The 1,153,433-nt window shown below is 44.3% G+C and overlaps 18 protein-coding genes and 3 long non-coding RNA genes across 43 annotated transcripts; 11 read left to right on the top strand and 10 right to left on the bottom strand.

Moving 5' to 3' along the window:
- Window positions 1-73,730: 73,730 nt before the first annotated feature.
- On the bottom strand, window positions 73,731-85,671 carry LOC131584077 (uncharacterized). 2 transcript variants are annotated; one of them, XR_009278653.1, is made up of 4 exons: window positions 82,937-85,671; window positions 78,597-78,766; window positions 76,527-76,779; window positions 73,731-76,128 (listed from the first exon to the last, which is right to left on the bottom strand). It is a non-coding gene; the product is annotated as an uncharacterized LOC131584077 (long non-coding RNA). The 2 variants fall into 2 exon arrangements; XR_009278654.1 differs by lacking the exon at window positions 78,597-78,766.
- A 19,938-nt stretch (window positions 85,672-105,609) lies between these two features.
- Window positions 105,610-115,302, bottom strand: LOC131584017 (uncharacterized). The gene is made up of 3 exons (XR_009278640.1): window positions 115,148-115,302; window positions 111,265-111,437; window positions 105,610-105,985 (listed from the first exon to the last, which is right to left on the bottom strand). It is a non-coding gene; the product is annotated as an uncharacterized LOC131584017 (long non-coding RNA).
- A 14,471-nt stretch (window positions 115,303-129,773) lies between these two features.
- Window positions 129,774-178,951, bottom strand: CXXC5 (CXXC finger protein 5). Of its 6 annotated transcripts, none has more exons than XM_058848543.1 (4): window positions 178,373-178,951; window positions 172,924-173,022; window positions 136,324-137,416; window positions 129,774-130,826 (listed from the first exon to the last, which is right to left on the bottom strand). In XM_058848543.1, the coding sequence occupies exons 3-4, from the start codon at window positions 137,107-137,109 to the stop codon at window positions 130,782-130,784; spliced, it is 831 nt and encodes a 276-aa protein (XP_058704526.1). In that variant the 5' UTR covers window positions 137,110-137,416; window positions 172,924-173,022; window positions 178,373-178,951; the 3' UTR covers window positions 129,774-130,781. The 6 variants fall into 6 exon arrangements, with proteins under 6 accessions (XP_058704526.1, XP_058704525.1, XP_058704523.1 ...); XM_058848542.1 differs by lacking the exon at window positions 178,373-178,951 and adding an exon at window positions 178,219-178,354; XM_058848540.1 differs by lacking the exons at window positions 172,924-173,022; window positions 178,373-178,951 and adding an exon at window positions 166,829-166,976.
- A 6,464-nt stretch (window positions 178,952-185,415) lies between these two features.
- UBE2D2 (ubiquitin conjugating enzyme E2 D2) lies at window positions 185,416-230,970 on the bottom strand. 3 transcript variants are annotated; one of them, XM_058848535.1, is made up of 8 exons: window positions 229,853-230,970; window positions 221,091-221,154; window positions 217,461-217,492; window positions 217,292-217,369; window positions 217,098-217,203; window positions 207,362-207,455; window positions 193,221-193,315; window positions 185,416-185,850 (listed from the first exon to the last, which is right to left on the bottom strand). In XM_058848535.1, the coding sequence occupies exons 1-8, from the start codon at window positions 229,874-229,876 to the stop codon at window positions 185,753-185,755; spliced, it is 591 nt and encodes a 196-aa protein (XP_058704518.1). In that variant the 5' UTR covers window positions 229,877-230,970; the 3' UTR covers window positions 185,416-185,752. The 3 variants fall into 3 exon arrangements, with proteins under 3 accessions (XP_058704518.1, XP_058704519.1, XP_058704520.1); XM_058848536.1 differs by lacking the exon at window positions 185,416-185,850 and adding an exon at window positions 192,122-192,521 and having other exon boundaries at window positions 229,853-230,968; XM_058848537.1 differs by lacking the exons at window positions 185,416-185,850; window positions 193,221-193,315 and adding an exon at window positions 204,533-205,884 and having other exon boundaries at window positions 229,853-230,959.
- A 6,256-nt stretch (window positions 230,971-237,226) lies between these two features.
- On the top strand, window positions 237,227-243,995 carry STING1 (stimulator of interferon response cGAMP interactor 1). The gene is made up of 7 exons (XM_058848531.1): window positions 237,227-237,549; window positions 237,782-238,077; window positions 238,668-238,842; window positions 239,631-239,739; window positions 239,897-240,135; window positions 241,897-242,083; window positions 243,424-243,995. The coding sequence occupies exons 1-7, from the start codon at window positions 237,235-237,237 to the stop codon at window positions 243,615-243,617; spliced, it is 1,515 nt and encodes a 504-aa protein (XP_058704514.1). The 5' UTR covers window positions 237,227-237,234; the 3' UTR covers window positions 243,618-243,995.
- Window positions 243,996-248,919: 4,924 nt separating this feature from the next.
- Window positions 248,920-250,088, top strand: SLC35A4 (solute carrier family 35 member A4). Its single transcript, XM_058848546.1, has 3 exons — window positions 248,920-249,045; window positions 249,147-249,245; window positions 249,413-250,088. Exons 1-3 carry the CDS (start codon window positions 249,031-249,033, stop codon window positions 249,608-249,610), a joined length of 312 nt encoding a protein of 103 aa, XP_058704529.1. The 5' UTR covers window positions 248,920-249,030; the 3' UTR covers window positions 249,611-250,088.
- Window positions 249,460-251,944, top strand: LOC131583931 (probable UDP-sugar transporter protein SLC35A4). Its single transcript, XM_058848539.1, has 2 exons — window positions 249,460-249,599; window positions 250,090-251,944. Exon 2 carries the CDS (start codon window positions 250,162-250,164, stop codon window positions 251,107-251,109), a length of 948 nt encoding a protein of 315 aa, XP_058704522.1. The 5' UTR covers window positions 249,460-249,599; window positions 250,090-250,161; the 3' UTR covers window positions 251,110-251,944.
- Window positions 251,945-259,484: 7,540 nt separating this feature from the next.
- On the bottom strand, window positions 259,485-263,192 carry CD14 (CD14 molecule). The gene is made up of 2 exons (XM_058848534.1): window positions 262,763-263,192; window positions 259,485-262,056 (listed from the first exon to the last, which is right to left on the bottom strand). The coding sequence occupies exon 2, from the start codon at window positions 262,037-262,039 to the stop codon at window positions 260,690-260,692; it is 1,350 nt and encodes a 449-aa protein (XP_058704517.1). The 5' UTR covers window positions 262,040-262,056; window positions 262,763-263,192; the 3' UTR covers window positions 259,485-260,689.
- Window positions 263,193-264,632: 1,440 nt separating this feature from the next.
- Window positions 264,633-272,022, top strand: TMCO6 (transmembrane and coiled-coil domains 6). Of its 2 annotated transcripts, XM_058848532.1 has the most exons (12): window positions 264,633-264,762; window positions 265,709-265,833; window positions 266,086-266,195; window positions 266,317-266,500; window positions 267,456-267,560; window positions 268,065-268,150; window positions 268,667-268,783; window positions 269,435-269,546; window positions 269,630-269,801; window positions 269,891-269,985; window positions 270,783-270,950; window positions 271,580-272,022. In XM_058848532.1, the coding sequence occupies exons 1-12, from the start codon at window positions 264,684-264,686 to the stop codon at window positions 271,730-271,732; spliced, it is 1,506 nt and encodes a 501-aa protein (XP_058704515.1). In that variant the 5' UTR covers window positions 264,633-264,683; the 3' UTR covers window positions 271,733-272,022. The 2 variants fall into 2 exon arrangements, with proteins under 2 accessions (XP_058704515.1, XP_058704516.1); XM_058848533.1 differs by lacking the exons at window positions 266,086-266,195; window positions 266,317-266,500.
- Window positions 271,963-273,165, bottom strand: NDUFA2 (NADH:ubiquinone oxidoreductase subunit A2). Its single transcript, XM_058848547.1, has 3 exons — window positions 273,011-273,165; window positions 272,799-272,905; window positions 271,963-272,159 (listed from the first exon to the last, which is right to left on the bottom strand). Exons 1-3 carry the CDS (start codon window positions 273,112-273,114, stop codon window positions 272,068-272,070), a joined length of 303 nt encoding a protein of 100 aa, XP_058704530.1. The 5' UTR covers window positions 273,115-273,165; the 3' UTR covers window positions 271,963-272,067.
- A 113-nt stretch (window positions 273,166-273,278) lies between these two features.
- IK (IK cytokine) lies at window positions 273,279-281,534 on the top strand. The gene is made up of 20 exons (XM_058848530.1): window positions 273,279-273,381; window positions 273,968-274,034; window positions 274,378-274,470; window positions 274,875-274,934; window positions 275,439-275,606; window positions 275,690-275,804; window positions 276,010-276,080; window positions 276,190-276,236; window positions 276,448-276,611; window positions 276,730-276,838; window positions 277,243-277,282; window positions 277,669-277,888; window positions 278,096-278,114; window positions 278,588-278,666; window positions 278,923-279,003; window positions 279,538-279,595; window positions 279,972-280,060; window positions 280,366-280,474; window positions 281,101-281,135; window positions 281,306-281,534. Exons 1-20 carry the CDS (start codon window positions 273,366-273,368, stop codon window positions 281,331-281,333), a joined length of 1,668 nt encoding a protein of 555 aa, XP_058704513.1. The 5' UTR covers window positions 273,279-273,365; the 3' UTR covers window positions 281,334-281,534.
- A 907-nt stretch (window positions 281,535-282,441) lies between these two features.
- Window positions 282,442-284,930, top strand: WDR55 (WD repeat domain 55). The gene is made up of 8 exons (XM_058849000.1): window positions 282,442-282,485; window positions 282,554-282,705; window positions 282,819-282,919; window positions 282,987-283,074; window positions 283,215-283,394; window positions 283,484-283,583; window positions 283,685-283,854; window positions 284,212-284,930. Exons 1-8 carry the CDS (start codon window positions 282,465-282,467, stop codon window positions 284,537-284,539), a joined length of 1,140 nt encoding a protein of 379 aa, XP_058704983.1. The 5' UTR covers window positions 282,442-282,464; the 3' UTR covers window positions 284,540-284,930.
- Window positions 284,931-285,500: 570 nt separating this feature from the next.
- Window positions 285,501-295,590, bottom strand: DND1 (DND microRNA-mediated repression inhibitor 1). 4 transcript variants are annotated; one of them, XM_058848999.1, is made up of 6 exons: window positions 295,573-295,590; window positions 293,346-293,411; window positions 291,647-291,743; window positions 288,396-288,513; window positions 287,859-288,320; window positions 285,501-287,295 (listed from the first exon to the last, which is right to left on the bottom strand). In XM_058848999.1, exons 3-6 carry the CDS (start codon window positions 291,656-291,658, stop codon window positions 286,841-286,843), a joined length of 1,047 nt encoding a protein of 348 aa, XP_058704982.1. In that variant the 5' UTR covers window positions 291,659-291,743; window positions 293,346-293,411; window positions 295,573-295,590; the 3' UTR covers window positions 285,501-286,840. The 4 variants fall into 4 exon arrangements, with proteins under 4 accessions (XP_058704982.1, XP_058704979.1, XP_058704981.1 ...); XM_058848998.1 differs by lacking the exon at window positions 295,573-295,590 and adding an exon at window positions 290,054-290,116 and having other exon boundaries at window positions 285,504-287,295; window positions 293,346-293,629; XM_058848997.1 differs by lacking the exon at window positions 295,573-295,590 and having other exon boundaries at window positions 285,509-286,664; window positions 286,897-287,295; window positions 293,346-293,628.
- Window positions 295,591-299,992: 4,402 nt separating this feature from the next.
- LCP2 (lymphocyte cytosolic protein 2) lies at window positions 299,993-333,591 on the top strand. 4 transcript variants are annotated; one of them, XR_009278662.1, is made up of 23 exons: window positions 299,993-300,281; window positions 302,668-302,730; window positions 305,249-305,295; window positions 311,588-311,653; window positions 312,503-312,534; window positions 313,278-313,312; window positions 314,527-314,734; window positions 315,474-315,562; window positions 316,435-316,504; window positions 316,709-316,792; window positions 317,558-317,583; window positions 317,674-317,693; window positions 317,800-317,904; window positions 318,813-318,843; window positions 319,501-319,513; window positions 320,521-320,641; window positions 322,994-323,043; window positions 323,888-323,991; window positions 325,164-325,247; window positions 326,001-326,156; window positions 326,877-327,026; window positions 329,296-329,567; window positions 332,531-333,591. XR_009278662.1 is itself a non-coding variant. In XM_058848946.1 (22 exons), the coding sequence occupies exons 1-21, from the start codon at window positions 300,204-300,206 to the stop codon at window positions 326,997-326,999; spliced, it is 1,605 nt and encodes a 534-aa protein (XP_058704929.1). In that variant the 5' UTR covers window positions 299,993-300,203; the 3' UTR covers window positions 327,000-327,026; window positions 329,296-329,909. The 4 variants fall into 4 exon arrangements, 3 of the variants coding, with proteins under 3 accessions (XP_058704929.1, XP_058704927.1, XP_058704930.1); XM_058848946.1 differs by lacking the exon at window positions 332,531-333,591 and having other exon boundaries at window positions 329,296-329,909; XM_058848944.1 differs by lacking the exons at window positions 329,296-329,567; window positions 332,531-333,591 and having other exon boundaries at window positions 326,877-327,553.
- An 11,106-nt stretch (window positions 333,592-344,697) lies between these two features.
- On the top strand, window positions 344,698-355,838 carry LOC131584005 (uncharacterized). Its single transcript, XR_009278638.1, has 3 exons — window positions 344,698-344,765; window positions 349,565-349,724; window positions 352,208-355,838. It is a non-coding gene; the product is annotated as an uncharacterized LOC131584005 (long non-coding RNA).
- A 41,011-nt stretch (window positions 355,839-396,849) lies between these two features.
- Window positions 396,850-400,276, bottom strand: FOXI1 (forkhead box I1). Its single transcript, XM_058848745.1, has 2 exons — window positions 399,618-400,276; window positions 396,850-398,615 (listed from the first exon to the last, which is right to left on the bottom strand). The coding sequence occupies exons 1-2, from the start codon at window positions 400,189-400,191 to the stop codon at window positions 398,062-398,064; spliced, it is 1,128 nt and encodes a 375-aa protein (XP_058704728.1). The 5' UTR covers window positions 400,192-400,276; the 3' UTR covers window positions 396,850-398,061.
- Window positions 400,277-409,695: 9,419 nt separating this feature from the next.
- DOCK2 (dedicator of cytokinesis 2) lies at window positions 409,696-565,982 on the bottom strand. Its single transcript, XM_058849002.1, has 52 exons — window positions 565,808-565,982; window positions 558,398-558,481; window positions 555,584-555,624; window positions 553,927-553,982; window positions 553,684-553,780; window positions 552,490-552,638; window positions 550,708-550,843; window positions 549,209-549,363; window positions 548,504-548,585; window positions 547,862-547,997; window positions 547,242-547,317; window positions 546,204-546,280; window positions 545,731-545,856; window positions 544,785-544,909; window positions 542,244-542,342; window positions 540,783-540,855; window positions 540,604-540,707; window positions 538,287-538,470; window positions 538,086-538,183; window positions 537,024-537,113; window positions 536,692-536,792; window positions 534,131-534,265; window positions 531,793-531,901; window positions 525,379-525,449; window positions 524,990-525,096; window positions 511,476-511,624; window positions 505,241-505,333; window positions 469,698-469,796; window positions 468,515-468,609; window positions 454,143-454,221; window positions 446,693-446,793; window positions 446,537-446,595; window positions 445,253-445,401; window positions 439,920-440,005; window positions 435,954-436,110; window positions 434,833-434,873; window positions 433,243-433,333; window positions 432,087-432,206; window positions 430,371-430,460; window positions 429,067-429,171; window positions 428,129-428,270; window positions 426,422-426,503; window positions 424,013-424,097; window positions 422,458-422,544; window positions 421,952-422,128; window positions 421,356-421,439; window positions 419,310-419,447; window positions 418,108-418,235; window positions 416,364-416,544; window positions 414,963-415,083; window positions 413,790-413,932; window positions 409,696-410,827 (listed from the first exon to the last, which is right to left on the bottom strand). Exons 1-52 carry the CDS (start codon window positions 565,842-565,844, stop codon window positions 410,753-410,755), a joined length of 5,505 nt encoding a protein of 1,834 aa, XP_058704985.1. The 5' UTR covers window positions 565,845-565,982; the 3' UTR covers window positions 409,696-410,752.
- Window positions 489,957-499,746, top strand: INSYN2B (inhibitory synaptic factor family member 2B). Its single transcript, XM_058849004.1, has 3 exons — window positions 489,957-491,875; window positions 494,532-494,606; window positions 498,033-499,746. Exons 1-3 carry the CDS (start codon window positions 490,500-490,502, stop codon window positions 498,217-498,219), a joined length of 1,638 nt encoding a protein of 545 aa, XP_058704987.1. The 5' UTR covers window positions 489,957-490,499; the 3' UTR covers window positions 498,220-499,746.
- Window positions 565,983-569,848: 3,866 nt separating the features above from the next.
- On the bottom strand, window positions 569,849-591,067 carry SPDL1 (spindle apparatus coiled-coil protein 1). Of its 4 annotated transcripts, XM_058849120.1 has the most exons (14): window positions 590,995-591,056; window positions 590,500-590,595; window positions 589,340-589,387; window positions 587,421-587,603; window positions 585,173-585,349; window positions 584,681-584,875; window positions 584,230-584,379; window positions 583,513-583,611; window positions 582,597-582,707; window positions 580,011-580,151; window positions 578,384-578,493; window positions 577,658-577,845; window positions 576,164-576,509; window positions 569,849-570,672 (listed from the first exon to the last, which is right to left on the bottom strand). In XM_058849120.1, exons 4-14 carry the CDS (start codon window positions 587,577-587,579, stop codon window positions 570,525-570,527), a joined length of 1,824 nt encoding a protein of 607 aa, XP_058705103.1. In that variant the 5' UTR covers window positions 587,580-587,603; window positions 589,340-589,387; window positions 590,500-590,595; window positions 590,995-591,056; the 3' UTR covers window positions 569,849-570,524. The 4 variants fall into 4 exon arrangements, with proteins under 4 accessions (XP_058705103.1, XP_058705100.1, XP_058705101.1 ...); XM_058849117.1 differs by lacking the exon at window positions 569,849-570,672 and having other exon boundaries at window positions 575,959-576,509; window positions 590,995-591,067; XM_058849118.1 differs by lacking the exon at window positions 569,849-570,672 and having other exon boundaries at window positions 575,959-576,509; window positions 590,522-590,595; window positions 590,995-591,067.
- Window positions 591,068-643,554: 52,487 nt separating this feature from the next.
- SLIT3 (slit guidance ligand 3) lies at window positions 643,555-1,111,765 on the top strand. Of its 3 annotated transcripts, none has more exons than XM_058848842.1 (37): window positions 643,555-643,575; window positions 644,032-644,283; window positions 664,490-664,561; window positions 667,070-667,141; window positions 684,920-684,991; window positions 884,585-884,656; window positions 908,152-908,223; window positions 928,939-929,010; window positions 933,360-933,523; window positions 948,269-948,410; window positions 962,423-962,494; window positions 967,647-967,718; window positions 976,525-976,596; window positions 987,964-988,107; window positions 990,577-990,740; window positions 1,003,994-1,004,144; window positions 1,005,310-1,005,384; window positions 1,012,987-1,013,130; window positions 1,015,576-1,015,719; window positions 1,020,583-1,020,746; window positions 1,022,940-1,023,072; window positions 1,031,557-1,031,625; window positions 1,032,652-1,032,723; window positions 1,032,906-1,032,977; window positions 1,038,236-1,038,307; window positions 1,042,707-1,042,870; window positions 1,046,566-1,046,690; window positions 1,061,806-1,061,903; window positions 1,068,005-1,068,144; window positions 1,080,200-1,080,293; window positions 1,085,130-1,085,267; window positions 1,089,347-1,089,587; window positions 1,090,240-1,090,370; window positions 1,104,808-1,104,962; window positions 1,107,191-1,107,476; window positions 1,109,584-1,109,792; window positions 1,110,869-1,111,765. In XM_058848842.1, the coding sequence occupies exons 2-37, from the start codon at window positions 644,099-644,101 to the stop codon at window positions 1,111,108-1,111,110; spliced, it is 4,566 nt and encodes a 1,521-aa protein (XP_058704825.1). In that variant the 5' UTR covers window positions 643,555-643,575; window positions 644,032-644,098; the 3' UTR covers window positions 1,111,111-1,111,765. The 3 variants fall into 3 exon arrangements, with proteins under 3 accessions (XP_058704825.1, XP_058704824.1, XP_058704826.1); XM_058848841.1 differs by lacking the exon at window positions 643,555-643,575 and adding an exon at window positions 643,588-643,850 and having other exon boundaries at window positions 644,034-644,283; XM_058848843.1 differs by lacking the exon at window positions 643,555-643,575 and adding an exon at window positions 643,588-643,850 and having other exon boundaries at window positions 1,110,872-1,111,765.
- Window positions 1,111,766-1,121,225: 9,460 nt separating this feature from the next.
- Window positions 1,121,226-1,143,957, top strand: PANK3 (pantothenate kinase 3). 3 transcript variants are annotated; one of them, XM_058848450.1, is made up of 7 exons: window positions 1,121,226-1,121,393; window positions 1,130,213-1,130,565; window positions 1,131,378-1,131,631; window positions 1,131,739-1,131,915; window positions 1,133,849-1,133,972; window positions 1,136,178-1,136,303; window positions 1,137,646-1,143,957. In XM_058848450.1, exons 1-7 carry the CDS (start codon window positions 1,121,366-1,121,368, stop codon window positions 1,137,694-1,137,696), a joined length of 1,113 nt encoding a protein of 370 aa, XP_058704433.1. In that variant the 5' UTR covers window positions 1,121,226-1,121,365; the 3' UTR covers window positions 1,137,697-1,143,957. The 3 variants fall into 3 exon arrangements, with proteins under 3 accessions (XP_058704433.1, XP_058704432.1, XP_058704434.1); XM_058848449.1 differs by having other exon boundaries at window positions 1,121,383-1,121,497; XM_058848451.1 differs by lacking the exon at window positions 1,121,226-1,121,393 and adding an exon at window positions 1,121,416-1,121,530.
- The last annotated feature ends 9,476 nt before the right edge of the window (window positions 1,143,958-1,153,433 follow it).

Below are 1,153,433 nucleotides of genomic sequence, written 5' to 3'. Positions count from 1 at the left end.
GCATCCTTGGATCATGGGGGCAAAGTCTCTCTCCATTTCTCCCCAGGCTCTGCAGTGGGGCCCCAATGCTGTGGGCAAACCGATCCTGGAGGTCACGGGCACGGTGTTGTGGGAGGGCAGGCTCATCCCTGCCTGCTGGCCATTCCATCTGATCTCACTCCTGGGCACATCCCACGGGGAGGAGAGCCTCAGCCAAGGTGTTGGGATTGTTTTTTTGCAAAGCAAGGGCAGTTGGAGCGTTTGGGGAGCTCCTGCTGTTCATGCAATGCCTGGATGGGTCATTGCTAACTCCAGCTCTGCCTCTTTGGGTTTTGGGGTCAGGAGGGACCCAAGGTGATGTATGGCTTAGTGTCCAAGGTCAGGCTGGATGGGGTTCTGAGCAGCCTGGTCTAGTGGGTGGTATCCCTGCCCCATGGCAGGGGGTTGGAGCGAGATGATCTCCAAGGTCCCTTGGAACCCAAACCATCCTACAATTGTGTGAGGGCAGATTTCTCCCTGCAGTTTTTGGGTTGGGCCATGCTTTAGAGCTCTCTCCTCCACGAGGAACCATCCATCTCTCATGCCCATGGCAGGCCAAGTGTCACTCAGAGTGTCCCAAACCCTCAGGGTCTGCCACCAGAGTTGCTCCAGAGGAATGTGTGGTTTTGAGCTGTCCCCCACAGCTCAGGACTGCACAGCACTGCAAAGTGGGCACAGAAAGCTCATTCTCAGTGATGCCTCACTGGCCTGGAGATGAGCACAGAATCACAGGAATCATTAAGGCTGGAATAGCCTTCTAATATCACCAAGACCAACCTTTAACCCAGCACTTTAGGTCCACCCCTGAACTATGTCCCTAAGCACTGCAAAGCAAGCTTTGGTGCTCTCTGGTCAGTGCTGGACAGCCCAAAGGGCATCCTGTGGCAAGCAGCAAGAGCTAAAGGCAGCAGGCACGTAGCAGCGCTGTGCCTGTTTTCCTCAGGGATGTGGTTAGTTCTCGGCAGTTGGATTAAATCTTTATTTCTGTATCCTTGGCTCTCAGCGCCGCCAGTCTCTCGTGGCAGGGAGTCCCATGGATTAGACTTTCGGGAAGCAGCCTGCTCCTCCCCAGCTCAATGTTAATGTGGTTACTTCCAGAGTTGCTCAAGGTCGTTCTGTCCCTCCCATCTGAGGGAGGATTGTGAGCTGAGCTGTGCCAAGTGTGGCAGGATCCAGAGCTGGCCTCAGCTGGGCTTACAGCTGCCGGTCTGCACAGTGCAGGGGCAGCAGTGGGGTCCCAAGGGAGGGCACCAGTACCCCCAGTGCTGGTGAAACTGGAGCAGATCTCTCGCACAGGGTGGGCTTTGGTGCCGCACTGCCCAAGGGACAAAGCGCAGAGAGGAGGACAGGGGTGCCCCTGCTGAGCTTCACCCCCTGTGCCCGCACCAGCGGGATGGGCAACCCGGGACACCCATCTGGGGCATCTCCTGGCACTCCTGGGCATCTCCTGGCCACTGGGCACCGCTTCAGCTCCTTCTCAGATCTGTCCCCACCGACCAGCCACTGTCCCCCCGCAGGGAATGGGGGGCATCGGCAGCTCCTGCAGCTCCCCCGGGCCCAGAGCAGGCGATGCCCGGCTCTGCTGCGCTCTGCTCGGGGAAGCACAGCGAGCTGGCAGGCGGCACTGCTGTGTAGATGCTAAGCTAGGCCAGCATATGGTGCTGTAGGTCCGTGGTATAGCTTGTGAGACAGCACAGTGACCTGGGCTCCGGGAATTGCTACAAGTCAGCCCAGCAGCGCTGGGGAAGCTTGTGGAGGCTGTCTTCTATTTTGTTTATTTTTGGGGGGAGGGCAGATGTTTAAATCCTAAAAGGTCCTGGCTCCAAATTTTAGAAAGCAGAGGATTAAATGTGGCTGGTGTGTTTCTGAAGTGATGCTGCTGCACTGGGGACCCCATCCTGGCCACTGGCCCTGGGCTCCATGGGGCTGGCAGCGAGGAGCCGGCACAGGCTGAACGGTGGGAGATGTCTGTGGGCACAGGCCAGTGGGAGAGGAGATGGCTGCAGTGAGAAATCTCACTTCCCAAAAGCTGCTGTGCAGCATTTCCTGGCTGATTCCAGTTTTAGAGGATTCCTTCCCAAGGAGAACAAGGAGGAGTCCCATTTTCCCAGGGACAGCATGCACTCTTTGCCTCATCCCACGAGTCTACGGAAGAAGAGTTTTGCTGAGCAGTTTTCAGTCAGTCACGTGCAGAGGAGCACTGTACCCCTGCTGCCATGGGCACACCCCACTGCCTGCCCCCACTTCAGGCACAGGCGAATTCTCACACCACTGCCATTTATATTCTTATCTGACAGGTGCAGATTTTTACAAAACGCTCACCCGACCCCCATCAGTGTCCCCTCTGCTTTCACGGGTGCCCAAGGACACAGCGTTGTGCTGCCTGGAGCACACCCTAGGGATGCAGTGGCTCCAAGGTGGTTGGGTAAAGGTACCAGCTGCTGGAGGCAGTCATGGGACACGGCTCCACACCCCCAGCTCCATGGCTGGGTGGCAGGGGATGCCAAGAAATGAAGCCCCTTGGCCACACTGGGCCTTGCACTCGCTCTGGCACCACCTGAGAGCTTCCCCGGGCCGGGGGCTGCTGGTGCCTGCCAGAGCCACCCTGACAGTGCCAGGTGAGGGTCACACCCTGGGCACAGACCTTACACCAGCCCCAGGCCAAGGCAACGCATCAGCACAGCACAAGGCCACCCAAAACAGCCCTCCCTCCCTCCCTCCCTTCCTTCCTCCCTCCTTCCTCCCTCCCACGGTCCGCTGGCTCCCCAGCTCCCAGCCCTTCCTCCCAGCATCCGAGGGGCACTGATGTGACATTAACCCTGTGCTCTCCCCAGCCTCCCTGCTATTACAGCCCTCCCAGGGGGAAGAGTGGATGGCTGTTGTGTGGGGGGTCAGCATCTTCCATTGAGGGTTCACCCCGGGTGCTGGGACACCTCTAGAGCCCCTCTGCTCTCTGCTATCCCCTCCAGCAGCCTTCTCCTTGATGCTCTGGTCCCTGGGCTGGGACCAGTGTTCCCCCTTTGGTGGGAAAAGCTGCTCCCTGCACCTCGGGAGGAGGGTGCACCCTGTCAGCTCTGCTCTTTTGGGTGCCCTGCTGCACACAGGGATTTAAGGCTGTGGCTGGAGGCTTCAGCATTTCCACATTTAATGTTGTCCTTTGTGTTTCTCAGGCAGGAAGAGCCGTGTGTACAAATAATTAAAGGGAAGAATCGGAGTGATTAGGGCAGATGATTATTGTCAAATTATGATTTATCTCAGAGGGAAATTAGTATCTCCCCCTCCCCCAAAGGGCTCAGCCGAGCACAGTGAATGGGCACTGGTTTTTTGATTAATAGATGCCTTTAGAAGGTCACCTACATCCATTGCAGATTAACTCAGTGGGAAAAGTTCTTTCAGTAATTCAAGCTGTTGTTCTCACAAGCTGTCAGCTCGCTGCGAATCGGGAAGGTCCATCCGTTACAGGGCTGCTGGGTTGGAGGGGATCTTTCTTTCCTCCGGACACATAGGCGTGATATATGATGCACAGAGACATGGATGACCGAGAAAACGAGCTGTGGAAAGAAAACAAAAACAGCAGTAAAGGGAAGCGAGGGAGCTCAGAGAGCTGGCCCAGGCAGCCTGGGGCTGGGGCTGGAGGGGCAGAGCTCAGCTTGAGGCTGGTGCTGGGGCGCCGGTCCCAGAGCTGCTCTGCTTGGTGTGGTGAAGGGCTGTGTCCCTCCGTGAGCTCCTCCTGCTGTGGAGACAGGAACTCATCTCATGTTGGTTCCACCCAAGCCTGTATTTAGACATGTCCATGGAGGTGTTGGGAAGGCTGGAGCCAGCCTCCCATGGGACCTGACACTCTCCTGTGCACTTCTGGGGAAGATCCCACAGTGTCAAAGCTTGCCTCTTCCACACCTCTGCCGGCTGGCTGAGGAGGAATGACCCCACCAGGGTCTAGCAGCAGCTCAGGAATCTTCTTGGGGAAGGCAGGAGCTGGTGATGGCAAAGTGGAAACATGGCCAGCAGGGCTGGGGTGAGGAGGAGTTGGGACTTACACCACTTTTGGAAGCTGTTGGTTGAGCACCCATCCACCAACCTACGAGCAGTGCCAGAGAGGCTCGTACTGGTCCAAGCTGTCCTCCCTTTGGACCTTCTCTAGATGTTATAATTCCTCTGAGCTTCATATCCCCTGTGAGTAACCAAGTCCACAGAAGGGTCTTTTTCCCTCCTCATGTGTCCATCCCTGCACGGAGACACTCAGGAGACATCACTGAGGTGACATCCGACACGGTGACTTTGTGCCGTTAGGTTCTGAACACCGACCAAGGCCCAGCATCTCCCGTTGTGCTGGGAATGATGTGATGATGATGTTTACAGGTACCTGTTTTTAACTTGTGTGCATTTAAGAAAAAAAGAGAGACGGGAGAATCCTGCAGGTGTCCTGAATTTTAAGGTGGAATCTCATAGATGAAGATGATTCTGTTCCTTGATAAATAACCACGATGATTGTATTTAGATTTCACAAATGAATGATATTTCAGCACAGTCATCAAAAAATTCCCACTAACAAACGTTTCCTTTGCATCCATCTAGCCTTCATCATAAATCTATGTGCCAGGCATTAATAATATTTTCAGCAACAGATTGATTGACGATAACATAGCTTGGTTTTCTCTAAACACTAAGGGGTTCTCAACTGATTTATCACTTACTGAAGTCTGCACATATTTATATATGGACCCCTCCTTTACCCAAGCTTTCTTCAGCAGATCCATCATGATGGTGTCGATGGCTACTGTAGATCTGGACATCTTGCTGCCAAATCTATAGCAGAAGCTTTGCTGGCCTGGTACAGGGTCAGTGTGGTTTTGATAAATGACTTTTAAGGCCAGAAGAAACAATTAGATCATTTGGAGTGGCACGGTCCAGAGGCTCCACTCACCCCTGCACAATGGCCAGTAATTTGAAGAGAGCCAAGACTTCCCTTCCAGAAAAGCCTTCTGTTTTTGGGCATCAAGAGATGGATGGTTAGGCTGGTTTTAATGCAAAGCTTTGGATGTTTGGAAGGTTTGGGGGCGTATATGAGAATCTTGCTTTGATATATTTTAGTTAGTTTGTGTCTTGCTGAGAAGAGCTTAAGCCTGTGGGCGACACTTTTCAAGGACTTCAGGCTGGAGAAGAAATAAAAACATCTCCTGATGCAGTTTCTAAAGCTGTCCCCATCTAGAGTGTGAGGGATTGGCCACAGAGTGCATCTTCACTGGAACCAAGAGGGAGCTCTGGAGCTGCTCCCTGTATCCAGCACACACTGAGGATGGGACACAACAAAATGCAAGAGGAGAGAGCAGCAGGACAGCACTGATGAGCAGCTTGCCCTGTATAGCCAGGCTCCTGGACTGAGATCCTGGATCACAGCTTCAGTCATCACAGGGCTCAAGGAGGCCAAAGGCAGGGGCATGGACAGAGATTCCTGCTTCCAGCACATTCTGCAGTCTGATTTTGGCTTCCTGGGGACTGGGTGCTGGTGAGCTGATGAGAGGAGAGCTTTTACACAGCCCAGAGAGCCAAGCTGGAGGGGCCCTCACTCACATGGCCATGGCATCCTCAGGATACATCAGCAGGAAGAGGCAGCTGGAGAGGAGATCAGGTTGAGAATTTAATTTTTACCCCTTTAATATCCTTTGATCCCCAGGCAGACACTGAGGGGACTGGCAGGTGCAGCTCTGGTGGGAAGGCACCCGCTGGTGTGCGCAGCACTACGGTGATCACTGGTGTGACTGACTGGCTGTCTAATGGCTTCTTACAGCACTGCAGAGCCTGGCTTGCTCTACAGCTGAACTGTGAGGAGCTGGGCAGATGAAGCAACATGTCTCTAAATTGGGCTGTGCATTGGGAGAAGCAAGAAGGATCTCAAAAAATTCGCCACCCTACCCTTTGCAAAATTTTCTTTTATTGTCTTTCACAAGGGAGGCCGCAAATGGAGGAGATGCCAGGAGTCAAAAGGGAGTTTTCAGGTGGGTTTATGGGTTTGGTTTTTTTCCTTCTTGAAAGGTTGTTCAAGGCAGGTTTACTGCTCCTGGAGATTTTGTTACTGCAGAGATGCTCAACTTCTGCTTTGGTGCAAGGAAACCAATAACTCGGGGCCTTTGCAATCCTGTACATGGAGGTAGGGGTGAGGTGTTCAAACTACAAATGTTCCTGACCAGGCACACAAATCTGCTGTCCCAGGTGTTTGATATGAATCTCAAACACTTACTATCCATTTCTAATCTGCTCACATGTCCTACACAGACACACTGTGCATGTCACTGACACGAGAATTTCCGGCCTGTGTCCTTGGCCACAAAATCATCTCTCCTCTCAACAGGAGCACTGTCACCAGGTTCATGGTGACAGTGGCTGTGCTAACCCACAGCTCGATGTCCCAACAGGGCAAGGGGCCCTCAGCCCCTTGTGAGGAGCTTTCCTTCCCTTCTCAGGTCTTCACACAAGCTAACCTGTCAGCCACGAGCTGGTGCAGCCCTCACCCCAGGTGACCAAGCCCACAAACCATGACGGGTGAGGAAGGGATGATCTCCTTCCCTTGTTGTGGGAAGGGCTTGGATGCCAGAAGACAGAGTTCTGGCTGCAGGGTCGCTTTGGAAGAGCAGACCCCTGAGTTCTCTCCAGCAGTGTGTGACTGAGGGCTGCTCTCCCTGGGGGAAGGCAGGAGGGAGGATGGAGGATCCTGTGCTGAGCCTGGAAGCTCCTGGAGGGACACGGAGGACCACGCAGCTCCTGCTGTCAATGCCATGTGTGGCAGGAGCTCTGTTTGTTCCAGCTCTTGGAACAGCAGGCCTTTGATTCCCCTGGTAGAGCTCATCTGTGCTTCTCTCTGGCCTCCTCCCTTCTCTGTGCCAGCCACGTGTCCCCCAGCCCATGAGCTCGGCTGTCATTGTTGGCTGCTGGTTCCACTGGCCACAGATTATTTATTTATTATATTATTTATTGCTTTGATTTGCTGGGCCGTGCATCCAGCCATCCGTTCAGTGTTTTTTGTGGGTTTCTAAGCTCCAGCTCCGGGCGGTCATCGGCGGCTCCTTTCTCCCAGACCATGCACCAGCTGCACTTTAATCACTCCCCTTCTCCCCTCCCTCGCTCCCTCCCTGTCTCACAGCCTGGCATTTGGGGTTTGCAAACTTTGTGGGAACACTTTGTGATCAAAGCCCAGCGCTCCCCTGGGTGAAGGTGAAGGTGTGGGAACGGCTTGGCCACCTCTCGCAGGGAGACTGGAGTTACACCAGAGGCAAAGCTCACCCCTCTCCTGCAAATCTGTGCTGGGGAAAGCTTCCTCTGATTGCTCTGTCCATCTGCTGGCCACTGGCCATTCCTCAGCACTGGCCACTGCCCAATGCTTTGTCTGGTCTAACTTCAGTATCCTGAGCACTGGGGCTCTGGCACTTTCTCTGGCTGATCAGTGTCATGCCAAGAAAATTCCAGCTTCTTCATACCCTCCCTGAACTCATCATCAATCATAGAACCACAGAACCACAGAATCACAGAATCATGGAATCATAGAACCACAGAATCACAGAATTATAGAATCACAGAATCATGGAATCATAGAACCACAGAATCACAGAATCATGGAATCATAGAACCACAGAATCACAGAATTATAGAATCACAGAATTATAGAATCACAGAATTATAGAATCACAGAGCCACCAAGGTTGCAAAAGATCTCCGAGATCATCAAGCCCTGATGCTAGGGAGGCTTTCCCTGGTGCTCCTCTGGTGCTGCCTAGTGCCAAACAGGATTTCACGTCATACTGTGAGGTGTTGCCTTGAAAGAAAAGAATTAAAATAAATGCTCATGCTCACAAGCCTGAGCGGGCTCCTTCCGCCTGGCCTTGTGCTGCTCCTCTGGGCCACAGCACTTTGGAAACTGGGCTGTCTTGAATCATGAGCCTGCCCTGGCTCTGAATTGTTGTGTTGCTTAATGACTGATGATAATGTCTCTGTATGTAGGCTTGTAGCCTGGCTATCCATCTTTAAATTTCAAAATCTTTCCTCCTCAGCCATTACCTCCACCCCCGTAATCATTCCCGTTGCTCTTCTCTGAATTCCACCTCATTTGTCCTTGTTTGAAGGTAGAGCACATTCAGACCAGCCAGCCTGGGAGCCTGAGTGGGGCCTGAGCTCCCAGAGGGGTCAGGACTGAGTTTTGAGAGGGGCTGAGGCCTCAGAAGGATCTGGAATGAGGTCCAAGAGGGGTCTGCCTTCACTCCTTGGCCCTGAGCTGCCCTGAGGTCAAGAAGGTTCATCAACAGCCCATCCAGCTGTGTCAACATCAGCTGACCTGGGAAAAAAGGTATTTCTGCAAAGCTTTATGAGGACAGAGGCTGTAGGCTGGAAATGCTGCCTGTGCCTGTATATGCTCACCTTCCCCCAAAAAATGGTTGCACAGAAATGGCTCAGTGTTTTTAGCAAGGCCTGCCTGCCCACAGGAGCTCTCTGCAGAGGATGCTGCACCTGAGCTCAGTGGGACAGATAATGGCACAGTCTGCCAGACTGGGACGTGAAATAAAGCAGGGAAAGAGAGTCCATCTCTTGGGAGGTGTCTGGTCCTGTTGGCAGTCAGAAGTGGCTCTGTTTGGCCAAGTCTTGAGAATCCCACACCTCTGTGACCCAAGCCAGGGCTGCACCACCCACCAAGGGAAGGCATTTTTATCTAATATCCAACCTGAAGATTCCACCTGCAGCCATCACCTCTCGTTATCCCATCCACTGCTTCTGAGACCTCACAGATTATTAATGCCACTGGGCTGTGCTCTGGAGTGAGAACTCCTGTTTTAAGGTGAAAGAAGGCCAGACTGACTCCCCAGTGTGTAAAGAAAGATCTCCTCCCACCCATATCCAACTCTCCACTGCCCATCCGAGCCGGCTGCCGCTGCCGTCGCTGCTCTAGAGCGCGACATTGCTCCTGTGCAAAGATGGGGCCTGGCAGCTCTGCTGAGCCCCCAATTTTTTTCTGCCTGGAGTAAGACTGGCACTTTTTCATCCTAGCAGGAGAACCGTGGTATCCAAATTAAGCACAAGCTGGAGTGTTTGAAGTCTGAGCAATGAGCTTTCCTTGGCAATGGGTGGGTTTCTGTCATGGGGGTAGGGAATTCCTCATCTGCCCTTGATTTCACTCCCAAGCAATTTCTGTTCTGTGTCCTCACCTCTGTTAATTTGACGGGCTCCAGTGGGACAAGTGGATCACAATTAAAGCCACAGTTAGGGGAGCTGGCCAAAATATTTGATAGGGGCTTACTTAAATGGAAAGATTGTGCCTTTTTAATAAATAAGTGAAGTTGGCATTAATTCAATTTGACATTTGCCATATTCTGCAGAATTATGAGCATTCACTTTTTTTCGGAAACTGTATTTAAACAGAATGCTTTTGGTCGATGACAAGTTTTGAACAGTTTTGGAGAAGGTTTCAGTAAAAATAGACAATGTGTTAGCAAACAAAAATCAAGGGGCTTGTAATTTCCAGGAAGACCTTGGGTGGGTTCACAGGCAACCATCCCAACCATTTTTCATCTCAAGAAAGCTGATTTGAAGAAGCTGATGAACTCCTTGTGAATGTTATTGTTTGGACAAAGAGGAATGGCTTCAAACTCATAGTAGGTTTAAATTAAATATTAGGAAGAAATTCTTTCCTGTGATGGTGGTCAGGCCCTGGCACAGGGTGCCCAGAGCAGCTGTGGCTTCCCCATCCCTGGACGTGTCCAAGGCCAGGCTGGACAGGGCTTGGAGCAACCTGGGATAGGGGAAGGTGTCCCTGCCCATGGTGGAGGGGTTGGAATGGGGTCATGTTTAAGGTCCCTTCCAACACAAACCATTCTGTAATTCCATCATTCTCTGATTACTCAGGACCTCCAGTTCTACCCAGTGCCTCTGGACAGAGATGATCTTGTTCCTGCCAATAGGTAAGAAAATGTTTGCATTTCCTCAGTCTCCCCAAATAATAACCACCTGCACATGGCTTCAAATATCCTGCACAAAGCAGCTTCTTGCCATGGGCCAGGAGGCCCAGCAGGGTGGGGAATGTCCATGTGTTGTGCTATAAGCAGAGGGGACATGTCTGGAGTCACTGCTTTGGTCTGTACGTGCACACCTGGCCCCAGAGTGTGGGGGCCTCCTCCATGTTTTGAAGAAAAGGCTTCTGCCATCTCCAGCCCCTGGCAGTGGGATATCTTCATCTCTCAATTAAAAAATCTATTAGCTCTCTCCACCAAAGCAAAACCTCCTGACTTCAGTGCCAGTCATGCCTAAGGAGGCTACCTGGAATGGAGGCCAGAGTTAAAGGAATAAAGTAGATATTTATTAAAAAGGCCTTCCAAGGATACACCTTGGGCAGTCCAAGAGTGTGGCCGTGGTTCTGCCCAAGATGTGCCCAAGATGGACTCAAGATGCAAGACCAGTCACAAGTTTTCACACTTTTATAAGTTTTGGTTCATTTATATATTGGGGTTTATTGTCCAATTACAGCTTCAGGTGATGAAGTCCCATCCTCCCAGTCTGCTCTCCTCAGTTTGGTGCTGTTTGTGCTTTTTGAGCCTGAAGCTGCAATGGTGCCCTTGGCTCTGGGGCTGGAAAAGGATTGTTGTGTCTGACTAAACAGAGAGGAGAACTTGCTAACACTTTATTTAGAGTCACACACTAGGGCAGTACAGAATCTGGAAAATATCAAAGCTAAAACTTAAGGCATCACCAGCAGCATCAAAACTCTTCCAGCTGCAGGTAACTTGGAGATCCTGCTTAGCAGCTGCACTGGGTTTTGACAATTCCTTCCCAGATAGAGGCAAACTGGACAGGGCTCAAGTGGCACCGCTATATGGTCAGGTCCTGCCAGGAACAATTTGCTTACACTGCCTGTTGGAGCCTCTCCCACTCTGTATTTGTGCATTTCTAATGTCTGCAGTCAGGATATAGCTCCCAGCTGCCTGAGTGCTGAGGCTGTCAGTGCAGGCTTTTCTCTGAGAGCTTCCTAAACACCTCATTGAAGACCTCCTCTGTGGACACGCTGATGGGGACACACTCAGAGTGACACCTTTAGTGACACCTTCCCTCCTATCCCTGTGTGATGTGGTCCTGTGAAGGTGAGAAGCTGATCAGTCAGTGACAAACTAAGAAAAAGAACCATGGCCACAAGCTGGGCTTGAGAAATTCTGGTTAAAAAATGTTTTATCTATGTGGGTGTTTCTTCCCTGGACAGGTCACCAGAGAAGTGGGGCTCTCAAGAAGCAGTTAGGACAAACCACAGCTGATCTGGCATAGCACTGGCCTGCTCTGAGCAGATTGGACTAGAAATCTTCAGAGGTCACTCCCCATCAACATTTCCTTGTGTCTTTGATGGATGTGGATGGAGAAGGCATTGGTTTCCTTTTAGTTCAGTAACAAAACTTGTGTGCATCCTTTTCCTTTACTGTCCCCTTGCCTTGCTCCTCTCTTGGATTTCAGCCCCTTTAGAGACCTTGTTTGTGCAAAATATAGAAATTATGTTTGTAGATCACAGGGTAACTGATTTACCCTGATTTAGGCATGTTCTCAGTCAGCTTGAAAGGGTGTGAGAATCTCATACAATGGGCCCAAAAACGGGCCGGTCCTCAACTCACACCAGACTCAACATGGAAACACAGGGCATGGGGGAGACCCTTTAAGAAGCCTGAAGATATTGGATTTGCTCAGCAGATAGTATTTTCTTTTTTTCTTCCCTCTTGAATGAAGTGTGGCCAAACACTGGGTCAGGGACAGCTGTGGCAAAGGGGGACTTGTCTGCCCCATGCTCCCCAGAACTGTGAGTTATCCCAGCTGGCTTCTCACACCTCAGAGCTCCTTACCTAAACCACAGTTTGGAGTCTGAGCTCCATTTACAGCCAGTGCTGGAGCTGTCCAGTGTCTTCTGCTGGGACAAACTGGTCTGTGAGGAGAGATCTCCCTTCCTTACCGGGGAGATCAGATCACATTGACAAAAAACTGTTGTCACTTAGACAGCAGCTTAGTGTTATCACTTAGACAACAAACTTTTAGTTTTATAAACTCAGAAGGGAGATCCACATGGTCAGGGGAGCAGAACAAGACTCCCCAGCTGTTGGGTAAGACCAGGGTGGGATCCTGCTTTTACCAGGCTGTTTTCTGCTGGAGGGTGGCTGGATTTGGACAAGCAGGTTCTTACTTCTCCCATCTTCCTTGGGAACTCTGGTTGTGTCTTATCAAAGGCCAGCTGTCAGGCACAGCTTTCCAAATCCAGCTTCCATCCAACAGTCCCTTTGTGCTGTCCCACCTCCTCTGCTGACAGCTCAAGGACCTTCCTTCTCCCTGCTGACTTGTGTGTCTTTCTGGAGACCTCTGCAGCAAGACATGTCAGCACTGAGCTCCAGCTTTCCATAGGGGACAGCGGGAGATAAGAGAGTGCAGTGACTGCTGTACAACCCCCTCATTGATATGCAGCTTGTCCTGACCCTCTGCACTCAGAGTTTTATTTGCTGAGACACTGTAAAAAAATACTGTGAGAAAAGTCCGGCTCCTGCCTGGAGAGCGACCGTGTAAAAATGGCACCTCCTTACTCAACCCACCAGCTCCCCTGTGCATCAGCCTGAGCTGATGTGGTAATGACAGGAATAAAATCCTGCTGCCTGGCATGACTCACAGCTCTGCAGAGCTGGGCTGGCTACAGAGGAGGGAGCTAGCAGGATGCATTTTCTGCAGAATCGTCAAAAAGCTCATCCTACCCTTAACACACGTGCAGAGCCTGGCACAGGCACGGAGCAGCCGTGCTCCAATGGGCACAGAAAAGAGACTGGCTCTTTTCCCTTTTACACCCTTCCTTTCCATCCTAGAAATGGAGGAATGGTGGCAGGGGTGGGAAGCGAGGATTTCTAATCCTCACTTCCCATCCAGTGAGGACGTGGGCTGGGACACCCTGGGGAGGACTGGCCCTGCCTGGAAAACTGATGCACATGGGCCACAAGGGCAGGGGGTGCTCCCCAGCAGGTTCCACACTGCTGTAGAGAAAGAGGAAAGTTTTTCAGCCCTGGAGCTGCACAGAGCCTGGTCCTTCCTTTGTGCAGCCATGCAGCCATGAAAGACTCTCTGTGTGCTTTACCTCCTCTTATATGGCCAGGAAGGGATAATCATCATGGATTGGTCTCGCCACAGAACTCAGGCTCCCCTCTGGGAAAATAACAGTGGTTCTTTGTGAGCGTGACTGTTCTTTCCAGCTGTCTGAGGTAAGGTATAAAGAGGAACTCTAGCTCTTCAGTAAACTGTGGGGAAGCGTGGCCAGGTAGCCCATTTTCTGTGGAAAACATCCCCAAGAGACCTGGAGAAAGACTCAGTGTAATCAGACAAATTCGTGATATCTAGGATTATTGATGTTACTGATTTTAAACTCTGCATCCTAAAACAGCATCTGCAGGAAAATGGCATGACCAGGCCTTTACAGAAGGACTCACAGGACAGCAAGGGGCTGAGCAGGGGTTCAGTGAAGTTGTCTTTTATCCCAGAGAACCTTTGGTATGGGCGGTACAAGCAATGGAAAAAAAAAATCAGAATCTCAATTTCTTAGTGAGCTGATGGGATGGCAAAACATCTGTTAGCTTCAAGCTGCATGGATTTGATGTAGGATCCTTGCAAACTGGAAGTGGGAGGCACCTTGGGTGAGAGCAGCTGTGAGAGTTCACAGCTCTGAGTGGCAGGAGAGCGGCAAAAGAAAGGCAGTGGGCTTGGGAGATGTCTCCCGTGGCCTCAGAGAACCAGGAGGGAACATCCCAGGGGTTAAGGGGAACAGAGAGAGGAGGGCTGCTGACACTTCCTTACAGAAACCATCTTGAGCATACAGGTGCAAAGGAAGGCATGGAAATACAGCAAACAACCAAAACAGCTGATTCCTGAACTACTCACTGCGCTGAAACTCGGGAAGCAAAAAACAAATTGCATAACTACAGCCAAGGAATAGATAAAGAAGAATATGAAAACATGGGTCAGACTAGGAAAGTGAGCTGAAGAGGAGGCCAGAGGACAGGACAGCAAAGTCCCTCCTGCCTGGCTGGGCACATGCCTGTTCCCCACACTGAGAAGCCCTTATGGGCGAGTTCATGATCCAGTTCTGTATTCCAGACTACTGGATGGACACAGTGGGATTTGTTCCCCACCTCTGCCAGCACAAGGTCAACAGTGCCACTGGTGGCTCGCTCCAGAGCTCTTTCAGGACCCTGAGGCCCAGAGGGGACCCTGCTTGGTGCAGATCTGAATGACAGTGTCATCCAGCACACTGCAAGGCAATGTCTGCCCAGGGCTACCTGGTGCACCACCTGGAAATGGTTCAGCTAAAACCTGACTCAGTCCCCATCTGGATGCTTGGGAATGAGCTTTGGTGGGTGAGAGCGGCTGACTGCCGAACGCTTGTGCAGAGATGTGTGTAAGTCAGTGCCGACCCAGAAAACTGGCAGGAGAGTGGCAGTGATGCTCCCTTCTGGCTCTGCTTGCATCTCTTTCTGTTTAGTTCAGGATTACGAAGCTAAGTCCCATTTTATATGAAATACGGAGATCTGAGCCATATGTTGTGCAGGTTCAGATCACATCTTGTGGCACAGATCTGCAGGGAAAGTTGAACCAAATCGGTTGTATCCAGGTGGAGGTTACATCTTGTGCAAGACGCAGCTCGAAGATAAACAAGGTCGGAGAAAGGGTGACAAAATATCCCCAGAACAGAGCCAGCACCAGGTGATTTCACACAGCCCATCAGCCTCCCTGATGCCCCTGCAACACCACCAATCCCTGGGACACAAGTGCTGCCAGCTCTGCCCTGGGCACTGGGAAAACGAGGCACAAGGAAGGAAAATGACTCAGCCCTTCTTCAGGACATCTAAGAGAAGAAAAGGTCTTCTGGTACCTATCCTACACTGAAGGAGAGCTCTCTCTAGGCCCCTTGCTCTTCCCTCCAGCCTCAGGCTGTCTCTCCCTTTGGATCAAAAGAAGATTTTCAGGGGAAGAGGATCCTGATGTACCTATTTCTGTATGTGGCATTTTAGAGCCCTAAGAGGTTTCACCAATGGCAGACAGAAAGTGCTGCCCCAGGCACAGGGAGGCTTTGTGGGCCGAAGCTCTCTGGGTGCAGTGGGCCTGGCTGGGATGAAGCTCATTTTCCTCCCAGCAGCCCGTATGGTGCCGTGTTTTGGATTGGTGACTAAAACAGTGTTGATAACACACTGGTGTTCTGGTTAGTGCTGAGCAGTGTTTGCATTGTGCTGAGGATTTCTCTGTTTCCCATTCCACCCCCAGGCATGAGATTGGGAAGGTACAGAGCCAGGACAGCTGATCCCAGCTGACCAGAGGGATATTCCAGACCATATGATGGCAGCAATAAAAGCTCAGGGAAAAGAGGATGAAGGGCTGTTCGTGGTTATGATGTTTGTCTCTCCAAGTATCCATCATGTGCACTGAAGCCCTGAACTGCAGGAAGCAGCTGGACATGTGCCTGCTGATGGGAAGGAGTGAATGAATTCCTTATTTCCCTTAGCAGGCACACACAGCTTTGTTTCTTTACCTCGACCCACGAGTTTTCTCACTTTTGCTTTTCTGATTCTCTTCCCCATCCTGCTGTGGGGAGGAAGCAAATGAGCAGCTCTCTGGGTGCTTAGCTTCTGGCCAGGGTCAACCCACCAAAACAGGCCTTAAACATGCAGCCTTCAGGCTGGAAAACCAGCCTGCTGTGCCAAGACCACAGCAAGCGCTGCCATCCCTCTCTTAGGGAAGAGGAGCTCAGGTGTCTGAGGTGGGGCAGACAGGCTGAGCTCCTCAGCTCTCTGCTGGACTCTTGAACCTCAGGTGCCCACCACGTTCCAGCTATCCATGAAGGGATCATTTGCATCAATGCCATGTGTTTATCTATCTGCCCTCAGTTCTCAGAGCTATTGAGCTGCAGCATGGGGGACGGGTGACACGTGCGTGGTGTGCATTTCTCCAAGATGGGCCTGGGGGCTGCTTTGACACGAGCACACAGATCAGCTCTGTTGTCCCCACATCAAAAATCACCCTGGGCCTTCTTTACCCTCCTCCCCAGCGAACAATGCTGATGAAGACCAAAGGCCAGTGGTGTGTTTTACCTGAGAACACGGCTTGCTCAAAGTCATCAATGCATGGACTTTTGGGTTATGGATTTTCACATGCAAAGTGCCACCGATTTCCTATGGATCAATGGGAAGAAGCCAAGCAAAGAGGAAAACGTCCAGAGAATGATTTATCAGCCTTTGTCACTCAAACAATATCTCCCTATTCTCTGTGGAGTATTTGTTTAGCTTTAATACAGTGACAGTGCTTTATGTGTTCAGGGGAAGCACAGGTCCATTGCAGGGGGCAGGAATCTGAGGTTTCCAAGTACCTCAAGAACCACTCTGGGAATCAGAAAGGATTTTGTTTTCCAGCTCTTGTGATGTGTTGCAGCTGCCCACTGACTTTTTTGTTTCCATCCTTGGCACGCAGGAGAATTTCATCACCACACTCTTTATCATGGAAACATGTCATTCAGTGGCATTCGTACATACTGTTCACATCAAATCAGAAGGTTGGCTCGAACCCCTGCAGAGATGGGACCTTTCCAATTGAACCTGCCTCCATAGGTTTGGTGCCGGGCTGAACGCAAAGCCAGAAGGAGGCCGGTTTTTTTCAGACAGGTTTTCAGAGACGACAGAAGATGCATGGAAGCCTCCCAAGAACCGCCTACCTCATGAGATGTTCACCATTCAGGATGTTGGCAAACTTGTCAGATCAGAAGGTTGTGCAAGATGCCAGCCGCTCAGGGCCAGAAGTGTTCGTGAAGTTTTGGGGACTGTCAGATTTTCGCTGAAGAGCTACCTGAGGCAGCCGTATGGCCCAACACCAAGAGCTGAATTGAATCTAGGTCTTCCTCAGGATCTGACGCCCGCTGCTCTCTTTCCCTGCTTGGGATTTGGAAAGCCAGACCTGGAACAGGATGTGATTTGTTCATGTTGGTCTGCGTGATGCCAGCTGAGGCTACTGGCAAATCCTGCTCGCTGAAAAATTATCTCATGTAGATGAGGGTCAGATGATTAACTTTGATGAATCTTGCCACAGCTGAAATTACTGCCAGTGCTAGGTATGAGAAGGAAACATTGGCAGAGCTGTCTCCCTGCCATGGGAAGGATCTCTTTTTCTCCTGGAAAGTAAAGCAGGGGTGCTGTAGCTGCTTTAGCTGGACTCCTCAGCCTTGATGAGAGAGAAGGGTTTAGTTTCAGACCTGCTTCAGAGTCTCTCTTCTGAAGTACTTACACAAATGAAAAAATTTTCCTGGGGAAAGAGTCCCTGGAGAAGAGATTTTCATCTGGAATAAACAGGACAGCGGATGGCATTTCACAACAAATTCACCAGCTGCAATGTGTGAGGCAAGGGGATGGGTGGGGATTGCTGCATTTGATCATGGGGTTTTTCATCTGCTCTGCCACCCAAAAAGTGCCCTGACACAGGAACTCCCTCTGGGGCTGATATCAGCAGTGAGGGATTGATAAGCCTGGGAGATGTGCTCTGTCTGCCAGACCCCAAAGCCCCGTCACCAGCTCTGTGGAGGCCCTGGGGTGCTTTGGGAGGCCAGCACCAGGGCCAGTGTGGGAGACTTCTTGGTTAAGGTGGCAGCTCTGTGCAGATACCATCGAATCATGGAATATCCTGAGCTGGAAGGAACCCATCAGGATCACCCAGTCCAACTCCTGTCCCTGCACAGGGCATCCCAACATCCCCACCCTGTCCCTGAGAGCATTGTCCAAATATTCCTGGAGCTCTGGCAGCCCTGGGGCTGGGACCATTCCCTGGGGAGTTCAGTGTTCAGTGCCTGACCACCCTCTGGGGGAAGAACCTTCTCCTGGTATCCAAACTAAATCCCCCTGGCACAGCTCCAGCCATTCCCTCGGGGGCTGTCCCTGGTCACAGAGAGCAGAGATTGGAGCTGTCCCTCAGGAGGAGCTGCAGCCTCCAGTGAGATCTGACCTCAGTCTCCTCTGCTCCAGCTGGACAGGCCAAGTGCCCTCATCTGCTCCTTGTGTGGCCCCTCTGGGCCCTTCACCATCCTCATGTCCCTCCCATGGACACTCTAAAAGCTTTCAGTTGTCCCCAGCGAGGTCTGGGGAGGTGAAGAAGGGTCCCTGACTGCTATCAAGTCATGTTTGAAAGGTGCAAACAAATGAGGCAAAGATAAACATTTGCAAGACAACCAACACAACACCCAGTGGGCTGCAATCTCCCACCAGCCTGCACAGCCCCTGGAAGCCAGTGCTGGTGGCAAAGGCTTGAACTGCAGTCACATCGATGCTCCAAATGTCCAATAAATTTCCCTCCTAATTCCTGTTTGCTTTAGGATTCCCAATTGTTCATCCCTCACTTTTTATCTCTGTATTTATTTTGCCCCAATTCCAGAAGGACTGATGTCATCAACCAGCTGATTTCTCCACTGCTGCAAAAACTTTTGGGTTTTGGGAGGAGAGAATTTTTCATGGTTGTTTTTGGTCAGACTTTCAAGATTTATTCCTCCAGCACCCAAGATTTAAGAACAGAAGTGATGCTGGGTGAAGAGGAGAGCAGAATTCCAGCTGGATCGGGTTATGCAGCTCCTTGGCAGCACCAGCTGTGCCTGTTTAAGATTAATCTGATCTCCAATGAAATTACTTGATCCCAAAAATGATAAAAACATGATTTGGCTGATCATGCCATGGCGTTTTCCCTCTGTGGAGCACAGCTGGCTCCCTGTGGCCATCAGGAGAGCCACCCCAAAGGGCTTCAGCTGACAGGAGCAGCCTCATGCCGTGGTGCCAGCTGTGGGATGTCCCAACACTCAGCCTGCTTGTGGGACCACAGAAAGAGCAGGGCCATGGGTCAGGGGAGCAGAGAAAAGCAACATGCACTGGCAGCAAATGCAGCTGGGCTCTCAGGGCATTTTGTTAAACATCAACCACGTTTTGTGATGACACCAATCAAATTCACATCCGGTTGCCTCAGTAGGGGCACCCAAAGCAAGAGCAGAGAGACAGATGAATCAGCCATAGGTTTGCTTGCTGTAGCATGCTCGTTGCCAGTAGATTTCCATGCTTCCAAGAGCAAGCTCAAAGCTTAGTTCATTTTCTGAACAGAGGGATGCTCCACCAGATTTTCTGCGGTTGGAAATAGACTCATCCGAAACTTCCAGGCTGGGTGTCTTTTGGAAAACCAGGCTTCAGCTCAACTACAAGTTCACTGAGCATCACCTGTGAAAGTTGAGGTGAGAGGATGTGCCCTGTTCTGCAAGGAATCTGATGAGACCAGGACAACAACCTCTGGGTAGATCCTCTCTCACAGAAGCCGTGGCTTTACAGCTGCAGAATGAGGGGGTGTTTTTCAAAGCAAAATGGAAAGATCACCTATCCTGTGAAAGCAGTATCCCAACTACAACCTGTGCTACACCTATTACAACCAAACCTAGATGAGGAGAGAAATTCCTGGAGCAGCCATCCATCTCCAAATTCACATGCCAGAAATGTACTGATCTTGAAAGGGATAGGGACACTGCTGCACAAATATCCCAAACAGAAACCAACCTGTCAGGACAGAGAGCAACCCACTGAAATCAGAGACAGGCAGAGACACAGCACTGATTGTGTCACCCTCACCGAGAGGAGACAGTTGTCCAGAAATAACAGCCCTGCTTAGCTTGGGAGAATGGCACACAAAGGACTGGGAGGAAGCTGAAGAGAAGGTGGTGAGTAATCCACAACTTTTAACTCCAAAAGTCACTTGGAAAGGGTAGAGAAAGAACAGGGAAGCAAAAAATCTCTGAGCTCCCCAGTGCTGCTCATTGAAACACCTGATGGAGGTGTGTTTGCATCAGCAGAGATGTGCCTGCATCCCAAGTGAATGAGATCCCATGGCTGTAGTTCTTGTCCCTGTCTAGCTTTCCTCCCATGGCTGACCCTCACTCATTACAGCACGGCAGCCATAAGCACCAATGGACCAGGAATTGTTTCTTTCTTTAGTTTTGGGTGGAATCTGTTCTTCCTCAGCATGTGCTAGTAAACACTAATGCATTGATTGCTCTGCCCCAGGCTACCGTCCTGGCTCCATCCAGGGCAAGGAAACACAGGTGCCTGGGCTTGTGGAAGAAAGAGGGAAGGAAGAGAGGAAAAAGCAGGCTGTGTGGATTTCAACCATCTTTGAACTAGCCTGGTTTCTGCTGGACCACTGGGGTCAGTATTGGTCTGCTTGAAAGGGCCCTGTCTGAACGTACAGGATGGATGGCAGAGAAATCCGATAGGCAGGAGGGGAGAGGAATGTTGCCAGTGATGGTTTGGGAATGAACAAGACACCAAGCACCAGCGAGCTGTCACTTCCCCAGCATCCCACCCTGCCAGGGGCATGCGACAAGAGAAATGTCCAAAAAATGTCTTACACTGTCTGGACACCCACAATGGAGACAGCACAACTAATGACCAGGCACATCTCCCTGGCTCAGCCATTCATTAGGGTGGAACTCTGGTCATCTCCCTGCCTCACACACTGCCTTTAGTCACCCCTCTGCTTGCAGGGACCATTCCCAAGGGAAGGGAGCGGATCATTCAGCCCACACCATCTCCTGAGCTCTCACTGTCAGTGCTGAAGTTCCCCTGGGGTTCCCCATCCCATACATGCCAACTGCACTGGAGACAGACCTGCTCACTCATTTTGTAGAGGTGTTGTTGTAGAGGTTGTTTGTCAGAGTCCAGCCTAGATCTCAGTCAAGGTTTTGTGTGACACTAAAAGTAATAATGGAACAAATCTTGGAACAGAAAATAATGCAGAATGAGAGAAAATACCGTGGAAAGCAAGAGCTGAAGGAACCTGCTTCTAGAAGAAACTGAAGCGGTGCCGCTGGGGAGGCAGCATCTCTCATCAGCTTCCAGGGGCAGGAGCTAATGCATCTGTCCCAGCCTGCTATTGGCTTTGTGGAAATGCAGAGTCATTAATAACCCCCGGTAAGGAGGAATCTGGAGAGGCTGGTGCTGCACTCACTGCTGCACTCACTCAGCAGCACTGCCCGAGACAGGTGCTCGGCAGATCGGGGAGCTGGTCCAGCCCGCAGCATCGGCTGGAGCACACCACAAACACATCCTCTCACCTCTGCCTGTGAGGGTGAGGACAAGTCTGGCAGCAGGCAAATCCCCACGGATTTGCAGCACGATAGGAGGGAAGAGCAGTGAGGAGTCCACCGTTCAGAGCAGCAAAGACAGAAGAGGATGAGGAAGCTGCAGCTGTGGACACACAAAAGCCTGGCACAAAGTCCCAGCATCCAGGAGGAGAAATTCTACTGGACCTTGTGCTTGAGCTGGCCCATGGCTCTCCCACTGGGGCAGGACCCTGGTGAGCAAATATGGTGATGCCAAAGGGTGGGACACCCTGAGAAGAGAAGAGGGAAGGTCAAAACCAGTTTTGTGCTAAATGTCCCAGTGTCAATTTTGCCACGTTACAGGGCACAGTCCTTGAGATGTTGTGGTGACCTGACACACTTTGACTGGTTTTAACCATGACTAATTTGGGATGAATTTATACCTCTTCACCACTTTTCCCAGCAGAAGGTGGTCCTGCTGCCACAGCAGGAGGAGACCAGCAGCTCTGGTAAAGCCCCTGTGGCCCCATGGCTGCTAAGCCCACACTCAGCCCACGAGGGTCCAGTGCCCTGCAGTGCTGACAGGGCCACAAGCCCAGTGCTGTGCTGGTGGGACTATGGAAGAACAAACTTGTATGGAAGCACTGGAGAGCCTGACAGACGTGGCTGAGTCACCCAGGCGCGCCGGCCGCGGCCGTGGCTGGAGGTCGCCTCTCACAGACTGCAGCTTTGTCACTCTCCATTATTTAATTGATAATTTATCATGCCATTCCAGACAGAGACGAGTTCCCGTTCGTGCCACTGTTTGTTCCCTGTCACATAGTCAATTCCCCAATCCAATACACCAGTTGTACTCTTATTTTATGAACCATACCTTAGGGCCTAATTAATGCAATTAATCAAACTTTTACTTAGGCAGGCATATCTTCATTTCTCCGCTGACTGTCTGCTTGGACAGCTGGGTGTGTTGTCTGCATAGTATTCATCATCTTAAGCCATTACAATGCTCTGGAGCGCGCTGGAGAGTACAGGGAGGGGAGGGGACCGCTGGTGACTGAGCATTTCTGATCAGGTTTCAAATACAGACACCAAGGGCAGATCCTGCTCTGTCTGAAGCCAGGCACCACGAGGGGAAAATCCAACAACTCAGCACCAGGGAGCTGGGGTAATGCAGAAGTTGGTCATAGAAGTGGCTTCATTAATGCTACTGAGGAACATCAGTGGGTTTGCAGGTCACTCGCCACAGCTGAAGAAAATGTAATGATAATTGGAGGTGTTAGCCAGAAACATGATGGTGATTTTGTGACTAAAAGGCTCATGAAATGGAGTAAATTGAGAAACTGGACAATTTCCTAAGAAGCCATTTCATATCAGATATCCCAAAAGATCACTCGCACAAGACCCAAGTAACCTTTCCTATAAGAACCAACAGCTTTATGCTCTCTAATTATCTGTAAGAATCTAGAAAGTGACTGTAAGAAACCAAAACATTGTCATCATCCAACCCATCCTAAAAATAATAAATAGATGAAGCTGTGAGGATAATCTTTTAAAGTGTCTTGGAAATGAAGTGAACACTTGGCTGAGTTGTGACTCACTGATAAGAGTGGGCCTTGATGGAGTCGTGGCTATCAATAAATTATGTCCAGCCCTCAACCTGGCATCCAGAGATGATGGGACAAGGTTATCTGCCACATCTGTGAACACTTAAAAACGTGTCAGGACTCACCATTGTGTTGAGTGCTTATCAATCAGATACTCTTGAAAGCATTGCCAGGAAATACTAACACCAGAGATCACAGACTCGGGGATATTTATAGTGTTTCCCCAAAACTGGCATCAATTCCACTGTCAAAACAAGAGTAAAAAGAGCTCTTTCCATAGCTGGCAAGTTGTAAGGGAGAACTTTAAGGAGCCAAGCAAAGGAGAGTCATAGCTAAAACCAGTCAAAGTGTGTCACGTCACCACAACATCTCAAGGACTGTGCCCTGTAACGTGGCAAAACTGACACTGGGACATTTAGCACAGAAGTGACAGCTCCAGGCCCAGGACATCTGCTGTGACAGCATCTGGACCCAGAGTAGCAGTGTGGCACTCCTTGACACTTCAGATTAAAACTAGAAAATTATGACACACTATCTGGTTATGGAAAGAGCCAAAGTGATATCCACTGGTCATGAAAAAGCCACTGGTCTGTGCATTAATTTGTTGTTACACGGTTTTGTTCCTTGCAAAACTGGGTAGGCATGCAGAGTTTGTTTGACAACATCACTGCTGCCTCGATAAACCTAATGAGCCATTGATGGAAGTCCTTCAAAGACTAAAAATACACCTCTCAGATTTTTCCTCTAACACCACAATGGTCGCTGTGGACCAGCTCTTTTTTTCACTGACAGGAACATTCACCTGCTCCTGCAATAGAATTTGTGCTCACCAAGCAGCCCTGCCTGTGTCTGTGTGTTTGTGAACATCTCTGAAAAAACAAGTGTAGAACTGGGAGGAGAAGGAGAGGTGGAAGATCTGTAACAGACCACAGATTAAGAAGACGAGGTTCTTAAAGCATCACTTTCCAGAGCTTTCAGAAGCAGTTCCAGATTTTAAAAGGTGACTTTCCAACTCTCAGTGGCAAAATATCACTAAATGCAACCATAGTGTCCAGCACAAGAACCATCTGCAGACTTCCAGAGCCATGATGTGTGTGACACCATGAATTTCTGGGATAAACTGTAAATACCTGGTGATGCCAGAGGGGTGGCTGAGGGACCTGCTGCTGTGTAGCTGTGGGACACAGATTAAAAAGCAGGAACTGACAGGTAAAGCCACACACTCACACAAAGCTGTACCAAGTTCATGAGAAGATGAAGCAATTATTGCTTGCATTCAGCATTAGCTAAGCCTAACTTTAAAAGATATACTGCTCTCTGGGAATTCAGTTTCTGCTCAGATGAAACCCAACCTGTGTGACAGCAGTATGATATAATGATGATATCACACTACATCATTCTAAAGGAGTTTAAATCACTCAGCATACAGGCTCTGTCCATGGCTGTGCCAGACTCCACAATGCTGCCAGAGCACTCTGAAACACCGGGATGGAGAAAGACATTTTGGGGGATTTCAGCACTTTTCACTACGTGGGAAAAGCCTCCCACATCCCAGCAGTAATGGTAGATGTTCAGGCTGGTTTTGGACAAGGAGGCTTTATCCATTGCTCAGAACACAGACAGAGAGGAACAACCACATTGAGATCCAGGCATTGGAGAGCCCACTGCTTGGCATTTTAATGAAAACAGGAGCTGGAGAGAAACACTCGATGTGGCCAAGTACAGCCCCATGCAGATGCCTTACAGGAAGAGAGCAGAAGAAGACAACCAAGCTGCTCTCTTGTTGTGTTTGAGGCTACACTATTTCTGCCTCTTCCTGCTCTTGTCCTTCACCTCCCACCTTCAGCCAGACCTGAAACTTGGTGGAAACCAGTTGGTTTTACAATGACAAATCTGAAAGTTAAAGGTGAAATTCCCCCATGCAGTGTTTTCACTGGTGGGCAAAGAGAGGTTTCAGGGGAGCTCTCAATCTGACATTTATCTCCTTGAAGGCAGACACCCACTGTGATACAAGCACCAGGGGTCTTGGCAAGCAGATATTCCCTGCAGGGCTGCAGCAAGGATGTACAGGGGTATGTGGGAGTCTCTGGAATAACCAGCATCACCTAACTCATGAGGCAGAGGGGGAAATCTCCAGGAGTGGAGCTGTACTGAGAGATAGCTTCGACTTCTCCTTGCTACTGCCAGGAAATGATCTGTCTTTTCAGCAGCTTATTACCAGGCACACAGAAAACATCCACACTCCATGAGCTATTACACATTAGCAAAAGCCCAGCCCCACCTTGGGGATGCCTTGCCATGGGTCCCACTTACAAAGGATGGGCAGGGATATTTCCAGCTCATGTTTTCAAATGCTTCAGAAGAAATGAGCTGTCCTGACTGGAAACCACCTTGTGGCAGATTCTCAAACCCCCAGAGCTGCCCTGCTGCTCCCCAGCTCCCCTGCCCCAGGGGTTTATAAATCACCATCTGGCAAAAGAGGGGATGCCAAGCACGGCACAGCTTGGGGCCAGCGTTGGCTCTCCACCCCAATGCCATGGGAGCTGAACTCCCCACCGAGGAGGCAGCACCACTGCTGGTGGCTCAGGGATGCAGGAGAGGCAGAGCTGCTGTGGCAGCACCCCTGGTGCTCCCCACAAGGCTGATCCCAGCCCTGCAGATCCTGTCCCCCACCATGAGGGCTGCAGTGGAGCTCAGACTGGTCCCAAAGGCCTTGGTGGTCTTTCCATCACTTTGGCCAGCTCTGGCTCAGCCCCAGAGGGACCAGGTTTCCGATGACTCACAGCTCTGGCCAGGGTGAGATCATAGGAACAGTGGCCAACGTGGCCCTTTCCGTGATGGAACACACGCAGACCGGCGCCGGGCAGGACCTGGGTGCCAGCAGGGGCTGGGAAGGTGTCCCCAGACTGGGAACATGAGGAGAGCCAAGAGCTGCTGCTGCCCCTTGGCTCCGCTGCCTGCAGCTCCCCTGCAGCATGGAAATGGCTCCCTTGGAGCGTGTAGGGAATGCTGCCTGCAGGGAAACAGCCAGCAGTGGGTGGCAGGGGCAGGGAGAGAGCTGACAATGCTGCCCTGACTGAGCTGGGAGCCCTTGGGAAAGGTGCTGAGATCCGGGGGATCCTGCCACACCACCCCAAACTCCTGATTCCTCACAGTTTCCCTGGCCATGATGGAGTCCATCTCTTTCATGGTGAAGGAGGAAGGCTCCTGCTGCATCTTGCCTGGCTGGGGGCAGCCATGGGAAGCGTGGCACATCCCTGCCACGGCTTCCAAAGTGACAGTGGCATGTGCCAGAGGGGCCTGGGCCACCCCTGGCTGTTCCCGTGTGCCCCAAGCACTGACGGCAGAGTCACCACACCGGGCTGGGATGAAGTGCTTGCTTTTAGCCCACATTTCCAGGGATTTGATGCCTGACTGCCTCAGAGGGCTTTGGCCGAGGAGTACCTGGCTCTCTGAAGAGCAGAGCTCAGTGGCCAAGAAGAGGTCGTGTGTAGGAGCACACGATTTATGGACGAGCCTGACCAGACTCCCCTGTAGCACACCTCCCTGGTACTGCTGCTCCTTCCAAAACCTTGCTGTCATTTTCTAATTCTTCCTTTCTCATTTTGCCCAATAACCTCCCAGTCTGGACTCCCCATACGGCCAGAGATGCCTGATGAGCACACAAAGCTCATGGGATGGAGCTGCAGGAGCCAAGATCAGGAGGGAGCCGCAGGATCCATGAGCTCACCCCTGCCTGGGGGACAACCAGAGCTCCCTCCCCAGCAGCACGGGGTCCCTGCTGGCACTGGAGACTGCGGGAACATCTGTGCCACACAGCCAGCAAGGGCTCGGGTGTCGCAGGGTCCCTCTGGCTGCAGGGGCAATGACTATTCTGGCACTGCCCCGCGGAGCTGGGTGGGTGCCAGGGCAGGCAGGGCAGGGCTGCAGGACGGGGGTCACTCTCTCCCAGCAGATCCAGAGGGGTCGGGGGGCTGGCCCCGAGGAATTGCCTGCCAAGGACTGCGGAGGGCAGCCGCCGCTCGCTCTCCATTAGCATTCGCGGCACCGCCGCCGCGCGGAGGAGAAAGCCGCCCTCGTAAACACAAGGAGAGGAGATAAAAGCACTTAACGCAGGCTGGTGAGCGAGACAGAGGCACTTCGGCTCAGGTGGCTGGCTCCTGGTCGGGCTTTTGTAGTCTGGCTGCAGCTTTCCAGCGCGGCAGGTTCGCGCCCCATCGCTCGGCACGGCGGAGCCGCGGCTACGCCTGAGCGCCGCTGGCAGAAGTTCCCCAAAGGTTAATTGATGCTGCAGTGCTGCAGCCACCCTGGAGACAGCTGCCTGCCAGCAGCTTCGCCCTGTCAGCGCCGTGCCGGAGCTTCTCCTCCCTCCGAGCATCCTTCCCCCCGAGGGGGATTGCCTCCCACCCGCGGGAGGCACCGGCGGGGCCCGCAGCTCCCCCTCGGACTCCGCACTGGGATCTCTCCCGGGACCGAGAGCGCTGCCAGCAGCGGGAATCATCGTCCCCATTCCCCCTCCTGCTCCTGTCCCTGGCAGGCTCTGCCCTGCGCTCCTCGGCTGCAGGGGGGACACGGAGCCCCAAGGTCTGCATTAATGCATTAATGCTGTCCCCACCTCCCTGCCATGGTCCCCACTCTCACATCCCCACTCTCACGGGCAGGGGCAGCCCCCTCTGGGAGCTCAGCCTGATGCTAAAACCCGCAGCACATCCCAGGGGCTGCAGAGCACATCAAGGACAGTGTTCAAGGCAAGGGAGGAGAGGGGATGGGATTCAGTGTGCACCCCGTGGAGCTTAGCCCCCCTCCCCTCAGACCCTGGGTATTCCCGGGGTACCCAGAGACGAGGGGTGCAGAGATCCTGGGCTGAGTGTTGGGGCAGCTTCAGAAGAGAAAAGCAGCCTGTGCATTTCTACTTGAGCAGCTTGCTGGGGGAACAGCACAAGCCTCTGGCAGCGAAGCCAACCAGCCTCAGCAACCATGAGACCAAAGTGGGCAGCCCTGCCTTGGTTTGTACTGGAGCCACCATGTGGGAGGCCTCTCCTCAGCTGTATTTCTAAAATCTCACATGATGTCAGCTTGTTTCCTTGTCTGCAGGCTTTAAAATTAAAAAAGCCCCATCTCCGAGATGTCATCCTTGCTCAGTCAATATTTTAATTGTCCTGGACTCTGCCGCCCTGTTTACCTCCTCAGAGCTGTTAAATGAATAACACTGGCCTTTCCCCCTCAAATCGAAGGATTTTCCTTTGTTCTTCCCTCAGAGACCAACAACTTCCACTTGTGAGGAGATATCTACGCTACAAAGTCCAGCAGTCCCCTCCCCACAGCAAACAAGGTCAAAATTCAAAGCCCACCAGGATCTACGTGATCCTGATCATTTATATGAGCACAATGCCCTGGATGAGGGGGTGTGACAGCACTGCCCCTCACCAGGGCTGTCCCCATGTCCAGGAGCTCACAGCCTCACCCCTGGACAAGGGCCAGGCAGAAGATGAGCCATGACCCCTGGCAGCCCAAAGCAATACACTGTTCAACAGCAGCACCCCAAAAAATGATGATGAAAACCATCTTTTGCATCACCAGTGGCCAAAACCAGAACTGAGGAATAAAGACCCAGGTGCCTCAGCAGCCTCAGGTGTGTGCACGGGCACAGCTTCCCGTGACCCAGCTGTGTCCCTGTCCTGGAGAGCTGCCAGGCGTGCTGGCATCTGCAGGGGAGGCTGTGGCCATGCCCAAGGGGGCTGTGGGGTGCAGGGGCACAGTCTGGGCTCCCAGGCACAGGGCCCCACTGCAGGACTTGAAGGGGAGTCTCCCTCAGCATTTACATCCATGACAGGTACAAAGCATGGCACATCTCTGTGGAAAGCTGGAGCTTTCCAGTGGCTCAGCAAAGATCCTTCCCTGGCTGGACAGACAGATTCCAGCACAGGAGCTCCTTGGTGAGGGTGCTGAGGTGCCAGTGTCCCATTCCCTGCCAGCCTCCTCTCAAGGACAGACCCTGCTCTCCCCGAGCTCTGCAGCAGAGCAGCGCTGGGACAGCCCCGCAGCCCCGGCCTACTGGGATCACAAACCCTGCAAAAGAGGCTCTGTAAACTACACAAACACCAGCCAAGGAGCCAGATTCTTTCTTCTCCTTTGTACTCTCAGTGCAGTCTGGCAGGGACCGCTGCGTGCATGGACTGAGGGCTGCAGCTGGCGCTGGGAGAACTCGGTCTCCTGCTGAACCGCCCGCAGCTCCGGGGCAGGACAATGCAGCAAGTGAACAGAACACACGAATGATCTGCAGCAAGCAGGCCCAATCCATTTGCTAGGGGAGAACAGCAGCAAGCAACTGGAAAAATCTGAATTCTCCTGTAGAACTGAGCCCAGCCTCATCTCCCACAGGCCACGGGTAAATCCAGGGACCTGTTTCAGGTGTCCTGGGAGTGTGAACCTCTCACAGATAACTGAAAACTGGGACAACCTCTGCTTGGGGAGCCCTGAGTTCCCTTGAGAAGGTGTCCAATCCCTGAAACCAGAGAGCTCCCTGATACAGGAGATCCCAAGTGACACCTCAGATATTCCCAATCCTACAGTGGAAAAACCACCCCCAGAACCTGTGAGCCTGAGGACCTCCTTTGGGTGTGAGAAATCCCCACCTCCTGGCCCTAACACTGTTGAACTGTGTTTCATGGGCCCTGTGCTGGGAAGCAGCTGCCCTTGGCTCCAGCATCTCCAAAGCTCTGGAACTCAGACCCGAGAGATCTCCTGCCCAGATCAGGCCCTGCTGCAGGTCTTTCTGCTACCTGGGCTTTGCAGAGGTGCTGATGGATACCATCACAAGAGTCTGATCCATTTTAAAGGTGGCAATCAGAAGCACACAGGGTGGTTCCTTGCTTTTGGTCAGAGGAGGTTTTGTTCACAGAAGAACTGGAGCAGTGATGAGCACTCTTGTAAAATCCCAGCACTCTTAAAGGCCATGTTTGGTCTAGAATAGACCCCAGAACCTTCAGGCTGCTCATTCAACATTTCAGCCACCAGCCTCCCCATCCTTTTAAGTAATGGGAAGTGATGGTCACTCCTCACAGTCCTTTGAGCATTGTTGCTGTGCCAATGGGAGTCAAATAATTGATATTCCCTATTGCATGGGATCTGGAAGGGGATTTATCATGGAACATATTATTTATTTCTAGGCTTCAATTTACAGACCCTCCCTGTCCCATCCTGGGTCAATGGAAGGAGAGATCAGAGCCCTCCATTCAGGACTGACAGTGCTGCGAGGAACCTACCCAGGGAACTCAGCAGCAAACACAAACCTTATCATGTTGTGTCAGGGAAAACTGTCACTGCAAGTGACCAAGAAAAACCTGCAAATGAGGCAGTTTCTTATGGCCATGGGAAGGAGCTGAGGGTTGTATCCTGGGTTTTGAGTCTATACTCAAGAAATAGGATCTTGTATTAGTGATAATAAAATTGATTGACCCAATAGACCCAAGATTATTAATATCTTCCCCTCCCATAAAAAAAAAAATCTTTTAGGAACCTAAATATTAGGAAACTAAATATTATAAATAATCTGATGCTTCAGTTCAAAAGAGAAAGGACCAGCAGTTCAGGCACCAATAAAGGGTTGTCTTTAGCGCTGCTCCTTAGCCTGTATTAAGTAAAAAAATTACACTTATCTGTTGTATGAACCCTTCTGTAGATGCTCTTCAGATGCTCTGCAGCTGCAGAAGAGCCTCACTGCTTTGTGACAACCTTTTAGGGCTAAAAGAAGAAATTAAGTCCTGCTTCGTATTGGGGCAACATGAGAAACTCAGAGCAGAATATGAAGCTACAAATGATATGTGACTCAGGGCAATGTGACTGGCTCTCTCTTCACCAAGCAGAAATGTCTGGTGTGGCTCAAAGCCATCTTTCAACAGCAAAAGTAAGATCAGCTCCTTGAGGATCTGATTCCCAATTGCCTGTTTTGTCTCAAAAAGCTTTTGGAAAGAAGAGTAGTAGAAATAGTAAAAATAATAGAAAATAGTATAATTGGGTTTTTTTGTGGTTTTCATTCTGGCTGCACACTGAAAGGAATATACTGCTGGGAGGGAGGAAGGGAGAAGAAGAGTTGGGAGTTGCCTTTAATGTTGCTTGGGCCAATGAGAGGAATAGTGGTGAGGATTTTCCTGCAGATATCAGGTATGAGCTCAGACTCTGTCTCACACTTGTTACCAAGCTGTCAGGCTGGAAGATGAGGCAGGGATAGTGGGAGCTGGCTGTGGAAGCTGGCCTTTCCCATGTACTGACACGTGCAGCACAGACCCCACAGCACACCTGGCCTCCTGTCCAGATGCCTTCACTAAATTTCTTCCTGAAAAGGAGGAAGGCAGCAAAATGTAGCAGCAGCTCACTGATGGAAGGGGAGAGGCAGCAGCTGGGTCCTTTCTCAGTAATTGTAGGGTAGATTTGGTCTTTGCCTTAACCTGGAGCAGCTGAACCAGACCAAGAAGAAGGAACATTCCCACTTGCCCAAGAGGAACTAAAATTTTGCTGAAATGAGACGAAATCTTCAGTGAATAAGATGCAGTAGCAGGGTATGGGCAGATGCTCCTGGACAGAGAGGACATCACACCTTCAGCACTCTTTTTGACAGACCTCTTGAAACTGCTTTGATGTGGGAAGTAAAGATTGTGTTCAGCTGTGTGATGTCCCAGCTGTGCCATTGACCATGGAGGGAAAGGCTACAGAGACAGTGCAAGATGGAGACAACTTCTCACCACTGCTGGCAGAAAACTTATCCTTGCTTCCTGCACACCCCCAGCTCTCTGTCCCCTCTGCTCCTTGTCTTCTTCTTCACTTCCCAGCTGAAGTGCTTGCAGCAGGGAGCAAGCCCTGGACAGCTCAGGGCACTAAGAGGGAGGCTGCAGTGGTGGGGAAGAGGATGAGGAGGTGGACAGACACGTATGGAAACAACAGAAATGATCACTTGAGGAAGTCCAGAGGAAATGATAGTATTTCAATGATGGCAACAGACCGGAGATGTGGACACATGTCATAGTTACAGGACAGCCCATGCAGGGACCCCAAGGACTTGGGGGTTGCAAGTTGTCCCTAAAACAGAACAGCAAGAAACAGCCAGCTACTGGGCTCAAGCAACTCCTCTTTGTAAACTCCTTTGCCATGGTAGAAAGAGGCCCAGAAAAGAGACCTCAATTCTTTGAAGTGAGCACTGAAATTATTGCCAAGGACTCATGGCAAAAGATCGTGGGAAAAGACTTTCTATTGATTTTTTTTTTTAATTAGTTACTTAAAGCTTCCTCATCTCAGCCAAGGAAATGTAACCATTCACTATTGCCTGCTGTTCAGAATAGCTCCTGCACCCATTCATCATGTACTAGGAGATGTAAGCTCCTTGTTCTAGGCTTGTAACTCCTTTGGGAAAGTTTTCAGTGAAAGCTAAGGCAGCTCTTCAGTTTTGGTTAGATTAGATATATCTTTTTAAATACTCTAAAATATCTTTGGATCTCGATCCCTTATGAGCAGCTGGGGCATTGCAGGGGCCAGCAGCAGATGCTGAGAAGCAGAGGTGAGAACCCTGCTGAAAGAACTGTGGGACAGATGTTCCTGCACATCAGGTCCCATCACAGTGTGCACCTGGCAGGGTGGCAGAGGGGAGGTTCATTTCCTAAACTGCCCCTGCTGCTTTTGCTGGGAGATTCTGGATAACTGTAGTTACCTACATGAGAGCCCAGAAGAGTCAGGAAAAACTGCATCAGGATGATTTAGGAGATCTGCATTGTCAGCCAGCTGGAGTGCTTGGAAGTGCCCACCTCTACCAGCAAGATCCTAGGGCTGTTCTGCGTTCCTGGGAAAGATTTTCACATCACTGATTCCTGTATGTGCACTGTAACTCCCCTCCAAGCTGCAGTGTGAGCCCCAGGAACAGTGGGGGCTGTTCCACTTCACCCAGGAAAAGGGTTTGTAGTGATCTTGAGCAGCAAGGGGCAGTGATGCTGATGGAGGAAAGGGTGAGAACCTGTGTTCTTCTCTACAGGGAGTATCGAGGGGGCACATGGACAGGGACAAACCAGCCTGGGAAAGTAATGGTGAAAGAAAGGGTGGATCCTGTGCCTGGCTCAGCCAGTCACCTTGGGGAAGTGACCTTGGCCTTATCTGCACAGAGACAACCAGGAAAATGAATCTGAATTAACCTTTGCAAATTGGATTAGCTAAACTTCATTAAACTGTCTATGTGGACATTCCTGTTCGGAATTCAAGCAGCCTCCACTCATCCTGGCTTACCTCATGTTCACAATAAATGAGAAGAAAAGAAACTCAGCCTTTTTTTGCTTTTTCTTCTTTTTCCATTGTGAGTAGGACTGTCCACACACCTGTTCTAAGTGGAGTTTAACTAAACCACTGTAACATCCAACTTCAGACTAACAATCCCTGGTGGTCTCACATTTCTTTGTCTTCCTACCACGCTGTCTATTTAGACAAGGAGCTCTAGAGTCTCTGGTTGAAGGAGCAGCTCTGATTGTATGCACAGACCATGCCTGCTGCAGGATCAACACAACCTGTGGATGAAATGTAGCCTCAAGCTGCGCCGAGGAGGTTAAGTTGGACATCAGGAGGAATTTCTTCAGAGAAAGGGTTGTCAAGCATTGGGTTGTCACCATCCCTGGGAGTGTTCAAGAAAGGATTGCACACTATTCTAGCTGGCAAAGAAGTGTCAGGCACAGGTTGGACTCAGTAATCTCAGAAGTCTTTTCCAACCTGAAGGATTTTGTAACTCTGTGATTTTGCAGAAGTGGTACCAGTGCAATTGTAAAGCTGTTGATCTGAGTAAGAGAATGTCTACCAGGGTTGGGTTGGTTTGAACCCAGCAAAAAACAAGGTCACATCACACCTGGTACCTAGAAAGGCAAGAAAACTGGCTGTGAGGATACAGAGTGAATAAGGGAATATTGAGTGGTTTCCCTTGCCTGTAGCAAAGCTTTCAATGCTTCCTCTCCCTGGAGCCAGGCTGGGGAGATATGGGCCCAACAAATGGGAAAGAAGGAGGCTGGAGCACTCACAGGGTGATGATCAGCAGTACAGAGCCTGCTTGGCAACTCATTGCTGTGGAGATCCTGGAGGGACTGGTGCTGATGGCCTGGATAATTGGGCACTCTCAGGAAGTTTTCAGATGCCACCAAAGGAAGCAGTGGGGAGGGAAGCACTTGACACCCAAGAGGCTGCAGCTGCTGTTCAGAGGGAGTGGAGCAATGGGCAGACAAGTGCACAGTGCTAATGGAATAACCTCACAAGGGAGCAGGACAGGCCAGGGGACAGCTGGGAAGCAGCTTGATGGGAAGCAGCTTTGTGGAAGTGGAGATGGGATTGCTGGTGAGTCAGGAACTGAACAGAGATCACTGCTGTGTCACAGCAGAGGTGAGCTACACCTCAGCCGTGTTAGCAAGGAGGCAGGCAGCACATCAAGGCAGTGAGAACCCCCTTCATTTGTCCCTTCTGAGATTGTTTTGGAAACACTGGGTCCCACCTGAGGCTTCCTAGGACAAAGCCAGCATTGAGAGATTGGAGCAGGTCTGGCAGAGGCCACCAGGTACAAGGAGATGCAAAACCAGCCGGGTTTGTTCATCCTGGAGGAGAGTAGGAGGAAGATCAAACTGCTTTCTGCAGCTCCCTGAAGGAGGGCAGAGAAAAGACAGAACTCCTGGAGATGCAGAGCCAGCCTGGGTTGGTCTATGGTCTAAATTTGAGCTTTGAAACCCCAGACAGAGAGCCAGGCTCACCTCAAAGGAAAGGGGTGCTCACACCATGATGCCAATCTACTTGAGAGTTTGAGGATGCTATCACCATGTTTGGGCACTGCTGGTGAGAGTTAGAGCAGTAGGTCCTCCATATTCCTATAAACTGGATTAGTGGAGTAGTAAACACATAATAAAGTAATGAAAAATATTTCTAGAGTGATTAATCTAACTGCTAATTGAGGAATCAGTCTGATCTCTCTTCATATGTAAAGGTGTGTTTGCCAAAGCTGCTCCTTTGAACTTGCTCATATCTTTCCATCAGTGGTTCCACATTTTCCTTTAGAACTCCAGTGAAGCCTGTGGGATGTGGCACTGAATTTACCTTTGCTCTCCAGGCAGGAGACTGAGGCTCAGAGAAGCCAAGCAACTTGTTTGGAGTCACGGTGAGCACTGAGTTATGTAGATCATCAAAACATTGAATGCACCTGCCTGGTGTTCCTGCCTCAGGTGTTTCTCCCCCTGCTTTTTAAACCTGGGCAGGGTCCACTCTCCCAGCTCAGCTGATGGATGGCAACTCATTAAGCAGGAGTCATGCAAGTGGGTCTCAGCCCAGCAAACAATTCCCTAAGAACACACAGCCTCTCCTCTGTTCACACAGAGAAACTGCTTTTATTTCCCTGACTGTCCCTGAACCTCTTATTACTCCCAATTTGAAGTCCTTTCCTGGGGCACTTTCAATAGGATGGCTGGAAAAACCAGGCTTTTCTAATATGTCTATTTTTTTTTTTTTTCAATTTAAGGAGATAATAATTATGGAGATCATTGTGTTGATGCTCCAGTAGACAATCAGAGAGGCTCAGCACCAAACTGCTGGCAGCAGGTGGACTGTGAATCGCTATCTGCTCCAGTCACCTGCCAGGAGTCCCCCACCCCTCCTCAAGCAGATCCGCTGATGGGCTGTTGTGTATTTTTTGTTGTTGTTGTTGATTGCTGACATAAAAGAAGCTGAAACGACACCGTTTTAAGCTGAGTATCCAAGGCGACCTCATTAACATCTCTGCAGAGGAGCCCTTTAAAAAACATCAGTCACGGTGGTCCTGAGTGGAACAGAAACCGTTCTGTGTTTTCTTGATCAATTGCTTAAAATTCAAGGTCGGGGTGCGGAGCAGGGAGGGCTCCCCGCCAGTCACTGCGGGGTTGGGCTGAGGGTTTTTTTGGAAAATAGTGATGCTGTCGTACTGGAGAAAATCCATGCACTCCCTCAGAGGAGCACTATTGGGAATAAATGCTGGAAGCTGTTCCACTTGAGCAGATGGCTGAAAAACTTTGGCTGAGAAATAAATTGAGTATGACGGTCTGAGGGCCAATCACAGATGGATGAAATTCTAGTGATGTCCCAAATGTCCTGAACATAGAAGGTTCTCTTCTTTCCCCTTTTGTGCTAAAAAACCATAGTAGGATTTTTAATACAGACTGAAAAAACGCTGATGGAGTGAGACACAGAGATAACGGTTTAATGTCCTCTGGATCAGCAGCACGTTCAGGGGAGCCCCGAGGTTCTGCCACCTCCAGGTCAGTAGTGGAGGAAAGTGCTGATGGTGCAGGGACCATGATGGAAGGGCTGGGAAATGTCCCTGTGCTCCTTCACACCCAGCCTGGTGCCCACGTGCAGCACCAGACGTTCAGATATTCCTGCTGAATTCAAGTCGTGCAGAACCCAAAAGCAAATTTATTTTTTTCTTCAGGATCTTTCAGCCCAGCCTCAGGGTAGACTGGAAAACTGTGCTTTAACTGGTGTTAAATGGAGAATTCACCAGGAACTCCTTCCCAGGGATGACCCTCGAGGTGGATGACCTTAACAACCACTCTCCCTCCAGTGCAGCACATAAAAGGAGCTGTGAGCTCTGGGTTTCAAATCACGGGCTCTGGGATCCAACCCAGTGCAGATCCCAGACTTCCACTCATCTCTGCTCAGGCTCAGAAGGGAGATGAGCCACATTTCAAGTGGCACATGTCTTGCATGTCCTGAAAACACCCTGAGCCCAGATCCTCCCTTCCCAAATCCTCAATTGACAGGATGCCATGAGAGCTGGTGAGACATCAGCTGTGAGTTAGGCTAGTGGAGCCTGGCAATCAGCAGCACCCGAGCCCAGTGGCATTCCACAGGGACCCAGCCCCCTGTAGTGTGAGAACCAGGGGACAGAACAAACCTGTGCCTTTTCTAGCAGACAGATGAGGCCACACTCACACCCTATTTTCCTTTCCTTGAGCAGCTCCTTCCCATCCATTATCTGTCACGATCAGACAAGCTCATGCATGTGAAGGCTGTTATGACCCAGCCTCAACATCAAATCTCGTGGGGCAACATCAGCAGCTTCCCACAGAAAAGCTCTTCTGTGGTCAAGTGACCAGCTGGAACGATTATGTGGGATTTAATCATTGCTTCGACCATACAGGACACCATAACCCCATGGAGCTGCAAAAAGGGTCTGTGCTGCCTGTGAAACCTTGGTGCCAACCTGCTTTTGCGTGGGAACCAGCTGGTGATCCATGGCCAGGTCAGTGACAGCTGTGACATGTGAGACCACACGGTGAGGACTTGTCAGGACTCACTGAAAGCTGCATGAGAGGTGGACAGGGTTACAATATTTCCTGGCAGCCCTGTCTGAGAGCACTGCCTGTGGGACTGGGACAGATATTAAAGGCTGGACTTAGCCTGCATCTGCAGTGCCCAGCAAAGGCTTTATCAAATGAGCTTATCAGCAATGCTGCTTATTCCTCTCAGCCAGGGGCTGGTGTGTGATGTATTATCCACCCTCAGCCCTTTGTGGCAGATGCCCCTTTAAAACCCACGATTTGAAAACAGCCTTTGCATCTCAGGGATGTGTTTGGGGTCTTTAACAAACATACATTCACATTCATATAATCTATGTGGATTCAGTAGCAGAGACAAAAAAAATGAGAATCTGAAAAATTCCAGAGGGAAGGGGATGTGAAGCCTGTGCTGCCAGTGCAGAAAGCAGGACCTCCCATGCCCCTGTGACTTTAGGCCAAGCTCACTCCACGTTTACAGGTTGAGTCTGGCACTCAGGGTGTCCTGCCTGGTCCCACACCAAGCTGGCAGAGGAACTTTAAATACTGGAAAAGACTCCACAGAGGAGTTTGGGCTGGGCCCTGCTTTTGCACCGTGGTGGAGCAGGAGGGGGAGTCCAGGTTTGGAGATGTTTTGCTGTCTTCTCCAGGGCACAGGTGTAGCTTCCACAGGACATGTTCAGTGCAAGCAGAGAGGAGGGGTGGGTGACACACACACCAAGCCTGGTGTCTCACTCCCTGTCCCATGGTACATGGCAAGGGCCACTCTCTGTCCCCACCATCAAAATCTGCTAAAGATGTCATGGCTGTGGTGTGACACCACGGTCCAAAGGCTCAGCACCTGTCCCCAGCACTGACCAATACCCAGGACAGCATCATCTTCCCCATGATATCCTTCCAGGCTGCAATAGGTTGTGGTTTAGAGACTTCCTGACCCAGAGTTTCAGTCCTTGTATTTAGTCACCCTCAATTCCTCAATGGATTTCTTTTCCATGACCTTGTTTGTGAGTTGGCACCCCCCAGTAAAGTCAGAAATCCAAGTGCTTCATTATAAGCATTTTCTTTACCATTTCCTGATTAATCATCCCCGCCGCCACGGCCATTAGAGCGGTTCCTAGAGAGAGAGCAGTCCTAGGGCTCATTGGTCAGGCACCAGCAGCACACAGCGCACACTCAGGGGCTCCCCACGGAGCAGCTGAGCACAGCCAGCACTGGGATGTGGGCAAATCCACAGCCCCAGGAGGAGGGCACGGGAGGGATCCGGCTACGAGGCCTCCGAGCAGCAAGGGAGGGACATCAGGGGAAAGCAAGACAAGGGGAATGGAGAATTGAAGCTGGAGATGCAGATGGATTAAATAGTTAATCTGCATTATAAACAGCACAGGTGAGAGTCAGCTACTGAATCCCTTAATCCAGTTATTACCATTCAACGTGGTCATTTCCTCCCGTTCTGATGCACCGCTCATCCTTCAGGTTTGGAAAAAAACCAGTAGCATCAACCACAAATAAAAAGAGACACAAAAGAACTTTGTTTGTGCAGTTTGGGATTTCCCTCCTGTAAAAATGCACCTACTCTTGTAAGGGAGAGCATCTGTGGGGTAACAGGGCTGCATCACCCATGTGTTGATGAGTTAAAGCTCCTGAGTAACTCAGAAGTGACAAGGTTGATACTTGGAGGCAAATCTTCTGGGCTCCTGTCAGTCCAGCAGGGCAGGACAGAGCACATGTGACCTCATGAGAATTTATCAGAGGCAGACACAGGGTGTTTGAGTGGTGGTGCTTTAGCCTCCAACCCACACAGGGGCCAGAAACCAGGGGACCCAGCACATGAGGAAATACCAGGGCATGGATGGGAGGATGGAGGAAACACCTTGAAAGGATGAGGTCAAAGAGGCCTGGACCTGCTCACAAACAAATTGTGACCCAAAAAGAGGAGACAAAACTCCTGGACTGTGCATCCCCAGCTGCTGATGCCTTGACCTGAGCTGCTGATGCAGACACGAGTCCTTCGTGTGGCGGGAGGCGCCAGCCCTGCCATGGCAGGTGTGTCCCACGTGCCGCGTCACAGCGAGACAGCAGCCGCGCAGTGACGGTGCCCTGGCTGTGGGAGAGCTGACCCAGGTGTGACCCAGCACGTCTGGAAGGGGTGGGAGAACCCAGCGCCTTCCCCAGGGCCGTGTGAAAATCAAATGAAGCCTCTCCGTGCAGGAGAGGGGTTGTTGGCTTGGGAACGTGAATCCATCTGACACAAAAAGCCCTGAGTCCCTGTTCTGTCTCACGGAGCCACAGGTACCTGTGGGGAAAGTGCTGTCCTTGGTTTCCCATCCAAGTGCTTTATGTCTCTGTTACATGCCACTGAACATGCCAGGACCCTCATTTCAGGGGAGAGCAAGGCAAGGATCTGCTGATCCTGGAATTTCAGCCAGTTCTGGAGGTGTGTTTGAAGGCAGCAAGGATTGTCTTCTAGCCCAACACAGAGACAGGGACTTGAGGTGCAAGATGGAGCAGAGCAGATCCATCCAAAAAGCTGAATTCAGACATCACATTTCAGGGAAAAGGACTGGATTCAGCCACTTTGGCTGAGAAATAAATTGAGTATGATGGTCTGAGGTGCAATCACCTCATGGATGGATGAAATTCTAGTCATGTCCCAAATGTCCTGAACATAGAAGGTTCTCTTTCCCCTTTTGTGCTAAAAAACCATAGTAGGTTTTTTAATAGAGACTGAAAAAACATTGATGGAGTTCCTTTTTCAGGAACCACGTGGGATTTCAGCAGGCAGATTGATTAAATGAGATGGAACTTTCTGCAGCTGCATGGAATCATTTGACAAGCTGCCCCAGGAGTGCACAGGACAAAGAGGTGCAGGTGGCAGGGGTAGTGAGCCCTCTGATCCTCCAAGGTCTCCCTGGAGCCTTCTCTTCTCCAGGTGAACACCCCCAGAGGGCTCCAGCCCTGGGAGCATCTCCCTGGCCTTCTCTGCCCCTACTCCTGCTGGTCCATGTCCTTCTTGTGCTGGATGCAGTCTGAGGATTCCCCTTAGTGCTTCCTCTGGAGGAAAAATGATGTAGAGGAGAACATTGTGCTAAAGCAGTGCTGGTCCCATGCCTTTATCACCTGATAGGAAAATCATGTTCTCTAAAAAATACAAAAAAATAAAATAAAATAATTATAAAAAAAAACCACCCCCCAACAAAATCAATAACAAACCATACTTATTTAGAGGCATCTTCTCAGTCCTGCATGGAAGATTTGTGATTTAACAGCAGCCACAACTTCTTGTTTTACCTCCACCTAGCAGCTGATGTGGCTTTATGGGCCCTGCAGAGATTGCAGTCCTCCTGGAGGGGCCAGGACCTTCGGCATCCAGGATGAGTTGTTGGAAGCCCAGCCTTCAGGAGAGATCTCTGCCTTCTCTCTGCCAGATTTCTGCCCTTGTGTGGAGGATTGGGGAGGGTGTTTTCCTCCTGAAGGCCAAGGGATGCTGTCTGGGGGGGATTTTTTGAGCGACTCAATGGAACAGAAGTTACCAGAGGTGCAGAACAAGGAGAAGAGAAAAATCACACCCAAAAAGGAGCCCAACCCAGCCTGATTCCTTCAGAGAAAAGCAGCTGCACCACCAGCCAGACTCTTGATGTTGGGATTGCTGGCTGGAGCTCGCTGGCTGTGTCACTGCAGCAGAGCTCGGGCAGCAGAGCAATCCATCTCCTCCCTTTGCTGGCCTGGGCACAGCCAGAGATCCCTGGCCATGTCTCCAGTACCTGCAGGCTCAGGAACCTCTGCTCTGGGTGGGGTTTCTGTGACTGATGCTGCAGGAAGGGATGTTCCACCCTGCCCAGCACTCACCTCTCCCCTCCTGTGCAGGGTAAAGGAACCTCACAAACCACGAGAATCAAGCCCAGCACCCATCAGGCTTTTGCTAATCAGCTCAGTGTATGAAAATTGTTGACAAAGTGGGTTTGGAGAGACCCCCCCAGCTCAGGAGGGGACAATACTGCCCCAGGTTCCTTTCAAGCCACAGAGGACTCGATGACTCCAGTTTAGGCTGAAGGTGCTAAGATGTCACAAGCCTCTGGGGAGGGTGACACAACTTCTGGGACCAGTCCACCCGAGGGATGGTGCTCAGAGGAAGAGACCAGCAAGGGGAAACATAGAACTGCACCAATTCTTGCTTCCCCAATGCCATTAGGAAGAAATTCCTCCCTGTGAGGGTGGTCATGCCCTGGCACAGGGTGCCCAGAGAAGTGTGGATGCCCCTGGATCCCTGGAAGTGTTCAAGGCCAGGTTGGAGGGGCTTGGAGCAGCCTGGGGTAGTGGAAGATGTCCCTGCCCATGGCAGGGGGTGGAGCTGAAGGAGCTTTCAGGTCCTTCCAACCCAACCCATTCTGGGATTCCATGCTCCTGAGAAAGAAGCAAATGTGGACAGCCCGTGGCAAACATCACTAAAACCCTCAGTTAAGGTCCACCATGAGCTCCATCACAACAACATTCCTCCAGCCAGGGCTGGATTAGCACGTTTAAAACTCTCCTTGCAAATCACTTCTAATCAGCAGCTAATTTTTTTTGCAGAGCCCGGGCATGCAGGTTGCTCTGGAGGGCTGGATCTGCCTGTAGAAATATGCAGTCACCTGACTGGGGCCTCGTCATCTTCACAGGCTGTTTTGTAAACAGTCATTATAAATAATAAATCAACAGCATGCTAATGAAATGAGCTCTTTTTAGGATGCTTTAGAGAAGCCTCTAATTTAATATAGAAGAAACTCTAATCTGCTCTGCCAAGTTACAAAGAGGATTAAACTATCTTCCAGTAATGGTGAAATGTTCAGGCTCTGTATTACGAGCACAGGAACTGAGGGGGAGCATCCCAAGGCACAGAGGAGAGGTCAGTTCCCCAGTCCTGTTGGGGAAGGAGAATTGTTGTACCATGGTGCCTGGAAAACTTCTTAAATCACAGATCCCACGTCCATGAAAATCAAACTCTGCTATCAGATTGGTGGGCACAGCCTTTGCCCTTCAGTGAATTTAAATAAATCTTTCTGAGTCAATGCTGCCATGAGGTGGTCATGGCCAAGTGGTGTTTAAATATGTAGGAAGGAATTTGTTGCTCCAGTGTGTTTTCATGCAAAGGAAGGACCTGGGGACAGCAAGGACCCCAGAGACACTGAGGTCAGGATGGGAGGGACTGGGGACAAACAAAAGGAGTTGAATGAGTTTGCAATAAAATTTTGGGCCTATTTAAGAGTGTGCAGAGCAGAGCACGGGTCTGAGAGCCTCATCTTGCCTTTAGAGAGTCTGTCCTGAGAACCAGAAGCTGCTTGAAATTACAACAAAGACCCAGACACACAAACACAACCCTGCAGAAACAAAGCAAGTCCTCGGGAAAAGGGGAAACAGAAGAAATGAGTGAACATGGAAAGCTGGCTGGGAGAAGGTCGTGTGAGAGGCTCTGGGGTTTTTCTCAGTGGGGCTCAGCAGCACATGGAATTGAGAGGATTGAGATGGACTGTTCTGAACTATTCCACTGAACCACATGAAACAGCCTTTCTTTAAAAGCCATTCATGAATTGATGAAAATTTCTGCCTCAGCACTGCCCTACAATACTCCAGCCCATCCTGGAGCTGTGATCCTGAGTGCCTGAGCTGGGGAACTGTGAGAGGGGAAAGCCTGAGACAAGCTGGAGGGTTGGGGAGTGAGGAGTAGGTTGCTTCTAAGAGGGCACAGGAAGATTTGCATTCTCTGGCCATGAAGAACCAGAAGTGTCCAGCTGTAGCACAGAATCATAGACCCTTCCCCAGCTCCACTGCCCTTCTCTGGACTCAGTCCAGCACCTCAGTGTTCAGCAGACTCATTATGAATTATGAGATCCCACAGGACTGGAGAGCTGACCCCATGCACAGAAAAGGGAGCTGCAGTTGGGTGGGGAGGGCTGCTCAGCCCAGAGCACCCTGTGGGTCGTAGATGTCCTGTTAACCTTGGTACCCATCACACCACTGGAATAAAGCAACCAGAAACCAATCCAGAATGGCTGGACAACCCCTGAGCTGAGCTTCAGAGCTCCCACACAGCCACCAGTGCTTCAGCTGCTCACAGTGACCTGTGGTCAGAGCAGGGCTGGAAGAGCAGCCAGCACTCACTGCCTGATTATTTTCTCTCATTTCCTATGCAAGTCTCTCATCATCAAGCCATCCCACAGTGACCCACAGCTGCACTGATACACGGAGCTGTGCGTGCACTGGCATCCCACACCAGGGAGTGCAGCTGCTGGATTTTATACCCCAGCCTTCCTAGGTGCTGCATAAAACACAAAATACAGCCAGCCCCTGTCTCAACAGAGCATGCAGCCCTCTGCAGAGACGCCGAAACATGCTTCACCTTCATGCAAGGTTTTAATAGATGGAGTACCTCTTGTCTATTTAATAAGAAACTGTCTCTGCATGGATTCAATCAAGTAAAACAGCTATCCATGTGCCTGGGAGTTTGAAATGGCTCCAGCTTACACTTTATTCCCTTATTTAAAGTTTTAAAAAGCAGGTTACTCCAGTGTAACAAGGACCTGCTGTGTCATATTTAGACAAAGGTCATATCCATACAACCACGGAATGGTCTGGGTGGGAAGGGACCTTAAAGCTCATCCAGTTCCAACCCCTGCCATGGGCAGGGGCACCTTCCACTGTCCCAGGTTGCTCCAAGCCCTGTCCAACCTGGCCTTGGACACTTCCAGGGATGGGGCATCCACAGCTTCTCTGGGCACCCTGTGCCAGGGACTCATCACCCCCACAGGGAAGAATTTCTTCTTAATATTTATCCTAAACCCACTCTCTCTCAGTGGGAAGCCATTTCTCCTTGCCCAGAGACTCCAGGCCCTTGTAAATGATCTTTCCATCCTTCTTGCAGGCTCCCTTCGGGGAGCAACCATGAGCTCAGCCCAAAGCTTCTCCTCTGCAGGCTGAACAATCCCAGCTCTCCCAGCCTTTCCTCCCAGCAGAGCTGCTCCATCCCTTTGATTGTCCTGGTGCTCCCTCTGGACTTTCTCCAGCAGCTCCAGCTCCTTCCTGTGCTTGGAGCCCAGAGCTGGACACTGGCTTTTGTCTGTGCTGGGAATCCTTGATAAAATCAGGCTGGGTTGGCCATGGAAACAACACCCTGACCTGAAGGAGAACCAATCCACCTCGTACCATGCCCTGAAGATAATTTTCTTGAAATTCATGGAGAACAAAGCAGAGTGCCCTGATGAAGTCAGAGCTCTGCCCAGAGTCACATTGCTGTGGGTCCTGTCAGCCAGAATCCCTCATCCTGCACTGCACACCTGGTCACTACACACTGACCACAGGCACAGCCAGCTGGTGCCCTCTGGGACACAGGGAATAACCCAGCAGGCAGGGCTGGAGGAGCCAGGAGTGACGGCCACGAGTCAGGGAGGGGACATTGCTGCAATTCCCAAGGGCAGCCAGAGCCACCTGGCAGAGGTGGCACAGTTCATGTCCTGCAGAGGTGGCACAGTTCATGTCCTGCAGAGGTGGCACAGTTCATGTCCTGCAGAGGTGGCACAGTTCATGTCCTGCAGAGGTGTCTGCTGTGGCCTGGCACCAGAGGCTCTCCAGGCACGTGAGGTGGAAGTTGTCCTGAGCTGTGCAGCGTGGCCAGGCCTCAGAGGAGCTGCCACACACCCTCCCAGCTGCCCTTTGCCTCCTGAGCACAGGCACAGCCAGCAGGCAGCTCTGACCAGCCCTGGGAGCTCTGGAGTTCTGTGCCCACGGGTGGGAAGTGGTGGATCCACAGCTGCAAGTGGAGCATTCCTGTCCCCAAGCTGGCCACAAAGCCCAGCAGGAGGCCACTCTGCTGTGAAGCAGCAGCTCCCATGCTCCCATTTGCACAGGCTGTTCTCTGAAGAGTCTCTTCAAAGCTGATGCAGCCCCTGGGGCAACCTTGGCTGGCTAACACTGACGCATGAGTCACTGAAAATTACTTTTCAGTGCTCAAACCCACGGGCTTGAGGGCAGGGAAGAGTTATGGTGACCCAGCCACCAAAACCCTGTCCTGGAGCCGCTGTTCTGCCTGTGAATGGCTGAATGAAGAGCCCTGAGCTTACAATAGCAGCAAAAACTCAAACAGCACACTGCTTCTCAGGTTTATTCCATTCTTCCCCCTCTGTTCCAGACCTTTGCTGTCTCCAGCTCAAGCAGCAGAGTTGCCATGCAACTTTTGGTATTTGCTGTAAAAATGAGGGCAAGCAGCACCAAGCTGGCTGTCCGTGCTGCCACACTGCCTGTGTGCTCCGGGTACCTCTCACAGGAGCACTTTAAAGGATGCTCACAGCATCCAACTGTCTGCACCATCAAAGAAAAGGAAGTTATGATGTTAGCACTGCCATGACCTTCAGAGAAAGGGACTAATTATTCCCAAGCAGGCAGCTTAGTGCTGGGCAGCTGCTAATGAACACTGATAGGGAATGAAACGCATCCAGATGCAAATTGCAGCACTGCCTTAGGAGGTTTATGAAGGAGATGATCCTGTGCTGGCTGCAGCTCCATGGTTTTGCTGTGGATGAGCCTTTCAAGATTTCTGCCCATCTCAATGCCCCATTTTTACCCCTTTGCCCACCTCCTCCCAAGCCAATTACAAACCCAGTGACCATTACAGGGAGCAGAGCTGTGTGCTGGAAGCTCCAGTTGCACTGGCAGGATCCAGGTGTTGGTCTCCAGGGAGGCCCTGGCAGGGCAGAGGCTGAATCACCACCTGCACCATCAGCAGCAGCAGCAGCAGCTGCCTTCTGTTTTGGGCTGTGAGGGAAGGGAGCTGCAGAGTGGAGCTGGGCAAGCTGGCACACTGCTCCCCAGGGTGACATAACTGTCCCAAAGTGCCAGGCTGGCACACTGCTCCCCAGGGTGACACAACTGTCCCAAAGTGCCAGGCTGGCACACTGCTCCCCAGGGTGACACAACTGTCCCAAAGTGCCAGGCTGGCACACTGCTCCCCAGGGTGACACAACTGTCCCAAAGTGCCAGCCTTTCCTGTTTGGGTCACCAGGAGCCCTTGGCAATAGTGGCACAAGTGCAGCAAAGTAAGGAAGGGTGTCAGTCTGGGGAGAGGTGATGCTATGGGCAGCAGAAAGGTGGGATGGAGCAGCTGGAAGAAGCCTCTGAGCAGGTCAGGTGGCAAAAGGAGCAGTTTCTGGTTCCCACACAGTCAAACTGCATCCCTAAAAGCCGTGTGTGCTTCGCAGGGAAAGCTGTGCTGAGGGCTGTGATTGCAATCACCCCTGGCAAGACCCTTCCCAGGCATGGGAGGGGTGATAATGGCTTGTCTGTTGTCAGCATCCTGGAGGAGCCCGGGACAACCTGGCAGGCTGTCATCAGCACACACTCGGTGCCTGCTGCTTGGCTGCCTGTCCAATTCCACCTTGCACAAGAAAAAAGGCAAACACAAAGAGGAGGTTGCAAAAAAACTCAAGCGCCCTGAAGACAGGAAGTGTCAAAATCCAGGCTGCCCGCTCAGCCTGGCTTTGGCAGAGCTCAGAATGCCAGCAGGAAAGGAACAAGTCTTACATTTTATGAGGGGAAACATGCCTCACTCTGTGTTGAAGAAGTTCAGGCTGTGGAAGGTTGTTTGATGTTTTGCTTCCCCAGCGTCTTCAGAGCGTGTCCTGGCCCTGCTCAGGGCGAGCTCCTCACGCTGTCATGGTGATGGAAGTGTTTGTCCCTTCTGGGCTGGGCTCTGGGATGTATAATTCTGATTTCTGGCTCCTTGAGATAGAACTATGGGTATCAGTCGATGTTCAGTGAGGATCTCAGCCTGCACTGTCCCTGCCTGGCAAGGTGGGCTGGTCCCTGGTGCTGCACTGAAGCGTTCTCAGCATGAGCACTGACAGCTCTGCTTGGAGCACAGCTCTGCCCCTGCTCTCCCAGTGCCTCTGGAGAGGGGAGGGCTGCAGGGGACTGCAGACAGCCCTGCTTGAGCAGCCACTCCTGCAGAGCTGCTCTGCCTGCCAGGAAAGTGCAGCTCCAGCAAGGGCCAAGCTCCTACCTGCCTCACTCCCTCTCACCTTGGATGGACACAGCTGAGTGCAGAGGGCACCGGGATTTTGTCAGAGCTCGTTTCAGAGGTCACCTGCATTTCCCAAAGCATCCTGCTTTCACCTCGTATCCTCCATGATCTCACAGCTTGCTGTTCACCCAGGATTCTCCTGTGGGCAGCGGTGTGATGGGTGGCAGAGGTGCTCCCACACACCTCATTCCATCGCTGCTCTGGGATCTGAACCCCTCAGCTTCTCCAGCTCATCAGAATTGTTCTCCACAGCCTTTCCCATCTCTGTTCTCTTCCCTGGACACAATCCAGCACCTCCAGATGTATCTTGTAGCGAGTGGCCCAGAACTGGACCCAGTACATTATTCCAGGGAGTTGGAAAAGGACAGTCATCTGCTCCATCCTCCAGCTCAAAGCAGGACTCATTTAAGGACCAAATGCCTTATCTTCCTTATAGGTTGTAAATAAACAGGACAATTCCAAAGACAATGCAGACAAGATATCTTCTTGTCAAGAGCATTAACTGAAGTCTCAGTGTTTTTCAGGGAGCAAAAGTTTCCATTTTCTTCTTTATTTTTGTTTATATGAGCTCTAGGTGACCAGTGACAGAAAAAACTGGTTGAATTGTACCTGGCAGAACTTCTAAGAAATATTCAGTTTCATGGGACTGCTGGCCCATGTGGTGATCGTGGATGAGGATTCAGCAGGGATGGTTTCCCAAATGGCAGGGTCAGAGGAGAAGAATCCCATGGACTGAATGAGATCAGGAGGCTCCTTCAGCAGCACAGAAACGTGTCCACCCTGAGGAACCTGGGTGTTCCTGAAGTTTCCAGTAGCACCAGAGATGCCAAAGCCAGTAAAACTGGAGACAGGCTCCACTGAGATGTTAGGGTGAAACTTCCCTTGCTGCAGGAGACAGCTCAGCCCAAACAACTCGTGCAGTTGGAAAGGATAGACACCAACAAAGTTGTAAAGATCAGCTCTTTATGATACTTGGTGCTAGAATTCCCACATAGCTTCTGGCTGGAAAACCATAGGAAAAATGTTCCAGTTTAAAGAAAGCCAGGTTGTCTCCAGGACACTTTGTGTCCAGCAGAAATGAATGTTCCTGTCACATCTGCAGCCAGCCTGACTTGGGCAAAGTGGACTAAATGAAGAAGACAAGATGTCACCCTGAGAATCAGACCTTTTGATATTGGTTTTCACAAGTTCCAGCCACTTTCCCAGGAAAGTAACTATAAACATAGGTGTTTATACATTCCATTAAAGATTTGCCTTTTGATGGATGTCTCTCACAGCCAGTGTGGTTGGGAAGGTGTTAACCTGACTATCCAATCCCTGGTCGTGGTCAGAAACCTATAAATACTGAAAGGACAGAATAAACCTTCTTCTTCTTTCATCACACTTTGAGCTGTGTCTGTGTGAATCACTTCGTGTCCTACAGTGACAACAAGAAGTCTCCTTGTTGACTTGTGAAGAGGTGGCACCAACCCCCATTTCTGTTATATCATTTAATGTCATTAAATGGACCCCATGCCCCACTCTTAGGGATGATGGGTCTAGATGTTAAAAATGCTGCTCATCAATGCATCTCCTTCATTACCACATGCCTCAGAGAAATCCCATTTCAGTGGAGAGGTGGCTGCTGTCGCCCTTCACTCTGACCACAGCCTTTCCCTGGGATGGGTTTACCAAGGAACAAGGACAAGAACCATGGCAAAGCTTTCCTGCTTGCAGGGTTGTGGCTCTGGAGCTGGGACACGTGCGTGTGCCTGGGGGTGGCTGCACAGCTGCAGCACAAGCAAACTGTCCTGAGAGGAGGCAGTGGAGAAGACTGCAGTGATTGCATTGTGATACAGAAGAAGTGTTAGAGCTAATCCATTGCCATCTGTCTTTATTTTGCTAACCCGTTCAGTTGGACGCCACAGAAGTGCATTCACAGCAGATGAGCTGGGAGAGCCGTGGCATGGCAGCTCTTGGATTACTGGCATGAAAAGAATCCTTTTGTTCACGAGCCAGGAAGATTAGCTGCTGCCACGTCTGTGTCTGGTTTGTAGGACAAGAAAGAGAAGATGCAGCTCTCTTGCTGCCTTGGCCACTGCTTTGTGGCATCCCAGCTCCAGCTCTTTTCTCACCTCCCTCTTGCTTTATCCTTCCTCTGCTCCTTCCTTCCTGCTCTCTCCTCATCTTGAGCTTTCTCTGTCTTTTCCATCTGCTTCTCTCCTCTCTTGGCATCTTCTCTGCTTCTGCTTGAGCGCACACAATATCCCTTCTCCTCTTCCCCGAGTTCAGGCGGGCAGCAGAAAAGTTCAGAGCAGCACAAGCTCCTCTCCACCGAGGTGCTTTACCTGCAGCCCCTGCTGCGAGAAAAATTGGCTCGCACCACCTGATCCCAGGCAATTTTGCTCACAGCGGGCGCTGGGGATAAAGCGCTCCAGCTCAAGGCGGCTGCGTCCTTCTCAACAGCGGGGCTGGCGGTGCCACTGGGGCGAGGGGCTGGCCCCGGGCTGCCCTGGGGACAGCGGGGCTGGCGGTGCCACTGGGGCGAGGGGCTGGCCCCGGGCTGCCCTGGGGACAGCGGGGCTGGCGGTGCCACTGGGGCGAGGGGCTGGTCCCGGGCTGCCCTGGGGACAGCGGGGCTGGGGGCAGCAGGGCTGGTCCAGCCCGATCCTGGGCTCTGCCCAGCCCGGAGAGCTGCAGTGACCCATTTAGCATCCCCGACGAGCTCAGGCACGGCGTGACACGAGCTTTGAGAAGCGCTTCTCTCAGCAGGGCTAAAGCTCTGTGTCCTTTCATTCCGAGAGTGCCACGCTGGAAGGAGCTGCCCTTCAGATGCCCTCAGTACCTGCGGGCTGTGGGCAGAGCACAAGGAAAAGCCGCTCCTCTCCGGGTGAGGGACGGGGCACAGCCCCAGCTGCAGGGCAGGAAGGCAGGATCGAGCACCATGGGATGACCCTGCTTCATCATCACCCAGAGGGACCTGCAGGGAGCAGAGCAGATCCTGCTGATCCCCCCTGGAAGGGGATGGAGCACGGAGGTGAGGCAGGGAAGGGAGCTGGGGAGCGATGCTATTCCTCCCTCTCCCCCTGCCAGGAGGGGAGCTGGGTGTGCAGCACCAGCTGCCACTGCCCTGCCCTGGGCTCCGGGAGGACTGGCATCGTGTGCAGGGCACACTGACCTTGGGGCTGCATTCCCAGAGAGATGCTGCTGAACAGGGCCCTCCCCCACAAGCCACGGGGGAAATGCAGCCTCGGACCAGCCAGGATGGCTGGGGACACTCAGAACCTGCTCAGTGCTGTGCAAGAGTCCCAGACACGCCTTTGTAATATCCTTAACTCTGCCCTGTACGCTGCAGCTATCAGGATCTGTGCCACAGCCAGCATTCCCAAACACATCCCACTGCAAGTGCAGTGACTTCTGTGTGGGGCTAAAGGGGGTAAAGAGAGGTATTTGGTTATTTTAGGTGTTGCTAGTTCCTCCCTAACAGAGGTGAAAACTCATCCAAGTAAAAAAATCCCCGGAAATAGGTTTCCAATAGCGCCTGCAGCGGGTGCAGTGGATGAGAGCGATGGTGTGCCTCCAGGAGCCAAGCTGCTCCCTGTCCCCCCAGAGACACAGTCCTCCTCCAGCATCCTTCACAGCTACCTCTGACTTTCAATCCACATTCGTGAAAGAACTTCATAATCTCCCTGACTAGGGAAGGTTTTGGGTCATATACAGATGGATGGAAGGAAATTAATTTTCTGCTTGGGCACTGAATCGTCCTAGGAGAAGACCTTCATCTCACACTGCAGCTCGCTGGACCATGCCAGCCTGTTGAATTTCCTCGTGTGACACCATGGGGGGCTGTTTGGGCCCCTCACAATCAAATAAGAGTCAGAGATACATAAAAAATGAGAAATGCGAATTCCTGCCCCTTTGCAGAGTGAACCTCCGCTTCTCCCATTGAAAAAAAACACAGCCAGAATTTGAACCCCATGATTTTCAGGGCTGGCCAGTAATTTAGGGGTGTCCAATGCTTCCAAAGCTGTGCATGTTCATCAACATGGGGGTCTCCATCAACACCAAGAGGTCTCCAGGATCTCATGCTGGTCAAGTGGTTTGGGCTGTTACCAGCCAGGTACCTGCAGTCACCAAGGGTTTGTAGACTAAAACTCCATGAGGCCTCCACTGCTGCTCTGTGCCATCTCCTGAGAGCCAAGAGGGAACCTCTTGCCCTTGCACATCTCATCCCTGCACTGGACAGTGCAGCTGGACTCTCCTGGTGCTCATGATCCCGAGTTTCCCCAGCGTGGGATCCTCTGCAGCCAGACAAGACCATGGCACCTGCAGCTTTCCACTTCAAACCATCCTCGTGCATGTGTCTGTGTCAGTGCTGGTGGCCTTCCCAATTCCCATGCTGCTCCCTTTGCCTTGGAAGCAGCGTGGCTGCAGCATTTGGGTCTGATCCTCCTCACTCCTCTCTGCCCTGCCAGGGGTTGGGTCCCCAGTGCAATGGGGGATCTCCTGCTGCAGGATGGATGATCCAGTGCCAGATGAGCGAGGAGCTGGGGCGAGGGGCACGGCTGGCAGGGGTGCCCATGCTGGAGCAGCTGTACCAGCAGTGCAGGGCTGCCTGGAGCTGGGCTCCCATGTGCCCAGCGAGGTGGGAAATGCCAGATCATGGCCAGAGCCCTGCCAGCACCCCTCGATCAGATGGGAGCTGAAGGGCTGCCTGGCTCTCCGTGACTCAGCAATAATGCTTTGGGTAGTTAACATTTCATTATCATTTTTAAAGGCTAAGTGGCTTTTACCACCTGAGAAGTATATTAATGGCCCCAGTAAAACACTCCCCTGAGTGCCCTAATGCTTCTGTTATATCGATTCATTTCCCCCCTCCCCCCTTTCCTTCTTTCTTTTTTAAAACATTTTTTCTCTCTCCCTGCATGTATTCCCCCATTATGAAAAATACACACTCATTTATACGGTGCAGACAGGGGGAATAATGCCGTTCTCCACCTAATAACACTGCTGAATCCTCCCTTCCTCGCTTGCTTATTACTCCCCACAGCAGAGAGACAAGAGGCAGATGGTGACAAATTCCTTCCCTGCCCCCACAGATGATCAGCTTATTCCCTGGGTTCCCTGGGTTATTCCCAAGGGGATTTCTTGGGGTTTGGAGGTGGTTCCTTCAGTCTTTGGAAACCTCTGCCTTGGGTTGTGCTGTTTTCTGTCTCATCTCCTCACTTCAGGAAAGGCATTGAGAGGCTGGAGCGTGTCCATGGGAGGGAACAGAGCTGGGGAAGGGTCTGGAGCAGCTGAGGGAGGTGGAAAGGGGCTCAGCCTGGAGAAAAGGAGGCTCAGGGGGCCCTTCTGGCTCTGCACAACTCTCTGCCAGGAGAGGACAGCCGGGGGCTCGGGCTCTGCTCCCAGGGAACAGGGACAGGAGGAGAGGGAACGGCCTCAGGCTGGGCCAGGGGAGGCTCAGGTGGAACATCAAGAAGAATTTCCTCACTGAAAGAGTGGTCAGGCAGTGGAACAGGCTGCCCAGAGAGCTGGTGGAGTCACCATCCCTGGAAGTGTTCAAGAAATGACTTCCAAGAAGACGGCCTTGGAAGAGATCTCCAAGATCAAGTCCAACCTTTGATCAGCGTCCTGTCAGCCAGCCCAGAGCACTGAGTGCCACATCCACTCACTCCTTGAACAGCTCCACTCCACCACTGACCTGGGCAGCCCCTGGCAATGCCTGGCCACCCTTCCAGTGAAGAAATTCTTCCTGATGTCCAACCTGAACCTCCCCTGGTGAAACTTGAGCCTGAGTCCCCTTGAAGAGAATCTCCCTCACCACAAATGCAGACCCCAAACTCCTGGATGCCACGTGCTGTGCAGGCCAGGCAGGAGCCTCCCAGTCCAGATGTGCTTGCTGCTGATGCTGGTCCCACAGTGGCACACTGGTACCAGGGGAGCTCCTCTGAGTGGCCAAGGGCACCTGGCCTGTACCAGAAACAGTGCATCCAGCAGGACCAGGGTAGTGATTGTTCCCTGTGCTGGCCACTGCTGAGGTCTTTTCCAACCTAAATACTTCTATGATTCTGTGGAATAACTTCCAGAAAGTGATTCTCCTCTCCCTTCCATCAAAAAGCCATTTCTGATAAATAAAATGCCTGTTTCAAAAGACAGGAAAGCAGGGACAGGCCCCAGGCTGGCCCAGCACTGACCAAGCCACAGCTGAAAGATGCTCAGCAGTGCTCCAGATCCCCACAAGACTCCTGTTGAATCAAACCCTCCTGTGATGCTGGGAACTCTGGGCTCTCAGCTCAAGGCAGCTGTACCCACTGTGCTGATGTGCATCCTCCCACCCCTGATTTTGACCAGGAGTTGCAGGAGGAAGGGGAAGCACGCTTTGGTCAAAGCTGAGGCATTTTAGCAGCAGTGGCACCAAAGCTCAGCGTGTAACAGAACACACCAGAGGTGTCATTACATCCAGTCACAAAATGTAATTTTTCACTATTGGGGGGATGGACCTTGGGGTGTTTTAAACCCTTATTTCTGACTGGGGTAGCAGCCAACAAGGCAGATTGCAGCGTGACTTACCCCAAAGTGCCACCCCAGCTCAGCTGGGGAAACGGCAGCTTTGGGCTTTCTTCTTCCTTGAGAGTTTCTTGCTGTATTTCTGTGCTCAAACTTTTACCTAAAGACTGGCAGTCCATTTCCATCCACACACAGTTACCTGCTTGGCTCTGAAGCACCAAGATCCCACTGCCTACCCACAGATGCTCCAGTCCTCATCTCCTCAGTCTGCCCCATCTCTAAATCTGGGAAAACATACTCCTCCCAGAATTTATTTCTCAACAGGCAAAGCCTCTATTCTTTGCTGCTTTTCTAAATGACTTTTCCCTATCTCATCATGATTCCCTGTCTAAACTACACGGGACTTCTTCTCATTGTCTCTAACATTTGTTGATATAAAATGGATTTCTTATCTCTGGTGAAATACACCTCCCCTTTTCTCATCCTTTTTCATTTTTTGCTATTCTCAGGTCAGTATTTCAGGTGAGCTACAGAAATTAATTTCAGCAGTTTCTTGTCTCAGTCCTTTTCTCCTCCAGGAGCTCAAAGACAGCTCCCTGCACTGCCCGGCCCTCAGGGGGGGAGGCTGCAGGCATCCTGAAGAGCCACTGAACCTTGCTCCAGCCCAGAGGGACCCAGCCCTCCCCTCCTCTCCTGCAGACCTCGACATCCTTTGCATATATATCCTGACCTCGGGCTGTGCTGCCAGGCGGGGTGCACTCCCCGGTGCCTCTCCCAAGCTCTGCAGGGAGGAGCAGGAGCAGTTTGTGGGGAAGAGGCCGAGCAGCAGCAAGGAGAGAGGGAGGAGGGTGTCAGCACAGCGGCCAGGAGCGAGCAGTGACTTTATCCTGTGTGTGCTGTGAGCTCACCGAGCTGCCCCCGGAGCAGCCCCGCGGGAGCTCTGCCACAGCCGCTCCCTCCAGCTCATCCCGGAGGTTTGGGAAGCCAACCCTGACACATCAGCAGCGGCACAAGCACCAGGGGCCTTTCATTCCCAAGAGCTGGCCTGAACCTCCAGGAGTTCACCATGCCCTCCCTGTCAGTGTTTCCCTGACCTCTTCCCGGCCTCCCCAGCCCCTCTCTCCACCTCTGCACTGGCACCCCAAAGCTTTACCCCTTCTCTTCCCTCTGTGTGCCCCCTCTCCCACCCCTCCTGCTCCTTCCATCCCCTGCGGCTCACTGGCATGCTGCTGGAGTGGAGGGGACACGGCTGCTGGGTGGATCTGCGAGATACGGTGAGATGAGGAAGCTGGCTGAACTGATGCCCAAGTCTGCAGACTGTCACATTCAGAGCTGCTCTCCTGGAAGTGAGAAAATTTGGTCCCGATAGTAACACTTGGATCGCTGCTTTGCACAGATGTAACTCCTTTCTCCAGCTTCTGTTTTAATACGCGCGTTCCTGCCTATTCCTGGAGATGCAGTTCAGCGCCGGATGGAGGGAGCAGCCCAAGACAACGAGTCAGCTCGACTCCGCAGCCAAGGGGCTTCCCATTGTTCTCCTGAAAAGTTGGCCAGATCTGGAGATCTTCTACCCCAGGGGGCCATGCCTGGCTCGCAGTACACCCTACTCCAAAAACCCACCCAGCCCTCGACCTCCATTCGTTGCGTTTCCCGGGAGTGGGAGATTTGGGGACAGAGACCTCCACACCACGCCCTTGTTTCCTTCCACCTGTGCCAGTCCACGCTACCTGTGCCGGGTGTGCTGGAGGGGCTGAGGTGATGCCCTTCAGCATCACTTTGCTGCATCCCTGCGTTGTCCTGGCAGCCCCGGTTGGAGCGGGATGGGCGGGACCGGGATGGCGCTGCAGCTGCAGCAGGAGCTGCCTGGCTTTGGGGCTTTCCGATTCACAGCCCTAATGCAACATTAATGGGCTTTGCTGGCGCTGAATATTTATAAACCCAGGAGCAAGTTTCTGCCCATCCACCGAGAAACGGGGGGCTGCAGGGCAGAGAGCAGCACACGGCTCTGGCTCGCCACGGTGGCCTGGCCAGGACCCTGCCCACCCTCCGGCCACTGGGACCTGCCCCGTCCACCCACTCGGGAAGGGGATAAAGATGAGGACAGGAGCTCCTGTAGCCATCAACAGTAGCCAGAGTTGAGCTGTCTGCAGCACCTTTCCCTCCCCTTTCAATCTTAATTCTCTGCCTAAATTCGTGGGAAACCACACCAGCTCACACAAGCCTACTTCCCTCCCCTCTCCTGTCATCCCTGACAGCATCCCAGTGCTGCTGTAGCCTTTCCCAAAGCCTGGATCTCCCAACCAGTGTCCCTTGTCTCCATCCTCTGCTCCCCTCAGCATCCCCTCCTCTCCCCACTCCCCTGACCAGACTCCTCCCTTCCCCAAACCCTGCTCTCCTCAGCTCTCCTTCTCTCAATTTTGACCATTTCCCACCTTTCTGCACATCCCACATCTTGGAGATGCCACGGGGACCTGGTGGCTGCGTGGCCCTTCCCTCCTGCTGCCACGAGCCACACAGAGCACTGCTGCAGGTGGGTGGCATTGTCACACCCGAGGACTGTCCCCACCAGGGCAGGGAGGAGACCCTGAGGAGATCCTGCCCCAGCCCCCTCCAGCTCCGTTCCACAAGGCAGCCCGCAGTGACTGCTCCAGATAAGCTTTTCTCAGAAGGGAAAGCACATGGAAAAAAATTATTTTTTCCCTTTTAAACCAGTTTCAAAGGGATGCTCTGGTTTTTTTGTTTGTCTCTCGGAATCATTTGTGTGGAGACAGAATGAGAAATCGCCCTGCTATGGCTATCTGGCCAGCCAGAGGGAGACTCCAGCCTCCAGGGGACATCACTTTTGGAGTGCAGAGACTTTCTCTCCCACCCAGCCTCCCTGGACCGCTGTTCCCAGTGCAGGGCAGGTGGAAAGCCCCCCTTGGGGATGGAGAGAGCCCAGGAAGGCTCTCACCCACCTGGGCTGATGCTGTTGATGGCTGGGCTCCACTCCAGCTCACCTCACCTTGCACCAGGCACTGCAGCTGAGGGGGCTCGGGGGGGTCCTGGGGGCCAGGGACATCCCCCCTCCCCATCCCCAGCGCCCGGGGAGTGCCCGGTGGCCCAGGCCACCTCTCGCCTCTCCTGTTTGAGCCGTCAGCTGCAGCAATAAAAGCACCTCCCCTTCCCAGCCCTACATTAAAAGAGCCGGACCTAAAATTAATTTAGCCCTGCTCTTTGTTGTGGACAATACAGAGAGGATATTGTGTGTGGGGAGAGAAAGGCTTTTTGTTTGGGTGAGGAGACAGCGGCGGTCTGTTCTTGCGGACATCTGAAAACAAGGCTGGGAAGAGCGGCCCTTTAAGTTCGGCTGAAGCAAAAACACAGAGCCCCATCTCACAATTAAACACAGTATCAAACCGAGAAAGGATCAATTGAGCCTAAAACAGAAAGCTCCCCATGTGACAGATTCCAGAAAGTACGTGATACACCATGCCCAGGGCTAGTACATGCCTGCTGTGTTTCCCAGTACATGATTAATTTGACTCAGGGCAGGAGGCTGCAGGCAAGGGATCTGCAGCACACACTGAAAAGTTTTAACACTTTGAAGACTGGAGGCGCGGCTGAGCGAGGAGACAAAGGCAGAGGCGGAGGCGGGCGGTGGGAGCAGCGGCTGGATGGACACACGGACAAGCGGTGCCTCGATTTTCAGCCCGTGGCCAGCACGGGGTGCGCGTCCCGCTGGAGGCCAGCACCAGCATCCCCCTCCCAGCATCCCCCTCCCAGCATCCCCCTCCCAGCATCCCCCTTCCAACATCCCTCCTCCATCCCGCGGGGGCCGCTCCCCACGGCCACGCTCCAGGCAGGATTTGGGGGGTCCAGAGGACAGTCCCATCCCTTGGGTCTGTGGCAGGGATCGCCTGGGGAGGCTTGTTTCCCTTTCCCGGTCTTACAGGTGACCTTGGAGATGCGCAGGTTAGAAACAATTAATGTATTAGTCGCTTAATTGCTGGAGAGTGCAGATGAAGGCAGCGGGCACTTTCCCCGGGAGGCAAGGGGTGGCGCTGCGACACCAGCAGAGCAGCCTGTCCTGGTGGGGTGCGGGCTGGGGACACTGGGGTGACAACCCCAAAGCTGCCCCTCCCCTCCCTCCACTGGCTGGCCACGGGGGCACACGCTTTTCTAAGGCCAAGGGGTGCAGGCTGAGGATACAAGGGTGGCACCCCCAGAGCTGGATGCCCTCTGTCCCCACTGCCCAGCTGTTGGGGACACAGCCCTTCCAACAGCTGGATGTCACCCTGGCTGAGGGGTGCAGGCTGGGGACATGGGGGTGACATCCCCAGAGCTGGGTCACTCCCTGCCCTCCCGTGGGGGACACAGCACTCCCCAGGCAGAGCTCGCTGCCCTGGCCGAGGTCTGTGCCAGCAGCCCTGCACCTCTCGCTGTGCTGGTGGTCCCTGCTGCCTCCCCCCTGGCTGCCATCCTGGGGCAGTGTGGGGCCCAGTGAGGCCACAGCCATGGCACTGGGGTGGCTGGTGTGCAGCAGCAGAGCTGGCATCACTGGGGTCACATTGTGCATGCCACCCCAGGGAGCAAACAGAGCCCAGGCCGTGGCAGCGCTCTCCAGGATGGCTGGACACAAGACCTCACAGCTCTGCTCCTTGTTGCCAGTGCCTTTTCCCAGGCCTTTAGCTTGGGAGTGACACTCCCCAGCTCTGGACCCTGCACAGTGCCACAGAGGTGCTGCAGCCCATCACAGGGAGCCCCAGTTTGGGGCCAGAGGAGCCCTGAGATCACTTGTCACTGGGGGAACACACCTCACCCAGGCTGCTCAGTTCCCTGCTACACTGAGCCTTAAACCAGCACTTTTCCAAAAATACCTTCGTCAGCAGGGCAACCCAGGCTGTCTGGTGAAGGAAGCAGACCCACAAGCTACCAGGGAATGAGCCACACAGAGGTTTGGCACCATCCCCTTTCCAAGCATCTCTCTCACGTTAGAGCGGCTGAGCCATCCGCATGCGGGATGCGGAGCAGGACGGAGCCGGAGAGCAGCAGGGTCAGCCCATCCTTGGGCTGTGCTCCCCCCATGAAATGCAGCCACTCCTGCCTGCCTCACAGAGGGGCTCCCTTCATTATCCACCGCAAAGTGCTCCGAGATCCTCGGATCAAAGGTGCCGTCGCAGCGTCGAGCCTGATTATTATTGATTATCCGTTCCAAGGCAGGTCCCAAACGAAGGCAGCGAGCCCTGAACGCGGAGGAGCTGAGGGAGGGCCCAGCAATCGACTGGCGATTTTTACTGCGGATGACCCGAGCCAGGGAGCAATTTCTGTTCATCCATCAAGGAAGATCCAGGCGTGAGCAAACAGTCAGGTCATGGGCATTCATTTTATTATTAAATCCTAAAGGGGCCGTGGCTCGTGCAGCTGGATGTAAGCGATCTTCGTGTTAAAAAGACGAGCTTGGAATTTAATTTTGCAGCCTGGCTGATAGACCTGGAGATGACTCAGCCAGAAGAACCAGCTAGGCCTTCTCCTCAGGGAGGAACAACAGAGCCAGGAAGAGTCAGGAGCCGGCTCCCAGCACAGCACAGCCCTCAGGTCCCTCCTGGAGCTCCTGTTGTCCCTACTTTGTTCTCCTGTTCTCGTGCACCGTGTGCCAGGGTGGCTGCCTCCCAGCCTGAGCTCACGTGGAGGGTTGTGCCAGTGCTGGGGATGGATCCAGGTTGTGCTACCCCAACACAGGTGGAGGGAATTGTAACAGCGCTGTGGTGGCCATCCCTGGAGCAGGAGCACACACTGCACCACGTGTGGATTCACCCTGCATGGCTGTACACACACCCTGCATGGCTGTACACACACCTTGCATGGCTGTACACACCCTGAACAGCTGTGCACACACCCTGCATGACTGTACACACCCTGCATGGCTGTACACACACCCTGCACGGCTGTACACACACCCTGCACAGCTGTACACACACCCTGCATGGCTGTACACACACCCTGCATGGTTGTACACACACCCTGCATGGCTGTACACACCCTGCATGGCTGTACACACACCCTGCACGGCTGTACACACCCTGCACAGCTGTACACACCCTGCATGGCTGTACACACACCCTGCACAGCTGTACACACACCCTGCATGGCTGTACACACCCTGCACGGCTGTACACACACCCTGCATGGCTGTACACACCCTGCACGGCTGTACACACCCTGCACAGCTGTACACACCCTGCACGGCTGTACACACCCTGCATGGCTGTACACACCCTGCACGGCTGTACACACACCCTGCATGGCTGTACACACACCCTGCACAGCTGTACACACCCTGCACAGCTGTACACACCCTGCACGGCTGTACACACCCTGCACAGCTGTACACACCCTGCACAGCTGTACACACCCTGCACGGCTGTACACACCCTGCACAGCTGTACACACCCTGCACAGCTGTACACACCCTGCATGGCTGTACACACTCTGCATGGCTGTACACACCCTGCACGGCTGTACACACCCTGCATGGCTGTACACACCCTGCACGGCTGTACACACCCTGCACGGCTGTACACACACCCTGCATGGCTGTACACACCCTGCATGGCTGTACACACCCTGCACGGCTGTACACACACCCTGCATGGCTGTACACACACCCTGCACGGCTGTACACACCCTGTATGGCCGTACACACCCTGCACGGCTGTACACACACCCTGCATGGCTGTACACACACATCACCCACTGCAGAGGTGTGCCACACTCACTGCACAGCTGTACACACACCCTGCATGGCTGTACACACACCCTGCACAGCTCTGTCACACTGCACAGCTGTCACACCCCCTGCACACCTGTGTCACACCCCCTGCACACCTGTGTCACACCCCCTGTACAGCTCTGTCACACTCACTGCACACCTGTGTCACACTCACTGCACAGCTGCACTGCACCAACTGCACAGCTGTACCACACATCCTGCACAGCTGCACCACACTCACTGCTCAGCTCTGTCACACTGCACAGCTGTACCACACTCACTGCTCGGCTCTGTCACACTCTGCACAGCTGCACCACTCTCCCTGCACACCCACATGCTGCTTTCTGCTCCAGCCCCGTGCATGGCTGCAGCACAGGCCCTGCTGTGCCGGGGTCCTGCAGGACCAGCAGGGCTGGAGTTGGCGAGGGGTGCTGAGGACAGGCAGGATGCTGTGGAAGCCAGCCATGAGGGAATGTTCCTGGAGGGGATGCAAATGCTGCTGCAGATCCCAGGGCTGCGGGTGTGGGAGCTGAGTGGCCTCTCCTCGTGTCCCCTGGGCTGGCACCAAGCAGGCTCGGGGCGTCCCACGCCCCGGGAGCAGAGCACATCAGCCGCCTCTAATCCCTGGCGCCCATCCTCATCCTCCTCCTGCCCCCACAAGACTGGCTCCACTTTCCCCAGCAGGAGCCCAAGGAAAAAAAAAAAAAAGGAAGAGAGAGAGGGAGGGAAAGAGAAGCTAAAAATCTGTCTTCTTTAATTAATGAGGCAAGCCAGCCTGGAGAGCACGTTTGGGATCGCAGGCCCCCAGCCAGGGGCGAGCCGGCAGCCAGGGCCAGTGACATGGAGGAAGAGAGATGGGGGGAGCGTGGGGGGACACAGGCACGGCTTTTTATACTCTCCTGTTAACTGATCCACGGAGCTTTCCTGGCATCGGTTTCAAAGGTATCCCTTCACTAATCCGCCGGGCTGTTCCAGGATGGCGGTTTTGACCAGCAGGAAGGGGGAAGGGAGGGAGGAGAAACGGTCACAGGCAGACTGCACCTTTTCACAGCCCGCAGGAAAGAAAAGCAGGGGGGGGAAAAAAGGAGCAGAGTGTGGTGTGGGGCCGGGGAGGGGGATGCTGGTGCTCGGGAGCTGCACACGCAGCGTCAGGGCCAGCTCTGGGGACAGTTTGCTGCAGCATCCAGGGAGGGAACCAAATGGCACCTTCCAAATATAGCTCCTGCCACGCATCTGCCCCACGGGCACTGCGGGATCCCGAGCACGGCTTCCCCAGCAGGCTGGCCTTAATACAGAGCCTCTCCCCAGCGACCTTCCCCAGGAGGGCTCCTGCTCCAGGGTACCATAGGGCACCCACCCAAATTCCCTGCGGGGCACACCTCCCACCCCAGGGGAAGGCAGGCTGGCAGCTGTGCAGTGCACAGACATGCTGGGGCTGGGCAGCAGGAAGGTGGCCCGGTGGCATTTGTCCCTCAGGGAGAGCTGTGTGGGTGCCACTCAGCCACGTGAGCTGGGGGGACAAAGCAGAGGCAGAGATTTTTATAAAGAAGCGGCATCTTAGGGCCTGATTACTGCGGGGTCAAACACTGCCTACCATTACAAGGGCCAGGGGTCTTCTTTAGTTATAGTTCCTGTCTGTTGTTATAATTTAAAAATGCCCAGGCTGGGCACCTACCCAGAGAGAGCCTGGGTGGGTGCCCAGCCTGTTCTGGGCTCTGGGGACCCTCCAGGCAGGTCCAGTCTGCCCCAGCGGCTCCCCAGCATCCCGACATCATTTATTCTTTCAGCCCCATGAGCTACTGCCCCTCTCCCTCAGAATTCTCTCACTCCAGGGCACCTCTGCCTGTCTCCAGGCTGGAGTGAGCCTGGCTCTGTTGTGGCCATCACAGTGGACACCAGCACCCCTGGCCTGCAGGCTGGACACCATGTCAGCACTTCCATGGGACAGAGGAGAGATTGCAAGATTGGCAAAAATCCCTTTTGCAGGGCACCACCACAGGCAGCAAAGGTGTTTGGGAATTAATGCCATTTTTCAAACTGCAGTTCAGAGCTGGGCACAGTCTCCACCAGGGAAAAGCTGCTGGTGCTGGCACAGGGGGAAGGTACAAGAAGAATTTGCTTATGAGCTTTTTCTCAAGGTGGTTAAAAAGCTCAGTCTGACACAGAGGACTGTGCTAAGACAGATCCCACACCACAGCTCTGATTTCCCTGTCAGGCCAAGGCCACTTTGCTAAAGCTCATGTCCTGACGTGTAAGATTTGGGCAAAGTCAGGTAAAAGCCTCGATCTCCTGGTGACTCTGAAGTAGCTGTGCTAGCTCGAAAACCAGATGTGTTCTGCTCTTTAGCACAGCTATCTAAACCAGCCTCAAAATGGCTACAAAACTCCTCTTCAGTATAGGAAAAATGTCAATCCTCCACCTAATAATATTTTTACAGCTTCTTGCTGCCCAACAAACTCCCTTAAGTTCCAACCGCATCAGTTCTGCATCATTTTTGAAAGGTCCCTTTTTGTGTGAAGGACCGAGATTTTTGTGTAAAGAAGAGAAACCAAACCAAGCCCTCCTGCAGAGCCTAAATGGCACGGTGCCATTTAGTGTTGAGGATTGCTCTGGGCTTTTTTAGTTCCTTCAGACCTGGCCCACCACATGAACAGTGCCCCTTGAGAGGTGCTGGGAGGTCGGTGTAGCTCATGCACAGTCCAGTCGTCCAGGATGGAGTTTGCTCACCCATCCTATGTCTGTTGAAGGGGGGAAGAGTTACTCCCTACAGCCATCCTTGCCCAAGGGTAGAGGAAAATCCTCTTTCCTGCTAATCTCGGCTTCTGATGCTCCCCAGGTTCTGAGGTACCGAGAGGGAAGCTGTGCACGCTCCTGTGCAGGAAGTGCACGCAGGAAGATGGTGGGAAAGCAGCTGGGAAGGGGCCAACCACCTGGTCCAATTTTCCACCAGTGCTGGGCATGTGCAGACTCAGTCCCATGTCCTCCAGACCTCCACAGAGAGGATTTTATGGCTGCTGCCTCGGAACGGGAATGCCACGGCCCGTACGTACCCAGCGTGAGGACCTGACTGACGTTACACATTACATTCCTCCCTGACCTTTGTCCATGGGCTCATTAAAATAATTGATCCTAGCCATGACAGTCACACAAGGACCCCATGCTTGTCACATCACCTCCTGGGTGGCTCCTTCCTTCCCAGCGCCCTGGCCAGGCCCAAATCTCTTTTTTCCAGGCCTTCCCTTGCCGTGTGTTCGCCCGGGGCCGTGGCAGAGCCGTGCCCCGGGTGCCTCAGGATCAGCAGCAGGCTGGGCTGGCTCGGGGGGCTGGGGAAGGTGTCTCGCTGCTGCCCACGGGGAGATCCAGCCGCTTGTATTGCCGGCTTTACTCCGGAGTGTTAATTATTCCAGCCCCAGGTGGCATTGTCCCTCACTATTACACGGTTGACCTGTATCTAATCCGTCATCATCTGAAACCCTCTGCCCCGTCCTGGCATCCCTGTTTGCCCCGAATCCCCCACGTCTCCGTGCGCTTTATCGCTCCTGCAGAAACCAAGTTGCAGTTTCAGGACAGAATCAAAGAAAAGCTCCTTAATTTCCATCCAGCAAAGCCTGGTGAATCTGGAGCCCCCCGGGGCGGCTGAATCCCGACCAGGCAGGAGCTCAGAGCCCGCAGGCGGTGGTGGAGGGTCCCTGTCAGGCTGCCCTCCTTACCCCCGGCTGCGAGCGGAGATGTCTCTCGGCTCTGCCTGTCTTTCGGGCTGCTCCCCACTGCGAGAGCCTCACAAAGGAGCCCTCCCTGCTGGTGTCCAGGCCAGCAGCATCTCCAGCGCATGACTTGTAACCCGCCGAGCTGGTCCTTCACACGCCGTGAATGATAACAGGGAGCTGCAGCCCATTGTCTGCGGCCCTTGCGCCGGTTTGTCAAGTTTGCGGTTGCATTTTAATCCTGACGCCTTTTCAAAGCCCAGCTGCGCATTGTGTGGGCGCAGGAATTCTTGACTTGCAAATCCCCCAGCATTAAATTCAACCTTCTGGGGCTATGGGGATGGTCCTCAGAGTGAATGGGGGGCGGGGGGAGGCTCCTTGCCCCCTGCCATGAATAACAAGCAGATGAGAAGCAGCGGAGGACAGCGCAGGGGCTGGGGGACAGCGCAGCCAAGGTGACAGCAGTGGGGACTCTGAGGCTGATGTGGAGCTCAGCAGTGGGATTTGTAGGCAGACATGGCCAGCTTGGCAGCTGCCCTCACCCCCTCCTGCCACGCTCGGTTTGGTGCCCAGAGCCGTTACAGACCATATGTGATCTCCAGCAAAGAGGGCTCGGCGTCCCTCCATCGCATCACCGGGACACAGCGGCAGGGAAGTGGGAATCAAAGAATCACAGAGTGGTTTTGGCGTGAAGAGACCTTACAGCTTATGTTGTTCCAACCCCTGTCATGGCCAGGGACACCTTCCCCTACCCCAGGTTGCTCCAAGCCTCATCCAACCTCGCCTTTGACACTTCCAAGGATGGGGCAGCCACAGCTCCTCTGGGCAAACCATGCCAGAGCACCAGCAGCCTCACAGGGAAGAATTTCTTCTCAAGATCTCGTCTAACCCTTCCCTCTGTCAGTTTACAGCCATTCCCCCAAGGATGGGTAAGGGACAGCAAAATCCTGCAGGTGCTGCAGTGCCAGCCGATGGGTCATGCAGGCAGATTTAGCCTTTTCCTGCCCGTCTGGGTCTGCTCCAGGGACTGGGAAGCCTTCCTGCAGTCTGGAGGTGTGGAGGTTGGCCAGACCCAGCTGAAACAGACCCAGAGCAGGGCTCTGCCCATGCAGGTGGTGTTCCAGCTGCAATGACCCAGGCGGTCCTGGCCAGTCCTGCGGTTAATGCCAGCCATCCTCTCACTCTGCCTGGAGAACAATGGGCATCCTGTGTGCAGGAGAAGGCCCTGCTGCCCCGCTCCCCTACGGACTGCCTGAGCCATCCTCCGACCAGTCGGGCAAGTTTTCAAAGCCGCCGAGTTGGGTTTTTCATTAAAAAAAAAAAAACAACAAACCACACACACAACAAAAAACCACACATTTGTCAAAGCTGAAATGTTTCAGGGAGCTGTATCGTTCAGGCAGGCTTTTGCCAAAAGCTGGGCAGACTTTTGGTGGCAGCCGGCCCGATTTCCTAACCCTTGGCCTAGCAGGCAGCCTCCAAACCCAGGTTCCCAGAACGCCTCCAGGCTGCCAGGGCTCGCAGCTTCCCGGCCCCGAGCCTGGCGGGAGGCACAGGCAGCGGAACAGCCTCTCCCTGCTCCGGTGGGAGGACATGGACTCCAGGCACCGCTTTGCACAGGACCCCGCGCTGCAGGAATCCCACGCCTCACCCCACGGCTCTTGTCTCTTCCGTGACGTCTCTTGTCTGCTGGAAGCGGCCCCAGCAGCCCTCTGGAGCTGGGGCAGCGCGGGAAGTGTCAACTGACAGCTCTGCTTTGTTTCAGGGGGGAAAAAAGAGTAACACAATCCCTTCTCATCTTCTCTGGTGGCCTCACTTAACTTCTCAGTGCCTCGGTTTGCCAGGTTCTGGGATCGTAAAGCCCTGTAAAAGGCTCGGAGATCCTGGAACTTGGGGGAGGAAGGTAAGGATTAAAACATGAGGAGCAACGGGCTCCCAGATCCCTCCACCTCTCCCAGCCCAGCACTGTCCTTTCCTCTCCTTTCTGCACACTATCAAGATCACTCTGCACATCTTCACCTTCCAGGACCCCTTTCTCTGCTCTCCCTTGTCCTGTTTTCCTTCTCTCCAAGGCCCAGAATTCTGCAGCCATCCCTGCCTCTGCCAGGCTTCCCTCCTCTGCTTCCCTGCCTGCTCTGCTCTGTGCAAGGGCTCAGGCAGACTGTCCCCAGTTCCTTCTTTTTGTCCTTGAGCTTTCTTCACATGGGCAGAGCCCCTTGTTCCGGGCACAGACCACAGTCAGGCTCAAATCCTGGGATTTGGGACCTCTCAATGGGAGCCTGGAAAATGCAGGAATGCAGGAATATGAATCCTGCAGAAGTAGAAAAAATATTTAGGATCCCCAGGACACTGTCCAGGAAGCAAGACCCTGAGCCCAGCCATGCTGTCCCAGCAAGGAGTTGGCCCCTGTGTGTTGGCCACGCAGGACTTGGAGTGACATCTGTCCTCAGAGCCGCTCAGCAGAATTCCCCACACCAACCGGAGAGAGAATTATCCCTTGTTTGTTTGCCCTGGTTTGTTTTTAACAAAACTGTGCTGCTGGCTGTTTATCACTTCATTTTCCTCCAGGAGATGAGGCAAGCGAAGGAGATCAGCCAGAATAAAACACGACCTTTATGGGCTGTGCTGTGGGCTTGGACTTTCCACCTACCGCCTGTTTGTACCAATGGGGTCTGAGCTGAGCAGATGCCAGGTGCCATGTTTGGTGCTGGCACAGGAGCAGCATATGTAGCTCTGAGCTCAGGCCCACGGGATACTCCCCAGCGTGTGCTCATGACACCCACCCAGAGAGTTTTTGTGCCACAGCTCAAGTCACTTCCTCACACCCAGCAAATTCCTCCTCCTGGTGCCCGTCCCCCCACGGTGAATCTTAGCAGAGGAGGGCTGAGTGCTTGTGAGGGAACACTGCACACAAGGCACCATTTCTGGGTTGCTGTGAAGACCCAGGCACGCAGGGACTCACTCCCTGGCCTCGCTCTGTGCCCAGCTGGGATAATGTGTGCAGCATTCCTGGGGCCTGCCGGGGAATTTGGGGGACTTTGCTCCCTGGACGTGCCCGGATTCTGCACTGGGACACAGCAAAGCACAGCCACGTGAAGGATGCTCCAGTTGGGGTGTCCACAACCCCCAGCCCATTGCTGCCTCTCCTCTCACAGCTCCCCAGCCCTGTCCCTGGCTCAGGTGGCTTCCAGCCAGGGCCTCACCAGCCTGGGCTCTAAGCACAGCCCAGCTCTTTGCTTCTGGGAATTCTTTGGAGCGGGCTGGCTGGTTCACCAGCTCTCCAGCCATGCCCTGTGTGCTCCCCAGACCACCACAGGGTGACCAGCCTTCCCATGGGCTCCTCCTGTGTCACACGGGTGTGCACAGCCACCCCCCGTCCCCATCTGACTTGGGGGGGAGATGACTTTGTCATGAGGGGCCAGGCTTGGGGGTAGGAGAGGTGTCCTAAGGTGAGGCTGAAAAAGGCAAAGCCTTCACCACAAAATGTCCCTGTCCACCCAGCACTGGGTGCCAGGTGGGCCATGGGTTCCTACAGGGCCCTGCTGAGCCTCCTGGGGACCCTGCCCCTCCTGCTTGGGAATTCACCTTGCAACATCCTCATCCTCATCCTCATCTGGACCCAGCCTGTCTCTCCTTCCCTTTTCTCAGGGAGAGAGTGAGGCTCTCTCTGGTGTCATTGCTGCTGCCTCCAGCCCCAGAATGTTCTGTCCAGTGACCCTGTAGATCTGTTATCCTTTGGAAGCACAATGTGTCCAGCACATCTCTTCCAAACCGTCCTGAGAGGGGCTGGGGGGTGTCTCTGTCCTGGCTTTTGTGGTGCTCACATAACAACTGAACATTCATTGTATTTACCACAGACTCTAGCTGTGAAAAGAGCTCTCCTGACTGTTTTTGAACAAAATCCAAACTGTTTTGGCCCATGGATGGCATCCTGAGTTTTGAAGGTATTTACTGAATAGCAGTGAGCTCAGAGATGTGATGATGGACCAGGGAAAGAGCATCCTGGTAGGGATATCTCCAAGGGAAGATCGGAAAAGACCCCACTCTAGCAGCCATCTGCCAAGTGTCCTGGTGGCTTTTGAGCCACTAAAGATCTTCTGGCTTCTGAGCCACAGCCCCAGAGTGGGACCTGTGTGAATGAGGACATTGAAGGTGACAGTTTTGAGCTCTTGAGAGAACAAAGCTTTTTCAGTGATATGTCTTATCTTCTGCCTCTGTGTTTGGAAGGTCCAGGGCTTCAAAATCCCCCACTTAAAGCACAAAGAAAGGTGTCTTCCAGCCTCACCAGTCCCCCAGGCATGGTCAGATCAAGTGGATTTTGGTCACAACAAAAGGATTCCCCTTTCAGACACAAGAGAGCCTTAGGGCACACACAGGGAAGCAGCAGGGCATGAGGCAACACTGGGAAGGCAACACTGGGAAGGCAACACTGGGAAGGCAACACTGGGAAGGCAACACTGGGAAGGCAACACTGGGAAGGCAACACTGGGAAGGCAACCAGCTCCCTGGAGGCATTTAGGGACATCCTGGGAGAGCAGAGGAGATGGGAGCTAGCCTGGAAGCCTGCCCTGCAGCCTGCCTCTCTCCTCCCTCAGCTGAGTCCCCGGCAGGTAGTGACAGAAACCAAGCAGGTTTGTTCGCAGTGACATTTTGGAGGATGCCTCCCAAAGATGAGTCAGGCTGTGCCTGCTGCAGAAAAACAGTGATGCAGTGTCTTGTGGGACAGCTTTAGTTGCTGTGGAGGAGGCAGGCTCACCTGAGCCAGCCTCACCACGCTGGTCCTTGGGAAATGCCTACCACAGATACAGCCACTGGTTCTTGCAAGAGCATCCCAAATACCCTTTCTTGTCTTCCAGAGACATTAATGCTCCTGGAAACTTCTGCAGCAGCTGGAACTGAGCTGTCCCTTCAGCGAGGTGCCCACCCAGAGGTGTCTCACGTACCTCTGCCTGCAGTATTCCCACTTCATCCTGTCCCTGTTGCTAAGGTGCTCAGCTTAGCAATGCCCGCTGCTGACACAAGACCCTGGATACTGCCTATCACATTTCCCGTGAGCTGCAGAGAGCAATGAAAACAGAGATCAGAGAGCCGAGGAGAGGAGCTCAGCCTGCTAATTACAGTGGGAAAGCAACATCCAGCACCTGCTGCTGGCAGTTCTGTGCTTCTGCCAGGGGCTGTACGACAAAACAGGTTTGGTTGGTGGTGAGACAGGGCAGCAAAACAGGATCCAGTAGGGCCAGGAGTGGTGGGGGGGAAAGTTGGTGTTACAGGGAAGGAATAAGGCAAACTGGTGGGTTTAGGATTATTAAATCCATGATGCACTGATCCAGAACTGCCCCTCCAGACCGACCGGGTCTGTGGAGAGGCAAGTTGTGGTGATCATCACCCCTCTGTCGGCTCCGTTCTGGTCTCTGTGCAAATCACAATGTTTTCTTCCTCCCGCCGCTCTGCCAGGGTGATTTGTGTCAGCAGGGTCTCTGGCCAAGGTGATTGCAGCAGCCTATTTTTGGGAGTGCCCTTGAGAGCTGCAAGCCAGGAAGGTGGAGCCCAGCTGTTCCTGGGGAGGCACCGACACCTGCAGTCCCTGCTGGCTGCTCTCCAGAGCCTCGCTAATTGCGCCCGGGCCCTTAAATAATGCAGCGGCCGAGTGCTGAAGGGGCTGCCCGCTGGCTCTCCTGGTCCTCAGGAGGGGATGGAATGGCTCAGCCAGGGGCCACTTCAGGCTGCAGGAGATGGCAACATCGCCTTTTGGGTCCTGGGGTTTTGGCTCCAAAGGTGCTTTCTGACTCAGCTCGGTTGCTGACTCCCTGGGACTTTGATTTGGCTCTGAAAATCAGCGATAGGCTCATAGATCCTCGTTGTTTTGAGGCCATTTTAGGTACAGACAAAGATTTAAGGGACTGGTCTGCACCCTAATCTGTGTGAATCCTATTCTGACCATCACATTTATTTATCCAGGTGATACCCCACTGAGGTGCTGTCCACCCCCAAAGCTGCCCCATTTCACCTGAACATGGCAGGGATCCATCTGGGGAGCTGTTCCTGGGCTTCCCTTGCCCAGAGCAGCTGTGGCTGTCCCATCCCTGACAGTGTCCAGGGACAGGTTGGACAGGGCTTGGAGCAACCTGGGATAGTGGAAGGTTTCCCTGCCTGTGGCAGGAGGTTGAAATGAGATGGTTTTTAAGATCCCTTCCCACCCAAACTGTTCTGTGATCTGTTGACCTGCAACACCACAAAATGAAGGCAGAGACCTGACCACAGCTTTCCATTCCAGACCTTTACATTCAGTAAAAACCAACAGCCATTCCTGGTGTGGGTGCCACCCTGAAGGACCCAGGATGAAGGTGACAGGTGGGATTCCACTTCTTTCTAGGTGGTGTTGAACCTCAGGGTCTGAAATTTGCCTTGCACGAGAATGGTGGCACTGCCAAAGGCCTGTCCTGCCCTGGCCACATATCCAGCAGCAGCTGGAGGGGAAGGATGTCTCCTACCCATCCTGCCCCGGGATTAAAGAAGAAAAACACACACAGCACTTTCCCAGTCTCTCTCTCTGGTCTTCCTGATCCAGATGCTGTCTGCAGAGTGCAGGCTTTTCCATGGGTTCCTTTTCCATGATCTTGCATCCCCACTAATGCCATGATGCCCTTTATTAAGGAGTTCCACAGCACGTTCCTTGAATAATTGCTTCCATCCATCTGCTTCAAGTCACTGCCTTTGCCTCATGCCCCTGCCTCTCGTCTGGGAGGGACAATGAGCAATCCCTGCTCACATTCCCTGTGCTGCTCATCTTTTCCTGGATTTCTCAGCCACCCCACAGGTGTCTCTTCCTGCTCTGCCTGTTCATGAGAGGTAGCTGCAGTTCAGTGGTGTGCATGAGAAATGCTGTGGCTCGCAGTAAAGCTGGAGTCTTGTGATACCCTCCAAATATTGCTGAATTTATCTTCCCAGCACACCTGCCAAGCTAAGAAATCCTGTTACCCCTATTGCAGTGAGGAACAGCATGGCCAGGTAGCAAACACTCCCCTGATGCAAAACAAGGAGCTGGAAACCAGGTGCTGAGCCTGCATGTCCTTGTTCCCACCCAAGAGGTGCTTTGCTTAGCGAGCCAGCTAAACCAAGCTTAACAAAGCACCTGGCTTAACTCAGCACCCAGCCAGCTGACCAAAAAAACCTTGTCATTGCAGTGACCAACCCACCAACGCTGTGTTTTGATCTCCAGGAGCTGTCATCCAGCTCAGATGCCAGCAAAAACTAGCTGGAGAGACGTTGCTTTTCCCAGACAAAGGGAAGGAGGGGAGGGAGCAGCTGAGCCAGTGGAACTGTTTGTGCAGCCATAATCACACCTTAAAGCTCAGCAGCAGCACCTGGAAAATAGCTCTTGTGTGAGCCTGGCAAAGAGGCCCCGCTGACCAGAACAGTTCAGTGTGGAGCTGCCTTTTTGGGGGCACTCACTGCCCCCAAATGTGGGCACTCACACACAGGCTGCCCACGGGGGCAACGCTTTGATCCTTTTTGGCCAGGGAAGAATTGCTCCCTCCTGGTTTTGACTTCACATCTGTTTGCCTTCATTAAATATAGATTTTTTTAATATATATTTTTTTTTAAACAGAGAAGAAGGCCAGGGGTTTTTTGGCAGTTTGAAAGGCTCCCACCCAATGGAAATGGGAAGGAGCAGGGAATGGGGAAGGCTGGGAGGGAAGGTGTTCCAGCCTCTCCTGGGGCACCCGCTGCTCCCTGCCCCATGACTGTGGTCCATGTGTGCCACCTTCCTCTGCCCATGTTTCCCTTGCTGGTCAGCTTCTGCTGAGCCCTCTGTGGGGCCAGAAGCACCATCAGTGTCGGGGTACAGCAGAGAGACTCGGGGCTCAGCCCTGGGGCACTGCAATGCCAAGGGCAAGAGTGGAAGCATGCAGGGCCAGACCCCATAACCCACCGGAGCCAGGCCATGCACCCCACCCTGTGTGCGCTCCAGGTGGCCACTGGGGCACACAGGGATGCTCTAATCTGCCACCAGGGGGGAACTTGCCATCTCCAGCACTCAAAGATGCTCAAGTGCCATTCTGGGAGACACGAGCAGGGTCTGGGAAGAGCCCATGAGCTGAAGCAGTGGGAGAGACGAGCCAGACTTTGCCTCTCGCTCAGCTCTGTCCCCCACACGCTGCAAATGAGAGCTGCAAAGACCTCTGTTCTCTGGGCTGGCCTCTTCCCCCTCGGTGCTCCTGCTCCCACTCTCAGCAGCTCAGCCCTGCATCCAGGTTTACATATAAATACAGAGTTAGTGTGAAATCCACCCTGGGGTCTCTCCTGACTCCCACTTGGCTCCCTAATTGGAAAGTCTGCCAGCAGGAGATACTGCAATGAGCTAAGGCAGAAACAAACTCCCTTTATCCCAGGCAGAGATGACGGCTGGGGTTAGGTCCCAGTCCAAATCACACTGGCTGGGAAGGACAGAGAGCAGGTTTGCACAAGCTCTGGTTCTCCATCAGGCTCTGGAGGCTTCACCACTGCTGTGCCTGGAGGGAAGGAGCAGGGAAGGGATGTATCAGAGAGAATCCTGCAGCAGCTCATCCCTCTGGAAAGGACTGGACTAGCACTCTGCAATCCCTGACCACTTGATGCCAACAGGGAGGGGCAATAGGACAGGGGGCAGATCTCTGTGCAGCACTGGCTGGGTGTATTGCTCACCTGATTCTGAGGTTCCCCCATTTGCTCAGTTCCCCAACACACACACAGCTCCCACACAAACACTGCTGACCTACTGTGACCCCCCACTCCCTTTGCTTATTCTGCCTAAAGGAATCAGGACTCAGACTCTTCACCTCCTTCCTGTGAGGGAAAACTGACCCTCACACCTCATGGCCTCTATTTCTACTCCCCAAGCCCTGTATTGCAGGTGTTTCTCACCACCTTTGATGGAGGCAAAGTGCTCACACCTCACCAGGGTACGTGGAACCCCAAACACTCCTATCAACAGCCAAGAGCACTGGGAAAGGCAGCTCAGAAACCTCCTCCACCAAACCCCCACTGATTTTTTTTTTTTTTTTGCTGCCTCCTCTAGTTTTTGGAAGCCCTGGAGGCACAAGCATTGCCTCCAGTAGAGCTACTTCAAAAGCAACAATGGCTTCAGTAGAAGCAAATCAATGTTCCAGAGCTTTGTGTTTTTGGAGAAAATAGCACAGATCTTGTCTCTAAGGCTGCTCCCTATGTCCAGGGGGTGTTTTCCACAGTGGGATGCCATGTTCACCCCAGGATCAGGGGTTAGTTGGGGCTTCCTTTGGATCTGCCATCACCCAGGCTCAGTGAGCTCTCCAGATGAGGAAAGAAGCCCCAGGGAGAGAAGAGGAACAAGGTATGGTCAGATACCAATATAAACCAAGGATGGAGTCAAAACAGGTACCCTGAGCAGCTGCTCAGCACTGCTGTTGTGCAGAGCCAATCTACTCCCATGAAAGGCAGAAGCTTTGCCTCTGAAAGCTCATCAGAATTTCTGACTTGTGTAGGACCCAAATAACTGGGAATTCAAACGTCTTTAAACAGAAATTTCCATTTCTGACCACTTCTCTGAAGCGAAAACAAACCTGACGTATGAAATACCGTTTTATTGCTCATGTTGTCTGTGTGAATTCAAACATCTACTGATATAGCAAATGCTTTATGCCAAAACAACACCAAAATTAGTAAGCTCAGTGCTTTAATCATGGTGTTTGGAGTGAGAGCCGAGGTGGTACAGACTCCCAGACATCTCCTGTACACATGAACATCACTTCTGTGGCCCTTGGAGAGTTTCTCGTGGTCATTCCCATGATTCTCCCACTAAGACCAGGCAGACACTTGCAGAGGCACCCTTATGGCCATGCCCTTTTGCTGGTGAGATCCTGCCAGCTGAGTGCTGCAGGCTCTTCTTTTTACTAATCCTACCTCCTGGAGGCATTTAGCAACTAATCTGGATTACCTGTTTCTCCTGTTCCATGGCAAAGGAAGCATCATTGTTTCGAGTCCTGTGGGCTCACTCCGAGGCACTGGCCCATGGGAACATCCCCCTGTATTCCTAATTTGATTTAGGTTGCTCCTTTGCCAGGACCCCTCAAGTCTCACGTGGATTTAAGTGGGCCATTGCATGGGCTCCAGACACACTCTCTAGCTGGGGACATTATCCTGCTGCAGCAAGCACTCAGACCTGGGCTTTTGCAGCAGGAGGATTATCGCTGTTTAGCAGTGGCTTGTTAACAGATGCCAAAGGAAATACAGACAGCACAATGCTGACCCACAGCATGGAGCTGGGAACACCTTCCTGGTCTGATGTAGGCGGGAGTTTCCTACTTCAGAGCATCTCTGGTCAGGTTTTAACCAGCCCATGTCACTGCAGGTCAGAACATTCAGACAAACAAAGTCCAGCTGACTTCCCCAAACCCTGGAGCAAGCCTTTGGCTCCAGTCACCCCAGAAACAACCAGCTGGAGTTAGGGCTTCCAGAGCTTTGTAAGCCAAATGGGCCCAAGCCTGTGCATATAAAAGCCCCAGGGTCTGCCAGTCTTGGAGCTATTTTCCCAGCCCTCCTCCAGATCCGTGCCTGTGACTGTCATTTGTGAGGTGGGATGTGCAGCCCTGCCCACAGCGCTCCAGGCGAGGTCACCGCGACACCCCCCGCCTGCCTAACGCCTTTGTGAGACTCCTGACATCCTTCTCTGCAGTCTCTCCCGTGAAGTCTCTTATTTTTATTCACCTTTCTGGTCACTGCTGGGCTCCTCGAGCAGAGGTCCTCGTTGGGTTGTCACAAAATAACCCAGTTCCTGGGAGGTGGCAGCAAATTCAGGAGCTCTCAGTGCAGAGAGTGGCTCAGGTTGGGCTCTGCCTCTGTTTGTGACATGATCTGTACTGTGCTGAGCTCAGCTGTGTGACCCAGGCCCATCGTGCCTCTCTCTCTGATCAGCCTGAACACCCCACTGAACCTGACCCTCACGAGTTCTGAGCAAATTAATAGGACACGGTCTCACTCCAGACACCTCCCTACGCTCCCTCACGTGGATTGTCTTGGTGCACACGAGCCTTTTCACAGATGCCACTGAGTTTCATGTAGGAGGATTATTCCCGGGAAATCTCATTTCTCACTTCCACTCACACATCCTGGTGGCCCCTTCTAAGGACAGCAAAAGCCCCAGCCCAGGAGTCTTCCCAAAGAGCTCGGATGAGTGAGGCACCTCTTTTAGCCTAATTGCGTTGGGCCAGTGTGAAAATTCATTCCACAAACTGCTCTGGGGAAGGAGCAGCCTGGCTTGGTGGCCAGGGATGGCCTGCTCCAGAAGGAAGGATGCTGGTGGCTGTATCTAAAGTTTTCAGCTTGTTCACTCACCCAGGAAGGACAAAAGCTTCAGCTTGTCCCTAACAGCAGAGTTGTGCTGATCATGGTGCCATTCTGGAGTCTTCCAGAGTTCCCAGAAAAAAGTTTGGGTGGGATTGTGATGTCTGCAAGAGTTCAAAACTTGTCACAAAAGCTTGTCCCCCTTGCTTGCAGACCCACTCCTCCCTTCCCAGGCACCCTCCAGCCACCACTGCTTCTTCATATGTGGCTTCAGAAATGGTGAGCTCTTCCTACCCTGGTGAGCTCTTCCTACCCTGGTGGGCTCCCTGCCCATCCTTGTGGGCTCCTTGCCCATCCTGGTGAGCTCCTTGCCTATCCTGGTGAGCCAGCACCACCCATGATGGGAGCCTGGATTGTTCCAACTCTTCCAGACACCACCAAGATCCATCCAGCTGTTCTGGGCTCTGTCCTGGCTGTTCCTGCTTTAGTGCCTCCTGCAATGGGGCAGGCAGTGAGCCTGGGTAGCTGAGGGACAATTATTTCTGCTCCACATGGGTGAATGAAACCTCTGGTGGTGGGGCAGGACCTCCCTGCAGATCAGGGTATTCCTGGGATCTTCGTCAGAGCAGCTTGGGAGCTGGTAAGGAAATTTCATCCCTGTAGCACTGGCTCCAAGGGGTTTCCAGGTGGTGGCTGAAGGCATTGGCCCAGTATCTTTCCCTCTGAGCAGGCCAGGCAGCTCCTCCAGGCAGGAGCTCCTCTCTCCTGGGCACTCTAAAAAAGACATGACCTTCTTGAGAGGAAAATGCTTGCCAAGCTTAAATTAGATTTTTTAAAATATCCTGTCCCTTGCCCTGTGGCCCCAGAGCCACTTGTGCAGGCTGGCACTTGTAATGGCAGCCAAAGCACTGTCCCACAGCAGAGGGAAGGCACACGCTCCTGCTTCCCACCACACGCATCCCATCCCATCACACAGCTCTGCATCGCTGCAATAAACAGGACAAAGCTGCCCAGGACAGTGACCAGCAGCAGGATAATCTTGCTCTTGTGGAGCAAAGCCCCAGCCTGTGTGCACGGTGAGGAAGGACCAGCCGGGACCGCTGCCTCCCCTCCCCATCACAGCACCCAGGATCGCAGCCCCAGGCGGATTCTCTCCTTGCTGGATAACTTACACGTAGCTTCCCTGCTCCATATACTCAGCTGTTCCTCTGATATGGTGCCAGTCTCAACACATGGAATCCAGGCCTTCAAAATCTTCCATAAGCTCAGGCAACTTTACATTAGCACATTGTCGATGATTTCGAAGCCTTCAGGCTCAGCCCGGCGAGCCTTCCATAAAATATCGAGCGAGGTAATGGTAGCTCTGCATGAAGCAGAATGAAACGGTGGAGTCGTCCATCTTTCCAGCCACCACATTTCTCCTGGCTGAATAAAAGAGGTTGTTTAATGGTAGTATTAAATTCAGTGCCACCTGTTGTCCCTGAGACCTGGAAGGAATGCTCTTTACACAGCTTTCCATGTTATTTGTGAGGATATGGCTCCTAATTGAAGCTCTGCTATGTTAACATTTCCAGGAATTTTCATCAGGCCATTCAACATCAGCCCTTAGTTCCTGAGAGCTTCCCTTTCCTTATGAAACTTTTGCCAATTTTCTTCCAGGGTGAGTGAAAAAAACAGAGTGGTAAAGGGAGATACAACTGTTCAAAGTCTTGAACCAAGTGGTCAATGAAGGAATTTCTGCAATATTTTGCATTTTGGGACTATTCACCCCCAGTGACTAATTCCTCCTTTCTCTTCAACATTAAGCCACATTTTTTCCCTTCAAGAGACCTTTCCACACCAGCCCTTTCTCAAACTGCAACCCTACAGTTCACAAACAAATCTGGAAAACCACTCCTGCTCTCCAGGATAGGCAATAGATGTCCCCTCCTTTCCCTTCCCTGAGTTCCTGATGAGCAGCTGAATGCTCAGCACCACTGCAGTCAAGCCCAGCTCAGACATCTTCCCTGAGCCCTGGATAGAGTCACCGGTCACCAGACCACCAAAATGTCCCTAAGGTCAGCTACAGCTGCACTTGGCAGCAGATGTGGCAGCTCTCAGCCTCCTGCTGTCCCTGCTCCTTGTGCCACTGCTGGTGGATGTTTGCACATGGCTCATCCCACCCCTGCCCTTCTCAGGAGCCCCTTTTCTCCTGCCCCTGTCCAGCCATCAGCACTGCCTGTGCCTTGCCCAGCATTCTCCATGGGCCAGCCTTGAGCTTTCTGCTGCCTTTCACCATCTCCTCCATGGCGCCCTTGGCTCAAAGCCCTGTGGGCAAGACTGATCCCCTGGAGACATCTGCCAGCACAGCCTGCCCGGGCTCACAGCTCTGCCTGGAGGCAGCTTTCCCAGAGGGAGGAGGGAGATGTTCATCCTCTCTTTCTTCATGTCGGCACCACTGCCCTAATCCCTGGGTCATGCTGCATCTGCATCCCCTGAGCATCCCCAGGACATCCCTGGAGGTCCCCATTGCACGGCACCACCAGCCCCCAAGGCCTGGCATCCCACCCACTGCAGCCCCGCGGGGGAGGTCACCGTGTTTGATGGCTCTGCCAAGGGACAGCTGGCTTGTTCCTGTTCCAAACCCCTTCCCTGAAGCTGCCAGCCCAGCTAGGAATCCTAACCCCGTCCCTCATGCCAGGCAGGAGGGGAGGACAGGGATACCAGGGTGGGGAACCCCATCCTTCCCGGCACCGCGGAGCAGCAGGGGCCGAGGGCAGGCAGCAGGAGCTCAAATTTCAGCTTCTCTGCCCTTGGAAAGTCCATGCCAAGAGGACCTCGGAGCTGTTTGGACTCATTTGCCTCTCCCCGCCTCTGCAGGAGGGTGTGGGTGAGACTCCGCTTGCCAAGAGAGCCCCATGGTTTGTCCTTCTTGGCTGTTTATGGCTCGGACCAGATCAGGTTTCTAAGCTCTTCCCAAGCCGGTAACTTTGGGGTGTGTGGGTTTGGTATTTTTTTAAAAAAAAAAGCACCGATTTTCTCCTTTCCCCACCCTCCCATCCTCCACCCTGCGATTTGTGGCCTGGCCTGAAGATGGTGAACGAGCAGCGGTGCTCCAGAGCACTGCCAGGGCTGGGCCACCTCCGTGTCCACCCAGGTCCCCCTGAAAATGCTCCCCGAGGCCCAGGCAGGCGAAAGGGGCTCAGCATCCTCCTGCTGCAACCTGTCAAGCAACCTCCCTCTGGTCTCCTGCATGTTCTCACCTGGTCTCCCAAGAGAACACGACCCAGAAAGGGAGGGAGGCAGTGCTGTGACCCTCTCAGCCCCCCAGAAGATGTCTTCTCCTCCGTGCTGAGCAGCAGGCTGGCGGCAGCAGCCACCATGTGTCTCAGTCCCCCACTGCAAAAAGGGCTGGGAGCCCTTTCCCAGAATGCTGTGGGGATGAATACAGCAGATAGCATGAGGTTCCCAGAGCAGGTAACATCCCCCTAATTAAGATAAATACTAATTAAGTCTGGGACTTTCAGAGAAGCCCTGGGAGCAAACTCCAACTCCTGTTGAATTTCAATGGGAAGGAGACACCTGACTCCAGAAAAAACCCAGCCTCTGATATTAAGCTGAAATGGGCCCTTCTGTAACGTTGATATATTGCTGCTCTGTAACTTATGAGCGCCTTCCCGTATATCCGAGCACAACATCAATGTCCTGGAAATGCTAATAAGGAGCTTTAGGAGGGCAGCAGAGAACAGGCTCCAAGTCAGATGCCCGTGATCATCCTGTGCTATTAAACACTATGGACAAGCTTTGAGCAGAGCTTACCCGAATTGCACACGAGGCTCTGGCTGAGCCCCAGGTGCTTTGTGCATCTCTCATCCTCCTCCTCCTCTTCCTCCTCCTTTCCAGCTGTGGAGAGCTTATGCTCTCTCGTTCCCAGCCCTGTGCTTTGCGGGAGAGCCTTGCTGGGCTGCGGGAGGTGAAGGGACAGGGCACTCCTGGTAGCCGGTTCACACACGGAGCTGTGCCTGCTGGGAACAGCCTCCCAGGGACCACCGAGGGACAGCAGCGAGGAGCAGGCCCCCGGCAGCCTCAGGTGGATGGGGCTGCAGCAGATGGGGCTGTGCTCACGGATCCTTCACCTGCCCTCCCTCCCTCCCTCCCCCTCTCCCTCCCTCATCTGGTTGGAAGTCGCGGGTCACCCCTGCCAGGACCACGCCATGAGGGCTGTGCTGGGTGGCCACAGCAGCATGAGCCGTGTAGGGAGCTGGGGGGATATAGCATGAGTGTGGTGATGGGAAAAATAATGGAAAGCACTTGGGTCTTTCAGTGCCGGGATCACGGAGCGACGGCGCTGAGCTCGGGCAGCAGAACCATTTGGGAACTCCAGCTCATGAGACCCCTCCGTGAGCCACCACGTGTCCAGCTGGCTCAGGCCCAGCATTGTGACGGACCGGACTTGGCCGGCCCATTGCCAGCCCAGAGGTCTGACAAACACAACCCCTCTGTCCTCCGGGCCCGCTCGCCAGCGCCTGTTTCAAATTAGCATTTCCCCTGCCCCCACCACCCGCCATTTGGGCAAATCCCTCAGCTGTCTGCCAGCAGTGCCGGGCCAGGGGAGACCGACCCCGGGAGCCCCGTTTGCTTTCCAAGGACTTTCCCAAGTCCCCGGTACACTTTAGCAATTAGAGGGTTAAGTTTCCTCCCGGCCTCGCTGCATTAACTGGAAAGGAATGAAGTGTCAGGCATGTTCTCACCACAGCAGGCTGTTGGAAAGCAACTCCCTTCTCCACGCACACACACCTCCCACTGCTGCGACCAAATTATTTTCTATCCTCCAGAGACCCAGTATGCCAGACAAAATCTGCAGCATGACTCTGATTCATTGCAAAAGGATGCAGATGTAATATTCCCTTTTTTGCCGGGGCTTCTCGCACGCTAATTCACACGGCATCTCGGCGTTTCGAGTTTTACAGCTCTCCTGCTCTCTTTATTATTTTTTTTTTTCGGAGGGCTCTGACGCCCCTCGCTGACCCTTGGCCCCGCGTCCTTTCTCCCAGCACCACCAAAATAAAGACACTAAGCCTCCCATCTCCAGCGTGCAAATAGGCAGCTCTCCCCAATGTGCTAATTAGCTGAATGTTTGGAAGTAAATAGGTAAGATTGGTGGTAATTTCCTGGCTGAAGGGGTAATTATTTGTTTCAAACAGGCTGCAAAATAACCCCCGTAAGGTGAGATAGGAAACTAAATTCAAAAGAGGTTTCCTATTCCCACTAAGCAGGATTGAAAACTGGTTTGAAATTCCTTTTTTTATTTATAGTACATGGTATCCATGGAAACCTACAGAGGAGGTCATGGTAGCTAGGCCTCCGTTTCACCCTGCTCAGGGGATTACCGTTGCACAGTGGTACGCAGCCGTGTAAGAAAGTAGATTCACAATTCCCTGCAAACAGCCCCCCCCTCACCAGCCCCCAGCCCCAGCCTTCCTGGAGGGCTTCAGGAGAGCTTTTGGGAGGCTCATAAATCTGCTCCGAGATGGGAAAGTGATGGGAACTGTGCCTCCAGCGTCCCCCAGAAGCAGGAGGCTGCCGGGAGCACGCCGGCTCCCCGCGGTACCCTGACGCGATGCGCTGCGGGACGGAGCTGCTCGTGGCAGCGGGAGCAGCGGGATATCTGCACTTCCCCTTTCCTGGGCTCCCATCCCTGCTCCAAACCCCGCGCCAAGGGGAGGAGCACCATGGCCAACTTTTCACTTGGCTGAACCAAGTGAGGAAAGCCCAAGCGTGGTCCAGATCCCGAATTCCCATTTGCCGGCAGGGATGTGCAGGCAGGGCATCTTCTGCTTTCACCTTTCCCTGCTGCTCTCAGGAAAACCGCTGCTTTAGAGGAAGCGGGAAGAGCGTGGGGAGAGAGATGCCGCAGAAATGGATGTGGGTTTTGGCCACGTCCCGGGGCCGTGGTGCTGGGCACTGCTCCCCTCGTGATTCCAGCAGGGATAAAAGGCTGCTTCTCACCTTTCCGAGCTATTTGTGCTCTCCCTTGTATGAACCTTTTGCCACTGAGGACAAGAGCGGCTTCCACTTCCAGCCTGGCTGTGTGTGATTTAGCGGGAGAGTGCGATCATTACTTTTTATGCCGTATGTAAACCCCGGTTCCAGCCCGTGGAGCGGCTGATGCTCCACCAACACCCGCGAGCAGCAGGAGCAGGAGTTGGAGCGCGCAGCCAGCTCGCTCCCCCGTGCTGGCAGGGCCACAACGCTGGGATGTTCCTTGGGAAGGCAGAGGTGGAACGTGGAGCTGCTCCACAACCATTTTCCACCCAGCCCAGCCTGCCATCCCCTCCAGCTCCCCGCGCTCTGCCCCAGCCGCGCGCAGAGCCACATTCCGCCTGTGACCTTCGCTAATTCACTTTCCCTCTCCACGCCGCATTCCCTCAGCTCGCAGAAGGACTCGCTTTTTCACACAGCATAAAAATAGCCTGCGCAAGGCGTTGCCAGAGGAAGCTGCGGGGCCAGCAGTGCACAGGCAGGCGGAGGGAGCGGCTGTGCCACGCGGGTCCCCGGCCCCACTCACGCCATTCCTCGCCCAGGCAGGGAGCTCCCAGACCAGCCTCCCACCACCCAAATGCCCTTGGCCTCCTGAACACCCTGGCTCTTTCCTGCGCCGCTGCCGTGCTGTGCGCTCGGTCTCGGATGTGGTGAAATTCAGACGGTGGAGGTCAGCAGCAGGGAAGTGCTGCTGCATTAACCTTCCCCATTAAACTGAATGTTTTTCCCCTCAGTTTTGGGAAAATGAAGGCTGAAAGCATCAAATTTAGGTGATTCGTGAGGCAGATTTTTGGGGCTTTCTAAAGAAAAAAAATTATCCAAAAAATAATTTCCATGTCCTTTATGGAAATGACTCTGGTTGAAATATCTGTCAGTGGGAAATAGCACTGGAGCCATCACCGTCATGCCAAACTGAACTCTTGGTACCAAACTGATTTTATGTTGCCATAAAACACCTCCAGCTCCTCCTCACAGCCCCTTGCCTTGGTTTGTCCTCTGCCATCCCTCCAGCTGGCCTGTGCACAGCACCATATGACCACGGCCACCCACCTGAGCCACTTGCTCAGGCTTTGAGCCAGTACCGTGGTGTTTTCCCACTTCCCAGCACCGTCCCTAATGTGCATCCCAGCCACCTCCCAGCTCTTCAGGTCCTCTCCTAGGCCTGCCCTTTGCCTGGGAGCATCTCATCTTCTGGGCAGGGCTTCAGCTGGTAAGGGAGGAAGCTTTGTGAAGTAACCGCTGGACACACCTCTTGGCTGATTTGAGGAGGTGAATTACATGCTAGAAGTGTCCTTTTCTCTCTAGCACTGGCTATAAATGCTGGAGACATCAAAAGAGAGGCAGAAGGAGGCCTGCCCTGCTTTATCAAGTGACCAGCCAGTGCCACCACACACCTCTGTGCTCCATGTCAGACCCATCTCCTCTCCCTTCCCTGACACAGGGAGCCACACCGCTGCCCAGCTCAACACAGAACCTGCACCCACCCCATATGTCTTCCCTCACATTAAGCTCATCCCCACGGCTGGTGGTTTTCTAGTGCTCGCCACAATTTCGTGCCTACCTTGACGCGTGCTATGCTATTGCCAATACAGTCAATCAATCTTGCCTCGGCCAACAAGCAGGAGAGAAGTAATGTTTTTCCTACTCCCCCAGCTCTCTTCTCCTCCCGATCTCCATCAGGCACTCAGCAAGTTCACAAGGGCAGCCCGCTCTCGGTTTCCTTGGTCACGCACAGCAGCTTGCCCTCCTAGAGTAATAAAAACAAATGACACGTTGCTGGTTGTTGTCAGAGACGTTGCCGAGCCCCTCTGTGGAGAGCAGATTTGGGGCGAAGGGAGCATTTGCATTTTTAGGTTCCTTCTTGGAGAAGTGGAGGAGAAGTTGCCAGTGGATGTGACTTGTCGGTGGATGTAATGCCAGAGTCAACTGCAAAGAATGAGCAAAGGCTGGGGAATGCAGTCTGTGTCTGCTCATGGATGCCAGAGATGGGGAAGTAATGCTGGAACTGATTATCTGGGAGCAAGCAAGACCCAGAGGTGCCTGTGCCAGGTCCTGATGACTGCCAGAGGGGGACAAGCCCCCATTCTGTAAACCTGCACCTGGCACTAAATTGAGCACCCTGATGTGTGGACAATTCTGGAAGATGAAGAACAGATTAAAAAGATTAAAAAGATTAAACCTCCCTTGTGGCTGGAGCCAAGTCTTGCCCTGCTTCCATTTGCATATCTGCATTTTCTCCCCGTTCAGTGTCCCCTCCTTGAAGGTACATGGAGAAACACATGGACACACACTCTTAACTGCATGGGAGGAGGCCCTGAGACCCCAGCAGAGCTGGAGCTTGGCAATTCAGGAGTTATTCAGGCCAGGAGCCCGGTCTTCCTTTAGCCCACATGTATCCCATAGTGATGAAGACCCTGTTAAGCTGCCCCCTGACTCAGGAGCCCTGCACCACACACCCTGCAAGCTCTGCATCCCACCCCACCTGGGAGTGAGCAGGCAGTGCGAGCCCCTGGGCAGCCAGCAGCCAGCAGCTCCGTGCCTGAAGGACTTCACCATCTGCTTGCTGATTCAGACACCAGTCCCTGCTCCAGGACGTCCCAGACTGCAGGAGGGGAGGGCTCACGACACCTTTATCTTTGGCTTTGCCTCTCCCTTTTTTCCTATTTTTATTAGCTGGGAGACAGCCCATCCTTTTTATAGCTCTGAATTCAAGGGTGATCAGATGAAAGTGGAGAGGGGCTCTTGCACGGGTAGTTGAGCAGCCATAAGGTCAAGGCACCTGAAGGAGAAGTTTCCAGCTTTCACAGCCCTAAAGATTGTCCCATAAAATTACTCATAAAATTAAAGTGGGGTTTGGGTTTCAAAGTCCTAAGAAACTTGAAATAGTCATCAGTCAATTCTGGTATATGGGAAGCCTCCAACCCCTGGTTATTGAAGCAGAGGTTAATGCTGAGCTGTGACGTCTGCTGGGGACACAATGGGCACGGCAGCACCCAGCTCAGCTTGGGGGTTATGCCTTAGGCAGTGGGTGATAAGTTTTGGATCCGAATTTCTTCATTCAAATTCTTCCAAATAAAATACAGAGCCCCTTTCTCAGAGGCTTCCGCAGGATTTATGAGGACTGGGTCCTCTCCAGTTTTCTTTCTGTATCAAAGTGATGATTTAACTAATTGATGATCTAATTTCAGTCTGGAACTGAAGCTAACCTGCCGATTTGTGAGTTCGACCTTGCTACAGATTAACCATGGTGGCAGTTAGTGTTAGTTTAACAGGGTCCAGAACAGCTCTGCTGTCGTGATGCCTCCCCTGGACTTTGCTTTAAAAAAACCTATCCACAGCGGGGTAAGAGCTGAGCATGAGGGATTCAGGTGGCTCCAAGCATCTCAGAGAGGAGGAAGCCCTTGGCTGTAGCTGTCACTGTCATACCTGTGGCAGCAAATGCCAGTTCTGAAGCAGGCAGGGGAGCTGATGTCACTGAGAAACAGCCCAGGCCAAACTCGGGAAGGTTGCACTCGGTGGCAGTGCCAAGGTCACACAGCCCCGTGGGTCAGCACAGGGAGGAGGGAGAGGCTGCGTGGGGGAAACCCTGGGGCAGCAGAGCCAGCCCTGGCCTGTGCTGTCACTGCCAGGAACAAGGAAGCAGCTCCAGGGACACGACCTCCTGTGCCTCACGCGTGTCCCTGGTGCCAGCAAGTCCATGGAGCAGGGGTTGGCCCTGCCTGGTGTCTGTCTGGATGTGGTACGAGCCTCAGCACACACAGACCCCACACACATCCTGTCACACCGGCCTGCAGCCTGCACAGGTCCCTGCACTGTCCCTGCCACGGGCTCATTCGCTGTGACACAGCCTGTGAACACACACACAGAATGTGTATTTCAGGGTACAATGTACCTGCACACAATTTACACACACACACACACACACACACAGAGACACACACACACACACACAGACACACACACACACAGACACACACACAGACACACACACACACAGAGTGTGTATTCCAGGGTACAACGTACCTGCACACAATTTACACACACACAAACACACACACACACACACACACACACACACACACAGAGTGTATTCCAGGGTACAATGTACCTGCACACAATTTACACACACACACACACACACACACACAGACACACAGACACACAGAGTGTATTCCAGGGTACAATGTACCTGCACACAATTTACACACACACACACACACAGTGTATTCCAGGGTACAATGTACCTGCACACAATTTACACACACACAAACACAGGAAAAGAGGTGCTGGGAGGGCTCAGGGTGTGCCCAGGCTGCACAAGGAGCAGTGCTGGGAAGCAAGAGCATGGTTTTGTTTGACAGGCAGTGACACACACATGGGGTGACCCTTGGTGAGAAGGGCTGTGTGGGGATGCTGGGCCTGCTGGCAGTGGGTGTGCACACAGATCCATCCCCAGCCAGCTCTGAGCTCTCCCCTCGATCCCAGCCCCTGGCAGGACCCTGTAACCCCAGCTGTTACCTCTGTGCATGTGAACACACACATGCATGCACTCGCCAGGCACGTGGGCTGCTGACCCTGCCCACCCTGCGCTCCCCACACCCCCCCACAGCCCCACTCTTCTCACCATCACCCCAGGCCAGGGCTGGTGCTGCCCCAAGACCCGGGGCAGTCACTGGGCTGCTCCTGTCTGAATGCAGACCCACACTGAGGATTTCCCTGAGCTTCACACCCAGACCAGGACCCCAACAGCCCCCTCATGTCACCCCCCGCTGCACTAGGCACCTTCTGCCACTGCCCAGCAGCTCCCTCCATCTCAGGGTGGCGATATCTGGGGCATTCCTGGCTGCCATTGGGCAGTGCAGCAGGACCTGTGTGAGCTGGGGTTACAGAGTCCTGCCAGGGGCTGGGATCGAGGGGAGAGCTCAGAGCTGGCTGGGGATGGATCTGTGTGCACACCCACTGCCAGCAGGCCCAGCATCCCCACACAGCCCTTCTCACCAAGGGTCACCCCATGTGTGTGTCACTGCCTGTCAAACAAAACCTTGCTCTTGCTTCCCAGCACTGCTCCTTGTGCAGCCTGGGCACTCCCTGAGCCCTCCCAGCTCCTCTTTTTGGTGGGTGGCATCCACCAAACCAGTTCTCATGGCCTGGGGAGCTGACCCAAGCTTTGGGAGCTGAAGCTGCTCCCCTCCAGCAGCTGCCTGTGGTTCAGGGCACTGCAGAAGGAGCCCGTGGAGCAGGGCCTGGTGTGCACAGCCAGGGGGGAGGACAGCACAGCCTCATTTTACATAAGGCAAAGTGCAAATCCTCGGTGCCTGCCGGTCCCGGGTGGCCGGGGAGCTGCCGCGGGCTCCGGGCGAGCATCCTCCCCGGCGAGAAGGGGAAAGCAGCTCGAGCTGCAGATCGCCGCTGGGGCGGGGGGATGGCTGCAGGCTAATAATATTCCGTGTCTCATTATGCCGCGTATTAAGCTGAAATTTGCAGATGCTCTAATCACCGCGAGGCATTCTGCACACACAGCCTCTCTCCAGCCCGGCAGCGCTGTGCAAACACCGGAGGAGAAGCCCAGCTAACCATCCTGCCACATGGTGTCCTGGAATCTTTACAGACCATTTCACCTTCACAAATAGCCTTGGAATGTCTGTGCATCGACAGCCCCTGCGGTAGCCAGATAGGCTCAGCCGCCTCCTCTGCAGCTCCCCGGGCCCCTCTTAAGCTTTTCCCCATCACGCCATGCAGATGCGAGGCTCCGGAATTTACACCGGGGCTGGGTAAAGCACCTCACGTCGAATGTGATCTGCGCCCCAGGCTCGCAGGAAACGTGAACTGTATTTTATAGAGGTTGAGGAAAGCTCCTGCCTGAATTGCTTTAATTTATTTTTTTCCCCCTCTCTCTGTCTTCTTTCTCCCTTTTTTTTTTTTTTTTAAGTGATTTTCTTTTCCCAGATCTCTGCCCTTTGCCCTCCCGCCATCAAAGGGGGCACGCATTCAAGTGCCGTGGGAATACTCGCTCCTTGCGTATTCTGGGCAGTCTCACGAGAAAAGCTGTTTTTTCCCCAGAGGTAGGGAAATGCGGATGGACTGGGGTGTGGGAAGGAGGGATGTGAAGCCCGAGGGTTCCCTGTGCGTGGGAAGGCAGGAGAGAGGAGCAGCGCAGAAAGGGTTAACCAGAGTCTGTCCCTGCTGTTTTTTCCAGGCCTGGCTGCACCAGATTCTTCCATTTCTCTTGGCAGAGATTGAAACCGTGGGGCTGAGCTAAAGGCATGAGCCTGGAGAGTCCCTGTGCTCCGAGGGTGAGCAGGACCCTGAGCGAGATGCTGCAGCTCATTAGCAAGGCAGCAGCTCATCCAGGGCACACAGGTGTCAGGCAGGCAGCAACAACAGCAAAACGGGGACAAGGAGGCAGAAATGCAGCGAGATGGGAGCATTTGCTGCTCTGGGCATGCACATGCACACCTGCATGCACACACACACACCCATGGTTACTACAGGTAGTATTGCAGAGGAAACCTGGCCTGCTCTCTGTGTAGGGTCAGGAGTGAGGGTTGGGTATTTGGGTTCATCCCCTGTGCTTGGTGCTGGTTTGGGCAGGCACCTTGACTCTCAGTTCACACGGCATTTGGCAGCTTTTCCTTGCTGGGGGGTTGTGGTCTCCCTCACCCATCACCCCAGCCTGGAGCCGTGATTTGGAACGCTCAGGGAGCCCCAAGTAAAGCCACACACTGCCCACCTCTGGGCTGGCAAAATGGGGTGGCCCAGGGAGCCCCCTGACCCAGGAAAAGGGCTGGGAATCGTTCCCTGCCTGAGCACAATGGCTCCTGTCCTGCTGGCTCGTCTGGCTCCGCGCTCACAGTTGCCCAGGCGACTGCTCCTGGAAAAGCGCGCATGGCCAGAGAGGCTCCGGCTGCTGGGCCAGGTCTGCACCCCCTGCTCGCTCCTGGAGGGGCTGCCCTGCAGCAAACCCTCTGCTCACACCCCCCAGCGTGACCCCAGCACCCCCCTCTGCTGACACTGCCCGAGGTCTTGTCCTGTGCAGGTGCCCACAGTCCAGGCCCAGATCTGCCCCTTCCAAAATAAACAAAATCAGGGACAATCCTGACCCTCCCCTTCCCATGGATTGATCAGGGTTAGTGTGTGCTGCTGCCTCCACTGCCACTGCTCTGGGGCTGTGTCAGGTGCTGTATGATGCTGCGCAGAGCAGCCAGGGACTCCCTGTTTCTTTGGTATTGGTCTGTCCTTCCCCTAGGACACGTTTCTCCAGGTGCACCCTGAGCTCGATGGTCTGTGATTTTCAGCTGCTTGGCCATGAGTTCCTGTAGCAATGACAGGGGAGCAGGAAAACTCCTGGGCAGAGACCCTGGAGGAGCAGCAGGATTCAGGGTCCTGTGAAAACCCACACAGGCATCCTCCAAAGAGGTGTCCCATGTGCTGATTCTGCCAACATCCCAGCCTGGTCTGTCACACGTCACCCGGCTGTGTTCGGACACAGGGCAGCACCAGGCAGCTGAGCAGCCCCAAAGAACAGCAGGTTCATGTCTGCCCAGACAAACAGCCTTGTGTCCTGTCAGCAGGACCCGTGGAAGGGAGCAGCTCTGGGCTGGGGACTCCAGCACCTCTGGAACACATCATGCACCCACACAACCCAGTCTTGCAGGATCTGGCCAAACACACCCCTGCAACCTCCTCTTGCTGAGGCAGGCTGCTCTGTGATGTTTTGTCTCCTGGCATTGCAAAGTGAGAGAGGCCAGGACACCCTGAGCTCTTGGTCTGGGTCCCAGCTGGTGCCCCTGTGACCACAGAATGGAATCACTGCTTTTTGCACAGCGAGCTCAGCATCCTTCAGGCAGGCTCTGGAGTGCCCTTGCAGGTGGGCACAGCCACTGGGGTGGGCCTGTGATGGAAGCTCAGAATCATGGAATATCCTGAGCTGGAAGGAACCCATCAGGATCACCCAGTCCAACTCCTGTCCTTGCACAGACACCCCAACAATCCCACCCTGTCCCTGAGAGTGATCTGCAAACACTCCTGGGGTTGGGACCATTCCCTGGGGAGCCTGTTCAGTGCCTGACCACCCTCTGGGGGAAGAACCTTTTCCTGATATCCAAACTAAATCCCCCTGGCACAGCTCCAGCCATTCCCTTGAATCCTGTCACTGGTCCCAGGGAGCAGAGATTGGAGCTGCCCCTCAGGAGGAGCTGCAGCCTCCAGTGAGGTGTGACCTCAGTCTCCTCTGTGCTTCTCTAGCTTCACCTGCCCTCTCTGTGCCAGCATCTCTCTCTGGGCATGTCCCTCCTCCCCAGCCATGTCCTCTCCAGCCCGTGCATCCCCAGATTTCTCCATGGCAGTGCCACAGAAGCAGCCCCAGCATCCATGCAGATCGTGATCTGGGAGCAGATCCAGAGACCAATGTGTTCCAGCTTGGACACCCTTGATCCAACATCCACTCTGCAAAAATGCATCCTGCAGGAGGAGGAAAACAAAAGCAGGGATGATTTAAAGGGAGGATAAACTCCCTCCTTCTGTGGGATTTTGTCCTTGGCCAGGGGAGGAATCACCTACTGCAGGAGTTTGATTGGGGTAAGTAATAGAGCCCCTTAAGCTGAGATGACACCTCCCATGAATGCTGCATTCAGCGGGGGACAGGCCATATGCAGAAATAAACAGGGACCCGGGACACACTGGCAGCTCTTTAAAAGGTTGTTAATAATGTGCTGTTCACGTTCCTGGGAGACTGCTGCCATGATCTGCCAGCAACAGACGCTGGCAGTCCTGATGGGAGTAACTCCTGCCGTTGCAGAGCCCTCGCCTGTCACCAGGCACCAGCCCAACAGGCCCTTCCCCTGGCCATGACCAGCAGCACTGCAGAGGGGAACACGGTCCTGTGGCAGGGACCTCGCTGATCCAGGTGACACAGGGCAGGGGACAGCCTCAGGCTTTGCACTCAGGCCCTGGTGGACTGAGGGAGCCTCTGAGCAGGGCTGGTGGCTCCCAGCACGGACCCAGTCCTCAAAACCAGGAGGGGTTTTGTGAGGGTGATGAGATGCTGCTCCAGATCTGGCAGGGGAGGGGAGATAAGAGTGGACCTGCAGCTAATGGGGCCAAAAGGACAGTCCCTGGAGAGCAGGACAGCCGTGGGACAGCTGGGTGGACACACATCCATCAATGCAGACATTTCTCACACTGCAGCTCGCGAGCCAGCATCTCTGTGCCTGTCCTAGAGCCTGAGCAAACAAGGTCCAGAGTGGTACAAGGGAGAGGGAAATGGAAAATCATTCAAACTGCCACGTTTCTGTGCAATCCACATCCAAGCTGGCCTCAACCTGAGCCCACCAGCTCCCAGCTCTGAGCACAGGGATGAGGGAAAGAGCATGGAGCTTTCCCCCTTTCCTGTAGGCAGGGATCAAAATGTGTCAGGCTGGAATTCTCCCAAGAGCAGCTCCCTCCTGGGCTTCGCTGCTGCTTCCTGTTCTCGGGGGCAGGAAATACCAAGCAAACAGCTCCGTGCATGACTTCAAAACTTCCACTTCCAGCGCCGGCTGCAAGATGAGGATGGAGGAGCCTGGATGATGGGACCAGCCTGCCCAGAGGCTTTGCTCCCATGGACCATCCCCCCTCCATCTCTCCTCTGCCCCTTGGCAAGCCAGATCACAGGAACAGCTTCTTCCAGCCCTCAATGCCAGGCTCAGGACCTGCACTGAGCTCCTGGGCCATCAGTCCTGGTGGGTTTCATTTGTTTTTTCCCTCTGCCTCCGCTCAGCGCCGGGCTAACGGAGGAATTAATAACTGCACAGAAAACGAGACTGCAGCGTGGGGCTGCTGTGCTGATCCCTCATGGGCATGGCTGGCCAGCACAGCACAAGAGCCTCTGCAGTCCCCTTATTGCTGCCATCATGAAAAAACCATGGGCTGCTCCCCTTCTGCAGTAGAGAACAGCCTGGAGGGGGAAGCAGCATTTTCTTGTCTCCATTCTGATTTTTGAGGGTTGGTTCAGCCTGTCCTGCTGTGCCAGGAGCTGCACAACAGCACAGTGAATGTCAGTGGATGAAAAAGGGCTGTTTCCCCCACTTGGTTGGATAGAAATAACAAGGTAGTGCCTGGCCAGGCTCTAACAGGGTTTCCAACTGGTCTGTGGATTGCCCAGCAGATCATTAGCTCAGGCAGCAAGGAGCAAAACTGTGATGGGGGCTGATGGCTCAGAGCAGGGGCCACCCTGGGGTTCTTCAGCTCCAGGGTGCAGGAGAGGCCCTGCTGTCTGACTGGCAGCTCTCACTGGAACAAAGGTGTCCTGGAGGTTCCTGCATCAGCCCTGGGCTTTGGGGCTGTCCCCAAGAGACCCCTGTCCCCTCCAGGGCGCTGCTGATCCCTGCCAACACCCATCCATGGGATGCAGGAGCTGGCAGCACAGCCCACATGAGTGCAGAGCCCAGAGGTGCCCGGCACACCCTGAGCCTGGCAGGGGAGGTCAGTGCCTCGATTGCCTCCCGTGAGCTCCCGGCACCGCTCAGCATCTCCGCTCTTGGCCCGGGTACGGATGGAGCCAGCTGCTCCTGGCGCCGGCGCTCGTCTCTGCCAGGCGCGGAGCCATCTGCCTGGCAGGGCCAGCCACACCTGCTGGGAAGGAGACAGAAGCTGGGCAACCTCCCCGCCTTTGCGGCTTTCCGGCTGGCGGCATCACACGGCGGCTCCAGGCGGGCTCGTGTGTTTGCACAAAGGGAGAGGAGATAACGGGAGGATTCTTCCCACCGCCCCCGGGGCCGCGCTGGGCACCTCAGCAGGACAGCAGGCACCCATGGGCAGCACCCTGAACGGAGCCAGGGGAACGCTCTCTGGGCCAGGCAGGGGTGAGATGTCCCCAGAGCCTCTGCAGGGTGTCCCTGAGCCGTCCCCATCCCCAGCACCGCACTGGGTCTGCGGCCAGAGTCCAGCACAGCTGTCAGCCAGGACCAGAGGGCAGCTGCTTCTTCCCCCAGGAGGGCAAAGGGCTCTTTGCTCCCAGAGGGAACGGAGGTAGGAGGAGGCACACTCAAATGTCTCATGACAGTGAGGGTATTTCCTCTCCCCGGTGTCAGGGCTGGCATCTGGCCTGGGGGTGTCTCAGGGTCCACCAGTGTGGCTGCTGCTGTGAGGGAGAGGAATGGAGGGGATCCAATAATAATCCATCCTCCCCTATGGATCCACCTCATCCCGCTCCTCTGCATCAGGAACTGCAGGAGCCAGAGACCTGACAGGTGCTGGTGCCAGGGTGGAGCTGCTTCTCCAGCTCCTGGTGCATTGAGGCCACAGCACTGAAGGTGCAGAGTGCTGCCACCAGCCCTCACAGCCCAGCCCCACTGCCAGGACCAGCATCAGTCAGGTGCTGGGACAGAAAATTCCTCCAAGTCCAGAGGAGCTGGGAGTCACCTGGCCTCTGGGGTAGCAAAGTTGGGCAGCAGGACAGGCAGAAACAATGGAGATCATTTCCAAATGCTCCACTGCTGAATATCCTGCAAGAGACTCTTCTGCCCTGTCTTGTTTCCCCTCGGAGGGATGAGGAGGCCAACGGGCATCACAGAGCGGTGCTTCCACCAGCCTGGCTGGTGTCTCCCATCCCAGGGCAGCCACAGCTGCTCTGCCACCCCAGCACCTGAGTATCACAGCTGGCAGCCCCTGCTGCTGCCACTGAGCCCCAAACCAGCCTGGAGAGCTTTTCCAGCCCCAACAAGGCAAGGTCACACCAGATCTTTGTCCACCATCCAGCCAAGGCAGGGAAGTGAGCTCTGCTTTTGAGGGCTTGGGAACACAGGAAAATCACCCTCAGACTGTGGAAGGTCTCCTTACCCAAATCTCCAGGCCCAGCAGCAATCCTGGGTACCCTCAGCTCACAGGTGTCTGCAGGAAGGATTGCGCAAAGACAAATGTGCCAGCTCCCCTCAGCAGGACTGACCTTCTGGCTGACAGAGCAGCAAATGGAGGCAGGAAAGGTCTGCCTGGATGGTTTGGTCTGGGTTTAGTGGATTGAGGATCTCTGGCCCTGCCTGTCTGGAGCTTCACCATCCTCAGATGCAGTAGCAGCCTGCTGAGGTGCCTGCAGCTTTGCTCTGTACACGAAGGCCCAAGCTGGGCTGTGGAGAGCAGAGGGACTGGTGTAAGTACTGTTAGTGCAGCAGATGTGGGGTCCCAGAGCAGCAGCCTGCCCAGTCTGGGAAATGGGGACTGGGGAAATGTGGATCAGGAAAACGGGGATTGGGGAAATGGGGATTGGGGAAATGGGGATCACTGCCACCCCCAGCCACCAGCCCAGCCAGGGCTGTGCCTCTGTAGGAGGCTTTCAGGACATGATGCCTCCAGCCCGCTGCTCCTGGTGACCCTGAGGAAGGTGATGTGACCCTGAGGAAGGTGATGTGACCCTGAGGAAGGTGATGTGACCCTGAGGAAGGTGATTTGCCTCCTGACACCCTGTGCTGATGCCTGTGGCAGGCAGAGCTGGCAGAGAGTGGCAGTGGGCGCTGCTCCCACGCTGCCGACACCAGGGGTGTGCCAGGGATGGGCAGCAGCTCCCATGACACCCCATGTGCCACAGGCCAGCTGACACCCCACAAAACTCGGTGCTGGCCATGGCTCTGCTCATGCACGCAGTGCTGCTGGCTGCAGCAGAGGTCTCAGAGGGACAGAGAGGTCAGAGCGAGGATCCAGCTGCCCTGGGGAGCAGCCAGCATCCCAGCTTGGCTTTGATGTGGCACAGAAAGCCGACAGGCAGCAGCACTCAGGGACTTAGCAGCAGCTCCTGAATGTTGTGTGAGCTCTCCAAGGGATGCTGACCCCAGTGGGGCCCTGCTAAAACCCAACATTCTCACTCAACCCACCCAGGAGGCTGCTCCCCACCATCCCACCCAGTCCAGCACCAACCTCCAGCCTTCAGCAGAGGGCTCAGGCTGGGTCTTGCCCGTCCCCAGGGCTTCCTCACTCCATGGGCACCATACAATGATCCCTGAGAGGCAGAGCCACCTCCACATCTGCTGACACCCACCCCACTGCGCCCCTGATGGGTCCTACTGAATTTCACAAAGCTTCTCCTGCACCAGCTTAGGCAAACTCTGCTCCAAGAGGTCTGCTACGACCTTGACCTGGAGTAACTCCATGGTGGTGGCTGCAGAAGGGGCCATGAGCTCAGCACCTGCCTGATGGGAAAAAAAACCACACCCAGCAACCTCTGTCCTTCCTTTCCTCTCTCTCTGCCATCCATTTGGTGGGCAATGCGGCCCCGCTGCAGCTTTATCTTGGTTCTTTAAAAGGCTCCCTGGCTGACATACACACCGTATGGGAGCAGTCAGCCGAGGAGAGCTGTAAATCTCCCAAGGCCTCATCTTGCGGGGCACATTAGCTGTTTTAAACTTGTCAGCTTTCAGCGATGGAAATTGACTGTTCAAAGCCCTTCTTCCCTCCGCATCCTGCTCTGTTTTATGCCACGGAGAAGGCGCTGCACCGCCGGTGTGTTGGAGGAAGGGGATGTGCGCCCCCCCCCCTCATCCTCAGGGATTGTGGATGCTTTAGGGATGTTTCCTGAGGTCCCAGCCTTCTCCTTCCTTTCTGCCTCCCGTGATCCTGGAAGTAAGGATGGGGATACACAACCTCGCAAAGCGTGCCCGTCCACACGAGCTGCCTTTCCCATGTCCATCCATGCAGGATGACTCCAGATCCAGTCTGAGTCCGGGAAGGTTTATGGAAGTCAACCCCGGTTTGCAGGGGTGCTGGTGGGATTGTGTGTGTGTGGCTGTGAGCTCCAGCGCCCAGCACAGCCCGGGGGCACGCAGCCCTGTGCCCACCTGGGGACAATGCCCCCACCGCCACTGCCCTTGCACCGACAGCTGGCCAGCCGCGTGGGGAGCGCCGAGCGTGGGGGAAGGAGCAGGAAAAGCTCTGCTTGAACAGCTCACCCCGAGGCAAACTCCCACACAGGCATCTTCTCCAAAGGGCACGGGACCCCATCGGCGCATCCAGCCTGGGCATCCCACAGACCCGCCGTGGAGCCAGCGCTGGGTGGGCGCCCACCTCGCCCCTCCCAATCTGAGCACGGCGATCCCTCTCCATCCTGCCGGGTGCGTGCTTCATCCCGACAGATGCTCCCCAGCCCTTGCGTGGGACACGGAGAGGATACCTTGGAGCAGGCACAGCCCTTCACCCCCTTTCCCTCGGGACAAGCCCCGTGCTGTGCCATCCCCCGAGGAGCCCACCGGCATCGGGGTGTCTGCGGAGCAGCTTCACCCCCGGGGAACGCGGCGGTGCCGGAGCAGCCCCCGCGGCTCCCGGCAGCTGCACCGTGTCTGCCGAGGGAACGTGACAGCCGCGCTCAGCCCCGAATCAGCCCCGGGTCCCTGACCCTGCGCGCACGGGGTCAGCGCGGCCGTGCCGGCGGAGGCGAGGGGGGCCTGGAGCCGCTCCTGGTGATTAGCGGCGGTGCGAGCCCTGCGTCAGAGCCCCGCTTCCCCCCGCCCGCCGCTGATCCCTCTCCTTGGATACAGGAGGCAGGGGGAAGCGGGCCAGGTGGGAGGGGGGCATCTGGGCCGCGGAGCGCGGGGGCCCTGGCGCATGGCGTGATCCGTCGCAGGCGCAAAATAGTTGCCCCCGAATTAGCGGAGCGGAGGATGACGCACCGCGCTCGCAGCCGGCGGCGAGGAGGGGGAGGACGGCGGTGTCAGCGGGCAGCCAACCCACGGCACCGGGCACCGGGATGCCGGGAGGGCACAGCGGGAAAGGTCCCGGCCCGCAGCTGCCGGCACGGCCGTGCCCCCCGCGGCACCCCCGGCACGGCTCGCAGCCGCGCACTCCCTGCCGCGTCCGTCTGCGGCGGTGCCCAGAAATAATCTGGCAGCGAAGCGGAGCCAGAGCCGCGTCCACCCACCGCTCCACGTGAGCGATGGGGAGCGGAGAGGGCGACAGGAGCCAGCTGGGCCCCTCTCCGGCGCTGCGGCCCTCTGATAACGCTGGATTTGGGTTCTGCAGACCTGTGACAAGAGGGGTGCCAGCGTGGGAGGGGGCAGTTAAGCTTCCTATCACCTGCAGGGCAGCGCTTCCTTGGGGACCCTGCCGGCCCAGCTCCCACAGGCTCCCAAAGCAGGGGGGGCACACGGGCTCCCCGTGCCCTCCGAGGGTCCCGCAGCCCCTGCCACACCCCGGCTGCAGGGACAGCGTTCAGAGCCCGACTGGCGGATTTACTGTCCGTGCACGGCTCCGGGCTCCAGCCCGGCTCGGTGATTGTGCCGGCAGCGTAAACGTGTCGGAAATTGCGTGAATTAGCCGTGTGCCGTGACCAGGTTTATGGATAATGGGATGCAGAGTCCTTTCAGGAGCAGGCAGCTCACAATCCAGTCAGACGGCTCTAGCCCCAGTCATCCCCCTTTAGAGGACGGAAGTTCATTGGGTACAATGGACAAAATCCAAGTGCGTCCCCTGTGTGGGAAGGATCCATCCCAGTAAGCCCATCCTGCTCTCCCAGCTGCTCCCACCTCCTCACCTGATTTTTTGCTTCCTTGGGAAAAACTTCTCCTTGTCTTCCCCAGAAGGTACTATCCCTGAGGATGTGAGGAGGGGGATGTTCCACTTTTGTGTCTAAATTGCATAACAAGGACTTTGGGCAAAATCCCGTGTCCCACAGGGCTGTCCTTAGCTTGGATTTGGAATTAGAACTCACCAGCTGTCCTGCCTCAGCCCCAGGCTGACCAGGTCCAGGGTAATATCCTGCAGCAGATCTAACAGGCTGCCAACAGGGACCTGAGGTCTGGATTAGCTCTTGCTGGGTTTTCTGTGCACGGATTGATCTGATCACTTTTTTTTGATCCATGTTTAGTTTTGGGGTTTCCTGCCTCAAAGCATTCCTTAGCTTCTTCCCAGAGATTCATTAGGACTGAAAGGTTCTGTGTGACCGTGGCCAGCCCCATGTGCTTGGCTGGGCTCTCCTCCGAGCCTGCAGCCTCCCAGCCTGGAGCAGAGCCCTTCCCAGTGATTCTGTGGGGCAGTGGGGTGTCACACCACGGCCTGGAGACCATCACCGTGGGCAGCAGCAGGTCTGGAGGGGCCCTGGCTCAACGTGCATCCCCACTCTGTACCCCTGCAAGAGCTCCAGCTTTAACAGGGGTCTTATTAATGTCCACCGGCATCTCGGAGCAGCCGGCACCAGGCGGGAGCGAGCCGGGAACAGAGACAAAGAAAAAGCCAGCAGTGGTGGGGAAGGGCCAGGCTCGCCTCCCTGCACAAGCGCTTTTCCTCAACCGAGCAGCGAGAAAGCAAAACTGCGAAGTGCCTAAAATTAGAGCTGCCAAACCCCAGCTGGGGAAGCCTGGAAAGATCCCCAGGCCCTGGAGCCTTGGGCGAGCTGCATAAAAGGCAGCGGAGGGGAAGGGAAGGGAGCTTGGGGACCGCGGCAAGTAGAGCGAGGCACGGTGGGAGCGGATGGCTGCCTCCCCCCGCCCGCATCCCACCGCCCGCTCCCGACGCTCCCGCCTGTGCCGGATGCTGCTGCAGCCCCGCGGGGCTCGGGGTTCTCACAGCCCGCTGAGGGTGGCTCTTTGGGGATGCAGCTGTGCTGGTGCAGTGGGAACAGGGTTCATACGGTCCCAGAAGTGCCAGCACCCCCCAGTCAGACATCCCGGCTTGTCTGTCTTTCCAGAAGACTCACAGACCCGGCGCCTGGAGAGCTCCATGCACTTGGCTATGGTTCCTTCAGCCCAGGGGCTGGAAAACACGGACCTTGGCTGCTTTTCAGTGGGGATCCCACCCTGACACAGCATCCCCTGCCCTGCACCCGGCCACAAAGCCAGCTGAGCTTCTCAAGGGGCCGGCAGAGCTGAGGAGGCCACAAGCTGCATGTCCTGGGCCACCAGCGCCCTCACGGAGGCTTGGGCACCACCCCCGCCCATCAAAACCAGGACAGCAACTCTGTGACCCCCACACACAATTACCCACCCCAGTGTATCGTCCTGCCCAGGAATACACAATCAGTGTGTGAAAAGCACAAGCTCTGCCCTCAGTTAACACCAGGGGAGTCCCATACACCAACCCTCAGCATCCCCCAGGCCGGCTCCTTCCACAGAGGTGAGTGAAGGCACGGACAGGACCAGTCCCGCCAGCATCCCAAGGCTCCTCTGAATTCACAAAGCACCATCCTGGCCCCAGCAGTGTGGGTGGCAGAGCCAGCAGCCTCACACCAAACCGACATCTAAAACCAGGAAAAGCAGCAGCTCCACAGACAGGCAGTGACTCTGCACTGAATTTGGCTCTCCAGCTCCTATTTGTCATGATCAAAGCAACCGAGGTTTAGCGCCAGCTTCACTGAGCTCAGGAGATGCTATAAAATGGCTGAGTCAAGGGCAGGTCTGGATCCTTTCCCTCAGTGACTGCAAAAACCCCAAAGATAGCCCAGCAGCTACAAGGGCACAGCCTCCAGCTTCTCCAAGACTGGATCTGTACTCCAAGCAGTTCACAATCAGACTCTGGCCACTTAATTTGAGGTAAATCAGCCTCTGTTGGACATTTGTCCGTGATTTGTGGTGGCTACATGCAAAATGACCCAAGGAGGAGGCAGACATGTGGGACAGGAGCTGTGGAGAAAAGGGGGATTTGGGTGCCGGAGAGATGCTCTGGGAGTGGCTCACCCTGAGGTCATAGGAACATGGAATATCCTGAGTTGGAAGGGACCACAATGATTGTTTGATCAAATGATCACAATGATGAACAATCAGATGATCAGTCCAACTCCTGTCCCTCCAACTCCTGTCCCTGCACAGGACAAGCCAACAATCCCACCCTGTGCCCTAAAGCATTGTCCAAAGGTTTCCTGGGCTCTGGAAGTCGTGACCATTCCCTGGGGAGCCTGTTCAGTGCTCAGCCACCCTCTGGGGGAAGAACCTTTGGCAGAGCTGTTGCTGGAGGGAGGATAGGATCAGACAGGACATGGCCAGGAGATGATGGAATGGGATGGCATGGGAGAGGACCACTGGGACTGAACAAAGAGAATGGGGCTGGCTGGGATGGGATCAGAAGGGATAAAACAGAGGGGGAAGGATGGGATCAGAATAAAACAGAAGGGAGGGGATGGCATGACATGGTAAGCGCTAAAACAAAGGGTATGGAATACATGGCAAGGCATGAAAGGAGACAGGACAAAAGAAGGGATAGAATGGAATGGGATAAAATAGGGAATTGGATTGGATGGAATGGGACAGAATAAAACAGAAGGGAAGACATGGAATGAGATGGCATAGCATGGCAAGGAATGAAACAGAGGGGATAGAATGCAATAGGATAAAACACGGGATGGGATGGGATGGGATGGGATGGGATGGGATGGGATGGGATGGGATGGGATGGGATGGGATGGGATGGATAAGATGAAGGAGACAAGAAATCCTCCTGGGAGCCCTCTCCCTCTGGGCACTCTGGAATGCCCAGCAGTGCCTCCCAGCTTGGGGCAGAGCGCAGCCCAGCAGGTTCTCACCCAGCATCCCCAGCCATGCCCTCAGTGCCCCGCTGGGCGCGGCGCCGCGGGCGGGGAGCCACGTGCGAGGCCCGGCACAGGCGTCTCCCGCTCTCCCGTGGTGAAGCGAATTGCTCCCTGGAGCGTGAGATCTGATTAGATTCGTGACACACCGCAGCGTGGCAACAACACCACGGCCAGGACCACGGTGCGTGCCCCGCGCCCGACCCACGCCCGAGCCGGGCACGGCAGGAGGGGCAGGAGCAGCCTGGGGAGGGGGCAGTGGGGCACACTTCGGGATGTGTCAGCCTGAGACAGGCTCAGGCCTGGCTGCTGGTGAGCCTGGGAGATGAGCTGGGCTCTGCAGCACATCCCCCGGGGCAGCCACCAGCCCTGGGGACTGCAGGAGGGATGGAGGGAGGGTCCGAGGTTCCCTCACCCAGCAGGTTACCCCATCCCTACCTGAGGACCGCGGGAGGGGTGAGGGGAGAACTGGAGGTTTCCTCACCCCAGTGGATGATCACGCCTTTCCTACCTGCTGATGGATGCGAAATGATGCTCTCCCAGCTCTAGCTGGCAAGGCAGCTGCAGAGCTAACCCACCAGGGCAGCAGCTCACCGAGCCTTGGAGAGCCCCAGGCAGATGGGGGTCAGGGGAGCTGCCCAGCCAGGAGAGGATGTATCTTCAAAGGCCTCTCAAGGCAACAAACAGTACCTGTTATGCAGTTTACCCTTCACATTTGCTGCCTTGAATGGCTCCTGAGCAATGCCTGCCTCTTGATTTGAGATCTTTCAACAGCTGTCTGATAGAGAAGACCTTTATCTCGCCTTTCCCGGGCTCCCATCCAACACCGGTCTCTGGAGGTGGGGAAGAAGGGAAAAAAAAAGCCAGAATTCACTCCTGACCGAGAGTCTCACCTAATCCACCGCGTGTGGAAAATTACTGCCACCACACAGTGCCCAGCCTGGCCCCCTTCCCACCCACGCCAGCCAGGGACTGCTCCTAAGGCTTTTGTGCCTGGGTTTTTTTCTCTCCTCTTCCTGCTGGGAGAATGGGAACTTCAGAGTTTGGACAAACCCTTGAGAAAACAACTTCACACGTGCTTGGGGCACTGAGTCGGCTTTTTATTGAATTTTGTCTCATCCTGAGATGGATTTGCCTGGAATCACTGTGCAGGCTGTGAAAGCCCCCCCAGCCCCCCAGCACACTGCCCAGACCAGGGGCCATTCGTGCCAGTAGTTTTGCTGGGAGCCTGTTAAGCTGTGCCAGCACTGCAGGCTGTGGCACCAAGCTTTGCCCCTCCGGGCGTGAATCCAGCCTGGCAATGCCACCAAGTCCCACTCAGCCCTGGCCACCTCACAGCCACACTTTCACCCCAGAGGAGATGATGTGAAAGAGCTCTCCAGGATGGTGTTGAGCTTCAGGAGAGGTCACCTCACTCCTCTGCCCAATACAGGCAAAATGAGGTGAGGAGTCACCTCTGCCACCCCAAGATATCTGCATGGGGACCTCTAGAAATGAAGGTTGCCCACCCTGGGTTGCTCCTGCACAGCCAGAGAGACCGAGGCACTGCCAAGCTTCTCCTGAGATCTGCAACATGTCCTTCAGCACCCTATTGTACCCTGGGATCCACTGAAAGCACTGCCAGGCACTGGAACAGGGGAAATGGTGCAGTCACCATCCCTGAAAGTGCTGGAAAAATGCATAGATGCAGCACCTGGGGACATGGTTTGGTGGTGGCCTTGACAGTGCTGGGTGAATGGTTGGACTTGATGGTTTTACAGGGCTTTTCCAACCTTAATGACTCAGTGATAACTTGGATTCATTAAGCTGCATCCCCAGACTTGCTGGCCCCAAGGAATGAAGGCACCAGGCTGTGTTTGTGCTCTCCAGAGGGGCTGTGCCATCAGCATCTCCTCTTGTCCCCAACACATGCAACTGCGTGGTCCTATGGCATACTCACCAGCAGCTTACAAACACTCACTCCTGGAACTGGGATTAAAGAGATGCAGGTGCAGAATTTCTTCCCATCTGGATGCTCTGGACAGAGTTTTGCCTGAAGGAGGAGGTTCACAAAGCTTCCCACACTGCTGACTGGAAAGAAAGGATTGTTCTCCCTAGATCACAGTTGGGGAAGTTGAGTCACAGGGCAGTAAATCTCAGAGCTCAGAGAAAGGTTGTTTGGTTAATTTTGTGTTGCCTGTGAATACCAGGCAGAAGGAAACAGAAATGCAAATTGTTTCCTGTGGCAAATAAACCCCCAAGAGCCACACATTTCACCTCCTGTATTCTCTTTTCACATCATCCAATGGCCAGTTCAGACCGAGGCATTACAACCCCTGTGCCATGTGTGACCCCAAACTCCTCCTCACCACTCTGGGATTGGTTGGATAAATCACAGGGAATTTGCTTTCTTCATTCCTCAGATTATTTTGGAGCTATAAAGCACTTCCAGCACAGCTGCCAAGCTCAACCTGTGTGATCTTGCCCAGGGCCACTGAGATCTGAGCCCTGGAGACGCTCGGTGATCGATCGGAGGCCTGGACACGCTCCATGGTCACACCCCCCTGGCAGAGCTGATGGCACTCACCTCACCTGAGAGCTGGGGGCAGGGAAATCGAGAGACAAGGGTGCAAACCCATTCCCCAGTCAGCAGAGGCCATACCTGCCCATGCACATGCTGACTGCACAAATAAAACTGCAGCACCACCGCAGTGGTGCTGGTGCCAAGAATTTATAGTCCAACTGCACCTGAAGTCCCTGCCCAGGCCCAGGAGAGGGGAGGCAGCTGCAGCCTGGCTGCCTGGGTGGAGAGAAGGGAAAAAAACCCTGCTGCTTTGGGCAAATACAGCCGTGGGAGGCTGGGTTCACGCTCGGGTGGGTCAGCGTGGTGCTCTGGGAAAACCAAGCCTTCCACAGCGTCCTGCCACCACCACAGGCAGCCCCAGGAGGGACATGGCACAGGACCAGCCCTCACATCGCCAGAGGTCAGCTGCCATCACTGGCAGGATGCTCAGAGGTCCGTGGACTAGCTGGGATAATCTTTTGCTAAGATGGGATGCTGGATAGCGTTTTCTGAAGTGTCTTCAGGATTTAAGGGCCCAGCTCTGTGAAGGAATGGAAATTGCAGGAATGAGGTACCTAAATAAGAGCAAGGCACTTGAAAGCCACTCTGGATCAGGCTTTTAATTTACCATTTAACCATACAGTAAGAAAGCCTCTTGAAAGATAAGGGCTGTGTTGTAGAGAGGCAGGAGGCATCTGTCTAACCTGGTCCCCCTTTTCCATCGGGGCCAGTGCCAGGTGCCTGGGGAGGCGATTACAAATGTGGCTGGCATGTGTAACATTTGCTTGCTCCCCTGATCTCCAGACATTCATGGAGCAGGGATTTCTGAGCTAGAGAGGTGCTGCCTTTCTCCTTAAGAGCTCTCCACGGGCTTTTTCCTTGTGTCTTTGAACTCTCACACCCCCCATGCGAAGTGGGAGCAGCCGCTCCCCGTGCAGCGTGGAGCTCTCCTTAAGGCTGCTCCATGGAACAGACATCTCCTCGGGTTTCCTTTGAACCTGGCCCCTACTAACCGTGTTTCACCTAGATCCCAGCTGAAATATCAGAAAAGGAGTGCACAACCACCCATGGTTTCCCTGCTGCTGCTCAGAAATCTCTGCTTCCAGGAGTTGGATCTTCCACCACCAGCAAGGATGGTCCCGATGACACGGAACAAAATGACTTCACGCCCCTTGAAGGCATCATGAATGGCTTTGGACATAGTTTTCGTTTCCATCCCTGACCAAAACAAAGAAATGCAGGGAGAAGTTTCTGTTCTGCCCCATTTGCTGGCTCATGGCAGTTCACAAGTGACCTTGGAGCTCCCCACTGTGCTGAGAGCATCTCTGAACCTCAGCGCTGCTTCCAGAACTGGGGAAACTGCTTCAGCATCTTCTGGTCACCTGGTAACTCCACCACAGACAGTTAAAAAAGGCTCCCAAAAGCCAGTCTGGCCAGCAGCACTGGGACATTTAAATTCTGCTTTTCCTTGGGTGGATTTATCCCCACCAGCAGCGCTTATCTCATTACAAGCTTTTAATATCCAAAACGGTGAGAGCAGGGAAACTGAGGCACCAGAGGGGCGCCTGCAGCCTAAACAAAACCCCCCAGAAAGGTGCTAACACAGGTGTAGAGACCCCCCACTTGAGCCCCTTGCCCCCTGACCTGGCAGGATACCTGGGGACATGGGATGGCAATGGCTGGGCAGTGGGGACAGGGCTTGACAGTGGCTCACAGAGGGGCTGTTCCATAACCCCGGAGCCTGCAGCCAAGGCAGGGATGCAGAGGAGGGAATCAGAGGCAGAGATGCAGAGGCAGGGAATCAGAGGCAGGGATGCAGAGGCAGGGGCACCACCAGCACGGGCTCCCCAGCCCCAGCCAGGCAGCTGATTAAAATGCAGTCCGGCCACCCCGGGCCTGTCCCCACCGTCTCCCGGCTTTAAATAATAGCTTAATTATCTCATTTACATTTGGCTCCTTTCAGGGAGGCACTGCAGTTGATTAACATTTTCCCTCCCGGTGTCTTGCTCTGCGTCCCTGCTTCATCCCACCCTTCCCACTCCCCCAGGCACAGCTCCCTGCTCCCACCGCTGCCTCCAGCCCCACTCCTCCCGCAGACCCAGGGCTCTGCAGGGCTCTGGAAATGCCAGGAGCCAGCTTTCAAATGGCCACAACAGATGCAGATGCTGGAGGATGGGAATCCGTGCCCTGGCTGGGCAGCTGTGGGATGAAGGCTCTCCTCATCTTCTCTCGGTGTCCTGCCTTTGCTTTGCTGCCGGCGCTGCCCCTGATCTCTCCCCACGTTCCCGCTTCCACCCCTCACTGGGCAGCTTTTAACTTTCTTTTTTATCTTCTCTTTTTAAATCTCCTTTGAACGCTCCAGCCAAACACTGAATTCCTTTGAAGAAGAAGAAAATGTCTCTGTGGGTTGCCCTTTCTCACCGGCTGGAGCTGTGAGAGATCCCAGTGCCCAGCCTGAGAGCCCTGTGGCTCCCCCAGCCCCAGGCACTTCCCCAAGGGTGTTCCTGGAGGAGACCAGGACTAGAGGCATCACCAGCCCTCACCTCCCAGATCCTCCAAGCCCTGTCAGTTTGCCCAGAAAAGCTCCTTCATCACACGGGGTCTCTGGGACAAATTATTGTCCCCTGCCTGGCTGAAGAGGAGATTTTGCAACAAAATTTATGTGTAATTATCTTCCCAGGCCCCAAGGCCACGAGGCAGAGGAGGAGCCAGGAGGATGTGAGTGGACTCCCTGCTCTCCCCACCGGTCACACCATACCCCAAACTGGGACGGGACCTCACAGACAGGGCCAGGCAGGCGATGCCACCCGAGCTCCATCCCACTGGTGCTGGGGGAGATGGATGTCCTCAAGGCTCTACATTAAACCTGCTTATTGCTGTGTGAGCCCGTGGCCCTGCAGCCCCTTTCCCCCCTCCTCTCATCCCCCTTCCCTGGCTCCCTGCATCCCTCCCCAGGCTTGGCACAGCCAGCCGAGCCGCAGCACAGCACTGCAGACCCCGCTGCTCAATCCCAACCTCCTGCGTGACTGCCAGGCATTTCCAGATAGTCCTATTGATCCTGTGGAGCCTCCAAAACCCCCATCCCTGCTGCTAATTTAGCTGGGACAGCCGCTCCATCCCTCCTCCCTTTGATCCGCTCCCTTCAAACAGCCCCCACTGCCAGGAGAGTTTGTGCTCGGTGCAGAGGTGCTCTTTTTGGAACATATATTTTTAATGGGGATTTCAGACGTGACGCAGGCACGAGGGAGCAATTCTCCCATGCCCTGGTATTTACATATTTTCCAGCACAGGCAGGGGAAGGTTTCACGGAGGGAGCCCGGCAAAACAGGAAGGAAGGAGCTTTTGTGCTTTGTATCGCCAGGGCCCAATTACAGCCTGAAAGGCGAGGAGCCCATCCGGGTATTGCCCTCTCCAGCCAGTCCAGGCTGCAATTATAGTCCTCGCCAGGCTCAGCAGGGTCTGGGAAAAAAATAGATCTCAAGAGCTTCACAAATGATCACTAGCTCACTCTTCGGGGCGCGGGGATTTTAGGGCACCATCTGCTCGCTCTTCTCTGCCAGCACAGATCCTAAAAACTGCTGGGTTTCACCTGGCTCCTGAAAGAGAAGGAGAGAGAGGGAGAGCCCCGAGGCTCCCCGCTGTGCTGGAAGTGAGGGATGGGAGACGGGCTGGGGAGGTGATGCTGCAGGGATGGGGCTGGTGGTACTGCCAGGAGGGCTTAGGGTGGGATGTGAGAGGAGATCCCACAGAGAAAAGGAGGTGGGAGATGCAGAGGGAAGCTGGGATGAGGTTTCCCACTCCCCCTGGGACTGACCTTCCCACAGAGGGACGTGATTCCAAGCCTGGGGTGTGCCCAGGCATCGCTCTGCTGCTGGAGCAAGCCCAGAGCTGGCAGGAGCCCTGTGAGGGTGTCTGTGTCCCCAGAGGGACAGCACCCAGCCTGGCACCCCTGAGCAGCTCCCACCACAATTCAGGTCATTTCTGAAGCCCATACAAGCCATTCAGGCCACCTAATGCCAGCCCCAAGCTGCCTGCAGGCTTGGCTGCCCTCAAGGTGGTGCCCACCACGGGGACAAGAGTGTGTGACAGCAGAGGGTGGTGGCACTGCTGCCTGAGGACCTGTGCTGGGAACCAGGGAGGGCAGAGTGCTGGCTCTCCAGGGAATCTCTCACTGTGACTGGGGGACTCCCTTTAAGCTCCAGGCCACGTGCCACTGACCACGGTAAAATCTGATGGCAACAGCATTTTCCACTGTTCCAGGGCAGTTTCTGGGCAATGAGTGGGAAAACTAAGCTGCAGAGAGAGGAGGAAAAGGCAAAAAGAGCTATATGGGAAAATAGATGGAAATATAAGAGAATCCTGGTGTGATTGATGGGCTGTCCTGTGCAGGGCCAGGAGATGGACTCCATAGTCCTTAAGGGTCCCTCCCAGCTCAGGATATTCCATGATTCTGGGATACTGTGTACTGTGCTAAGACCAGCAAGCTCTGGTTTTGAGCCAAACCAGCAAATACCGAAGGTGGTGCAAGTGAGAGAGCCAGGTTTGCCCTTCAGGCTCTGCAAGGACTGAAGTAACGTGCAAGGGGAGGGTCTGTCCCACTAAACTGAGCTCCAGAGAACCACCACACTGCTCTCAACACATAGGAATTGTGTTTTCTTTGAAGCTCTTTCAGTCTCAAAGTCCTGCCTGGCAATTATACACATTTTCAGGTCTGGATTTGCTGGCCTGTCTCTAGACATATGCTGTATGATATGATATGGAGCATTTGGGCATAGATTTCCATGCAGCAGCACCGTCTGCTTCCCAGCGCTCCCGCTGTGGCTCTCTCTGCTCCTTCAGCTCTCTGAAACCTACAGATTAATATTTTGATGTACAGGAGGCTGGCTCTGCATCTCAGCGTGGGCAGGGAAGGGGTAAACCCAAATCCAGAGGAGCGGCAGGGGTACCTGGGACAGTTTGGGACAGGGGGCTGTCAGGTGCATGTCACCCACCTCTCCCAAAATGTTGACCATAAACACCCCAACATCAGCGAGGAGGACCATGAGTGTTCCTGCAGTCAGGGAATGGGATGTGGCAAGCTCTGTGGGGTGCATTAAACTCAGCCTCTTGCCTTGCTTTCCAGGGCTGTCCACACAATGAACCACCCAGGACAGTGGCACGTGGTTCCTGCTGTCCTCCCCAGCCTCACATTGGATTTTTGGGCATGAGACTCATTCAGAGAAATAGTGGGGCAGACCAGAAGCTGGTTCTGGTTCCCACCAGTAGGTTCCAGAGTTTAAATCAAGCTGTTATTGCGCAAAGATTGTCCAAGGAAAGCAGCTGCAGACAGGGTTGCACACCCAGACAGGATGAGGTGATGGCTGCAGCTCCCAGCCCACTCTGGATGTGAGGACCAGCTCTGCCAGTCTCCTGCCCTTCCCTTGGCACAGGACCTGGCTCTCTGCAGGATCCCCTCCATGAGGACACGCTGCAGCAAGGCTCAAGGGCAGATTTCCCTCTTTGGATGCACACTGAGGGTCTGACCAGGGTGAGCACCCTCAGCACACCCCAAGAGGCTGGGTGGGCAGAATGCTGTCAATTTGACCTACAATTCATCCTGGAAGTGGTTTCTGAGGCTCCCACTCAGCAGCCAGGCACTGAGTGTGGCTCTGGGTCATGAGCAGGGCCACAGCATGTCCTGGCTGGAGCCCTGCAGTTCCAGCAGAGCGCCCAGTCCCACAGAGCATCGTGTCCCACAGAGCACCCTGTCCCACAGAGCACTGTGTCCCACAGAGCACCCTGTCCCACAGACACCCTGTCCCACAGACACCCTGTCCCACAGACCATCCTGTCCCACAGAGCACCCTGTCCCACAGAGCACCGTGTCCCACAGACCACCCTGTCCCACAGAGAACCGTGTCCCACAGAGCACCCTGCCCCACAGACCACCCTGTCCCACAGACCATCCTGTCCCACAGACCATCCTGTCCCACAGACCATCCTGTCCCACAGACCATCCTGTCCCACAGAGCACCGTGTCCCACAGAGCACCCTGTCCCACAGACACCCTGTCCCACAGACCATCCTGTCCCACAGACACCCTGTCCCACAGAGCATCCTGTCCCACAGAGCACCCTGCCCCACAGAGCACCCTGTCCCACAGACACCCTGTCCCACAGAGCACCGTGTCCCACAGACACCCTGTCCCACAGACACCCTGTCCCACAGACCATCCTGTCCCACAGAGCACTGTGTCCCACAGACACCCTGTCCCACAGACACCCTGTCCCACAGACCATCCTGTCCCACAGACACCCTGTCCCACAGACCACCCTGTCCCACAGACCATCCTGTCCCACAGACACCCTGTCCCACAGAGCACCCTGTCCCACAGAGCACCCTGTCCCACAGACCATCCTATCCCACAGAGCACCCTGCCCCACAGAGCACTGTGTCCCACAGACCATCCTGTCCCACAGAGCACCCTGTCCCACAGAGCACCCTGTCCCACAGACCATCCTGTCCCACAGAGCACCCTGTCCCACAGACCATCCTGTCCCACAGAGCACCCTGTCCCACAGACACCCTGTCCCACAGACCATCCTGTCCCACAGACCACCCTGTCCCACAGACCATCCTGTCCCACAGACACCCTGTCCCACAGACCATCCTGTCCCCCAGAGCACCCTGTCCCACAGACCATCCTGTCCCACAGAGCACTGTGTCCCACAGCCCTGGGAGCTCCCTGGGCTGAGCAAGGAGGAAGAGCCATTCCAGTGCCATCCAAAATGGGGCCTGGCCCCTGCAGCAGGGAGGTTCTGAGGGCCAGTTTGGAGGCCAGATTGGAGATATCCCTTCTTGCACCTTATTTCTTCTTTGGAGAGCTCTGGAGAGCTCTTATCCCTTTGCCACAGTGATAAGAGGAAGGACACACAGTGCCATGGTCTGGCCTGGGGATGCTCCCAGCAGCTGACAGTGAGGCAGAGGTGGCCAAGCCTCACCCCTACCATGTTTCAGCATAAGTGTGGCACCCAGCGAGGCTCAGTCCCCAGTGACTCCTTTCCAGCTCCCAGCCAGAGCCAGCTTTACCTCCCTGTGCTGGAGGAGATCCTGGCTACGCGTGGTGTCCAGCCTCAGCTCCCCAGCACTTTTCCAGCTGCCTTCCCTGCAATGTGTGGGACTGGGAGCTCCTTGCTGTCTTCTGCTCCTCCTGGTTTGGCCCTGATGGAGCCACAAGTGGTGGTGATGGTTTGTGCATCCCTTTTGATGAGGTCTTGTAGCCCAGGAGACCCAACAGTCCTCAGGCTGGAGGAAACCAAGGGGTGAGACCACAGCCTTGCCTGTGACCCTCACAGGAGCACCAGCACTGTTGGCTAAGGGCCAAAGGAGGTTCTGAACCACAGGGAAATGTCACAAGTCTCCACATCAGAACTTCTCCAAGTCCCATCTTCCGGGGAGTTCCAGCTGAATGAATCCTGGACCAGGTCTCTGTACCACTGAAACTCCCTCCCAGCCCTAAGCACCAAGAGTTTTTCTGCTGCCTCACCCCACCAGCTTGTGCTCGGGGCCACAGGAGGATGGAGACCCCCTCAAGCCCACCGTGCTGCCAAGCCTGGCCCCCACCTCCCCTGCACACCACTGCCCCTAAAAAGCCAAAGCCACATGCCTTGCTCCCAGCTGCTGGAGAACAGCCAGGAACCACTTCCAGACTGCGTCACCATATTCATGGCCTCTCTTGGGCTATATTTAGTTCTGTGACTGCAGGTTTTTCTGGACGTTGAGTTGCTAAAGAACTGGCACTCCCCACTCAAAGCAGCGCTCATCCCAAAGGGGAGCTGGGCTGGGAGGGGGGAGCTGGGCTGGGAGGGAGGAGCTGCACAAGCTGAAGGAACCCTGAGCATCCCCCAGGTGAGCTTTGCCTTGCTGACAGGAACAGCCAGCACTCCGCAATTTTAGCCCTCCCCATCTCCTCTGCTGGGAAGTGCACGTGGAGCTGGGGAGCTTGTGCAGAGCCAATTTCATTTTGCCACAGCCAGCAGATCTGGGGAGGATGTGAACCTCAGCACCAAAAGCTGCCTTGCAAAGAGGTCACAGAAAACACGGAGGGAGGAACTGTGGCTGTGCTGCACATCAGCCTCTGTGGTCCGCAGGGTTTTTATGAGCTGAGCTCAGAGGCACTGACTCAACCAGCGCAGCCTCCCTCGGGTCCCTGAGCACTCCAGACTGGCCTGCAGCAGCACAGGGGATGGCAGGAGCCATCTCTGGGCATCCTGCTGGCTCCTGTTGGCTCAGGGACAGCTGGGAGGCTGCCAGACCTTGTGGTTCTCCTTCTGCTTCACTCTGATACCTGGGACAGTCCTGGGGTGGGAGCCCTGCCCAGGAGATGCCATGGGTGGCTCCATCCATGTCCTAGTGCAGAACTGGGGGAGCTCTGGGTAACCTGGCCTCGTGGAGGATGTCCCTCCATGGCAGGGGGTTGGAATGAGAAGAGCTTTAAGGTCCCTTCCAACCCAAACCATTCCAGGATTTTATTACATGATTTTATGAAGCCAGTGCATGGTGATCCATGGCCTTAGACATGGTTCAGCCACTTTCTTCCAGCCTTCAGGAACCCAAAAAACTGCTTTGGAGTTCACTGTATGAGGAGGTGGAGCAGTCCTGGAATGCTGACCTCGACATAAAGTGGCAGAATTTCCCAGGTCAGAGGGGACCTCAGGAGGTCTCTAGTTCAACTTTCTGCTCAAAGCAAGGTCAGCTGCAAGACCTCATTGTCCAGTGGGGCTTGGAAACCTCAGAGGATGGAGACAGTACAGCTTTCCTGGGCAAGCTGCTGGTGCTTGGCTGCCTTCATGGAAAAAAGCGTCTTCATCACCAGTCTGAACTTCTCTTAACTTACCTCATACCTGTTGTGTCTCCTCTCACCATACACTGCTCTGAAGGGTCTGGCTGTCTTCTCAAACACCTCCTCACAGGTACTGCACAGCTGCTTTAGATCCCTCTGAATCCTCCCCTTCTCAAGGATAAATCTCCCACTGCTGTTCTCAACATGCTGGAAATGGGAGGAACGACCTTCAGAAAGAAAAGGGGGAAGAAAAAAAAAAAGAAAGAAAAAAAAAGTAAAAATAAGATTAAAATAAGGAGAACTACCTCAAACTCTTGTGACCCTCTTCACTCCAATCCCACTCCAAGTGACAGCAAATGAGAAGATCCCATCCCATCATACTCTGGGCTGCTCTAAGAATCGGGAACAATAAATCAACTGACTTCAGTCCAAGATGTTCCCATCTCTTTGCTGACACCAGATAACACAGGGCTGTGAATATTCCCAGCCTGGAACAACGCTGAAGGAAAAGAAGCTGCTGTCTGCAAGGCAGGGAAGCAGAGATACTTAATAGGTAAAACAAGGGAAAAGGAGGCTCCAGAGGTCTCAGGTAAATCTGTTAATCCCACCATGCCTTGATTTTCCATGCTGCTCCTGAGGAACCAGTGGCTGAATGCACAGAGAAGCAATTGCTGCCTGATCAGCCTCTTCCCCTTGGCTGAATCTTCTTCTCTGTGCTGATTTCAGACCCTCAGCACTAGCCAAACCCAAAAATCAGTGCTCACATGGTCAAGGTGGGCTCTCCAGGAGGTGAGCTGTATCTTTTTCCAGGCTGACAGCAAGATTAAGAGGGGCTGGAGGCACAGGAGTGAGCTCCATCCATCAGGAGCAGATCTGGAATCACCATCAGCAGCCATGGTCAACCATTTCCCTCCACCTCCAGCAGTGACCCTCAGCCAGCACTGACCAAGGCCAGCCCTGGTGACAGAGACAGCAGTTCCAGATGTGCAGCTGTGGATGGGGAGGCTGCAGACTGGAAGTGAGCAGGGCTGTGGAAGGTGTGATGGAAACACAGGCGCTGTGAGGAGGAACAGGACATAACCAGAGGTGACCAGGCAAGAGTGACCGTGAGCTTTGGGTCTGCTGGAAAGGACCAGCTCCCTGACAGAAGGCCATTGGGAGCTGGCATAAAGGTGAGAGCAATCCAGGAAGCTTTTGGAAGCCACCAGCAAGACTTAAAGAGGGTCAGGAGATTGTAGGGCTCATCTCGAGCTACTCATTAGCCACAAGGACTCTGGCCTTTCAACCAGGCTAATTACTGATTGCTCAAAGGATAACACTTCCCACAGCTGCTAAACTTGCTGACACTGGGCCCTGGATGTCTTCTATTCTGGGAAGGGGGAGTGGAGTCTCCTAGTGTGAACTTGTGGAGCTGGGCAAAGCCACACTGGAGCAGAGATAAAGTCAAGGACAGCTGCAGCTGCTTGGCAATCGTTCAAAATGAGCCACGAGTCACTGACTTGGCTATTCTGGGACGAGCTGAAGAGCCAGAGAGCTGGGGAGAACGAATTCATAGCCTGCTCACACAGAAATGGACTGCAGCAAGCCTGGACCTGACCAATGCCCAGGCACGTTTGTCAGGGACCTGATGGGAGATGCAAATCTCTGTCCTTGGTCACCAGTGAGGAGCCGTGGCTGCAGATCTGCCTTGGGATTGATCTACCAGAGCTCACAGGGCTCCAGCAGGGGAGAACCACACAGGATCCCCAAAATTTGCAGAGAGAATTCGCTGCTTTGAGGACTTTTCAACCCTTCAGGTTGCCTGAAATTGGGTCAAAGCTATTGCAGGGCTGCCATGCCTGAGTACAACTGCTGCTGAAGCTTCTAGAGAACCTAGCAGAGGTTTCCCAAGTCAGAATTTATTGGGGAATGGGGTGGATGAAGCTTGTGATATTCCCCTGAATCTGCAGCCAGTGACCAGAATAATCCTATCAAATCTTTGCCTAAGGCTGGAACCTGAATTGTTTATGTGCTGTATTTTGTGTTTCCCAGCTTTTGGGTGGGAGCACTGGGCTGGGAGGTTCTGATGAGGCCCAGCAAAGGTCTGTTCCCTGCCTCCAGTAATCCCAGTGTTACTGAGACTGACCTGACCCCTCACACAGCCCAGTGCAGGTCACCTCCAGAGCTGCAAGACTCAGAGACACAATTAAGCTCGTTGGGAGCTCACCCAAAGGACACCCGGCCTTTTGAGGTCACCCCCTGCATATGCTGGAAAGCAGATATGATCTCATTAGGCAAATATTTATGATCAATATTGTCCACACTCCGGCAATGAACAGCATCACTTGGAGCAAGAAGCTCTCCAGGGATGGATGTGGGTTAACACAAGAGCCTGGGCTGAGCGTGAACCTCTGCTCACCTGGCTTGAAAACACCCACATTTAGCCTAAACATTTTTTTTTTCACGATTCACCAGGAGATTAATTAGCTGCTTGGAAACCCCAGACATTAATTATTGATTATGTAAAAGATTTTGTTCATCACAGTTGCTGAGCTTGTCAGTGCTGCAGGACAGGATGGCTGAGGACATCAGGATGGAGGGGAAGTTTGGATGGGCGCTGGAGAGCGAGTGGATTTGCCACCAGTTTCCCATGGTGGGGCCTCTCCACAAGGTAGAAGGGCTCTGAAACAGAAGCCAGGTGCGACAGGGAGAGCCCAACTCAAACACAGCTGCCCTGAGGGGCAGGGAACTGAGGCAGGGGACAGCGAGACCCGGTCAGGGATCAGACACGGGACCCCCCTGCACCCTGGGGCACCTGAGCTGGTGCTTGGGGTGTGCGAAGGGGAAATGCCCACATGGCCTCCCCCTCGCAGGGCCACACCGGCTCCACCGGCCCAGTTTGGGTGCCACAGCCCCCTCCTCGCCCCGGTTCCCCGGGCAGAAGGAGCCGCAGCCGCGCCGAGCGCGGGTGGCAGTGATAAACCTCCTGCGACGCCCGGCAATTAATCTTGCGGAGCGGTGAGTCAGAGTCACCCGGAGCTTCCTCCCCTCACCCAGAACCAGCCACCGCCGTCTCCAGAAGCTCTCGGCTCCAGGGACCTGCAGATGCCACCTGGTTGGGGAGAGGGATTTGGATTTTTATTTTTATTTTTGGTGCTGTGCCATCACTGAGAGGTGCTGGATCCCCCTCCGGACCTCCCCACTGCACCCGAGGGAAACGAGATCCATCCATACCCACATGTGCCCGCCTCTCTCTGCAGAGGAGCGGGGTGCTTCAGTCCCAGCTTCTCTGGCCATCAGGAAGGCGAGAGGGAGATGCCATCCTCATGATAAAGCCCGTATAAAAAAAAGGTGTCAAAAGCCAGAGGGGTGGAGGAGGCGAGAAGGACGTAAATAAAGCCCCCGGGAGGGAACGGGTATATTTAATTCCCAGCAAGAAAATGCCCCCGCACATTTTCCCCCTGTCCCCACCCCCCAAACCTGCCGTGCTCCCCAAACTTTCCCAAGCTTTCCCGGGGAGGAAAAAAAAAAACCTCTTCCCGCCTTGCCCTAGGCATGAATGCAGTTTGCAGTTTTAACAGCAGATGTCTCTCCTATTATGATTTATAAAAATGCTTAAAATAAATAATGCAAACATATTTACAGGAATGAATTCCTGCTCCTGAGCGCGTTTGTCACTCGGAGGCTCCCGAGCAGGAGCGCCTCGCCGCCTGAGTGCCTCCCGCACAGGCTCCCCGCTGCCCCCCCGCCGGCGCTGCGGCGGCTGCCAGGAGCCCAGGGCAGGGTGGCCAAATCCCAAATCCCCCCCCTCCACTCCCCTCCCCAAAGCCCGGCTCTGGGCCCACACCGGCGTTTCAATACAAATGTTGTATAATCAACGTGTTAAATATTTAAAATGGTCGCGCAGGAGAGCTGCCCGGCGGTGCCTGATTTCACACATCCTGACAATTTCACGGACCTCTGGGCTTACGTTTCTTGGCAAATAATGAAAGGCGGTGGGAGCCCCCTTCCTCGAAGGGCACGTTGGGGAGGTTTGCCCTGGCCGCAACTCCTTCAAACGCGATGAGACTTGTGCATTGCCTCTCGCAGCTCCGCGCCCAGCCATGTCCAATGCTTTTAAGCGTGACCTTGGCGCGGGGCGGATGCGGCCGTCACGGCCCCGAGGTGACTCAAAGGCAGAGCGGGGCCCGGGGAGGGGGCACGGCCGGGGGGCAGCTGCCGCCAGAGCCGCCGCTTCCAATGGAACAACTTTTTCCAGGGCCGTTCCCGCAGCCGCGCTCTCCCCGGCACACAAAGAGCCGGGGTACCTGCGGTGATGCGAGTGGCCCAATTACCGCTCCGCACCCAGCCTGGCTGTTTCCATAGCTTCACGGCACAGCGCTTCCCTCTCCCGAGGCCATCGGAGCAGGACCCGGCATCTTATCAGCGATCATCCTGCCACGCAGCGCTCCTCCGGGCCCTACCTGCCGACGGCCGGTCTCGCTGGCAACGCAGGATAATATCTTTTCCCACCAGAGCCGTGCGATGATTTCTTCCCGCTGTAATTTTGTCTCGCTTCCAAAGGCTCTTGCATAAGCGGAGCCGAGGAAGCAGAGCACAAAGCAGGGCAGCTGCGGGAGCTCCCCCGGACAGGGGATGGGGTGAGAGGCTGTCCCAACCTGGGGGATACCCCCGAGAGGCTCTGGCGCTAAGGAAAGGTGAGAGGAGGCATCTAAAAGGACGAATGTGTCCCCCTGGCCAAACCCCACTGGCAAGCTGTGAAGCTGAGCCAGGAGGACAGGGAGGTGGAGGGCAGGATTTTCTCCCCAGTGAACCAGATCCTGCCTGGATGAGAGCTCCACGGGAGCCCAGAACCACACCCTCTCGAAAGAGGCCCAGAATTTGGGCTGGAAAGCCTGCTCCAGGAGGAGAGGGCTGTTTGTGGCCTCCTGAAGGGATGACTTGCCCCAGTTCCTTGCCTTCTCGCAGGCTGCCTCGGCGAGGAGAGGAAGCCCAGGGCGTCCAGAGGCACGAGGTGTCTGTGCTGCAGCCTTTGTCACGCTGGACAGACACATCCCAGGGAGCACGAGCAGGAAAATCGTGAACCAAATACACTGGCATTTTCCCAGTGAGGGTCTCTTGTCCCTCCCTGCCTCAGCCAGAGCCACAGCCAGAGATGCACATCCCATCCACTCTGCTTCCCAGCTCCAGAGCTGGATCCATGGGCAAAGCCAGGAGAGAGAACCACCAGCCCCATCCTGGGCAGAGCACCAGCCATCATCACACCCTGCACAGCCATCATCACACCCTGCACAACCATCACACCCTGCACAGCCATCAAACCCTGCACAGCCATCAAACCTGCACAGCCATCACACCCTGCACAGCCATCATCACACCCTGCACAGCCATCACACCCTGCACAGCCATCATCACACCCTGCACAACCATCATCACACCCTGCACAGCCCAGCACACCCTGCACAGCCATCACACCCTGCACAACCATCATCACACCCTGCACAGCCATCACACCCTGCACAGCCATCATCACACCCTGCACAGCCATCATCACACCCTGCACAGCCATCACACCCTGCACAGCCATCATCACACCCTGCACAGCCATCACACCCTGCACAACCATCATCACACCCTGCACAGCCATCATCACACCCTGCACAGCCATCATCACACCCTGCACAGCCATCACACCCTGCACAGCCATCACACCCTGCACAGCCATCATCACACCCTGCACAGCCATCAAACCTGCACAGCCATCATCACACCCTGCACAGCCCAGCACACCCTGCACAGCCATCATCACACCCTGCACAGCCATCACTCCCTGCACAGCCATCATCACACCCTGCACAGCCATCATCACACCCTGCACAGCCATCATCACACCCTGCACAGCCATCACACCCTGCACAGCCATCATCACACCCTGCACAGCCATCAAACCTGCACAGCCATCACACCCTGCACAGCCATCATCACACCCTGCACAGCCATCACACCCTGCACAGCCATCACACCCTGCACAGCCATCACACCCTGCACAGCCATCACACCCTGCACAGCCATCACACCCTGCACAGCCATCATCACACCCTGCACAGCCATCACACCCTGCACAGCCCAGCACACCCTGCACAACCATCACACCCTGCACAACCATCATCAAACCCTGCACAGCCATCATCACACCCTGCACAGCCATCACACCCTGTACAACCATCATCACACCCTGCACAGCCATCATCACTCCCTGCACAGCCATCATCACACCCTGCACAACCATCATCACACCCTGCACAGCCATCATCACACCCTGCACAGCCATCACACCCTGCACAGCCATCACACCCTGCACAGCCATCACACCCTGCACAGCCCAGCAGGACGGCAGCAGCACACACAGGAAAGGCTGCTCAGCGCTCTGCATCCTCTGGGTGTTGATGTAGGAAGGGCAGATCCCAACATGGATCCATCCACAACTTCCCAAGCGGGCTGGAATTGTTAACACTGATAGTTCATCAGCAAAATCTCTGATTCAGAGGGGCTGTAATTATTTCTCTCTGGTGAGCAGCAGTGGGACCTGGGGGAATGGCTGGAGCTGTGTCAGGGGAGAGTTAGGCTGAATATTTGGAAAAGGTTCTTGTCCCCAAGGGTGGCCAGGCACTGAACAGGTTTCCCAAGGAAGTGGTCACGGCCACAAGGCTGACAGGGCTCAAGATGTGCTTGGTCAGTGCCCTCAGACAAAAGATGGGATTGTTGGGATATCCTCTGCAGGGCCAGGAGTTGGACACAAAGACTCTTGTGGATTCCTTCCAGGTCAGGATATTCCGTCATTCTCTCATTTGGGAATTTGGGCTCCATCTGAAAGGACAAGGAGCATCTGTTACCTTGGGAAGAGCAGGGTTTATTTTTGATTTCTCTGGTATTAGAGGAACTTTTCAACTTTTCACTTGCCATCTAGAAAAGTCATTTATATCAGTAGTGGATAAAACCAAGGGCCTCCTGCTGTTCAAAGCAACACTTTTTTGTTTCAGAAAGAATATCTAGAACAGTTCATTTTGGGTTGACCCAAAGTTATTTCTTTCCCCTGGGTTTTTGATTTAACAGCCCAAACAATACAACCCCACTCATTCTCCCAGCCCAAGGATACTTTTTGCCACACATCAAGTGCCTGCTTGAAATTTTCCATGCTTTGTGGCTGAGTCAGACGACATTTTTCTCTCCAAAATTTAAGCAAAAACTCATTTCTGAGAAGAGAGCTTTGCCCACCAAGCAGGACCATGAAGTTTTCCCACTGCTTTGCCTGGAATCAGGAATGAGATGGCTGTGCTGGGCCTTGCTCCATTTCCCAAGGAGCTGCACATGCATTTGGAGGAATTACCAACCTCTGGGAATGGTTATTTGCAGAGTAGTTTGCAGCCTGGAAATGCCACAGAATGTGCTCAGCCTCTGGAAAACTGGGATATTCCAGGGAGCAGAGGGCAGCCACGAGGGTGGGCATGGTGGAGCATTGCTGTGCCCAGCAGCTGATGCCCGGGGGATGAACACAGCCAGGGTCTGTAGGGATAAGATGCTGCCAGCCCTGTGATGTGACTCGAGGACTTTGCAAGATGAAGGTGGCATGTTTGTGTTTTCTCTTATTCATTTTTATTTATTTTTTCCCCCCTAATCTCTCTCTCTGCCGGGTTTGAAAGCTGCACCTGCAGCACAGTTCAGACTCTAGTGTGAACTCACCTGCCTCACACCTCGGCCGTGCGGGTACAGCCTCCTGGATCCCACCTGGGGGCAGAGAGAGGTGATGATGCCAGGGATGCTGCAGACAGAACAGCTTCCTCCAGGACCTCACACCGTCAGAAGGGTTTCACTTCCCAGCAGAGCTGCAGAAGCAGCCTGGAGAAGGAGGCAGTGAAAGTAAACAATATCACTGGGACCAAAGAAATCCACAGGACCCTGAGGAAGGAGCAGGACAAGGCTGACAACCTCAAGTTTGCTCATCAGGTGTTTCCTGAGCCATATCCCCAAACTGTCCCACATGCCTGGGGTGGCACCTGGTGCCAGCCCTGTGCCTGCCCTTCAAAAGGGCTGCAGAGGAAAAGCCCCAGAGCAGGTCCCCAGCTTCCTGCAGCTGCTGCTGGGCTGACAAGCATCTGTGCTGGGCAGCACAGGCACGTCCAGCCCTGCCTGTGCCTCACTTGCCTCACCCTGATGGGACAGGCTGTGACCTGATTGTGGGAGGAACAAAAAGGCTCCCAGGCAGCAAATGCACCAGCCCAGGTTGTCCTGGGTGTCAGTTCAGTTCTGCCTGACACAGACGTGGCTCAGGACAACCAGCAAACTCCTCTGAGGCAGCTGAAGTAGCAGAGACATGGCAAGTGAGGTCCATTTCCCTCTTTTCCCTGCTGTCCTGGAGCTCTGACACTGCCAAGAAAAGCAAAGATGCCCAAAAACTGTGACTAGAATATGAATGTGATGTTCAGGCTGTGGCAGTGGCTTTAACCCAGCTTGAACTCCCCAGCCAGGGAGATCCATCCCGAGCTGCAGGCAGCAGGGACGAGGCCAGCCCAGATGAAAAACCCTCCCTCCATCCCCAGCCCTCCTGCTGCCTGTCTGCACCCCTTTGCTTGCCCACAGAGCTCTCCTGCCTGCCTGTGCCACAGCCCACAGTCCTCAGCATCCCCATGGCACAGCAGAGGTTGCTGGCAGTGTCTGAGCAGATGCTGAAGGAGAGGGAGTGACCCACATGTGGTCATGCCTGGGAAAGATCCAGGCCACTGGGTTTGGTCACGATGGAGAGCAGAGTAAGGGATGTGGATGTGAGAAATGCACCAGCTCTGAGCACAGGGGGCTGGACACCCCTGCCTGAGGGCTGTGTTCAGTGGGGCCCCACCAGCCTCCAGCTCTTTGGCTCTGAAAAGAGCCAGAAACCTCAGAAAAGGCTTCTGCACACTGCATCCAGTGGAGCAGGACTGCCCAGCCCTCCCTTTCCATGGGCATAACTCCTCCACACTCACCCAGCTCCAGCCCCACAGAGCCCAGCTGAAGAGTTGCCTCTGGTTTTCGAAGCTCAGCACACCAGAGCAGAGGTTTGGGGTGAGGCAGAAGGGCCACATTAGGCTGGCAACATCCACAGAGCAAGGCTGAGGTGCCCAGGATGCAGCACCCACGTGCAGAGCCCATGTGTGAGCCAGACCTTGCCTGTAGGGACTGCACCTATTCCAGTCGTGGTTTTGGGGGCATCTTGCCCCACTTTGGAGATGGCTGGCCTGGAACTCGTCCAAGGCTTGAAGGATGCTCCAAAGTTTTGTGGCTTTGCTGGGTCTAGAAGGTGCCTGTTCTGGGCTGGGAGCAGGGCCTGGGCAGGGCTTTGCTCTCCAGCCTGGACAGGCCGGCAGCTGGGAGGGAAAGAGGGAAGAGGAGAAAGAAAGGCTGCTTCAGATCTGCTCAACCAGGGCCGTGGCAGCACCAGGATCTGTGTTAAGAAGTGGCTTCCCCAAGTTTAGGAGGCTGAGAGATGCATGGAATAAATTACTTGTGACACTGACTCCTACACTTCCAGACTCACGCGGGATTTAGCCACCAGACTCCCGGCTAAGTCAGCGCCTGTTATTAAGGTCAGGAGAAGTCGGGTGGTTAAATCCTATCTGGGGCTGTGGCACAGGGCTGGGCCAGGCTGGGGAGACATCCTGGAGCTCCAGGGGGCTGGGACCCACAGCACTGCTCCCGGAGAGGAGAGGAGAGGAGAGGAGAGGAGAGGAGAGGAGAGGAGAGGAGAGGAGAGGAGAGGAGAGGAGAGGAGAGGAGAGGAGAGGAGAGGAGAGGAGAGGAGAGGAGAGGAGAGGAGAGGAGAGGAGAGGAGAGGAGAGGAGAGGAGAGGAGAGGAGAGGAGAGGAGAGGAGAGGAGAGGAGAGGAGAGGAGAGGAGAGGAGAGGAGAGGAGAGGAGAGGAGAGGAGAGGAGAGGAGAGGAGAGGAGAGGAGAGGAGAGGAGAGGAGAGGAGAGGAGAGGAGAGGAGAGGAGAGGAGAGGAGAGGAGAGGAGAGGAGAGGAGAGGAGAGGAGAGGAGAGGAGAGGAGAGGAGAGGAGACTCGAGGAGAGGAGAGGAGAGGAGAGGAGAGGAGAGGAGAGGAGAGGAGAGGAGAGGAGAGGAGAGGAGAGGAGAGGAGAGGAGAGGAGAGGAGAGGAGAGGAGAGGAGAGGAGAGGAGAGGAGAGGAGACTCGAGGAGACTCGAGGAGACTCGAGGAGACTCGAGGAGAGGAGAGGAGAGGAGAGGAGAGGAGAGGAGAGGAGAGGAGAGGAGAGGAGAGGAGAGGAGAGGAGAGGAGAGGAGAGGAGAGGAGAGGAGAGGAGAGGAGAGGAGAGGAGAGGAGAGGAGAGGAGAGGAGAGGAGAGGAGAGGAGAGGAGAGGAGAGGAGAGGAGAGGAGAGGAGAGGAGAGGAGAGGAGAGGAGAGGAGAGGAGAGGAGAGGAGAGGAGAGGAGAGGAGAGGAGAGGAGAGGAGAGGAGAGGAGAGGAGAGGAGAGGAGAGGAGAGGAGAGGAGAGGAGAGGAGAGGAGAGGAGAGGAGAGGAGAGGAGAGGAGAGGAGAGGAGAGGAGAGGAGAGGAGAGGAGAGGAGAGGAGAGGAGAGGAGAGGAGAGGAGAGGAGAGGAGAGGAGAGGAGAGGAGAGGAGAGGAGAGGAGAGGAGAGGAGAGGAGAGGAGAGGAGAGGAGAGGAGAGGAGAGGAGAGGAGAGGAGAGGAGAGGAGAGGAGAGGAGAGGAGAGGAGAGGAGAGGAGAGGAGAGGAGAGGAGAGGAGAGGAGAGGAGAGGAGAGGAGAGGAGAGGAGAGGAGAGGAGAGGAGAGGAGAGGAGAGGAGAGGAGAGGAGAGGAGAGGAGAGGAGAGGAGAGGAGAGGAGAGGAGAGGAGAGATCTTTCCTGATCCAGGAACAATCTGGTTTGTTTTGCTGCTGGTTTCTGAGTGCTTTCACTTACCTCTTTCCTCCTCCACTACCTGAGGTTTTGAATGCTCTAGGGAGATGTCTCCATTAACCACAGTTTTCTTTGGCAGTTATATTTCATTATAGTCTCTCTTCCCACTAATCTTTCCCAGCTTTTGTTGTTGTTATTTTTATTATGATGATTTTCACGAACCTTTTGTTTCCAGCCACACTTAACCTGGCCGTGTCCCTTTAAATACCACAGCCTGGGCAGAATAGGGGATCAGTCCTTTGACAGGAGCTAAAGTCCTGTTTGATCTGGATTAGATGCTGATTTTGCTTACCAGACTAAAGAGCGAGGGGGACCACGCAGTGCCTGTGTTTGCACAAACCTGCCCGGTCGCATTCCTCCTCCTGCCCGTGTCCAGCCGAAGGGGTGAGCGCGGGGCTGTGCACACAGCTTGAAACCCAAGCGGATAAGCGGTCACTTTGTCTGGAGACGTGAGAAAATGGAGGTGTGGGGACACGGCAGCTCTACGCCGTGCTGGGGAGGTGGCCCGGCGTGCAGTGTCCCCAGGGTGGGGACAAGCCAGCAGCCATCTCTGGGATGCCTGTGGCCATCCCGCAGCCCTTGGCACCGCTCGCTCTGCAGACCCAGCTCTGACCTGCTGCCCTTCTCGCCTCTTGGGGCTGCAATCGGGTCCCTGATGGCCCATCTCAAGGGGGACTGGTAGGATGTGGGAGCACCCAGACCTCCACCGTTCCCCCCACCCAACAGATTGTGTTTTCTCCAAGGATTCCCATCTCTGCTGTGTCCCTTTCCTACCCCCATTCCCTGCCTCTTCTCCTGCCCTTTTCTCTTGTTCCTCTGCCTAAAGGAAGAGTGTTCTCCCTTTCCCTGTGCACTCCCCATCCCCTCATGTCTTGCCCTGCCCTGGACCCTTCCCCCAGCTTGGCCCCAAGCTCCCAGGAGTGTCTCTGCCTCCTCAGCTGCCCTGAACATCACCCCCTGCCATGCTCCTGCTTCTTCTGGAAGGCACCACGGCCAAACCCTGCTCCAGCCGAGGTGACAGGGCCACCAGCCAGCTCAGGCACTCCTTGGGCTGGAGCTGGGGGGCAGGGAGCCCCATCACACACACACACTTGCAGCAAAGCCAATTTATACCTCCCCCTGCAGCTGTCTCGGTGGAGAAATGTCAGGGCTCACGGCAGGGCAGCGAACTGTGCTGCTGGTGGGAGCCCTCCCAGCCCAGCAGAGGCAGGAGCTGGGGCTCAGTGGAGCCTGGAGTGAGGAGAAGGGCGTCTCTTGCTCAGGGAGTCAGAGTCTTGCTGGGGGAGCATCTCCCACCTGGCTGGTGCTCAGGTCAGGGGCAGGAGGAGACCTGTGTCCACCATGGCAAGGTGGAAGGACACCAGTGGTAGAGATGCCACCAGCATGTGAGCACCCAGAGGGTGACAGGGCACAGCTGGGAGGTGCTGAGCTGTGCCAAGAACTCCTGCTCACTCCAGCTCTGCCAGAGAGAGGTGCAGGACCTGCAAGGTCTTCACGGGCATCAGTCTCCTGCCTAGGGCACTGGCAGAGCTGGAAAATGAACTCTGCTGGAGGTGGGCAGGGTCACGGCCGTACCACTGCTGGAGGAGCTTTGGAAAGCACAGGGCCAGCACGTGAGGTAAAATGCAGAAATTAATGACTGTAAAGGTCAAGGGGGGTGTACTGATGGAGGCATCATCTCCTGGGGCTGGGCTTGCTGCGGTCCCAGCCTGCCAGGACAGAAGGCAGGTGGGCACTGGCATCACCCCCTGCCCACTGCAAAGCCCCCCAAGACAAGAGAGTGACACCTCAGTGGCAAGGGCAGGTGAGGAGATTGGAGAAACCCAGGGCTCTACCAGGGGAAGGTGTTGCTGTGATCTGGTGAGTGCAGGGATGAGAGGGGCAGGTGGTGCTGCTGTTGTCTTCTTGTCCACAGGAAATCCCAGTGGCAGGAGGTGGCCTTGTGGAACAGCCTGGTCACCGCTCCTCTTCGGCCAGAAGTAGGAGAACAGGCAAAGCCAGAGAGCAGGTGGGACCAGATGGACCATTTTAATGATTTGGGAGGTCTCATCCATGCTTGCCCCGTTCCTGAACCCACCCTGGGTTTAGTAGAACCTGCTCTAATCACTCCTTGGCTCACGGGTTTGCCAACAAGACACGGAGCAGCAGCTCCTCCATTCCTGCCCCAGCAGGAATGGAGGAGCTGCCAGCAGGCAAGGCCTGCCCCAGACTTGCCTGGGCTTGGGGAGAGCGGCTGCAGGAGAAGCCAGCTGCAGGAGAAGCCAGCTGCAGGAAAAGCCAGCTGCAGGAAAAGCCAGCCCAGGTGGCTCAGAGGCAAGGCAGGAGAAGGCAGGGCATCCTTGTTCCCCATGAGCATCTCATCCTCCAGCCCCAGGTCAGAGGTGCAAGGGGGTCTATGGGACTGGCTGAGGGGACAAGGGCAGAGCAGCCTGGTCCTGTGTCCCCGTGGTACCATCTGGACACCTCCACGAGCACTCCATCCACCCACAGCGTTTTGGTGGGGGGAGACACAGCTCCCCAGAGCAATGATGCTTCAGCAGCGATGATGCTGTCAGCACCAATGGCTGGCCAAAAGCGAGGCAGGCTGCAGGCTGCAAACCCCCAGCTCGGACTGGTGGTACCTGTCACCTCTGCTAAGCCCCTGCTCAGCCGCTGTCGTCCGCCCATCGTCACCCAAGGGCTGAAGGCTCGCGCCGCGCAGCCGCTGCCTCCCCTGCCCGATAACTCCGCGTCTTGCACTGAGTAGCCTCCTTCTGCTGTCACAGGCCGACCTATTTCTCACAAATCCTGACTGCTCTGGCCTTAAAACATCTTGACGCAGTGCTGAAACCGGCCTTGGCACAGCAGCCCATCCCTGATTAAGCGGGAGTTGCCGTGGCTTGGCGTGGGCTTTGCAGAGAGCTGGGAGAGCGGCACGGATCAGGGAGCACCAAGTGCTCATCAGGAATAATCAGGCATTGATCGTGATCAAAAGGAGGAATGCCATGGCTCGACCAGGTGAAATGGTCCTGGGGTTCTGGGTGTTGTTCTCTGCTGGGGCTGAAGGAAGGGTGATGGAAGAGGTGTCCTCCTTCATGCCAGCACAGCCAGCACACCCCAAGCAGTCACCTGCTCTGTGGGGTGTCCTGACACAGGTGTCCTGTCCACCTGAGACCCCAAACCAAGACAGTTTCCCCATGGAGCTGCAGGCAGGATGCCAGGCCTGGTGGTGCTCTGGTCCCCAGGGCAGGAGGACCTCAGGCAGTTTCTGTGATGGCTGCAGTGACAGAGCCCTGTGATGGCTGCAGAGACATCCCCAGCCTCCTGCAGAGCCGCAGCAGGGCGGCCAGCCAGGGCCCTTGGCCAGCTGGAGCTGCAGCTTCTCCTTGCTGGGGACACAGCTCATCCCAGGGTGGGCTGGCAGGATGCAGGAATGGGTTTCAGCTTCCACCTACAGAGCCTTTCCAAGGATGCTGCTGGGTAAACATCCTCCTGCCCCAGCTCAGGCATGGGGAGATCTCAGGGTGTGCTGGTTGCTCATGAATTCTGGAATTCCCAGAGGTGAAATGATGTGGATGTCAAACCTTTATCATGGATAAAGGGTCTCCCATGGCTCCTCTTCCCTGAGAAAAGCCCTTTGCAGTCTTGCTCTGGTGCAGAGACAGCACAGCATCCCACAGACCTTGTGGGACCCTCCTCCCCGGTCCCACACCCCGGCATGCAATGTTTGTGGGGAAGGAGCCAACACAGCTTCTCACAGCTCAATCCCAGTGAAGAACGTGCAAAGAGATGAGGAATCCTTAGCCCGAATTCAAAAACTCCACAACCTTTTGGAAGAACTTCAGCCCAGGCTGGAAATGGGCCTGGAAAGCTGCCATGATGTGTGTGACACAGGGAAGGTCACCTGGCCAGCTGCAGTGAGCAGAACTTGGGAGGCTGATTTAGATTAATGGTCCCAACTGAGCTGTCCCAGCAGCCCCAGGCTCCAGCCTGAGCCAAGCCAGGTGTGTGAGAGTGAGCAACCCCTGCAGCTGCCCATACCTGCATCGGTCCCATCCAGCTGCTGTGGGGCTGCCAAAACCCCAACCAAACTGGTGTCAGCTCAGCCCAGGACACGCTGGGAAGCACCCAGCCATGCCAGAGATGCTGGATGACCCCTGGCACCGGGGCTGGCTTGTCCCCACAGCCCCCTGGGACTGTGATGTGTCCCTACTGTCACTGTTGGACATGAAATGATTCACACGGACTCAGCTCAAGGTGTGGTGAAAGAAGAAGAGTTTATTTCTTCTTTCAGTATTTAGAGGTTTTTGACAATGATCAGGGATTGGATAGCCAGGTTAACACCTTCCCAACCACACTGGCCGTGAGAGACATCCATCAAAAGGCAAATCTTTAATGGAATGTATAAACACCTGTGTTTATAGTTACTTTCCTGGGAAAGTGGCTGGAACTTGTGAAAAACAATATCAAAAGGCCTGATTCTCAGAGAGCCACCCTACCAAGGAAACCTTTGCAGATCCCACCATCCCAACCTCCCCTTGGAGTGGTGGCTGTGAACTGTGTCCCCTGCCAGCAACCAGGATTCGGTGCTCATGGAGGTTCCCACCCCACCAGCAAGGCCCTGCAGCCTCCCCTGCCAAGCCCTGGTGCCCTCGGTGTCCCCATCCCCTCGGTGTCCCCATCCCCTCGGTGTCCTCGTCCCCTCAGTGTCCCTGCCCCCTCAGTGTCCCCATCCCCTCGGTGTCCCCATCCCCTCAGTGTCCCTGTCCCCTCAGTGTCCTGGTTCCCTCAGTGCCCCATCCCCTCGGTGTCCCCATCCCCTCGGTGTCCTCGTCCCCTCAGTGTCCCCATCCCCTCAGTGTCCCTGTCCCCTCAGTGTCCCTGTCCCCTCGGTGTCCCCATCCCCTCAGTGTCCCCATCCCCTCAGTGTCCCTGTCCCCTCAGTGTCCTGGTTCCCTCAGTGCCCCATCCCCTCAGTATCCCCATCCCCTCAGTGTCCCTGTCCCCTCGGTGTCCTGGACCCCAGGAGGTCACGCCTGGCCGGCGGCACTCACGGCGGACCCGCCATCCGGCTCAGCTGAAGCACATTTTGTTCGGCGCTTCCTGCATCCTGCCCCATCCCCACGCCGGGGGAGCAGGTCAGCCCGGGGTCAGCCTGCTAATTGCAGCCCAGGGGATGGCGGGACGAGGCGGCCACCAGCCCACCACGCCAGGCTGAGAGCCAGCACGGGGGACACAGCATGGTGACACCCTGCAGCCGAGCCCAGCACCCACAAAGTGCTGGGGTGCCCCCGTGACAGGACAGGACGTGTCTCCAGCACCACTGTGGAGGTTCCACCTCCTGCTGCAGCTCACCCCAGAATCCATCCTCTCCAAGGCTTCCACAAGGCTTTCCATCTTCCACGTGGAAAACACCGCTGGCATCGCCGCTGGACCAGCCCCACGCCAGGGTCTGGCCTCACCTGGCATCACTTGCTGCTCCTTCCCACGCCACCGAGGCCAAGCGGGGATGGGGACACGGCTGTGCCCTCTGTGACAGCACGCCCCAGGGCCACAGGCAGGTTTGGTTGCCCTTCTGCTAACTCTGTTTAATGAGGATGTTAATTAAGAGAGACTCGAGGCCAGCCCTGGTGGTAGCGCCCAGGGTTGTCCCTGAGCGCCGTGCCGAGCTCGTTATCATCATCCCATGTGCCCTGTGTCACCTGGCTGCCAGCGGGCACCCTGGGGACAGTGGCCCTGGGTGCCACCTCCCCAGCAGCAGCTGTGGGGATGGCCCAGCACAGGGGCTGTGCCTGAGGAGGGTGAGCGTGGAGGAGAGGATGGGTTCACCCTCGGGGGATGCCTGAGGTCCTGCTCGTTAGGCAGGGCTCGGGGCCAGCACAGGGCCATCCTCCTGCACACTGGGATGCAGCCCAGCATGGGGTGAGCTGCAAGTGGGGTGAAGGGCACCCAGCACCCCATATCCCACCTCCCCACCACCCCATCCCACTCACAGGCAGGGTTTGAATCCCACATCTGATTCTTTTCTCCCAGACCTGTTTTCCTGCATGGGCAAGGCTCATGGGCTCTCTTTGTCCCCTGCTATTGTCTGTGTCCTCCCTGGCAGCTCCATATCCCTGCTATCACCCTCCTCCCCTGCCAGTTCCATCTCTCCTGCTAACACCCATGGTTCCTGCCAGCTCCCTGTCAGCGTGGCACAGCGAGGTTTGCTGTGCCATAATGGCATTTCCCCAAGCCGACATCAGCCCCAAGCACAGCCCTGCTGTGGGTGACACAGCCACAGCAGGGTGACACTCCCAGCAGTCCCCAGCCCCAGCTGTGGGTGGGATGAAGCAGCATCCCCCTTTCAGCTCCCCAGGGGATCAGGGCTGGGGAGGGGCTCTGTGTGCTGCTCTCCAGGACACTGTCCCGGCAGGGGGTAGGGGCTGGCTCCCTCCAGGTGCCAGGACTGTGCCTTGACACAGCCCCAGCCCTTAGCCACAGTCCTGAAGAAACCAGCCAGACTGCTTTTTCCCATAACACCCCACCACATTCCTGCTAAGTGCTTTCGGCTGTGTGAACAACAGGGATTGGGAAGCAGCTCCCAGCAGCCCCCCGCCTGTGCCACCCTGGTCAGAGCAGAGCCACGCAGCAGAGCCCTGCTGGGGCACCACCAGGGTCTGTCTGTCTGTCCCTGCATGCCTTGAGCTGTGTCACTCACCACGCTGGCCCAGCTCCATCGCTGTCACCGTGTGCTGCAGTGGTTCCCACACACAGCCCTGGGTGTGAGCACTCCAGGCTCCAGAGTGACCGGGGTGCCCGGCCCCAAACCACCTGGAGCTGCAGCTGGGGGAATGCTGCTGGAGAGGGCATTTGGGGCAGCTTTCCCCAAGGACTTTCTGCTCCATCCCAGCAGGGACAGAGCCCACGCACCGCCGTCACCCCCCTCCTCCGGGTGCACATCTGGCCAACAGATGCTGGCCCAAACACTGGCTGGGGACAAAGGCTCTCGCTACCTCCTCCCGGCAAGACAGAGCCAGCACTGCCGGGTCCAGCCGGATCCACCTCCTGCCAGGCTGGGATGACCCTGGAGAACATCCAAGGGACAGGTAGGAGGCTCCCAGCCCACCTGCCTGGCATGATTCCCAGCACAGCACCCCAAGCACTGGCAGCAACCCGATGGCTTGTCCGTGGCTGAGCCCATCCAACATCCCCTCCATCCCAGACAGCTCCTGCTGATCCAGTACAAGGATCATGAGCCACATGAGGCTAGGCTGGAAAGCCATCCCAGAACCCACTCACCTTTAGGAGCTCATTTTAGACGAGCCTCACCGTGGTTCTCCATGGCACGTTAATATTGTTTCACCAGAACAAATGGTGTTGGCACTGCTGGGTGAAACTCCAGGCAGGTCAAGCTGGGAAATATCCCCGGGAGGAGCCGAGGCTGGCTTAGCCCAGCCACTGCCAGGATTAACCGTGGGGATTTAGCAGCTGGGGTGACTCCAGCTCAGCTCATCACACCGTCCCACCACGCTCCGGCATCACCACTGGCGAGCCCCCCACAGCCAGCAGGACCACGGCACGTGGGCCACCACCACTGCTGCGGGGCCTGGAGGGCTGGACAGAGGGCTGGGAGAGAAATAACCAAGCTGGAAATCATGACACAAAACATGCATTCATTTTATTCACAAAAACAGCCTGGATCGCTAAAACATTACAAACAGCATTTCAATTTAATGATGGAGAGAGAGCTGGAGAGACGGGGGGTGAACAGAAGAGAAATATCACTTTGCGTAACTGCTTCAGCACAGGTCCTGCAATATTTGTTTTATTTTGATTTTAACTTCTGTAAGTTTACAAAAATTACTTCTAGGAGTAAACCATTGCAATTAGGAGGATTTTCTGTACGCAGCGTTTCTTGTTCTATATTAATAAACTAACAACGACTTTTTTTTTTTTTGCCTTTTTTTTACTCTTTTTTTCCTTTTTTTCAATTCCGCCAGTTGTGTAGCAATTGTTTTCTTCCACCTTTTATACCGACCCTCTTGTGGGTTAAACTTCCAGAGGTGAATGGCGAGGAGAAGGGATACTACATATTTTAAACATATTCTCATTTATAAACATGAAGTTGAGGCATTCTAGAAACTATCCATTCTATTGTATGATGGGAAAGAATCAAATAAAAAGTATAAATGAGGGTGCAATTAAACAACTGTGCTAAATTACAGTAGTGCTTATTAGTAACTAGATTTTAAAAGGTTACTGTAAATTTACATTCCCTACACAAGTACTGCATCTTTCACACATAAACAACATCAACACCAAAACACAGAAAGAAACTGATTGTCCATACTCTGTCTATTAAGTCTTGGTACTTTACAGATCCATTGTTTTTTTCTTTTAATTATTTTTTTGTTTTTTATTTGAAAAGCAGTTAAATGTCTGACTAGGACTCGAAGATGTTAAAACGAACGCAAAAAAAAAAAAAAAGGAAAAAAAGAAAAAAAAAATTATAAAAACAGGAATGAGATTTGCGAGAAAATATTTTTGGTTCTAAAGAGACACAGGTGCATCCATTCATTTCAGCCAAAAATCCCTTGCCTGAGACAACACAAGCAAGCAGTGACATTGCACTTGGATGACAGAGCTTTGGGATTCCCGTTCCTACTGGAACCATCTGAACGCGGCTCCTGTAGGAAGCATCACCTTCTGGAAAGGAAGAGAGACAGGGAGGGGGACAGAAGAAGAAGGGACAAGGCGTTAGGTGGGGTCCAGCACAGGCTCTCAGCACCAGGGCTGGGCACCCACCCCTCACCCCCACCCAGCACCCCGGCCCCAGCCTTGGGACGGATCCAGGCCAGGCTCAGCACCCCTTGATGCAGCTCTGCACCCCGAGATTCCCAACCCACGGTGACAGCAGCAGGGAGAGCAGGGTCCCCCTGCTGCCACACCCCTCCCTGGCCGGGCACCAGCTCGGCCATTCTTCCCACATCCCCGTGTCCCTGTGTCCCTGTGTCCCCATGTCCCCGTGTCCCTGTGTCCCCATGTCCCTGTGTCCCTCTGTCCCCATGTCCCTGTGTCCCTGTGTTCCCATGTCCCTGTGTCCCTGTGTCCCCATGTCCCCGTGTCCCTCTGTCCCTGTGTCCCTGTGTCCCTGTGTCCCTGTGTCCCTCTGTCCCTCTGTCCCTCTGTCCCCATGTCCCTGTGTCCCTCTGTCCCCATGTCCCTGTGTCCCTCTGTCCCCATGTCCCTGTGTCCCCATATCCCTGTGTCCCCGTGTCCCGTGTCCCCGTGTCCTCATGTCCCCGTGTCCCTGTGTCCCCGTGTCCTCGTGTCCCTGTGTCCCCGTGTCCTCATGTCCCCGTGTCCCTGTGTCCCCGTGCTGCAGTTGGCACAGTGGCACAGTGGTCAGCACAGTGGCCAGGCTGTGAGTGGTCAGCATGGCCTGGCACACCCTGACACACTCCCTTCACTGCCAGCCCCCACAGTCCCTGCCACGGACAGACAGACGGACACCCAGAGGACAGAAGCCCAGCCACCAGGTGGCTTTAGGAGCGTATCTGGATGGAAACTGGGGCAGGGAGTAGGAGCTGGGTGGGCCTGGGGACACCAGAGCAGGAGCTGCTCAGGACATGGGACGTGGTCGGCCTCAAGGAACAACCTTGACCCCAGGAGAGCAAGCCCAGGCACCACCAGGTACCTCAGCACCTCACAGGGAACAGGGCTGAGTCCCACCAGGTACCTCAGCACCTCACAGGGAACAGGGGTGAGACCCACCAGGTACCTCAGCACCTCACAGGGAACAGGGCTGAGTCCCACCAGGTACCTCAGCACCTCACAGGGAACAGGGGTGAGACCCACCAGGTACCTCAGCACCTCACAGGGAACAGGGGTGAGACCCACCAGGTACCTCAGCACCTCACAGGGAACAGGGGTGAGACCCACCAGGTACCTCAGCACCTCACAGGGAACAGGGCTGAGTCCCACCAGGTACCTCAGCACCTCACAGGGAACAGGGGTGAGACCCACCAGGTACCTCAGCACCTCACAGGGAACAGGGGTGAGACCCACCAGGTACCTCAGCACCTCACAGGGAACAGGGGTGAGACCCACCAGGTACCTCAGCACCTCACAGGGAACAGGGCTGAGTCCCACCAGGCTCAACCCCACAGCCAACAACAGACAGACAGGATCTCTTAGAAGCCACCCCCAGGAAGAATGGTGTGGGGCCATGCCCCAGTAGCACGGGGGTCCTCTGGAAGGAGAACCAGGGACATTTCCCACCTGGATGAGGTGGAAAGCCTGCACAATGTTCATGAGAACATGTGTGGAGTATGCAAGGACCACAACGTCTCTCAGTGCCAACAACCCCCAGGCAAGGCTGAGCAGTGCCAGCCACGAACAGTCACCACAGGATCACCACACAATCACCTGACAGGACCCTTCAGGTGCCACATCTCCAAACAAGCAAGGAACACCAATGAAAGAGGCCTCAGGTGCAGTGGCAGGCGTGGGCCAGCAGACTGACCATGGGGCAGGCAGGGGTACAATACTGAGCCCATGTGCGGGGCTGGGACACCTCATGGAGCATCCTAAGAGTCAAACCAGACACATTTTGGTCCCTAATTCTATGCAGGAGTCCACCAGACCCCACTGGGTCCTTCTCTTGGATCAAGACACCTACCAAGCCTCAGTTAAAAGCCAGAGCAGCATCACCCCATCCCTGCAGGGTGTCCCCTTCCACAGGCACAACCCAAACACGGGGCATGGACAAGGGCAGGGGTGTGAAGGGCCAGAATGGGTGAGAGCTGGTGGTGCCCACCAGGCTGCTGACAGATCCCACCTGCTCCTGCCCCCAGCACACCCTGAGGAGGAGCTGGGGCGGCCACAAGCCGCAGGCATCGCCCCTTCCTCAGGGCGTCTATGACACGACACGTAATCAGACATCTGGGGAGGCACAGTGCCTGTGGCCAGCCATGCACAGCGCTGTGGCACTCCACACTGGCCACACTGGATCCCACCCAAGGCACTGAATGCAGAACAGGCAGGGCAGAGCAGGGTGGACCCTCCAGCAAGGGCCACCTACCCAGATCCAACATCCCAGAGGAGAGGAAAGAGGGGAGAGGGGGCTCCTCTTGGGTCTGGAAGGAGATGTCTGATAAATCCCTCTGCTCCTTTATTATTAAAGGAAGATGACAATCAGCTCTAACGTGGATGCCCAGGAGAGATCCCCTCACCCCCACAATCACAGACTCACAGAGTGGTTTAGAGGAGACCTTAAAGATCATTTCATTCCACCCCTGCCATGGGCAGGGACACCTCCCACCAGACCAGCCTGCTCCAAGCCCCATCCAGCCTGGCCTTGAACACTTCCAGGGATGAAGCAGCCACAGCTTCACTGGGCAACCTGTGCCAGGGCCTCAACATCCTAATCAGAAATATTTTTACCTTATGTCCAACCTAAATCCATCCTCCTTCAGTTCAAAACGCTCACCCCTTGTCCTCCATGGCCAGTCTCTCTGTGAGGCTGACATGAGTGACAGTGACTCTATCTGGGGCACCAAAGCACTTCAGCACAGCTTCTCTGGATGGAGAACAGCTCTGGTGAGTCAAACCCCAACTATTCATGGCCTTCATGTGACCTACAGCTCTGCAGACAAGCCTAGGGTGACCTGTGCAGGGCTGGCCACAGCATCAGGAGGGGTTGCTGGGGCTGGCAGAGCCCAGAGGAGCCTGGTCAGTGCAGGGACGTGCTGCTGCCTGCTCCCAACACCCGACCTCGCCGGTCTCAGAGCCCCAGGCAGCCCCAGCACAGCGGGACACCAGCAGTGACCGGTTCTTCAGGCTCTGTAGATGTGCAGATAAAGCTTAACGGCAGCTGAGGGATTTAGCCCGTTTTTTTTCACTGCCATAAAGGTTTAATTCTATTTTTTTTTTACTGCTTGATTTTAGATCACTTAATTGTAGCTGCAGCCCCTGTCTGGGCTGTCTGAGGACGTTCCTCTGGATGCACGAGGTGGCAGGACAGAGTCACTGTCCCTCTCCTGGGCAATGGCACTGCTCCCCACAGACAGGGACAGTGCTTCACAAAGCCCCATGTGAAGGGCCACTGAATGCCCCCTTCTGCCCCAGTATTAAGAGCAGAGGTGTGACGGCACCCCACCAGGACCAGCAGTCCAGGGAACTCTGCATCCTGGCCCTCTCCAGACACGTCTCCAGCACAGGTGCTGGTGGTTGCCCTACAGCTGGCCCAATGTATGAGCAAGGCTGGTTGACAGGTTAGATTTAACAACCCAGCTTTGACCCAGGGACGTCAGCCAGGGCCATGCTGTCCCTGTCCCAGCCACAATCCTGTACAGCCCTACCAAGATCAACACATGGTGCCAGTGATGTTCTGAGAGAGGGGATGGTCTGTCATGAAAAGGGGATGGTGATGCCCTGGAGTGACCCAGTCCTGCCCAGGTGTCCATCCCACCATCAACCCCATCTCTCTTGAGCCTCAACACACCTGGTCATGCCCAGGAGGGATGTGGCTTCAGCTCTGGTGGGGCCCAACTCTACCAGGTGCAGAAGCCTATTTCAGTGGCCTCAACTTCCCAGCCAGTCATGAGATGGAGAAACCCATCACAGAGGTGACAGTTCCATGGGTTCCGGGTGCTATTTATCACCCCCAGACCCAGCACTGGGAGAAGGGAGAGACTTCTCCAGCTGCTGCGAGCTCTGAGTCTATTGACCCGCTTTAGGACTCTTTGGAAGAAATGAACTTTTTTTTTTCCTTCCCTTTCTCCCTTTTTCCAGATCACTGACTCAGCAAATTAGAACAAGAATATAATTTAGCAATACAGCGGTTTTTGAAAGACACAGTCCCCCTCTCCTCATCCCCACCGCCCAAATAGATTTTTTTTTCCCTTCAGTATTCATTCAGAGCTGATGCTAATTGAAAAACGTAGAACGTGGCTATGGGAGCAGCAAGCTTTGGTTGCATTGGGATCACCAGAGGATGGGCAAAACTCTCATGCCAGGATGCACAATCCAGCTATGCCCAGGTGGCTTTTTAGCCTCTGCTGTCTCTCCATGGGGATGTGCTCACCAGAAGGAGGAAGCACACCGGCATGGCTGACAGTGGGGTCAGCTCATGGGAAAATCAAACCTGCCTTCAGCACAGGGGGCTTCACACCTGTGTGTTTCACCCCTGAAAATCAAGCCTGGCTTCACAGCCGGGTGTGCAGGGAGAGGGAGAGGGAGGCTCTGCCAGAGCAGTGTGTCCATGGGACAGCCCTGCCCTGCCACACCACACCACCAGCAGCTGCCCACGGCCCCTAATGAGCTTCAGGCCCACACCACCCAAGCCACCAGACTTTTCCTGTAGTCCTCACATAAATGTCACCCCTTCCCAGTGGATTTGGCAAGGTGGCAGCCCAACCCAAAGCCAAGGACATCCACAAGCAGGCCATGATGGGCAGTGACAGCCCGAGCACCTGGCTCACACCTGGGCATCCCCAGCAGGAGCAGGGATGTTCCTGGCTCTGCTGGGTGCTGAGACAGGAGCACTGCCAGTGGGGACTGGAGCGCTGCTGCCACGGGAAATCCGGCTGCTGCCTGAGGGATCCATCCTGGCCACCCCAGAGGGATGCTGGCCCAGGGAGACCCGGCACAGCCACTCCAGTGGGGATGCTGCCCAGTGCACACTGCAGCAGTTTGCTCCCAAAACCAGGGATTGCTGTGCTCCTGCTCAGAGCAGAGTGAGCTGAGGGGCTGGGCTTTGGCTGCACCATGGCCACAGGTTTCATCATCACCAGTTACCCCGAGGTCTGCCCCAGAATGTCATCCCCCTCCTCTGGGGTTAGATGTTGCTCCCCAGCTCAGGGAGCTGCCACCAGCTGAGGACAGGGGATGTTGTCACCAAAACCCCGGCAGAGCCCTGCTGCTGCCTGTGCTTGCAAAGGGGAGAGCAAAGTCCAGAGTGCCCAGGGACCCCAGGGAGAGACCCCAGCCCCCCTCCCCACATCAACCAACCCCAGTACATAGCAGGGGGTGAGGATTGGGGGCACTGGGCAGAGCACACATCTCGGGGTGTGAGCTGTTAATGGAAAAGGGAAAAATAAAAAAAAGTAAGAAGTACCAGGTGTTTTATTATCTAAGGCAAGATCCAAACCCAGGAGCGCAGCCCGAGGAAGGGTTAGGGTGCCTGAGAGGGGCCGGTTACCTCCAGTGCTGCAGAAGGCTTCTTTTTGAGTTCTTCACATTTTCGGAATTTGCAAATCTGGTGGCCAGTTTTGCGATTCCTACAACTGCTGCACTGCTCGCAGTTTATCCGTCTTCGGCAGGGCGGGCACATGCCGCATCTTTTCCGTTTCTTTTTCCCCGAATTGATGGCAGATGCCAACTCATTCTGCATGGGATACTCTGCCAAGCCAGCCATATGGAGCGCGCTCTCTGCCAGAAACACGCCGGCAGGGGTCATAATGAAAAGGCCTGGGTTGATGGGAAAAGCCCCCAGGTAAGGAAAATCAGAGGGGCCGTTCATTGTCTCTGCAGCTGAGACTGCCTCCATGTCAGAGATACCAGTCCCGTGCTCGCTTGTTAGAGGAAGATGCTCCTGTACCACTCTTTTGAGCATTTCTGTCGACTGAGCAAACTGTTGGAGGGCGGTCTGTCCTTCTGAGGAGAGCTCCGACATCCGGTCTAATTTGCTCAGCATACTAGAGATGTTTTTGTGCTTTGAGGTAGAATGACTTTTATCCACAGTCGCATCGTTGCCATTAGCTAAGGGGTTGCCTTTCTCTGAATGTTCGCTTACCGAGCTGCTGCTACCAAAGGTGGAATAGTGGGAGAGTGGACGGGACTTCTTAAGACTTTTGTTCAAAGGTTCACTTATTATTCCACTTTTGTTCCTCCTCTCGGAGTTGACAGGGGGTTGAGAGTCATCTTGGTTATTTTTTTCTGTCTCTGGCTTGTTCCCAGTGTCTTGATGGGAGCCCGAATTTGACATGGTGCCCGGATCACAACAACCAAACCAACCCCAAAATTTAAAAAAAAAAAAAAAAAAAAAAAAAAAAGCCAAAAAAACAAAAATAAAAAAAAAAAAAACCCAAATCAAAAAAACCCCAAAAACCCTCCCCAATGCCAAGGTGAAAAACCCCCAAAGCCCTTCTGGTAGCAGAGGCCCGCCAGCCACCGGAGACGCTCAGACGGGACCGCGCATCAACGGGGCGTCTCCTCCCGCGCCGGCTGCGGAGGACTCAGGGTGCTCTCAGTGCACAGACATACTCTGCGGCTCTGGGACACACCACGCGGCTCTGGAAGGAGAAAAGAAAAGAGAGTTAGCGCTGGCAAGAGCCAACGGGCTTTTCAAAGCGGCTCTTCCTCCCCCTGCCATGAAAATCTCAGCGCCGCGAACAAAGGAACTCCAGGGAACGGACCTCGGTGGAGATCCGTTCCGCTGCTCTCTAAAAGGGTCGCCATCCAGACAGAAGTGGGGGGTCACAGGGGAAGTCCTGGCCTGGTAGCAATGGCACTCCGATGCTTAAAGGCTCTCTGTGCCCGGCTCTCCTCCCCCAGGGACAGCAACCCCAGGGAAGTCACGGGGCTCATCTCCCGCTCCGCTCCAGCGGCGTGCGGCCCCACGCCGGATGGGACCGCAGGCGCCAGCGGGATGCTCCCGGGCCAGCAGCTGGAGCTCATGCAAGGCGTGCCTGGTTCCCACTCTACAGCCCCCCTTGTCCCCCAAGCCAAGTGCCGTGGAGGCAACACCCCAGCTCCCACAGTCCCAGAGATGCTGCTCACCCAGCTCAGGCTAGGCTGCACCCCTTCTCCTCCTCCTCCTCCTCCTCCTGGGCCATTGTCCCTGAGCCAGCACTGAGCAGGGGAAGGAAGCCACATAGAGAGCAGCAGTGTCCACCTTCAAGTGCCACAGGGATCCACAGCATCCTCCTCCAAACCCCACCGACAGCTGCAGTGTTCACCCCGCATCCCATAGGGAGCTGCACCATCCAGTTCTGAGTCAGTTCCAGCATCCACTTCCAAATCCCATGGGCAGCCATGGTGTTCACCTCCAAATCCCCATAAGAGCTGCAACATCCACTTCCAAATCCCATGGACAGCCATGGTATCCACCTCCTAACCCCACCAAGGGCTGCAGTGTCCATTTCCAAACCAAACAGGGAGCTGCAGCATCCACTTCCAAGCCTCATCAGGAGCTGCGGCGCCCACCTTCAACCCCATAGGGAGCCACAGCATCCACCTCCAAGCCCCAGTGCTGACCTCCTGCTGTGCCCCAGCATGCCCAGCACACATGCCCAGCTGCTCCAGCAGAGCCATGGGCTCAGCAGCGACAGCGAGAGCCTTCCTGGAGCGGATGCTATGCTGCTGTCCCCCGGGCGACTCCAGGGCAGCTGGGCCCAGTGTGGCTGCAAACACTTGTTGTTGTGAAATTCCTCCTCCTCCTCCCTCCCGAGCACGCACGCACACAGGCACCGCCAAGTAATCAGGCTTTAGAGGAGAAAAGCTGCAGGGCTTAGTGGAGCAGGAACCCATGTCCCCACCCCGGCGGCAGTTGGGGGAGGGTGCCACTGGGAGGATGCCCCTCGCCCACCCCATCCCTCCATCCTGGCTATCCCAGCACCCTCCTCTCCGGAGCCCAGACAGGGATGTGGCCACACGTGGAAAGCTCTGCTGAGACCCTCACTCCTGTGTAGGGGTGATGCAGCAGAGCGAGCGGCGTCCCTGCTCCCCCACACCCCACTCCTGCTCATCCATCACCCTTCGGATCCCCTTCTCCAGTGCAACCCCGGGAACCCCACAATAGCCCAGGAGGACCCTTTCCCACGGGCAGAGCTTGTTGAAACGCTGATGGGGGCAAGGTCCTTGTGCCAAGTACCGTGGTACCGGCTGCGGAAGCAGCCCCGGTGTCTCACTCCGGTGCCAGAGCCGGCTCGCCCACGGAGAAACCCCCCCTCGCCCTGGCGCTGAAAACCGCTTGCTTCAGCTGCTGCGGGATTTAAGATGCAGCGCGGATCGATGCAGGGCTTGGTCTCCAGCCGGGAGCTCGCCAGGCCACGTGGAGAGGGAAGGCTGCGGCGGCAGGACGGGCTGCTGCCCTTCCCCAGCATCTCGCTCCACAACAGGCGGGGGGATGCTGGGCAGCCGTGAGGTGGGGTGCACCCCGAAGGATTGACGGGGTGCTGGAGGATAATCCAGCAGCTGACACGAAGCTGAATCACCCGTCCCCTCTGCCGGGGAGGTGGGGAACCTGTCCCTGGAGACCTCAGGACAGGTCACACCTTGGTGCCGACAGCAACGGGCGCTGGGGCCGGAGCGGGGAGCGCGGCAGGAAAAGCACCGGACGGGAGGATGTGAGATAAAGCGCCCGGGGGTTTTATCTCACGCCTGCCCGCGGCCGCCTTTCCTGCGGCCCTGCGCCTCTTCCGCCAGCCCCGCACCGTGCAGGGAGCCAAGCCACCCTGCCCGCTCGCCCTGCGGCATCGGAACCGCCGTGCCGGGGAGCTACGGGGGGTGTCCAGCCACTGGAGATGCTCTGCATCGCCCTGGCTAAGAGCCGGGTCCGGCCCCGTGGGTCTCCCCACCGCCGCACTGCGGGTTCCGGGCCTCAAAGTGGGGAGGACACCAGCTGAAGCCACGCCGTGGTCACCTTTTCCACCGGTTCCCATCTTCTCCTGCAGCCACAAGCACCGTGCGGGCTCCCTGGCTGGTGGCACCACGCCGCAGGATCGGGTGCCAGCAGCTCTGAGCCCCCGCTCGCAGCCGCTCCCAGCGGGGCGATGGGCGAAGAGCCTGGCACAGCCCCCCGAGCCCCCGCGGCGGCGGGACAGGGTCACCCAGCCCGCCCGGAGCAGCTCCCCGCAGCGACCCGGGCACGGCTCCGTGCCCGCGCTCAGCCCCAGAGGAGCAAGGGGGTGCCCGCTGTTGGCACGGGGTGCGGCGCAGGGCCGAGTCCTGCCGTACCCAGCCGTGCTGAGCCGTGCCCAGCCGTGCTGAGCCGTACCGAGCAGTGCCGAGCCGTACCCAGACGTGTTGAGCCGTACTGAGCCGTGCCGAGCCGTACCCAGCCGTGCCCAGCCGTGCCCAGCCGTACCAAGCCGTACCCAGCCGTGCCCAGCCGTGCCTAGCCGTGCCCAGAGGTGCTGAGCCGTGCCCAGCCGTGCCCATCCGTGCCCAGCCGTGACCATCCGTGCCCAGCCGTGCCCAGCCGTGCCCAGCCGTGCCCAGCGGCTTCACCGCACAATCCCTCCATTGTCCCGGCCGCCGCTTTTCCAGTTCCAGCTCCCACCATCTGCGACCAGCCAGCGCTGCCCTCCAGCCCCCGGGGCCACCGCGCCAGCAGGCGCCGGACACCGCGGCCGTGCCAGCCGCGACAGATCTGTCCCCGCACTGTCCTCACCCGCCACCCCAGGCCGGGGTGCTGGGGGTACGTGGCCAGTTCACATAAAACGGGGGGATCCCCCATCCTGCCACCGTGGGACCACCCAGCACAGCAGACATCGCTGCTCCTCGCCAGCCGCTGCCCGGCTAATTGCAGCGGGGGGAGGAATTAATGATCTTAATCCCTTCTTTATGATTGACCCGAGTAAAGACGGTGAAGGCCCCCCCGTCCCGTTTCTGCCCCTTTTCCGGCCCCCATCCCTTGGGGAAGGCGCCGGGCAGCGTCATCTGGGTCCCTGTCAGAAGGTGCTTAGTCCCGGCCGCCGCATTAAGGGGCACGTGATGGGCTCCCTCGGCCGGGCCTTTGCACGGGGCAGCTTAACAGCCTGGAGGGACGCCAGGGTTCAAGGGGACACCACCAAGGTCGGGAGGCCCCAATCCACAACCCACACCCAGGGGTTCCCAAGCCTTTGCAGGACGCTGCTCCTCCCCTGCAACCAACCCCCTGCCAGGTCCAGGGTCCAGAGGCCAGGGGGTCCCAGGGTGAGGGACGGCACCCACCGAATGTGTTGCCCTGGGAAGCTGTGGCTGGCCCAAGCCTGGAAATGCTACAGGCCAGATTGGAGGGTTATCCAGTTACTCTGGGGTTTGGAGTAACCTGGTCTAGTGGAACATGTCCCTGACCATGACAGGGGGTGGAATGAGATGATCTTTAAGGACACTTCAAACCCAAAGCATCCTGTGATTCTATGATTTCCATGGGATCACCCCAAAGACCTGCCTCCCATCAGCCTGGAATGCTTCGATTGGGCAAGGCAGCTGTGGGGAGAAAAATGGGATAATTCCTCTACCCGGGTCTTCCCCCAGCTCTCAGCACCACACCACCCCTCACCTCCTGTGCTCTGCCCCAGGGCTCCCTGCACCCCAGTACACAGGGGACTGAACTGCAATAGTCCTGACAACGCCAAAATAAATATAGGTTTCAATAGGATCATCCCTGGTGGTCCGAATAAACCCTGCCAGGCGATGGACTGAGAGTCCCCCCAGTCACAGGCACCATTCACTGTCAGAGGAGAGCAGGAGAGGAGCTTCGCTTCTCCTAAAAAAAAATGACAAGCTGCAAATTCCAGCTGGATCCCCTGTGTTTTTACTGCATGGCTGGAAAGCCATCAGCTCCCGCCGACCTAAAAAGTCTCGTCTTCAAGAAAGAACTTCTGCTTTCCTTTAATTTTAAATAAATCACCCTCCTCCCAGAAAAGCCGCCGGTTGGTCAGCCGTGCACAGACACGGCGTAAAGGGAGAAGAAAGCAGCAAAGCTGAAGCTGAGCTGCTCCCGGGCTCCGGAAACAAAAGGAGAAAATCAAAATTCGCCTTTTTTCTAATCCCTGGGCACTGGGTGGGCACTGGGGGCGGTGGCTTTGTCCGCCCGCAGCAGACGGAGGACGAGGACGGAAGGGACCCCGGCGTCTTTTCAGCCTGGAGAAAGGCTGCAATTGTCCCCTCCGCCGCGGTTTTGTCCCCACTTCCTCCCCCTCACCGCGTGGCCGCCCGCCCAGCATGGCCCCCCACCTCCTCCCCACCAGCATCACTCCCTGCTGATGGATGGACAGACAGACAGATGGACGGACTCAGCCATGCCATGGACCGACCAAAGTAGGGCACCCACCACCAGCGTGTGCCCCTCTCAAAGGCATCCCAGGAAAGATGTAGGTCAAGGGAGGCTGCAGCCAGAGGCACCTTCCCCTTGCAGCTCCAAAGAGGAGCTGGAGGTGGTCCCTGTGCTCCTCAGGTGCCCTGGCACAGGAATTTGAGATGGCCAGGAGCACGGGACCATAGGTGGTGGAAGTGATGCGTGGGGAGACACAAGACACACACAAGGCACAAGACACCCTGGAGTCATCCTGGTGTCTGAAACACATCCTGGGATGAGACACCCAGTGTGTCCAACAGCACCATGGCCCTGCAGCACTGTCACAAGGCAGAAGGTCCAGCAGCAACCCAGGTCGAAGGCTCAGGAGAACAAGGCCCACCAGAACAAGGTTCACAGCAGCCCCGACCCCAGTGCCACAACAGCTGATTCAGCTACCACGTGCCCATTTCTGCAGCACAGTCAGACCTGCTGTTCCCTTCACCAGGTGACACAGGTCAGCTGAAACAGGCAGTGATGTCTTGCCACAGCCTCACCAGCCAGATGTCCAGCAGCAGCTGAACCAAGAGAAAAATCAATCCATGATCTCCCAAGGCTGATTATCCCTACAGGACACCCATCCATGGTGCCTGATAACCAGGTGCCTGAGGCAAAGACAAGCCTGTTATTTGCAAGCCATCACCTCTGTCAACCCAGCAGCCCCCAAGCTCTGCCCTCTGCATTCATCCTCCCAAAAACTGGTCCAGCCAGAAGATCCACTCCTGGATGTAGCCATGGAAGTTACCGTCACCCACCACCTTTTCTCCAGACATCAAGAGAGGACACCGAGGCCTGGAGAAGGCTTGGGCTTGGGGAAGGTTTGAGCAGTGCTGTGAATGCTCAGGCTCACCCTGGGTGGGTTAAAGAGCCACAGGTACGACAGGTCGAGGTATGACAGGTTGCCAGATGGGCAACTCACATGGACATAGTTCATCTCTTGTGCTCCAGAACATCCTTCGAAGGGCCAGCCGTGGCAGCCACTCTGCTTGTCTCTGCTGCCGAGGTGGCACTGAGGGATGTTAAGAAGCCAACTCCTGAATTAAAAAGGCTATGGAAGATTAAATCCAGCATCTGGAGTTTGCCCTGGAAACAGATGGTGAATCATCATGGTGCACAGAGTGGCTTTCACCCGTCTCCTTCTCGCAGGCAGCCACTCGGCCCCACCAATGTCCCCCAGGAGCAACTCTGGACACATACACAGGGTGGGCCAGGATGTGTCCTGCCAAGCACACCCTCATGGACAGCGTGGTGAGGCCATGCCACATCCTGCTGAGCAGGCAGGAGGTGATGCCACCTCCCCAGGTGGGCTCCCTCCACCAGGGATCCAGCAAGAGCGTATTTTCTTCCACTGCTGCTGGGTTTTCCGGTGTTGCCCCATGGCTGCAGCAATCTGCCGGCACAGCCACACCCGGCTGCCTGACTCAGGAGACAGCCCAGAGCCTATCACCATCGTGCCCTGGACTTCCAAGGAGCTTATCATTGTGGAGAGGACAAGGAAGTGCCCAGGGATACCACTGCCTCCGTGCACTTCCCTGAACCTCACCCTGTGGCCCTGGCACAGCTGAAGCCACCACTGCAGGGACCGACCTGCGCCCGGGGCTGCCCCAGCTGGGAGATGTGGCTGTGTCCTGCCTCCGCGGGGTGGTGGTTACGGATTAAGGAGTCTTAAATGTCAGACGACCAGGCGCTCCCTAGAAATCCACTTATCTCCGCTGCCACTCGGAGCGGCCAGAGCCGGGCGGTTATGGAGATAACGCGATTTGAAGCGTCCACCCGAGCATTGCAGGGCTGCGGGTGCCCTGCGGACAACGCCAGGCACCTCCTCCCCTCCTCCACTCGCCCAGCTGCTGCCCAGAGAGCCGGGTGATGGCCACACTGCTCAGCCCGGGGGCTGCACCCACCTGCGTGGTCCCCCCCTACCCCAATTCCGGGGGATGAGGGAGGCTTGGCAGCCTCGGTGCTCATCCATCCCCCCCTGTGCCAAAGCTGCACCAATTCGCTGCCCAAATCCTAAAACGACTGTAACTAAAACCTACCAGATTGAGCCTGGGGAAGAGCCCCCCCCCGCCTCTCCCCCCTCTCCAAATGGGATTGAACAGATCTGCTCTCGCACGAGCCCAGCTCGCAGCCAAGCAGCATCTGACATTCACGCGCCGTGGCACGGCTCTGCCGCTCGCCCACTCCCCCCGGCTTGGCATCGCCCCGGAGATGCGCCATCAATCCCAGCCCAGCAGAACGCCCCCTGTCCTCTGCAAATCTCCTCCAGACCTTCCTGGAGGGACTCCTTGGCCCAAATAGTTCCCCACGTTGTGTCCACCAGGTGAGGTCCCCAAGGTGATTCAGGGCTGTGAGGTTCAGGGGACCAGGCAGAATGACCCCAGGGCATCGGGGACAGGTGGGCAGGGGCAGACACTGCCCAGGGGCAGAAGCCAACAACAACGGGCACCCCAGCAGGACCCCCAAAGAGCTGAGGGGCTGAAGGTGGCTTTGCCCCAGGGAAACCCACACATGGCCTGCCCAGGCCAAGCTGAGATGTGTGAATCGCTCTGTTAACAGATGGGGCAATTACAGCGTCGATTATTTGGGGTCTGACCGACAGCCAGGTCACAGAGACCCAGCATGGGCAGAGTTGATTAAAAACAAGGGGAAAAGTTGTAGGCACAGTCACAAGGGAATACTGGATGGCAAAGAGCCCCAAAACCACCAGTGCCACCTTCAATGGTGTTCCAGTCTACATGTGCCACCTCCAAATGCCACCTCTGATAGTGCCCAAATCTATTTGTGCCACCTCCAAATGCCACCTCCAGTTGTGCCTAAATCCATTAGTGCCACCAGAAGTGCCATCCCCAGTTGTGCCTAAATCCATTAGTGCTACCACAAGTGCCACCTCCAGCAGTGCCCAAATCCATCAGTGCCATCTTCAAGAACAGCTCCAGCCTGGAGAGGTGCCCTTGTGCTCCCAGCTCTCTCAAAATCTCATCCCTCCACATCCCACCAGGCAGCTCCATGGTGGCAGAGCACACACTGGGAGGCTGCTCCAGCTCCCAGGGAAGCTGGCACTGGGATGAGCCGGTGCACCTGTGCCAGCACCTGTGTCACCGTCACCACTCGAGAACGTCAGGGCCATCTCAGTGCATTTGAGTTTGGCCATTAATGGGTGGTGGGGACCTGATGGTGCTTAGTGATGAGATCCCAAATGCCCATGATCCCTGCTCCTGAAGGCAACCACTTTGGAAGAAGCACTTTTCCCAGCAGGAAGGCGACGGCCCCATCGGAAAGCCGCTGGCCTGTCGGAAAGCGGGTCCGCAGACGGCAGCTATTGACAGATGTCTCAGAGGACGGCGAGTAATCCCGTCTTCCTCTGGGAGGATTCGGGTCGCCCTCGCCCTCACCGGGGGTTTATCCATTGTCTGGATCTGCCGGCGGTTGTTATTTTTGGTCAGCACCGCGTTTTGCTTGGCCTCGCTGGCAGGAGGGAAATAGGAGGAAGAAGAGAAAGGGGAGGAAGGCTGCTTGGCCAGGGCTTGGTGGGGGAAGACCAGCTCAGCTTTGGGAGGGGGAAGTGAGGCACCCCAGAGTCCTCAGAAGACTGGGGTGGTCTCTTCCCAGCCCCACAGCCTTGCTGAGCACAGCCAAAACTCACCACAGTGACAGGGCTGGCATCATCCCTTCCTCACTGGTGCCCAGGGGAGCTGCTTCCAGTAAGCCCAGTGGGCCAGTGAGGCTTGAGAGGTTTTGGGGTACAGGTTTTGGGAGGCAGGCAGCAGTCAGGGTTCTCTTTGTCACTAAAACCAAGTGTAGGGGAGGTCTCTGAGTGATGGGCAAGCTGTGCCCACAGACCCACACATGTCTCAGGTCCATGCAGAGAAGCCAAAAAAAGCTGGGTAGCTTCAGGAAGACAGATCCCCAAACTGCCCTGACCCCCTGGGCTGTGGAGTCCTGCCCCCCACACTTCACCCCCAGCACTGCAGCATCCCAACAGCAGGTCCTGGTAGCTTGGAGCTCACCAACATGGCAGGGTGCACCTCAGCCAGCCCCTGAGATCCACACCTGGATCACTACAGAGGCATTAGTGAGACACTGGAACAGGTCACCCAGAGGAGCTGTGGCTGCCTCATCCCTGGAAGGGATGGGATGGGGTTTGGAGCATCCTGGGATAGTGGAAGGTGTCCCTGCCCATGGCTGGGGGTTGGAATGAGATGAGTTTAAGGTCCCTTCCAACCCAAACCATTCCATGATTCTATGATTCCATCCTGCTGAGACAGGTACAAGGGGAGGCAGAGCTGGGCTAAGGGCATCCAAGAGGATGTTCCTTGGGAGAAGACACAGAAATGCCTCAAGACTTTGCTTCTCCCCATCTCCCCAGCAGCGATGCAGGGAGTATCCCCTCAAGGCAGGGCTTGCCATCCTTCTCCACATCTTTCCACCACCTCCCAGTTTGCCTGCAGAGCAGGAAGACAGGATAAAAATGCCTCTCCCCACTCCGTGGGATCTCGCTCCTACAAGAGATGGAAGGCATGAGCACAAAACTGCCTCTCCCGAGCTTTCCCCACGCTCAGCACCGCTTGTCATTCAAGCAAACCCCGTGGCCTTTAAGCTGCCAAGGTACCAGAGCTGCTCTGGAATCGGAGTTCGCTCGGCTCCTGCCCTGGAGCAAGGAATCTGAAACGCTGCCACTGGAAACGAAACAGAGCATCCGTCATTTTACTTGCCAGAAATACATCCAGCCCCCAAAAAAAGAAATACTGCCTGTGAAAGAGCCAGCAACAAAGCCCTCGATTCCACCGGTGAAGCAGAGCCCGGCGTCGGGCATTTCCACTGGAATTCTGATTCTCTGCCCAGTTCAAAATCACCCAAAATAAAACAACCAGTGGGGCCAGGTTATGGCCAGAGGGGCCAGAAGAAGGGCACCAGGTCATAATCAGGCAAGCTGAAGCTCTTGCCTAGGATACTACAAAGAAAATCCATGGGTTTGAAAGGAGAAGAGGCAGGTGGCAGAGGCAGGGCTGGAGGGGATGGAAGGTCCAAAGGAGCACAGCGAAGCCCAGGCAGCCCTGCAGCGGGGATGTCCAGGGGAACCCCCCCTGCCCACAATCCTCCCAGGCAGGCAGGTCATCACCCCCAGCCATTCCCTGTCGCATCCCCAGGAAAAGCAGCAGCGCGTTCCCAGCCAGCCCAGCCCCCAGCCCAGGCACGCCAACCCAAATATCTGCGAGAGGCGCTCCCCTCCCTGGGAACGGCGACTCGCCGCAGAGTTCACATGCCCCAGCAATGCCTGATTAAACTCCCAAACTCCAAGGGAATACCCCTGAGGCTGTCTGAAGATAAGCTAGGAGCTAGGCTGCTCTCAGGAAATGCAGGAACTGGGAAAGAGCAACCCCTTTTATTTTTTTTTCCTTTTAGATCCAGAATAACACAGAGCAAACCCTGGTGCTCTCTAGCTCAGACACAAGCTGAGCTCGCTGCTGTGCACCCCAAGAGCTTCCTGCTCCCCGAGACATCACAGGTGCCTGACCCCTGCTGCAAGCCAGACCCTGCTGGAGGCACTGGGGATGGAACCAGAGAGCCCAGGACAACTCCAGGCAGCACAGGCAAGCAGGCTGAGTAAAAGGAGAGTGCTGCAGCCCTGGCAGAGGGCAGGGTGCTGCCCAGGACACTGGGTGCCAGAGGATGGGGACACTTGCTGCCAACACCTCCAGGACTGGGATGCTTGGCAGGTGCTCCACCATTTTGGTTCACCCTAGGGAACACCTCAGGGGCTGCTTTCACTGGTCCTCAGTTCTCCTGCACCTCTCATGGTCTTTTTCCCTTCCCTGAGCTTTTCCATGTTGGATGGCCATAGCAGTAGACCCAGATCTCCCAAGCCATCCACACACTCAAGGGCAAGGGCAGTCGAGGAAAGCTTGTTAACACAGCACCCAAACAAACAGGCACATTGGAGCATCCTGGGATCAAGAGGAAGATGATGCTCCTCCCTTCTGCACCTGCTGGATCCCAGGGAGCAACCAGCATCTGATCATCAGGAGAGCAGAGCCACAGGCAGGGATTGTACCACGTCCTGGGGGCCAGGGAGCCCCAGGGGTGCCCTGTCCTGGCTGGTGGTGGGGACACTGCAACACTGGCATCAGTGGTGACCAAATGTCCCCAGACACAAGGTCTGCCTTCAACCAGGACATGGCTGGGGAGACCTGCACCCAACACACAGCGTGCTCTCAGGTGAGCAAACACACCTAAGGCCAGAGGACACATTTGGACTGACCCAAGCCAAGCTCTCCTTCAGAAATTCCTCTTGGATACCTTTGTTGGCTCTTAATGTTTCAACAATCAGCCCAAAATGAAAGACATCTTCCTTCCCCGTACATGGCAATAGAGGATAGAGAAACAGCACTGCTGGGCAACCTGCTGGCAAGAGTTATTGGGAAAACTGGTCCTGGAAAACTGTTCCCAGAAAAGCTTCAGGCCCATGATGGGGTGGCAGGGCAGGGACAGGTTGGGAGCCTCTGTATTTGATCAGATACCAGTCTGACTGCAGAAAACACTGGGTCTGCTGTGGAACACTCAGGTTGTCCCTGGGGGTCCTGCACAGCCACAAGACCCCCCCGTGGGCTCTCTGTGCAGGAAGGGGGTATGGAGGATCCGTGGATAGAGGCTTCTCACCATGGCCTGCTGTAACAGGACAAGGCACAAAGGTTTTAAACTGGCAGAGGGCAGGGGTAGATGAGAGATTAGGGGGAAATTCCCTGTGAGGGTGGCACAGAGTGTCCAGAGCAGCTGTGGCTGTCCTATCCCTGGAAGTGTTCAAGGCCAGGTTGGACAGGGCTTGGGGCAACCTGGGCTAGTGGAAGGGGGTGGAACAACAGTCTCTTCTGACCCAAAGCACTTTCTGATTCTATTGCCATTTTTAAAAAGCACAAGTGAGGTGGGGGAAGCTGGGACATCCTAAAGAACCAACCCCAGGACATTTGGAAAGCAGAGCTGGATTCCTGGGAAGGAGGAAGGGGTCACCATCACCACCAGCAGCCACAGCATGAGTCAGGATGGGAGCTGAAAGAGCTGCAGGACTCACAGTGCATTCACTCCATGACCTCGAGGAGAGCAGCCATGGAAAAACCCATCTCCAAGCTGTCACAACACACAGGAAGATAGGGAAGGGCCACAAGACCCAGCCTGGGGAAGCTGAAACATGAAGGAAACGCTACTTGGTGGGAGCTGGAAAGGGTTTATCACACTGGAGATGTGCTTTGAGGGGACTGACTGCAGGGTGTCAGCCTCTGTCTGGGCTCACTGCTCCTTCCTGGCCCCAAGCTCTGAGGGACTTCACTAAAACCAGAGCTAGATCTCAATGCTTCTGCCTTCCCTCACTTCCCAGGTGGCAGGCTGGAATGACAAGGAGCAAGTTGGGTGTAGTTGGTGGTGGTCCAGCCCTTCTCCAGCAAGCCCAGGGTGGGTTCAGGACTCCCAGCCTGCCCCCAGGACCTGCCTGCCGGATTGGTGACCCCCCTGCAAGAGAACCATCTTCCCTCACCAGGGGAGGGTCTGATCCCTTCTGAAACCCAACATCCACATCCCCGTCTCCAGATGGGTCTTCCCACAGCACTGGCAAGTTCCTGGCATGGGAGAGAAGCTCCAGAGCACAGGGTTCCCAACCAAATGGATTCCCACTGCCAGCTCTCAGCTTCCATGATGATCCTCCATGATTTGCTGCTTCCCCAGCCTCCTCCACCCCATTCTCCTCCCTCTTCTTCCTACACAGAGGGTCTCTGCAGGAATCATCTGTGAAGGATGAGCCTGAGCAGGACAAGCAGGAGCTGTGGGATGAGCTGGGCAGGGAGCACCCACAGAATCCATTCCCCAACAAACTGCAGCACCAGCAGATATGGACCTGGTGGTGGTGGATTCAACAAAAAGAAACCTAACCCTGTGTCTGGAATGAGCCACTGGAATTTTGGGGACTGTCCTCAGCATCTCCCTCGGTGTTCTGACAAAGCTGTTTTCATCCCAGAAGCTTCACAAAGACCTTCTGAGGGGGGAGAAGGGGGTTTCCTACTATCATAGCTCCTGACACTTTTGACATAAGGCACATCTAGGTTAAGGTAGAAAAATTCCCAAGCAATTCCTGACCAGGCTCCCCTCGACCAGTGTGGCTTCCCCATCCCAGATGGACCTACCTGCCCTCCCTGTACTTTTCTCCTGCACATCGTGATGCTGAACGACAGCACCTGGAGGGGGAACATCCTCCTCTGAGGACTTTTCAGACAAAAAATGTACTTTTTCACTCTGATGATGCATTTTAACAATGCAACAAAGCCTGGTGCCAGGGCTTCAGCCCTCACTATCCCGGGGGAAGCAGCCGGCACCCACGCCGGGGATTCAGGATGGCCACGGGCGTCCTCGTGTCCCCGCAGCAGCACCCCCGCTTCAGCTCAAGGGGTTTAAGCTGAAGCAGTGCAAGTCCCTGCTGCAGCCCCCCGAGGTGTAAGGCTCCCTGAGCTCTTAATGGGCTTAGGGAGCCGCTGGGACTGGAGCAGCTCCCCCAGCGCAGCGCCCGGGGGGCTCAGAGGCATCCTGGGCTGGCAGCCTCGCCGTGCCAGGGGCCACCCGCCAGCCCCGTCCCGGATGGCACCGAGCGCTCAGCCTGCTCCCTCCCCATCCCAAATCCCAAATCCCTCCTCCTGCTCTCCTTAAGGATGTGTGTCCCCCCCCAGCCCTGCAGTAGATCCCCCAGGCAATGCCACCAGCCTGGCACCCACACCTCCCTGCCTGCACCTGTAACCTGTGCCCCACACCTGCACCCCACTGTGCTTCCTGCTCTGCTCCTCACCCCACTGTGCACCCCCACATCTCACCCTACACCTGCACCCTACATCTCACCCCACATCACCACCCAAAGCCATGCTGAGACCGTGCTGAGCAGCAGGTGCCTGTCACTGGGGCAGGACCAGCTGCAGATCCTCCCCACTCTGGAGGGTTCAGACCCCTCAAATTCAGGCTGAAGGTGAGAGGAGCATGTCCTGCACAGCCTGGTAAGGCTGGAGGGACCAGCACATCATCCCACACCATCCCCTGGAAATCCTGTTTTTCCAGGCTTGGATCAAGCACAGTGGACTGGGAACAATGGTCAGCAGGAGCGGGGCCATCCAGGGAAAATCCTACTGGAAAGCAGAAAAACCCCACTCAGCCAAACCCATTCTCAACCAGCACAAGTTCTGGGGAGGCAGCTCCTGGCTGGATGCACTCTGGCAGGGAAGGCTCTGCCCTCCTCTTCGTCCTGTTTTGGGGGTTTGGACTTTGTGCCTTTGGGTTTTTCCAGAGGGGAAATATTTTTAACAAGCAAAAAAAAAATACCCCAAAACCTAAGAACGTTACTGAGCTCCTGCAAATTCCCTATCAGCTGCTGTACACGCACATGGCACAGAAAAATCCTTAGCAAATTCCTGCTGAAAAATAATAAAAAAACCAGGAAAACCCACCAAAGGCTGAGCTTGCCGGACACAGCGCGCCAGGAGGGGCTGACAGAGCTGTTACGGTCTATTGGGCCAATAATCCACAAACTAAGACAGATTTATTGTACATGGCAGATCCTAACAGCTCCAAAGAAACCATCACTGTCTCCTGGCGCTTAAAATTCACTTTCTTGGGGGGAAAAAAAAGGGCCAAAATATGGCTTTACGAGATAAGATGCGTGGTTGGACCATTCTGTGACAGGCAGAAGCCTGTGCAAACACATACACGGCTCTTTTTTTTTCCTTGGTATATAAATATATAAAATATCTCCTCTTCCAAGGCAAGCACGGCTGCATTACCCGTCGGAGCGCTGTCCTTACCACCGGATTACCCGGCTTGGTTTCACCTCCCTTAGCAAGATGGATTTGCAGGGATGTTGTTTCCACCTCGATATTACCGTTCAGAAAGAGAGGGAGATAAAAAAATCAAGTTAATCAAAGCTAAATTGAGCCTCTGCACCCATCTGGCTTGCTGGGATGGGTGACTTTGGGTCCCCTCACCTTGGAAGGTGTAAGGATCTAAAAAAGGGAGATGCTGGAGAGGAGGGCAGGCTCTTCCCACTGGCATGACAGGGATGGCAAGCCTGGGATAGGGGGGATAGTTTGATGATGAGGATAATAAAAATAATAACATTAAAAAGGTCAGGGGCGGTGCTTTCCCCGTTGCTGGCAGACAGGAGCCCAGCCAGCGTGGAGCAGCAGGCCAAGAGCGGGATCAGCCCGATCCCATCGGTAATTGCGGCGTCTGCTCGAATCCCCGCGACGCTGGGAATCACACTGGGCCCGGCTCAGAGCTTCCCTGATCATATCGGACGGGGATCAAAGAGGCTCAGCTTACGGCTTTAGCGCGGGGCTCGTCCCAGCCGAGGGGGGGCTCCTGGGGAGCTCGGAGGGTGCCTGGGGGCGAGCATCCCCCAGCGGGGCGATGCCCGGGGGGATGGCCAGCCTGGAGCCCCCCGGCATGGAGCACGGATGGTGGGTGGGCTGCGCCGTGTGTCTGCCCTGACAGCCCCCACCAACCCCCGGCTGCACCCCAAAACCATCAGGGTAATGGGGGGCTGAGCGTGGGAAGCTGGAGCAGGCAGCCAGGAGAGAAGCTCTTGGAGACTCGGGGCAGGGATGGGTGCGGGGAGGGGGGTTTGCATGGATGCCCCGGTTGCACCCCAAAAATACCATGCCAGGGGTGCGAGCAGTGGGATGCTGGAGCAGCCACGGGCAGCAGGAGCCGCGGAGCGATGCCCGGGGGCAGGGAGCGGGGCAGGGAGCGGCTCCGCAGGGATGCCCCGGCTCCAGCCCCCGGCCGGCCGAGCAGCAGCGGGAGGGGATGTGCCGGGACCGGCCGGGCGGCTCCGGGGAGGGAACTGAACGAGTAATTAGAGCAGGAGGCTGTGAGTCAGCAAACGATGCGTAACCTCGGCGAGGCTGACAATGAGGCAAAAGATGGCAGTTTCGACCGAGAGCGCCGGCTGAAAGGGCACATTTAGATATGCAAAAAGCAGCAACTCCTGACAATCCCAGGGCTGCGACCCGCTCGGCAAAGCCGTGCTGCTCCGGAGCCGCCGTCTGCCGCCGAGCTCTCGACGCCTTCCTCCAGAATCATTGTGAACAGAGACACGGGTGGGCGCAGACCCAGCCCCGCGGAGCTCCCAAAAAACCGGCGGGCAGGGGAAAACAGCGGGCAGCCTCTGCTCCAGCACCCCGTGCCGCCTGGAAAGTGGGATGGACACGGGCAGACTCGGAGCTGACCTTGCTCCGGGTGCCCCGGGGAGAAGGAGCACTCCAGGATGGGCATTAAGGTTTGGCTTGGAAGCAGAGCCCAGCTCCAGCCGCAGGCTCTCCCCCCCGTTTTTGGGGGGGTGCATCAGGGCTGCAGGCAGGTAGGGCCGCCCTCGGCGAGGAGAGTTTAATTAACCCCGGAAAGCGATCGTTAAACGGCCGGCCCGGGTAATCGATGCGGAAGGGGCAGCTCTCTCTGCTGCCGAGGGACCATCTGCTCCGGGGAGCCACCGAGGCTCCTCGTCCCCCCCTCACCCCGCGCCTGCCGGGAAGCGGCGGCCGCCGCCGCGGGGCAGCTGCTCCGGGGGCCCGATCCCGAGCTGAGACCCGGCCAAGCCATCCCGGGGGATGGGAGCTGCCCCTCGCCTCAACCCTCGCTTCCCGTAAAGCCCCGAGCCCCAGAGCCACGTGGTTTCCGACACGACACGGCCCCCCCGGCACAAAGCCCACCGGAGGGTCCCTCCAGAGCCACGCATCCCCCCCGCCCCCGACAGGATGTGGCTGAAGCAAAGCCGGGCAGGGATGTGGCCTCACCGCTGTTTTCACCCTTGAGATGAGTTCGTGGCGCTGCCAGCCCTGAGGGCTCGGAGGGTTTATGTTTTTTGGAGCCCCCAACCCTCCCCCCGCGCACACCTAGGGCCGCATTCCCGGGAGAATACTCAGAGGGATGCTCTCAGCATCCCGGCATCACCCAGGATATGTCATCCTGGCCTGGGGCACCGTGTCCCTTCCCACCCCCCCAGCACCCCCAGGCCTTTCTCCGACCCTGAATTCCCAAGTCTCTCCTTATTTCCACCCACTGAATGACGGTGGGTGCTCGGGGCAGTGAGGCTGGGTGTGCTGCCTCTGCTCCCGAGGGACCCAGGATGACTCCCCACTACAGGGCGCCCACTCCAGCTCTGGGACGGGGCTCCTGGGCAGGTCTGGGGTGGGCACAGGGAGACCCTTGACCTCTCACTCCATGGTCATCCCCCAGGAGAGCTTTGGGAAGCAGCTGGGGGTGAAGCCAAGAATAGCATCCCAGGGCAAAGCCAGCCAGGGCATGGAAAAGCACGATTTTGTCCTCCAGGATAAAAGACCTGTGTCCCCAGTGGCATCCCTCTCCTATGAGGAGACCTTCTGCCACCATCACACCCTGACCAGCTCCCAGTATCAACACATCCTGTGGGGCCATGACACTGCCATGACCCCGTTGGGGTGATGCAGACCCTGGGCATGGAGCCACAGGCATTCTCCTCCTGGTCTGGATCTGTCCCCCACCCATTCAGAGGAGAGGAGCATCCAAGGAGCTGCACCTCCAGGAAGAAAGGAGCCCAAGGGTGCTTCCAGAGGAGGTGCTGGCTCAAGGAACAAGCCCTGGGACACAGCATGGCCCTGAGGCCAGGAAAAATCCCTGTCCCATCCTCTTGCCTTGCCTGGGGCAGAGGGGATGGCACAGCTGCTGCTGGCCCAGGCATGAGCACGGTGTCAGAAGGGTTCCCAGGCCAGCCAGGGCCAGCAGGGCTCAAGGTGACCTGCAAAGCACAGAGAATATGCCCTCCTTGCCTCATGGATGGAGACATCTTGAGCTCCTCTTCTCCTCCCCAGACCTGCAGACCCCTGGGAAGGGGAGCACGGTTCTCCCCGCTCCGATGGCAGCAGTTCAGCTGGCAGGGGACAGTGCCCCTGCACCCACCCACACCCTTCCTCACACCACTTTGAGGCCCACCCTGCTCCAGGCAGGTGGATTCTGCAGGCTGAGGCTCCAGCAGAGAGCTGGCTGTGTGAGGGTGTGCCAGGACACCCACCTCACCTGAGCCCCCAGGGAAACACCCAGGGCACCAGCACCCAGCCACTGGACGATGGAGATGACCCCCCCAGTCTGGGCAGGGATGCCTGAGGCAGCCCAGTGGGAGAACAGCTGGAACATTGTGGGCAGGAGGCAGCGGGGAGACCCCTGAAAAGAAAGGGAGATGCTCCATTTCCATTGCAGGAGGGAAACTGAGGCAGGGAAGGGCTGGGATGGGCCCACACACTTGGAACAGCAAGGAGACCCAGAGCCAGCTTTTCCTGGCACTCCCCATCCAGAGGCTCCTCTATGCTGAGGGCAGGGAGCAAAGACAGAGCAGGAACAACTCCCTGCCCTGGCACTGCCAGACCCCGGTGTGGGACATGAGATGGGATCACATCCTCAGTGGGGTGCCCCCACGCCCTCTCAGGAAGGATCCAGCCCCTCAAACTGGGGCTCAGCCCCAGAACAGCATTAAACCACCCCCCAAACCACTGCTCAACCTCTGAGCCAGTACTCAGCCCCCCAAATTGGTGCTTGGTGGCCAAACTGGCTCTCAGCTTCCCAAAACAGGGCTCAACTCCCAAGCCAGGGCTCATCCCCCCAAGCCAGCACTGAACCCCTGAGAGGGTCCTGAACAGCCCAGACAGGTGCTTGACCCCTGGGATGGTGCTCAGCCCTTGAAAACAGTGCCTGACCCCCAAGGCAGTGCTCAGCCCCCTGAACCAGCCACTGAGCTGCTGCCCAGACCCCAAACTGGAGTCCAGGCCCCAAAACAGTGCTTGAGCCTCAAGCTGGGTCAGTCTCCTAAATGCTGTTTGACTCTCATGCTGGTGCTCAGCCCCCCAAAACAGCAAACCCCCAAATCAGTACTTGACTCCCAAGCCAGAACAATGCTTGACCACCAAACCAGTTGCCAGCTCCCCAAAACGGTGCTCAGCTCCTCAACCTCAAACACTCCAAAGTGCTGCTTGACCCCCAAGCCAGTGCTCAGCCCCCAAAAAGCCTTATCCCAAAGGAGGGGTCAACCAGTCCATGGTCCAGCCCAGGGACAGCCACTCCAGTTTCCTCCCAGTCCACCTACTGGTCACACAGTCCTTCAGAAGGGACAGACAGCCCTCAGGAGGGCTCCCCAATTTCCTTTGCCCCTTCATCACCAGAAGGACACAGGAGCAGCATGGCAGGGAAGCCATCCCTTCCCAACACACTGGCTGTGGGAAGGGACATGTCCTTCACTCTGTGTCCTGGAAGGGAGCCCCTTGTCCCCTTTCCCATCATTTCCCAGGGAAGCAGGATAGACAGGATTCCCAGAGCTCTGCTGGGAACCTCCCCAGCCCCAGAGCCATGGAGGGCAGGGGGCTGGAGCAAGGTAAGGAATATTGGACACCTGGTCATCCTTGGAGGTGGCTGCGTGGTGGGATGGTTTGTGGGATGATTTGTGGGATGGTTTGTGGGATGATTTGGTTTGTGGGATGGTTTGTGGGATGATTTGGTTTGTGGGATGATTTTTGGGATGGTTTGTGGGATGGTTTGTGGGATGATTTGGTTTGTGGGATGATTTGGTTTGTGGGATGGTTTGCTTTGTGGGATGGTTTGTGGGATGATTTTTGGGATGGTTTGTGGGATGGTTTGGTTTGTGGGATGGTTTGGTTTGTGGGATGCAGACCAGGGATGAGTGTGATGAGAACACATCCAGCCTCCAAAGGAGGCAGCTGCTGGCTATGGAGGACTCAGTCCCCACTGCCAGGGTTCTCTCCAGCCCTGTCCATCGAGCTCTGGGCCTTTGGGATGAGCTGCTGAAGCCGCCCCCACAGAGCCCAGTGCCAGCTCTTTCCAGGATCAGGCTGGCAGTGGTTATGGACATGGCTGTCCCCAAAGCACCAGCCACAGGCAGCCTGGGGACCCCTGGGGGACTGGCCACAGGCCTCCCCCATTCCCCCAGGTTCCCCTTTCCCCGCAGCTCTGGCATCTCCAGACCTCCAGACACAGCCCCCATCCCTGCCCCATCTCACATCCCTCCCTGCTGCCCCCACCCCTAATCGAACTGGCTGCCTCACAGACTCATCCCGGTTTAATCTTCACGGTGCATCAGGCACAGGGGAAAAAACACAACGATTTTCCTTTTTTTTTTTTTTTTTGGGACTTAATCTTTACCTGGGGTCAGATTTACCAATCCTCCCACTAATCCCCCAACGCCTTCGCAAAGCAAGGGACCCCCTCCTCCACCAGCCCCTCCAGAGCGAGTCCAGGAAGCACCCATAGCCCCAGGGTGCCTCAGAATTAGCACTCCAGGTGAATTTTTCCCAACAATACACCTTTTTAAAGGTTTTTTTTTATTTAAGGAACCTGAATGTGAGGATGGGGGGAAGGAGATCACACGGTAGTGGGCAGGTAGGGGCAAAGCCTGGGGGTCTTGGCTCCCCTGACAGGCTCAGATTTGGGGGAAATATTTGGGGAAAGGATGAGAAATCACTTCTTAAGAGAGGATTCCATGCCATCCCCTGCCTCAGTTTACCCATGTGTAGACATGAAAGGTCACCCCCTCTCCAGGGGTTCAGATGGCACCAGCTGCCCCTCAACAACCTCCAGCTCATCCCTGGTGGGGCAGGACTGGGGATCAGCCCAGCCCTGCAGATGGGAGGACTGGGGGGTTGTGGGGACAAGAGCTCCCATGGATGTGGGGGCTCTGGGATCCCTGTGGATGGGGGGCCACAGGGCTCTGCAGAATTGGGGCAGGGAGAGCAGGGGAGGCTCTGCAGAGAGGGGCAACAGGGGATCTGCAGAACTGGGGGGACAGGGGTCCCTGCAGATGAGGGGACACAGAGCTTTGAAGGGACAGGGTTCAGCAGAGCAGAGGGACAGGGATGCCTGGAGGGAACGTGGGGCTTTGAAGATGGGGGCACAGGAGTCCCTAAAGAAGTGGGGACAGGGTCCCTGTGGATGAGGAGACAGGGGGCTCTGTAGAAGGGGGACAGGGGCTTTGCAGATGAGGAGGGGACAAGGGCACAGGGTTCCCTGCAGAAGGAGGGGACAGGGGCCCTGGCAGATTGAGGACAGGGCTCCCTGCAGAAGATCAGACATCATTGCCCATGTGGGGGGACAGGAGAGGGACAGAGGGGACAGAGGTCCCTGCACACAGGCGACACACAGACCCCTACAAATCTGCCCTTTCCACGCCAACCTCCCGCTGTGCCCCCCTCCCAGCGGGGCTGCCCCCCGAGCTGTGCCGTGCCTCGGAGGGAGGCGGGGGCTGCCAGGAGCCGTGCCCAGCCCCGAGCCCCCCGCGGGCGTCGCGCCCCGGTGGCGCTGGGCGAGTTAACCGGCTGTGGCAGCGCGGCCCCGGCCGCGACACCGCGCAAGCTCCGCCGCGGCCGCCACCTCGCCGCGCCAGCCTGGAATTTGCAAGCTGTCCTGATGCATTAAAGCGCAAACGCCTGGCGTCCAGCTCCCAGCCCTGTGCCCGGCTGTGCCAGGCCATGGCATCCCCTCCCCGGGGACGCCGATGCGGGGCCAGCTGTCCCCAAGGGCGCTCAGAGCCACCATCATCATCATCTTCATCCTCCGCGCTTATTTTTTTCGCCCCCAGCCCCAGCTTTAAATAGCGGAATGGGGAGATGGTGCCAGGCTCAGGCTGTCACCGTGCTGAGGCAGGGGACATTAGGGACATGGAGAGTGGAGGGTCCCCACCAGTGCTGGCCCTGGGAGCCTGGCAGCACGGGTGACAGTGGAGTCCCCTCCAGCAGGCAGCACCTTGTGCCAACCCCGGGCATGGAGGGAACGGGGAGACACAGACAGACACGGATGGACAGATGGATGGGATGCTGTGCTTGCCACCCCAGGGACAGAGAGAGGAGAGCCATGGCAGCCCTGCAAGGAACACGCTGGACAGCCAGATGCAGATGGGCTGCAGGCCCCCTGGACAGCACCCATTCCATGGGGATACCAGGGTCCCCTCTCCCCTGCACCCATCCTCACAGTGCACCCTCCAAGTCCACTCCCTACACTGGGTACTTCCCACGGATGCAGGAAGGAAAGATGGGGAGGGGCAGCCCAGCCTGGCACTCACAGTTCAGTGTCCAGCCAGCACCTACCATCCCACATCCCCCACCCTGATACCCTTCAGATTCCCTGAGACTCCCCAAGACCGCTGCCACGTGTGCCATGGAATCCCCTCCATGTCCTGGAGGGGGCCGAGTCCACGGTGGGAGGACTGGGCACCTGCCAAGGGTGGGGCAGAGGGGACACCCCCATCCCGGGGACACCTCCATCCCTGGCACACGCTCACCCCTCACCCACACACCCAGTGATGCTCCCAAACCGTCCAACAGCCACCAGCAGCACAGGCTCCTTCCCCAGCCAGGCAGGATGGGCTCAGGCGGCTGTGCCGATCCCAGCCACAGCGGGGCAAACAGCAGCGGGATGCCCGTGGGAGGAGGGAGAGCTGCAATAGGAGTGTGAAGAAACGGCTCTTGCGTGCTCTGTCCGGAGCCAGCTAACGAGGCCATATTTGAAATGCTTCGCATACCTCCGGTCATCAGATTAGTGGGATGCAGAAGGTAAAGCAGAGGGCAAGAGGAGCGCTCCCGGCTCCCAGGCAGCGATCCTGGGCCACAGCTCCAACCGGCCGCGGGAATGGGGGAACAATCCCCGGCTGGCAGCGGGGCACGGGCACAGAGCGGCCACGGGCACCCCGGGAGGGATGGATGGGTGCTGGGATCTGCCTCCCCACCGTGATCCCAGCAGGATGCGATGCAGAGGCAGAAGGGAAAGGTGGGGATGGATAACCTAATGTGCTGCCATGTCCTGGCCACCAGCCACTGCCACCTCCCCGTGGCCCAGGTGACGCCTGGACCTGCTGAAAAACCTTTCAGCATTTTACAGGGGCTTACAGCAAAGTCAGAGAGAGACTTTTCACCAGGGCCTGTCATGGTAGGATAAGGGGTGCGGGTTTAAAATTAAAAGACAAAAGTTTGGGATTGGATATTAGGAAGAATTCTTCCCTGTGAGGGTGAGGAGGTCCTGGCATGGGTTGCTCAGAGAAGCTGTGGCTGCTCCATCCCTGGAAGTGTCCAAGGTCAGGTAGGACAGGGCTTGGAGCAGCCTGGAACAGTGGAAGGTGTCCCTGCCCATGGCAGGGGGTGTAACCAGATTGACCTTTAAGATCCCTTCCTGCCCAAACTCTTCTAGGAGTCTACAGAAGGAGCAAGATCCCACAGAGCTCATTTACCCTTCCCAAGGCAGCAAATCTGTTTGGGCATGACTGGTCCTTCCTGCAGGTCCAGGAGTGGCAGGAGAGCAGGAAGCTGCCTCTGAGCAGCAAGTGGGGGCAGAGGAATAAGAGCTCTTACAGGGTAAGAACATCTGGATTTGCAAACACTTGGGACCCTTCAGGGTTGGGATGTTCAACTGATAACGTCTCAGCCTTCAGGATGTTCAAATGAGACACTGGGCTTGGATCTGGACCCCAAAATCCCATCTCTGAGGGAGAGAAAGAGGCACAAAACACATAAGGGCAAGTCCCAGCAAAAGGAAGTGAGATACCAAGACAGAACCCAGAGGCTGAGTGGATGGAGCTGCATTGCTTGGTTGGGCATGGACAACAACTCCACGTGGAAGACTCTGGGAGAGAGATACTGCCCAGATATCCCTACAGAAAGCTGGAGCACAGGCATGGGCTCAAGGCAGATTTGCAAAGGCAAAACCATCCATCAAACTAGGGCTGCTTCCAACCACAGTCAACCACCCACAAACCAGGAGGTGACCAGGGACAGCAGCAGCAGAGCAGGCCAGAGGGGAACATGCCCAAACTCATCACACCTGAGCACCGACCCAGCCCTCGTTCCAGCAGGCACCATGCCCAGGGAGCTCAGCACGCGCTGAGCAAATGCATGCCAGGGTCAGCTGAGGGTATCACAGGTAGCAGCAGCCACCAGAACCCACTGGAGACACTCAGGAGGTCAGGACAGCACTGTTCCCAGCCCTGCCACCACCCAGGTGACAATCAGACCCTGGGGATGAAGCCCATCTCAGCAGTGACCCAGAAATGACAGGGTACATCTCACCCCGTGGGCAGGTCCCACCCATCACCCACACTGTGCCCCCACCGAAATATCACAGGGCAGGGCCCGTCACCCCAGCCCTTTCCCAGCTCCCACCTCTCAGAGCTGGGAGGGTGGAGATGGAAAAGCACATCCTGCTTGGAAAATCAGAAAACAGCTTTTCTTTTTTCATTCTTTGCCACCACTTCCAGGGTCACAGCTGACACACATCCTCCCATGCCTGGGCCACCAGGCTGTCAGCATCACTGTGGGCAGGTGATGCATCCTCGTCCTCCCATCACAAAGGATGTCCCAGCTCAGGAGATGGAAGATGCTTTGGGACAAATGACACTGTTCCAGGACAAGGACATCGAGCCAGACCCACACATCCCAAGGCGAGCTCACAGGCTGGGAGCCATTAGTCCAGTCCCTTTTCCATGGATGGTGGAAACCAGGGACACCAAGGCAGCCACTGGAAAACCTCCTGACCTCAAAAATCCTTTTATCCACATAATCACAGGCTGCCACCCATGTGCAGCACAGGCTGTCATCTCGGACCATCAACACACTCCACCTGCTTGCAAGCCATGGGGAAAGACAAGCAGGGATGAAATCACTCTGAAGATAAAAGGGACCAGCACTCCAGCATCCCAAAAAGAGACACTACAGGGTGGGCACATCACCAGCACTGAGATGCTGACAGACCCCAAAGCTTTTTTGAGTGGGGATGTCAGGTGCCTGAGGGCCCATGAGCAGGGTAAACATGCCCTTTGGACTTTCCCAAAGGTGAAGGGACCCACAGGTCACTCTCAGACACTCACTGGGGTCACCCCACTCTGCTGCCTGCTGTCCCTGGAGCTCTCCTGGTGCTCCAGCCCCACGGGGGTCCCAAGGGACACAGGACATGGGTAGGGATGCAGGCTGCTCCTCACCCACATGTCCTGATGCTCCCCAGTGAGCCCCCAGGATGGTGAGCCCCAGCATCCCCAGCAGGACACGTCCCTCTGAAGGCAAAGGCAGCTGCAGAGCTGATCCCCACGGCTGAGCAGCAGTGAACTCACATTTCCTCCACTCCAGCCTGGGATTTCCCACTGGCCACCTTTGGAGGTGGTTCCTCCTCCAGCCACCCCCCTCCCACACCACTGCTCCCTGCACCAAATCACAGAATGCTTTGGGTTGGGAGTTTCCTTAAATCTCCTCTCCTTTCAACCCCCTGCCATGGGCAGAGACACCTTCCACTGTCCCAGGTTGCTCCAATCCCTGTCTGGCCTGGCCTGGAACACTTCCAGGGATGGAGCAGCCACAGCCTCTCTGGGCAACGTCTGCCAGGGCCTCCCCACCCTCAGTGTAAAACATTTCTTCCCTATGTACAAGTTAACCCTGACCTGTTACAGTTTAAAACCCTCACCCCTTGTCCTGTCACTCCAGGCCCTTGTCCAAAGTCCCTTTCCAGCTCTCTTGAAACTCCTTTGAGCACTGGAAAGAGCATTAAGGTCTCCTTGTAGCCTTCTCTACAGAGAAGAACATTCCTAGACTGCCTCCAGAGCAGAGGGGCTCCAGCCCTTGGACCATCTCCATGGCATCCTCTGGACCTGCTCCACATCTGTCTGTGCTGGGGACCCCACAGCTGGATGTGGTGCCCCAAGGGGGTCTCACCAGAGCAGAGCAGAGCAGAGCAGAGCAGAGCAGAGCAGAGGGGGAGCACCCCCTCCTCACGCTGCTGCCCGTGGTGCAGCCCAGGCTACACTCATCTCTGGGCTGTGAGTGCACAGTGCCGGCTGATGTCCCATCTGTCACCCACCAGCACCCCCAGCCATTCTCCACAGGGCTGCTCCCAGCCCATCCATCCTCCCAGCTGTGCCAGGACTGGGGGCTGTCCCCACACAGGTGCATGACCTTGCACTTGGCATGGTTGAACCTCCCACCTTCCTCTCTCCCCATCACCTGCCTGGCAGGAAAACAGCCAATGCCACACAGCCAGCTCCTCCGTGCTTTCCCAAGCCACCAGAGCCCACCCAGTCTCGTGTCCCCCAGTGGGTGGAGGGCCAGCCTCTTCCTGGGGCAGTGGCTCCCATCCTCCTCCCCAGCCTGGATGAGTTGCAAGAGCACCAATCACTTTGGGGACTCCCATGCTCCATGCCTGGCCTCAGTGCAGAGAGGTGGCTGCAAGCGGCAGCAGTGATAATTGGGAGTCCCACAAGACCCCCCAGTGCTCCCAGGAGTCAAAGTGGAGTCAGGGGAAAAGGAAGGGGAAAGGAGAAAAAAAAAAAACCAAGAAAAAAAACCCCAAGCCTTTTGAGTGCAATATTTTAGTTGAGCACCAGAGCATGAGTAAAGGAGGGAGCTTTTCGTGGTCTGGTGAGTTTAAGCTATGAGCTGAAAGTTTAACTATTAATACACTTAATCAAGAGGTTGTTCCTACAGCCGGGATTTGGGAAAACAAAACAGGGAGGCAGGAGAACGGTGGCACCCGCTGTGGCCACCCCGGGGAATGTCCTTGCTGGGGAAGGTGGAGGGTCTGGGACCAGCTGGGGCTGGATCCAACCTCAGCCAAGCCTTGCATGGACACACCAGGAGGTGCCAGGTGCTGGCTGAGAGGGCGAAGCACCCTGGATCCAGCCATCCCCGCAGTGCCCCACACAGGAGGATTGTCAGAGGGGACAGTTTTGGGGAGAGGATGTCACCCCCAAACCCTGCAGCATCCCCAGGTCGCAGACAAGCGGCACCTGCACTGCTGCCACCTGTCTGGAAAGGCCCCGGTGACACCAGGGGATGCCGGTGGCTGAGGGACCCCCAGGGCCGGGGATCCTCAAAACACCCCCCCACACACTTCCACAACATCTCCTCTGGCACAAACCTCTGCCACAGAGGAGGAAGAGGCGGGACAGGCTGAATTTTGGGGTGTAGCACCCAGAGCTCCTCTCCTCTGCCCACGCACCTCGTATCACGGGCAGGAGGCACAGGCAGGAGCGCAGGGAGGTGCGGGCAATGCCGGCTGCCCGCATCCCCACCACAAAATCCATGTCAAGGACGCCTCGGCCGGCTCCTGCCTCTTCCCACCGAGGCGGGGGGGGGAGGACACGGGGACATTCGTGACGCCCGGCACAATCCCCCCACCCCCTGCCCCCGCATCCCGCCAGGCACACAGCCCCCCCCGACCCTGCCCCCGGGGCCACCGAGCCCCGAACGGCGCCGGGACCAACTTCTGAGCGGCACCGGCGGGTCCTTTGTTACTTTGCTTTTGTTGTCACACGCCGGCGCGTCCCCGTCCCCATCGTCCCGTCACCGTGTGTCCCCCCGCCCCCCCCACATCCCTCCCACAGCCCCCCCGGGCGGCGTCCCCGAGGTCAGGGCGCGACATCTGCCAGCGCGCCGAGGCGACGCCGGTACCGGCACCGGGGAGGGGGCGCAGCGCCGGGGGCATCTCCGGGGGCATCACCGGGGTACCCCGCGCGGGGACACTTGGGGTGACACCGCCACCGCTGGTGATGCGCTGCGGCGGCCCCGCGGGGGCCGCTGGAGGAGCCGTTTTCCCCGAAGCTTTTCCCGGTGGGAAAGCGAAGGACGGACGGACAGACGGAGGGACGGAGCGAGGTTTCCATGCCTACCAGCGCTCCCGCTGAGCGGGACCTCGGGGAGAGCCACCCCCCCCCCGTTTCCCATCCGACCCCCCTCGCCTCGGCCCCGCCGGGGGATGCAGCGCAGCCCGCGGGCAGCAGCGGGGGCCGGGGAACGCTGGGGGCCGGCGAGGCCGGAGGGGTCCCCGTCCCCCCGCAGCCCCAGGTGCGGCCCCGCCGCCGGGCCGGGGGCCGGGGGGCGCGGACAAAGCGGCACAAAGGGGCCGCTGACACAGCAGGGCCCGTTTCCAGAGAAACAAAACTTCCGCCGGCCCCGGCTCCGCGCCCCAGGTAGCCGGGATGGGCATCCCCCCCACGCCCCCCCAAAGCCGGCCTCGCCCGCCCTCCCACAGCACGGCATCCCCCATCGTTCCCTCAGCCCCCCCGGCAGGGAGCGGCGGGGGGTGAAGGTTGCCCGGCCGGGTCAGCGCACACGCGGGGCCGTTACCGCAGGATGTGTGCGCAGCTTTGTTTGTGCGTGGGATGCCCCCTCCCATCCCCATCCCACCCCCTAACCCCCCATGCCATCCCCCCATCCTCCTCTCCCCAATCAATCATCCCAGCAAAGAATAACCCGACCCGAAGCAGCCCCGGCCCCGCAGGAAGGACGCTGCCGGCTGCGGGATGCGGCGCAAAAAAAAAAAAAAAAAAAAAAAAAAAAAGGAATAATAAAATTAAAATAAAAAGGAAAGAAAAAAAAAAAAAGAAAAAAAAAAACAAGCGAACAACAAAACACCCCACACCTCCATGGGGCGCATGGGGCCGCGGTTCAGAGGAGTTTGAGGCCGTAATTCCCAAATTCGGGTACAATCCAGAGCCCCCACGGTGGTTTTGGGGCTGGTGGCACCCACGGCGGTGCGAGCGAGGGATGTTCCACGGAGCGATCGCGGCGGCTCGATGGGTGTCGGGGTGCGTGGGGTGCCCTCCCCGCGGCGGGAGGGGGGAGCAGGGGCTTTGGGAATCCCGTCTGACGGCGAAGCGGGGCGAGGTGGGGGGGGTTCGTTGGGAACGGGGGGGGGACGATAAAGTTGGGTGAGTTGTCGCACATGGCTGGGCGATGGCGAGCGGCGCCGCTCCCACGGCCACCCCGCGCCCGGGCACCGCTGGCGGAGCCAAACTGCCGCGGGAGCCCGGCGCAGCCCGGGGACGAGAGAGCGACCCACGCGCGGACACCGGCACCGGGTGGAGGCTCTCCCCGCGCCCCCCACGCGAACCCCGCCGCGGGTGGCAGTGCCGGCCCCGCTGCCCACCGCCTCCCCCCGGCGCCGCCGCCCCCGCCGCCCCCCGGCCCCGCCGCCACCATTGTCACCCGGGAAACCACCGGGCGCTGCCGCGGCGGTCCGGGGCGGCGGAGGGGGGAGACGTGGGGGGCTCACTCCATCCCTCCCCACGGCTCCCGGCGCATCCCCGCCGGGCTGCGGGTACCGGCAGCGGGGTTCAGTCGCGCCGAGAAAAACTTTGCTCGTTACCCCGACGTCCCCCCCCTTCCCCTCCCATCCCCGGGAAGCGGCGGGGCCGCTCGGGCGCCGCGCAGGCAGCACCGGCCGGGCCCGACGCGGGCAGGCGGGCAGGCGGCCAGCTCCGGCCCCGCCGCCGCCGCGGGCAGCCCGGGCACGGCGCCGGGCAGCGGGGCGAGCCGCGGATTCCCCCCGCCAAACTTTTTTCTTCTCCACCACCTCCCCTTTCTCCGACGGCCCCCCGACACCCCCCACACCCAACTCCGCCGCCGGAGCGCCCCGGGGGCCGGCACCGACCGGCGGTCCGGGAGCCGCCGCGCTGCGGGCAGCGCTGCCGGGAGCGGCGGGGGCTGCCCGGGCGCCGGGAAGGGGGCAGGAGGGGAAGGGAGCGGGGTAGGGAGGGGAGGTCAGCACCTGCCCGGGGCCGGGGCCGGGGCCGGGTAGCCGAGGCGGGCTCGGTGCCTCGCCGCCGCCGCACACCCACCTCCACATCGCCGCTCGCTCTGGGAGTGCGCAGCCCCCGCTCCGCGCTGCACGGCGCTGCCGCCGCCGCCGCCGCTGCCCGCGGCTGCCGGCAAAACCCGGACCGGACCGGGCCGAGCGCCCCGCGCCGCCGGACACCGCGACACGCCGCGACACGGCACGACACGCCGCGCGCGCCCCCCGCCGCCCCGCGAGCGCGCCGCCCGCGCTGCCAGCATCCCCCGCCCCGGCTCGCCCGACCCCCAGCGCCGAGCGGATACACCCATCCCCCGGGTCCCCGCCGCCCCCACGGGTGTCACCCCGCCGAGCCGTGCGCCGGCCGACCCCGCGGGTGGGGACAGAGCGTGACCCTCGCGTCCCACACACCGCCCGCGGGGTTTTATCCCGCTGTGACCCCCGTGGATCATCTGGGCTCCCCGTCACGGGTGTAGCCGTGGTGTGCCCACCCTCCCCCGCGTGCCAGCTGCCCCCGTGGGTGTCAGCACGGTGTGTCCCCTCGTGTCCCAGATGTCCTCATGGGTGTCACTGTGCAGTGCGGTCCGTGGGCTGTACACCCGACACGGGTGTTGCCGTGGCGTGTCGCCCTCCGTGTCCCGGTTGCCCCCCCCCCCGCCCCCCCCGAGTGCCACCGCGGTGTCTCAGCCCCTCATGTCACACACGGGCGGGATTGTCCCCGCGTCCCATCCAACTCCACGGGTGTCATCCTCTTCGTACCCCCTCCATGTCCCACCTGTCCCCCACAGGTTGCACCCCACTGTGTAGCCCATGTGATGCCGTGATGTCCCCCACCCATGTCACATCCACCTCAGCGTGCCCCCCCCTAATCCCCACCGATGCCAGTGGGATGTCACCATCCTCTCTCGGGGTTGTCACCCAGCTGTGCCTTCTCCCGCCGCGCTGTTCCCGGAGGGGTGACACCCTCCTGTGCATCCACATCCCCAGAATGTTCCTCATCCCTCTGTCCCTCTGGGGGGTGCGCATCCCTCTGCCCATGCCCCCCCGCTCCACTCCTTGTCCCCAATGTGGGTTGTCCCCCATCCCTCTGCATCTCCCCGTGGGGTGCCCGCCCCTCTCTTCCCCCTCCCGTGGGGTGTCCACGGAGTGTTCCCATCTCTCTGTCCCCCCGTGGGGCGCAGCTGGCAGAAGGAAGAGTCACCCCCAGGTAGCCGAGGTGCAGCGGAGAGCACTGAGGGGTGCCGGGTTCCCCCCGCACGCCCGGGGACCCAGCAAGGATCGCTCTGGGAGAGGAGCCCCAACCCCGGAGTCCCGGAGCCCCAACCCCGGAGTCCCGGAGCCCCAACCCCGGAGTCCCGGAGCCCCGGGCTTGCTGCCGCCACAGGGAGGGACCTCACGGTCCCACAGCGGGACATCGCTGAAATCCCCCTGAATAAACAGCAAATAATCGATGGTCCGATAAGTCAGCCGGAGGGAGGGGACAAATCCCGAGGTTTCGCCCCGCGGGGGGGATAACATGCTTGGCCCAGAAGTTTCCTGCTCAACTTTTCGCCAGAATTTTTTTTGCTCCTGAGGGGGAGAGTTGTTGTTGGGTTTTTTGGGTTTTTTGGGTTTTTTCCTCCCCTTTGAATTGTGGGCACTGAAATATTGGAAGTTTAAAAAAAAAAAAAATCCTTAAATCCCCACTCCTCAGCCGAGAGCAGCTTTCCAGGGACAAACAGCCCAAAAAAAACCCACCACCCCCAATTCCTGCAGCCTTTTCAGTTGCCAGCAAAATACCCAAACCCTCTCAAAAGCAGAAACCCTGACAAAAATGAAACTGGGTTTGTGTTGCCGTTGATTTTTTTTTTTTTTCACAGGAATGCGAAATCTCTTCCCACCCCGCTCCCGCCTCGAAATGAAACAAAAAAAATCTGCGATGGGGCGGGGGGCGGGGGGGGGGGGGGGGGGGAGAGGCGCGGATGCGCTGTTTGTATTTGATCCACGTCTCGTTAATTATGCGCCTCTCGCAGATTTAGCCACTGGGATTTGCAACCGCGGGTGCTGTGACGATGCTCCAGCTTCCCAAAAAATCTCCCTCCCGGGTGGCAGCGACGGGGGAGCGCGGTCCCATCCTCCTGGGCACCCTTTCAGCTCCTCTGCTGGCCCTCTCAATGTCTTCCCAACCTGCCTCCCTCCACAATTCAGCCTCTCAGGGCCCCCAAAAAAGGGGCAGAGGAGCCTCGTGCCCCTCACACGGGATGCGGGTGGCACTGGTGACACGGGAGAAGGGACAGCACCGCTCCAGGTGACACTGCCCAGAATACACCACCATCTCACCCACGGGGCCTTCACCAAGGGCATTTGCTTTGCCCCTTTTTGGCAATTTTTAAGGACCTGACAAAACCCCCTGATGCCACCATGAACCACAGGCTGCTGACGTCCCCCTTGCCGAGGCAGGGCCTGTGGCAGTGGCACCTGGACTTTTGCCACCCACTGAAGGTCCCCAAATGCAGCAGCATTTCAGTGCTCAGAGTGTTTGGAGAACTTCAAATCACCTTTACTGAGGTCTGGAATCCACAAAGAGAGAAACTGAGGCACAAAGCCAAGCTGGGACGTGCTGACAGCGACAGCAGCAAAGCTGTGGCTTCAGCCCAGTGCCCCCCAGCAAACCTCCAGGCTCCCCAGTGTTCCCATTGCCCAGTCCCCAGCTCCCCAGGCACAGGGAGTCCCCCAAATCCAGAGGAGGGTCCCCCAGAGCTCCCAGACAGGCAGATCCCCACAGCTCGGGGACAAGGGACACGGTCCCTGAGCCTCCAATCTGCTCCTGGAGCCTTTCCCCAGCTGGGGGCTGTGGGGAACAGGAGGATGAGGACGGAGGGCAAGGGGGACAGCGGTGGAGAGTGAGTGGGTCAGAGATGGAGGATGATGAGGATGAGGATGATGAGCGAATGGGACAGGAAGGGAGGGTGACAGGACAGGGATGGGAGGCGAGTGGGACAAGGTTGAAGGGTGAGCAGAATAGGGGCAGGGATGAAGGGCAGATGGGACAGGGATGAAGGAACAGGAGAATGACGGTGCCAGGGATGGAGGACACAGGGAGCAGGGATAGATGGGACAGGGGATGGGGACAGAGGGCACAGGGACAGGGCAGAAACCTGTCAGCAAACAGCAGCGCTGCCCCTGCTCGCTGCCTGCCAGAGCCAGGACCAAGATCTCCCCCACCAGTGCTGGGCATGGGGCTCTGGCAGTGGGGGCTGCACTGCCCCCTCCCCACTTGGGGAACAAATCCAGGAGCTCTGCCCAGCTCCAGGAGAAGAGCCAGGAATACCTGGGGGTGGGACATGGAGGTGTCACAGAGTAGCCTGACCCTGCAGCAGTGAGGGGGGGTCATGCAGGTCCATGCCCCCCTCCCCAGGGTGGCACTGGGACATCGTGAGACAGTGGCTGGAGGGCTGCCAAGGCTGCATGACTGGGAGATGCATCCCAACAGTCTCTGGAGCTCAAACACACCTTCAAAATTCCCAACCCCAAATTCCCCCAGCCCAGCCACTGCCATCCAAGTGGGTTACAGAGCTGGCACCGCCTTGTCACCTCCTCCGTGCAGGGTGCTGGGTGTCTCCTGGTGGAGGGGACCCAAATCCAGCCAGATGCTGTGTCAGGTCCTTGGTGGCATCCCTGATTTTGGGGAGGGGGCTGCGTGGGGGACTCCAGCCCCTCCAGGTGCTATGCTGGGAGACACCCCCCCATTCTGGCAAGCTGGACTCAAACTGGTACAAACCCCTTGGTCCCGCTGGTGCTGGAAAGCAGAGCTGGAGCAGATGGTGTTTTTTGGGTGCCGACCTCCCAGAGCCCGGGTCGCAGTGACCGTGCTCAGCGGGCTGCTGCAGCGGCACGGGGCTGTGCCAGGCGCAGGGGACACCCCCGGCTGGAGGGACACGGCTGTCCCCACCTTCCTTTGACACAACCCCCCAGTCCCAGCTCGGGGGTCCCGCGGGCAGCCCGTATCCCCTCCTCCGGGCCCCGCTGCCCCGTAACTCAGGCTGCTGTGTTAATTTTTAACCCCAGCTGTCTCCCACATGGCGGAGGCCGGGCCAGCTCACCGGGGACACGCCGCAGCCACGCGGGGACCGGCCACCCCTTCCTGGAAAGGGCACCGGGGAGGTGACACGGGCTCACGGATGGCTCCTGTCCCTCGTGGGAGCCCAGCGTGGGTTCCTGGGCTGCTCGAGGAGGGGGACGCGGGGCAGGAGTGAGGCACCGGCCTTTGTGGCCGGAGGGGGGGTCCGGGATGTCCCCTTGGCTCCTGTGCAAACGGCAGCGGCTGCTGCCCGGGAATGTCCTGGCAGGAGGGACCCGGGCCTCAAAGCAAACAGACGCCGCGCCGGCGGCTGCGAGAAGGGCAGGAAGCCGCTCTCGCTCTGCCCTGTCCCACCCCGGCACGGTGCAGCGAGGGGGGAGCGTGCTGAGCAGAGCCCCCCGCCCCGGCAAGCATCCCCCAGCCTGCGGGAAGGGAAGGAAGCACAGCCAGACCCGCAGCCAAACCGGCCCTTCAGGGGGCTGAGGAGCTGCTCACATCGTGCCGAGGGACAGCACGGCTGTCCCAGCCTTTGCCAGGGGGAGGGAGAGCGGGCACAGGGGGTCGGTGCTGCGGGTGGGCTGCAGCCAGAGTCCCGCCTACGTGCCAGGCAGCAGGAGAACCACGAGGACACTCGAGCTGCAGCGTTTCCACCTCCGGGGACCCTGGCAGGCGTTGGGAATTTTTTTTTTTTTTTTTTTTTGAGCCGGGGATTCGCCTGGAATTCAGACGCCCACGTGGTCCAAAATAGCCTGGCTCCAACATCCGGAGCGCCCTGCAAAAGCCATCTGCCTGCGCAGGCAGGGCGGGCAGCCGCGGGGCTGGGGCACGTCGGCACACTCCCATCCCTTCCCTTCCCACCCCTTACCTTCCCATCCCTTCCCATCCCATCCCTTCCCATCCCATCCCATCCCATCCCATCCCATCCCATCCCATCCCATCCCATCCCATCCCATCCCATCCCATCCCATCCCATCCCATCCCATCCCATCCCATCCCATCCCATCCCATCCCGAGGCTGCTGCGGGGGGCACGGAAGCCTTGCCCAAGCCGCACCGAGGATGGAGGGACAGGCAAGTGCTGTGGGGCATGGCCAGGCAGGGGACACTGGTCCTGGGTCACCTGGGTTAACACCAGGATTTTCCCCAGTGATTACCCAGAGATTCTTGGCTCAGCAGCCGGCTCTGGGAAGACACCAGGGACATGAAAACAGCCATTCTCAGACCAGAGAATGTTGCCCTTCAGTTGGGAGCTGAAATGCAGAGCAAGCCAGGCTCCACGGGGGAATTATTCCTGCTCCACCCATGTTCTCCCACATTTCATCCCCTGGCCAGCCCTGTGGTGTCATCTCAAAGCCATCCCCAGCCCCTGGTGGGACAGGATCCTTCAGCCCCAGCACCTGGGATGGGAGGACACCTGCCCAAGGTGGTCCCTCCTCGTGAGCCCTCACCACCAGGACAGCACAGCCAGATGGGGCTTTCCAAACCTCTCCTGCCTGTCCACACAAACAAGGGTACAGAAAGGTCAGAGCAACCCTGATTTTAAAAGCAGATGTGCCAGTTACATGATTTCCACTGGAAATATCAAAGTTACTTATGGCAAGAGCTAATTTGGGCGTGCTGAGTCAGGAGCCCTGGAGAAAGAGGGTGAAAACCCTGCTGGCCTCCTCCTGGCCACTGTGGCAGGCAGGGCATTGCCTCCTGCCCAGCTCTCCACCCCCCTGCTCCCGCACCCAGGTGTTGCACACAGCCTCAGCAGGGATTTGGGATGCTGAGGATGTGGTGAGAGCCACCTGAGCATGTCTGTCCAATGGAGGCCATGGAGAAGCCTGGAAAGTGTAGCATAAAATCTGGTTTACAGCTTTATGTGGGCCAGCAGCCAGCAGTGTCTGTGGGCACAGGAGGAGGAGGGGATGGCCTGTCACCTCCCATGGTCCCATGAGGCCTCTGAGAACAAGCACTTGGGGTCCCTCCCCTGTGAGATCCCACCTGGATGCATTTCCCTCCATTCCACATCCCCTCTTCCCATCAACAGCGCTGCAGCTGAGCCTTGACCAGGACATTGTGGAGGTGAAACATGCTCACCTTGTCTTGCAGAAAGGACTTTGGCATTGGGACAGGCTGCCCAGGGAAGTGGTGGAGTTGCCATCCCTGGAAGTGTTACAGGACACGTGGATGTGACACCTGGGGACATGGTAAACACAGTGGTGTTGGGTTAATGGCAGGACTTGGTGTCCTTAGAGGGCTTTTCCAGCCTGCGTAATTCTGTGATTCTGTGGCTCTCAAAGGCAGCTTTCTCTGTTCGGGCTGGTCTCCTTTGCCCAGCTCCACCACCCTGAGAAAAAATCACCCCCTGACTTTCACAGGCTGGAGCAGCACCCAGAACCCACCCCCTTCCCCTCTGCCCACAGCAGACAGCAGCAGCACTGATTGAAGCTGTGGAAGGGGCTGACAGACCTGGCTCTGGGTGTGAGAAACTGTCCCCCCTTGGTCACCCAAACACCACCCACCATGTCAGCCCTGCACTGATCTGAAACCTCTCATGGATGGTGATGTGTCAAAAGGACCAGTTCTGTCCAGGCCACTCTTCCTCCTGATGGGAGGCTTTGGTGCTGAGCAACAACTGGATGTGTCTCACATCACATCTGTAACCACCTGAAACCTCCAAGATCTTGTTTTTGAGGGACCCCTCAACACCAGAGTTCAGCTGCAAGGGCAGCCCCCAGGTCTTGGGTGAGCTGAGGTGTGCAAGGGTCCCCTCGAGGTCTCCTGGGACACACCCTGAGCAGCCAGCTGAAGAGCAGGAGCTCAGGGCTGCACTCACCCACTGCTCCTGCCATCGCAGAAGCTGCCCCTTCCCCAGGAATCCCTCTGGGAGCTGGCTGGGCACAGGCCAGCAGCCCTTCCCCCTGCCCTATCCCACCCTCTTCCTCTCCTTGGCTGAAAGCTTCCCTGCACTCCCCACGCTCCGGGGGTACTTCCACAGCCCCCCAGGGAGGTCTGGCATCGAAAGAATTGCTGTGTGGAGAAGAGTTAGGCCTGAAGCTCTGAAGTGTAGCTCCATTTCTTCCGGGGCAAACACAACCGAAGAAATCACGGCAAAGAGCCAGCATGGAGTTGGATGGGAACAGACCACCATCTCCTTACCTAGGAAGACCAACTGGACTTGTCAAGAGGAAAGAAATTCATCTACATCTCACACATATGGTCTCATCCTAATGGATATGTATGAGCATAAGGGAAGAAGAATAACCTTCTGGTTAGGCTAAGGGCTTGGCAGTTGAGATTTCGCGATGCTATTCTCAGCGCTGTCCACACCTTGCTCCGAAGCCTTAGAAAACTCTTTATCCATCCTCAGGCCTCACGTTTCCATCTGGAAACGGGGCCCATACCTATTTTGTGCTCGCTGCAAAGGAGAGAGGAGGGACGCTGGGGATGCATCTCCCTCCTCAAGCGGCTCTTGTTTTGAGTTAAGGAGAGCAGGCAGGAGAGACGGGAAGAATGAAGAGCCACGAGGCATCTCTGGGAGAGCTCCAGCCCTGCTTAAGGCTGCCTGGAAAACTCAAACTTCAAAGTGGAAGGAGGGAAAATGGTGGTTTCCCAGCACTGTGGGACAGCACAGCTCATCACCTCGGATAACCCAGAGCAAACTGGAGCTATCAGAGCACGTTTTCATCGTCGTGACCCAGCCCAGACCCTTCCTGGGCTCGACGTCTTCCAGGAGGGACACACGGATGTGCACTGCCCGAGCTGAGGGGGCTGCCCAGGAGCCCCTGCCAGGCTGCCAGCCAGCCAGGGGTCGATGGCCTGTGGTGGGAAGATGTGTCAGCAAACCTGCTGGAGGAGGATGCTGCTCAGCACTGGGACTGGCAGTGGCCAGTGGCCTTGCCTGAGAGACTCCAGGGGATGAGGTGCTCCATGGAAGAAGGTGTCCTAGGAGCCTTGAGGTGCTCCAGGAGATGAGGTGTCCTAGGTGACCCCAAGGGATGAGGTGCTCCAGGTGCCCTGAGATGCTCCACAGGACGAGGTGCTCCAAGTGCCCCAAAGTTCCCCAGAGGTTGAGATGCTTCAGGGGCTCACAGCCCCTGGCCAGGCTGGAACTGGGAGATGTCACCACCTTTCCAGAGGTGGACAAGGTGTCTCCCTTCCAATTCCCCACTGCTGGAAATCTCAGAGTCTGGCTGTGCCCATGTTGGACAGAATCACCCACCTCCAGCCCAGCATGGGGGTCCCCCCATTGCCCTTGCCCCAGCTTTCCCAGCCCTGGGATTGTCACAGATCCGTGGGTGAACCAAGGATGTCCCTGTTCATCCTGCCTCCTCCAGCTCCCCTGATCCAGCACTGGCTTGGACCCTGTTCCCTGGACGGATGCCAGCACGGGTTCCCTCCTCCATCTCCTCCTCCTCCCTCAGGGCATTTCTGCAGGAGCCCCAGCCCTGCAAGGAGAACACAGAGCAGCCAGAGCAGCTGTAAATCCTTCCCTGCAGCCCAGGGCTCTGCCAAGCTCTCCCTTCCACCCAAATTTATGGAAAAGCAGGTCCCTGCCAGCGACGCACAGCACAATTGAGAGGTGGAACAGGCAGTGCTCGCCAGCTGCAGCAAGGGCTTCTGCAGCCTTCCTCTTCCTCTTCCTCAGGCTCTCACCCTCGGCAGCCTGGGGACAGGCACATCCCTGCACAGACAAAGCAGCCCCAGCATAGTTTGCCTCCTCCCCACCATCACATTCCCCACCCCGAGCCCCCTGGGGTCACCCCAAACCTCGGGAAGGATCATGAGACCCTCTATGGGCAGGCACAGCCGAGCCCAAACACCCCCTGGGGCCACCCCTTCCCCCTCAGTGCTGCCAGGGGCACGAGCCCAGCCATAGCTGGGAGAGGATGGAGGGTTCAGGGAAGCAGACAAGAGCCAGAAGCTGAGCATCACTGGAGATTTTTTCCTGGTAGCAAAGGTCAGCCACGTGCCGGCCCCTTCCTGCGCTGTCGCGGCAGAGGTAGCGCTGACAGCAGAGCTGAGTATTTGCATTTCCTGATGGCTGCGTGCTGAAATTTGCAGTTTTAATGGTGCATTAATGCTGGCTCCTGCATTTCATTACTTCTGAGAGTGAGAGAAGGCACAGAGTGAAAAGAGAAATTCCCCTCAATTCATCCAGGGCAGCCTGGCCACCGAGTGCTGGCTCCTGCCAGCCACCCTTGAACACGGCTGTGAGCTGGGCCCAGCCAAGACACACAGACACAGAAACCCCGGCAAAAATCATCTTTCCTTCACTTATCCTTAACCATGGGATGCCCCTTCCCAGGTACAGAGGTGATCAGAACCCAGCTGGGCTGCCCAGGTTCCCCGCACAAGTACAGAGATGCTTTGGAGAGGTGACTTTGTGGCCACTTTCCTGTTTCATGTCCTGTCTGCACAAGTCAGGGAATTCAATCTACTTTTTGTCCAAATCAGACTTGGCTGCTGCTTCTTTACTGCATCCTGAACAGAAATTTTTGGGCTTGAGCTTAAGCATAAAGCACTTGGAAGCCTGGCCTGGAAGCACAGGGAAGAGGGGAGCCAGGATGTGCACAGGGGAGCCAGAGGGAGCACACACGGTGTGAGCACCAGTGCTGGGAGTGTCTGAAAGGAGGGATCAGGCGTGAGGGAACCTCTGAGATGCTCACCATGGGTGAAAGCAAAGCTTGCTGCTGGCCACACTCCATGCAATGGGCTTTTTGGCATGAGTTTTGGGGTGGCCAGCACACCAATGACCAGCACCCTCTGTGTCCCTCTTGTTCAGTTCTGATTCAGGGCCACTCACAACAAGAAAGACATTGAGGGGCTGGAGCCTATCCAGAGAAGGAGACGGAGCTGGGGAAAGGTCTTGAGCACAAGATGAGGAGCAGCTGAAGGAACTGGGAGGTTCAGCCTGGAGAAAAGGAGGCTGAGGGGAACCTTCTCCCTGTCCACAAGTCCCTGACAGGAGGGTGCAGCCAGGTGGGGGTCAGGCTCTGCTCCCGGGACAAGAGGAAATGGCCTCAAGCTGTGTTGGGGGCACTTTAGATTGGGTATTAAGAAAAAATTCTTCACAGAAGGGGTGGTCAGGCATGGGAACAGGCTGCCTAGGGAAGTGGTGGAATCACTGTCCCTGGAAATGTTCAAAAGCCACGTGGATGTGGCACTGGGGGACACAGGTTAGAGGTGGCCTTAATGGTTTAACTCAGTGATCTCAGAGGGCTTTTCCAGCCTCAGTGATTCCATGATTCCCTGTGTCCCTGCCTGACCAAAGGCACATGGACGAAGTCAAATACCCCAGGGCACATGGAACACAATCATGGCATCTCCTGTGGCCTTCAGACCTGCAAACCTGTGTGAGGTGCTTCTCCATCCTCTCCCGTGTTTGAGAGCTGCAGAGGTCCCACCCATCAGAACTAGGGATTAGGCTGACTGAACGTGCCTCCCCAAACCCCAAACCCTTCCACAGGCTCTCCAGACCCTCCATAACCCAACGTCAGAGTGACCCCATCAACTCTGTCCCACAAGCCAGTGAAGACTTTCACCATCCCCATGGCTTTGGGGGTGGATCGATGGGGGATCCCTTCCTGCATCCATCTGCACCAAAGGTGACTTTCCTGATGTCCAGCCTGGGATCCCTGCTTGCTTTTCCAAACCTGGTTTCCATCTGCTCGGCCATCCAGCAGCTGGGTTTCGGCAGCGCCCCGCTGCCCAGGCGGGCCTGCCCTGCCTTTCCTGGCCATAAAACCAACAGGGCAGTGGAAATATTTCGGAAACACCTTTTACAGTTCTCTCAGCGGGGCTGCAGTTAACCCCTAAAGGCACTGGCTGCCATCAGGAAAAACAATTTCATTCCAGCCAAATTATTTCACAGGAAAAGGCTGATTTTGGTGCCATTTTTACCGCTGATGACTTCAGCATCGTCCCTTCGGACTCTGCCACCTTTTCCTGTTCTCATGTTCCGCAGTGACCTGGAGCTCTGGAATTCTCCAGATCAGACGTTTTCCCTGGCTCCACACTCAGCAGATCCAGTTCCTCGGGGTGTCTCTGCTGAACTGCCCTGGTTTGTGGGGCTGTGGTGCTGCTCCATCGCAGCTCCAGCTGGGGATGGCTGCTGAAACCCAGCCCCTGCAGCCGCCCTCCGGCTGCTTTCAAAGGCACCTACAGAGCATTAGATCACAGAGACTGAAATAGCAGATTCCGGTCCAAATCGGGGTGATGAGCACATTCTGTCCAGCCCCTGCCCAGGTCCCAAGCGTCCAAGCTTCTCCAGGCCCAGAGCCCTGTCTCAGCTCCAGTGGGATCCCCCTGTGGGTGCCAGTGCCACACAGCCACAGGGCACTCATGGAACCTCTCACTTTCAAGAGCATTTCAACCCCAATTCAGACCCACCTGAAAAGTCCAGGCAAGGATGAGACCCTCCACAGCCTGCTGGGGACCTCCACTGGTGTCCAGTGGGGCAGGAGGACACAACCCTCCAAAAGGGGCTTTGGGGTTCAGACAACCCCGGGAGCCTTTTCCTCTGCACAAACCACACAGATGATACCTGAGAGGGGTGAAGTTGATAAGCTCAGCCCATCAGAGCTCCTCGTGCTGACCTCCAGCCTGTCCCAGCCCCCTCGGCCGCTCCTGGAGACGGCAGCGCCAGGACGTGACATTCCCTCTGTTTTATCTTCACACATGGGCAGTTCTCAGCAAGCAGCAAAGGCCAAACTCTTTCACCACCTGGCACAGAAGCTGGGGCAGGGAGAAAGCCAGGCTGAGAGCAGAGGTGTCCCACAGGCATCCAGGAGAAGTCACACCTGGTCCCAGAAACCAGCGTGAGCCCAGCAGCAAGGTCCCAGGAAGGGACAATCATCGAGCAGAGGTGAAAGCCAGGCTCCTTCAGGCAATGCTTTGGCTGTGAGTTGATTTATGGCTCCCAGGACAGCCAGATCCTCATCCCAGGAGCGCTGTTTGGTGCTGCTTTGCGCTGCACACCCCTGGGCTGGTCTGGGGAGGGGCACAGAGACTGGCAGATGCTCCACAGAGATCTCACTGGAGACACTCATGGATCAGCCCAGCTCATGGATCATCCCAAATATCCATCTCCAGCCTGGTCCTGAGGAGGACATCATTGAACTACAGAATGCTTTGGGTAAGAAGAGACTTTAAAAGTCATCCAGTCCCACAGGCAAGGAACCTCCTGCTAGAACAAGTCTGTGTTGGTTCTGCTCCCATCCAGCCTGGCCTTGGACACTTCCAGGATGGGGCAGCCACAGCTCCTCTGGGCAACCTGCTCCAGGACCTCCTGGAATTTCTGCCTAATATTCATTCTAAAGCTCTCATCTTTTAGTTTAAAACTGTTCCACCTTGTCCTTTCATCACCTCTGCCCCTGCTCCCCCCAGCCTGGACCATCTCCCCAGGCTCCAGTTGGTGCCCTGGGATCCTCTCCACTAACGGCTCCCTCCTTCCTGAGGGCTCAGCATCCTCAACGGGTGCTTCAGAGGCAATCAAAAATTGCTATTTTTTGCCTCTGGGAGAATTCAGCAGCAATTCAGAGAAGAGCCTGGGATTTGGGCCATCTGCATCCTGTCACACATGGCTTGACTGAGTCCCTAAATCATCCCGTGCCTCAGTTTCCCTCCTTTATATAGCAGAGAGGCCATTCCTTGGGTTGTCCCACTCTGTATCCTCCCTCTGGAATCCCTCTGGGTCAGAGGCTGCCTCTTGCTGTGGGGACTGGCTGCATCCTGGCTGCAGAAATGGAATCTCTGTGTATCCCGCTGCAGCTGAGGGATCTGTCTGCAGTTGGGATGCTCCTACCCTCACGCAGAGGACTGGGCTCCCCTCCTGCAATTTCTTGGCACAGAAGTTTGCTTTCCCCTTTTAAAAGTGCAGACTGTGGGTTTCCAGTAGCTGAGGGCTTGCCTGAATACCCTGATTTCAGAAGGAGCTCAGTGAGGACAGAAATGGAGCAAGTGCCCTCTGGAGCTCAGGGGGAAGGAGGAGAGAAGGCACCACAAGCCAGGCTGGGGTGCACAGGAGGCAGGAGTCTGGAGGGACTGGTGGCCTTTAGAGGGGTGGGGTTATCCCCCAGCATCCCAGACACCCCTGGAACCAGGAGGGCTTTGCAGGTGCTGAGTCACTCCAGCCCTTAAAAACCCAACAGTGCCCATATGAATGGCAGGGCCAGAGGATGTGAGGAGCCCATTTCCCTCCCTTTCCTCTCCAGTCTCACTGGAAATCTTCTCCACCTCCTTCTTGGCCCCTTCCAGAGCCCACATGGGGTGCAGGGTCTCCTCGAGAGCCCTGAGCAGGTGATGGGGGCACAGGGTTCGTGGGCTGAGGTTGCCACTGCTCAGCTTCCCGAGGAACACCAGACAGGCAGAGCCCCAGAAAGCAGCTCCATCCCTTGCCCTGCACCTGTACAAGGAGAGGGGAGATGCTGGGGCTCAGGATGGCAGCAGGCAGCCCCCATCCAGGGAAGGATGCCCAAATGAACAGCGTGCAGTTTGCACTCCATGCCCAGGCTCGCCGCTGGCTCCACGCTCAGGAGCCCTGGTCCCACTGAACCTCATTTCACGTACCCCCAGATTCCCCCCCTCCCCACTTTGGAAAGGGCAAAGGTCTCAGGTGCAGCTGAGGCACAGGAAGGTTTGGTGTGTCCTGATGGGATGTGCCAGGGAGGATGGAAAACCACCTGCCTTCCCTGAAACTGGGAGCAAAGCTGGGAACCTAAATTTGGTGAGTTCCAGAAGTCACTTCCCATCACTGGTGGTGGCTCTGAGGCCTGGAGCCCCACGGGGAGGGATCAGCAGGCTCCCATGGAAGGGGCCAGCCTGCAGCTGGGCCATCCTTTCCCAGAGCCCATCTCCCAGGGCACGGGTGGCCTGTCCCCACCATGGGGACACCCCAGCTGTGTGGGGGCAGGCAGAGGCAGAGCGCCCTGTCCCCTGTGGAACAGGGATGGAGGAACCGGCAGAGTTGCCATGGAGATTTTCTCCCTAGCAGATGCTCTGGGCAGGTGCAAGAAGAGCTCTGCCCCCCTCGCTGTGCGGCACAATGCCAGCCGGATCCTGCAGAAACAGGAAGCCTCTGCAACCGCCCGCTGCCAGCCCAACGGCCACCACCAGCATCGCCACCACGGCCACCACCGCCAGCAGTGTCCCTGTGGGGAAACTGAGGCACGTCCCGCAGGCTCCCTGGGCTCCTGGCTCCCCCAGCCCCAGCAGGTGTGACAATGGCATGTCTGGGGTGCTCCTGCCCCTCTTGGGAGCCTCTGGTCCCTCTCACTGGAGCCTCCTCACTGAGCAGGGTGGTGACACACAGCATTACCCAAAATACCTCCCAGAGGACCCCCACACTGCCAGGGCACTGGCACGGTCCCCATGGACAGTTGGCACTCACCAGCCTCCCCAGGCTGTCCCAGGACTGGAGGGGCACTGCTGGCCCCAGGGGGTGGCACGGGGCATCCATGAGGTGAGCGATGCCATCCCAGGGTTGTGCTGCTGGGGACAGACATTCCATAGCTCTGAACCCATCCCAGGGCACCCAGCCTTTCCTGCTGCTCCCAAGACTTCTCCTTCCCCTTGTCCTGCCAACTGCTCCTAGAATCATGGAATGTCCAGAGTTGAAAGGAACCCACAAGGATCATCAAGTCCAGCCCCTGGCCCTGTACAGGACACTGCAGCAATCCCAGCACATTCCTGAGAGCGTTATCTCACTGCTCTTTAAAACCACCCTCTGAAGTTCCCAATTCCACGGTATTAGACACCTAAAAATCCCCTTTCCCTGGGTTTTCCCCAAATGCCTCAAAAACCACATCATCAGCACTGTTAACACCCGGCCAGAGCGCGGCTTCTCCAGCAGGTCCCTCCTTCGGAGCAGATTTCAGCCGGGCTCTGGCCAGCCCTGTTTCCCACTGGGTGCGTTTGGGAGGCAGCAGTGGGAGGGTTCCGGCAGCGACACCCACACAATCAAAAGCGGCTCTATCCAGCCGGGCCGAGCGTTTCTGTGGTAAGCAGAGCCGCTGGGCTGTGTACCTAGCACAGGGGCTGCGTTTCAAAACACGCTGGGGTCACTCTCCCGCTTGTGCAGGGAGCCCAGGAGCGGATAATGGAGGCAGTGTTTGCGCACATTTCGGCGCTATCGCGGAAATAACACGAGCCGTCACTCCTCCTGCAGCTGCACGGCCACCACGGCACCCTCCCACGGGCACCTGGGGGGCCACAGGCCTGCCCATGCTGGGATAAAGCCAAGAGAAGCCCCTAGCTCCAGGGGTCAGTCCTCTTCCCAAAAATCCAAAGGTACTGCCTGCAGTGGGATTCAGCTCGGGGCAGCCCAGGGCTGGCAGAGCTCTTGCTGCTGCACCTGGCTAACCGTGGCAGCGAGTGGCACTTGCACCCTTAGGGACACGGTCTCAGGGTGGCAGTGCTGGGTGGGTGTCCCCAAAGGGGCTGTGGTGTCCTGAAGGGACACGTGCCCCTTCCCATAGAGCCAATGTGAAGGGCAGCAGGGCTGTCTGGTGTGGTGCTGGGTGGTGCTGGGGGTGCTGTGGGATGCTGTGTGCTGGTGCAGGGCAGTGCTGTGTGCCCAGCCTGGCACGGTCCCCACAGAGCAGCACCCGGTGCTCCTCATGGCACTGCCCAATTTAGTGCTGGTGCGGTGCTGAGTGACACTGCTGCTGCTTCAGAGCCTCATTCAGTGCCTGGAGTGGCAATACCCAACTGGGTGCAGCCACAGTGCCACCCAGAATGGTGCCCAGTATGGTTTTGTGCCTGCTAAAGTGTCTGGTTCAGTGTCATCATAGCTCTGCCTGATGTGGTGCCTGGTTTGGTGCCCAGGCCAGCACTGCCTGCTGCAGTTCCTGGTTCTTTGGTGCCTGGTCCAGTACCAAGTGCAGCAGTTCCCAGTCAGAGCCCACTACGGCACGGCCCAGCCTGGTGCCCAGTTCTTTGCCTGGTTTGGTACCCAGTTGTGTGCTCGCTGCAGCAGTGCCTGGCACAGTGCCCAGTTCTGTGCCTGGCTCCTTGTCCAGTTGTTTGCCAAGCCCAGTGCCCAGTCTGGTCCCAGGTTCAGTGCCCAGTTCTGTGCCTGCTTCTGAGCTTGGTTCCACATCTGCCGCAGTGTCTGCTTGTTTGCTCAGCCTGGTACCTGCTCCAGTGCCAGTTCAGTGCACGATTGTTTGCCTTGCCTGGTACTTGGTTGTTTGCCCCATTGCTTTCCCAGCCCATTGCTTGGCTGTTTGCCTGTTCTGCTTCCCAGTCCAGTGCCCAGCTGTTGCCTGGTCCGGTTCTCAGTCTGGTGCCCTGCTCGGTGCCCAGCTGTGTGCCCGCTGCGGTGCTCCGGGCAGTGCCCGCTGCGGTGCCCGGCTGTTTGTTCACCCGGCTCGGTGCCCGCTGCGGTGCCCGGCTGTTTGTTCACCCGGCTCGGTGCCCGCTGCGGTGCCCGGCTGTTTGTTCGCCCGGCTCGGTGCCCTCTGCGGTGCCCGGCTGTTTGTTTGCCCGGCTCGGTGCCCTCTGCGGTGCCCGGCTGTTTGTTTGCCCGGCTCGGTGCCCTCTGCGGTGCCCGGCTGTTTGTTTGCCCGGCTCGGTGCCCGCTGCGGTGCCCGGCCGGCCTCTCCCTCTGTCCGCCGCCCCCCGGCCGAGCGGCTCCGCGGCCGGTGCGGTCCAGGCCGGCTCTTCGGGGCAGCGCGGCGCGGGCGGCGCCAGGCGGGTGCGCGGTGCCACCGGCGGGTCCCCGGGCCGCCGCCGCCCGACATTGGCTGGAAACTGGAGCAGCGCGGCGGGGACGGTCGATGCCGATCGATCGCGGCGCGGGCGGCACCGCACGGCACGGCCCCGGCACCGGCAGCCCGGTGTCCCCGCTCCGCAGCTCCCCGGGGGATGCGCAGCCCCCCGAGACCGGCAGCGGGCAGGGGGTGAAGGCAGGAGCCCGTCCCCGGGGTGCTCTGCCAGCACCGGGAGGAGACGCTTGGGGGGCCGCGGTGGGTGCGCGGGACTCCGGGAGTTTTGCCGGGTGATGCTGCCCGGTCCCCGTGTCCTTGGGAGCCCGTGGGACGGGGACAGCCCCGTACCCCAAGCCCAGGGCCGGCCCTCCGCCCTCCCCGGTCCTTCCTCGTGCTGAAGGGAGCAGCTGGGACACGTCTCTTGCGGTCTCTCCCCGCAAGTTCAGGAGCCGGATCTGTCTTTCCCACCGCTCCCGCTCCACGGCCAGCTCCGTCCGGCTGTCCCCAGCCCTGGGTACAAAGAGCTCCAGGAGCGGCGCTGGGACACGGGCTGTGCTGTGCCCCCGCACCCCCGCACGCTCCCCGCATCCCCAGCAGCCCCCAGCATCCGCCGCTCCCGGAGCTGGCGAGGGCAGCGCTCCGGCTGCTGCTCCCGGGCTGCTGCACAGGGGACGGTGCCCAAAGTTTCCTTCCTAGCAGCAGGAAAACCTTTTTTTAATGTAGGGAAGCAGAGCGGCGGCCTCGCAGTGCTCATGCGTGGCGGGCAGCGCAGCTCGGCGCTCCCAGCCGCCCGCAGGGATGGATGGATGGATGCCTGTGTCCCTGCCCTTTATCTTTCCCAGCCAGCGCAGGATTTTCAGGGCCAGAGACGCGGTGCTGGGTGTGCACCGGAGGACACGGCGGCAGCATCTCATCTGCCTCGGGCTGGGGGATACGCCGGAATCCTGCGGTGCGGGATGACTGGCCCTCGACGCTGGAGCAGGGAGAGCTACTTTTTCCGAGAGTGCCTTTAATTAATGGCAGAAGGAGCTGACGGGGCGGTTCGGAAGCGCTCAAGAAGGGCTTCAGCCCTGGAGCTGGCAGTTCTGCACGGATACCCCCTGCCCAGAGCAGGCAGCCCCGGCCGATCTGAAGTCGCTGGGTGAGGGGCGGCACCAAAGTTTCGCCAGGTTTTGCTCTTGTTCGAGAGCGATTTCAATAATAATGCTGGAGGATCCTGGGGCAGCAGGAACCCCGGGGGGCTCAGCATCCCCTGGGGAGGGGCTGGGTCAGGGGGGCTCATTTAAATCCAGGAGATTGTGAAGATTTGGTAAGAAAACAAACAAACAAACAAAAAAACCCTGCTGAATAAAATGCGAAATCGTGCTTCTGGATTTGCTCTCCGCGGCTTTTTGCCCCCGTGGAATTAGAAGGCGTCTGGGGAGGAGGTCACGGCGCTGTGCATCAGGGCAGGCGTGGGCCCATCCTTCCCTAATTTATTTTTTCTTAAAGGAAAAGAAAAATTCCTTTATTTGGCAACTCCTGCATGAATCAAGTTAGCATTTCACAGCTATTTAACACCTGGTTACAGCTTCTGCGGCAGAAGCGATGATGCTCCCCGCTCCGCACCCGCTCCGCATGGCGGGATCTGCCCCTTCCCGCGGGCGGGGACCAGCCGGATTTATTTCTCCTCCGTTCCAGGCAGGGATTTAAGGCAGGAGGCGCTTTGCGTGACTCTGTCGGGGGGTTCTCCTGGCCCTGCCCGGCGGGGTGAGCCCCCAGCTCTCCCCCCAGCTCTCCCCCAGCGCCGCCCCTCGCCCCGTCCAGCTGCCATTACGGTCGGGTGGGAATCGACTCAAGTCCTTAAACCCCAAGAGTTAATCAAAGTGCTTTGAATATGTAAATGCTGAGTATTGTTTATCATTGCCTAGAGCTGATACAGCAGTTTTCCTGCTCAAAGCCCCGTTCAGATGGGAGCTCATGAAAATTCACAACAGCCTCGCAAATAGGTGATGGGGATTATTACCCCCGTCTTCCAAATGAGCAAAGGGAGGAAGAGCAGTGGAGTGATGCTCCCCGTGGCAGCGGGAATCGGCGATGGAGGTCAGTGGTGATCCGTCCCGATAGGTGTAAATCAGCTCTTGCTTCATTTCCTCCGGCCAAACGTTTGTCCCGGGCTGTGTGGGCTGAAAGCGGGGCTGGTGATGCAGCCCTTGATGGCCGGGTGTGACACTCGCTTAAACATCCACCGTGTTGGCACCAGGCGGGGAATTCCACGCAGGCAGCACACAATTTTCCATGAGGTTCTTCCGCAGGACCTCCAGCAATGAGTGCTCTGTCAATTAATACAACAATGAGTGTGACGGGGATCTGTGGGAGTGCCGGGGAGCGAGGGCAGGGGACAGGACTGTGAGCCCCAAGGGGTAAATCGGGCTGTGGGTCTCGATGGGAGTCCCTGGGCACACATCCCTGGCAGGCAGGGAGATGGCAGGATGGGGAGAAGGCTCCCCCATCACTCAGCCCCTCTGGGTGAGGGCACTGTAGAGGAGAGAATGGGGCTGGAGACCCTGGCTCGCTCCAAACCCATCCACACCACCAGAGCTCATCCCACGGTGCTTCTCACCACATCCCTGTGGGTCAACCTGTTGACACCAATGCCTGGAAGAGTTTTTGCCCTCAGCCCGAGCTGAGTGTCTCTGCATCCAAGGAGATGCCCCAATTTTGGGTTCCTCTTGTGCAGGGCAGCCGACCCTGGAGGTCCAGGGCAGCCTCCTGCCTCGTGAGCCGTGCCTGCGGCAGAGCTGCCAACCTCAGGGGAGGCTGGGGGACAGCTGGGAGCAGGACGTGTCTCAGCCAGCCAAATTTAATCCTCCTACGTTAGCAAGGCTTAAAATAGGCTCCCTGCAGCATCGATGAGGGTGGTGGAGTTGGCCTACTCCAGCCCTCCCAAGTATTTTGGGGAAGCAGGGATGGCTGTTTTGCAGACAAGCACAGCTGGGAGGAACAGAGCTGTGCTGTCAGGGCGTCCTTTGCTGAAGCCATTCCAGGAATTAAACACACCTTGTGGTACCTTCACCCCTCTGACCTCCCACCACCGCCTCTCAGGGTGCCACCTTCTCCCTTGCCGTTCCTCCACAGCCCTTTCCTGCTCTGTCCCATGGTCAGAGGATTCATTTTCCCCTGCACCTCATGGAAATGATTAACCTTTTGGTTAATTCCAGCTTATGGTCCGGTCTTGATCCCCACTCCATCAGCTGCCCATCCTGAGAAGTGTTTCATGGACATGACCCGGGCAGAAAGCCATGAAGGAACCCTCAGAGCAAGGCAGGTGTGGTGACACACTGGAGGAGCCATGCTGGGAACTCTGGAGACATGAAGGTATCATCCAGTGGTCATCTTGTGGAGAGACTCGTTCCATGCCCCAGGCAGGCTGGCTGTCTCCTCAGCGCTGGACGCCCCGTGCTGAGGGACACCCGGGTTTCCCTGCCTTGGGCAGGTGCCAGCAGCTCCCTGGGCAGTGCAGGATGGTGGCTCCAGGAGGAAAGGTTCCTCCTGCACCTCACCCCCAGGCTGGGGGATGCAGGGGGTGCAGGGGTTGGTCTGTGTGTTGGTGGCTTCAGGGGCCCAGGTTGGTGGGGTTTGGTGGGGAATGACTGGGACAATGCTGCTCCTGATCCAGCATTGCCTTTGGCAGTGCCCGTGGTCACTGGTACAGCTCAGCCGCTGGTGCTTCATCCACCCCACGGGCTCTGCCTTCCTCCTGCTGGCTCCCTGCCACAACACCGGCTCTCCATCCCCTCCTGCCCAGGGCAGGGGGTCCCCTCGAGCTCTGCCCTCCCTGCCTCACCCCTCTCCTGCCTTCCCGTGGTACCCAGGGCTTTGAAGAAGCCGTTTTCCCATTTCTCCTCTCTCTGTGCAGCCTCTCCGTGGGCCCACGCACCAGCTGGGCCCCCCACCATGCTACTCCCACCAGCCCTGCTGTGCTGCCTGATGCCTTCCTGCCTTCACCTGGTGGGGCCGAGCCCCGCACGGGAAGGCAGCGAGCACAAAGGGGTGGGAGAAGCCCCATCTCCCCTTCGTGATCGCTCCTGGGCTCCAGAGCTGGTCTTCACCTACCTGGTGGAGCCCTGAGTGAGCTGCCTATCTTCCCCATGAGCCACCTGTGAGCATCCCCTCAGGGAATCCTCTGGAATGAACTCCCCTTGGCAGGAGCAAAACTTCCTCAGGAAAGAGTGCAGAGACAAATTCCTGTGCTCTCCTGAGCTTTGCCAGCTCTCCTGAGCTGGCAGCATCACAGGGTGGCAGTGAGGCAGCAGACACTCCGGTGTTTCCCCACTCCATGTCCCCAGAGGGTGCCCTAAGGAGGCCTCTAGGCTGTTCAAACCCTTATTCACATGTCCAATCACACCAGCTCCCACCTGCATCCATCCCCACCAGCACAACCCACACAACCCTGTGGCAGCAGGACCTGTGGGCACTGCTCTGTCTGCTCTGTCCCTGTGTCACTGATGGGGCTCTAAAACAAAACAAAACCCCCAGTAAAGCCCCCTGGTTGTGCATCCATGTGTGGAGGAAGGGTTTTATCCTGAAAAAGTGGTGGCACATCTGTTGTTTGGGCTGGCCATCCTCAGCAGTGACCATTCCTCCATCCTTGCTCCAGCCCCGAGGGCTCGCACAGCCGCACTCATGGACCACTGTCCCGTTTATCAGGGGTCTGGCAGCTGTTGTGATGCAGTGAGGGTGGAAAAGGAGTCTGCAGAGGATGGAAGGAGTTGGTGAGGGAAGCTGAAGGATACAGAAACTCCCTGAAACATGGAAGAAAAGGAAAAGGGAGAGGTTCCCTCCATAGCAGTGATAAAAAATGGGCGATGAGGGGCATCAGTTCATTGCTAAGGAGAAGTGGTGGTGGTGGATATTCCCATTTTGTGCTCGGAAACCCACGGGGACACAACAGCTGTTGAGCTGCTGTCCCAAGAAAATCCCAAAGCACCAGCTCTCCCATCATCTGGGCATGGGTACCAGTGGCAGCCACTCAGCTGGAGGCACACGTGGAGCGCTCGGGATGCCTGGAAATCCCCAGCACACCGGTGGCATGGGAAAAGAGGAACATTTCCATTTTCAAGGAGGGTGTGGGACATCCTTGCTCGTGACCTGGATAAATACCAAATGGGAAGGAGAACAGGGGGGCCCTGAGTGAGCGAGAGGGGCAGAGGAGCGGCGTGGTTTGTGCCAGACCAAAAACACGAAACAGGGCTTGTCCAATCCCGAGGAAATCCCATCCTGCCGGGGCCGGAGCACGGGCTGGTAGCAGGAAGGCGGCTGCCAGGACGGGCTTCCGCAAGACTTCCTCTCTCATGGCCCTTCGTTAGGGAATTAGGACGTAACGAGACGAGCGCAGCAGAGAGGAAACGAGCGCCCGGGGAGCCGCCGCTGGGGGAGTTTCGGGGGCTCTGCCCTGGCTGTGTTTGCTCTTATTAGGGAGGGGGAAGGAAGCGCTGGCAGGGGACCCATGGCTTGGGGGAAGCGTGACCACACGGATGCCTGGAGCAGCCTGGAGGGTGCCCAGCCAAGGGGCAGCCAAGGCACCCCACAAGCCAAGGCAGCAGGCTGGTGGTGGGGAAAGGGAGTGGAGCTGGGGAGCAGCAGGAGCAGCAGGAGCAGCAGGAGCAGCGGGAGCAGTGGGAGCAGCAGGAGCAGCAGGAGCAGTGGGAGCAGTGGGAGCAGCAGTGTGTAGGGGTGCAGGCTCTATGCCATGGAATGGAGGGTTGGGCATAGAGCTGATGAGCCTGGCATGGGACATCAGGCACGTGTCACCAGCTGAACCTGCACAGGGTCATCTCCAGCCTCAGGGTGGGCAGGTTCAGCACCCATCCCAGCCATGGGCAGCCACAGGAGTGATGGGGCTGAGCCCCAGAGGGGGTGGGATGGAGAGCATATATCCACAGAGCTGGAGCTCATGAGGGTGGATGTGTTGGATCCCATGGGAGTGGATGAGCTGGAGCCCATGTGGGATACTCAGAGCCCCTCACCTGTCCCCAGAATCCCCCTCCCACCCTACTGTAGGATGTTGTTCTATCCACACCTCCCTGGGACAGCCTGGCCTTTGCCCTTCTGGGCTCCAGCACCCAAAACCAGCAGGTGACAATGCTGGGATAGCCCCAGCTGCTGCCCCTGGGGGCTCTGAGCCCACTGTCCCCTTTCTCCTGGGATCAGGGAGGCTGAATCCCCTCTGTGACATCCTTCCAGCTCCATCTCTAGGCACTGCTGGCCTTTCCAGGCTGAGCAAAGGGAAACACCTGCCCTCCAAACCTGGCTGTTCATGTCCTCCCCACGCAGGGGCAGGATGGGCAGCAGGGACAGCACTTTCAGTCGCTCGCTATTTTTAATTGCTCTTTCCCAGAAAGGCTTGTGCAGGCTCCTAAAGCTGCTTCCAGCTGGGAGTTTGGAAAGCTGGTTCCAGTTAGGCGCCCGGCGCTCGCTGCGCTCGGAGCTGTTATTTTTAGAAGGGCTGAAGGCAACAGCCCCACTCCCAGGGCTGCTGCTCAGCTCTGGCCACGGCTCCTGGTCGCCAGGACCTCGCTGGACCCTCAGCTGGGGACATCTTGGCGGTGTGATTTTATGACTGCCCTTTTTTTCCTGGTGCTTTTTTGGCAGGGAGGGACTTTCATCTCCCCGTGTCAAGCTGTGCAGCCAGGAAGACCAAAGGCGGAGGATGTGAGCAGTGGTCATCCCTGAAGGGCCGGGGCGCGGAGCAGCATCCTCTGGTTTTAATTAAAAACCATCCGCTGGCAGAGTTGGAAGGCGTGAGCGGTGCCTGGGCCAGGACAGGACCAGCAGGGAACATCTCCAGGGGAGTGTCTGGCACCACAGCACTGACAGGGCCTCCTGCCCCACGTCCGAGCTCTGCCCCACACCTGGGTTCTGTCCTCGTCCCTCTGCTCCCTCCTGCCTCCTTCCCTCTCCCAGGGACCCCCAATGCCACTCTCTTGCTCACCCCATGGATGCCCATGACCCCTTAGGGCTCTTGCCATGCTCAGCCTCACTGAGGTGCCCCATGGCTGCCCAGTTTGGGGGGACAGAGGGCTGGGAATGTCCCCCCAGAGCAGATTATCCCAGGGGACCATCCATTCCCGGGCCCTGCCATAGACCCCAGACATTGGCCACGGGCTCTGTCCCCTCACCATGAGCCCCATGTCTCTGCCACGGAGCTCATCCCATCAATTCAACCCCCCAGTCCAGTCCCATGGGCTCACCCTCTGTCACACCCTCACCCCTCTTCCACGGAGCTCACCCTTCTCCCATGACCCTCAGTCCTCACCGCATCTCCGTGCCCCCCAGCCCTTTTCTGCAGGGCTCTCCCCTCTGCTGCCACCCCATCCCTGCGCTGTGGGGCTCCCCCAGCCACCCCGGCAGCGATTTTTTGGTCACATCCAATTCCCCCTGGCCGAGCCCGGCCGCTAATCAGCTGTATTATCTGCGCCCCCATTATTCACTCGCTCTCCGCTGTCGGTGCTGCTCCGCCCGGGCGCGGGGGCTCATCCCACCGCCCTCCTCCTCCTCCTCCTCCTCCTCCTCCTCCTCCTCCTCCTCCTCCCGCGGCCGCCACCTCCATCCTTCCTTCCCACCCTGCAGCCCCACCGCCCCCCCGGCCGGACCGCGGCCAGCTGGCTTTGCCTGCATTTCGGCTTCAACCTCCCCCAAGGATTCCTAAATCTGATAAGGGAGGGGGGTGCTGCTTTCAAAGGAGCGGGGTTGACCTTTGCCGCTGCAACGAGAGCCGCATGGAGGAAAAAAAATTGGCTGCGGCGAGCTGGGGGGGGTGAGAGAGCGAGCGAGCTGCTGTGGTTTTACAATCCCTAAATAACGCCGGGAGCTGAGCTGTAAACACATGGCGGTATTGCCTGAGCGTGTCCGCACCCCCTCGATGGAAACCCAGCCTGGAAAATACTCCGACCTTAAAGGGGAAAAAAAAAATAAAAAAAAAAAAAAAAAGGAAAGGAAAGAAAACAGCTTTCTCGGGAAAAAAAAAAAAATAGAAGAAGAAGGAAGAAATCTCCTGAATTATTTAGCGAACGGTTCCAATCCGACGGCTAATTCTGCCGGCAGACGCCGGCGGCCGGAGCCTGGCGTTGGGAGATGATGGCTATCGGCGGCAGGAGCGGGGTGGCCCCAGCCCAGGGGGACCCAGCGGCGCCGCAGGGGTGCGGGACAGAGCCGGGAGCCCTGGCCGGTGTCACCCTGCTGTCCCTCACCCCCCCGACGGGGAATCTCCTGCAGAATGGGAGATGTTCCCACACAGCCCCTCGCCCCTGCTCATCCCACTGCGACACGCGGAGAGGAAACCCCATCACCTGCTCTCCTCCAGCACCCCCAGCCCCACGGGCACCCCAAAAGGTCAATTCTGCCCGGCCGAGCTCCCCGCAGCTCCCCAGCAGTCAGGGAGAGCGGCCACCCCGTCCCTTCTCACCTGCCTCTTCCCAATATTTTTTGTTTTTTTCGGAAGCAACTAACACTTTCTTTGAAGAGCAACAGATGAGCGAGACCCTCCCAGCGCCTTTTATGATGTTAAATTTATTGCCTGGCTCCACAATTGCCATTTTAATGACGAACGCTCCCACGGCTTTAACGCGGCTGAGTGCTGGCATTGAAAACAGAAGCCGGGGGGGACACGCTGTCTCCGGTCTCCTGGAGGAGAACGGATTCCAGCCCTTTTCCTGATCCTTGCACAAAGTTTTGCCAAATAGATAATGCGTTTTATAATTTCCAGACGGTGCTGTGCTGGTAAGGGAGGCCCTCTGCTGGCACCGGGCTGATGGGGAGAGCCCCGGGAAGCAGCTGGGAGCCACCACCGAGGCATCGAGCCTGGGAGACACCTCTGGCAAGGTGTGCCTGAGAACCCAGCCTGGAGATCCGTGTCCAGCAAGCCGTGCCCAAGGAACCTCCACTCAGGAGGTGCTGGAGAGCTCACAGAGGTGAGCACAGGGAATTGAGCCTACGGAAAGAAGCCTGGAAAATCGAATTGGGGAAACCAAGTGGAACCAGGAAAGCGAGCTCATGGAGCCAGGAGCAGAGACCTGCACCTGGAGAAAGGTGCATGGCCAGACCGGCCTTGAGGGCTGAGCCCATCCCCAGTCCTGCTCCATCCAAAGTGAGCCCCAGCCCCTGCAGCCCCTGCTGGTCCACTGCAAGGAGCCTGTGCACACCCAAAGGGAGCGTCCCAGACCTTCCCTCGGCTGGGGACAGCCTTTGTACATCTGCCCCGTGGGTGGGACCACGGGGGGATGCCCGGGATGCTGGGAGGGAAGGGGGGCAGTGATGGCAGCTTTGCCATGGGGTGCGATGGAGCTGCCACAGCTCCCAGTGTGTCCCAGATGGGGCTGTGAACGTTCCCCCTCCACTGGGCACAGAGCCCAGGGGTGACAGTCCCTGCACTGAGAGTCCCCATGGTCCCTCTGTCCTCTCCAGGAGGGCATCAGGGTCCTGCCAGAGGACAGGGGTAAGTGTGGAGCTGGAGATGGACAGCTGCAGCGTGGGGCCAGCCATGCAGACCCACACCGGGGATTTCAACTGAGGACATCGACTTTTATCAGCAGATGCTTTATTTTTTTTAACGGTGCCTGAAACTCGGCCTGGGTTATCAGGGAGATATTAAATTGCTGTTGGAAGCGACACCAGTGGGGCGGAAAAGCCATGCTGTGCTCTTACCTCTTCCCACAAGGTCGAGCCAGGCAGCCCCGGGGGACGACGCATTCGCCGCGTCCTTCCTGTAGCGAGGATCACATGTCAGAGCCGAACGAAGCCTTGAGAAAATTAAACCCGTGAGCTCACCGCCTTCCTGAGCGCAGGCGTCAGCCCTCCCTGAGGTCCCCGAGCCTGGATCGCCAGCTGGGGTGACCTGGCAGCAGTGGCAGTGCCAGGAAGATGCCACCCCCCCGGGGGACAGCAGCAGTGTCCTGGTGTGCCTGCAGCTGGGGTGTGCAGTGAAGGAGCTTTGAACCCTGTCGTGCATCGCGGGGTGATGGGGAAGGACCTTCCCATGGGAAGAAGCTGTCAGCCTTGGCAGAACACAGCTGGAAAAGTCTCCCGAAGGCCTTCAGCCACATTTCCTCTGGGGATCCAAGCTCTTGCTTGGGCAAAGGGATGGAGAGATGGGTTCAGCTCTGGTGGGACTGGCTCGTCTTGTCATTGCCAGGGCTGTGCCCAGACCTGGAGGTGGCCGGGCACGGGGGTGGGTTTTTTCCAGGACAAGGTGAGTCCTGTTGCCTCAGCCCTCTGTGGCACAGGGGATGGAGAGAAACAAAGAGAAAGGCAGCACAGTCCCCAGGAGAGCCTGTGTGTGCGTGGGGGGTCACCTGGAGACCCCCAAGAACCCCAAGCAGGGACCCTGAGCTGGCTCCTCTCAGTCAGCTGGGACCATCACTGGAGAAGAGACATCATGAGCAACACCTGCTCATGTCCCTTGGGAGGGACAAGAGGAGCCAAGAGCACGAGTCTGGGACCTGGGGCCAGTGAGACAGTGCCAAGAGGGCAAGAGGAGCAAGGGGAGGATGAAGGAGAGGCCCAAGGGAGGACCTAGAGACAATTAAAGCCCCAGGGCTGAGCCAGACCTCTTCCCAGGGCACCCTCTGCTCTCCCAATTTTGCTTACCCTCCCCAGCTCAGAGGGGGAGCGAAAATGCAGCTCAGCTCCTGTTTCCCCCTCCAAGTACTTTGTCCTTCATCACCCTCTTCCTCCTCACACCAGCCCAGCTCTGCACCTTGGCTCTGGCCCTTCCCAGCCAGGAGGAACCAGGGCTGGTTTTTCATGTCCATACCGGGCATCCCCCAGAGGAATTGGCATTTCAGCGGATCCATGGAGCCCTTGGCACAGCCCTTGGGGGTCTCCAGGTGTGCCCGTGGCACAGGCAGGCAGTGCACACACACACTGACACACACACACACAAACACACACACACAGAGACTCACACACACACAGACACACTGACACACACACACACACACACAAACACACAGAGACACACAAACACACACACACAGAGACTCACACAGATACAGACACACACACACAGTGCACACACACTGACACACACACACACAGTGCACACACACACTGACACACACACACACACAGACACACTGACACACACACACACACACACACACTCACACACACACACAGACACACACACACAGACACACACACTCACACACACACACACACACACACACACACAGACACACTGACACACACACACACACACACACAAACACACACACAAACACACACACAAACACACACACACACACACACACAGAGACTCACACACACACTGACACACACACACACACACTCTCACACACACACAGTGCACACACACACACACACACACACACAGAGACTCACACAGATACAGACACACACACACACACACACAGTGCACACACACACACACACACACACACACACAGTGCACACACACACTCACACACACACACAGCCCCCCTCTCCCTGCCACCACAGGGCCCCAGGCTCAGCAGCCGCCCCGATCCCTCCCCAGGAGCCCCAGGGCCGCTCCAGCCCCAGCTCTTGGCACAGCCGGGCCTGGGCAGGGCCGCAGCCCCGAGCAGGAGGCGCAGGGACGGCAGCAGGCAGGCAGGAGCCGTGCGGGGATGCTCCAGCAGCTGCCGCCAGCGCGGCTGGCGGATGCCCTTTGGCCAAGAGCAGCCAGGCTTTTTTTCCAACCCTTCCCAGGGAGAAAAACAACAACCCGAGCCCCATAACAAGCTGCAGCGAAGCAGCGAGGAGGCGGCAGATAAGAGGCTGGAGCCGAGCGGAGGCCTCACGGAGATGAAAGGCGATTGCGAACGAGCCTCCCCATCCCCTGCGGACAAAAGAGCTCCTAAAATATTAACGAGGCCCCGTGCCGCCAGGTCCCCCGGCCCCCAGCGCCGGCAGGAGCAGGCGGTGCCCGCTGCCGGCCGAGGGGTCCTGGGGGGATGGAGCACAGCGGGGAGCAGCGCAGGATGCTCATTAATTACCCCGTGCTGCCAAACGAGCCCCCCGCTTCCCTCGGCACCCCAGGGAGCCGCTGCCACCTTCCCAGCGGATCGGCGTTTAAAGAGCACGGAGCTGTGCTGGGGATGGGGGCCCCTCCTGCACCCCTGGCTGCAGCCTCAGCCCCCCAGCACCGCTCAGGGGACTTCGGGGAGAAGCTGGGGCAGCTCAGGGGGTGTTTGCACAGCAGCACCAGGGTGGGGAGTGGGGCAGGGTGTTTCCCCTGCCTGTTTGGTGTCTGTGTGGCTCATGCAGGCGCCGGGCTGGTGGGGACAGGGTCCCTGGGGTGGGGGTGCTGTGGGAGCAGCTGGGCCCTGCGGGGGATGCACACGCTGTGCCGGGGACATGGGCACTGCTCCTGCCGCATTCCCGCTCCGGGGACCCTGCTCCATCGGCAGTCCCAGTGGCTGGGTGGGCTCGGTCCATCCTCGGAGCCCCCTGTGCCCGGCACAGGCAGCCTGTGCGCTCAGCTCCCGGCCCTGGCTCCGTTCCTCAGTGAGGACAGGGGTACCGTGACACCGGCAGCCACACCGAGCGCCCTGGGGACTCCCGGGTGACCTCGCGAAACAGCCGGGTCCCCCAGCCCGGAGCTGCCCCGCTCCCTCCTCATCCCACGGCCCAGCTCGGGCAGAGCCAAGGGCTGGGTGTCAAGGGTGAGGTTTCTGCTCCTCCGAATGTGCCGCTGGAAGGAGGAGCGGGATAATAACAGCTCCACGGCCGGCTCCGGAAGCGGGTCCACACGCAGCCTTCAGATTGGGGGATTTGCATAGCACAGATGGCAGCCCAGGAATTTCAAAGCATCCCCCGCGCCGCAGCAGCTGAAGCGCTCGGTGGCCCCGCGCAGCTGCCGGAGGGAAGCTGAGCTGGCCCGGCGGGCAGGGACAGGACAGGGACAGGGACAGGGACACCGGGCACGGCATCCCCAGCACGGCTGCCCAGAGGGCTCCGCCAGCCCTGGAGGGGAACGTGGGGGCTCGGGCCCTGCCGGAAAGGAGCCGCATGGAAGGGCTCCCGCAAGGGCTGGAGGGCATGACATGTGAGAGACGACGGGAGCTAAATTTACACGGCGGCGGAGCGAGCTGCCTCCAAGGAGACGTGATCACGGGCTATAAATACCTGCAAGGAAACAACGGGGACAGGGACGGTGAATTATTCACAGGCGCAAGATGGCAGGACACGGAGCGAGCCAGGCCGGGGAGGAGGGAGCTGGAGCCGGGGGCACCCCGAGATCAGCCCGGCTGTGGCACATCGGGGCAGCCAGGGCTGGGACAGCCCCTGTGCCCGGAGCTCCTCGGTGGAGCTCTGAGGGTTCCAGGGGGGTGAACCCCAGCCTGGCACCGTGCAGCCCCGAGGTGCCTCCTCCAGCTGGGACCAGGGAGGGGGTGGCCAGGCTGGGGGTGCCCCTGCCGGACAGGGGGTGCTGGGCAGGTCCAGCATCTCCCATCCTACTCCTGCAAGAGGGGACAGCAATAAGGTGATGTCCCATGTCCCCTGTGCTGGGGGCACCCCCAGCTCTGCCCTGTCCTGCTCCGTGGGTTTCCCAGAGGATGCTGAGCAGACACAGCAGCAGGACAAGCCCTTTGTGTCTGCAGGAGACACTTGGGGCGGGATTTGGGGGCTGGAGCATCGCGGAGCACATCTTCTCTACTCGGGGTTCACGGGCTTCCAACGATAATAATAAAAACTAGAAGTAACAACTAGTTTTATTACTGCTAATGAGAGCAGGTTCCTAAATGCCGGTGCTGGCGGTGCCGTGCCCTGCTGGCAGTGCGGGGTGCGGGGGGAACGGGGGATCCCCATCCCCATCCCATTCCCATCCCATCCCCGGCCCGGTCGCTTCCCGGCCTCTGCTGCCCTCGCCCGGCCGCGGGGAGCGGAGCGGCCGCCGCGCCCCGGGACGAGGGCGCCGGGAAGAGGGACCCCCCGGGCTGCGGGTAATTCCTAATTCGGGCCCTTCTGAGGGAATATTTCCTCTTTTCAGCTGTGTTTTTTTATCCACACTGACTGAAGGAAGAGAGGAGACCCCGCTGTCCCTCGGCCTCCTTCTGCTTGTCCTCACCTTCCCCCTGCTCCCGGCTCGGGATTCTCCCTGTGCCCAGCTCCACTCCCAGCTGGAAAACCCAAAGCTGACCTTACAAATCACACCTGAGTGATAAACGCTTCCCCATGGAGGTCCAGCTGCTTCTCCCCTGGCCATCCCAGCCCACCCCTCCCATGAGGAGCTTTAAGGACCCTTCCAGCTCAGTCTGTGACTACAATTCCCATGCCCTTGTTTCCCCAGCAGCACAGCTACAGGGGGAAATTCTGCCCTGTGACCCCCCAGCACTCAAGGGGTCCCTTGCAGCCTCCCCACAGCCCTTGGTGAAGGGGACAGTGCCCAGGGTGCCACATCCCTGCTTGGAGCAGCATCCCTGCCCTGCCCACTGCAGGCAGCTGCCTGTAAACAGATTCCCCAGCATCCCTCCTCCTGGAAAAACCCACAGGCAAGCAGGATACAACACTCCTGCCTGGCGGGGCTCTGAGGGAGATGGAGGGGGCTGTGAGCTCCAGGGCCAGCACAGGAACGTGGCTGGTGGGATTCCAGCCCCAGCTCTTCCAGCAGCTCAGCAAAGGCCTCTGCAGCTCTGTCTCAGACCCTGGCCTTTCCATGGGTCCATTCTTGCTGCCTCCTGGAGAAATCCTGGAGCTTCCAGCAGTCCCCAAAGGCAGGAGGGATGGATTCTCTTTGGAAAGAGTTTCTGGGTCTGGCAGTTTCACTTCAGGGGCAGGCTTGGCTCGGGCTTGAGGAAAGGGACATGGATTCAGCAGATCCCTTACACTGAGAGGTTTGGGGATTCTGGGTCTCAGAACCAGCTCCAGTTCCTCTTCCACAAAATTCCCAGACAAAGGGAATGGCACAGGCTGGTAGGCAGAGCCAGGAAAAAACCCCAAACCTAGAAACACCCAGAAGTTTACAGTGGCTACACAGCCGAGGGCTTAACCAAGAGGATTCGGTGCTCAAATGCTGCTAATGCAGGGCTGGGACAGACATGGCCTGGCAGGGAGACAACTTTGCCAGGAGAAATAGGGAAAAGACAACAGGAAAACACAGGAATGGGCTGGACAGTTGGAATTTTCTTTCAGTTCATGGAGATGTGATGCAAGTCACCCCTCAGGGTGCATGAGAGGAGTCAGAGCAGGGGAGGTTCAATCCCATTGCAAAGCCCCATTCGTTTTGTACCAAAAGGGCCTCAGCAGCACTTTCCAGAGGCTCATCCCAGGTGATTCCCACACAGGACACCTTCCCTCAGCTCTGGGCTCCAGGCACTGCTGGTGGGAGCTGCTCCCAGGTCTGCCCCATCTGCTCCTCCCTGGGGCTGGGCTGTGTCATTATCCCTTTCCAAAAACCCTCAGCCTTTCCTGCTGGGTGCCTTAGAGGCATTTTGGAGTGGAGTTACTGGACCAAGGTGGGATTTGACATAAGGGGAGATTTTAGCATTTAAATACAGAGAGTCTGTGCTTACCTGTCCTATGTCAGCTCAGACTGCAGCACTTGGACTTGATGATCTCTGAGATCTTTTCCAGCCTATATGATTCTCTGATTTGAACAGTTACCCCACAACAAACCCAACAAACCCTACTTGGCAAAAGCCCATCCTCCCATGAAGCGTCCAGCATGGATCTGGAGAAGTTCCTACAGCTTTTCCATCAGTGTTTTCCAAGCATTGTAAGCTGGAACCTGAGTACTTTATGTTGGTATTTAGGGTTCCAACAGGAGAAAACTCCCACGGAGCTTTATTGAAGTGGTAAATCCAGCAAGGTCAATCCCATCTCTGACTCAACAGGATCAACACACAGCTGAAGCTCACCTGGCCCAAGCTGCCATGGCTGGGCTTTATCTCACACACACCTTTATATCTGCAGGTGAGCTTGGGCACAAGAACATCCAGGAACTGCTGTCACCTCACTGCATCACCCTGCTCACACATCCTCACCGACTGCTCCATTCCACTTGTTCTCCTGACTTTGTTATCCCACACAGTGTCAAGCAACGGGGGTAAAAAGGAGGGGATAAATAAGGGAAGCTGTGCACAGGGTTCATCAGAGGATCAGAAATGTGGGAACATCCTTCCTGCAGCTGTGCAGGTGACAGCCAAGTGTAAGTTAAAAGTACAATGATCCTCTCCTGGAAGCTATGGTGACACCAAGTTACTCCTCTGCTCTCTGCAACTCTGTGGCAGGAGGTTTGAACCATGTGGGGGTCAGCCTCTTCTCCCAAGTGACAAGAGGAAACAGCCTCAAGTTGTGTCAGGGGAGGTTTAGGTCGGATATTAGAGAAAAGGTCTTCACTGAAAGGCTGGTCAGGCATTGGCACACGATGCCCAGGGCTGTGGTGGAGTCACCACCCCTGGAGGTGGTCAAAAGATCTATGGATGTGGCACTTTGGGACATGGCTTAGTGGTGGCCTTGGCAGTGCTGGGGGAACTGCTGGACTCGTTCTTATGGGGTTTTCCAACCCAAACAACTCTGTTTGCCTGATGGCCTGCAGAATTCCTGCTCCCCATGCTGAACTGGCCACGCACAGACCTCCCAAAGAGCCCCAGACAGCAGCACTGCAGCAACTCACGGAGCTCCAGGTCAGGGGACAGAAAAACAATCACCATCCCAAGCTGTAGGGGAGGTTGTTTCAGCAAAACTTGCTAAACACTGACCCAAGAATAGCCACAAGGAAAGGAATCAAACCTCCCAAACAGCACAACTGCCTCGGGTGCCTCAGGGGGGAGCAAGGGGAGGGTTTAAGACACAGAACACCAGTTTTGCTTAAGGCAGCCAGAAAGCTCTGCAGCAGACACTGCATGGCTACCTTTGCTCCCTCAGAACAAGGAATTAATGCTCCCCCCTCTTTAGAACACTGGGCACTTGTTCCCAGCTGTGGTGGCCCAAGGCCAGCTTGTTCCTTTCTCCCAGCCTGGCCAGCTCAGATGCCTCCTCCACTGCCAGCAGCAGAGCAGGATGTGTCTCCCAAGCCACCTCCAGCAGCTGGGGCTGGGCCAGGGCAGGACCACACAGCTTCAGCTGGACACAGGGACCACAGACACTGGGAAGAGAGAAGTTGGGGTATGGTGCTTGTGGCTTCAGGACGCCAATTCACTGCTCACTCAAAATGCCTTTTTTATCTATACCCCAACAACTTGCTCTTCCTACCCTAAGAAATGTTTAGAGTTGAGCAACAAACAGATTTGCTCATGAAAGGACAAGAATGGTAAATACACCCAACCCCCACTCGCCCCGAGGTGGTTTCACCTGACTAAACAATAAAAACAAAATCTTCTCACACAGGGAAGGGCTCTCTGTGGACACGGAGAGGCAGAAACACAATAAAATAGAACCTGTGGGTGCCAAATCCAGGGAAGAGAAAGCCATGAGCTGTGGGACCCAACAGCTCCAGCTTCCCCCAGCACCCCACGTGCCGTGTGCTCTGGCTCCAGAGCTGACCCCAGCTCTTCTCAAGTGGATCAGGGACTGGGGTGCTGCAGACAGCTCATGATCAAATCAGAGCACCAACAAACTTTATCAAGTCACAGCTTCCAAAAAGGAAGGGGACAGTGTTGGGCTTGGTGAGATCATAGGGATTTCTGCATGAAGACAGACAAACAACCCCCAGGCCACTCCAAGTCACCCAGAAATCAGTGCCTGTGGTCAGAGCAAGCCAGCCTCTGCAGGAAGCTTAAAAAACACAATGAAGGTGACTAGAGATAGTTGAGAGAGGGACAGGGCAAGACTGGAGCCTCAGGGAGGAGGGACAGAGCAGCCACAAGAGGAAAAGAAGCCACATGAGCCAAAGTAAATGGGCAGAAGGCACAGGTAAAGCAAAGAAAAAAAAAAATAAATAAATAAAAAAAAATAAATAAAAGCAAGCAAGCCAGAGAGTTTAAGGGAATTATTTAATGGTGATCAAATTGCAACACAATACAAGAGTACAGACAGTGTTAGCATGGATCTAGTCACACACACTTCCAGATGAGGGAGGGGCAGTGAGGATCAGCTGCAGGGATCCCTCCTGGAGCCTCCAAGTGCAGTCACTCACACAGGGTTTGCCCCCATGCACAGCAGGATTTGTCCTGCTTTTAACCTTCCAGACACCCTCAATGCTCTTTTCCCTGTGCATTCCTTGTAGGAAACCGTGTTTGCCAAACCCCAGCAACTGAGATCTGCAGCTTTTTGCTCCAAGCCTACCCAAAGAGCCACGGAATGGAAGGAAGCAGTAACTGTGGGGATGAAACTCCATTCCAGCGACCTGCAGGAGAACGAGGGAGGCTTCCCTGATGCTGCCAGGATGAGAAGACTTTTCTGAGATTCTGTATTTAATGGGGACAGCCTTCCTGCCACTCAGATACACCTCCAGGCTTTTATTCTCCCAGGAGGTGACTTCCAAGCTCTGCCTGGATGCACTGGCATGTCTGGAGCCTTAGCCAAGGGCTCCTCCACCTGGAATGGGAGTGCTGAGCACATTCAGAGGTGGTTTGTTATCCTGTTTCTTTAGAGCAAGGTGACACGTTCACTCCTACCAGCAGTTTCGCCACCTCCCACAGCCCCGGGTCTCCTGCCTTGCTCCCCCCAGAAAGAGCTGCTCAGGCACAAAGAAATTCACCTTTCAGTGGGCAGAGCTTCCCTTGGGATTCTCACCTTCTCCTGGACATCAGAACTGGCAACAAGAGCAGCTCTAGAGATGTTTTGCTGCTGAAGATGACCAAGACTGTCAAAAAACCAGGCACTGGTGTCTGCATCCACAGCTGCCACACATCAGGACAGACCCTCAGAGGCATGGGACAGGGAACAGTTTGCTACACTTACTGAGGACACAAGATCAAATCCAACACAGCCCTGCTGGTTTTCCCATGCATCATTTGATGGATGCAGACTGAAAAGTATGAGGACACTTCAGGATGCAGCTTACTTGGAAGCACTAGGATAACATGATAATAACTAAATTAAAAAATCCCTCTTGCCTTACCCAAAAGCTATGACAAATGCAGCAGCACATCCCACCACAGGACAAGTTGGGTGTTTCAAGCACAGTAATCAGGTCTCCAGCACTTCCCAGGATCAGCTCCATCCCAGCCTGCAGGTCCAGAGAGGTTGGGCTTTGAGCCACAGGAATGTTTAAGCCAGCTCCTGCACACTGACAAGTGGCTGCTCAGTGCTGAGCCAAGAGAGGTTCCAAAATACATGGATCACATTCCTCCTCTGGGTCACTCTGAGCACTGGACAGGCACTGATGAGCACAAGAAATGTATCCAGGCACAGTGTTCCAGCTTTGCTGCCAGAGCTGGGGGGTTCTAAGCAGCCCAGCACTATTTTTAAATAAAACACACTTAGCACACAACAGGCAAAAAGGGAATTGCAGGAACAATCTACATCCACAGAAAGCCCAGCACAAAGAAAGCCATGCAAAGGAATCAGGCAACTTAATTACTAAACCAAGGTAACAAAACTGGACAGGGATGGAAAAGGTTGATGAGATGATAGGCTCAGGATTCCTAGAAAGGTAATGACCCTGGCCTCATGTGCTGTTTGACATTAGAACATACTCAATGCACAGCTTCAAAGAAGCAAGATTCTAGTCCCAAAACCAGCTAAGCTGGGTCAGGTTTTCAGTTAAACGTTAAGGGCTCCTCCACCTAACTCGCAGTACAACCCTCAATAACAAATGGCCAACCCACAGGAGGCATACAGAACACATCCTCCCATGTCAAACATACCACACCTGCTTTTACCACACAACTGTGGTCATGCCAACAGCATGTTCAGAAAAGTTCAGAACTGTTTAACTGCAAACAAGCTCATCCCAACACGAGCAGGTGTGTTGATGCATACTCCAAGCTGAAGCTGTTACAGGTTCGGGACTGTTTCAATGCATGTGTGGCTTGTTAATGTCTCGTCACCTCGTGTTTGTGGCTCCTGCCCCACCAGAATGAGAAATCATCCTCAGTTCCCTCAGCTGTCACTGCTTCCTCCTCTCTGTGTCTCTCCCCCCATACAGTCTCTGCTCTCTTCCAGAAACTGCCAATTTCCAAAAGCAGCCAGATCTGCCACAGAAACCATTCCTGGGTGGCTCAGTTGCAAAGCAGTTAAAGAGAACCCGCCCAAACACAATCAGTGCAACCCTTTCCCTGTGACCCCACGGAAAAACACGGGAGGGCAACTCCACCATGGCCGAGGTGTATTGGAGAGTCCAGCAGGAGCTCAACAGCTCAGGAAAGGCAAGGCCACAGATCCAGGCTGGCACAAAGCCCAGCCACACCAGCAGCCACCAGCTTACACTCCAGTTTTGATGCCACAGGTGTTACCCAGGGCCACAGGCTGCTTCCCAGACAGTCCAGACACCAACACCCGGTGGATACCACGAGTGCCGTGACTTTCAGGTGACCACCCGAGCTTTGCAGCCCTGCACAGCGATCTCTCCCCTTCCCCTGTGACCCTCCAGTGTCCCTCAGCCAGGACACGTGGCCACGGGCTCCCTTCCCTCTCCAGGGAAGCTCTGCTCCGTCCCCAGACCTGCAGGGTCCTCGTGCCTCTGGAGAGGGACACAGCTCCCTGCAGGAGGGCTCACACCTGCCCAGCACTGCACCACCAGGACAGCGAGAGATGACACAAGAGGAACAGATTTAGACCAAAAGCAGTGGACATTTATTCCTCGTTTGTGCAAGAGTGTCAAGATGCATTTGGGAATGGCTGGGACAGACCCTGTGGCCGGAGAGCCAGCGGCTCCAGCCTCTCCTGCCCGATGGCTTGGGTTACAATTCTACTAAGAGGAGATAAACTTGCAGACTCACCTACTGTCACACCAACGATGCTGGCAAATACACTTGTATACAAAGAAAAGTTTCAAACTACATTTTTTTTTTCACTAGATTCAAGTGAAGACTTTGTTCCAAAAAAAAAAAAAAAAAAAAAAAAGAAAAAAAAAAGACACATACAAGTACAATTTAAAACTGTATGAACATTTGCAAATGTTTAGTGCAAAGTAATTATGTAAAAGCTACATTTTATGAAAGTTTGTGCTGATGTGTTTGGTAGGTTTTTTCTTTTTTTTACCCTTTTACATCCATTTTTTTTAGTTACATAAGGTTTCACTTACCTACAGTACATATGCATTGTGTTAGGTCCCATGCAAGTGGGAGTAATACCATCAGGCTTTGTAAAATGTCACTCTGATTCGCATTTAGTAAACTGCTTATTTGGTTTAACAGTCAAGTTCCTGGCACACTACACATCCTGATTTCATCTAAGTGCTCAAGCTCCTGTTTGCCTCTTCAGGTGCCTTGTGTGATGCAAACCAAGCTGCTTCACGACTTCAGCCCAAAAAGTTTTTTTAGAGAAATCCACCGTTAGTTTAAGCCTGTAACAAACTGCTCTGAAAATTAAAAGCCTATTCACACAAAGTTATATGTAATGACTGTAGTAATCAGTTTATTACACAGATTAATTCATTCTTGAACGTACAAGCTCCAGGGGAGCAGTTGGGTCTTTAAATACACACAAGTTTTCTGTCATATGGATTTTTTTTTTTTTTTACCCTTACATCCAGAAAGACCTAAGCAGTTAAAAAACTTAAGAAAAAATAAGAGCTATTAGCTAGGTATTAACTGAGAAACCACATACAAACCAAAAAAAGTATGAAGGGAGGGAGAGAGTTGAAACAAATCAACATCACTTGATGCACTAATAGCTCCAATCCATTTAAATGGTGACCGGTTAAACTTAGACCTTAAACACAGGATGTGGGTACAGTTTCTCATTGGTCATAACATTTACCTAAGGTGTAGGTCCTTCAGAATAAAATGAATACAGAAACAGCTTCAAGTTCTTCACCTTGCTTTTCATAACTGTTATGAGTTTAAAAGGATTCCACTTAAAATCCTTCATGGATCGGCAACACTGTCCCTAGAAAATCTGAAACCCACCAGAACTCTCCCCATTCCCATTTGATTTCCTAATTTAACTCAGCAAGGAATGCTTTTAGGCTCACAAAGTTATGACTGAAGAACCAGCTTTTCACACACACACTTCTCTGCTAGGAGTCAATGTTGGTACGGGGAAATACAGTATTTCTAGTTTGTTGTTCCAAGTATGTACAACACGCAGCACTGCTGTATCAGGTAAACATGTGCACAGGGGAAGATGAGGCGTGGGCTCATAGAAAGCAGTCAAATGGAAATCAAAAGGACTTTCTCTTTCAGAGTTCCCCTATCTTTATTTGTAGAGGTTATCCAATAATTTCTTTAATTACATCGCATACTTCTGAGTCCATTCCCGAGCTATTCTGTTGTACCTGTATGTATAAAAAGAGGATTTACTTAACATGGCATCTGCCCAGCATTTCAGCTCCAGCCCTCTAGTCTACACATGGCATGAAATCAGAATACTACCATCAATTTGGAAAATTTAAGAGCAAAATTAAACATTAAGTAAACAGGGGAAACAAGAAAGCCCACAGTGCTTCATGGAAAAGAAGTACCTGGTCGTATTTACAACAGGAATACAAGATCTTTGTGACTGGAGGCACAAAACTGAGCTTGAACAGGGATGAGGGGAAAGGATTTTCAGGAAGGCTTTATCTGTGCCTCCCCCAGCCCCATCTGCTGTGTCCCTGGGGAAACTCTTACTGGAGGGTTTCACTTGGTCATTCTGGAAAACAGATAAATGTGGTCCCCCATCTCCTGCTTCCCTGCAAAGTTAGGCCCAGTACCTGCCATCAACTTATCTGCTAAACCCCAACAGCCTCATTTCTTCCTACCCATTTGGCTGTTTTGGTGACTGTCAGGACACAATGATTTGTCCATCAGAATCTTTTTATTCTGAAGGCACAATATAATTCAATTCCCAAGAAATCTGTAGCTGCTGCACCCAAATACCCTTTACAGCCCGAGGGAGCTCAGGGTACTTGTGTAAAACAAAGCAGTTGTGTGATTAGCTTCTCTCTGACAAGCTGTTCACGTTCTACAGAATTTGTAGGGTAAGACACAGCCTGAAGTTTCCTATAGCTATGTACACCAAGCTGGTTTGGTGCTGGAATTTAATCTGTAGACAATGTTCTTTGGCTTAAACAATCTGACAATCCATTCATAACCAACTCTCCTTCGTATCACTGCTCAGAGACTACCCAAGGAGCAAGTCCTTCTGTTTAAACCCAAAATTTATTTCCTTATTTTCAGAAAAAATAGGAGGGAGTTCTGCACACTTAAAAAAGTTCAGATAATCAGTTGATTGTGTCGCCAAACATGTGTTGCTCCTCAAATATGCAGCAGAGGAAGCAAACTTGTGGGCTATTTTCCCTTCCCTGATCAGATCTGGAAGGGAACAGTGAGGTAGGAAGTGTTTACACCAATACTAAAATGTTGAAGTGCTTGTTAGCACTGAAATTTCTCTACACTTGTTCCAGTCCTCCTGCCCCACTTCTATACCACTGGTTCTTCCCTTGTGATGTCGAGTAAAGGTAAAACAGGGAGGTTTTGTTATTTCTTTGTATGACTCCAGACCCAGAGCTGCCATGGAATATTCTCCCGTTGGAGTAACTTGCTCTCCCTCTGGTGGTTATATGGGATTAAAGCAGCTCAGACATTGGCACTATAAAGATCCCAGGGAAAAAACAACAACAAAAAAAAAATCTCTAAGAAGACCACAGAGCTTTGATTTGCCTCTTTTCACTCTCACTCTTGTTCAAGAAGCAGTTCCTCTCAGTTCCCCTTTACTGTGTAAGTGTGGATTCTGCCCTGTCAAATTCCATGGGTTTTGGCTTCCATACTCACTTTTCTCTATCTGTTTTGTAGATCCGTGCAATCTCAGGCACTAAAGGATCATCTGGATTGGGATCACACAACAGAGAACAGATGGACAAAAGTACTAAGGAGAGAAAACAGACATTGAATTAGTTCCAGGACAACTGAGGACACCTGCACCAGTCAGCCCATGCACTTCCTTCCCCTCCAGCCAGTAGCATCAGCAGCATTTGTTTCAGTTTGCCAAAGAGCACCAGTCCCATGTAATTCAGCTGAGTGATTTTGAACAAACTCCTTTTACCAGTGAACTACACAACTTTTCACAACCACAATATCACAGTGAGTAACCTTCTGGATAGGTCTATCAGTGTTCTGCCTGAGCCTGGTACCTGAGAGTCCTCTGGGAAAATATCCTTGCTTTTGCACCCAAAATTCAACTGTTCCCTAAAGCAGGCACATCACTGTTGGATTATTTGGAGAAGCATTAACTCAAAGTCAAACAGCAGACAAATCTAGCTGAAATGATGGAAACAAAGGCTGTTCACAGCTACTTAAGAATCAGAGAATGGTTTGGGTCGGGAGGGACCTTAAAACTCATCTTGTTCAAGCCCCTGCTATGGGCACCTTCTACCAGCACAGGTTGCTCCAAGCCCATCCACCCTGGCCCTGAAGATATGTTTAAAAATAAGATGGTCTTGCAGTGAATTGAGAGGCTTAATTATTTTCCAAGCATAAGGGAAGTTGAGATGGATTTAGTGTGGAACAGCATTCGAAATGACCCAAAGAATGCCCAGCTTCTTGCACTGCCATCAACCACAGACCCCAGAATGTGAGGTTTCACTATAAATACATAGTGTATGTATCCCAGAATGCACACACTGCTCGGCAGAGTGACAACCCTCACCCATACAAGGAGCCAGGACACTGCTGCAAAGCCACAAATAGCACATGGACATTCCTACACTCACTGCAGAGGAGAAGGGAGGAGAAGGCAGGAAGTTATGAGCAAAGCATATTGGGACAACACTACACCAGGCATGGCAGGGACATCTTGCCCCATTCCTGAAAATGCCAAACATTCCCTTCTCTCAGCCTGTTTGGATCAAACAGTGCCACTCCATATGTCCCTTCACCAATTGCAGCAAAGCAGTTGTCACAGTGCAGCCTCCAAGCAAGGTGCAGATGACAAGAGTGAAGAGTTTGAAGACACTAAACACAAATCTGCTCCAATTTCCATCACTTGCAGGAGGCAGAGCTATCTATGAAAAACAAAAGGAAACAGCATGCAGCCCATAAAAACAACAAAGGAGTTAAAATAGGTTAAAACACAGCCACAAAACAGATCTCAGAATAGCTTGGGTTAGAAAGCCCTTCAAAGTCCATCTCAATCCAGCCCCTGCCACAGGCAGGGACACCTTCCACTATCCCAGGTTGCTCCAAGCCCTGTCCAACCTGGCCTTGGACACTTCCAGGGACAGGGCAGCCATAGCTTCTCTGGACAACCTGTGCCAGGGCCTCACCACATTCCAGAGAAAAGATGGAAACAGGTCTGATATTCAGGATTTTTTTTTTTAAAGAAAGAGTGAAAGCTTCCCTTAGGTCTGAATTGCACAAGTTGCTCAGTGTTGTGAGCACCAAGAACCCACAAAGCCACTTAGTTCAGTTTTCCCACCTGTTTCTATAGACCCTTCACTAAGGAATTATCAATTCCCAGTTCAAAGCCTCTAAAACAAGTTTGATAATAAACTGGTCTTGGTTTGGGTGAACATATTTCTGGTTCTAGAAAATGGAGCAAACCCCTTCTCCCTTTTCCAGTTCTCTGCAGTGCACTTGTGAGTCAAGAGCTTCATGATTCTCCACCATCAACTGACACAGGGACCATGTACTGAGCTCCCTCTCAGCTCAGAGTGAGGAGGTCTGCAGACACCACTGCTGCTCAACTGCTGTCCCTTAGCAAGGCACCACATTTAGCACCTGTAGTACAGACCCAGCACCAGCTCTTTTCCCCCCCTATAAATCAAGTAAAGCCCATGTTAGTTTTCAGTGGGAACCTCTCTGCCACCTCACACTGCTCCCAGTCAGTGCAGTTTCAAAACAGCCGTTCCTCCAGCAATTTCCCTGTAGCTCATTTCTTTCTGTCTGTCAGACTCCACTGCTCTGGTCACTGAAGTTTCTTCAGCTGTAGGATGAGCAAGGCAGGTCCAATCTGTCCCCTGCCTTCACCAGAAGACACAGGAAATCCAATCTAAAGTTTTCTGGTCAACTGTTGTAACTACTCCCTCAAGTTTTATCACAGTCCTTTAAAAACCCAAGGACTTCTTTGAACACAGTGGCTCAGCCTTCATCAGCAGAACCACACTGCAGGTCTGTCCAATGCTCTCTGCCCACCCTCACACCCCTTTTCATAACACTCAGCAGTTCACTCTTCAGTATCACTCCAAAAACACTGAATAAAAATGGACACAATCATCTGGCTTCAAGCTGCGCTGCCACATTCAACTGCTTTGATTTATTTTTCTAAGTCTTCATTATCCCAAACTATTCTCATTACACTCACTCTTGCTGGTGACTTCACATCATTCCCCTTTTATCTGTACAGCCTTAGCAAAAAAAAAATAAAAATTGTTTTTAACTAAATTGGTTTAATTTTAATATCCTGCTGAACCCAGCTATTTGGCCAAAATCAATTCTGCAAGTTTCTCCTGAGGCCTTCCACTAGAACACTGCACATGCACACGTTTTAGACCAACATACAGAAAAATCCCTTGGAAAAGGCACCACCTCAAAGTTTCTAGTGCAAGGGTAAAGGGGAAGCAACCCTTACAAATGTCAGCTGTGTATCAGAGCTCTTTGATGCATCAGAGTAATGAGTTAAACCAAAACCATGGAATGAGAGACTCACCAGGCCACCTCCCTCTGCCATCAAGTACTACTGCAATGAATTCCACAGCAAAACCCTGACAATCTCTAGTCAAATGACTACAACACTACTATCAAACAATAAAAAGAGAATTCACAAAGAATTAAGGAACCACAGAATCAGGCTGAATAACCACACAAGGCAGGTAAGTGACACTTTGCACCTGAACATCCTGCATGGCCATAGGCAAAGCATTATCAGCTTGGCAGCATCCCTTCAAGTCTCTCTCTGGCAGGGATGTACCACAAGTGTGCACTCTTTGAATTCAAGTCTGGATTTTTCTCAGTAACAGAGAAGTAAATTTTACTTGCCATTGACTCAAGGGATTCATCCCTTGAAATAATTCTGTACTGAATTATTTCTCATCACTCTTAGCTGTCAGAGCTGTCCAGACACTAAGCAACTTAAACCATTGTCAGTTTAAAGCTCCTTTTCACTCAAAAATTGGTTTTGCTTTGTTTTATTTCACCAGCTAGGCAGCTTACTGACCTCCAGCCCTTCAACTACACTCCTCATCTATCTCTGCAGACAACAGACACAATTTACTCTTCAGTGTGCTTCCTGCTGCCATGGACTAGCACAGACCAAATACTCCTCAACACCAAGGAGCCAGGAGAACCAAACTCATCAAGCAGAAGGGCTGCCAAAAAGTGCTTCTAGAAAATGGGCTCAGCTTCTCCACAGAGCAATGACAGAAATGCATTTTCATCAGGCAGAATGATCACTGAACACTAAAGACTGCTTGAGTAACATGCAAAATAAATGCACCAGTGTAACACTGCAAAACTGAGATCCAAGTTCCCACTGCAAGACTTGACTTTACAAAGCATGTAACACTGAAATTCATGGGCAATCTTTCTCCAGGCAGCTCCTCTGTGCAGAAAATCATGCCACTGACAGCATGTCAACAAGACCAGCTCCAGTTCCCCACTGCACAATCCAACTCAGCAGCTGCTCTGCTGTGCTCTCACACCAAGGTCAGCCCACCACCCTCGACAGGCAACTGCACCTTCCTGGTTCTGCCCCACCTCAGACTGAGCAGATGTGGATGCAAATTCCATATGTAAATTCCATGGCTGGGCTTTCTCTGCTATGAAGCAGCTCAGCCATTACTCAGGACAATCCACAGGTCCTTCCAGCACTAGCTAAATGAGCAGTGCAGAACAAAATTCAAAGCCTATCTGGCTGCTGAAACATGTAAATTTAGGTGTGTTAAAGCTCCTGGAACTCAAAGGTGAAGAGACTCTTAAAAGCAGTCAATCCTCATCCTCCAAAACACACACCCCAAATCATTCACTTTGTCTGCAAAGCCTGACTGGTCTAATATCCACCACTCCAGCCACCCCCTTGACACAGGACACCAACCACTACAGATCCTGCTGTTTAAGTCTAGCTGGAATTCCAAACAAACTTGCTCCAGTAAAGCACTCATCCATGGGGCACTTCAGAGTAAGGAAAAGCAGCTGAGGAGCCATGGAATCTCTAGCAATTCACAGAAGGGAGATAAATGGCACTTACTTTTCCAAGGCAATGAGCTACCCAGAAGAAACAGCTGCTGTTTGGTGCAGTTACTGCTCTCCAAAGAGGAGCCAATTTAGAATCCATCTAGGAATAAAGGTCCATCTCTAAGCAGGCACAGAGACTGCACCAACAAAATGTTTGTTGCGGTACCAAGAAGGTGCTGAGATGGTTGCTCTGCCTGTCAGATTGTCAGGACAGCAGGATGACACTCAGCTCTCCATCCTGGCTGGAGTCACACCAGTGTCAGGACCTCCTGATAATGGAAAAGCTCATGCAGTGACACAGAGCAGCTGGAGAAAACAGGCAAGCATCAATCCATGGCCATCATGGGTTCACAGCAATGGCAGCAGCTCACCCCACCTGCTCTGTCCTGGGTGAATGACAAACACTGTGCCAGGGCTTTCCAAGGAAAGTGATTTGTCACCTCCTGGAGACCAGGCCATGGGCTCTGGCAGACAGTGCTGTGCTTCTGGTCCAGCCCAGTTTCTGAGTGTGAAACTAACCATTTCTCAGCTCAGGTTTAACTGAGCCTGGTATGCTGGGAGACACCTCTGCCAGCAGAACTGGGAGCTTTGGACATGTAACACTGCTGAGGAACTCTTAATTCCATTTTGAAGGGTTTATCCAGCTATCCTGCTTCTCTCACCAGCAAGGGCTCCTTTGTTCATCACCAGCCTGGCACATCAAGGTTCACTGCTTCTTCCATCTCTGTTCCTCAAAATCAGGAAAAAACCCAACTCCTGTAAGGAGCATTCTCCTACACAATCATTGTTTTTGATTTTCAGGCCCCAAACCCTTGAAACTTGAGACTTACAGTTGTCAAAGCTTTATCAGTACTGACAGATGTTAAGCCTGCAGCATTAAACACTGGAAACACCACTGACCAACAGGTTCAAATGCCTGGCTCCTGACTGTGAACAGGCAAGATGCCTCCAAATAAAAGAAAGGAACTCTGGCCTCTGCTCAAGTTAAATCCTATTTCTTAACCACAACCCCATTTCCAACTCCTCCAGCCATCTTCCCCAGCCTTATAGGAAGTGTACCTTTAAATCTGAGCAGTTTAAACTTCTGGCTTCAAAGCAACTTGTATTCCTGCTAAGTCAGTTCAACAATTTCTGGTGACAAAAGAAGAAAAGTTAAGTATTGCCCATTGTATCGCAGACTGGTTGTGGTTGGACGGGATCTCTGGAGATCATCTTGTCTCAAGCAGAACCACCCAAGACAAGTTGTCCATGACAATGTCCAGGGGCTTTGGAGTATCTCTAAGGTGGGACTGCCCACAACCTCCCAAAGCAACCTGTGCTGGTGTTCAGCACCCTCACAGTAAAACTGCAACATCAAGTGTTTCCTGCTGTTCAGAGACCCTCCTGTGCTTCAGTTTGTGCCTACTTCTTCTTGTCCTGTGCACCTGACTCACAGAGAAGAGTCTGGCTCTGTCATCTCCACATCCTCCCTTCAAGTATTTACAGACACTAAGACCCCCCTGAAGCTCCTCCAGAGCAGTCTCAGCTCTCAGCCTGTTCTCAAAAGGGGAGATGTTCCAGTCCCTCCATGGCATTCCTGGCCTTTCACTGATCTCTCTCCAGTACAGCCACACTCTCCTTGTCTGGAGAGCCCACACTGGACACATGCTCCAGACACAACTTTGTCAGCATCCAACAGAGGGAAAGGATCACAGCCCTGCTGGCATCACTTCTCCAAGCACAGCCTTTGCTGGAGCAAGGGGAACTCCTGGGAAGCAGCACAAGTGGCTCAATTACAGTTGTGAGAGTTGAAACATGAAAATGGGCATTTCCCTCAGAACCCCAGCTCAGCACAGCTGGAGAGACTGACCCATGCTCTGTGACACAGCCACCCCCAGTTATGTGGGAAACACTACAATGGACAAATTAAAAGCTAAGATGATCAGAAACCAACTTCCTGATTTTGAAAACAGCACTGTGAATGTCCAATTCAATCTCTTGGTACTTTTACTTCTAGCAAGCCTTAGTGAAGTGATTCATGAAGAGCAACATCACAGAAAATCCTCACTGCACCAGGCACAGAAGTCTGGGCAGTGAGAGCTGAAGTCTTGCATGAATGAGGCTGAGGTTACTCACTGCCCCTCCCAGGCAGGGCCCTCCAGCACAGTCACACAGGATCCATGATTTATTTGTTACAAAACATACGGAGAAGTGGGACAAGACAGCACCTTAGCCCAAACTCTACTGCAGAACTGCTTTTGTTCAGTATTAACTCTTGTACGGCCACTTGTCAAACTCAAGAGAAAGAGCGTTTTCCCCCCCAGAATGGCTGAGAATAGCTGTAATAGTGTTAAAACACTTCATTCTCCTGTTTCAGGCAACAGGGATTCTTATTTATGCAGACTTGGAGATAATGTTTTTAATTTAAGCCTACGCATTCTGCTTAAGCCTTGAAGTTCAAATTACCCACCATGGTGTGGTTAAGACTATATTTTGAGATTATTTATTCTCCAGTATGTATTCTTGAGGGAACACTGAGCTCAGCATTACTAATATAGGCAAGTCCGCTGTTGTACTGAGACAGTCACTGCTGTTCTCCCAAGTTTAACCATTTTAACAATTGTAGGAGGAACAGAACAGAACCCCAAAATGCCAATCACCTGTATCATAGACACAACCACTTTATTAAGTTGCTTACAGAGAGCTGGCCCCAGAGCATGAGGAGCTGAGACCCCTACTACCTTTACCACTGAACTGAAATGATTAAGTAGCACTGACATGATTTTTCAGTGTTTCCACCAAAAAGTGGCACTTTTAACCCAAAGGAAGTCACTGCACACTCCTTCCCCTCTCTCCTTGCAGGTTAAGGTGAAACCACACATTAACTGTGAGCATAACAGCGAGCTGCTGACAGTGCTGCCCCCCAGCTGCCTCAGGAGGAAGCTGTGCATGATCAACTCTTTCCTACAAGGATTGTTTCTACTCTTCCCAGATTTCTCAGTCAGTAGGAAGCACATTTTTTCATAGCTGCTCTAAGTTATCTGCTTATAGATTTTATATTCAAACATCTTGCTCCCAGTAGCATCCAATTTAAAGGATGGCACAATTTAGGAAATACTCTAAGAAATCTATACTGCAAATAATAAATTGTTGCTTTGGAAGAGGTGTGAGCTTATTGCTGAATGTTTTATGTCTTATTATTCACCCTAAATTACCTAATCAAACAATTTTTCCTGCTACCATCACATTCACTCTTTGGATAAGGCTGATCAGTTACTAGAAAGCTGAAACACCCCTGAAGTCTGTCACGACACTTTCTAATCTGACTGAACAAAAGATTTCAACCCCAAAAGATTCAAGTTGCCTTTGCAGAATTTATTTCCATTTGTTCAAGACTGGAACACTTCCCCCTAAGTATCAGCTCTTTGCTTCTGAAGTTGAAGTCTGCCTTTTGATAGGGCATCCCTGTGATTCTGAGGAAAGTATTCCTATAAAGTCACCTCTAAGAATCTGCTTTGTTGTTTTAATTCCTTCAGTAAATGTAGCCCAAGGGAGCTGGGACAAGGTTTTCTCCCAGGTTAGAGCTGTGTGGACGTTGTGCTGTGTGCAGCAGAGTGTGGGCATTCAGCTGAACTGTTCAGCAATGAGAAATGATCAGCACAACAGAGCCTCCTAAACTCAGGGGGGAGAGGGGCACTGGAAGGGGCAAAGCGGACAGCAACCCTGATCCCATGGCTTATTCCAGCTGAGTCACAAGGATATAGTTTAAAAAGGGTAAGAAAAAAGAGTTCAAAGCAGAACACAGAGGGAGACTGAGATGTTAAAACATATTGCAAATGTATTTGGGCAATAAATTAACACTAGGATGTATTTTCTGAGGGATTAAGGCTGACAGCCACTAATAGGCAGTTCACTGCCATCCTGGACCAGCCTCATAAATTCTTAACCCATCTTCTCCCAATTGTCCTAATTCCAGTCTATCTTCCAGTATTTTCAATCTTGCTGTCTATCACCCCACCACCCATATGGTCACTTCAGACTCCCTAAAACAATACAGCATTTTCTCCAGTTTAACAGCAATTACATCAAACCAGAACAGACATCAGTGCTTGGGGCTAATCTGGTGCTTCTAAGAGCGACCAGTACTGAGAGCACTTGTAAGGAAACTGCAGCAACATGACAATCATTTTTCTTCATTGACACCATTTTATCAGTTCTTTCAAGACTCTGAGCCTTGGGCCCAAGCAGATTCACTTCTGACAAGAGACAAGGAGATATTGTTTTGCCTTTCCATCTGCTTCTGCAAATGCCTTTAGCTGGACAGAGAATGTGGGAACCTCTGTGGGTTTAGGGAAAAGCAGACAGTGATGATGTCCAAGGGATGTACCAGTATCACCTGTCTGAACCAGAAAGTGCCTGGGAACATCACATGTAGTTGGAGAGAAGGACAGGCAACAGGAGATCCTCAGAGCAGGGACACTGTGAAGGACAATGTAATCAATGTGACAACTGCAGCATTTGATTACAAGGACAGTGTGAAGCTACAGAACAGAGGGGTCAAGACATGATCATGCACAGGGTAGGCTGCAAATATTCCTAAATAGCTATGGCTAGACCTACAAACTTGACCCACAGTTTGTAAATCTACAGTTTCAATAGCCAAAAAAAAAAAAAAAATCCAGCCTGTGTCTTCTTTCAAGAAGTTTAAAGCCTCCTATTTCTATTAAATATGAATACTGCTTTACCAGGCAAAAGCTATATTCCAGTGCCCCACAAGTTAACACAGGTCACAGGGACCAAGATGCTATTAGCTAATTATTTTAGATTGTTTAAGCTAGGCAAGTTTTAAACTATGTTTCAGCAATCCACACCATTGGAAGTTGTTAAAAAATTAGCAACATGGAATTCTGATGCTCCCTTGAAAGAGAAATTTTTTTTTATATGACAAAGAATTAGCAACTTCACCATTTTATAAAAGCCACAGCTGCTCCCTTTTATATTTTACTCTGGGCATATCTTGAACAATAAAGTCTTCCATTGTCACACACTAAGTTTTATTTTATATGTATTTATATCTATTTTTAGTTAAAGTGTTCTGAGGTGAGGTGGTAGGAGCTTGTACTCAGTGTAGTAAGACTTATCTGATCCTCTGGCAAAGCTGAGGAGTCTCCCTATGGCCACAAGGAAGCTGAATGTCTTGAGCATCCCATGCTCAGGAATTGGCTGCAAGCTCCAAGTAGAGTCACAGGACAGAAGCAGTGACCACAGAAATGGTGGATTCCAGCAGGAAATGCAGCAGTTTTTACATCCCAAATCAGTATTTCGTTTTAGCAGAATAAAATGAAACAAGCATTGGAGGTACCTTTTGAAATAGTTAGTGCTGGGGACCACTGTGATCGTAGAATATCAAGACAAATGCTGCCATTACTGTTAATATTTGGATGATAGATTCTTGTTGTAAATGCAACCTGCAGAAGAAGGAAAATTTCAGTGTAGGCTCACAAATATATATCACACCACATGGTAAAGGACAGATTTATGGAAGAAGCCACTCACCTTAGGTGGTTTGAAGGGATAATCTGTTGGGAAGTGAATTGTCAAGAAAAATACTCCACCTTGATAGGGACTGTCGTTCTGTTAATGAAAAAGAATCATTGCAGCTTGAGGAGTTACTACAAGACCACCAGTCATAAAAAGCCATGAACATCAATTCTCTCATACTTACTGGTCCCATTATTGTAGCTTGCCAATGGAACACTGAAAAAGAGAGAGATTTACTTCAGTTTGGAGAAGCTCAAGTAATGATCTACTTTCTTCCAGACAAAGCAGCACAGAAAAGAAAAGTCTATTTTAAAAACAAAGCCTTGTGAAAGGCCGCAGGGAAGCGAGCCAAGGAATTAAAGAGAGACAGAGCGAAGCACTCGACACTGTGCAGTCCTCACTCTGGGACTGCTGTGGTACCACATATGTGCCCTGCAAAAAATCACATTACAAGAAAAATCCCCATAGTTCTAGGCAACTTTTCAGACTCCAAATTGTGAGTTTAAACTTTGCAATTTTAATGAAACAGCTGAATCACCACCCATGACTGGCCTTTGAGCCAGCCACAGCAAAGGTCCAGCATGAATTCACACCTGCTCTCCTACTCAGACCTGTGACACATGAAGGGGAAGCCCAAGATCTGTGTAAAACACATATACAGAGGTGACCTAAACCAGTGGTGTCCTCACAACATTTAAGCTTAATCTCCACAGAGGCTTAAAGATTTCATTAAAGCAGCAGAAAGAACTGTCCTAAGAGAATGCAGGAATGACAATCTGCCCCATACTTGGAGCAGGATGTGCCAGGACACACTTCAGGTTAAATAGACAGAAGTTTATCCTCACTTGTATGCATCTGCCCAAGAGAACTTTCACCTGGTAACACACAGGATTTGTGAAGAATGTTGCTGTGCTGGAAAGAAAAACAGTCAAAGCTGATAATCTGTAGGAGGAGCACTGGGGAGTTCTCAGGATTCCTGCATCTCAACAGGCTCCAGTGCCTGTGCAAAGAGCACCAGCCTAGGAAAATATTTCTGAATTAATACTATGGAAGCTTCCCTCAGCATGGGTGTCACCTGCACAGCACCTTCAGAGCTGGGGAGTTGTAGATGACTCCAGTTGTTTCAAGGGAAGTCTTCAAGACAGGAGATGAAGCCACCTGGAAGTGTGTGTCCCTCACTGGCACCTGGTGTCCACAGCTGACAGGACTGCCTGGGCCAAAAGCAGGAGTGGTACTACCTGTTCTCATCTAGCACGAGCAGTTTTTAATTACACGTGGTACTGGCATTACAGCTCAGAATGATCTCATACAAGGAAGGAGGAAAAAAGCAGAGTGGGAGCAGCCCTGCAAGGCCAGGGGAGAAGAGTGTTGGGTTGGAACAAGTTTGTTTTCATCAACTCCTACATTTCTACAGGAATGTGTAACTTTCTATACACTTCAGCACTGCTGAGTAGCTCAGAAATTATTCAGGAAGATCTTAGCAGCTCATTTTTTCCTTTTAGAAAGGATAACTGAGCTTAGAGTTCTAGCTCTAACAGAGAGAGAGGATTTCACTACTTAAATATTCACTTTCTCAGGAGCCTGGCTTTGAGAAACTCTACATCCAATGCAGAATTAGGAAATCAAGATAGCAGCTCACATGTAGCATTCACCCATCTTCAATGGGTTCAGACAGTTTCCCAGGAGCTCCCTGTCACCTGCAGCAGGACAGGGAGAAACCTGGAGGAGAGGACAAAGGGGCAGCAGAAATCCCACAAGAGATTGTAGCCAATCACAACAGAACCAGTAACAACCTCACAGATCCTGATGAGATTCACTGTGATTGCTCTGCAGAGGCACCACTGGAAAGGGAACCTCAAATAACCAACAATTCCCTTAAACCAAACAAAACCCCAGAAATAAAAACATATCCACAGGCAATCTTAACTTTTTAAAAGCTAGAAGGGAGGTTTCCTCCCACTCAACTCCCACCCCAGACCTGGATGCTTGTTTAACCTAAGCTTTAAATCCTGGTAACATCCAGGACAAGTCTGGTGAATGCAGAGATGGATTTGTCATGCAGAGCTTATTCCAACTGATTCTTTCCTTTGAAATCAGGCATACTGAGGCATTTACAAAGGCAGGGGGCTGTTGGTTTTCTGTAGGTAAGCACAGGTACATGCTTGGAAAAGGCTAAGCCACTGGAAGCATACCAATGTCATCAAGGCCCCAGCACACTTCCAAAACACAGGCCAGAGGTGGGTGGAAGAAAGCTAAAACTACATTGACAAGAAAATCCCATTCCTACAGGGCAAAAGGCAGGAACAGCCCTTTACTTTCTGAGCTTCATGAACTACAGGGATGAGAAGCTTACAGCTGGGGACAGTTTGTATCAGCTGGAATAGCCACAGGACAGCACTCTGCAAGCACAGCATGTCCTGAACTCTGGGAAATGTCGCTCTGTCAAGGCAGCTGTGGCAGACCCGGAGCACAGGGACCTGGGAGAAGGCACCTTTCTGTTGCTGCCACTGCTATCCACTTACACACATCCAAATTGTGGCTCTCAAGAACAAAAGTCTTTCATTAGAGGTCTTTCAGAAAGGTGGCAGCAGCAGAACTCAATAGTACTTTAAAGCTTTCTGTACTCAGTAGTAACTTTCCATTCTCAGCCTTCACCAACTTTTGTTACCACCTCCTCTGCCAGACAATCGTCATCACCTTTGATAAGGCTTTGGAAAACACAAAGTAGTTTATCATGGCACAAATCACACTTGCTAATTTAAGGGAATAAAAGCCTCTCACTGGCTCTCCATCTTAGTCATTTCTTGTCTCTGAAACTACAAACCTCTTTGAAATACTATTTGGAAAACAGAAATAGGTTGTGAAGTAACTACTGCTAAAACACCCTCAAAACCAAGCTGGGCTTTCACTCATTTGAAAAAGCTGCTGAACAGGAACATTTCCACTAATTTCAGTGTTTTCACCCTCAGGTTGCAAGTGATTTTTTTTTAAATGTAGCCCTACATTTCTACAGGAATGTGTAACCTTCTATACACTTCAGCACTGCTGAGTAATTCAGAAATGATTCAGAAGGATCTTGGCAGCATTTTTTCATTTTAGAAAGGATACCTGAGCTTAGAGCTCTCAGCACAGAGAAGGGGGGGTTCCCTGCTTCACTCTCCCCTCTCTCAGGAGCCTGGATGCTTTGCTGACATCACTTGTCAGAGCACACTGCACAGCAAATTCAGTGTGTGCTGTTTAGGGGGCACTGCAGTCACAGCTTCCAAGGGTTCTCAAGGAGCCTTTCCCACATGTCAGAGCTGCTACAGCAAAGAGTGTGAGCACAGAACACAGCAACAACTCCCAGTCACACCCCAATTGAACACACTTGCACAGGAAGGCCAAGAAGGTTTTCTGAGGCTGTCCCTTAGACAGGACCTGGCAGGGCATGCTGATCTGAGTACAGTTTTCAGACACCACGGACAGTTTAGATATCTGAGTTCAGAAGGCTGTGGGCAGCTGCCTGCTGGTTTGACCACAGATCTACTGAGGTTTTCTAACACCATCCTGCATGAGAATTCCAGAACAATTAATTTAAAAGGTGTCATTTAAGACATGCATTGAGTTGCCCAATCAATAGAGTGCGAATAACACCACTGGCACATAGGGAAGGTGTAAGAGATATGGAAGAGCAGCAAATATAAGACCAGGAGTGTTATCTAGTACTCTAAAAGAAACATAAGGATTCTCCTTGCTGAGAATCTGGACATCCCATTTCAGAAGGAAAAGGAAATATGTGGGAGAGGGCAGGTGCTTGCTGAGAGCAGATACTTACTGTCATCCCCGACAGGCCCTGCTGAACACTGTGCTGGAGGATCACGTGCCAGGTCGTTCAACTCCTAAAAAACAGGATGAGTTTGTTTCACTTCATTTCAAAAACAACCATGTCATTGCTCAAAGGCTGCTAGGGGCACTCTGGCAGCACCACAGAACTAATAACAAGGACTCTGGAAAGTAAAGTTGCATCTTAAACCCAGGAGACACATCTGGTACAGGCATCAGTGACCAGTCCAGGCTCCAGAGCCCTTAGTCACAGCAATCCTCACGTCGCAGGGGTTGTCAGGTCTGCCTGCACTGGTCCCAAGCATTACCAAGGTATTTTATCTTCCACCAGCCCTGGGTCACAGAAAGATAAGATGGCCTCAATCCAACAACTCTCAGTATCAGCCTTATTTTATCCCCTCAATTGTAACAGTTCTAGTGCTGCTCCAGCTACAGTGATCCACTTTATCACCTCCACAGCCAGCCTGCAGCACACACAGCTCCCACAACCTGGGGCTGCTTTGCCTCCACACACACACACATCAGCAACCACGGATGGAATGGAATGAAACACAAGGCCTTCCATACCTAGAGACCTCACTGAAACCCTGGGCTTTTCACTGGCTGTGTCAGTCAAGTTTTCCTTGGAAAAAATCCTATTTTGAGTCTGAACAGGCTGAGTAACTCACAGTACACCTCAACTACACTATTTTACTTCAATTCAAAGCAAAACTTCAGCAGAGTTCAAAGAGTTACTGTTACCAGTAATTCACATCAGCCATTTGCTCAGGAAGGGGACGTTTGGTGGGAAGTGCAAATAGAGTAAAACTTTAAAGTCAAACTTTACCTGCTCCATTTCTGGCTCAGTCACTGACATGCTTTGCATGATGGGCCTGAACATATTACCATTTTTCTCTGTGAAGTCAGTCTAGAAAGCTGAACACACACCAGATAAGGATTACAACTATTATCTAGCGCTCAGGAAACACTCCCCTGCTGTCCCTGCGCCATTGTGTGTTCAGCTTTTCACCTCCCAGAACAGTCCAAACTGGAATCTCCATACCAGGCTTTTGGCAGACAAAACATTTAAGTACAATGATTAAGACAAGCTGATTGCAGGAATGGAAGAATTTTGCCATTTAATGGCCTTTTGTTATTTACAGGCAGTGATTAAGCTCTTGAACAGATGATCTCTGGCAGTTCCAGCTTCTACTTCCCAGGAACTGGGAGGCCACCACAAACCAAACCCACAAGACAGAAATGCTTCCTCACATCAAACACGTACATCTCTGGATTTCCCCCTCTGGATGCAGTGCCCCAGAAAACTTCACAGGCCCTGACACACACAAGTTTGGATTTTGCCCTCAGCAGCTTCCAGCTTCTAGAGAGCCCTGCTGGAGGCCTCATTGACTTGACACCAGACTGTGGAAGCTTTTCAAGTGCTCCTGCTGGGCTTTTTCCACTTGGTGTTCAGCATGGACAAGAGCAGGAACAGACACTGAGCATGCAGCACCTGCTGAAGAGCCTTCTCCCTCCTGGAGGTGCAGAGAGTATCTCCAAGTGTTCTGCAAAAGCACAAAGCCATCTGGAGTTGCTTCAGCACCCTGAACCACCAGGGCAGCACAGGAACGTGCAGAAACCAGCACACACCTTCCTCAGGGTCAGTCTAGTCATGGCTACAAAGAATGAAGTGAGTCTATACACACAACAGGCATATAAACTTTAAAATAGCAATGTATCTACTCTTTCTAAAGGTATATGGAGTACAGTCCACAGTCAAACAGTACTGGACTGTGATTTTTTGGAAAAAAACAAAAATCTATTTAATGCTATTGTATTCAAAACCCCAAGCACACAACTAAAAAAAAATACTCCTTCCCACTTCATGCATCAATACTATACATCCACAAGACTCAAAAGGTACAACTGTAAGAATCCATGTTTTCCATGCATGACCACAACCTAGCATGGATGAGATTTATGAGCACACAACATAAACCTTCCCTACTCATGTTACAAAGATGAGCTTGGGCACACATTCTACCAGTTAGTAGAATACACAGCTCCAGAGCTGCTCTGACTCTTCCCCTATATCCTGCTGCCCAAATGCACAACCACTTCACCAAACTGTATATAACAGAGGGAACACAAGGTAAGTCCCCAACAGACACAGAGGTAGCACTGAAGTTCAGGTAGTAGCAGTTTCTCATCAAAATACTATTTCATTCTCTACATCTTGAGTTCCAGGGAGACTTCTGAATTTTCTGAAACCCTGGGTATTATCTCAGTAGAAAGTGATGACTTACAACAACCACTTGTACTACTTGTCTCAGTGACAAGGTGGCATTTCAGGTTCTGCACCGTAAATTCAGAGTCAAACATCACAGACTAAAATAGAAAGGTCTATGTAATAACCAGCGTAAGTTCCTTGTGCTTAAACAAGTATTGCACCAACTCTCCATTCAAGCCTCTGCAGCACAAAACTTCCCAAATTTTGTAGAACAGCTTGGAGAACAAGTTCAGCTCCTCCCCTTCACCCTTCAAGACTCCTCTGGAGTGCAGGCACCAGCTTCTGCCTACAAGAAAGGCAAACATACCCCTGGATTTCCTGGCAGGGCATGGATAAGTCCTTTAACACCCCATGCCATTCCCTTCCAGCTGTTCTAAGACTCCCACTACACCTGAAGAGCCAAGTTTAGCAACAGGAAAGGAGCAGCTCACAGCTGCATCTACCCAGGTAGGCACAGAGAGGAGCACCCACAGCTGCTGCACAGAGCCAAGCGCCCGTCCCAGAGGTTGCTCTGCCTTTTGCAAGCTCCTGTGCAGTTCCCGAGGTATCACGAGCATGACACCAAACCCAGCGAGGTCTTGGCTTCCACTTGTTGCTGAGGGATTCTGAGAACCAGCTGGTTTCTGTAACTCACAACAAATGACTCTGGAGTGCCCATAAAACTGGAACTCATAACACATGGAGAATTCAGTTAAAGTTTGCTATCATTACAAACCTGAATGCATTGGATCCCAAGTTGCAAGGCCCACTGTTTTCCCCTGTGACCCAGGAAGTCTTGCTGGTCCATGATCAAGACCTTGACCACACTGATATTAAGCCAAAACCTGAAGAAAACCATAGCAGTTTCCACTCCAGACAGTTTTTGATCCTTAAGCACATGCAGGTTTTGCTTCAGGAATTTACAAGCAGCGTTTAGATCAAGTTCCAGTTTGAGTTACTCAGCTCCCAGGGCTGCCTCACCCTGAGCTGGCTTTCCAGCTGAAGGCATCTTACAGAATTTAAAAGTTTCTGCCATCTTCCCCTAAGCAAAATACCCCTGGGGCTGGGCCCACTGCTGTGAATCCTACCATTAACCTGACCCATCTCACAACTCTTAATGAGTTCCTTAGCAAAAATGAGGAAGTGGAAGCACACCACAAAGCAAGGTTCAAGGTGTCCTGCCTAAAGGCCAAGTTGAACGAAACTACTACCACTAAATCCACAAAGAAGATACCCTAAAAGCTATAAAAATCTCACAAGAAACTGTCATTTAGACTCCAAAACCCAATTTAATTGTGCTTTTAAACTCCCAACAAACCAGTCCCTACTCAGAGGTTCCAGGAAAGCATTTTAAGGAAGATGGAATGTGCTTATACCACAGATTCCCCAGCTGTGCTTCCCAAGTCATGAGAGATATCAGCTGCCAGCAAGGCCTCGAGGCTCACAGGTAAACCAGTGCCACCAGCCTTGCTCAGCCTCACACCACCCTCATCCCTACCCTCCTCCTGTTCTATCTCCCAGGAGCTGGTACACTGCCTTTAAAACATACCTCAATGGAAGTATCCACAAATTGCACAAGAAGCTTTCAAAAAACTATCAAACAGAAATGGTTTAAGTCTAAGTTTAACCCTGCACATGTTTCAAGTTATAATTATCAACTCCAAAGACATTTGTTAGTGAAGTTCCAATTTAATCCCATAGACAACAAATACCTCCCCAGTCTAACACACTCCTGGTAAAACCTGCTCTGGCCAAAAGATAAGACTAGTTTTAAGGATTCATTTAATGCTAGTACAGCCTTCAGTAAGAATAACCAACATAACTGCCAACATCAAGAAGCCAATCAGGCAAGTAAAAAGCCAGCACGCTTTAACAGTCAGCTCCAGCAACTTTACTAAGCCTTGGTACACAGCAGTGCTCCTCAAATCCACTCCAACACACTATATGTATTCCTCTGGATTATCCAAAGTCCTCTTAGCTTGAACTCCATGGGCTTTCCACTCTGCTCCAGTCTGAGCTGCTTTCACACTACTTTACTGAGAGGCCACATTAGCTTGATTATAAACCTAATTTCTGCCTCAGGTTGCTGCTGTAAGTGAAATAAGCTTTCCATCTGCCTTTAGCAAGTTTACTTGCCTGAAGCCCCCGAACCCTTCAGCAACAGGCAGTGTAGGGAGATGTTACAAAATCCTGACTTATGTAACCAAAAAGGAACTCGTAGCCACTTTAACCATGAATTGTTCCCAGCTCCCAACAGAGTAAAGTCAAGCAATGAGGAATGAGGGCCAAAGTCGAATTGATCACACCCTGCCTCACCTCAGGACCATGGCACAGACGAGCTGCCAGCTCCCTGTGCAGGGCCAACAGGGCAGGAAGCTGGGAAGAGCCTGTGCACATTCCCTGGGCCAGCAGCATCTCCCTGCCAGGTGCCAGAGCCTGTATCCAGAGGCATTTTCTCAGCTCTGCTCTCCACCTGCCCAGCAGCAGTGTCATGTGTCACACATGTGCACAAGGTCAGACCAACAATTCCCTACAGTATCCATAGGTGCTGTCACCCCAAAGGACTGTCATTCCAGAGTATCTGACACTACAATTAACAGAAACAATTTAATCCTTTCCTTTTGATAAAAATTGCTTTTGCAATGCTTGAAGTTGCTCAGATCCCCCAACTCTGACTCCTCACAAGGCTCTGCAGAAGTCTGAAGTCAAGTATAAGCAGCGTAAGAAGTCATGAAACGCAGCAATAACCAAAGTACATGATATAAACAAGCTCTGATGTAACTGTTGCCTTTCCTTTTTATTTTTTTTTCCAAAGCCTGAACAGGAAGAAGACCAAAGCAATGTGTACCTTCCTCCTGGTGTAGAATCTGAGTATCAAAACACCTCTCTAGCTAACAGAAGCTCAGCAGCATTCTCTGTACACAAGCTCTCCAACACAGATGGGCTGCGCTGGCAGCTCCACGCACGCAGCGAGAGCCCAGCGGAAGAACCCAGTTGCTCCCACTGGCTGCTGTACAGAATTGGCAGCACAGAAATAACACCAGGTCTGCTGAGCACAGGTAGAACAAAGACAACTCTGACCACCAACGCTGGTCTGCACTGTTGTCCTCACAAATCCCACCCACAGGCACCGCTCCTTTTGGCAGAAGTGATGCCTAAGCATCTCTGGACTGCAGGACTACAGCAAGTACTACCACTCTCTTCCACAGCTACACAGAACAGCACTATGGAATTCAGCTTAGCTACCTGGTTTTTGGGCCTATTCATTATAAGTAGTAGTAATCCTCAATTCCTCTGCTGCAGAAAGTGTTTTACTTGAGCAGGGCTCAAGCACAGCTGCTGCTTTCCCTTCCCCCTCACCCGCCAATCACACAGGGGAACCCGTCAAAGACAATGAGCTAACCTTTTCCTTGCTTTCCCATTCAAAGAACTCCAAACCGTGCCCCAGTTATCCAGTTATAGGTATTGCATTCTCCAAAGATAAGCAACACAGATTGAGGATGTGGCTGAATCCAAAAGGTTTCAGCTTAAACCTTAAAATGGAAGGCCCTCCTGTACCTCCCTGCCATCCTGCCCTTGGATTGCTTTACACTGCTTTTCTGATAAAATACATCTAGAATAAAATAGACAGTTTTTACATATATATAAAAATACCAATTCTATTACTATACTTCGGTGTTACCTCCAATGACTCTGCCTGGCAGTACTACTTACACCTCAAACACTTCTCACAAGAAAAGATTGCAAGTTTCAGACCCATGATCCAGTAAAAGCACCTAAACAAGAATTTTGAGCTGCACTGCCCAAAATATTGTGGTGAGTAACACAGGCAGCAATCTGAGAGCAGGTCTCACCCAGTCTAAGCTCTTTTGGAGCATCTGCTTAAGAGAACAGCTGCTGCTGTGTGCACACATGTTACCCCAGCTCGAGCCTCTGCACAATCCCAAAAGCAACTGTGCCACCAGTGCCACACTGGGACAGACTCTGCAGGTTCCTGTGCTGCCTCACACCAGCAGCAGCTCTGGCTCACTGCGTGTTCTGCCCCTCTCTCCCAGCCCAGCCGAGTTCAACATACAAGAGGCCATTTCAGGTAACACTGTATGAAACCTTCACTCTTGGGATTTTCTCCTTTCCAAATTCCCAGCCCTGTGTTATCCGAGGACACAAAAATTTTGACAAAAACCTCAAAGAAAGCCCTTGTGGCTCAGTATAAAACCCAACTGCCAAGAGCAAGAGCCAGTGGCCAGACTGAGCCCTGCACATTGATATACCATGACTGAGAACACCCTTAAAAAAAAGCCAAAGCAGCAGTTTTCTCTCCCATCATGTTTCTGTGCTCCAGTCCATTGGGATTATTCCTACTCAATCCACATTCTGCAGGCTTCTGCAGCCACAAGCTGCAGCAGCAAAGGTCAGAAACTGGCTGTCCCCTCGTTATCCTGACAGGGATGGCCACTACACACTGCCAGAGCCCAGAACAACCCTGAGATGATGATAGGAACGCTCTCCACGGGGTTTAAAATAGCCGGAGCGTAAACAGCCAGCCATGATTACTGAAGCAGCTACACTGAGACACCCACAGCAACTCACTCAGAGTGCTCCTTCCAGCCTGTAGATTCACGCCCATCCAACTTTCAAAGCATCTGGGCTGCTACAACAGGCAGATTTATTTCCCTCCCCATACGCTGTTTTGTGGAAATGCTGCCTCCAGCCCCATCACCTCCCTCTCCTCCACAGCCACCACACTCACTCCACTCAAACTCTCTTTGCAGAGCTCACACAAAACTGCTTTGGTGATGCTCTCGCTACTTCCCAAGGCTTTGAAGACTCTCATACCCCTACACAGTCTCCATTATCTCTCAGGATTCTTTATTCTTGAAAAGCAGCATGAAGAGTCAGTCCACAAGCACCCAACGTTAACAAAGACTCCACACATCCAGCTTTTCTCCTGTCACAAACCAGCCTGGAAACACAAGTGCTCTCAGAGTCTTGACTCCTGACCCTCAGCATGCACTGAACTACAACCAAGCAGCTTTTCTCAGTTGCCTGACACAAAATTCATCCTCCCCACGACAGCCCTGCACTGCCTGTGTATGCCCAGCCTCCCACAGCCACATTTACCCTATTCAGCATCCACTGCTGTATCTCCCACACCTATGAACCCACTGCCGAGGATTGAGAGCTCTTCCAAAGCACCTGTGAGCCCACAAACACTGTGGAAGAGTCCTCACAATGCTCTGAGGATCACTAAAGTGCAGGACAGAACAGGGCAGAGAAGCAAGACTCAGCTGGGACACAACTTCCTTATGTAACTCACTACCGGATCCACAGCTGGAGATCCACCAGTCTAAAACCATACTCCAAACACCTCCCTTCCCAGGACTACCTATTCCACAAGCATAAGTAAGGCTTCAAGCTCTTCCATTTTCTTCTCCACCTGAGCTTTAACCTGATCAGTAGGACACATGAAGCTGCACAAAGCCTCCAAGGTAACCTACAACCAAAGCAGAGATGTTAACACAGAGCCAACACTACACATGAAACCAAACAGGGCTACAGAGTGAGCTTAGAGGTAGTGGGTTTACAGCTGGCTCTGGACAAAAAATAATTTACATCGTGAGCAAGAAGAGAAACACTATGGGAGGGCTGTTTCCCACACCTGAACCTTGTACAGCTTCCAAACTGACAGCTACACATTTTGCAGGGAAAAGGATACAAATTCCCTGCCTAAGTCACCAAAGTAATACAAGTGGACTGCAATTACCGTTCAGGGTATTTTTTCTGGTAAAAGACACTGATGATCAAGCACTGTCCTAAGACGGTAACGGACTGGGCAGCAGTGTTTTTTCCAAAAGGCCAGGACATGGAGCACGGCGCAGCTCCGGCTCCAGGAGAAGGCAAGCTCGTAGCTTTCCCTACGAGCCTGCGGGATGACTCAGGCTATAGAACAGCGCTGGCTCCATTAAAAGATCAAACCACACTACTGTGTGACAGGTTTACTGCGCTCTGGTGCCCGACAGCGCGATCCTTGTCGCTGCTGGAGGAGGTAGATGAGCCCTTGGACACAGGGCTCCGACACGAGCCACGCCGGAACTTCCAGCGCGGGCCACGCTGCGCTCCTCGGGGCGCCTTCCCCCGGCCGGGCCGAGGCCCCGCGGAGCCGCAGCAGCTGCCGGGGCCGCCGCCACCCCCGGCCCGGCCCCGCCGCCGGCGCCCCCTCGCGGCCCCGGCCCGGCCCCGGGAGCCACGTTGCTCCGGAGGGGCCCGGCCGCGGTGCGGCCCCGCGGGCAGGCCCGGCCTGGCCCCCCTCGAACAAAGCGGCCGCGGCCCCCGGGAGCGGCCCCTGCGCTGCCGCCCGGCCCGAGCCCCGCGGGGGGGAACCCGGGTGGGCCCGGCCCGGCCTGCCCGCCCCCCCCCACTGCAGGCCCGGGGCCGTGCCGGGTTATATAAGGCGAGCGGGCTGGGGGGAGTGGGGCCGTGCGGGGCCGGGCCGGTTCGGCCCTTACCTTGTGGATTCTCTTCAGCGCCATTGTGTGCGCGAGGCGGCGGCAGGAGGGGCGCGGGCGGAGGGAGGGGGCGGCCCGCGGGACTATTTGCGAGGGGAGGGGGGGAGGAGGAGGAGCGCGGAGGTGGCGACTGCGCGGGGAGGGGACGGGGTGGGACGAAGCGAGCGGAGGGGCGGGAGGGCACCGGGGCCCCCCGGGGCGGCGGGGGCCGGGGCCTGGCCGGTGTCGGGCAGTGGCGGCCGCGGGCTCAGCGCTGCCGCAGCTCCTCCGTTCCCTCCGCCGCCGCCGCTTTATGCGCTGCCTCCGCGCCGCCCGCAGCGGATCACTCCGCCACGCCGCCGCCGCTGCCCCCGGGCACAACTCCGGTTCCTGAGGCGGAGGCACCGCCGTGGCGGGGAGGGGAGGGAAGGAAAAGGCCTGCGCGGGAGCGGCGGGAGGAAGAGGAGGAGGAGCGGGGGGGGTGGGGCGGGGAGCTGTGGGGACTATTTGTCGTGCGGAGCTGCCGTGCAGAACTCTCCAGAAGGGGGAGGGGGAGCGCGCGGAAGGATACGGCGGCGGCGTGAGAGCGCGCGCGCGCGAGGCGGCCGCCGCGGCGCGTGACGCCACAGCGCGTTCTCTCGCGAGAAGACGGGACGGGAAGAAGTCCCGGCCGAGCCGGGCCCGAGGCCGCGGGGACCGCGCGAGCCTGAGGGGACGGGAGCGGCCTGAGGGGACGGGAGCGGCCCTGGCCGCATTTCTCCATCCCCGGCCCCTTGTGGAGCTGCCGCACTTCTCTCCCCGCGCTCCAGCTCCCCGAGGCCTGTCCCGGGCAGGTCGGGAGTGCGCTTGGGTCAGGCAGAGCCCTCCTGGAGCACTTGACTGGCCGCAGGGGTAACTGGCTCGTCCTGATGGAGCCTGTGGGACTTCGGTGGCGGCTGCTCCTGGCCCTGGGAAGCACAATTGACGATAAATGACACTGAAAGCACCGCTGGTGACGGTGTCCCTGCTCCTTCCTGCTGCCCGTGTGCCCGGGGGGGGTTGAGGGTCCTTGGTGCTGCCTCTGGGCCATGGTGGGCTGTTCTCAGGCTGACTGCTGCCAGCCTTCTGCAGAACTTCAGCATTTCTGGAGGCTGTAGCACTCCCTCAAGAAATCCAGGAATCCAGGCTGGTATTCCTGGGGCTGTTCTGTGCAGGGTGTATTTTGAATTAGTTTCTTATCCGTCCACATTTGTTACGGAGAAAATAAACCACAATTTCATAAAAATGGCTCTCTGGGTGGTTTTTTTGTTTGTTTGTTTGAGTTTTTTTGGTTTGGTTTGGTTTTTGGCTTTTTTTCCCAACTACGTTGGTTCATTTTATGGCTTCCTGCTCTTTTCTTTCTTTCATTTTCATTATGGGCACCCGTTGATTGCCAAATTCCAAACAGCCCTGCACATCTCATTGATCCAATGGCAAGGTAACACACCCTTCATCCTGGCCACAGCACTGGAAAGGCTCAAACACTCACCCCAAGCAGTCCTGGCTCTTAAAGCCAATCCTGGTTGGGGTAAAACTGCTTTTTTCCCCCAGCATTTTCTGCTTTCCTTCTGTATGGCCCAGCCAATGCCTGATCCCAGTCGGGCAACCTGATCCCCATCACTGGAAGTGATATCACAGATTCCTTTTCTCTAGGAGATGCTCCTGTGATACCTGAGGGCAGGACAGCCTCTCCAACCTGGTCAGGCAAACATCATGGCTGGGACTGTATTCCAGGGCACAAAAGGCTTCCCACCCCTTGGGAATATCTCTGGAATCAACTTTTTCCTGTTTCCAGGGCAATTTTCCAGGTACCCTCAAGTCACAGCTCTAAGGACTTCCCATCAGCCAAGATTAAAGCAATTTTTTTTCTAGTATTAGCAGGAGCAGTGTTGGGTTTCATCCCCAGAAAGAGATAGAAAAGTGGTTTTGTGGTGATTGTAGTACCAGGGATAATGATGATCTGCTGCTTGCTGCCAGCTGGATGCAAACTTCTCCACAAGATAAGATATGGAAGCAGGAAAGTCATTTTCATAATGGTTTTTCACAAGGTATGACCCGAGACATCCAGGAATGGCATTTCATAGAAACTCAGAGTCACAGACTGCCTTGGGTTGGACGAGACCTTGAAAGATCAGCCCAGTTCCACCCCCTACCCTGGGCAGGAACACTTCCCACCATCCCAGGTGGCTCCAAGCCCTGTCCAACCTGGCCTTGGACGCTTCCAGGGATGGGGCAGCCCCAGCTTTTCACACAGCCCCTCATGGCATTTGAGGAGATTCCACCTGCAGCTTCCTCCCTTCTGTCTCCCAGGGCTGGAGCTGCTCCTGCAGACCCTGTGGGTGTGGCTGTCCCCATCCTGGGGACACTGCTGTGCCTCAAGCTCCTACGGGAGGTACTGAAGGATCTGCTGTGTGCACCTGCCAGCCCCATCCTAGGCCAACATCAAAGCATTCCTGGAGTTCCCTGAGTCCTGCCTTGTCCTCAGATGACTCCTGTCTCCACAGGCCTTTCCTTCACCATCTCCCTTTGATCAGCTCTGCTCCACAGGGTCAAGTTGCAGTGCTGTATTAGGGGAAAAATACTCTTGAAGGGCTTAGGGAAAGGCAGAAGAATTTAAAGGAATAGAAACTTCCCAGCCAAGCTGACTAAATCTAGTTATTCTAGGCTTTGATAACTTAGGAGGCCTTGGTTAGAAGGTGCAAAAAAGTCACTCTAAAGAAGGAAAGACACAACTGGAAAAGGAGAAACCTCCAATGCTGGGCACACACTGGTGGGCATGATTCAACAAAAAAAGGAAACTCCCAGAAAAAAGCACCAGGAGCAGCTGGTGTCCCAAAGGTGCTCTGCCCAGCAGTACCACCCCAGTCATGGAATCATGGAATGGTTCAGGTTGGAAGGGACTGGAAGCTCCTCATGTTCCAATTCCAGCCTGTGACAGCTCCGAAATGAGCAAAAATGGCTTTTCCACCCAATATGTAAGTGTGGACTCAGTGCCACAGGACACTGCAAGTGCTGGCAGCTGACAGACTCAGAAATCAGGGATTGATCCACTGACATCTGTTAAATTCAAACTCCTGGGGAAGTTCTGGTGCTCCAAAAGAAGGCAGAACCTCAGTGGGTGTGGGGTGTGCAGTACTCAGAGCAGCCCCACGATCCAGGGATGGAGGGATGCTCCATTCTGCCACCAGGATTTTAAACTCATCGTTGCTGAGGGGTCCAGGCTGGGGTCAGGGTGAGGCAAAGGATCTTCCAAGCTGGACACATCCCTGGAAAGGCATCATGTCCTCATGTGGGCTTTGTGAGCTGAGATCAGGTAGAATCTGGAGGCCAAGGTGGAAACTCCCAAATCCTTGGGCCAAGACACCTCCCTGGCCCCTCTGACTGCCACCTCCTTGGTCCCACAGCAAAATGCTTGGACAAGAAGGTTGTCCAAGGAGCATTTGGACAATGCTGTCAGGATCAGGCTGGGATTCCTGGGGCTGTCCTGTGCAGAGTCCTGATTATCTTTGTGGATCCTTTCCAACTCAGGATATTCCATGAGTCCGTGGAAGTGCTCGGCTCAGCGAGTGAGAGATGATGTGTGCTTGGGAGCTTCAGGAATCAGCTCTCCTGCTGCCCCCAGATCTCCCGCAGCTCCTCACTGCACCAGAGAGTCTGGCCTGGTTCACACAGCCCAAGGCCACACAGAATATTGCAGAGCACTTTATTTTTGCTATTTTGTGGCAATAAAGCAGCCCTGTCACACGGGACCTCTGAGGGACACTGCTGGTGCAACTGCAGCACTAAAAACACCGACTGCAGCACTTTTAGTCAAGGGACCAAAGCCACTTTTGACACCAGCCTGGCACTGGAGCCCCATCCCTGCAGGTATCCCTGGTGAAAGCTGTCATTGGGCAGCCTGCCCTCTGCATGAAGCCAGCAGCTCTACCTGCTTTCACAGGGAATAGAAAAGAAAGGAATTAAAGGAAGGAAGTGCTGCTGCCGTGCCCATCCTGCAGCAGAGCCAGCTCTGCCATGCTGCTGCTGCCTGCTCACAGCCCTTCACCCAAGGGATGCCAGGGAAAACACCCTGTTCCTGGTCAGACTTTTGGCTGGGGACATGCCACATGTGTCCAGCCTCTATCTGGGGGCAGGTCTGTGCACCAAAATATGAGAAAGATCTAAAGCTGTTTGAGGGCATCCAAAGGAGGGACATGAGGATGGTGAAGGGCCCAGAGGGGCCACACAAGGAGCAGCTGAGGGCACTTGGCCTGTCCAGCTGGAGCAGAGGAGACTGAGGTCAGATCTCACTGGAGGCTGCAGCTCCTCCTGAGGGGCAGCTCCAATCTCTGCTCTCTGTGACCAGTGACAGGATTCAAGGGAATGGCTGGAGCTGTGCCAGGGGGATTTAGGTTGGATATCAGAAAAAGGTTCTTCCCCTAGAGGGTGGTCAGGCACTGAACACTGAACTCCCCAGGGAATGGTCCCAGCCCCAGGGCTGTTTGCAGATCACTCTCAGGGACAGGGTGGGATTGTTGGGGTGTCTGTGCAGGGACAGGAGTTGGACTGGGTGATCCTTGTGGGTCCCTTCAAACCCAGAATATTCCATGACTCCTTGGTTCTCCTGATCTCAGCAAGGGCTGCAGTGTTTGTAGGTTGCTGTAGACAGAGCTGATTTCTGTGCCCAGCTCATTCTCACACAGGTGTCAGCACCAGCCCTGTTGGAGGTGCCATGGTGCTGGTCCACAGAGGCGCCTTGCTGGGGCTTTTTATGCATCTAAAATCTTCCAGCATCATGTATGACTTCTTGTTCCTTCTGCTTCAGGGGGTAACAGCAAACAGGGACAAGACGTGATCTGGAAAAGCAAATTGTTGGCCAGAGGAAGGCCAGGGGGGACAATGGGGACAGTTTCAATCCTGCCACTTCTTGTTGGCTGTGCTGAGGCACTGGGTGGCTCTGGGCAGCACTTGGCTTTCTATTCCCAGGCAAGCTCAGATATTGCAGGCATCCACAGGAGGCCACAGGGATGTTTTGAGTGCTGGAGCCCCTCTTCTCTGGAGCCAGGCTGGGAGAGCTGGGGGTGCTCAGCCTGGAGAAGACTCCAGGGAGACCTTAGAGCCCCTGCCAGTGCCTAAAGAGGCTCCAAGAGGAGACATTGGACAAGGGCCTGGAGTGACAGGACAAGGGGAAATGACTGCCAGAGATCAGTGTTAGATGGGATATTGGGAAGAAATTCTTCCCTGTGAGGGTGGGGAGGCCCTGGCACAGGCTGCCCAGAGGAGCTGTGGCTGCCCCATCTCTGGAAGTGTCCAAGGCCAGGTTGGATGGGGCTTCGAGCAACCTGGGATAGAGAAAGTTGTCCCTGCCCATGGCAGGTGTTGGGAACGAGATGAACTTTAAGGTCCCTTTCCACCCTAACCATTCCATGGTTCCAAAATTCTCTGAAACCTCCTGGGGCTTAGACTCACCTCTTGGACCGGTATTACAGCTCTGCTCCGAACAGAAGTGGGACAGAAATACTGCAGGTGCTGGCAGTGTATTCTGAGGGTAGAACCAAAAGCCAGGCCAGGCTCTGTGGGCAGAAGAGTCACCAGCTGCTTGGGGACCTGCAAGAAGGAGGCTGGGCAGCCAGGTAGCCCATCCACCACCCTGAGGAGCCAACCAGAGCAGGTCAGTGAAGCCTGGCTGGAATGGGACAAGCGCTGGAGGAGGAAGTGATTTACTCGATGTTTTAGCCAGCCTTTGTGCTGACAAAGCAAACAACATGTTGGCTGTATCCACAGGCCCTCCCGGGGCTGGGAACACCGGCCAGATGGTTTGCTGGGGTTTCTACCACTCAAACAAGCAGCTCCCTGCCAGGCCCTTCCTCCCACTCTCTGGGTTTGAGGATGCTTGAGTTGTGTCCACAGAAGGGCAGCAGAGCACAGTTCTGATGAGGAGCAGCTGAGGAAGCTTGGGGGGCTCAGCCTGAAGGAAAGGAGACTCGAGGGGACCTTCTCTCCCCTCAGCTCCCTGACAGGAGGGTGCAGCCAGGTGGGCAGTGGGCTTTGCTCCCAGGGAACAAGGGCCAGGATAAAGAGAAATGGCCTCAAGCCAGCACTACTAGAGGAGCTTTATGCTGGGTATTAGGGAAAATTTCTTCACCCAAAAGGGCTGTCAAGCACTGTCCCAGGCTGCCCAGGGCAGGGGTGGAATCTCCTTCCCTGGAGTGATTTAAAAGACGTGTCCATGGGGACATGGGTTAGTGGTGGACTTGGCAGTTCTGGGGAAATAGTTGAACTTGATGGTCTCAAGGGTCTTTTCCAACCTAAATGATTCTTTAATTCTATGATGTTAATTAAATGTGAACCATGTGGGCATGTCTGAATCAAGATCCTTGTGCTGTAATCCTGTGACAGCCTCCAGAGAAGCTGGCAATGTGGGTCTGTGGGGACTGTCAGGGTCTCCTGGAACCCAGGGGCATTCCTGGACAGAAAGCAATGGGACCCTGTGTTCTGGACAGTTGCTCCCTTTCCCAGCCTGTATCAACCTGGTTTGGCTCCACAGAGGCCGTGGGTAACCACACTGAGGGCTTTGTTGAAGTGGAGGTTCTCCCCTCATCCCTACAGCCACTTTTCTTGCCATTCCAGGTAGTCAGGTCCATCAGATGTGATGTGAAATCCCTGATGGCTGTTCCTGTCTCATCCTTCAAGTGTTTGGCAAGGATTGCTGGGAAGATTTGCTCCATCACTTTCCCAGTGTCAGAGGTGACACTGAACAGGCTGTAGTTCACCTCCTCAAAGCTGGGTGTGATATTTTCTTCTCCCACTCACCAGGAACCTCCTGATTGCTACAACATTCCAAAGAGATTAGAAATTAACCTTGCCAGGGCATCATCCATCTCCTTCAGCTTCCTTGAGTGCATCCCACCTGCTCCTATGGGTTTTGTGTATGTGTCCCCTAATGGGACCCACATAATGGGTTCATCCAGGATGGAAATACCTCTCCACTGCTTGGAACAAGGAGCTGGAGGTCTTGAGGGCCTCACTGGCCACCAAGAGCCTGGCTGCAGGAAGCCCCTGCTGTGCTGCCAGCACTCCTGGGCACTGCTTCCCGACCCAGCATCTCCTGGAAGTGTGTGGGGTGGGAGCATCCAGGGCACTGTGAGTCACCTTCTCAAGTTCTGCAAGGAACTTGAGTCCGTTTTGCCCCTGGAAATCTGCTGAGCTGAATCAATTCATTCTTTGAAGTCTACTACCCTTGACGAAGTAAATCTCAATAAATTCTGGTTTCCTTCCTCATTCCAGTTCCACTCAGACCATGGTTTGGCAAATTTGTGGCTTTCCAGGATGTGCAAGCTCGCGGATATCGAAACCCAGCGCAGCCACCAGTGCCTGGATTTCCTGTGGGCTGAGAGACCTCAAGGATGCTCAGTGTGGGAGAGCTCTGGCACTCCACGAGCTGCTTGCTGCTTCCAGAGCTTCTTTCATTTTCACTTTTCTGCGCGCTTTTCTGTGCAGCTCCACCCGTGGCTCCCTGCGTCGCAAAGACTTCGGGTGCAGCAGCCTGTGCAAGGAGCTCCATCTGCCCCTGCAAGGAGCCCCTGCAAGGAGCCCCTGCAAGGAGCCCCTGCAAGGAGCTCCATCTGCCCCTGCAAGGAGCTCCATCTGCCCGGGCGGGAGCGCCGAGCCCGGGAAGCCCAGCGCAGGAAGCCCGGGGCTGGCGGCTGGAAACTGCCCCGGTGAGTGCGGCCAGAGCAGCGAGAGCCCCGTGGCTACGGAGCAGGGCGGGCTGGCACCCGTTCGGGAGCGGGGTGAGCAGCCAGACTCTGTCTTGCCGAGCCCATTTGGGCCCAGGGGACAGCCCCGGGGCGGGAAGCGCAGGGGAGCCTCCCCAAAGGGCTGTGTGCTTTGGGGTGCTCAGTGAGCGCTGGGCTCACGCATCCCCTGACCTGCTCTTATCCGCTCCTACAGCGCTGCCGTGGGTGCTGGGGACGAGCTGCTGTGAGCCCCTGTCCTCCGCAGATGTCCCGGGAGCCGTGGCGGCCGAGGCAGCGCTGCTGCCCGCGGATCCCGCAGCCCCGGGGCGGGCGGGCGCGGCTCGCCGTGCTGCTGCTGCTGGGGCTCTGCGCCGGGGCTCTGCTCCTCGCCGGGCAGCCCCTCGTGCCCACCGCCCGCAGCCTCGCCTTCCACTTCGCCACCCTGCAGATCGGGGCGCTGCTCAAGGGCACCTGCTACCTGGCCGAGGAGATCTTCCACCTGGAGTCCAGGTGAGCCAGCGGGGCTGGCTGCCTGCGGCGCTCCTGGGACAGCCCTGGGGACAAGGGCGTTGCACCCTCGGGATGCGGTGGGGTTTGCTCCTGGTCTCTGTGCCCACAAGTGCCCTCTGTGGCAATGATGCCACAGAGGTGGCCCACTGTCACCCTCCTGTCCCTTTCACCTATTGCTCCCTCTCCCACCTGCCCAGCTCCCCCATATCCCATCCATGGATGTCTCCTCTCTGTGGTAACCCCTTAGTGTGCCCTTTCCCCAGGGAACAGATCTTGGCCCCAACCTTTCCCCAGGGAACAGATCTTGACCCCCAACCTTTCCCCACCACCCAGTGCTGGAGGACAGGGGGCTGTTGTCTCCATTTGCTGGCCATGGTAACATTCCATCTGCTCCCTCTGAGTCCCACGGGTGCTGCAAGGGACCCAAGCCCTCTCCCGGCTGGGGACACTGGGGTGAGCTGGGCAGGATCCCACACGGCTCTGTAGTGGAAGATTGGTGGCACTGGCCAGCAGATGGGAGTATCCCTGGCCACGGCTGCTGAGGGTGAGTGGGTGGCCACCAGCCTGACTCCTGTCCCTGTCCCACCCAGGCACCACGGCAGCTTCTGGAGGGCCCTGAGCACCTGCTTCCCCCCGTGCTGGCACGGGCCCCTGCTCCTCGTCTGTGCCTCAGCCTACATGGCTCTCAGTGATGGGCAGCCACTTGGCCTCCACCTCATCCTGGCCAGCCTGTGCCAGCTCCTCATCCTTGCCCTGGGGCTCCAGGTAAGGTTCCCACACCTCCAGCCTGGCTGGCTGCCCGGGGAGCCCTTCAGCCCTGAGCAGCCGTGGGGGCACACAGCCAGCTCTGCATGGCCCCTGCATGTCCAGCCCACCCAGAGTCAGCCTGTTGGGGGAACACTCTCAGCTCAGCCCTGCAGAGCTGATCTCCCTGCCCCTGTGCTGCCTGGAGTGTTGGCAGGAGGGCCAGGCTGCCTCCTAATGAGCACAACTACTCCAGGGGATGGCACAGCCCCCCTGACATGAAAAACAGGGGTATTTTAAATGTCAGTCAAGCTGGAGCTTGAGGGGAAAGCAGAGCCTGTGTGTTCTCAATTATCAGTGTGGTGTGGGGGCAGAGGCAAGCCCCAGGTGCCTCTGCAGAACAGGAGGGCTCTGCTGTGCCCTCTGGAAGGGTTACACAGGCTGCAGAAGGCGCTTCCATCGGGTACAGGTGGGACAGGATACCCATCTCCAGCTAATGGCACACACGGAGCTGGCAGAGGCCATTGGGAATCGCCCCCTCCGGCCCTGGGCTGTCTCCTCTCCCATGCTGGGACACAAGATCCCAGTGGAAGGTGCAGCCAGGGAAATGCCTGGCTCACTCCAGCCCCAGTTCCCTCCTCAGTGGGGGCTGTCAGGGGCTCTGCCCCGCTGCCCTGCATGGTGGGGGAAAGGGCTGGTGGGGTTGTTCACTCTCCAGATCTCTTTGGAGTTCTCTAATCCCTGTGGAGAGCTGACTGTTGCAGAAAGGCTGCTGTGATCACCTGGTCTGTCTGTCCTTCCCTCCACAGAAGCCCTCAGCAGTGGAGATATCTGAGATGTCCGAGAGGTCCAAGCAGAACGTCGCTCATGGGCTTGCCTGGTCCTATTATGTTGGGTACCTAAAAATAGTCCTGCCACGTACGTAGCTGTTTCCCTGCATTCTCATGCCTACAGATAGAAATAGCTCCTAATAACAATCCTCCCACTTTTACAGCGTTAGCAGGGAAATGGGGAGCAAGGCAGAATGCAGCTGTACTCACACCAGGCACCTCTGCCTGATGCTGTCTTCCACCAGGGTTTAAAAAGTCCATGGAGGAATTCAGCAGAGCCAATCCCAACCTGCTGGCGTGCAGGAAGACCTGGAAGCTCCACATCTTGGTCCCTCTGAACTGTGATGTCTATGATGACCTGGAGAAAGCTGACAGCAACATCCAGTATGTGACAGACCTTACTGAAACCACCCTGGCCCGAGCTGGCACCAAAAAGAGGGTCTACAAACACAGCCTCTATGCAATCAGGGATGAAGAAAAACAGGTATGCTGAGAGCAGCATTGGGAGCATCATCCCAAAAGTCCTGGTGTCCCCAGAAGTGGCCGTAAGGACAGGAGACTGGCACCTCTCCTATTAGATACTCCCAGCTTTCTCCAGGCTTCCATGGGATGGAGAAATCCCATTCCTGTACCCCTTCCTCCCAGGCTCAGCTGCAGGGATGGTGGGCTTGCTTAACCCCTCCTGGAGCTGATTTAAGTCCAGAAAACAGTAGAAAACTGAGCAGAAAAAAAAGCAGATGTGAGCTACAGAGCATCACTTTCCATAGGATGAATGCTTCCTTGTGTTGTGGAGAGGTGCTTGAAGATGTCTGTGAGTCATTGACTCCCTCCTTTCCCCAGTCACCCCTTTTCTAGGCTGCTGAGCCCTAAATCTCTCCATCTCACCTTGCATTCATCTCCTCCCACATCTCCCGGCAGACTGGCCCTGTCCCTTCCCCTTGGAGGAGGGAACACCCTTTGGTGCCATGGATGGAGACATTGGCAGAGCTCTGCTCCTCCCCTGGGTCCCCTGATTTGCCCTTTGGCAGGGCCGAGCTCTGGGCTGCAGTTTTAAAGCCCTGCCTGCAGGGACCCTGAGCCTCTCCTTGCCCTGCTCCGGAGGAAGCAGCGCGGGTTTTTCCCGCTGCACTGATGCCGTGTTCCATCTGCCAGGCTCCTGCTGAGTCACTCTGCTCCCTGGGAGCTCCAGCAGCTCCGAGCCTGGACCTGGCCTTCCAGTAATATTTGCCCCTCAGCTTCCTGCCCAGTCCCTCACAGTGAGGCAGGGCCCATCAAGGCACCTGCTCCAGGGCACGGCAGCATCTGCCTGCCAAGGCTGGGAACTTCCTGCTCCTCTGCTTTTACCTGGGATCACATCCCTCTTCCTTCTAATTCACTCCATTAAACTTTCCAGTTCACCCAATGTAAGACTTATTAATAACACTGCTCCTCCTTGGCATGTTCATGGCTTTATGAGATTTCTCCTTGTTTCTTTGCTCAGCCTCCTTCCAGCTGTGCCTCCACCTTTCCAGTGTTTATGCTCTGCCCTCCAGCTCTCGGTTAGGATGCTTAGACAGAATAATAGAATCACAAAATACACTGGGTTGGGAGGGACCCACGAAGATTATCAAGTCCAATGCCTGGTTCTGGACAGACACCCCAACAATCCCACCCTGTGCCTGAGAGCATTGTCCAAACACTCCTGGAACTCTGGCAGCCCTGGGGCTGGGACCATTCCCTGGGGAGCCTGGGCAGTGCCCAGCACCCTCTGGGGGAAGAACCTTTCCCTGATATCCAACCTAAATCCCCCTGGCACAGCTCCAGCCTTTCCCTGGGTCCTGTCACTGGTCACAGAGAGCAAAGATTGGTGCTGTCCCTCCACTTTCCTTTGTATAGCAGAAGGCCACCAAGAAGATGTGATCACAGAGAAAGGATGTCTCCCTAGGGAACTGAATTCCATGGGGAAGATCACCCTCCAGGCTGCTCTTGGCAGCACTGACAAAGCCAGTGGCTGCCCCCCATGGGCAAAGGCAGCTCCCTGAACCCACCTGGCAGAGGGAACACCTGGATCTGTCAGGCCAGCTGCTCTTTCCCTGCTCTGCAAGAGGCAGGGGGACACTGGGGCCAGCTCTGTCCCAGTGTTCCCAGTGCAAGGCAGGCCAAGGAGCTGCTGAGAGGTCCTGAGTGTTTTGCCCAGTGCCAGGGTCTCCCAGTAGCCCTTTCCCCAGTCCTCCTGTCCCCACATCTTCTCCTTCCATGCCTGCAGCCCTGGCACTGTGCTGTGGAATATGCCACCCCGCTGCAGTCCCTCTACGCCATGTCACAGGATGAGTGTGCTGCCTTCAGCCGGGAGGAGCGCCTGGAGCAGGCCAAGCTTTTCTACAGGACCTTGGAGGAGATCCTGAAAGGCTCCAAGGAGTGTGCAGATGCCTACCAGCTCATTGCCTACGAGGGTGAGCGAGGGGAAGGGGGTTGGGGTGGCCAGGACAGTGGCTGTGCTCTTCTAGCCCCGTGTGATCTTGGATCAGTGTCTGTGCAGGGCTGCTGCCATGGGAGGAAGGGAGGGACTGCATTCCCACACGACACAGGAATGTCACTGAGCATGGCATCACTGCCTGGGTGAGGGAGGGCATTGTCCCACTGTGCTCTGGGCTGGGGTGGCCTCACCTCGAGCCCTGGGGCAGTTCTGGGCACCACAATATGAGAAAGATCTAAAGCTGTTAGGGAGTGTCCATGGGAGGGACATGAGGATGGTGAAGGGCCCAGAGGGGCCACACAAGGAGCAGCTGAGGGCACTTGGCCTGTCCAGCTGGAGCAAAGGAGACTGAGGTCAGACCTCACTGGAGGCTGCAGCTCCTCCTGAGAGGCAGCTCCAATCTCTGCTCCCTGGGACCAGGGACAGCCCCCGAGGGAATGGCTGGAGCTGTGCCAGGGGGATTTAGGTTGGATACCAGGAGAAGGTTCTTCCACCAGAGGGTGGTCAGGCACTGAACACTGAACTCCCCTGGGAATGGCCCCAGCCCCAGGGCTGCCAGAGCTCCAGGAGAGTTTGAACAACCCTCTGGGATATGGTGTCTGTGCAGGGCCAGGAGCTGGACTGGGTGATCCTTGTGGATCTCTTCCAACTCAGGGTATTCCATGATTCCATAATTCTAAGGACTTCTTGCTGTGGGTCTGAGGAGCAGAGAAGGTGGTGGCAGCACTGGTTATCCCAGCTGAAGTCCCCAAGGGGACCTGAGACAAGCTGTCTACTGCAAGGATTAAGTACAACAGCAGGCATCCAGGGGAAGCAGCAGCTCCCCTCGCTGTTGATGTTCCTGGAAGAAGCTGCTGGGGCTATAAAGCCCTCCCCAGCAGTGGGATGAGCGTGTGCTGGCTCAGTGCCATTCCTGCTGACAGGGGATGGGAGGGAACGAGGCTTTCCCTCATTCCCATCATCTTTTCATCTCCCATCTCCTCACCTCCACCAGATGAAATCAGCATCTTGCTGTAATGAATGTCGGTTTTTTCAGAGGAAACTCAGCACTCTCCCTGATGGGGAAAGCATTTCCATCCAGCAAGGCAGTTCCCATCACAAGCACTACTGGGAATCCAGCACATAGTGCCTGTAATTTTACACTCCTCCCCACACTTTGTGTTTGAATTTTTTCCCTCTGCCAGGCTGAAAATGGGAAGTAAAAGCTGTATTTTGACAGTGCAGAAAATTCTGCATATTTTGGGGTATTTGCTCCCTGCCCAGAGCTCTGCCTCAGGACAACCAGCAAAAGAAGGTTTTGTCATTCTTCTGTTCCAGAGCCAGAAGAAGCAGAGAGCCACTTCTTGTCCAGAGAGATCGTGTGGCACTTGCAGCAGGAGCACCACGAGGAGATTGCTGTGCTTGAGGGGAGCCACCCGCACACCCCATCCACGGCCCTGGACTCAGCAGAGCTCAACCTGCAGGTCAGCGTGTCAGACCTGCCACAGCCACTGCGCACTGACGGCTTCTGACACACAGCCCCTCACTGCCCCGTGGGGCTCAGGTCACCTTTCCCAAACCCCTTCCTCTTGGAGCATGTGCTAGCCATGGCTGCAACCCCCAGCTCCCACCCAAACCTCCTGTGCACCACGGTTACTGGAGCAGCTGACTCAGCCCACAGCCCTGTGACATGCTTCCCATTTTCTTTGTTATGTGCAGCTCATGTGTTCTTCTGTGGGTGTATTGTTTTTTTATCAGCTTTCATTTGTGTTGTATAAAGCACTTTTCTCTCTGGGACAAGTTGCAGTATCCTAAATTTTGGGTACAATGTGCAGTCTGCCAAGTGGGATAGGAAAAGGTTTTTCCATCAGAGGGTGGCTGGGCACTGAAGAGGCTCCCCCAGGTAATGGTCATGGCTCTAAGGCCTCCAGAGCTCCAGGAGCACTTGGATGATGCTGTCAGGGACAGGGTGGGATTGCTGGGGTGTCTTTGCAGGGCCAGGAGTTGGACTGGATGATCTATGTGGGTCCCTTCCAACCCAGGACATTCCATGATTCTGTGATATGCTGTGGTGTTGGATGGGGCTTTGGAAATGCCAGCCACAAGTGTGCCTGTGTGTCCTGGGACAAGCACACCCAGCCCACGTGGCCGGACTCTTGGGGCAGCTTCTGCAGGCACAGGGAGCGTGTGCAGGACTTCCAGGTGAGCCTCCAGCCTGACCAAAAGCGTTGGGGGCAGAGCAGGCTCAGCCAGGATGGGGAGATGGAGCTGAGACAACAGCCTTGCTCCTCCCTTGGCTGCCCAGCTCCTTTTAGAATCAATCACAGAACCACAGAATCACTGAGGCTGGAAAAGCCCTCTAAGGTCATTGAGTCCAACCATTAACCCAGCACTGCCAAGGCCATCACTAACCCGTGTTCCCAGGTGTCACATCCCTGCGTTTTTTAATATTTCCAGGGGACAGTGAGTGTCCTGCACAGCCCATACCAACGCCTGACAACGCTGTCAGTGAATAAATTCTTCATGATGTCCAGACTGAACCTCCCCTGGGGCAGTTTGAGGCCTTTTCCTCTGGTGCTGTCTTGTTCTCTGGCAGCAGAGCCCCACCTGGGGCTCACTTAAGGAGTTGTAAAGAGGGTGATGGTGCCACCTGAGCCTCCATTTCTACAGGCTGAGCCCTACCTCACCTCCCTCAGCTGCTCCTCATCTTGTGCTCCAGACCTTTCCCCACCTCCATTCCCTTCTCTGGACATGCTCCAGCCCCTCAATGTCTTTCTTGAGGGGCCCAGAACTGGACACAGAATTCCAGGTGCCTCACTTGGGCCATATATGTAGGACTGCACCTTTCATGCATGTGGGAGAACATGGAGGGAGATCTCTCCCCAGCTCCAGCCCAGTGAGCTTTCAGGAGAGATTTGGCTGCATGTTGGTCCTGCTGGGACTGGGAATTGGAACCCATTTCAGGATGCAGTAAAACCTTAATCTGCAGCCTAATCTCTGGGTACTGCATCTGTGCAAAAACAGCAAAAACGGCAGATGAAAGGGCTGGGAAGGGAGGGTTGGGACAGCAAAGGCCACTGTAAGGAGGCAGCTGGTTTGCAGAGCTATCAGAAATCTTTGCTGAGGCCTCCAGGATGTGCCAAGTGCCGGTGCTGGACTAACTGGAGAGGGAAGACAGCAGGTGAGGGACCTGGTAGGAGACATCCCGAGTGCAGGGAGCAGAGTGGGGGTGTGGCCCTGGGGTGTGGGCAGGATGTGGGTCCTGATCCCTGAGCAGCGTTCCCAAGGGCACAGCACAAATGCTGTGGGCACCTGCTGAGATGCAAGGGGAATACATCAGGGCTGACTTCAGCAACATGGGAACAGCCAGCAGCAGCTGTGTGAGCAGCAAAGCCACTGCTTTGAGCCCCCAAGGGCTCACACCTTCAAACCCACAGCTCCGTGTCCTCCTTGATGCCCTGCTCCCTTCTCATGTTGAAGCTCCTTATCTCACCCATCACAGGCTGGGCTGGAGGTGCTGATAAGCTCAGGCCATATTAGAAGGGGACAGATTGAAAGACAGGCACAAGCCCAGAGGAAATCTGACAGCACAACCTTGTTCCAGCAGCAGCCGTGCTGCCAGCCAAGGGCTCAGCTCCCGTCACTGCTCAAGGGCACAGCCAGGGCCAAGGTGAAAGCCTTTGCTGGCAGCAGGAACTAGAGGCAGGGCTGGATCAGAGGCAGGAAAATCAAACCTCAGAAGTGGCAGCTTGCTGCTAAGCTGGCAAACACAGGATAACCAGTTTCCCCTTGAGCTCTCCAACAGCACATATAGCTCAGTTTTAGTGCTAATCACAGCATCCCACAGCAGGTCTGACTCAGACTCAGGACTGTCCAGCTTGGAGGCAGCCCCATCCTCATCCATGGGGAGCAGCAATGCCACCACACCTCAGCAAGGTGAGCTGAGCAGGTCCAGGGGCCACCACAATCCAGCAGGTCCCAGGTGCAGCAGGCAGGGAGGTTCACAGCCAGGATCCTGCTGAGCAAGGCACAGAATGGCTGCATCCTCCCTCCAGCCAGGGCTGGGACCAGGGCTCCCTCACATCCCAGCTGTCTTCCCACCTGAAATCCCAGGAAGCACAGCAGTGACCCCTTTGTGCTGCTCCACACAGCACAGAGCCTTAGTCTGTAACTTCGGGGGGCTGAGGGCTGAGCTCCCTCACAGACCCTCTGAGGGCAGGTGCTCAGCTTCTTCCATGACCTAGAAAAACAGATCTTCAAGGAATCCCAGAATCAATTAGGTTGAAAGGGACCTTAAAACTCATCTCATTCCCACCCCCAACCATGGGCAGGGACACCTTCCAAGCCCTGTCCAACCTGGCCTTGGACACTTCCAGGGATCCAGGGGCACCCACAGCTTCTCTGGGCAACCTGAGCCTCAGCACCCTCACAGGGAACAACTCCTTCCCAGCAGCCAATATAAACCTCTGCCATGCTGTCCTGCAGCAGGTGAGGCTGGCAATGGCTTCACCTCTCTGGAGGTGAGAGCAGTGACTGATCACAGGGCTCTGCTGCCCTCACATGTTTTTTACTATTACCCAAATTTTCCAAGTCAGCCTTGCACTAAGTGGCACTTTTCAAGTGTTGTCAATACATTCCAAGAAAGGCCCTTGCACTCATTCACATAGCTTTATTTTATTTCATTTTGTTTTGTTTTAATTTTTTTATTTGATTTTAACCTTTTATGAAGTAAAAATCCTGCTTGAAAAGTGTCTGGTTTGAGGTGGCTGAAGCAAGGAAACAGCAGCTCAGCACTCAGCCTTCAGCAATAGTTGGACTTAAACTGGCTATTAATATTAATAACAATATTAATGCTGCTTCTTCGGGCTGCACCTGCCACTGCCTCTCGAGTCTGTTTCCTTTCCTTTTCCCAGTGCTCAGTGGGAGCAGTGTAATATACACTGGGAATGTATCTAAATTAATTCAGAGAGCAGCAGCCCAGAAGGCTTCATGGAGCTGTCTCCATGCTGGAGTAGCACCCATGAGAGTAACACATACATAACCCCCAGCACCACGGGTTTTAATTAAATTGTGCCAAGCACCTGAAAGCAACATTTCCCACAGTTCCCCAATCTTGCCTGCAGTTCTGCAGTGCCTGTTTTCCAAGCTGGAAGTGCGGCAGTCCGGGTTTCACTGGCAGCTTCAGTGGCTGTGTCAGCTGGAGCGTGTCCCCAGCACAGCTCTGCAGGGCTTTGGGCTGACACAAAGAGGTGAAACAGCCCCAGGTTGTGTCAGGGAATGGATATTCAGGAAAATTTCTTCACTGAAAGGCCGGCCAAGCACTGTGACAGGCTGTCCGTGGCAGTGCTGGAGTCTCCGTCCCTGGAAGTGATCAAAAACATGTGGGTGTGGCTCTTCGGAGCTGGTCGCTTTTTAATGTTTTTTTTGCCCTGGCAGGGCTGCGTTGATGGTTAGATTGGATGATCGCAAATCATTTAGGCTGGAAAAGAACTCCAAAGTTATTTTTGTTCTTTCCTAATTCTGTTATTTCTGGGAGTTGATGTGGAAATTGCCCCCTGGAGCTGGGGAGTGCCCATCAGAGTGACTCCTCAAGGCTGAGAGAGAGATTTGCTCCAGGCACTGAGATGGGTGAAAAGCATCATTACCCGTTCAGTAATTACTACCTTTAATATCACTTAGTGTTGTTATAAATGCATATCATATTACTGGCTTTTCACAAATATTATAATGAATGTTATATGTATAAGATTAGAACATTTAGCTGTATTAATATAGTTTCCTTTATTTATGTTACTGATGAAACTTAGAAATAGTGGTATAATACATATATGTTAAGCTATGGCATAGTATTAAAATAAAAGCTACTTTTGTTTGTATAACCCAAAGACTGAAAAAGATAGTTAGGGACACCCCTGCATTTGTAAACTATGTAAACTAATCCAGATGAAGACAGCAGTAACCAGAGCTCTGGGGGAGGAATTTACTGCATTTCTGTTATCAGGGAATGTAAATCTCAATGGCACCAAGAAGATTGATCTATTGGAAAGGGGGCAAGAGAAAACTAAATAGAATACCAAAAATCCTAAGAATATGTGAATATGTATGAGAATTTATGGATATGTAGTAGGGTTCTGTTTTTAAGGAACAATCCATTGTTACTAGGTGTGCTCTCTTGGCTGAATGCAGAGACACCCGGCCGTATCTGTATACTTTACTTTATCTCCTAATTGTCTTTTTATTAAACTTCTAAACTCTATAAAAAATATGTGAACCTCGTTTTTCACGGTGTGAACATTGCTTCAAAAATACTGCACTGCTCTAGTAGCTAGTGCTACCTACACTGTGCAGTAAATTCTGAAGATTTTCTAGCGTAATCCTTACAATCATTAAATATTTTATTTATACAAATATTTTTGGGTTACCATCCTTAATTCTAAAGGACAAAGTCGCATAAAGGCTCAATTGTACTGCTTTAGACACAAACCACTGGCCAAGCCTGGGACTGGATCAGGCTCCTCACGGAGGAAGAGCCCTGGGAAGCTGTGGAGTTTGGAACCCCTCCATGCAGGGGTGGGATGGTGAGTGGGTCTTGGAAGCCCTGACCGCTCTGAGGGGCGGCCACGAGCCCTGTCAGCCGCGGGGCAGCCCCGCAGGTGCCGGCACCGGTACCGGTCGGTGCGGGGCCGGTACCGCGCTGGAACCGGGCCGCGCCTCAAGAGGAAACACCGCCCCCCCAAGATGGCGCCGGACAGGCAGCGTGAGGGAGCAGCAGCTGCCACGTGACTCCGCTCCACCCAATCAGCGCCGGGTGACGCCTCCGTGGCGGGAAGGGGCGCGCGGGAGAAGTCGCTGCCTGCGCGGCAACCAATCAGCGGCGGGACTAAAGGGGGTGGTGTCACGTGCCTCTCCGCCAGCCAATCAGCGGCGGGCGGCGGCGGCGCCAAGATGGCGGACGATAAGGTGAGCGGGGAGGGCTGGGGCTGAGGAGCCGCCGGGGCTGTGGGGAGGCCGCGCCGGTTCCTCCCGCGGGGAGGTGGGAATCACCTCCGTGTCTCCCGCAGGACTCGCTGCCTAAGCTGAAGGACCTCGCCTTTCTGAAGGGGCAGCTGGAGAGCCTGCAGCGCAGGGTGGAGGACGAGGTGCAGGCCGGCGTGGGGCAGGTAACGTGCGGGCTCGGGGCGGGCCTGCCGCTCCCTCTGAGAGGGCCTGGTGGGGGGAAAAACAAATCCCAGGGAAAAAAACAACCCGCAGCTCGCCCCTGGGGCACGTCCCGTGTCGCCCCCTCCCCGATCCCGCCCGGCCGTGCCTCACGGTGCTCTCCCCTCAGGACGGATCGCTGCTGGCATCGCCCTTGCTCAAAGGTTTCCTGGCGGGATACCTGGTGGCCAAGCTCCGCTTCTCCGCCGTCCTGGGCTTCGTGGTCGGCACCTGCACGGGAATTTACGCCGCCCAGAACTACGCCGTGCCCAACGTTGAGAAGACGCTTCGGGACTATGTGAATTCACTGAAAAAAGGTCGGGACTAGCGAGGAGGAGCCCGGAGGCAGCAGGGACTGCAGGAACGGTGCTCCTTAGTTAGCAGGCACAGAGCACCCCCAGGGCTCTGGGAGGCACGTCACCTGCTCCCTTCTTTTTGCTGGAAAAGGGCTTTGCACCACACCATGCGACACGCCAGGGGGCTGGTGGTGGGTGTTTGTTGGGCATTGTGGCAGCAGTGATCACTGCACTAACCCACAGCAGCCTGAGAGCACTGAGGGCCTGCCAGCTGCCTTTTCCCTTCACCTTTCCCTGTGCCCCTGTGGACTGAGGGGCTGCTGTGCCCTGTGAGCCGTGTGCCCTGGCCACGGTGTGCCCTGGCAGTGTGCTTTGTGTGGCTCCTCAGGAAGGCTTGTAGTTCTCCTCCTAACGAGAGACGACACCCTGCTCTCCTGCTGCATCGTGAATGTTGCAGGGAACATCCTGCTTGAATCAGGCTCATTAAATTCTTGGTATTTGGTCTCTTCAGTGTTGCAGGGTGAGAGTATGTTTGGCCTCTCTACACTGACAGCAGCTCACTTGTGCTGGCTCTCGCCTGGAAATGGGGATGTTTGGGAATGCTGCTGGCTCTGCCAACAGGCTGCTGCAGAGGGGGCTGTGGGCACTGATGCTGCTGCTGTCTGTGGCCATCTACGGCTCCCACGCCCCCCTCCTGACCCTCTGCAAGGTGGATGGGGCCATCCCCTTCAGTTCCACGTCCGTGGTGGTCCTCGTGGAGCTCACCAAGCTGGCGCTGTCCCTCCTGTTCCTGCTGGCGGGGGCACGGGAGCCACTGGGAGCGGCCCTGTCCTGGCGTCACGCCGCGCCCTTCGCCCTCTCGGCCCTGCTCTACGCTGCCAACAACAACCTGGTGGTGCACATGCAGCTCTTCATGGACCCCAGCACCTTCCAGGTGCTCAGTAACCTGAAGATCGTCAGCACGGCGCTGCTGTACAGCCTCCTGCTGCGCCGGCGCCTGGGCAGGCGGCGCTGGCTGGCCCTGCTGCTGCTGCTGGCCGCCGGTGTCGCCTACAGCTGCGGGGGGCTGCGGGGGCCCGGGGACCCCGGCGGGATGCGCCTGCACGTCACGCCCGTGGGGCTGCTGCTGCTCTCCGTGTACTGCCTCATCTCTGGACTCTCTGCTGTCTACACCGAAGCCATCCTGAAAAGCCAGGCGCTGCCCCTCAGCCTCCAGAACATCTTCCTGTACTTTTTTGGGGTCCTGCTCAACCTGATGGGTTCCGTGTGGAGCGGCACGGAGGGCGGGTTCCTGGAGGGATTCTCCCCGTGGGTGCTGCTGGTCGTGCTCAGCCAGGCTCTGAATGGCCTCATCATGTCCGTGGTGATGAAACACAGCAGCAACATCACCAGGCTCTTCGTCATCTCCTGCTCCATCCTGGTCAACGCCCTCCTCTCTGTTGCCCTCTTCAACCTGCAGCTCACCCTCCTCTTCTTTGTGGCTGTGGTGTGCATTGGCCTGGCCGTGCACCTGTACTATGGAGTCGCATAGTCACTGCCTTCATCCCGCGTGTCTGGGCAGCCCCAGCACTTCCTCAGGGCTGCAGTCATTCCTGGTGGGTGTCTGCACCCCCAGGATCCACTGAGGGGGAGAGCAGCCTGTCCTGCTTCCACAGGGAAACTGCCCTGCTCCAGTCCAGCCAGGCTCTGTGCCATGGTGTTCCCATGGGATCAGGCATGCCCAACCTTAGTGGAGGTCCTGAGCCCCTTGTGCATAGTCTCAAGATGTGCCAGGGGAGGTACATCTCAGGAGTAATTTATTCACAGAAGGGGTGATTAAACTTTAGAAGGGGCTGCCCAGGAAGGTATCACCATCACTGGAGGTGTTTAAGGACTGGACATGGCACTTAATGCCATGGTCCTTTTGATGGGTGATGTTGTGTTACAGGTTTGACTTGATGATCTCGGAGGTCTTTTCCCACCTAAATGATTCTGGGACTCGTGTCCCGTGTCCTGAAGCTGCTTCCCCACACCACAGTGGCCTGGGAATGCTGCAGCAGTAACTGGCCCTGCTGCAGCTCCTGCCAGCCCAGCATGGGAGTGGTGCTGTTTCAGCTCCCATGGATGCTGCTTGATCCCTTCTGTTCCTGGTGCTGCTTCCCTGGGTCTCTCCCACCTCCACGGTTTTCCAGCCTAGCCCCTGCCTGGAGCCCTGCTGTCCTCGGGCCCCGTTTCCCCTTCCTGGGCACTGTCTCTGCAGAGCAGATGGGGAGTGGGGCATGTGGGAACTTCCACCTGCTCCCCAAGAGGGGGATGCCCCCTAAATTTGTACCAAGTTTTTGGCAGGCAGAGGCCACCCAGGATATTAAAGCTGTGGTTCAACAGCATCTGTGTGTCTGTCCTGTGTCTGCCTGCCCTGTGGGATGGTGGCTGTGCCCCTTGGGACGGGTTTGGGGGCCAGGGGTGTGTCTGAGCCTGGCAACACTCACGGGTGAGGGGCACCCACTTTATTCCATGTGGCTGCAGCTGTGGGCTGCCAGCCCTCCCACCAGGCTGAGCCTGTTCTCCCACGGGCCGGTTCCCAGCACAGGGCAGGGTTTTCCCTCGGGAGCAGCAGGGAGGAGGGGAGGCTGTGCCTGGGATCACTCATGTGAGCGGGGCTGGCCACTGCCCTGGCATCACGGGTGGCTCGGTGCAGGGAGGGCTCCGCAGGGCCCAGAGCTGCCGGCCCAGCCCTGGCCGTGGCTCAGGGGGTCTGTGTGGTGCCACCGGCTGTGCCTGCCCGTCGGGCATCCCGCAGCTGCTGGTTGTGCTCGGCGAGTTCCGCAGCGTCCCGGAGCAGCTCCTGCAGCAGCGCCCGGTGCCGGCTCTCCAGGGCCTCCCGCTGCTCCTCTGCCAGGCGCTGCTGGTCCCGGAGCACCTGCGGGATGCCCGGGGCAGTCTGGCACTGCCCTGGCACAGCCGGCAGAGATGTCCCCAGCCCTGCCTGCCCACCTGCAGCAGGTGCTGTCTGCAGGCCTCCATCTCCTGGTGGTGATTGTGCAGCAGGGCCTCCAGGTCCCACTCGGCCGCCTCCCGCTCCCGCAGCGCTGCCTCCAGGCTCAGGCCCAGCGCGGTCACCTCCCTCTGCCAGCGCTCCGTGTCCCCCTGAGGGGGACAGGGACAAGGTCAGGGCAGCTCCAGGGTGTCCCTGCTCCCCTGGGCTGCACTAGGGAGAGCAGTGCCAGGGGAGGAGAGGCTGGAGCTCGCAGTGCCTGTGCTCACCTCCCCGCTGTGCTCCTGGGCTGGCACAGCGCCGGCCCCGAGCTCTCGCTGGAGCTGCCGGCAGTGCTGAGCCCACAGCCGCTGCCGCTGTGCCCTGGCCAGGGCACGCTGGACCTCCGGGGATGGGCCGGGCTGGCACCGGCTCCCTGCCTGGGGGAGAGCAGAGAGGGCTCGGATGGCACCAGGAGCCAGAGCTGGCAGCACAGAGCTGGCAGCACAGGGACCCTGCGGGCTCCCACTCACACTGTCACACCCAGGCCGTGGCTGTGCCTGTGGCACTTTGCTCTGGTTCAGATCCTCCAGCAGCCCCTGCCCTGCACTGGCCAGAGCTCGGTTGTCCCCTCCCTGGCGTCCTGCTGTGTGGGGATGGGAGGAGGATGAGTGTGACATGGGGGGCTGAAGAAGGATGTTCAGGTGGACAGTGAGGCCTTTCCCACCGTGTGCAGCCATGCTCTGTGCCCACATATCCTCCACCCAGTTGTGAGATGCGTGCCGGGCCCCACGCTCCGGCTCTGCTGGCTCCAGGCTGGCGCTGGTTGGGTGTGTCTGGGTCCCAGACTGCTGGCCTGGTGCTGTATTCCCTGCAGAGACCTGCTGCTGTCAGAGAAGGAGATGTTACAGGGACACAGCTGGAATTCAGGGCTTTTCCTGCAGAAGGCTGTCCCTGGATGAGGGGGCCTGGCCTGACCTCTGCCCACCTCAGCACTGGGCTGGCACACCTCACTTGTCCCAAGCACCTCGGCCACCGCCTGCTTTTTCTCCCACCTTTGATTCTTCAGCACCTGGAAAAAGGAAACTGGAGGTCCTTGTTGGGGTGTTTCAGACCTCCAGGCCTGGCATGGCTCCAGAGACAAATCTCACCCCTGGGACAGCTTCAGCCCCTGCCCTCAGTGCTGGACAAGGGTCTTGACACCAGGAGGGGTCAAGAGCCTGCCCCTTCCCCAGCCCAGGGAATGAGTGCCATGCCATGGATCCAGGGGCATTCCCCACCTGCAGCTCCCGCAGGGCTCTCTGCAGCAGGGCCACAGCCGTCCTCTGCTCAGGGAGGCCCGATCCAGCCAGCAGCTCCTTCCGTAGCCCTCGGATCTCCCTCCGGCGCGCCGCGATCTCCTCCTCAGGGTCCCAGAGTGTGGCAGAGATGGTCTTGGCAATCCCCTTCACCCTCTCAGCCAGTCCCAGAGCTCCCAGGATCTCCTCTCTGGAGGTGTCTGGGAGAAGAGCGAGCCCTGGGCAGGGGCCATGGGGTTCCACCAGCACGGGGGGTCCCAGTGCGATGGAGATGATTGGAGCTGGTGTCCAGCTTCCAACAACTGCATCTGTCCCCGGGCAGCAGCCAGGGACTGAGTGCCAGGTGTGGGGCAGGATGGGGGGAATCCTCAGGGAGGGACATCCAGAGTGTGTCCCAGTCCCAGGGGCTACCTGGCAGTGACACACACAGCAGCAGGAAGGTCAGGCTGTTCCCCTCCAGCAGCCGCTCCATGATCCAGGGCAGGCAGACAGCACCAGGTTCCCTGCACACAAGCACAGACACTGCAGGAGAGGCTGGCCCTCGCAGTGCCAGGCAGGCTCAACCCTGTCCCACAAGAGCCCAAGGATGGGCTGGCCACGCGTGTCCCCAAGCCCGTGTCCCCAGGGAGCGGTGACACCCCCTTGGCTCCCAGCCACGGGCTCCCACGGGGGTGTCCCTCCTGCTTCACCTCCAGGAATGGAATTCCCTGACCCAAAGGCAGCACACGGGTGTGCTGGGATGGGAACACAGCCCAGCCCCTGTACCTGGGGCAGGGCCTGGTGGCCCCTGGGGACACCAGAATCCTGAGGGCCGAGCGCTGGCGCCTGCCACCCTCCAGCTCTCGCTCCACGGTGAGAGTGAAGAGGCTGCCAGCCCTGGGGAGAGGCAGGTGTGGGAGCAGGGCTGCAGCAGAGCACCCCACAGCCCAATCCTTCCCAACCTGTGGGATCTGGGCCAAATCCCTCACCCCTGCACAGCCGAGCGCCCGTCTGCGAGAGGCTGCTGAGAGCACCCCTGGAGCAATGCAGGGCTGGCAGCCAGCCCCCTGGCATAGGCACTGATGGCAGCCTGGGCATCGGGCACGGCCGTCTCTGTTGCCTCCTCCACCATCCTGGAAGCAGAGGGAGACAAGACCGAGCGAGAAGGGTCACATCCACCCCCTGTTCCTCACTGAGGAACACCCAGGGCCGTGCTGTGGCTGGGCACCATGCTCCCTGCCCAGCCCCCCTCCTGATGTTGGGGTGCCAGTCCCCAGGAGCATCTGCTCAGCCGTGGGGCATCAGGGACCTACAGGCCCAGGGGTGCCACATCCATCACTTGCAGGGCTCGGCCGTCGGGACGGAGCAGGTCCCAGGCTTTGTCGTGGGTGCTGACCTGGAATGAGGGGACTGCATTAGGCAGGGGGGCAGGAAAAGGGGGCTGCTGGCATCCCACACTCACCAGGGGCCTGGACTGCTTGTGGCCATTCACAGGTGAGGGTTGACAAAGGCTGGTTTGGGGGTAACTCCCAGCTTTTCCAGCCGTGGCGCCAGGGAAGGGCAGAGCCCTGGGAACACCCGAGCCCTGTGTGGAGCTTATCAGACCCCTGGCAGCATCCCAGGGCCAAAGGGCAGAACCCAGCCCAGTGGCAGGAGCTGGCATCGCTCCTGTGCCGATCAAGGCCACACTGGAGGGAGCAGTGACTGGCCCGGGAAGCCTGGCTGTGATGGGGGCAGGAAGGGGTTACAGGGCTCCCTGGATCCCACCATGCTGCTGGAGCCTGGGAGGTGCTCTGGGGGCAGCTACGGCTTCCCACATCCTGGGAAGAGGTGAGAACACCTGGGATCCAAAGGTCTCCAGTGCCTGGTGACCCTCGGGGTGAGGGGTCTGGATGCCAGTACAGGGCAATACGTGCTCTTGGCACAGCAGGGTCTGGGCAGTGGCAGAGAGGGAATGGGACCCTCATCCCAGGACATCCTGCCCTGCTCCTGCCCTACCTGGACCAGACTGACCATCTGCAGGCTCCGTGTGTCATCCCCCAAGGCCTGCAGCTCTTGGAAGATGGTGTCGATCACCTGTGGACAAGCTGGGATCTGTTGTTTCCCGGGACCCGTGGCTGGATCTCACCCCTGGCCCAGTGGGATCGGGGTCTGTTGGGTGCTGGGAGCCCAGCACTGCACAGTTGTGCTGTCCCCTCTCGCTGTCACCTGTCCCCTGTGCCCTCACCTGCCAGATGACACTCTGGAAGGGCAGCTGTGTCCCAGGGCCGTGGGGGTCCCACAGCAGCAGGGACACGCTGTAGCCAAGGGGAACCAGGGCCAGCTGGGGTCTTGCCAGCTCCAGGACCTTCTCCTGGTAGGAGAGACATATCCAGCATGGCACAGCATGGCACAGCATGGCACAGCATGGTGCAGATGGCCCTGGCTCATGTGGCTGGGGACAGGGTACAGAGAAGGACTTGGGGCTCTCGGTACCTGTCCTGCATCCAAGTGGAAAACACCATCGACAGTCAGGGAGCTCTCCTGGTGCGAGGGAGGGGGATAATGTTCAGCTTTCCCTTTTCCCAGTGTGACCAGGGCAGGGCAAAGGAGGCACTGGGCACACTGGGGTGGAGATGGCAGGGGTGGCACAGAGGGCCTGGCATGGGCAGAGGTGATGAGAGACCCCCTCCCTTCCCCTGCTCTCTGGGAACCCCCAGGAGTCCCCTACAAGAGAGGGGCCCGTGGGGGTGTAGGGCAGCATCAGCCCAAGACCTCAGCTCCCATCAGGGTCCCAGGTGTGGCAGGAGGTGGGACAGAGCCCCTGCTCCCTCCTGGTTCCCCAGGGACCCTCGTGCCTGGATGTCCCTGCCCTGCAGCTCTCACCTGGGGCTCCTTCCCAGTGAGGAGGAGCTGTAGGGGGTCCTTGCTGCCATCCACCCAGCTTCCTCCTGGCCCTGGAAGCACCGAGTGTGGGATGGTGTGGGGGGTCACCCCCACCTGTCCCAGCCCTGTCCTGCCCCCCTTGCAGCCTGGAGCCACATCCCAGGGCTCCACATCGTTCCCGAGCCCTCCTGCTGTGACTCAGAGCCACCAGGATGGGGGGACACCCTGTCCCTGTCAGCACTGCCCACACCAGCTTGGCCACTGGTCCAGTGCCACCACAGCTGTGGCTGCCACCCTGTCCCCTTGTTTCCTGGGGGTTCAGGTGAAGGCTCTGGGGTGTCCTGAGCTCTACCTGCTGCCCGGTGGAGTCCCAGAGCTGCTCGCACGCTGACATCCTGCTCAGGCTGCCGGGATGGAGGGGGAGGGAGACACACACCCAGCACCACCAGGAGCTGCAGGAGACCCCAGGGAGCTGGGCAGCCCCTGGCAGATCCCTCCAAGCCAGCCTGGGCTGTTCCCCAGCACGGCACTCACCTCCTCCATGGGCAGTGTGGCAGCAGCCGCCGTGAGCTGCTGTTTGCTGGGGCAGGGATGGGGTTACCTGAGGGATCTGGTTCTCCTGCATTATTGATGGATGTGGGCAGAGCCAGAGCCAGCCTGGAGCCATGTCTCCCTGAGAATCAGACCTTTTGATATTGTTTTCATAATTTCTAGCCACTTTCCAAGGAAAGTAACTATAAACATAGGTGTTTATACATTCCATTAAAGATTTGCCTTTTGATGGACGTCTCTCATGGCCAGTGTGGTTGGGAAGGTGTTAACCTGACTATCCAATCCCTGGTTGTGGTCAGAAACCTATAAATACTGAAAAAACAGATAAACTTCCTTCTTCTTTCACCACACCTCGAGCTGCGTCCGTGTGAATCATTTTGACAGTGACAGAGGCACCCTGGCCCAGGGGCTGAGCCCTGCTGCCCGAGGAATCAGCGGCACCACGGAGGGCAGGGGGTGCCCAGAGCCACTCACAGCACCGGGGAGCTCCCAGCTCCAGGAGGAACATCTCTGTCATGGCTGGGAGCTGAGGGACCTTGTACTGCCACACAGGTTGTCACAAGAAGTGACCACAAACCACAGGAGATCAGTCACAGCAAGAGAGCGCAGAAGGAAATGCCCGTGCTGGGGATCCTCACTGGCTGTGGAAATGCAGATGATGGGGGACAGGAGAGAGGGCCCAGCACAGCCCTGCCCTGCTTTGGGCAGCACCAGGAGGAGCAGATGCACTCGTGTCCCTCTGTTCCCTGTACAGAACCAGACCAATGTGCCCCCAGAACTCCCTCAGCTGTGCCTCAGGTGTGGGGCTGATGCCAGCTGGACACAGATGGAACAGGCAGCACTGGGGGCTGCATCAGGAGCAGGGCAGGACAAGTGGCAGGGACAACAGGGGCATGTGGGGGCTTGGGGAGGTGGAGGTGGCCAGAAGGAAAAGCCCTTGGGAGGGTGGAGGCCTGGGACAGAGCAGGGCACAGGGCTTTGGAGGGTTCCCCAGAATTTGGCTGGGCAAATAATAAAAAATATGAATATAAATATAAATAATAATAAAAAATTATGTTAATAATATTAATAATACCAATAATGATATTATAAATAGGATAGAAATAATATAATGTAATTATATATTATATGTTATATAGTATATAGTGTTTAGTATATACTATATACTATATACTATCTATTATAAAATAATACTATTATATCAATTTAATTATATATTAATAGAAATTAGTGAATAAATATATTAACAATAATAAATAAATAAATAAATAAATAAATAAATAAATAAATAGGGATAAATAAATAGGGATAAATAAAGTGGGATAATGCTGGGGGAAGGCTCTGCTCCACAGGGGAGTCAGACTGGGGACTCCAAGAGCCCCTGAGCAGCACTTGGGGTGCTGTGAGGGAGCCCCTGTGGGGCAGCACTGGTGGCAATGGTCACACACCCCCCTCATGTGCTGTGGCAGGGCCTGGCAAAGCCTCAGATTCAGGAGGCAGGGATTTCTCCTTCCTCATCCCTCAGCCAGCAGCTGCTGCTGCTCCGTGCCCAGCCAGCCCAGGGTTCCCAAGGCGCAGGGGCACCCTGGTGTCCACCAGCACCCTGAGCCAGCACAGCCCAGGGCCCCACCCTGCCCTGGGGCTGCTCAGGACAGGGACACAGCCCCACAGGACAGGGACACAGCCCCACAGGACAGGGACACAGCCCCACAGCCCCACAGGACAGGGACACAGCCCCACAGCCCCTCCAGGACAGGGACACAGCCCCACAGCCCCACAGGACAGGGACACAGCCCCACAGGACAGGGACACAGCCCCACAGGACAGGGACACAGCCCCACAGCCCCACAGGACAGGGACACAGCCCCACAGCCCCACAGGACAGGGACACAGCCCCACAGCCCCACAGGACAGGGACACAGCCCCACAGCCCCACAGGACAGGGACACAGCCCCACAGGACAGGGACACAGCCCCACAGCCCCACAGGACAGGGACACAGCCCCACAGCCCCACAGCCCCTCCAGGACAGGGACACAGCCCCACAGGACAGGGACACAGCCCCACAGCCCCACAGGACAGGGACACAGCCCCACAGCCCCTCCAGGACAGCCTGGACATGCAGCAGACCCTGAGTCCATCCCGATCCTCGCCCCGTTCAGCCTCCCTCCAGCTCCAGGGGTCCTCCCCACTGGCTGCTTTCCCCCAGCCCGGCTGTGTTTGCCCAAACAGACAGAAGGACGGACACAGGGAACACCCAGACACCAACTTTAATGCAGAGGCAGGACAGGCCCTGGGCAAGAAGAGCAGGGCTTGGCCAGGTGAGCGCTGCCTGCCTGCCACCAGCCCCTTCTCTTCACAGGGACACAGAGAGGGAGGACACAGGGGAACGGCTTCCCACTGCCAGGGGCAGGGTTAGCTGGGATATTGGGAAGAAATTCTGCCCTGGGAGGGTGGTGAGGCCCCAGAATAGGCTGCCCAGAGAAGCTGTGGCTGCTCCATCCCTGGAAGTGTCCAAGGCCAGGCTGCTTGGAGAAAGCTGGGATAGTGGAAGGTGTCCCTGTCCATGGCAGGGTGTGGAATGAAATGAGCTTTAAGGTACCTTTCAACTGAAACTACCCTGTGATTCTATGATTCTCTCCCATCCCCACTTTCCCACACTTGTCCTTTCCCTACCCACCCCCTTCCTTTGAATATTCCCCAGTCCTGCATTCCAGGGCTCTCCTTCAGCATTCCATAATCCATTTTCTCTTTACTATGAGATATTCTCTGAATAACCCAGAACCCAGAATAAATCAGTTTTCCTCTTATCACTTAAAAAGTTTCTGGTTGAACCTCCTCAAGGTCCCACTTGGGCTCATCCCCCAGTGCCTCAGGTCCAGGTGTAAGGAGCTGCTCCAGCTCATTAGCATTTGCATGCAGGGGTGCTTAATTTAGTAATTTTCCTGTCTTTTATGTTTGTCTTTTGTGGTTTTTCGGTTTTTCTCTTAGGCTGAAGAGCAGCCAAGCAGCATCCTGCCAAAGCTGACATGCTGGCCCAGGTGAGGAGAGGGAGGATCAGCACAGGGGCCATGGAGGCTCCAAGGATGGCTGGGCTGCTGGGGCTAAGAGGTCTGGGGGGGCTCTGGGCAGACCCCAGCAAGGCTTGGGGCACCTGAGCGCTACCAGTGGGAATGTGATGGAGCTGAACTCCTCTTGTCCAGGGCAGCTGGGGCAGTGTTGGGGCTTGGGGAGCTGGAGCTGGCCACAGGGAAATCCCCCATGGGAGGGTGAGGCTCTGGGTCAGAGCACAGCACGGGGCTCAAAGTGAGGGGTGCCCCAAAACCTGGGGCAGTGGGATAACCCTGCAGACAGCTCTGCTCCACCAGAGTGGGGACACCAAGAGCCCCTCAGCAGAACGGGGAGCTGAGAGCCTTCCCACGGAGCCCCTGTGGCTGGGAAGGGTGGGAAGGGTCCCAGCGCCCCTCAGGCTCTGTGGCAGGGCCTGGTCCTGACCAGACAGACGGCCCCAGCCACACCGAGCAGGGCGAGGATGACGCAGAGCGGGGCCACCACGGCACCGAGGTGACAGCGCAGCACCGACACCGGCACCTGGGCCACCTGCCAGCCCTGGTACTCAGCTGGGGACTGGCACCTGTAGTCCCCGGGCCAGCCCTGCCCCAGGTGCCCCGTGGCCGCCAGCGCCTGCAGCCCCCTGGCCCCAGAGCAGGAGCAGCTGAAGGGGTTGTCAGCCACAGCCACGTCCTGCAGGCGCCCCAGGAGCTTCACCTCCTCCCTCGGCAGCTCCGAAATGGAGTTGTTGTCCAGGTGAAGGGTGTCCAGCACAGGGTAATTCCTGATGGAGGGGACGGCCTGCAGCAGGTTCTGATTCAGGAAGAGCTTCTTCAGGGAGCTGAGGGAGGTGTCTACGGCACGGAGCTGGTTGTGGCTCATGTCCAACACCTCGAGGCCGGGGGGCAGCGGTGTCGGCACTTCAGCCAAGCCAGCGTTGGACAGGTTAAAACGCCGCAGGGATGCTGGCCACTGGCAGGAGGAGGATGGGTCTGCCACGAGCTTGTTGTGGCTGAGATCCAGGTGCCAGAGCTCCGGCAGCAGCCTCACGCCCTCACACACGCTGCCGTAGGAGCTCAGGTTGTTGTGGTGCAGACTCAGCTCCTGGAGCCGAGGAAAAGCTCCCTGGCAGAAGGCGAGGGCCAGGCTCCCATCGCCGAGGCTGTTCTGTGCCAGGTTCAGGGAGAGCAGAGCTCTGAACAGCTTCCCAATGGCACAGGGCAGGCTGGTGACACGGGAGCCGGTGACAGCCAGCTCCTGCAGGGTCTCCAGCCACCTGCTCAGGCTGGAGAAGGCCTGCTCATGGCCCGTCAGAGGGGCAGATGTCACGTTGTGGAAGCTCAGGGACACTATGGGCAAGCTCTGGCCATCCATGTCACTCCAGTCGCCTGTGCCCTGGAAAATGCAGCTCTCAAAGGCCAGCTCCTGCACATGGGTGTAGGAGAAGAACCTCAGCACACGGGCGAGGAATATCTCAGGCACCAGGACATTTCCAATAATTATTTTCCTGATAACAAGGGAGTCCAGAGTCTCAATGATGGAGGGGGTCAGGTCCCTGATTGGGAAGGCTATGTATTTCTCCACATCTCCACCCTGAAACTCCACCACATTTGCAGGGAGGCACTGGATGATGCTGCCGATGGTTTCCTCGGACAGGTTGTAGCACACACAGTGTTCCGTAGTGTGGTTGAAGTAACACCTGTTCCTTCTGCCTTCTGCTGCCAGCAGCCCCAGCCCCAGGAGCAGGAGCACAGCCACCCTCATGGTGAACGACCTAAAAACTGCAGGAGAAACAGTGAATGGCAGCTGAGGGGACCACTGTGACCACCACTGGAGGGATGCCCTGGGCAGGTTCAGTCCTGCAGAGCCACCCCTTGGGGACAGGGCACTGCCCTCATCCCTCCTGCAGGGCTCGGGCAGCGCTCAGGCAGCAGCCAAACACCCCGGAGCTGCAGCTGAGCCTCCCTGCCCTCAGCAGGCTCTGCACTGTCCTGCCCGGGCTGCCTTGCTGCAGGATCCCACTCCTAAACGACCTGGAGAAACTACAAATGTGGAGTTACAGACAGCGAAGGCAGATGTATCAGTCTGACCAGGGAGAGAGCCCCAGCTCTGTTTGTTCCTCTGTAATCTGGGGCAGGAAATTGCAACAGAGGGCTTCATGTTTTCTCCTTCCTCGCCCAGCGATTTGATTCATCACCAGCCCCCAAAGAGGTGGCAGAAAACGACCCCTGAAGGTGTGAACACATCCCTGTCACACCAGAAGCTGGGCAGCTGACAGAATCTGGTCTCTGATCAGCAGATTGCAAAAGAAGCGGCAAGCAAAGATTAAAGAATCCCAAATATATGCTGACTCAGCTCAAAGGGGGTCTTTGGGGGTCCTCAGTCCAGCCTCCTGCTCTGAGCAGTTCTGTCGCTGCCCCAGCCCTGATCAGCCTCAGCTTTCCTTGGCCACATGCCCGAGTCCCCCGAGCACGGAGCTCTCCCTACCTGTTCCTGGGGGCTGCGGGACCCTCCCGAGGAGCTGCTCTCGCCCGGCACCTGTCCGGAGCGCGGCTGGCGGCGGGCAGCAGGAGCGGGTGCCTTTGTGCAGTGACTCACCAGCCAGATCACACCCAAACCTCTCCTGCTTCCTCCAGCTGCTGCCAAATCCCGGCCGGAGCTGCCAAAGTCTCCGGGCGCTCAGCTCGGTCCGGCAGCCGATGCTGAGCCCTCGGCGCTCCAGATGTGTTCCAGCTGCTGCTGCCCGGCTCGGGTCCCCAGGCCGGGCTGGGCCGGCTCCTCCAGCCCCGCTCCCGGGCACAGCCCTCGCCCCCGAGGCGTGACTTCCTGAGCACGACGGAGCCACCAAGGCACTTGTGCTTCACTTCCCTGTGGCTGCGGGCTGGGAAAGGTTGTGGCCGGAGTGCCAGCGCTGCTCGCTTTCCTGGGAGGGTGGAGGAACAGAGCGCGGGCGAGGTTCCCCCACGGCGCTTTCGGCATCAGCCCTTCCAGACGCTCTGGTGTTGCTGCGCTTGCTCAAGGCTCAGCGGGTGCTGAGCAGCCTGCAGGCAATGCACAAGGGTTCAGGACTGCCATACCTGGCACCCAGACCATCCTGTGTTCCATGCAGGATGGGGATGGCACAATTCCCATCCACCCGAGGCTGCACAGGGCACTCCTTCACGGGCAGGAGCCACAAGTGTCCCACAAACAGCTGGATGTGGCACTGAGAGCTCTGCTCTGGCTGACAAGGTGGTGATCAAAGGCTGGACTTGATGGTCTTGGAGATCTTTTCCAACCGAAATGGTTCCGTGATTCTGTGATCTCTCAGGGTTTTTTTTTTTCTTTCCCAGAGGTTTCTCTGCCTATGCTGGATTCAGACTGGACAGTGCAGCTCCCAGTTTGCTGTTGTTAATGGGGCACTACACGAGCTGGGGTGGGGTCCCTGCTCCCTGGGACTCGTGTGCAGGGGTGCTCAGCAATTCCATGACTCCTCTTCTACATCCTCGGGATATGTGAAATTCCTCAGCACAAGGACATGGAGCTGCTGGAGCAAGCCCAGAGGAGACCACAGAAATGCTCCAAGGGCTGGAGCCCCTCTGCTCTGCAGACAGGCTGGGAGATGGGGCTGCTCAGCCTGGGGAAGGCTCAGGGGAGACCTCAGAGCCCTTCCAGTGCCTAAAGGGAGTCCAAGAGAGAGACTTTGGACAAGGACCTGGAGTGACAGGACAAGAGGGAATGGCTTCCCATTGCCAGAGGGCAGGGTTAGATGTGATACTGGGAAGAAATTCCTCCCTGTGAGGGTAGGGAGGCCCTGGCACAGGCTGCCCAGAGAAGCTGTGCCCCATCCCTGGAAGTGTTCAAGGCCAGGTTGGACGGGGCTTGGAGCAACCTGGGATAGTGGAAGGTGTCCCTGACCATGGTGGATGTTTTGGAACTGGAGGAGCTTTAAGGTCTCTTCCCATCCAAATGGGTCTGCAATTCCAGGAAACCGCTGCTGAGTGCACGATGGAAAAGTCACAGCTGCCCTCTGAGCTCTCCTCCCGGCCCCTTTTGTCGAGCCCGGCAGCTCTGCCCAGGGCTGGTATCTTTAATTTCTGCCCTCCAGCTGCAAATTCCCCAAACACCTCCCTGGGGAAGCACCAACTCCTCTGCCCCTCGGTCCTCATCACCACGGCGGGAGGTCCCGGGCCACCGAGCCGCCTCGATTCACATTTCTGCTGAATCTTTGGGGTTTTTTTGTCCTCGGCACAACCACCGCGCATCCCTGCAGGGCACGGCCGCCCGGGCTCGGAGCGGGCTGGGTGCGAAGGGGGGCCGGGATCGTGTTTTCCCCGCCCCGGGACCGCCCCAGGACCGCCCCGGGACCGCCCCGGGACCGGCCTTTTCCTCCTCATCCTGGGCTCTGGGTGTTTCTCCCGTCTCGGCCATGTGGGGCCGGCGGCGGGCCCGGCGCGGCGGGCGCAGCGCGGAGGAGCTGCGGGAGCGGCGGCGGGAGCGAGAGGCAGGTCCGGCCGGGGACAGCGGGCACAGCCGGGGGGCTGCGGGGTCCCTGCGGGGTCCCCCGTGCCTGGGAGGGACCCCCAGCTCAGCCGGGGACAGCGGGCACAGCCGGGGGGCTGCGGGATCCCCCGTGCCTGGGAGGGACCCCCCAGCTCAGCCCTGGCCGCTCCCATCCCCGGGGGCGCATCTCGGGGGGACGGGCGCCGCTGCCCGCTCGGGAAGCGTTTTACAGCTTCACCTTTTAACCCGAGGGGTTTCTGCCATGAATTCCCCGTTTCTTCGACAGCCCCTTCCCCCCGCACTGTTTGGGGTTTCCAAGGTCTCGCCCTGTTTTAGCCTGGAGCAAAGGAGGCTCAGGGGGCCCTTGTGGCTCTGCACAAGTCCCTGGCAGGAGGGGACAGCCGGGGGGTCGGGCTCTGCTGCCAGGGAACAGGGACAGGAGGAGAGGGAACGGCCTCAGGCTGGGCCAGGGGAGGTTTAGGTTGGATGTTAAGGGAAATTTCTTCATCAGAAGGGTGGTCAGGCATTGGAACAGGCTGCCCAGGGCAGAGGTGGAGTCAGCGTTCCTGGAGGTGTTTTCCAAAATCAAGTAGATGGGGCACTTGAGGCTTGCCTTAGTGGCCATGGTGGTGTTCAGCTGAAGGCTGGAGTTGATGATCTTGCAGGTCTTTTCCAAATGTAATGATTTTATGATCCTATGTGTGACCCAGCCTCAGGTCCCTCCAGCTGCTCCTCGGGTTCTGTCCCGTGTTCCTGCTCAGTATCCCAGCAGTGGCTTCCCACTGTGTGTGCCCAACCCTCCGAGTGCAGCCCCTGCCCCTGCAGCCCTGCAGGCTCACACAAGGAGGAATGGGCAGTTCCTCCCTGGGCTGAGGGAGGAATGAGGCTCTTGGGTGGGATGGAGAAGTGTCCTGTGCTGGCAGAGGGTGACATGTCCTGGTCTGCTGGCAGCTCTCAGGAGGGCGCGGCGGCAGGAGCAGCTGGTCAGCAAGCGGCTCCTGCGGGAGGACAGCGCAGCCGAGGAGGGTGGACAGGATGGAGCAGACGTCGTGCCAGACCCACTCTCGGAGGATGAGGTGAAAGACCTGACATTCCTCACAGCAAAGGGGGTCTCAGGGGTCTTCCCCAGACTCGGCATATAAAGGAGGGTGGGTGGGGGTGGGTTTGGGAATGGTTCTGATTCACTGCCAGACACAGTCAAGGCTCCTTGTGCCCATCTTTATGCTCTGGGTTCCTTTGCCTCAAGGATTAACAGGGCAAAATCTTAATGCTGGCAGTGCTTTTAAGTTGTTAAGTGCTTAAAGTGCATGTTTTAATTCCCTGGCCAGGTTCTGGAGCTGCTCAGGGGTGTGCAGAGGGGTTCAGAGGACAGGCAGCGATCGCTCGGGCGCCTCCGCTGGGCTCTGCAGAACGAGGAGACTCAGCAGAAGTTTGTCAGGTCAGCCCAGGCCTGCTGTGGCTGTCCTGGGGCAGGTCCCGAGGGGCCCTGTGTCCCTGTGGGTGGGTGAGCTGGCGTGTGGCCCTGGGTGGGAGCTGACAGCAGCCTTTGGATCCCCCAGGCTGGACGGCAGCATCCGGACGCTCACCGGGCTCTTCACCAGCAGCCTGGCTGAGCTGCAGCTGGAGGCTGCCCGCTGTCTGCATGAGCTGTCCCACTCCAGTGTCCCCACGGTGGCTGAGGCGTGTCTGCCTGTCACCTCCTACCTGCTCACCTACCTGTCAGGACACAGCCTGGAGCTCACGGTGAGATCCCTGTCCAGATCCACATTTTCCGGGGCTCTGGTGCCTGGGAATCCTCTGGTGTGCCTGGTATTGAGCTCTTGTGGTCACACACAGCTCATGTGGGAGTGCTGGTGGGACAGGGCCCTCTCTGGGAGCCAAAATCTTTTGGCATCACAGGCTTGCCCTGAGAGCAGGACTGTCCCCAGTGCCCAGGTGTTTTGACCTGCCCTGACAGTGAGGTAACTGAGTTCTCGTTACTCACAGATCCCTTGGGATGGATTGGAGTGGAACCATACAGAATGACCCATATTTATGTACATAGATGTGTATATATATATAAATATATATATATATAGGTTTATTTTAGAGCAGTTTGGTTGCAATGCAAAGGAGGTATGTAGCCACTTTGGTTGTTAACTATAGAAATGAAATAATATGAAAGTACAAAGATATCACTTAAGAAAATATATAAGGAGAAGAAAGAAAGGAAGAAAGGAAGGAAGGAGAAGAGTAGATAGTAGAGTGTCTGTGGCTCCATGCTGTACAACTTGGTGTGGGAAAGGAGCACAGCTGGAGTAGCTCTGGGATGCTCACGTGTTTTCCAGCTGCTCCATCTGGAAACAGGCTCAGAGCTAAGGAGCAAGGTGGGCAGTGACCTCAGGTGCTGATCCCAGTTGAATGCAGCACACAGACAGGCTCCAGTAGAACCAGAAGGGGCTCAGGGAAATGTCATCCTGAAAATCAGAAGCCGTAAAAACCTCCAAAGTGGGAGTGATGAGATCCCAACTTCAACCAGACAGAAAAAGAATGAACTGAAGCTGACTGAGCTGGGAATGGGGTGCCTGGAGAGTCCAGCAGCATCCAGCTGTGTTTCCCCCTCCAAGGCCAGCTCCTGCCCTGCTCAGGGCAGTGTGTGGGACCTGAGGCTTTGCTGGCTGCTCCCAGGGTCACCTCCTGCTCTGCTGTGTTGTTGCAGGAGCTGTGCTTGTACACACTGGGGAACCTCGTGGTAGAAAGTCAGGCTGTGAGGAAGCAACTGCTGCCTCAGGGCATAATTCCAGTGCTGGCATCCTGCATCCAGGTGGGTGAAACAGCTCAGCCACATTTCTGCTGTGCCCTAGAGAGACTTTTCTGACAGCCCTGAGTCCCCAGCTTTCCTTCCAGCTGTGGGGGAGCTCTGCAGGGAGCTGTTCCCACGAGTGTGAGGGTCACTTGTGGGCTCCCTGTGCTCATTTTAGGGCTCAGCTCACCCCTTTGTGCTCTTCCCAGCGCAATCTCCCCCATGCAGTGGCTGCCTGGTACAGTCTGCAGCACAGGGAGCCTGTCCCCTCTGCCTGCCCTGGCTCCAGCAGGGCTGGGGTTTGCAGGTCCAAGTTCAAAACAGGGCTTTCACTGCATTTGGGCTAAGCCCAGTGAATGTGGGGAGGGGGACAGCTCAGCTCTGGTGGTTCCTGTGTCCCTCCTGGCCCCTCTGTGCCCCCTGTTCTCCAGGCACAGTGAGGCTGTGCCGCTCAGCCGGGTTTGGTTGGCACCCCGGGGCCCTGGCTGTGTCAGGAGGGATCAGCTCTGTTCTCTTGGATTGCAGTCCCCACACGAGGCAGTGCTGGAAGGTGTGGGCTATGTCCTCTCACAGCTCCTCCAAGCCAAGGAAGCGCCCATGGAGATCATCCCGTGAGTCTGAGCCGCTGAACCCCGCACCGGGATGGGCCCTGGGGCCTCGAGTGGTATTTGTGTGCTGGGGACATGACACCTTCCCCATCCCAGTGACATTAATAGTTCAGGGCAGAATCCTACCAGAACTGTGGAAGTTTTGATGCAGATCAGGGAGCAGGGCTTGGCTCCTTTCCCTCGGCCTCATCTGAGCAGACAGCTCTGGTATTTCAGTAAAGGCCAGCATGGAGCAGGGAAGGCTCACAGGGAATTCTGGCTGTGTTCCTCTTGCAAAGGAAAAGATCGACTTGACAGCCCCCAGTGCCAAAAATGTGACCCCAGACAAAGTGTCCTGAATGTCCCAGGCCCTGCCATGGACAGGGAGAGCCCAAGGCCGCAGCCCTTGGCTCAGAGTCCCTTCCAGGTGTGTGTTTGGACCCTGTGGCCCCCACTATGGGGTACAGCAGCTCCCTGTTCAGTGGTCAGGGTTTGTATCTCCCTGCTTGTGCCTCCATTAACTCTGCCCTCTGCCCCCAGCCTGGTCCTGGACTCGGTTCTCCCCCAGCACATGCTCCGACTGGTTTGCTCCGGCCTCAAGGCTGCCATGGGAGCGGCCGTGGAGTTTGCGTGGTGTCTCCACTACATCATTTGTAGGTAAATGCATTTTTCTCCTCGTTTTGAGTTCCCTGGGGGCAGCCAAATAGAGGCACAAAGGCTCATGGTCCTGCAAGGGGATCTGGATTGCTTCCCCTTTTCCCTTGGGAAAGCAATTCCCCAGCTGTCCTGGATATCCCAGCTCTCCTGTCAGAGCACATGTGCAGTGTGTGGGGTCACTGAGCTCTTTTACAGGGTGGTAATGGGTGATAAACGTGAAGAGGCTGTTTCTAATCCTCTAAAATGCCCCCCAGATTCATTTCCCATGCCTGGAGTTGTTCCCCACACTTCCCAAGGCAACCCTCACACTTGTGGGGTTGGCCCAGGGCCACCCATCTGGGCTGTGCCAGCAATCCCTGCCTGCCACTGGAGCCAAGGAATGTGTAGATGCTCAAGGGTCAGGGCTGTCATTTCCAGACCCACACAGATAACTCCAGTGAATCTGTTTTTCAGGGGCTTTTAGATTTTCTTCTAAGCTCAGAAAAAAATCTGCTATTCCAGTGTGAAAGAAGCCACTGTTCTAACATGAAATAAGCCCTGTGAGGGATCAGGAGAGCACTCTGAATTTCCAGGCCCTGTTGTTTGGTGAGGGGATGTGGCAGTTTCCCCTCCCCAAGCTCCAAGGCCACAGCACTGTCCCTCTCTTTGCAGGCACAAAGACAACGAGGTGCTGCTGGCGCTGGGGGCCGTGCCTGCCCTCACCTCGCTCCTGCTCGACCTGGCTTCCCAAATCCCCCAGGATGTTCCCGAGGGCCTGGAGCTGGTGAGAGGTGGGCAGGGTGCTGGCTGTTCTCAGGATTGCTGTGGGGATGCTGCTGAAGGGATTGGTGTGTCCCTCTGTCACAGCTCGTGTGCCCCGTGCTGCGGAGTCTCAGTAACCTGCTGGCACAGACAGGCTGCCAGGGGCAGGGCCAGGACGGGCGCCTGCTCATCGCCCTCTTCCTCATCCTGCAGTGCTTCCTGCAGCAGCACCCCTTCCTCATCCAGGAGTGCCTGTGGCTGCTCAATAACCTCACAGGTGAGTGTCCCACAGTGCTGCTGGCACAGCTGGACACTGCTGGGACCCGCCCTGCTTTTATTCACATCTTCCTTCTCCGCCCACCCCAGCGGATGATCCCTTCCTCTGCTCCGCTCTGCTCTCCCTGGAGCTGCTCCCGGCCCTGCTGCAGCTCCTGACGTGTTCCCAGATGGCCACTGTGCTGGTAAACCTTGCCCCACACATTGGGAATGGTGGGGAGTGCTGGATTCAGAACATGAATCCCACACTGACAGTGCTGGAGTTGGAGGGTGGATGGGGCAGCAGTGACAGCTGGGCAGAAGCTCCCATGTGGTGGCAGTCACCAGCTACCTCCCCCAGAGCCACTCCAGCTGTATTTACCCTTGGCAGAGCCTTGTCCGAGCACAAAAGTGTCCCAAGGGAGATGTTAACTTGGGGCCAGCCCCTGGAGCAGGCCTGGGAAGGCTCCTGCCACTTTCCTTTGAAAGACCCCAAAGCTTTAGGAGACTGGGGATGCTGCCAGGGGTGTGGGTGGCAAGGCTGGGTCTGCCTGGCACAGGGATGAACAATGCCTTGGGGTAGGTGTGCAGGAAACATTCCAAATCCAGTGGTTTGGTGGGCACTTGGCTGTGGGCAAGCGCCTGGCAGGACAAGAAAAAAAGGTGGAGAGGGACTTTGGGCAAGGGGATGAGTGACAAGACAACAGGGAATGGTTTCCCACTGACAGAGGGCAGGGTTAGATGGGATATTGGGAAGAAGTCTTCTGTTAGGGTGGTGAGGCCCTGGCACAGGTTGCCCAGAGAAGGGACAGGGCTTGGAGCACCCTGGGATAGTGGAAGGTGTCCCTGGCCATGGCAGGGGTCAGACTGGACGAGCTTTAAGGTCCCTTCTAATCCAAACCATTCCACAATTCCATGGCAGGGGGAGTGGTTGGGAGCCTCCCAAGCCTGTCAGGAACCTGCCCATGGAGCACTCGCTGCTCGCTCCCTCTCCCTCCCACAGGTGCTGACTGTGCTGTGCAACATGGCAGAGAAGGGATTGTTCCTGTGCCAGCAGCTGCTCCAGCAGCCCCTCCTGCCCCAGCTCCTGCCCCTCCTCACCCTGCCCGACCCCGAGGCCGTGGGGCAGTGCCTGGAGCTGCTGCACCTCCTGTTCCTGCACTGCCCAGAGGTGAGGGCTCAGGGCACAGCATTGGAAAGGGGATGGGGAATGATTATTGTGGGGGTTATTGTTATTGTGGAGGGGGATGGTACTGTAATTTGAACAGCACTGCCCCACTCCCTTGCACCCCACAGCACCCAGGCCCCCATCCAAAGGGACACTGATGCAGAGGGTGGAAGCCCTTCCTGTGTCTGCAGACAGTTCCTTTCTTACTGGCAAGGACTGGTGTTTGGGCAGGCTGTTTCTACCCCAAGTTTTCTTTTGATCCTGCTGAGGTTGCTTCACTTGCTGCAGATCACAGGAGTGAATTCTCCTCTGTGAGGGTGGGGAGGTCCTGGCACAGGGTGCCCAGAGGAGCTGTGGCTGCCCCTGGATCCCTGGATGTTCAAGGCCAGGCAGGATGAGGCTTGGAGCACGTGGTGGAAGGTGTCCCTGCCTGTGGCAGGGGGTGGGAATGAGATGGGCTTTAAAGTCCTTCCCAACCAACCACCAGCATGGTTGGATTTACCTGGAGCAGGAATGCAGTGTCTGGGAGGGCTCTGGGGAATTCCCTCACCCCATTCCCTGGGATGTGGTGGCTTGGGCAGAGATGATCAAGTGTAGCACCCAGCCAGCTCTCACCCTCTCCTCTCACACAGGCTGCTGCTGATTTCACCAGGCAAGGTGGGCACCAGGCCCTGGAGCAGCACCAGAGCACCCCAGAGCTGCAGGAGCGGGCACAGGCACTGCTGGATGTGGTCAGGTCAGGAGCCCCCAGTGCCTGCCAGGCCACACTGGCTGCCTTCTCCTAGGCCTCGCTCCTTCCCTGCATTCCCAGGGGGAATAAACTGTCTGTTCAAGTCGTGGCAGCTTCCCAAGGCTGCTCAGGGCTCTGATGTGCCCAGTGCTGGCTGCACAGGGGAGGTGCCCCCAGAGCCTGGAGCAGGGGCAGAGCTGAGCTGCAGCCCAGGCAGACTGTCCTGTGCCAGGCAGGGGTGATGGCTGCATCAGCCATCCCTTGGGCTCTCAGCCACCACCAAGCTCAAGGTAAACACACTGTATTTATGAATTGATAAATTAAAGATACACCTTTGACATTAAAGATTATCAGTCAAGTCTCCAGCACGTGTGTATTTCCCGTCTGTCGTTACGCAGGGCTTTTCACAAGGCTCTGCAGGGCTTTGCCCACTTCATCCACAGTGAGGTTGTTCAGTGGGATGCTCTTCTCCTTCCCAAACTCTGTGGGGAAACAGACAGGGTGAGAGGGGGCAGGGTGCACCTTTCCTGGTGCAAGGGCACTGATGTCACAGCCTCCCATCACCACCCCTCCCCACTCACCATGTCCCAGTGTCCCTCCGTGTGCCCAAGTTATCATTTTCACCTTCTTATTCTCCTCCTTTCCCTTGGGAAGAACTCAAAGCAGCTCACCACCTTTCCCAGTCTCCTTTTTCTAGCTCTGGCTGGGCAGAGACACATCCAAGAGCAACCCTGGCTGCCAGCCTCATCCCAGCAAGGTGCTCCCCTCAGGAAAGCAGACTGAAAACTGTTCCTTCAGACTCACTGCATCATTTCAAAAGCTTCTAAATTAATCTTTTCCAGCCCAAATTGAGGAAAACAAATCCCTTCCAGGATTCCAGCCCCCAGAGGGGCTTTTGTGCTGCCTTGTTTCACTGGGAAGGCAGTGAAAATAAAGGAAAAACAACCCCAGTTTTGTGTAGTGAAGGTAGTGGTGGTGTGAGGTCGCATCAGAGGCTGGAAAGCCCCTGCTGAGCTCTTTCTGATCCTTCCCATAAACACTCAGGGTCCCTAAAGTCCCCTCCAACCCCAACCATTCCATGAGAATTCCATGGTGTTTTCCGGCGGGCACCCCCTACTCACCGTAGCGAGCCCAGAGCTTGGGCTGGATACCGGAGCACTCGCGGATCAGGATGGGGAAGTTGGGATTTGCCTTCTTCAGGGTCACATAGTGCTTCTCGATAAATTCCCTGCGGAGGGAAGGAGGAGCGGCGGGGCCTGTGGCTCAGCCCGGGGGTGTCTCGGTCCCCTGGAGGAGCACCCCCGGCCCCGTCCCGGCCCCTCCCCGCGCTGACCTGACGCCGCGGCTGCCGGCGGAGCGCTGGCACAGGTGGATGCGGAGCTCCCTCAGCCCTTGGCCCAGCCCGCCCCCGATGCTCTTCACAGCGGCCGCCGCCATCTTCCCTGCGGACAACAGCGCGGGGGCGGGACTGCGGCACCTCGGCCAATCAGCGCCCGTCTTTCCCGTCCGCCCACCAATGAGAGCGCTCGCCGTGATCACACCCGCCAATGGGAGCGCCCGCAGTTCCTGCGCCCACCAATGGGAGGGCTCGCGGTGACCACACTGGCCAATGGGAGCGCCCGGCGCGGGGTGCGCTGGGAGGGCAGCGCTCAGCGGAAGGGCCGCGCAGCGGAGCTGGGAGCGCAGCGATGCCGGACCGGGACAGTGAGTTCGGGGACACGGGACACGGGACACGGGACACGGGGCACGGGGCATTCCCGGTCACCCCCGGGCCGCGACACTTGGCCCGCGCGGGGGCTGTCGCGGCGCTTGGGGCGGGGCGGGTGGCAGCGGCCCGGTGAGGGGGGCGGTGTAGGCCCAAGCTGCGCTGGGGAGCGGGGGATCCTCCGGGGAGCCCCGGCCCGGGGCGAGGGACAGCTCTGAGGGGGGACGGGGTGTGGCCACAGCCCGCGGAGCCGGGCCAGGGCACCTCGCGGGCCGGGAGCCGGCGGCAGCCCGGGGCTGAGGAGCTCCGCGGGTGCGGCGGGGGTTGACACCGGGAGTGTGTTTGTTTCGGGCTCCCGAGAGGATGCAGGGGCAGTCCCGGGGTGTGCGGGACGGGAGGCCCTGGGACACCCCCGGAAGGCACAGAGCCGCGGGGATCTGGCAGTGGCACCGGGACCGGGCCGGCCCGGGTGACAGCGGGCTGGGATCCACCTCGGAGCTGCAGGCGGACACTGTTCCCTTCGTGGTTTCTGGGAGGGTGTGAAGCTGTGCAGGCAGTGTCTGAGCTCTCTCTCATGTCCCCTAGATGAGCCGTTCTCCAACCCCCTGGCCCCCGATGGCCACGATGTGGACGACTCGCATTCCTTCCACCAGTGAGTACAGCGCTGGGGCCCTGGCGTGGGACTGGAGCAGCATTGTGGCACCCCTGTGCCACACACCTGTGGCACTCTCCTCTCCTCTCCTCTCCTCTCCTCTCCTCTCCTCTCCTCTCCTCTCCTCTCCTCTCTCCTCTCTCCTCTCTCCTCTCTCCTCTCTCCTCTCTCCTCTCTCCTCTCTCCTCTCCGGAGCTCCCATGGAGATGCTGGAAGTCACTGGTGCACTCCAGCCTTTGGGCCTCCTCCACGGGCACCCGTTGCCTGTCTCGGTCACACAGGACCTGCTCCTTCTCCAACGCTCTTTGGGAATGATGATTTCTGTTCCTTCCCTCCCTTGTAGGTCCAAGCTGACCAATGAAGACTTCAGGAAGCTTCTCATGACCCCGCGGGCTGCGCCAACATCTGCGCCACCCTCCAAATCTCGCCACCATGAGTGAGTAGGGCTCTGTTTCACATGGGACAATCCATGCACCCTGTCCCTCTGGGGCTCTGTGCCCAGCTGACCCTCTCCCCTGCACTCTGTAGAGGAATGTCTACAAGGGCTTTTTGCCATTGAATGTGGGAAGTGGAGAAGCAGGTGGGTCAGGGCTGTTGTAAATAATAGTGAGGCTTCATGGCTGTTAAGACACTTTGTGCAGGAGGCAGATTTGTCTCAGTGAAAATCAGTCTTTTCCTCTCCCTGTTGACAGTGTGGAATTAGGGGGAAATTAAGGGTGAGAGACTGTTCTGTTCCATCTCTGAGCACCTCATTGCCCTGCTGTGTCTGAGGGACTGTTCTGTTCACCTGTCACCCACGTGGCTCTGCAGACTGTACATGTGTTTTACACCCTTTTCCAGGATGCCCCGGGAGTACAATGAGGATGAAGATCCAGCTGCTCGGAGGAGGAAGAAAAAAAGGTAAGTGGGGAAAGAGATGCAGCAGGACTTGTCATTATACATCACATCCAGTTCTGATCTCTTGGGCTCCCAAAGAGGGTCTTGAGTAGATTATTTAAGAGCTTTGGAGGAGCTCAGGCTGAGGAACCGTCACTGCTTGTGGAAACAGCTGTGGGAGGGCAGCAGTAGGATGGGGCTGAAGCTTCACCTCCAGAAGGAGCAGGAGAGGCCCTGTGGGTGTCTGGGAGAGCAGGGCAGCACATTGCACTGATCACTGTGTGCTTGGGGCATGTCTGCACAGCAGGACTGCACTGGACCCCTTCCCTTTGGAAGGGAGGATGGAGCTTAGCTTAACTGGCCTCAGTACAGCAGTTCCCCCCAGGCCTGTTGTGTCCCATGGTGCTCTAGTGTGATTTTGGGGAAGGGATTTGGAGCAGAATGTGTGTGTGTGAGGCCTTGGGCTGTTACCTGACCTCAGAAACATGAACAGGTCACTCTTAACCCTGAGCTGTTTTCCACCCCCAGTTACTACGCGAAGCTGCGGCAGCAGGAGATCGAGCGCGAGAGGGAACTGGCCGAGAAGTACCGGGATCGAGCCAAGGAGAGGAGAGATGGAGTGAACAAGGACTACGAGGAGACAGAGCTGATCAGCACCACTGCCAACTACAGGGCTGTGGGGCCCACGGCCGAGGCGTACGTGGGCTGTGCTGGGAGCTCGGCTCGCCAGGCTGATCCAGGGGGGCCGGCCCTTACCTGGCTCCCTTCTCATTGCACAGGGATAAATCTGCTGCGGAGAAGAGGAGACAGTTGATCCAGGAGTCCAAGTTCTTGGGTGGTGACATGGAGCACACTCACTTGGTGAAGGGTCTGGACTTTGCGCTCTTGCAGAAGGTGAGTGCAGATATCACCGTGCTTCTCTTGCCCTGTCCTCTCCCACAGACACAGGGCTGGGTGTTACTGCTTGGTCTTGGCAGCATGGATTTCCCTTCCTGGGAAGGGTTGCTGCAGGGCTGGGGATCTGATGGGGCTCCCAGATGGGCAGCAATGGCATGTTTTGGGCTAAATCCAGTAATTTGTGGATTTACTCTGCATCCAGGTACGGGCTGAGATTGCCAGCAAGGAGAAGGAAGAGGAGGAAATGATGGAGAAGCCCCAGAAAGAAGCTAAGTGAGTGATTGAGGATTTTACACTCCTGAGTGCAGCTGCTTGCCAGGGAGGAGGATGCAGAGGAGCCATTCACTTGGCTTTAATTCTTCTGGTTTCTGTTTCTCTTTAGGAAAGATGAAGATCCTGAGAACAAAATTGAATTTAAGACCCGGCTGGGTAAGACTGTGTGGATGTGGCTATTCCCCACCTTGTCTGTGCCGTGAAAGTGGGAGAAATCCTGGAGGGTGAATGGAGGAGTGGAAACCATTGGTGGGGGAGAGTCCTGAATTTGAGGACTGGAGGAAATGTGTTCTCGTGTTGCTGATGAACTAAACATGCTTCACTTTGGCCTTGTCCTCTGCTTTCCCACACTTTTCCTTCCCTCCAGGCCGCAACATTTACCGCATCCTGTTCAAGAACAAGACCTACGAGCGGAACGAGCTGTTCCTGCCAGGCAGGATGGCCTACGTGGTAGATCTGGATGATGAATACGCCGACACCGATATCCCCACCACGCTGATCCGCAGCAAGGCTGACTGCCCCACCATGGAGGTACCCAGCAGGCCTCCAGCCTGCTTCACCTCCCTGCTCTGAATTGGCCAGAGCAGGTTTTTCTGGGAGGATTTGCTGTCAAGGGAGCAGGATGCTTCCTCGTGGATTTCCCTTTCAGGCACAGACCACGCTGACCACCAATGACATCGTCATCAGCAAGCTCACGCAGATCCTCTCCTATCTCAGGCAAGGCACCCGCAACAAGAAGCTCAAGAAGAAAGACAAAGGTAGGAGTTGAAGGAACCAAGTAATAGGATTTTAGTGCTTGGAGCGTATCCCAAGGGAATGGGATGTGTTTTGGTTTGTGGTATTCCCCTGGGCCATGAGACAGTGGGCTTGGAGAACAGTGATTTCCTGAACGCTGTGTCCTGAAGGCAGGAGCACACTGGACAGGCTACTGGGAAATTAGAGCTGTGAGGGTACCTGGTGGTGCTCTGCTCTTCTGATGAAGGCCCAGTTCCTTGGGAAAATGCCCCCTCTTGGGGAGGGACACAGTGGCTTCCTGGGGGTGCTGGGTATGATGTGACATTGTCCTGGCTTCCCACTCCTGCAGCTATCCCCGGACAGGGATAGAGGAGCAGCACAGGGGGCAGTGGGGATGATGTGCCTCTCACTGCTGTTCTCTTTGCAGGGAAGCTGGATGAGAAGAAGCCTCCTGAGGCTGATATGAAGTAAGTGCCTCTCTGCCCTCAGGCTATGGGGTCAAAGCTTTGTCCCTTAGGGAATGCCTTTTTGGCCATTTTTTTGATCACATTTAGAGTGGGCTGAGTTTGGAGCTGCTGGACCTGTGGTTTATAGGACAAGGCTGGAGGCAAGCTCTGGTTTGGATATCAGGCTTGAGACAGGTGAGGGCTCACTGTTGCCCTGGACCACACAACTCAGGTCCTGCAGCAGAAGGGAGCAGAAGTGCAGTGATACCTCTGACAGATGTGGAAACCACTTCCATATCTGGTGTCCTTAGCTCTCGGTGCTGGTCCTGTGTGCTCCAGGTCACAAGGAGGTGGTTTTGGCCTCTTTCTGCAACACAACGTAACTCCAGGCTCTTTTCCACTTGTAGCATCTTTGAAGACATTGGGGATTATGTGCCCTCCACTGCCAAGATGCCACGGGACAAGGAACGGGAGAGGTACCGGGAGAGAGAGCGGGACCGGGAGCGAGACCGGGAGCGAGAGCGTGACAGGGACCGGGAGCGCGAGAGGGACAGGGAGCGGGACCGCGAGCGGGAGGAGGAGAAGAAGAGGCACAGCTACTTTGAGAAGCCCAAGGCTGATGATGAGGTGAGTCTCTGCTCGGGAAGGACTGTCCCACCTGAGCTCTGCCCTTTGTGGGCTTGGGGGGCTTTGGGTATCTCTGGTTATTGTCAGCTCTTGCTGAGCTCTGCCTGGCCCCAGGGCTGGTCCCTCAGCAAGTGAGGCAGCACCAGCCTGTTTGGGTTTGTGGTTCAGCTCTGTGTGATTGACACTGTCTCTCCCTTCTCTTTGCAGCCCACAGACATCGACAAAGGTGAGTCAAGTGGTGCGGGTCCCTAGGAGGGATAGGACAAGGGGGAAGGGTTTTAAGCTAAAAAAGGAGAGATGTAGATTAGATATTAAGGAGAAATTCTTCCCAGTGAGGGTGGTGAGCACCTGGCAGAGGTTGTCCAGAGAAATTGTGGCTGCCCCATCCCAGGAAGTGTTCAAGGCCAGGTTGGACAGGGCTAGGAGAAACCCAGGATAGTGAAAGGTGTCCCTGCCTATGGCAGGGAGTTGGAACAAGACAGGCTTCAAGATCCCTTCCAACACAAACCATTGTAAGATTCCAGGTCTCCTGGGATAAGCTGACCCCATCAGTGCCAAACTGGTTTGCTCCTCCCCTCGTACCTCATGTGCAGCTTGTCCTGTCTGTTACTGTGTCCCAAAGGGAGTCTGTCCAGCCCCAGTGTTCTGCAGTGAGCTGTTCTTACCCCCAGATTTAACCTGCTGCTTTCTCTACCCCAGGACCTGGCTCAGCCAAGGAGCTCATCAAGTCCATCAATGAGAAGTTTGCTGGAGCTGCTGGCTGGGAGGGAACAGAGGCATATCCTTTACTGTCTGTGCCAGCTGAGCTGGCTGTGGGGCTGGGCTGCCCTTGCAGGCACAGGCACATCTGGGGGGCTGTCCTGCCTCACCTGGTAGCAGGGAAATGCTGCCCAAGCCTTGCTTCTCATACACCAAACAAAAGCTTCACCCCCCAGTTCAGTTGTGTTGGGGTAGGATGGGGTTTTCCAGCTGGCTGTGCCCAGCCTGTAGCTGTAAGGCTCAGCTCATGCGGTGCTTTCCTTAACTGCTGCCACTTTGAAGAAGCCAGAAGACAAGAAGCAGCTGGGAGACTTCTTTGGCATGTCCAACAGCTATGCTGAGTGCTACCCTGCCACGTAAGGAGCAGCAGGGAGCTGTGGGTGGGAGAGGGTGTGCCGAGGGGCTGCTGTTCTCTGGCAGCATGAATTTGAGCATCAGCCTCACTACTTCTTGGGAGAGCAGGTCTGGCCTTGTCTGTGGGAACAGCTGCCTGGTAAAACCATGCCAAGCCCTTGGTTCAGGCTCTTCCTAGCTGCTCTCTGCTGTAAGTGGCTGCCTGGAGCCTGTTGCCCCTCAGAGCCAAGGGGAGGCTGAGGTGCCTGGGAATCTGCTGCATTCCCTGTTAATCCATGTGGTTGTGAAGCTCTGGGCTCCCTCAGTGGAAGAGGGACATCTTTTTAGCCTGCAAAGTCATCCTGGGAGCATTTCCAACCTTGGATGCCCTGTAGGTACAGGTCCATCTGCAGGGCTTGCAGCTGGGGCTACTCCCCTCTGGTCCAGGAACTGTGTGTTTGGTCTGAGGCCACGAGACATGACTCCCACCAGCTCCAAGGTCCTGATCCATCTCATGGACCCACTCTGAACCCTTTCCTTGATTTTTTTCTCCCCAGAATGGATGATATGGCTGTGGACAGTGATGAAGAGGTAGACTACAGCAAAATGGATCAGGTATGTTGGCACCAGCCTTTAGGGGCAGCCAGCAAAGCAGACACCAGTGCCAGCTGTGAGGATCCCATGGGAAAGAAGCAGCAGTGGAGCTGCTGAGCAAGCTGAGAGCTTTGGGGTTTGCTGATCATTTCCCTGTTGTGTCAGGGAGCAAACAAGTGTCACTAGCACTTGACCCAGAGATGTTGGCAGGCATGCTACTCTGTTCTGACTTCTTCCACAAAATCTGTCTGGAACTTCTTGGGGAGGGGATAAGGAGCCAAGGCCATTGATCTGGGGCTGGTGGGAGATGGAGCCTTGTGGCTGGGTGTGCAGGGCTGTGTGAGAAGCCCTTCCAGCAGCAACTGAGGAGCTGCTCTGAGTTGTTCTCTCCCTGCAGGGTAACAAGAAGGGGCCTCTGGGCCGCTGGGACTTTGACACACAGGAGGAGTACAGCGAGTACATGAACAACAAAGAGGCTCTGCCCAAGTGAGTGTAGCCCTCAGGAAGGGCCAAGTGAGGGTTCTGGGTGGGATGACTGTGCTGGCCAAGCCTGGATGCTGGGGCAGCTTAAAGCAAGCTGGGGGCTCCCCTGTGAGAACCTGAGGAGGAGCTGTGGGTCCTGGGCCTGGTGGTTTGTTTTTGCTCTTAGTGTCACTCTTGAGGACTCCAGCCCAGGCGCTGCTTTTGGGGGCTCAGGCAAACTCTGGAGCATGGCTGCGGAGATGTGTCCCTTCCTCTGGCAGGCTGTGGATCCCCTGTGGGTGCTGAGCCATGTCTTGCTCCTTCTCCAGGGCAGCCTTCCAGTACGGCATCAAGATGTCTGAGGGGCGCAAGACGCGCCGCTTCAAGGAGACCAACGACAAGGCGGAGCTGGACCGGCAGTGGAAGAAGATCAGCGCGGTGAGTGCCCGAGCTGGGCGGGGGCTGCTGAGCCTGGAGCTGCCAGCGTGGCTCAGGACAGCTCCCCCCTAGTCCTGTCCTTGCTGTCCCAGCCATGGCTCTTCCCAACCATTGGCAGTGTGTGTGTGTGAGCACCAGAGCTGGCCCTACCAGCTGCATTTGCTCCTTGCAAGAGTATCAGGCAAATACTTGGGCCTTCAGTATTGCAGCGGAGTCTGGAGCTCTATTTGGAACTGTTGTCCTGGGAGCAGCCCCAGTCAGGGGCTTTTTGCTCTGGGCTGTGCAGCAGATGAACATGTCCAAAACCATTAGTTTGGAGCCATCCAAAGGGGATTGGAGGGGACAGGACATGTTTAGTGGCTCCCTGTTTGTGCCAGCTGGCAGAGCTGGGGCTTGTCCTGGCAGGGTGAGCAGTATGGGACGGGCTGGGGAAGGTGAGAACAAATGATTTGTGGTGGCCAGAAGGAGCGAAGGGTGAAGAGGCCAAGCTTCTCCAACTGTAGCTCACATCAGCTCTCTGGCCTGGCTGCAGCTCTCCCCAGTGTATCTGGCATTCTCCAGCCCCTCTGCTAGTTGTGAGCAGCCAGATTCCCTGAGGGTAATAGGACTTTGTGCTTTCTCTGCAGATCATCGAGAAGAGGAAGAAGTTGGAGGCTGATGGGTAAGTACAGTAGTCTCTGCTTGTGGCTCAGCTTCTGGGGCCGTACTGGGGGCCCCCCACCTTCTGTGGTGTGAGAGTGTGGATGTCAGTGCTGAGCTGTGGGTGGGAGAGTGGTGGAGCTGCCTGCCCTGCATCCTCACCACTCTCCTGCCCCTCTCTCTCTCTTCCAGGGTTGAGGTGAAACGTCCCAAGTACTGATGGCTCCCATGTTTTTTCCTCCCTCTCCTGGAAGCCTGGCCTGTTGGGAGCTGCCTTCCTGGAGCGTGCTGGTGTGCTCTCCTTGCCCCACACACCATCCACTCTCTGCTCAGGGCTGGGGGCTCTTCCCTCACTCTGTTCTTTGCTGTAGAGCCTGTGCTGTGTAAATGTTGTAGCCTTAATAAAATTACATTAAATTTGTGTGTGGACATCTGTTTGTGCAGAGAGGAGGTGCCTGGGCACATTTTAGCCTTCTTTGAAGCAGCAGGGGGGCTAGGACTCTTCTACTTAGCAGGCATACTTGGGGCTGACAGGGCAAACCATGGCTTAGTGTATTTATTGAGGGAGCCTTTTGGGCTGGGGGCAGCATCCCTGGATAAAATTGACAAGTCTATTTGGGAGCAATAATCCCATTCTGTGCCACAGGGCAAGGGGAAGAAATTGGACCGTGGGTAGGGTACAGCAAGTGCAGTGACCTGAAAGAGCATTCTCTGCTGCTCTGAGCGCTGGCAGAGGGCTGCTCTGGGTGTGTGTGATGGGGCCAGCAGGGAGCTGGGCTGGCCCCTCGGACAGGGGTGCTGCTGGTGGTCCCTGGCTGGGCTGGGGTCTTTAGGGGGGGCCCTGCAGGCCCTGCAAGGGGCCGAAGTGCTACCTGGCCCCTGGCTGCCCCCTCCCCTGGGAACAGAGAGGGGATGACAGTGTGAACTAAGGACCCTGTGGTGCGAATTAAGGAGCCTGTGGAGCTCCCAATGGTGAAGCGCTAAAGTACAGGAAAACATGAGGTGGGTGGGGAGCAACGTGGTGAAAGGGGGCCATGGGCGCCTGCAGGCTGGAGCCCCTAGCCGGTGTCCCCCGAGCCGGTGTCCCCCGAGCCGGTGCCACCCCTAGCCGGTGTCCCCCGAGCCGGTGTCCCCTGAGGCTGTGCCACCCCGAGCCGGTGTTCCCCGAGCCGGTGCTCCCGGAGCCGGTGCTCCCCGAGCCGGTGTCCCCTGAGGCTGTGCCACCCCGAGCCGGTGTCCCCCGAGCCGGGCCGGGCCCGCAGCGCTGGAGACGCGGCTGGGCGGCCCCATGTAAACAAAGGGGCGTGGTTTATGTAAATGAGGGCGTGGCCATGTAAATCAGCAGGGCACCATGGCGGCCGCCATGGAGGAGGTGAGCACGCGTGGGGCTGCGGGACGCCGGAGCCCCCGGCCCCGGTCCCACGGCCCCGCTCTCCTCAGGAGCCCCAGGAGTCCCCGGAGCCGGCGGCGCGGGAGCCGCGAGTGCGGGACACTCCCGAGGACATTTGTCTGGAGGCCACGGCCAACGCCATCGCGCTGCACCCGGCGCGGCCGCTGCTGGCCGCGGGGGACGTGGACGGCGACGTGTACCTGTGAGTGGGGCCGGGGCTGGGGAGGGGGGTCCCGGCTCTGGCACCCGCTGGGCACCGGCGGCGGAGCTCCCCGGCCGCCCGCGGGTCCCGGCGAGCACTCCCCGTGCTGGCAGGTTCTCGTACTCCTGCACCGAGGGGGAGAACCGGCAGCTCTGGTCCTCGGGACATCACCTCAAGTCGTGCCGGGACGTGGCGTTCTCCCAGGACGGGCAGAGTGAGTGCGGGGGACCTGGGGTGGCACTGGGGCACGCCGGGCGGGGGGCACTAACGCGGCTCTCCAGAGCTTTTCACTGTGTCCAAGGATAAGGCCATCCACATTCTGACAGCGGAGGAGGGACGGCTGGAAACGCGCTTCCCCAAGGCCCACGAGTAAGTCCATGCAGGCGGCTCATTCTGGGCAGAACGGCTGGGGCATTGTCCCCTTCCCTCCCGCGACAGGGCCACACAGCCCTGGGCCTGGCAGGGAGAGCCCGAGTGACCGCGGGGGTGTGGGGCCGGGGTCTGTGCAGGTCGGCCCTCAACTGCGTGCTGCCCATCGACAACCACATCTTTGCCACGGGTGACGAAGGCGGGGCAGTGAAGGTGTGGGACCTGCGCAAGGGCAGTGCCATCCTGGAGGCACGGCAGCAGGAGGAATACATCAGTGCCATGACTGTGGATAGCAACGGGAAGATCCTACTGACAGCCTGGTACCGGAGGGGTTTCATGGTCTTGGGGTTGGGCTCCTTGTGTCTCTTTGTGGCTGGAGAGCTGTGTGCTCACGTGTCCCTTCCCACAGTGGTGATGGCACCCTGGGCGTCTTCAACGTGAAGAGACGGCGCTTTGAGCTGCTCTCGGAGCCGCAGAACGGGGACCTGACGTCTGTGGTGCTGATGAAGGTTGGCACTGCTCCCCAACGTGGAGCAGGATCCCACTGCCCTCTGTCCTCGCTTCCAGTTTTTTGTTCTGCCTCTGCCTCACTGCCCTCTCTCGTGCCTAGAGGGGGAGGAAGGTGGCGTGTGGCTCCAGTGAAGGCACCATCTACCTCTTCAACTGGGACGGCTTCGGGGCCGCCAGCGACCGCTTTGCGCTCAGGGCAGAGACCATTGACTGCATGGTGCCCATCACAGACAGCATCGTGTGCGTGGGGTCCCTGGATGGAGTCATCAGGTCAGGGGAGCGCCGTGGGGAGGGATGGGGAGCTGTGGGGTGGGGTGGGGTGGGGTGAGGGGGAGTGGAGAGAGATGGAAGGGCATGGGATCAGGAACGATTGTGGGGGGTGAGATGGGATAGGGAGGGAAGGGTTGTGGGGTAGAAAGGGGAGAAGAGTGGGCTGGAGGTGGGGTGGGATGGGGTGAGATGGGGATTGTGGAGGATGGGATGGAGAGGAATGGGGAGGTGTGGGATGCGGAAGGGATGGAATGAGGAGGGTGTGGGACAGGATCAGCCTTGCCCAGCACACAGGACAGGAGGGCAGACGGCGTCCCCGGGTGCTGCAGGGCCCTCAGTGCCCCATGCCGTGCCCAGGGCGGTGAACGTGCTGCCGAACCGCGTGCTGGGCTGCGTGGGGCAGCACCTGGGCGAGCCCATCGAGCAGCTGGCCGTGGCCGCGGACGGGAAGCTCCTGGCCAGCAGCGGCCACGACCAGAAGGTGAAGTTCTGGGACGTGTCGGCGCTCGGGTCCATGGTGGTCGATGATTACCGCCGGAAGAAGAAGAAGGGCGGGCCGCTGCGCGCCCTCAGCAGCAAGGCTCTGGGCAGCGGGGAGGATTTCTTCGCTGACCTGCGGGACGAGGCCGAGGCGGAGGCGGCGGTGGGGGAGGGCGGTGACAGCAGCGACAGCGACAGCGACTGAGCGGCCGCGCGGGGCCGGGGGCCGCCCCCTCAGCGCTGCCGGCGCGGGGGCGGAGCTCTGAGCCGCTGCGCGCGGGCCGCGGCCAATCAGAGCCGCGGCTCCTGGGAGTGCCCGCCTACGGGGCGTGGCCTCAGTGGAATGCGAGTGGCACCGCTGGGCAGGACTCTGGCGTTCTGATTGGCTCCTGAGGCTGCCACTCAAGCTGGGCTGCGCGCGGGTCCGAGGTTATGGCGGCTCGGAGGAGCCGGGGGTGGCCCCGGCATGGGGACACAGGCTGGGGTTGGGGAGGGACTGGGAAGGGTCCCTGACTGGGGTCCGTGATGGATGGGGAGTGGCTCTGAGATGGGGGCATGTAACCCTCACCCTCTAGCTGGGGGGCTGCGGTGGGGGTGCAGCACTGGGAGGGCAGGGGGTAATGCTGGGGTTTGCTGGTGTCTTTGGGGTTCCTGGGGTGGAGGGAGACAGGACATTTCTCAGGAGGAGTGAGGGCACCCCCTCACATGGGGTCCGGGGGTGCCTGGCCAGGCCACACAGATCCATTGCTTTCCTGCCCTGCTGGCCCAGCAGGTCAATTACTCTGTTAATTAAGACTTAAGCTCTGTTAGAAATAAACCCAGTGCCTTTCATTTCCCAGTGCCTTGTGCTGATGGTTTGGCTCATCCTCACGAGGGAAGGACTCCTGGTGTGCCCCAAGAGGGACAGACAGACTTCCAGGGAATACAAAAAAGAACTTAAAAGTGTGTACCAAAAGGCTCTTGGAGGATCCTGGGGATCTCCAAAAGGAAGAGGGATGGGATTTGGGTGCTGCTAGAAGGACTTGGTGGGTCCAGATGTGCATGACAGTGTGCCATGAGGGGGAGAGGGGCAGGGATCCCTCCTGGGATAGGTTCCTCCCTGGGGATGAGCAGAGTGGGCAGCGGCTGCAGGGAGGATCTGGTGCAGTTCTGCCAGGATTTCTACTCCTGGCTGTGACTCACATCCCTCAGCTGATTCCCAGCACTGCCTGGGACCCCTTGGAGCACCAACTGCAGCCCCCAGGTGCTGCTGGCCCAGGGGTTCATGCTGCACCTGCTGGGACATGGCCAGAGGCATTCCTGGAGCTGAGAGACACCTGGAGTCCCTGGAGAGCATATAAGGGTGTCTTGGTTTGAAAGATGGGTGTCTGCTAAGGAAGGCAGCAGCCTCCCTTGGAGTGCTTATTGTTCTTTAGCAACAAAAATGGGGGAAAATTCCCCAAGACAGAGAGAAACAAAAGGAAAAACCCTAACCGCCAACAAGGTGTTACTAACCACCAGCAAGGTGTTACCGGATGTCACAGAGGTTCACTGGAGAGGACATGAGAAAGCACTCAGAGAGCCTGAGGGGTATCAAAAGCTGCTGAGAAAGAGCCCAGTGAGTAGAAGACAACAAAGATCAAGATGCCAGGGAATGCTGCTTCCCACACAATGGGCCTACCAGGCTCTGAAGGCACCAAATCCCACCCTGTCCCTTCCAATTGCCTTTCCTGGTGTGTGGGGAGAGCACCGAGATGCACTTGACAGTCAGGGAGCTGAGGATATAGGAGGAAAAGACGATGTGACACAGCCGGTGCTTTCCAGAACTCTTTAATCTCAAAAGAACATGTGACCTGACTTCCCACTCCTGAGGAATCATTCATGGACAGCTGGCAACACTGCTTGGACATTCATGGACAGCTGCTTCCTCACTATGCAAACAGGTTACAGGCACTCCTCTCGCCACACAGCAGCTCCTCCAGACCACTGGGACACTCCCTGTGTGTGGCCTTATCCTCCCCTGAGGCTGTTCCTCAGGAACCAGGCGTGCCAGTGGAGGAATTCCCTCCATCACACTGGCATCCAGTGCTGGCAGCCCCTCCCAGAGCTGCTGCTTCTCCAGGATCTGCCCCTCCAACGCAACACAAACCAGCTTAACAGAAGCCAAACTTGGCAGAAAAACCAACAACCCAAAACTTGAACCAACTCAAGGGCTGCCCAGGAACGAGGACAGCAGCCATTGCAAACCGATGCAAACAACCTGAAGGGAAGCTGGAACAGGGCCAGGACCCCAGCAGGGCTCAGGCTCAATCGTGGCTCCGGCAGAGCAGTTGCCTAGGTCAGCTGGCACCCTGCAGTGGAGAGGGAAGCGTCAGGCTCTGCCCCCAAACCCCCTCCCTCTTGCATCCTGTGCTTCCAAACAGGAATCCCCCCCACAGCTCTGAGGTGACAGTGTTTCAGGCCTGCCTGCCAGCTTGGGTCCCTCCCTGCCCCAGAAGTGCCACAGCTCCAATCCCCAGGAGACTCTTCAAGACTTTGGGAAAGACAAGGAGTTGTCTATGCAAGGACTTACCAAGGACTCACCTAACACCTTGAGAGTGTGCAGGGCTGCTGCCATCTTGGCCTTCTCATGCTCACTCTGGCCCTGCCTGTCTGGCAAGACCCAAGTGAAGCCACTGACGGACACGTGGTAATCCGGGATCACCACCTGGTACCAGAACTGCTGCCACCCGTTGGGGTTCACCTGGACACACCTGATGATGAACAGGGGTGTCCTCAGGCGATGCTTCCAGCACACCATGTTCAGGTGTTCCAGCACGTTCTGCAGCGACAGAGGCAGGGCTGTCAGCCTGGGCACTTCCAGGCTCTTGTCTCCCTGCACCCAGCTGGACGATGGCTCCTCCTCACAGAGCTGCAGCTTCTGCTTCAGTCGGGGGTCCAGCCAGTCCACCTTCATCCCTGCTTCCCCAAGCCTCAAGTTCCCTAGGAGACAGGAGATGCTCCAGCACCATTCCATCCCATTGCATCCCATCCCTTACAGTGATCTCCAGGATTTTAGGGGCAGCTCGAATTTCGGGCCAAGGTGAACAGATACCAAAGCCAAATGCTCCTCTCAGCTGGGGCATGAATGGGTACAAACCAGGACTCTGGAGGTCCCAGTTGGATGTCTGGCAAGCGTGTCCCATCAGGGCATTGCAATCATGGGATGGGGCTCAGAGGGACTGAGCAGCTACATCAGGTGAGTTTAAGGGCCACTGAGGGGTGGGGCAGCTCAGGAAAGGTTTAATAACTTGGTTAATGTTCTGGATGCCCTGAACTGGTACTGGTGATGCTCCTGCTCTGACTAGGCAGCTTCCTGGAAACCTCCAGCAGCCCCTTCATCCCACCACCAATAGGACTGCTGGAAATCAACTGCACTAAGGGCAGCTGGCATCACACAGGACACAGGGAGAGCAAGGGGTGTCTCAAGGCTGAAGTCACCTTTCAGCCAAGCCTGGAGGTGCAAGACACCAGGAAGACCAGCAGCATCCCTCAGCACCACTCACCTTCCATTAGGACTTTCTTGGCCTGGGCAGCAGCCTTGTGCGACCTGTACTTCAGCACAGCGAGCTTGGCCTGTCTCTGGCGGGGGCCGGTGTACAGGGTGACACTGCAGATCCCCTCAGTGACCCCCTGCAGCCTGGCCTCCAGCTCCTGCTGGCTCACCGATGCAGCCAGGCCCTTCATGAGGAGCTCACGCTTCTGCGTGCTCCAGCACACCGTGATGGCACAGCCCTCGCGCAGCTGGAAGCGGTGGAAGGTGGCGATGGCGCTGCGGGCGCACTGCCAGGACGCGTACCTGGCGTAGGCGAAGCCGCGGTTGAGCCCGCTGAAGGTCAGCATGAGGCGGAACTCGTAGAGCTTCCCCACGCTCTCGAAGAGCGGGATCAGGGTGTTCTCGTAGACGTCCTGCGGCAGCCTGGCAATGTACACCTCGGTGCCGACCGGCGGCGGGCCGCCCACCCAGCCTGCGGGGACACGGGGACGTGGCGAGCCCCGCCGCGCTGCCGGGGCGCCGCGGCCGAGCTGCTCTCCTGACCTACCTGGTGGGGGCCCTCCGTAGTGCCTCTGCCCGTTGATCTGCACCAGCTCGATGCCAGTCTCCTTCTCCCAGGCCAGCAGGGCCATCTTACCGGCCTCGTTGATTCCGCTGCTCCACATCTGAAGGAGGAGATGACGGCGGTGATTGTGTGAGCAAAGAGCTTTCAGCCTCCCAGCTGGGAGCATCCCAACCCCATGAGGGAACTGCCAGATCCGCTGCCAGGCAGCATTGTGGAGGGGCACAGGAACCCCTCTGCTCTCAGGGAACCTGAGGAGCTTCCTGGCACTCCCATCCCAAGGACTGTCTGAGCCTGCTCCACCTGACTTGACTCTAAGTCCAGCAACTTTGTTAGAGCCCAAAGTCAACAACTCTTTTTCAAGTTTCCTACAGCCCTGCAAGGCTTGGAAAGCCAAAGCACAGGCAGCAGCTGCCTGGTGCCACAAGAGGGAGCTGGAGCACAGAGCCAAGGTGACCCATTACCTCATGACAGCTTTATAGGCAGTGGGTTACATTGAATATTGGGAAGAAAATCATCCCTGTGAAGCTGGAGAGGTATTGGCAGAGGTTGCCCAGAGAAGCTGTGGCTGCCCCATCCCTGGAAGTGTTCAAGGCCAGGTTGGAGGGGGTTGGAGCAACCTGGCGTAGTGGAAGGTTGCCTGCCAGTAAATATAATATTAAAGAGTAACAAGAACTGACAACTGGAAAGCAGCTGAGTTGTTACTGTCCTTGAAAACAGAACAGTAGCTGGGACAGTTACAGGAGGACAAAGGAAAACAGAAGTTGGAGGAGAAAGCTTAGCTAATGCTTATTTGGGCTCCAAGTGCTCCTGACATTGTGCAGATCAGAAAATTTACTTCATCTCCTGAAGACTGGCCAAATCCTCCGTCTTGGTACAAAATGAGATGAAATTAGAAAAGGCATGGCCTTTAACGAACAATTGGCCAGGAGTGTTACTGAAATTTTAGAACACAGGGAAATCCCCACCTGAGCAACACTAATTGCATGGATTTTTGGTATCTCCGTGGAAATCACCCATATTAGTGAGATGTGGAATGGAGTAATTTTCATGGTGATACCAAGAATCCTACATGTAATGTCAGACTAATTAACCGTTCCCTAGAACTAGGATTTACAGGTCGTCCATCAAGAAAACAGAAGTGGAAAGAATTATATAATCAAGAGTGATTTTCAAGAATTCCAGAAATTGCCGTTCTCCTCCCCCGGGGCAATGATGAAAGAAACCCCTGACTAAAGTTAATAAAAAAATTTAAAAGCTGTATCATTTCCAACAGGAGCAGTACACCCCCACGATCCGGTTACAGCAGGATGGGGTTTTACCAATTTGCTTCAAATTGGCCCTGAGCAATGGTATTTTCATTGTTTAGTTCAACTGCATTTCAGGAGACAGAACAGAGATCTTCTGAATGGGAAAATCACCTCTAGTCTGAGCAGTGAAAGGAGCTCATATATTCCATAGAATAGGTACAAATGGGCCAGGAAGGCAGAATTCAGTGGGTTTTCCACACCCCAAATTGCCCCAGTCAAATGGAAGCATGAGCTAATGGCCTATAGAAAAGCCATACACACAGCCAGGGATACTCAGAGTACTTTACACTGGTTAAATATTGTCTGTGTCCTGCGCGAGCACTTGATGCAAACCCTGAGTGAGGTGATTCACCTTCCATTCAGGGGGAACATGTGACACTTTACAATCAGGACCACCTGTTCCAGTATAAGTAACACAAAATTACCTATTTTAATTTAATTTAAATTTAATTTAATTTAAAACTAACTGGTTCTCCGGGCACACTTCGGAAACTAAGGATAGCAGTGGAGAAAAAAACAGATTTAGTGCAAGGTAGCTTTTTCCTGGTTTTAGTGGGATAATAACAAACCCCACCAAGACTTGTATTATTTTACTTTTTCAGAAAATTATGCCATCACTATTTCCACTAAATATCAAGTTATCCATTGAAGGACTGCTTATTCTCCTCACTGAAGCAATCAGCACCAGAATGAATCAGACATAAATCACCAAACCTGACCCACTGGATGGGAACCTTTAAGTTTTCCATCTCTAATGGTCACTGTGGTAATGGCTGTAAAATGTAATTGTGCATTTCAATGACCATTGTTAACGAATAAGCCATAATTGTACAAATTTAGGAGCTCAGCCAATCAGCATGAATTTGGCAGAGGAAAATATAACCGTAATATGTGAAGCACAACTTTCAACCAAGAAGGCAGAAATTTATTTACTCAGCTTCCAATATTGACACAAAATATGAAAGGCAAGTTTTAGTGGAGATATATCCACAACTGTGAATAATACATACTGGCACGACAAAAACGAATTGAAACCTCACAATGCATTTCACTACCTCCCAGGCTCCTGATAAGACCGGTGAAATCTTATCTCCACAAATTTCTAAAACTGGACGCTATGCCATCAAATATACCGGCCCAAACAGGTGCTATTTAATTTATTTAAGCGATTCTCAAAGCAGTGGAGTTAACAATGCAGGTCAGTATCTCTGCAATGAAAGCTGTCATTTCTGTCCAGTGCACGGTGGCGGGCAGGGCTGCACGGCCAGACCCTGATCCATCCAAAACCATCACGGGGACAGGAGGAGCTGTGCTGGGGACAGAATTGGGAGCACCATGTATGGATGCTGGAGTCCTAGCAAACGAAAGAAACTCGGTAACAAATGATTTGTACCAATTGAAAGATCCATTAGGACCGTCCTAATCAGCATTAGGAGCTAGCCAATGGTTCTTATCAGATACCTCAACGGGAAAGGACCGAGGTAAAAAGTTCTCCAGCTAATAGTGAATGCCAACAGATGGCATCTCCACCTCCAAGGAGTTTCATCTTTCACGAAGACTAAAAACCAAGTTGTGATGAGCGCGGGAAGCACAAAGCGGGATAGAAGACCAGCCCCATTCCCTCCTCAGAGCCTCGTGGCCCGGCCCCGTGGCTCCGCGATGGGTCCCAGCCCAGGGAAGCGGCCCCGGGGTGCCCGGGCTGTGAGGAGAGGCAGGAGCCGGCTCTCAGCGCAGTTCCCGGTGCTGCGAGCGGGGGTTCCCCGCACCCCCGGCCCCGGGGAGCCCGGCGGAGCTGCCAGCCCTGCCTGTGCTCCCAGCCGGGGCCGTGGCTGCTCCGCTGCCCCCGGGAAAGGCCTCCCTGAGGGGAGCACGGCTCCAGGCTCCGCTGCTCCGGCCGGGGCTGCCCCGCGTCCCCACAGCGCTCACCTGCCGCTCCATCGGCGCCGCTCCGCAGATCTCTGCCCTTCCCTCGGGCCGGCCAGGGGAAAAGGCAGCTCCGCCCCCCGCCCCGCTCCACCCCGGACTGCGGAAAACAAAGCTCACTTTTACAATTTTAAAGTTTTACTAAGGGGTAAAATGCAGCGCTGGGGTGCTTGGTGAGAGGAATGATGGGTTTGTCTTTACAAACAAGCCGTGGGTCTGCTAGTAGATAAAACTAGCACTGAGAGATAATCAATGGGAAAATGGAAAAAAAATACTTGCCTTTATAAACAGACTGTAGGATTGCTGATAAATGAAATTGGATATTGAAAGATTAAAGAAAAAATGGGGAAAAACCCGTAAATTCCATAAGAATTAAAAATTAAAAGGGAGGGTTATACATTAGAGGGGAATCTCAGGTATCAGGCATTCCGGGAAGTCTGGACCTCTCAAATACCTCATCCAACGGGGAAAGAGGGAAATGCCAGCATTTCCCTCGTTTCCCATATCCCGGGAAATTGGGATAAAAAGGAGGCTTCATCCTCCAAAAATCTGAGAGACCCCAGGGGCCTCTCCCTTTATTCGAATAAAGTAAAAGGACTCCTCTGTTTCCTTTTTGGACATAAACCTCTGGTGTTTGTGGATTAATTTTCCTGACATTGGCTATCTGCCAGAAGCACACCCTTAGCTTAAACAACGTTTTTTATATACTATTACATTTCAGGGGTACATGCATATTCATAAAAGTTTCTACATATTCACACTTTCCTTTGAGTTTATATGTTCTTTTGCTTGGTTTTAACCTTTGACTTGTCTTCACACCATCCTGTAGATAAAACCAATGTATTTGGTTCTTCTGGTGGCTCAAAACCTGATCTGCATGGGACAGAGGGGGTGCACACCCACCACCAGAGGCTCTGGGGTTTGAGCCAGATGAGGGAGAAGGCCAGACAGACCATGGTGCTTGTTTTCATGCCAGTGTCCTCCCCCTGCCCCAAAGAAGGGTGACATTCACATGGGACATTCACCCACTTGGGACTGAGGGCTTTTATCCCTTCTGATGGGGAATAACTGGCTCAACTTTGCTCAAGTGAGAGGCAGGGTCATGATTTAAAGGGGTCATAAAGCATCAAAGACCCTTCAGACAGTGCAAAATTCCCCTCCCCAGGGGAGGTAGCCACGTGTTGTGTCTAAATCTAAATGTGTATTAACCCACTGACACTGGTGTTTCTTGGGCTTTCCCCCACCCCTGATGGACCAAGACTGTGACCATCACTCAGACCACCAGACTTCAAAATTGGAATAATCAAGTCTCTTCAGTCAAGTCTAGTTACTGCATCCATGGGTGGTGAGATCTTTCTACTCTTACCCTTCCCTCTTCTTTCTAATACATTTTCTTACCTGTTATTCCTATGCTTTTATATTGTTGCATTACTATAGATAATAACTGAATGGCTACATCTCTGCTTTCCACTGCTTCTAAATGGTTCTGAAATAGACCCTACATATTTTTATTTACAAACACTTCTCATTCAGTATCATTTCACCTCTAATGCTCCCCAATGGATCTATTAACAAGGACTCAGGTTACTCCTGCTGTGGCAGCTCAGCACTTCTGGCACAGAAGAATGCAGCCCCCCTGGTCCAGACCCCAAAGAATTATTCAAACCCTCCACAGCATTGTCACTTGCCAGGCTGTACTCACTTATTCCCTAAGGTCCCAAAAGCATATGATCTTGCAGGTCCAGATAATGAGCAGTATCTCACCAAACTGTGGGAAGAGGAAAAAGAAATATTACTAAAAACCTTGAAATACAGACACACACAAAAAATCATAGCAAATAAACAGAAATTTAATACAAAATTATAATGATTAAAAAGAAAAAAAAAAGTTAAAATGTAAAATGTTTTGGATTTTCTCCTTAGGAAGGAAGAAATAACTTGTCCAGCCAGTCTGCCTTGAGCTGTCCTTTATATTTCTAAACTGCTTGGTTGTACCATTGTCTTGGTAAAAATCCAAGAGCAAGTAGAAAGGGAAGTTAATGATTCATATCCAAGGTAAAAAAGTCACTAGTGAGCCAGATTCATAAAGACACTGGATTAATGAAATAGGTTCTGCTCACCTAAGTACCTGCAAATGGAAATTCACTTTAGCAATGTGCCTATTTGTGCAGTGCTGCTATAAAATGTAACTAGGCTTAATATTTTAAGTAGAAAAATGACTGATTTTTCCAAAGAATTAGTAACTCATACCCACCTCTAGCTAACATCAACTTGCTTTTCTGAAATGCATCGCAGCAAGGCAAGTGTTGCCACTAGATGGCAAAATGAGACTGAATTTTCTCTCCTACACACTCTCAAATTTTATTTGTTGGATGGCGATAAAAGAGAAAAACATTAATATATTTTTTATCCATTTTAATCCTCTGACATTTTTCTGAAAAACAGCAGCTGCAGGTATTCTCTTATGTGAATAGAAAGTACAATCGAGGTGAGATCCTACTCTGCTGTTAATTTAATCCACATCTCAGAGAAAAGCCCTGACAGATCAGGACTGCTCCAATGGACTTTTGACCTGTGCTGGCTCTCCTTCATAATGAGCCAGGGGATAAAAGGAATTGTCTTAAGTCCACTCATAGTACAATACATGTGTACAACTTAAAATATATGCAAAATTCTTCTTTATAAGGAAAAAAAAAAGCCTCTTATGAATACACTGTATTTTGAAGATAACAATGAAAAGTTGAAAAGCAAGGGGTGTTCAACAATTCAGCTCTTTGGAAACTCTAAGGCAGTCATAGAGAGGAACATAAAGAGATTGAAAACAAAACTGACATTAAAAACAAAACTATACACAAGATGATGGTGGCTAGCAGCATTTTTCTTCAAGTCACCTGTGTATTTTCTGGTCTGTGAAATTCACTCTTGAAAACTTTCAGGATTGACAAAATCTTATCCTGAGAAGGTCTGAAATGAATATATGTTAGTGGAAAAGTTGTAGAAGTTTTTGTTTTTCACAGCATTGCAAAATCACAAGTGCTTTTCTCACTGGTCAGCAAGCTGATGATATATTTAGAGAATTGGAAATATATTAGGATCAGAATCCAATTCTGAGTTTGTGGATGGACAGGAACATTTCAACTTCAACGACTCAAATCCCATGTTGGCAACCAGTTTACAGTATAAACTCTGCAAGTTTCTATAGAATTAAAGTTACAAAGTAGCATTGTTTAGGTTAGCAAACATTGCCTGACTGAATAAAAGGAAATCACTTAGAAACTCAGAGCCAATAAACTGTTTATGGGTGTCAATAGTTGATTTGATTAAAATAGAAAAATGGGTTGAGTTAAAAAAAAAATAAAATCATATCTTTAGCTGTCAGAATAGTTAGATAGACTTGAAATACTGCTGTTTAAAAAGCTTAAATGAAACAAAAAACATAACTTTTGTTCTGGCATCATTGCTGATAGAAAATAATTTTTGGTTTTTTTAATAAACCTGTACCAAAACCCCCAAACCACACCATACCAAAACCCAAAAGAAGGCAAAGCAAATGGAGAGCCTGTTATGGAAGCACTGAATGGGAATTCCTCAGGCTCCAGCTCCATCCAGGGACAGCAGCTCCCACAGACTCTGGTTTCCAGTCGAGCTGGGAGGGTTCCCAGCACAGCCCAGTCCTGCAGTGGTGCAGAGGGGACAGGGATCGGGTGGGAGCCAGAGCAGGAGCTGTTAAAGCAAAAGGGAGCTGGGCAGGTGGGGAAAAACCTTGGGGGTAACTGGAGCCTTGCAGAGCCAAGGGCTTGGCAGCTCCCCTGGGCAGAGGGCTGGCCTGGAGCTGGGGGAGGAAATCTGTGCTTTTTGACAACACAGGTGGAAAGGGTCTGAGCAGTTAGCCCAGACTAAAGGGTGTTTTTAACTTGCTTCAGCTTTACCTTAAGCTCCAATGTCTCTGTCAAACTGGTGACCTCAGGTCCAAAACTGGTGTGTTCACTGGCAGAGTTCTGTACCTGGAAGACACAGTTAGTACAGAAGGGTCGTGTCCAAAACAGAACATCATTCCCACGTGTTCTTTTTGCCCCTTTTGTGTCACAGTACAGCTGATCCTGTTTAGCAGCTCCTGAACTGATCTGCTGAACTGCACTGAGCAGCGCAAATACTGGAGGAGAGTTCTTCTGTCCCCAATTCCTCCTTCTCAAACCTGCAGCAGCTTTTCTTGGTAGCAGAGTCCTTCACAGATTATGAGAATAACTGACTGCTATCACCCAAAATCACAAAGTTTATCTCCTTTTTTCCTTCCCTTTCTCAGACTTAAGCAAACACTTTTTTCAGTCTTTCCTCAGTAGAGGTCTCCTAAGTGCTCTCTGCATTTGTTTGCAGCATTTCTGGACTAAGCAGACACATTATGTCACTTATGACCCAAACAGAGTGGAATAAAACATGAAAACCAAGCAAACTTCTCTTGCTAGAATATCTCTAAGTACTTGCCTTATTTTTTACAGGACTTTAGTAGATATTTGATTCTCTTTGGTTTTCTGGCTAGAGTCCAGCTGCACTCTACAGTGCTGCATTCTGCAGCTGCAGGATCAAGTCCAGGGAGGTTCTGGATTCTGGTGACCAACATGGGACTCAGTGGGACGGGTCTCTGCTTGGTTAATCTCCAGAAACCAATTATTCAACACAGGAACAAACTCAGCTTAAACTCAAGAGACAGAGAATGCAGAACAGAGGCAGGGTGGTGGCTTTTGTGGGGCAGAGCTGGGGTGGAGTTTAAGGTCGGGGACAAATAGGAACATAGAAAAGAAGAAACCCCAGGGGCACAAAGCACTCAGAACACCCTGGGCTGAGCCCACGAGGGTCTGGGGTGGGACAACTCTTCCCAGGCTCACAGGGCACACTCCCTGAGGAAGAAGGTGGAATTTACTCTTCCTGGGCTGTAAAGCCATGCTTCTCACTTTAACAATGCTTATCTGAAACTAAATCTTTGCCTCCCTGGGCAGAGGCACCTCACTACAGTGGCTGTATTTTAGGATTTCAGGCCTTTTGAAAACGTCTAAGCTCCATCTTGACACCTGCTCAGTGTAACACAATTGACGTATTTTTTTCCATCCAGGAAAATCTTTGCTGAGGGTTGAGTTCCTATGGAGAACACTTTTTTTTTTTGTTTGCATTGTGTGAAATTGGATTTGAAGCCAGTGTCTCAGTCTTATTCAAGCCATACATTCCAGAAGCAGGTAGGTTGGTTAGCATTTACCTCAGGTGCTGTTCCCATTAAAGTGTCATATTCAGGGTCCATCCATCCCTGCTCTTGCACCTCACAGTCACCACTGTGAGGCTGGGTGGGGAAGAAGCCTCGAAGTTCCATTCCTGCAAATTTCTTTTTCAAATTGATTTAGGTGTGAATATGAATTTCCTGATATTTTTCTCCAGGGGGGAGTTTTACACCTGAGCCAGGTGTGGAAGGGAGGACACTGACATGATAAAAACAGCATTATTTATACCCTACCTCACAGGGTCTGCTTGCCTTATCTCCCTTATCTGGCTCTGAACCCAGCTCCTTGCTAAGCAAAGGTCACTTTGTTGTGCTCATCCTCCTGAGGTGGGTGATGAAAATATCTGAAATTTCAGAACAAATTTGAAGCTTCACGGCACCAGGGCTGTTCTTATGATCAGAGGTTTGTCCAGCACACATCCAAAACCTCTCCCTCCCTTTGGTCTGGCCTCAGCAAAGCACCAAATTAACGCTGACATTTCAGTCTCTCACAGTTATGGGTAGGTAACACAGCCTGGGAATTGGGCATGTCATGTTAAAAATGGAACTACAGGCTGTCTAGGATAAAAATCTCCAGGGTAAAAGGAATAACCTACCCCAGTCTTTTAAAAGCAAATTTGGGCAGGAGAAAAGAAAACCACTCCATAAGGATCCACTTCACTTTGGGAGTGAGCTGAACATGAAGATGAAATTCTTACTTTAAAAAAGGTTTGAATTTTTTTTCTTTTGTTTGTTTGGCTCTAGGGATATGGACATGTAACTTGAGCTACTCTAGAAAAATAAACCCTTCTGAAAGTGGTTCAAAGTAAGCTCTTGACTCCACTTAAAGCAGGGACAGAAGACCACAGAGAGAGGTGGGAGAAAATGGAAAATGTTGCTGCTCTTTGAAGGCAGTGTGAATTTCCTACCTGTATTGCCTAAAATGGTTTTAGTCTCACATTTTCAAACATCAATCACCAGATCATCATTGCAGCAGAAAGAATTCACCACTGGCAGCTGTTACTGAGGAGACACTTTATTTGGGTGAAGGTTGTGTCACTGCAGGCTATAAAATACCTATGAAACATCTTTAAGTTCTTTAAAAAGAGGGGGGGAAAAGTCTCAATAAGAAGATATGCATCTGATAATAGCAGTAAAGTCGGTGTTTCTCAGGTTTTGAAAATACAAGAGTTTAAAATCCATCTTATGAGATTGCCAGCTGCTGTAGGACTGTATCTGAAAATTGAAATATAGAAAATACAAAGTGGTGTTTCCTCAGCAAGCCTCACCGGGGCACCACATCCGATGTGTTTATGATATTACAGAAGTTGTAGAGAAAGACAGAGCTCAAGTTCGTGTGCAGCTGGGTTTTGCAAGAAATGCATGAAATCTGCACGTAGCTATGATGTACTCAGTGCCACAGGCAGGATGCAAGCAAATAATAATAGATAGATACATGTGTTAGAATTTCTGTGTTAGCTGCTCTTGAGACTGGGAGATCAATTTTAGAGGTAACTGATTTCCTCCTTTCTCAGCATCAGAACAAATGGTACTGTAATTCTCCTGTAACACCACCAGCATAAAATTTGACCAGACTAATTAGTTTCATATTAGTACAAATAAGGAGTCACACAATTGCAATTAGATCTGCTACACTGGGTTTGGGATAGAAACCAGATTAGAAGGTAATGAAACACATCTTCAATAAAAGCAATTAGAAAATTAACACAGCCTTCTTCCTGTCTCCCTGCTTGTTTCCCTGTGAAATCCAGGGGGTGTGATGGGATGTTTGAGGTGCATTTATGTAACCTCCCCTTTGCCACTGCTGACAATGCACCAGCAAAGCAAGTTTTCCTTTGGGGATTCTCTGTCACCAGTTCATTTGGTCCTATTTCATCCCCAGACCTAGAGGTAATAATATTTCTGTGATACTGTCAGGACATGCCTAAGATGATTCACACAGGTAATTTCAAGCAAGAATCCAGAAAACACAGCTGTAGCATGTACTTGATAAATGGTGCTCTGCTTAGAACAGCTGTGGCAGCCGTTTCATTTAAGAGAGTTTTAAATACCATGCTGCCATCATTTACCAGAATTTCTCCAGAAAAAAGTAAGCTACTCTATATCAGACTCTGAATTTCAAAAGGAAAGCTCTTCCTGTGAAGACCTGTAGGTTTGATCTCAAATACATGCACTCACATGCAGCACACCTGCAGATTGCAGACACGAGGTTACGAGGTCATCAGTGACTGGAGACAATAGGGATGCATTTCTCCATAAAAAGAAGAGGAACTTTTCCTTCCCAGTGCTTCAGAACTATGCACCTATTCTTACTAGTCCAGAAAGCTCAGAAATTACCACCTTTTGTGCAGTCTAATGGAGGAGTGAGCCCAAGGATTCATAGCAGCACAGCTTTGGGAGGAGGTTCCACAACAAGAAAAGGGAGAATGGACACGCTGGCTGTTTTTAAAAAACAGACAAACTTGGAATTACTCAATGGAATCTCAGCAAAGGGACCTGCTGATAGGAGAGTGCCTGAATTGGTTATGCAGGACAGATGAAAGTCTATCATGTCCCTGTGGTAATAATATGGTTTTGTGGATTCTTTTTCAGATACAAAAATCCTTGGAAGAAGTAGCCAAAAAATGAACTATTGATACGATGGGCACATAATAATTTTTCATCTAAACTTGTACATTTTTTAGTTTCACTGAGTGATTCCTTATTTGAAGGGATGCTGACTGTAATTCCATTGTTACTTCATTAGTTCTTCAATATGTACAGCTCTGAAAATAACCTTTAATTGTAGAAAGAAGGATATTTCAGGTACTGAGATAAATGAAGGAAGTTTCTCTGAAGTGGATGTTTTCTTCTTTGAGGGGGCTTACCTGGGTTGGACTTGCACAGAAGAGTAACCCACACCTGTGCAGATAAGATGACAATATTTTTATGCACATATAATGTGAGTAAATACATAAATATTTATGTGTGCTACTACAAGCAATTCGGGTCCATAGGCACTTCTATATAGCAGGCAGAGCATTTTCAACCTCTGCTGTGCTTCCTTGTTTACTTATTTATATTCAGAGAAAGGAAGTGGTAAGGCTGACTAGCTGAAACTTTTCTGAGAAGAGACCATTTTGTACAAGAGGAAGCAGTGTCGCTCTGGAACGAACTCACAACATAATTTCAATTGACCAGAACAGTTCCTTGACAGAAGCAGCTGGAGGTTGGGCAAGGAATTCCTTGGAGAGAGGGAATCCATGGCAGGAAGGCTATGAGCACTCCCTGACTGCCTCGGGGAGAAAACCAACCATGGACCTGCGGAACATCCCCTACCGCTCGGACGTGCTCACCTGGGACCCAGATGACTTGGCAGAATATTTCAGGACGGTGAGTTTGGCCGTGTTTTGTCTTCTTCTGATGGAGGAATGAACTGCTGTAACGTTGCTTGGGCTGAATTCAGATATTTTATACTGGGCAAAGCTCGCTGCAGAACTAAAAGCAAAACCGCTGTCAAATGAGAAGCTGAGCTCAAGTGGTCAGCGAAAATGAATCTTGAAAGGGATTTTTATATTGGGTATAAGAGAAACTCGTGGCTTAGAGAAAATAAACACGTTACTACAATACTGCTTGGTGTAACACACATTAACAGCTGTGGAAGGCACTCAGGTGTGAAGATTACAAATTTTCTGTTTCATCTTCAATGATTTTCAGAAGTGATATTTTTTTTCCACATTGCTCAGTGTAACAAATGAACCTCTGAATGTCTCTGTTAATCACATCCATGGCTAGACCTGTAAAACTTGCAACACCTCAGGATTAGTTTTGAAATAATGTGAAGTTTATTTTTTTCAATGGCTCCTATTACTCAGTGAGAGTCTTGTCTGGGGAGTTGAGGCCAGTTTGATGGTAGAATGCAGAACTACTTAATAAAGATGAGCAGATGAAACACAGAGTTTGTGTCTACCAAATCTCCAGAGAAGTGAAACTGCCATCTACTTACAAGCCCCTAATTTTAGGGTGCAGGAGTTAGTGGTACAGGAAAGTGAAACCAAAAACTGGAGATGGAACAGATGAGATCATTATCACCAGGTAACTTCAGACAAATACGAAAAACATTAGAACAACAGTGCAGGGGGAAGTTGGACCACCATTTCCAAGAAATTAGGAAAGGAAAAACGGCTTTCTGAAAGATCTGATAATGATATTCTGAACCTTGATAAAAGGATCAACCGTAAGTTCTACCGTAACTGAATGCACATTTATCTGTAGTGCCTCCCTTGTAGTGATCAAGACACTCTCCAGAATAGAGATAATGGCATCCCACTCTTGGAGAGCTAAATCAGGGCACAAGTTGTTTAAGTGATCTAAAAAATCTGGCTAAGACAAGAATGTCAGCCCAAGTCAGCCAGCTCTGGGCACCTGTCACAAGTGAGCAGATCTTATCCCCAGAGAAACTCAGAGAATGAATGAACCAATGAAGAACCAAATTTTCAAATAATTTCCTTTTTTTTCTTGTTTGTTTAGAAAAAGCAAAGATGTTCATATTTGGGATATTCCATATTGGGTTATTATTTTTAATAGATAAACAGCTTTTTTTAAATCAATTACTTCAAGATTGAGGTTAGGTCTCAATCACAGTGATGTGTTGCTTCCCTGTGCATACAGACTTGTGCTGGTAATATCACAATAGCACTCACTGTATGAAAGAAATTATTTACAGGTTTAAGTTCTCAGTCTGCACAACAGTTTTAATCTGTATCCTAAAATATTTATCAGAGTTAGGTCTGTTTCATCATATGAATAACTGAAGGTGGCTCATAAAAATATCCGTTTTGCGCTCCAGGATCCATTCTCACATTCACCAAGTTACAATGTTACACCTTAAAATGAAAAGAGGGATAGAACTACAGGGGCACAAAGCTCCCTGTAAGAAAGAACTCCTCTGCTTTAGGGGAGCTATCCCAGCAGCACAGGGTCGTTTGTCTGGATAACTTTCACTGACTAAAGTTTCAGACAGAATAAGAGACATTTTTTTGTCTCAAAGCCTCCAAAAGTCACTTTGTGTGCCTGATCTTTGGGTTCCTTCTGATTTGGACCTGATCAACTTGAAAGAGAAAAACGCCAGATCAAAAAATATAAATTGTGTTCTAACATTATGCTATTACTGTTCAAATTTAAAAAAGAAGAAAATAAAAAACTTAGTACAACTGTTGGAAACGTTTAAAAGTCATGTCTTGCTTTGTGGTCAAGCTGTACATGAGCAGCTTCTGAGGTGCATATCCTTGTCCTAAATGCTACTGGAAAACATAAAACTGTGGGAAAGCTTTACAAACATTATAGATCATTTCCAGGATTAACAAGTGAGATTTCCATCCAGAAGTGAAAACTTTTGGATCACAACAATGAATTCTGTGTCTGGGATCAGTCAGCTTTAGTATTCCTGGATAACAGGGTTTTTGCTTTACTTCTGCCTCTGCTCATCCCAGTCAGTCCCACAGTAATCAAATTTTTCAAATATTTCTTAGGGCCAAGCAACTGTGAGGTGGTTTGTAAATGTGAGGAATAATGTGTTCATAAGTGGATGAAAACCTTTAAGTCCACTGAAAAATGTTTGTCATAAAAATCTATGTTTATGGGACAAAATGAGCCATTTAGGTATGCCATAGCATACAAAAAGATATCTTGAAAGCATCTCCTCAAAGCCAGCCATATGTTTAAGTATCTTTATTAATTACTTTAATTAAGGGTGCAATAATCATCTTCTCATTGACAGCTAAAGTATAAAGACTGTGAGAAAGTCGTGAGGAAGCACAGCATAAATGGACAAAGGTTTTTGGTAAGTGGAGTTGTAAAATTCCTTCCTGTAAAATTCCAATCAAGAGATGTTTTTGACTTTTTGTTTTGCACTGGCAGATGTGGAGCTGCCTTCCAGGTGGTTACTGAGGTATAAATATGGGAGGTAAATGCTTTTTCTAAAATCAGCCAGACAACTTGCTTTCCATATGGAATGCTGGGAGCCCAAGCATGTTGTTCAATATTAATATATTTTAAACTGGAAGTTCTAAACCAATAATCTTGTCTTGAATTAATATCTTCCTTTACAGGAAGTTCTTGTTTTCAAATATTAACAACAGAAAACCCACATTTATTAATTATCCTCTCATACTAAAGAAGACACAGCCCTGCTCAGAATGACTGGCCTTTCATTGGAATAATTTCTTCATTTCTCTATAGACAAAATTAGATTTCCTCTGTTGCAATACACAAAACCAATAAAATTTAAGAGCATCAAAACTAGTAAGCAAAGTCCTAGTGGCTTTAAATCAACATTGGTCCAGGCTTGGCTTAATTTTAGAAAAAAGTTGATAGCTTTCACCAACATAGCAGCTGTTTCCAGGTCTTAAATTCATGTCCATGAAGATGTGTAGGAGCCTTTAGTATTACTTTTTACTTTTATTTTCAAATATTAGCTGTTCTATTTCCCCAAAGTAGTAATTTTTGTCTTCTGTTTAATTAGTCATTGTGGGGAGATCTCTCCATACTTCTGAAGTTTTGTATTTTTCATTTATTTCTCCTAATATTCAGATTTTTTGACATTTCATTGAAACAAAAAAAAATTCATTGAAACAGAAAAATTTTCAAGCTGCAGTTGTAGGAAGAGGATTTGACCCCTCCCTCCTGCTGGAGGGTGCAGTCAGCATTATTCAGATGTGTCATGGGATTTATCCCACCAGCCCCCAAGAGATCCTCCTCAGCTCAAGCACTGAGGATCTGTGGCTGGAGTGGGAGCTCTGGCTCTGGAAGCATAATGACATTCTGGTAGTTTGTGAGGTGTAAATAGAAAATGCAATAACTGTGTGATTTCTAAGTGATTTTTGTGTTTTTTTCTATTTTTCTCTAGTGTTTCTGTAATTAGCTCAGAGTGCAGCAGCTCCTCAGAGGCATCCCAGCAGATTTGAAGGATGTTTTCTATTGAGCAAGCCAAGCAGCTGCTCACCTCTGCTCAGACTCTTTTTAAGCTTTTGAATTACTTGGCAATTTTATAATGAAAAAAAGGGAAAAGGTTCATTTGTTAAACAGAACCACAGAAGATGTCCAGTAAAATATTCCAGAGTACAAAGCAATCTGGGAAAAAAAATTGCTTCTCTCTATGAATGGTTTTCCTAAGAAACATCTTTTTACATTTTGTGAGTGACTGGAAAATGCCAAATTATATTTGACAGAAGCAGCTGCTCAGGCTGAGTGTTTGCTGGGTTTGTAGCTGTTGTCAGATCTACATGATAAATCTGGCTCTAAAATTAATCAGAATAACATCCTAATTTCAGAGTCACCTTTCTCACCACAAGGCTACCACAAGGAAAGCCCTATTGAGATGCAGTAGGAATAAAACCAAAGGAGTTTCACGTAACTTAGTCTAATAAAATTCTCTGTTATTTAAAACAGAAATGTAGCCCTTGTAAAAGAGTTTATACCTCTAATATTTGTCAGGTTTATCATCAGAACAGAACAGAACTCCGGAGAGAAGCTTAAAAAGCCTTTAGAAAAAATACAATTCTTCAGGAAGTACTGCAGGACATTTCCATAAAAGCAGTATATTTTTCCTGTGTTTTACTCCTCCCAGAGGCAAAATAGTGTGGAAAAACACAGATATGATTTGTTCTGTCCTGAACATTGGCACTGACAGCTTTGTGAACCAATGTGTAATTAGAAACCTATTAAAGTTACCAGTAAAAGAGACAAAAAGAACCATGGACCATCATCCCTGTTCCAAAGAGTATTTGTGAAGCTTGTGATTAACTACACAAAACACTAAATCAGTGAAATCCAAAATCCTCAGAATTCCTGAATCTGTCCTAACTCTGGATTGCACATGCTGGAGGAAGAGAAGGGATGACTCTGCAGGAACATCAGGAAAAGTTTCTAGATAGCCCAGGGGCTGTGTTATGGTTGAGAAGGGAACAAACATCCTTCCCCCATCCCAGTTTCTAGAAAGATCTTCTTAGGCTGCCAAGGCTGCTTTTAAGTCCAAGGGGTTTTCTAGCTATGTGTCCCCTAGAACATGGGATTTCTTGTTTTTCTTTCTGTTACAAATAAGGTTCTTAGAACAAAACTCCAGCCAAAGGTTCTGTATTTTAAAATCTACAGTTCCACTTTGAAATTTTGCAATCATGCACAATATTGCCTAATTTCACTGTGCAGACACGAAGGAATTCAATATACCTGGTTTCTGAAGTCATGTAAATACCACATGAATTCATGCCACATTTTTGAATATATGTGTGTGACTTATTTGGATAAGTCACAGGGTGTTCCATGGACAATTTTATCAGATATCCCATGTGTTTCCTTTCCAGAACATGTCTGAAAATGATATTCAGAAATTTCCAAAGCTCAGAGTGCCGTAAGTAAAGTCAAACTATCTAAATCTTAAAAATTATTTTTGCTGTTTTGCAATGAAGTCTCATATGAAATATCAGGCAACTGATTTGTGAGTGATTGGCTAGAGATTTGTGTACTGGAGCATACTGAGAGAAAAAGAAGAATATTCCAAGATAAAATGAGTGTTGTCATGACTGCTCAAGCAAAATGATACAGTACAAGAAGATTGTCTGGGGGAAGTTCAAAAGAACTCCTGCACAAATTCTTTGACTGACAGCAGCTACACAAAGGTTAAACTTTCATGCAAGTATTACCTTTGAAGCCTGACTTAACTGTTCACTGCTTAACTGTTGACTGTAACTAAAAGGAAAAAAGAAAAAGTCAGTTATGTCCACAACAGGTGAGGATTTGAAATTATTTTCATATGCTTTTGCTTTAGGTGGGCATTCAAGAGAAATCAGTCTGGGTCATGTGATTCAATGTTCAATAGCTTTCCTCAGCTCCTGTGGATTAGGCCTTGAAAAAGTTTCCAATTCATCTGAATAGCTTCCATAATTTCACAGAAGTTACTTAATGAAGAACAATAATCCCATTGAGTCCATACTGAGTAAGAAAAATTGGCTTCTTCTAGTATTTAATGGTGGAAAATGAAGGATTTAATTCTGAGTTCTCTGCTACATATTCAAGCTGGAGGTTAGAAGGTTTCTAACCATGAGACACATGGAGCTCTTCATGGTCTTCCAAACAAAGGAGGGAGAAAAAAATGAATTCAAGCTCTTCCAGCATGGCTGTGTTGCTCATTTCCCAGCTCCAGACTCTCTCCCTTCACACATATCTTGATTTTGCTACACAAGATACAATTTGCTTTGCCTTTTCTGGTACATCAGAGTTTGTGGAAGGTGTTTTGGGAAGACGAGAATACTGAAAAATTTTGTGCTCATGGGTGAGCTGGTGGGAAGAGCTGAGCCCAGCAGGACCCTTGTTCAGATCATGTATGAAGGACTGAATTTGAAAGCCCTGGATGTGAAAAGTTTCTTAAAATCACGTCTGTATTTTCATACAATAAATATCCTGATAATAGAGATTGGTGGTGTCCAATATGTTAGTAAGGAGGTCCAGATATTATTTTAAAAAGATGCTCTGATGTCTCAGAATTTCTGAACTCACTTTCAATTAAAAGAAACATTTAACAATGTTGATGATAGACCAGACTGTGTGTGACAGACTCATCTTACCATATTGGAGAACTTGGAATTCTCTGGTAATTTGTCCCACTTTAGCAGTCCTTTGGCAGAATTACCTCTTGTTCTCATTGTCTGAGCTTTTCATTTTAAAAACTTCTGGTGATTCTGGTGATTTCCTTTCAAATCTGTGAGAGAAAAGTAGTCAGTGGATGGTCTAATAAACTCAGGCATATCAGAGATATTAATTCCATAGGTGAATCATTAAAATGAAATCTAACCATATGGACTTGCTCCTATTTTCTCATCAAACCTACTGATGCCTCAAAATTTGATTTTCACACCCTAGAAAAAGAAAACAGCCTTTTTTAGACAGGTCTTTGGGTTCCTCACTTGTTACACCCCAGCAGAAACTGAACAGCCTTTTCACTCAGATCTTTTTGATTTCTCAGCAAGAAGAGAATTTGAAATCAAGAGCTTGAAAAGAAGAGTGAAGCTTGGTGCACAGCTTGAGGAACTGAATAAATAAGTAGATATTTAAATCTGAAGGAAAGCTCTGGAACTAAGGCCTCTGTTCTCAGATTTTTTCATATTTACAAACAAGCAAAATATTCAGTGGAATATGGTGATTATACATGCAGAAAGGTCCTCCACGTAATGCCACTGTTTAAAATAAGAGTTTAGAGCTTTAATAGGGAAGAGAACTGGTTCTCACTAAAAACAACCAACCAACCAAAAAAACCCCCAACAACAACAATAAACCAAAACTCCCCTTAACCCCAAAACAATCTCTGGGATAGAATTAATGGGCAGAAGAATCTGCCATTTTTAAAAACATTAATTTCTTCAGAATCTCCACATCCTCATCAAAACACAAAGTGCTGGCTGGTGACCTCTGCTAGAACACATTCACTCACACTCTTCTTTTTTATCATAATGCAAAGCCCAGCTGGTTGTAGCAAGAGTTCTTCTGCAAGCTGAAAGAGGCATTAGCATATTTTAGTTACACTACCTTATACTTAATAGCAGTGCTAAAACTGAGCATATTCTGCAAAAATCTTAATATAAATAGCAGGTGTTACAGCTTTGGCCAGTGCTGAAATAAATAAAAGATAGATTGACAAGAGAGATTGTTCCTCAGTAAATTATCAGGAATATTCTGACCTACATGGAGCCAGCACCTGGAATCACACAAGGTTTGCAAAGCACAAAGCACAGCCTGGATCTGTACAGGTGTCCTGGCCTGGGTGTGTGGGTTTGTAAATGTGCATCTCTGAGCAAACCCACTGCTCTGGTTTTGAATAAAACTCTTGTCATTATTTGGGGATGATCCTGTGACTTTTCAAGAGTCAAAAGTAGGTCACAGTTATCATTACAAGGTATGACAGGTCATTTCCTGAATCTAATTTTAAAACTCTACAACATGCTCTTATTACTAATGAACTATTATTTTGAAAACTAATCTCCACCAGCCCTTTTACAGGTGCATATCTTCATAACATTTTGTCTGCTTTACAAAAACCAAAAAAAGCCCCCAGATTTAAGTGCTATTTTGAAAATTAAAATACTTCTTAAAATCTTTAGCACTTTCCACTGAAAGGGCTGAACTCTTTCTGAAAAACTTTGCTAAAAAAGTTGATATTAATACCACTATGTTTAGATACACACTTGAATCCTCACAAATAGCACACTGTGTCCTGAAGGAGATACACTGGTGAGACTGGGAAGGTATTTGGTGTATTTTACACAGAGCAGACACTGACCATCAATCCTAAGTGCTAAATGAAACTCAGACCTAATCATGAGGGTGTACTAACATTTTGATAAAAAATCTAATGAAGCAAGAGGCCAATTTACAGCTTAAGAGAATAAAAGAGTTTTCTTATTGTTCATTAGCACTACTGCCAGTCAGAGAAGGTCATGAAGTTTAATACTTGTGGAGAACAAATTTGAGTCTTGCAAAATATTTTAAAGCACTTTCAACAAACAGAATGTGCCTTATTTACTGTGGTCAGAATTCACAAATAGAAAAAGCAAAGTTTTAATTAAAAATAATGCTGATGGTTGGTTGACACCTGATACATGATACCTGAACCATGGTAAAAACACTGGGATTAGTCTGTCACTCCTATTTGCTATCTTGAGAGAAAAGAGTTTCAAGTTTTCAGGACACTGTTGATCCTTCTGGCTATTCCAGTGGCAGGTTCATGGCAAACCTGAGATTTGGAATTTCCAGCCTTGTGGAAAAATCTTAAGGCATATCCCACAGCACTCCAAAGTGTATCCCATAGCATTGGCAGAAATTTCCAGTAGCAGAAAGCTCCTCACTGCAGTCATGGCATCTGCCAGCTCAGTGTGACACAGCCAGAGCCTGCAAACATGGCACAGTCTGGAAATCATTCTACTTTCAGAAGAGTAAAAATGCAAACATAAAAACTGAGAAATCTGCTCTTTCTTTGTTAAAAAGGTAATGGGCAGATGTCAGTGCACACATGCTCTCAGCTGGGGTCTAAAGGTTGTTGCAAGGTTTGGAACATAACTGGTATTCAGTCTGGTTTGAAGTCATTAAAACAACATTGCATCTTCCCAGCAGAGTCTTCTCAAAGGCCAAACCAAAGACTTGGACCATCAGCTATGCTTTGGACAGTGCTCAGCAGGCACCTCTGCAGCCTCCTGGCTCTAGAGGAACTTCTATTCCACCTCTCACCCATCTTAAGCCCTTTGTCCCAATACATGTAGAGTGGATTCTACTCATGTCAACAGCATCTGCAGTTAAGTGAACAAAAGCCAGTTTTGGAGTCCCACTTTGGGGGCTGGTTGTGTGGGTTTTTAAAAAATTTCAACTTCCTGCTAGTTTTAAGTTTAGCAACTGGTGGAGGAGGTAGAAAGAGAATGAGAAGTCTGAGTAACATTTTCTGCAAGTGCTGTTGCCTTATCCTCTCCTATCATCCACTCCCACAGCTCAGAGAGCAGTGTGGTTTTGTACTTCCTTCCTCACATGGTGACAGGCTCAGCTGCTCAGTTCTCTTCCCTGAGAACATTGCTTGTAATGCATGACCCTCCTAAAATTTGCTTTTTTCTAATAAAACCTCTGAGCTATTGGTTTGAAGTATTTCAAATAAAGTAGAAGATTAGACACTGTATTTTAAGAATTCTATGATTAATTTTTGGCAGCAAGATAATATGATCAACTTCTTCCTGTCAGTTTTTCCTCAAAACCTGTTGGTGTAAATCCTCATAGCAGCCAGCCCAGGTTTAGTCCAGAAAGCTTTCAAACACTCAGGTCTCATTCACACCCAGGAAAGTCTGAACACTAAGAATTATTAGTTCCAAATCCAGAGAACTTCATTTTACTTCTTTAGCTGAAAAAAACCCAAAATATTCTGAAAGATTCTCTGCCTCTTCTGCACCAGGGAATAAGCCACAGACAAATTCCATAATCCATTTTTCAACCAAAGCACTGATGTGTGCAGGGCACTGCTCACCCCAGGGCATTTCCTGATGTCTCACATGGAATTTATTATTCACACAGCAGCTTCCTTATCCCCTGCAGCAAAAGGAAATGTCTTGTGCAGAACAGCGTTGATTCCACGGAAAAGAAGAGCAAGAGTTCTCCTGTGCCTGTAATTTGGTGTTTCTCTTCCTTTATCCAACTTACTTGGGTAACAATGTCAGATTTAGACAGCTGTAATCCTTCAGAAATTGTTAACACTTGTGCATGTGCTTATTTCAAAATGGGGCAAGCATGATAATACTGGCTTCAAACCAGAAAATTGCAAAATCCTGCCTTAAACAAGAAAACCTAAACAATATTCTTTCTCTGTATTTCTCCTTTCATACTTGGATCCTTGAGTGCATACCCTTAACTTCACTCATCTTCATCCTTTTCAGGCAGCACTATTACCCTGATCCAAAATGACTTCATTTTCTTGGCTTGTTTTTCTTAGAGGGCTTGAAAACCTGTCTGCCTCCAGTCCCGGCTCAGAAGTGCAGTTAGATGTGAAAGATGCGCTAATTAGGTCATTTGGAAAAAAACAGGGGATTGTTATTGCTGAGTAGCAGTGAAACGCATGAAAGGAGAAGAAAAAGACAACAGGGTGGTAATTGCCTACCCATAAACAAGTACTTTACAACACTGATATCAACTTTGATTGAGCCAGTCTAAGTTGTGTGGGGAAGAATTCTACGTTAACAAACAATTAAGATTTTACAGAATTTAGAATCTGAGACAAACAGATATGTAAAGTTCCTGATGTTTTTCATAATACTTATATTTCCACAATTATTGTCTCTGATAGACCTAAACAATACAAGCTGCAAGTAAAATGGGATATTTTTGACTGGATGTATGTAAACAATTTGCTTTGTTTGCCACAGGACTTTCTCTGTTGGATGTTCCTCAATAAGAAATAATGACAATTCAGAATCAGATCATGGCTCATCCTAAGCTTTCTTTGAAACAAAATAATCAAAGAGGCAAACTTCATTAGTAGCAGAGCAGAATCCTGGTCACTCAGTAGAATTAACCTTGTGAATCTCAGTACTGACTGTCCTTCACTAGGAAAGATCTCTCCAGGCATAAAATTACAACCTTTTGGTATTCCATGGCCAAAATGTATTAAAACACAGAATTAGATCAGCCTTTCCCTCCTCTCTGCTGGAGGGATTCTGGATGAGGGATGGCTTGGCTGCAGAGGAAGGAACACAGAAGAATAGAGAAGATTCTCAGGGAACATTTAATCCCTGCTTTTGCAGCCATAAACTCTGTTTTCCTGAAGTATTATTTGCTTTTTCCATGCAAAATCATACAAATGCCATGACCACTATTTGAAGCAGTATGATGTCTACAACACCAAAGATCCCAAGGCTTGCTGGGTTTAATGTTAATTTTTAAACACATCCAACAACATGGGGTTTTACCAAGGTAAAAACAGTCTAGCTTGTAGTTGGCTGTGCTGTAGCACAACTTAGCAATAAGTGGTTTTTATCACACTGTAAATAATAATAATGAGTTACCAGATTAAATTTAGCAAATTTAAGGTGAGGGATAATGGTAAAGAAAATGATTTAGCTGCTTTGACAAGGTTGAAGGGATTTTTTTTTATAAACTATTTTTGTTCTTCTTTCCAATAGAATTGTAAGTAAATTAAGCCAAGAAATAAACAAAAATGAAGGGAGGCTCTCTTTCCTTCCAAAGTGGTAAGTAAGATAACTCAAGTTTCCATTCAAAGCTTTCAGATCAATCTTTTCTGGATTGGTTTTCATTTGATCAACAATGCCTGGATCAGAAGGGCAGCCTGGAAATTCTGTAAAATAAACCTCTGTTTCATTAATGACATCTGATATCAAATATCAAATCCTGAGCCCATGAACACCCCAGATGCTCCTGCCATGTCCAGAACCAAGTAACATTTGCACATTTCATGCAATTTACCACCTGAGCACATAGCCTTAAGAAGGCCATGAAGCCTAAGCATATATTATTAATAAATCAGCATTAATGCATTCCACAGATCTATACTTCATTATACTCTTTCATTCTTAATATTTGTCACTGAAAATAAGATTCACAATAGAAGAAGAGCAAAAATTACAAGAACATTCTATGAGAAAAGAACAATTTATGAACCTACCCAATGAAAACCAAGTCCAGTCTACAAACCATGGTTTTGCATCATCTGACAATATGATTTTACACTCTTCCACTCACTAGAATCCAAAATTACAGTTGAAAACCATAAAAACCTTATTTAACTTTACATTTATGAACTTGACTTTGAAGTTTCTCTTTTCAGTACTGGTAAATGTATTTTATGAGTCCCCTTGCTTCAAACCACTTGATTTCTCTGACTTCAATTCTCCTTGAAACAAAGGTTTTATTAGGATCCTTTATGTAAACATCAACTCATGTTTTTTTGGCATTTTGGGCAGAGTTAAACTTATCTATATAAACTTCATTCTACTGTAACAGTTAACTATCACCTTTATTTGCAATAGAAGCATCAAACATTTAATGGAAAGAATTTCTTTTTTGTATCTTTGTTGCAGGGCCCAAACACAAAAATCTCCAGAAAACACAGGTAAGTGTATACTGGCAGACCCTAGCAACAAAAATGCTTAAAAATATTAAAATATTAAATTAATACTTGCAGAGTCAACAGAGGGGAACAGGATTAGTAACCAAAAATCCAGAACAATAAATGAAAATATGGGAGTATAAAGAAAAAATAAAAGCATAGATGCAGGATGGAATAAGTAGAAAAAGGGAAATAGTAAGAAAGGGAATAATAAGAAAAAATTATTTTAAAGAGAAAAGATGGTGAAAAAAGGCAAGAGTTGAGACTTATACCTGAGAATCGTCAAAATGTCTTTCTTAAACCCAATAAATTGTATCAGTGCTTATGTATTTCTGTTCCAACATCTCCACCCCTTGCCCTTCCTCCCAGCAGCACGGAATTAGAGAGGGAAGCTGAAATTAAAAAAAACAAAAACAAACCCTTCTTTTATAAAAGTTAAAATAGTCTTAAACAAGGAGATAAGAAGCCCAGGCTCGTTCTGAAAGCATTTTGTTTCAAATGATATAATTTAAATTGGAAGTGGGACAAACTCGAAGTGCCAGCACCCAGATCATGTCGCAGCAGGGCAGCTTTATCTTAGTTTTGAATCAGGATGTTATTCACGGTGCCATCCGTGACTCTGAAAGAACAGCTCGTTCCTGTGGCACAGTTGTGAGGTTCAGAATTCACCTGGGATTTGTTGGGTTCTTTCTGACAAGTTATTACGTCTTTGACAAAGAAATGTGTGGTTGTGCTTCTTTCCCCAGGGTACGCTCAGGATGACGGTGGCTGGTCCTCGTTTGTGAGTATTTGGGTTAAGAAAACCCCCTGGCTCAGGAGGGGCTGTTCCTTCCTGCACTGGCTGCTTGGAGAGGCTGGGGGAGGAAAAGCAGGAGTGGCTGGATACAGATTTCCTCACTGAGAAAAGGTTCTCCCCCAAAAATTCAGAATTGCCTTCCTATTCCACTGGCTCGAGTAGAAGCTCCCAGCCTCTGAGCAGGTTCCCACAGAACCACAGCTGAGTTTTACATACCTGTTTCAGACTCTTAAATGAGGTGTTAGTAGATGCAAAGTTGCTGTGTTATTCAATGGCAAATTCTTGCCATTTAGAACCAATTTGTTGAACAGTAATTTTTTTTTTTTTTTTTCAAGCTATTTAGACTGCAGAAGTTCCTTCTGCCTTTTGGCATAGGAAATACCTTGCCAAGGTCATTTGGTGAAACACACCCACCTGAGCTGCTGATGCACAGCCTGCATGTATGAAGATCTCCGAGGCTAACCAGTGCTAATGGCTTTCCTTCAAAAATAAAAGGGAGAGGCGTTTTTAGAAGACACTTGTTACTAAATTCACAGATTTGCTGCTGTTCTGAAAGCACAAAAGTAACCACTTACAGAGCACCTGGGCTCTATGCCAGTGCAGAGGACTCTGGAAATTCCAGCTGTGGTACCAGTGACAAATGGAGTGTTCTTTTTCTCTCAAGCCTCGGAGATTGCACAGAAGTGCAGTGACCGTATTGACACTGTCACCTTGTGAGGCTGGTTTGAGTCAGGAGCATGCCAAGAGTCAAATCAAAGACCTCAGTTTTTATGAATGATTTTTCAAAAGTTGGGTTGCATGCTGTAGAAAGCAAGAAATGAATATCAGAATGAATACCAGCAGCATCAACTGCTGCTCCATTGTGCCCCTAGGAACACTGGTTTGTTTGCTGGTGCCTTGTCTGTTCCCTAAAACACTTCACACATATCAGTAAACTTGCACTTTATCTTGACCTTTCACTGTACTCACTGTCATCAAAGGATATTTGTTTTGTTTCTTAAGCTCTTGAGTGCTCCATGCATCAGTGGAATGTTGCCCCCTTTCCCTGTATTATTTCAACAGATTTTTTTCCCCCTCAAACTAGTTGTAAAAATTTGGTATTTTCCAGAGTGAAAAATCCCACGGTGAAAGGCCCCAAGGAAACTGCTCTGAAGGGTTTAGAGTTCTCACCAGCATCCATTTTTATGCTTGTTTGCCAGGATGATGATGATGATGATGATGACTATGAAAGCCCTGATGAAGACCAGGAAAAGGAAGATGAGGCTGACTATGAATCACCAACAGAGGAGCCTGAGGAAGCAGGACATGACAGTGATGGTTATGAGCCACCTCCAACCAATAATGATGAAGCACATCACAATGTCATATTTCCTGCCAAGTCACTTCCAAGCAGCACAGATTATATAGGTAATTACTAAAAATTAAGTGCTATTAATAATTTACAAATTAGATTTTTCCCATGTTATCAGCCACATTTTAGGTGGGTGATAATGGAATAGAGATTTTTCCTTGAAGGTAACAGTGAAATTCATGAGCAAGATTTAGTGACACGAACTCTGTGAGCTTGTGACTTTTAAAGTTACATTTTCTACTCTGGACAAGCTCTGTTGGAATAAAGATTAGTTTTGTGTGATGTGTGCAGTATTTGGCCTTTGATTTGAACCTGTATGAAGTTACACACATGTACATGCTGCAGTAGCTTTAGCAGTGCAGCCTTGGACAGAGCAGGTTGTCACAACAATGGCAAAAACAACTAGTGAAACTTGGGAAAAGAACAATCAGCTGTCCCTGCCTGTCGTTTTTGTTTTATGTCTTGATTCCTCAGCAGCCTGGAGGTGTGGAGTCCATTCAGGAGCACAAAGAAGCCGTTCAGATTGGCTGGTGTTTCACACTCAAGGCTGCAGGAATAAAATAAAACCTGTGGCCAAGAGCCTGGCAGGGGAGTCACCCCACAGAGACACACCAGCCTGGAACTCCCAACACTGATCCTAAAGCAACTGCCAGTCAAATCCTACTGCAATGTCTCTATGATTTATTCATTTCAGTAGCCAGGTTCTTGTAGGGGCTCTTTGTCATAAAGATCTAATGAGTGTTAAATAATCAAACTCTGTGTAGTTGCTTAGTTTGGGATTTTTGTTCTCTTTAGACAGACCTTCAACAACCAGATCACCGCATCAGCCTCCAGTACCTCCCCAGCGACCTGGCCCAGCCTCATTTGGGGGAAGAAGTGTTACTGTATGTTCCTTTCTTAATATCTCACCTATTTCCTATCCCAGGACCTCCTTAGGAGTCCAAGTGTAGGACCATTTTCACTCACCTAGTGAATGAAGAGAAAGCCATCAAAACAGATTTGAACTCTGTTACAAGGTGGCCATTGTTCAAGAAACACTTAAATTTCATGGGAGAAATATATTTAACTATTTCATATTACTTCATTGATTCTTACACTGGAAATATGCACCTACCTGTGAATGCCTCTCCCACATAAATGATAGATTTGTAAGAGATGCCTCTGTTTTGAAGAAAAGGTTATGTTTTTCCAAGCTATACTTCTAGCAGTTGCCCAATTGAATTAGGACCACATAAAAGTGTAAGAGCCTGTATAATCAGAACAATGAAGGCCAGTATTTGATTCCTTTCTTTTTCCTGCTGTGCATACTTCAAAACTGAAAGCTCTTGTGCTGTTGACAGCTGACACTATAGGTTCAGTGTTTGCAAGAACAGATATACAATAAACCTACCAATGTATACACAAGTCGAGGTTTAGGATGTGCTGCAGGGACTTTTGGTCTGATGCAGTGTCACAGAGATCCAACAGCGCTGTTGAAGCTCCTGTTCCTTTCCTTGGACAATCCATCCCCCCTTCCTCAGGAGACATCTCACTGAGTGTTGGGAGGAAGCAGATGGAGGCAGTTCTGCACCCAACAAAACCCAGTGAGTGTAGGTCATGCCTCAGGAGGGTCCTGGCTCCTTCCTTCCTGCCGTGAGCAGAGACCTCTCCTTGTGCTGTACCACACAAGAGAGGCAGATGTGTGCGGTGGGGTTAATACACTCAAAAGGAGAAAGGCAAAGACACATTTTAACCACTTGTTAAATACTTGTTTTAGCTGCCAGCTTTCCCTCCTCCACCAAGCAACAACGACTTGAGTAGAGACAGAAACATGAAGCCTTTGAAACGTGAGTACAGCTGGTGTTCTCTCTGTAAAGTTTTCCCAAGACTGCACTTCACTTTTCCCTCTTTTCCCTCAGTTCCACTCTTTTCTGCTACTCCTACAGGAGAATTAATTGTTATTTTAAGAAGTAACACCAGCTCTAATCTATACAAAATAAATATATATTGCCCTATACCAGCAAATGATCTTACACAGTTGTTATGTTTAGCCCCAGCTCCTTCTATAGACAGAAGCACAAAACCCTCTCTGGATCGTTTTGCTCCCCCATATGAAAGAGAAAGCCCAGGATCAGGTCAGTATTTGCTTACAATAATATCACTGAGGTTATTCAATTACTGAAAATCATCAGTTTGTATATAATTAATGGAAAAGAATAAGGCTCAACCAAATGTCATCAAAGTCATCTGTTTATGAATAAATGGTGTGAGCAGAACTTACAAAGTGGGAGAGAAATTCCATCTAAAAACAACCCTGAATCAGACAGGTGAACAGAAAGACATTATGAAAACCCTGTGTAATAAAGGTTTGATGTCCACTTAATTGATTGAACAAGGAAATATTTAATAGGTTAAAGGAGGAAAAAATCACCTTTGCATACAAAGGTAGTGAAACTCTGTATACACTGCTGTAGGTAATGTGGCAAGAGACTTAAAAGAAGGCTGAGAACTAATAGAACCCAGAAAAAAATGGCATTTCCTTCAGACCTGAAAACCACATTATACAAAGCATCTACAGATATGACTCTACAATTTTATTATCTAAACTCTTATCTGTTATATAATAGCAAAAAAACTATCCAGTAGTTCAAGGCTGAACCTTAGATAATGTGATTGTGACACATGCCATGCTGAAATGGTTCAAATTTCCCTTTAATAAAAGAGATTGCAATTTTACCACCACTTGAAAAGCCAAGGTATTTTTCTGGCTTTCATCTCAGGATGTGAGTTCTTCAGCCTGCAAGATTGACTTTGAATTTTATGCAAAACTCATTTATTTCATAGGAAGTTTAATTAATTAACTTCCATTTTTTCTAAATGTAAGCTTTTGCTGTTTTCAGGGAAGAAGCCAGGCATTCCTGAAAAGGTAATTTTTTTTTTTTTTGTGATTATTGATAATTTTTGCCTATTTTGATAGACTTACACATTCTCTTAACTCCTCCTTGTTGTTTTACAGCCTCTGGTTTCACAGCTCAGGTAAGAGTTTGTCCTCTGCAAACGATCCTCTCATTGCCAGTATTCCCCAGTTATATCTTAATAAGCAGCTTTTTGCCTTTATTTCATCATCTCGCTCCTGCTTTAGATCCCTGGGAGAACAATTAGCAATGATGCCAAAACCTCCTGTTCCACCAAGTGACAGATATGAAAGAGGCAATCCACCTCCTCTAAGGAAGCAAAGCCCTGGAAAGTAAGTGCTCATTTAATTGAGATTCAATAAGGAGAAATGAAATTTAACAAAAATATCTGACTTACTGATAGTTGTACTTGTTACTGGTCTGATTTACTGGTACTGCACCACAGCAGGGTCTGTGGATATCAAAGTTTTGGTTTATTAATATGCACAGGATGTGCTTGAAGCTGCAGAAAGGTGTGAATGCAGAAAAACTCTCTAGTCATATGTGAAAGAGCCATTACATGGGGCATAACTCACTTCCAAGTCATACAAGGACATGTATGATCCATATTTTTTCCACCAGAGCAAGTTCTTGTTCTAGGGAACATTCTTACATGAGTTCTATTGCTGTTGTTTAAGGGTGTTAGAAAAGGAAACCTTTATTTTCATCCCATTGATTTTATTAGCCTGCAAAACTCCTTCTTAACAGCCAGCAGGGTTTTCTAGCAGAACTGGATCATTCCCCAGCATTTTCTGGAAAACCTGGGGGCTGAATACTGACTGAACTTAAAACAAGAGATGAAATAATTGAGATCTGCTAATCAGCCAGGATAATTTATCAGAGAAACAAAGCCTGATATCCTTATGATGTGCTCCAGCAGTGCTGTCAAATATTATAAATGACTCCAAGACCTGAACACTAGTGTTTCATCATTGTACAAAACTTGCTTTAAGCTCTAATCTTACAATCATCAGACATTTTCCTTATTGATAAAATCAAGATGGGCTAAGAACTAGAATAATGCCTTAGATTATGGCTGAAAATTAGAGTCTTAAATGTTTTTATGAGGAAAAAATGTTTCTGCATTCATTGGTCTTTAAAACTCACTATAAATTCATGTTCTACTTGAAAATATGGCCTAATGCACACAAAGTGAATGAGTATTATTCCACCTATGATGAGTGTTTTGTTTTCATTTCAGACAGATTTGGCCACCACACAAGAAAAATGAAGTAAGTATAGTCTCAAAGCATATATCTAAAAGTATAGGGGTTACAGTAAAATTAAGTACCTGTATAAACTAATAATGCTGGAAAAGATAAACTTGTTTCTTTCATAAATTATAAGGAATACTTGTGGATCTTTCCATAGCACATGGGGTGTTTTTAAACAGTTCTTCTGTGTCAAGCTCAGTTTGTTCCCTGAGAACTTTATCTTGGATAACAGGAAGAATAAAGCCAGAATTTATGACACAGAGAGAAGTGGTTTTGCTTAAAGAAGATTTGGGCTTCTGGGGATTTTTTCAGTTTAAGCTGACCTAAAAGTTTCACTTTCAGATAACTCTGAAAGTCTACACTTACTTGAAGAAATAAAGAAAGTTTCTATCTCCTGAGAGTTTCTGACTATTTTAGGTCAAGACACACTATGGGACATCCATCACACATTTTGCTTGTAAATAATAGCTGCACTTTAATGTGAAAACTTTAGAAATATTTGGTGTTGCATGAAGACAAAACAAAACTTTAGAGGGAAGTGACAGTGTAGGTATTAGGAGTCCCTGTATAATCAAAATTCACCAATGTCCAGATTTTGTTTTGTAAAACATTCCTAAGAACTGTGCTATAATACATTGCTAATGTAGTTTTTTTTTTTTTTTTTTGGCTCCCCAGGAAGAAGAAGACAGTAAGTATTTCTACAGTGATTTTTCAAACTTAAAATCTTTCTTTGTGTTAGTTCTAAAAAAAAAAAGAAAGTAAAAAAGGAAATTATTTCAGAGCTGTTTCCTTAGAGCCATTTCTAAAGTCAGGTGGTACCCTGATAGGCTGTAGAATTCATATAAAGTGCCTCATGCAGATTTATATATCAAAGCCACAAACCCCAGGAAATCAATAGCTAATAGCTTCCTCCAGTCAGCCAGCAGGATTTCTTATTTTGAAATACATTACAGTAGAGAGATTTGTGTTCTGTACACTGCATCAAACAGCTGGAAACAGAAACCTGATGTCTCCCAGTCCTCAGCAAACCCTGCTGGCAGCAGGCTCTGTGCAATGTTAGTCACTTTTATGAACAAAAGCAGAACTTCTTCCATGTACCAACAGTGTCTATAAATTACTGCAGAATGCTGATTTCTGAAATTAAGTTTGTAAAGTGACTCTATAACAGAAGCAGGACATTTGGCCAAGTCTCTATGAATTATCACTGCCCCTAAGCCTCCATAAAGAAAAAGATTATTTAAGATATGCAGAGCACAAACCTGTTCTCCTCTTACTGCTAGTTCAGGTCTGAGGACACTGCAGAAAGAAAATGTTTTATTTCATGCTAGGAGAAATCTCAGAATGATGTTCAAAAAGGTGATATCAAATCTGCTATTTAGAAGCAATATGACAGAAAACATGTACCACCTTCAGCTCTGCTGCAGTTAACATACCTGAATTGTGGTTTATCCAAAACAGAAGTCAGAAAATGTAAATATTGCTCAATCCAGTTCCAGTTTATTTTTAATTTTAATATATAGTTTTAAGTTCTGAGCTGACAATATGAGTTTCTAATCTGTAACTAACACATCAAGGACATTTTACTGCATTATATTTATCTAATTAAACAGCAGTAAGGTGACAGAATTTCTTCATTCTACTTCATTTAAGAATATCTCATGTAGGATTTAAGTTCCTTTCTCTTCCTCTCCACAGCTGCCCTCCAAAGACCAGTGCCACAGCTGTCTTTGCCCCCATACAGCTCCAATGCATTCCCACCCAAATCTGTCAAGCCTCCACCTAAGCCAGGATCCAACAACATTCCTGCTGCAGAAAGGTTTGTTTCACCATTATTACTCATTCCTTTTGAACCTCAGTCTCTGGGTAGTTCAGTACTAAGACTGTGCCCTTGCTTCTACAAAATGCTAATTAGTGCTGTTCCTACTATCCAGGAGAATCCTTTATAGAATTTAAGCTCTGTATCAGTGGAGTAGAGAGTGTACATCAGACAATCAAGAAAAAAAACATGAATCTCTCTGTTTTATGGCAAAGAAGTTTTTTAAACTGATGGAGTGGCTACCTAGAACAGGGGTTAGGCAAACTTAAGATAATAAAGCCAGGTATTTATTGAAGGTCTTCAATAGATGCACCTTGGGCAGTCAGAAGCCTCAGGGGGGACACACCCAAGATGGATGATGGTCTCCAGTTTTTCACACAATTAAAAGTTTGGTCCATTTACATATCAGGGGTTAATCCTCCAGTTACAGCTTCCAGGTAATGAAGTAATTTACTCCAAGTTTCACCCCCCCAATTCACTGTTTACATCTCTCAGGGCCTGAGGCAGTGAGGTGTCCTTGAGTTTCAGGCCCAGAGAGGAATTGTTTTGTCTCAGTAACACGTGAGAACAGCAGCTGACAGCCTATGGAGTTTTAGAGTTATACACTAAAGCAGGACGGGATCTGAGAAATATAAAAGCTAAAATCCTAAGGCATTAAGACCCTACACAGTACAAGGCTTCCATTTTTGAGACACCTCTCCCATTGCTTGCAGGATCCATAAGAATGACCAGTTGTTTTGGGAAGGGATCATCTCCTACTAGGCAGGATTCAGGACAAAGGAGCCCTGCACACTCTAGGAGCTTAAGTGTTAGAGCTGTAGCTCCTCACACTTGAAAAAACCCACAACCCTGGTTGTCTGGAATTGAATCTGAAATAATTTCACCTCCCATTTACTGTATTTTACTCTAAGGGTTGATAATTCCTATTTAAAACTGTGAACCTTGCTGCAATTTTTTCCCAGCTTCAAGTTACAAATATTTGATTGTTATGCCTTAATTTGATAGACAGAAAAGCCCCTAATTAAATTTTGATTTCTGATGTACCATGCAACAGACCTGAACTTTGATGACTTAGAGTGGGCTCCTTGAGTCCATGTCTGATGCACATTTTTTAATCTCTATATTTTTTAATGGCTCTTTGATGAATTCCTCACATTTACCATCATTCTCTGGAGTTGCTGACACCCAAGCAAAACAAATATTGCAGTAGCAATAGCAAGGTCATATGCAAATTGAACTATTCCTATGATGAACACTTCTGCTTATATTCAAAGAGCATTGCCAAATTTGCTGTAGCAGAGGCCCCCGGTTTGACTGATTCTCTACCATAAATCAAGTCATGATAGGGTGTTTTTGTTGTGCAAACAAAATTAGCATATTTATCTCAGAGTCTTTTCAACAGCTCATTTAAGCAGAAGAGAAATATGAACAGTAAAGGAAAGGAGTGCAGGCCATTTATTCTCAATTAGGTGAAGAAACAAAAAATAATAACAGAAATTGAAGCGTGGGACTCCATTTTGAGCAGTTTTGGATGTGGGTTGAGGTTGGCAGAGATCTCTGGATGTCTTCTGGTCCAACCCCCTTCCCAAGCAAGGTCACCTTGAACAGCCTGCCTGGTACCATGTCCAGGTGGCATTTGAATGTCTCCAAGGAAAGAGAGAGATTCCACAGCATTCTTGGCAACCTGCTCCAGTGCTTGTTTGCCCTCACATTAAAAAATGTTTCCTGATGTTCCGAGGGAAGCTCTGGTCTTGTCACTGGGGACCAGTGAAAAGAGCCTGGCTCTTCCTTCAGATATTTCTGTGCTTTGAAAGATCCTTCCTGAGCCTTCTCAGCTTCCAGCTCCCTCAGCCTTTCCTCATGTGGGAGATGCCCCAGTCCCTGATGTTGCTGGTTCTTCCCAGCTTGCAACATAAATGTGATGCTACATTTTTATCAACAATGTTAGAGAAGTCGCAAGAAAAATAACTCTGTTAAGTGGAACCCTGCAGCGAGAAAGCTCTGGTGAGCCCTGTGCTTCCTGCTCTGGGGGAAGGATGGAGTCATTCCCTGTGAAAACTCCACAAGCTGAAGCACTTCCCTGCATTGATCCTGGTACAGAAACCTCGGTGGCCTTTACTGATTACCTTATTCCAAGGTACTGAGCTCCAGGTAAACTTAAAAGTGGATCCACTTACACGAAAAGAAGAAAAACAAAAAGAAGAACAGAGAAGGCTCTCCTCACCCTGAACAGATCTCAAGGGGCTCTCACATTCTGTAAAACAGGCCCAAAGTCCAGATCAGATGATCAGAACTCAGAAATGTTGTAGAGAAATGTTCTGTTTATACTGACTACTCTTTTTTTTTAAACAGTTCTAGAAACTTGTCTTCAACTGGCTCTCTACCACCACGCTTCCATCCAGGTTTGTATCCTGCATTCTTATACTTTTTTTCTTCTTTAAGTGAATGAAAGTGGAAAGATAGTTTCAATGCAGTCAATAATTTTTTGGTTTTTTTTTTTAATGGATGTTTCTTCTTGGACTGTGAACAGAAAACTATCAAGTTCTTGAAAGGCATCTTGTGTACCTTACTTAGTCTGAATTAAAGATTTTAAGCCTTTTTTTTCCCCATGAAGTTTAGGCTTCTTGTCTAGTTAAACCAGTGACAAAACTTCATAAAACCATCCTTTTCTGTACAGTACTGAGAGCTGAGCTATGCAAATCACTGTGGTATGCTAATACTCCCCAAAAAGGTTAGCAAATGCTTTTCATGTGAAATATGCTCCATATTTATCTTTTAAGAAAAAAAAAATAAAGAAAACTTAGACATCGATTGCCTTACAAGTAATTTTTTGCACATGGTAACACGTGTCAATATCCTACAGTGACATTTTTTACTTTCTAATTGCTGAGAAGGCAAGGATTGCAAAGACAGTATTACTTCTGTCTCTAAAGAAACCAAGATGCTCTCAAGCGAGTAACTGTAGTACAGAAACTGATGTCACCCCTATTTCAAGTTCATCTGTTCTAATGAAAATCTGAACCACAAGAGTTCAGTTAAAGTCCCTGTGCACCAAGGATGGAATTATGTAAAGAACCTGGTTCTCATAGAGAAACCTAAAGCAGATTTCAAATAATTTCTAGATGTCTTGGTACCAGGGTGATACAAATACTTCATGCTTCATAAAATCAAGATCCTACACCCTGGGTGCACAGATGAAATTATTTCCCTGGTTTTAACAGTTTTTCTACTTTTGTATCTCTGAAGGCAGCAACAGCAGATCTCCTTCAAGAGGCCCAGCTGACATGAGACCTCCATTGCCAGCTCCTAGCAGACAGACTGTTCACCAGACAAACACACAGGAATATGAGGTACAAAATATGAACCATAACTGTAAAGACAGCAAGTTTTCTGGCTTTGAGAGAGAACATCTTTCAAAGTTGTTTTTCTAGTCAGTAGTCACTGTCAGGACATACTGAGTGCTTTCAGTTTCCTTTTCTGTGTCAAACTGTAGTGCCTTATTTTGTCCTCACCAAGAAAAACAGTAACAGCTGAACCCCAGCAGAACAAAATAGGAAAAATACTTATTTGCTGGATTACTTGTTTTGCACAACTGCCTTCAAGCAGCATCAGATTTTCAGTTTTCCTTCCACAAAACTTTGATGAGTAAAAGACTCAGTCTTATAAGTGCATTTTTGCTTCACATTTCCTTAAATAAAACAAGTTTAGAGCAAACCACTCATGGTGATAGCAGTGCTGGGCAACCATAAATAGTACATTCACAGGAAATCTGCATTATAGTCTCAGATGATAGTTAAGGATGCCTTTGTGCCTAGGTAGATAAAAAAGATCATACCACTTAACATCTTTTACTGAAAGTCTTTGGAAATACCTATTTTCTTAGCTCACCTGCAAGGGCATTATAGGTAGATCTGCAATATTTTCACATTTATCAAAGTGAGCAGGTAATTTAAAACAACTTAGCAGCACTTTCCATACCATAATAGCAGTGTGATCTGTGACACAAATACCCTCAGAGATTCTTCACACAGACCCACATATCCCTCACACTGAAGTCTCTCTCTCTTACTTGCATGTTGCCTGTCACATATAGGTAAAACCTTACAAAAGAAAGGCCTTGTAAAATCATGGTTCAGGCCTTGTTACTTTGGCTAAGTATAACTAGCAGCGAGCTTGATAAGTTCCCATCTTGAAAATGAAAAGTTCGTTAACATAAAAAACTATTCTTGGACAGAAAAACAAGTGCACCTGTAATAACAAGGGATCTGTTCCATGAGAATCAGTAGAAAAAGTATGTAAATATTGTTAGAAACAAAAGTTTTGATTGATGTGTACACTCACCAACCAGTAAGTTCCTAACCAACTGGAATGAAACACGGTGCCTTCTGATAACCATATAAATATGAGCTGTGTGCAATAAAGATGGGGCTATGATGGAAGAAGAAACAGGTGTCATTGTCTGTCTCTACTGTGATAGCTGCCATTCCCTGGCAGTTGACTTTGTCCTTGTCCTGTTCCCCAGCCCCAGGGCTCTCTGAAGGATGAGTGGTACGTGGCTTTTGTCAGCCGGCCCGAGGCAGAGACAGCGCTCCGCAGGATAAACAAGGTACCTGCACAGGGCTGGGAATCCCACCCCTTTCTAGGCCATAGAGAGCAGCAAAATGAAGTACAGGTTCAAACAAGGCTTATCTGTACATGTGGAAATAAATTAAAATCATGAAGATAAACAGAATTATTGCTGTGGGAGTTGTGGTTACCCTGTGCTGCCTCACTGCACTTGCCATGAGCTGAAGATGGCCTGTGCACCACTCCAGTGGCTTGTGCTAAAGTCCAGCTTATGAGGTCCCATTCAGTGCCTTTAAGAAAGGGATTCTAATTGGGGAGTTGTCAAAATAAATCTGAAATTAAGAAAAGCAGAAAGAGTGGTACAGTATCACTGCCTTTACCTAAATTACACAGACAATGTCATTATTTTAAGCCGTCTATAAATACATCACGTAGGAAACATGATTGGCACTTAGTGGAAATGAACTTCTCTTCTGATTAAAGTGATGTGAGGTTTGGTCTTTGATAATTTACTTCTTTCTTTAATGGAATCTCTCCCTCATACAACAGCATTCCTACCTTCCCTTAGAATCTGCTTTTGTAACAGAGTGGAAAGTTTGAAGTAGCAAACTGAAAGACAACACATTTGTCAAAAGACCTAAATGCTTCAGTAGTGCAGTTTCTCTTATCAGAAAGGAAAAAGATTTCAGAAAGAAAACACACTTAGAAGCATGAGTGCTCTAGTGAAAGTTGTTACACTGATCAAACCCAGAAGTGTTTGCTATTTGTCATCTTTCATTTTTTCATGTTTCAGGATGGAACATTCTTGGTGAGAGACAGCTCACGAAAAACTGTCACTCACCCATATGTACTGATGGTGCTGTACAGAGATAAAGTGTACAACATCCAGATCCGGTACCAGCAGCAGGACCACTTATATTTATTAGGAACCAGCTTAAAAGGAAAAGAGGTATTATGTGTTTTTCACACTACATCTCTTCATTGTAAGGCATCCCTGCCTCATTCCTCAGTGCCAGGTGATTGTTGTCCTGGGGTGGAATTCTGCTTGTTGTCTCAGAGTTATTCACAGGAGAGTATTGTTATTGCTGGAAGGAGAATCAGGTTATGTGGTTTGCACTCAGGGAATGAAGGGGTGGCCTTAGAACACGGCCATTAGAAATCCACGTGTGTGGTTAGGGGATGTTTGTTTACCACTGAGATACCAGAGAAGGGAAATGGAGAGCTGACAGCTAATCCAAACCTGCCACAGTCCAGCTTTGCTCCCAGCAAAAGGTGCTCCCAGGTGGCTCAGCTCCAGCCTGCAGGACTGGGTGGATTTGCTGGCACCAGACTGATCAGCACATTCCTGGCAGTTCTGATCCAGACAGAACCCCTGAACTGATCAGCCACCTCTGAACTCTCAAGTACAGTCACCACATCAAGCACAGTGACAACAGCACACATTAAACAGATGAAGACCACAGAAATTATTTATACAACAGCAGCAGCTTGTACACAGAATTACTGAGCTACAGATCATGGCAGGAATGAGAACGGTTGATCTGGACCTTATTTATTTTTTAATAATATTGATAAATAACTAGAATTTAAAAAAAACCTTTTTGTTTCTACTGGTTACTAATAATTCTGACATTTTGGCCTTAGCCTTCTCATTTTTTCCATCCCACAGGAATTTTCTTCTGTAGCAGATATCATTGACCACTTTCAAAGAACACCTCTTCTTCTGATTGATGGAAAAGACAGAGGCTCAAGAAATCAGTGCATGTTAAAATACGCGGCAGGACATGTTTAAATGAAACTTTAGAGAAGATCACATATGGTACTGAACCCTACTGAAGTTTATAAACTTCAAGATATTTCCCTTTTCAGCAAACTAAAATCATGAAGTCATTAAAATTAATGGTTTCAAAGAAAAAGGACTATGCTATTTTTAAATTATGCCTTAAATAGAGTGTTCTAGAAATATAATTTTCCTACAAAGTGTTTATTACTGTCCATTAATCATACAGCACATGAGAATTTTTTATCTTCCAAGATATGTATATCCTCTTGAAATTATTTCCACACCAAATTTGATGAACCATAAATAAATATCAGTACAAGTCTCTGCTTTCATAGGAGCTCTTCTTTTGGATCAGAATGGCAGCAGCAATTTTGTTATCTGAAGTGAATACAGAGTAGAACCAAATGTTGTCAAAGATGAGGAGTAGACAAGATAAAAGCCAATTTTTCCTCAATAAATAAATCAATCTACCTCTGCCCACTGCTATGAAAAGACCAGCTGAGATCTGAAAGACACACGGGTTTCAGTGGCACCAGAACCCCTCCAACCCTGGAAATGCAGGATCCTGTCTGTGTCTGGGTTACTCAGCTGTGAAACTGAGTAACTGAGTGGGAACTGTTTGTTCCCACTTTTGCAGGAAAACACCACACCCACAGACAGCACACCATCTCTGCCACAACACTGGGGATTCCATGCCTCAGGCCACAACTGGAACCTTCTATTTCCTAGAATTCTCTAACCTCACTCAGAAAAAAGATTTTCCCACACAGATCTCTCTTCAGCTGTGTCCTTCTGACTGAATCAAGCAACTGCATTTTTACAGGAATCACATCAACAAAAATTATCATCATGTGATCCTTAAGTGGCAGAACCCCCCAACCTCTTAGAAAGCACACACATTCAGGCCAAACCTACTTCCTCTTGCACAACTGCTTTCTGTTTTTTAGAGGATTTTTTAAAGGAAAAAAGGGACTCAGTTCAGAAATACAAGTTGCAGCTGAGGAACACTGAAGCAGCCCGTATCAAGAGTTTTCCCTCACCTCTGTTAAGTGGAATTTATTCAACCTTTTGCCTTGGGTTTCAATTTCCTCTGTGTTCTGACAAGACCTTGGTTTGATAATTATGAGATTATCACACTTTTTCTCATTTAAAGCTATTGCGTCTGTATCAGTTAAAACACTGGAACCAAAATTCAAGGTAGAAAATAACTTTCATATAATCAGTAAAGCTTCCCAGATAACATAATCAGATTTCATAAACAGTTTTTCTTATAGAAATATGTTTTGTAGATGTTGCTTTCCAAGATGTTTGGGTAAGAGCTGGAATTCAAAGCTAGCAAAGTTCATTTCCATGCAACTATGAGTCCAAAAATAAAGATGAAAAATAAAATTAAAAAAATTCTTCAGCTGACAAAAGCTGCTTCTAGCCCAGTATTTTTAAAAGTTGTCTCCTAATCTGATGAACAAAAAGTCACTTCAAATATGTCTTTTTCAAAAACTGTTAAAATTAAGAACAACATCCCCCATATCACCACTGAGTCTTGTGAACTGTAATTCTGTTCCATTGCCCTGCCTTGAAAAATCTGACAACCTAGAAACATCTCCTATGGAATTTGTTTTATTAATTTTAAACCATCTCACCAGTGAAGGAGAAAGAAAATATAAACCAGCATAACAAATTCTAACACTGCATATTTTTTAAACTAGAATAAATATCTATTTGATTATTCAGAGAAAGATATTTGGTGTAAGAATAAAAATACATCTCAACATTCAAACATGTTCACAAGTAAAGTGTGACTGAATATTAATGGCAATGAACTACATGAAAGCAGTGGCTGTGCAAATGTTGGGCCAAGAAGATTTCAGGATAGAGCATTGAAACCACAAACTCCACCCTGTTTTTGTAGCTAGTTGCATTAGAGAGTTATTACAGAAACTAGAATGGAAAGTACTTTAAGTTTTCCAGAAATAATCTGCTCCTTGACCCCTTCCTCAGCAGTATTTTTAAGATGAGGAAGGCAGCTCAAAACACAAGTTGCAGTTCCTCCTTCACTTTCTTTCTGTTTCTCTGAGCACAACTGAGATAGGAGAGCAGTGACTTGAAGCAAATTTCAAATCTTTTGTTACTGTTCCAACATGTCTTTGTTTAAAAGGAGAAAACCACGTGAACAACTTCATGCCCAGTGTCCTGACCTTTTTAATTAATTACATCAGTCTTTCCAGTCCTAGTGGGCTTAATTTGGGAAATGTGGGTTGAAAAACCCCTCTCAGAACCAGTAACCTACTCTTTTTTTCCATTTCAGATGTTTAGCTTAAAATAAAAATAGTTTAACTGCAGGAAACCATGCTATCATTGAACGGTCCAAACTTAATTAAAAGAAAGAAGATGAAGAAGAAGAAAAAGCAGCAGTTTCATCAGCATGAATAGAAGACAATACATAAAAATGGATGTTACTTAATCTGTCAAACTCCAAGTCTTTTCTTCAGCTTCTCTTAAATCTTTGGCCTTCACAGGATGGTTGAAATTCAAAATCAGGTCACAAAGCAGTAGCTGGCTTTCCACTGGAAGACAAAGGTCAGTGTATCAGCATGATATTTACTGAATGAAAGTGAATGGTAATCTACAGACAGCATTGTTTTAGTGTTCATCTATCAACTCACTCAAAAAGTTGAAGGGTTGCCTTGTTTCACTTGCTTCAAGACAGCTAAATTCAGTTGGTGTTAGCATGCTAGAAATATTTGCATTAGAAGACTCAGTGTTCCTGGAAAGGAATGACTGGTCACCTTGCAGGTGTTTCCCATGGTTAACATGATTTTATTGCTCTCCAACTACTGTTCCATTAATTTTTCAAAACACAAGAGCAAAGCTATTGCTTCACTACATTAAAACCCAGTTGTCTGACAGAGAAAACCAGGCCATTCACAACTGCACACTCTTAGAAGAATGTCTTTGTTTAACTGGATGGTGAAGTCAGAATTACCATTTATTCTCTTCAGTTCATTGGCCATTGTATCAACATTTTTAATTGCAGCCTCAAGGCTAAACTGTCCATCAGAATTTTTGATCACCTGTACAAAATAGGAACAAAGCATTATTGGCAGGGTATATATGATTCATAAACTCCTTGATACAGGTAATCATAATACTCTTGACATTTTTTTCTTTCATTTTCTTAAATAATATTTTATTAAAACTTCCCCAGTTTATAATTAGCCTCTTAGACATGGCAAATTACAGCTATGGAAGGTGAGCACTAAAAAGCACTTAGGGTTGGGTTGTCTTTTTCCTGTCACCTTTTTCTTATAGAAACAACCGCAGTGAAATTAATCAGATCTGTGAATTCCTCTCCTCGTCATTTTTCACGTTTGTTTTCGACCTTTTCCTACAGAATCGAAAATTAATTGAGAATAATTCAGCCACAAGATGGAGCTACAGTGACAGTAACGTGACGAACACACCTGGTCACTATTAACACTGAGTGTTAATGAACCTGACTAAACATGCCCAGAAACACTTGTAATCAGTTTATAATCAATATCTTGTCTACTTTAGAAATCATATTTCCTGCCTTTAAATTTAATTAAAAACCAATAAAAATCTAGACCCAATTAAGATTATTAACCATTTGAAATGAAGTATAATTTGAAATTTCAAATGTGTACTACACTCCTCTTTAGGAATTTTTTCCTTATGAAAAATTTCAGAGAAGTGCACATAGCACAATTTCTGGCCTACTTATAAGCTCTCTACTTATAACTCAGAAATTTTAAAAATAGAATCTGGAAAAACTCTGAGTGATTCATAAATAATGTTCCTTATGTAGAAAATCCCAGCACATTAAGAAGCACGACCAAGAAAACTAACATACTTTTAACATAGATTCTTTGTCTGAGTCTCTTTTCCCTTCAGGCAGTGGCTTTGTGTTGAGTTCAGCAGTCATGGCTGAGGCTTCTAAAAAGACAACCTCCAAATTACTAGGGATTAGTAAAATACATAAATGTATGTATCTCACATAAAATATATAATAACATTTAAAAATATAACAATTAGCCATTACTTTCATTAGTGTTTGAAAGCAGAGTCTAAGAGGTCAAACAGTTTTAGTTCTTCTTGAGGAAGAATAAAAAGCTTGGATTTTATTTACTTTACTTTCTTTTAGGGACAGTGTTTCAGAATTTTTTCAGGAGTTCAAAGTGGAATTACTAACAGTGAATAAGTGTATGTGTAATGGTGATGAAGAATTCCTCAAACATATTCCTGCACTTTTTTAATTGAAAGCTTTCTGAGAGATCTAAAAAGACATTTCAATTGGTTTCTAACATGGATTTATGGAAGGAAAAGCTAAAGTACACACAAACACATGCGTCGACTGTTTATGGTGGTGCATTTCCCCCCGATGATCTGGGGTTCTTTAAGAGAACATTCTTACATTTAAAGAACATTCAAAACAATAAATGTTGGAACATTTAAATCATTCTTTTGGCACTGTCTGCTAGTCAGTAACAGAGCTGAGAATAAATACCAGATCCCTGGGCTTGCTCTTCCTCCATTTCTCCTGCTTGTCTCTCCTAACAAGTCAGGACACCTTCGGGCAAGCTGAAGCGTGACAGTCACTGGAAAGCTGTTTCGACACTAAAAAAGGGGAGTAAAAAAGGGAAGAAAAAAGGGAAGGAGGTTTATTTCACCCTGGGGTGCAATAACATGAGGCAGAAGTCGCTCAGCTCTGTGGCAGACAGTCAGTGTGTCCCACTCTGAGTGCCCTCCACAAAGGCCTCAGGGAGGGCACGACTCCTGTGGGCTCCTGTGGATCACTGCCCTGCACGGGAGCCAGTCCTCCAAAACGTCTCCAAAATGAGCTGAAATAGGGGTTATGTTGGAAGGCACCACAGAGGGCTGCTGCAAGCCCTGTCCAAGCTGGGCTGGAGCACTTGCAGGTGCTGAGGAGAGTGCAGGCAGCAGGAGCACGGCCCTTTCCCCCAGCAGCAAGGACACCGCTCTGACCCCGCAACGGGGCTGGGGCTCTCCCCCCGGGCACGGCTTCGCTTCTCTCAGCAAGGAAAACCCCACTGCTTGTCCCTCTTCCAGCACACGAGAGGTCAGTGGGTTACACGAGTCCCGGGAGAGTCACAATTTTAGGAGTGGGTGGTAAAAAGTAACTGGAAATGCTGCAAGAGCTGAAGGAGAAATGGAGAAGAGAGGCCTGAGGGGTCAGCAGGGGGTGGTGAATGGCCGATGAATTCCTGCTGGCCTTTGAGGCCCTGCCCGCGGGGAGCTAATTGCGATTGCAGCAGCTAATTTACAAACAGCTCCTTTTTGTCAGCAATTCAAATGCATATGCAGTGAAGTCAGTTACGCTATTTGAGCAAAGCTTAATGATGAATTTGAATTTAAGGAAGCCAAAGCTAGACACGTTTATCCGTTCTCAGTGTTAATTTAGCAGTGACACTGCCCTCAGAAGCACATACCTGATTTGAGTTGGAATCAACAAAACTGCTAACTAATGACCTGGGCTTGGGAACTGCTCATTTCTTCCCCAGGCTGTGCTGTAGTACCGAAAGCCAGGGACACCAAGCAGAGGAATGGCTGTCAGCACTTTTCTTTAATTTACTGGAACCACTTTTCCTGCTGCTCAGCATTCATCTGTATTTTGGACTCACTGTTTGGCACCAGTGGAGAAGGAATAAGCAGCATCTCAGAGGAGAGTGGAGTTACTTGGATGTGCAGTAGAGAACAGATGGACAGGGTGTGCTTGGGATGTGCTTTCATGGTATTTCTTCTTTAAAACAAAGCATTTTAAATGTATTGGTTTATGACTGAATTGCAACTCAGAGCAACACATTCTGGTATGGCAGAATTGAACTGTGATTCAAAGAGAAAACGTGATATGCTGCTTCCACTGTGGGGCTTTCTGGAGATGAGAAATGCAGAGCAGGAAACCCTTCACACATGCACTAATTCCTGTACTAAACCCTTTCAGTTTACAACCTCTCACCAGCACCCCAGTGCAAACAAGTTAACTGTGCCTTTTCTGTGGCCCGAAGGAAAAAGTCCAGCTGAAGTTGCTGATTTTGCTGGTAGAACACAAAATAAAGCTGTGTACCAAAGAATATACAAGGTGGTTTTATGTATTTTCAAAATAAGAACCTACAAAAGTTTATATAGATACAAAAAAGCAAAATGGTATCCTAGCAAGGTCCTGAAAATATTTGAGTCGGTAGAAAAAGCAGTTATTTGCTTCACTAACCTGTAAAGCAGAATGCTTCAACTGATAAACCCCTGTTTCTGTCAGTTTACTTTCTACATTCGGATGTTTTTTGCACATCCTATAAATAATCATTCCCATTGTATTTAAATTCTTCTGTAAACTGACAGTAGAAGGAAAACCAGGAAATGGTCCATCACAAAGAAAACCATTGTAATGACCAGAAAATTTAGATTCAAAATATGTACAATAAATTGAGTTTCCAGAATCAATAAAGCAGAGCCTTTCTATAAATAATCTTCAAAAATGTGAGATTTTAACCAGCAAGGCGACCAACAGTGCAGGAGATTGACTATACATGACATTTGAAAAAAAAAAACAACAGAGTAAGAGATATTTAATTTCTATACCTGATTTTACTTGGAACAGAAACACTTTCTGGATTTTCTTTATAAGGCAATATTTCAAACTGAAACTCTGAAATTACAGGTTTAAATTATTAAGTTATATCTCTGTGAGGAGCGTTCTCGTAGGTGTTGCTGGCAATTTCAGATCAGCATTTCAGTTTATGAGCTGCAGTTTGCTCTTTGCCTGAAGTAAACCCACAGGTTTATGTGCAAAGATCCCCAAAGCTCTTTAATCACGGGTTGCTCTGGCCATGTGTGGTACTTTACACACAAAACCCCCCTGTCTCCGGAGGCTTTCAGAGATCACATTCAGTTGTGGCAGGTGAAACTGTTCAGACACTTTTATGAATCCCTGATAAAGACAGAATTACTACCAAACGAGCTCTCTAAGGAGGGGAAAAGATCAGGAAGACTACAAATATATTTCAGGATGCAGAATTCTGGTTATGATGAGAATGAGCAAGCTCTGCAGGCAGCTAAAACAGGCAGCTCACTCTGCCTTCCTCACCTCTGCAGTAAAATTACCTTAAGTATAACTTCAGACAAAATAAAGCAGTTAAATACATAACCACTGGACAGGGGAGTTTGAAAACAAAGGATATACAAAAGAATTTTCCTATGTAATAAGAGAGAAGTAGAAAGAGAGAAACCACAATCTTGTATCTTATGGTTACAAAGGTTTTAAAGAAATTGTTTTAGTGGGAAGTAGAAAAAAATGTATTGACTTCAATATTTTAGTGAGCAGCTTAATAAACATTTAGAGAATCTGTCTTTTAAGGAAGTCATATTTATGTCACTGCAGTAATAGATGAGACATAAGGAAATCACAGAATCACCAATGTTGAAAGAAACTTTCAGGTTCATCTAATCCTGCCATCTACCACCATAACCATCCTTAAACCATATCCTCCAGTGCCTTGTAAAGTTTTACTGAAAATATTACCATTTGCTGTTACTGTGAAGGCTTTAGCTTTCATAAAAAATTCCCTAGTGGGTCTAATAGGAGAGTTTAAAGTTTCAATGCATGTTATTAAACTTTCACATGAAAAGCTTTGACAAAAGAGAAACTGATTTTTTATCATCGCCTGAGTATAAAAAATTTTAATCCAGATTGCAAGGAAAGTCAAATAGAAACAAATACCATGGAGCCTTGGCAAATGACAGTAATTTCTGATAAAATAATGTTCTTCATAAGCTCTGGAGCACATGTCAAATTTTCAGTGATGAAAGCTGGTAAATGCTGAAGGCCAAGAAAAGCCTGACCAGATGATGGTACAAAGACACTAAAGCCAAAGTGAGACTTTGCCTTTAAAAGTTACAGTCCAAGTAGCTGAGGCAAAGAGTGGTAGGTGGAAAAGAGTGCTAAGCAAATGGCCTGGCCTTAAAATGTGCTCGTGAAATAGGAAGAGAAAACCCTGAGTTAAAATATATATTTGTGGCATAGTATAATAAGTGAAACCTGTTACAGTTAATAGGTGAAGTATAATGTTATTGTATATATGAAGTATAATGTAATAGAAAATAGGTAAAACCTGTTTTCTTGAGTTTTCAGCCAGCAAACTTCAAGAAATTACGAAGCACACAATGTTACATTATGTAACACATAAAACAATTGTCTGAGAATGTTTTAATAATTAAGAAAATATTAAAACCACTAGTGTTGCACCTACAGAATGAAAGCCACTGCAGCCTTTCACAAAAGAAATGTAATTATTTTTAAACAATAAATAGCATAAGCTTATGCTTTGTAGATAGCCTGGAAAGTGACCACCTGGAGATTTAGAAAGTTTTGTTATGTGTAGTAATATGTATATAAAATATTTGTAATAGGTTCTGAACTATAGTTTTGATGTGCTTCTTAAATGTAATATTTGAGGTAATTATATGGCCAGTTAAAATTAGAATATTCAATAACTGAAGATGTGTGCACATCTATTGCTAATACAGATGGGACTGTGTGTTGAAGCTGCTTAGTTGGTATAAATATCTTTTATGCAAAAATAAAGGTATATTTCCTGCAGCTCATTCATATATAACACTTGTGCTTCTCTGTTTTTTCAGTCAGGTAGATAGGTGTGGGGTTTCTTAAAAGATAAATAGTAAAATCAATTAGGTTCTGGTGGGATAATTTGGACAATTAATCATAAATATTATTTTTAGTGGAACCTGGGAAAATTCACAAATATTTTTGCTTTCTTCATAGTCCAAATATTATGGAAAGGGAGAGCTACTGGTGAAAGCTTGGCATGCAAGGTCTGAGCCACTGGAATTCGGGAGCACAACTGGTCTTGCAGTGTTTTTTAAAGAAATTCAGATACATCCACGAATTGAGTGGAAGATTTTCAAGAAGCATTTAGAAATTCCTCATGCTTCCTGGATTTTACAAGAGAAGCGATTTCTGATGCTATCAAATATTTTCTCAGCTCATCATAAAACCATTGAAATTACCCAGGGCTTGAATTGTGAACCTTTACTTGTTCACAAGCAGCTGTCTAGAGCCACAGAACTGTGTCTGCTTCTAGTTCTCATGGCCACTCACATCTGTTTCTCTACAACCTTTCACACCAGGTGCCATTTAAAAAGATTCTCCACCCAGGGAAAGTAAGTTTATAAAGCAAGGAATTGTGAAATTGTCTCCAGATCCTAAGAAACCAGTGAATCCAGTTTGTCTTTTGGAAAGTGCTGAGCCCTTTGACAGAGCCCTTCACAGCTCTGTTTTTAACAGATAATTCACCATTGCTTTTTTATCTTCCTAGATTTTTAGCAGTAACAACACAGTGCCTGAAATACTGCAGGGAGAAATAAAATAAGGGACTGTGCTAATACCAGTAAGTCAAGTTTATCATTCGCTACACTGCAAATTAGCCCTTCCTCATTTAAATGAATTGAATACCATAAACCATAATGGTTAGAGACACGATATTACAGCTTCTATTAGCTGCTTCTATTGTAATTATCCACATTATTTTTCATCTGCCAGTTTGCATACATTACTACATGAAATGCCCTATAAACATTAGAGGTACAGAAATGAGAACTGAACAAAAGAATTTAATTCTCCTCAGGAAAATGGTATTATCATTTTGAAATTACAGGCTTGATTACTTCTGTTGCTTTATTAGAAGACTTATTTTTAACTCATGACATGGCCAGGAGGAGGCACAACAAAATATCCTGAACCAATTCCTGTCTTGGCTGTTAGAGCATTTCCCTGTAACTAAGGCTTTGCAAATTCTTTATTTCACAAATAAAGACTTCACTCTTGCAATACTATTCATACTCTATAAATAAACCGTGTCACAAATTCTGCCTCACACAGTCTCAGTATTACAGTCTCTAGAAGATGGAAAGGTGGAACTGGAGAGCAACAAGAGAGAAGCCACTAGATGCCCTCGTTCCCACAATCAAAGCGTGCTAGGCAAAGGAAGCAGAAAGCAGAACATGCCTGCCTGAAAAGGTTGGTGATTCAACCCAAATGTGAGAATGACAAGGATCTAAGAGATGTCAGACAATTAATGCCACTGCCTTAAAAGCACATTGTGTTAGCTTCATCCTCAGGGATGCTGTGATCCCGGGGGAAGGCTGGAGCAGGGGGAAGGAATACAAACACACACAGAAGTTGCTCACATTCTGCACTGTCAGTGATTGTCCCTCCCACTGCCACCCACAGGAGGGAATTCAGGCATATTCAAAGACTCCAAAGGAAGCCCTTTCCTTTCTGCTGATGACAATGACAGCTGAGACAGCTGGATTTTCTCTTACTGAAGTTGACTGGTCTTCATCTCTGGCCTGTGCGTTTATCTTGTGGAAAACCTCATGTTTGCATGTCCTGGCTGTGTCTGCACAAAACCCACCAGGTGTGTACCTGGGTGAGCTGCACTGCTGCACGTGCAGATATGGAAAAGTTGCTTTATGTTCTGAATCAAATTAGCAAACTGAAATACTGGAGTATGTTCAGATTCTTTTAGCAGAAGGGAGAATGTGTGAAATCAGTTATTTCAACTGGAATTTAACAGTTTTCCAACTAGGAGCAAGACTGCTCTGAAGTAGCTATGACAGAAGTTAATCAGTGATTAACTGTGATCATTTTGTGGCAGCTACGTAGCCTCAAAGACTAAAACCTGTCACTGTCCCTGGAGGGATTTAACAGACAAACAGATGTGGCACTTGGGGACACAGTTTAGTGGTGGCCTTGGCACTACTGGGGGAATGGTTTGGCTTGATGGACTTAGAAATTTTTCTTTCCTTAACAATTCTATGATTCTATGTTTTCAAAATTGGGAATCAGGCCCTTCACCCTGTTGCTTCACCAAACTTGATTAATAGCTAAGAAAGTCAATAAAAATTAATGCCAAAATTTTGCTTCTTTTCAGGGGCTGTCCTGTTCAGATATATTTTACATATATACCATAGATTTCATTCTTTATCTAATAAAAATAATTCAAAATGTGCAATGAAGCTGTATGAGAAAAAGTAACCCAAAACTCCTCAAAAAGAGAAAAATGAGAATTTGGAAGACAGTTCCAGGAACAGGTCTGACAGTTGATAATTTCTCTTGTAAACTCTAAATGGGTGAAATCTTTTATGACATTACTAGGTTTCTTTGCAACCACAGAAGAATAACTTTATGACAAATTAAGCACTTTTTAAAGCAGCAGAATGTCTACAGTTATACATAATCCCCATTTCTGATATGTTAACAATGACATTTATAACCAGAGAAATATTTCACAACCCTTTTTTATTGTGCTCATTTTTCAGCAAGTTTGGAAGCCGGATAAATCATGGAACGGGTCAGTGTGATTTGGTTATCAGACTGATGCTGCAGACACACTGGAACACCACAGCACAAAGAAATGGGGGCTGTTTCCCGTTCCAGGAGCTGGATTTAGTACATTAAGTCGGTCCTAACATTTTCAAACTGCCTGGACAAGAAATAGCACCGTGTGGGAATTTCATGAAGTAGAATGTGGCTGTCAAGAGTTAATAACAGCTGGCAGTGTACTTACCTCACAAATCCAGGCACCTTCTCAGTGCCCTCACCTCCTTCTTTCCCTGCATATCATGGACCTGTGATTCCTCCAGCAGGGTCAGAAACAGATTCCAGACACCACCAGCTACAAAGTAAGACATGTTTGTCATGCCAGCTGCCTCTGCTTTCTGGGCCTGTGTCAGCTCTGTGCTGACTCCAATAAACTCACAAAAACGTGTTTTCTGCTGGAGGCACTGCACAGCTGACATAATAAAAGGTTCAATAAAAGGTTTTGCTTCAGTTTGAAATCCAGAGTTAATTAATATTTACACACTGTACCTTCTACCCTCATCACAGATAGCCTAAAATCCAGACAGTCTGGATCCTGTGCAGAATTGCATATTATATAAGTGCTTGCAATCAAAATATCCTATTCCAGCCTAGCAGATGCTTTAATTGCCCCTCAGGAGCAGACATGATAATTTCCTGGACTTCTACAAACTTACACTGAGATGCTTTCTCCCTTGACATCCCAGGTATACTTTCTGGAAGTGTGGCAAAAAAACATTTAAATAAAAGGGTGCTCTGTTTTCTGTATTTTGCATCCAGGCAAGAGTTGCTCCCCAAAATTAGTTTACTCAGTTCCAACCCTGAGCAGCAGCAGGAGTGAACTCCTGCCAGGGTCAGTCAGCTTTGCTGAGAGCACATCCCAAAGCAGTAGATGTGGAGCTGTGCACCCCAAACATTTGCAGATCCAGGCACTCTGATGTGGCTGCAAGGACTGAAATGCCTGAATGACTGAAAAAAACTGCCAAAGTTACCCCCTTTTCTGCTTGGCTCCCACTGAAGGTGTAGAAATATCCTTGCAGCAAAGTGCTGTGGGTTCAACCAGAGACAACATGTTTACAAAGCACTGGATTAGGCTCCGTACACACCAAGAAAATAAAAATGGCCCATTGAAAGTGGAGCTTTAAAAGCTAATTGGTTATTTTTGTTCCTACCTTCCTCAAGAACCTGAAGAATTTGATATAGAACAGTTGGTTTAACTTTGGAGAATTCATGTGCACATTCACAGATAACATTACTTGACAGGTATTACACCAATTTCCTAATCCATTCACATTATTCCTCTGCACAGTCCTCAGAAGGAATGAAATAAAGCAGGATTATTTCTTAGGGCTTAATACTGCTTAGTATCTCTTTTGACATGTCTGGGACATGTAAATCACTATAAATTTCCTTCCAAAGTTAAATGAGATATACTGTAATTAGGTAAAGTGGAAATAGTAAAAATGTTCTGACATCAATTGCCAATTTATGCATAATAATGCAGGTTTTTTGTTGCTGACTATTATAAGAGATAGCTCTAAATAAGGAACCTATGAAATAGAAAACTTCTTTACCTGTGCAAATATTAAACTTTTCTGAGTGCACTTGTTTCAATATTTTATTCACAAAACCCCTCTTGTAATTGTCATTTGAATTAATATTCCTCAAAGATATTTACTTTGAATTTTCACTCTTGCAATGGAGATGATAAGAAAAATGAGCAGCTACAGAATAAACTGTTCACTACTGGCTCCTTGCTCATGGTTATAATGAAACTGCAGGTTTTTGTTACAGAACTGCAGAGGTTACTGTACCTCAGAAAGAGACCTAGAGGGATCCTAAAGAGCTGTCTCTGAACTAAATTCATGAGACCACAAAAATGTTATTCAATCAGAAGTACAAAATTTTTCTTAGGGAAGATTTGAATATAGCCAAATGTTTGGCCTTGTAGGGTTAAAGTACATTGTTATTTCAGCAACTGAACATAAAAATCTGTGTGTCTAAAATCAAGGAAGAAAGTAGAGAGAATAAGATCACAGAATAAATGGGCTCTGCATTTGATCATAACTTGGGGTCTTGGTATCTTGGTTGACACCAATAAGTGATCACTGAACTTTAAGATCATTTTGGTGTTGCTGCTCTGTTCTCATCCTGACCCTACCTTAGCATTTAAAGGAAGCAATGGGGCTCCACTGAAAGTCATGAGAGCATTTATTTTCTGGAAAAATGATGACATTTTACTGCCCAGGTTTTTTATGACACCTAGGTTATATTGCTTCAGTGCTTGCTTTTTATAGCTTTCTCCTCTAGCAAGAACTTTCAGTATAAATGTGGAAGAAATGTTTATAAAGAATCACAAAGAGAGGAATCTGGAAGTGCAAAATCCTACTCTGACTTACTTTAACCATCATGTCTCATCAGGGGAACATGTATTGTGTACATATAACAAATCCTAGCCTCTCTTGTTAATCAACCTTTGGTGAAGCAAAAATTCATCAGCTTTCTGATACTCAGTGTTTTATAAGCACCTCTTGGGTGTACTCTCAGGAAAGCCATCTTTTAACTGTTACAAGTTTGGTTTTGATAACTGTACCACTGAAAAATAAAAGTACCACAAAGAGATTCACAAATACATGCATGCAGTCATTCCAAAATAAGGAGGTCAAAATACTTCACCAAAATGATTCATGTAAAGTTGTTTCATTACCTTTTTCTTACCAGTTTCTCTGACACAAAGGCCTATCAGCTGCTGAACATTACTGGGCAGCTTGGCCTCAGTCATTTTTTGAAAAAGCTGCCAGAAGCAACTTTCATGTCATTGTTCATTAACACTTTGATCACATTAACAAGGCTTTGTTGGCAACTGCTGGTGCAATAAAATGCATTTTAAATGCTTTGGGTGTAGAATCTGCTGTGCCTAACCAGGCTGGCATTGCCCACTTTTGAAGTGTTGCATGATTTACCACTTAGCCCAGGCACTCTTGTTTGATTAAATCCCTCTTTCCTTGCTGCTGGGAAGCAGAATTGGCAGCAACAAAGCATCTTTAATATTCTGTGTAGCACACCTCTAGAGGTCTTTGAATATGTAAGTTCAAATTTCAGTTTAAAAGCTCCCTAAATTTGATTTTACTTGGCTGCAAATAGGCAACCTGAAAATGAGCAAGTAAAATATTACAGCTGATGCATAAAAAATTTAAATTTCCAGCTACCAATGCACTTCAGTCTAAAGTGAAGCTCAATTGTGAGTCACTGCAGCATTCCCACCTTGTCTCTGTAGAGCTGCCCGATTAATGAATCTGTCACAGGTAACCCAGGGGCTACAGGATACAGCAGCTGGGGAGTGACATAAAATCACTTTAAATAAAGCTCTGCACACCTGTCAGATAGTTAAAATCTTTGGAAAGTGCAAACAGTTAAGATGTGAAGGGCAAGTTGCTTAATAGGCCTAGGAAGAAGCCATTCCATTGTTTTCAGAAGGAATTAAATCTGAGTAACATGATTATTGACAATTGGCAGTTCCAGTGCTCCTGCTGGTTTGTCTGAGCCTTGATGGTGTCACCAGTATATGGAAGCACTTCGGACCAGATTGTTTAGGTGTTCACTGGACTGCATTCACTCCAACACTTTCATGAAGACAGCTGTGCAAGCAGTGAGATTTTGGTCTTTTCCAAAGAGTAGGAGGAGAAAAAGAAAAGCTTTGGTCATTAAAATGACAGATTTCCCAAGCAGGCAGTTAGAACAATGAAAAACAAAGCACATTTTGTAACAACCCATATGCAAACAAAACACTTTGTCTCAAAAATTGGTGACTACTAAAACCAATGTGTGGACATTTTTTCCGAATTGGAGTTTGTGCTGCAAGGAGAGCAAAACCATCAGCCTTAAGGAACTTTGAGGTGGAGCAAGGTTGTTAGCAGGAACATACCAGTAAAATGCTGTTGAGGAGCTGAAGTCTGATCTCACATTTTCCCCACCTTATATTATCTCCAGGGTTTTGGCTAGTACAGACCTAGGCTACTGTATGTTTTTCCAGATTAACATCCTCCTGAGAACTTGAATCACAGAATGGTTTGGCTTGGAAGGGACCTTAAGGATCATCTTGTTCCACTCCCCTGCCACGGGCAGGGACACCTTCCACTGTCCCAGGTTGCTCCAAGCCCCATCCAACCTGGCCTTGAACACTTCCAGGGTTGGGGCAGCCACAGCTTCTCTGGGTGACCTGTGCCAGGGCCTGCCCACCCTCACAGGGAAAAAAATATTTCTCAAATTTCGTAAGTTTCTGGAAAATGTGGTTATTTTATTTTTCTGCTACAATTTATTCCTTTCCTTATGATGTTTCCTGGTTGGTTTTCCTATGGTTTTTGTAATGATATTTGATAAGGACTTCATAAGGACTTACTTCTCTTGTTTGTCTTATTTAATAAATTTCAGAATTTGGGGTTTGCTCTGTAGAATAAGTAAGTATTTTAAACTAACCAAAGTGGAACTTCACTAGTTAGACAAGCAGAATTCAGAGATACTTGCCCAGACATCAGCTGGAAAGCAAACATTGACTTTACTTCTTCAAGCATTTAAAATATTCAAATTTTTCTAACCATTTTGCTTTGAAATGAAGAAGATGCAATAATTTAACAACTGTTCTCTTACCTCTGTCAACCTGAGCAGATTGTTTAGGGCTTGGTGAGGAGGAGACCAGGCAGTTGTGTGACCCTGCAGTGACAATGCAGAAGCAATGTCAGACAGTTTCTTTGCCACAGCATCTAACATACCTCGTGCCTGGCTGCAGAGCTCTCCCTTCCCCACTCTGACTTTGCTATGATGATGAAACACCACCAGGACTTATCCAGCTGGATTTTTTTTTTGCTGGATTTTTTATCCAGGCTAAGATTTCTTTGCTGCCTACTCTACCAACACTGACAAGCTGGGATAGGAAAAAAGGCCATGTCTTGGATGGATATAATTTCTTCTTCAAATGTTATTATGGTTTGTTTCCTTCTGCTGTAACCTTGTGGTGTGGTCACAGGTGAATTGACAACAGGGCAGCACTGGAGCAAGTGACTTTTAAATCTTTTCAAACAGTCACAATTTCATAGGGCTCAGCCTGTAAGACAGACAGGGTGAGGAAGCAGAAGACTGTGGCTGCTTTATAAAAGAGAAAATAAAATATTTATGAGATCTTTTTCTTTCTCTCTTCTCCATTCTTAGCATTATGGGAGGCTTAATCTGGATTTCTGACACCCTCACAATTTGGGATGTTCAGATAAGGAATTTCTATTCACTGTAGCAAGAACCTTCCATACTCTGCACTCAGGAAGCTCTTCCATGGCTTCAAGGTTACAGCAAGCTTTGCAGCTGATCTCTGAGGTGTGTTCTGATCCAGGGTGCACGGCAGAAATACCATCACAAACCAGTTCAAGAGGATGCTGCTAATGTGATTAGGGCACAGTAAGTGGGTGGCTGTTACATTGATTTTTCTTCAACCATTTCAATTTCAAGGAACACATGAAAGAGAATGCTAATTTTGTTGTTGGTGTTGTTTGCTTTTATAGCTCTCTGTATTACATAAACTCAAAGGAATGAAAATGTGCTGTACACTTTTCTCATGCTCAACTCTATCCAAATCCCAGAGGATGTTTAAAAGAAGACTTCAAAAATTGCAGGAGGAGATCTGTTGTTTCTCAACTATTTCCTCATCTCATATGCTCAGAAACATAACCTGATGTGAATTTGTGATGCATTTCAATTTGGGAACTCTTACTCATCAGGAGTTACTGTGGCAGCCCAGTTTCTGCCTGTGCCTCCTCAGGAAGACTAATTTTTTTCCCACTGCAAATGGATTGCCTGGGATAAATACCTGACTTTTAGTCTGTAGGCAGGGAAGGTCAATAACAACCTTTACAGAATCTCTCCATAAAAGGTGATAATAAATAAGTCTTTAACCTCTAATCTATATTAACAGACTACCTTTATTTATTGTTTGAGTTGTGCAGAGACAAAGGTAATCCAAAAGGAGCAGTCACAATAGCAGGTAATGACCTTCTTTTACAAGAATGAGCAAAACCCATTTCACTTCAGCATCATGCACGGGGCTATTTTGCAAAGAAACACTGTGTGTTAGTTGTTGAAACTTTTTCATGCATTCCCCGAAACAAACTACACTATTCTGAATATTTTCTTCTCTGTGCAGTAAATAAAGTCTTTCATGTTGACAATGCTAATATTATATTTTAAACTATATTTGCATTTGTGTTTTTTGTCATTTTTTATTGCATTTTATAAATCCCAGAGCAAAGACCCACTAAGCTCACTCTGAGAAAGCCTCGTTTCTTGGGATAGCATCATGCAGTGACACAGGTGATCAGGTGGGATTTCAGTGAGGGTTACTGGCTGGATCTGTGGGACCTTATTTCAACCAGAATTGTGGATAGAAGCTTGGAGTACAAGTCAGGAAGCTTAATTTTAAGTAGTTTTTAAAAAGGAATGATTTCATATGAATGATTTGCAAGGGTAAATATTCATAACGCAACATAATATATTTTAGTCCAATTAGTGCATTAAGCTATTAGTTAATTGTAGAAGAGATGGGAAGGGGGAGCCAGAAAATAATTTTATCAGTACTTGTAATTCTGGGATATAATAGGGCCACTATGGCATTTGAAGGTAGAATAAGAAATTACTAGTAAACATTAATTTTAAGTTACGCACATGTTGTGTTCTATCTAATAAATATTTTCTAAGCTATGAAAAAATACATATAATTAAGTGGTTTTTACTTACTTTTACATTTCAGTAATGCACAAGACAGATAGCTGGAAAATGCTCTTCAACCTTAAATCACGTACCTGGAAATAAGAAGCTAATTTTTAGTTACAGGAAAATATCTGCTCACTATTTAATTTGTTCTTAAAATACACCCTCTTGGTTTAAGAACACCTTCAAATATAATTCAATTCTTTTTTTAGTCTCTCTTTTCACTAAATGAAAGAATCAATTTCTAGATGATTTTTAAAGATTTTTTCCTTCCTCTTCCTACTTTATGAAGCAGTTTGTAACATCAAATGGCAAAAATCTCTCACATGAAGAAGCTGAGGTGGCAGGTGAAGGATTATTAGAGTTGTAATTATGAGAGGGGTTTGTGAAAGCACTCAGTGTAACTGAATGTAAATTCTAGGGCAGTTTGCCTTGTCTTAGTGTAGGAAATATGAAAAGGAAGCCACAACAGTTCTCAGAATGCAAGATTTTAATTTTCTTTTCAATTACTGAAGGAGTTTTAGACCAGTTCTGTAAATGTACAGAACGTGTTTTTTCAACTTATTCTGCTGCAACAGAACTGCTCAGCACTGTGGGAAAGCTCAGTGGCAATTTTTGAAAAGAAGGCCTTGGAAACACATTGGCCTTCTAAAATAGAAACATCCAAAACTGCCAGTCTTATTTTCCTCCATTTTTGGCTTTGCAATTGAGGTTTCTGATTCTCCTGTTTTCATTATGTGCAGTATTGTGTGGATCCATTCTAATAAATTCTCTTGCTTGGAACAATGAGGTTGAGCATGATTCAAATCCTGAACTAAATGCAAATCTAGCAGCAGAAAAATGGATTTAGTGGTATGATAGGATTTGTAATATAAATATATTGCATTAAATATAAAGTTTAATTAAATAGAAGAATATTGTAAGGACTGCCTCTCAAGCTAGCATTGTATCTGTGACTAATTAAACGTGTGCAGTCTGAGAACAGCGTGGAAATCACATGCTGGTGCCTTTGGAAGCAACATATAATATATATTTTTGCTTAATTTTGGACAAATGGTCTGTGTCTGCAGAAGACATCTCTTCTTCAGGGTCATCAATGCTGACCAAAAGTATTTTGATACCAAAAGTATTCAAAAATTTAACTTTGTGAATGAAATCGTGAAGTCTTTCTCCCAAACAAATTTTCCGCAGGACTATTGCATTATTTCTTTGAACTTCAAAACAGAAGAAGAACAGATTTCAAATCATATCAGCAGCCAGATAAGTACAATCTTAATTGTAATATTGATATGGAACAACTTTAAAGCTTTATGGCTGTATAGTCCTTTGTACTAACGTGTGGATCAGAGTAACACACAAAGAAGTTGGGATACAAACCCAGGACAATATTCCTACATTTCTGCTCAGGAATGAATCTTAGTTGCAAGGGAATAAAAAATGATGTTGCTATTTTCCTATTCTTTTAATGGGGAAAGGGCTTTTTTTTGTTTTGTTTTGTTTGCTTTTTGTGAGAAATACTACTTTGTACATACACAAGGGAATTCAAATAATGAATTGATGCTCAGAAACACGGAAGACCATTGTGATTTCTCTCCTTTGCAAGTAAATAAATGTCATAGGTACAGAAAATGTACCCCTGAGGAAACAAGTGTCCCATTTTCATTATGCCAAACAACTTTCTTGACAACTGGACAACATTTTCTGAACAACATTTTGGCAATAGAATGATTTAAAAGGCATTTTATAAGGCTACACAATCCAAACTATTTACTTTTCTTAAGTGAAGTATTTTAGCAACTAGGAAGTAATGGAACAGGAGGGAAAAGTTTCTTCCCTTTGTTTCACTGATGGTGAGGGGAAGTGAGTGCAGGCACATTTGAGTTTGCTGTGATTGCACACAAACAGCACCTGCCTCCATTTGCCACAGCCATATGAGAATTGGAGACAAAACTAGAATTGCTCAACGTTTTCAGAATCCAGAACAACAGGTCATGACTAAATACTGCTCTCCTCTAATTTAAACTCAAGGAGAGCCACATACTTGCATTGAAGTGCAAATTCAAATCTTTGAATTTAGCTTGTCTTCTAAGTAATTCTGGCAAATGTATTTTCTTTAATGACTCTTTTCGAGCAGAAATAGATACTGAAATCAAAAGTGACTCATGGAGTCCTAAGGAAGGCAAGATTCTGCTTATATTTTAAAATTAATTTGAAAATTTCTAAATATCAGTGACATTTTTGAAAGTGCTGAAGAGTTCTGCTGTGGGATATAAAAGTGACTATCTTGCTTTTAGCTCATCTGTCTTTCAAAGATATTTATCTGAAACTTTGGATAAATATGCAGCCCCTAAGATAGACAAAATACTGATAACTGTCAAGGATTAGGCCATGCAAAACTAAACATGATTTTCTTTGAAGGTCATTCAAATTTTAATGTTGCAGGTATATAATATGACTCATTTCTTTATTTGAAATTAATTAAAATATTTAATATATTCAGCATACATCACTAGAAAAGTCATCTATTCTTTGGGTAGATGGGGTTCTCTTGTCATACAAGAAATGTTAATAATGTTGATCCTAAAAAGAAATAGTTTCAAAAATAACACAATTGAAATTTGAAAATAAATGTGTTCAGGTTTCCACTTGCATGCTGCACTATTTCCTAATCACATAACAGTGTCACTCCTGCACACAACAAGCCACCAACTATTTTTATTTTGACCTAAGCCTTTACACAAAATATTAATTTACTTTGCAGCATAATGGAACCAGTTCTGCTGTCAGCACAGAGAGCTGCTGTGCACTGCATCAGAAAGAGAGATGACAGAAATTCCAGCAGCAGCAGAATTTAAATGTCTCGCCTGTAATTTTGTTCAGTAGCATCTTTGTACATCTGACATGTGAAATATGTCTTTAGCTTTTGAGACAACAAATGACATTTGGTTTTGCTAAGAAGGCTTAGCAAAGGAAAGGCACATTCGAAATGTCATTTGTGTTACCACAGAGGTGTCATCTAAAAATGAGCTTAAACATCTTTGGAATATTTTATAACTTGGAAATTTTTCCAAAAATACCATTAAACAATTCAACTTTTTTTCTTCTGGAAATGCAGACAAGTGGACCTAGTTTTATGCATTTATTTCTCCACTATTTTTTACCCCAGCCCTCCCAATTCAGTTGTCTTGGAAAATGCCAAAACATGAACTGATTTCTGAGAAGACAATGAAGAGCACAGCAAAACCTGAGCACATTTCTATCCCATTTCATAGAGTATTAAGTCTAGTGCATTTTGAACTTCCAAAAGTTCAACATCCTGTGGGCTCAGGAGAACCTATTTAAATAGGTTTAAATAGGTCTTATTTAAAAAGACCAGTTTTGCTGAATTAAAAAAATAAACACAGTTGTTTGGAAAGACTAAAAGGCCTTTTCCTTTTAGTCTTTCCAAACATTTTTATTTTTTCATTTATCAATGTGATAATAAGATTTCCTTAAAAACAGATGAACTTCAAATGTCCTTATCATTAGCATGCTGGTATTTTCCAGTATTTGTATTTGCTGGCAACCTTTTTGTCCTTCCAGGAGAGAGCACTTATACTTATTTACACAAAATAAAGACAGCTTCTCTTTGTAAGTTCAATATTTTGGGCAAGCAGTAATATACCAGTCTTCTAGCCAGTCTTAGCAGGAAATAGTCCTAGTGCTGATCACAATGAGATGACTCGTGGTCTCAGCTCATTTTGAGAAGTTTAGTAAACATGTTATCTCTAGCACAGGGCTGATGTAATGTTTATAAGTTCAGTCTGTTCTGCTTTGCCATTGTTGGTGATACTCTTGTTACCAAAACAGCCTAAAAGTCTTTTCTTCATCATAACCTTCTGAAGGTCACATAGAGATGATGTTTCAATGTGATCTAATATTTGAAACACATTTTTAAAGAGAAATCTTCCATGCTGTCAAAACACCTCCCTGAATTTAAAACTTTAATTCTTATAATAAAGCTTGAACAACTTGATACAGCAGACAGCTTTTAACTCATCACCTGATGTCTATGTAAGTAAAATCCATTTTGTCTGGATGATGAATAAGGTGGGTTATCTGTATGACTGAAAATATTTACTTAACATTATGGTTAGATGAGCATCTATATTTATTAACATAAGGATCAATACATGTCCTTCAGGACTCTTGAGCTGACATAATCACAGAGGAAAAACTTTAAGTATAAAGTAGAAAGAAAGAGAAAAAACTCTGCAGCCTGGATAACTTGTTTTGTAAAGGTTCTGAAAAGGCATCAGGTTTGTTAATACTCTTTTTACACTCAACACATTTTCCATTTCAAACTATCTTTAGAGTGTTTGAATTGTGACTATGATCACGTCACACACACTTTTCTCCCTTTAATTTCTAGGCTTGCAGCCTATCAGTTTAAATGAACTCAGTGTAATCCTGGCACTCCAGGCTGCAGTGACTCCATCTCCTCTCTGCTCATGTGTCACCATCTGGAACCTCACTAGAAATGCTGCCATGGAAAATCAACCCAGCTCCTCAATCCTGAGCCGTGTCAGGAGGTATCATTTAATTAGTGTTCCTTTAATCCTCTGCACCTCAAGTAAGAAGTTATAACTGAATGTGCACATCAGGAAGATCTGATGTCTAAGGAAATACAATTTTTAGTAATTTTTGGAATAAACCAACACTTTTAAATTTTTCAGAATTATACATATATAGAATATTTATTATATGGAAACTCACTACTGCTCTCATGCCTCAGTGCAGCAGGGATGAGTAAGAAGGCATAGGCCAAGTTCTGTCTTCAAGATCTCAGCAACTTCTTTAATTACCTCCATAGACAGAAACTTCTTTCCAAGACAAACTTTCTTGGATTGTGCAAATGTCTTTGGTTTTTTCCTACCTTTTGCCTGTGATTAAGGTCCTCAGGAATTTCCTTCAATACTTCACTAGGAAGGTGCCCATGACACTTTAAGGGAGAGCATCCAACACCTTTTATTTGCTATGTACATCATCTTTTATCATTTTTGCCTCAGCTGCTTCAAAAGTTGGGGTTTCAGGTCTATGTGTAAACCAAGAGAACTCAGCTCTGTGTGTGATATCTGAAAGTGCCAGAGCTGTGCCACTTGAGAAGCACTGAACATGCAGTAAGAGAGTGAACCAAGTAAACAAAATACTCCATTGCCAAGAAACAGAAAATGAGGTGATAAATTGTATAACTTACTATTATTAATTACACTTATCTAAGTATTACTCTACCAGCATAAAACATCTTATCTTAAACAAAGCCATAAAAACAGTTGCATAAGAAGTTTCAGTAATGCAATACTGGCTGCTTTCAAGCCTACAATGTCTACAGACATTTCTGCCAATTAGATCACCCAAATATGTGACAAGCCCAGATAATCTGCTAAAGTCACATTACATTTTCTTTTCAGTTGCATACATCGTTGCAGAACTAGCACTGAAAATTGGAATTTTGCTTTCACAGAAGCACTATATAACATTTCTGCAAAAAACATATTTGGCTCTATTAAAATCAAATCTCTTTGTTTACTCTTATCGAATTCTGTGACAGAAACAACTGGTTACTAGTAAATAATGCAACAATACTGCATATTATTTGTTTCCTATTCTGATAGGTTTCTCTAGTATGAAAGAGATTTTAGACCTGCACTCTGGAGTACATGGATGAATATACAAGTTTTTGATTAAATCGTATTTTAGTAACAATTTTTTTAAATAATACTATTTTACCTCCATCTTGTTCAGTCTTGGCTCAGGATAAAGAGTGTCCTGACAATGACCATGTGCCCACTCTGAACCAGCAGTAAGTGCTGTTCCTCAAGGTCATTTCCTGCTTCTTCACAGTTTGGTACCAACCTTGTTTAGCCTGAAATCAGACAGTGCTGGAGTTCAGGGCTTCAAGCAAATTGAATGAACTGAGTCATTGAGCTGAATGTTTTGTGCAATTTCATCTTTTTAGAGTTTAAAAATAAGTGTAATAAGTAAAACAGCCCAGTTTGCAGATGCTGAGTTCACAGCTGCTGATTTTGTTTACTGATGCATAATCCTACTCCACACAAAAATTTGAACTTTCCTGTCTTAAGACTGCAACACACTGGTTCAGGGAAACAAAGTACAGGGGAGGTTAGAACCGAAGAGCTGAATATAAAATAAATAAACTAAAATATAAAATAAATAAATAAAGATACTCTACAGCTCCTCCTAAATCTGTGCTTATGCTCATGCCAGACCTGTTTCACCAGGATATCAGCAGACATTGATATTCAGTGTGCATGAGCAATGTTCCCATTTAATGTTAATTTTTCAAGAAAGGAAAACCAGGAACTTCCTATGAACTTCTGAAAAAGTATAAAGCTCATGTGAAATGTGCCTGAATCTCAACACCTCAACAACAGCTTTTGCATGTGAACTTTTGCACTGAGCAAGTTTTCCCTCGGTGTCCACAGAAAATCTGAAAAGTGCTGCTTTACACTGCTCCAGAGGTTATAGAAAATGCCAGCAAGAGCACACATGACTTACAAAGTCACACATCAGCATGTCTGTGTATACATTGCCTCAAAGAAATCCCTGAAGAACTGAGCTGCCACTGAAATATAAAATACAGAACAGGTATTTTAAAAAATGCCTCTTTTTTACCAGTTGTCATCATGTCCTTAGTTCTGAGAGTCCCCACAGAAATTTTGCTTATTTCTTCATGGAAAGGGCTGTGGGATGTAATAGACATGCAGACATGGCACTTGGGAACATGATTTAGTGGTGGCCTTGGCAGTGCTGGGTTAGTGGCTGGACTCAGTGATCTTGGAGGTATTTTCCAACATAAAGTGTTCTATGATTCTTTTTATCTGTTACTCCCCTCTCTAGTAAACAGACCTTTAAAAAGGGAATATATGAGAGCAACATCACAGGAGAAATGAGCTCCAGCTGAACACAATTCTCTATTCAGTATTTATTTTACTATAACTATGCACCAATAACCTAAGGCACAAGGACAAATGTTAATATTTTCAATTTGCAGGTCTCTAAGAAGGCTGGAATAACACAAGTGAAAAGATCCTTCCAAACTAGTGAGCAAGAACTGAAAGGCAGGAAAGCTGCTGAAGAGTCACATGGCCTTGAGGAACAAGGCAAAGCTATTCTGCATTAGAGAAAGGAAAGAGGTTGAACTCTGTTAAGTTCTTGCCACAAAAAAATAAAATATGTTTGTTAAAAAAAACAGTGTCAGTAAACAGGATCAATTTGCAAGAAGAAGTTTATGCTTTTTGTTCCAGCAGACCTGCTTTTAAAAATATTTTAAAATACATTATTCCATACTTGAAATCAAACTTAGTCAAGCTCATGAGGTCTTTTGGGTTTTTTGTTTTTTGGTGTTTGTTTTATTTTTGGTGGGGTTTTTCCCTTGCTAAAGGCCTTATAAAGCATAGACTGATCTACAGGAAACAAGCATTTGATCATTTAAAAATAAATGTTCAGCTTTCTATCAGACAATTGGTGAAAATTTTTTTCACAGTCAGTTATAAGCAGTTCATTTTTTTACTTGGATTTTTGCTTCTATTTAGTGGTGTTTATTCATTCTATGTGCCCATTTTTATAGAAGGAACACAAGACTACTTGAAAATCTGTGTAAGGAAGTACAATATGGGGGGTCTGAAAATTCTGCATATAAAAAGACATGTCAAGGAGTATTTATATCTACTCTTGAAAAAAATAAATACATGGGCCATTGCCTGTTTTTCAGGAATTTTAGAAGGTATCAGAAAATTATATTGAATTCCTTTTTATATTATATTAAGAATAAATATTTCTTCTCTATTTAGTAACGTTACTCCCTGCAGTGGGCATGGTTTTGAGGTTCATTGGCATTGCTCACTCCATGGATATTTGCTCAGTGAAGTACAATTCCCAGTTTCTAGTCACGGCAGGCAGACTGGAGATCACTTCAGGAACCTCTGATTCCTGTTTGAGCAGCTGGAATGGGAAGTTCTCGTGCACAGGGAGCACTGACTGTGGCACTGCTATGGCAGGTGCCAGGCATTCCCACCTTGCTGCCAGCCAGGAGCTCTGCCAACCTCAGCACCCTGGGACAGAAGCTCCACCAGCCACTGCCTCTGAAGCCACAGCTGGGGCTTGCAAGGGACTCTTGAGGACAGGCAGCAAATATTCTTTTAGAATTTAGAATTCTGTATGAAAAAATGGAAACCTTTGCCTCTGGTCCAGGCAGTAGAAGCTCTGTTGAACTTTCTAGCATCAGAAATCACTCCCAGCACACTTCTGCTTCTGTATGATCCCCTTGGACTAGCACAGGCAGGGGGGAGCAGGAGGACAGAGGACAGATGGCTAAAATGTCTTCTTGTATCCCATTAGTCCAAGCCTTACAGTGGCACACCACCACATGGGGCCTTAACCAGCTCCTTCTTTTGTTCCAGTCTGTTTGTCTCTGATGAACACACTGTACTTTAAATTGATTCCCAGAACAATGAATAAAAAATGAGCAATTAGGCAACCTACTTCCCCCTAACCTTATTCCCATCATTGTCCATCTGGTCTCATGCTAAACAATTCATTTAAGAGGGGCTCTTGCTCACTGCCACTCCAGTAACTTTCCTTTTTGATGTCAGCTCCCTCCCCAACTATCAGAGGCAATTTCTGCCAGTGTCTCCCTCCTCTGTGCTTATACTTTGCATGTCCTTCACAGCACTTGTTCTAACCACCTGCATTCCTATCTTGCCAACATAGACACATTTAGTTCTCTTAAAGCAAACATTTCAAATGAGACACTGCAGAAGGGAGAAATCACGAGGCAGCCAGAGCTCTGCAGTACAGACAGGTTGGATCAGTCACTGTGTACTCACCACTCTGGAGCAGCAGGACCATGACTGTGTCATGCAAGACAGCAGCTCAATACCAGAGCACTGGAAACAGGATCCTTCCTATTCTGCAAATTAGATCTCTGTTCAAATCTAAATAGATCTAAATGTTTGTAAGAAAGTAACCCTATTTCTACTCCCAGCCATTGGCTCTTCTGCACATGATCCTCTAAACCTTTTGTGGAGTTAGGGTTGAGAAATTAAGTCATTTGCAATGGCCATTGCATGGCAAATTCTTTTTGGAACATCCAAAACAAAAAGATGACTTTGAAATGCTCATATCTAAGCTGTTTATTTCCATAAGAAACAAATTTTCATTAAAATGTTATTTTCTTTCCATTAACTGCATAAAACCCCCCAAGCGTGTTATGTACCCTCAAGAGGGCAGCATGGTATTTCAAAATTCACCTTACAAAGGGGATTATGCCTTAGCATAAAAGAAGGCTCTAATGAGAGCATGGAATTAGTGTTGCTGTAAACGTTAATTATAAAAAAATTAGGCAAAAAAGAAGGTAAGTCTGTGACAGGGCCATTTGCTCACCTGCCCATTGCTGCTGCTCATGTAGCACCACAGGGACCACAGAAGCAGCTGATGCAGGACTGCAGTTTCCATGCCAGTTCTTGCTTAACCAGTACCAGCTGTGAGCAATCTATTCAAAATTGTGGTGGCATTGTGTATAGGGCAAAGAGCAGCCAAGCTCTGTGATAATAAAATTTGTGCCTGTGAGTGGTAATAACTCTATTCATGCCTTCCAATGGTATAGAGAAATTAAGGATTAAAGGAACACTGACTACAAGGTGATCCCATGAGTTACTCAGTATGGTTGACTTTCACAGCACTACATAATTCTGTCCTTCCATGAAAGTATTGTTTCATCATAGAATTTTTTTTCCCCTCTCTCTCCTTATATAAAAATTCCAGTGTGGATCTATTCTTCACCAATTTATATCTTCTGATTCTTGTGTCAACATTATCAGTTAGCCCTTACACTGCTTCTATTTGGTTTAATTAAACTTGTTTCTGTCTTTCATGCTGTGAAAAAAATCTTCCAATTTTTGATCATTTTAGTAAAAATTCTCTCTGCCTGTTCCCATATAAATCTTGCCTCAGCAAAGATAAAAACTATGTTCCAGGTGAACAATCACTGCCACTGTCCTTAATATCTCTTCAAGTATTTATGTTGGAAATTCATCATGTCACCACGTGCTTTTTTGAGCACTGATGAATTAGGGATGGCAATGGTAGCATGTATTTGGAAGACTTGGAGAAAGACCAAGCTTGGGAGTTAGCTGCAGGTACAGGCTCAGATTCTGCCATCACTGCAGCAGACCAAGACAAACAAGATTGTATCTCCCATGCCTCATTTTAGAGTGGTGATAATATCCACCACTATCTACCTGGTACCACAGCATTACAACTCTATAGAAATATAATACCATACATATTAACTGGATGCTTTTCATCTCAGTAAAGTAGTGCCTCTGCTGTAATTCCCTCAGTAATGTCCAAGGTCAGCTAAGTGCTTTGATATTGGTATATCACTACATAACCCGTAGCATGTCAGGTATTAGGAGAATTTCTTTGCCCAATAGAATTTTCAAAAAAAAAACTTCTCTCATTCCAGAAGAATGCTTACTTGAATTATGCCTTAAATTGGTGGGATTATTTTCATCATAAATCCTGTGTACTAAGGAGAAAATTTCTAATAGCACTTCTACAACTACTGCTACTTAATACCCTTCTACCATCCAAATGTAGTACATTGAAAAATAAAAATTAATTTCTTCCTGATTTTCTGCAGGGTTTTTTTTGCTGTTATTCTGGGGTTTGTTTCTGAGATAGCATTTGACCTGAAACACAAAGGACTATTGTCATCAGTCAAGTGCCCAGTGATTGCACAATGGAATAATCTGAAACATTTTTCATATGGTCAGGATCTTATACATGATATCCATCCCAAATGTATCAAATCTTCCCAGGTTATTTGTGTTCAGCACAGTGTGTTTTGACCCAGCAGGGAATCATCTATGGCTGGACCAAGCCAATCCTGATGGGGATGTTGAGATGGCATCAAACCCCTGCAGTGTTGGCTCAGCAGGAGCTGGGCAAGTGCTGAACCCCTGGCAGAGAGCAGAGCCCTGCTCCTGTGTGCATCCTGGGTGAGCTGGGTTTGGTGCCCTGCCAGCCTGAATCCCACTACAGACAATGTGTTTGTGATGTGGGAGAGGTAAGCAGTGCTACAGGGGAAGACAAGCTGACACCACACTCATTGGCTGTGTGCTCACATCTAGCAATCAATTTTCCCTCTCTCTGAGAACATGAAATGACACCCTGTGAAACAACACAACATCCACAGTATCATTGCACAGCATCCTAAACAGGGAACAGGTCATCCAGTCCTTGGCCTAGGAGCTTGGTGAGCCTGGATCCCAATTCCAACTGTCTTGACACACAGAGAGCTCCAGAAAACACCGAATTTGAGAAAGGACTCAAAGTGAAAGACATTCTATCTCGTGCATGTGGTGCAGTTCAGCACCTAACACAAAGGAAAATGCATTAACAAGTTCCTTTCTCCTGTTCCTTGTTCACCAGACACTTTGCAGGATCATTTCATCTCTCAGAATCTATCAAAGCTTCTTCTCTAAGCAGGAATTTATTCTGCTCTCCTAAAGTTTATTGGAGAAAGCTGTTGTAATTCTGCATTTCAAATAATAATCCAACTAGATACTCTTAATTTTATAAGGTTTCTACACATTTAATAAGTGATTTGATGAGAAATAAAGCAAATACTAAAAAGCTTTCAGAATGAATCACCTTAGAGTTGAAAAAAGATAAAAGACACCTGACTTAAAAAAGGAACAATATTTTCATGACTGACCTATACAAGTGGGCTATGAAATGACATAATTTCTAGGAATTTATAGGTAGCCCTTCTGCATGCCTAGATCACTGATTCATTCTGGTACTGTTTAATGCTCCTGCTTCTTGTAATGCGTGGACTGTGCAGATGCAACCTACAGCTTTGTTGACATTTAGCTGACTCCTCTCAGATTTTGATTCAGAGATGAAGGTTTCCTTGCACACTCCCATCTATGGATTAGTTCTCACAGCTTTTTTATCTAGCTGAGAAAGGAAAGTAAAAAAGTGATAGACTGACTCTTCAGAATAAATCCCTAACTCAGACCTGCAGCACTTGAACAGCTCTTCTGATATGGCCCCATACAGGAGGGGAAACTTCAGCTGGAAAAGGTTCTTTTTTTCTAGCTGATCTCTGTGTTTCATTGTCCCAGGTACACAGCATTATTCAGTTACACAAAGGAGGTACAAATGGTACCATTTGCATATGGGCAGTTACGTTATGGTAGTGAAAAACCACGAGGGTAGCATTACTCAGTACCAGCCACTGTCATCATTTATCTTGTTGAGAAGCTGCTCACTGTGAGCTTAGTCCTGCACTTCTCTCACTCCCCAAACTGCTCCTGAGTCAGACTCAGTAACCATTTTTTTTTGTTTCACCACTTGCCAGGTGGCAAAGCTTAAAACTGTATCCTCTGGTAAGAAATGGCAGAAAGAGACTGCTCTAGTAATGTTTCCCTCTGTCCCAGCACAGGTACTGTACAGAGGTTACTGTTTGCTGACTGGAGACACTCTCAGCCTTCCCAGCTGCAGAACACAAAGTTCTTTCTTCTCAGTATGTGCTGTTCCAAATCTGCACTGGAAGTAGAGCAAAGCCAAACCAGCCTGTTGTTTTCAATCCAAGTGTCTGGATTCTACAGCCATTTGCCCCCTCCTACTCCCAACCCCAAGTTCTACATGACTGCACTCTTCTCTGAAAAACATTAAGTAATAATCCAGCAACAACAACAAAAAAAAGGAGCTTTCCACACTTAAGGCAGATATACAATGACTTCCTTTATATATATATATATATATATATATATATATATATACACAAAAATATGTTCTGATCTGAGAGCTCAGCTAAGTAATTTAGTGGTGCCTACTGACTTCTGTTAGCCTCCTTGGCATTATTATTGGATAAATTAACTCAAACAGAAGGCTTATATATGATGAAAAAGATCTCTGGCTGGAGTGTGAAAGAGGTAATAAACAGTTTTGCACTCTGTCCTCCAAATACTGAAAGAAATACGGCAGCCCAAAACATTCCAATTGGAAGAGCACATTGGAAAAGGAGATGGAGAAAAGTAGGCTCTGAAAGAAAGATCATAGGACAAAATAATACAGATTAACAAAAATTCTGTAGGAGTCCTGTTTCTTAACATGTGTTAAGATTTCTATCATTGCTGATGTTAATAATTGACATGAAGTACAGTGGGAGTTAGATAACAGCAGGAACGTTCAGGCCAGGACTCATTTCATTTTCCAGTAGTGTGAGGCACTGAGTAATGGGGAAATGCACAACCATGTCAGAGATGATCTTGCTTCACTGAATTACACCTTGAGGAATTTTATTCTGTCTAGAAAAAGATTCCTCCTTGTGTCACACAACAGGATGTGTTCTTCAGAGAAGTGAAAAGAACAGGAAGTTAATTTTGTGTCCATGAAAGTGAGGAATTAATAGCAAAGCCTTAAGTCAGATATAAACTGCATGGGTATTGTGCAAGCCTCATCACACAGCACTGCCATCTCACCCCAATTTATGATCTGGAACACAGAAACTTTTACAGCTTTTAGTTGGAACTGCAAGTTGTACCAAAGCATACAATGATTTTATAAATACAAGGGAAAGAGCTAAAAGCTCCAAATTCCTTTTGCTCTTTCACCTAGCTCAAGTGTAAGCTGGGCACATTCTGATGACACACTGCACCTCCAGACTCTGCAGATTACACTGCTGGTATTTGAGTTCAGGGTTTGAATACAGTCACTCCATATTCTCTGAACTTAGGATGTATGTGGAGGCCAAGATGAGCTTTCCAGCACAAGCGAGTACAAATAAATGAGTAGGATCAACTTGAGCATGAGCTCTGTGATCACATGGGCAAGCCGTATTTTAATTTTCACCATCATATCCGATAGGAGTCCTCACACAGTGCCAGAAAATCTCAGCTCATGAGCTCAGTGATCTCTGAGTGCAGCTTTCCAGCCCCCAGAATTCACCACAGAGAGGGAAATCAGGCTTTTGCTTATCTTTATACTGCCAGAGTCCTTGCTTTCAAGTTCATACCACCAAAAGCCAGCTCAAACCAGAGGTGAATCTACTTCATGATACAACAAACGGCTATCACTGTTATTTGTCCTGTATGTTCTTATCTCACAGTTTGCAATTAATCACCACCCTGGAAATCAAACACTAAGCTATTTGTACATTCTCTTTGAAAATACATTTCAATTTCCTTTTACTTGAACTGTCCTGTCCTTTGCCACACCTGCTGAGTGCATCAATCTGCACAGCACACGCTGGATATACCTGAGGAGTCTGATGACTCCCACGAGACAGAGAGAACATAATCACTATAGAGAGAACACAGGACTGAAAAGTGTGATGCAATTACGTACAGAGGGATGTGTGTTCATTAGCAAATAACCACATTTGCATGGTGAAGATAGTTACAGTATGTTGTGACTGAAGACCAGGTTCTGTTCTCAGAAACATGAAGTTCTCTTCAGTGTGTGACCGTGTCAGCTACATGAGCACCAAGTCTGTATTAAACACCAAAATCCTGTGCAGGAAAACTGTAAATCTAATTCCATCTATTTAATATATAGAAACATTTTTTGATGCATGTTATTTTAGCCTTTGTGAACTTTAAGTTTATCCTATTCTAAGCTGTTGAAATCTATCTTGTTCTCTTCTGGCTGGAGGGATTTTGTACTTTGCAGAGAAGACAATTAGGAGAGGCTGATTTTATGGGAACAGCAGGGCACGTGGACTGGTCTCCTATCAAACATTTAGAGGGAAGATTTCCCTGATTTCAGCACAGCTCACAGGTACAGTTGAAGGCACAGCTTTTTTCTCTGTACTATCATTCAGCTTAGAGTACTTGGCTTTAGAACAATTACCTTGGATTCCCAAAGCCATCTTTTCCTAAATCTGTAACCTGCAGGGATTGCAGCCTTACCTCCCTCAGGTTTTGTACTTATTGGTTTTACCCCTAAATGTTTTGATGGGTTAATATCTATTGGTTTTCCTCCTGAAATATTTTTGCCACCCTGCGAGTTATTTTCACCATGAATGAATAATTTTGCAAATATTCAAACAGATGGCTCTGAAGATTGCTAGGCTTCAATGTGTCTGAAGGACAGCCACATAATTGCTTGGAATAGTCTCTGCTCATTTGTTTAAAATAGTATAATTTCCACATGAAAAATAAAAAAGGCCTTGAGCAACTGGAAATGCTGAAAGCAATACTCCAATCACGGCACATCCTGAGGCTGATTCAGTGAAGTTTTTGTCACAGATCAAACCCACATCACAGTCTGAGATCTCTTTGTGTGATCATTCTCAAGTGACAATAAGGTTAAAAATAAAGTTATCTATTGTATTTCAGTCTTCTTTGTCGTGAGTAAGCTAAAAAAGCACACATTTACAGCCTTACTTTTATGCATTACTTGTATTAATTTGGTGTGAAACTTCTGAACCAATAGCTGGCTGAGCTCTGAGTCTGCTGAACCTGTGTTATGAAGGAAGGAAAATGAACTAATACTTTATTCAAAGTTTTCCTGGCAGTTTGTCTGTTCTGATGATTTAACTGGTATTTACACTGAAACAAACATGCAAGAAGATTGTAGCCTATGACTCCCAAGGGAGCAGCTATGGAATTTTTGCATTCTGCAAAATGTTATGGGTTGGCAACCTCTCCTGTGTGCTACACAGATCACTTCAATCCCCTGTGTTTATTCTATAAACAAGAAAGTGCTCTACACGCTTGTGCTAAAGAAAACAGCTGAAATCTAAAGCGGCTCAGTCCTGTTTAAGCTGTTCCCAGACACACTCCCTACCACGCGGGTTTGTTTTCCATTGATTTGTTAATGAAAGCTGGCAGGAAATGCTACACTTCTACAGAGCATATTAATCATTGAAAGAAAACAGTATTCCTTCAGCTTTGGCAATTCCTGTACTCCACATAAATAAGGCCTCCTGCTTCCCTGTTAACCATGTACACAATGTAGGATCCCCTAAAGCATTTGGTTTCTTTGCAAGGGTGGATTTCTGTTCTAAGGCTGGATGCCTGGTGTGGAGTCAATTAAGATCTGAAAACATCCCTGTGGCTCCTGATTCAGAATTCCACTTGTGGCAAGAAGCACAAACACTGTGTGACTGGTGCTTGGATGCTTTTGAGAAACAAGAATGCAATCCTGGTGCTGCTGCTCATTTTCCCAGAATAGAGTAAGAGCAACATGAGCTCAACAGGACTGATTTCTGTCATTTACAGCTACCCTCCAGCACTCACAGTGTGTGCTGAGTGCCTGTAAGGCACCAGGGAATTCCTTGTGCCACAAATGTCCTTCATAGGCTTTAGCACAGTCACTTTTTATCTTGTTGCAGGGTTACATGAGAAGGGTCTAAGAGCAGAGCCTACCAGAGACAGAATTAGCCCTCGAACAGGAATCATCTTCTCCTCACTCCTAGTGTATGGGTTGTGTTCCTAATGGTTCTCTTGAGGCAACTTTCTCCCTTGAGAACAGGGTACCCTGCACACACTGCCCTGAGAGAAACTGCTTACAGCTCAGTACTGCACCTGAAAGCTCCAAAAATTTAATTTCATTGCACTACTAATTTGTGCCATGCAGCACATGGCACTCTACTGTGGGGACCTCTGCAGAAGGGAGGGTGCCACTGATTCAGTGAGGTAATGGGTCTTAATCCAGCATTAATAAATCACCTGTCCTCTACAGCAAAGCTGCCTTATTGCAAATGATAATCACATTTAATAATGACATTTGCATTGTCATTCCCCACATTCAAGGCTTTGACCAGGTTTCCAAGGATGGAGAATAAATCAGAGGAATGCACTTCATGCACCTGTGGAGGCACCAATCCAAGGCTGAGGGAGTAATCAAGTACAGGCTATTTAACTGATCAAATAACCCACTATTCACATACAGTTATTTTATCTCCTGTGATGAAAAAAATCCTTGAGGTCGATTAAATACAGTAGAGACATCGATGATGACTGTAATCATCCTTTTATTTCTATTATTTACACTTCAGCTTACACAGAAGGATGTACCTGCTTGGTGACCGAATCAATTGTACTGCAGAATTATGGACAATTATTGCTGCCAGTTGAGCACAACAAAAGAGGGGAAAGGCAGTCCTTGGTGGGGGGTTTGCACATACTCAACTATGAACAACAAAGTACCACCAAAATCTCTATAATACAGAATATTTTAGTGTCTTGATTTATGTATAACTTCTTTTTTTGCCCCTCAAAGCCTCGCTTCCTTAAATCAGTCCTAGGAGAAATAATTTGATTGCATGTCTTTATTAGTCTCTGGAATGAATTCAAGGCAAATTTTAACTATAACAGGTAAATGAGTTTTACTCTGGCCTATTTGGGAGCAGTTTTATTCACATTTATTGACAATTTGGGTCTTTGCCCACTCGAGTACAGTAGCAGAGAATATCCTGGGCTGGAAAAGGGCAGTGGGCTGTCCCAGAACAGCACAGGACAGAGCAGTGCCAGCAGGAACACGACAGTTCCTACAGTACCTGCAGTAGGCACAAATTTCAGTTCCTCAGTTTAGACACCTTGGCAATAGAGTTCCTGACAGATGGAAAATGCAGTGCCTGCTAATTATGTGCTTGGTCTATATCTCTCTCCAGCAGACATTGCATTTTTCAGCCTGAAACTGGTATTCCCTAGTAAGAACTCGACTAATCCAGCTTGGTATTTCCCTGAATTTGTGTGCAATCTCCAAGTTCATTATTCTTCAAGTTATCTTTTAGTTTTCCTCTGTCCTGCAGGTTCACCCTAAAGGTGAAAAGTTTATTGTGAACTGTATTTATAATATAAAAGATAGTGACAGTTGAAGCCCTTAGAATAAGAATGATTTCATTTTATTTCTCCTTTTGACATTAATGTTTTATGATATGTGTGACTGCAAAGGAAATATCCCAGATGAATATTGACAGAATACTGATTCTCTCTCTTTTTAGTTCCTGTGGTCTCTAGCACAAGAAAATAGCTAGAATAGCTAGAAATCAATTCCTTAACAATTTTTAAATGAATTTTGCCTCTTTTCCCACAGAAACCAAGCTGTTCCTGGTTTACTATATGAAAGAAATTCCTTAACAAAAAATCTGTTATTATTTGCCTAAATTATTATCTAAAAAGCTCAACTGTACTAATGAAAAAGGATTAAGAATAACATTTTTGAAGCAATAACTTGTTTTTCTCACCTAAATAGATAAAAGCTGTTGACAGAAAGGAAACAGTAGACTACAAAGAAAGAAGATGGAATGGAAAAAGGAAAATGAGATGATCTGTGATGTATTTAATGACCTACCATGACACATGTTTGTGAACCTGTGAGCACAGAAGGTACATTTTACACACAGGGAACAAATAAATCCATTCTAGCCAATATAATTTATCCTCAGTCTTTACTTCTGTAATATCACTCTTTGATGTTGCCACAGCAGTAACACCCAACTTCTGAGTGACATTTAAAAGCTTCTATACCATAATCCCTAGAAAACAAATTGAAACACCTCTCAATTTGCAATTAGAACATAGATCAGAATTAATTTTTATGCACAGGATGATACCAAAGGCCTGAATTTCTGCCATTTGCACCCACATTCTCACCACACAGTCTCACTTTTCCTGAACCTTTCCCCAAACATGGATGCTGGCATGGATTCAGAGGCTGCTTGTGTATAGATGGGTTAAGAGCAGTGACTCAGCCTTTCTGCTTTAACTAAAAAAGAAACAAACTTGTAAAAACAGTGATTTTCAGTGTATCAGTGAAGGTTATCCTAATAAAACACAATAGCTCTGTGATATCACTCAAGCCAATGACACCTAAATAACCACAGAGAGGTGCGATCTGTTCTTTGCCAGTTACTCGTTAACCAATCTTCATTAATCATAAAAAATGTTTTTACATGATTCTTGATTCTATAACTGCAATCTCCCAATCAGTGTTTTGCTCAGGTGGCCTTGGTCCAGCTACTATCCCTTCTTTTCTTGCTAAGATATTTTGCAATAGCAACTGATGAGTTGGAGGTTCCAGGCTGAGTTTACAGATGAAATCTCTTGCAATATAATCTCAATGTTTCTGGAGTTTTTTAATCTTTATGAGAAAATTTTTCATTTACCAATTAAGAAATAAAAATATCTTTTATATAATTTTCATCAGAATATTTCAGCAGTTCATTACCTTTGGGAATATATTTTATAATAATCTCGGGGGTAAATACAAAATGAAAACGAATGTAAAACTAATTAAATATATTTCATTTGTTGCAAGGACTGACAAACAGAACTGAACAAAACCAAAAATCAAATTCTATATAAAGCTGTTTCCCTGCTTTTCAGACCTAATTCAAAGTCATTTATATCATACTCAGAATAAATGGAAAAAAATGTTAATAAAGAATGCAGGAATCAAAACTCATTGATTCAATGTTAATCCTGTGACTGCAGTACCATTGCATCAGTACTCAGCATTCCAATTCTGTGCTAGGTTTCATTCCTTGCAGTCACATGATATTATTCAGAGCAGAACTTATCAACATAATTGATTTGTATCAATCACTAATCACCTTGCATTAATGCTGTTAATGAAGTTACAGTCAGGTGGTGATTTAAATAACACTGTGAGGCACAGCTTTCCTTAGAACTATTAAGAAAACTGCACTCAATTGTACTCCTCAAACCCAACACCTGAAGTGTAAAAGCCATGATCTTTTCCCCCAAACACTCCTTTTAGTCAAGAGCAGGAATTTCCAGAAGCTCAGCCTCCAAGTTGCTTAAATATCTTTTATTTGGTGACCACGGCTTTCTGCTTGCTGCTCCTAACCTTGCAGCTAGGCACAGATAACGCGATGCTTATCTGACAGGCAGGAGGTCTGGCAAGCTGCTTTCCAAACTCAAAAACAAGCAGTCCTCTGTGGATTGGCCAGCAGGACACTGGGGAGCATAAAGCTGGCTTGGACCCTCCCTGTGTCCCAGTATATCAAGCTTTAAGCTTCATTGACTCCAGTATAGTGGCTTTAATCAAGATTTTTCATGCTTCAGAGAACAGTACAGCTGCTAAAGCTTCTTTAATAAGGGTTTTATAGCTGAGGAAGCTGAACAGGAATTAGCTGAAAAGAGATGACTTACTTCTGGCCTTATTAAGCAGCAATTTGCTATAAGTCAGGCTGCAACATTGTTTTGCTCTAACATGAAAGAGGAATGTTGGTTGAAGTGATTTAGTCAAGTCATTGATTCGCTTCCTGTCATGTCCTGCATTTTCTCTTGCAGTATCCTTCAAATTCAGGAAGCCCAATGCGCTGTGCTAAGCCACAGGAGATTGTCCTACATTTCCAATTTCCTATCAGGTCAAGCAGATGCAGCCAGCCATCTTCCCAGGACTCAGTGGCAATATGGCCTTTATAAACCTTACCTTTAGATTTCATAGCTTTGTTTACTAAATGAAATTAATTTCCTATTACCTAATTGAGCCCATGTTGGCAATGCTAACAGAGTATCCTGAGAAAGAAAGGCAGGTCTTGCAAAATGGACACAGCCTGGAATTTCAGTGAAGTGAATTGAAGATTCTTCTACAGAATATATTTTACCTTTGCAGACCAGTATTATTGTAGTAGATTAAAAAAAAATCCCTTATTGAAGATCAGTTTATCCATTTTTAAGTGGCACATGTCTGGCCTTACCATAATTCTCACAGTCCCATAGGAAACATGATCAAGATTGAGGAAACACTGAGCATATGGGACATGGGACAGCCCCATGTGCACCTGCTCAAGGAGGTAAACCCTCTTATTCCTCCCACTAACCAGGACAAGGAGAAGCCCTTGCTGAAGCAGAACAGAGAATTTTTTTCCCAGAGTGGGACATTTTCAGTCAGTGGTGGGTGGGCCACGGGACAGGATTATGCAGAGGAGGCACATCCATGTGTTAAATCTTGAGGCACCTGGCTCCTGATGGAGAAGGACTGCCAAGCATTTTTTTTGTTAGCTTAAAGTTGCTTGATGTTCTCAGCTTTTGACCTTTGGGATTAGTCCCCTGCCAGAGGCACACCGCAGAACAGCACCAGAGTATTATCCTTTTTTTACCTTCCCTTTTCTACTTTTCCCACACAAAGACAGATCAAGGATCAAGCTAAACAGATTATTTCCTGCTGGCACCCACAGCAAGGTAACAAATCCAACTATTCTACAGCAAATCTGTGCTCTGAAGATTCAGTAGTTTGGAACTGAGGAACTATGAAGAGGAGTTAGAATGTGCTGAATATATATGATAACCTACATTTCCATCTGCCTCCTGTCTCAACTCTGAAAGGTTCATCTCCTCTCCACTGACCTCACAGGAGGAGAAGGGATCCTGTGAAATGCATGGAAGTGCAATACCATGTGCCATTCATCAGAATCTCATCACCAGCACCTGGAAGTTTATCACAACTCCTTTTTCCTCATGCACCATAGTCACTCTTACTATTTTCTTTGTAATTACCTCAAAGCTTCCATTCAGGCCACAAAGTTAAAAACCTCACAAAATCTGCTTATAATGAAAGTATATAAATCTTTCACTTGCAAACTGCTCATTAAGACTATTCCCACTGTTAGCAGAATCTACTGTTGGTGAATACTGGGTCAAAAAGCTAATTCCCTTGCAGTCCTTTTACTGTCTCCTTAATGATTACTGAGAGTCCGGAAATGAGAGAAAAAAGTGTTTAATTCTTTATTCAACATGAAATTGTCTTGATTTATACTCTTGAAAAATTAATAAAATGCCTCTGAGACAGTCTATCTCTGCTGCCAGGCTTGCACAAAGTATCTGCTTTATCTGCTGAGCTGTGCAGAACTGTAATAGAGAATAATACTTCTGCTTTCAGTGCTGCATTTACTGTAAATTTCCATTCTTCCAGGAAGCTTCTGACAGACATATTTAGCACCCCAGATCTGACTTCAGGAGGGGAACTTACCTATTATTTGTTCCACTGATACTTTTGAATAAAGACCTAGTAGTTGAATTTGGTGCCAGGACTCAAGACAGAGATGGAACCTTTGCAAGAGGCTGGAAAAAACCAACCCCTCCTGAGCTCACAATAAAGGTACCACCCAGATGTTCCTTCTGTACCAGGGTTCCTCTTTCCACAAACCACAACAACATCCCATGCAGACAGGATAGGATTTGCATTCCTATACAAAGCTTAGTTGGGTTTTGTCAGATTTATCCAATTCTGCCTGACAAACAGCATCCCAACCATCCCGTACTTCATTACCTGCCACATATATTTAATTAAAACTAGCCCAACATCTTTGTTATTATCAGTGATGATGGCACAGACTTCACCACCAGTCACAGACTAAATGGCATCATGAACAGGATCCTTCACAAGGATCTCAGGGAAAAAGTAGAATGTGCTATTTCAAGGCGTTAAAACTTTATGTATATTTTCTTGGCAAACCACTCATTTATTGCCCTGCTGTATCCTGTTTCCTTATGATGTTACTTCTCTCTCCTGTGAAACCCTAGTCTGTCCTACCAAAGAGAAACACTGTCAAAACATGCACATCCACACAGTTTAGGAAGGAGATTTACATCCAAGGTAATATGAACAAAACTGTGGAAAGTCACCATGTTTCTAATGTTAAAAACATCAAGGAGGATTAAATGTGTGATCTTGGAGACTGGAGCTGCTGTTCAAATGTTCCAGCCCTGTATTATTGATAATTGTTTTCAGCTTCAGAAACAGTCCTTGTTTGCTGACTTTCAAATAACCACTGAAGAAGTTAATCAGCAGCCAGAACAAAACAGCTTCCAGAAGGCAGTGACAGTGAAAAGGAAGTCAAGCACAGTTTCTGCACCACTTTTTATCCCCTTACCTTCATAAAGCCTTAGCCCTTAAAGCTGGAAATGCTCTTTGCTACTCTGTCATGACATGGCTGTACTGCTGAGTTAGAACTTCCATGCACTAAAAACACTAAACAGCCAAAATAAGAGAACAGCTGGAAAGCAGTTAGTGAGCAATGAACTTCTCTCACTTTACTACAAAGCTCTTGAAAAGCTGTCCTTCCACTTGCCCACAAATCCAGATGCACACATATGCACAATGCACACATAAGTTTAGCCTGTTTGCATGTTTGCAGACCAGTTCAATACAGCACAATCTTTATCACTGACATGATGAAATGTCTTTGCAGACTTGCCTGTTACACACTTCAGAAGTAGCTGAAATAGGGTTCTGGTTGCCAGCAGGCTTATATTTTATCTTTTACCTCTGACTAACACAGCAGAGAGTCTATTACCTGCATTTTTCACAGTTGGATATTTTAAGTGTGATTTTGGGCAGCAAAGATAGAAAGCAAATTATTGTCTTTTTCATTCCTCTAAAATAAACCCACTCTCTCCTTGGAGCTTATCTAGAAGCTTGAAATTGAACTAATGAATATGTCAGGAGAAAACACAAACTGGACAATAAAATGCATACAGAAAAGGCTCTGAGCATCCTTACCCTAGTACATAATTCAAAGAAGTTGAAATGAAATATATTTAAACCCTTCCTCACTTACCTGCACTAATAAATATCAACAGATCGTGTAACTTTGTTTCAGGTGTACCATCAGATGGACAAATGTTTCTCTTCCTGAGTGAAGAAGGGATTTCACAGAAGGCCCCTTGGCGAGCCCTGCTCTGAGCCAGCAGCCCTCAGGGCACTCAGCTTCCAAAGCCTTCGTGTGTCAGGAAGGTTTCACAATATGCAGTGATCTCTAAAGAGAAAATAACAAAATATTTAATGTTTGCAATGCCTCATAACACTTTATTTCCCAATTTGCATTCAATTTCTGTCAGCGGCTTGCAGTATTTTCATCATCCTCCAGCCCAGGCAAACCCTGCAATTCCTGCTCCACCTGAATGAGAAACAGTGAGAAGTGGAAGGTAACTGCTTTAAAGAGCACAGCAAATCCATAAATACCCCTGAACTTGAATGCAACAAAAAGCCAAACTACAAGACATTTTTTCCATAGTTCACAAATACTAAACTGGGTACAAATAATAGAATTTATTATATATATATGCTTTCATTCTGAAGGCTTCCACAGACATTACATGCAAATGTTCAATTGTAATACCAAACTCTGGACCATTTAATGAGTTAATTGATTTTCAGAGGTGTCAGGCAGGGTGTAGCTTTGCTTGCCCAGTTGTTTCTTCTGCCTAAAGTAAGATGCACTTCTGACTCTTATTAGTTCATTTGCTGTAAATCAGAGAAAAAGGAAATAGAAAAGACCAGCAGGAGAAGCAAACATCAAGGTTGACAGGAATGTTAAATGAATTTTCTCCCAACATTCTGCTTAAGATCATTTCAGTAATAAGAGTGAAATAAATTCCAGACACTTTGTTCTTCAAGTGAAATATTACCCTTTTATTTTGCTAAAAACAATTCAAACAGAAAGGAAAGAATGGCTGCCAAAAGTTCTTAATTAACGAAGACCCCTAGTGAGGATGAAAAACGTACACATCCAACCTCTTGGCATTTATTATCATAGCTCCTGTCAAGACAGGAACAAATTGTTCAGCTACATTGCAGAAGTTTTTAATACAGAATCCATAAAATTTAATTCATGGAATAAACCTCTTGGCAACTGCTTTCTAGTTAAGTAAAACTGGTTTCTTTCCAGATCACTGATCTTGTTTTGTAGGGAATTACATTTAAAAATTATGCTTTTTCTCAATATTACTTTGAAATATCTCTCTTTTTTTTAATAGATAATTACATAAAAACAGGCTTCTCAGTTCTTCTGATATAATTTTTCATCAATATTTAATTATCCTAGTTACTCTCTATTAAAAGGGTCCATATGCTGGAGTTTCATACCAAATTTCACTGTGGCTGGGACTCCTCTGAGCCTTTTGCTAACACCTACAACAAAACAGATAATCAGATTTTTTCTTTCAAGGTCATTTTTTGAACAAGAATTCTTTTTTGTGCTAAATCGTTAAAATAAAAGTAAAATTCTGAGCGGAAAATATGTTCTCTCCATGTTGTTCACCCAGAAACTAAAATGGATAGGAAATACAAACACACTACCATGTGCAAGAATATCCTGTTAGTGTCCAAGGATGTTAAAACTCCAGACATCAGATGGGGCTGTAGTGCAAAAGAGCCTTGGCATCCATGTGGGACCGTGGAGGAGCTCCTGGCCATTCTGGCTCAGAGACCAACCCCTCTTGTGACTCTGCATCTTCCCTGGAGATCACTGCTCCTAACCCCTAGGACAAATATTTAAACAGACAAAGAACTAGTTTGTGAGCTTGAAAGTTGGGTTAATTACTGAATAAATATATAACTAGAGAAGATAGAGGTGCATTTGGCTTATTTGACTAAAAATTCAAATGGTTGTCCTGATCTCCAGCCATGAGTGCAGATAACTGAAATTTCCAGACACACCGGAAAATGTGTAGGATGCAAGATGTGACTTGAAATCTTATCTCATTTCCACTGACATGCAGGGATGTGTCCTGGCTTTAACAAGAGTGAGGAAGGCTCCTAAAAGTCTCTCTATTAAAATATCAGTGCTCAGTCTGCATCCTAGAGGCTCAATATTGCCCTATTACAACACTGTTTCAACAGCCTCTGGAGCTTTAGTGACAACACCAGGCAAGAAAAGCAGCTGTTATCAAGGAAAAAATCACCCAGCTCACTTCCTTCTATTGCCTTTAAGTCCGAGGTAAAAAAAAATAATAAAAAAAAATGCAGTAAGGGCAAGACAAGGAATTCAGCTCCTCTAACTCCTAGAATAAGGCAAGTCACCTTTTCAAGATGGATATGAATGAATATTAGTTCAGAAGAAGCTTCAAAGAAACCTACAAACACTTTATTCAAGCAAAGGCCCTAATTATCTCGTCACAATCCCAGTTGTCAGGAAACAGGGACAAAGATGCTGCACCAGATGGTTTCTGCTTCCAAAAAGTTAGTGTATACCTACAGAAATAGGAGCATAACTACAGAATAGACGAGTCTTAGTCAGATTTAATCTACAGCACTAAATTCAAGGAAGTTACCATTTCAAATGTATTTTTTCATTAAAGACTTAAGTATTTCCTAATTTAAGCACTGCAGCAAATTCCTGTTTCTTCTTACCAGCTCTCCAGTGCCATTTGGGAATGACACCAACCTCATAATTATCCCTTATTATTTGTTTTTGACCCTTTTCATTATCTCTTCTCTGCTTTTTTAGAAAATTCATTTTAAAATTACTGATCTCACTAAAAGCCTTGATGTTTCACTGTGTTCTTCTATCCCAAATCTTTACTTTAGCACTCCAGTCTTCTCTCTAATGAAGATTTCAATCACTGTTTGCTTTACTGTCAACCACCCTGACTGGCTGAGCATAATGAACTCCCTTAACCGCAGGGGAAGCCACTGCAAGCCTGTCAGGGTTAATGGGCTCACGGGCCGCTGATTTCACTGCACGCTCTCCCAAAGGCAGCAGCAGAGTCCTGCAGCAGCCTGACCTCCACAGCCTGCCAGGAGTGGGAGGGCAGGAGGAGGGATGGCCGAAGGAGCCAGGCACGCTCCTGTGTTTTCAGTAAACACTGCCTGGAAAATGGGCTTGCTTTATAGCCCAGATTAGAGACTAAGATAGACAGATAGATAGAGAGCAGCTGGCTGGGATGGAGAAGCCCTCTGAGGGGAACTGCAGGGCTCACTTGGGGAAGAACGTGCCAGGGAATGAGGCAGCAGTTGGTGCACAGAGCTGTCGAGCAACAGTGGTAGCCGAAGGTTGAAGTAGGGGTACAGAATTAAAGCAGTGGCATTCTCCGCTACCATCAAAGCTGTGCAGCTGCTCAGATCCTGCAGAAACCTTCCTTCCTGCCTTCCCACAGCTGATCCTGCATCTGAGCCTCACTTGCTTCAGCTTCAGAGCTCCCTTTTTAGCACTTTTTTGCGAGGGCAAGCACATTACAGGAACTGCAGCTCATCTAGGCACATCCCGGTCACCACAGGCACTCTTGGTGAAGGAGCTGAAGGCAGGTCCCAGCTGTTTGCTGTGCAGCTGCACTGCTCAGAGGCTTGAACTACCCAGCCCCAAGCCAGCTGAGTGCCTGCAGTGTGTAATTCCTCCTGTCTCCACTAATAAAAGAGCCCGACCCAAACTGATTTGTTTGCAGAGAAGAGCAACATGAAATACATTTGCAGACAAGACACTGAAAAAGCAATGCAAGTTGTTCCCTGTCTGCCAGAGAGGTGACCCAGCCTAACTGGAAACATGGGCACCAATGGCACCAGGACAGGACGTCCTGCGTAGGAAAACAATGGGGATGTGAAGATTCTTTGGATTGGTTTGAGAATGAAGTTTTGGGAAACAGGGAAAAGTATCTCAGCAAATATAATTACTATGTATGGAGCAGGAAAACCTGTAATTTCCAGAATACTTAGGCACATGTGGGTACAGAGAGTGACAGGGGATTATGACTTTCTTCTTTCTGAATTCATAAAGATGACATTTCACTGCAAAGAAAGCTCTGTTCATAGACTGATTTTGAAGGAAATAGCCTTGAGGTTGCTCTAATCCTGCCAGGGAGATTCAGTACAATAAGTCTCAGATCACACCACTGGATAGGAAAGCAGCTAAGACGACGGAAGCAGAGGGTAAAAGTCTCCAGTGGATTTGTGGGCCAGGTCCTCAGCTACCCCAAACAGGCTGCAGTGCTCTACCTGCAGATCTGAGACGTGGCTGAACTCTCAGTGTTTGTGAGACAGGGACATGGAACAGCCCAGAAATATTGTATTTCTTCACACTGCTGCTTTTCCCAGGAAGCTTCATAGCATTGCTTATATGAAATGCTGGAGTGAATCTGCATCTCTGAGATATCTCATTTTCCTTAATGCTCACAGTTAACTGAAATATTAAATATATAAAGTGCCACCCTTTTATTATTTAAAGCCTAAATTAACATAATTACCATAATTAAGACAAATGCTTTTTCCAGTCTATTATGTCTTAGCTTTTCCTGAAGGCAGATTCATTATCTTCAGGCCAGCTTTTATCTAACAGTGAAAGCATTATTGAAATTGGTACCATTAATGTTCATCAAGACATGCACATCACCACTTACCTTGATATTACTGATTTCTACCCTAATTGTCTAGGTGAAAAATTTTGTGGCTCATTAGGAAGACCAAGTATTAATTGAAAAGAAAAAAACCCCAAGAAATAGAAAAGGCTGTACTAGCAAAATTAAAAGTAAAGAAATCTTTAACACATATTGAAAATGTGTTTAAACAGTGGTCAAAACCATGAAGTCAAACCTCACTATGTTTCCAGTTTGGAATTTACTTAGACTACAAAAAAGAGGAACAAAAGGGCTCACAGACATTTTTAAGTAGCCAAGTGGGATAATGTAAGATTTGCAGCACAGGCTTCCTCCCTGGCAGTATTCAAGCCCACCCTGAGATGTACCAAGGCCTTGCCTTGATGACAGTAGACTTGGGGATATCTTGATTATGTCTCTCTCTCTCAGCTGCCAGGATAAACACAATTAATTCAAAAAATGAAGTTCTGATGGGCTTCCCTGCAAAGCAGAGTAACTATGAAGACACACTGCTTGTAAAGGAGCTGCAGCACAACTCCTCTGCACCCATAGCCAGTGACTGAGGTTACTCCCCAGTACTCAGCCACCTACAGCTATCGGCACAGAATGCGACAGCTTTTATCCTTCAGAAAAAATAAATTCCAGTTTAACGCTTCCTTTTGGTTGAGAACTCATATTACAGTGTGCACTCATAAAAGGAGTGCTATTTTATTTAAATATAATGTCTCAGTTACAGCAGCAGCAATATAAACTTTACTGAAAGTTTTATTGTCACATAGCATTCCTTGCAATAAAGGCACCTCAGCCACTCTGAATGCTCCTGGAGAGGATTGCTCTCGGGTAGGGTCAGGCTGGCAATAAGCATAACTCAGTTTGCCATTCCCCTTAGTATACTAAGAAAGTCCTTTCTATGTCCCCTACATGTTTTCTTCTTTCTAAAAAGCCCAAGGAAGTGCTCAGAGGTCTGGGCAGTGCAATACACTGCAGTGAAAGAAGGAAAGCAGAAGGACAGAACATTCTAGATGAACAAGGTTGGAGTCACTGCATTTCCACTGTCCCTACACATCCTCCAGGACTTTCAGGTTCCCAGACCACAAGTGTGCCCTCTGAACAATTTACTGTGCTTGCCACCACTAAACCTTTCCCAGCAAACCTGAACTCTGGCAATCAGATACTCAGAGAGGATCAATTCTGGCACCAAAATTAATGTTCAGACTTCCAAAAAGTTTCACCACCATGCTAAAGTTAAGGGTCTTCATTTGGTGCATTTTGCTGGAAGGTGAAAACTCAAGCTCCAGTGTGAGAGGCTGCCCACAGTCACAGTGGCTGCCCACTGTCAAATCTGTCCTTACAAATTAGTTCTTATCAGAAGTCAGACCACAGGCAGAAAGTTCAAGTGGGGTCTTTGTGATCTGGATAGCTGGTTTCCATTTTTAGGAGTAAAACCCATTAAAATATTCTACCCTGATTTTCTTTTCCTGTTTGGTGAGTTTGTGGTATGCCAGGAATGCCAGCTGTTCATTTAATACCTCTCATGACTGTATAGAGACAATATTCCTTTCACTACCTCATTACTGAAAAACTGGCAAGCTAAGGATAGTGCAGAGCAGAACCTCCCCATGGCAAGGGGTGCTGGCCACAGAAACATTGGTTTTCTGCTACAAATGATTAATCTGTGTGGCAGTCACTTTGTTGGTCCACCTAGAAATGTGGTTCTGAGATTACTAATTTCTGGAACTGAAAGAGTGTTTTAAGTAATATGAAGACCAGCAACTGTCCTGACTCTTCTCCAAGGCAATTTTCCTTGATTGCTGAAGTAGCCAAAACTCTTATCACCTTTTCTGGAAGATCAGAAATGTGCATCTTTAGCAAAACACATCACATGCCAAGCTGGTTTTGGCAGACTTTATCATAAATTACCTTAACTTTCTATTACATTCATATAGAGTCCTTTACCCCAGCAGACAATTATTTGATTGATCCTTTTCCACTGTAAACAACCAAAACAGCCGCTCTTGTGATTCCACTACTTATATCAACAGGGCCTACTCAGCACAGCTGTTCAAACATTTGTTAAATCACTTCACAGCAAATAACAATATGGTGCAGCATGCCTGTTCCTCATTTCAACTTAACCATAGTAATATTTAGCTTCCACTAAAAAAACATATGCTGTATTCACAAAAAAAAAATACTTCATTTTAATCAACAGCAGCCTGAAAGTCTCAGAGGATACTGGAAAGTTCCAGAGGTAAGTGGAGTCTTAAAGGCTGTGAAGGATGAATAGCTTCATTCATCCTGAAACCTAATTCCTAAGAATGTGCACCCAGAAGTTCAAACAATCCGACTTTACACTTTGGTGCCCAAAAGCTGCACCTGATTCTGCATCTGTTATTATATATCTGAATTTATTTTTCATGTATTGTAGCATAATCCACAATCCACTAAAAATACCAGGAAACTGTTGTGATAGAAGGAAACAGTGAAAAGAATGCCCAGCACCAACACATTAATGTGAGAAAACAGAGGCATGAAGTGACTCACTGAAATAAAATCATCTACTAAGGGAGCAAAATTCAATTTTTTAGACTTCTTTGCTGATGTCCAAGCCACCAGACCTTTCTGAGTTCCCAAATGTGTCCTGATCTTCTACAAATTCTTCCTGCTGCACCCTTAAAATTTAGACAAGCAAATCTGAAAATTTTGTCTTACTGTGCTCTGAGTAAAGATGTATTTCTCTCCTTGCATCTCTCCCTTTCCTACAGGGACCTTAGGAAGAGCTTTATGAATTACACAAGAAAAGAAACCATCACCTGAACTGGCTCATGCCTATTCCTGTGCTCCTGCTCCAGGACTCCAGAGCACACTCTAGACACAGGTTTTAGATGAGCTGCTGCCTGGCAAAATATCAGAACCCTGTTACATTTTTACACAGCTCAAGTATCCACAGAGCCTGTTTTCTTGCAGAGTTCTGTTCTGTCTCTTTGATAAAGATCTAGTGCAGCCTGCTACTTACAGAAGAAAGAAGTAAAGCTGCATTCACCTGGCAGCACGAGACCACGGCTCCTTTCTCAGGACAGCTCTGACTACACAGTCCGTGTCTTTGGAGTCCATCCCAACTTGTTTCCCTCTTTTTATCTTCTCTTTATAGCCTTACTTTCAATTGACAGAAATTTCCAAATCTTTCCATTGTTCTGTTTTCCTCCTTGAGAACTGCACAAGGCATTTTTCAAGTGTCAAAATTAATTTAAAGATTCTGTTTCTAGGACTAGATTTCAATATGAACACATTACAGAGACTTCCAAATTACAAATAGCATTGGAGGATATAAAAATCTAGTTGTGTAGAGTGGTATTTTTTAGCATTTAGGCTGTTATCTCTCACTGGAATTCAGTATGACTAAATTCTTTTGAACCATCTCAAAATAATAAACCATAGAATATAGTATTTATCCATGAAAATAAATAAAGATTAGACACAACCCCTTTTAAGACCACAGTGGCATCTGTGACCTCTTACAGATTTTTATAGAGTTATTTATTCAGTTGACAGTGTGTATTTGGAGTGTATACACAGCATGAGGAGTAGATCTCATGAGTGATACAACTTTGTTCTGAGGACTAAGGAAATGTAATATTGGAAGTTCTCCATGAACTGTCTGAAAAGGTTTTCCCCAAAGGTTTTTTGTCGGGGGAGCGAAACAGAGAAATGTGTACATGCAGTTTGGGTTCAGCAAAGACCAAATCTATATTGCCTTTTCTATTTCAAGATCTCTGTTTATTTAGAAACCTAATTTCTCAATCTCTAGTTTGCATGCCTTTGACAACTTTCATTCACACCATATGCAAATACTAAATGTGTTACTGTTAGGAGTAACACGAGATGATTTATTATTCATTGAATCAGATGAATCTGCTAATTCCAGAATACTCTAGTTTTGAATTCTATCAATATTTGCATTACCAGTAACTGGAGTCAGCTAAGCATGTAGCTGGTTCAGTTTTATGGAGGGCTATTAGAGGGGTTTTAGTTTTGCATACTGAATGTAGACTCCTTTGGGATCTCTAAGGAGACTGCTGACTTTCTGCTCTTCCCTTGGCCACTTCTGGCCACTGCTGAAGGCAGGATCCTGAGCTGCAGGAACCCCCAGTCTGATTCCATGGAGCTTATTATACATTACACAGGTATTTTATGTAGAAAGAGCAGACAAAAGTTATTTACACTCTGTATTAGCAGGGCTCTGCTTCACACTGAATATCCCCCATTCTCCGAAGCAAGACTGTAGTTAGACAAGAATTGTAGAATAGCTAAATTAATTGAAAATATAAAGTGAATCACTGTCACCTCTCCAAGCACAGCACTTTTATGTAGGCTTAGAAATATTTTCTGCTTATTTTTTTGCTAAACTCAGAAAAGCATAAAGCAGTTGTAGCCGAGGCAATGCCATGAGAAGCACTCCCAGAGCAGCAGGAGCTGGAGCCAGGCTCAGGGGGCTGCTGGAAGCAGCACAGCCACAACCCGAGGGGATCGGCTACACCCCTGAATGCGCCACTGCCTCTCCATAAACACCCATTGTGCTCTTTCAATTAACAACACATCTCAAAGCTGAAAACCATGAATGTGTACGCTTGGAACATTTAATTTGGGAAATTGGGAAAGCGTGCTCATCTCCTGTGGCTCCTTTTTCTCGATGTTCTTCCTTAATAAGGCCTCAGCATTTCACAGCCACTGAAGAATTCAAAGAATGCCATTAACCAAGATACCACCCTGATAATTAAAACTAAATCCTTGTTCTGAAAGAATTCTGTAGCAAATCTCAAGTCTTACACTCAGAAACTCCTTTTCAAGCCAAAATATTACACTTTTTTTTTTCTAGGTGATGTCTCAGACCTTTTTTTTTTCCTTTTATCACTCTTCCCCAATAATTACTCCATCACAATCATGAAACTGTATTATTATTCCTTCATAACTTACAAACTCCAGTTCCCAAGTTTTGGTCTCAAGAGTTTGTTCTCTGCTTGCTGGGTTGCTTTTAGAGTATGGCTACACCTGTATTTATCACAAGGGAGAGAAAAGGAAAGGGAGGAAGGGAAGAAATTATAAAGGGAATGATGGATGAAATGAATTGCTGGAACTTATGTTCTCTTAGGGCAAGGAAGATCAATCACTGAAAAAATGGAGAGAACCCATCAAGAATAGCTCCCACACACTTCACCTACTTGAAATGTACATATTTTCCATGATTTTTCTATTTTTCTGGACAGACAGATGAAAACCAAAGCTCTGGGAATTGTCACACACAAAGACTGTGATCTGGAATTCTGTTTAGCACCCCAGGACAGGCAGGAAGTCAAGAAAGCCTTTTGGCTACCAGCAGTGAAAATGCTGATGCATTCACACTGAGAAACAAATGTGGGCACAACATCTACACATAAATATTTCAGGAAACCTGCCTCCTCAATTCAAAAAGCTAAGCCTTGCCTCACTATTAATGTTAGAGGGAAAAACTTATTAAATTAGTCATAAAACCCCATTTCCCTGAATACAGCCACCAAGTGAATTTCCCTGAATACCCTATCAAAACAGAGATTAAATCACACTTACAGTCATTGATCACTGTATGAAATACTACATTTGTACCCTCAGTCTTGTATTGAAGCACCTGGCACTGCTTATGGGCACAATTCATGAATTTTATGCCTATCTGAATACAAAGGGTATCTGTAAAGGAAAATAAATTGATAAATACAGTCATATCAGAATTCTTCAGTTCTCTGGATTGCCACCAAAAGTTTCAATACTCAAAGCTTCTCCAAGCTTGTTTGGCTATAAGACTTCACAGAAGGGGAAGAGTTTGTGAAATAACTAAGCCTGGAGCTCAGAAACTACATCTCATTTCAAAAATGTCTGAAATGCTCTAATTTAACAGTTTCTGAAATGAAATACAGCAGACTTCCAGGGCTGCAACATCATCTCTTCATTTGCAATGCAAAGTTTTACAAAAGCTTAATGGAATTTAAGCTGGTTTTTTTGGTTTGTGTTTTTTTTTGCTTTTAAATCCAAAGAATCATCCTTCTAGATTCTCAGAGGCTGGCCCTGGCAATGAAAAAGGAGGCTGAAGTACTTAATTTTTGTTAGATACCATATCTTAGAGCAGTGTAAGACAGAGGATCACCCTGGAACTTGCTGCTCATCACCTCAGTAAAAAATAGTCTGCAGCACTGCTGTTTCACAGACATTGACATGATCCTTCCAAATGTAACAAATTGCTTTACCTTATGGGACTGTGGCATTTCAAAATATGCCCATTTGCTTTCTTGCATCAAAATAAAAAATGTCTAGTGTATTGTTACACCTTTTCAGTAGGAATATTAAGATCTAACAATATAGCTGATGAAATTACTTCTTTGCTTGCTAGCAATTAATGTTGAAACAGCACAAGATATAAGAGAAGGAAATACATACAGCTTAAGAGTCATTTTCCTGTGCTATAAAATGCAGAACTCTCTCTGCTGTCTTACCTTTATCACAGTGCTGTGGGTGACAGTGCTGTAAAATATGAGGAATTTTTGTTGTTGTTTGTAAGGGTTTTTTTTTTGCTTTGGTTTTTTGGTTGGTTGGTTGATTTGGGTTTTGTTTGTTTTGATTTGGATTTTTGCTGGTTTGGTTTGGGTCACCGTATTTTCAAACTGGTTTGTGCAGACCGAGAGTACTGAGGTTACTATAAAACAAGGGTTTGGAAAATGAATTTCAGTTTCAATTATTTCTGGTTTCTCAGGCTTGAGAGCCATCTCTGCAACCTATGAAGCTGTTTCGTACCATCACAAGATTTGTGATCTAAATTCAAACCAGGAGCTCTAAAAAGCAGAGAGATGCAGTCAAGCTCTAAAAAGCCAAGATTAGCTACACTTTTGTTTAAAAAGAACATTAAATTCTGCACCTGAAAAGCACAACTAGGCTCCATATGAACTCCCTTGGAGTAAAGACCCAGTTTTGCTCCCTCTTGTTCTGTAAAACGGAACCGTGAGTAATTCAAACGTTTCATTTCTTTTGTAGGATTGGGATAATGTTAAAAGAGTATGAATCTATGGCCTGAAGTGCCCGGTGCAGGGGAAGAACCGAAGGCTTGGCTGGGGTCGGAATTCACCCCTTGGGTTTACAGGGGGAGCAAGGCCAGCACTCCCCACTCGAGGGGAAATACCGGCACTGAAGGAGCAGCTTGGGCATATCCAGAACAATCTGCCCAGTGTTGTGCTGTTCATCACCCGCCCAGCGGCACTGACATCCTTTCCTTCCCCGGCTCCAACCTGCTCTTTCCCCCTGCAGCAGGAGCCGCCGCGTTCCATGAGCGAACCATTGTCTGAGGGCAAGGAGAGGGCTCGGGAGCAGGACCCTGCTGAGGAGTAGGGCCGGTTCTGTACCTCGGCACACGCAGGGGCTGCTCCGCTCCTGCTCCCACACACGGGACAGCGGTGGCACTGGGGGCACTGGGGGCACTGGGGGCACTGGGGGCACTGAGGGCACTGAGGGCCCGGGCACCGCCGCGGCTCAGGGCCGGAACAGGCGGGAAGGCGGGAACGCTGTGGGGGCCCAGCGGGAGAGCTGTGAGGGCAGGGCCGGGCCGATGGTGGCCCTGGAGGCTCAGCGGGAGCACTGTGGGGCTCAGCGGGAGAGCTGTGAGGGCAGCGCCGGGCCGATGGCGGCTCTGGAGGCTCAGCGGGAGCGCTGTGAGGGCAGGGCCGGGCCGGGCCGGGCCGATGGCGGCCCTGGAGGCTCAGCGAGAGCGCCGTGGGGCTCAGCGGGAGAGCTGTGAGGGCAGGGCAGGGCCGGGCCGGGCCGGGCCGATGGTGGCTCTGGAGGCTCAGCGGGAGCGGTGTGGAGATCAGCGGGAGAGCTGTGAGGGCAGGGCAGGGCCGGGCCGGGCCGATGGCGGCCCTGGAGGCTCAGCGGGAGCGGTGTGGAGATCAGCGGGAGCGCTCTGAGGGCAGGGCCGGGCCGATGGCGGCTTTGGAGGCTCAGCCGGCCCCTGCTGCGGCTCCTCGGTGGTCTCACAGTTCCTGCGGCTGCAGGGCCAGCAGTGCCTGCCCTGGCTCGGAGACATACACCAAGGAAGGGCCACAGCTCAGGGTCATGGCCAGCTCCTGATCTGACTTTGCTTTAAAGCTACAGTGAAACAGACGAACCTTCGTGTAATTCTCTTCTAGGTGTTTGCTACTCTTGTTATTTTACAGACACACACACAAATATATATATATGAGGTTATTTATTCTGAGTTCAGCCTCTCTCTGCAGTGCTTGAAGACTGATGCAGTGTTTCAGTGGGCCCTTACCTGTCCTTTCCACGTCCAGACTCCAGAGTTCGGTGTCTCTTCCCAGGCCCTGCAGTACCAGAGCCCTGTTCTGGGTCTGTCACTCCTGCCCTGATGCTGTGGTGATGGTGCCCTGCCAAGGTGAGCGCTATTAGACTGCTTTGGCACAGCTTTTTTTCCTGACAAATTCAGGTTAACTGTGACTTTTACCCTAAAGTTTCTTGCCATTTGAAAGATAGATATTGCTAGCATGGTTGAAGGGTTTTTTCTTGGAATTCAGTTTAGCTGGCTGACTTTTACAGAGTCCTTATTTCCCTCTCTCAAAAAAAAAAAAAAAAAAAGGAAAAAAAAGTATGTACCTTCCAGCCTTTGCAATAATTCATCCCTTTTCTGTCATAACCTAGAACAAACTGTGCCAGGTTTTATAAAATTAATGATTCACTGATTGCTCATTTTAGTTTCTCATATTAGACCTAAGAAAAAGGTTACTAAGTTTTTGATCACAAAAATACTGACCAGACTGGTAGGCTTTGCAGAAGAGACCCTTCAAGGAGATCAAATCTTTTTCACACACTTGTCCATTTTGTAAATACACAAATGTCCATTTCATAAATAAACATTCACGGGTTTTGTTATACCAGTGTTCTTTAGCACTACCTCATCATTTTGGTTTCATCCAAACAAAATTCACTAACTCAGCAGCTTTAATCCAGCTTGCTGGAGTGGAAATACTGAGTGGAGAAGAAAACGATTAAAAATGAATACAGGGATGCTACTGGAAAAGTGACATTTTCCAGAGAGGACACTGGAGGACAGCAAGTGTGATCTAGTCTAGAAGGGAAGGACTGGACTTCCTTCATCACATAATGTCAAATGAGGAAAATATAGGAATTCATTTAAATAGAAATTTTATATGTAAAATGGTGTGAATTGTTCATGGTATGGAAATGAAGGAAATCTGAGCTGCAGAACAAATGGTGGGTGGAGGCTCCGCACTGGAAGCTGAATCAATTCCTAGGCTAGAGCTGGTTGGTAACACAGGAATAGCTGAAATTTCACTTTTACAGGCATATAGTAATTACTTGCAAAAATGTGATTTATGAGAACACTTCGGTGTTTACTGCTTATCTCCAACCGAGCTTTAGAAGTCCTGTTGAGAATAACATAAAATGTAACATTTTTTTCCTGTGCAATAAACAGTAATTAGGAACCAAATTTAATTTAAAGCCAGCTAGAGTGTTGCTATTTATAATAACGAACACACAATGACTAAGTGTACAGTATGAATGAATAAGAGATTAAAAATATTAATAATGAAGAAACATTAGTAAAAGTATTGCTTTTCATTGCATGACACACTCAGTACAAATCCTTAGATAGGTTTTACAGGTTTAACTGCTACTTTCAGTTCCTAAGTAGGCAGCACTTGAAGTTATACATTTTATCCTGTATCCTTGCTTGCTGTCCCTGTCCACCACATTGCCACTTGCTTTTCAACACTTATCTAGCTTCCCTGTCATCCCTAGTCTATTTAATTTTATGTTTTGTTTTAAAACTATGGGGCACAACATATCTACTTAAAACTTGATGCCAACTTAAGAGCCTTTTGTTGAAATACTCTTTTAATACTTTATTGTCCTTACTTTACTGTTCTGTAAATTATCCAAACCCATTACTGAGGCAAAGTCAGTGTTTGAGCTCCCGTAAGTTGTTCCTATGCGTGGCAGAAAGAAGAGCTTGTATTTTATTAATCTGGCTTAAAGTAGATCAGAGGTGGCATCTGTCTGTAATAACTCTCTGGATATATTGCTAAAGTGATATATAGGAAAAGACAGAAAGAAGAGACTGTGGTAAGCTTAATTCTACCTTTCAGTTCGAGTTTTTTGATGCAGAATTGTCTTCCAAGTATCTGCTTAGCTTCAGTGGGAAGCAATTTAATTTTAAATCTTCAGAATAGCAAGTGGGGAATCTCCGTCGTTTGGGAGACAATTGTGGTTTTTTATTGAATGATAATATCAGAAGTAGAATTAAAACCATGGGTTAAAAACTAAAGTTTGAAGGCTGGAAGATCGAAAGAAATGAGAGTTAAAATAAAAACAGCAAGACACTTGGGCTTTAAGGCAAATCAGTGAAAAGGGCCAGGAGGAGCTCTTCAGCTAGTGATTTCTCCAGTAATGCCTGATCTGCAGCAGCCTCACCATCTGTTGTTTAGGTCTAAACATTTTGAAGTCACAGTATATTTTCCTGAAATACTGATTTATTTATATTTTAAATGAAGGTCTTCCTTCAGCATTCCCCCACAAAACTCAAGCATTTGCAGAGACACAGAGCTGTTTCTGTCCTACCTAAATTGAACAATATATTAAAAAAAAACCAACTGTTCAGCAATTGTCAACATCTGCCATTTCTATGTTCCATCTTAGAATACTATTCTACTTAGAAATTTTCTTAGTAAAATTCTTACTGACTGTAGCTTTAGGTCTGTCCCTCTGTGTCTTCCTGTAACTGGTGGTGGAAGAGAAGGAGTTCCAAAGACTGACTGGGTTAAAACTAATTGGAGAGGAGTCATCAGTACTTTGGGAAATTGGACATATGTTAGGCCAGTTTTGATATGCCTTGAAAAAGTTGATCCACTAAAAAACCATGCTGAACAAGAGCAGAAAAATCAATCCTCCAAACAGAATAATAATAAAGAAAAAGCACTTTGTCTTTTCACTAAATTCCACAATATGGAGCTGCCATAATGGTCTCATTTAAAGTAGACCCACTGCCTTAGACACTGAGCTTCACAAACTTGTTTGCACACTTTGTGTCCCATTTCTCCTCTTTAGTCCTGGTTTTAGGTAAAGACCCCTTCTGGTACTAGCTGAATAAAAGCTTCTAGAGCTAAAGTTGTGTGTCCATTATGTTGCTGCATCAAGGGTGTCAATGACAAGAGGTAAAAAAACAACCACTTAAAAGCCCTCCCAAACCCTCACCCTAAACCCAACTGAAAAAATGCATTGAGTTCTGCCACATAATAAAATTGTGTCTTTTTTTATAGCAAACTAGTGTACCTTGTTGCATGGGCACAACATATCTTAGATACATAATGACCCAAATGAGTCATTTTTTATAGCATTGAATATAATCTTTGACGTGCCTTAATGCAACGGACTACTGTTTTGATTTAGGCCTAGATTACCTTGGCCTGTCTGATAACTTCTACCAAGGGCTAATTTTCACAATAAAGATGGGTTTTTAATCAAAGTTTTCTACACCCTGCAGAAAAAGCTTTTGATATCATCTTTATGAGGATTACTGGCTGCCTCCTCCCGTGTGCAGGGTAAGGCCATCAGCCTCTTTGATCAGCACAGGAAACAAATCTCTGGATTTGCTCTGCGGGAAGGATGCAACTTCCTAGTTCTCTACTGTTGCCCTGTCCCCTTACAACTTCTTGTATAGCAAAACCATCACCTGAATGACCCCAAATCTCAAAATTCATCTCAGAGACAGCCTCCTCTCTCATGAAGGCAAACTCAGATTGCTGAGACTCTGTCAAGCTTTCACAGAACAGTAACATACATTGGACTCCGTTTCCTCCATACCACATGAGAAAAGAAAAACAGCTTGACAGCAAGTAAATATTTAATTTGTATTTTATTATCAAACTCCCTAGATACTGGAAAGAAACTGGAAGAATTATCTATTATGTTGAGAAATGCAGTTTGAGGCTAGTATGCAGAGTATAAATTATGTTCCATGTTTAATTAATGACATGAAACAACTTTCCAGAGGAGTATCAGTAACACAGAACCTCGTATGACCTATGCCTCTTTCTATTTTTTGGGAGATCCCAGAGACAGTATTCCGTGGATCAGAGCAGCATGCCTGAGGAGTGAGCTGGAACGTGACACAAAGAAATCCCTGCCAAAGCAGTGACAACAGAGGAAGGTGCACAGAGCAAATGTCCTGCACTGGCTGCAGGTGTCCTGGAGCTCTCCTGAAGCAGAGCTCCCATGGCTTGGGCAAGCTCAGAGTTCTGCTTTCCTGGCTCCTGCTCTGATCTGAGCCCAGCCAGCAGTCTGCCCATAGATGTGAACTCGAGCCATGCCTGGAACTTCACCTTGCATTCCCTTTAGGTGGTTGAGACAAATCACCTCTCTCCTGGCCTGGCTGGTTTCCCTCAACCCACGCTATCTCCCTGAGCTCTGTGTGCTCCAGCACTGCAGTGCCCTAGGGCAGGATTAGGCCATTTGTTTATATATAAACACATGGCACACTCCTCCTCCTGCACAAGTGTTTGTTTTTGCATAGCTGGCAGATAACAGGGCTGTAAATTTTATTGCTAAATATTATAAACATAGATCTATGATTTTTCCCCCCCAAGAATTGTGGTTTGAGTTGGATTCTGTTCTCATTTTTGCCAATTTTTTAACTGATTTACCAATCATTTACCCATGTGTGACATTAGAGTAAAACTTTATGAGTTGCTTTTCAACAGCACTGACATTACTTGTGGGTACTGTTTAACATAATTTAAGCAATTAAAAGGAAAACCAGGCTATTTTTCATCAAGATGCAAATGAAAATGATTAAAGTAATACATAATTTTCTACTTAATTCCTTATTATATATATCCCTACTGTATAATGAACATGACATTTTTCCAATGGTTTTACAAACATGACTATTCATGTTTTTCTCTATTCTTTACATTACTGGGTCATGTCTTTTTCCAGAAAATCTCTCTATCTAAATTACTATTAACACATATTTCTTCCCATTGTTTTTCCTTCTAGAGTCAGAATTTACCACCACAGAGAACAACTACTGCTGCATTCTACTGTTCCTTCTCCATATTGTCTCAAACTGCTCGGGATTTTATGAGGTAATTTCAGTACTATCACATCACACTTGAAACAGAATATCTAAAATATGTGATAGGAGTGCAAGAGTTTGCTCTTCTCTCTGTAGCTTTGGACACCCTGAAACCCCTTTCCATATATGTTCCCTTTCCATTACCAGGATATATGGGACAGACAAACTATTTCAGAACACAACTTTACAGACTTAGAAAGAGATTTTCAAAATGAAAATTAATCATACATACAGAATGTAGTTCTGCATGCTTCACTGTAATATTCAACATTTTAAGACCGTTAATATGCATGATCCTATCTTTTTATGCTTGGATTGTTAGGTTTCATGTGCTGTCTATATCTGAAATGGTATATAAAGTTATTTTATTTGTATTTACAGTGTCATCGCTTGCTGGTACTCACATGATGGTCTGTTAGAGAAGTGTTGCAAACAGCAAGGTAACAGAATTAATGCAGTCACTAACTAAATACCTCAGACAACAGGAAATGCATTTACATTTGTATCACCAACTCAGCACTGGAAAATCTCTTTATAAATGTACATTATGAGCATGTGAGTAATGTCCTAGCAGGGTTTAGCCATTCCATATAGCTCTTCTGGGTTTACCTTACAACTACTAGGTGGTGCATGCTGAATTAAAAACTATATTTCTTGTAAAGCTCACCTTTTATACCATGGCAGGTGTAGGATGCACCTGTTTACCAGCACTAATCAGAAGAAACTGCAGAATGATCAGGACTCCTAAAATTTTGGCTCATTCTGAGAGTGTTTTCTGCTCAAATAATGACAGATGCAGAAAGTTAAAGACATCTTCTACTGAGTCCAAAAATCTGGATAATGAGGAAAATGTGTATATATATACATACACACACACGTTTTTGTAATTAAATTCTGCAATTGTAATTCTTTAAAGAGCAGTTCAGCTTAACTAGGCCTGTTCAGTGGGAATGTGTGTTAACTCCTTCCTACAGAAAGGTAAGGAGGACTTATTGTTTCTTAGGGGTCTGCACCAAGGAGATAATTACAAGCTGTAAGATATAATTACATGAACAGGGGATGGAGTGCAGGGCAAAGAGGGATGGTGATGTTTCCAGCAGTACCTTTGACTGCAGGATAGGGAACTGCACTGAGTTACAATTTTTAACCAAGCTCATAATAACCCAGGTATGCTGTCCTCTCTGTGACTGTCAGCTGTCATGGTAACACTGCTATGCAGGATAAAGGGGAATGGATTTAAAGTCTCTTAAAAGGATCCAATCTGACTTTTGCTCATACCCTTGCCAGTGATTTTTTTAAAGTGATCCCATACACTCTCATACACTGCCTCACCTCAGATATGTCCTTTCATTCCAAACCTCAGTTTCCAAATGAACAAAATGCAAATACATCCATGATATGCAGGAAGCTGGCACTTTACAGGGAAGCATAATGAAGACATTTTTATAATGCATTTTCCTTCCTTTGGAAGCAAAACATACACTGGACGCAAAGGAAAACATCAGTCTGCATTTAATACATACAAAATTATTCTCTGTCACATATTAGCAGTGTTCAAATGCAAGCATAAAGTAGACAGAGCACCAAGTTTGTAGAGCCAATTCCTATAATTGTAATTGCTGTGAGACACTAATTGTCCCCACTGCAGCTTTACCAGGCAAATGGACTTCTGTGAATTTCTTTACTTCGATTGAACTGAGCTACCATGTTCAGAACACCTCTTGCTTCAGTCCCCTTCAGTTCCAGCCAGGCAGGTTCTCCTAAAAAACAAGCAAACAAACAATTTAGTAAGATACTAAGGAAAAGCTTGTGTGCATGAGCAAAAGACCTGACTCTTGGGCATTATTAAATGGCCTTTGTTTTTTCACTGTATGTGGAAAATGGATTCAGTCTTCCCTGGAGTTACTGGCGTTTGTTTGTTCATTGTTTCAGACTCAATCCATAAGCTTTTAAACTTGGGCAAGACACGTAGGATGCATAAATCTTGTATTTTGTTGTGGTCAGGGCATTGTGAGAGCATGGGCAATGGCTGGTATGGTCTCATGATATCTTTTCCCACTCTCTCCTGTCAGGAAAGTACAGACTGATGATAGATTTCAAGAATCAATAGTGACTTTTTCAGTGTTTTAAAATTAAATAACCAGAAAAAGCATCTTAAAACCTGCAACTTCTGGCAGATTTTTCAGGAGGTGACTTTGCAGTACCAGATAAAATAGTCCTATGCTGGAAGTGTGAGTAAATTTGGAAAAAGTAGTTCAAAAACTCTGATGAAAAACTGGTTTTCAGATGCATTTTCCTTTTAAAGAGTAATTTCAAGAAGGGGGATATTCTTTTGTTTCCAAGGATAGAAGTAAAGAAAGCATGTTATTGATCAGAGGGTGATTTCAGTTGGGTGCTGTAGTTATGACAATGGGCTCCATCTGGAGACACAGCTGAGTGCCATTTGAATAATTGCAGCAGGAGCAGATATTCTCCACCTGAGTTTAACCTACAACTACAGTTAGTGAAATACTACAGTTCCCCAGGCTCTAGAACCCCACAGAAACTAACCAACAGAAGTGGATGGCATTATTCCACTGTGTGGAGTACAGGCAGATACATTCACTTCACTTCAAATTTGTAGTGAGAGTTGTAAACCAACAATTGGAAAAAGCAGTAAATTCTGGCCCTTTACACAAACTCTGATGCAATTTCATCGGCAACCTTTAAAACTGGGCTGTTCCCTTGTTTGTATTTAATTACACAGGCATTTAATTTTGATTGTTAATTTGTGCACAGCTCATTTTCTCTGTTCTATCAATGTAATTATCCCATTTGTGTAAAACAACTGTCAGGTCCAAAGTGCCTTGTGTCTCCTTTCCAAGCTGAATGTGCATCTGCAGTTCATGGTTAAAGCTTGTAAAGACCCAGGGGACAGAGTAAATCTTGAGTGCTCACTGCTCTCATTTCAGGTGTTAGCCCTGATTCAGTGTCAGCTGCACTGTGGAAAAAAATAGTAAGTAAGAAGGACGATGGAAATTGGTATAACAAAGTCCATCTCCCTTCTCCCAACACACACCTATTTTTAAAACTTTTGATGATTTAAAACTGCTTGAAATTTTCTTTTTTTTCTTTTTTTCTCCCCACCTTGGAAGATGTGATGAAAGTGTCCTATACAGCAGTTACCCAAATACAGAATTAGTCTGAATTGCTGTGAGACCATGGATGAAGCTTTGTGACAGAAACCTTGGTGGCAATTTTAGTTTAAGTAGTTCCAGAGTTACTTCCCAGTCCCTGTACAGTTTCATGCTTGCTCCACAAAGTGCTGCTCCTGCCATTAAATCCTCCAGCTTATTATAGGAATATGTGAAGCAGTCAGTGGATTCAGGATAAAATGCACACCACCCTTGCTTTTTGATTTGGGTTGTTGTTTCTTTCTTACTGGGGAAATACTGGGTTCAACAAGCATAATTTGGAGGCAATAGAGTGGGGCTTAAAATATAATTTTCACAGAACTTCAGGAGTATTTAAAGGTTAGCACTTGATTTAACTGATATTATTCAAATCCAGCCTGTACATATCTCCAGATTTATTTCCACATAATACACAGACCCGTGTGTTTTGTTCATATAACTATCCCCTGAAATCTAACATAAAACTTTAAAAATAAATTTCAGGTGAAAATTTCCTTTACAAATATAATCTGCAAACTCAAACTAGTTAGCAGATGAATAATCTCAATAAATATGTAGTAAAAATATGTAATAAAGCAGACAGTTTCACTGTTGGATCACTTAGATAAGAGCAGTAATACCCCAACCACCCCAGGAGCTCTCAAAGTCGTGCAGAAATCACTGTGACACTAAAGCTCAAAATTTGCAGGAGGTAGTTAATACTTCTGCTGTCACTTGTGTCAAAACCCTGTAAACTCGGAAAATTCTCAAGTTGCAGAGTTTTTGTTTGCTGTCCACACTGCAGGGTTTAGGTCAGCCCTTTCTCTGTCATGTTTGTTGGTGTTACTCCCCCTGTATTTGGGATATCAGGACACTCCAGCCATCACCTGTCTCACATGGCATCAGGGGAATATCAGCAGTACTAAAGGATTAATCTTTAATCACCAATCACAACTGATGGCTTCTGTTTCATTCATGTTCCAGAATTTTCATGTTTCTGTCACTGCATTTCTAACTTGGCTTTTGTGTAAGTAGACCTGAGCTGCACTATCCACAGCCTGCTTGACTGCTTCATTTTCATATTATCAGTTATGATCAACAGATTTTTCCACAGCTATGACCTTATTTTTCCCCTTCTGTGCAGGGCTAGGAATGTTAAATACTTTGATAGAGGGAGAAAAAAGTCATGATTGGCAGTGGTCTGAGGACTTTCAGCCTTTAAGGGCTACCTTGCTAACTTGCCAGAGGATAAAAGACCTGGCCTCTTTGCATATTTATTTGCATAAATACTGTCTTCAAAAATTGCATAAAGTTACAGTATTTGATTTAATGCTAAGATCAAAAAATCCATTGAATTTACAATATTTGCTGTAAACAACATACTATATGAAAACGAGAAATAGTATATTGCAAAGAAACCTGCAGGTGAGTTACACTGTCTTATCCTTACTTGAGGGCAGGCAATTGTATATTCTTTGGCTGCATCTATTTTCTATCAAAGTGGTTTAAAGATCTTCAAGGATACACATAACAGGAAAACTGTGACTGCTCTGCATGCACATGTCTTGCAGAGCATATCACATTTTTTGGCACATATCTACTTAAGGTGCATGGAGACAAGACATAAATCCAAATGTGAAAACAATCTTGCTTCAGAACTAGCCAGAGTTAGCTCAAATTTACCACTTCCAAACAGAACAGGAGATGACTTTGTGCTCCTGGGAAAAAACAGCTTCTGTAAGCTTCGCATTTTTCCTCAGAACAAATCTGGGATCAATGAAATTGAGTGCTTAGACCAAGTAAGAAGTGACCATCTCCTGATTACTAAGGAGGCCATATGTCAGATGACAAAAATGTTAAAAGTCTCAGTGCAAAGCTCTTTCTGAGCTGTAGCTGTGTGTGCTGTCTGCTGTGGGGCATGAATGGGGGTGGCTTTCATTGCCAAGGGAAAAACAATGACTTAAGTGTGCAGCTTCTGAGAAGCTGTGATTTTACAACACACAAGCCTGATCCTGGAACAACCCAGCAGCTTTTCTATAGGTGGCAGAAAAGTGTCAGATAATTTTTACTCCAAAATTTCCTGTTATGGAGAGGGAGAGAGATTAAATATTCAACAGGAATTAATAAGGATCATGTAGCATCCCAGGAACCAATAGTTTTCAACACTTGCCTTTCCATGCAGGATGCATGTTGGTTCACCATCATTCTAAGTGGTATTTAGTCCACATGAGGAGACATATGTCTCCTTTAGCCATGTTTGCATTGTCTACCTGATGGGTTGCATAGGAATGAATCCAATAAAATTAAATGAAAAGTAATATTCATTTTATGGTATCTGTACAACTTATTCAAGTATGTCTACTCAATTTAAATTCAAGAAAGATGTGTGATAAAGCCAGCTTATTAATATTAATGTTAAGTCATCTGGGTAGAATTTTTTCATTAAGATGTTTCCTATTAAAATATGTAATATCATAAAAAAAAATCTAAAATCCTCACCTCTATGAAAATATTACCTATTTCACTGCAGAAGGGGAAATCATCATCCAAGTTCATGGGGTTAAAGAGGTATGAGCATGCCAAATGAGTATCTCCATTCTGCCAAAATTAAGGAGCAGGTCCAGGAGAATTCCTCACATCTGAGCTAAACAGAGCTGCTCACAGCTGTGGCAGGCCCAGGGTAGGGAAGGACCCCTACAAAGCAATAGACAACAAAAGTGAATAAATATCAACCCTCTCATCATTTTTTCATTCTGTGCAAGAATTGTGTTAATTTGGTTTGGATTTTTTAAATAACAGCAAGACTAATTAGAGCTCTCCCTGCTTGTGATGCAGTAAAGTGCAGGTCCATCATATGGGCACAACAGTTGAAGTTAGATGATGGCTTTAGCAGCATTAAATATCCAGGTTCCCAGCTGACAAAGGAAGAAGATCTCCCCCCACCTTCTTTGAACTTCTTGCATTCTTAACATTCCCTCCATAAATCATTTAATAGCTGCCCTATTCATAGGAAAATGTATCACTGAAGTTAAACAGTGGTTTTTCTCCCTCCACTCTCATTGGAGAGAAGCATAATAAATTATGCCTGATTTGCATGCAAGTTTGCATACACAAAACTCTTGTCATGAACTAGCAAACAATAAACTGCTCATGTCAGAACCCATTGTACAAACAGCAGCATCAAATAGCTACTGAGCTGTATTATTACCCTGCTGTGCTGTGCTACTGGGACTTCTCCACACAAATCTACAGCTCTGCAAAGGCGACAGAAAGGATAAACTGAGCAGCTTTGTGCCTGTCATCATGCTGCAGTCCAAATAACCTTCACTGCTTCGTGGGACATCCTGACTCTAGGGAAGTTCTGAGGCCCTGATGAACCTGTATGCAGAATGTATAAAAAAATTTCCCAGATGACACAAGTCCATTTTCCATGTGGTGCCTGGAAGCTTCTATCATTCAGCTACTGGGCAATGCACAATTAGTTTCTCTGTGTCATGTTGCCATGAAAGTATCAGCATTACACTATGGGGAAGTTGCTCCTGCAGCTGGGGCTCTGCAGGGATGAAGTGTGTTACTAATCCAGCTCTCATAGGTCACCTACACACAATTTCAAACACTGGGAAAAGCTCTCCTGATGTGTCATGGAGTTAGAGCAGAGCTTCTGACAGCTCCTCATGCAGAGTTTGATGCTAACATCTGTTACTGCCTGCCTACCTTACTTACCTTCTGGAATCTGCCAGTAGAACAGAAGCAAGGGGAAATAATTAGTGGAACTCGTCACTGGTAATGAGGAGGCAGCAGGACAGATCTGCAGCTGCAAAGGATTGAATGAGAGGAGCTGGAGCAGTTCAGGGCAGTCAAAGAATCAAAGTATGCCTAAAATGAGGAATACTGTTGGCTGTCACACAGTGAAAGAGCACTTTTCAGAAGACTGGAATGGCTACTTTTAGAGTTGCCTCAACTTGGCACCTTCCCTCTTAAAGAGAAAAGGATACCATATGCTGCACAAGGGTAAAGCCACTTTGTGCAAAGACATTAGCAGAGGAATGCTTTGAGGATTTAAAAAGAATCAAAACCATGCTGAGGTAAAGCACAATTTTTATTGCAATTTAGCTAACACAAGACATACAAAAATTAATTTCAGAGAGGTATTCTGAAAATGAATTTGCACAGAATAGCAGCAGGCAGGATATTGGGCAAGTACATTTAGGAAAGGTTGTTTTGGTAGATCACAGTCCTTGCTCCCTTAGAACTAGACTTGCAGCATAAATAAGAAAAACTAAAGTTTTTTCTTATTTATGTCCAGGCTATGACAGCCCTGTAGGTTTCTAGCCCATGGCAAGCACCAGCTGAGGTGTATTTAACCTCCAGGACTACAGCAAAAGAGTCTTGCAGCTGTCAGCACTTAAAGCAGGGAAAGCTGCAGGTTCCAAGTGTACAGCAGGCTTTTGGTTCATAGCTCACAGATCCAGATGTGTGGTACTTAGGCAAAAAAATCACACAGGTCCAGGGAAGATTTTCCTAAAATCTTGAAGAAAGAGTTGTAAGGATTGCTACAAACTGGAAGTGTTAGAAATTGGCAAACCTACTGGGAAGAAGCTCATTATTTTCCTCCCCTAGGAATGCCTTCACATGAAGCAACAAAGCAACTATTGACACCACCAAACAGTGAAGAGCTTCATAAAGTATCTCCTCATGAGAGAAAGTTCGTGCATTGTAATCCAGAGTGAATCTGGCAAAGTCCCCTCTGCTGTTTATGGGAGAAGTAAATACTGTGAGGCCTGAAATGTGATTTTCCTATACAGGGGATACCTGTATCACACCTCTTGGTGTCATCTTTGAACCAGTTGTAACATTTAAGCTCTCATCAGTTTATCATCTGGAAGCTCAGGCATTTGAGGTCTTGCACTTAAACCCAAATCTTTAAACCTTGTGGCTTAAATGTCTTGAATTGTAGATGAGGCTCCAGTGGGACTGCTGGGGCACGAAGGACCTCAGCTAAACAGAACCTATTATTGCAGGATTCCAGGCTTGCAGCTGACCCCATAATGAGGTGGAACAGCCCTGGCAGTGGTACAAGGGATCTCTGTGTGCCCTGACCTCTGCTGTGAACCCCAAATCTCTCCTCTCCCTGGCACTTCAGCCAGGGCTGGAGAGTGACCAACTCCAGGCTGCAGAGCCAGGACAAAGATTGGGGAAACTGTGGAGTAAGAACCCAGGGAAGGTGTCCCTAATGGGATCAGTGACAGTGAAGCTGCCCCAGGGATCCAGCAGCAATATACCTGAGACTTACCTAGGAACTTGTTACTCATTAATCATTAGTCAAGACACACTGCCTGCCAGTGGAAGCTTCTAACATTTGCTGTTCTGCTGTGATACAGAAGGAAAGCAAGTCGGAAACTACTCTGGCACTTTAGGGCTGGATGTGTTTGTGGGGAGATAGGAACAGCCTGTAAGGTTTAACATTTAAACCAGGAACAAATAATTGCAGAGTCATGAAACACAGTGGTATGTGAAGACAGCTGTATCTCAACACAAAACACACTCTATGAATGAAATAATGAATCAAGAATATTAACAGGGAAAACTATTTGGAATTCTTGGAGCCCAGATTCTCTTGAATTTGAGCAGTGTAGTAAATATGTTTATTAATCGCACTATAGGTCTATAAATATCAGTGATATTTAAAATATATTTTAATTATGCATTCAACATTAGTGGCTTCTTTAATAGCACACTTAAAAACAAGCAAACAAAATAATAGTCAAAAAATCCCTAAAACCCAGATGCTCTTCCATCCAAAACCCTTACACTGATCATATTGGTAAAATACAGGAAGGGGAGCAGTACCTTTGACAGAGCAGTGCTGCTGCTCATACAAGAATAGTTGCTAAATTTCCCTGCAGCTGCTTCACTGATGTGCAGGAGCTTCAGGAATGCATGGCATGGCTGGTTACCAAAAGAGTTCTCTCTGAACAACACAAAAATACAGATGAAGATTTATTTCATTACAAAGTAGCTCTGTTTGGAGGAGAAACAGGATTACAATGCTTGCAATCATCTTTCCTCCTTGAAGAGCAGCTCCACCAGCTGAGCTGATGTGCCAAGCCAGCTCAGAGGCTGCAGGGGAACCAATTCCTTGGTGTTCAGGGAAGCCACTGGAGAACAAACCTTCATCTGTGAGCTGGAATTTTGGCAGCACTTCCTCAGCATGCAGAAGCCAAAAGTGGTATTGGATTGACCGCATCTGGGAAGCAATGAGACACAAGCTTGTTTTTATGCACACCTATATGGAGTTCCTGTTATTATTTGGGATTGGCCAGTAGGAGAGTCCAAGTGCTGAGTGACAAAGGAGTTGCTTTTTACTCTCTGCTGTCACTTGACAATAGCATTCTTCTTACTTTATTTTCCACCTTTTTTTTTGGTCTCTAAGTTCATAATGGAACATTTTCCATTTCAGCACTGAAGAAAACAGTTCCTCTGAGTTTGTGGACCATATATTCTACAGGAACTGTATTTCTGGGCAATTTGTGGCATGTCTGCTGAATCCAAAGCATAAGCACAGTGAGTGAAGACATTTCTCTTTTAACATGAGCAGATCTCTATGATAAATGCTGCCACTGCAGGGTTTATTGCAGCCCACCCAGCAGGCTGAGATTCTGCAAGGGTTGGAAGATCCTGAGGACAGGAATTACAGCTCAGGTCTCAGCACGTGCCTGACTTGAGAGAAACTTACAGTGATGGCACAAGGACACCACCAGAAGGGCATTTTCTCTTTTTATTGAACAAAGGTGTTAATAGTGTAGGTAGGCTTCAACTCCCAAGTGGCAATTTATTATAGTGGATCTAAAACTAGGAAAAGTCAGAGCAACCTTGACAGTGAAAAACTTGAAACATAAAAGAAATTAAATGATAAATAAGAATGCAGGAAAATTGCAGTCATGTGGTCTAATTGACATGTGAAAACAGTCTGCTTTCTGAAATTTTAAATGATTGGCACCACTTTACTCCAGCAGGGAAACTCCAAGGGTGATTTTTATTCAGTGATAATATTTTGCATAATAGCAGCCAATTATATTTGCCAGGCATGCAAATGCTGATGGCCTGGATATGTCATCTCAGCATCTGACCTTCTGCTACCATTCCCCTGCTCTTCCTCACATGAATTGCTCAAGTCAAACTGGTAAGGAGACTTTTAAAGGCTTAAGTAGTGCAGTACAAACAAACAAACATGAGTACATACTCTTCTTTACAAATGCTTTATTAAAAATGCTTCTGGGGTTGTCCATTTTGAGATATTACTCTACATAAATGTGGAACTCGAGTCAATTCTTGGTTTAAAAAACTTCATCTGTATTTTGAAATGCTTGCAGCTACAGTATAGTGTAGGAAAAATAAGAATTATTTCTAATATTTACACAAGGACTAACAGCAAGGACTTTTACAAAATGAAAAAAAAATACAGTACAGAGACTTTATAATATCTGCAGTTGATACTCTGAAAGATCCCAGCCTTTGAAACTGAAATTCAGAGACAGTTAGACTTCTTACCTCCCTTTTCTTCTTCCCTTACCTCCCACCCCAGTAGTCAAACCCTTTACTCAGTAGAAATTATTAATGTAGAATGTTAAGATATAACAGATGTGTTTTCTTAGAAAAAACATTTCTTAAATATATATATTTATATACTCAGGACAGATCCTGTTTCCCTTATGTGACTAGATTTACATGTGTAAGAAATAAAATTGACCCTGTAATCAGAATTGAAAGCACAAAGATCCAACAGCAGAAGACAATTCCAGTGTATTTTGTTATGCTTCCCTTCAGCTTCAAAATTCCTGTTGTGTCCATGATGAAGTCAGTTTGCTGCCACATTCCCGTGGGGCTGGAAGGGGGTCAGGCTTTAAACATGCACTGGCATGAGAAAAAGCCAAAGACAGCACTCACCATTCAAGTGCTGCTTGTTGCTCACTATACAGTGGTTTTTATTATGGATCCTCCTGAGTGTTTCAGGAGAGTTTTGGCCAAATAAGAACTTGCTGAGCATTTAGTACAGGCAGCCTATACCTAAAGCCAGGATATGTGAAGGTACCACCACATTTCTGTTACCACTTTAAAAAGCACAGCAATGTTAATGCCATGCCAGAAAGAGCCTCCTGCCTAAGGCAAGCTGTAACTTCTCAATGACTTCTGTAGAGGAGCCTGGTTGGCAGCAGCACAAGCAGTGTCTGAGAAGAACTTTTCACTATTCCTTCTATGATCCCTGCTTTTTCCTGTGCAGCTGCAGAATGTGGAGTGTTTGTGATTTCAGTATAAAGGGTAACAAGTTGGTGGCTGTCAGGAGGAGGATGCAGCGTGGTCCTAGAGACACGAGGCTAATGCTAATCACCTGCCTGTGGATCATTTCCTGTCATAAATAACTATCCTCTAGTGTCCTAGAATGCTTCAATTAAACCTCTGTGCCTTCCCTGGGGTACAGGGTGTTGTTTGTGCTGAGACTGCTGTAAAAATGGGTGTTAAACTGGTTGAGCACCGAGTTGCTGTGGCCAAGGTGACTGGAAGGCATGGAATTGGACCAGTCTCCCACACCATGGCTGGGGATACTGGAGAGTGGGGAGTAGGAATTGAAGCCTACCATGTTCTGCCCCATTTTGTCAATGGGTTCAGAGCTGAGTCCCACGGGCCCGGAGCGGCTCCCCGAGTTGGAGCTGTGGACATAGGCGGTCATGCTGGAGAGGAAGTTACTGAGGCACGGGCTGCTGGAAGAGGGAGGAGGAGATCCTTTCTCAGGTGAATTGTCAGTCCCAGGTGATGAGTTTTCCAAGATATCATGATGCTCTGCAGCTTTGGGGCTGCCAGTCAGGGTACTGTCCTCGGATTTCTCAGACGGAAGAGTAGCAGCACTGGCCTCAATGTCAGACTTTCTCTTCCGCTTCCTGCGAAAGTTTCCATTGTCAAACATCTTTTCACAGTTTGGGTCAAGAGTCCAGTAATTCCCTTTTCCTGTCCAAGGAAACAAACACACACTTTAAATTTAAAAATAGGCACACACACAAAAAAAGCAGTCATTTAGGGCTTTACAGTGCTTCTCTCATTTCACAGAAACAGAACAATTGCATGAGCAATACACATGTATTTTTAGTCACCCAAAAGTACAAGTCTGTCGAATTCAGAAAAAAAAGTTTAAAGTTCTGGGTTCTACCCTTTAGACCCGACTCTTCACAAGGGCAAAACTACAAGTGGAGTCACTGGGAGGGCTTTTTGTTTTGTTTTCTTGGTGAGGGAAGGAGGTTTTCAGAATACAGCTGGTCTTCTGAAATTATGGCAGAGTAATCAAATCCCACACTGGGCTGCTCCTCCAGATTCAGTGGGGTAGCATAGGTTTCTAACAAGATAGAATTAGACTTTTGGCCCTCTACTCCAGAATAGTTTCAATGTGTTTTTAATGTTCTCAGTGGTTCTTCACAGATATTCATAGAAAACCACGAATAAAGGAATATCTGACAGCCTACCAGCCAAGGGGTTGGTAATGGCAGAGGTGTCATTCCAAACAAAACAAATTGAAACTAACAAAATAAAAGCAGCCTGCTCTCCTCTTGAGAATTAATGCTGACTCCCCAAAGCCATTGGCTTTCTTTGACAAATCTCTTTCCCTTGAATTCCCAGTTAAGTTTGACACAAGTCATGCATTACACCAAATGGCTCTTGAGTGTGCCTTGCCCAGTTAAATGTTCCTGTGCCTGCTGAGTCTCGTGCTCACCTCATTGATCCATTCTCAGGAGGACCCAGAGCAGGACAGAATTCCCTTCCCTCCACAGATCTCTCAGCAACATTGATTCACACCTCAGCTATGCAAAGCTGCTTTCTAGTTCAGCCTTTTGAAAACAAAGTGCTGCTATGTCTGTGTCCTGTATCTGGGCTACCACATCTCTTTACAGTGCACTAGGTATTTTAAAATTCATCAAGTTTAATTAGAGCTGGGGGGAAAGGGGGAGAGGGCTATACCTGGATCATCTTCATCTCGAGGCACCTTCTTGAAGCAATCATTGAGGGACAAGTTGTGCCGTATGGAATTCTGCCAGCCAGCTTTGCTTTTGTTGTAGAACGGGAAGTTGTCAGCCACGTACTGGTAGATCTGGCTCAGAGTCAGCCTCTTGTCAGGTGCCCCGTGGATGGCCATGGCAATGAGGGCAGAGTAGGAGTAAGGTGGTCTCACCAACTTCATGAGCTCCTCTTGGGACGGGAGGGGAAGCCAGCCAAGGTCAGTTCCTCCCAAGCTGTGCATGTTAGGCAAGAGCTGCCTCTGCATCCCGTACGACTGCGGAATGAAAGGACTGGCGTTGGATCCTGGCAGATACGGCGGTGGGGTAATGGAAGGTCCATTTAGCCAGAGGTAGGGATTGGGAGCGGCGTTGTAATCCGTCGTCTCAAAGGTGCTTGGTCGCTGGGGGCTCGGGATGTTCTGTGGATGGAAGAAGTTCTCGTAGTAGATATTCATCTCTGGAGGTTCTTGGCCGATATTTGGGAATTGTGGGCTGCAGCGTGGAGGGGAATGCGTTTGTGGGTCAAAGAAGCTCATGCTCTAAGCCAGGTGGCTGGTGAGTTGTGACACACCTGTGCTAGTGCTCCTTTCCCGGGACAGGTGCATCACCTGTGCCCTTCCCTAGGTACTTATGCACCTGTAAATGTTTCAGCCTGTGCTGCAGGCTCCACCCCACAGCCCTGAGTGGCTGCAGATGAGGACGATATCCTTTTTGGAATGCTGGCAGTCCCAGTCAGTCATTGATGTCACATCAACCAAACGTGAAAGTTACAACTGTTTATCTTCTTAAATGAATGAAGGAATTTTCCACTAATGTGATGCACATGAAGAAAGCCTAGGGTTTCTTGAAGTTAAAACTTAAAGATCCTTCTCAGTGAAGCTTTAGAATTTCCTATTTTTTTTCTTATTAAAGAAAAGCCATTTTGTGCTGCTGTTATTAACACCTCAGAATGCAACAGCCATTGTCACTAGTCAATGAAACAGTAGAGATATATACTTAAAAAAAAAAAAAAGGAAAAGAAAGAAGAAAAGAAAAGGTCAGAAAAGGTTTTCCTTTTGTAACTTTAATTGCAGACTTGCTTGTACTTCCCCCTAGGCAATCACAGTAGTACAGGCAAATTCTGTGGCTGGTTACTCACGTGAGTAATCTTACTGATATAAATGGAATTAACTCCCTAAAGTAAGGATTAATCTTGTGAGGAAAAAATTTCAAGCTTAATAATCAAACCTTTCTTTTGAGTTGAAATTGGTGAACTGAGATGGGAAATCATTATGTGCTGCTTCCTCTTTGCTGCAGGATTGGTGCAGAGAGCTCATAAAACCTCTCAGCACAACTTCCAAACAGGAGAGCGTTCGGCACAGCTCTTTTTAACCTAGTTCCAATAACTTCATCTGTATCTATACAGACAAGAGCTGATTCCTTAAAGTGAAGTAATAAGGAAAAACCTCTAGCCCTTTCCTGATTTGGACAAATCCTTAGTGCTTTGCATGGCACCCTGCATGTTTGAAGGACAGAAAAGCAGAGCTGCAATCTCACCACCCCTTCTCAGGGTGGCAGCCCTCCACTGCATGAATGCCTGCACTGGAGTTAGAGCAGAGCTGCAGTTCCCTTCACAGTGATATTTGTGTTTTTGTTTAGTGATTAAGGCACACACATCATTTAAAACTTGCCTCAGCCTTAATACACATGCAATTAAAGAAGGTCATGGTATGACAGAGCCTTCCAGGTAGCTCTTGTCCTATAATTTCTGCAGAAACACCAGTTTTGACCCATGGATTTGAATTCCTGGCTCTATCAAAGACCTTTTGCTTTGTCACATCTTAATCTTTTATGCAGTAGCACAACCACCAAGAGTCCCCACTCCTTAAGAATTAGTGATTCACTAATGCCATGCCAATATTGTTGCTTTGAAAGGTAGGAAAAAAAATTCCACTGGAAATACTGCTGAAATATTGAATACAGAATGGCAAAGCAAGCCAATTTGCCAGCTCAGAAATGCAGCTCTACAGCTTTTACTTTAAAAATCCATGCTTTCACTGCACAGAAAATCATTTGTACCACAACAAACAAGCTGCTACTTTAATTTGAATGGTTGAGAGCTCAGAGTATGTAAATGCCAAATAACCTGTGCAGAGACACACAGTAAACAGACAACAGTTAAGTGGAACTTGGTAGGACTGGCTTATTTTCTAAGTGGCAGCTGCTATACAAAAGGTGACTTAGACAAAAAAATAAAGAAAAAATATTTCTTTTTCAGGAGCTCATAATGTGAATGCTTCCCTCCTCAAGGGACTAATCTGCGATAATCTTTTTCACCATAAGAATCTGAGTTACAAACATGCAAAATGCTATTTGAATAATATCCACTACAGCTTCCTAATTAACTGTCTAACATATAGATATATTTAAAAATATATGCATCCCTGCAAATATTGGTAGTAACCCCCTTCATTTACAGAAGTGTCAATAGAATGTTTAAGAAACACGCATGAGTAAAACCACATTTACAATTAACTAAAGAGCCAGAATATAGTGAGAAAAATAAACATAATACATTTTTTGACCTGCTCAACAGATTAGATTTTTGCAAAAAAAAACCCTTGAAAACAAGAAAAACTTGTAAATTTATTCCAAGCAATAAAAATTCAACTAACTGCATCATGGACTTCGATGACTGACATCTAAATACTTATTCCCTGAGGTGCGCTGCATGCATAGTTACAATAAAAATACACTCAAGTGGGTGCTGAGTGAATACAGGCTTTGAAAAATGCCCAGGCTTTAGAAAGGAAAAAAGCATTACTGCTGCAGCCAGAGATGGTGCTGGCTGTAACATTTCCTCTGCCAGTGACTGCTGCTGAAGTTGAGTGAGAAGGGTGAGCCCGAGCTGCCTGGGGATGGGCAGCCCTGCCAGCCCGCCCAGCTGAGCGTGTCCCACAGAGCCCAGCAGAGCAGGGACTGCGCTGAGGATGCCAAGGGCTGCTTTTACAGCAGGGAGGTGCAGAGACATCTCTGGGCTGCTGCCCACGGAGCTGTGAAAGGGGGGGCAAAGTCTGATCCCTCCCCGGCATGGCTGGCACAGCTTCCAGCAGGGACACGATCCTATCAGCAGCATTTCCCTTCAGCTGGCTGGGCCTGATTTACTCAGATCAGAGTATAAACAGTGCCAGGAAAAAGGTACTTTGTCAGGACTCTGGGCACGCCTTGCTGCCGTGGGGTCACTGCAGCACGCTCCTGAGCTCTTCTGCTGCAGATGCTCCTTTGCAGGCAAGGAGGCAGCAGGGAGAGAATCAACTCTGTTCAAGCTCTGGTGGCTGAAGGAAATTGAGTCTAAGCAGGAACATTGTCCTGGGGTCTTCACCACTGGGAGTCTTCCTTTTGGCAGGGCTGGAAGAAGGTAGCCATCCCAGAAGTGGAGAAAAGAGAAGGAAAACCAGTGAGGCTTCCATATAAAGGTGGCGTTAAAAATTCTGCAAATAAACTGGAGGCTGCTGCTGGAGAAAGTTTAATGATCGTTATTTCCAAATGCATTGGGTCAGTAAGGTCTGACTAGGCAGGATGCATCATATTTATCATGTCTTTTTACTGCAGTCCAGTCCTGCACGGCCCTGAGTGCATGTCTCTACCAGCTGGGAGCCTGGGCAGCCACAGATTGTTGTCAAACCAAAGACTGTTGACAACTCTTGCATTACACAAATATTTGCTCCTCTCAATTTCTTGAGTGAAGCTCCAAAATCTGCAGGGTTGAAGCTGAGCCCTGGCAGAACCATTGTTTTCCATAGGTTTTTTTAGGTCAGCTCCCATGTATCCCTCCACTCCAGCCAGCAGTAATATTTCTTCACACTGACTGCCCTTCTGTAAAAGACCACTTATACCCCACAGTAACCTGCACATCCAGTGTTTCTGAAAACCTCGGGAGAGGTGTGCACACACCAGCACACGGTTCATACAAATCATTCCTGTGGTCACAAAGAAGAGGGAAAAATTGTTTTTAAAATAAAGGAATCTACATGTAAGTCAATATGCCAAGCAACCCACCTTGTTTCAAACAATTCACACTCTGAATTGAGAAACAGGTCAGTATCCATCAATAAGACATTTTCACACAGTGAAAGATTCTCTGTGTTCTCAGTTGTCCAGTAGATTACTTTTAGAAGTCTTTGTGTCTTATTCCACTAATCATCTGCCCAGCATATCCACAAAATAAACCACACCATGAGAAAGAACAGGCTGTAGCAGGCAAAGCAATGTCATCTCAAGGACACTACAAAAGCATAAGAAATGTAAAATACAGCACTGCAAAACAAGGGAACTGAGCTTTATTTCTAGAAAGGCAGGTTGAACATTAAATTAATGGAAAAGGCAATATCATTTGGGTCTGTGCCATAAGTGCTGCAATGCTAGAATGCCCTTAGACTTTCCAAGCCATCCAGAACAAAATCACTGTGGATTTTTGAAGCAACTTTATAACTGGGGTTTTAGAAGGCAGTGAAACCTTGTAAGGGCTCGTAGCTGCTCTCTGACCATGAGAATGATGATAATAAAAGTACTCATAACTCCTACCTCCAGAAAGGCCTTCTACCATCTCCTCATATAAAATAAACATGGTAGAGGGGATTAGGTGTCCTCTGACTCGTGTATCAGTGGTGACAGGCCACAGGCAGGCAAGGAATCCACAGCTTCCCCTTGGCTGCCGGGGGATCTGCTGTGCTGAGGGACACAGATGTGGTCACATCTGTCCCAGAGGGGCAGAATCAGGCTGTGACAAATCCTCCTCGTGCCAGAATCCGAGGGGTCTCTCCCAGTTACAGGAAATTAATACAGATACAGACCCTTCAATCAGTCATACTTTGACAGCCTCACTGCTTCTGCAGTTCCCTCTTTCAGGTCATCTGCTTGTTCCACTCTCACCACTAAATGCTTGCTTACATGAGAAATCAATGGTGCTGAAATTAAATGAGGTCTTGTATGAATATCAACACAGCTACCAAAGAAATTCATCTGTACACACTTCCAAAACCCTTCAAAGTTTAAATTCTTGTGCATTTCAATAAAATGTATTTATTCATTTCAATGATTTATAGAAAGAAAAAGTAGCAAAACACTCCTGCTTTTGTTTCAGTCACATTTCAATATCAGGGTATTTGCTGGTGTGGATAAATCAGCCCCTCCCTCTCCTATTCAAATGGAGATTTCATTGAAAAGACATTTTAGAACCACAGAATTTTTCGGAAAACATAATGTCCTTTTTTTAAGGAAATAAAGGTTTTTTCAGTGTTGCACACCCTTTAGTGCGTGCACAACAGAAACACTTGGGAAAAATTAGAAAATTAGAAACTGAGGCTGGAAAGCGAATCGGTGCAAGCAGAGGGAACTTCTGAGTGGTCACACCCAGCCACAGATAAACTTGAGGCTGGTTTATTGCAGCCAGGGTTTGAGTTCAGAGCTAACCTAACCTGCCAGCAGGGAGTTTAGGGCCAGAGTATCGCGACATCCCATCGCCCCCCGGCGACACCGCCTGCCAGTGCACAGCTGGCTGCGAACCTGCCCTGCCATCCTCCTGTCCTGGATCTACAAAAATAACCCATGCCATATGTAAACATTTGAAACTTTTCCCTATTTGAATCCTTCATTTGCTTTGAAATTCGGAGTGGAAATTTGGATAGATTTAGAGATTTCTTTGTTTTAGATTAGTTTCCTTTTTTTTTTTTTTTTTTCCTGTTTCCCCATCCGGATTTCCTGTATTCCTCTTTTCCCGTCTTGTGAAATTAGTCCAAATTTCAGTTGTAAAGAAAGGCTCTATGAATTCAGGGCCTGTGTGTGCTACCGTGTGTGTCAAGGCAACTGAAGGAAGGTTTTGCAACCCTCATTACTTGTAGACTCCAGGTATCCAATCATAACATACTTTAGTGTACAATAAAATACCATTCAAAATACAAGGTTAAAAGGTCTGCATCTAAAGCTACTTGGTCCAGGGCTGTTTTCTTATATCTAAAAACATAAATAAACATTCTGCAGAAAGTCTTCCCTCAAAATACTTGGCAAACATGGAGAGTTGTTTAGACTTTTTCCAGTTACAACAGCACAAGTTTCCTGCTGCCTCACCTCAATAAGTCTTTTTTGGCTGCTGGCCTGCCAGGGCATAGATCCCTTAAATGACATTTTTCTGATGCCCATCACCTGTGCTGTGCCTTTTGAATCAGTCACCATTTAAACCCGTGGTGACACCATCAGCAGCCACCTGCCATGAGCTGAACTAATCCAAGCAGTGGCAAGGCCTCTCAAGGGTTAACTGTGAATGAGAGATCAGTCATGCCTGTCACATGAAGCTGGTACTAAATGCAGCTTGAATACCCACACATGGAATGGGGCAGCTGGAGCTGCAGGATGCATTAATACACATGAAAAAATCATCCTCACAAACACCGTGTTTCTTCCAGCTCAGACACAGTGGCTGTCTCATCACAGGGTCAGCCATGGGAAAGATCCCTCATGGCACACAGAAGACAAAAAACTACATTGAAAAAGGATAATTCTACGCAAAACCCAATCAGATCAAACTGTCTTCGCTTTAAAGCCGTGATTAAATTTATCTAACATTTAAAAGTTTATGAAATCCATGGCCTACCCGAGGTTTGTTTGCAGAGCAATTCTTCATTTACAGTGTTAATCTTTAGCACACGCTGCATCATGAGAGCAAATCAGAACAGAAAATTACACAGTCAATAAAGAACAAGTCCTCTCCTCACCCCAGAGCAGTAAACACTGCCAATGCTGAAGTCCTTAGAGCTCAGGGCAGCCCCTGGAGTGTTGCTCAATGTTCCCCCTCAGAAGGACCTTGAATGCCTAAGAGCAAGTTCTGGCAGGGAGATAAAACTTCTGTGGAGTGACTTCTCCAAGGCACCCAGGATAGGAGGAAAAAAAACTAAGCTTTTTTTCATGAAGGCTTTCATATTCCTAAAAAAATAAAGAGATGCCTCTAAAAAGATGGACATCTCTTCATCCCAAAAATAATGAGGGAAAGAATCCTTAAACTGTTTTGTTTTCTTCCCCTCTCAGAAACAGATTTAAAAAAATATGTGCTGCAAAATACAAGTTGGCTTTAAATTTGCTGATTTCTCTTGATTTCTAAATGAGAAAAATGCTGTGTTTGGTTAAGTTATTCCTTTTATCTTCCCCCACTCTGGAGAATTGACCTGTGCTTTTGTTTTAAACAGAATGCCCTAATTCTAGATGATTCCCATTGATGTTGGCATATATGGAACCAGTCTATGGGATAAATGTTCCACCATCTGAATAGTTTTGTACTGAAGTTAGAACAAAAAGAAAGGATCCTCTGGTATTTTTATGATACTTAAACTAAAATCCTTGAAAACAGCAGAGGAAGTGAGCAAGAGAATTATGTAGTTGGATGCCTTTAAACACAACTCCTGGACCTTGGCTGACTCAAACATAAACCAGACTTAATAAAAAATAAAACCACTTTCTCTTTCCTATCATGCTATTTTAAAAACTTATTTAACAGCTCTTCTTTCTAAAAGTGCCCTCATCCCATGATCAGGGTGGAACAAATGAAAGCAGAGATCCAGTGGTGTCCAATGTGTCAATGGACTCCTCACAGAATAACCAGTGTGGCACCAGTACCCCCACTGAGGACTGGGAATTGCCAATCTTTTCAAAAGTCAAGGTCTTTTCCAACTCAAAATCTTTTCCAAATCAAACTCCATGATTCTACTCACCCACAGTTTCTAGTGTCCAATAAAGAAGGTTACAGGCTGTGTGTGATAGAGATAAAAGTTCAATGTCAAGCAGTTACACAGGTCTATCACACATTCGAGTTCCAGAACAAAGTGTTCCTAACGTCTGTAAAATCTTTAATAAAACTCTCCTTCCTCCTCAGAAACTTGATCCTTATTGACTTAGACTCTGACCATTTTCCTATAGCTCACACCAGCTAATTTTTAATGAGATTTTAAGGGCATTAATTTTCCCCCGGAATGAATATTTAAGTCATAATTTCATAATTAGAACTTGGTATGACTTTATGGCACAAACAAGGGCAGGCTGGATACCCACCTCAGGTGAGGACTCTCCTGAGTACCCTGACGTGGGTAAATGCCAACATTTGCTGTGCAGACCTTGTGCTGCATTCACACAGCAGCTCCTGGGGCTGGACCAGCACCTCTAACGTGGTGTTACACTCCACAGAGACACCCAGGTATCTGTGTCTGGCTAAAAATGACATTTCTGCTTAAACTGAACTACAGTGTGCAGCTTAAATGCATCATTGCAGTGTAACAGCTCAGTGCAGGTCAGCTCATCAAATCTCAGCTGCACCTGCAGCTTTCCTGTCCCTGCAAACAGCTCATTAATTACAGATCACACAGCCCCTTCATTATCTCAGTACCACACTGTCACCAGCCAGGTGAGTGGAAATGCCAGAGAGAAGGGAAATAACTGGAAGGAAAAGCACTGGGAACGTGGTTGTGTTCCTGACCCACACAGGGAGAGCTGCAGCCATTCCTGCTGCAGCAATTCTCTCGACAGCAGCCAAAGCCTGACCCTGTCCTGGAGGAGATTTCTGCCCTCTGTGCTTCACCTCAAAGAATGTCAAATACAGGTTCTGTCCCCCACCTCTGCATACGTGAAATAAAGGCCTGTTGAGCTCATGACAGAATTGGCAGCAAGCAGTGCTGATTCACCTTTTTAAACAGATGTTGCCTTACTGGCACTTGATTTTCCCAGGGCATCAACTTCATGCTGTGTTGTTTGTTTGGACTAAATGTCAGTATCCACAGCTTCTGGAAACTTGTGAAAGGCTGGAGCTTGTTGTCCAAACATCCTTAAAATTCCAGTTCTATGAATGCCCTGTTCTTGGCAGCTGTTTTTTCTTAGTTAATTTTGCTTTTCTGCTCAGAGTTGATTGATGTGATTTCAGGAATGTGGGCTGGCAAGAGGAGGACAATCTGTGTTGTGGGACAACTAATAAAATTATTGCTGATATTTAGTAAACTAAATGTGAATCTAAACCCTTCACCCAAAACTGTACTAAAACCTGAGCAAAACACAAGCACAAATCTTGAACCACTGGCTTAACAGCCCACACCAAACTTCCTTTGGATGTGCTCCTGCTTTTCTGGTATTTGTTTCTGGGAACTTCCTTCACTTCCATTCTTGCCACTTCTTTATTTTGAGTCACAGTATTTCAATAACAATTTATAATAACAGCAAGATATAAAACTCCATTATTCCACTCACCTGAAAGCATCTCTGCAAGATAAAATAAATAAAAGGTAACGTTTAACAGGTATTTTTACAAAGAATAAACAGTTCCTAAATCATCCTTTTCTTACTCATTTCCAGTAGAACCAAGCCTTTTCTTTTAAAATACTTGTTTATTTTGTGCTATATTTCAGGGTACCTGCAGATAATATTGAAGGACAGCTTTGATACCCTCCCTCCTCTTCTCCCAGGTTAGCAAGATGTTAAATATGCACCCTTCAACCTTTCATTTTCTCCCACTCACTGATAACCTTCTCTCTTAAACAGAAGACTTTTTACTTGGAAAGCCTTTTTCTTCCTCTGTGTCTCTTGAGAAGCATTATCAAGCTGCTGTGGAAAGCAAATGAAACAAAATGAAACCAAAAGTCTATCAGAAGTCATGCCAAATGCTGCAGTTAGTGTTAAAACCAGGCCCATTTTGTTTTGCTGTCTGTGGTTATTCTGGTGAAGGTGCAGCATTAATTCCAATGGCAAATATTCCAAACCCCTCACAGAAAACAATCACTAACTACTCCTGTAGAAAACTATGACTTGTAGAAAACTATTCACTATGACAACTTGCAAAGACAGATAAATTCATAAAACTAATTTATTCACACTGTAAGTTAAAGTGTTGATAGAAAAACTTCGGTTTAAACAAACTGCAGATGTCTTTCCATAGATTGAACTCCACAGAAATGAGTAACTTCAACCTCTTCGTCTTTCCCAAATCTGTAGAAATGGCAAAAAGGCCAATCCCCTCATCCACAACACTGCACATGAACATATTTTATTTACTTAGTATAAACCTATGTTGGTGTCTGAAACATAAAGGGGTGAGTGAAGGGAATCAATTATTCACCTTTAGAGACCCCTCTCTATCTGGGAAACTTAGAGAAAGAGCTGACAGGTTATAAAAACTCGGAGGTGCTGACCTGCAGTGCTGTGGAGCTTCACACCAGTGAGGCATCACCTCCCAGCTCCACCTCACGAGGTGGGAAGACACAGAAAATCAATCTAAACCCAGAAAACTTCAGCTTGTAGAATTCTGTTTGCTGTCAGTAAAAAACTATTACCTTTCATACAATGCTGCCTGGAGATGTCAGGGAGAAAGGATCAGGGCTAATAAAACAGATTTGTAACATTTTATTGAACAGCAGAAAATGTAGCTTTCCTTCATCATGCTGCTGGGTGTAAGGTCAATTTGTACATGTGTAAATAAACTTTTGCATGTTTTCCACATAGTAGCTGCTGTTCTGGAAACAGCTCAGGCAGAGGTGTCACAGCCACGGGCATCACCCAGGGAAGACTCAGGGTACAGAGCAGTGTGCTGGGAGCAGCAGAGGGATCTGAGGGCTGCAAATCCAGCTACAGCCACACAGAAAATTGGCAGTGGCTGTTTTGTGCTGAGCCATCTGTTGCCTTGGCTACGCTGCCAGCGAGGGTTTGAGGATATCTGGAGTGTGTCTGTACAAGCTCCAGAAAGCCCCAGCTCTGCTGTTTGGAAAGAACAGAGCCTGAGCTGCGTGACACAGTGAGAGTTGCTGCTGGTCTTTACACACACGTCACTTCCCAGGAGCAAGCCTTGGAACACCCAGCTCCCTTTGACCTGGGCAGCCAGAGGTTTCTGTTCCAGAGCCCAGTGGACACATCCTGCTGTGTTTTCCTCAAATGGGATTCCTGGATCTGTATCACAAGTAACTTATCAGAGCCCATGGGGGGTGTTGTTCATATTCTCCATCAGTGCTTTTCTTTAGAGTAGATGGTGCTCTAAAATAGAATATTTGTGTGTAGATATAATTCTTTTCAGTTGAGAAGTGGTCTTGTAAAAATTGATTACAGATCTGTAGATGAAGGTTTGAAATGCTGCTCCACAGACTGCTTTCCATCTTCCAGAACTTTGGAAATGCGCTGAAAAAAACAACAAAACAGATTTTTATATGTTAAAATTGATTCTGTGCTGGATTCAGTAATATGTGTATTAATTACTTGTGCCTTTAAGCTGTAGCTAGAGAAAAAATACATTGACAAAGTCCTGCATGTTTTGAATTAATTTTTCTATTCTGCAAAATCTTAAACCTGTATTTAAATCTGTCCACATGATTCCAATCATGCTATGAAGCACTTCACAACTGGATTTTTAGCTGTATTCTATCCTCTGCATTTTATATGCTATTTAAATTTAAATACGAGTGGGCAAGACAGTGCTGAAAAGCTGCAACTCCTGGGTCTGAAACGAGCAAGTATGTGATAAATTGAGTGTAAGTGAAATACTACAGCCTTCACATTAATAGGTCATTCTTGTTTCTACCAGAAAAAATGTGATTATGAACACATTTAGCTGAAAGTTTTCCTGTATGACCCCTGAAGGTGTTATCCTTTTTTTTAAAAAAAAAACCCAAAACACTGCAGAAAGTAATGAATACAAATGAAAGCTATTACCTAGGAAAAAAGAAACCAAAACAACAAAGCCTTTGCACTGAAAGATCAGAAAAGTTGGCATGTAAAGTATTAGAAGTATTCCAGAGTACTTGTGCAGTAACACATGTTGGTAGCTACCCACATCTGCATTAAATGTCATCCTCCCCCCACCTTCAAAATAGGAAAAGCTTCACATTCTGTGTCGGAATAGCTGCTCTGGATATTCCTTTTTTGTTGTTTGGTTTGGTTTTTTTTCTTTTTTCTTTTCTGTCAAACACTACGCTAAATGAAATGGTTTAAATTCTGTGAAAATTTCAGACATCAGTGAAACGTTCCTCACTTTAAAGGAAGGCAGCCGGCTTTTAGCAAGAGTGACGACTCCAGCGGGAGCCGATTTCCACTTTGCACTCATTATTTCCACTAAGCACCTTCTCCCGGTGCCGTGCCCAGCCCGCTCCGAGCCCGGCTGTCCCATCTCCCATCCCGGCTCTCCCGCCCCGGCTGTGCCATCCCGTCTCTCCCATCCCGGCTCTCCCATCCCGGCTGTGCCATCCCGGCTCTCCCATCCCGGCTCTCCCGCCCCGGCTCTCCCATCCCGTCTCTCCCATCCCGGCTCTCCCGCCCCGGCTCTCCCATCCCGTCTCTCCCATCCCGTCTGTCCCATCCCGTCTCTCCCATCCCGTCTCTCCCATCCCGTCTCTCCCATCCCGGCCCGCTCCGATCCCACCGGGAATCGCCGTTTCCCTCCCCGCCGCCGCACCGGTTCTCGGCGGGCCGCGCGCGCCCTCTCGCGGGCCGGGAACGGAGCTGCACACGCAGGTGCATCCCTGCATCCATCCCTGCATCCATCCCTGCATCCATCCATCCCTGCATCCATCCATCCCTGCATCCATCCATCCATCCCTGCATCTATCCCTGCATCCATCCATCCCTGCATCCCTGCATCCCTGCATCCCTGCATCCATCCATCCCTGCATCCATCCATCCATCCCTGCATCCATCCATCCCTGCATCCATCCATCCATCCCTGCATCTATCCATCCCTGCATCCATCCATCCCTGCATCCATCCATCCCTGCATCCATCCCTGCATCCATCCATCCCTGCATCCATCCATCCATCCATCCCTGCATCTATCCCTGCATCCATCCATCCCTGCATCCCTGCATCCATCCATCCCTGCATCCATCCCTGCATCCATCCATCCCTGCATCCCTCCCTGCATCCATCCATCCCTGCATCCATCCATCCCTGCATCCATCCCTGCATCCATCCATCCCTGCATCCATCCCTGCATCCATCCATCCCTGCATCCATCCCTGCATCCATCCCTGCGTCCATCCATCCCTGCATCCATCCCTGCATCCATCCCTGCATCCCTGCATCCATCCATCCCTGCATCCATCCCTGCATCCATCCATCCCTGCATCCCTGCATCCATCCCTGCATCCATCCATCCCTGCATCCATCCATCCCTGCATCCATCCATCCATCCCTGCATCCATCCATCCCTGCATCCCTGCATCCATCCCTGCATCCATCCATCCCTGCATCCATCCCTGCATCCATCCATCCCTGCATCCCTGCATCCCTGCATCCATCCCTGCATCCATCCATCCCTGCATCCATCCCTGCATCCATCCCTGCATCCATCCATCCCTGCATCCATCCCTGCATCCATCCCTGCGTCCATCCGTCCCCGTGTCCATCCATCCCTGCATCCATCCCTGCATCCCTGCATCCATCCGTGCATCCATCCCTGCATCCATCCATCGCTGCATCCATCCCTGCATCCATCCATCCCTGCATCCATCCATCCCTGCATCCATCCATCGCTGCATCCATCGCTGCATCCATCCCTGCATCCATCCCTGCATCCATCCATCCCTGCATCCATCCCTGCATTCATCCCTGCATCCATCCATCCCTGCATCCATCCCTGCATTCATCCATCCAGTCCTCCATCCCTGCATCCTCCCCCCTTCACCCCTGCACCCATCCATCCCTGCATCCTTGTATTCTTCCAGTCCTCCATTCCTGCACCTCTGTATCCTTCCATCCTTCTACACCTGCATCCCTCCATCCTTCCAGCCTCCATCCCTGTAACCCTGAATCCCTGCATCCATCCATCCCTGCACCTCTCCATCCCTGTGCCCTGCGTCCTTCCATCCCTGCATCCTTCCATCCCTGCATCCTTCCATCCCTGCATCCTTCCATCCCTGCACCCTGCAACCCTCCAGCCTTCCATCCCTGCGTCCCTCCATCCCTCCCTCACTGGAAGTGCTGCCACATCCAGCTTTGCTTGCACCCTGTTCTCTGACAAAAGCATCAAGAAAAAAAAGCAGAGTTTGACTTATGAGCCTATTTGTCTCAAAACCACTTAATTTTCATAGCACAGGATTTTTGGATGTGTAACTCTTCTTTTTTCCCCCCACAAACAGACAGGGCTTACCATTGTTTTAAATAACTGGTTCACTTTCTTTTTTTTGAAGGTTTTCTTGTCACCATCTGAGGTGGAAGGAAACACTGGCTGGCTCAGCCTGTGTGAGGCAATTGTTTCATCGGGTGCCACGGTGCTGACAGACAGAGTTAATCCTTAAAATGGAAACAATATTGGTTACACAAAACAAAACCAGAAGAGGAGAGTCAGACTGTAAGACAAAGCAGAACTCAAAATTGTGCACTCCTGCAATGACTAGAAAAAAACTGAGTAATTTTAATCTAACTATAACCTTAGAGTAAAATATTAAATAATAAGGAAACAATAAATTTCATTACATTGAGACTGAACAGTGAAGAAAAAAAGAACCAATCTGGCCAAAGAATTAAAAATAGATAAACACATGACAAAGAAGTGGGCCATGGCAGTCTGTTGTGTTGTGCTAAACATCTGTTACAGGCATCTGGAAAGAGGGACAGAGAGAGGGATAGATGAAATGCAGGTTAGGAAATGAGATGTCCTGCAGAACAAGGGGGTAAAAGAGACTGGAACTGGGCTTGTTTTCTCTGTGTGCCTCAGCCTAGAGACAACCACCAGCTTTAGTCACACTTTGCCCTTTTCTTTCTCAAACCACCCATCTGGCTGGGGGCAGCTGTGTTATCCTGCTTCCTCTGCCTCCCATGGTGAGGCAATCTATGGGATTCCTCTCTGGCTTCAAAAGCAGAAGTAGAAATCCCATTATGGGACAACCTCTGGTGATATTCATCCCCCAAAGCACAGCACAGAGCATTTCTCCCTGTGTCACACTCTGCCCTTGGCTGTGAGCCCTTGTTTCTGCTCCTGAGACCCTACAGAGCAGAGAAGCTGAATAAACCTTGACTCTTTCTAGGTAGGAATGCTCTTTCCTCAGCAGAAATGCTCACACTGTACAAGGAAGTGAAATTTGGAGCTCCAGGAGCAACAGTTGTAGAATTTGCATTTTGGCACAAGGTCCTACGGTGTTCCCAAGCATTTGGAGCAGTCCAGCCCCACAAGCACAGTACACTCTTCAGCCATAATCTATATCCCAGTGGATTTCACAAGGGTGGAGAGAGCTGCCAGCCCTGCTTGGAGCAAACCCTTCTCTGCTGATTTTTTACCATCCTAATAAAGTGCAGAATTCTCACCCTGGTGTAAGCACCTTACCTGGGATAGTGGGCATGGAACGACTGACAGTGCTCATCTGCTTGAGGACAGAAGTTTTCTGAGGTGCCACCACGTGTTCTGAGAGGTTGGTGTCACTCATGAACTCATATTTCCTAGACAGCTGTTAAACAAAAAAGCCCCAGCATTAATGATGAACTGAGACTTTGGTTCATGTATCATATTATGTACAATCTAAAAACATGCGACAACTTTGCAGATAATTTATAGTTAGATAAAAACTTCTCATTCTACATAGAAAAAAAGAATTCTAAAAAAGTTACAGAAGTAATCTGTGATCCGAAATCTGAATTTCTACCCTATTTTTGGCATAATACCATCAGACAACTCTGGGTGTGATCTGCAAAGTAAAATGAAGTTTTGAAAACATTTTTCTCTATTGCATTAACACGCCCAGCTTGGCTGCTGGCCAAAGCCTTATCACTGCTATTTTGAAGCAGAAGAAAATCCTCTAACTCAATGCACAGTGGGATCCCCACAGTTTGGTGTATGTGTTATCCAATTGCATCTAAAGCCAAAGGTGTTATTTTGTTCTGTGTATCAGTGCTTCTCAAAGCATGACTGTGCTTTATCTCTCTTTTGCATAAGGACATGCAGTGTGAGACAGTCATAATCATCCATGAGTTTCTCTGTGCTTCTCCAGCAGTCTTGACTTTCTACTCCATTCATTTTACCTTTGATGATTTCTTCAAACATTTTTGATCAAATTATTTATGCTCCCTCCATGTAATTCAACAATCTGTTACTGCCAGGCTTTTTAATTTAGATGTGGATTGTGTATCTGGAGGACATATACTAAAATAAAATTCTCCTGAGGATTAAACTCTGTCTATAAAAAAGGCCCAGTGTAAGTTACAGCAATAGAAGCCCTTGGATGATCTATGGAGTGAGAAATGCCTGTGCTTCCAAACTTCAGTCTGGCACCATTTGAGGAGCACTGTTTGCAATCTTGCAGTTTCCCAACAGCTGCATGTTCCACAACGAGGTACAGAACGTACAGGGCTCATCACTTTTGAAATAGCCCTGACTGTGAGGAGCTGCCATGAAAAGTCAGCACAGTCAATTGTCTCTCCACAGGAAAGCAGCTTAACCCTCCCCACACGGTGCTCCTTTCTGAGCTAACCAGGCTGCAGAATCTGCAGCCTCAGAGTTCTATTATCTGTCACTAGAAGCCAGGAGAGATGATCTGATTTTCTCACTGATTTGTTTCCTCCACAATATCTTGCATGTTTCATTCATGGCAGGGCAGATCATCTCTGCATCCTGCATCCTTCCCCTTATGACAGCTGGAGTTCTCTGGGATATATTTTTCTTTTCCTAAGGAAAGGAGTAATGTCCTCTTTTTCATGGATTGTAAAACACCACTGTAAATCAGTAACATACACATTTCATGTCAGTGATAGAAATATCAGCTGCTGTCTTCTCATCAGCAAACACCACACTGCTTCTTTTTGTTCTTTTTTTGGACCTTCTCATCTTAACTTCAGGATGAGGATTATTTTGTGGAGCAGTCTCCTCTGATTCTGCTTTTCCTTGCTTTGGTAGCACTGCTTCCAGATCAAAGCTGCAGGAGCAAAAGAAAGAAAGAAAGTACAAGTTGCTGAGTGATATTTTAAAAGCTGCTGGTATTCTGATGTCATTTCCCCATAAAATATAAATGCAGGTCATTCTTTTCCTTCTGCTTTCTATTCAGCCTTGCAAACTGCTGGCAAAAAGTATCTGATGTGCTTCAGCAGCTGGCAACTGGAGATACAAATAAGATGCCTTCAGGCAGTGTGGCACCATCTTAAAATGTAGCGAAGAAGGTAAAATATTAAAACGAGCTCAAATCCCTGTTTAAAGATTTGTGCATCAGTTTAAGAACTCCTAATCTGAACAGAGTAGAGCTCACATGGCAAGTTGATGTGTGGTGATGCTGAAAGCAAGACAAGAACCAGAGTGGAACAGAGTGTGGCTATCTGCTGCCATGTTTTAAATAAATTCTGCTATTTATTTCACCATACTGGACAAGAATGCATGGACCCAGAGATTAACCCCCCTTCCACCTTTTTTACATTTTAAAAATTGGGCTACTTCTCAAACAAAACAAACAAAAAACCAAACAAAACCCATAAAATTGGTGCTGGCTTTACTCCCTTCTCAACCTTTGGAACATGGGACTGAACTTTTGTTACAACATAAAAATTGATAAATCAAGAAGTGTGCTAACTCTGGTGACCTGTGACTTCCTAGAAACAAATTAGCATCCTAAGAACTGAAACCAGGTGCAGATGCTTCAGTGGGCTTGTCTGGCTCTGTCAGAGGTCTCCTGTTGTGCTGCACACACAAATGAGGTTTGGCTGCTCCACCCTTCTGGAGGGGAAGCTCGAGGGCAGCAGGAGCAGCCTCAGGAATCTCAAAGTAGAGCAAGGGGTGTCTTAAGAGCCAACCCTTCCACATTAGGGTCACACACCACTGGACTTCTTCCAAGTGAACTACTCAAAAAGGGAGATCAGATGTTTAAAAAATAATCAAACACTGCTCAACAAATTCAGTTTTACATGTACCACGTCTGGGAAGAAGTTCTGTGTGCCTGAAAGATAATTTATAAAGTGAACAAAACAATTTGGGGATGAAAAAGCTATACCTATAATTGTTCTCTCAAAAGTCTTTTTGTTTTCCAGTGTTGCAGTTAAAACACATTAGACAAAGCATTTTACATTCCTAAAGACTTTACTAAAATCTTCCACCTCAAGTTTGTAAAGATTATTTCTTTCCTATTCACATTGTACAAACAAAAAGATGCTAATTAAGTTAAAACCTGTATAAAAAGAAACTTGTAAAAAAACACCCAGGTACATTTTTGAAATGTAATTTAATTTTTAAAATACTTATTTGCTGAAAATTAAATGCCACTTTTTTTTTTTTATTTTAATGAGAATTGAACATTTTAAGATTGAAATATTAAGATTGAAACACTGTAGTGTTCAGCCTGGAGGAAGTGGTAGCTACAGTTAAAAATAATGTTGGTATAATCTGAAAAGGCTTCTAGTGGTCTTCATTCTTTTTACAAATCTTTTTCTTTTGTCTCATAAAACTGATTAAAAACCAAGACTTAAAAAGAATTTGTACTGTATTTCTAACCAACCTTTCTGAAGCAAGTTTTTTGGGAGTGCTGCAGTCTGAATTGATGGAGCACATGGAGATGAAGGATAACTGGCGATAGGATTTCAGCATCGACCTTGGCCGCCCGACCCTCTTGTCATCAAACTCTGGCTGCAGGATGGAAAAGAGAAACACATCCTGTCAAACAAGCCTGGATCTTCAATTCATCCTTCTCACACCTGCCCTTGAAGACTTGTGCAGATGTTTAACACTTGGCATGAAGGAAGTTGTCTGCTCCCATTAATTACTGTGATTTATCCTGGGTCTGGGTGAATTCTTACTCTTCAAATCTCCCAAACTCAATTCACACAGTTCATTCTCTGCAAAATTTTACATAGGTTGGGTTTTTTAAGTGCTGGTCCCTCAAACAAGAGGCAAGATTTCCAGTTGTGGATTACAGCCTCTGTTATTGTAATTATTATTGCAATTACATGATTTCAAGTAAATTATTGCAATTACAGCCTCTATTAATGCAAAATAAAAACCATATTCAGATAGATATATAGAATTTTAATTATACAGATGTATAATACAGCACATATCCAAAATATAAGTTAAAAACTTGCTGCTTTTCCCCCTATAACAGAATAAATAAATCCTGTTATAAAATCACCAATGCTGAAAGCAACAATATAAAATAATTACCAAAGTAACTGGCATTTAATCACAAAAAAACAGGCAATGTCATTCTTGCTAGCCTGAACAACTCAGATAGAATATATTATTCAAGATTGTCTTGGGAGTTTGTTCTCAGAAGTTATCCTTCAATTGCAAGATATTTCAGTTTGCTCTCAACTAATATTTATAGTATTATACACATGACAGGTTTTCCTTCACAACACAGCTGGAAGTGGCTGGCACAGGGAGACATCAATTGCAGATCAAAGGCCTAAACCACTAAGAAAAATTACAAAGAGAACAAACATAAGAGCTTGCTTTTACTTCCTCAACAAGGCTGAAAAATCTTGCAATTTTAAGTTGTAATAAAATACACTCAAAATCTTCCAGAATGAGGAATATTTGATCAGAGAACTGAATCAGCTCTTGGATGATACAGCTCAGATCTTACTGCCTTTAGATCACAAGAAAACCCATAAGCAAAAATAACCCAGCATGTTTTTGTTTAGAACAAGGTGTGTGTTAAATAAAGAGAAATTGGGGTAGAGGTTAAAAGGAGAGCAATACCAATTCTCTGGCTCCATATTGTTTTTCCACTTTAGCTTTTAAATGCATGAAACATTCCTCCATCCGGTCATGGAAAGGACGAAGATTATCAGAAACTCTTCTTTCATGAATTCTAATTCCAGCCCCAAGGAAAGGTATCTTAAGAGGAACAAAAGAAGGAAAAAGGTGAGATTTTTCAAGTGGGTCCAACAACCTCTCTGGCTCTGTTTAAATTACCTGGGAAATCAACTGCAAAACTCCTCCTGTGACTGGCAGGTGGATTTGCCCATTGATCTCAGCTTGGAGCAGCAAATACAAGATGGAAAAAGCTCATGGAAAATGGGTTTTCCCAGGAAATTTCTGAAAAATGTTGGCTGCCTCACAGAGGATGTTTTCTCTCTTCTATATATTTTAATGTTATGAGGTTTGTGCACAATACTTTTAGCTCCCCTTCTGCCACTAACCCTTTCTAACTGATTTACTTCAGCTTTTAACTCTTTCGCATTAATATCCAGGATTTTTTGTAAAACCCACTTCGATTCCATGCTTCCTTTTTGTGTTCTGCCTCAGTAAATACTGTGAACATTGGTCCACCATCGTGTTGATCATGTGTTATGGAAGTGCAGTTCCAATAGAACTTTTAAAATTGTGGTATTAAAGCCCATCTGTTTCTGACAGATCTGTTTGTCCTCCTTAGAGGGATTTGCAGGGATATGTAGAAATTACCCCTTATTTCCTAATGCCAGGTGACATTGTGGTCAGTCAATCCCACTGAATTCACTGAGTGATTCTGATGGCCAGAAAACACCACCACACACAGCTGTGATGGGCAGTGACACAGGAGAAACTGTGAAGGTACAACTCAAAAAATAACCAGACTGGGATGAATCAAAATAAAACAGGAAGAAACTTCAAAAACATTAAGAAAATAGTAGAAACAATTCCATTAAAAGTATTTGGAAGATGAATTTCAAACCTGAGAGAGGAATAAACAGTAAATTTTTGCTGTTTCTCATCTATGAAAGAGAGACAATCATAGAATCATTGAATAATTTGTGTTGGAAGGGTCCTTTAAAGGTCTTCCAGTCCAACCCCCTGCCATAGACAGAGGCATCTTCAAATCCATCAGGTTCTTCAGAGCCAACCTGACCTTGGATGTTTTTAGTAAGTACAAAAAATGAGTGGAACATGAGGAGAAACAGCTTGAGCCATTCATTTCTGATAGTAAAATCCCAGATGAATTCTCACTATTTCATACCATCCCTCTATCTGTTGATAGCAATGATTTGTTTTGGACTGGTTAATGGAAATAGAATGGATAATTTCTGAGGTCATGTGTTTTTCTGCTCCATTGTCATTATAAGGTCAACAGAAAGAGCCATTTTCCCTTGAATCTCAGCAAAAATAGTTTTTTCTGCTACCACCTTCCATTGGTGCATTTTCCTCCTTGAGGGCAAAAGGGTTCTGCAGGCATCTTGTCTTATCATACATACACTGTATATAAAGTAATAAATAGTAAACCCAAATAACCCCAGTTCTGCCAATATAGGGAGAATATTCTGCTCTGGAGATACAGCTTAAAAATATTTCCTAATAATCTTACATGCTATTTGCCACACAGAAAACACATAGCAGCAATCTTGAAGGGTCACTGAACATGAAAATAATTCCTGAGAGAACCAAACACCATTAATGTTTCTAGTGGGAAAAAAAGGAAAAAATCCTCCACAAGGAACAAATAGTCTAGGAAAGAGTTGTGCCCCAAGAGAGTTTCTGACATTTGGCAACCCCAGAAATTCATGAAATCATTATGACTTTTGTCATTCTCTCAGTTTTCTCTTCAAGAATATAACTCAAGTTGGAAATCCTTTTAACCATAAATGTAGCCTGCTATATGTGGCTTTTGATAAACCATTCCAGATGATGTGTTCTACAAAATACCTTTCAGGGGTTAAAAAAAAAGTGGAAATGACACAATCACCTCAATGCTGTGTTCTCCTTCAAGACAGGAATGGAACAAAGGAACCCCTGGTGAAGCCTCAGTGCTGGCTGTCAGTGAGAAATTACCTGCCAAGCAATCAGATCTTTGAGTCTGTTCAGTTTTTCTGTATCCTCTGGATGGTGTCTGATATATTCTTCTGTAAAGAAAGCCTTAGACAAGAAAATAAATAAATACAGTCCATCATTTTGACAGGTAAAGAAATCAAGTATAATTCACACATCCTGATCATTAGACTGGTCATCAAAGAGGAGAGACAGGCATGGTCCTTAGCCAGATGCTGCTGTGATAATTCCTCCCTCTGGCAGCTGGGAACTGAGGTGCACTTTGTAAAAAGATCTATTTGGCCTTCATCCAGCACTTCTGACTTGGAGACCCTTATTATGAATCCCAATCATTGTTCCTTTTATTAAGTTTACAGTGAAACTAAAAAGGCACAGATTTGGAGTATCATGATTTACATCAACTGATAACTTCAGTTTTTCTGGTTTGCTTTCAAAGACAGAGATGACCAGGAAAGGAGGATATGAGGATCCCTTAACTGATGGAATGATGGTTTTCCTCTTCCCCATCCCCACTGCACTGCCACTCTAACAAGGGATGTAGGAGGATTATGAAATGATGCACCTGAGAATGTTCTTTGCAGGGACTCAAAAGCTCCTACCTTCTCATATTTAGCAAAGCCACCCATGACAGCTGGATCAACAATTCCATTCAGAAGCATGGAAAGTGGATTAATAGGGAGGTTCTCATCACTCTGGTACTGGTTAATCATCATCAAAATCTTTTCATTTGTCATGGACATAGTCTCAATAGCATTCTCTAAAGGACTTATTGTGCACTGTAAAGGAACAAAACACTTCTAAGGTTCATAAAGATATAAACAGCCTTTTTAGTTTTATGAAATTCATGTACATGAACAACAGTTCTGCAAGTCAGCAAACCCACACAGGCTTTTCAATTCTCAAACTATAAATCAGGCATAAGAGATATCGATCCTGTATTGAGCAGTAGAAAGATTAAATGTAAATAATAATGGGTTTGTATGTATAAAAAGAAGTAACTTGTTGATAATTTTGCAGAAGCCTTGTTGATAATTTTGCAAACTGATTTGTACATGAGGATTCAACAGCTGCAAGCTGGATGGGCCCTGAGCTCGTTAATACTCACGTGTGATATGGAGACCACCTCAAACCAGCGCAGGATTCCTGGAAGTTTGTAGGCTGTAACAAACGATGTCCTCTCAATCCACATGGACTATTAAAAAACATGGCAGGAGAAAATGATACTTCAGGATTGAAACTTTAATCTCTTCTGCCTTCTGAGATGTCAGAGTGAAATGGATGTAGATGGAAAACACATGCATATTTTTGCATAAAAAGACATTGCAAACTAAATCTAGACTAGCAACTTGAAAAAATAATTCTGATTTCAGATTAGGTCATCTTCAGGCACAAAGCCTGTGCAAAGCAAAGGAAAAAGAAAATTACCCATGAATCTTTTAGTCTGTATTCTGATTTTTGCCATTACAGATAGAATGGCTGTCGTTAAGTGACCTGCTCTTGCCTCTACCCAGATTGTATTTCCTCCCTCCACATTTAAAAGGTATTTCTGCAATTAAAAGCAGTAATAGCCCTATAACAACCTGCCAGCATTCTGACTTTGGTTTGGTTCCTCTAGTTTTTCTTTTCTGAACAAGACTGGCTTTTGGTATTTCATAATAGTTTGGAATAGCCACTGCTGCTCCTTATTTCAATATCAGCTCATTGGAATTGCCAGTACTGAGAGACCCATAACAGATGTAATTAAGACACTCCAGCTGTCCCAGTTTCCTCCTCTTTGAAGGAAACATGCATCTCATCTATTGTCCTCAGCAATGAAAACAACATCAATTTAGTTCTTGTAAAACCATTTCAAGGTATATTTATAAATGGGCCCAAAACTCTGAAGTTTGCAGAGGAAGCCAAGGTGCATCCTGAGTGTTGACAACACATTCTGGGATGTCAGGGTAGAGTTTGTGTCTGAAGTGTTGATTTAGCAGCAGGTGGGAAGCTCTTACATGAAAGTCTTGACTTTGCTAATCAGCACACACCTAACAGAAATTGTACATTTTGGAAAGAAATGTTTTTTCCCAGCTTTTCCCAGCTTTAGGCTTGGATAGGCTGCTTTTCAAAACAAACCATAAAATACCAGATACCTGTAAAATGAAAACACAGACACCACATTTTTATGCTTAACACTGAAAAGTAATTTATGGTGGTGTAGATTTTTTAGAATATTTGAAGAGTGAAGGCCATTCCATCTTTAGGTATGGGAGTAAAAATGACACAGGCAGTTCTCTTAGCAGTGAGGATTTCACAGGACTGATGAAAGCAGACAACACTCACCTCATTGCCCAGCTGGCAGCTGATGGAAGTGTTGCAAAAGTATTTGGTATTTATTTACATGTCACCTTGTTTCCTGATGAAAATCTGTACCAGCAAATGTTACTGCTTAAATACAAACATGCTGAATGTGTTTAAGTGCACAATGTTTACCTGCAGCTGGAACAGTGATGTATAATTAAGCACACAGGGGTCATGCTGAAATAGAGAAGGTTTTTTTTGAACCAGATCTTTAAGTTAAACTGTCTATAATGACTAATCTGAGCCTAAGAAAGGAGCTAGGACTAAAACTCAGTTAGTTACCAGAACTACATCCATCACCTTGTCGTTAATTTACTTACAGCAAATTCATTTTCAGGGTCAACAGATCCTTTTCTGACTGGTCTTGAATAGTGGAACCTCTGCACGTTGTTTGACTTATAAAAGCTGAAAGATTTTTAAATTTATATTGTAAAATACAGAAACCAGAAATTAATGGGTCTTGTTATCACAGAGAAATATTTCATTTTGAGTAGCTGAGTTTTTAATTAAAAGTAAATTTACTGCTCAGAAAAAAAGGATTTTACTGGAAACTCAGGAGGCAGCTACTTTATCTATAAATCAGGGTCAACACACAGTATTTTACAAGCATTAAACTTCAGCTTGTGACTGGGTGTATTTCCCAGGTATAAAAATTCCAGAACTTCCAGATTAATGTTCAAATCTACAGGAGGACCAGAAGAGATTTTTCCTCTCTTGCTGTGCCACGTGCCCTGCTTGCCAGCTTTATCCTGGTTTAGGAGAGGAGTCTCTTTCATTCTGACTGACTGAGCAGAGCAGGGATTTTCACCTGGAGTGGAACATGGCACATGACAAAGCAGTTTAATCTTGTCCAGAAATCCTGCTCAAAATGCTGAACAACATTCAACAAATTAAACAGCTGAAGCCATGAATAAGAATTTCTTGAGATAGATAATAGAATGTATAGAAGTGCTTGTAGAGGGCTACACCAGTAAGTTAATATTAATATTAATATTAATATTATTAATAATATAATGTATAATAATAATAAAATTTAGAATAGTAATGTATAGTAATGATAAGGATAATGATAATAATAACAATAACAATAACAACAACAACAACAACAACAATAATAATAATAATAATAATAATAATAATAATAATAAAAGAATCCTTTGCAAATTCATGTCATGGTCTGTTCTATTGAGTTAATGTTTCATTCTCCATCATGAGCACATCTTTCCACTAAATTTGCACCATTTGGCTTTTAGCACTGGGGCTGCAGAGGTTTGGCTAAGCATTTTGCTGTCCACAGAAAAATCTCTCCTTTGTGTTTTTAGGATTTGTTTTAAAGATCAATTAAATTTAAACCCTTGTTAAGTAAAAGCTAATTTTGCAGAAAAAAAAAATAAATCTCAGAAATCTCTTCCAGTAAAACTGAACCATGTTTTGAAAGCCCAGAAGAACAAATGGAAACATCTGAGTTAAGCAAACCATGGTATGTTAGTTCATTGGAAATGATGATTTCTGATCCAAACTGCTAAGAATTTCTTCATTAGTAAAGAAAAGTAACTGGAAAATACTGCCACACTGTGTCAGATCCCTTTATGCAGTTCCATCTGAAAGGACAGATATTTTGAAGCTCTTTGATAGAATAAATGCATTGTCACCACGTAATGTAACAAACAATTAAATGCCCAATAAAGTAAACTCATAAAAGTAAATCTTTAAGCCCAGATGTAATCTGCAGTTTGGTTGAATTCTGCAGCTGAGACAAACCATTACAAAATCTCCCCTGTGAGCAGAGATTGTGCTTTACATGGAACACTTTGCTACATAAACTGGAGCAGTTTGAAGTGTGGCTGTCTCTACACCGAAATCTGCTCCAACAGGACCACATTTATCATCTGCCTTCAAGTTACTGATTTTAAAATGCATCAAGTCGAAATTAGAACAACAATTTTTGGGGTTGGGTTGTTTTTTGGTCTGTGTTTGTTTATTTGTTTATTTTAAAGTCCTGTCACACAAAACTTGTGCTTGTATCTGCTTTATTTACTTTGGTGTATGTGGGAGGTGATTCATATTTTTCCACTCTGAGTCAGTTGCTGCTTCAGTAAAGATTCCACAGAGAGAGCTGCAGACCAAGGGCACAACTGGTTTGGAAGCAGCTCTTGGTCAGTCTGGTCTCAAAACTTTGGTCAATTAATTTCCTTTATTTTGTTACAAAACCCATACTGCACAGCACCAGCAGAAACCATTCTGCCACTGTGTATTCTGCACTGGACCAGACAAGATACAACCAGATTCTATCATTGAAGAGCCTTCATTCAACCACCCTCACACTGCCAGTCCCCTCCAAGAGCCCTCTCTCCACCCCTTGGCTGAGAAGCTGTGTTGAAAACTCGGTAACTTGGACACAAAGCACAGATTCCACCTCCCTGCCCTGCATCCATGAGTTATTTCTTCAGTGGCAGATGGGTGCAGGCTCTTTCATGGAATTCCTGGGGATATCCAGGACAGATTGAGGATGGAGCTCTGAGCAAAGTCCCTGGGGGGTTGGACTGGGTGGCCTGTGAAGGTCCTTTCCCTCACAAACTGTTCTCTGATTCTATGAATACATAAGTCAGTAAATGAGGACAACAAAAACTCCAAGATTCATTGGCAAATGACTGAATTCACAAAATAATTGTCAGTTTAGGAGTATGGAGTGATTTTCATTATACTATCTACTACAGAAATTCACTTACTTTATTATTTGATCAGGCACTGCCTTATTTTTGAATCTAGGCTGCTCCTCCAGGACTGGCTGCACTGTAAAACATTGGATATCTGAAATTGTGAAAGTTAAGGGCATGTTATTAACTATTAATATGAAATACCATAGGCTGCAGGAGAAATAAAAATAATAATAAAAAAAGACATTTTCTGAGGAGAAATCTGAAGTGTTCAGGGTTTCATTTCTGGAGTTTCCTTGGCCAAAAAAGGAAAAATCTGCCAGTAGTAACCAGTGAAGACATATTAATTCTGAACTGCATATTTTTATTATTTCCTGAGCTTGAATATCTGCAGCTGAATTTATCACACTGACTCATTCATTAAATTTTTAAGCTCAGGCAACTTACAAAAATAACATCAACCACATCTGATGTTAACAGTTTCACTGTGTAGCTTTAGGCATGCATAAAGTCATGATGGTTAACATTTCATTTTGAAATCTGTAACTGAACAGCCCTTTTACTTGAGATTTCCTTTTTCTATAGAAGAGCTGTTTTTAAAATCTGAATACTGCAAGTAAATATGTCACATCCTTACATATTTCAGTGTGTTTGAAAGTCATGCCCTCTGGTTAGATCCTTTTGCAGAATTGCAGAAGTAGTGCCTATCTCCTGTTCCTTGCAAATAGATGAACAAATTCTACCTTAAGGACTGAAGCATGTGTTCTCCAAAAAAAATTAATTAGTTAAGAGGCAACACAGACTTGGGAGAGCCTGGCTTTCAAGCTTAATGTACTATTTTAGACAAGCCTGTAATAATCCCACTTCAGTCCCAACAGTGTGAAAAGAAAGTATTCCATTTCTCCTCCAGGAAGTTCCACCAAAAAATTCTCAAGAGTCTGTGAAGTGTTACAACACTACCTTGAAAATTAATAAAGGAAAATCAGCATGTAAAAACAAATGTCTGATCCAATGAGGTGATCTCATATCTGCTCAGTCAGTAATGACTCAAATCAGAAGAAAAAGATAATCAGAGTTATTCTAACCAAGAAAAATTGAGGCCATTCTAAAAGTTGGTTAACAACATTTGTAAGTTAATTTTCCTGAGAAAATTTCTGAGGAACCTGAGACGTGTTCATGTTGCCAAGAAATGGAGGTGACACTGAAGTGTGGTGCCAGTCAGAGCAGTCAGCTCAAGGAAGGCATGAATTTAATATCAAGACACAACAGCTATGAATTTGAGGTAACAGAAAATTTGCTGCTTTAAACCGTGTCTCTTCAAGTGTGTGACACTTGGTTTTGCCATTTGAAGAAAATAAACTTAAACCATGTATGAACTACAATGAATTTTCTTCCCTGAAGGGCCGTCAAGCCCTAGCACAGCCTGCCCAGGGAAGTGGTTGAGTCACCGTCCCTGGAGGGGTTTCAGAGACATGCAGATGTGGCACTTGGGAACATGGGTGAACAAGTTTAAAGGTTGGACTCAAAGGTTTTTTCCAACCCAAATGTTTCTATGACTAATGAAACAGACAGACTCCTTAGAACTGCCAGAAAAACAGGAGCTCTCTTAGGAACAAACCAGAAAAGACATGGAGGACGTGCAAACTGCAAACTGAGCTGCCACGTCAGTAACCTTTCAACCTTCTCAGGAAATTCTGGTTTCACACAGATAAACTCATGTTAAGAACAAATCTTCCCAACCCTCCTTCCCTCTTCGATCCCCCACGTGTCCGAGGATACGTTGACCAGGAGAGTTCCTCACATCCTCTCCGGGCGCTGCAGTCGTGTTCATCTTCTCAGCACTGGGGAACTGGCTCATCAGCTGTGCCTGGAAATCCTCCCTCCTCTCATACTCCTTGCCACGGTAGATGAACACTTTGTTCTGCAAGGAATGAGGAGTTACTGCCTGGCCAGGAGTTGTATTTTCATGGTGTTTGGTGCAAAGACGCAGCAGGGTCCAGGTTTTGGAATGGGTGTTTCTGTTTTCTGAGTATTAATCAGCTCTAAAACCAAGCACCCTCTTAACCAGGTGCTGGAAAGCAGCTCTGACTCTCCAGAGACTCTGCACTCAAGGTTTTGTTATTCAGAAACAATAACTCTGGTTTAACACCCACCTATCATTTCACTGTTTCCCCAATGTTCTCAGGGCAGCTTTGGCCTTTAAACTTGGGAAGTAGGAGCTCTCATTGCTTTCCAAGTGTGAAAAAAGCCTCCCTATTAATTGTTGTATGTAAGAGAGGGTTTTAGTAGTAAGAAATATAAAATATTTAGGTTATCTGTATGCTCTGAAGTCATGCACTACTGTGGTTAAAACAATGACCTTTTAAAAAACTACAGTACAATCTAGTTGTGCAGCACTTCCTAAGTTTGTTAGGTTTCTTTGTAAAACCAGACCCTTTGGAGTCTGGATTTCCCTCATGGAAGTGAAAACCAGAGAAAAGTAAAGAAAAGAGAGTAGATTCATCGTATTTGAATAAAACCAGTTCAAACTTACCACAGCTGTCCTAAAGTAGGGACTGTTGCTGTTCAGGAAAGAAAACTCAGAGCAGTACAATGAACATGTCAGCTCAAAGCATATTAGAGGTAAAAAAAAGGAATCTGGACATTAATCATGAGGAAAACAGGAAAACAGAAGAAGAATGAAAATAGATGAAAAATTAAGAATTAATCAAGTTTACCCTTAGAAATGTTGGGAATCCTTGGCCATAATATCCAACAGCAAAATAGTCTGGTTTAGGCCTCAGAATTTTCATGATGTTTTCATAGAACTTTGCTTGCTGGATCTGAAAGCAAAACCAACTGTAATTACTTGTGTTTGGGGGTTTTATCTATGCATTTTTAACCTCTACTACACATGCAAGAGCTGATGAGCTACAGCAATAATCAGTTTTCACACAGGACGCTGCAGGGGGACATTAAACACTTTACATTTATATGCAAATATAATACACAGCAAAATGGACTTCAGTGTTAATATTTGACCTCAGAATTGGGTTTACCCTTCACTTAGGAGAAAAGCAAACACCAAAGTCATCCTGGCCACTGATAACATTACTGAAATAATACATTTGGAAAAAGTCCCTGCCTCAAATGTTTCCCGAGGTATGGGATCAACTCCATTTTTTACTGTAGACTCTTATTAAGGATACAAACCATGTAATGGGCTTAGAACAAGTTCATCCATAAAATACCAAGTGTCATCAAGGTGTCATATCTGTGAGATCTGCACTGCAACTTAAACTGGCAAAAATGTCCTTTAATTCATGATAAAAACAGAACAGAAGAAGATTTCTTTATACACAGCACCATTTCAGAACATCATGTTTCAATTCCCACAGCTGTTTTGGGGTTTTTTTTTTTGAGGAGGATTCAGGGATATCTATTGAATGAGCCCTAAACATTTGTTAAAAATCATACAGACATGAAATATTGGGAGTAGAAAAAAATACATTTGTGGGGGGTGGGTTCCTTTTTGGATTAATTCAATTTCAATGAAAACAAATAACTGAATATTTTATTTTCCTTCAAAATTTTCCTTCTATCCTTTGGACCTAGTTCTAATTCATTATGCTGTAATATTTCCACAGTCCCAATTAGGACAGAATTATTCAGGCTTGTCAAGATCCACGCTGCTAAAATTGAAAGAAAAATTTATTGGGAAAAGTTCATCCAGGTGTTCTTTCTACCCTAGGGCAGTACAGAGGCTTCAAAACATGGCCTTTAAATTTCCCTAGGTGAGAACATGTTTATTTCATCTTCAGACATTTCAAAATACCTCAATAAACAGATGTTCATTCAACTTTAGCCAACAGTTATTTATGAACCTTTACCACTGGATTGCTGCAGTGAAACAGGAACTCTTCAACAAATGAATTAAAAATCAATTTTAGACCATAAGCTAAAAGGCAGCTCTGCTGTTTGATAGCTGAAAAGCACTAATTTCTGTGACTGCAATAATTTGAAGATCTGTATATAGTCTTACCAAGTTTTGACTTAGAAGTTCATAGTCAAAAACCTCCTTTTCATATTGCTCTGCAAGTTCTTTGCATAAAGATATGGCTTCTTCCCACATCTGCAATGCAACCACACGTTCAAAAAGTAAATCCAGTACTAACAAACAAGTTTTCAATGCATCAGAGTTTAACTGCAGTTTTATTGATTATGCTGTCTTTAAAGTGCAGTCATTTATTAACTGCACATTTAGAGTGGAAGACTCAGGGCAATCATAAACTTAAGGAAAGCAGATTAATGTTAAAAAATAAAAGTGTTTTATGATTCATTACAGTAAGGAATAAGTAAACCTACTTTATTATTAGAGTAACATTTAAAAAAAAAAATCATCTAACCTTTCAGATACATTAAAGAAAAAGAAAGATTAAATCACTGAGGTGATGGCATTCAGAACATACCCCAAGCACAGAGCAGTTTATGAGGGGACTGACACCTGTCTGTCCTTAAAACACACACCATTTAACAAAATATCCTGCAACATCCATAATCACAGGGAGCCTTGTCTATGAGAGCTCTCCTCCTCAGTTAAATAACTACAAGTCTTAAATTTCCACTTGCCCAGAGTAGCAGCTTCGTCCTTTCCACACAACTTAACAGCTGCCTGTGACAATGAGTGGCACTGAAAGACCAGGACTGCTTTTCTCATCTGCTGTGGGCACTTCACAAAAGTGGATTTAAAGCAGGAAAAAGCTCCCTCTCCTGAGGATATTTCTCAAATTCTGGCTCCTCAGCTATTCAGAAAGAAGAGACAATGGGGTCCCTGAGCAGAATCTGGCACTGGCAGTCACACATCAGGCTGTTCTCACGTGCTGCCAGGTGCTCTTTGGCCAGGTGCTCCTGACCCTGGTGGCTGAGCCTGAGCGCTGGGTGCTGCAGAGCAGGAGCTGGGAGGGTTTGGTTCTCCTGGGGCACTGGGTGGGCACTGCTGCACTGCAGTTACTGCAGATGCCAACAGAAAACCTGAGAAGCTGAAGCTTTCTACCTTGTGAATTATAGGAAGAGCCTCTTTTGCACGAAGTAGTAAAGAATTGCCTTCCCCCTTTATACCTCTGGCTATGTCTGAACAAGACATAATGACTTAAAGGTCATATTGGGTCATGGGATTCATTATATGGCACTGCAGAGTTTCTTCCTGCTTTCTAGTCCTTTGCTTTATTTCCAAAATTCTCAGCTCTAATTCCATTGCACTGACAGGTAATTTTATTAACATTTTTTTTTGTCTTAAATTGAACTAAACTGAGGTAGTGAGCATCAATCTACTACATTTTAAGTTCAGGATATAATTCTCAGTCCTCTCTGAAATAAATATGTCTATTTTGAACCATCTGGATTTTTTGAGATAAGGGCCAAGTGGTTTAGAAATGGAATCTGTGTAGTCCATGCTCTTTTCTTTGTAAGGGGAAGAAGATTCACCATATTTTATTGTGTTTCATGGTGCCTGACAGATGCTTGTGACGATGTGCTGAGACATTAGCCCTCTTTCTCTGTGAATGAGGTCATGGAAACAACATATTCCTATAGAATGGATATGCTCTGGGAATAAGCCTCCAGGACACAATTTTTGCTTGACCCACATTTCAAAGCAGCTTTTCCTCACAAATGTTTTATACAGGGCACATTCATTAAACACGAGTATTCAGAGTAGCACAGCAGAGAGGTTTGGAGGGGAAGAACTCTCCAGACCTACCTTTCCTTTGTCAAAGTATTCTATGATCTTTTCATACAAATTCTCTTTCAGGTGTCTGTAGGTCTGTGAGCACTGGAACTCTGTTGACATAACTTGGGGTGCACACGGCTCATCCGACCACTGAGGATGAGAACACATCAAAAACAATTTTCCAGTTCAATGTTCCACATCAAAGTCCCCCCTCCCACGAGGTCTGGTCCCCTGGGCTCTTCTTAGTGTTTTGTTCCCAGGTCTTTTTTACCCATCCACAGACAAACTGGGAAAGGTGCAGTGATTGCTTTCACTGCCTCTTCAGACAAATGGTGTATTTCATGTGATAACCAGCACTAGGCAGAATATTTTAAAAAATATTATAAAATGTTATGCCTGCCCATCCTTGCCCCACTTACAAATTTTATATAAAAATCCACGTGAGAAAATGAGTTCTTTTTTTTTAGAGTGGTATCATCTTGACTGACTTGAGTTAGATTTTTTGTATTAAAATATTTTATATACTGTTATCTTTGTCTATACCAATACAGACAATATATCTCGTATTTGTAGGATCACAGAAAATCAAAATGAAGTTTAAGCAGAATAGCAAAAATTTATATAGTTCTGTACTAAAGTAAATTCCATAAGAAATATCAGATTTTTGCAGAAGAACATTTAAATTTGGAATGTGTCCTTGTAGTGGAAATAGATCTTACTGCCCATTTTAAGTGATACCGTCTGTTACACTGATAATGAACAATAGTTATTGTGCAAGATAATTAATTACCAGCTACTAAAGCAAGCCAACTTGGTTATGTAATCCATTTTATTTAAATTAAAAATTAGATCTCCCTTAGTGATAGCTGGAACTGTGTTTAATTTTCATAACTGTTATGTTTAGGATAGTAAGAAATTACCAAAATGAAAACTACACTTGTACACCATGTTCTCACTGGAAAGAAAACTATTTTTCTACCATATTTAGTTTCAGCAGTATATGGCTTTTAATCACCTACTGGAAATATAACTTCAACAGTTAATTTTGTATGACCTACTGCAGTATTTCTAACAAGAATCTTGAATACCCCTGTGGAAAATAACTCAGAGATTAAGACATTCAGTTAAGAATATCAAATTGAAATTTGCAAAAGCTTAATTATATATTGAGTTTAGAAAATCTAACCTTCAGGAGCCACGTATGGAGTAGAAGGGTATATGCTGCTTCTGTGTAATTCTCACAATCTAAATGAAGATCTCGCAATTTATACAAATACCTGATAGAGGAGACAGCAAGGATTAGACTGGAGACTGACACGACTGGAATACTGAGTGTCAGAATGTTCCAGATAACAGGAAACTCCGTGGATGTCACACTGTGACTCCCCAAAGAGAATTCAAGGACACCAAGAGGGGGTTGAAGCTCTGGTTGGCTGTTCCCACTTTGCTGTGTTCTTTTTGTGTGCTGAAACTTTGTGCTCGAGAGGAGGAGGAAGAGTCATCCTCCTCCAGGGAGCTGCAGTCAGCTCCTCCTCAGAGAGGAGGAATTGCTGCACTCCAGGTCCAAGGGAGACCTCCAAGCCCAATATCCCTGCAGGGTGCCTCAGTTTCCTTGGCGTGCAGCACCTCTCGCTTGCAGGCACACGTTCTTCACGTACACAGAGGCAACCACAGCAGGTAACAGGAGGAAGCAGAAAGGAGAAAATACCAGCCCAGAAAGGCAAAGCAGTCCCTGTACAAGGCAGGAGCTGCTGGGGACAGAAGAGCTGTTCTCAGGTGAATGTTCTCCTTGATCCCCATGGCAGCGTTGCTGCTTCCAGCACGGTCACTGCCCACCACGGGGCTCAAGCTGTGTCTACAGCAGCCAGGGAGAAAACTGCATCCCTTCCTCTAACTCATACCAGGAGTTTTGAGCCACAGGGGCTCTGACAGCTTGCTGTGGCAGTCCAAGGCACTCCCATCCCCAGCTGCCAGCCCAACAGAAAGTTCTCCCCCCAGCAATGCCCACAGAGGGAGCGTTGTTCCCCTGGCCGCTCCCACTCACAGCTCCAGGGTGAGCTCTAAATCACCCCCAGGGCTCATTTCAGCTGGGGCTCTGGGCTTTATTCTGCAGATCTTGCAAGAGAGGACAGGCAGGAAACAGAGCTTTTGAAGCAGCAAGGTTTGCTGCAGCCCACATGCAGAACTCTTGGAGAGTGCAAGAGGCCATGGCACATCTGCAGGAATTTGCCATTGGAGGCAGCAAGAGGCCATGGCACATCTGCAGAAGTTTGCCATTGGAGACAGGAAGAGGCCATGGCACATCTGCAGGAATTTACCTGTGTAGCTGCAGTCCCTACAGAAAATGCCTCAGCTGTAACCCTGCCCATGGAGTGTTGCTTATTGAAGGAGACTAAGCAGACTGGGCCATTCCACAAAACCAGAATGTTTTTTCTGCCATCCTAAATGTGTGATACACCCTCCCTGAAACCCCAAATCTATCAGCACTTTCTTAATTTTTAACTATAGACAATGAATGTTGAGTGATTTGATCAATTTAAAGTTAATTCTTGTGGAAAGAAATGCTGCTGCTGAATACATAGCACAGACTCCCAGTTGCTGAAGGCTAAGCTAACAACAGAGTGAGAATGCAGATGAGGCCAGGGCTGCCACAGAGCCATTTGGGATGGTAAAGTAACAATAAATACAGAAATCCAAGCACAATAATAAAACCAGAACTCACAAAACAATATTAAATGCCTTCTCCAAAAGAGATCCAATAGAATGGTTGCCATACCTGATGTACATCTCTTCACGGTTAATGTTCTTGTAGAAATTCTAGGGACACAAATATTTAAAGTTAATGCCCTTTAATAAAATTCTATATATATATGTATACATAGACTGAGGTTTTGCTTTTCTTGGTAGTTAGAAAGCATAGAAAGCATGAAAAGTAGATTATTTACAGACTATCTGAAGTTTAAACCTGGACCTACTTCAATTAATATTTTTATTAGTTATATGTATGGTTTTATACATACATATATTTCTCCTAGTTCATAATAGGATCATTACTGAAGCTTTTTCTATTGGAGAAGAGGAAAATATGGTAATCCAAATTCATTAACAGAATAAAACACATGCTCCAGCTACACTTGGTGGAAGCTGGTATGTATTGAAGCAGATGTAGTTATGGAGCATTGTTGTGCAATACCTCGAAAGGGGCCAGTTCCAGGAATAAAGCTCATTTTTTGTCACCATAACATGTTTGCAGGAATGCATATTGCTAAGGCTGTGCAAAATGTATGACAAGAATGGTCTCTTGAGGAGCTGCAGAAATTGGACAGTGATTACTGAGGAACAGAGTGTGTAATATTTAAAAGTGGCAGAGGCTCCTCCTCAGCTGTGAGGAATTTCCTGGAGGGAGAATGTGATATCCTCACTACAAAACAGGAACAGAAAAGAAGACAGAGTGGCCTAGGACAAGGTCAGAGCCTCAGACCTCTTGGCACCCGACTGCAAAGGTGCCTTGCAGCTTTCCTGCCCACACTGAAAAATCTAACAATTGAGATGCTGAAGCAGCAAGTGGGTCAGCTCCTCATCACAGCTTGACTCTGTCAGGAACCCACTGTCCCATTAAGTCTGCCAATAGGTACAGGTACATGAGCAGCAAACTTCATTATTTATCCACAGAATCCAAGTGGATAAAGGATACAAACCAAGTGACAAATGGGTGAGCGCTGCTTTCAGACTTGCTCATATATCCATGCAAAGGGATACAAAAATCTCTTACCCCAGAGTTTAAATCACTCCAGAACATTGTCACCCACTCCTTCCCCCAGGAAGATTTACCTTCATGTTTAATAAATGGACTCTAATGCCCTCCCCTCTCACCCCAGAGTCCAGCAGAGAACGTACCAGCAGGTTGACGGTGCAGCTCATGCGGTTGTCCTTGTTCTCGTCGCTCATCACAGCACGATAATCCAGCAGCCTCTCCAGGAGCCCTTTCACCAGGCTCACAAAGCTTTCCACCAGGCTGGAAATGCCAGGGTGCTGCCTGGCACACTCTGTAAGGCTGCAAATACAGAAATATTGCTACAATGCTGATGGCAAATTCCGAATTAGGCCTAAATCAACGGCAGAATGCACTGGAAATTCCCTCTGTGAGCTGGTAATTTAGATATTCAGATGACAGATGGCATATAAATAAAAAGGAAAATGAATAAAAGAAACATTTACTTTTCCTGTCTGAAAACAATTTTGAATTCAAGTATGTGCCCAAAACTTCAGGACAGAGAAATCTGCTTCTGCTATCACAAAGTCAAGTCTGAAATATCACACTATTGCAATAAACTTTGCACCTTCCTTTTCTCAGCATAAAACACAAAAATGCTTTCCTTCTCTTTTTACTGTTACACGTGAGTAAAAGTTCAAATGAACAAAAATTACAATTTTAGCTCAAAAAAGACATCACCAGAGTAATTTTACTTTGAGAAATAAGCAAAACCAATCAGCTTTCTGCAGACTGAAAAGAGCGGCTTGATCTCTTTTGATAAAAATACAGAAAAGGGAAATTCATATTTTGGCATCATCAGTTTCATTTTACATTAGCAAAACATTAGCATATACTGTTTCTAAAAAGTGCTGAAATGATTTAGGAGTAGAGATTTCACTTTACTGTCTGGGCTTTATAACATTTAACTGTTTAAACATCATTAACTGATTACCTGCATCTCGTTAAGGAGAATTTTCTTTCTTTGCTTATGAGAAATTATTTCTTTCTTTGCTTTTCTTTTGTTTCCTCTACTTAACATTCAGGTTTTCCATTGGGATGTCTCTGACAAACTGTGTTTTTTATGTATAATATATACTTATATACACACATACATACATATATATATTTTCACATATATAATTATAGACACAAGCATTGGGTCAGGCACAGATACAGTTAATTTTCCCCAAGGCAGTCCTGCTTTGTGTTGGTAGCTGGGAAGGTTCTGACCTCTTAGTGCTCAATTATCAATTGAGCTCTACATCATTGTTTTCCAGACACCCAGGTAAAAAATAAATAAATTATTAGTGATCATTAGTCACAATATTTTTTTAAACTCTAATTAAAAAATATACTGTTTTAATTAACAGCAAAACAATTTTTTTTACTTCTCATAATTATTTGAACCTTCTTCAGAAAATACATATTCATATTGACTTTAGCTGCAAAGAAATCCTCGAAGCTCTAGCCTAGAATGGAACCTCTGCAGAATACCCAGGAATAAAGTTCCAACTCAAGGAAAATAAAAGCAGAATCTAAAGTTTATTCCTTGGATTGGGCAGCTCCAGTGGAGTCCTGACACAGAGGGAAAGTGTATGTGGATGTCTGAAAGAACATTTATATTTTCTAAGGTAGGAGGGGCAGAGGCCAGCAGATAAAACAAAAATACTCCAATTGCTCTTGTCTGACTGGTCTGAAAGTGAAATATTTAAATCAAAAACTGACTCATGGCTTATAAAATACACTGCAAATGGAATGGAAACACTAAAGGGGCTGAAGAGCTGACAAGTGACAGAAAAGGCTGGAGCACATTAAAAGATGTTTGTGGGAAAGAAAGTAAGAAAGCCTCAGAAACACATAGGAGTGTGGAATATTATACAGGAACATGGTGTTATTTTACAGCTACAAGCAGCAGAAACAGTGTGAGATGCTAATGAAGAAAGTACAGCCACCATTCAAGTGACAATTATGGATTTCTGCCACAGGTTCCCTCGGAGTAACAGCAAACAAGGCAGAGCTGTGAACGTTCCCTGACTGCACAATGAACACCAAGACATCACATTTCTTCCCAATACAAGCAGAAAAACATTGACATAAACCACAAGCTATTGCTGGGTCTCACCCAAATACATACATAACTTCAGTCACTAAAGAAAGGTGAACCAGAGGCCACATAAAGAACTACAAAAAGAACAGGAAAGAAGAATTCCTGTCTCTTGAGGCAAGATTCAAAAAGTTGTATTGCTCAGCTTTATACCGTAATCCCAATAAAAAGGATCACAAAACTTCAGAAGATTTTTTTACCCCCAGGAGGGAGCAAGAAACCTTTGAATTTTTAAACAGAGCTTGAAAAAAATAGAAAATTTTAAATAAAAAAAATATTTGCAATAAAGCTGGAAAAAAAACAACAGCATGGCATGGGGAACTGGAAAGCTGCCAAGTGCCATTTCCTGTTGTGCCTGTATAGGAACTAAAACATGCCAGAACTCAGATTCTGAGCCTGAGGACAAGTGGAATGGCACAAATTGTGTTCATGGAGCTGCACTGATTCTCCTGCATTTCCCCAGGCAGGGCAGCTTTGTCTACTCTGCCTGTTGAGAACAACCTCTCACCTGTCCCACATCCCCTGGGCACTGTCTGGGACAGGTCACCTCCCCTCATGGGCCACACTCATTCAGGTCTAGAGACAAATGCAAGGCAGTGCTTAATTAAACTTCTGCTGAATGTGTTTAGTTCATTATTATGGGCATGGAGAAACTCCCAGCAAGCACCAGTGTGGGCAATGTTGGTTGCAGAGGTGAGCAGACACAGCAAACACTGAGTGATGCTGAATATCTGCCTTCAGGTGGCACCTGGAACTGTGCAGGAGTGCAGCCAGTTCTAGGAGATCAGCTGATGAAAAATGAACAAATGAATAAATGAGGAGGCAAATTTAACTGGGTCTCCTTCCAGCTGGAACAGGGATTTGGGGACAGAGGCTTGGGATCCCTGCTTTGAAAGGTGTAAATGCAGGAAGGCTTGAACCAAGAGAACAGCTCCTACCAGGCAGGTCACAGCCTCTGCTTCAACACTCCATCTACAGGTGCCATTCAACAAAATCTGGAGATAAGATGAATTGTCATCTTTAGAAATGTGGAAACTTTGAACTTGAGGCTTTCTAGAAAGTGGGACAGTACCGAGGGGAAAAGGCAGATTTGTCAGAGCGAGAAGGGGGCCTTGCAAAGGCAGGAGATGAAAAGCTCTGCACTGTGTTTGATGACACTCCTTGACTGCACTGCTGAAAGATGGGCTTTAACTGGATAGTGCCACTTTCCAAGAAAAGCACTGGAATGAAAGAGCAAAGTGCAAACAAGGCAAGCAAATAATGTTACACAGCTCAGAAAGAGTGAACTTCAAAGGGTCACATACACAAGATCTGAGGAAAGTTTTGCTTTTTGCATAGATAAAGTCTCAGTTTGAACACTCTCTCCAGCTTTAAGGCAATGCAGTGTTTCAAACCAGATGGAGACATTTTAGGAATGTCCAGAAAACATTCTGTATGATAAACTAAAACACTGGGGTTGTTTACCCTTAGGGAAATCCTGAAGGAAACTAGACAGAAACATTCAAATTTGATAAAAGCTGCTGAAAAAAGAAACAGAATAAATCACTCTTTATGTCCCCCATGTGTGTACCCAAAGCTTTCATGGTTCATCTGATGAGAGATGTGACTTTGCAAAGACTGCTACCCCTACCCAGAGATACAACCCACACAGGGCAGCAAGATTTGAGGAAGTAAAACATGACATCACAAAGCCTTATTTAAATTCAGACTTGTCTGAATAATCTCTTGGAGACCAATCTAGATATGTAAAAATGCAGGTTAGGTATAACTTCTTCATAATTTAGCAGAAGCACAGAACAATGAAAAGCAACCAGGAAAATAATTTCTGTGAGCAAAACTGCAAAGCAAACCAGGTGTAGTGAAGCATTATGGTATTTCCAGTCCCTTCATGAAAAAGTTGCTAAGATTCTATTTTGGGTAAGGTTACCAACCTGAGAAATGGGAACAATAAGATAGAAACACATCCTGAAGGCATTTGTTCTATTTATTCTCATGCACTACTTACATGGACTCAAACAGCTGCATGTAGTGTTCATCCCCTCGTCCTCCTTCCACCTCATGATCCAACTTCAAAATGATTTCATTTTCAAACTAATAAAGAAAGAAAAATCAAAACACTGAGCAGCTATCCAGAGGTCAACACATTTCAACAGGGCATCAAAAATGTACCTTTGTATAATTATGCCACATATTCCCAAAGGTTAAATTCTCGGCTATATTCTGGTCTGGGCTTTTAGCAGGGCTGAAAGCCTGGACACAGATTTTCACAAAGCTCCCCCTGCACTGGGCAGGTGAGACACGAGCTCAGAGTCTGTTGCAGCTATAGACAGTCTTTGTCCTGATGCAAACAACTGCACCCTGTTCAGAAGGTAGGAAAGATCCACCTCAGGGTTCTTGACAAGCCATTAACACATCAAGAGGCACAGGGAGAGCATTAGTGGAGATCTACACTGAAATAAAGCTCAGATGCTTTACATAGATCTAATTATTAAAACCACTGTAAAAATGACAGAATTCATTACTGTGCTAATGCAGCAAGTTTTCACCTTCTTTGATACAAAATTTCACACAGTTGTCAGTACATGAATAATTCTGTTTCTCCCTGGAGTGTTTCTGTGTAATTGAGAGTTTTGGCAGGCTGGGATCCAGATCATCCCAATCAGAGAACTGGAAGCCTCTCATGGTACAAAGAATTGCTGTAGTATTTCAGATGTGGTACTTCCAGATAACTGCAATGCAAAATATTTCACCTTATTTCAATATATCCTCATCAAAACATTCAGCTCTGAGCTGAAGCCAAGCCAGGGCTACACAGAGGAAATCAGTCCTTCCTCTTAGAGCTCCAAGCAGGTCACACATCTCTTCAGATGTTTTTTTAGAATTTCTTCAGTTTTAAAGAACATGACATTCTAAATTAAAATATGTTACTAGATGTACTTCCTTCAAGTAGGTCATGATTCAAACTCTCCACCCAGAAAAATGATTCATCATTTTTCAAGAACAAAAAGACGAACTTTCCCTGTGTGTTCCTCCAGTGTCCAGCCCAGATCTATTGGTCAGCCTGATCCTGCCAGCCACTCTCGAGGCAGAAATTAAAGTGGCTCCTGCTTCTTTCAAGGAGCTTTGAAACAGCATCTTGAGCAGCCAAACTTCTCCACTGCTCACACCAAGAGCAAAACCTGGGCTCAGAGCAGTGGCAGTGCCTGCTCTGGAAAGGGGCAGGGAGGAAGGAGCCATTTCCACCTCTTTGTTACTCACAGGTTTTGCTGCTCCAATATTAATTCTTTCTCTGTAATTAGAATACAGATGGAAGATTGTCTATTGAACAGTACATGCTATACTAATATTAGAGAATAAAGAGCTATCACTGAAAAATAGCTTAACAGAAAAAAGTGAAATTGCTCTGTCTCATCCTGGCTGAAATAGAAGTTTAAAGGGCTCTGAATTCATTTTTATGTGCAAGCAGGATGTGTATTAGTATTTAATGTGGGTAACACAGGTGCATGGCAGTTTGAGAAGAAGGAAATATTGAGCAAAAACATCCAATCCAGCCATTTTCTGTGGGCTTACTGCAGTAAGACAAATCAGTGAATATAGTGCAGGTCGAGCACCAGGTAAATCCACCTCTTAAATCCTTCCTAGTACTTATTCAGCAGGTAGAGAATTGATTACTTCTCAAAGAGGCAATAATTTCACATTCCTGGACCTGAACAACAAAACTCTTCCTAAGCATCTTTCCTGCAGTTTCTCAACAAGCTGCAAGAAGAGAAAAAATCAGTTGCTTGGATCAAAACAAATAAAAAAGTTGGCAGAAATATGGAATAAAGTTTTAATGGTTCTGTGCAACAAAATTAAGCCCTGGGAAGTGTCTTTCTCCTCACTTAAACAGAGTGTGCCTAATTGTCACTGGCACCAATTTTAAGCTTTAAACCCACCTGCTTCTCTAATAGATCCAGGGAATCTCCCCAGTTCTGAGCACACCTCGATACCAAAGCACAAAACACGCCCACATTTTCCATGTGGATCTCTCTGAAGCCCCAGGCTGCAGAAACTCAGCCTCTGCTGCTGAGATCACATCTGAAACCCTTACACACAACCAGATTTGAAGAGTTGAGAGAAAGAAATGTGGCTGTTTAGAGCAGGTAAATCTCCTTTGCCAGAGGAGCTCTGTGAGGACACCTCAGTCACTCTGAGTCACCTGTGAGAGCTCAGAACAACAGGAACCAGGGTCTGTCCCCTAGCACAGGGTGTGGAAAGCCAAGCACACAGCAGCAGCCAGCACTGATTTCTGACCCAGCCCCACAGCAGCCAGGAAAGGAAAGCAAACACAGAAAACTTCCCCAGATGGCTCCAGCAATTGGCAGAACCCACGAGAGACACTAAACTGAAAATACCAAACACAAACAGAATGATTTATTTGAACAAAAATATAAACACAGATGAATTAATCTTTCCTAAGCCAAGTTAAATCCGCAATGTAACTCAAATCCATGTTTATTTAAATGATATTTTTATTTACTCTGCAAAGAGCTAATTTTCCTTGTTTGTTTGTTTGTTTATTTGTTTTTTCAAGCAAGCATTTTCTAACTCCTGGCCTGAGATCACAGTTAGAACAAGAAGGATGAGGTTGCTCACTTGATGGTGTGTCTTCCTTTGGGAAATCTTAATAAAATGCACAATCTGATCTTTCAGGGAAAGGAAAGGGTTATCAGCATCTGGAGGACTTTTTTAACCCTGTGTGTCCAACACAAGAGCAATGAGCTTGTCCCACATAAGCAATGAGCTTCTCTTTTTATTTGAAGGAGGAAGGGATCCATTTACAGGACTGAGTCTCTCCACAGACACTGAGATGAATAAATTGGCTTTCCAAGATTCCCAGCTCTCTGAGCTCATGACAGGCAGAGCCTCAATAGCTAAAATTAGTAGATATTAATGGCTCCCTCTCTACATCTTCAATTAGAGTTAAAATTAAGAGTTTATGTAACACTGCTCTGGGTGAATGGAAATTACATGTGCAAAGCAGAAGAAAGGATTGCAAGAAAATATCATATGGTGTCCTACACCTACATACAGATTCCAAGCCATTAAATAAATTTGTAGAGCAATTCATTCTTGAGACAACCACAGGTGGAATTTTGTTTTCTCTGGGATTAGACGATTTCCTAGAAATAGCTAAATAAAATAAAATTCTTGGTTGATAAATTTCAATGACTTCATATCCTTACTGCCTGTATGTTGTGTGCACACAGCAGGAACAGCCCCCAGCCCCAGCACATCCCCCTGTACCCCCAGAGCACAGCCCTGTCCCAGCACAGCACCAGGACATGTTAACTGAGACTGGAATTTTGGGAAAGGTTATTAAATTGTGTTGGAGGTACCAGACAGGCTCTGGTTCCTGTGCTGGTACAGGCTCAGCTCGTAAAGATGTTTCTGCTTGTGCTTTTTCCCCCCTCTTCTCTCATTAGAGAAGATTAGATTAGAAATAAATTATTTATTTTTAAAGTTCCACAAAATTATGTTTTAAGTGAATGTCATTCTGGGCTCCTGAGTGCCCCAGGCACTCTTGAAATAACATGTTGTCATTCTCAAAATTTTATACTAAAGCTTAAAAAAACATCCTTTATATTACTAAATGTCAATTTGCAAATGAAAATTGCCCACTACCAAATCCTGGAGTTAATGTGTTTGTGCATCCAACAATTATCCATTCATATTACTTACGTTCTCCTTTAAATTAAGGTGGTAACAATTTTAAAACATAAAACTTAATGTGCCTTTCCTTTAAAATATGCATTTTAAAAAACTTACCAGAGTGGCTAAACTTACAGAGGCAAGTTTTTTTTATCTTAATTACCTCATCCATAGCAAAGGAGGACAAACCCCATGATTCTTGATGAGCAAATGATCACAATTCCTAAAGCAGAACATTAGAGCCCAATGAGACTCAGCTGCTCAATTATGAGATAGATTTTGTACCATCTGATGAAAACTCCCCCTTTTCCTTAAGCTGCAATAAACCCAATGTCCTTGTTCCTTGGCACTGTAAAATACCACCTGAAACTTATTTTTATGGCAGGAGAAGTGATTCAGTGGGCACTGGAGTGCCTGGCCTCTCCCAGGCTGCTGCTCCTGGTGTCAGGCAGGATGACTGATGAGTTTTCAGGATTCCTGGGTTCTACAGATCTGTGTCTCTCCCAAGAGATGAGGTATAAGCCATGAGCAGGAAAGCATTTTTAAGAAGGCAAATATAGGACTATCAGGACATAGAGGGAACAGATGCACAGAAACAAAGTGGTTTTTAATCTTGGCCTTGAACCAAAAGCTTTGCACTGTGGAATACAGACCAAAATGGAAATTCCATCTGCTCATTTGTTCCACACTTCATTGACACAGAAATGCCCCAAATGATTTAAAGTATTAAACATAGCTGGGTATACGAGATATTTACATTTGCATGTGCCTAAAATGATGCCTTTTTGTTAGTCATTTTCCCTTACATAGACTGTTCTGAATTAATTATCTGTGTAACTACAAAGCTGAATATCCAGTGTATAATTTATTGTGGAGGCAGTGTGCAAACACAGAACAAGGTGAGTCCATGCCCAAAGAGCTCAAGAGAATGGAGATGTCAGACAGGGATGGATACTCCACTGCCCAGGCAGACACAGAGAGCACTGGCAGGAAATTTAGATTACAATTTCTATTCCATCAATCAAAAATATTTCACAGTAGTGACTTAAAAATTCTTTTTCCTTTTCAAAATGACTGCCAAAAACACTCCAGGAATTTCATTTCTTCGCGGTGATTATTTTTAATCACATTAACAATTTAGAAAAGTTATCTGATAAGAATTTCCTGCTAAGTTTCCTGATAAATCTGATAACATATAATTAACTATTCACTGCTACTCCTGTCAGGTACTCTGTACTAAAACCTGGAAGTTTTACCTTACCAGTATCTTTGTCACAAGGAAGGGGAACAAGGAAATATTTAGATTATAGAGGATCCCTAGAGGTCATTTAATTCTACCTCCTACTTAATGAAGGGCTGACTTCAATGTAAGTCTTGCTGCTGAAAACCTTTTCCAGGAAAATCCTGAAAACTTGGATTAAAATCCTGTGATTTCCTCTTTGCTGTTCCATTTGTTGCTGTCATTGCAACAAGTTTTGCCTAAGTTGAACTAAGTCACTCTGGAGATCCTACACTTGCTGTTTCTTTGGTTCTTAATATTTGGGATTTCACTTTGTGCAAGCAGAAAAGCTCACTCCACAAACATTTACCAGAAATACTGAGCACATGACATTTAAATGCATTTTCAAGCAGAGCACTTGTAATTACCTTTTTGAATTCTCCTGTCCTCTGATATTCACACAGCATCATGTCAAAGAAAATTGGGATCGTGGCTTTTCGTAGCTCAACTTCTGGGATAAGAGTCATTTCCAAGATGGGCCCAACCATCCCCGGAATAAAGCAAATTTTATTCTGGCCTGGAACAAAACCAAAAATTGAATATTTGAGGAGCAAACCAAATAATTTTAGGAAGACATCTAGGAGTTGCAATCATTTAAAGTAACATTTAAGCTATTTGTGTTGGCCAAATCTTGCAATCAGTCACTTCATTTCTTCTCAAAAGCTGGGGGCATGTGAATGGATACTGTCTCCTTCTAAGGTGCCAGAATGCAGTGCCAGGAACAAGCAGGAATGCCAGAGGAGTTGATATTTTCAGTGAAGAATTTGATCTTTCAGTTTTTGACATCTCCTTATAAACATTTAGAGTAGAAAGTAATAAATTAGCCTAAGAACCTCCCAGATTCTACCAGCAGGAGAGCACAACACGGTGATGTCACATGGAGTAACATTTCTACAAAGGAGAAAACTATTACTGGTTTTCCAAAAATTTCCAGAATCAGGAGCAGTAACAGAAACACCATCCACAGAACTCAGCTGCTAAACCCACGCAGAATTATCTCTCTTATCAGAATTAATTCAGTGCTGCCTGAAGCTTGGAGGAGACAAAAAAATTCTCATCAACAAATGTGAGACTTGTTCCAAACTGAGGAGTGCTCTGAGTCTAATGCTCCTCTCTGATTCGTGCCATGTGAATTTTCAGTGCCAATATGATGCAAAAATTTTCCAAGATAAAACAAATATTCTACCTAAGTTCAGTTAATAAGAGATGATCCCAAAGGAATTAATGAGAAACTCTCAAAGGAGGAGCAGCAGAACCTGGCTGGATGAGAAATGTAAAAACTTTTTTGGAATTTTAACCCAAATGGATTCCAAATTTGAGTCTCCAATTTGCTGAATTGTAGGTTCAGGCTGAGCAGTAACTTTCTCAGGGAAAAGTCATCCAGTGTCAATCCTACAAAAAAAGGTTTCTGAGATCTGATTTCAGTCATGTTTGAAATCTGAGAGAAGGTTGTGAGTTCTCTTTTAAATACAAACCTGGCAGTAATCCAACTGTATCTTATGTTGGCTGCAAGCTTAATCACAGGAGTGAAAACATATTTTAAGTTCAAATAGCAGAGATATTTACAAAAGCACTTCATGTCAGATATTTTTCAATGGAACAAACATTATGTGACAGATTCAGTTGCAGTGAAGCTCAAGTTTGCTACTCACCAAGTTTGTACCACATGTCACGGATAGCAAAGCCAATTAAACGTCTCATATCTCCATATCTGGGAGGAGAGGAATAGGAAAGGTATTTTTATCATTACCTTTTTTATCATTTTACTAAAAATTAAAGATATTAGCTAAAGGATATAGTTTGCTTACTTGTTCTGGATTTTGTTGTATTTTGCATGGGAAAAGTTTTCTAGCTGTAGTGAATCTTGAGTAATAAAAGCCACAGCCAAATGAAAATAGTTGTTCCACAGCTGTAAATTGAATATAAGGAAATTATAATAATTTTGAGGAAAGCAGGAATAATATTAAATGATGCATAATGCAGAATAATTTATGAAACCAAATGATGCAAGCAATATGAGATTTTTATATTATGCAGAGATGTACATCATTAGTATTATGCAATTAGCAGAAAAGCAAGAAAGATGAATTTTAATAACCACTACTACACATTTGCTCTTAATAACAGAGCAGCTGAATAAATATTGCTAAAAAAAGATTCACATGAGATTCATTAGCCAACAACATTAAACCCTGAACCAAGCAGGACTGGGGGAACACGTTACATGGTGGTGGATCTTAAACTGGAGCTAAAGACACCGATGTAATTACTCTGCATTTGAGCACCACTTCAAAAAGGCATCTCCTGCCTCCTCTTCGGATCCTAATTCAACCATTGTATGAAATTCCAGTGTAATTTGTGAAGAGCTCTCCACATGAAAGAAGGACAAAATACATCCCTAAGTAACAGCTGATAGTAATGAGTCTGTACTTGAAGGAGACAAAAAGCCTCTGTGCTTACAGTGCACAACCCTCCATTCCTGAAAGCAAACTATCTGTTCCACACTTTTCACACACTAGAAATGGGAAGGGAAAAGAGAAACTTCCCTAGGAAACACAAATTTAAGGAAGGAAATACAATTTTCAGAAGCTTTTAGACAGTCAGCAGCAGCTTTAAACACTTAAAAATGCAGCTGTAGCTAACAGCAGTGCTAGGGCTCAGCGAGAGAGCAGAAGGCAATGGGAAATGTATTCAGTGGTGATTTAAAGGATGGAACAAAACATGGGACAGAGCTCTTCATTTTGGATGGTGCTATACAAGCCTGGGTTGGGAACCCACATTAAACAGCCTGGAAACAAAATGCTCCCTGAAAACTTAAGTGGTTTCTGTCCTCTGTAGCCTGGAAAACTCTGGTGTGCAAACAACCAGAAAAAACAGATCCCAACACACAAAACCACACCCAGAACCACAGACATTTCCCGTAATAAATACAATTCTCAAATCTCCTCTATAACTTGTAGGTGATCCTGCTGTTAATTTATGTAATTTATGTTAATTTAAATTATATTAATTTATCTGCCCAGCAGAGCTGCTCCTTCCAAAGCCCTTGGAGGGCTCTGTGTGTGCCTGAGTGAGCAGAGCTGGCCCTGCTGCACACACAGCTCAATTCTGCAGCCAGTTCAGAGCCTTGCTCTCAGGACAAATGTTGGTTTTGCCCTGAAAGGCCTCTTTTACTCTCTCCCCAAATATTTTAAGAGATTATTTTGAGCAGTGTGGAGCTCTCGGCCCCTTGAGAAGCCGTGTTTATTGATGTGCAGGGCACACACTCTGTACGTGTCAATTATAGCAGTGAAATGGAAAATTTCTCAAATTGTTCTAGACTGTGGGGAGAAAAATGAAAGTTTATTCCTAAATGGTCTCTTATTTAATTTAAAAGCTCCAAGTTCACTGCCACATTTGTCAGAGACACACCCTAAAGACTCAATCTTATTTATAAAATACTTGTCCCTCCATCCTCAGAGTGCCCCAAAATGGCTGAAAAAATGGGATCCTTTCCCTTTCAATACCATATTTAAATTAAGGACTCACAAGATTTTAAACACTGAAACTAACTCTAAAACTCTACGAGACAAAGTAGTCTCTCTCTAAAGTAAAATAAAATGGAAACAGATTTAAAAAATGCAAAAATTATTCTTATGAGACATGTTTTGTTTTCTCTTATCCCCACAATAACACTCCAAGGTGTTTCGGACATCTGTCGAATTGGAAAATGGGGAATTTATTTAGAAGGAAATTTCCAGCCATCTCACAAAGACGATATTTGGTAGTTATCCTAAAAATTCACCCAGGAATAAAGGCTGCAGCCTCCTCCTTCGTACTCTTCTGGAAGCTGATATTTTCTAGTGGAAGGATCAAATATGAACTTCAAACTCTGTAATTTGATAATTTTCAAATGTGCAATATTATATATAATAATAAAAATATAACATCTTAATATTTTCAGTAAATTAATTCTAGCTAAATTTCCCAGTGGTTTCATTCCCTATTAACCTCTGCATTGTTTCTGCAATGTTTGTCACTGTCTTACATAGATTTTTTGCAGTGTGCATTTTTCCCACTGAGGGTTTTGATTTTGGGGTTTCTAAAAGAAGATTTTAACATAAAAAGCTGCATAATTCTGTTTGTGATGTTAAAATATATTTCATTACTGCTGAGTTATTAATGGAGGATAGCTCATGCAAGAAGGGTAGGAAAACACAAAAAATAAGCATTTTCTTTCAGATCAGACTGACATTAGATTTTGGACTATGCCTTTTATAATAAATTTCTGTGGCATAGGTGATTAATATATGAATTATAATCGCTGTAACAGCACAGATATAATAATCCTTTCTAATGCCCTGTAAATGTAGTGCTAATGGAGGGAAGGGAGGGGGGAGCAGGAATCAGAAACGCTGCATTTCCAGAGCAGAGGCTCTAGAACAGCTGTGCCCAGCACAACAAAATGTTGGGTTTGTTCTGTGCCTGCCCCAAAGGTGCCAGAGCTGCCATCCCCAACCAGTGACATTCCCAGAGAATCCTGCACAAAATCCATGGGAAATCCAGGGGCACCAAGGGTGGGTGGGTTCCTTCCCTGCATGGAAACTCCTCCTGCAGGACCTGAAACCAAGGGTGATGGAGCCAGGAGGTGACAATGACAGCAGAGTGCAGATGCTCTGTCCTGGACAGAGGAGACACCTTGCAATGCCACCAGCTGCCAACAGGAACAGAAATGTCCTGGGATTGTCCTATTTACCACACATGACATCTCAGCCAGCTTTTGAGGATGCCATGAATGCATTGCATGAGTACAGAAAATCACAGTTTTTGTTACAATTAAACCAAAGACACCAGGGTGACTTTCAGGGAACACTTTTTCAAAACTATATTCCACAATTTTAAAGATTTTTGTTTGTTTGTTAAGCCTCTTCTGAAAAGCCCATCTCACCTCCTGCACCCTAAATCCAGAATTTACCCCTTTTGATGGGCAGCTGTCCTGCTGCCCTCCAATAGCCCAGCTGCAAAGCAGTGGTCTGCACATGGTGTCCAATCTTCACATTTGAAATTTCAAATCCCTAAAGAGCTGTTGATACGAACCAGCAAAAATTGCAATATTGCAACATCTTTTAAAACTGGATGTTTTGCCAATGGCTGAATTTCCCTTGTCTTTAGCAGGAGAAGCTGATAATGAACCCTACACTTCCAGAGAAAAGAAAACATCAAAGGCAGCCCACAACAAATCCTCTTACTACTGCCCAGCCTGGTCCTGACGGGGGCACCGATGAGTGGAGGTGGTGAGGACACCGGATGCCTGAGCTAAGGGAATCCTTGGGAATATTATTTTGAAGAATATTGAGAATAAAGAAACAAAACAGATGGAAAAGGGAAAAATAAGCAATTTGCTTTCACACTGATAAGACTTTTTATTGACATGAAATGCAACCAAGAAGTGAAATGAGCAGTAAGACCTCGATTGTCATGGTCTTCAGGGGACAGTCTAACCTCAGACCTGCTTGCCTTTTTTTCTTTCATCAATATATCTCCTTATGTTCTCTCCACAGGGTCATCCTGAATACAGACTCTTGAGCTAGAATACTTTCCACAGTTGCAAGCCTTCAGATTTTCCTTGCAAGCTCTGAACCTGTAAGGACACCTGCCAGCTCAGCTGCTCCTGCTCCACACGCCAAGGCAAGAGCTGCTACACTGCTTCAGACAGGAGAACTGCTGAATTCATTCCTCAGAATCCTGGAGTGAGCAAATATTCCCTGCCTTTCTAGATAACCTGTTTCAATATTTAACATAACCTCTTTATATCTAACATAAATGCAAGAAAAGAACTTGTTTCAAATCCAGAGACATGAATAGAATAGAAACTGCTAAATATTGAGGGGTTTTACCTATGCCAATAATTCCTGCTGAAATTCCAGATTTCTGTGCATTAAATCCTCATGTTCCAGTTTATGTTCAGTACTGAAGAATGCAGAGTCATGCATTATGCAAGATTCTGTCCCTGTTTGTACTGTAGGCACCATGAATATTGGGAGCTCTCCTTCACTCCTACTTCATGGGTTATTTTTGGTCAATCACTTAATGAAATTTCACTCTTTTCCCTCCTAGAAAATTATTTCCTCTGGAGCTAACAGCTTTGTTTTATCAGCACAACAGTAAATATTCCATAACAGAAGCCTTCCAGGCAGAGCTGGTTTTATTGTGCTAAGTTTTGCTGCGTGCTGACACTGGGGAATCTCTGCAGGACACAACCTCCGAGTGCCACTGCCGTACTGAACCCATCCCTTGTGCACTCTGTGCAAACCCAGGAAAAAACCAAAGCAAGGAAAACCACCCCCTCACCCAGCAGGCACAAAACCTCAGATATCAGATGATTTTTTCACCTCCAAGAGCAAAGAGTCCCAAGCCCAAGGCCCGCTGTGGTCCTTGCTGCCTGCCCCGTGCGATGACAGCCTGGGTGTCAGAGTTCTGGGATTAGGGAAGGGCTCCCTACCAAAATGGGACAGTGAACCTGAGTGATGACAATGCCAAGGCAGGAAATTTAACAGCTCTTCACTGCTGTGCTGGGCAGGGGGGTGGGATTTTTCTCTCTATCCAACAGCCTCAGCACTGAACCTATGGCTTGAACCTTAAGGCAGTGCTGAGGTCTAAACCTGAGGACTGGATCCCCTCTTGATCAGACACAGCACATCCTTCCCCAGGCCCTAAATGGAAACACCTCTTTCCCTTCTACCCAAATAAATAAAAAAAAAGCAATTTGCTTTGCAAACCAGAAAGAGGCCAGGAACCCTTTTTTTCCCCATTTAGCAAGCTCAACCAGAGCTGCAAAAATTTTCTTCATTTTATTTCTATAGATTTAAACCACACTTTTTTTAGATGCTCAATTGCTTCACAGTTGACTTGTTTTGTTTGCTTTGGTTGTCTACTACTGATTGCCATGCAACCACTCAGCCAAGTGAAAATCCTCAGATCTATTTCCCTGTGCTTTATTTAGCTTTTCAAATTTTTCTTTTAATTAAGACTTTGCTTCAGCTCTTAATAATCTGATCCAAAAACACCATGCTACAAACAGTAAAAATCATGCACTTGTTTACACAGAACTTAAAAGTGTGGCATCTTTTTATTTTAAATAACATTTTGACTGATTTGCATCTCTGCTCTCCCCATTCAGCTCCTCCTGCACCTGAGGGTTGGGATGTGTGGGGCTGCCTTTGCTCCTGGGCTGGAGATGGGAATGAACAGCCCGTGTGATTATCAGGCTGCAGCTCTTAACAAACAGGAAAGCTACACTCTTCCAAATTTTCTCTCAAATCAAAATAGAGAAATCAAGTTTCTTTGTTCCATTCTCAATTTTTGATAGGAATGTAAATAAAAATAAAAATATAGCTACATAGCAGCTATACTGTAAGGTCAATTATTTTATAAAATACGGGAGTTTCTCATCTACTTTGAGTTAACCACTGCTCAGGTTTGCCTACAGCCAAGATATATTAATACAAATATATATATAGATATATAGATATATACTGTGGGAAATCAAATTTAAATTTCTAATTAATGCTATTAGACAATGTGCTTTGCCCTATTCAGACCTATTTTACTCCAGTAGCAATTTTTTAAATAGGTATATTTAGGAAACTCTTGGAAGGTTTGCAGAGCTTTTATTCATGAAAGAAATGTAAGGTAACACCTTGATTTGTACTTTAAAGTCTCTTATGAAGACTATAAGGGTATTACAATTCTTTATAGGGCACCACTTATTTACTATAACATTGTTTACCTTACTCAGAGCCTCCAGATATTTGACAAGTCATGAATAAAAGAGCATTAATGCATCCCCTTGAACTACAAGGTGCAGTGTTGAACTACAGCATCCCTGGTTGTTTGATAACACTTTGGAAGGCACAGAATTGCCACAGGAAAGAGCTGAAATAAAGGCTCCAGATCAAACTGCTGCTTTCATGTTTGCAAAAGGCAGTGTACACCTTAATAAAACTTTGACAGATCCAGTCTTTATAGGCTGTGTGGTTTTGGTATCCTGCAGATGGTGATGCCTTTCAGGCCTTTGTTATCTGATTTTAAAAATTACTGACACATGGTGCAGTAAAAAGGGATCAAGTGCTGCAGAAACAATAGGTTATAAACTGCTCATTAATAGAGCCTAAGACAGATTATATCATAAATATGTCAAGGGCCTGAGAGTTTCCAACAGGGATATTTACTAAAAAAATATATTTTAAGTCTGTTGGAAGAAACATCTTTCATTGTGATTCAAAAATCTTAATTAACATTACACGTAAATACCTTTTTATAATCACACCTTTTGAAGGTAAAACATTTTTAATGAAATAAAGCAGGAAAAAGCTCTACATTTCCTGCTTGAGGTCACTGTAACTGAGTGTGAATCTTTTACCTTTCTTTTCACTACTGTCTTTCAAACTTCCTGGGTAACCACTTACGTGGCTCCTCCACAGCTCTTTGGGACCAAGGGGTTTTGTGTTGAGGACCAAGAGACCAATTCCCAAATAGTTTTTAACATAAGTGGAATCATTTAAAACAGATTGAAAGCTGTGAGATGAACCATAAAATATAAAGCCCTGAACTTTATGTAAAAGGTGAAACAGAATAACTTCACACACCATGATCAGGCAGCACTTAGTGACGAATCCTGAATCTTAAAGTGTATTTACATTTTAATACCAATTTAATGAATGTGAAAACAAGAGATATGTTCATCTTTATCTAAAGAAAGCCAAACATAGTAAAATGCATAATGAAATAATTCACTTGAATCATTCACAGAATGATATTTAACGAACAAAAAAAGCCCAACTACTCCTAATTAAAAGTTATGACAGAAAGAACTAATAAAAATAAATAGATGAAGATAGACTTGTCAGGGAAGACTACAAGTGAAAAATAAATTCTAAGTGCTAAAGACTCTAGGAATCAGCAAAGTTAAGCTCTTTATGTCCTACATCCATAGCACTGACATGGTAAAGGCTCCATGTGTTATGTCTGAGATTGATTTTCTGAATTCACTTGGTTGGCTAAGAAAAAAACCGTATTTTTCTGCTTGCTAGTCCTGAGCAGAGTTACAGAAGAAAATGCCCTGGTTGGGTGCCTTATCATAAATAATGAAAGCCCAGTTCTGATGTCACATGGAAGATGGTCCAATCCTGCCCCACTCAAATGCACAGCCCGTCTGGTATTGTAAATATCAGCACCAGCAGGGCTCTGGCAGACGTGTTAAAAACCCTAAATACTTACTTGGACTTCAAAATCCATGTTCTCCAAAAATTTCTGGTTCATTGTCTCTGCAAATTTGTTGATGGCTCTCAAGAAGACCCTAAAAAAAAGAAAAAGAGAAAGCAGTGATAGAGATAAACAAATGTGACCTCTGGCAGTCAATACCCACTGGGTGTGATACTGGTGGGAGCACATTTGGCACTGAACACTCTGGGAGCCTCACACACAAACACAGCGGGTGACAACCTGCACAGTGGCACAGGATTGATGGTGTTACCCATAAAAATATTAATACAATTGTCAAAAAGTTTCTCCACCTCTGCTGGAGAAGTCAGACAATAGAATTTTGTTTCCCCTGCTGCATACTCTGCTGCACTCCTGAGAAAACAGAGTAATTCTTTCAAATCCGATGCCACCTTCTGCCAAACCCGGATCATTCACAAGGGTGGCATCACCTCCTCTCGGGGTTTGATGGCTGAAACAGCTCCTGTGCTCACATCATTAATTAGGAGCTGCCACTTCAAAGACATAAAGTGCAGCTTTCAGCTTCCTTACAGGTGGGGAGGGCAGGACAGCAACTCTGCCCACCTTCCTCCCCAGGAACAGAACCAGGTGGATTATGCACACATTCCAAAGAGTGAAAATACACATTAGTTTATAATTATTATACCTTATTACATTATTATATATTTAATATTAATATTAAAATATTTTACAGTTACTTCTCCAAAGAGTAAGAGCACGAACATTTCTCCTCCAGCCTGAAAAGCAGCACCTATTTAAGCTGCTGATTAATGCAGCATGTTTAAGTCATGTTTCTAAAGCTAATTGCTTTGTCTGACTTCCCAGCACGGGACATTGATAAAACAAAAATCAGTTGAATCTTTAAATATTTATAAAGTTTATTTTAATAATTCAGTTGTTTTCAAAATTGGAAATTGACTGAAAGTGATCATTTGCCTTGTTTCATAGGTAATTTTTAAAAAGCTATTAAGTGGAAATATTTCTATGGAAAACACTGTAGGGGCAAACAGAAAGATGAACCCAAGGGAAAACCAATCCTAACTGCTAAAATATAATGATTGGCTGTCAACCAGATATTCCCAGGCAGGAAAAAAATATAATCTAATAGTTATAACAGCCAGGTCCAGAAATCCCCACCATCTCAGTGATTAGCAACATCAGAGAAAGCAATAATTCATTAATAAGGATTATCAGGAAAAGATTAAGACACAGCAGGATATCCATATGTTACTGTGTCTTTGTGCTGGATTCTCTGTGGCGTTTTGGTGTCCCATCTCAAAAGGACAAACAAATAGAAAAAGAGAGAAGAGAGAAGAAAACAAACAAATAGTTGTGACACAGAAATGATCTGTTCAGGAACACTGACAGAGGAGGGAAGTGACAGGATCTATAAAATCCAAAATACTGTGGAGATGAGAGACTGAGCACTCACAGCTTCTCAGGGGAGCACCAGAGAGCCCTGAACACAACCAGGATGTGCAGCCAAAAGAAGCAAACCCTGCGGTGACTTTGTGATGCCTGTATCCCAAATCACCTTGTTTCTGTTACATATTAAGTTCTGCACCTTTAGGACTGGTTCTGAGAGCAAAGGGGGGAAGAAGAAGCCGCAGTTTGTGCTGAGAAAGAGCCCTCAGTGCCCCCCATGCTGCTCTGGCCTGTGCTGTCTGCAGCACGGACAGACAGCGGGACACAGCTCTCCTGTGCTGTTAGTTGCTTTTTAGTTAGCTGAGGCAGAGAAGTTCCCCGGATTTATTTTTTTTTTCCTTTTTCTTGGATCTGTTCAAAGCTGCTCTGGACTGAAAACCCAGCCAGACCCCGGGAGCTCACGGCTGTGGCCACCGGGGCCTGGGCCTGGGCACTTTCCAGCACTGGAGGGACTGAGGAGAACCTGAGTGAGCTGAGCTACACCCATGGAAAGGACTTTTCTGGATTTAACATCTCTTCAAACAGCATGAGGTTTTATTGTTTAATATTCTTCAATTTCTGTTAAATAAACAGTTTTTTTCCCACTTTTCTCCAAGGAAATCTTTTTCCCAAACCAGTTTGGGGGGGGCCCCACTTGAATTTGTTTTCTAGAGGGACCCAGTTTGGAGGTTTTCTCCCAAATCTGCCCTGAACAAGGACACCCAGGTTCTGGATTGATCTTGTTCAACTCTGCAGTTCATTGCTATGGGATGCTGCGAATGTCTGAATTTTGTACTGGCTCAGAAGTGATCAGACACATCAAAGACTAAACTGAAGGGAGGACAATTAAATGCCATTGGTCACTGGAGGCTGGTAGAACACAGCAAACAAGCTCTGTGGTTACACTGGTCCCCTGGCAGCCCTCTGTGAGCCACTGGAGAAACAGAACAGTTGAGAAAAGGAGTTTTAGTCTCATCACAAAAAAATAAAAGATAAATTAGAAGGGATAAGTTCAGCTTCTTAATGAGAGAGGTAAAGCAAAAGTTCAGCTTTTGGCAAGCTTAAGACAGGGAATCCCACTTAACCACTGAGCAATCATCCAAAGGAGCTCTCTGCTTCATTAGAGCAGTGACTGGCTGGAACAAGATCCCTTCTTGTGGGTGAGGCTCTCCAGGAGGAAAATGTTCTTTAGAAAAACCTAAAAAAGAATTTCTTTCCATCTGTGTGACACTCCCCTGTATTGCTGATGGGATCAAGGAAATTCAGTAATTATGCACGTTGTCACATCTTGCCAAGTCCTTTTTGCTGAGGTGACCAGAGGGACGCTGCAGGAGCTGTGGCAGGGGGAGTAACAGATTTCTGATGCTGCTGTGTCACTCGCAGCATCATCCCACACACTCAGCTGAGCTTCCTCCCCGTGGTCCAGGGCATCCTCTGATCTCATCTTCCAGCACTGGCTCAGCTAATCCTGCCAGCTGAATTAAGGGGCTGATTTGTCACAAGCCACGTGGCATCAAATCTCCTCCAGCTCAAGAAATGGAATTTTGCTCAGTGCTATCACTTGCAGGCTGTCAGGGCTCTGCTGAACACCTTGTGCACTCTCACAGGGCTGCCCTGTGCCCCCACTGCCATTTCCCAAGCTTTGCCACCTTGATGTGATCAACTCCTAAATGTGATTCCTGCTGAAAGCTGTCCCACGCTGCCCACAAGCAAATAAACACATTTTTCCCTAACGCTCCACTCACATGGGGACATTTATCTCCTCCAAGCTGCCTGATACTTGACACAAACAGTTTAAATGCTGCAAAAAAAGGGGATTCTAGGAGAGTGATTTATTTTAGGCAGCACAAAACCCCACACAGCTTGGCAGAATCAAGACAGATTATTTGTGTCATCATCATCATCATTATTCTACTTCCAAACAGGACTTTTAGGTCAAGGCCTTTTTGGTGTTCAGTTTTCTGTAGCTCTGTATTGCTCTAGACCCTTGGATTTACAGTTTATTACTTGCCAACTCACATAAGCAAGTTCTTGAGCTCCAGCTGCTCAGGGAGAACATTTCCCATCACTCAGAGTTTTTGGCTGGAGCAGGAGGGGGTGTCTTCTATTTCTGAGGCTTTTTTAATTCCCAAATTCTGTGCATTTCCACACTGCTCTGACACCATGGAGAAACACATCACCTAAATATCCAGTTTAGGCAGACTCTGGTATAATCTGGTGCTAATAACTTTTCTTGCTATAAAAAAATCCCACACTATTCAATACTTTACCCTTTAAATGAAAATATCATTCAAGATAGAGTAGAAATAATCATAGCTTAAACACACATGAAATTTATTATTGGAAATCTATTTCTTAATATGAATATATTACTAGGTATAATAAAAAATTTTGTGAAGATTTGTGGTTTACTTTTAGCCATATAGAAAGAGCTCAAGGACACCTAAGAAATACTGAGGTATTTAATGTCCTGTAGAAATAATGGAAAATATTAAAAATATTTACAGGTTTCTATACAATATAATTATATGTAAGCTGTCTTCTGTAAATATCCCTTTCACTCTCAGAAATATTTTTATCTGACAGACTGGAATGACACATTTTTAGGGAGCATGCAATATTTCCAGGCTGTCAAGTTCCAAATATTTTCATGCATTTGTATTTTGCCTAAAGGGTGTATCTATTCCTGTCATTGGGAGTCACTTAGGCACTAGGTTTGAATGCTATTCCTGGCTCCTGCCAATGCCTCCATCATTTCACTGTCCTGCCTCAGTCTCCACTTTCACCAAAAAAAGGGCATTAATTAAGTAGTCACAAGTATGAAAATAAACAGGTACTTGTAAAACAGTGTGAAATTTTGATTAAAAAAAAAGAGAAAATATAATTTTAAACACTAATTTTTAAAGACTTAAATTAAGTTGTTATAATTTCAATTAATTTTAATGAAACAATAACCTTCCTACAGACACTTACTACAGAATTTATTTCTCATCAGTTTAAATAATTGGGATCTAAAATTGCTGAAATTCCTTTACCCACAATAACCTCAATGATATTTCCTGAGTTTATGAGGATTGATGTTTCTAATGTACAGCTCATATAAAACTCTTGGGCCTGAAGATTTATGGAAGATCTTCAAAGTCCAAAGTCTCTGGGCTAGATCTGGGTATAAAAATGCAGGGTTTTGGCTTAGGACAGCAATAAAATTGTCATGGTTCAACTGTTCCTGTTTCCTCTCTCTCTCTGAATTTCCTGCTGCTTCTGCTTTCCTTTATTGCATTGTCAGAGACATTTGTTAAAAATTTTGTCCAGAAAGAGAGCCCAAAGAATAGAAACCTTTGTAACTGTACTCAGTTGCACACACTTGGATGCCTGCTCCAAACAGGGAAGAGCAGTACCTTAAGTAACACAGAGAAATAATTTAAGACAGAAAAACCTGAAAATTTATGTCACTCTAAGATAAACTGGATTGATTTCAAGCTGATTCTCCCTCAAAATAAAACAGAGAGATTGAGATGGAGCAAGGAAAGAATTCTGTATTCATAAACAGCATATTAATCAAAATAGGATTTCAAGGCTGTTTCTCAGAAGATGATGATTTTGTCTAACAGTAAAATAGGTCTGCATGTTGTCCTTGCTTTTGAAGTGTAAATAGGTAATAAACATAAAATTCAGATCTGCAACTCCCAAGTTATATTTAGCAAGCTAGTTAGAATTGTTACATCAGCTTCTTGCAACATTAAACAAAGAGAGGATTTAATAAAACAAACAAACAAACAAACAAACAAACAATATTAAAAAAACCCCAAACAAACAAAACCTTAAATTCACATTGACTGCTCTTAGGTGGTTTTGCAAAAGCTGGCCTTTTTCTGCACCTTGTTCCAAACAAAGAACACTTCTGGGTCCCCAGCATGGTTTTGGGAAAGGTGCATAAATCAGATCCAGCATTAGAAACATTTCCAAAATAATGAACAGACTCTTCAGGAGAATTCTTTTAAAGCAGGGCCCAACTGCAGTGAGATGCTCTTCAATGTCTTTTCAGGTTCACATGACTCTAAAATCTGAGAGTTCACTGCTCCCAGTCTGAGATGAGTAACCCAGATACTGAGGTGGAGGCTGAATGAATTCACTCAGGTATTTATGAGCACAAACTCCTGCCTGCTATGGCTCCTCAGGCTGTGACTGCACTGATGTAATGACAGGTGGAAAAAAATGAATCAAGTATGAACTTCTACTGGATAATCAAGCACAGAAAAATAAAGTTTAAAAGAGTGTATTTCCTGTGTTGTGAAAACTTATTCAAAGAAACCTTTAAAATTATGGCATATATGCATTTTTTTAAACATCTAAAAGTCAGTGAAGGCACAAATTGTTTTTACAATTCAGGACTTCTTCTCACAAACCTGAAGTGCTTTTCCATCACAGAGTTTGGTCAAAAATTCAAGCCAGAAGGAGTTACACCAACTTCAGTGTTTTTTGTAATCCCCCAAACAGATCAATCAGCACTTTCATCAGTGAAACCTCTACTTGAACAGATGAGGAACGTGAGGGAAGTTCTTGCAAACCCTAGAGGATGTACTGACTGTTATTTTTAAAGATCTTTTCTGAGTTTGGATAGAAAAAGTTTGGTCATGATTCCAGTTCTATGAGATCTGGAGCAGGGAACAGCAGAGCCAAAATAATACATGTACATAATTTATATCAACTTAGTATCATCCTCATAAAAGGTTTGCAGATGACACCTGATGGGTATTGTAACATAAGGCAACACTAGGGAAAAGCAGCTGAAGTCAAATGATTCCCCTGGGGGCTTCTCTTCCTTGTGTGCAGAACTTTTTCCCTTCCTTGTGTGCAGAAAATGCAGAAGAGGGAACGTTACAGAATGAGAAGATTCAAAGAGTGGGTCAGACCCAAACCCCAATGCTGCTCATTGTCAAGGACTGAAACAGTGAATGGCAACTATAAACTAATGCTGGAAGGTACAAAATGCACAGAAGAGAGACCAGACAAGCAATGAGTGTGACAGGAGAGACTAAAACACACAGGTACTCCAAGTGAAATAGTAGAAATCTTCACAAAGCAACAGCAGAAATTATCTCCTAATAACATGGCAATCATTGATTTAGAAATGAAGGGTAATGCAAGATGGAGACAATATTTAAAAACCTTGTGGCTACATGAAACCTAGTTATGAAGAGCACAATAATGGCAACACTTGGGAAAAAATCCACTTCCATGGTAACTGCAAAAAAATGGCCAGTGGCACAAAGAAAGGAGAATAATTTCATCATATTTCTCCCTTGTGTCAACTCAGCTTCGCTACAGACTGAGGAATAATTTCTTGAACCATTCATATTGAATTCTAATGATAAAGCAACTGCCATATTCCTAAATTCTTTTCCAATGTACACCCAGAGTATAACTAAATAACATGGTCAGAAAGCAACTGCTTCAAAATGGCTGTGCCCCAGCTGCTCTGCCTCAATTATAATATCGGGGCTTCTCTCAATTGTACATTGTGTTTTTCCTTACTTGCATTATTTGAAAAATTGCATTAAACATCTATGCCAAGCATCCAGAATACTTCATGCTATAATGTGTCAGAGTTTTTCTGCCAGCAGCACAATAAACTCCCAGAGAAAGTCAGGAATGTGCAGTGGCTTTGTGCCAGACAAGCCAAGTTTCCATGTGAGACCTTGGCCAACGGGCTCTCTGCATGTGGCTTTTCCTTCAGCATCTACCCAAAACATGCTTTAAACACTCTGTAGCTCTCATTTAGGAAGCAAAATACATTTTCAAGTCTGCATATTAGGATCACATTTTATGCCAAACTCCTGGGAATGGGATGTTTTGAATGCTTTAAAGAACTTCATAGCTTGAAAATGAAGCGTAGAAAGAGCTGCCAGAATGGGGTCTAAGTAAATCATCTTGAGAGGTTTCAGTACTTCATTACTTCCAGTAATTTTGCTTATATTGTGACTTTTGTCTCACTTCTGTCTCCTTTTCTTTTCTGTGCATTCCAGACAATTTTTTTGCATAGTAGAAATATTCTGAATTAATGAAAAAATTAACAATCACATGCTGTCTTTAGTGCTAATCAAGAATGGGAATCAGACACAAAGCTGAAACCCTGTTCTTAAAGATGAATGTAATGTCTTAACATGGTTGTGTCAGGATGTCACACACTAATAAACTCCCACAGCCTTCACTTTTGAAGGAAGTTTGAATTGATATTGCGAAATTACTTCTCCATTCTTCCACTGATTTTCATTGCATTGAACCAGCAGACTGTGAATTTTAAAAGAGATGATTATGCAGCAAATACATAATACACCAGCAGAGTTATTTTGTGATGCTTCTGGTAAAAAAAATATGAAAATTAACTGTTCAAAATAATGTTAAATACAAGGAAATTGCATGTATTTTATTTCCTGAAAATCTCTAATTAGATGAAGTTCTGGTCAAAGTTCCTCAGAATGGGGAACACAGAAGGATTGCTCAATTGCACTTACAACTAATGAAAATTATGAGTATTGAATTTTTAGTCTTTTCTGTAGTGACATAGAACAGTTTGTGTGGGTAATCTCTTCAATGATTTTTACTCATTTGCATATATATTCCACAGAGGGAAAAATTGTTTTAATCCCCAGATGTTTTATTAAAATTAAAATACTTGAAAACATTTTATAACAGGCCACATAGCAAAGAACCTTAGGGGTTTCTATGTGCAAGCTGAATTTGTATCTAGGAAAGTAACAGTTTATTTCACTAACTTCCTGAGAGCATCAAATTCCCAATCCTTCCTTCCTTCCTTCCTTCCTTCCTTCCTTCCTTCCTTCCTTCCTTCCTTCCTTCCTTCCTTCCTTCCTTCCTTCCTTCCTTCCTTCCTTCCTTCCTTCCTTCCTTCCTTCCTTCCTTCCTTCCTTCCTTCCTTCCTTCCTTCCTTCCTTCCTTCCTTCCTTCCTTCCTTCCGCCACTTCCGCCACTTCCGCCACTTCCTTCCGCCACTTCCTTCCGCCACTTCCTTCCGCCACTTCCTTCCTTCCGCCACTTCCTTCCTTCCTTCCTTCCTTCCTTCCTTCCTTCCTTCCTTCCTTCCTTCCTTCCTTCCTTCCTTCCTTCCTTCCTTCCTTCCTTCCTTCCTTCCTTCCTTCCTTCCTTCCTTCCTTCCTTCCTTCCTTCCTTCCTTCCTTCCTTCCTTCCTTCCTTCCTTCCTTCCTTCCTTCCTTCCTTCCTTCCTTCCTTCCTTCCTTCCTTCCTTCCTTCCTTCCTTCCTTCCTTCCTTCCTTCCTTCCTTCCTTCCTTCCTTCCTTCCTTCCTTCCTCCCTCCCTCCCTCCCTCCCTCCCTCCCTCCCTCCCTCCCTCCCTCCCTCCCTCCCTCCCTCCCTTCCTCCCTTCCCTTCCCTTCCTCCCTTCCCTTCCTTCCCTTCCTTCCCTTCCTTCCCTTCCTTCCCTTCCTTCCCTTCCTTTCCTTCCTCTTCAAGGAGCTCTTCCTCTGGGAGTGTGAGCACCCCAGCAGCTGATACCAGGTAAGATGAGGCACTCTGCAGTGGGAGTGGGAATCTCCCTGCACATTTTCTCTCTGCATTTCAGATAAAAGATTAAATAAATGACTGCAGTTAAAACCTTCCAGGCATCCACTCTGCACCATGGCCACGATGGGCAACTGCCTCCCTCACTGAGCAGATTCTCTGCTGCAGCCACCACCTAATGGAGTGTTCAGATTGCTGGTAAACAGATAATTCCACGACACAAATAACAAAGACATGCAGAGTTAGTGCAGAGTAAACATCTCTGTGCTGGGAGGATGCAGGGGTGACATTGGCATGGGCAGAGTCAGGCACCTGCAGCTGGAAGTGAAATTCTCCACAGGAGCAAAGTGCAGCCCACAGGGAAAGCACTGCCTCTGCCTTCACCTGCCTTACCCCACTGCCCCAGGACTATTTAATGTCATTTCCCTGATTACAAACACTGCCTTTTGCAGAGACTGAGAAGCACAGTGAAGAAACAGAAGAATCTGGATTTAATGGACAGGAGGTACAAATTTGAGGACACTGAGGCATTATGTACCAAATACCCCAGCATGGGAAACAATAAAAAAATAAATTTCCCTCTGAAAGGAACTTTATATTAAAAGGGAAACTGCATTTCAACAGGGACATTTTTAGTCTCATAACAAAGCCAAACAGTCCAAGGACACATCCTATCACTGTACACAATTAAATCAATGACTAAACAGTAACATTTGTTTGCACTTGTTATAATACCTGATTTATCCTTTTCTGCAAGTGTGCATAAAAGAATATTTTTGTTAGACACTTATACTTGTTGCTTAAAATATTTTTTCATACATTAAAATTACTAAGTTCTACAATATGCCATAAGCCTGTGTATAAATGTATTCTGCTCCCCTGAAAATTCAAGCCCTTATAAAAACAACAGCATTTCTATAAGATGTTTAAATCAGTCAAAAGTTGCAGAGGAAAACAAGATCAAAGAAAAGAGTTACTTGTATGCAGCAGATCAACCTTCTAAATTCTGCCTTATTTGCACAAAATAAACCATAACACCATCACCCAACCTTAGTTACATAAATGAATCAACTTTCAGGGTAAAACTAACCTAAACTATTCATTTGGGGGTTGGTATGGGTTTTTGTTTGTTTGTTTTTTAAATGTGACAAGTTTTTATTTCCACCAACAGATAAATGGAAGACTGAGAAGCAGATGAAATACTTTAATTAATTTGAGGTTCTTCTTTCTTTCAGCTTGAGTTAATTGAATCACAGAATGATTTGGGTTGGAGGGGCCTTAAAGCTCATTTCATTCCACCCCCTGCCATGGGCAGGGCACCTTCCACTGGGACAGGTTGCTCCAAGCCCTGCCCAACCTGGCCTTGAACATTTATTCCAAGGTTGTATTCAGGACCATGCATACATGTGTGGAAAACAAGCTTTTAGGAGCCACAGAGCCATTCTCTGGTGATGCGTGAAAAGAAAAAATTCAAAAAAACCCCAACAAAACCCAGGGCTGGAATCCCTACTGTCCTCTCTGGAACAGAAGTGCCAGCAGTCTCCTGCTGGGCACCAAAGAGGGATTTATTCTGTGTCCCTTTGCTGCCTGGCCAGGAGCAGGATAACTGGGAGAGCCACAGCCCTGGCAGGCTGGGATGAGCTGAGGAGCCTGGGGATGCAGGTGACACTGATTTGAAGGCAATGAGCTTTGGCTCAATTAATAACAGCACTCCAAGTGTGAGCTCCATGAGAACCACGTCTGGAGGGTGTTACAAAGCAGTTCATCAGCAAGTAAGCAGCTATTTTTAGTATGTATAATGAAAGAAAATTGACAACAATTCCAGCTCTTTTGCCAAATACCTGCAGTGCTAAACCTTTCAAGTTAGACTTAAAAAGCACTGGGGAAGACTTGACTCTGACAGATGTCTGAAAACACTCAGATACACAGGTAATGAAAACATTTTTTAGAAAAAGCTGAACTAGTGGTGTTAGAAAATACCCTACAGTGTTATCTTGCAGGAGTTTTTTCAGTGAGTAGGATCTGACCTTGAAATGTGCTGGTGAAACCCTGCTTCCATTTATTTTTAAATACCTCAAAAAAGTGTGGGCAAGGTTCAAAAACCAACCCAAATGGACACAGAAACAATCAAAATGCTCACAAAGCCACTTCAGAGTGGGCACCAACCAAACTGACCCTGGCTACTAATTATGATAAGATCAAACACTTTCAGACTCCCTGGGAGGAATTATCATTTCAAAGCCCAGAGGACAAGGGAAGGGATGTGAGCTCTTCCCCTGTAGTTGCTAACCCTGCTAACTGTTCCTTTTACTCAGCCAATCTGACTCCCCATGCACTTCATGTTGACAATAAAGTACATGAATTTCCTGGGAGAAATTATATCCCTCTAAATTAAAATTATGAACAGCTGAAAGATAAACAGACTATATGGTATTACCTAAACCAGCCAAGCATTTCCCTACAAATGCCATGTACTTAGGAATTACTGCTTTTAATAAGTTAATAGCCAATATCTAAGTGTCATGAGTGGAATAAAGTGCACATACAAGCAGTAGTAACTAATAAGAAGAATGCAGTAAGCAACTTTAATTAGAGCAAAAGTTAATTAAATTCACCATGGAGGATCAGAAAAACAACTCAGATATTATATCCTGACGACCTCAATGATGATGTTACTGTTCCCCAAAGTGTTCTGCCCTGCCTAGCATGCCATAAAAAAGTGTTCATTCCATCTTGCTGTTAATGGAAGAGGGGAAACAGGAAAAAGAAAAGGTGTTTCATTATTTCATTATTTCATTATTTCATTATTTCATTCCCCCTTTTCATTCTCTGTTGCTCATTGGGTACTGCCTGTCACACACAGCTTCTGCCTCCCTCAAAAGTGCTTTGGGCTGAGCGTGCTTGGGAAGCAAAGAGCAAGTTGTTTAGCTTGGTGGTTTAAAGTAATTTGAGTTAAATCATTCCATCCTGATACAGACAAAGCTCAATAACTAAGTTTAGTCACCAATTCTTTCAACTCACCCACCAGAATTTCTCCTGGACAAGAATGTGCCCATTCTCCCTTCCTTTGGACCCTGTAAGAAGTCATTCTCTAATGGTGTGCCCCCATCTATTGCCAGACATCAAACTTTTAGCTGAAATATCCCTGATATCACTCAGGAACTGCCTGGTTTTACTTCCAGATAACAGGAATTGGGGTGTGCTGCTCAGCAAACAGGACCAGACCTGCAGTGCTGGTGATGTTCTTCCCTCTGCTCTCTGTGAATGTACTGATTTCACATCTCTGGGCTGCAGTCCCTCCTACAGCAAAACTCCTCCAATTCCCCCTTTCCTTGCAAGCCACAAAACACCCAGGACCATGCAGGGGATCCTGCCAGGCTGTGCTGCACACCCTGAGGGCACAAGGGCCACCAGCTACAGCCTGTCCCTGCCCAGGTGACACCACAAACCCCAGATGTGCCCCACAGCCTTCACCAAGCTCTTTGCAAGGGCAGAACAGGGAGACTCATGGCACAACACCTCCTCCAGGGAGTAAAAAGCCTTCATGGAGCCTCCTGTTCACAACAATAGAGAATGCAAAACTGCACTGTGTTGATATTTTTTCTGTTTGGTTTGTTGGGGTTTTGTTTTAATTGTCTGTTCTTCTCTTGGTGTTATTATAAGAGACCTAAGCCTGATCCCCTGTGACTTTTTCTCTGCTACTTCTCTGGTTTGTGGTAAAGAATGTTAACAAGACAAATCTAGAAAACTAAATTAGTCTTCAATTTATTTTGTAGAACATTCATTCCCTGAAAAAAACATTCCAAAACCCTAACAAAGAAAAAAAACAAAACCAAATTTCTATAAAGACTGTTAAAAATCCTCTCAGTTGTTGCTATAACATAAAATTAAGACATAAAGTAAGATCAATAACTCATTTCCTTATGCATTCCAGAGAACAGCAACATAATCAAGGAGTATAAACAGTGCCAAGTCATTTTAGGTAAGCAATTTGTTTACAGGAGAACTATTAAATAGCTTCTAAACAATTTTTTTTTTTTAATGCTGTCTTATTTCTTTACACAGGATAAAGCTTGGAGTGACAAAACCTGCCTGGAACAACTTGTCCACAGAGTTCAGAGTCATTAGGAGGCACGTGAACACACACAGAGACCACCAAAGTAATTTTTACTGTCAGGACCTGACACCACCAGGTGAAGCCCCAAGCCCCAAAGACATTCTTTGACCAGGGACAGACACTTCCCACCCTCACAGAATAAAATAATCCAATACTTGAGGATAAGCAGGTGTCAACAGCATTTTCTAGATGAGAGAAACAGTTTTACATATGAAAGGTTTGATGTGCTGACATGTGCCTGATGATTGTAGGTAGTTTTGTACTGAACTGTTATTTTTTAGAGTAATTCTTGCTATATCAAAACTGATTGCAATCACAGCAGCAGCAGCACAAGAATGTGCAAGGAGTTAGATTTTACCTGAGAGGCCAAAGACTGGCTCAGACAGAAAACCAAAAGGGATGAAACTCAGGTAATGTACAAAATTTTACCTGAATTTACACATCTGTACCTGCCCACCTCAGAAGAGGGGTCAGGGATCCCTCTGCATGGTCATTCATGTGCATGAGTGACAAAGTGAGGTTTGGACAGCTGACTTCAACCATCACCACCCACTAGAACATAATGCTCACTTTTGAATCACAGAATGCAAAAAAAGCCCCAAACAACCTTTCATTTAACATAATTCCATTCAAATCCTAGATGAAAATGTATCCAATATCAAAATCTGATATCAAAAAAATGTAAATTTTATTGACAGACCTTTTCCTCAAGATTGAGCACTCTCAGGAGGGATCAACTTTATTAAGTATCCTCAGTCCTCTCTTTTTATATATTGTAAAAGTAGAAGAAAGGTGTTACTGTGGCATTTCAAATAAACAACATCTGTGTACTAAGTTCATTCAAACCTATGCACTTTTGACACTTAACTCCTAGACCTGTTCTGCTGCAACTTCTAGAAAACTCAGAGTTACCACCATCTCTACAAAACTAAAATAAAGAAGCTCAGGTGACTGCCAACAGGACCTGTCACAGTCACCTGTACTTTTTTGCTTTAAAAGTGTATTCACATCATAACACAATAAAAACTCAAGGTGTTTCTTTGAAAACAAGAAGCCAGAATAAGTTCAGCAGGAAAGATAACATCCAAACAAATTTTGAAAAAAGCAAGTAATTTTCTCTTTCCATTTTAAGTGGACTTAAAGTGCAGGCAACAAGCTATTTAATGGATTGTCTCACATGACCTTCTTGGCATTCCCCAGGCTGGAATGATAAAGTAATCCTAGACTGCACTGAAAAATGTTTTGTAGGATATGAAATGAGTGACTCTCCACAAGCAGAGAGAGCAGGAGCACTGGTCCTGCCCCCTCTTTACCTGTTCTGCACCATGCTCATGGCCATCCAGTCCGAGGGGTAAACGTTCTTCCCAATGAGATCTTTGAACATTATGAATGTTTCCATCAAGAAGTCCTGGAATGACAAAATGCAGTCAGGCTGGGGCTGGGTAACACACACTTGGAAAGGTTTCTGTGTGATTAAGGAGCCAAGATACGGAGTTTCCACTTTGCTCTCAGTGAAGTCAAGAGAAGAACTCCTGGTGATATCAGTAAATCTGAGATTGGAGTCAAAGTCCTGCAGAACAGCAGTCTCAGATTCCAAATAGAAGCTAAAAGCAATTAAAGTCATTATACAGCTCTCTTTGGAAAATAGAAGGCATAAATGAAAGAAAAGAAAAAGTTGTAGTACTTCTGAGTAAAGTTTGATACTTTTTATGAATTAGTCTCTCTATGAATAAGAACAAATAGGTTTAAAAAATACAGAATTTTTAATTTTTTTACTCCATTTAGCTCAAATTTAAAATTGCAGTTACGGCACCACTCTGACTGTAAGAAAGGAAAGAAAGTGATCAGTTCTTGACAAGTGCAGATATTGCCTCCATGGACTAACTGTAGATGTAATCCAGATCTGTGCCACTACCCTGACTTTCTCAACAGCTATACCAGGAAAGAAAGAGGACACACACAGGACTATGGAAACCTTTGGTACCATTAAATTATGGCAGAAATAATTGCAATAAAAGGATGAACTACTAGAATTTATTGCATTTAGCTTAAAATGTTATTTGTACCAGGAGTAGACTCAATAGTGAAAATGGAAATGGAAATGGGTCACTGTGTGTGAAGTGTGGAGGGAATGTTCAACTAGTTGAGGATAAGTTTTGCTGTTATTTTGTTGTGGGTTTATTCTTTTTTCTTTTCCCCTTTCTCAAAAGAGTACAGCACAAAGATCTCATTACTTCTGCTGGATCTTTACATCTTCATTGGTGCCAGGATCAACAGAGAAATTTGTTTCTTTCCAAATTTCTGATTACAACATTGTCCAGTGCCACCATTAGAAGAGGGAGGCAGTGCAAGAACACAGAGGTAAAAAATTTACAGCAACAGAATTCATTCTAGGAAGAACCAGAGAAGAAATTTAAAAAAACCAAAAAAATCTACTAATTTTTCACAGGAAATCAAATACTGTAACTATCAACTCCATGATCACTTAGTACTCACCACTAGTTCTGAACTTGTCTGGAAAGTTTCAATGTACACTGAATAATGCTGGTCGTTCATCTGGTTTAGGATCGCTGTCATGCACGCCACAAAATGACTCTGAAATCAAACCAGGCAGAATCAACACACGTGGATTACTTCAGATATTGGATTGTACTCCTTCTAAAGTTGAAGCATGTGAAATGCCTGAAAAATCCCTTTATGCATGTAAAAATAAATAATATTCAAGCTTTTGCGAGCCCAGATGAAAGAAACAAACTAAGAACTCCAAAGGATTATTCAAAAGCTGCCTTGGCAAGGGACAGACTCCTGTGAGAAAGCTGCATCATTAATGAGACACCACATGGAAACACACATTGTGACAAGAAAAGTTCCTATATAAAGTACAACTCAGTGTCACTTAAGACTCCTGAAAGGCATGTGATGTTCCCTATTAGGAATTCATGGGAAGAAAATATGTTAGAATCAAAAATTTCTAATAATTCTAATGTTCACAGGAAGAAACAGTGCAAGAAATGCTATTTTTCACATCCTGTAGGTGTTCAAGCAGCTATTAGAGAGCTCTCAGACTTCTAGAGAACATTATGACCTTCACATCTCAAAACTTCTTTCAAACTTCCTCAAAAGGTAGTATTTAGTCTTTCTCAGTTCCTAAAGTCAAAATGCTGAAAGATACAACATGATTTCCAGCCCTGAGCTTCCACTGTAAGTTACTGAAAGGCGCAAGTTTCTTCACCAAGCAATAATAATGAGTTTAATAATTTGCAGTTTTCCTTTAAGACTGTGAAGATTCCTCTTTATTGATCCCTTTTAACTTGCTGAAGTTTTAATTCTTGGTTTAAAAAACGAGCCTGCTTTCAATGCTTCGATTTTATTTGAACAACAAATCGATGAGCACGCCAAACAATTTTGCAGCTTTCCTTGCCTCTTTTCAGTGCCCTGGCTGGGGGGTGCCCAGATGTGCAGGGGATGCTGCTGGGATGCTCTGGGCTGGCTCCTGCTGTTACATCAGAGTCTCACCCAACCATTTTGTCCCCATTCCGGAGCAGTCCCAGCCTCAGCTGCTGCCTGTCACCACTAGAGGTCTTGTTCTTCCCTCCACCAGCTGCTCCTCGCTTCGTGCTGCTGGGGCTTTATTTATTTATTCCTACGTGAGCAGACCCAGCACACTTCTTGCATACAAAGAGTGAAATTACAACCTAAAGGACCTATCGTACCTTCTTTTGGAGTAACCTTAGTGCTAGTGAGAGCCTTGCCTACTTTTTAAGGCTAAGAAGACTCATTTTCTGCAGGTAAACCAAAAGCTTTCAGGTAAGAAATCGTGTGTTCTCGGGTATTGATGCTCTTCTAAAAGAAATGCTGGATTTCCTGCAGTAGTACTTCACTTTTACAGTTCTGGAGCAGACAAATCTTTGCTGTGGTGTTAAATGCATAGCTGAAAGGAATAATGAATTGCAAAGGATTCGGTACTGAAATTGTGTGGGGGTTTTCTTCTCATGTCTCGATTTTGAAAAAAGATTACCGGCAGAAGTTAGAGAATTGACACGAAAAGCAGCTCGTATTTTTAGTAGTTAAGCATTCAGCACTGAATGCCTTCTAGACTCAAATAATGCTGCTTGAAATAAGCAGCATTTCTTCACAAGCATTGAATAAATATATTATGATGCTTAAGGGCAGAAAGACTTTAAAGAGGTTATTTCTTTTGTTAAAACCAACTTCAAAAAATGTCTCTGGCTATGTCTGTGTTTGTGGTACAGCACAAACACCTTGGTGACTGGTTATGGTGATTTTAAAATTAACAGATGAAATGCCTTTGAAAAGAGCCATACACAAAGATCACATCTTGCTGGCCAGGACCCCACATCAAACCTGTCAAATTCACATCAGTTGGGCTGAATGATAACTAAAAAAGGTGTCAGTAAAGATGGTCTGCTGCAAAAACTTCCTTCATCCTTCCCACGTAACTGTAACGCAGGGAATTACAAATACCGATTGATCTTTAATCATTTTCTTGCCAGCAATCTCAACTATCAGAAATCATCTGCTAGCACCTTTATAGGTTGAAAGCTTGCCCCTCCCTCCTAATCCCCAAATGGCAGCAATAAATATTGGCTTCTCAGAGGCAGCCTCAGATCTCTGAAGAGCCCCTGCACCCCCAGCACTGCTGAAGGGTGACACAGGGCTCTCTCTCCAGAGCTGTGCTCAAACCTGCAAATATCTCCCTGCATTCACTGAAATTCTCCTCTGGGGTTGAAGTGCCTCTTACTGGAGTGTGCAAAGAGCACGAGCTGCCTGGGAATACAGTAAGTTCTGCACAAGAAGCAGCTCTTATGCCTGGACACAGCCTGTGTGTTCACAGGATGGGCAGAAGAAATTCAGAATCACACAACGGTCTATTAAAAAACTTATTTCATTAAGTCAAACGTTGTACATAGGGATTCAATGGTATAAAAAAGGTTGTGGCAGACAAGGTGAAGTTCAGGCAGAATCCTAGCAAATCATTTTTAGCTGTGCTCAAGCTTGTTAGGATTTAACCTGTGAATTACAGGAGAAAACATTGATTAGAACTAGGTCAAATGTATAAAAAAATAAATGTATCAAAGTAAACACTTGACTGCTCAGACAATATGAACAGGAAAAAAAACCCAGAAACAACTCTGCATGACTCTAAAGAGACTTAATAAAATATTTTCCAACTTCAATACATTAATTTCCTTGAACATGAAACCAGAAATAGCACTGAATTTTGTGCTGGATAATTTTAATTATTCAATTTTCCATCACACTTTAAAAAAACCTGTAAAGAAATAGGACAATTGACAGTATGAACACTGCACTGCTGTCAGGAGAAGGAACATGAGTAAATAGGTAGTCAAATCAAAATAAAATAGAGAAAATGTCCAGGAAACATTCAAATTCTCTGTCCACTTAAAACTGCCCATAATTAATAGCATATGCAAATTAAATAAAGTGCTGGCTTTATTATAAACACTCCAAAGTAGTGGGTAAGGTGAAAAAGATGTTTTGGTTGAGTGTGTACAAAGTACATCAAAAGGAACTGCAGACTTATTGTGTAAAACAAACAGGGCTTCCTAAGGTCAAGCAGGAAGATGTGGAATCTCTTGCACTGCTGAAAAAGTGCAGGTTGGCTGTGGATGCACAGGAAAAGCAGCAGCTGAGGAACATCAGGATCAGATGAGTAAGATGACAAACTTCAACACCTAGCAACTAAAGCCCGGCACACTTTATAATAGCAGATGGTGACAGGTTGCCGTAGTAACTTCAAATAGAGCAGCAGCACAAGGATGAGGCAAATGCTCTGGGAAAACAACAGAAATAACATGGAATGAAGCTACATTCTGATCTAATCTAGCAGAAGGGTTTCGGTGGCTGCAGGGCAGGCAATCCTCATGCAGATGCACTTCTGGAAGGACTCAGGGGGATATTTATTTAACGTAGGCACTGAAGTAGCATTTACCCTCATTAACAGAGCACTTCACCAACACAGAGCCTGAGTGGAACAAAACCATGTGCACATGCTCATTTTGCTCAAATGGAAAAGGGGCTCTGCACCACCCTCATCACCTGTGACCCCACAACAATGATGGTTTGATTAACACACAGCTTTCTTGCTGTATTCTGTTTTAATAAGAACCTTATTCAAACAACCCAGCATTTTTGTGGTGTTTGCAAAATCATAGATTAGATTTAATTCTGAACTCACTTTTAGGATAAAAGTTTCAAAATTCATTGTATGTTAGAAAGAGTTATTGTAAAAATAAAGGACATTAAGAGAGTGACCAGGAATTTTATCGGGCCAAAGAGTTCTGTTTTAGTTGGGTTTTTTTTTGTTCAGAAGTTAGTACAAACATCTTTACATCAGAAAAAGTGAAAAATATGTCATCTTGAGTGTAATTAAAGAAAAAAACCTAACCAACCAACCTATTTTAATCAAGTATTAAAAAACATCAATATTTATGTTGTACCACAAGTCTGTTATTGAGAAAGTCTCCAAAAATACTGTCTTCACAGAATCATTGAGTCATCACAGCTGCTCCTTGTCATGAGCTAAAGAGCAACATGAAAACAAGGATGGAAGATGCTCAGTGACGCCACAAAGAACCACAGTAGCTTGAAGCCACTGTTCCTCAGAAAACCCCATTAAACTTTGAGAACTGTGGCACATGTAGAGGGTGAGACAAACATCTTGATCATATTATGCAAATACTAAACAACACCAGTCTGAAAGGAAAAATAAGCAGAATTTTAAGTGAATTGCTAATGCAGTAGTTCTGTTTCCCTCTAGAAATAGATGTCCCTGCCAATGCATGTGCACTCCTAAAATGTACTGTTTGGAGCTGGAAAGGCACAAATACATAAACATTAAGACAGGCTGCTATGCAACAACCTCGAGTATCCATCATGTGTGCAATGGGGAAGAGCTCCCAGTCCATGCAGACCTGGAGCCTGCCAATGAGCACATGGTACTAATAATTCATTTACAGTAACATTCATCTACTCTTAGTGGGTCAGAGTTTTTAATTTTCCATTTATACATTCATATAGCTCATTGGTTCTGTCTCCCTGTGTTTTATAGCTGACTGAACAGCATCCTGCTTCTGCATCTCTCTGACAGCCTTGGATTTCTGACTGAAAACATGCTGGGCTGATTTAGCTTGTTCTACCATTTTCTTTACATTCACAAGATTTAGCTAAAAGGATGTACATCTATAAAAGCAGCAGACTACCAGGTAGAATACTACAGAACAATTTTGTAACACAGTGAGAGGAACAGCAGCTGCTCTGTCCGATTTTAAGATGTGTTACAAGTTAGACAAACAACAATTTCAGTATTATTTCATTCAAGACTTTTCCATACATAGATAAAAGCAATAAACTAATGGTTCATGGTGGGACATAAAAGTAGTTTGATTTTCATGGAGTATATTCTTTGCCATCTTTGGGTTTTTTTACAGTCTATTTTTAACTTTGTACTGATTTTCCAGCAATATTCCAAAAATGAAGATTTTTCATTCTCTGCAATGTTTTTTTCTGCTGCTGGGTTTTGTTGTTTGGCTGGTTTTGTGCCACAAATCCACTCCAGAATTTCTGCTACTGTCTCTGGTTGATATGAAAACCGTAATTGATTTAACTTCTGCCTAAGTCTGTGTTCAAACACAGTTGTATCATTTACTTCTTTTCCTGTAATATTAACTTTGTGTTCATCTTCAAGGCGTATTTACAAATAAATTACGAATAACTTTGATCAATGAGGTCAGAATGCTGGATTGAGCTCAGCTGGTCAGAACATGGTGCTAATAACACCCAGGTTGTGAGTGTAATACCTCTATGGGCCATTCAAGAGCTGAACTCAATGATCCCTGGGAGTCCCTTCCAACCCAGAATATTCTGTGATTCTTCTATGGTGATGTGATTTGGAATGAGCAATCATTGCTTAGAAACTGAACTAGTCCAGTGCACAGTTATCAAAGAAAAAAAAATAAACAAAAAAGAGCTGTTTCAGCTCCTCACTTAAGTGCTGCTGTCACACTCCTGATCTCAGCTCTGCTCCCACCCTTTGCCTGCAGGGATCTTTTCCCTCCTCCTCCTCTGCATCCCACTGATTGCCTCCCCACAATCGCCTGAGCCTGGTCCCAAGGCCAGAAGGACCTTCCTGCCCTGCTACACATGAGGTGACCCCCAGGTCCCAGGGCTTTCAGGCTGCTCATTTCCCTAATTTCTTATTCCAAGTGCTGCTGCACTGATGTGATGAAGTGATGCACCCTGATGACACCAAACCAGGGCCAGCCAAGCAGGCAGAGCGTGGCTGGCCCTGCCCAGTGTCCCAGTGCTCTCATTCCACCATAGAGATGATGCAGTCAGCATTCCAGAGAAACAGTGGAACTACACACAAAGAACAGGCAAGGAATAAGGTTAAAAATACCACCCATGATTTATTTACTGTAATAAAGATTGGCCAATCTCTTCCATTTGAAAGGACTGGAAACCAAGTTGGGAACTTGCAGGAATTGATGCAGGGGCTGGGGGAAAATTCCCTGGCCTGAGGTGCAAAACTGAACCAAGCCAGCCAGGGCTGCAAAAGGAGACTGCAGAGCAGCTGCAAGGGAGAGCAACCCTGGGGTCAAAAAGAACAAAACTGAGCAATCTAAGCTCTTCAAAGTGCACTAACATCTTTTATTGCTAAGCCATGTACTTTAAATTTACACAATGGGAAGACGAATGTCTTGGATGATGATTCACTTCCTTAAAACAGAGCCACCTCCTGTATTCCCAGAACTGTATCACTCTATTTGATTTTGTTCTTTTTCAGCTGCACTTACTGAAGACAGAAAAATTAAATTAAATTTCAAATACTTGATAAGAGATGAGACTAATAAAATATATTTGTGAATGGCTAAAACAAAGCTTTATCACGGCAGTTCTGCTTAAAACTGTTGGAAGTTACTTCGCTCCAGAAACTTCCTTCTTATTTTTAAATTGATTTTATGGAGAAAATGGGACCCAATAAATAAATTTTAAAAATTTCCAACAAATTACATCCATTAAATGAACCAATCTACCCACAGTGTTTGTTTAGGATTGATTAATAGAAACTAGCAACTGTTAGAACAGTTTTAATTTGCACCTGAAATATTTTTTGTATTTAAATGATATCCAGTAAGGGCTTTTATTAAGTTTTTAATTGTTTTGTAACAGTGGGCTCCACTTTTAAGCTTGGAAAAAAAAAATATCTTGGAGTCTGGTTAGCAGAGTAACGGGCTAAAACAAAAATTCACAGGAAAACCCAAAATCTGTCTAAAGAGAGCTTTTCATACGGAATCTTGGGTAAGTTGCAGAGGGAATTCTCCATGAAAGAAAACCCTGAGGAAACACATGTATAAAGATAAAAGGATAAAACTCCAAAAATGACAGAATGTTCTGCCAATGGACACAACCTACAACCCACAACCTACAGCCAATTGTGCATCCTCCTCAGGTGTGGGTCTCTTCAAGGGATGTCCCAGTTGATTGAATTTCAATTATAATGTAACATAATCAGAGAATCTTGATACTCTAATAATATACAGATAGGAATTTCCCATATAGCATTGTCTGGATCAATTATTTGTGGATATGTTAATCTGCATTTTTTAGGGAGATTCTAACATATTATCCCTGGGCTCTTGAAGAATAAATAATACTCCTTTAATAACTCAGCACCAGCCCAAGAGCTGGATTAATTACAATAAAAGCAGAATGAAGATGAGTGTTGAAATTTTTTTGAATAACTAAATCAAGGATTATTTTAGCTAACTCTTGGTTTTTTCCCTTTTTTTTTTTTTTTTTAATGAGATAAAGAAAAACCAGTAAAAAGCCTGTAAAAGGTAAAGAATTCCAGAGTGTCCTGGTTTAGGCTCCATCAGGAGTGTGACTATCCCTTGGTTTCTCAGTCACTTCAATCCAGGAGCCTCTGACTCCTGAAACCAAAATGGGACAAGACTGAACTCCTGTTCCAGGCTGTTTGGAAAATGCCAGGATGGAAAAAGGCAGCACCTCCTCTGCTCCCCTGGCATTAAATCCATCTGACCAAAAATTATATCCTTATTCTGAAATTAAAACTTGCTCCCTAAAAAAAAACCCCAAACATAAACCACCCTCAGAAAAATGGGTGAGTGTTGATGTAACAGCACTGTGCTACAACAGCTCTCCCCAAACAGTAACTGGGCTTCAAGCACTTTTCAACAGTTTCCCAAACACCCAAAATATTTTGTGGTGCCACGTCATCTGACCACCTGAATTCCTGAGGATGACTGGATGCCAAAAGGACACCTCTTTGTGTTGCTTTACTGCTAAAATATTCAAGGCTATTTGCAGAGGTTTATTTTTCCTCAGCTCTAAACTAGGATTTCATTCAAATAGATTGTCTTGCTAAGAAGCCAGGGCGCCAACACCTTCTCCTGGACAGAGCAAACAGAAATCATGAGTGTAGATACATGTTAGGGAAAAAGCAGAACCACAGGCATATAAAATCAATGAGAGGGCCAGAGAAATATAATTTGTTATGCCTCCGATATTTAGAGTTTGCATCACCTGAGCAGTCTTATAGTCTCTTATTTTTATGATTAGTCACTGCAATACAGAGTGTGTGGGAGCATCAGTACATATCTAACAACACACACAGAGAAAAGGTGATGATTAGAACCATTACAACCTACACCTCCACTGTATTTTCCATATTAGTGCTATTTGCTTTAATAGCAGCTTCAGGACTATGTTACTGAAGCTGTTCATTAAAGCTTCTTAGATCATGGTCAGTAGTGTCATCTTTGTTGTCCTCCCTTGAAATGCCACCAAAATTGTGGAGCAGGAAATTTTCTGCCCTTTTAGTTCTACAGAGCAAGTGTTTGGTAGATGCTGATACCATGGTAGATACCATCACACAGGCAAAAGAACTTCTGAGGTATTTGAAGATATCTCATATCTTGACAACATCATTATGGTATGTTTTAGAAACAAATCCTTTTCCCATTTATTTAACATAAACCCATTGAGCTGAATGTTCCATTCCAGCTTCCTAGACCTGGATCTTGTGATCTGTTGTGTTGTTCCTGGTCAAAGACTCTCCAAACTATGGCTGCAATGTTATAATATTAAGGAAAGAGTCTGGGAAGCCGGAGAGACTAGAATCAAATTTTCCATTTGGATTATTATCAGTTTTCAAGGCATGTTCATTAAGAAGAAGAAAAAAAAGTAACTTGTTCTGCTCAGTTTTGTTTTAAAGGAAGCTGCTAATATTTTATATCTTAAAACAAGATTTCCTAGACTGCAGAGCTCAGTGTCAGGAATCCAGTAATGGAGAGTATTTTTTTTCTTAAGTATTTCCCTTAAAAGAAATATGTCTTTATTTTATTTAGAAAATATGAAAATAAGGCATTTAGTACTAGATCAAGGCTATTTATCTTTTTTCGAATGGCACTGTAATCACATGAGGTAAAAGTGTCTTTTATTTGATCCTGTCTTGGTACAAGGTCTTGACCTCCAAGACTGTTAAATGCAACAAACAATAAAATATTTTAGTAATATTTAGCAAATAATTACATATCATTTATATATATTAAAAAACCCCAACCTTACAACTAAACCAGAGGAGAACTAATATTGTTCATATGTTAATTCTGAATGAATAAGGCAGTAGAGAGGGAGGAAATTTGAAAGAGAGGAGCAGTAGTGGAGCTCCCTTACCCCTTGCAGATTATCACAGAAGGCTGCCTGTGCTGCAATTAGAGAGTTCCAGGACATTGGGTCGGCCCTGGCAGGTTGTGCAGCTCAAGGCACAGATGCTCTGCGAGAACAGAGCATTCAAGCATGAAAACAGGAAACCAGTAATGTGGTCCCAGGGATTTGGGAGAAGACAGAAAAAGGAACTTGCACTCTGCTGGACTGAAGAACACCAGGCAGGATTTCACAGCAGTGTGTGGGGAGCAGGTTCTTAGGTGGCAAAGAAACCAGGGAACATCAGTGAGCAGGACATGGGCATGGGCTGGTGGAGCGTTTTGGGCTGGAAAAACCCAAACACAGCCCTTGTTTGGATGATTTCCCTACTGCTGGCTCCAAGTCCTGCATCAGTGGTGTCCCCACAGCTTTGGGCACAGCAGTGTTTCCAGACAGGCTAATGGGGAGCACAGCCTGATGTGCAAACCCGTGGGATATCCTGGGGACACACCAAGGCCGTGAGAAGGAGCCTTGTTGGTCTGCCAACAGAAATCTTAATTATTGCAACAGAGGCAGCCCTGAGAATGCAGCGATTTTCTGGAAGCTCTTCACAAAGCAAGTGACACCAGGATTACAAACATCTCTATCAAGAAATGAAAGTTATTTTTTTTAAAAAGAGGAAAGGATGTTTCAAATGAACTAGGTCAATTCCTGCTGTACAAGGATACATGTGCCCTCAGGCTGCCAGGCAGACTTTCCTACCTCAGAACTCTTTTGCTGGACTTAGGGAAATAACAAGGCAATCTTGACAGATTACACATGGCAACATTTCTGTGGGTTCTATCAATTTTTTTGAGGTGTTTAGTTGTTGGTTTGGGTTTTTTGTTTTTGTTTTAATTGTACAAGACAAATCAACCAATCAATAAAAACCTGAAACACACACCTAATTTTATGCAGCTAATACATTATATGATAACCCTAGCCAAGCCTCTCTAAGAGCTTCTGGGTTGTCTGCCTGGCTCAGCTTTGTGGCAAGGTACTCATTTGGTTTCTTGTTTCACTTTTTCTGGAAAACATTGGAAAAACTGCATGTCCAGTCATGTCTGAAGTGAGACACAACCAGGCCTATGTGCTTCTTGTTTTACTTGCCTTCTTAATGACACAGGTTTACATTTCAGTATTTTGCATGAATCACACTGCTACTTATCCAAATTAAACCTGAAGCTATTCCCAAGGAGACCTTTTACATTGAAATTATTCTTTAAAATAAAAACCACTACAGTTTTCTGAAAATAACCTCATTGCAGGGCCATTAAGGCAACACAGTGTTCATATGGAATAATAAAGGAAGGAAGTAACTTCTATAAAATTGCTGATATTTCACTAACAGGCCCTGGGAGATTATCCCAGGGATACACAAAAGAAGAAAGGTCATCTTTGTTCCTGAGACAGGGCAGGCCATATTCCATATTCTGTAACTACTTCAGAGATTGCTGTCTTCATCTCCAACTGGAGATGATACAATCATGTAAAATACTCAAACACTTGGGCCATTCTGCATTCTTGTGCTTAGAAGAGGATCAGAAAGTACAGGGAAAGTGAGTTTAAGTAAATATTCATCTGCTCATGCAGTTCACTTACATATTACTTTCAAAAGACCTTGCATATTTCAAAACATACGAGGAACTGAAGTTTCTATTAATTTGTACAGAATGCTGCATGTCTTCTATCTCCTGTCTTCTTTGAAATTAATTGCCCTCACTTGTGAAAGAATAATTTGAGCATACAAAAATTTCTTAGAAGATACTTATTTCCATGCAGCCTTTAAGTCAGGCTTATTATAGTTCTCAAATATAACTTCTGGACTTCTTCAAACTGCCAGCCTCAGTAAAGACTGAATAACAAAAACTCCAACCCTGAGTGACAAGCAGGTGCCACACAGCTCAGATTCATTAGACCTATCATCAATTATTAACTTCTCTGACTATCTAAATCTAATTTTGTAAGCTAAAAATAAAATTTGAATTTATACAAGGTATATAATCAGTTATAAGGTACCAATATTGAGAAATACCTGAACTGGGAAAAGCAAGGAAACAAACAGGATTTTGTTTTTCCCTTGATATCACTGGAACGTGAGCTTGTGTTGGCCAGAGAAGGTGTTCATTTCTCCAGCAAGGTTCAGAGCCCTTGGAGTGTCCAGAGATGTTCATCTTTCCCTTAGTAACCATCAGGAGGTCACCAAAGGGTCACCTCCCTCCCTCTGTGGTGCCATCTTAGAAACTCAACAAGGTGAAGCATCACCTTTCCCAAGAGGAGAGTGAAATGTTTATCTACACTTTTGTGATTTATTTTTGTTAACCATGATTGCACCTTTGCTCTTTGGACAAGTTCCAGACAGACCAGACACAAGATCCACGATTCTAAATGTGCCCAGCAGGACATAAATATATCTGTGTGATACTTTAGTGAGCTACCAGATCACTCTCTCTCCCCATCCCAGCACAAAATAAAGTGTCATCATCTCACTGTTTCTGCCATGGGATTGAATACCTTTCAAATATCAGAATTATTATCTCACTACATGCACTATTTCCTCCTCCTAAGATGCCAGAGTTTTACAGAATTTCCTTCATCCTCTGTTTCTGTAGGAATTATGCTCTGTGCCAAAGACCCCCAGCTACTGGAATTTCAGCCCTTAACTTGGGGGCATTGGGGCTTCTCCAACAACAACCTCAAACTGCAGAGTCTCAATTTCTCTACATGAGAATTTACAGATTTAAGAAATTATTTACATTAACATTTCTTGAATATTAAGAAATAACAAATATTATCAAGATTAAGAGGTGAATATAGAGAAACAATTGGTTACAACGTTGACAGTAAAACAGTAAATTAATACTTTCAGTTTTAAGTTAAGTTTTTTTAACATGTCACCTAAGCCCTTCAGGGGCATTTGGGTTCCAGCCAAGTGTCCGGTCCCTTTGTAACTCAGACTGTTTCCAACTCCATGAGAAACTAAACAAGCTTTGGATAAAGAGGAAACACATATTTTCTTTTAAATACCAGGAGAAAAAGTTGCTTGGCATTTTTTTGAACATTCCATATTCTAGCGTTCCTCAGTACCTGGTAGTACTGAGACAATTTTAACTTTCATAATCTGCCCCAAGCCAGCAGTAACCACCAAAATTAAAGTAAAAATAAAATAATATGATTTGAATAGTGTGAAGAACAAATTAGCCAGTTGTTTGTCTTACCCCAGTGGGACAAGTTTTGACTGAATTTTTACTCTATTGCTTTGAAGCATCTATCCATAAATATTTTAATAATATAAAGTAATGCTACACATGGTAATAATGATATTCTAATAACTTAGAATGGGTGTCTCTGTCAAAGCTGCAGAGAAACTTTCATTTTCCTGGTGCTCGGAGCAGAGCAAGGCTTGGAGAGCAATTGTAAGGCTACATTATTTTTCAGGCTATAAATAATTAACTGAAGTGGGATTCTTTAAAATCTTCTGCTCACAAAAAGCAAAGCTTTTCAAAAGCAACTTCTCTCTACCTTTAGAAAAGGTAGCCAGGCAATAATGATACTACAATTCAAATTTAAAGGCACCTGCCCTCCATAATAATAATCTGTGCACCTCACAAATAACATTAAGCTGCAGACTGTTTAAATATACAGGGCAGAAGAGATGTATAAATTGACAGAATAAAGTCACAGAGGATTATGGATAAGTTGGTGAAGGAGATTTAAAACACAACTCTAAAAACTACCTTTACAATGCTCATAAAAGAGAATAAACCTGCTGCCTTTCTTCTGGATTTAAAGTGAAGTATTGCACAGCAGACCAGACACAAGTAAAACGTACCTGTGTTGTCCCTTCCCATTATTCTACTGCAACACAAAGCTACTGAGCTGTTAAATAGACAGACATGATACCAAAAGTTGTGTTCTTACCAAATACTTGTAAGTCTTATTAATCTGAACTTTGAATTTCCTTAGTGCCTCCACTATTGATGATGTGAAACAGAACTAAAAATTTGCAACTGCAAAGTCAGAAGAGAACAAACACGCAAAATTTTATCCTGCAATTCTCCTCTATTTAATTGTAACACTCAAAATACATTGATTGAAATACAATATACAAGACTGAACTCTATAGCATCAGTAGGCTGGTGTATTTTGATCTAAAATTACTTATAACCGAGACTCAAAATAAACAGAGCTTTCTCTCTTGCCCTGCTCCTCACTAATCCCCCTCCAGAATGGATAATTCTGGCTCCTGACAGATTGAGGATAGAATGAAACAGAACTCTCACAAGGACCTGAGCTACTAACCTTATTGCCAATCATAGCACAGCTCCATTTTGCAACCATTCAAAGAGGAGATGTGCCAAGGCATCAGAATGACTGAGCAGACTACCCTGCACACTGATAAAGCCTGAGAAAAGCTTCCTCTGACACTGAAAACAGCCAGAAAAGATCAGAGATTTTTCTCAGAGGAGTCCCCAGCTCGTTGGATCCCAACCTCCATTTCTCCTCCACCTGTAGCTTTGTGTGCCAGAATTTGGGAGCCTGTGGGAAGTGTCAGCCTCTGCAGATGCCCTGCCAAAGCCAATAAGCACAATTCCAGTCTCTCCTGCACTTACTGTCAGCCAGTTGCTGCTAACCCAGTCTGAGCTGCCGTAATTCAATTCCCCCACACCAAAAATGTTTTTCAAAAGCGGCATCCGGGAAGAGGCACAGCCAGGTGCATTCAGCTGGGTACACAAAACACATCTCTGGAGGAAGAAATAGCCATTTACTCACATTCCTCATGTCATTCACTGGTCTGGAGGAACATAGGTAAAAAAAACTCAGGATGCAATTTTAAATCCCAGCCCTGTTACCACCATGAGAGCTGGCACAATATTGCCAGGCAGGTTTCAGCACTTCCACAAGGAACAGAAGCCATGGGATGATGCATTTCAGTGAGAGTTTGACACAGTTTCTTCTCTCACTGCTTCCCCAAATAGCCAGGTTTGTGACACAAGGGAGAGTAACAGTTGACTCCTTACATTTACTGAAACTCCCACATATTGAAGTGATAAAAGAATTCTGGAGATCCTGAAGAATCATAACTGAACACACAGTGCTTACAAGGCACTCCACACAGCTGCAGCACAGCAGACTGCTAAATACTTCTGGATGCAGCTTCACCATGTCCTTCTTGATTAGATGTGATAAATTTATTGGAAAAAAACCCCCCAGAAAACAACTGAAAGCTAAGGGGCTGCAGCAAGTACACTCAAAACTTGTTTTTTAGTATTAAATAAATACTGTAATGATGGAAAGAACTCCAGTGTTGAAGTCACAGTTTTTAGCAAGCACTTTATAGTGGTTTTAAATGTTTTTTCTTGTAGCAGTGTCTCAACAGGAAAAATGTGCTGGGCAGTGGCAATCTGTCACACAAAAACCATGAAAATGCAGCTTTTAAGTTTGCTACTTGGGAAAAATTAGTAAGTTTTTCTGTTTAAACAGGCACTTTAACAATATAACAACCAAAGAGAAAGTTCAAAAGGTCATTTTTATAAATCTGTCTCTAACCAAGTGCTGAGGCCTGCAAAGCAGCATGAGGTGCAAACCTGCCCATGCACAGGTTACCTACAGATCTACACATTACTCTGTTAACATTTTATTAAACCTGAATATAAACCTACAATAATCTAAAGTTCATGCACACTTTGATACAAACATCAAGTACTTTAGCAATATTTTTTCAACTGATATGATTTATACAAGGAAGAGCACTGAAATTTTGTGCTGTGAACCAGCTCTTTGGACACTTTCCAGCTCACCAGCCTGTCACATTGGATAACTTCCCTCTTCCTGTAGGCATTCAAGCAGTTCTTCAAGAGAAATTTCTCAGTTTTAAGTACACTCATCTTTGCAAACTAACACGGAAAAAAAATCCAACTTGTGTCTGTATATAAATATGTGACTGAAATGCTTCTCTCTTAAGTGAATAAGCAGTTGTATCTTACCTCCTGACACTAAACCTTGCATGAACAATTTCCAGCATATGCTCTAGAAGAAACACTGAGATAAAAATGTTTTCTAATCCATGAAGACTTTTTTTTTTCTGACAGAGCAAATGAAATCCATCATCTTTTCAAAGGAAAAGAACTTTTGTTTTTGTTAAAGAGGAATAAAGGAATTTCAAGTATCATGGTTCTGAAAGTTATTTCAGAAACAAGATCATCATGGTTTTATCTCTTAGTGCATCTTCAGCACTTCATGTGGAATGGCATTGCATCATCTCAATCAAATTATAGGCAAACCACACTGAATTTTCATCCCTAGAACTTGCTTAGTTAAGTCCATTTTCTGCTGCAGTAAATATCACAGCATCTTCTCTACCCAGTCTCACCAACCTGAAGTAATTTTCAGATCTTGCTGTAAAATTAATCCAGGACAAAATCCTGTAATCTCTTCCTTCACTGAAACGTTCCCTTTCTGAGGACAGAAGCTTCCATCCTACCCTGTATTCCTCATCTCTGTTAGATTCTCTTCTCCAGTCACCTCGATCCCACCTGGATTACAAAACCCACCAGCAGGATTTGTAAGAAAGCTCCTGCCTTCTTCAGTCGTTTTTGCTCAAGCAAAGTTCCTTCAGCATTACCAAACCACTGCTGTAGGGAAATCTGAGCACATCCAGGAACATCCAGAGAGCTCCTCTGGGGCCCTGCACACCAACAGAAACAGATATTCTGTGTGCTGCCCAATTAGAGTAAGAAATAGAAGAATGTTACACTGCTGTGCACTGGAGAAAACTCCAGGTACAAAACTATATTCCACAAATTACTCCATCTCTTATAATAAACACATTTACTTTCATAAATAACTTTGTGCTTTATTCTGTGGGACCCAAAGCAATGAGACTCCTTGTTGTGATCAACAACAAGCCCCTGTACACAGAGGCCATTTAAAAATCTCTCTCAGCAGTTTCATCTTTCCTGTTCCCTACCAGCTTTTCCTGTGTATCACAGTAAGTTGCAAATTTGCCCTTCTGGGGGACTGTTTCTGCTTTATAGGCTCTACATCTTCATCCATTTTCATCTGAAAACATTCCCTTCAGAGGCCTCCTTGCATGCAGTTCCTCTGGAACTCTGAGTACATTTCCATCCATTTCCCTCTGCAAGAAGGAAGGAAAGGAAAAAGAGGTAATTTTCAGCATCATCCAATTCCAATGGTTTCAAATCCATCTCTAGCTCTCCGTGCTAGCTGGTGATGTATGTTTCACTGCAGTCTCCAGGGATTTCAGAAGCATATCTAAACTTATCCTCAACATCTCTCATTATTTTGAGGAAAAAAACCCAACATGACTTTTATGCAAAGAGCTATGACTAAATTAAGCAGCTTGGCCAACGTCTATTGCTGAAGTTTCTGATGGAGACAGAAAATGAAGTAAAAGAAAAGCAACATCCAAACAATCACACTTAAAGCCTTAATTTGGGCTTGTTAACTGAAAAAGGTGCATTTCAGATATTAATGTTTTGTTTTGAAAAATGAACCTGCAGAGGAGGAGAGCTCTGCAGAGGCCAGGCTGTTTGCAGCCACTGACAAGCACACGGTTCACAGCAGCCCCCACATGCAGCCTCTGATCCCAGCAATAGTTTAGGAACCCTGGAAAGATTTGCAACATGAAGGGAAAGTGAGAGTCACACAAATTTCTTAGAACCTGAGAACCTCCCACCTAGAAAACAGCTTATTATCAAATACAAACCATAATTAAATACAGCAAGCTGCCTCTCTAAGCTGAAAATGTCCATCAAATGTGCACCATAAAAAAATCTGTATTCTACAGGACAAACCACAAATCAGACATGACAGAAAACTGCTGAGTCTGAATACATTATCTTACAGTTATTACAGCTGTCACCTATCACAGAATCAGAGCAGTTTATGTTGGATGGGACCTTAAAGATCACCTTGTTCCAACCCACTGCCATAGAGTGAGTCAGGAAATTTACAGTGTGGATGCTCAAAAGTGGAAGAAAAATTCCATTAATCATCTTCCTGTTGAAAGCCCATACAAACTTTTACCTTGTTCCTTTCTTTATTGAAAATGTTCTGTCCAAACATTTCATTTCAAGAAATACTGTTTTTAAAACATGCATAAGGGAAAAACAAAATTCTAAAATACATGTCACACTTTCACTATGGGAAAAGCATTTATTTTTTGAACAAACTTGTCACATGAAAAGTTGAGGTGTCCAACTGCAACTGAAAGGGTTTGAAAACCATGGGAATTAAGGAACTTTTGCCACAAACTGTAGAAAACATCCAGAACCACCACTCACACATTTGCACTCATCCAAAATCCCCAGTGTCTGTTGCTGCATGGTTCTCCACTCCATAGAATTCCCTGTAATCTCCTTTTATCCTTACCATCTGCACTTCTCTACCCATAGCTTCAGCCATTAAACTGAAGTATGAACCAAAAAAAAATATGTTTGACTCTCTTGAAGAAATTGGGAAGGCAGAGGCAGGAAAGATGGAAGAAAAATGATATAAAAAAATGCCTGTGTTGTCAAACTTCCTCTGCCTGGCAGTCTGACTAAGCTGTGTGTGCATTTCTAAGAACTCAAACCCACAATTCCCAGATTGGAAAAGCAGTTCTATTGCTGTTTGAGGGGGAAGCTTTGCACCTGAGTGTTTTCCAGGGGGTTCACTTGTTACACCCTGGGATGCAATTTCAATGGAGCAAGGATAAGTTTACACTGAAGAGCAATTGCCACCACTAAGAACTGTGTGTGCAAAGCACGTAGAGATGTTAAAAATCAAGATTTTCTTTAACAGTATCAGCCAAGCTAAAAAGAAAAAAAAAATACAACATCAGTCAGATTCACATAATCAAAACATTGAAAAGAGGAGCATGCAATGTGCACCATTAAAAAATAAAATGAATCATCATGTTCCAGCACCTCACAGGGCACTTATCCAGCAGGGCAGGGAGAGAATGGAACAAAGCCCTGGAGTTCATGGAGCAGGGCACCAAGAACAAGGCAATGCCTCGGGAAGGGATGGGCAGGAAGAGGCTGCAGAGAGGGATGGGAGGTCATGGAGCCATGGGACATTAAACCCCCAGTAAACTTCTTCTACTAAAACTGTTACTACAAGACATTAATTTAAAACTGGCTTAATCTTTTCTTTATGAGTGAAAGAAATTCATAATTTGAAAGCATTTCTATGAAATGGATCCTTAGGATTTTTCCTGCTTCAGTCGATGTCAAATAATGAGCAAAACAAGAACTTTAAATTGCTGTGTCAGGAAATAATGAAGAATTATATGCTGGGCAAATGAAAATGTTATTTAAACTTAGTAATTGGCAATGTTGTACTGAGTTGTTAACTCAAGCACAGACACCTATAACTCATTGAAATTCACCAGTCTGGGTTTTAAATCCAAATATTTGAACATTCCTAGCTATATATTTTTTTTTCTTTCAGCTTGATTTAATATAAACAACAGCACCAAAATGTTCATTACAATTCATAGTAAACCCAGAGTATTGGATGAGAAGGTAGCTAAAAATCAACAGAGTTAAAATAGCAGTTTTCAAATTAAGAATGCAGGAATGTAGCTCAAATGCCTCAACAGGCAAAGGAGAGAGCTCTCATAAAACCCTTAAGGGCTTTTTACTTTTATTTAAAACACAAAGGATTAGCTTTCTAAAGCTTCTTTCGGAATTTAATTGGGAAAGTATAACTTTTAAAGTAGTCCATCTGCCTGGAGCACAGCAGCTGTGATGGGGAGAATGCTACTGCAATATTTGGATAAATTCTCAAACAGAACCGTAAAAAGTCTCTGGTAATTAGTGGATGAAATGAGAACCCAGAACTTGGCACTGGAATGTTGTTTGCAGAAACTGTTGGACTTGTTTACTGTGATTCCTGGTTCCAGTGCACAATCAGCACAGAGATTTCCATGACTTCATGCTTATCACAAAAGTAAAATTTGGTATTAATGCACATATTTATTTCCTCAATATCTTATGTGGCATTTCTCTCTGCAGTGAAATAACCCAACACTCATTTTCTTCTAAAACTTTGTAATAGAGTAATATCACATTATTACTTTGCTTAAATTATATTATAGCACCTAAATGTTACATGATGCTACATAACAGTTTGCTGTATTCTGTAACAAGATCTTTCCCAATGCACCCATCTCCTCAATTCTTGTAAATTAAATAGAGTAAAATCTGTGCAATGCTTAAATAAAAGGTTCTGAGCTAATGGAAGCAGTAAGGCTAATGAAATGACCAGTGAATTAACAGGGAAGAGGATTAATAGTAGATTACCACTGTGCTGGGAATTTAGCTGTAATCTTGTACTCAAATCTGAACAGCTGAAAATTGACAGCTTTAAAAAAGAAAAAAAAAAATCTGAGTTTTGTTCAAACCTCAACTTGCCTCCAAATTAAGAGTTCACATTTGTATAGTTCAGTTTTGCATATTTCATCCATATCAGGATTTAATGGCCATTTTCAAATCCGACTGCTTAAGTTTTAAAATCTACATTTGGGATCAAATTCAAGCTTATGATATTTTGTATTTGTTGTATATAAATATATATATTGTTTTTTTGACCATTGCATTTCATATGAAAAAAACTTAAGCCACCTCAAAATTCTAAAACATTTTTCAGTTTCTGTACAAGTATCTCATTGCCAGAGTTACAGAAGCAGTGACGATGGAAAGTTACTAGGAGACAGCAGAAGAAAATCACACCTTTTTGCCAGTTTGCTCAGCTACAACTGTTGTCTTTTTATTTTCAGAAACTGCTGTTCTGCTTTTTCTGATTATTCAGCCTGGACCTCTGTCCTGTTCAGAGAACTGAGGCACCCTTTGGATATGATTTGCCTTGTGTTGGATATGATCTGCCAGTGTGTAGCACTGCAAGGACAACAGTAACAACTACACATCAATAACTTTCCTCACGGAATCCCACTGGATGCTCTGTTCTGCCCTGGTCATAAGTGGTGACATTTTCCTTACCTGTTTGGGAAGATTAGTTTCAATTGGACAATAAAAAGATGGCTAAGGAAGAAAAACTATCTGTAAAGAAAGCAATTCAGTTTGGTATTAATGGATATATTCCATCAGTGCAACTATGCATCAGAAATGAAAATTCCCCCCAAAGTTATTATGCTTGTTTAGACAACATGCAAATAAAACACATGTGACTGAATAAAGCTGGATCCCTAATGGAGAGCTGCTGTCAAAAGAGAACCAGGAAAGCCATAGACTCAACCTTACCTTTAAATTAGTTAACTGAAACAGCCTGTTGCAATTTTGGAATACAGTGACCATGTTAGCTGCAGGTAAAAATTCCTGCACTCCTGAGCTACGAGAATTCTTTCCTTAAATTTTATATTTAATTTACCTTAGTTTTTGGTCTAATCTGCAATTAAATTTGGAAGAGGATCCCTAAAGAGAACATGCCATTTGAAAATATACATAATAACAAGGAGAAGAATGATCAGCTCCAGGGGTAAGGCGTTAATTTGCATCTTAGGAACAATATTAATATACAGGTCAAATGTCAAATGAAATGGGTCGCAGAGAAACACGTTACTTACAAACTTTAAACTGTGACTCAATGGCCCAGCAAAACATGAAAATGCGCCCAGTGCTGCTGAAAAGGAACAGCCTGGACTCGGCAGATTTTATGAGACACCCCCAGCACCGCAGGAGCAAATCCCAGCAAGTTCGGTTCAAGGATGACGGTGTCAGCACCAAGGCACAGCTGGAAGCTCATCCTGCCCAAGACACAGCATTCTCAACTGGAAAACCAGAAATATTTAGGGATCACAATTTTTTGCTAGCTCAGTCTCCAACTTTTCCAAGGGCTCAGAAGGGGCTTCGGAATATTGCCATACAAACTTCTCCCAGCCTCAGGAAACACTTCCCAGTTTTTAAAAGGAAAAGGCTGACGGTAAGCAAATCGCTGACAGAAATGCCAGCAGAGCCTGCAAACCCTATCCAGGTAAATGGCAATCTTTGTGAAGCAGACATTCTGTCCTCAGAGCTCTGCTACCTGAGGATAAGTAATCACTTGGAGGATGGATGCAGGAATAGCGAGGTGGGCTTGGCTCAAAGGTCATCAAAAGCACAAAGCAATGGACCGAGATACTCGGACGATTTCTCAGCCTCAGACAAGACAACTGCGTCTACACAGGTGCCTGAATACATTCATGTGAGTTTTCCACAGGACAGAAACGTTCCCCTGGATGCACCAGACACGACCACAGTTTTGAGTAATTCACTACACTCTTCTACCGTCATCAACAGCAGCGAAAGTCATGAAAACAGCACACTGTCATCTGATTCTGAAAGAGCAGAGCCCTGCCTAAGCAATTCTGTGAGCTGCAGTGAATGGAACCCCCACTCTGCTGCTCGTGAAACGGAGAAAAGCGACCCTGAGCCGCCTGTAGCCAGTAGAGATGGCAGCAGTAAGGAAAGCACTCCCCTGTCACCCCCATCAAATCACAGCTCATCTCCTTGTTTCCTCAGAGACTGTCACCAGGCAGGAGAGCACAAGCCAGATTCCAGCTGCGTGACGTTACCAAGTGATGATCACCCAACAGTGGCACTGGCCAGCAGTAACGCACCAAAACCACGGCTGTCCTGTAACGCTGAAATGGAGAAAAATTCCACCCAGTCGGATGTTTCCCAGTCCAACAGCTGTTTAGAAGGATTTCACATAAAGTCTTATCCGCCAAGGAATGAAATAAACCCGCAAAGCAACAAAGAGATTAACGAAATAAATCAAATTCACTTGGCACATGGCGAACTCTGTGCCCTACAAGGCAGGCTGCAGTCTGTAGAGGAATCCTTGCAGTCAAACCAGGAGAAGATTAAAGTCCTTTTGAATGTAATCCAAGACCTGGAAAAATCCAGAGCCCTCAGTGAAGGGTATGGTTCATTTTTAATATTAGTAATTTATCAGAAGTGTAAAGTATATATTAGCATTCTTTTAACCTTTGCTACTGAAAAACAAGGCTCTTCTGATATTTAAAGATGAGTTTGCAAAAATATGTCTTACACCCTTTTTGTGGTATTTGGGCCTCAGCAGAGAAGCAAGTCCCTTCATAGCTTGGCTTCAGCTGACACTGCCTTTACTAAATCCAGTGCAAGACCCAGCTTAACAGCTCCCTTTTTTATTTAGATTTAAGGTTTTCAAAGCATGGCAAGGTCAGATACACACAGAGTGCCAGACTGAGAACTAAGGACAGAGCAGGTGAAGGCTGTCAGCAAGAGCTCACTTCAGACTCTCAGGTTTCAGAGTGGCTCCCTTCTGCACCCCCATAATAATGTAAAAAACCCTTTTTTTACTGTCAGTATGGTGACACAGGGACTGTGCCAAGGCTGCAAGCAGTATTCATGCATTATTATGCATTATTAATAATAATGATACCATAAATGCAACTAACATCCAAAGACTGGAAAAAGTTAAAATAGAATTATAAATATTTTTTATGCTCAAAACAGGTTTCAGAATATCCCAATAGAGCTTTCCAAACTATCAACAGCAGCTCTTAGAATAATTGCATCTAGGACACACTTTAAAGTTCTGTTTTGTTGTTAAGTAGCATATCCTTCAAACAATTTATCTTTGAAATGCTAAGAAATAAATCAAGGGAATAAAGGTTCCATTTTATTTTTTTAAGGGAAAAAGAACATGAAGAGACTATGCTTCCATAAATTTAATCTTTAGCACAGGCACCTCATGAATGTAGGTAAATCACGCATGCAAAACTGTACTCTTAATTTAAAAATTAGATCATGTGTATCAGTTGTACTTACTGATTACAATAATGACCAAATCAGGTAATTTTCCACATTTCCACAAGCTGTGCAAACACCACAAGAAGGCTGCACTGAGGGTTTTGTGTGGGTGCAGTTGAAGAAAGAGCCCAGAGCACGATGCTGCCGTGCTCACACCACCCAGCATCAGGGCTTTGCCCTTGTTCCCATGTGGGCAGAACTCTCAGGGTAGAATTAACTGAGGCCAGAACTTTATATACCCCAATATTCTTACAGCTTCTGAAGGAAAAAAAAAAATTTTAAAAAAATCTATTTTGAAGAGTTTTTTCTCTTTCCATGTATTTTATCTTGGAACTGAAGTTAATTTGTATTTCTGTTGAATAACTTTACAACTTACAATTAAAATAAGAATTTACACTCATTAAAAATTGAAAATAATATAAATCAAATTAGCAAGTGGTTTCACTCCATACATATTACCTTTTTTTAATCTGGAAACCTTAACTGGTAATGTCCTTCTGGCTGTTAGCATGAAAATACTTTCATTAGCTTCCACTGTGCCCACATGAATTCTTGTTCTATGTAACATTTTACCCATACAGTCCAGCTACCCTCCCTCAGAGGCTTGTTCCATATGATTTTCTAGCACCAAATTTGTAATAGCCTAAACACAAGAGACAAAACCCACGTAGACAGACTAACAGCAAAAATGCAAAAAACATTTACAACACTCCAACCCCCAAAAATTCAGGTAAAGAGGCAAGATTTGAGGCAGGGATCCAAGTCTGTCTCAAGTTTGAGCAGTCACTGCTCTGTTGTAATCTCCATCCAGACAGAACCTGTGGTTCCTTAGGAAGTGACAGAAAAGAACATCCACTCCTTCTCCCCTGCATGCAGCTCTCTAGGGGAGAACCTAAATTTCAATTACATTTGCAAATCTGACCATAGCAATGACTAATTTGCAGTGAAGCATGGTCAGATTATCCAGCAATATTTATAATCCATTTCTGTTCAGTTACCACATGGCTGAACAGAAAAAAAATTGTCAAATATCTTGAAGTGTCACTCTGAGATTCAATGAGAAGCTTTAATCCACCTTGGCAGATTCATCTCATGGTAATGCTGAATGTTCCAAGCACTTGTATTGATATCACAACAATGCACAGGAAGATCTCCCATTTTCCCCAAAACAATCAGAAAATTATTTTGGTACCAACTGACCTCCCCTAATTGAAATAAAACTTGTTAAATATAAGTGTTACACTTTCTTCAGGCATAATGAGCCACCAATCCTAACCTGTTTCTAACGCACATCTCTCCATCATAGAAACATTTCAGCTCTAGTTAGTGTTAAGCATGAAAACCCACTTTTCTTGTTTCCTCAATGCTACAAATTTGTAACTTATCAGCAGTAAAAATCTGACTTGGTTATACTCAAATTAGGAAACATGGAAAGGGAAGGCTGGAAAGCATAAGGACAGAGGTCAGACTGATTTAGCAAATTGCATGGATTTTCAAATATTTGAAAGTGTGTTTGTTAGAAGCAGTCTCATGTCTGAGTGTTTTCCTAACAAGTGTTCATGCAAGAACCAGCAACCAGAACTCTTAACAGCATGAGGAGGCAAAGGTGCAAGACAAGGCTCACAGGGCTTGCTTTCAAAGAAACTTTCCAAAGTAGAATTTGACACCAGAATTTTTAGTAGGGCTGACAGAAATGGTGACTAGAATGGCTTTTATTCATAAAAGATTCCAAGCTCTGTTATTATCTGTAACTCCACATCTCATGAACTGCTCTCTGTTCCAGGCGAAACTTCTACCACACTGGGCAGGACCTGAACAACTGCAGCACCTGTCAGAACACGGCGTGCATCATTTACAGGTACCTCGCTCCCTCACAGCTCTGACCTGCCTGCACATCTCTCAGTTGCACAAAACAGTCTTTTGCTCACACTTAGAAAATGTCTCAACTGTGACTAACCCAGTTTTTAAGAAAAGACCAAGTGGTTTTTATGAGGGTTTGTTCCCCAAGCAGAAAACAATTCACAGTGGTGTTAGCTGAGAGGGAGACAGGACTCAGGAGAATTCAAGCAGAAACCTCCCTCTAAAGCTTCACAGTGTTATCCCTGGCACGCTCTGAAAACCTGTGATTTCTGATGATGAAATTCCTCCATGTGATTAATTTTTAAAGCTGGGGTTTCTGTAATAACTTTAGATTTTGGAAAAGACAAACTCTTGGTTCTCTGAATGCCAGTGAGCTACAGCTACAGTCCATGTTAACACGCAAAACAAACCCAAAATTCCCACGCTGTTCACCTCAGTTGCTGTTAATTTCAGAGAGTGCAATGTGAGTGTAGGCTACTTCAGATTTCAAGTGCAGTTTATGCTAAACTCTAATGGCCAGAAAGCTTTGCAGGGCTGTGTTCTGGGAGCTGTAATGATCCAAAAGCTGTGTCTGTACAAACACACTGAGATCCTTCAGCTGTCCAGACACCAACCCCAAAGCCAGCAGGTACCAATTCTTGCTTGTACTGCACATGTATTTTGTCCACTCAGTAAGGGAATTTATAAAGACATTATCTAATCTCTGCAAGCTCAGTTACGAGGCAGAAAACCCACATCTTGAGTTTTGATTCCATTTACAAAAATAAAGGGTAAGAGAATTTCTCTTTGAGGCTGAAACATTTTCCTTCATTTCAAAAAACATGGCAGACCATTACCTTCAACAGTTTGTAATCACTATAGCATTAACTTTTAAAAATGGAAATAATTAATAGAAAATACTCACACATGTTCTGCATGAACCAAATTTAGTAACGAGCTTAATAAACTAGACAGAGCACTAGAACCCATTATTCAACATGCAACTCAGTCCCATACTGATGTCCTAAACCTCTGGTAATGAAATTTCCAAGCAATTAACATGTCACAAATTAAACACCACAACTCCTCTGAGACAAAGCTGTAGGTCTTCTTCACAGCCCCCTGCATACTCTGGGAAGTTACATGACTTATCCAAGAGCACAGACTGGATCCATAGGAAAAAAAAAAAGATAAAATATTTCCTTTACTTGATCATGGTCTCTGAATAAACAATCTCTGTGTGTTTTATGGGACTAGACATGAACAGGCCACTCCCTAGAATTTATAGGGAATTTTACAGACTACCCTTGACCACAGGATGCTTTCTCTGTTTAGAAAAATACCCCATGTTTTTAAGGTTACATGGTTTCAGTGCAGGATAGATCTTGGAGAACAAGCACCATCATTCAAAGGAAAGAACAGAGGAAGTAAGAAAACATTCAGGGACCTTTTTGATTTACCAGGTAGTTTGCAACAATAATGGTGCCTGGAGGCTCACACTGCAATGATTAATAGAACATGTACAGAACACAGGTGCTCTAAAAAGTTTCTACTTTTAAGAGACAAGGAGGAAACAGTAAGGAAACAATAGATTTTGATTTACAGAGGTGTTCCACAGGATGTGGTTATGAAAAAAGCATTCTGAGTGACTAATATTTGAAGTTCATTAGACAATATCCTGAAAGAAGCAATTGTTATCAGTGATTGCTCCAGACAAACACGTGCAATTCCTGTGTTTTATGTGCCTGAAATGTCCACGTAAGTATTTTTCCCTACGACAGCATCACAGTTGTGATTATAAAATCAAGTGTTTATCTTTCTCCCAGTTTTCCTGCTCCTAAAGAACCTCACTCCTCCCTGATGCAATCCTGCACATGCTGAGTGCTGGGTTGCTGTCACTGAACCATCTTTATCACACACAGTCCCTGAGTCAAACAATGCATTAATCTCACAGAAATCCCCGTGTGGATTACACTGATCACTAAAGTAATAAAGAGCTTTTCAGCCTAACAGTGACTGTAAATTCAGCTTTATTAACTACCCAGCAGGGATTCCAGGCTTGGGATTTTCCATCTAGATCGTGTAATAGAAATGTTTGTATTGTAATAAACAAATGCAAGTAGCAACTAAAACCAGTTATCATGGACAGTATTAAATGAAGACTGAATTGACCTCCTGCCTCTGGAGATGATATCTCCAACATTAAATTAAAAACTCTGTAGAAGGGTGGAGAAAAGGAATATGAGCAGATGCTGCCCTTATGTATTCTATAAACCCAGCATTTCATTCTCCAGCACCCTTGCTCTGTGAATATTGAAAGGTATTAAGTTGCAGTTTTAGCAATAAGCTGATAAAATGCAAGAGACAGTGATTTTATATCACTTCCTTCTGCTTTTTTTAATATTTATTATGCATTGCTTCTTGTTCAAGAGATCCTTCTACTCTTTTCTAACTGAAAATAATCCTCTTGCTTTCTTTTTACCCATTGAATTCAATTACTTCGTGAAAAATCCCAAGACATGTGAATTAAGGGAAATGATCTTCCAGTTAATTTTAACATAGTATTTATTGATGTTTATAGATTTTATATAAAAATACAATTAAAAGCTTGTAAAGATTTGCACATTTATTAACTTTCACAGATTTCTTCTGATCAGTGCCAAAATCAGCTTCAGAGCCTTGAAGTGGCATCCCAACCCCTTTAAATAATGCTCTTTTCCTCCCATCATGGCAAATACAACCTTTCCACTCTCCCCTAAAACCTTCATAGCCAACAAGGTTGATACAACTCACTCTCCTGCCCAGAAAAGATGACTGAAATAAGGAAAATACATACAATACTGCTTTATTCCTGTCCATCCTGCCTCTTTTGAACCTCACATTTATTTCTATGCACTTATCTGCTGTTACCTAATTATCATCTTGGCTCTTGTTTGACATCAATAATAATTAGGGCTTTCAATTGAGGAAATGAGTTCTACTGTCCTCTTAACTAACACCACATATCTAAAAGACTTACATGCTGGCTTAATTTCATATATTTTGTTCCTAGCCTGTGTCCTAGTGGGTGACACTCACATTTAACAAAGTTAAGCATGTAAGAGTTTTTAATTACGAGCATATGACTGTTGGATTATGGGATCAAAATCTGACCTTTAAATAAAATTTAAAGGGCATCCTAGTATATTTTTATTTTTGTCCCATCCTTTTGGGCACAATGTTGGAGTTCTTAACTCACATGAAGTAAAATTTTTTGCTAAAAAAAAAAATAAACAAGAGGTGAACTTGTTTTCAAAGGAAAAACCCCTAAATGCCTTGTGTTTTCCCCAGGCTGTATAACTGCACAACACCAAATTATTCTGATGAGGGAAGCAGCCTTTGACATGTTCTTTAAAGGGGGAATTTCTCACTTACTAGCATAGGTCTCTCAATTTTTTCTCCATAGTGTAGAATATGACTTCAGACAACAAGAAGGAAGATTTCATCAGATTTTGAAAACACTGGACAATGCAGAACAAAATCCAGCTCCAGCTTCACCTCAGAAGCCTCCACCTGATCCTCCAGCTCCCGAGAAAAAGGAGTTAAGGAGAAAAACAAAAAAGGTGAAAAGAAAATGCTTCTGGTGGATTTGACTTCCTCATGCATCCTTTTACATTTCAAAAGACACTGAAACAAAGAGCTTGAGAGCACACACCTGAAAATGTGCTATTATGAAATCAAAAAGGTTAAGAATGTTTAATTAGTGTACCTGAAAAATCAAAATAATTGAATTTAATTAAATCAGCTCACTGAATAAAGGTGCATGAAGATACAATTTTCAAGAAAAGGAATTGTTTCTTTCAAAAGGAAGTTCTCATTTTTTTTCAAGGACACTTTCATATGCTTTGTAAAGACCTTTTTTTCAACTTTCCAAAAATAACAAATTTTAAATCTCTACTTTAAAAAACAATGGTAGACAAAGCTAAGCATGTCACATGGCCTTCATTTCCCATTTATAAGCAACGTGGACTAAAAGGAAAAAAAACTTCATCGAGCTTTGAACAAACCACATCATCAAGAACAAATTCAGGGAAACCTAAATTGTTCAAAAAAATCTCTCCTCACAGGAGACAATTATAATTATTTCATATCCCCACTGAAATAATTTTGTTGCTGACATCTAATATTGAACAACAAACAAAAGAATTTCAGCTTAAGTTTTAAGTCTATCCTTTTCTTTGTTCATTATAAAAAGCCACCATTTAGAAGTATCAACCATTTAAGAGACTTCTCTGAAAAGAATTGGGGAGTTGTAAAACAAAAGAAGGTCACAGTAACTCTTGTCTTAAACCCCTGCTCAAGCAAGTTCAGTGAATTTGAATTGTGAGTATCTCCAAAGACAAGAATCCTCAGCTCCTTGGGAAAGGCTGTTCCAGGGTTTTTTCCCTAACATCTACTCTGAACCTCCTGCATTCTGGTTTGTGTCCAGTACACCTGGCTCTGTCCACGTACACCTGCCAGAAGAGCTCCATGGATGATGAGTCCTCTCTCCTAAATCTTCCAAAAGACTGAACAAACCCAGTTTTCATTGTCTCATCTCCCACACTGCAGCCACAGCCGTCCTGCTGCTGTCCCTGCAGTCAGCTGATGTCTTTCACAAACCTGGAAGCCTAAAACTGGACACAATCCCTCAGAGGTCATCACACAATTGCTGGATAAAGAGGAAAAACTATTTTGGCTACTGTCTTACTGAATCATTTGCCCAGTCCATCCATTTAAGACCTGTACTGCTGTACCAAAATATCCCAATATTTTTTTTCGCCTTAAGATGTAAATTAATATATGATGAAAAGTTGAACATAATAATATTTAGTGAACTGATCCGTATTACACAAAAAAATTATATATGCTGAAAAGATTTTATCAAATATCAATGCAGCTACTTCTTTCCTCCAAAAATACTCAAGTTACCATTAGCACCATTGGGTGTGCCAATGGAAGCCAATTTATGATTGGTGATCCTATTATTTTATTCATGAAAACATGGTCACCTTTCATATGGGGGGCAGGGGGGAAAAGGTTTTCCAAAGCAAGTTGAGTGGAATGTACTACAGACCTTTTCTTAGAAGTGGCCCTGGTTCAGGGTATTCTATAGATTAAACCCTGCATCTTATTTTTCTAAGTCATCCTGTGTTAATTGTGCAATGTTAGTTTTAAATGTCTGTACACTTTTTGTACACTTCTGTGTTCCTTGAATTCTTAGGGTTAATTGCACATTTGAAAATACATTAAAAACAATTTTGCACAGAAGAATTTTGTCTGGAGGAACTAACTTCTTTATAAAATGAATCTTTTAGAAGAAAGTATGCAATATTCCATGGCTTAATTTATCAAAATTCTAAAGGACTGACACTTCAAAAACATTTCTATGTTAATTTCAGTTAGTACAGAAATGACAGGAACAAAACTGTTGTTATTTTAGAGGTTTTTTTAGAAGGAAATTAACTTTTTACTAACATATCTTTAGATTCCTCCAGTGAGACAGGAAAGCTCTTCAATAATAGGTTGTGGTTATAAAAAAGGTAAGAATTAAATGACTCCATCAGAACACATCACTATGTTACACTCAAGTACATGCACTGCTTGTGCTGCTGTGCCAACACCATTGATTCCTTTTTGGCATCAGTCTCTATAACTGATGCAGTGAAGGATTTATTAGTGTAGAAGTTATTCTTGTGTAATAAAATAACATTTTAAGACCAATATCCTCTGTGGTAAAGTATAATAATAAGCAACACCAAGAGCTTTAACACTAGTAACAAAAGCAAGGGTTTTTTCTGTATTGACTTTTTATTAAGTTATGATACAAAAGTAACTTTTTTGCCTTTCATTTTGTTGATAAGCACAAAAAGTGCTAATTTTAAGCTATCTGATTTTGGGTTTGCCCACATTATGCATATGACGCCTTCAATTTATTTTCAAAGATAATTTAATTTAAACAAACCACAGCACTTTGGTTCACCACATAACACAAATCAATTCCTGTGTCAGGAGAACAATGAAAACTCTTCAGTTTAAGAAAGTTCAACCAAAGGTAGTTCTAAGTAAGGCTCTAAGTCTTATGACCTGAAGAAACATCAATACTCATAAAAATCTGAAATACACTGATTTAAGTGCTTACAGGTTTCATATTTTAATGCCTGAGCCTGATGGGATTCAGAACCATAGCCAATTTTTAATCCTGAATCTCCCAGTCCCAATTAGCTGCTGTTTTCCAGATTCCTGACTCGGTGGATTTTGATTTTGCTCTCAGTCAGTAAAGTCTGGATATGAAATTGTGTTTGTGCCTTTGCCCACGGAGCAGCAGGGAAGGGCAGGAGGCTCTGGGCCAGCCAAGCCTCAGCCAAGCAGGAACAGCCACTTCTGTCCCTGCCTTCCCTCTGCCCAGAGTTTTCAAACTCACCCCCTTCAAGGACAGGAAATATGGAATTCCAATGCTGTGAAAGCATTTTCCTTTCTACTGCAAGGAGTTTTTACCCCCAGTCATTCCCACAGTGCTTGACACTCATAAGGTTTTCTACATCAAACTTGAGAGAACTTTGGAAAAAAAAGACTTTTGTCCCACTGGAAAGTGTTGGTGGGGAGGTGTCAGTCGTGGATACATCAAGAGCAGGAAAAGGGTAACGCTGTTTAGCTGCTGTTTTGTTTAGATTTTAAAATGTGCATATCTTAGCAATATAAAATAATTAAAATTTAAAGCTTTGTGACACATAATTGGAGAATCTTGGCTATATGAAAATATGAAAGGGTTTATGGGAAATATGATATTGGGGTTTTTATTTTAGTAATTAATTATTAATTCCTATAGGAAATAAAAAAGTGCCAGATACACACTACACAATTTATAGTGTGAAGATTGGAAGAGCAGTGGAAATTTGTAGACTGTTGGAAGATAAAAGTACTGGCTACAAAAAACTTCTCTGGTTTACAAAATTACAGCATAATCACTAAAACCAGCTTCCAGAGCAGGAAAGAAATGTTAGAAATACAAACATATTTTTAAATAAAATTGAAAAATAACCAACAACTCCCCACAAGTTGTCATAAAACCCTACCAAAAAACCCAAATCACAGCTACCTGCCAGCACTTGATTATGAAATACTGTGGACTTCTGATAAATACATATTTAAATGATATATGCTATATATAAAACATTGCACAGAATGCAGTATATTCCAAAATTACTGTATTTGAAACTGTTGTTTTATGGAGTCAAACTGACTTTCTTTAAAAACTAAAAATGTATGAATAAAATACTGACTTGTCTCCTGTTACAGCAGTTCATGTAGGGCTTCTGATGGTTCTGTGCACTATAATAATCCTGCCAGCATAGATACACAACATCTTCCTAATGGCACTCGATCTCTAATGTATGTTTTGTATATTTCTAGGCCCTTTAAATGTGATGTTATCTTTTGCAATAAAACGAGATATTTTTATTAGGTTTCAGGAGTGAATTAATAATAAACAATGTTTAGATCACGAAGTAAGGGAACAGCTGTTCTTTGGGAAAAGAAAAAATAAATGGAAAGCTAACAGGAATGTCATGGAATCATTCTTGCAGCATTTCCAGGTAGAGCAAGGATGTCAATTTGAATACCAAACAAAAGAGCTGTAGCTTTTAGCTAGACCATGAGTGTATGTGAACACATCAAATTCTCCAACCACTGCAGCTCTGCAAATAGTTTCTGTGGTTGTCGTCTGCTCTAGAGTGGCTTTGCTTAGTAGAGATCACAGATTTCTTTTTGGCAAAGTTTTATTTGTACAATATTTGATATAAATACTGCCTAAAAACATTTCTGTGTAGCATAGCTACACACTTACTTCATCATGTTAAACTGATACTGTGATCAAAATCAAGTTTGGAAGTACTAAAGGAAACCTTTTAGGTGCATATGGTGGATTTATGATATTTCTATTTACCTAATCAAGCCAAGACTGAAAACAAGTATTTTTGTGTTCTACTTGGTTTGTAAATTTGACTTCTATAGTTTCTGTAGGATGACTTCACTACATGACAATAACCTTTAACTAAAGGTCTAAATCTCATGAGGTATTCAAGGTAAGGCTTGAGTAGCCAGTTTCAGACAATAAACTTGAGCCTCTTCATGAAAGCGTAGAAGCCCTTCTACAACTACAAACAGTGAAGATTTTGTGAGCTTTTAAGAACAAAAACTACCAAGCAGCTGTTAAAGCCTTCAGCTGCTGAAACACCACAGTGAAGGCAAGAATGGCATTTAACTAAGTCTTCCCTGCAGTAGCAGCAGAGAGCCAAATTACCTTTCCACCACCTCCTTCTCCTGGGGAGATTATTTCTTTCTGAGCCTGACTCTTCTCAGTAATTACATGAACACAGCTCCCAGCAGGCACTTACCAGCTAAGCCCAAGGCAGAACCCTCCCTTTCCCTTTTTCCCTTCAACTGGCATCACAGCACGAAAGGATCCAGGCAACTGTAAAGCCAGATCTCTGCCAACAAGCTAGAAGATTGTGAAAAGAACACCTGAATATGAAAATTAACCTGCTCAACCCTGTCAGAAAGCATAAAAAAACCTCTCAGGTAAATCAAATCCAGTTATCTGTCAGGTGCAAGGCATCTCAACTTGCAAGCAATTACAGGTTTTGTAAATTGTAACCATTGTTCTTATCAGCATAAATCAGTATTAGCATTACTTTCTATAGCATTTGCAAGTTATAGTAAATTACACTGCAGAAGTTAATAAAAATACTTGCAACACTTACAAACACAGACTTAAAAATCTAAAAAAAATTAAGTAACAGACTTAAAAATCTGAAGAGTAACCTTCTGTCCTCCTGGAAGTGATAGATTTGAAATATCACTTATATCTGTATAACTTCAGCTACACAGACTAGCTGCAGAAATTCCACATGTCCCACCTGTACTTGCAGAATTCACCACATTTTCAGCAATTTGAGCTCATCTAAGCATTGTCCTGGGCATAATTCTTGACTGTCAGCTTCATTTTGAAAAGATCAAGCATTTAGGCTTTCACAGCAAGTTTGACCCTCTCAAAAGGGTTAAAACAAACCTGAAAATTAACTTGGTGAACTAAAGTAGAACACAGAGCATGGAAAAAGCTTCTTTTGCCAGTTCTTTCTGAATAAAAAATACTTTTGTTCATTAAAAACAATTTATTTGCTTGTAAAAGGCTACTCTGTTAAGAAGTATTGCTTCAGCTGTAGAAAACATAGCAATTTATTGGAATTCTGCTTTGGAAAACCTCTAAAATGCCCAATAAACAAATATGTAGAGGTTCTCATGAACATAATTAGAAGCAAGTGAAGTGCATTTCAAAATTCACAGTGAATTTGCTCTTTTCAAGTTAAAACAGCTGAAGAAATTACAGTAGATGGGAGGGGGAAGAAAAAAAGAAACAGATTTTCTAAGCCATTTCAATTTACTGTAACAAGCTTGTTTCCTACTGGTTTCCTAATGGATCTTTTATGCAGGATTAAAACAGCTTCCTTTTGCCTTTTCATGTGCTGTTTATGGTATCCAGAAATAGTTCTTAACAGACTGCTTAGGTCATGCACAACACTCCTATCACACTTTCTCTGTACAGAAAACACTTTCCAGCACTCCAGAGAGCTGAAAGGGTCACTGCTCTTCATTCCAAACCATTCCCTGTTGTGACCATGGATGTGCCCGAGGGTTCCACAAGAGCAGCAACAGCCTGGAGCTCAGAACAGCAGCTACAGAGATGCCTCAAACTTGCAGATGTACCACCAGGGAGTTCAAAGCAACCACTGGCAAATATTTCCTCTGAGGAACTCAATTAGTCTCCTCAATTATTAGGAGCCTAATCATTAGGAGGCACACATGCTCTGGCTGGCAATGATCTAAAACTGTTATTTTCCAATAGACATAAATAGGGAAACACAGGATGTTTTTAAAGGCACACAATGTACCTTTGTGTACCAAAGGTGTGGTACACAAAGGTGGCCAAAACCATCAAGTAAATGATGCTATGATTTTGTAGAATAAAATGAATCTCCAAAGACAAACCATTAAAAAGCATCTTCCCATAAGTGAACAGTCTGAAGGGCAAGCTCTGAATTCCCAGTGAATTCCTTGCATTCCCACATAGTCTAAATCCAGAGAAGAGCTCAGGTGATGTGTACTTAAATCTGAATCGATTGCAAAATCTCAATATAATTCAAACAGAACCTTAAATCATGCAACCTCCACAAAATAAAATCTCAGGTGAGTGTTTAGTGCCAGCATATGCCCAGATAATTTTTTTTAGTTTTACTCATATGATTTCACTATAGATTAGTAGAAATACTCTTTTCAGTGTCTTAAACCATGTATTTTATGCAGGTTTGTAAAACTTTCTTCTTTTTTTTTTTGCAAATATCAATTAACTTTCTATTTATCATTTGCTCTCTTAAAGAATGTTCAAATCTTATGACTATACTTCAAAATACTGTGACTAGAGTGTCACAGCTGAATGAAAAAAAACCAAAGCTTGAGACGTTTTAAATTAAAAGCAAATAATTCACAAGGATGCCACAAATGCTATATATGTATTTTTTCCAGGATAACTATAAAATGTGTTTCAAAGCATTGAAAATGCATTAAAATATTACTCACAATTAATGGATCTCGTCCCATTGTAATAACAGTCCTGTTCACCGTGCGTAGTAACTGCACCATTATTTCTTGAATATGGTGAAAAGTTGAAGCCTGCAAATGAAAAAAAAACAGAGTTTTGATATTAAAATAATATCTCTTTGAAAAGTAAGAAGAAACCAATTATTTCCATTTTGACAGTTCAAGTTGTACAATATAACAGCCCTATTGAAAGAGCAACACTAATTCTTCTTGCTCACACTGCTCCTTAGTTCCAGCAATTTCAGTGGCATACTCGTGTCCAATTTCAATCCAATTTCAGCCCAATCTACTCCACAACTGGTTTTTGTTTCAAACAGTCACTTCCCATCTCTCACTCAAAGGACTCCTGCTCTCCCCCTAACTGTGCAGTCTGTAGCTTAACTCTGGCACAGTTAACTTGAGGCAAATTCTCTCCCAGCTCCCCACATCTGTCAGTGCTCTCAGGGCAGGCTGGGGCACAGGAATATTCTTAGCTGGCAGTCACAAATACAGAGTTATTAAAGGAGAAAGTTCTCCTCTGTACCCAAGCTGCTCTGGGAAGGCACAAACTGGATGTGGTTGGCCCAAGTACTGCTCTTGTTGCCTGAAGGACAGTATTTGGTTATTTATTTTAAAACCCTGAGCAAATGGGCATGACCTCCTGTTCACCACCTTCACTGACCTTACTCTGATCACTCGACAACTTGGGAAAGCAGCATGCAACAAGAAAGAAAAAGTCTAAACAAATTTCCAGTAGAAAAGGATATTTAGCTTACACCAAGACCTTTACTTAATGTCAGGTATAGCATGGAAAGAACATAATCACAGAAGCCATGTCGAGTTCTTAATGTTTTAGGTAGCTGAGAAACTGCCCCAGGTTCTGTTTTGCCTCTGAGTCAGCCAATGTCTTATTTTTCTTCTATTCTGATTGCCAGATACCACCACACACCTCAAAAAAGGGACCTTCCTCACATCTGGCAATTTATTTACTGTTACCATTTAGTTCTCCTGTGTCCCTTGACAACGACACACAGCTGAAGGGATCTCCTCACCTGTCACAGCATTTCAGAAGTTGTTATATTCTATAAATGAAAAACATAGTCACAGAATAATTTGTGTTTGGTGTTTCCTTCTTTAAAATTTCACTTTCTCTGGTTCAGTCCTATGTTTATAACATGACTACACTTGAGAGTGGCTGCACAGAAGACACATTTGTTGTTTTTATAACATTGTTTATCACTATAATTTAAAAAAATATTATCAACAGCCAAAACTGATAAACTATCTAGTACCACTTAGCACAGGGATATAATTTGTTCATTAGTTTCCCTTTTTTTTTAATTCAAAGATGAGGGCTCATATAATGTAAGTTCACTTCCAGATTTCAGTATGTGCTATACCATAATTAGTAACAGTTCAGAGCATTGCATAATGAGTTTTAACATTTAGCCCTGACTCCATCATTAAAGATGAGCTCTATTCTTAATTCACAAGTAGCACATAACAAACCTCTCCTGGAAAGACTATTACATATGCTCAAGCACACAAAGGTTATTTTCTACCAGACCTTTGAATTTTCAGAGAAACATTAGCAAATGAAATAAAATGGTTTCTCTATGAAACTGAGACTCCATTTCTTCTTGATAATCTAAGAAACGATTAAGCATTCAATAACGACATTGCTAAATTAACAAAAATTTTTTTCACACATTGTCAATACACAAGATTTCAGGTTTTATTTTACAGCTTCTAGCTTCAGAAGATAGTCTAACAACCAACTGCAACATGTGCTTTTACAGATCATTTTTCTCTTCACAAGGATGACATGGGAAAATCCACCATCATTTGGCTTCAGTCCATTGATTAAGCACAAGATTTTAAATTAACTACTTGTATCATGTACAAATGTTCTCTTGGAAAAAAATTAATTGTATTATTCCATTTAATTAAATATGGTGATCAAAAATGTTTGTCTTCCCTGTTGGAAAGATTTGCCAAGGCATGGAACAAGCAGGGTTCATGCTCTGCAGGCAGGTCAGCAGGGGAGTGTTCTCACAGAACTCAAACACCTTTGGGTTCCTTGTCAGGCTGGATGGCACAGATGGGTACACAAATTAGCTAATAGAAAATCCAAGCCAGACAAAATTTCACTCTCTTTCAAAAATACCTGTGCAGTGTAAAAGCAGAGGCTGTTTGAGTTAGCTTTCATTTTCTATTGAAATTGCTACAGAATTGGGACAGAAAAAGCGATTCTGTTGTTTCAGAGTCAACCCTGCAGTTCAGATTCTGATGGAGTGTTCATTTATTTGGACAGTGGCAAACAGGGACTCACTGAATGGCTGCTTGGGAATTACAACATTACCCAGCCTGTACTTGAGATACCCACTTGGAAACACTTCTGTCAATTCATTTCAGCTGTCCCTGCTCTGTCTCCTCCCCAGCTCTCACCCTGCTCTCCCCTCCTCCCTGGCATGGGCTCAGTGAGAAACACAGGAGGCCTTGGCACCGTGCAAACACAATTCAGCAATAGCTAAAATTTCATTGCTGCATTATCAACACTGCTCTGGTCACAAATCCAAACCATGGCACTGTGTGGGCAGCCACAGAGGAAATGAGTTCTGCACCAACCAGATCCTGTGTGCTCACTCTGGTGCACCCAGCTCTGTAACCTGTATCCCTTCTTTGACACACATACAAATAAACGCACATATTAAAGGATAACAATTTCTTTTTTAAACCATAACTCATAATCCTGCATTGTTCTGGCTGAAAAGTCTCTGCAGAATACCTTAAGGTAATTGGCCTTGAAAGAACATGCAGAATTCCTGACTACATCCCTTTGAAATTCTCTTTTGCTGAAGTGTTGAGATCCGCCATAAGTTAGGGAAATGCTTAAAAAATTTCTTTACAATTCTAAAATGCCTCCAGGCTTGTTTGCTAGTGTTTGCTAAACAGCTTAAAACTCAACTGCTGCCAATTATTGACAATGCACAGAAGAAGAAAAGATTCTTCATCTCTCTGGCACTTACAGTCTTAACCAAGATTTCTCTGTAGATTCCAAGAGAAAGCATTTACCATTATATTTAATTTTTTTAAGCACTATAAATAAAAAATTGTTCTGATTCAGTAAATCTTAAAAACATAGCATATATGTCAGCTTAGAGGCAAAGCCACCTCATGAAGAACTGCCAGACTGCATGAAACAAAGGGTTGTAAAGAGGAAAAAGGGAAGTGGTTTTAATTAAAACATAAACAAAAAATCGCTGATTTAATCATGACCTTCATCAATGACTTGCAGTTCTGAGATTTAACTGTATTTCACAGGTGCTTGAAGCACAATCTGAAGCTACAAAGCTAATTTCAAACATGATTAAGTCAAAACAATGCCATTTATGTCCAAAAATTGTTTGCTGGAGAGGAATCTTAAAATCAAACCTTAGCATCTGACTGAGACACCCAACAGTGACTGTCTTGTCATAAAAATAAACTCACAAACACTACACAAAGCAGAGATTTTCAACAACACACTGGCTACCTGCAGAACCCAGCAGTGAGGCAGCAGCTGAAGAAAACAGCATTTGAACACAAGGATCTGATGATTCCCATGTTCCCACTCCCTAAACAATGTGAGGCAGAACAGCAGAGCAGAACAGGTAATATGAAAATATCCTTGCCTTTGACAAAGAAAATGCATTCTTCAAAAATTCTTTAACAACTTCAAAGATCACTTCACAGTATAAATTTTCACCACATGAAACAGAACAACTACTGCTGTTTTTTCTTCCCTGTCCTTTGTGTGTGTTCTATTTCTGGTGACTTTCACAAAATAAACACAATGCAAAAATATCAAAGTTAAGTTTCCAAAAAGTTTTGAATACTAGTCTGAAACCAGGTTTCTCTACTGAGATGGAAAAAACCAGAAGAAATAGGGAAAAGACATTGGTGTTGTTAATTTTGTAACGTGATTCTGCTGCTAAAGGCTGAAACTTTCTCCTCCAGCAGGTCAAACTCTCCATTTTCTTAGAAAGAGGTTAAGAAATGCAGGGAATTAATTGTTGAATAGAAAACTGTATTCATTTTAGGGTTCAAGTGTAATCCCAGCTGAAATAATTTGGTTAATTACCAAACCAACTGTCTGTATCTGGATCACTCTGAATAAAGGCATCCTGAAGGACACTGCCTGAACAATAACTCAGCCATATGTGAACCCTTCCGTTTGCCTCCAGGTAACAAAGGATTTACTGCTGCAAGCAAATACAGCCTTGAAACAACATTTCTCACTTAGGCTGGAAAATAAACATGTGTGTTACACTCCAGAGAAATCTGTAGTGGCTCTTAAAGACAGATCACTGTGCGATCCTTGGATGCTGCTGTGTTGCCTTCCTTTGCTCCTTTTTCCTCTGTCAGATAAATCATCTCAACAGAAGATTTTTCATTACTGAAGCAGGATCAGTGTTTGATTAAAAAAATGAGATAATAATCCATGGATTCCTCTGTCAAGGAAGGAAAAAGCTACGAGTGATGGCCACACATTTGCTGTTGTGGTTACAAAGCCCAGTGTTACAGTTTTATATATCCTAAAATCCATATTCTCTCTGACCAGCAGTTGCATTGCCAGAGGCAGGCCAGGGTGTGGACTTTCTGCAACAGCAGCAGCTGGTTCTTTTGTTGATATCCCAACTATTCTATGATATTTCTTAGGAATTTGATGCTTCTAGAGGGCTCAGCATGTTCTGATATCACTGCTGGATTTAAACTTACCCCAAGGGGCTTTTCTCCTTGTATCAGAAATGCATCACTATTCACTGCAAGCACAATCTGTAGATAACTGTGACCCAAAATCTCAGAGAATCTCCAGTTCACCTTCCTTGAAAGAAACTATTGCAGAAATGCCACTTCTGTTGAACAAATATAATTTTTTTTTTTTTTAATGCATCTGTTTGAAATTCTCAGCAATTCTTCTGCTGTTCTGCATAATGTTCTCACTCACACAAAGAGGAGCTACAAACCCATATTTTCAGTAGGCTTTAATGAGCTTTTAACATGTCAGCAACTGCTGCTATGGACAGCAACTGTTAAATTCAAAAATAAACTTCATTTATGCAGTACACATACAGAGAAAGTATTACTCATCTTGCTTTACAGTTGTGTTGTACCTTTTAAAGGATACAGTAACAAAACTGGTTACTTTGCATTAGAGCCTTATGAGATGATAACTTCAATTTTTGCCCTATCACGCTTTCACCGTTTTTCTCAAGAATTACATTTCAAACTCAGAATTTCCAATATTTCTTTTGTATCCCCTTGGATCAATCCCTCCTGAACTGCTTAAGTCTAAGCCAATGAGGCAAATAGCTCCTAATACACATGGAAAGATTGCCCTGTGCAAACTGAAAAGCCTCAGCGGTATCAAAGATTTTTATAAAATCAAGATATATGCTGTAATGATTTCATTTACCAGGAAATGATCCAAGGAGCCACAGTGAAAAACCCCTAAAATGACAACTTGTCTTAATCCAAAGTCTGCAAAGCTTGAACATGTGTATCAGAAAATTACAGTTGAGGAAAAACCAACACATATTCACAGATTAAGGAAATTACAGTTTCTTCATGTAATTAATTATGATGTTTTCTCAGAATAAATCCCTGAAATAATTGAGAAGCTTCATTGAATAACCTACTGCTCATTAAAAAGTGAGGGACTAAAAAATCAATTCAACATTCTCTAAAATGCAAAAAAAAAAAGAACCACTCAGATGAAAATTTCAGTGTTCCAAAATTTCAGAAATCTGATAAAGAAACTACAGTCTCCAAGTGAAATACAGTAAAGAGTAATCTGTTTTACCCAGACACTGCTGAAAGCAGAAACCATATTCTACAACATTTGTACAGTGACAAGCATTTGTTTCAGACACTGCAGGGGTTTTTATGAGTTTATTCTGTATAATTAAAATAATTACAGAATAACCAATGGGAAGTTGTGGTTGGAAGGGACCTTGCGAGGTCATGTAGTCCATGAAATCTCCATCATCAACTGGATCAGGTTACTCAGAAGTCACTATTCATCTTTAATACCTCAGCTGCCCTTTGGTTTATGAAAAATAGGAGAAAAGTTCAATTTGCCACTGACTTGCACTAAATATTTGAAAGAGATTAATCATCATCAATAATTTACTTCCTAATCAGCTCAGGCTTTCTACAGACTTGTGCTCTCTACATCATCATCAATACTCACAGGTTCCTGACAGCTCAGCACCTCCAGGATGCTGTTAAGTAATTCAACACAGTACTTCCTCTCCTGGAGCTGGAGCTGCTGATCTTCCTTCTGTTCCAGTAATTCCCTCAGCTCTTTTGTAATCACAGGAAGCAAAATGTCCCTGCATTCTGAAAGAAAGCAAATTATCTTAACAAGAAATAGAAATTAAATACTATGTGCAAAGAAACCCTCCCCCAAAGAGTGAAACACTTTATGCTTTAACAGCCACAGTCACAATGTGGAATTGTTGATTTTCCGATCATGCCTTGGGAATATTCCAAACTTGTGTGGTATTTTCATAAGTCAACAATATTTTCATATATCAATACCAAAAGTTCCTGATAAAAAATAATTTTCTTCAGGTAAACTCTGAAGCCTGTTCAGTTTATATCAAGTACTTGGGGACAAATTACTCACATGTTGAAATTAATTGTGTTTCAGCAATGACAGGACTTTAATGTAAGAAAATTACTGTATTTATGAACTTTTTTCTGAAAGTAAGACTCATACAGCAGAACAGAACTATGTGATAATTTTTGAAACATATCTTCTAGAAGCACATAAAAGAATGTAATAAAAAGACTCTAATGAAAGGCCTATCAAGCCTGTGATAGGGAGAGCTGTGCATACATTCATCCTTATTTAAATTTAAGGAAGTTGACATAAACATGAAGTTGCATTCCAATCTCACATGTATATTTTTTAAGAGAGAGGTGCTTATAGGAAATGTCAGGAGTACAAAAACCACAGATTTGAAATAATGAATGAGAGAAATATCTATTCAGTGATTAAAAAAATATACTTTTTTAAAAAGAATGATTTAGAGCACCTGGACACACAGTGCACTCTCTGATAAACAAGTGCAGGGTGAGACATGGTGAAACTTTATCTAATGTGATTTAAAACAAGCCAGGGGCTCAGAATCCCCCCAGAATAAGGGAGTTACTACAGGAAGACAGGAGAGTGAGAGAAAGAATGACAGAAAGCAAGCAAGAAAGTAAGAAAGAAAAACAAGAGAGACAGAAAGGAGAGGAGAGAAAGGGAGAAAGGGAGAAAGAAAGAGAGAGAGAAAGAAAAAAAGAGAGAAAAAAAGAGAGAAAAAAGAGAAAATAAAGAGAGGGAAAAAAGAGAGAAAAAAAGAGAGAAAGAGATGGCAAGTAGATTATAACTGTCTGAATTTTGCAGCTGAAGCAACACAAGCAGTCAACACAGATTATTCTTATTTGAAGTAACAGCTCCAATCTACTCAAAGCCAAGAGCTTTTAATCATGTCTGAAGAGCAGCATCATTTCTTGCCTCAGAAAGTATCCCTACTCTTGGTAACCATTTTCAGAATACTTATTCCAAGCTACAAGACAAATGTAACCCAGTAACTAAATTACAAACTCACCAGTAAGACAGCAGTTAAAGAACACATATCAACACAAGACCTGTTTGAAGAGCAGTGTAAAAATGAATTTCACACAGCCTACAGTCCCTTTATGTGCCCAATTCTGCACAGCCACGCTGCCTGCAGCTGCTGCAGGCCACAGCCACCCCTCTGCAGCAGAATCCAAAGGGCTGAGCTCACAAACACAGAGTGGAGCAGCAGGGGATGCCCACACTCCTAAAGCACCTCTGTGTGCATTTGTGTTCATGGACACACACAACATCTGCTCTCCAGAAGTCAGGACTGGCAGCTTCGTGGTCACCAGCTGTAGACAGCAAAGGTTATAAATTTCCTGAAACTGAGATGTAATTCAGTACCTAGCAAACACTTTCTTGCTTTGCTCATATGAACCGCTTCTAACTAATTGTAAATGCAACAAATGCAGTGCTATTAGCTTAAGCCAAAACTAAACCAAAGAAACATCATTAGCAACAAAAAATGTTGCATGCAATACCTGAAAAACTTGCTGACATGTGATAGGACCTTTTAAATAAAGGGTTTATATATTCAGTCAACAAATAAGTGCAAGTTATAAAAGAGATTATTAGCTCACTACTTTTGAGAAAGCTAGTAAAAAACTCAAGTTCTGTTTTCACTATTGTCTGTGGAAACTGTCCTTCAACAGTCTAAGGTTGTCCAGTGGGGAAACAGTTCCTAGTATGATCAGTTCAGAATTTATTCATCAAAGATTCTGACCACTCCAAAAATATTTAAGCTACGTTTTGGATATAGCACTTATTGCTAAGTGAGTTCCATTGAATGGTGCTTAGCAGAAGGACCAGAAGTGTAAGAGTCTTACTGAAAGAGGGCACAGATTTAACACATTTTAAAGTGGATGAGATGAAATAAAAAGAATGGGCACTAGGCAAGCAAGCACTTCTGGCTGGATGTAAGGAAAAACCTCTTCCTCACGTGGACAGACAAGCAGTAGAACTAACAGGCTGCACAGTCTCTGTCCTGGAACAACCTGGTCTGACCTCAGAGCTTTCCTCAAGCTGAGCTGGAGGTAGGACTGGATGCATTCCCAGATTCCTTCCAAGTATTCCTCAACTATTCTACAATCCTTGATTGCCAAAACTGCTAATCAGTGCTAGTGTGGCAGGAGCTTGGTGCACTGCAAATGACCAGTTTATAAAGCTCAGGAGCTGGACAGAGAAGACAAGGATAGCAAGTAAGTGCCACAACATAGCAAGAAATTTACAGGAGATCCTGAATCTCTGGAAAATGAGACTGTCAGAGAGTTAGGAACAAAGTTACATTTGTGTCTGTATACACAAAGAATGACATTTTTGGGGCTTGTCATTTTTTCATCCATGGACTCAAACATCAAGGTGTCCTATGTCAGAAGAGATGATATCAAACTCATTACTCTAAAGACAGATAGGAGAAACACATTTTAACTCCTAGCATTCACACACCATCTGTAGTCAGGCATAAAAACCATTTCACATATATTTAACCTGCATAGAAATACACATAAAGTAAAATTTCTCTTTTCTGGTCTCCACTCTTCTCCATCCCTGTGCTCCTTTCCAGATTCTCTGACTGTGTGCAGGATATGCTGAAGGAATGATTCAGCACCAGCTAAACCCCACATTTCTCCATGGCATTTTGGATCCCATACACCAAGCAAACTCTTGGCAGTAAAACTCACCTGCATCCCTCTGCCTGCCTGTCTGCAGTTACAGCAGAGTTCTACCCATGCCAACACTGCTCTCAGCCTGCTCTGTGTAAATTACACTTTGAATAAAAATTCATACTTTAACAATCTGCAACAGGCACAGTAACAGCTACAACTAATACAACATGAAGATAAACATATTTAGACAAACACATTCAACCTTTAGCTAATCTGCAATGAGATGTAGAAATCCACATTCCAAATCAACAGCATGTGAGAAATTCAGCTGGAAACTCTTTCCCCACAACTACCATTCTTAAAAATAATGCCTTGAAAACACTTCCAATTTAAAAAGCATCAGTAGGGAGTGCTATGCTAACAGGCTGCTCATAACAGCAAAGTTCAAAGTCACATCACATTAAGTGACATCTCAGCCCCTTTTCAGCTCTCACAAAGATGGAAGGTTCTTTGCACATTCCAGCTTCACATCTGCCAGGATAAACATACTTATTGCTCCCACTCCTTCAAAATAATATCCAGCTCAATTTTAAGCTATTAGATGTCCCTTTGAACTGTCTGACAGTCAGCAAATACAAAAATTCCTCAGGGGTAGCTTTCAAAGTCACTGGGAGCAACTGAATAATAAAAACCTATACCTAATGAGCTTTATTTCAAAAGCAAAGTAAGAGAATAAACCGAGCAAAGTCACTGATCAAGAGGAATCCTGTCTTCTAGATAAAGTACATTTTTAATTTATCCACATATAGAAAATAAAATCCTAGGATTCAAGGTAGGTGCTATGGATATATTAATCACCAAATTACATCTGACTTCACATGCCAGTGATACCCATTTGATCGATAATCAGGAGGCACAGATAAGATCATAATCAACAAGTTGCACCAGACAACTTAAGGAGGAGTGGAAGCAAACTATATTCAATTTAAAACTCCTCCCTAGCAGCCTTCAGAGGTCACTTAAAACTTCCTACCAGAATGCAAAATGCCTGCTGCTGTCTATAACTCATTTAAAAACCACACAGAGCCATTCCATACTCTTTGAACATGGAGAAATGAGGCTTCTTGCATAGACCAAATTTTCTTATTGTACTGAGAGAACAGCTGAGGCAGAAGGTACAGTTAGTTTCCTCCAGTTTTCAGAGCTAATAACTCTGCAAGCTTCAGTAATCCCAGCTGTACTTGGCAATATAAATTAAGACAGGATCCATATTTGATACAGAGAATCTCTTAAAAGAACTTAACATATGCAGCTGATCAATTATTTACAGGGCATTTTCAGATGTGAACAATTTTGAAGTGTCAAGCTACATGGAAATTCAAAGGTTTTTTAACTATTCTTAGCTACATTATTTCCTTTTTAAAAAAAAAAAATCAAACCTGCCATCTATACTAATATGAAAAAAATCAATAGATTTTAGTAAGAAATTCATTTTTTGTGTATGTTAATTAGTTTGGTTAATATTGATGCCCTATGTCTATATTTTTTGACTGGCTGCTAGATAAACTCAGCTTGTTGATTTTACAGGAGAATTACTTAATTTTGTAATTCATTTCTAGGACGTTATTCACAAATAGAAGAAAAGGAAAAACTAATTAGATATTAGAAGACCTCTACTAGTTAAAACCATCCCATATGAGGATGAACTTCCAAGATATTCTGAAAAATAAATACAATCAAAGCAACTGAAAAAGACTAGTATTTGTAGCAAGGAGGTTCTGATCTCAGCCTGAGGCTGCAGGTGGACTGAAGTAAACCTAAACCCATAGTTGTATCTTTGAAAACCCAGATAAAACTATTTCACTAAATGTTACATAAAATATGAAATCCTTGTGCTATCTTGGGACAGAGAAAAGTTTATTGAAGCAGTATTTAAGTTTCTGGTGTAATATTAAAGCATCCTTGCACAAGATGGGCACTGCTCAGGCCACAGCTTGAGGGCTCTGCCCAGCCTTGGCAAGGGCAAGGGAGGCTCTGGGGGAATGGAGAGAGGCCAGAGAAGGGAACAGAGCTGGGGAAGGGTCTGGAGCTCAGTCTGATGGGGAGTGGCTGAGCGAGCTCAGGGCTCAGCCAGGAGAAAAGGAGGCTCAGGGGGAACCTTCTCCATCTCCAGCTCCCTGAGAGGAGAGTGCAGAGAGGATGTTCCTCTCTCAAGTAGCACGAGATAAGCAGAAACTGTCTCAGAGGTTGTCCAGCCCTGGCACAGCCTGCCCAGGCCACTGATGGAGTCACCACCCCTGGGGAGATTTAAAAGATGTGTGGATGTGGGGACACGGTTTAGTGGCACACTTGGCAGGGTTAGGTTTACAGTTGGACTCATTCTTAAGGGTCTTTTCCAACATAAACAAATCTCTAAGTCTGTGATGAAGCAATTCACATTCTCACACCTCCTTCCATGCCCCAAGAAAGCTCAAGATAGACAAGGGAGAGACATGGAGGGGGCAGATGCCTATTTAAATACTAGCTGCTTTCTTTTCTGCTTGATAAATAATGTAAGAACACTGCCAACAACACCCATTCTTCTTAAATGTTCAAAAGCATGAAAAAGCCCAACTGTTCTGTTTTTATTCTAGCTGCCCCAAACTTTATTTGAATACATAAAACATCAACATAGAGTTTGAGCATCTTGGATTTTCTTCATCAAGGTCTGTCAAAAGATTTAGTATTATGCATATTCATCAATCCCAAATTCCAGCACACTTCTTGGAGAGGTTCCCTGGCAGCACCTTCCTGAATAAGGGCAGGTAGATTCATTGTCATCCAAGATTAAGCAGTTAAATGTTTTCTATTTTGGGTCTGGTTGGGATTTTTAACCCTTCTATTCACCTTATTCCCTTTGGAGGATTCCTAATGACTTCTGAGGTACCAGGTAAATGAAATTCAAACTCTTAAGTCATTAATGCAATCATGTCATTAGAAAAGACATTTGGGTCTCCTTCAGCAAAAATCACAGACGGGTTTCATTCCTGACTGCCTCATATGTGCAGCCAAAATGGTAATAAAGATTTAACACCACTTTTGTCTCCCTTAGGAAACACTACTCTTGATTCCCTGGCATGCCTGCAGTCACATCCATCTGTTAGGATGGCTTCATGCCCACTTAAAAACTGGCATGCCAATTTAATAAGGACATAGGTGTCATCTGAATACAGATTTAGAACAAAGCCTTAAAAATAAGGCCAGTGAACAACATTCTTTCAATGAGGTGAGACTTCTGATGGCAGCCAGTGCTCAATTAAAGCATTGTGCTTCTTCACAAAGGACATCTGTTCACAACTGCAGCAATCTTCCTGTTAAAAGTCTTCACTCTTGGTTATTTGCAATTTAACTCTTTGCTCTACCAGGAAGCCCCAAAGTAATGACTTTAAAATGGCATATTTTTTATTGATCGTTAAATCTAAATTAAAAGTTCACAGCTTAGATAAGAGACACAAGAAGGAAGGTACCATAGGTCACCTACAGATTCTGACAGCACTGCAAGATGCAAATTCTCTTTGTCTCCTGGACTCTAATAGGAACATGAAGGAAGGAGAAGCACAGGGATCTGTGAGGCCAGCACACAACAGCTGCTGGCAGTTCAATGTCAGCAGGTGAGGCAGGACACAGAACAGGTACAGCACAACAGCCCCAGAACACCTCTGACCCCAGGAGTCTCCAGCTCCCAGCTCCCAGGTGTGTGTTCAAGTGTTTCCCCAGGAATTCCAGGGCAGCCACAACTTCCAGCACATCCCTGCTCCAGCCAAACAGCACTTCCAGCGCTCGGTGCCTTTTGCAGCCTGCAGTCATTGCAGTCTGCCAGGCTGCAACACAGCCTTGTCAGCAAATCCTCTCTGGCAGATTTAGATCCTTAAGGTCCCTTCCAACCCAGGCCATCCTATGATTCTGTGAATTTTGATGAATTCTAATTCTCATGTTTCCTCATTTCATTTTACTGACAGCCAGTATGTGTCTTTATCAACTGCTTTAATGTGTTTTTGATCTCTCTTTTCTATTTGAAGTAGTTGTAAACCATGTTTTACACATACATTTACAAGTTCTTTGTTAAAACTAGTTCACCTAACTTGATTTCCCTCCACATAACAAGATATTTTTAAAGTGTAATTATAGAAATGCCATAATGGGTCAAGTCTAACAAAAAGTTACTAGTTGCAATATCAAGCATGTCTCCTACTTGCCCATAAACACAAGTAATGGCTTTAATCTGCATATGTTCACCACAAATGTATGCAGATAAATATTTACAGATAAGTTTATGCCATACTCATCCATATCAAAACATTGCAGCAATAGAACTGGCAAAAGATGAATATTTGAAATATATGACTTGAATGATGCTTTAGAGGTAATGTACCCCTGAAAAAAACCCCAATAAAAAAGCTAAATACAAAATCCAAGACTGAATCTATGGGATAGGCTGGATTATACAGAATATAAGTTGATAATAATATAATTTTAATACAGAACCTTTTTTAAGGAATATTTGAACAGTGACTAATATCAATTTTTTCCCAGCAGCTAAAAACAGCAGAGTCACATGCATCAACAAGCTCTAAGTTCAAGTATTTTTAAAATGTTAAGAAGTTATATTAAACACAGGGAAGGAAAAAAAAAAAATCAAGAAAAGCCCTACAAAACCCCAAAAATTTAGGCTTAGGAACTCTTGTCAGTAGGAAGCAGATTGCAAGATTATAATAGCAAAAATCAATATCTATAACTCAATCCTGACTATAATAATTAAACTGAAAGATGCTTATTCAGAAATTACTCCTCCTCCTTTTTTTAAAAAAAAAAACACTTTTTCTTGATAATTCTAAAAAAAATACACTATATTAACACAAACTAACAACAATATTCAATTTGTGCAGTATTTCACAGGTAAAACTCAGTAATGCACATGAGTATTGGGAAATCAGTGTGATTATGGGTGTGTGCAAGTACTTCTCCTGTTTAAACAGTAATTGAATAGAATAGAAAGAGTTCTTCAGCGAGGGAAAAAAAAAATTGCTACAGTCTCAGCATTTCTTCTGGCATCTGGCAAATTAACCCCTGGTGCTAACATATGCCTCTTACTGCTGTTCTTCCAAAATCAGCAAGTGGTTTGCATATGCTGAACATGCAGCAGCCGTGTCTGGAGCCACAGTGAGCACAGAGCTGCATTTCCAGCCAAGACACAAACTCCATTCCCACCCTGCCAGTGACCATCTGTGTGCCCTACTTAGAGCTCCTGCTCTTTGGGGTGATCTCTGAGCTCTGCTGCAGCACAAACCCCTCACCAGGACTGGACCACGAGGGAATCCCGTGTCCAAAGCACCACTATCAAAACATACGCATTTCATCACTTTATATTCATTGCACACCAATAAAAACCAGTTCTCTCAAGGCCACTCATTTACAAGTTCAGCATTAATGTCAGTAAATATTCCAGGCCCATCTTAGAATAAGCATCTAGCTCCAAATACTATAAACTCAGCAACACCAACTACAATAATAACTCCACGTGAGTTATGAACAGCCATATCTTAATTTGTCATTTTTTCAGAAACAGAAAGAGGGTGGGGGAATTTTTGGCAATAAGTTTCCTAAAATTAAACCAATTAAAAAGTAACTCCTGAAAAGTAGTTTTACATAGAAATTAAGCAATTCTAACAACATTTTTCAAAACAGGGAGAAAATAATCGTTTACATCCTACTAAACAGAGTGACAGATACGACAGGAGACAGTTTCTTACATCATAAAAGAGACCCTAAAATCCCATTAGAGGTGTTTATGTGAGACAAGGCAACCATTTCTTTCATTTTGTTATTTTAAAATAATAAAATATCAAGCAATCTAAAAGCAAAGTGTCAAAAATTAAGTAGATTTGTTGTCCTCTGAACAAAAAGGACTTAATATTTTCTAAAGACAAAACTGCATAAAAGTCTGCTCACACATCCTGTTAGAACATTCCTAAATGCTATGGTGAGGGTGCACAAGCAGTGGAAAGCATCCATCATCCTCCACTCAGCCCTCAAATACCTGCAGCTCCATAAGCTCTCCAAGCTGGGTTACAGTTACAGGGACAAGAAATCAATGCCTCTACAAAAAAATTACAATGTCATTTAAAGGCTTCAAAAGACACTTTAGTGCTGCAAGGTGTTTGAAGATCAATTACAGCAGAGGTGCACGGGACCATTTCCTATCTGATGAAAGCACTCCACGAGTCTTCCGTGGAAATTTGGAATGCTTGGGAATACCTAGCAATAAATTCAGTTTACCCTCAAGATTTCCAGCTTCCAGGTTCATGTGCAACTTATTTAATAAAGGCAAATTTCACTGGCTTTCAAATTATTTTTTTTTAAACACTGTCCCATGTTTTCACAATACTGCTTCTTTAGAAAATGCTGTGAATATCAATGTGTCAAAGAGTAGAAATGCCAGTATATCCAATCCAATTGAATCATAAATATAATACCTCTGGGAATGGATGCAAATTAATTAAAGAACTGCAATGAACTACCTGGAAAGAGACTAAAGTCTGGAGAAAAAAATGGATAATCTGAAATACGTGCAAATTAATAGACTTCACTGTAATTAGCAGTGTAGTTAAATATATTCGATATTCATGGCAGAAAAAATACTACCTGTCCTAGATAAATGTGAACTTTAGTTAATGATACTGTTGGCAATCTTACCTTAATTATCATGCTGCATCCTATTCTGAGATAGCCTACATGTGCTTTCATTCTTGTAAATGACCTTCCAGCTCATTGAGTGCAGTAATGAATCAGGTGGCGTCTACACCCTACACACACTTGGTTCTCTACCCAATTAATTTTAAAATCAATTGTATTAAATGTAGAGCAAAAAACCACCTTTAGAATTTTCTATTTTAAGCCAAGGTAATGTAAATGAAAAAGGAATTATTTGCTATTTACCCTGCGCAGTATTGCAACAGCACAGTACAGAAATGTTTTTGTACCACTATAATATTATATAATATATCTAATAATACTGTAATAATATTACATTACTTATTTTATAATAATATAGATAGTTAATTGTGTATTGGTCTTTTCACATTTTTCAGCACCTGTATTTAAACATGATGTGGACATTTCCCCCTATGGTAATTTCAACATTAAGGTTGAAAACAAAACATAAATGCAAATAATCAAAAAATGTAATTTAGATGAAAAAACACCCTGTAATTATTAACAGGATGATTTTCTGCCATTAGCAATGCAGGGGCAGTTGTGTGAAAGGGAAGGTATAAAGATCATCACCAAACAGAGAAACTCCAGTATTAAATACCCTAAAAGATACTTGGGTAACACCACTGGCATTGTTAGCTGGATACCATTGGCATTGTCAGGAGCATTGTTAGCTGGCCATTCTGTGTTACAGGAATAACAACTTCATGGAATGCTCTCAGGAAATGGAAAAGGTATTTGCAAGAGTCTACTTAGCCCTGACCAGGTTGCACCAAGGATGGTGTAAAAGTATGTCTGCCACTCCAGTAAGAAAAAATAAAATAAAAAAGCAAAGCTGTCCATTTCAGGCATTTGGAATTTTAAAATAATGACAATTGTAAATCCTACAGTACCAGCAAGAAGCTGTTTTATTCTGTCACTTCATCAAACTACTGACATGCAAAATGTTTAAATGAATATTTTCTAGTTAGCAAAAATATTCTCTTGTTAGTACTAACATAAGTCATGATATTGATAAAACAAACAGGATACATTTTAGTTTCATTTTACTTTTGTTTTAAAATGGTGGCAACTTGATTTCTCTGTCTTGGTCAAGTACTTCTTCAGAAACTTCTCTTGTTTTAAACTAATAAATGAAAAAAAAAAATTAATCCATTTTCCCAGACTCCTCTAAAAAGAACACAGCTAAGTATTATAATTATATACTAAGTATTACTATATTAAGTATCACAGTAAAAACATTTTAAGATAGATGTTGCACATGTAATCCCCACAAGCACATAAACAAGCAGTTAATTTTTATGTATTATGTAGTGGATACATTTTAACTGCCAATTACTAGGGTAAGTTTGGATCACAGTACCCAGAAATACAGGATATAAGTGAAACAACAGGGCTGGCAAATTAATCAAGTGTGATATTCTGCCTTCATGCTCTCAGCTGCCTGGTTCTGCTGTCAAGTGTCTGATGTTAGCAAAAAATAGAGAGCTTTTGGGCAATACATTTTTTTCACCTACAAATTTAAGACTAAATGAATCCACTAACTACCTGTCGGGGAAAAATTAAAATGTATTAATTATCTGGTCAGCACTATGCAAAACCCACCATTTATTGGTTTTATAAAAGGTCCCCAGAATTAGAAATCCTCCTAACAAAATTCCTTATTCATTATTACAAAAAAAATACAGAAACAGTGTCTTCCTTTTAGAATTCACAATGCATCCTGAGGTAGACATATCCCATGACAGACCAGCTATTTATTTCAAGACATGAGACAAGCTGCATTTACAAGCAACCAACAATCTATTATTATTATTTATCTGCAAGTAGTAAGAGCTTTACAGAGTATTTTGCATTAACAGACCTCAGCTGAAGGAAAGGCCTGTTAAACACATGAAACAAGCACCACACTAAGCAGACTAAAATGAAAGCTTCTTTGGAATCCAAACCCACTCTTTTCTCTTCTGGAACACACAGAGGGATGGAAGAAAGGAGCTGCAGGATGTACACTAGTGAATAGAACTGTGAAGCACACAGTTACTGTATGCTCAAATGTTTTCCTTCTGAATCTTTACTAGAGTTTATTCCCTATTATACAAGCCTGGGATCTGCTGTCCTGACCATCACTTCTGAATTGAGAACCAATAATAATTGTACTTCAGTGAGATAAGCTTCTCTAAAGAAAAACTATTGAACCAAAAAAAGTTCATAGCTTACACTTAATTTCTCAGTATTAAACACAGGGTAGCTGACTGAACTCTAGTAAGACCAAGAGTTCAGGAGAGTGCCTTATTTATACCCAAACAGAGGGTATATTTCTCCTTCTGCTCTAAATTCTGCTCACCACAACCACAGCTAAAACTAAGTCTGGCACTTCTGATTTTAGAAGCAGCAGCAGTAAAGGCACCTCATACTGCAATGATGTATCAGACTCTGCTTGTAAAATAGAAATACAGCCAACTACCAGAGCAAAGTGTGAATGCAGGGCTAGAACTGTTTGAAAATTAATTAGAATCTGCTGTTAATAGTTTGGATCAGTGTCTGGAGATACCTGAGTTGCAGCTACTTGTGTTTCACCAATCCAAAGCAAATGTGAATTTACACCTAGTTAAAACAAAAACACAGCTGTTGACCATGAAACTATTAAGATAAAGATAGGTGAAAATATTATTTAATTTAATCTAAACAGTAAAACCACCTACATTATTTTCTTGACTTTTTTTCCTGGGAATCTACAATGGTCTTAAAACACAGCAGACGCAGCTAGTTATTGTTAAAGCTTACAATATACAGTTCAGTCTCAATGGAATACAACACAGGTCTGAAAATAAAGTGTAATTTAGATCTGTCCTGGCTAGTTAGAACTGCATCACTCTCCTGGCAACTCAGAATGAAGTGAGTAAAGCAATCCTCTCTCAATTTACTCACAGCACTATTTGCAACCCACTGTTGTACCGTCAAGTTCCTGGAATTATTATCTCTAAATTGTCAGAAACTGGAACTCATGTGAGCAGTCTGTGTGCCTTTCAGGTTCTGAAGGTTATCTACACAGGCAAAAAGGTGGGGAGAGAGAAGCAACCATCCAGTCCACAAGAGAGGAGTCGAACACTTGACACTGAGATGAAACTAATCATGTAAAGCTTGGCTACACTGATAGGATTCCTTCAGCAAAAATTCACTTCTTGTGATAACATGATGGAAAACTGAGCACAATGGTGATAAAGGCATTTCAGTATCATTAACACTCCTGAGAGTTGAGAGAGACACTAAGTTCTGATAGAGGTCGAGAAGCATCATAATTCCTGTAAGTGGAAATGCTGCATCGCAGCCAAGTATACCACAGCACAATCAGATTTTTTTTGTCCTCTTCCCAGGCAGAGGCCTCATATAACATCTGTGTTCACAAGGTTTCACTTCATGTTCCTATTCCATTATAGACCTTAAAATGGGTTGAAAGGATATACAGCTCACCCACCTAACCACCATAACGCAAGAAAACCACACAAAACTGTTCCTCTGAGCCCTACCTGTTCCTTGCTTTAGGCCAGCAATCACACTTTGCACAGCTCTTGCCATCCTGTGGAAAGAGATGAATCCCCTCCAGAGCTCAGGCTTCTGGCATTCACACTCTTTCAGTATTTGTTTCACTCAATTTCAAACATGAATTGCACAACACATGAGCCACTGAAAATTTTCACACATTTGTTTGAAGCCCTACAGGCATTTTGTATTTACCTTGCTTTTTAAAAAGGTTGCTGCGTACAATTTCCTTCATGGACTGCACTTTCTGCTTCTGTAGTTTCACTGGTGGGATGCAAGTGTAAAATTTGTATAGTAGTTGGCTGCATGAAAAAGAAAAAGGTCATAAATACCATACAGATTCATTCATCAGGTGTTAATAAGAACAGAGAAAAAGAGCAAAAGATCACATATTTCTAAACATTTATCACTTTTTAAGACTTACATTTATTTATATATCACAAATATTGACAAGAGACCAGTAACAAAAGTATCCAGGGATCAACCACTGTCTTGATCAGTAGGAACTGGTATGTCTTTGTGGACCTAAACTGATCTGCAAGAATTAATTGCAGACAACTAGGAAATGTTCAGGAGTGACTCACCTCAGTAATTTGGCATCAAAAACCATTTCAACATCATGAAGAACTGATGGTATGTACTTCAAGGCAGCAACCTGCATTGACAGAGAGATCATGTTAATCCTGGATGTTTATACATGTGCATGAACAGCACAGAGCCCACCACTGAGACAGATACACACAAAACTGAAAAACTCAGACTTCCTTCCCCAGGCTGAAATATTCACATTTGAATAAATTTCACCACAGAGTCTCATGTGCTGAGGCAATGCAGAGGAACTTTACCATAGTTCCAAGTGGATCTGATTCTCTTTGCCAAGCAGTGAAAGGGCCCAGGCTTTGTAGCTATCTCTTTGCAGACCACTAAAATTGTCATTAGGATGCAAATAAGTAAACCAAGCACTGATCAAAGCAGGAGCTGTATCAATTCCATCCTAGAAATGTGCAGTGCAGGAGTCAGGGTGACAGCCACCGCCCACCCCAATGCCACCCTTTCTAGAACAGATGAAAAGGGGTGTCATGTCCCTAACCAACCATCTGCAGCCAAGCTGTGGGATGGTTTATCTCCTCCTATCAATTCCTGAGCTATGTTTTGACAGCACAGTGGGATAATCAAACCTTATCCTGACAAGGCTAAGAGACAAGTTACTATTCTTACACGGACAAGAAACTTGAGCAGGCAATTTCAGGCTCAAAATCACCACTAACACTTAAGGCTGATATGTACAAAAACTGACTAGCAGTATTTCACTGCGCAGCTTTAGGGTGGAAATTCCTACTAACATCTTCCTAAAATCTAAATTAAAGTCATGTGAAGCCTTCTGTTACTGGTCTATCTGATAGTAGTCTATCCAGCTTCAATATTTCTCTTACCTGGACACAGCAAGCTCCTTGTTAAAAACCTTCTTTCTTGAGAGTAGGGGGCTTAGAATGAAAACAATCAGAGCACAGCTTTCTTTGACTCTTTTAGACCTTTTAAACACAATAAATCTACAGTTTTATTTGTATGAGCTTCCACTGCAGTAGAAAATCAAAACAAAACAAAAAACTAATTATGTCTTGATTGAAAAGGAGAGCTTAGTCTGCACCACGAGTGAATACAGTATTTCAAAGAAACTCAATGCTGGCATATGATACATTCAGATAAAGTCATTCTCCTGCAGATCTCATCCCACACTCATACACAAACCTAGAAAGGTCAAAGGAGTGTTTAAAAGCTGTTTCAACTTCAACAAAGAGATGGAATCTTCTACTGATCTTGGGAATTCCCTGGGCTATTTAAAGCACCCATACAAGCCCCTGTGTTGGGCTGGAAACTGCCTCCAGCTTGAGTTCAGACTCGTGCTGCTGCTCCTCGCTTTTCAAGCAGCAGATACTTGTTGCACAGCAGCATCTGAATTTCATTTTACAGCAATTCACAGGTACTGTGAAAGATGTTTGATAAAAGAGAGAGCCACCAGCGGCCAGAAAATATTTCAAGCAGTACTCCACTGACAGCTGGACTATTGTGCTGTCTGGCTTTCTCATGCTCCCTGTTCTACACTTGCATAGGAGGGAAGTGGGAAGGATAGAGCTGCAAGCTCTCTCTGCAGATCCACAGCTCCAGCTGAAGTACAATAACGAGTATATCCCCTGCACTATTTTAGACTCCCAAGTTTCATTTGCAATAATTGCTTCAAATGATGCACTATGGATACAATTGAGCACTGTCCTTAATGAAGTCATTAAAATCTCCTAGTCAGCAGTACAAGATGTTCTGCATTCTTCAAACCCTAAGAGATTATTTTTTTAAGCAGGATACAGATAAACCCACAGCACTGCAGAAAATTATTTCTTACATATACAATGTACAGTTAAATTTATTTTAACCTTTACTCCTGACCAAGCTTATTTTTAGCTGCCCTCTTTTTGCAGTATTACATTATACATATTCATGAAATTCGAGTAACCATGAGATGAAAAGTACAGTCGAAGAAATCACTGGTGCTCTGTTTCTTAATCTAATTTTACTTGCTATCAAGGCAACTGTAAGAAGTTACTGTGCCATCCCCCTTTGTGCACCATAAGCAAAGCATCATTATCAGTACCTTTCTAGCCTTATTCCCTCATAAGAAAACTGTACAGAGATCCATAAAGTCCTTAAAATCTACTGCAGCAGTAGGGTGGGTCAAAATTGCTTGGGGAAGAATGAAAGGCAGCAGCTTCATATTCCATTATTTTTCATACTTTTCAGTGCCACAGACAATTTCTTTATGCTACATTTCAATGACCTTGAGAACTTGTCATCTAAGGTTTCTGAAAACACACACAGCACAGGGAGCTGTGCTTTCTCAAATCAGTGCCTAGGAGCGAGCAGGGGGGAGATGACATTTGCAGCAGACAAGACCATCTGTAGGTCAAACGTGGTGTGTCAGCTGGGGAACACAACAGTTGGAAAGGGAGCAGAGGTTTGATTTGTAAATTAAGGTTGAGAGCACAAGCTGGTCAATGAAAGGGCACGCTCACAGACTACAAGTCAACAGTAGGGTGATGTAAAAAACAAATAATCTGAAATTTAAAAATCATTCATTCCATTTTATTCCCCAGAAATAAAGAGTGATTTAAACAGACATAAAACACATCCACTAATAATTATGTTTGTTTCCCTGAGTGCTCAGACAAAGTACTGATACCTCCTCTATTGCCCCTAACCCCTGAGCCTCCCTTCACCAAACTCCTTGCAGTTTCTGGAAACTCCTTTCTAGGTTTCCAGATTTCAAAGATTCTCTCCCCGAGAAGTACAGACTTAATGAAAAAATCTCTCTAAAATCGACAAGAGTCACCAGCAATGGCTACAGAAGAGCAGCTGATAAATGCAACAAAGCTGTAACATCATCCCTGACAAAAGAAATTAAAGAAAGGTTTAAGTGTAGTGCCTAGAAAGCCCTACCACTGTAAAGACAGTGTAAGTTCTGAATGAATTATTTCAAATAATTACAGGATCAATCTGTAAAAAACCCTCTTAAAAGGAGGAATTCTTACCCTACAGCTGCACATTGATTCTTTTACTGGTGGCACGAAACCACCCCAGCCTCCACTCCAAGGGCCACCCTTACAAAGCAGCACGCCTGGAGCTCTGCACTCAGATGCAGCCAGGCCACTCTGCAGCTCAGATGGGTGCTCTTAAACATCAGCACAGCAGGGATATTGAAAAGAGAATCCTAATTGTAGTTTAATTACTTCATGCAGTGCTGAAGTTGAGAAGCATTCTGTCTGCATCTTTAAACAAAAAAGATAACTTGCCCAGCTCCTGAAGTTGTTTCTTTTTTTCTAAACAGGCTAATGTGGATTAATATGTACATTTCCAGTCTGCCAACAATAAATTAACAATTCAGTCTTTAGCTGTTCAAAGCTTATATGAAAGTACGACAAAAGAGAACCAGGTATCTGCCCTTCCCAAAACTCAGGCACTACAGTAAGTCAAAGCCTCAATCCACTTCAGTCAGCTTTGGAACAAGGACTGAAAAGAGATCTGGAACTTTTTGTAAATGTATACAGCATTTAACAGATCAGGAAGTAAGATATCACTCAGTAGATAAAGTTAAATTAAAACAATAAAGTGCTTCTGGCATAGATGAGGCTGTTCCATATAACACAATTTTATAAAAAATTCTTTCCTGAGTGAATTAATTTTCAATGCAAGTCTGAGTGTGATTCTATCAGTAAAAATATCTGGGAAATTACTAGAGGTGAAAATACTGAGTTCCAAATTAAAAAAAAAAAATTAAAAATTAAAAATAGCAGAGACCAAGAAACTTCAGGTTTCAAAAGAATTCTTTAAATCATCTACAGTAAAACCCAGTAAGCATTTGGACAACCAAGGATGAAATAAGAGTTAAAAATTCACATTCAAAAGCTCTGCAAACTAGTTCAAGTTTTAATATCCTGAGAAACCCAATTACTTCAACTTTCTCCAGGGCTCCTAAAACTTTCTCCTCTGATATCTTCAGACCATAATCTACTTGTACCCATTCAATTGATCCTACCAATCTATGTTCCACTTATCAATGATAATGCCAAGTGTAACAGATTTAAGCCAGTTTTAATATTCTGATTATTCCAGTATTTTTCCAACAGACTCTGAACTTCCCTCTCTGGGTACACAAACTGTAACATCTATGGGGTCCCTTGTGTCCATAGAATCACTGAATAACCACCTGTCCCTTACTCTGCAAAGTTAATTTGTACTACTACAACATCCATCACTGTCATCTCAAATACCCCAAGGGAAATCAGTGTTGGATTTAGGCAGAAGCAGATTTATGAATTTCTTTCTACTACTTTCTCCTCCCTCTCACTAGAAATTATCTCCATTTTCTGGCCTGCATCCACCTACCAGGGCAGGAGTCTCAAGTACTGGCACTGAAATCTCCTCCAAACAGGCACAGAAATACTGTCCCTTGAGAAAGCTGTGGCTGCTTATGGAGTTCATGATGAAGTGGGAGGGAGTGTTAATTTTATATTTTTTTCCTCCAATAAACTTATTTCCAGCAGCCAGCACTAAATTAAAACTGGGCACTGCTCATTCCATGCCTCTCTTATCAGGATTTTATAACATGAATACAGTAGTTTTTATTTACTGTGTGTAAAGCAATCTCTTTGTAGGCTTCTCTCAGAGACACAGCTGTATGACACATTAGTATCTAGAACAAGAGCAAAGTTATGATATAAACCAGTATTTCACATCTGCCATTAAAGGCTCCTGCTAAAAAGAAAACTTCCAGTGTCTTATGCAGATTTAGAGACCCCCAAAGCCCATTAGTGTTTCAGGATTATGAATAAATAGGACCCATTTTGCACAACTGACAGCCTTCGTTAGAAATCAAAAATTTTGATTTTCAATATGGTTTTGATCAAAGTATAACTGTTTAATAACTGGTCTGTTTATGAAACACAAGGATGTGCTCTTTAAAATTAGCATTAGCATCCTTTAGTCCTTCTCAGAGGTGCTCAGCTCTGTTTTCAAGGTTCTGCTGTTTCTGAGGAACATCAGCCAAGATACGGTGCACGTTTGCTAAGCAGGTACAACGCTAGGAGCTGGCATTAAACATGGAAATATGGAAATGGGGGTAGCCACAGTCACACTCCTCAGTCCATGCAATGTCACAGTGCCACTGGCTCTATAACCTGCTCTGAAACACTCCCAGCAGCCTTTCAGGGGCACCACTGCCCCTTGCACACCCAAAAACTATTAAGGAGGAAAAAGTTTTATGTGAGCCTTTCTTGTCACTCTCAAGAGGAAACTGCCCTGCTTGTCAGAGGAAAGACAGATGGACAACCCCACACCAGTGATGTGACATGCCCTCCCCAGAGAGCATCAAATCCTCCAAGATCTCTTTCTTAATTAGTACAAGTACCATAAGAGCAGACATTATTATATAAACTCTTTCACTATTACTTTAAAGATGTTTTGGGGTTTTTTTTTCAGAAGTTTCTCCTGCTTCTGATGCAGCATTCAAATGTACAAACTATTCCCAGGAAGGCCTCTACAGAATTATCAAGTAACAGAGTATCTGCTTGATTTTTAAATGCATTCAGAAAATTACTGTAACCATGGTATTATACAATTAACTTGGTATTTACTTTCTCAGCTTTTGCAGTTGCACATTAAACACTCCATGCAAAGTGTCAGCTGATACAAATCTCAAGATCAGCCACCTGAGGTTTTATTCAACACAGGCTTTTTCACAGGCTTCCACTTCTAATCTAAGTCATATCAAAAGGAATCAAAACACAGAACCAGAGGAAAATTCAAGCCCAATCCATACAATGAGTTTTTAATAAAGAATGTATGAATCATCAATATTGCAGCTAATAAACCTCCTACATTTCACTCAACAGGAAATCTTGATAGTTTTTCATATTAATACAGAACTGCAAATTATTTGATATTAATGATGCAAATAGCTTCTTGTTTTCCTTAAAACATTATATTCTGAAGGGTTAGAATAACTGAGATTGACATAAATGGCAAACCCTTATCCTATTTTCAGTTTAAACAATGGAACTCCCAATGACTGAGACAATAAAATTTATTTTCCCAACTAAGGTGGTGGAATCCCTGCTTAGCATTATCTGGAGAAACTCAAGAATTAAACATTCAGGTCCCACTGGAGGCTTCAGTCATTAGATTGCTTGAAACATTCCAACATTTGTGTATTGGTTCTTTCCTTGACTCCATTCACAGAATTTCTGTAAGCATATCTTGTCTTGACCTTTTCAAACTAGGCTCCAAATTTATCAAACAACCTGCTCTTCCAATAGAGGGGAATTACAAAAGAGACATATTGAGAAATTTCCTGAGTCTTTTCCTAGATTTAAAAAGAACAAAAATAAAAAGCCCATGTACAAAATCCATATAGAAAACCAAATCCAACTGGTTTCCACACACACACCAACCTGCAACAAAATGGCAGTTTTATGCTGGCTTCTCATCAGGTTGTTGATGGATTCAAAGAGTCTTCTCATTGATTCTTCAAATTCTGTTTGTTCTTTGCCTTCATATAATCTGTTGAGAGATGCATTAGGTTATCCTTTCAGAATTAGAAAGTTACATCCTCTCAAATGCAACAGATTAAACATTAAATATATATTTCAGAAGTTGATACAATATTATGCACATAGATATTTCCCTGGTGGGTTATAACTGCTATTCACTATATTGTGTAGGAATTCTTCCATTTGAACACTACAATAACCACTTTCAATTGTTTTAAAAGCCTCTAAAGCATGACACCTCCCAGATTGGAGCTTGTATAAATCATTTTACTTTCAAAGTAACTTATATGCAAAAAGGAAAAAAAAAATGGTGTTTTTTTTTTTTCCCCCACTACAACTGAGCTACTCAAGGATACATTTCACAAATTATGACAATTTCTGTCTTCTGCTGCTGCTGCCACTTTTTCCAAGAGCTATTTTTACTGGCCCCATTAACCATTCTGCTTTTTTCAAAAAGTCTCTATTTGACACTTAAAAGTTTAAAAGTGCATTTAAATTGAGCTCTCTCCATTATTTCTCCATTCCCTGTCCTGAAGTTTGAATTTCTCAGATTATCTCTCCTGTATTGTTCATACTGGCTCTTACTACTAAACACTACCTACATAAACAGTAAAAACACTGATGACATGTGAACTTAGTTTTGTGAAACAGCTGTCAAGAGTTAAAGAAAAACAAGCTAAGAAAAAAGCCAAGATGACAAGAGAATCCTGAAATGTGAGTAGAATACTGTGAGCTAAGTGCTGCCTCTTCTGCTCCATCAGGAGAGAAAAATCTCTTTTTAAAGTAAGGTGTTGCAGTGTCATTTGCTTTTCTTTTCAATTTGAAATGTAAGACTGCTTACAATAATAGTATTTGTCCCATGAATTTAGAGTTTCAGACCTGTAGTTAAGTAAGAGCAGGTATATGTAGCTTATTACCTATTCAGGTGATTATGATTACTGCAATGCAACACATTGCAATTACCCACTTTATGACAGATTGTCCAATGAACACTTTTAGCTGCAAGATAACACAAGGGATTAAAATGAGGACCAAAGTTCTCCCTGAAAAGAACCCTTCTGATTTCTGACCTTCATCCAGACAAGAAATTTTCCATAATCCTCTACACACTGCTTCCTTCTCCAAAACTCTAATATACTTTTCTGCCACTACACCTCTGATAAAAATATAAGATAAAGTTGTATTCCGCTCTCCCAAGCACCATCTCCTTCCTTATATAGCTTTACACCTTGTTTACCTGTATCCATCTATAAATTGTAAGTTCCTAGAGACAATAATATTTCTAAGGTACTTCAACAAAAACATCATCATCCAGCAAGTAAACAAATTTTAAAAAAACACATAAATTTATATGGATTTCTTTTTATAATGGACAGTGGAATACCAGAGGAAAAATGTGTTAGAGCTCCCACTGAGCATAAGACAGCTGGAACAGAACACCTTCCTCTTCAGCCACAAACACAACACCCAACCACTCCCTCTCCCTACAGGTCTGAGGCTGCCACTGCCTGACCTCTGCCCCTACGGTCCTTCAGCCACAAAGGGAAATCAGAACTAGCTGTAGGGGGAAACCAGCTCAGGATAAATAAATGGAGAGAGGTGAAGCAGAAAAGAATTGAGGGAATGGTCTGTGGTATATGGAGAGGGTACAGTTACCAATGTGCAATTTTTCTCCTTCCACTTTTCATTTCCTTTGTTCTCCCCTCCTCCTTTTCCCCTAAACCTGAATACCAGTTGTAAATACTACACCTCTGTTTGCCTGAGCTACACACATCCAGTCCATTGAGATTTCCCCATAAATTCCTTAAGAGGAGGTCCAAAACTCTAAAATTAGTGTGAGCATGGTTCCTGAAATGACACTGCTCCGTGCACGGTCTGAGGGGCTGAACACAATGTTCTCAAGGACAAGTCTCCAGCCTCCAGCCATCTGTTGAGACGTTTGGCCATCCACTGGTCTTAGGCCAAGCCACCTGACACAAAGAATAATCACCCTTTGAAACCTGCTGCTATTACCAAATCCATCTCTGGAACTTACTCTGAGATTCAGAAAGCGGATTTTTGGATATTCCCTCTACAAAAAATATCTCAGCAGTGTCTGTATTTCATAGCAGTTGTCAGGTTTTATGTTTTATTTGTAAAAATAAAAATCAGCTCTGTTCTAAAACTTTTTCTATTTCTCAGGTCTCCTTCTATGTCTGATATTAGACAGCTAATTAAATTGCAATATCTGTGTACTTACTGGGAAAATAATGTCCTTGATCTAACAATGAACTTGAAAACATATTCCAGTGCTTTCAGAGTTCTGAGGATAGGTTCACATTGCTCCCCTCGGCTGGAAGTATCCAAGTATATCTTCAGAACACTCATTAATTTCCTGAAGTTTAAAAATAATTTAAAAAATAATTGTCATTATTATTTTTTAATAACCTTCTTTAGCGTCTTTGGCAGCTCTAAATATATGTTCATGCTTAGTCAAGCACATCCAAGAAAACAGACTGCATGTATTTCTGGATTTATGTTGCACAAACTCTGTCAGTATAAACAAATGAGGAATAAATTCTTAGCTGCATAAGCAAGAGAGAAATCTGAAATCCCAAAAGAGCAGCATGATTTTACACAATCCTGGAAGCACCTTTACAGAAGTTTGTAACAAAGAAACACAAAATATTCCTTCTGCTTACCTCCACTGAGCAGTGATTAAACACCACTGCATGCTCTAATTAACAGCATGTAAATATAATATTCCAGTACACAACAATATCTGCTTAAATAATTTACTTTATTTAAACACTTCTTTATTCTGTATCTAAAAGCAACTTTTTGTTAAAGACACACAGCCAGCTACAAAAGAGCAGAAGTCCATCTAAAACTAAGTTACTTAATTTGTAGCTATAGAATAATCTCAAATGATTAAAGCAATAGCAATGATGCAATATTGATCTTAATGCAGCCATGATAAGGATGGTTGGGTTTTTTTTTCCCTACATCTCTACAAAAATGGGGACCCTGCCCTAAACAAACAGCCAACAAACAAACCTCTGTGTAACTAATACACATCCCCAGCCTAACTCACATTTCAGGACCAAAATGTTGTGCTTTCAGCCTCTCAGCCTCCAGGGCATTAGATCCATTGTGTGTTTCCATTTTCTCCTTTTAGCTGCTCAGAGTTGGAACAATATTTATCCAACTTGTATGTAGGTGTAGTTCATGTTAACCCCTCTCAGAGCTCTCTAAAAGCCAGCAGAAAGGATCCCTCAACAGGAACTGAATAAATAGGCAACAGTTTGGCCAACCAACCATGTCATAACATGGCTATAATATGTCTGGGATACAGTATTTCCTTCCTAGTTAGGAGTTAGGCCACACACACTTGCACACTTTATAAATGATACTGGAACCAGAGTAAATCTTTCATGATGTGCATTGAATGCCAAGAAAACACATGATATGGGGAGCAATCATAAACATTATTCTTTTGCCTCTATCACATTGATTAAATCATCAGATACTCCCAGACAGGTAAGTCTTAGAAATATTTTATGCAAATAAGGCTGTCCTGAGAGGTTCTGTACCTTTCTTTTCTTCTTTAATAAAGCCTTAAATTACATGTGCTTGTTACTTATGGAGTGAGAGAGGATTGAAGAAGAGCACATAGCTTATGATAGAGCTTTCTGAGCCCAGCTCACTTCAGCTTTACTGAGGTGTGAGAAAGGGCTGATTTTGCACTGCTGCCTTTCAACCCTAGGAAATTCATGGTCTAGTGCATGATTTTTGTGACATTTCGTGTTGAATTAGAACTGATGCAAATTCAGCACAGACAGTAGAAGATATCCCAAACTACTCCAAACCTTCAGCTCAGGTCTTCCATACACTATTCATATTCCAAATTAAAGTTCTGCTTCATTCTGCCACTCCATTAAGCTGCCAGAATGAGACATCAGGTAGATTAAAACCCCACATCTATCCTCTTAGATTAAAACCCCACATCCATCCTTTTAGAGCACATCCCAGGGATCAGCACCAGCTGAAGATGTTAACTTCCTTCACAATTCAGTCATTTTATCCTACATCATCTGCAAAAGCCTATTCAAAACAAAGTAGGAATCTAAGATTAAATGTGGTGTATAACACATCTGCACAGTTTTTACTCTTTTGTATGAGTCTATGTCTTCCCATCTGGGTGTTATGTGGAAGCTCCAAAAGTTGAAAACAAATAAATAAATAAAAAATCCACTACAAGTCCACCCATTGGCATGACCATGTAACAAATACTACAACTCCATTTCATAGCAGGACAGGTAACAAATACCAAAATTCACTGCACTGAACCCCTTCTGATGCAACATCAGACTAAAATGCATATGAAAACTTGACAGTTCCCAAATAATTATTTTGCCCTTGAGTTTGCTTGATGTGAAAAAAAAAATAGTGGAAGTCTATGTAAATGGGTTAAGGAGAGCCTCAAGTCATCACTTGAGGCATTTCAGCTTAAGGCCAGGGATACAAATGGAGAGCAAAGCATCTTTTGACAAATTTGGCAGGATACAGGTGAAGTGCTCAGATACAGCAAAATCCAGCTGACAGAAAACAAATGCCAAAGCACCAATTAACCCCAAATCATTTGCTATGGGTTCATTAATTCCACTTATTAATCAAATGTGTCTCAGAAGCAGAGAAGCAAACAGCAGCATCAAAACAACAGTCACCATAAATTACATCAGAAGAGTCACAAGCAGGATTTACTTTTTTTTATGAGATGGTGGAGGTTTAGGAAAAAAGAGAAAGAAGAGAAAAACTTACTTGTATGCCAAGGTTGCACTGAAGTGCTGCTGGATATATGCTTCCAAAACAGTGTTAAAGTGCTGAAACTTACGGTCTGCAATGAGCCCTATGATATAGATCTAAACAGACATGCACACAATTAGCCAGAGTCACATTGAAAACTTAAATATTATCTTCCTAGAGGTATTTCTGGTAATTTACTATTTAAGTTTTAAAAGAAATTTGATTTTCAGTCAATGAGTAATATTCCTCTGTTCTATAAAGACTAATTCTCTGAACTGCAAAACTTGATAGTTTGTTCAAAATTCTATGGTTCTTTGACAGATAAACTCATTGATGCTGATTCTTACCAGTGCATCAAAGACAAGGATGTCATACTCATTACTGTGGGAATGCTCCATCATGATGTTAAAAAGGGCATCCAATGTATCCTGGAGAAACTGCAGAATATGAAAAGACAAACTGATAACCAATTCAACTTGAAAATCTCACAAGAAAATTTTATGACAGTAAACTTGGTTTTCCACAAGTTAGAATTTTACTACCTTTACTGAAGCATTGCTTAAATTGAGAAAACATTTCCAAGGGTTTAGGCTCTAGTTGGTTTAATTTTAAGAACCTACATCCTCAGACACATGAGCAATCAATAATACATGCTTAGCTCAAAGCTTATGGAAAAGATAAAAAAATTATATAAATGACAAAACTTGCTAAAACTACATTCCTTAGTGACACAGATTAGTGTTTGCTATCTTCACATATACAGGTTGATTAAAAAGAATTTTCCTGCTGCTGTGGTCTGATTCAAATTCTGCTCTAAATCAAAGTACCTCAGTGATTTGGGACACAAATCTTTGGTTTAAGAAATCCACTCTTTCTTTTTTTTTTGGTAATTCTCATTCCTTGTCTCCAGAGACATCTAATGTTTATGTTTAAAGGCACAAAGGTAATAGTATCTGCCATTTTCCAAAATACTAACAGTTTTTATTCATATACTCCTTAAGTTAAGAAAATGCTTTGTTGGGTACATAACACTTCTTGGATTTAATATCAACATGTAAACTAATATTAAAAACTGCAAAGAAAGCAGTAGGAATTGTTTGGAATATTTCAGATAGACAAAGGGAAATAGATGAATAGAGAGTGTGGAAAATATTTTATCATTACTATCTTCATCTCCTAATAATAATCTTAGAAATCCCCCAGCCCAACAATAGCCAGTAGCAGAGATATCTGAAATTAAGAAGTAGAAGGAAAGCTGGCCAGCCCTGTGAAGGATCCTGTCCAGTTGCTGGTTTTCTTGCTCCCTCTTATGAAGAGTTTTGCTCATGTCCTTTGCAAACTAACAAAGGCATTGTGTATGAAGGGCCCTGAAGAATAACTATTATTTGAATAGCAATTTAAATATTTACCTTCACTACTTCCTCTCCATCCACAATCTTCAGCTTTTCCAGGTTTTCCTGAAGCAGCTCTGGTTTCATGCGCCACTTCAAGAGACCCAGCAAGCCCACTGATAGAAAATAAATGGGCACACATTAAAACGTAAAACCTGGTTTAGCCATTTGTGCAAATGTTTTCCTTCTAAAACTCCCACCTCCTTAGAAGGTACATACCATTCTGAGTTAACTTTGTAGAACAAACAAGAGTTGAGATGTAAAATGCATCTCTTGAGCTGACTGAAAGCCCCCCAACAATACTTGAGCTCCTGACTAAGGTAGCTCCTTTGTTTTCCATGTGCAGACGTGTAGAAGGCAATGCCAAATAAGCACCAGCATCCTCCATTTTTTTACTGTCCCCCTGAAAAACAACACATTGTTCATTACATATTTCACACCACCAGATCTAAAATTAGACTTATTTTGTACTTTCTAGAGAAGTAAAAAAAAAATTGAGGAGCAGGAAGGGATTTGAGGGGTGACACCCCCAGCGGAATAAAAGCAAGAGCAAATCTCTCTTTAAAATATCAGTGGGTGTGGAACACTGAAGAATAGTGAAGACTATACACAGGATATAGACATTATAATGTCTGCACACAACTTATAAGCAGAAAACAGGGCTGAGTAAGGAAAGAATAGAAGCACTGTTTTGATAGCCTCATTATAATTTTATACCTGGACCTTGAATATAAAAGATCAGGTCGTGGTAAGACTACATTTTAAATCAGACAGTATGCTGCAGTAACCAAATGACACAGAATATGTGCTTTTCATCTGAATGAACAGTACAAAACCAGAGAGCCAACAGAGATTTTTCCCTCCTCTCTTTCATCAACTTCCGTGCCACAATCCCACAGATTTTCTGGGCCTTAGGATTCTCCAGACAGGCAAGGAGTTTTAGACAAAGACAATAAAAATCATGCTCCTCACTGTTTAGAGAAAACAGTGTTTCTTTAACTAAACTACTCCAGAAAATTTCCCTGATGAATTTGAGATGTCACTTAAAGCTACAGCACTGTGACAAGATATGACTCAATTGCAGACCTTTAGTCTACAAATGAACGAGGAGCTGCAAAAACCATGATCTAGAAAGACATTTCAAAGTTTTGCAGTTTTATCTGGTTCAGTCACTGCAGATGTGCAGTTTCTACTTTGTATCAAAGAGGTAAGGTTAAAAATTGACTGTAAGAGTGCTAGACAGACAAGAAGTAAAACCTTTATGCAGCAAAACGCACAGCAGTACCAGCATCTATGATTGTATCAGACTTGCCAAATAATTACTTCCCAGATTTCTGTAAGCAAAAGAAACTCTTGACTTTCTCTTTTTGGGACAAGACAGACAATGGGAAAAAAGGTGAAGTTTTAATCCAAAAGTCTCTCAAAAAGATCCAATGTCTAAAGACAGATTAAACTTAGCAGTTTTCAAGTTACTTTTTTTGAGAGGCCAGGTGTATGACTGCTTTAAACACAGCTTACAATTACTGTTTTTAATACTAGAATAGGCAAGCATATGTCAGAAAATCTGTCTGTTACTCACAACCACAAACTAGGTCAACTCCATTTAGCATTTTTCATCCATGCTATCACTTAAAAAAAAATTACTGAGCTGATTCAGAAATGAATTAGGTGGAATTTCATAACCAACATTAACCACACAGTCCACAATTTTCCTTCTAGTCTCAGTATTTTAAATGATAGCTTCAATGAAGAGAAGATAAATAACTCTATGTTGCCATTAATCCCTTTTGGCTTGCCTAAACAACTTGATTTAGTTGCATGCATCTCACTTGGTATTAATGATACAGCAAACTTGTTTACTGAGAGTAATCAGTAGAGTCAAAGAGTGCTGAGAAATAACCTAAGTTTTCTTTGCACTGGAAGTGATTTCTGGTTCTTAGTTCCTGCTAGACACCATTCTCCAAGAAGGCAAATAAAATTTGAAACATCTGTTCCCTGCTTCCTTCACAAAGTCAAAGATGCTGTTTCCAGCCGGTGGCAACTAAAGCTGTTCTTCACACCCAAAACCCAAATTGCTGAAACTTTCATTTTTGTACCTGAGGAACTACACAGTAGTTTAAAATAAGCATTTTCCTAAGACTGCATTCCCAGATTATTAATGAGATAAAGATTTAAGTCAGTCAAACACCTCCCATATCCAGCAAGAGGAATGATACCCACCCAAGATACATATACAAGATACAATACAGAGCTGCAGCACAACTTGCTCTATACTACAGAAGGCCAAAACCACAAATGTCAGTAAAAAGAGCAATCATGTCTCACTGTTTAGATAACATCTTTATGCCATTAAAATGCAGAGCAATATTAACTGACAATGGAACAGGTTGCACCTTTTCATTTTGTTCAGCAGTATTACCTTTGATAGAATAATAAAATCAATCTAGCACTAAGTAAATACACAATGCAGTCAAAGGCAACAGTGTGAAAAAAGACATTTTGTGAGAGAAAGAAAGAGGGAAATCTGAGCCCGTACCTTTAGGACTAACAAATCGTGGATGCCATCATGGAGAGTAGTTCCATCCTCCTTCATTAGTCTTATGTAGGCCATTGCAAAATTCTTTTCTCCCTTATCTTTAGCTACAAAGCAAAAGATTTTGGGTTGACTACCCATTGATGAATTAAAATTCACTAAAGTAAAAATTCCCTACTTACACTCTTGAGTCGACCTGTGCCTGAACATGAAGCGCAGATGAATCCTCTGCATGTCCTCAATGGGGACTGCTACCTTTTGTAAAATCAGAAAATAATGAGTTATGGGGGGTGGTTTCACTTGTAATGAGCACCTATTTTAGAATAAATAAGCCCTACTTCTTCTGTTTCCACAGTGCCTTTCACAGGCCATTTCAAGTAGCAAAGTGGTGGCTGAAAAGCAATGATCTGGTAGACTTTGCTCAAAGTCTGGCATCAGCAAAGAAATGAAGCACAGAACCCAGTGAGTTAATGCACACAGGTGATAGAAAATAATCACAGTTCAGTTCTCTTGCTCACCCTTTTAACCACAGAGAATTAAACACCTCTGCATTAAGCAACTCCCACATTTCAGATACAGAAATTGACAACCAATGTATTAAACAGGTGAAAAGGATAGGAAAATTCCAGCAATATAAATTGACGGTATTTTAGTGATTAGATTTAGTGTAATGCCTTGAGGAGAATCACAGGAACTTGCAAGTGCTTTATTCTTAAAACACCATACTTTAGGTCAAACATGCAACAAAGAAGACAAACTGTGTAAGGGAAAGCACAATTTTTCATATGATCAAGTTTATGGTTCTAAAATTTTAAGGACTTGCACACCTTTATGTGCATTCACTACATCCCTTCACAAATCTTACTCAACAATGCCTTAATATTAATTATGTTTTTCAACAGGACCTACTGTTAGAGATCCTGTACAAAAGATTGAATTATGGAATAATTTTAAAAAGGAACAAGTATAATAAGCAATAAACAGAATGGGTCAATGTTTTCAAAACAACAAATAAGCTTCTGTTTCAAATCACACTTCCATTCCCACTCTGTTCTTCACCATCACAGGTATCACCGCTTAAGGTAATAATTGCAAGCTTGTTATACATGGCTATTTAGTCCTAAAAAAATCATGCAAGCCTATTACTGCTCTGTAAGAACAATTTCTGGCAACTTCTGGGCATTTTCCAATCATAGACATTAAAGCTTGATTAGGTAATTATTAGGGTGTCTCTAAAGAGAAGTAACAGCTTTTTCTTTTTGAAATCAAAAGAGGGGGTTGGTATTTTCATTTGGCTTTTGGTTTGGCTTTGTTTGTTTTTTAATTGAAGCTCCTCATCTCCATTGTTTCACCAAAATAGAACAAATGCAATATTTCATTTTTGATGAGCCCTCTTAGGACATAAGGTTATCTAAGATGATCTCATTTGTTTTGCTGAACTAAACCTACACATCATTTTCTAGGCCAAATTTCAAGCCTCAGTGATCATGTACCTCTAATAACTGATGTATGACTAAGACTTCATGCTTCGGCTGTAGTCAGGGACAAGATGTATTTTGGAGAAAGCTGATGCTGTATAACCTTTTTGTGTGAGGCATTAAGAAGTGAAAAAAAAAAAAAAGTGGGAAGTATCCACGCCATACCTTCAATGTCTCCATCCATCGTGGCTGCTTGACCTGATAGTAAACAACTGATCTGTACTCGCTGACAGGTTTGTCCCCTGCTCCCAGGCAGACAGCATTCTTACAAAAGGAGGGAAAAAGAGTACTTAGTGCCTCATTAATCTGGGTAACTTTTGGAGCAGTTTTGGGTAGATTAACTTGAGCAAAAGCAAAAGGTCACCAGAGAGCCTCCCCTCAGAGCCCGGAGCGGGGAGCTCCTCCCTGGCCCTGGGACATGGCTTCCCCTCACGGGCTCCGCTTCCCCTCACGGGCTCCGCTTCCCCTCACGGGCTCCGCTTCCCGCCCTTGCTGCTGGCTTCAATTTGGACGTGGCATCGTTCAAAATTAAATAATCATGACAGCACCAACAGGGGAGAAGCACTAACGTGAAGACGCTGCATTTTCCAAGCCTCTGAACGCAGAGGAAATTAACATTTACCATAATCTATGGGTACAGCCAGTGTAATTGCATTTTACAGGGGTTACACACAGTGGGCTCTAAGAGATGTCTGAAGAACATAAAATCGATTTGATTTCTCCATGTGTTGAATTTAAATAATCAACATGTCATCTCGATTAGTAGAGGAAATACAAAAGGAAAAAAAGAAATCTGTTTTCATTATTTTATTTCTCCATTCCTTTTTAAATACTTTCTTCCAGCATACTCTCAGAAGCTCTGGGCCGCACACCAGGGGTGACTTCCAAACTGGATGTTATAGAGGCACCAACAATAAATTAAAATTTCTCATTCTTTAAAGACTATCTGAACTAGGACAGAGCCAAGTGAAAGATTTTATCAGCTTCAAAACTTGTGGTTTTCCTTAGTGATTCTGTGAAGACTCGGCCTGCATCCGTCTGGTCTGGCTGACTGCAGCTGAGCTGTACCTGCAGGGTAAAAGCTACAGCTGGACAGGGAGGCACCAGGACACTGGTACCTGCCACACATGAAACTGGAGTCCCTGAAGGAAGCAAACATTTGATTCTCTGTTGAAGGCACGGATTCAGCTAATCCAATCCAGGTTATACTATCTGCTGCAAAGGGGCAATAATCATGCTCAAAGTCCAGTGGATCTTAAAAGTCTGCTTCAAACACCAGGATGCCCTGTGACCAGAAAAATGTGATGCTGATACCTGAGGATGATTTGTATGGTCTGGTCAGAGGGATTAAACTGCAGAAAGAAATGTCTCATCTGCCTGAGCAGAGACTTTTCAAGGTTTATGCACCTGCTTGTTTGTCACCTCCGTGACATTCACTTGGAACAAAAGTTCTATTCCTTGTAACTGTAAATGAAGGGCTGCTTCTGCAGCTGGAACTGGTTTTATACCAAAACAGAACCAACCAGTTTCCTGTGTAGTGAACACATACCTGTTATGAGAAACATTAATATAAATTAATGGGTTTGAAAGTCTATTGGTTTGGGGTATCTTTATAGGCTAAAAGGAAAAATCTGTCACTTTTGTTCTAAGGCATATTACCTACAGAAAGCAGGTGTGATATTTCCTCTCAAAGACAACGAGACAAATTCACTTTCTCCTAAGATTTGCAGAAATTACGTATCTGCAGGAGTGAGCATGCATAATATTGGAATGCAAGATTTAATGCATGCTACTTGGTTTGTTTCTCTAAGGAATGCTTTTGTTTATATGTGATTAGACAGAATACAGAATAGAGTTAGCTTCTGTGCATGCAAGGCATGGTCAGGTGCTGTCATAGGTACAGGCAGTGTTTTGTAATCAGGGCTACAGTTTGTTGTGTGGACCTCAAATCTTACGTGGGATTGAAATATTCTTTACTCAAGCTTTCACCTTACATTTTAGGTCAAGCAGTTAGTTGCAGTTCATAAACAAGTCATGAACCACAGTGTTTTACTCCATCTTTATCTCAAGAACATCTTTATGATTTCAGCCTCACGATCCCAACACTATAAAGCTCAGAAAATGACAGGTCAAAAATCCCCCTGAATACCAAACTGGTGATAAACCCTAAGGAAAAGACAAAGGATCTACAAAATGTGAATAGACAAGCAAAAAGATACTGTAAATATTTATGTTGCATATGTAAGTGCTGTCACTAATTTCTTTCTTTGCCATGTACTTAGACCAAGTGACAGTGACACAGACTTCCTGGCACAAATCAAGCATTTGTTATGTAGCAGAAATGGTATTTCTAACATTTCAGTGTGCAAATTGCATTCCTCTGGGAATTTCCTCAAGCAAAACCCTAGAGTAAGAATGCAGTAATTGTCAGAATCAGCATTTGTTCCTTGGCACAGCTAAAATAGGTCATTCAATGTTATTCCAATATTTCTTATACATTTTTATGCAAGATTCTACAGGGCTTTAATAAGCAGATCACTTTAAAAATCATAAAACTTATTTGTCACAGGATGTCATAGGATGATACAAGTAAGGGAATTGACTTTTTGAATAGTGGTGTTTTATTAAATGTGTAAATTGAACCTTACATAAAAAATGCAACTCATGTTTCTATGTCCCTCATGGAGGAAAAAAAAGAAAACTTACTGGCAACACTTTTCCTTCTTCATCACAGACAGACATTATCACTTCCACATTTCTCTGAGTTGTTTTATTGTATTTATCAAAATCTCCATACAGCAATGTAATATATATGTCATTTCTTATATCTCCTAAAAGAGAAATTGAAAGGTTAAAAAGCAATTAAAATGCTCTAAGAGCATAAGATCGGCTGAACTGCACACTGTTTGCTTTGAAGCAGATAAAAATTTATTATTTTTCATCTGAACTTAAATTTTCAGGTCTTTATCTTTGCTAAGGCAAAACTGTGATGTGAGGAGAAGCAAATGGGAGCTCGGAGTGACTCGAAGCAATTCTCGTCCTACCCCGACACCTGCTGGTGAGCAGATGATCCCATTAGGAATTTTCCCCAAATACTCAGCTCTCTTTCTGGAGGGAGCTTCACATTTTAATTCTCTCCTCCAAACGAATTCACAAGACTTTTAAAAGGATCGAAATTTTCCTTGAGTTGGGGTGAGGGACGTTTTTGTTATTTGTTTTTTAAAAAGGAGCCTGCCAGACAACAAGTGATCTTGATTGGAAATATCTTGTCATACAAACAAATGAAATCAAGGTATTTCAAATTCATTTGTTTATTATTAACAAAGAGCAACAATATCTTAAAATAAAAATGAGGTTAATTTAAAATTCAAGTGACATCCACCATCATCTTCTTGCAGGATAAGAAAGTTATGTACAAGGAGATATTTTTATTTGTCTGGATTTTATTTTTCCTGTTTAAGAATTAGAAACTACTTTCCAAGGATTTCACTATCTCATATAAGCTTCTAATATGGGAATAAAACTTACCATGAGTGAATGCTAAAGATCCTCTGAGTTAGCCATTACAGAAATAAGTAAGGCAGCAGCTGATGCTTATTAACATAGGAATGAGAAAAAATCCCTTCCTTTCACAGAACAAAGCACCTCCTACCTGGCATGATTATTTCAGGGAATCCCAGCTTTCTAGCAACAACCGTGGTTCTGTCTACAAGGTGTGGGTAATCCTTTCTAGTCTGAATCACATCTCCAACCAGCATTTTCACAGTTACCCACAGACCTATTAAGTGGAAAAAAAAAAAAAAAAAAAAAAGAAAAAAAAAGGAAAAAAATTATTACATTTTTAGTAGGAAAAAAAAAAAATCTGTGTTCAGATGACTGCCTCTTCTACCCACCAAAATAGGGATAAGAATTTGCTTTCCCCACTTCCTGTAGATGAAAGTAAAAGCTCTGTAATGCAAAACTGTCACTACTAATTTAAATTGCCCCCAAGATTCTGTAACAAACTCATGGTTCCTCACTCCAGCTTCAAAGCTGACCCACCTCCATTGTGTTACTACAGCTGCAACATAAAATGAGGTCTCACAAAAACACTGTGTAACTTAAAACAAGAAAAATGTACTTTACCTTGTCCACCACTGTCTCCTTTGGATGCAGTGATTTTGCTTAGGAGACTGTGTAAAAAGTCATTCTCTGCCACTACCCTGCAAGAGAAACAGCCATGTCTGCTCAGGAACTAAGTGCTAAATATATCAGACACCATTTAGAACACAAGTGAGTAACAGCCTCAGTCTTTGCAGTATTGCCTGATTGAGATATATCTGGTATTTTTATTATCTCTCACTCAAGCTGCAGCCCACTCACATTCCATTGTGTGTACACTGAAGTGAAAAGATTCAGCCAAGCACCAAGAGTGGTGTTTTGTGGCAGTGACAATGTGAATGCACTCACCAATGTGCCACTCCAGCTCAGTCCACACTCCCTGACAAACAGCCAGAGAAATTCACTTGGAGTTTGTATCAGTTACTTTTGAATTTAGAAACAAATTCTCACATAGCAAACAAGCTGGGTCAAATTGGAAGCAAGTGAAAAAATAAACCAGTGTGTCATAGCTGGATCTTTCAGAATTAAATTCAGCCTCCATAGTATATAGCAGCAGTGCTATGTAGGACACAGAGAGTTATTTCCAGTATTTCCACTGGTATCTCTGCATTTGATCTGTGAGCATCACATTTTTAGGCAGCTGCCCTGGCATTTCTTCTGAAGATAGTATATGATAATTCTATTACTTTTTAAAGGAAACACAGTTTTTACTCAGATTTTTTTTCATATTCTAAACAGAACTAATCTCATAAAATAGTTGTTATCCTTGCTTGTAAATCTAACTTGTAACTATTTGACTTGGGTTTGTGAAATTAGACATGGTACCAGCTGTCTGAAGGAGCACATTCGTGGAATTATTCATTAATTTAATGTGCTGTGGTACCTCTGCAAATCTTAAATGCCATTTAGTCATACCTAAAAAATTAGCACTATTACAACATAAAATTGTTAAAGAAAAACTTTCTTATTCTTTTACAATTGCACAGATTGTTACAGCTGCAGAGGTAGACAAATAAATATTTTCTTTTGCATATTGAAAGAAGATATCTATGATGCTCTTACGGATGAAAGGGGATGAAATGCTGCTTTTCTTCATCACTTTCAGATTTTCCTTTTATGATATCTGTAATATCCATGACTAGAAGAACAAAAGAAAAATCATCAGAACATATAAGAGCATTTCAGAATAGTTTCTCTTATCTAGGAGTGTTCTTGTGCCTCAAGGTAAATGTGGATTTTTCACCAGCAGGGGTGGGTTTGTGGGGTAGAACATTTTGTGCTAAGTCCACACTACAAACACATTGCTGTGGAGACAGAAGGAGAATTCAGTCTAGTTTTAATACAAACTTGTGGATACAAGTATCAAGCTTTGGTGGTGCTTTTGGGACATAAACACTGACTTTATTTCATCTGCAAGGGAATCTGTTATTAAATTGGTTCTGTGCTTTCTCTTGCACAGCTTGGCACTGTATGAATAATTAGGAAATTAAATTCAAAAGTGCATTTCTGACTTGAACTAAAATGTCAATGCAGGTGCAGTCTTTACTGACTGCAAAGAGTACAGAAAACAATTGATAGAGCTCATGGGTATTCTGACATGTTTTGGTAGAGATTTTACTAGTCCAGGGCTGGCAAAAATCACTGATATTCTGATTGAGCCTTAGCACAGGGGACAGCAGTACCTGCCACGCCAAAGGGCCGCCGGAGCCCTTGTGTGTATTTCCTTGAGTTACTGTCTCTCAGGTCCATCCTTCCCACTCGCACTATTTGGCAAACTAAATAAATTTTGTCTCTGCTAAGGTCTTTATTTCCAAGATCCTAAGATACAAACAAAAAAGAACCATAGTGTTACTTGGGGAAAAAGCAAGTTGTGAAATTGAAACAGGAGCTCCAGTAATAAACTGAATCTTAGCAATCAATGGGGGGGAAAAGTAAACAAAAGACCCCAAAACCAAACAAACCCCAAAAAACTCAACAAACAAAAAAACCTGAGCACATCAAAAGAATGAAAAAACAGACAGTTTAAAGTTTGAAAAAAATATGAGGTTAGATAAATAGAAAATAACAATCATGAGATATAGAATATAAAACCAAATAAATCAAGTTATCAAGAAATTCATGAGGCAGCAAAGTGATCTGAAGAAAAGTCCACTGAAGCACTGTCACTGCCTTAAAGAACTTAGTGACTGGGCACCTTGCTCTGTTTCTAAGATTACCTCTGCTTCCTTCTTCATTTTGGTCACTCTTTAGGAGATCTGACAGTGACCACAGAGAAGAGAATTTCATTTCCAAATACAAATGGAAGTAGCCTGGAAAACACTTACTGTGAACACCACTTTGAGATTGTTGAGCATATCAATTTCCTTTGGAAAGCCTCGACTCCCCCATCTCACCAAGTAGTTCTCACTGTTTGGAAGATAAATATCTTATTCAAGTGATTAAAAAATTCTCCCTTTACACAGCACAAAAGTTGCATAACAGGCAGTCTGTGGTGATGGTTCAAATCTAAGACCTGACTAAAAAGACAAGAAAAACACTATACAAGTATCAAGAGTAAGTTTTAAAAGAGTAACTTGAACATAACACAAATGTGCATCTTTTTTTCTTGAGGCAACTTTACCATCATCACTTGATGGGAATACTCCAAAGAATCTTAAGCTACCCAGAAATTGATAAATTTAACTATTTTTCTGCTCCTCCCCCTTCAGCACTTCAAACACCACAATATTGCCCATCTAGAACAATCTTTATAATTTGAAATGGGCTCAGGCTTTCCCAAACTTCTGAAATGTTCAATCCAGGAATTACCTATGAAAATATTTGGAAACATAGAATCCTTTAGTAGCAGACAGCAACAAGATCTGGCCAGCTTGACTTTGCTTTTTTGGGTTCATTCCCTTTATTCTTTGCATTATTATATTAGTACAGCACACTGGCAATTATTTTACTTCATTTTGGCTGGTTCTATTTGCTTTTTCACTTTATTTTGCTTTCCATTTCTCTTCTCCAGTCAGAGGAGGAAGTTTTACCTTATAATTGTTGACTTCTGTGGATCGTACAGGGACATAAAGAGTTCTGCATCCTCTCCAATTCGGCAAACAAAATTCCTCACAAAGACATACAGGCTGTGTGTGGGGGATGAAGACATTCGGGAGTATGATGCATAATCTGGTTGGTCCTTTGACTGCTCAGGAGGAGGAAAACCAGGTAATTATAATCCATGAATTGAAATCCATGAATTGAAATGGTGCTATACTACAAGCAGTTTTAATTTCTGGTACATGTAACAGTTAAAACTGAAAAGGAGAGCAGGGAGTTGGACTCAGTAATTATCATAATTCCCTTCCACCTTGACCTATTCTATGACTCCCATGTCTTAGGCCAGTTCTTCAGGCAATGATGTAAAGGGGGAAATATTCTCCCCACTCTTAAAGAAAAGAGCAAGTACCACGATGTCAGCACAGAGACAAGCCTAGAAGCTTGAAAGAATTTATTTTTGAACACACTAGGCTGTAGCAGAAGGCCTATGATCCACATCACAGTGGGGTTGCAGTGTGCTAGAGCAATAGCAAAATGAAGTCAGTCTCTTTGAAGAGGAGACAAATAACATGCTGAGATCAGGATACAGCTGAGCAGGTTCACTGACTCAAAAACAGGCTCCTGAATTCTACCTACTTCCCATGCTAACCACCAAGAAGCAGCTTCTTACCACTTCTAAACCCATTGTTTGTCTCTATCAAGTCAGCACAGTCTATCACAGACTCCCAAGTTTAATTTTCCTTATATTGTCAGTTAATTACAAGGTGTTTTCCAGTGATTTGTCATGGGTGTTATTGAAGTGTCATGACAAACCAGCTATTTTCTGTTTAGAGTTTTACTTGCTTTTTTACAGTTTACCATCTCATAAATGGAGAAAAGAACCAAAGAGGCTCGCAAATCCTTGCAGAGGTTTAAAATTGCAAAAGGTCAAGGAAGTGTAGTCACCTGCTTTGCATTTTAAAAGATTTAATTTATGCACTTGTCAGCTTTGGCACATGAACTTCTGGTGTCCAGAAGATTATGCTGAATTCATCCTAGCTCTTCCTCAGTGAGCTTCAATTCTTCAGCTCCATCAGACTGACTAGCAAGCAGCAACACTTAGCAAACAATCAGTGTAGTCACAAGATCTTGTGAAAACAAGTTGTGGGCAGTGCTGCAGCCTGAACTCCCAGTGTGTAACTATTCTCTGTGCCTTTCAGAGTGCTGAGCAGTCCATGGATGGAGTGGAGGCATATTTCCATACAGGAATTCAAGAATGGATCAAGAACAGCTTTAGACGTGAGCTTGCAGCCCAGCCCACAGCCCAAATCCACTGCACAAATGTGATTCAATTTGAGGCTTAGCCATATTTATAACACAAGACTGTGCATCTACTCTTAAGTCAGAGGAAAGTTTCCACCAAATTTTATGGTTCCATCCTTCAACCCCTAGGCAAGTTTTTATTTGGCCTTTAACAAAGGAAGCCTCAAGTTCAGCCAGTCATTCCTACCATTTCCTCTTTAATTCGCTCAGTGATTTTATTAGTTGCTTCTTCATGTGCATGAAACAGGCTGATAACACTGGTTTTATCTGGGTCCAGGATATTTCCATCTTCATCTCTAACTATCAGGTCTAGCTCAAGTACTCTGTGAAAATACAAAAGGCATAATGGTAGGGTTATTTCCTTCTGTATAAAGAAAGATTAGAAATGTAACAAACAAGGAGGCACTTAAAGATTTAAAGTTATAAAATTTAAATACATGCAACAGTATTTCACTGAAAAAAAATTTAACTGTACCCCATGTTTTTTTTAAGCTGCTGTCCAATATTTAGGAATTTGTAGAAATGTCACCAAAGCATTGAAATGCCTCTCACATAAAACAAAACCACCCTGTTCAATGACTCCTAGCAGTCTTCATCGCTTTTAGCTTTTAACACTCAACATTTGCTATTCAGATATTTATGGTCTTCCTGTTACCTTCTGCTTTTATGTTGCTCCCTCAGCCTTTCTGTCCCAATATTTAACTCTGCTGTCTTCTGCCCTGATCTCATATGAATCATGCTTTTTTTCTGCTACTCATTTTCCCTCTCCCACAACAATCCCCTCAGCCTCCACTGCCATTTCCCCTTTATTCCTTCTCCACAGATTGGCAACTTTCCTTCACACCACACAACTCAACCCCTCACTTTCAGGAGCTTACAAACACTTTCCAGCTTGCAATCCAAATAATTTTAAACATCCCCTTCACCTCTACTCTTCCAAAGGAAGCGCTTTACTGTCTCATAACACAGAAATAATATAAAAGTGACAAAACAGAAGTCTGAAAGCAAATAAATTTTAATGTCTTAATCACAGCTGGGCTTCTTTGATTGGAGAACTTCAAATTCTGGTTTTAAGTGAGCATTCAGCTCCACACAGTGCAGTAGGATATGTGTATTCCATAGTGTGCTCTGTATGATTATAATTTATTACAAATTTGCATCCAAATCACAGTGAACAAGTTAAGAATTTCATAACACCTTGAGTCATTTCTTATGTGCAGCCACAGGTAATTGTAGACTTTCAGCTGCACAGAGGCCTTTCAGGTCACAACAACCACAGTCACTTAAAATAGCTAAACACAGTTTTTAAACAGATTCTAATGCTTCTAAAAAAAATACTGTGAAGATTTTTTTACCAAGCTCTCTCTCCCCTGTCTCCTTATCAGATGGGGAGACACCATTAACCACAACCCCAAAATTTTGCCAAAAAATACGTTGTGTTGCAGTGACTTTTTATTAGCAAGGAGCAGACAAGACATTTTATCAAATAACTATTCTGTCCCTGGTAGTTTCACTTCTATTACCAGAAGCAGAGCACTGCCTGGAAATTCCCTAGTGAATTGGGTGTGGATGTGTTTGTTTGCAGACTCAGTGCAGTTTGCCAGTGCCACTTTTGAGGGTCACTTACTGGACATAGGCCATGTTTGTGACACATGGACAAGTTTTGGGCCCCAAATATGCTGTTGATACATGTACCTAGAGGCTGGTTATCTGACCTCAAATCTTCCCAACTGACAAGCTCATGTATTTATAATTAAGAAATAAATTAATATTTTGAAAAAATATTTTGCTATGGAAAGCCTCATCGTGGTACCCACTATTAGAGTTACAGGAGAAGTCTGAAGAGGAAGATTCAATACGAATCACACTTTTGAATTCCAACCTGTAAACATGAAAACTTTATCAACATCTCCTTGGTGCTGTGCTTTAAACTAAATCATGCTTTCTAGAAGCAGTGTAGGCCACTTACTTGTTACCATAGTCAATTTTGGATGTGACTTTCTGTTTGAGTTCTTTGAGCTCATCTTTTGGCAGGGTCCCGGACAGAAGCTGTGACCGCCACTCCATCAAGTCACACATCATGGACTGCACCTGCTGGAACCGGGCTTTTTTATTTGTCTAAGAGATAAAAAAACCTCAGTAAGTTTCAGACTTCAAGTTGAAGTGAAACACTGGGCTTGACAGCTACAGGCTACATGTCATATTTAATGCTAAATGATAGCGGGAGCAAGAAGCAGGCAAAATAATGATGTCTCATCCCACAAATTTTTAAGGGCAGAATATCCCACATGATCATAATGAAATAACATCAAATTTTGTATCAGGATAGGGAATTGTGTTATTTTTGTTTCATTTAATTGTGTTGTTTTAAAATTCTTTAATGAATTCTCATCAAGAGAAAACTTACAACAACTATTAACTTCAGTATGAGATACTGATGGGAACAATAACACTTGATTGTGGCATTAACACATTTAAGAGAAAAATGAGAGAATACACTGAAGTGACTAAAGCAGTTCTAATGTCATTCACTGAAAATAAAGAAGGGTTTTCATTGCTGGCTTAATCAAAAAGACTAAAAAGTGACATGTTTCAGAAAACTACAGCACATTCAAGATCCCTTTGTCCCAGCAGAGATAAAGAAAAATCCAGTGGCTGGGATCCTGGAATAGTCAGCACAATTCTTGAAATTGCCAATTGTTAATAGCTACTTGCTCCCAGTAACTCTTGAACAACTTCTGTTCTAGCAATCCGAGAGCACCATTAATCTTTTTCAAAAACATCCCAATTATCTTTTATACTCCTATCTGGAAACTTTCAATGCTACAAATCAAAATTATGAATTATCATGCACAGGATACTCAAGGTTGAAACGAGAGGTGTGAAGTTACACCACTCCTCAGGAATGTCAGCTTTGCCTTTACAGAACCACAGACTCATCCACATTGGAAGAGATCACCAAGATCACCAAGGCTGATGGCTGGACCAGATTTAAAGTCACTAAGCATTTAAAGCCACTGAAGAAAATCTCAGTAGTGAGAAAGCAATATCTTAAAGCCACCCAGACCCTGCCCTGAATGTAGGAAGAGGCACTAATTGGAACAAGACCCCAGTGTGCATAAATAGGACTAACAGGTAAGAAACAGCATGTAAAATATCCTACCACATAGAGCTGCTTCCAGATGTTTCCCCATTCCCACAGAGTAGTGGTAACTTCTTGGACTAAGGGAATCTCAGCAGGAATAACATTTTCTGTATGTCTAGGAAAGATCACAAAGAGTGTCTGCATTTCATGGGTGCATATTATACTTTATTATACTTACTGTGGGTGAGGTACACAAATGCCTTAAAACTCATTCTTTAGCAGACAAGCTCAATAATGTAATAAAACAGATAAATTCAATACCTTTTCTTTTCAGCAGCAGCTTCCTTGATGTGGATGAAGGATTTAGGAAATATTCCCTGATGAATGAGAAGAAAATTATAAATCCACACTTATTCTCCAAAAACATTTAGGTGACAACCATGACCGTGAACATAAACTGTAATACCCAAGTTAACTCCTGGTTAGTTTTTCATCCAGATGGATGCATTTTTATTTGACAGATGAATAATAGAAGTTTGTCATATCTCTTCAAATGTAGAGTGCATAGGCATCTTTCTTCCTAAGAAACACCATTTTCCACCCCAGAAAACAGTTCAGTTGAATAAAATTTAATAAAATACAATTTAAATTCAGTAAAGAAACCTTGGGTCTGTGCATCATCTCATATCTATTTTAACTGACCTCTCTAGAAAACAAATGAAAAAAGGTTCTAATGTGATTGTCCTTGCTCTGCAAAAGCTGAAATGTCTCAAGTCATCCTAAAGGAATGTTTGACAATCATTCTGTCCTGCCAATCCTCCCCTGAACTGGCAAATCTCACCCTGGTAATTAACTAGATCCTTCCTGGATTCTTCTTTATTCAGTAATTCACATATGGTACTTCAAGTACCACAAAAATTCAATAACAAATGTGCTACTTTACAAAGCCTTTCTCTGAATTAGATTGTGGCTTTTATGACCATTTTCTTCTAAGCATTTCATCTTAATCAAAACACAATCATGTCTTATCACTTCCACTTTTTTTCATTAAGATTAAAGTTCAAAGAAGTCCATGAAGAAGCAAAGTAAAAGAAAAAAGGTCCCAGTAATGGTAAATTTAGTGATATCTTAGTACATGAAATTAATAATACTTCTTAAAGCATGTTATGCACGATGATCTTGAAGCCCTTTAGCAATAATAGGAATTAATTAAGAATTCGTTAAAAGGAAGTGGTTAGTTCTGGTAAATATTTTCCCTTTTTAGTTTTAGGCTAAATTTTAATTGATAAAAATAGAAATGTTATGTAGAATAAATCCTAATAACATTTTCAGTCAAAAGAAATGTCAGAGTAATGAAAACACAGGTGCAGTGTTTTAATGCATTTACATTGCTGCTCCCTAGAAAATCTTATACCAAGAAGTTACAAACAAAAATGCTTTTCTTCTAGAAAAGTGCAGCTGAAACTAAGAAGTAATTTTCTTGCTACTTGACTCAGGAGTCATCATACCCAGGGTAAAAACTTTTCCTCTGTGGCTTTCCATTTTCAAATCTAAGAATATCATATTTTAAAAAATTAATATTATTTTTGTACATTAGAGATATTTAAGAACTTAAGCCTCATACAAGTTGTTTATATTGTTTGTAACCTAAAGAATCCTTGGGAAAAGTACAGAAACAAGCACATCTGGCAGCAAATTGATTCAAAATTCAATCCAAGTGGTGGCTTCAACAGTTGTTAACCTGAAGGCACAGTCATTTCTTCTTCATTGATCTGCTTTCCCCAGTCCTCACTTCTATTTACCAACTTTGTCTGGGATGAATGCTGATCATTTTATTCATCTTGAAATGAAAGAGTAGAAAGAGCTGACTTGAGAGATCAGAACAGAGAGATCAGGACTATCTAGGCAGAGATACCCAAAACCCCATTTCATGGGCTGAGCCCTTCAAAACAGACTCACAGGAACAATGGGATCTTACCTCTGCTCCTTTGTACCTCACCAGGTAACCCTTGTACCAGTCTGAAAGGAAGAAAGATCATTTGGTATGACAAAAAATACATGCATTGCAAAGCACACAATGAAGTTGTGGGGTTTATTTCACATAAAAAATGCCTATCATGGTATTTGTCAAAATTAATAGTTACTTCAAACACACATAGCTTAAAGGGAGTAGCAGGGATTATATCCAGTATGACTTGTTTATTATCAAATATGATTGTTTTGTCTGCTTTTAAGCCTTACACAGTAAGTACAGATAATTGTACACAGAATCTAATACCCCCTGCTCACATTTAAAGGTAGAATAAGATATTTGTTTTGCAAAGTAAGGTGTGCACACCCTTAAATATCTATGTTAGCCACGATCCCCCATGGTCCTGGACAGCAAATGAAGCTCTTACTGTGTGCTGGGCCCAGTGTTAATCCAGTAAAGCACATGATAGTTACAGATCCAATTTCCTTCAATGTGATAAGGTTAAGTCATTTTTGTTCCATGAGAAAATATGGCCTTTGGACTCAGCCATAACAAGCAGCTTCTTGGTATAAATTTAAATTGGAATGTCAAGAAAACTCAAGGCTATTATTGGGCTCCTGCTCCATTTGTAACTCGAAAGCCCTTCTGAAAGACAGGGGTGCAGAACTGCAGCAGTGACTAGTTACAAATTAATTCAGGCTTTGTTCCATCTATTCCATGGTTAAGTCTCAATAAACTACAAAAAACATAAAAAGCAAAGTTCAACCTTACTAAATAAGATTAGGGGTTACATCCACTGTGCATACAGCCCATCATGAAAAATCACCTGCACAGCAACAATGTTTAACTCTGTTGAATATGATATTTTTCATCCCATAGACAGAATTTGTGACCAAAAGCATACATTTCCTAATTGTAATTTCATGAGCAGATATGATATCTTTGCTATCACCCTTTCTCTCCCAGGTAATGCAGCCATGGAAGCAAAGCATAAAATAATAAACATAAATTCCAAATGCCAAACAGCACAGTCAGAAAGGTGATGCTAAAAGTCAGAGGATGATAGCTGACCTCAAAGAAAGACTCAGGACAGAATTTTTTTTTTATGTTTTTCTGCAGTGGGATTTTTTTCTTAAATGTTTTATCAACAATAAAATTCCATCTTACTGCTAAAACTGAATTATTTGCACATAGTCTCAATTTACAACCAAGTCTGTAAAACAGGTTTCATCCTATTTGCTGTGACAGCACATATATGTTCTGTGCATAAATTTTGTGCATGCAAAACCAACCAAAACAGGACATAAAAGGAGCACAGGAAGAATCCTGTCACTGTTGGTTACTCACCAGCTGCAGCTGGCAGCAAATTTTGAAGATATCTCATAAAAGATGAACTTCACTCACACAATGAGAAGGATTCCACTTCTTCATTGACAAACATAGTTCATAAAGCAAGGCATGAGAGAGCAAATCAAGGGCAGGGGATTCAGAAAATACTTCAACATAAAAAATAACCCCATAAGATCAGCACTCCACTCACTAGGCTGGGCTGACAACAAATGGACCCCAGGAACCCAAAGCCTGAAATGCTATTTCTGCAACTAACACACAATACAGGGATGAGAAGGTTCCTGGTTTGTGAGTGTGTGTGATTTGTTCTTAGTCCAAATGTTTAGAATGGAGGCCTAAATAATTACAATTTTTTGAGGGGGGGACACAAATCAGTGTGACCTTGCTGACTGCTGAGTGACATCAATGTTTTCACTGATGCCTAAAGATATTGAATTAATCTTACAAACAGAAGAGAAATAATTATGTTTTTGTGCTCCAGTACATTGTAAACATGGTTTTTCAGGTGCTCCTCCCCCAGATCCTTTGTTCTTTCCAGACAAAAGAATCTAGAGCTCTGTGTGGTGGAATGGGCTGGGTTCAAACAGCTTTAAAGTCTTTACAGCCCTGTGCCCACAACACACCAGGTGTGCCAGCACCGAGCTGGCCCCGCCACTGTGCAATGCAGCAATTGGCCTCTCTCTTTAACATAACTGCAGTTAATAAAACACAGCTTCTATCAACAGAAGTAGGTTGAAGAAGATAATTTTACAATATATTTTTCAAAGCTTTAAGCAATTTCAAATTTTTTTTTTTAAACTCTTGACCTGTTCAAGAGCATCACTGCAAATTGAAAATAAATCGCTCTTACAGTGACATTTGCAGATTCCTCACTGCTGAGTTAGCAATAACAACTCCACTCTCCTTGCTTTGTATTAATGGGAGCCTCAGCAGCTCTGTCAGACTTAGAGAGAATCTGTGGGATTGGGAAGGTTTTGACTGTCCATCAGTCATGACTTGGACTTTTTCTGCTTCATGTGCTCAGTAAGTTGTTGGCTTCCAGAACTGTTTCTATCATGCTGACACTCAGATTTCTTTAAATGGGTTTCCTCATTGTACAACAGGATGATGAGGGTGCTCAATATCTCCTAGTAACAAAGATTTAGTTTAGAGGCTGAAAGTGGATTCCTTTAACTCTTAAATCAAATTTAATGTAACTTCCCTGAGGTATATCACAAGCTAGCACCAACTTCAAAAACTCAACATTCACCTTGATGACTTCCTCATTTGGTAAAGGCATCCCAAAAAACCACATGTACTGTAATATGTCTAATTTTGGCTGTTCAGAAAAGATTAGGTTCTTCCTCAAAATACACCACCACCACCACCACAAAAAAATAAGGGCATTAGAAAGCTGCTGATGTAATACAGGGAACTGCTGTGAGGTGAAAGGAGTATGTTATTCACAATGAAATGGAAAATGTGACTTACCCTCACAGGACTCCAGGATGTGGACCACATCACCAATCTGTAGAGATAGTTGTGGTGTCCCTGTGCCTTTGAAATTGTATATAGCTGGAAAATAAAAGGATAAAACCAATATTTTTCAATATAGCCTCACATCACAGTGAAACTGAAAAGCACATGTGGTTATTAAGGTTTGGATACTGGGATCAATACACTAGGCTAGACAAACAGAACTATAATTCTATCAAGAAGCTTCATTTGTCAGCATTAAATAATCTCTTTTCTCCTGAGAATGGAAAAGTGGTGAAAAGGGCCAGTGCTGAAAGCAAAAACCAAACAAATGAACCCCACAGAAAACTCACCAGCCACAGGGACACCAGCCATTAATCAGCACTGCTCTGCACAGGATTTAGGAGCCCTGTTCAGATGCAGGTCTTTGATAAATACACAGTCACGGTGCTGGGGAACTGTTTGTCTACTGGTCCAAAGGATTTAAGCACACAGTTCACTGAAATTTATGGCTGTACTGGTATGAAAGGTCACAGAGGTGCCTGTGAAAACTGAATTTACTGAATTTTTTTCCTGAGTTTAAATGCTTTAATTTAACATGAAACTGTGTTTCACATGGAAACAGAACCAAGTTGCATCATTTTCTGCATTGTCTGTATGACTCTGAAAAGAACACAGGAGCAGTGGATTTTGAAAGTGTTTTAATCAGAAACTTATCTGCATGTGGTTAAGAAACACCCAGCATTTGAGAGAGAATACAAGAAAATGAGCTCTTCACCAGTTATGTCCCAGGGCTACAGGATGTGGGCTCCTATGCTAACCCTGCCTCTGTCAAGTTTTTTTCTTCACAGGCTTGGTTACAAATTTCTACAAGAACATTACAGCAGAAGTGATTATTGAAGCTACAATCACACAGGAGAGCTGACTAAAATACAAACAGCTGAAACCCCGATTGAACTGTGCAGGTGGGAACAGCTGCAGGTGACCCAGGTGTCCAGGAAAGGTGTTGGTCAGCAGAGCTCTGCCTTTGCTCCTGGCAGTGTCCCCATCCAGCCACACACAGCAACCAAACCTGAAGGATTTTGGATGTCTTTGCTAGACCAACATGTATAAAAATACATTTCATTTAAACATTTGACTTATTTTACTTAAAGTCTTAAAATATATTGCCTTCCAGGAAAATGCCTGAAGTAGGAGTGTAGAGCTAAAATAGATTCATCCTCTTCACTTTACAAGTATTCCATAAATTACATTTCTTGTTTCTTTTGCCATCTTTTTACTTCTTGTATTTCTGGGACAGAAATTAGAAGGAATTTTCGATTGAAGAGGCTTACTGGACCAAGAAAAATTCTTTTTTGTTGACCTAAAGAGGTTTCCAGCAGCTTCTTCTCCTGAGTGGAGAGAGCAAGGCTTGAATCATTCAACACATGGGGAGAACTATAAGATGTCTAACTTTTAAGTGAGGCTCTGCTGCTCCAATCCAGCCTTTACTCAAAAGAACATTGAAAACACTTCCTCAGAACTGCCTTAGCCCAACACAAAATTGAGTTTACGTGCTATAGCACATGTGTAATTCTATTCTGACTGGTCTCTTTTCCAGAAGAGGAGGATGGCAGAGAACCCTGCAGAGCTGTTATGGTATTTCAGGATACATTTCCTTAGAGTGTTTGGGAGGTGGGAGATGTGGGTACATTCCCATCTCTTATACTATATTCCATACTCTTATGCTAACTTCCAGGAAAGTCCATGGAGATCAAGATTACTGTTGACCAGTAAATACTTTACATCTCAAATTATGCACTGCTCTACTTAGCTGTAGGTGTTTCAAAATATAGATGCAAATTACTGAGTCATATATTTACACTGCATTTCAGTTTTGCTCTCTTAAAACTTCATTAACAGCCCTGAATGTATTGAAAGGTGCAGTGGCAAACTGGCAAAGGAAGTGGCTGTATCAGCTTAGATATTTCTAGATGAGTAAGTGGAAACTTAACAAGAGATATTTTACTGTAGAACTTGGATTGTTTGGTAGGATGAGTTCAAAAAAATCACTGTACAAATTTTTTTATAGACCTGTCTGTGCATTTTATGATAAACCACCTCGCAAAAAATGTACCAAATAACCCAACACCAACATCCAGAGATCCTATCTACAGCACCAGACAGCTTGACCATCACATCTGCTTTTCTTTAGCTGTTAACTGTGAATAAAAATTTGACTATTATATCCAGAAATGTTTTCTGTCAGCTGTAAGTGATGTCATTTCCCCTACAAACTGGGACCTCCTGTACTTGTGTCACCTCAGAGGTCACCAGCCAGAAGCAAGGCTCCCTTTCCTCCACCCTCTTTTGAGATCCTCAGGGTTGTTGTGTGCACAAACACATTTAACTCATTATTCTCCTCAAATATAGTACATGAAAACCCCATGTGGAATTTGAGTATTTTTGGTGGGATACTCACAATGGGTTGTTGACTTTTAAAAAAATAAACTCTCCAGTGGGTAGAAATAAAAACCCTCTCAAATCACTCTGCAGAATTTTCCTACTGCTCCTCTCCCTGGCATCCTGCATCCCAGCCATAAATACAAAATGAGTCAGCGTCCTTCAGGCACAGAAGTGACCTGCTTGAAGGCCCCAGCATCCACTCTAAATCCTAATAGCAATTACTGACCTCAGGAGCTGCTCAAGTCATGGCATTAAGATTAGAGGGAGAGATTTGGAAGGCAGATATCTTCCCTAGCCCCAGGCTGAGGTGTCCCCAGCAGCAGTGGATCTGCACACAGATGCTGCAGGATTCTCCCAGGATGGCACAGAGAATGCCCAGAAATTCCAATTTTACACCAGTGCTCCTAAATAGGGACTTTACTGACAACACAGATGGAAGGTTTCCCCCTGAATGAGCAAAGAAGGAAAACCATTTCTTTAGGGCTCCCCACAACCTCTGCACACACATAACTCAGCAAACAAACAAAGAGCCCAGTCCAAACCCCTGAGACTCTCAGCTCCCTCCAAAGAGGAGCTGAAGGTCAGCACACCACAACATCGATATTCCTCAGAGAACAAGTGGAAAGTGCCAGGTCAGACTGCTGACAGAGCCAGCCTTCCAAACTGAACCCTGCTCAAGCCCAGGTGGGCTCTGAATTGTACCTGAGGAAGTGGGAACAATTCCCATCATGTCCATGAGGAGAGCCCAAAGAATCCCTCCCTGCCCAGCCAAACACAACGTGCTGCAAAGTCAGTGACCCTCAGCAGCTTCTGTGTGGTTTTGCTGTCACCCACACACCCAGAGCTTGAGCAAAGACTTCCACCAGTGCCCATCTCAAAAGGAAAAAAGGAGGGCTGGAGAAAATCCCTGTTTCCATTGAACTGCTACTCATCTCTTGCAGCTGTTGGGTCTGATACATCCTCACTAGATAAATACAAGAGTACATTCTTGTATAGATGGTTGTGGAGACAGAAAACAGTTAACCTTCCCTAATTTAAATTATGTGTTCTCCTCACATTAGAAAATGGCCAGCAGGAAAAAAACCCAAAAACCCTCATACCACAGACCTTGTTAGGGAATTTTCACTCACAAAACATTCTAGAAGAGTCACAATGTCCCAGGTAACAGAACCCCTTCCTCAAGAAGCTAAATTTCCTCATTGCTAAAGCCCCATATTCTTGCTATTCTCATGAATAGCCTGTAAGCCACTGCAAGGTGGGAATGGTAAGCAAGGAAAATCCCACAACCTTTAACACTGAAGTAATTTATTAGCCCAATAATCTTCCGTGTCTTTGCTGCCTGTCTTCCTTCACATGCAGTCCCCATCCAGTTCTTTATAAAAATACAAGCATTACATTGTTTCCTTTGGAGACTCACCTTTCTGTAACAATCCATGTTTCAAGTTGTTTCCCTTGGCTACTTTTCCGCTCTTGTTCAGAATTTGAAAAAAAAAAAAAACAACCAAAATTCCTGAGGTATTGCTGAACCAGCTCCTAATTTCACTTTACCACTACAGAAGGACAATTTGGTATCATTTTGATGCAATAAAACTCATGCTGTGTTCTGCATATTCAAATAATTGCTAATTAATAGGCTCAGCAAACCACTCTGTTTTATTCTTTAAAAATGCAGCTCCACTTTCATGAGTAGTCAAGCACCCACAAAAGATCAGTTCTTCGTGTTCAGTTACCATTTTCTTCCCAAGAGAACAGAGTGAAATTATTCAGCAAGGAGACAGATAAATCCCAGGTGAAAATATTATACAATCCTAACAGGATTTCTTGATTCCTGGTAAGAAACCTGAAAAAATGTGTTCCAATACTCCAAGTTAAGGATCTCCCCTAAAATTTCACAGAGCAAGTGTGGCTTAATGACCACAACATGGGCACAGCTCTAGGACAGGTCACAAACTTGTCCTAAACCTCTGGGGGGGTTAGAAGCTGATTAAATTTATTGCAAATCATGCCCAGAGGGTAAAGCTGCAGTTCTCAGGTAATGAGCTGCTACCTCAGAAAACAACTGAATACAGATTTCCTGACTTGCTTAACCTTGGGGCCAGATGGAGGTTTAGGCTGACCTGAGCTACTTATTTTCCTTCTTAAACACGATAAAGCCAGGATGGATTACAAGAATCAGGAAGCTCTAGCACACCAAACTAGTCATATAAAAATATTGTCTCTGACTCTTTGCCTTCTCCTATAAAATTGTAGCACAGCCATTTTTCTTAAAACTCTTTGTGAAGAACAGGGTATTTAGCTGTGATTTTTCCTTTTCATGAAGGACCATGGATAAAAGTGTTGTTTCCCCAGCTTTTGCTGTTTCCCAAGGAGCTGGAACAGTTTATTGGGTTCAGAGGGTGCATTTAATGGAGGAAACCTGCCCTAAATAAAGCTCTGCTCTCTTACACCTCAGTCTATTCAGATTTCAGAGATGCAAAATAATTTCAGAGGATTTCAGCAGATGAAATCAGACAAGCCAGTCTCAGCCCTGTGCACTCGGGATGAGCATGTGCTTCTCTACACCTTCAAAGAAGTCACCCACCCCTCCCCATAATTTTACTTCAAAAGGACAAATATTCATTTTCCGATTCAGCAGGAGTAAATCTGATGCTTGAGTTTAGAATGACAACACAATATTCCACCGGTTTGTAACTCTGTTCCAAGTCTGAGCAGATAGACTTTCCATCAGGAAACTGCAACCCAAACCACCAGCCTGCCACGACTATTCCATCCTGTCCTGTCCATAGGAGTAACACAAATTTATGTTGGGAATGCTGCAAGACTAAGAACAGCCTTTTCATGTGTAAAATCAGGATTGTACTTTCCTAGTACCAAACTATCTGCTACCTGGACTGCTCCATTTACTTAAGTAAAACACAAAAGTGGGCACAACAGGCTACAATTTACCATAACCAAGGGATGGCGTGGTCTTCCAGATCCACCCTGCAGTGTACTCTGCTCATCCCAAGTGTGATGGGCCCAATATTCTCAAACTGAAACTGCTCATCAGCAGAAACTGAAGGCAGCAGGCACACTTCTATTACGAGACTTGAAAATTCAACGTGAGATTTGTAATCAGAGACTTAAACCCAAAGACTTGCAAGAACACAGAAGACAAAATCACCCTCTCTGCTCAAAAAGCTTCCAGTATGTATTATTCCAAAAGCTCATCAACTTTCACAGAATTTGTGACTCAGAAGACTCAGTTTGCCCATTTTTCTCATTTCCCTCAGACACAGGAGGCATGCTTACAACAGACTGTAAATTCAAAAACTTCTTTGTTTGTGGTCATAGTTATCAATAATCCTTGTTCAGGCCTCACTATGCCATGAGTTTAATTTACTTGAAATTTAGCAATCACACTATTTTCCTGCCAATTTCTAAGAAATTTGTTTATGGGACAGGACTGCCAGTGATGGTGGTACATTCTTGTTTGGGTTTGTTTGATTGTTTTAATTATTCTGGGTGCAAGAGTCCTCCATTTTTCTCACCAATGTATGCAATGAAAGAATACATTTGGTTTCCAAGATAGAGTAAAATAAACTGTGAGCCAACAATTTGGCTGAGAGAAGGAACTCCTGGGTATAAGCTAAAGCTTGTAGAATTTGTACTCAATGAAATCCAAGCAATTGTGCAAAAACAGAGACAGAATGCTCTTACTGAAGAAAACCTACCATAAGGAACATCTATGTCCACTTATATCACTATTGCAATATTGTTAGGAAGTCAGTTTGTTGTTTTGCTTTGTGACACACTAAACCAAAGACACCACTACAATTGTGATTTTTACATAGAAATATTATAAAGAGCCTTATAAGGTGTTTAATAGAAAAACTTTAACCTAGGAAATGGACTTGGGGCCATTAAGTGGTAGCACTATCACCACACTGCAGGACACAGCGTGCCCAGATTGTCTTTTACACCAAACTCTGTGCTCACAGTGAGAGCAGCAGGGGAGAAAACAGAGGGAAAAGGAAATAGCAGCAGGTCTGCAGTGTCAGGTCTTCCCAGTGACCCATTCTAGAGTAAATTGTATTGTTTTGGACATGAAAACCATTGCTGGGCTGTCATTCGTTTTTGAAAGACTGCATTTCACAAGATGGTTTTTATTGTGTGAGGTTTATTGAACCTTTCAAGTACTATAGAGACTACTACAAGTGCAAAAATTAGGTGCTTTCTACTATTTGTAAAATTGAAACAGAAAATATTGACACCTTTTATTTTGTAATGTTAACTGCCACCAGAACAGGCTCCTTCCATTTTGCAATTCTGCTACTGCTGGGCATGGACGTTGAACAACACGTTTTCCTCTTACTGATTTCTTGGTGTTGCATTTTATTTCATGAAGGCAGCTGGGTTTTTAATGCATATCACAAAAAACTAGAGCCTACTTAAAACATTTCTTTTAGAAGCATTTAGAAGGTTAGTAACTAAGTAGTAGCATGCATCTTTCAAGTGCTTTAGCTTTGATTCCTAGTTGTTTAAGGCTTTTTTAAAACAGCAATTCAGTCCTTCATACAAGTTAGCATCATTCATTTTAAGATGACTTTCCTTCCAAAAAGTGTGACTTACCAACTCAAATACAATTTTTTTTTCTGTAACACTGACCACAAGTGACAATCTTGCAGAAGAAACTGTAGGATTCCCCTTTCCCTGTATCTGCTCCCCGTAACTTCTGGCCATTGCACATTATCCAACACATTATTTATTCAGTCTGCTTCTAACACACCAAGGTGGGAAAAGCTGCATTACTGTGAAAGCAGGAAAGCTGACTCTACTGTACTCCATGCCATTCTGTTTGAAAGATCAAAACTTGGTACAAATTTGATCCTTCCAATTAATCCAGGCTGGTGAAGCAGTGTTAACTCATCACAGCAGAGAACACCTGCCCACATCCTGCTCAGAAGACAACGCTCAAATGGCAGCTCCCTGAGTACTTACCCACGCCACTCTTCTCTGTCTTGTGCCATCTTGCCATGCCAGGAGAAGCCGTGAGGCTCCCAGGGATGCCCAGGCCTGAGGGCTGCAGGATTTTGGGGCTGCAGGATTTTTGGGATGCAGGATTTTGGGGATGCAGAGCTGGCACTGACAAACACAGGCCCCGGAAGCGCCGTCCTTCCCCAGCCCTGGGACGAGCGGAGGCAGCTGCGAGGGCTCTGTGAGATTTGCTGCCTCTCGGAGCTTCCTTCCTCTTTTCTCAGCTCGAGATACGGTGTCCTGGGGGAGGGGAATCCCAAAGTGCGTGTTTCTCTTGCACCATGTCAGCCCTGAACACAGGAGCACGCCAGGAGCGTGTGGCACCACCCTGGGGCTCAGCGAGCATCCCTGAGCACAGCTCAGTTAGTGCTGCACACCAGATCAACACCAGCCTGGAAGGGTTCACTTCAGAGGACACTACATCTCAAAAACTCTGCTTTTCTAACCTGGATTTGTGCTTGCCATGTCTCCTCTCCAGACAGAAACAGAGTGAAGACAAAGCCACATTTCAAACCACACCCTTTCTTATAAATTTCTATCATTTTATGTTTGGAGGAAGAAGTAGGACACTCCCCTCTCTAAACAAAGCGCTACTCTCTTAAAGGTTTACAGTTAATACAAAACTGCCAAAAGCAATTTTTAGTACATTTCCAGCCTGTGCTTCCACACAGGCTCTGGTGGGAGCCAGCTTGGGTGAGGATATCTTGGATATGCAAAAGACCAAGCCAGGTTGTTTGAAATGTGAATTAAGGAAAATTAATTGAAGGCAGCATGTCACCTTAAAGCACCAAGTCTGCGCTTATAGTTTAGAGTTAAAAAACCCCAAACAAAATCCTTGCAAGATTTACTGTTTGTTTGATCTTCTGCTTAGTACAACAAATTCAGTTGATAATCCCATCCTCTGGATATTCCAGTGCAGTTTAGCAATCATTGTTTATCCAAAATGTTTAACACTGCCATGCTGCATCCATCTGTTTTTTTATAACCATCTCCTCTGATTTTGATAACACATGACATCTTATTTCTCGATTTTAACTAGCAATCATGTGGAACACAGACTGCCAAGTCTCTCGTGGAATTCTGATATGTATTTCTACAGGAAAATCACTTTAACCTTTACCACAGATTTACTTGAACTGGTCTAATCTTAACCATACTAGCTTAGAAAAGGATTCAGCTCCTTACTCTCCCTCAAAATAACATTGAAAGTCATGTTATGTTTACTAAAGTGGGCTAAATTCCCAGCAGCTCCCATTATCTCCATTTACAGACAACAAGCTTAAGCTAAAAGTTCTTAATCTCTTCTGTCCCTGGAAAATCCACTTTATATTGTTATTCTGTCAAAAAGAGATTTTGAGCCTGAACGATTTAATCTTTTACTTTACTCTGGGTTTTGAGTAGTAACTTCCTAACCAGTGGTATCTTCCTCACTCCCAACTCCTGTTGCAGCAAATCCCCTCTTCCCATTCTCTACTTTGCCTAAAGGTTGCCTTGTTTTTATTTTCTTGTTCTACCTTGCTTGTCCTTACTTTGTTTCCCTCTAAAATAACAGCCAGAGGAAAACTGTTCCTTTCTAGCACTCATTTACAAACCTGCTTCTCTAACACACCTAGTTAATACTACTGTCTTTTGAAAGTAAATGATCTAAAATACAGAAATTTCACCTGCAAACTGGGATCCAGTTTGCAGCACTTTTCTGATGCCCTGATGTGATTCTGCAGAGCACAGCACAAACAAAGGGCTCTGGGCCACAGCTCAGGTCCCTTCTTGGACCCTTTGGACTTACCCCAGAAGCCAACTCGAGGGCCAAAACTCCCACAGGAGTTGCTGTCTCCCATCTCCTTCCCTCTCCAGCTCTCAGCATTGCACAGCTCCTGGAACTTCATCCTGGCAGACTTTCATCATGATGCTTTTGCAGCTCCTCAGCTACTGGAACCCACTGCCAGCCACTCCATCTCAGCTCCCACCTTGTCTGGCTATGTCTGAAAAATTCCTGCCTGAAACTCCTCATGAATGGATTGGGGAACCAAATCCTTCCTTAGCTGCAAGAGGAAAGTGCACTCAGAGCCAAGCACACACAGTAACCCTAAAATCCTGTTCTTACAGCAGAGAACAAACCCCAACACAGGTCTGAGGAGTTCACTTGGGCAATAGTTTCACCCTTTGCCCATGGAGGTTTTTATTCCAAGTTGGTTTATTTGTGCAGTTAATTCCATACTAATATTCCACAGAAAATAGTGGGCAGATTCATCACCCTCACATATCTCACCATTTTTACCTTAAGCCTTTTTCAGAACAGGTTTTTTAAGGAAAATAGAAAATTCCTTGCTTCCCTGAAAGATGAAACTCTCTGTGTTAGAAGCTTACAAGAAAAACTTACCTTTTGGGGGCTGGGGACAGGCAGAAGGGAGACAATTCTTGCTCCCTTCAATACTGCTATCAGCTCCAGAAAACAAGACCTTGTAAGATCCTGCCTAGCTAATTATCCACTTTCTAGCTAAGCTAATTTCCATTATAAAGAAGAATTTGTGCAGAAGACATAAATTGCATTTAACTGCCTCTAAATTCTATTCTGTGCCAAGATCTGTGAGCACAGTTTCAGAAAAGCAACTGCTGAGAGAACCAGAACCAAATAAGAAAATACAGCAAGAGCTCTCATGCACAGCACTCGTGTGTTACAGCAAACCCAAAGCCTGAACTCCACATTCCCCCACCTGCAAGAGGATGTGTAAACACAAATATATTGCATAAGGTGGTAGAGGCTGCACACTCCAAGTGGATTCCAGCAGCAGAGACTGCAAAGTAGATCCTGGTGGTAATTAGATAATCAGTTTCATTGTTTATTGAAATGACATCCCACTTTTGTCACATAAATTAACAAGTTATTTCAACCTAGAAAAAAATTTAGAAATGCCACATAGCCAGCAGCTCAATATATAGCTAACTACAATATAAATCAACACACAATTAACATAACATAATTAACTGTCTTAGTAGACAATCTATACCTCAGTACTGCCATTTAAAGTACATTATCCAATGTCAACTTACCAAAGGTTTTCCTCTAAGTAGAACAATCACGTACCTCAGTTGTTGTATAAATTTGTGTCTCACAGTAGTGTCAGTAAAGAAATGTCACTTTTATCATTTGCATAAAAAACGATTTTTTTCTAACATTTTGTAGCATAAAACCAGGATTTCTTCAGCATAACATCATTTAAGTTCGCATGCCAAAGTCAGGAAGGGCAAGAACTATTTCATGCCTATAAAATTGCTGTCAGTAATAATACCTTAGTAAAAGTCAAAGAAGATATTCTCAGTTTATGAAGCTTCATTAACTACAGACCGAAAAACTCAGCTACAATGTAAATTTCTTACATCAGTGATGAGACACAATCTGATTCTGTGACACACAGATTTCTGGTTATTGTGTTCAACATGAGTAGCAGCCCCTGGGCTGTGCCTAAACTGAACTGTGCAGAAATGCTCTGATAACAACACGGAGCTGCCTGGAAAAGGAGAAGACGTGGTCATTGAAGGTGACATTCCCACTTTTTTTGTCACTTCTGCTGTGATCAGAATTTGGTTTCTGTTGAGGTAGTGACTGATGAGCTAAAGCCACCCACATGCACAGTCAGAGTTAACAAAATGCAGGGCACCACTTCAGACCTAGCAGTCTGTAAATTGTAAACAACTGTAAACAAACCAGGGAGCTGCAAGATTTGTTCCCCAATGTATCATTTTCCATGACAGATTTTAAAAAAGTCTTAAAGAACTTTCACTTTAACTACAGAGTCATTTACTTAGAAACTGGCTAAGCCATTCACCAGAGGGAGCTTCAACTGCAGCATCATGACTCAAATGAAATAATCCAACTTCCATACAAATACCCCAAGAATTAATGGAAGTAACTTAAAAGCTCTCCTCAGAATTATTCTGCATGAACTTCAGGAAGTTACAGAACTGTCTCCTAAAAACATGACACACAGCACTTGCATTGCACTTTCTTATCATTTATTGAGAGGTCCTTTTTTTTTTTATCAAAAAGTTCTACAAAAGACATCACCTTCATTTAAAAAATTGATATATGTTTCTTCTCAAATACATTACAGGCTACATTTTATAAAGACAAAAACCTTTAATTAACATTAATTTAAAGAAAAACCTTTAATTAACAGTACAAATACAAGAATCCATTGAGTTTCAAACACTGACCAACAAAACACACAGAGTGATTCAACTGCACTTTTGCAAATAGGTCAGCCTGTAGGGGGGGAAGTTATACATTAGGAGGAAAAACATTAAGAATTCTGAAACTGGAAGACATTTAGGAGCACATCACTTACTTGAGTTCTGCATCAACCTGTCTTACCATATAATAAAACCTCTGTTAGCCAGAACTTCTCCACTACTACAGCCCCATGCTTCAAGGCAAGAAGAATTAATGTGTTTAGAGACCTTGCTGAGAGTGGGGAACAGGCCACGCCTCAGGTCAAGGCCAGGGAACACAGCAGGTGCCCTCAGGGAAGCCACCAGCTCTGCCAGGCAATCACACCCTGCTCTAACAGCAGGCACATCAATACTCAAGTCAGCAACCTGTGCACTGATGTGAGCCAGAGTTCACTCAGCAGCTCCTGCTGAAGCAGGACCCCAGACTGTCCAGGCTCCCTGCAGAATTGATTTATTGCTGAGCACATTGAGTTTCAGAACTTGCCTTAGAAGATACATACAACGTGGAATGTTTTTTCTTCTGTGTTTTCTTCTCTGTTGAGATTTTAGTTTCTCTCTTATCTTCTTCTGTAGTTTCAAATCTGGATTCAGCTGTTAACCTATAGGCAAAGCAACCATTCTAAATACATATTTAGTTAATATAAACCAGGACTAAAATAAGAATTTTAGGCAAAATCAACAAGCCAACTGGCAAACAAGATCATCCATACAGAAACAAAGCAAGTACAGTTTAAGAAGAAAATAAGACTAAACCAAAGCATTTTTATATCAATCCTAATCACATTTCATCACTTAAAGCCTTCCCCTGACACCTCAGCTGCTGAAATGTTTGGTTAGAAAGGTTATTGAATATGTGGAGTGGCTGAGATCAGCCTTCAGAAACACCAGTGACTGTGTCATGCACAGAAAGGAGATCCAGTCCCCAAAAGCACAACTTCAGGTGGAAGGTCTGAGCAATATCATATAAACAGGATGAAATCAAGCTTCCTGCTTCTACACCACCAAAAAAACTGCCCTTAAAATAATATACTCCTTTTAACCTCGTTCTACACTACTATTGCCTTCAGCTCAGTGCTTCAATATCTTAAGTTGGGGGAAGATTTATTTTCAGGCTCTAAATTATATCATTTGTCCGCAGACAGGTTTTAATTCTGCTGTGAATGTAAATGGGGATAAAACTGTCTCATTGCTGTTAAAAAAGATAATTCTGAAATCAAAACATCAGATTGTGCTCAGATGACTAAATCTTGTTTTTAACTTAATGAACATGCAAACATGCCATTAGAACAACTGATGAATTGTGATATTTTACCCAACCAAATCACCCACAGCCCACTGACTGTTACACATGATTATTTTCACAAAGAAAGAAATGATGGAAAATGAAGTTCCAAATTAAACATCACTTTACATAACAACACAAACTCTACACTCATTTATAAGCACACGCATTAAAGAAATTCTCTGGTGACCTTGTGGATTTTTAATGGTCTCAGAAGCCCTCAGTGAGCAACCCACACCATGGACAGCTGCTTTCAGTGATGTTTTCCCCAACACAAATAGCTGCTACTCAGCACTTAATTACAACACAGAAAGGTGCAGCTGAACATGAGGCCTATGAAAGGAGCTGTAACAAAAAAAATTTGGGGAAATTCAGCTACAGATTCAAACTGCTGTCAAACTATGGTGCATTGCAGGCCATGTGCATGTTATTCCCTACAAGCACTGTCTCAACAGGCTGAAGGAAAACAGGCTCTGCTGTGTCTCCTCTAGCTCAGGGTTTGCTCCTCTGTGTGATGTGCATTCAGCCCACACCTGGAACTGATGGCTGAGCACCTTCTGTCCACGGTCACCTTCATTTTGAGTTGGACAAATCACTGTGTGGTTACAGCCAGAAGGAATTGCTCAAGGAAGACAAAACTAGTGCTCCCAGTAGCCATTATGTGGTTTGTACTCCCCCAGCAGCTGCAGCTGGGGATGGAGAGTTCCTGTCCATGAACCTAAATCTGGCAGATTCCCTTCATTTGTCCCTCCCACTCTTCTGCCTTAAACAACCCCTGTCCAAGGCCACCAAAAACACTACTCTAGTGGCCAAAATTGCCAACTGAGTCCCTGTAAATGTCTTAAGTTGCAATGCAAGATGTAACCAAAAGTATGTATCCTATTACTATCTGTTGAAACCAGGTAGGGAAGTTTTCTTTATCTCTTTCGTGACCCATCCCTGTAACTGGGGGATCTCTTCTGTTAATGGGCCCTTGAGTCTCACTGTAGGACTGATAAAATTCCATCATCCCACTGGGAGATGCTCCAGCCAGGGGGAGCAGCCAAGCATGTACACATGTACATCCTTGGAGACTCAGAACTGCACAGCAGCCTTTCTCCACTTAATTCCCAGAAGAGACAGACCACACCCATCTACACCACCGGACCTGCAGAGGAAAAAATGTCCTTCTACGAGATCATGACTTCAACAGAACCACATCTGTCACTCCAGGACAACTGCAGCCACCTTTCCATCAGACTGCTACCAACACCCTGACCAACAGGGTGTCAAGTTGTATTCTGACTCTGTCAGTGGGTTGTTTTTTGTTGGTTTTCTTTTCTGTACAACTGCATTTTTTATTTTAATTATCCTAGTAAAGAACTGTTATTCCTTTTCCCATATCTTTGCCTGAAAGCCCCTTGATTTCAAGATTATAATAATTCAGGAAGGGGGGCTTTACATTTTTCTGTTTCAAGGGAAGTTTCTGCCTTTCTTAGCAAACACCTATCTTTTCAAACCAAAACAATAAACAAGCAGAAAGAACTCAAACTACAAGAACAAATAAAAACCACAGTAATTTAAATTATGTCCCAAAGCAGCACAACTGGATTGATACAAAATATTGCCCTTTTATGATATTACATCATTCTCTCAGCATATAATGTAACAACTCTGGCAATCACATTCACCCTGTGCCTCTTGGTGAGGAGGATATAGAAGCCAGGACTGAGGGAGTGAAGCTGAGCCTGGGAAGAAGAGCTGGGGCAGATTTCTTTCTTTCTCATTGTCCCCACTGTGGCAAGGGGTTAATCTTCCCCAAGTGTGGTTTGCCCATGACCAGGTGACCTCTGTCATGTTACCCACACTTTTTCTATCCAGTGCTCTCATTTGCCCTATGGAATAGAGGGAGGAGCAGCTGATGCAGCTGGCAGCAAACTGAGGCTCACCCCACAGCCCCCAGAGCACCCCTGAGAGCGCTGTCCTGGTCCTCAGGTGTCAACACAGGCAAGGGATCAGAAAGAACAGACAGTGGTCAAACACTTCAAGCAAATGCTGCTGAAATTATGACATGATTCAAGCTTTGACTCTACAGACTCCAAAACTGAGATAGAACTGGGGCTCCTTCCACCTGTTTAAGGAAGATGAACTTGTTTCATCAGGTGGAGCTTTACTTCCCAAGGCTGAGGGCAGTACCTAAAACCCCAAAGAGTATTATTATTAGTTATCCAGATCTCCTGCTGAGCCAAATGGCCACAGGCAATTGGACAAAGCCCAAGTGAAGTAGATTTGGTGGATGTAATCCAAGTAAATAATTTAAAGGAGCAAATAAGCTCTTAGACATCCAAGCTCTTCTTTAGATCAAAAAGGCAAACAACCTAAAATCTCAATGCAGAATAAATTGTGCAGCAAGGACTAGAGTCTGCTATTTCAGTTTAAGAAGGGGAAAAAAAGCATTTCAATAGAAAAATGTATATTTTTATTGACCAGTAAGTTGGCCAAACAAAAGGTATCACTGCACATAATCCTTGCATTGCCAGAATTCCAGTATGCATTGACAAGTGACAATCACCACCTGAATATTTAAATCTGTGGTCTCAATACTTTCATATTGTAACCTAATTTCAGTTTACACAAGTTAAGCTTGTGCCACCACCACCTAATGAGCTACTCCAGTGCTGGCTGCAGCCCAAATCACCTCAGCAAGGAAGTCTCTTCACACAAGGGAGTTTGTCACCTCCACAAACGCACAGAGATCACTTCTCACCACTTCCTCATCGCCTCCTGGGCTGAGATGACAAATTCCAAACACCACTTTCTAGAAATGAAGTTTGCAGCCCTTTCACAGCTATGGTGGCTCTGTTCTCCCACAATTTATGGGCCAATAGCAGAGCTCCACTAATTACTGCACAAAAACTATTCCAGGCACAAAAACAACCCCCAGAGACCACAACAGCCTTTTCAGCTGCAGCATCACATTTTTGTTAACACAAGGTGAAACACTGACAATTATCCACCCTTATTTTTTCCTCCCACAAACTCTCCCTTTTCTGATTCCCACTCCTGATCAATTTGCCAATATTTTCTGTGCCCAAAGTTCAGCCACATCCATCACAGAACAGTCTAGAGCTTCTTTCAGTGTTTAGAAGTCCAGCTTCTCAAATACTCAGACTTTAACATGACTTCCTATTTTATAGCACATCACAGCAGAACAGGGCTAAGTAAATCCTTAATGTTAGCTTAATATAATAACTTGGGCTTCTAGTAGTTCATTAATACAATTAGAAACAAACAGAACTATCTGCCTGGATTTTCCTTTTGGCAAATCTGGCTCATGCTATCACCAAAAAAAGCTTAATAGCCTATATGGAGTTTTGTGGCAGCTTGTGTTTGTGGTTTTTTATTTTTCAAATATTTTTCATGTTTTGTTCCTTAACTGAACCAACAGCAATGGGTACAAGATTAGAAACCTCCCTCTGAACTATGGTTTCATCTTCCTCTTCCACTTTTTCTACTCTCTCTGCTTTCCAGCATCAATGCCACAAATAATTTCCACTACTCCCCCCCTCTTCAGTAGGTTTCCCCCTTCAGTTCCTATAAACTATTTCCAACACTTTCCTGTAAGCATACATTGTATCTTCTTTTCCCAATGCAGAGGATGTAAGTTAAACTTTTCATATCAAGTTACATTCTGTCTGTTCCTTTATGTGTAGAGGACATTGTCAAAACCCAATACCATCACTAAATTATCCCAATCTTTCCTCTCCACTTTCACCCACATCTGACCTTCCTGACTTTCCCTCCTCACTAACAATCCCACATTTTAACACAGCTGCTAAAACTGCTGTTTCTGCCATATTCTCTCCATAGTTTAAGAAGACTGCAGTGCTCGGCTACTTTAAGTCTGTTAATTGCATCCATGCAACCACGAGTAATTGGTCTAAGAGCCAAAGCATCAATCCAGTTACTCCTGAATGCCATTAACTTTGGCTATTTCTTCTAGCAGATGTTAGAAAGTTGCAAGCCCAAAACATCTGGACTAGCCTAGACTTTTTTCTACCCCCAAACATTTAAATACGTGCTTACAAAGATTATGAACAGAATACAAGAAGCATTAGTTGAAAAAGTAGAAAATCAAAATCAGCATTGTTTTCACCAGGATAAAAAAGCTGAAGATAATGACTGTTCTCAGTTACTTTATCATCTAGCAAAAAGTAACTTCAATTCTCAGTTCAGGGGAAAAATTCCATCTTAATTTGGCAGTTGTGTTTCCAGCTAACATGCATCCAGACCATGCATTTCATTTGTCTGACAATACAGATAGCTAATTAATTCTCTATTATCTTGCATAATGAAAGTTAACACAATTCAGGTGAAGAATTACTCAAATAATTTTTTAGGCTTTTAGCTAAATCTGGAAGTTGTGGGGGGCTGAACTTAGGTATGAAACTGGAACATGATTCCAGTTGCCTTTATTACCTTGAGCTGTAACACAGCTGCGTGGCAGTTTTGAGGTGACCAAGAACACAAAGTTTCTGATGCTGGTGCAAACCAAGTGAGCTGCCACGCTACCTGCACACTCTAAATATCTTCAAGCAATGGGAAAGTTATTTCAGAGACTGTTTCAAGAGTCTTTTTTATTAGTCAGCATTTTAGTCCTCCTAAAAGGCAGTGAGAGGTTCAGCGTGGGCAGCCGGAGCTGAGGAATGACACTGCATGCAACACTGAGGAAATAGATAAAGAGGTGGAGAGCACAGTTCATGCAGCGAAAGAAAAGAGATGCAGGTCTGTGCTGATTGCCTTGAGCAGAGACAGAAGCTGACACTGACCTGGGGACAGCTGGAGCCAAGGAGTTGTTTCCACTTCTGCTATTTGAAGTCAAGGTGAGGTGATTCTCATCTTGAATTTTAACTCTTTTTCTTTCTCTTTCAGGTTCAACAATGTTTCGTATTGCCTGGAGAGCTGTATGTAGTGGGGACGCTTGGAAAGGCTGTTTTTTTGGAGAAGCATCACTTTGCTCCAGGTTCTTGGCCGTCATCTTTTTCCCTTCCTTACTTGGCAATTGAGTGAGAGCAGTTTCTTTTACTGGAGTATTTTTGCTGTCAAAGTATTCACAAGTTGCATTCACTGGAATTCTCTCCCTCTTCTTTTTAATTTTAGGACCTGTAAGCAATTCTAAAGGAAAAGAAAGGAATATACTCTTTGTACAAAAGACAAGCTGGAGATGACTTGTCCCCCAACATGTTCATAATAAAACTAAGAACATTTCACAAGACTAAAGAGCTTGGAACCATTCTTAACAGACGATTTATATCCTTTAAAGAATGTTTCTTTATATAATCTGATCATCCTAACAGAAGCTATCTTGAAAAAGAGACAACAACTTTCTCCTCATCCACTCAGTCTTTTCACCAAGGCTTTAAATTAAATGCTCTGAACTGCAGACTGCTGAGGTAAGCTTCCACAAATAACATTAGAAAGTTAAATCCTCTGGGTGTGGACAAAAACAACTTTCCTATCTGGTTCCCCACTCATGGAATCCCAAAATGGTTTGGGCAGGAAGGGACTTTAAAGGTCAATCTGGTTACACCCCCTGCCATGGGCAGGGACACCTTCCACTGTTCCAGGCTGCTCCAAGCCCTGTCCTACCTGGCCTTGGGCACTTCCAGGGATGGGGCATCCACAGCTGCTCTGGACACCTGTGCCAGGGCCTCCCCACCCTTACAGGGAATTTTCTTCCTAATATCTCATCCAAACTTGCTCTCAGTTCAAATAGAATCCTCTTCCTCCACAGCTCCCTTGCTTTGCACGTACTCAGGTATCAGCTGTTTGTCAGGTGGGTCTCTCTAGTCAAAATATAATCCATATTACCTTGAGCTACTAAACTGTTTTACTGTAAATGCTTTGCACCTTATTCCAAAGCTCCTATCAGCTGCCTACTCCCAGAGAGCCAAGGCTTCTCATCACCACAAAAACACTGCTGCTATTATGGGAAACACCTGAGATTTGGTCCCACCCACTTGAGTATGGTTATCTGCCTGTTTTCTATAAAGCCCCTGAACACTGCAATTTTTAACTGAAAAACTGCATTATTTAGTCTCCTCCAGCCAGTGTTCACATATTCAAGTGAGGTCTTGAGCAAGGCAGGGCTTTTCTACCTCAGCTCAGCAGATTTTGGGTCAGGTTATTTCAGAAGGTCAGCTAGCCTTTAAGCATTAAATTCTGGAACTAAACCAATATCTTTCTGTTTTAATGTCATTCCATTTCTAGAGGCTGAGAAAATCAGAAATCTATATTTTCCCAGATAGAAAAGAAATATTTACCTTCAGGTTCATATTTCATTTTCAGCTCATCCAGCATAACCCGCAGGTTCATATTCTCACTCTGACAAGCTTGCAAATGCCTCTCATTTGTGAAGAGCTTCCTTTCAAACTCCAGGACCCTTTGGCTCTCATACAGAGCTTTCATTCTCTGCAGGGATAGTTCATTTTTCAGTGTTTCAGTTTCCTTGCTGGGGTGGGAGGAGAATTATAAAATCAGTCAGACTTGGAATGGTTTGGGTTTTTCTTTCAGTAAAGCAACAACTAAGTACTCAACTTCACCTTAAATTATTAATATATTAATAAGAAAAATCAAGCTTTTTTGTCCTATAAAACATTTTGAGTGTTATTATCTCACTTTTTCTAAGAGAAATAAACATACATAACCTAAAGACTAAGACTTTTCATACAGTTTCCTTACAGATCAACTTTTAATTGATTCAAGGTCTCAACAGCCCTGTATCTAGGAGTATTAACAACATTCCTGGAAGAAAGCAATAATCAAACAATATTTCTGCTGTTACCTTTTAAAACATAAATGAAACTACAGAAAAAAAGAAAAAAAAAAACCAACTCACTCCTATAATGAAGTCAGAAAATGCAACAAGAACAAAACCCATCTGCACATGTAGTCAGTACATACAAACAGTAACAAAAAAGGGAGGATAAAAGTCAAGTACCTAGCAGATAACCCTACCACAACCAGGGCCTCAGGCTGGAAGTACTTACTTTGAGTTATCAAGTTTAATTTGCAGTAAATCTGCATAGTAACCATTTTCAGAATCGCTTCCCTTCGCACCATTAGCAGGTCTGGACTCCTCCATATTCTCATATAAACTCTGATAAAGAACAAGTGTCAGGTTGTCAAGCAGTGTCCTTTCAGAAGCACATTAGCTTAGTTCTTAGGAAATATTTTCCATGCATTTTGATGAAGAAGCCTCATCATAGGGGGATTTAAACACAGAAGATAAAGCTCAGCTGCTCTAAGTGCTTTCTCATTTGTTACAAATGTCAAATAGCACTAAAACTGACAGATCTCTCCCATTCACTGAAAAAAGGGAAAAAATGTGAGTTATCTCAACTCCAGAAGGTTTGTAAGCAGAACTGCACAACAGCTTCCTTGCTTTTTACTTGAAAACACAGGGTATGTAGTTAACCCACAGGGAATTTTTCTCAGCATTTACCTCTAGCCTTCAGCAGCTGGACCCCAGAGGAATACCAGCCATGCTAATCAATAGTCAAAATCTCAAAATCAATTACATTTTTCAGATAAGGAAACTGTTTTGTAGTAAAGATGTTATAAATGAAGCAACACGTGACACTGGGGGTGTTGTTTGGTGTTTTTTTGTGAACCAGCAGTATTCAAATTTAATCCTGTCCCAGAGACCTCCCAGGCCTCTGTCAGTCACTGCCCACAGACATTTTGATGGTTACTGGAATCAATCATTTGATTTTCAAACACTACTTATTTATGACCTAGAGACAGAAGTAAGTACAGATCAAGCTTAAACATGACAAAACTGGTAAAACAATCAGACTTTCTCAATTACTGCTAAAATGGGTTAAGCCTGGCTTCACACCACTTGGGTTAAATACAGAATAGAGGAGTCTATCCTGGAAAGCATAATCCTAATGCACAAGCTAATACACCTCAGTTTGCATTCCAAAGCTCTGTTAAGAAAGGGCCACACAAGTACAGAAACATGCAAGAAAGGCTCCAGTTTTTCACTCTGGAAACAAACACATCAGTAGCATTACACTGGTGGTGTATACAGAAGTCCTTGAGTGTTTCTCACTTTTCAAAATTCTGACAAGATGTTTTCAAGGTGCATTTCAAGAGGACTGAAAGAGCTGCTTAACAAGGATGATTAAGCAATTCAGTTTTGCTAGAAAAGAGCATGCTTCAGCTGCAAAGTTAAGACACATCAAGAAAATAAATACCAGGAAATTCAATAGAGCTGAGACACTAAAAGCTAAAGCCTAAACACACACAGTAAAAGCACCAAATGACTACACCTTTCCCAGTGAAAAATTGGATGTCACAGCTCAGTGAACTTTGACCAAGTAACTGAATTTAAAAGCTAGAATATAAAAGATATGAAGGTGCTTCACACAGGACAAAAAAATTGTTTCTTCAACCCAGGTGTTGGATGGGGTATAATTTTCTCCTTCTCTGCACTTGAGGAGTCTAATATTCTCCAGCTGTAGAATACAATTCAGATCAAATAAAGATATGAGTCAGCTTTTGGATCCCTTTTAAAATCTGAGCATGGACTTCAAATAGTTTTCATAATTCTTCTTGTTCTCATGTTTTAGCTTCCAATTAAAATTTTCTACTTAATTAAAAATCACATACCTTAAATTTTTCTAGCTGCCTCACTTTCATAAGGAGATCTTCTATTTCACCATTCTTTTGCTCTAACATGGACTGTAAGCGTTCCAGCTGATCAAATTCCGCCTGGGAGCCTTTCAGCTGGAGCAGTGTAGCCATCTGCAGCTAGAAAAAAGGAAAAAACTATTTATAACAAGTACTGGGATTAGTGACTGAAAATCCAAGCCTTTTACACAGAACTGGGAACTGAAGCCTTGTGATTCTAAACCTGAATACAAAAGGGCACTGGATGCTTAAACTCGGTCTTCATGACACAATCCTAGCAATTATCACCACAGACACTCCAAGGCATGAGGACAGCTGAGATTTCACTGAGCAGTCCTGAGGTGTCCCACTCACCTCTGTGTTGGCTAAGGAGCACATAAACACACTGCCAAGGACACACACAACATTCCACATTCACACTATCAGCACCAAGCCAGCCAGAACCCAGGCTGAGCCCAGGCTGATTTATCAGAGCTAAAATGCATCTTGAGAACTCACACAGGAAAACCCACAAGTTTAAGCCCTTGTTTTTTTCAGTTCTGTTTTTCAGGTATAACACCACCATGTTTGCCTTCTACAACATTACCCCGAGAATTTCAGCTTTTTCTGCTTATCCAATGGAATACATCCTTTCAAGCAAAAGAACACCCTCTGTCATTACAAAGGAGAAGTTATAAAAATCTTACATTTACAGCAATATTTCTGTTGGTGTTAACATAATACTGAAGTACAAGGCTCTTAATACACTCAGTTACAGGTGAAAAATTAGACATTTAAACAACAGGAAATACAATAAATGAAAGACTTCACAAAGTGTTAGTGAAAACAAGAATTTGTATCAGTCTAGTCGGTATGGATAAGGTAACAATGGGAGGAATCACAGGGAAAGGATCAAGTGAAAAATTAGATTACAGAGAGAAAGTGAGAAAAGCATTTACCCTATAGAATTTCTTAGGTCAAGGGTATTGATGATTCTGTGCTCAAATTAGAGCTAATAAAAAGATTCAGTCATCTCCTCAGAGCTTCTACAGGATGTAAGGGAGACAAAATTGTAAACTCCACCTCACTGGCTCACTAAAACTATCCTTACCATTCCCAAGCACAAGACACCCATCCTTTTTCCCCATTCCCTTAAAGCCCTCCTGCTAACTGTCAGAATTGCAAATTGCAGCTGATCTACATAACAGAGAACAGGAACTTAAACTGGAAAGGATTCTCTGGACTAGGAAAAATGCTCTAGAGGTGGTAAAGCTTTCCCAGGAGTGCTGTGTACATTCTGTTCAGGAGTCATATCCTCAGAATTTACCAGTAAATACCACAAAGTGAGATCCTTCAACTAAAGATGCAGCAGCAGTTTCCTGTGGTAAGCAGCTTTGAGTGGAGTGATCAGCTAAACTCACACTGAGATTTAACTGGCAGCCTCTCTGTGCAGCACAACACAGAGAGGATGCTAACAGGGACCTAAGACAGCAGCTTAAGCAAAAGAGCTGTCCTAACAAACTACCCATCTCCAATACTATCCAAAAAAAATTACAAAAGAATTTCAAAGAAAAGCATTAGTACAGGGATACCAATTTGCCTCCATTTTTGGTACTTTTAGTGTTAGGTGTGCTTCTGACACCATTCAGTCAATATGACTGACTTACCCCCATATCACAAGGAGAAAATTTCCAAAGGAACTGATCTTACCCAATGACTTTCCTCACACAAATCTTTGCTGTATTAGTAGGGCTTTTCTTCTACTTTAAGACCATTGTTTGAACTATTTTCAACCTACTCCACAAAATCTAGGTAATACAAACCTTTAGTGCAACTCATATTTATCACCCTTGATGTTTAAGTACTCTCCTCAAACTGCATGACCAAACAGTTGATCAAAATGAAAGGATCTATTTTAGGATTGGAAAAATCATGATACCAACATGACAACAGTTGACAGCTCTGCAGCATCCCCTTGACATTGTCTTGTAAATCTGCTTCTGCTAACTAGTCCCCCACAATAATCCCAACAAGATCCCATCCTACAGCAGTGGAGTTTAAGTTAAAGAGTTCTGAAAGTTATGATTTATGTTTACACCAAAAATAGGGAAAAGCAAGAAGAAAAAATATGGACAAAGACAAGAAAGCAACACAGAGGTAGAAAAATCCAAACCCCTATAGTGTGATGGTAGTTAAAGCCTGTCCTTTACTTCATGCTCATTCCTGACAGCCACACTTAATGCACAAAGACTTGATTCATGTAGTACAAGAATTAGACAAGAAAAGAAAAAACAATTACCAAGACAAACTGAATGCTAGTTTGACAGACAGGAGTTGTGTTTTACTTTTATCCATTAAACAACTACAGCCAAAGAGAGCAAACATGGTGCCTTCACTATAAGGTGGATGCTGTTGGACTACAAGAGTCAAACAGCACAACATCATCTCACTTGTTTTTTCTCCCATTTCCCTCCCTCTAGACTACTGCCCCATATTTTAAAGATAAGAAATCCCCTGGCCTTGTGCATTAAAGCTGTGCCTTATCAGACCCAAGGACACCCTGGAGTATTACAGGAATCATCCTACCTTCATTCTTTGCAATTGTTCTCTACTGAATGCATGCTGTTTTTGTAGGGACTGATATTTTACTTTCACACTGATCAGCTGTCGTTCCATTTCTGCCCTACGGTCCTCCACCTACAGAACATTGTGAACAATTATTACTGTGAAATCACAACACTTGCTGTCACTTGGATGAAGAGTTTGATAAGGACATGTTGCTTAGCAATTTGTGTTCAGTCTGTAAATACTGCTTTTCCAGCAACAGTACTTGAAAATACAGGCTACTGTGGTAGAAGTGAGTAGACAGTGCCACTGAAGCCCAATCAGTGAAATGCAACAGATTTTTCATTTGTTCTTTTGATATCAAAATAAAGTAACATTTCATATGCTTCAGTGTTGCTGTAGAATAGTTTTGTCCACTGGTAACAAAACAAACAGTTCAAAAAAATCTGAACTGTTTTCCAACTTCACCCATCCCCTGGATGCTGCCATGAAACACAATGCTTCCTATGCATTTAACTCTAACTCAAAAGCTAATGCCAAAACCCTCCAAAAAGCTCAAACATCCAGACATTTTCAGGAAGTTTGTAAGGCAGCTTTTATCAACCTGTTAATATTTCACATACAGTCTTCTACATGAAAGATGGATTTATCAGCTGAACACAAAATCAAGGGCTGCAGACAGAACCATCACGAACCCTCAGTCACAACTTTTTGATTTGATAGTCAGATAACTTGAAGTGATTTCATTAAGTTTATTAACTCCTTATCTTCAGAGAGACCCTGAAATGGTTTTCCACATGTCAGATCAACACTGAAGCCATATTTGAGGAATAGAGATACATGCTGGCCAGATCAGGTGCAGATACTCTCATATTTTCAACACAATGTAAGAAAGAAAACTGGAAATACTTCTCAGACATCTGTTGCATAGTTGTACCTCAGCAAAGAGAGAATTGCCTTTACTTGTAGGGTCCAAAGATTTTTGCACTGCGTGATCCAGCTGAATCTGAAGCTCCTGATTAGCCTCACGAGCTTTCTAGATTAAAGCAAAGAGGATATCGGTCATTTAAGTATCTGATGTACTGCATACATGAATTTAATCAGATAGCTTTAACTCTTTTTAATTTCCTATACTTTAGCAGAGATTACATTGTACTGAAGTCCTTAACTGTACATACAGTCCTAGTCACTAAGAAAAATTAATTTCCTTTCAGTAAAACACTTAATATTCCACTTGTTCTTCAGGACAAGAGCACAACGAAAAGCCTTTAAGGGTAACCTTTGGTGTTTGTCAACTGGATTCATGATATTCAGACCACTTTCTTAGCTGTGTTCATCAGTCACCAATACTCTGCTTCCCAGTACAAGATTCTCCATGATTTTCAGCAGGAATTTGAAATAAAAAGGAGAATTCTGGCAGTGACCTGTGAGAAGATCCCCAAGAGGGAGAACAGTGCCTTGCAAAGGCTCTCCTTTCACAGCCACCACAAAACAAGCCAACAGAGAGCTTTTACCACCAGGCAACACCAAACATGACCAACCAATATCCTTCTCTTTCCTCTCTCTCACAACTCCTACTCCACTAAAAACCTGGCAACACAGATTGTGCAATTTGGGCCTTATCTACCACTGTGAAGTAGAATTAAGAGAATACCTCTAATGCATTACAGTAAAAAACAACTTCTTTTTCCCTCTCTTCTTTTTCCCCCTGCAGCCGCTCCAGCTGGTTACGTAAGTTATTGTTCACAAGCTCTAATTGTTCTTTACTGCACTGCAGTTCATTCAGCTTTTCTTCATCATTGGCCTAAAGAAATAAAAAACAAGTATGAAATAAAAAATATTTGAAACAATTGGAAGACAAGCAGACCTAGGTAAACCAAAGCCATTTGTTAGAAGTAATTAGTTTTAAGATAAAATGTTATCTTGAAAAAAAGAACAGAGGGTATTAAAGCCTAGCTATTAAGGCTGCTACTTTTTGCTGTGCATATTGTCTGAATAAAAGTTAATCCTAATGTGGCACTGTAAACAACACACCTAAAAATGAAATGAGCAAAAGGGCAGAATTTCATCTTGGCTGCACTGCAAATTCAGTGCTACTCACACACCTTCTGACTCTGGAGTTCAGTGAGCTCTATCTGCAGGTTGAGCACTTCAGCAGACATGGTCTCATGGACACGCTCAGACATCATGTGCAGTTCTTCTGATTTGGCAGCAATTATTTCCTTCTGATGCTCCACTTTTTGTCTCAGCTGTTTCTCTGAGAGTCGGGTTTCATCCAGTTCTGCTTTCAGGTTCTCCAACTTAAAAACAGTTGACAACTAAGTAGTATAATTTCATGGTAAATTCTTGAAAAGCACAATATTTCTGACTGTTCCTATTACAGAAAATGTCTTGGAAAGACAAGAGTTGCTTTAAAAATAAGCATTGAAATTTAATGTAATTCATAAGTGACTACAGATATTTTTTTTTTAAACCAAACAAGCTACTATACATTGTAACTATTTATTATTTCCTTTGGTAGTTAAGAGAGCAAAAGTTAAGCAAATAGTACCTAAAATGGTATTAAGATTCTTTCAGCTATATATTAGTAACCAAACCTTGTTTTTAAGGTCACTGATTTCTTGTCCATAGGCTCTGTCAAGCTGTTTTTTCTGATTATCCAGTTGCACATTTTGCTGTTGTTTAAGGGAATCACACTCAAAATTCAAGCTTTCCAACATTCGATTCTTGAGCTCAATTTCTCTCTGAAGAGTGTACTTCTCTTGCTCAAATTTCTGAAAGAAATGACACACTAATGAATCTAGATGTAATTGCACACTGTTCCCTAAGCATTTTTGAAAAATGCTCAGAACCATGATGCTTGTAGCTCATTTAGTCTTTTGTTCAGAGTGCCAATTAGAGAGTTGTAATACTCATGTTTAAAAAAAAAATAAAACTAACTGCTCTAAAATGTTTTGATTTGTAAACATTGTGATTATAATTTGATTGTGCAATATTCTCTTCTTCATGGAAACTCTATTTCTTTGCACCCAACATGAAAGGTATAGGTATCTTTTCTGCAAGTGTCATAAATTTAGCCAGTTTATATGCCCTTTCTACCACTACAGAACCCAATTATGTTAAAAATTACTACAGTACATCAAGCAGAGCAGCTGAGTTCACCAGTTCTTTTAAGACAGCTAAATTGTCTGTTTCATAATAAATCCCATCAATTCTTCCAGACTGAAGAATAATTTTTTAAACAGTTTCCAGCTATGATTGCATGTTGGCTAAATACAAAGGGCAGCTTCATTTTACTCTTCCATTCAGCCAGCAATTAGGGAAAAGAAATAGAGAATCTTGAAGGCAAAAAACAAAAATAAAGAAGGCAAAATAAAGAAGCCAAATTAATCTAAATATGCAGATTTTTTTTCCTTTTCAAAATAACCTAACACTTGAGGCACAAAGCAGAATTAAATAAAAAACTAAATGCTCTCAGGTATCAAAGTGATCTCTGTGGCCTAGACACAGCTTATCAAGGACAGGCTTAGCTCTCAAATACCCAGGGCAGGTTTCACACAAAGATAAAGACTGGGCACAGGACGAGTTTGGGAGTGCAGTGCTCAGCCAGAGCCAAAACAACAAAATCCCAGCAAGAACCTGCCTGCACCTGCTACAGAAGAACACACAGAGCTTTCTGAGAGGCTTTTGTGCCTGCTGGTGGAACCCACACTCGTGTTCACAGTAACTGCCTTGGCTCTCAGACTGCAAGGAGAAGAACCAGAGAGAGATTCAAAAGCTCTGAAGAATCTGTTGGGTAAGCATAGCTCCCACAGAAAATGTTATTCTACTGCCCACAGTTCCTACCCTCCACCCCTGGTATCTAAGTTACCAGCCAGGCTCAAAAGTTGGCTCCGGCTTTTCACACAGGATCACAACCTACGGGAGCAGCTTGACAGCTGAGTACCTGCTCTTTCTGCTGGTCAGCAGGAAAGGATGATCCTGCCCTGGCTTCCTTGGAACTTGTGCCTCCAGCTGCCTCTCACACAAAGCTTACTAATGGTGAACTGACCAGAATAAAAAATTCTGTCCATTCAGAACAGCAGGGTGCTGCAACCCTCCAAGCTGCTACAAAACAAACCTTTCAGCTCTATCCCAGGACAAGGGATGGATGCACAACCAGAAACAGACTAAACAAAGATAAATAATTTCTGTGAAACATGGCCTGGCTTTCATTTGTGTTCATGTTTGAACACAAACATGAACATTAAAGCCTTTATGAAAAGTAGAAGAGATTTTGCCAACTTAAATTTTCTCAAACAATTGCTAAAAAGAAAACTGATCAACTAAATAATACCTCTATAATTCAGCACTATACTACTCCTTTTTCTGAGCTGCAAAGAAATGTGCTAATAAGTTCAGAACCCCTGGGTATTTGGAAAATTTAAACTTCACTACAGAAGAAATCAATTTTACAGTCTTGCTGCTAGCATTCTTCTCACAGCTTTTAAGTGATATAAAGCTGACTGGGAGAACATACAGGAATGAATTGCTAAGCAGAGGCAAAACACATGCTCTGAAGCAAATTTACTTTAGCATTTAGCATTCATTTCACATTAAAGGCAATTAGTCCTACATGATACTGAACACTTGATGCATAATTATCTATGTAACCCTGTCCCAGTTAGATACAATTATGCTCAATGTCTTCAAGCTGAGAAAAAAGCCCTCTCTACAACTACTTAGAGGTTTATTAAAATTAATCTAGATGCTAGAAGGCTTGTAAAACACCTGTGCCTTTCAGAAAATAGTTGAAATAAAACAAAGTTCTGGTTTTGAACTTTGAGAAGAAAAGGCAGTCATCACCTCAGTTTTCTCAGTCAATTCAGAGCGTGTTTGATCCAGCTGATTTTGAATCTCACTTTGGGACTCCAGTAAATGCAAACCATATTGTGCTGCCTTTCTTCGCTCGTTCTCTGCTTCCTTGAGTTGCTGTTTAAGACTTAAAATGGTCTCTTCCTCCATTTTTCTTCCTTCTTTTATTCAACACTGCAAACAAAAATTATTAAAAAAATACATTGCAGTAAAAATATTTTACAAATAAGAGTAGTTATCTGAAAGAAGTAACTGGATTTCCTTTCTTAACAAGATAGAACAATATATTTTTGCATTAATACAAGACACAAAAAAAAGCTCACAACACAGACCTGTGAACAGTAAAAAACCAGTTATTTCTTCATAAACTTAGTTACTGCCTTATTCTTGAGTATGTCTAACATGCAGCAAAAGCATTCCTGTGCACACTCCTGTGCCTGGTTTCTTTCTACGTCACAACCAGAGTTAATTTAGGACAGAGCTCTCTTGTCAAGTAAAAAACAATTAAATAACCTTAGAAAAACACTGCTATGCACTTGGCTGACACTATTTTCTCTTGGTTATGAACCAAGCCCCACCAAGTCCAGCATTTCTTATGTACACAAATAACACTTAAGAATGGCGTAGGCAGCAGCCTTAGCAGGACAGTGTACTCCTAATAACATTATGTGGGATAGAGAAACAGATAAAAGGAAAGGAAGAGCCAAAAATAGAAGCCCTATTAAAATATATGGAGTTTAACACAGGGCTGTGCATTTATTTAAGTCCTTAATGAAGTCTTTCAAAATTTAGTTGCTGCTGGCAACTTATTTGTAAATACTCATCTTCTTGTCACATTTCAGAAAATTCATCCTTTTCTAACTAAGACAGAAGGTGAATTTTGCAAAAATGTTAGTTGAAGTAAATCCAAGAAACCAAATATTTAAAAAAAAATAAAAACCAAGTCAAATTAACACCATAAGCTGGTATGACTGCTTGCTCCCAAATCTGCTAAATCAGCCTGCTGCAAAAAAATCCTATTAAGACAGAAAACGCTAAGTAACTCGGGCTTTTGAACAACATATGCCAAGAGTGTTCCCAGAAAGTAGGAAATAAGACTGAGAGACAAACACACAAGAAAAATTTGTAGTTGATTTTTCAAAGTCAGGGCCCATAACTTTTCTTCAATTTCAGAAGTAAAGTAATTCTGTATTGAAGAACTAACTCTTGCTTTTTGTTCTCACAGAGACAATTTACTGGTTGTCATTTCTTACTGGCATATACATCATTCTTATGAATGATATAACACCTTCACTTCTTTATTTGCTAACTTTTATTCAACATGAATAACTCCTAGAAGAGCTACCCAGCTTCTCCTGATAGAAAATAATGTAATTAACAGGCAGAAGTAATTGTGTCAATACTGTGCCAATTTCTTCGCAAGGCACATAACAGAAATGATCACATTCTGGTTTTTGCATTTTCTCCTCACTTGTTGCTATCCAGGTTTTAACACATACAAAGAGACTTTATCCAGCCAGGCTTTGAAACTTCAGTTTTCACCTCTAACCACTGCAATGCCTGAAATACTTTTTACACCTACAGTAAAATAAACTAGTAAAACACAGGAATTTTGCATACCAATAATCGAGAATCATCAGTATTACAGTAATGCAAGGACAGGGACACCATGCACGATAGTCAACATTTGATAGTCAAGTGTGCAAGGCAAGGTGCAGCAATACAAGAACATAGGCAGCAACTTCTGGCATGCATTTCCATTAGTAGAGAGTATGAATGAATCATTGTTCACTTACACAAACAGAATTTAGAAATAGCTTTATTTTCTGATCAGACAACAATATAGAGGCAACACAGCCATTTGGCAGCTCCTAGTTTACTAAATTAAATGAATAGCATGTTTAACTCACCTCCAGAAGACCATTGAAGTATTTCTTGACCTTATTTTTGCACTCTACCTTTAAAAGAAATAAAAAGCAACAGTTGTTACTGCTGGATGAGTCTGAGCTGCCATCACAGCACAGCCCTTCAGAACAGTCCCTTTCCAGAACAGGCTTAACCCTGCTGGCTGCCTCATGAACATGCAGATCACAAGCTAAACCCCCACATAAATGCAAATCTTATTCAAATCTCAGTCAGGCAGCTGTCAGACAGTTCAGAAACAGATCAGGCAATGCTGCCAAAGGATGGCTGCTCTGCAATTGGCCTCTGGGGCAGGTAAGCAGGTTACAGGATCATCTCCTTCTGGTACACCTGCAATTTTTAAGGGTTTTTTTTTGGACTCTCCCCTACTTCTTCAATCTCTTGCAATTCTGTTCCAGTTTCACATCCAAGAACTTTGAGCTCCTAATAAATTATTTACTAGGCAACAAAAAAAAAAACCCAAACAACATCTTATGGGCTTTTTTTTTTAATTTTATAGTTGAAGTAAGGAGGAAATGAGAAATAGCTTTCCTATTCACACATTCCTGCTGACTATTAGGGAACATAGCAAGTATGCTTTTTGGAGCACAGCCAATCTCAATGTTTCCTTGTCAATTCTGGATGAATCAAACAAGTCTAGGTAGTTTTGTTCATGAATTTGTACACTGAAATAATTGCCAGTCATTTAATATTATACACGGGGGTAAGTAAATTGCTCTGAAAATAATGTTTTAAGATCAATTGAATGGGTAGCAAGGTGTGGAGGTAGGAGGGGGAAATAACAGACATCAGACTTCATTTATTCTGCTGAGTTACAAGAGTTACTCACTTTTATCCAAATATCTTCAAACATTTAATGAGAGATCCTATGCTGAGAGCTGCACACCTCAATTATTCAACCACTCAAGTACCCCTTAATAACAGTAATAGGGTAGGAGATAAAAGGCAGTCTCCTGGCAGGTCAATTTTCTTCTCCCAGTCTAGCACAGTTCTGGTTAAACTCCTGTTCCCCAGGAACACATGTAACAGCTGTGTTCAGATCCTGTCAGAAGCACCTGTGCAGTTTTCTGATCAGGAACACAATTATCAGGGTGGTTTTTCCCCCTCAGCCCAGGTATTTCCCCGACAATTCCAGCCAGTTACTTACACAAGTCCATAGCTGCACCTACCACGTTGCACACTCAGGCTGAAAGGTTTCCGGAGCTGATCACCTTCTACAAACAGGTTCCTGGGTGGGTCAGTACTGCAGAGAACATACAAATATCACACTACAGCCTCACCGTTCAGCCAGCACAGAGCCCGGGCAGGCTCTGGCACGGCTGGGTGTCACCAGCGCCGCGTCCCCGCTGTCCCCTCCCTCCGGGCCCGACCCGCTGCAGACCGGGCCGGTGACCGGGCCTGAACCCCCACACCCGCTACGGCCCGAACGGGCCCCGAGGGCGGCGGGGACGGGCTCGCTCCGCTCCGCCGGGGCTCGTGGAGCAGCAAACGGCCCCACCCGCTGCAGGGAGCGGCGGCCGGCGCTGGCAGCGGCTCCACCGCGAGCAAACCCCGCTCGCTGCGCTCGCTGCCCTCGCTGCCCTCCCTCCCCTCCCTCCCCTCCCTCAACCCCCTCAACCCCCTGTCCCCGCTCTCCCCGCACCGGCCGCTGCCGCCGTTCAAACTCGGCTCCACGGCGCCGCCCAAGTCTCGCGAGATCCGGCCCGCCCGCCTCGCGCGCAGGGCGGACCCGTGCGGTGCCCTGAGGGCGGGCGGTGCTCTGAGGGCGGGCGGTGCTCTGAGGGCGGCGGTGCCCTGAGGGCGGGCGGTGCTCTGAGGGCGGGCGGTGCTCTGAGGGCGGCGGTGCCCTGAGGGCGGGCGGTGCTCCGAGGGCGGGCGGTGCCCTGAGGGCGGGCGGTGCCCTGAGGGCGGCGGTGCTCTGAGGGCGGGCGGTGCCCTGAGGGCGGGCGGTGCCCGCGGCTCCCGGGGCGCTCGCGGTGACCCTGTCCCGGTGCTGCCGCGGGGTCGTGGCCTCCGCGCTTATTGGTATTAAGTGCCGCAGCGTTGTCCCGACCGCGGGGGCTAATTCGCACACCGAGGAGAGCGATTTCTGTGTTTTATTCCAGAGTGCCCGAAGTAGGGAGCGGGATGGTAACATGCGAAAGGCTGGCTCACCGATCAGCAAAACTTTACGCTATTTATGCATTTCAGCACAGGCATCAGCACGAATTCCGTAACTTTTCTATTCATGATTGCTCAAACTGCTGTATGCTGTTACATCGTTTCTCCTGCTGATCCGGCAGCTCCCCCTCCTGAGGGGATGTCACCTCCTGCTTACCCAGGCAAGCCTTTCCTTAATTTCTGTGCAGCTTTACTGTCCAAGCTACGCGGCAAGTGCTTGTAGCACAGCTGTCAATAACCTTCTATTTTTCTCCTTAACTTGCTCTAGTTTCTATTCATCCTCACTTCCGTACCAGGGAGGATCCCCAAGGAGGGATTTTATACTGCTAAAGTGTCCACTATTCACAGATTTCCTAAGGTATCAAAGGTCTGACTGGTATCCACAAAGAAGTCCAAAATCCATCGGCAGGAGTGTTTCACCATGGCTGTTTGGAAACCCAAGCACAAGTGTCCATGTACTTTTTAATTTTATTACATTGTATTTATTTTATTTATTTTTTTCCCCAAAAGAAAACCTAAGTAATTTTTACCTTTTAATCAGTGATTAAATTTTTAATCTGTTCTGCAAGATTAATATATTTTTGTACTTATTATCCTACTTGATTTGACATCCATAACAAAAGCCACTGCACATAAACATGTGATAGCAGATTTTCCCTTTAGTGAAACATCAAGTGATGCAAGGTTAAGTTCAAGCAACATGCTGTAAGTAGATGCAAGGATAACAATCCTATTTGGAGCAACTGGGACAGAAATAGATGTCCTAAGAAAAAAGGGTCTTGGAAAATAAGCAGAGTCTAAAATTTGACGGAGGAAGACAATAAAACACTACAACTGTCAAAATTATGCTACTTCTACTTTCCTATCAAAATGGGAGTCTAGGTTTTGTCAATAGAAATGGGATTAAAAATTAAATACAGAGTGGTCTAGACAGGCAAGAATACCAAGTTGATTAAAACAGGGACAGGAAACAAGACAATCCTGTTCTAATCCTGATTCTGCTGTGTTCACTGTGTGATTAACCACTCCAAATACCCACAGCTAAACCTCCTTGTTTTAAAATACGGATAACAGTGACTTAATTAACAAATCCATATCACTCCCCCCCATAGTGAGTACATCTTGGTAAAAAGTAAAATGCATCATAAATGCTGGGTATTAACATGGTTACTGCACCCTCCTAGCCTGCTAAATTATAAAAGAGAATAGCTGCTGCTTCCCCCTCTTTGGTTCCACAGTTATCTGTGATAGCTGATATTTAATATATGAAATAAATTAGCACACTCCATAATATTTTCCTCAGCTTAGAATTTCCATTTATGCTCTAAAGTACAGTTAAGAGCTTAGATACAAAGTAACTAATCCATTATTTTAAAAATCCATTATCTTCCGACCTCTTCCCCTTGCTGAAATGGCAATCACTAGAACAGTCTTACAGACCATATCTACGACTCGTGAATAGAAAATACAGGCATGGCTTGCTAACAAGCTGTTAGCAATTTGTCAGGTGGAGTGACCACCTTGCCAGAATGCTGCAGGACCATTCCCTGGTGTTACAATATCGAATTCTGATATTCACCAGGATTCCTTAGCTGGATTTCACTTTAAGGGGCTCTAAGAAGAACACAGAATGACAAGGTCAGTATGTCCATTGATTGTGGTAAATATGGCTTTATGAATACAAATACTTTTGTCACACTTATCTATGAGAGGACTGTCACTTTTCATGTTTCTTTTTGGCTTACGTTATATTTAGTCCCTAGCTTGCTACTGTAACCATAAATTTACTGTTAGGAACTTTTCTCCTGGTTCCAACCACAACAACAACCACTGCCCTTTAGAGATTCTACAAATCCAGTAGCTACTGAAGCATAAATGTTTCCTAAGTGTGGAGTTTGTGTACTTTTGTTTATTGACATTTTGTATCAGCACACTTAATTAAATGTCTGCACTGCTGACCCTGTGTAAAATGGAAATCCATATTCTGTGAGTCTTATCTACCAGCAGGCAAGAATTCCACATAAGTAAGGGATTAATTGCAGCAAGTAAATGTGTTGATGGGTTTTTTCCCTCTCTGAGGAGGAGGCTTGTTGCTTTTATCTGCATAAAAACCAACGAGTTAAAAAAGCCCTCTTGGTCTTTCCCTGCTAATTGCTCAGGGTAACATATGAGCTGACGAATGTTTTACTAACTGTGCCTGTACTAACTGAGACGCCAAATGCTCCAAGGAGCAAGGGAGTTCCAGCAGTCTGGTGACAAGTGCTGATTACTGCCCCTCATTTTGGCACAGCTGACCCACGCTTCACCACAATAAAAACTTACTGGAGCATTGGAGTATGGTTTATTTGTTTGTTTTTACATGTTTTTGCACTTCAGTATTTAAGAACACTCAAAGCTGCACCACTTAAAGCCATGTTATTTGCTAGCACAGCTTTGTAAAAGCCCAGGTTCAACTCTACCCAGATTTTTCAGCAGGTAAATATGAAAATGTTCTGCTTTTTTGAGATGGGACACTTTCACCTTCCATTAAACAGAAGCCTGAATATTAATATGTTTTAATTTATTACCGTGAATGCCAAGAGCAGTAATAGCAATACCTGAGTTGTTCTGTGAGGAACTTGAGTAGCTCAGTAATTACAGCAACAGATTGAGTGCCAGAGACTGTTTCTAATCCTCTCTAAACTATTAGACACTGACCTCATCCAAATCACTCCGTCTCACTTTGTTAGCAAAACACGTCTTTACTTGGCTTTTTTCTTACCAGTCTGACCTTAAATAGCCTTCTGTGGCCACATGTGATCACTGCAAAATCTATCAAGTGGGTGTGAGGGTTACAAAAACTCTCAGCTTTGTAATTCCCTTATGAAACCTTTCCATTTGTTTCCTTTTGTTTAGATTGGTCACATTTTTACTGCTTGTTTGAATGGGACAGGAGCCTCACAATGACCTTCCTGGATTTATGTAATCGAGGAACCCAGTTATGAAAATACACGATCTTCAGTGTGTAATATATTCTTAAAAGAAAGGGTAAAATTTGATGCATCTTTAATATTCTTCAAATACCCTTGGTTAAAGTCACAATTGCAAGATGTTGCTAAAAACAACAAAATAACAATGCAAGTTTTATGCTAACCCCAGGGAGTTAACTTTTGTGTTGGTTTATATCTGGTAACTCAGGGGATCAGTCAATCCCAGAACAAGGTTGCCAAATCCACATGTAATAGAATCCAGAGTGTTTGTGACTCAAAGTTATTTTAACTTTTCTTTTAGCAGTATCTCAAAAAGCCACTTGAACTTCATACCCCGTATATCCAATATTCCCACAATGGTGGGTCAGAACCCTCACTTCTTTTTTCCTTATATTTAGAGATTACTTAGTTGACACAAGTTCACATTCATTTTGTTGCACTGATATATAGCTAAAATAGTGTTTAAATGCTGCTCTCCTCTTTGGCAACAGTATGAAGCCAACACTTAAATACTTAATACATCACATTTTGTGATGTAAAAATATTCATATAGGCACCATCATCAACCCTTCTAATTGCACAACCATGAACTAACCCAAACAATTACCATTCTCTGAAACGCCTTATAGATTATTGCAGTTTCCATGCCCGCTGTTAGCAGAGCTCTCTATTGCAGTCAGTTTTACAGCCGGAATTCACTTTAGCCTCAGGTTTTTATTCCCTTTATTCCCGGGAATGCCGCGGTCTCCGGCCCCACCTGGCGGCCGTCCCGCACCATTGCGGCTCCCGCTCCCCTGCCCCGTCCCGGGAGCCGAACCCGAGCAATCCAAGGCATCAAATATTAACGGGAAAAATTCTCTCATCAATTAACATTGTTTCCTTTTGAGCAAAGGCACGGCTCAAATTAATTGTCATGGCTGCACTTTTTTTTCTGCCGTCGCTAGACAGTTGGACAAAGAGATTGTCTTTAATTTTAATTCAATTAAATTTCATCCAGGTCATCAGCTATATTCTGGATGAAAACTTTAGCACTGTCACTGTGAATTTCAAATCAAATTGAGTAAAAAGCTACTGATATTTTTCTTAGTTTAACTTCTCTTAAGCAGCATTTTAAAATGTAGTGTGTGGTATGATTACATTAGAGTTCTTATAAATCTCTATTCCATTGGTTTTTATCTATTAAATAACTTTGATAATGCTAGTTAGGGCTATATCTTTCTGATGCTTATGATAATAAAGAAAAATTCAGAACAAAAATAAAAGTGCAATGTAGTAAGTTAAAAGAGCTGTAATTCACTGCTAAAATAATGGCTTAAAAAGTGTATTTTACTTTTGAGGTCAGCTTTTGGAGAAGATGGTGTCATGAAATGTTTAAGCTAAGATTGTTGTAAGTTATCTGTGTCTTGTTTATAATGCTGGTTTTATTTGTAATGGGGGTTATGTTTAGAGATTAACTTAGGTCTTCTAGAAACAGATATATACAAATGCATGAAAAGTGATCAGTTATGTTTTCATGGGTTGGGGTCTGTTGCTCTACAGAAATTAAAAGATTAAATTGTAGAATACCAGCTGCCATTGGGTTTTGAAGTGCTACTTTGTTGTTGAGTATATATATTGTAAGTTGTAATAAGAGAGTAATGAATTGAATTGTACTAGTTTAGCTTTGTTTCTGTTCTAGGCTATCTGTTTCTAAGGCTGTTTTTAACAAGGATTTTTTTGTTTTATCAAAACCTTCGATTTTACTTTTCACCTCAAACCCTGCCCTACTCCATCCCCCTTCAAGGGTGAACTCCCACCTTTTATTAGCTAAACCCTGTGGGATGCCTTGTCATTCCTGAGGGAACTTGGCTGGTCCTGTCTGGGGCTGTGTGGTTCTGCTCTGACTGTAGAGCTGGGTAACACATCATCAGACCACCTAAATCAGGTAAAAATTGATGCTTTAGAAGTTAACTAAATTAACAGTATCTGATCTCTGGTTCTATAAAGAAGTAGCAGATGTAGAGTTTGATGGCTTTGAGGGAGTTTTCAGTCCTGTAGGCACCACTTTTATCTTCAGCTGCCTGCTTCCCCTGCCAGCCTTCAACTGCATCTTCACCCACAGCACTGGGCAGTCTCATTCTGGGACTGCTGGGCTGAAATGACCTGACCTGTTAAGTCTCACCACAAAGCAGATAGATGTTTCCAAAGTGTCTGGAAAATGTTTGTAAAAAACCAAACAACCCCTAGCCTTTTTGTGGTGGTTTGAATATTTTTTCCTTAGTGTAATTGTTTTCCCCTTGTACTTATTTTTGAATGCAAAATGAAAAATAAAAGCAATGAAGTGAACATGATTGAGTCAAATGGGGCAGTTTAGAGAGATGAAACAGAAGGGTCTAATCACTTAAATATGTTCTTTGTTCTTTCTATTTGCTTAGCCGGGTAAAATATTCTGACATTGAGAATCCCAGTTTCATTTTCTATGTAATTATACCAATTAATTACTTTACTGGCAGATCAACAGCTTAGAGCCTAGTTTTAATTCTAAACACAACTGGCTTTTATTTCATTGTTAAATATTCATGCTTTATCTCAAAATATAAAACTATTTCATCTCAAGTGCAAGATCTCACAAAATGCCTCAGTGAAGATGGCCTGGAACCATATTTGCTGCTTTGTGTCTATGATTTTAGTACTTAATAATAGAATTGATCTGTTTCCACAGAAAATTGTGCTATTGAATGGCCTAAAATGTATGCTCCAAAAAGCTTCTCAGCCATGGAACTTAATGTGGTATTTGGTGTGAAGCAGTGTGTTAAACTTTGAAAAGTGTTGCTTTAGCCCAGTTTAGCCTGGATAATCTACTGAGATTCACCTGAGATTTTTTTTAGGCTTAAAAGTATCTCTTGAGCAAACCATTATCACTCTATACCAATCCTGCTAAAATATCAAGTTGCACACACATTCTTGTTGAAGTCTTAATTTGGGCAATGTTAACTAAAAAAAATGCCAGCATGAATTAGAGCAAGTTCTCATAGAAAACCTCAGCAGCAATGGCCTGTAGAAGTTTCCTCAAATTAAAGGAGAAATGTGAATGGTTCTGTGCACTAAAACACTCTTCTTAAAATATTGCCTCTAAGGGCTGGCTCAGAATTAGGAGAACAACAAAATCACCACTTTGTTCAGCACTCGGGGCCAGTTTTTGGTGGACTGAGTCTGCCTCATTATAGAATGGCTTAAGATAAATTGCTGGGTGCTACTTTCTGCTGATCAGTTCAGTGTGAAGGGAAGCAGCACTTCTTGTTAGAGTCTGACTAATGATGAGTAAGGTGAAAGGATAGTTCAAACATAAATGGGTGCAATTAAAAAAATCAAGTGAGAGTTACCTGGATTCTCTTATAAATGATGGTGTACTCTGGGTAGCTAGGCAGTAATGCTACCAAAAGGTTAATTGCAACTTAATTTCCTTACATTTTTATAGCTTCTGAAGTATTTGCTTATTGGTTTTGTTCTATTTTCATCTTGGGTAGTAGCAAATTAAAAAGTCCCCACGTGTTTATGTGTTTTGAAGCTATTTGTTAAACTTCTTAATAGTTTTGGTAAACCCTAAATGTGGTAATAGTCCTGTGACAGGCACTGCAGCCTTTCTTGTGTGGTCAAAGCTGCCTTTTCAAGGGTAACTAAGCAGTAAAAAGCTTTTGGCTACTTGGTCTTTATCAAAATTAGAAATTAGGATTCCCATACTAAATATGCATCTAAGCCCTGAACTACCAGTTAGGATGCTTATGCATGTCTTCATTAAATAACTGTTTATTCATGATCATAGTAATGAGAACATAGTTAACTTCTGTCAGGCATTTGAGGTCAAATGCTCTTTATTTTAATTGTTAACAGATTTTTTCACACTGATTATATCAAAGAATAGTAATATTAAAATTACAATAAGCTTCTTTTTTTCTTGTGGTATGCAGAATGTCTTTGTAGTCTCAGGATCTGGTTTAAATTGTGTGTGCTGATTTGAGCAGCTGGAATCTGGCTTTGGTTTAAATTATCATGTTTAGATGAGTAATAAGACTTTAGAAATACTTCTGGAAATGGTAATTTTAAAGCATATTGCTGATTTAAATAATGAACTGTGGGGTGACACTCTTTCTCCAAGTGAAAAGGTCAGATTTTCTTTGATACTGTGATAAATGTTGATAATTACTGGTCTTGACTTCTCATAGACATGGATTCATATCAAGAGGGATTATGAAGAGGGTTTATGGATTAAGGTTAACAACAGCAGACAAGGTATTTTGACAGATAAAATAGCAGAGACCTGTTCTATGATCTGATGTGTCCAATGCAGGGAACTTGGTTAGGAAATGAGGGAATAGGAGAGAGAGAGAGAGATTCCTGCAGGAAGGCTGAGCTGGGTCTTGCCTATCCCCATTTCTTATGAGTAATCTAAAATTAGAATACAAGTTCCACTGGGCTTCAGTGTCTCATCAAAACTTTTTATTTTATCATTAATGTGGATTTTTATATCTGCTGTTTGTGAGGTTTGCATTAATGATGTTTAGTTAGTTTTATTCCCTTCTAATGTCATTGTATTTGTGGGACTATTTAAATTAGGTGTTTTTATGGCAGGTTTGTGCTTTGCCTTTAGACTTTAATTTATTGTATTTTATTATTCAGGGTTGAGTGAGGTAAAGCTGTTCTGCCTGTATAGTTCTGTGCTGCTCAGTTTTCAGTAACTTCAGAGGGAACTTCTTCTAATAGTTTTTCACAGAGAGACCACTAAGTGTTTCTTTTTAAAAAGACCTGTAAAAAAAAGAAAATCCTGTTAGTTCATACAAATAATTGCCAGCTGAATTCTTATTGCAGTTGAAATGCTGCTGAACCAGGTGAAATCATGAGGAAAGCACTGAATGTGCCATTTTTTGCTGCACAGTGCATCATCTATCCAAGATGGTGAGACAGGTGTTCTTTCCCCATATAAATGATGTTCTGTGTGGTTTAGACCTCAGGTTGAAGGATGTGTTTGTCCCTTGTGCTATGAAAATGTTTTAGATCAGAACAGGTACTGTTTCTTTTCTTGTATCAATTTAATTGTATATTTAATTTCTCAGTCAACTTTCAGTTGTGCTGCAACTGAAGGGCTTGGCTGTTGTGTTGGCCCTTCCTGTTCCTGCCTGGTTGCCCCTTCCACAATATTAGTGAGAGATTTCTGTAGCTCCTCAGTGACCTGATTTAATTTACCACTAACCATGATTAGCTTTAATCATGTTACAGAGTCATGTTCTGTGTACCTGCAACAATTCCTTGCTGATTGAATGTCTGATTATGAAGATAATGATTTTTTCTGTATCACGTCTTTCTAAGCTTTTCTTCACTGCTGCATCATTTCCCACAAGTGATTTAATCAAGTCCAAATGACAATATAGGACAGGTGGTGTTTTTTCACAGTAAATAATTATATACCACATATCTGCCATTTACTTGTTTCAAAATATATTCAGACTAATCTGATCTTTCTGATCTGCCTTGGAGTTGCAAAAATATATGAAAAAGAGGAGGGAGAGGGGGGAAAAAAGCACATCTTGTAAAACACAAGCAATTGCTACTTTTTACTGTTATCTTACAAAGAGTATTGGGTGGTAAAGCTGACTTTCACAGGAAGCCCTTCTGTTGCCTTGAGGTCTGTTCAGTGATGTGAAGTATTATTTTGTTAGTTGCATAATTAAAAGACAAGGTTATCAAAATTGAAGATGTAAAGCTTTAATTGTTGCAGACACTAAGCTGGGCCTTTAGTATCTGTCTCTTGTGAACTTTACCTGCAACTGATATTTTTTTCAGAGGTTTGCCTGATTCTAAGGTGTTGTTTCATGAAGTATCATAGCCCTGTGACAAAAGTAAGACTGAAACTGGTTTCATCTAGAATTACCATGAAGGCTACTCCCAAAGGCTATCATTATGCAAAAAGTAGCAAGTATGTCTGATATCATGACCTTATTGATGTATAAGGGTGCTTTTAAGAGGTACATTTAGAAAAGTCTTATTTGTGTCAGGCAGTGACAACTGCTGAAATTAAGAATTTAAGTCTTCATGGCTTCCTTGGGTTTCTGTGGCAGTGGATGTTGTGCTGTGCACTGGCTTTGAAAGCAAAAACTAATAAAACCCTGATGTGAAAGAAGAGTCATCAATTGCCAGGTTTAGGGGAAGAGATGATTCACTTGGCTGCTTCCAGTGCTCAACCTGGAAACTGCTCATCAGGAAACTCCCATCACTTCTTGGGGAGGAAAAGTGTGCAAGTCTTAATTACAGCAGACACTCATTACCGAATGTCTTCTGCTGAGGCTGGTTTTTACACACTTAGCAGATTTTCACATTAACATTTTAACTCTTGAGGTGTGGATTCTGTGCAGCTGACGAGATGAATTTGCTGAAGTGATTACTCTCAAGACATTGTGATCTTGGAGTATTGCAATCCCTTATCTAGTTAGATGCTATTCCCTTTTTAGCTTTGACTACAAGACTTTCAGAACCTGTATTTGAGAATTAAAGGCCTTTTGATACTCTGAATCTCTGCTCTGCTCCTCCAATTTACTATGTGAATGGTATTGATACTCTGCAAGAAATAACTGCAAGTAACTGCAAGAAATTTGAGGCCTGGAGGTGCAGGCACTCCTTAAAAGTCCTTTGTACTTAAATTTCTAACAGACAAATTCAGTCTAGGGATTTAGTTATTATTTCAGATGATTTTGCACTAGACTTTGGGTTATATCTCCCTGCTATTCCCATAATTCTGGAAGATGGACAGCCTAATGTGAGCTTTCTGAATTTAACCATATCACTATATATGATCTATATGAATATTAAATTATACTTGTCTGTCTTATGCTTTCTCTTAATTCAATGTATTCTTATGGTTTCAAGGTTTTCTACTGCTGCTGATTAGCTGGATGATTAATGAAAAGTATAAAGAAGCTTAAATGCAGAAATTTTTCAGCACAAAGTGTTAAAAATGCGAAACTAATAAAAGAAAATCTGTGAACATTTTATTGTATATACAAAGTTAGCAAAGATTTTAGCTCTAGTTCAGTGTATTAGAAACCTGAACTAGAAAAATTACTCTGCTTAGAGCTGGCTTGAATTGTGGAAGATTGATGCGTCTGGAAATACAGTGATCAGATTTCAGCTCTTCTGAGTGTTTCTTTCCTATAGTGAGAGAATAGGATGGATCTACCCTTCCACAGCAATACTTTCATGAAGTTGGTATTGGGTATATTATTCTCACTTCTGTCTTCCTGTATTGCATTAGTACAGTACACTACCAACCAGAAGAGTAACATAGATTATCTCACTCTTAGGAGTACTTAGGCCCTATCTTAAATTTAGCAGCTGCCCTGATCTTAGGTCACTTATATAAAATATTTTTTTTTCTTTAATTTCTAACAGAAACAGTTTTGGCAGTTGCTTCCCAGTTTGAGGAAGCAAGCCCGAATTAAGGCTTTTCCTTAGGCAAACTTTTAATGTGCTGGGCGGAGCAGGAAGACTGATTCCCTGAGTCAGTTGTTTACCACAAGTTTTCCTTTATTGAAGAGCACTTGTGCTGACTCCTTATACACCTTTGTAATGATAGCTACTTATTCTTGCTTTTCCTTCAGGGGAGTAAAATGAAATGTGCTTAAGTTTTAGGCAGAAAACTGGCAAAAGTTTATGCAATTAATGCTCCTTCCAACAGAATATGAATTAAAATGAATTGGAGCAGATTAGTTTTAATCTCCTTGTCTGGCATCTTCAAACAAATGAAGTGTTTGAGACAGTTACATGTTGAGCACCTGCCTCTCCTCAGGACTCCTGAAGATCTCAGCCTTTAGTGCAGTCACATCCTGATGGAAGTTGGCTGCCAGACAATTTCTTGTTTGCTGATTTTTTTTTTTTTAATCTTTTTTTAGCCCATTATGGGCAGCTAATATCCAGCACAGAACTTGTGTGATCTCTTAGAGCTGCCTCCTCCTGTCTCTGTGTGTAGTCATCTTGCTTCTGGATTTGCAGGTGGGTAAAGCAAGTTTAAAAATACAAAACAGAAAGCAGCTGATGGGTTTTAGCATCATTAAAAATGTCTTTGTTCTTGGGGTTAGAAGAGCAGAAGGACCTAAAAGGTATTATTATTATCCTATATTAGCAGATTTGTCAGGGAAAGGCATTCAGATTATTAACAATTGGATTATAGTGAATGAATGAGAGGAGAATTCATATTGAAGTTGCCATTCATTATTTGATATACTTTTTTAGGCACAGAAACTTCTGTCTCTGAAACAGTTCTCAAAATACAGCTATTTGGAATAATTAAGCTATACTTTATTTTGTAGGCATTTGGGATGTGACTTGGAATGAGCAAAATGCATGTATAGGTCTGGATTAACTTTAACACCAAGCTGGGAAATCCTGTGCTAACACTGAGTACAGAGCCTGTATTAGCAAACCTACTTGTTAATACTTTCACTAGCTTGTTGCTGTCTATTTTTCCTCCAGCCTTTTGTGCTACCAAAAGTTAATGGTTAGCTGTGGTTATTCAGAGGCTGAAGATCTCTTCAGGAGTGGTGCTAGAGTCCTACATGATGTTTATATTTGTGCAATTCTGAAGTATTAGGGATAAGTTTATCCTGACAATCTGCCCACTCCAGTTTTCACTTCAAACAGCAGATTGAACGTAGCTACTAAAGGTGGGAAATGACACTTCTGCTTTTCAAATGCTGTAAAATGAAAGACTCTGAATGGAAGCTGTGGTTTGTATCTCAGTCTGTTTGAAGGGTTCACTTGGTAGCAGTGATGTTTTCAATGACTTTCACAAGTGAAGTGCAGGAGTTTCCCAGTCAACATGGAAATAGTCACCAACTGAAGGAGCAGCTCAGCTGTCTTCTGCCTGAGATTGTTTGTTTATTGTAGAGAAAGGGATGTGGTTCTAGTAACTATCATGGGAGTAAAACCCTTGTGGAAATGGATCTTTTGATCAAGTATTGACATCTCATTAAAAAAACTCCACAATTTACTTTTCAATATTTTATATGCAAACAGGGCTGAAGAAGCAATATTAAATATCCAGTGGCTTTGTGCTGCAGGTAGTTTTTGTTTGTTGTTATTCTTCCACTTGAGGTATATTTTTGTCAGAAATCTGTGTGTGCTGTGCTTTTCCTTACTTATATAGCTTAGTTTGAAAAACAGCAGTCAAATCCTGAATTAAGTATTATGAGATCACATTTCATGGAATACCTATTTACTTATCACTACATAGATGAATTGCATTAAAATATTGTGTTGTGGCACTGTTTCATTTTCTCAGTAAACGAGGTGCATAAAACTGAAATGGAACTGCTCAGAAAGATCTTTTCCTTTCAACTGCATGCTGTAAACAGAAATGATAGCTGTCCATCAAATGTGACCTTGGTGGCACATCATGGAGATGGCTCTTGATCCTGAAATTTCATTCTGACCCTGTATTTTGGCAACAGGTTTAGAGGAAATCATTAGGTCAACAGTTGCTTGAGATTGTGACTGAATGAATGTATTTCTTAGGAACTCGGGAATCTTTGGATGCAATTGCAGAATAATTTTTTGTATGTTAGTGAAGTTACATTATCAGGCAAGGGGTTGATGAAACTCAGGTTAGTTCACATTTTATCTTGCCTGCTGTTGGTTTGCACTGATCTTTGTGCTGCTGCTGTAAAGGGACAGGTTTAAGGATAAATTGGGAAGATCCACACGAGTTCATCTACATAAGTGGTCTCATTACACACACTCAAGGGGATTAAAAAGAAACAAGACCTGGTTTGGTAAAATTCTAAACTTTCTTTAATCTACCAGCAAGTTGTGCCCCACCCCACTGCTGGAGTACTAGAGATGGGTGAAGAAGAAATCAGTATTTTTCATGGACTCTGTATAGTGGGCAGCCTTGGGGGATTAATCATTCCCCAAAGGATTCATTTTAGTTCTTTCTACAGAGCTACAGGAATGAGTTTGTTCTTGGAGTGGGAACACAAATGCTGTCAGGTTTTTCTGTTGTCCTGACAGAACTGGACATTTGGATATTCCTTGTGCCACAATAATACAATGTAAAACCTTCAGTTTTTCTCCAAGAGCTGCTGTACAGTGAAGTATTGGCCATGAGTACAATGTCTAGCAGTTTGCTAAACACTGAAGGCCCAGTAAAACCACTTTAAACCTGTTAGCTCAGACTTTGGATAATATTTTGTGCTTTTGTCTGGAAGCTAATCTGGAGATAGGGAAGTGAGAGGAAAATATTTGGGCCTAGTGCAGTTATGGTGGACATATGATTTACACCTTAGCTGCTGTTAAAGTGTTTCCAGGCAAATAATACTTTAAACAGATCTCTTTTTACCGTAAAATCACCTTTGGATTCAAAACTTTACAGCCTGGAAGAAATTCTTGTCTGGTTTCAGCAATAAAATGTAGTGTTTTTACTGAAAGGCAGAAATTGAACATTGGATTGCAAGTGGAATTTTCAGCTGTTTTACTGAACCTGTCAATATCTTCTGAAGGCATATTCAAATATTAGGGGTGATGGGGTTTTGGTTTTTTTGCTACTGCCAACAAGAAGCCAAGAACCAGTGAGATGTTTGGCATAGGTAAACCTGTCCCACATAAATAGTGTTAGCTGAATTTCCATCTCTGGGCAAATAATCCTGAATGATAGGCAGCAATTGCTGCCTAGAAATAACATTTCAGAATGTTTAGTCACAGTTGCTGTTCCTTTGGCATCTGTTGATTATTCTGATCATAAGCCAAGTGGGAAGAGAGGGCATATCCTAGGTCATTCTGCAGAATATTCTGTGAAAAGTCATTTCTGAGGCATGTTTGACTAACACCTATCACGGGGGAATATGAGAAAGTGCTGAAGTTCTGTCACAAGGGAAGACAAATATAACTGGGGAAAAAGTCATGTTATGCATTATCCATGATATGATTTCTCCTTGATCCCATGAACTCTTGCAGTTTCCAAATAGAATGTAATTAGAAAGCATGTGGACATCCATGTGTGTAATTGAGAAATATGTTTAGAAGAATAAATCCCTACCAGCTAGCTTTTTTAGCTGGTGCTTTGAAATTCTCTAATTGGATTATTAGCAGATGGTGCCATTTCTATTGTTTTGCCTTACAGCATTCTTTTCTGAAAAAAGAAGAAAAAAGTGCTTTATTTCTAATTAGAGGTCTGCTTCATCTGGAAAATGTTGCCTTTAGTAATCTGCCTCACAGCTATTGTCAAATAGCAGTAGATAAGGATTTCACTGATTCACAGATCTTTGCTGGAGAATATGGATTATAACTTGTTTCCAGTGAAAAGTTCTCTGGTACTTACATTGAGAAATGATGCCATGCCAGCATTTGTGCTGAAGGCCCTTTGGCTCCTTTTGAAGCTGAAGTGTAACTTAACTTTAATTTTTTTTTCTTGTATCTACTTCACTAACAGCTGAAAATACTCTTTCATTTAGGAAATAAGCTGTCTGCCACGTTCAGACAGCAAATAGCTCAAACTATTTCTGTCATAAGTTCTGTGGAGGTAAAAAGTTCTGCTTGTAACTAATTAATCTCCCTGAATACTGTACAACTTGTCATTTGTTGTTTGGATATACATAATTAATCTTAGCAACTGGAGCATGACTTTGCAACAAGACTTGGGATATATCCTCAGACTGAGATCTTGACTTTATTATGATGGCAGCAAAATACCAAACGTTTAATCTTGAATAAGTTACTTTATTCAAAGTTTATTGCTCTATTTTAAGTTATCTACTGATCAATTTCCATTTACTTTGCCCTATAAGTCTTGATTTTAATTTTTTTAGTGTGTAATAAGTCCATTTTGACTATCAATATATAGGCTCTAAGATTCCTGATAGACAGGTAAGTTTACCTGTCAACTTAGAGATCAAATTTCTGCTGTGTTTGGAAAAGCTTTTGTTACAGAATGCTGCCTTTATCATAAACTTCATTAAAGCTTCCTCAGGAAAGCAGGGGATTCCTGCAACTAAGATTTACAAGAGTAGAGAGGATGTACAGCTGCCACTAAAGTAGCACATGAAGAGCAGACATTCCCAAAATCCTGAACTGACAACCTAAACTTTCTAAATGTCAAGGTTAATTGCAGTAAAAGTTTCTTAACTGAGTGTCTGTTAGTGTATGTGGATGGGACCTTTGGGGTCCTGACAGCATTTAATATTTTCTATCTGTCCTTTCTAAACCAGAACAGTTGAAATGTGTTGTTTAGCTCTACCATGATGTGGTAACTCCTCTTGCCAGTTGAAAAATACCTTGGAAAATAAATGCAGCCTTTAAACAGTTCTGCTAGAGCTGTTGCTTACAAATTATAGCTTTTTGTGTTCAGAATTTGACCTGTTTTGATTATATTTGCTCACTGATTTGGCCACCAAAATTGTTAGAAGTGAAATGTAAATACTTGCACAAATTTATATTGCTCACATGTAATCAATCACTTGTAATGATTGTCACATGGATACAGAATCAAGTAGTTATTAAATATTGCACATTTAATCAGATGCATTTAGAACTTCATGCGGAGTTTGCAATTTCTGTAATGGACAGGGAAACCACATTTGTTTTCCAATCCTTTATAAAGATGTATTTTGCAATGAAAAAGGTAACATTGCAAATTGGGGTTGTTTACTGGAGCAATACCTGTGATAAAGCTGAGGAGGAGGAGTTCTATTAAAGTTAGCCTCAATAGAAACACTCCAAGCAGCCTGCCATTTGTGGTATTGACCAATAATCTTTTCTAGGCTTTGTTACAACTTTCTAACCTCTGTGTCTGGGAATAGTCTCAAAAGGAAAATATAATGATTCGTTTTCCTTTAATGGCTCTCTGGAGGGCTGTGAGCTCTGGAGTTTGTTGGTGATTAAATGGTCCTCACTACCTAGACACTGATTCTTACTGTGGAAAGGCACTGCTGTCATGTCCTTGTCTGTACAAAGACTTGGCTGTTTGGCCCCAGTGAGACCCTTTGGTACATCCTGGATGTAAAAGCAGGGGTTCCAGGGCCTGATCTGCACAGCACCTGCTCCTGAGTACAGAATCATTGGCAGCACAAGAGGGTTCTGAATGATCCAAGTCAAGCAATGAAATACCACATGAATCTACCTAAACAAAGCACCTGGACTTGAGTTAGAAACCAAAGATTCAGAATTTGGATAAAATAAGTGAATCTTATTGTTGTGTGTTTGTAAGTCTTTACTGCTGGGAATTAAGAGTTACTTTAGCTTTATGTTGTCATCTGGTCCCTTCTGAAGGATACATTTATATTTCTGTTTTGGACAGCTGTAGTGGTGACTTCATTGCTGTAGCATGTGTTTATGGGAATTATCAGGCTTGAAACCTATTATGAGGGTTTTGTGCCTTGGGTCACTGTCTGGTTTTCCAGGACATGTGCTGGATTCTCTGGGGTCATGCTGCTTGAAGCTGCAAAACTGGCTGTTTGATTTGGATACTGATAATTTGGAATATTCTGTTCTAGTGGATTAAGCAAGCAAAGTAAGAGAAAGTCTTGAACTTAGGTTGAATTTGTCTGTATGTACTGAAGTTGCTCAATGTTTCTTCTAGCCAGGTCCAAAGAAGGGCTCTCACAAATGCCAAATTGTGCCAGTACACATTGCCACTCCAGCTGTGCTTAAATATCAGTGTTCAAAGCTGCTGCACTTTGCCATCCAGTTTGTGACTTTTTTGCAGTCCCCAAGAATATCCTGTAGGCAAGAGAAGTAGGCTAAACATGTACAGAACACAGTCTGATTTTTCTCTCTGGAGCTGGTAAACACTTGTCAAAAGAATTTGATGGCTGAAGCCCAAAAGAGAAAAGCAGCTTCTTTTAGGTGGATCCCTGGGATAAGTGGTGGAAGGGAGGGATGTGAATACCAGTGGGAAGAGAAGATAAGAATGAAAGAGTAAAGGGCAGGCTCACAGCAGCATAGGTAATTCACATGTGCTCTTGTGGATGAGGCAGGGGCTGGGACTCAAGCAGCTCTCTGTGCAGAGTGAAGAGGAATCTCAGAATTCCAAACAGAGGAATTTTTTATATGCTTGTTTTCATTCTAATACTTTCTTTTCTGATGATATGCTGTTTTATTAAATCAATGAATGTATCAATTGCCATTAAAGATATTCACTCAGAATCCTTTATTTCCTATCAGCTTTCCCACACTTCAAGATGGGGATTTCACTGATGTTTGATAGCTGGGAACACTTGAAATCTAGACCCTGTTCTGTCAAATTTAGCTTCAAGTTTTTTTTGGGATAATACTTTTGTAATGATAATATTAGAATGTTAGTAAATACTAAGTTTTGCATTACTTCTGTAAGTTTGGCTGTTACTCATAGAAGAGCAAACCTCTTTCTATAGCCTGATTCTTCTTCTTAGGTTGTGTATCTCAATAGTTAAATTTGGTTAATTGACATCTCCTCCAACTCAGGGTGAATGATTTGTGGGGATATCTGTGGCAGACCTTAGCTGGTGTGTCTCAGTCACTTTTTATTACTGGAATGAAACTTGCAAGTGTTGATTTTCTTCTTTATTGGTGGATTTAAAATTGCTGAGTTCAAAGAAAATTGTTGATCCTTTGTAGCTGCTGACTTAAAACTCTCCCAGCACTGTTCCACTGACTCTGCTTTCTGTAGTGGTGTCTGCTTCAGGCCCAGCTTAATTTCCTGGACTAGAGAAAACTTACTTAAGTCAGAGGAGCATTACCCAGGCTGGCCCTGGTACTGCTACACATGAGATCCACACAGGGCACAATGATGCTGTAAGTTATTCTGCACACTTGTTCTTCTACCTCTTGCATTCACCAGTTCATGTGAATCTGCATTCTAGAATCATTGAAGACTTTTTCTCAGGATACAGCAATCCAAATTTTTACAAGACGACTGGTTGTCTGTTCCTGGCAGTTCACCACATTATTTCCAGTATAATTTTGAGTATGATGCAGATCTAGTATTGATCTTCAAGGGTTGAAACCTTTTCACATAGGAGCTTTCAAATATTTGAATCCTTAATGGAGTGAATTCTTTTCAAGCAATCCAAATCCCAAGAGCTGAAAAGTGAATCACAGAGTGCAATTTCTAAGACAAAGACAGATAAAGACATGGATGTGTGCCTGACTGAAAATTCTGCTGAGAGTTTATCTTTTGCCTTCAACTCTATGAGATTGTGCCAGTAACTTGAACAATGAAAGCTTTTCTTCCAGCAGTGAAGTCATGGTACTATCCTCCAGCAAAAATCACCTCTTCCAGGCTCAAAGCAATGCTCAGTAGTATGCTAAGTTACTGAAAAGCTGGTATAGCAGAATTAAGGTGCAAGACCTGATCAAGCAGCTTGAACCAAGTCAAAATATTCAGCTGTATCTGTAGCTGGCTTTGTCTACGGGCATTGTGGTCATGGAGAAGGACTCAGAGCAGAAAAATGGGAGGAAACAACACCTGTGTTGCTTATACCTGTTCCTCTGGGATATTTGTGGGGGATAGTTTTAAAGGAATTCTTGATATGCATTCATATTGTTGAAGTAATTAGTAGTGGTGCACCACCAAATACCACTATGCTTGACCCTAATTCTGTGCTTCTATGCTAAATTCCACAACTGGCTCCTTTCACTGAGGTGTGAAATTTGAGGAAAATGTCATAGTAACTGGGAACTCAGGTATTGTGCTGCTCTCATATTGAACAAACTTTATTTGCTAGCTCCCCAAATCAAAAAGTTAGAGCACCTGTAACTGTTGCCAGAAATGTTGGACATCTTTCCAAATTCTGTTTTTCAGAGTGTCCTTGCTTTCTGATCATTTTTTAGTGTCATTGACTCCCATGGGACTGGAACAATTGTGTAGCAGGCAAAAGCCAATCTGGAGAAAACAGGGTTTCATCTAAAGCTTTGTTCCAAGACAAGGCCTAATAGATAGCACTACTTGTGCTTTTGAAGCTTTATCTTGCTTAATCAAAATCCAGGCAAGATGAAAATGTTTTTTCCATGCCAGATGCCCTGACTGGCAGATGTCTCCTGATCCTTTAGGGGGCTGAGTGGGTTTTGTCTCTTTTTTTGTTGTTTTTGTTTTCTTCACAGAACTCTTTAATCATAGCAAGTGTGACTGAGGTCTCAAACACATAATACAGAAGTGTTCCAATGCTTATGAATTTTTAAGATCTTATCCATCTTATGAAAATGTAATTAGGTTTGCTAACTCCTGAATTTTCCTTCCTTCAGTTTTCTTTAATGTTAGTGGGGGGTCCAAAGCCACTTGCCTTTGTGTGTCTGTGGAATGATCTTTTCATCAGTGTTGTTAGGTGCTGGCTATGTTTCATGAGACTGAAGCCTTGACCATGCCCAAAATGAATTCCATAGGCAGGGCAGTGACAAAAAGGGGTTTTGAGGAGTATAAAACTTGGAGAACTAGACTAGACATAGAAAGATGGAGAAAAATGAGGATAAAAATAAAAAAGATCATATAAGAGGATACCATGAATCATATTAACATCACAACAAGTTCTTTACTTTAGAGTTGTACTAAAAATTTGAGTTCAATTTTTGCTCCAAACTGGCTATATAACACATAGTACCAAAAACACTGCATGTACCAAAGTGCAGTAACTTAAAATTAAACCCAAAACAAAACATGAAAATCAGTGGGTTTTAATCATGTTTGTTCACAGCAGGATTTCCAGTTTGTATTCCATGTCTCAGGAGTGGATTTGTGCACGTGGAGCAAGTATTTAAAAATAGATAACTGGGTGAGAAAATAATTGTGTACTGTAAGTCTGGAAAGTCTTGCTGTCATCATTATTTAGCAAATTTCAACAATAATGTAGCCCCTCAAAGATTTTTCCCAGCTCCCCTGCTCCAAGTTATGCAGTAGATAAGCTGCACTTCTTTTGCAACTATTGAGCCCTGTGAAGGGACTGTAACCACTTTTCACCTGTTCAATATCTGTACAGTGAGTTTAAGACTTTAAATCTTGATCATATCTAACCTACCAGCCTTCCCAACACTAGGTCTTTTTATCACTGTCTCCTCTCATGAGTCATACTTCACATGAGTATTTCTTTGCTTTCAAGGTTTCATTGATATGACACTTGGTTTGGTTTGGTTTTTTTATTAGAGTCCAGCACCAAATCCCTGAAACAACTTTGACACTGGTCAAGTTTCACCTAACAGGCTCAAATGGAAATGTGAATGGGAGAAATGGAGCTCCCATCACCACTAACTCATCTGAGTATGATAATCCTACAACTTATTGCTTCCCAAAAGGAAAACAAGCCCTTCAGTTGTATTTAAGCTGCCTAAATGCCAGCTTTTCTGGCAATGTGTCCTGGTCCCCTTCCTTTGTGCTGCCATGGAAAGTCTGCCTCTGTGGCAGTGAAAGATGTGCTGCAAGTCTTGGACACACACGTATCTAAGGCTGTGATGTGACTGATGTGCTGTGACTTCTTCTCCAAGGGCAGACTGGCAAAATAAGAATTCATATTTTGAAGTGTCAGTAATGTCCAAGGTACTTGTGCTGCTCAGTGCACTTGTCACACACAGGCTCCCTGATTCTCTGTAGCTGTTTGACAGGACCTGGCTCAAAGTGCCCACTCAATGCCTTTGGAATTACTGGAGATGAAGGCAAGTAACTTTGAGGACAGTTTCTGCCTGCTTGAATGTATGATAATCTTCTGAGTCCCATGACAAATCAGTGCTGTCACAGCTTATTTGACATGGCAATGCTAATGAAGAAATAAATCTTTCAAATTTATCTAGATGACATAGAATTTGTCATCTTTACAGAACTTACTGGCTATGAACAGAATTTCTAACAAATCATAGAGTATCTCAGATCAGGATCCACAAGAAAATGTGTTTGACAGTTACCTTTTATCAAAGCTGGTTTTGCCAAGTGAGGCCTAAATAGGATAGTAGAGATTACTTAATGTACTGTATTAGGTCTCAATTATGAATGAGAATTACTGTGCTTATTTTCTTTATTCTAGCCAACATCTGTAAATCTGTATGTGGAAAATCATAGGCATTAATGTACATGTCTAACTGGCTCTGAGGAGGCCTTTGACTTGGAACAACATTATCTAATGTACCTTCAACTGCACTAGGTTTTACTTCCCATTTCATAGGCAAATTTGAGACAGTTAAAAGCTAATTATGTTAGTTCTACTCTTCTATTTACTTTTATTTTTACCCAGCTGCCACCTTACTGCCTCACTCCATCAGCAAAAAGAGAAAGTGTTCTGTATTTAACTTGTTGATTGTTTCCAGGAAAGGAAGATTGATCCCAAATTACTTATAAACATGATTTCATCAAGAGCTGAACTTGTCTAATGACAAAACAAAACTTAGGGCGTAGTTTCAACTGCTAAGAGGGCTTTAATTCTGAGAAATGTTTTCCTTTAATCTTTCTTGCCTCAACATGTGTCCTGTTCTTCCTCCCATCATTTTTTTAAATCCTGATGTAGACTTATATGCAATATCCTAAGCTGTTAATATGTTGAAGTTCTGATGAAAGGAAATAGTACATAAACCAATTTGTTTTGGCAAGAGCGTGTGCCAAAAGTAAGCCCTCCCTTGATGTGTCAGTAGAGAAATAAACACAGGAGGGAGGAAAAATGCTGGAGAAACAAACACAAATAGAGTTTGGATATAGAAACACTATAGGTTTACAAATAGTATCTATTAAGCAAACATGAAGGCTGGAAAGTTAAACAAAACTAAGTTCCCCAGACACATGAAAGCCCTTACTAGTAAGCCTTAAAATAAAACAGAAGATATGAAATTGAAGTGATGAGGTGATTGTTTCTCTTCCCAGTTTGCATTCTTGAAAGGCTTTACTACATGAGCTGCTCACATATTGGGGAAAATTCAAGGTTCTCATTTGGGCTTTGATTGTAATTTTTCTATCTTGTCCATGAGACAGAATTTTGCTTTGTGGCCTACTTGGAGGACAGAAGTTTTTGGTTGTTACTTTGTACCACAATAATTTGCTTGCAAGGCTTTGTGGCCTGTTGAGTGTGTGGTTCCAGAGAATTAGGTGTATCTTGTAGGAGTCTGTTGGGTCACGTGAAGTGAAATAACTTCTAGAAAAGAAAAAGTCTGGGGTCATGTGAGGCTCTCCAGGACAATAAAAGTGCCTGGAGAAATGGTGGAGGAGCAGGTGAGCAAATCACCTCCCCATGGACAGCAAGCCAGGCTGAGCCACAGCCTGAAGAGGCTTCTCTGCTTTATGCTTCACAACTTTCAAATACAAGGAGAGTTCTCTTGAGAGCTCTGGAGCCCTGTTCTGGCACAGGCTATAGCAAAAGTGGTGCCACTTTACCATCACTCACCTCAGGTTATAAAGAACTGAGTTTCAGGGTGCCAGGGCAGGTGAACTCCTAAGTCTGTGCTTTGAGCTGTAAATGAATTGACATCCCAATTCTAGTCCTGGAAGGGCTTCCTAATGCACTCCCAATTAATAAAAACAACATGAAAACAGCAGAAATAACCCCTAGTTTAAGTGCTACAGATATGAGTTATCACAATCTCAAGAACATTGCAAATCAAAGGACAGCTAAGCTATTTCACCATGATGGTCTCTTTTCTCCACAGAAATATGTAATGCTGTCACTTGGTGCCAGAGAGATGTAGTAACATTAGTCTGCAAAATAAATATCCTGGAACTTACCTGGTTGTGTTCTATAGGATCTGTAGTTCAAATGATAACAACTTTTCCAGTTTTGAACATCAAATTATTGTCAAATAATTGAATCTTTGAGTGCTAATTGCAAATATGAAGACCAAAAAATCCCAGAAACCTGGCTTCTCTCTGTACATTCCTTCTGCAATAATGTAACATGACTGATGTGGATTTAGCTTGCTGAAATTAAAGAAACTTTATGCAAAGGGTTCATTTCAAGTTCTCAAATGCTTTGAACAGTTTTTTAGCTTGTATTCCAACAAGTGTGGCTGCAGCATGTCAGCCTCTTTGGAGGCTGGTAAGTAGCATGTGGCTGCTCCATGAGCATCAGCCATGAGACCCTTGCAGTTCATTTTTTACTGACTCTAGGTGTCTAGTAGGGTTTTTTCACCTCATTGGTTTGAGGGATTTGCAGAATTGATAGTTTCCCCTGGGGCCAGCAGTGTTGAGGGAGGGAAGGAGAGTTTTGCCTTTTATCCTACATATCTGTTGTGAAGATAGCATTTAAACCACCACTCCCTCATGCTCTTGAGAGGACTGTCTGAGATGTTCTAGCCTGTCTTGCTTCTTGGGGAGTTACAGGTTTAGGAAAAACAGCTTGTTTGGCTAATTTAGGTGCATGGCTCCTTGGATTACTTCTCTTTGAAAGCTAAAACTTACCTGGGAAAATCTTGTGAAATTATTGGCTTGGTTTCCATAGTACAACATGCTGGGAATTACAGCACCAGGAATTTTCATCTTTGCAAAAAGTCCCGTGTATGTACCAAAAAAACCCAGTTGGTTTTTCCTGCATGAAAGGGAAACTGATCCTTCCTAGTTTTATACTCATTTGTATATTTGCTGCTAGGGTGCCTCTCTCACTGAGGTAAACTGAACTCAAATGCTCAATTAGGACACTTCACTCCAAGAGTAGAGCCCTGAAAGGATGGGAAGGGAGAGGGAGCCTTGCCTTCTGGGAGGTATTGTACCCACAGAAGGGTTGTGAGATCAACAGGAAGAACCACTGCACAAAAGGGCCCCAAGGATGGATAAAGCAACCTGTAGCTGTACCTTGAGCAAAGCTTTTCAGTGGGACATTCCATCCCCACCCTCCCACCACTTCTCACTGCCAAAAATAAAAGCGCTTTCTGGTTCAAGACTTTATTAGAAGTGGTTTGGAACTATAAACAAAGATTGCCCTTTTTGATTTCTGCTGTGTTGAGGGAAATACAATAGTGTGATGTAACTAAAAAGGGAAGGGTGGCACCAGATGCCAGATTCCATTATCTTCCTAGCTGGAACAATATGTAGGCACTGCAGGTTTTGGCTCACTGAGTTGAAAGTGAGATGACTCATGTAAAATCTTAGCCTTAGGAGTCTTGTTCATTCTGATAATCAGTAACTTAATTAATGCAAATCTCTGAAAACTAATGAAAAGCAAACAGAAATGTATTTGATTTACCACTCCTGTAACTGACTCTCCTTGAGTAGGAGCACAATTAGTCAGCTCCACTGCAAGATGCAACAGGCTGGGTTGTGCTTTCAGGGAAGGTGATCACTTAGAGTAATTATGAGACTGTTAATAGATAACAGTCCAAAGACTTATCCTCTGATGATTACGAGAGAAATTGATAATCCACCTGTTTTCTTCTGCTTTAATCTGTGTATGACTCATGGCTAGAGTGGGCTTTTATGGTGCTCAACCTAAAAATGGTCAACAACCGACCAGGCACATTTACCAGCTGTGGTTGAATGGATATTCCCAGAACTAAATTCTTTCATGTGCTGGCTGTTGACTTATTCATTTCCTGGGAATGATCAGTTTCTGATAAAACTAATAGTGGTAGAGGGTGGTATCAGGTTTTGATATGGAAGACTCAATTTGAATTGCTGCTGTCACTTAATTATAACTTGGAGGTTTTCCTTAATTTAGTTTTATTTTAAAGCTGCTCTATTGCATGTTCTTGATGCTGAGCTGTATTCCTCATCTATAAAGGTGGTGTTTAACTATGGAAAGAGAGCTATGAGGTTTCTACTTTAGGTTTGATAGGCATCTTTAAAATAAGAATAATTGCTTAGAAGACATGTTTTTTTCAAAAGTATTAAGCATAAGAAAACCTAGACAGATGATATCAGAGTTGCTGGATAATTGAAATCACCTCACAGGCTCTGGTAGGTGCTTTTTACATGAGAATTGGTTGTTGACTGATCTTAGCATGAGATTGCTTTTTCTTAAATCCCCACCTTTTTAACCTCTATTAAGCAATGAAAATAGATCAAATACATAGCAAGTCTGTACATACCTCAAAGTGTTAAAATATACTCTGAGGCATCTGTCCCACCTAACCCTGACAAAAAAAAAAGTTAAAAAAAAGGTAGTGGTGGAAATGGGGTAAGCCTTAAGTGATGTGTGGGAAAGGAGCAGTGAAAATTACTCTCACAGGAATAATAAACTGTCATCTCTTCTAATGCCCTTCATTGCTGCTTCTGTCACTTTGCACTGATATAAAAATACAAGATAGACACAATGGGCTTGAAACATTTTGGTGTCTGCAGTCTTTGTGGCTGCTGCTCTGCAGCTGAGGAGAGCACACACCATAGTTGGAAAATGTTCCATCTCATAAATGAATAGTATAATTACAGAATATTCTGAGTTGGAAGGGACGCACTGGGAACATCAAAGTTCAACAACTCCTGTACAGGACAGCCCCAAGAATCCCATTGTGTGCCTGTACACTTCCATTAGCCCTTCTTTAACCATTAACAGAGGATGGGAAGTTTGCCAGCTCTGATGCAGAGTCAGAGAACTGCACAAATTATATGGATTTTTTCCAGTATTATTTGCAGTCGTTTCTTATGAGGTCCTAGTCCCTGCAAAATATACAATGGCTATCACTTCAGTTAGTTTTGCAGATAGCAAAATGTCATCTCTTGTGTGGATCCATCAACTGCAGCACTGCCAGAATACTAATGTTGAAAATTCATTTGCTGAAGTGTTAGGAAACAGTCTCTGGCTCCAGTGTCCTTCATTTTTATTGCCTATCTTGTTTGGATGCACAATAAGCTTGGGCTTGGCCCCTGTTATCAAATTATTGTACGAGATATTGACTGAGCAAAATGTTCTCCTTTTCTCTTCTGTGCTATTACCAAGATAAATTTTGTATGTATTGAACCTCTGTGCAAGTACTGATAGACTTTCTTTCCTGCAAACATCAGTTACCCTGGGATAGATGCTGCAGATAAGAACATGAGCTGATGAAAAGCAGTGGTGAGGAAAAAAAAAATCAGTAATGCAGAAATGGTGTGTTCTCTAGGAAGAGTTTGTTTATTTTTCAGTTATTATCAATGCTTATCGCTCTCCACGAGAAATTGATTTATTTTTAGATAAATAGAATGACAGTAGTGGTTGCTCTCTTTGTCTTTGATAAATCGGTTTCAGAGGTTGTGTGTAGCTTTCAAGGAGTCGGAATGGCAAATGTTGCATTGTCAAATGTGTTTTGTGAGGTTTTTTTGAGTCACAGCCTTTGGGGGAGGAGGACACATCCTTTCAGCTGAGAAGTCAAAGGAATAAAAATGCACATGAACACTGGAGGTGTGGCTGACCCTCAGGATGGATCATGACACAGGGTCCTCCTTTAGCCCCCTTAACCCTCCCAAGTTACTTATCCAAGGCTTTTCCAGTTTCTAAGAGCTTCAAGTATGGGAATAAACTGCTAAAATCCTCCTTAGGATGCTCATTTTTATAGCTTGTCAATCAGGAATGCTGCAAGAGAGGAGGATTTCAATGTCACAGTAAAACTCTCTAACAACAATCAAGATGGAATTTTTAACTGCTGGAATTTGAGCGTGGGCTTAGGAAGTTTGGAGAGGTCAGGTTAAATGGACAGGAAAAAAACCACAGCTGCTTGTAACTCCATGGGACTTACTGATTTTAATGCCCTCCCCTTCTCCCCCCACCTTAGTAAGGGGTCCAAAAATAATTCATAGCAACTCTTGGGAACATTGTATTTCATAATATTACTGGATAACAATGCTTTTTTCAGTTAATTCTGAGCTAAATAGATAATTTAGAAATTTCCTCAGTGATTCTTGGAATGACCATGATGAAATAAATGCCCATTAACTCAAAAATAGACAAGGATCCATTTCTCCCCAGTGCTGTGAATTCTGTGCACTTTGTCAGTCTTTCCTGCTGTTTGTGAATATTGCAGCTCATGTTGAGAAACTTGAATCCTTTGCTCAGAAAAATCAAAGCTTTTACATGTCTTATCCCATGCACTCAGTAGGTTCCTAAATGTCTTTGTGCCCCTGACTGAGGTGCAAAGCTTTCCACTGCAACACAAAGATGCACCTTTTTTGTTTGCCCATGAATCCATGTGCAGAATGAGAGTGCAGGGCATTCCTGATGCTATCTGCAGATAAAATGGAGCTTTATTGACAGCTCCTGTTGTATCCACATAACTGCAACATCATTATGGGAGGGACAGGAGACACAACTGAGCTCTCTCAGAACTTCCCTGGTCAAGTTGTCCCTGCCCTGATCCCCCTCCCAGCCTGGACTCCAGCTTCATCTGCCCTCTCTGCTTTTAGGCTTCTTCACAACATTTAACAGAGGAACTTTGTTTAGCTTTTGCAATGTCTTCATGTCCAAAAAAACCCCATAGATTTTATTTCTGTGAAAAATGGTCTTGATCCAGAAGCTTTTAAGGTTTAGTTGGTGTGATCTGGAGCTTAAGAATGCTATCACAGGACTTTCTCCTCTGTAACTAACGATATAATTTATGAACTGTTGTAAAACTTAGTTTTTATATTGAAAGGAACAAGAAACTGAATCCCAACAGCTTCAGTGTTCAAGCAACTGGGTAAAATATAAAAGATAATTTTAATATATAGTCTATGAAAATTATTTTTTCTGAAATTTTCTCACTCAGACCAAAATACACACAGGTCAATTTGAAGAAAGCATTTAGGAGCTGTCTGCCACATGCACTCCAGTGATGATTGCAGTGCTGGCAACTCCCATTCCATGGAATGATCTGATCAAATGATCCTCCAAGGAGTGTGCTGCTGATGGCTCTGGGCAGTGTCCTTGGATTCCTGCACTGAGCTCTGGCTATGCTCCTCTGCAGAAGACTCATTTGCAGTTCTCTCTTCCTTCATCACCTTCAACAATCTCACCAGTGTTCCAGAATTTTGGCTGTGCTTCATCTTAGTGTCCATTTGTTTTCTTGCAGTCTGTCACTTTAATGCATAGCAGTTAATAAAATAACAAAAATGTCAGAAAGAAAAATGCAGTATGAGAGAAGTAGGTAGACTTCCCAGCAAAAATTGAAAAATGAACTTGAGCAGATTCTAAAACAAACACAACTGCCAGCAGAGAATTGAACAACTACCAGGAACTGGGCAGTGGCATTGAGAGCTGAACTTGCTTTGTTTTTTTCTGGGAAAGTGTATTTAAACCAGTCTTGCCTTAGAGGTAATCAGGTACATTCTTTCTCACCTGCCCAGAATACAGGGCCAGGTGAAACACCAAAACACTTGGACTGATGGGAATTGGGAAGATCCTAGATTTGACTGCACTCTTTATGTGCTGTAGCTCCTCACAATTGTGACATTGCAGGTTTAGCATTTGCCAAAGACACTTTCACTTTACAGTTTTTTTGTTTAAATCAAAGTTTGATCCATCTTAGAGCATAAGAACAAACTGAACAAATGTTTTCAGCAATTTAAATTGGCATCAATACTGTTAGAAACTGAGCTAAGGGCTCAGTGGATGTGGATGCTGAGGCTGGAGCTCATCTTTCCTTCACCCTCCAGGATGTAATAATGCCAGTAAATACAGAGGCATGTGGGCTGTGACTCAAATGCAAAGAGAAGGTAGGTTAAGAAATTACTTTGAGATAACTTGGGGGTCAAGAAGAGTCTGAAATGTTTCTTTTGGGCTGTCAGGAATTGTGATTTTTCAGGTACAGATGGAACAGCAATGCTGGTGATCCCCAGGTGGAGCAAGGTTTAAAACTTTAAACAGATCAGCAAAGGTATAAAGGTGTTGAGGAAGGACTTAATCTTCCTGTATTATAAAGTTAAGTAAAATTTCCCATATAGAAACTTAAATCCTTGCTGGCTTTCAAAAAAACTCTGTCTGACAACTCTTCTGTGGTGTAATTGTCTTTTATGAGAGCCAACACACTGGCTATGCAGGAACCAAATTTATTTTAGAAAAATTGCTGTATATGAATGACATCAACTCTGTCTTGCTGTGGAATGGATGTCTCAGTGACTTAATGGATGGAATGTAACAGCAAACAGAACAGGGAGAATTATGAGCTTTTATGGTTTTTGTGAATACGTGAACAATATTTTGAAAAGCCAATTTAGTACTCCACTGAATATTGATGTCAGTAGCATTATTTTAAATCATTCACTTTATTGAAGTAGAAAGTGACAAACCATTTAATCTTACACTGTGCAACAGAAAAAGCATTATCCAATTTTCATCTCTCTTTTAAATTGTCCCTAAGTCAAATAGTTCAGTGCATGTGTGCTTGCACCATTCAGTCTTGGACTCCATTTGAGATAAATAGAAAGCAAAAGGGCTTTTATGAGATGTAGTTGTGATGATTGGAAGACCCTGAACTACAGTCAATTTCTGTGGCTCAACTGAGGTCAAACAGCTCAGGCAGCACTTGATCAAATTTAATTTAACATAGACCTGTGTGTATGGAAAGCACTGAAGGTTTAAATGAGTGAAAATATTACAACTGAAAAGCTCTCATTGGCTGGAAGGTGCAAAAGAATTTTATATTTGGGAAAGGAAAAACAAAGAAGAAAAACTTACCAACCATTCTGTAAGGCAGGACTCTGCCAAACCCTGATCCCTCCCTGGGCTGCATGGGAGGAGCTGCCTGTCCTGAAGGCGGCTTCAGATGCAGTTTTTAAAGCATCATGTGCAGAGGTTTAATGTCTCTCATTCCTTTATTTCATATATAACAATGCTGCTGGGGAAATTGGAAGCTCGGAATATTCACCTGGATGGAAGTTAAAGTGTTTCTTTGAAACCATTCTCAGCTCCAACTGGTGTGTGTGCAAAGTTATAGAGGCAGAGAAGAAAACTCCTTGGTTTCTTTGTACCACCTGCTATGTGAGAAATAACTCATTTGCAATACTTCATTTTTGTTGTTATTATTATAAACTGCAAGTTTAATTTCAATAGATGTTTATTAAAAGTGATTGTTCTAATGGTTTTATGCATTCTTCATATTAAATATGTAAATTCTATAAACAATTGAAGCACTGAAGTGATTTTAAAGAGATTGACAGGGGTTTTTTGAGGTATTCCCTGATATGGAGCACTTTGCAGCTTTTTTTCCCCCCTTTTGAAGGCTGGAGTTCATGGTTTCATTCTGCCATGTCAGGTAGCTGAGGTTTGTGTGAGTCTCCTCACATGTGATGGGCAGTGTCATTCCAGCTGAGACAGAAATACTCAAAACCAGGAAGATTATTGCCATTTGGCAAGTTAGTTGTTAGTGTAGTGAATGGATTATAAAATGTAGTACAGAAGAAATTTCAGAGGATTAACAAAAGTCTTTATCTTGGGGTTTGGTGGACTGTGTGAATAAGTAGTTTTGTAATTTCATTGTCAGGCCCAACACAATGCTAAATCAAGTGTTTAGGTTATTAAAAAATACATCAATGTCATTGTGTTCATTACCCAAAGGTTTTACTCATTCTCTTGTTCTGGAGAGGAGATCTTGGCTCTGGGCAGTGACAAAGCTTTGTGGCAATATTCCCTCAAGTTCTGAGCCTTCAAAACAAATGGAGAGCCACAATTCCATGTCAGACTTCAGTCTCAGACTTCACTGGGAGCACAACAAATGTCAGTGGTCACTAAGAAACCTTGTGAGATGAGCATGGCAATGTAAAACATTCCTAAAAAATACCCAAACTCAACATTTGATGGTAAAACCAGGCTCTGCTTAAGGGACAACAGATGTTTTTTCATCTGCCATAATTCCAGTTTTAACAATACCTCAAGAAGAACCAACTATTTGTCTAAGGTTTTGTTATCCCCCAAAGATGAAAAATAACTTTGAAGCTGGGCCAGGAAAACACAAAATTGGTTTGTATAACACATAGGTAAAATCTACATGGGGCAGCTGTGGTTTTGGACTTTATTTTATCCAACTTCTATTCTGCTTTTTCAGTAGGCTGTAAGTGTACAGTTCTACTTGGGAGGTCTCCTTCCACCTCCTGTCTCTCAAAGTTTAGGTAGGACTTTCTGATCTTTAAATGCAAACACAAAAAAAAAAAGATAAAAATACATGGCCACTTCAAATAGTAGCCCATTTTTATCATTTTCTCTTTTATAATATGTCTGTTGAATGCAGACAGAGAAAGAAGGAATTCTTGAACACTTATTACCACAATAATAATAAATAAAAATGTATTGTCAAGAGAGGCAGATCAGTATTTTAAATAAAGGGTTGAAATAAAAATTAAGAGGTTTTCTACCGAATCCATAGCGGTATAACTGTAAAATCTTGAAGCTTGTAGTCTTCAACCTTCAAATTGAAATAATCTAGGAAAAAATATCATTAAATGAATCTGCCCTTATGCTGTACTGATAAAAAAACCAACTAAATACCCAAAGCAAAAAATGCAAACTCCAAACCAGAACCCTGAAGGCTGTAGTGGTAATATATCTATATTTAATAGCTACAAGTTAGGATGTGGTGTCATGTTCTCAAAACTAATAATAATTTTAATAAAAAAATGACACTGTGCCTTTTTCTGATTATTTTTTTATTTTTTATTTCTAAACCTTTCCAGAGGTGTTAACTGTGCACCTAAATACTGTTCCCTAGTGATGAACAACTACTGGAAATGGTATTTCTCTACCAATATTAGACTAATGTTTCTTAACACTGGTCAAGAATGTGTCACTGGAGTGGCAGAGAGTAACTTGGGTCCAGTGCTAATTATCCCCCAGGCAAAGAAGGAGCTCTTCTGATCCCTCCTGAAATAAGCACTTGTGTGTTTGTGTTGTCTCTCTGTGCACTCAGGTTTGCCTCCCCTTAGGCTGCACTCCCACTCAGTGAGTCTTATCTAAGTCATATTTTGGTGCTTGTTCTCCTGCTCTCTTTGGAGTGGTTCTCATTTCTCTCATGAGCTTGACTGGATATATATGAATGATATATACTGAATATTCAGGTTTGGGGGGGCGACTGTGCCCCAGCAATAATCTGCTTCCCTCACTGTTCTCAGGGTTTGTAATCCACTCTTGCCCTTTATTTTGCTTGAATTCCTGATTAATGGTTTGCAGGAATCTGGACTCATCATTTCTTACTAGCCACAATATTCATCCAGGCTATCTGCTTAGTTTTGAATTTCAGTATTGTTCTTTTCATTAGTTCCAGATATTGCCATTAGCATGCTTATGAAGCATGTTCGATTACATATAATTGGTTGAATGAAAATAAAAATTACTGCCTTGAATAATATTAGAGCTATGTGGAGGTCCAAAAGAAAGATATTGTGTTAGTGGAGCAAGAGTGAGTTCCAGGTGAGTTCCAGGGAACGTTGCCATAACTGCACAAGGGCAAAGCCTTTGTGTTATATGAAGAATTGTCTCTTTATGGACTTTTTGATTTGGGTTCTTTTTCCCTTTGAACTGAAGACTGATGAGAGGGAGGCGGTTTTTTCTCGTTCGGTCTCAGTTGTTTATTTTTTCTTATCAGTATTATAAGGTACAAGGAGCTGTGTGCACTATGATAGAAAAGGGGTAAAATGGCCAACAAAGATCTTCTTCAAGGTCTTTTATATGTCCATTTACCCAATTAACAGATGCCAACCAAGCTATTTTCCTTAGTGACCCAATGACCCAACACCTGTGTGCTGCACTGCGACATTTTCTACCCAATCACCTACTACTACCCAAACACCCCTAGGAGAAGAACACGAAGAAGAAAGAAGAAGGACGAGAGACAACACCCTAAATCCTCCATCTTGTCTCTTGTTCTCTAAACTACTTTTTCACCCAGTGATTTAAGAAACTTTCTAATCTACACACCTACCTTTCCTATCTAACTTTAGCATTTGTTTTCATGTATCACCATGAAAACATGCACATGAATTTCATATTATATGAAATTCAGTGTTTCCTTGAATCCTAGAACTAAATATTAAAAACAAGGGCACACAGTCTGTATCTCAGACTCCAACAAAGAATCAATGGGAATTCCTGTCCAAGATGAGTTTCTCAAAGGTATTTTGTGCCTTGGTTGCTTGTAGACTGTGATGCCCAGACTGAATCTTAGTAGATTTTCCCCTATCTTCTTATAATTTCTTTCTCTAAAAATACTCTCTCTGAATGAAGCAGTATTGCAAGAAAATACATTTCTTGCAGGTTGCAGAATTTTTGTGTTTTTGAAGCTCTATTCCACATATTCTTATTAAAGGATGTGGAGTGGGTGTTTGCCAGTATTCTGTAATTTAGCTGCCATCCCTGAGGGGTGAATTGTCACCATCAAGTGTGACACTGGGTTTGGAGTGTTACATTAATTCTGATTTTAGCAGGCTGGTTCCCTGACAGCTTTTCCCTCAGCCAGGATTTCTGGAGCTCTGAGAAACATCCACGCTTGCTTTGTTGTGGCTTGTACAGCTGTTTGTGATGAGGAAGAGACTTTTTTTTTTTTTCTTCAAGCTAATGAGTTAATTAGATCTTTAAAATTATTTTCAGCCTGGTTTAGTTCATGTCCTGAGGGCACAGGAAGAAGTGCTTAGAAATCAATTTATTGGTTGCTGATTAGCCCACACCCTCAGTGTAAGCAAAGTTCACCTATTTACATGTTTACTTAGCGAGTTACCCTGTATCCAATTATTCCTCCAATTTTTCTTTTGCTGTTTGAGGATTTAGGTGGGTTTCCTTCTCTTCCTCCTAAATTCTGAGAACATTGTGCTTGTACTTGTGATCCTGCTAAGATGTCTTTTGGAAGAATGGATGTTTTCTTATCTTTGGGAAGAATGGATGTTTTCTTATCTTTGGGTGAGATTTTCAATTCAGACAAACATGTTTTTTCCCTTTTAGGTGCCTCCAGGATTGTGTTTGTCCCACTCTCAACCCTCACAATGTGTCAGCCACTGACCCTCAATTTTGCTGCCAACCCTTTGTTACTGTCTGGTTTTTGTAGTGACACAACTGCCAACCTTGGCCACGTTTCTGTGAAGTAGCTGTAATTTAGTCTACGTGGATAAATCACCATTTAAAGAAAAATTGTTTTGAAGCTTTCATCTTTCCCTAGTGGGTTTTTTTCTCTAATATTCTAATTATCTAAAATAGACTAGAAGTGTAAACAGGAAAATAATCCTGTCAGCCCTGAATTCCTGATTCGAAGGAGTCTCTATTGAGTAGAACAAAATTATTTCTGGGTTAAGACACCTGAGAAAAAAGTTTAATGCAGCCTTTACTTTCTTAAGCTCTCTGGGCATCCTTTCAGTTTTTTATTTAAAAAATACAAACAACCAAGCACCCTAAATCTGTTACTTTGTTTTGCTTCTATCAATTTATAGAAATTCAAGAAGAATTTTAGTTACAGAGGCAGCTTGTTAATAATAAATGCAAGGAATAATATTTTCAGATGCGTTTGTTTCATTGATTAGCACACTTCAAATTGTGAAATGTATCAAAGAATGGAATGATTACAGAAAAGATTGGTAAATACTTCTGCTATAGAGCAGGAACAGAAGCATAAATATGTATTTGTAGGGTCTCCATATCCCAAAGCAAGCCTCAAACTAAAAAGGTAAAGGAAGTTAGGAAAAGGGGAGGTGTTGGAAGACCAAGGAAATGGCTGCAGCAAGCTGCCATGGATCAGGGGAGAAGGAAGCAATTGGCAAGGGATCAAAGTTTCTGGGAAACTGTTAAACTGTCAAAAAACCACAGAAGAAATAGTGAGTGTGAATACTTTCAGGGTTTAATATTTTGGGGTGCTTTCTTCTTTACTGACTTTGATTTTATGTGTATTCCAAGATAATAAATTTTCAAACTGTGCTGTTTTACAGCTATCTTTGGATCTAAGCTGCTTCTATTTCTGGTACAGAGCTGGGAAAAATGGGCTGTAGTGTGTGTGCATCAGTTCTGAAAGACCATAGATAAATTGAGTACACCTTGGTAGGACTCTGTTCTTGTTCATGTCTTGCACTGAAAAAGATTGTCTTTTTTTGGTTGGATGGATTTTGTTTGGGTTTTGTTTCTATGTTGGGTTTTTTTTTTCAGATCCCCATGGAACAGAAGTTTCCTGTAGCAGCTTATGAGCTCAAAACTGGATAAAAGTGTTCTCAAAACTAGGCTCACAATTACAGTACATAAGGATAGAAAGAGGGTGATAGAGAGCTTTGGCAGCACTAAGTGATGAGTATTCATGATTTAAGAAACACAAGAAAGTCCTACATCTATTAGAATGTGGAACTGATCACTTGTTCACAACATGATGTTAGAAAAAACCCACCACCCTGACCTCTGAATCTGCACTGAGTGTTATTTAGCAGCAGTGCACTAGTTAAACTCTCAAGCAATTCATTAACAGAAACTTTATTTTCCTGTTCAGTGAAGTCTAGGATGCTACCATAGAAAAGAAATAAATTTGACCTCAATTTCAGGCTTTCTTGTTTCAGCTGATAACTCAGTGTCTCAAAATTGGTTCTTGATTGTTTTAATCAAGGTTACTTTTTTGATTTCTGCAGGAAATTGCTTTTGGTTCTGGTATTAAACTGTCAGTGATGTGCTACTTTAGCACTTCATAAAGGAAGTAAACATTTGTCTTGCAATAAGTAGTGAGAGTTTGTGAGTGCCAGCTGGCTCTTCTGGGCATTCCTCAGGAAAGGGATCTTGAAAGAAACAAATGACTTTTTTTCCCCCTCTTTCTCTTTACTCATGATGTACCAGTAACACATCCATCAGTAATTAAGGGAATGTAATGATCTGAGAACTTTGCTACTTTCCCTGGCTGCTGAAGCTGACAAGCATGGGAGGTATCTTAGAGTTACTCCCTGGTTATGGAAGCAGGGGTATATTGGCTGGTTATATTGAAATGTAAATGCTGAAACAGTTAAAAAGAAAATCTATCAATTTTCATGCAGTAAACATTTGGTGCAGGAGATGCTCAGCTGTCTGTGCCACATTATTTTGGGTCATTGACCAAAATATGTGGAGTAGAGGTGCTTGGAGGAGCTACAAATACCTCATTCTACCTGCAGTGTATGAATTTGTCTGTTATCAATTCCTGTTTCCCCACTCTGTCCTATTCCACAACAAAAGTGTGGTAATTTACACTCCCCAGTGAGCACAGAGAGCAGGACCCATCCTGCAAGGCTGGTCCTGACTCTGGAAGGTTCCTCAGCTGCTAAATCCTCCTGCAGTCCTGCCAGACAGGATGTGGAGGGAAGGCAGCCTGTCCCAGGCAGCTGCACCAGCTGAGGATGAAACAAAATGCTTTGAGCCAAGCACTAAGGGCAGATTTATCTGTGCAGGGCTCGTGGTGCCCAGCAATCAGCTCTGTGTGCAGTGGGTGGCAGGGATGGGTTTTGCTCAGGATGGGTTTTGCTCAGGATGGGTTTTGCTCAGGATGGGTTTTGCTCAGGGTGGGTTTTGCTCAGGGTGGGTTTTGCTCAGGGTGGGTTTTGCTCAGGATGGGTTTTGCTCAGGGTGGGTTTTGCTCAGGATGGGTTTTGCTCAGGATGGGTTTTGCTCAGGGTGGGTTTTGCTCAGGATGGGTTTTGCTCAGGATGGGTTTTGCTCAGGATGGGTTTTGCTCAGGATGGGTTTTGCTCAGGATGGGTTTTGCTCAGGATGGGTTTTGCTCAGGATGGGTTTTGCTCAGGGTGGGTTCTGTTCAGGATGGGTTCTGTTCAGGATGGGTTCTGTTCAGGATGGGTTCTGTTCAGGATGGGTTCTGTTCAGGGTGGGTTTTGCTCAGGGTGGGTTTTGCTCAGGGTGGGTTTTGCTCAGGGTGGGTTTTGCTCAGGGTGGGTTTTGCTCAGGGTGGGTTTTGCTCAGGGTGGGTTTTGCTCAGGATGGGTTCTGTTCAGGATGGGTTTTGCTCAGGGTGGGTTTTGCTCAGGGTGGGTTTTGCTCAGGGTGGGTTTTGCTCAGGGTGGGTTTTGCTCAGGATGGGTTTTGTTCAGGATGGGTTTTGCTCAGGTTCTGCTGGATAAGAGACCAGTTTCACTCCTTGCTGCAGTGCAGAGGTTGCAGACCCAGGCACAGGGTGATGGGGCAGTGTCAGCCCCCGAGCGAGGCACAGACACAAACCAATATTTCCCTTTTGTGGTGCCAAAGTCGCAGCTGCAGGATCCTGTTGTGATCACACGAGTCTGAAATCTGCCTGGCTGTTTTCCCTGCTTGTATCAGTTGTACAAACTATATTTTTTTCTCAAGAGATAATACACAGCTACAAACAAGTTCTCAGAAAGATTAGTCTTTCCTCAATCACACCTTTAAAAAGGCCTGTGATCAGCAAAAAACTGAATTTTTCAGTGCTCCTTCAGCTGTCATGTTTGGGACACTGTCACCACCCACAGTCCCTCACTGTTCCACCATCTCTGGTGTGGAAGCAAAGGAATTTTAGACCTGGCTTTTCTGGAGCTTCTTTCATGATTTAAGAAGCATTACTTATATGGAATACTTGCAGACATTGATTTATATTGTCACTTGTAGGAGCTGAATGACAGTCCACACACTTGAAGTAATAGTTCTTGCTGTCACTTTCCTCTGCAATCTGCTGGGATAATTTCTCATGCTCAGACTACTGTATAAACATTTTTGATGGGAACATCCATCACTCATTGCTTGTTTAGGTGTTACTAGACACTAAAAAAAAAGCAAAAAGCAAGCTATTTATCCTACTAATTAATTAGAATCCACTTAAATCTTAAAACACTGGAACTTTATTAAAGTTGATGTGTATCCTGCAATGTAATATATATATATATATATATATGGTAGTATAGATTTTACCAGTATTTTCCAGTCTATAGTAATCCAACTGGTTTTAATTTGAAGTTGAAATTTCACTCTACTTCAACTTTGAAGTATAGAGTAAGAGTCTTTTTTAAAGAAGTAATTCCATATGCAGTGTATATTCATAAATAATACCAGTGACTCTATTAAATATTTAGATTACATAAAGTGCCATAATTTGTCCCAAAATTTGATAAGCACACTGAGTGTTTTTCAGTGCAGGAAAGGACAGATATTTTTAAGGAGCACTTAACAGAGTTTTACCTTGTATGTTCTTCAAAGGCACCATTAATGAATAAATATTTTCAGTAACACAAGAGTTATTATTTGTTAACAAGAATAAATGTGAATAATATGAGCATTGTTGTAGGAGGTTTTATTGTTAGGTTTTTTTCCCCAAAATGATAACTCTGCATTATCTCTTGAGTGTATGATGTTTACAATTTCAGATAGTTATTTTTGACTTTAGAAGTAGTTTAAGGCCAAGACATGTGAAGGATAAGCCAAGTTTTCCCTCCTTATTTCTTTATAATAACAAAACTGAAGACAACACAAACATGGTTCCTATTTAAACATTCCTTTTGCTGACTGGTTTTGAAGTAGGTGTTTTAGGGGGTGAGGCAGGATACCTTAGTGACTTAACAATTGGCTTCAAAAGGAAACTCAAAATATTCTGACAAGTCTGTCCCCACAGTAAGTGTGTGAACCTCGTTCATCCTGGTGGTGAATGGTTTCTGTCTAGTTCAGAGAGGGTGTTTCTGCAATATTTCCCAGTCTTTCTGATATTTGTGCATTGTTAATAACAATTGTTTGAGATTTCATGTAGGTATTTAACTCTTATCAGAAATCATGTGCTTATTATGCCAAATACTTGTTTACAACTACAAGAAACTCACATTTGAAATTGCAGGTACAAATTGTCAAGGAAGTCAATGAAGATAGGCTGACAGAGCTTGGCCAGATCCTGGAGGGTAACAGGGAATTAACAGATGCAATTTCTGGTGGCCAGAATCAGGGACAGCCCTGTACACCAGCAGAACTCTTTCAACTCTAATTATTTGGCTCAGTTTAGAAGTCATATAGGAATGTCTCAATTGGTCAGGAAAATAAGTGGACTAAAATAATCACAAGAAAGTGCTGGTTTTAGTTTGAAATTTCCAACATCTATTCTGCAAATTCAGTGCCATTAAATGAAAGTGTATTAATACCTGGTTCCTTCTCCAGGCAAGTTTTCCTTACTGTGTAGGTTAATAGATCTGAAGTCATCAGATCCTCAGCTGAAAGATGTGTGTAAATAATGAACACAAAGAGAGCATCTAATCTAGTTTGAACTGAGTATTTTGAAAGAAATCACCTTACCATAACAGGTTGGTGGGGTTCTTTTTGCCAAAAGCAGTTCTCATGGCAATATTTAACCATGCAAATGTTCTCATTCAGAATGTCATTATTATTTGGTTTTGGTGGGCTTGCTATTACAGAAGATGTGGCCTTTAGGAATATATTCAATTAATTTTACCTTGGGGCAGGATTTAGTGCTAAAGCTGAGCCTTTCAGTAGCTGTTTTGTTATTGCACTGTGAGAATCATGCTGTTCTGAGGGTCTCTCCTTGTATGACAGATTTTCTTTCCATGGGAGTTGGACCAGGGAGCTGATGTGCAAATCTCCTGCTGTGTGTTCCTTGAATTTGTCCTTCTGCATCACTGAACTGATTTGTCATCCTGCATGTTGCTCTTCTGCTCCTTCACCTTGAGGCATCTCTGTTCTTGGGTCTCACCTCTTACTGTTGTGGATCGCCCTCATCACACAGCACACCCATATTGGCACAATGGCTAAATCGGCTAATTGGCTTTTTGGCTAATTGGCCTATTGAGCTAGGAACAATTCTCCCTTGTGTTGCCAATCTAAATCTACTTTGACACCTCTATCTTTGCAGCCTGATCTACCTGCTTATTAATTATTTTGGTGCTCCTCATTATCCCAGCTCTTGGGGACATGGGCATCTACATGACAGACCTTCACAGTTTCTCTACCCTGGTAGTGATGCCTTTCCACTCATCAGCAGCCCAGACTGGTTTTCCTCTGCATTGCCAATTAGCCTTTTTCCACTTCTCCTGCCACAATGAACCTTGTCATTCCTTCCATAGCCTTTAAAGGCTAAATTCCATGTTTTCATTTACTCTATATAGTTTCTTCAATATTTTGGTAAAGAAATATAATCTTAAATTTCTTAAACTGAATTAATGTGATGAGCACTGATCACAAACACTCTGTACTGAACACAATATACTAGATGAAAATGACCATAGGGCATAAATTCAGGAACAAGTTGCAATTTCTGCATTTTTTTTCCCTCCTCATATTGGATGAAAATAACTTGGTGGAAAGTGTGAAAAGATCTAGTTAAGGTATTGATTTCTATTCTCATAAATGATGCATTGTTTTTATTTTTCCATTGCATCTGAGGGATTTGTTTTTACAGGCAATATATAAAAGGTAAGTATCTAAAAGGTAGTTAAGCAATAAGTAGTGAAAATTACATTTTTCACCCAGGAAGGCATCAAAAGCTAATCCAGATGGGTGCTGAAATAACTGCAGAGTTTATTGGTTAGTTCATTAAATGGGCTGAGCTTCCTCTGCAGTTCAGTAGCACCTTTAAGTGATTGTGATGCAATTTTGGAAACCACTTTCAAATGAGTAATGGTTCAAGATTTATTCTTTTTGTGTGTAAAGGGAAATAATGTGCACATACAGGTACTCATTAGTTTGATCCTAAAATTTTCAAAGTTGACATAGTTACAAAGCAGATAACTTAGATGCAATGCACTTTGAATATTTTGTTCAAGGAAAGCTTTAGGTATTGCTTATCTGAAAAGCAATTTGTAGCAATGCATTAATTAGCCAGATGAATGTTGAACTGGTAGCAAAATCATGACAATGGAACTTTAACAAAGTAAAATACAACTTTAATAGTTAAGAAGGAAAGCAAAAACAATTGCCACAAAAAAAAATCCCCAGAAAGCCACAAACTTCCCCATGATTTTTATGAACTATTATTTTGTTCCTGAAAGTATGTGCAGTCTGAGTAAAGGTAATCTTACAGGCATTAGAGATCTTAATTTTAAAGAAGTTAAAGGAAAATATGTCTCAAAGATATGAAAAAACAGTGAAGTAATCAATAATTACAACCAAAATATTTGCATTAAGCAGATCCAGAACACTTAAAGAATTTGGCAATAATTCTATGGAATGGGTCAAGAGGTCTGCTACAAAATCTGGGTATTTCTGTGTCTGTATACACAAGTAATACCCAAAGTATACAGCTTAACATTTTTCATCAGGGCTCCATTTCTTCTTAGTCTGCATTTTGTAACTCTGCTGCTCTCTAAAAACATTCTCTGTCATTTCTTGGAATAGCTCTATTATTGCCAGGGTACTTGAGAATTTTAAATGAGACTTTGTAATAAACTTCAGCAGGAAGAACAAATCTTTTCCTGGTGTTACAATCATGGAACTTAAGGACTGAGGAAGAAAAATCCCCAAAATTCTAATGTGTACTTATTTAGATGAGTGATTTCAGAAGTTTATTTTGCACAGGTAAAGACCTCTTTCCACAAAGCTTTTTGAGGCAGCAATAAGATGGTTGAAAAATGTTTCCAAACACTGAATATGAATTTAGTCTTTGTAGGGTTGCCCACGTTTAAGGGGAGGATTCTTCCAGTTCTTTCTTTCTTTGAGAGATGATCAGGTTAAAGGTAAAAAGAAAACTGAGTCTGTGGTACATCCTGAGCTTAGCCATGATCTCTCTTGCACTTGCTGTTTAAATGATTGCTCTTTGTACATATATATAATATATATAAAATATATTTGTACATACAGAAGATGCTGCCGAGTTTTCACTTATGTTTGAGTTTTCCATGTTTTCTTTTTATCTTGATAAATGGTCTGTGCAGTCAGAGCTTAATGAACTACTTGGTGTTTAGTTCTGCAGAGAAGATTCTTTCAGAGGTGACAATTCCAACTCTAATTGCATTGAATTCAACCTTGTTCATTTCTTGGAGCTCAGCAGCATGTCCAGATGGCTGTTCAGAACCTACTGAAGGAAGTGCAGGTTGGTTCAGAGCTGCAACTCTTATTGATGCTAAAATTCATTGTGGCTCCCTGTTATATTGTGGGTCATCATTTTCAGTAACTTCTGTCTGGTTGCAGTGAATGTGAAAATTCCAGATGTTGCAACACTTAAAGCCTGTTCTGGAGGTCAGGTGAAAATAACTCCCAAGTGCACCATGATGAAAAGCTGAGGGAAACTGATGTTCAGGTGTGAAAGAAAGGCTTTGTGGCAGGAATGTGTGGTGTCAGCATGGGTAGCTTCATGAAACTTTATTTCAAATACAGTCGTTTTAGTTCACATATGGAGGGTTGAATGTATAGGTGAAGCCCTTTGCTCTGGGTGTTCCCCTCTACCTGTTCTTCCCTGTGTAACTTTGGTACAGAAAAACTTTGCTTTTTATGAGATATTTAATATTTTCTAAGGGGAAAAAATGAAGTAGAGCAGGGCATTATCATCAGCATACATCTCCCTAAAATGGTACTAAATGTGCCTTTCATTTGAGTTTTCAGAAACCTTTTTATTCCCCAGTCAGTCCAGTCTCCAATAATGCTTTTTTCATCACATCAATCAAATCACAGAAACACAGGATGAAACAAGGCATTGGCAACAGCCCAGAGTTCAGGACCAGCTCGTTCTAGTCAGGCACTAATCACTGTCAGCTCAGGAGAACTGAACGTGAGCCTGGGACTACCTGGGCTGAATCTCTTGCTTTAAATACCCAGCCTAGGGAGCAGGAGGCAGATTGGCCAAGAGTTTGGTGAGTGAGGGCACAGAGAGGCTCTGGCATCCCTGGGAATGTCTTTCTGAAATGTCAGCAAAATAAGGACCTTGGAATAGCTGTGAGGACCAAGGTGAACAGTTGGAAAGGAAATTTTGCAGTTTAACTTGGATGAGTGCTGTCTCAAATACACAAAGTACAGAGGCATGCTTCCTGTCTTCATGTGGACATGGGAAATCTGATATCACTGAGAGGTGGTGATATTAAATTCTGATGCCATTCTGATAGTGATAGCTCAAGCTGGCTTGCCTAAAAGCTGCATTGAGAGCTACTGCCACAACAGCCACCAGACTGGATGGGGATTTATTTGAATGTGTCCAGCCTCAAGTGCAGTTTTGAGTTCAGGATGTATTTTGCACAAACTTTAGGAGTTGATGTTAGCTGAACATTTTTCTGTGATGTGAATTTTGATTTTCTCCGTACTTAAAGGCAGATGATTGTATGACAGTATAAAAGGTACACATTCCAGTAGAAGACATTTTAAAGAAACGGAATAAAAAAGTTAAATATTTTAGGCTATTCATAATGAGATAGTAATCTACAATAGCATTAGAATAATTTTAATGGTATAGAGTGGATTTTTTAGGCATAAAACATCAGGCTTAGAAATCATTCTGGCTATGGAGCCAGGTTTTAGACTCACTATGGGATAAATTGGTATTTTGACATTCAGAGACCTTTTAAAAGAAGTAAAAGGTTAATAGCATAAGTCCTTTTCTTTTGTAAATTGTATTCTCTGTGAAGAGGGTTGTTGAGGGTGAATCATAAAATGCTTTGATACTTCTTGAAGAGAAAATGATAGAAAAGCAATTAGATTATGGAATCTTGAGAGTTCATATATAAAGTTACATAATTTCAGGATTTCTCTTCTATTTCTTTCCACAGTGACAGTGAATGATGTCATAAAATTAAACTGTGTGAAATGAGGCCTACTTCTTGCCACCAGAAAGAGAAGTTTTATTTTCCAATTCTCTTCTTTTGTTTCCATATGTTGTATGTTCATTAAAGGAAGTATAGTTGTGCTTTTAATCCCAACATTTCTAAACAATTTCTCTTGAGGAAAGACAACCACGATCACAATGTTTTATTTCAGGGCCTAACACATTATTTGCCAATGGTTTTTAATGAGGAACTATAACATTTAAGGCTTTCATTTGTACTTTAAAAATGTTTAAACTCTCTTAATACTTCAAAAGTCTGAGCATATCAGTCTTTTTGTGTGTCTGAAAGTGGAAACAAGATTGGAAGTAACACTTTTGAGTCTTTTATGCCCATCAACTTCATTAAACCAACAACACCTGGTTTCCAATTAGGAACCCTATTGGATACAGACTGCTCTCATTCCAGTGGGTTTTACTAATATAAACAATAAAATTAATATATTTACTAATATATTTACTTTCTCTACTTTCTGATATTCTAATATTAGAAAGTACATTATTTCTAATGTTCTAATATTTCTATATTTACTTTCTATAGCAAGTGCAAGATTGAGCATGAAATCTTCAACTCCAATGCCTTAGAATAAACATGATGGAGTTTTCTTTCCAAGTATTGGAGTAAATTTTGTGAGGAAGCCTGTGCAGCCCAGGGACCAGACAAATCCTTTTTGCTTTGTGCAGTGAGGCTGCTCACAGTATTGTCCTGATGGTTATGGTTTCATTGGGAAATTTCTTGTACTTTTTTTTTCCCCCTGAAGGTTGGGGATGTGAAATTAGAAAGCCCAAAGGTGCAGAAATCTCCAAAATATATTAACTAGATATGCAAATCTTTTGAAGTGGAAAATACCATAAAATGCTCTCAGATCCTTCATTCTTCAGTGTTCTATGACTTTCATACAACATGCAGAGCAGATATAGTAGAGTACTGTTAAAAATAATGTTCTACAGCCTTCCAGACCAATGTATGTACATATGTAAGCACTTACAGGGAAAAGTTGGAATTTTCTACAGTACTTTGCTTTCAATTACTATATCCATTAAAGACATCCATAAGGGAAAAAAAATTTTCTACTGTCAAAGACCGCAAAGTGTTCACATTAATAAAACATTGCATATTTACAAAATACTTTTAGTTCTTTATATTTAATGTAGACTTTAATTTAGACAGAAAAAATAATTCTTGAAACATGCTCTGAAAAGCTCAGACTGCTCTATAACCTGGTGTGTATTATAAATCTTTACAAACTACTAAATGGAGGCCAGAAGGCTGACTTGCCAAGGTCACAGCCCCTAAGTAACACAAAAACAAAATCCAGGTTTTCTGGTTCCTGCTTTAAGCACTAGATATTTCCTCTCTGTGCTCAGAAGAATTTTTAATGTGAGTGTGTTGGCAAAAAGGGGATTTAGCTGCCTAAGCTTTGCACTGAACGTGTCTTTTAACTTCTGACGTTACCAAACTTTTGGAGTCAATGGTAGGAAACCACTCTGGTGTGAGTGGGTGAAAACCTGAACCCCTGATACCAGCACATGCTAAATGACATTTTAACTTCTCTTGCTGCGCCTTTTGAAGCAAACATTCTAGGAAGGCACTTATGCTTCAAAACCAGACAGATTGCTCATGTGAACCATCACATGAGGTAATGGAGCATTTCACACTGTGGCAGTGGCACTGCTCTAAGTGCAAGTGCTAATAACATTCAATCACAATACACAAGTGATTTATAACAGCTTTGAATGCTTTATTTTCTCCAGAGATGCCAAAACTTGCAGCTCAGTTTTGTCCTCCAAGACAATGCAAGGTAATAAACACTTTTTCCATGTGAAAAGGGCTTATTTAGGGTACATCCTGCCCCATTTCTCTGATTTGGGTTCCAAACAGAGGAAGTAGTCAAATATTTAAAACTTTAAGTATTTAGGTTATAAAGCTGATAGTCTCTAAGCAAAGGATTGCTTGGCCTTAAAGTGTGGAGTTGTTAGCTCTTGTCCAAGAGAAGTATTTGCTTCTGGGCCTGCAGCTCTGCAAACTTCTGCATTTAATACACTTCAGTGGTGGAGCAAGAAGCCTGTATTTAAATTTCTACCCATGATTTGTGCCCCTCTGTTTGGGGGTTTTAACAACTGCTGGTGTAGACAGCCATGAATAATGAATTATTATGCCTTGAATCAGACAAACAAAGCAAACAACAAAACAGACCCTAAATGTCCTCTGATGCAGAATCTCTCAAAATTGCTTAGTGACAATTTCTAGCTGAGACAGAACAAGCTGAAGCTAAGGAAATACTGCTTCATGTGGCAGTGAAGGTCATGGGTTTTATACACTGGGACTCTCCAGTCTCTCCTGTTCCCATTTCCCAGCCTGCTGTGTCCTGCATCAGAAGCAGCACCCTCAAGCCTGAAAGGATGCCATGCTGTGACCTCCTTGGCCTTTTATATATTTCATAAGTACTGAAATTATTTAGATTTCCCAACTAATTTAGTATTTCCTTGCAGGATTATTATAATCCCTGTAAACAGAACAATGTCTTGAGTAGTGCATGCTACGTCCAAGCCATGTTCTTATTGATTGCAGATTTAAGAAGAAAATAATCATTTATTAGGGGGCTTTTCTGTGGTAAAAGCATATAGTAGAGGCTTTGCTTCCTGTCTTTTCCTCCTTTTGGTCATTCTTTCACTTAAATGCTGAGCATGAAGCAGAAAAAGCTGTGGTGAGTTGTGTGTGCCTGAGACAGGTAACTCAATAGTTAATGCTCTCAAGCTGATGGAATACATGGCAGGGTGAGCAGCAGAGGGGATAATGTGGAAGGCTTGTTTCTGATACAGCATACAAATCTAATACAGAAAAACCTAATCTAATTTACTAAGCTTTTAGTGGAACTACTTTTTGTTTACTTCATAAGCCATAATTTAAAATCCTTTAACACATTTAAAGCATTTTCAGCAGCTGTGAAGGTGCATGATCCCATCTCAGTGTTGGCTTTCTGGTACTTCCCTCTGCCTGCTGGAGCAATAGCAGATTAGAAGCTATAACAAGGAGCAAGTGAATTCAGTACCATCCATTATTAGAATTAAACTGACAGAATAAACTAATTCCAAATTTCAAGGACAATTGCAATTCACTGTCTGAATCGAAGCAAGAGAGAAAAGAGATGGTTTAAGTTTCATTCATGATCTCCTACATAATTACTTTGCATAGGAATTCTGCTCCAAGTGGAAGAAATCCCATTTAAATTCTTTGTTGCTTAAAGTTACCACATTTTTTGTGTCCTACGTGGTGAATCCCAGTGTGCCAGGGGCCAAAGTGGCAGAACCCTTCTGACACAGGGTCATCTTCCCTCGAACCACGTCCCCCAGTGGCAGTGGATTTATGAGTAAAGATGTCCAGGTCGCTGATATTTAAACCTGTTTGAAGGGCATATAAGGCTTCTTTTCTTGGCCAGACTTTCTGATCTCCTCACTATTTCAGAGGACGCTGTTACCTTCAGTAGCGCCTTGGATCTGACGACTCTCTCCATTTTATAGTATTTTACGAGCAGCACGTGCTTATTTCAATAGGCACAACATCTAAAAACAAAGGCAGGGGTGCAAACATCGTTTTGCTTAGCTGAACTCATTCCTAACAAGCAAAACAAAGCAATATTTTCTTGTTGAACGCGAAGGGCTCGGGGCCAGCGCGGCGGCCGCGAGAGGGCACCGCGCCCCCGAGGCTGCGCTGCCGCTGCCGCACCGAGCCCAGCGCTGCCAGCTCCTGCAAAATCCCACTGAGGATTCCTCGGCATCCACAGCGCTCCCCAGTGTCTGCTTCACGGCCTTTTTAGGCAATGTGCTCCCAGACTTGATTTAACTCTCTGTGTGTCATTGCTTCCCCCGTGGTTGCATCAGTGGCTTTAAAATTAGGCGGGGTTTGAGCTGAGCACGGATGAGATGCGCACATCAGGCTGATGGTGTGGGGAAGCATTAAGTGATGTCTGATGTGCTTGAGAGCTCCTCTTTGAGCTGTTCGGAGAGCTTTGTGACTTATGATAAGATTCAAGGCTTGATTCCTTTGAAGTGATCAAAATTAGTCATTTCCTCTCCACCCTCCTTGGTGGAAGCTCTGCTGTCAGGTAGTTCTGCAGCACGGCCTCCTGTGATGGTCCTTTGCTCTTCCACCAGAGTGGCCACATCCTTGGATCCCTTTAAGGTCTCACTTTTTGCCCATTAACTTTTAGATTTCAGGACTTTATCCAGCTGACCAGTTGCCATCAGGCCCCTAGACAACAGACTATTGTGGATGTTAAAAAATGAGCATTTGGGAGCCATCAGCTGTCCTGCACATGTGCAGGCCACATGCACAGCACCAGTGCAGCGAGTCCTGTGCTTCTCAGACATGTCCCACTTACTGCACAGCGTGTGCCTGTGCACAACTGCCCAGGAATTCCCCAACAAGGGACACGGTGACGTTATGCATGACACGCCATGTAATTTATCTTGAAATTAACCCTAAACACTTGTTCTTGTGTGTTTCACGAAGAACGTGTTAGAAGTTCAAAATTGTCTAGAGAAGGGGGATTTTTATTTTGGTTTTTTTCCCATTTACCTCTCCCCAAGCAGCTGCTGTCATGGTCTGGTTCTGCCCACCCTGCTCCCAGAACTCAGCTTTCCTAGGCTGGTATGGAGGATGCCAGGGCAAGGTGGAGGTATTGAGGATGTTGATGGTGGGTTCTTGAGAGAAAGCAGCTACAGAAGCACTTTGATGGAAGCACTGCTTGAATGGAGATGTACTCTGAACATCTGCTTAGTAAATGTCATCCCATGCTAAGGGGAAAAAAAAAAGCAAGAGTTTTCCTTACTTCAAAACAAACACTTATGTATTAGTCAGTTTTCAAAGATGTTCTAAGTAGTGAACTACTAATTTACTAAGAGAAGCTATATTTCTTTGTACTGCATTTCCTATTGCAGAAGCAGCAGGCAAGATTTAAATCCCTGCTGAGCAGACAGCACACCTTTGATAGTAATCTTGTTTGTAAGGGGTTTTACATATATGGAAATGTTGGTAGTGTCTAATACTTGAGGAAATAGTACAGATAAAAGCTGTCCAGCTTTAGGTGGCTCCTAAAAATAACTTGCCTAAATTTGTATTTATATTAGGAAGAAACACTTTATATATTCAAATTATCCAATAATTTGTAGTTTTGTGCAGTTTTGTGTTACACATGCTATGCTGACCTGTGCCAAATGCCCTAGAAAGAGAATGAAGAGTGACTTGTTTGCCAGCTTGTGGCAATTGCTGTGAGCCAGAAGCCATAGGATGTGTGTGAGGGAAAACCAACAGAGTTAACACTCTGCTCCATTGTGGCACACCTTGAGATTGTGGCCATCTCCCTTTAAGAGCAGTTTTAACTGGAATGCAGGAAAATGTGCCTCTTAGTTTTTATACAAATTAAATAAGTTTCAAGGATAGGGTCAGCTTTTGGCTCATCATTTTTTCTGCCATTTAATCAAGTTCACTTGTCTTTCAGGGAAATTTCATTGTGAGGAATTACCACTGAAGCATGGAATATGTCAGCTGCTTTGGATAACAGTGTTGAAGAGGTTTTAGGGATATTGTTTTTTAGAATTTGAAATTTATCACAGATGAGCAGTTACAAAAAGAATCCATCAGCTATGATGTCTGCATTACCTACAATCTTATTTACTGAGCATCCAACTGCTTCTGTACCCCCATCCTGAGGTCTCCTTAGGGCCGTCTTCAGAGCTGGGAAGATGATTGTTGGTGAACTAGAACAGGAAGAGAGCCTTTCCTTGGAACGATGCTGCCTGGCTGCCAAGGAGAGTTAGGTTCCAACAAAAGTATTTTCACTGTCAGAATGAGCTAAGGGCGTACACCATCAGTCTGTGAGGAGGAGACTTCAGAGCTTTCCGAGTACTTTGTCTTCCTAAGCAGTGTAATTTCTGTCTTGCCTGCTCTGAACCAGCTGTTCCTTGTTCAAGAGCTGATCTCTTGTAGGCTCACACTTGATGGAGGGTGCTTGCCTCAGAATAGATAGTGCTGAGTGTTGGTGACATGCCTGGGGCTGGCTGTGCTTTTGGCCTCTTGAGAGGGAAAAGGAGAGGGACAGGGCTCGGGCCCCTCTGGTTATCACGAGGCTGGAGAGAGATCTGCAGCTTTGTCCCTTCTTCTGTTCATGCTGCTGCTCAAAGTCATTCTCCTCTGCCTTTTGATCTGGGAAAGGAGAGGTTAATTTGGGAATCCAGGCAGGGTAATGCACACCTTCCCAAGCTTTTGGTTTCTGTGGATTTGGGAGAGATGGGGTGGGGGGGAATAGTGTTTTCTAATCTTTTCTGAAGCAGCATAAAGCAGCCACTTGAAGGGGTGACAGCTGAGTCCCTCTGGGCATTTTCAAACCTTGTGCCACTTGCCCCTGAGCCTTCTTGTGCTGGACACTGCTATGTTAGGGCCACTTCACTGAGCTTTGCATTCTCATGTAAGGGGCTCAATCTCAAGGCTTGATTAAGGTGGTTTCTATAAACAAATACAATTTTTTCACGCAAATAATTCACTATTATATAAGAAAAACAACTTTGTTGCTTTTTCAGCTAAAGAACAGTTGAAGGTTAACTTGTGGTCTTGCTTGTGCTTTTTGACAAATTTGCCTTCACAGGGAAACACTAGAGTGTCAAAATCTTTGCTTGTTACAGAAGGCAGTAGCTGCAGTAGCTGCTTTGCTGGCTGTGAAGGAGGACACTTCCACTGGTTTGGGCAAAAGCAGCTATCCAGGAAGGCAGGAATGCCTCATGTAATTCCAAACTTCAGTAATCAAAACATAAAGAGAACATTGCCAGAAATGAACAGGTTATTTAGGATGTGCTACTACAACCTGGAAGGCCATATCTACAGCTTGTGGTGAACTCATACAGTGGTGTTTTTCCTACCAGCCCTTCACTTAAAATACTAAATATTTGTAGAAAAAACACCTGAGAGAACATTTCGGGCACAACCTGAGAGCCTGAGTTCTAATGTAACTTAGACATGTCAAATATTTGAAGCGTTGTGAGGGTTTTGTGGTAATGTTGGCCATAATCCTCATTGAAAACTTCCCTACCCACAGGATCAGAGCCCAGACTCCATAGTCACAGACCACAAGTTTGTGATGTAGATAAAGAACAGATTATCTGTGTTCCCAAGTAAGTTAGTCATAAAACCTTTCTTTTGAACTATTTTTAAGTCTGTGAAATAAGAAACAAGGTTTATTGAAACAGGCAGATGTTCATGATGTCCATACACCAGCTTTATTTTGGGTCAGGAGGTCACTGTGTATGGTACACTACGGGGAGACCCTTCCTGCTAAGGGGCCAAGATTTACCACAAAATAAATGTCTTGTGGTAGGACTTGCTCTTTTCCCAGGGCTCTACGACTTTTGGGCTGTGCTGCCTTTTTAGGCCCTCTTTAGGTAAAATATCTGAGCCTTAAACCGCACCAAATCGCAACAGAATACCCACGCGCAGGGACCTTGCTTTTTAGCTTAAAAAAATTTGCTTAAAAAGTTTCAACTTTTGTCGCTGAACTTCAGCGCTCGAAGCCCAGCAGTGACCCCGGCGGAGTCCCGGGGCTGGAGGCGCTCGGGCTGGGACAAGGACGGTGCCGGGGAGCGGGAGCAGCCCGGCCCAGCCCGGCTGTCCCGGGTGCGGAAGCAGGAGCAGCTCAGCCCGGCCCGGCTGTCCCTGGAGCGGGGAGAGGGTGCAGGAGCAGCCCGGCTGTCCCCGGTGCGGGAGCAGCCCAGCCCAGCCCGGCTGTCCCGGGAGCAGGAGCAGCTCAGCCCGGCCCGGCTGTCCCTGGAGCGGGGAGCGGGAGCAGCTCAGCCCGGCCCGGCTGTCCCTGGAGCGGGGAGAGGGAGCAGGAGCAGCCCGGCTGTCCCGGGAGCAGGAGCAGCCCAGCCCAGCCCGGCTGTCCCCGGTGCGGGAGCAGGAGCAGCTCAGCCCGGCCCGGCTGTCCCCGGTGCGGGAGCAGGAGCAGCCCAGCCCAGCCCGGCTGTCCCCGGTGCGGGAGCAGCCCAGCCCGGCCCGGCTGTCCCCGGCCGAGCAGCCGCCGCCAGGGGGTACTCGGGGAGAGCAAACGCGGGCAACAAAAGGCGGCGGAGCCTCCCCGGCCGCAGAGGCAGCGCGGAGCCGCTGCGCGCCCGTTCCCGTGCTCCAGCCCGCACATTCCTTCCCGAAACCCGAGCCGGGGCCGGGGGCGGGCTCGTCCCCGCTCCGGGAACCGCGTCCCCCCGCCGCGGCGCCGGGCGAGGAAGGGAAGACGGGGCTGCGAGGCGCCGCCGAGTCCCCTCCGCGCTGTCCCCGGGCCGGCCCCGCTCCGCGCTGCCGCTGTCCCGGTGCCCGTCCCTTTCCCGGTCCCCGCGGGTCCCGAACTCGCGGCTCTGAGGGCCCGGGCCGGGCGGGCGGTGACGTCAGGAGCGGCGGCCAATGGCGCGGCGGGGGGGGCGCGCCCCGCTCCATCCCCGCTCCGCGCTCGGCAGCGGCGGCAGCGCTGCTCCGGCACGGCTCGGGCACGGCTCGGCACAGCCCGGTACAGCCCGGCACGGCTCGGTACAGCTCGGTACAGCCCGGCACCGCTCCCGCACAGCTCCAGCACAGTCCCGCACAGCCCGCGGCGGGGGCGGGCCCGCGGCGGAGGGGTCGCTGCGAAGCCCCGGCCGTCCCCTCCGCGGGTTACCTGCCCGGCCCAGGTGGGGCGGTGCAGAGCGGAGGAGGCTGTTTCGGAGGCTGCCGCCGCTCCCGATGGATGTTTTGTGTGTGTTTGCCTCCGCTCCCGGGTTCTCTTTCATCTGAGGACGCATCTGGCTCGAGCTCTGTTAAACTATCTGCCTTCTGGTACCGTTCATAGATAACAGAAAGAAACCTGAGCCCGAAAGGGAATTCCCCACCTTCTTCCACCTAACGTGACCTTCTCGGGCGCCTTTGAAGCTTTGCTGGTGCTCCGGCGATGATGGCAGTGGTGGTTTCCCTTGGGCTGTACTAAGAGCCTCTTGTTTTCTTTTCCCTTTTTTCTTAGAGGCATTTCATCTTTAAGGGCCGGCTGCTCACGCTCACTTTTATCCCCACCGAAGCGATCGGGAACCATGCCGGCTGGTGGAAGAAGAGCGTTTCTGTGCCTTGGAACGATCCTGAGCTTTTGGAGCTCCGTGAGTTGGATGCCTGTTGGAGGATGCCCGCATAAATGTACGTGTATTGCTTCCAACGTGGATTGTCACGGACTGGGACTCAAAACTGTGCCGAGGGATATTCCCAGGAATGCCGAGAGACTGTAAGTAGGAACTGTTAAGGGCTTCTCGAGCACTTGTAGGAACACCTGGGACGAGTTTCCCAACACCTGCCTATCAGTGCCGAGCACTTGGTAACAGGAGTTTGAGCAATCCAGCACGGATGGATGTTTTCAGGAGGGAAGGGGAGGAGTTTTGCAGGAGTTGCAGCGCTCCTGCCGCTGTGCCTTTGTACAAAGCATCGGTTTCAGAGTTTCGCGTTAACTTTCAGCTGCCGCCTGATCGGGTTTTGCAGTGACTTGCTTGAAATGGAGTTCGGAGCAGTACCTGGAGTGCTCCCGGCTGTAATCACTGTCAGTGCAAACACCAATTTAATATGCAATTAGAAACCTGGATGTTTTCACCTGGCGGCTGGCAGCAGTTTCTCCTTACTTTCTCAGCATGGTGATTTCATCACCATGGAAAACCGACTGCTTCCATAAACTAGTTCAAATGGAGAAGTCACATTAAGCAGCCTCTAATTTCTGTTTTAAACTGCTGCGGGGAAGCTGCTTATTCAATTTTTAATCTGCTTCAGGGTTTATGATAGCAACGTAACGCTGCGGGGAGCGCGGAGAATAATGAATGCGTTCATAGCAAATCCCCCGTATTTGAAGTTCTCGGGAGTTTTTTAGCTGTTTTTACTCGCTCACTGAGTTCCTAGGGAGAAAGCTGAAAGCAAGCTTGAGTTTTCTGATAGAGTTCTGGCACTCGCCCGGTGCAGGGGACGGTGTCTGTGAGGAGCCCTAATGCATAGCAGATGGCACATGTCGGCCAGGGACAGGGACAGGTCTGGGGAGGGATGCTCAGAGCCTCAGCCGGACAGAGCGCTCACTCCTGCCTCATCTGGGTGAGCCCATAACTTCAAATGGTTTTGAACTTGTAAGCAAATGCTGTAGATTGTATAGCCTGGCTTCCTGTTTGATTTCCTTCTGGGTCATAGACTTGGGGAAACTTCAGATTCTCAGGCAGTTTTTCCTCCGAGGAAGAAAGCTGGATGAGGTTACTAAGCAAACAAAGTTTGTGTGCAAAGAGCACTCCTAAAGGCTAAGTCCTGTCCCAGAATGAAATTTTATAGAATCCTTGGCTGTTTCTAAATGCATTTTATAGCACCGAGAGCTCTTAAATGATAGCAATATGCAGCTTTCTTACTGCAGTATTCTACAACCTTTAATGTTCTGTGGCCATATCAGCCCTCCTTTTAACCTCAGCTGTGTGAGCAATAGCTTTCAGATGTCAGTGCTATAGAAACCTTAACTTCTGTGTCTGAAACTACGTGCTCTAAAATTGGTGGGTAGCTTTTAGAGCCAAAAAAAACCCCAGATCTGGAACGACAAACCTCACAAGAAAGCAGTACCAGGGGAGCGTGCCAGGGATGTGTGATAACACGGGTGGTTTGTGTGCCTCACTGGTGAGGTGTGTGAATGGTTTAAGGAGTTAAAGGCTAGAATTCAACTTTTAAATTGCAGGTTAAAATGATTCACAAGCACAAGGTTTGTTGGCCACCTGAGAACCATTTAATAAACGGTAATTTGTTATAGCTGGAGTTTTAGGGGGGCTGAATTCACGTTGTTACTGGGTTTCATTCGCGAGAACAAACATCGCAGAGATGTGAACTTTCCTTGCCTTCTGCAGCAAGCTGAGCCAGAAGAAGGCTCTTGGCCTCGGCAGGTTAAGTGTTAAAAAGAATGAAGGAGAGCATAATCACTGTCTCAGGCTTGTTCTTCTTCTGGTGTTATTTACAGATTTAAATTTTAGATTAATGGCTGTGAAAAGAACAATAGTAGCGATTTCACAATGTTCAGTTTGAACATTTAACCTCAGAGATACCACCACTGATAAATATCAAATGTAGCTGTGTTGGATGGTTTGTTTGGGGTTTTTTTACATATATAAATAGTGTATTGTTGGATCATTCGGTGGCTGAAACCTTGTGGAAATAGGATGCCGAAGGTCATGTGATAACACTTTAAACCGTATTTTAAATACTGTTTTCGTTCTTCTGTCAGTCCATTGTGAGCCTTTCACTGTTTTTGTAATGTTCACCAACATCTTCATTACAGCAGTTTTAAAGCTTGTATCAGTTCCTTCAAATCTAGATTTCTACTAATTGCACTAACTTGGGTTTTCTAATGTAAGCAGTAGAGAGAAAGACTCCATTCCTCTGAGTCTAAATTCTCCTCATAGGTGAAACATCAGTCAGCCACAGGATATCTCAGAAGATCTCTTTTTGCCCTGTGGTCCACAGCAACCCGTAGCTATTTATGACATAACAGTGGGTTGATGTGTAATCTCACTAGCATGTTTAGCATGTAAATAACACCAAATTGATTGTATCTGAAATCACAAAAATATTTTTAATCTCAGAGATGTGTTTATATGTCGGGAAAATAATTTTAACAAGTTTCTTGATGGCCACACATGAAGTGCTTTTTTAAACTGTTAGGCTCTGGAAAGGTATTTATTTCTCTCTGAGCTAAAAATTCCTCATACCTGTTCAAGTCGGAAGCTTTTTGCTTTAATTAGTAAGAGATCTAATGGCACCACTTAAAATATTTTGCCACCAAGATTTTAGAGTTATGTTTGGACAAATGTTACAGATTGTTTGGGCTAGTGGAGCCAAGTTAAATATTATTCAAATTTGTGTTAATATGAAACCCAGGAAAACTGAAAATATAACATGAAGGAAACAATGGGAAATATCTTTAGGGGGAAAAAAAATTCTTATGGTGAAGTTCTATTAAATTAACTACCTTTGATTACTGATTCTTCATGAGAAATGAGATGCATGCATGATTTCTTTTTTTTTTTCCTGAGCACTTTGAAGGTCTCTAGGTTTGTAGCTGTGATTTCTACCTTGAAGGAAATCCACAGATTAACCAGTGACCACAGAAACAGAGCTATAAAACAATCCCATACTTTTATTTTTAATTTTTACACGGATTGATCTTTAATAGTACCTTTGCAAATACAGTGAGCAGCGTTAGATTTGTGTTGCAGCTTTTACCTTGTCATTACATTCTATTACAGCCCTCAATTGTGTGGTTGAGATGGAAGCTTTGGCTCAGCTCTCAAGAAGGGCTAAAAAGAGGTGAAAACTGTCTTCTGGACAGTGAAATTACTCAGTCTGGGGAAAATAAGTGGTGAAGCAAATCCTTGTCACTTCCAGGAGTGGCTCCAATTCTCCTTGTTCTGGAGGAGGAATGCTCAGGATTCCATGCTCATGGTATTCCATGCTTGCAATGTGAATATTCCACATGCAATGTGTCCTCACACTGCAGAACGTGATGCTCCTCAGGGGTCCTGGAGCAGGGTGGTAGAGCTGCCCTTGTGGTTGTTTTTAATATTTACTGATCCCTCCACACTTGTGAAGCAACTTAGCACCTTACCAAAAATATAAGTTGATAGAATTTTTTTGTGTTCTGGAGAAAAACTAGTTATTTATTAGCTAAAATAAATTATCTATATTTATTTTTATTTATATCTCTAATAAAAATAAATCTGGAGTGGCCACAGTGATTCTGTTATTTTAGCTGGATAACTGATAAGACATTTTGACCTAATAAAGGAAGAAAATTTAAGGGTATGTAAACACATCCATGAGAATCTCCAAAATTTTACCTTTCTAAAGCATTCCTTAGGATTGCTTCATCTTACTCCCATAATCAGAGTTTCCTTAGCTGTGCTTCAGTTCTTGCATGTGATTATTTATATCATTTCCTTCAGTGGAAATGTTGTCTATACATGTAGGATATTACACATGTGGCTCTTCACAACACTTAATAATGCTGATAGTCACGTTTAGTTTGAGATGATGCATCAATGCAGCGAGCAGATCAAAGCCACCTGCCTGACAGCTGAGTTCTTCAGCTCTGAAAGGAACAACTGATAGTGAGGAACTGCTCAGAAGTCTTCTGGGTCAGTGTCTGCCTCCTGTTTGAATGTGCAGCATGAGCCTCTGTGTTTTTCCTCCCATTCATGCCTGGTTATCTCCCTGTCTGTTAGCAGCACGTTATGTATGTATAAAAGCTTCTTTGGAGAATTTAACCGTGTTTGAGTTCTTGATGAGTGTATGTTTGGTGGCTTAGGCTCTTGTTTAATTGATAGCTCTCCTGTGTTAGTCATTGCTTTGTTTTGCTTTTCATTTGAGGGATTCTTTACCTTGCTAAATTGATAAAGCTTGTAGGACTAATCTGCTCTGTGCTCTGTCTGAGCAGCTAAATTGAGTGTATCCACGTTTAGGTGCAATTTAGAAGCTTAGTCATCTGCTTACTCCTGAGTTTTCATGTGGTCTGGGGCTTCTGTTACACAAATATATTATTATGGTGGTTTTGGCCTAGGTGCATGGAGCTGCTGAAGTTGCACTGGCTTGTAATAAGTCTTCAACTTCCTCGTTTCTGTCTCCAAATTAAATCTAAGCTCCTGTCTTGAATGCTTCCATATTCCTGCAGAAGGCGATGTTAAACACATGCAAACATAATTACGTGACTCTTACACTGACATTCTGCTTTTCTAGATCTCTTCCCACTAGGGATTACCACTCATTTGTTTGTAGTAATAGTCTCCAAAACCTTGCATGGAGCATTTCTCAGATATTTTTTCCCCTAGGTCATGTGTCAGTAAGTGGATGTATATGGCTTTGGCTTGGAAGAACTTGCTCTTGGAGGGACTGAAACTGGGAAAACTCGACTGAGTTCCCAAATTTAATGGGGATGCTTCCCTTTCCTGATGTAACTCGGACTTGTAGTGCTGGAGTGGATGTTGGCACAAACTTGGGTAGGATCAGCCTTGTGCTATGAAATTTGTGATGTGGATTTGAAGGGATGGGAGCAGGAAGGAGGATGAAATTAGCTGTTGTAAATTGGTAGCTGCAGAAGCAGGTAGTGGCCATTGTCATGTTGGCTGTATTTATTTGCAAAAATTTGGATTAGATTTTGAGATGAAAGAGACCAGGCTACTTCCTGCAGAACTTTTTAATGAGCTTCTCTGAGACCATTTACTTTTATTCATATTCTTACTTTTGCAGCTGAATATTGATTCGTGCAAAGAAATTAGGCTAAAGGATAATTGCCCCTCTAAAGAGAAGCTGTTGTCTTTTAGGAAGTCCTAAAATACAAATGATGAGTATTGTTGTTATATCCCTGGAATTTGTGCATTGTATGGGTTTGGGGAAGCATGGCTTAAGGTATGGCTTACCTGTAGGGATGTGAGGCCAAAGATAAGTAAATCCTAATACTCTTTTGTTGCTATAGTAGCTATATAAAACTCCTTGTGTTTTCCACTGTCATTTGACCTTTATAGCGAAAACTACCTGTAATCTTCTGGAATGTCACTGCCAGGGTTCAAGCATTTCCAGTTATGTTTAAAACAAAAGCAGCTTGTCCTGTGTGGACACTGATTTCTGATATTTGCTGTTTGTGTTTTCAAGAGTATTTAGGCTATTCCTCAACTTCCACAGAGCAGAGACAAGTGATTTTCTCACAGAAATCTCACAAGATGTTTGGGGTTAATGATAATAGGGGAAAAGATCTTGGCTCTAGTAAGAATATTCAGTGAGTAATTTCAGTGAGTTTCTTTACTGCAGAGACTATTCAGAAGGTTTAAATCAGGGTATGTTCCCTCCCAGGAACTGACAGCTGAAATGTCTTGAAGCTTAATTTCCCCAAAACCCTTGATGAGGTTTGTGTGGTGCCCCTTGTGCTTGATTTTCCTCCGAGGCTGGGAGCAGCTGGAGGAATCCACTCACACCCCCTGTGCTCCCACAGCTCTCTGAAGGGGCTTCTCTCTTCCTGGGGGGCTGATTTTCCACTCCAAAACAAACCAGTGGTGTTTGTCCTCCTCAGGGAGGAGGAGACACAGCAAGTTTCTATCTTCAGGTGAGGAAGGAAGGTAAGTTTGGGGAGAGAAGCTAAAGAGAACCTCAAAGGGCAAAGCTTTTTTGAGAGAAATAATGTTGGTGACACGATGGAGAAAGTCATGACTGAGTGTGGCAAAGGGATTGCCAATCTGTCCATTCCTCTTACACAGCCTGGAGGTCAGAAAATGTTATTTAATGGAGGTCAGTTTTGTTCCCTGTCCTCTTGTGAGGTCTGAGGCATGGGCTGGTGGAAATGTGCCTCCTGTCCTTGGCTCCTTTCTGCTGCTGAGCTCACAGGAAGCTTCCAGAAGTTCTCGTTGATTCAAGTTCTCCAGCACAACACAAAATGGATTTTGATCCAGGACTGCTGTGCTGACTCCCATCCCTCTTCTGTTCCCTGACAGGGTTGTTTGCCAGTGGAAAGCTATATTAATTCTACTTTTTTGTTTGTTAAGTCATATTCAGGATAAGAAAAGGCTGGGTTCCAGTCGTATTTGGGTTGCAATATGGCCCAGGCTGCTCTGTTTTCACTATTTTTCAAGTCTTTTCTCCAGAGATCTGTAATGCTTTATTTCCAAGTCTGTTTTCAGTGTTTTCTAGTCAGACATATCATCATTTAAGGTCTTGAGTGGATCTTGTCAATGGCAAGAACTGCTTCTTCCCCATTAGCAAATGGCCTTGCAAGCAGCTGACAGTTTGTTTAATGGTATTAAATACATCAAAGATAAGGGGGACAGGTCTGTGCTCTGTGCTCAGTAAATTTCACATTGAGTTGAAGGCCATCTCCACAAAAAAGAGAATTTAAGAGGCTGATTTTTACCTCTGCCAGTTATTTTCAGCCCTTTTTTCCCCCCCCTGCAACTGAATCTGGTCTGTCAGTTGTTTCTGTCAGAATAAATTTTTGTATTTTGCTTTTACACCATCTGTTTGATGGCTGCAATATATGTTTTTAATCTTATGATTGATAGATTTCTGGAGCTTTTAATTAGATTTTTACCTTTCTATTTGTGATCTACTTGTTTTTCTAAGACTCTGCTTTTGTCTCTCAGGTAGAAATGAGAATGTAGCCATTGGTTCAAATCTCCTTTCCTGTCACTAGTGAAGGAAGCATTTACAGTAAACATGAGCATGGTTAAAATGAGGCAGAAAATTCAATTTTAAAGCTGTTCTTGTCTTGACTTCCCATTGATCAGTCTTTAAAACCTATCTGAAGTTTGCTTCTAAATTGATGATAGAATTGATGTTACCCAGCAGTTCACTTTTACCTGTTTTCCTCAATAGTTGCAATATGATTGCAGGAATGATTCTTCACTTTGTGTCCCAGGGATTCCTCAGGAGAGTCCTGTGTGCTTCCTGCCTGGGCAGGGATCAGCCTGGTGGGATTAGTAGCAGGGTGCTGATGAAAACTCTCAAACACTGTAGATGTTTTTGGAGGCCAGGCAGCACTGAGGATTTTGGGACACATTATCCCTGTTGGTATCTCACTGCCTGCCCTGTGCACACATGGTCAGGGTGGTTTGGGGCAGCAATGTTGTATTTAGGAATTAATTGGAATTAATATTGTATTTAGGAATTAATTAGAATTAATTGCCCCTGTTCTGTGGTGTGGGGACATTGTGTTGTGTTTCTGGCAGTCACCCACAGGAGCTGCCTGCAGTTTTTCAGGATGTTTTCTCTGTACCTGTTTGATTCTGCAGGGACACAGACTTGTGGTTCTGTTTCAGCCAGGGCTCCATGGAAGGGGAGGATAGTCTGCTCTGGAGGTCAGTGATTTGGAGATCAGTAACCCATTTTTAACAGCCTGACAACATGCTTATAGAAAGTGTGGGGAAAATGGTGATACTCTCCATTTCTGATAGATTTATTCTTTTTTTCCCCCTTCCATTCTGATGCTGTTTATTGAGAGGAACAGCCTTTGTTAAAAAACCCCAAACAGTTTGTTTTACAAAACTTAAAATTTTCTGTAATTTTAATTATATCAGTTAAAAATACAGAGTGCAAGTTAGGCTGTGTTGGAGTTGAGGACAGTGCCTGCTGTACTGCTTGTCTTCATTCCTTTGCTCTCTTCTCTTTGCAGAAAATCCCTTGGGAAATCTTTGTTTGCACAGTGCTCAAGATGAAGAAATCTTGAGCTGTTGTAAGGGTGCTTCTAAGGCATGATAACAGAAATGGTAATAAATTTCATATTAGTGGAGCTGAGGTTCTGATCTCCAAAATCACAGCACTATCAAATGCAGCTTTTAATGTCTGTCTCCAAACTTTATTTCAAGAGCTGGATTCCTCAAGGTTAGCTATTTTAGCTATTTCACTGTGGGGAGAGAGAGGCACAGAATGGAGGGGAAGAGGGTGGAAATCAACTTTCTCATGAAATGTTTCAAAAGATAAACATTTAACTATGAGGAAGATAACATTTTGATAGCAGAAGCAAGGTGCATGCTTGTAGAATTGTTAGGGGACTGTTCCTGGATCCTTGGGCTTTTTTTTTCTGTTGGTCTTTTTCCTTTTCTCCTGTGGCAGGTAAGGAATGTGATAATTAACTGGTGCAGAATACAAATGTTAGTAGAATGTGAGGTATTGCTGGTGTATGTTGTTGTGGGATCTAATAAATAATCCTGAAAGTTTCAAATGATGCCACGAGTTGTGAGCCTTCCTCACTTTCTTGGGTCAGAGTAAAACTGAGTATTTTTAGGCAGTTTAGCAGAACTGTCCTACTGAATTGTCACCTCTGACATTTTCTCTGGGTGTGCACTGGGCAATATTGAGCACTTCAAATACTTTGGCAGCTTTTTAAGTTGAAGTAGTGCTTGGTTTTCAGTGTTAGCATTAAATGCAGTGTCATATGTTACAAGATACCACCCTAATGAAAAAACTCGACTTTACTTGGAAGAGTTTTTCACAAACAATTTGTCCCAAAATAGAAAACATTCAAATTCTTAACTTCAGTTTTCCTTTGAAGATTACAAAAAGCTTGTCCAAAAGTGGGAGACTCTTAGAATTTTATATTGTGTTCCTTGGGATGTGCTGTCTTATCCAAGGTGAATGAACAAAGAAATCCTGCATTGTTACACATTCCCTATGTAAGAATATAATTCAACTTTACATTAATGATTTCCCTGATGAATTAATGAATTTCCCTGATGAATGAATTTAATTATTTAATTCATTTAAATTGTTCTTTATTATTTAATTATTAAATTATCATTATTTAATTAATGATAATAATGAGTGATTTCATTATTTCCAATAAGGAAATAGAAAATAGCAGTTTGCCCATTCTCTCTGATTTAGGCTGGAGTGTGTAGCATATAAAGTTCATATAACAGATGTGATCACAGGCCATGCAGCCCATTAAAGTAATCCTGCATGTGGATGTACTGCTTGTCCACAGCTATGGAGGCAGCAATGTTTAATTGAAACAGTTGTGCTGTTTAAATACGACTCTGGGAAATTTCAGCAAGGAAAAGATGAGCCCAGAGAGAAGTTTACGTGTCTTGTGCCTTCCTGTTTGTCCTACAGCATGTTTTGCCTGGACTTTAGTGGGAACTTAACCCATGGATTTTCTCCAGTTTTGTCTTTTGTCTGTGTGATGCTTTTGTTTAGACTGGGGAGGCATTATATTAGAAATGGTTTTTTTGAAATGCTGATTTTGGCAAAACCTGGATGGAACGTCTTTGTTTGGGGAGGGCAGTGGTTACAGCATCACTGAGCAATGTGGGAGCCTCTGGGTCACAAGCTTGTGTGAAATAGTTGTAGAGTGGTGAGAAGAGGCCCTGGCAGTCTCATCCTCTTGAAGTGGTAGAGCTGGTTAGAGATGGGGTTTAGAGAATACAGCTGGGCAGCAAAAAAGAGAACTCCTTGTGAGGGAATGGTACAGGGAAGCAGTTGTGCATTTCTGAAATGCCTAGATAAATGCAGCAGGGAGGATAGCTGGAGACCAGAAAAAGAGGTAAAAAAAAATAAAATAAATATGGAAGGGAAATTCTTGAGCAAAGAAAACTTGTTTTCCAGAAGTGGAAATAGATACTGAGAAATAAAGCCCTAAGGGGAAGGCTGGTTCTTCAGAGAGATGAAAACACACATCTGGATATAAGTTTCTCAGATAAGAATGTGAAAGTGTAGGAAACAGCCCAATGATCCTTTGGAGCTTTAATAGATAACATGTGAAAAGGCAACAGAAGATAAGGAACAATCAGAAGTGTTTTATGGATTTTTGGGGGTTTGTTTGGCATTTGGTTTGGTTTTATGTTCATTTTTTTCCCTCTGGAAAGTTCTTTAGCTGATTGCTTATGAAACTTTTTAGAAGATGGAAATGGATTGTTCCCAGTTGATGTTAACTTCATTTTATAGAATAGATAATTTCCAGGTTGGTTCTTCCATAGCCCTCATGTATACAGCAGGGTTAGTGCAAAGTGGTTTTATGAGCATGAGGAGTTTCAGTAACTTGGAACATCAGATTTCTGTGCAAAGGCTTTAGGAGAACTTGAGTTTTGTGTTCATTTAGCAAACATTGTGAAATCAATTCAGCTTTACTGCAGCAAGTAAAAACCCAAAAGTGGGGTGAGAATGGGGGACAAGGAAGGTGGGAATCTACTCAAGAGTGAAGAGAATTGCTTGTAAATTGGTTGCAACATCTGGTTGCTAACATCAATTCAATATAACCCTTCCTTCAAAATTCATTTTACATATTAAAACTGTCCTACACATTTTATTGCAACGTTTTGGCTTCCTCTGCTCCTCAGTGGCCTCTGCAGACATGTTACACTTGGTGTGGTGGTGCTAGGAATGAACAGAGTTGGTGAAACTGGATGCTTTTTACATTAAAAAAACCAAAACCCTGAACAGCAACAAAAAGAAAAACCCCAAACATAAACAGATCTCTCTTACCTTTCCAGGAAAAGATCTGGGAAGGGTTTCTAGTCTGTGCATGTCTGAAAGTGAGCAGGGTGATGAAATCAAGGCTTGGTTTTCATGCCAGGCTTCACCAAAATAATTTGTTTGTTCATAGAATGTCTTTCCAAGTTATCAAGAATTTCCAGCAGTCAGGAGCAGGTGTGAAATGTTGCAAGTCTGAAATATCAGGTTGTCTGTATTAGTGAAGAGCAGTTCCTTCACTGGGATCTGTTCACACACCACACTGCTGAGTGAAATACAGAATTAAAGCAATGTGTGTTTTGCTGAAGTTTGCAGCAATGCTTTTTCTGCCCAGATGAAAATTGTCACATCCTGATCATCATTTCCTGATGAGATTGTCCATGTGGTGGGAGCTGAATGAAAACCCAGCCCAGGGAGTGCTTGATGTGCTCTGATTTCTGCCTTTGTGGCAGTCTGAGCTTTGGAATAGCACTGGGCTGGTCTGACCACCTGAAATCTGTGTAACCAGCTGGTCCTGCTGGACATGGAAGAAGAGCTGCAGCTGTTGGAGTTAAGTAGGAATGGCTAAACAAGATCAAGGATTGAAAAGAAATGAAAAAAGTGACTTTTTGTATGTGCAGTTGTTAACCTTGGGTTTTATTTTTTGAGTATGAATTAAAAGGATGCTTGAGCTAGTGTGACACAGAGCTGTACTTGCTACTCTTTATGGTGTGCACATCCTGCCTTCTTCATATTAAACCAGGTTTCTGGAGCAGCTGTATTGTATTTTCTATTTTTTTTTTTTATGCTTCATATTTAAAGTTTTCTGCTATTCCCTGAACTCCCACTGAAGCACAAGACAAAAAATGCTTGTTTTACTCTTTTCCTTTGCAGAAAATGTAGAATCACACAATTGTTAAGGTTGGAAGGGACTTCATGAGGTCTCCTGTTTCAGCCTCTGCTCAAAGCAGAACATGGAATTCAGATAGGAAATGTCCATTTAGGTCTTGAAAACCAGAAATTGCCTCCTGTAGTGTTTTCAGTGACTTTTCCAGTAGCAAACTGAGCTGCTGCTGACCAGCCTGCACTTTGGCAGGTTGTGCTTTTAAAGCTTCTCAAGGCAGAGGTGATGTTTGGAGGTGTTGGGGCGAGGCTGAGCTGGATCAGGCTGATCTCTGGAGCTGTGTCCTGTCTCCCTGCAGGCTTGTTCAGCTCAGGAGCTCTCAAGTGATGTTTGACTTGATCCTCTGCCACTCCTGGCTCTTCCTCTCCTCCTTGAGCACAAGAGCATGGGAGACTGTGCTGCTGAAGGCTCTGAGCACCTCAGTCTGTCACTGATCCACCACATCTTGTTTATTATTTTATACCTAATGCACTGCTGGGAGCTTTTCTTGATGGCCCTCACCAGCTCGAGCTCCAGATGAGCTCTGGCTTTGCTCAGACCATCACTTGAGGGTTGGGCAGTGTCTCTGCAGCTCTGGGTGCTGTTTGTCCTCTCCCTCCAGTGCTGGAGCTCCATCACCTCTTTGGCCCAGGTGTGCACTGGCACACGAGGAAGAGCCAGGAACCTGCACCCCTTTTATTCTCCCTGCAGTGCCTCTTTCAGCAGGGCACAGGTGACACTGCCAGAGGAGCTCTGCAACACATCAAGAACAAGTACAGGACTCTGGGGACAGAGGTGAAGGACACAGGAGTGTAAAATGTACTGTTAAACATTATGCTGTCAGCATAACCATTCCTTTCTGTGGATAATAAAACCTGTATACTCTAATTATTAGACAGGAATTCCTGCAGGCTGAGACAAACATGTATTTCCTTGGAAGAAACAGAATACTTGAATTACTCAATCCATTCTGCTGCTTTCTGTGGGCCCTGGGATGGCTTCCACTGCAGTCTGCTGTAGGGAATTCAGCCACCAACAAGTTGCAAAAAGTTAATTTTTTTTTTCCTGAATATGTCTTAACATTTGTAGTTCGCCAAATATTTTTTTTTTCTTATTTTTATAAGGATGAGGGCAGAAGTGTGTTTTCTGCAAGCAGTTCCAGATCATTTGGACACTTAATGTGTGTTATTAACCAAGCACTGCTGTAATGGGCTTAAGAATGGACAATTCACAAAATTAGGGCACTTAACCTCGAAGGTCCATTTTTCTCATTGTTCAGACAGAAAGAAAACAGTCTGACTCATACCTGAAAGCCTTCTGTAATCAGAACAGAGGATCTAACCTTTTCTGAATTAAAAGCTGTCGTGTAGGTGTGTTACAAAACCATGATGGACTGCAGCATGGGATTTGCACACTCCAACTATTGTGTGGCTGTTTAATTGCTATTTAAATTTTCCTGAGGACTGAAACTATCCAGTGTCACATGCCTGGTCTCCAACAACTACAGCAAAAATGATGAAATGTTGAATTGGGAATTGATTGTTACTCTTGTATAAGATGTCCACATTGCTGGGTGCCAGTATTGCAATGTGGATCTGTGCAGTTCTTGTTGCTGAAATTATGAATTAAAATGAATTAAAATGAAATTATTAATGCAGAATATTTAGAATTTTTGGAATATTTAGAAAGAACTGGTGGTTGTGGCAGGGGTTGTTTTTTTTTCTCTCAGTGTTTCTCCACCTGTGGCTTGTTCTTACTGCAGATCAGGCAAGGTCTGTAGTCCCCAAGCTGCTGGTTCTAGTTTGCAGTAGGATCTCCCTGTAACCTTTCTTTAATTTAAGTTCAACAAACCCAGGTGTCTCAGCCTCTGTTCAAATGTCATCAGAAGCTTCCTGACGGTCTCTGTCCTGTCCTGGAGAGCCTGCACTGACCCAGAATTGCAGATGGGCTGGCAAAACCCACAGGACAAGGCAGCAGTGAATTCTTTCAAATTCTCAGAGCCCTGTGTCTGTGCTTGAGGTGTTCTTTGCTGCTTCAAGGGCCACTGCTGGAGTTTTACATCGAATACATGAGTTACATCTAATGCTGGACTTTTGGGCCACAAAGGCACTCCAGGGGACTTGGCTGCAAAGCATCTTCCTGCTCATGCACTGCCCCACCTGAGATTGTTGCTTGGGTTTATTTCCTCTCAGATGGAGAGCTTTGAATATTTTTCTTCTATTGAACTAAATGATGTGAAATGTTCCAAGAGTGTCAGTCTTTCTAGAGCTTGGTAGAAGTAAAAATAAATTCTCGTGCTCCTTTGCAAAGTCAGCTGTTTTTAAGGAAAAAATAACTTGAGTCTTATAGACATGAAATGTACTAATTTTTCGAAAAATGGAATTACCTCAGCTGAATTTGATTTTGAAGTTTTTGTCTTTCTTTAGAAGTGATGTTCATACTTGCCTATGTGATTTGGAAACTAGTGGAATTTGTGTATTTCATAAAATCCAGTCCCAGGAATTCATTTCCTGCATTGCAAAACTTGAGATGAAAATATGTTCAATCTGAAGATACGCAGATTGTGCTGCCAGAGGGCTTCAGGATAGTGTTATAATTGAGTAGTTTATCACAGTAACTTTGAAGTTCTTGGATTGAAGGCAAAAGAGAGAATTGCCAAGGGCTTTCTGTTGGGAATTATGGTCATTTAAGGTTAAGAGGCTGGTGGCAGTTCATAGCCATTAAAGAAAATTAGCTGCACAGCAGAAATCCTGGAAAATGGTTAAAATAATAAAACAGATACTGGGTGTGTGAAGACTGGAAAGGGCAGCCAGGATCTGCTGTGTGGGTACATTCACAGATGGGAGTGGATTTTTGTCCCTTTCCTGCTCCTGCTGTTAGCACATTCCCAAAGCAAGAACTAAAGCTCTCCTAAAGAGGGGAGGCTTTCCTGAGCAGCTTTTTCCTCCAGCCCTGCAGGTAGCTTTCCTAAAAATCAAAAAGCTTTTCCTCATGGCTTTAAGTTTCTGGAGTGCAGGAGGTAGCCAGGTCAAGGGTGAAAAACTGCATTGCTGTGGAAAAATGCAGGTTTCTTCCAGCTCAGGTGCTTTGTGTTTGGTTACCTGGGCTGGTGATGGGGAAAACAAAGCCCAGAAAAACTTCCAGGGGATGTCTCAGCTGCCACTCCAGGATGCCTGGGCTGACAAAATCCTTTAGCAGTGGCACAGAAAAAGCTGTGTTTCTCAGGAGTGAGGGCTGCTTTAGCTACTTGGAGGAATTGGGCTAATGAAAAACATCAGTAACTCCTTAGATCTGGGAATCTGGATTAATTCATTAGCGCTTGAATTTTAGCTCCCATGTTTTCAAAGTTGATTTGCCATTTAAAATAAACCCTTTGGAATGTGGTACAAATTAATCATAGCAAAGGATGTGTGCTATCACTTCAAAACAGGTGCTCTTATTTAAGTTCCTTGGAAAATTATTTTTCTTCTGTTCTTCATTAACATTTGGAAGTTGCATGAATTGTGTCCCAGGTGAGGTTTGTTTTGATGGGAATTCTAGATGGTGTGTTGGATCCTGACCTGTTTTTAAGGGGAACAAGAGAGGTTTTTATTAGTTCCTAAGCTTTGTTCTGTGACACACAAATTTTATGCATTCCTTCTTGGAAAATACCAAAACTGAGGTGAAGAGAAATGCATCTTCCCTGTCGATGGTGGGGTGTTGGTTGAAACAAGAATGCTTTCAGAGTGTTGGGTTCTGGGCTGACTTGTTTGCCCCTACTGTGACACAAATGTTTGTAGCTTTGAACTGGTGTGTGGTGGCCACTTTGAAAATGTAACAGGAACAGAAACTAAACTTTGTGTTTGAGGTTCTGTGACCAGAAATGAATATTTACCTTACCTAGGAAGCAGCTGGACAGGAAAGAATCCTAGTGCTGTTTAACTTGGGTAAGAGCTGTTTTTTGAAGTGTATGGCAGTTAATTTTTCCTTAAATATTTTCCCTGCTGCTCTTACTGAGATGAGTTTCTCTACTGCTCTTATTGAATTCCTCATTGATATAAATGAAGAAATATCTGAGGACTGCAATTAAGTCTAATGCTCATTCTCCTTAGATAGCAGGTTATTTTTGTTTTCCATGGATTTCCATTTTGTGTAATGCTGTCTTAGGTTACAGACAATAATATTAATTAGACAATAAATATTTTTCAAAACACCGCTGATCTAGGACTTGTGTTTGTCACTGAAATGCAAAATTGGCTACTGCCATGAAACTATTGGGCACCAAAGATCTTTAGTTTTATTGTTAGGAATGTCACTGTTTGACAGATGGGAACCTGGGAATTCTCTGAAACAGGCAAATTTGTTCTTGAGCACTTACTGATGATAAATGGCTTTAACCAAATGCAACAGCTGTGTTCCCTCTAGAAAGGGAACTACATTTAGGCAATTTCTTTTCTGACCAAAAGGTATCAGAATTAGACCTGAAGTCTGGTAGTTTTTCAGATCAGATAAAAATGTTGTTTTTTTTTTAAAGCACAAAATAGAACCTCATCTTAGAGCAAGCACAGCATTTGCAGTAAGAACAGGAGAATGAGAGGGTTTTGTGTGCCCATATATCAGAGGCTGCAAAACCAAACCATGACAGAGTTGGAGAGAGAGAGCTGGTTTGTGCTGTAGTAAGACACTTCAATTTGGCTTCTGTGTGCCTGGAAAAGCTCAACTGGGGCAGCCAGAGCTCTAAAATGAGCAGCTGATTAAAAGATCCCAAACCTATGGTCCTGAAGATGCTGAGGAGTTAAGTTAGGGATTGACCTGGGTATGTTTACTACTCACAACTATGATGAGGGCCCAAACTTTATTATCCAGATTATCTTGGATATTATAATAGAGGGTTCAGATGGTAGCAAAATAACCTCTGCCTACAGTAGGAACTTGCTACAATCTAGTAGAGTTGCTTTGAATTTTTACATCCTCGTATATTAAAAGGATTTGAAGGTTGTGTGAGGTATTTTATTTATACACATCTCCTGAGTTGCTGAGCTGAAGATTGTGCAAGACTTCAGCATCTGATTGCTGTTGTTATTGGCTCTTCTGTAGGAGCTGCACTGCTCATTGTGGGGGTGATGGGGTGTCAGACTCAATCCTGGTTTTGTGCATCTGAGAGGAGAGGGAGGCTCAGGGCTGTGTTTGCCAAGGCTGGAGAGCCTGGAGGGCTGAAGCACAAAGTGTGAAGAGACAAGTGGATTTCCTTCTCCAGTCATAAACTTTATCCAGTCCAAGGAAGAGGGTGGGGGCTGAGAACGTCCGGATGTTTTGGAAGTCTTGAGTGGCTGAACAGAGTAATTATCAACTGAAATTTAATTGATGCAGCAGAGGGAATCTGTGCACTCCTGGCACGCTTCTGGGAATGTTAGTGCTTTAAGACATTGAAAAATCTGTCTTAAATTCACTTGATTGTCTTTAGAGAAGAATGAAAGATGAAGCAATTCAGAGGAATTATTGCAATGAGACAGGATTTGCTCCAGTTGCTCCAAGCATCCCTGTTTGTAATAAGTGTGTACATTGTGTGACTCAGTCTCCAGCATCTACAAAATATGTGTTGAATTAAATTGTTATTAGAACATAGCAGGACATGTTTATGAGTAAAGCTCCCTTAATAGCTCATCTGAACTCACTTTCATGATGTCTTGTACCATTCTAGTCCAATTCATGTTTCTATTCTCACTGAAATAATTCCTTCCACGTCTGTTTTCTTAAAGCTACCACTGCAGCTGCACTGCTCTTAGCATGCTTTATCCTAAAATTATGCTAAAATAAATTAATAAATTGACAAGGCAGACCTGATGTCAAGAGCTTTACCCAAGCTGGTGTAGATGTCATTTCTGATTTCTTTTTAATGGAGTGATAATCAGCTTTGCTGCTGACACTCCAGAAGAGACTTGTATTCCTTAATGGAGTTTTCCTAGATGTTTTTAATTGATTAGACAGTCTTATTTGAATGTGAAATGACCAAGAGTAGTAGCTGGTCCCATGGGAGAGAGAGAGATGTGTTGAGCAGCATTTAAGATCTGCTTGGCCCCACATACTGCCTAAAACACAGGAATTCTGCACAATAAGAATATTATGTAGAATTATTTCATCTGGACATAGATACATATTGAAGTGAAATACAAATTAAATTTGCCTTCATGATATCTTTTTCCTCATATCTTAGACCCAGATGATTTCTTTTCCAAGAAATCTGTTTGGTTCCAAGAGTCCTTTTGAACACTGATGTGTTTGAAAGCCAACCAAGATTACATGTTAAGGTTTAGCTCTTTGTAGTTGAAACCCACTAGTGAGCCCATAATCAGCTGCCAAACTTTATAAAGGAAACATAAAATCCTATGTTGCCCACAAGTACCAGCTGTAAACCACTAATGTCTGCATTAGTTCAGTAACTTCAGAGTCACAAAGTTTAATTGACTAATGGGGTAACCTGTGGCAATCTGCTGCTTTGCAGCAGCATTAGACCTACTGTGAACAGGAGGAGGAAATTTTACATAGTTCATCACAGTTTTAGTCTGTTTTTCTTCAAATGGCAGATAAGCCTTGAGGCAGAGCACGCTGGAAAAGGCAAATGTTCAGAAGGTAAACACTGTTCCTTAAAACAGACAGAGGCTGCAGTTATGGTTTGAGCAAAGTGAACTTCATGGGGAATGTTTCTCTTAAGGTTAGGGCATGGTGCAAGAAATTGGAATAACTGAAATGGAAACCTTTCACTTAGACACTAAACTTTGTAAGTGATTAATAGGATGATTGATACTGTGTATACAGGATAGGCTGTGCCAATCTGCAGGAGCAGGGGAAAGGGCAATCCCAAGATACGCGTTGATCAAGGAATGTTAAAGTCTTTCAGAACAGAGAGCTGCAGATTTCCCCAGGGAGGGAATATTGAGTGTTCCTGGGGCTGGAAGCAGAGAGGAATTGTGCTCATGTGTGGGCTGGTGTCTCAGGCTGGGTGTGGATGGCAGCAGTGCTGGTTCTGTGTGCACTTGCTGAAGCCAAGTAAAGCTGAGCTGGGATCGTGTCTTACCAAAATACACAAAAACCGGGGCCACGGACACCGTGTTGCTCCATGTCCCTTGGCTGGCTCCTCTCTGCCTTGGGGGATTCCAACCAGCTGAATGCTGTGTTTTGCTAGAGCTTCTCTGAGATAAAGGGAAAGCTTGTGATGGAATGCCACAAAAAGCAGATGGGGAGAAACATGCAAGTCAAACAAGCTATTTACGCGTTGCTTACTCCAGACGTAATTCTTTCCAATGGTTCTTGCAATCAGCTCACTGGCACACCAGTGAGTAGTTAATGATGCACTGGGGTGGAAGAACTGAACTGAGAACAGAGGAGGAAATTAAGCTGGAAAATCTGAAAGATGTAGGCAGTGATTCAAAGGTATTCTTGGGGAAAAGCGTGAGTCGATCGACAGGACAAAGAGAAATGGCTGGTATGGGCAGGGAAAGTGCCCTGTTCAGGCTTTGTGGTTTCTTTTCTTCAGTGAACCTTTTAAAATACAGCTGACATAAGTCAAGTAGGGGTACAGGCTGTCTTGTTCACATAACTGAAACATAGGGACTTTTTCCCCTCATTTCCTTATCTTTATCCTTACTTTCCATCTGTGCTTTCCTGACAGGAGAATGTTTCTTGTATTATGGAAAGGTCTCATGCTAAGATGCATGAGCTAACTCCTATAGTGTGTAAAATCTGTTTATAATCCGTTTGATGACTTAAGGATTTTATTAGTATCATTTTGATGTCTGTCAATAACCATTAGAAGTAGATTCCAATATTCTTAAACACTTATTTCTGTGCTCTAGTGCATCACATACTGCTTCAATCCAGTTGAGGTCTTTATATGTTAGACTCATTGAAGGATTGATGTCAAATGTTTGAGAAAGTTATGCCAAAAATATTATACATTTTGTGTCTACATGCCATATTTTTGATGGCATGAAGACTAGAAAAAAACAGCTGTTCATCTTGTCCCTGTTGGATAGCACTAGGTCAGGGAGAACAGTGTGAACAGGACTGAAAACCATGAAATATCTCAGGCCAAATAACAGGATGTGCTCAGCTGGCAGAACTTTAGGGGTTCTTGGCAAAGGCAAGTGCAGAGGGGAGAAAATGGCAAAGCAGGTCCTGTGGCACCAGTGAATATTCCAGTCAGCTGGGCAGGAGCACACCAAGGAGTCACTGAAATAAGCTGTCCTCTTCTCTGTGTAGTCACAGCTTCTGCAGCAGGTTGGACTCGGGTTTAGAATAAAAATTTTGGGGCCCTGTACTCTTGTTTCAGCTGTTTTGTACCAACTGGGACTTGGATATACACAGCCTCTTACAGAATTATAGTCTGAGGGGGAAAGAAGCATATAGTGAACACTAGAGCTAAAAATGGGAGAAAATTCATCTGTGAGAACAACACAGAGGAGGAGGAGGAGGAGGCAAAATGCATCAGGATTGAGGACTTGCTTTTTGAGATTTTAATGCAAATGTTTGTTTGTACAGTTTGAGCAGCTGGTGGGTGCTCCAGTGATGCAGATACTGTCTGCTAATGGAGTTTTGGGTGTCAGTTATAGTGTCTGAACACTGCTTTCCTTTTCCTCTGCAGGGATCTTGAAAAAAATAACATCACAAGAATCACAAAGACAGACTTTGCTGGGCTGAAGAATCTTCGTGTCTTGTGAGTATAACACAAAACTTGTCTGGTTTTTATGAGACTATTTCAGGGTGCTGCTGCTTAGAGTTTCCATAATTCCAGAGATCAAATTCTAGTAATTGTGGCCCATTATTCAGTTGTTGGGATTCTTTTTAACCAGGCAACCTGAACAGTTTGTCATATGAAACAGTAAATTTTAGTTCTATACTAAAGTGACTGTAGTTTGAGCTGTTCAGTTCTTTCTTACTAGCTTTGAATAAGTCATGTGGTAAAGATTTTGGTCTGCTTTCAATCACTTATGCATAAATCAATTACATTGAGACCCAGCAAAAAGGACTTTCAGATTTTGGCCACTGTAAGGTACAGTGCCATTAACAGCATCTTGCACAGTATTAAGCAGAAGTTGATCAACAGTAGCTGTAGAACTTGAACACAAGGAAACTGGTGAGGTTGTTTTGACTAGAATAAAGTCATAAATACAAAGATTTCAGGTGGTGCTGTCTGATGATGTCAGTGTCTGTCAAGGCCTTAACCACACCTGTAGGTAGGCCTTGAGCATCAGTCTGCAGGCTTGGCCATTCCTGGTTTCCTGTTTTCTCTTCATGAACTCCAAACAACACCACTAAGTTAGTGATGAAACATTTTCCTCTGGGTGTCTTCTAAAACAAACCCATTAAAGCTGCAACTGTTGAACTGTTACAGTTCTTTAGTGATAATTCAAGTAATATTTAAGTCCTGCTAAGGAAAAGGTGAGTCTTTGCTCCTGCTACCCTACCACTTGTGGATGAGTTGGCATATAGTGAGGGAACACCTCAAATCTATGAGGAGACTTCTTGTTCTTGTGGTGTTTCTCTCATCTCCAGCAGAGGAGTTGTTTAGATGTCCTTGGCTCCCATCCCAACTGTCAATACTGTTTTGGGAGTCTATTAAAATATATGTTCTATACTATATTAATGCTAGTAGTTGTTTCAGTTTGGTTGGATTTTCACAGTGTCAGACATTGTCTAATGCTGCTGCAGTCCTTTATGCCTTCAGGAATAATAAAAATGTCCAACTTTATGTGGAGCTTTTGTCCTGTGTTCATTTCAGGTTCCTGTAACTCATTTGCTCAGACTTTGAGTAGTGTGGTGTCTGCCACAGAAGTCATTGGAATAAAACATCCTTCAGATTTTTTCTTCAAACTTTTCTTTGGTTTCCCTTAAAGTCTTTTCATAATTCTGTTACTAAACCCCTATTTTTTCCTTTGTTAACTCCCTGCCCTGTTTTTGGGGGTGTAGTGAGAAGCCAGAAATCTGCAGCCTGTCCCAGTGTTCCTCGAAAGGTCACCTAGTCCTGTTTGCACACATCAGAATGAGGACCAGGAACGAGTGACCTGGAACCTGTAGCCCTGTACAGCAGAAAATAATCCTTCATTCTCAAGCAAACACCACACATTGAAAATACTCCTTTGTGCACCTTTTCTCTTCATCCCTGATAGCTTTGTCCTTTTCCTCACAGTGTTTCCTCCCTGTCCTTCACTCTCATTCACGTGCCTGAATTTTGTAGTTCCATATTTTCATCTTCTTGGTGTTGTCTGTGGAATATTCTCCTGCTGCCTGTGCCCTCAGCTCCAAACAAGTCAAACATCTCTGAGCATCCTCAGAGGACTGAGGGCACAGGAGTGCCTGTTGAACAGGCAAGAACAGCATTTTTCCCTGGTTGTCACTGAGTCCAGATTGTTCAGAGGTGTTTACACAGAGTGTTTGGAGGTGTTCAGTCCCTGCATGAGTGCTCTCACAGAATCAGGAATGGGTGAGTGCTGGAGGGAGGGAAAAGGGCACCTCAGATGGGACTGTTGGAATCTCTCTTCCTTGGCTTCCACTTCACCTCTCAGGAGCATTTCTGCTGTGGCAGAATTTTTGGCATTTGGGAATGGCAGTGATCCCTGCACGCTGTAAATCAGAGAGAAGTCAGTCTCCTCCACTTGTGATTTACCCCAGGGCTGGTGTCAGGTGGAGAGAAAAGCAGGATCAGCCCCAGAGGAAAGCTGGGCCTGTCCCAGGGGCTTTTACACCCTGTTGGACAGTGTAGAGAGCTGTGTCACCCAGCTGCTGCTCCTGAGGGCAGGATTTGCTTCAGAGTGAGCCTGAAATCAGTGCAGAACAGTCTGGACAAAAAAAATTACATTGAGTGGGTTCCTGTTGTGGGCTGTAGCAGTCAGTTATCTCAATTATAGCACACAACTATCCTAGAAAGATTAGGGATGTCCCAGGGATGTAACCACCAGCCTCCAGACCTCTCTGAGCAAAATGTGATTACAGAGATTTAGGAACAAAAATATTTACCAAATGTGGAGGTCAGGAGGAAAACTTGGGGTCAATTTCCTGTTAGTGACCAAGAAGAGAAACAGTGCTTCTCTGCCCCAATTATTTTAATAATCTTCAATTAAAACTGGTATTGATAGTGAGGTGAAAAGCATTTTGATGACGTTTGAAGAGAAGTGGGGATGCTTTTATATTTTGTTAAAATTAACTGTTATTTCTGGAATTGCAGACACTTGGAAGAGAATCAGATCAGTGTGATAGAACGTGGAGCTTTTCAGGACCTGAAACAACTTGAACGGCTGTAAGTATCTGTATTTATACCTATGGAAAAGCTACACATTTTCTACCCCACTCTTAATGGCCATCCATAATATATCATGAGAATAAAATTAACTTTCTTTAAGAAAGAAAGAGCTGAGTACCTGCCTAAATTAAAGTATGCTCTTAAACACAGCTGAATTTATATTACATGATAGCTAATACTTGAAGTAAAATGTAGAGTGGCTGCCAAGAAAATAGAACTGTGAAAGCAGAGTCTCAACAGCATTATCAAAAGGACATTATCTGGGCAAGTTTTAAAATTGCTGTGTGGGGGAAGGTTTTTTTTATTTATAATAATTTCATTTTATTGTATATTTTTTATTTTATATATGTCTATGCTGATGGAAATGGCAATTTTCTCCTTTGAGAACAACATTATTTCTAAAACTGCCTTATATTTAGTATTCTGATTAGCTTCCTTTCCTCTGAAGTGGCATAATGGCAGTGGTAGCAGTGGGTTCCAGGGTATCATGGAAGACTTAGTGGAGGATGGATTGTAGATCTCCTCTGCTTTTAACAGCAATTAAGTTAATTTATTTTCTATTTTGGAGAAGATGAATATAAGATGTCTCTTAATCTGGAATAAGTTCATAGGAAACTTCTGCCCCTGCAGGAGTATGAATTTAAATACTAGAAAGGGAAAATTAATTCTGCATCCAGTTGCTGCTCTTAGCTGGGTGTGCTCCTTATCATCATCATGAATTCTTTCTGCTTCTGGTGGGAGCAGAACAAAATCTCTGTAAAACTGAAATACCTTGGAGAATTATTCTTTGTTAGGGGTAGGTGACCAGAACAATATCACAAGCTGGTTTGGAATGCAGGCTTTTTATGCTTGATTGGTAACTGTTATCTGCAAGGCATTTCTTGTAGGACTTGTTATTTTCCCATTGATATTTTCTAAAGCAGCTTTCAAGAGTTAAGTGCCCACTAGCAATTCTTCGAGAGAAGTCTGGAGTATTGAGCTAATGCTGTACTAAAGCTGTTTCAGATGATTTCAGGATTAGATTTGCATTTGAGTTGTTTAATGAGTGCACTGAACATTTAAAATTAAATTACCCAGTACTTTTCTCATGAATCAGAAAGCTCCATCTGTGGCAATAAGGGAGATGAGTTTTAAATTCTGATTATAACAGATTTTCACCTATATTCCATTAGAAAGTACTTTCAGGTGCAGAGTTTTGCCATAGCTGATTTATTTCAGAAAGAAAAGCCTAGCTTAATTTTCTAAAATTAAGCATAGCCTGACATTATAGAATAGTTTTTTCACATTATATATCTTGAAGAGTCAGTATCCTAACTACCACGCTCGACTTTTAAGCTCATTTTATATACATGTGTATACATATATAAATAAATCTTTCTCATATCTATATTTAGATAAAGGTTCCTGTAGTTATTTCAGATCTATACTTAAAGGTTCACGTAGTTAACTTTGAAAGAGTTTTGAAGAACTTCCAGGAGAAGGGCTGGATATTGGTAGCCAGAATCAAGACTCAAGTGTCATCTGTGTGTTGTTTCTGCAGAGCCTGCTCTGCCAGCAACTGAAAACAATATATATTGTGAAAGCAGAAGGCAGGAAATATGATACCTTTAATAGTGTCTTTTTAACTCTCTGATGTTTGAAAGTCTCAACTTTTCTTTTTCTTCCCCGTACAAGCTCTTAACTTGGCCTGTTAACCACACTGCATCTCTGCTTCTCTTTCTCTTCTGTCATTAAAATATTTCCTAAATTAATGTAATATGAAAGGAAGGTCTGGAAACTTGCAACTTTTTGGTATTTTAGTTTAAATCATTTTTAGGACAAAACTATAAATCTGACTTTTTTGCTATGAGTCAGTAGGCTTTGGAGAATGGACTGTGGAAAGTTTGGCGTAACTTACAAAAGCTAAATTGCAACATTTTAGGTAATATTAAAGCTATTTTATTAAGAATTGTCAAACATTGCAAAATGTTAATGAAGAAAGTATGTTGGTTGCATTTAAAAAAAAACCCTGGCTTTTTTCCATTTAATTTCTTTCAAATAACAAAAATCACTTGCATTGCTTCGATTTTTGGAATAATGTTCTTTTTTTTGATCTATTGAAATGGATGCAAAAGTAATCATTAACTTATTTTTAAACAAAGCAGCTGCACTGGGTCAAACTTTAAAGAACAGGAATAATTTCTATTCCTGGCAAAATACCACTTATAAAAGTTTTCATTCAAAGTACCAGTGGAAGTATGTTCCACTCCTCTGCTCTTGGTAAGCATTCAAAGGGCTTAAGCTCAGGTGAATATTTGAGCTCATTTTATTTTCACTTGTCTGGGCATTGAAGCAATTCCATTGTTATTATCTGAGAAAATTAGCAAAATTTTGTTTGACATGTCCTGTAAAACATTAAATAAATGTAACTGTAAATATAACTGTAAACTTTAAATAAAATGTTTTTAGGGCTGAAACCCACTGCTGCCAATATGCCACGGGGGGGTGGCCCTTCAGTTATTTGGATTTACTCTGATTTTTTTTTTTTGGCTGTTTTTGGTGAGACATTAATGCTTAAAATGCAAATAAAGGAGGATATTGTCAGAACTGAATATGGGCTCAGTAAAATTTGGCCATATCAGCTGAAGAAAGATCACCATGCAAGGTGTCTTAAAGTGACAGACAGCACGAAGCTGAGAAATGATTCCACACTGGGGAAGTGGAAGGTAGAAGCCACTTCTCTTTTTTTGGCATTTGTACTCAGCACCTGGAAAATGCAGGACTCTAACCTCATAGCAAAATTCAGTGTAAGTTCTGCTGAATCCTGAGCTCCAGAATCCTGAGAAAGACCAGTGGTACACAGTGGAAAAGGCAAAAAGTTTCCAGTGCTTTTATTGCAGCAAGGTTGTACAGCTTTATTCCAGAACATAAAGATTAGTGGTGAGGTAGCTGACCCCTGCTTTGGATTTTGGCATTTCACTTTTATGCTTTGCTATTAACACCGTTTAGGATTTTAAGGGAAATGATTATGAAATTTCACACGCCAAGAGGATCAAGAGGAGAATTGGTGGGCCTGAAAGATGAACTGACATTTCTCCCAGAGCCAGATGTATGTCACACATGGATGTGAAAAATGAGGCAGGATATAAGACACCAACAGATCCTGACTTTTCCACGGCCAACTGCCAGAAATTGTCACGTAGCTCTATAATCTTCAAAAGAATGGACTTTGGCTGATGGCTGCTTCTTTCTACTCAAATTAGTGTCTTTAGCAAGCATAAAAGATCTCAACATCTGAAAACACTAAAACTTTGTTTTTGTTGTTTAGGGGAAGGGGGGAAAAATGTGTAAGCATGGCCAAATCAAATCTTCCCAATGTTGGGAAAAATAATTAGCTTTAAGAAAATAGCAAAAAGCTAGAATCCAAATTTTAACCCTGGTATGGTTTTGCTTAGGTGTGTGTGAATACAGAGGTCAAAATGAAAATAATGTTTGATTTTTAACTGCAGTGATGCTGCTGTGCATTGAGTTCTTCATAAGCAGCTTCCCAAATGCTTGATTGAGGTATTAAAGTGTATTTATTTGGCACAGTGTACTGTAAAATTGCTATTAGTGACCAAAGATGCTAAGGAAAAGAATAAATTTTTATGTGGTGCTTCACAATCTGGACTTCATAAATTGAGATTGAACAGGCTTTAAATAAATCATGCAGTACAAAAAGCATCTTCCACAATTACCATGCTGAGTGGGGAGATTGGTGGGTGCTTCAGAGTAGCTGGGAGAGCAATAAAAGCCCTGGGCAGTTCTTTGCTGCTGTGAGCAAGAGCTGATCCCTGGCAGCATGGACCAGTGTGTTTACACAGGGCTTGCAGCGTGTGCAGTTTGCATCTTCCTGCTGGAGCTGTGTGCACTCCACATTTCAGAGGCCACAGGGATCTGTGAAGGTGTCACACAGTTTGAATTTAACCTTCCAGGAAAAAAAGAACCTGCTTGTTTTCAGTCCCCATTTTCCTGTGACATGGTGGGTGACACAAAGCCGTGCTCATAAAATGCTTATCTGGAAGGGCAGGATAACAAAGACACCCTAAAATGGGTTTAGAGCTGTGACTGGGTATTTAATCACTTTTACCAATTGTGTCTTTCCCTCTTGCTGCTGCCACAGGTGGCTTGGTTTGCTGCCAGGTTTGCTGCTGGAGGTGTCTCTTTGCACATTGGCCTGATGGATTTCTCTGATTTCACCCAAGGACAGCAGCATCCCCCTGGCTCCTGAGGAAATGGGTGTGTGGGATGTGTCAAAACCCAGCTGCTCTTTCCTGCTGGGCAGAATTGGTGCTGCAGCAGCTGCCCTTGGAGGGAAAACCAGTCCTGTGGTGTCTAATCCCAGGTCACAGTCCAGGGGTCAGTGGTGCCATCTTTTGTAAATGGGAGAGACCAGTTTCTGTCAGAGACCACTTGTAAACTGAATTGTAAACTGGCAGAGGATACACAAAACTGAAATTCAGTTTGTGACACTTGGAGGTGTGTTTTGGTCCCCTGGTTAGAAGGATGGGTTAGTGCTAAGTCCTTGTGCTGCCTGCAGCTGTGAGCTAAGCAATAGGAAGCTCCTTGATGCCTGTAAATTTTAGTACTATTTATTGATACTAGTTCATATTTAATTAATATTGCTCATGACTTTCCCCACATCCTCTGAGAAATTATTCCAGTCATAGAAAAAAAGAGTAAAAGAGTCCTGTAACCAATATCTGACAAAGCAGTCTCTCTTACCTTGCATTTTCAAGCAAATTTAGCATTGATTTTCAAATGAGAGTGTGTGTGACTGTTTACGTTGTGAGAAGTCCAACATGTTTTGGGTGGGAGTATCTGACAGGGTGTTATTGGTTTTATTCCTGGATGCTGATGGGACATTCTCCAGTCATGGAGAGTGGAGCACTTGGTGCTGTAGAATTTTTGTAGTATTATGCGAGTCCCTTGCATTTGATTTTACTCTCAAGTCTGGATTTTGTTCAGGGCTTCCCTTTCACACAACGTCTCTGAAAAACACATGGTAAATTCATGAATTTATTTGGAGGGACTAATTATTTTAACTTGAATGGGTAGAGTCTGACTACTTTGTTCAAGAGCTGTGTTGGAGTGTGGGTCTGCAGTTTCTAGGGGCTGCAATGCAGTTTTTTACTGCTTAAGGGTGGACCATGTCATCATCTGCTGTTTTCTGACCCTGACAGCGATAGAGTAGCGGCAGCAGCCTCGTGTAGCAGCTTTCCATGGTCACAATTCCTTCCTCAGAGCTGCACAGTTTGATCCTGCTGCACCAACCCCCATCCAGCTGAGAAACCCATGTGGAAAAGGTGGAAAGCTGGCAGAGGTGTAGGGGAAGGATGATCCATCCTTGCCCTGTGTGCAGCTGCAAATCAGCACTGCTGGAAATGAGATGTGGAGCTGGCTGGGCTGCCAGTCAGTGCCAGAAATGGAGATTTGCCTGTTTTCACCTTTTGCAAGAAACTGAACTTCCTCCCTTTTCCAAATCCAATTCTGCCCCTGCTGAACTAGCTGAACAGCTTTTAAGTGTCAGGGATGTGCTGTCCTTTCCACGGAGAGGGCTGAGGTGCTTTGGCAAGCCCTGCTGTTTTACCCTGCCTGGAGCAGAGGTATTTCATGGATTTCCAGCTGCCCATCGCCCCTGCAGGAGCTCATGCTGGATATCTGACTTTACAGGAGACCTGTCAGCTCACCAGTAAGGAATTCCTTTTTCTTGTAAGACTTGCTTAACAAAACCCAGGCAAAATCAGTGGCTTCCCTGAGGAATGTGAATTATTGCAAGAAGATAAAATAATAAATACAAATTTTATTCATGAGATGTGATGGAAGCTGCTATGCAGGATTCAAATGGTGGATTGCTGAGCTGTGTGGTCAGTATTTTACCTTTAGAATCACACAGGACAAAACCAGTAACGAGGCCAGAGTAGCTCCTGTGGATCTATATGGGGGAGTGTGTGTGTCTACAAATAAAAGGATAAAATAGTAAAATTTGATATTGACAGATTGAATGTGAGTGATACACTTCAGCCAGCCCCTGGGGAGGAAATCAGCCTGGCAAAACTTGCTCTGCCTGTGTCAGCTGTGGGTGTGATAGTGTGTGTTCCTGCACCCCAGACACTTCATTGGAACTGATGTGAGGGGCACAAACATTCTGTAAAAACTTCATTCTTCTACTATTGATGAGTACCTTGCAAGGGGTAGGGCTTGTCCATGAAATCTGGTGCTAAAACGGAATAAACAGGTGAAAAAGGAGCCAGAGAACCTCAATCAGCTGATGCTTTCTGAGTCCCCTGCACTGCCTGCTGCTTTGGACCATCTTTATTTTGCAAAAAAAAACCCCAAACATAAAAAACCCCAAAACCAACCAACCAAAAAAACACACAAAAAAAACCACCACCACAAAAAAAAAAAAAATAAAAAAATTAAGCCATGTCAATTATAAATTTGTTCAAAGATGAATCCCTCCCACTCCTCCTTGTCCATGAGTTTTGTCCAAGAACTCTTCATCTGTCTTCATTTTTATGGGACTCTCGTTGAAATACATTTTAAAATGATACAGTAGCTGTCACTTCTTTACTCTTTGGGGACTATTCAGTGAATGAAATAGTTTTAAGAAAGCATTTCTTCCTTGAAGATGTGTAGAGGTGGTATTTTCTAATAGGTTATGTGCTGTTGGAAAAGTGACAGTTCCTAATCACTGTGTTAATGTCCTGTGGACTCCTAGAGGGCTCTAATACCATCAAATCTCATGGTTTGCTCTGTCTGCAGCACATAATCATATAGTTATACAATTATATTATTATACATTACTCAGCCACTGCTGGACAGCCAAGCTCTTGGTTATGGCTGGTCCAAGAGCAAAGCTTTTATTTCTTTTACAAACATTATAAAAAAAATAATAAAAAAAAAAAATAAATTAGAAGTTGGCCCCTCTTTTCCAAGGGAAGCCATTAGCAGCTCTGTCAATAGGGCAGCACAGGAGGAGTCCAAACACAGGAAAAGAGCAGGGGAGGCTGAGGGCAGTGATGAGGAGCAGGATGCAATGCTTCAGTGAGAGGGTTTGGTTTGCATTAGTACCTCTGACCAGGGCCACAAAACAACGAGGTTTATTTTAACAACATGAAAATAAACGAACCTGATTTCATCAAAAACGTTTTTGTAATAGGTCACTGACCCACAAGAACTCATGGAAAAACAAATTTGGGTCTCGTTTATGCAGACAAGAGGTTCTGTAACCACAGGATTCTCGAGCTTCCGAAAGCAGCGGTTACAGAGCAAGTGGAATAAGGACATTTCCACTGCAGTGTAGCCATAATTCACTTGGAATGGCTGATCAGCACTGGACATTACAGCAGAGCTTTTAAACATTCTTTTCTGTGGCTTGTTTGTTTGATTTTAGCAGGTTTTTTTTTTTGTACTTGCTGAAGATTTATGAGGATGTTTGCTTAAGCAAAACACTTAAGGATTTAGCAGTCATTTTTTTCCAGATCTGTAGGAAATGCTTAAGTGTCTGTGTTACTGTTGGGTAAGAACTGCTGCATCAGTGGTCTGGAATTATTTGGGTGAACTTTATTTAGCTTAAATAATTTCATCAAAAGGGTTTTGCTTCTTTGAGCTTCCTCATATTAGAAGGATTATGCTGCTTGCTGTCCCAGAAATACCCAAAGTGTTGGCTGAATTTCATGCTGTCGAGCACAGCAGTGCTTAAATAATCCTGCTCCTGAGTGAAACAATGATGAATTCAAAGCACTTAACCTCCTTTTGTTCTTGGAGAATATGTGAATATGGAGGTCTTGCAGTCTCCCTGGCATAGATCAGACCAGTACAGTCTTGATTTTGCTTTTCCTGTGGCACAACTTCATTTTAGCTGTGCCTGTTGAACTGCACCTTCCTTCCACATGGAACAGAATAAACCAGTCCATGCTGGCTGATGGTTAACTTTGTGTTAGTGTCATGTTCTCAGCTCCTTGGAGGTAAATCTCTCCTCTGGATCTTTCTGCTTGTGTCAAGGTGTTCTAGTATGAGGATCCCCCAAAAAAGAGAGGATTTTAGGGTTCATGCAGCTGTTACAGATGTTCCATGTACATTTTCGTGGTTGTATTTGGTAACTCTGAGTGGAATAGATGTCCTGTAGTATATCAGGGATAGAGGAGGGAAATGGGAACTGCTGGAAACACTTCAGAACAACTGACCCCTGCATTTGAAAACCTTCTGGGGAAAGTGGAAGTGGATCAGCAGAACGATCACAGAAATTGGGCACTCTCAGCTTTCAGACAAGGTGGATTTTGTGGCTGGTGACCCTGGTGGCTTCCTCAGGAGATGATGTCCTTTGGCTGAGTTGTGATAGGTAAATCCCCCTGCTGACAGAGCAGTTGAGAGCTGTTTCTATTTGATCTGTTTGAATAAGCCTTGCTGCTTTTTGGTTGTCAGATTGGACTCAAGTGCGCTCTTTGTGCCACTTTATCATTTCCTAATGGTCATTCCACTGGCTTGGGAGGATGGACCCTTTTTTAAGCATCCAATTTGATTTCAGCTGGAGATGACCCTGCAAGTCTTCCTTTTTTCCTGGTTCTGCTTGGCACAGATCCCTGGGAGAAGGAGCACCACAGTGCCCCGAGCATTCCTTACTATATATGGATGCTGTGGGGAGCAGGGCTGGTGTTGCCTTATTCAAACAGGAACAGGGTTCTGTTTCTTCTGCTAAAAATGACAATAATAGTTGTACTTAGAAGTTTTCTTGCTGATAGTTCACAGCAATATATGACTTCTGGAAATAATATAAACTTTAAAGGCTTGTCAAGCATGGCTTGGAGATGTGAATGCTAAAATTTACTTTTTCCTTTCTTCATAGGCTTTCAGCCCTGATCTGGAGAGATTACACACTGGTGTAAAAAAATGGTTTAGTCATGTCTATGGTACTATCTTTCCAAAAATTGATGAAATATTAAAAGTTATGGGTATTTAGGGGTACTCCAGTAGATTACATTCCTTGGATTATGTTCCTGGTCTTTCCACAATAGTCAATGGAGTAATGTAAAGGTAACCCTGTTTTTATCATTCTGTATGAATGTTTTGAAGTTACAAAGTGTGAGTTCCTAATTTTTTCAGAGTTGAAATAGGAGAACTTTCTAAAAGGTTTTCAGAAACTGAGAAGCAGCTTCAGCAGAAGCCATCTCTGCATGAGGGTTTATGAATCAGGCTGTTTTGGCTTCTTTGAATGATACTTAAAAGAAATTGTTAATTATTGTACATTAAAGTCTTCTTGCAGGCAGGTATAAGCTACTGTACTGCATGTGTGTAACTCAGCAGTTCTGTTCTTGGTGCTGTGTTGAGACTGGGCACCTCTGATTGCTTCTTCTGGATTTAAAGGATTTTCTTGCCGTTGCTGTTGAGATTAATAAACACTCTGACACTATTTTCATCTTCACTTAGGTTGGTACTAAGGTTTCTGTCCATTTCTGGTCTGTTTAATGTATTGATTGCAGTTTTTGGTGATCACAGGAATGTAATTAGGACATTTGGATTTTTTTCATGTTGGCTTTGGGAAAAATTGAGATTTGTTCCTCCTGCTTTCCTTATTATTAGTTTGTTCCTAGCCAGAGACCATCTGTGTAGTTCTGTTCTCCATCCTAATGTCAAATTTTTTCATATGAGGAGATACTTAGGAAAAAAAGAAAAGCTGGATTCTAATAATGAAGGATATGAAGTGTTATGGGGGCACAGTTCCTGTGCTGCTGAAATGCACAGACATGTACTCTGCACTTCTGAGAGAGAGGAGATAATCTTTCTCAGTCTAATGAGAAGCTGGTAATAAAGGTTATTACTTGTGGCAGCTTTGAAAATGTGAACCAGGACCACCCAGCCTGCTAAGTTTGTAATAAGGGATCTCAAAGTTATAACTATTATAAACAGTTTTCCTTCAAAAAATGGTCCCTTAGCAACCTGCAGTGGTATCTCTCCCAGTTTTCTGTAAAAGCTTCTGAAATAACACATCACATGGATAAAGAAGTTAATTTATCCCACACCATAATCCTGTAATATGATTGTCCTGGGCTTCCTCCTTGTGCCCTTATTGAAATTCCATTATAGATCGTCTGGCTTTATTTCCTAGGGCAGTAATATAAAGAGGTGATGACAGAAAGTAATGGATAAGGTTGGGCTTTTTTTACTGGGTGCTGCATCTTGGCTGTTTTTCCTTAGGAAGAGGAAGTGATACGGAGCAAAGGAGAAGTTACATTAATGATCACAACGTATTTCTTGCCTCTGATAGGATTTTCTGGTGAAACCATTGCAGGCAATTGGCTGTGCTCCTGTTCCTGCTTCCCAAGCCAGTGCTTCCAAAGAAAAACTTAGTTACTCCTTGGAGTTCAGTAACTCTTCTGTTTGAGTCTTTTATGCATTAAGTCATTTTTATTGCTTATTGGTTCTGCCCAAGCTTCTGATGTAACCACTTCTTGCTGAAAGTAACTTGTAGGAACTCCTTCAGCTGTGTTGTGTTCCCTGAGCCACATCTCCAAGGACGATGCCATAGAGCTCTTGACAACAAAAGAGAAAAAGGGACCTTGCTTATTGCAAAGAGAGAGACCCAGATGTTTTGAGTGTGAAATAAAATAAATGGCCAGGCTGGGGAGTGCACCCAAAGTTACTTGGATAATTTCTGGATATTAAAGGCTGAAGTAGCAGAACTGCTCCTTTAAAGCTACCCATTTAAAAAATATGAAAGCTCTGTAGTTTTGATTTTTCTGGTGGAGAATGAACTGTGTAATAGGCAATGATGTGAATATAGATGTTGAACTTGAAAGTTGTTGAACTTGTGTGGAAAGGAGCTGAGTGCTATTTATTTCATGAAAAATATGAAGTGCTTTGGTTTGGGTCAAAGCTGGCAATGCTCAGTAGAAAGGCAGACAGGATTTGGAGGCTGATGGGTATCACACACGTTTGTGGGGCTAAAACTGGATAATTGCTCTATTTGGAGACAATAATGAAACCATCAGGTTTAAGTCAGAGCCTGTGTATCAGCTTAAACTTCTGGGTGGATTGTGTTGAGTAATATTAGTTAGTGTAATACTGCAAGACATTTTAAATGAAAAACAAAGATGTGCAGAAGGGATTTTTGGTGTGAGATTATCTAGCAGAGCCAAGTCCTTTGCATTTTTCCTCCATAGCCATGTAAATTTGGTGATTTCTTCTCAGGCTTTGAATATTTGCCATTTTGAAGATGTTACAGTGTTCAAAATTTTCAAACTGAGTCAGTGGCATAATGAGAAATCAAATTATATTGGAAAACTGCACAGTTTGCCAAGTTTGAATAAATAATACTTGCATTGCTTTTTACACTGGGCTTTCTTACTGATTCCATAGTCCATGGAAGCAGGCACGTGTCTCTCTGAAGGGACTGAAGGAGGAAATTTCTTGTGCAGTGAGTGGGCATCAGCTCACTGAAACTTTGCAGAAAAGGGGGTTTGGGTTTTCTCTGACTTGTTTCTTACTCAGAGTAAAGTTGTCCTGCAGCTGTGAGAACAAAGCATGAAGCTGAAAATGCTGTCTCAAAATAATGGCTACAATTACATTTGGTGTGATCTGTTAGTGTTGCTTCTCAGACCCTCTCCTTGTACACCTTCCATAAAAATGAATGAGAAATCAAGGACTGTGACTGCACTGAAGCTTTTTCAAATTATCCGAATTAATTGTATAAGAACTGAAGAAGTCTGATATTTTAATTGTTCTTTTTACCTGTTTATTTGATTTCTGAACCTTCTAAAGCCTTGCCCTGGTGATATTAGTCCTGAGAAGGAGGGGGTGTTCTGCATGTTTAACACTGCAGGATTGCTGGAATATCTTCTCCTCCAATTTGCAGTAGCAAAGAATCTGGTTTAGATTCCTCCTGAAAAAAGATTAAAATAGCTGCAAGTTGAGCAGTGTTCTAGTTCTGCTTCCATATGCATTTTGTTCTTTGCCATCCATGCTGATCATGCCTTCAACAGAGATTAAATTTAGCTCCTCTTTGCTCTTATTGTGAGTGGAGCTCCATGAGACAACAGAACCAGAACTGGATGTGACCCCTCCAGTGATGTGAACATGAGGGATGCAGCTGCAATCAGAAGGTTTCTCCTCCAGGAAAAGATGACTTCTGTCTTAAGAATAAATTGAAAATTTTTCTACCAATATTGAGGGTTTTTTACTCACCCAGAAGTTATCCAGGAGAAAAGGAATAGATAAAAATTATAATTAATTGTAAAATAACCTTTTTAAAGTGTAGATCTTTTGCTCCATTTGTTTCAGTGAATGATCTTGATAAACATCTCAATCTTTCTCTAGTCCTGTAGCATTTTTTATTTCCAGGCTTCAATTGTTGTTTTTCACTTCATGTTTTAATAATCAGGGGAATCTTAATAGTTAAGTTTCTCTCCTATCCCAGCTTCAGACAGAGGAAGGAATATGATTAGCCTGCTTGGAGCCAGGAAGGCAGGAATTTCACAGTTAATAACTTCTCCATTGTTTTTTTAAGGGCCCTTGATATTGTGTGATTGACACAGAGGTTGTTTCCCTCTATCCCTTTGCCTTCAGGACACAGAACCCCCAGTTGGGCAGCAGGCTGAGGGAGCTGAGGAGGGGAGAAACTGGCACTTGTTTATGTATATGTGTGAGCAAAATACTTTTGGGAGGTGAGAGGAAGTGTTTGTCCAGTGTTGGAACAGTGGGTTTGATGCTGTGTGGGGCTGCTCTAAAGAAAACATCACAAACCAGAGGGCAGCACTGTATGGATGGGCTTAGAAAGGTCACAAATTCTCTAAGTCTGCATTTTAGGCCATTTGAGTTCTAAAGAAAGAAAATGCAATTTGTAACATGATAAAGCTGTGAAGTACAGACATTTATGTACTAATTCTATATGAGAATAGAAGTCAACATCCAGTATTAATAATTAGTAAGCAGCCATTATTAAGAATATACCAGTGATATATAATAATTTCAAAAGTAGCAATATTTGACTTTTGCACTGAATTCCTGCAGAAGTATGGGCTTTTAGCTTGTTTGTAGCTCTCTTTAATCTTCCAGCAGAGCCAGGGTGAATGTGAGCTCTGTGGGAGAGCAGTGCCCTGCTCAGGTGGGCTCTGTGCGTGCCCTGGAGGGGATGGATGGAGCTCTGGAGCCCCTTGGTTTGCACATCGAGGGCTTTGTGTGCACTTGGAGCTCACACAAAGCTTGTGTCAGCTCTTTGGGTCCCTCCTGGGCACCTGAGGAGCAGACTCCCAGAGCAGAACATGCCAAGTTCTGTTTCCTGTGCATAGCAGTGGTTAAAGGAGTCTGGAAGATGGAGGGAGCTGCAGTGTGTGCAGATTGCTGACTGCACAGCCAGCATGTGTCTAATCAGAGTTAATAAATTTGACTCAATGCAGGTATTGCCAGAGCTGATATGACTCCTGGAGAGCCTCTCTACACAGTTCTTCAGCTTCCAGGAGGCTTTATTAGTCTGGGCTCCATGCTGTGCACATCCAGAGCTGCTTCTGATCCAGCACTGGAGCTAATCTGTGGCGTGGCATTAGATGATTATGCATCATTCTGCCCAGTGCTCCGGATTCCCGGAATACTTTGCAGGTCTTATTAGCTGTAAAGCATCCAGTTTGGAATACATTGGAGACTGAGCAGCTGCATTCCCATCCAGCAGTCCCAGGTCAAATAATGTGGAGCAGATCTTGCCTGGCTCTGTGCCCCAGATTCCTCCCTGCCCCTGGGTGTACCTGGCTGCAGGGCTGCTGTGTTCCCAGACTGAGCCCAGTTCTGAGGGTTTCTTTTTGTGCTGCTTCCCAGGTGGCATTCCCAGTCTGAACAGTCCCAGAGATTTGATAATGATTTTTTTTAATTATAGTCTACTGTTGAGATTCACAAAGCTGACCTGCCATTCCTCCATGATGTAGCCAGTTACAGCTGCAAAACTCTCTTGGATTTAAATGCATTTTCCAGGTATATCCTGATGTTGTTTCTATTTCTAGATTTCTATTTTAAGTCACTAATTTAAAATCAGGAATATCTATATTTGTTGATAAAGCACAGTCCCAGGAACAATGTCCAGAGAATAATTTTACAAGATTCTGGCTCATTTTGTTTATGAGCTTGTTGCAGACTATTTTTATTTCACTGTTGTATGGCTTCACCATTTCCAAGAGACTTTTTATAAAATCAGAAGTACTGTTGTAATTAAAGTTGAACAGCTGACAGGGTTAAGATTTATGCAGTAATGAGCTGGTAATGGGGCAAGGCAAGCAAGGGGCATTTCTGTTGCTCTCTTAGGATCATTTGGTGTGGGAAGGGGCTGCAGCCCAGCAGATCCTCAATGTGCTTTGCACCTCTGCTGAGGCACAGCTCCATCCCTGTGCTGGCTTTCCTAATGTTCCCTTGCACTGGAAATTTCCCTCTGTCCTAGAACTGATGCTGATGGGTGAGGATAAACTTCAGTTCTTGTCAAATGATGTGTTAGGAACTCTTCCACTGCATTTCATCTGTGTTTGGCTCCTCTTTGTCAAACTAGAGGAAACAGTGCTTATAAATGACCATTCAGAACATTTGGTCTTTTCATTAAATAATCTTTAAACACTTCTCTGTCTCTTTTTTTTGGAATTTAAAAACATCCTGTCTGGTACTTTGATACTTCTGTATCAAGAACTTTGTTAATGGCCTTTCTCTCAAGCCCAGGAAGGGAAATAAGGGTTGTAATTCGGATTTTCTTCCAAGGCTATTGGTGGCTTTCTGACACATAATAAATATGAGCATGTTAAATGTACCCTACATCAGGTATGTCTGAGTTTCTATGAGGTGATCTAGTCTTACATTTCAGTAAGTATTGCAGTAGAAGTTATGATACAGTAGCTGATGTTCGACAGGAACAACCTCCTGTTCATTCCCTTAGTTCCCCTGAGAATCAAACTATGAAAAAAATGACTTTTGGCAGAAGTTTAAACTTGAAATAAATCTTAGGAAATGGTGGAAGGTTTGGAGAGTCCCACAGCTTGGAACAAGACATGGACAGACACTTGTCTTCAAGTGTTTGGTGCTGCATTAATTTCCTTCATTATCAATTAGTAACAAAACCCCTGGGGTTAGAGAGCTGCGAGCTCTGGCTTGTGGCAGACACAAAGCTCACCTGAAGCTTCTGGAGGATGGAATCTGTGCATGGGGGAGTTGGAGAATAAAGTTTACATAAATTAAAGCAAAGGCAGAATTTCATTGAGTTCTTGGCCTTGATACACAAATTCAGTTTTCTTTTTGCTGCAGTGTAAAAAGAATTTCATTTAAAACAATATCATATTAAAAATATTAAGTACATTTAGACACGTACAAAATGTTTAGTGCTGGTGAAGAGCAGGTCACAGTGTGAGCTTTGCAAGGGGCCTTGTGTGGATGTTACTTCATAAAATGTTTGAAAGAAAATTGATATGGAGGGAACTTCAGGCTGGGATGTTAAAATGCTTTAGAGAGTTAAAAAGGGCAGCTGAGAGCTTGGTGCTTTTGCTATCACAGGTAGGAGAGTGTTGGCCCATACAAATAATAGGAAATAATTTAAAATGTTAAATCTTCTGGACTAATTTAATAGTAAATTAGAGAAAAAACCTCGAGGTTAAGGGTTTTTTTTTTTCCCTCTGGGTTGTTTGTGTCACTGCAAGTTGTAAATGTTTGACTTCTGAGGATGAAGCTTGCTAACCTGGAGATACAATTTCTTGTTACTACATACATTTTCTTGTCTGCTTGTTGGTGTGAAACCTCATGTTCTAGAAATTTCACCTGATTTTGATTAGTTTCTTTGGCTTAAAACAATAAGCATAAGCCCAGCATTTGTGAAATCCTTGCAAGTAGAGAAAAGGATATCCTTAAAACACATTGCTGGGATGTTGCTTTGAGATGAGTCGGATGACTTTGGGTTGCCAGTGTGTAATTATGTGTACATTGTGAGATCTGAAATGATAATCAGATGCAGGAATAAACATTTGACACCATGTGTAATAGATGCACTTCACTGGCACTCTTGCATTTTGGATGATAAATAAGTTGATTTTGTTCAGTGTTTCTCAATGAGCACTGGTGGCCTTGGTGAAGGAGGATGGATGAGGAGTGCTAAGCCCTGAATAATAAGTCGGTTTTTTGGTTATATTTCATCCTGTTATTCTAAAAAGTAAACATGATTAACTGAAGTAATGACTCTGATGAGGGCTAAGTAGCACATCACCATCAACCTTGAATTAAATAAGATTGTTTACCTAGGTATGAAATTGTGAAATGTCACGTGGGTGTAAGGGAATCCAGTTTCAAATCTTCCCATGTATTGTCTCAAAAGCAAAAGTAGCATCACTCATATTCTTTAAAGTTTCATTTGCTGTTTTGTTCATTTATCTCAGAAATGTCATGGAGTAAAAGCTTCAGGAAATAACTTCAGCAGATACAAACATTGGTTCTCATGTGCTGTGTGTAATGCACAGTGCTCTGTGAGCTTGCAGGGACAGCCTTTGATCTGTTCTAGGTGTCAGAAAGAGAAGTTAAAATCCCCTCTCCTCCATCACCCCTTTATCTCACAAGACTTGTTCATATGGTGGCCATGTGAAAACTCTGCCACATGAAACTCCACAATGTTAGTTTGATCTCAGGAAGGCCTTTCAATTCCAAAAATTCTTGAATTCTGATAGTGAAATTGCTCAGTGTGCAGGAAAACTGGGGAGCAGATATGGGGTGCTAAGTGGCAGTGGGTCTGTAAAAGGTCCAGGTGTCTTTGGAGATCAAAACTTCAGCAGAAATAGAAATGCTCTCAAAGATAACCTGGAGGATGGGTTGGGAACAAAGGGGCACAAAGTCAGGCTCATGTGTGAACTTCAAGGACAGCTCAGCTTCCCCTTTACACAGTGGGCTTGTTTGTAATTAGCTCAGGTCAGCTCCTTATGCAAACAGCATTCATTAGCACTGTGAGAGCAGGTGACTTTTCATTGAAAAAGAATTAAGAACAAGAATTGTGTCTTACAAGCAGAGCTGCTTTTAGATTTTGCAGGGCTGTCACATATTTTATGGAGAGGAGCCTCATGCTTTTTATAGTTACAGGGCTGGAATAGCTTAGAATGGTTGTTTTCTAAAAACTGGCAAGTTGTCACCAGAGTAAAACTCATAGAGTGAGAGAGTAAAAGGGACTAATGTATAAACACTAATCTGTTCTCTAAAATGTTCCTGGAAGAATCTTCAGGATTAATATTCTATTTCAAATTACCATGTAGTCATCTGGTTACCCATATGTTCATATTTTCTACAACAGTGCTCAGGTTTTCCAAGTGAAGTTTCAAGAAAATTCTTGCAAAAAAAAATAAAATATGTATACTACAGAAATAATAGTTAATTTGGGAATAATCTTGGTTGGTCAAGTTACTGAATTTACTGTGCCTGCATTTTTTTTGAGAATGAAAATCCAGATTCCAGCCAGTAGCTGCTCTTGAGGCAGAGTGAGATGAGTGTATGATTCTCAGTAGATATCCAGAGGAAAATTTAAAAGTTCTGTTTGTGTATTCATCCATATGAAAACCTGGTGGTGCCTGTCCCTTGACTCCCCACCTCGTGGGTGTGGGCAGGTGCTGTACAAATGACACAGCTTGGCTCCTGCATGAGTAAAATGCACAAGGCAAGTTCATAGCATCAGGTTTAGTACAATGGGAGCTTCATGGGTTTATGCATAATAAAATAAACTTCAATTGGAAGAAAACCTAATCTGTTCTTTTTTTTTATTCTGTTTAGTCGTCTGAACAAGAATAAATTGCAAGTTCTTCCTGAGCTGCTTTTTCAGAACACACAGAAGTTAACTAGGCTGTAAGTATAATCTGATTTATTTTTCTGTGGTGTGTTTCTATTTTGTGTTCCTTATTGTGCAGATTCACATGTTTGTGTTTTGACTGCGGTGAGAGGTTTAATTTCTGTGATATTAAGCTGCCAGTTAGTAAGGGTTTTTTGGGGGATGTGTTATGTTTGCTTGTGTGCAGTTGTAATTTGGTAGAGCATAAATATCAGAGGGAGGAGAAACCACAAAAATTTTCTGTTCCTCATGTATTCAGCAGGATGATGTCAAGGTGACTGATTTTGAACTCTGTAGAGCTACAGAAACCATGGAAAGTGTCAGGTTCAGGTATCTGGTTCAGGCTAGATGTCCACAAAGAGAGAGTGCATATACTTACTTTAAAATAGCTATAAATTCTTTAGGTTGGAAAATTATCTTTTCAAGTAAGTCAAGGCTTTGCCAGATAGATCAGCAAAGTTATGGCTGCTGCCTCATCAGGCAGGAAGAGCAGAAATTATGGAGAGGGAAACAGTTTTTTTCCTTGAAGTATGAAAACTGTTATAAAATGTTCAGATGGAATCAAGGCCCATTTCAACAGCAAGAGAAGGATATCATGAACTTGGCATTATTTGCTCTTGGTGGGGGGAGGGAGAGGGTGTTGTTAAAACAATAACTGGATGATGTACAAAATACATATTTTTTAAAATATATAGAAATGAAATGGATGAGCAGGTGCCTGCATAGTTACCATCAAAAAAAGTCATCTGCCTTTTTAAAGGAGAAGTCAAAAACTGTTTGAAATAATTTTCTGGATCCTGCCAAAGTTACACTCATGATCCAGACTGGCTTTTTGAAATTTGGAAAAACTGCTCTTTTAATGCTTGAGTTTGTTTATGGAAGATCAGATACTAAGACTTGTGATTTGGTTAGTGAAATTGTGAAGTTATTACAGGGTGGCTGAAAAAGTTCTCTATTCATGTGGAGTTTTTATAATTGTTTTAATGCATCAGTGGGCAGCCAAACAAACCATTTAGACAGTGCAGTGAATTTTTCTTCTTGTGGAAATACAAACCACGTGGTGATAGCACAGATTAATTTTGGAATCAGATGACTTTAAAGAAGTAGGATCTTGGTTTATGTTTACAAGAGGCAAACAGAACAGTGCTGTGCAACAAGTGATATTGATATTTTGGAGAAATTTTCTAACAAACTTTCTGTGTTGTCCAAACTCACTCATGAAAAACTGTACAAGTCAACACCATTATTCAGCAGCTGTAATTTTTTTTTTAATATATAAGCTGTAGCTGTCTTTTATTGTTAAAATCTGAGTGGAAAAATCTTTGTTGGACTCGTTTTGCAAGCTTTGTTGTGACTTTTGAATTCACTAGGATATGTTTGCTGAACGGATTTGCTTGAGGGGAACAATTTGGTTGAATTTCCTAATGTTCTTTGCATGGTTTTGAAATTTTGCATTTTGAAATTCTGCTTGAGTATGAACTGTGAGCTGGGACATAGTTGCAGATACCTTTATCTGGTCTCTGGAAGGTTCCAGTTGTATTTACCTGTTAGAAGAGTTGATTTACATGGGTTGGTTGTGTAAGGATATGATGATGCTTTCAAGAGTAAAGCTTTTATAGAGTTTACCTGGATCTCTACAAATTCCAGCTTAACTTGTTGAAAATTGCTCTGTGAGTGTCTCATTGTACCTGGATATCATGAGAGGAGCTCAGTGGTAATCTGTGGTTTCAGTGGAATGCTGTGTGTGTTGATAACTGGTGTGCATCTGTCCTCTCCCACTGAGAGCTGAACTGAGAGTGGCTGAGGCTGCTCAGTACCACAGAGTGTTCTTCAGTAGGTCCTGTAATCATGATACATTATAGCCCTTAACAGCAAGGGCAATCACTTTGCTTTTAGAATATAAAGATTGTAATAAAGTTACATAGAATGGAATGATTAATCTGGATTCCGTGTTCTGTATTGCCTCCCTCCGGATGCTGTCAGAACATTTGTCTTTATTCACTGACATTCATTCAGCCTTGCTGACTGTTGAGCAGTGCATTAGCTAGATCACTTCAGCACTGTTTGTCAGAAGAAACTGGCTTTTTCTTTTGAAGATACAAGTGTTATATAAATAGAGTGTGTATTATAAGCAAATAAATCTTAGCTCAAGTGAACTCTTGCAGTTCCAAGTGTAGTTTGGTTGCATGTTTTTGTCATGGGATAGGAATGAAAAGTTTGCTTCCTACTAGAATTTATAAAAACAGCAGCCACACATCTCCATGGTTGCTCTCTATTGTTTCATGTTGCTGTCTTGGTCCCACTGCTGGTAGATTCAGAGCTGTTCTTGCTTCTGTTCTGACTTGTCTGAATGCAGCAGAGCCCCTCTGCTCTGGGCTGGCTCAGATGCTCCAGTGGAGGGGCAGTGGTGCCTGCATTCCTCCCTGCAGCTGCTCTGGCCCAGCCTCTCCAGGAGAAAGCAGAGCTGAGAAAGTGATGAAAGGGCATAAAAAAGCAGTGAAACAAAAATCAGTATGGCAGGCTGATGCAGGGGTGAGGTAGATTCTGTGGAATTTACGAGGAGTGAATTCAAATGAACATTAGAAGGTGTAGATAATGTTTAATTTTAATTTTCTATGGTAGAGCTGTAGTACTTCTGCTGCCATATTTTCCAACTCCTGACTCTGAGTTACTCAGATGTTACTTGGTTATTTTCTTCTTAATAATTATAATCCTCATAAAGTAGAAAGCCCAAAAGTCAAATATTTTAATTGTGTGAGCTTGCTACAGCTCAAACAATGCAAAATTTTCAAGAACTAAATATTTCAGTGCTGTGTGTCCAATTTGTAAGATTTGGTTTTATTCATTGGAATGAAGAGCTCCTAGTGTTGTCCATGGAGGAAATAGAATTCTGTGATTCTGAAGCTGTCCTCTCCAGCAGGCATGCAGTGAATGCAACAGTCCATGGATTTGTCAGTGAAGGTACAAACTCGACTTTTTTAAAGATCAAACTAAATAGAAAGATGACATTTTAAGTTTGGTAGCTTGATCAGAGTGTGAAAATTGAGTATTTTTGTTATCATGAATAAAATTTGGTGGAGATGGAGTGACTGAGCTGCTTAAACGTGCAGGAATTTTGTGCGCTGGAGGGTTTCAGGGAAGACCTGTTAATGTTTCAGGAGTAGTTAAAGGCTGAAAAAACAACTGAGGGCTTTTCTCAGTGTTCTGTCAGCCTGGCAGAAACCTGGGACTTTACTGGAGGAGCCAGCTTAGTTTCTGTAGATGGATATCAGCAGAATCCCTTCAGCCCTGCTGTGAATCAGAGTGTAGGACATGGTTTCATGTCGATGATGTGCTTGAAAAGCTGCCACACAAACCTGGGGGCTCTCGTGCTGTTCCACGTGCCCTTGGTTGGGGACAGCAGTGCTGCTGTCCCTGATGGATTCCCTGTGTGGCACCAGGTCATGTACAGTGCATTTCCACTGAAATCCACCTTCTGAGAACTACTGAAATTGAATTTAGAATGCTTCTCACATTATGCATCCTCAACCCTCACTTCAACTCCAGGTACCTTTGCTTTTTTCTCCAAGCCTCTCCTAAATTCTGAGCTTCAGGATATCCTTGCATCTTTTACAGGGCTGCTTAGGCTTCCTTGTCACATCTGGTTGATATTAAAAGCAGGAATATATATAGTGAAATAAACCTTAAATGGAATGTGAGGCGTCCCACAAAACCAGTTTCTCATAAGGCTTTGAGCCTTTTCTTCTAGAAAGAGTGGCTTTGAGACTCATGGGTTTTGTTTGCTTTGGTTTAGATAAGGGTTTGAAGTTGAAGTTGGATGGTGAATGAGCCCTTGATTGGATTCTCTAGTGGAAATGTTTCTCATTGCTCTGTTGCCTTCACTGCCTAGGTTTTAAAGCTTCTGAACTGGTTTATCTGGGATAATTATCTAATAATTCAAAATACAGGCACTTTTAATGACAAAACTGAATCAAAGAAAAGACATTTTGAATAAATTGAGGAATAAAACCATGATTTTTTTTTTTTTAATACTTACTAATATTTATCCGTAAAGGAACAGGTATTTTTAATACAGGTGATGAAATGCACAGAAAAAGTATAATAAAATGAAACATGTAATTTAGCAGATATAAAACTAGGTTTTGTTTCTAAGGCAGTTATTTTCTTATATCCAAAACAACTCATGAAATTTATCTGCAAAGGGTGTAAGATAAGATTTGTGCCTGCTGGAATCCTGTTTCCCCTGTGTGCAAAGCTGGTGTTTAAAATGATTGTGGTGCATCTGCTTTTCACTAAAAAAACAGGTGTACTAGGGATCCATGAGATATTTATCTTTGAAAACAAAAGGGGGAAACAAGCTCATTTTCCCACAAACACCCTGTCAGGTAAGAATCTATTTGTTTCATTGTTGAGGCCTCTATACCTCAGGCTAGCTGCTAAGTAGTCATGGTAAAGTTCCTTTGTGTGTGTGAAAAAAACAACCTCTTAGAAGTGCTCTAAACTCCAGTCTTGCAGTGAGAATTAATGCCTCTACCAAATTTATAGCCATGGACCATTTGTTGGGTCTATTTACTTTTAATGAACTGTCTTAGTTGTCACTTGAGTGAGCAAACCAGGCTCTGGAAATGTAGGTACTGAAATGTGATACAAAATATCAGGATAGATGGAAGCAATCCATTAGACTCTGAAATGAATTTGGTTACTTTTTGGAGTAGTATCAGAATCTAGATTTTATTCCAAAACTGAGTGTTTTAGTGTGGGAGCAGAGCCCTGTGATCCTGCACTGGGTCAGTTTGGATCCATGGCTGAGTGTACCAAATATCTCCGTGTTTAAATTTTCATGATAGTCACGATATCCCAAAGTTTTATCATATTAATTTATAATTCTTTCTAAAGCAGGCTGATGTAGCACAATCAGCAGAGTGGAGACGTTGTAGACAAGTTGTTTGTTGTAATAAAATGGCATTTCCTCTCAGTATCAGGAACTGCCATTCTGGAACGAGTTGCTTGTTGTTAACATTGGTGTGAGTATTTGTAGCACTGTGAGATTTGTCAGAGCTGCATCAGTGGGATGCTCATTTCTTATCTAGTGGAATGTTTTGAAAGTTGATTGATAGATGGGTAAAATAGTGAGTAAGTACTTGCAGCACACAGTGCAAACTCTGTGAGTAGCCTTAAAAAGAGGCAATATTCAGTTTTAGCAGTCACAGAACGGCTGAGGTTGTGTGCTGGGCTGACCCTGGCAGGTCACTGGTGCCCAAAGCTGCTCTGTCACTGCTCTTCTCTGCTGGGCAGGGAGAGAAAATGTAATGAAAGGCTTGTGGGGTGAGATAAGAGCAGGGAGAGATCCCTCACCTGTGACTGTCACAGGCAAACCAGACCTGACTCGGGGATATTAACTTTATTGACAGCGAAATCACAGCAGGGCAGTGTTACATTTTCAGAACTTGCTATTTGCCATCTCTTTCCTTGACTTGTCCACTTCCCTATGGTATCAGTGTGTCTATTTGATTTTGTGTGAGTAGTTTCCTTGGATAATTCCTGGTAGGAGCAGCTGGAACTATTTAGTTAGTGCTTTACTTAAGAAGCTGCCCTGGTTAGACATAAATCTGAAGATATTCTCACCTTCCTGTGGGACACTGCTGTGCTGCAGGCAGGTGTTGGCCCAGGTGAGTGGGAGCCTCCTGCCTGGAACTGGACAAGTGTGTCAGATATTCCCAATGCCAGCTTTCCTCTGTGTGGCTCAGATGTTTATTGTAGCCAGGGGATTGTTGCACATGGCTGTGATTTGCCCAGGATTTGCTGCTGGAAGCTCCCTGAGAAGCGTCACTTGTAAACCCTCCTCTGCAGCCCCATCCTCAGCCAGCTCAGAGCATCACACCACCACTCCTGCTCCAATTCAGCCTCTTTCATCTTCTGGGTGTCATTAGAAGCTGTGCTTGGAAAAGCAACCAGATCATAAATTTTCTCAGTGTCCTCTTTATTTCTCTGTTTGTTCCCTTTCTAGAAAGAAAGCTTTCCCAGATTGCTGCCTCAGAGCTCCATTATCGCTTCCCATTAAAGCAGGATCCTGGCAATTCAATTGTTGCAGGAGTTTGAGTTACGGTGTTGCCATGACAAAAGAGCATGGGCTTGTAACAGGGTGTTTTTGTGGTTTTATCCACATCCAATAATTGTAGTTTTACTGGGTATAGATCACAGCAGGTCTTTTCAGAAGACAGTAAATAATTACAGTAAGTGTTTGCTGGTCTCTGGGGTGCACTTCTGGCTTGGGAAAGATGTGCATTAGGTCAGGGGCTTGTGCTGCAGATAGCTGGATGACATTTACACCATTTATCAAGCTGAAGTCATTCTAGGTCTTCTTTTGGGCTCTGCTTGTAAATAATGTATTTAACCATTTATTTTTTTAATACAAGTGCACACCAATTTTATATGAAGAGTCTAAGGATCTTCTTCTGTCAAAATTAGTGCAGAAGAATAATTAAAAATATGAAAGATTTTTTTAATTTATTATTTGTATTTTGAGAGTAGAAAACAAAGGAGAACATGTTGAAAAGCCAGAAGGCTTTCTCCTCAGCACTGCTTCTTCCCCTGTGTGAAATTGATTATTTGAAATGATGGTGTGCAGATGTCTTGTTTCCCCTCTTAAGGGAAACAGGCACGACTGGGGAAGAAAGGGTGGATTTTTTTTGTGAAAATTACTGCTGGGTTTTAGTGGCGTCTCCCTTCTAAAGAGGGTTCTACTGCCAACTTCTGTGATCAGGTCATCTTATTGCAAAGCTATTTAAGGGAGTTTGTGGCAAAGGGTTATACATTTCCAGAAGAAATGCCACACATGCAGATTAAGTCTGCTTTGGAAAGAAGTTGTTTTACTCAGCTGAGTAACTACTGCCTTGCATTTCCAATGTTTTTTTTTCCTTTGCTACTTTAAGGGTGATGTCTTTTCATTGATATTCAGCTCAAGAAATCAGGAGACTCCAAATTAGTGGGATTAATTTGCCATTTAATTATTTGGTAGCCTTAGCCATTCTGCTGGGTGTCTGTTTTCCTGAATGTTGGGGTTTTTAAAGCACTCTCAGATATATTCTGGTTTCAAATCACATGGCTTGGAGATAACACATTAAAAATACTGTTAATATACTTTAACAGGCTGCTCAAAGCAGTCCTGAACTGCAAAATGCCAACACCAATAGCAGCCTTGTGAACTTATTAAGACCAGTCCATGATTTTGAATCAACAGAGCCCTTGTAAGTAGTTTCTGATGCTTCTTAAAATTTGCCTTATTCTTAGTATCAAACAAGGAATACTGACAAATTCATTGTGTGCTCACAATTAGGCATTAATTCCCATCAGAGTGGATTCTTTTTGAGAACACCCTGGAGGTGCTTTGCAAAATTAGGCTTTTCTGAACTTCTGCAGAATCTGCTGCTGCTTTGAGTGAGTCCCAGCAAGGGCAGCTGGATGGGGGCTCTGTCCCCACCTGGAGAGCTGCACCCCTGGGTCCCAGGGTGGCTGTGTGTGCTCTGCCAGCTCTGAAATGTGTCCTTATTGACTGCCTTCAACTTCTGTCTTCAGAGTGAGGACTTGAAATGGGGTGAAAACAGAGACTCAGCTTCTGCTTACCGGGGCTGTTATGTCTCAAAACACAACAGTTGTGGGTGGGCATTATTGGCTTGCTGTTTTCTTAGATTAGTCTTCAGAATTTGGGCTTTTTTTTTGTTTCTGTGAGCAGCAGCCCAAGCTCTGTAGCTCCCTGCAGTGCTGGGTTCTGGTTCCTGGGGTTTGATTTGTGGTGCTGGCAGGGCCAGGGAGCTGATGCTGCTGGTGGCCTCTGCAGGGTGGGTTTGTCTGCAGCACTCAGGGGCTGCTTTCAGGCTGGCTGGAGGATTGAGTGGCTGTGGAGCTTGCAGCTGGAGATTAATTAGGTTATATCACAGGTATATTATTACTGGGGATTCCAACCTGATGGTTTATAGGCAGTTTCTTTTCCGGAAACTGGATAACCCTGGTAATCTGTGCAGCTCGAGGTTTGTCAGGGTCAGATTTATTGCATTTGCTTTGTTACTGTGGCTTTTTTTGGCCTTGCCATTAGAGCAAGTCAGCAAATGTCAGCACATCACAGTGTATTGCTATGTGGGTATTGCTTTTCTTGTTTGAAAACTTCCTTTTAATCAGTTCATATGTGAATGTTTTTTTGCCTTTCCCCTTCAGCCCTGCTCTGAAAGGAGCTGAAAAATGTTCTGAGTGTTCAGTGCTTCTGAGCTGCTGGATTCTTGTCCATGGTTAGAGTGGGAAATTCACTTGTAAATTGTCATTTCTGCAACGTGGAGACAACGCAGAGTGAATATAACTCTCTTTTCTCTTTGGTGAACAGATTAGAATCCATTTGGCATTATTTTCACACTGAGGCAGTCTCCTCACACAAAGTGAATGTAGGAACAGATTGAACTGATGACCCGAAGTGCAGACATCTCATCTACGCAACAGGAAAAATATCATAATGATAATGTAAATATTTCTGCTGCTTTCCATAATAGACTGTCATCCTGAGGCCAAAGATGAGTTTACATTCATCGTCTTGTAAAAGTCCTTTCAAATACTTTGGAAATACGTTGCAGATAATGAGAATTTCTTTTAGTGTGTGCGTGGATAAGTTGGGGACATGATCATTGGTGTAGAGATACTAATGAGGGTTAAATTAAAAGTGCTGTACATGAGGTCTTGATTTTCATCAGTGTCTTTAAAAAGAAAAGGCCATTTCCTATCAGCAGTTTTCTGATTTCAGCTCTCCTGTTTGTTTCATGGCAGCAGAACCCTGATTTACCTACAGAGATTTATTGCCCCAGCCAGAGAGCCCCATGAGATCAGGGTTTGGTGGGTAAAACAATGCAAGGCCAAAAACTTCCTTGTCTGAATTATCATTTGGTTTTCTTCTTGAGCTCTGCAATGTGTACAACGGGAAGCTTAAGTCAGGCTTTCTGGAGCTTTTCCATGTGTTTCACAGGGGTAACAGGCTATGCCTGTTTAAAGTATTTCAGACACGAAAATGAAAGCTGCTATTACTTTTAAATGCACTAGGTTTGCTTTTGAAATAGAGTCATAAATGATCCAGGATTTCATTTTGATTCCAGTCCCTGCAGTTGGGAGAGCCATGGGATTGTAGCCTGGGGCGTGTGTGTGCCTGTCAGGAGGGTCAGAAGCTGAAGCAGGGGATTTGATCTGGAGCCTGACACAGCTCCACGTCCCCAGTGCAGACTGCGCTGTAAAACTTACAAGGGTAGAAAATATTCATGAGAGAAAATTAAAATAACCCATGCAAATCATTAAATGTTATGTTGCTACGAGAATAGATTGGAAAGGGTGGTTTATCATCATCTTGCTCTCATGAGTAAGGCAAGGATGTTGTACAAGGTGTGCCTTTGAACTGCTTTTATTTCTTCACTCTGCAGCGCACTGAAAACAAAAGGTTATGGCACCATGTGTTACATGAAGTCCATGAGCTGATTTTTAATGTTTCCCTTATATAATACTTCAGAATTTAGTGACATTATTCAAATATAGAGTAATTGCCACTGTTGAATGTTGAGATTTTCTGCAATGAAAATGCAAATACTATTGAGAAAATTGACTGAAGCACATTTGAAATTAAGTACCTACCTTTTGCTTTGCTCTGTTAAACTCCCCGATGGGCTGTTGCTAAAGACATCTATGAAATGTTTTCTTCAGGAAACAGCTGATGTGAATTTACTGCATTTCTGTTGATCTATGAAGGAATGTTAAGTTTAATGTTTTGAATGGTTTCCGTGCGTGGTACAACATCAGCGCTCGGTGAACTGTGAGCGGAAAAATGCTGACAAGAAAAGCATCTGATATGAGCCCAAACATCGTGCTTATGCAGTTAGTTTCTTTTGTTGAGAGAATAATCTTGAATCCTGCCACACAGGCACAGGAGCAGAGCTCCCTGTACATTCTGACAGCCCTGGGTCAGCCCTGCCTCGCTGTCCTTTTGGGAGTGAAGAGGCTGCTGAGTGCACTGGGACATTCAGGCTCTGAGCCCCAAACTGGTTTCTTTACACCAAGCACAAAGTGACTGTATCTTCAAAAGCACTGCATGGAATTTTGGTTTTTTTCACCTTGAGTTTGTGCTGCCCTGCTTTACTTTTCCCCAATAATTGCTCGATTAACCCCACACCGTGGAATCGCTTACTGGGAGCAGAGCTGATGGTGCATTGAGCTGGGTTTTTACTGGGACTTTTTCTGCAGAAGTGGCAGCTTTTGCAGATCCTTGGTGTTATTTGATCCCAGAACTCGCTGCTCTGTAGCAGGTTCACTTAAACACCTTCCCTTCCTTGGCTCCAGGGGCCTCACTCATGCTGCTGCTGCTGTGTGGAAAGCTTGCCAAGGGCTGCCCTGGAAACACCATCCCAGGATGGTACCCAGGGATGCAATAAAGCCCCAAATCTGTGTCCTTTGCTGGGTTTGTTGGGAGGACACGATGGCACATCCCTGTGTGAGCCAGGATCTCAGTGAGGCTGTTCTGGTGTTGGCCATGGTGTTTCCCACCAGCCCTGACAGGAGCAGAGTTAGGCTGACATTGCTCAGGTGGGCTGCTCAGTTTTGACTTTCCAGGCAACATTCGTGGAGTATTTTGATAAAGTGTAATTTACATGCATCAGTAATTACAGGCTCCAGAGGGACCATGGTATTTTCTTCCTGACAGGACAGAAAACAAATTTCCCATAAGCCTGGGGAATGCAACATGCCACTTGCCCCAGTTGGTGGTGAACTTCAAAGGAAAACAATGTTTCTTTTTACTGGCCTCGGGTTTTGCACTATTTTACCTTCAAAACTGCTATTTCAATTGCTTGAAGGGAATTTTTTTTTTTTTGCTGCTTGTTACTCTTTTTTTCCCCCAAATGGCATTGCTGGTTTTTAAAAATGAGGACCACCTCACTCCCTTGCAGCTGGAGCTTATTCCAAGTGCTCTTTAATGAGGTAGACCCATTTCATTGTGTTTAAATAAGCACACGAACAAAGGGCCAGTTGCTGGGTTGGCCTGTGGATAGCTGTGGCTTACAACAGGCCATGTGTCGGGTGTCAAACTTGGCAAAAATATCAGCTAGATTGTTTTTCACTTTGTAGTTAAGGTTTGTAAATAAATACAGCTTTATGGAAAGTGTAAATGATATACCTTTAAAAGTTGAGACTTATTTATTGCCAGTCTGGTTTTTTCACCTCAATTCATTTGAGAGAGTCCTTCCTTTCTGAAGGATGAAATGGAAAGGGGAACAGGATTCCCCTCTTCCTTTAGGGCACATTGAGTGTATCATAAAATATGGAAAAGTTGGGGACTTATCCTCTGGCTTGACTCTGGCCTTGGCCTGAAAATGAGGGAGGAGTTCAGTTAGCAGAGACTTTGCAAGGCATTTTTTGTGTGTGTGCTCCAGAGCTGGAGTGTCAGATTGGCAAGAAGAACACCAGGGTGAGCTCCTCTTGAGACTTTCAGCCCCAGTGTACAGTGACCTGAAAGATTAACACAGTTAAAAACTGAGGGGAAGCGATTTTTATGTATGAAAATATACAATATTCACAAAGAAGCAAGCTCTAGCAGCTCCCAGTGAATATTCGGGAGCTAGAGGGCTGCTGGGGATGCTGCTGTGTTGCATGGCCTGTGACAATGCTTGTGTGTAACTTTAAACTGCACTTTTTAAATTCTGCAATGTTTAGATACGTCACTGAGGTTTTTTTTCTTAAGTAAATTTCCACAATCGACTTCATCTGAGCAGGTTGGGTGGATTAGTTGTAGAAATAGTCAGTGGCTTGTCTTGGATCAGCAGTCACTGGGTTTTTAGGAGTTTTTTCCCCAATAATGTGCCTGCTTTTTAAGGTTTTCATATTTAGTATTGTGGTAGCCAACCCATTTGTTTCTTTCTCCTGTAGAAGGAGATTTTTCTGTTTTTCTTGCCAGAAATATAAGAATATATATACAATACAATATAAGAAAGAATGGAGCATATTAACCTCATCAACATTTAACTGGCTGTGTTTTGAGTGGGAAGTTGAACCATATGACTGCAGAGGTCCCCTACAACCTGAAGTATTCTGTGGTTCAATATGTTATTTACAGTATTTAATGCTAGGGCTTGGAAGCTTTTAGCTGGTTCAAGGTTTGGCAGATACTGTGCATGGGATACCAGACTGTGGAGTTTTTCTTTCTTTGTCCTTCCTCCATTCAGAATGAAAGATTAAATTTAGTAGAGAGGATTTTTGTGGGTGCTGGAAGATCCTGTGCCTAAGAGGTGCAAGGCTGTGCTCATCATCAGGATGTTAGAGTATGAGATATTGGTTTTCAACTCCCACAACCCTGGAAAGTCATCAGGAGCCAGAACTGATGAACTGCTACTGAGGAAAGTAAATTTTAGCTGTGTCCCACCCTAAATTTTGCTGTTTGAATCCACTTGTAACATTGACTTTGATGTCCTTTTCAGAGGCAGGATGTGCCTTGGTGGTGTTCAGTGGTTTTGCATCTTGCATCTTATTGTGGGAGGAACTTTCTTGCTTTATCCCTTATGTGAAAATCCCTTTTGTCTTCATTCTGCTCTGCTTAAAACCAGTGAAAGCAGAGTGGCTGATGTGGGAGGCTGTGGAGGGGTCCCTGTGTAACACAGGCAGAGGTGCTGCCCAGATTCTGTTTGAAAATAGCAGGAAAAAGGAAAAAGGAGCGTGGTAGAGATGGCTCCTGTTCTCGGGGTTTTCCTTCCCAAATTCCTGTTTCAAGTGGGCTTGGCAGGATGGAGGATCCAGGTTTTCCTGCAGGAGGAGGCGTTTCAGGACTGGCCTGCTCTGAGCTCTGGTAAAATCTGAGAGAAGGGCTCAACCTCTCTTTATCTAAGAACGTTGCTTTTGAATTTAAATGTTTTAACTTAGTTTCAGGTTGCAGCTACAGAAAAAGGTTTGTTCTCTTTCTCATCTTAATCTGATGATCTTGATTTAATTTTTGAATTTATTTCCAAACAGTCTCTAAGGTAATGTTACTACAATGTCAGCAATCTATTTAAATTACAGAAAAATCCCAACTATTTAAAGAAAAAAAAGTGGTTAAAAGGAAATGTTGTCTTAATGTCCACTGGGTTATGCTGAATTTCAGGCATGTTTTAAGCTGCTGCAGCACTGTGCCCATGTCACAAATGAGGTTTTTATGTGAAGATTCAAATAGGCCACACCAATTATTTCATGATTTTGAAACTTGTGGTAAAGCTCCAGCTATGGAAAATACAAAACTATTTATTGCATGATGATACTGGTGATACTTCCCTCTGACACTGAAGGGAAGGACTTCTTAAAAGTATCTGCAGGAAGGGTCACCTTGACTCATTTAATTAAGTTACAAACTTTTACTTGAATGTGTAAATCAAAAAGTTTTTTTCCAGCAGTGTTTTCTTTTTCCCCCAAAAAAATGTTTCTATGAGTTTTTCTGGCAGTCATTTGTATACAAAATATTAAAACAAAAATTCCAAAATCTAACAGTTGTGTATGCAGATTAATTAGTTTAGAGTTCTCGGCTAGTTGGCCAAAGAAATGATTTATGCTGTGGAGAGTGCTGTGTCAGGGACAGGTAATATGTGAAGTAACTGTGAACTATATGGATGAGACAAGCACTTCAGTTTTTGCAAGGTTTATTTCTGAAGAAAAAATGAGATATTTAAAATGTTTTTCTGTTTTAATTTTATATTTTTAATAAAAGACAAATTCAGTTCTGATATTTTCATAGACTGAAGACAGACATCACCACATAGCCCTGCATCTTAAATAATTCCAGATAGTATAATTATCTTTAATTACTTCATTATTACATTATTCTCCACTTTGTTATTTTGAAGGGATTGGAAATAATTGAGTACACACTTTACACAGTAACTTCTCCTGAGTCCATACATCCCACTTATTACCATGTACTGATGATGCTTATTGAAACTGGAGCAATAAAGTATTGATTAACATTTCATAGGGTTATACATTTTATAATTCCTAAGAGAAAATGTAGAAATTACAGTTGATGTGCAGTACTCTTATTCCTTTGAATTACCCCAAGCACCTGAGTACTTGAATGAATAGATAATGTGGTTTTTTTTTTGCTTATTGTCAACTCTTGTCCCTTGCTAAAACACATTTAAAGACTTTTTATGGGACTTGTGGCTCTTTTTTGCAGAATTTTGTGTAGGTGGGGAAAAACTGGTAGCATTTCTTTCACTTGTAAAAAATACTAGAGGATGAAAGAGTGATCCATAAACTGACAAGAGGAGCCAGAACTGGCATCTGCCAGCCTGGAAGAGGATTTTGTGGCAGATGTTTTATTCCACTGCGGCACTTTGGGTTTTTCCAAGCTAAGTGATGGCCAGAGGAGCTGGGTGAGGATTCCTGCTCCAGATTCCTGATCCTGCAGCAGTTCCAGGGTGAGTTATCCCTGGGCTGGGACATCTCCTGCAGCTCTGCGGTGCTGGAAACTCTGCGAGCACACATTGCTTAACTGCCTGAAATCAAAACTGGCACCAAAGGCCATCATTATAAACCCCTGGGAAGAAATGCAGGCCTTTGGAACTTCTGCTGACTGGTGAAACAAACCCCACCCAACCAAAAAAAACCCCTAAAGTCAGACAATAAAAAAAGCAAAAAAATAAAAATCAAAAAGCGCTGTCTTACGTTGCTGAGCAGAGTCCGTGCTCTAAATACACCAAGTTACAGAGTCAGGAGAGAGCAGCTGGGGCTTAAATTCTGCATTTTTGTGGTTCTGACTGTCTCTTTGCACTGAGCTCTCCCTCAGGTGTGTGCAGAGTCCCTCTCCTGGAAATCTGACATTGTTCTGCTCAGCATTTGGAACCGTGTTAGGGAATAACTTGGAGAAACAAAAATCCTGCTTGGAAAAACATTTCTTCAGTGACTAGAAGTTGAGTATGTGGATTGATTTTTTAAAGTCCTGCTAGAAAATATTAATTATTAGGTAATATGGCAAAAAAATTACCTGATAAGGGCAAGGAATTTTGGAACGTGGTAGGCAAGACTTGGTGTCCTGATTGGAATTTTCACTTGTTGAATTAAGTGTATTATTTAAACAGCTTGGATTCTAGAGGATTGGATGGCATTTTGAATTAAGTAAATTTTTGTGGGTTAGTTTACTGTTAGACAGCACTGGTGTTAAGAGCTGGTGATTTATTTTATTGTAGGTAGCCAAGCATCTTTGTGTGCTGGTTGTTCCACATACACATACATTTTACTCACCCTCTTGGTAGGTACTTTTTTCCATCACTGCTTTTGCATATGTTGTGCTGCTCCTGAGTTGCTCTTGGTAACCATTTCTTAGTGTGGACATTGGGACTGTTTTTTGAGAAAATGCAGTGCTTAATAAAAACAACATGTAATGCAACAGCCCAAATAATTACCAATATGAATACTATTATATATTCCATAAAAGTGGTACAGTAATGCTACTCTTTGCCTTCAGCTTGTTGTATTACTGGCATATTGTATAAATAGGCAGCTGTTGAGATACTTGGGGATTTCTGAATGAAAGCTTCTGTAGAATTAAAAATTGCTGGGTTTGGGTTTTACTGGGAACACTGGGAGAATCAGACACTACTTGAATTGCCTGAAGTTATTACAGAATAAATAATTTCCAAAAAGACTGCATTGTGATCGTTCCTGTTCCTGAAGTACTGATGTTTTTTCAGCAGTTGTAAATCAGTGTTTAAATAGTCTCTTGGTATAGAGACAGGACACAAAAGGTTTAGCTGTGCTTTGCCTTGAAAAGTCGTGGAATTTTTTGGTTAAACACAATGAACTTGAAATGGAGAAATCCGAGTGAGTGATCTGAGTAATTTTTGTTGCAATTTTCTTCAACACATTGCCCAATTTTTGTGGCATAATAGAAGGACACAGATCAGAAACTGAGTTATGGCTCCTGATATTAATAGAAAGGAATAAAATAAATTGGAGCCATTTTTATGCACCACTGAAGAGAATGTGTGATGGTGAGCCTGGAACAGCAGCCAGGCTGCAATAGAAACAGGCCTTGAGTTTATGAGCTTGAGATAAATATTTAAAAATGCCATTTCACTACGTGCAGAGGGTATTTTTCACATTTAAGTTTGGTTTCCTTTTAAAGTGTGTGTGTCAGATAAGAGCACCTGCTACTGCAGGTCTGGAACCCAGACATGGCCAGAGCCTGTCCAGGGACTGGCAGTGAAGAGGCAGAAAATGGTTTCAGTATGGGCTGGGAAGTGGAGTAGAGAGGGCCAGTTTTGGAGAATTTCAGCTATGTCATGGGAAATGGCCACAGCCAGACTTGTGATTAGCAGGAGAGAGTAAATCCTCTGGGTCATTGCCAGGGTTCAGGAGGGCAAAACGCTGCTGGGCTATCAAATTGTTGCCATACTTTGTTTAAAGAAGAAAGGGAGGGGAAATATAAGTGGGGAAAAAAACTTCAACAACCTAATAAAGAAGCAGATGATTTTTTTGGGGGGGTGTCAAATGTACCATCATTTTAATGTTGCTGACATGTACATCCTGAGCAATGCATGAGGACAGAGAAATGCATTCAAATATTGAAGATACTGAGGAACTCTGGAAAGTTAATAACTACTCAGTTGTTTGGGATTTTTTACTTTGGATTAAAAGAATCTCCTCATGAATTGCCCTGATTTTTTTTTTTTCTGCTTATAAAATTTACCTACATCAAGGGTATTTATGTATTACTGATCCTAAAATGATTTAAAGCTGATTTTTCTGTATCCTAAATGCAAAGGTATCATGTGGCATATTGAGGGAGTATGATAAAGTATTTCACCTTTTTTTTAACAAATAACAAAAGTATATTCTGAAAGGACACTAATTAGAGCCAAAAGCAAATAGACAACTGAAAGTACTCTCAGTACACTAAAATTCAGTGGATTTTTCTGGTGTGAGGCAAGCTGTTGTAAATACCTGTATTGGTCAGCCCTGCTGAGTGTGATTTGTGAGAGCACTCAAGCAGGAGTTTCCTGCTTCTGGGAGATTGTAGCTTTCCATGTCAAACCTCTTCATTCATGTACCTCAGGTAAGTGAACAGAGGAGTTTTGTTTTGGCCTGCTGTGGTTGCTCCCCAAAGCACAGGGCCATGGCTCTTGGAGCAGCTCCCTGGAGAGTGGAGTGAGGCTGTGCCACGGCTCCCTGAGACAGGTGCTGCCTGAACACAGGCAAAACCACTCGTTTTGTCCTCACTCGTGTCTCCAGCACTCCTGGCTCACTGCAGGAACAGGCTGTAGGGCTGATTGGAGCAGCCTGCTTCAGTGGGAGCCTGCAGCCTGTGGAGCCAGCCTGGATCTCCCTGGATCCGCAGGGAACGTGCGGCTGCTGCCTGAGGAACACCCTGAGGGATGCCAGGGCTCCAGACTGATGGGTTCCTCCTGCCTGGAGCCTTGGTCTCCATGGCAGAGCTGCTGTCCTGAGCTCCTGTGTGCCTCTGCAGAGTGACAGTGCTGTCCTGAGCTCCTGTGTGCCTCTGCAGAGTGACAGTGCCAGCACTGCCCTGATCCCCCCTGTGCCTCTGCAGAGTGACAGTGCCAGCACTGTCCTGATCCCCTCTGTGCCTCTGCAGAGTGACAGTGCTGCCCTGAGCCCCTGTGTGCCTCTGCAGAGTGACAGTGCCAGTGCTGCTGTCCTGATCCCCTCTGTGCCTCTGCAGAGTGACAGTGCCAGTGCTGCTGTCCTGATCCCCTCTGTGCCTCTGCAGAGTGACAGTGCCAGTGCTGCTGTCCTGATCCCCTGTGTGCCTCTGCAGAGTGACAGTGCCAGCACTGCCCTGAGCCCCTGTGTGCCTCTGCAGAGTGACAGTGCCAGTGCTGCTGCCCTGAGCCCCTGTGTGCCTCTGCAGAGTGACAGTGCCAGTGCCAGCACTGTCCTGAGCCCCTGTGCCTCTGCAGAGTGACAGTGCCAGCACTGCCCTGATCCCCTGTGTGCCTCTGCAGAGTGACAGTGCCAGCACTGCCCTGAGCCCCTGTGCCTCTGCAGGGTCACAGTGCCAGCACTGCCCTGAGCCCCTGTGTGCCTCTGCAGGGTCACAGTGCCAGCACTGCCCTGATCCCCCCTGTGTGCCTCTGCAGAGTGACAGTGCCAGCACTGTCCTGAGCCCCTGTGTGCCTCTGCAGGGTCACAGTGCCAGCACTGCCCTGAGCCCCTGTGTGCCTCTGCAGAGTGACAGTGCCACCACTGCTGCCCTGATCCCCTGTGTGCCTCTGCAGAGTGACAATGCCAGCACTGTCCTGAGCCCCTGTGTGCCTCTGCAGAGTGACAGTGCCAGCACTGCCCTGAGCCCCTGTGTGCCTCTGCAGAGTGACAGTGCCAGCACTGCCCTGAGCCCCTGTGTGCCTCTGCAGGGTCACAGTGCCAGCACTGCCCTGAGCCCCTGTGTGCCTCTGCAGGGTCACAGTGCCAGCACTGCCCTGAGCTCCCCTGTGCCTCTGCAGGGTCACAGTGCCAGCCCTGCCTGGGGAACTTGCTCCTCTGGATGTTTAGCACAGGGAGGAGGAGTCGGCTCCTGTGGCAGAAGAAAACCCCAAGTCCTTTGACCTGGGCTAACCCTGAAGTTCTCCAGCCTCGTTTCCTGATGGCAGGTGTGGGTACTTCCAGCTGCCAGCCAGGGCAGGGACAGCTCAATGGGTCACAGCTGATTATGCCAGACCTGCAAGTGACAGAAATGCTGATGAATGAAACTCTTCCCAAAGAGCCTGTGTGTCAGGCCTCACATTGTGCTCCAATTTATTCTCTGATCACTGGGATTTTATTTATTTCTTGTTCCCTCACAATACTAACGACATTTCCAGTTGATCTTTCTGATTTTTCATTTCCTTACACGTTTCAACTTTCAGTAAATACAATTCCACATTCTTTACTCATGTGTAAGTTACAGGAAACTTACCCTAAAAGCGAGTCCCTGCAATTTACATGTCAGTAATTATATTTTGCTGTAGTAATCTGATTGTTTGAATTAATCCATCCAACCTATTTTTTTTTAGGAAATGCAGAACACTCACAGGTTAGTGTTTCAAGAATAATACTGTAAATGAGCAGAGCTTTGCAGACCTCTATGCCAAATACTGTCTAGATGTGGAGTTCTTTCCCACACAGAGCTGTCCTTCCCCCACTCCTCTGCAGCAGTGGGAATCAGAAGCATCACCCATGACTCATGGCACAGAGCTTAATATCTGCTCTGGAAGCTTGGAATTGTGTCTGCCTTGGCCCCAGATGTAGATGTGGGACTATTTGCTGACCAGTTGAGAGTTTACATGAGCATTTGTCTGGAGGACAACATTCTGAGTCTTCATGGTGATAACACTGATGCGTCTGGGTTGCCTAAAAAACCAAACCTAGCAAGGTGTGAATAATGTATATAAAGCATTCAGAGCGAATCAGTGTTGATTTTGATTTATTTCTTTGCAAGGTTAGGTTGAATGTCAGCAGTCAAGTAGGCTCTTGGTAGTGCTTGAGATTGATGGGTTGTCTCTTAAAAAACGTAAATTTCCTAAATGAGAATTCATTCACTAAGAAGTAGCTAAACCAGGTGTAGAAGTAATAGCCAGGTTTTCCCCAGAAATAAAGCTGTTCACTTGAGGTGACATCTCAGTCTCTGGTTTGGCCTGAGACTTTGGTTTTAGGTGTGTTTCATTGCTAAAGGATAAATGGGATGGATAAGCACAAAGTGCACTTCTGTTTGTGCTGTCACCAGTGGCTCCATGGAGGAGTCTGTCTGCACAGAGTGACATGCAGGGTCTGAAAGGCAGTTCTGAGGAAATCCCAACCTCTTAGCTGAGGGATTAAGAGCTCACCACAACAACTTCTGAGCACATGATCCTGGAGTCTGAGGCAGTGCTATGCTGTAGTGCTGGGCGTATTCCAGTGCAAAATATTACTGGATTAAAAAAAAATATAAAATATTACAAAATACTTTGTCCAGTGACAAAATATTACTGGTGCTCTTGGCAAATTTGGGGAAGAAGTGGAGGGAGGAACAGGTATGGATTGTGGGGCAGTCTTCAAAGGATGGAGAGGTAGTAGAGCTACCTGGAAACACGCAGGAATTTCTCAAAGTTTTCAGCATTCTTAAAACCAGCTGAAAGCCTAAAAATGCCCAGATGTGTAGGAAAGGTTTGCAGTGTGAATACCTGAATGCAATAATGATTGACACAGTCACTTTGAAGATTGTTTTTAATGATGTTGTTTTCATGTAGTGCTGCGTGTGAAATGTTTTGATCTCACATAGGAAGAAGAGTTAGGTCTGTAACAACCACATGAATGGTGTGAGTGTATTTCTGTGCCTGGAAAAACTGGCATCTTGTTCCCTGTCATCAGCTCAAGATGCGAAAAGGAAATGTACAACTGCTGAAAGTTGTGCAAAGAATCTGGTGAGGAATCTTCTGTCTTTGAAGATCTCCGTATGTGAGGTATTCATGCATGTTTTGAAGATGACTTGGTTCCTGGGAATCCTGAAGGTATTAAGGAGGAATGTGTGTAGCAGCCTTGTGTTTGGCAGCAGTTTAACAGCACAAACCGAATCACAAACGCATAAATATGGTAAGTTATTGTCTCTGTCAAAACTGAGCACAGTTAGAAAGCTCTGTCCAACTGTGATCTGTGTGGTCTGGCTCCTGGCAGTCAACATACTGAAGTGTAGAAGTTAATGTTCCAGAAACTTATCTGCAAGGAGCTGTCTGAGCTCCTGATGGGCAAGGCTGGTGTTGTCAGAGATCTGATCGTGTTGTTCTGATAGCAAACCATCCATCCTGATCCTGCTGGCTGCCTAATTCAAGTGAGGCTAAATTTCCAGCCTAGTGTGCCTTGCAAGCACTGAGAGTGCTGAGGTTCAGTTGCTGGAGGGAAAGGTGTGCTCAAGGAACTATTTGATGTGAAAACACATGGATTGAAAATCATGACAAGTTTCTAAAGGGAGAATGGGAAAGAGTTGCTGGAGTTCAGAGAGAGACTATAAATTACACTAATGGAACTCCATGCTGGGCTCAGAACTAGACCTATAGAAAACAGAGAGTGTACCCCTTAAAAATAAGAAAAACCTGCTTCTGTTTCAGTACAGTCTTTCTTCCCTGCATGCACCTTGCTGTATTTATGGTTGCATCCTGCAGCACTTCCCCATAGCTCAGCTGTGAGCTGCCACTGTCCTCCAGACTCCTCTTGCAAACCCTGCCAGTTTATGGCAGACTGATTCCAAATAGTCACAGTTTTTAATCTATTCTGGGAACATAGAGAGCTGCATGGTGCAGATCATGACCTCCTTCCATATAAAACTTGCTAAAGGTAATTAATTTTCAACAGAAGTTGCTACAAATCTCAGGAAGTATTTTGTTTGTGTGGCTTTGAGGATATTCTCTGAGAACAGAAATAGTGCATGGCAAAATGAAAGAGATTCCTCCTCTCCCCAGCAGGATAACAGTGTCCAAGGGAAAAAAGGACATTAAAAAGAGAGGCCAGCATCAGCTTCCATTCTGAGGCTGGTGGAGCAGGGCTGTTGAGTGAACATGGAATAAAAAGCTTCACAGTTGTGAGAGGGGTGATTTTCACAGGCTAATCAATCCCTTATTCAAGGAATTGTGTTTTTGTAAACAGGATTCACTAGATTTATGTTTTAGACACTTACTTGTTTTAATATTTGTCTTCCAACCTTGCCTGGCTGATTCTTTGCTGGGTTTTGCTTTGCACCTCACATCTTTATTTGGATTGCTGTGTAGGTTTTCTGGATTTCTTCTGAAATCAAGTCCCTGAGGGTGCCAGGTCAGAGCTGCTCTCCAAGTAACAACCAGCAGAAAGGGGGAGAGATGGTGATAATGGACAAACTGGGTTCTGTCTGTGGGAGGTATCTAAAAGCATTTGACAACACTTTTATATCACAAGCTGCAAGTCAGCCGTGTGCATTTCCAGGGACTTTATTCTGAATTAAGGTGAGCTGGTAGACGTGCAGATTTAGAGCCTAGATGGTTCTTAGCTACAGTGCTTCTGGTGAGGTTTTGCTGTTTTGCCACAAAACAGATGGAGCTTAACTAAGGTGTTTCATAAAAATTCTGGGGATGGCTTTGACAGACAAATCAGGAGTAGAATTTAGCACTCAGATGGCTCTCAGCTGTCCCAGGAAATTCTGAGCAGAATTCTCTCTCTCTTTCTGTCTCTGGTGATTAAAAAAATCTCCTGAGAGTAGGGACTGTGAATGTTAGATTCAGAGAAAAGTCTGCTGCTTCTGTAGTAATGAGGCATAATTCAACGTAGTGTTTAATTCACAAGAATATTTTCTGAGTAATATTTGGGCCACAAGAAGCTAAACAGACTGTGCTAATCTGGGTAGACATTTTTTGAGGAGTAAATGTGAATTTTTCTTTGATGTTGAGCATTAACATCACCTTAGGCTGGGCCTAGTGGTGGAGTGCACTTATGGGTTTAGTCAGAAAATGCTCTCCACAGCTTGGCCATCTCTGCTTTTCCTGGGCAAAGCCAAGGTGAGTCAAGATCTTCATTTCAAGCTGTGGAAACCTTTTGGCCACTTTTGTATAAAATTATTAATTTGTCAATTCCATGTAACTTTGGTTGGTTTGGGGTTTTTTTTCTCATTTGACTTCTTGCTAGCAAGGATTGTCTCACAAGCCCATGTCCTGTGTCTCAGTAAATGTTGTGTGAAATGAGAGTTTTGTAAGCTCACAGTTTTCTTTGTCCATTCCAGTGTGTTTGGGTGATGAGAATGAGCCATGTGGTGCCATTCCTCAGTCTGCACTGGGAAATCCTGTGAAGCAGAACTGCTGTAGCAGATGAGAAAATATTTGTCAGTAGGTGTAAAATCAGAGATAAGTTAACTTGAAATACTGGTTAAGTGTGGTGAAAAATCTTTGTGAGCACAGGAGAAGTTTGGAGGTGAGTGCCAGGGAGGAAGAGAGGTAGATTTTGTGTAGAACCTCCCTTGCCTGGGCTGGGTTCTGGGGCTGACTCCATGCAGGGGATTTGGAGTTCCTGTGGAGCATTTCCAGCTGAGTTCTGGCTCCTGTTGGTGCCTACAAGGTTTAGGGGTAGAATTTCACTTGGAAATGGTGCCTGGTGTTCCTTCAGCTCCACAACCTGAGTATGGACTGAGCTGGCGACTTGTCAGTCATTCCTGGAGGTGGAAATACTCCTGGAGCCTTGCAAGAGCATTAAACATGGATCTTTTCAAAATCACAAATAGATGTGTATTTGTTTTACCAGGCTGATCAAAGCATTAACCTCTATGGCTTTAGAAATTTAAATTAACTTTCGTGTTTTCTTGAAGCTGCAACACTAAAATGAAGAATTGCTTCTATAGTGTTAGGAGTGTTAGAATATTGATATATTAATGGCTTAAATCTAACCTGCTTTTGGAAATGTTCTCCAATATAAATGGAAAAATGGGAAAATATTTAGGTGATAAAAAAGTGCTGTTCTCCTACGGAGCCTCTTCTGCCTGTTAAGATGTAAACCATAAGAGTTTGTCTTTCAGAAATAGGAAATATATCTCTTCTCTCAACTGGGTGTGTAAGTGTTATCTCTGCTATTTCCATTGTGAGTGTTTAGCCTAACTCTGACTTGGTTGTAATATTTATTTACTATTTATTTTCTGATGTTAGTTTGGACTCTTGATAGGAAATTCACACTGACTCTACCACAGAAATGCAAGATCACAGGTACAGTTACCATGGCATCTCGCTTCTGGGTTAGGGAGTGTGCAGATTTTAATTTGCTGCTTAATTTGTCAGTGATCTAAGGCCAGATAAACTTTGTGTTTTCCTTAGTATACCTTAATTTAAATTTATTTTCCCTTTCTATTGTATGAATTTTTCCAGACTATTTATAAATCTGTATCAAACATTCTATATACAAGTGTTGCTAATTTGTCTGTTTTTTCCCCAGATATTTTTTAAATTGTAATTTCATCTGATGGAAGGTAATCAGTGCATTTTTAGATACAGTCTGTATGTTAAAAATAACCCTTTTAGCTTGCTGCAAAAAGAGATTATGCAGAGAAATAGAAAAGTAAATATAAAATTAAAAAGGAGATGAGATTACATCTCTGACTTATGCTTAGGCATTTTAGGAGGAGGCCTGCTCATTAGCTTCTCTTCAGAGTGGGTTTTTGCTATTAGTGAACTTGTGATGCAGAAAGCTTCAGTCAGTCTTTAAATAGAAAAGAGTGTACAGCTGTTTGGGGTTTTTTCTCATCCTAAAAAGGCAGACAGGCTTTAAAGCGCAGTTCTGCAGCTTCTCCCTTGTTTGCAGAATTATCAGAGGGAGAGATAAGAATGAATTTTGTCTGTGCCCCTTATCAGTGACCCTCCCTTAGCTGATCTGCCCCCTGTAAAGAGCTGCCGGACGATTTTCCTGCTGCAATTAAAATGGGAAGTGTTGAGACAAACGGTACAAGCACAGTCACAAAACTCTTCTGCAGGTGCCTGGGGCAGGGAATTCTTGTCTGTGCTGCTCCTGCCAGGTGGGCAGTGAGGCTGGAGGAGCTTGTCCTGTTCAGTGATGAACAAACTCAGCTGTACAGAAAAGCAGCTGCTGTCAGAGGTGGTGTAAAATAGCAGCACCCAGGCTGGTTCAGGTGGGGAAGGGTGATAAGTTAATGATCATTCCTCAGAGGTGAGCAGGGACACAGAGCCTTGTAATGTAAATATTCTGAATCGTTACTTTTGGAAACCTATGTATGTTTTTCTTCTGGGCTTCTTAAAATCCAGTTAGCCAAAAATCCCAAACAATCTTCTAGTATTTATTCAGGCAGGAAGCCAGCTGCTCAATTTGTCCATATTAACTATCTGAGAATTTAGAAGAATAAATATTCTGTGTAGTTTTCATTCTCTTGAAGTGTAAAGTATGTTAAAAACCTTCCCTGTAAAAGTCTTACCTCACTTTTGTCTACAGATCAACAATTTCTAATTGAAAAACTGCCTCATTCCAAGACGATTAATTTAGCAGCTCACAGCAAATTAATGATAATTGTAACCTTTGGACAAAAGGGTCTGATTAATCATAAGCATTTTGTGTGCAAAGATTGACAAACTTCTGCTGATTATAAAATAGGCAAAAAAAAAGTCAGTTTATTTTGCCGAAGTTATTTTTAAAAGCCCTTCATTTAGTGCATCTCCCTTTCCTGTAAAAAAGCTGCGACTTCTGTCACCTTTTGACTTCATAAAAGTTTCCCACATAAAGTAGCAGTGTTTATTTGGAAGGTAAATGTTTATTTTTGTGCCTAAGGACAGGATGTGTTTGTGCCTCCTCTTCACTCTTAGGAGGGGAGGAGGAAAAGAGCTCCTGGAGCCTGGCTTTGGTGTTTGAGAAGCCACCACGAGGTTTCAGAATTGCTGAAAACAGGGTGGCTGGTCCCACAAAGTCAGAGTTGATATTTTGGCTGCCTAAGCACAGGATCATAACTGCAGTGACCACGTCAGAAAATCCACTGGGATGAGCAAAGAGCAGAAACCCTGCTTCAAACAGGGGGAATAACAGAATGCAGCCCAGAGATACTGGGGATGCAACAGATCTTAGTTCCCAAGGATTTATTAGGTGAACTGAAAAGCAGTTGAAAGAAGTTTATGAAATAATACTTTGGCAGTGAAATTAAGCTTCTTGGTTTCAGTGTGGGTAATGAGTGCTAATAACCAGCAGTTTTTTGTCAGTTATTTGTCAGCAGAGATGCTGTCCTTTCACAGTCAGCTCTCTCTGAGCCATGGGAGGCTGCTCCTGCTGCGTGTTTGGTACCCAGGGGATGCCCAGGGCGAGGGCATTGCCCAGCTCCCTCTCCCTGAGCAGGAGCTCAGTGCCTGCCAGGGACATTCCAGATCCCTGCACAAACCTTGCAGGGAGAGGAAATGGTGCTTGGCTTGTGTTTTCCCCAGAAGCAGAGCTACAAACTCGTGTGTGTGTGTGTGTGTATTTGATGGTTTTAAGTGTGAAGGCTCTTTGGGATCTTTCAAACTCGCATTAGCTGGTGGTGTTTAGGCAAGCACAGTTTTATCAGTGAATTTTGCAGTATAAGCAGCATTAGGGAGATCACTATTCATTACAGAATTTGCTGTAATAAAGCATCTGGTTCCTCTGGGCTTTTATTTCTTCCTGTTTCTATTATTTGGTTTTTTTTGGTGAGCAAAATTCCCTTTTCTGCTTGCTGCCTTGATGTGACACCCAGAGCTGTGCAAGCCCCATTTAGAAGATTGGGGCCTTTCTGTATAACCTTACAGGAGCTGAAATGGAAACCAGCCACTTGAGCTGATTGCATTCAATTTACATTTGTTGGTGGGTGATATGACACCTGCAGCATTGATGTATAAAACCTCCTTGGGCAAAGCACAAAGAACAATAATATCTGACTGCTCCAGCAAACTTTATTTACTGTTATCAGGCAACTTGTCTATTTATGTATTTATTGAGGCTGCATTTTATTGACATTTTTGCTTGGTTAGGGTGTTGTGTTGTTTCCAAAGCCATGTCTGTGATATTTGACAGATCTGAATTGTAAAGCTAGATATGTGTCACAAATAGCACAGAACAAATGTTTGCAGTTCTAAATATTTATCAACATTTACATGAAGCTACCTGTCTTTGTATCTGTAGTCAGAGTTGTTATAGGATTCAGTTAAATCAGTAATAATATCAGTTCTCAGATACACCAAAAGATTTTGCAGAGTCAGTTCAACTGTAATGAAAAATCTTCCTTTTGTATAAGTTCCTAGTGAAATTCAAAATGTGGCAGTAATTCCAAGATGAACTGATGTGTAGGTTAGGGGTGAGGGAAAATCACCTTGGAAATGAGCATCTGGCTCTAAATGGGAAATTAACTCTTGCATTTAGAAATAGGTCAGGGTGGTTAACAGGCCATTACCTGAATTCAGCCCTTGTTTGTAAATATATTTGTAATTCCATTGAAGACTAAATTGTTGGGTGGTTTGTTTGGGCTTTTTTTCTCTTTTCACACATAGAATCATTTTCTAACACTTTGATTCTACTTTGAATCTTTATTTAAAGTTTTCTGGAAATGAAGAATTTGGTCTTAGTTTCTCCTGTGGGCAAACCACAGGGTTTTTTTTTTCCTGTGCTATTAATGGCCATTTAATTGAATATTTCAGTCTTTAGATGAAGATCAACTTTTTTCAAGCAGTGAGAACTAGAAATCCATCCCAAAATTTTGTAAGTTTGGATACACAGAAGGTGGTGCTTTCTTGCAACAGCAGGTTGGATAATGGCACTTTTCCCCCTGTAGTGGAAGTTTTGGCACCTGATGTGCAGGACAGGACTTGAATCTAAGAAATTGCTGTGTTTTTAGATATTGCTTGGCTGCTTGCTGTGAGAAGTGATATTCTGTATGCCCTGTATGAGAGGCTTCAATAAATGCATTTTCTTTCCTCAGAGGACTAAATGTAGTGCTGTGATTTGCTATCTTTGAAATTTTAATTCTATCTGAATGGACAAAAACACACTTTGAGGTTTTTCCACTTTTGGTTGTGTGTGGAAAAATAGAAAGCAATAAAAGGTATGCTGAGAAAGAGATGCATGCAGGAAATGTTTTGTTTCATTCCTATCCTTTTTGAAATTTTAGTAATTTGCAAAAAGCTACTCTCATTCATCAGAAATAGGAGCAGAAGTGGCTGTTGACTTTTGTTATACGATTGTTTTTGCAATCTTCGATTCAAATAAATAAATAAAAAAAAAAGAAATAGAACAGTACAAATCAAAACAACCTCCCTCAAAATCCAAATCCCAGAACAGAAAATCATTTCTACATCACTCTCTTTTAATGAAGTCACTTTCTGCATGGATCTTCCTAATGGTTTGTGACTTTTTAATCTTCCCCATTATAGTTGTGGATGCTCCAACTGAGGAACACTTCTGCAGATCTGTGCATTGGTTGGTCCTTTAAATATCCAATGCAAAATTTGGGAAATTAACTATGAGCTAATTAATACTAAGAGTATATATTGATTCCAAAGTTTTGTCTTTATTCTCCTCCCCTCTGAGAAAGTCATATAATCCTCCATGAGGATTCTGAATCTTGATGGTGTTTTAAAAGGAATGGAAATTCAGTGTTTGTGACTATTTGCAAGTAAATCTTGAGAACACTGTGGACTTTGTGCATGGCAACAGCAAGTCCCCTTCAGCAATTAACTTAAACCAAATTAACTTAAGCTAAAGCTGTGCAAACCTGCTCAAACACAGTGGCAGTGAACTGCTGACAGGGGGGAGATCTCCGTGGTCTCTCTAAAACTCTGCATTTTTGTGCAAGGCTGATTTTCTTGCCAGGTATCACATACTCACAAAAAGGGACTGTGCAGAGGAGAAAATATAAACCTGGGGTGATTAAAATGAGCAGTGTTGTCTGTGTGTCTTAGAGGCATGGCAGATTTGGAAGAAGAGCTTATCTCCCGTGCAAATTTAGTGTCTGATCTTCAGGACTCTGCTCATTTGTAGTGACTTTCACGGGAATTGCTTCTGATATTTGGCGATAAGTTTTTAACAATAAAATCATACTAAAGGAATTTTTGAAACGTGATGTTACAATGTGTTTTTAAAGAAATAACAATCGACTCCTTAACTTGTATCTGATGAAAAAATTTAGGAATGGAATATTTTGTGCTGTTTCTGAAGAACACCTGGTCATTCACTTGTAGGCTTTTTAATGCTAATATGTAATAACAGCTCCTGCAGACAAATGGTGCTGTGAGGTTTTACTGGCAGCTCTGCTGATGGCTTTGGCAGCACCATGACTTGCTCGTAGCCACGATCTCTGACTTTCTTTGCTGATGCATTGTTAGGATGTCACCTCAGAGGAGCAGTGAGTGTATCTGCATGTTTTCTTAGACTGAATTATTGGAGATTAAATGATGGCATTGGCATCCTGGTTTGTGTCCAGTTAGCAAAGCTGACAGACTCTTGTTAATGGAAGAAGGGCTACAGTTAAATACAAATACCCCGGCAACAAAAAAAAGCAAACAGCAAACAGTGAATCTTTATATTATATTTACAGTTAAGCTAATCAGGTTTTATTTGTAATATTTTTTAAGGGAAATGCTCAAGTTGAGAAGGAAGGGGCTGAGGGAATCCTGGGGACTGTTCATGGAGGCAGCACAGAGCTGTGCTCAGTGTTGATATATAGTTCCATAATGTGCAGGAAACGTGTCGTTTCACTTGGTGCTGCAGGATCAGGGGCATAATCCATCTCACCCACTGTAGTGTGACGAATCCAATCGCTGTCTGACAAGATCTGCTGCTTGGGAGCTCTGCAGAGATGAAATGAGGTCTAAATTCAAGGGCATGTGAGAATAATACTTTAGAAAATATCTGGGGATGAGAATTAAATGTACCAAAAGAAGCTAAAATGTTTAATTTTTAGAGGTGTATTTGCTGTGTATAGTTCAATAAGTTAATGCTTTCCATATTCTGTGCTCACAAAAAGAAAAAGCAGAATGTGTGTTCTTAAGCAGTTCCTCGACAAGGGCTAGTCCCATTTCTGTCATTAAGGAAGGATAATGTCTGGAGTGGCAAATGTCCAGAAAAAGCAATCCACTATAAAGGCATATTTACTTCAGTCAGAGAATTCGAGCTGTGGTTAAAGTATCAATATTAGCTTAAGAAAGTATTTGGCAGGGTGAGGGTCCAAGACACAAGCGGGTCCCTTACGCTGCGCGCTTTGCTGCGGCGCCTTGCCCTGGTTGTCACAAAACCACTCTGGAGAAAAAGGATACATCTTAATCCCCTCACTCTGCTCAGCCCTGAGGAAGAGGCTGCTTAACAATTATTTCTGCAGTAACTGGTGTTTGGTGGCCGTGTGGAGCTCTGTCCTGCCCTGGGAGCGGTGTCTGGGCGAGCAGGATGGCGGCTGGCAGGAATTTACCAGCGCGTGGTTCACCAGTTCCTTCCTCAAATCCGAAATGCCTGAGTGAGTGGGTCACTCGTGGTGCAGCATCTCACATTCTGGCTCTCTCTAACACTCCTCTTTGATGATGGTGGGTTTCCTGTAAATTCAGGGCTACGGCATCTGTGCACGAACTGTTTGCTGGAAGAATTCCTTCCCTTTTATTAGTATGCTTGTGTAACCAGTTTCAAGCTATCAACACTCCCTCACACCCTTCCCCCATGTAGATATTTAAAAATAAAAATGAACTCAGTCTTGAAGTGGGAAGCATAAGAACCTTTGTGGGTTATTCCAACTACATGAATATATATGGGGCTAAGTATTGGTCACATAGGAAGCTTAATTTGAAATGACTCCTTTGGGAATATCATTCTGGAGGGGAACAGTACTCTGCTTGATGCAGCCAGGTCGTGTTCACTGTCAGCATTGCTCCTGTGCTGTGGATGTGTGTTCAGGTTAGTTTCATGTTTTGGCCAGGTTTTACCTTAGATATTCAGCTATGAGGGTCTCTGTGCAGCTTCCAATCCTGTGGAGCTGCAGAAATTCGTGTTCAGAATCAAAACGTTTTCTGTCTCGTACAGAAACGAACCCTTCTGACACACCCTTCAGTACATTCTAATTAGAACCTAATGAAATGCAGAAATTCTCCCTTGTAAACAGATGATGTAGTCTGATAGAGCAATAGGAGAGTAATTGGAAATGTGCTGTAACCTTTAAGGGGATGTGTGAGTGTCCTGTGGCCATTCTCGTGTTGTCATTCTCAGGAGTTGATTCTGTGGTGAAAAGTCAAGCAAGGTTAATCTTTTCTTAAATGAGATTAAGGCTAGGGAGCAACATGATTCACATTCCAAATATAATTAGCAATAAATGCATAAAATGCACAATTAGTTGCTTTGACTGCCATGAAGATGATGGGGAATTTTTTGGGTGTTGTTTTCCTTTTTTTTTGAAAGTAGCATCAATGCAAATTTGGAATATAAGCTGATCCAATAATGCCCTGAGGCAAGTTAAAACCAGCAGGAAACTTCTAATTGGATTTCACTTTGCATTAGTTAACAAAATTTCAATTTCTTTAGGGGTGTGGTTGTTTCGTTGTTTTGTGGGTGATTTTTTTTGGTTGGTTAGGGAGATAAAACAATTTGTTTTTGTTTTGTTGTCCGAATCTTTATCCCTTGAAGATTTTTTCCTTGAATAAGAATTTCAGATATGGATTAACTTCAGGACCATTGGTATTTATGCATCTTCTCTGAGCATAAGGGTCTTTATAGAATTATTTCCTATTAATTAAAGGTGTGGGTATGAAATCAGTTCTTGAGTGTAAAAAGTGTTTTCATAATGGAAGAAAGGGGATATCCTGAAGAATATCAAGACCAGCAGGTTTCCCTTATATTTTCTCCTTTTCAGTGCCCAGATCTCTTCATGATGCAGAGGGATTTGGGTAACCCAATTAAATTATTAATTTATCAAGTTCAGAATTTTATTTGCCTTTTTTTTTTCTTATGGTTTTACCTCTCTTAAGATGATTCTAACAAGAGGATGGACACTATTGCAGTGTTATCTTGACTTGATTATTTTGTGATAGATGGCTTTAGCATTTTCTGGTCTCATCCTTCCAAAGTATTTTGAAAGATTTTGTATTCATAATAAACATCTTCTCTCAGAAACTGATAATAAAGGTCTGTTAAGAGTAGGAATTAAAAATGTCAATTTGTTTGAACAGCTTGTGTTGTTTTAGTACAAATTGTTTGGTGAGTACACAAGGCTCCAGTTCCATCTGAATGGCACTAAATTATGCTGAACTAATTATAATCTTGCTTTATGTAGCCTGACATTTAATTACAGAAATTAAATTCTCTGTGCACACCTCACCCCACGAGTGCATGACATGCAGCTCTTTCCTGTAGCTCTCTTTCACCTGCTTTATCTTCCCATCAACTTTTCATTTGCAACAAAAATGTATTTTCATGAGAGCTTTTACCTGAGATGTTGCCTTCAAGTTGCAGCTCATAAGCCATGTAAGCAACTGGCATAGGTGCCATTTTAAAATTATTTTCAAAAGTGTGTATCAGTCTTAACTGATGGAGTTGAACTCTTTTCAATAAATTATGATTTGACCTTTTTTGTTCTCCATGGAAACCAGCCTTTTATTAATGCTACTGTTCTCCAGCAGCTTTTGTGATGTATCTGGATCTGTAAGCAGATATTAAAGGAGAATAATTCCACACCAACACTCCCTTCACCCCCCAACAAAGAACACCATTTATTTGAAATTGCATTTTCAGGTATGAAAATTTGGATGAAGCATTGGATGAAGTGGTAAATCTATCAGCTGAAACCACTTTGGAAACAGGGACTGGTATGGCAGAGTGGAGCAGTCAGTTCCCAAAGGATTGCTCCTGTTGGGAAACCTGGATTTTCCCCTGCAAGGAGGAGGGCTATTCCAGGGTGTCCCTGCACTGAAATTAGGACAGGGTACAACTGTATAAAATATATTTGTATTGGCTCACAGCATAGGAAAGAAAAAAGTTAATTTCCTAGAAATATGTTTAAATACAAATGTATCACTGAAAATCAAGTTTAAGCACTTAAAACATTATAAGTTGTGCAAGTTTTTATTATTTTATTATCTAAAACATTATATTTTCGCAAGTTTTAGTATTTTATTATATAGAGTGCAATTTTTGTCCTGTGGCAATCTCTGAAAAATCTCTCAGAAAATTAAAACTCAATCTTTGTTGTTATGTTGCACTTTCTTTTGCAGTGTTAACTTTCAGTGAAATATTGGAGCTAGAACTAAACTGTGAAGTGTAGCTGGAGATCACTGTGACACGTGATGTCCTCTGGTTCTGACTGGAGCTATTTTAAAATAGGATCATGATCTCGTCAGAAAAGTTTTTCTGACCTCATAATTAACTATCTTTGTTTCTCTGGGTGATCTTTGGCACTTTTGAGATGTCTCAGACTCTAATGCAGATTTTAAAATACCCTCATCTGGAATCATGCAAAAGAGATGATTTGTATTTTTAGAGCAATGTCTGGGGAATTCTGAAACTGATGTTCATGAGAAAATAGCTCTGTTCCAGGATGAACAGATATTTTCCCAAGGTGTCATTGCAGAGGAAAGAGGTGAAGGAGGCCTGAGCTGCTGGGCTAATCAACCAGCCTGTTCGTGACAATTTGATTGTTTCATCTACAGAATCATCAGCTTTATTTGATTGTCAGTCAATACATCATTAGTATAAGATGCTCCAAAGCAGAGCTGTAGCTGCTGGAGAATATTGAAAACAGTACCTGCAATTTGGAGAGCAGCTGAAGCATTTTAGTCCCTTTTCAATGTTCTTTTGCTTCAGAGAAGTCTTTAACACACAGTCTTTTCTGTTCAAAAGCATTGTAATTATGGTCATCTGAGACAAAACACCAGAGCTGTTTTTTTTTTTGTTTTGTATTTTTGGGTTTGTATTTGGTTTTTTTAATGCTGCTGTAGAATTAACAGCTTTTTCTTTTTCTCTGTGAACGTCAAAGAAAATGAAGTGTTCTGGGATCTAACATATTGCCTATTAAAAAAATCTGTATCATGTCACTGAGTACTTTGTCCAAATGTAGTTTTAAAAGACTGCACCGTATTATGTCCAAATGTTGCTCTTTGGAGTGTACAAAACAGAGTGTTCTTTAAGCCTTTTTCTTGTCAACTCAAGATCTTCTGCCTTTTTGGAAGGACTGTTGCACTCTCAAAAGTGAGAAGCCTGGAAAGCGCTTGTGTCAAAATCTGTTGTTATTATTGGGCTTTAGCAAGTTAGAGAATAACCTGAAACACGGAGGGGGACAGCAAAAGCAGAGCAAATTCTGGGCAGGGCAGGTTTAATTTGTAACGTGCACTGATTGATTTCCTCAGCGTGCAGGGCCCTCTCCCTGAGCTGCTCCCTCCCATGGCTGCCACAGGGCTGCCAAACCACGAAGCCTTTTTTCCCTTGCTGGTTAAATTTCATGTGATATTGACCTTCTGTGGAGCACAGAGCACCAGGAGGTGCTGGGTGTGGGCACAGCTGGCCAGATGTGTTTGCTGCTGCCTCAGAGGTGGCCGTGGCCAGCGAGCCCTGAGGGCAGGATGCCCAGCTGGAGGATTCCCTGGCTTCAGAGCTGCTGCCATGTGGGAACTGATGATGGTCAAACAAGAGATTTTTAGGCTTCAGGCATTAGCTTGAGCCTGTGTGAAACTAGTTCTCACTCTGGCCATGAGAAATCATGAGGAGGAACCCAAACATCCTTAGAGTAGGAAAACAATCTTTGCAGGTGTTGTTTGAATCCTTGTTTACATGCAAGGTCAAGGGGTGTTGTTCCCAATTGTCCAATTGATGTGTTGGTTTAATTACCAATGAGAGTTTTACCTCTCAGACATTCTCAGAATTGTCTATAAAAGAAGATCTGGAAGAATAAATCTTGCTCTCTTTTGCAGCTAAAGCTGAGAGAGTCTGTGTCGTGCTTCTGCCGTTCCTAATCCAGACCCTGGGAGAGAGCTGCTTGCATGGCTTGGTGCATGGGTTGGGTTAAATTGTGGGAAAAGCTGGAAAGGGAGGGTGGCAGTGTGTGTTTCCCCAAGAGCTGGACTGTAAATTGAACCTCAGCCCCATGGAAGGAGCACGTTTGGATATTGAATTTGTGAAGTCACGAGGTGCTTGCAGGGGTGAAGCCTCCACAGCTCCCCTTCTGATGTGAGGGAGTCTTGTTTCCTGTTGAAATTCTGCACAACAAAATGTGCTGAGACCAAGGAAAAATGTTTAAATTTAGATGGGAATTTTCAAGCAGGTTTAATTTGACCTGAGCATTGCAGTGACTGCACAACTCCTGCAGTGGAGTTGTGTAAATAATAAATTGTGTGAACAGGGACAAACACTGAGAACCTGCAGGTGTCACACCCTGGGTCTTTACCATGCTCAGTACTAGAGACCAACTGGTTAATCCTTTCTTAGCAACAACTGAATATATTTAAGCTGAAATTTTATCTTTTGGGGTCACATTGGTAGGAAGACAATTATATTGTCTTCAGTTTATTTTGTTATCCATGTGTGCCTGTTGCTTGAGGAACAAAGTAGGGACTATCTTGTTAAGTTAAAGCAACTGGTAAATGATGACAGAAATACTGACTAGAAGAGAAATGGCATGCATTTACCAAACTGCATTGAATCTCCTTGAAGGGATTACAAATTCCTGCAGTTTATTTAAAATAAACAAACCCAAAACTTATGTACTCTTTCTCCTCTTTCCTTTCTGTTGTGTGGTCTTTTAATAAGGATTTTTTTTTTTTTTTTTGGTGGCTCCAATTAGAAGGTTTTGTTGTGCTAAAGATTGATTAGGGGGAATTTAGAAGAATAGAGCTCTCCAGTTCAAGTTACAAAATATACAAGGCTGTTCAGTAATTACATTTCCTGGAGCTGCTGCCTGCACTTGATGCAGAGGCTGGTGTAGAGTGGGAAGGACTCTTGAAAACCAATATATTGAAAACGTGGCAATTCAATGCCTCGAGAGGGAACTGGCAGAAAATTAGGTCAGTTGTAGAGATACAATGGTTATACTTTGTTGTTTTAAGGAAAAAGTACCCACACAGTTACAAAGCCTTAGTTTTGGTTTGAAAGGATCATAACCTTTCTAGGTCAGAAATGTCAATTAATGCTACAAGAATGAATGAAAGCTGCTAAAAGCTTCTCACAATGGTACTCAAGAGAGATAATGACATTATGGCAGAGCACTGACTTAGTAGACACAGCACAGGTTTATGTGATTATTATAATGTAGGACATTACTCTGTGCACAGAATATCCCAGCTCTGAAGTTAATGTTGAAATAAGGTTCTATCAGCAAGATGTACTTTAAGCATTTCCAGTGATTTAAAAAGAAATAAGCTTTTCAATCTATGGGTTTATTTTCTTTGTGGCAGGTTTCTCAGTGAGTTGATCAAAACCATGAAACTATTATAGATACTGCTTTAGCAGCGATGCATCTTTAGTCTAAAAAACACAGATTATTCAGATAGGTTGAGTTTGATAGAAATATTAGACTAATTTCAACAGGAGGTGAAAATTCCAACTGAAGTTGCTTTTACTGAAAAAAAAATTGAAGTGGAGAGATGAATCACCAAATGTGCAGGAACACAGAAAGGAGGGGACAGAGCTGTTGTGAGAGGGTCTGGCCAGAGCTGAGTATTTGCTTCCCTTTTTAAATTTTAAATTAGCCCAGAGATTTGCAGTGTAATATGTCATCCTTTTTGTCGTTGTTGTTTTTGTTAGGAAATAATTTGTGTGAACCAAATAATGTGGGCTTTTTTTGTTATTTGGGTTTGTAGATTTTATGTGAACATGCATCAAATTGGTTAAAAAATAGACTGCAGGGCTCCCTATCTTCTTTTTGGTCACCACTCCAAGAAGTCTTTTGCTTTTTCTTTAGACCACTGAGACCATCAGCTAATTTAATTTGGTATCTTTCAAATATCCAATTTCCAAAGTATTTTTGTTGAATGCAACATGTATTTTTCTTCTTATTATACATTTTTATGGTTCCTTAAGTTTCAGAAATTTAAGAATACTGCACTGAATAAGGAAATCTGAGTTTAAGTGACATTATAAAGTAATGTTAGCTGCAAAACCAAGCAGTGATACTTTTTGCTCAAGCGGTTTTTACTTTAGATGGATAAAATTATGCTATTTAAAAAATCAAGGTTTTAGCTTGCAAATGTTTGAAGTATTTGATAACTGAATGGAGTATCAAAATATGGGAACAGGAATCTGTGCAGAAGAGAATACATGTTTCAGGCTGACTTTTTAAAAGTTCAGATGATTCCAAGAGATAAAAAATTGGAATAAATCTAGTCTGGTATAAGAAATACCGTCTCCCAAGAGACAGCATTCAGTGGCTGAATGCTTTGTAGTTTTATGGTGCCTGAGACCCTGAGGTTCTGTTTAAACACCTTTATTTCAATTTCTGGAAGTCCCAAGCTCTCCAATTCACCTGGATCCCACTTCAGTAAACCCAAAAGTGCTGCAGCTCCTCGATGTTTTATTGACCATGACAGGGGAATTGTTGCCCAACAGGCAGAGATCAGTAGAGCATCAGTTTGTAACACCTGAGAGAATTGCCCAAAAAATGTTACATCCTCCTCGAGCTAGAAGTGTCTTCAGTTACAGAAAGAATTGGAGTGAAAAGCCCAGATCTATTTTTTAAGCAGAAAAGAAAAATTCTGAATCAACACCCATTCTCTTTATGGAGTAAAGTTACTCTGGTGGAAAACCACTTTGTCACCCATGAGGTCTCAAAGCAGAGATTTGTACTCCCCCTTACCCTGCCATGGGTTGTGGCTAACCTAAAACAATTAAGAAGAAACAATAGCAATTTTAAAAAATCATTATATTACACTAAACTAATAAGAAAGATTTTTTTTTTAAAAGTTTTTTCTAACTGGGCTTCAAGAGGAGAAAAAAGATCTCATTTCTCTCCCAGCTGAGCAAGCGAATCCTCAGGGCATGAGGTTGGTTTTAGCCATTGTGTGATTGTAGGTAAATAAATGTTCATAGTGAGCTGTAATGTTAAACATTTAATTATATTGTACTTCCCCATCCCACTGTTAAATGTTTGCCTCTGGGTGCTGCAGATTTCTGTTCCTGTATATATTTTGTAGCAGCCTGTTTGTATACAAGATTTACATTTTTGTTTTTTCGATCAAATGGAAGATTAAGTTTATTTCTAAAGAAATCAAGGATTTCAAGAAGTCCTCTTTGGTTTAATCTCTTTATATCAACACATCTCAGAGTGCCTTTCTTCTAGAGCAAGCAGGTGTTTTTGTTGAAATAGCTAACTGTAGATAGCAGTCCCACTGCAAATGTTAAGGCAAATCACTAAAAAAAATCCAGTTTCTGTTAAGTTCTTTCATGCTTTTGAGAGGCTCTTCCTGCTGGAAATATTGGTGCACTGATATACCCTAAGGGCCCCTGCTGTAGGCTTACAGCTCAAAAGGTGAACATTAAAGTCCATTATAACATTTAGGGTCACGAGGCTTTTCTCATGTGGTCTCTGTTTACTTTGGATGCTCCTTTGAGGCTTTTGAGTGTGAAGTGGTGGAAGAAAACATACAAATCCAAATTTCAGGTTGTAGGAGGACAAATAGCACGCTGTGGGGAGAGCTGCTTTGATGAATGCTCTCTGCCATGGATATAACTGTGACATTTTGGGGGGGGATATTTTATCCTTTGAAGCTGCTTGCCTCATTGTCTCTCTCTTTTCAATTTCTCATTATTTTTATGTGCTATATACCAGTCATCAGTTTGTATTCTAGATTCTGGTTTTACTTTCATTACATGGCAACGTGCTTTCTCCATTTATCTGGGTAAGCACTGTTCCAGACTCTTTAAAGAGAGGTTGCTCATGCAAAAACTATGCTGAAGTGCAAATCTGGACGTATTCAGAGAGCTGTTGGATTCATTTTGCTCAAGCTTTCAATTGATTTTAAGGTATGAAAACCTGGGCTTTTATCCAACTGGCCAGGCCTATTTCACCATCTGCTTTTGCAGATATTGCACCTTTCTTTGGATCTGCTAGTGATATATTTAAGGTATTCACAGATGTCGTGGTGAGAGGCACCATTGTGGATGTCATCAGTGATGGGGCAGTGGGAAAGCTCAGATCTGGTGAGGTGTGATGTGACTGCCTTGTTTTTAAAGCCGACCCAAAAGAACAGGATGGTTAATTCCTATTTAGGATAAATGTGTCATTAGCACAGGGACTGAGGGAGAAAAATGAATTTCAGTGTTTCTGTCATGTTAGGTAAAATGATGTTGTTTTACAGAAAATCAGTGTTTAGCAATGAGTGTGTGAGAGTAAAATGTTTTATGCTAAACCTCAGGGAGTTAGCCCCAAACTGGTATTGGTTCTTCAGCTGGGCTCTTTGTGGAGGATCCTTATGTGAAAAATTTCCTCTGATTTTGGAGCAGTTTCTCCTTTTCGGGCTTGCCACCTTAAAGCTTTGGATGTGGTGTCCTGAGTGGCTCCAGCCTTGGCTGTGTGCCCACAGGTCCATATGTTCTGTGTGATTTGACAAGTTACAGTGAATATCCTCTCTTGCTTCTTTTCACTTGCACCACAATCTCTTCGACAAAACAGCGTCCACTGGCAAATGCTTTTTTATATTTCAAGGAAAATCCATGGGCCCGTGGGTTCACATGGTTCCACCACCCTTTCTACCAGGGAGTTTGACACCTGGTAACATAAAACTGCCTGCAAAACACAGCCCTGCTTTATTTGTGCATGAAACACTTGTGGAGTCATCCTGTGCACAGCACAGATGGAAATCTGTGTGCCGTAGAAGGGAAGCTCAGAGATCAGATCCTTGAAATTTTGGGTCATTCTTTGAGCAGCAGGAGAAAGATTTCCTGCAGGTTTATTTGATGAGTGACCAGCTTGTGCCAAAGGATGCAGTTCCCTGAGAACTTTGGCTCCATCTGAGAGAGTAACTGGGCACGGTGCAGGGAGAGTGGCTCCCAGGTGTAGCAAGAGAGCACAACGAAAAAATAAAAGCAGCAGCTTCTCAGTCACTGCTTGCAGCAGTCCTTGCCAGCTGAATAAATTACATTTTAAGGAATAAAATCATAAGGACATTCAAAAATGTTTAGGAAAAAAGTTGACATATTGTCTATTTGAATTAATATTTAACAAAATATCAGATTATTCTGTTCTCTGAAGCTTTGAGCTGTGTGTTTTATATGGGGAAAAATGGACATGCATGAAAGTGCAAGTGCTGTAAGCTAAGCTTCATGGAAGGATCAGCTCTGAGCCAAGGTGAAGCAAGAACATAATCAATGACCAATCTGGATTGAAAAGAGTAATATGTGGATGACTGTGTAGAAAGAAACATGATTTATGTCAGTTTGAACTGAATCACAGTTAACAAATCTCAAATCTCTCAGGCTGGTTCTCCTGAGGTGAGTTTCTACCCTCTCAGGCAGCATTAAATCCAGAGGAATCAGGAGAGGCTCGGGGTGACCAGTGCTTGGTTCATTTACAGACTTTTTTTAACCCCAAATGAGTCAATTTGTTGGTTTGTGCATCTGCAGCTCCAGCATGCAGTGCTGCACGATTGCATCCGCAGTCAAGCATGTCCTGCAGCCTTCCTGGAACGCACACAATTAACAGCACCAGGCCCTGCACTTCAGAATTCTTCCCAAACATGATGAGCAGCTTTTGACTTTTTACAAAAATGTTTTTCAGCAGAGAATATTTAGCACTGTGGAGAAGAGTGCAGCTCAGATTACAGATAGCTCTGTAAATGACTGCTATGAATGGATGGACAGGCACTGAGAGACCACTTTTGTCAGATTTGGCAAAATGTACCCTGTGAAATGGGCTTTATTTCACCAACATTTTTTGCTGCAGGAAGGAATGTTGATAGACGCTTCAGTATCACCACTTGCCCATATTTTGACATTCCTATCAGCTATGTGCTATTTGCAGGGTTGTTTGCTTTCAAATGGCGTTGCTTTTTGGAGGTTTTTCTCATCCACACATACTTGTATTTTAATTTTTTGGTTCGTAGGGATTTTTGGAGGATCTCAAAATACACAGGTTTTGTTTACGTTCAAACAGAATTTCATTTCAAGGTATTTAAGTCCTTTTCTAAATTTTCTTCTGACATAAAGTTTTACAATTTATCTTCCCTTGTATATGGGTAAAATACGAGAGGCCACCATGCTTTTCTTCTGTGACTGACAACATCACATTGCACGGATTTGGGCAAAATATAATTTCCCAGAATTGAAATTTCTGAGATGCACATTCATTTTTATTTGTGCACATTAATTCTTTTCCAGCTAAACTTCTGTGAACCCTTGAACAGTTAATTATTTCTAAGTTCCTTTAGTATTATGCACGTGAAATTATCATATTTTAACATTTAGAAAAGCTTAAAAATCACTTCTGAAATAGGGAGATGTTAAAACTTTTTTGGGGGAGTGATTGATTAATTAGGAGCATCCATTGTTTTTCACATGTGCAGATTTCTTTGAATTTTAGTCTTTTTTCTCTAACTTTGGGAAAAACAGGTCTGCTAAATGAGTTTCAGAAACTGATTCCAGGCCTGATTTCTTCAAGCAAGGGATTGGTATGGGAGGAATGCTGTTATCCTGCATTCTGTGGCCTGGAAACCTCAGGAGGATTATACAGTCAGAGGATGCTTTTTTTTTCCTTTTTTAAATGTTTCTGCACTTCTCATTTGGCTTTATGATTAATACTGGGAGAAGCTGTTTGCTTGCAGATATTAAATATATTCAGCAGCACTTGATGCCTGATGCTCCTGGCTTGTTGTGTTAACGGCAGGTTTGTGTAAACTCTCACAGCTTTGAACTCCTCTAAGATTTGTCTTGTTCATCCCAAGATGTGATGATAACCAAGATCTCACTAGAATAATCAGAATTTCAGGGGAATCTCTGGGAACTCTGGTTTATTTGCAGAAGTGGACAGGAAGGCGTTTCCCAGGTGGTGCCATTTTGCAAAGATTACTTATCAAAGAAAGGAAGATGGGTTTGTGTGTGAAGAAAAGAAGCTCCCAAAAATACTACCCTGAATGTAAGGCAGTCTTGTTTTAATTTCAGTGGCTGCAATAATAACCAAGTAAGGAGAATAAAATAGGCAGTCTGAGTTGAGCAGGGAAAATTGTGGGGTAAGACCTCCATTTGTGTAATCAAAGCGTGTAATAGAACTCGATTGTACACAAATTTATACTTATGACAGCCTTCATTTTACATTCTATTTAAGAGGACCTCTGTATCTGAAAATGAGTAGCAGGCTCACCCAAAATAAAACAACTTCAGAGAGGATGCTGTTTTGTAATGCATTCCCCAGCCAGCCTAATCAGAAGCCATAAATCAATAGGCAAATAGGACATGCCACTAATTAGTCAGTAGAAAATTCTACCAATGTGTTTTTCAGCAGAGACCTGTGCCAAAAAATCCCCCACTTGTTGAAGGCATCTTTTTCAACTTCAGTGCGTAAAAGACAGATCTGGTTTTTTCAGAAGAAAATTTATGTAAATGGAATGAGATTTGTGTCTAACTGGAGTAAACCAACATATCACTTAACCGAAATCAAATGTTTGTAGAAGTGTCTCTGGGATCAATCTAATCCGATCTGATTTCTATTAGCTGATTTGTTTTGCAATTTAATGGCTGTCAAATTTGGCCCTCAGTGTCAGAATCCTATTTAGCCAAATGTCACTGCCAAGGCAATCTAACAAGCAGTGCTCTTGGTAAATAAAATTTGGCAGAAGGTTCATCAGTGCATGCTGTGGTTCTGCCAGCTCCAGTCTGTATTTCACACATGTGTGAATTCCTCAGTCTATAGTACCTCTTATCAAATAAGCATATTTCAGTTTCATTCTTGCCAAGTTTTTTGGAGAATGGGCAGGTCCCCTCGGTTGAGCTCTGCAGAGCAGAGGATGGAGTCCCAGCTACCTGCTCCAGATCTGTGTGTGGAAGCATTCAAAGACTCTCTGGATGCCAAATACAAATCTAATATTGAAAAAGCTACGAAACAAACATTCTTTTTCTTTCACAACTGTTATTTAATTTAAATGGTGTTATTCTGGTGTCTGTGCCCAGCTGTTAATTAGGACTTTTGACATGCACGGCTGCAGGGGTGATCCCTGAAGGAAATATTTTCTAGTCATTCTAAGCACAATTTATGTCTTTCCAGTTGAGATATTTGCATATAAACTGCTGTTCTGATGCACATTCTTGCTGAGTTGCTTCATAAGTCTTCTGAGTTGCTTCACAAGAATGAATATGTTCAATCTACATACAAAAACTGCTGCATATGACGAAAAAAATTGTTAAATTAATGAATTTTCTGGAAAAAGCAAGCTTTAGGAGAAGCAGAAAGTTCTGTAAGATATGGGATGATTTTAAAGTATAATTTCCCCTTTTTTTCCCTTTTATTTTTTAAGTTCAGGTGCAAATGTAATTTCTCTTTTAGCTGTGTGCTGGAGGATTTTTGCCTCTGGAAAGAGTGTACACTGTATTTGTACTTATCTCATGTTTTTGTGAGGTGACAGCACCATGTGATATGAGAGAGTATCTGTGAAATACATTAGTGCCTGAATTTTATCTTTCCTGATGCTGAATGTCAGACATATCCCATTGGAATGTGTGTAGGGCACTTAAGTCCTCCAACAATTCAGCTGTACCACAAAAAGGACAATTATTAAGACTCATTGGAGCCTGAAACTTGTAAATCAAGCAGTGTGGAAATTCAGTATTACAAATACATGGAAATCTTGCTCAGAATGCATTTAATTCTGTTGAAATGAACAAACAAAACCCCCAAAAAACCCTTACTGAAGAATACCCCAAGAACTCCAACCTCAAATCCATGCCAGTGGACTGGCAAGTTCTTCACTCCCCAGTGAAAATGTATTTAAATTAAAAAAAAGCAGAGACAATAGCTTAATCCTTTAGTAAGTAACACAGATATTGCATTTTATTCCATAAAATAAAAATTTTTGCAGAATGCAACAATAGGTGAACAGGAGTGGGGCACTGCAAAATCTGTGGTTTGTTAAAATAATGTTTTTTTTTAAAAAAAGGGTGAATTGGGGGTTCTTCAACTCTAGGAGGAGAAGACTCTTCAGCTCTAGGGTGTTCATCAAAAGTCTCGTGATTTTTCATCAGCTCTTTCCCCTGCTGAGGGAAATTGGAGATTCTCTCCTGCCGTGACCCTGCTGTGAGGCTGTGGAGCCCATCCCTGGCTCTGCCAGGCTGCTCTGCTTCCCATTGAAAATGTGAAATATCACATCATGGCCAAAGAATGCAGCTTGTGCCAGCTGTGTCCGTGTGTCCTGTGTGTGTCCGTGTGTCCTGTGTGTGTCCGTGTGTCCCAGCTGTGTCCGTGTGTCCCAGCTGTGTCCGTGTGTCCTGTGTGTGTCCGTGTGTCCTGTGTGTGTCCGTGTGTCCCAGCTGTGTCCGTGTGTCCTGTGTGTGTCTGTGTGTCCTGTGTGTGTCTGTGTGTCCTGTGTCTGTCCGTGTGTCCTGTGTGTGTCTGTGTGTCCTGTGTGTGTCTGTGTGTCCTGTGTCTGTCCGTGTGTCCTGTGTGTGTCCGTGTGTCCTGTGTGTGTCCGTCTGTCCTGTGTGTGTCCGTGTGTCCTGTGTGTGTCCCTGTGTCCTGTGTGTGTCCTGTGTCTGTCCGTGTGTCCTGTGTGTGTCCGTGTGTCCTGTGTGTGTCCGTGTGTGTCCTGTGTGTGTCCGTGTGTCCCAGCTGTGTCCGTGTGTCCTGTGTGTGTCCTGTGTGTCCTGTGTGTGTCCGTGTGTCCTGTGTGTGTCTGTGTGTCCTGTGTGTGTCCGTGTGTCCCAGCTGTGTCCGTGTGTCCTGTGTGTGTCCGTGTGTCCTGTGTGTGTCCGTGTGTCCCAGCTGTGTCCGTGTGTCCCGGCTGTGTCCGTGTGTCCCAGCTGTGTCTGTGTGTCCCAGCTGTGTCCGTGTGTCCCAGCTGTGTGTCCGTGTGTCCTGTGTGTCCGTGTGTCCCAGCTGTGTCTGTGTGTCCCAGCTGTGTCTGTGTGTCCCAGCTGTGTCCGTGTGTCCTGTGTGTGTCCGTGTGTCCTGTGTGTGTCCGTGTGTCCCAGCTGTGTCTGTGTGTCCCAGCCGTGTCCGTGTGTCCCAGCTGTGTGTGTCCGTGTGTCCCAGCTGTGTGTCCGTGTGTCCCAGCTGTGTCCGTGTGTCCCAGCTGTGTGTCCGTGTGTCCCAGCTGTGTCCCAGCTGTGTCCGTGTGTCCCAGCTGTGTCCGTGTGTCCCGGCTGTGTCCGTGTGTCCCAGCTGTGTCTGTGTGTCCCAGCTGTGTCCGTGTGTCCCAGCTGTGTCCGTGTGTCCCAGCTGTGTCCGTGTGTCCCAGCTGTGTCCCTGTGTCCCAGCTGTGTCCGTGTGTCCCAGCTGTGTCCGTGTGTCCTGTGTGTGTCTGTGTGTCCCAGCTGTGTCCCTGTGTCCCAGCTGTGTCCGTGTGTCCCAGCTGTGTCCGTGTGTCCTGTGTGTGTCTGTGTGTCCCAGCTGTGTCCCTGTGTCCCAGCTGTGTCCGTGTGTCCCAGCTGTGTCCCAGCTGTGTCCGTGTGTCCCAGCTGTGTCCGTGTGTCCCGGCTGTGTCCGTGTGTCCCAGCTGTGTGTGTCTGTGTGTCCCAGCTGTGTCCGTGTGTCCCAGCTGTGTCCGTGTGTCCCAGCTGTGTCCGTGTGTCCTGTGTGTGTCCGTGTGTCCCAGCTGTGTCCGTGTGTCCCAGCTGTGTGTCCGTGTGTCCCAGCTGTGTCCGTGTGTCCCAGCTGTGTCCGTGTGTCCCAGCTGTGTGTCCGTGTGTCCCAGCTTTGTGTCCGTGTGTCCCAGCTGTGTCTGTCCGTGTGTCCCAGCTGTGTGTCTGTGTGTCCCAGCTGTGTCCGTGTGTCCCAGGTGTGTCCGTGTGTCCTGTGTGTCCGTGTGTCCCAGCTGTGTGTCCGTGTGTCCCAGCTGTGTCTGTCTGTCCCAGCTGTGTCCGTGTGTCCCAGCTGTGTCCGTGTGTCCCAGCTGTGTCCGTGTGTCCCAGCTGTGGGAAGGGAGGTGTGCTGTTGGAAATCCACGTTGGGATGACAGGAGGGGACGGATCCCGTTCAGCCTCCCTTGTGCTGAGCCCTGCTGGGGTCGGAGCTGGCTTTATGTAAACAGCCTGTGCAGGGTATGTAAAACGTTTGGAATCTCAGTGCTTGTTTTCCTGCAGGAGAGGATTCTTTGAGGATTTCGTTGTCCTGCTTTTGATAAAATGATTCCTCGGTTTGTGTAATCATTGTGCAACTCAGGCTTTTGTAAAGGGGTTTGTTTATTGTAAGGAAGGAGACAGATGTTTTTTGTAAGAACTCTTTTTTTTCCCCTCTGCTTTATAACATAAAAACACAAGGTTTGTTACTTGGTGCTGTAATCCATGATCAGTTGTGCTGTTTATAACTTGGAGCTCTGGTTATTTTACCAGTTGTGTGAAGTCTTCATTGAGGAAATAAAGCAACACTTTGATGGCTGTGAGCATGCTCAGGCATTAACACAGTGCTTTTAGCATCTACAGTGAGTGCTGAGCAGCATCCTGAAGGATTTGGAGCTGCTACTTTGGAAATGCTGTTGGATATTAATTCCTCCCTGCATACCTTGCACCCCTGTTGGTTGTACTGTTGTAGGAAATGTGGCAATGGTGAATCTCGAGTTGCACAAATGAAGGAGGATAAATTATGCAGCTGGGTTTAGGGAGAAAATGAATTATTGATTTTCATAAATGGCTGTTTCATTATTTGGCATCAGTGTCTGAGGGAATGGTGAAGGTGTGTGCAGTGCACCCCCAGTGTGCTGGTACAGGCCTCCTGCTCTTCCATCATCGTGCCTGTTGCACTCTGAGTTCTTAAATGTGCTCCTGGAACTGTTAGAGATGCTTTGGACAGGACAAAGTTGACTCCCAGTCTAGTGAAATAATCTCTCTGCCTATTTTAGCAGTGGTATTCTGGGATGGATGGAGTTCCCCTAAGGGCTCAGTTGGGAGAGTTTGGCTGTAGAATTGCTGTATCTCTCTCTTCAAGAGTGCCAGGAGCCAGTCATCCTGTCAGTGCCTTAATCAGAGCTTTGCATCTCTGTGCATCTGGGACACATTGGTTTGTTTGCAGTCCCTGTTCCAGGTGGTCAGGCAGGGAACCAGCTCCCTGTGATCCGAAACCACACGGACAGAAAGGGCTGCAAACGTCGGGCGTTTGTTCCCTGGCTTCTCAGTCACCAAGCAAGGGTAGTTAGAGGAGAAGACTATTTCTGGCATAACAAGGGTATAATTTGGAGGAATAAACTCTTGCTGTATGTTCTAGTCATTTTTTAAATGCAATTTGACGTTTCCCTTAAATATGCCATGAGATCTTTAGCTCTGGCAGGAGATGAATACTAAATTCTTCTAAACAACAGCAGATACATATGCATCCCCGGATGTGGTAACGCTCGGATTTCCTCCCAAAAATTTCATAGCAAGCAAATGTACAGAGTAGGAAGTGAAAAATATCTTCCAGTGAAAGATTCCTGACATCTTTCTTGCTACTAATGCAAAAAAGAAATGATCTGTAATCACGGCATTTCGTGCTCATAATGTAGCAAACATTGAAGGCGGTGATGCTTAAGGTAACTTGAAGGGAATGAAGAAGAAGAAAGATCCCATATGTTATTGTGAAAAAACCCAAACTCCTCATGAGAACACAGCACTGAAAGGTGTGGAGAGGTGTATTCTTTTTCCATTTACTTTCTTTTGCTAAACCAGGTTCTGGAGCCAGAGTTGTCCAGCCCAGCATTCAGCACTCCATTTTTGTTTCCTGAACCGTATCCTTCGGCTGAGAATTCAGTTATAGAATTTCCTATGCTGAGATACTCCCTTTAAAAGGGAATTTAAGAAAGGTTTGGACCTAAATCCTCCTGGAATGAAGTAACAATTCCTTGGCTCATAGGTTCTGAAACCAAGTTGAAGGGCCAAACTTCTGAAATAAATTAAACCGGTGATTTTTTTTAAATTCATAGTCATGTCAAGACCCTTACTGGAATAAATTAAAGGGCAAATGTTATCTGAACTGCCAGTCTTTAAGATCTTTCCCAATGCTTATCTTCACTCTTCTATTGAGAAAACAGAGATCAGACTTGGAGTTGTGGATTTGCCAACATCTGTCTTCAAGCAGTGTAGCACAGGTGTCTGTGAGGGATATTTTAAACAACAGAATTGTATCTTGATCATAGACTGTATTGTATCCAACAGTGGCTGCAGTTCCAAGTCTCTTCCATGGTCAAGGATCCTGTTCTGTTTCCCATTTTCCAGAGGATTTCCATGTGCTGCAGTGGTGAGGGTGTTGACTGCAATATTCACACGGGGACTTCTGAGATCCACAGCATTAGGCAGGATCAAGGTTCTGAGCTCCATTCCCTCTCTCTGGAGGAAATTATCTGTAGGGTGTTCTGAGTTGTTTTGGGATTTTTGTTTGGGGTTTTTTTGGGTTTTTTTTTAATGTTTTTTAGTTTAATCAAGGGGTAAGACCAGTGAGGATTGAATACTGCTGTTTTTTCCAGCCTTACATTACTTTAATATGCTAAAAGTGAGAAAAGAAGACAAAGTATTTTCCAAGTGTACTACTGGGTGATTTCTTGTGGGGGCCTGTGCTTTGTGGAAAGATGAAACACCATGTTTGGACACATCCAGTGTGGTTCTAGAAACTAAAAAATCTCCATTTTCTGAGGAACACATTGCCATGGTAGTCCAGGGAGCTTCTCCAGCAGGAACAGAAGAGGAATGCTTGAGAATAACAGAACTCTGAGACGTGTGCTAGCACAAATTTCTGATACATGTCATGTTTCCTAGCAGCTGGAATTGGTTTTGTGGGGGTTTTTCTGCAGAGTAGTTCTCTGCTCTTGCTAGGTCCTTCCTGCTTTTACTTAATGTTCTCTTCATTTTCCCTCTGCAGATTGCAAGTGTATTGAATTTAAAATTGACTCTTCAAAACTGCTGGTTTTGAGTGTAAAATTAGGGAAAATAAATATGTGTTTTCTCCAGGTCCTCAATGTTTTGCAGGGGGCAAAAGTGATATTGTTACATGGAAGAATGGGGAGGCACCAGCAAATGAGGAAATCCAGCAGCTGAGAATGATAACCCAGCTGAGGCTGGCAGGGAGATCCAACCCAACCCGCCTGAGCTTGTGAACAAACAGATTTTGAGCATCTCCAAGGATGGAATTCCATCACCTCCCTGGGCAACTTTATTTACAAAACACCTACTGCAGCTGTTTGTTGTTGCAGACAGCAGCTTACTTGCTTAATTGCTGGTTTATTTAGGAGAGAAAAAAGTTTATAGACCAGACTTTTTGGCAACTCTATTGTGAAATACAGCTTAGTATAAATTCTGTCCCTTTTAAATGAACTAATTACAATGAAAGCAGATGTTTGTATCTGTCTGTGGAAATGAAAACTTGATGCAAGATATTCTTAGTCTAAAATTAATTGACTTAATAAATGCTTGAAGATTAGTGAAAATATAGCTCTATGAAGCCTTAAAACAGATTTTTAAAAAATATAAAGTTATGTGAATCATTGAGTGGTTTGGGTTGGAAGGGACCTTAAAGGTTTTCTAGTTCAACCTCTTTGGAATGGACAGGGATGCAACTCATTAGAACAGATTGCTCAGGGGCCCATCCAACTTGGCCTTGATGTGAATAAATAAATAAAAATTAGTTAGCAGTATTTATTTTTGAAGTTAATAAGCTAAAGTGTTAAAGTTAGTATAAATATTTTGAGTTATTTCTTTTATATGAGTTTTCTTGGGAATGAAAATAATTGTATAAAGCTCTCATATATTGTGTGTTTTTCCCCTCAAAGTGTGTCTGGTGCTGCAGCTAAACCCTTCTGTACAGAACAGCCATTTAACAAATTGGACTGCAAAATGAATGGTGGGAATTCGAGGCATCACGTGTAATAACTGAATTAAGCACCATGCACAGTTATATAGTGAGCCTGGTGTTATTTTTGGAAGAGTCTCTTGGAGAAACAGGATGTGTGACAAGTTCTGAAAGTCGGTCCTGTCATAATTCAGCCAGAGCCCGGAACTGTAAAAGCTCAGCGGTGCCGGTGGTGTCCTGCTCCCGGGGCTCTCCCAGCACAGCTCTGCCTTCTCCCTCACCTTTCCTCCACTGTTTACACCTGGCAGAGCTAAACCAGTCCAGCAAAAAATATATGGGACATTTCTGGGTGCTGTGTCTCGAGAACCCCCTTCCCAAATAAATCCTGCGGGAGGGGAGCTCGATGTCCTCCGAGGGCACAGCCGGCTGCTGAGAGCCACAGCTGAAGGAAAATCCAGCAGCCACCCTGCCCTGTCCAAACTGATCCCTAGATTTGGAAAGAGCTCTTGTTAGAGGTGACATGGGCATGATGGGTTTTCTGCCTGGAAAAATAGATGTTAAAAAAAGTGCCAGACCACTGAGTCCACCATAGAAATCTTCCTCTGTTTTTTGGGAATGGGATAGTGGGAGAGGAATGACACTTCTAGAAATTTCATTCATATATCAGAGGTATTTATGTATTTTTGTTTTCACAGCTGTGTACTTCAGGAAGATTTATTTGCTATGAAACTGAGGAATAGTAGCATTAAAAATTAACAGTTCTTTGGCAATGTGCTCTTTAGTAATGCAGCAGGAGCCTGAGGGAGTGGGCACAGTCTGTGGGTTATGAGGCTCCCTGGTTTCTGTGGGATTCCTACAGAAGGATTCTGAACTTCCTGCTGGCAGAAGCCTGTGGTTTTATATTGGAACAAAACAGAAATATCCTGCTAGGAAGTGGAGCCTAGGATTGCATTTAAGGCTGGTGATGGGTGTGCAGTGCAGGTGGCTGGTTCCATGCCCAAGTGTTACTTCTGTTGGTCCCTTTATAACCCTGATGTTTTCCTGTTGTATCAATATGTTGGTAGGTTTATTCAATAATTAATTGAGATGATGGATTGTTCTAGAGAATTTTTCCTACTTAAAGTTTGTTCCTTTTTTTAAAATACTGCTCTGTAATGCAGATGCTCCTTTTGTAGTTTCACAATTTCTTAAGCCTCTTGAAATGATACCAGTTGATTCAGGTTGCTTTTGAGCTTGGCAAGTTTTAAATTGTAGGACTGCCATAGCAGTTTTTGATAGCTGGACTAAATAAAGTGGTGCTGTAAAACACTTCTCTCTTTCCAAAAAATCAGTGAGAAGGTAGCCAGACGTTGAATGGCAGTTCTTTTGCAAAGCAGTTAATCTTTATAACATGTTACTTAAAAATATGTAAATGTGCTCAGACACTGGCAAGTGTAAATTTAGTGGTGATTAAGTGAAATCATAAGTTATGCTTCATAATATCTTTCAGTCTCTTTTTCTGCTTTCCCTGGGCAGTAGCAGGTTTTTTTCTAAGGTGCCAAGTTTAGTTTATAAATTAGAAATGTGTAAGGAAAGAATGTTCTCTGCACTGACTCACTCTGGTGTCTGGTCTTTATTCCAGGCTGTATTGATGACAAAGTATGCTATGAATTTAGAACATCTCCAGCCCTGGAGGTGGCAAATTGCTTTCTGCCTTGCCTCCAGTGTTTGCATGCTCATCAAGTTTGCTTCTTGACCTTTTTTACACCAAGTTGCTCTTGCACAGCAGAGCAGTAGCACAGGTGTGCTCTTCCAGGAAAAAATGCAGCCTTTTTGGGATATCAGTTTGCAAAACTCCTGCTTGCCTCCCTTTGCATTCACAAGTAGGAGTTTTCTCTATTTTGATTTTTTCTCTTACTCCTGAGAGCTTATGTAATTGATAAACTTCAAAATACCATCCAGAAACTACTACTAATAATAAAAAGAGAGGTTTGTGATTTTTACATGTTTTTATTTAATGGGAACTGTGCTGGCTAATTAGAAACCATTTCTGTTAAAATTAAATCCTGAAGTAAAACATTTGAATCTTAACATGGGAAGCCACCAGGAAGAGAAATTGGAAGAAAAGCCATGTGAGTGCTGCTGCATCTGGCTCAAGGCTTTGTTCCCTTTTCCTCCTTGGGAACCTGTCTGTTCACTTCTGTGGGATGCAGATCCGTGCCCCCGTGGAGCAGCAGGCTGAATAGCTTCCTCCACATCTTGAGCTTATTTAGCATCCCAGAATCTCTTATTGTACTAGTTTTGGGGGAGAAGAGGCTTTCTAGATCTGTCACTTGATAGGTACGCAGGCAGTTGTTAAAGAATTTTCCTCCCCTGCTCATTTTATGTTTGTCATTTGTGCAAAGAATACACTGAGCTCCCAGATTAGGTGAGTCAGGTGTTAGACTTCAAGTAGATTTTTGAAAAAACCCATTTTTGCCTGAATGATGGTGTGCATAAGTGTTGTATAGGTGGGATCTGGTTGAGGGTGGATGCCAGAGGATGTATCAATGCCTCTGAGAGATCTGCAGTTAATTGGTTTGGTTTCCTCTCTTGACTTGTTCATCTAGACAGCAGCTGCTTTCCTCTCAGTAGTGAGGTTCAGCACTAAATTAAACTCTGCTCTTACACACCTAGCTCTGCAAATTATTTCTGCAGTCATCTACAAGTGTTTTTTCTCAAAGACAGATGATGAGTGTAGGAGAGGGAAACATCTCTGCAGAGAAGCTGCTGCAGCAGCCTTGGTGTCCCTTGTGCAGTTTTACAATGAATGAACTCTCAGCAATAATTCTGTCAGTCTTGACCTGGAAATTTGGGTTTATTGCTATATAAATATGGGCTTGGTTTGGAGTTGTCATTATCTTTGCTCTGGGTAATTGTCTACAGATCAATCAAAATCCTAAAAATAGCAGCTGATAAGATATGGGACATGCTCTTCATTTTTTATTAATATAAGGTGATGCCATTAAAGTAGTAATTACATTTCCATGGATTAATTTTATGGAGCTTGAATCTGTAGGTTTCTTTCTTCTTTCACCTTTTTCACCATTTTCATACTGGAAATATCTTAAAACTTTTACTAAATTAAATTCTTTTACTGCTGCTTTTTAATTTCTCCATAGATTTGAACACATTTCTCATCTGTGGCATTCAGTTCAGCTACACGACTTTCACAGACCTTGAGAAATCTTTTAGGGCTGTACTTGGGTTTTTTTTCCAATACTTATATATATTATATCTATATCTATCTATATCTATATATATGGATTTTTTTTTTTTATGCAGTAAAATACTTTTATGCTGTTGGAGTATCGTTGTCCATCACTGAATTAGTCTGTAAAATTCTTTTTTTTAAGCTATTCTAAGCTCACAATGTCTCCTCTTGGCCTGACATTGTGTTGTTACCAGCTGGCATTCTGGTTTTGATGGATTTAAGTGGAGGAGTTTGGTGCCTGGGCTGGAGGGGTCCATGGAAGCCCTGGAGCAGCTGAGGAATGTGGTCCTGCAGGAGGGAGGAGGCTCCATCAGGCAGTGCTGGGTTCTGCAGCATCCTGGGACATTTCAGTGCCATCCTGACAGTGTTTTACCTTCCCTGCTGTGTGGGACACCGAGACAGATAATTAAACTTTGAAGCAGTAAACAGAGTTCAGGGACTGGGGCTTTGAAGAGCAGGAGATCACAAGGACAATTTCCTGTGGGATGCAGCTTCATGTGGAGCTCAGCCCCAGCAGCCTGAGCAAACGTGGCACAGGCAGCTTCATCTCAGTCCAACCCAGGAAGGGCTTCTCCTAAACTCAACAGGGTGATCTGTGCTCCAGTGTACTCTGCTTCCTCTTCCAAAGCTCTTTGGTTTCTGTTTTAGCAACGATTCCAAAATGAAATTTGCCTTTATTGCATCATTGCTAAACTCATGTAGTTAGAAGAACCTACACCCTTTTGATATTTTATCTTCAGGCAAAACTGGGGGCAGATCAGACCAAAAGGATTAGAATTCAGTCTTGCCTTTTGATGCTGATGCAGCTGCTTTAATCCTACCAGTGAAGCTCTCTATGTGGAAGTGTTGTCTGAGAGTCCCTCAGCAGGGTCTCTGTCAGTGGAGACTCTGCCATTCAAGCCTCATCACCTCCAGAATTTCTCCAGTTCTGTCCTGCTAGCCCAGGAGTGACTGTTCAGGCTGAAATACAGTCTCAAACATACATACTGTGCACATAATTATATCTACACACACACACATGCACAGGCTTTATAACAACTCTGAACTGAAAATGTCAGTACTGAAGTTCTGTCTGCCCTGTGCCAATGAACTTGAAATTCTTTTTGGAAACAAGTGGAGAATATCTGTTTGCTGTTGTCAGCTTTGAGCTTATATGTGTTATTCACTGTCAGGAAGCTCATTCTCCAAATAATAAATGGACCTGCCAGAAAACTTTTTACCTACCATAGAAATATTCTGTAGGGAAAAAATGTCTGTATGGATTAATACGTGTTTCTTGCTGACTTTGTAAAAGAATTTGAGGGTACATAGTAAACTTTTATTAAGAATTTATGGTTTCCTGGCTTACATTTATTGTGTATTGATAAGAATAATCTCATTGTTTTAACATGGCTCTATTGGCTCGTATTCTTTTCTCAGCCTCCCATTGGTGGTTTTTTAATGAGTCAAAAAGAAAAAATATCCCTGGGGAGGGCTTGAGAGCAGAAGGTAAAGTTCAGAACCAGAAAATTATTTTCCTGTATGGGACAACACCTGGCTGACCCTTTGTTGTTCAAATGTGGCCTGAAATTCTTTGTTTTTGGAGTGTAAAACCTTTGCCTTCCATTGCCCTCTGGCCATTGGCAAGGCAGGATGGAGCTGGAGATTGTCTGTACCAGACAAGGAGCGAGTGGTGGGAGCTGTAAATAACCCTCAGCATTGTCCCTGTGAGAAGGGGGCACAGGCTGCATCCAGCAGATGAGAGGGTGGAGATTGAACCCTGTGAAATGTTTTGTGCCCCCTTGATCCAACAGAAAATACCCATTTTGGATAAATGATAATTTTCTGAGATAATGTTCTGGTATCTGGGATGGAGTGAAAGAATTTCATAGCACAATGAATGGGGGGGGGGGGTATTTTTTTGTTTTCTTTTTAACTTCAAGGCAAAGTGTGACCTTCTACTGCCTTTTTAACCTCTGAGCACCTTTTCAGCTCAAAAGCAATTTAGTGGCAAACAGTCATTAACCTGAAGGGAAACACATCTTTGGGTTTTATTGTATCTCAGTATATGGGTCAAATTAATAACACTGCAGAGGTATCATCTGTGGCATTTGAATATATTAGTATAAAAAAATCAGCAGACTTAATTTAAAATTAATATTTTCAAAGATCGAAGTAAGAAAACTCCTTTATTATAGCAGTGGTGTTTTGAAAGCTTAAACACTTTTGTGGTTTTTAATACAATTTTGCTCTTTTGAGATGGTGATGGATATCAGATGAAGGTTTGGGGTTATTTAGATTTTTGTTTGGTTAGTACATGATTTCTGATACAATTCCTTTGTAATGTTTCAGGACAGCTTGTTAGTGCAATCTAACTTTTGTGTTAATGAACGGAGGACAAAGATGCTGTTACTTACCAGGGATCACAAACCCCACAAAAGGGAATAAATTTTTACACCCAAGATTTTCAAAGCCTATCACTAAGTCTTCAGAGTAACTAATAAACCATCTCAACCTTGCTTTGGGTATAAGAATATTGTCTTAGAAGGAAAAAAAAAATAAAAAAATCAGAACATTGAGATTAAGTGAAGCAGCATCTTAGTTTGCAAAAGATCAGCTGTTTAACAGGTTGAAATCAGGCACAGGGTTTGTAGGACACAGAACTGGGGCCTCCATCTGAGAGTGTGCTCAATGCTACTCATCTGCTCTGGGGTTTTGTTCTTTAAGTCACTTTGGCATCATCTCTGCTGCACAAATGGGGTCTGAAGGTAATAATGGACCAACAAGTCTTTTAAATGACTAATGACCCTCCTAACAGAGAGAACAAGAAGAAAATGGTGGTGGGAGGGCAGAAAGAAATCTAAATTCACTCAGTGGTTTTTACTACCTGAGAACTCTCTCCCAAGCTGTTTATAAAATATTAGGTTTGCATTACACAGCTGAAGGAATTCACAAAATGTTAAAGCTGTGACTAAACCCAGCCTGTTAGGGTTTTTCCCTTTGGTGCTCAGAGAAATGGGAGTTCAGGGAATTGACAATGAGGCATTGCAAGTTTTGGGCAGGAATATAACTAAGAATTGAAATTTTAAATGGGGCGGGAGGGAATTAAACCCAAACACAAACTTCAGCACCATTACCCCAGCAATGTATGGAATGCATTGCTCTGGGAGAGCTCCTTCCCTTTTTACCCCCACCCCATCCTCCAGTCCTGCAGCTCTGCAAAGCTCTGCTCAGAAAAGCAGGGAGACACGGTAGGAAAAAGCCAGAGTTGGAAACTCTGAAGAAGGGCCTTTGAAAGGGGATCATATTCATTCTCTGGGCCACACAGCATTAGGAATTTCCATAAGGGTGAAAGAATTTACGATGTGCAGCCTATCCATGAGCAGCTCCTGCAGCCTGTAAAGCTCTGTGGGTTTCTCCTCCAGAAGGGGCTGGAGCCCTTGTGGCCCTGCTCACCTGGGGCTGGGCTGATGTCCCTGGCTGATGCCACAGCCCTGTGCTGCTCACAAATCCCAAACCTTTCTGTTCTGTGTCACAGGTTAGCAAGGGTGGCCTTGTCACTCACGTCACCAGAGCTTCACCATGACACAAGCCTCCCTCTGAAGCTGAGCATAGCAAATATTATCCAAGTTTACTGTTAAAAGCAGATTTTTAAAAATTTTGGTTTAATTCATGGTTACTTTCGATATTCAGGGAGCGTGTTTAGTAACTTCATTGAGACATCAAAGTAGTTGTAGCAAACATAACAAATTTTCCTTTACTGCAGTGATGTTTCCAAGAATTAAAGACAGAAAATATTTGAGGTGAATGTCCTTCAGTTTATAGAAGTGGAAAACAGCAGCCCAGATTCCATATCTACAGTTTGGCCCTCTACTCTTTTCAATCTACTCTTTTTGGCAATCCATCAGAAGAATGGAGTACTTGGACTTAAATGTCAGAAAGGTCACACAAGAATTCACTGGCAGAGCCAGTATTATACCTTGGAATCTTATTTCTAGAGCTCCCTTTAACTTTGAGACCAAGGCATTTTCCTCCTGTCACTGCTCATTCCTGGCTCAGTGGATCTTTTTCTTCAGCAGTTGTGTCAGTGACCTCCTGCCTTTCCACAAATGCCCTGTAGCTTCTTCTTGTCCTTAAACCTTTGCTCTTCATCAGCTCTAACAGAATATTTTCACTTTGTGACAGGGGTGTTGGGAAGGATTTAGATGGTCCTTTCAGGATTTTTGTCATGTCCAGCTCCAGATTCACATCTTGCTGTGCCACTTTGCCTGCAGAAGGCTCAGTGCTTTCCCCAGAAGGTTCCAGCTGAACCAGAACGTGCCAGATCCAGCGACACAAGTGATTGTGGTTCCTGCTGGTTGGTCCCAGTTCTCTCCTCCACCAAACAGAAGAAAACATCTCAAGGAAACAAGAATAGCCCTGTCAGGCACCTGTGGTGATAGCAGAGAAATAATCCTTCATTTGCACGTGCTGGAGGTGGGAATGTGCTTTGGAGGCACAGCTTTGTCTTGGTGGAACTCAAAAAAGGAGAGATTTCAGTCTCAGGTAAGGAACTGCTCACCTTTTGATTAACCAGACCAAAGCACTGGCCCTTTCAACACACAGTGTGATGTTGAGAGGTCCAAAAGAAAAGCACTAATTCTTCAACTCAACAGAATACAAAGGTCAGGATATTTTTAAGTTCATACTGTTGCGTTTCTGAAATGCTTTGTAGTGAGCTGTAACCCTGTGGTTTCAGAACAGAGCAGTTATTCAGGTTTAGTAACATAAAAAGAGTTTTATGAGGTTGAGTATAAAGAAGTGTTTCCAAGTTATGCTAGGAAGGCATATATTATTACTTTTGAGACTGTTCTCAAAAAAATTCACTTGAAACACCAGATTGATAGATAGATGTAACTTTTTCAATTTTTTTCTTTTTTTTTTTTTTTTTTTCCTTTTTATTTTTTTCCCCTAAAATACCACCATTCTGCACTAAAAGTGCAGTCAGTTCTTTCAGTGATTAAATATCTGGAAAAGCTCTGGAATGGCTTTGTATTAGGAAAAACAAGGCATGGATGGGTAAGTTCCTGGCTGTGGACAAGGCTTTTTGGGATTGCTCCTGTGGCCAGCTTCACTGGTGGCAGTTTGAGGGATGTTGCAGAGCATTTGGGCTGCTGGCAGAATTGAGCTGATGCACAGGATTGAGGTGCTGCTTGGTCAGAATGGAAAAAGCTTTGCTATGTTTAAAAGCGTTTGATAAATTGGAAGTGTGATAGCTGTTGTGTGATCACATGAGCTTTATTTCAGAGTGAGTTCAGTATTTTCAAAATGTAACTTCTAATGCTACAATCTTATCCTATTTTAAGGTTAATTAAGAACACAGTAATTTTGAGTTTCCTCGTTCTCTAAGACATTTTTCAGTGGAAGCAGTGAGTGATATCCTGTCGCATTTCCTTTTGGTGCATAGGAGTGCTAAGGAATTCTAGGACATAGGAAATGGAATATATAATTCTATTTCAGCTTTTGGAATTTAATTATATAAGAGGAATTAAAAACACTGCCTTGGAATTATCAGACTGTCTGATTGGAATCAAAGTAGTCTTATTTGCTCTGCAAGTATGCTGGAAAGGAAAAGAGAGATAAATCTCAGTTAATAAAAAAATCTGATACCTGATCCTGCCTTTAAATGTGTTTAAGTGATATATTCATCTTGAGCATGGTCTTGCTTCTGATAGTTTTTGCCCTGTGGTTTATTTTGCAATTGCTAAAGCTATTCCAGATGCCAGAAGTGTCAAACAGACAAAGCAGTGATTCCAGTTGATTTAAATTCAGATTATTGATTTAAGGGGTCAGTAGCAGCATAAAAATACGTTATACATTTAATGTGTGAACTGACATATAAAGTCTTTGAGTGGCATTATTTTGGTGACAGGCAAATATTTAGTATGGTTTGAATTCAAAATCCATCAGTTTTTAAGCTAAGGAATGTAGAAGTGTTTGTAAATATTATTTGAAAATGAAAACTCAGAAAGGAGGATTGTCAGATTTTGTTACAGGCCTTTGGAACAGCAGAGCCAGTCTGGATTTATGGTTCAAGAGAAAATCAAACATGAGTTATTTGGATGATTGATGGGAAGCTAGGCCATGACTGCAGTGCAAGCACACTTTTGTGGAAAGTCTTTTCACCATCACATGTATTCCTTTTCTTTCCAGGTATGTTTAGCCAAAGATTTTCTTTCACTTGCCTGTGCTCTAGGAATTTTTGTGCCATTTTTCTACTGAAGGATGCAAGGCTGTTAGCATTGCTACCCTCTGTAATGCTGAGTTAGGGCCTTTGTGGTATAAAGCAGAAGATTACAACAGTATTTATTTAGATGGATTATCTAACACTGATCATTTTATCTCCTATTATCCATAGGGTGTGAGCACCATACATTTTGTATGAGTGGCCTGGGACTTGAAAGCTGCTCCATGAAGGTTTTCCCCTTGAGGATTTATTGAAATTAGATGAGGAGCAGGCATTGAAATGAAGGATCAGTGGCACTGGCACTGCAAAGGGCAGTTTAGACTCTGAGTGATTCTAGCTGTCTGTAAAGCTTTTGGAAATCTCCTTCTCTAAGTGGTGTCAGTATTTTAACATCACCATCACTGAGAACTTTGGCCTTTCTGTTGCATCCCCCTCCTCCCTGCCCCCCAAACCTCAGCTAGAATGAAACAAATGGCTTCAGCTTTAAAATACAAACCCATAAAACTATGAGTATAATGCTTGAGACCCCCCACCACCACACACACACTTTTAATTAAGTGACTGTGTTGTTTCCAGATGAGAGGAAAGATGACTCATTTGGTGACTTAATCTCTATTTTGTATTCGAAAAAGTAAAAACTACATTCTAAGAATTCAAGTTGCACATTAGCACCTGCATCATAATTGGATTTACTGTGTCTGTTCTCAAACTAAAATTTTTCAATCTGATTTATTTTTTTGTCTAAAGCTTAATTTCTAGAGTCTGAACCTAAATTTTTCAGTTTAATGAAGTTTTAACCTTATAAAAGCAGTGTTTTGTCATGGAAAATGCCAGGCTTCCACCAGGAAATTGTGCTTACACCTTCCATTATCAATGTAAGAGGTATTATTTTAGTCATGAGTCTTAAAATAGAAAGAAGGAAGCCACTTTAATCAATACAAGACTTTGCACTGGGATTCAGAAAACTTGTTTACACAGAAACAGAACAGAAAATCCGTTTACAGATCTGCTGGTGTTTAACTGTGTGGTCATGGGCAAAATTCTGTTCCTAATAATTGTTCCTGTGCCATTATTTACTTCCAAAGCTCAGTGTACAGCACCTCCTTGCCTTACACCAGACTTACCTGCACTTCCATTACCTGCTGTAATGAAAATGGTGACCACTGGCAACAAATACCAAACCTGAAATGCTTCAGGTGGCTGCAAAGCTGCACTTTTTTTTACTGGAATATAGGGATTTACCTGGAAGCAAGCACTGGCTCCTGGGAAAAGCACAGAATTGACTGTACACCTCTGCACAGAGTTTTAAAATAAAAATTTGATGGTTTTGTTGCATCAAGATATAGCAGTTGCCATATTCTTCTTTTATTAGAAACTAAGGAAAAGCATGAAAAAACCCCAAGTTTTGTTTTTCACCCTTTAATCTTTGTCTTTTATTAACCTTGGAGGGTGGTTGAACACCTCTGGGTAGTTTTTTTGGGTTGGCAATTGCTTATTTATCAAGTGCAGTGGGATGGTGAAACATTAACAATCCCCATTAGATGTCAGGACTTGGACAGATGCAGAAAGATGTGTCTGTTAAACTCAATGTAAAGGAGAGACATGGAGAGTGTTTATTGCACCCTGAAATTGAATTTTTGCATTGGTGACGATGCACTGGACTTACTTTTCATGCTGAGACTATAGTTATAATAAAAGTTTTAAATAAATTCTCTCAGTAAGTGTGTGTTTTCATATGTGTAGCAGTTTTATTCTTTGACTCCTTGGCCACGCTGCAGCTAAAGGAACAGGGGGAACATTTTACAAAATGATGAATATTTCCTGAGTAAAAATGAGATGTTGTTGGGAATGTAGAGAAAGACAGACTAAATCTCTTCTGTTTCCAGCATGCTGTCAGCTGGGCTGAGTCATAAATTCTTCAGTCAACAGCAGTGCTGCGAATGGTGGGAACAGAAACGTTAGTCTTGTACAGAGAGTAAGGAGCTGAGACTTGCAAGTGAACTGAAAGGACTATGATTCATTAAAATCTGAGAAAAGTAGAGGTCCACAGGTGAGAACAATATATTCTTGTCATGTGCCCTTTCAGCACAGCACAGTCATTCATCATTCTGCTCCTTGCTGTAACCAATGTGTGAGGAGCTGTGTTTCCCTTCTAGGCATCTTTTCCTTTTTTTCTTCTTCTTTCCCCCACCCCCATCCAAATAAAATGGCAGTGGAATTTTGCTCAGATATTTGCTTCTACTTCCCTTGTTCAATCTGCCATAAATCTTTATCTGTTGGGTCAATTACAAGTCATTACTAAAACAATTCATTACAGGCTTCAGTAAAGTTCCTATGGTTAAATTATGAACAACTGGAGGTTGTTTTCTTTCCTGAAGTTTTCCTTGAGGCTGGCAGGATGGTGTGAGGGGGGAAGAGCAGGAGCAGGGACAGGGCTGGCTCCTGTCTGACTGACCCAATGGTTTGGGCTTTGTCTTTATAATAATTACATCCCTCCTATTTTTATTCTATCCACACATAAAATAGAACAAATTTTCTTCCTGTCTCTTTTTGAAGTAAAAGGTTCTCTTAAAGCAAAATTTATTGTGGATTTACAGGCACAGGGGAATGGTGCTTCCCAGCTTTGCTGGCAGAAATGTTCCAAGCACACAGTTCACTACTTTGAGTGACCTAATAGGGAGAAAAACCATTATTCTTCTCAAAGACTGTTGTTTAATTAGCTTTGTAATGGATTTCCTTTGACTTCCTCTGCATGAGAACTACTCCATTAGTTCATTACTATGATTTAAATGCAGCTAATTACAATCATAGCTGAATAATTGTATTCAGGTATTTCAGTGTGTTTTCATTCTCATATTAGTAGTTTCCAGGCAATGCATCTCACTTGTGTCTCATTTATAGCCTTTTTACAAATGAAGTGATGGTAACATAAATGTCTTTGTTTCTATAAAACAAAAGGGAAAATCAATAATGTCATCTATAAAGAATGTAAGTGTACCAGCATTGAAAATGATATAATGAGTGTGAAATGCTTCTTGTCCACTTCTGAATGAGAATATAATATTCTCCAATAGCAGTTGGTGTCTTCACATTTACAGGAATGGAAACCAACAAACAAAACTACCTGGTGGAATTTCAGTCCCAAAGCCTGTAGGGTACAGACTGACAAATCAGGCAGGGGTTAAATGACTTCAGTTTGTCATAGTGGGCTAAATATAAATCAAAAGTATTTCAAAAGTGGAACAGGTAATGTTTTTTCTTGGTATGATGGTTACCAAGAGCTAGTAATGGATTATCCTGTTTTATATAGAAAACAGAGTAACTAAGCAGAGACTCCTTTCCTGTCCAGTGGGAAAGACAAGTTTGAGGTTGCAGGGAAGGTATTTGTTGGTGTGGGGACTAAACTGATGCTCCATAGATGAGTTGTGAGAGCAGAAAAAGGGGCTGATCTCAGTCATGGAGGAGCTGTTCCCAGAGCTTCCCTGCCCCTCTGTTCCTGCTCTTTTCCTGTGTGTGGAAATGCAGCTTTGCCCTCTGGGGGTTGGGACTGGGCTCTCAAACACGCTGGTGTGAAGCTTGTGGAGTCTGCAGATTTTCTGAGAATCCTTTCCTGCTGATATTTGTACCCTGAAGATCTGGCTGGGTGGGATTTGGTGCTCATTATACCTATTCCAGCTTTCCTGATGTGCCTGAAGATAGTGCTGTTAGGTGGATATGGTGTGCTGGTCATTAGGATACTGAGGGTATGAGGCTATTGAGGGCTGGGTTTGATGCATTTTTAAGTGTGTAGTTCTTTATGACTGTAGATGTGACAGTGATTTAAAATAGAATCAAGTTTATTTTGTGTTCTCCATAGTTTTGGCATGGGAGGGTTTCCAGCATCAGCATATAGTGAAAACTCAGAAGGCTTAACTTGGAAAAAACCAAAGCTTTGCAAACTGTGATGTGGCTGAGTCTGTATTAAAACTGTAATATTAAATACACATTTATAGCACAAACATTTGTACTATTAATTTACTTTGTGTCTTTTTGCTCTTGGAAAGCTTTATATGTGTGAGTGCAATAATGCTGTGGAATGGGGTAAGGCAGGTTCATAAATCTAAACCAAGCCACTTTTAAGCTGCAAATGTGTCTGTAGGTCATTTTCCATTTATGTAGAAAGAACAGTTGCTGTAACTGGGATGTGGTGTGGATCCTTTCACTGTACTGGAAATGCTTTTGTACAAATTGTGCAGATGACAGAGTGGGAGCAAAGGTTTATAAAGTGACTTGTCTCCTGAGCTGCCAGAATTGGGCTGCACCTGCAGCCCCTTGCCCCTGCTGTCACCCCAAACTACCCTGGAATGCTTTGGTGCTCCAGTGGGAGGGTTGGACCTTCACCCTGCTCACCCCTGCCTTCTAAATTGTGATTTACAGGGTTTACTTTGTTCAGAGTCTCACTACAACACCAAAGAACAGCACAGAGGGTTGTGTTTGAGAAAGGCATTGCTTGTTCTCATGGGCTGCACATTCCCCTTGAGTTCAGTTATTGCCTGGGATGATTTCAGGTGAGGGAGGAGGGGTTTAACTTCCCTGCTTGGCAGCCTTTCTAAAAAACTTTCAGCAGAGAATACTTGGGATTTCCCCCCCAAACCATGCTTGAACAAAGTTGGTAAATTACAAAACAAACATTTCAAGGAAAAGGAATTCAGGTATTCCACTCTGGATAGTGGAAGGTCTGACTAGAGAGCAAGCAAGGCTGTAGCTGGTGCTAGAACTTCAACTTCCATCTCCATTTGAGTGAAATCTTCATGAATAGAAGCAGAGAGGTTTGTGGTGTGTGCCTGTGAGCTTCCACCATCACAGAGTCAGGCAAGCTCCAGACTCTTCATGTGAGACACACGCTGCAGTTTATTTGCCCTGTGGTTTGTACAGGGCTATTTTCAAAACATCAAATTGTAATGTTATGGAGCACACCACATGTTTTTGTATTGCAGTTGTAGTACAGACGTGCCCAACTTTCATTTTTAGTGTATCCATCTTCCTATGGTTGATGCTGTAATGTGCCTCCATTTTGTGAAAAACTCCTTTGCCCATTGTTGCAGCAATGTGGACAATGTCAGCTGTTCAATATTTAAAAAAAAATATACTTAATTTTCTGCAACTTCAAACAGGATTATGTTCAAGTTACCAATTTAATAGTGCTGACTTTCAGAGTAAAACTTAGTTTTACTGTTTCTTTTCTCTGTAGCTTATTAAAACATTGTCTATATTTTCATATACTTAAATCCTTGTACCCATTTTCTGATTTTACAGAACAAATTAAAGCATGTTTTCTTATTACTGTACATCATTTTTATAGTTCTTTTTCTCACTCTATAATCCCAGTGGGATTTTTTCCTATGCCCTTCAGTGGTTTATGTAATAAGCCCTAAATGAATGAACACGTTGCCCTTTGCTAGTAGATAATAATCAAGGAGGTGCCTCCAATAATAATTAAGAAGGTGTCTCAGAATATTTCTAGAATTGAATCTCAAGGAAATGTCTTAATTTTAGCAAGCAGTTTGCTATTTTTTGATGAGCTATATGGCCCTGTTCTACTTCCAACACTTAAAGAATGTGGTCTGCTAAGAACAGATGGTGTCATTTAAGTTTTATACTGATTCTACTTAAACTTTTAAATGAAGTCCTTATGCTTTTAAATGTTTAGTTAAGACTTACTGATTGTTAGCAAATTGAGAAAAGTTGGTCACAACTGATTACCTGTTTAGAGACTGAAAGAAGTAATTGTCTCAATTTTGAAAACTCTGTAGTCATTAACATCATTAGTGGATTCCTGTCATCTTCCAAAGGAAACACTGGAGCTGCTTCATAAGCTGGGAATCATAGGTGGACTTGGGCTTTTCCAAAAGCCAGGAAGTGGTAAAACACACATGTGGTTTGCTTTAGTTGGGAAATTAACTTGGATTCTCCACCAGTGAGGCTGATACAAATGAGAAATCACTAATGTATGTGCTCTGCTGTGACACTGTCAAAACAGATTATTTGAAAGCACAGAAGTGATGTGTTTTTGTCAGCTGTTTGCCTCCCTTTATGCAGCTACAGAAGCTGTTGTTTGTATAAACTGCCTTTCACATATTTCTCAGTTTTCAAAGTTACTAAAGAATATTGTTCATCATTTACACTCACTATTTGCTTGATAACTGCATTAATTCAGCCAAACTTTCATTTAGAGAGCTCTGAACATTCTTTGAAAAAAACCAAAACCAACAACAACAACATCCCCAACCCAAAACCTGTCAGACCAAACTCTCAGAAATCCTGAAAAGGGAATGCCAGGTGAGAATTTGTCCTGCAAGAGATGGGTGAATAATCTCAGTCTAACAGTCTGTGGTACTTGTGTTCCCAAATGCATTGCAGTGAGCCTCTGATTGCTTTCTCTGGGATGTTCTGACAAGACCTTGTGATGAAAGGAAAAGAAGGCTGCAAGCCAACTGTTGCTCCTGCCCTTCTAATACAATTTCCCTCCTTAAAATTCAGCCATTCTGATTAAGATATTTGAAGTTCTGTTTTGCACGCCAGGCTGGGCAGAGGCAGCTCTGTGTGTGTGTGTGTGTGTGTGTGTGTTCCCTGCTATGAAAAGTCAGCCAGTGCAGAGGACTGGGCCAAACCTGGTGTCTGTGCAGTGGAAGGGATTATGGAGTGCTCACATGATAATTTGTGCTGTCAGAGCTCTAATCTCTGGCAGGGGAAAAGGACAGTATATCTTAACTGCTGCAAATCATTTCCAAAGGGATCAGGTACTCAACTGTTCCCATCATCATGAATTTGTATTTCAGCTTCTTTCCTAACTCCTAGAACTGCAGAGGAATTTTAGGGGTAGCCTAAAAATTTCCTTGGTCCATGAAGCACGTCAGCACAGCTCTGTGTGCCCCTGAGTGAGAAGCTGCTTTCTGGCTGCAAAAATGTGTCTGCACTGCTTTTTGACAATACAGTTGGACACTGTTAATTGCTGCTCTCAGGGATTTTCTCCACAGCATGTGGTGTTTGGTATTACCAAGGACTTTGTAACTATGGAGAATTTGCACTAATAGTCAGAAGTGTAGAGTTTATTTCAGTAAAGGGGTAGAAAAAATAATTTGGGGTGACAGAATATGAACCATTGCATTGCTATGGGCATTGTGTGGTTTTGCCAATTAATTAAATGGTCTTTGGTTACATGAGTGTGCTGAGTACCCACCAGGCTGGTGTGGTTCCTTGTGGATTAGCCTTGGCTCAGCCTGTGAGAGGGGAACTGCTGCTAATGAAGAAGTGATTCCACTTAAGGAGGTGCAGATGTTTGTGAAGTGTCTGTGAAGCAGCATGTTCTGTGTTGTTTGTTTGTGTAAATAGAATATGGGCTCCTTTTGAAGCAGCAAAATGAACTTAATCAGCTTCAGAAAACGAATGAACTGACACTACCAAAGGGGCAGAAATATTGATTCAATCACTAATAAGAAAAACTTAATAATGAAATGTAGCCTTCTATTAATGCGTAAATTAAAAGCAGATGCTGAAGATGAATGAATGCACGGATTAATATTGGGTTTTGTTGTCAGAATTTATGTTGATGGGAAATGGAGGAAATGTACCCTTACAGAAATATTTTGTAGTGGTTGTTAACACCTTATACTCTTTCTAGGCCTTGACTGTTTCATGCACTGTGTATAAATGTGTAAGCTGTTAACAGCAGGATGAACATTCAGCAAGTTGAACAGGCACCTGCTCCCATAACTGAATCATTGTTTGAATTCCCACCACATTTCACAGTTTTAAACCCTGACAGGGATTCAGATTTACAGGGCAAGACATCACACAGAACTTGCAGTGCCCTGCCCCAACCAGTTCTTGCTCGCTTTGTGTATCCAGGGTGGCTGCAAGGGGATTGTGCTGTGGAAGGCTCAGGTGATGTGAAAAAGGGTTGGGCATCAAATGGAGCGGAAAGGAACCGTTCCCCTAAAGTTATCAATAATGAAAGACTTCAGTAGCATGAGAAATCCCACCCCTGCTTGCCCCAGGAAAGTGATTGTAGGAGCAAGAAAAGTATTTCAAGAACTCCAGGTAGCAGTAAGGCTGAACCCCTTCCAAAGCTTCATTGTCTCCTCATCCTTGCACTTGACACTGGTGATCTTTCCAAAATCAAGTGCTTGTTACTCTTAGGCAAATATACTGTGAGTATAAGTAGCTTTACCTTTAAAAAACGAAATATATGAAGTAGTTGAATAGAAATCTGTAGGCTCATTTAAAAAAAAACCAAAAAAACAAAAAAAAAAAAAAAGAAAACCAAAATATGCTCTACCTCTCCACCAAAAACCCCCAGCACTTGTTTGATTTAGAATGTTTCAGTTTGATATAAAAGTTATTTAAAGCCTTGAACTGGATTTCACAGGCTGCTTTGTCAATGGGCCCTTATCTATGACAGTGGTTTAATGTTTTTTTCCAGTGCACAGCCACCTCTGCAGTGGGTGCCACTCTTAGAAGATTTGGCATTCAGCTGTTGAGTGTTACCTCCATTTAGCTGGCCAAATTAGCTAGTTGTTTGAGAGTATGTATTCTATATTTGTATGTAGTCTATATTTGTCAGACAAATTTCTGTGCTTTAAGAGTCACAAGCTGACTCAAAGTGGTAAACCAGCTCTTTATGCTGCTTTAATGACACTTTTCTTTGTCTAAGTTAGACATTTTCCTCTGCTATGGTTTCAGAGCATTGTTGGTTTGTGACCAGCTCAGCCTAATCTGTCTTGCTTTTTAACTTGTTAAATTGGTGGGAGAAGAGTACAAAAATGAAAGTAGACATTGAGTAAAATCTGGTATTTAGTTCTACATTGTCATGAAGAACCAGGTAGAGACATGGAGCGTTGATGCTGCAGTTGAGCTGTAGCTAATAAAATCATATTTGTGCCTGCAGGAATTACTAAACCAACAGGGAAAAATATTTTGGTTTTTTACCCTTCTCCCAGGTCTTTGCATCCAGGAAAGGAGGTAGCATCTGCTTTGGACTGGATGATGAGTGTGTCAGTTACCTGATAGCACCATTCTTCTCTTTTATTCCTCCTTTAAGCACAAAGTGTAATTATTGTGGTTTGGGTCAGGCAGCTTCTACATGACATTCGTGTCCTGGCTCTGAGGGATATTCTAATCCTAGCATTGGATTTGAACACCTTTCAGCAGTATTTCTAGGATTTTTGCCATCAATCCATCCTTCCAGGGTAAACGTGCATGTTAAAGGGGACACAACCCTGTGCATGTTATTTCGGGCTGACTGAGGAATATTTAGAGATAACAAAACTCATTGTGGTAGGGCAAGCATTTGTCTGATTTACTAATCCACAGGACATAAAACAGTGTCTAAGCTAGGATTTGTCAGAGCAAAAGCATGTAGGAACTGGATTTGCCAATGCACATGATTCTGTTTGGCCTGACAGTTCTCCAGTCTGTGTTTCCAGTCAGCTTCTCTCCCTCTCTGCAGGCACTGACACCTCCCAGCCCTCGCAGGGTCTGTAGGAACACCTCTGGATTTGTGTAGGGTGCCTGAGTCCATCCCTTGCCAGTGTCCCTGTGGGATCCAAGGGCTGGGAGGGTGTGCTGGAGCCTTGCTCTACATGGCAAACCCATCCTGGGAGCTGCTGGGGATGCCCAGACGCTCTCTGGCGCGCGTTATCCTGCAGAACTCTGCTCTTCCTCCTCGCTCCTTCCTGCTGGACTCCTGCTGGAGCAACGTGTTTGGCTTTTACTCTGAGGTACTTTATTCTTCCCTGAAGATTTTAACTGCTCTTACCCACCTGTCAGAGCGAATTTCTCAGTCTCTTTTCAGGCCACTGTCCCTCGCTGTTGCCTTTCTGTAGCTCCTGGTTTGTAAAGCTGACAGTGGAGCAGGGGGTGTACGAATTCTGATCCTGCTGGAGTGTGGCTGAGCCTGGACTGAAACTTAATGTTGTTTCTGTTTAGTTTCAATCAGGACAGGGTGAGGCAGAAATAATTCAGAGAAATTTTGTAATCCCCAAAGAAGAACGAAGGATGGGATTTAATAAACAGCAACAGACAAGCCCTGAAATCCCCACAATACTTAACTGTTGATTGATTAACTTTGTTTCTAAAACATATAGCTGACATACTAATGCTGAGATAAATGTTTAAAAAACCAATTTAGGACATGTGATCTTTGTAATGCTAATTCACTGTAATCTGTCAGAATGTAAATTGTATACACTTAAATCCCAGATAATCCTGTAATTTGCAGCTCTTCATACTTCAGATAATTTGTTATATATTTCAGAAGCAATACAAAAATCATATTTGGGTTTAGTTGTATTGCTTTTATTAAGATAATATTTAGAGACTCCAATGAAGAATGGAGTACCACATGTGTTCAATAAAAATATGGTTTGTGTTTAAAGGAAGTAAATTGGGAAAAGACCCCAAAGCTCTCAAGTAAGCCCTGAATCAACTGCTCTAAGAGAAGGCTCTTGTTCCTTTCAGCTTCATCCCTCGGTCCTGTGTTTATCTTACAGATGAACAGTCATGATGTTACCTTTTTCAAGTTGCTCAATTTGAATTAAATTAATCTTCTGTAACGTGGGACCCCTGAAGAAGCAGCACTGAGTGTTTAACAGCAGCAGCATTTGGGCTGAGCCGCATTTGCAGTTTGCTCACATGATGCTGGGACCAGTCCTCTCTAATGTTATTCCAGGAAATACCACGCTCAGGTATGCTAGGAGAGCCTGCCCTCGGTCATGATTACAGTCCTTTGTGGATGTGAAATGGATTAGAATAACTTTGCCAATTTTTAACTAAATGTTTAAATATTTTACTTCGCATTACTTAATTTACTTTACATTCGTGACTGCTCATACTGTGTGGATTCACTTAATAGGAAACCTGTCTGGTCTAATCAGGTGCTTTTCAAGCTTTTTTTTTTTTTTTTCTTTTTGAGTTTAGGAATTCCTCAGTTAACTGCTTTTGTGTGATTGCTGATGTCAGTAACAGGCTCAGTTCCTCCAGAATGCAACATCAATGCAATTACAGGCCAGAGGTGCAAAAGCCCCTTGCCTTGGGAGAAACAGGTTTCATCCATCAATTATAGAGGCATTTAACCGTTCCCAAGGTAATTTAAATGTTTTCAGGCACTAAGGACAGCTAATTCCCACCCTTCCAGCCCGAAGGAGCCCTGGCAGAGCTTCCCCCAAATCTCACATCTCTCCAGGTGGTCGAGGCTCTGCTGCTGACCCAGGCAGGCTCAGCCCATGCCAAGGTGTTTCTGAGCTCTTCCACTGCTTAGTTAGAAGCAGCTGCTCTTTGTTGTGCACAAAACATTCATACTTGAACCTGCAGTAATAGCAAAATGCTTTGTATTAATCCTTTCCAATTAATGAAGCCAACCATAGAAACAGCTCTAAGATTTAGATATAAAAGTCTAGGTATGATACAGCTGACATAACAAATCAAGACACGGGTTTTGATTGAAACAGTTTGAGATGGTGGAACAAAAATCCTTACCCTTTTCTGTAAGTTGACAAATTTCCCTTCAGTTGAAATATTTCTTTTAGAAATTAATTGCAGTAGGTTTTTAATAGCTCAGGTAAAAAATAATAATTGAAAAAAGTATCTGATAACATACAAATATTAAGTTTCATTTTTGGATTTATCTGTGAGTACTTTTAAGGACGTATTCCAAGTTGAGGACTGAAATCCAAGAACATTCCCCTAGTCTTGATTTGGTTTAGAAAAGAAGTTCCTTGCTTCAGAAGCTGGCTGGAATTCCATCACACCTCTAACTTGTTATTTCTGAAGCTATTAAATTTGGCATTCAACTCTTTTGTACTGCTGTGCTGTGTCAAGATTACTTCCTTGGTTTCTTCTCTATTTCTAGTTGCACTGATATAGTTTGGAACTATTAATGTAAAACCATTGAAGAAAGATTCTTGTATGTATTTCTTTGGTTGATGTGGTGCTTGAATTGCTGCAGGTCTAACCCTGGTGATTTAACTGAGACTCATGCAGATGTTGTTGACTTTCCCAGTTTATATTTAGTTGGATTGCCTTGTATTTGCAGTGGCTGCCCTTTGGAAGTGAGCAAGCATCCCTCAGCGTGCCAGGATTAATCAGGGAACAGCATGGGATAGCCAGGAGGGCTGCACTGGAGTGCACCAGGATGTCAAAGGGAATTCAGTGGGTTCTGCAGCTGGAAGAGGCAAGTGTGGCCACCAGCAAGCAGAGGGGCTGACAGATGTGTTCAAGTGTAGACATTTGACTCTTAGCAGCACAGAGAGCACCCTCTGCACCCAGGATCCCCCAGCTGCTGCAGGGATTTCAGCAGGCTCACCATACAGCACCCACTGGGTGATTTCATGCTGGGCTTGATTGTCTGCTTATCCCTGGGATAAAGGGAGGGTGTAGGGGATAGTGGAGTGCTTCACATGTGGTCCTGTTACAGTGAAATGCCTGAAGATTTCAACTCAATTGGGTAAACACAGCAAAATAAATTGGATTTCTACACGAGGAAAAGGTAATTCTGCTGCTCTTTTCAAGCACAGTGCTAAAAGTATCAGCCCAGCTGCTGTACCTTGCCAGGTCACTTCCATTAGTTGATGAAAGCAGCTATTAAATAAAAGGATAGCATAAGTAGTGTGAATGTTGAGACTCTCCTATATGAAATTTGTCTGAAAGCAAAGTATTTGCTGAAGCCAATTCATCTTCATTTTTACTTGATTTAACCAGTGAAAATATCATACCAGCTGTGCCAATACTTAACAGTAATTGTGAGAAGTGCCCAACTATCTGCTTTGTTTTCTGGGAATGGAGGACAGTAGTGAGGTGGTGAAATCCAGTTAGCATTGTTAGATCATACCCTGTACATTCAGTGCTATTATATAGCCTGTGCAGGCAAGTCCCTTGGTTTGACATCTGAGTCTTCCCTTGGCAAGTGATGATTCTGTCTGTTGTTGAGATAGTTGATGTGGGAATGTGGATAAAATTAACTAAATGCCCAAAGAATCACAAAGCTGTAATGTCTGGTTTGCAATCAGATATGGCTGTTGTGTGGACAGATCCTTTTTTCTAAGATATGCATTAAGTACAACATCTCTTTTGAAGATCATTGACTTCAAACTGTATTTGGTTGTGTGTGGTAATTTTAGTGTTTTTGTATACAAAGAAGCTGAAAGTCAAGAGATAGCATGGACTTTCACTGGATCATGCAGTGGGTTATTCTGGCCAGGGCACTCAGCAGCTTGACATGAAGCCTGGGAACTTTCCTGTGAGGAAGATGTGGTGGAGCTCCTGATGGGTGCTGGGCCTGTGTGAGCTCTGCCACACTCCATGTACATGTTCTTACTCAAGATAGAACCAATTTCAGAAAACCACCTTAAATTAGGCAAATAGTATGCTTAAATAAAAGCTCAACACCGCAACAGAGAAAAGCAGCAGCTTTGCATCAGGTGTTGATGAAAGATCACTTCCTAAGAAATGCCTTCATAACCCTAAATAGTCCAATATCTGGTTGGAATGTGTTCCACAGGCTCTGAGTTTAACTCACAAGGCTGCTGGTCTGTAAATGGTTTCAGAGGAACAGATGACACCTAGATGTGGAATCCCATTGAGTTATGATTTCAGAGTTCTCAAAGTGCAGTAAAACCAGTCATCTTTCTTTGTAATTGGCTTAAAACAAGGTCTCCTTGCACTGTGCACATGGCCTTGAGCCTGGTAGCTGGAAAAAGCCCCTTTCCCACGTTAGCAGACTGAATGTCTCTCTCTCCCATCATATCCAAGTGGATGGAATGACTCTGCTATCTACAATAGCAGGACTGGCCTGCTTGATCGGTTGGTGTTTTAACACTGGCAGATGGTAGAAAATTGGGACTTAGAACTGTGATTTTGAAGGGGAAATCATTGCTTGTTGGTCACTCAAGCTCTCTTTTGACAGCTGAACTCTGTAAAATGTCTGTATTTACAGAAGGGATGATCAGTTGTGACAGTAAAAAAAATAGGATGCCCTTATTTTCTTTTTTGTTTTTTTAATTTTTTTTTTTATTTTGTTACACTTTCTACTGACTAAGGAGGCCAAAGGAAAACCTCCCACCTTGAAGTGCTTAACCAGATTCCACAAAGTCGATGAGTAGGTCCGAGGAGGAAAGACCTGTGATCTTAATCTGTGCACTTAATTGGTTAGGCTGGGGTAAGTTTAATGGGGAGAATGGCAATATGTAGATGGCTCCAGATTTCATAAATCTGTTAAATATGATTTGATGCCTTTGTAATAACAAGTAAAACAACCTGATCTTGTCTTGGAGATATTTTCTTTAGTTGAGAGTATGAAGATGTTGCAATGAAACATCTGGCGTTCGTTTCACTCCCTAAAGGAGTAAAGCTATGGAGGCCTTTGAACAAAGGTTAATTTGTTCCTTTTTGTGTATTATTTGTGTGTTACTTGTGTTACTGCTGTGTTGAAGCTGAGTTCCCCAGTCCCTGTGTGAGGAGGTGCAGCAGGGACTGCCATGGGGTCAGGAGTGTCACACCCATGTGCCAGGTGAGGCTCTAAGGACGGCTGTGATGCACAGGACTGTGTTTTTCTACAGGAAGTTTTTGTTGGGATCCATTCCAGAGGCTTTTCTGCACACAGCATAACACAGAGATGTGTCTGCCCTGCAGACCAGGATAATATGGATAATATAGATAGACCAGGACTGCAGAGGGATTGGGAAAGTCTGGTGCTAAACTGCAGATGCCAGAGAGAGATGCTTAGGATGTGGCTGTTCTAGTGAGTGTCTTGAGTGATTTCTCATCTGAAGAGCAGGAAAAACCTTAAGATTTTATTTCTTTTTCATTTTCTTACATATTACTACTTTTGAAACTTTGCATTGAATTTCAGCCTTAGGTGTACAATAAAATTGCAGGCGGGTATAATTAAAATTATCTGTGTTAGCATTTTAAGACTACAGCTTCGTTTTTTATTCTGTGTACAACTCGGATCAAGGATTTCCTATAAGCTTTTCTGGAAGCCTAATTTCTTATTTTACTACTTTGATCAGTTTAGCATTGATTTAATTTGTAATGACTGTTTCCTCTATTGCTAGATTGCAAGATAAGTGTTTCCAAATTAACTTTATTTGTGTGTTAAATTGGAATTTTAGAGATGCTTTGCATTCCTTTGCAGGGAAGGTTTGTCACATGCCACTGTAAGTTGTTAACAGATAGCTTATTTTAAGAACTGATGGGCCTGTCCCTGCCCTGCCTGATTATCCCTGTGCCCCCTTAACTGCTGTGTATTGATTCCAATTAACATGACTGACATCCACCACTGAGGGTGAAGTTAATCAACCAGAGGATCTCCTGTTGTGAATTCATTTCCTCTTCTGAGCTTGTCCTGTGCAGTTGAGCATTTAAAGAGACTAATGCAGACACTGCACAGAAACGTCCAGTCTGGGCAGCAAGTCTGAGCCTTGGAAACTAAAATTGCTTTTTAAAAGCTGTGCTGGCCAAATAAAGTTGATACACTTTTGAAAGGTCAAGCAAACCACCTTTTCCTTCTATCTTGATTATTGATTGCTGGAAAAGGTCATCAAACTTGGTCAGATTTCAGCAAATATGTTTTTCAGCCTAGCAGTGGCTCAGATGAAACAATGGGAGGTTTTGTTAGTGGTGGTGATGGCATCAATTTTTATTTTTGTGCTTTGGATGGTGAAACATGAACAGTTTTTGGAACCTGGAAATTTTTTAGGGTAGTAGAAAAATAAAGGTTACTGAAGTAGAGACTTTTAAGTCTTTAATATTTATGATGGATGAGATGTTTACATTTATAGAGTGAAGCTCTAGCTGAAGGGACTGAATACCCCTCTGAGAACAAACCAGGCAGCAGCACATGTTCAGATTGTCTGTAACAACCATCCCTTCATCACTGGCCCTACCTGGAGTATGAAAATTACCAACTGTGGGCTAAAATGTCTGTCTGGGTTGGCTTAAAGAGTTAAGATACAAGTAGAGAAGGAATGGGAGACCTGGAGTAATCATAATGTTGATAACTATCTGGTATTCCTGTGCCAATTTAGCAATTTGTAGCTGTTAGAATGTGAGCTACCATCTGGCTTCACAGATCTCTATCTCCTACTAAATTACCACGACTGGTCCAGTTCCTCCTGGAAGTTTGTAACTCTGACAAGCAGCAAATACAGAGAAAACCCTGCTGAGCCCACAGATAAGGCTGATACTCCCCTCTGGAGGAAAAAATTGCTGGGTTTTAATTATGTCCTAGTTAAACACTTAGAAAGCTCAGCTCTTTGTATAAACCACAGCTCTGCACTGTTTGTTTTTCTAACTGCATAGCTCCAGTGTACTCATGTAGGAATGATGCTTGCTACTGTAGGATCTCATCAGTCAATGGGAATGCTGCTTTCAAGTGAGTTGTTTTACTCTTTACTGAAGCATTTTGGTAGCTCTTGATCATGAGGGAGAAAAATTCAGCAAGTACCAATGGCCAAATTACCTTGGTGTGGCTTTATGCATTTTGACTATGGCTGGTTTTGTCTTCCCATCACATCAATAATAGCCACAAGCACAGTGATTTGTCTTGGATTGTTTTTCTTCTTGACCAGAATTAGCTTGTGTAAAGGTATACATTAAACTATTATGCAAATACATAAACTTTTGGATAGATATTATTAGGAGCATATTACCCAACCAGCCACCCAGCTGAGTCTTGCTAACTAATTCCTCTGCTCTATCTCCTGGTATTTCCAAAAAGCTGAGATACATAATAAAAGATTCATTTCATACAAGCATATTTGTCTCCAATTCCACAAAAAATTGGAAGCCACTGGTAGGCTGTGGAATGTTCACCTATGATTCAAGAGCTGGTAAATTCAAGGTGAATTGTTTACTTGGACTAAGTATGGTTGTGCATATATTTTAAGTTTTATTTCCAGTTAAAAACTGAAGTTGTATTGAACAAAGACATCATTTTTCTTGAAACAAGATTTATGCCTAACACTGAATGATTGTTACATCAGCATTTGTGAATTAAACATGTGATGGGAGATAAAAGGTTTTCCTCTTCCTGAAAGTACAACTCAATCCCTGGATTCTGAAAGTCAGTCCTGCAGAAAATATTCCTGGTTACCCTCAACCACTGAGCAATGGAGGTGTGGATCTTGAAGCATTCCAGCACTTTGTATGTTTAACTGGAAATTTTTATAGTCCCCCTGTTTATTTTAGTTTCCAGCTTATGCCATGGTATGTCACAACTGCCCTGTCTGTAGTAACTTATCCAAGCAATGTATTCCTTAGTAGTGGCAAACTGAGGATGGGGAGTGAGCCTCTATTTTCCCTTTCCCTGTTACTCTTGGAGCATGACTGCAGTTATTATGACTACCAAACCTTGATAACAGATGTTAAAATAAAGGCAGCCTGTATTGGAGCTTTCCAATTCAGAGTAGCTACAAGAAAACCAGGAGAAACAGGCTGGTAGTATTTGGAGTAGGAGCTGATGTTTAGCACAAACATTGGAGAAAATTTCTTTCTAAATGGGTAGATAGTAACACACTGTTGTGTGCAGGTCTTTGTACACTGAATTGAGGGTTTATATTGCAATGAAACCCACCTTTTGTAAAAGCTTTGCAGTCTCCTGTCAGTGCTGCCTTCCAGGCATTTCCCTTGTAGCTGATTATTAGGAAATTGAATCACCAAACTAAACAGGTTTGTGCACACATCTCCAAGTTACTACAGCTAATTTTATCAAGCTAGGGCTGCCACTGTGAGTATAAGCCTGCTCTATTTTAAAAACAGACTATTGCACATTGTATCGTGTTGGAAACTTAGTTTTAATAGTTACTGCCTGTGAGACAGCACAGAGTGAAGGGCTTGTCATGACAAACAGTTGTGATTCTGTTTCAGAAATGCCAGCGTTCCCTATATGGAAGGAGAAAGAGATTTCTTTTTTATGATCATTGTTATTATTTTGGACAGCTGATTGTTTTTCTTCTCTGCTTGTTTTTGGCTTGCTGTGGGCAGATGTAGTAAATGATCTAACGTTGCAGCAGTAGGAAATGACCTTCTGTTCACCAGCTTAGATACTACAAGCACAACCTCCTGAACTGACAGGAGGAGTATTTTCTATTTTGATGAATGGCTTCAGATTTTATCTGGTTTCCCATGGTTACTGGGAAGCAATAGCACAGTTAGCAAAGCACCAAGGGGGGTCCTCTGCTATTTATAAGTCCAAAACCTCATCATAAAGATTTCTATCAGAGTATTTCTCAAATAGTCTCTCAAAATTCCATCTTCTAAGCAGAGGCAAGTACAGGTGGTGGTGGGATGTTAAAGGAGCTGGGCATCCAGTTGATGGGCAATCCATCACTGAGTGCCTTAGTAGCAAGATGTGCTTTCAAATGGACAGAGAATACTGGAGAGACATAAATCCTATTGAGTGATTTCTTTTAAAGCTGAGACAGAAAACATGGTAGATACTGTGATGCAGTATGGTCTTATAAATTAAAGTTGCATTTCCTGGTCATGTAGATTACATATAAACAGCATCCACAGGCCAAATGTCAGAATTAATCTTATATGGTGCAATCAGAGGAGAGGAAGAGAGAATAATCCTTTCCTCGTGTGCCTCCTTTATTTTTTCCTCTTGGTTGGTTATTATTGTTTAAATTTGGCTCCTTTTTAATTTATTTTTTTTTAAATTTGACCTGTTGTCAGGAGACCATGAGAAGTGGAGGGGTTGGAGAGGAGGAGGAGTGTGGTGCTGAGAAGAAAATCTCTTGCACCTTCTGATTCTTCAATTTTTCTAGGTGCTTTCTGAGAACAGGGATAGGAATTGGCTTCAGTCTTTAATTATTCTCATTCCTACACAAGCATCACCCAGAACCTGTAGCAAATGCAGCTCAGGCTTCCTTCCCTCTGGGGGAGGAGTGGTTGCTATAAGGGCAGGAGTAATTTTTGCCCTCCAGCCCTACCTCTGTGTTTGGTGTTGGTCTCCTGGAAGTGATGGGAAACCTTTGAAGAGTGTATTTTGATTAAAGCTGTTGGGTATGTGAAGTTTGTTTTGTGTGCTTCAGGTTACAATTTTTGGCTTCGAAGTGGAGCTAAATGGAATCCAATGCTTTGTATCAAAAGTTTAAAGAAATATCAGCATTTTTTTATATAGAATACTTTTTATTATAATAGTTAGACAAGTAATTTGTCAGTATCATCAATCCTGCTATTTTCTGTATATAACAGGCTTTGCAGCCATCTTATGGCTACATTTAGATAAAAATAAGACCACCAATAGATAAAATGTTTGTAAGCATGGCACTTATAACACAGTTGCAGCTACAGCAGGCAGGCACTGTGCTTGATAAAGACTCTTTTTAGATTATGTGTCTTTGATAACTTCTAATGCAGGGAGCCAACCCTTTGATATAAATTGATCTTTTAAGAAATTATTTTAATAATGTAGCTAAGAACTTTTTTGTTATGTAGAACAGTTCTTCCTGGTCTCAGCTTTGACGATTAAATTCATTTTTCATGAATTCACAGTGCTTCAGGCTCCTGTGAAACGTTGCTCAGCTTCTGAGGATTTTTTTTTTTTCAATGTGTGATGTGAATTGTGTAAAGCCTTTCCATAATCAGAAAGGTAATTTAGGCCTTTCCTGACCCTCTTTTTCCCCCACCTTCTCTGAAGAGGGAAGTTTCAATAGAGTTGGAAATTCTCCAAAGGCTCTTATACAACTGGTACATTCTGCTTTAACATAATGCAATCTTTCCACATTTTCTGTTTTTCCTTAATTAAGGGGCGGATGGAAGGAGTGTTAGATTCAGTTTCACAGAAAGATTTTATGCAACCACACAAGACAGTGTGAAAAAAAGAGAAGGGACTTCATAGGAAATAGTATTTTTGAAAAGTCAGCTGCATTCTAGCAGAGTGGTTTTCTCCTGCTGCATGTTATACTGTGTTGCTGGAAACACTGATTTGGTGAGCTGGCTGTCTCTCATGGATTAATTGAAGGAGAAATTTTTTTATGTGGCTTATTAAATAGGACATTCTCTTCTGTGGAGTGGGATTTGGGCTGCCCCAGCCTCCATTCCTGCATTTTGATTGATTGAGCTGCAGTGTTGCTGAACTGCAGCTTTGGGTATGTGTTTGTGTAAGGAGGAAAACTTCCAGGTAGTGAAATGCAGAGCCTTTAGCACACAGGTGCAAATGGAGAAGCTTTTCTGCAAATCATCCATGCAGAAATTGAGAGCTTAAAAACTATGTACAGCAATGCAGGTCTGTGAAAGCAAGGGGAATGGCTGGAGATTAGAGGCAGTAGGAGTTTGTGAAGTTAGGAAGCATCAGGAAAGGGAATATTTGACAGCTTTAACAGATACTAGCGACAGAGAAGGAGTGAGGGGGAGGGAAAATCAAGACTGGATGGGTAAAATTTTAAGTTGCTTGTTTTTTAAAGGAGTAGGTAGTTCATGGAGCTTAATTGGGGAATAGGAATATGTGTCTGATAGTCTGTGTTCTGCACAGAGCAGACTGTAGCCAGCCATAAAGTAAATGCTATCTAGATTACCACTAACCTCTTTCCCTGCAAAGCAGAAGTCTGTTAATTAAATAATTGGGTGTTGCTAAATGTAGTTCTTCTGTGTCTATAACAGATATTCCTTCTGCAGACAACTGGAAAATGTAAAACAAAAATCCCAGATGGAAGACCTGAAGGGAAACTTCTCAGCATAATCTTGTTCTAGTGATTACACTGTGGTGTAGGAGTGCTTGTATGAGTGAATTTCAGTTTAAGGAAATCTTTGATTTCTGTGAAAGACATTCTGGTAGTGTGGAAGGGAAATATGTTGAGCTGCAGACTACAGATTCACTTCAACAGAACTTCCCGTTAGTTTCATCTAACTTTACTTTAGCATCCAGATTCAGAATTTGAATTGAAGGGGGTTGTTGATGCACCAGATGGTTTTGCCTAGAGAAAAAGGCCAAGGTGTTAATGGAGCTCAGCAGTTTCTGCCCCTGGAGAGGAAGCTTGTCCTGCACCAGGACATGCCCTGCTGGGGAGCAGCCTGGCAGAGAAGGGCCTGAGGCTCCTGGGGCTTGAGATGACCAAAAACCAGGAACGTGCCCTTGGGACAAGGCTGCCACAGCTGGGCTGGGGAGGGAGCCTGGCTCTGCACACCTGAGCAGGGCTGTGCCCAGAGCTGGGGTCACCAGAACCAGACATGAATGCTGGGGTGAGTCCAGCCAGAGGGGAGATTGTTGGAGGCTTGTAGCTCTGGGGGACAGGATGAGCTGGTTTCTGGTTGAGAGCTTAACTGGGACTTGTTTCTCCTGTGCTTCTTGCAATAATTCAATAGATCCATCCTGGGTACCCCTCACTGCCCCCTGGGATGGTGTGCGAGAGGGTTGGGTGGTACCAGCTGGAAAAAGTTAGATTATGGTCTGGTAAGGTAAGTCCTGGCATAAAAGGAAACAGTTTCCTTTTGCTTTACTGTGTTACTGCTGAGTTTTGCATGAGGGATGTGGTTCCTGTTTCTGAGGATTTTAGTGAGAGATGGTAAAAATGTAGGTATTTGTCTTTAGGAAAAGAGTAAAAATATCTTTTTATAAAGTTCAGAGAAATAGCTTTTTCAACCATGAATTAAATACCAAAACAGAACAAACAGGTAAAAGTCTCAATTCCCTTTTCATGTATTTTTCTGTAAGATAATTCTTGATGTTGGTCAGAGCCATTACACTTTTCACTTTTTATCCCTTAGTAACAGGTAGCATATTGAGATCCTAAGTTTTGTGGGGTCTTTTGATATTTTTAATCCAACACCTTTCTGTAAAGCTCTGTGCATCCCTTAGAGACCTCTTTCTTCCCTGACAGAGGGAGGAGCAGGGGAGGTGCTCTTCCAGCTGGACCACAGATGAAGAAATCCCTGGGAGCTCAGTCCCAGTCATGCTCTGCACTAAACATCCATCTCCTGTGTCAGTGTGCAGGAAATGACAGTGCCAAGGCAAAGGAGGCTTGCAGGGACAGAAAGTGTCTGCACAAACACAGACTGTGGCAGTGGGAGCAGGATCAGACAAAGTATTTTTCTTTTCTTGCAGTTGAATTTATTTTGAAACTTGTAAATATTTCAGTCATTCATCGTCCATATAGATACTAAAATTAAGCATTACTGGAACTTGGGTGTGTTATTTTGAGGCAGAAGGCTAACATTCTTATTTAGATTAACTGCTGTTTTATTAAACCAATATACAGATATGGTGGAGGTATACACAAGCTAAAAGAAATACTCATTTTGTTGAACCAAGCTGACAGGCCATGATTACAGATCATCTATTTTTGTGATGCAAACTGGAAATTAATATAAACAGTGTGGACCAAACCAGGCTTATGTTTTGCTTGTTTTTGATAGGAGCTGTGTGGTAGGGCTGTCTCTGTAAATCAGCTCCGAGATTTATTCAGTGTTGTCCTGTGAAAACAGTCCAAGTTAGTATTCATTTCTGAGAGTAACATTTTGCTCTTTGGAGTTTAAGCTTTGAGATAGGGAATACCACAGCAGCTTGCATCAATTGTTGAGCGTGATGAAATGTACACTGTGCATAAAATCCAGTGTTCCCTAAATATCAGATCAGATAACAGACACAATTCCAAATATGTAAAGAGTGGGCAAACTTTGATGACAGTATGATAAATCCTGTGGTAGTTACAGCTAAAACAGGCTGCTAATATGCATCTGAGCTCAGGAGATATTAAACTATATATAGATTCTGCTATTCCTAACAGATTGTTGTTGAGATACCTGACACATTTTTTGATGTTACTTGCATTCAGAAGAGCTGAGCTTTACATAATTTCTGGTTAGTGTTAGTTATGTGAAAACATATTAAAATGAGTGGCCTAGTTAGGAAACTCTGTCACATATGCAGAAAGGAAGGTTGGAATATTTCTGCCAAAAAATGCAGAAACTATCTCAAAGCCAGGCGTTGGGTTCTGTACATTTCTTTTGAATCTGGCATAGTTTCAAACTGTGAGGTGACCTCTCACAGTGCCCATCACTGGAATACAGGACCTGAGTGTGATCCATTTTTGTCACTGTCACCTGTGTGTCCAGGCACTGGGAGGGTGAGCAGAGGGACCAGGCTCCTGGTAGCCAAACACCAGCCTCAGGAGAAATCAAATACATTTTATCAGCCTTTGGCTGAAAGCTGCCCAGTGCAAACAACCCCAGAACACTCCTAAGACAAGCTCCCAACAGATGTGTGAGCACAGGTATGATGAGATCCTTTAGAGGCTCAGCTAAGCTTAAAGGCAAAGGGGGAAGATGGTGCTGGGGTGGGGATTCTCATGCTTTTGATTGCAGCGTTAGGATGAGCCTGGGTGATGTGTGCTCTGTTAGTGACTGATGGAGTGCTGGTTCTTCACTTAGTGCTGGCACTGCTGCAGGAGCACAGAGCTTTTGGCTGCACAGGTCCAGCTCCTTCAGGCCAAGAGAGCTGCAGAAGAATGTATCATCTGGGCAAGCTAGTTCCCTCTAACAACCTTTGGGAAAATTGTGCAATCATTTCTGCTGAAGGTTTTAGCTTGCTTTGCAAAAACAAAAAGCAGCTGGGAATAACACTGTCATCTTCAAAATATTGTGTGGTGCCCCTTATCAACTTTGTCTATAATTTCCAGCATTTCACAAACCACGACTAGTAAATCAGAAGATTAATTTTAATATTGTCCCTACAACAGTGTGGTTGGACTGTGCTTACAGCCAAAGCATTGCTTTGAGTTTTCAACACCTGAAATGTGTCTAAGTTGACCTTGCTGTTCTCTTTGGGTATTCAGTTGCCTGTCTTTGATAGGTGATGTAATAGGTCATATGCTGTTCAAGTATTTCTAGGTCTTTCTGTCTATTTATTACCATCTAAACGTTTGCTTGCTGGTTCTGTTCTCTTTGCCAGGGGCTGTTAATCACAGTAGTTTATATTTAACCTTTAGCACAGAGACAGGGAAGTTCCATATTTTTCTTACTTGCAGGACAATACCCAAGGCAAGTGCTCCTGGCCACTGGAGGACATTACTGAGGCAGATGGGGCTTTGCTTTTCCTTCTGGGTATCTGTGTCTGATAGAAATGCTGTCAGAGAACCATTGTAATCTATTTCTTGTTTGCTTTGTACACATTTGGGGATGTATGGATTTTCCAGCTCCTTACTGAGGCTTTACTCAGATTAACCAGCTGTTCCACTGCTCCTTTGCTGTCTCCCATCTTTTGCTCTATAGAGTGGAATAATAAAGTCATTTAACTCTTGAGAACCATCTGATTTCTGATCACAAAAATTGTGTGTTCATAATGATTCAGCTGGGACACCAATTTGCTGTTGAACACTTTCACTGTTAGTGCGGTTAAAGATTTATTTTCAGAGAAAAGCATCTGCAAATAATGCAGCGTGATTGTGGAGCCAGTGAGCAGCAGCCTGCTCTGCTAAACAGCTCCAGTCCTTTGCTAGGATCTTACAGGAGATTTATTTGATTTTATACACCACAATAACACTAAGTGCCAGGGGATGGAAGTCACAGAAGATATTTTTGCAGGCAGCTGTGGGGATGCACCAGGCTGGGACTCCGTGCTGGCTCCTGGCGTGGCCCTGTCCCTCTCCTGCCATGTGCCAAGGGCTCATCCAGGAGTGGCTTCAGCTTTCTCAGAGAACCCCTCTGCCCTGCAGATGTGGGTGCAGGCACACTCAGATCAGCTGCTCTGCTTCTGGGCCTGCTGCAAGGTGGTGCTGGGGATCTGGGAGGCAAAGGGGAGCTGCCTGCAGGATCCAGGGTGTCCCTTCCTCATCTGCCTGATAAACGCACCCCTCTGAAGAGCTACCTGCTGCTCCTAAGAGTGTCTGCTCAGAGGAGAAGGTGCTGACAGCTCTTGGATGGGTGACCCTGAAGATCCTGAACTTCTCTGGTGTCTGTGACTGATGACATTTTTGGGAGGCTGCTGCCCTTGACACTGGAGGTTTGTGTGTGAGCAGCACACTCAATGCAGACATTAAATCCTGCTTGGATGCTCTGGTTGTTCCAGAAACAGCTCATGTTGTATTTCCTGTCGCAGTGGGTATAACTTTGCTTCATCATCCTCTCAGTATTATCTCAGAGACAGAAAAATAAACAGTGACAAGACTGTTTGGACTGAGATGTCCATCTTGGGCCTTGGAGTGTGTGGCCCCTGGCCCTCTCCAGTCTTGTGTGAACAGGTTCTTTAACAATTCAGAGCTGCAATTTTTGCTCTTTCTGAGTATTCTTTATCTGTGCTTCAAGTGGTAGTAAAAAAAGTCAGTATTATTCAGTAATAAACTGAATTTACTTTGTATGACAAAAACTGTGTATAATTAAAGGAACCTGAATTTGGGGAAATAACCAAGAAAAACCCTGCTTATGCCAAAATATCCCATGATGCTTCAAGAAAATGAAACATAAACAAGGATTGAGTTATAACCTATTATATCTTTAATTCCTGCTTTAAAGAGAAAAATCCCATTTGAATAAAAAGAACGTATCTCTATTGAGAAATGAAGTGCTCTATGTTTACATTTTTTATGAAATGAGAAGGAGTGAAGTCATTGCACTGCATTCTCTTTTGCTTGACTGACATTTGATTTCACACTTTTTAGTTGACTAGAGTTGTACTTTCCATAAAAAAAAAAAAAAAGATTCGTTTCCCTTGCATAATTAAAAACTATTGCTTCCCTTGGATCTTCAGCCAAGGGTTGATTAGTTTATTTTTTTTCCTTTTTTTCATTTTCTTTTAATTTTTTTTATGTTACAGACTCTTCAGACAAGATTTTAAATTTTTTTAGGGGTTTTTCTTTCTTTCTAAAGTTGCCCTGAACTGCATGGAATTTTTGAGAGCAGTTGAGACTGCCATCTTTAAATCATTGGAGCACAAAGAGAGCAGAAGCAGATGTTATAAAACACTTTGATCTCTGTTATGCCAAGAAATTTGGTAGTGGTGACCTGGGCAAGCTCTCACAAAGGTCCTGAGCACAGAAATAGTTTAGAAGAGTTCTGACTGGCACTTGGAGCATCAGGATACAGCAAACAACTGCATTTTAAGATGAGAAAGTCCATCCAGTTCTTGTTACCTTTTATTTTTCCTCCTGACTAGGGAAATATTCTTCTGTGTTGCGGAGATTTTTCACCTACTGGTGTTAGCTCAGCACTGCCAGAGCTGGGGCAGGACAGTGCACAGCCCAAATTCTGCAGCAGAGGGCTTTGGTTTTGGTGGTTTTGTGGGTTTTTTGTGGTTTTTTTTTTTTTTGTTTGATTTTTTTGTTTGTTTTCAAAGAGCCGAGCTCTCTAGTGCTGCACATCAGAGCTGAGTGTGTTATTTCTGAAGGTGCACCAGGCACTCAGGCTGTAACACCCTGCACTTGATGTTTGGCTGGCAGAGGCCAGGAGTGAAAGCACTAAATCCTGCCCTAAGAACTGCTAATGCCTGTTGACATAAATGAGTATTGAGGGTTCTCAGCAGCACTGAACCTACACTGCCACTGCCAGAGGCCAACTTTAAACAACTCGATTTTATTCCTACTTATGTCCCCAGCCTGGAATTTGGATACAAGCTATTGTTGTTATTTCATAAATTGTATTTTAAAAGGGAGGCTTCCTTGCTTCTGATTTATTTCATCTTCATGTCCGCTGTCTTCACAGGGGCTTCAGCAAACCGTTCTCATAAATGATTTCAGATGATTTCAGGATATTTTATTGTCATTTTCTCTGGTGAACCAGGAACATAATATTCTTCGTCTCTGTGGAGGAATTCTAGGCAGAGCAAATAATTCATCTCTCTGCAGAATAATTTTATTATTGTTTCTTTTGCAGAAAGTTACAATTGCCCTATTTTTAGAAATTACATAAACTAAATCTGAAGAGGTTTTCTTAGAAGCACAATAAAAGAAGGAATGGATTTTAAAACCAGTATTCACACACTAGGAGAAGGGCTGTATCTGTTTTCTAAAATTAGATGCTGTGAAATATGGTGAGAATTAAGTGAGTGCAGAATCTCTGCTGCTGTATCCCATGTTTGGGTTAGGCAGTGATACTCTATCCCCCTGTACTCATACACTTGGAGGAAGCCAGAATGCATTGATACTGTTGTAAACACAGTGAACTGATCTTCTTCAATGCATCAATATTGGGAAAAGTAGCAGAAGGGGTTCTGTGATATGAATCCTGTTTTCACTGAGCAGGTTTGTGTGGTCAGGTATTTTTATAGAGCTCTTGTGCAGAAACAGAATATAAAAATTAAATATTAACAGTAGCATTTGGAGTGAGTGGCGAAAGTGTTGCAGCAGTGTGTGGAGAGGCAGCTGAAATGTCTCTGTCCCTTGGAGGATGTTGATCATTGGTAAGAGATGCCCCAAGTACAATCAGCACGAAACCAGCTGTGAGCTGTGTGTGTTTACAGCAGCCAGGCAGCAGCTGAAACACACACCTGCTTGTTGGCTTTGGAGCTCTGCTTATTTTCATAGCTTGTGGCCATGGCAGAGGCTCCCTGCCAGAAAAAGTTAAATGTAGAATATCCAAGAATTTAGCTGAACAACAAGTTCTGTCTTTGCATGGATGAGAATATTTGCATGGCACAAAAGTGCTCCCATTGGAAATGCTGATAAAATTATAACCAAGCTTGTGCAGATTTCTCTTCTGATCCCTTCTTGGTGTCGGGGTTTGAACAGAATGAGTAGGAAAAATATATGAAAGGAGAAATTCTTGCTGTAATTTTTTTTTTAGGTTTAATAGTGTGGAGTACGCGCTTGGACTGCTTATTTCCTGGAGTATTTGAGGAAATTTCAGTGCTCATTAGGATTTTACAAACTGTGGAGGCTTCATGATATTCTTAAAACCCTTGTGAGACAGAATGATAAAAGTTTTAATTTCCTTTCTCCCAGTCTTATTATAGTTGTATATACTATATGGATACAATAATAATAGTATATATGCAACAATCTTAATTGCATCTACATATATAAATGAGGATTTATATCAGAATTGAATAATTGTGATGGAACATTTGAAATGGAAAGTACAACTTTTTTATTTGATCAATAAGGCCACAAAGCTGAAAAAAGTTAACTGCTGTGATATTGGAGGATATTTTAGGAAATTCTAGAAGTTTGTGTGAAGTAGGGTAGAATGTGCTTTCGTCTCAGCTGTAAGAAGAATGTGATTAATTAAAATGTTATATATATTTCCATTACTTGTAAAAATGCCAGTGAACAGCCATTGATGCTTGCAAAAGCGTAACTATTTTGTATCCCAGAAAGCAATTGCCTGCTGCTTCTTCCTCCAAACAGCACTTGTGAATGATGCATTAGAATATGTAATTTTATATGCTCTGGACTGAAAAATGCCAGAAGTAAGTGTTGAGTCTGAGTGAAGAGATGTAAATGGCTGGAAGATGCTCAGAGTTTCTGATTTGGTTGCCTGGAAGTGTAAAAGTATAAAAAAAATCTAGTTTTCTGTGAGGAATTTTCTCATCGTTCAGGTAATGCCGAGGATTCTTGCATCCCTCTAAATCCATGGCAGAAACTGAAAATGTGTGTTCAGAGCAAGGTAAAATTGCAAGAGGTTGAGCACCATGAGATGAGAGAAAAAAGGAATGTTTGGCAGGGCTGGTGTAGCTGTGGCTCCCAAAGCAGTGGTGTTAGTGTGTGCTCCCTCCTTCTGCAGGCTTTGAAATGATTTCTTCTCCTCTTTCCCCTTGTAATTTTCCTTTAATCATTCACAGAATTTAGGATAGATGTTCTGATCTTAAACCCTCTTCTCTTCAGGCTGTTGAATTCATGTAACCTTGGTTGCTCAGCCAGGCCACGATATTTTCATTTTCTCTTGTGCAATAACCTGTTTTCCAGCTTTCTCTTTGTCCATGTGTGCCCTTCCCTGAGCAGTGTGGGGACAGGAGCTGGAAGGAGTGTTTTACAGAAAACCAGCCTTTTTTACAGCAGCACTTTTGCTTTTGTGCCATGTGGGGAATCCACACAGGAGCTGTAGTCATTTGCTGCCAAAGCCTGGATGAATTTACCTGGTTTCTGTGGTGGGATATGGACACACAACCAACCACAGTTTGGTTGAAACAACCTTAAATCCAAATTGCACAACTTTTCATCGAGAGTCTGTAAACAGCAATTGTAGCGTGCCAGGGCTGCAGGATCGTGTCCAGGGAGGCTGCAGTTAACACTGACTCCAACAAGATGGGCTTCTGCTCAGGAAAACATTTATTAACACAGGAGCAAACTCAGCTTAGATCCAGAGACAGAGAGCCCCGAACAGAGGCAGGGTGATGGGTTTTGTGGGATGGAACCAGGGTGGAGTTTAAGGTCAGGACTAATAGGGACAGAGCAAGGGAGAAACCCCAGGGGCTCAAACCCCATCAGAGCTCCCTGGGCTGCCACCCCATGAGGGGTCCGGGCTGGAGTTTCACTCCAGGCTCCCAGGGCCCATCCCCTGAGGCAGAGGAATGGAATTCACTCTTCCTGGGCTTTAAAACCACACCTCTCACTTGAGCAATGCTTATCTGAAACTAAATCCTGGCCTCCCTGGGCAGGGGGCACCTCACAAGCCATTTCTCTCTGAGGCAGCCTGACATTGTAGGCCCCAGCTGGATCCAGGCCCCTGTGTCCTCAGTCATGTTGCCGCTTCCAATTGATAGGTTTTGTGTTAATTTTATCATTAAAAAACAAGTTGGTTTTGTTTTTTTTTAAAGCAAAGTTGAGTATTATTTAGTATCCGTTTATTTCAGGGGAAGGAGTGGATTTCTGAAGCTGGTTCAGCCTGAGCATGGGGCTGGCAGAGCTGCGGGACAGCAGCAGAGCGGGCAGGACGCTGAGGTTTGGGATGTGAGGAGGGCAGGGATTGTTGGGATGTGAGGAGGGCAGGGATTGTTGGGATGTGCAGAGGGCAGGGATTGTTGGGATGTGAGGAGGGCAGGGATTATTGGGATGTGCAGAGGGCAGGGATTATTGGGATGTGAGGACAGGGATTGTTGGGATGTGCAGAGGGCAGGGATTGTTGGGATGTGAGGAGGGCAGGGATTGTTGGGATGTGAGCAGGGCAGGGATTATTGGGATGTGAGGCCAGGGATTATTTGGATGTGCAGAGGACAGGGATTGTTGGGATGTGAGGAGGGCAGGGATTGTTGGGATGTGCAGAGGGCAGGGATTATTGGGATATGTGGAGGGCAGGGATTGTTGGGATGTGCAGAGGGCAGGGATTGTTGGGATGTGAGGAGGGCAGGGATTGTTGGGATGTGAGGAGGGCAGGGATTATTGGGATGTGCAGAGGACAGGGATTATTGGGATGTGAGGAGGGCAGGGATTATTGGGATGTGAGGAGGGCAGGGATTGTTGGGATGTGAGGAGGGCAGGGATTGTTGGGATGTGCAGAGGGCAGGGATTATTGGGATGTGCAGAGGACAGGGATTGTTGGGATGTGCAGAGGGCAGGGATTGTTGGGATGTGAGGAGGGCAGGGATTGTTGGGATGTGAGCAGGGCAGGGATTGTTGGGATGTGCAGAGGACAGGGATTGTTGGGATGTGCAGAGGACAGGGATTATTGGGATGTGAGGACAGGGATTGTTGGGATGTGCAGAGGGCAGGGATTATTGGGATGTGCAGAGGGCAGGGATTGTTGGGATGTGAGCAGGGCAGGGATTATTGGGATGTGAGGCCAGGGATTATTGGGATGTGCAGAGGACAGGGATTGTTGGGATGTGAGGAGGGCAGGGATTGTTGGGATGTGCAGAGGGCAGGGATTATTGGGATATGTGGAGGGCAGGGATTGTTGGGATGTGAGGAGGGCAGGGATTGTTGGGATGTGCAGAGGGCAGGGATTATTGGGATGTGCAGAGGGCAGGGATTGTTGGGATGTGAGCAGGGCAGGGATTGTTGGGATGGACAGAGGGCAGGGATTGTTGGGATGGACAGAGGGCAGGGATTGTTGGGATGTGAGGAGGACAGGGATTGTTGGGATGTGCAGAAGGCAGGGATTGTTGGGATGTGAGGAGGGCAGGGATTGTTGGGATGGACAGAGGACAGGGATTATTGGGATGTGCAGAGGGCAGGGATTGTTGGGATGTGCAGAGGGCAGGGATTATTGGGATATGTGGAGGGCAGGGATTGTTGCTGTGCCTGAGCCCATCACAGCTGGGTGCCACCAGCAGGGAGAGCACCAAGAGACCCAGCAGCACCTGCTGTGGGATCTGCAGCACCAAACAGCCTCCAGGAGAAACAACGGGAGGGTTTCCCAGGGCAAGGCAACTGAGCCAGGATCCCACCGTGCATCACTTTGTGAGATGTTCCACAGCTGGATGGGTTTTTAAAGCTTTACACATTCTCTTTGCAGTCACAAATAATATCTTGAGTTCAGCATTTGTTCGGGTTTATGTAGCTTTGTAAAGATGTTTTGTTTCTGAGATACTCAATAGGGTGAGAGGGAGATTTGCAGACAGAAAAGATGAGGGTGTTTTTTTTGGGGAGGAGCTTTTTAATGTTTTTAGCCTTGGGCTATGAAGTACTGGAAGTGGTGCAGAATTCTTTTTATTTTTACTTATTTTTATCTGTGCGCCAGGCACTCGTCCATGCTGTCTGCCCTGCCAAAAAGGCTTCAGCACTAATGTGACAGACCACCCTGCCCGTGGGTGAGGTGTGTAATTCTTTCTTGGAGCAGAGATCTCGAGCAGAGGCTGCTTGTTATGTCGAAGTGCATGTGGTTTTCTCACACGAGTTACTTGGCAATCCAGAGAAAATATTAAACTCCACTTAACTTGGAAAGACCAGGAGGTCTTAAATGCATAGTAAAAAATGTCTGCATTTCATTTTTTCTCCTCGATCTCTTATGGAAAGTCTTGGCAATGGTGAAAAGAGATCTTCCCTCACTCTGAAGTACATCCCCATGTTTCAGTGTTCTAACCTGTCTGGGTCAGGAATGGCTGCTGGCATTTGTTTAAGAATTTTCTTTCTTTCTCGTGGTTGCATATTGAATTTATAAATAGAAATTAAAATGACTAGTATTAAGAAGTAACTAAACTCCCAAACCAAATGTTTGGTCCTGGGAACTACTAGAAAAGCCTATTCTCCATTTTTACAGGTGGCCCTTGGGTCTGCTTGTGCCACACAATTTTCAAAAATGTATTTTTCACATTAGAAGTATGAACTTTGCCAGCATCAGTATTAGTATTTGTTATTATGAGAGAGTAATTTTTTTCATTTGTAACTTTCATTAAAGGTCATAAATTAAAGTTTTTAAAGCCTCTTCCCCATTAAAACAAACAAACAACTTTCAGACTTTAAGACATATTTAATTATTGGAAATTATTAAAAATTTTCTCCTCTAGGGATTTTATTTCTTTAATCAAAATTCCTACTGAAAATAATGGAAATTTTTCTTCTTATGTGGATAGCCATTTAAACAAATGCTGAATATTTACCTTTTTCCTTTCTACTTTTATAATAATATTGATATTAGAACGCAGTTTGGAAAAGTGTTCGATTTACAGGGTTATTTTAGTCAGAATTGTGCCATTGTGCTCTGAACACTTGTGAGAAAGTGAGGGCTGTTGATGTTCCCGTTCTGGCCATTCCCTTGCTGCAGCAGGCTGAGGAAGGAGCTGGGCTTTGCACCTGTGTAAAGGGATGGGGATGGGGATGGGGATGGGGATGGGGATGGGGATGGGGATGGGGATGGGAATGGGAATGGGGATGGGGATTGGGATGGGGATGGGGATTGGGATGGGGATGGGGATGGACATGGGAATGGGGATGGGAATGGCTGTGTGAGGGGAAAGGAGAGAAATTCCCTGCACTTAGACAAGACAAAACACAAAGCAAAGGAGGGTCCAGGGGAGCAGGGGTCAGGCAGGTCTGACTCTCCAGCGCTCAGCAGCTTTCCAGGGGTTCACAGCTTAGACCCAAAATCCTTGCAGGAGCGATCCCAGCATGTTCTTGCTCGTGCTGCTCTGGGAGCCTGTTTGTTGTTCTGCAAGTTTTCTGTGCTGCCTCTCCCAGTGTGCCTGGAAAGCAGCCTCAATGTGGAGCTCCAGATGTTTCGAACAAAATTGTGATTTGGGCTCCATGCAAAACAAACAAGCCCCTCTCTGAGTCACTGGCTGTCAGTAAAGCTTCTCAGCAACCAGGCTACTGCAGGGCACCTCTTGAAATTAAATCCTTCATGCCTTGATTAGTTCTTTGTGTGTTACACTTATTTGGAAAGTTCTCCTCTTGCCAGCCTGGTGTGTTGCAAGATTTCTCCCTCTCAGACCCAGTGAGGGCTCTGAGAGTGCTCCTGGTGCTGAGTTGTTCCCAGAGCCAGTGCTGAGCCACAGGACAGCCATATCTGGAACTCCTGTGGCCACAGTGGATGGAGCAGAGAGCTCATGAGCAAAAATGCCTTTGGATTCCAATAGCAGGGAGCTGAATTTTGAATCTCAAGGAGAATAATAGGAAAAACAGCTGCAGAATCTCCTAGCACTTGGTGTACAAGCACTCATTTTAAAAATGAAAAATTACCATTTCATCAAACTGACATAAAATTGGCTTGTCAAGCACTGAAAATAAAATGTGTTTTTCCTTTATTTCTCATTCCTTTTAGTTTTTCATGATACAGTTCAGTTTTCAGCCTTTCCTTGTGAAAAAACAACCACTCCTAGAATTTTTATGAAAGTGAAAGCCGTCAATTTCATGTGAATTCACAACTCCTGAAATGGAGGTTTTTAGCCATCAACCAGCAAGACTTGTTATGGACTGGCTGTCTGTACCCAGCAGGTCTCAGAGCAGTCTGACTGTGGGTTCTCTTCCTACTCCAGATGAATCAACCTGGTTCATTAGAACTGTTAAAAAGCAAACAGCTCCAACATGTGCTAAGAAGCCAAGACTATGGAGCACAGGAGCTGGAATGAATAAACAGCAAGCAGTTGAGCTTTGATGTAGATAGATATGCCTCTAGGAATCTCCAACTGTCTCTGAATTCCCTGTTTAATCCACTGTATGTGTTTGAAATAATGCAACAACCTAAATATTTGGGTGTTGCATTTTAACCATCGTGTTTTCACTGGGTTTTGGAATATATGCTTTCATATGGAGCATTTGAATATAAAGTGCAGTCATGTTCTTGACGTGTTGAATGGAAAATGTATTTGTAATCTGCCATAGAAATAATGATGTGTCCAGATGTGGATATCAAGTACCACTGAACTCCTGCTGCATTGTACAAACTCCAAACAGCAGGGCTGCTGCAGAAAAGGGAAGCAGGTTTGTGAACAAGTTATTCCCCTCCCTTTGCCTGCTCAGTGTGCATGTCCTGCCCCATCCTCATCCTCTGTGGCACTGTCCTGACATGGTGCCCATGGAGAAGTCCCCAGGACTATCTCCAGGGTTTCCACAGCTGGAGATGTGCAGGACAGGAGGCTGGACTGTGGCATCTTCATTACCTGTGCACCTCAATTCATATCCTGGGTCAGCACTTCATTTCTAATCTTCCCCCTGTACTCAGCTATGGAGGATAGGCAGGTGGAAGAATCTATAGAATACATCCCATTTTAGGGAACTTCAGTAGGTCCTGTTTGAGTGACTTTAGGTTTTTTAGAGGGAGCAGGTGATTCTGTGGTTGTTAAAGATTTCTGGAATAAAAATGGGTGCCCATGGGTACCCACAGCCCTTGCTAGCCATGGGCTGCTGGAATGCCCTTGCCTTGATGCAAACCTTGGAAAATCAGTTCTGATCTGCTGCCATCAAAATGAATTCATAAGGACTTGTTTGCTGCCTTCTCCGTGTTAATACTGATGGGATTTTTTACAAGCATTTCCCAAAACTAGGGCGTTGTACAGCACTGGGTGGTCTAACACTGAGGCATGAGATTTTTAACTCTTCCTGAGTTTCCTGCAGTTGAAAATGGTGCTATTTATTTTAAAGCAGCCTGACTTGGGTTTGGCGAAGGCGCTGGATCTGTTATGATATACACTGCTAAACAGACATACAGAATTCCAGCCAGCGGCCCTGTTTGCAGAGGTGGGGATTGTGTTGGAGTAGAATTTTATTAAATTTACAGAATAAATTTAATTAAAAGCTAGTAATTTCTAACATCTTATTTACAGTGTGTACAGATTTAATGCATTGATAGCTTTTAATTTGCACTTGGCAATTTGTTGAAGTAATTTACTTTGTAATTATTTCATGATTGCTAACACTTTGGTGCCATGCCACTGTCTTTAAAATTTTGTTGTTAGCTTTGTGACTCTCTGATCTTCATACCACTTTGTGTATGATAGTTCTTCATACACTCTTCTAATCTTTGACTTTGTTCTAACTTAGACTTTATTCTATCTTCCTTTGCTCTACTTTTGTCTCTTCCTGATCCATCTGTGTGTGGCCAGCCTAAGAGAAAAAATTCAACTTAAGATGTTGTTTTGGACCAGTCTGTAGTTTGTTTAGATGGACAGCATTTCTATGCTGCTTTTTACAAAGCAATATTATTTCCTGTGCCACAGGTACTTTCAAGGGCAAAGGGTTGTCCCCAAAGTGCTCCAGTCTATAGGATTACAGAAGTAGAAAGGATGTTCATGCAGAAATTCACTTGAGTGATCAAGGTACACGTTATGTCAGCTGTTCCCCGTGACTAAAAATGATCCTCTCCTTTAATGATAAATTCAGCTCACCTTAGTTCCATGTGGATTTTTAGGTTCAGTTCAGGGCTCCCTTACACAGCAGCAGCTTCTGCCTCTACCCCCAGCTGCTGCTGGAGGAGGCTGCTCTGTGTGCCTGGACAGGAGCAGTGGCCAGGCTTGCACGTGTGCTCAGGGGGAGCTGGAGCCTGGGTGGAAAGTGAAGTGAGGCCAGATGGAAGTGCTGTTAAATATCCCGAGTAGCCCAAGTCTTAAAAGCTCTGTTTTCTTTGTAAAGCTTTCCTGCAATTCCTTCAGCTTGGGGAATGTATCCCCAGTGTTGTTTAGTGCAGTCACCAGTAACAGATGTGTTTGCAGCCTGAGCCAGGCGTGGCCCGTGGGGCTGTTCTGCTCCTTGGCAGTGACAAGTTTGTACTGGACTTTGGTGAAGCTGTGTTTTCCTGCTCAGACAAATACCAGTGGCATTTGGGCAACCCTGGGCCTTCTCAGTGCTGCTGACCTCAGATAGCACTCCTGCTCCAGACCCAGGCTGGGCTTGTTTATCTCTCAGCTCACAGGGTGCCTTTTACTACTGTGTCTGCTGCTTGTCTTGAAAAGGAAACTTGAAGTGGTGTTGCTTGCTTTTCCTCTGGCTCACACTTCAGTCTCAGCCTTGTTATTCTTAAACATACTTCAGAAAACTGCTATAAGGCTTGTACAAATCTGCAATGGTTTGTGGGCTTATCTCGGATGTATACTTTAGTTTGAAGTATGTGAGATCTCTTCTTGCCCGTTCTCCGCTAGATTTAAAAGTTACAGCTTGAAAAGTGACTGTTGGTAATGGCAATTTATAACAGCCTGTGTCCTGGAGCATAATTTATGATGAAAAAAGCAGAGGATTTAGCAAGTTTAAAGCCTCCCTGTCTGTTGCTCTGTTTTAGGCATTGTGGGATAATCTAGCATATGCTTAGTTAGTCACTGCTTCAAATGGAGATGAATTTCAGCTTTGGTACCTAATGTCTTTTGCAGACAGCTTAGGTAATGTTGCCTTGTGAGGTTCAGTGTGTTCTTACATTTGCCGTGGCTACAGGAGGAGGGAGATACCTGATGTTCATTTTGTTTTTGCTGTGGAACACAGATTGTTGTTTGACCAGAACCACGTGCAGGGATCAGATGGAATGTCTCCTGTCAGGCTTTTTGGTCGCTGTGGGGTCCTGGGGTGGATGTGAAGTGTGGGCCTCACTCATTACACCACACTGAGCCCTGCTCTCTTCTGCTCTGATAAGACAATGTCTGGGATAGGTTTGCTGAGCAGTCTGGGTCCCACATGGTGCCTGTGGGGACCTGGCTCCTGCTGCCCTGCTGCTTTTTGTTCCTGCACCACGAGGAGCCTGAAGGTCAGGGCCTGGCATGGCTGTGTGGCTGCAGCTGTGGCCTGCCCTGTGTCCCTTGTTTCTGGCCAGCCCTAGGTGTGCTCCATGTCCCTCCCCACTGACACCAGGCTCTGCAGAGCTTGGGGTTCAGCACCTGCGCGTTGCTGAGGGTGGGCAGGGAACTGGTTTTGCAGAATTCATTCCTTGGATACATTCTGGGAGGAGAGCAGATGTGTGTGCACCTCCTTAGTGATCACTGCTGTACAGGACTGACCTTGCCATCAGCCTCTTTACGCTACTGAAATCTCTTTCTGTGGATTATTGCTTTCCTTTAAGTATCACAGTAACGCATTAAACACGGTTTCTGTTGCAGTGATTTATGCTAAGAGAAATTACTCATTGATACACAAGGGTTTGGTGTCTCAGTTTCTGAGTCTGGTTATTCCCCATGCATTAAATTACTGTGTCCTCTGAAATGAAAGCAGCTGAAAATCAGTGTTTTATTATTTCTTGCACCGTTCTGACAAACTTATCAATGTAGTTTGAAGACTGAAGCTGTTATTTAAATAATACAGATGTGTTTGTTCAGCTTTCCATATAATAGTCCTGGTTTCTTTCAAGTTCATGACCAGCTTTGCCCCAGATTTAAATATTTTGTTTTCCAGATTCGGGGAGAAGGAAAGGGTGGGGTTTTCTCTACCTTGCAAGGTCACAGGACAGAGTGAGGCAGCAGAAACAGAAGCCTTGCCAGGGTTGGCAGAGCAGCACCCTGTGTCAGAATCCCCATGGATTAAAAAATTCTGGAAGCCAGTTGGGTTTTCCTCAGTGCCTGTGCTTGCTCATGCACCCAGTGAGAGAAACAGAAGTTCAATAAATAGTATAGCTAAAAAAAGCATACATAAATTCTCCTGACTTCCCACATTTTGAAGTGGAGAAATCCTTTTATTCAGTTTGGATAGTTTTGATAACAGAGCTAGGATTGGGCTGAAGTCTGGATTATAAAGATGCTCTGATATTCTGGATGCTTCCAAATGACTCCTAATTCTGGGAATGAAGTCTATTTTTTTTATTTGAATTGTCAATGTATTTAGCTTTTCCTCATCTAGTGTAAGCATTTTAACATCTGCATTTCTGTATAATGATTTCAAAATTTTTCTTCTTGCCCATGTTTTACTGGACTTTTTGTTAACTTGATTTATTATCTTCCTAATCTTATTTCAGAATTCATGTGGCATGTAAGTTCCTTGGCAAGTTAAATGTCAGGTAAATGGCATTGCTGTGTTAATTTAAATTTAATCAATAGATAATATGCTGCAGCAGGAACACAGAAGAGCTCAGCAGGTCTCTGAGTGGAGATGTGAATTTTCTTTCTTAAAGAATTTCAGGGTGCTGTGTAAGAAATGGATGCTTAATATTTGGCTGGGAGGCGCTGTCATATGAAATCTCTGAAGTCAGTGATCCTCTTTCAGTTAAACTTAATTTAGTTAGAGTGCATGTATTTTATTATATTCTAGTATCTTCCATATTTTTTTTTTGCCATGGCTATTGTCAATATTTTAAATAAATTACCTTTGAATACAAGCCAGCTTGTAATTTTGTTTGGGGAAAGGAATTGTGCCTGTTAACTGGTGTAAAAGCTGTAAGGATGGCTTTTGTAGTCATGAGTGGGAAATGCTCAAAAACCAAAAGGCAGAACAGTTACTTAATTTGTTTTGATGGTAAAATTTGTGTGGTACCATGGTTTTTATTTGAGGATAGCTGTTGGCCTCTACAGAGAATAAAGGATTTGATCCATGGCAGCATGTGGATCAGTTACCTGCCAGAGGAGATGCAGGTAGGCCAGGATTTAGATCTGCTTCTGTACTGTCAGATTACTTTCTGCCTGTTTTTGATGTAGCTACTAGCTCTGTTTTAATAGCAATTGAGGAATGAGTAAGTCTGTGGTAGGATAGCTGTGAGTGTTTGCACTTCTAGGATTTCAAGTGCCACTCTGAGGAAAAAAAAGGAAATAATTGACTGGAGTAGCATATTTCCATTGATAAAGTGAAGAAATAAAAAATGATAATGTGTACAGCCCAACCCTTCCTGAACACAGCACTTAGCAGCAGATCCTGCAAATTGCAACGTGAATTAAACCCAAAGGAAGATCTTCCGTCCTAAATGTTGCTCTGTACAGAATATGTTTTGGGAACATTGTCAGTGAGAAGTAACTCTTTGTGTTGCTTTCATCTCCAGGAGTTGGTTGCATGTGTGGGGAGGAAGTATGGCTGAGATCACCTCTGAAGTTTTCTGTTTAAAGCAGTAGATTTAGATTAAATGAAGCAAATTGGCTGGCGAACTCAAGAATCACAAGCTCACAGAGCTGGTATTTCTTCATTTCAAAGGTTAAAAGAAAATGAGAGAAGCTGTAGCAGAAGTCTTGAGATTTAATTGGATGAGTAACTATCAAAGACTTGGACCTGGCTAGAGCCAATGTAATAGGAGCAGGCTAAATACAGATGCTGGTACATTCTGGAAGGTTTGCAATTGAAGTTATAGGTGTTTCTGCACTGAAGAGTGCTAATATAAAGTCTAACAAAGCATGGAAATAAGGTAGTTAAATACATTCCAAGAGAATCTGTTAAGCTTCTTAGAAGTATTTTTCCTTCTTCTTGTTCTGCCATAAATTTGGCAGCTTTATATTTCTTACCACAGAACTGCCTGTTGGTGTAAAGAAAACGAAATTCCTTCTTTGCTGGTCACCAGCAACATCCCTCATAGCAAAAGGCTCAGACCTGGCAGAGGTTTCTACCCTGAGTCATGTATTTAGTAAACATTTAATTCAATTTGGGTATTCACCTAGGGAGGAGATTAAATGAGAGAGGTCAAGCAGCTGCTGAGTGTTGAGTAATTCTATACTTTGGACATGTTGAGATTTTAATAAACATCAAGGTAAATGGTTTGAAATTGGAGCTGGGATTTGAGACTCCAGAAAGAAAGGGTTCATCTTTCGGTTTTAATTATGAAACCAAAGAGACCTCTATCCTCAAGTCCTGCAAGCTGTAGGAAGGCATAATAAGCTGTGTTCAGCTTTGATTCTGTATGTGAGAATATCCTTCAGCTACAGTTTAAAAAGAGAAATATCTAAAAATATTTTTTAATTGTTTTGGAGGCTACCAACCTACACCTATAAAGAGCCTCCAGTGTAGTACATGTTCAGGATTTATAGACTGCATTACCAAGTGTAAAAAAAGAAGAGCAAACCAAACTTGGGTGCTGTGTCTGTGATATCCTTAAGCCTGATTATGTGTGTGTATCATTAAATTCAGCCATTTATTTACATTCATATGAACAATTACTGATTTGGATCGATATTTCCATGTTTATTTTGCATCATTTGCTTTTCTTGGGTTGAGGAGCACGGTTTGGCTTTCTGGTGTCAGTTCAGGATGCTGCTGCAGAGGTCACTGTCAATCTGCTGCCTCTCAGGTGTGACAATTTGTTTGCTGTGATAGGAGATGGAATCCCTGGACGTGTGTGGTGCAGAAGCTGTTTGTCTTCAGTTGCAGAACATTCTCAGAAGTGTGTGTGCAATCCATCACCCTCTCAGCTCATGAAACAAGACTTTGTGGCCCTCAGTATTGGAGTTTTTAAACAAGTTTCCCCTCCCACCTTGCCCTTAAACTGGGAGGGATTTGAGTTCCCTGTAAACACCTACAGAGCCTTTTACTTTTGGTCCTCCCCATCTGCCCCTTCAATTATTCCTTGCTGTGTTTCCTGATGAACACAAGGTGCTAAAGCCCTTCCTGTCACGCTGACCTGAGCTGTTCCCTCAGAAGTCCCTCAAATGTCTTCCTCCTGTGCCTTTGGTCTGCCTTGCTTCTCACTTGTGATATATTATCCTCGGCCGTCTGAATATCATCTCTGTCTTTTTATCTTCAGCTGCTTGGAGTCCTGGTGTGTAATTTGCAATTTTTAAGCTACAGTGACGATGGATGGCTTTGCACCTCAGATCCAAGAGATCAGAATGGTGCTGTAATAAAAGCTGATTGGAAAATAATTTATTTTCCTTTTCCTCCACATAATGAGATTTATGGGAGCTTCCCAGGTGTAACAACATCTGCCCCATGTGACCTTCAGCTGGAAGTGAGTCTCCTTTGGTTCACAGTTCAACCTTGAAGCTATGTTTTATTCAGCTCCAGAATATTTAGGATAACTCTTTCCAGCATGAAAAAATAAAAAAAATTGCATTTGAAGTTCCCCCTGCTATATATTTCTTCCGCTTGTAGATTCACTGTGTAGGTGATCTGCAAATAAGAAAAATCATAGAGATTTGTCCCTACTTTGAGTTTCATACAAAATACAGGCAGAAAAGTTGTTAGCTTGGTTAAATCTTCATGTGTTTTATTTGTTAATAAAACCATTATGGCATCTCAAGACCAGCTCTTTCAAAGAATAAACCATTCAAAACTCACTTATCCAGATTTAGAAAATCTGTTTAGAGTTCAGACTTTAAAGTATTAACCTTGTCTTTCAAAATATGCAATAATCAGCAAGTGATTTGAACTTTATTTTGTTTTGCTGAATTGATCCTGTTAAAATCCTGCTATCAGGGGTGATTTGTGTGGGTAAGGCTTTAGTGAGCAAACAGAGCAGTGAGCATTGTCCAACTGGTCAGACCAGAGGTGTTTGGTGTGTCAGGATGGGGCACACGAGCTGTGTTTACACCTGCCTGGGGCTCTGCTGGCACCCACAGATACTGAAGCTATTCCACACACACAAATAGGAGCTGCAAGTTTCATTGGTTTAGTTTGGTTTGGGTTTTGATTTCCATCTGTGTTGTTTTTTTTCTCCACAAATATTTGCATCCTGGTTTTGAGAACAAGCTTTTTGTGTTTTTTAGATTTTATATTCACTGGGTCTTCTAGCAGGAAGTTTTATGCTACTGTGTGTTATCAAAAAGCAATTCTTTTTTGTTAGATGCACTGGGGATTTTATTTGATGTATTCTAATTCTCCACATGTGAGAAGCAGTAAAAAATAATTATTGTTTTCTGCTTAATATTTCATGCAGTCTCAATGTATCCACTGTCCAGCCTTCCCAAGCTGGCAGTCCACAGCTGGCTCTGTCCTTGTTCAGAGAGCATTCCATATTTCTTGAGCTTTGTCATTATCTTGGGTTTGGAGTTGTGTCACACTGAGCTTCTCAACTTTGATAAAGGCACTTTCCACTTTGTCATAGTCCCTATGTATGAGGAGGCTTCCTGCAGCCCTGAGTAATTAATTTGTTTTTACAATATTGAAAAAATCTGACACATCCACCAACCTTGTTGTCTCATCTACTCCCTTCATTCCATGGACACACTGGGCAGCACCAGTGCCCCTGTTTCCCATCTGTGGGAAGCTGCCCATTTATTCCCAGCTTCTGTGCCTTACTTTTTAATATTATTAATGCACACAGAGACCCTTTCCTTTTATCCTGTGAATGCTTAGTCTTTTCAAGTGTCTTTGGTGAAGGACTTTGCAAAAAGCTTTTCAGAAATTAAAACACTCTGTAACAGTGAGGTCACCTTGAGTAATAGAGTTACTGGCAACTTCAAATAATTTTTTTTTATTTTGTGGTAAGACTGAATTCAATAGACATCATGCCAGCAGGTTTTCACTGTATTAGGTCAATATATATCTTAATCCTGATTCTTGTTAATCCTAATTAAATACCAAGATTTCAGGAGTCTGTTTCCTTTTTTCCTTTGAATTGCTTCTGAATATTGTCTTTGCCTGTGTCACCTTCTGGTTGTTTCCTGCTGAAGTCACTGGAGCTCTCTAGTTGTCAATGCAGAAATGTGCTCATTTTAAAGAGCTAAAAGCAGCTGGGCAGAGTAACATGTTCAGCTTATCCTGAGGTAGTGAAAAACAACAAAAAAAAGCCAAGGTGTTTGTCATTCTGAGTCAGAGCTGCTCTTTGAATGACACCTATTGCAGGTGATCTTTCTGGCATTTTTGTCAGTCTTGTAAAGCCTCTTCCCCTGCCTTTTCATTTCTGCCATTTCCTCTGGTCCCACCTGATTTAAGGGAAAGCTTCAGAGTGGGAATTTACTGAACTCCAGTGTAATTATTTCCACATTTCTCCTATGGCCTTAAGTCTCAGGTGCATATCAGTTGCATCTTTATCATCTTTTTGTCCCTCTGCTGCTACTCTATGGCAGTTTTCTTGCTTTTGAAATCTATCAGCACAGATATAGTAATACTTTTAATACCTTGAGCAAGTTTTTCCTCAGAATCCAGGATCTGCCTGGGTTGGATCTCATTAGTTTTTATTTATTAATGGAAAGCTGGTATTTGTCTTCTCTGAGATCCTTATATGCCTTTAGTCAGTCCTTATGCTACTTGAGCACACTTTTTATTATTTTTGAAATTTATGAAATCTAGAACTGTATAGCATCTAAAATTACTTCCCATCACAAACTGTAACTGATCTATAGGAGGATAATTTCTACACATATGAACATGCTGTTTTGATTTTGGTGTGGTTGCTTATGATTTTGCTCTTCTTAAATTAGTGATTAACTGGCACTTGCCTCCAGTCTCCTCTGCTGCTTTCTCCTTTTGACTCTACATTAAATTAGGATGCTGCAAAATTACTACCTGGATTGTCCTTTGGTCAACCAAATTGTTTCAGTGGTTGGAAATTTCAGCACCTATCAATTTCGAATCAGTGGAAGAGTGTATAATTATTTACATAATTTCATGTCATTTCACTAAGCAGAATTATCTTAATGGCCCTGTGCAATCTGGCAGTGTACCTAAAATAATACTTAGATGGGTTTACCAGTGCAGCACATGGAGATTTGGGGATCCCATGCACACAAGTGACTGCACCATGCTACCTGTGAGTTGCAAAGCCTCTGGAGGATCCAGCTGCCAGGATCAGCTTTGTGTTTTTCTGCTGCTGACCTTTATACCAAGAGAAAATATTTTAAAGTAAATTTGAATCAGATGCCACTGCTTGGTTCTGTGCATCTTGCAGATACTTTGAGCTTAAAAATAACCTGCAGAAAGGAACTTCTGAGGTGCCTGTACCTTTCTCTTGTGTGGCTGATGTCGATTTTAATGAACTCTTTAGTAAAAGAACACTCAGGTTTCATTATGGCTTTTCTTTTAAAAGTTATGTGTTGCTGTCTTGGCTTCCAGCTGCAGCTCTCCACATTCCAGTGTGAGGTTATTACCTGCTGACCTTTGCTAAGGTCAGATTACTTTGAGCTTTATATCTCCTGTGCTGGAGGTTATATTTGTGTAATCCACAGGTAAAATTTCATTGCTGTGTCAACATTTATTTTCAGCTGGGCACAAAGTGATTGCTTGCCTATCAAATAACTGAAGTCAGCAGCTGATTTTCATAAGCAGTGGAGTTAAAATTGCCCTTTTTGCTTACTGAGCTCAGTGTGTTCTCCCATCTGATGTTCAAACCAAGCTTCAAGCAACATTTAAAAATAGAAGGTTTTTCCTTCTTGTACATTGATGTTTTTTAGCCCAGTAACTAAGAGCCCTGACAAGGGAGCTGTGGAGGAGCAGCAGGCATTTCCCATGAGCTCAGGTGGGCATTGGCTCGAAGGGGATGTGAAGCTGCTGCCTTGTTTTTACTGGAGCCACCTCCAGCACAGACCACACGAGATGGTCTTAACACACATCTCTGTGTTTTCCTTATAGAGGGGAAAGGTGTTTTCTGCTTCCTAGAAGATTACACATTTCTCTCTGTGGTCCCCTGGTGTGCAAATGGCAAATATCTGCTGTGATTGCTAAAACAGTTCTATCAAGATTATTAATTGCATAATTAGAATGTATAAATAAGACTTGGCACATGACTTTGATTCTCTTGCTGAAATTTTAACAGATGATGATGTGATCTGGTAGCATGCTGTAGTAAAAGCAGTAATTGAACCATCAGACCACAGTTTCCTACTAACATATATTCCTTATAATTATATTTTTCCATGGCTTAAGAGAAAATTCACAAGGGGACAGTCTGACTCTTTGCAGGGCTTGCTGCCTCATAAATCAGTGTCAGCATTTTGACTCAGGGGCTTGTCAACCCTCTGAGCTTGTTGTCTCTTAGCGGGTGTCCATGGCACAGAAAAAGATGAACCAAAAATAGTCCAACAAGTTATGCTTTTTCCAGAAACAACAAGAAATAAAGACATTCTAGGGATCTTGTGACTTTTGAGGTTTCTTTGTGTTTCTGGTTCACTCACCGGCCTTGCACAGTAGAACACTGAGCTTTGTGTAGCATCCCCAGATTCCAGATTTCCTAAATTATAAATGTCCTGGTTTTAAGTCCATGTGATCAAGAAAGCATCAAGTGGAGAGGAGAACTCAGTTCCTCCTGGCCTACATGAGGTGTGGGGCTGCTACTGCTTCGTTCTTCACCACAAAATCTGCCAGGAGAGGCAGAACTGTGATGCCAAGGGATGAATTAGGAGGGCAGCTTGGCTCATTAAATAGGGAAGAGAAAGGGAGGAGCAGAGTTTGCCCCCATGGGAAGGGGTGAGCCCTGACCAGCAGCGTGCACAGCTCTGGGGCAGAGGAGAGGTCGTGGGGCTGCTCCCCCAGGAGCCCCCACAAGGCTGGGAGCAGTGAGCAAACATGGGACACTGGACAGTCAAAGCAGAAACCCCAGAGCAAAGCAGAAAATTAAAGAAGTCTAGACTAGAGAAGGGAAAAAAGGAGGGGGGAAAAGCACAAAACCAAAAAATAAAACCCAAAACATCAGCAGAGACTATATAACCTGTAAAAAAACCCAACCATTTTTTAACATTGCAACACAAATATCTAATGGTAAATATTGGATCTTATTCTTGTCAAAGAGAATATTTCATTGTCTAGGCAGTAATTAAGAACACCTTTCACTGCAAGGCTTCTAGACTGCCAACAGTAAATAATTAATGCTAAAGGAGTGTTATTTCTCTAAGTGGTGAGTGTTTGTTTCCTCCTTCTTCCACTTATGGGAGTAGATGAGCAGTTTGCATCTCATATCAACTTTAAAGATTCATATTCTTTTGGATCAAAAATCAGTTTAGAAGTTTTCAGAATGTAAAATTTCATTGAGTGAGATGGGGAAAAGAAAATGCTGAAAGGAAATAGAAATCATGAGAGGAATCTATATTAGCAAAAGCAGCCCTCACTTGATGCAAAATCAGAATATCTGTGTGACTTAGAAATTCATCCTGTAAATTGCTGTTCATTTTGTGGATGATTCAGCATTTGATACTTAAATATTAGAAGGGTTTTTTATTTATTCTCCTTTGCCAAATCTACAGAAAAAAAAATATGGTGAAATAAGTCTCCTTTTCTGTGGCTTTGTATTTATTAAATATTTAGGTTGCAGCCCTTTGTTTTGGCTATTTGCACCTGTGCCTTCAGGGAAATATTTTTTCTAAATATCCTCCAAGACTCCTGCCACAGCCAGGTGAGTCTGGATGTTTATTGGCTGCACCTATAGAACACATACAGGCAATGGTAGTTACTTCATGAGCAATGCACTTTTTCCTTATGCAATTCTTAAGCCATCTCAAAGCATTTCTGCTGAGGAGAAAAAGAGATTATTTTTGGATTTTTTAAATGCAGAAGTTCTGGCAAACAAATTAACCTTTCAGTCTTAAACTAGGATATGCACTGTGAAGTTTCTAGAAAGGAGTACATCTAGTGCCTAAAATGACTCCAGAATGGGGTGTCTGAAATGGCAGTGATGGCAAGCAACAGCTTTGCTCTTAGACCATTAAACCAGTTAAATGCCAGAATATTCCCTGTGAGTTAATGGGCAGCTGGGGATTTATGGAGCTGCGTTTGTGTGCACAGGCAGTAGAACACCTTGGGCCAGTGGTTTTTGGCTGTCCAGCCCCATGGTCGGGGTGTGGAAATGTCTGTCCAGCCCCATGCCCAGAGTTTGGAAATGTCTGTCCAGCCCCATGGTCGGGGTGTGGAAATGTCTGTCCAGCCCCATCCCCAGGGTATAGAAATGTCTGTCCAGCCCCATCCCCAGAGTGTGGAAATGTCTGTCCAGCCCCATCCCCAGGGTGTGGAAATGTCAGTCCAGCCCCATGCTCAGGGTGTAGAAATGTCTGTCCAGCCCCATCCCCAGAGTTTGGAAATGTCTGTCCAGCCCCATGCCCAGAGTGTGGAAATGTCTCTCCAGCCCCATGCCCAGAGTTTGGAAATGTCTGTCCAGCCCCATCCCCAGGGTGTGGAAATGTCTGTCCAGCCCCATCCCCAGAGTGTGGAAATGTCTGTCCAGCCCCATCCCCAGAGTGTGAAAATGTCTCTCCAGCCCCATCCCCAGAGTGTGGAAATGTCTGTCCAGCCCCATCCCCAGAGTGTGGAAATGTCTGTCCAGCCCCATCCCCAGAGTTTGGAAATGTCTGTCCAGCCCCATCCCCAGAGTTTGGAAATGTCTGTCCAGCCCCATGCCCAGGGTGTGGAAATGTCTGTCCAGCCCCATGCCCAGGGTACAGAAATGTCTGTCCAGCCCCATGCCCAGGGTGTGGAAATGTCTGTCCAGCCCCATGCCCAGAGTGTAGAAATGTCTGTCCAGCCCCATGCCCAGAGTTTGGAAATGTCTGTCCAGCCCCATGCCCAGGGTATAGAAAACCCCTCAGGCCATGCCCAGGTGAAGCTGGGCTGGAGTGGCTGCCCCATCCTCGTGCCCACACTCAGCCCCTGCAGACAGAGCAGTTGTGTGTAGCACTGCCCCAAGACAGTTCCATCAGCTGGTTTGCTCTTCTTTCTTGATTTTTTAGAATCTAAGTATTATTCCCTGTCCCTTTATATTTTTTGCATAATTGTTTTCTACCTCCTTTGACCTGTAGCACATCTGAGCCACCTGGGTTACACTGGCCAAGGTTTCCATGTTGTGCCTTTGCCCATGGCCAGACAACCCCTGGTGGCCTCTTTATACACTTCTAGACAAGGCAGTTTTAGTGCTTTTTTCCCCTTTTTCTGAAGTGTGAAGACTGAAAGGTTATAGATGATGGTAGGTTAGTTTTTGCCCATCCTATAAATGCTGTATAGTGGCCTCTATGAATCTGATTGATTGTACAGTGTTAGTTTTTCCAGTAATCAGATGCAAATACATCTGGAAGACGAGAATCTTGCTTTCATTTGTCAGTAATTTCTTTGACAAAAGTGATCATGATGACGACTTAGTACTCTTTGGCTGTCCTAGTGAAAAATGGTCATTATTAAATTTGAAACCTCAGTCCCATCAGCAAAAATAAAAGATTTCAGTATGAGTGGAGAGAGAAAAATCATATTACATTTCCTCTTCCTTTCTTTTCCTGCTTCCAGTAGGTCCTTTGCCTTATTCAAGAGATCAGCGACTCACTGAGCATATGGCAACAAATCTGTGGAGCTGTAATCCCTGTTAAAGCAGAGGCAATTTCCAAAAGTTAGGTTCCCTGATTTATGAGGAAGGGTGTTGCTTTCTCCCTCTCTCCCGATGCTCACATCAAACTCTCTCTGTACAAGAAGGCTTTGTTTCATCTGGAACATTTTGAGCCTGTCTTGTCCCGGTGCTGGAGGAACACGTGTAACATGAATTGACTCTGGCAGCACACAACTGGCTTGGAGCAGAGCAGTGTGCTCGTGGATCAGAGAGTTGTTGCAGTGAAAATGTGTTATCCCTCACCCACAGCAGGCAAAGGTCAGGAGCTGGCTTAAGCTGTTCTTCCACGTGCTCCTCTGTCAAACACAGTTTTTTCCTCCCCATTTCTGAGCAGGTTGCTCAGTTTAGTGGTGGTGGGAAAGGTCAGCAGCCTCTCCTCCTCAGATAAAAGAGAAACAAGAATCTGTGTGGTTTCCTTTGGATTTCAGCCCTCCCAAACTGGCCTTGATAAACACAGATGAGCAGTGACTGTGCTGTAGATCCCAAACGATGACACTGTCACAGCACTGAGGGCACATTGCTCAACAGCTCCATCCCAGTATCCCAGCTGAAGCAGAGGTGTCTTCCAGCTGCCAGCTTGGTTTTTCATGGCAGTATCATCTTAAGTATCTTTCTGGCAGTACCTGTTTAATTATCTCCTGTTCAGCCTGTTCCTGAGGCCTTCAGCTGGCAAAGCTGTTTATGTGAAATGTAGTTTGTGTTTGCTTCTGGAATTTGGGTTTTAGAATAATAACAGCAAAACACTGGGTGATGTATTAGAATTTAAATGTTATTAGCAACAGGTGGTCCCTCTGAATCGATGTGTTTTAAGGTTTTTTTCTTTCTTTCATTAATACTTTTTGTAGTTTTTTAATAGTAAGCCATAGGTGTTAAGCTGCAAGACATGGCTGGTACCCTGATAATTACTTTAATGAACCATTAGAACAGCAGAACCCCATGTTAACCTCATAGGTTTGTGTGTGGTTGAAACAGTCTTCAATATGAAGTTGTAACTATATCTGGGTAAAAGCAGAGAAAGTGTCTGTGATACTGAGTAACAAAAGCAGTCAGAGCTCCTGATGTGTCCCCCAGTACAGGGGGATGTCCCCACCTTATCACAGCCCCATATCTTGATTTGAGACAGAATCACCCTTGGCTCCCCCGGAATGTAGCAGGGACAACTCACCTCCCGTTCTTGGCCCCAGATGGAAGAAAGGACAGAACCCAGCCAGGTGCTGAGGGACTGTATCCCTGTGGTCCCAAATCTGTCCTGCTGCTGGATCTGCCTGTGGCACAGGGATCAGCTCCTGATCCTGATCCTGAGCTTCAGCCACAACTCTCTGCACTCGAGCAGAAAAGGAGAACTATTGCTAAAAACCATCCAGTGATGTTCATTCTAATCTCACTGAAGTAACTTCCATAAAGTCCTTGCCCCTAGAATCAAAGCATTGCCTATGAATAAAGCTTCCATTTGGAAGAGAAGAAACTTTAAAGCTGTGATGGATGTAAGAAGCTTGAAAACACGAATGCTTCCAAGTGCCCAGGCTGAAAAAAAAAATAAATTGGTGAATAAGGTGGTATAAAATCAATAATAGGACCTTTTCTTAGAGTTCTAACTAATAATTTTTCAGTTCTGTGTTTGATGCTGTTGAACAATTAGCTGACTAGCATTATCTTTCATAAACAATACACAAAGCCAAGTCCCCATTTGTGGGACTTTGGAGATTCTTAGACCACAACTGTTTCCAAGATGGGATTGGAAGAGTATCTAGGAGAAATGTTTTGCTAAGAATGAATGTGCAATTACCAGAACATTTTAACGTAACTTTAATGTATTATTGGAATTTAGTTTGCACTCTGTTCTTTCTGTGCATCATTCATAAGGCTTTATCTAAAATATTGATTTCTTGGCTTGCTATGCTAATTTTGGTTTTATTTTTCTTGTGTGGGATAAAGAGTAAAAGTGACTTAATCCTCAAAAGCTGCGAGGAATGTTGGATCTGGCACTGAGAAAATAGCTGGTTTGCAGTGGGAATGGTATGGAAACCAAATATTTCTAATGCTTCCTAGAAGAAGAAAAATGAGCAGCTGATGCTGAGGACTTACAACTCTCAAACTTGTATCACAAATAACTCATTAAAGCACTTATGTATTTTTTCAGCCATTTTTGCAGTAGATTTAGGTTGGAAAAGTAGTTCAGTTTTCCACAGAGAAAACTCAGAGTGGCAGAGAGTAAAAGCACAGGTAAAATTTGGCTGTGTGTGAGTGGCTTTAACAACACCAACGTGTCCGAGGATAAACCCACTCTGTGTTCTGGATTGACAGTGCTGCTCCCCATGAACTGTCCTGCATTTCTGTCAAATGCACCAGTGCAAAAGCCCTGCCAGCACCACAGCACTGGTGCATTTGACAGAAATGCAGGACAGTTCATGGGGAGCAGCGCTGTCAATCCAGAACACAGAGTGGGTTCCTGTGTGGGAACCTGCACACACAGCTTCTGCCTGAGAAAACACAGATTTTTAAACTTCCTCTGAGGAGATGGCCTTTAAAGCTGGGATTGGGAGAATTTGCTATGCTTCCCATGAAATCACTATAAACTCTTCTTACTCATTTACTGAGCTCCTTCAGGCAAGCATCACAAGTTGTGTGAATGAAGTTTCACATGAAATTGGACTGGTTTGCTCCCAAGTTTTAACACAGTTGCGATAGGATTTGGTTTGGCTTAAACATATGTTTGACATTTGTGGTAAATCTAATTGATGGTTACTGTTTTTATGGCAGATATCTCAGCCTATTTTAGACCAAAATGTAAAACTAGTTTGTAGATATCCTTTCTAATCTCACTTTTGTACTCCTACAGTGTTATATGGATTTATGATTAGGGCACTTCCTGAAACAGGAATGCTTAAATGTTGTATGGAAAGAGGTCAATTTTTGCTGTTCTTGCATTATTGGTCATATTTCTGCACCAGTGACTGCATAACATATTAAATATTTTTGTTCCATAGTTTTATATGATGTTTGTATTCTTACTAGAAAAGTAATGAAAATATCTTTTAAATGTCTGGAAGCAAATATTAATGTTACCCTAGTTAAGTGTTCCTGTGCTATAACAGCAAAAGTTAAAAATATGAGCTAGAAGGCTTAATCCCACTGGGAAAAAACCAAATAGTTTTGTTTTTTTCCTCAGTTGGGTCAGTTACTAAGTAAAAAATTGTATTTTCTATAGACATGGCCTCAATGAAAGGTTATTACAGGCCATAATTAGAGGTCTTATTGGTGACAGCCTTAATACCAAGGCTGTGCTCAAAGTAGCATTTATAGGTATTGTGTGAAAGAAAGAAAGAAAGAAAGAGATGAGAAAAAGGGAATTTTTCAGTGCAAAAAGGAGTCAGTCCTTATGGTGTTCTGTTAAAGCCAGGAGTGGTTAGAGGCTGCTATGGTTTTTGACTGAGAAATCTTCCCAGGCACATGATGTGATGACTGCAGTGGAGGCACCTTCCAGGGAGATGGCAGGGCTGGTGCTGGCAAGGAATTGCTTATTTACTGGTCACAAACTTGGCATATTCCTGGAATATTAACTCTTCATATTTGCTCCTGTTGTATCTGGCCAGAGGTCTTTGGGGCTCCCCTGTGGGCGTTGCTCAGCCCCAGTACCTTTGTGATTCCTTTGATTAATCTGACAGACCATTGCCAGGCCCAAAGCCAGACCCAGTGAATTTTCTCAGCAGCAAAACATGAGAGTGGGAAAAGAATCCAGGCAGCTTTTCAGTTTTCCTTGCTTTGTCTGTAGTCACTGTATGTTAATGTGCAAATTGGTGTGCACTGAACACACAGCCCTGGTGCAAGTCCCCGTGGAATCGAAATCAAACAAATGTTCTCTTCTAACATTTCCTAAATCTTTGCAAGTGGCACAAAGATTACACTCCTGCTTTGGAATGATGAAATGGTTTCAAGATGATCTGTGGAAAATACTGGATTATGATTTGGGCATTTAATAATTTCTGTAGAAAAAATGTGTTATTATTTTTCCATGTTCTTTGCCTGAAAGGTGGGTAAGGTTTCTGGCACTTCCTTTGATGCAATTCACACAACTCAGGGAATGAAATAGCAAAAGGAAGGAGGGATGAATGCACTAAATGGCACACATGGTTCTCATGTACCTCGTGGCTGTTTGGCAGTCGTGCATTTTCCTGTGCTTCACGGTGCTAAGGTTTTTGTACATATTGACTTGGAAGATGAGCTGCTGATTGATTTGCACCTGAATTGCTGGCTGCTCTGAGGGTGACTACAGAAAAATGGTGTCACCTCTGTTACATGTGTGGCTTGGAAAAAAAGGACTTGCAGGGAAGGGAAAACATGCCAGGCTGGTTTATACAGCAGAGGAAATGCTTCCAAAACTCACAGTCCTCATTCACAGCAGTAAAATATTTCTGTGTCGTCATTCTACTTTTTGATTTTTGGGCAGTCAAACTCAAGTATTAGTAGTTATTTTGGAAATAGAATAATTTGGCAATTCTGGGTACCAAAACTTGCAGGAATATGTCACTCAAATTATATTTTCAGTCAAGATCCAGCCAGCTGGATTGGGTTGACTGAGGTCAACTTCTCTGTGTAAAAAGGAAGTTTGGTTTCTTGGGTTTTGGGGTTTTTTTAGTGTGACAAGTTATCTGTTGAGTCAGCTTGTAACTGATTTCTAAAAGTTTTTTGGGAATCTTTTTCTGAAGTCAAATATAAAATTCAACAAACTCTTTTCAGTTAATTCTCAGTGCCACTTGTTTTAAGTATCTAAAGCGTTGTCAAGCTAAATATCCTTCCCTTGAACTTAAAATCTTCTTTATTTGGCTGAATCTTTTGTCAATCAAAATTTTTTGGTTTTTTTTCCCAGAATCTTTCAACTTCAGCTCTGTTTCTGTATTTCATGTTCTCCCTGGACAGGATTTTATATGCAACTGAGGAACACAGATGGCATTAAAAATAATGTAAACTTGGCTACCAAATCATATTCTTTGCCAGTCCTACCATTTTCTGTGCATGGATTTGATGTGTTCTCTATGAAATATTGCCCTGCTTGCTGACTTGGTGAATCTCCTTCTTTAGCCATCACTTTGAGTGGAAGTCCCTCCTCCTGTTTGCCTGTAAATGTGGTGGGAAGATGCTGCTGAGGGCATCAGAGGATTGCAGATGGGGGCCCTGTTTGTACCTGAAGGTCTGAGCTGGGCTGAGATTTTGTACAATTTGTAAAATGTGTGTGAACTTGGACTTGTGCTGCTGGGTCTGTGCCCAGAGTCACCGTGTGGACACAGTGAGGTGACACAGAATTCTGATGCAGTGAGAATTAATTTCTGAGTCATGTTTTTTTCCTGAATCTCCTCTCAGTATTTGGTTAGCTCTGCTGGGGTTTTATTAAGAGCCACACCTCATTATTCCAATGTGGAGGCTGTTTCTTCCCTTCACAGATGAAAACTTCCCTTCAGCAGGAGCCTGGATACAGTGGAAGTTTTTCCTGGTATAATACCAGATTCTGGTGGTCCTTTAGGCTTTCTGCAAGGGTTCCTATTTTTGATAAATGAGTATTTCACTGCTTTTGAGGATTTCTGTGGGTTCTTTTCCAAGTGTGCATTTTGTGAGGTTTATTTGCCCCCACCTAGTTGTGCTTTTGCACTTAACCTGTTGGACTGTGTAATCTTTCCTGTGCCATTTTTGTTGCTTTTTATAAAATGTTTTTGTTTTTTCCCTTGGGGTGTCATTAACCAAAGCAATGGCTTTCTCTTGGTCCTTCTGAAGTTACTTCTGATATTTTGTTGAATCTTCAGTGCAGTGTCTCTAAATGGTTTCTGTGCTGCCCACTATAGACTTTGTGTGTCAACTGCCTTTTTGAACTTCTTTTTGAGAATTCAAGGTGCTCTTTTTCTTACATTCCTGTAGTTTCTGCTTCTGAAGTTAAACTAAAAATCCACTGAGGCACATTCTTGCTGTTCCTGCAAGGCCATTGCATTTGAGGCTGCTGTGGTCAGTGGTGCAGAGCAGCTCTGATGCTGACACTTCCCCAGGTGCCACTCTCTGCTCAGGGGAACTGCTGCTCCTCTCTTTGAGGGTTCCCTGCCTGCCTGTGTAGAGCTGCTGCTGATCACCCTGATGACTCAGGATTTTAGCTTTTATATGTTTCAAATCCTCTGCTGCTCTAGGGTATAACTTTAAACTCCATATAGAGTGTGAGTTAACTGTCTTCACATGTTGGTAAGATGAAACAATTCCTCTAGGCCTGAAACTCAAGGACACCGTACAGCCTCAGGCCCCAAAAAGTATAAACAGAAGTGAATTTGGGGGGGAGAAAACTGGGGGTAAATTACTTCATTACCTGAAGCTGTATTTTTATAATTTATATTTTTTATAATTTATAATTGGATGATTAACCCCTGATACCTAAATGGACCAAACTTAAAATTGTCTGAAAAACTCATGGCCATTGTCCAGCTTGGGTGTAACCCCTTGGAGGGGCTGCCCAAGCTGTCTCTCTTTTGAAGGCGTCCAATAAATACCCACTTTTATTCTCTTAACCTTGTCTAGCCCCTGTTCTAGGTATCCACTTCAAGTCATCAATACCCTTGGATATGGCTCTGCCTTGCCTCCTGACGTGATGTTTTCCAGTTTCTATGGAAGGTTCCCATTACTGTTGTGTTTTTTCATCCTTTGCAACATTTCTGCTTTCTCCCTGTATCTACTTAGATGCTTCTATTTCTGGGCTTGCTGTTGCTACCAATGGCACAGCAATGCCAGAAATAATTTAAAAATATCCAGAAGAAGCCCTGTCTGGCTTGAACCTCTGGTGCAATCTCTGGTTACATTTCAAGGAGCTTTCAAGAGATTTAAATTTAAGTAAGAGATGGTGCCTGCTAGCTAAAGCCAGACTGCAGGACACACTCCTACATTCTGCCTAGCACAGGAAATAGAATTATCTGATAACTCAGCTCCAAATACTGATTGCTGCTGTGCTTCCCCAGTCTCCCTCTGCTTTTGTTGCATGTCCATGTATGCCAAACTCTGACAAGAGCTGTCATTGCTCGTCAATCAGCATTCCCCAGCACCAGCACTGCCAGTAAGTGTTTCCTGTAACAGGACTCTGCAGCAGGGCTGGGGGAGCTCAGCCTCCTCCCTGTCCCTTGTGAGCTGGGGCTGATGTGACAGCAGCTGGGGATGAGCCACCCAGTGACAGACACGGCAAATCGATGGAGAAGTTCATAAAAATGTGAATCAGGAAAAATGAGGATGGGCAGGAAGGTGAGTGGAGGAGAATTCCCCCAGCTGTGGTGCAGTGCTGTGGAGACACCTCCTGCCTGTGCTGGGCACCCCTGGGTGTGTGTGTGTGCAGGATGGCTGGGCAGGCTGGCACAACATTTAATAAACTGCTGTTCCCCCTGCCTGCTTGAGGAAATGCTGCTTGTGTCATGCTGTGGATGGATTTTGATTCGATTTGATTTGATTTCTGTGGAAGCCCAGCCTGCCCTGCCAGCTCCTCTGGCATGGGAGGCAGTGTGAGATTCTGCCCATCTCTGAGAGAAAAGAGCCTGAGAACCCAGAAAGAACTGGAATAGAGACAGGCTTCTCAACTGACCAGAATAAGGACAGGACTATACCAAAGACTTGGTTTTCTTTACAGTAACATGTGATTTAATTTTTAAATAAGACAATATTGATGCTAAAAAGGAGCAAAAGCAGGGAGCACAGTGCCTCTGGAAAAGCAAGCTGCATAACTTTCTCAGTCTCACCTGAAAAAGTGGCCAAGGAAATCATAAGGAGGAATTAAAACAATCCTCAGAGACAGAAAACAGCCTTGCAGGTGCTGTTTGTCAGTTCCTTGTTTTCTTTCAAGGGAAGGTCGAGGGGTGGTGAGCCCCACTGACCAATGATGGTGATGTGTTAGTTCACTGAGCAATAAAAGTTTTACCTTTCTGTACTTTCACATATCAGTCTATAAAAGAAAATCTAAAGTAATAAACCTCACTCTCCTGGTCAAGGCACAAAGAAGTCTGTGTTGTGCTTCTTGACATTCCCAATAAAGCAACAAGACAATTTCCGAAAAAAAAAAAGGTTGAATTGATTCTGGCTTGTTAAAACATCCAGCCATGGCCAGTCCTGGTTGCTCACAGGTATCTGCTGCTCTGCCCTGTGTCCCTGCATAGAAGAGAGCAGTAGTAATTTTACTTTCTTCTGCTGTTTGCAGCTCCTTCTAAAGTTGGGAAAATTTCAGGAGGGACAGACTAGGAAACCTGTGTTTCTGAATATGGATTTTCTTTTATGGACAGATGAAGGAACTGAAGAATGTGATTTGCAATTAAAACCAGAACAAATTTACACTTCCATTTCCTGATGACTTCAGCTTTGTATTTAAATTAAAAATACTTCCTTAAAAAGAAGAAAAGAACCAAAAATTGTATTTTCCTTTAAAGCATAATTACTTTTAACTGATTTTAGAGGGTGACACAAGAGCCCTGTAACACTTGAGTGCCCTGTGACACTGAGTGCTCCGTGCCAGCACATGTGTCTGTGCTCCCTGACATGAGAATGGGCAGCAGCAGCCATAGATTGCTTTGCCAATTAATAAAATCCACGCCATGAATTTCAAGTACAAGATGAAAGTTTTGTAGAGGGGGGAAAGAAACAACCCACAAGCAAGAAAAGAAGTTGAGAGATGAACCTCATGCTGGAGATGTCTGTTCATCTCATTATTTTTATAGTATGAAACTGGTTTATACTTGTGAATTTTCTTTGCATCAAATTTATTGCAAAAATTTTCCTTTACCCCACTCATATGCTAAGCTGTTCTTTAAGTATAAAATATATTTCTTTGTAACATGTTTTTTCATGCATTTTGTTTGTTGGGTAACTTCATAATGCTTTTAATGTAGTTTGTTTGATCTGTTGAGGTAAAAACAAGATGGAAAAATGAAAAGAAGGGTTGGTATTTTAATCTTCTTTTGCTACTGAATGCACTTTGCTCTTACTGTGCTTTTATTAAGAAAAGCTTAAAAAAACTACTAGTGACACAAATTTCCTGGAAGCTTCTCTACTTCTTTTAGGCTCATGATTCTCATTGTTTAAAATAAAAATAAAAAAAAATAGGAATTATGTGTAAACATCAGCAGCTTTTGTTCCATCCTGAGCTTTTTTTCACATAGATCTGTCATAGTCCTTTCTTTTCCTTCAGTGTAAGAACTTTTTCTGAAAATATATCAGTAATGTTGGAAAGAAGAACTATTTCTAAGGTAGCAAATACCTCCTTGGTTTATTTTTAATGTCCTTTAGAAATGAGGAATAAATTGTTCATCAGGGCATTCAGGAGCTGTTGCATGGATGGAAAGGCATTAGTGAAGGAAAAACGAAGGAAAAAGTAGAACTGGTCACTTTTTTTTTCTTCTTTGAGCTGCATATAGCATTTCTGTGGAAAATATTTGTGTTTTCATTCTTATTTGTATGTCTAATTGGTTTAAGTGTGGAGAAATATTTAATTAGGGATTAATGAAAGACCCTTTTATATGACAAATGAACATGCCTTTGAGCTAATTTCCTCTGTTCAAAGTTCCACATTTCTGAACTTTTAATTAAAAGTTTGAAAGAAATAAAATAAGTGAATAGATTTCTTTATGTAAAGGTATATATCTAAGCCATACACATCTCTGCATCCTTTCCATTCTGTTTCAGTAGGGTTAGCACAATTCTTTCAGTGCATTTGTGCTACATTTGGCTTTTCTCCAACTTCTTGGAGCCACAGTAAGGGACCTCTTACTGTTGAAGTGATTCTGTTGTTTTGTGAAGTTATTTCCATAAATCCAGTTCCCAGTTTAGCAGCCAAGCTGGAGTTTTGCTCCTCATTGGCCATGTTTATCTCAAATAAACCATTTGGGGGGCTCAGAATGGCAGCTCTCCCCCCTGCCCCTCCTGGAACCAAGGAGGAGCAATGCAGGACTCAAATCAACAACTGGGAAGGAACCAGGCTTGGATTTCCAGTTTGCCAACCTTTACTTGGGATGACAAAAACATTTGGCAAGGGCTGTGTCATTCAGTGCTGCTCTCTCCCACAAATCTCTCTTTGTCAATGAAGAGCAATGGGATTTGGAGTTCCAGTGAATCCTGGATCACCGAGGAGGAATTTCAAAGGAATTTTTTAATAGGTGAAAGAGCATTCCAGAGCATGTGAGCTGTGATTGTCCATGTGCACGAGCACTGTTCACAGCCTTGCTCTTCATAGGCCTCTGGAGGAATCTGAGTGAGCCTCAGCAAGCTCATTAGTTAATTCACTCCACAGAAACATTTATTTTCCCTGCCCCCTTTTCTCTTTCATTTTGGTTGGTAGGGAAACCCAGGGATCTGACAGTGAACTTTTGGTCTCAATAAAGCAGTTATACTGAGTTTGGGTGGAATTTCTCTGAACTCCACTAAGAGGGAGAAAATGTGGAAAATGCTTCCTCCAAGCAAAATATGAACAAAATGTTGTGATTCATTAAACTCCTTCCTACTTGCCTGCAAGTGAGAACCTTACAGTTATTCAGCTGAATGGTGCATGGCCCTGAGGGGGCAGAGCCAACAGAAAAAGAGATGGCTTCAGTCCAAAGAGCAAAATGCATGTTTTCAGGGAAATCAGGAAATTTTGCTTCAGGCACATCCCTACTTGCACAGTGAGTTTGTTATATCGGGATTTTATGTTGCTGGTTTACTTTGGTTTTAAATAAGAAATGAAAGCTGCCTTTGGTGACACAGAGTGTCTGGAGGGTGCTACTCAGAGCAGATTATCTGTGCTCCTGGACACCCACTGGAAATGTTCCCTGTCTGTGAGCATACACTTTATGATTCTCCTAAAAAGGTGCACAGGATTGTCTCGAAGAAAAACAAAAAATCCCCAGCCCAGTAACCAAGACCAACCTTTTCCTTATCTGGAGAAAGCCTGCTTCTTGAGACTACCCTGTATTTGTTTTATATAAAGTTCTCAACTGTTTCAGAAATTAAGCCGACCACCTACAGATGAATGTGGTTAATTCCAAGAGACACGTGCAGAAAAATTCCTGCGGATATCACCACATTGGGATTTTGCGTGAAAAGTTAGAAACAGAAAGCTACTGGCTGCTGAGAGGACATGGAAAAAGAAATCCTGATGCCACATGGATTGATTCTGTGTCGTGGGAAAAGCTTTAACTTAGCTCCAAGTGGTGAAGAGAAAAAGCCATGAGTGCTCCAGGAGCAGCCGGAGGAAGGAGCTTCCAGCGCAGGGAGGGAGGCAGGGAAATAAATGTGAGCAGCACAGGGAAAAGCTGATCTGCTGCTCGTGCCTGGCAGGTACCTGGCAGGAATTTAACCTCCATGTGCTGCCAGTGGGGTGAAGGGAAAACTTGGCCAACTTGTAGCTGCTACACACAGTGAATGGTGGGATTTGTGTGTTCTCTCTTCACTGGGAGACATCTGATAGATGCTGTTCCATTACACGACTTCCTTAGAAGCAACGACAAAAATTCATCCTCGTTTTTTCATCGCTCCTTTGTCTGCAGATCCTGTCAATGAGAGTATCTCTGTGCAGGGTCTGCAGTCAGGTCATTGGATCACTCTTAGTCCTGTGCAGATGGGAGTTCTTAGTTTATTTTAAGCTTTTGTTTTCCTAGATGAAAATGATTGTTCGGCAAGTTGAACTCAGAGTTTTAGAATGACTTTTCTTGAGCACATTACAGCACCCACATCCTATTGAATCACACTGTGTAGGCTCTTGGCAGCAGCAACTTCACATCTGTTTTACAATTTTTGAATCTCTCTTAATATAATAAAGATAATGTTTATGAGCCTTTAAAACTGTGGTGTTGGAAAGGGTTGGCTGACTGCTGAAAAGCTGGTGTGATGATGAAAATGAAATAACAAGAATAGACATGGTCTCTATTATAAAAACATGTCTGACACGAAAACAATGGCTTCTTCTAATCCTTTAAGGCTGTGACTACGGGTTGTCCTGTAGACACTGCCTTCAACTTCATTTAACTTTGGCTTGAAAAGGGAAAGACTATATAAATACAATAAGTTGATCTTTGGTGGGATAACTTGTGGTGCCATGCTGCTATCAAAGGGAATGGGGACCCCAGAGTGTTGCTGTAGGGCAGTTTCTCAGCGCTGCAGCTGCTGGGAGTGTGTCCAGACTCTGCTGAGTTAGCTGTTCATCAGGTACAGGAGATGGAGACACCCAGACATTCAGTGAGCAGTGAAATGTACATGTCAGATAATTTCTAGATGGGTTTTTGATGTGATCACTAATATTTGTGGGTGAAGTATTTTGAATTAACGAAGGCCTGCTCTGCTGATGTGCATGGAAGAAATGCTAACTGGGTAATGCAAACCAGATAGGTGTAATTGGCATGGAGCTAGACTTCATTAAAACATATGTGAAGGAGTCATTTAGCTTAGTAAACAAAAACAGTTGTTGGTTCAATAAGTATTTCAGCAATCCTCCTTCTTAACAACAAAATTTCCTTCCCTCATGTGCATTTTCAAGAAAATATTGGGAAAATTTAATTGTATTGATTGTCCTCTATTGATGGGCATGTTTACTGTATTTCACTTGTCAACTGCTGCAGTCACTCAGTAACATTCACTTTCTAGTGAACTGATTAAAGAAACAAGTTAGTTATTCCTGTACAAAAGGAAAAACTTCTGCTTAAAGTCCATGTTTGCTAAAATTAATTTGTTGTATTGATGAGAAGTATTTTCTAAGAAGAGGGAAATTGTGTGTCCTTATTGGGAAGAAACAGCCAGTAAAAATTGTTAGAATGTCCAAACTTGGACAAATTTGCTTGGCTGTGTGTGCAGCCATTGCCAGTGGGTATCAAGGAATGGACCTGGAAGACAAAACCCCAAGGTTATTTAAAAAAAAAAAACAACTTGTGGAACCAGAGCTGAATGTGTTTTCTATCAGGTGTTTTCCACATTGCAGAATCCATGTAGTTTTCTCATGGATTTCTTAATTTAGAGTGCACACTGGTCCTAGCACACTTGGCTGTTGCTCTGAAGTTCAGAATTTTTTGTCTAGCTGCTCTCAGCCACCAGGCTGCCAAAGCAAGCCAGGGTTGGGTCTCAAAGTGGGTTCAGGCACAATTCTTTACCTTCCCATGTTTAATAATCTCTGAAGACATCTTTATTTGTGCAGAATAATCTCATAAAATGTTTTTCTCTGTACCAGCTGAAGATTTCATTCTCATCAGTAAGTAGACTGGCAGATGTGTTGGAAGGGTTTTCCCTGAGACAAGTGGAGCTGTTTTCACAAACAATTTTTATTATTTTCTTGTATTTTTATATCTGTCTCACTGTCTAAAAAAAGGTGTGACATTCAATGCTTGGGTTTTACAAAACTGAGCTGTGTTTTGCCAGAATGGTTTCTTTCATTTCTTTCAAGAATATGTTTTTTGAAATTACATGGTTTTTCCTGAAGGAAAAGTGAAATGTGGTTGCAAATAAAAAAAAAATTAAAAAAAAGGAAAAAAAAAGGAAAAAAGAGAGTGAGAGAAAAAAGGGTTCTTTTGAACCATGAGAGTTGTTCTGAGTGATTTCATGGCCTGTGGCATTGCTGGTGGTGCATTATTTGGCTCAGTGTTGCTCTGGGTTGGCTGTGTGTGCAGCCATTGCCAGTATATTTATGTATTTATATATTCAAGGAATGGATCTGGGATACAAATCCTCAGGCTTCTTTAAAAAAAAACCAACTTGTGGAACCAGAGCTGGATGTGTTTTCTCTCAGGTGTTTTCCACAATGTGGTCCACACTTGGGTGATAACTTCTTACCCTTTTGAGAAGATGCAGTGCCATGATTATTGTGGTTCTGTAATGATCTAAGGCACTGTAATTATTATGGGCTACAAGGGGTCAAGGTTTGGGTATAAACATAATGCAATTGGAAAAGTTATTTGTTTATAGCAAAGTATCATGAGAAGCATCTAAGATGCATTTAAGGCAAACAAAACTGAATCTCTGAGGTTAGCCTGCAGCTCAGAGTCATCATTTTTCCTTGGGATTGCCCCAGTTGTTTGGTAAATTCAATGTTCTTTCATGTTATTGGCTGAATTGGAAAGTTGAGAAATGTGAAACTAGAAAGATGTTGATGTTCTTGACATAATAGATGATACAACTGCAAGGCTGAGGCCAGCTCAGATAGCAAGTCTGCTCATGTAATTAACATTGGTTGGACTTGCAGGCAGTTCCTTCGTTGTTTTACAGGTCAGCATTAAATACCAGGTTCTGTTTTGTAGCTTCTTTTGGGAGCATAAACACCTCACTGTCACCATTTCAAGAATTTTTGAAGCAAAAGTGTCTGTTTAAATCTTTCTTTTGAATGTATACACCTGCTCCAGCCAATGTGAGCACCAGGTGCCTTCAGATCCTGGCAGAGAGGTAGCAATGGAGGGGTTTGAAAACCAGAATAAGCAGAACTAAATAATCACCAGATTCTGATGGAAAAGACACCATCTGCCCTTTCCTTGCAGAACATTGCAATTATCAGGATTGCTTGATTATCCTTCCAGAGTGGCTCCAGCAGGGAGAGATCTTGGAGCTCTGCAATGATGAATGTTCCTAATTAACAGGTGGCCCCCAACATTTGACATCCTGCTGATCACAGGGTGCATTGCCCATGTTGTGTCCCAGACCACCAGGTGCTAGAGAAAGGAGGTAAAACCAACAGAAATGGATCACTTTTTGCTTTCAGTGGTGGCAATAACCTCACTAAATAAATATTGAGAGAAACCAGACACCAGTACTTTTCTGTGTGAAGACCTAAAACTTCATTGCTTCAGCTCAGAATTAATAAATAATTCTCAGTCAGTTAAGAAAAATAATTCCTTCATGTGGTGGTGGTCCAAGTCTCTCTGAAGATCCGTATTTCAGTCACTGATGAGAAATTTCCATTGTTCGTGAGCATTGCTCATTTTCAGGCTCAAGGCACAAAAGATCTCCATCAGAACATGGCAAAGGGTGGTGGGAGAACCAAGCTGTTTCCTCAGGAGATTCCCGTGGCTGTGGGAGTTCTGTGGAGCAGGGAGCACAGCTGATGGGGACAGTGCTGGACTGGAAGCAGTGAACCCAGGCTGCTTTCAGGGTTTTGTGTATTTGTCATTTCAGTGTGTCCTGCAGAGCTGGGTGCAGTCAAGGGCTGCCCCAACCCCTCCTGCAGATATCACAGTAAGGAATGAATGAACAACAGTGCAATCATCTGCCTTTTCTTGGAAGAACAATAAAATGGATGAAGAGTCATGGATTATGAGTGTTGGCATTAAAAAGGAAAATAATTTATTGAAACCTGAAAGAAAATGTGTTTCCTGAAAGTGTGCTGACCTATAAACTGCTTGATTTGTACTGCCTGTTGATGCTCCCTGAAATTTCAGTGAGACAAGAGTGACATAAAAAATTAGAATAGATTAATTGGCATTATTTTCCTATTGTATTATTACTGTATGGTAGTTTTTATTGCAAGATGTGTTTCATTTACGGAATTCATTGTTTGTCTTTAAATAATTTCTTTATGGGTAAAATGTGTCATAATTAATATCACTATCAGAACACTTGTTTGATATATCCAATTGAACAAAACAATTACTACAGGACTATTTGTAAATTATAGCAGTGGCAGAAAAATCAATTAGATGCTTGTTGCAAAAATCATTACATTGATTGCATTTATATTTTCTTTCTTTTGCTTAATGCAGAATGGGAATGACAAGAAAATCAACCTACCACTCTAATAGTTTTCTGTAGGACTAGCAATTATACTTGTTACTGAATTTATGATCTCATTCACAATTTCATTATTTTACATTTCAGCACACACAGCCAAATGTGATAGCTATGAGGATTGTGAGTTTATGGTCGTGGATTTCTAGTATGTTACTGCATTCAAATTATTTTAATTATTCATTCTGAAATGGTGAGTGCTTCCAAGTTTTGGTAGCTATTAAGAGGGGAAAAATAGAGCTGCTTCATTATTCAGTCAAATAATATCAGATATTTTAGCATCTCAAAAGAGTTTGAAAGAAAACTGAAATGCAGTTTAATCATACTTATTACACAGAAATATATATGAGATATTTATGAAATAAAATTGTAAATAAATATATAATATTATGGCAATAACTACGTACTCCTGAATTTCATAGAATCATAGGGTGGTTTCTTCCCTTTCCTCCTTGGTCTTAGTGCAGAATTGTTTGTGTTTCTGAATGACTGAGAAGGATCTGGAATTCCCTAGGGAATTCTGCTATTCCTGATGGTACTGAAATCCCTCAGCTACAAGATGGACATTTCTTTTCCATGTTTTCAGGGATGACCAGAGATAACAGATCTGGGGATTCTCCTCTCTATTTAGCCATATGAAGAGGTTAAGTAGACCCAAATTAGTGCTAATTGAGCTCTTATTGCTACACCAACTGTTCTCCATCCCAAATTGCTTCAGATCTGGCACCTGAAGACTCACATGAGCTGCTTTTCTTCTCCTCTACAGCAGACAGATAACAGTAAAGTTCTGAGTATAGAATAATAAATACTGTTAGATGGTATGTGAAAAATCTTCTGAATTTTGCTGCGAAACCAAAATAATCTTCAGGATGCTTTGGGGATCTGATGCTGCATCTCAGTATCTGGATATAAAGTGGAGCTGGTTTTCCATGAAGACAGGTGAGCTGTGCAGTCTCCATCCTCAGGGGGTTTGAAGACCACACAGGATAAAGCCATGAGCAATCACACCTGACCTTGGAGCTGGCCCTGTTTTACCCCAGGGACAATCCAGGCTTCCCTTCCATCCTGGATTGACCTGTGGCTGTAGGGTCCTGAGTGATGAGTGGGAAAAGGCACAAACCCAATTTCTGTTGGTTTTGGATGCAGTTGTGAACAAGATACTGCTCTGAAAACCCAGACATTATTTTCTGGCATAAGTATTTTACTGATCCAGAATAATTTTTCCCAGATATTCCTTTTAATTTAGTGTTATTTCTGTCCCTGTGAATACACTTAGTTGAAAGTCATGCAATTAAACTGAGTCATCCACATTAGTCACTCCATTTTTATCGTATGAAGAGATTTCCTTCCATTTTCCTTTGCTGGCTTTGTTGTGACCCTCCTGAAATGACACATTTTCATTCAGAGAGAAAGAGAAATGGCCAGTGAATCTGGGTTTGTAATGCACTGGGATTTCAATTAGTTTCTGAACTAATTAATTTCTGAACTCAGAAACTGATTTCTGAAGCAATCCTTCTCAGGCAGGATTACAGTCCTGCCTCCTCAGTGCATTTGGCTTTCATTATGAAATACAACTTTTTAATCCAAACCTAGCAGGATGATAACATTTTTTCAGAGTAGGCTTCCAATCAGTCTTTCACTTTTTCCATAAGCTGTCTCCATCTGTTTTGGGAGATGTTGGTTAAAGAATGAGTCCAGTGCCCGATGGTTATCTGCTCTGACTGATGAGTCAGGGGAAGGAATGCACAGGCCCAGCTTTAGCAGGAGCATTGCACTGCAATTACAGCACTGGAATGGCATCTTTGACCCTGTGCAGGCTGTGAACCTCACACCACGCTCCTTGTGTCACTTAGAGCACAGCAGCCACTTGGAATTCCAGCAGGTACCTAATTCTGTGATTAATTGTGCAGGGAGGCAAATAACTGCAGGCAAATAACTGAAGAATTTCTTTGTACACTCATCATTTCCAGTGGGATTAAATGGAGAGATGTGAGAATTTGTGATATTCAGGCCACATTCCTGTGTTAATGAGTCACCTTGAACGCTTTCGCCGTAATTCACTTTTACACTATTTTGTTACTCAGTATGTTGCAGTCTGATACAATAGGCAGTAAAATCAAGTTTTGTCAAAGTAAAGGGTAGAATTAGTGATTTAAAATGAAGTTTCATTGGACTTGTGGTTTGGTTTGGTTTGGTTTGGTTTGGTTTGGTTTGGTTTGGTTTGGTTTGGTTTGGTTTGGTTTGGTTTGGTTTGGTTTGGTTTGGTTTGGTTTGGTTTGGTTTGGTTTGGTTTGGTTTGGTTTGGTTTGGTTTGGTTTGGTTTGGTTTGGTTGGTGGGGGTTTGTTTTGTCTTCTTTTGTTCATTTTTGCTCAGGGTGATGGTGACAGTTGTACAGAAAATACCATTTGAGTTTTAGTGGTGTTCAGTGGCTCCAAGAGCTGGGTGTTACTCCAGCAGAGAGGTTCAGTGATAGTGTTCACACTGCTGATATCAATATCACCTTTGAAAGCAGCCAGTCCCTGGAGGAAGACCTTTCAGCTTGGTTACACTGAGGCACTCCATAGTTGAAATGTTAATATTTCTGGCCACCTCTGAACCGTGGTGCAATGTTCATTGGAGAATACAGTTTAACAGAGCATAAAAGTATCAGTGATCATGCACTGTTTATCCTGCACGAGTGAATGATCGTTCAGTGTTTAATACACAATGTTGTGCATCAGAATTTTTACTTAAATAACATCACTGTTTGTTCTCCTGCCCTGGTAATTGGAGAATCCTTGCATTAAATGATCAGTCTCAGCAAATATTTATAATTAAATGAAAGATTAATTTCATTTGCTTGCATTTAATGGAAGTGATGATTTGTTTCATAGGTTCTGCCATGAAATAGGACTGGGGGACTTGGTTCTGGGGGGTGTCAGAGGGAGTCAGGCAAGCACAAGGACTGCTGTCTTCATTTGTGTTTTCCTTTTATATAATTTTAGTAGATGAATGTTAGTAATCCTCTTTAAACTGGCAAAAAGAAATGTTTCAGACATTTTTCCTAGCTGGGAAAACTGTGTGCTACTGTTGGATACATCTGGACAGGGACAGACCCTGCCCATAGCGTGCTTTCCCCAGAAATCCCTATTCTATAGCTCGCTTTAAATTTGTGTTAATGTCATCTTATTTACATTAACAGTGGATGTATTCAATTCCTTTAGTTCTCTGGATGAATTTCCTTGGATAGAGCCATGAATTTCTTGGGATAGAGCCCATGTGGCCTTTTCCACTGAGCACAAGGTTTATCAGAGGCAATTAGAGCTGTGCTAAGAGGATCTTGGTGCAGTAGCTCAGCTGATCACCCAGGGGCTCTCCCGGAGTGTGAGAGCCTTTTCTGAGCGTGCCCATAAATATTTCTGTGCAGATGTAAGTGTCTCCTGTGTGTCAGGTACAGATGGCTGGTGGATCACTTTCCTTTGGAGCCCTCTGACTCTTTCACCAGATGACTTGGAGCCTGCTCTCTGAGCACGCTGAGCACACAGACCAGGGGGAAGCCACTTGCTGAGTGCCTCACATCAGCAGAAACAAATGTATTTTTGGTTATTTACAAACGTGTGATTGCTTGAAGAATGAATTTCCAAGGAAAGGGAAGCTGGAATATAAGTATAATGCGTTATGCAGGCTTCTGGCTGGAGACCTTCAGGGTTTGTTCTATGTGTGTCATGTTTGCATTCAAGTGCAATGAGAAGAATACTGAGGTTTTTTTTTTGCTGGACTGTGGTGTTAAGGGTTCACTGAAAATTAATCTGAGGAACACGTTGTCATTGCAATAACATCAAATCTATTCAAGTATTTGGTTCTCTTTTAATCCAGAACTTCTTTTTAATATTCAAGAGTTGTTAAAATATTAAAAAGAAGTTCTGGATTAAAAGAGAGCCAAAGGTATGCAGAAAATAGAGCAGGATTCTTTTCTTAAATATCTTTTATCCTGAACTTGTTCCATGGTGATTGCTTTAGAAATAAATTTCAGTAATGAATATTTGCATGTTGTACATGGTGAAAATACAATGAGCTGAAATGGCAGGGTGCAAGTTGAGCAAGTAACCATCTTAGAATTATTCAATTTGAGGAGAAAATAGTCTACACAACGATACTTCCATGGCTAGGACTGGCTGTTTTAACCATTGGTGATGTGAAGAGTTGCCAAATGTGTTGTTTGTGATTCCCATGCCTTCCCCACGCAGAGTCTAAAGAGAAACAGAAAACCCCCAAAGTAAATAAGAGCCGGGTTTGCACAGAAACAGTTGTGCAGCTCAGCACTGTGCATCATCAGCCAGGCAGCACGGAGCCAAGAACGGCATTTTGCAGCAGATGCTGAGAAAATCAATTGTTTTAAGTGGAGATTGCTATTTAAACATCTTATTATAGAATGGGGTAATTGCAATAGATCACCAGATAAAATAATAAAAAATAATTCTCTGTTAACAGTGTTGCCCTCAATCTAATAACGAACTGACAGCACACTCTGTTGGTGAGACCAAGATCTCTGCAGTTTTTCCATGAATAAAGATGGTACCTCACAGCTCTTCTGCATGAAAACATGCAAAGTGCTGAGCTTAAGTGCCTGATAGGAATATTTTTATAATTTATTATTAGAGGAAGAGAATACAAGCAGTCTTACAGAGGGAATCAGACAGTAGATGTATTACATGTTGTACCTGTGATCTTTGTGAAATATTTGTCCTCCTAGGTGACAGAAGCGCATCTTAGAGCCCATATACAAACATTTCTAACTGCAGCACTCAGAAATAACTTGTTATTTTGGCTTTGTCACCATGTGGCTCTTTCATGCAATTAAACTATACAATTAAATTTCATGCAATGAAGGGAATGAAAGGGAGCATGAGGCAAAGTGCCTTTTTCTGCTGGAATATTTTAGGAATCCCGGTCCTTGCAAATAATTTCATGGAGTCCAAAGTCAGACTAAACAGTGTTAGAAATGTATCATTGTATGGAAGATTGCTTCTGCCTTGGTAAACAGAGCAGGGATAGAGTTGCTCTTTGTGTGATGTGCCTTCTAACCTCACACAGTACATTTAATTCTTCCCAGAATGTACCAGTGTGAGCAGGGCTCTTTTGAAGGTTTCCCTCAATGCCTGTACCCAGATTACAGAGGGGTTACCAGGCACACACACACACACACACACACACACACAGGCAGAGGCAGCACAGGCGTGCTGCTGCTGCTCTCTGAACCAAGGGAAACATTTATCCTGCTTTTCCCCTCTGCCCAGCACTCCAGAGCACAGCCTGGTTTTATTAGTGGGTGTCAGTCCTTTCCCTCCTCCTCCTTCCCTTCTTGTTTTTCTGTGAGGTCCATGCACCATCAGAGAGTCCTGATGGGAATGAGACCAGAGGGTGGATTTTGGGGAGCTCTGGGGGTAGGGCTGTAAAGGGAGGGGAAAGAAACAGAAGAAAAGGATTTTAATACTGTTAGGGAAAAGAATCTTGGGTAGCATTTTGGTGGAGAGTTAAAAGATCAGACAATAAATTTACTTAACAGAGACTAATCTACTGGGACTGAACTTCATATCCTGTTTTGGGATAATATATTTCCTTCTGTGCTCTGGAATGAATCTGTCATCTCAAGTCTAATAATGAGAGGCAGAGGATTTTTAATCTCTGACCCCCTTCCATATAATTTAATAAAGGCTGGTTTCTTTATTTTATTTGGAAGCTAACTTATTAAACTTCTTCTTAACTGCTCCTCTGAAAAACCCAGTTCAGGATTTTGTGTTTTCAGATTTTTAAAAATGAAACTGGGGTTTTCTTTAATGGAGAACAATGATGTACTTGCAAAATATTTGTTATGGGCCTCGATTCAGAGCATGGTTGTTTGTCTCTCAGCATCTCTGCTGAAATGCAGCGATGGGAAGCAGAGCCAGGCACAGTGTTTGCACTTTCTTGGCTCCACGTCCTCACCGAATTCCACCCAACTGGGGCAGACAGGGATGGGAGACCTAAAGCTGGCCTGTGACTTTCTGTAGCAGTGAATGATTGCTTTGTGGGAGGCTGAGCTTCAAATGTGGTAACCACATGCATAATTAGCTACAAAATCACAATGCTCCCCCTGCAGCAGGCTGCTCCTCCTGTGGCAGCGGCTGCCACCACTGCGGAGGTGCCACACCACTGACCTGACACAGTGGCTTTGCCAAGCCCCTTGGTCCTCTGCAATTTGTTAGGAAAAGCTCTCCTCACCCTCGGGCAGCCCCCAAACATGCTGAGATTATAAATCACTCCGTGGGCCTGCTGAAAGCTGTTGCTCCCAAGGAATGTGGTGGCAGGTCACGCTGAGATCTCTCTTCTTGCTCTGCCTGATCATGGAGGAGTCAGTAAAATACAGCAAAGAACAAGGCTGCCTTCCCTCTGCAAATTTAGAAACAGAGTACAAAAGGACAAATAAACAAAACTAAGCTCTTTCCTTAAAGGTTTGTCTCCAATTTAAGTCACATAAATTAAGGGCTGGTGTCCCCTTGGGGCTCCTGTGCCAAGGATGTCTCTGGCACCAGTCAGGCTCCCCCAGCCCCTGCTCATCACAGCCACGTATCTGTGAGAATCAAGGTACTTCAGAGATCTTGCCTCCTACATAAGCCTGTTTACCATGGACTTTGTAAAAAACCTTTTCATGTAACTTGCTTCAGCTTCTGAAGTTTGGGGTTTTTTGGGTTTTTTGGTTGGTTTTTTGGGGTTTTTTTTTTGGTTGGGGTTTTTTTGTGCTTTTGTTTGTTTGTTTTTGGTTTGTTTGGTTGTTGTTGGTTGGTTGGCTTTTCCTATTACAAAAGGACCAAATACGACAGGGAGGAATTTCAGATTTGCCACAGACAATTCTAGAGGCTGAATTAGAAGGGCTAGTGCAGGCCATGCAAAAACATCCTTAGATTTCTGTCTAAATTAAAAGTGTAGCCTTGACAGTGATTAAGAACTTATTTTCACACTTCCCAGAAATTCCAGTCTAAGCAAGCAACTCTTGAAATTCAGAGAATTCAGAAAAACTTCACTCAGGTGAAGTTTTTACCTTCCTTTTAATCTTCCAGGTTGCTGTGTCCTGTGTTCAGTTCATGTTCTGAACACTTTTTCTTTGTGAATGCTGCTGAGGTGTGGGAGCTCGAGCACCTTGCAGAGCGATTGCATGTTCCTGTTTAACTCAGCCCTTTCCAAAAGGGGCTTTAGAAAACATAGATACAGCTAATACAGCGTGTTCTTCTGAGAGTTTGGATTCCTAGTATTAACACAGAGGACAGCCCTTTGTTTTTGAGCACTGAAACTCAGAATTTAACATATTCAGATGCTGGAATCCAGGTGCTTGGTGGAGAGAATGATGGGTTTGCAGCAACTGAAATGGAGCTGTGCTGCTTGATACTTCCCCCTCAGTCCTGGTGTTGGGGACATGTGAACAAATGTGGCTCTTCTGAGACTTTCTAGGGGACTTTTTTTGTGGCTGGTGTAGGATTAATAAATTTTAAAAATCTTGAATTTAAAAATAGGATCAATTTAGGGATGGCAGTCCTCTAGGGATCATGATTAAAATGGGAATATTTTGTTACAATCTTTGGTTTCCATAGTAACAGCAAGTTATAGACTCATCAGATTCCTGGTCTCTCTTGTATCCCACTGTTACCTTGTTGTTGAACAGCTTTCCTCTTCAGAGCAAAACCCAATAACTCTTATTTTCCACTAGCTACAGGTCCAGTAATTAGAACAGTAAATTTTGTCCAGTAAATAGGGTATGTACTTAGCTGTGCTAATGTGGTTTTACAGCAGAAGAAAAATGGTGGCAATGGCAGCTTTAGAACTGATACGAGTACTTTTGTATAATTTAAACAGCAGTTATGGAAAAAAAGAATAGTTTTGCTTCATCTTGATAAATTACATATTATGGATGCCTCTATAGTACTTTGTCTTCAGAGACACTTATTAAAATGTTTTATATACAAGGGATGTTTGCTCTTTCATTTTGATTATAAGTGGAAGAAAAAAAGCAGATAGATGAAAATTGACTATTCATGAGTGGTAATGGGGACAAAAGTGCAGGTTGAAAGACAAATGGTGGTTTTTTGCTTGGGAAAGGTGATTTTCTGTAGCGTAGGGACAAGAACCCAGCACTAGAACATCTGGAATGTTTGGTTTATCCCCATCAATCTTGAAAGTCTATCTTGTGACTTCTGTGGATTTATATTTTCCCTCCTTTTTAGCACTCTGAGTCATTAGATTGTCTGCTTCATTATACACATTAGTACATCACACTCCATAAATCCAGACAGTAACTCCTATTCTCCTGAATGTGCCTGTTATTTCTGCATTTGCAGTCTGTGTGCATTCATATCCTGTTTCTTTTCCCCACTTTTTTGAAGGCTCCAAATTTAGCTGTTTGCTTAGTAGCAAAGACCTAAATCCACATCAGTTACCTCACAGGGGGTCTGATGCTTCATTCAAAGCAGGTAGAATTTCAAATCACATTTATGAGGAATTCTCTGAACTGTTGCTGAATGGAAAACTTTTCATCACACACTCTCTGTTACAAAATAAAATAAAAAAAAAATATATATACATAGATAGATATATATATATACATATATATTTAAAAGCTTAAAAAAAGGGAAAACAAATATTCCCAGTGCCATGGGAAGCACAGCACCCTGTTTCACCTCTGTGGGGTGTCTCTCCAGGTCAGGTCCAAGAGGATTTTAACTGGGCTCCTGGGGCAGGTGCTCATATGGTTTGTGCTTGTTCTACGAGTAAATAAATTACTTCAGTCTCCAGGTCTGTCTCCAGGGCCTTTCAACAGCACTATAAATTCTTATTATCCAGACAAAATCAAAACTTATTTCTAGTAGAAAAAGCAGGTCTTTTGTTTCCTTTTTTTTTTTTTTTCCTTCTCAGATTCTTTTAAGACAAAAGAAGCCAGGCAGAATCACCTAAAATATTAAGACCTTCAAACAGACTTTGTTCAGCTCCCCAGCTTGGTCTTCTGTAATTAACTGGGTAACACATGTGGGGTTTTTTCTAAGAGGGAAAAAATTGTGAGTAACTCAGCATTCCTGGTGTACCCATATCATTGTGTCATATCATATGTGTATATTGGTGTACAAATATCATGGAGGGCTAAAAAAATGTCATTTTCAGAGTATTTTAATAATCTAGAATGTGGCCTTAGCATCAAGTTTACTTGAGTGATTCTGTAGCAGGAGAGGAGAGCCAAGTGTTTTCTGCTTTCTGGTTTTCCCCTGCCTAGGGAGGAGGAGAAGCCAGGGAGGGCTGATGGCTGCCTGGTGCTCAATGTCACCATCTGTCATCAGTCACATCTGACAGATGTCACTGGTGCCAGCTTTTCTCTGTAAGAAACACTTTTGGGCTGTGCTATTGTGAATTTTTAAGTTAGTGAAACTGTTTAAATTGCAATAAATTATTCTTCAGGCTGGACAGAAAAAAGAGTTCATGGGCTAATAATGGTAAAATATTTTGCATATCTTTATGAGCATTTTCTTCCAACATTTATATTTGCTGTATTCTTCATGTGTTACAAATGAAGAGGTTTTAACATTTTGATCTCTATGTCTAAAGGTGGAAATAAATCTTAAAGTCTGAGCAAGATCATTACTCTAGAGCTGGGCTTCTTTGGAGGTTCCTTCAGCTTTATCAGGGTGTAATGAGTAGAACATGATGTGAAACCATGTTAAATGTTATTTAAGTTATAAAATAATGGTTTGTGCTCTGTTAACAATGATGGCTAAATGCAAAAACCTCTTCAAACCTTGTGGTACCTGCTTTGAGCTCCTTGCAAGCTGCAGAGCTCTCTGGACATCTGGGGTGGGAGAAGGAACTGTGGATTTTGAAGATATAGAAAGACAGACCTGGTTGTTGCTAATATTCTTGGCCATGCAGAATGTCTTAGTTTTCTCGACTGAATTTTTCTTTGATTTAAATTATTTTTGTTAAAAATGTGTTCTACATTTATAGTACTAATGGGAAACAGTGCAGAGTGTAAATACCAACTCAGGAAGGGAAGGAAAAGGATGAAGCTATAGCAACAGTGCAAGGCAGGCAGACAATAAACACTGTCTCGGTGAAAAAAAAAAAGAAAAGTGATTTATGGAAAGGAGATAAGTAAACACAAATGGCATAAAACTTAGTGTAGTTGCTGTGGATATTACATTATTTCTGCAGTGAATATATAGGAAACAGTGAACCTGTGCTCTCTGAGAACTTCCTGAGAAATATTTCAGCTGTAACTCTGTATTTCAGTCACTACTATGAAAAAGATGCTTTTATTTGCTTTAATGTGGGAACAACATCCATTTGTTTCATACCTTCACAGCTACAGGAGTGAATAAAGTTTCCTGAAATAACACAGCTGAAAACCTTGATATTAAGTTTCCAATTGTGGTTCACCTTCAAGTGTATAAAATATAAATTATAACCAAAGCAGTTATTTTCAGCAAGTTTGGAGGATGTGATATCTATGCATTAAAGGGAAAGGTGTAATGTGTCCATCTTTGTCGCTCTGACTTCTCCAGGCAGCTTTATACAGTCACACTTGATCTATCAGAAACTATAGTTGCTGGAAAAGTTATGAAAACATCAGCTAATATTTTACAGACTTGAGTTTATTTTTCCAAGGATTTTACCTTTCATTTATCCCAGAGCTTTTCTTCAACAAACTGGGTGGCGAAAATATCGTGTTACACTTGAATGATGGCACATTGGGCCCAGCTTTCCCCAAAATGTGCGATGGAGGGATTGGAAGTGTGTGGCCACTGACTCATAAAAGGAGCCCGATCTGTGCCTGCTCCCTTCTCCAGGTGTTGATGTCCCGGGGGTGCTGAGGCTGAGCTCCCACCCTTGCTCCAAGGAAGGGCTGGCATTTATCTTGCAGAAAACTTCCAGTGCTGCAAGCTGTGTTGGGATGGTTTGATGAAGGGGTTTCTGCACCTACATCTGAATCAAATCTCGTGAGCTTTGATAAAACGGTGTCTTGTGGGTGGGAGCTGGAAAAAGCAAGGGGAGAGCAGAGTGTTAGTTTTATCTACCAGATATATGCTTCTCATATACCTATTTACAAGGGGTTTTCCTCCATGGCACAGCAAGGCAATTCATTATCTGTGGAATTCCACACACTGTCAACATTTTTGGGCAGTGTAGGTAGGTAAACATTGTTTTTTTGTTCAGAGCAAGATTTGAGACAGAAAATTGTGTATTTGCTATGAATCATAGATAGTTATACAGTAATCTTGCATATTGAAAATTCTAGTTACAGAAGCAACCCCAAAATGTATTAGAATCTTACTTTCCACTCCTATCAATAGTCAAGACTGTTTGACAATTTGAGATTTTTAACTGCATTTAATTTAATGTAGAATACTTTTGTATATTTTGTAGAATACTTTTATTCTACAACTAAGATGTAGAGTCCTTAATCTGAGTTAGAAAAAGAGATGTTCACTTTGCACATATATTCTTAGACTAAAATCTTTGTGAAGAACAGATGTTAATTCAAATTATGCAGTGCCTGGAGACAAGTACTAAAGAATTATAAATATGATTATTTGTTGTGATAACCTAATTTTAAAGGAGAGGCTTTAACTTTTGACTGTGGAGTCATTCACAGCCTCCAACCAGAATGATATATGGATTAAATTTTTAGAATTTGAAGCACTTGAGGAAATAATTTCAACTTTTAACTGTGTCAGTGTCAAAACTATTATTTGTGGAGTATAATTGGCTGGGCTTTTTTCCATTTGATAAACTGGAAATATAGAATGATATATATTGAAAAATACATTTCTTGTCAGGGCAATTAGAAACCTTTTGTGCAATGGAAACTCTTGTTCTTGAGGAGTGTCCAGTCATGGTAGCTCATAAACTCTGAAGTTACCAATTTAATACTGTGAATACCAGTTTGCATTTTGATTTCTTAACCTCAGGAGACAGAATACTCATTAGAATACTTAGGCAGAGTAAGAACTTAAAAATACTGGTTGGTTTATGGGTTTTGTTGTGTTTAATCCACACCCTGGGTGCAGTGATGAGTCTGGATTTCAGCTCACAGAGCCCTGCGTTTGAGCCCTGTCCTCAGCAGCGGCAGAGCTGTCCTTGGATGAGTTTCCTTCCAGCTCATCGTGGGCAAGGAGCCCCAAGTGGCCCCAAGTGGCCCCAAGGAGCTCCAGGGAGCCCCAAGGAGCCCCAGGGAGCCCCAAGTGGCCCCAAGGAGCCCCAGCATTTCACTAGCAGGAAAGAGAGTGCCAGAGAAACTCAGAGCTGCTCATCCTCAAAGCAGCTGCAGGAAGCCGGTGCTGCTCTGTCCCAGGAGGGGAGCTGGGCTGCTTTAATCAGCTTGTGCTCAGCAGCCGTGAGGGTGAGGAGCAGCCATGAGGGTGAGGAGCAGAGCTGAGGGTGAGGAGCAGCCATGAGGGTGAGGAGCAGCCGTGAGGGTGAGGAGCAGCCATGAGGGTGAGGAGCAGAGCTGAGGGTGAGGAGAAGCCATGAGGGTGAGGAGCAGCCGTGAGGGTGAGGAGCAGCCGTGAGGGTGAGGAGCAGCTGTGAGGGTGAGGAGCAGCCGTGAGGGTGAGGAGCAGCCGTGAGGGTGAGGAGCCGCCGTGAGGGTGAGGAGCAGCCATGAGGGTGAGGAGCGGAGCCCTGAGGGTGAGGAGCGGCCATGAGGGTGAGGAGCGGCCATGAGGGTGAGGAGCAGCCGTGAGGGTGAGGAGCGGCCATGAGGGTGAGGAGCAGCCGTGAGGGTGAGGAGCGGCCGTGAGGGTGAGGAGCAGAGCTGAGGGTGAGGAGCGGCCGTGAGGGTGAGGAGCGGCCATGAGGGTGAGGAGCAGCCATGAGGGTGAGGAGCAGAGCTGAAGGTGAGGAGCAGCCCTGAGGGTGAGGAGCAGCCATGAGGGTGAGGAGCCACCATGAGGGTGAGGAGCAGAGCTGAGGGTGAGGAGCAGAGCTGAGGGTGAGGAGCGGCCGTGAGGGTGAGGAGCAGCCATGAGGGTGAGGAGCAGAGCTGAAGGTGAGGAGCGGCCGTGAGGGTGAGGAGCGGCCATGAGGGTGAGGAGCAGAGCTGAGGGTGAGGAGTGGAGCTGGGAGCTGGCACAGATCCCGCTGGCCCCGAGGCTCTCGCCCTCCCACCCACGTCCGGCCCCGTGGGCGCTCCCATTGGGGCCTTGCAGACTCCGTTTAGAGGACAGAGTTCGCGCTCTGGGCTCTCACACAGCTGGAAAGGCAGCGGAGTGGGCCCAGCTGTGGCTCCCGCTGGGCTGAGGCACTGAGCAGCAGAGGGCACCAGATCAACGCAGCTGCACCTGCCGGGATGGGCGCAGGTTGGCCGGGATGCGGCCAGGGATGCAGGCAGGCTCTCATCTCCAGCACAGCCCCTCAGCGTGCCTGCTTTCCTGGAAGGCTTTGGGGTCAGAAACATTATTTCTATCTTAGACTGTGTTGTTAAAAAAGAAAATTTCATGCGAGCGAGCTGCTCCAGTATTGCCTTTCCAAAGGCTGTGGGATGCCAAGCTACAGCTGCTGGAGCAGTCATCGGACTGTTCTGTCATTTCAGAGAGATCAAGATTATTCAGTCATGACTTGAAACTTGAAAATAAACAAACGAACAAAAATGTTTCATTTTTTTTCTCTTTTTTTAAACAAAAGTCCAAACAGCTCAACATGAGATCACTTTGGAGAGGTAGGATGGTGTTAATTTCACACTGTCAGAGTTGCTGCATGAGGGAGGGTATCAGAAAATGAACTAAGCTCTTCTAAAAGCCCCACCGGCTGCTGGATGGTTTTTCTTTAAGAGTTGAAAAGAAATTTAAGTATATCAAGATTAACACCTGAAAGAACAAGAAAAAACCCAAGTATTAATTTAGTGAAGGGCTCACAGGTTGCACTGGAAAGTGCCAGCCCTGCAGTGCCCCAGTCCTTCCTTCCCTGTCCCAAAACATCAAAAAATCCTCAGCTCCTGCTCACTTTTCTTAAAGGCTATGGCAGTGTTTAACTAACACAAAGCTCTGTTTTAGTGGGATAAAATGTTGGGGCTTTCTTAAAACAAGATAGGAAAGGCAGAGTAGGTGAAGCTATACAAGTTCATTTTAATGTTTTCACCAAAGTGCATCACCCCACATAATTTCTCCATCTTTTTATAGCTGTGCTAATGATGTTCTCATTTCTTCTGTAATCTGTTGCAGTCCTACACATTAGTTTCAGTGATGACTTTGCAGAAAACACAGATTATGGTGTTGGCAGGAATTCCCTTCCCTGGAGGTACGAGACATTTGAGTTAGGTGAGGAGGGCAGAGTTTGCAGTTTTTCCTGGCAGTGGTTCAGTGCATTTCTATATTTATTGTGACTCAAAAAAAGCCTTTTATTTAGTCTGTGTATGAAATGCCTCTTGCCTTTCTTTTGGAATTAGTGAAAGTTGAGAGCATTTTATGTCCTCAGAGATTTTGCATTTTTACTAGTGAATGTCAAGGTAGCAGAAATTTTTGATTAATAATACCTATGGCAGGGGGAATACAGGGCTTGAGAGAGTTGCAGTTTATTTGGGAAGAGCAGGATTAGGGTATCAGTTGCTAATCTGGTTACTGCTACAGCACTAGAGAAATCTACATTTAATTTACTTTTTCTGAGAATGATATGAAAAGGAAGAAATAATTTTTTAGTCTAGACAAATGTGAGTATGTTATTGTGATGTGTTGTCATAGAAATGTTTTAAGAGACCAAAATTAGTTAATATTACATAATGTTGTAGATAATGCATTAGTTTAATCAATGAGTTGTACAGGTCAATGAACTGAAACTGACGTTAGAGGGAACTGAAAAGAAAATTAATAATTTAAACTGTACTGTGTGCTTTTCATAAAGCTCAATATAGGCAGAAGAAGAGATGGATGGAAGGAAATAGGGACATAGATGATTTGTGTAATTCATCCACCTGTTCCTTCCAGTAGATAAGAAAATCTGTCTTCAGTCCTAGATCAGCCTTCTTTACATAGGTTAGCTTCTGCTCTGCCTCTTTGTCTTCTCAAAACACTTTCAGATGTTTAAATCTCGAGAATTAAAAATCCCCCTGTAAACTAGGTGTTTTAAATAACCCATGAGCTTGGTTGTGGGCAGCACATGCTCTCAGCACTGGGGCTGAGAAACCAATCCTAAAGCAATTTTATTTGTTCTTTCCACACTTACTTGAAGTGAAACAAGTCAGTGACTGAAATCCATACACTACTTAGGGCACCAGTACCTCATCTCCCACACCCTCACGATATAAAGTTTAAAAATGACTCTTTGCCTGCCTACAGCAGTCAGGCTGCTCAAGTCCTGCCTGGTGAAATGAAACAATGATTGAAGTGGCTGGAGGACCACAATATCCTTCAGGGTCTCTCATCAGCCATCAGCGGGGCCACAGGGAGCAGATCAGGTGCTAAGTGTTATTCTTCAAAAGGGTTCTGGGGAGCAGCTAGAGAGTGTGAAGTCTTGCAGACTTTTTTTATTAACTACTTGTTTAGGAAAGCACGGAGGTATTTTCTGCTGTAGCCTGAACACCACCTCTGAATAGTAGAAATCCAATAAAATTCCCTATTTCCTGCTTTCCCAAAGGAACTGCATTATCTATAAACCCTGTTTACCTTAGGGCTGTGATTAACAATTCCCCATAAAAAAGGATTTTGGATATTCTAAAAAGGAAAGGCAAACCAATGATATCTGTGCTTCTAGTATCAATGTGAGAAGAGTACACAAGGAAAAATATTTCTATTTCTGTGATTTCCCATTTGACTTTTTTGTTTGCCACTTAACTGGTAATAGATGGGATGAGAAAATATTCAAACTGTGATTTTCAGTGGGGAAATAACAATAACAGTCAGATTTGTACATATTTCCAGTACATTTAGATTTTTTTTTTTTGCTAACCCATATCCTCATTTACGTGCCAGCAGAGAAAGAACATCCATGTGCAATCAGTGTTTTTTCATAAATACCTAAGCATCCATGCTGTGTGTTTCCTACAGGATTTTTCACCACCTTCACTCTGGGATACAATTGCCTGTCCCTGACTGTGAGTTTTGTGTATTCCTGGGATTTCACACGTGGTGGGAACGTGGAAGGAAAGGTCAGGTCAGTGAGTGAGGTGCAGGAAAATGATGTGCTGCATTCAGGCAGAGGCTCCTCAGGGCACTTCAGCTCACTGGCCATCCTAAGTTTGGTTTAGTCCATCTGGCACCTTCTCTTTCTTTGTCTGAATATTAAGATCTTTACAGACCTGCACTCTCAAACCAGGAAATTCCTCAAAATGGGGGTGTGTGTGTGTATGTGTTGTTTTTTTCTATTTGGTTTAAGATACCAAAAATTGGTATTTACTGAGTGGCCACCATTTAGGTAGTTGAGATGAGATTAATCATATCTCTCTGTACTGAATTCCAGTGATTTATTAGAAAGAAATTACACTGACAACCCATGAGCTTGTGTGGACAGTCTAGCAACCACTCTTGCTTATGGCTTCCTAATAAATAGTGAAAACTCAACCATTGTTTCTTAGAGCACGTGAGTAGTGAAAAAAATCTTTGCTAAAGGCAAACTTACTAGGTTTTGCCAAGAAGCTTGTGCAAATGGCATTAATTATGCAGAGCGTGATTTGTGACATAGAGCATTTATGAAATTGAAACAAATAGACATTTCATTTTCTACAAAATCAGCACCAATGCTTTAGACCTATTAGTCAGGTCAAGTGTTCTTCAACAGTAGAAGAATATTCTATTATTCTTTGTTCTAACATTTCTACCCTAGAGACAACAAAAGAACCCACATGAGCAAAATGCAAACCAGCACAGAATGACAAGGGGATGGCCCAGTCTTTGCCATAACCAGGTGCCAGAAAATGGAAGAGGCTCGAGTGTCTTTTAACCCTGAGCTCATATTCTAAATTTGGACCCTAGAATCTTTGTTCAGGTGCCACTTTGCAGTAGTTTTGTAAGTGGAAAGTCAAGTATTTCTGCTGAATGTTTTCCTGTCATCTGTGGTTTATGTGCATTTGGATAATGTAAAAATATCCCATGTGACCTGATAGGCCGTGGTATCAGAACATCTCTGTGTGGAGACACACGTCGGCAGACAAGCAGATCGCTTTCTGCATGTGTCTTTGGAGAGGTTTAAAAAGTTAGTGGAAACAGCATCTGTCAGCTATTATTGTAGTGTTGTTCTTCTTTGTTTAGCAAGTTGTCAACAACTGAATTGACAGAAAATCAGTCAAATGTATTTTTGTCTACAGTCCTTGACAAGTGGTGGAGGCCCATTTGTGTCTTTTCTTGGCAATGACATTGTAGGTTCATGTACAAAATCTAAGCAAGTTATCACTTCACTGAAAGACATTGAGTTAAGACAATTGAGAATACTTGCTTTGTGTTATAATAACTATTTAATAATTCTACTGTAAATAAGAACCAGTTGGAATGTTGTTGCAAGACACCTCAGCTATCTCTGAAGCGAACTTAAATGCTTTTTTGCAGTTAAGCCTCTACAGATGTCAGCTGAGGAGAACAAACATCTTCATAATTTATTTATCACAAGTGAAAGCTGATTTTTGTACTTGTTCATCTAGATATTACTTTCATTTTTCTGTCTCCATTATGTCCACTCCAAAGCAACTGATAAGCTGAGATCCAAAAATAACTTATTTTTTTATGGATTTTCTTCCCTCAAGGTAGATCTTAGTCGAGAATCTAATCAGACACTGTCCATTTGCAAAGCTTTTCCAGGAAATGCTATTTTTTCTTTAATTTACATGTAATTTTATTTATGTTAAAGTCACCATAAGAGCAACAGAATTTTTTACAGTCTCCTTCAGAGAATTCAAACCACCAGTTTTAGAACTAGATGTGTGCAATAATTGTATTCAGGTTTATGGAAGAAGAGGAGCTTGGCCCCAGTCTTTTGGATTGACTGTTTTACTGTGCCTTCAAAAACTTTTTCCATTATACGTGACCAAAAAGTATTTTTAAATTCTGGAATTTTCAGAGTGAGTGGAGATTTTAGGCTAACAGCAAGAAGACTTGTAGGAAAGATCTGTTAAATATGAAAGAGATGGGGGGAGCACAAATCCCAGACTGTTCTGTGCTTCCTTGTTCCCTTCTAAAATTCTGAGCTGATACTATAAGGAAATTTTTCTTTGGAGTGTAATGTTTACTTGGGGAAGATGGTGTTAAAGAAAAAAAACCCTTTATTTAGCTATGACATTCTTAGGATCATTTAGCTGCTAGATTGGGCTGTGCAGTGTTTGAAAAGAGGCAGAAATTGCAAGATAAGATCAACTGCTCACCTGGGGAGACTTAGAAAAGTTTCATATTTGAAGCACATGTTCCAAATGCTAGTCAGGAATGGATAGCATTAAATTCTTACATCTGGCACAGAGCTGCTTGCTTTTATGTTGGTTTCTTTTCTTGTTTTATTGTTTAAAAGGATAATAAAACCTCACAATAATATCTCATAATCAGTATAGCATATCTCCAGGCACCTTTTGAATGGTGGCTTTGCCAAGAAGAACATACGTCGTGGTTTATTTTGCCTACAGAAATGCTGAGAGTTTTCATCTGGATCCCTTTGGAAAGAAATTTATGATTTGTACCAGTGCAAAAAAAGGAAGAAGAAAATATTCTGCACTGGCTGAATAGCTGGTAATTCATTTTAGCTGTGTGGCAAGCATAATTAATTATGCAAGCAACCTTACACCTTTGGCATGGCTTCAACTGTTGCATGTTGCCATAGATGCTTCAAAGCCAAGGCTCCTGCCATTTTCTCTTGGTTTTGGTATGGTTCTGTGGTTAGTAACTGAATATGAATAAAATCAAAATCCACCTTAAAATGAACAATAATTCTAACTTGTAGGTTTTTAGTGGGTTTTAAAGCAAATTTTAGCTGTACTTCACACATACTGATCTTCACTGCTTGTTTTTAGGATTGCAGAGAATGGAGTAAGAGCAAGGAAAAGACCTGAACAGGGAATGTTGGTGTGTCTTCATGAGAGCTTTCTCTTTGGAATTCTTTCCAAATATTCCACTTTGTTTCAGTTAATTCCTTTTTGTTCTCAAATCTAATTAGATGCAGTGTTGATGGCAATGGACTGTTCATTTGATGTGTTTGTTGCTGGCAGATGTGTGTTAGCTGGATCCTGTGTGTCCCGTTTGCCCACTGCATATTGGCTGTGGCTGCTGTGGGAGATAGGTGCTTCAGTTCAAACAGGTTTAACATTTCTGTTTCTGTGGCTCCTCCTTGGGATTTTTCTTTTCTTTGCCAGTTCAAATTCCTCTATAATTTTCAAAAGTAACTGTTTCCTTAGGACACTGAGGGAATCAATAATCTTGTATCTTTTAAAAATCCTAGTCACAATGCTTCCAGCTGGCGATTCCAGGGTATTTTCTTCCCTCCAGTTACATTAAGATCTCTGAGGTTAGTCCTTCCTACAGTCTTTAATCCTCCCCTTAGTCTAATGGGGCTGCTTTTAGCTCTCTCTAAAGAAGTTCTTTTTTGAAGGTGTCAGCCAGACTTTTATCCCAGGAATGTTTAGACGGTGTTTCCAGGAAGAGGAAAGCCGTGCTTTGGCAGTGGTGTTTGGTTGGTCACACTGACGTGTTCTGATATCCCTTCCTGGAGCTAGAAACTGGGTGGTAATTCCATGACTTGTGCATCCCCTTGTCCTGCATCTCTCTAGACCCTTTCACTCTGTGGCCCATCTGAGTGAATCTGGGTTTTTCCAGATCTACAGTTCCATCAGCTTGACTTTGTTTTAATGTTTGAGTCTAACCACCTAGAATAGCACACTGCTCAATTTTCTTAACATATGAGAAACTTGTCCATATTAGTAAGGTGTTTTTTTAATCTATTCTTATAAATGAACTATCTGGAAACATTCTGGGAATAGGCTGCAGTTCCAAACAGAGTTGTGATTACTAAGCAGTTGGGTTTTTGCCATCAGCAAATGATCATTCACTTACTAATGTAGTGAACCATTTTAAAAGAATTTGTCTTGTTTGTCTCCTGTTACTGCTTGTTATAATCATTTGTCTGATTCAGTCTCTTAACTCCTTGCAAATTGTTCCCATCAAATTAAATTTTTAATCTATGACAATGCTAAATGCAGTTAATTGTTTATGGAATGCTCTATAGAATAGTGATAAGACAATGTTGATCAATCAGGTGGCTCTAAAGCATACAGATCTAATACTGCACCACTATATTTCAAAAACCATTACTGTTGCTTTGGAAAGTGCCAGTCGTGGTTAAAGATGTCAGCAAATTTAAAAGAAGGACAGAAAATATCCATTTAAAAATCTTGGTTTAATTTAAAAGTTAATGCTGAAAAGTGTGCAATTGGAATTTTATTTTCCTTCTGTTACACCCAGTGATGACTGTCATGAGAGCAATAGGCCAGACAAGGGACTAAAATTGTGTTAGTTAAGTAATTTACTAACTACTATTCTGCAGTTCTGCTCTTTCTTTAGACTGCTGGCTTGAACTATAAACTTGAGAATTCTTACACCTCCAAGATGTTTTACTAAACAAATATTAATTTAATATTAAGGGTTACAGAATGGAAACTATTGCCTATACAGTATTCACAATATTAAAAGGACCAAATGTAATATAAAAGCCAATCTTTCATAGAAACACATAAATTGCATCCTTAAAGAAATGCTTTTCTTCTAATTCTTTTTCTGTAGACAGTTTCATCAAGTATGCTCCCAGCAGATAATGTGAATGTCAAGGTGTAAACATGTCTTGAAACAACCCTTTAATTTTCCATGGGAAGTTATTATGGTGGTTGTAAATTATGTGACTTCCTCATGCTAAGTAAACCCAAATTTAAATCTAGACAAGCCATTAAGGAAATAAAGCACTGGTTTAATTCTATTGCATTCCAACATTATGGAAAGACACATGTTGGAATTGGGATTGACTGGAACATTTCAGACAGAATATGTTGACATTGAAATTCAATTATTTTCTGTAGGTGCTCAGATATCACAATTTCTGCTGAGCTCCCAGCATGATCCCATGAGGGATGTTTGCATCTCAACCAGCCTCTCCTAGATCCTGAACCTGCATTTTTTTCCCTCTGGTGTTATGGCTCAGAAGCTCATGATTGTGGAACCTTCTCTGTGTCTGAACTGTTTTTTTTAACCAGGACAATTATGTCTCCCCAAGATACACAGAGAAACATGTTAGGTCTGCTTTGCCTTTGATTCAGGTGCCTCAAGTCCTTGTGTTTGACGAGGAGTAGGTCAGACTTTACCAGGGCTCGTGTCATCCATCCTCCTCGTGCATGTGCAGGACCACCAGAAGGTTTCATTCAGCACAAGGGTGTCCAATGTAATGTTTTAGCTGTGATTGTGTTTTCTCATGTGACTTCCTCAACTGAATTTTAATTGTACTCGATGAAATGAATAAATAAACAAATGTGATCATTTTTAGAACTTTAGGTGGAGATTTTTCAAAACAATTCTCACATTTAAAATGTGTCAGGAAAACAACTTGGAGATGTCTTTTGTGCCTTTTAATTACTATATTGTCTAGTGCCTCAGGAATTTTCCTTAACATTTTTAGTTTATGATCAATGAAGATTTTGGGGAAAAGTAGATGCCCCATTTTTATTTCACTCCATATATTTGTCTTCTCAACTTCATCAGTAACAAGCAAACTTCACTCTTGATATTGGAGGAGTTCAAAGTTTAGCCTGTGTGTCTTCTTAAGTACTTATCACATATGGGAAAGAAAATCTTACATACCTGATAAGTTACTTTTGTTTCAAATATTTTTCAGGTGGGATTTCTAGGGGGGGTGGTCATTCACTAGAAAAAAAAATCATTAATGAAGTCAAAAAACTCCTTTGCCTTGGGGGTTTTGTCCTTAACAAGCAAAAAGGAAACACTTATGCCAGATAGAACTGAGCTTCCTACAATACCTCCACACATGGCTAAAATTGCTAAAATTACTGGGCAATTTTGATAAGTAGTTATTATATAAAAAAGGGGGCTTTCAAATGCTTTAGTGATCAATGACAAACCAGGGCCATGCCATAAAGAGATGATAAAGAGAAATGGAGCAGATCTCTCTCTGTGCATTAGGAACTGGTATCAGGTGGCTCAGAAAGAGCATCCACGGTCACTTTGTGCTGTTCTGGCTGAAATCCTGGATGCCTCCTGTGTCCCAGCTATGATACCCGTGGTTTTGGGTTAACATCCACAAGCTGGACTTCCTTTTTAAATCTGTGGAACTGTCTGCTAAAAGGAGAAATGTTGTGTGTGCTGTTTATCTTCCCTCTATATTTAGGGACTAAAGAATTATCTTGGTCTTTCTCATTAAGATAAAATAAACTTCTCAAAACTACCTCATCTTATAAAGCTCAGACCTAGAACAGGAAAACTCTCCAACCTGGTGTTTTTATTTTGCCATTAGATGCTTTTTAGTGGCCTGGGTATATATTTGACTCAATGTTCTATGACTACTTAAAGCCCTCAGTTATGCTTTATTTGTAAGGTATGAACAACCAAAGCAAGGGTTAAACAGAGTCCTGAAAAAAACTCAGGTTATGTAAAACCACATGCCAGGTTTCTAAAGTGAAAGGCATGAAAAGAGGTCATAAATCACTGTGTCTGCAGAAGATGAAGTCTCCGGTATTTATTATTTACGCACCAGTTTGATTTGCCCACGAGGAAGCTCCTTGTCGGGATAAATGCTGTAACTATAGTGATAACACACTTGGAGCTGCAGCTTCCAGCGTGGGGCACAGCCAGGAGAGCACCACAGCATCCTCTTGCTGTGCTTCCAGAAAGGAAGGGGAGCATTTGTCTCACAGTAATTTCCTTTTTTAAGGGAAGCTATATGTAAACCACAGAAGAAAAAAAAGGATGTGAAGAGGGATTGTTAAAGTACTTCAGTGAAACATGTATACTTTTCTTTATGTATTCCTTAACAGCAAACAGAAGCAAAGAGTTGGGTTTTTTTACAGGAAGACCTCAAGCTTTTGGAAAAAAAAGTTTTAAGATTTCTTATCTAAAGACAAGTTTTCATATGCATGTGTATAAAATGCTGGGGTTATTTTGTGTGTGTGCATTTGGATCTAAATACCTTTTAGCTCTGGCTGGAACCAAACACTTGAAGGCAGAGGTGAGATTCCCTGTGCCTCTCTGAACCCACAGGCGCTTCCCTGCTCCCTCAAATCCTTTGAGAAGAGCCTGCCAGATGGAGCAACGTCAATCCATCCACATGCACTCAAATATGTAAAAAATACAGATTTGATACATATCTCAGAGGTTTCTGAGTGATCTGAGGATGTTTTGAAGGTTTTCACGAGATCACCTGTCTGATTTTTACTTGTTGCAGATATCAGCTCTTTCATGGCAATCTGCTGGCTCTGCAGCTCAGCTCCCTGTGCTGGTTCATCCTCTCAGTCCCCTCTTGTGCTGAGTCTTTGTGGCTGTGAAAAAATATACGACTCCTCAGGATAATGATAGTCACTGCAGAAAAGCCCATTATTTTGTGACAGACTGTGTGTCTGCAGAGCTTGTTCAGCACTCAGGAAAGAGGGGCTGAGTTCTCAGCAGAGAACTGTTCTGTAGAAGGGATGTGTGGGGAGATGAGATGGAATGACACTTTCAAAGATTACAGTAACTGCTCTGAGCTACCTTGGCTCTGTGATTTTTGTGTGTTTGACTCGCATTTTGTCTAAAAGTTTTTAATTATTGAGTGAGTTTTTATTTAGAATGACAGGTTCTGATGCATCATATGACAGTAGTTTATACAATCTAATCAGTTGTAGTTCAATCTCAAGGAAAGCTTTCATGTATCTTTTCTTTGCTAGAGAAAGGTTTGAAATATCAATGTGTATTATTAAGGCTTGCTTTATTTTCCCCCAATAGTGTTTATTCCTCTCTTCTCTCTATAAGAAGTGTTCTCTAGAGACAGAACCGGAACCAGTAGTCTGAATTATTGGGTTTTATCCCTATTCTTTACTGCATTTCTCCTCAATAACTCACTCTGTGTTTTCTCATCTCATGTATGAAGTGGGAATAACAATATTGTGACTTCCTTGGAAATAAAGTAGGAATTTCTTTCTGAAAATCAATAAGCAAAATCTCTGTTAAGGTGCAGTCCCTGTTTTCTCACTCTAAATAAGATGTCTTGAGAATTTGCTTCTCAACCTGGGCAAGATGCCTGTGGAAGTATCAAGTATTTTGTCAAAATAGTAAAAAATGTTGCCTGAACTGAATGCATTTTGTAAATTGCAGAGACAAAAAGAAAAACAAAAATATTTAAAAAGTTTTCTGATACATGTGTGGTTTCTCTTTACAGGAAGAATATTATTCTCTGACCACATTAATGGAAGTAATTTTCTAATACAATTTTTGCCCGCAGACACTTCCCCTCAGCCCATATTCCCTAATTCTGCATCTCAGACACACTGGTGGCTTCTTCTGAGGAAGCTTTTCCAAAAAAAAACAAGATGTAGCAAATCCTTGGTACAGAAAGGTTGGTGTCACGGATTCATTCTCTCGCATTTCCAGTGTGTCTCCATCTCCATCTCTGCTGGGTCCCTCCTGGATGGATGTGGAGGAGGGATGGATGTGGAGGATGGATGGATGTGGAGGCAGGGATGGATGTGGAGGAGGGATGGATGTGGAGGAGGGATGGATGTGGAGGCAGGGATGGATGTGGAGGAGGGATGGATGTGGAGGCAGGGATGGATGTGGAGGAGGGATGGATGTGGAGGCAGGGATGGATGTGGAGGCAGGGATGGATGTGGAGGAAGGATGGATGTGGAGGCAGGGATGGATGTGGAGAAGGGATGGATGTGGAGGAGGGATGGATGTGGAGAAGGGATGGATGTGGAGGAGGGATGGATGTGGAGGCAGGGATGGATGTGGAGAAGGGATGGATGTGGAGGCAGGGATGGATGTGGAGGCAGGGATGGATGTGGAGGAGGGATGGATGTGGAGGCAGGGATGGATGTGGAGGATGGATGTGGAGGCAGGGATGGATGTGGAGGAGGGATGGATGTGGAGGCAGGGATGGATGTGGAGGAGGGATGGATGTGGAGGCAGGGATGGATGTGGAGAAGGGATGGATGTGGAGGCAGGGATGGATGTGGAGAAGGGATGGATGTGGAGGAAGGATGGATGTGGAGGCAGGGATGGATGTGGAGAAGGGATGGATGTGGAGAAGGGATGGATGTGGAGGAGGGATGGATGTGGAGAAGGGATGGATGTGGAGGCAGGGATGGATGTGGAGAAGGGATGGATGTGGAGGAGGGATGGATGTGGAGAAGGGATGGATGTGGAGGCGGGGATGGATGTGGAGGCAGGGATGGGTGTGGAGGAAGGATGGATGTGGAGGAAGGATGGATGTGGAGGAGGGATGGATGTGGAGGAGGGATGGATGTGGAGGAGGGATGGATGTGGAGGTGGGGATGGATGTGGAGGAAGGATGGATATGGAGGTGGGGATGGATGTGGAGGAAGAGGAGCTGCAGTGTGAGCAGCAGAGGACAGGATGAACGGCTCCTGAGGGTGAGCAGCCTGCACAAGACAAAGGAGAGAGCACTGCAGCTCCCAGGGAAGAGGCAGCATTTCTCAGTGTGATTAAGTGCTTCCATGGAGCTGCAGCAGCTACAATAGCACTTACATCTGGTAACTTCACTTTTATGGAATGCTTTTGCCAGATTTTTCAGTATTTCAGTGAACATGTGTATGTTTATATCGGAGAAAGGAGTTTGCTTTAATGTCATCCCTTCTGAGACACACTTGGTAATAAACAACTCCAGATCACACCTTACTTTTTTTATCAGGAGTGAACTCAAATATTGAGTTAAATTTCAGACTAAAGCTATTCATCATTTGAGAATACACCTGGGTTTTTGATAAAATATGTGTATCTCAATACAGGGTTAGTATGCGAAATTCAGGCACCCCAATTTTATCTAAACATGGGATTAGTGTGTGAAATTCAGGCACCTCCTGTTTGTTATTTTCTCAATTTTAGGTCATGATGTCTTTTGATTTCTGTCACTGAAGTGATTAGAGCTGAATGAATTTTCATGCGTACAGGTTGGGGAATGAGAGGAATTGATGCCATGTGTTTCCCATTGTGGGAACCTTTATGATATCATCGTCAGAGAACATGCTCAATATGCCTTCCAGACTTGGCCTGTTATTTAGGTTGTGTGATTGCTTTGGACTGTGTCAGGACAATATTCATATTCCCCTTGGTGCATGAATATTAAAATATTTAAAGCATTTAAGTCGATAAGAGGAAAGATTCCCTCACAAAAAAACCAAAATGAAGAACCTTCATATTCCTGATGAAATATGTGCACTATCTCATTTAATGTCTAGGCCTCATTTTGCACTCTCAGAAGCTCCCTATTCAATGGAGCACTAATTCTCCCCTATCCCTCCTTAGGTACCCTCAGAAAAACACATTTTTGGTTCCAGTTGCTAGAAATAAAGTCCTCCTTCTGTCAGCATATGGGTAACAGCTGCCATTACCACCAGCCAGTTATATTGTCTGCTGTCCCAGTCCTTTATCTGTCCAACTCCAGACACTAATTCAGAAAATCAGAATAAATAACCAAGGCATGTGGAGCTGGGGCCAAGTGTTTCTTATTTACAACACCTGTTGCCTTTTTGAGGGTTGGCACCGTCAGTCTGAGCCACAGCAGCTTTCTAGATTTCCTAACTGGATTGCATGAGAAGTGTCTCTACAGGTTTGTTTGGAGTTTTTTTGTGTAACTCTTCATTTTTATTTTCATTAAAAGGTTAAAATCCAATATAACACCACACATCTCCGGCAAAGGACTGGACAAAAAGTTTGCAGTGGATGGAACTGTGCCCATTTTCACCCTGTGATGCACTGACTGTGTTCAGCTGTAGTGCTGTTGTTCGATGCACTGACTGTGTTCAGCTGTAGTGCTGTTGTTCGATGCACTGATTGTGTTCAGCTGTAGTGTTGTTGTTCTCCCAGCTCCCCTGCTGCTGGCTCAGGGGACATTAAACACCTCAGAGAGAAAGCTCTGCTGCCCTCCTCCTCTTTAGTCTTTTTTTTCTTTACCAATGTGTATGCTCACTGCAATTATGTATCTTTGGATTTTCTCCTCCTGTAAATTTTCAAAGTGCAGTGTGTGTTGGGTGTGGGGACGAAAAGAAAGACAGGGCTGTCTTCGTATTTCCTCACATGTTTCCAAATTTAACATTCCTGCCTCCTGAAACCATGTCAGTTTTAGCTGAGATGTTTTTGGTGTTTCAAACTAAGCAGAGCTCGTGGGTCAGTGTTTGAGTGCAGGACCAGCCCAGTTTGGCTGATGCAGTGCTGGGGCTGCTGGCTTGGCCAGGTGTTTGGGGGCACCTGCTCTTTGTTGTGTTGAGGTTGTAGGGACCCAGAGGAGCTCAACACAGCCAAGCACAGCTGAGCTTCCTCGGGTGTCAGCTGGAAATACATCCCTCTTGTGAGTTTCTTAAAACTCCTAAGTTTGTTATCTTTAGAGGAACTGGAGGTAGACATGCTTTGGAGGACACAGCCCCTTCCTCAGGTCAGACAAATTATCTCTCTTTCAACCAATTAGTTGAATTAGCTAATTAGTGTAATGAGTAATATTTTATCTGTCCAGAAACCTTGTATTACCTTTGCCTTCAAACTGTGACAAAAATTGTTTAATAGAAATCACATCAGTTTTGTGAGGTAAAATTTAGAAAAGTAGAAAGAGGACTTAAGTGTCTAACAAAATTAATTAGAACTCTGGAATAATTTAGGCTCTGAAGATCCAATACCTCTCTAAAGCACAGTTAATTATAGTAATTTTTAAAAAATTAGTATTCACTCTCTTCTGTCATGGGAAAACCATAAACTCAAAGCTTGAAACATGGAATGTATTTCTTCCAAATGTGTGTAGGTACATACATACATGCCACATATACAGATATATATAAATATGTAAATATATATATATATATTTTATATATATATGGTCTTAGCATCTAGTTTCAGCATCTGCAATGGACTACAGTGTCCAATGGCTGGCTTTGCTACATGTATTAACAGAGGTGAAAAATTATGCACTTGAGTTCCCAGTGTAGGTGATTTTCTGTGCTGTTTTTCAATTGAAATAATTAATTTTGTGAGAATTGATTGGCCTCTAGGTTTACAACTACACAGGTACAGGACAGAAAGGAGAAATGAAAATACAGTTTCTATATGCATACAGCTATATTGATGTATTTATCTTAATTTGAAATAATTACTTTCTTGCAGAAAGCCAATGATTTCTCATTTCTGCATGTAAACAGCATTTATTAAAAGTTAGAAAATATAAAATACATTTTAGATAAAAACGATAGATTTAGTTTAGATAAACTAAATTATTTTTGTTCTAGAAAGAACCACCTTTTCTTCACTGAATGTTTTTGGAGGCTCTGTGAAATAGCTGTTCATGCAAGGCTTCTGCTGCTTGGGCTTCAATAATTTTAACAAGGAAATAACATTTATTATATGTAGCAAGTACACCCATATCTATCTATAAACCTACATATTATACTCAAATCCAGAATCCATACAAGAGACCTCTGAATATTCTATGTCCTGGAAAATGGCTCAGTGGGAAATGAGCACAACCAGAGCTAAAGTGGCTTCAAAGCAGTGCAGGACCAACAGGCTGCGCCTGCACCCATTTCAGTGCTGGAAGGGGCAAGGAAGGAAACAGGGAGCTGAAGATGTTCAAGGAGTCTACAGAATAAAACCCACCTGCCTGTTTGGAGATGCCTTTTCAAAGACCATGAGTGCCTCTAAGTGGCAGGAGTAAATAAGAGTGGCAGAGTTAAATCTCCATGTAGCGCACTCCAAATGGGATTAAACGTCAACAAATCCATGCTGAAAGGATTTCTCCCTCTGCAATTTCCTGCATTGGAATTACCACACTCTGGAGGGGGAAAACCAAAATGCAGACACGGTGTGATCTGAACGTGAGGAGATGCTGTGGCTTCCCTGGGTGGAGTTTCTCTCCATGTTTCAAAACTCCCTCCAAGACAACCATTTTTAGCAAATCGGTGTAAAGAACCCCGCCTGTCTTTTTCACTGCCCCTAGAGTTGGTATTTATTCTTCAACCACTGAGACTAACTAGAACAAAATTTAATAATAGTTAGGGTTTGTTTCTTAATTAATGTTCTGACTGTCCATACAGTACCTCTTCAGTAGCGGGCAGCTCTTTGGGGTGGCTGGCAGTGAAGTCAGGCCCTTGAAAAGCTCTGTGGGCTCAGTAGCTGCTCCCTGTGTGTGCCACACCTTTGTACAAGGATGCTTTTGGAACAGGCTCCTTCTGCCAGTGGAGCCCTTCCCCTCTACCACAGCTCCAAACCTCCCCTCTGATACAGATACTTCATTTTGTCATGGGATTATGGATTTTGTGTGCTGCTGCTGTGATTTTATCCATTACCACCAAATCCAATCTTCCTCAGTGGTTACAAGCCCGCCCCAAAGGGACAAATCTCTTTGGAGAGCACCACAACCACCCAGGAACAGAGTTCCCATTTTCTGTAGTCTTGCTAGAGAGTAGTAGGGTTTTTTCCCTACATAATGCCTTTAACAAGGTATCTTTTTGATTTAAAAACTAATTTTCTTTTAGATTTCTGCAAAGATGGCAGAAGAGTAATATTTTCTAAATTTAGATGTTTTGCCATCTTGATAGGAGCATTCCCCATGCTCTGTGAATAATTATTCCCTTGATAGTTATGTAACTTTCATTTTTCACTCTAAGTTTTTATTTCAGGTTCATGTATAAATGCTAGTATGAAACAAGTATTTTCTGATTAAATGAGATGGCTTAAATAATATTTTTTTTTCCTCAATAACTGAATTGTAATGACAAATTTGATTCCCCCAACCCTAAAAAAGGCCTGGAATTTTGTTTTTCATTAATGTCAGCAGTGGAGGAATCCCTCAGGTTTTAGAACTGTGCTTAAGATAAGAATGTATTTTGTAAGTTCTCAATTAGTGTGAAAATGTGCAAATGTCACAGGTTGTTAATTACTTGAAGCTGGGAACCTGGAAGGAGGACAGGAGGGGCTCTGGTTTTCCTTTGATGAAATGAAATTTCATGGTCCCCCATAACTCAGTGCTGAGTGAAGGACGGGGTGTCTCCCAGGTGATAAATTTGCACTGTGTAGCCTGAAATTTATTGGAATTGAATGCTGGCCATAAGGTCAGTTTAGGAAAACTCTGCCAGCAGAGCAGTTCTCTGGGCCTGGTACCACCAGCATGATATAATTAAGTAAGTTGTTTGGCCAGCAGATCAGAGTGGGAGTTGGAATTAGGGGATGAGAGCAGCCCTAGCACAGCCAAACAGGCAGTGTGCAAATCAGCCCTGCTCATTGCATTCTTCCTTATTTAAAAGGAGGAAAAAATAAAATAAAGAAATAGGGGTGAAAAAGATTTGTTCATGTTGTGATTGCCTCTTGAAAAGAGGTCTTAGAAAGTCTGACACTTAGAGGAGAGGTAGGAGGGCAAGACGGGGTGGAATGGCAAGGCAAGATTGATCCTTGAGAGGCTCAGGGAGTGGGGGGAAACATGTTACAAATGGTAATAAGGCAAGTTAAGAAAAATGATACCAGATGTGGCTGTAATGCCAACAATCAGCAAAAAAATGTAAACATATATAAAGCTGTAGTAATAAAGCTGTTACAGCTGTAATGTTCAGGTTGGAAAGAAAAATGAGGTCTCTCTTTTTAACTTCATCTCTATCAGGCTCTGGCCTTTCCTGAATCTTGGTTTTCCCCTCATCCACTCCATCCTGTTAGAACAGTGATCTATCTTCACAGAAATTTGGTAGAGACCATTTCCAATGTTTTGTATAAAAATAAAATACAACACTGCCAACATCTTTTACAATGAACGGTTCTATTTATATCAAAGAACACTTTTGAACTCTCCAGCATATTTCACAACCAATTAAATTTCTAAGTGCATGGAAGCATTTGAAAATTGATCCCATTCAATCACGGAAAGTGTGAGGGTTCAGACGAGCTCTGTGCACCACTGCAGCCACACATCTGTGTGTGCTGTGTGTCCTCCTCTCCTGGATCACAGTTCCCTGAGCTGTGCTGTCCCCTGATGCTGGCACAACACATGTGAGGCCACCCAGCTCTGCCCAGGAATCTGCTTGCTCTGGATTTGTGTGGCTCCCATGGTGTACCTGACCAAGAGTTTAAACCTCCTGCCTCCTGTTCCAGATAGACAGGACTCTGCCCCAGAGCATCTTAAAACCTGTTGAGAACTGGGTGACCATTTTAAGGGCACACCCTATTTTCTCATCATTTATAAGATCTGCAAGCTCTTATACTTCGTTACCTTTTTTCTATACGCAGATCTGTACAACAAACATAACTTTTGAAAAGTGTGTGTATTCCTACAGACAAGTGATCCATGCCTACAGAAAGCTTTGTTTTTTCACTGGTTATGAGCTTAGTGATTCAATATTTGATAATTAGGGTGTTTGCTATTGATCCCATGATTCTTCCTTCCATTAATAATGCAACAGCTCTTGGAACATTTATTAATAATGATGTAAACTTTTAGTTGTTCTCAGCTTTCTGGGACTCTAATAATTGCAACACATCAACCTAGTGAATTAGTGCAGTCCTAATGCATTCTGAGTGTGAATGACTAAAAAGTCACGTGGCTGTTTTAAGAGCTGTAAATTTTGCATGTAACTGTGCAAAAAAGTACAACCTTTTATGGTTTGTGGTGTTGAATCACTAAGTTTGTGCCACACTCCTCTCATTTTATGGGCTCTTGTACATACGATTAAAGGAAATATTTTTTAATAAACTGTTTTGTAAAACTACACTCTGAGTTTGCAGAGAGTGGATTTTAACAGCTTGGAATTTCCAGTCCTAGTTATTACACAGAGTTGCTCAGTCCTTTCCTTATTTAGTCAGGAAGCTTTTCAGATTATCTGCCAGATGTTGTTCCACTCAGCCTGAGTATTTCATTCACATATTCTCACAGTCTTTATCGTGGCATAAATTCTTCCTGTCTTCTTTTGTTCTGATTTTTTGACTGCATCCCTTATTTGAATTCAAGTGTGGACTATCCTGAAGCCCAGGCAAACCCTTAGGGTTGTTTCCATCAGGAAGGACTCAGCCTTGGCTCAGCTGGGCTGACTGTCGGCATGACCGCAGCAGGATTTCATGCCTGCAGTACAGGAGTGATGCTGTCAAAAGGAGCTGTAGAGAGCAGCAACATTGCCTGTCTGTGTGTTAAGTGCTGGTTTTGAGTGTGACACTTTGATTTGTACCCACATGGTCACCGTTTCTGAGGTACACCCTTCTCCTAAGATGACGCAAGATCTGATGTTTGTGGCTTCTACAGGTGTATCAATCCATTAGATAGATAAAATCTAAAATCAAGTAGATTTCTTTATTCTGTCTCCTGTACTGATTGCATGAAATGTCTTCAATAATTCAAGTTTTGGAGTCATGCTTTGGAAAGAGCCAGCTGTATTATAAGTGATTTAAGTTTCCTTTCTAATATTGTTTAATGCAAAACAGAATCACTGATTCTGTCTGGAGCATCCCTCAGCCACCTCTGTTCCTGTTTCCAAACTTGAATTATGTGGAAGGGGCAGTCTCAAAACAGGAAAATGCTCTTAAGGAGGAACTAAGGCTTTTGTACATTGCTGCTGTGGCCCTGAGAGCACAACCTACAACCTGTCAGGTACTTCCTACTGTATGGAGCATCCATTTATGAGCAGTGTCCTCTTGGTGCCTCTTTTGCTCCTGTTTGATCCCACACCAAGCCCTGAGTGCTGTAATTCCCTGTGGTCAGGCTCTCACCTCCCCTCTGCTCATGTGGCTGCGAGGGGGAAGAGCTGCAGCACTGCCTGGAGCTCTGGTTGGTCTTGGAGGGATGCTCTGCTCAAATCCCTTCTGCTGTCAATGCAGCATCAGCAGCATCAGCTACTCTGGAGTGTGAGTTTGTCTGGAAAGCATCAGTGATCTGGAGTTGCAAAACAGTATTTCCACAAAGAAGTAACAGCAGAATACTCATATAAGGGAGAGGAAATAGGTGTTGGAGGAAAAAAAAACCTGTTGTAGGATTTTAATGAGCCACTTTTCTCAAATGCTTGTACAAAAATATTCTCCAGAAAACTTCAAGGTGATAAAAGTTTGAGATGTTTGGTACTGACTTGAAAATAGAAAAAAAAACAAAACCAAGAAAAAGCTTTATGCAACCCTCCCAAAAAAACCACAGCTCTGAGCTATGGACAACAAATGGAATCAGAGAGATGAAAAAACTGCTGTTGTCAAGTTGACTTACTGCTGAGCAATTTGCTGTGATTTTTGTTGATCAGATTTATAGTAACTCAAGATAAACATTTGAGAGGACAGTGTGTTCTCAAAGGTATCTCTGCAGTTCCTTAGAACACTGAAAGAGTTCATGATGCAGACTTTATTTTCAGAGAAGTCAACTTTATCATTAAGGCCACCCAGAGAGCGAAGAATTCCAGTGACTCCCTGGCAGTGCTTGTTTAATCTCTTGTCTCCAATCTGTGCCAGGCTGCAGGAGCTGCTCCTGCCCCACAGGTGCCCAGCCTGCACCACCCACAGCAGCCCTGGGCAGCCAGGAGCCTGTCGAGATTCCATCTCCAAGCCTGCTCAAGGTGCTTTGGTTCCATCACAGCAGAGGAAAATGTGTGTGGGTAATTGAGCACAGGCAGGAGCCTCCACCAGCCCTTTGCCCTGAAGATAAGAATGAATAAATAAATAGTGACACTGTGGTCAGTTCAGAAGGGAGGCAAGAAGTCAAGTGTGGGAGTTGGGAAGCTGGTGCAGACTTGGAGGAGGGAAGAAGAAAGTGTGGGAGGTAATTTATTCTTTTTTTGAGTGCACCATTCAGTTTCAGTCTGCAGTTAAGCTACAAAGTTTTTCGCAGGGAGTTTTAAATATGTATATATCTAAATCAAACACCTTTTTTTTTTTAAAAAAAAAAATCCTCATTCTTTCTTTCCTATATGTGTTTTTTTAGCCCAAAATGATTCTTCAAATGATACTATAATCCCTCTCATGGCCTCTTATTTTCTCTTAGGGGAATATAAATATTCTTGTGAGTGGAATCTTCTGCTTGGAGTAAACAAAGTTTAAAATTACCATCAATAAGAACATAAATATCTGTGTGTTTTTCTTGTTTGGGGTATGAAATGGTGAACTGCACTGGCTCCTCACAGCAAATCAACGTCACTCCACGACTGAGCACAAGGCTCAGTTCCCTGGCAGTGGGTGGATTGCCAGAGGTTTAAATGGTGAGTGATGTTTCACACACGGGTTGTTCTCCATGCAGGTGCGAGGCCCAGGTGTGGTGAGGGCTCAATCCCAGGTGAGGGCTCAGTCCCAGGTGAGGGCTCAATCCCAGGTGAGGGCTCAGCCCAGGTGAGGGCTCAATGCCAGGTGAGGGCTCAGTCCCAGGTGAGGGCTCAGCCCAGGTGAGGGCTCAATCCCAGGTGTGGGCTCAGTCCCAGGTGAGGGTTTGGCCCCAGGTGAGGGCTCAGTCCCAGGTGAGGGCTCAGCCCAGGTGAGGGCTCGGCTCCAGGTGAGGGCTCAGCCCAGGTGAGGGCTCAGCCCAGGTGAGGGCTCAGCCCCAGGTGAGGGCTCAGCCCAGGTGAGGGCTCAGCCCCAAGTGAGGGCTCGGCTCCAGGTGAGGGCTCAGTCCCAGGTGAGGGCTCAATCCCAGGTGAGGGCTCAGCCCAGGTGAGGGCTCAGCCCCAGGTGAGGGCTCAGCCCCAGGTGAGGGCTCGGCTCCAGGTGAGGGTTCGGCCCCAGGTGAGGGCCCGGCCCCAGGTGCGGGTTTGGCCCCAGGTGAGGGCTCAGCCCAGGTGAGGGCTCGGCCCCTGCGGGTACCTGAGGAGAAGGAGGGATGTGCTCCTCCCGCCTCTCTCTCCCCCAGGTGTCACTGTTGGTCCATCCACACTGTGGGTCCCACACGCTCCTGCGGCTCCATCACCTGTGGGTACCTGTGGCACAGGGACCTGAGGCAGGGCATGTCCTGTTAGAGTGTGGGCAGTGTTGGGGGACAGCCACGGGAATATTGCGGGGTATCTTATTGTTCGTGTGCGCACATATTGTCCATTTTCTGCTCGATTCGAGTGGTGCTCTCCATCAGTCGCAGAGCCGAGCTCCGGACAGAGCTGGTGGGAGAATCCCGGGGCCACAGAGCAGGATGTGAGCTGGAGGTGACACTGGGCCTGGACCTCTGTCCCTCCTGTCCTCAGCCTGCTGAGTGCTTCCCGGGCTCCGCAGGGATGTGGGGGAAGCAGGACACAAAGGCTCTGGCAGCAGCTGTGCCAGTGTCCCCAGGGCCAGGCTGCCGCGCCCTGGGGTGGCCCTGTTGTCACCCTGCTCTGGCACTGTGCCTGAGGGGACACAAAGGAGAGGTGGGGAGCGCCAGCGCCCTCGAGGAGCCAGAGCAAATCCATTCTGCAGCATCCCAAAGCTGGGAGGGTTGGCTGCTTGGCTTCCAGTTAACAAAAACGGAGCGCAAATCAATTTTTTCCTGAAGGTGTTTTTGATTTGGGAGAGGCCGCTGGTGTCATGGTGCCGGCCGCCCTGGGGAGCGGGGCCGGCAGCGGCCGAGGGCCCCGCGGCGCTGGTGGGCGTCCCCTTCAAACGGGGCCTGCTGCCGTAATGAAATAATTCCAGAATGCCAGGCTGTTATCCAATTAGGCTGACATTTCACCATTGCTGGCCGCTAACTGGATTAGGGCCATTGTGAAAGGATTAGCTGTGCGGCAGAGCCGAGCGGAACGGAGCGAGGCGCCGGCGCTGGGCACGGCCGCGGGGGAAACAACTCATTACACACAACAACACAAAGTGTTTAAAATCTGTGACGCTGTCATGGAAATCCTCTGCGTCCTTCAGACGCGTTTTTCTAATAAATAAATAAGGGTAGTGGAAAAGAGGAGCATTTATCTGACTCTTCTCTCCTTGTAATTGGCTGCCTGTTGCCATCTGCATTGCCACGGGAGCTCGTGCGCATTTTCTGGAGTGACAAAATATCCAAATATTTCTGTATTTGAAATATTTGCGTTCATTTTATATGTAATAGTTTGTGTGATGCTATGCCTTCTCTCTAAATTGACTGTTTTTGAAAACATTAGACTGATTAACAATCACTTCAGTAAGTTCACAGCAGCTTCAGTATTTCCCAGCCCCATAGCTTTTCACTTGCATTTTCTTCTCCTTTTGTTTCTTTCTTCTTTCATTCCGATTTGGACTGGTACAAACACTGAGTGATGGTTGTTATTAACCAGTCAGACTGTGCAGGTTTCAATTTCCAGCCTTGCACTTGGCTCACACTAACCACGCTGTCACTAAATGCAGTCCTAGTTTGATTATTACTACGCACGATGGGCCTTGGTGTGTTTTCTATGTACAGCATTTCCAAGGCTGCTGAAGAGCTACTTTTCTATTAGAGTACAAGAACTGCATCAACAACAAAGAAAAGAGTAGGAAAAGAAAAAAAAAAAAAAAAAGAAGGAAATGAGTTTGTCAGAGTTGAGGAAGGAAAACAGTGCATTAAAATTGCTTTGAAACTATTTTGTTCTGCTTGTCTCTCTCCTGCCAAATTGTACTCTCATTGAAGTCAATGGGAGCTTTGCCATAGAATTAAATAAGGACATAATGGAACATTGCTAACGTCACTGCCCTGACTTTCCCCTCCCCTTCCTAAAATGGTTTTCTTCCCGTCTTTCCTTTTTTTTTTTTTTTTTTTTTTTTCTTTCAATGAAAGCTGGCATAATAATTATCTGGACCCATATTTAGTAAGTGTAATTATAGTATCTTTTTTCATGCATGTATTTACTCTTAAAACGTTAAATCTGATTTATTTTCATTCTGGAAAAGGTTTGCCATTCTGTAAACAGTACTAGATGATTTTTTTTAAACTGCATTGTTTCTGCATCTTATGAAGTAAATATTATACTCTGGGAGGAGGAAAAAAAAGGTTAATAGCGGTGAATGAGGTGGCTTTGGGTGCATTGGAGCAGAGGCTGCCAGCTCAGAGCTTTCCTTCCCAGACTTATGCTGTCACCAGCTTTAGTTCCACACAGTGTCACTTGGATGTGAAGCCTGGCTGTGGAAAAAAATCTAATTGTCTTGGATTTCCTTGGTGGAAGTGTTTGGATTTGATCCACTAGCACAAATGGCTTGGTAGCTGTCTTGTCTGTGGAATTTGTATATTTCCAGATATTTCATTCCATAGAATTATTTGGAAAATTTTGAAGTAAAAGAGCTTCAGCACTTATTTTGTTGTTTAATTAAAAAGTTTGCCAAAATGGAGCTGTTCCTGTTGACAGTTTTCTAAATGATATGTTAAATCTATTAGGAAGATCTCAGATCAGTTTTATTTTGGTATTCCAGTTTCTGCTGTGGACACAGGTTTTGAGCTTAACTAAGTACAGCCTTTCAGTCTTTCTAAATGGGGCTATAGTTCAGTAGTTCAAATCTAAAAATTCATGGAATTTGCTGTGAAAACTGCAGCTCTTGCTTGTGCTTTAGCAAGGGGAGTTCCTTCCCCGATCAAAGCCAATGCTCACCGAATGTGTACAGATTCCTTTTTACTGGGTGACTTGCTAAGGGATTGAAGCTGTACTTCCTTTCAACTGCTGGAATGGAATAGGCGTAGGAAATAAGACATGCAGAAAAAATTCTGTTGAAGTTTTCCCACATTCAGCACCTAATTTTCCTTTAAAGTATAAAGTTTAAGCTGCTCGTTTTTCCACTTCATGCAAAATAACCCTAAAGTAAAGCAGATTTGAGGAAATTCCTCCTCGCAGTGCCAGCCAAGGGCCAATCACTGTGGCCTTTCCAAGCAGGTTACACTTGACCCTTTGGTAACTTTTTTCCTACCTCTCTCCCTACTTTTCCTCTGCCATCATCTCCTGGGTTTATGGGTCCTGTCTTCCCCATTTCCTAATTATGTCCGTGGAACTTGATCATGATATGAGTAATTGGAGTTCTGATACAGGCTTACAGCATGCATTACAATGTAATATGAAATGTAGACACTTCTGCTCTAAGTGGAAGTGACAGATCAGAGCTTACAAATTGCATTCATTCGTTTAAGAACCGCCTGGGACGTCTAAATTGATCACATGTGTTGTATGGATTATGTAATATTAATTAGAGTGGTATCCAATAGTGCAGCTGTGGTCTTTGATGGTTCTATTAAATCTGTTTTCAGGGGGTTGTAATTCAGTTCTGCAAGTCTTTTATTTCACGGGAGGAAAACTTGAAGTATAATTCTTTCTTCATCGAAATTGAGAAGTGTTAGTGTAGGTAGATATAAATTCAAGAGTGAATCAAAGAAACAACAGTATCCATGAGGTCTCAGACTTCCAGGTATTCTTACACCTGTACACAACTTTTATATCTCTAGAATGAGCACTTTTCATCTCAAGGCTGAGGATTTTCTGTTTGAAATAGAGATAATATTTTCTTGCCCTGTTACTGTAGTGTTAATTTTTTATATAACCTGATGACACTTTTGTGTTTCATGATGTGTTCTGTCAATGCTGCTATGTATTTATGGTATATATTCCAAAAATATGAATATATGTAGCATATAAATATATACAGTATTTATGATAGACATATGTGGTCATTACAGGATTAAACTAAGGCATAGGGGGCTATGTTGTTTGTCCAAGGCAATATAAAAAAAGAAGTTAAATTTTAAAGTGTAAGATCACATCTCCATGATTCTTATGCTCAGTTTTCCTAAGTTCAGCTTTTCAGCAGTATTGACTTGATGTTAAAATATTTGTATGAGGATGTGAACATGCTGCCATTATTTTGTGCAATATTTTAGCTGCTGCTGGGTTGGGTGCTTGTACTGGGCCATATGTGATGTTAATGTTTTGAAGTTAATTAGGATTACTCACAAACTTTGCTCTAAGAGTTAATTTCTGCTAAAACTCCCTGCTTTCTAGGGCTGATTTAATTTGCAGTATGAGTAGTGCATCTTCTGATTCACACCTTTAGGCTCCAGTCTGTCTAACAAAAATATTGGATAGTCGTAATACAGAGAAATTAAAGGGCTGTACTAATTTCCTACAAATTATATTAAGAATTCAAAAATGGCATTTGAGCTCTTTAGGATTATAAGGCTGGCTGGGTGTTGGTGATTCCATCTGCAGTGAGGCTGCAGATGAAAAAAAAATGTGACTTTTTCCCCTTCATGTCTAACTTCCAGTTCAGAACAACAGCAAACTGCTCCAGGCAGGATGCTCACAGCCTTTCCTGGCTGCTGGAATATTAAGACTTCAGCAGTATTTTCTATAGCATGATGGATTTGTACAGTTTTCCCCAGACAATATGTACAAAACTTGTTATTTAAGGCCTTCATAAATGCTTTTTATATACAAAGAAGTTTCCTATTCTAGTATGTAGGGATAAAAATCTGTCATTATGGAGCTGTTTTCAATTTGATTTGGGTTTTATTTTAATTTTTTTCAAAACATACATTAATATTCATGTTGAAATTCTGGGCTACAAGCAGCATATCTCCTTTTGCATCCTGTTTTAAAGGAACAGCAGGCCACATTCTCTTTCTTGTCCTTCTGATTTGTTATTTATTGATGTTTGCTCTGAAGTTTAGAGCAACCTTTTTTAAAGTAGTTCTTTCCAGTTATTCTCAGGGTCTTCCAGCCCTGAAGAGCTGCAGCAGGCCCACGTGCACATTGCATTCCTCCCATGTGCAGCACGAGTTATTTCTCAAAGCAACGATGCTTTGAGATGCAAAACCATTGCAAAGCAATCTTCAAAGCATTCTGGATCAACCTTACTCCAGTGACATGAAAATAAAATAGTTTTCCCTTTTTTCCCTGGTTGTGCACTGCTTCAATTTCAGTATATTCAATGTAATGAAAAATGGTAATTTTTTTTTTTTTTTCATTTAAAATTACAAAAGAAAACTTTGGGATGATCCACTAGAGAGGGAGAAAGGTAATAGTTTTCCACTGGGATCACTTAACTTGCATCATGGTTAATAGTCAGTTTTCTTTTTAGATGAAAATATAAAAAATCTGTGCAGACACAACTGCCTTTTTGTAAGAATTTTTGTTGTGAGGACTGGATTGATCAATTGATCTACATATTTATATTGTCAATCTTTGTAGTTGATAGAGACAATTAATTTTGTTTTAATCTTTTGCCAAAAGCAAAAGATTATCCTTCTGTTTAAAGGAGCTCCTTGATTATAAGTGTGATTTGCATCATCTGCTGAATTAAATTTTAGCTATATCCCGAAACATAATTAGAAGCAGAATGAGCTCTTTAGTCTTCATACTCTTCTGAATTTATTTTGATTTAGTTGTATATTAAATATGAACAGACACCACCTCTGACTTCTTAGAAAGTAACTTTTTAAAAAAACAGCCCCTTTGAAAATGCTTTTAAAAAATTACTTAAATGTCTGCTGCAGTGTTTTTGCCAATAGGAAATATCAGCTCTGCATGGAAACACAAAGTGTTGCCTTATGCTTATTGAAGGGAGAGGTGTTTCCAGGAGTGCTTCTGGTCAAGCATGTACTTGATGGATTTTATTTATTGGAGCCACTGTAGTTTCCTGCTCCCCCAAGCATCAGGAAATCTGAATTCCCTTTATGTCCAGGACTCTGCAAGGAGGAGACGGTTGTCTCTAGTGGATACTGGTGCAGAATTTCAAAACTTAGCTCTCAGTTAATTTCCTCTCTACTTCTGGATAAATTTTCCATCTCCACAAGGAACTTCCATTTCCATGAGAAATCAGCCTTTTTAAAAAATTCTAATTTAAAAAGCTATTAAACAGAGAAGCTGGACAGCAGCGTTTTATAGCTATTGTTATGGTGTGTGATCAATCTGGAAATGTGTGGAAAAGGCTTTTTAGGATTTAGTGAGCAGGTCCTATCCAAAGTGCCACTCACCCTCACAGGTCCCCAGCATAAAATCACTGCAGAATTTCACATTGCAGAATGGCCTCTTGTTTTCCTGGAACTTTTTCTTCAGCATTTACTTGCCTAAATTAGTATAATTGCGTGCATTTGAAATCCTTGATGGGTTTTTTTCCCCCCACTTTTTCTTCTTTTAATTCATAATGAAGTAATTTCATAGTTGTCTTTCCTAAATTTCAAAGTAAGGGCCTCCCCTGAGGCTGCCCACCCTTAGCCAGGGGTATGGGAATGGTTTAAAACATGGTTTAAAACTTCTCTGTCTCATTCCCTTGCTGCAGGTCTTAAAGCAGCTTTGCCAGAAAATCTGGTGGATATGTACAAGTTTTAATGATCTGCCTTAACAGGGTGACTCTTGTATTAAATACCTGCATGGCTTAATGTTTGAACCATATTGTGCTGCTGGAAAATGCACCCCAATGAGATCTCCCTGGTCTGTTTGTATGGAATCAAAATGGTTTGGGGAGTAAAGACTTTTAACTTGGAATTCTGAAATCAAAGAAATTAATCAAATCATCTTTTATTACTGAAAATTTTACTTAATAATTTTTGGAGTCTCAGAAGTTTCATTTTCATATAACTTTCTATTTCTACCTAAGGACTGAATTTAGTCATTCTATGATTATTTTTTACAGGAGGGACTTTAGGACTTATTTTTGGAAGAGGAAGTATGTTAATTGTGAGGTGTCAATGACATTTCCAGTCTGTTTACCTGTTTTGTGGCAATATTCCTTTAAAATACAGGCTTCTGAAACATCTGAAGCATCTGAAGTGTTTGAAGATCCCAGAAGCTCTTAAGTACTTTAAGACACATCTCTATTTTGATTAAACTAACAAAGAAAACTTGATAAATTTGATCAAGAGTGATAGACTTGATCAAGACTAAGACTTCTTTGAGACATTAGTTTGTGTCTTTTATACCAAGAGGTTTAATTTAAAATACTTTTAAACTTTATGCATAATGAGAATGTTTCAGCATCCAGCATAGATTAAATACCATGATTTTAGTTCTTAAACTATAAACAATTTTTTAAAGAGTGACATAAACTATTAAGTAGTTTATTGTGTCCCTTCCTAAAGGCAGCAGAGAGGAAATGAACCAAAAGAAATGCTATTATTCATGACAAACAGGCAAAGCAATGCCAGTAAATAATGAGACCACTGGTAGTTAATGGGAAAGCCATGGTGGATTTTGAGATGATAAACCAAATTATTATCCTCATATATATTTGATTTTCTCACTCTAACAATTTGAGGTTTTAACACAGGAGTTTCCAGGCTGCAGATCATGTTTTACGGTGTGTGATGATACCGTTTGTTTTGATGTCCCTTGTTCAGGGTCAGTTCAAATGTTTCCAAGTTTATCAACCCTTTCCTGTACCTCCAGCTTAATGTCTGACAGAGACATCATTTATTTTCTCTCTCTTGTTAAGCATCCTGGAAATGCAGTGCAGCTGATTCAGGTGTAGCCCCTGCTGAATATCAAAGTAGTACCATCATAGTAATAAAACCTTTTTTTTTGTGACTTTTGTAAGCCAGTATTGTTATGAGGAAAATCTCATATCTTCAACCTTTTTCTGTGGCCAGTTTCTTGGTCTCCTGTAGCTCATGCAGTGCTTGCATCAGTCACTGGGAGACTCAGTTCTCTGTCCACAGCTTTCTTTTGATGCTGCATCTAAACTCTCTGCTTGTACTGGTGTTTCTCAGTCAATAAATACTCACATGAATAGTGAAAAAAGAGACAACAAAAAACGGTGTCATTTCCAATTTTGTTTCTTGGCTTTCTGACAGAGTTTCTGATTTTCATTGCCATGCTTCTCCTGGCATCTGTTATCATTCTCTGTCTTCCCATTTCTCTGAAATGTATCTCAGCCCAAAGTTGCTCCAAGATGAGCTGGATTCCCTTCCTGACAAATCCTATCCCTTCCAAATAGTATTAAGGTCTATCTACCTGATGATTTCTTTCTGAGATGTATTAAATTTAGTACTTCCAGTATCTTCTGCTTGAGCAGAGTCCTTGATTTAGGTAGCATTGTGTATATTGATTATTTGTTCAGAAACTATACATAAAAACTGAATGGATCATGTAATCTTGTAGCAGAATGGGTCATTCATGTAGCTGCTAAATAATGCAATTAGTTTATAATTTGATAATAAACTTGGCTTTCTGTTAAATATATCAGTCTTCTGTAGTTTCATTAATCTTTCAGCTCTGTGGACTGGGAGCTGTTCACTTTAGGAAGCTGAGAGCAGGTCAGTGAAGCACAGCTTCCCTGGATGAGGTCCAGCAGTTACAGTGTCAACAAATGCCAATAAACCACCACAGGGCCTTTGCAGTCACCAGAGTTACTCAGGCAGTTGAAAATCCTTCGGAATTCATCTTCAGGAGAATTTTTCAGGCAAGTTCTTCCTTTTAAGCCAAGTGGCTGGGCACTAATGCAGGGAGTGTCACACCAGGCATCCCTTTGGCTGATCAAACCCTAAATCACTCGTCCCACTGCCCAGGGCGAGTCTCCCCCTCTGAAGGTTCTCCTGCTACTTCCTGAGGCAATATTCAAATATAGTTTAGTGATTTCTCAACAAGTCACACTGGCTAAAGACATATCCCAGTCAAACAAGCAAGAATAAAACCTGAAATGTATATTTATCAGCATAAGTGGAGAAAAACCCAACTTTACTGCACGCAGCTGTGTCACACAAAAGTACTTAAAATTACAGAAATGCTGAACCAGGCCATCAATAATGGATGATTTTGCTCTTTTCACCTTTAACATTAGTTGAGTGAAAGGGAGTGATAGCTCTGAAGAATTATGTGGCACTTGCAAAATGATGTTTTGTGTCCCTGTCTACCCTTTACAGTATTGCTAAGTAGGAAAATTCTGAAGCTGTGGGTGTTGGAATACAAACTGTGGATTGGAACTCAATGGAAATACATTTTCCACCAGACTTCAGCTGAGCTGCATTTTTTAATAATTAAATTAACAAATATCACTTACTAACTCAGGTCCCAGATACAGTATTTATGCTAAATAATACAAATTGTACTTATGCTATACTCAATGGAAATCTTTATCTTGAAATGCATTGGCTTTTGTAAGCCAGAATGTCCCTGTTTGGACAAGTAAAATGAGTCTTGCAGACTCTTCTGGCAGGATGAAATCCAGGCTTCTTGGGTATTTGAAAACTTAGACTAAAAGTGAATTCTCCAAATCCTTCCTTCCTTTTTAAAACCCAGGGACAGCGTTACAATACAGGGCTGCTGAAACATCTGAGCTTTCACTCTCATCTACACTTCAGCTTTAAATGTCATGAATTAAAGTAATTAAGATTAATAGAATTCAGTTCTGGGCCAGACAAGGTGTGCAGGCTCTGAACTCTTGCTTGTATCTTTCACTGTACTTGTAAGGGGTATCAGGAGTACTGAATGGATTCCCATGAAATAAATGTGTGTAGTTTTACTAACTACTATTTTGCTTCTTTTTGAGGGATTTTCTGAGCAGCACAAACTATTTTAGATAACAGAAATTACTGTGAAGGGCAGGATGTTAACAGATGTATTAAAACTGGAAGAACTGCTTTTGCAAACTGATTATTTTGCAGGATGCTTTTTATATCTTTAAAAATACATATTTTTCTCTTTAGCAAACTGCCAAGTGCTTCTTAACATGAGTTTTTTGCAGTGTCAAGTTGAAATTTGGGCAGGTAGGTCTATTCATTGTTAGCAAAAATGCGTCCCTTGCCATGCATGGAGAAGTACGGGTTGTGAGAAATTCAATTTCTAGAAAACGTCATGAGTGGAGAGATGACAGAAAAAAGTGGGGTGGCATTAAACAGAAGTTTTAGTTAATAATTGAGGAGCTGTTTATGAAACATTGTTTTGTGTTACCTGTGTGTGTGTGTGTTGCTGCAGTGTGGTTTTATCTGGCTGTTGATGGTGCTCTGGGAGGGCAGTAGTGTGAATGCACAATGAAACATATGTGACCTCAGGAGGCCCAATGCTGTCAAGAAAATAAGAATAATCCCTAGCACATCTTCTGGCTCCTGATGGATTCAACAATCCACTGGTGTTTTGAAAACATGGCTCCTTTCAAGTGGGAAAATGAGCAGAAGATAATTATAATATTTTTTTTTCCCCCCCAAGGGAGCAAACACAGCAAATTTTGTGTTTTCAAGTGTGACAGATTAAGACTTTCTGAGGACTTTGAGAGTATTTTCACAGAGGCATTATGGAAAGCATGTTTTGCCATGAGAGATTTATAATAACCCTCTTAAGTGTTTGGTATGACTCGAGCCTGTTGGATTTCAACAGCAAACCCTGTCCGTGGCAGTGACAGGAGGGGGTGATGCTCTCATGTCCAGAAGGCAGGGGTGACACTCGCTGTGTGGAGCTGGCTAAAGAGCTGCTGGGATCAGACCATCCACAAATTGCAATGTCCACCTTCCCACTGCGGGGCTCAGAGTCCCCAGGGAGCTGCTGCTCATCTCTCAACCTCAGAGCAGATACAGAGCTTCACTGAGCTCAGAAAGCATGGCCCCTTTTTTATGACAACTTAACATTCATGCTCATTTGAACTCTGAGAAAACAGCTTTTTGTACTCGAGTGGAGCTGCAGTTCTTGCAAAATCTCCCCCATTACAGGAGGTACTAAAGGAAAGGAATTAAGAGAAGTAGTAAAGTCATGATGACTGAACAAATTGCTGGGCTCTGTTCTTGCTTTCCTCTCATCTTCAGGCTATTACAAAGTCAATTTAAATGGAAAAGTGAGCACGTAGCAACTGTTGTGTGTGTTGAGAGGAAATTGTGTGCTTTCCAGATGATGGTGCTTTCAGGAGTGAGGTGAATCTGTACCTTTGTGTTTGCAGTGAGCGCTGTGGGAGTGCCATGGCCTTGGCCAAGGAACAGCCATGGAATTGTATTTCTGTGTGTTGGTGTTACCTCATGCTGCCTTCATTCTCCCCATCCAGGGCACAGGGATATTACAGGCAGGGAGGTTCTTTCAAGGCTCAGGTGGGTGTTTGAAATAAACTACTTTTCCAGTGTTCAGCTCACTCCTTGAATTACATTGGGACTTAAGATTTTTCTATCCTGTTGTCATACTTTCCTGTAAGGCTGATTCATCAGGAAAAAAAACCACTTTGTTATAACACAAAAGAGGTGTTGAATGAATTTAATATATGGAGGTGATTTTTTTTTTTGCCTGATATTTCTGTCTTATGGGAGCAGGTCAGAGCAAAATCTCTTCTTGGCACAGCAGATTAGGCTGTGTTAGTAGCTGTAGGTACTGAGTTGGACTCCTCAGTTGAGATATTTCAAAGTAGGCAATAGTTTTTAATTATTACAAGTGGGAGAAAACATTTGAGAAAATGAGTGTTGGATCTTGAGGAGTCAGGACTCCAGTGGACTTTTCCAGACCTATCAGTATTTTGGTTTGCTGTCACTGGGAATTCAGTGTCAGCATTCACGATGTGTGAAAAATAATACACATGAGCTTTGCAGAGTTTATTTTAATATTATTACAATATTTAAATGCTTTACATTAGTTTCCTGGAAAGACAGAGTATTATAATTATGATATTTTGATTTTTGCATGTCTGTACACTGAAGAAATCCCTCCTAGCAAGCACAGTCTCGTAGTAAATAGCACTGGAGGGCTGCAGAGAAAGTGGATGTGCAGTAGCAGGAGTGCCAATGTAATTATATTTTGTTCTTCTATGTGGTTACTCCTAGGGGAGAAGGAATTAAAGTGATTAGGTACCAATATTGTTGTGGTATTAGCTGGCACCCAGGCAGTGCTCAGAGCTGTGTCACTTCATAATGGAGCTTTGTGTATGATTTACTCAAGGTAGAAGTATTTAGAGTAATTAAGGGGAATGAGAGTGTAGCTGTTTAGGGGTAATAATGACTACAGCAGTAGCAATAGTAATGGTATTTTCAAACACGTGGTGACAATCTGGCCCTCTTTATCTCTGCAAGGGTATAGTTAGAGCTCCTGGTAGCTTCTAAAACAACTGTATTATTTCTCTAACTGACAGATCTTATGCAATCAAGCACCTTATGCTTAACCTCTGGTTGTATTTCCCTTTATTTTCTCCTGACCTTGAGTAAATGATTGTCATTTTATGTTCCAGCCAAAGTCCTTGAAATGTTCCTCTCCAGAAAGGGACTCAGTATTGCTGTGCTGTTCCCTGAAGATTGCTGGGTACTGCGAGGGTGGAAACCATTTGCTATTACTTAATGAAAAAATGTCCTCCATAAATCACCTCTTCAAGTGGAGCTCACAGTGAAACAGCATGAGTCTTTAGCACTGCCAGCACTCTAATAGACTTATATATCCTGGGTACTCATTATTTGCTGGTTGTTAATTATAGAGTGTGTTTAAGACAGGAAATCTGGTGTGCTTCTTAAGGAAAAAGCAGCATGCCCCATCCTACAGATGAGAGGGAGAGGGAGCAGGCAAAGGAGGGGAAGGAAATGTCTTTTAGTGTAATTTAAAGGAATGGACTATGTATTTCACCTACAATGAAACCCATCTGATGTTTTAATGCATGTAATTGCGTGTTTTTACTTTTTACCCCTGAATAGTGAGGCTAAAGGATTTTAAGACCTCTAGAAAGGTTATTGCTGAAGCAATTTGGGGACATCTTTGGGAGACTTTGTTTGCCATTATGGTAAAAAAACCCCAAAGCTCTTTGGGTAGATATATGAAGGATGTCTGGGGTGGGGGGAAGCTGGAGCTTTAAGGTCTTTATGCAGTTCCCTGCCTATTAGATCTGTTAATCTAATTAAGTGGCTTACTCTGGCTTCACACAGGCATGAATCAGAAGCAATTCATCTCTGAAGTTAGTTGTGTGCAATAATTTTCCTGGTGGTGGGGAGATGAGGGCTAAATCCAGTGCCTGTGAGATCACCTCTCCTCCCTGCTCCAGGAGATCACATTCACATCTATGTCACTGGGTGAAGTGTATAAATAGCTTTACAGCAAGAATTGACAACTTTTCCTTCCTCCAGGCAACTCTTTTAGCAGCTACTTTCTATTTCTGACTTTCTGGAAGGTTTAATTTTCTTCCTGTCAATGGCACAACTTCAACAGAGAGGCCAAAGGGCTCTGCCAGCAGACCCACTCTGCTGTGGGGAACTCCCTGCCCTGGCAGGGAGTGGCAGATTTTGAACCCACTCCAACAAGAGACAATGTCTGATGCTCACTGCCTGCTTTCCAGGCTGTCTTACAGAAGGAAAGTCCTTCTGCTTTGGCTGAAAGGCTGCTTTTCCTATTTGAGAGGGAAGAATTGGTGGGTAAATGGAAAAGACAGGAAAGGTGGTGTTCACCTGGTCTTTGAAATCAGGCTTTGTCATTCAGCTCTTTCTATTTGTTATCAATAACTGTAAAAAGCCACAGGTTAGTTATAAGTAAGCTCACATGTGATCTTGGAAATAGTGTTCAGTTATGGGGGAATGGAAAACTTACTGCTCTGTTGGAGATGTTTTGTGTGAAGCTGTCATACCCATGGGAGCAAAGAAAATAATTGGAACGACAGAGGTTTCTTTTGATTTCTTGCTAGCTAATGATCCTCATTTATCAAAATGTAGGAGGGAGAGACAGCATTCCTTTCCTCAGGAAAAATCTTTCTCTATCGTAATTTCTGATAATGTATACACACATTTTCCATTAAATCTAAAATTTTCTTCCATGCATTCTTGGCTCCTCTCAGATCTCATTGCACATGGAAGGTGCTTAAAACCCAACTGTGTTGTGCTGGAATAGTCTGCAGCCTGTCCAACCCATGTGCTGTGTCTTGGAGCAGAAAGGAGCTGACATAAAACTGACAACAGGCTGTATCTGTGGCAGATTCTTGTCTTCCTGCAAGATGTGGGCTGTAGAGTCCAATGGCTCTATCAGACCAGGAAATCTGCAAAAGAATGGGTTATGACTGGAGTGCTGATTAACATAGGGAGTTCCTTCACAGAGCAGTTTTATTGTACTATATTAGTACTGTACAGTATTAGGCTTTAATAAAGCTAATTACATGCAATTTATACCAGTAACCTGTCAGGCTTGAAGACCAACAGTATTAGAGAACCTGTGTTAGAAGCCATTATTTCCTTAAGAATACTTGGCACTTTGAAGACATCCTTTTTTGAGATAATTGATGTCATAAAGCCATTATGTAATTTTCATTGATGTATAAATATATATTTATATTTTCAGCATATGAGCTTTATAATTTTGCAGGAGGTGAGTGACTTTCCAAAGCCTTTTTAGCAGGGGCACTGGCATAACTGGAGATCAAGACTTGTCTCTAAGAACCTTACTCAAAAAAAACCCTAAAAGACTTAGAGAGTTCAGCAAAGGGTCAGAAAGAGGAGGAACTGCAGGCCTGACTTTTGAGGAGAAGCTGAGAGCTGGGGATGTTCATCCTGGAGCACAGCAGGCTCTGAGGGAGGTTCTGTCACTGTCTGGGAATACCCAGGGGGGTGGGGATGGTGATGACGGGCTCAGGCTCCTCTCAGTGGTGCCCATTGCAGTGGGCACAAGTTGAAGTACAGAAAATGAAGCAATTTGGAAATTGAGTTACCCATTCTAGCTGGCCCTGCATTGAGAAGGGAGATCCACAGGATCCCAGAGGTTCCTTCCAACCTCTCCTGTGACTGAGATGGCTTTATCTGGTGACTGTCTATCCAGCTCTGAGATAACAGTGAAAAGATACTTGGTAGTATTTTAATTATCTCTTTACACCTGTTGGTTTTTTCACCTTTTAGTGCTGATTTTAGGCAGAAAACTATCAAGGCCATGTTCTGACCTAAGACTATAGCACCATGCTGCTAATCACAGGTCTTTCATACCTCCTGTTCCATAGGCTGCTTTTTCTAAAAAGTCCTCTTCTAAACAGTGTTATTGCTTTATAGCCCTGATGAAGAGAGGGAAGCTTGGCCTGGCAGTTCAAGAATGGCTGTTCTGTATTCAGACAGGCACCAGCTGTATAACTACTGCTGATTGCCTAAGATTTCTGTTAAAAAAAAAATAAATCCCAATTTTGCAGCAATTTTCTGTGACCTCTTCACCTGGTGTTGGTTTCCAGACACCTGGACTCAGGTCCAGTTGTTGAGCTGGAATGTGTCTGTTGCCTCAATCAGCACCATTACCTTAGCCTGTACAAATGAGGGAAGTGTTGACTCATTTCAGTGGGCAGAGCTGACCTGAGCCAGCTGGGCTGTTCCAGTGGGCCCTGATCTCTGATGGGGCTGCACTGGTGGGCAGTGATGCTGCTGGTGGAAGAACAAACCTCGCCCTGTGTCCATCCACCAGACTGTAATCACTGCAGGAAAGCCTGTTTCCCTGTCCCATAGCCAGGGGCAGTGCTCCTGGCAAATCCATGGAGCTCAGAATTGTCAGACAGCGCATTGGAAGCCTTGACAAAGCACAGGGGAAGGATTCTTAATGCTGAATTTGGCACTGGGCTGCGCTGGCTTTGCTGTTTATGAGTACCCATGCAGCTGTGAAGGCTGTGTGAGATACTCAGACCTTGGCCTTTGCAATGATCTCTCATGGGGTAAAAGGCAGTGCTCCAAACAAACATCCCTGTGGCCATGTGGGACTCGTGCTGTGGGGGCTGTCAAAGCTCCAGCTGTGACCTCAGCACGTGAATTACTGCCCCAGGTGGTGACAGCCCTGGGAGAGCTGCTGGAGTGGCCAGGGCTGGCAGGGTCAGGGGTCACCCTGCTTTGGAAAGCTGTGCCTAAGAGCTGTCTATCCATAATAGTCTCCTAAAGCAACCCTTCTGGCAGTATTTGTGCAGGGACTGTTATTTGCAGCCTGAGTTCCTCAAGGCATGCTGGAGATAAGCTGCAATAATCAGGTGGCAGCAAGGAATAAACTCTCCCCTCCAGTGAAAGCAGAATTTGGAAAGGTCAGTCCAAGTTAGGATTTGAAAATATGCTATAGGAGAGAAGATAGGGCAGAGCCTTGTGGCCTGCAAACCCTGCTGGAGGAAAATCTGGTGGTTTGCACTAACTGTGGCTCTGCTCTCTTCCCATCCTACCAACCAGAGCTACAGCAGAGTCTTAGTAAGTTGAAGAATTTACATGAAAATTACTTGGTTTTCTACTTATTTTGTCATCAAAAATGGCATCTCTGTAAGGGTTTACATAGATAACATAATCCATCTTCTTCCATTTTCTTCTCAATAAAAAAGATTTAAAAAGCTGTCTTGAAATGTTTTGGATCCAGGCAGTGAAGTAGTTTGCTATCACCACAAGGAGGCTGAGGATCCTTCTGCTTTCTCATGTCCTTTGTATTGTCACAGCCTTTGGAGATTACCCAGAGCAGAGAGAGACTGGTGGCATCTACTAATTCTCTGCAAAAAGATAAATATTTGTTGTGTTCTGGCAAACTCACAACAAGCAAATAAAAATTGTGCATTTTCTAACTGAAAACACACTGAACATCAGCTGAAGCCCAGCAAGGCTGGACATCTTCTCCTTTTAAATTTTCTTCAGACCAAAAGTTATCATGAAAAATACTTTTTTTTTCTGTTTCCAAGTGAAGCAGAGATTACAAGAAAAAAGTCCTATCTTTCTTTTTTCCCATAAACTCCTCCTGAAACATGCTTGAAGCACTGGAAAAATTAGTAGGCATATGATAAATGACCCACAAGCGGCAGATGCAGTAATCTGTGTGCCTTTCTAAAATAACTGTCTTAAGGGGAACTTTTATGTCGTTATTTCTTAGCCACTCTGGTTATCAGAATGGCTGCACAGCAGCATATATCATGGTTTTATTTTAATTAAACATATCTCAAAGAAGAGCTTGTAAAAACGTAGGTAGAGGTATTTTATAGGATTTGAACCTGAGGTCATTTTGTTCTATTCATCTCATTTGCATTCAGGAGCTTCTCCACGTTCTCTGTGAGCAGAGAGGTTGTGGGGCACAGGTTGGGTAAAGATCATGGTTTGTGCAAGGGGGCCATTTCTACATCAGTAGATTTCTTTGTAACGTAGCTGCTGTATAACACATTTCTTTTGCAAGGGAGAAGTGGTCATTTATTTTAAGAATTTTACCCTTTCATTTTTGAAAGCAGGTTAATGCGTTTTCTCCAACATCTTTGGTCTACAAGCTGTGTCTGTATTTTCCTTCATGACAACTCCAATCAGCCTTCTCAAACACTAAAGGCTGCAGTCTTGATTATGCTGAAACCTTAATATTTCTAGAATCACCTTTTAGCAATATTTTCTGGTTTATTCCTTGGTAGCAAAGAGGCAGGTGAGCAAAGTGCCCAGTTCCTAAGAATTCCCTGGGAGACAGAGCTGAGTGCAGTGGTTGCAGTACAAGGTAATATTGAAGTAGATTGGCTCAATGGAGCTTTAGTGGAAGGAACATTCATAAGGGGCTGTGAGAGAGTGTATTAAATGGACTTGTGTCAGGATTCATTTGTTATATTTACTAGGGATCTGCCTGCTTACTACAGAAGTACCCTTTATTACTGTATTGAATTTAGACATCACTTGCTCCTTGGCAAGATAACTTTTTTCCCTTTGTGTGTGCTGCAATTTACTTTTTATTCTCTTCCATCTGCTATCAAACCCACAACTGATGTACTTTTTAATCAGTGTTGTGGTACTGCAGATCCAGAAGGTATTTTAGTGCAGTGATTTCTGCGTGGTGTATTGGTAGTTTGGCTGCCTCCCCTGGAGAAATCCAGGTTCCATTTTCCAGTAGGATTGGTGGCTGACATTTGTGACATGAATTTATTAGGATAGGATCTTGTTAGATGTGTGATCTTTAACAGAATAACTTCATACAGACCTTTTACTGGCTTTTAAAACAGTTTTCACAGTAGACACCATGGGATTAATGCTGAGGTGTGTGCTGTCTGCTTTCCATGAGAGATTTCCACATTCACTTAAATACAGTGAAGAGATTCTTTCTTCAAACTACAGCACTGTGCAACCACTGCTGAACTTCACAGGGCTTTCTCTGACAGTGCTGAAGGCTGGGACATCAACCACTCTGTGGAAAAGAAGCTTCCTTCAGGCAAATACATTCTAAGCTTGAAAGTTAAAAAAAGCATATACATTTTTAAAGCATTTTGGGTGTATGTACAGTATATAAGACAAACAGAAACACATATTTGTTTCACTACAACCACAGATGTCCTTCTAATCCATATTATTTTAGTTGCTTAGTATTATAAAGTGTGAAATAAATCTTAAAAAACCTGAATGTTCTGTATGCATGAAACCTGATCACAGTGTGTACAGTTCAGGAATCTCAATTCTGGATAACTCAGTGGTTCCAGTATATTAGAGCTGAATTCTTTCACAGATGGAGTTATATTTATTCTGAAATCTTACAGTAATGTGGTATGATTATTCTTGATTTTAAAAATATTCTCCAGTGATAGAAAGTGTTGAAGAGCTGACTGGATGTGGCACTCTAGTGCCATGGTCTGGTTGAGTGGTGATTACTCAAAGCTTGGACTTGATGATCTCTGAGGTCTTTTCCAACCTAAATGCTTCCATGATTCTGAATTTGCATACTCACAACAAGTGTAGCTTTAGACCTGAAAATTTAGTGATTAAATGAACTATTAATTTTTCTAAATAATGGCTGCATCTTGATGAAATGTCGCTGTTCTGTGTTTGAGTGTTTTAGCTGTGTTTTCGAGCTATAGATATATAATGCTTTTAGAGCATTCTAATTAATCAGATGGGGGTCTGTGATAGCATTTGAAATAAATCAAGTTTACATATGCAATCTAGCAGTTAATAGGATGTTTATGTGTGACCACACACGCAGGTATGTTACAGGTGGAGGGGAAGATGTGGGAGCCAGTGTTACTGAGCTGATCCAATCCTGACCTGAATTTTAATCATCTTGTCACCACCTAACAATGCTGTGACATACCGTGGGGGGCTCCTGTTGCTGAGGTTTGGTGGTTTGGGGGCATCTTGTGGATCAGAGGGAGGTTCTGCATTATTGGTGTCATTTATTCTGCTGCCAAGGGCTTCGCTCTCAGCACTGGTCATTGCAGTGCCAGCCACGGTCCCCTTCAGCTTGGCTGGAGCAGCAGCAGGGCTGCTGATTCCAGAAGGCTGGAACTGGACCAGCCCGAGCCAGGAGAACACCCAGGTGTGACATTCAGCAGAGCCCCACGTGAAGAGAACCACGGCTGTGCTGCAAATGTTTGAAAAAATTCATATTGCTGCTCCCTGCAACATTTACAGGATATATTGTTCCACTGGCTATGGGTTTACCACCCTCTAACTAATCTGTATGAAAAGGGATTGAAAATGCAAATATCTTCAGAGGGCTCAAGCTGAAAGAGCAGGGAGTTTTTCTGAGCCATTAATAGTGTTCTGGATATAGGCTTATCTGGCACTGGGTTAATAATGCACATCACAGCACTCCCAGCGCCTTGCAGTTCGTTTGGCTTCTGTTAGCAGCACAGCTGGACTCCTACACCACTTTTACCTTGTTTAAAAAAGAAATCTAATTGGTCATTACCCTGCATTAGCATCTGTAATGAGCCCAGACATCCCTTTTCAGCTTTTTTGCTTGTCTGTCTTCAAGTAGCCTCTGTCGGCCTGTTTGATGCGAGCGTTAGCAGCACAGCAGTGTAGTTAAATGCAAAATCTTGTTCTAAGAAATGGTATGATAAAATTTTAATTAATCTCATAGTTTATTCTGATCCCTCAACAGAAAGTTAATCCTTTCTCTGCAATATTTACTAGTGTATGGATTTATTTGAAGTTCCAGTGCTTCTGTGTTAAAATGAATAATTTTTTTACTTCTTAGAGTAAAGCAGGTATGATATAAAGGTAGTAATGTATCACTCTTCATGTTCAGAACCTTTCTACAATTTGAATATTAGATTTTTTTACTTATGTCAGTATATCCTCTTTTTTATTTTTCTGTCATTACCTGATTTCATGTGAAAATTTCTTCATGTGGTTTTCTTAATTCATTAGATTTGGCATGGTTGTTTATTGTATGATCTTAGCATCTGGCTGGTGTAGCTCCTTTGAAACAAACAATGTGCTTGAACAAATGCTTATAAAATGAATCCTTTTGATCTTAGCAGACAGGTGCATGTACAGTATGACAGTAATACTTGCTCTGTAAAACTTATTTAGCAAAAGTAAAACATTTTTGTGCTCTCTTGTTAACCTGTTTCCATCCAATGGAGCATTTAACAGGATTTTCAAAACATTTAAAAAATGTATTATTTTTACATCTCCTAGTACATCTGGAAGACTACATCTGCTGTCAAAACCAGTGCATCTTAACTGGAGGGAAAAAAAGCCAAACTAAAAAGAGATCTGCAAACCTGCAATATAAATAAAGCATTTCAGTCTTGTTTGGAAAGTTGTAAATCCCTGTTCTATAACAAATGTTTTAGGGGAAGTTAAAAATCCCTGTGCAATTGAATTATACAGAAGTATCTTTATGCTGTGGTCAGAGCATTGAAAATTCTACATGATATTGTCTGTGATTTTTAGGTTAATTAGATTGGCCTTTTTTACTTTCTCTGTCATAGTTTTGGGTTTTTTTTCTTTTTTATCTCTGAATTCTATCATTATTATCCTGCCCAGTGAGGGGTTTGGGGTTTTCCTTAATGATTTACAGCTGTTCTGTGTGAGAAGGGACAGACCTGCAAACTAAATATACAAAAGATATATTTTTAATACCAAAATACCAAGGAGTGTTACACTGCTGTCACAATACCAGTACTCCCAGCACAGGCCTCATGCATATGCATGATATGAGACCACCATGTGGGAGAAGCACTGTGAACAGGGGGGAGAGAAAATGAATATTGCTAAAACATGTCACAAACTGTGAACAGCCCACAGGAAATATCTAATCTCGGTGGGTGTGCTTAACTGAGACAGATTAAAATCTAAATCCATGCAGCTGATAATGTCTTTTATCTTGAAAGGTCAACTGGGTATTTGACACTCCTGGTCTGACCAGGAACCTTTGTAAAAGACATTGGGGAGGGTGTCTTCAATCCATTTTATTTAGAATGGACATTTATGACTGGTGGTTGACCTTGGGATTCCATTAGCAGTAATGAAGGGCAGCAGTAATGCCTGGTGCAGTAAATGATGCATATACACAGATGAGAGCAGTGCCCTGCTCCACGCTGGGCTGGGCTGTCCCATGGTGCTCTCCCTGCATTCCTGCTTCCAGCAAGATAAAAGGAAGCAGTTAATGACACAAAAACAGTGGCACTGCTTTGGAAATACTTCCAGTTTACAGTGTGTGTTGGAGTGGCGCTTTGTCCATTTCCCTTCTTCCCTCCTCTCCCTTTTCCTGCCTCCTGTCTTTGGAAAGACAAAGTTTTGAATTCTCTACAGAAAAGAGGACAAACTCTGTTTGCTTCCTCACATATGAGTTCAGTTGAGGGCTGTCAGAAAGATATATTACTGAGCACAACAAAATGATTCCAGAGCACCCTTACATGAAAATGTTTTAAATTCCATTTATTTGTGGAGTTTCAAACTGGCTCTGGGTGACATTGATTGCACCAGAAGCACAGTGTGTCATGTTGAAGGATCAGCAGTCATGGAAGGATTTATATTGGAAGAGAACTTAAAGATCCTATAGTTCAAACCCTCTGCCATAGGCTCCAAGCTCAACCAGTCCACCCTGATGAGCAGGTATTCAAGCAAAGGTGCCATGGAGGAACCCAAACTGAAATATAAACTATGCAAGAGATGGAAACAGGGAAAAATGACCAGGGAGGAATACAGAGATATTGTCTGTGTGTGTGGAATGGCACTGAGGAAATCATCCTTGTAGCTCTCATAGTTACTGGTTTTGTTCGTCTTTGGTGGGGCTTGAGACTGGTGAGAGCCCAGAAAGAAATGAAATCAACCTCCTAATTCCATGACTTCCCCATCCCCATGATGTTGTTTAGGTTCTGATAATGATAAGTCCCAATGTCTTAAGTTAAACACAGGATCAGCAATAACCAGTCTGGCTCATATATGATGAAAGAACAAGAGAAAAAAACAAAAACATTTTCTGAGCTGCAGACATTCAGTTTTTGGTAGTGGTCACTGAGAATAGAATATTGCACTCCTTATTTGTCATCATAGTTGGATTTAACCTGAGACAATTTCTAATTCTCTAGATTTTCTTCCCTATTCCAAATTAATTTATTATTAATGTGAGAGGTTTTGTATGTGTGTAGAGCATGGATGGGGTCTTTTTGTTTTTGTTGGTTTCTCATACAACCAAGTATTTTCAATATGTCCCAGAACATGAAATTCCACTTATTTAATATCAGCTTAGTGAAAATATGTATAACTGTATATACTTCAAAAAATATTCCCTAGATAATAATTCAGTCTAATCTTCCTTGAAAGGACATAAAGAAGTACCTAACTTAAATATGAGATTGTGAGCTGCTCTTGAAATTGTGAACAAATGAAGTTATGAGTTTCACATTTGAGTGACTTTTATTAATTGTTTGTCTCTCCTGTCTGCACTTGGATATTATTTGCCTAGAGACAATAGCTCAGCAAAAATTTGTTTAGCCTAAAATACTAACAAATTGCATAGTTCTATCGAGTTCACCTAAACCCACTGAGTTTTCTTGCCCTCTTTTCCATCCTTGTTATGCAAGTTGTTTAGCGTGAAATAACAATTTTTCGATAAATCACTGGAAGACCTAAACAATTGGCATTGTCAGTAAATTAAAACCATAAAGATAGCAGGCATTCAAGCTTTAGAAAGTACATTGTTTTCTTAGTAGAATAGGTTGCAAATAAAAGCAATAAAAGTTGACCACTGAGCCGTGGCAATGTTGGCAGAAGGATGGAGGTTTTAAAGGTCATATTGGATAAACCTTATTTTTAAATGTAAAGTCACCTGAAAATCATACATTTCCTTGAGAAAAGAAAGTTTGCATTTGGAAATGAGACTTGCCAACCTTTGTCATTATACCAAGCTGAAAAAGCAATTTGGAACCCCCTGCAGTCTCATATTTTCCCTTTCAAAACAACAGAGGGAGAGAGAAGCGAAGCTGCCACCCCCCAAGCAGCAAACTTCACCCATGGTCTGTTCTCCAGTGGCTGCCACCAAAAAAAGCCCCTTTTCCTGAGTCAGAAGTATCATTTCTTCTCCTTTTGGGAGGCTTTGGAGCATTCCTGATGGGATGGGCTTTGCTCCCAGCCTGCTGTTGTTGGCAGTGGGGATGGATTGTCCCTGGCAGGAGCAGCATCTCCATCCTGGAGCCCGCGGGGTTTGGGGTGCCCTGAGCACAGTGTGGAGCCAGCCTTGCCTTAGGACAGGTTCACCTGCTTCAGTAAGAGAAGATCCATGGAAGAAAGTGTGAGGAGTAAAAAAAGGCAAATGTTGAGCTCTTCTTCCCCACTGAACCAGAATGTGGCACCTCAACTATCTATAAAGGCCTTGCTTTAAATTAGGTGTTTGTTTTTTTTTTATGTCTTCTCTTGTGGAAGGAGCTGAACCTTTGATTTGAGCTTACTGAAGGCATCTAAAGAATCCTTCTCTACTCATAAACAAGTTTCTAAAGACAGCACTCTGGTAACCACTTGATGTATCTGTCCAGTATTTTGTAACTTCTTAAATGCGTGTTGAAAAAATAAGTTGAACTTTAAGGTCCCCTGATCTATAATCTATATTATAGATTATAATGAAAGCTGGGAACTTCTGGGTCTGCACTTCTGACTCTGGATCAAGTGCTAAAAGTTCCCATTCAAAGTGGAAAATAAGAAATGCTCTCCAAGGTTTAGCTGTGCTGTGCTGGGGCTGGGATGTGAGGCAGAATGGGTTCACTTTGGCACAGGCAGGTGAGAGTTGTTACCATGATAAAACCAGAGAAATTCTGACTTTTTGTCTCACCAAACCCTCCAGGAAGGTGGGGCACACTGGGGACTCTGCTTCCTTTTAGTATTTCCAAAGTTAATCAATCCCTTATCCAGCAGACTTTGGCTGCATGCTCGTTTGATCTTAGCTGATTTCATGAAAAGTGAAATATGTAGTATTAGTTTCACATGAAAAATATTTTATTAGTTTTAGGCAATATTTGTAACATACTTTCTCTTTTAGCCTACAGACAAATACTTAAGTGAAAGTTTTAGCATGAGGTGCTAAAAATTGGTTTATTGCTGTGACTTTATTTTCTGCATATTTGCATACCTAGATTTGAAGAAATGTCTTTTCTCTTTTAAATATAAATAAATTCACAAGATAGATATTCTTAAATTATTTGCTCTTGACATGTATGTTTTTAATAATAATTTGACATTTAAGTGAAAAGTACCTCTTCATCTTGTAAAACTTAAAGCAACAACTAATAAAAACAGTAGTTCTGTTTTATTTGAAGGACAGTTATTTATTTTGGAATGTGTTGCAAGCCTTGGTTTAAGGTAAATGAACAGTGTTTTCTGTTTATAAAACTGAAGTGTTGCATTCTGGGGTCCTAATTTGAAGGTCACTGCAGCAGTTGGGGCGTGGTGTGAGCAACGGTGCTCCAGGAGCCCAGGGGGAGGCTCTTGTGAGTGGAGCATCATTTTCTTTTTGAAGGTAGTTTAAATAGAGGTGGATTAAATTGGTCTATTTTATTTTATATTTTATTTATTTTATTTTATTTTATTTTATTTTATTTTATTTTATTTTATTTTATTTTATTTTATTTTATTTTATTTTATTTCATTTTATTTCATTTTATTTTATTTCATTTTATTTCATTTCATTTCATTTCATTTCATTTTATTTCATTTCATTTCATTTTATATATATTACTGATGCCTGCATATGCAAGTTTGAGTACTGCAAAGCACCAAAAGTTTGGAGAAGCTTCTCTAGAAAATATTTTCTGATGCTTCTGCAGGACAGTGGTGCTACAATAAAACTGAGTTTTCTGCAGCTTGTCATTCTCAGAAAATGCTGCCCTTGAGATACTGCTTAAAATACGAGAGCATCCAAGCACCTGAATTTCATGTTTCCATTTGAATTTTCAAAAGAATCCTGTAACTTATTTTTTTAATTAAAAAGAAAAAATCCTGAGCAACTTCTTCAGTAATGAGAAAATCTGCTCATTAGGGTGCTCCAGCTTTGATTCTGTAGTTTCTGTGATTTGGAGTCAGATACCCAAAACTTCAATCTCATTAACACCGAGGAAAGAACAGTCCTTTTCTCAAGTGATTAGCTCTAATCAGTCAAACATTTAAATAGCCTAATAGCACTTCTCTGTTAAGAATGACTTTTGGTTTGGTTCTGCAGAAAGTCTTTTGATTAAATGCTTTTCTTTAAATCCGTGAATGTCTCTGTTCATCCTTTTCCAGGAAGACCACAGCACATTTTATAAGATAGTTGTGTATCTAGTTTAGAACGAGTAGCAAGTAAAAAAAAATTAATTTATTCTCTCAACCAATCCAATCCTCCCATTATTCGTAAATGTGGAACACTTCAGCAGTTGGAAAGGGCTCAGCTTTGCTTTGCATTATTGCTTGAGCTGAAACTAGTGCTGCTTTTCATTTTTAGTGGATGAAAAACTTGGAAAATAAATGCCTCTTAAGAAATTATACATAACCCAGCAATTTGTTATACAGTTTCTTTGCTTCATGGATTCTGACATTCCCTAGGAAAACTAAAGTTATCATGTAGATAACTGTAGATGCTGTCTCTAATAGTGATGTATTGAGATGTCACACCTGCCAGCAATTTTTTATGTAAAATATTTAGTGTTAAATGTCAAAAGTCAAAGTTTAATAGTTTTTTATTTAAATTAAAAATATTACCCTATCATCTACAATTTCACAAATGACCATGAGAATGAAATTTAGGCACAAAAGAAAAAGGGGAGATATTCTGAGAATGAACTGTGAGGTAACAAACCAATTTAATGCCATCAGTATAGAAAAAGAGGGAAAAATGCAGTTGTGAATGTTGAGAAGATAACACAGTCCACATCCACCCTCTGATATGAAGAGACTCTGCAATGTGGAGAGGTCACAGCAGACAAAGCCAAGTGGGAAAGCTTTGACTTTTTTGGTTTGCAACCTCTTTTTTAGGCCATCAGCTGGCTAGAAGGATAATTTTTTCCTGAAATGTAGTTTATTAGTTATAAATTTAGCAATGTGTAAAGAATTAGTGTTTGGTGTTTCTTTAGCCCAGCCTACCCACGGCAGCAGTAAAGGGATGGAAAGCTCCATTGAAATAATCAGCTGGAATTTCCAGGATGTAACCAAACACTCCAAGTGAGATGATGCCATTCCAACAGAAAACATTTGATTGGAGTTCACCTATGTGGAGAAAACAGTGGGCACCAGAATCTAACCAGAAATTACTTGCTATTTTATTTAAATAATAGCACTTCAGTACATGAAAATCACTGCCATAAATACAGCAAATTCTGCTTGTGCTAACTGAAAAATCAGTTTATGTCTTAGATATTTGTAAAAATAACAGGGAAAGGTAGGATGAGGCTTGTACAAATTATTCCTCCTCTTCTTTCCTGACATTTCAGCCCTTGTTCTCAAGACTATTTTTTTTTAACCTAACGAACTCCTTCATATCAAGGAGTTTATCCTTCACTGTCACAGATGCTGGCATGGAATTCAGCTAAAGAAATCGATCTAGTGTTTTGATAAAGAAGAAAAATTAGGTTGGCTTTACAGAGAAAACATTTAATAAGGATAAGAAATAAAGTCAAAACACAAGGTTTGTCTCTTACTGACCAGAAAGAAGACATGAAAAAGCACATAGCTGCTCCAATTCTTGATTCTGAAGGACCACTGTCAAGTTGTATTTGGTTTTAATTACAGGTTAGTTAGAGGTCTTAAAAAACCTGGTGCAGTTCACAGCACAACTAAATAAATACTTTCTTGAAATATTTACAGGCAGAATCTCTTCACTTGAATAGGAACCTGAAATTTAAATTATGCAAAGGCTTGAGCTGGATATTACTCTTCAAATAAAATTCAATAGATTGTTCAGCTGAGAGGAAAGGTGAAGGAATAATAAATGCTCATGTTTTACTTAGGGGTTTTGTACTTGAAGCTCCCCTGGGATTTTTTTTGTTATCTTCAGTTTTTGGTTTGTTTGGTTGGTTTGTTTTTTTGCCAGGCAAGGAGAGAGTTCTGTGAACAGAACTTTCTCTGTTTTTGGCAGAGAAAAGATGCTTTGTGTTGTCTGCTCCCCTGCAGTCCTGCCGGGGTGTCTGCAGCAATTGCAGGGAAGGCGCTTTTGCAACACTTCCCACTTGAGAAGATGTTTCATTTTTACATGAAAGTCAGACATTTCTCACATATAATTCCTTGTCTTAGAATATCCTGAGCTGGAAAGGACCCACAAGGATCACCAAAGTCCAGTTCATTTGCTGTAGAACGGTGTCAGTGACACAGCTGATGGCTTTGTCAAGGTTGCACGGTACATTTAGGATGGAACCAGGAGTTATGCCAGGAAATGCAGCATCCAATGCTCTTTTTTTACCCCAGAGAAAGTGGATACAAAATTGGAAGCTGTCCAGGATGGGAGTAGAGGTCCCCATTGCTTGTGGTGTAAGATCCTTGTGCTTTGAGGCATTTATGCTGCCCTAATCTGACAAGAAGTCTTTGTAGTAACTTCATGTCTAGAGAGAAAAGTTTTTCTTCGTTTTTGCATCTTAGTGAGCCTCAAAGGGGAAAAACCCTATAATCATTTAGGCTGAAGTGCTTCTTAATTCAAATGGTGTGCTACTTAGAGAACTTGATAAGAAGGATTAGAACTGGAAAAGAAAGACATTTTAAAAAGCAAAGCTATTACAGGGTTCATTACTTTATTTATACGTTCTCCAAAATCACATGAATGAAGGGAAAAAATGAGGAGAAAAAATACTGGCTTCAGTTCAGAATGTCAATTACTACTTTTTTTAATCCTCTTTTTACAATTTATTTGACATCTTGAACAGTAGCCAAAAAAGCTATTATAACTATAAAACATATTCATTGGTATAAATCTCATTAAGTTGAGCAATTTAATTAAGGTATTGACATGCTTAATTGATACGTGCAAGGAGAGACCATTTTCATATCTAATTTCCATACGTTTTCTGCTTTTAAGAAAACTAGCTCCGTAAAAATGTTATAGATTCAGCTAAGCCCTGTCATCCCAAAGGAGCACTTGCTGCCATTTACCTTGATTTAGAGCCAACTACTCTTCTAAGTGGAGCTCCATTAAATGGATCTGATGTATGTCTGACTCAAACATGCGTCAGCTTCTCTTATGATCAATAGTGGAATATTTATATTAATAAAGCACCAAGTTAATTAAATAAAATAGTCTTCTGGGTAAACTTAAGATACTAGGGGATGGGCAGAGAATCAATATACTCTGCCATTTGAACATTAACTATGTGCTCTGAAATTTTATGCTACCTTAGCAAAGATGTTTGCAGTGTTGGAGTCTTGGGTGCACAGATACCTCCAGAGCAGGAATCTGCGAAGCATCCTGGGCAGGATTTGTTTATCAAGTTAGAGAAAAAACAGCAAACAAAAAAACCTTGGGTCTGTTTGGTTTCTGTGACTTCGTTCCTATGGACAAATTGGAAATCCTTTCTTCTGGACTAGGACTGACCACAGTCAAATGGGTGTTCTCCCATTTCTGAACTGTCCCAGTGTTGCCAGAGAAGGTTCATGTGTCACAAACTCGCCATGTTAGGGTTTATCAGTGATGCTGAAGAGTCATAGGAGCCTACAAAAGACATTTTAAGAACTGCCTTTAAAATGGGTAGGCCACTTGAGAGCGTGTGTAGTTCTGGTGCATTGCATGTTTCAGCCCAAAGCTGAGTGTCCTTCAGCCTTTTCCATCCCCAGGGGCTCTGTCCCCACAGACACAGCTGGGAGAGGTTTCTACGTGAGTGGGTGGCCTCTGAGCACTATGGAAACCTGTCGCTCTGTTAGGAACGGCGAGATGAGCAACACAGACTCTCTAGGGAGTCAATCAGGAGAATTTCTCTTAGTTTATTGCTTCAGGTCTTTTTTATAGACTGATACGTGGAAAGTACAGAAAAGAAACTCTTATTGGTCAGTGAACTAACACATCACCATCATTGGTCAGTGGGGTTCACCACCCCTCGACCTTCTCCTGCAAAGAAAACAAGGAACAGACAAACAGCACCTGCAAGGCTGTTTTCTGTCTCTGAGGATTGTTTTAAATCCTCCTTATGAATTCCCAGGCCACTTTCTCAGGCAAGACTGAGAAAGCTCTGTGGCCTGCAGTTTCACATGCTCTCTGTTTCAGAGTTAGCATCCATAGAAACCCACCCCTGGTAGAGATGCACTCACGAGTCTCAGACTCACATCACCACTGTGCCCTGAGGAGCAAACTCTGCACTGGAGCTATTGCTATTTCTATAACATGCAGATGGCCCTTGAAGGAAGCAAGTTCCCTCAGGTACTGTTGCAATCTGCAGCTTCCACTTCATCCTACCTTTTATCTACATTTTAAAGGTTCAGTACAATAAAGTGAAAATGTGGTTTTTAATCCTGTGGCTTTAATGAATGCCTCATTCTAATAACCAAAGAAGATGCTTGAAAGGCCAAGAAAATATTAATTCATTTTTAATAGTTTATTCAGTCAGTTTAGAACCTGTTCCATGTAAATATACTTCCATCTCTTTAGCCAGGGGTACCATGACACTGCTAAAAGCACTGATATTTCTGGTCCAGAGGCAGTGGTTGTGTGCCAGAGCCCTCAGTTCCTGCATTTTCCTTCTTCACTCATGGGCTCAGGGCTCCTTCCTCTTGGGGTTTAAAGGAGCTGAGTTACAGCTGAGGGAATTAGAACATGTTCACTTGGGCCTTCTCTCCTCTTTAAAATCTCCCATGTGTGGGCTGGACTCTGGTCCTTGCTGAGGCTGCTGAGCATCCCCTGAGCAGAACCAGGGCTCAGGAGCTGCTGGAAGATTTCAGTGAGGTGATTATTTGCTGACTGCTGTGTGACAGACACTGTCTGCCATGGGAAGTGACAAAATCAGAATGTAAATCCACAGGGAGGTAGCCTATGGAATAATGCACAGAATTTAATAAAATAATCACTAGTAGTCCCTCTGGGCTATTGCAGGCAGAGGACATTGACATTGTCCTGTGATATGTGATTTTGACCTGGTTAAAAATGCTTCTAATTACCAAGCACTAGGGAAAAGCTGAAAGAATAATCTCCTTTGTCTTAGAATGAATTATCTTCCAGTTAGCTGAAAATACTTGGTTTAGATTCTATTTTTCCTAATTCTGTGGAAACTTCTGAAGAAGACAAACATATGGTGTGCTTAATACTTCCAAAAGCACTTTATCCATGAAGAAATAAATGTAGACTCTTATTTAATATTACTAATCAAAGCACATACAGGCCACACCTGACAGTTGAAAATATTTAATATGTATAAAACTACTTCTGTTCCATTATTGTCTTTGATAAAGTGTTGGTAAAGCATTCCAAGCCTAACATTTAGTGTTTGTTTTGCCTTTTTTTCCTTCACATCGTTCTATGATTCAGAAAGACCGAACAAAGAGCACAAGCTAGAAAGAGCATTGGAACCATATGTGTTATAGTTGTATATAATCTATATCATAATTGTATAAACTTAACAGGGTGGGATAGGTTTAGTTAGAAAATCACTTTCTGCGTTAGCCACAGTTCCCTGGTATTTAGAGTTGTCTTTCCACAAATTTAATGTTCAAAGAAAGGAAGAGTGATTGCATCTGAGCTGGGATAATAAAAGGTTCCACGGTGAATTCCTTTCTGGAAGCAAACAGGAATCTTTGTGCATGGAATGGGGTGCAGATACTCATGGATATTTTTTGACTGACTCTTAGTTTCTGTCTCTTGATTGTTGGTTCTCCACATGACATCTGGAAGTAATGATGTGAATAATACCAGGATGTAAACCTTCCAAGTCTTATAATGAAGTTAAATTTCCTTTTCTGATAAGACTATTTTTGTCATATGACACATGACACCCCTTTAGCTATTTTATTTTTTCCAAAAGCTTGCTAAGGAGGTGTCACAAATTGAAAAAAAATTTGGGGTAATAAGTCAAATTTTACTGTTGGGCATATTTTCTCCTGGAGACTCACATAATTTTAGTGAACTTTTGAGAAAGTCATCATCATTCCCAGCAGTGATGAAATCAAATCACGCTGGAATGTGATGTTCTTTGATTTAGGAGTGCCTCAACAATGAAACAGCAAAGTGTGGACACACTGAGTCTGTTGTGCAGGAGCCACTCTTCCCTCTTCCCTGGTCAGCTCTTTTACATTTAATTCAATTTTGTGAGCTGACATTGTCAATCTGAAATTCAGCAAGATGCTTGACAGGGAGTCGGAGGAAAGCCGAATTCATTTCTGGAAGTGGCTTTATGCAAATGAACTGGTGTGGGTCTCTGGAAGGAGGCATCTGCTGATGAATCAGATTGAATAAAATATTGTTCCCTCATCAGCTTCAGGAATAAGGCTCAAAAAAACACCACAAGCACCTTTGAGAGTTGCTGTAAACCATCCACACACACCCAAGGCTCCCTATGAGTATTTTTGGGTTTTTGAGGATAAAAAATGAGTCTGTTTTCAAAGCAGAATCTGGACGATTTCGTTACTCAGTGTTTGGGTGGATTCAAGAAAATTAATTCAGCTTGTAACTTGTTTAGACCAGACTGGTTTGACAGTGGCAATGAAGTCCTAGGAGCACTGTTAATTCTTGTGAATTGTCTCGATTTTAGCTGAGTTTTCAATAAAGGTTTACGTCCTTGGCAGCTGATTTACTGAAATGTTCAAATAAAACCCTCAGTAAGCTGAGCAGAATGATTGTGAGTTTAACTCTCCTTTGGAAGAATTCACCATTTTATGTGCACTTTAGCTGAAAGCTAATTTTGGTTTAGATTTGTGTCATGTTAGCTTGTTTGTTCTACTAGTGTACTTGAGTTTTATTTTCTCTACTTTTAACACCTACATTCTATTTAAAAGCCTTTTCCTAAAGCATGGCATTACTGAATGATAAACTTCCTGTGCGTGGAGTGGGATTCTCAAAGGTGCTTTAGCGACGTGAATAGTCATTGAAAAAGAAGAAATTATGTGTTTATGTTCAGTGACTCTTTTTTTGCTGTGGATAAAGCAGGAGAATGAGGTTTGTAAGGGTGTCATGCAGCTGTAGTGGTCAGGGTGACCAGCTCTGGAGTCCTTGAAGAGCTGCAGGGTTTGTGGATCCTCCCATAAAACAGAGCTGCTCTCACCTAAACACTTGAATCTTGAGTGAATATCCCCGCTGGAGTGAACCACTTTGTGGTATTACATCTTGGTCTAATAAATCTAGATGTCACATCCACACAGAAAAATGAATTATGGCTACAAACCAGTCTGAATGGATCTTCTTCCATCTGCAGTGTTTCACTGGGACTCTCAGGGCCAAGCGATCCAGAGCAGGGAAGACACAGAAAGGTGAAGCTGTGGAAGGAAAAGAGAAGCTAAAATATTACAAAAAGGGAAAAGGTGCATGGAACTCCTCTGTCTTTTGTCTTGGGCTTCAGTACCTGTTCCTGCAGTCTGCTGAATATCAGTGGAATGGATATTGCTGGTCCATTATTATAATTTGTTTTTACAGTTTCAATTACAGCTCAAGCACCAGTGTGCCCCTCTTGCACAGGTGCACTTTTTACCACAGAACAGAATAAAGGCCCTCTGATAACTGGGCCTGGGCTATAAATAGAATGTTGTTTTTCTCACTGCACTGCATTCAGATACTTCACAACTCATTTCTACCTCACTGGAATGAAAGGAAATTCAAGTTGGTTTTACTATCCGCCAATTCTCTATCATTTTAATTACTTTTTATATAGCCACAGGAATGTCTGCAGTGATCATACAAACAAATTGTATAATTGGCCTCTTTCAGGACAACTTGTTAAAAAATAAAACTGAGATCTTTACATATGTAATTGCTACTTAATCCTAGGAAAAAAATCTTATTTTCTTAGCTAAAGTACAAGATCACAGCCTGAATTAAATAAATAGTATTGTGAATATTGTTTTCATTCTACAGTGTGATGATTAGGTACACAAAAATATTAACTGGCAGGGTATTTTTTCTTTCAATATATTAGTGAAGGGCAAAAAAATTCCTTAGTTTAAAAATATTCATAATTAACAAAGGCAGAATTAAGACAAATCAGTCAAAAGAGAGTCTTGCTCCAGATGTTGATCAGTTAGCCAAAGACTGTGCATGTTTTATTCTTTACCTTCTAAAATAAAAACTCATCATAATTAAAAATATATAACCAATAAACTGCAAATATTTTTTTGTTTAGCGGTCAGGCAGGGCTGTGGAGGCTCCTGAATCTCTGGGGAGGTCAGAGGAGGGTGATATTGCCTCCTGATATCTAGAATTTGAAAATACATAGGATTTCTTTCCAGTACAGCTCAACAGACAAAAGTATAAACCCCAAAACAGATCGACAGTATAAAACCAGTGCTTTTTAAAATTAGCTTAAAACAAAGGTACCTCCATACAGTTGCATTTCTATTTTAGAAAGTACTAACATTAATAAGCAGTGAGAGAGCTTTTGAATTCACATTGCTTTACCAGCAAGAAAATATTGACAAATACAGAAAATGATGTGGGGAATAATTTCTTTCTTGTGATGTCAGGGCTTCAGTCCCCCCTCTCTGAGGTGTGTGGTGTCCCCACTAAATCAAATTAGTGCCTCTGTGTTCTAATCTCACTTCCAGTGCAGTGGAGGACTTGGACTTGTGTGGGAGCATCCCTGCCCTGGGAGCCTTGGTTTTGTCAGTGGTGCTGGAGAATTCCAGAGGAAAGGTTTTCCTATCAAAAGGGGTCTGTGTGGTGTCAGAGCTGTGTCTGTGCTGGCAGAACACTCTCCCCACACGCGGCAAGGCTCGCTGGATGGATTGCACGAAGAGGAATTCCTGCCTGTGGCACTGACTGGGAAGGGCTTTTCTGTCTCTTCCCACACTCTGCTGGAGCACCTCGAGTCACACACTGCCTCTCATTGTGTGCCTTTGTCTCCCCCATCAAAAGGAAGGATTAATTATATTGATACCATTTTCTAAAGCACTTAAACCCTACATTAAATACTGCTAACAAAAACATCTTATTGTCATTTATTAGTCAGGAATCCTATCCTATTTCTGGTGGGCTGCTTCTCTTCAAGAGTTTTCTCTGAGTCCACTGGATGTTACTTTCCAGTTCCTACTCCCTGACATATCCAAAGTTGAGTGTAAATACTTTGAGGAAAGATTTTACTTTTGTTTGTATGTTCTAAAAGATAAAACAGATGCTGCTTTCTAAAATGAAAGCTCAAGATGGATGGTTTTAAAATAAAAGTCTCCTAAATGCTGTCTGATCACTATTTGCTCGGCATTTTGGAAATGGCAGGAGGAGGGAGAGCTGTAAAAGTCATAAAGACAAATGTTACCCTTGACTGGACACTGGCACTGATTGGTTTTTACAGTTCATTTAAAATCATATACAAATATTTATTAATCTTCTTAGAGACACTCTGATCAACGTAATTTGTTTCTGGCTTTTTTTGGTGCATCAAGAGACAAATGTTTTGCTGTGCCTCAGTGAAACAAGGTGGGATTTGGTTTTTTTTTTCTATTCTATTTAGTTTTTTTAAGCAGCCAAGAATTTTAAAAACCTCTAATGAAGAAATAAGTAACCACAAGTGAGTAGTCTCTGTTCTTTGAAACATTTAAAAAGACTTCAGCATGTGCTGTGTGATCCCTGTGGTTGTGTCAGGACAGAAGTCATGAAATCACACAAGTCCATGCAGCTTGGATCCCTTGAAGGATCTTTATTAACAGCTGGTTTTTAAATTGTCCTTGGAGAAGGTGGGAGATGATGATAAAATAATCATCATCTGCTGAGATCTTTTTGCTGAGTCCTTAGTGAGGACCCCTCCTGAATCTCTGTGCTCTGGCTCTGCTCAGTGTCCTGCTGTCCAGAGTGAAGGTGTGTGTGTGACTGGCTTTAATGAGCCTTGCCTGGGGCTTTGGGCAAGTGCTGAAATCCAGAAGTACAGAGTTACCATCTTGCTGAAATCCAGAAGTACAGAGTTACCATCTTGCTGAAATCCAGAAGGACAGAGTTACCATCTTGCTGAAATTCAGAAGTACAGAGTTACCATCTTGCTGAAATCCAGAGGTACAGAGTTACCATCTTGCTGAAATCCAGAAGTACAGAGTTACCATCTTGCTGAAATCCAGAGGTACAGAGTTACCATCTTGCTGAAATCCAGAAGTACAGAGTTAGCATCTTGCTGAAATCCAGAAGTACAGAGTTAGCATCTTGCTGAAATCCAGAAGTACAGAGTTAGCATCTCTCACTTCCCAGTGCAACTGGAGCAACAGAGAAATCGTGCTGTTTATCTTCTGCAGGCTTAGCAGCAGTGCTTGTGCAGCAGTGTGTGACTGTGTGAAAGCACTGAGGACTGCTTTAATTGGAATTTTTGAGTTAAATTCCCTCCTCAAAACAAACAAAACCAAACTAAACCGGCATTTCCCCTGCAGCCTCCCAGAGCACGAATTGAGAGGCAGCTGTATTGTATTTAGAAAAACACAGTCACCTTGTTCAGGGTGCACAGCATCTGCAGGACCTGCTCTTGTTTTGCAGAACTCAGGCTTGTCACCCTCTTTACTTTCCGTGCACTAGTAGGAGGAAGGAGTTTTTTTTCCTTTCAGAAAATCAGCAGTGATGCCAAGTTTCCAGAGTAATGCTTTACAACACTGCTGTTGTTAAGCTCTTGCCTTGTAGCCCATCAGCAACAACACTTTTCCATTTTTCCTTCAGCCACAGAGCTACAAGTGCTGCTTTACAGTAAATACCATTTTTTCACTGACCCTGCTGAGAGGAAGAAGCCATTCCTGCACTGAGGGCACAGGTGCTGATCAGTGTGTCAGATTTACCACAGATTATTCTAGTTACTGATGGAGGAACCTGATTTGGGAAAAGCATTTCCCACCTGGAAGATAAAAAATATCTTCAATTTATCTTGCATATTTACAAGGCTCAAAGTTTCTGAATTGTCCTTAATAGTTAACTCAAGTTATTTTTTAATCTGTCTATAGAACAGGAAAAACTCTGATACTCAACAGTTTTGGAAATACTAGGACACTATCTCCTAGTTGAGAATAATACTTAGTTGTTGAAAATGCTAAATATTAGTTCTAATTAAAAAAAATTTAAAAGCTGCCACATGATTTTGGCAGAGAAGGAAAAATCCTTTTGTTCCTTGCTGTAAATTAAATTCACAATATTCTGTGCTGGAATTTTTACACATATAATTGAGTAAACTCCTTTTTTTCCCTATGGATTTCCTTGGTCTTTCCACTTCTTCTCCTGCAGGCTTTTCCTCTAGAGAGCATTGGTCCTCTTGCCCTGTCTCTTCTCTGAGTGTAGGAGTTACCTTCCCTCAACTTTTGTTCTATAAAAAGCTGCCTTGTATCATTCCTCACTTTATTGACTTGCTTATCATTTATTACATGTTACTTAGAGATACCTATTATCTTTGGATTATACACTCTAATTTTCCCCATCTGTTATTCTTTAACTCCTTAATTGTGTTACTTAATTCAGTAAAACATTGCAGGATAGAGTTTATGTGTAACATGTTGTACAAATTAAAACTAATTCTAATGAGACAAATTGCAGTGACCAGATTGTGTTAAGTATGTGACCTTTAGTGGAGCAATTCAGTCTAGTTTTAGTCCAGTTGTAAAGAAAAGTCAGCTTGAAGAATAGTCACTAAACTTTTAAAAGTGCACAAAAACCTCAGGAATATTTTATTTTATTTAATTTTGATCAGTGCATTGGACTGAAATGTTTTAAACCCAGGAATCCTAATTTGTAAAAGAATGTAAACAAACTACCAACAGGGATGAATTAAATTCCATTATATAAATTCCATTTCTCTCAGCTGCACATTCTGTAGCCAGAGCAAAGCTGGTGGGCACAGTGCTAATTTCTTGGTGCTGGTGGCAGCTGGCCCTTTCTTAAAACCAGGAGTCATATCTTTCATTAGTTTCATTTTGCAAAGAAGGTGAACAATATTAACTTTCCAGTATTATTTTGGCAAGAAGAAAGGATAGGAAAGAATCTTACTGTGCACTTGAGTCCCATATCCAGTGAAAGGAAGCAGAGTCTGTCTTATGGTTTTGTAGCAGCTGCTCCAGAGAGCTGTGTGTGAGCTCCCCTGACTATCCCAAGATGCAGCTGAATTGTGGATAAACTGAAAGGCTCCTGAAGAAAGGAATAAGCTTTGTTAGGCTGGGTTTTTCCTTCATTTTAAATTAAATTTCATGTGTCACTGGTTAACTCTGTGAGTTTGCAGTTTTACTGTGGACCCAACAGACAGTAACACACTGGGAGAGATACAGGTTTGGCTGTGAAGAATTTTCTCTGGGTGACTTGTTCTTTAAGTCTTTGTATAAAACTCTTTAGACATTAAAGGCAAGCTGAGTTCTTTATTGGATAACGCTGCATGGTGATCTCCCAGCCCATTTGAGTGGGAGAAATAATTAAAGATTAGTGTTCAACCACATTAAATACTTCTTAATCAAGATGTTTTTCAGGCAGTTGTGTAAAAACAGTATTTTTAAATTTTCAAATCTGTGTGTTAAAAAAGGTTTGGAAAATAAATGGTAAATCCTCAAAGGGTGGGGTTATTTTTTGTGTTTGAAAAGGGACAAAACCTAAGCTTAATGCCATCACTGCTAATTTTTTGGTTTTCATATAAAATATGTTATTTTCAGTACCTTTGTAACTTAGCAAGTTGTATTTAAGTAGTTGCTTTGATGCTTTAGATCTGTAGTTCAAATGAAGATTCATTCTATGGATGTTCGTAGGGTCTGTGTTCCAATTAAGTGATTTATGTTTTCTTACTGGCAAAATAATAAAACATAAAGTCTTAATGTATTCTATTGCTCTGTTAGATATTTGAATTTCCACTTAGGATGCAGTAGGCAGCGTTAGAGCAGGAAGCTAAAACCAGCACTACGGCAAAGACTGCAGAGGCACTTAGGAAACGTCAGCACTTTTGGATGGGTTTTTTTTTCCCTTTCCAATCCTTTTATCAGTGAGGCACTTGCAATTCACATTTGAAGATCAGAAAAACATATTAGACTTGCAGAGGGAGTTCATCTGTGTCCAGAGCATTTTAGCTAAATTAAAATAAAAACTGAGAAAGGTATTGCCTTGTGCCAACTCTTGCTGGAGTCTGGGTTGGACTTGCATGTTCTGTGAGCCACAGCTGCTGGGTTTTGTCAGCTCCTGCCTCTCTCCTCTGTGGAAAGTGGTGGTCCAAGTTCTTTAACATCCCTGTTAAATGGAATGGGGCTCCATTCCCCCAGCTCAGAAATGAGGATGCTGTTTTCTCTGGGGGGTGTTTGCTGCTGGATGAGTGTTTTGCTCTTCTCCCCGGGTTCCTCTGTGATCTGCTGCCTGTCCAGGCTGTCCCCATCACTGCACTGCACCAAGCTGGGGCTGGCTGCAGGGCGCTCTGTGCCCTGCTGGAAAGCTGTGCCAGGCAAAACTGCACAGAACTCACCAGTATTTATCAAAACAAGCAGGATAATTCCATCTAGAAACATTTGCTCAGCTCAATGCTTCTCTTTGATCAGGATGCAGATGAGCGTTGTTTTGGTTGTGTTGGATGGGTGCTTTCTCCACACAGGAACTCTTGCAAGGAGGGTGCTGCTGATGGACTGGAACATTCTGCTTTGGCCTCAGGTCAAGTGATTTCAGCTTTCTAATGCTGCCTCTTAGGGTGAGCGTTTTTGGAAGTCTGTTGTTCCCTAAGTGTGGGATTTTTCAGATTTTCCCTTTAGGATACATCATGCTCCCCCCAGGCATTGGACTTGCCTTCCATTACAGAAACAGGGGACTTGAAACTTCTGTCTAAGAGTTAGGAAATCTATTAGTAATCATCACCCTTTTTTTTTTTTGCAAATCTGCTGTTTATTTTTCTTGAATACTGCCATATTTTTCCGTTTGCTTTTTTTTGTTTTTGCCTCACATTAATTTATCTGGTTTTCTACAGTTACTATTAATAACTAATATTTGTTTTGCATACCATTGCTGTAAGCTTCCCATTATGCCTGCTATGAGAAGCAGGGAATTAAAAGCTGGAACTTTAAGATAAACTCAGTAGACAAGTTTCTCATTACAGCCTTCTGCTACCTCAGAGCAAATTTTGTGAAGTGCACAGGCTGAGCCCGGTTGAGGTTTGCTTGCTTATAAAAGATACTTAACAAAACTCTGGCACAATGTCAGGAAGCAGAGAGAAACACTCCTCTTGACCATCTCAAAGCAGGATGATTATAATTGTGAGAAGGCAGTTACAGAAAAAGAAACATTGGTGACTTTTCTTCCATGCTGTGCCACTAATGCCACACAGGCTGTCAGGTCTTCAGCCCTAGAGATTTAGAAAATAAAGAGATTTATGGACTCAGTCCACGATCCAGGAGATTGAAAGAGGCAGGATTGTTAGCTAGAGGAGAGTGCCTTCCAGAGAATAAAAACAGTTCACTTTACAAGGAGGTTTTCATAGAAAACAGATGAACTTCCTTCAGTCCCCTGGTTTTGCCTGGCTGCAGGTTAAAAGTTGAGCATAAAGACAAAGCAGAGATCAAACATATAAATTAGCCCTTGTAGAACACAACAATGTTAGGAAATATCGCTTGAAAACCTGATTTACTTTTACACATGATTTGAAATGCACAATAAAACACCAGACAAATGCAACTTGAGATGGTGGATTAAGTGTGGTTTTATTTGACCACACAATTCCACTGTTTCAAGCCCTTTCTGTTCTGCTTTGCGTGTGTCTTCCTTTCAGATCTTACTTATTTTTGCCCTGCTAAGCCATTTTGTCACACTTTTACCACAGCTGTGCTGTGCCTCACTGTCACACCACAGTGACAGCTTAAGACTTCCTCCTTCTGGGGCTGAAATAACCTTTACTTTGTCTCTTCTCTGTCCGGGTTGCCTGATCATTTGTCTGGGTTGAAGGTCTGTCTTTAAAGAACTAATATTTTGTTGCTGGCAAAATAAAGGGAAGGTGAAGGAGGGGTCAGAGTGTGGATCAGTGTTAAACAAATTGTGAAGGTCACGAAGAATTTTAATCTGACTTGAAAAAGAGACTTGTATCCAGCAGCACATTTTTGTTTGCGATAGTCTGAATGGACAATTGTGGCTACTTTGAGAATTTGGTGTAGACTGCATGACTGGTATAAATTGAATTAGTCTCGTGACAAGGACATAGTCCCCTTTTTTTCTTATCTGCCTGATGGAAAGCAGAAGAAAGCCCTGTGTGACACATCTTGACCCGCAATGTCAATGTGGGCTTTTGTGACAGCCTCGGATTTCTGGCCTCTCATTTGATAAAACCAATTTGGTGGAGGCTAGAAAGGAGCTTGCTGAACACTAAATGTACTTACAGAAAAGAGTGTCTGAGGGGGAGTAGAGAGGGCTGCCAGCCCCTCCTAATCATCATTAGAGAGCCAGAGTTTCTTTCTGAAAATGGGGCAGAGCCTTGGGGACACTCTCACCCCAAACAATGCAGTGTGCAGTTCTCTGCAGGATCACCTTTATTTGTCCTTTTGGCATCACTGAGCCTTCCCTTTCATCCATTTACTTATTTCTTACATTTTTCTTTCCCACTCCTCTGCCTTTCTTTCTTCTTCTTCCATTCCTGTCTTGCCCCACCCTTTGTCCCCTAAACCAGACTGAAACCTCTCTCCCTTCTCTTTGCTGATGGGGCACCAGCAGGAAAATCAGGGTAAATGCTGTTTTTCCTTAGCATGAAAACATCCCAGCTTTCTGATTTCATGTCCATTTCCCACCCATTGCTGATGCTCTCCTTCCTGCCTCCACTGCACTGGCAGAGGTCTGTGAACCTGGGACTATTTATAGTTCATCAAGGGAAAAAGCACCTGAATGCAGGCTGGGTAAGAGGAAAATGTAATCTGCACTCACAGTGCAGATAAAACCATTTTTTTAATGTGCTTTAAGTACTAGAAAGGCTTTTTAGAATTGCTGTTGGTTGTTTAGCTTTCTTGTTTGTTTTTAAACATGGTTAAAAATTCAGTTTTTCCCATTGATACATAATGCAGTGGGATTTTAATGCAGTAGATCAGGATCTTTTCAGTGTAAATTAAAAAAGCTCACAAGAGAATGATAGTCATGTTTTTCCTGAGTATTAATTTCAAATAAGAAGTTGTCATCTGAGCAGGGGTAGCCAAGTATTTTTGCAGTCAGTAAACAAATAGAAGCATGCTGAGAAAATTACATTTACACTACAGAGTTGTGATTCCAGGGCATGAGATTTGGCTGCAGGTACTTTGACAGTCAGTCATGGCACTGTGCCAGCATCGTGATCACATTTGAGTGATGTTTGCTCGAAGTTCTGTCATTGGTATCAGGAATTCTCCTGGTTTGGTTGGAGAGTCATTTCAGCTCATTCCACAGACCTCTAGAGGAGAGAAACAAAATTGAAAACACCGTGTGGTGTAACAAATCCAGCAACATCTACTTTTCCAAGCACGTGGAGGTTCCATTAGCTCATGCAGATTTGAGAAATGTGTTCTCTTTGTTAACACAATGTATTTTTTTTTCTGTTCTCTTATTCAGAGACCTGAGCGAAAACCAGATAAAAGGAATCCCTAGAAAGGCCTTTCGAGGAATCATTGATGTGAAGAACTTGTAAGTGACAACTTCATTAATATTTGTGGTGAAAACCTTTCTCCTCATGTTCCATCTGGCTGTTACTACCAGTTTGAGTGCCTTGTGCTCAGCTCTGTGCAGCACCAAAGGGACCCTGCAGGTTTTTAGGTTTTTGCCAGGGACTCACAGGCTATTTTGGTCCTATGAACACACCCAGGGAGGTTTTGAGCTGAGGAAAAAGAACATACTCAAAGGCTTCACCCCTTCCTGCAGCACTGTCCTGGAGCAAGATGTGCATAGGAAAGAATTACTGCTAGAGTTTGGGGATGGAATTGAATTGTTTTGCTTAGTTTAAGTTTTCTATCCCATCACTTCTGTCAAAAGTAAATATGACAAACTCAGGCACAGTGGTTGAGCACAAATATCAGAAAATGAAAAAATATAATGGGAACAGTTAACTGTGCAAGCTTTGACAGCTTCTATTTAAAATCAGAATAATTTATAAAACCCTTTTAAGAGAGAAAACAGGGCTTTGGTTTTTGTGCTAATGAAGCCAGTCTGTCTTAGCCTTTTGCTGTAAGGTAGTCTGAAATACGTGTAAAGAGTTGGAGCTCTGTATTTGCAGAGCTGTTGGAGGGTTTTATACATTATATGACAGACACCCATTTTTGTGCACACCCACAATCTAACAGCCCCTTGGCTTTGCTGGAGTCAGCACGAGGTGAACTGAACATGGAAATAACAACCACAGACTCGGCAGGGTCAGGATTTCCTGGGACAACCTGCAGCCACTCTCAGAAGCATTTCAGAGCCATTAGAGTTAGCACTTGTTACCACACCAGTCCCTGAAAAATGATCCCCACTGTGTTAAATATTGGAAGCACAGCATAAATGGTGTGGATATTTTTTTAATGGAGTAGGAGAAACAGCTAAAGGAGATCTGAAAAGAAGCCCTTTTCTACAGCCTTTTAACATACCCGTGTTCTGCTTTCAGATCTTGCCCCAGTGAAATGCTCTCAGGAGCGTGATGTGATTCCTGGGGCATCCTGAGAAGGGCCAGGAGCTGGACTCCATAATCCTGATGGGTCCCTTCCCTTTTGTCATGTTATCATGAGTTTTACTTGTATTGTGTGATCTAGAGGAACAATAGATGGTATTTTGTTTCAGATAACTTTCCCAGCTGTAATTCACTGTTAGTTGTCTGATTTCATTTCAAATAACAAAGTTTGCATTCAGAGTTTAGTTCACCTCTGACAAGCTGTCACAACAAGCACAGGTGTTTTGATTTATGCACCCACTCTCAGTGCAGAAGGATCCAGGGTTCCTCCTTTCCATGAGCTGATATCAAGGGATGACTGGCTGGAGTGCTTACAAGAATGGTATAAATAAATGTTGGGATTGAAAGCTTTAACAAAAACCTGTATCTGTCACCTTAGGCAGTATCTGTTGTTTTGCTGTAAAAGACACTATCAGAAGTACTTTCCTGTAGCAACAGTTTCTGACTCCTGGGAGCACTGGAGTTATCACAGAGTCATAAAATAATTCTGGTTTAGAGTGGTCATCCAGTCCAGCCTCCAGCTCAGCAGGAGCACAAAGCTTGGTACTCTGAAGGTTCCTGTTGTGAGCCACGAGTACTGATTATTTAGATAAACAGCAGGAGAAGCAGACTTTTCACTCATATCTAGACATTCTTTCTTGATAAGAAATGTATGAATTCTGTGCCAAGGGTGTTGCTTCCAGACACAGACGAGTGGCCTGTGACTTGCTGAGAAGAACATGGCACAGTCTTGAGCCAACTTGCTGCTGGAAATACATTAAAATTTCTCCAGCAATAACAGTGAGGGTGTGATGCAAGCTGAACCAAGTTAAAGCTCTTTAAGTAGTGAGCCCAAACATGCTGATTGCCATTTTCAACCTGTGGTTGGCAGCCAAGGCTCTCCCTTCTGGGTCCCAGTGACCATGGCTGTGAGCAGGAGAAGGAGCCTCAGGTGCCACTGAGCTGTGCCAACACCTGCCTGGTGACTGTGACACAAAGGTGCTGATGGCAGCAGGGCTGGCTGCTTCTTTGGTTATCATTTTGCAGATTTATTGTACTGTCTCAGTGCTCTTCCACTTTATAAAGCGTGTTTGTGAGTGATCTTGGAGACTTTTGGGCACAAGAAATAAAGCTACAAATTGTCCCATACTCCCCAGCCCTTTCCAATTTATATTTAGAATTTGTATAGGGAAAGGCTGACATGGAATGGTCTGTTTTCATGGCTTGACCTTTAACATGGCCTCAAATTCTTCCAGGTTCTTCCAAAAGTGTCCCAATGTCATGGCAAAAAGAATAACTCTGGAGATATCATAATAGGGACACAGCAAGTGCTAGAGCAGATGAATGTCTCCAGATTAATGCTGTCTTTAACAGCAGCTTGGAAAGCTTCCCTCAGGACAAAATGCAGAGTTGATGTGATAGACTGAGCCAGGGCATGAATTCCTTTTGGATACCAGCTCTGAAATATGCAGCCTGAGGGCTCAATATAAATTACAGTGGGTACCATTTGGAAACCCTGTGAGAATTACTCTGTCCCAGCATGGCCATGGCAGTGATGGACACAGAGTCACAGGTTCTCTCCAGCTGGAGCAGACTGGTGTAAAAAAAATCTTCCAAGGGCAGAGGTGCTGCTCCATATGTGAAGCAAAGAGTTTTTGCTGATGTCCCCCAAACACCAGGGCTGCAAAGCTGGCTTGATACAGGAAAAAAATTAAAAAAAAAAACCCTAAAAAAATTGTTAAAATGATAGGAGGAAAAATAAAAAAAACTCTAAAAAGCAGTGTTTCAAGATATTTTTCACCGTGTCTGTCTTTTTAAACGGTAAAAGCTTTCCATCTTCTATCATTCTCTTAGCAGAACAGTGAGCCCAGGAAAATGGGCTTGGCTTAGGGCTGTGCTAAAGAAGTTTTAAATGTCAGGGAGGCCAGTGTTTTTGCACAAGACAAAGCCAAAGCAGAGACTGGAATTTTTCAAACTCCTAAGTGGGAGAAATTTTGTTGTGTGAATTATTTTCATATGAAGTGTTTTCTGCTGTTTGAGTACAAAAATCAAAGAATCTGCACACAAATAAATAAGCGAATCCATTTCTAACTGAAATGCAGAAATAATTAAACAGCTTTTAGAAAGTTTCATGAGCACATAATGTCCATTACCAGTAGTGAATTTATCTGGGAATTTGGCAAAACTTGACACTTGGAACATAGTGTGAAGTAGATGAATAAACTCTGCTCAGTGGCTCTAAGAGCTGAACAGGAGAGGGCAAGGGAGGGCCAGCCTGCAGAGCACACCTGTATTCAATTTCTGTTACTTATTACTTAGAGAACAGGAAATGTTTCTTGCAGGAATCTAGCCCCAAGTAAGCACATTTATTTCAAGAATTAAAGTATATGGGTTTGGGTCTCATTGAGCTTTGGGCTAACTCAGCGCTGTCAGCCGTGGCCTTCCATCACAAAAATATATAGAGCTGCTTCTTGGATTTCTGCACGTTTCCCTGCTCATATCACATCCTGGCACTCAGGGAGTGTTCCTCTGATGAGGCATTCCTGCAGCCAGGAATCCCAGTACAGGGATAAACAGAGCTTGATGTTAGGGAGAAATTCCTCCCTGGGAGGGTGAGGAGGCCCTGGCACAGGCTGCCCAGAGAAGCTGTGGCTGCCCCTGGGTGGCTGGAGGAGTTCCAGATCAGGCTGGACAGGGCTTGGAGCACCCTGGTCTTGTGGACAGTGTCCCTGTCCCTGGCAGGGGGTGCAATAAGACGATCTTTCTGATCCTTTCCAACCCAAACCATTTGATGGGTGTACAAACATCTCCCAGCCAAGGAATGGGAAACAGGAATCCATGTGCAGAGTGGGTGCAGGGCAGAATGACAGAGCAGCAGAGCAGAGGAGGAGCCACCCTGAGCGAGCAGCCACCCTCTGTGAGCAGAGCTAGAGCCACACGGAATGACACAGACTCCGCTTTTTCTGTCAGGGGTTGCTGCAGTTTCTTGTTCTTGATTCCCTGGAACTCAGTTCCATCCATACTCAGCCCCTGCCCTTTATCTCTCATTGGCTTTGGCTATAAGATTCTGTAGCACTGGGATTCAGGAAAAAAAGAAAAAAGTTTGTGTGTCATGGTAAATACAGGCCCATTGCATTTCTGCATGAATACTTCTCAGCCTCACCTGAGATAACAGCTCCTACCACTGCACCTGCAAGAGCTTTCCCTGCATCCTGGGGCCACTTAGAAAATTGTGGGTAATATCCTCCTTGATAGCCCTAAAGGTTCTTGTGAAGGAAGAAATGAAGCATTTAGATTTATGTTTTTAAAAATACAGAAATACATCAGCTCATATGTAACATTTAACACTTCTGCAAGTCAGTACACATTTATTTTCCTAGTGGTTAAATTACCTAGGCAGTGTGGAAAATCAGAGCTCTGTGAGTGCTGTAAAATATTGTTGTACCTATTAGTTTCAGTTCCTTATTTGTTAAATGGCTTTTCCTGGAATATTCTGTTACTTTTTCTGCATGCATCTACTATTAGCATCAATCCATGGGACTTTTAAAAAAATTAAACATCTCAATTGCACATTCAGGTCTTGGAAAAAGCTGAATTTGCTCTTTACGTTGAGAGGTATTTTGCATTCACCTACACAAAATATTAAAATGTTCCTATGTAATTTTTTTTAACCCCCACATCCACCACTGCAGAGTATATTTGTAGCTTCTGCCATTCAGCCATAGGAATAATTAAACATACCTGTCAAGTTAAACTAATGAATAAACTAATGAATAAAGGAAATAATGGTTGATTTGTGTGTAGCCATTTCACTAGAAGAAAGCAAGTGGTTGTGAGTTATTTGCCATACATAAATATGCAGTAGATCTTAATGAAATGTTACACTACAAAACATAACTCCTTTAGTCTGGGTTCTCCAGGGAAGCTATTATCCAGAGCCCTCTGAAATTCCTGGCCATAGTTTCTTGACATTTGTGTACAGTATTCAGTGTTACTCCTGCGGTTTGCAGTGAAATAAAACAAAAGGAGGAAGATAAACAGTTGGCCAGATTTTCCACTCGTTTGGTGTAAAATCTGGAATAAGCCTTCTGAAGCCAGTGGTTGGCCTCAAATAAAAGCAAAGAAATGCCTAGAGGAGAATCGATTATCACATGTTGGTTATGTATTTACTTATGTATCTCCCAATGGACTGAACAATTTGTATCTATATTTAATGGTGTGCATGAAAAGCACAGTATATTTCAAATAGGAACACATGAAAATTGAAGGGAAGGATATATTTCTATTATGGAACAGATTTCAGGTTGTTTTGAAAAAGAGCTGGCTAAACAGGTCAGAGGCATGGAAAGAGCTATTTGGAATACTCATTGGAGACAAGTCTTTTGCACTCTTTAGGGGCAAAAAGATCACATTACTTCAACTGTATAAATTTGTAAATAATTTTCCTCCTCCTTGTCCACAAATTCACACTGCACTCAATGTATTCCAACAGTGTATTCCTTTCCATCTCCTGTAATTGGTCTTCATTGTGATAGTGACCATAATGAATTCAAGAGAGATCTCTGTGGCCATTGCATTTGCTTTCCTAGAAATGTCATTGTCATGCAGCATTATTATAACATTAAAATAACAAGTTACCAACTTACCACCTTCTATGGAGAAACACCACCTGCAGCGTCAGTTAATTTTATGAATACATTAGTTTGAGCTTTTGCCATCTGTTCTACCCCTTATAATAAATGCAAAAAGCATCTATTTCACAATTAACTCATTAAAAGGATATGATTGATTGGAATGCACACACATGTTCCCTACACAGCGGTAAAGGTGAGACCAAGCACAGAGAGACTCCGAGTGGTAGCAGAGGACATTTTGTGAGACAGAAGTGCTTCTCTCTCACATCCTCAGCCACACACACAAGGCCAGCACATCAAGTGACACAGGACAGTGGCACTGCTTGCTTCATTTTTCTCTTGAGAGTCGTGGCCCAGCCCTGCAGGGGCTCCCTCGTGGTTCTGCCCAGGGAGCTGCTGCTCCCCTGCCTGAGGTCACCAGGTGCACAATGACCTGTGGTTTGTTTATTCTGTTCTGTTCTGAATCACTAACCTCTAAAATCTACCTGCCCTGATCTTTCTGAATAGCTTCTCTTGTCTGTCTTCTAGTAAAAATAAGAGAAAAAAGCAAGAAAGCCTGGTGGAAGGTGTCCCCTGCAGGGGGTGGAATGAGATGATCTTTTGTCCTTTCCATCCCAAACTGTTCCATGATTCTGTGATCCTGTGGTTCATGTGCTCATCTGGAGGGTTTGGTCCCAGCCTGCAGGATATTCCTGTTTTAGGAGAAAGGCTGTTAATGAGAATGCTGCTGCTTGCATTATTCCCCAACAGCCTTGGATGGTCCCTTGTGCCTCAGGGAGCAATGGAACAGACACGTGCAGACCTGCAAAGTCTGCAGCACACATGATGAACACTGGGTAACCCCAAAACCATCCCGTGAACTACCTAAACCTGTGCCATGTTTGCTAGTGTGACCAGACCATACTTGTACTTTTGAAACACATTTGGGTTTATGTAATCCCCTGTCTCATGTCCCTCGTTAATAAATGAAACACCAGGTGGACAAACCAGGACAGCACAATCTTAAATCTGTTGAATGTGCTAAACTGTGACTTGGACTTCACGTGAGATTGATTGCACAGACTGAAAATGCAATGCTGATTTATTTATTTTTTTTATTTTTTAAATGAAAACATCTGCATTAAGTAGAGTGGATGTCTGCTCTGTTCTCTTGTCCACTTGCATTTCAGGAAATGTTTGTTTTCATGGATGTCTGTATAGTTGTGGGCTCAACTGGCCACAAGGGATCTGTCACTGACAACTTATTAAAAGCTGAACCATCACTCCTGAGGAACAGATTTCCTCACTGTAAAGGTTGCTTTCCCCTGAGTAAAATGTCAGATAAATAAAAAGCTGAAATATCTCTTAAGTGTGTTCTAACTATAAAATAGAAGTACATAAGACAAGAGTATTTAATAGTGGAGGATGTATGTTCTGTGGCATTTAATATTTTCTAAATTTTCATTTTTCTGAGCTAATTGGAGCTGACTACCTCCATAATAAGGTTATTCATAATTCTGATTTACCCAATTTCTGTATTCTGGATATCCACTGCAGTATATATTAGTTTTAGTATTAATTTTTGGGTAAACCACAGATTTTTTAATCTTTCTTGTAGAACTAAGACAAACATAAATACCAATTGTTTTCTCTTTTTCTGGAAATGTATTTCAAGCATTATTGAAAGCCTGCACTTTAATTGCTCATACAGTAAAGTCCTAATGCTGATGACAAGAAAGATGAAGTATCCCACACAGGCCTAAGTTGTCCTGCTTCAAATTCAGTTCTGATCTTCCCTATGCTTTGTGTTTTGCATAATTTATTGCCTCCTCTGCAGCCATCAGCAAAGAGCCCTGGCAGTGGTCACTGGTGGGGTTTGAAGTGACCTGGATGTGCTGTGTCCCATCAGGAACATGACACAGCTGACACAGGGATGGGAACCCTTTGCACAGGAGACTGAAAAATTCCAGTATTTGTGTGTCAGAACCTCAGGCTTGATGGTCACTTCTACAATTTCTCTTTGATTAGGCAAAATCCGGGAGTCTGGAGATTTAAATTGTACATAACTCACTTAGCTAAATGGGACATTGGGGGAATTTTTTAAACAAGATCACAAGCTCCAGGTCCAGAGTTTGATAAAAGAAAACCCCATCCCTAATCCTGAATGAGACCCATTATCTGGGGTTTGAAATCTGCTACAAAAAGTCAGGATGACTATTGCTATTTCCAGAGATTACTTATCTGCTTACTTATTTTGCTGAGCTCTGCTTGCTGCTTTCTGGGCTCGTTATTCTTTTATCCTAATGAAGCACAGATCCATTTTGATGCAGCACCCATGCTGCAGCACTGCCTTTGTATGGAGAGTAATGAATAGCAGATTTGGCTCTTTTCTGTTTTAATAGACTTACAAGAGTCTCTCTGACAGAAACAAACTCCAGAAAATACCTTGATTTTAAAACAGGCTGTGTAGTGTTTTTACTGTCCTTTTGATATAAAACTTGATTAAAATGGGATGTGACATCAGTTGAAAAAGTATGAAAATCAAATTTTCTTTATTACGTACGTGTTTAGGCTAACCTATGCCTACAGTTTATCTTTGTGTAATTTATGCTGTCTTTGTGCCATGCCTTAATTTCAAATACATTTGTTGAAGATTTCCTGTAGCATTCATCTACAATTGTCAAAAGGAAGTTTTATTCTAAAATAGGAGATAGTACTGCTTTTAATTATGCATCTAAATAGCTTCATAACCAGAATGAACTCTGAATTTACATCATTTTTGTGACAGTCACACCATTCCAGGTTTATTGATTTTGTCATTTGCTTCATTACATTTAATGCAAACCTTTTGTATGAAATGATTCCGGTGCTGTCCTGGCCACAGAGGGGTCAAACATGTGCAGTCTCTAGCCAAAACAGCACAGCAATATCATTTTAGTGCAGACTCCATGGAGAAAGGGGGGCTGTAAATACTGTCCACCAGCAGAACGGAGTTTGCCTTCTCCACTTGACCTTCCCAGCTGGATGAAGTTAAATCCACAGCTTGACTTGTCTTTTTTTTCACTCTTCTTTTCTCTCCCCCCGTGTTTGGCTTCAGCTCTTTGGTCAGTGTGACAAATGTCTCATATAGAATATAGAATATAGAATATAGAATATAGAATATAGAATATAGAATATAGAATATAGAATATAGAATATAGAATAAAGTGTTTGGGGGTGGGTTTGGGCAGAGCCTGCTGGATCCCTGGGCTGGGAATGGCCTGGCAGCACAGTTCTGTGCCCATGGAGATCTCCCAGAGGACATGGGCTGCAGGAGGGCTGATCTCCTGCTCAGAAGCTGTTTTGGAGAGACACTTGATTTTCAGCTTTCAAGGCAGAGGCACTGGGTTTCTGGGGTCTCCAGTTGTTTCTGTTTCACTGGGATTAAATTCTGATACTTGGTTTTTTAACTAGGCAACAATGTGCCTGGATTTGCTGTCCTGTTTAAGGTGTCCCATGGCAGGGGAGATGGACGTGAGTGATCTTTAAGGTCCATTCCAACCCAAGCCATTGTGTGATTGTATTAATAAAACTTCTTGAATTCTTCATTAATACTGCAGCACTTTTTCTGGATAACACAATTATCATTTTTAATCTAACTTGATTTATAAAAGTGATGCAAACACTATGCAAAAACAGGTAAGTAAATGGATCCCTGTTTTCCCAGAAGGCAATGACTTAGGCTCAAAAATTAATTTCAGTAATTGATTGGAGGACCAGATTTCCTGCACCACTCTTCCTTGACCACAAAATAAGATGGATGTCCCCTGCTTTTGACCCCAACTCTTACCTCAGCTGCAGCTTTTTTCTTGACCCAAGCCCTCAACTCAGCTGCAGATTTCTGTGTGAAAGCAGAGCTGCCTATTTAAAACAACCCTGTGCAGCTTCTTGCCACATTTAGAGCCCAGAAGGGAATGATTACATTTCTCATTCAGTGTTTCAGTCTGCTCCATGACTTTGCTATCCTGCAGTTGGGTGGCTCCATGAGATAAAATGTAGGAAAACAAAGCCACCTGCAATTCAATTCAATACAAAATTGATATGCCTTGAAAGAAAAATATTAAACTGTAACGGTGTAACTGTATTGTAGAGTTTTTTCATCACAAATTGTTTTTATATGAACATATGCTCACTGTGTTTGTACAGCAAGGGATGTTATACAGTCCTTTTAAACAGCTCAATTGCTACATCACTTGAAAATGTCCTCAAAAGCAGCTCAGGTCATGTAAATCATGCATGGATATTGAGAAGATCCTATGGAGGGTCTTTGTTTTATTAAAAATAAAAACCAGCAGTTTTTTGCTTGGATCTGCAGTGTTTTCTTCCTTTATAAAATAAAGATCTAAACCTGAGCAAAGCACAGAGGGAATTCTCAGGCACTCAGATATCTGTTATGAGATTAATAGAAATAAAGTTGATTATCTAGGTGCAAATCTGAGAATGGCTTTAGTATAATAGCTTTGAGGTAGGCAAGAATAAAACCCCTTTTGTTTAAGACCAGATGACACAGGGTGAGTGGAGACAGCAGCAGTGGAAAAAGCTGTGAGATGATGGTCTCATTTGTACAGCTGATTTCTGCTGCTGAATATCATTTCCCTCCACTTTTTTTTTCCCTACCAAAGGCCTGTGGTATCTAATTTTGCTTTTGTTTACCCTTTGGTAGTCCCATAAATGTCAAAGAAACAAATGAGAGAATTCCATCTTCATGTGGAAGCAACCTCTGCTCCAGTCTTTTGTGGGTTTTTTAAAGCTCTTTTTGGAGTTATTTTTCCAACTCATTGAGCAGCACAGTAAGCACTGCGGTAATGTGCATACACAGTTTGTCCAAAGTACATTTTCACACTTAGGATTCTTCTTCCTTTCTCTTGTTTGACCAGGGAAAACAAGGATTTTGGAATTGTTTATTTGATGGAACAGCAGAGTTTCATGAATGAACAATCAATATTATTTCCCTATATAAATTCTGCATCAATATCCTGTCAATCACAAGTTGCTTATACAGCAATCACGAAAACTTAATGCTAGAATATAGAGAGGTGCTTTTCAAAAAAACCCCTCAGAACACCCCCAACCCAAAACCAAACCTCCAAACCCTAGAATTTAACTCATTTTAAAAAGATAATGGGCTGTATAAAACTGTGATGGGGTACACAAGAAATCTTAAGGCGAATAATTTGCATTAAGAAGCCCATAAGCAGATTTTGCTGCATTTCCAGGAGCCCAACATAAAGCACCCAGCCTGCCTCTCAGGGCAGCAGAACAGGATTCTCTCATACACCTTAAAAATGGCTTTTTGTGGCATGGGGTGGGAAATGGAGCTTTCTGGTGTGAAAATTAGCTTTAGAAATGAGATTGACTTTTTTCCCCTTTTTTTTGTGTGACCCTTCTGTTGCCTGGTATGTGAGTTTCACCCTTGAACCTACTTTATTTAGTATTTAATTTATATGCTTAAACTCGGGTCATATGCAGCAACAGCTATTGATTAGGTCCTGCTTTTAAACCCAGTCTTAGAGGGAAAATGACTGCTGCAAAGAGGTCAAGTGGTTTGCCTGAAATAATTCACTGAGTAAGGGGGGACTCACAATTATCTGAACCATTTGAGCAGGGGGTTGGGGGTGGATTTTCAGTTTGGTTTTCAGCTCTCGCTGCTTTTCAGGGGTGACGTGCTCTCCCTTCCTGAGGAGCAGCTGAAAACCAAGGGTTAATGTTCAGGCAGGGAGGGGGAGCAGCCAGCCCTTCACAATAAGTTGGGGAATAAGCAGCACTCTCAGGACAGTGACTGAGAAGGATGGGAGAAATGTCCTGTGAAGCCAATTGTTCAGGTATCCTCTTTACCTACTTACAAAAAAAAAATTGTCGCTTTGATTGCAAGAAAGAAAAAAATTGGGGCAGGGCTTTTTTGTGGCTGTTTTATTTCAGTGCTGTCATGTCTAAGGATGAATTAGGTTTTTGAGGTTTTGTCTGAAGGGTCAGGTGAGGTAACTGGTGTTCTCTTGTCATCAAAACTTGCTGCCTAATCCTACCTGAGAGTACAAGTTTTCTTGCACGTGGTGTCCTTTTTGTCATGACAGTGGTGGCAGAGGAAATAGATGTCTCTGTGTGAATGTATTTATGGACTAATGTCAGGAAAAAATACTAATAAAATATACATCATCTAGAAATTTCAAAATCATCTGGATAAGTTAATTTTTAAGATTCTTTGATAGTGGCTTCAAGTTTGTTAGGCTTGTTAAATCCTTATTCAGTGACTAGTGAGTAAATGTGAATGAACATTTCAGACATGTAAGCATTTATATTTAAGAAATCACAATGTCTAGGATGACTTGAAGGTTGTAATGATTTCAGAAGGAAATACTTTTCTTTAAAAAAAAATAAAATTCAACGTACAGTTTGCAGAGAAAAATATTGTAGTCTGTAACTTCTAGGAAATTCCTTACATAAATCTGCCACTACAGTATTTTCTGTTGATATCAGAAGTACAAAAATTATTTGATAATACTAATCATATGTCTAACAGTAAGCCATCTTCTATCCATATTTTTGTTTTTAAATTGGGTGTGCATTTACCTCAGGATGCTGTTTTTACCAGTTTTTAATGAAATAATTCTTTCACACTTACATTCATTACAAGTCCTGCCTTTATAGGTAAGTACAGAGTTTTAAGTCACTCAGATCTCCTGCAAGATGGAATAAATCCCTTTGGAGGTGACCTGTCCTCCTGTTCTTGCACTTTATGTTGTTTTGGAGATTATGGTTGTCCCTTGCTATTTGAGTTTTTGCACTGTGATGTTTCAGCTCCCGGGTCGAGTTATTCCTTTCCCAGCAGCTGATCTCTCCAGGAGATTGGCAATCCACAAGGAAAGCTCAAAGAGCTCAGCACCTGCAGCCTGCTTTTCAGCTCTCCCCAAGAATTAAGCTTATGTGAGGATATACCAGTAGGGTTTTGATGATTTTTTTATCTTTTAAGCACTGCAGCCCAGTAAAACATCAGTGCTGTTATACATCCTTTACCTGTGTCTTTGTAAAGGTGCTTTGTGGCAATAATAACATCAGTAATTATGCACTGTGTTCAGTGTTTGATGTAAACTCTCCCTCCTCCATGTTTTACATTAGTACTATACCTGTCCCAAGGCCAGAGCAGAACATTTTAATTTGGAAATTATGTAGGTTAATGGAACTGGAAGAGATGAGTTCAGTTCCTGAAATTTTGTAAAACCTCATGGCACTGCTGACAGCTCTGGGAAGGAGGAATAAAAATTAAAGGGTGAGGGACTCAAATGCTACAGCCATCCCATAAATGCCAAAAATAAGTGGATGCCATTTGTTTTTATGAATTAAAAGAAGCAGACCTGTGGTTACATGTAGGTGGAAAGAAACTCCCTGGTGAATATGCACAAGAGCTGTCACATATGCTCCGTGCCATGTTTCTGAAGGATACGTGGCAGTGCCACATTGATTTGGTAAAACATTGTTTGGGAAGTTGAAGATCTGCTAACAAAAACTGAATGTAGTCATCCAAACATATTGGGTGCTTATGGTTCATATGGGCGTTCAAATAGAACATTTGTTCCAAAGTGCTTGTAAACATAAATCTGCAGGATGGATTGCTGTCCTTACCCCGGCTGAAAAACATTTCACAGATGATGTGAATTTGGCTGCCTTGAAAACAGTAAAGCAAAATGGCTTTTTTTGTCAACTGGGATCCAGTTTGCTGTTAATTCCAGAACACTTTTCAAAGTATTTAAAAACTGATGCAATTACTAAGTGCCTAGATAACAAAGAAGAACGTTGGTTTTGATTCCCATTTAATCTATCAGGTAACTTCCTTTGATTCCTACAGTATTTTTTGGGTTTTGTTTTACTTTTCTTAAAGATTTCCTCTTTTTTGTTCTAGAAACTGGTTATTTTTCCAAACAATTCTTGTTCTGGTTAGCTCTTTAGAAGTGTTTTAGGCTTTAATTTGTTAGGTGCAGGTGTTTCACTGATAGCAGAGGTGATTTTGGGAAGTGTTCTAGACCTGCTGTAGGCAAAGGAATCTGGTGGCAGGGGGGACCACGAGTCACAGAGGCAGAGCTGGTGTGACATCTTCAGAAACATGACACAGGATGATTCATTTGGATATGGAAAGCTACTCAGGGAAGAGGAATAGGTCTTCAAGTTCATGTTCAACTGCCCAACAAACACTCCATGTCTATGAGTGGACCTCAGCAATGGAGATAATGAGGAGTCAGCTGCAGGCTGGCCTGCTCAGGACTCTTGAATGAGAGACCTCATTGTATGTGACAGAATAGCAGATTTCAGTGCTTACTGGAGCCCTTTCCCACTACTCCTAGTCTAAGGGAAGTGTTATTTGTTTATTCATATAAAAATACATGGATATGTAACTACCTAAATTATGTATATAAGCACAAAGAGTGCTCAGGAAAGTGTGATGGACTATTTTTATAAACTTACTACAAATATAAATCAGCATATAGAAGCACACAGCAAGACTTCACCCTTTCATTACAGTTTTTGTAGCATTAGCAGGTAATGCAGTAACCCAAAGCATGTATTAACTTATTTGTTGGAAATCATGTAGGAGAACAAGCAAATTTGGGGCAATGAGGTATAGAATCAGGCTGTAAAAGTAATTCCAGTGGGACTCTGGATGGGGAACTTGAATTCATTACCTTGAGTAGTGAGAATGAAGTTGGATGTAAGTGTCCTAAAGGCTTGTGAGGTTCAGGCTGAATTCCAATGTGAATCTCTCTCCCTTAGCACCGATTCATCTAAACTCACCCATACGCTGATCTAGAACTGATCACAAGTCAGCCACAGCTCTGACTTGCAAAATGGGATGTGATACTAAGAACTGACAAATATAAAGGCTTAAAATCACAGGATCAGGGCTTTGCATATGCATTGAGGCAACCACTGGAAAACAAATTTCAAAGGTTTCTATGGTCTGCATTGCCAGCCCTGTTCTGTATCAGTAAGAGGGCAACAGCACAGGGCTGTAGTTGTAGATGAGGTACTTGTGGCTGCTGCTTTTCCTCAGCTGGCCTGAGAGATCAACCAGCAAAGCAGAGAAATGGTTAGGAGTCAGAATTTGGAGCTGCATGTCACTAGGAACATTTTTCTGTTTAAAACCAAACCTCTGATAATACCCAGGCAGGTCATGAGTGAACAACACAGAACTGTAAATAAGCCAAATGGCTCCTTGTCTTAAAGTAATTCAAAACACTTATTCTTTAGTTGGTGAGTTTTTCAGTGGCCAATTTTACAACAGAAATTACTAGAAGGGGATAAATTCCATGTCTCAAAAGCAAGCTGCTGTTGCCTGATCAGTATAGAAGAAAAAGGGTAGAACAAAGCCAAATCCTGGAAGCACACCCTCCAACCCTGCTTTTCATCTGGAGATGCCACTTATTCATCCTAAAACAGGAACCCACAGCTGTGTTAAAGATGAAATGGCCTGATTTGGAAGCCCTTAGAAAGCTCTGAGCCCGTGTTAAGCATGGCCAGTGCTGGAAACCCCTATCAGAATGATTTTAAATTAATGCAGTGTCTTGAAATATGTAATTTGTTAACTGTTCTCCAGTGGCTGTGGGAATTGCTTGGGGAACTGAGTAGGACCATGTTGAAAAAAGTCCCCCAATCCAAAATGGGATGTGGAGATATTTAGAACTGTGATTCCTTCTCCAGCTTTAACTGGCCATTTTTGTTTTTTTAAAAACAGTCTGATAAAACAGGCTTTGATTGAAAACTTATTGGTGTGTTATACTAATAAACTACCATTTATAACTGCAAGCTGTTAATTGGATGTTATCCACAAGGTTTTAATATTAATGTTCTAATTTCACAAGGAAAAAAAGGTACCAAAAAAAAAAAATCATCAGTATTTTTCCCAAATTTACCAGCCATGCAGCAAGGCCAACACTCTTCCATATACTCCCAATATTTAGTGCTTTGGTATTTTTGTCCTAAGAGCTAGAAGAACATATCACAAGCGATTGTATGACTGTGGGTAACAGAATTATCTAACTTGATATGGGATTTCAGGGGGGACACATGTCTGGAGATGGAATGTCCAGATTTCCTTTTGCTCTGTCACCCCCTAACTGTGTAAAAACCAGCACTTTTGGGCCTTGCCCTGGGCACCTTCACCTTCCCTGCTCTGCACTCGCCGTCTGCCACAGTCTCTGTGCCCCAACACATTTTCATGTTTGCTGGTCAAGCCCAAGCTCCTCAAAGGCAGCAGAGCCTTAATTTTCCTCTCAAACCTGAGTTTTTTAAACACAAAAATGTGTCAGCAACAAAGATCAGCAGAATTACCGTGCTTTTTGCTAAGTGTCCCTGTTAACATTCTCACGACGAGCTCTGTGCGTTCCTGTGTCCAGGATAACCTGCACTGGTGTCCTGGGGGCAGCAGGAATGTCACCCATGTCCAGAACAGGACATGTGGCCAGGAGCCAGCAGAGCACCAGCCCTGCCTTGCTGTGTCACACTGGAGAGTTTCTTGCAGCCCCCGTTTCAAAAATGGCAATGGCTCCGAACAAATTTTGTCTGTCTTTGACAACTGACAGCTGATCCACTTTTTAATAGGAAGGGATGGAGCATTCTGGGTCTTTCTTTGAAAGTTTTGGTTCTGTGATGAATTTGTTGCAGCAGGGAACATACGCACAGAATGATTTTAAGGAGAAAACCCGAATCCAAGTTGATGCTGCCGTATTGATGGGCGGTAACAGCTCGCCTGTGGGGGCTTGTTTGTTTTGCCTTGGAAATGAGAGTGGCTTATGTGCTGTTAGTTCCGCAGAAGTGATGCCATGATGGTGCATGAGCCTGTGTAAGCACTGGCCTTGCTCACAGGGCACAAATTTTGGGTGAGGAATTCACTGAGGTCATTCAGCCGTGCTGGAGTCGGGATGGGGCACGGGCAGCTGCAGATTTCAGGTGCCTGAGCCTCCCTTCCCCACCAGAAACACCCGAGAGGAGGCAGGGGCTGAGGCTGTGATGGAAGGAACAGCCCCAGATGAGCAGAGTCAGGGCTGGAAGGCAGCAGTTCCTGTTCCACCTGCAGCAGCTGGGTGGATGGAACCACCCACACCTCCTCTGCCCCATACCCTTTGCACATTACTAACATTTACTCCTTATTTAGTTTAAAAAACTCAATGTTTTCTATGCAGGTACCTATCTTTCAGATTTTCCAGTTTCATAATACTGTCCCTAATGATATAGTTTCCTATTAATATTCCTAATCTAATTCCCTAGTATGATTTCCTATTAATAAGGTCACTGGTTAGTAACATTCTGAACTAGAACTTTCCTTTACGTGTGGTACTTGACACTTGTCAACTGAACATAACAATAAATAAAAAATTAAGTAAGTGCAAACCTACTAAAACTGTAAAAAACACGACAGTAAGTAACTTTCATTTTCTCAAACACCCATTTTATCTTCCTCTTTTCTTCCCCTTTTCCCCTTTGGGGCTGTGGCAGAGGAGAACAACAGATGGTTATCAGTCAAGAGTAACTAGGGAAACGGCGAAACCTGCCCCAATTGCTATGGAGACAGCCATTTCTGTGCTTGGTATGCACTATTTGTTACATCAGCAACCAGAGAGAGTTAAAAAAAGAAAAAAAAAATGTTCTAAAGCACCTGATATTGAAAGGAAATCTCGTGTTTGTGTGTATTTGTCCTTGCAGCAGGAGGAGCCTCCATGTTCCTTTGCCACTCAAGTTTTGCTTTAAGCTGATATTTTGGTTATTTTGTGACAGCAACATTTTGATTTGTGAGTTAATGCAATACAAATACTCAGAGTAAACACTTAGTAATTTTGAATAGTCTGCAGAATAATTATTTAGAAGCAACTCTTCCCCTTCAAATCAGATATTCCTCCCTCCTTGAATTTAACAACCTGGCAGCACAGGTTGGCTATGAAAGCTGAAGACAGAGAATATGACTCTGCCCAATTATTTCAGGCAGATGAGCTGTTTCTGCACAAAGCCTCAACCACTGCTTTTGGCAAAACCGTATCCTTGGGAAACAAAAAAAGAAGGGAATTTTGGAACACTTATAAAAATCTAAGGGTGAGCCTGCAGCTTGATCACAGCAGCTGTATCAATCTTTTAGATTTTCTAATATAAGCAAGCTCTTAGAGAGTGATTTTAGTGAAGCATAAATAAAGAGTAAAAATTAAATGGGGAAATAATGCATTAAAAGCTACTTTGAAAGAACTTCACATTATTTCAATTTAATTGAATTTAGTATTACCTCAAAACACCATCTTTCCCCATTCATTTGGGCTTCCTTATAAATTAATACAAGGATAAGGACTTTAGTTTGGTATGTGAGAAATTTTAAATAGATGTGTTGGTGTCACTTGCCTTAGCTATGTTAATAGCCTTGAAATTATGTAAGGGCAATAAATGTTATAGGGTGTCTCTCTAATTCTTACAGGTTATGGAAAAACTTAAATACTAGAATACAAAATTTACAGGAAAGGGATGACATAGAACCAACAAGTCTGTATTAGAAACAAAAAGGAAATTGAAGGGAAAAAATGTTGTCCAAACAGAGGTTCTTTTGGAGATATAATTAACAAAATTAAATATTTTCTGAAAATGATTCTATAATAATTTACAGTGCATTTACCTTCCTGAGAAATTACTACTGAAATTCCTTTAAATATTTCGGTGATACAGTACCTTTAACATGGATATGTCTGTTAAAAATACAAGTCTTTCCTTAATTAGGAAATGGCTTCTGCCTAATTTTTTCTCTGCAAGTGTAGATACAATCTATAACAGTAGTACAGTAACTTTATATCAGTAACAGTAAACTTTAAATGTGTAACTATTATAACACTGCTTTTTTATGCTAAATGTGAAACAGAAGAAAGAAGTTTGAACAGTATATATTACAGTAGTCATTAATACTGGCTTTTATTTAAATTTTTAACTAGATTTTGGGCAAAATATAGAAAGAGCTTATAGTAATTTAACTACTGTCACAGTATAATTAAAAAACAGAATAGCACTTGCGCTCTGCAGTGGCCTTGGTAATGTTTGAAAATGGGAAAAAAAAATCCCTTGCTGAATGAAGTACAAAACACTGGTTATAAAGTCCATTATTATTAAATGTAGATGCTTGAAGGGCCTCTTCTTTGTGAATGTGAGGCTAATTGCAGAAAAAATACTGAAATCTCTTATATAGCTGGTGTGTTGTGAAGAAATCTTGCTATTAATGCAAATACAGGGTTTAAACCAGTAATTTTTTGCTGTTAATAAAAAAATAGATTATTTCAGTTTTGGTAAATTTCACCCTGCATGAATTCAGTTCTTTAATGTTCTTTAATGAATGGTTTTGTGTTTAAAAAAATCTTAAAAGCATTAACATGGTAAAATTATATCAGCTTTGTTGCTGGGGGGTTTTATCTCTAAATGCATTTGAAAATTAAATATTCCTTATTGTTGTGAGCAAAACCTTCAAGGCTTGCTACTTAAAGGATTATTTCAAAGAATATTAACCTTGTAAAACCCTATTCCTTCTACACAGTATTTGAAATTTAACTCTTATTTATGATAGGTAATGCACTAGTCTAAATGGATAAGCCAGAGTTACACTCTGACAGGGAAAAGGTGTTTTAAACATTTAAAGTGGCATTTTAGCCAAGCCATAGATTCTTCTGTGATATAAATCTGTTAGGATGCAGCATTATTCCTCATTCCTTAAAAAGGTGATTTTTGTCTAAGCTGCTTGGTTTCTTTCCTTTAAAACATCAATTTTAAGTTTTATCAATCAGTTGCATATAATGTAGTCACATAATTTTCCTGCTTTTCAATAAAAAGTGAGAGTAGTTATTGAGTCCAATAACTACTGTTATCTAAGTAGTTATTGAGTCCACATTAGAGCCAAATTACATTAATACATATGGCTTTATGTATTATAGCTCTGCCACATGAAAGATGTCTTTTCCTCCACAGACTTTTATAAATTCTTGGATTGTTTATAAGCATTTGTCTGTGTCACACTCCACCTAAATCCCAATTGTCCATTCAATATTTTCCTTGCTTGAGTGCTTTGCTGTGTTCTCGGAGGTCTCCTGGTATTGCTGTCGCTATCTCTGGGCATTGTGTGCTCGCTAATTGCCTGTCACAGAGCTCGGGGATCCCTGGAGCCCCCCGGGTGGGGCCAGCCTGGATAATTCAATCTCAGGGAGCTGCTGGGTGTGTCCCAGCCCGGGCTCTCAGCTCACTGCCCTGTGCTGACAGCATCACCCAGCTCCGGGTTTGGGTCTGCTCAGCTTCAGTGCTTTGTGTCTAATGCATGAGAGATTCAGCATTCAACCCAAACACTTCGGCCCAAATTAAAGTCGGGTATCTATGTACCTCAGCAAAACTGAAGGTGTCACACAGCTCAGTTACTGTGGTTTCGTTCTTCCTTCAGCATCTCAATATTTGATTCTCTGTGAATTCTCTGTGAGAACGTGTTTTGGTCAGAGGCAGTCAAATAGCTTGGTAATTTCAGATAAAGTCTGAGCCTAGTGCTGTATTCCTTCAAAGGGCACAGTAAATGCAGGTATGAAAAGTGATTTTTCCCATGTATTTTTAAAATTGCCTCTTAAATCTCAGTTTGTGTTGTCTGACCTTTTACCACCAGTACGTTGCACCACTAAGTGCACAACAACCCATTTGAAATCTTGAGGAAAAGATTTTTCTAGAAAGGCTAAGAGTGCTGACAAAGAGGTGGCATTTAAATCTGAATCAAGGCTTCTGCAGCCCAAGACCACTTTTAAAAATGCTCCTTTAAGCAGGTGAGGTGTGTCTCAGGTAGCTGACCTGTGCTCCGTGTGCCAGAGTGCTCTGTTCAGAATGCAGCGATGGAGACATGGGAGCGGTGTCACAACATTCCTCAGGGAAATGTACGTTCCACCTGTTCTGAAATATTGGGGCATTTTTCTTTTTTTCTTTTTGTGTTTTTTTAAGTTGAAATTTTATCTTCTCTGCATATGGTTAATTTTATTCAAGTAAGATGTTATTCTCAATAAATGTTAAGGATGTCTGTTCGGCCCCTTGAGGAGCTGCACACTGAGTGTGTGAGCTGGCTGCTGGTCCATATCACAGGGGGTTTGTTTGGTCTTCATGAGCATAACATGCTGAACACCTTGGCTTTCTGAAAGACTTTACTTAAACTTTTCCCAGAACTTTAAACTTATCACTTTGTCTTGGAAGGAAGACATTTAGATTTAAATTCTCAAATTTCTATACTTGACTGAACCGCTCACCAGGGTGCTGTACAGATGCAGAGAAATAGGATTTCCATCTTTACACACAGAGAAATAAATAGGGAGGCAGAGGATCTTAAAATCTAATTTTAAGACAACTAGCAGTTCTCCTCCTTTTGAGAAGAAATTCTCATGTTTCAAAGCAGATGTGAATGTGTTGGTGTGATAGATACCAGGAGACATGAGCTCTGTGACAAAGGAGCATTAAACGTGAGAGTCTCACCCCAGAGACTGTGAGGAATTGGTTCATGGGCCACGGAATCAGGGTGTATCACTAATGAATATGTTCCCTATTTACTGATAGTCCTGCTAAGTGTGTGTCTTCTGAGCACTGAGAGGTTTCCCTTGCTGTGATCCTGTGCATCGATCACACAGCACAGACTAAACCTGGTTGTTGGCAGTGACATGACTGGACCTGTGGAAATATGATTAAAATGGTCATTATGCTTTTCCAACAAAAATCAATCCATGAGAGTAGCAGTTTTTTAAAAAAAAACAATACCCACCAAGAGATCCCTTTAATCAGAAGGCTTTGAGAGCAGCACACTGTGAGTTTATTTGCTTATTTTAGTGTATTTGGCAGAAAAATCAATATCATAGTGTAACTCCAATAAAAATTGTGCAATATATAGTGCTTCCCGTAGAAGGAGAGGGAGCTGATTCTCAAGTTGAGGCTCCTTTCTCCTCACCATCTTAGTATCTGCCAACCTTCTGCTTAATAAAGCTAAGTGTAAAGTACTTAATCATGCAGGCAGCACTGTATTTAACTCATTGAAATTTATTCCCCTTCATAATGCACTATCCCTTCTGTTTGAGCAACAAATTTTTGTCAGTTAAACAGGGATTTCAGGACAAGTCTTCTCAGCAGTCAAAAATAGAGAGGTTTTAAGATCTTTTGCAGGTGGGTCAAAGAAACAGAGAACATAAATATGTATGCATAAATTTATCCAGATATGTATATATGCTCTTCATGAACTCCTACATACAGAACAATCCCTTTTGGAGGATTTTACATCCCGGTGTCTGTCAGTATTGAAGACATTGCCCAAGTTTTGCCAAATTCACAAAGTTCTTCAAAGTTACCAAATCCTAGTTTGGGCATTATGGTTGGTAAGGTTTTTAGTAGAACTTAGGGAGAGTGGGTTTTCCTGTACTTTTATTCATAAAAAATACAATGTTCATTGATACAGACTACATCACAAAGGGTAGGTTTCCCATGGTTGTCAAAGATGTACATATCCAGGATGCTCAATGTTAGCAGATCATACTCAGTCTTTAAAGGGGTTCATAAAAATTATATTTGCTCTGTTTGTGCTTTATTGTTGTATAATAACAAAATTGCTGCAAATGTCTATTTAGACCAAAAAATACAGCGAGTAATTGGAAAAGAGTTGGTGAAACTATACAACCATACTAGACATGGGTGTAATATATTTGCTATAGTTCCATATATATTTTTTTTTAAATAAAAATCAGAAACTACAGGGTAGTCGTTGTACCTTTATTCAAGATACTTTACCCACATAGTACAAAAGGTCTCTGCCTCACCAAATTCAAAGTTTATGCTGTGCAAAGGGCAATAGCAGAGTCAGGAGCTTGCATCTATTTTTTTTTTTCATGAAATGCAGACATTTTACATGCATGTGACTAGATATGTAATTTTATTTCTTTAAGTGTAAAATTTAAGGGATCAGATGTCAGAAAATGTAATCACTGAATTTTAAATTACAACTTTAATTCTTTTAAGCAGAGGAGACAGATGTAGCTGTCTTGCTGTATCCACATATATTGCAAAATACATTTAAATCATGTGCATACAGGGAGACAAATGAGAGAACTCCGCCATCCAAATATTAAATTACACGTTTTGAAGCAAAATAGTGTTTTAAGTGTGCATGTGTATAATGCTTTTTGTCACTGGATTGCTCTCCCTGATGCAGTTAGACAGAATCTGTATTTAGTCAGAAATCTTTCAATAGAAAGGGCTACCAGATGGGACCAGTAACAATGCAGAGAGGCATCGAACCACCACAGACATTTGGTGCTTAGAATAATAAAAAGACTATAAAATTAGATTAGTTGAGTCTAATTTGGAATTGGTATATTCCCTATGCACTCTCACAGCTCTTGGGTAGATAAAGCCTGAAGATTTAGTACTGTCAGGACAGAGGACTCCAACTTCCAGTAAAAGAAAAAGCAGCATTCTGGGAGGTCACGGAGGGCAGCCCAGTGACCTCCAATGATTTACAGGCCTTTAGCTTAATGAAATTGTTTCAGTGACATGATGGTAAAAGCTCATAATGGATTGGATGCCCTAATGTAATGAAATTACTCCCTTCTGCCTTAAAAAAAAAAAAAAAAGGGGGGGGGAGAAAAAAAAAAAAAAAAAAGGCGCAATTAATATTTACTGAGACCTGCCAGGCTTCAGTGTGCGGGAGCGTGCAGCGCTGTCAGGCAGCCGCGAGCAGCGTGGCAGCTGAGCAGGCGCTGCGAGGGGGTGGAGGGACACCTCGGTGACGGGGAAGCCCCAACCTGGCGCTCCGAGCCTGCCTTCATCCTCTCCCTTCCTTTCTGCAGGCAACTGGACAACAACCAGATCAGCTGCATCGAAGATGGAGCCTTCCGAGCCCTGCGCGACCTGGAGATCCTGTGAGTTGACTTGGTGGCGGGGCGCTGAGGGGGTGGCGGTCCCCGCGCTGCAGTGCTGCTGGGTCTGGGGGCTCCGCGGCCTCGCTGTCCCCTCAGCAGCTTCGCCCTCACGGCTCCCCCGGCCTGGGGGTTATTGCTGATGAAACCAGCGGAGCCGGCTCGTGAGGGGCGCGGGATCGCGGCGGGGCACATGGGCTTCGGCAGCGTTCCCAGCGTGGCCGCTGTGCGATCCGCAGCCGGGATCCGGCCCGGGCCGCCTGTGCCCGGCAGAGGATGGCTGACAGCTTCATGGGGAGCAATATTACGAGATGTGTGACCGCTGCCCTAGACAAAAGCTGTTTCAGAGGTGTTTGGCATGTAAGAGGGAGGAGAGACGGGCGCTTGGCAGGCTCGTTCAGTGCAGTCATTGGCTTTTGGGGAGGATCCTTCTCTGAGGGCTGAAATAACACCACGTTGTGCTCTTCGTGTACCACAAACTTTACACATAGGCTGTTAAAGCTGCAGCACATACTGAAAAAAAGGTTTTGACGGTGAAAGCTGGCTCCAACAGAGAAGCGGCACATTACATTTAGAGCGCTGTCATTGTAATGTAAATCCAATATTACCCTGAACTCGGTATCCGAGCAGATAATTTGCTTATTACTAATAGTAACTTATTCACTTAAAGATCTTTTCTAGAATAGGTTTTCACAATATGAACTGCTGTAAAGCTTTCACTGTCACCCGAAAGTTAATCCTGCAAAGCTGAGCGTCAGTACTGGTGAAAGCACATAATTGTGAGCCCAAAGGGGTGGGAAGGACACACGACCTGCCCAAAATTCAGCCCCTGGAAATCCGCTGTGAGGTAACGGGAGAGCAGCCCTGACCCAGCGCACACCTTCTGACAGCAGGGCAGGCCTGCCCAGGCTGCTGCAGAGCCTGCCCTTAAATTACACGGGATGAAACAGCAAATGGTAGGTGGATAAAATAAGCACCTGCCTCAGCCGCTGCCGGCACCTGAGACTCGGCAGAGTCACGACACTGTCTTGGGCTCCTGAGAGGAGCAGAGCAGCGGGGGCTGGAGAGGCAGCCCTGTGTCACACACCACGGGGGTCTGAACACGTCTGATAATGCACAGGATAATGCACAGGATTGTTCCCAAGGGCTGGATCCACCTCCTGGCGATGCTCAAAGCACTTCTGCCCTCTGTGGCAGCAGCAGCTCAGCTCTCTGAGGGACCTGCTGGTGGCCGTGTCTGTCACGGCCCCTCTGTCCCCAGGCTGCAACCCTGGTGTTCATCAGATAGTAAGAGCTGCTCATATTGAGCTAGCAAAAGGGCTCGGCAGAGTTTCTTATCTGGGAACTTACGTTATCAAAAGTATTGTTGGAATTCTATAGTAATAGCACTTTTCAGGAAAAGTGATGTGTTACCGCTATAAAATTTTACTTGTCTGTCAGATTGAAAAGTCTACTGTGTGGTGAAAGAAAAGAAGAAAGGAAAAAAAAAAAATGAACTTCTCTAAAACTGGCTGCCTTTTTTTCTTTTTTTTTTTTTTTTAATGGACTGATTTTCTGTATCTGCAGAGAGTGAATCAGTCCTCCACTGACAGCAGACTGCTGTAACTTTCACTAAATAGGTTGGACAATAAATGGAGCCCTTTTTTGCAATATACTGAGTTCTGCAGGCTCTGCAGAAGTTGCTAGGAGTGCATTCCTTCTCCCCAGGATGTAGTTAGTAAATGCTAAATTAGTTTATTTACCCCTGTTTTTAATTGGTTACTCCTATGCCAATCATTTGTGGGTGGGAGAAAATGAGGATATATAAAATAGATCATAATCAGTTCTTTAATGCATTTTTAATTTTCAGCACAGACACACTGCTACAGGAAAAAAAATCAATATTAATTCTAAAAGATGAGGAAACAAATTGATAGTATCTATTTCTAAACTTATTTTTCTTGCAGTCACAAAATGCGTCTTTTATATTTCCAACATAATCTGAATTTTTTCCCATATTTTTCTTCAAAGAAAATCTGAGAAATTAATCTATCAAAATAAATTTGCTAAATGCCCCAGAGAATATAATATCTTCAGTTGTAAAGCAGTCATAAATGTTAAATTTTAAGCTATCTGAACCATCAAGGAACATTAACAAGTGAAACCAAATTTCAGCATTTCAGACCCACAGTGTACATTATGCAGATATATTTTAGCATAGAATGCAGTATGTAGAAAATATTCAATGATTCTTGCAAAAAAAAATCTGATTATCTGTTTGAACAGTTTGCCAGAGTACCAAATAATGTATTTCTTCTTTATCTTACTGGAATCTCACAACCTTTCTGATATTCAGTGTTTCCATTCCTGCGCTTCTCTCCTCACACACGGCCTGTCTACAGAATTCTAAATTTTGTCTATACCTTGGGGCAGAGCCTTGCACAAAAAATAAACTAAGAATACTTCCTTAGAAACAACTCTGGTTTCTGGATTGCATGTTTCATTCACCTTGAGCTCCTCAAAAAACATGACCGTAAGAAGCTTCATAATTCAGTAGCTGTAGGAAGAGAAGGAGTTTTTGTGCAGTTATCCTTCAAAATGCAGAGCATGCCATGACCTGAGTGACTTATTTCTTATCAACAAGTTGTTTTCATTTACTATTCTCATTTTCTTGTTTTGCATTATAAATACATTCTGTACCAACTAGCAGCGCAGAGGCAGAGATGAAAACAAGACTGAAATTTGTGCCTTATTTTGGAGTATTTGGTGCAGGGAGTTGTGAACTTCAGCTGCAGCTTGGAGCAGCCCTGGGTGCAGAACGTGGCTCCCATCACAAATGGGCTCTTGGTCACTTCAGTGTTTAGGAGCCTCTGTGTTCCAATGCCACAAAAAGTGTCACTGATTTTATGGCCTGACCTACATAGACCCTAAAGCAGGTGCCGAGTACTACTGCTGACTCCGAGTTTTGGGGTAAAAGATGCAAAAATGTTGAGTATATAATGCTTTGGTGTCTTCTCTTGATTGTCTTTTCTGTGCAGCAAGTTGAAAATAATGTCTGAGAAATGACCTGCAGAACTGATGGACTTAAACATCCTGTCCTGGTAGTTCTGTATTGGGGCTGGCTTTGTTCTTGTCTCAGATTTTCTGAACAGATTCCCATTAAGTGTTTGGTTCCTATCTGTTGATAAAGTAGGAATTTTTATCTTTTTGACATAATTCCCCTTTTCATAAGACCATGAAACATATTTGAATGGGTTTGGTTTTGCATTTCAAGACATAGAAAAGTGTGTGCAACAATTGAAATAGCAAAAAAATGCAAAATGGGCATATATTCATAAATGAGTGGCAAAAGTTATTAACTGTCTTATGACTTGTTGGCAAAGAAATGCACAGAAAAGTTGAAAATAATGTGTGGGAAACCTTCAATTAAATATTTGTTTATTAGGAGAAGATCTCTGCTCTGCTTAATTTTTGCTTATGTCCTGTGGCAGTATCTGGCAATAACAGTCTTACTGAGAAATATCTGTTACTGTAGCTGTAAGTATGAGTAAAGGTTATTAAAAAAAACCTCTAAACCAGACCAAAAACCGAATGTAGTCTTCAAAATGTTCAGCCTCTATTTCTTGTGGTGTGACCATATGCTGTTTATATACTTTAGAATATAGGTTAGAAATTAGTCCATGGTTTTATTTCCGAATGTCAAAAATTATGAAGGATATGAGATAAAACACATCCACGATTCAGAATTTCACTTCCAGTCTCTTAGGACACATGAATAAAAGAAATTAATTTCAAGATGGTTCAACAAGCTCAAACTGGATAAACTGGTAATACTGAGTGCCTGAGCATACTATTGTCATTAGACTGGGAAGGCTGAAGCATTTTTCTCAGTAAGAAACAGAACTCAGTTTAGCAGAAAGCCCATTAATTTATTTGTCATTGTTTTGTCTCTCCGGGGTAACTGGAAAACTGTGCGGTGGCATGGGAGTTGTACTGTGTGGACAGCGCAGAAAGAATTACAAGTCACTGTTGACAACTTAGGTGGAGTATTTTCCTTTTTTTCTTAACATTGTAAAAGCTGTTTTCCTGCTCTATAATGATAGCCAGAGGGTCCAGAGCTTGAACACATTCTGTTCATTGCATAAGATGTAATCATACCAAGAGCTAATCCTAGGAGGTCTGTGGGTAGTATTCTGTTCAAGAAGTCAAATGGGTTCTTGCTGTACAGAGCTAGTACAGAATGATTTGAGGGTTTGTTTGTTGTTAGCTACATCAATTGTAGGTCTTTCATATCATGTGGCTGAGTCTGAAAATCCTCCCTCCTGAGTTTCACCTGCTTTTGGAATGAATGAGCAGTGGCTGCCATTGAGTCCGTAGCCGCACGCGCTCAGGGATCTACGAATCCACTTTGGGTTCCTTAGTGTGAAAAATCATACCAATTCATCCACAAGTAATAATGAAAAAGTGCAAGTATGGTCATCCTAATATTTGTGATTTCAGTTCCAAATGAGCCCTAAATTTATTATATTAAAAAGATAATTTCTTCTAATTGCAAAACGTAATTGGGGTAAAGAAAAATGCACCAGCTTTACTTTCCCAAATTCTTAAAATTAAAGTAATGAGAGAAATTGAAACTGTTCTTGCAGTGTTTGTATGCAGAACCTTTTCTCTCCATATATTTCTGCCACTCGTCCTCCTGCTCCATGACAAACCCACAAAACCACAAAGCTGCAAGGGCTGTGCCGGTGTTTTCAAGCTCTGGTTTGGCCCCGAGCTGTGTCTGCTGGACACAACTGGTCTGTCACACCAGCCTGGCCTTCAGCCCCAGTTCTGTGCATTGCCTGCCACATCCAGGCATTGCAAGCATTTTACCAATGGGTAAAAATCAGGATTATTCCTGCTGTCCTTGTCTGGATTCAGTATGTTCTTGTTACAAATGATTCTTTCATAAAAGATTTAGTCTGTGCAATTTCTAACAGAGATGTGGTGGATGAATGTGCTTATAATGCACACTGCCTTTTGTCATAGCAAACTTTTAAGAACTTCTCTGAACATGAATATTTTGTTCTACAGCCAGGATTTAATTGTTCCTAGGGTTGTCTCTGTACGCTGAATACTCAGTTATATAGTCAGTTTGACTTATTTGCAAAATGCTATTCTGGGCATGTCTTAACTAGATAGAAGATTTTTATTTGCTTTCACAACCTGGAGAGACAGGGAGCGAAAGTCATGACATAATTCTAAATATATGAGATGTCACTGCTTAATGAAAGCCTGAAAATGCCACACAAATGTGATTTCTTCCTCTATTTTGCTGGAAATTACGATCGGTTGAGGCAATCAGGATCAAATTTGAACTCTGTAAATCATGTTCCTATAACTGATACCAAAATGCCTAAATACAGTAATGAAAACGAGAATGTTTTGTCAAATTATGTGCATAGCTAATTTACTTATACTTGAGTACAGTGGAATTTAAATGATTACATTTCTTGTTTGATGTTTTTTGTTGTTTGGGTTTTGGGGTTTTTTTGGGTTTATTTTGTTGGTTTGTATGGTGGGGTTTTTTTACCCGAGGATGTGTATTAGCTCAAATGTATGTAAATTAATAGAAGCAATTTAAAATCTTTACTTACTTTATCAGTCAACATGAAAAAAATGATATGTGTAATAAAAAGTAATGGAAGGGAATAACCACTGACAGTGCATGAGTAATTGAAATGTGTACCTGCTTGGTGAAATTAGGTGAAAAACAAGGAGTTTGGCATTTCTAGGAGTAGCCACAGTTTTCTGTGTTGAGCTTGTCTTGCAGACAATCAAGTTATGCCAGAGGAAGTCAACAGTTGGTTTGTCAACAGGGGAATGGTGTGCCCAGAGTACAGAGGTATCAGTAGACAAATGGCAATTTCCCCTTCTCTTCACTCTGTTATTTGACTGTCTCGTAGTTTCTTCTCCTCCCATTTTTCCTGCCTCCTGTATCGCTGTCGGGAGAAATGCTCCCGGAGAACCTGGCTGAGGTTACTACAAGGTTTCAGTTACATAGTCAGATATAAGATTAACTACAGAAATGCCCTTTTTTGGGTGAACTTTTAGAAAGTGGAGTGTCCCCCCCAGTGGACCTCAGGGAAAGGAGATTCGTCATCAGCATGATGAGTTGATGGAGGGGAAATGGGGTGCGTCCGTGGTTGCTCGATAAGAAATGTTTTTATTTGCTGATGCATGTCTGTGGGAGATCTGGTGTCCCTGCTCAAGATGTGGAAATGAAATCTGAGATAACCCCTGTTGTACAGCAGATTACAAATGGGAGGTTGGAAGTACGGCGTGGTGAAAGGAACACTATCCAGATGGCACCATGGTGACAGGCTTTATATCAAAGACCAGCCGAGACCAAATAAGAGTGGCTAAGAGAGGGTCTCTGAAAATCACTGGTGCCTGTTACAGATGTAATGTAACTCTCTCTTTATGGGGAGAATATATTTGCATAAATGCATTGATCAATGATTTTGCTAATCCTGCCGTATTCCAGGCATGTCCTCGCAAATTGATGAACATTTCTATCAGTCCTTGGTCCGGATGCCTAATTATGTTACATATTTAGAAAGATGGATTTTTCCCGTCCTGGAGCATATGTAGTAGTTGAATGCTGTGCTCATTCTCCTTCCCTGCCCCATTAGGTTGGAAGGTTTTTTCCCTTTAAGAATAGCCTGGAGCCATACAGACTGCAGAACTTATCAAGATAAGAGCAGTGGCAGGTTAGAATTATTGGTTTCATGAATCACTGACCGGTATGTTTTTTGAGGAAGCCCAGTTTTATGGGCTGTGTCGTTTAAGCCTGGTGCTGCAGTCACTGCTCCAGGAGAGATTCCAAAGTCAAAACTCCAGGTGATACAGAGATTTCTGGCAAACCTTCTCTCCCATGCTACTAATTGTTTCATTTGCATGCTTTGCTCATCTTGTGACCTGCCCTCCCTCCCTTTTGACTAATACAGTTTCTTCATCAGTAATATAAAAGATGTAGAACAAGCATTTTGACTGTTGAAAGTCAAATGAATGTGAACGACTCAATCCAGAGGACACTCAGCTGTGTATTTATTGCTGATGTGCAGCTCAACACCTTAACCAAGAGCTGAGCTGAAGACTAGATTGGAATAAAGCTCCTTGCTGATAAAGTTGAGGTGATGCCACACTTCTGTGGGAACATGATGAGCTCAAGGTGAATGAGCAGTCATTTTATGCCGTACTTTGCAGTTCATTGTTTCTATAGCTCCCCAAAGCAGCAGGATGACGAGGCTCCAGGAGCTGGATGTGGTTCTGGTGGCACCAGTGCAGCCTCTGTGGCTGGGGGAGGCTGCCTCTATGTGCACCACAGTTCCTGTGATACCACTGGCAGATATCCCAGGGTGTCCTCAGCCCTCCTGCAACACCATCCAGGGTCCAGAGCTGGTGGTGTAAGTGAGGACTCCTGCTTCCTCTGGGCTCAGTCACAACAGCGAGAAATGATCAATACAAGAAACATTTCAAAACACATAACTGTTTCCCTTCGTTTTTCCTGTGCGCAACTTAAGGCATTGTTTGTGACCGGTAGGGGGGTAGATGGTTTGTCTTTCTCAGAGGTTGCTTTTGTCCCTCTGCTGTGCTAAGTACGACACAAACAAAGGCTCTGAGCTGTAGCCAGTCTTTATTCAAGGGAAGACTCAGAAGCCTGGAAAGAGAGAGTAAAACTCTGGTGGGAGCTCTGTACACCGGTGTTGTTGAGCTCCCAGTTGAAGCAAGATGTCAGATATTTTACCTTACACCGTAGCTGCAGACACCAGGGTACTATGCATTACATATTACTGGCATTATCCAATATTTTTAGCTAGGACAATAATATTGTGCCTGTAATAAATTAGAAATCAAATCAGCAATACGTAGATAGTTAGCTTGGAACTGCATGGAAACGAAGAAGATAACTATATCTGCACGTGAAAAAAATGTGATGGTAAAACCGGCTTCTGATCTAAAGATCAAATAGTGTCTTTTTTCTTGCTGTTCAAAAGGTTATGGATATAGTGTAGGTATATATGTGTATATATGTGACGATGGGAGCATTTAAAAATTAAGGTTAAATCAAGAAAAATATTTTTTAAATCATAAAGGAATAAGATTAATATAAATTAGATTTTATTTACTTAGCTTATCTAGTGCTGGGTTTAAGAAAAAAGAAAATTAAAGAGCTGCTTGAAAGATGGAAGTATAGAATAATGTCAAAGTCATTTGAAGATAAATAATCACAATTTCTATGTTAATTAAGTTATCATAAGTGAAGCAATTTCTTGTTAACTGGTTCAATATTTTTGAACCAGAATTACATTTCTTACATTTCTATTTTGGGGTGAATAATCTGAACACATTGGTTTTAGTCTTTACGAGTGACAGATCACCATGCTTGGGACATCTGCATATCACTAGAAACAAATCTAAAAATGCTGTAAGACCTTCCAGAAACCTTTGTTATGATGTTCGATGTTGCTCGAATGTTTTAGAGATACCTGAGAAAATAGCGTGGGCAGTTGAAAAAGCATCAATGGCTACATAAAGTCATTGATGGAAACGACGTTGAGTTGTGCCACTAATTTTATAGAATTGCTTGTGTCCCCTTTGTCTTCTCAGCGCTTGGGTGGGGTGAGGCTTCTTGGTCTGCAAGCACCAGACTGTCGCTCGGAGTGGGGTTTCTTTGAGGGTAAAGAGCAGGGAACGCAGTGGAAGCCAGTCTGATAGCTGTGCTGGAGGGGTGAGGCAGCCCAGACTGGGCAAGGTCTGTGTTCTCCACTGGTACCTTGGGTTGTGTCTGACACCAGCAGGGCTTTGTTGGGAGAAGGGAGTGTGGGCAGCATCCCTGGTTTGTGGCTCTCAGTGCTGGACTTGGCTGCTGCGATCGATAAATTGCCGCAATGCAGCATCTCTGCGACGGCGCTTTGGAGGCCGCGAGAAGCCCCCGTTGGTGCAGGAGGCGGTTGTGGGCTGGGCGGGCTCTGGGGAGGGGGAGCCCACGCTGCAGCACCCACGCTTCCTACTGGCTCCTTGGGCAATTCCAGCGGTGTCTTAAAAGGGTTGGGTCCATCTTGTCTGCGAGACATCCCGTCTTGCCATCCGCGGGAAGGGCGCTAGGAACCAGGTGAGGCACTCCAGCCGAAACGCGTAGGACAGACCCTCCGCAATGGCAGGTATATTTTATTTTGGGTGCATGCAGAGAAACAGCCGTGTGTGGAGAACAGTTGAGTCCTTTTATTTAGCTACTGCTCGTTCTTGTAGAATATTCCTGAACAGTCGTGTTCAGGGTGCGTCATATTTTTTCTCCGTATATTTTATTTTGTGCTTTTTCACTCCGTGGACTGGAGGCAAATGGAACACTGTGAGTATTTGCTGGTCAGATTCTTACGGTTTCTTACCCGTATTGCATGAATATAAGCAGGTATTGCTGCTTCTCATGGGCAGGTGGAGTTTGGGAGAAACGAAAAAATTGGAAAGATAGGCATTTTTAAACATATTGACCTTTTTCTTGTGTGATACACACAAGCACTGTCTAATGCCTTATTAAAATGAAATCCTGATGGAAAGCAGATCCCTTTCCAGCTTTGCCAAGAAACGTAATTGCCCTTGTCTAGAAACTACGTGTAATCTTTGTTCTTTCGAAGCATTTCTTTCCTCTATAAATGTAACTTTTCCTTAACAACTGCTCATACATGCAAGTTTAAATTCACAGAATGTGTGTCTCACACATTCCCTATTTCATTCATGTGGATTTATATTAGCCTGTATTTTAGCCATAATTTCCAGCATGGCTGAATTGCAGATAGGGACATCACATACCATTAGAATATAAAATTATTCCACAAATATGTTCTCAGTCTCTTGAACTTTGGGGAGGCAATTTTGGCAGTTAAGGTGAAGTGGTCTGTCTTTAAAAGATTCACTTGTTTTCCTTCCTGTGCTGTCCAAAGCCAGGAACTGCCTGTGCGGTTCTGTGCTGCACCATGGCCATTGTCCTCTGGCTGGAGCTATGGAAGTTCTCTTCCTGCTGCTCTCTCCCAGTGGGAATGCCAATGGCCTTGGGAGCTGAGGGGCAGCTGGGACACTGAAATCAGAATGGTTGCTCTGGCCAGAGAAATAAAGGGCATTATTTTGCCTGCAGGACCTGCTGGTTCTGCTGTTAGGGGAAAATTGAACCCAGGGATTCTGGCAGCCCCCTCTCTGTGGATTCCCATTGCTGCCTCTTAGAAGGCGTTGGTAGAACCTTTTCCACTGACACTTGGCTAAGCTGCCAGCAGTGGCATGTCACTCTGGGGTGGGTGGCTCGTCCCTCTTTGTTCCCAGCGGGCAGCGCGGGCCCCGCAGGCTCCCGCAGTTCCGCAGGCGCTGCCGCATTGCGGCATTGAGGTGGCCACGGGCTGGCACAGTGACCATCCCAAGGAGACAGAGTATTGCCACAGAGCTCCGATAATAGATGCAGAAGTCCATTTTTGTCACTTTCCCTACCTCAGAAAAGGCAACTAATTTCTGTCTGCCACTGGGAATGGCTTTTCTGTTGGTGGTGTGTTGGTCAGAGGAGCATGGAAGGCTGTAAGAATAGAGGCTTTTGCCGTACGGCTGTAGCATTAAGGCTGCAGTGTACTCAGGACAGGACAAATTAAAACATGGCTTTGAAGAATGATACTGTTCTTTTCTGATCCAATGTTAATCAATTTCTTTAGAATGTCTTTTGGTGAAGTCCTGTAAGGAAATAGTAACGCTCAGCTGACTGAATGCTGAAACATTTTTCCTTGGAAATCTCCATCATTAAAGCCATCAGCCTGAACAAAAGATCAAAGTTGCTTACTCCTTTCAAATTTTTGAGTCTGTGTTAGTTTGAATGAGATTGTGTTTATAAAGCTGTTTCATCTTCAGAAAGGAGTAACCTGAAACAACTCTGTAGGCAGGGACCTGAGAAACTGTTTTATTTTGCTGAGAAGCTGATGCAACAAATTTAAGGTTTGTATAATCTGACTTCATGTTGTTAATTCTTTCTCATCTTTTCCATAAATTCACTTTGGTAGGCTTTCAGACCTCTGTATGCATTGAGAACCCAGTCCTGTTTCCATTGATTTTGTCAGGAGCAGCACAGAATCCATAAACCACAGTTCCTGACATGCATGCAGTTGAGTGACACCAAGAGCCTTGGTTGGTATGAGAGATGTCTGTATAACCTAAAAAAAAATCCCCCAAATCATCTCTACTTAACAATGAATTTATATTAAAGTGAAATAATTGCATTGTAAGTTTATTATATTAATTCATTCAACAAGAGGTTTTCACATGAATCTAGAAAACAAAATTTAGAAGCGTTTAAATAGAATGCAATTGTATTTTTGATTCCTGTGGTTTCTGGGAAAGTCTGTGCCTAAATAAATGGATTGCAGGGACTAGATTCACTCCCTGCTGAAATCAGCAATGGGATTTGCTCTGACTTCAGCAGACATTGGTCTGGGTATTATGACAATTGGACTTGTTCCCAGTGGTTCTAGGCAATAATATCAGCCCTGTAATTTGGTACCATAGAGAAACATCAGAAACACCCTAATGATGCAAAAGATTTACTCAGTGCTCGCAGAAATAGTCAAAATCAGACTTGTGGATGTAATTGGGACTTGGAGCCACAGCAGGCATTCCCAATACAGTGTACTAAAAGTTGTGTAGCCTTTGGGAAAAGACCTGAGAAAAATTTCCTGATTAAAAATTAAAAAAAAAAAAAAAAAAAAAAAAGAAAGCCAATGTTTTGTTTGCTGTTTTTGAGTTCAGAAGAAAAATTCATTGGAAAATCTTTCATTCAAAAGTAAAGCAGTGGCAGAATAATTTCATTCTGCATTCTCTTGTCTTTGCACCAATGCTTTTATATTTTAATTTAGGCTGAACGGAATTTGTATTTTCTGCCTAGAATTAAAGTGACATGTAAAAGATTGAAAAGCTGATTGAAACTTCTCTAAAAAGCTTTTTCAACTCTCACTAGGCATAGATGTTAGAAAGAACTGGGAGATGCAACTGGTACATGTATTTTATACAGCTGATAGAGGTGATTTGATTGTGTGGGAAAATAGCAATGTCTGTCTGTCCATAGAACAAGCAACTTCCTCTAGGGGAAGCAATAAGACATTTCATATAAGACCACATGAATGACATTCTTGACATCTAACAAAGTACACAATCTAAATTTGTACCCACTTTCTCTGTATAAACTTTATTATGTTTTATTTCACCTTATCCTGTTCTCTGCTTTATCTTGTTTTGGAATATTTTATTTATTTGGGTGTTGGTGTAAGTAAATTCAGGCATAATGATATGTATGTGTGTATCTAACATAAATTCATGGCTAAAGGTAACACTGGAAAGGTTTGGCCATACATCACCAAAAATCCATAATTTTGGTCATGCTTGATTTTTTTCTGACCTCTTGTCTATTTCCAGTGATTCTTAGTCCCAATCTCTTTAGCTGGATAGCTTGCCCAACATTTCCTTGCTGCAAGTCCTCCTTTTCCTTCTCCCCTGCTCTTAACCTCAGCTCTTGAGCTTGCCCATCCCAGAGACTCCAGCCAAGGACAGCAGGGAGAATTAATGCAGTAATTACAGGACTTATGTTAATATGTCCTAAAGTTATCACTGTGGGCAAATGTGAGCATCCTTGTTCTTGCCAGGTGAATAAACAGGCATTTTAAACAAAGAACCTGTTATTGTAATAACTCAGTTTCCCTAAAGCCTGATGTTTTTGAGAGGAATCTCATTCCTTCAAGGGAAAAAAAAAATCTGCCTTAAACATCTGGCCTTTATAATAAGCTTAAATAGTTAAAATCTGACAGTACATGCAAATTAAAATCAGCCACAGAATGGGAAGAACCAGACAATTGTAGCAATAAACACTGTCGGCAGTTTTGTGCATAATTCTGTGCTAAGCTTATTTTCTTTATTTTTCCCATACATTTTTAAAACGAAGACTTTCTTTCCTCTGTATCCTTGAGATACTCATATTTCTGATGTCAGCTTCCCAAGTTAACAATGCTGGAGCCTCTCACGTTGCTGTGATGAGAACATTTGTGAACACATTGTCAAAAGACTAATACTAGAACAGAAACCACAACTTGGCAACCAGTTATTTTTATTTCAGTGGCTTCTTTGTGTCACCTGGAGACTATTTAGACCATTATTCGCCTGGGCTAACGTTGTGTTTAAAAATAGCACTTGTCTGGTGCCAGCTCATTTTAGAGTTGGGTACAAATATTGAGACAAACCCCCAGCTGTTACTGCTTGTGCTGCTAATTTGAGGTGTCAGCTCGGAGCTCTGCTGCTCCATGTCAGTGAATAAGGCCCCTTGTGAGATCATTATGTTTTCTAACAGTGCCGAGTAACGGATTAATCAGTGCAGCATCAGTTGCTTTCATTATCTGCCCACATGGTAGTTGTGGGCTTTAACTTAAACAGTCTGTGGTGAGATCAGGGAGTTGAGTACAAGAGGCACTCGGGGCTCACCACAACTCAGAGGAGATGAAGTTGAGTTTTGGGCATTGACTAACAAGCAAACCTTGGATTCCTTGAAAGTTGAGGGTGACTGCACTCAGTGCTGAGTGCCAAAGCCACTTAGCTTTTTCATCAGAGGCCATTTGAAACAGTAAATATTAAATTCAATGCAAATTCCTCCTCACCTGTGGGAAAAATAGCTCTTTATAGCTGTTGAAAGTATAGCTCCTTTTGCCCTGCAATCTGAAAGTTAATTACAAACATTAATTATGGCAGCATATGAAACTCAAGTCCTGCATTTATTACTAAATATAGATTTAGATTCACTTTTTGGAATTGCTGCTGTTAGTTTTAGTGGGTGCTATATGAGGGCTGGAGGGGGTCAGAAATTGTCATCCGCTTGTCCCTCCCTGGGGCAGGCCCATTGAATCCAGTGCCGTTCCTGACAGGGATTCATTTAGTATTTTATTACAGGCTTCCCTCCTGATGGCTGCACACTTTGTAACAGCTCTTTTCTCTATTTTTCCTGTTCTAATTGTAGGAAACATTTTCCCTATATCTAATTAAAATCCCTCTTTCTGAAATGTAAACCTGTTGTTGCTTTGCTTAACCCTTGTGTGAATACAAGGAGTAGAGGATGTCTTTTTCCTTTGCAGTGGCATTTTATGTAGTTGGATGAAGGTTGAAAAGTAAGTGCTGTGAATCTGCTAACACAGAGGTCTAAGGTAATGGCACTGTTAGTGCTAAATTATGCTGCTGGTGCAGCTCCCAAATTCATGTTTCATCTCTGCATTTCAGACAGACCCTGAGATCCTCCTTTTACATCCATAAATACTAATGGTGATGTCTAATCTTGCATAGGCTCAACAGTTTGAGTCCACATGTACCCTGGGAAAAGATCTCTTCACTTTTATTTACCAACACTGCACACACAGAAATCCCCCAAAGCTTTGAGGTCTCTGGTTTCTGGCAGTGCCAGGGACAGAGTAGTGTTCTCTTCTGAGCTCCACTGGCAACTCAGGCAGAGCTGTTCAGCTTTTTTTTTGCCTCACTTCACCCTCTTCTGAGTAGAAGTAACATTATCAAAAAAGCTATTAACACGAGAGGCTTAATTATGCTTGGAGATGCTTTGGTTAAGTCTGCATGAATTTCCTGGTCTCATTTAGTGGATGTATAGTTGCACTGGGGATAGGAGCTGGGAGCCATGGCAGTGGTGGGAGAAGCAGTAATCGGGGAGTATGACAGTAATTCACTCCTGGGAGCATTCTCAGCCTGCAGACACACCATTTGTAGCTATCCATTGCATGCACATGGATAATAATCTTGCATTAGGCCCAATTACATGGTGTTATGGACACACAGCACGGGGATTACACACCCAGCCAGGAGCACCCATGACAGAGCAGTGGGGTAATTGGAGGAGACAGAAGGAAATGTTAGTTGTTAGTGCTACCACTGCTGCAGGGCCTGGCACCCTTTCAGTGTCTCATTTTCAAAACCCAGGTTTATCACAGAGGGAGATAACCCAGCACCACCTTTTCACAGTGTGTTCAGAGAGTTTTGAAAAAACAGCTGAACACTATTTAACTTAGAGTGAAGGCCACAGACACATGGAAGCCTGTGCTGCCATAGAAGGGCTTGAGTTTGTAGGATTCCTGATACCAAATCCTGTGTGTTAGAAACCTGTAAAGAATCTACACTGCCAAACACAAAAGTCATTCAAACCCAGCAATAATCCAGTACATAAGCTGTTGCCTTTGCAGATCTCTTTCTCCATTTACCAGTCAGTAAATGGGTCTGAATTTTTCTTTCTAACGGAGAATTTTACAAATGCTGTGTCCTGTGGTCAGCCAAATGTGGCACAAAATCAGACTGGTGTGGATCAGAAACCTGAATGGCCAGCACAACAGGCCTCTAGTAACTATGGGAGATTCTTATTAAGCCTTGTGGGATGGCTTAATAATTTGTTTTCCCAATTTGAATTAAGTTTAAATTAAAATTTCTCAGTTTGATTAGCTGTTTTGCTAATCAGCTGCAGTTGTGGGGTGGAAGGAATCTGTCCCTGTTACTGACAAATAGCAAAAGGCACCTTCAGCATCCAACAGGTTCTCCCCTACCCCTTTCACTTGCATCTGTTCAGGTTGAAGCAGGAAGCATCAGTGTGGATATTGTAATGTACTGATGAACACTATGAAAATGCCTTGTACTTAGAAAAATGGACATCTGCATAGGCTTTTTTTTCCTTTTGTCACTGATCAACTAGGATCCTAGAATTTTTTTAAGCTGGGATGTAGCAGATGTCATCAATTTTGTGTGTTAAACAAAAAACCCAACCCTCCTATGTATTTTCCCATGTGAAGTGTGACTGGAAAAATACTAGGACAGTCACTTTTTACTAAATAATGTTTAATGTTGCAGCTATTTCTGTTCTGTTGTGTAACATTTTCTGTCAGAGGAGATCCTTTTGGTACTAAGCCAGTTTAGAGCACGTGGATGTGTTGTCATGAAAGTATGATTTCAGATGAAGAAGTTGACAGGCATTCTGATGTTTATTATATGCTCTTAATTTTATTAATTGAATTCTAAGTAAGTGAAGCAAAATCTCTGTGTAGTCTGCAATTTACAGAATTGAGGTTAAATATTGACCTGACAGCCTGGGGTTTCTGCTCTCTGAATTAGTCCAAGGGACCTGAAAGGGTACTTAGAGTTTCTGAATTTTTACAGTAAAACATTTACACTATTAGTAGGGTTCAAAATTTAAATAGTTTCCTTTTTTTCTCAAGGCCTCTGCCATAAAAGTTGAGTGATTTCTTCTAGAATTAGGGAGTACTGTTTTTTTCTGATTCTAATCAGTCTTATACAAGGTGGAGAAAGGTGTAAGGGATAATGGATGAATATTATTGAAAAAAATACAGACATGCCATTTGTTTCTGTAGGTTATTTTAATGTATTTACATTGAGTCTGGAATTCCCAGCTCTGTGTCAGAGAGCTGCAGTGGTGTTCATGAATTTGGAGCAAGTCAGAAGAGAACAAAAATGCAACTGCATGGAATTAAATTTGCACCAGAAGTTTGAGGAAGGAGATAAGTAATTGTTTTCAAATCATGACAGGATTGCAGACTGAGCACTCTTTCCTTTAGGAAAATTCTGATTAGCAGGGGCTATAAATCAGTTTTATTCTTCAGAAGGAAGAAGGCAGCTCCACTTGTGCCCGTATCAAGTTTGGGCAGAACAGTGAGTTAGGAGAGCAGCTCCTCTGGGGCTGTAAATTGGAGTCAGTGGGACTCTGGCAGTTCACAGTGGTGGAGGATGTGCCACCTCACAGACTGCTGAGCTCATGTTATGCATCTTCCAAGTAGTCCTTGGAGGATCCTTAGGGCTGCTGCAGTCTGCTTCTGCTTACCCTGCAAGATGTGACAAGGATCACAGCCCAAGGTGGGAAGTTGGCTGGCATAAATAATATTGTCTATAAGCCCAGTTTCCTGAGTCAGCATTTTGGGTGTGAATAGTTTACAGGGAGAGGACTTCTAAATGAGAGGACAGTGCTTTTTCAAGGGACATTTTGGGTTCTGGAAGAGGTGGGAGCTGTAAGGCTGAGGACCACTCAGCAGAATATGTGTCCCCATATGATGTTGGAGGAGTCAAAAGATTCTATTTTCTCTAATTCCTATTTCTCACAGCTTCCTGGTATTTAATCTCTTTCTATAGATTTGTATTTTGGGTGGATCAGTCTGAGGCTGGGACCTTGGAGCAGCCAGCAGGCAACTGGAGCATCATTTATTTTTTCCCTTCATGAACTAAAATTGTATGTTCACCCCTGTCAGGACACATTTCTTTAAAAATCCTTGCTGGGAAGGAATCATGTGCGTGATGGGAAGCTTTGCAGGATGTCTCTAGAGCACATCTCTACCCAAACACATTCCCATCCCAGAGTTCCCACTGCCTGGGAGCTGTGAGTGCTGTGCAGCCAGAGCAGCAGGGTTAAATCCCTGCAGCTCCAGCTGGGCTGTAGTGCAGACAGTTCACTGGCAATTAGTGCCCTTTGCAGTGTTTGGCCTCCTCTGTTCTGAAATAATTGCTGTTATCATAGATGTTTTATTGCCTTCATTATGGTTAACATTTAAATATCAATGAAACAGTATCCTACTAAGTCATCTGTGCAGTAGCTGTCTGCTAGAGTTATCCCTGAAATTTGTGTTTAAGGAGAATATTAATTCAGCACTGATTTAGGATTCTTAGAAGGAGGGTTATATATTTGTCAATGAACTATGGGAAACCTTTGCTTGTTTGAAAATAAGCAAGTATTTGAAACCTTTGCAAAACCTGAGCCACTCATTTGATATCTTGTGAGCAGAAATGCTGTGTGATTGGAATAGTGCTTAGTCTGTTAAATAGAAATATTTTAAGAACTTCTAAAATATTTTTGAATCATCAAGTCAGACAGTAACCGGTGACCTTTCTGCATGCAGATGAAGTGCACTGGGAGACAGGGGTGTGTTCTCTGTCCTCAGTGCAGAAGGAAGCTCGCTGTCACAGCCTGTTCTGCCTAAATCCAATCCACATTCTTTAGAAATCAACAGAAAAATCTTTCTTGAATTCCTCTGGCCCACGTTGACTCCTGTAGTGCCATGTGTAACTGATTCAGACATAGCTATGTCTGTAATTTAATGTTTGTGAGCTGATTTAACGTGTGGCTTTTATTTATCACTGCATACCTAAAATCTTCCATCCAAGTGCATAACTCACTTTAACATAGCAGGCAGCTAAGGCAGAGGGTTGCCTCACAATTATATTTTTATGTTTACAGGAAAACAAAATGGTGATGCAATTATAAATTCAATTTCTGAGCCATGTTTGAACTTCCCAACACGTAAAGAGCAAACGTACAGATACTGAAGGGTGGGTGTGTTGATGTATATATTCATGCACTCTCAGTGGGTTTGTTCATTTTCTGAAATTATTGTTCAGGCTTGTTTTTGGCTCATTGACCACAAAAGACTTGAGTTACATCTCTGGTAAATAAGGTAATGGAGCACTAGCAATTGTATGACAGAGAGGTTCATTTTGTACCCTAGGATCTGCCTCAGTGGGATGTGAGTTGTCACTGGGACCTTAGCAGGGACTGAGAGCAGAGCTTCCAGCCCTGCAGATGAACACTGGGTGCTTGCTGCCAGCACTGCAGCCATGGCACAGCACAGCCCTGCAGGCTGGGAGGCACAGCTGGCAGAGGGGCTGGCAGCTCCAAGAGTGACTTCCAGCTCTCCTGCTGAAGTTGACAGTGTTTCCCTCTTCATCTTGCCCTTTAAATTTTTAATAGGCTGCCTTTGAGTCCTTGCATATTGACAATCTTAATCCACAGAAGCAGTGGTTTGTACACCCATTGGTCCCAATACTTGGCTGTTTCTTGTCCAATTTTTAATATCTTTAAGTTTTCCAGAGGATCTGGAATGATTACTACATGTTATAGTAGAAGTTATCATGTGCAAAGACTGACAGCTCTTATCAGCCTGGTGTGTGAATGTCTGTGACTTGACTGATACAGATCTCTGGCAGCAGATCACACATGCAGATTCCAGATTTTCAAAACTCTGCTTTTACTGACATAACTCTCTCTGCTCACAAATTTGGAAAGGAAGGGCAATTTTGCTCTGTTGGTGCAGTTTGCTGTCATGGGTATGTCAGCCCCAAGGCTGGCTCCAGATTGCCGGTGTGTCCATCTGGTGCAGCACTGTTGGAGTACCAGCTCTGATCCTGCTGAGAGAGTGCTTGGGTGCTGTCCTGCCAGGCTGCAGCACAGCAGCAGCAGCAAAACAAACTGCCAGTGTCAGAGCTGCTCCCACCCTGCTCCTGAGTGTGCCTGTGCAGGCCCAGGGTACTCTGCAACCTCCTGGCTTTGCCTGTGTGTCTTCCTGTGTGTGTGTCTTCCTGTGTACCCAAAACCCAGTCTTAATAGGGTAAAAATCTAATTATCTGTAATCTGCTGACGTTTTAGATGATGGCTCTGCCAAGGGATTTCTAGGCAGAATTGTAAAAATGGTTTTTGAATTGGCTGATGACCAAGAAAGAGAGTTAACTCCTGGAAGACTTTTTTAGAGCTTTTGATTAAATGTCCTGTATAAATACATGATATTGGAATAGTTAAGTAGTTCAGGGAAGGATGACGTGCTGTTAAATTGCTCCAGCATATGTATTTATGTATTCTTCAGCACATACATAAACACACAAAAGCACTGTCTTCTGCCAGAATGGCCCTGTGGAATTCTGTGCCCCTTGTAGGAAGCAGAGGTTGCTCCCTGCCCTGGTGCTGTGGACACCATGTGTTTCAAAAAGGCAGTGGCTGGGACATGGAGTGGTCACCAGCCCTGTCCATTCTCCTGACAAACTGGGCTATTGTATTTGCAGATTTGGTGCACTTACAGCATGGCAATTATGCCCTGTTGAAGTGCTTTCCATTTCCTGTGCCATCTTGATAAACTTTATAGCTTCTAATTTGCTGGAGAGTCATTGATATAATTAGGAGCTACACAAATGGGAGCAGCACACTCAGTTGATGGTAATCTCAGTTCATTCTTCCTGAGAAGCTCTAAGGGGGTCCCCCCAGCAGCTGAGATTTTCTCTTTAGGCTCTGTTTTGACAGAGCAGCAGCAATCTTGCCGTGCCTGGGTCAGGACATGCTTTATTGCAGGCTGCTCCACTCCCCATATATTTTTTCCTGAGGAAAGGGAGGAGAGGGAGCCCATCCATCCGTGTGTTTCCGAGGAGCAATGGGAGCTGTCTGTCCGTGTCAGCGGGCTGTGCTAACAAGCTTGTGAGAGCCAACAGCTCTCTTTGGTCACAGTACTTCAAAATCCTTCAAATTGCCTTTAAAAGCTGTGCCCAAGTCTGATGTCCCCCCACTCAGGCTGCTCTGGGTTTTCAAACAAAGTGGCAGCTGAACAGACAGGTCTGGATCTGTTGCAGTAGATGATAAAAACTCATCCTCTATACCCCTGGTTACCCAGGCGTGGTAAACAGTGACCTCCAGCCATCCTGGTGCTGTTGGGTGCTCTCCCTGAGCATTCCTGTCATGGTATGTCACAAATTGTCACAGCTGTCAGGGAGCGTGTCTTGCTGCTTGCCAAGCATTTTAACTGGTTGTTTCTGTAAATGGTGTGTTGGTGAAGAGATGCAAATAATTGATCAATATATTATTCTCTTTTTTTTCTCTCCTAACAGCACCCTCAACAACAACAACATCACCCGCATTCCTGTTACCAGCTTCAATCACATGCCAAAGATCAGGACTCTGTGAGTAGGATCTTCTCATATTGTAACACAATCCTGATGCTGTAAGCCAACTTTTTGGTTATTTGTCATCTGTGATAATCTCATTTCAGTCCCTCAGGCTGCCTCAGGGGCCTGGGTGGCTGCAGGGCTGGGGAGCCCAGGGATGGTTGTGAAGGGGGCTGGTGCCCACAGAGCCCTGGGAGCCACTGTTGTGGATATGCCCAGTATTCAGTAAGAGACAGTTTTATCAAGATTTTGAATTTACCCAGAAAATAAACTGGCTTTTTCCCCCCACCCACCCATGGGAAAATCCATAATGTGAAATGCTGGAGCATGAGCAAGATCATAAAAGCTGCTCAGATGGATCAAATTATTGAATTTTGTTCATATCCTGTGTTTAAATCTCATTTATTCTTTTCAAATTCAAAATACTAATTTCTGAAACAAGGAATTTTAAACATGAAAAAAGCATCTTTCCAGATACTTTCTGAAACAAAATGTCACTTATTCTGTGATGGATATTTTTGTATAAAAGCTTCTCTTATATCAAATCCATTTGTTTTTGAGCTGCATGCCATTGCACTGGAAAAGCTCTGTTCTTTAGTAGATCAAAATACAAAGACTGTGAAATTAAACTAAGCATTTGTATAATTTAGCCATAGCCTACCAAAACCATTTCCTTAAGTAAATTATTTCTTTAAATTCCTATAGGGAATGCACAGCTTCAGGAAAAGTCATGTCTAAACAAAGCATCCCTGGTTTTCCTCCCCATTGTCAAACTCATCCAAGATGTATTTAATTCTAAAGGTAAAGAAAGGGAAATAGTAGCTAGCCTGAAAATTTTCTGTGCCACTGAAAAAATACAATACTTCAAGGATGCTATGCATGCATGTGTAAAATAATATTAAATAAATTAACAGAACTGAAGAAAAATGGCTCTTACGTCAATCTCTGTAAGATAACCTCTGACTTAAATTTGCATTCTTCATCAAATGATGACATTATTAGATCTTAATGTAAGTAATTAAATGGAAATTAGATGTTTGTCTTTTAGAAGAGAATGGCTAAAGAAGATAAAGGTATAGAGTTAAGGTTCCTGGAGCTTTTCCTTTTCTTATTCTGTCACAGTGGTCCAGAAAATTTGCCTGGCTTTTCCAGATTAGCCAGTCTTGTCTGTTAGGAGAGCTGAGTGCCTTCAGTGCCTTCTGCCATTTTCCTTTTAGTTTAATTTCAGAGATGGCTTTGTATATAGCTCCCTGGAGACTTACACTGACTAATCCCCCTCTGCTGTAATTAAGGGGAAAAAAAAGAAAAGAAAAAAAGGGAAGGAAGTCATAAATAGGATTTATAAAGGGAAGCTTTTCTATTGAATTCTGAGAGACACGTTTTATAGAACATGAATGCTGCCCCACTCTAAAAGGATTTGCTGGAAATTTAATTTAGGGTCCATGGATAAAAGGGCAACTTTAGCAAACTTTCATTTGTATTCATTCACCTGATGTTCTGTAAAGTCAGTTTCATCAATATCAAATGACAGGTTTCAGTCTCCAAAGACTGCCAGATAATACACGGTACCTCAGCAGGTCAACATAGGAATTTTTATAAAGATACTGTTTGGGGGAAGATGTTAATATTCTCTTGTTGGAAATGGATCATGAATAGTCTTCCTCAGTTTGGTGAGTCTACTGTTTTCTTCACAAATGGGCATCAATGTGTCCACCTTTTCAAACAGCCTCACACTTAGATGTGGTTTTTTTGGAAGTTTTTATAGGAGATCCATGATCTCAATGTTCCTTAAGCAGGGAAGAGCCCTTTTTCCAATCAGCTGAGGCCCAGTGCAGTGTGGACAGTGTTTTCCTTTCTGTCTCTTCTACACTCTGGTGAGATCCATTAGCAGGACATTTGGGGATGCTCCTGCTGCAGCTACTTGTGCTCTGATGGTTCTGTGAATAAACAGCTTTTCTTCATGGCCCTCAAAACAATCTGCCTATTGTAGAATGGAGAAGAAAATATAAAAAGTATATTAACCTTCAGCATGAACACTCAGGGGGAAAGAAGAGAAAGGGTAAAATGCCAGGAGGTTTTAAAGCATTTGAAGCATGGAAGAATTCTTTACTAAAATCAGCTCTTCTGTGCTAAGATTTTTTTAGTTAACTGTCTTTTCTGTTCTTAAGTTTCATTGATTTTTAGCCTTGATTGGAGGTGACAGGAATTAGTTTTTATTGATCTGCTTTACTTTGCTTGAAACAGTTTTATTTATGATAAAGCATGTTCCCTCTACCTATTTGCTTAATGGTAAGTGTCCTGTTGTCTCTGCATCTGTGAATTACTGCTGAGACAGGTAATTACATTATTTCTTCTAATTTTTTTATTTAAAGATAAACTGAAAATGTGTGAAAGCACTTCAGTGTTTTTTGTGTTCCCAGGGAATTGGTTCATAATGTTTTGAAGTACTGTGAAAACTCTTCTTGAGGCTGTATTTATTAATATAATTATAAAAAATATATTCTGATAGGCTGCTTTGGTAAGATAGGGTCCCTAAATGATCTCCTCTCCAAAGCAAACCATGGAGTAGCTGTGCCAAAAGACTTGAGATGATGACAAGGAGGGCTCTGCTGAGGCAGAGCTGGTTGTTTGCACTACTGAAACAGGAATCCCCAAAACTCAGATAAATCAATTTAGTGAGGGGAAAAAAAAACCAATTCACAGAACTGGAAAAGTGCCTAACCCTAACCCTTTTTGTGAAATTGTGCTTTTCTCACTCATGCCTGCACACAGGGGGTGCAGGGAATGGCATGGGATGAGCTGTTCCAGGAGGAAGGTGATCCTGAGTATCATTGTTGATTGTTGTGGTGGGAAGGATGAGACTCTGAGGACTTAAATGAAACACTGACTCTTAATCTTAGGTTACAACAAATCCTTACTCAGGATGATTTCTGGGCAGATGATATTTATGTATTTATTTGTTCTTCAGTAAAAAGGCAGATTAATGCTTCATAACAGCCAAACATTTTGCTAGAAATCTAATTTACTGCAGCTTCAATTAAAGAGCTTCACAATCCCTAAACTCAAGGTCTTCTAGACATCCTTGTAGAACAATTACATTTTACAGTACTCCCAGGAGATTAGTGCTTTCCATCTCTACAGGATAAACTCTCAGTTCCAGATTTGTGGGGTTTATTTTTCTTTATTGTGGCTGTCCACCCCAGACATACAAATCTGGGGACTGTCAGCCTGGGCGCCACAGCTGAGCTGAGCTGCTGCTGTGCTGTAAGGACAGCTCAGAGACAGACATTTCATTTCTTTGGAGGATGGATAGGGCTAAATCTGGTGCACACCAATTGTGTGCCTGTAATATTAGTGAATAATGCTTTGTCGGACCATTTCTGACAGGATTTTTAATCTGGTTCATCATTTCATTTGGTGCAACACTGCAAATGCATGAGTCATTACAGGAATCATATAATTAATCTCCTGGACTTTTGTTTTGACCTAAAGTTTGGTAGCTATTTAAATGACCAGATTTGTTCCCTGAACCCATCATCATTTTGCAGATGTGATAATGGTTCGGCAAGTCTGTGGTGCCAGGCATGGAGCAGGCTGGGCATGGAGCTGTCCATGAGTAGATCTTTCATGAGCTGAAAATTCCACTCTAGATCCTTTATGCTTGTGTTAAATTGCTACAGGAAAAACAGCATTAATGAACTTGTACAGGCAACACAGGAACAGAAGGGGTATCAGTAGCCTCTGAAGTTTTATTTTGCCTGTCTTTTCCCAGAGTATTCTGAGTTGAAGGGATCCATAAGAGTGATCAAGTCCAAATCTTCAATGAGTGGCCTATGCAGGGATCAGACCCACAACCTTGGTGTTATTCCCACCATGCTCCACCCAGCTGAGCTCATGTGGACAGGTTCTCTCTCTCCACTTCTCCCCAAAGGATAAAGAAGAGGGGAGAATCACTCATCATCCTGTTCTTCATCCTGGTCCTCATGTTTAACAGGCCATTCACTCAGAGATATCGCATCCATGGAGTTCTTTCTGATACGAAATCACAGACAAAGTGATGATACGTGGATTATCTTAAATTTGGCATATTTTTATGTCTAGAATGGCCAGCTGTAGGTGGCTCATTATTGAACTTAATTTTTTGAAAACATTACAAATAACAGCACAAATTTTTATCTGACCTTTGTATAATATCCCATGGCAATGAGGACAGTCAAGCCCTGACTCATCTCTGAGCAAGAACCTACAGTGACCCCGCTGAAACGGCAGCAGAGAGCGGGGCAGGCTCACGGTTGATGGCTCTCTTTGTGGGTTTTGTTTAAAAAGCCCCCAGTAACTGTGGGTTTGCTGTGTGTGTTTTGCAGGCGGCTCCACTCCAACTTCCTGCACTGTGACTGCCACCTGGCCTGGCTGTCGGACTGGCTGCGCCAGCGCCGCACCATCGGCCAGTTCACCTTCTGCCTGGCGCCCGTCGGCCTGCGCGGCTTCCTCGTGGCTGAGGTGCAGAAGAAGGACTTTGTCTGCTCTGGTAATGGTGCCATTCCTCCTTTATCTATCTCATATCGCTGTTCCCGTCAAAAAAACAACGTGGAAAATGGCTGTGTCGCGTTTGAATGCAAACAACAGCAATCATGTTTGTTTTTGTCGTCGCTAAACTGTGTGGGAGGAGATCAAATTGTTGGTTTTTTCAGCTTTGTGAGAATTATTGGATTCCAGTTAACATTTCGGTTCTCAAATTACTTCTTCTGCTTTAACATTGCCAATGATATCAACATAAGAAATCAATTAAGTGTGGATAATTTGGTATTTCTCAAGGGAAGAGCTCTACAGCTGACTGGAATACAAAAGAAAGGAAATAGAAAATGCAAATCTGAGTCTTTTGACAAATGATTGGGCTTCAGAACCTGAGGAGCAGATTTTATCCCAGGGAGTGAAGTAGGGATTCTTAGGGAGCCAGTGCACTTCGCTGTTGTACAAGTTTCCACGCTGATAAATGGGGCTGATGATACTCACAAATCATGTGTCTGTATGTTGGGCCTATTCATCAAGTCTCTGGAACTGCACTTGGCTCTTGTAGGATAGAAATACATTTTCCTAAAAGGAGGAAAATAAAGAACAAAAGAAAAAAAGTGGAAAAAGAAATCTCTGAGTTGGGTTGAAAGGAAGGATGTGGTGGAGGAGCAGCATGGCAGTGTGTATGCTGTGGAAAAAAAAGATACCAGACGTAAGTTTGGAGGTAGTTTTGCAGCCCCAGTGGTGACACAGGGGCTTGTTACAGAGATTATGTGAGTCTGAATCTCGACAGACTGTGAGTCTTGTACTGTTTTGTTCCTTATCTCTCTCACCCTGTGAGCCCCAAAGCTTTATCCCATGGGTACATGGATTGGCAGATGGAAATACGGTAGAACTGCTCGTGCCAGAAATGTTTCAGGAATGCCTTTTTTTTTTTCTATCATTCCATTTACATGTGACAAAGTAAAAGAAATGGTTGAGAAAGGTGAAAAGTCTGATCCCATTTAACCATGGTTAATTAATGCCCAGTCCAAAGGTGTGCAGAAGTGTTATGTAAGTGGAAAATGAAGTTGTGCATAGTGCTCGTTGAGATGTGATATTTCAGAGTGCTGAGCAGCTTTGCTTCTACACTGTAATGATGATAGGCAGAATATCTGATAGGTTGCATCAAAAGTTTAACTAAAGAAAAAGTTTAGAAATGTGACAGTCTTGGGAGAAGAAGGATAAAAAAAAAACAGATAAATGAATGAAGCTATTAGCAGAAGCTAATTTTACCAAAGAGGCAACCACAGCTTTTTTGTATTTTTTTTTCCCTCTCATGAAATGAAGTTTCAGATGGAGCATGAGTTCAGCTATTTGGATTTATGATACAGTGAAGTGGAGGAAAATGAGTTGCTTAAGTCAGGAGAAGAGACAATAATTGCTGAATGAGAAATGTAATGTGAACAGAACTCATTTAAATGGGGTTGTCTGTGCAGACTATGACTTCCAAAAGTGACAAGGTTTTTAACAGTTCCCTGTTGGACCAAGAGGATATAGGCGTTCTCTCAAGATTTGCCTGCTTTTGAAAAAAATACAAAAAGCATGAAAATTTTCAGTGAGACAGTCCATCAACTGTATCCTTGTAACTCTCATTTGGGAAATGAAATGAAATGTACTGAGAAAGAAATTCATTTGGAGAGCTCATTTTAGTGGTGGATTTAGCTGAGAACTCAGCTTAGTACATACTAGTTTGATAAAAACCTACATGGACAGCTAGTTTAAAGAGGATATAAATCTTCCCTTCTCCCCATTACAGTTCTTACACCTGATTTTACAGCATAATTTGTTAATGTGTGACTATGAAGTCAAACTAGGACAGGCGGTGAAGAGCGAACTGAACTTGTTCCTCTGCAAAGGAATTTTATACGAGTTAAGGTTATGTGAATTACTGTAACCAGCCTCAGGCTGGCAGGGAGAGCCACCTTTGCATCCCAGTTAGGAAGAGCTGAAATATAAACTGGTGAACTGCTCTGTTGAGTATAGGCTTAGAATCTCGAGCACTTGTGTTTTTATGGCAGTGGGAATACCACAGGAGCAAAAGAACCTTCAGCTTTTCCTTCACTGTGAAATGGGCTTCATCAGAGCATTCCAGTTCAAAACTGGTGCTGCTGGATGCTTCAGAGGAGAAAGAGTAGAATCATAATTTGGGCAAAGAAGAAACACAACACTGAAAAACTGACTCCTCTTTATTCTTTGAACCCAGTGCAGAGATAGTGATGTTTTATAATTTTATGAGAAACACTTCTTTGGAAGCAGATTTTGAATGCTACATGCCAAGTGGGAAAAGAAGAACTGAAACAATGATAGAGAAGAGCCATAAAGAGAACCCAAATTGCTTGAAGTGTCCTGCACCATGGTATTTGCATTAGGTGCAAAGTCTCTCCAGATCATGTGGCTGAAGTCAGAGTTATGTGCAGATCCATTGAGGTAAACTGAGTCATACCTGTGTAACCTGGGTGTCAGTCTTTCAAAAATGTTGTTCATCTTGTTCTTAAAAATTACAAAAAAGCTGATTAAAATGGTGTTTGTAGGTCACCTGTGAGCAGTGGAGAAGCTATTCCAGGTTTCTCTTGTTTGAGCATTTGGCTCAGAGCTGGAGGTGAAGGTGCAGAATTCAATAGGGCAGAATTGCCTGGAGATAGGTTTGCAAATATGTCTGGTTGGATTTGTGTTACTCAGGAGGGGAAGGGTCAGGGACAGAGTGGGGATGGTCTCCTCACCATCAGCCAAGTGCTGCTGGCACTCCTGTCACCCACCAGGGCCTTCTGGCTGGCTCCTTCAGCAAGCTGTCCCCTCCTTGCAGGAGAATCTCTCCTCCAGAGCCACCTCTGACAGAGCAGCTTTCCTGGGCCTTTGCCTCCAAGGCCATCTGTTCCCAGAGAAATCGCCAAACAGCCTCTTCCTCCTGCACTGTTGGTTCTGGAGCTCTGGGATGCCTTTGGTGAGGGAGTCTCCTGCAAGGTGGGATGTGTAGAAGGGGAAATTCTGTGGCACCAGAGGATGACCCCCTTGTTGATGTGCTGCACAAAGATAGCGGGGTGTATTTCACATGGATAGGGGCTGTATTTCACATGGATAGGGGCTGTATTTCACATGGATCCCAGGGTGTATTTCACATGGATAAGGGCTGTATTCCACATGGATCCCAGGGTGTATTTCACATGGATAAGGGCTGTATTCCACATGGATACCAGGGTGTATTTCACATGGATAGGGGCTGTATTTCACATGGATCCCAGGGTGTATTTCACATGGATAAGGGGTGTATTCCACATGGATACCAGGGTGTATTTCACATGGATAGGGGCTGTATTTCACATGGATACCAGGGTGTATTTCACATGAATAAGGGGTGTATTTCACATGGATAGGGGCTGTATTTCACATGGATAAGGGGTGTATTTCACATGGATAGGGGCTGTATGTTGCATGGATACCAGGGTGTATTTCACATGGATAGGGGCTGTATTTCACATGGATAGGGGCTGTATGTTGCATGGATACCAGGGTGTATTTCACATGGATAGGGGCTGTATTTCACATGGATAAGGGGTGCATTTCACATGGATAAGGGCTGTATTTCACATGGATAAGGGGTGTATTTCACATGGATAAGGGGTGTATTTCACATGGGTAAGGGCTGTATTTCACATGGATAAGAGGTGTATTTCACATGGATAAGGGCTGTATTTCACATGGATAAGGGGTGTATTTCACATGGATAAGGGCTGTATTTCACATGGATAGGGGCTGTATGTTGCATGGATACCAGGGTGTATTTCACACAGGTAGCATGATCTCTTTCACGTAGGTAGCAGGATATATTTATCCTCTCCCCACCATAGCTTTGCCATTCACTGCCATGCTGCTGGGATGAGCAAACAGTGCACTAAGCAAAGACAGTGTCAGTTGAAATGCTGCCTGTATTCTGGTTTTGGTAGATGTTTATTTTTATATTCCCTTAGGTAGCAGAGAAGCATCTGGGGGTGCTGGCTTATGCTCAGTACCTTTTAGAGCCTTCCCATATTTTCCTGGGTCAAACCCAGCTTCCTTCTTGTGCTCAGATGTTTCATTGTTGGACTGGCTTCTCCTTCTCTGTCTGTGTCTCTCAAACACATTCCCTCTCTCTCTCTGCCTATTTGTCTGTCTCTTGTCCTCCTCTGACCTCCTTGTGATAGTAATTTTATTTCATTTTCCTCTCATATAAATTTTATTATGGCTCTTTGAATTTTCTTCTACCTGCTCCTTACATATGGAAATTGAAATTAGTTTACATATTGATCAGTTATGTCAAGTTATCATGTGTTTTCTCACATGCAACAGCTGTAAAGCTTTGCAAACAAAGCAGTGGGTTCATGAATTTCTGCCATCAGCAGCATTTTGGTCTTTTCAGGGCTCTCTGTGCAGAAGCCACTGACCCCATTTGGAATGTTTTTTTTTTGTTGATGATGGTTTTCCTAAGTATATAAGTGAGAATAGCTGTGCATCTAAACAGGAGCATTGTGTCTCGTGCTGTGATCTGTAGCATACTTCAGCTGCTGGCCAGATTTGTTCTAGTTTTGACCAGTAGCTTGACAATGGACAGTGTTTACACTGGAGTATGAAGATTGGGTAAGATTTCTTATGCTAGACCAGATAATATTTCTAAGAGTTGATGAAATTTGTAACTCTAAAATATGTGATTTTTAGTACTTTTCTAAGATAGTTTTTTTTTTAATAATAAAACATGCATTGTAGGAGAAGGAAACTGGATCCATACAATGTTATCTTTATATATTAGAAGCCATATTTTTTGACTCTTGATCCTTAGCTCCCACTCTGAGAGTCTCAAAGAATGTAAAGAAAATCAAGATGCATAATTTGTGTTAAATTTTAGTCTGAAATTGACTCAGGAGAGAAATTATTACCATAGCCAAGTGTTTTCTGGCTAAGTAAACTGATAGTGATTTTGAGAAAACACTGGATTGACCCAAATCTCGGTTGAAGATCTAGATTTTCTGATTGGTGTGGTGAGACTGCAGCTGAGGTGTAATAAAGAAGAAAGTATCTTAGCTTTTTTCATGCAGACTGGCAGCCCTAATAAGGAGGCAGATTTATTTGTTTGGGTGAGGTCAAGCAGTCTTCAAACATAGCTGTTACTCTGGCCAGACCACAGAGCTCAGGAGATTGTCTTGCTCCATTTCTTGGTAACTTCATAGCATCTTGCTGAGGAGACAACCAACACCGAGTAGCTAATAAAATAGCACTCTCCAGGCTGAGAATGTTCCTGGGAGCATTCAGGAGATGCCAAAGGAAAGGTGCATGGGGATGGGAACTCCCCCATTGCTCCTGGCTAAAACCCCCTGGTGTGTGTGCTTAGGCACCAGTGAGACAGGAGGCACTGCCAGCACTGGGGATTGGTGCTCCTGCAAGATAAACGGGCAGGGACTGGGTTTTGCTGGGATGCAGGTTTTGCTGGGGATGCAGGTTGGTTTTGCTGGGGATGCAGGTTGGTTTTGCTGGGTGGGGATGAGGTTGGTTTGGGTAGTGATGCAGGTTGGTTTTGCTGGGGATGCAGGTTGGTTTTGCTGGGGATGCAGGTTGGTCTGGGTAGTGATGCAGGTTGGTTTTGCTGGGGATGCAGGTTGGTTTTGCTGGGGATGCAGGTTGGTTTGGGTAGTGATGCAGCTTCGTTTTGCTGGGGATGCAGGTTGGTTTGGGTAGTGATGCAGGTTGGTTTTGCTGGGGATGCAGGTTGGTTTTGCTGGGGATGCAGGTTGGTTTTGCTGGGGATGCAGGTTGGTTTGGGTAGTGATGCAGGTTGGTTTTGGTAGTGATGCAGGTTGGTTTTGGTAGTGATGCAGGTTGGTTTTGCTGGGGATGCAGGTTGGTTTGGGTAGTGAAGCAGGTTGGTTTTGCTGGGGATGCAGGTTGGTTTTGCTGGGGATGAGGTTGGTTTTGCTGGGGATGCAGCTTGGTTTTGCTGGGGATGCAGGTTGGTTTTGCTGGGGATGAGGTTGGTTTTGCTGGGGATGCAGGTTGGTTTTGCTGGGGATGCAGGTTTTGCTGGTGCAGGGCAGTGGCTCCTGAGGAGGATTCCTCTCGGTGCAGTCCATCCCAGTTCATGCAGATGAGCTGCCAATGGCCCTTGTTTTTAAAGAGCTGGATAAGCAGTCTGGGAGGAGGAGGAGACCTTTGTGTATGTGTTTGAATGGTTACTTCCTGCTTGTGGGACATCCTCATTGTACAGCTGTTTTATTACTTCTAGAAGGGACCTTAACCACTTCATCTAACTGTGACCCCTTTCCAAAAGACTGGCCTTGGAGTCATCTTAGATGGTGGCAACTCTTTTCTCACCGTTCTTGCTTTATGTGACCATCCACAGACCCAGTAAGTGCTCTTACAATGGAGTCTAGTCAGGATTTAAAGTGTTTATGACTGAAAGGCTTTTGGTAAAAATTACAATTTAAATTTGATCTTGGGAAATTTTTGTGGAACGCTGGTGGAATTTTTACCTCCTGTTATAATTTGCTACCACAAACTTGCAGTAACATTTATTCTGAAGAAACATTTCAGTACTGTGCATTTGTTAGTTGCTCCTCAAAGGAAATTGTATAGGAAATTTGGAGAGATACTAATCACTATTTATCAGTTTGTTTATTTTCAGTTTCCATGAAGTTTCTTATTACAAATCTAAATTTACTCTAGCACTAGCAGTGATGATGTTTCATACTGTAGGAATTTGCTTCTTGACTTGCTTAGTATGTAAGATTTCACATATGGTGTTTTTCATTTGGGGCACCATCTTGTGAATCTGAAGGATAAATATGTATTTATTACAGCACTTAATATTTCTTTAAAGACCAAAGCTGAAAATTGGCTTTTAATTACAGTAAATTTAGTTTTATTACTGAAAATGATGTCTTACCTTTCAGTATAATTAGCCTTTTTTTCTGGAACTCTCTTTTCCCCAGAGCAGTATGTATAGCCCTTTAATGCTTATTTAATGATGGCAGGTTGGGGTATAATTATTCAGCCACTGAGCTTTTGAACTGTTGCTGTAAAAATAATAACATGATTAGCTTTTATGTTAATGTCCAAAGCTGGTAGTTTGTTTTATGAGTAGTTATGTTGGTAGTATTTTGGTACAGAAAAAAAATGCTTTGTGGCAGTACCACAGCTGTGCTTGGAGCCGTTTCACAGAGTGCAGTTGTGGTAAATACAGAGGAACAGGGCTGACTTTGAGTGTGTGCAGAAGCCTTTGCATGCAATCTATAGACTTTTTCTGTTTAATACATGTATGTGATGGGCAACTCATTTATTGATACACAATTCATAAGAGTAATGAAAGCAAGCGTAGAGCTGCTTATAAAATAACTCCAGAAATTAATAGCGGGCAAAATGCAAAGTTGCATACAGTCAACACCAGGTTTGTGTGACTTTCTGCTTTATTGACAGTGAAATTAGTGATGTTATGTAGTGGCATAACACCTATGGTGGGTTGGCTGCTCACAGTCCCCCTCCTTACAGCACTGAGGTGAAACCAGGATCTGCTCCAGCACCTCCTTGCATCTCATTCTCTGACTTGGCTGCTCCCAGGGCTGTTTCTCACAGCTTTTTCCTCACTCCCCGCTGCCTGGCATCTCTCTGCCCTTTCTCAGGTGCAGTCTGACAGAGGTCCCAGGGGCTGCACAGTCCCTGCACAGGCAGGCTCAGCTGTGGAAGCAGCCAGAACCGCCCTGGCCTCTTCCACAGCAGCTTCCCTGGCAGAGCTGGACACCAACACCCTGAATCCAAACTGAAGGGATCTCCTGGCTCGTTAAATTTACCCCTTGGATTGGCAGGCTAACATGTTTAGCTCTGAAGATCTGTAAGAATTCTATTCTATAATTTCCAGACACCTTACAGAGCTTGAATGTACCAGGGGCCTCTTGCAAAAGACGTGAGGCAGCAACCCCAGCCTTTCCCAGGAAACATCTTTATTTTCCCTGCCTGCCTTAGCATGTTCCAAATGCCAAAGAATCTGGTCCATGGAATCCCAAGGCAGCCCAGAGAAGGGAATGGTGCCTCACTCTTCAGTTCTTGCCCACTGACCTGGAAAAGAGCATTTCCTCCCTCCAGATCTGTCGATGGGGAAGCTCATGACCAGGCTGGAGCCCTTGGATGTCATTATCAGGAGACATGTCCCACTGTGTTTGCCATCTCTGAGTGGCTGTGTCAATCTGTAATGCCTCTGGCTGGAGTGAATCCCACCCTCCTCCTCCTCCTCCTCCTCCTCTTCCTCCTGAAGAGAGCAGCTTTTGTGCCAGGGCAGGGACAGCCCTGTGCTCACTGCAGCAGGATGCAGACAGCGGGGCAGAGGCAAAGACAAACATGCAAGCAAACAAAATCATGTAGTATTTAAAACTCCTTTTAAAACAGCAGTAAATCAAAGCCCAGGGACTGAATAGTCTTAAACTATATCTATTCCTTCCATAACTTTATCAAACTTCATCTTGGAACATTCCACGATGGATGATCTGTTTAGAACCGTACTCCCTTCACAGGCTCACAATTGATCATGACCATTAACTATCTTTTAACCTTGTGCTGGTGGCATCCTTTCACTTAAATAATTTATGTTCCTCTTCATTTTTATGCTTGAATATATTTATAAGTTCACTGTATTATTTCTGGACCTATTTTTAAATGTCACTTCATATGCACCTTCAAGAGCACTGATACAAATTGTGGAGTTGGCGTTAATGAGATGACTGTGCCTGGGCACCATTTGAGCTGCAGGAGCACTACGCCTTTTAAGACCTTCTGTTAGAATTTTTTTTAGTCTTTGGAAGAGCAGGCAGTGTCCAAACCCAGAGAACCAAATGCACTCTAGCTACATTCCTCATGGTGCAGTAGTTGGAAATTAAGTTCTACCTGCTTCAAGGTGAACATGCCTGTGTTGACAGCGCTGGAGAAAGACCTTGAAAGAAAGGCTCAGAGTGGGCACAGGGCATAAGAGATAATCTGACTTTTCCACCCCTCCTTTGGAAGGCTTAGGTGGAATAAATTTCCCTGAGAGAAGAACACTTTTGTCATTGTTTTACAGACTTCAGTTGTCTCACAGGTTCTGTTTTATTAATCCTCCAGAAGAACAACTTCATCCATTCAATCTCAGTTGTTATGGATGAGGCTGCTTCTTTGTTCTACTTTTTTTCATTTTTCTTAGTAGTATTCCATATAATTGTGGTGCTACTATTGTTAATTAAATAATTGCAATATTAGTGCTTTTAGAATAAGAGAGTGTGAAGTAAGGTCTGACTTTCTTTGGTGTTACTTTACTGATAGATTGTGAAACTAAGTAGGATTTCGTAGAATCAAAATCCATTCATTCATTAAGCCAGACCTTCCTTTCAGTGTAGTTGGATATTTTCAGTTTTATTCCTTGATATTTATTTGTAAACTGATTAGTGTTGACTTTTGCCTTACAGAACTGTTTTGGGAATGTTCAGCAAAGCAGACTACTTGAATCAAATAATGAATATTCATGACTGGCAAGTTTTTGCATATCATGAACTCAGTGGTATTAACATCAATTAGGAGCTTAAGTTACTAATGATAAATCTTAAAGCTGTGCTCAGCAAATAGTGTTGAACAACCATAGATGGAAATATTTGCTTAAAACATTTGCTGCACATTTGTGTAGGATAAACAAATTTGTACAAATTTTGTCCATTAGAGGAATATTTGCCCTCAATAAGGAATGTTAATTTTGCATGTGGTCAGTTGTGGTTCCCTTTCCCATCCCTCTCTGCAGGACTCTGTGCTCAAATGTCCCTTTAAACTGGAATGCAGACATCAATCAGGACCAACATCTGCTTTAGGTGTTTTAGAATAAATTAGTTCATATCACTGGGAATCTAGTGCAAACTGTGGCTCATGCAGTAGGAATTGATTTCAGATATCCCAGCATGGTCAGAGCTTCCAGTGGGTTATTTAATTACACCCAAAAAGGTCATACTATATCCATGGATCTGCAATACTTGTAGTGTTTTGTTTATTGATCAATAATTTTGTATCTGATATACTTTAAAAGATGTAAAGTCAGCACAGGTTTTTAACCAGGAAGTCCTGTCAGATTTATCTGAAAATCAATTAACAAGTTTTACAAATAACTAACATTTTGTTGGTGGAAAGGAGCTGCTGCAGAAGTGATTGGATAGGTGAGGAGGTAATAAAACACGCTGCTTAGTGTGCTGTAATTGGGTGTCAGTGCAAATGAGATTATTTAGTTTACTTAGTAATTGCAAATTTATTTTAGATGCCTGTTCATTTAAACACCGTAACAATTCTAATAGTAATATTAGTCTGTTTGCTTTTAAAAGAGGCCAATGAGGAACTTACTTGAAAAAGCATTCGATTTCTTTGTAAACTTCTGGGTCCTAAGTCTCCTCTCTCTTTCCTCCTTTCCTCTAACCCATAGTCTGAGGCTGTTAATTAAAGTGGTGCCAGATGTTAACCACCATAATTATTGACACTGTCATTCCACTGCATCTGCACCAGGTAAAAAAAAGCATAGTAATTTTTGTTAATCATGCTCCTACCCTGGCTTCCACATTTTGTTTTTCTTTTAGCAAAATGTATTGATTGAGTTGATGATTTTTATCTCAGAGAAAAATATAATTAACATGGTGAACTAGGGCTGCTGTGTATTATAAAAGATCTGCAGTGGCAAGATGACAGATTGTGAGAGCAGCTTCAGAAGGGGAGTAACGTAAATGCAGCTGATTTGTCTGTGGCCATTTCCTTTTGCTGCAGCCACGCCGTAAGGAGTTTACTGCACTTGTGAACGACACAAAGAGAAATCTTGAAATATCTTTGCCTTACCTGTGTCTTTTCCTTTGAAAAAGTATTGGCAGCAAAAGGAAAATACATTTTTAGGTTTCAAATATCCTTCTACAGAGTTAGTGTTGCGTCAGGGTGCTTGATCATCTGTATGCATATACTCTGCAAATCTATGGAAGTCATAGACAAATTTTAATAACTTTATATTCCATAGTCGACTTAGACTTGTTTTCTTGACCAGTATTTTTTTTAAACAGTTCTCCACAACAGTACAAACATTAAACTGATTAAACTCCCTTGGATTTTTTTGTGCTTTCATTCTGTAGATCTGAAAACAATGGATCCTCATTGAAGTGGGGCCATTAAATCCAAATCAGATTTGAAATTCTGTTTCTAATGTTATTTAAGAAACATTCACCTTAACAGATGATTTTTTGTGTGAGAGCTGATGGAATATCTGCTAGATGTTTGTTGAATGTGCTTGTTCAATACAGTATTGTTCTTTGCCAAGGAAAAACATAAGCAAAAGCATTTCATCAGGATAAGAGCAATTTATATACAAAGTCTTTTTATCATTAAAAACCTCAGAAACCTACAGGCTGCTTTTGCTCATGAAGAAGAAAGAAATGTGCTTGTGATGCTTTGGGAAATGGTTTAGAGGTGGAGCTGGCAGTGCTGGGTTGATGGCTGGACTCAGTGGTCTTGGAGGTTTTTTCCAGCCTTAATGATTCTCTGGTTCTCCTGCTGCTCCCTGCTTTTTGTTCCACGCAGAATTGTTTCTATCCTTCTCCCTTTTCAGACTGCTTTACCCAATCCCCCCTTGCAGGCCCTGCCTTTCCTCCACTCTGCAGTGCTGCACCTCCCGAACTGCAGAGGTGCTGAGCCTTTGCTGTTGGTTTAGATGCAGTGCTGTCAGCACAGGCTCTGAGAGCTCCAGCTGCTAGTACATCAGCTTTTTTGATGCTGTGCTCTAATAAAAAGGGAGTGTACTACTGCTTCTCCAACCCACAGTGATAGGTTGTGGTGTTGTAACTGTGCAAAATGCATCTTTCCCCTGCTCCAAAGCCTTTTCATTCAGCATCAGACGTGGAGATGGTAACGGTTGTGTGGAAGATTTGACCTTGTTTCCAACTTCTTACCTCTCAGACAACAAGGATTACTCTGAAGATTTTTCCTAATGTGATATTTTTTCTCTATCCCTCAAAACCTTGCAGCAGCTCGTTTCCACTCACTCATCCTTCATTTTGTTTTGGCCATTGTACCACAGGGTGGGCAGACAAAGAGAAAATATAAAATGTAAGTGATCAGGTCCAAAAACAAACTTCTTGTTCTTACACAAACGCAGCAAAGGGCTGTGTGCATTTTGAGGCAATATAAACTGCTTTTGGAAATAGTCACAGTTAAAATCCTACAGAAACCTTTGACTCCATGAAAGACAAAGCTGGCAGTGCTTTGTGCACATTTCTGTTAATTTTGCAGCAGTTGTAATAATTGACAATGGCAGTATGTGTGCCCTGCATTTCTATGGCCAGAAAACAAACCCAGGAGAGCTGCTTGGCCTGCCTGTTATACATGGACACGTTTAATTAGTGACATTAGTTTTTCTTGTTTAGTTCAAATAGCTACCACTTAACTACTGTGTTAAATGCAGGGTCACATGTATAGATTGTGTTAAGGCAATAATAAGATTTTGAAACTGGAGCAAATCAAAGTTCAGGTTGCCTGATAAATATGAATTTGTTGCTTTGGACCATATGCATATGGATTTAGATTTTAATTACATTATTGAATTCTTTTTGCAGTAGTTTTTAGCCCAGATGATTCTTCAGGATGACACTAAAAGGGTCTCTGTCTTGAGATGAAAGACTGTTGATGGAAAACTCCTTACCTGCAGCTGTCAAGGGGGCTGGAGAGTGAACTATAAATGAGAGGATATTTTAGCAAGGAGGAAGGATCATTAGGATTATCTCATAGTGGGAGCAGCTGCCTACTCTCATAAAAAATGTATTTGACCCTTGCTCATACACAAATTTCTTGTGAGATCCATTTATTTCTAGATGGTCACTACCTCTTAAAATCATCCAAACTTCTGGATGCCTGGATTGGAGCTCTGAGGTCTGGACTGCCAAAATTCAGCCACTCAGAGCTCTGATTAACATCAATGAGAGCTATGTTTAAAACACAGTGCTATGAAACCCAGTTTTCTCCTGGTGTCCTGACAGAAAGTCAGGTGATCACCCAATAAAAATATTTCAAACCCAGTATTTGAGTTTGGCAGTGTTTTTCTCACAATTGAAATGGTGATCTTATCCTGAAACTTGGCATTGTGTTTTAATATAAGGCAGTTCTGTCATCCCTGGTTACAAAATAATATTTAAAGAGGATGACAGTGTGCTTGAACTTATGGAAACTCAGACAAATTGAAATTAATTCCCATTAGAATTCAGCACCTTTCTAATGGAGGGAATGATTCCACAGTAATTTTTTGCTTTCCAGGAGGGCTCCCTCTGAGAGTGTAAAGTCACCTGCAGAAGTTTTCAGCTGATGTCCTTTCAAACTATATCTGCCTTTGAAAATAATGACACTTAGAGATGCCACTGGAATCTCTTTCCAATACTGACTTTCCTGTGCTGTTTACAAGGTTGTGAAAGCAGGGACATGTGTAGATTTCTGTACAAGCTGACACTGCTGTGCAGAGTTAAGAGCTAAGCAAGCAAGTATGGAGGCATAACTCGAGAGGAAATTTATAGAAATGTTACATTTTTATAAAATTTTTAGTTGTCCTAATGAACATTGCAAGTTGGTGTAAATCCTTTTTTTTCTTTAATTTTTTAAACTCTTTGTCATCTGTAGTTAGAATTCACAGAAGTATCCATCATGAATCTTTTCAAAGACAAACCCCAATAATGTACAGTTTTTCCACATTTTTATATGTGTGTTCTGACAACTATGATGCTTTTATTTTTCCACCCAAAAGGCCAATCTTTTATGGTTTTTGTCACTTTTTACCAGGAAAAACTTTCACATTTAGCCATCTATATCTCAACATGAAGATACTTGAAGCTTCTTGTGTTCCATGTACTTTGGAAATACAACTCACTATAAATAAACCAATAACTGCTACCTCTTGATAACCTCAATTAGCATAGCAAACCCATTTTATCTATGGCTAAATGCATGCATATATCAAAACTTTAAATGTAGGAATCATAACCATTTGAGTAAAATTGACATAATTGCTACAGTTTCAAAAAAATGTAATGACACTTAATGAAGCCTGAATCTAATGAATTGACAAGACTTTGTATAGAGCAATGTCCTCATGCTACATCTTTACTCTGTGTGTATCTTTGTCTCTTTATGTCTAGCTTAAGCAGGTTTTAAAGGTTTAAACTCATGTTTTTCTAAATTATTTTTATGTTGTCATTAACTGACTGCATTGTCTAATCTTGAAAAAAACTGGCTTTATATTCCCAGTCTTCAAGCCATAGCAGGTTACCTCATTGCAAAAACATAAGTCATTGCTGATGAGAGTCTTCTCTCAGTATGTAAAAGTACTCAAAAAGTGTTTGTGTAATGGAAACTTCTAGGCAAAGATAACTTTGGAAATACTACCTGACCCTAAACTTAATTTAAAAATCTTTGAATGAATTGACATGGGTGAGCATGAAGGTGGCCAAAGAAGTGTTCATGAGGGAAAGAGATTGATAGAGTGGAGACTGAGGAGAAATAAGAACACAGTAACCTTTTACATGTTTTCTCTGCAGTTGATTCGTAGAATATTATATTCACTAGCAAATAAATGATTACTTTGTATAGTAAGAGGATCTGCAAAACTCAGAGCCTGATGTATTTTGTTGTTAAAATCTCACCCATTCATTTTTTAAAGCCATTTAATGTTTTCCTTGTGTCTCAGGTTCCCAGTCTGAGCCGCCGTCGTGCAGCGCCAGTTCCATCACCTGCCCCTCTGCCTGCACCTGCAGCAACAACGTCGTGGATTGTCGGGGAAGGGGCTTAACAGAGATCCCAGCCAACCTCCCAGAGGACATTTGGGAAATGTAAGTGCTACTCTAATGCACAGATCTTTTCCACATCTCTCCATTTTTATTCCATTTCACAGCCTCCTGTGTGGAAGAAAGGTGCATGTTTTAAAAAGTGTTCTAAGTAGCTGTCAGGTATATTGCAGTTGTCCTCTTTAATTTGTTCTTTTGATCTAAGGGCTCAAACCATTTTTAAATGTAAATTAAGATAGTTTGGTACTGTCCTACCTGAAAGCAAGATAAAGTTCTTGAGGCCTTTAAGTTCAGATTGTGTTTCCATTTTGCAAACCCAGAATTGCAGTTAGGTAGTCAGTAAATGAAAATACACAGACCTTTCTTTATTTCTAGTCAGTGATTTCCCCATGAGATGGAGAGATGTCTTTTTAGCTTGGCAGGATGCATTTATAATGAATTAGAACATCAGAGCACATTGTCCCTGCTGATTTTACCTTCTGTATCTTGTCTTCCACATTGTTATTTCTAGTTCTTTAACAGTTTTGTGACTTGTGGAATAAGATGCTGGTTTTACAGACTTGTTTGTCATTGCCACCTTTAGGAATTGGAACCATCTATTTCTGTATCCATGACTTCATACTGCTGTGGTTCTGAAATACTGTTACATTAACCATTTTGCTTGTGGTTAGTCCACAGGGAATGCAGATCAATTATTTTCTTATTTCGGTTCTTGTCATACAGAGTTTTCTGACATCCAGCCAGCTTTTGCAGTCTGCACAGTATAAATTCAAATATTTATATGGTCACAGGACTCATCCAGCTTCTTGTAGCTGTAGAAATACTGGTACACAGCAAAATTTACCATGATAAAGCACAAATTCGTAAGATTGTGGAATGATCTGGGTTTGAAGCAATCCTAAAGACCATCTACCATGGGCAGGAATATCTTCCACTATCCCAGGTTGCTCCAAATTCCATCCAACCTGGCCTTGAATACTTCAGGGATGGGGCAGCCACATCTTCTCTGGGCAACCTGTGCCAGAGCCTTCCCACCTTCACAGGGAGGAATTTCTTCCCAATATCCCATCTAACCCTGCCCTCTGTCAGTTTGAAGCCATTCCCACTTGTCCTGTCACTTCAGACCCTTGTCCAAATTCCCTCTCCAGCTCTCCTGGAGCCCCTTTAGGCACTGCAAGGGGCTTTAAGGTTTTCCCAGAGCCTTCTGTTCCCCAGGCTGAACAGCCCCAGCTCTCTCAGCCTTTCTCAGTAGCAGAAGGGCTCCAGCCCTCTCGCTGTCTGTGTGGCTGCTCCAGCAGATCCATGTCCTTCTAATGCTGTGGGCATAAGAACCCCAAGGAACACTGAGTTCAACTCATTCTTGTATTCCTCCCTAACTCAGTATTTTCCTGTAAGCCAAATTGCTCTGGTAAGAACCCTTGACTTACAAACTGTTCTACAAAAATGAAACACACAGCTGTTGCTCTAATACAGTTATTAAAGGTGACCTACATTTCACTCCGTTTCAGTATTAATTAAAGATCTTTTATTCAGCCTTCCTACCTTTCTTCATTAGCATGGGTAGGCAGAAGCTTCTCTGACAAAGCTGCCAACAAGTCCTAAAACTGTTTTTGTAGATAAAAACCCATCATAAACCAGGAAACTCACCTGTCATGGGACAGAAAACAAGCATCATATGATGCTAATTTTCCCTCTGCCATATATGACTTAGAAGTCTATTATGTTACTCTATTACTCCTTGAGGTGAAGGACTTAATTTGCAAGAATGTTTGCTATTAAGTAAGCAATTTAGGAAAGCTAGAAATCTGTATCCCAGACTTGCTTTTTCATAATTTCATAAAATAGATAGCAAGAATGTAGAGAATGCAATTTTTTTTTTTATAAAGCTTCATGTTCAGTTGGGAGCTGACAGCAGCAGCCAAATTGACAGAGGAAAAATGAGTTACAAGAAATTGAAGCTGAGGAATACAGACTGTGTGCTGAGTGCTACAAAAGATTCTCTGCTTACAAAGTGGTCTTGTTTTGCTTGTTAGAAGAGAAATGAACAGTTTGTGTCATAGAGAAGCACATGAGAATAAGCACAGAAAAGTTTTGCATGACTACTTGGGTGAAAACAAAAGTCATTAAGCACCTGGAGGCATTTACTGAAAAGAAATACCAAAATGCATATGGTGTGGTGGTTTGCTGGTACATGAACAAAACAGCCATTCTGCTACATGGGGTCAGCATCTACAACAAAAGCAGGGGTTGCAGTTATTTAGAAAGAGAAAGTGCATGCAAGGTAAATAGGGAACATGGTGTGAGTGCAGAATGGGCTTGGCACTGGAGAGGTGTAGGCAAGGAGGGATGACCAACTGAGAGGGCACAAAGTCTCCAAAGATTCTGTTTTTCTGCTCAGACTTGATCACAACCTTGCAGCCAGAGCCTGTCAAACTGATAGCTCAGCCCACAGAGCCAGCAAAGGCAGGGGACAGCAGAGACCTCCCAGCTCTGGGAGCCTGGGAGGGGGTTGTGACAAACACATGGAGCAGCTTTCCCACAGCACCTGCTTTGGGCTGCTCCTGGCTCAGGACATGGGCTAGATAGATCCTTTCTCAGTCATTAGTGATTCCCTGGCATAAATCAGCCCAAGGACAGCTTTCCTGCATAGGCAGATGTGGGCACTGGGGGTAAGGGCACTGTCAGCCCTGGCTGTAGTGTTTCAAGCAGTATTTACTTCAATGTGCTGCCTGCCACATTTGTTTGATGCCTCCCAGTCATGGACAGGTATCAGTAACTCCCTATTAATCTTTTCCCACCTCACAACACTCTTCCTCTGCTCCTTCTTTCGAATGAAGTTTTCATGCTGTTTGTCTGCCTCAGACTGATGCACTCATTTTTTATTTGTCACTGCAAGCAAGGCTATATTTTAGGACGTGAATTCTGGGCAGCTGTTGTCTGAGAATTTGGTACACCTTGAAACAGTGCAGGGAATCCCACTTGTGCCTTTGTGTTTGGTAACAGTGCAAGGCATTCCTGAGTGAAAGCAGGGCACAGCCCCCCAAAGGCAGGACACAGACCCCTCCTGCTGCCAGCGGGTGCTTGTGCCTGGAGGCAGATGCTGGAGCAACCACTGGCACTGGGTGCTGCTTCTCTGAAGGATCTGATTGCTTAAAAGAAGGAATTAATTACATGCTAAAGCTAGAGGCTGGATTGTGGTTGGGACAGATGCTTGAGAGAATGTAAACAAGCTGGGCCCAGAACAGAAAACGATGGGAAAAGAAGGGTGAACTCAAATGAGGAAACAACCAAACACATGAGGAGAAGAACTGGGAACAAAGGAAATTGAGACAGGGTGAGCAGAGGGCTGTGACTCTGAGAAAGTGAGGAGTATTTGGTGATAAGGCCTGAGATGGGTGGCACTGGACACCAGCTATGTAGGGTGGGCTGTGGGGATGTGGCAGGAGGGCTGGGACACTGGGGCTGGGCAGGCTGAGGGGGCAGGACAGAGGGACACCGAGAAAGCTGGAGCCAAGGGGTCTCTTCCCATCAGAAAGCACATTCACCTTGGAGCCTTCCTGCCTCCTCACCACGTACTTGGGAAACCCAACAACAATTTGAGTGCCTGTCCCTGTGTATTAGGGACTGTGTAGGCACACATTAACTATTAAACTACACAGGGAGGTCCTGTTTGCACTGCTGCTGTTCCAGTTACAGAGCACTACAGGGGTCTGGGACTCACACTTCTGTTACACTTCAGTGTCCTTGTGATGGAATTAGTAATTTTAGCTTTTGGGTTCAAGGTCACTAAATTAAACATTTTTTTCTCTTAAAGTAAAAAGAAATAAATTAGAAAATGCCAGAAAATGCCAAAGTTAGTGTTTGTAGCTGCAGTCATCATTTGAAGCTTTTGTATATATTTGTGGTGGTATTCACTTTAACAACAGCACAGTTTCATGCCACTGCTGAAAGCTTGGATTCATTTCTTGTTGTCTAGGGATGCACCAGGGATGTGTAGGGAGGAAGCCTGTGTATATAGATAGGGTCTGTTCCCTTTTTGCAGAAACAGGAAAATTGTAAAATGGGGACTGTGGGGAAGATAATCTCATGAATGCTGTTCACAGAATTGGGTTGTGTCCCTTGCCAGTGGTTTTATTAATTGATTCTGGGCAAGTGACTTGCACAAACTTTCCTTGGGTGGCCACTGGTGATGTAATCTCAGGTTCTGGCTGACTCAGCTGAGACATTCAGAAGTGTTGAGGACTCACAGCTGCAGCAAAAGTCAACAGGCGCTGTGCTTTGAACACTTTGTTCTGTGCAATGCTAATTACTCTGAAAAGCCACGTCTCAGTCATCTGCAGACTTATAAATCAAGGTCCAGAATGTAAAGTATATCCTTAAATCTTGAAACAGATCTGAGATCTGTTAACATGAAGTTTGCTTCACCACTGTTACTTAACCTGTACCATACTCTGTGTCTGCTGAGTTAAGAGAAATAGAATTGAATGAGCCAAAAGTGAAGCTGGGTAGGATGTGGCTGAATCAGAAATGAAGCCCATTTGTTTAAATGCTGATGCAATTGCTCCAGACAGTAAAGAGGCTGCCAGTCCCTGAAGGAAAAGTGCAGTTTAGGCACCCATGGAGTGATAATAAGTTAGATAATAACCACAGCTTCGTCTGACAGCTGAGGAGAGCAAACTGGGATGGCAGCCCTTCCACCAGCACCTAGGTGGCCATTTCAGTCACTTGTTCTACATGATTTAGTTTAGCATTTTCATTTCTGATAGCTGAATTGGTGGCTGATGTTTTTGTAGGTATGAGTAGTACATGATTTTGGTGCAGAATTTCTGCCTTTAGGAAAAATTCTAGAGTTTGAGCACAGGAAAACTGTAATGTTGGTTTTCTCCTGGTTCTGGCAAAATGAAGACAAACCTAATTTTCTGCAAGATGATCACTTTGTAATGGAATGTTCTACTTGTTCTACCTTTAATGAATGGTTTCCTGACAAATCTAATGTCATGAGGGTACCAGTGTACTGGGCAGTGTTGCAAACCTGTAGGCAGACAAGTTTGCTGTGTTTGTTGTTTCAGGAATTGGCTCAGGAAGTAATTGTGCCTTCTCTGTTCTTCAGGACCTGCAGGAATGTGTATTTCAGGTCAGCTAGGACTTCAGCTGTGACTCATTAGGAAGCTTTTGTGATTTGAAGAAGGTGATGAACCATTTCTAGGCATTTAAATTACTGGTGTATTCAAAATGAATTTTCTTCCAATTAAAATAAAGTCAGAAAAGCTATTATAGAAAGACTGAGCACCAGCAACTATTCATTATATTAAGAATCATTTTTTTGTTATATAAATTATAAATTAACCATACGACAGCATTTTTGTATTTATTAACAACTGGCTTTGAAGTTCTCAGTTTCATAAAGGCAAGAGGTTTTTCTCTTATCAAGAATATAAGTTTGTAGAAACTGTAAACTTCATGGATAAAGGAATGACAGTTTTTCATTTAACTTTGTTCTTCCTCCTGAAAGAAAATTATAATAATTTTCCCAGGCTTCCAGTAAATACTGCAGCTGAAGCCAGCACAGTATTTTTGAACACTGCAATAAATGCTCCATAATTGCCTCTGGTGGCAAGTTCTCTGGCTGGGGAATCAGGTTGGCTCCTGTAGTTGAATCATATAATGTGATTTTCATTCACTGATGTAAATTGGCTCTGGACAGCTTCTCATTTCTAACCTGACTACTATTTTCTGGATCTCACCAGGCAAATTGTGTCTTGCATTCTACAGAAGTTTATTTTTCAGGCCAAAAATAAGTAGAAAATCTTTTGTTGCATTCAAAACACAAAAATAATAAAGAAATAATAAATAAAATATTTTAGGTTGATAGTCAGTGGAGAAAATACAAATATATGGAAAATTATAAGAATAAAGGTGTCTTCTGTGCAGCTGGAAAACAGAAAGCTGCATTTCACAATTTTAGAAACAAGCAGCAACAGCAGGGAGTTTCTGCTGCAAGATCAAGGCAGATTTATTTCTTATATCTTTACTTTTATTTCTGAAGTTGTATAGCTAATGTCATCTGCAGGCACAAGAAGATGGGTTTGTTTTGATAAATCTAGATTTCATGTACATGGTAATTTTCATTTCAGACATATCAATTTTTACCTTCTTCACTGCTTTTTGTAATTGGGAGATTTCTTTTAGAAAAGAAATTATGTACAGGTTGATTTACTCAGGCAAGCTGTGTAAACTTAAAAGGTTTGTAGGTTTGAGATTATTTTAGTTTTTAGTTTGGGTTTAGTTTTTTTTGGGTTTGTGTGTGTGTGTAGTCTCTTTTTCCCAGAGACATCACTTCAGTCCAGTATAAACATAAATTAATAATTACTAATAAAAACTAATGGTAGAACCAAAAAGGCATATATATTTTACCTTATACAAATTTCACTGCAAAGCTCCTGTGTTGCCAAGCCAAATAAAGAGATTGCAATATATAATGAGTATATGTTTTTAAAGCTGATTAAGAAAAGGAAAAGCAATTACAGAAAATAAAATAGAGTGCATAAAATCACAACTTTGACATAAAATATAGTAATCAGATTTTGTACTGGATGAAATACTAGTTGTCTTTTGGCTAACACATGTTTTGTTTATTTTGCTTTAAAAGACTGTGAAAATAAGAGAGGATTTGAGGAATGACTATCGTCAAATGACAGAATCTGTTGAGAAAATATTACAGGTGGCAGAATTTCAAATACCAGAAAGCTACTTAATTTTTCTGCTAATTTCTGGTGTTTCACCTTTTCCTTGTCAGTATTGTAAATGGGCAGTAAAAACAGATGTTACTGAATGTACAGAGCTCTTAAAAATAAGTTAGATTAGGGATTAAAAGAAAAAACTTTTTATCTTTTCTGTCAGCTTACTTTAATTTTCGCTATGTCTAAAATTTTGTGTTACAACTTAACAATAAAATGCAACTTGACAAATAAAATGCAAATCTGATTGAAATCCTCAGATGCCTGAGCTAGTTAAAGCATTGTGAGAAAATGTGTAAAGTGGATCAGGGATGGAAGTTTCTTGAAATAATTGGAAGCCAATAGAGGGTGGTCAGGACTGACCTCCTCAAGCAATAATTAAATAACAATGTGATGTGTTTAGAGGTTGGTCTTTCTGGGACCTCACAGAGTTTCTCAGTGAAGCAAATATTCTGGGTCTAACTTGTTAAATACTATTCCTACAGGTTTTTATTTATCAGATTCATCCATTGGTTTTGCTTTCACATAGCTACTAGAGGAGCTCTTTGTCTCCCTTCAGGGAAAAACAAAAGCCCACAACAACAACAAAAAAACGAAACACAAAACAACCCCCTAAAAAAATCCAAAAAAATAACAGTGAAAAGTGCTCAGCAGTGTTCTGAGTGAGGCTCAGAGCAGATGCTGTGCTCTGGAAGTGAATACCAGAACTCTATGCAGAACCCTGTGGGATGGTCTCATTGGAGCCTTCTGAACTAAAATCACTGGGTCTGAACTGGAATCACTGGGAGTTGAGGTGTGGGATCCGTGTGTCTGCTGCTCACTGCAACATCTCACAAACACCAACGCTCATGAGCTCGTGCTGGTCAAAGGAGGTATGGAATTGCCAGCAGGGACCTGGAAATTGCCAAATCTCTCCAATTTAAGGACTCTGTTTCCTGCATTTGTGTTCACAGCCACAGGCCTGCCTAGAGGTAAAATCCTGATCCCAAGTCCACATGACCCAGTAAAGTCAGCTGAGATGGGAAATTACCTGTCTAGTCTAGAATCAGGGCAGCAAGGCATGATTGTGTATTCTGTCCCCAAAACAGCTTCTGATTAACCCTGAACATCCTCACAGGGGACATCACAACCAGGCACAACCCAGCAGCAGCTCCTGCAGCCGTGGGATTGCAGTGGGAGGGAGCATCATGGCATACAGAAATGAAAATACATGAATGAGACTGGCAGGGACATTACAATGAAAGGTGATGAGAAGGGCCAAAAATTCCCACCACATATGTGGAGTATCACAGTGGTAGATGCAGAAACTTTGAGGTTTGGCAGAACAATGTTTCATTCTGGTGTTAATGTGGTTAGAGAGACATTGGTGTTTTGTCAAAAGATGTTTTGTGAAATACCAGTCTGCGGATTTCTCTGGTGTTTCCTGTTTGTCTGTGCTATATTTAATGCAAAATTAACTTGCTAAAACAGAGGGAATGGATTCCTAATGTGGCTGCCATCACAAATTCAGTGGTTACCAGCTGATACCTGAGCAACTGCTCAGCAACACAGCTGAAACTAAATTCACTGCAGTGTATCAGAAGATCCAATGTCACTAGCACTGCTTTTAGAATAACACCATGGTATCAGGGAACATATCAGAACATCTGTTTTCATTCTGAAAGATGTCTTTTGGTGAGCAGAATTATCTGTGTAACTTCCTAAGTAGATTTATGTTGACAAGTCACTTCACTGCTGATAGGATTTTGTCTCTTGAAGATCTGCCCTCGGGTGAGTTGTTAGGAAGCAATCCTGTCTGGAACTACAGCAGGAGCCCGACAGCTAGACCCTGAAAATCAACACCAAAGGGAATATGAAGGGAAACTCCAGTTGTCACCTTGTATTAATACAGGTGGATGGTTTACTGGCTCTCAGCTCTCCACTTCCTAAGGCAGACTACATAAGAGGGATTTATAATGAATATTATTAATTTTATTTGGAAGCCATTCGGGTGTTGCAATGAAAGGCAGCACTATTAACATCTTGGAGGATCATATGTGTTTAGGGGTCTTGTAGTGGTGGTACAGTCTGGCTGGGGTGGAGGGTGAAGGCTTTTACTGTTCAAACAAGCAGTAAGCACAAACATCTAAAATCCTCTGTGTCCTGCCATCCCAAAGCACTTTGTTTTCTACCTGGGGACTGAGTGGTGAGAGACACAAAAAGCTGTTCCCTGGGGTGTAGGTCCATGAGCACTTCCTGAAGCAGCAGAACTGCAGGTTTTGGCCTTGCAATGTGGCTGTTGCATGTTTTGCTGCTGGATGAGCCCCAGGTCCTGACTGTGACTGCAGGGCAGGATTCCTCCCTTCTCTCCCAGCCAGGGCTGCCATTGGGTAAACACTTCAGTATTCAGCAGCTACCACACATGTTGTGCATGCTAGGAATAAAGCTTGTATTTCAGATGAAGAGGCAAGAAAGGTGTCAGGGCAGGGATCAGATCCAGCTTGTATCTGCAGAAAGTCCATGTAGGATGATTTATTTAGTATGATTTATTCACCTTGAATACACCTGTGGACTTTTCTTCATCAGGGACCAAAATGCACAATAAGATAAGAGAGCCCAAATTATGAGATAAATGTAAAGTAATGGTCCAAGTAGGTTTTTATAGTGCAGTTGTGTCAGTCCCTGGATTGATTGTGTTCCCTAGAAATTTTCTCCTTCCTAATACAAACGATTCTTCCCAGCCCTGGGTTTTGTCACCATGGTGGATGTGAACACTCCTTTCCCCAAACAGTTCCCTGCAAATCCCTGCTTATAGTGCAGGAGGAAAACAAGGATTTTGCCCTTCCCACCCCACTTTTCACAGGCTGTGTGTGTGTCCTGCCAGGTACGGGTGTGCCACAGGTTTGTGCTGCTCTGCTGTGCTCTCTCTTCCCTTTTCTTGCAGGGTTCTTGGCTGTTTGGTTCCTGGCAGCCTGAGTGATGCCAGCCCAGCAGATCCCCAACCCAGGGAACATTCTGGCACATCCACTCACTCTCTGTGTCCCAGCAGGGGTCTCGTTGCCTGTCCCATGCACAGGGAGCTTTGTGACACGGCTCAGGCAGGAGCTCCTGGCACTGTTAATAGAGCATGGCTGTCTCATTTGTAGGCTCTATTCATCTGACAGCTGAGAATTATCAGCACTGATGCCTCACTCCCTCTCTTTTTCTCCAAGGTAGTGATTTGTCTATGTTATGGGTAGGTAAGCTTGACAAAACATTGCACATTAGCAGCTGAGACAATGTTTGAAATGGGAAAATTGCTAGCAAACTGCTCCATTAGAGACCCAAATAACAAATTCTTTCTTCCCCTCAATAAAAAGGAGATAGTTAAGGCCCAAATTAATACGTCTGTCTCCCTAACTCTGCAGGGGGAATCACTCTTCAAGACGAATGGCTTCATCACTCCTGAGTGTGAGCTGGTTCTGCTAAATCCCTGTTAGGCAGAGTTTTTTATCCTTTGTGTTCTGTCATCCTGGGCGTGAGCAACTCAGGCGCCACAGGAGGAGGTGATGAAAAGATTTGCACCTCTGTGAACTTTGAGATGGATTAGCATGGGAATTTGAGTGCTTATTCTTTACCCTGAGATAATATTTCATCTTTAACTGCATGGTTTCCCCGTGTTTGTTTTGTTCTGTTTTTTTTCTCTGATATGTTTACTTTTTGCTCTCATTGCTGCAAAGTCATTAAAAACAAAAAAGTGGGAAGAAGGGGACTTTATCCTGTCTAGCATCATGTTATTACAAGAAAAAATGGATCTGAATCCAGTGGGCCCTTATACTTTCCAATCTCTGATGATATATTAGAGAAGAGAAAGGAAATTGTTCCTGTCCTTTGATGTTGTTGTCAAAGGCTCTAAAATAAAGCTGGGAGAGGCAGACAGAGCATTGCTGGGAGAGGAGGGGGGAGATGTGCTGCAGTTCATCTCAGCACTCAGCTGGCAGCAGGTGACATGGCACAGCCACAGGGGAACAGAGGAGGAACAAAAACCACTGGGAGTTTGGACACGGCCAATTCACTGTATCAGTTTTGTGAATTCCGCTTGGCGAGTCTCTGAAATAGATCTGAGTATGAAATACCACAGGAGAATCAAGAAAAACTTTATTGAGTTGTAACAACCTTTAATGGGGGGGGGGTAGTTTAAATTTTCCAAATTTAGCCTTTTAGAACTGTGTGTCTTGTACAGATTTCTCAAATGTATTGTAAAATTATTTTATAGTATATTCTGGTAATACCCCCAAAATAATGAACTCCCAGATGTTGCTTTGCACTAGCACAGATGGTTTTATAGTGTATGACAGCACTCCATACTATAGGGATAGACCATAAAAACCACAGTTTTCCAAAGGTCATCTTCTAGGTAACCCAGGTAATCTTCTCTGTAATGAAATGTGCCTGTAAAATTTACACTTTGTCATTTTTTGGAGGAAAAAAGGACAACATTAGGTAAGGGTGCTGCTTTTCACTTTATTTCAAAGGTGGCATCTCTAGCAGTTTCCCATTATATGGTTTCTAATCAGGCCTTCCTCACCCTGAAATTGCCAACACCCCTTCTGGCAGAACCTAAAATTTCTTGAGATTTTTAATCTTCTGCTCTTCTCAATGTGTCATGAGCTAAATGAGATGAAAGGGTAAAGTATAAATACAAACAAGGTCTTTTCTGTTGTTTTACTTGTGAAACTGTATTGTTTTTCAGGCTATGTCTGCCATTCTATATGCAGGTATTCCATACACAGATATAGAATATTCTATTCCACATGCATTTATGTAAAAAGTAACTAGAAGTCAAATCAGTGTTTCATTCTGTTAAAGCACAGGGTTGTTTAGTGGAGCACTGGGCTGAGGGCTCTGCTTTGTGCCCAAGTTGGAGCCCACCTGCCCACACACCCTGATGAGAGCCCGTGGTGCTCCTCTGGTACCTCTGCAAGGTGCAGAATGTGTTATAAGCATTCTTTAGTTCTTCATTTGACAAGGGCTTCATGGAATAAAAAAATGTCAGGTGCTGTGGAATATAGCAGCAGATGACAAGAGCCTTGTCCCTCTATTTCTGTACAGGCCATCTCCTCCAGATCTTGTAGGAAAGGGTGAAGGGTTCACTAGGGAGCTTCAGAATGCAGCTCTAAATAACTCCTGCTCTGTCTTAGTCTGCTTTTTCTAGAAATTTCTTTATTTCATTTTATTTTATTTTATTTTATTTTATTTTATTTTATTTTATTTTATTTTATTTTATTTTATTTTATTTTATTTTATTTTATTTTATTTTATTTTATTTTATTTTATTTTATTTTATTTTATTTTATTTTATTTTACATTTTATTTTATTATATTTTTTATATTTTCTTTTATTTTTTAAAAAAAAATTATTACTTGGCACCTGTGGCTATCGCAATTTTGGGATTTTTTTCACCCTATGGGAGGGGAAAACTGTGTATATTTCCACCCTTGAGTCACTAAAATTGCCTTGGAATTTTGCTTGTAAAAGGCTACATCCCTGTATATACCCCCATCCCTGTATTTGGGGTTCCCATTAAGGACTGCCTGCTAGCCTGGTGTGCAGGATGGGTGAACCCCCAGTTTCCATCCCCAGGGCCAGGAAATGGGGCAGGCATGACCCTCTTTTGTTCCTAGAAGTGCCTGCACAGAAACACTTGGGAGGAATTAAACACCCGACTGGCAAGCTGACAAAAAGCCTTTATGGGAAGAGTGTGTGCTGCTAATTCTGGTGACAAACACCCAACAATAGTGGAGTGCTGGAGCTCACAGCAATTTGCATTTCACTGTGGACTTGCCAGAAATGAAGCTGTTATATTTAGACCAACTGGAAGGGAAATCTCAGACACTAATTCAAATCACAAAACAAGGAATAGAATTAACTCTGATCACAACCTTTAGAAAATAGGTGGCTACAGATACAAAAGAGGGTGAGCACATTGACTGTACAAGCTGACTGTGCAAATATCAAAATATTTGGGCTTAAATAGCTTCTTGGAGTGGAAATTAGATGGCAAATTATCTTACTTTCAAGTGGAATTTTTTCTTTTGCTTATGAAAGCACAGATCACCAGAGGGACAGAGAGCTTACACATTTTTTTCTACTATTCCCTAGTACTTTAAAAACCTTGATTTACTTCTCTCTTCTTCCATTTTACTTTATTGCCATTCCTGGTTCGAAAGCGTTTTTTTCTCCCCTCTGCATTGCTGCAGCAACTTGAAATGACTGGAGTGCCTCATTCCATCATTCCAATATGTTTTTGTATTTCAATTCTAAGCCATTTTCAACCACAGATTTTTTTACTATTTAAACTGTTGCTTTTTAGGACACTTGAGGGAAAAAAAAATACACAACATTTCAATAACAAGAAAGAGCATGGTAAAACCACATTTTGGTCTCAGTCCCAACTGAGCAGAAGTTCAGCTACCATGGTCAGTGGAATTTGTTGTTTGAGGATCCACTTTTACATTTCTAATGGAGATGAACATAAAGTTCATCTGAGGAGAAGCCATTCCTTTTAGCAGGAATCCAGGGAACTTGCTGACAAATACTTGAAAGTACTAGCAGGAAGGAACAGAAATTAATCTCAGTGGTTGCTCTATGTGGTATCTTAAAGCTGCTTACATTTTATGTGAGTGATACATGCATTTATGGTACTTCAAAAAGAGTACCTCTTTCAAGCCAAATCTTAGAAATAAAACCAGCAGACTTTTCATGTAGTCTGGAATGTATTTTAGAAAAACTTAAGTATTTGCTAGTTGGAATAAGAAGATGCAGTTCTCGTTTTTTATCCTTTTAATATAAAATGCTCCCCAGTCTCTTAAAAATCTGAATTTATCTTGCAATGAATTCACTTTGGTTTCTAGCATGTTCCCACAGGTTGTTGCTCCTGAATTGGTCTGATTGTGTTATTAATCTGTTTACTGAGCTGTCACAGCCTAGCCTAGCTGTCAGTTTAAACAGCTACATTCTATTTACAACAGCTAGTCACGGAAAGCACCTGTTTTTTCTATTTTCTACCTTAAGTTTAAAGTATGCCTACTATTCTTTATTAATTCCATGACCCTTACAAGTGCAATTTCCTTAGCTTGTGACATTTTCCTAGACCAATTTAGGAATCAAAGAGATTATTTTATTTTTCTAAGTAGTTTTCTCAGTATTTTCTCTATTTAGTGGACTTCAAAATAAAAAGATGTTTTGCATAAAACCCTGTAAAATTGCTTTATATTTATATAAAATGTGCTGTCATATTTAACGTGATCCCTGTCCTGTAGCTGTGTAGTTAACATGTATATTGCTTTGTTTGTTTTCAGACGTTTGGAGCAAAACCTCATCAAAATCATTCCCCCTGGAGCTTTCACCCAGTACAAGAAGCTTAAGAGAATGTAAGTTTTAATAAGACCAACATGCAAGAGTAATCATGAATCTTCTCACTTCAGTATCTTCATTTTAGAAACATATTGGCAATTCTATGTTGAAATCACTGGGGATTGCACAAATCATCTCTTCAGACTGTAAGCAACAACGGAATTTGGTTCAGGATGCCTAACAGTGCATGAAATCCTTAATAATGCTTAATTTCACTTCCTATTATAAACGATGTGATTTAATTACTTGTTAGTCTGTTCAAACTTCAAATCTGCTTCCTCAGAAAAGATTTGAAGTTCCGTTTCTCGTCTCATCCTGTGTTCTGTGCCTGTTTGCAGCACGTCAGGGTGGCTGACCCCAGTTATAGCAGGAGTCCCGTTCTTGCAGAGCTCTGAGGAGCTCTTTGCAGTGCCTTTGATGTCCTGATGTTGAAATGGTTTGACTGTTTACAAGAAAACAAAGAAGTCTGCTGGAGTTTGTTTTCTCTGTCGCTTAATCACCAGTAGATACCCGGATAATTCTTCCTTTTATTATCTCTTGTGTTTTCTCTTTGGATTAAAAAAACCCCTGTAATCCTGATGTGTAGCAGTGTTGTCATGCAGATAACATGGGGCATTCCCCCAGTCAGGTTTTTCTTTCATTTTTGACTGATATGTGATAGATGATGTGACAGTTCCATGATGACACAAATAATGGTAAAGGAAGTTACCCCTCCTTCTCCACAGTACAGAGATATTGATGTTGCCACTGGAGCAGTAACTTCCACAAGTCATTCAGGCTTTGTAGATCAGTGCTAATGCTGCTGAAAAAGCGCCTTTGCAGTTCTTCTCTGATGTGAACAATACTGGAATTAAGATACTGTCAGCTCATTTCACAGAAGACACTGGATTATCAGACAGCTTTGGGAAACTGAAGTGAGCTTGCAGCCTACCACTGATTTAAGGGCAAAATTGCTGTTTTCTAGTCCCAACTTAGCAAGTTCCTAGAGCTGAGGAACAGTAAATATAGATCTTAATATTTAACAGGTCAAATCATCAATCTCAGATGGTCTCTATTCTTCTGTCTCACTTTCAATATAGCTGTATGTATTTTTAAAGAAGTACTGTATTGGATAGTAAGATGGTAATTTCAGTGAAAAATGATGGATCCCTTTTCAGTGACCTAAATTGTAACTTTTTTTATTATTAAAATCACTACATAGTTCTTTCTGAGGTATGACTAATTTTAGATTTTTGCACTGTCTTTTCATTTTTCATTGATTGGTGAACTTTAGTTTTATGGGAGTTGACCAGAAAATATTCTTTAATGTAGATGGCTGCCCTATCCAACATAGCACTTGTGATGTGAAATGATTTATGTTAGAATTTCACAGATGAATTCCATTAGCAATTGGTGCTAACAGCTTTTTGGGGTATAATTGGTATACTCATTGAGATCTGACCTCATAATGTAATAATAAGTTATTGTGCCAGATGATCTGTGCCAAAGCTTAGTTAAGGTGATGGGATCTTGTGGGAGAACTTGGGACAGGTCTTTGGGCTGCAGAATGTCCCATAACAAACCTGATGTTTCACCATTTGTTTATCCACCTGTCTCCTTGTTCAAGTTTAGTTCCTGCTGGACAGTGAGGCTCTGGATTGGACAACAATCATGCTAAAATAATAAAATAAAACATAGTTTTATTGAGGATATTTGTTTCAGTGTTTAAAGAGATTACTGACACCATCTTTTCAAGATTCTCAGTCATGTTAACCCAAGAATATACTTTGCTGCAAAGATTATATCCTGAAACAAAAGAATCCTTCTCCTTTAGAGGAAAGGATAAGTTCAGTAGCACTGAACTTTTGTTAGCTTTCTTCATTTCTGTCACTTTGATTTCAATGAGCAGTGCCATAGCAGGAAGATTATCAGTTTAATTAATGGATGCCCTACTGGGGGTACAAATGAAGAACATTAATATAATTGTTGTTATTATTACTATTAATTACTATAATAATATTTTATATCATTCAGAGGATAGTATTAGCATAACCCTGTAAATTGTATTGCATTTTTCTCCTTCTGGTGAATAAATATGCAAGAATGTAAGTGATAATAGTCCTCATTTGCAACTCTGTACTCTCTGTATTTTGATTCTTTACTGAGTATTTCCTGCAAAATAATGAAGTTTCCTTTCCTTAGCTAATTGGATAACTGAGATTAATTATTAAATTAGATCCACTTGTCCAACAAAATCTTGATCTGACTTGATATTATTAGGTCAAGATGATAGCAAAAGATGTATATTAATTCAAGTGTTACAGCTGCAGTTTCCTGTTTAGAATGTCTCTTCAACAACTTCCAGGATGGGAGAGTTATTTTGGTGATTACATTTAGTAAAGGAGCTGAAACCTATTCTGTCTTGGACTTGATAATAATTGCCCACATCTCTTGTCTCTGCTCTTCTTAGGCTTTTAGCTAACAAGTTTGTAGAGCAAGAGTAAGAGCCAAGTACATGGAATGACTTTGAAGGATGTGGTTGCACCTCACTAGCTCTGATGCTTGTAGTGGCATTTCATGTTGTCAGACTAATTTTATCACATTTTAGCAGAAAACACATTGAGTTTTCACAGGCTTCCCAGTAGCTGTGTGAAGTTGTGACATTTTTACGCAGCTTCTACAAACTAAACCATATATGACATGGATTTTACCGAGTACTCTTGCCAAATGAGAACAGTCCATTTTATATGAGATAATCAAGTAATCTGTTTTTAATAATGTTAGTCAACAAAGAGAGTATTCAACCAATGCTATTTATAGTTTTGCATTTGGCTGCATCTAAAAATAAATCTGTTTTGTTTCAAAACCTTTTACAGTGAAGACATTCAAGCCACACAAGTTACTCAGCAACTTGCAGGGTTATCCTTGCTCCCCTGGTGCAAAGTCAAAACCAATTTATGTCCCCAACTGGTGACTGAGCACAGCCACTCTCCAAGGTGTGTGCACCAACCTTTTCAGAGATTCCTACTGTGCTGTCAGAGGTGCAGGGAGGGAGGATGAGGGGACTGATGTCATCTCTGCCTGAGTGGAAGCCTGGTAATTTTATTCCATTTCCAGTTGAAGAGGTGCACTTTCCCTGAGTGATTCTGAGATACCCTAAACTAAGAAAATGAGCCTTATGTCATCTAAATTGTCTTAGTTGTGCAGCTTAGAAAAGCCTCATTCTGTCCTGATGTAAATGAAAGACAGAATAGGACAATCTCACCAAAGCAGGCCAAACAAAGGGAGCAAAAATACGAGGACAAAATTGGATCCCTTGCTCTGAAGTCAGAAGCTCTTCAAGTCAGAAGGAGATGGAACCTCCTTATCTGAGAGCAGTGGAACTTGGGCTCTAATGGAAAGGAAATAATGTGTCTAATTATCTTCTAATGCTGATTGTAGTGCATCTGCATGAAGTGAGAGCGTGCCGCCGCCCAGCACGGCATTTCTGCACCTTCAGGCACCATTAGTTACACACTCATTAGTGTCTGGACATGGGGAGAGAGGGAGGATGGAAATGCTGAGATGTAGCAAATCACTAAAACAGTGATGAACTATTTCTGTCAGAAACTAGATGCCCCTTTTCAGATGCTTGTCGTTGTTCAGCACACTCGCCTTTTCCTGTGATTTTGGCAGATTTTATTATTTTCCTCAAGAAATAGATAGGCCTGCTCCACTTAATACTTCTGCTTACTGGATAAAAAGCAACAGACAGTCTAAACAAGTTTCACAAAACCCTGTATAAAAATAAAAATAAATGTTCCTGCTTTCACAGTGACAAGTGTGGCTGCTGTAAGTTGAGCTGTGAAACCAAAACTTTCCTTGAATCCTGTCCTGCTAGGCAGGATGTTGTAACAGAAAGCATCAGTTGATTGCAGAGCAATTCTTTATGAGCTTTAAAAAAGAACCAAGTCTTAGAAGAGTTATCAAAAATCCAGGCAAAAAAAATTCCACTCTACATAGCTAGATTTGAAAAGAGTTTGAGGACCTCATTAAAATTTTAACCAGCATAATTTGTATGTCAGAAGATGTAGAGAATGGAAAACCTCCTTACTTTCTGATTAGTAAGTTCCCATTCAAGTGATGTATTATTTAGAGTCTACTTGGATCCGTAGCATGTGCCCCAGTGGAAATATCAGTGAAGATGTACATGAAATACTGTATTGCTTCAGCTCTCAGTGAAGAGATTTGATGCTACTGATAGAAGCTGATATCAGGGAGTGCAGTGAGGTGGCTGAAGGTTGAACTGATGGACACAGAGTCTGGATGACAGTGACAGCCACTATCAGGCACCCAGCTCTGAGCACCTGGGTGCCAAGTGTAGTAAATTGTATAAAGTTACTGTGGCACAGTCTGTATTTAACTTCGTGTCCTGGGCTGGTTATGATTCAAACTGAAGAATATTTTCCAAACCAGGAGCACACTTTACTTTAAAAATATAGCAGGCAATACTGAATCCCACTCACACCACAACCAAAAAGGTGGAATTTTGCTGGGCTCCCTGGCAGGGTCTGCAGCACTCTGGGGACAACCACAGTGCTGCTGAATGCAGAGCTCCACAGTTCCCCTTCACATGCTTGAGGGCTTCCTCCAGTGTCTGAACTCCACCAGATCAAGGCTGAGTGGATTTTGTGCTGCTTGTTTTCTCTAGACCACTAAAGCCCAGATCTCAGTGGAACAGTGCTGATCTCCCTGCTCTGGGATCAGGGGCTGGACACTGTGCATGATCCTCTCTGTTGTTACAAAGCTCTGCATTTGAATGTTCAGACCAACTTTATGCTGCCCCTCATGCTTGAGGGCCACCCCACAGGGTCACAGTGCCATCTCCACTATTGAGGGCTTTGGGATGGTTTTATCAACATCACTGTTGTTCTTCATAAAAACCTTTTTTTAACATCCATAAAATGAAAGACCTTATTAAGAAGGGTGCTCTCTATTGAGGCTGTGGCTTGTCACGCTGATTGGTGTTTTCTGATCCTTACTGGAATTTGCCTGTCTCTGCCATTACACAGTTCATCATTTCTCTGAGATTATATGATCAGTTACTTCTGTTTTTATATCAAGTGTGTTCTTCCAATAAGCTACAGCTAAAATATTTTCATTAGATTCCTGTTTACTAACATTTTTTTTAATCCTTCTTTCTTTTCACAGAGACATCAGCAAGAATCAAATAACTGACATTGCACCTGATGCATTCAAAGGCTTGAAATCTCTCATTTCATTGTAAGTAGAAAATAGAGCTGAATGGGCATTTGGGGAGAGCTTGCTTGTAAGAGGAATAAAAATGATAATGTGCTGTCTGGGGAACATATGTTTCTGTGTGCAACTGCCAGCTTGTGTGAAGCATCTGATCTTTTGTAAATGAAAAATTTTGTAAATGAAAAATGAAGTTTAGAAAGGAGGACTGTCTGCAAGTCTCTCATAAGGCAGCTGACTTCTGCACTTCATCAAATCAGTGCATTATTCAATCTGCTGTACACGTGCACCTGCAGGCTGCTCCATGCACCCCTACTGCTCATGGCACACCAAAACCTCACCTCAGCTCACACAGGATTGGGGGTGTTAATCAGGGAAGAGCTGGGGAAATATTTCCATAGTGGATTTTTCTTCTGTAGTAAAGAAATTCCACTCTCTTGGGAGTTTTCTGGTTTTTTGTGGTGTGGGGATTTTTTGGTTGGTTTTTGTTTTGTTAGTTTTTTGAAGTTTTTTTTGGTTTTTTGTGGTGGTGGGTTTTGGTTTGTCTTTTTTTCTTCAAACTAGTTAGGGAATAGCCCAATCATAAGAAAATGTTTATATACCTTAGTTGTAATTACTGCTTTATTAAGCTGGAAGGGGACTAAGATATGATTTCATGCAGAAGATGGAAGGAAGGTAAGATCTCTTGACAGCCATTTGTTTCTCTATACAGACACAGAACACAGAAAACTGATGTAGCACCAAGTTGAATTTACATGCAGCTGTATTTCAGACTAGGTACCTACAGCACTATTAAACAGTTGAGCTTTTAATGGGCAAAAAAAGCAATACAAGGTCAGAAGCTACATATTGAAGATAAATTAGAATAGAGTGGTAGAAAGCCCCATGTTGAGAGAAGAGGGAAGCAGAACCTGAATGATATTTACCTGCATTAATTTTAAAAACCATATGGAAACAATTATCTCATTCATATTCATATAACCCAGCTTGGTTTTTAGAAACTGTAGTTCATTTCTACAAGATGCTATAATTTTATTTTCTGAATTCTGGATAATTCTGAGAAACTGAATAATTTTTTGCCTTGAAGAGTATCAGAAAGTTATTAAGTACTGGACTTACATGTTGCAGTAAACCTCTAAGCCAGAATGCAGAAGGATTGGCCCTTTTTTGTGCCCTGAATCCAGCTGGGAGAATGCCAGAAATATATATTAAGTGTTGCTGGTGTTTGTTGAATAGTTCAGGCAGTGTTATTCAACATGCTGTGGAAATGGTCAAATCCCTCACTGCTGTCTGGAAACAATTCAGCAAGAGAGTGACATTTACTGAACGCTACAGTTTTGGCTTAGTATGAAACTGCTGCTGATGCTGCAGTGCTGCAGCTTCCTGGTGCTGGCAGAGCTCCTGCCTGGGAGTCAGCTGGACGGGCAAGACATTTCCACTGGGCTTGGCTTCCCAAGGCAGAACTTGCTCAGCTTCAACACAGTTAATTCAGATACCCCCAGGTGGCCTCAGGAGTGTGGGACAAAATACATTAGAGTGGACAGAGAGGAAATGAGAATATAAACTGGGCAGCAGTTTATAGTGTTTTGACTTGCAGACAGAAGCAAGTGACATGACTGTGTATTCTCTGCCCAGTCATTCAAGGTGATATTTTAAGGGAATGATGTTTGAAAATGTTTGTATCCAAGTGGGTAAAAGTGCTTAAGTTAATGCCAGCAGGTTATGGCTGGGAGATGAGATGCAGCACAGCAAAGGCTGTGGCAAGGGAACTGCCTCCAAGTCTCTCCTTTGTTCCATGTTTGCCTCAGTTTCCCTCCACCACAGACACACAAAGCTGTAACACACATACAGTTTCTCCTCTTCTTGGCAGCCTTGTTTCTGGGACAATATCAACTCCAGTCTTGAAATTATCAGCCTCCTCTTCTAGGGTCAGTTGTCCACTGTGTTTTTACTTTCTTTTGAAAGGTTTTTCCCCAGCTGTTCATTGCAGGTAGGTCTTAAAAATGTTTTTCCTATTCCATGGTTAGATCCTTCATCTTTCACAACCTGTCATCCAGACCTGGCAGGTTCCTCTCTGTAGTTCTTTCAGTTTCTGGGCCCTAGATATATTTATGAAGCAAGATGAGAAGCTGGTGAGCAGAATCTGGGTTTCTCTGAAGAAAGCTTCCCCAGGTTTCTGCCCCTCAGATTATCTTCTTTTGTCTGAACTTTGCCACAGCCACCAGCCCAGCTCAGTCAGGCACAGAAAGACAAGTGCAGGAGAAGAGGAACCCTTGGAAGTGCCAGCCCTCCCGATGACACTGCCAAAGGGGAAAGGACAAGGAGGCAGAAATGAAGTGAGACTGTGGCTTACCAGAGTTTTCCCTCTTAGCAGCTCAGTCTTTTTGGTGCCCAAGGCCCCAGTAACTTGAGTCAGCTGCATGCCCTGAAAGAGCCCTGCTCTGCATACCAGGAACAACTCTAACTGTTCCTGCACCTCAGCCAGATGTGATTGGTGCATACATTTTAATGAGACATCATCGAGGTTTAATCTCTGCACAGAGCAGCTGGACTTTGCAGCTAGCTGAGTTCCAACCAGAAGAAAGCAGGGGAAAGGATTAATGCACAAATGAGAGTAAGCAACTTGGTTTCCATTAAAAATGAAGTGTTGCTGTACAACCTAATATCCTTGTGCATTTTTTGTCTGGTTTATTCCCATTTTGTGCTCCTCCCTCTGCTCCCTGCTTGCGTGCAATCACAGTGCTCCCTATGGGTCTGGAGAGCCAGAGTGCTCCTCTGGAAGGCAGCCAAGGTTGTTAGTCTGCCTGCCTAATGCAGGCCTATGTTTAGAGGGTTCTACTCTTCTTTCTTCTGAAATCAACTTGGCTTGGTGTTTCCAGGCAGAAATGCTTCTCAGAGAACCCTGCCTGTTGTACTTGTGTTGAGATGGTAGAAAAAAATAGTGTATTGCAGTTTTCAAAACATGGGAATGTTTCTAACAAAAGCTGTTTCCTCTAAAAAGTATAAAACTTTAATCTTTTAAAAGTGCTAAGTGATCCATGTGCTAGCAGGTCATAAGTTTTTATTGCAAATCTATATATTTTCTCTAACAAGAAATTCACCTATGGGGGTCAGACAGGACACAAAATGATTATTACTTGAAAGCAGCCATTTCTACCTTGGGTTTTCTCTGCATTTAGCAAAAGAAGGGCAAGTTTGTTCCTGTAGGGTACTCAAGACTTCTCTATTCCCCACATGCAGAAAAAAATAAATTATTTTCTCTATGCCTCTTTTTCAATGGGATTTTGTTGTCTATTCTTATTACTCATTGGAACAAGACATTTCTACTTAGAAACATTTGGGGGTGCACATAACTTCTTTTTTTCCTGGTTGTTACAGAATAAGGAACTGGAATCATTATGCTTTAAGAACTTCTTTTTTCTTCTTTTTCTTCCTAAAGTTTCCTGGCTTTTCCTTTTCTTCTTGTACTGGAAGAATTAGTCTTGCCATGCAATAGTTCCTTCATATAAATATGAGACCAAATAGTACCCTTGCATAGAGAAGTGTGGCAGAATTGTTTGCAAAAGAATGTGTTATCTGAATTTGAAGGAAAAGTTTGATAAACACTCTGTTTGTAGTATCTGGTGTTTGTGTTCCATGGTAAGCAGGGCCTCTGCAGTGGTTAATAACAGCCCAGAGCATGGGGGACAATAGGAACAGTTCCATGTTTCAAGATTGCTTCACACACTTTCTAAAATAAATTAGTTTTTCATTTAATCAATTCAGAATCTGTCTGCTATCAGCAAGAGAATTCTATCAGCATTTGGTTATTCTAAATAGTATCAAAGATAAATGTAATTCTTGGAGTCAGTAAACATCCCACAAATGTAGGTTTGGAAGGCCATATCCAGACTGTCTGGGGACATTTTATGAGATATGACAAAATAGTCTATGCCTTCAGGGTGTTAAACTTCATTAATAAGTTTTAGACCATTGCAGAGGGAGAATTCCTTTGGTTTTGTTCATATACTGAATTAAGCTAGTGAACACTTTAAAAGCTTAGATCAGCCTGGGCACAAAGACAAGAGACAGCTTAGGTTTTGACACAGCAGTCCCATTTAGACCATCATCTCCTGGGTGATGATGTATGGGGTGTCATTCATGGTGATTTGAAATCTGCAGTAAAACACTGTCTAATGCAATAGCTGACAAACTTATTTTAAGGTAACAAATTGCTTTGGATAGTTTTACTGTGATTTATTTAGCTTAGCTTGTTCTGAAGAAATATGAAATAGTGCAGGGGAAAAAAAATTACATGTCTACGTTTCTTTTCGATATTAGAAATTTATTGCTGTTTTTATCCCTATCAATTCGTCCCCTTCTGAAAACCTGAATTTGTGTTGAGCCTGTGCCATCGTACATAGCTTGGGAAATATAATTCTTCCTAGCAAGAATTGTTTTCACAGTCTAAAGGAAAGTTAAAAGCATTCTGAGGACTGAAAAAGACATTGCATAAAGTCACAATTTGACACTTCAGTAAGAATGTTTCAGCCCAGCCAAAATAAAGGAACACTTAGCTGGAAACCATATGGTCTAAAGTAAGGGATTCTGTGCCAGGCTTTCATACTTCAAAAAACTCTGTGTCACCTTCAAGGGAAAAATCTCTGTATTCTGTGATCTGGCTTAATGAAGCACTTAAATTGCAACTACACTGGCAAGTAAGGAAGCTGAGGAGCAGAGACATAAAATAAAGAGCACAGCAGTTATTGTTTCACACCCTTCGAAGGTGGTGTGTTAAACTTCAGTGCATCTAAAAGGCCATGTATGGGTAAAGTCAGTGCAAATTCCCTCATTTCAAAATGGTGCAAGAGGTCAGAATGGATAGAGACTCTGAAGAATCAGTGTAAATTTCATGTTTTAAGACCCTTCTGCTGAAGGTTTGGTCCCTCAGTGATTATATTCTCACCAACATCCTTGTGGCTGTGTGTGCTTCCCGTGCTCTCTTTGTGTGTGGTGTGTCCCAGAATTGCAGATCAATCTGTGCAGTGACTATTCTCACTGTTTAATCTTTATTTTAGAATATCATGGGTTAAATGGCAAAACTTGAAGTTTAGTAGTAACAATTAATTTTTTAATTGGAAATTTAATATCCGTATATGTCTTGGGATAGATACATCATTAGGGGACTATTAAAATGATGCCAGAATCAGGCTGAAGAAACACAATGCCTCATTTGTGACTGTTTTATATTTGTATAATTTCTTGTTTCAGATTGATAATGACTCTTTAGGGTGCTGCTCCCAGGGATTTCCAGTGCTTGCAGTGCTGCCAGGTGTTTGTGCTTTATGTGCTGTGGTATTTGTCAGACCTGTGGCTGACTTGCTCTAGTAAAGATGAGAAGCCAGTGAAGAATCAGGAGCCCACAAAAAAAAAAATCTTAGTAATTTTTTCAGTGTTCTAATAAATGTTCTAATTCACTGACTCACTGTCTATTGGTGGCAATTACTGAGCTAATTTTATTTTTATTACATGTTAACTTTGTTAGTGTATTTTTCATTTAAAAAATGCTTTGGGTCTAAAATTTCAGGTGCTTTGGGATAGAAGAAGGGTTGTGTTCCTGTGCCAAGCTTGCACATTAGCCAGGACACCTGCATGTCCTGCAACTTGTGTGAGGGAAGCAAGTGAACTCCATTTTTAGAACTTGTAATGCCAAAGGGCAAATCTCCTAAAATTTACCTCTGCTGGAAAAGCACTGGAGATTTAAATGAAGCTCTTGAATTCAATTAGTCATGTTTCCTGCTACATGGATTTTTTAAGTTTGTGTTTTGGGGGGGGTGAGGGGGGGCTGTTTGTTTGTATTTTGTGTTTGTTTTGTGGGTTTTTTTGTTGTTGTAGGGTTTTTTGTTTTGTTTTTTATTTAATTTTTGTTTGTTTGTTTTGATTGTTTGTGGTTTTTTTTGTCAGGGGTTTTTGTTTTGTTCCTTTCCCCCAGAGCTGCTGTTGTGGAGCAGTGGGGCAGCAGGACAGGAGGGGGGCTGTGGCTGCAGGGACTGGCTGGCTCCATCACTCTGGCCAGGACAGCAGGAGCCTGCTGGAGCAGGAGCCAGCCCAGCCTTGGTGGCACTGTGCTCTCCTGGCTGCCACAGAACTCTGAGCAAAGCAGGTTTTCTGTGCATTTCCTGCACTGGGGGCTCCAGAGAGGAGCTGCAGTGCAGTGCACATCTCCCCTCCTCTTGCTTCCCCTGGCCCTGGCACAGCTCTGGGGCTCTGTGCACTGCTGAACATGAATATGAATAAGAGACAAGTGCCTGAGCTCTCCTACTGACTTCTGTTTAGCTCCTAATCTGTTTGAATGCTAATGTGCCACATGCACATAAGCCAAATTAGTTAGGAAAATGCTTATTTTCCTTTTCATGGCTTCTAAAAGTCAGAGCTTTGTTTTATTTTGTAAGCTACTTTGATCTGTTTTATTTTGCTCCAAATAATAAAGAAGATGTATAAACACATCCAAGGTTTAAAGTGCAGAAGCACACTGCAGTATGACCTTCTGACTCTTAAATTAAAAAGAAATGAAAAAGGAATTGCTCTGAGGGTCTTATTTTGATATTTACATTCAGTAGTACCATAGGACACGGGTGTTGATATTTCTTTAAGGTTTTGCTTTCGCTAGGTGTTTTACCTCTACAGCCAGAATAACCCTTAGTCTGGAGTGGGGATGTTTTTGCTTTCCATGGGCATTTTGTAAAACTTAGCTTCTCAATTCTTCTCTGCTGTTGTACTATGCATTATTGATCAGCACTGATGATCCTGCTCCTTCACAAAACTAAGGAAGATATATTTCTCTGGCAGCCCAGAGTTTGCAGTCTAAACTTAGTGCACAGATGACACATTTGCTAAAGAAAGGTTTTTCAGAAAGACTGAAAGATGAAAAGGAAGCATACTGGGTTCTGTGGGCATTAATGTTTTAACCTTTTACAAATATTTTATGTGCAGAGGTTTTGGTTTTTCTTTCTGATTCAGGTGCACACATCTTTGTTCAGAAGGAAGTCTGTGAGTGAGCCTTTCACATGTTGATTTAGAGCCCAGTGAAATCCAGGGACTTGAGTGTTCTGTCTGAATGGTCCTGTTAAACCTTCCCAAGTTCAGCCACCATTTCTGCCTAGCTTTGGACTGAGTAGAAAAATCTTAATGAATTGCATTAAATTTGTCAAAATAGGAAATTGTGTGTCTTCTGAATCAGAAAAATTTAGAAGCATTCATTACTCACAAGAAACACTATTGGGAGCAGCACATTACAAACAGCTCCTGACTCTGTAATAGAGAAATTGTTACATTTGTTTAGAAAAAATAGAATTCTGGATGATCCTTAGTTTCTTGAGTAGCACTTCAGTTCCTGCTAAACTGCAGAAGTAATGAAAAATTTGGTTTCAGTTTAGGTTTTGGTATTTAAATGGTGTTATTTTGTTTAGGCTCAGAAATGAGTGGATCTGGGAATGTTCCCACAGGGGGGATGGACTCCCAGTGACTGATGAAGAGTAAACTGAAGTGCTGATGCTCTGGGAAGGCCAGGGGGTATTGGAAATGGTCTGTTGTGCTAAGAGTTTGTTTTTCAGTATGTTCAACTCTTCCTAATATTTCAAACGTTGTAAGGCAGGGTAAGCCAGGATTTCTGCCAACATCCAAGCCTCACATGGCCTCTTGATTCATTTCCAGCCTATTGTTCCACATTAAAAAGTGAGGGAATCAACCAATTTAGTGACACATAAGCAGCAGAGTTTCGACATGAGCTGGTTTATAACCATTTGCCGTGTCCTATGTAGAGCATAGAAATTACATAAAATCTGTTTTTCCCAGTTTAAAATGTTTAGGTCAGGCAAAATGTTGTCAGAGGGAGCCTCATCATCCCCCCTTTTACCAGGACTCACATGAGCTCCTCAGGCACTTCTCTGGTTTTGACAAATGATACCAACCTGCAGAAATGACATGAGCAAATACCTCAGCAATGATTGAATTTCTGGTGTTCCTGTCATACATGATTTTTCTCTGATCACTGGGTAACACATCTCAGCATAATGGTGGTTCTGTCTCTCTTCCCCCCCTTCGTTCAATTTCTAAGGATAATATACATGCATTTTTCCATTAAAAAATGAAATATTTTTAATGTTAAAACTGAATATGGATATCAGGTCATATATTTCTGGTTGATTAAATATACATAGTGACTCTCATTTTTGTTATTAAAGCTTTACTGATTTTTATAACTAAGCTGTACCTAAATTATTTTTGAGTTCCTGAAATACATGTCTATTTCCAGTTCAGGATAATTTTCTTTATATTAGTTCATTGAAATGGTAACAGCAGCTGGTGAAGCCATAATATTTTATCCAATGATGCCTGTGTCACATTTCATGCCAATTACTGTATCTTAAGAGACTCGGTTATATGAAATTTTATCGACAACTAGCTTGTGCTCTCTGGCTTTTAAATTCAGTATTACTGAGCAGAATTCTAGGTTTTTGCATCAGACAGTGTGCCTTTCAGTAGCTAAAATATTTCTAAAAAGGATGGAAAAAAAATCCCTTAACAGAATGAAAAATATTTCAGATACAGTTTTTGGATGATGTCCAGTTCCTACATTAAAAATGCCTTCCAACACCAGACGAAGCCTGAATCATAACGACTCATTTAATGCCATGTGCTCTCTGAAAAGAAAATGAGATCAGTGGTTAAATGAAATGCCCACAGATCCTGGGCATGGTGCACCATGATCAATAAAGATGATAATGCAGAGATGTGGGAGGACACTAAACTGGGCTGTTATTTAAGATTTATTTTGTCTTCCTGAATCTTTCAGAGTGCTCTATGGAAACAAGATCACGGAGATTCCCCAGGGCCTTTTTGATGATCTTGTGTCTCTGCAGCTGCTGTGAGTATGATCCCTTCCTCTTCTTTATTTTACTGACTGGCTAGATTTACTGTTCTTTCAGCTTCTGACATTAATAGAACCACCTTTTCCACTGAAAAATCACTGGGATGTGCTAGTCTGTTGTTTCTGTGTCAGGCAAGAGGGAGGCAAGGGCTGAAAAAACTAAAAAAGGAAGGTGTCAACAGTTTTATAGCAGTGTGTATAATGGATAATAGACACGGGGGATTTAAGTGTGGGGAGGAAATGAGAGACTCGGTCCAAGAAAGGAAATTTGGTCACCAGCTGATGCGTGGGTGGGGATGCCATCTGATTGTTTTTACACATTTAGCACTTGTGGTTGAATGTCTGGATCCTTCAGGGCTTCTGTGCTGCAAGAACCTGCTGGGACAAGTGAAAGGGCAACGTGAGAGGTCTGATGGCTGCAACTGGTGCTCAGTTCCACGTTCTTATTATGTCAAATGGGGCTTGGTGGCAAGAGAAATGATTTTACAATACATTGTTATTTAAAGTATTTTATGCCACGTGTGATTTAACTAGCAGTCATGATAGGGGTAAGATTATAATACAGAGAGATATTCAGTGTGTATTAATGGAGCAGAAAAAATTTCTGAAGCCAAATGCGAAATTGCAGATTTCACTCTTGTCTCCATGATCACACTGGGAACCAGTAACTCCTTCAAAGGGAAGGCAGTCCTCAGCCAGTCAGTAGAGGGAGCAGCAGGGAAGTGAGTTTAATGTGTATTCACAATGTTCTGATTACCATCATGGATGATGCACTCAGGAAATAAAGGTGATGTATCTAAAGTGAGGGAATTCTGGTTTGTGTCACATACAGCACTCCACCCCAAACACTAAATCATATTTAAAATAGAATATGAAGTAGCTTTTAGACATGTTACTTGAAGCCTTTCTGACCATCCTGATGGAGCCAGCAATGACTTCCCAAAGATTGTCATTGCTATTGGATGTGTCACTGTGACTGCAGCCTTTGCTGCCCTTACATGGGATAGCAAAGTTAGCTTAGATTTAGATCTGCATTTTTGAGTAAAGCCAAACAAATAAAATTAAATCACTGAAATAACTCTCTATGCTAAGTGAAGGACTCCTCAGATGTGTAATTTATCCATAAGACCTTAATTGCAGACATGGACCACCCTGTTCAGAGCAGGGCAAGCAAGAGCCCCTTTGGTTTGGCTGTGACAGTCCCTGAGCTGGGCCAGTGGGGAGCTGCCCATCATTTTACTTTCACCCTATGCACCTTTTTCTGGCAGATCCTTTCCTCTCTCCTGCCCCAACCCTCACAAGTTTTTTGTAACTTCAGTGTTTCCATGGCAGCCTGGGCAGTAAGAGAAATTTTGGGGATGGTTTGCCAGTGTGAGAACAATAATTATCAAAGTGCAGAGGAGCTGGGACTCAACCTGCTTTGACCTCTGAGAAAAAAAACTGTATTTTAAGAAATCTGAGATTTACAACCATCCTTCCCTACCTAAATATTTTACAGTTACAGCTTTGAAGCAATACTCTTCAAGACTTGTTCTGTCTAATCCAAGATACTTTACAGATAGAATCCTTCCCAGTAGAAAAATATAAATAAGAAAATCACTCAACACATGGATCATCATGTCCTATAAAAATATGGGTCTAGAGCTTTTGCATAAGGCATTAAGCAATTTTTAACTCCTTTATAGAATAGTCCTGCATGTAGGGCAGGCCTTCAGTGAAGTGAATATTTAAGACAAGCTATAATTGTTTTTAGTCACAATTAGCTCATGCCTTGCTGTTCAGGAGACAAAATCTGTGTGCCAGGGAGCCACTGAAAGGTGTTGTGCTTCAACTCTTTAAACATTCTCAAGCTGAGACAATGTAAGTAGGTTGCCCCATTTTGGGATTCCCAAAATACCATGACTCTGGAGCTTTCCAGGGTCTTCTTGAGTGTGTTTGTATGTAAAGGATCTTTTGGCAAAGGAGAGCATTGAATGATCATGTTTTAAATACAAACAAATATCTGCAGCTTTTTGGATTGTGGCTTTGAAGCAGCTGTTCTGGGATTGCTTGTAGTATTTTAATGGCTACTAAAAAAAAAAATAAATGGCATTGGTTGTTCTTAGACCTGCTGTTGAACAGTTGGAAGAGTGCCCTACGATTAGATCTAATTTAGTGTTCCGTGGGCACTAGATTGGATTTCTTCTTATTAGTCTGGAGACACTCTGATAAGAACACTCTGATTAAGGTATCCTGGTAGCCTGTCTGATTTCCTGAGCTGGAGCAGAAGCAGTTTTGAAAATGTACTGGCTTTATGATAAAGCAGGACACAGTGAGAAAAAGGGAGTCCTGTATTATTTAGAAGGAAAAACTGTTATTTAGAAAGAAAAGATACTATTTAAAAGGAAAAAATAATTACTGTGAAATTTCAGAACAGATAATATTGTTACTAATTGTTTTGGTTAGAGCTCATCAGAGTTTCCCAGACAGGTAATTATTCTTCAGTTTAAATATACTGTCACAATATAGGCCAGGATTATTCTGTATTCTGGCTGAATTATTCTCTGTAAGGGCCCAACAAGCTTCAGGCACTGGTGACAGGAGCCCCAGAACTGGAAAAAGGGGTTTTCATCTCAGGCATGGTCACATTTTGAAGTGTCCTGTTTGACTTTGGTGTAGGGGGAAATTAATTCAAGGCAAGTTTTAGACTGCCTGGCTGGATCAGCATGCCACATTTCTGTCCTACAAGGCAGAGGTGGTAAGCCAGTATTATATTATATTTGGCAAGAAAATAACTAGGCATGGTTAGATAATAAGGGTTTGGAGATTTTTTGCTGAGGGATTAGGGTATGGTTTTGTTGGGCTTTTTTTAAACCCTACGGGTTTAATTCAAAATGTTGTTTCTGAAGTTTTCATTATAAGTAACTATCTTAAGTAGTTAACGTTACCCACAAAAATAATTGCAATCGGATTTTTGTTAAATTGCTGATTTCACAAATCTTATGTGTTTCTTAAGTAAGCATTGGTAACCAAAGAGCAGGAAAAATCATTCTTCAAGTCCAGCTGCACATCTGTTCTGTGGAGCAGAAGCTTTTCTTGGACCATGTAGTTTTCCTTATCCTTTTTGAAGGTGCCAGAGGAGAGGATGATAGAAAGCTTTGTAGCTACTGTACCCTATCCTCACACATTCTTCTTTTCAGCAGGTTGTATCAGGTGCCTTCTGGGAATTTTGGGTCAATTTGGGTTTGGGAGATCCATGTTGTTTTCCAGAAAGGGATAACTGTTCTCTTAGCTTTTGTGGGTTTTTTATACAGTGAATGGAAACTTTGATTTACTGAGGGAGCAGCGCATCCAAGCTGTGAAATACTGTCTGATTAATTTAATTGTTTGCATTTCTTGCATTTAAATACCAAAAGAATGGCAAAGGTTTAAGGTGGAATTTTTCCAGTAACCATTAGCTGTGGACAGTTAGTCCAGAAGTCCTTCAACTGACCTTGGGCTTTCTAGAAACTGGAAGACACTTAAATGTCCTGCTCTCCTGTCCTTCAGCTCCCCCAGAATGTGGCCAGGCTCTTCCAGCAGCCCCTGAGCTTGCCAGAGCACTGCCAGTCACTGCACGGGGGCACAGCACAACCCTGCAGCTCCTTCCCTGGGGGCAGCCCTGGGCCAGATAAACCCAACAGCAGCAGCAGGCACCGAGTTTGGGAGGCAGCACGTGTCAGAGCTGAGCAGCAGATTTCCCTCCCTGCAAGCACATTCAGACAAACATCCTGGGAGCCTTTCGATGCAGCCGTGCGCGTCGCGGTGCTCTGGTTCCTGAGCAAGGAGCCATCCTCAAATCTGCTCTTTGAAGAGACTGTAGAGCAGAAAAATACGAGGCATGAAGTCGCATTTTTCAAATGTCTGGTAAATATCAGTTTTCAATAAATCCTTTAACTTGAGGAAATTTACTTTGCATAGCTGCTAATCATACAAGTGCTCAGGAGTGTTGATCCTAAATCTTCTGCTTGTGATCACCGTGTTTTACTGAGAGGAAAAATCCCCATAGTGGGCTCTGTTTCAATGTTGCTAAACATCACAGATCTACTCCTGTGGAACATACATTTTAAAATCAGATGCTTGTTGTGTTTCTTTCTCAAAAAACTAAGCCAAAAGCTTACAGCCTTCTCCTTCACCTAATATCTGGTCATTAGGGAAAACTCAGCGCTGCAGTTGGACAGGACCAATAATCGTATTGGTGTCTGGAGTTTGACATATTGACAGATAAAGTGATGTCAAAAGTGGTGACAAATTATCACTCATCTAACCTGGCTTAAAATTGGAACTAGATAAAATAGTTACAACTTCATCTGACCCTAAAATAGACTTGTATGAAGTGACAAGTCATGTGTGTACTTACAGAAACTGCTGTCATCAGTCTTCACAAAATTCAACTGGTCAAATTTTGGTTTGAGTGATTCTCAGTTTTTGTAACTTGCTTTTTATTCTGTCTTTTCTGGTATGAATAAGGCAGATACTTGGTATGCCCTGCTCTTTTCTGGTGAGGTTGCTTGGAAAGTATCTTTGTGGCACATCTGCCAAGTTTGAAGTGCTTGATTTGTAATTCTAAATTGAATTGCAGTACTGAAGAGCTTAAAGCAGGATCTACCAATTATTTATTGTGTATTTTTGGGGCTTGATAGAATCTCAAAGAGAATGCTGTTCTGTACAAACTCATACAGAGTTTTTAAAAACAACAGAATGTTCATCAATTCCAATATTTGGCATTGTATACATTGCACTGTTGTATACATAAATATATTAACCAGCTATATAAACAGTACAGAAATGTCAGAATAAAGAAAGTACATTCTCCATTTACAAGTCTTTAATAGCACATTAGTCTTTTCTTTCCCCCATAGTAATCTGGGCTTTAAGTGGTGTATAGAATCTTCTTGTTCTGTAGAGTTCTTAATTTTTCTCATGGAGAATAGACAACAGGCAGTAAAAAAAAGAGACCTTATGACTAAATCTAAGGGGAAAACATTTTCATAATGATGTCAGGTAGTTGGAGTAGGCTTCCCAGAAAGCTGTGCATCCTCTCTCCTTCAAGATTTTAAAGACCAGACTTTATCCAGACAGGATGAAGCTCAAGGTAACCCCATCTGACCTTGTAGCTCATCCTGTTTTGGCAGCCTATCAGGACAAGAAACCACTGGAGCTTCCTGGAATTCTGAATTATCCTGTCATCTGGTGATCTGCATTAACTGTGCATGAATGAGTCATGCTTTGGGTGGGTGTCAGACCAGATGACCTGGAGGTCCTTTGCAACCTATGTCATTTCTGGGATCTGTGAACCTAAATTCCTAGCAAAATGGCATATGAGCTTTTCTCTTGATTCCTGAAAATATTTCTGGCTACAGCACAGAGACTATGCCACCCTCATCCTTCCAGTCCAGGATGGAATGCTCCTTGCACAGACCTGTTTAATAGCTTTAGAATTGCTTTCCAGCCATTTGCCTCAAGCTTTCTTCCTTCAGATTTCTGCATTTAGGTTGCTATTGTGATAATGTTACTAAACTCAATAGCCACTGTTAAAAGTGAGGAAGCAGCATCTGCCAGACTCAGAAATACAATTACAGTCAAGCACTAATGAAAGGCTGCAGCAGCATCTGCCTTTCCTGTGTCACTCATGCAGCTTCCCAAAACAACTGCTCATCCCTACGTCAGTGTGACCCTGCAGCCCCTGTGCTCCGAGCTGGACTCTGCTGATGGGAGCTCTCCTCCTTGTTATTACACACAAGTCTAACTCTTCTAGCCCTGAAAGTTGTGGAAATGTGCTTGCACTGTTGTGCATCTGAATTATCATGTGCTCGTCTAGAATCAGCTGTGATCTTACCTGCAGGCAGAAGTTAGACACTATTGAATTTCAAATAGCAGAAGTCTGGGTGCTGTGATAACACGTGTTTATAATTCTCCAGGTAGTAACAGAAGTACCACAGGATTCTTTTGTGGGTGGTGTTTAACTGGAGTTGGAGACTTTTGGATCAGAAAAGGAATTTCTGAAATCTCTTTCTAAATTCCCACCAAAACAGGACTGTCAGGCTGTGCTCTGTACTTCCTTCTTGACTCATTATCAGCTTGCGACTTTCCCATTTTAATTTACTGTGAATAAATTTGTCATCACCATCATCCAGTTTCCTGAACATGAAGAAACACTTGAAGGTGGTTAAGCAAGTATGATGATGATTTCATGCTGGTTATTATCAACTGAAGCACTGACAGACTCTTCAGTGGTCAGTCATCACATTAGAAAATGTAAATTTTAGTAGATCTTTAAATATCTCAACACAGTGAGAGACAATCAAAATGCTCCCTGACAGTCCAGGCCACCTTAAAATGTTCCTGAAATTTAATATAATTATTTTGCCAATAACTAGGCAGGGGCACATAGAATTCTGTCATTAGATGTTGATTATCATTGGCTGCTGGGATGACCAAGTGCTTGACTAGGTATTGCTGTATTGACACTTCAGCTGTGTTCAATCAAGAATGACACTTGATTCCCTATAAAATTGAAGAGAAAAATCTGAAAAGTACATGCTAAATTTTGGTTTGACTTCTTGTAACAAGTATTGTATATCCTAAGGAAACCTTTCTGCTGAGAATTCTTTCTTTGCTGCCTTACAGTGCCTCTGAATGTAGGTGAAGCCTTCAACTATTGATATTCTATAAAGGTCATGCCTGTTCAATTTGTATTCTGCTGTTACCCAGGCAAAACTGTTACCCAGTTCTCCTCTCCCCTACAAGATTCCTGTGCCTGTTACATCTGTTTTTTCTAGTGAGTTCTCATTTTCCCCAGTGGAGTCTGGCATGTGGGATGTGCCAGCCAGTTCATGGGATGCCAAACATTTTCATTCTCATCGTGTTGTCGTTGCTGTCAAAACACAAAGCTGGTGAAAAAGGAAGAGAAGCTTTTCAGTGCCTTGGTGCAGCTTTTCTCCCCAGCACTTTCCTTTAGGCTGAGTTATTTATTTAGGATGATTCCTGCTCTATCTGGAGCACCAGAGGCCAGCCTGCAGTCCCCAGCACGTGTAAGGTTGCCAGGCTGCTGTTGATTCTCCAAGTTCTGTGGTTATTTCCTGATAGTTTGATTACTTGACTTCACTGAGATAAAACTACAAATATGGCTAAGGGTAAAAGCCATATAAACATTCCCATTTGCTCTTAAAAAACAATTTTTTCAGTCATTTTGGGTTTGGAGTTCAGAATGTTATTTAAATGTTAATCACTTGAAGCTGTGCTTGGGCATATAATTCAATTATGGGACCATCTTAATTATGCAGATGGTGCTTATGAGCAGCTGATACAATTACAGAGCCAATTCAGTGCACATTCTTTTCAAGGGTTTAGCTGAACCACGTTATTATTTCAATGTGTGTGGACAAATCCTCTTTTTCAGGAAATGGGTTCATGGAATTGTAATAGTGCTCTGCTCAGCTCGTTGTTTCAGTGGTGTGCAAACCACAAGGTTTTTAACCATTCTCCCGTATTCTGTGGTTGTCCAAGGCTTGTGAGAGGTTTCTTCATGTTTTTTACATATCCAGAGGGATGAAAATGGAGACTTGAGTTAATAATCCATCATCCCTCTGGCTAGCAGGCGGTTTCATTTCTACTTGAATATTTAACCTCCTTTTGAATGGAGCCCCACATCTGGAGGCCGTGTGTAAATCTCATCCAATCAAGCTGATAACAAAATAGGAGAGTTAGTGGAATTTACTTTCACCATGAATTGGTGCAAAAATAAATACCATGTAATTCCTGCTTAAATAGAACTCCACTTTTAATGTTCCTTCTTTTGGTGTAAGTCCAGTAAAGGAACCCTTAATATGTTTTATGGCTTGGTCCAGTGCTCAGGAAAGATTCTGCTTCCTGGAATATGTTTTTCTCATCTGCCTTTGTGTTAGTTTAAAAAACCTCTTAAAACCACTTCTAACTCCATGTGAGGCCTGCCTTGTATACCTAATTAAAAATGAGATGCCATTAATGGAGCTGGGATAACGAAGAAAGATTAAATAAAGAACTGAGATTTATAGAGCAGAATATTCATAGCGGATATTTTAAAATAACTGAGAGTTTTGAAAGGAATATGAACCTTAATGATTCTGGCCAAAAGTCATCATCTAACAAACAGTAAGTAGGAGGAAAAGATTTTTAGGGATGATGTCTTCTGTTTCCTCAGTTTTTCACTTCTCCCCCCTGTTTGTCACTGATTCTGAGCAGAAATAAGTCATTAATGTATCTCACCATCCACCCCATATGGCTACACCTGGATTACTGTTCAGCAGACTTTCTGTGATACACAAAATAGGTGTTGTCACCTCTGAAAAGCTGTTTAGGACCTGCATTCTCACTTCTAAACAGTGCACAAGCACTTTTCTGTTCCATATTACTCAGATGCTTAAAGGAGAGCGTGTGCCTCTGTATTTGTGGCTGTAGAGGATCAGTTGCTCTCATTTTCAGTGTTTGGCTCTAAATAATGTCACATATCACCATGAACATAGTCATCAAAAATTCTTGCCAGGAAACCTCGTCACATTGTAAATTCTATTTTCCAGCATGGGGTTTATTCATGTTTTGTTGAAACTAATGGGAGAATGAATCTGGATCCAGTGCATTCACTGCAGTTGCAGGTCAGTTTTGCTCAGAGGGGTTTTTTTCAGTGGGCTGGATCAGTAATGTAGACTTTGTGCCTGATCTTTGCACAGGAGGGAACAGCATCTGCCCAGAGCAGCTCTGCTGTGCACTTCTGAGGCATCCCAAGAAGACATACTGGTTACCCACATGTGGAAATACAATTGTAGTTTAGTTATAAATTCTCTTATTGCTGAGATTGTTTTCATTTTTGCTTCATGCCTTGTTACAAGTACTGCTTGCAACATAAGCTGTTGCTATAATACTGGGAAAATATTAACACCTAGCAAAATAAATTGAAGTACATACTTGTTTAGAGTTTTGTTCCTGGGTAGCTCAGGTGCCAAGCCTCTGTCATGGGACAGAAACAGCCAAATCAAGCTGATGTGCATTTCCTAAAAATTGGGGTGGGACCAGTGCAAAAGGTACTAGAAAGCAAAGGATTTCTAATGCCTAAGAGCATGTCTAGGGATATTGTTCAAAATTCAGTATCTGGTTCTGCCTCCTTCTACCTTGTTAAGCCATTCTTTGTGGATAAGATACTCTACAAGCTGGAAAGAGAAATGCATGATGTGTGAGATCCAAGAGGAGGAGGATTGCTTTGGTTTGGACACACAAATGGCTGCAAGAAGTGAGCAGAAGAGATGGCATTTGCTGTTGGAGTGAAGGAGGAGGAGCTGTTCCTGTAGCCCACTGGGAAAATTCCTTTTTTTACTTCTGGGGGAGCCAACAGGAGTGTGGATTAGGTGTTATGGAAATACAGATTCCAGAGGGGTCATGCTAGTGCTGCTTATGATTTCATAAAATTGTTTTAGCTATTAGTTCATGCAAAAATGTAACCTCATTTATCCATCATCCCCTTCTATGGGATTTTGTCTTAACTAATGTCAAACTTCATTTTCCACAACATGTAATGGAGGAAATTTGGGTAAATTGATACTGACTTTCCTGTAGGCTGGGAAGGGGAGTTCTCCTTTGGAGCCCTCTCATTCCAAAGCATTCCTGTTCTCCTGGAGTTCTCCATGCTGCCCAGGTCTGCCTTCACCTCCTGTGCATCACAAACACAGCAAGGCTCTGCCAAAACAACAGTGGGAGCAGAGAACTGTAACGAGCCTGTGGTGTTCCAAAGGTTTCAGGAATGTGAAGGCAAAGGAAACATCTTCTGAATTACTTTTTGGAGAAAAGCATCACATGCAGCTAGCAAGCTTGTATTTCTTCCTGAGTGGCTCCCCTCTTGTCTTCAGTGGTGCCTGTGCAGTTTGTTGAGAATGGAACTCCCTGTGCTGTTAGAGGTTTCTTTAAAAAGATGCATTTGCTTGATGAGGAATAGAAGATATATTTTCCTTTTTGCCTATAAACATACTTGTCTCCTGTTTTTGTATTAGTGTTCTGCCTCACAGAGAGCCACACTGATGCAATATTTAGTCCTTTAAATTCCTAGACAAGGGAAGAATTCTGTGCTCAAGAGAACGGAGTTATCAACATACACTGTTTGCAATTTACCATTTTTCTCAGGCTGGTAGTAGTCAAGAAACTTGGATTTTGGCTTTGCTAAGAAGAATAGGTAATTTCCTGCCTATTTCCCTTCTAAGTGCAAGATACCACTGATGCAGATGACAGTGACAAATTAAGTGTTCTTGTGTTTGATTGTCTCAGCAGGAGATGCAGCTTGTTGTTGGGTTTGTGTATACTTATTACATGGGGAAGAACTCTGGATGGATGATCTAAGAAAACTTGCACAAGTACTGTCCAAGATTTTCTTGCTGAACTTGATTATTGATTAGTTCCACCAGCTGGTTGCTGTGTAGTTGTAAAATATATATTTTTTTCCTAAAAATAGTTTTTAAATTGCCTTTGTGCCACTTTTGCACAACTGCACAGGACTCTGGTGTGACTGGAATTCATAGAATTGTGGGGCAGTAGAGGCTGGAAGGGACCTTGAGTGATCACTTGACAGCAGTGTGGGGAACCCTTGCTTAAAGCAGAGTCACCTTATCAGGTCAGAGCAGGTTTTATTCGGTGTCACTTTGAAAACCTCCAAGGACAGGGACTGAGGACACAGCTCCTGCAGCAGCCTGGGACCCTGCTTGGCTGTCCTTGGGTGTGAACTGAGTTTCCTTTCAATAAGGTTTAGCCCAGACCTTACACTTCCCTCTTTTTGTCTCGCAGGAGAAACATCTTTTTAATCTGCCATTATCAAATTAACCCTACACTCCTTATCAAAAGATTTCAAACTCCCAGAATTTCAGTTGGATTTAAGACAGCTGCTGGTAGAGAAAATTCAAAAATAAGGGTTCTTCTCATTGTGGGCTGTGTGTGCATGGAATAGCAAGGTGGGGAGTAATTTTTATTTCTGTGTATATTAAGCTGAAGGCTTCCTTAAATATTCGTGTAGAATTTTGAATAAATTGGGAGAGGGCTAGGCATATAACAAACACACACACACACACACACACACACACACAGCTTTGAAGTATTTTAAGATGGCTAGCACTGTTATATGTCTGTATATTCCCCAGCTGTGAGAGAACTCCTCCTGTCCACTGTGAGTTTTTCACCTTTTAAATGTAACAGGCAAATGAAGCCTTTACATGTGGTTTAGCCTTGGTGACTAGGTTAATAATTTTGTTTTAGATTTAACCCCAAAGTCTAGTCTATCTTTATTTGATTATTACAAGATTAATGAATTCTAAACCTTTTCTCTGTATCCAGGCTTCTCAATGCCAACAAGATCAACTGCCTGAGGGTAAACACGTTCCAAGGTCTGCATAATCTCAAACTGTTATCTCTTTATGACAACAAACTGCAGACCATCAGCAAGGGGCTCTTTGCACCTCTGCGATCGATCCAGACTCTGTGAGTATGCAGCCATATCATAAATGACAGCTCTCTCTTTCCCCACCAAAGATGTTGCCTGTCTTTGCATCTGACATTAAGACAATTTTGGAAGAGACATCCATGTAGCAGCCCCTCCTTTCCTCACTGAGAGAAAAGGAGCAAGAAGTGTTGCATCAGTTCAGCAAGGGCAGGATCGACACAGCCTGCCCTTAGTGACAGAAATGTCAGAACTGTGTGAAGCTCAGGCTGTTTGTTGGGGAGATAATGTGTGCATTTGTCTTTGGATAAGATATGAACAGCAGATTTTATTAGGATCATTGCCTAACAGTTTTTAATGAGCCAATGAGTTGGCATCTCTCCTGCCTGGGTCTGAGTCCTGCTGTGCAGTTGGTGACTTCTGTAACCACATTTCAGCTGACATTCCACTTAAGGGGAATGATGTTGAATTATTTGATCCATTAAAAAAATCCACTGAACATTTTTGAATTTGGAGGCATTAGACTAGGCATCAGAAGCAAACACATAGAAATGATTCAATATTTTGTAGAAGGTCTCATCCTGAAGCTGTGAGTAATAAGATAATAAGGTAAATAGTACTCCTTCAGAGCTGGAGTTGGCAGCCTGATATTCCAGTGTTAAAATATCTATGGGTGTGTATATATATACTTATATATATATACATACTGCAGTATCAATCCACACACATGCTATAGTACTGCAATTTTTGTATGCAAATGCACATCTATATATTTTAATACTGGGAATGCATTGGCTGAATTAGTTCTATAAATATTTTAAATCTTATACAAATGAACTGACAGGAATGATTTCTTGCAGCAGAGTTTCTGCCACGTCCTCAGGCAGCTGCAAACACAACCTGAATTTCCAACAGATATTTGGCCAGTATGTATTGCTGCAAACCATTAAGGCATTGGAATAATGATGTACAACAACCCCCAGTTCTGCCCCCCCAATGCTTTCTGCTGCTGAGCTTGCTGTGTATGTACACACAGACACTGGGGCCACAGGGAGGGTTCTTTTACAGAGGTATGTAAGGTTTGTCAGGTTAAACAACAGGCTTTTTTCATGTTTATAGCCCTAAGATATGAACCTTTCCTGTTGGTTTCAGGGGGTTTTGCTAGTGTTTCTGATGGCCCTTGCTTAGAATGGACTTGTCACTTCACACCAAGAGACTTTATCATGAAGTTTTGATTTGTTCTCCCATTTTTAATACCCAAAGTGATTGCCATCTTCTGTATTTTTTCTAGAGTCACAAAACCAGAACCAAATTTTGTCTCTATGTGATTCTTTGTTCTTTGGATCTTTCATAGCAGGAATGGCTCTACTGCAACAGGAATCTTGAGTTTCTTCAGGCCCTTTCTGCTCTGTGTGCTCTCCCTTCCCAGTCCAGGACAGCCATTGCCCTGTTGTATTTTACACTTATTTTGCTCTGTGACAGTTCATAAATATAACTGCAAACAGAAAAGAAGTTTCTGCAAGTGGAAAACAGTAACAGAGAGAGTTCTTGTGAGGCTATAACTTTATACCTCTGTCCAAACCAAATTGAAACATCTGTCTTTTCTTAACCTGTCTTTGCAGTTATTGGAGAGCTGAGTCCTGCTCCCTTGGAGGTCAGAGGCACTGATGCAAGTTAGCTGAGCTGAGATTAGAGCCTGGCTCTGGGAAACTGGCCAACTCTCCTGACACAGTGCTCAGCTTTGTCAAGCAGAATAAATCAGAACAGCAGCAGAGAAACGCTGTTTCTCTCTAAGATGCTCCAGCAGATTTCTGTTACCAAAGTCTATAAACACCCAGTTTAAATCAATGTTATAATACCTATTTCCAATTTCATAGGAGACCAGTTGAGCAAATTCTGGTGAAGGACAGAGTGAAGTTTTACCTTGCCTAAACATTTCAGTCTTTGAATTAAAACCTTTTGCTTCAAGAAAAAATACATAAAAAGGAAGTACTATTACACATGATGAGCATGTGCAAATACTAATTTCACTCTTGTGAAAAGATTCTGGACCACTTCTGCCTTTGTCCAAATATCCAAGGTGCTTTAGTAAATCACATTTTGAGCTTGCTGATAAAATTTCTTTTAAACCAGGATACAAAATGCTCTTCAGGTGTAAGGTGCATTTCTCTCAAAAGGCAGCACAAGCTCTCAGGAGAAACGGTGGCACTTGGGAGACAGCAGCAGGTCTGTGTCCTTTAAAGGGGGCTCTGCTATCTTAATTTTTGTTTCCTCCGTGCGAGGACTTGCTGCAGGCTTAATGAGCTGCGAAATGTGAGCGCTCACAGAATTCTGCCGTTCACATGCAGCTCCTTGTGGCTCCCGCCAGGCCCGGGGTGCCTTTGGGTTTGTTTTTTTCGGGAGCCGATTCAATTACTCCACTCTTCATATTCGGGCGCTGGTGAAAAAAAACAATGATGGAGCATGGTGTCACAGGTCACTCCTGATTAAACATCCCATCCTTCTCGCAGACATTTAGCTCAGAACCCATTTGTGTGCGACTGCCATCTGAAGTGGCTGGCTGATTACCTGCAGGATAATCCGATCGAGACGAGCGGCGCACGCTGCAGCAATCCCCGTCGCCTTGCCAACAAGCGCATCAGCCAGATCAAGAGCAAGAAGTTCCGCTGCTCAGGTAATTCGTTTATCCAGCCTCTGCTGCGCCCTCCGTTCAGGGAGAAGCAGGTCCAGAGAGCCCGCTAATCCAATCTGCGGGACAGTGTTTGCCGTAATGGATATTAGGGAGCATCTTTGAAAATTAAATTTGGGGAAATTCGGTTAGTTCGACAGAAAGCCAATTACCTTATGGATTAAAAAAAATAAAAAAAAAAGAGAGAGAGAGAAAAGAAAAAAAAAAAAGCCTATAGCTAGCTTCTCTTAAAAACAAAGGAAAAAAAAAGATAATGTTTATTATCTTGTGATGTTTAATCATAAAAAATTACTACATTACTACATATTTAAAGAAAACAACGACAGTATATGTGAATCCATGTGGGAAATGTTCTATTTTGACAGGATTGTTGTTTGTATTTAAGCAGAGCTCTTACTGACCTAATGAGAGCTGAGTTCAAGTTCAGTTCCCACACCTAAAAAGCTGAGAACAGCAGGAGAGGTTTTCATACAACTGGCAATGGGCATTTCTGGTCTGGGATGGGAGTGAAGCTGGGGGTGAGGGAATGGCACCAATTCATGTGCTTTCATACATTCATTTTCCTTCCATCCATAAGTAACACACTAACTCAGTAAAATTGCCATCAAAGTTGGTAAGATTTTTGTTTTCAGCAAGCTTTGAATCAAAAGGTGCATAATGATTTAGGCAAAGGTTTTGTGTTGTGAATGAGACAGAAAAATGTTTCCGCCTGAAATTAACCTCCAAAGTAAAATAAACAGCTTTTTCTTAATCCTATCTGTTCTTTATTTATGGTTCAGCTGTCAGTAAAAGGATATTTATTTCTTGCCTTACACAGCACAGCTAAGCAGATGACTGCTTGATGTGTTTTTTCCTATTGGTTATATCTATTTTGGATTACTGCATTTTTGTGTACTGTCAAGACAAGCAGGTTCCAATAAGCAGATCTATTAGTGTGTACTGAGGAGAAAAATGACTGTTATTGATGGAGTACCTTGCGGTGTTTTCTATGAAAATTACTATGATTTTTCTTTTTCCTCTGAAAAGAAACGTGATTAATTGTGTTCCTGGTGGTAAAAGATGAATGGCTCTAGATGGGGATGCAGCATGAAGCTGAGTGGCAGCAGCCCAAAACAAGCCGTTGTGCTTTGTGCATCTCTGTGAGCAACATGCCGAGCTAAACCTTCCCTTTATGGGGGAAAGAAAATAAAGATAACTTCATTTGCAGTCAGCTTTTCTTGGGCAGGTTTGTTAAGGTCTTCAGTCCCTTGTGACTCAAGCCACAAAATTTATAATCAGGCCTCAAATTATGACATATTTTATCTAGGTTTTTGGATTGTGTCCATCATAGTAACAATGTAATTAGCCAGTCATATTCATATTTAAAGAAACTGGAAATGAAAATGCATAAACATAGTTTAGAAAGGAAAGCAGCCTGCAGAAACAGATCTGTATAAACCTGTACCAAATTTGCCATTGTTACTTTCTTCTGCTTTTATTAATGGGCTAGAGGAATTAATGTTATGTGTGTGCATGCTTTGAACAAAGGTACAGGCAGCTGGAGAAGGCAAACACCATCTGACACCATTTAGGAGAGGTCATAGCTAGGAAGAGCTACAGTGCAGAACTCAGTATCTGCTGGTGCTGAGAACAATATTTTGTGTGAGCTCTTAGCTTGGGGGTCCTTTCCTGGAGGCATTAGGCTGTTTTTCCTCGGGTCTCCAGCTCTACATCTATATCAAAACCACATGGAAAAGGCATAAACCTGACTTAAGAAGGAGGAGAGCAGGGATTGAAGAGCTTCAGAACAAAGATTTCAGCTGGATGAAAACTAATGCTGGTCAAAAGCTCAATAGAGGAGAGATCCTTGCCTGTAGAGTTTCCAGATGGTGATGGGATACATTCAACTCGACTTGCTGTCTGCTCACATGAGACAGGGAACTCTAATGGTTGATAAAATCTTAGCTTGTAAATCAATCCAGGGAACAGACATCCTTGGCACCTGTTCTGCTCAACTTGTCCCTTTGAATCATGACTCCTTCAGGCCTGGCATTTCACAGGAATTTTCCATGTTTTCATTTGGAGGAATATGTTTCATCCCAGGATCTAGCACAGCACGTCTCTGTGCAGAAGTGTCCATGAGGTATGAATCTTCATTTAGAGCATTGGGTAGTGCTTTGTCATCCAGGGATGACACAATCCCACTGGGATGGCAAGGCTCAGTAACAGTGTCCTCAGTGTCTTTGGGATTCTCCCTCTCTAGTTTTTACATCTTCTGCTCAGTGTATGAGAAAACAATTTAAATTTTAAACTCTTTTGTATATGTGCATCTCTTTCTCAAAGGATTCTTTTTTCAGGATCCTGGTATTTTCATGTAGTTTGTGTAGTACACTTAGTACATGTCAGTGGTCAGAAAGTTGTTTTTTGAGGGGCAAATACAGGGAATGAGGGCTTGGTTAAGGAAGAAATGTGAGGGATTTTATCCTCACACAGTCTAAAGACTTTGACTTTTGAGAAGAGATGAGGATGTACAGAAAGTGTGAGCTCTGTGGGACCAGAGGCACTGGGGCAGTGTCAGGATCACACCCAGGAGCAGTTAAGCCCAGGTGGGCTTAATACTTTAACATCAGGGGACGAACAGTTGTAAAGTCATAAAATGCTGAGGTTGTCCTGAAGTGATCTGTGTGTCTTCCACATTGCTTTTGACAAGGGCATGTAGTGATAGGACAAGAATGGCTTTAAACTGCAAGATGATTGGTTTAGATTAAATATTGGGGAGAAATTCTTCCCTGTGAGGGTGGTGAGGCCCTGGCACAGGTGTCCAGAGAAGCTGTGGCTGCCCCATCCCTGGAAGTGTCCAAGGCCATGTTGGATGGGGCTTGGAGCAGCCTGGGACAGTGGAAGGTGTCCCTGCCCATGGCAGGGGGTGTGGGACTGCATGATCTTTAAGGTCCCTTCCATCCCAAACCATTCCATGATCCTGTGATCATAAAGGGGCCTGTCAGAAGGGACCTATTATGAGAAAAAAATGGACTGTTCAGTAAATTAGGGGAAGAAAGAGAAGTGCTTTTCCTCTAAGGATAGGAGAGAGGAGTGGTTAGCAGGAACAGGGGAGAAAAGATGAGATGTTTGAATTTTCAGACATCAGTCTGAAGTGGCAGAGGAGCATCAAGAAGGTAATGTCAAGAGGACACAGAAGCAGATGGGCTAAATAGAACTGTATTTGATAATTAAATGAAACTGTGAAGACAGATCTACAAAACTTCATTCTGCACGGTTTCCTTCAGTTTTCATCACAGGTCCCCACCATCCTGTTGGATAGCCTCTAGCCAGAAGTACTTACCTTCTTTTTTTTCAATTGATCAGTTTTTTCAATTGAGGCACTTTTCCCAGATGCTATTTCCTCCCAGAACCTAATGACTCGAGCTTTTACTGATAACAATGGAGCAACAGCTGCAAAGGTTATGAGAGGCCATAGGAAGGAGCTTCTGTGCAACAGGTAGATAATGTACATAATTCTTTTAAAAAGGAAAATTGGAAGCATTATAGCATGAAATGAAGGAACAGCAGGGAACAGGACATATTTTTGCCCAGGGCTGTGAGACAGGCAAAGCTTTTGAATATACCATCAAATATGTTTAAACTTCAGATTGCAATAGATGCTATTTCCTGTGATTTTTTTGCTTTCCATTTGATGCAGTGCACCACAATAATAACAAATCTCCCCCTTGCCCATCTGTCTCTCACAGCTATGCAATCTGAGACTAAAAAATCTGAGATGTTTTCTTGAAAGAGAAATCAGAAGTAGAGGTTACAATTAATTCTCTCTCTCTCTTCTGTTTAGAAAAAGGAAATACTGTCATTTTCAGTGGCAACAGTGAAATTCTGATGATCATTTTCTTTTTGGCTACATCTGCCCGCTCTGACCACCTAAGGATCCAATGGTGCTTGGCAGCCTTAGGTCACTGGAGGCTCCCATTCTTAATATGAATAAGGGGAAAAAAGATCAACACAAATATCCTGCCCAGAAGCATTTGATTAAGTTCACTACCGAGCAGTTTTGTTTTCTAAGGCAGCACTGGGCTTTAGGAGTAAGGGAAATGAATCTATGAGCAGATTGTGTTGTCTCTGTGGTAGCTTATTGTCACTTCAGGACTTGGCAGGTTCCTTGATTGCTGTGTGACACTGTGTATGAAATCGCTTTTGGAAAGAATTGCCCTTGCATTCAGCTGTATATCTATTTCTCCCTGTGATATGTTTGCATTTTTCAGTATATTGTGCATTTCAAAAGCGATGAAAGTTCCACCTGCTGTACTGACACAAACTATCTCTGATAATGATCAAAGCAATGTGTTCTTACAAACATCACATCACAAAAGCTCTTTATCTTCTAATTCTTAGAAATAAGACTTTTATAAAGAAGATTGCTATTTGAAATACTCTGAAGCGAACCTGTCTTATTGCTTCCTCCTGCATACATTGTGTCTAACTGCCTTTAATTAGTTACTTCAGTTCCAGACAGTTCTATACAATCAAAAGGACAAGGGAAAACAGGAGGAGGAAAATAAACCATCTGCCAGCATTATTCTCTCCTTTTGGACACTACTTCTTGTTAACCCAACCCAAAGCAAAGTCAGCCTTTGTGGTACATTTGGGTCCAAAAATGGCATATTTAGTGTTAGTGTTATTTCTCTCATGTTATCCCCAATTATTAGATGGTAATGTAGCTGATTTTTGTTAGCTTGTAATTTTTAAGGGATTTGATAAAAGCTCTTCTCACTAATTGCAGCTTTTGTCCTAATTCTTTATGTGTCTTTTCCAGTCTCAGTCTTCATACACACTCACCTTCCTTGGGGTACCTGTCTGCTTTGGAACAGAGTTGCTGTTTCTTGCAATCACCTGAAATTTCCTTCTCTCTTCTCTGCATTGTTGCACCTTTAGGAGCACAGAACTGCCATGCATGGAGTCAGGGGAGCACAGGCTGCACCTCAGGACTTTTTGTCCCCTCCCTGTGGCAGTTCACACATTTTGTGTCCCTTGGGCTCCTTGGGTTATCCCCTTCTCTGCTCTAGTGATGAGTAAACACTATTCAAGATTTTTGAGCTCTCAAAATGAAAGCTGCAATGCGTTAAACCAGTGTTTAAAGTCATGAAAGGTAGGTGAATTTAACCCAGATCTTACATAATTTATCTGATTGAAACACTCTCCATTTGTGCCCAGAACTTTCCAATCACTCTGATGACAGCTTTGCAAATTCCTTTCATTTTTAACAAGCAAATAGTCATTTACAGCCCATGGACTCATGCTCCTGCCCATAGCATTTTCTGTTTAATGGAAAGCACAGGTGTCCAGTGCTCCTGCCTGCCTTGTTGCAGTGCTACAGGGACCCGTTTTTGGGGATGTGATGATCCTGCTCCAGCAGCTCCTGAGCAAGCCCCAAGCCCTGACAGCCCCTGGGTGCTCTAGACCTGCTCATGTTAGTGGGAAATCTCATCTGAGACCAAGCTCCAGAACTTTTCTCACCATGGCCTTGCCCTGCTGTGAGGGAAAGGGCTAGGAAGCACTGCTCATGATTTGAGAAACTGAATTCAGGTATCTGTCTGTGGTTGGGCTTGATTTGGGTTTTTTTTTGTATGTTCTTGTTTTATTCAGTTGAATTCTGTGTGTTGTACCCCTTTTTTCCCCCTGAAAGACACAAAGACTCGGCAGAACTATCTTAAGAAACCCTCTGAATATACCAAAAACTGGGGATATGTCTGTGGTGCATAAGAACTATTCTTATCTGAATGGAAGGTTGTTTAACACCAATGAATCACCTGCAGATTAAATCCTACACTGAATTTGTAATTATGAATATGAATTTTTCATGGTACACTGAAATGGAATATATTTGGGCTTTGGTTTGCATGAATTCTTCCTGAAGCTGACATCATTAAAGAACACAATACAACTGCTATGACTAATAGTAATGGAGCTGGGTTCTCTTGTACTGTGCAAGTGTTGCTGTTGTTAAATTAGACTGTACTGGATTCTGATTATAGCCCTCCCTTTTCTGCACATCCCTGATAGCAGTTGAGATTTTCTTGTTAAAATTTGTGTCAGTTACTCTGAGCCTTCACTAGCCTGTGAAAAACACGATGGTGAAGGGTTCTGGCTCTGCAGTGGGGGGAAAGAATGGAAACCATTTCACTCAAGGGAGCATAAGCTTAACATATAACAGGTGGGTCTGTTTGGCAGAGAGTATGGCTCTTAATAAGAAAGTAAATTGACGTCTTTCAGTTAGGAAGTTTATTTTAGGCTCTGCCTCATTTTATTTTTGAGTTGAAGTAGTCTTCAAAAAAGCAAAATATCTGAACAGCTTTGTTATCCACCAACATCCTTATTTGCAATTATAGTAAAGAGGCACTGGGAATAGGGAGGAGGATGAACGTTGAGTCACAGATGCATCTATATCACTTAGGCATCCAAATATCACAATTATCCTGGATTCCCCATGGAGGCAGAGTGCAGGGCTGTGTGGATTCCTCCCTTGAGATCTGAATTGTCCTCTTACTTAACTATGTCAGAAAGCTGAGTGACTGATTGCTCTTTTAACCCCAAACATTATGGTGGCTCAGAGTTTGCTCTCTCCTCTCACGTTGCCATTCCATGTGTTGAGGTTAAGCTGAGCAGCACCAGAGGTGCTGAGGTGACACTTTCTGTGTGTGTGTGGTGCTCACTGGAATGGGATACAGAAAACAACTGGGGAGGTGCTGGCATGAATCTGTGCAAGGATGTCCGGGCTGCAGTTGGACAATAAATTTTTCATCTGACTATTCTGAGACTGCAGCAGTTTCCTGAGGTGTTGCACCCTGATGGGAAAGTTAAAAATGGGGTCCTGTGTACAAATCCTTTACAAACTGCAGGTTCAGGAACCCATTAGCAAAACGTGGATTACAAGAAGTGAATGAACACCAAGAGCAAACCATACAATGCTGTTTGTGTGTAAAGTATCTAAAGGGAGGAGTTTTCATGGAAGCTGGCAAACAGCTGGAGATGTATTTCATTTTTCAACTTCTTTTTTGCAAACATTTATGCAGGATGATCTTATGTACATCCAAAGACTTATGGATTATTTTTTAAATTTGATTTATAAAATAGTGTTCTTTCCTGGTATTTCTGCTCTCCTTATTCTAGGGACATAAATTAGGATTCTGATGGATTTCTTTGTGTGCTGGTACCTCTTGTTCATTGCAGTTGATGATTAGTTTAGGCAGTTATTGTGTGATGTTTAATTAGTGCAGCAAAGGAATAGAGACTTGTTCAAAATATTCTCATGGGGTTTCTCAGGAAGGTGTTTGCAGAGCTCACACTGCATTTGTTTCTAGCAGGACTGAAAGAGTTCATTGATGCTGAAATTACTGAGTTTATTACAGATATCCCACTTAATACTGTAAACCAGTATATAATATAAAAGTTTTTGGAAGATATGAACTGTTACTTGTCATTGTTTAGCACAGTACTGTGGATTAATTTGTTTGAAAAGCCCAAACAAAATTAAAGCAGTGTAGGAATAAGGATATAGGATTCTACATCCTTCTTCAGTGGAGCCATACAAAATTATTATCAGGAATGCTAGTTGTAGATATAATTTCTAAGTAAATGAGGTGTGGATTCCAGGGTTATGCATACTTTGAATTAATCAAGTGAGAAAATTAATGTGGTTTTGTGCCACATTGCATGAGTCACAAAAGAAAATGAATAATCTAATGTTTTTATCAGTTCAGACTGTGACTAGTTTGGCAGCTTGTGGAGATGGAAGATTTGTGTTAAGTTCCCCTGAAAAAGTGCTTTGGTTTATTTCTTACATTGTAAAGATAGACAAAATCAAACTGCCTTTCTTTCATTGCTGAACCAAGCCCACAGTTTGGGGTGGCTAAGTTAACAGTGTACTTATCTCCTGAAGTTCCCAAGTAACTCAAGTGTTGTCTTTTCTGCATAACAATGCTGGGTCATGGCAAAATGGTGAAGCACAGACCCCTGCTGTATTATCTGTCATCTCTGCTCAAGCACTTGTGCTGTTCTCCCTGTAGGTAATGAATAATCTGCTTGGTGCTGACTTTGTTCTTTGGGCACTGCAAACCCCTTACTAAGGCAAGTGATTTGTATTTAAAAGCACAAGCACTGACCTTCACTGAAGTCCAGCAAAACACTGTGAGCAGTTGCAGAGGACAGCCACTTCCTCTCTCATCTGGGAATCCTGCAAGAGCATTTGAGATGTGACTTTCCAAATCATTGTCCACTGGCACAGCTCTGCAGACAGTGGAGTCAGTGAGAGCTTTATTCCAGTGGGAGCAGTCAAGCCTGAACTGAATGCCCTGCTTTAGATGTCAAAGTTGCAGGAATGAGTTACAAGAACAAAGCTGTTTGAAATAATTCAGGATGTCAGAAATAGAGAATGCTCTGCTTCTATCAGCAAGTGATGTACAAAACCTAACAAATATGCTCAGAAACAGAACAACAAAATGCTCTCTCTGTCTGTAGTAGCATGTGTGTGCTACTCTGCTGAAAAGTGCAGAGGAAACCAAATAAAAAGGAAAAGCAAAGCAGTGGCAGTTACAGATTGTCAGTGTAAGTGCCACCAGCATGAAGGGGCTCTGGGAGCTGAAATCAGGCTCAAGGGGCACTCGGGGAGCATTTAAGGCCACAGCTTGGCCATCAGCTCAGAATCTGCTGTTATTAATATGGGCTGCGGTACTTCTAAGGTTGTGTTTAAAGAAATGGAGCAAACCTAAATGGCATTTTTACTGAAGGGAAACACCAGGAGAGAGTAAGTAATAAAAAGCAGCGTAGATTGGGCATTCACTGTGTGGTGGGAGCTGCAGGTGCTCTCTGGGAGGAGCAGTGAGCACTCCTCTGGTAGTGATTTCTATTGTGTCAGCTCTGTCTCTGAACTCGCCCGGGCTCTGTTCGTGTTCACTAACCCCAATTGTGCTCCAGGGTGTTCCTGCAGTAGCATAAAGGATGACCTCTTGTATCCAGCACCTTTTTGCATGGGTGGAGTGGAGAGCAGCTCTCCGTGAACCTTCAGCTTGTGCTTCTCCATGCTGCTTCCTCTCAACGCTCCTCTCTCTTTGGCGCTGCCTAACTCTGACTCTGGCTGTCCATGGGGTTTTCCTTTGTGCTTGATCTAACCATGTGGTAGAACAATACAAATGGAACATGGTTCTGTCAAGCACCATGGAAGGCTGCATACTCCCTGCAGCATGGCATGCCTGGATACTTCTGCTGGGGCAGAAGCATCGAAAGGTGAGAGATTCCCTTTCCCTTTCCGCACGGGGACGGTGGAACAGGTGAAGTGTTGCTAACCCGGCTCCCAGGCACTGCCAGGGAGCCACACTGATGTTTGCACAGACTTTCCACAGGGCTTGCATGCAGAATAACTATTTCTAAGTAATTAATCTGTTTAATTGCTCTCACAGTGAAGGTCTCGGGCATTCTGTTGGTTGCTAATATTCAGGGGTGACTCTGGCTGTACCTACAGAGATGAAAAATCACTTTTGTCTCCTTACCTTGTGCATAATGTAAGCTGCATCTGTCTGTTTGAGCTGTCCAGTGAATCCTTCTACTTGAGATACACTTTGGATGCCATTTCTGCAGCAAGACACCTGCCACTCAATGTAACTTTGGACCAGCTCTTAATGTGCTGGCATTGCTTTGTGAATAAATATAATGCAAAAAACTGTAGAAGAGTCTGCAAAATATTGTCTTTTATCTCTTGACAATGACATGGCTATCATGGCCTGTGTGGAAACACCACTGATAATTCCACAGGGCAAAGCTGAGTCAGCAAATCCAAATGGCCATCTTAGCTTTGACAGCTCAGATAAGATCTTCAAAATATTTCTGCCTAACTCCTCCCCTACACAGAGATAATGACACCTATTCATAAAGGACTTTGAGAATCTCATACTGAAGTTTTCTTATGGTGAAATATTGCCTTGTCTTGCAAATTTATCACATCTCTATTGTGGAGCTATCAAAAGAAGGACATCCAGGATTCTTAGAGTTTATCTGTAGTTATTGATAAAAACTAACACTAGCAATGTGAAATTATGACCACAAAATGCACTTCTTTTTTATTCCCTATGAGAATTGTGATCTTGTGGTTATATGAAGAACTTCTGAGATTCCTGGGTTTTTCATTCAAGTTTTAGACCAGTTGATCTCAATGGTGATATTTTTGGTGCCAAATTTGAGGCAGCTGGATCATTTTCTAGAGTGAATGTATCAGGTCACTTTTCAAGCCCTGTTGAGACAGCCTGATTTGTAGCAGAGCAGATCCTCCAGAGCTCCTTTTTAAGTCGTTTGGGCAGAGTTTTAAAAACTGAATTCAGGCTTTCTAAACAATGCTTTAAAAGAACAGTAGAACAAGAAGGTATTTCTCTCTGTTGCCTCATTCTCCATGTGTGTATCAGAAAGGCACATAGAATGTTTGAGCACTTGGAAATGTGATGTCTCTTTATCTCAGTTCTGTAGAATGCCACGGTGTGTTTGTTTTATGATAATAAGAAATCACAGTACCTGATAGTGGTGGCACATTGGTTGTGAAATAAAAATGTTATCAGGGTAACTAACAAACCAACCAACCACTGCTACCCTCAGTTACACACAGGCCTTGGCTACTTGTTTTACAGCAAACTTTAATTCTTCCTAATTTGAATTACTAAAGACTCCCAGGTCATGTTCTGTCCTGCATCTCTTCTCTGTGGCTTTCCACAGATGATTTTACAGTGTGCAAGGAGTGTTCCATGCCTGTGGAAGTGAGCTGTGCTTCCTGAGTCCTGTTGTGTTCTCTCAGAGCCTGGCAGTCAGGAGGAATGGTTATGTATACTTAAAACAGTTCTGCAAGCAGATGGCTGAATTTCACATTGCTATCCCAGATGGGAATATCTTAATAGAGCAGCCACCTGTCCAAGTGATCTCAAGGCTCAGGTCAAATAGTAAATTTTATCTAGTCTTTGGCAGGTGATTTCTGCTCTGTCTCTCAGCCTAAGAGATGACTGAGTACTTGCTGAGCACATACAGGCTGTTGATTACTTTTGACTCAGTGATTACCTGAGTAGCTCTTGTTTAAACTCAAGAAAAAAAAAAAGAGAGAGAGAGAAGGAGCAAAAATATGAAGGTGATGTTTGTTTCCTTCCTCTCCTGCTGAGCTGAGAGGCCTTTTCCCTGTTTCAGTGGTGGTAGCTGTGCACAGATGCCCAGCCAGCATCACCTTCTTACTTCTGCTGCTGCAGTGTGGAAGGTTGTGTGCCTCACCATCAGGAGAGTGGGTGACAAGTCAAAGTGTGCTAAAATTCTTCATTTGTTCAGCCAGAAAGCTTGAGAGAAATCCAAAAGTTGATTTTTCACCCTCCAGTGTTATACACTGCTTTTTCTCATTTATAAAGAGTTCTACTCTCGCATCCCTTTTTTCCCATAGGAAGGTGAATCTTGTATCCATCACTAGACTAAAAATTTTACTTAATAAATGTTTACCCTATGTAACTATATGTTGTGTGTGATTTTTTTTTATACAAAAGCTTTTACTAGGAAACTTAGAAGTGCTTCTTCAAGGGTTAAGTTGAGGATTTCCAAAACACTTTCTGACCACTGATTATTGGTGGCTTATTCAATGTGTACTGGAATTGTAGCAGTTTTAATAAACTCTGATTCTGATAACTATTTGTCTTTGGGTATTGTTTCCAAGGAATCATAACCAACCAAACATTCTGACTGTCATACTTGGAATGTCTAGGACTGGAAATCAAATGTTAGATTTTTTTAAAAGGATAAGAGTTTAAGTAATAATGGTGTGGGGAGAATCTTAGCCTGTATTTTTATAGTGCTTTAAAATGCCCAGTGGTCCTAATACCTTTAAGTGCTGTGCTGTCAGTGAAGTTTCACTTTAGATGTATAATTTATAATAAGTACAAAAACCAGCAAAGTGTTTAGCACCACTAAAGTAGTAAGGTACAAATCTGTATGTCAGTGTTCCCATAGTCCAACCTGGAATTACAAAACTAAACCAAAGTGTGTCTGTGGGATCAAAGTGTTAGTTTGCCTGGAGAATTGCTTGTTTACACTGCATCACCCTGAGGAGATAATGCATAACATAAATTAAAATAACAGTGGATTTAGGAAACGTCTTTTTTCTTTCAGAAAATAATACGTGGTCATAAAATGGGCAGTGGTGTATTTATCAGTCTGGGAAGGGGAAACAGGTGATCAGTGTCATCAAGTCTCTGTAAACAAATTTCAGATCAGGTTTAAGTTTTCGTTGATGTTTTTGGGTTCTTAAAACATTTGTTCAGCTCCTCTCTCTGAGAAAGCCTTGTAATTGACTTTTAAAAATTTGGAAAACTTGAAAAATGCTTCTTGGTAATTACAGTCCCTGGGCCTTGCATAGGGTTCCTGCAATGGTTCTGGTGCTTCCATTATGAAATGTGAAGTGAGTGGGCAGGAATTGCATGGTGGGGGTTTGGCAGCACTTTGCTTACATACACATTTATTAATCCTCCTGGTTCCTTGAAGCACTGAGATCGAGTTTCCAACCTGCTGCTATTAAATGAGAAAAACCAAACCTGAAAAGGACAGATTAGTTCACTCAGCCTAATTGGAAAAGCATTTCATTAGAATGGGTCAAAAACCCAGTCAAAGGGGTCTGGCAATCAGGGTGTAATGGTACATCAGGGAGTGCTTCTCACTAAGTACACTCTACCCATTCCTTAATTAAAATGAAAATGATTTAAACTGCTATTACTTTCCTTTGCTGTTTGTTTAACATAGTTAATAAAGATATCTAATTGTTGGAAAGTTGACAAGGTTGTCTAATAAAAGATTGTTCTAAAAAACAGCTCTAATAGCTGAGGTCTGAACATTTGGGACTTTTAAATGATATCTTTTAAGTCTTTTGTCATTTGAATTCCTTCATGAGATGCCTTTTCCTTGTTGCTGGACTAGATTCCAAATGGGGAAAAAGTGACTTTGCTGGAAAATACCTTAACAGGTAGGCTTGTTAGACAAGGAATTAGTCTGCTAAGGGGAGAGTGAAAAACCAGGGACAAGTCTTGGGAGTAATTTTAAAAATTGCTGAGCACAAGTCCTTGGCAAGTATTAAAACTGTGTGCGGGAGCTGGGGGATGACAGGAGGCATCCTGAGGATGGATTCCATGATACCTCTGGTTGCTGCAGTTATCAACAGCTGTTTGCTGGAAAATATTTTCCTTTTATTGCAGGGTCAGAGGATTACAGAAGTAAATTCACTGGGAAGTGTTTCATGGACCTTGTCTGTCCCGAGAAGTGTCGCTGCGAGGGGACAATCGTAGACTGCTCGAACCAAAAACTCACCCGACTGCCCACTCACCTCCCTGAATACACCACTGATCTGTAAGTGTGCCTCTCCCAGGGCTGCTCAGCTGGACATGTTTTTCTCATTTTAAAGGCTGGAAAAGGGACTCAGATAATTAAAGGCTCCTCCTACTTTTATCCCTGTGTGAAAATGGGAAAGCTGATTTTATTTCAGAGTTGCACCACAACTCTCATTTCATCTCATTTCTCAGCATTTGTGGAGCTGTGGGGATGAGAAAGGAGCCACAGCCCCATGCACCAGCCATGTGTCCTCCTCCAATGCTGGCCAGGCCCAAGCTGTGTCCTTACTTTCTACTCTGTCCTGGAGTCCTCTGCCTTGGCAGCTGATTATATTCATTTAAGAAATGGTTTTGACCTTTTGAATGAACCTGTGATTGGGAGCTCATTCTATCTCAGCATTGTCTGCTGCTTGGGTAGAACAGGTCTTATTAAACTAATGTAACTTCAAGAAATTTGAGTATGAGAAAACATTTTTATTGCCTAGCAACTGAAGATTCTGGTTCTTTTCTTGCATTAGTAGCCCCTTCAAACAAAATTTTGTTTTTTTGAGTTATTTATTGTACTTATTCTATTTAAAACCCCATAAAAACCATTGATCTGAAGAAAAAATAAGAGAGACATCCAGAAATGCAGCAAAGACTCTAGAAAGAATTTTATCCCAAGCCTGCCAAGACAGTGGCCTTCACATTCATTCTGAGGATCAGCAGACTTTTACAGGAAAGGACCTGAAATCAGAGCCCTTCTGGTTACATGGAGCACATCTCCAATTGCCTGTCCCGTGTAGCAGAATGCACAACAGAGCTTCAGTCACGCAAAGGAGGTTTGTGTGTAATAGATTAGGTCAATAATTCCTTATCCCATGCACTGGAAGATGAAGGAGCTCTGACAATGTCCTTTGGCATTACACTCTTTAAGGCATCCTAAGCTTTTACTATAGATAGTGCTCAATGTCCCATTTCCTTCAAAGCTAAACTCTTTTACTTGTAGGAGTCAGAGAGATGGCAAAGAGTGCCTTGCTTAACAAAGGTCATGGTTCTCTGTGTGGCAGCCCTGAATGTCACAGGGATATAGCTACAGACATCTGTGAAGAATTACTATTATTATTATTATTATTATTATTATTATTATTATTATTATTACTATTATTATTATTATTATATATCTCTTTGTTTGTTCCTCTCAGGCGTCTGAATGACAACGATATTTCTGTTTTGGAAGCTGTTGGACTCTTCAAGAAATTGCCCAACCTCAGGAAAATGTAAGTCTGAGTTGCTTGTTAGAATACATGCAGCCTTGGATTGGAAGGAAGGAGGAAGGGATGAGTTTTTTATGGTTTAGTACTGCAGTAGTAGAAATCACTTTTTTATTGTGGTTTAACAACACTGAAGGAGTTCCCTGTTAGATGAGCAGGCACAGTTAAACCACACTGGCAGATGAAGATCCCCAGGCTGACATTTCAGTGGGTTTTTAAGGCTGCAATTCTTAGTCTTTCACTCATACAGACTGACAGGAATTCTGTCCCAGAGTTTATTCTGATGTATGCTTATTGTTAGAGATGATGATGACATTTAGCATTTTGGTTTTGTCTCTCAAATGTATTGTGTGGCTCCAGCTGTGGTGTGGTTGTTTCAAATAGTAAAAGGAAAATAATATTACATGATATGGACAATGGCAGCTTCTGGTGATCATTATTGAGAGAGGAGAATAAATTAGCAAACGTATCAATTAGTCATTCAAATATTGCTGTAGAATTCTGCTGAGAGTCCTGGCATAGTGCATTGTATATATTTAATAAGTGCAGTGTTTTGGAAAGAGATTAATATGTCAGGTACCTGTTGATAGTCTTCAAAATGAATCCTTCTGAAGTTATTTAAAGTTTTGGCCCTATAGAGACATTGCTAATGTCTCATTTAACTATTTGCTTTTAATAAGGTTTCATTGTCTGGATCAAACTAATTTAGGGAGCCCAACCAAACCAGGCAATTTGTTCTGCATTCATTTCACGTGGTTTCTGCCATCTGGAGCTTCCTGGACATTTGAATCCATGTGAGATCTCAGGGGCTTTGGAGGCAACTGTAGTGGGATTCTTTTTATTTCTGCAAGAGTTTCAGATGCAGCACTGCAGGCTTGGGGTGAGGCTGTGTTTGTGTAAGTACAGGCCGTCAGACTTGGGGAACTAATCACAAACATTTGGCTCATGTTTTATGAATGATCAATAATTTGTAGCTACAGTGCACTCAGAAAATGTTGTTGACATTGTTAAGTGCTCTGTTCCCTGTGTAAGTAGATAGTAAACAGGAATGAAAAATGCATGCTGTATAAGTGTATACACAAACTGGAAAGCATCTGTCCTCATCAAACCTTCAGGATTTATGTTTTGAAAATTGGAATAATTTGTCTTTATTTAAAATTTACAGTAGGGAAGCACAGTGCTGTCCTTCCTGTCTCCATCAATCACTCAGAGGGAAGGATGCCTCGACAGGGGCTGTATTTTGGGCATAAATCCAGCATGAAACCATTGTGAGAGTATTTTTAAGAGGGTTTCCTGTGAAACAAAAGATTCTTTTATCTGTCCTTGGTAGCTGCTGAGATCAGAGGTGTGCAGGAGCAGGTCAAACTCAGGCAAAAAGAAGCTGCACTCTACAAAGTGTCTCTTGCTGGGTTTTAGGGGCAGCCTCCAAGCAGAGGCTCTTTAGGAAGTTTTTATAGCTGAACTAATTTCTTTTGTTTTGCCTGGTGCTCTAAAGAAGTTTCTCCATTTTAATGAAAGGGGCTTTGTGAAAATGGTGTTTTTTCATGTGAGCAAACCAACATTTCAACCACAACTTTATTCAGTGGTCTGATCCTTAAAAAGCCAGATTAGACTTCTTTTCCTCTTTCTTCCATTTTGTGAAAAGAAGGGGTTACCAGGAGGAAACAAGCAAACAAACATCCCTTTCCTTCCAAGTTCTTACTTGGCCTTTACTAGGCCAAATCCTTCTGCTAATGAAAGGTCCCTCTCCACCATGCAAGAAGGGGAATGTGGGGGGATGCCAGAGATGGGATTGCTGCTGCTGTTAAATCAGAGAGGAAGAACATTGGTCAAATCCCCATTTTTTAGTGTGTATAAGCTACAGGAAACCTAACTATTATTTGATTGACAGTATTGACTCTGTCTCATCATATATTCCTTGTCTGTTTAAGTGTTGAAGGCAAACAGCAGGTGGAGGAATCTGTCTGGAAATTGAATTGCTTCCTAGGCAGAAGAAAACAGCTCTGAGCTTTGCAGTGGCAGGGCATTAGCCTAAATCATATACATTTTTTTATTTATTTTTCCTCTGAAATATGCTTTTTTCCCCAATTGAACCTGAATATCTGTAATATGTCTATCTGAAGGATATTTGAATGCTTGTCCTCTGGTTGTCTTTCACATTACTTTGGGACTAGAGATAGATCCATGCTAAAGGAACTTTGGAAAGAAACTGTTTCAGAGAACCGTGGTTCTGGTGTGGCTGGTAAAGCTCCAGCAGAATTCCAGAGAGAGATAAAATGATGGGAAAAAAAGGGAAGTGTCAGACCACCTTCACAAAAGGTGGTAGCACCAACCCCTCCTCTAATATGTAATTAGCTGTCGTGGTGTGATTTGTCTGTAAATAGTCCTCCTAAGCTGAACCTTACTGTATCATGTGTCAGCCTAGGATTTAATACATTTTAATGCAAAACAAAATTGAATTCTTGATACAGAAATTTAAAGGTCAGACATACATAATGCAATGTGATGCCACATTTTACTTAGTAATTAAATTGCTAAGATTACCCTGCTGGTTTTTAAAAGGTTAACATATCTGTATGTGCTTTAAAAAAAATAATCAACTTCAATAATTAGCTGCAAAATCCCATGTACATAATGCTATTTTCATAACCTAAATTTTAATCATCTTTATGTTTAATGCTTTTTACAGTAGAATAAAAAGAATGGTGTAGACTCTTCTAGACGTGTCTAATCCAGTCCAGAAGTAATTTACTGGGTTCTCCAGTGATCTCTGTGTTCTTACCACATTGCCTCACCTGATCTTGCAAGTGTGAAGGGAAAGCTGAAGTCTCTGAAGGCTGAAGTCCCATCCCACTGACTTCAGGCTCCAAGAGCTGTGTTGCTGATATTTTGCAGTGGTTAGCAAGGAGCACTTTGAATCTGCCTGAAGTGCAGGAGAAATACAGGGCTGCATTTCTGGGCTCTTTAAGAGCAGGAGCAGCTCCAGGACTTGGACTTCTGGGGGTATCCCATCCCCAGGATATAGAAAGGCTCCAGGACCTGCTGCCCTCCAGCCAGGGGAGCTGGAATCTTCTGCCTTTCACAGGGAGTGATGTTTCCAGCGGGAGATCTTCTCACTCAGCACATCAGGGTCTCATGGTAGGGAGAGGGGAGACATCCCCATTCACAGGGGTGAAGTTTTGACTTTTGTGGAAGGGAGCAATTCTCTTCTTGCAGCAACTAGCAAATTCAGCATGAGGCAACACTGGGAACCCCACCACTCCCTGGCAATACCTCCAGGTGTTAATTAGAGAAAAAACCTTCAAGTGCCTGGGGACTCCTGTGGCAGTGGGAGCCTGGAGGGGTCTCCTGGCTATGATTCAGTATCCAAAACCCCCAGGTATCTGACTCAGAGGGAGCACAAGGACACCCCTTGCTTGCTGAAATGGGATACTGACCCACAGGCAGAGGCTGCAGCCCCCAGATGCCATCTCTAGAGCTTGCCCATTCCCCTGTGCCCACAGGAAATCAGTGGCCATTCCCACTGAGGTCCCAGCAGCTGTTTCTGCAGGGAAAAAAATCAGCAGTGAGCTCACATTCAAAATAGAAAGGTGAACTGTCATACTTCATGCACTGCTGGGGAGAAGGGGGACTGACCTCTTCTCTTGAGAACAAGAGTAATAAAAAATATTTACCTCAAAACCTGAAAGGGTCATCTAACAGTTCATTCAGTTAAGTCTTGCCAAAGTTACAAAGTGAACATATAATATGGTCTTTATTATTAGAAATGTCAGGCTGTCTTGCCAATAGCTGGCATTGCCAATCCACCTCCAGCGTGTAATTGCCTTTGGAGGCTTAATTTGGCTGTAAGTATTTCTGCTAGATTGAGCTGTATGGAGTGTCAGACCAGGATTTGAACATTTTACATGTGAAATAAAATTGAATCATGATAAAGTTTGCAGACTAGAAGTCGGTTTCAAAACCAGGATATCAAGTTTCTTGGGGAGGCAGAAGTAGTTTGTGCCCTTGGAAACAGCTGTTGTTCCTTCCCCTAAGCATGAATTTTGCCATGGCAAATGAGGTTGCAGTCATCTGTCGCTTGTTATACAGAAACAGACTTTATTTTCTGGAAATCGTCTTGTGCTTGGTGGCATTTGGGCTCATTGTGTTTTTTACAGCGAGGCCATCAGTCTGCTCTGCTGGATGAGTGTAGGGGTGTCACTGGGTGCAATTCACTGTCTGGCTGTAGTATTTAAGATTTTCAGTGGTGTGCAGCTCCTGGAAACAGCTCACACCATCAAACCCAGCCAGACTGTTGGGAAAGGCTGTAAAACCCTCTCTGGGGAATGCAGCAGCACTGGGCTTCTCCTTCTCACGTGTGCTTAAAGATTCCAAACACATCTCCAGCAGACAGAAATATTCCAGGGAAATCCCACTCAGAACAGGCTGTTTTTATGATAAAACTGCAGGGTTGGAGGTGAGATCAAGCAGATCCCTTGTGGCTGGCTGGGCTCAGGGGTTTTCCAGATGGAAAGGTGTATCAGTAACTCAGCAGTGGGGAGCTGGAATGCTGACATTGACCCAGCAGGTACAGCAGGGTGAATGCTTCTGTTAAGTCTGAATAGATTCCAACTTGCTCTGTGTTGAATTTATGAGATCAACAGAAATAATATTTTTATAAACTTCAGCCATAAAGTAAATAAAATGCGACTGAGGAGTGAGCTGTGTGAACAATGTCACCTTGATAGCTTCTTGAGCTCTTCATTTCCTATTCACAGCACCCCCATAAAGCACACCCAGGCTTTCTGAAAATTTATTTTGACCTCTTGCCCAAAATAAAAGTCTGGAAATAGGATTAAATGTCATCACCAGGGTAAATCAGGAAGTCCTCATGGAATAGGCCTTCAGGAGTACCAGGCTGAGGTCAGGCTTGCTCCCATTTGGGTCCTGCCAGAGGGCACAGGAATCTCAAAACTCCATTTCTTTTCCACTGTCTTGCAGTATTTCAAGAAGAGCTCCTGGTACAAACTCAGTGATGCAAGAGGATGAGGCTTCTCTGTGGTGGCAGTTTGCTATAAACTGTCAGTAGGTTTTTTCTGATAAAAATTTCCTTGTCAAGTGTGATGATCACATATAAAAGAATCTTTAATGCTGGGAAGGATGTTAGAGGTCTCTGAGTTGCAGACCAGGCAAAAGGTTACAGTGCTTTCATTTTTTAAGGTTTATACCAGCTGATTTTTTTTTTCTGGTAACTCTAGACTGAAAAGTATGTATTTTCTCATATTTATTATTCTAACTGTTCAGACTTTAGGAGGAAACTTTTTTGTGACTGAATATTGTCACCTACTACTTTTTTTTGTTGCATTCTGATATGTGAAACTCTGATTCAGGAAGACAAATAACAAAATCCAGGCTGGCAGAACATGTGCTTTGACAATACTCCAGGCAGGAATGCAGGGCTTTAACATCTTTACCTATTTGTTGTTGCAGAGCTTCTCTTTTCTCTGCCTTGCAACTTTGATTTAAACATAATCTTGGATTTTCAGATCTTTGCATGGGAAAGGTATTTATAATTGGCTTCTTCTGAGACTGCTGGCATATTTATGGATAATTTTGTGTTGCTGAAAAGATCAGGCATTATTAACTCGAATGAGTGGAATTGCCTATCTGCTGAAGTCCTTTGGCAGCAATTAAAATTCAGATATTTGCACTGTATAAAGGTGCCAAGTCCTTTGCAGATCATAGCCAGCTTTTGTCTTCAATATTTGCTCTTTTTTACCTTCAGTATCTACTAGACAGTTAAAATTGCCCCCATGTTTTAATACATGTACTTAAATATCTTTTATATGGTAAAAAGTAACTAATAAAACTTTATACCTACAAATGTAGGTCAGTTTGCAATCTGTAAAGTCCTTGTCTATTATAGTAACTCACCTCCCTTCCCACCACAAACGCCTACTTAATTATTTTCTGGGCAAATCTTCATCATGGCATGATCTTTACCAGAGGGGCATCTTTAGGAGCATTTATTTATGCCAGCATTCAGAAGAGATGCTGAGCTATAAACATTTCCACTAGAGAAATAGCTGAGCCCCAAAATTAAAAGCATATGTCAGAATATCCTCCCTTGACTCGCTTTGACACTGAACATAAACTCTTCATGTGAGCGTTAGCACAAAGCACTAAACTTCTGGAAAGAGAAATCTGCGTGTAAGTATTTCTATATGTTTTTATGTTATTTTTGGCTGATTGCTGGCGTGCTCCTATTCTTTCTGATCACAAGAAAGCACAAGAGGTGATGGGCCACATGCTGTAGGGCCCACTCTCTGACAGTTGTTCAGCAGACATAAACCAGTGTACTCCACTTTCCCACATGAAACATATTTCCAAGGCTCTATTTTTTTTTTTTACTTTATTAAGTGATGACTTCTGAAAAGAGCAAGACCCACATTATTTCTATCTGAGGCCAAGCTGTCCTCTTTCCATGTCTTCTGTCAACTTTTATCCCAGTAAGATTGCCAGCTCTTCTGAGCAGAGTAGCCCAGGTGCTAATCTGATACCTTGTCATTTGTGTTATATCACCTGAAATTGGATTTTGAAACTATTACTCATGCTGTGTCTGTACTGGGATCATTTCTGGACTAATGTGCTATTCTGCATGAGTAATGGTGTTGGAATTCAGCATCTTCTTGGGAGCGAGAACGTATCTTGTACTTTCTCCTTTTTGTTGTAGATAGTAAAACAAAGAACAATATTTCCTATCATAAACCTCAACAAATAGAATTATTCATCATAATCTATACAGGACATCATGGGAGATACTTGAAGGAGTCAGGCTCAAAGTTTTAATGTGCTTAAGGCCTTCTATATAAATGTTTTAAATAATTAAATGTCATTTATTTTTATGCATCTCTGATGGCATTTTTATCCTTCAGAAATTGTCTGTTCACTGGGGTTTTCACAAATATGAAATATTCAAAAGATTAATTTTGCATTTCAGGAGAACTTCATTTGACTTTGTAGATCAAAGTTTTCTAATATTGATCTATAAGCAAACATCTTGAGACTGTACAAGCAGAGTAAATATTTAGAAAATAATGCTGTGTATTGGAGTGGCTGTGAACTGACAAGAGATACTTGTTTCCTTTTGAGTGGTGGTTTTTTGTTGAAGTGCATGTACTGAAGTTGGTATCAGATACATGGTACAGTGAATAAAAATGGTCCATATTTCAATTTGTGACACCATTTCAATGGCAGTAACATTAACTGACTCTTGCCCCCAGACCCAAGCATTGTCCATAACTTCATGGGCATGAATCAGATGCTGGAAACTTCCACTTACTGTTTCCTGAGACATAGATAAGAAAGAACTGTATGAGGTGTTAAAAGCTGGTAATTGCATTAATTTAATTTATCTTGATACAGCTGAAGTAATTGTGGCTTTGATGAGTGCAAGGGAACTATCTGTAAGAGCAGTAGGAATACCCTTGAATTTCTGGATGCTCTCCTTGCTGAATGTCTCTCTAGATAACCACTAAAAAGAATATATTCTTATCCTCCTTCCTCCAGTGTGATTTTTGGAGTAAAACACTACTGATTTTCTTACTGTGACTGGTTGTGTCCTTCCAGAAATCTAAGCAACAATAAGATCAAGGAGATCCGGGAAGGCGCGTTCGACGGAGCTGCAGGAGTGCAGGAGCTGATCCTGACAGAGAACCAGCTGGAATCCGTGCACGGACGGATGTTCAGGGGCCTCACGGGGCTCAAGACCCTGTAAGTGCAAAGCCCTGCCTTTGTTCCTCTCTGAGCAGGGGAGGAGGGCTCAGCTTCAGCCTGAACCTGTTTCACTGCTGAAATATCTGTTATTGGACAGCCAGTGCTACTGCTGGGCCTTGTAGAGCGCTCATGAGGGTTCCAGTGTATCTCTAGTCCTGGGCAGGTTTGAGATTTGTGTGCTATTTCTGTAAAATTGAGAGATTTTCACAGGACTAACATGATGGGGAACCTGTCATGTGTCAAATTTGTGCACTTCCAATCATTTAAAGCTTTTACTGTTTTGTTATTTCCTGTGGAAACAAGACATGTAGAAATATGTTTGCTGTCTCTTTGTCCATCCTCCCACTGTTCCTCCATCCAGATTGGAGCTGTAGAAAGAAAGCACTTGACTAGGTGGGGTTGTCAAGAAATAGGCTCTAAGAATCAAAATACAATTAAAATCTACAATTTATTCATTAGCAAAAAAAACTACTTATGTTGCAAGGTATCATGATACAGTCAGTCCAGTCCTTACTCAAGTGTAAAAAGAAATTCAAGTTTCATTTCAAGGACTTTGTTCTGTAATGACAAATATGGAACTTTTGCTGTTCCATTAAATTTTTTTGTGGTTGCAGCCATCTGTTCTTTAATTTAATGTATGCACTTTACTAGGGGATTTGAAAATACTGCCCATAGATATTAAATTAATTTTTATACTGTAAAGCAGCCTGTGGCAGTGCTCCTAAACAAAATTCAGCATTTTTTAATAAAAAGATGCTTAACATTCAAACTATCCTGCTGACCTGACCTACATTTCCCCCAGCTGATAAAGCAGTCTAAATATACACAGCATGATATGAGGATTTGGGAGTCTAAGTTTTCTTTCAGGAAGGGCACACAGTGCGTGGTGAGCCATGATATGAAACCAGAGGGTTTGGCTTGAGGGATGTATATTGCCATCCATTAATTGACTTTCTTTCAGCATTAAAATAGTAATCTTTGCAAAGGGGATGCATTTGTCAGGGTCAGGTCATGGTCCAGCTTTTAAAAGACTGTATGTTCCTGCAATGTAATAAATCAGTGTGCAGGATATATTGACATTCAAATTCATCCATCCCATCTTGCAGTTCCGCCTGATACATCCATACAGGGCACAGAAATGTTTCCTACTGCTGCTGAGTAAGGGCCTTATTCTCTCATTCACTACCTGGTCATTTTAGAGCTTGTGCTCTTGACCTGGCAGAGCTGTGTCTCTGTGTCCTGTGGGTCTTTCCTGGCACAGTTTCACCCCAGCTGCAATCCCAAAATTACAGAGACCGTGGTAACTGCACAGAGGCCAGTGATGCAAAAGCAGCACAATGTTCAGCCTCAAACATGGATTGTCTGTGATGACACTGGGAATGTTTTCCCAGCCATACCCAAACTCTCTCTAGTGATTTTCAGGTAGCTATTGATGTAGAATGTCAATGCCCAGCTGGCAGATACCAATCTGAGATTTAAATTCAAACTCCCAAGGGGGTCTGGATTTCCCCTGTTCACTGCATGGATTTGATACCCAGGAGTTAACCCTCCTCACTTTGGAGGATCAATTCATTGCAACCACAGCACGAGCCGCATGCATTTTGTGGATCTCTGGTAGTGTGCTTTAATTACGGAATAATTTTTCACCTAAGTAGGAATATCACAACAGTGCAGTGATGTTTACAGACCCAGATATTGATTGGCATGCAGTGTAACAAATACACATGAGCCTTTTTTGCAATGGAGTGAAACAAGATACTCCAGTCTTTCAGATTAATTGGTCTTTATTGTCGAGTTCATTGTTACCATAACAACTCAGAGAGATGTATCTTTCAAAACACAGCACTGATTCATCTGGTACAAATGCCAAGCAAAGACCATTTTATAGAATGATTACTGGGTTTTGTCTTCATAATTAATGATGATAATGACATTCCAGAGCCTGTGCCAGGTCTGGAAATCTTTCCTAAGATATTCCTTGATTTTTGATGAGGATACTGTTTCCTTCCATACTTTTGCAGTGTGGATTACAAAAAACATCCAGGACATGAGCAGAAGTAATGCAGCCAGTATTGTTACTGTCACTTCTGGCAGTCTTTCTCAATTGATCTCTGAAATCCATCTCAGCTTACTCTCAGATATTTATTAAACTGACCCTTTTGTTTTTATTTCAGGTTTGTCACTAGTAATAATTTTATTTCCATATTGCTTTCAGAAGTGCATCTGCCATCAGCCTCTAATGTTGAGTGGAAGAGATGCATTTTAAATTCATGAGACCATGTTTACATGAATCTAACCCTTCTCTGCCTGCATTCTTCTTCAGCAATCAATAAAACCAGAATGTTTTCCAAAGCATCTCTTGATGTCCTTGGTAAAGCACCTCTCATCCTGAAATTCTACCCCCTCCCAGTCATTCCTAATTCCCTGTTTTAATCCTTGTAGGATGCTGAGGAGCAACTCCATCAGTTGTATAAACAACGACACCTTTGCTGGCCTGAGCTCAGTGAGGCTCCTTTCTCTGTATGACAATCACATCAGCACCATCACCCCTGGAGCCTTCAGCACACTGGTCTCTTTGTCTACAATGTAAGTTATCTTTTTATGCATGAACATGTCAAGGTGCTGTTCTTCTGTGCTTTCCTTTAGAAACAGACAACGTTTCAGTTTATATGGAAAACCTTGTGTAGGGAGAGAAAGCTCCATCCTACTGAAAACACAGGTTTGGAGGATACAAGGTGTGATTTAAAAAAAAAAAAATGGAATAGTTTCACCTAGAATGGCTTAAAACACTTGGAGGTTGCCAGCCTCAGGCAGGGTGACTGTGTTTTGCTGTGTCATAGCCCAGTGCAACATTCAGGGGAAGGTCACGTAAAACAATTTCTGCAGATTCAAAGGGTGTAGCTTATCACACACTCAGCTCCCTGAAGCTGCTTTAGTGTCAGTAGAGTCTGATTCTGTAAGAACAGCTTTCTGGATTTCAGTTAAATTAGTTAAACATCAGAAGTCTACTAGATAATTCTTGGATTTTCAGAGCATCTGAAGAAGACCAAATAGTCAAGTGTGGAATGTGAATTTGAAAATCCCAACCTAAGCTTTATTTTAATTCTCTTGCACTTCTCAGTCATTCTTTAAAATATTTTCAATTCTTCTTAAATACTTTTAAATGCTTGTTTTGGTGTATCCATTTTAATAAAGTACAGACTGATAAATATGGAAAGAAAGTCTGCCTTCTGTTTCCAGCTGTGAGAGGGGACCCTGGTGTTGTCTGTCATGAAAATATTGTCCAGTCAAAATGTCAAAATAAACTCTCCATTGCATTTCAGGATTGGAAAATATTCTCCCTCATGCTTGGGCAAAGAAAGAAGTGTTCAACCTCAGCTGTTTTGTTGCTCACACTTCCCCTTTGCTGTGGCAACTTTTCTTCAGCAAATCAGTTCTCATTTTGGCATTTACTCCGTGCAGCATAAGGAACACAGAAGTTTCTTTCCTTTTATGTTGTGTAGTCCCAAGAGTCTCCTTGAAATTGATGGACATAGAGAGAAACACAAGCAGATTATTTTTATTGACTGGTCAAAGCAAGTGGCACTTGCTGAAAGCTTGTTGTCATTGTGCTGCAGGCAGTGCCTGCTCCTCTCAGTTATCCCTGTGCTTCCCTCTGTGGCTGCCACTGTACAGGGATTCTCTGAATCAGTCTGTGAAATCCCCACCTTGCTTTCATAGAATTTTCTTTATCATATTTTGTTAGAAAATAGCCCATTTTCTTTCCTCATCTGTGGGAAAAGATTGTTGCTCTTTCTAGCGAGAGCAATTAAAGCTGCTGCTAATTAGAATGCATTGCTTTGGCACTGATTTATAATCCTGCTGGTTCCTTGCTGTGTCTTGGTGGAAAAGTTTGTTCTTTGACACATTTTCATTCTGTGTTTGATCTACAGACAGAAAAGGTGTGGTTTTGACTTCTTTAGACCTTGGGTTGAGGCCATGGTGATTTTTGACATATAAATACAAAATTCAGCTTTGTTCATTTCCCGGCAGTGCTCCATTGTACGTGGATTTATTGGATGACACCACCAGTGAAGTTAGTTGGTGTGACTGCATTCCCTGTTCAGCCCACACTTTGGGATCTATTTGGGAATTGGAATGCCTTACTTTTGCATCTATCAATGGGAGGCAAAAATTCATGCAGAGTTCCATTTCCATTTTTATATTGGCATATTTACAGCACTAAAGAACATTGCTCCTTTTTCTCTTACCCTTTGTGAGTCAGTCTCGTTGATATTCTGAAAACATGGACAACTCTGAAAATAATACCCTATCTAATGATTTTCAATAGAGGAAGAACACCTATTTTATGGAAAAAAATAGCAATTTTTATTTCTTTATTGGTCAAACTAGGCACTGTAGCATCTTAGTTTGAAGTGCACTTGCACTTCTTCACACAGAGAGTTCAGTCATGTCTTTTAGTCCTTACACAGTGAAAGGAAGATATTTGCAGGCAGAACTGCTTTTCCATGGATTATTATTAAAATGACTGCATGAAGCTAATGCCAGAATGACAAACAACTATTCTTGTATAAACTTAACCCAAATTCCAGAATATATTTTCAACCTAATTTCAGAAACATCCAGAGGTGTTCCAGCTTGTTTTTCTAACAGGTCACTAGAATCCATTTAAATAGTTAATATTCTTTGCAATTTTGAAGAGGCACTTGTAGTAGGATATGCATATTTCATTCCTCAAGACTTCTGTTTCCCCTTGATTTTTCAAATATGTCTATGTCCTTGAGTAAACACTTCTGAATTTAATGTTAGTACAAAATCTCTGCTAAAAGTCTGATTGCTGTATTTCTGTCTGAGGGGGTAAATCACTATTGTTTGTAATATCTGATTATTAATGATGAGTTTTCACATCAATTTTTCTGCCCAACATTACTGTTTCTGATTTGAGAACTCCACTTGAATAGTCAGTTTCCTCAGTAAAGCTTTTGCATATAAATAGCCTTTCCAGACTTTCAATTCCATTCCAATTCAAGTAGGAAATCTCTTTATCCAGGTGATACTTTAAGGAGAGACTTCATCTTACATTTCTATCAAAAGTTGCATCACAGTCTTTCCAGGGAAGGAGCATGCATGTAGGGACATTTGTGAACTTCATACTGCATTAAAGCTAAAAATCCCTGCTCTGCAGCTGGACAAAGATAAAATGTAGATGCTGCTAAAGTGGCAGAAGGATGTGTGGAATTGCTGACAAGATAAATTTGTCCCTTTTTTGCCTGTAGTGATTTGAATTTCTAAATGGGACAATGTTAAATTTGTTAATTTTATCTGTAACAATCTATTTCTTTCTTACTTGCTGAGAAAAAGCATAATCTAAACTGAAGATTCCAAACATGTTACATCATATGTTAACCTGTATTTGCCAAGAGGAAAAGGAGGTTTTGTGGATAGTTTCTGCTGCTCAGCTAGTGAGCAATAGCACATTAAGTCAAAACAATCTCTCCTCTCTAGACAGGGATAATTACTATTTTTTGATATGGAGCGTTTTGTAGATTGAATGTTTGTGAAAGTTTTTGATATATCTTGGTAAGATACTCTCTAAATGTGCAAAATGTCCTTTACTCTCAGAGCTGCTGGTTTTCCAGAAACCAGATTATACACACCTGCTGTTTGTTTCCAATTGTAGGTTATTAAATTCTGAGGATTTGTGTCATGCAAGTAGTTCTGTGAATATGATCTCACTCTCTTCCATCAGTGGAACAAATGGCCTTTGAAGCACTGGCACACTCAGCATCGGCGCTTTAGACATTTGGTTTAGGCACTCTGCTCATGCCGAAGTGTATCAGTGTGGAAAATACACAAAGCATCCTGCATGTGGTCCCATTATGGATTAAAGAAAGTGGAAAACAATTCAAAAGGAAAGCAGCTAGAATTAGAGTATTGCTTTCAGTGCTTTTTTCACCTTCTGCCTGAAAGCTCTTGTGAAACCTGTTGGTTTTCTCACCTTTCTGCAGCATTTGAATCTTAGTGTGAAACAGGTGAAGTATTTTTATAACATTATGCTGAGTTTTCTGCCCCCCCCAGTTCTCCTTTTTCCACAGTGTCCATAAGCCTGTGTTAGATTCACATGGGATTAACCCCAGAGCTCCAGGGCAGAGCAGGGATTGAAGTGCTGCAGTGCTGAGAGCAGCTGTAAATGATATTGTGATGTTGGCCTAGAACCTAGAGAATTTAGGAGTTGCTTTGGGTTTGCTTTCTAACTGCCCCACCTCAATTGTGCCACATGTTTTTGTCTTCAGTACTATTGTTTCCTGAAGGAATTGTTAGGCTGAAGTTCTGACGTGATTTTGACTGCATGTTTAGGTTTGTGAAAGCATCTTGCAAAGATGACTTACAAGCTACTTCAGCTACTACACCTGCACTTGAGGTGCCTGTTTCTTGCCTTCAAATTTCTTGTCTTAAAAGATACACTATGATTTAAAGAAATTTCATTATCATCTTTCTTTCTGTGCTGCCAAAATATTAACTCTAGGACACATTCATACATGATGTGAAAATTCCATCAATATTAGTTTAGTTACTTCATTTTCCATCCACAGGCCCTGAGAGCTCATTCTTGTTCCATGAGGGAACCTCAGAGCGAGGCTGTCTCTGTACAGAGCATTGTCAGCACTCCCTTTTTACCAGGGATCTCAGTCTCTTTCCTTCATCTGAAGTTGAGTTAGGAAAGAGCTGCTAAGCCAGGCTAAGGCTCCATCCCTCTGGTGGAGGTGTCAGGTGATTGCTTTGGGGGCTGCAGGTTGCAGCTCTGCATGGAAGATATTCCAGGAGCTGGAGCAAGATTTGAAGCAGACCCCACAAAGTTCACAAGGCAGCAGGGCAGATGCTTTTCACTACAGATATCCAGACCTGAGAAAACTTCATAAGTGGCTCGAGATGACAGTGCTGCTGTATATATATATATATGTATGTACATACATAGGACTGTCCTTGCTGGTTCAGTAGGAAGCCCAAATTCAGCTTTCCAGTGGCTCTGGTTTGTATGGGCTGGGGCAGAGGCAGAGGGAGGGTGTGAGAGTGCTGGGGCAGGTACATGATCATGTTGAAGATCATGCACACGTGGGTGCAGTTTGTGAGGTGAGTTTAGACTTGGGTGTGAGCCATAGCTTGGGTTGAATTCCACAATAAATCCAGCCTTGGTAGTGATGTAAGTATGTTTAAATAATAATTTTAAGCACTTTGGTTTATAAACATATCTCTATATATATTTTAATTGCAATCCCAGCCCTAATATAAAACCTGCACAGAGCTTCCCTGATCTGCAGGATGGAGGAGGGATCTCACATGAACAGAACACAAGAAAGAGCCTGGACTTGGAGCTCCTCATCTTCCTGTAGTTATTTCAGTATTTCTGTATGTTCATGTGTAATGGAATCATGTTTTGTTCCCTTTCAGTAATTTGCTGGCTAACTCCTTTAATTGTAACTGCCATTTGGCCTGGCTGGGGAAGTGGCTGAGGAAGAAGAGAATTGTCAGTGGAAATCCACGCTGCTTGAAACCCTTTTTCCTAAAGGATATTCCAATCCAAGATGTAGATGTCCAGGATTTCACCTGTGATGGTAAGAAAATCCAATTTGATTTGGCACTTGTGGTAATGTTGGCACCTCTGTAAGAAGGTCCCTTCCTACCAGGCAGTGCTGCATAGTAAACATTTTGCTTTAGTGATGGAAAAGGCAGCCACCTGGGGCTGAACATCATTGTTCTCTACCAGTGATATATTTTTATTCTTGATTTCCAGTTTCTGAATTTCTGCTATCTACACCTAAATGTAAGAATTAATTTATTATAGGCAAATGCTGTCTTTTGTCTAATCCTGGTGTAATCCTAGGCCTTCCTTAGTTAACACTCTGAAACCAGTGGGAGTCATGCTTGCTTGGAAAGTCTTTTAGATTTGGATACTGCTCAGGGCCACCAGTAAAAGGTGAATACAGGGAAATAAAAAAAAAAAAACCCTTGGACATTATTTAAAATGACTCAGTGATGCTTCATGCTTTGTTTGGGCTATGTGGGTTTAAAAGAAAATACCCTGACATTTCTTTCATTCTCCGGCTAGTTTTTGTCTTCTGATCAAGCAGACATTAGAGAAACTAGTAAGGAGAAAATTGCTTGATGAGAGCCCTGCTGACTTGGCTTGCAGCTTATTAAGAGCAGATAGGCTGAAGGAGCAGCCTATCTCTATAGAGACCATATACCTCTAAAGAGGCAATAAGAATGATAGAAGTTCCCTGCTTAGAGTAAAAATTAATTCCTGTCCTAGTCAAGCAATCTGGCAACAGGCCCAGGTTCTTGAGCTCAAAGCTCAAGAGACCCAAGTTTAGTCATAAAAGAATAATTCACTTTTAATTTGAGAGAAAAAAGCCCCAAAATCAACCAAAATCCTGGTCTACAGATTGACATTCCACACTTGGGAGAAAAGAAGAATCCTGGTGCACAAAATGTCATTCCACAGTTGGGAGCTTTCTCTGTCAGGCAGTAACTTGGAGTCGAGGCAAATGGAAAGTAGGTGGTGGCAGGGTGTGAAACTCAGAACACAGGGGAAAATTAAATATGCTGAAAAAACATGCTCTTTCTCCAGGTTTATGAAGGACTTTGAATTTTGTTTCCAGTCATTAAACTCAGTGGGGAAGAAAATAAAAAAAATCTTCTCTGTTCTTCTGTAGCCCGGTGGTGCCTCCCCAGCCCTGTGAATGCAAATGATTCCTGCCCGTACAGTTAGGGGTAATTCTGTTATCTTGTACCAGGACTTCCAGTCTTTTTCTTTCATCTCAATGCTCATGGGTGCCTCCAGCAGAGAGAAGAAAGAACCAGATCTGTCTCAATTAGTCCTTGCATCAGTTAAAAGAACAGAGCAGGCGGCGCATAGTGACGGCAGGCTGGGAGCGCTGGCTCTCGGTGCCGGGCAGCTCGGGCTGCCTGTGCTCACACACAGTTGTGTGCTTCCCTCCCTGTCATCCCCAGAATGTGCCACTAAGTGTTTCCTTCCACGTTCATCGTGATCCTGCGGCAGGCATGTGCCTTATGTTTTGCAAAGCCTGTTGCTTTTGGGGAAAATCCATGCTTTAATGTTCTTAGCTTCAAAGCCTTGGTTTCTACTGCAGAAACCCTATTGTTCTTCAATTACAAGATTTAATCTGCTGTTTATGGACCTTTGAAACCATTTTTGGTGAAAGTTGATATTTTTATGTGTGCACAGATGGATTGGCAGCAGTTGGAAGTGTGCTGCTTCAGTTTGTTGTTTGCCTGGTTATCGTTGTTAAAAACAATGAGGCTTTACAATTCAGATCATAAACAAAGTGCCAGGCTGACTTTGAAAAGTAAAAAATAAACACCTAAATGATGAATTTTAAAAACATCTTCCAAAGGGAGAGTAGGTAGTGAATATCATCTGTCTAGATGAATTTAAGGGTAATGTGCTGGTCAGGTTCTCCATTTCAGCTGGCGTGTTATGGGTGGTGGGAAGATTTGGGATCCATACGTTGGATTGCACTATAATTTGCAGAATTACAAAGTTTATTCTTCTTAGGGAAAAAAAAAAAGTATTTAAAAATATTTCTATTCAGTTTATGAACTGTTCATTTTGCCTAAAAAAGTTGTATGAAGGCAGGGTGATCCAAAGCATTGGCTCTAGTTTAAAATGCTGTGATGGTTCCCCTGGATTCAGGGTGCCCCTCCCTTGTCACCAGTTATCTTCAGAGGGGGTGTCTTGGGCTGGAATGTTGATTTCCTTCCACTCTGCTTCTCTCCCTGTGCAGGTAATGATGAGAGCAGCTGCTTGCTTTCCCCTCCTTGTCCTTCCCAGTGTACCTGTGTGGACTCCGTGGTTCGCTGCAGCAACAAAGGGCTGCGGATGCTGCCCAAGGGAATTCCCAAGGACGTGACTGAGCTGTAAGTTACCTTTTACCTATCCCCTCCCTCGAGAACTTCATCAAACTGCATCCTAGTGAGGCTTTGTGGGTCCATGGGGGGTTTGCCTTAGACTTTAGTCATCTGTGCTTTGGTGCTTCCCGTATGTTCTGACCATCATTCTTATTCTGATTTGTCCCTTGACTGAATAAATCGCTTTGTAATGGGAACAGGGTTTATCCGTCCTTGTAGTCATTAATTTTGGGTGTAGGAACAAATGCATTTGTTAGCATCAAATAATCCTGTAGTGCTTCTGTGAGAGCCCGAGCTCACAAGAGGCAGTTCGAAGAAATGATGAAAATATGTTCCTGAGTTACGCAGCTGTGAGCTAATTATCCTCTGAGGAGATTAAAAAAAGAAAAAAAGGGAAGCTGGTGGTGGAAACAAGGAATTCTTTTCTCCAAACCTCATGAAATGGCTAAAATAACAGACAATTAGATTATATTGCAAAGTAAATTCATCCTAGTTGAGAACCATTTTCTAGTTGTCTTTTCATCTACGCCTCACTAGGACTTTATAGTGGATTTTCTTTCCATGGAAAGAAAATATCCTGGTGGAACTGCTTGGCTTAAGCAGTTGGCAGCAGAAATACTGAGCTTTCCCCCTTTAGGCCCTTATTCAAATCTATCCCAGGTGAGTCATTGCTGAAACTTGTTAGAATCTCATCAACATTTCTATGTGAAAATAATTGGTTGAGTTCGTTGGTATGTTCAGTGAATTTTATAGTAAACTAAAATCTGGTTCTGCTACTTTCTAGTACCTACTATTATTTTTACTCCCTTCACAGGGGGAGAATGAGGTGTTCACACTGTTTTTACCAGTGCTGTATACAAATACAGGGCTTTGTTGGTGAATGAGGGTACTGGAAGTGCTTGGGGTAACTTAACATGGAAACTTTGCATTTATGAATACGTCCTTGGAACACCACTGACCAGGGCATGCTTAATAGTGAATTGAATTAAAAGCCAATTCCTGGCCTGGATTCCTTTATATATTACCATCAGTGTTAAGAAGTCTGCAAGGTCATCTCTGCTCTGCTTTTATTCAGGTTTCATTTCATTCAAATGTAACTTGCCAGCAGTAAGATATCACAGATGTTACTTTGATTTCCACTGCCACACTGAGGAATTTTTATGTTTAAATTTTGCATATTGGGTTTTAGTGATACTATCTGATACCCTGATGACATAGCTTTCACAAAAAGAGTAAAATTAATCTCACATTCTTAAAAACTGCTATATTTCTTAACCATTTCTTGGCAAATGAAGCAATAGCCTGGAACTGAGCAGTTTGAGTTCATAGGAGTTTACGTGACTGTCTTCTTCAGTAGGAGCCTCTTGGCTGTGTAAAGCTCTAGTTCAGCTTTCTGCTTTCCATCCAGAAATGTGTCAGCAGAACACAGACAGCCATGGACTGCCTGGCTCTGAATATTTCATATTCTGCAAATATAACCTTTGAATCTGTCCCAGCTGTCTCAAAACTCAATCCTGATCTCATTCTCCTCTCAACCAACATAAGCTGAGCTCCTTATTTGTATCTACACCAAAAGATGGGTTGCAGGTACCGAAGCATGAAAATTTCATGTGTTTGTGGAAACTGTGACGAGAATTAAATAAGTAAATAAAAAATAATTAATCTTGCTTGCTTTTCTTCTGCTTCCAGATTGAGATAGACATATAAGCCATAACCTGCTGTATCATGCAGGTTACAAGTTACCAGTGTGAATTTGCACGTTTTTATTGTTCTGTGTTGGAGAACTGCCATTGTTCCTGTGGTAAGCTGCATCTCATATAGAACCCAGCCTCTTGCCTCATCTTGAGGACAGCTGGAACCTGGCAGAGGGAACCCAAAAGCTTCCTGGGCACAACAACAAACTTGCCTTGTTCAGTTTCCCAAGCCCACAGTCCCAGGTGCCGAGGAGGTGACAAGGACATGCAGAGCCTCCTGTCCCTGTGTCCCACAGCTCCCTCCCTGCAGGAGGGACAGGATGCACTGGAGCATTTCAGTGCAATTTTTATGAATGCACCAGTCTGACATTTACAACCTTCCCTTGCTGACGTATTCGTCTGCCAGGCACATTGGTTGCAGTGCTTTTTATTAAACTGCAGTGATTTTGTGCAACATGGCTTAGGAAAAAGATCTTCCACATATCTACTTATGCCATTCTCTTGTGGCTGAATGTAGCCTTCTCAGATGTTCCTTTAAATTCTCTTAGAGGTCTTAAAATAGTCTTAAAACAGGAATCCTTGCCTTGTAACAGATATTAAATAGCACTGTGCAAAAATAAGCATATCTCTTGCACAGGCACATAGGGGAAATGTTCCCCTTTCTGGGTCAAATTTCACTGTACCTACACTCAGCAAAAGAGATCCCCAGCAAAGTTTTATCCTTGCTCCTCTCAGTGTTCATTCTGAGTTTCTGTTTCAATGTATATATAGACAAGACATGTGAAAACCATTAACTCCTTCATATTTAGAGCTTGGAATGATAGGAGACATCCCTGTGTTTGGTTTGTACCACCCTTGGGAGCTGGGATTACCTTGGCATGGAAGGCTGTCATCTAGAACAGAGCTGAAAAGATCACTAAGTGTCCTGGCTTTCTGGAGGAGTGATGATGCAAAAAATTTCTCTTTTCCAGAAACAAAAATTTCTATTGTCCTTCAGAAAACCCCATCATCATGGACAAACTTTCTTGCAGCTTCTTGGGAATAGGAAAATATGTTGTTTCTTGCAAATTCTTTCACTGTATGTTCCTCCACTGTATATTTACGTACTGCCTACATTTTTTCCCACTGTTTGCTTGCCCCGAAGAGAAACCTTGGGGTTTTTGAACATATCCAGTTTTCTGCTCCAGATGTTCTAAAGTAAAATGTTCATGCAATGAGCTAGTTTGGAACTCAGCCTCACTGCTGCTTAGTGTTTTAGGTTTTCCTTTTCTTCTATTTTTTTTTTTCCCCTAAATCTGTTTGAACTAAGTTTCCCATGCTCTTTCTCCTTTTATGTATTACCTCAAGTGTGTGAACACTAGATTTTTTCCTTTTATTCACAAAAGTATAGTCTATTTCTAATAAAGTCTTATCTGACAGCATCCAGCTGCTTTTATGGACCTACAGCAAATAACATTTTGCACTGGGGAAAAACATTGGAGGCAATTATGTGGACGGCGTGTGCACAAGCTGTAACATAATGAGCGTGGTGTGTTTTAGAATAAATATGTACCAATCATGTCATCTCTAAACTCCAAATGTTGTCATGACACTGGGCTATAGGATAGCACTGGTGGGATTGTTAGAAAAACCTGCATCCATACATCATTGTTAGTGATTATTTCTCCTTCCATTTATATTAATGCAGGCTAATATTTACATTACTTTTGCCATTTCTCTTTCCTCACAAACCTTCTCTCTCCCTTTTCTGTTTTTTGTTCTGCCTGGTAGGTTCATGTATTTGACACATCAGTTTTCATATCTACTGGGAGGTATTTACCACCAATCCCAGCCCTTTTTTTCCAGCTCCCAAGACACTTGTGATTTCCTTTGACTTGTGACTAAAGCAGTGGCTCCTACCTGGGCCGTGCTAATCCATGCTACAAATATGCCCAAAGCAGTTTTGATAGGTGTGGAATATTGGAACAGTTTAGCACCGTTTTTCAGTTTGCCTGTCTTGCTGCTGATCAAAGGGAAACTCTGGAGGGAGGTATTTGATGAAAATGATCTGCTTGAGAATGCAAATGCTCTTGCTTGTCTGGCAATTCACACTGTCCTGCACAATGACCCCCAGCACAGGCATCAGGGAATTTTCCTTTGATAACAAAGGAGAGAAACAATTAGGTGTACAGGGTCCTGCTCATTTTCTGCAGAGGAGGATTGTCCCATTGAGAGAAGAGAGAGTTCTATACAGGATATTTTGGTTACAGATGAAATAGAGGAATTATCCTGCATTTCAAACCTGATAGTTTAGAAAAAGTTAATAATATCAGTACTATCAAATAATGTGTTCAGTGACTGGTAAAGTTTGGGTATGTATCAGAAAGGTGACATTAGCACTAGCAGAGACTAAAATTTAACTTTCTCTCAAGCACAGCCACGTTTCTGTGTGTCAGGCATGGAGGTTGTGATCTGATGTACAAGTACAGCAGAACCCAGAGTCCAAATCTGCCAAAGCTTACAAAAGTTCAAGATCCATATTTGAACCTAGATCCACACTTGATTTTTGTTTCTTCTAAAGAAACTGAAATTGAAGCTCTTAAAATTCATGTTTTGTGGATGTTTCATCTTTCACAGTCCAATTCTTTTTTAGACCACCATTTTTAGGAAATAAAATTTGACTCAAAATTTTAGGATACTGTGTATGGACATTAAAGACTTTGGGATGTAAGTTAATTTTAGAGCTACCTAAAATTGCCAAGTATCTTGATTTTTGTAATGTAACATTCTCTGTGGAATACTTCAAGGTTTTCTGCCTTTTCAATTGCTGCCTGAGAACTGATTTCTCTCTCCAGTTTCTCCTCTTAGCACAGATTGCCACTACGAGCTTGACTTTATGACTGAATAGACATTTCAGTACAAAAAGGATTCCAAGTGATTCAAATCGTTACACGATGCTCTGGCACCTTGTGCTGGTTATATCACCTCCAATCCAAAAGGTTTCAGTACAAAAATAGACAAGTTGGGAAAAGAGCAGCTGTCATCTTTTATGCATACTTTTAAATTTTTTATGTGCAATGTTGGTGTGTGTGGAAGATGCTGGATGAGCCCTGGGGCTGCTGCAGGCCCTGTCCCACAGTGCCAACCCCCTTGGCCATGTTCTAGAAGAAACCTTTCCAGGTGGGGAGGTGGTGGCTTGCTTTGGGAGCTGAACACATATTTGGGGGTTTTTTTGGTTTGGTTTTTTTTTTCACTTTTTGATCTGGTAATTGCTTGTTGGTTACAAGTCATTATTGAGATTTGAGGATTCTCAGCAACATTCATAGGGTAAAGAAAAAACCAAAACCCTCTAATCTGATATTTAAACTAGAGCCTAGAAACCTTAGGAAGCAAATGAGGTTGTTTTGGATAGCAGTCAGGGTCTGTTTTAAGGCAACTGACACTCACTCTTGACTCTGTATATTAATAATTTGATTCCCAGAATTAAAATGAGACGTATTTTTCTTCATTCATATCAGAATTTCTTTGCATACCAGATGCCATGGACATCTTATTCCTTTGGCTAAATACTGGAAAAAATTAAAAATTTAATCTTCCTTCCACATTCACTCTTTTATGGCTATTTTGAGGGGTTTTTTTTGGCAGGGCATCTGTAGCTTCATCTGTGGTTTTTTTTTAATTTATATAGATGTATACATAAATACACAAAGTTTTGTGTCTCTGCCCATTTGCCCTCAGGAATAATTCTTCTATTCACTGTGTCCAGCTTCCAATCCCCCTGCAGCCCCCATCCATCCTGCTGAGCCCAGCAGCTCCCCTGCACGCCCCAGCTCTGACAGAGGCACCTCCCCTGCTGCAGTTGTTTGCCTCCAATCCTGCATCCCAGATCCTCCTGATACTTGGCAACCTCTTATGCCCTAAAAGCCTTGGTTATTTTAAATTCCCTGTGCTTAAATGTGCTTTCAGAATTGCCTTCAGCTTAGAAAATGCTGCCACGCTTTGGATAATGGGGTGAGAGGTTTAGCAGTGGTGAATTGTTCTGATGGATGCATGAAAAGTGTGTTATCAGTACTTTTTTCAGAGTTAAATTGTGTTTATTCAGAAACTGTACCACTGGTATGAGTATTGCAGTTTTCTGCTAGCACATTTATATAACCATCAAATTGCTGCAGTGCAAATCCAGAGCTATTCAAAGCAGATCTTCTGTAGGAGTTTAACTCCAGGGGTCTGCATGTCTATGTTAGTCTGACTCATAAAGCACTGAATTAAAATGTGCACCCTTGACTTTTGATTGCCCCAGAAAGCAAAAGAGGAGGGAGAAACTTTGGCTCACTACCATCAGTTTGTTTAAATTGCAGGCTGTTTCATACTGAGATCCAACAAGAGAATATCCTGAAAATACATTCCTGAAGAATTCAACATATTGCAAGAGTCTCCTTTCCTAAACTAAAATCATATATAACTTGCAAATACATAATACATGACCTGCTTTTGATTTCCTTTAGAAATCCTTAGAATTTTACATTTGGAATAAAGACTAGAACCTTAACCTGCCCTCTTGCATGGGTTTGAGATTTGTGATTTCCTGGGATGAAGGAGAAGGCACAGACTCCCAGTATCTTGCTGCATCCACAGCAGGCTGGGGAAAAGAGACGTGGTTTGCCCTGTTAAAAAATGTGACATGCATGTCTAAATTCTGAGAATCTCCCACATAGCAATTTATAGTGGGAAATTACCAAGGAACTCCATTTTCACAATGTTTTATAACAATTTCACAATAATTTATAACAGATTCAGCCAAAATTAAGCAAGTGGCTTTCCACAACTAACCTGTCCTCTGGCTCGTGACTGTCCCTGCTTTGCTGGCTCTGAAACTCTCTCACTCAACACTCATGATCATTGTCAGGGGAGAGATTAATTAGTTCAGTAGGGTTTTTTAATTGAGAAAGTAATTTATTTTGGTTAAAAAGTCAGAAGTCAGTATTCCCACCGTGTCCAGCCTAATCCTGGCAGGAGTTAGGTGAGCTCCAGTGCATTCTCAGGGGTAACTCTGCCAGGATGGGATCCTGTGCACAGCCAGAAGGGATAACTGTGAGCCTGGCTGGAGTAGTTCAGTTGGAGTTCAGCAGAAAAGAGATTTGAAGCAGCAGAGAATGTTGAGAGATAATTAAGCTGGAACAAATGGGGGAAAAAATAATGCTGGCTATAAAATACATTATGTAAGAAATTCTGTTTTTTTTATAGATTTTATTTTTTGAAAGATGTAAAAATAAAGTTTGTGGGAAAGTTTTCTTGGATTTAGTTTACACAAGTATCTCTGTGCTGTTACAGTTAACACAGAAAGGGAACACAGAGCACAAGGATAATCTATTATTATTGTTGTTTGCTATTGTAAGTGCAGAATAAGGGGGCCTGTTGCCAAAGAAAAGGAAATTGTATGTGTGGAATAAAAATTCTTAACATGATTATCGGATTCTGTTTTCAGCAGCAGAGGCAGCACATTAAGTGTTCTGGTGTCTGTGGGCTGCATTTCCTGGCTACACTTGATTATGTTTCAAAACATTCCATATCATTGCATTGCCTCATGTCTACCTCAGGAAAAGTCAGCTGCATTGTGTAAGGAAGAGAAATATCATTTTCTCTTTCATCCCAGCTATGGAGGGAGGAATGCCTTCCTCCTCCCTGGTGCTTTCTGAGAAGGATGGATTTGTTTCCCAGGTAGATGTTGCTTCTGGAAGATGTCTGGAGAAACAACTTGATACTGCCATGGTAGCACAGTAGTCACTTTCCATTGGAACTTTATTACACTGGTATCTTCCAGGGGTACCTAAAAGCCAAGGTTAAGGGAAAAAACCTCCAGCTCTGTCTCTATTTTATTGTAATGAACAGGGAAATGCCCACATCCCATTGCTGCCACAAATCAGCTCTGCAGACTGGGGTACCCATGCTCACTTCTAGGCAAGCTTCTTTAAAGTATTGTATATTTTCAGGGGTTTTGCTGAGTAACTCACTGATCATGTTTCTTCAGTGGAGAAAAACTGCAAAATGGAGGCTCTTTTTGCCTGGATGAGGACTCAGGATTATCCCCAAAGCCTTTAGCCCTACCATGCCTGTGTCTGCATAGAAATAGGTTCAGTCGTGTCTCAAGCAGCTTCCACACTGGAAACACAAGATATGTTGTTAAATATATTTAGTGCATGTGGGAGGAACCTCTGTTCCAAGAGAGCTTGGTCTTTGGTCTTTAATTTATACCAAGTTCTCCTCCTGTAGCAGTGTGAAAAGGAGAGGTAAGGAGGGCATATTGCTGTGGTGGATGCACCATCAAACTTGTAGAAGTTTGTGTTGATGCTGGAATAAATGGGACCTTTTGCAGCACAGAGATCTGGGAGTGCAGCTCCTCTTCCCATTCTGGCTGCACAAGGAACTTAAAGCCTCCCTCCAAGGTCAGGGAGCAGTCAGCACTATTGGAGGCACTTGGGAAGGTAACTCGAAGTTCAGGACACAAGCCATGCAATTTTTTCTCCCCTTCTTCAGCTGCTGTCACAGAAGAACCAAATGGTCATTTCTGTTTGCTATAGGCAAGAAATCCTTTATGCACTTTCAAGTTGTAAAACAAATAAAGTAAATCAATAAGATGTTGTTGTGCTTTGCATGTGGGGTAATTAATTTATAAAGTAAAAGCTGTTGGAGTTTCAAAGCAATGAATCAAAGGTAATTTCATTAGTGACTGACTTTATATTGTCCTCATTCATGGTGCAGATTGAGTGATGTGAGTTCTTGTTAACGTGTTTGTGTAATTGTCAAATCTGCCTTTTTTCAGATACTTGGAAGGAAACCATCTGCCTGCTGTGCCGAAGGGGCTCTCTGCCTTCAGACACCTGACACTGATGTAAGAGACACGTGGTTTCAATGTCAGGAAAATTGCATGACTCTTTCTGCACTATGCTGTTGGTGGAACATAAATAATTGGTGAGGGGGCGAAAAAAAAACCACCACCAAATCCCCAAAAGCTTCTGTAATTTGAATTTTGAAAGAATTTCACAGTGGACACTGCTGCCAATAAATGTTCATGAAGAGTGGGGTGCCTGAGAAGCCCCTTGCTCTGCAGGACCCCAAGAGGACAAAATTCTCACACAGGCTGCTGCAGTTTCACTTGGCAGATTTATCTGTAAAGGTCATTAGCAGAGGAGACACATTAATTTGTGCTAGATGAGGCAGTATTTATAATGCTAAGGCAATGGCAATTTGCATTGCTGTTTCTTTTGTGAACAGTCATGCAGATAGAGACACAGCTAGACTTTGTTCTGTAAATTGCTCCCTGAAATACACAGGAGTGAAATTTCCTGCCTGAACTATTTATCAGGAATTTTCAAATCCTGTTGGAATCAGCTGTGCAGATACTCCAGTCCTATGGGCTGGGCAACCCCAGACAAAAACAACATGGAGGAAAAAATGGAATCCTTTAAGTGTTTTTTTATTTGGAAACATCTCTAATTTTGCTTTCCAGGGGAGACCAATAACAAAACAAAATGTTCTGGTAGAGCCTAAATGAAATTTTGTTCTAGTAGCTGTCAAAATGATGTGCGTTTTGAAGTTGAGTGCCTGCAATATATTGTAAAGCAAGTTGCAACAGTAAATATTCAGCATTGCTTGTATCATTTATTCATTTGTTCTTTTCATTGAGTGCTATGTGCTGGAAAGATGCCTTAATATTTCTGACTGAGGCTTTCTAGGGAAGTCTGATGTGCGTTTCCTTTATAGCTCATTCAAAGTTGGTCAGAAAATACACCAGTTGATAATATATGACTTTTCAATTGCTTCAAGCATTTTGCTGTGCAGATATTATGTAACCTTTCCAGAAAGGCATTTTTCTTAATTCATACATGTAAATGATATTTTCTCTGTGTTTCTTCAGTGATTTGAGTAACAACAGCATCAGTGTATTGGCCAATCACACCTTCAGCAACATGACTCAGTTATCAACACTGTAAGTAGCCCAAAGTTTGGATAACAGCTTTAATTGCTTTTCCAACACCATCTAAGCTGTTGAGCAATTAGTGCATCTCTTGTTGCTTAAGCATGTGGCTTTCCATGCTTATCTGTGGCTGAATTAGCAGTGAAATAACCAAAGCCAACACGGAGTTGTGACTCTGCTCTCCCCTTCTGCAGCATCCTGAGTTACAACAGGCTCCGGTGCATCCCCGTCCACGCCTTCAACGGGCTCCGCTCTCTGCGAGTGCTGTAAGTGCAACTCCTCCAATGCAGCTGAGCTGCAGCTGATGCCAGGGAGGGTTTCATGGGCAGGTGCTCATGAATTTTCACAACTAACATCAATGTATTTGTGCTCTGGTGCAGTTTGTCTGGTAGGGGCCAGAGCAGGTGGGTGCTAAAGATGGAGTTACGTATTTGCAGGAGGATTGACTTTTCTCTGAAAGCTTGGGTACAGGAACTGTCATGAGAACAGGTCTCTGAAACACTTCACAGTCTGTCTCTTCTGTCTGAGCAATGTTTGGGTGCTCCACAGGAATGGACTTTTCTCTTAGCCTGGACACACTTGGTCAGAGTGTGAGTTTCGCTTGGATGCTCCAGCAACAGTGTCTTTGTGGAAAACTTGAGCATTTTCAGAATATTTCCTATTGATTCAGATTTATGCAGGCAGGCTAGAATGTGATCTGAAGGGAAGTTAGAAGCCCCCACACTAAATCAGTGAATAAATCAAGCCAGTGGCTGGGCACCAGTAATGCTGAGATGCCTGTCTCAAATGTTCTTAAGTTGTGACTAAAATTACACCTCATATTGAGTGGGGGCCTGCTCAGAGGCTCCCCATGTGTGGTTTATTGCTTGGGAGGTCCTTTTCTGCACTCTTCCTTTCTTTCCAGTGTAGCTGCTGAAAGCAGCTTTCTGGATTAAACCATTTGTTTACAATCTCTTGTGAAAGTCATCTTTATGTTGTTTAAGAGTGTGGGCTGTGGGCCTGTTCCTCACAGCAAGAGCCTCCTCCCAGATTTCCTCAGGCATCTACAGGACTGGCCCCTGCTTCTGTCTCATTCACTGCCTCTCACTGTCAGAAACAAACTCTGCCTTGGTTTTGTGGACACCTGGCTCCACATGCCAGGAAGGTGGAGAAGGCACCTTCCCATGGCCCAAAAACATGAATGAGTCACCGTGACTTGCAGAGCAGCCGAAGGGGATAAATTAAATAGCTTGTCTGTGGTGAGTTTGTTCAGTGTGCTGAAGGAGAAAGAGCTCTGAACACTCAAAGCTCAGGACAGAGGAGGTCAAGATTGTCCTGAGTGCTTTGACACTTCACATTGATATTTTCCATTAAAAAAAAAAAAAAAATAGATGATGGTCAGATGCAGAAGTTTGTGTTAATTTAAAGAGCAGTGGCTCCATAAATGTGGAATCAGTGTCAACATGGGCAGTACTGGGACTGTGGAAGCAATAAGGCAGAGCTGCTTGGCTGAGGCCTTTCACTGTGGTTTCAGTGGTAAAACAGATATCTCAGATTCAACCTCCCAAATTACAAGACAGTTTTGGATTCCCACTTTTCATTAGTAAAAACAAGAAAGATACGTGATTTGGATTTGTTGTCTTAAGTTTGGCTCGGGATCCTGATTTCTAGCGCACTAGGATGGTCACATTTGAGCTGTTACATGAGTCCTGAAATTCAGCCACAGATTAATATATTCTGTTCCATGGCCAAATAAATTATTCCATATGGAGCTGTCTTCTGGCCTGTTTCTGATATGCAAGCTAGCTTGATTAAAGCTTGTGTGGGGCTCTCTACCCTGAATTACACTGTAGATAAACCGTGCCTCCCTCTTTCCAATAGCTACAGTTTGTCTTTTCACTTCTGTTCTTGCAGGCCACATATGGGCAGAAACAGAGGGCAGTATTTTAATGACAACTGTTGTTTTTTGGCTTTTTAAAATGATCTGCTACTCAGAAAGTATCTTCCTTCTTCAAGGGAGAAACCCCTCACTGCCTTGCACAGAGCAGTGAAATGAAGCCTAAATGGGGATCTCTGTCTCTGCTCCCTGCATTTGGAAGCCTCCAGATTGATTTGATTTATTATGGCCCACAAAACTCTGGTATCAGCTACAACTTTTGCCACGTGTCATCACTGTTGCTACTAAAAATCAATTCTCCAAAGAGAAAATGGTTTCCAAGAGACAATATGAAATCTGTTATTGTCAGTTTTTTATTATCCACGCTCTCAGGGGAACTTAAAAGAGAAAACATCAGCAAAACAATTTCCACTTCTTTTTTTTTTTTTAATAAAAAAGAATATTGGGATCTCATTACCTTTGGCTGGGCATGCCTTTGAAGGTAGCAGACACTTCTCATGAAGGTCTTCCAAATTCCTTACGTTTTCTTCATTTTTTGCCTCTATAGTAAATACAGTAAATAAGTGCTTTGAAAATCAGAATAATGATAGCTGTATGGTGCACTTGGTCTTTGACAGATATTTCATTCTGAACTCCTTTTCTTAGATTTTTCAGCACAAGCCCAAGTGAGAAAACTGCAGAGTCGGCATGTTTATGTTTAATATCTTAATATCTATCAATGTTTACACAATCAGGACTTTAATCTCAGCCTTCACATGGTTTATCCATAACAGCAGCCAAAGGGTGCTGGGGAGCACAGGACGTAAAGTCTGGAGAATTTTTTTAATAAGCATAAGTTGATATCAGTAGGTTTTTGAGCCAAAGCTATTACAGTGAAAAGTTGTGGATTTGTTTTTCAGTTAATTTGTCCAAGGCTAGTCTTCTTAGAAACTAAATATAAACAGATTAAGGAAGATGAGATTGAGAAAAATTATAAGTATTAAGACTCTCTGGATGGCCTGACAAGATTATTTTAAAGATTATTGTGTAACCACATATTTTCATATGTGACTTAGTTAAGAGGCAAAGTCCAAAAATCAAAATACTTTCTAAGGTCACTAAATAATTGTTCATCTTATAGTTAGGGGATAAAATTACCTACTGAATATTCTATTAACAGATACTCCAGTTTTACTGAAAACTGATGGATATTTCTTGCAGTTCAAAGCTTAGACAAACACTAATATGTTGGATGATAAAGCTGTCACCAATAATCTTTGGGCACAAAGTTTTTGCAGTACACTTTCGTTGCTGGGTGCTGCACTGACTTGACCTGACAGAAGCATCTGGGTGTTTCCTTATTATTATATTTTTTGTTTTTAGGCATAAGAGAATGATCCCTTGTATTTATCCAGTCAATTTGTGAAAGCTCTGCTGTTGTGAGCGTGGAGCAGTGACACTGTGGCTTTCCCTGGCACCTGAGCTGTGCTGGTTCCTGCAGGGTTGGCACCCTTGGGGGTTCCCTGGAGGTGTTTGCCCCTGATGGGTTGTGGCTCTTCACAAAAACACATCCCCCCTGTGTCTGCAGTAACCCAGTGCTGTGGACAGTGGGCTGGCAGGCAGGACGTGGGAAGGGTTCAGAAAAGAAAAACAAACAGAAAACCCCAGTCCAAAAGGATATGTTGAATTCATTTCCTTCCCTGAAGACAAAGGAATAAATTAGTGAGATTCTGTGTAGAAGGAAGTTTTGATTTCAAGAGTTCTCAAGTGTTCTGTTACTCTGTCCTCCAGAGGAGATCCACATCACCTTAAGTCCATACCCCTGCTGTTTACTGAAGTTTAGACAGGGGGATCCCTAGAAGTTGTGCTTTGAGGGAGAATACACACATCAGTGTGTGTGCTTTAACTGTACTAATGTGAAAAATTTTATTTGACCATTTGCTTATAAGGAGTTTTGGTATAAAAATGTGTTTCTGATGTTGATCCAAGAGGAAAGATTTTGTTGCACTGTTGAATTCTCTTGCCACTATTTATTATTATGAGTTTTAAGGGGGGGGGGGTTAGCATTTGTCATTTCATTTTAGTTACAAGAGTGATGATGTTGTTGACATGATTTTTTTATTAAAATGCAGGCACTTGCATCCATGAAACACCTCAGTGTAATAAAGCCAATCCTTCTAAAGTTTTTATTTGATGGGTTTAACTTTTTGCAGATACATGTCTATGTCATTCTTCAGCTTCTCTTGGATATTTCCAATACACCTAGAAAAGAAATTGTACTCCTTCACAGGATAAATGTGACTGATACAACTCAAAGATTAACATAAGTTGTCTGTTTACAGAAAATTGTCTTGCAGTTTCAAAGATTTGCAATAAGTTCATTATGAGCAGCTGCTTATTTAAATGTGTTCATTTCATTGACCATTTTGATCACGAGTGGTTGACTAGACTTCCTCACACCAACAAAATACTCCTTGTTTAATATCTGTGGGGTTTGTCTCACTCAGTTGGTCATTCTGTTCAGAATTAAGTGAGTGTGTTTTATCTGGAGTTACTGTGTGGGAGCTCATATCCTTCCTGTTCCTGTTCAGATTCATTTCTTGGAGATACACCCTTATATATGCCAAGTTATTATTAATAGTCAAAACCAAGGAAGGCTTAAAGGGAAATTTCAGAATCAGGATGTTGGAAGGGCATCATGCACATCCTGGTGCAGCTGAAAGTGGTGTCAGGGAAGAAAGGCTGCAAAAATCAGATGCTTTGTTTTTCATTTGGGGCTATTGTCTGTTTCCATGGGTTGAGATTTGGATTGTTTTAAACTCAATGTTTCAACAATATGTACACTCACAGAACTAAAAACTGTGATTGCTGTGTCAGCAAAACACCAGGTAAGTTAGAAAATAAATGACTCGAGGGTAAGAGCTGCTCCAAAACACACAGCAGCTTTCTGTTTTCCACCCTCCTCTGCCATGTCTGGGGCACTGACAGTAATTCCCATTTATGCTTCCCTATGTAGCCCACACACAAATGTATTTCTCAGGAAGGAGATAAAATGGGTGCTTGAATTGTCCTGGAAACAGTGGAGAACCCTTTCACTCCTTTCAGAAGTCCTGAAAATGTTGCTAAAAGAAGATAGTTTCTTTGCACAGCGTGAATAATATCCTAAAACAACTGATTTCAGGTGCTTTCCTTGGTAGCACAGAGATGTATTTTCTACTGTAAGAACAGCAAAGTGTGGCTGTAATTACCCTTGGGGACCCTTGCTCTCTCTCCTAGGATCTCTCTGAAGTCAATACTTAATTTAACTTTCACAATTCTTATTTCCCCTGCTCTGTTTTTTCTGTGCTTCTGGCTAATGGGATTCTGTAAGAGAACACGGGTCTGGATGTGAGGGTCTACTTGTCATCAATAGGTTTTTAATAGAATAAATGGTATGTCACCTTTTTAATTTACAGCAGCACTCACCAACAATTCTGATTGCATCATTGTTTTAAATGCCAACACCTAGAGGGAGAGGTGATAAAGCATGGAAGTTCATGAGTTGTGAAACTCAAAGATTAACTCCCAAAGAATCAAAATTAAATATGCTTTTTAAGCATCAATTCCTTCAGTTGCAGGGAACAGATAAAATACTGTGGTTTGATACCTTCCTGCTTCTCCCCCTTCTAGGACACTCCATGGAAATGATATTTCCAGTGTTCCTGAGGGCTCTTTCAATGACCTGGTGTCCCTGTCCCATCTGTAAGTACTTCTGCCTGACTTCATCTCTTTGATTGATGGTTTCAGATTTGTAAAACAGCACACATTGGTAGGATTGTATAGCTGTTTTGTTTTTCCTGCTCACTTTTCATAATGTGCTCTGGATATTCATAGTGCATCTGTTCAAAGGAAATAAAAATTTCTGGGACCTGTTGTTATTAGTTATAAAAATATTTTCCTAAGGAAAACCAAATGAGCAAGTGTGACAGTTTTCTCTGCTGTGGACTTTGTGTTTAAGGTTTTCTTTCAGCATTGTCAATGTGAAATGCAGAGCATATTATGGTTTGAGAGTGAGACAGGAAACCTCCCACAAAGAGCAAATATTAAGCAAATGTGAATTCTTTGCTTAATAAGTGTCATATGTTTTGCATACTGGAATGTTGTCAGTATATGGACTTGTTGATGAATCACTACTACAGACATATATATTTAATCAGATGGAAATTGGTCATTTCACAGCATTAATACTTCATTCCATAGTTTGCAAAAATTATTAGGCATTTCAGCTTTTTGAGGAAATTAATATTATACTGGTAGAGGGCCAGGAGACTTTCAGATGCAGTTTAGTTGATGAAAGACAAAGAGCTGCAATGGCTCCAAACTAAACTTGAGTGACCAGAAAATGCTTTTTCACTGAGATAGTGTGTGATACTTTACACTATTAGATAATTGATGTCAGAAAAGCAATTTTGTGCAGCAGGTTTCTTGATTACTGTCCTCAGTTAATCAGAGGGCTGGGGATGTGTTGGTCCCTCTGTGAAGTGAGTGGTTTCACAGGCTGATACAGATGTTTTCTGCCTTGATGCTGATGTACACACAAGCTGATATGTTTAACATAGGTTTATATCTATTTATTGTCTCTTTTTAACCTTTAACATGCCTTCCAGAACACTTCCCTGAACACCAGATTCACATTGTATTTAAGTATTTTCTGGATAGCACCTACATTCCTGGCAGCTTTCTGTCTTTGTTCCTCTATGAACAGTAAAAAATCAAAATATCTCAGATTGGTAGGGACAGAAATCATGAGAACTTGGGCAACTTGAGTAGAAGAACGATCTTCTGTGTTTCCAGCTTACACCTTGGTATCATTGGTTTTGCACATTCATTTTTCCTGTTCCCAGTTTAGTCAAGTAATTTTGTGTGCTTGGGATTGAAAGTGTGACTGAGCTGCAGCCCTGTACCTGCTTTTGGAAGTGCAGTGACACCTTCCATACTGGGAATCTGGCTGCTGGGGATGTTTTCAGAGCTCAAGGAATAAACATATCGTGTCCCATTTGTTTGGATTTCCCTCAGGGTTTACATTAAATGAAGTGGAGATCCAATTTTCCTGGGTAAACCGTTCACCTTAGGGAGTGATAAAATCCCCTTTGGCCCAACACAATCTCTGCAGTCTTTCTGTTTAGATATATGTGCTGCCAGAAATGTAAAATACACAAAGCCCAAATGAACAGTAATAAATAGGATCCATAAAATAAATAAGACCTGTCTGGGGTGTAATTTGCACAGTTGAGCAGTTGAATTTTACAGTGCAATTGTGCTCTCCAGTTTCTTAAAGAGGATCCTGAAACTTTTAGCAGCCACAATGAATTTTTTCTTCACATGCCCGAAAAAGCTGTGCTTACTCAAAACTGAGTCATATGTGATTGAAAATAAATACATTTTGAGCCCCTCCTGATGCATAGATCTTCAAAGAGAAAGAATGCATGCACTTGGAGTCAGTTTGGACTTGCTACCCATCAAATTCCTAAAGCATGGGAGAACAAAAATTTGTCTTAACCGTGCAAGGTGTGGCTGAGGATGGGATTGGTGTTGTGGCAGGGCAGAGCTGAGTACCAGGCTGTGGGGAGGATGGTCAGCCCAAGCCTCCTGTGGCAGGACAAGGGGAACATCAAACTGGCTTTTACAACTGCACAGAGATGTTTGTGTAGCACAGACAAAACTATTGATTTTAGTCAGAGTCTTTTGCAATAGTTTTGAGTTGGTCTGTAACTGGAGGGACAAAAGTGTAATCTAGATGGTCCAATCACTTTCTCCAGAGCTGTTTAAAGCCTACAGGAACATTTTCACCAGATTTCCTTTATGTCATGAACATCATCTCACTCCAATGGAGATATCATAACAAACTACATAGCTTTAGCTCACTGAATTTGGAGGTAGGTTTGTATGTGCTGTACACTGCTTTTGTTTATTATTTATTACTTTATTTAGTTGAATCAAATAGTTGTCTATTTAAGCCATGACTTTACTGATAATAATAAGAATCCTACAGCACTCCTGTAGGATCATGTATAATATGACTTAAAAAGAGGCCAGAATCTTTTGGGATGGAACTGGCACCTTCCCAGTTAGGTCTGTTCCTGCAGTTGTCCTCACCCTTCACTGATTCAGTGTCCCAAGCACTGCCCACACACAAACTGACCCCATGGCACTCCAGGGATTCCACAAACCCTCGGCAACAGATGATGTTGAGTACAGCAAGTATTTCCACCTTATTTCCCATAAACAGCTCAGATTTCTAATCCTGCTGAATTACTCCAATTTTTATTAACTGCCTATTAAAATAAGTTGTCCTCTCCTCTTTTTTTTCAACGTTATCATGGATTGAGTTGTTTTAATTGACTTTATTCAGAGTTTCCCCTAAACAAAATAAGTGTCTGAACAGAAATATCTGCTCAACATTTTGAAAATGCTGCTGGTGATATTTCGTTAAAGCAGAAGATATTTTTACCTTCTGGAAATATTTTGCTATAATAGGCAACAAAATTGAAAAAGAATGTTAGAACTCATGAATGAAAATATGAGAATTATCTCTAGTTCCTAGAAATAATTTTTTTAAAAATAAAAAAAATACCCAAACCAAACTAAAAAAAGTAAAATGCAAAAACCCCCAAACAAAGCACAAACCACAAACAGAAGTGTGGAAGGATACATTTCTGAAGTTGTCAACAATATTATTAATAATCATTTCTAGTGACTATATAACATCTTTATTTCTAATGTAGTTTATAAATATTAATTAACATGGTTACAAGCTTTCTGTTGTCCTTCTACTCACATTTTATATTTGGCAGTTTCTCAACACTAAAAATTTCTCAGCTTTCACTGCTGCATTTTGTTTGACCTTGGACAAGTGAGCCAGTTGATCACAGTTCCAGGGTCAAAAAGTCAACCCAGTAGTTTTTTTCCATTGTAAGCAGTGGATTTACAGGAGGAGTGGATGGATATTTTTTAATGCTGAGCTGCAGTACACATTTAATTTTGATGAATGAGCCCCGGCCAGGGTTTGAACCCATGAACTCTCATTATGAATCTGTCTAGGGCACAGTGGGTTCATTAGTCACTCCAATAGAAATGTATCAACAAATTTACTGAGGTTTCTATCTTAATATTCTGCCTGATATGTTTTTATTTGAAAGTAGCTTGAGTTTACAGTACCATGTTAAAAATAGTTTATAGCATATGCAGAAATTTTAAAGTCTAAAAACTGATTTGGATCATTGCTTCTTTAGTATCTCTTCCTTGTGCTATTCTTTATTTAGTTTATTTTCCTTTCATGTCAGTTCAGGTGTTGTACAGCTGAAGTCCTAAGCTGACTGTGAGCAAAATAAATACAGACTTTCAACATGCATTTCTTCACATTTTTAACAATTAGTCGGCTTCAAACTGACTTTGCTGAAGTGTGAACTTTCTTTGTAATTGACTGATTGCCTGAAAATACACTTTCTTTAAGAGAAAGAGAAGTAAAATTAGTCAAGGCAGCACCTGAATTTAAGGTAAAAAGGTTGGTTTTCTTTTGGATAGATATTCATGAATAAAGGAAAAATTCTGAGAATTATAACTGTACTACGTAAATGCATCCTTTTCAACTATTTGACCTAACTCAAATGATGGGTCAAGCAGCAAATGTGACTTCAAAGTCATAAATAAACTTAACTTTAAGACACTGGGATGCAGTTTGGAAAATGGAGGTGTCTTCTGCATATGTGTTTTGTCTGGTGAGGTGTCACTGATGTGAGTCATCAGATCCAAACTAAATTACACAATTTGGTGTAGAACACGCTCAGGAGGGACAGAGAATTAAAGGGAATCAGTGTGATAAATTTGATGAAAGCAGTATGTCTGGTGACAGTGCTCAAGCACAATTATTTGAAAAAGGGATTTCTTCTCGGGTATTTATACAACTTCCCTAATAATGATGGGAAGAAAGGAGAAGAGCAGGAATACTGCAGGAGATAAATCTAAAATCCTTCCTGAATGCTCATCAGATCTTTGCCGTGTTGGGGAACAAAGCATCCCTGTAGAAACATAGACTAAACTGTGCCTGGTGTTTGTTATCTTTGCCAAATAAATAATAACCTGTGCTGTTTTGCACCACGAGGGCTCTGGGCACCAACCCCCTGCACTGCGACTGCCACCTGCGCTGGCTCTCCGAGTGGGTGAAGGCGGGCTACAAGGAGCCCGGGATCGCCCGCTGCCGCGGCCCCGAAGCCATGGTGGACAGGCTGCTGCTCACCACTCCCACCCACCACTTCCAGTGCAAAGGTAGGAGCCAGCTGGCACCCTCTGCCCTGTCCTGCACAAAGACCCTCACCTCTATACCCTTGGTTCTGCGCCTCGTGGGGGAGCTGGGTTTGGGTTTTGTTCCCCGAAACGTCAAGTTCCTTCCAGGTTGTGTTTTCTTGTGTTCCCCCCAAAGTGCAGGAAATGCAGGGGGCCTCAGAGCAGTGAGTGCTCCTGATGCTCACACCAGGTTATGTAATGGCATGTTGGCATATAGGGCATTGTTAGAACCTACTGGAACAAATAATTCATTTTGGTCTGTGACTTACCCCCAAAAAATTCCGAAAAACAGAAATATTATAAAAACATACGGCACTGTAGTTATTAGGTATGTTTACTTGAAAACCAAGAAACTGAGAATTCTTCTAGAAAGCAAATATTTACCAAAAGTACATTTTCATCTGCTGATCTGCAAACTGCTCCCATCAGCGGCAGTTCAGAAACTGCAGGTTATGGAAAATGTGTCACATCTGAATTCAGTGTGCATTCATTCAGGAGAGGGTTGAGGGGCAGCTCTGAACAGTTTGGGGTACTCAGGGACAGGACTGTACTGCTTTAGAGAGCACTCAGATGATCCACTTTTTGTGGATTAAGTAAGTAGCTCATTAGTGAGATTAAGACATATCTCTATGTTCTCAAAAAAAAAAAAGGGTTTTGGCAGTTTGCTTAGTTTACCAACAAGGACTTGGAGATGGAGCTATATTTGTGGTGGAAAAGATGGATCAGTAGCCTCTCTTAGAAATGGAAATGAGGGTATAAAGCCTGTTTTTATGTCTCTCAGAGTGCCATGCCCGTTTACAGCACTGCCTGGCAGGGTGATTTTATAGGTGCTGGAATTAAACTGCTGAACAAACAAATGATGATGTTGGGGTGAGATTAAAACACAGGTTCCCAAGGCCGAGCTGAATTTTATGTCCTTTCAAATATATCTTTAATAACTGTAACCTTATAATTTAATTACTTTGAAATGTCAGTCTCAAAACTATCAGAACTCTGACCATAATTATCAAACCACAGACTTTACAATTATCTCTCAAATCTGAAGTACAGGTATAAGAAATACTAAAAATACCAAATAATGCACTTGTTCCCATGAAGTGAACCAAAGAAAATAATTGATTTTATATATTAAACAGGATCTGAAAATTAAACCAGAAAGAGAAGCTGGATGTCTTCTTCATTCTGAACCTGTGATATATCAGGAGTTAAGCTCTTTTTCTCTCTAAAATAAACAAGCCACTTAGGCAAGAGATCAGTAAATCTGTGATCCAGGATATTAGATGTAGTTGTTTGCTTCCTATGCAAATATTAGATTGGTCCACTGGAGAGCTCATGTTCTTTCTAGTATCCCAAAAGTCTCCATAGCTTGCTTTATCTGAACAGAAAAGGAGAAAAAAGGTGTTGATTTGGAGTTGGTCTTTGCACAAGCAGAAACTGTTGATGGTCTGGACAAGTGTCAGTAAAGTTCAAGAAGCTCCAGGCCCTACAAAAATTTACCTTTGCTCATGAAAATAAAAATGTTTTGAAAAGCAGTGCATGATTTGGCAGTTTCATTGCACCCCATTCCCATTTCAGGGAGTGCTGAGCCCTGACCCCCAAAACCCTGAGCCCCAGCACCAAGAGCTGGCCCGTGCTGGGCTGGGTACCTTGAGCTGCTGCGTGAAGGTCACACTCAGATGTCCTCTGTGACCTCCAGGAACTTCTACATTAGGAAAAAAAATTTAAAAGTAGTTCAACTTATTCTTGGTAAAAATATGTTTTTAGCCTGTGCCTGAGCAGGAGGTTATGTCTCAGCAGAGCCAAGGAAATAAAAGTGTGTTATGTGCAAGTCATGCAAACTCAGCTCTGCTTTTTATTAACTTGCCCTCCCAGCTATGCAGTAGAGGAAAGGAATGTGCTGGGCTGAGGGCATTTTGCTATATGGATTTATAAATCAAACCCACAAGGGCAAAGTAATGAACTACTTAACTGCTAGGAACTAACACTGTTCTTATTAGCTCCTACATTGATTAGCTTTGATCTATGCCGTAGAAATAAATGGAAAATGTACATGTATTACGAAATAAATAGTAGAACAAATTCTGGCTTACTGACCTCTAAATCTAAAAGAGCAACACTGCTGCCTGTCTCATGAGCTCTCAGAGGAGCCAACCTTGTTTATTCTTTGTATATTTTACCATGAAGACAAATGTAACTCAGATATGTCACATTCCAGCCCCTGTCAATGCCAGGAATTCAGTTTTGATTTCCTCTTGCTGTCCTACCCCAAAGGTAAAAACATGTATGGCATGTAGTTAGACATCAGCACAAAGACAGAATAGGATGGGAACAGTCCTTTATTTAATATTTGGAATTTTTCTTGCTGTGTATTTTCCCTCATTACTGCCTGTGCACTGCCAGTCAGTCCCTGATGGCACCACCATCACTGCAGAACCAGGACACAGCCCAGCTGCTGTCACCTGAGACCCTTCAGAGCCCATTTCTGCCCTGTTCTTACCCCTGCTGCTGCTCTGCAAGCGTTCAGAGTAAACAGTGAAGGTTTATAACTCATGCAGGACAATTCAAAGCAAATCCCTGGCTGGAAAGGATTTCTTCATCCCTAGTTCTGGTAACTCTGGAGCTCCACCTTCTCTTGAATATCAAATTTAAGCTTCTTTTCTTCACTTTCAGGATGTTTCACACTTTACTCCTTCTTACCATTTATCATGCAGTAACAGAAGCTCTGTGCCCACTTCTGATTAGTACAGGACCAATTTTAAATTATTTTAAAATGTATTTCCTTGAAAATGAAATAAAATTATTTTAAGATCTTTACTGCCTGATATAATTTAAGCCACTTTAAAGTGCTAGGTTTTATTTTTTACATACAAAAGCCAAAGAGTTAATAGTTATTAATATTTGAAATGTAGCCATTTGAAAAATCACCATGTTTTAACTGTGAATATAACTGTGACTTTAACTGCCTAAATTAGGTTTCTGTAAAATCTCAACCATAAAATATTGATTGACTTGGGACCCCAAATGTAATTAGTGTTTTTTTAGTCTGTGTTTGTTTCCCTGCTCACCTACAAACTTCACTGCTTCATATGTATTTACCTGCATGCATTTATATCTTTGCATATTTTGGCTTTATTGCACTTTGTTGAGATAGCTCAGTGTTCATCATTTTTCTGGCCAGAAAGGGAAAAAACTAAGTTTCAAATTCTGTTACGATTAAGGATGTTAGAGCACTTTGCACCTAAATATTCCCATAAGCCTCTGACTAAATCTGTCTTGTGCATGGTTTTTATTTATGTTGTTGCATCTGCACTTTCATTCTTGTTATCAGCCACAGAAATGTCAGGTTACAGTTCCCTGGGGTTGCTGTTACAGGATTTCCAGAACTGAGAAAAGGAGGAATTGCTGAAAGCCATATATATATATAACCCACTCCCTGGAGGTTCCCAACATGCTTTTTTCAGAGCATATGTTTGCATCTTCAGGAGAATATAAGCATCATTGAGACTTTCCTAGCACTTGATTTAAGTACTTAAAGCCTCTCTGATCCCTGGGAATCCCATGGTGTCGTGCAGTGCAGCTGCAGCATGTGCATTTGTGCCAGTGCTTGGGGAAAAACGTTTGTGTGTGCATGGGAGGCGTTAATTTTGCAATCCAATTCTCTGTGTTTGCCTCTCCAGAGCCGGTGGATCTCAGTGTTGTGTCCAAGTGTAACCCCTGCCTCTCCAGCCCCTGTAAGAACAATGGGACGTGCAGCACTGACCCCGTGGAGCTTTACCAGTGCACTTGCCCTTTTGGTTTCAAGGTATGACTCCAAATGAACTACATGAGGAGCAAGAAACTGCTCCCCATCACTTGTGGTTCTTTAATTGTTGTGCTGTGAGAAGTTAATTTTACAGGCACTGGGCTCCTAGGTTCCCTTGCTCGAGCAGGTTGTGTGTGTGATTTTCCAGCTGTGCCCTGCCACAGATTTCATCCTGTGCAGTTGGAATGGCTTTGCTTTGTGCTCTGACTACACAGATCATCCTGAGAAACTTGCTCTGGTTGCCACTGTTTTGAGCAGGGTGGTTGGGCTGTACAATCTCCAGAGATCACTTCCAGCCATGGGCATTCTCTGATTCTGTGATGTAGAATCCGTGTAAAATGGTGAGTTGGTTTTACTCTCCTTTTAGTTTCTTGTTTTCTGCCAGCAACAAGATCCACCCATTTCATAGGCTTCCAGCCAAAGGGAAGGCAGTTCAGATGAGAATTAAGGGCCAGTTTGGTCCATGGTGGCAGAATGTTGACACCTGCTAGTTTACATCCACCTTCCACAGTCTGATGAGCAGCAGGGTGATCCCTGATCAGACACAACCCCTAAATCAGCTGTCTCTGAATGCAGAGCACCACAGAAGGATCTGCAAGTATGAATCCTGTGGATTCCAGTCATTGTGGGCTTCCTGATAACACACTGGGAACTGAGGAAAGGGTCACTGAGTAAAGCAGTTTCTTCAGCAGTGATGGATAACTCCCCTTGTTCACACTGCACCGTGAGAGCTTCAGGACACCAGGGCTCTGTCTCAGAGCTGATGTAGCTGGAAATCCAGCTCAGGAGTCAGTAGCTGAAGGATTAAGTAATAAATGAAGCATATGATCTGTTCACAGCCGGGGGGGTTGCAGGTGCTATGGCCAAAGTAGGCTGCATCCTGCAGATTGGGATTTTATTCGCCTCTTTGGATATTTCTTACAGTCCTGGTCAGCTGAAACAGATGCTCATAAAACACAAAGTAATAAGAATTATAGGGGGAAAAAGAAGGGCAAAACCAGACATACATGTGGGAAGTAAGCACAAGTATCCGTGTGTTAAATTTAAGGTAGGATTTAAGAATTAATTGGCACTGATGATATCACCATTTCCTTTCTCTTTTTCCTGGGATGCATCCCAGAGTAATTGATAGATTCCTGAAATGCTGGGAAAAGGAAAATATAAAGCTTATTTCTTCTGTTTCACCCCAGTGCCCCTACACTTAGTGAATAACAACAGTTCTTCTAAATAATTGAAAAAGGAATTGGAAATTTCCTGTCCTTAGAAATCTTTCTACCCATTGGCATGTCAACTAGAAACTTTTCTAGGATTTAAAAGACTGTGTTGTAAAAAATCTCTTCACCTGAAACTACTTGATAACAACCTGTTTATCTCCTCAGATTAATAAGAAAATGGTCATATTAATTTGCTTTTTAACATAAATTATGTTGAATTCTTTAGGTGGGAACTTGAAAAGTAAATTATTTCAGAACTAGCAGGAGAACACATAAGTCTTTGCATATACCTTACTCTGTAAGACATGTATCATGGAGCAAGTATCCAGGTTATTCTAAGTAAAATTGTGTTATGAGCATATCTTTTTTTTTTTTTGACTCTTAGATTTTTGTTTGCTGGTTGTTGTTCTGTTTTTTTGCATTATCCCTTACTCACAAAGTCACTGGTATAGATACATTTATACTGCTGGAAGACATGTTTATAAAGGGAAGATTTATTAAAGAGAAAAATCAAGAATAATCCTCTAGTTTATCAGCACTCTGTAGTGTGCATTAAACCCCAGGATGCATCATTTTCCTTGGAAGGCTTTTGGTAAACACTTGATGTGACTCAGTTTAAACATCTCACAGAGCATCCAGCCTTCCTCCTCTCTCACACACGTTCTCAGGTGACATCAGTGTGTGCATGAAAACCCAAAACCACTGTGAGCTTGTAAGCACCAAGCTGCCAGCCAAGCATGGCAAAGAGCAAACAGAGCAGGCATGGCACTTGGAGCAGGGTTTAAAAACACTGGCTAACAGTTCAGGGAGAATTGGTGGAAATTTAATAAGCAAAAAAAAGAACTGTGTGTCTTTACCACAGGTTTTTGAATAAAAATGAAATATGACAGGTCCAAATGCAAACCATATGAAAGGAGCACTCTATCTACCATGTAGCTCTCCACCAGAGATTCATGCTAATTCAATAACAATACCTTGCTTCCTTCTCACCAGCCAGCACCAAACAGCTCCATCCATCTGGAAGCTATTTCCCAGACCTTGATAAATTGCCCTAAATCTGCCCTCTCAGCATTTGTTTTTCCTTGTTTGATGTAGATTTTCAAAAAATCCTGTGTGGAAGAGTGCATCAATAAAGTGAAAAACCCACCCTTTTTCCAAATTTAAGCTGACAGCTTCATAATGTTCCCTGTGAAGGGACAGGCATTACAAGCAGCTTTCTGGGGTTCCTGTGCTCATGCCAGCCTTCAGAAAAAAACAGGGCAGCCAGCAGAAAGAGACCTAAGTTACCAGAGTGGTGCCTGATGGATCAGAACATTCTCCCAGTTAACTGCATTCTCAAAAGCTTGTGGTCTGGTTTTTGCTGTCACACTGATGACGGTTCCCTCTCTTACTTCTCGTGCTCACAGAGATGTTTTTGCTATTGAATGTATACTTTGTGGTGCTTTTAGCAATTTTAGTGCTGCCCTCGATGGTTTGGGTAAACTCAGAAGTGAGATAAGTCAGGGACCACCTGAGCTGTGAGGCTGGAGGGCCCCAGGAGTGTTTGATGAGACAGAAACAGAGATTGCTCACTCAGGCAAGGCTGAGCTGATAATGATCTTTGCTGCTGCTCTCTCCTTAAAATGGGTGATGAATGTGCTTGCTGAAGATAAGCCATGGTTGGAACAGGGCTGTTGTGGCTGTGCTTTGGGGAGAAAGCCCCAAGGAGTGGGATATGGCACCTCCAGCATCCAGCAGGGTCACAAGCAGGAGCTCCAGGGTGCCACCAGCACTGTCAAGAACTGGCTCTCCATGTTGTAAAACTTGTGTTTCCATATTAAACACAGACATTGGTGTCATTCTCCGGTATATTTGGGGGTTTTTTTCTCTTCTCCATAGCATTCTTTGAATGATTATTTAAATAGTATGTGTGGTTTAGATTGTAAAGTCTGATTTTAAGTAGAGAGATGGAGCTTTCTCCTGCTGGGAAAGCTACTGGCCACCTGCAAGAGCCAGCATGTGTGAGTGCAGCTGGGGCTGGGAAATAGATAACAGGAACCTGCCAGTTCATTGATTCTGTAGAGTGTGTGGCTTGTAAGTATTCCCATTGATACTGCAAAATTGAGTCCATGGGTGTTGGAATTCAAGAGATTAATCAAACTTGCAATCAATAAGCCACTGGAAAAAAATTCACTTGAATAGCTGTAGCAAAAACTAAGGTGAATGAAAGCAACACTTCATGTATTTTGCAATTGCTGTATTCTGAAGATGCCCTTTTGGAATTTTTTGGCTGATTTTTGTCTTTTATACTTCTTAAAATTGAGGTAGCAACAAATAAAGAATAATTTGCTTTCTTTCAAATAGAACTATTTGTAGAACTGGGGAAAGAGTTTAGAATGTTTTTTTGTTCTGCCTGAAATGAAAGAACATTGCCAGTCCAGAATGGGAAGTGCAGTGCCTGCCTAGGAGTCTGCACAGCCTCTCTGATTGTACTCTCAGGTACAGGAGCCAGAGCTGCTGGAATTCACATGTTTGTCACCTCTGGGTTCTGCTGTCACTGACAGCTGTCTGAAATGGAAAGTGAAGATAGGTAAAACTGGCACAGCTCATATCCCACACTCCAGGCACCAGATGCTGATGCATGTCTGTGGTAGAGTTGCTCTAAATTTTATCCAAATCTGTTCACCTCCCTGTTGAGTTCAGCCAGTGTCCTGACTTTTCTTGCAGCCCTGTGGTGTCTTGAGGGTTCAAGCAATTTCACCAATCATCCAGGATGACAGATACAATTGGAAAAATCCTGGATAAATCTCTTGGGCTTTGGAGAGACAGCATTCTTTGCAGCCAGACTCTTGTGGTGGGAGGCATTATAGTGAAGCCAGAATGATATTTAGTGAGGAAGCTGGCTCCGAAGTTCTGCTAGGAATTTGGCTCTTTCCCCTCCCTACTCCCCATGCCTGGTTTTTGTCCCTGGAAACAAGGTTAGAAGTGGAGGGTCTCAGAGCAGGATATCTCTGGGAAATGGGGGATTCACACATATCCTGTGTTGTGCACTGATACAAATTCTGTGCCAGCACTTGAAGGGGTCAGTGCAGCTGAGCAGGAGCTGTGGCTGCTGAGCACAAGGCTGACATGAGGTTTTCTCAGCACTCTCCCTGTGCCACAGGTGCTGCTCTGGCTGTAGCCCTGGCTCGTGGGTGCCCAGGGCTGTGCTTGGAGCAGGGGAAGGTTGCTGGGTCTGCACTTTGCCACGGGAGGTTCTGCTACACAAAGAATCCCTGAGAGCCCTGCAGCAAGGGCAGCTTGGGGAGGATTCATCACAGAACTCAGCGTGGCTGTGGTGGTGTTTGCTCACCTACAGCCACCCAGGGCAGCTCTCCAGCTCAGGGGCCAGACAGAGACTATTCCAACAGGGCAGTTTCTCACTGATGCTGACTTGGGTGGGGTTCAGTGGATGTAACCCAGTGTAGAGTTTGGCTGCTGCTGTGTGAATCCCGTGCCAGCTTTGTCAGGACAATGCTGTGTGCAAATGCAGCTCTGTGTTTTTGTGTCTTTGGCTCCATTAACACGCATCCTTCGGCGCACAAATAAATCTCCAAGCTGGAATTGCAAAGGGAGAAGAAATTGGAAGGGACTCCAAGCAGCCTGCCCTCATCCACATGAGCCAGGAGAACAAACTCCTCTCTCTGCCTCCACGTGTTGTTCTGCCCTGGCCTCTCTTCTCTCCCGGTGTCAGGGTCGGGGGGACAGGCGCTGGAATGTCAGCTCAATGCCAAGATTTTCGTGTAGAAGAAACCTGTGCAGCAAAATGCTGCTTGTGTGAGGTGGTTCTGCCTTGAACTTTCATTCTATGAAATTCTCCTGGAGTGTGTGTTTATGTGATCTGGGCTGTTTTATTTTTGTTTGATCGTTTTAACCATACTGAAAATGCTTATTAATGAATGTCGAAGAAGCATTTTCCACTCATAGTAAAACAAAAGAGAAAGCCTTCAGGGATGAGAGGTAATGGGTGGTCACATGAAATGAGTAGATCTGTATTTATGTGTGGATTTTTAGGGCAAACACCAGTGTAAGCAGTAGGTGGTTATAATTTCATATGAAGCTCCTGGGGCAGAAAAAAATGCAGAAATCATAATATTTTCTTCCACATGCTTATTCTGTAAAATTTACCATGCAGCAGCCAGACTTATGTTGCTTGCTTTTTGCCCTTTCTGTTGTAGTAGATCTAAAGAAAATGGAGATTTACATATAGAAGAGCATAAAATGAAAGGCTTAGGGAAGGATTACCACCCCAGTGGCTGGCTGAAGGCGTCGAGGCAGGAACACACCCACCACAAGCCCTGTAAAAACCCACTCACGTAGTGTGGCAGGCCCTAATGAGGGCTCTTAACAATAAAGCCAGCTCTGAAGAAGTGTTTTGATTTTTGTTAGGCCAGCAAGAAAGCAGATGTCGAGCAGCTTCAGACATTCAGTATGCTTGTGCAGTGCTGCACCAGGAGCTGAGCAGTTCAGGGCATGGGGAGCTGGACCCACAGGAGGGCACTGTCATGTTCATTCTGTTGTCAGCGTGGATTATTCCCCCCTTCTTTGGTTTTACTACTGTTTTCCTGTGCTAGTTCCAAATGAATGACCATACTTCCAATCTTTCTTTTCCCAGGGTAAAGGAGAAGTTTTTATTGGCATTTACTCCGAATTTCAGGCTCTTGTTCTTATGTTTGCCTGGTCCTATTACACTAAATAAAAAATTTTCTTCCTTTGTGGTTTTTCTGCCTTTCAGGTGATTGCTGGTTGCTATAACTCTGCTTAATCAAGTTCTGTTTAACCAGGTCTTAATTTTCTGCATCCCACCATTTCTGCATGATTGAACCAGTTGACGTAGTTGGCCACAGCTGAAAATCCTTATTGTAAATTTCCTTGTGATTTTCTGTCATCTGTTATCCTTGAGGCTTTCTTGGCACTGAGTGTACTCAACGAAATGGCTTTTGGGTTTCTTTTGTTGTCCAAGAACACGAACAGAGATTGTCCTGGGAGGTTGATTGCCTTATTTTCTCCTTTCCTTTGGAGATGATGGAATTGATGAAGTTGCTATAAGCAGGCTAAGATGAAAAGAAGAGTAAAGCCACTTCTGTTAATAGAGATGATCTAATTCCAAACTCATTTGGGAATTAGATTGGGATTAGATTAGTGTAGGGATAAGTGCACAAACACTGCAGATAAGGTTGTCCCAAAGCTCTCTGACCCCCATGGTCCCTGTGGTCCCTTCCTCATACTGCTGAGAACCTCTGAAATAAACATTGGGCTCTTGCCTTTCATAGTGAGCATGTTTCACTTGTTTAGTGGTCTGAAAAATTCATGTGCACATTTGATTCTGAAATCAGTGCTGCCTTCTGGGCTTACCAGCCAGTTCAGCCCGCTATCAGATTGATTTCAAACAGGATTGCTGCTGTCTCTGAGCTGGGAAATCTTGCAGGGGAAGCTTTGCAGTTTTTCCAAAAGCAAAACAGATTAAACTGACATTTTTGCTGAAATAATATGTATTTCAGTGTGAGACCTTTTATCAGCAGAGAGCTGTTGCAAACCAAATGCCTGCATCCTTAACAAACAGAGATGTGCCAGCAGAAGGTTCTTCCAAGGCACTGGGACTCTTCCAGCATCTTTAGCTCGATTTATTTCAGAAACCCAGTGATCTTTTTGGAGAGGTTTTTTAATCACATAATCTCTGCCTCATGTTAGGCTTCGTTGGGTTTCTGTTTGTAATGTTTGTAGTGTGCCTCCTCTCCAGGCAGGCTGTTCAGTGGCTGAAGTATTAGGCATAGTTAATTTAAAATACAACAATTATATTTTATTTCTTAAATCACATTGATAGTGTTTTTGTTATCTGTACAAATGTCCAGTCTTTATAACTTTCTCTCCAGAGTTCACATTGAAAAAGAGTCACTGACTTTGGATAGCCTGAAAGGGAAAGTTTTATTGTCACTGCAAAATGTACTTTAAAATAAATAGGCACTTAAGTATTTTGAAGGTACTAAAAACACTATTCTCATTCATGAAGACTGGTTGAATCAGAGACTACAGAGGAAATATTCAGTGTTGGATTTACATCAAATATATTAGGTTGTATTTTATGTATAGAGTCAACCCTCAGCAAAATGAACTATTTTCAGTGTCCCTAATTTTCTTCTGCATCTCTCAAAATGTTCACACAACTGTCTGGATCTGTCAGTTGTAACCTTGGAAGCTCTGGAGCACCTGTCCCATCCAGTTTGGCACCTCTGGACTCGTTTCAGAAATGTGCTGTGTGAATTGACTCCGTGATGGATTAATGACATATCTCCTGTCATTGATTAAAAGCCCAAAAGACCATTGAAACCCAAAGTGCTTATGTAAGGAGAGGTTTAGAAGGGCAATCAGGATTTGCATGGTAATTAATATAATTACAAAATAAACCTCAAATGCCCACAGAGAATTAAATTCCATACTCATAGGAGAAGAACCAGAGTTTTTAAAAAATGATATGATGAATCCTTGCACTTTGACTTTGACAGGCATATTCTTGATTACTAGCTGGAGAGGTAATGGAAGGTGTATTATACCCTGGAGGGTCATAAATCTTTCCGATTTAAATAAAATGAGGCTTAAGAGAGCAGAGTTTGCCTAATTTGCTATAAATTGACAATAGTGATTTATTAACAAGGACAAGGAAGTCACTAAGAAGTGCTGCTGCCATGGCCAATATTGTTTAATCAGATGCCAGATGAAGCTAGACTGGCATAGGAGGTAACTGTACAGTGCTGAAGATGGTGGGTTTTAAGTATTGTCTGTGTTTTTACTTCCTATAGTAACACTGAGAAAGTTTGCAGAGGGAGCTAAATCAGCTGAGTGGTGGGAGGGGCAGCACAAGAACAATATCAGAGTCCCTTCTTTTCATAACCTGCCTTCTGTGCCATTTAGCAAATAGTATTTCTAATGTTTCTGAGCAGCAGGCAACTCTGGTAGTATGGATGTGTCAGTGTAAGTGCAGCTGTATAAACAGAGATGCTGAACTGAAAAAATAATTCAGATTGTGCTAGGTAAATCCGGATTTATATTAAAAAACTTTTATTCCAGACTAGAGGTGGATGAAATAAATTGATTTTTCATGTTAAATTAATTGGTTTCTAAACAGCAGTCCTCAAAAGGCACAGTTTTATTACTCCATTGGGATGGGTGACTGAAGAGAAAGAATTAATTCATCCCCAGTGTGAGTGGGGATTTGTCCCCGAGGTGTGGGTGTCTGTAGCAAGGTCTGTGTTCAGAAGGAGGAGTCACGAGATTTTTGTGAACAACAGATGATCAAATCTCTCAACTTCCACCTGGCAATCTGAAAGCAGTCTGATCCAAAATTGCTGTGATATTATCCGTGCCTTGCCAAATAATTTGTATATATGCCTGAGCAGATGGATCTCACTCACGCCCTGCCAGCTCTTCTAGTTGTTTGACCTTGCCAATGAGCATCAGATGCATCTTTTCCAGATTGAGGCTTAGCCATTATGTCCAAGGCCAGAAAGAGCATAAAGAAGGAGAATGGTATCACCTGGATGTGCTGAAGAGCTTCACACTACTGTGTGTGGATAGCAGGGTGTCAGCTGTCTGTGTATCTGAATATCAGCACAATCAGGAGATCAGTTTCAGATGGCCTCACTGGTAAAATAACACACCTTCCCAATGCTGTACTGTCCAGCCCTTCCTTTAAAAGAATTTAGGTTAATTTTATATTTTGAAGTTGGTTCCATTCTTCACACTCTTTACAACATCTGTAATTATTTGTTAGCATTCCCTTCCCCGAGCTGTGTTTGCAGGGATCCACCAAGTCCCTCATGCTGCAGTTAGCACCAGATGCCCTTCTAGCTTCCATAGCTGCTGTAAGACTTGCAGTACATGTAAAACTTCTTTTTATGATCCCATTATATCAAATACTGGGTTTCCCTGCCTTGAAAGACTCTGAAATACACAACTGTGAATAGAACTTGAGAGAATTTTTCCTACCGAACTTGTAACTTAGCGTGTTGGCTGTGAGGCTGAATTTATGGTATCGTGTTTCCTCGGTCAATTATGCAAAATTCTTCTTGTTTCTTCTTTGTATTTATGGCTGCTAAATGTGTTTATTACAGGGAAAACTGCTGAATGCCTCATTCTTTTTTCCCAGCTTAATTTTCTAGTGGAATTGAGGTTTATGTGATAAAACTTTGTTCATGAGACATCTCATTCCCTTCCTGCCCTGGAAAATTTCAATTTACCTTCTAGCTTTGACTATTTTTGGCAGAGGGATAAAGGTTTCAAGTGGTGATAGAAGTCACTGGTGAAAAATGCTATTAGGTAAAAATTAACATCAGTTTATACCTTATTGAATAGCTGCATGGCACAGCTTCAGGAAAACCTTTGATCAAAGTTCTCACTTAACTAAGCATGAAAGAAGTAAAACTCAAAGGAAAAAGCTGCGTTTAAAAGTTCAAACTGAATTTGTTTTCTTTGCTGTCTATGTCTTCTACTGCTTCTGGATTCTTCCCCCTCTCCTTTCCTCTTGTCCTATCCCATCTCATTTTTTTCATATGAAGCATCAGGAAACCACTGTCACACACCACATTTAGCCCTTCCCTCTGCTGCTGGACCTTGCAGGCCTGAATTCAAGGGCAGGTCCCACTGGCACATCCAGGTGTAGCAACACTCAAGTGTGTGCGTCAACCTAGATCAGAATAATTCAGAAAACTGATAAAATCCTTGCCATGCTCTGTAGGAGCAGAGCACAGCTCAACCAAGCAGCTGCAAGTCCATTTATTCTTCATTTCCCAGGATTAGGAGGTCAAAATGTTAAAGCTGGCAGATACTTGTAGGTTGGAATAACATCCCTGGATATACTCGTGGAACACAGTGTTCTTCTCTGTTATCTTTCTGTGAATTTTCCTTTCAGCCTATCATGAAGTGGAAGATTTACTAAGCTTTTCTCTTAATGTAATGGTTTCTTATTAACTTCTGACCAGGAAACCCATAAGACAAGTGTTTTAATGTTGGTGAGACTAAGAGTTGGATGTGGATGCATTACTCCCACAATTAGGAATGTGAAGGACAGAGTGTGCAGTACAGTGTCTCTGTAGATGTAATTTTGTCTGTTTTCCCTAAAAGCTTTAGCTGTATTTAGACCTTGATAATTAAGTTGTTTATGAAAATTTCCTGGTTCTTAATTTAAAGTCTCTATCAACTATATTTGTCTTCATTTAGTATTTTTACTAAACACATGAACACTACCATCTGTTCTCCACATATACCATCTAACTAAAATTTATTATGAACACATTGTATGTTGTTAACAAGTCGAATAAACTTTGGTATTTCTGTTGTAAAGCTCATTTTTCCAGCATGCTGTGAAAATCTGCAGTCATTGAACAGGGCTGTAATTAGCTGGAAAGAGGTCTCCCTATTCACAAACCAGTGAGGTTGGATGGATTCCTGCCTGTCTGCAGGTGTCTCCCTCACTGCCCAAGTCCTGTTTCTCCTGCAGTGATGGTTTTATACACCAGGAGGTTTCCACCTCCTGCCTGTGGTGAGCTCTGTGCTGCCACCCCTTATCTGGTGTTGGAAACAGGAGAAGGATCACGTTGGGATGGACAGAGTTCAAACCTCTGCCATGTGAGTGTGTCTGAAACTCTCCATCTACACAGACAATACTGACTCTTGAAAATTAACTGAAAAAAGTATTGAAGTGGTTGAAGCAGTGTCAAGGCAAATGAGTGCTTTTTTACTCTATTATCCCATGTTCTTCCTGCTGAGGGTTCTTATTAGGTTTTGCTACTTGTTATTGGGTGTTTTATTGATCATGATATAATGTTCCCAGTATTGGATCCTTGTAAAAGCTGGAATTTGGCACAGCAGTGCTGAGGAACAACTTGTAGATACAGTAATGCCCAGTACGGGTAATTTCAACAAAGAACTGACTCTTTCTATGTATGGTGAATAGTTCTGTTCTCATTCACTGAAATATGGAGCTGGAGCAGCCCAGATAAAGTCTGGACCAGCTGAGGTACTTCAGCTTTAAAAGGGCAGCTGGACTCTGAACATATATGTCTTCTAATAAGTTGCAGAAATTTCCTGTTTCAATGCCTAAATCTTTCCACTCCTACAGAAAATGAGAGAAAATACGTTGAAGTGTTTTGGATCTGATGCTTTCCTATCAGACCAGACAAAAATTTATTGTATCCTAAAAAAGCTCTAGAAGTGAAATATTGTGCACAGAGGGACCTTCATCCTCTTCCTGTGAATTGCTGAGACAGTCCTATCTTCTTGCCTGTCCTTGAAACAAGTCTGCACCTCTATTTCTGCTTCAGACTTCATTAAAAGGCTCTTTAGTCTTGAAGCAAATAGACAATATTCTCCTTTGTAACAATAGTTATTTCCAGGCAATGTGACTCAAGGAGTATTTCCCAACTCAGAGATAAATTAATTTTAGTGATGCTTGACAGCAATTCCATTTTTCCAGTAAGTCTTACTGTAAATCGAGACTAGAGAATTGCATTACTCATTTGAAAGATGTTTCTAGAATGTCTTTAGGCTCTTCTGGGTAGCGACAGTCTCAGACAGAAATAAAATGGCCTTGCTTTGCTGTAGATTTATTAGTACCACTATTTTCTGCAGCTTCTCTCCTCTCAGAGTTCTTTGTTTTTCAAAGTCTTCTTTCTTAGAGAAGTTGTACTTGCTTTGTGGGCTTGCAATGTGCTATTGATGAAGTCAGCTCCGAGAAGATAATCCTCAGAGAAGGATTAAGTGTTGTTTGCCCATTTATTTCAATGAGTAAACTGAGTCAGAGAGACACTAATTTTCTTAAAGCCACATAGCAGCTTAGTGTATCAACTGGTTCAGCAGCACATTCTAATGGGCTTCCATGCTGCCTGAGGCTCAAGAAGCCAATAAGTCAGCCATGTTCAGGACAGAAATGAGAGCAGAATTTGTCACGCAGAACTTCATGTGCCAGTGCAAGAGACTGAAAGGTCTGATCTCATTTTAACATTTATCTTTATTAAATTTTTACAAGAATGTTCAAATTAATCTGAGTAATTATAGTGGAAGTGATGGGAGTGTTTTACATGGTGTTCAACTGTGACAGAAATCTTCAGAAAAACAGATGCTTTGCTGCTTGCTCTGCTTGGCTGCCAAGGGTTTAGGATTTTAGTGATACACAGGTGAAGAGTTTGTATGAAATAGAAGTAGCTGATGTTAGTGAAGTATCTATATAATAATCAATTCTTTAGGGACACAGGAAAAGTATAAAAACCAGCAGCTTCACTCCAGTGAGGTGGTAAACAGCCAGGATTCAGGGCACAGATGGACAAGAGATGGGCAGTGCTGGAGCAGGGTGGGAGCGGATCAGCGTCACCGTTCCTCGGTTCGCATCCGCAAAGTGCTGCGGGCCACATGGTGCCAAAATAAAACCTGCGTGAGCTTCCCTCGGCGCCATCCCAACTTTTGCCTGAGACATTTGGGAAGTCGGGATTTCAAATGGAGAAGGACAGGCTGCTTGGCACACGGAGCAGGGATGGAGCACAAAGCCTCTGTGCCAGGCCTTGGGTGAGGGCCGTGCGTGCTGCCGGCACTGCTGCGTTGGGGGATGAACTCACAGCAAGGCACGGGGTGACCAGGCCTTTCTGTTGTCCTTTGGAAGTGTTTCTCTTCTGGTTCAACTGTGGAGAAGTCTGTCCCTCTTTCCTTGTATTTGCAGAAATCTCAAAATGCAAACCTGCATCTCCTCACTCTGGGGAATGCTGGAGACAGAGCCTCAAGAAATACAGCTTTGTGAACAAAGCTTCTGTGTTGGATGGAATTATAAAAAGGATAATACACACACACATATATATATATATATATATATATATATATATATTCATATTGCTGGAGGCCAACAGTATGAGGTCAAGTGCTGGGGCCTGCCCTTGGGTCACAGCAAGCCCTGCAGCCCCAGGCTGAGGCAGAGGGGCTGGAAAGCTGCCCAGGGGGAAAGGACCAGGAGGTGCTGGTCTGCAGAGACTGAACATAACCCCATGTGCCCAGGGGGGCAAGAAGGCCAGTGGCACGTGGCTTGTACCAGAAATAGGGTGGCCAGCAGGACCAGGGCAGGGGTTGTCCCCCTGTACCTGGCACTGGGGAGGCCACACCTCGAGTGCTGTGTCCAATTCTGGCCACCAGCACTGCAGGACATTGAGGGGCTGGAGTGTGTCCAGAGAAGGGAACGGAGCTGGGGAAGGGTCTGGACAGTCATGAGGAGTGGCTGAGGGATCTGGGGGTCCCAGCCTGGAGAAAAGGTGGCTCAGAGGGGACCTTCTCACTCTCTACAAGTCCCTGACAGGAGGGTGCAGCCAGGTGGGGGTCAGGCTCTGCTCCCTGGCAGCTGGCAATAGAATAAGAGGAAATGGCCTCAAGCTGTGCCAGGGAAGGTTCAGGTTGGATTATTGGGGAAAACTTCTTCACTAAAATGGTTGTTAGGCATTGGAATGAGCTGCCTAGGAAGGTGATGGAGTGATGATATCTGGAGGTGCTCAAGAAACAACTGGGTGTGGCACTCAGTGCTCGGGTCTGGTTGTCACGGTGGTGATCAGTCAAAGGTAGGGTTTGATCTTGTAGGTCTTTTCCAGCCTAGTGATTCTGTGATAATCTGTGTGCCTCACTTCTTCACAATGAGTTCTTGGTCCTTCACATGATTGCAGCATGTTGTACCTGCTGCAAAGTACTGAAGATTTCAGTGGTATTTGGAGGACTGAGCTGTATGACGTGTGAGGAAGAGCCAAGCACCAGGAGTGGACAGACCAGATGAAATCAACTTTTACTAAAGTTCACACTCATAAGCTGATTTGGGTTTGTTATGCCTTGGTTAGGCTTAATTGAGGCTGCAGCAATTTCAAGATAAGGACCCCAGAGACAAACTAAGACAAAAACCCAGCTACCTGAACTGAGTTATTGTATCTCCCAAGGTATTTTTCTCCTCTTGACTGCAGTAATCTACCAGCTTTCCAGCAGATGGGCTGGTAAAGGTCCACTGCTAGCAGGAACTTCAGCAGGAAGGGCAGTGATCTCTTGAACTTCTTGTGATTGCTCAGATCCTCTGAGTATTGTGGCTTTTTGGTGGCTTTAGTCCACCCAAGTGTGTCAGAAACTGAAAAGCAAAACCAAGCTATCCAATGTATTTGCCAGTTTTACAAATAGCTTGTTCTATTCAGCAGAATATAATGAGCAAAGAAATTTGTTTATGCCTTGAAGGGCCAGTAAAATGTCAGTGGTAGTGGAGGTTGCTCAGGCTGGTGAGGTTCAGTGAGAGCTGAGGTATATTCTAGGGCAATCTTAATCAAACTGAACCAATGATGAAATCTTGGTGTGTTTCATGCAGAAATTCAGACTCATCTCACACCACACAAAGGGCCTCTCCCCCTTGGGTTCTGATCTGGTAACCAGCAGCGTGTGCTGTTGCAGGGTTTAACTGAGTGCCTGGTAAAGGCAGCTGGTGAGTGCTGACTCCACGTGGGCTTGTGCTCACCATGTGTGGCCTTCCACTTACCTTTGGTCATGAGTTGTTCTTTTCATTGTAAGTAACATTAAAGTGTGTTAGAGTGATGGTGAAACCAGCTGTTTCCTTAAAACACTCCAGTGAAAGAGTTCATTAACAGTCTTGAACCTGAAGTGATACTGAGTACCTTCCAGTCCCACTGGATAAAGCAGTTGCCCTGCCAAATTCTCACTGAAGTCATGAATAAATCTGATCATCAATAAAGAACATGAGGTTATGTTACGGGTCTGAAGACCACAGACCTCTTGTAAGTGGTGCCATTAGTAGAGTGAAGGAACTAGAGACACTGATTCAGATGACATGAGTCTTACTAACATTGTTTCTTTTGAATTTTCCCAAATAGGGTCGAGACTGCAGTGTGCCCATTAATTCCTGCATTCAAAATCCATGTCAGAATGGAGGGACCTGCCACCTCACAGAGGCAAATAAAGATGGATTCAGGTAGTAGCACAAAGTTTGTTAAAAATGAGATGATAAAATTTAATGTGTTTCTGCTTTGCATTAATGAACTGTAACAGCTAGTTTATAGAAACTGCTGCATGTGGAATTTCTATTTGCCCTACAAAACTATTGCTTTGGTTTCATTCGTGTCACATATCATTTCCTGTGAAACAGGCTTCCTTGTTTCCTCATAATGGAATATACATTTAAGAGCTCTTGAGTGGTCTCTATGATCTGCATTGTGTTATCTGTATCCTAATTTTCCTTGGGGCATTTCAGTCTCACATCTAAGTTGTTTTTGTATTTGTAAAGTAAGCATCTGTTGCTTGACAGCCAGATCCAAAATGTTTTCATACTGAAGAATCTTGCAGACAAACAGGCTTTAAAGAAACAATTAAAAAGCAAAAAAAAAACCAATTAATGGGGAGATTACCACATCTTAGGCATTGTACCTGCAAGAAAACAACCTCTGCAGCTATATATTGTGGATTTCAGTTTGCGCATATAACAAAGATGTAGCATAGGTGGGGATACTCCAAGAGAAGTCCAGAAATTTAAATGAGATAGCTGGGAGATCTGTTGCACTGCTGCAGACACTACTTAACAGCTAAGAAAATACAAGTTTGAGGCTTTGGTCACCTGTTGTCATTCAAGTTGCTAGGAAGTTTCTCTTTAAAAAAGAGCTGCTAGAATTTTCATGGATATGCTCTTCCATGTTTATGCTGTTTCTTGCAAAAGAAGAAGCTGTAAACAGAAGAAATGCTCCAGCACTTCTCTCTGTGCTACCCTCAAGAAGTCCCTGCTTCCAGAAGCAGGTGCAGTACATCACAGGACACAAGACACTGGTGATAGTACAGTGGAAAAGCACAGGTTGATGGGGATGAAGAGACACTGTCAGGCTCCGTAATGAACAGCAGCTGGAGGTTTTCCATTGTGGAACAGGAGCAGACATGGCCACATCTCCATGAGGGGCAGTTCAGGGCTCAGCTGGAGCACCTGTGACAGCCCCTGAGCTGAGCAGAGGAGGCTCCTGAGTCAAAATGTCAGGATCATAGTGGTGGGAGAGGATGGGGAGGCTCTGCAGGTCACAGCATGTCCAACTGCTTGACAGACTCCATAGATTCTGGCGAAACCACTTCTCTGATTTGATCTGCCTCATCTTGATTCAGATTTTAGCAGGCACAGCAATTTTAGGAGGAAAAGTTCAGGTTCAGTTTCTGCTTGAGAGAATTAATGATCTGGTGATCTTCACTTTCCTTTCTGCTCACTCATATACATAGTTTTTCCCAGCTTGTGCTAATGAAACCACACCATATTGGAATATCTCAAGTTTGTCACTCAGTAAATATCATGCATTTTTCAAAAATATAGCTGGTACTAAAAATGCAGTAGTAAAACATTTTATAGTATCTGTAATACTAGAATGAGAGCCTTCAACATATATTTTAGATTGGGTTTTTCTTAAGCATTTTTGTTTTGTTCTGGGGTAGTAGATAAAGACTTTTGAATGACCTGAATTGAGAGCTACATCTGAATTTCTCTCCTGAATTGAATGAATTTTACAATTTTGGAGGCTTTGCTTCAATTCCAAATGAGCATTGTTTTTGCAATCCTTTATAAAACTGCAGGGGTGATTTTGTTGCTGAACAACATTTGAAGCCTTTCAGGGAAGGATCCTGCTTTTATAGTTATTTATGTAGTTTCAGTTGGTCTAATAAAAGACACGTAAAACCATATCTCATCAAAATCCTGATGCATAAAATTGAATGTTCAGCATATGCATTGCTCCATTTCTTGTTTTTAATTCAGTCAGTCCATAACCTCTGTGGCTCTGCATGACTGTGGAGCTTTAGCGTGGCTTAGGGAAATGTGGTGTGGAGATGGAACAGTCAGTGACAAGGAAGATCTAGAAACATTTCAAGATTGAATTTGGTTGGTTAGGTTGGGGTTTTTTGGTGGGAAATCTCTCCAGTGGATGGCAGCAGTCAGAGTTATGTGCATAGAAATAGTGTTCACCAGGATGGAAAAACGCTGCCCTGCATTATGTGCTGTGAGGAAGCGGATGTCAAAAACATTTTCATGAGAGGCCTCCTTGGATTTTTTTGTTGTGTGGCCTGTAAAAGAAATTATATCTTCTGTATATTCTCTTCCCTAGGGAAATATATTCATACACAAGCCCTGCTGCCAAACTTGTCAAATCTTTACTCTTGTAAAAAAGAAACTTAAGCCAAAGTTCTCTCCCTATGAAATGCCAAGCTGTTTAACTCTCAAGTTTCTGTGGCCTTAGACAAGAAAATTACCATTTGAAATAATGCTAAGATGGTGATGTTCCCCCTAAAGACAGGAAACTCTTATTTATGACTGAGATTCCAGCCCAGTGCCCCCACTGTGCCTGGTGCCCACAAGGGCTGTCAGCAGCAGGGACCTGAGGAACTCAGGTTTGCTGGAATAGCAGATGCTGGTGGGACAGCCAAGGGCAAAGGTTCAGCTGGAATTACTCCATCCTCTTTTAGCCTTGCACTTTTTCAATCCTGAATAATTTTCATATTCTCTTCCTTCAAGTAGGGGCGACCTCTGTGTTGAAGAGTAGGTGAGTGACACAGTGAGGCTCAGAGGAGCAGAAACGGGAAGTTCTTCCTCCCTTTGAATTGCTCATTCTAATCTAATCTGTGTCTGCCTCGACCAAAGGTTGCCCAAAAAGTCATTTATTAAGGGTGATCAAAGAGATGGCCAGTGAGACATGTCCTGGTGGCTCAGCACGCCTGGAAGGGAGGCTTTGGCAGGAGCAGAGCTGTCAGCTCTGCCACACTTACCCACAGGCAGCAGCTGATCTCTGATAACCTGCAGTGCTGGGACACAAAGGCTCTGGCTTATTTTAACTTTTCTCCATATAAAACCCCCTTCGTTTCCCAGATTGCTTTTTTTAGCATTTTCCACAAACCAAGTGCCCTCATAAATGTAAAATCCTGGGACTGATTAACTGCCTAGTGTTAATTCTGCTTAGTTCAAGGAAAAACATTGCACTTCCAGACTTACAGGCTACTCCATTGGGATCTAGACATAAAAGGCATCTTTACCATGAAATTGTAATATTCCTGAAAGAATTTACTATATCTATTTAAAAGCTAATAATTTTTTTTGGAAACTTGATGCACTGTATGAATATCTATCTTAATAAACTGATTCTAAATTGTTTCATTAGAGTTTATTAAAAAAATCTAATACAGTAAACTTTAAAAATTGCCAGCTTAAAAAAAAACAAATTACAAAATGCTTTGGGTCCAAAAGTTTACCCCAAAATATTGCCATTAAGCTTTGTGTTCCCTTGCAACTTCATGAGGATAATGGGATGTTATTTAATTTTTTATAGGAAAACACAATGCCAATCCCTGAACAGGAAGAATAGAGAATTTGGACTTTATTAAAACACAGCAACTTAGGAAAGAGTTGTTTTCTGCATGGCTCCATTGTTTCCAACATCCACATGAAATGCTGTCTCACACTGCTTCACTACTGAGTCATTGCAAAGTTTTCATCATTGTCTCTGGAATTCATTTTCTCCCTCGGTCAGCTGGAACCCAAATTTGGTGACCTTCCAGTCACTCAGCAGACTTCATTTTTCTTCTAAGCTTTTTCTAGGAGAATACATACAAACAGTCCCAAACTGCAATTCTTTCAACATGTAGTTCGATCCAGAACCCAAGTTGTATGTTTTATCTTTTAATTTCAGGTCTCTTATCTGGTACAGTTGAATGCAAATCAAAATAAAGAATCCTATATAAGCAATAATGCAAAGACTTCCTATACTACATAAGGACCGGTAGCCAAATGTCATCAATTATCCTGACATTTCCCTGAGTATGGAATGTGTCCTAATACTGAGCAATTTATGTTAACAATCCCAAATGAATTGTTACTAATGGTAATTCCACTGTGAACCATTACTGTGATAGTGGTTAATAATGTCATTTTTAATTGCACACATCCAAGCTGTCCCAATCATTTTGTGGAAGGAAAATGGTGTTATGTTCACATAAAAAAAAACACTAGCACAAAGCCACTCTTGTTGCCTTTCTTTAAATGAAGAGAAAAATTTCTGTTCCCAAACTGAGACCTTCTCTTCCAAGTTGCAGCCTGGAGCATATTTTTATGACTGAGTTATAAACCCCTGAAAATGGAGTTTTGTAATCAAAAAGCAAGACATGATGAATGTATCACTGTATTTAATTAGATGTCTTTAACCCCCTCCCTGACACTTGCATTGCCACAAAAGATGGTGTGCCAGCTCTTCTTTCCTCTCTGCCTCCTGTGATCCTCTGGCTCTGGGTCAGCAAGAGGACATGCTTTATTAGTAATAATGAGCTTGAGACAGGAAAAGAAAATATTCCTCATTGATTTATTGTGTCCTAAATTGGATTTATTGGAGCAGTTTGGTTTTGGTTATTCATGGTGAAGGTTTTCTAACCCTCATGACGTGTGGATGGTCCTTGCAGAATGAAGATGACTCTGAATGTGACCAGTCTCCCTTTTCTATACCCATCTGGAAGATCTTAGTGTTGTGGTGGCTCAAGACAAATTCTCCTCCCATTTTTTCTCCTCTTTATGACTCCTTTCTGAGATTGTACATCATGAGGAGTTTAGCCTCACCCTTGTGATCCAGCCTGGACTGCTGAGGGTGGATGCAGAGCTTTGTGCCATCCCTCCCTTGGGAGTCTCTGTACCCTGCTCAGGCTGTGGCACACAGGAGGAAGGGAAGGAAAAGTCCTGCAGTTTTCTTCACAGATTTGGAAGAACTCCTTTTTCTCCAGGGCTTTCCCCATCTCTAGCCCATGACACCTGCATAAAGCAGGATAGGATAACCACCTCTGGTCCACTTTGGCAGAGCTGAAAACAGCACCCTGCAGCTATGTCTGCTTTGGAAATTCTCCTGGTTTCCAAAAACAGTGGATGGCAATTAGTGTGACTGCTGTTGTGCTCTCTGGTTTTCATCCTCATCAATCAGTAGTGCTTTTCACTTGTTCAATTCCTTTTCTGCCACCAGAGCCTGCATAAGAAAGGAAATGAACAGCAAAATGAATGTGTAGTTTGGACTGGGACTCCAAACAGCCCTTTCTGTGACTACTGAACAGTAATGCTGGCACTTCAAAACTGACATTTCAAGTATCATTGCTGGCTTCTCAAAAGCCCCTGATATTACTGGAGCACTTAACTCCTGTTTTTAGACTCTCTTTTAGGAAACTCTGGCCTCCACCTCTCCATCACTTACAGATAGTTTAAAATATAAAGGTTCTGTTTGTAACCTTAGCTTCTAGATCTAGAGAGGAAATGGAGATTGAAAAAAAGCCATTCTTCAGCCATTTAGTTTGCTACCCTCCCTCTAGGGACCATACATCACACTCCTGTGAGATAAAATGTCTAGTGCAATTATTCTTCACTAGTGTCCACGTCCTCACAGAACCATTACTAGCTCTGCCATGATCTGTGTTTTAGTTGAATTATCTGGGCATCATCAGCTCTTCTCCAAATAGATGTTGGGGGAGCTGGAGACGTACTGAAATCTTACAGCACTTGTAAAAGCAATCATTCCCAAACATTTCTTGTTTGGACAAGTGACAAAGTAGTAATGAGAAGAAAATGCTCATGTCTGTAAACTCAACTCAAGCTGCTGTTCTTTGAGGAGACCGAGGTATCTAAGAGCTGCCAAGTTGTCCTGTGATTGTGCAGCAGGCAGATGTCCACATTCTCACAAAAACATTAACAGGGAAGCCAAGGATTTGCATATTGTCAGGAATGTTTACTCTCCTGCCCTGGAGTTGCTTACTTCAGCTAAGGGCCAGAGTTATCAATAAAGCAAGCAAAGGGAGCATGGCAGAGGCTGGCTCCTGAGGATGATTTTTGTCTTGTGTAAATAATTACATGACCCCAGGAACCATCAGACTGCATCCTTCACCAAACATTTGGGGTTAAATTGCTCTATGCCTCACAGCAGCAGTGAATTTGGCTCCAACTGACTTTTATATGTTTTAATTTCAACTTTATACCTCAGAACTCCTGTCCCTTTAGATCCATGCTAACTTTTTTTTTTTTTTTTGCCTCCAAAGCTGCTCTTGTCTTCTTGGGTATGAAGGGGAGAGATGTGAAATAAATCCAGATGACTGTGAAGATAATGACTGTGAGAATAACTCTACGTGTGTTGATGGGATCAACAACTATGTGTGCCTCTGTCCTCCTAATTACACAGGTAAGAAAAGGCCACAACCAGAGAACAGGAATCCATGAGAAGTGCCTGAAGGGAAGGGTCTAAATGTTTGTTTAGTGCATGAGCATATAATTAACTGAAAATCCCCTTTTAAACAATCTGGAGCTCTTCCTGGAAAAATGTTAATTCTACTAATATTGCAATATATGTGCTCATAAACATGACCACTTTTCTGGGTCAAAGTACTGATGCCTGATTATTAAATACATTAAGAAAACTGTATTTAAGGGATCAGAGAAGTCTGTTCTTCAGCGTGCACATTGTCAGTACTGAGCTGAGCCTGATATACACCTGTCCTGAATCCATTAAAACCTTGGCTTAGGGGGCATGGCTTTCACCTGAGATCTCAGAGGTGTGCACATGTTGAATTCAGTGAGCCTGATGATGTGCTGCTCAGTTCCTGGTCTCTGTTTCACAAGTGGCCAAGCAAAGGCTGTGTAGGAGGCTGCAGGCTCAGGTGTTGTCCTCAGTGTGACCCAGGTCAGGGAGCAGGGTCAGCTGCTGGGTCCATGGTCACAGGGGTTGGTGATGGAGTTAGAAATAGGATGAGTGTCTCCAGTACTATCCTGCATTGCAGATAAATTCCTTCCTAAACCTTCTGCGAGAGCAGAGACTCTCCTAAGTGGAATCTAGAAATGGTTTTCCTCGAGCCATTCTGGAGCATTCCCTGGCCTCATTCACACGGTGTTAGCCCAGCCCTCCTGGCTCAGCACGGAGGGTAAGGAAACACCTGCAGGAGTTCCTGCTCCAGCCTTTGAAATGGGGTTATTACCTCCTGAGCATGGAGAAGCAATGAAGGGCTTCTTGTACACTGGAATATATTACATGTCAGGGGATTTAATGGGGATCAAGCTTGAGTGGCTGAGTAAAGCAGGAGGAAAGCTTCTAGAATTTCCAAACTCTTAAAATACTTTTGTGGCTGATACAAAGGAGGCCCATGTAAATCTTCAGCTGAGAAAAGCCTTATGACTCAAATGTACATTTATTGGGTCTCTAAAATGATATTTCTGCCAAAACCTAAAAAAATTCAGCTTAGCAGAGTAAAGAGTTTTGCTTGTAGGATGTTGAGCCCATTGTGCTTACTTGTGCACTATTTATGTTAGCTACTCTTGGGTGGTTTCTAACAAAACCCAATGCAAGGAGGCAAAGTCTTTACATTTACAACAGGAAATGGATTTGACCAGCCAAGAAAAGACATATCCAGTAAGGAACTGAATCCAGCATATATGCAAATGCACTTTCCTTTCTGCAGGATTATTGCAGATTTTTTTTTTTCCCCCCAGACAATTAAGGTAAGAAAGAACTAGACTGGGATTTCTTCTCAAATGGCCATCTGGATAATGGCCAGGGAACTCATGTGATACTTTAGAGCCAGTTTTGAAATATTTTTACTCAACTTACAGTGGGTTTTGTTTCGTTGATTTCTGGCTTTGGGTATTTTTTTCACCTGAATGTTGTCTGTGCTGTGCCTATGCTGATTAGCAGGAGTTTGTCAAATACCAGACCTCACTGTTGCCATGTGGGTAATATACAGCCACACAGTAGGCATAAGCTATTATGGTGCAGGCAATAAGCTTAATTACAATTGGGGGAATAACAATAGTAATTTTTGAAGAAATTAAGGAAATACTGCCAGAAAAAGTAATATGAATTGTAGGTGAAAAAGGTTTCAAAATAATTAAATAAAATAGAGGTGTTGCTTAAATTAGAACCTGAAGGGTTACAATAGTTTGTGTTGCTTAAAATAGGAAGAGTTTAATGATACCAGATTTGCCTTAATCTGCTTTACCTCCGTTTTGGAGGGGGATGTTTCATCAAACCTGATCAGTCACATGGAAGGACTGACTGCAGTGCAGCTGGCTGGGCTGAAATGTCCCTCAGAGCTACCCTGGCCTCGGAGCAGGACAGGGAGCAGCAGAAAATGGCTGGAAGGATTGAAGCCATCAGCCAAACAAAAGTACACACAAACCAAGCAAACCTGAGAAATGCTTTCAAGGGTCCTTAGGAGTTGAATCCAAACACGAGAAATGAGGCATCATGTGGAGTTGCTCAGTTGACTGAACAAAAGTGAAGGAAATTCCATGGAAGCACAGAGACAAGCTATGAAAGCACCTTGCAATGGTTTGTGTGTCTGACCTGGAAAGAGAGGGAACTGCTGACCAAAGAGTTTGGCTGAATTCTCCTGTGACATCCAGGGCATCTCTGTGTATATTCTTTTTAGATGAACCTTTTTGTACTGAAGGAATATCTGATACTACTATGGCAGTATCTATTAAAAACAACAACAACACAAGAATTAGGTGCAGATGAGTTCAGCATTGCATAGTGTATGAAGACCAAGAGTTCAGAGAGAAAAGCAGATCACTCCAGGGGTCAGGAATGCTTATTCCTGTGCTCAGAGCTGTGTACTGAGGTACCTGCCTCTCTCTGATGCTCACTGCACTGAATGTTGTGTTATCAAACCATGTGTTCTCAGCGTTGCAAGTACATGGATTTGATCTACAGGTGGATGAGCAAGGAATGGCAGAGGTGTAGAGCCCAGGGAAACAATTTTCCTGTGGAGTAGTCTCGGGGACAATGAGCTCAATGCCTGAAAGGGCACAAACAATCCATAGCCAGGCTGTATATAGCAGGACAGAAAATACAGTTGATACCTCTTTATGTTGTACCCAAATATTATTCTTAGTTCTGTTGTTAACAGGTAGTAGCAGGCAGAGTAAGCTTTTTGTTTTCCTCACCAACGCTTGTATGGAAAATAGGAATCTCTTTGAAAGATTGACTGGCTGGGTTTTGTGGCTGAAAAAATCCAGACCATCCATTTTTATTGGTGTAATTATGCAAGAATTGTTGGTTCTACGTCCAAATGGGATTTCTCAGCTGTAGTTAGCCCCCACGTTCAGTCAGGAGTGCTCTGTCTTGCACTGGAGCTGTTTCTGCACTGATAGCCTGGAATGTTTGCAGTAACCTGAGCTTAGAGGTGCCCAGCTCAGTCATTGCAGATTCCTGCTTTTCTCCCCTGCCAAGCAGGGAGCCTGAATCCCTCATCACTCCTGTGCTCTTGGTTGCCACAATGCTGGTAACACTGCAGTGATATTTCAGTAAACTCTGCATTTATAGAATAAATGTAACACAGAAAATAGTCTGAATGCAGGGAGGAAGATCCAAGAGTGTGTATGTGTGTTGTTCTGTAACAAATTGTTAGGGTCCCCCTTGGCTTAGTTGAGTAATGGTTAGACCATGATAGTAAATCTTATGTTCTTAAATGAAGTACAGATTGAAAATGAATGTGATGAAAATTTTGACTGTTGACAGAGTCACAGTATCCAGGCTTTGTTTTTTTCCATACCTTAGTGTTTTCCTGCTCTATCTGCTGTCTGCTTGGTTTTACTTGTTATAGCCTTTTTAGGGAACAACATCCCAAATTATGATGCATGAATTTTGCTTTCATTGGTTGGAAAAATAAAGGCCAAAAATCTTTCTTCAATTAATAAGATTTTGCAGTGTTTTCTTTTAAAATTCTTTGACAGTCTTTCCCCCGACTCAGAGTAGATGAAAAATGGCCAATTTGTTAAGTGACTGCTGAGGAAGGAATTTCCCACACTCCATCCCCATTTCACTTTCCTTTAAAAAAAGAAAAAAATCCCACACCAAAAAGCAGCCCACGCTCACACAATAGCCTCCTTCCTAGTTCTTTTCCATCTATTAACTTTAAAACAATGTGGAATTACAAATGGATTCCATGAAGTAGTAAATGCAAGTTAAAGAAGACAAAATTGAGAGGAGTGGAGGCAGGCAGCTGAATGCCACAAAAAAGCTTCAAACCCATCCCCACCGTCACCAGGTTTCCTCACCATTCTTAAAATCATTATTTTCAATATTTGTTATCTATATATAAATAACCAAACCGACACTCATGCTGTGTAGCAGAGTTCTGATGGCTTTAATTGTCAGCTGATGTCTTCTTTTTCCTCAGCCCTACTAATTTTTCTAATCCTGAAGGTAAATTATAAACATGTAATTATTCCAGGATAATCATGTACCCAAACCCAGCCAGCTCTGAGGGGTCTGGGGCTGGTTTATGACCTGCTTGGACTTTGGGTGGTTCACAGCTCCTCCTTACAGTTTTATAGGCTCTCCTTCCCTTCAAAAAGAAACATTCATAGTGGCATCAGAAGAGAAGGGTATGTACTAGATCAGCCACCCTGGTTCTTGTCCTTTTTTGTATTTTCCTAGTCTCTGCCTTTTTGGCTGTAGCATGGCCTGTCTCCAGGTATTGATACAAATGTTGTGTTTTCCCTTCAGCTTTTTGGTGTAGGAATGTAGGGCAAAATTCAGAGAGCTTTTCCCTTCCATTCCTTTTCCCTGTTCAGTGCTGTTACAGACCATCACTGCTTTGCTCATAGCCCTAGACTCAAACACAGAATCTCACCCCTGCAAAGCATCCTGTCCTCAGCCTCCCTGCCTTCTGTGCCTCCACGTGAAGAGGGGTCCAAATCCTATACAGAGGAACAAATGGGCTGCACCAAACATGTCCTGGGTGCTTTGAATGCTTTTGTGCCTCACCTGCTAGTTTATTTGGTTTTGTTCTTTGCTGTGACTTTTCTTCCTCCTGATTTTAGCAGAAGCAGAAATTTGTAGCACTTACACACCAAAAAAAAAAAAAAAAAACCAACCAGGAAATCTATTCCTATTTGCCAAAGATTCTAAAAAGCCTCAACAGTGCCCTCACCTCTTTGTTCTGAAACCTAAATAAAAAAAAAAAAAAATTAGTGGCTTCCACTACTGAAAATAGGTCTTTACTAAAATACACAGTAACCCATGGCAGAGATGGCAGGACCAAGTGTTTTAAAATAGTTCACTTCCCTGGGAAAAAGCTGCAAGCAGTTTGTATCACTGAAAAAAAATGTATCTCAAAAGACATAATAATAAAATAAAGCTAGGAGCTATTTCTGGTTTGATTTGTTTGGAAGAGAATGCTAAGATCTGTTTTACCTTAGGGGACCTTGTGGTGTCCTGTGGTAGATGGTATCTGTGAGTTTTAGAGCCCAGGTCCCTGTTAGTGATTAAGATCCCTTTTCCTGGAGTGTCCTGTTGGGATTACTGTGTCTGCCAAAGCCAAGCACCCACTGCAGCTCCAGGGAAAGCTCCAGGGAAAGCTCCAGGGAGAGCTCCAGGGAGAGCTCCAGGGAGAGCTCCAGGGAAAGCTCCAGGGACAGCTCCAGGGAAAGCTCCAGGGAAAGTTCCAGGGAGAGCTCCAGGGAGAGCTCCAGGGAAAGCTCCGGGGAGAGCTCCGGGGAAAGCTCCGGGGAGAGCTCCAGGGAAAGCTCCAGGGAGAGCTCCAGGGAAAGCTCCAGGGAAAGCTCCAGGGAAAGCTCCGGGGAAAGCTCCAGGGAGAGCTCCAGGGAAAGCTCCAGGGAAAGCTGCAGGGAAAGCTCCAGGGAGAGCAGCTGTGTGGGGCTGGTGGCTGCTCCCATCCTGACTGCTGTGACAGTGATGTGGCTCCCCTGAGGCTCTGTCCCTGGACAGGCTGAGGTGGATCATGGCACTGAGGCTGCTTCTCCCCCCCAAGTTTTTGCTATGGGAACAAGGAGGTTTGAGGTGCTGTGGCTCAGCCTTGTGGTTCCACAGGGATCTGGACTGCCTAATAAATACTGAAGGCTTAAACATACACTTCACTATCAACTCCTTTTAAATTTTGGAACTTCAGCCATAATTTCCTCAAGACAGAAAAAAATGTGGTCAGAGTTTAGTGTGTTTTCTTCCTTTTTATTTGAAGGAATTCTGCCTTACATGGAAGTTTCTCAGATTTAGTTACTTGGCAGATGTGAAGTGTACTTGCTTTCTGCATGAAACACAAAAAGGCACCCCACATTTCCCAGTTGTGTAACTAGGAATGAGAAATGCTGGAAGACCTGGAAGGTTTGGGCTTTGTTCAAGAACCTAAGCCCATTTCCAGCCCTGTTTTATGAAGAGAGAACCACATGTCACTGCTATCAGATTGGACTCTTATCTGATCGTACTGGGAGGAAATATCACAGCAACTGGCAGTGCTGCAGCTGTCCCAGCCTCAGTGTGGGTGTCCTGCTATGCTGGAGTGCTCAGCTCCAGGATCTCCTCTGGTCAAACTCCCATCTGTAAAATGTAAAGTGCCATGTTTGTGGAATAAGATGTGCCAGAGAATTCCTGCTTGTTCATCAGGACACAGCGTGTCTGTAAGAAGGTGGAGTGCCAGCTACTTGTGTCCTTTAGGATGGGGAGAGTGAATTCATCCTCAAACGGGATGTGAGAGTCATTAAATCCAGTCTGTCAAGAAACACAGGGGGAAACAAGGAAATCAGTCAGCTCCTGAAGAGCTGTGTGCCACAGAAGGGACAGTGTGTGACACAGAACTGGAGCGGCTCTCGGAGAGCTGCAGCCTGAGGGAAGGAGCCACGTTGGAGGAGTCCATGGAGAACTGCATCCCATGGGAGTGCTGGAGCAGGGAGCAGAGTCAGGAGGAAGGAGTGCTGGAGACAAAGCTTTTTTAACAGGCTCCTGCCCCCACTCCCCACCCCCTGCTCAGACCAGCAGGAGTCCACAGCGTGTCCAGTGTCCTCTCTGCCAGCCCAGGAAGGACATCTCACATAATGTGGGGCATCTCAGGTGTGAATTGCTGCACTAGATTGTGTGGATAACTGAACTGATCCTCAGCTGACTCCAAACAATTGGAAGGCATCCATATGAATAAGTGCACTCAAAAATGTAGGGTGTCCAGCAAAATGATGATCTTTTCCAGACACAGTGGTTCTGAGGAATAGTGCTTTAGGCATGACAAGGTCACCACCTTGTAGGGGCACTGGAAATTGTCTGGTTCAGTTAATGCTTCACACACTGTATTGTGTGGCATTTGGGATGTTGAATATGGTTTTTCATACTTCAGCAGTGCATAGAACACATTCCTTCTTCAAGATTCTGAAACAGTGAAAGGATCATTATTTCCCTTGTCCAGATCTGGTTTTACCCATTCTCCTTTTGTTGAATCATAAGGTTAGGGAGAATTGTTCCTTGAATCTGAAAAATCAGCCACTGTGGGAATCCCAGTGTGCAATTGAACTTAAGGGGTCCAACTTAACAGGCCAAAACCTGAAAAGTGAAAACTTGGGAGTTTTTAACAATTAAGACAGGATAAAAAGCATAAAGTAACTTTTTTTCCTGCTGAGTATTGTGGGTAGTGTTTGTCAAGCAAGAGCAAACTTCAGTGATCATGCAGAATTTACTCTGCTACGGTGCATTTCAGGTGATTTCTTTTATGTTTTTGTATCTAACATGATAGCATTTGCTGCTGAAGGATTTTCACAGAATTTCTCATTTATTCATTGCAAGTTGAAATAGTTTGGAAATAAAAAATCCATTTTTAAATTTTCTTAGATGAGCCTCAGATCATTTTCATCAAACATCAACAACATTCCTTACTGAATTACTTCCTTAGAGGAACACCCAACCATTTTTAGGTTCAGTGTTCTGAAACTTCCAATTGGCACTGACTTCTTTGTAATGACTGGACAGAGAGAAGGGGAAAACAAAACAGAAAACATTTCTTCCAATACAATTTATTAGATATAAAATGAGTAATCTCCTATGAGAAAAACAGCACAGTGTGTTTTATTAGCAGCAAAGAGACAGGTTCCATTCGGACTTACCTGGCAGAGTTCAGAATATTGCAATACTGTTTAACCACTCACCCTGTGCAGCCTGGAAAAGTTTCCACGCTGTGGATACAGGCCAGGCTTTCTCCATCCTTTCTTCACCATAAGCACGTTCCTTTTCCCAAGTAATATTGTGAAATTCTCGACAGCATATTTACTGCCAGTCTTGCAGGCCCTACTAAAGCTTCTCTTGCGTTAAGGATGGGGATATTTTCTAAGCTGTTTTGTCAGTATATTACAACAAAGTATCACCCAACTGACACATGGATCAAAAGAAAAATCATTGAACTCATTGGCTGCAAATTGGTGCTCTACATTGTTTTTTCAGAACTGCAATTTCACTTGAAGATAAATAAGTAAAATACTTTTACTGCATCCAGCTTCTCTTACTGATTAAGGAAGAATAGTGTAGCTTGGATCCTGGTTTAAAAGTCTAATGGGGCATGAAATAAATAGCTCTCATGACAGCACAGAACAGAAAAAAGATAGATGATTATTAAACTGTGTGTAAAAGTCATCTTTATTGCCCTATTGTTGTTTTGGCTTCGTTCTGAGACGTGGGGAAGGCTACAAAAAAGCCTAAGTGTGTTTCTTGGCAGCTCTTCATAAGCAGGGAGCCCTGTGGAAAGCCCCATGAAATTCATGATTCTGTTGAAAAATAAGGCCAGGAAAATGTTGCAAGAGGAAAAAAAAAACCACCAACAAACCCAAAAAAAAAACCCCACGCTGTTTTTTCTTAAGACAATGTGAGTAAAGGGGACAAAAATGAGGTAGTTTTGAAGGAGCAGAATGCCTTGGCTATCATTCAAGGTTTTTTTTTCTTTCTTTTTTTCCTTTTTCATCTTTTTTTTTTTTGAGTATGAGTCAGCAGCAAGGGGAAATCATCCACCTGTTAGAGTTCTAGAGTTCCACCTGTCATTATAAATTGTTTCTAATCTGAAAACTGCAATATTTTGTGATATATCAGACTGCTCTCTTCATCTCTCCAGCATCTTCTTGCATGTTACCTATTCTCTTCAGCTTTGATTAAAGAGAGTGAGTGTACCCTGATGGAACAAAAAGCATTATTTGGGATTAAGAGTCATTTAACTGATTAGAAAAGAAATGCAGCTGTGATTTTCCTGTCTGTTTTTATAGAAGTGCTTCAGAAACCCGTGCATACCCAAACTGGAGCTGTGATCTGAGAACATGTAAGAGAGAGGAGATCAGGGAGGTTGGATGGTTTCCTACACTTGGGAAAGCATTACACTGAAGTTTTCTCTTGTTTGAGCATGATCAAATATCCTCCACAAAGAGAAGCAGTGCTGCTAGGAGCTGGCCTAAGATGAATGTCCGGTTTGTTTTTAGGTTCACATAACTCTGCAGTGAGAAATTTGGACTAGACCTTTAATTGCTGCACAGAGAAGCAGCCCTGTGTCACTCCAAAAAAAGAAAAAGAGGATCACATTTTTCCTCTGATACTGACATTAAAACGACCAATGAATATTGCACTCTCAGGTCTGAGGGCAGATTTTTTGGCCCAGATATTTTCTGAGTGAATAAAATATGAGAAAGACATTGTGTAGCTGGTGCCTTGGGTTTTGCTTTTCAAAAAGTGTTTTATTTCCCTGGCATGCTTTCTGCAGCATCTACTGAACATTGATGGAGCCTGAAATAATGACCAAGAGGTATTTTCTTCCCGAGATGAGGCTGCTCTAGTTGCAAGGCGTTCCCAAGTGAGCTCCCTAATGAGTGATAGATGGGAAAAATAACAGGAAGGATCCTTAAATGTTCCAAGTTTTGCATGAAAAATATCATTTTTTTGGATGCTGTGTTTGGTACCTAGCCTAGAATTCTCCTACATTTTGATAGTGGTATCTTCAGAATGACACAGTGAGTCATAATATTTGACATTTGGGGAGATTTTCACTGGATCTCTAAATACTTGTCAAGACTGTTCAGAAGAATACTTAAAGAAGAATTACGATTTCCTTTGAGAGTTTTGATACTGTTCATATTTTTTTAAAGCCTGTTTCCTTTGCTTCAAAACAAAACAAAAGAAAAAACAGAAACTTCAAAAGTATGTATTGACCATTTTTAGTGAAAGGGTGGTTGAAGGCATCTGTCCACACTCTCTTCAGTTATTAGATGGTCTTCCAAAATTATTTCCAGCTTTAGCTCATTTGAGCTCTTTTAATGTCACTGGCCAGTTAATTTTTTTGATGTTTGTTTTCACATAAGATCCATAGCACACGAGGGACATGAGAAATATCAGGATGACAAACTGGCAGCTCTCCAAGCATTGTAGCAAGGTCTGACGTGCTCATGTTCAGGTCTGCCCCAAGGCTGAGGGAGTGCCTTTGGGAGCGTTGGTGGCCTGTGGATTTGGGGATGGCAGTAAACAGACCTCTCCCAGTTCTGCCACCTCACAATGTGTCAGTAGGTGTCCCAGTGTTCACAGCTGTAAGAACTGAACATCTCTCATTGCTTGTGAGGAATGACAAAGTACAATGGCCAACCTCAAGCCCAGTGAATGATCTGATCCCTGATTCCCATGGATCTACAGTGTTCAATTTCTATGGCACATCCCCCTTCCTGAGCTGGATGTGTTCATTATATTTGCACAGGGTTTGTCCAGGGCTGTGAAAAGGCTGGACAGCATTTAATAGTGGTGACTTCCTGGGATTCCTTGGCTCCTGGTGGAATTGCTTGTCCTGTGACTGATGCTGTGAACAATAAACTGCAGATTGCCATGCCAGAATCCCCTGCCCACCACAAAGTCAGGAGGGTGTGAATGGCCACGAGGATGGAGTTTGTGCTGGCAGTGCCCCCTCCCATGGATTGTATTCCTGCTCCCATTTACACTTGACAGCTCTCAAAAGCAGATCTAGGACACGTTCCATGTTTGAAACATGCAACAACAATTGAGTAATTTTGGCAAATATTATATTTCCATTCTAATAGGAAGAGTCATATCAAGATCGGTGTATCTTGTACTGGAGGGAGGCTGGAGATGTGGGAGGAATAACCTGACAGAGCATTAGCACCTGGGGGAGTTAACAAACCACACCTATCAGCACCAGAGTCATCCTCAAAATTGTACTCTCAGCCAGCCCATCAGATCACAGAACTGCTAAAAGATGGATGCCTCTGATTTGCATTTTCCATCTGAGTTTTGATCTTTGTGGTTTGCTTGGCTTCTATTTTCAAGTGTTTCTCTGTAACCACTAGAGTGTAGAGAAATGTAAAGATTTTTGAAAATGGCATTTCTCCTAAGACAGGTGGAGCTGCAGCTCCATGAAAACCTTCCAGAACAATTCCAGCCCACCAGTGTCTCCCACATTACCCTTTTTCCCCACCATTGCCATGGCCTGTGTTTATGTGATGGTGTGTACCATGTATAGGCACAGAAAATATGTATAACCTTGAAACCCTGCAGAAGTGCTCCTCTGGCAGAGCTGCATGGGGGGCTTTGGGACTGTACATTTTGGGGGGTTCCATATTGAGGTTCCCCAACCTTTGCTTTTCCTACAAGGCTCTGGGAGGTGTGAGGTAGGTTTCTCTTGGATTCTGGGGAAAGCAAAGATCGCTGTGGTCTTTGGCTGGATCTCAAATCCTGGGGTACTGAAGTGTGACCTAATAATTCAGGACTCAGAGAAGGATTGTATTTAAATAAACTATCATGGTTTGACTGTTCTGCAACTATTAATTATTAAAACTTAAACAAATCCAGGGAGGTTCGTGGCATGTTATACACTGTACCTAGAAACAGCTGAGCTGGGCTTACATGAGGTGGATTTTTTTCTGAAAAGCCATCATCCCCTGTGAGCACAATAGAGCTAGTACTTCTCTTATAAATAGTGAATGTTTTATAATTGCATGCAGTCCTAAAGCTGGTTCCTATTATGGAGAGTCGCAGAGGTTTTGGGGGGAGGGTTTGTGGGTTGTTGTTCTTTCCCAGAACGATGTCCAATCAGCTTCTTTGGCACTATTAACCATGGCTGAAATATGTGCCCGTGTGAAAATGTTACGGTCTAATGAGCAACTTCACTTTGTGTCACTTTCTTGCTTTGAAATAAGAGGTTCTGGGTCAGGAACTGCCCATTTGATCCCTCATCTGTCTCCAAGTGGAGTTTATACGTCAGTGCTTTTTATACCAGCCTTTCAAATCCATGTGATAGAAACAGTGTGGTCACTGTAGGTCAGAGGAGCTGATTTAATGAAGTCTCATGTGCCCTCAACAAGCAATTTTGTCACTTCCTGCTGAACTACTGAGCTGTCTCCACTTAGGGAGATTGGCCATCCCTGGACATCATGAGTGTTCAGGATTGTTCAAGCTGTGTTACAGCTTTCTTGCTTTTCCTTTGCCTCAGGTGAACTGTGTGATGAGGTGATTAACCACTGTGTTCCTGATCTAAATCCCTGCCAACATGAGTCCAAATGTGTTCCTCTGGACAAAGGAATCAGGTAAGAGTGTATGTGTGTGTTGGGTCTCTACACAGAGGGCACATTCATCCATTGGCTTGACTGGGGTTGTACTGACAATAAGTGTGGAGCAAAAATCACCAAAATTAACACAAATAATGCAAGACTGTATGTGTTTCAGTCTGTGCCACATTTTAACTTTAATGCATCCATATGTACTTTTCTAGCTTTCTGTGGTTTACTTCAAAATAATGGAGATACCCTCAGAGCAGAAGAATTATTCTGGAACAGAGAGAGCATGGCAATAGGAGAATTTATGGAACTGCAAAGTACCTTATCCTACATCACAAACCAAGGAGAATTTTCTGATGTGTTCCTTAGGGCACTTAAAAATTTGAGCAGTGTAGCAGGAGCTTTAACAGATCCAGAGCTGGATGTCTGCAGCTCAGGAGCCTCCTTTTCCACCAGCCTTGCATGGCTCATCTGGGGTTTGGTGATGTCTGTGTTTGTATTTTCCTATTGGGAATGACATTGACTGTTTCACAGGGGCGAAAGGCTCGTGTTTGGGATGGCAGCAAAGCACCTGGAGGTTTGGGCTTGGGGAGTTGTGAGAGGTGCACAGTGGCAGCATTCACTGTGTGTCTGAAGAGGGACTTCCAGAGCAATTTAGCAGCTAGAGATGAAAAGTCGAGCTCTGGGAAAAGCTTGTCAGGAAAAGATCTTTAGAGACAAATCCAAGAGTTCAGTGCAGAGTGAGATGGTCTCTGCAGCTTCCCCTAAGGCTGTTTTCACAGCCCTGGGTGCTCACTGATTCCCTCCTGGGGTTCTGTCCAGCACACCCAGGAGAGGGAAGGTAGCAGGCTTTGTTCTTCCTGGTGACTTCCAGCTGGGGTCAGATTGTGTCTTGTGAAGCAACCAGCATGTCAGAACAGTGTAAACTGACACACAGAACATTCCAGGAGAGTTAAAAGGAAATGAACCAAAATCTTAGAGAGGGTGGCTATCTCCAGGGCAGCTGACTCTCTGCTAGACAGTCAGGCAGTACAACACAAGCCTTTCTTTTGGGTGAAAAGCCTCCAGACAGAAATGTTTCCAAATCTTGAAGAAGATGAAGCTATTAAATGATTAGAATGGTTCCTGAACTGATGTGTAGGCACTGGACTGTGTGTCAGTGCATAAATAGTCCCTGATGTTCTTTCCAGGTTTCATTTCCAGGTAATCCATCATTTGGTTAATCCAGTACCTTTGGTTAATTCAGTAGTACATCATGTTACGGGGTAGAGGCTTGTAACTCAAATTGCCTTCTTTTAGAGCACGAAGGGATGGAGACAGCTGTGGCCCTGAATGGTTTTCCCCTTGCTGGAAGCATTACCATGACTGCCACCCAAACAATTTGAGTAAATAAATACTTTTTCTCACATGCTTGCTAGAAAAGTGTTCTTCACAGTAGGGCCACTAATCCTTGAGGGGAGCCTAAATAACTGCTTTTAAGTATTTTTCTGCTACTGTTTGTTGTGTTATTCTTCCCACTATTCATAGAACACTACAGAAAAGTCCATTATTTCTTTTCTCCTTCTGTTCCATTTTGCTTTCTAGCAGCCAAACTTGAGAGCTGAAGAAGCCTTGAATGTGAGGTGTCCAAGCATTGCTATTTCTTTCATACTTTAGTGGCACCAAACCACTCAGAAATGAGCCCTCAGCAGTTGTGCAGTGATGTGTGGATGCTGCTGGGGCTCACTGAAAACAGCAGCCTCTGCTCCTGTGCTGAGCTGATCCCCTGAGCAGCCTGATCTCCTTTCTGATGGTGCAGGATAACGCTCCTGCAGGCTTCTGTCTGTCCTGTGTCTGCTTCCAGAGGCTGGGAGTGTTAATGACAGGAGTCAGGATTGTCCCTGAGCTGTTTGTGACATGGCCCTGTGAGCAGGACACACCAGTCAGTCTGTCCTGCCCTCAGCCCCAGTCAAGCTGCAGCTCTGCAGAGGGAAGAGAAGATGACAAAGACAGGAAAAAACATAGGAAGCCAAGTTATTTATTGATGTGGGGAGGGAAATTCCACTCTGGCCCTGTGATAGAGGCCATGATTCACGGCTTTAATACAACAGACATTGAGTGCATGCAGATGCAAATCCCCTCAGATAGGCCAACAATTTAAATACCACTGGACATGTTTTTAGGCTCTCTGTGATACTGGGAATGTTGCCATTGCTACAAGGCTGTAACAGAAAACAAGATTTCAACTGTATTGGTGTCAGATGGTCACTGGGAAATGAGATAACTATCTAATTGTGTAAATTACTCTCTTACTGGGATCTGAACGTGGAGGTTTCTTTGCCACCTCCTTTACTGCATCAGTTTTACTGACTGGCACTCAGTCCCCTGCTGGCACTGTGTGGGACTGTGGGATAAGGATGGAGTTACCATGCCACCATTCCCTGATGGCACAGACTCTAATTTCCTAGAAGTATGGATGAGGAACTCATGGGGCTGAGTTTCTCACCTCCTAGACTTGAGGCAGGCATTTTCAGGTAGCTTCAGCCTAGATGTGACACTAGAGCTCAGAGAAGACTGACCCACCAAAAGGAATTCCATGCTTCTAAAGCCAAGCTTGGAAGCAAACTGGACTATTTCAGTGTGTCTTTGGCTGCACAGAGCTCTTTGCTTTTGGAGTTAAATTTGCAGGTGGCTTTCCTCCATTCCAGCCTCCACATCTTTAGTATGCTGTTACTGTGTAGAAGAAGAGTAGCTTTCTGTATGCCAGAAAACAAGACAAAAAAACAGCCTTTAACACAATGAAATTACTTCCAAAAAATAACTTAAAGAAAAGAGCATGTTTTTCCATTCACTGTATTGATGTTGGAGCATGATATAAATATACTTTATTATTCTAAAGCTTGGAATTATTACCTGACAGCTTAAAATGCTGATTTAATGCAGCCCCGCAGAGAAAAGTGGTGGTTCTGTCATTACTGAGATAGCCAATACACATCATAAAATTGATGCATGGCAGCCCTAAATAAGGAACTGCACATTGTTCATTATTACATCACTTTATATTAGGACTGCGGGGATCAATAAAAAACAACAGGATTAAATGCTGCCAATTCCCCTCACAAAGTCTTTTGATTGACACTGTTTCCTCACAGGTGTGTCTGCAATGCTGCCAGAAAACACTGCCCATTTCTTAGGGTTTGGGGCAGGAACATTTTTTGTTTCTTGCTCTTTGCTCTGATTTGTTATCCCCATTATGTTAATCACAGTATTCCCTGAGCCACCGAGGTGTAAAACAGCAATTGACACGTGCAGAGCTGGGGCAGGGACCCTCCTGTGGCTGCAGAGGCTGGTGATGGGGTCTCTGCTGCAGGGAGGGTGGCGTGTCTACACACACCTAACCCTGCCCATGGACAGCCACAGGTGAACAGGCTCTGCCCCTTTTCCTCCAGGTTTATCCAGTCAAACCACGCTCTGAAAGGGAGACTGGAGCTGACATTCTGTGTGCCTGAGCAGGGTGGCTGCTGGCACCCTGGCCTTGGCACTGACAGGACACCGCTGTGTCACTGCCCTGCCCTGGGAGCAGCAGGAGCCGTGTGCTGTCACTCCTCAGCACAATGACTGCTGCCTGGGAAGTGGAAATGCTTTTTCCTCATCACTCCCATGTGTCCAGTTCCTCTGAAGAGGTTTTCCACAAGGTGCTTCCTCCTGCATTTACCCCACCAGGCTGCTGGCAGGGAGGAGGAGGAGGAGTAGGCCAGCTGAACACATTGATGGAGCTGTAGTCTCTCTCCTGATGCCACATCTTCAGCTTCATGATGTCTCTCCTCTTCCAGCTCTTGGTGACGAGCGTGTTGGGTCCAACCACAGGCTCTAGCAAGAGCACAAACCTCTCTTTTATTGGTGAAATTATCTGTAGCTCTTCCCCTGATTTGGTTGAACTGGTATGCCTTTTGTTTTCCAGATGTGCAACAACATCCAGCTGGGAGGAGTGAAATGTGTTTTATGGACTAAAGAGTGTTCATGAGTAAACATTGTCTACAGTATGGATTCAAAAAAGGCTGCTCAGCAATCCCAAAAGATCTGGTCCTAGTCAGAGACTTTGGGATGCATTTTCTATTGTCAGGTTATAAACTTCTGCAAGACTTATAAATAGAAATGCCGATGCAGCCTTTGTGCAGCAAACTTGAGAACTGTATAAAATAAAACCAAATAAATAATTATTGCCAAATAAAGGCAATGTCTGCAGGTTTGGGTATATCCCACTGTGCTCCAGCCCAAGGTGTGACCCCACAGCAGATGTCACCATGGCAAAGGACATGCTGCAAAGACAACTTCCCACTGTTGCAGCAGCATTTTGTCTTGCAAATGAAGGGAAAGCAGGTGGTGGTCTCAAAACTTGGTCTTTCTGTTTGAATTGCTGAGGTTTGTAATTTGTTTACAGATTGCTTTTATTTGGAAGGTGGCCCCTTTCTGTGCTCCATGAAGCTGCACAGGGCCAAGCTCAGATGTGCAGGCACTGGCAAAATCATACTCTGAGGCATCAGAGCCACTGCCCTTGCAGAATTTTGTCCCTTGATTCTGTAAGGTTAGGGAGTCATCTTTAGCACAATTGGGAGTCTGCCAGGTGAACCCTTCTCCATAAACTGGGCTGAGGAGAAGCTGTAGGATGGTGGTGCTTTGCTCGACTTGAATTTCAGCAGATTGCAGATCTTCAACTGCAGCTGGCAAGGAGAGACCTGAGCCTTTCTGGTGGCAGGAACTGTGCTTGATGCTGCCAGGAGTAATTGCAAACATCTCCCCACCCCAAATCCAACAGGTGCTGGGCTGCCTGCATGAACTGCTGGTGAGAACGCTGAAACCATTAACAGGGATGTTGGTGCCTTTCAGATGCGAGTGCCTGCCGGGTTACAGCGGCAAACACTGTGAGGTGGATGATGATGACTGCGTGGGGCACAAGTGCCGGCACGGAGCCGCCTGCGTGGACGCGGTCAATGGCTACACCTGCGTGTGTCCGCAGGGCTTCAGGTACGGCAGAGCCGCCATCGCTCATCCTCACACAGCCCTCTCCTGCCATCCCCCTGGAAACCGGTGCCTCAAGTCCTGTCCCTGCAGGAGGCTTTAACCAACGGGGCTGGCGATTCCAGCTTGGAAAGCAGCGGTTTTGGGGCAGAGCTGGGGGAGTGTGCCTGTCCCAGCCATCCCTGCTAACACACTGAGCACACCACCTAATACACTCACATAAGTTGTATGGAGATAAACCTGCATGTGCAGAGCGAGCAAGGGATAATAAAATTGTGTTTATGAACCCTCACAAATGGCTGCAAGGAAAACATGAGTCTGAAGATTTTGTGGCAGTGTCTCTGTGCCTCTTGGACGAGCTCAGTATGATTCAGGCTGTAAATTTCCAGCCTCTCATTCTGACAGCTGCCAATATATCTGACTCCTGGAAATCTCTCTGTCTGTCAAAGATAAGTGTGCTCCTCCAAATGGATTCACTAATCATTGCCTGGGGCTGGATACTGGCTTCCTTCCAGCTAAACCTTTTCTGTGTTTGAAATACACACATGAGACAAAGAAGGAGTACCTGAAAAGATCAGTCTTGACAGAGCAGAAATTGCATGAACACGTATAAATCATCTTCTCTGCTTTGTATCTGCAACTGTTTTTATTCTTCTTGCTTTCATCCTTGCTGATTTGGGGTTTTTTTCCTTCCCTCTCAACACACATTTCTGTTGCAAAGCAGACAGCCTTCCCTGCATAGGTATTGGTATATAACATGATGTCAGCCCATGGTTTCACAGAATCAGACTTGTTATTTACAAGCTATCAGATATCCTCTGAATTTCAAATTCATATCCTTCTCTCCATGTTTCACTCTCTGCTTCAGCCCATTTGATGGCCTTAGGGATCTTGCACATTGGTGACTGGTAAGGCTGATGTGACTGTGGGATCTAAATCCTCAGTGTTATCTAATTGTTAGAGTTGAGAAATGGGATTGCAATGCCATGGCTGGAGTCAGGGGTAACTCGAGCCTGTCATCAGATGGGACTGGCTGGGAGATTTGTGCTGCAGGTCCCCTGATTTTTAAAGCCTGTAAGCAGTAGGCAGTGATGAATGTGAGGGGTTTTTCTGGGAATCAGAGTCACAGTGTTTGTCAGAGATGTTCTGAGTTGACACAGATGGGTGGAGCAGCAGGGGTAGGTGGGAGACTGGTCTGGTCCCTTCCCAGGTACCAAAGAGCTCTGCTGGCAATTTAGGCAGTGACCCAGGTCATCTGGTCTCACACCAGGGGCACCAAGAGCAGAACCTGGAACAGTCCAGTCTTCTCTCTTGATCAATTGAAGGGCTCTCATTCCACTAACAGTGCTCCAAGTAGAGGAGGCATCTTTCTACACCAAGTTCCAGAACTCAACTACCAGCTTAGCCAGCACTTCACAGCCCAAGGCAGCCATGGGCAAACAAAGTAATCCCACTGCCTCTGCCTGTCAACAGCAGAGTCGGGATTAACTTGAGTTCTCCTGTTTGCTTTCTTTTTTTTCCACTAGTCCATGCCACTTCTCTAAATTTCCTGTGCAAGATGCAAGGAAGACAAGGGTCTTGGGGGAAAAAAACCTCACATGGAGCATTTCCACACTCCCTCTGCCAAGACACACAGCAAGATGGAGCTCCATGTGTTCTCCATGCAGAATAGTCCCTGATCTTGTTTGAATTCAGGATTAAAATTCTGCTAACAAAATATGATCTCATTATTGTTCCCATGACTCAAACCTTTTGTAGTTTAAAGGCCCACTGCTCTGAAGGAGGTTCTGAGGTTTGGATTTTTTCCTCTTAAGATTACAAATGCAAATTTGGTGATTGACAGAGTTCAGCCTTCTGATGTTCAGGGTTACAGACTCCCCTGTCCTCTCAGCTGCCTTGGGCACGGTGACGTGTGGCAAGGAGATAACTCTGCAAGTGTTTGAAGGCTGCACGTGTTGATGAAAAGGAGAGAACACAAGGGGTGGTCTCACAAAGGTAACTAGGAGAGTTAAGATGATGATTAATAAGGTTTTTTGGCTAAGTATCAGGAATCATTTCTCAGCAGTGAATTTGCAGAGCGCCCTCCCAGTTATCCAGAGCTTCTACTGTTGTAGTGCACAGACCTGTAATGATTTTATGGTCGTCACTACTCTGTGTGTCAAAGCCATTTGGAGCCACACATTAAAAAGATGTTAAAACTTACATCCTCATATGGCTGAACAAATGGCACTTGGGTAATTCTGAACAGTGTAGGTAGGGCCTCATGCACAGTGAGGCTCTCATGACAGCCCCAAAAATCCATAGTGCCACCATGCACACACTCACTCTCCCATTTCATCACTTCCCATTCACTGGTCACGTGTACTTGTGCTCCTTGCAGCACCTTTCCTTAGCACTCACCAACTTTTCCCAGCTGCAGAATATGCTTTCCTCCTGAAAAGTTCTCAGTGTTTTCTTCCCAAAATAACACTCATTTGCCCCCTGCAGATGAAAACATTTTAGAGAATTTGTGAGCCCCGCTGAGTAAACCCCAAGTTCTCAAAGGTTCCCTCCAGCAATCAGCCTCACAGTAGTGTTGCCTGATAAACGCAGCTCTGGTGGGGAAGCACACATTAAGCTGCAGAGCCTGATGGAAGCACTGCTCCTCTGTGGTGCAGATGCTTCTGAGTTCTCCACTGGGACAGATTGCTGCAAGGAACTCGCAGTGATTATTTAAATAAATGAGATTGTACCAGGCAGAATGGACTTGGCCAAGCTATGGAAGTCAGGCTGTGTTCCACATTCCACTGCTGGGGAAATAAATCCTATTAATTATTTCTAAATATATACTTTTTTAAAATGTTTAAAATTAAAATGGAAAGAGCCTTGACAGACACTGTTGCTAGTGTAATTTCTAGGTGCCAGACTATCAGGAGTGCTGCCCTGGTAAAGCCACGCACCAGAGGGGTTTCACAGCAAGCAGGGATGTGCAGGAGCCATACCAGGAGCTTGGGGAATCTTTCAGAGCAGCAGTAAGCACAGACACTCTGGCTTCTCCCAACATTTGCTTTCTGTTAGCGGAGGCTGTTGTGGGTCACATGGATTTTTTTATTATGATTATTTTTAACTTCCAAAAAATTAAAATTATATACGCTGACTTTTCTTTCTGTTTTCTACTTGATGCTGAAGACAAAACAAAACCATGGACATTAGGTAGAACAAAGCTCACAGGCTGGGTTGGCAGTTCTCTGTTTGCCACTTACAAGAGCAGAGTAGACCCAAATCACAGCTCTAGGATGGGGAGGTCTCAGGTTTGGGCTTAAATGGTTCACAGATGTCACTGGGAACCTCTGCAGGGCACAGTATGGCTGGAAGTGTTTCAGCCAAGGTGCAGTGCCTTGCAAAGCTGAAGAACCAGTGCAAAGGCAGCTCTCAGTGGCTGCCCTGGCTTGTTCACATCCAGCACAGGATTCCTGCCAGCACTCAGCTGTGCTCCCTTCACATCAGGCAGCAGGCACATGGTGGCTGGGCCTCAGAGCCACTACTCCAAAGCAGAATGGCAGTGAGCCCCTAGGATTTTAGCTTTTGTATTTCTTGGGTCCTGTCCTGCTTTGGTGTATAACTCTAAAACTATATATATATATATATATATATATAGTGTGTCAGCTGCTGTTCTCCCATTTTGTTCAGACAAAATAATTCCTCTCTAGGCCTGAAACTAAAGGAAACTTGACTGTCCCAGGCCCCAAGAGATGTAAACAACAGTGGTTTGGGGGGGGCAGACTTGGAGTAAATCACTTCATTAGCTGAAGCTGTAATTGGAGGATTAACCCTTGATAGGTAAAAGGACCCAACTTATAACTATGAAAAACCGTGACCGTGGTCCCACCTGGGTCACCAGAAACTGATGCCTTGGAGTGGCTGCCTGAAACAGAGGCTAGGCAAGATTAAGAGAATAAAAGTGTGTATTTATTGAAGGCCTTGCGCTTTTATTCCCTTGGCCTTGTCTAGCCTCTCTTTTAGGGAGCCACGCCAAGGCACCAGCAGCACCTGAAATAAAGATGAGAAAGCAGTGGTGACTGAGGCTCTTTGCCTTCCCTTCTCAGTGGGCTGTTCTGCGAGACGCCGCCGCCCATGGTGCTGCTGCAGACGAGCCCCTGTGACAACTACGAGTGCCAGAACGGCGCGCAGTGCATCGTGGCGCAGCACGAGCCCGTGTGCCGCTGCCTCGCCGGCTTCGCGGGACAGCGCTGCGAGAAGCTCATCACCGTCAACTTCGTGGGCAAGGACTCCTACGTGGAGCTGCCCTCCGCCAAAATCCGCCCTCAGGCCAACATCTCCCTCCAGGTTTGTCACGTGTTCTCCTAAGCAATGGTACCTGTAACGGGCACGCGCCTCGTGCTGGCGGAACGGGGGCTGCTGGCCAAAATCCTGGAAAAATGAGTCAATGTGTGAGCCACTTGTCTGCTCTAAAATCACTGAAATGTGAAGGAGTGACTGAGGCTCTGGTGTACCTTTGTGGGCTCACATCCCATCCCAGAATCTCTCCACGCTCTGATTCCCAGAGTGGCAACACAACCAGGGATGCTCCGTGTCTTCCTACTGATTCACAGCATTGTGTTTCGTCCTGTACAACTTGGTGTTTAATGTCATGTTGCTTCTTAAAACAGGCTGCTCTGAATGGCCTCCCTGGACAATATTTTGATTTTTCAGCAGACTGAAGGCCTGGGATTTTGTTACTGGCCTGAGGTTCAGAAGACAACTGAAAACTGGTTCTCATGTGAAACGGGAAGTTGACCTTTGTGTGTGAGCCCACCCAAGGGCACCAAGACCTTTTTGTGCCCCCTGGCTCTTGCTCTCATTGCTGCTTATATATATTATATATTAAAGTATATTTTAATTGTATATATGATTTTGGTTTGATTTTAAATATAGATTTATTTATTTTATTATTATTTTATTAATCATTCTCAAGCACCTGGTTATGAATGTTTCACAGGTAGCCACCGATAAGGACAATGGCATCTTACTGTACAAAGGAGACAACGATCCTTTGGCTCTGGAGTTGTACCAAGGACACGTGAGGCTCATCTATGACACCCTGAACTCCCCACCCACCACAGTATACAGGTAAATGGCTAAGCTCTGCCAAGACACTTGACTTCCAAAACTGGTGGAGGAGAGGTAGGATTTTTCTAAGCAGTGTGCATTGGAGAAAATCCTTTCATTTTACTTTGAGGTATCTCCTTTATGCATGTAATTAGATGAAAAAGTCAGAATAAAGACTTATCTAGAGGCTGCATGGGTAAAAATTAACCTTTTATTGGCAATACCAGTGATGCTGTGTCCTCCTGCAATTGTAGAAAAATGCATTTTCTAATCTACTGTAAAGTTTCAGTTTCTGGTGAATTTTGTCCTTGAAATAGTTCAAATTAATCAGTTTCTTTGTTGATATTTAGCATTAAGTGACTGTACCAAGACAGAACAGTGAATGTGTAACTGTAGGGTTACACTGCCTCAAATAGAAGGAGAAGGGCTGAACTCCTCAATGTTGTTAAGGAAATTCTTGCCTGTATCAGTAATAACTACACAACCACAAAAAGAGCACAAATGGCAAAGGTAAATTGTAGGGTAATTTGCCCTTCAGACACTTGGCTTTCAAGGATATGAAATCCACAGGTTTTATTCACTAGTCACAAGAAGGAAAAGCAAATGTACAAGTGAAATCCATGCACGGAGACATTTCTGTAGGAAGGAAGGATGTGCTGCCCTTTTCATCCACGGTTTTTTCAGCATCCCTCTCCCCTGGTTGTTGTTTTCAAGCCCTGTTGCTCCAGTTTGCTCTGAGCACAGATGCAGTTGTGACCACACAGAGCAGTTTGGGTTGAACACAGCCTCCTGGCACTGTGTGTGCAGCAGAGCTGCAATTCCCAGCCCACGTCAGGCTGTGGGGAGGAGATGCTGCTAGAGCAGGGGACAGGATGGATGTCACCACGCATCACCCACCTCGTGCTTTTCTCTGAAAGTTTTCTCAGCACTTGCTAACACTTGAGCCTCCCAGGGAATTTTCTTTAGGGGAATGGTGATGTTTTTAAGAAAATTCAAACTATCTTTCTGTATTAAAGCATACTGGATAATACCAATACAGACATGTTGCCAGGAAGAGCACTGGCTTATCCCCTGTAGGAATGAAGTTTGCCCATGGTTTTCACCAGCTGGATGGATAGGTGTGAAAAATATCTCTGTGTGTGGCAGCTGATCCTAATTGATCAGCTGTTAGAGCAAAGCTGAAGTTGATAAATTTATGCTGCTAATTAGAACAGAGGGAAAGCTCGTTCTGTGTGTGGGCAGCACAGGGGGTGACAGGTCCATGTGGATGTTTGGTGGCCATCAGGCTGCTGCCACCACGAAAACAACACTCCATGGATCTGCTGCCTTCTGGCAGAGCTGCCAGGGGTGCTGGGTGTGGTGTCCTCCTTATCCCCCTTATCCCATGCCCTTCACTTGGATCAAGGAGGAGGGCTCCATTCACACTGACACCTCATTACCATAAGATTAATGGCCCGTTCACTACATTTTGTGTGCCGTGGTCTGCTGAGATGGGAAAGAAGCTGCTTAATACGATGCCCTTTCTGAAATGTCACTCTAATCTTTTATTAGTTTAAGGAGTGGAGCAAAATGGGATTAGCATGGAGCTTGATGGGAAAAGATTAGCTTGATTGAGAAAAACTGCTGCTAAAGAATGTCAGAAAGGGCCTCTAAATAGATTAAAAGACTTGTTTTCCTTAAAGGCTGAAGAAGGAGCAGGAAAACCTGCTTGTACCTTACAAACATAGGATTTAAGGGTAGAAGGCATAAGTGGATCAGGTTTGACCTCTCTGTTTGACTTATAGCCAAGGCATGAGCTCTGTTTGGCCTAAGACATGACTTCCAGCTTGGCACAGAGTTTTGACAGGAAAACACCAAATAATAGAAAATCCCCCATTTCCTTTAGTAGCTTGGACAATGGTCAATGATTTCCATTATTCAGGCATTGGCTATCATTTCTAAGTTGCATCAGTAATACCTTCTGGATTGTTTAGAGACTTTCTCAAGGGAAATTAAAATCTACTTATACCTGGACCTGGTTCCCATGAGTTTATCTGGACTTTTATTTGCATTTTCTCCTGATCTGCATTTTGATGAAATGAATGGCTGGTTCAGTGTGATGAATTTTATCTCAGCCTGAAGAATTTGGGAAACTCTTTTCTTCAACTTCTACAGTTTTCATTTGTCATTAAAAACAAGGTTGCCAGGAGAACCTGTAACATCCTGGCCTCACCATTGGTAAAGCAGCTTGCATTCCCTTTTGCCTCCTCTCTGCTGTCTTATTTAGACACCTCAGTTCAGTTTCCATCTCAGTAAAAGCAGACTTTTTGCCTTTGCAGAGCTCTGTTGAAAGACTATTAGATTCATTTTCACAGTCAGTATCATGTTCTGCTCCCCTCCAGAGCAGTCCACTTTTTGGACTAGATGAGCAGGGCTTTGGCTCTTGGTTTTCCCCAAAAGAGTCTGCCAGAAGAGGAGGAGGAGGCCTTAAAACACTGCCTGGTGGGAGCTGTGCCAGCTACAGCTGCAGGAAATCTGTCACTGACCTGGTCCTGGGTTGGAACTGAGATGTTTTCCTGGCTATTTCAGGTACTCCCAGGATGGGATGTGGGAAGTCATTGGCAAGCCACATGATCTGTAATTCCTCATCAGAGTCTCCATAAGATTTATTAATAGTAGTTAGGAACAGTAAAATTAGCAAAGTACTTGGCTAATACAGGTAATATCCTGCAGGGATAAGATCAAAGCTGTTGTTTGGGAAGCCAGCATTCACACTTGGTGGTATTTTTCCATTGTATTCCACAAGGATGAAGCACTCCACATGTTCCAGTGCCAGGCTGTGCCCCAGCCCCATGGGACAAAGCTGGGGGAAGGTTTGCACCAGACACAAGAGACAAGAAAGAAATGTTCATTTTAACATCTCTGGCAAGGCAGGTTTCCCTGGCTACCAGAGGGAACCTGTTGCTGTATTTTAGTTGCTCCTCTGAGCAGATTGAACCAGAACTGCATTCTAAAGTCAGAATGGAAAATCCCAAGATAACTAGCTGTACATTCAGATTTGCTTAATGTTTGTCCCTGTGGTAGGTTTGGATAGAAAGGTTAAAGTTGACATTGGGCTTCTGTTTCATTCTAGTCAGGTAAAGGTCAGCACATGTCCAGTGGAACTAACTACCTAAAATTCACTGTCATTTATCATCAGTTTAGAGAGAAACACAAATTAATGCATTAATATAATATAATGCAATGACAGAACTCACCCTAAGAAAATCTGGCTGATCTTTTACTGAAACCTGTCACTTGTGAGCTGCAGAGAAATGGTTTCTTGGATGTCAGAATAAAGTTTTTAACAGAAATATCCATTTTTGAAGTAGGATTCCTAGTTCTTGTTTCTTTAATTCTATTTAATTATTCTATATGTGGACAAATGAGAATAGGAGTCTTTTTTTGGGTGCTTTATTGCCCTCCTGGTTTCTGCACTGCTCAGAGTTACCCTTCCATGTCATGACAGTACTTGGTGCTACTCCAACAGTGAGTTATTGAAATTAAGTAAATCTTTTACACAGATGCTGTACCTTAATTTAAATATGCCAGCTTGTCAGGAACGTGCTGCTCTTATTTACTGCCACAATCCAATTGTTAAAAGTTTGAATTAACAAAGAGCGGTTAATTGCATAGTTCCAGCATTCAGCCATTGACACTGGTATCTGTTTAACTGTATTCTATAGGGAGAACTCCCTATTTTCAGTCTTTTTCCTGCATCTGTTCCTTGAGCCAGAGATAAGACCTTACTTGTAAACTTTTCTCTGATAGATTTTATGCTGCCATACAGTCACATTGATTTGGATGCTGAAATAATCCTTCCTAATAGAAATGGAAAACAGAACATTGACACAAACTGCTGATGTAATTCCCTCCAGAGTTCCCAGATTGCCATGTTGCACACAGACTGTCATATCTGGTAAAGAGCAAGATGCAGGCATCGTTGGTGTAAAATCATATGTTTCCATGCAGGGTTCCTGACAGCAGTGAAAAAGGAGGCAGTCAGGAAAAGATAAGAATGAATTATATTTGTCTTTCTGTAGAGACTACACCCAAATTACATTATAATTCCTTTTAAAAGTATCCTTGCATAATCTGCTTTCAAAAATGCTACATCATTAAAAATATTCCTTGTAGATTGTATCATGGAGTTCTCATGGTCTGGCTGACTCTTACACAGCATAGATGGATGTTCTTGTGGTTAAAGCAAAAGGCCTGAAATAAAGGAGCTTACATTCCTGCTGTATCTGTTTCAGATGTGATGACTGCAAGACGACAAATTAAATCTGGTTCCCTATGCAAGCTAAAAAGTAGAGAAAGGCATGAAAATTAGAAAAGGTGTTTCAGAAATGTGCTACATGTCTCTGGACGGTGAGGTTCCTGCTCCCCTGTTCCTCCAGGCTGTGGAAGAGCACAAGGTTCTAAGGCTGATGGCATCTGCAAACTTCTGTGCCCTTGCACTCCCTCAGCTCTGCCCATGGCTCTGGGAGCTGCTGGAACTCGCTGTCCAGCACTGGCCCTGGCCATGCCACTGCTGAATGCATGGGCCACTCCCCAAGGACTTCGGTCCTCTACTCAAATTTCTCCTGGTGATGAGGTTGAACTTTTTGAGGATGAGTTGCTTTGGTGGTGGAAGAACATCCACACCTTCCACAGAGAGAGATTTTATGCCATTGCCTCTTTAACTGAAATTGCTTATCTGCAGAAAAGCCTGGGAGGCTTCACCATTAATTCTCTGCCTTCTGGGGAGGAATGTGCTGCAGGAGTGAGAACATTAATTATTCTTAGGATCATTATTAGACCTTGTAAAAGGCAGTTTTTGGCAATAGTGTCTTTGCAGAGTGCACTGCATGACTGGTCCTTTTCCTAACACCTTCAGAGCCTGCAGCCTGTGCTGTGCCTGTCCCTGGTGGGATGCCTGTTTGATGCTCTGGATGTGCTCTAAATAGACTGTTTTTCAGACATTTCTGTGAGGCATCACTGACCTCCACAATTCTGTATATTTGCAATTCATTTTGTTCTCTCTATCACGCACTCTCATTTTTTCAGGTACCCCTTAGGGATTCTGCATCAAATATAATGAAAGAAACTGGCATTAGTCTCTGACCTGGACAGGAAAAATTGTAAAATTTGAATGTATTTGTACATCTTGCATGAGCCAAGGCAAAGGATAGCAGAGTTGTTGTTTTTTACCTTTATACAAGGCTCTGGAGTACTTAAATAGGAGAAAAATGGCAAGTGTGAGTTCTTGTCAAGCTACAAACATTGCATTTCCCTAGTTTTTAGTGGATTTTTGTGCAGTAGGACAGTGAAATGTAAGGTCAAGACCTTAAAATATCATTTAACTTTTATCATTAGGTTCAGAATCAAATATTTGCTTTCATGAAATATGGAAACTTTCCTGCTGAGCAGAAGCTTAGGAAGGGTGAAGTTTTGTCCTTCAGGCTGCAAAAGGACTTAGCAGGCAAAATCTTGTTAAGCTGAATTAATTTTTTTCTTTGTAAATCTCTCCAGTATCTCTTGCATGAATGACAGTTTCTCACCTCCTCTCTCTCTGCCTCCACCCAGCTCATTCTCTTCAGTTTAATGTCCTGTACCCAGAAGCTGCAGATCCACACTTCATATCTCACACATGTACAGGGTCTTTCAGAGTGAGCTTTTTACCAGAAGAAAACAAAACCTTTCACAAAGTGAGCCAGTGCTGGCCTGTCTGCAGTACCAGGTACAGCAAGTTAGGGATGGGTTATCTAAAGCCACTTTGTCCTGTGGTAATAATAATAAAAGTTACATTCTCTGAGTCCCAGGTTACCTTACTCAGGGGCCAAAATCTGGACCTGTGAGTCTAAGATGCACTCAGGCATCCCCTGTCAGCAGAGGCCAGGCTGGAGAAAGGTTGCAAATATGTTTTAAAGGCATTTTCCTGCTATACCATAGGTCGTTGGTCCAGTAATACATTGCCAAAGTTGGTTATTACTGGTTGCATCGGAGGAAGGTTGAAGTGTTTTCATAATAGACAGTGATGGAATAAACCTAATCATAGTCAAAATGACTTTATAAACTTCCTGTGTACTAATGACTGGCTCATGTCTTGAATTGTGAGGTTTTTTGCCTTACAACAACATGTAGCAAGCTAATATGTTTATTTTCTCCTGCCTGTAAGTTTCTTGTGAACATGATGAGTAACACAAAGTTTAGATGTGTACCATGTGTGATAGATTCATATCCCGTCTGTCCCGAGTGCCGGGCTGGCTCTGGATCCAATCGAAGCCTCTGTTGGAAGCAGCACACGCAGACCTGGGGCTGGGGGAGATGGTGGAGGTGCAGGATGGGTCTGTGAGTGGTTATTTCAGTGCTTCTTCCCAGTATGGGAGCCACAGCTCAGCATTTGCCAGCACACCTCAGTGCTGGGCAGCAAGGTGGGCATGGCAGCTGCTCTGGTGGCTGCCAAACATCAATGGCTTTGGTCATTCCTGTGGAAGGAGAGGATCCAGCTATAGGTATGGTGCTATAGGTGAGGTGGGAACAATTTCTAAATAGACATGACTTTTTTTCCCTTGGGGCTTGGCCTCTAGTTTCAGGTCAAACCCATCATTCTCTGTCAATCTGACTGGATGCCCTGTTAATTGTACTCTGTAGTGGCCCTGCTCCCTGCTGCTAACAGGCAGATACCTGCACATTTTCCAGAGCTGAAAAGGGCATAGATGTGTAAAGTATTGCCTGATGGAACAGCTCTGTGAAGGCACCTGGTGGATTTTCTCATCAGAACCTGCGATTTGATAACCAGCTGAAGGGCAGAGCTGTTTTTCTAGAAGGTGACTCCACACACCCTGCTCTGCTCCAAGCCCTGGTGGGGCCAGGGGCTGTGTCACAGCCTGTCCTGGTGTGTGACACTCAGCTGTACCCATGATGTGGCACTCAGGCTGCCACTGCCCTGCTGCTGTGCCAGGGCCTGCCTTCCCCTCTGCTTTTTGCAGTGTCATTTTATAAAAGGGTACCAGATTTCACACCAACCCAAAAGCACTGCAGAATCTCTGACTGATTTTTTTTTTGCATCCTGTGTTTTGTGGGTTTGTTATTCTGTCTGATGCATGTCACTGTGAGGACACCACCATGTGCAGTGAGGAGCAGATGTACCCTGGTGGAGATGCTGGGCAGGGAGCATCGCTCAGGAGAGGCTTTGGACTTGAGTTCATTCCAGCTGGTTTCACTGCCATTGCACTTGCTTTAACAGATTCTCAGCAGAATGAGGTACCAGCTCTGCTGGTGAGAGTGCTGGGGACAGCAGCTCCTGCTCCCACAAGTGGGGCTGGAAGGAGTTGTGGGACCTCACCGGGGTCAGGGATACTGTGAGAATCCACTGCAAACAAGCAATGGTTGCCCTGGCCGGGTGTCACACCCTTTAATGAATCATCTAGGGAAAAGGCTCAGGATTGTGTTAATTGCATGTTGCAGGGGTGTAAAAAAGGTCCTTGCTTTTCCCTTAGAAGGTCTGTAATACAATGACTTTCACTGCTGGCAGGGGTGCTGCAGGAATTGAATTATGGCTGGAAATTAGATATGCACAGCCTGGCCAAACGATCATTAAGGGAGATACCGTAATCAGCTGCCAGTGTTCAAGGGCTGTAAACACCATGAAGAGAAAGATGGTTTATTTGGGTGGTCTACAATGTTCTAAGTAAGAGAAAAGGTATAAAACCAAGCACATTAAAATGGAGGTATCAAGGAAAAAACTCTTAATGTTGAGTACTCTCAGCCTAAAAGACCTAACACTCAAGTCATGTAAAACAGGATTGAACATAACAAAAGAGTATATTTCAAGCTGAAAGTGAACTTGAGTACTTTAATATTCCTTTCACCTCTTATTTCCCTAGTCCTGTGTTTCATTAGCATTTTTCGTACTTTCTTTCTCAACATGTGGTTTTTATTCAGCTCCTGAAGATGATAGTGCTTGAAGTGATGTGTTATTGTGGAGGTAGCACAAACACCACTCCAATTATGATTTTGCCTTTGTTGCCATGGAGAAGTTTAAATATATTTTAGGCCAAGGACTGATTATAGCTGGAACTAAGGGTAGGAGGTAAGTGTAGCTTGGAAAGGTGAGAACCCATCACTGCTGATACCCGCAGTCAGCCTGGCACAGTGTGAGTTTCACAGTTCCCAAACTGCTGACAGCACAGTTCCCTGCATCTCTCACCTTGAGTTTTTGATTTTGGTACCTGTTCTCTGGTGCTGTAAGCTCCTTAAGGTCTTTTGGACATGTATTTTTGTTTATTCCCTTCTATTTCAAATGTTCTCAAAGATTATCAAAGTTCAGTGTTCCCCATGGTCTTCAGTCTCTTACCATCCTTGTGTTTCCTTTGTTTTGTGTGTCAAATGAGGCATGTCCCCATTAAGACAGAGGTCAAGAAAATCTGGAGACTGTAGCTAATGAATTAATGTTCTCATTTGCATAATTGATGGTTATATATCTCCTCAGTGACATGGTTTGCTGTGATACTTAAAGCTATTTTTGGTTTTGACTCCTCTGCCCTGCTGTTTTCTGCTGTCTACAATAAAGGTATATTACTAGACAGTGAAAAAAAAAAAAAATCCCAGACCCCAAAGCCCAAATTTTACAAGTTCCAATTGAATGCTTTAATCCTTTAATGCATTTCTGTTCACTGGCATATTTATAGTGGCTCAGCTCTAAATCTCTCATGGGTGTTAGAGCAAGGGGAGTCAGTGTTTGAAACATCTGTGTGTGCTTGGGGCTGGAGTACAGGGGAAAGAAAATATATAGGAGGGAGAAGAGAAATATCTGAAAAATGAGAGTGGAAATCAGTTCTTTCCTGTATTCCCTGGGGTTTTATGTTTAATACACATCTCTTTCCCTTCACTCCTTTGTGTTCTGGAGTCTGAGCTCCCAGCAGAGGCCATGTGCACTGTGTGCAGTGTCTATGCAGTGGCTCCACTGGCTCATCTTTTGCTCTGGCAGAAGAGTCCAGCTCCCTCCCACAGGAAATTTTAATGTCTCTTCCATAGAGTCCTTTCTAGTGCCCTGTGAGGGCAGCCTCGAGGGAACAGAGATTGCTGGATGCAGGGCTTTGGAGGCTGTGGTCTCCTCACATCCCAGCAGTTTCCACATTTTTGGCCAAATTTGACCAGATGCCATGGCCAGCTCTCCACGAGGGTAACCTCGGTGAGAGCAGCGTACCGGACTGGGCAGGGCATGCAGAGTGAGCTGTGAAAGGATGGGTGTGATGGAAAGGAGGAGGGATGCTGCAGAGACTGAGCACACTGGGGAAATGCCTGACCAGGTGGGTCCTCACCAGCTGCCGACCACGACCCAGAGCAGCAGTGCCTGGCTCCTGGGGAACCATTCTGCATCATGGGAAACTATTGATTCCTTTTGCTGCTTACTTTTCAGCAACTTTAATTATTAAATTCTTAGAAATCTTTGCTTACACTTCAAGTGTTTACTCTTTAATTGGAATTCCTCCCCTTTTTTCAACAAGGATATGTAGGAAACTATACAATGTCCAACGGCGGTGGCACAAAATGCTGAGGTTGGAAGTCAGCTAAAATTTCCTGACTGTATTAAGGGCTTGGAAGGATCTCAGGAGCGGCACATGGTTTGTTAGCGCCCCGGGAAAGGCAGCTGCTGCGGCCCCAGCGGCCCTTGGCTCTTCCTGCCGCAGCTTTCGGGGACCGGGAGCGGGGCTGGGACCGGGAGCGGGACAGGGAGCCGGAGCCGGGAATGGGAGCGAGGCCGGGACAGGGAGCGGAGCCGGGAGCGGGGCCGGGAGCGGGGCCGGGACAGGGAGCGGAGCCGGGACAGGGAGCGAGGCCGGGACAGGGAGCGGAGCCGGGACAGGGAGCGGGACCGGGACAGGGAGCGGAGCCGGGACAGGGAGCGGAGCCGGGAGCGGGGCCGAGAGCGGGACAGGGACAGGGAGCAGAGCCGGGACAGGGAGCGGGGCCGGGAGCGGGACAGGGACAGGGAGCAGAGCCGGGACAGGGAGCGGAGCCGGGACAGGGAGCGGAGCCGGGACAGGGAGCAGGGCCGGGACAGGGAGCGGGAGCGGAGCCGGGACAGGGAGCGGAGCCGGGACAGGGAGCAGGGCCGGGACAGGGAGCAGAGCCGGGACAGGGAGCGGGAGCGAGGCCGGGACAGGGAGCGGAGCCGGGACAGGGAGCAGAGCCGGGACAGGGAGCAGGGCCGGGACAGGGAGCGGGAGCGAGGCCGGGACAGGGAGCGGAGCCGGGACAGGGAGCGGAGCCGGGACAGGGACAGGGAGCGGAGCCGGGACAGGGAGCGGAGCCGGGACAGGGAGCGGAGCCGGGACAGGGAGCGGGAGCGGAGCCAGGACAGGGAGCGGGACAGGGACAGGGAGCGGAGCCGGGACAGGGAGCGGGAGCGAGGCCCGGAGCGGGAGCGGCGCTGTCCCCGCTCGGCTCGCGGTGCCACGGCGCCCTCTGCTGCCCGTCCGTGCCGCTGCACCGCGCTCCCGGCCCGCATTCCCTGTTCGTATCCCGCATTCCGGCTCTCACCCTGAATTCCCGGCCCACACCCCGCATCCCCAGCTCTCATCCCCCATTCCCGGCTCTCAGCCCCCATTCCCGGCTCTCATCCCCCATTCCCGGCCCGTTGGGCGCGGGCAGCTCGGTGCGGGGTGGCCGGAGGAAGCCCATAACTCCCGACTGCAGGAGGGTATCTCCATCCCGCGGGCGGTCCCAGGAGGAAGAGCCCGGTCAGAGCACCCGATCCCCAGTGAGAATGCAGTCAAGGTTTTAACAGGACCCTCTGGAGCGGCTCTGGCAGGGGCCCCGATGGAGAGCGGAGCGCAGCAGCGTGCGCTGCTCAGCGCCTGTGGCCGCCGCCCTTCATCCCCGGCCAAGCCACTGTCTCCAGCTGTCTCCGACGATTGCCGGGGCTCCTAAAGGCCCGGCTACACAAGAGGCTCTGAGGAGAGTTCGTGCAGCTTTTCTCTCACCACTGGTCTCTCCCCCACGGTTGTCTCCATCTCAAAATCCTAAGGCGTCTGAATGCCTTTCCATCAGCAGCAGCAGTAAGTAAGTGCTCTCACACAAGTATCTGCTGGCTGGGGATTTCCTGTCATCCTGGCTGTCCACATTCAGCTTTTTTATCATATCTCTGTGTCTTCTCAAACAGCAAATGAGTGCTTTGCCTGGTCTAACTTTATCTGCTTTACAAAACTGTAGTGTTGGGTGATGGCTGTGAGTTACTTTGTTTCACAAAGTTCAGGCAAAGACTGTTTCAATTCCGTGTTAAAAAGTAAAAGAATCAGAACGGAGTAATACTCATCCATGTATTCCTGCAGACTGGGACCCCTCACTCGCTTTCCAACAAAAATACCAGCTCTGGGTATGCTGAAAGGCATGAGCACCGTGTGGGGTGGCTGCTTCCATCCCCAGGACTCACAGACTTTTGTTTGCCTGCTAGTCCAGGCATAATCTGGAAAAAGCACACCCTGTGGAGAGTAGGTGATGAATGCTTGTGAAATCCTGGCTCTGGGAAGAGCCAGTCCTGCCAGAGGTGATAATGTTGTCCTCTGACAAATGGCCATAGCTTGGCCTTCTGCAGATGTGGTTTGTGTGTTAGCTTCAGCTATTGATCCTGCTGGGGAAGGGCTCCCTATCCTCCAGGCATCCATCCCACCTCCACACTGCTCAGCTCTCACAGCCCGTGGGGCCTGGCTCCACTTCTCCCCTTCACTGGCACTTCTGCACAGACTAACAATTCCACATGTGCATTTCCATTTATCCTGCACCTTTCGGCTGGAAGTCCAAGTGCTTCCCCCCTGGGAATCGGGCATTGCAGAGAGCAGTGAGATAAGCAGGGAGCACAGAGGGATCACCCAGTCGGCGTTGCCGTAGCACAGCTGCTCCTCGTAATGCAGCAGACACTTAGCAGAATTCCAGAGTATCTAAACACAAAGTTCAGGCCAGCTGTTTCCAAACTTTCTTGAGCTGCCAATGCACAAAGTGCTGTGCTCGAGGTGTGGCCCCGCTGTGCTGCACTCGGGTGCAGGGGGACAGCCTTGCCCTCCCCAGGGGCACAGGCTCAGCCCCTTGGGCAGTGGGTCCAGCACACATCCTCTGCCTCTCATCCTGGCCCACACAACTCACTGCCCTTGCCAGGGCCCTGAAAGAACTGCTCTGATCCAGAGTGTCTGCTGGACCAACTGGATCTGCATTTTTGTTCAGTGACAAGCTTTTATGCTTTTCCTTTAAAACACTTTGAACTGTAGCATCAGCTCCAGGTTCTCGAGTTCTCCCTAGGGCTCTCTCACCGTCTTGAACATGGGCAGCAGCCACAGCCCAGTGCTTCCCTGCAGGCCAGGAAGGAGTGATTAAGCCAGCAGAGCTTTCCTGGGAATCTTTCTCAGAATTAACAGAATTAACTCACTCACTTATGTAAATCTACACCATAAAGGTGCTCATACCTTTGTATCTGTTACCTTATGATCTATGGAACCTTACATGAGGTTTTGAAGGTCTGTGTTTTTGTGATTCATCCTAAAAACCTGTGGGGAGAGCAGCACTGCAGAGGCACATCAGCTCCAGTGTGATCTTCTCAAACAGCACATCCCCAGAAATGCCTGCAGTGCTGACGTGCTGCCTGACATCAACTACAATTAGTTATGTCAGGTCTACCATAAAACACTAGAAAAATGAAACTTCTTCCAGCAACAACTGAACTCCAATAATCTCCAAGGCACATAAGTTGTTTGTGAAGTTGAGGTCCTATTTCCCTGCTGCAATAGCCTTACACATCAGTTCTGCAGACTGGGCACTAAAGATGGGCAGCATGTCATCTAGGTTGAGAAGTGGTCACATCTAAAAGGTGATTCACCCTTAGAGATGAGTGTGTCTCTTCACTGACTGGGAGGAAAGTGTGAGTAAACAGCTCAGAGACATTGGCCTTGCAAATTTACAAATCATGTGAAAGGAACCTGACCGGTGAATTGTAACTTCCTGTGAGAGGATGCTGAGTTTATGTGCCTTTTGAATGAGCAGAAACCCAAACTTTGACACTGTGCTGTGGTGTGCACCAAATGCAGGCTGTTGTCCAAGCAGTATCTCAGGATGCCCAAAGCTGGAGTGTTCTGTCATTACCCACACATAACAGCACCCCCAGCCTGAAGGGAGGAACCTGGGAAAGGGCATTCACAGGCAACACTGTGCATGTGGGCAGTTCACAGAGCCCACAGGCTGATTCCAGACCAACCAACTGTTGTCAGATTCTTATTATGCCCTGGTGTCTGAGTGCACAAGTACTGTGCCTTTCAATTACACCTACAGCAGTGGGAAAATCCCATCCAATCTGTAATTACTGCCCTGGTCTGAAACCCTCTTTGCTCAAGAGCAGGGAATCCCACCCTTGCCCCTCCCTGCTTTGAAACTATTGGGTTGTTTTAGAGGATTTCACCATGCAGCATAAAGGTTTGAGAGCTGGAGCTGCCCTGAAAATAAAAAAAATGATAGTGTGAAGCAAATTGAATGGTATCACTGGACCTTTTAATGTCTGGGGGACTGAACAGGTGATGAAGGTGAAGATTGTTTGAGGTGCAGACTAGGAGCTTGCTGCAGACTTCATGCATCTGAAAAATCAGTGTTAAAAACAAAGCAATAAATACACAGTACTTTTAACATCTTGTCTGCTCAGATGGCTGCCTGCTCCCTCCCCACCACCAAACAGTTCCTATTGTTATATCCTCAGGCTTCAATCTACACCTTAATATTGCTCAGAAAGGAGTAGCAATTTGTCATTTTTCCTTGTGTTCAGGTAGGATTGTCTGATATTGAACAAAGCACACTGGTCATTTATAAGCCAAACCTCCTGAATTCTATCTCTGGCTTTAAGAACCTCAGTCTGTCCTTATTCCTTGGTACATAGTTCCAAGACACTTCTGCTGTGAGGACATGCTGGGTTCAGAGGCCTCTGCTGTCTCACCCCAAACTGCAATCTCTCCTGACCCTGTGAGATAATTTGAGTTTATAATACCCATATGAGAAGAAGTAATTTCAGTGATCCAACCTGCAGCATGAGCAGCAAGCAGTGTGACAGAGGGCAGCAAGCTGTGCCTGAGAGCACAGAATGGGATTTTTTGGTAGTTTTGTCACCAAAGCCAGTGTGTCATGTAGCTACACAGTTGCTTTTCTACCCTGGGAAAAACAGCTGGAGTGGCTGCTCTCCTGATTAGCTGCCCTCTGAAGTATTCCACATGTGTCAGTACTGCCTGCACAGGATCAGCTGAGTGTCAGTCTGTACCTGCCCTCTGGAGGAAATGCTGAGAACACCGTGGCTGCAAACTCCAGAGCACTCCACAGCTGTGCTGTGCAAGGCGTAGGACACAGGATGTCACAGAAGCAGAGGCTGTTCTTGTTCATCTTCTAATTCTTCTTCTTTTTTTTTTTTTTTCCTCTTACTTGTTAGTGTGGAAACAGTAAATGATGGGCAGTTTCATAGTGTGGAACTCGTGATGCTGAATCAAACTCTGAACCTGGTGGTGGACAAGGGGGCTCCCAAGAGTCTGGGAAAGCTCCAGAAACAGACTTCTGTCAGCCTCAACACACCCCTCTACATTGGAGGTACTGTGAGTTGCTCTAGAATTGAGTTTTTAACATGTTTTCTCAGAAGCAAATCATCTTCCATCCTGTGGAGAGGGTTCTCACACAGCTACTGCAAGAACAGCCTGCTTGGCATTTCAGAAGCTTCCAGAACTGGCTGGCACCAAGATGTCATGGCTGAAGCAGAAGTATCAGTGGGAGTATCACAAATTATCATGGCAGAAAAATATGCAGAAAAATCATGGCAAATCAATAGTCAGTATGTTTAAATATACCATAACTGATCAGTATTTCTGCTGGAAGTTTTATAGACGTCTAAAAATTGGGAGGAAAGAGGTGTGTGATTAAAAAACATATTAACACACAAGCTAAGAACACCTTGGGTAATAGTTTTCTCATTGGAAACTGAAGCCACAGTTTTAGACAGATATTAGAATTGATCAAGCCTCAGTTAAGGATTTTTTTCATATTAAGTACTGAATCTGGAGGGAAGAAGAGGCCAAATGAGGTGGGGAACAATGCCCAGAATAGTGATTATAGCACTGATTAGGTGTCTGGTTATGAGAGACAGAACAAAGGCTAGTCTCTGCCCAATGGATTGTTTTTTCTAGAGCCCCCCTAGTTCTCTTCTGAACTGAATGTTGAAATCTCTCTTTCAGTGACACAGAGTTCTTGAATTTTTAGTCATCCTATTCCAAATACAAAAGTCAGCAGAATGGCAATAGGCTCAGAAAGTCTTTGAGCCTTTTCTAATGAGATCATTTGAAGCCAATAGTAGAAACTCTTACCAACTTCAGTTGGTGCTGGTCAAGGCTTTTCTAAATAATTTTCTTTAATAACACTTTTCTAAAAGAACCCTGAATATTGCCCTTGTAAAACAGAAAACTGGCTAATCTTGCTTTGTACAAGGCTGAACTTCTATAATTGGCTCCTATTAAGGATGTCACAGGCTGTTAAAGAGCATTGTGCATCAAAGATAATCTGCTGGTGCAGAGGCCATCACAATTTCTCCCTTTAGCACAGCACAAAAGATACCAATCCTGCAGCAATTTATACACAGGGAACTTGGGAACTAATCCTGTGGAAAAGTTTAGTTAATGGATGAGCATTGTGGATCGATACTAATTCTCAAAAGGTACCTAAATAATTCTCAGGAAAAAGCTGAGGTCTGGAATGAAGGACTGTTGGATACCAGGATCCATGTCCTCAATAAAGACTTTATTGCCCATTAAAATTCTTCTTGCTTCTTTCTAAATCCTCCCTGTTCTTCATGTGCCCCCTCTTGCTGTGCAGCCCTCCCATGGAAGCCAGCTGCCCTTCCTCTGCAGGTGGTTTAGTTAAACTGGTTGCCTAAATTACCCCAGAGAATTGTTCCTGACCTACAGTAAGGTTAACACAGACCTGACCCTTCAGGTGCTCAGAGTTTTGTCCATCTCACAAACACATCCCTTGTTCTAGCAACTTTCCTCCTAACACACATTAAACAGATGCTGGATTTGCTTCAGGACCAGCTGTACAGGCAGCATTACTTATAGACAGCAACTTCAGAGGCCTCACATGGCTGGAAATGGAGGCACTTGCCTGTGCTAATGCAGCTGTACAACCACACTGGCGTCAGTGGGAAGGCTTAAAACCACATCCAAAAGAACCTGCTGGCCATCCAACAGTGTGATCTCTTCCAAGTACTGCAGCAGGATGTCAGGTGCTCAGCACAAAGCCTTGGCCTGGCCCTTGAGGTGCTCTTCCCTGTCTTTAGAGTTTTCCTGCACTATTTTCCATGGGATGCACTCTTACCACTCCCTCTCTTAACACAAGCTAGTAAAGCCAAACTGTTGTGTTGCATCCCAGAGGTGGATGCTGCCTGCTGACAGTCAAAACTTTCAAAAGAATAATTGCTATTAAACTGTAGAGAGAAAGAACATTATCTGACAGGAGCATGTGGCCACCAGCCAAAATACAGGTTTAATACAGGTTTGGTTTGGCTTTCCTTTTTTTTTTTTTTCTTTCTTTTTTTTGGAGGGGGGGTTGGTCATGAACTTCTTACAGAAGATTGGGCAAGTGAGTTTATTTTTTTTATCTTTCCATTTCCAGAATGAGGACAATGAGATTGTGCTACCTTACAAAGGTCCTATGCAAATTAATTATTCAAATATTTTAAGGGGCTGTGACAGAAGAAGCTTTAGCAATTAGAATTTATATATTATCATTGCAAGTATAAGTGAACCTTCCCCTTCTGTTTTTTTCTGAAGGGATCCCAACCTCTACTGGATTATCATCCCTGCGCCAGGGTGCTGATAAGACACCAAATGGTTTTCATGGGTGCATTCACGATGTCAGAATCAACAATGAGCTGCAGGATTTCAAGGATTTACCACAGCAGTCACTGGGAGTCCTTCCTGGCTGCAAATCCTGTAACATCTGCAAGCATGGGATTTGCCGATCCCTGGAGAAAACGAGTGTGATTTGTGAATGTCACCCAGGCTGGATGGGCCCTCTGTGTGACCAGGAAATTGGAGATCCATGTCTTAACCACAAGTAAGCTCAGACAAATGCTGATGGGAGAGTGAAAGCTTTACAGCTAATGCATATTTCACATTTCATCTTGCAAACCCACATCTGACTGTTTTTGGAGGTGCTGGGTCCTCACATGAGGTTATTGACAGTTGTGAGTCTGTGGCAGCTCTCGATTTCCACTTCTTGTTCAGACATTGCTGATTTGCCAGAGGAGCTCATGGTCTGAAGGAGCTCAGGTGTTAATGCTGCAGGTCATACCTTCAGCTGTGACTCTACACATTAAAATACAAAACCTCCTGTTAATGGGCATGGCTTAACCCCAGGAGGTGAATGCCTGCATGGATCCAGAGCAGAGCTGCCTGTGAGTGGGAGGTTTACATTTTAGGGGTTTTCTCCAGCAGCACTGAGCCCAGTCTTCAGACTTATTCCCTGAAGACCATTATGCACTCCAGTGTGAGCAGTTTTAAATTTCCCAAATAGTTGACTTAAACATTACACTTGGAAACAGCCCTTTAAAGTGCAAGTTTAAAGGATAGCGTGGTGTTGCATGTGAAGGGAGCGTGAGTGTAAAGTATTTACAGTTCAAAGGCTCAATAACCACATCTCCATCAGAAACACAGGATGAATAGCTTTCTTATGGCCAGTACACAGGAAACAGTCCCGTGCAGAGCAGCAGGCTGCATATTTCAGTGTTGTTTCATAAGCAGATGGAAGTACTTCTGTTTTAGAAGTTCCTTCGGTTGCTGTATTGGAAGGCGCTTCTCACGAGCACATACTTTTGACAGGTAAATTGGTGCAGTGAATAATCACTCTCAGAAATTTAACCTGGCAAAGGTACCATTTTAAACTTGCTTCTGGTTCTAATTCCGCAAAGTACTGAAGTCTGGAAGGTGTTGAAAAGCACCTGACAGTTTACAAACCAAAGATATGAAGACCCAAATGTTTCCTTGAATTTAAAATGTCAGCACAAAGCTGTTGTGGCTGGACAGAGGAAAATAAGGGAGTTCCAGATGTTTACACGATGAGGGATTGTTTCTCTCACAGTCCAGGGAGGGTGAGGCAATCATGAACATAGCCCCTTGCTAAGGAAAGTAGCTGGGTGTGTTTTTAATGCTCACACACTGTCCCACCTTTCCCAAATCACTTCAGTCTTTTGGAGCTGGCTCCCTAAAGCCCTGCCCGGTGTATCCAGGGGAGTGTGGAGCCCTGCTGGCAGGTGTCTGCTCCAACACTCACAGGTTAATTCACTGAGGAAATGAACCTGTAAAGATCAGGTAACCTCTGGTTCCTGGGGCACAAAATACTGCTCTGTACAGACTGTGACTCCCTTCGTTACAGTATTTTGCATGTCTGGACTTGACTGAAACTGTTCTTATAATCTGTCCTTTTCAGTTCAAAGATTAAAAATTAAAAATTAAATGTACAAAAATCAACATAAAGGGGGAATAATTTTAGGAGAGACATGGGTTTATGTCAAGGTACATTATGCCAAAGGTTTATAAGCCCTGAGCACTTTTTCCTTGGCTGGAGAGAATACTTTCCTCGCTGTTCTCTGCCCATTTCAAGTTTTCCCCTGTGCCAGAAGTGGGGACAGTGTCAGAGAACTTGCTAAGGATCACCACCCCACCCTGTGGTGTTCCTCGGAAATGCCAAAGCTCACTGCAAACCCCCGGAGCCAGGGAACCCTCAGCTCCCACTGATAAAGCTGTGCACAGCTTTGCCACAAACACCTTCATTTATCACCATGGCTGTCATCGCCTGATATTATCTGTGCAGTAACTCTGCTCAGGAAGCCTGGGCATGCAGTTTGATTGTTGGCACTTAGTTCCACGTGCTGATGCTGTAAATGTGAGCTGTCTCGTGTGGATGCCAAGCCTTGGTCTGTGCTCATGGAGGAGCCCAATGATTTCTACTTAGGTTCACAAATTCCAAAGGCATTCTCTGAACATTATCCAGTATTCACTGAAAGATCACAGTTTTCTCCAGAGTGTTTGACACTGAGCTGCTGGTTTTGGATTAGTGTCCTGGAATTTAATGGGCAGAAATTCCAAAATCAAACATTTCTGGGAAAAGGAACTTTCTCATCTAGCAAAGCCCAGCTCTAAATCTAAAGCTTCTGTTTCTGCAGGTGTCTGCATGGTAAGTGCACAGCGGCCGGCGCTGCCTACACCTGTAAGTGCACCGAGGGCTACACGGGCACGTACTGCGACAGAAAGAACAATTCCTCAAGCCCCTGCAGGACTTTGAAATGCAGCCACGGGCAGTGTAAGGTCTCAGAGCATGGGGAGCCCTACTGTGAATGTGACCCCGGCTACAGCGGAGAGCTCTGTGACAAAGGTAGGCTTGGCCCCGGGCTGGAGCTGTGCTGCTGCACTCCTGCTTTACACCTGTTTTACACCTGTTTTACACCTGCTTTACACCTCTCCTCACTGCCACTCAGGTTGGGGGGGATGGCAAATAGAAGATAAAGCTAAGCCAACCTCTGCAGAGCAGTACAGGGAGAACAGAAAGGTAGCTGCAATCACATAGAGAAATGGGGACATGGAGCGAAGAGTTTTATTCTGTGCCTCCTGAATGCTCAAGGTTTGCTGCTCCCAGGATCTGGGTGGGATGTTTAAGAAGAGGTTGTGAGGTTTACCCTCAGCAAGCAGGGATCAATTATTTGCACTGCTGGGAAGGGAGGTCTTACAAGGAGGAGCTGCTCATCTGAAGTGGCTTGAAAGATTCTCAGCTCGCTCCTTCAGCTTGGGCAGGTTTCCAGGGGAATCCCACAGATCATGCTGGACTTTCCTATAAGAGCAGAGGCCCAGCTCTTCTGCCCTAACCTGAAAAGACTCCCTGGAAACTCACAGAGTTTTAACTGCATCATTTCTGCCTTCTTTTGTTGTTGTCCAGAAGGAAGGAGCTGGATTATATTATTTTTATTTAGATTGTCCCTTTCCTGTGCATGAACCACAGACTTTCCAAATTTTACACGTACCCATCACCAAAAATGTATCTGGCTGCTGCACAGGGAGTGCAGAACAGCACAGACACTTTCAGGTGTCCCAGACCGCTGGTGTCACGCAGAGCAGGCTGACCTTTGCTCCGGAGAAGCAGCCGTGGTAAAACTCATGCTTATTTTGCAGGAGTGTTGCAGGACTCAACACTCAGCATTCATTAAAACACCTCCAGGCTGCTGATCAAAGCCAGCAGGCCTGCTTGGCCTCCACCTTGCACCAGATATTACACATTTCTGTAGACAAGATCTGTTTTGGTGGCAGGTACAAAGCAATAAAAGATGAAGGTTCTTGTCACGCCATCTGTTTGTCTTGAACCACATTGTGAAGCCAGGGCTGCTCGCTGATGTGCGGGGAATATCCATCCAAACAGTTGGCACGTTTCTTTACTCCTTCCCATCTCTGTTGTCCCAGCAGAGAACCTCTGCCAAGGAGACATCATTCGAGAAGTGGTCCGTAGGCAGCAGGGCTACACCTCGTGTGCCACCTCCTCCAAAGTGCCGCGCCTGGAGTGCCGCGGCAGCTGTGGCAGCGGGCAGTGCTGCGTCCCCCTCCGCAGCAAGAGGCGGAAATACTTCTTCCAGTGCGTGGATGGCTCCACCTTCACGGAAGAACTGGAGAGACACGTGGAGTGCGGCTGCTCAAAGTGCTTATAAGCAATTCTCCGGTCTCTTGCCACTTTAATCGACTCAGAAGCGTTATCAAAATGGGACCTATTTACTTGCAGAGTGAAGAAGAAGAAAAGAATTATTAAGTATATTGTAAAATAAGCAAAAAATAGAACTTATTTTTATTATGGAAAGTGACTATTTTCATCTTTTATTATATAAAGTATCGCACCACTTTGGGTATATGTATCATATAGTGAGCTATTTTTACCATGAAACTTTTTTAACAGTTGTAAGAAAAAAAATTTCAAAAGCTAAAAGGTTAAAAAAAAAAATAATTATATATATAAAGAAAACATAGCCTAACAGGAGGAATGTGGGGTGACTTTATGTGTATGCACAATGAACAGACTAAAGGTGTTCCAAGGACCTGCCGCCGGACTGATACGGGCTGAAGAAAGCTCCGAGGCCCTGGTTGGGAGTTCCAGGTGAGCAGATCCCCGTGACCGACTGCACCCAGGCACCCGAAGAGCCTCCCCAGCCCCTTCTCTTCCCAGCTCTGCCCACGCTGGTTTGCTCCTGTACAGTGGCCCCGCTTGCTGTTCCTGAACTGGTTCCCTGGAGCACACAGACACTGCCGTAGCTTGAGGCTAATTACATTATTTGACTATTGTAATACTATAATACATTTTTTTGCTGTGTATGTTGTATTTATCTGTGTTCACCTTATATTCTGCAGCAACTGTATCTATAGAGCACAGGCAGCTTTATCCAAAAGAAGGGTGCAAAGGGAAAGGAAGTGGAGAAATTTATGTTGCTTTGGGGTAATTTGGGGGCAAAATGTGAAATAAGTGCTAAGTGATGCCTAATAAATGCCATAGTACCTTTGTGTAAACTCCTCAGCTATGTTATTTCCCAAGTTTGTGCCTTCTTGCTCCCAGTCTTGAGCTCTTTTTTTGTATATGAAATGTAAGGAATGCACTGCTACATAGTTTATCACACCTTGACACTTTAACTTGCAAAGGTTGTAAAGAGCATGAAAATACCGCAGGTGCCAGAAAGCGCCTGCAATGTATCAGCTTTTACTGCCACTGTCACTTGAGCCAGGGGTGTGAGCTGGGCCGTGGCTGCTGCTCAGCCACACGCTGGCTCTGAGCAGCTGCCTGCCTCCCCACAGCTTTCCAAGCGAGCAGAAGTTGCACTAAATCCATGTGAAGGTGTTCAGCCGACAGTGCCCGCCCCAGCAGCGCTGTCCTGCGCAGGGAGAGGTGTCACAGCTCCACCGGTGCAGCCTGAGCTGCTCACTGAGCCCCGCTCACCTGAGCTGTGTTCAGAGCAACTGCTGAGTAGGAAATGGAAATCAATGCAGGGATGAATTCTCACTGTGGATGTGAGGGAAAAATTGACTCTGGGAGTGAGTTTGATTTTTGAAGGGTTTTTGTCAGGGCTGCCTTTCAGGGTCAGGACATACGTGCAAAGAGCACCATGGATACCTTGAATTTTCTCTTATTGTAGGTTTCAAACCTCCCCATCAACAACTGTTCTGTTATCTGTGTAATTTCTTTCTTTCTCTAATGGAATAAGAATATGAACCTTTTTTCAAGTTCTCTAAGAAAGGTAATCAGAGATGCTTCCTAGCAGCCATAAAGTCCTTCTGGGAATGCTTACTGGTTCTCACAAAAAGGCTTTCAGATCAGGGGATTCAGCAAAGGATGAGCAGGAAAGTTGAATCAAGAAAATGAGACTTTGATTTGGGCTTTGAAAGGATGCACAGAATGCAACCCTGCCATAACAAGTAGAAATGTTTATTTCCCACTAACATGAAGAGACCATCTAGCTGTAGTACAGCCACAAAGCTAACATGTATATTGTTCTTCTGCTCCTTAACTGCAGTAGTTCATTCATATTTCTCTGTTCCCACCAGAGCAGTGTGAGCAGAAGTGACATAACCAATGGAACAGCCATCTCAAAAAGTCATCAAAATAAATATCAGTACATGGAGCTGACAATCAGTGAAACATAAAACAATCACTACTTTATGCCAGACTCTTGATTGATAGAGTACAGCTCGAAAGCCAGGAGAAAACCAACCCGGGTTGCAAGTCCCATGGACTGCTTTTTACTTTCAATATAACATCAGAAGCTCATAGCAGCTGGGGTTTATGGTGTATGACAAAAATCACCTAAACCACGTTTGAAAAATTCATGCAAGTAACTGCAGCCACTCGTACAAATATGTGCCAGGCACACTACTACCATTAATGTTTCATTCCTGCTTAAAAACATTGTCATTTCTAAAGAAGCAGCTGCTGTGGTGTCAGGCAGAAGGAATCCAGCCTAGCAGTGGCTCACCAGCCCTCGGATTTGTAGCCACTCGAGTGCCAAGGGCTGCACAAACACAGCCCCTCTTGAACCTGTCCGAACTGGTGTTCGCTCTGTCACTCGAGTGAGGAGGAGGGTGACATTTATGGGTGGCCTCACACCTGCTGGAGGCTGCTTTGAAAGCCACTGGCCTGGCAAGGCAAAAGCCATCAACAACTTGTTAACATCACTCTGGGATTTACTTAAGCCAAGCCTTGCAGCAAAGGGACCAGCAACAGCTCAGCAAGGCCGGTCCTGTTCCTGGCCCTTTCCTGTCATGGCACTTCAGTGTTAAGGGTTGGGATAAAAAACTAAGAAAATACCTATTTTGTAACCAAATTATGCAAATTTTGTATGCTTTTAGGCAGCACTTGCCACTGGATAGTGATGTTTTATGTCCATGATTCTCTGACTTGCTACAGAATTATTTTGAGAAGAAAATAAAAAAGCATTCAGATGTGCCAAAAATGTGAGGTTAACTGACATGTAATTAGCTCTGAAAGTTCCTCTGTAACCTGCCTAATGTTACAATAGATTTCAAGAACTGTGGGTACAATGCAGTAGTTTTTACCTCCAGAAAGTTTTAATATAAAGTGAAGAAAGATGCTTACCCTTTAAAAATGGCAATGCAGACTGGTGTGAACCGATGTATTTTATTATTAGATTCTCATTGTGATGTAAGTTTAAATAAATTGTTGGGTTATGGAAGATTGTAACACCTTGTGATGAAGGTTATTTCTCTGTGTATTTGAGGTATTGAGTTCAACCTTCAGAGTCCACAAGGTAGTTCACAGGAAATGATGGGAGAACTACAGACATTCCTCTTGGACAAGGAACAGCCATAGTTAAAGGTGGTGTGTACACTAGTTATAAATTTTTATAGCATCACAGCCTAATATTTTAGGAGTCTTATATGCACAGGCAAATTAGGCCACAAAGTTTTCGATCCTGGGCATTTTCTTAAATTAAAAACTTTATTTGCTACAATTTTTAGACTGCTTGAGAAAGGCCTACAGCAAAAACACACTCATTAATTAATGCTAGAATAAATGAAGAAGTACTGGGAATGGAGGAGGTAAGGCTGAGGAAATGGACACAGCCAACCATGGATGGAAGGGATCCTGTGATGTCCTGACACACATACACTCCAAATCTGCTGCCACACCGCTCTAGCTGATTATTTATTATCAGTGACCCAGCAGTAACACACTTCTGCTGTTCATTGTATTCCACTCTTAGCATTGAATAAAACAAAGCTCCCACCAAGTCCTCTACCTTGCCTTGCCCATGCCCCTGTGCAACACTCACATATTGCTAATTATGCTTCCAACTATGGCCCTTAAGAGTTGTCTTTGCAGTTCCATGCAAAACTGGTGACAGCAGTTAGCCAATAAAAACACTCAACCTTAATGAGCATCATTAAGTCTGAACTACGAAGGTTAATTACATAATTGTAGCAGATGGCAGCATTTTCACCTAAAGCAAACCCAGCTGAGCCCACTAAAAAAGCTAGCAGGGAAGTGTTCAAAAATGTCTGGGTAGGGGCTGCCCTGGTTTGCTCAGCAGTTTATTTGGATTGCTCGTGGCTGTGCAGCTCGGGGGTTGTGAGCAGGCACTCGAGGAGCGGCAGCCCGAGGATGCAGCGCTCCCGTTTGTGTTTGTGCGAGCGCTGCCCCAGGTACCGCGGCTCAGCGCTGGGACGAGGCCAGCAGCGCTGGAAACGGCCTGTCCCATGTTCCTTATCTTCTTTAGCCGTCAGGGAGGAGCTGGATGGAGCTGCTGCTTGCACGGTGGTTCGCTGCGGGGTTTGCGTTGTTCTCTGGGGGTCCTGTCGCTTCTTCTCCTTGTGACCTTTTTTAGGAGTTACCTCGCGGTTTCTGCTGCAGCTCGCACCGGGCAGCCCCCGGTTCAGCGGGCTGGACGGGCGGAGTTGACACAGCTTTGCCGAGCCCAGGGTTCTCCCGTGCCTTGATTTAAGGCCCAGCGAGGTGTCACACTGGGTGGCCAAACCGGTACCGTTCTGTGTGCTGAGCAAGGGTGCTTCCAGATGTTTGCCAGATGTTTTTTAGGATGGGCCCCGCAGCTTTCGAGGACAGCGGAGGTGAACGGGGTCCGCCAGCAGGTGGCGCAGCAGGGCGGCCCATCCGGAACGGGATGGGATGGAATGGAATAGTATGGAATAGAATGGAATAGAATGGAATAGAATGGAATAGAATGGAATATTTCAGTGGAAAGGGACACATAACAGCCATTTGATCCAACTGCCTGAGCAACTCAGGGCTGACGGAGCCCATTGTTGAAGGCACTGTCCAAATGCCTCAAGCACTGCCAGGTCTGGGGTATGCCTGCCTCTCCAGGAAGCCTGTTCTAGGTTCTCCACAAAAAGATGCTCCCTGATATACCTGTATATCCCTGCTATATCCTGTATAAACTGCCCTGGTGGAGCACTGAAACTTTCCCACGCCTGCTGTCTGGATCCTGGGGAGAAAAGCTTGGTGCTTCCCTCTCCATGTCACAGGAACTGCAGAGTGCAGTGAGGTCACCCTTCAGTCTCCCTCCCTCCAAACTAGACAAGCCCAGAGTCCTCAGCTGCTCATCACAGGAGCACATGTAAATGTGATACACAGATTTTCTGGGAAATTTTAAACAATAACTTCTCAGGTTTTATTGATCCTGAGCCATCAACCTCTTAGTGTTGTTCACCTATGGCAAGAGGAGTCCCTGTTGTCCCCACAACATGGCATGGGATCACCGTGGGGACTGCATGAACTGGCAGCAGAAGGGTGGCTTTGCTGAGCCCCAGGAGAGCATGTGAGAACTAAGGGTGTCCAGCACCTCACCAGCACCAGCCCTGGCAGCAGGACAAGGGCTCTGTGTGCTGGCACATGGGACAGCCTGTGCCTATTCCCTGTGGCAGCCCCAGGACAGTGCTCTGACATCGGTGTCACACGGCTGCAGTTGATGTTGATTATTTCCATGCTAGCACCTTATGGAATAACAACCAATTCTGCTGTTTCTACCCCAATTCTGCTGCTGTTTGCTCACACACACCGAGGCAAAAGCACTGTGTGCCTGCAGAGCTCATTACCCAGCAAGGTCTCTGAGCTGGCCGGCACACACCCCACAGCCTGTGATACCTCTCAAAGAAAGCAGAGCTGCTCCTCCGAGCTCCTTCACCCTCCCAGAGCCCTGCAGGCAGCAAGAAACTCCTCGGGCATGGAACGGAGCACACAGGCAGTACAGGCAGTACCTGTTCGTGTGAGGAGCTTACACTTACTCTGAGATGCAGGGGGCACCCCGCAGTCTCACAAGCAGGAGGAACAGAGGTTGCTGTGACACTTGCACAGTTTTGTATCTTGTTCCTGTCTGATCTCTTGACCTTCTACTTTCCCAGGGCTTCTGAGCTTTCAAAGTACAGTGATGCCCAAGGTAGTCTGGGGATGGCAGTGCCTTCTCTGACTTGTCTATGAGGTTTGTCCCCATAACACACGGATCACTCCTTCTCTATAAAAATAATCTTTTTGAAGGCTGTGTCATACCTGGGGAGGAAAAGTGCACATCCTACCTCTGAGGTGTGGGAGGGAAGAAAGTGGGCAAATGAGTATTCAGGGGATAGCTCAAAACTGGCAGGGAATCAGGCCATTTTCAGTGGTCCAGCCCTCCAGCTGATCTTCCACCAGCAGCATTTAACCATCTCCTCTGCTGGAGGAAGGGGGAATGTTTGGAGTGATGGTGTTTGTCTTCCCAAGTCACTGTCACCTGTGATGGACACCTGGTCCCCTGGAGACAGCTAAACACTCGCCCATCCTTGGGAAGCAGGGAATTCATTCCTTGTTTTGCTTTGCTGGCATGCACACATTTTACTTTCCCGATTAAACTCATTTCAAGAGTTTTCTCACTTTTACCCTTCCAGGTCTCTTCCCAATCCCTCTGACAGGGGAGTGAGGCAGTGAGTGGCTCTGAGGAGTTTGACAGCTGGCTGGGGTTAAACCTTGACAGGCAAAAGCCTCAACCCTGCCTTTGACACTTCTTGCAGAGCAAGGTTACAGGAACTAAATACCACAAGGTAATTTAGGTGGGGACTTTGCAGCACATGAGATAATATCAGGCTTTCACCTAGCATGTGATAAGAGCAGGCACAACAGGCAGTTCTTATAAAGCAGCTTAAACTTCCTTAATTACACACCAGCATATTTTGCATCTCTTAACCTGCCCTAGTTTCTCCTGGTAAAGCTGTTGGGGGTGGGGGGTTTTTAATATTTTTCTTGTTTACTATGTTGAAGTAAACACCAAAGTGTGATTTATGGCACCAAGACAGACTAAGCTGGTCACACCAATAAATAAATGAGATTTTTATATAGCAATGAAACAATTTTCATTTCACCCCAGTAATACTGATTTTAAAAAAAGTCCTCGCCTTCAGGTATATCATTCATATAGAATTCTCTCATCTGGTTTCATTACCAGTAGTTATATAAGTTATATACAAGTGTATATGTGTGTGTGTATATATATATATGTATTTGTATTTATATAGAAATTCATACATTTACCTTCAGATTTCTTAATTCTTACTTAGGGGCTATTCCAAGCAGTATGTTGACTGACATACAAATAACTCCAATCTCAATGTGCTCATAACTTATAAATCAATTACTCTGCAAATTAATGAATGTTCTGAGCCTCCCACAGACCTACATTAAACTTCCAGTTTGAGCTAAACCTCTGCTCTGAGATGGACTCAAGATAGGTGAGCATTGATCTCAGTTTCATTTTTGGGGGATTAATTTCACCTATTCTGTCTTAGCCGTGACATTCAGATAAAACACTGCAGCTTATTGTGAAGAAACTGAAACTTCAGATTTGCTGATCTTGTTTTTAACTGAATAACCCTTGCTCATTCATCATCACAGAGCCCTTTACCTATTCCAATTTTTCACAGGGGGAGATGAGTTAGGAGGGTTTGTTTGGTACAATAGCTAAAGTGGGCATCCATGTATTAAAATTCAGAACTTCCTCCTAAAACCCATGCACAAAACACACATTTTTGACCCTGACAGGAGTCAGAGGCTGAGAAAGCAGTCAGTGAATCTGCATTGCTGGAAAGGGAGAGTTATCATTTCCTCAGTGAAAAGCTGGGTCAGGAACTTTTCTGCCTGTTTCAAGACAGCAGGAATCAGACAGCTGTCAGGCTGCACACTATGCTTTTTCTTATTTTCCTGGGTTGCATGTATATATTTATTACCAGCACTTCCCAGGGATGGTATTTAATTTCCTCTAGAGTTAGAAGGTGTGTAGGAAACAGCCAGAGTGTCAGTGCTGGCGAAAAAAAAATGCCTCAGAATTAAGGTAATAAAAAATCTCCCTGCAGATCTGTTTTCCTCAACCCCACCAGAGATGTCTGCAAGACACCGGATAGCTCATTTTACACCAAACATTCCACACTGCACAGTCTGGTGACAGGCAGGAAATTAAAGACTCTTTTCCAATCACTGTGTATATTTATGAGCAAGTTAACTTCCAGGTAGCAGCTAAATTCTTGTATTCCCTCTGATGTATGTAAATGCTGGTGTTTAATGTTTCAATAGTAAATTACATTGCAGTGAAAAACCACAAAACCACACCAAAATTTCCTCACTTTGAGTAACACATGGGAATTTCCACAATTACATGTAGCTTACAGAAAGAGAGAAGCTCTGCAGCCTTGCTAATACACCCTGAACTTCCTTTAAAGGATGAGAAATGAATACTTAGAGGACTTCAGAGTAAGTTTTCCAAATACAGATATTTCAGAAAGGAAACATGATAAATGGAAAGGGCATTGTAAGGGTTTTCAATGTAAGATTCTGGATTAAAATGAACAATAAATATATGACAGGTTTTACATGCTTAGGAGCAGTGGGGAAATGGAGGGTAAAAAAAGGATTCTTGTCCTTACACAACAGGTTTGTGAGTAAACCTCATGCCCAGGAAGCTGAGCATTTTGTCTTCCCTTGGTTTGTGAATGGTTATTTCAAAAATGACTTTTGCCAAAGCTAAACTCCAGACACAAAGAAACTTCCGCTTCCAAGACAGATTATGCCCAAATCCTCTTCCTAGACTAGAGCTCTTACGTTCATCCTAGGTCACAGTAACTGACCTGTAATTACATGGCACTTTATCACAAAGGAGAGGGGAGAAAGTGGAAGAAACCAGTTATGAATTCTTGCTGGAAAGGCCAAGGTTGTGAGGTGGGAGCTCTCACCACATCCTGGCACTGGCTCAGGATAGACTGCACAGCCCTGGAGCGGGTGTGACACGGACTGAGTGTGCTCACAGCTCTGGGTGTGCCCAGTGACAGCCTGGCCTGTGTCAGGAACAGTGTGAGCACAGGACCAGGATTGTCCCGCAGGATTGTCCCGCTGTGCTGGGCACTGGTGAGGGACAGCTCAAGGCTGTGTCCAGCTCTGGGCCCCTCAGCTCAGGAAGGACATTGAGGGGCTGGAGCGAGTTTAGAGAAGTGGAGCTGGGGAAGGGTCTGGAGCAGCAGAAACAGCTGAGGGAGCTGGAAAGGGGCTCAGCCTGGAGAAAAGGAGACTCAGGAGGGACCTTCTGGCTCTGCACAGCTCCCTGACAGGAGGGGACAGCCTGGGGGTCAGGCTCTGCTCCCAAGGAACAGGGACAGGAGGACACGGTCTCAACTCCACCAGGGGAGGTTGGATACCACGAGGAGTTTTTTCACAGAAAGGGTGAATAAATATTGGCATGGGCTGTCCAAAGAGGTGGTGGAGTCACCATCCCTGGAGGTGTTTTAAGGGAAGTCTGGATGCGGCACTCAGTGCTCTGGTCTAGCTACCATGGTGGTGTTCGGTCCTGGGCAGGACTCAGTGATCTCAGAGGTGTTTTCCAACCTAACCGATTGCGTGATTAAACATCAGTCTGTTTCACCAGGCGAGGAAAAGTCTCCAGGGAAATAGTTATTGGCGCAATCACTGGAGCCCGGGCACAGGAAAGAAGCCATTTCCCAAAGTGCTCGGGTGCTTAATTGTGAAAGCACTTCAGACAGAGCGAGGGGAAATGAAAGCAAATTTCAACTAAAAGCCCGTTTTATTTAGCGACACAGCATTTGGGTGGCTCCCGCAAAGTGCGAACCCCAGGGCCGGAACCCGCTTGCAAGTGAGGGTGTCCCAGCGGCGCGGGGCTTGTGCCCGCTGGCCCTGCTCGTAGCCCCGCTGGCCCTGCCCGGAACCCCGCTGGCCCTGCTCGTAGCCCCGCCGGCCCTGCCCGGAACCCCGCTGGCCCTGCCCGGAACCCCGCTGGCTCTGCTCGCTGGCCCTGCTCGTAACCCGGCCGGCCCTGCCCGCGGCCCGGGCTGGAGCTGCCTGTGCTGAGGGCCCGGGGCCCGCCGGGAGCTGTAGGCGCGGCCGGACTGCGGCTCCCGGCGCCCCCCGCGCCGGGCGGGGGCAGCGCTGCGGCAGCGGCGGGGCGGGCGCGGAGCCGCCCCGGCCCCTTTGTGTGCGCGGCCGCGGCTCCGGCGCCGCCGCCATCTTGTGCCGGCCGGGCCCGTGTCCGCCGGGGCTCCGCGGGGCAGCGCCGGCCGCGCTCCCGCACGGAGGGGCCGAGCGGAGCCTCCCCCGCGCTCCCCCGCCCGGGGCCCGTCCCGCGGCTGCCGCTCCGCACCGTCCGCTCGGCGCCTCGCTAGCGGAGCGCGGCCGCCCCGCCCCGTCTCCCCGCCCCAGCCCGAGCGCCGATGCCGCCGCTGGAGCGGCCCCTGCCCGGGCCGCGGGCGTAGCGGCGGGCGCGGCCAGCGCCGCTCCCCGGGAGGCGGGCGCCCGGCGGGCGAGGAGCATCAGGAGAGCGAGGCCCGGCCCCGCGGAGCCGCCGCCGCCGCTGCCCGCCCCATCAGGCGAGCGGCAGGAGACCCGCCCCGGCCGGCAGCGAGCCGGGCCGCCGCCGCAGCGCCATGAAGATCAAGGATGCCAAGAAGCCGTGTAAGGCCGGGCCGGGGGAGGCGGCGCGGGGGGCGCGGGGCTGCGCGGCGGGCGGTGCCCATCCATGGATCCGGGAGATGCCCGCAGAGACGCGTCTCGCTCCTGTGCGTCCCTCTAAGGGAGGTGTCGGGGTTCAGGTGATCCTCAGTGCTGGCGTCGGACGGACTAGAATAGAAAGTGATATAATCAGTTTCTTGGGGATGGGTGCTGTGTTTGATGAAGATGGCACTTAACCACTGTGCTGAGCATCTGCGCAGGTGGCTGCACTTGCTACAGTTTTGGTTTTTAAAGGCTAATCAACTAATAATACTTTTTAGAATATTTACTAATACTTGGATATAACTCTTCTGTTAAAATACGCTGAGTGCTCCCCTTTAATAACTACAGCTGTAATAATATTTCTTGCTATATGTTTTTCTGAAGTGCCATGTTTGTTTTGGAGGGTGCAAACATGGTTCAGACTCAGGTGAATATAAACAAAATGTCTTAAGATTACAGCTACTTCTTGGGAAGAGACATTTGGATTGGGTATAGTTAATGAACGTGTAGTTGATGTGATCTCAATGTAACAGATGCACAGCTGTGCAAGGCAACACACCTGTCAAGCTCATACAGGTGTGCCTTAGCTGGAAGGGATGCAGGTATTGCTCCACTTAGTTTAGCATCTTTTTATACGTCACCATACTTAAAGAGTTACTTTCTGCGTGAGTTACTGTATAGGAAAGATGGCTAGTCCCAAATTTCTAGGCCTCATGTTGTTTATATGGCATGGCTGGCTAATGAGCAGCTCACAACTAAGACAGGATATTGGAAGTCGATGTTTTAAATTTATTTTTTGGGTGGCCCAAAAAGAAGAAAATCGCCAAATGCATATTTAACACAGGAAGTATTAGCCTGGCTCTAGACATAGCTGTAAAGGCTTTGAAAGTACGTTGTTTCCTGTGGTCTGTTGGGGAAACTCTAAATATACATCTTGTAGCACACAACCATCACCTCTTGTTACTGCCAGTGTTTGGAAATTGCTGAATTGACTGTAATGATGTTTATGAAGAGTAGAGTTCAGGCAGCATTCTTTTCCCTGGTATAATATTAAGAAATCTCATCAAGACAGCAGTAGCTGGCTGTAAAATGTTATAGTGGTTTGATAATTGAAATGGGGAGACTATGGCTGCTCCTACTGTAGAAACCTCTGAATTTCAGGACTGTCTCTGCTGGACCTCAAAGCCTTTTCTCCTGTAGTGGTGGATTTAAGCCTCATGGTTAAATAAATAACAGTGCAAATGTTATCAAGAAGTTTTAACTGCTCAAATATGTTGCAGTTGTAGTTACACTTTTCCAATTCTTGAATCTGAACTTTGATGTTGGTTTCATGATAGGAATTAGAAACAGTTGGAACTGCGTAAGTAGGAGGGGAAGGATACAGTGTCACACTAGGTTGTTTATTTCTTCTTGACTCTTGAACACACTTCGGAGCTGGTAGCTTTTTAAAAGATAATAGCACAGAGTTTCTTAGGCAGTGAACTTTAGACTCAATCTGCAGATTTCTGCTCATGGTTAATCATGCTGAGAGAGCAGCTGAATGTTTGAAGTGGACCAGATCCACAGAGGCCCTGAAGATGGAAATTTATATTCAAGGTGTCTGGTACCCAAATAATGCCATCAGTTTGGCGTAAATGCTCACATGGACCTGAAAGCTAGGTTTGGCTCACAATACCACTTTTAGACTGTTTACAAATCATTTGGCTGAGACACTTGTAGACACTTCTCAAGACAATTGCTGAGTGTACATTAGACCAAGTGAGTACCTAATCATCTGTGATGGAGCCAAATGTGGTTCTGGGGAAAAATGTGTAATTGTTACTTAACTTAAGAACCTGCAAAGTAGAACTGAGCAGATTGCTTTAGTCTACCTGTCCGTTCATCTGTGGTGTTTAGCATCAGGAAGGAAGGCCTGATGGCAGTGACTGGCATGAGAGTGGTGAGGGTAAAATGGGGACACCAAACCAGTTCACGAGTTCCTGATGTGGGTACAGTGCCTAGACATGCTTGTATGGTCCTGCCCTCCAGATCTTCACCTGACTAGTGCTGTCACTAATCTGATGGAGTAAAAACTGTGAGAAACACAGCAGAATTTATGGAACGTGGCTTCTGAGATTGGCTGTCTTGAAAGAGGCTGGTAAAGGGCCATTTAAATCTCATCTGCTGGTGATGAGAGGAATCAAGCATTTCTTATAGGAAGATAACAAATTCAAATCAGGAAAACCTTGTTCTAAGTCAGTGTAGCAGTGGAAGGGTGAGAGGTTGCGGAGTCTCCATTCTTGGGGGATTCTTGCAAAACCTCTGAGGCCTCAAAGTGTTGACTGGACAAAGCTGTAGCTGACCTCATCTAGTGTTGGCAGTTTTCCTGCGGTGTAACTGAGAGGTCAGAGCAGATGACATCCAGAGGGACCTTCCGAGCAGCAGTTGCATGATAGCTCTTCTGAGGAAATGCCCATGGAGAAGACTGGCTGGCAATTTTTAAGGAAATTTCCAAAGGTTATTTGTGGGTTGAGATGATGAATGCGAGAGCAGCAAGTGTTGCAGAGCTGCTGCTGTGTGGGATCTGCCCAAAGGGAAGAGAGCAGGAACTCGTTCCGAGAGAGCTGTGCATGTTGGCGGGGGAAGGCGAGAGCGCTGTGCCAGCGTGCTGTGCTCTCCAGGGGAGCTGGAGCCCTTCCTCTTGGCTCTGGAACATAACCCAGTGCTGAAGGAAAGGCAGACCTGGAGCATTTGATACGCTCTGTATCTTACTTGTTGCACTTTGTTCCTTTTGATTGTTTATTTGAGGACAAATGCCCGCTTTTCCCTTGAGGTGAATTGAGACACCCTAATATATGAATGTACGTCGCAGAGATTTGCAAAATCCTGTATCGGTGTAAAGCAAAGATGAAAATTTCAAGTTTATTTTCTCCAGTGTGGTTCTGTGGATGCATGTAATCATTGTGGACACATGGAGGATTACTGTAGTAAAATTGATGAAAAATCCATTTGGATTGATGGAGAATCCCATATAAATAGATGTTAGGCTTTTTCGGGTTTTTTTCCCATGGAATTTGCTGCATAGTTTTTGGTATCCTAGCATTTTCTTATTAGTCCTTAAAAGCTAATTATTAGCCCATAGCAGATGTTACAAGCTCTCACTTGATTGCAGTTGAAAAATGTATTTCTAATAATGGATTAATACTGCCAGGAGCAGTGTATACTAAAAGTGTTATGCACTTTTAGTGTATAACACAGTGCAACTTTAAGTGTTAAATTATTCCTCTGCATTCTGTATCTCACCGTAATAACACCTATCCCCAATGACACCGCTGCTGAAATGTCAACAGAATTACCAGAATGAGCAAGGAGGGAGAGGCTGAAAGCAGTGATATTTTGTCTTGTATTAAGCTTTATGTGGTACCCACTTGTAGAAGTGATAAAGGCCATGTCGAGCAGTTACAGTAATTGCCCATTACCACCTGTCCTCCCACTGTGAACGGGGCTGTTCTGGAGCGTGATTAGAGGTGGCTGAGTGGGAGTTTGCAGAGCGTGATGGAGTTTTCCCACAAGGAAAATGGGAGGATGTGCCAGGGTGTGTCAGATACATTTAATTTGCATGTTAATTCTGTCCAGCCCAAATGTATTTTGAGCTGGACTTGGGATATTTGAACCAAAAAACCTGTTACACAGCTTGTTAAGGAAAGTCTCCAGTATCTCAAGGACTAAGGACACTTAAGTGCATTTTTGTTCTGTAGAGGCTCATAGGCCATGTAGATTGGTGTTCTTGGGCACAGCAAAGGCATTTTGCTGCCCAGCCCTCAGGTTAATCACATTTAATTTAGCAGTTCAGCAAGCTTTGGTCTCTTAACTTGTCCCATTGCTCACATTAGCTGCCTTAGCCTCACAGCTGCTTTAGTTGTTAAAATTTGCCATCAGGTTTTACTTTGCTGTATGCTGATGTTTTAGGGAAATGCTGGAAGTATAAGAATGCATGTACATTCACAGAAGAAAATATATTTGGAGAAATTGCGAGATGCATTTAGTTTGTTTATAAACACCAACTGTGTAATAGTTCAATGTAACTTTTAAATAGTTGTTTGCCTTGCCAGTATTCAGATAAGAATGGGATCAAGGTTAGTTTTGTTATCAAAGGCTACACACTGAGCTGAATTAGATACGTTTTGGGCATCAGAACCGATGATACTGCATACTTTCATAAAGAACTGTTGCAGTGCTGGCAGAAGTAAGTTTTAAGTTTTTGTGGATATCATGATCATTTTCCTTTCTTGTATTTTGAGGCTGTATAGCGTCATGAACTTTGGCACCCTTTGGCTGTTGTTCCCCAAGCCGTGTTTGTACTTGGAGTGCAACAGTCTTATTTCTTAATAATGCATAAGCTTTCTTACAGAGATGACACAAAATGTGGTAGGCTGTTCTTTGCTGTCACTGACAGCTGTGAATTTATTTTCTTCCCCATGGTGCCAAGCTCCCAGCTTGAATTAGGAGTTAGCTACTCTTCTTTGAAGGTTGGTTCTTGTTAATTTATACAGGACTGACCCAGAGTGTTACTTTATCTTAAAGGGAAAATTAAGTATTTCAAAGGTGTTTGTGTTTCAAATATGTCATTACATGCATAGGAAAGAGGTTGACAGGAATCTGTTTCTCAGTTTTTAAAAGCAAAATACAAATAGAACATTAAAGTGAGGAATCTTAGGCTTGACTGAATAAGCAGGGGGGATAGTTAAATCTTTGTACTTCCTGCAGCTTTGGAACTAGAATGGGTGTGCAAAATCAGAATACAAATCTCTGGTCTGGGTGGAAAGCTTCGAAGAACCCTTAGAAAAGGAAAAAAACACTTCAACCTTTGTCCTTGTGTTGGCACAAACAAGACATGCTCTGTCATTATTTCATTTGGCATATAAAGACTTGTATGATAAGATATAAGTAACCTTAAGACTGCTGTGACTGTGTACAGCACAAACTTGAGAAGTGCAGACACGAGAGAATGAGGTTTCCCTGTGTATCTCTAAAGATTATTAAGGTTTAAATAACAAGCAACAGCCACACCAGCATGGGTTTTCTTACTCAGCAGAACTGCTCCATCATTACATGACCACAGCACTCTCCCCTTGTGGGAAGTGCTTTTCTAATTGCAGGAAGCAGTTCTAGGGAATCCTTTTAAAGATGATATTTTTTTTAAATTCTGAGCCCCTCAGAGCTGTCTTCACAGCATGTACTGAGCAATCTGCTGCTTTATTGCAAGGGTTTGGGGTTGCTGTGTCTAGGTAGGGACCACAGTGGTTCCTGGCAGAGCTGGGGAGTGAAAGAAAGTCTGGATTTGTAATTAAGATGGTTGTATATTATGGTATTCCAATTGGTGTCCTAAAGATAGTTAAATTTGGTGTGAAGTATCTCATTAAACACCATATGGGTTTTGACTTCCCAGTTAGTGTCCTACATCATGTATCTCTCTCTTCTTGGATAGTGAAGATCTGTGTTTTGTGTATTTTTAATTAGAGCCTGGTCTGACTTCCTAAAAGCAGAATGTGTACTTTTGAAAGAGTTTTATGTAGTTTATGCGAAGCAGTTGGGCTTGTTAAATATAAAGCTGGATTCTTACTTTTCATTTTGTCAAATTGCTGCTGACTACTGCAGAGAGGAGTTGAACTTTGAAAAGTTGGGCCCTCAATTTGTTCTGTGAATAGCAGTTAAATTCTCAGCAAGGAGTATTTCTGAGCTGTGCATCACTTTTTGTGGAATATTCCTGGGAAAAACAATCAAGAGGAAGAGCTGAAAAAAATCTTTTAATTATCTAATCCCCACAGAGCTGTGGAAAAAAAGTCCACTTTTAGTGCAGGGGAATTGACTCTCCTTACAGATTGAAGCTGTGGAATGATGGTTACAGTTGTGCAAGTCTTCAAACATAGTATCTGCAGATCTGTAAGCTTGAAAAAAAGGTTGTGTAATTGGCATTGGCCTCATCCAGACATGTTTCTGTAACTGTGGCTGCTGAAAGGAAGGATCAAGCTGATGTCTGGGGGTATTTTTTCAGGTTGTTTTTTTTTTTTTTAAGATTTTTGCTGCTGGCATTCTGCTCCTAAATATCTTCAGAGAAACATGACCCACAAATACAAGTAAAAAATACTTTTTATAGAGTCATTTATGTATCCCTGCATTCAGATATGATGGATCCTGGGTCAAGATCTACCCTAGGCAAACCTGCAGCAGTAAGAGGAAGGTTCACAAGGTTTCCATGTTGTGTCCATGTACAGTTACATTCAAATTCAGTAGAATCAGTGTATTTCTATTATTTAAAGAGAGCTCAGGTGTGGATAAATCTTGTATCTTCCCAGCTGATTGTGCCCTTGCCATTTGTGTGTATGTGGATCCCTTTCTGTGTTTGGAAAAGAAAATGGCTTTCATTTTCCTGGCTGCACCTGTAATAAAATCCATATAAATCAATCCAGAGTGGCTTGCATTCACAAGAACCCTTGTGTAACACCTTTTTGCTGGTATAAGGACTGAGTTAACAGTACGTGGGCCCAGTTGCTTGTCAGAACTCCTCCACCTTGCAAATGAAACTTGAGCAATGTACTTGCCAGCCAAATCTGGACAAATTTTCAATAGAAAAATGTTAAACTTCCTGGGGTTTGTCACATTTCCTATTTCTTCAGTTTCAGAATCTGTCAGTGGCTGTTCAGATCACTCAGTTAACCCAGAAAACTGATCTTGTACAGCATGATCCCATTTTTCAGCATAAAATGTGTTCTCATTTAAATTACAGAATAAACGTGCAGTTCAGCTGTTCTTGTTTTTTACTTGGTGTACAAGATCCATAAACCTTAGGACTTACAGAGGTGTGACTAATGCTGTATTTGCAAAAGCTTTTTGGATCATTTAACATGGGATGAAGTGGATCTTCTGACAAACAGGCATGACTTGCACCAAATCATCCTTAAACTCATCACATGAACTTTCAGCTGTTCCCCTCTCTTTGCTGTTTTGGAGGACAGGATCCCAGTTATCACTAGGCTGCTGAACAGGAGAGTCCAGGTAGTGCCTGGCTCAGTGTGTCCTGGTTAAATCCTGCATGGCTTGGATTGACTCCTACAGATGTGTTCTGGTCTGCTGGCTGAATCAGCTGCCCTTCCTCAGTTTTCTTCTTGTGACACCATTCATGGCAAGTGGTTGAAGTTTGGTGAGGTCACTTCCAATCCTCAGCTAGTTGTGGTCAAACAGTAAGATGACAGATTTGTTTATGTCCAGAGTCTCAGGGTGAAGAAGGGTGGCATGCAGTCACAAACTCAGTTCATGTGTATCTTTATGCTTAGTCTTATGCTTAGCCCTCAGCTTTATGGAAAAGATACCAGGTTTATAGAACTTCTTCATTTCCACTTCAAACTAGATTTTGCTCACAGAATTTAACTTTGTATTTAAAATTAGTTTTTCAAGGTAAGATAACCAATTAAATTTTTTTGTTAATATCTGACAATATTCTCTTGACGCCCATTCTGGAAGTTGAGGCATCATCAAAATTTCTCTTAACTTTAGCACTCAATAAATGAACTGACACACAGCCAGCCTTGCCTAAATATATTAAAATGTTTTGGTAGGTCATTCTTCTCAAGGATAGATCCCACTGGTAATGTAAATACAATGTAATTGCATCTTGCTCATGATAAGCATATTAACATCTTTTTGGTTTTGTTCCTGACTTTCATGCTTCTGTAAGATGTAAATTACATCTAAAAAATAAATTGGAATGCTAAAAAATAATAAAAAAAAAGAGGCAAAACCAAGCAAGTTATAGTGTCAATTAGGAATTAGAATATGAGCTTCCCAGCTGGATATCCAGGATCTTTTTTAAACTTAAAAAGTAAGTTTTAATTACTGTTTCTGGGAAATGACAGTGGGAAAGCTCTCAGTTGAGGATGTTGTCTTTGCTGTAGGGTTTCTGAGTATCTGTTTCTCTGCACTTAGGAATATTTATTGATACAGGCATATTCAAATTTTGGTCCTGGGTGTCATAGACAAAATCCCTTTTAGGAACTGCAGTTATCCTGCATAAGTGACAAAGGCAAAGCACTTGTGGTTAAGTATTGTTATTTTGTACTACAGAAATTCCCCCTTCCTAGCCAAGATACCAAAAAAAAAGAAAATAAACCAAAAAATGGAAGCTAAATTCAGTAATATTAATTTTCTCTTTTGCTTGTACGTTTTAATAGGACATTTTGTTATCCTTTTAACTTCAAGAGATAGAAATTGAGTATCTTAACTGCATCAATTTTTAAAATGCATGCAAATAAATTAAAGCTTTCCTCTCAACAACCACATTATGTGAGGGACTGTCAGAGGAGGAGTACCTGGCCTGCCCCTGTTGTCAGCTGTAATGTGTAACCTGCTTTCTTCTATTGTGCATTGCAGTCTTTGTGCTGAACTACGTCAGAGCTGTTATTTTAGAAGCAAAGGTTATTTTAATCCTTTGTTCTCAATTTAAAAAAAGTGGTTGAATTTTGTTTATAAGGTACTCTGAAAGATAGGTTATAGTTTGGGGGGTTTTTAGTTCGGCTTTCTGAGCACCTTATAGCATTTAAATGTGTAGAGTTGCTCATTTTTCCGTTTTTACCTGAGGGCAGAGACATATTTAAGGTCATGTAATTGAAATGAGTTCTTTTTTCCTGTGAGGTTTGTTGTTAATGTCTGTCTTGTTGAAAAGTACAGCACAGGTTCAGTCTTAAGCTCCAGGTATGGCTTTTGTTCTTCAACAAACCTAATGGCTCATTCTTGTATCTTCACAGCTTTCCCATGGTTTGGCATGGACATTGGGGGAACATTGGTCAAACTTGCCTATTTTGAACCTATTGACATCACTGCAGAGGAGGAGCAGGAGGAAGTGGAAAGCCTGAAGAGCATCCGCAAATACCTGACTTCCAACGTAGCCTACGGATCCACTGGCATTCGGGATGTCCACCTGGAGCTGAAAGACTTAACGATTTTTGCTCGAAGAGGAAACTTGCACTTTATTCGGTTCCCAACTCATGATTTGCCTACCTTTATCCAAATGGGAAGAAATAAAAACTTCTCAACACTACACACGGTGCTCTGTGCCACCGGTGGTGGCGCGTACAAGTTTGAGGAAGACTTTCGCACAGTAGGTAGCCTGGCTTGCTTCTGCCTGAAGCTGATGCTAAAAGCATTGCTGCTGATGGGTTAAAATAATCTGTATTTTGGAAAACTGTGGGGAGCTCCAATATTTTTCATTATGAATTAAGTATGGTGGGAAGTTACATCCTTCCTGGAATCCACAGCACCTGTTAACTGTCGTTGTGCTTTGTCAGAGAACAGCAGTGTGAATATCACGTGCAGAACTGTAGGAGCACTCTAGTGAGCCTTAAGCTCCACAGGATTTCTGACCTGTGGTTTTTCTGTGATCCTTGGGGTGTTAATGAAGTTGTAGGGATAGCACGATGCCATTGAGCTTTTTATATGCTTATACCTTACAAGTTACTGTTTTGACTTGTAAGATGGGGGAAGAACCCCACAAACTTTGAACAGATTTGCAGATATGAGTTCCACAAGATGACACTCAGTGGGGCCTCTAGGGTATTTGATAAACCTTTTATTGATTTAAATTGATGAAAAATGTTGTTAATTTTTCAATGGAGTAATGTCTTAGTATCTCAAAAGTTATCTTTGAGTTTACCCAAGCAGATACTTAAACTGCATCTTTCTTCTTGATTCAGGTCTGAGATCTGGATTTACACTCAGATTAACTTGCTAGTTTATGTATTCAGAATTTAGCTCTAAATTCTTTGTTGGCTTTATAGTGGCATTGAAATTCCTGAATTAGTCACATGAGATAGCTTCTTAAAGTTGGGCAGTACAAATACAGTCATAAATTTGTAGCATATTTGTGCAATGTTAGAACATGGTGCCACCATCTTTTTTTCTTTCTTAACACAGATTGGAAACCTTCAGCTGCACAAACTGGATGAGCTTGACTGCCTTGTCAAAGGCTTATTGTACATAGACTCTGTCAGCTTCAATGGCCAGGCAGAGTGCTATTATTTTGAAAATGCCTCAGATCCCGAGAGATGCCAAAAGATGCCTTTTAACCTGGATGATCCATACCCATTGCTGGTTGTTAACATTGGTTCAGGAGTCAGTATTTTATCAGTCCATTCCAAAGACAACTATAAAAGAGTAACTGGAACAAGGTAATTTAAAAACCTACGTTGGGGTTGTTACTTTATGGGGCAATGACATAAGGATCTTGCATGTGAGGAAATGCTGTTTAAAAGCTACTGGTTTTCTGTGTCCTTAGTCTAGGTGGAGGGACCTTTCTTGGGTTATGCAGTTTGCTGACAGGCTGTGAAAGTTTTGAAGAAGCTCTGGAAATGGCATCCAAAGGAGACAGCACACACGCTGACAAGCTGGTTCGGGATATTTATGGAGGAGACTATGAAAGATTTGGTTTACCAGGATGGGCTGTAGCATCTAGGTAAGCAGGAATCTCTTTGTGGGTTCTTTTGTTGGTTTGGGGAGATTCAAAAACAAGATTTAAATATGCAGAGACAGCTGCTTTTTTGCAAGGTTTTATTGTAGTCAAGTTCCATTTTTATTGTAAAAGTATGTATCCTCAGCTTTCCTGGAGGTTTAAAGCCACGTGCAAGTGCAGGTGCCTGCTAGGTCGATATTGAAGAAACCTTCTGAGGTATTTCATGCACAGCTTTGTGTGAGTTAGAGGTAACACGAGGTGATTGCAGGAACAAAGTGCAGAGGTGGTGTGGTGTAACCCAGCAGGCAGCTAAACAGCACACAGCCACTCAGGCACTCCCTCCAGTGAGATGGGGGAGAGAACTGGGAGGAAAAAAGTAGAATTGGTGGGTTGAGGTAAAGAGTGTTTAAAATGACAGAAATTGAATGGAACAGAATGGTCCCCTCCCCATCCTTGTGCACCCCCATTGTGCTCAGGGGTGGGGTGGGGTGAGGAGCAGAAAAGGCCTTGACTGTGTGCAGGCCCTGATGAGCAATAACAAAAACATCCCTGTGTTATCAGCAACCTCCAGCACAAATCTGAAACACAGCTCTGTAGTAACTACAATGAAGAGAATGCCAGCTAAAACCAGCACACAGCTGCTAGGAAGAAAATTAACTTTGTCTCAGTCAAAACCAGTAGAAGAGAGGGAAAAAAGTACCAATTTCTTTTTTATTTCCTAGCATCTTTTGGTAGAGCCATTGTCTATAGGGAAGGTGAGTGGGAGATGGCTTTTGTGTTGCTCTTACAATGGAGAAATTCCTAATTTTTTTTTGAAACATGGTTTCAAAGTTTTCAGACACCTGATGTAATGGTTTAACTACTTTTCTCACTGGTGAGGGCTGTTGAACACAGTTTGCACCATGACAATGTCATTGTCAATGACAGAGGACTTCTGTCACAGCTGCACATATTATTTCCATTGGGGAATATTGATGATATTGCAGCTTCACTACCTGTACAAAAGATAAGAAAAATAAACTCTGCAAGCAAAACTAGTATGTACATAAGAGTGTTCATTAAATTTTTGCTGTTACTTCATAGTGAGTCATAATTCATGGCAACTTAATTGTTCTCCCTCTCCAGCCACCTGAGTCCAAGCCTCTCGAGAGCCCATGTGCTGAGAGGTTTTAATATGTGTGAACTTTACACTTTAGTCAATACTTTTTAACTTGCTTTGTGTTGGTACTTTCTCTTCTCATTTGCTTTTTAAGATCCTTAAGAGCTATAATGGTTTTTTGAGTCTTAAAATAATCAGGATTCTTGTTCTCCAAACTGACTTAGATGTGGCACAGAATTCTTGGTGCTAAAATATCACAGGTAGCTATGGATTCTTGTCTTTTCTTTTGTGCTGTGCATAGTAAGGGAAGTGCCCTTCTGATCCAGAAGGGCATTTGTGCAACCTAAATTGCATTTTGGCAGCTGTTTCATTTTGTTTCAGAGGGTTGTGGTCTGTCATAAAACCATTCAATTCATCTCTGGTTTTCTTCTGCTTCACACATAGAGGAATGGATAGGTATTTGTGAGGAAACAAGCATGACAAGTGGAGGATTTACCAATCCAGCAGTGACTTAATTTACAGTGACTAGATTTGCAGTGTAGTCTTCTGTGAATATTACGACTGTTTTACTGTAGGTGGTTCTTCATGGAAGTCAACAGTCTGAACAAAAATGTTTTGCTGGGGGGCTATTATTGTAACACAATTGACTGTTTCCTGTGAAGGAATAAATACAGATGTAGTGTCAAATTGCTTTATTTAATACAGACTTAAAAAGCAAGTTCCTCAAAGAGGAAACATGAGACATATGTTCCATTACAGCATAAAAAAATCCGTTCTGAAATTATTTCAAATGCACATGAATCATTTTGTAACTCATGACCATTTCTTCTGTTCCAGTTTTGGGAATATGATCTACAAAGAGAAGAGGGAGTCTGTCAGTAAAGAAGATCTTGCAAGAGCCATATTGGTCACCATCACCAATAACATTGGCTCTATTGCCCGGATGTGTGCAGTAAATGAGGTAAAAACTTCTGACAAGGAAATGGTCTATTTACAGCTCTGTTTGTCTCACATGAAATGACTGCTAAAATGGTGTATTATTTTAAACCTTTTAATACATTCTCAAATGAAATGAGGATGTAATAGCTTTGAGTTGGGCCTGCAGTCACCCTGTTTTAGCAGGGGGACTTCCAAGACCTTCATCACAACATCCTGTGCTTACCTGCAGGCTTTGGGCTCCATTCTTTAACAGAGCTCCTCATCAGGTACCCTCCCCATTGGCAAAGATATTCTTGTGCCACTTCTCCAGAGACAGTCAAAATATTCTGAAGCAATTCCTAGTACTTTAACCATAAAGAGTTAGGGTTGCCCTGGTGATCATGCAGTCCAGCTCCCCTGCCAAGGCAGGGTCACCTGGGGATTGCATCCAGCCCTGAAACATGGGCTCAGAAACAAACTGTGGACTCTGTGCTTGGAGGTTTCAAAATACATGACTTGAGCAACTGCAGAATTTAAGTTGCTGAAAGGCCTGCTTTGAGCAGTGCATAATGATGGCCTCCAGCAGTTTCTCCAAGCTGAAATTATTCTCTTATCAAAGCCTTGTTTCTAGTTAAACATTATTTTAATTTTTTTCTAGCTCTTGAGGCTTAAAAATTGCTTTGACACCTCTCATCTTGCTGGTTGATGCAGAGGAGGTTTCCTGACATTGTTTCTCAAAGTTTAAAAAAGAATCAGTATGTGTTCAGTATTAGTGTGGACAGCCAAGAAGCTGTGGAAGAATACTGAATTTAGGCATAGAAGATGTAGTGTCTGAGCAGCAGGGATTTCTTCCTTCATTATCAACAAACTTGGGATAAAATGAGGTTTAGTAAAAGCTTTCTTGGAGAAGACTATGGGTAACTGAATTTAGAGCTCTGTTTAAAATCTTTGGATATGAATGTCTCAGAAGCACCAACAGCCCTGTTAGCTGCAGTAACTCTCCTTTTGCTTAGGAGCCAGATTAATTATATTTTCTGGTTTGAATATTGCAACTCCTCCTTCAGTTTCATTATCTTTCCTTCATGTCTGTCTTGGACAAGAAGGATAATTTTGTGACTGTTAATTTTGGCTTTTTGCGTTATGGCAAAGCTGAATAACAAAAGACTTAAAATGAAGGTGAAGTTGAAAGTACATTCTACATGTCTTAGGCAAATGTGTGCAATTTGTATTTAAGGGTGGGAGTAAATGAGGACAAATCAGAACTTGTAAACTGCATAAATCAGCTTTATTCCAAGGGGGTTTTGGTCTAATTCCAGCTATATCACAGAACTACAAACTATAAGAAATAGCTAATAGGGATATACAAGCTAGTACCTTGAACTGATGTATAAAGATTAAATAAATGTAATTATTTTGACTTCCTGCAGTAGAGCAGAATTGTTTTTGTGCCTTAACTATGTGTCTGCTGTGTCTTCACTGGGAATTAATCAAGATGGTTAAAAAACAGTTGCATATAAGACATTTGACTACAGGTTGAATTGTCATATTAGTTACTGCAGTAACTTGGATATGACCATTAAGCACCGTGCTAAGGATTAACACAGTTACATTTGCTTTGGTTCTTCCTCTTGTGTCGTTAAACCAGTGTTTAACATTTTCACTTAACGCTGGATTTACTTCAGTTAATGGGGAATATTAAATGATGTTCACTATTTTACATTTGACTTGATTAAAATTCACAGCTCACTTATAGTATTCAGCTCTTAGTCTGATGTCAGGCTGAGGTATACTGAGGTCTGAAGATGAAAGGAACATCTGTCATGTCTTACTGCCTTCGGCTTCTTTACAGTGCTGCCTTGTTGCATATGGATCAAGCAGCATTGTACAGGGCTATGAAGGCATTGAGTCTTCTCTGCTGAACACAAGTATCTTTCATTTCATTTCACTTTTAGCTGGGCTCTTTCTTTGGTGTAATTGCTGAAAACGCTCACTTAATTTGAAACACAAATGCTATTTGTCTGTAAATTAAGTCCTTTAATTCTTGAGGGTTGCACTGTTTTTCCTTTTCCCCTAGTATGCCGTGTTTTAAAATTTGAAACCATGTTTTAATTGTGGGTTTGTTTGTTTTTTGTGGTTTTTTCCTTGCTTGAAACAGTCCTCCTTTTCATAGCTTAATTTTTCAAAGCTGTGTTAAACAGTGAAAAGACTTAATCCTTTGCTGTTTTTCTTTTTTTTTATTGTTTTTTAGAAAATAAACAGAGTTGTGTTTGTTGGCAACTTTTTGCGTGTGAATACTTTGTCAATGAAGCTTCTTGCATATGCACTGGATTACTGGTCAAAAGGGCAGCTGAAGGCCTTGTTCCTAGAACATGAGGTATGCTGTGGCTCATTTATCTCTGTGTATTGTTGCACCATGAATCAGAAATGCCTCTCTTGAGTAGCTCTCATGTGTGATATCCTGAGGCACCAAGTGCTCAGTAAATATTAGAAATAAGAGGAGGTTTGTCTTGCTGAATTGGTTTTCTGGGTATAGTTTTCTGTCAGGGAAGTACTTCAGCCACTTTGGGGTATCTCAGTTCATGCTGATCTCTGAAGAGGGACAAGAAAATGTTAAACTCTGTGCTAAGGGTCACCAGTCTTCCTTGGGTTTGGGTGGCAACAACAGTAAGTATTGTGTTTCAAAGAGTGCAGAAATGTAAAGCTTGGCCCTTTGAAACACTTGCATTGTTCTCAGCTGAGCTTGAGCAGTGTCTTTAAAATGAAGACTGCTTTGACAAGGCCTGTTTTCATTCCACCACAGACCCCTCAGAGCTGTTGGAATGAATTTATGCTTTGAGAATAACCTGCTTTTGGGCAGCTTCTGCCATCTAGATAGGTATGCAGTGCTGAGAGCTTTGACCTGTTTTGCTTAAAATACAGGCAATCAGTATTCATTTCAGGTGCAACAATTGCTTCTGGGCTGTGGCTTGGGAATTTTTGTCCTCAGTGTCTTGGTCTGAAAATATTACAGCATTCCATCTGTTCCCTTCAGTTGATTCTCACAACTCTTTTCCATTATTGCTTATCCCACGACTGACAGTCTGTTCTGATGTTCACAGTAACAGTGGAAGGGTTCCTTGTTAGTTCTACCCTCTTCAGATTTTTCTTGGGTAAATTCTAAACTCTGATATTTTAAACTCTCATATTTGTTCAAGTGTATATCCCAAACACTTGAATACTTCTTAGTTATAGAGAAGGGGAAGATTTCACTCCACAGGCAAAAAATAATTCACCAGGAGAATGGTGTTCTTTGCATGCAGGTAGGTAGACAGTCCAAAAATGTGATGTGTGGATAGTTCAAGGAATTTTCACTTGCACTTTAGGAATAATATTGCTATGGGTATTGAAGATTTTTTAGCAAGCAGAAGATGCAGCTTCTCTAGGAAGAAGAAACCAAACCTGATTTCCTGCTTTAGGAGTCACTGATAGCTGTCTTAGAGGTCCTGCAGTGTATGGTGAGGCTTGGCAGGAAACCTCCTAAAGTCAAGCTAGATAAGAAAGATAAAATGTTTGTTTCACAAAGCCTTAAATAATTACTGTGCAATATTATATATTAAAAGTGTATAGTGTTCTTTCTGTAGCATTGAGCCATTAGATGATTGTTGTCACTAAAATGGGATTACTGCAGCATTTAATACCCTACTTAAACTTGATTTTTTTATTTTTTTTTTTAACAGGGATACTTTGGAGCTGTTGGTGCTCTGCTCGGGCTGCCAAATTTCAGTTGAGATACCAGATGTCACTACACTGAACTATTTTCCAGCTGAACGACACTTGTTTGTGTTGATGGGAATTAAATCTGGGGAGGGGAGAAGAAAATAGCTGATTTTCTGTAACTCTTTTTAAGAAGTGATTAAGCTACTGAGTATTGCTGTTGTGAGGAACGGGGTTTCACTCTGCTGGGCATTGGCAAGTGAACTGTTTGTGGCTATCATTTGTGTTCTTTGGTACGTGTAGCCAGTAGTGAATTTCTAATATGCAATACATCCCCTGAAAACAACTTTCCAGGAATTCCAGAAGAAGGAATGCCAAACCCTTAAGTGCTCAGGATGCAAATATTGCAGGTTTATTCCCAAGGCTTTAGGCCCATCAGTTTTATATATAACTGATAACTGAAAAATTATTTTCATTAGTTACACTGTTATTATGAGCACAAGTTTTATGTGTACTTATAGAAAACAAAAGACAGCAAGGTACTATTGACAAGATGAGGAAACTATCGACAATTCCTTCCCACAGTAAACATTGTAATTATTTTATGTGTGATGGAAATAATATTAATGCTTTAATTTCCAGTGGGAAGAATAGAAACACAAAGAATCAGCCAAAACAGCAGATTAAGCAGTTGATATCTTGAAGGTTTCATGAAGATACCTTAATTTATTGGAAGATTCAGCTGGTATTTTGGAAAGATTCCTCTGTCTTTAATTGGATTTGGAAAAGAGTTCAGTGATTAATGAAGGCAGGTTTTGGGGGGAAGATTTTTTTAAAGTTTTTATTTTTTGGGGACATGCCTTCTGGATTACTTTTTTTTCCCACTCCTAATTTCTGCCATCATGAGTCATCATTTATAAAGGTACCATAAAGCTTGAGAGAATTGAAGAAATCCTTATAAAATAGACTAATTATGGGACCTCATAATTCTGATGCTTTGGCTTATTTCTGTAGGGGTTTGGAATAATTTTTGCCGCATCCTACTGATTTGAAGTTGTGATTTCTCCCTAATTTTGGAAGAGTTGATCAGAATTCAATTAGATGTTAAAGTTGGAAGGTTACTTTTGGATTTGGAAGTTGAGGACAGCATCAGAGTTTGTATTGCAGCAGCAAATGGACCAGTATTTAATGTACTTACAATATGGAACCATTCATCAAATTGTGGCCTTGGGATAAAATCTATACTCTGGAACTGGTTTTTGGGGTTTTCTCTAGACTTTTAAAATTTACAGTTGTGATTATTATAATAACTTCAGTCCTCAAGCCAGGGCATGAGATCTTAAACTTACAGGACTATTACACAGTCAGTAGCTATATGACTTTTTGTGGACTAAAGAGCTACCCAATTTTGTGATATTTTCATGTTAAATTTAATTCCTGTAAGTGCATGGGGAGCAACCAGACTCAAACACGTTCATATCTTGGGGTTTAAGGTTTTTAAAACTGATTGCTCAAGTATTCCACAGCATAGCTGTGTTGTATTTACAGATACATCCCCCTTGTGTTAGAAACCCTTGTGCTATTTTCAGTCTTCTCAAAATTCAAAGCCCAAAACTAACATCATAGGTTTTTGCTTTTAAAATTTGCTGTGGGTCCTTTAAGAGTACAGTACCTTAGAGTAGGCAACTCATTTACATGCAATGCTAATCACAAATGCAGTTCCATTTATTGTTGCTTTTCTTGGTACTTGTACTACATTTCCATTGTGCTTGCTTGGATATTTCACTATAGACATATAAACAACTAAAAATTACACTCACAGTTCAGCTGATCTAATGCTAAATCAGGGCACTTCAGAAAATAAGTGGATACGGTTTTTAGAGAATGTCTTTATAAATGCTGTAAACTGTTCCTTTTGATTTAGGATTGACTATCAAAAGTAACCTTCATTTGGTTATAAAGCTGTGTAAAAACTTAATTTTCTGAATGTTCTGGCAGCCTGCTGAAAATTTTGCAAGCTAACTGTGTATTTTACTTGCAAAGGGTGCTTTAGGAGACATACTACAGCTCCATTAGAAACAGTTCCTTTAGACCATGTTTGTTTCTACTTCACTTTCTTTGTGATACTGAGAGTCCTCTTGAAGCAGTAGTTAGAAGCTACTTGTATATTTAACCAAAAGCACATATAGAAGATGATTACCTAATACCCATAGTTAATTAAACCAATTGAAGTTGATGTGACCTAACATACATTTTTAAAGTAAACTGTACAGAGTTACAAAATAAGCAAATGGAGTAATTCTTGAATAGCTGTACTGTATAGAAACTACTGTGAGAATCAAAAAGTATGCCCTACCTCTGTTTTATTTCCCTTGAGCTTCTAAAAAAATTGGCTTCCTGTTGCTAATTTTATCAGCACAATTGTCACTTCATTACAAGAGCAACCACGGCAGTTGTCAAGCCCTACTGTAAAGCCCAGGGGTCCTGTATTTAAGTCACATCTTTGGGTTTCATCTCATTTTCTGTCAGCTTAGAACTTGTTATTAGAGTCTCCAGAGATTGACTCTATCACCAGGAGAAATGATAGGCATCAGAAATAGTTGCAAGATAAGCCTTAATGTCTTTTCTTCTAAATTCTCTTGTAAACACGTTGAAAAGGCTTGTTTCTTTTATATGAATCACTGAAGTAAGTTGCTTTTTCCTGATACAGTCTGGTTTTACTTTTACCCTTGCCATTTCTTTTCCTCAGAGCTAATTGGTTGAAGCAGCTTTAGGGTGAATTGATTCAGTGTGATGTACTACAGTAGAGAAAATCTGGGGTTTTCTCAGGACTACTGTTGTCTTCTCAAGTGGAACCACTTTGTAGAGGAAAGTTCTGTGATAGTTCCTGAAAGTAAAATGTAAGACCCATTTTGAATGTGTAATCATTTGCAGCTCAGTCAGCCATGTGAGTGCCTTTTAATTTTTTCCTATAATGGTAATTTTATGGTACTGGGACTTTATCCATGAGGTTTCCAAACCAATATTACTTACCAGAGGAATGGCAGGTAATTTTATTGGCCATGGACATGATCCCTTTAATCCAGTGTAGCAAGAGATAGCAGGAAAACATCATCAGGTTTCCAGCTTCCTATCCCTGTAGCCCTTAATCTTGGGGTAATGATTTTGTGTTTCTTGGTCTTATCCCTCCAGCTTGGTCCTTTCAAGTATTATGCACAATTTTATTGTATCAATATCTCCCTAAAAATCATGCAAGTTTATAGTGAGATAATTACTGTTTATTTCTGGGCAGAAAAGTTCAATCTTAGGTGAAGTTATTCCAAGCTATTAAACATAACCACTTTGACCTTTCTAAGTCTACTTGGGTAATTGCAGTTTGAATGAAAGGGGAACTCCTGCAATACATCTTGAATATTTAACAGGCTGGAATTAAAACATCCTCAGTGTTCTTTACTGAACTGAGCAGAGGTTTAAATACAATTTCTCATTCTTTTTAGTAAAGTCTCGATATTTTTAGGAGTTGAGAGAGATGCTGCAGTTATACACCCTTTGTCTTAGTTTGCTCAAGATTTCCGGAGTGTGTTCAGGTGTCTGCCCTGCCTTTTGAAGATGTTTCCCTCTCTCAGGCACCTTTGTGATTCTACCAACAGCTGCTCATAATCGAGAGTTAGAGGGTGGAAAGGAAGAGACACCAATCACATTGTCCCACTTAGCCTCAGCTGGATATTCAAAAGCTCTGGCTTCTCCTGCTGGCTCATCTGCTCCTTCAGTGGTACTGTGACATTCCTGCTTGCACTTGAGTTGGTATTATAGATGCAAGGTGCCTTTAAGGGCTGTAATACTCTGTGTGTCTACCCAATACAGGTTTTCAGGAAACACCTGCCAGATCAGTTGAAAAAACTTCTCTTTTCTAAGTATTTCAGAATAACAGTGGGGTTTTAACATTTGGAACTAATTAAAGGGTCTTTTATCTAGAGTAGATCTCTGATAAAGACTAGATGGTGTCTTTCACATGCAGTCAATAATTTTCATTAATGAATAAATTTGTGGTCAGCCTGCTTTTAAATATCACTTTCACTGTTGACATTCTGGGTAGCACTGTAATCCTGAGGAAGCAGTGAGTTCAGAGCAGAGATGAAGGTTGGTGTGGTTCTGTTGAGCTAGTTCTGGTCAGTTCTAGTTATAACAAGACTAATTCTTTCCCTTGTCACTTGTCCTTCTTACCTACATCTCTTTATGTAGGCTTAAAAAACATACAATATATAACAGAGCTTTTCTGAGGTTAAAATGTGAACAAACATCTGTGGGACAGTTTGGAACTGTTTGAGCAAGGCCTGCAGGTCCCAGTGCAGAGCTGGGGACACACTTGGCACAGTTTCTGTTTGGGTGTGGTAATTTTTTCATTTCCCATTAATGCACAGTCGGAGGGGGTGGGCTTCACAATCAGTGTGGAGAAAATGGGAGAATTTACTCTTCAGACATGACCATGGGAGATTAAAAAATGCTTTTTCACACTCTAGAAGAATAATTCCTGCTTAAAGTTCTTTAAAGTTTTACTGATATATTCCAAAGTACATCACCAGTATTTTGTCAACTGCGGTAAAATTAATAATTCTCTAAGTTAACAGAAGTCTGCAAATAAACCTGTTTTATTGGTTTCATTTATTTCACACATGAAAAGCATATAAAGTATTCTTTAAAACACGCTTTTGGAAACATCTCAGATGATGCTGTAATATGTCTGTAATTATTAATGTGCTAATGGAATTAGGTTTGAGCACTCTCAGTGTGCATAACTGAGTGTCAGATCCTGCTCACTCTGTAGTTAGTTGAGTAGATCATTCTTTTAAACTAATGAGCTAGATTTGGCCTCAAGGTCTTCTGCCTGGGGAACGCAGTAATGCTACTTTGCATATTCCTGCTGGTGCTAAATCATTGTTGAAAATAAAGATTCTAAATAGAAATTGTAAATAAAATATTTATGGCCTGGTCCTTTTGACAGACTTAAATTTTATCATTTGCCAATACTTTTTGGCCTTATTTTGAGTTTCCCTTTTGGGTTTGGTTTTTTGACTGTGTGGACTGTGTTTGTTAATGTGGCAAGTCATTGGCAGGTGTGGTTTCCTGTGCTGCTTTGTGTAAGGCCCGTGGCACATTAGGAGACAGATGAATTTTCATAGCTGTACTCCATGTTATCCTTCATCTTGTTTTGTTACTGTAGCTGTTTGCAGAACTTGTGTCAAGTAGAACACAATTGGCATTTGTTCTCTGCTAAAACTTCCAAGAAAGTCAGGCACTGCTGAAAGTGTTTAGGAAAGCTGGTGAAAAGTTAGAAATACCCATTTAAAGTAATTTTAAAATCAAAATGTGCTATAGTGTCACCTATAAAATGAACTGGAATATAGTGTGCTGGTTGCTAATCTTTGCTATAAATTGTTGGCATTTCACAATTCACATTTCTGGCATCTGTTTAAGAAATTGTAAATACAAGCTTTGGGAGGAGGTATATTAGTTTCAGATTGTGCATTATGAAAGACTAGTGAAATAGTATTTTGAGACATATTAAATTACAACACCTAGAACATAAAAATCAGTGTGTTTGTGTTAGGGTATAGAGGGCTTTAGATAATCTGCACTTTTACATTCTTGAGTTTTGGCATTTTAACAGACATTTAATTTTCCATTCACTGTCTTGTCATATGCAGGCCTTGTAATCACCAGATGCTGTCTTCATGTATTTGTTTTGGTTAGCAAAGCAGAGAGGCAAATTTGTAACCTGTAAACCCTGGTAGGATGGAAGTTCTCTGAAGAGCCATTTGGTTAAGTTGCCTTATTCTATTACATTGCACTCATGGTATGTCTCTGCTTTCTTGTTTACTGTTCAGACACTGAAGATGTGATGTAAAAATATGTGCTACAAATTTTTCATTATAAATTACTCATGAATACCTTTGTGTCACCTGTTAAACAGCTCTTGTAAATGATGCCTTTATGCCATCTGTAATACAGCTCTTGTAAATTGTTTAAATTATTTTTCTTTTTATAGATTCTCATTATTGAATGTACAGATTAGATCCCTTTAATATGTCACTGAGTAATTTGATTTGGGCCCAAATATGGACAATGCTGTAATTCATCCCATCAAAACTGTAAATAATTCTTAACTGCTTGTTTGCATGAGTGAAGTTTGGATTTCATTTGCTTTGTCATAAACCAGCTCCTCTGTCATGGGCCTACTTTTTACAGTTTATTTTCCTGGTTTTATTACCATTTGTTCTGTACGAATGTTGAAACAGTACTTTGTCTTTTCCTAATAAATAATTTGAGATTGTTCATTGTTGGCCTGCATTTGTGGGTTTTGTGGGAGGGATTTCTGGGTGTGTTCCCATCCTTTGGCATCGTAAATTTCTGCATCATTTGATACTGGGGGTTGTTGCAGAATATCTTTAACCCAGGCAATGTCACTGCTGTGGTTTCATGCTCTTTGTCTAATAAGCTGATAATTCACAGCTCTTGGATTCGGATCCTGTTTTCAGAAACACTGGATGTGCTAAACAGCACTGGTTTGCAGTGTTGAAGAATGAAGTGTGCTCTGGAAGCAATGTAAGCTTTCCCCTTCCAGATCCACTTGGGAGCACCTGCTGCTCCCTGCACAGGGATGGGGAACTCAGTGGCATGTTTTACTGAGTAAAACACTTCATGTGCAAAGTGCTGACAATATATATAAACTAACTACTCCTCTATTGGAACTGCCCTTTGCTTATGTTTTGAAATGCCAAATTTTGTCATCCTGAAGTTGTCCTAACTGGATCCTACTGGGCAGGAATTTGAGAGGAAGGGAGCGTGTGCTACAGCAGCATCCTGGCAGGGCAGCTTGTGACCAGCTGTGTCAGGGATGGTCCTTCAGGGTTCTCTGCAAATATTTTATCCATCCAAACCACAAAGCTTTGCATTTTAAACTGCCAGAAATGAAAATTCCCTTCTGTATTGTGTCTCCAGTGAGCTCTGCACCACAACGATGTTTTTCAGGGGTAGTGAGCTGCTGAGGAACACAAATTCTTTACAGGTTTAGGGAGTTCTGATTTGTTCAGTATGGGGTTTTTTTATGCAGAAATACCTCGTGGAGGGAATTGTACTAGCCTTTTGCCGAAACTGGTTTGTATTTCAGCTGGGGTCCTTAACTGCTTCTGGTGCAGCCCATGTGCAAGCTGAGGGGACAGGATAAACTAAGTTTTGTTTGCTTCTATTTTAGCTGGTGATCTGATTTATTATTTTTTTAAGAAGTTTGTATGAAACAAGTGACTTCCTCTTACTGTAAGACTATTCAAGCCAGCTATATTTGAATTTTTGTTGGACTCAAGAAATGCAAGCCACTAATTTAATAATCCTTGTAACTTCCCTATTTTTAGAAATACAGATTAAAAAGTAAGTTTGCCCTTAAATCCTGGAGTGGAACCCCCTGCTCTAAAGGCCTGTCTATCTACAGGGGTTCAAGTAATTATATCCATTTTCTGCCATTTTGGGATACAGTACAGAAGTGTCAGAAGTACCAGGGCTCTGCTGTGCTGTTCCCAGAATGGAGGGAGCAGGCAGATGTCAACAAAAATCTACAGATTTGTGTGTGTTTGTCAGCTTGGAGAGTCTTGTGCAATGCACCATGACTGGTGCATGTTCTCCTCACTTTTCTGGAGGGGCTGTGTTAAATGGATCAAAGGTTGCATCTTTCTTAATCCAGGTGTGTCCAGGTGTGTAAATTACTGAGCTGCCTCGAATGAAATCTGTTCATGCACTTTTTATATCCCAGGCTTTGATCTGGTTCCTGGAGAGTTACTGATATCATTTGGTAGCAGAAAATAAAACTTCCCAGGGAAAATTCCCTTGTTAGGTGCGGAGGGGTTTAGAGCAGTAGTTTGAGGAAAAGGCATCGCTTTTCGGGTCCCTGTTGGAGAGCTGCTCACAGGGTGTGAGCAATGCTGAGCTGCTGCTTTCGACTCTCCCCTGGACACCTCCCTGCTTTCCACCCAGCTGCTGTTTCTCCTTTGTCCCCTGGTTAAGCAGGGACTTCAGGGAAGGATTTACCCTTCATGAGAGGGACATTGCTGAGCTGCTGGTGTGCACAAACACCTGGGAGCACAGCACAGAAGGATAAGGGGGGAACACAGACCAACACGGAAGCCCCCGCATGCTTTGTCAGTTGATTCCAGGGGAAGTGCAAGTGTGCAGCACCTGATAAACTGATCTCTTGTCTGGCCATTTCTGGGGTATTTAATGGCAGCCAGTTTTTAAGACATTCACCATCCCCTGGAAACCCGTGCTTTCCACCCCTGCCTTTCCCAAGTCCATTGTCCCAGAGCTGTTGGTGGGGTGACCCACAGGCAGGGCCAGAGGTGCAGTTTTAGGCTAAGGCAGCATCAGGAAAGGTGAGGAATTCCAAGAGCCTGAGATGTTTTGCTTATAGAAGGCATCAACTGATCCTTTCCAGCCTCTGTAGCCATCGTTTGCATGAGGTGTTGCTGGCAGCTGGGGGCTCTCTCTCAGCTTTTCTCAATTAATCCATTTACCTCTGGGTAAACACCTCAGCTGTTTCAGGTTTTTGGGTTATTTGTCAGCTCAAACTGAGACCTGCATGACACAGGAAAATATTTTGATCCTGAAGTTCTCATATCCTTTGAGGATTAAGGTTTGATTCTGCTACCACAGGAAAACAGACAACAGAGAAGGACAGAGTGAGAAAAACCTTCAGACAAATAGATATTCAGTCCTGCTACAGGGCAGTAAAAAATGAGTTCCAGCTCCCACCAGGAATGTGTTAGAGATGTTATAAGCATCTTTCACACCAAATACTGCTGCTCTTTGCTCTGAAGGGTGAGAATGGGACCTCTGGGGATCTCATAAGAGGGGTGTGATTTCAAGTTCTCCATTTTCAGCTGCTTTTCTCCCTCACACTGGGACCTTGAAGAGGGGCAGAGATGCCAATGCAAACAGCTCTGCTGCCAGACCAAGAGAGGAGCTTTAGGCAAATATTGCAGTATGCAGGAGGCTCCCTGAGCTCACAGATATGGTTACAAAACACTCCACAGCATGTTCCAGCCTCAGACATTAAAGTGGTATTTATTTTAGGCTGGTTGGTGACAGTTCACTGGCTGTGGTTACACTTCAGCTCCGTGTCCATTTCCTCTGTAACAACTAAAAAACCCAAGATTAATCTTGACACGAAAGTAACTGCTCATTTCCCCCCCAGGGTTCTATAGTTTCTTCCTCAGAGCCAGGATTAACCCCATAGGATCTATTTGGGTGGGTGGGAGCCTCCTCTTGCCTGCAGCCTAGGACAGTGACAGTGGATGCTCCCCCCATAGGGTTTTGTGTCACACAGATGTGGCACTTGGGGACATGGTTTGGGGATGGGCTTGGCAGTCCTCGGTCAGTGGTTGGACTTGATCATCCAGAGGCACGTGTATTTCTAATTTAGCTTCCTCTAGGACATCAGCTAGAAGAAATCTGACCATAGGTGTTAAAAATATACAGTGATCCACTACAGGATCCAAACCCAGGATGCTTTGTGTGAGACCTAAATTATTACCCTTACTGTTACACTTGGGTGGCATTTTCCAAATCTGCATCTCCTTACCATCATCTCCATTACATATTTTATGTGCCAACCATCAGAGACATTTAAACTTAGACCAAAACACATTTTTGAAAGCAAACTCTCACATCAAAACTGGGGGCTTTTGATTATATTTTGATTTTGGTTTTTTTGTTTCTGTTTACAGCCCAGTAAATATACATGACTCCTAATTATCCCCCCACCTCTCCTAGAGTTTTCTTGCTTTTGCTTCTGGAGTTTTCATCACCTTTTCAGGTGGTGACCAATACTGGGTACATGGGCCTGCAAATGTGTGATTCTGAAATTCTGAAACTGACTCCAGGCTGGGTCAGCTGCAGGTCCTGCTTGTGGGGGTCCCTGCAGCACACCAGGTCCCTTTGAGTCACCAGCTCCTCCACAAATGTCCCTGTAACTTTCAGGTAGAATTATTAAATATCTTGTGCAGAAAAGATTCTCAAGCTTTATTGATAAGCAGAAGTTTGATTGTGTTAATCTAAGCAATGTGTTTGCAAAGGAGTCACCCCAGTTCTAAAGTTCTGCCTGAAAACTGGCATGTCCCTTGTCTGTACTTGCAGTGGTTGTTGTGGCTATCGTGGAGCAGACACCCCAGTTTGCTCTGATCACCACCTTAGAGATCACCCGTCAGTTAATGCTGAATTCTGCACCTCTGGTTTGTTCCAGATGGGCTTTGCTGAAAGGTGGAAACCCTGGAAGACCTGATCCTATCTCAGAAGCATTCTAAGGTTATTTTCAAGTATATTTGCTAAGTTTTATCCAGCCTAGACAGTACTGTGGGCCAGCTGGTTGATCTGGGAGCATTTCCAAGGACACTGAGGGTTGGGGCATGCCTGAGGCGAGGCCCCAGCCTGCAGCCCCCTGCTGCTGAGGGCACAGGGAGGCTGCACCTTGCACTGGCCCTGGGGAACCTTTTCCACCTCCGTAGGGATGGTGCAGACATCCCTGCTCACTCATGATCCAGCAGCATGCTGGATTTTTCTTTTTGGGGCAGGCTGGGGCAGCCCTGCAGGCCGTGTGGGCACAAGTGACCTGTGCTACTGCTCGTGTTCCTGCTGGCAGCAAACCCTGCACAACCTCAGTGGAAACAGCTCCAGAGGAAACTCCTGGAAGGTGGATCTGGCTCAGAGATTACCTTCAACACCACATCTGCTTGTGAGGGGCAAAGTTGGGTTTCTTATTTCATGGGTTCTTGTGCCTAGGATATGCTGTTTAACCTAAAAAACATGTTACGATGAGATTTGATGGCACAGCAAGGCTTGGGGTCACTCCTCACAATATTTAATTAAAATATCACTGGTCTCTAGTCACTGTAATTATCGGAACATATTTTTCCAAGTCAGAGTGTGTCAACAAAACAAACATCACACTTGGAGCCTCCTTCCCAGTTGCTGCAGCTCACACTGATGGCAAGTGTTGCTGGAGTGAAAAAAAAATATTCAGGCATTTTTAGAGAGATTTCCTAACAGCCCTTTCAACAGATACGAAACTAGACATGTTGAAATAACACTTGTCACTTACATGTTTGTTTGAAATATGATTCTCATTTAGAGTATCATTCATGATTTCATTCAAATGCCTGTGTTCCCTGAAGAAATACGAGACTGCTGTCCTATCCTCTCCAGCTCCCACGCCTACAACAGCAGTATTTTATTCAAAGGGAGTATCTCTTTCAGACTCTAACAATGTGCTGCTTGGCTCTTCATCCCCTGTCTTCGGAGACGTGATCCTCTCGAGCTGCCAATTTTTAGCCTGGTATATGCTTATAAATGCATCATTCTGAGTCTCTGAACACTGAAGTGTGTTGGGGTTCTTTGCACAATATTTTCCTTTCGGAGGATTTCATGGGAAACTGAGCGCATCTTATTTTAAGAATAAAATCACTCCTTCAGCTCTGGACTCTACCCTGCTAGTTGGCTATGGATAATATTTGTGTAGATTAGCAGAACACATGCCTGCATTCTTAAAATATTATTTTGCAACCCCTTTTTATTAAAAAGGTGCTGGGGGGGTTTTGTTGGGTCAGTCCCTCGCGCCTTCGTGGCGCAGGGCACAGCCTCTCCCCAGAGTGTCACCAGCCTCTCCTGAGGGCAGAGCTGCTGCTGTGGGGCTGCTGAACACCACCTCTGTCCCGCTTCATCATCCCTGCCTGGGGCTGCTCCGGAGCCAGCCAAGCCTGAGCGCCTGCAGCCCTGTGTTTAGGGCAGGACACAGGTGCCAGGGCTCGCCGGGGCTGTGGAACTCGGCTCCGGCCCCTCTGGCCCCCGGGCCGCTCTCAGTGCCCGGCACGGCGCCGGCAGAGCCGGGCTGTGCCCGAGCCCAGGCCGGGCTGGCACACAGGTGTTAGTGGGGCCAGCTGGTGCTGCTGGGACCAAACACCCCTGGGTGCCCCTGAGCTGGTCCGGCTGAGCTCCTGTCGCACACACGGAATTCTCCGTGCCAGGTGCGGCTGAAGCTCTCCAGAGCCGGCCGGGGTGTGAGGGAGACGCGCTGGGCCGGGTGAGCCCGCGCACCTCCCCGCCCCACAAACCCTGCCCCCGGCAGGGTGATGAAGTCAACCTGCTCAAACAAGTTTTCAACCTTCCTTAAGCCTCTAAATCTTCCCACAAACCCTGGTCCTTTTAAGTCGTCTATTGCCACCTTCAGCCCCGCTGCTGTCAGTGGTGTGGCCTGCGTTCCCTCAGCAGAGCTAATACCTTTCCTTGTAGGGCAGCAGCTCCTGCTCACGGCCAGGGCTTCTGTTCTCACCCAGGAGCTCCTCGTGGCAGAGCTGGAGGAAGTGCCTCCAGCTGGTGCTTACATTCAAATGTTTGCACTAGCATGTTCCCACTAGGCTGCCTCAACAGCAAAATATTGAGTTCAGTGCACTCTCACTACTTGATGTTTTTATCGTTTAAGGCTTGAGACAACTTGTAAATGCTTAAAATAGCATGAAAATCCCTGTGCTGGCACAGGCTCCCAGCCTTATTGGAAGGCTGTCTGCTGTTCTCCTGGTGTGGAAGTTTCATATGTTCCAGAGAACAATTATGGAAGAGCAAAATCTTAAATAACCAAGGCTATGTGGCAGTTATCATTTAAAAGGAAATCCATAGCTTAAGGGTGATTAAAGCCTTAATCCATAGCTTAACAAGCCGATTTAAAAATCAGAGAATTGATGAGCAACCAGGTGTCCGTAAATGAGTACCTTGGCTGCAGAGTGTTCCATTATAGGATCACCATCGATTTCCACAAGTTTTAGAGGTATTAAATTACACTCTTTTTTTTTGTATAAACTACAAATAGCTGCACAATTTCCAGGTTCTGCATGTTCCTGGAATGTAATATGTAATGTAAACTTTCCTGAGTGAAGGAAGAAGTGGTACAGGAGCAGCTGAGCGCTTGCTCCCGGCAGCTGTGGGAGCTTGTCCTGGGGCAGAGTGATGAGCCTTGGCAAAGTCTTCTCACACAGACTGGCTGAGCCCAGCCCTCATTTTATCAGGCCTGGGCCTGTTCAGGGCTCCATCCTTCCAGCAGCTGCTGCCCCAGGCTGTGTGTTCCTTAGGGCACAGCTAAAGCAGGTCCCTGCTGGGAGCTCCTCCCTGTGCAGGCACCACACTGGGAGGGTTGTGAGCACAGCCCTCGGTGCCTTGGTTCTCACTCCCTGACCCTGCAGGTCTCTCACCCTTGCCAAGAAGGCTGTGTTAGCTTGGCAGGCAAGGGGAATGGTGGCCTGTGTGGGAGCACTGCCTGTGTCTGCCCTGCCTGGCCTCTGTGTAAGGTACCACAGCTCCCACAGCCTCTCTGCTGCTGCCTGCAGCCCCTCTGCTCCGGCACACAGGACAGCCCGTGTGCTGCCTTGTGCTTTTGGGAAGCAATGAATCCAAAGCAGGGCACATGGAGCAGTCAGGTGGGTGCAGTCCCCCAGCCCTGTCCCACCACCAGAGCCTGCCCCAAGGATGGGAGGTGGCAGTCCCTGTGAGGCAGTGTGGGGCTGGTCCCTCTCAAGGGACAGAGGACTTGCCCAAGAAAATGACTGCCGATGTACCTGTCTGCAGTCACGCAGTGCTGCTTGTCCTTGCATAAATAACCTTAAAATCTTGGTTGAAAACTCCTTCGGAGTAGGGAAAAAGTGACCTCTGTGTTGCTATTTGCAACAGAGGAATGTGGCTGGAGCTGAGAGACATGGGCTGCTTTTACCACTGAAGGGTTGTCACTGGTGTTTTGGACAGCAGACAGCAGGTTTGCTCTGTGCTCTGAGAGAGGACATTAACAGGGGATACCTGACCGAGTCACAGCCTCCCTCTGCCAGGGAAACCTCTCCCTTGGCTTCTCCTAGGAAATGACAGCTTTAGCTGCTAGACTAGAGGGGAAGGAAATCTCTCATATTGGTTTCTAGCAGCTGAAATGGCCAAATGCCATGCATGTAAAGAAAAAACAGAAATGCCTTTTCCTCAAGACTTTCAGCATGTTCTGATGCCCAGGCCTGCCATGGCAGAAGCACAGGACACCCCTGGGCTTGCTCAAACAGCATGCTGTGAGTGCTGCCAGAGGCCTTTGGCTCACTGATAAGCTGCTTATCTTCAAACCATCCATTTTTTATTTTACTCTGAATAAATACTCCTCTGTGCTTGCTCATAAAGTTGTCTTTTTGAGCAAAAGAACGACTCGAGTTCAACCTTAGCTGTTAAGGTTGTTCTTTATCTTTTTTTAACAGTATGCACATGATCATACACTCCTTTAAATCTTCCTGAGAGAGAGTGGCAGTATCCAAACACATGGTTACCAGCTGCAGCCAGCAGTTAAAACATCACACCCACTGCCTCTTCAGGTGCAGATGAAATCCAGATGCCCAAACACTTGAGTTCTCCACAAGGGAAATGCTAAATTGTGTATAAAAACAGTTGTATCATGGCCTTTAATGCTATGGACATATTTAGATTATTTTTGCAGGAACCCTAATGACTAGTTGCTAGCTTTTTTTTTTTTTTTTTTTTTCCAAGTATGTTGTTTTACCATTATGGATAATTAAAAATGCTAAAATTACTGAAACGTATCTGCTGAGGGAGGATGTTTGCTTCATCTTGAAATGGCCTGATGTTTCGGGAAATGTTTCAGGCCTCACAGGAGTCCCAAGGCGGAGATGTGAGTGTGAGAAGCTTCTAGGAATGTGGAGCTCTTTGCTGCTTTTTCCTAGCACAGCTTTATTTTTAGCATGCCTCATTTTTAAGGCCCATGTCTGGGAAACAACAGGAGGCACTTTAACTACTTTCTATGAACAGCCTGACTGTTCATTCTTGATTTTTTTTTGCCTTATGAAACAGATTTTCTTCTTTACAGCTGCGATAGCTCCGTGAAATAGTGGGTGATGGCCACAGACTCACTGGGCTCATCAAGTTAAAAGTGAAATGAAGCAGGACAAATCTGTGCTCTGAGAGGCACCAGACCTGAAGCTCATCCTGCGCTTGCTGTCCCCACATGGAAGGTGCCAGCTGTCCACAGCAGATGTGGCATGCCCAATGCCCAGCCCTGCCCCAGCACAGGGGAGAGCACAGGCTTGAGAAAAGCTGCTGTGGAGGAGGCAGCTCAGCCATGGCCACTGTGCCTCTGATGGCTCCTTCCTGCTCTCTTCAAACTCACACGACCTTTTCTCATCAGCAGAAGGGTAACAACACTTCCCTGGGATCAGGCTCGCAGCAGAGCTCTGCAGGAGGTACAAAACACATTTCACCACTTTTAGAATTCAAATGCTCTGGGTTTTGTCAGCACAACTACAGTGGGAGGTGACACTGAAGGGAATAAGCATTTAGTGCCCCAAAATGAACTGAAATGAGCATAATATTGGTCCCAGCTTCTCATGGCACTTTTCCCTTCCCTTGAGCAGCAGCCATGTCCAAAGGCTGTGAGATGTCTCCACCTGCCATGGCCCTGCAAGGAGCTCTGCTTTGCCCTTATAGGGTTCAACTTGTGCCTGTGTCCTCCCATGAGGCTCACTGGGCACTGGGGTGGAAAACAGCTTCTTCCACACCCGTGTCTGCCATTGGTGTTCAGGTGGCCGTTTATGTATTTTTTCTCAAACCTAAATGCCTTTGTCATGTTAAGTCTCATCCTTATGTGGAAGTGCAATTCCCTGTGATGTATCCTGGATGTGGCCATGGATGTGTCACCCTGTGCAGGACAAGCTTCCTGCCCTGAGCATTTCTCAGGGGACAA

This window comes from Poecile atricapillus, chromosome 13 (genome assembly GCF_030490865.1).
Source record: "Poecile atricapillus isolate bPoeAtr1 chromosome 13, bPoeAtr1.hap1, whole genome shotgun sequence".
Taxonomy (NCBI): Eukaryota; Metazoa; Chordata; class Aves; order Passeriformes; family Paridae; genus Poecile; species Poecile atricapillus.
Note: the sequence above shows the minus strand (reverse complement) of the source record. Positions and strands in the feature narration are given on the sequence as shown.

Excerpts from the sequence above, each read along its gene's own strand:
- TMCO6 (XM_058848532.1), top strand. The coding sequence starts at position 264,684 with ATGTGGGGCCGGCGGCGGGCCCGGCGCGGCGGGCGCAGCGCGGAGGAG. Across the intron at positions 269,802-269,890 it reads GCTGCTCAATAACCTCACAG|CGGATGATCCCTTCCTCTGC; the intron begins GTGAGTGTCCCA and ends CGCCCACCCCAG. Across the intron at positions 269,986-270,782 it reads CCCAGATGGCCACTGTGCTG|GTGCTGACTGTGCTGTGCAA; the intron begins GTAAACCTTGCC and ends TCCCTCCCACAG.
- FOXI1 (XM_058848745.1), bottom strand. The coding sequence starts at position 400,191 with ATGAGCTTCTTTGACCCACAAACGCATTCCCCTCCACGCTGCAGCCCA. Across the intron at positions 398,616-399,617 it reads TCGAGATGAAGATGATCCAG|GAAAAGGGAATTACTGGACT; the intron begins GTATAGCCCTCT and ends TTCCTTGGACAG.
- PANK3 (XM_058848449.1), top strand. The coding sequence starts at position 1,121,458 with ATGGATCCGGGAGATGCCCGCAGAGACGCGTCTCGCTCCT. Across the intron at positions 1,131,916-1,133,848 it reads GGATGGGCTGTAGCATCTAG|TTTTGGGAATATGATCTACA; the intron begins GTAAGCAGGAAT and ends CTTCTGTTCCAG. Across the intron at positions 1,133,973-1,136,177 it reads GGATGTGTGCAGTAAATGAG|AAAATAAACAGAGTTGTGTT; the intron begins GTAAAAACTTCT and ends ATTGTTTTTTAG.
- CD14 (XM_058848534.1), bottom strand. The coding sequence starts at position 262,039 with ATGAGGGTGGCTGTGCTCCTGCTCCTGGGGCTGGGGCTGCTGGCAGCA.
- WDR55 (XM_058849000.1), top strand. The coding sequence starts at position 282,465 with ATGGCGGCCGCCATGGAGGAG. Across the intron at positions 282,920-282,986 it reads GTTCTCCCAGGACGGGCAGA|AGCTTTTCACTGTGTCCAAG; the intron begins GTGAGTGCGGGG and ends GCGGCTCTCCAG. Across the intron at positions 283,075-283,214 it reads CGCTTCCCCAAGGCCCACGA|GTCGGCCCTCAACTGCGTGC; the intron begins GTAAGTCCATGC and ends GGGTCTGTGCAG.
- LCP2 (XM_058848946.1), top strand. The coding sequence starts at position 300,204 with ATGGACCTGCGGAACATCCCCTACCGCTCGGACGTGCTCACCTGGGAC. Across the intron at positions 316,793-317,557 it reads AAGAGAAAGCCCAGGATCAG|GGAAGAAGCCAGGCATTCCT; the intron begins GTCAGTATTTGC and ends TGCTGTTTTCAG. Across the intron at positions 323,044-323,887 it reads ACCACCACGCTTCCATCCAG|GCAGCAACAGCAGATCTCCT; the intron begins GTTTGTATCCTG and ends GTATCTCTGAAG.
- IK (XM_058848530.1), top strand. Across the intron at positions 276,612-276,729 it reads CTGACTGCCCCACCATGGAG|GCACAGACCACGCTGACCAC; the intron begins GTACCCAGCAGG and ends TTTCCCTTTCAG. Across the intron at positions 276,839-277,242 it reads GCTCAAGAAGAAAGACAAAG|GGAAGCTGGATGAGAAGAAG; the intron begins GTAGGAGTTGAA and ends TTCTCTTTGCAG.
- SLIT3 (XM_058848842.1), top strand. The coding sequence starts at position 644,099 with ATGCCGGCTGGTGGAAGAAGAGCGTTTCTGTGCCTTGGAACGATCCTG. Across the intron at positions 1,020,747-1,022,939 it reads CCAGGATTTCACCTGTGATG|GTAATGATGAGAGCAGCTGC; the intron begins GTAAGAAAATCC and ends CTCCCTGTGCAG. Across the intron at positions 1,032,978-1,038,235 it reads CTCCGCTCTCTGCGAGTGCT|GACACTCCATGGAAATGATA; the intron begins GTAAGTGCAACT and ends TCCCCCTTCTAG.
- DND1 (XM_058848996.1), bottom strand. The coding sequence starts at position 293,476 with ATGATTTTTTGTGTGTGTCTGTATTTCAAGGTTTTTAGTAATATTTCT. Across the intron at positions 288,514-291,646 it reads CGGCGCCGATGGAGCGGCAG|ATGTGGAGCAGCGGAATCAA; the intron begins GTGAGCGCTGTG and ends CTCCTCCTTCAG. Across the intron at positions 288,321-288,395 it reads CTACGGAGGGCCCCCACCAG|GCTGGGTGGGCGGCCCGCCG; the intron begins GTAGGTCAGGAG and ends GTGTCCCCGCAG.
- CXXC5 (XM_058848543.1), bottom strand. The coding sequence starts at position 137,109 with ATGTCAAATTCGGGCTCCCATCAAGACACTGGGAACAAGCCAGAGACA. Across the intron at positions 130,827-136,323 it reads AGCCTTCTGCAGCACTGGAG|AAGGTGATGCTTCCTACAGG; the intron begins GTAACCGGCCCC and ends CTTCCTTTCCAG.
- SLC35A4 (XM_058848546.1), top strand. Across the intron at positions 249,246-249,412 it reads TGCAGGCCGGCGTGGGGCAG|GACGGATCGCTGCTGGCATC; the intron begins GTAACGTGCGGG and ends CTCTCCCCTCAG.
- SPDL1 (XM_058849117.1), bottom strand. The coding sequence starts at position 587,579 with ATGGAGGAAGAGACCATTTTAAGTCTTAAACAGCAACTCAAGGAAGCA. Across the intron at positions 585,350-587,420 it reads AATTGACTGAGAAAACTGAG|AAATTTGAGCAAGAGAAGTA; the intron begins GTGATGACTGCC and ends CATTTCTTTCAG. Across the intron at positions 582,708-583,512 it reads GCAATTCTCTCTTTGCTGAG|GTGGAGGACCGTAGGGCAGA; the intron begins GTACAACTATGC and ends AATGTTCTGTAG.
- UBE2D2 (XM_058848535.1), bottom strand. The coding sequence starts at position 229,876 with ATGGCGCTGAAGAGAATCCACAAG. Across the intron at positions 221,155-229,852 it reads CGCTGAAGAGAATCCACAAG|GAGTTGAACGACCTGGCACG; the intron begins GTAAGGGCCGAA and ends CCTGTTTTTTAG. Across the intron at positions 217,370-217,460 it reads AAGCTACAATAATGGGACCA|AACGACAGTCCCTATCAAGG; the intron begins GTAAGTATGAGA and ends TTTCATTAACAG.
- INSYN2B (XM_058849004.1), top strand. The coding sequence starts at position 490,500 with ATGTCAAATGAAATGGGTCGCAGAGAAACACGTTACTTACAAACTTTA. Across the intron at positions 491,876-494,531 it reads TCCAGAGCCCTCAGTGAAGG|GCGAAACTTCTACCACACTG; the intron begins GTATGGTTCATT and ends TCTCTGTTCCAG. Across the intron at positions 494,607-498,032 it reads ACGGCGTGCATCATTTACAG|TGTAGAATATGACTTCAGAC; the intron begins GTACCTCGCTCC and ends TTTTCTCCATAG.
- DOCK2 (XM_058849002.1), bottom strand. The coding sequence starts at position 565,844 with ATGGCAAGATGGCACAAGACAGAGAAGAGTGGCGTGG. Across the intron at positions 537,114-538,085 it reads ATGGAGAGGAAGTAGTGAAG|TTTCTCCAGGATACATTGGA; the intron begins GTAAATATTTAA and ends CATATTCTGCAG. Across the intron at positions 445,402-446,536 it reads TGACATGTGGTACAAACTTG|GCCAGAATAAAATTTGCTTT; the intron begins GTGAGTAGCAAA and ends GTTTTGTTCCAG.
- STING1 (XM_058848531.1), top strand. The coding sequence starts at position 237,235 with ATGCTCAGTGTGGGAGAGCTCTGGCACTCCACGAGCTGCTTGCTGCTT. Across the intron at positions 240,136-241,896 it reads TCAGGGATGAAGAAAAACAG|CCCTGGCACTGTGCTGTGGA; the intron begins GTATGCTGAGAG and ends CCATGCCTGCAG. Across the intron at positions 242,084-243,423 it reads CCAGCTCATTGCCTACGAGG|AGCCAGAAGAAGCAGAGAGC; the intron begins GTGAGCGAGGGG and ends CTTCTGTTCCAG.
- LOC131583931 (XM_058848539.1), top strand. The coding sequence starts at position 250,162 with ATGGGGATGTTTGGGAATGCTGCTGGCTCTGCCAACAGGCTGCTGCAG.
- NDUFA2 (XM_058848547.1), bottom strand. The coding sequence starts at position 273,114 with ATGGCGGCGGCCGCTGTGAAGAGCATCGGGGGCGGGCTGGGCCAAGGG. Across the intron at positions 272,906-273,010 it reads GCCGGCAGCCGCGGCGTCAG|GGAATTTATCGAGAAGCACT; the intron begins GTCAGCGCGGGG and ends TTCCCTCCGCAG. Across the intron at positions 272,160-272,798 it reads CAAGCTCTGGGCTCGCTACG|AGTTTGGGAAGGAGAAGAGC; the intron begins GTGAGTAGGGGG and ends GTTTCCCCACAG.